The sequence below is a fragment of the Falco cherrug genome, chromosome 2 (genome assembly GCF_023634085.1).
Source record: "Falco cherrug isolate bFalChe1 chromosome 2, bFalChe1.pri, whole genome shotgun sequence".
In the NCBI taxonomy this organism is placed as follows: Eukaryota; Metazoa; Chordata; class Aves; order Falconiformes; family Falconidae; genus Falco; species Falco cherrug.
Genome location: NC_073698.1, coordinates 86,754,554 through 87,907,986, shown reverse-complemented (window position 1 = coordinate 87,907,986; position 1,153,433 = coordinate 86,754,554). Strand labels below are relative to the sequence as shown.

Here is a 1,153,433-nt window from a genome sequence, read left to right as displayed (position 1 = left end):
ATCCCATCCACCATACATAGGTTCCTGTTCCTTCTACTCCAACTACCAAGACCATGTTGGACCATCAGCATGATAAATTTAAAATACTTCAGAGAAGAAAAGAATTTAAAGAGGTGAAGTTAACCTTTAGAGTCTTTTGAGGCTTTTTATATCTTTCTAAATATTGCTTGAAAGTGTCTGATGGCTTTACCCTGGAAAGAAGTATTCTCATACTAGTATCATGACTAGACTGTAATCTCCAAATTCTCTGTACAGCAAAATATATTCATACTTTAGTAACCCCACCCTGCACCTCACTAGTACTTATTTTCTAAATTTCTTCTGAAATTACCTATTATTGCAGCTCTACAAAACTAAAAGGCAGGGGGTGGGGTGTGAGGGGGGGTGGGCGGGGAGCAGATAATTACTACCTGTTTTAATGGACTGTCAGTAGGGTTATATGCCATTACAACGTGTACAGTAAAGCCCTGTTTTGGTAGAGCCTGTAGATGTCATTGTGATATAGTGGAAGGGTGCCAAATGTGTAGTTTTAATCCTAATGACTCCCATTCTTGGTAAAGAGGAAGTATCAAACATCTGTAAATTGATATTAGAATTTTATGTGAAGAAATTCGAGTAAAAAGGCTCGATGTAACTTTGCATTAGCATTTAATGAGCAATAGATTATAACAATTCAGAACAAATTAGGATTATTCAGTTACTTCCAAAATTCAAGAACTCTTCAAAATTTTGAAAAACTTGGCAGCATCTACAGCTGGGACTTAAAAAACTACAGGACATTTACAATCAATGATCTGTTTAAATTTTTTGTACATTCATGTGGAAATCATTACAGTGCTATTTCTGTAATGCAAGACAGTGGCAATTAAGGAAAAGAATTTAAATACATAAAGAAAATTCAACCCATGCAATTAAACAGAAAAGAGTGTTCAGGAGAACATCCCACATTAACGCAAAATCAAAGTATGTTTGCTAATTATTAGAAATACAAAGAAGGTGGGGTGCATTTATATCTTGTTTTATATCTAAGTTTTATTTGTGCTTTTTGGCCTACACTGAGCTAGCAATTAGTACCAGAAGTCAATACATGTGCTTGAAAACCTACTCATGTAATCTAAAAGTAGAAACTGTAATTTTGCTTCTTTAGTGATATTTAGAAGTTTCTGGTAAAAATGCTAGCAGCTGGGATAAATAATGGAAATTCATAGGGGAAAAAAATACCTTGAGAAGAAAAAATATTATCTAGGACACTAATCATCAAAGAATGCTGTAGCGATGGTGATAGTGAGAGTTTGTGTCTGCTTTCCCTTATTGCTTTCCCCATGCAAAAAACTACTTATTCTTTCTGAACAACTGAAAAAAAAATCCCCAGTTTCTGATGTTAATTCCAGCTAATTCTAATGCCAAAACTTTGTTATTGCCTCTGAAATTACAGATCTTGGCAAAGGTGCATCTGTTTTTGTTACATAGTTTGCAAGACTAGGTATTTCATAGTTTCCAGGCAGCTAAATGTATGAAGGCTGCAATGGGTCACCCAGTCAATCTGAAGTAAAATTGTTTATTTCCCCCCCAGAACAGATATATAAAAATACTACATATAAAAAGACTATTGATTACAGCTGTTTCCTCTGTCTTCTGAGACAGCCTACTTAACAGCAGGAACTTTGGTTCCTGTATTCAAGAAGAGTTCAATGACTATTTTAGACTTTAGAGTAGGGTTTAAGATTTCATTACTCTTGGAGAATTTAATTTCTATCTTCCTCATCCTTAAACACTGATCAAACCCACCATGCCTTTCTTCTCAGGTTAACATTCTTTCTCTCCTAATGAAACTGAACAGATATGCACAAAGAAATTTCAAACAGAACAAATATAGAAAAGCCTGACCCTACCCCAGGTCTTAGCATAATTACCTATACTCAGTTCTGCATCTATGCTAATAGCTAGAAAGTTACATGTATTTTAGATATGGTTTTCTCATAAAGAAAATATCCTTTATCCTGGGTTTGAATTGAAATATAAAGAGAATTACGCGATTATGGAAGTGGGGAGAAATATTTCTCATGTTTTAATGGGTATCGTGAATGTGGTTCAAAACTTCGGCAAAACCAGGATGTATCAGTTCCTACCCTCTAGATTTTGCTAAGTGATATGAGACTTACTTTTACTTTTTTTAGCCTCTTTACCTAAAAATCATTAATCAGTTTGTTAAAAAAGAATATGAATTATTTACATATTTAAGCAATTATATAGCTTAACTTTTATTAGGCTCTTTCAGTTTATGAATTTTCATGTTGAGAAAAGGTCTTACTTTAAAGATTTTTTTGTAGTTATTTTTATTATATTATTTCTGAAAATAAACTATTTTAATTAAAAGTGCAGAAAAAATAATCTAAAATTTGATTGCTGTTTTTTCAATAAAATTTAAACATGCTAGATACAAAACAAATACAAAATATATTTTGCTTTCAAAAAATCCTGGAATACTTAAAAGAAAATATCGATGAATTAATCCATTTTTGAGGTAGTTAGGTTATTCTTATTTTTACCATCACATGATTCTACAAATCTCAGGTCTCAGCATTTCTGACATACTTTTTATTCATGGATCAGGAAAGGAAAGCAAGTTTCATTTTTTATGTCTTCACAAAAAGCTTTATAAGCTAAAATGAAAAAAAGATGGTGTTGTTATTATCTGAAGTAGAGGCTACAGCATTCAAAAACTTGTATATTCTTAAGTTACTAGGCTTATTTCTTCAAAACTACAATGGTTTACATGCATTTCTTGAATATTATTTTTGTTGAAGTTAAGATTTTACCCAGGATTTTCAATAATTCTATAACAAAATACAGCCTCTCGTAATTTCTTGTTTATCTTGAAGTTTTTGTTTGGTTGGTTGTGGGTTTTTTTAAAGAAAACGCATGTTTAACTGAATTTAAAATCTAATTGAAAAGTTTTTGTTTGCATTCCTAACCATCGTGTTTATTTCAAGTTCATAATTAGGAATGTTCACACTGATGATCATGTAATTATTTCGTGTTCTGCTGTCTTCACTCTTCCACTCTAAAACTGTTCTGTGCAACATATTCTATTGAATGTAAATAATAGAAATGCAGAGAGTCAAACATTCATTAGTACAGAAAATACTCTTAATTTACTGAAATGCATTTACAATTGTGTAACAACAGTGATAAAGCCCTATGTTCTCTGAGAGTATGGCTTTTGGATAAGAAGAAGCGGATGCAAGTGAAAAAAAAAAAATGGTCAGAATTACAGACACCTTGTAAACCCATATTGCATCTGACCACCAGTCTGACTATGAATGTGGCGATGGGTAGGTAACACTGGAGAACTTCAGGTTTGAGCCCTGCTGTTCACTCTAAAGTCCTGCCATCTGCTCTGCAAATGTTGGAATGAAGTATATAAGACTCTTCTTGGATGTACAGAGATGCAGCTGACTGTGCAGGAGAAGCAGAGAGAGATGTGGCACAACTCTGTGACATGATGTATGCCAAAGCAATTCTCACACCACTTAAAATCAGGCCACAGATTTGACGGTTGGAACAACTTCAGAGCAGCATACAGGTTTTATCTCATCGGTTCTACACATTGGAGTTTTCTAAGATTTTGAAATGCTTTGGACCACTTACATATCTTCAGCTTTTAGACAGAATGTATATTAACTTCAGTCACTTCAGAAATGAATTTACTTCCATGTGCTGTGAAAAAGAGGAATCAGAAGAGTATGCTTCTCCGTGAAGAAATGAATTATTTTGCCTTTACATATCTTAGTGAAAGTACAGGTGAATAATCAGCTAAGCCTGAGTCCTGTCCCTGGCCAATATTCAGATGATGTCAGGGCTTCCTGGGAATGCCAATGTTCTTTTGATCTGTTCTCCAGTGACATAGTGATTTAAATATCCCTCTTGCCTTCACACCATGGATTATGTACCTTGATTACAACAAGATCAGAAAACTAGGCTTCTTTAAAATGAGATAGCTATCCTATAGCCATTGCAGCACCATTAGAAGGATGCATCTGGCTTTCCAGTAACTTCTCTATAGCATGCTGTGACCTCCACACACATAACTACAGTGAAGGTAAGAGCTCTTATCTGACTCTTCTCTAGGGTTCCTGGACCCAGAGGCTGACAGGAGGGGTGACATCATGGACCAGGAACTGGAACTGAACCTGTAAACATAGCTGTATCAGCCACTCGCAGGGCAGTTCCAGGGTTTGTTTGAACCTATATACGAAAAAGAGAGTCACTTCTTCCCAAACATTGGCATGTGGAAACACTTCATCAACCCCACTCTTTGTTGGTAGTCAACAGCCTGTTCCAAAATTGCCGAGCTTACCAAGACCCAGAATGAGCACAGAGCATTCACAGACAGAGGAAAATATAATTCCTAGTTTATAGGTCCCTAAATGGAGCAATCCACTGTGCTGGGTGATCCTTTCCAGGTGTCTGAAGACACCAATTATGGTCTCATAATGGCTAGACCAGTATGCTTGTCTCTTGGATGTATCTCAGACAGATGCTGGAGGTTTCCCAGGTGTATCCCTTGCATGTGCACTGTAGCTTGTCTCCAGTCCTATATCAGGCTCCATCTCCTGAGTGGACTTTGAACCCATGTTGAAGCCTTGTGTCAAGACTATGTTTCTATGGGTCTGTCACCACTTGCTCCTGACTGAACCCCCCTGGAAGAACTCCAGACCTGGTTCATCACTTGCTCTGTGTGTGTCCTTTAGCAGCCAGCCCATCACACTCAGACCAAGAGGGACTGTTCTCCTTTGTTGAGGAGACTGTCTGGGCTAGGGTATTGCTCAGCTTCTTGCTCTCCATTCATTAGGGACAAACCCACCCTTGTTATTCCCTGACATCTGGACTCTATGCCAGACACTATGACAGAGTAAGAAACATAAAGAGTTTATCAACATATGACACTCAGTAGTGGTCACCCAAAACAGCTGTGCCTTTTGTGAAGCACTTTTGACTTTATAAAACAAGAACTTCAGCAAAAAAAAGTCAAGCCTTTCAAGTCTTCTTCATTAGCTATTCCATCAAAATTTTTGGTTGCCCATCCTCATTCTCAACTACATGATCTAGATGGCAGGACACATAAAATCTTCTTTCAAAGCGATTTTTAGAAGTACCAATAATTTAAAATATTTCTTGAGCCCTGTAGGCCTCTGTCTACTTATGCCTTTATGATAATCCATTGGAAGTGACGCATTCTGGGGTTTCTCAACTTTGACCAGCTAAAGCTTGCTTTGAAGAGTGTCTAAGGGAAAAAAACTTCCTTATATTTCTGGTGAATCCACATAATTCCTGAACTCCACTGCTTCTGGATGTGAGGAGCACAGCTGCCAAATTTCTTTCCTACACTATCTCCCAGGCATCATCAACAAAGATAGCTATAAAAAGGTAGCTATTTTATAATTCCATATTCAGAAGCAGTAGTACATTTCCCTTGAAGTTAATAGGAAAGTATGGCAGGTCAGTTAATGGAGACCATGGCTGGAGATGTGGCTGGAACTAGGGCTGAAGAGTCATTAGATGTGATATAATAATAACTGTATCTCATGTTTTCTGAAGAGAAAATGTCTTAATCGTTTTGCACATATGCTAGAGCTGATGCTGCCCTGAGCTGTGATATGAGCATCAGGTAGTCTTGGTATTTACCTGGTAATTACTAAATCAGATGTATTGTCATAGAAAGGAGGAGAATTAGTGAGAGAAAGGGAGGGGAAATGTGGATTTTATCTTTAAAAGAAGAAGCAGAGGTAATGATGAACCGGGAGCTGTTTCTCATTGCAGCTTTGGTTTGAGATGGGATGTTTCTCTGTCCATAGCTGCATGCAGATCTCCTTCCACAGAGAAGTTTCACCTAGGGCAATCCTCCTGGCTAGCATGCCAGCACATATGGACCTTTGGTAGCTCAATGAGTAAGAAACATATCCTTGCTGTTGGCAGCTTCCCAAAGAGGAAATCTTTATAAGAATTAAGTTATGTTGAGGAAAGAAAAAAATGTAGTGCTAATACTTAATGGGACATGTATTTCTAAATGTGGAAAGTTCCGGGAGTGGGCATTCCAGAGGCTGCCCAGGTCTCATGCAAAGTGGCAGGGATAAAAGCCACATGAAGGATGGTGGTTTGTGCTTTGTCATATCCATATGTAGCCCTCCCAGCTGTACTCATGAAGATCCCAGGCATGTTCAAAGACAAACACAATGGAGACATTCATGCAATTTGGCTTCAAAGGTACTTACAGATTGATATAAATGATTGAGAATTGTGCATTGTAATGAATGTTTTGTTCTTTTTAATTTGTAGAAGGGTAGGTAGATTAAAGGTGCATTGGTCCTAGCAATTTAATTGCAGCAATGTCTTTGGCCAGACGAAAAATAAGGCAAGTTTGCCAAGCTGCTCTCCATAATTTATCAACAGTCCAGGCAAATTGGAGAGTTCCCAGAAGACTGGAGGTTAGCCAGTGTGACACCCATTAACAAGAAGGGTAGTAAGGAGGATCTGGGGAACTACAGGCCTGTCAGACTGACCTCGGTGCTGGGGAAAGTTATGGAGCAGATCATCCTGAGAACCATCACACAGGATGTACAGGACAATTGTGGGATTGGGTCCAGCCGGCATGGATTTTTAAAAGGCAAGTCCTGCTTGACAAACATGATATCCTTCTATGACAAGATGACCTACCAGTGGATCAGTGAAAGGCTGTGAATGTTGCCTACCTGGACCTTAGCAAAGCCTATGTCACCATCTCCCACAGCATTCTCTTGGAGAAACTGGCTGATCGTGAGTGTACTCTATCCTGGGTAAATAGCTATCTGGATGCCTGAACCCAAAGAGTGATAGTAAATGGAGTTACATCCAGTTGGTGGCTGGTCATAAATTGTGTTCCCCAGGGGTCAGTACTGAGGCCAGTCCTGTTTAAAATCATTATCAATGATCTGGACAAGGGGATTGAGTACACCCTCAGTCAGTTTGCAGATGACACCAAATTTGGTGGGAGTGCTGATCTGTTTGATGGTAGGAAGGCTCTGCAGAGGGTTCTGGACAGGATGGGCCAATGGGCCAAGGCCATTGCATGATGTTCAACAAGGAGAAGCGGCAGCTTCTGCACTTGGGTCACAACAACCCCATGTAATGCTGCAGGCTTGAGGGAGGGTGGATGGAAAGCTGCCTGGTGGAAATGGATCCCCCCTGGGGATGCTGATTGGTGGGTGGCTCTACATGAGCCATCAGTGTGCCCAGGTGGCCAAGGCACCCAAGAAAATCCTGGCTTGCATCTGAAACAGTGTGGCCAGCAGGACTAGGGAATCCATTGGTCCCCTGTACTCGGCACTGGTGAGGCCACACCTTGAATAGTGTATTCAGTTTTGGGTCCCTCACTTCAAGAGGGACATTGAAGTGCTGGAACATGTTCAGAGAAGGGCAGCAAAGCTGGTGAAGGGTGTGGGGCACAAGTCTTATGAGGAGTAGCTGAAGGAACTGGGGTTCTTTAGTCTTGAGGAGAGGAGACTCAGGGGAGATCTTCCTCTCTACAACTACCTGCAAGGAGGCTGTAGGCAGGTGGGCGTAGGTCTCTTCACCCAGGTAGGTAGTAACACAATAAGAGAAAATGGCCTCAGGTTGTGCCAGGGGAGGTTTAGATTGGTTATTAGCAAAAATGTCCTCACTGAAAGGGTGGTGACGCGTTGGCACAGGCTGCCCAGGGTAGCGGTGGATTCACCACGCCTGGAGATATTTAAGAAATGCATAGATGCAATGCCTAGCAACATGGTTTAGTGGTGGACTTGGCAGTCTTGGGTTAAAAGTTGTGCTTGATGATCTCAAAGTGGTTTTTTTTTTCAACTTAAATGATTCTCTTTTTTTATGATTCTATAGGTAAAAAAATAAATAGGTATATACTGAATATCTCCAGTACATTTCATCAATGAGTAGCAGGCACTTAATATTTTTCATGGCTGAAATATTTTTTTCTTCTGCTACTGTACTCTATTGGAATTGTAATTATAGTTTCAGTAGCATGACTAGTGAAGTTCTGTCAGTTTTTTCATTTTATAAATATGTATATATTTATGCACACAACACTATTTTTATCAGGGTCTACAATTCAAGCAATAAAATTAACTTCAGATAGAAACTTGAAGGGCATTTTCTTTTTTTCCCTGTCTTTCGTTGTTGTTCTTGAAATTTCATCCTACCAAGCTTGCTCTGAGATATTTGAGCCATTTTTAACATGAAGAAACCAGCCTTTAAAATTAAATTTAAAAATCCATCTTTTCAATCTGTTCAAGTGATTGTGTCATTCCAACTCAGTTTTAAACTAATTAATAGCAAGTAATTTGTAATGTAAAAAAGTATTTTCTTATTTTAATTAAAGACTTGGTAACAAAAAGTAAATACACTTCAAGCAATCAACACATTATTTCATTTTGAAAAGTTCATCATAATTATTAGTGAGTCAGATGGATGCTTGTGGGTAGCAGTGACATTAACAGAACAGAGCTGTCATTACCATAGTATATAGTACAACAACTACCTTATTTGGAAGAACTTCCAAAGAGATTTTGTGGTCTGTGCATCACAAGAAAAAATCCAAACCCCCCAAAAATAAGCCACACAAAGAAGAAAACATTAATAAATGTATGCTTGAAATCACTGTTGTTCACTAGCAATGTCAGTCATCACAGTCGGTGAAAGTACAAGTGTCCTCACACTTCTGTCTGACACGTTATCAAATAGTCTGGGCAAAATCAGTCACTGAATTAGAATTAAGGGTAATGGATTCTACAACCTAGATTAAATTCAAGGTAAATATAAAACTGAGAAAAAAAAATGTATTTTTTTTTTTATTTGGAAGCTGGGAAAACTGTCGAGAAAATGTTATGTTCAGCACATCTCTGACATATATTGTGAAAGGTGACAACCTCAACAGCTGTAGGTGGAATGTAATTAGGCTTTATTATCCCCATTTTACAGATGGCAATCTGAGATATATAGCAATCAAAAGCTACACAATGCAAAGAGATTATAACAGAGAGTCCTATTTTCTGGGATAAAATAACTTCCACTGATTTTAATAAGCATTATTTGTATCTCACACTGAAAAAAACAAAAGAGCTCTCAGTTTCCAGGGCCCTCAGCCCTACACTGAATCCTCTGGTAGTTTATACTGTCATTCAGGCAAGTCACCTTTATCAGCTACAACTAAACTAGACTGTTAAATGCACTTTAGACAGGTTTTATGTGTTGTAGCATAAATGAGGTGATCAACAGGAGTTCCTTATGGGGTCTGGGTATCCCACAGAGCTGAATTCCTAAGGAGTGAGTAATTGCAAGTTCCTTTCAGTGTGGTGGATCTAGGTGTGAGAAAAGGCAACTAAAGTGCTTTGTGATTCTGTTAGTGTGGGCAGATGTGTTCTGTAACCTTAATGAGCCAATTAAGGAGGCATCTGAATGGGGGGGGGGGCAGGGTGCTGTCTCGCTGCGTTTTTAAGAAAAGAGGGTGCTAGAGGGAAGATGTTAAGGGTTTAACTAGATAACAGACTGAAGTTGTACTAAACTAATACAGTAGGAATTTATTTCCATCAAGGTTTACTTACTTTAAAAGAAAAAAAAAAAAACCCCAAAAAACAAGTTAACCCCATTTTTAGTTTTGGAAGATGCAGTTGTGATTATTAACACTTAACTATGCCATTTTCAACAGGGAAGGGTAAGCAAGAATATTTAAGAACATTATGGAATACTTTTCCTTACAATTTCACTACTTAAGAGTTGTGTGCATCTACCTGTTGTTTTCCTATATTGTCCAAAAACACTTCTGTTCTTTAGTGGCTTTGCAAGAAGGAAAAAAAAAAAAAAGGAGGGGGGGGGGCGGGGAGGAACTAAAACCTAAATCTAGTATATGGAGAGAGACTTATTTCTGAGAAGCAATAAAAAAAAAAAAAGGGGGGGGGGGGGCGCAGGGAGAATCTAAACCCTAAATCTGGTATACGGAAAAAGACTTATTTCTGAGAAGCTATAGAAGAGAAAGTATTGGAGATGTTGCTCGTAAATTTGTTTCTATGTTCTTCTGATATTTGGGCTCTCTAGGTTTTGGGTGGTTTTCAGTTTTCCAAGGAAATGTTTCCCAGTAGATCGTACAATATTTTGTGGACAGACAGTTATTGCTCTTTGCTCTGTTTCAGCCAGAAATATACATTTGGGTCTCAGCTGTCATCAGAAATTGTTACATCCATTAAAACACATACTTCAAGCTTTCTAGCAAACTTACGTTTGCATAGTTCCTCTTTAGACTTACACGGTCCCCATAAACAGTGTGTCCTATATAAATAAAGCATAATAGTAGGATCTCTTCATTCAGTGCTCTAACACAGCCACCCTGAGCTGGAAGGGAGATACTGTTCAACAGTGCACAGCAGCACAGTTACTGTCAGCTGGAATTCAAGGTAGGCTGAAAGTGATTCCTTGCTCTGAAATTTGGCAAACATACTGAAGACCTACTATGCCTTATGTTTTGTAGGAGTCGTGTTATGAAGAGCACCTGAAGATGATATTAGCACTTCTTTCTTCTGATTGTTACAAAAAAAAAAACCACCAGAAACCTCCCTTTCCCCCTAACAAAAAAAAAAGATACTACAATCTTCTTATTAATAACATAAACTGCCCAATACAAGCCAAAGCATGCTTCCACCTGCGGCAGGTACTCTGTTCCACCTGTCTTAGCAGAGGTGCGTATCAGCTCAGCACAGCGACCCTTTAAGACTCAGTGCCTCCCACACTTTTGCGGACTAAGAGCAGCTACTAGCCTTTGTCTTGTCAAGTGCAAATCTCTGTCTTTACATGGGATGAAAGAAGAAAATTAGACTTACTAAGAGTAAATAACCGGAAATTCTTTTATCAGAACAATATTTGTTTGCCAGCACAAACTTTTCACAGGCACTCCAGTTCATACACTCTCCCTATTACCATGGCTGGTTTTCTTTGGCTTTTGCTGTTTCCCAGAGAAGTCTTTTCTTCCACAGAAATTCTTGCATTAACAACCCTCAGTCACGACACTTACAGAAATAAATTGTTACAATTTAATTATGCTTGAGAAAGTTTTGATAAGCTGAGCAGTGTTTAATATCAGTTGTCTTGTATAAGGGTTACCTAATAAGGCTGGTTGCTTTGCAGTAACACTCAAATTAGTTTAGGTCAATTAAAAAGAAAGAAAAAAAAAAGGCTTATTTTCCAAATTTCGTTAAAACCACACTCACCCACAAAATTTTCTAAAGCTATAGGTAGCACTAATAATAATAGCAAAAGTTTAATATTTTGTTTTAAGATCATACCTAGAAATTTCCTTTCTTTCTAGATTTACTTGAGCCTCCCCTAGGTGTGTAATCTAAACTATATTAATTCAGCTTCCCTACACCTTGACTAGTAAGACTGCATGTCTGCAAAGGCAAACTTGTTCAATTTCTATTACAAAGGTTTAGGAGTCCTCCAACCATTTGGAGCTCCTCAAGCAGGAGATCTAACCCACTAGATCCAAGGTTTTTCCTGTTTTGCTCCCAAATTTTTGTGCTTTCCTTTTTCCTAATTCATCTTCATATCTTTCCAGTGTCAGGTTGGCCCTTATCTGACTTACCAAGTTGAATCTTTGGGGTTGGCATGGCCCTTATGATCCAGCAAACTTATATGCTAAGTTTTCCTTCAGTCTCAGCATCCCACTCGATGCTGTGATGAATGTCAAATCTGAACAGGCTTTGGCTATTTTTGGTTCTCTCATGAAGATTTCAGATGGTGGGAAATATATGTCCTCACTCAAACACACTGATTGTCCCTTAAACTGGCATTTGTTGTCTGAAAGGCCATTGCCCTGTATGCTAAAGTAAGGAAAATGCTTCTAAATTTCTCTACTCCTCCATCCAACTTATGCTTGCATATAATTTCTTCTTCCATCATAGAGCAAAACAACTTTGTTTACTTTGGTGTGTTTCTTGGTTTCTTTTAGTCATTCATATGTGAATTATCTTGTATAGTATAAGCTGAATTTCAATTTCAAGATTGTTAGTAAATTCCCACACGGAAAGACATGTAAAAACACATTTATTCTTAGGAATGTTTGTAAAAACAGTGTTAGCTATCTCTTTCTGCGTGTGAGTATTAGTGTAATGGCATTACTGACATTAATTAGAACCAGAACTGCAGAAATTTGGTGCTAACCTGGACAGAAGATGGAGATTCTTTAAGAATTAAATATTTTATGTAAAATGTAGATAAGTGAAGAAGTTTTAGAGGAATGGTGAAACTTCCAGCATCTTTAGTCATTTGTACTGGAACTTTATCTCATTTTAGTTTTAAATTTGAATTTCAAATCTTTGCCTTTCTGCTTTTTTGGTGGGTTTGGGTTTTGTTGGTTGGCTTTTTTTTTTTTTTTTTTTTAAATTGATTAGCTTCAAATATAATCAATATATGGACATAGAATTTAATTAATATTTGGTAAACACTCATTAATTGATTAAGCCAGGCAAAAAAAAACGCTTCACTTCTTGTTAATTATAATATATATATCTCACTCTAAACTCTTACTCAAGTTCAGGTTGGTTACCCTGAAAGTTTGTCTGTTATATTCTTAGGCAAATCTTGCAAAAGCCCAGTTATCACTCATATTGTGCCATCATTTTATGTCCATTATCTGCTAGTGGTAATAAACTGATCTTCATCCTTTGATATTTCTGTTCAGCTTCTGTTTTTCATTTTGTCTCCACAGTTCCCAGCTGGCTTAATTCAGGTCCTGAAATAGATCACAAATTAAAGTATGTAACTTCAAAAATTACCATTTTTTACACTGTGAATGGCCCTGGAGCAATGTGTCTAATCAAACACTTGATTAAGCTTAATTCAAAGTAACTGTTCTCTGCAGTCCCTGAACACAGAATGCAGTGTCCATCTCATATGCTCTTTGCTTTAAGGATTGCCTTTAGTCCAAGTTGAACCTCTTGGTTTTATGTATTTAAACAGAGTTACTGTTAAAAAACAAACATAAAATAATGAATGTCACATTCTCATTAATAAATGTTAAGTTTCCAATATGAATAGTGGTTTTGTATAAGGTTTTTGAGAAATATACCAGATATTATCCCATTACTAGATTTTGGCAAGTGTCCAGAAGAAAATGTTCTACTAAAATATACCTATATAAATAGAAAAAAAAAAATCATTCATATAAAGACATGCTAAAATATATAAGAACACTATTAAGGATACTGTTGAAAGAATATGGCTTTTGCTTTGTTTTCCTTGGGGTCAGGAATTTGTTTTTTCAAATATTCTTCTGAAAAGAAATTGATAAATAATATGATTGATGAATACTATAATGTCAGTGATCTTGCCAACAGTTAAGTGTGGTGAAGTGCCTAAATCTAAATTATATGTTAGATACATGAACCAATAGCTAAAGATGGAGAGAGAAACCTACACAGTATTTTTCACTCCTTTGTAATGTATTTTAAAACAAGAACACTTATTTAAGGAGCTGATTTGCTTCACCTTTCATGTGGAAAGCAGAGTTTTCAGTAAGAAATGTCTACATTGTTCAGTCACAGAGTCCTTGAAACACTCATCCTAGAACTATGTTGCCATACTTTGCATTGAACTGCTTCTCCACTCCTCTTTTTCTGTTTGCCTCTTCTCTCAGAATTCTCCACGCTAAGTTCCATCTTCTTTGAAAGCAGCCTATATCCTTCTGTCAATTTACAGCCACACATTCAGAAAATATATTTATTGAGTGTGAACTAAGACACCACTCTTCAGCAATCACATTCATACTGCTCTATGAGGTCTTTAGGATGTCTGCTATGAAATGGAAAACAAATTGCTGCTACTCCATGGCATCCAAATAGATATATGTGAAAGCACATCTTATCACAATGCTCATATTTAGATCCATTCCTGTAACATTTAAAAAATAACAAGCATCATGGTGACAGAGTATTTAGTAAATATTTTCTAAACTTCAAGATAATGAAGAAATAAAGAGGTGCATGTACTCTAATTTGAAATGAGACAAAATTTCAGATTACAGGATCTAACTTTCTGATATGCATATGAACAGAATACAAGGTAAATGGGCACACAGGTTTCAGTTTCTTTCAATATTCTTATTGCTTCTTAAAACGTAATGTGTGATTGAGAGGTTCTGATATGGAGAAATAATGTGAAATGGGGATAATGGACATGGATTGTGATTGTATGTGTCTGCTTAAGGAATGTGGGTATGGTGACTAGTCATGGGTGCGGTGACAACCACAGTTTTGAGGAGACGCCTGCCCCTCTTCCTCTAACAAAGGGGAGACGGGGAGACGCCTGCCCCTCTTCCTCTAACAAAGGGGAGACGCCTGCCCCTCTTCCTCTAACAAAGGGGAGACGCCTGCCCTTCTTCCTCTAACAAAGGGGCTATTTAAAAGAGAATAAGAAAAGATGAGAGACATTCAAATGCTATCTAGAGGGAGGGAGTGCTAAGTCTCCTTGCTGGAAAAGATTGGGTGGTCACAATCACCTGAAGAAGATTGGGTGGTCACAAGGACATGAATCACCTGAAGAAGATCGGATGGTCACAAGAACATGAATCACCTGAAGAAGATCGGATGGTCACAAGAACATGAATCACCTACAAACCTGCAGGACCACCACATTCCAGGAAACGGACTGATAAGCTAATTAACATACGAAGCGGGGTTTAGGTAACAAATATGTATAGGCGTTAATTGAATATTCATTTGTTCATTGTATAAATGTGAGATGGTTCGTCACTTCGGGTATGCACGCTTGTGGAGGAGCGATCCCCCGTGCATCTGCGCGCAATAAACATACCTACTTTATAACTTTCGAGTTATAGAGTCTAATTCCGCACGTCAGTTTGGCGAGCCAGCCAGGAGGATTTCTGCTCGGCTGAGGGACCAGCTGCGGAGCGGACGCTCCTAGGCGTGCCCCGGGAGATTTCCTCGGAGGAGCCTCCTCTTCTCAGCTGTTCACCCGGGAGCAGAAAAGAAACCCCTGGATCCACGGATAAAACGGTATGTTTAGTAACGGGGCGGCTGGTGAGACGCACGGAGACGTCCGGCGCGCAGCGTAGTCCCCAGGAGGAAAGGTACCTTGGGAGGGGGTTTGCTGACCAAGGGGTGGCCGCTAGCGATCTTGAGGGCAGATCGAGCAAACCCGAGGTTACTGCCATTCCTAAAAGCCCGGAGGCCTCGTGACGGAAAGCGGGGGGCGGGACGGAATAAGGCGGAATCTCACAGGAACAAGAGGGACCTCACAGCAAAAGGGAAACTTTTGCGTAGGAAAAAGAGGAAGCTAAAAACTTCCTTTAGGTTGTCTTAAGAATTGGGGAATTCCTGGAATGTAACAACTGAAATAGCGCTCTGTGTCTTGTTTGTTCTATGTGTTGTCTTGTTATATGTTCAAAACTCGGAGTTATGAAATGTATGTTGAAAAATATTAACATTCTGGTCATTTGTGGCAAATAGCGGAAAACTTAACACTCTGCTTAAGACCAGGAAAAATTGGTTTTTGTTTGTTGTTTGTTTTTTGGCAATTGTTCATTGAAATGCATACTTTGTGAACTGTTAGTGTTCCTAAGAGTTTGTACATAAGTGCACGGTACCGTATAACATACTGCTTGTGTGACTGCGGGCTGCCCGGAGAGTGTGAATGATGTGATTGAGATGCGCATTTTGATTTTCCGTGTATAGCTTAATTATTTTGACTAAGTGTGAGTGCAAGAGTGCTTGAGACAGGCGTTTGAGTGCAAAACGAGTAAAAAGCTCTATCCGCGTTTCCAACCTTGGGTGGCTAAGGCGGCCGGAGAAAAACAAAGTAATTAAAATTGCAAAATGGGAAATGGAAGGAGTAAGCCCTGTGAAAAATCGCCTTTGGGTTGTATATTAAAACATTGGAGTGATATCGTAGGACAGGGTGGTACCGAAAATAGAAGGAAATTGGTTAAATATTGTAATCAGTGGTGGCCTTTGTATAAATTGGAGAGCGATGCGAAATGGCCTCAGGAGGGAGGAACGTTAGATTATAACACTCTCCTGCAATTAATGTTGTTTCTGAGGACAGAAGGAAAATGGGATGAAGTATTATATGCAGACATGTTCTTTGTCCTCCAGGACAAACCTGAGTGGCAAAAGGACTGTGGATTAGTACCCCCTCGGGATCCTATGGTACTAGCACTAGAAAGAGTGCGGGATTAACATCACCTGATCTTTGATTGTGGCTCTAGAAAAGGATGTTCTTGTTGAAATTTTTGTGTTAAAAAGTTCAGGTTGCGGTTCCTTCTGTGGAGCAACCAGAATGAAACACGTTGTAAGATCTAAAAACTTGTACTATGTATGTAAAACCTGAGGCATGCGTGTGTGTGTGTGAAGAATCAAAGACCCTGTGAAAGTGTTGAAGTATTGGGGTGAGTTTGTACAAACCCCCGTACCCCCTCGAAGGTGCGACTGAATCATGCTGGGATGCATGGCAGGATGTTTTCTGTTTGCTTGCAAAGGCCTGATATGTAAGAACACAGACTTAAAGCAACAAGTAGCAGATTTGCATTCAGGGTAAGAAAGAGTTAAAACAGAAGTGCTGCTGCAGAGGCAGGCTTGTGTAACCTGCAGAGCAGGAAGAGCATCTCCTGCCCCGAACCCTTCTGCTGGTGAGGAGGAGGGGTTGCTATTGCTGACAATTGAGCAGAAGGACCTGACAATGTCAGCCCAATTGCTGCAGCATTTGCAGTACAACAGGACCGGTAACGGCCCCTCTAGGGCAGGGAATGGGTATGAGGTGGAATTTTAGTGAATACAAAACCAACTTACTTGTTAAACTTCAGTAAAAAAAAAAAAAAAAAAAAAAAAAATTGTTACAGTTGTGGGAGCTGCTGGCCACCAGGAAAACATCCTGAAACCTTTAAAGTACAAACTAAAAAAACAAATAAGAAGGCCAAATTCACTAAAATCTTTGTTGGGATGAGATTTATTAGAACATCTAGACGTTTAAAGAAGGGGAAATGAAATTAAAAGTTAAATATGATCAAGTAATTGAAATATTGAGCTTATCTTTAATTCAACAGAAAAGAGGAAAAGAGGACCTCCCTGAAGTAAAAAGAAATTTTTAACCAGGTGTATCTGAAAATAAATTCCAGGAAAGGTGAAAAATGCTTTACCTGATACAGTAAAATGATAAGGGGGAGGCTTGCTCAGTTCAGATAAAAACAATATCCCTTGGTCAGCAAGGCTGTGGGGATATTGGCAGAAAAAGTGAAATAAAATACACTCTGTAGTAGTTCTACTAATGTAAATCTGTGTGTTTTGCCATGACAGTGACTTGTTATGGGATGTGCAGATGAAACTGCATTGACAATGAAATACAAGGAATGAGGTTGGTCAGGTGCCTCCTACCATAGTCAAGGGCAAGACTGGGTTGGCCTCTGTGTTTGCCACCAAGAAGAATCTTGAGCTCCGCTGTTGGCTGCAACCCAGCAGGCGTTGAGCGGTGGAAACAAATGCCATGCCAGACCTTGATGTGAGGAATGGCCCCCTCTGTTATAAGAGGGTTACCCAGGAAGGAAGAACATAAGATGGCCCATAGAGGCACTGATTTGGAAATTGGAAACTGCCTGGCCGACCATGAGGCCAGACGAGTAACAGAGGAGGTAGGAAAGGAGGAATTATCCTTAATACCAGATGATAAAATCCAAACTGTAAGTACAGATCAAGAGCCAAACTATTCTAAAGAAAACTTAAAGGTAATTCGGGACATGAATTATAAAATAAAATTAAGTAAGTGGATTTATTTAAGGGATGGTTGTATAGTGGTACCATCCAATTTAATGTGGACCACAGCCCTATTATTAATAAGACGCATTGGGGAGCTGATACTTTATATAAAAGTCTAAATCAAAAATTGAAAGGGCGAAACTTGTATACTGTAATAAAACAGGTGACTCAGCAATGTGAAATGTGTTTACGCAATAATCCCAATACAGCAAATAAAATAAAACTAGGGAACATTAGCAGAGGGAATGTTCTAGGGCAACATTGGCAGATCGATTTCTCAGAACTTCCTAGAAAAGGGGGGTATCGATATTGGTACTAATGGATACCTTTTCAGGTTGGCCAGAAGCCTTCCCATGCAGAACTGCTTAAGCCCGGGAAGTGACCAAAATACTACTCCAAGAGATAATACCTAGGTTTGGAGTCCGAGTGGTAATGTCCTCGGATAGAGGACCACATTTTGTGTCCAGAATAGTGCAACAGATTAGCCACCATCTAGGAATAGATTGGCAATTACATACCCCATACCGACCACAATCGAGTGGCCAGGTGGAAAAGATGAATCATCTAATCAAACAACAGATTGTCAAGTTAGGCCAAGAAACAAATCTAACTTGGCCCCAGTCTTTGCCATTAGCTCTTACACGAATTCGAACTAGGCCGAGAGCAAAAGAGGGGCTTAGCCCATTTGAAATTTTATATGAACGACTCTATGGGGTACAAAAGGGGATGTCTTCACAGATTGGTGAAGAAACAATGACTTCCTATATGGTGGCACTAAACAAACAATTAATAAGAATTGAGAAGCATATGATGGGAACACGCAGTAGGGGTCTGGATGGACCTGTTCACGATATACAACCAGGAGACTATGTATACGTTAAGTGTTTTGCAGATAAAACCCTGGAACCACAGTGGACCGGACCTTTTCAAGTCCTACTCACCACCTACACTGCAATCAAGGTTGAGGGACAGAATTCTTGAATTCACCATACCCGGATTAAGAAAGCCCCTGCAACTTCTTGGAAAGTAACCCCAGATAAAAAAGAACTGAAACTCAAATTTACTCGGACAAATGGGAACAATGTGGGTGGCAAGTAAGTGAACCTGAGCAGTTGCGGATTCACCATATGGGAAGGGCACCACAACAAACAATATAGAACAAGAGTCGGGGACTGAGCCAGTGGCCAGGCTCGCCCAACTTGTTATTAGTAAGCCCCAACTCAAACAAAGATATTTTTGATCAAAACAGATTTTAACGTTTAGATTCTTAAAATGATCAATAGTGGGTTTAAACCATTTGTGTTTTTTTGTACCCTCTCTCTTGCCTACAACCAAGAGCCTGATAATTGGCCTTGGAATCATGCTCAGAAAAAACACACTGGAATAATGGGAAAGGTGGACTCAAAGACGAAACTAGCTATGGTGGTTTTTTCTGAAAATGAGGTGTACCAAAGGAATCAATGGGATCGGGAGGATGTACACAAAGTCGACCGATTATGGGGAAAATTAGGAGATAAGATAAAAGTAGGATGTCAAACATATAATGAAAAGGATAACACCAAGATTTCGGGAGACACCCAGATTAATGTCAGAAAGGTAGATAAGGAATTTACCCTTCTAAATACAACCGTGTGCTTTAATTCACGGGAATGTTGGCACAATTTTACCTTAACCGAGCCCATCTTTATAATATGCCTAGGAAAGGAATCCCCAAGAACAGCTCTGACTTATAAGATCAAAATAACAATCATGCTAACCACTGTTCCTACCACCACCACAGTTACAACAACCCCATTAACACTTGATCTTAAATTAACTAAACCAGATCCAAAGATTTATACAATTGGACCATATGTAATCAGAAATACAGGTCAGCAACAAATGTTGTTTAACCCAGAATGGTCTCTCAAAAGAATAGAGTTAAAAATACAAGTCAATGTTTCTGATGTTAAGCCATCCTGTTCCCCCTTCTTACGAACCTCTTATGAGGGATGGACAACTTGGTTAAGAAAAAGGGGAAGTATTTATCGAAACAGAATAGTGAGAGATGTAACTGGAATGTTGGGAACAGGACTCTGAGTATTAAATTCCATAGACTCAGAGGTGATAATGAATAAACTAGCCGCCACCACGGCCGATCTATCAAAACTACAACAACCACTAAAATCTTCATTATTGGCATTAGGGGCACATCAATGGTTGATATCGAAGGTACTCCCCAGGTGGGAACAAATAAACATGGAAGATCATCAACTCATCACTAAGGCATTAGGTGGTTTACAGGATGACGTCGCCCTGGCTCTAAGTTGCATCCAAGCCCAAATGCGGATGCAATCAATAGCTGCATCCATAATAAGAGAAGGAGAGGAAGGCATATTTCCTACAGAAATTCGAAAGATGGTTTGGGACAGTGCTACGGAGGTAGAAAGAAAACTCCAGTCATGGTGGAATATGGTGAACTTTACCTATGACCCCAACACACACACCATCACAGCTTTTGTGTTGACCATACATAATGCAGTAATAATTACCATACACCCCATTGTAGCCCTTGGAATTAACCATAATGGGGTGCTCCTATACCCTTTTGAACATAGAACATGGGCCAGAAAGACAGGCGACAAGTGGCAAACAGTAGATTTAGAATCTTGTATTATGCGAGAACAGCAGGGCTTCCTCTGTGAAAGCAATACTATAATGGCTCAGGATACTTGTTTAGATACAGATCAGAAAATATGTCATTTCAAGGCCCGACCAAATGCAAACTTGAAAACAGTAATTATATATGCAGGGAAGGGATGTGCGTGTTTGAGAACTAAGTGTAACACAATAACCATAGATGGGGAGGTAAAAGAGACTGCACAGTATTCAAATTATTGTATTTGTAATTTTACTACTATCACAGGATGCGATTTTAGTTACTCAGCCCCAGTAGTGTCTCATCAATTCTTAAAATCCAGTTTTACCCTATCACAGATAATAATTCCTACCCCCATAGGACTAAATATAAGCAGTATAAAAGAACTATTAAGACATGCAGATTTACAACGTATACTGGAAGAAACCAAAGAAAAGGGACATGAAACTCTTCTTATGATCCATCATGATGTAGAGGGGATCAAGAAAGTTTTAAAAAAGGTAGAACAGGATGGAAACCATAATTGGTGGGATACTCTCTTTGGCTGGTCACCCTCTGCAACAGGAATTCTTAACACTCTGGTACACCCCATTGTGATCTTATTGATCAGTTTAGGAATTTCCTTAATACTAACCATTATGTTATATTTGTGGGTTTGGAGAATGCTTAAAAGGGTAACACTTATGTATGATGCTTTATATCATTCAGGAAGGCTGCTTAAGTAAAAGAATTTACTTAATTTAATAGAAAAGGGGGGATTGATATGGAGAAATAATGTGAAATGGGGATAATGGACATGGATTGTGATTGTATGTGTCTGCTTAAGGAATGTGGGTATGGTGACTAGTCATGGGTGCGGTGACAACCACAGTTTTGAGGAGACGCCTGCCCCTCTTCCTCTAACAAAGGGGAGACGGGGAGACGCCTGCCCCTCTTCCTCTAACAAAGGGGAGACGCCTGCCCCTCTTCCTCTAACAAAGGGGAGACGCCTGCCCTTCTTCCTCTAACAAAGGGGCTATTTAAAAGAGAATAAGAAAAGATGAGAGACATTCAAATGCTATCTAGAGGGAGGGAGTGCTAAGTCTCCTTGCTGGAAAAGATTGGGTGGTCACAATCACCTGAAGAAGATTGGGTGGTCACAAGGACATGAATCACCTGAAGAAGATCGGATGGTCACAAGAACATGAATCACCTGAAGAAGATCGGATGGTCACAAGAACATGAATCACCTACAAACCTGCAGGACCACCACATTCCAGGAAACGGACTGATAAGCTAATTAACATACGAAGCGGGGTTTAGGTAACAAATATGTATAGGCGTTAATTGAATATTCATTTGTTCATTGTATAAATGTGAGATGGTTCGTCACTTCGGGTATGCACGCTTGTGGAGGAGCGATCCCCCGTGCATCTGCGCGCAATAAACATACCTACTTTATAACTTTCGAGTTATAGAGTCTAATTCCGCACGTCAGTTCTATAAGGAAATTTCCAATGAACAATTCCATTATTCACTTACAAACACACATTGTCACTGACAAATGTGCATTGTGTATTTCTAATGCTTTCCAGATGCAGTTTTGATTCTGGGTGTTGCTGTGTTTCTTTTAGTCCACTTACAATATAAATATACGTCAATAAATTCAAATTTGATTAAGTGCTCACATTAATGTTCAGCAACATGTTTCTAATCATATTTTTCTATAAAAACTGTTCAAGGTTGCTTTAAATCTTTACTAAAGAGATAGGAAGGCTAAGTGGTCAGTTTTACAGATCAGAGCAAAGATGCTCATAAAAACCTAGTGAAGACACAAACCCAAAGCTTTTTAATAAAATTCTGACCTCTAAAAAGTTATTGTATTGTCTTAATCACCTGAATATTTCTTTCAGATTCAAGAATAATATAAACTCACAATCCATATAAAAATACTCCAAAACCAACATTTGAACATGTAACCATTCCTTGATTCCTTTATATGGGATGTATAAAAATGAATTAAGCTACATTTTGAAATAAGACAATAGAAAGGAGTTTGTTTCGATATTTGCCTCTGGGCTGCTAGTCCTTTGTTCTAACACTCACTGGGTTGATTAATTCTGTGACTTCAGGCAAGCTGCTTTACTTCTTTTGAGTTTCCTCAATTTAGCCGTAGCACTAAGCAACAAGACTACAATGGAAAAACAGGTGCTGCACCTCCATTAACATTCATGGGTATATAAAATAAAATGTGATTTAGGCTATGTATTGTTTAAATGTGACAGAGTTAACCTAACAAGTAACTGTATTGATATACAGGCATTAAGGACTATGTGCTCAAATTAATGGCAGATGAGCTTGATGTCACAAAGGACCTAAAGAAATTTTTAGCCTTTGCATAAAGAAAAAGACCAGGCAGGGATATAGTTTCATGAGATTTCTGGGAATCCAATGTAAGAATTTCTTAATTATGATATTTTATACTAATAGGAACATTAATAGTGAATTTTGAGAGAAGCTTTGTCTTTGCATTGAAGGTGCTAATTAGGCAATTAGAGCTGTTAAAAATTGACATAAAACTAACCCCCACTGGAACATCACCCCAAATCTCAGAAGGAAACAGCAGAAAATATAAGGCCTTTAAGAATGATTTTTTGTTATCTCCTTGGATATTAGCAGATTAGGTATGTCTTCATACATCCTGTATTAACTAATATCTACTGAATACTTCGATAATCCAGCCAACCAATAGCCTAAAATTCTTAAATCCCACTAATGTATGCTGTCAATGTAATTTAACAAAATAAATGCTGCTGAGAAATATTTAATTCATTTCATGTTATAGCTGAAAAACATTATGAATGCTTTTCTTCTGGTTTCTTTATTTTTTAAAATTTTTTGTACTGTAGAGAAAATTTTCATCACTTGAAGTATCTATAGTTATACATGAAGTAGAGACTTCAGCCAAGAATGACCAGCTAGGTAATATGTCTTACTCAATACATTTGCATGCTTTTTGACTCTGAGACTGAGATTCATGTATGGATGTTGATGCTAAGGACAGTATTTAGCACCTTGAAACTGAAACTTGCTTGAAACTGAAAATCACTGTATTTATCAATATAAAACCAGTAAAGCATGTATTTACCCTGTCTCAACCCACATAATCTTTTTGTATTGAGATACACCATTTTATTCTGAGTGGGGCATTATGATTTTTCTAGTGAAAGCTCAGACAGGTGCACCATGTCAGGAAGCAGTAAAGGCTGGCTGCCCCACATAAGAAGGGGAGCTGGGAGCCAAGCAAGACAACAAGTAGCAACCCTGTGGGCTCCAATTACCCCTTGCAAAGGAAGGAGAGCAGGCTGGTGATTGCAGCTACATGCAACTTAAAGTCAAAACTACCAGGCAACTCCAGTATAACGAGACCAGTCCAAAAGCAATCTGAGGAGTCAGCCAATGAATCTGGGCCCAAGCACACTGTTTCAGGTACCATACTTTTAACTCTACATGAGCCATCAGTTATGACATCTTGATTTTCCTTTTGAAAGCGTCATACAGAGGACATTAACCAGCTAGCTCCTGAAAAAAAATGTTTACTTAGTAGCGAGTCATGGAAATGCATGCATAAATACATAAATAAATAAAACAATTAATAGCTTGCTTACATGTTTAATTTCTACTCTTTCCTTCATTATTAGAGAACAAAATCTCTTTGATTTTAGGACTTTTCTAATCCTAATCCAATTATTTTAGAAACCCTAAATCCAGGCCTGAAGGCCTGGTTTTGCCTACTGGTCAAGAGGATGCTCTTAGAGAGGTTGTTTCTAATGATTGCTGCATTGTTTGTGAACTTGGACCTATTAATTTCCAAAGAATTGTGTCCAGTGTTTGGATGATCCTGACTTGAAAAGGATTTTCAAAGTATATGAATAACTGTGATTCTTAACTCCTTTATTTTACAGTTCTTAACTGTATTATTTTAAAACATCTACTATGGAATCAAGTTCATACATGCACTAACATATCAAAGTACTCATTCAACAATGATATTAGTAAGTTGCACCAGGTACTCACTTAACACCCACTTAGCAGAGTGGGTTTGAGCATATTGTACACAAATTTAGTGCATAAAATCTTTTTTTTTTTTTTTTGTAGTCATAGAAATTCAGTCAATCATTTTCTCAGTGTGAGAGTAGTGGATATCTAATGCATGTATTATATGTATAATGACTGTTAACAGATGAAGATAACAATCGCTTTGGCTAATCGTTAAAACTGAATGGAATGGTTATTACATACATTTATTTTTCCTCCAAAATGTAGTCCATTACTGTGAGGAGTAATGACCACCTCTTTATCATTCCATTATCAATGTAAACTACTTAATATTTAAAGATCTACTAAAAATGACAAATGGTGACCTGTGATTTCATAACTCTAAAGAATATACCAGTAAGTTCCGCAGAATATCAAAATATACACCTAACCAATTTTTAAATCCCCCGAAATGTTAGGTTTTTAATAAAATCCCCAATAATAGTGACGTGTAAATCTGAAAGAAGCATTGGACAGGTGCCAGTAAACATCCAGAGTTACTATGTTAATTAATTAGAGAACAAAAGTTTATAACCAGAAGTTGAAATATGGTTTAGTCTGCATACATTTGAGAAGTTGTACACAGATACAGCCTGGATTACAGGGCACACTATCAAAATATTTCTGTGTTCAAGCTACAGAACTTAGAATCATGCTTATCAGTTTAAAGCAGACACTTTTGGAGAGGACTAAATGCTCAGGTGTTTCTGTTAGCTAGATTATTAGAGTTATAATAAAACCAGTCTGTCAGTATTTAATAGAAAAGAATGTATTTAAAATTCATGTCTTTAAATACTATGAGTACAAACTAGTGAATCTTCATGAATCTTATGATACAGTTAGTTAAGCATGACTACTACCTTTTATGCCTAAAGTGATGTTGATGGTGAAATTGAATGACTCAACATGGGCTACCCCCAAGAAACGAGTCAGTATTGGAGCTGATGAGATTGCAAATAAGGTCCCTTGGATTTCTTCATTCTTCAGTAACACATCTGTGATTCCCTGTTTGTTGCTGTTGTTTTCTTTTTGTTTTTACCCATGTATATCTAAATGCATGACTCTCTGCATAGCTCCTGATTGGCATGCACATGCAGTGTTCTATATCCAAATATCCCTGGATTAAGAGAGAGATGTAATATCGGAATGATAGTACTACTATAGAGATACTTCCTTTTCCTTTTGTTGTAGTCTAGGACAGAGTTCTATAAAGCCCACCTTTCTCTTTGTCATGAGAAACAGTAAGTCTCAGAAAGGTTTGTTATTCTGTAGTGGTTGATAGGTGTTTTATGTAATCATGGACAAAGGAAAGAGCTTGCACAACTCTGTTAAACTTTGGGAATGCCAAATTTTCAAAAGTAAACAATAAAAATATAGTTTCCTTAAATAAATGTTCATTTCTTTTAGAAGTTACTTCTGTCAGAATACAGGGTAGAAGCATGTTCTGGAAAAAATAATATATATATCCTTTCCTTGTATTGATTTACTTCATAAAATCTGAGAACAGAAAAACCTTCACAAATGCCTTGGTGCTGTTGGCTGAAATATCTAAGCTGTAACTGCGGTTACCAATACTGGTGGAACTCATAAAAATAGAATAACATTGAAAAACCATAAATTTTCTGTCCAGCCAAGGATGGATATTTCTGGAATCATGCTGAGTGGGGGTTGCCTCATCATAAAGCAAAATGGTTCCTTTTGGAACATTGCCCAGACTTACCTAACTATTTTAACTCCAAATAGATGTTGCTGCATAAATGTCAGGGCAAAATGAGCAATGACAGATTAGACAGGCCTCTGAGATATGTAAAGAAGTGTTTCCACACCACCACGAAAGCTGACTTAAGGGAGAAAATTAGATACTAGGATACAACAAAGAAATAGCACTAAAACCATTTTTTTAAGAAATGAAAGTTCAGTCAAAATCATTGTCTTCTGCAATTTATATCATAAAAAGGAGCAAGATTGTTTTGCAAAGAATGAACATGTCAATGAATCTTCCAAAAACTGCAAATGCAATTTAAAAAATTATGAATGGTTTGAAATTTGAGTATCTTCTTTAAAGTAGCTTATGATATATTATTGAAAGAGAACAAAAGGAATATGGAATAAATATGGTTTACAGTTGTGATTTTTATTTTTTTTTTTAAGTCAATGTATCATTCAATTGTAAAGGTACTGAGGATAGAACTTGGTGTAAAAATTATTAATCTAACACTTTTCCTCTAATAATGAAAATCTTTCACATAAATTATTTTCACAGGGTTTTCCTCAGATGATTTTTAATGTAGTTTTAATTATCATAAGAAAAATGGTATTCTAACTGTACTTTATTCATGTTCCTCTTTATATCTAGATCTGATATAGATATACAAATTAAATTCATCTTGCTTCAGATACTGCCATTGATGCAAAGCTACACTTGTAGACTCGAATGCAGGAACACAAATCTAACCTTTTCAACACATCTTATTTTAGCAGAGCTTTTAATATAAATTCTCCCATTTCTCATTTTTTTGGAAAAAAAAAAAAAAAAAAAAAAAAAAAGCATTATTCCACAAGAAGGCTGAATAACAACAGTAAATAGACAACAATTTTGTTCCATTCATCTTAGCTATATTTAGGTTTAACATTTTTTTTCTTAATTGTCTCTGAAGGTCTAAATGCAAACAAATAAAACCAAATGTTTCTATTTTTTTGTGAACAGTGTGTATACTTAATTTTTGTTCTTTTTAGATATGTGATATCCTGTGTCACTATGAAAGACAGAAGCTTCCTTCAATCATTATAAATGTTAGTAAAGGAGTAGTTTATTTTTTTATGACACTTTCCACACTTATTGCAAATATGCCAAATTATTCACTTAAAGTGATTTATTTAATATAGTATTCTGAAGTTTAGGAATTACTGAGATTATTATTTGTATGATTGATTTACCAATCATGTCATACATTTCTATGATACATAGACTGAATCTTTAGCACCTTGGTCTAAAATAGAAAGGGCACATCAAAAGAAGAGAACATACTGTATAACTATTCATGTGTGTGATGAAAAATTATTTGTGAAAGTATTTCCTCATCAGGAGACTGTTTCAAGGATAGAAGCAAAAGTTTTATCAGTGCATAAGCAAAAGTCTGAATCTGAAAGCTGAATACTAGCGGAAAACTCTTGAGAATTAGGAAAAGTAAAAGATATGGGGAAAGCATAATATGCAGGAGAAATAAAGGCAAAAAGAGTGGAGGGATACTTTTATTTATGTCCTTGATGATCAATGGCCTTGAAATACACAAGGTAAGAAAGAAGTTTAATGGAGGATGCAGGAATAACATATAGCAAATCCACATATAGCACTAATGAATGACAAGACCCCTCCAAAAGAGAAAAACAAGGTATTCATGTGGAAACTGAAAGTACAGTTCTATTCTCCTTTTTCTGAGTGTCAAACGCAAGTCATTCTTTAGGACCAATACCTTAAGTATGCTTTAGCTCAGCTATAAGCAACAGTATTTCTGGCCAATTTGATTTGGTGATCAAAAACTGTATGGACAAACAAAGAAGTAAATCCACTACTTATTACAAATAAATAAATCCACTGCACCACCAAACATTACACTACTTGCCACTGTATTTTGTCATTCACTGTAAAAGGAGCTTTCATCAAACCCTGAACAATGCAGTCATATTCAAGAATATTTAAGTATTTTACCATTGTTGAAACATTTGCCAAAATCCCACGTTCCAACCATAGTGCTTACATTTTAAGTAGTCTTGACTAGAACTACTTATAATGTGTTCTCCAGGGCATATAAAGGTGTTTTGTTGATCTCCAGGAATAGGACTATGCATGCAAGCATAGCAAATGCGGCTTTTTTTCTAATACCTCTATCTGGTTTTATCAAAAAAAAAAAGCTAATTCTCCCATCACCAGCCATGCCAACAGCCAGGAGCACAAACCAATGAAAGGAACTTATTTCATCTGTCAAACAGTGCATGCCAATGTATAATAATATGATATATAATAATAATATGATGCAGTGAGAAGTTTCACTACTCAGATAATACTTAAATCATATCTCTGTAACTTAGGAAAATAAAATAGAGGTGCAAAAAGTAAGTGGCTTGTCACTACAGAACAGGTTTACTGCCCTCAAAGCTGAGGAAGAGTAGGGCATGCTTTCAAGTGAGGCATCTGGGCCAGCTGACCCTGAACCATGTAAGACCACCAGGAGGAAGCAGCAAGTGATAGCAGTGGGTGACTCCCTGCTGCGAGGCACAGAGGCACCCATCTGCCAACCTGACCTGTTGTCTAAAGGAGTTTGCTGCTTATTGGGCTCGGATCCAGGATGTTGTGGAGAGACTGCTAAGGTTTTTCCAACCCTGTGACTATTACCCACAGATGTTCTTCCCTTTGGGCAACAATGGGGCAAGCTGAAAAGTATCAATAGTGACTACAGAGCTCTGGAAGCCCAAGAGGTGTTCTTAATCCTCTCTGCCTGTGAGGCTAAAGGGTGCAAAGAGGACGGAGCTGATACTGTATGCCAACAATTGACTGCACAGCTGATGTTGGGTAAAGGGTTTAGCTTCTATGATCCTGGTCCCTATTATAAGAATCAGCATGTGCTGGGGATAGATGGCATGCACCTCACTAAGAAAAAGTATCTTCCCCAGCAGGATGGCTGACCTGGTAAGAAGAGCTTTAAACTGGGAACAGAAAGGGAGAGAGAGAGTTACCAGCAGCCTTGTGAGGGAGTGATGAGCCAGACTAACAAGCAAAGGGCCTAGGGTGATGATGGGCACAAAAGGGAATAGAAAATCAACAAAACAGGGCTTAAGCATGGTAACCACAAGCACTGACATATAAGAAAGGAAGTGCCCACAAGACATCATTGTGAAAAAAACACGACAGACCCTTTATGTGAAAACAGCATGCTGGGCTGTCACTCTGAAGTGCCTGCCAGTACAGTAACACACACAGCATGGGCAATGAATTTGAGCAACTAGTGGTCTATGCACAGTTGCATGCCTATGATCTTGTTGCAATCTTGGACACTTGTTGACATGGTTTATATTACTGAAGTGCTGCAGTGGAGGGATACAAAATCTTCAGGAAGGATGGGCTGGGAAGACAAGGAGGTAGAGCTGCCGTTTATGTGAGAGACTACCTGGGATGCTCTGCTTGTGTAAAAGTTATGAGCCAGCTGAAGAGTTTATGGATAAGGATTAAAGAGCAAAATAGTGTGGGTGACATTGAAGTTGGTGTCTGCTATAGACTGCCTGACCAGGAAGGCCAAGCAGATGGGGCCTTCTAAAGACAGATAGAAGTACCTTCACATTTGGAGACTCTGGTAGTGATGGGGGACATCAATCACCTCAATATCTGCTAGAAAACAAAGCAAGAAATAACCTTCTCCCCCACACGTTCCTGGAGATCATCAATGACAGCTTTCTCAGCCCAGTGATAGAGGAACCAGCAAAGAGATATGCTCTGCCAGACCACATACTTGTCAACAGGGAAGGGCTCATTAGGGGTGTGAAGGCCAAAGGCAGCTTTGGATGCAGTGACCATTAGATGTTGGGAGCTCCGGATCATGACAGGAAAGAGTAGGGCAAAAAGTAAGATCATAAACCTGGGCTTCGGCAGAGCAGACTTTGGCTTCTCCAAAGATCTGCTTGAAAGAGTCCTATGGGATAAAGTGGCAGAATAAATAGGGGTCCAAGAAAGCTAATTGATATTTAATAATCACCTCCTCCAAGCTTAAGGGCAGCCCATCACAATGAGCAGGAAGTCAGGCAAAAATGCCAGGAGTCCTGCATGGATCACCAAGAAGCTTCAGGCAAAATTCAGGCATGAAAAGGGACTTGGAGAAGGCAGAAGCATGGACAGCTAACCTGGGAGGAATACTGAGACTCTGTCCAAGCATGAAGAGATGAATTTAGGAAAGTCAAAGCCCACCTGGAATTGAAGATGGCAAGGGGTGTCAAAACAAGAAGGGCTTCTATGAGTACATAAGTGGCAAAAGACAGACTAGGGCAAATAAGACCCCACTGCTGAATGGGACAGGGATCTCACTGACACAGGACACAGAAAAGGTTGAAGCTACTGGATTCCTTCTTCACCACAGTCTTCAGTAGTGAGACTGGTCTTCAGGATTCCCAGGACTCAGAGACCAAAGGGAAAGTCTAGAGCACGCAGGAGTTACTTCAGGATCAGGTTAGAGAATACTTAAGCAAACTGGAGTCCATGACCCTGATGGGGTGTACCCACGTGTGCAGAGGGAGCTGGCTGATGTCATCGCAAGGGCACTCTTGATCATCTTTGATCATGGTGACTGGGAGATGTGCCTGAAGACTAGGGGAAAGCAAATGCCACTCCTGTCTTCAAGAGGGGGCAAGAAGGAGAACCCAGGGAACTACAGGGGAACTAAAGACTGATCAAAATCACCTCAATCCCTATGGAAAGTGATGGAGAACTAATCCTGGAAACCATTTCATAGCAAATGAAACACAAGAAAGTCATCAGGAGTAGTCATAATTTTTTCACCTAAGGGAAGTCACACCTGACCAACCTGAGAACCTTCAACAATGAAATGCCTGGCCTGGTAGATGTAGGGGAAGCAGTAAGTATTGTCTGCCTAGACTTCAGTAAGGCTTTTGACACTGTATCCTAGAAGATCCTCATAGAAAACCTTTTGAAGTGTGGGCTGGACAAGGACACGGTGAAGTGGATTGGGAATGAATGGCTGGGCCCAGAGAGTGATGCTCAGTGACCAAAGTCTAGCTGGAGACCAGTAATTAGCTGTTATAGACCAGAAGTCAATAGTGAGTCCAACCCAGTTCAACATCTTAGTGATATGGATGATAAGCCAGAGCATACCTTCCTTTGGCAGGTTTGTTGCTGATGCTAAACTGGGAGGAGGGGCTGATGTGTCACATGTTGTGCTACCATCTAGTTGGACCTCAGCAGGCTGGGGAAATGGGCCGTCGGTGACCTCGTGCCGTTCAACATGGGGAAGTGCAAAGTCCCACACCTGGGGAGAAAAAACCCAACATGCACCAGTATATGATGGAGGCAAACCAGCTGGAAAGTAGCTTTGCACGAGTCCCTGGCGATATTGGTAAATAGCAAGTTGACCATAAGCCATTGATGTGCCACTGTGGCAGGAAAACCTAACGTTATCCTGGGCTGCATTAGACAAAATAATGCCAGCAGGCAGAGGTAGGTGATTCTTGCCCTCTATTCAGCATTAATGAAACCACAATTTCTTGTTCTGGGCTCCTCAATACAGGAGAAATATGGAAGGACTGGAGTGTCTCTCCTATAAGGAAAGGTTGGAAGAGCTGGGACTCTTCAGCCTGGAGAAGAGAAGACTGGAGGGTGGAACTCACCAATGTCTATAAATACCTGAAGGGAGGGTGCAAAGAGGACAGAACCAGGCTCTTTTCAGTGGTTCTCAGGGGCAGGACCAGAAGTAATGGACAAACTGAAACACAGGTGGTTCCCTTTGAACATCAAGAAACACTTTTCGACTGTGGGGGTGACCAAGACCTAGCACAGGTTGCCCAAGGAGGTTGAGGAGTCTCCATCCTTGGCAATATTAAAAAACCTGGATACAGTTCTGGGCAACCTGGTGTTAAGTATACCTGCTTGAGTATGGGGGCTGAACAGCATGACATCCAGAGATGCCTTCCAACCTCAGCTGCTCTGTGATTATGTGATTCTGTAATCACGTTTAGAGTGACAGATAATGCAAGTTGCTCCTTTATATTTGTAAAAGAAAAAACACAAGCAGGCATAAATTAGTGCAAAATAAAAAGTGGCTTTCTTCATACCTTAGTAAAGTACTTTTAATTATTAACTTCTAAATGCATTTTCTTTCTAAATCTCACTGTGGTCAAATCTCCTTTAAACTCTCTTGAATGTTCTTTTCTCTATAATGCATCAGAAAACCAGTACCTAGTACATTTTAAATATTGTACCAAGTCTGATATGTATATTGATTTCTAAACATCATGTGTCTGGTCTCTCAACTACAGTAATATAGTCACAATAGATCTGGGTTTATTTGTAATTAAAATATTATCATTGTACAGTATTTGAGAAACAAGCCTGTAGGTTTGATAAATTACTTCTAGAACTATTGTTGAACTATATACACCACCTTCTTCTGTCTTTTCCCTGTCAGCATTTAGTTTTTATGCTCTGAATAGCTCAAATCTAAATGAGAAGGTACTTCAGTGATCCTGAATGCATGTCCTGACAGACTCTCTCCTGCCTGCTTTCTCTCTGTTAGTAACAAATAAGCAGGAAACAAACACAGACAGGAAACATTCCTATATCCCTGTTTCTTTGACCTGAGTAAGAGATCTGTAGCTCTTTGGACCATGTTTCTACATCTGAGTTGCAATATTCTTCACCGGAGGCTTTATGGCACTTGCACATGTAGTAACTGATTGCCATGTTTCTCTGCAGAATCCTCATTCAGATCCTTCCTTATGATTCATGCCTGCATTCCCACTGTTATAGTGTTGTAGTTATCGAGGTTGGATTCTAGGATTTTGGAGGATGCATGTCACTGTTCAATTACCCTCAGCTACTCTAATGGTTACATTGTGGAGAACTGTGGGAAAATGTGTTGGTTATTCCAGAACTCAGTGTAGACCCACAGACAAACCTTCATTGAAATGTTTCTGCTGCTTCTGTATGCAACCTCTCCCAAGTTTCCAGTTTCTAAAAGCAAAGGTTTTGATCACTGCCACTTCCAAGCAATTTTATTACATTTTTCCTCTTCAGTTAAGCTTTTGTCATGGATTAACCTCATCTGGCAGCTAGCAGCACACAGCCACTTCCTCCCTCCCTCCTGATGGGATGGGGGAGAGAATCAGAAGAATAAAAGTGAGGAAACTAACAGGTTGAGATCAAGACAATTTAATAGGCAAAGCAAAAAACATGCATGCAAGCAAAGCAAAACAAGGAATTCATTCACCACTTCCCATGGGCAGGCAGGTGTTCAGCCATCCCCAGGAAATCCAGGGTCCATCACACGTAATGATTACTTGGGAAGACAAACACCATCACTCCGAACATGTGCGTGTCTCCCTTTTCTTCTTCTTCCCCCACCTTTATATGCTGAGCATGACATCATATGGCATGGAATATCCCCTTGGCTAGTTCAATTGGCTGTGTCCCCTCCCAGTTTCTTGTGCCCCTCCAGCCCTCTCGCTGGCAGGGCCTAAGAAACTAAAATGTCCTTGACTTAATATAAATATTACTTAGCAACAGCTAAACCCATCAGTATGGTATCAACATTATTGTTACACCAAATCCAAAACACAACACTGCACCAGGTACCAAGAAGAAAATTACCTTAGCTGAAACCGGTACAGCTTTGCACTTAACAACTTTTGTGTAACTACAATCTTAGAATTGTAACACTTCTACAATAATTCAGCTTATGAAATGTGTTTTCAATGCTTGATGTGAGTTATGGCTTCCCAGAGATAGCTAGACAGTTATCCTTGCTTTTTTTTTTTTTTTTTTTTTTTTCTATTTTGCCTTTTTTAAAAAAAAAAAAATCTGAACTAGGCTGTTTGTCCCAGAGCTAAGAAATTTAACTGTAAAAAAGAAAAGGTAGTGTCTTCTTTACCCCCTTTACCTTCATTCTAGCTACTGTGTCACTCATTGTGTCTGTTTCAAGTGACAACAAATTCATTTCCTCACACAGCAAGAATAGGAGGCTCTATGTGTGTCTTACTTCTGATATAATTAAGACATAAAGAAGCTGAAACTAAAGCAATGATTAACTTGACCTATTGAATAAGCTCACTAAGACACAGCGAGCTTCCTGAGACACCTGGGATATAACAACAGACAGAAGTGGGGTAATGGAGCATTGTGGTCAAAACCATATAGCGCAAAGAACAAATGAAGTTATACATGAACAAATAGTGCGCACATTCCTCAAGAAAGTTCACAAACTTGTCGACCACCAGGGGTCTCGAAAGACCCCAAGAAAGACCTCCAAGAGCAAAGTGCACATACACAGGTGCCTTATGCATATGCAAATCATTTTGGGGAGGTAGTTCTAATATGTATTAGATTTCAGGGAAATATGATGGATATGTATGCTTTGTTGTAATAAATTGAGGAACACTGGTCAGATAGGGGTGCATGATAGCTGAGACGCTAATCTCCGTGCAGCTGGCACTGCAATAAAGAATGCCTGCTTTCTAAACTTACAAAATGAAGTCTTAGAGGATCTTCTTGCTGGTTTTTTAGTGTCATTTTTGCACCCCAGATGGGACATTGTTTTTTTAATATCAATGGATCTTTGACATCCCAGGACCTCCAGCTGTCACTGAGGGAGTCTTGGGGAGAACCTCTGATCCCCAGACTGAAGAGCTCTGAGCAAGACCTCCGGAAAGGTAAAGGCATTCCTTGGGGAGTAACTTAAGTGAGTCACAAGGGAAGGTCCTGCACATTAAGGAACAGTGGTAAATGAAAGGTTTATGGACAATTGTGGTTTAAATTGGTCTATAGGTCCAGAGACACCTGGAACTGGGATTTTTTGTTGCCCACCAGTATTTTGTACGTAATTGTGGGTTACAGTACCACTGTATACAATTGTGACTTTGATCTTGGAACTATATTAGAGAAAGACCTGGATTATGTCTTAAGATGGAAATTTTTGTAAGAATGTGTGTGGGAGTGAATTGTGTTGGATTTTTTAATTGTCATGTCTAAGGTATGTCATCATTTTTTGTAATTTGTTTTTATTATCATGGGAACAGCTTAATCTGTTGAAGGAGGTATTTTAAAGAAATCCCCCTCGGGATGTTTATTTACTCATTGGGAAACAAAGCGGGAGAGTCCTCTCACTCAGAAACAACCCATAGAATATTGTAGTCATTGGTGACCAATGTGTACCCTTGATGACCAAGAAAGATGGGCAAAGAATGGAACTTTAAGATACAATACTATATTGAAATTGATGTTATTTTGCAGAGAAAATGGAATGAACTCTTATCTACATGCTATGCCAAAGGGGATCAATTGGTCCGAACTGTATGAAATTAAACAAGAGTCAAATGAATCACCATCTGCTTTTAAGGAAAGGTTAAAAATAACTGCTAAAAAATATACTAATTTAGATCCAGAAAACCCAGAAGCTGTTCAGTTGGCCTCTATTTTCATGTGATAATCATCCCCAGATATAAGAAAGAAACTTAAAAAAATAGAAGGGGCAGATTCAAGGGGTCTGGGAAAAATACTGGAAGTAGCATGGGCTGTTTTAATAACTGAGCAAAGGAAAAAGGGACACCAGAAGTGGGAATGCCCTAACTCTGATCCTGCTTTGCAGACCATTAGGTTGATGGCGTTAAATGATAAGTCTTGAAGGGGACTGGGGAAGTCATCCCTAGCTGAACCCCTGGTTATATTGAAGCTGGGAAACGATGTGATAGAATTTTTGATAGATACAGGAACTACTGACTCTGTACTCAATATTTGTAAAGGAGGTCTTGGTCAAGAAACTCTAAGTGTTTTTGGTGCCACAGGGAAGAGTGAGAATCAACCCTTCCTGCGACCCGTAAAATTTAAGTTAGGAAAACAATGGATAGCTCTCCAATTTATATATATGCCTGAATGCCTGATGCCTTTGATGGGAAGAGATTTCTTTAATAAGTTAGATGCACAGATAGCTTTTACTAATGGGGAAGCACAATTGTTAATACCTGAATCTAAAGCTGTGGAGGCAAAGATTTTTATGTTACAGAATACTGTGTGAGATCAAAGGAAAAAAACCCTGAAAAACTGGAAGATGCAGTAACCCCTTTGGTATGGGCTAGTGGAATCTTGAGTTGATCCAAGTTGACCGAGCCAGTAAGAATCATTTTAAACTCCAAAACCAAACCAGTAAGACAAAAATGGTATCTTATGAAGTGGGAGGATAGGAAGTGATTGGAGGAGTTAATCCAGTAAAGAAACTATAAATCAGATTGCCTAAGACATTCACCAAGTGGTAACTAAGCCATATACCTTGCTGAATCCTTAAAGAAAAAACATAAGTGGTTTATGATATTTGATCTCAAGGATGCTTTCTTCTGCATACCTCTAGACAAAAGTAGCCTGGCAATATTTGCCTTTGAATGGGAAAGCCTCACCACTGCACACAAAGCTCAACTTACTTGGTCAGTGTTGCCACAGAGATTCAAAAGCATTCCAGCAACATTTGGCAGTAAACAGGCAAAGAATTCGGAATTGTGGAAAAAGGAAAATCCAGAAGGAACAATATTACAGTATGTGGATGATATTTTATTGTCTGCAGAACCCCAGGGAGAATGCTTACAAATTACTATATGATTTTTAAATTTCTTAGGAGAAGAAGGATATCATGTATTGAAGGGCAAAACCCAAGTAGGAAAAGAAACTGTGGTCTATGTAGGATTTGAGATTTCCCAAGGACAATGGAAAGTGGGAACTGACAGGAAAGAAGCAATCTGCCAGACTCCAGAATGAAGAGCTGTGTGGGAGCTGAGAGCATTCCTCGGCATGGTCAGATGGTGCAGATTGTGGATCCTCAACTATGGACTATTGTTAAAACCCCTTTATGAAACCCTGATGGGGTCAAAAGAGAACCACCTACAATGGACCCCCAAATGCTGAGCAGCCTTTAAGGACTTTAAAAGGACTCTTATGTCAGCACCTGCATTGGGACTTCCTGACTTGTTTATGCCTTTTGAGCTATTTGTATATCAATGGCTACATTTGACCCTGGGTGTGCTGACCTAAAGAGTGGGAACATTAAGGAGAGCTGTTGGATATTTTTTCAAAAAAAAATGGACAATATGAGCAAAGGATGGACAGGATGTTTGTGTGCTGTGGCTGCAACTGTTTTCTTAGTTCAAGAAACAAGAAAATTAACTGTGGGACAGAGAATTACAGTACATGTTCTGCATATGGTATTCTGAGTTAGAACAAAAAGGGGAATATTGTTTGTCTCCAAGCCGCATGCTCAAATATCAAGTTATCTTGTGGGAGCAGGATGATGTGCAACTTAAAACCACCACAGCAGTTCATCCCACAATGTTCTTAAATTCAGAAACAAAGGATTCTGAATCCCCATACCATGATTTCTGACAAACTATTGAACATATATATTCAAGCAGAGAGGATCTGAGGGATAAACCATTATACTGATCCTGATTTGGAATTGTTTACAGGTGGTAGAAGCTTTGTACAAGATAGAAGACAAATGATTGGATATGCAGTGGTTACACAACACAGGTGATAAAGGCCAAGGCTCTACCCATCAATAAGTTACCAAATATGCATTTGGGATAGCCCATGGACATGGGGCTATCTGGAAGGAATGATGAAATTTTTTAGCCCAAGGGTCATCTATTAAATACAAGGAAGAAAGCCTTAATAATACATTGCAAAACATGATTTGGACAAACTGCAGTAAATGTAGGTAATCAATTGGCTGATAAAACTGTTAAAGAGGTGGCTGAATGAAGTCCTTGCATTAGTACCACTAAACCAGGTACAGATCTCAATTCTGAAGATAAATTATAGTGAGGCAGATCAAAAATTGGCATTGCTGTTAAAAGCAACTATAAGCAGAGGGCAAATAATGACTGAGATTGTAGAAAAGAGGCATGAAGAAACACAATGGGGTAGTGAGGCTATGATCTCCAGTCTTCAAAATTTGACTATAAGTACATAGTAAAGTGTCCCATTTGTCTAAAAAATAACCCCATGAACAAGAAAAGTCCATCTCCAGTGACCACTAAGCAGGGAAATTCACCTGAAGATTACTGTCAGATTGATTTTTCTAAACTACAAAGACAGAATGGGTATAAGTATCTTTTAGTATTGATTGATACTTTCTTGGAATGGGCAGAAGCTTTTCCCAGTGGCAACAGCAAAGATAAAAAAGTAACTAAGGTATTACTCAAAGAAATAATACCAAAATTTGGGGGTACCAATAGGAGAGTCCTCTGATCAAGGTTCACATTTGGATTATCCAAAGCCTCAAGAAAAAGGGATAAATTTATATAATTAAGACATAAAGAATCACTAACAGAGGCTGAAACTAAAGCAATGATTAATTCTACCTACTGAATAAACTTTACTATGTACAATTTCATGTATAGTTCTTATACCCTATGGTAAAGTTCTTTTAAAAGGTTAATACTGAAAAAACCAGCAAGAAGATCCTCTAAGACTTCATTTTGCAAGTTTAGAAAGCAGGCATTCTTTATTGCAGTGCCAGCTGCATGGAGATTAGCGTCTCAACTATCATGCACCCCTATCTGACCAGTGTTCCTCAATTTATTACAACAAAGCATACATATCCATCATATTTCCCTGAAATCTAATATATATTAGAACTACCTCCCCAAAATGATTTGCATATGCATAAGGCACCTGTGTATGTGCACTTTGCTCTTGGAGGTCTTTCTTGGGGTCTTTCGAGACCCCTGGTGGTCGACAAGTTTGTGAACTTCAGCTGAACTTTCTTGAGGAATGTGCGTACTACTTGTCCATATATAACTTCATTTGTTCTTTGCGCTATATGGTTTTGACCACAATGCTCCATTACCCCACTTCTGTCTGTTGTTATATCCCAGGTGTCTCAGGAAGCTCGCTGTGTCTTAGTGAGCTTATTCAATAGGTCAAGTTAATCATTGCTTTAGTTTCAGCCTCTGTTGGTGATTCTTTATGTCTTAATTATATCAAGGGTGAAAATGAACCTGGGAAACAGGCATACTTCCCCTGCAGTTAATAAAAGCAAAGCTATACTATTCTGCTATAGGCTGATGTATTTGACTTGGTTTCCATTGATGGCATGTACACAAAACCATTTATCTGAAAATATTTCTACCATTCACTTGATTTATTTTAACTGCTAAAGTGACCTTCATGTAACTGGTTTTATATACTTTAGCCACTTAATGTGGTCTTTTTTACTAAAACTTCATTTGAGTTGATTTTGAAGGTAGGAAATATATTCTTTCAGACTCCCATCTGGCACTCTCAACATTTGAAGCAGGAAAAGTTTTTCCTTGAAAATCATATTAGTTTACGCAATAACTTGTTCAAGATTTTTCTTTATTGGATACTTTACAAGCATTTGGAGAGTTTATTCAAAGTCAGTATCTCCCCTAAATTTTTATATCACTTGAGATTCAAAAAATTTGCTTGATTTTCACTAGACTTGTGAAATCTAGTTTTCTATGAACTCACGTCCTTTGTTTTTCTGGCTGTTCCCTTTCTGTCTACAACCATGACACAGCAAGAGGCAACATGTGCCAAGGTTAATCCAGACTCTATGTCTGCAGACTGCTGCTGCCAAATGAAAGGTTGAGGACTGACAAAATACTGAGCATCAACTGGCCTTGCACCTCTTTGTTTTCACCTTGTTTCATGGGTGATGAGTTCTGTGCTGTGAATCAGAAATGCTTGTCAGTCTAAAACACCTATCAGCATATTTTTTTAATTAGATTAAACAGAAATTGTAGATGGAGCAAAACATGGCTTTTACTAGTCATATCTTTCACTTGCAGATCTTATTTCAAGGCCTAAGAAATTTCAGGAGTGTCAACTTCCTCCAAACACTGGCAGATATTGCTGGAAAGGTATTGACAAAATTTCTGGTCCCCTTCCCCCAACTTTGTGTCATCCATGTGTTGCAGGGTTGTCCTGTGACTTGGGTGACAAAAAAGCCAATTCCTTTATTTCCACAAAAAAACCCAAAAAACCAAAACACAATTATATAAACCACAATTATATCTAGATTTAAAGACTGCAAAAGTTACTAATTGGCTATTTTAAATAAGGCTATGGCAATCAAAAACTGGCTTAGGTGAGCTCTTCTGTGTAAAACAAATATATCTTCTACTAAAGAAAAAGAAAGAAAGAAAAAAAAAGTAATTCCTTTTTACTTGTAATTCCAAATACTTGTTTAAATCTTTCATATGTGGACATATTTCTTAACCATAGTGAGAACTATTCTTATCAGAGATATACATTTGCCTAGTGCCTCAAAAAACCATCCATATTTCCTTGATTTATGAGCTCTCCCACTGGTATCACCAGCAAGGAAAACCCACCAAAGCTCTCATATAAATGTTGAATGAGGGATATTCTGTATGTTACCTGAAATGTTTGAGCCTGTCAATATTTATTCTGCCATGTTCTTCCTTGACTGTGTGGCCTGCAATGCTGAAGTCCCTGTGTGTCCTGTAAACTTACAGGCAGTGGTCTTACAGATTGTTTTAGTGACAGTTTGGTCAATAATTGATGTTTTGACTGAAAGAGGTCACATACAATGTCTGAAAACAATTGCCTGAGCAAACTCAGTAGACCCTGTAGTGGTGGATCAGGAAAAAGAGAACTTGTTGGCTCTCCATAGGATACCTGGGGGGATTACTTGGGTTTCTTTTTCCTTCTGCTGCAGAATTACCTTATCTGCTTTCCATGTTCTCTCATAGACAATTACATCCCTGAAATCACATTCCGGAGATGTTGGACATGGCCAGCCAGTAAGAGTCGTAACAAAAATTCAGAAAGTAATAGAAGTAGGAAGTACAAAGGGGAAAGGATTTGGAAAATATAAACAACGGATAATAATTTTGTTGTCACCTGAGTACAAGGTAGTGGTATGGGTCTTCATTTTCTCACCTAGGCCAAAAGCTAAACCTGCAGTATATGGAAGAGGGATAGGCATATTGGCTGAGTGTGATGATGGTTGGAGAAATTTGCAAAGCCAAATATGTGTTTTCTGATGAACTGCTGTGTAAAGGAGCTCTACCCAATACAGAAGCAAATTATTCTGGAAACTGAATGTCCCAGACACTACAGTAGTGAGATTTCCCTCAATATGATGGAAAGCGAGAAGGTTTTTTTATCTCCAGCAAAGAAAGGAGAGATGAAGAAATGTGTTTTGAAGGGGAAAGAGGATTTGGGAGAGAAGGTTCATAGAGAGCTGTGGAATGAAATGAAGACACAGGTGTGAACAATACAAGTGGTATGGACTTCACAATGTCTATGTGGACAGTGGCAGATAGAACTGTCCCTTCACAGGAGTCACAGTGGCACTGCTAGTGACTTTATTATGGGACTGCCTAGGGGTCCTTTCTTGCACAGCTTGTGAACGTCACAGCTTTCTGTGGTGATCCTGCTGATATCTGTGCTGGTTACATACATTTACACTAATAAAAAAACAGTCTTCTAGGTGTTAGGTTGTGTGATAAAAGTCTGACCCCTGTACACACAGAGGCACATGGGCAGCAGGGGGGGAACCCAGTCACATGTGGAGTAGTGGATCCACAGCAGCCTCACCTCTCTCACGCTACCAGATTTGGCAGCTCCTAACACTGAGAATCTGCAACTGACTTTTATATGACCAATTATTAATTGAATTGCAGCAACTGAGGGTACACATGAACTACTTGTGGGGATAGTAAATGACAAAGCATTAACATCACTGATGCAAATAATTAGGCACCTTCTAAACCTCAATTTTCATGTCATTTTGTGGAATATCGTCCTCAAACATAAACACTGTGCTCTCGAAACAAGTGTCAATCCCAAAGACATTTCAGCCAGCACCAGAAAGAACAAATGGCCTCTGCTGACTGACAAAATACTGAAGCCCAGTAGAATATAGCCTATAAAACCATTTAAAATAAAAATAATTACAGGCCTGCTCCCATATATACTGTGTTGATTCATTTACTGAGGATAAACCATTGTTTCACAAACGTACCTGTAAATGTCTACTGAGTCTGGATTTCAGCAAGCACTGATTACACTTTCCAAGGCTGCAGTAAGGTATCAGAAACAGGTATGCTGCTGTTCTCGAGCCAGCTCTAGCTCTGACACCTGACCTCATGTGGCTTTCTATATCCTCAAATTAGTCGTAGGCTGTGGCTCATCTCACTTTGGTCAAAAGCAAATAGAAGCTTTGATGCATGGCCTGAATTCTAAAGACATCAGGCCTAAACTGGCTGACTGCAACATCCAGCAGCTTGGCAAAGATAATACTAAAAAGTTGAAGCATGGAAAATATTGTTTTGTATCATGGAAATACTAATCAAAGCTGTTAGAAGACCATAATAAGCAAGGCAAAAAAAGAGTGGGAAGCTGCTTTGCTAGATTTACTTTCTTCTTTGGAGCTTCCTTTTACCTTCTTAGTATTTTCTCAACATTATAAGGCTTTTCAAGGACCCTGTTGTATGCGACCCTTTTTGAAGGGCTACATGTCAGAGACAAAGGCATAAATGAAGGGGAAGAGAGGGTGCAAGACTGACTTCTCAGCACTGCCACAAGCTTCTGTGAAGTAAGCCTTGAGCTCAGCAATGACACATTTTCTACACATCCCAATTTGTTGCTGTTGGGTTTGGTTTTTTTTTTTAACTAGGGCAATGGGCAAGCCCCTTGTAATGTGGACATGACTGAGGGCTCCAGCACAAAGAAGCAATTTTGGGGAGCATATGGACAAGGTCACAAGATTTCTTAATGTAGTGATACTTAGCAGTGAAGTTTGCTAAAAGTTGGCAGTTTCACAAGCTATGAATAAGAAATTCCACTTGCCCACACTGCCACAAAATCTGAACAGACTGTTCTGTATATTTCTTCACTCCTTTGTACTACCAGATGCCATACATATATTATTTGGGGGGGAAAAAAAGTATTCTTTTCATAGAGGTGTTTCCCATATTCTGGCAGTTAATTGCAAAACAACATTCATCATTTATTTAGAACTTGGTTTTCTGCATTTATATACTTTTTATGTGTGTTTGTTGATGATTTTTTTTGAAGTGTGATGAAGTCTGGAAATATTTTCTTTCTTCATCATGGTAGTTTTAGTAGGTTTATTTCCGTACATATGTAGTTAATATGAGGTTTAATATATTTTCTTGTGTAATAGCTAGAACAGACAATATATGTATCAGCAGAACTAAAATGGGTTCCAGTGAAAAGACCTTCTAAAATAATAATATGATATGGTCAAATTATTTAAATGTACCGGAAATAGGACATACTTACCAAAGTTTAATTAAATGCTCAAAAATGGAAGATACTGTGGCTTAATAGATGATTTATTTTTTAATATCTTCTTTTGACTCATTTAACCAGATTTGTTACTCTTATAAAATGGTTTAATTTTATCCTTCCTGCATTGAGGTAAATGTAAATTTTCCACTGTGCTGACTAAACTGAGTCAACAGAATTTTTATAGACCTTTTTTAAGTAGCATGCTTTTGCCTTTTAGCAGCTTTTCTTAGAAAGGTATTTCTTTCCCCATACACACAGCACACTTTGAATTAATGCTTACTTTCTGCTGCAAATGGCTTGATTACTAAAGGTCTCAGGTGGAAAACTATGTAGTTGCACTTGAGAAGACCTAGATTCTTACACTTTTTTCTTCCAGTAGAAAACAGGCTGTCATCTTTCCTTCTCTATAAACTGTTTTATCCATGGATGTCTCTTACACATTAATGCCACATATGTTAATTGTAACTTTTTAAAGTAATACTAATCTATTGGCAAGAATGTCATTTAGGCTAGCAACAACTATTTTCACTTAATATCTGTGACATTAGTATAGAGTTAACTCACCAAAATCTTTATGAATAACGCACAAGTGTTTGTATAAAAACATTAATCTTTGTTACAATTTTCTAACATTCAAATTCATACAGCTATTTTAATGTAATTTTCCTAGAATATTTATGTTAAACACTATCATTAATATGTGTTTTATAAGGATGTTGGTTTAATGTTATATTAATATACTAATTATTAATTTATCAGCTAATTATTTGATACAAAGGGAAAAAAGATATTTTGCCTCTTTTTTACATGACTGTATTTTTCCATGTAAACAATAAAAATTACAGTATTCATAAAATAATGTAATTTATTTTTATAGTTAAGGTCTCAACATAGTGTTTTCATTTGACTTGCTTAAAGGTCTTTTGTTTATTTTTTCCCATTACCTTAAAGAACAATCAATCCTACCCAAGCAGAAGATCAGAAACACACTAAATATAAAAATTCCCGAGACCTCCTGCCTGAACCAACCGCTATTCTTTAAAGATGAAAGCTCCTTTTCTTTTCCTGTCTGTTGCTCAGGAAGTGTGATAATCTTATTCATCATTCTTACTACTCAAAATAAGAGCATTAAGACAAAGTCAAGAAGGTGAAATAGCTTCTGATTCTCTCACCCTTCCCACCGGAGGGCAGTGAGTGACTGGCTCTGTGGTGCTTAGTTGCCAGCTGGGGTTAAACCGTGACACACCCTGACTTGGACATTTATTGCTATCAGAATAACGTGGCAGGAAAGGAAGAAGCAAAGGCTTAGTTTAAGTTCTGATTTAAATTAAAATTCCTCTTAAAGCACTGGATTTACAGATTTTTTTAAAATGTCTATATGAAATTCATTGTCTGCCCATATACATCTTATCTAACCTGATACCCTTTTCCTGTGAAAGCACAGTTCTTCAATGTTTCAGGCTATGGAAATGTTTCTCTCTCTTATTTGTTTGTTTGTTTGTTTGTTTGTTTGTTTGTTTATTTATTTTTAAAGTTTATTTAAGTATCCTGTGAGAAGCCTGACCAGGACACCCATTTCTGACCCTGATTTTTAAATTCCCATTCAAATAATAGTGAAATTTTCTGGAATACCTCTTTACAACTCAGTCATAAAAAGGAAGTGTACAGAAGGTGGAAGCAGGAACAAGTAACCTGGAGGAACGAGGAACACAGAGATGCTGGCCAAGCATGAAGAGATGAATTTAGGAAAGTCAAATCCTCCCTGGAGTTGAACATGGCAAGTTGTGAAAAAAACACCAAGAAGGGCTTTTATAAGTACATACATGACAAAAGGAACTGTGGCCCCGCTGCTGAACAGTGCATGGGTTCTAGTGACACAGCACATGGAAAAGGCTGAGGTACTGAATTTTTTCTTCATCACAGTTTTCAGTAGTAAGACCAGCCTTCAGGATTCCCAGGCTCTGGAAACCAGGGGGGGAGCCTGAAGCAAGGGGGACTTAGGCTCCCACCAGCAGGTTGAGGGAGGCGATCCTGTTCAGTGCTGGCGATGCCATAACTGGAATGCTGGGCCCAGTTCTGGGCTCCACGGTACAAGACAGACACAGACATACTTGAGAGAGTCCAATGGAAAATCACAAAGATGGTGAAGGGACTGGAGCATCTCTCCTAGGAGAAAAGGCTGAGAGAGCTACGACTATTCATCAACATTGTGTGATTCTCTATGTCCACAGGAAATTTTTTCAAGTGGCAAGGAACATTAGCTTGGATTTGGAGATCAGTGTCCTCAGTCCTGTATAACGATTTTCTATTTTTTTTATCTCTGATATTGTCAAATATTTTTCCTAACAGAAACTGAATGGAAGATGTAATGGGCAAATCTAAATAAAGACCCCCTTGTGTCAATCATCACTTCTGAGGAAAGAAAAGAGTAGTGTAAAAGCCAGGTAGGTTCTTCTACCTGCAGTGTTAAAACTTTCCTAGAAACTGCATATTGAAAGGACTGAACTACTACTGATGAGGAAACACTTAAACTAATTATGGCAGTCCTAAGGGGAAAATATTTTGAGTGTCTGTCTGGCATTACGGTCTTTTTTTTTTTTCTTTCTTTCTTTCCTTTTTTTTTTTTTCTTTCTTTCTTTCCTTTTTTTTTTTTTTTTTTCTTTAATAATAAAATATAGCAAATATTTTGCTATAGAGCTAGAGGAAGAGTTTTTGCAACTATTGAATATTTGATTAATTCTTAGTCTAAAAAAAATCTGTTATTCCGTGTTTCTACCAGAAACTAGGGAATGAAGGCACTAGGATAAATTAGTCACAGTCACTCATATGTCCCTTGCAGTCCCACATGCTTACTTTTCTGTCCTTCAGCTCCTTGCAGAAACCATCCCTCACCTGATTTATACCCCAAAAGTCTTAGTGCTCCCAGGTACTTATCCACTTAGTTTTGATTTAGTATTCATCATCCTAGGTTTACTGCTTCCTGTTTATCTAATTTCTCTTCAGAAATTTCCTGCTAACAATGCAAATATCTCATTGTGGTATCTTCTTTTACTTCAGAATGGTTTAATGAGTTTATCTATATTTCAAAAGTTAAAAGAATCATATATAAGACTGTCTGTTTAGCATAAATCAATTCTATTTTATTTATTCCTTCTACCACAGCTGGTAGGATTTAAATTTTCAGGGCAAATGTCACATTTGGCTTTATCGTTGAAGTGTAATTTTGGAGGGATGATTTTAAGGAGAATAATGCATTATTAGTTCTGTGAACTCAAATATATTATCTGTAAGTAAAGCACATAAATACGCAGATCTGCATTTAAAAATTGCTGTGGTTGTTTCACTGATGACTTTTTTTACATATTCAAAAGTCCTTGAAGAGGACAAAGTTGTCCTCAATCAAAAGTTTTCCAAAGAAAGAATATGTTGTGGGGTCCGCTATGTTTACCAGACAACGAAATTGGAGTCCTGTGTAGTCTGTGGAGCATCTGTTCTACACATTTGTGCAAATCTGTTATTTTACTTTTTGTCATACTAAAAAACTGGGGAATATAGTGAACTGTGTGTTGGGCTTTGTATCCTCATATGATATGACCAAGAGATGATGTGAACAATATTCACCATAAACAACAGCAAGAAAAGTTGAGAAATTAAATAAAAGCTCCAGTGTTATGACAGAAAATGGCAGCTTTTTTTAAGGAATGGGGCGAAACTGTTATTTAACAAAAGTCTGTTTTAATAAAAGGTGTTGATGAAGAGGCAGTCTCCATCAGCATGAAGAATGGTGAATCTCTGCAAGTGAGGAAACTGATCAGAATTCACTGTTAATGGCAAATTCTGTGAAAAATATAAATGGAATTGAGGGGTAACTTTAGGTGACATGCACTAATCTGAATTACTGATTCAATAGGTCTAAGGAAAACAAGAAATGTTGAATATACAGGTGGTGGTTCTGTAGAGCTGAGTGAAATGACGGTGAGTGAAACCACTGATACAATTCAGCTTCATTTACCAACTTGAAACTTAGACTGTTCATACAACATTCTTTTACTTTGTTTGAACCTTTATACCTTATGAGACAGGCATCTCATTTGACATAAGAGCTATAACAGTATTACCTCTTTCTTTTCCTGGTTATAATGACAATATATGTTGATTTGTGTTAGAATTGTATATAAGAGTATATAATTAAAAATGTGAGTAGACCTAGTAGGGTTGAAATAATCTCATTATTTTCAAATAATTAACTTGTGTGGTCTATTTGAGTTAATGAAATGAGTGCAGGAGATTATATTGGTTTTGTATGGCTTATTTTCAACTGTTATTGTTGGTCACTCCCTTAGAAGTAGCCAGCAATTATTATCCTATGACATATTTCTGCAGTTGTTCTGATGTGGACTATACTGTTACAGTTTTACAGCTTGAATACAGAAAACCTGTTTTTCTGCCTGTTCCTCCTTCAGATTGTAATAGAACTGCAGTATGTGCCAGTACTTGCTGTTGTGATGAGATTTGGAGCACAGTTTGTGCATGCTTTCAGGAACTAGAAAATGTAGCCTTGTAGGGTCAAGAGCCAAAAAGGCTCTACCTAAAAGCTCTTATACGACTGAGGCTTCTGCTGCAATAAATAACTGTGTACAAGAGATTTTGGAAATATTTCCCAGCCTCTCTTTTGCTACCACTGAAGTACAGTAATCTTCACTAATTCATCACAAAATCCTATGGCTGTGTCTTTAACAAGAAAGCATGATAAAATTGTAAAAAAGGAAAAGCTGCACATTCATGGAAATACTGTGATTATATATTAAAATAACAAGACAGATTATGAGTGCCATACACATAAAAACCAAGTAGTTCTGTTTGAGATGGGAAAAGCGAATCTGAAGAGAGTTCAGTCTCTGAAAATTTCTGTATGTCAAAGAGTTTCTTCATTCTATGATAAACTTGGTACTCCCATGAATACAACTGTCCCCCACAAAATAATAGAACTATAATTTCCTTACATATATAGAAACACTACTACAGTTATTGTTACAGCATTACCAAATAATGAAATAGTATACTCCTCCTTCCATCAATTCCTGCCTGTGATGTGGTCACAGAAATGGTTTTGAATACAGGAAACCCTTATGCTTATGTAAAAATATATAAAACTTTTTTCCACCCCCTGTTTGACTATACCTTTCTTTCTACTCTTCTCTTTCCCCCATTACTTCATAGCTCTACCGGTATCTCTGTGGCACTAGCTACCATAGCATCTGACTGTCTCACATACATCAACAGATGGCAATTAAGATTGACAGAAAATCTTCCATAAAGTAATCTTTTTTTGTAAAATGGCTTTTGAACAAAATGATTTTTAAATTAAAAAACATTGATAACCACTTTTCCCTGAAAATAAAAGCTGAAAAAGATAATATTTTCAGCCTTCACATTCCTGACACATATCCTAACCAAAAAAAAATCTAATTAAGAGGTTTAAAATTAGTCATAGGAAAAAAAATACTTTCCCAACCAGGTCTAATAGGAGACCTCAGTCTAATTCTTCTTTCCCCTTTGCACAGGAGACACAGAAGGTGGGATGTTTTAGTTAAAATTGATGTCTGGGATAATCTGAATGGAGACTTTCATTTGTTGCTGTGTTTTTAATTGTGACTGCTTACCTCAGCAAATATAAGACAATTACTCTTATATATATTCATATATATAAGCAGTACTTATAGGCAGTACTTTCAAGAAGTTAAAGCCCTACATGCTTAACCAATGACATAAGACATATCTTATTGAAAGACTGGTTTGTTTGCTTTTTTGCAACATTTTACTCTTTGGCTCTGATAGTTTATGTTGTCTTTGCTCCTGCCATGCATTGTGAGGGGAAGACAAACCATTAGAAGTAGGAGATATATTTATTTTTTAGGTAAGAAAAAATGGAAGTTAGAGAAGAAAGATTAAATTCAGAATTTATGTTTAAAGGTTAAGTGATTGTCAAAGACAAAATCACCTTGGTTTTTGTCTTCAGTCATTTCCCATCAGAGGAAACTGAAATATTTTTTTTTTATTCTTTGTCTCTGGTCACTTGCATACTTCTCTTTGGAATGACTGGTAGAATCATTTAATAATGCTTAATTACTTGCTTGGAAGAAAAAAAGAGTAGCAATAAAATACATGCATTTCACTAAAAAAGAAAATCACTTCCACCCTTATACCAATTTGTTACGCTTTATCATTTTCCCAGTCTTTTAGACTCTATTATGCTTTATGAAAACTAGCACAATGAGACCTCATATCTAAATTTCATTGTGGGTGATTGAATCAATTAAAAACTCTCCACTGGCCTCACTTGTGAAAACTGTAGTATTCATTGCTAGTGATCACTTTTACGGAATAAAGAACATCAATTCAAAATCAAGAATGGAAGGACAAATTATCAAACTAGCAAACATAAGCTTTGATTACTAAAGAATTCAGGCTGGAAGTTACAATTTCATGGTCATTTAGAACAGTTCTTGTTTTGTCATAGAATAATTACTCAGTTAATTTGAAACTGGTTTTGTCATACTGTGGATCACATAGCAGGTTAGTTGTAGTTTATTTTCTCTTTCTATTTCAAAATTATATTTTGCAAAAAGATTTTCATATTTTGAAAATAAATGTGATGTTCCCTCTCTGTTGCTTCCTCTCTTCCCATCAGAGTAAATATTTTATAATCATACAAAGTATTAGTGTATCGCCTGATGAGTTACAATCTCTCACTGCTGGAGTAATTCTCATTTGTCCTTATAAATTCTGTTTGCAAAGCCAAAGCCACTGAGATAAATCATTATTAACACTGTGTTGTCTCTACCAATTTTAGAATGAAACTGAATTTAAAAATTGATTAGGAGTCAATTATCTTGCTCAGAGTAGGATGTTTCATTTAAAATGGTTGTGTTTGAGCCAATGTGCAGAAGTTCCATCTTCTAGGGTAACCATATGGCTGAAGCCAGAAAAAGGACAATTATTTATGCCTCTAGGGATTCTAAAATTTATAATTCATCAATATATTAAAAAAGCTGGAGAAAAGAAAAATCTGTTTCTATTTTGAGTTAGTCCTAATCAAGAAGTGACTTCTGAGAGACCAAAAGGGTGCCAAGAAATATGATGGTGTTACAGATCACCAGTACGAATAATAGCATCTTTAAATGGCATTTCCAGAAGGCTACTATTTCACAAGTTATTTCCACAGGAGTTCGTGTTGTCACACAGTGAAATCTAAAGCCCATTGTACAAATGGAAACATTCCAGTGATTTCTGTGATCAGTGGGTCAGCCATCACCCTTCATGATAATCCCTCTACCAAGTAATAGCTTGTGTACGTATTCTTACACATAAAATCTGACAGCTTAAGTTTCTAAAAAGTAACAGGAGAGGGTGGTTTTTTTCCTAGATTTGTTCCAAGCAAGTAAATGTATCCTTATATTGAGATTTAATTTGGAATATTATGGAAGCTTAAAACCCTTGCTGTATTGAGAAAATGTTAGCCTTGATTTTGTTACTTGCAAAACAAGTAAAACAAAATTGTAATATCATTGTCACAAGTGGCCAACTTGCATCTCATCTGCCTCCCTAAAATTGCTTTTGCTTTTTGAGCATTTCAAGGACCTCCTCCTTTTCTTTAATTTTCTCAAGTTTTAGGTTTGTATTAGAATCTCAGAACACCTGGATTCTGGGGTTTGTGATCTCTTAGTGCTCCAATTCTTATAATATCAACCACAGGAAAATCATAAAACAACATGTATGTTTATGTATGCATATATAATATAGCATGCCCTAGCAAGTAAACTACCACAAAACCACTAGCAAGTATACCTATGATTATCTTAATCTACATCTAGCTACTACAAATTACCATCAGCAGTCAATAATATAGTATGAATAAATATTACAGCAACAAAGAATAGCAAACCCAAGAAGGTATATATATACTTAAATATAACAGCAAACTCCACAAGGTATTTAATCATTAGTGAAGCAAACTTAATATAACATTAGATACATTTATGATAGATTATTTATATGGATGTATAGTACCAGTACCAAGAAAATTAGACAAATTTCAGAAGGGGACAAACCATCCTGAAGGGAAAGACAAATTGATCCCAGAGGGGGACCCAACCATTTCAGAGGTGGGAGGACAAATCAGGCAGACCCAAAAAGTGTACCCAAAGGGGGACCAGTAAGACAGCAGGCAGAGGCTCACTTCACAGATGATCCATGTCACGACAGCATGGAGTCAGCTGGGTGTCCCCAGTGGGAGCCCAAGTTCTCATGTAAAGTTCATGCAGGGAGTTTAGGCTGTGTAGGAAAGGAGAAGTCCATGCAGCACACGAAGTTCTCAGGGAGAGGCTCCTTTATGGGTAAACACTAAATCTTTGTTATAAAGACACCAGGGCGTAGGGCATCAGCACTTCTAACAGGCAATATATGCTGCCAGTGTTGATTTTTCACCCGTAATGATACTGTTTTCTGTTCTTTCAGACCCATTTCATTTTTCCAGACCATTTCCATTTTTCAGATGATAAGTTGCCATTACAGTTCCTTGGTTTTGCACACACTGATGGTATCTGAGGATACCTCCTCTTTCTAAGTACTCCAGCTGTACTTTTCAGGATGTTTCTGGTTCCCAGACCTACTTCTGGACTCATAGAACCTGGGCTGGCAGGCAGCTTCTCTTTCAGTATTTTTCAGCAAGTGTTTTCTTCAGTAATTTTCCCCTTCTAACTAGGCCAACATCATGGCTGCTCTCATCAAGCTCAGTTATAAGGTTGTGTAAGTACTTCACTGATCTGCAGTCCAGCATTTCCATCAGTTTTGCACTTTCATAACCTGACATACAACCTTAGGAAGTCTTAGGACATAATACATAATTATTATTTTTTTGCAAATGTAGACCCAGACTTGGATTCTAAACGCTAGAATTTATGGATTTATTTTTTTTCATCCTGAAATGTAATTTTTAAAATAAATCATTTCAAAGCATATTCTAACAGGTTGTAATACCTCATTGTGCAAAATAGCAGTGTGATTCATTTAGCATATTCTTCCCTGGTATTTGGGGGGTAGGAGGTTGATTGCTTGTTTAATGGATCTTCAATCATTCTGCATATAAAACTTGAAAATTTGTTCTGTTCGTTGCTATATTAACTTCTTCCAAATGTATCTAGTGCTTATTCTCTGCACACCTCCTCCCCATTCCCTGCAACAAAATTCTGGGTAAACAAGAATTAAACAGTGTATGAAGAATGCAGCATAACACAAGTAAAATATCTTGTACTGGAGGTCAGTAGAAGCATTCCTCGGAGTACCTGAATGGTAAGTGTGATTGTCCTCTGTATCTTATGTACATGGTAGCTTATAGCTTCAACCTTTGCTGAAACACTGGTTCATGCCAGTAATTCTATACTCCTCTCTCACACTTGTTCTCATGATAAGAAACGTGATGATAAGTCTCAGTATGTAAAGTGCTACTCTCCTATCCAAAATCTGATGACAGGAAAACTAGCTCAGGACTGTAGCCACAAGCCTGAAAAATACATGCATTTGGGAGAGGTGGGGAAAAGCTATCTGGATCAGCAGCAGGTTTAGCCTGAAGGAAAACCTCTACTTTTAAAGGTCTACACCTTATAATAGCTGAGTTTTTGTGAGGGCCATTTGTGCCAGCAAGTGGTCGCATGTCTCCAAAGAGTCTGACTACTTGCACTGAATCTGTTATGAGCTGAGGTTTCTCAGGGAAACAGGTGGTGCAAAAAAGTATCCATGCTTGAAGGTTTTGAGTTTCAAATTACCAAATCATGGAAGATGCTGGAATATCTACTGATACACCCGTACCTAGTTCACCCAAAAAGATCCTGAGGTTGGAGTAACGTAAAGTGAAACAAGGACAGTAGCAAGAAGACATCACAATTAGTGGAGGTAAAACAGTCTTGTGAGTTAGAAACAGCCAGTACTTGAATTTAGCTCTCATAAGGGAGTGACCTAATCCTTTTTAAGCTATCATCTGCCTTGGATTCCTGTTCATTCACTACAGGTTTCACCAGAAATCCTATTCCAGTACAGAAAAGCTTATAAGGAGCATGATCCAGGCATGTTTTCATGAGCAGCATGGCTTTTGACAAACCAATACCTTTAATGAGACATTTTTGTTTGTAAAATATTTAATCAGCTTCATGCCCCTTTCCCCCAAGCAAAAACGAGTGCACACAATTACAGGGAATGAGTGCTCAGGGTGGCAGGGTGGTTTTCTTTTCTGAAGAGTTCTTCCCCTAGTATTCATAGACAACGCAGTGAAACACGTTTTCTCACAAGATCTATCTGATAATTATACTGCATCCATAATAGTACCCACAAAAGGCATTATATTATTCATACACAAAGTGCATTACTTGTCTTGCAGAGTACTAGCATTTGTTTTAAAATACTACTCTTTCAATTATTTAACTCCTGTTGTTATGCTTCATCCTTTTTAGTCCACAGAAATAAGTACAAGGACTGTAAGTGACAGTAACAACACAGCAACTTAAGAACCATGAGGTTCATTTTTGATTCAATAGTATCATGTCAAATCACTACATCAATTAAAAAAAAAAAAAAAAACCAAACAAAAAAAAAAACCCAACATGTTCTCATTAATGTCCCTATTGAATGGAAAGAATCTTGGAACTGAGATGATCCTGCTAGAATTTGACATAAAACTGTAAGAAGACTAGACATTTCATTCAGGGGCTTAAGATCACTAACTAATCTTTTTCCTGCTGAGTCTGGCCTTAATCTTGTATTCTGGAGATGAAAAACCTGTTACTCGGCCTGTCCTCTCTGGACAAGTTTACTTACACTCTGTTGTTGCATAAAAAATTAATAACATGTTGTGTATGGGGTTTGAGCCTCTTTACTCTCCAAAAGCTGATGTAGGAATTTAACTCTTAGTTACTTGGAACAGAATCTTATCTGAAGTAATTCAGCACATTTTAATTGCAATGAAGCAACTTTGTATGATTTATTGATCCAGCTTGTTATAACGAGGTATCATGAAAGAGTGTTCACCGCAGAATTAACTTTTTCGTGCTACAAACTGATGGTCTGAGCTAAACAGATTTTTTTTTTCTTCTTTCCAATCATCCTTTTTATTTTCTGGCATTTTCATGTGTGGAATTGTCCAGGTTTCATTGGAGTTAATTTTCTTCTTAGTAGCTGGTGCAGTGCTGTGTTTTGGATGTGATGTGAGAACAATGTTGAGAATTCACTGATGTTGTTCGTTATTGCTGAGTAATGTTTATACTAAATCAAGGACTTTTTGGTTCCTTGGGCCCTGCCAGCAAGAGGGCTGGAGGGACCAGAAATTGGGAGAGGGCACAGCCAGGACAGGTGACTCAAACTAGCCAAAGAGATATTCCATACCATATGACATCATGCTGAGTATATAAACTGGGGGAAAAAGGAAGGGGGAGACATTCAGCATTATGGCATTTGTCTTCCCGAGAAACCATTACACATGATGGAGCCCAGCTTTTCTGGGATGGTTGAACACCTGCCTGCCCATGGGAAGCGGTGAATGAATTCTTTGCTTTACTTTTCTTGTGTGCACAGCTTTTGGTTTCCCTGTTAAACTTTTTTTATCTCAACCCTTGAGTTTTACCTTCCTTTCCAATCCTCCTCCCCACCCCTCTGGGTGAGGGGGAGTGAGCAAGCAGCTGTGTGGTGCTAAGTTGCTGGCTGGGGTTAAACCATGACAGGACTTTACCTAGAGATTCCCTCTTCAGCTAACACGTCAATGGAGAACAATTACTCCAGCTTTGATTTCTGCCCACTTTGAAATAATTCCTAAGGTCATAGCTCAATTTTTACCAGTCTGTCTTTTTTTTTTTTTTTTTTTTTTTTTTTTTTGACAGCCAAAAATCCCACACTTTTTCTGTCTCAGTAATACAAATATATCTTGGAAATATGCATATAAGCTATTACAAAATTATTACCTTTGCAAGAAAAAAAATTAAAAAAATTGACTAAAGCAAAAGTGAATAGTGGAATTAGCATGAAAGACAGGCCAGTATTTTCCCTGATCCTTGACCTTTTCAGAGTTGCCTGACTAAGGGCTAAGCAAAACTTTGGGGTTTGGTTTCTGTAGTTGATACTTCGCTAACTAGAGTACAAATTCTGTAATGGCTTGAGATGTGTCATATAATCATGTATTTCTTATTGAGGAATAATTACAAATTTCATTCTCTTAAAAGTTGATGCTGCTCTGGAAGAAGACTGACTGTGGCATATTTGTTGCATCTTCCATGTGATTGTGACTACAATAAATTGATGTGATTTCTGGGTGATTAGGCAACATTTATTAAACTAGAAGTTTTTAATGGGCACTGAAAATGTCAAAAACATTGATATAGGTGTGTCTACATGAGTTTTTTAACTTGTATCAAAGGTACTAATTGAATCAAACTGCTGGTTATTCCATTCATCATCTTTTAGTATCCATGACAGAGTAGTCTGAGAGTGTATTATCTGGATTTCCTTTGGGTGCAAGTTAATCAGGCCTCCAGCAGAACACCTAAAGCAATTCTACTATTCATATGCATCAAAACCAGGCTAGAGACAGTGGTAGTAAAAAATCTCTGAAATTCTGATAACATAGATGTCAAGTCATTAGCACAAACTGTTTTGTTCTACAGATACGGTTTTATTGATTGGCACTAACAGCCCTCATTGCCAGGTCAGAGGTAAAACAGACAAGCAATTTCATAACGGGCCAGCCTAACTTCCAAAGAAAAATAATTGTGCCTTTTGTATGAATATATGAAGTTAGACATAAGTTTTAGCTGTGGACATGTCCTAGTAGCATAGTGGCAGAATGCTAGTCATATCTTTTCGTTCCCTTTATCATAAATGTGTATCTTTGAATAATCACAGGAACTTTGAAATCACTCCCCGGGACCACTCTAATTCCCTAACCACTTTTCACACAACTAAGAACACTGTTTCCCAGAAAAAAAATATAAATACAAGACTGTTGTTATTATGGCTGGAAGAAATTATGCTCTCTTCTCTATTCATTATTAAACATGTTTGTATACTGGCAAAATTCCTGAAATGTTCCATGCTGACTGTGTATAATGGCATTTCTCTTTTGTTTTGGTTTGTGGGTTTTTTTGTTGGTTTGGGGGGTTTTTTGTTTTTTTTTGTTGTTGGTGGTGGTGGGTTTTTTTCCTCCCAATTACTATTCTGATAGCTCCATACATTATTCATCTCTCTGTTTTTATGAAAATGTATGTGAAGTCACTAGTCATTGCCAAAAAAACTATTTTTCAAAATACTAGTATTGAGTCCATTATACTGCTAAGCACAAATTATTCCATCCTTTTGTGTAAACCTTGCATTGTTCACACCTTTTCAGACAAAGCCTGGTGAACTCTATGATATATTTTCTAGTGCTAAATCTAACATTCTCAGATTGTGAAAGTAATAGTTTTTACTTCTGTTGTAGAACGAAACCTGCAACAGTTTGTTATCCTTAAGAAACTGAGCTTTTCCAAAATACCTATTTCATTATTATATACAAGAAGTAGAGGTTTATTTTTCAGTAGTTGAAAACTATTCATACAGAACTTAGAGACTTTGAAGTATTTGATAGAAAAGTGTTTATAAAAGTAGCCCACTTGATACCTTGCAGTAATCCGGGCAATTTTGATGCTGTATTTAATCCATTTAGAATCCTTTTTGTGTTTGAGTGAAGAGAGAAACATGGAGAAATCTTTCTCAGGTTGCCTCATCCCTCAGAGAATGAGATTTTCATCTCAATAGAAGAGAAGAAATAGCAAATTACTAGCACAGATGGGAGAATTTTTGATGAAATGCCTTTTCATCAAAATATGCTGAGGCTAAGATACTGAGCTTTCAAAGCTCATGATACTCAGCAAGGTTTTAGATAGAAAGTGTCTGTGACTCAAAGTAAAACCTCTGTGTCGCTTCTCCAGAGAGAACTGAGTGAAAACACTGATATTTTTTTCAGCCTGGAGGTGTACACTTCAAAACTTTTCCATTTTATGAAAACATTGAAATTTTGAGGGATTTTGTTAAAAAAAAAACAAAACAAAAAAACAAAAAACAAACAAAAAAACCCCAAATCCCCCAAACTAAACAGCAAAACAACACTTTCTTGAAACAGTGAAAGGAAAGTTTTCATTCTGTGGCCAATTCTGATATGTATTTTACTTAGTAATGCTTTTTGATCTATGAATGGCATTTCTATACAAGGTTTAGATTATTAGATCACATTAGATTGCTGTAAGTTTTCATTCTAGTGTCTAAAGTAAGCCATCCTTTGAATAAAAAATGTTTTAGGAGAGGACCAGAGCCTATAGCTCTTCAAAATAATTAGTACAGCAGAGCCTATAGCTGTCCAAAATAATTAGTACAGCAGAGCAAAGCTGAGTAACAGACTCAAAACACAAAGGATAGCTAAATTTTCTCTTTCAGACCTTCAGAACTAAATAGGCATAGGATCAGAGATAATTTCACTGTGATGATCCCATCTGTGTAGCAGACCTTTAATGTTGATATTACAACAGTAACTCAACAGATTTAACTCCAAGATATATATGTTGATTCTTTTTAAAAAGGAAAAATGGCAATTTTTGCTAATAAATATGCATAAAAATCACCTACAGTTCAAATGGTAGTAAATACAATTAACTAGTGTTTATCTTTCAACAGATGTAACAACAGAAAACTACATAAAATGTAGTGCATTGGAGAAAATGACCTTTTCTTCATTGCCAAGTCACCTGCAAAACCACAATATACATTATAAAAGTTACATTTTTTCTGTGAAAATTACGATAGCTATTTCTACACCAGCTGTTTGATACCTTCCTTTCCTGCAAATTGATTGAAATACTCATATTGTTAAAGTCTTCACTTTCCCAAATTAACATATGTAAATGCTGGACAAATGGCATGTCTGTTTACTTATTGTTGTTTTTGTAGCATACAGAGATTGACATGAAAGTGAAGATTCTTCTGGATTTGTTTTTGTAGCAATTCAAAAGAATATATAGCTCGTGTTTCAAAGGGCACAGCACAAGTTGGAAGAACAGAATTGAACAGAGCAACAGTAGCTATAAACAAGCAGTGGTATTGGTTATATAATCATGTGCATTTGTGTTGGTTAGTTAAAAGCACTAGCAAATCAGCAGTTACACACACACACACACACACACATATATATGTATGTATATGTACATATTCTACTGCTTTTCCACCTGGCAACTATAATTAGGTATCATTCCTAAGTGTCAAGCATGAGCAGAATAATGAGCAGAGACCTTACTGAGAGCTGAGTTTCACACAACGTTCACTTTGGACCGAGGAGGTAAGATCAGGTGGCACAGGCTGACAGCATTCACCAGCGCTGCAACTGTAACAGCTGTGTATAGTGGGCCGTGAAGACTAGCATTAGAAATGAAGAAATGGTAAGATGATAATATCAAACAATAAGGTAATGGAAGATAAGTTTGGGTAGACTGAAATACGAGTACCTAAGTTTACAGCAAAAAGGGAAGGTAGAGTTAAGGTGTGGGCAACAGTCAATTGTTCACATGGCTGTTATTGTTTGCTCTGAGTAAGAAAACGCAAGTATGCAGAATTACCGTATTCAAAACATCCAGGACTTCTGGAGGGGTGTGTGTGAACCAACAGAGCAGTAGCCAGAGCTGGATTATGAGGGACAATGATGTTGTCAATAATGACCCCAAAAAAAAGAAATAAAGAGGGTTTTTTTTAATTTTTTTTTGGTTTGGTTTGGTTTGGTTTGGTTTGGTTTGGTTTGGTTTGGTTTGGTTTGGTTTTTTTAATGAAGACCATCAATGGCTTCTTTTTGGCAAAGTTAAATTTAATCTCCTGAAAAAGCCTCCAGGGGCAGACATAAAAAAGTTGGTGGACGGATTAGATAGAGTAGGAGCACATGAAACAGGAGAGTTCAGAGTTGTAGAAGCAATATTGTGAAGATGATAAAGGCAGTATCAGCATTCTCACAGCATGCAGCCACGGATAGAAAGACTGGAGGGGAGGAATCGCATCAGATATACAAAGGAGACATGCAAATTTATTCATGAGGACTTTCCTTTATTTATGAAAATAAAATTGTGATATACAGTCACATTAAGGCAGAATGTGCTTCTGATGTGAACAATGTGAGTTTCTGTATTGTGAAATCAGAGGTAAAGACTACCTTGCATATGTGTCCATGTATGTATGCAGACACATAGGTTGTGTGCCTCCTTAGTGTTCCTATAAACACTTTTCAAAGTATTTATTTTTAAAGATATTTTCGAAATTGAAATCTAAGAATTAGAAAGCATGCATTTGAATTTAGAGCTGGCTGGTTGAAAGTTACTTAGATAACTCTATTTCATCTACTAACTACTGATATGAACCAGATGTAACAAAAAGAGTACAATTACTTTTACATCTGGTGATCTTAGTTCAAAACTGAACAAACAATCATAATTGGTAGCTTCCTGTATTATTCAGCATAAAAATCCTTTGACATTTGTATTGGTCAAAAGATGCTGTGTGGAAGATGTCATTTATTGCTAGCCAAATATTCTGGGCCTCGTAAAATATTCAGGAGAGCACTGGTAAATCAAAGATGTGCTATAGCACTCACCCACTGGATCCCTTTCTGTTCAGGAATGCGCAGAGAAACTCTCTGAGCAGAATATACCTAACAAGAGTACACAAAAATATGTAGGACTAATGAGGCAGTAAGCTAAGGATTAATGCGCTGACCCACTCCCAGTGAGCTACCCAGAGAGCCTTTGATAGACAGGAACTCACCTGGGAAAGCACTTCTGTTTCCCCTGGAAATGTGCTAAGATTTGGTGATGCTGAATTGTCAACTTTAAATTTTATATTTTTTCCCACAATCTATTTCATCTATATTTTTCCTCTTGAATCCTTGAGCTCCTAACTGCTCTCTCAGCAACGCTACTTACCTGTAGTTTTGTCTTTTTCTATTATGCAGGGTGTCAGTTTGCACACCTCACACTGTAACAATAATTTTCTTGGTAAAATAGCCAAGTTCACAGAGCGATGTGTCATCAGACTAAACAGTGGATCACAGACACCTGAATTACAGGAATGATTATATCAAGGTTTTCTAGACAGCCAAAAACCAGGATTTTTGCTGAAAACAGTATTTTCATAAAAGGGAAATTTCCTTTTCTAGTATGTTTTGCCCTTCTTCACTTTAATTCTAACAAAAGGCAGCAATTTAACCACCCCTACCCCTGCCCCTCTGAACAGTAGCCTCTCCAGCTCTCAAAAGCTTCGAATTCTAAATAGGAAAAAAGTTTGGAGAAAGGTAACAAGCACAGATACAAAAAGAAAGTCAGTGTCTTTAAAGCTTCTCCAAGTTCCAAACTGTTTTCACCTAAATTTTTTAGCTTTTCTGTTAATGTACCTTCCTCAAACCTATCATATTTTGTGTTATGAACAGATTTATGACTTATTCCAGTCTTTAATTCTGATTGTTCAGTTCTTAAGCAGGATATGGTGAAAAACATTTACACCTGCCTGCCCATACATAGATTTCTAAACAGGTTCAAGGAACTTACTGAGAACTTCCTGCTATTTCATCATTCTTCTGGACATTCCTGGTCCCTTCTAACAAAGTTGCTCTGCTTTGCTCCAATTTATTTTGCTTTATTTAAAATATCCTTTTCTTTAAAATAAACCAAACAAACTACAAGAAAAAAAAATCACTTTTATTGTTCCATGTTCTCTACATGGAAACATTTAAGTGGTGTGCACTACTGGGGAACACAAGCAAACAAAACAAAACAAAAAAAACCAAACACATTTTGAGAAAGTAATTTTGGGATATACGGGTAGAAAAGTACCAAAGTATGAAGTGTTTATTGCAAAGAAGTAAGAAAAAACAGTATAACTAGAGAAAATGTTTGCCATTTCTTTGAGTCAGTAGCAGGAAGCCAGAGAGAAAGAACGGGGAAAAAAGCTACCGACTGGCCTGTGAGTTGTGCCTTCCAGGTGATGTAAGTGGTCTGGAGAGGCAGTTTATTCTCCCTTTCTGCTTTCCCCTGCACAGAACTACATCTCCACATCTGCCGGACAGTCACACTGACTGCTCATTCAAACATTCAAGAGAAATTTTAAGGGTGACTGTCTTCCACAATGTCAGAAATGAGAAGCAGTAGAAAGGTGAATGGGACTCCTGAAAATGACAATAGATCAACCAAGTCTGATGTGTTAAAGTAAGGAAGAATAATTGAACTGCTTTCCATCACTTTTCTAGGAAGGCAGTTTTTTTAAAAAATACATAGAGTTTTGTGGTCAAAGTATTTGTCTTTTGCATTAGCAATTTCATTTAATGTTATCTATATCTATATCTATCCCAAATGGATGGCTGAAAACAAACAGAAGAGTATATAATTAAAAGAAGAGCTCTAGTACCTATGTCAGCAGGAATTAAACCACTTTCCCATAAGAAGCTATTTTCCCATCAATTTATGTTTCAAAACCTATCTCTAGAATGCTTTGAGCTATGCTATTAAAATAGTATAAATTATGTCTAGTATGCAGAATACACAAACTTCAGAAGTAAAAAAAAAATATTATACAAATGGAGCACATCCCATCAGAAGACTCAAAACATTTCCAGACTGAGATGTTGAGGGGTAATTAGAAATCCCTTTCATACTGATATGTGACCACAAATTGGGACAGAGTGAGTGAGTTTGTGCCAGTAAATCTCACAGTGCCAAATGCCCCAGTACCTTTTGGCTATCTTACAAATAGGTATGAGTATGCATGAAAACTGTTTTGCATACACCCTGCATGTCTGCTGCCTTATTTAAATTGAATTCAATTAGATTTAATTGAATTAAACATGAATTGCTTACTTTATAACTGCTAATTCATAAATTGGCGTAAGGATGGAGTGGGACGAGATGGAAGCTTCAGCTGCAACTGTCAGAGAAGGACCAGTAGCAGAACAGAAACAGGAGAGAATCAGAACATTGTATATGATTTTTGCCTTTCAAAACTCAGCTGTGTGGAACCTTGTTTTGACCTTTTACTTGTACCCTACCTGCAAGAAGAAAAGAACAGAGGCTTTAGTCCAAGCATTTGCCACATTGTTTTCTAATAAAATTGTTGTTCCATCAGTGTTTCACAGATTGGTGTCAGTCAAAACATAACTAACTCATCAAAAATATCTCTTGAAAGAGCACGTTGCTTCCCTTTACTCCTGTTTTAAAGTTGCATTGCATTGTATTTTTTTATTATTATTTCTTTGCACATTATTACGGCATGGCGTTTATAGTAGAAACATCTTCAAAAGTACTCTTCTGCTCTCTCAATTTTTTTTCTTGCACAAAAAGCATAATCAACAGTGTGTAGAACCGATGCTTTTTCCAGCTCTCTCAGCTATGTGGAGAATGCAGGTGCCTGTAAAACAGCTCTAACCGAACTGAAGAGTTAGTGCCTCTCTTTGTGTGTGTTGAACTGGGGGCTGAACAATGAATATGTTGCATTTTATTGCTGTTCCAAAATGGATTTTGTTACAGAATTACAAAGGAATTTTAGAGAAACCACATAACATAATTACAATACTTACTAAGTCCATTGATAGATTAGCTTTTGTCATGTGTACGTTGCTTAAATAAAAGTATCTTTAAACAGAACAGTGATTCAGAGACATTATACATTACCTTTGGTGTTCTGTTTGAAAATGATTTACTGTTTGAAGGTCTTGTAAGAGGAAGCCAATGTATTTGAAGTCTCCTTGGCAGAGGAGAAAACAAAAAAAACTCAATTCAATTATGTTATTTTTAGGCATTAACTCAAGAAGAATGGAATTGCATCTCCCAAAAGACTCTTACAACATCTGTGTCCAGGTAACCCTAGCAGAGAAGATTTCATTAAGAGAGATGTAGTCATTTGAACATCTTAAAGGTCATGCCTGCCACTTACACAGTGTCATGATATCTCTGTGTCTTCAAAGATACTATATTCCCTTGTCAATATAATTACCGAGCAGAGGGTATGTTTTGCCATTTAGGCACTAAGTTTGGAGAAAAGGTAAAATTGTTTCATTCTGTATTGGAAGGTGAAGTAAAAGGACCGTAAGTTATCATATAGTTACTAGCCATTTCCAGCTATCCAGCCACTGCATCTGCCCACACCATACTAACTGCAACCCTTATTGCACAAACACACGTTCTCATGCAAATCTATGTATAGTTGCAGGTCGTTTAAGGAAGTGAGTGTCTGTTATGCCAGATTTCTTTCCCTGGTTTGTCACTGGATCTCAAGAGACTAGATATGTGCATATGGCAGAATTAATGGAGGGAAGATATCAAATTAATGTTCAATAAGAGCTACAGAGTTTGAGTATCTCAGTTTGCAAATGCTTGACAAAGACATTTTGAAAGAAAATCAAGAGTTCCATTTTCAGCAATATTCAGCTTTAGAAAAACAAATTTGTATTACTTATTTCAAAGCAAGTTTCCATGACCTAAGTAGAGCAGCAAAATTTCCCTGTGTCTTCCTCTGCTTCATCATACACATCAACAAATATTTCATAGTATAAATTGTTTGATTAACTTTGTCGTTTTTCATACAGTACACGAATTTGAGAAAAGTTCTTTCTATTTGTCACTCAGAGCAAAATAAATCAGTATTAGGCTGTTGGCATGTGGCTTATTAATAATGGCAAATGGATTTTGCAGGAATTTCTTAGAGTGTTTGGGTTGTGTATAACAAGTAAGTTTCTAATGTAAATATGCACATTTACATTCCTAAAACAGTTCTACCTGTGTATTTTTACATGCTACTTCAAATACACTGTTTCTATGGACTTGTAATTTTTTTGGAAAAACAAAGATAGATCATAAATACTGTCTTTGTAAACCTGCTTTTAAAAATTGTGCAACATTCAGGAGTGGTTTCCAATACTTCAAATTTATAAAAACAAAGCTACTTGCCAAACTGATAAATCTTACTTCTTACTTCTTACACCTACCTTCCAAATTACTACTGCAGTTGAATCAGTTACATTTTCTCTTCCATGGGAAGGCATTATGGGAGGGAAACAAATTCATCAGGATTACAGTAATGAGGATTTGATAAAATAACAGAAGCTTTTCCAAATACTGTGAGAACTTCTAGTAGCATACTTCATTAGATTAAATTATTTAGTAGAAGATGATAATAATTTCTGGAAATCTGGTTACCTAGTACAGTTTTACTTTTTCCTGCCCAGTGTGCAGTCACTAGACTTTGTGGACATTTGTTGTGACTTGCTACCTTTGGCAGTATAAGGGACAATATAAAGCTATAAGGAGGTAAAGAGCCAACGCTGTTTAACATAAAGCCAGTAAATACGAAATTCCCTTTTTGTGTGCATTCTTCAGTAGCCTATGAGCCAAATAATCAGCTGGTAGACAGTATGACTTTGTTGAAGCTAGCTCTGGCTTTTTGATATTATTTATTTTAGTTTGATCATAGCTAAAATGACAGCATTTACAATTTAGGGTCTAGTATACATAGATTTATAGCTGTCTTCTAACAAATACAGAACTTGCATACAAGGCTGTGTTTTCCAAGCAACTGAAATTCATACTCACTCAGACAATGACTGAAAAAAAAGTCCGTTTAAATATGCCACATTAAAAGCAAATACTTCTGACAGCAATTCCTCCTGTAGTTCAGTATGTGGAATTGTGAATCGACTAAGAAATGAACTTTATGGTGACAAAAACTAAATAAAAATACAGAAGATATGAAATTTAATTTAATTTAATTTAATTTAAAAAAATAATTTAAAAAAATATATCCAAGGCAACATTTTTATGAAAGTCCTGTGCAGACAGCAATTGCTATTCCTTCAATTCCATAAAAAGTTTCTCTATTTATATCTAAGCAATTTTGCAATCACTTGAGAAAAAAGTCATTTAGCTAATGCAACACACTTCCTTTCCAGAGGAGTATTTACTCATTAATTGTCATTTACTCTGCAAATAAAGCTTCTAGTCAGTTATGATGGGCATACTGTGTTTAATGATATCAAATTATTTCAATAGTGATTTTTATCTCCAGATCCTTCCAGATATTGCAGCTCTTCTCTTTAAACTTAATGCCTAGTATCAAAAGTCAGAGTCTTCTATGACTGTGATGTTGCACACTCACAAACTGAGAGATGACCATCTGATTATTCTTTTGTTTAACTTGTTCAGCATTCTGGTTTAGATAACAATAGATTTGTTTAAAGTTGCCCCTTTTCAGTACATAACGTAAAGATAAGAAACCAACAAACTCATAGCTGCTACACTATGACTTGGACTGAACAAGGTAGTGAAGTGCAATGAATTTATTTTGTGATTCTGACATTGGAACTGGTTGTATTTTATTGACAGAAAGAGTAATTAAATATTTGTTGGGAGTTTTGTTTGTTTGTTTGTTTTGTTTGTTGTTGGGATTTTCTGGTAACCCTGCATAGCTCTGTCTTCTAGTTTCCTAATCACTTGTCAGTTCTACGGAGATTCACCACCCTGAACCTAGGTTTCTGTATGGAAGTGCCCATGTATGCTCCTGAGTATCTAGCCTCTCCGCACTCTCAGTGAAGATCTAATCATAGTTGCCAATGGATCCTAGAGAAAAATATTCATCTGCCTATAGGTGGATACCTGAACAGCTAGTCAACCAAATGGCTCGTCAACAAATCGAGTACCTCTTCACTAATTGTAACAGAGGCATAAAGGCTGTGCCCACTTGTGGGCACCTACATTGATGATACCTAAATTTACATTTCCATATATGGAGATGAATCCCAGAGGTGAAAGAAGCCTGTACCGAAATAAACACTTTCTTTTCAGATTACCTGAAGATCCCCAAAGTTTCCACATGACTATATTTAGTGATGATGCTGACTAGGATGATACATCACTTTTCAGTGGCATTTATACCATAAACCCCTACAGAAAAATTTTAAAACAAAAATTCATGTATTGCATGGTTCCAGAGCAGAGCACATTATTATGCATAACTGATTACACTCAATAGAAAGTAAATTATTTAAAACAGTTTTCAGTGTGTCATTTACTGTGAAGCAAACTAAAACTGTTTAAACATGTGTACACTGATCGAATGAACAATATTTCACATCTGTCATAGTCAATGTTCTTTTATTTCCAGTAAGAAACATGAATTTCCTTTCATGTTTTAATACACAGTAGTACTTTACAGTCTAGGTAGTTCATTTCCATAGGTATGTTTCATTCAAAGAAACTCATAAAGTTGATTTACATTTATAAAAATTCTGTAGTTTAACTGCAGTAAATATTCAGTCTATGTTTCAGCAATCTAAACTCTGTTTGGCCAGAAACAGTGATCTAAAAAATAGTTTGGGCTGATATTTGATCAAGTAATTTAAAAGTATAAATTTACATATTAACCAATAAGCTGCTTAGTCGATATTTGTTCTCCCCAGATGCTTACTTTAATACAGGATAAATTGCTTAATGCTTTAATTCTAATTTTTTTTTAGTCTTTCACAACAAGTATTAATGAATGGTTTTATTATACAAATGCAGCTATTACTTTGGGTGTTTTTTTCTCTAGCAAATTGAAGACCCACACTTAAAGATATGTTAATATTAATTATTAAAATAATTTAATGACTAAAAAGGGGTGTAAGGATTTTAGTGGAACTTGACATATCTTCACCTAGCATATTTGCATTATTCTTATTGAGGAATGGAAGACATATTGGAAAGGCTGATCAAAAAAAATGGTTGTCACTGATTTTTTTTCATAATGATATGGAATAGGTAAATTTTTGTTTTACTCTTTTTAAAGAAAAACTTTAATATGGAGTGAAAGCCTCACAGTTATAAAATTTCCTCAGAAACTATTTTAGTTTGACAACTTCTGTCTAGAAAATGTTTAATTGTGTTCATGTAGATTACTTCTGTATATATAATCCTGAAATAGTAGAAGAGATCATACAATTAATTTACAACAATTTTTCTCTGTATTTAATGTACGTGAGGGAAGGAAAAACATTTCAATCATTTCTGAAGGTTATTTTAGAGGATTTTTTTCTGCATCTATAAATGGTTATATGAATACCCAGAGGTTTTCTTAAAACATAGTTTCAATATGTTTTTAAAATCAGATTTCAAAATAATCTACTGGCTTTACTTCTAAGGACTACATAAATGGATTTCTCTAGAAATCAAATTACTTTAGATTTCATACACAGTAGCATAGACCTATGTAATCCTCTGAAACCTCACTGGTTTTTTATCACCATCATCTGTACTCATGTTAATCTTTGTAGGTCTTCATCATATCAGATTCATGGTACAATATAAATGTAGGATTGCAATGTTGGAATACTTCTTTACCCCTTTGGGAAAATCTTGCTTTAAGACCTTATATATTCACCATATGAGTTAAATCTTCTTCTAGCAGTAGTAGAGATTCTGATATAGTACAGACTAGATTGATTTTACTAGGTTGAATGTATCCACTTTTCTTTCACCATTCCATGCAACAGAGAGTTTAACTTCTAAATACTAATGTTAAATTTCTGTTGTAAATTTTGCTGTGTCATAATCCAGTTCCTAGATCCTGTGTCTACTTTTGAATACACAAATTATTAACATGAAGTTTCTATGTAAACTTATTCTAAGCTACTTATGTTTCTGCTGGAGATAATGGTGTCTGTGACTCTGCCTGAATATTTTCTTATAACACTAATCCTAAATTCTAAAGACATGGGTACACTGGAAATATTTTAAACATTAAATGTCACCTGCATCTTATGTTTAAATGACACTTCTTTCTTGTTTTCTAGTAAACTGTCTCAGAGATTAGCAAGCACTTTTGAAATACTCCTATTGCCTTCTGTGTTGATCATGGATATGAAAGAAAAACTAAAACCAACACATCCCACACACCCCCTCAGTTATGTAAATTCTGATCTCTCGACATGTTAAGCAGATGTAGGAAACCATGAAATTTGATCCCACTTCAGGATTAGGTGCTCAAATAAAGTGTAACATTTTGATTTATAAACCATATGTGAAATACAGTCTATTAAATAAAAAAAAGTTATAAAGTACCATTTTTATCAAATCATGTTTTCCCACAGATGAAAATTTGAGTGTAAAGACTAAATCCAGTATTTGCCCTTGGATGGCTGTGCTGGTTTTGGCTGAGATAGAGTTAATTTTTTTCATAGTAGCTAGTATGGGGCTATGTTGTGGATTTGTGCTGGAGACAGTGTTGATAACACAGGGATGTTTCAGTTCCTGCTGAGCAGGGCTTGCACAGTGCCAAGGGCTTTTCTGCCTCTCACCCCACCCCACCAGCGAGCAGGCTGGGGGTGCACAAGGAGTTGGGAGTGGGCACAGCTGGGAAAGCAGACCCCAACTGGCCAAAGGGATATTCTATACCATATGATGGCATGCTCAGCATATAAAGGTGGGGGAAGAAGGAAGGTGGGGAGTGGGGTATTCGGACATTCAGAGTGATGGCATTTGTCCTCCCAAGTAACTGTTACACGTGATGGAGCCCAGCTTTCCTGGGGATGGCCAAACACCTGCCTGCTAATGGGAAGTGGTGAATGAATTCCTCATTTTGCTTGTCTGTGCGTGCGCGGTGTTTGCTTTACCTATTAAACTGTCTTTATCTCAACCCACAAGTTTCCTCACTTTTACTCTTCTGATTCTCTCCCCCATCCTGATGCAGGGGCAGTGGGCGAGTGGTTGTGTGAGTCTTAGTTGCTGGCTGAGGTTAAACCACAATAGTTGTCTGGGGTAAACCAGACAGTATTTTTGTAATATCAACAGGAGTTAATTCAAATAGGTTATAACTTGTGTTTCAGATGTTGTGAAATGTTGTGCCTTCATAACAAACAGCAACAATAACTTATTGCTGTTAATTTATATATATTTATAAAAAAAACCCTCATGCTGGTTTTACAAATCCATAATCTCCTTATTAAATTTACATCAATAATCTGTACTTCCATCTAATAATACTTCTAAAATAAATGCATAAAGGAGTGGATTCCTTTGTTATTTTTTCATGCAGCTCTACCTGATATTGGGGAAATATTTTTTATAGTCCTTGTCCAACACAGAATTCATAAACATAAAGCAATGCAAGGAGTGATTGAACTGACATGGCCATAGCAGGGTGCATCTATCCTTTGCCACATCCAGGATCTCCGAGTTTATTTGTCTCTGTTCCAACCATCCTACGCAGATGAGAAATGTTTATCTGAGCAACTCTGTTATCAGTTTCTTACCAGTCCCTTTCTTACCAAGGGTCTCCTTCTGGGAATGAGTCAATATAATTGAGGCCTCGGTGATTTACTCAGAGTTAAGAGATTTGCACATGGTTTGGTTATTGAGTCTAAGTCTTATAAAGGTCACCTCAAGACAAATCCATCTTCCTATCCATAACAGCTACATTTGTCTAGCTCCACCTTCCTTTTCATCTACCAACTTATGCCGAGAGCAGGAGGTGGTGACTTATCACACATTATTCAGATGGTGAAAGTCAATCATATCATAGTAAAAATAAATGTAACTGCAGAGGGAAAGACTGCTGCCACTGGGACTGAGAGGTGAGGTGGAGAATGGCACTAAAGGAAGCATTTGTTGAGCCCTATTCTAAAAGGCTACCAACAGAATAATCCCGTTAAAACCTTAACTGCAGTAACAACAGCTGGACCTCACCCTTATGAGTTTGGCAGTTAGGGGTCTCAGAAATTAACCTACCACTGGCAACTCACAGGTGACTGGTAACCAGAGCATCTCTCTTTGTGAGGACAGTGGCAAGATACATTCTGGATAGCTTGAGCCCAAGGCCCCTTGCTGACATGTTGCTCCAAGACACCCAGAGGAACAAGTCAACCAGACTTGTAAATTAAGATATTGGGACAATGACTGTTGGAGATATGAAAGAGTAAGATATGACAAGGTACAGTATCACAATCTCTTCTGATGTATGGCAATGAATCTCTTCGATGAATGGTGGAGTGCTGAACTCAAGGTAACCTTGGTATCATTTGCATGCCTACTTTATCAAGTACACCACATTGTAGCAGCCAAATGAAACACAATTTTTCAAAGCACTGCCAGCTTTAAGAAAGACCTTTCAAGACAGTGTAAATTTCCATACACACATCTTTCAAAACATTGTAGCCTCTAAGCTCTTCACATATATTGCAGAATTTTTGTTCTCTATAAAGGTGCTTAGGGACAAAGTGAAGTGTTTTTATTCCTTAATTACAGATGATACTGAAAAACAGATAAGAAAAAAAAAACAAAGGAAAAGGGAAAATGGAAAAAGGAAAATAGAAAGGGGAAAGGGGAAAGGGGAAAGGGGAAAGGGGAAAGGGGAAAGGGGAAAGGGGAAAGGGGAAAGGGGAAAGGGGAAAGGGGAAAGGGGAAAGGGGAAAGGGGAAAGGGGAGGGGAGGCAAGGAAAACATGAAAAGTGCTTAAAACAATATGTTGCAGAAAATGGGCAGACAGTCAAAACTGAATGTCTTGAAAATGTCTTGTCACCCACCTCTCAGCTCGGGAGGTCCTGAACTCCACATATCTTCACCTTAATACTCTCCAAGCACAAAAAGGTTTTGCTTTTGAGCAAGTATGGAAGAAGTTCAGATTTGATAAATTATAACTCACACACACATCATCTAGGATGTTTAGGGAAGTGTGATTAGAAATTGGAGGATTTCAATCTTTTTATTCATTCAGTTAAATTTATTAATCCTGACAGGCACATCCATCATCCTGCACCACTAGTCTGCAGATGAAGTACACGGGATTGCTTTGTGCTACATCTCCAGTGGTAGACAGACGTACATTGTTCTAGGCCAGAAATCATATGCCTGCATTAGTAGTGTGTGCTGCCCAAATAATTACATCCTGCTGTTCCCTGCTGCAAAAATTTCAAATCAAATCCAGTTTGGATCCAGGCAGAAGAAGCTCAGATCTTTCCACCACTTGTATATGGAAATTGCTATGATAATGCTTATATAACAATGTCCCTAATAGGGCCCATTCCCCGCATCAGAGAGCTGCTAAATTGTATATTACACAAAAGCAAAGCTATTAGGAGCAATCTGTGTCATTCCCAAAGATGAATCTTGAAGTTCAAAGATGTGTATGTGAAACTTTACAAATTTTCCTAAAATTTACTTTTGATCCACACTGAGGATGCTGGACTAACATTTTAACCATTACATTTATAAAAGGCTGCCTCAGATTTCTTTTCCTTCCAGAAATACCTTAAATAGGCTGAAATCCCAGGTCACTGAAAAGAAACTGTGCAACTGTTTTTGACACCCATCCCTAAATGATCTACCTTGATCTACTAACAGTAGTTGGCAGAATAAGAAGCTGGAAGTGCAGACCAGATCATCTAGGTCCAAGTCTGTCCCTCCTGTGTGCCGTAAGTCTGTCATCCTGCTGCAATTTAATCCTACTGCAGTTCTTTTGGACATCTTTAGCATGCTGGAACTGAGTTTATGTTCCATCTTCCTTATACTGTGGCCTGATTTTTACCTTTATTACTCGGCTTCTTGATTTTTTTCCTGTGTAATCATCCTTGCGAACTACTGAGTATTCCTTTCCTGCATGACTCCAATATTTTGACAATATTTATTTCCTCTGAGGATTTCTTGATGGTTTCAATATAGCAAGGAAAAAAAGCAGCCTATGTTACCACACCAGTAGTCTTGCAACCTGCACCATGAAGCTTTTGTCCTTGTGCAACAGGTGTTTTTCATACAATGAGAGAACTCAGACATGTGAAGCCCTAAGATTCTCTTAAAAATAACCAGAGGACACAAACATTTAGAGAAAAGAATAAATATGACAGACTGCATTTTTGAGGGCAGCAGGCAGTAGATTTGTCTGAATTCCTAATTAGAAAAAAAGGAAACAGAATAATTACAGGAATCCTTTACTGAACTTTCAGTCCTCATACAGCTTTCTTTGCAATAATCATTGATTGATCATTTTAGGGTTTTCTTCAAGGTCATTAAAATGTTAAGCAAAATAATTTACCCTTTTGAGTACAGAGAGCTCTGCAGTGATGTATCTCATTGCTCCCACCAGTACTAGGTGGATGCTCTTTTTTTCATATTAAACCACAGAAACGGAAAAAGTTTCCAACTTACTAATTTATTAATGCAGAGGAACTTATATTGTTGATTTAATGGGGGAATATATATTTACTGACCTTTACATGATTCTTCCTGTGGAAAGAGGGTATTACTTTCCATCTATATGTCTACTGCTGCTAATGTCTGAGACTGTTGCAGCCTTAAAAATGCACAGTTCATTCTGCAGATGGTGATAGCTCTACTAACACTTCTATTGTTAGTTTGAAAGTCAAGTGATGATATGTGTAGGTGTATGTGTGGGAGCAGTGCAAAGAATTACAAGGATTTTCTCCCACACTAACGATCCACATGGAAAAGAGGGCCTTATGAAACAATGTTCTGTTCCTCTGGTATTTTTAATCAGTCTGATATTTTGTTAGAATAGCATTTTATTGCACAGCTTGTCATTTTTCTATCTAAGGAGTATCATTTTAAATGTTAAAAAAAACTTTTATGGTTTTTTTTCACATTTTGATATGTCACCATTTTAAAAAAATTAAACTGTGTCAAAGCAGTAAAAAAAAAAAAGCTGGAAAATTAATGACTTATTCTGACACACATGTAATTTACTCTTCTAGATTTTTTCAGCAATTATACATTTGTTGGACCTGCTAGTAATTGGAAGTTCCTTAAAAGACAATGCCTGACAGTTTGGCAATCTCTGTAATTTCAGTGGTGGCTGCAAAACAGGAAATATATCAGCATTTGATTGCAAATACATCCTTCATGGTACAGTAGATCAGGATAAGGTAGTTGACCTGGACAACCCTTATACATACTTGATCCCTAAAATGGCTTTCCATTTGGTTTCTACAATTCATTCAGGACATTTTAGCATCCTGTTTGGAATTTCATTGGTTCATTTACCACCCAAATTTCCTGTTCACACAGAGTTAGGAAAATTGATACTTTTTTTTCCTCCCAAGTAAGGTATGAATTCCTTCTGCACCATTCTCGGTTTTTCTGCCTTGTTTTTACACATACTTACATAAATGTATGTGTATGAATATGTACACATATGTTTATATGTGCATAGGCAAGAATATACATGCACATGCATTTATATATTAATTGTCCTTAGTTTTTGGCTCTTCTTCACATATTATATAAGCTTAGGTACTAGGAAAAAATTATTACATTCAAATCTTGCCTTACCCTCCTCCTCTCCTTTGTTCTTCTGTTACTCTTGTTTCTGAGTCCAGACATTTTTTCTCAATGCTCAGAAATCAGCTGCTTACTTGTGCATTTTGAATAATGAAGGCTCAGAGAATTATCCTTGGGTGAGCTGAACCACTCTATTATTTTTTTTTTCTTTTGGTGGCTACTGTGGCTATATCCAGAGAAATGTCCAACAAAAAAACTATAATCTATTAGAATTGAAAGAAATTATTCAACCAAATACCCACATGTAACTACATCTATTTTAGATTTGCCTAGTTTTTGGCTGAAAGGTTTAGTCCAAGTCCATTCAAAACAATGTTGCCCATGCCCATACTGTGAAATGAAATATGTGTTTTAACTGTTTCCTATGGGAGGGTCTTTTGGTTTTGGTTTGGTTTTGTGGGTTTTTTTTTTTTCCCCTGGAATTAATATTTTATTATTAAGAAATGTTAGTTTCATTTACGTTGAGGTTTCTGTTAGAAAACTTGAGGGGATTTATTGTTCATTTAACAGTGGACTCCAAAAATGCAGACAGCTGACAAATTGTCTTTTACTTGAATTGCCAGGAACATCAACAGAGTAGGGAACCTGTCCTGGAGCACACATTGTTGAGTGGCCCAAAGTAACATAATACTTAAAAATGATGATATACATCTGAATGATTCACCTTGTATTGTAGGTCCATCTTTTTTGTAGACTTGGCTGAATCAGATCTCTGACAGCTTATAGGGACTGTTTGGCATTTTGACTGCAGTCTTTCAGAAAGAAATTATTTCACTTATTTCTGCATACATTTAAAGTTTTTTATTAGGTTATCTATTTGTCTCTTTCAGTAGCAACTCGGTGTATTTACATTTTTATAATTAACTGCATAATAAAATATATCTACAAGGTTCTGTATCTTTCCAAACTGACAGAATAAACCACAATTTTCACTTGATCCTACCAACTATGCATACTAACTTTGCATTTGATTTTACAGTCATCAGTTTTATCCTGCATCATTATTTTTCATACTCTTGTTGCTTTGGTACATGGATTTAGGAGGGGTTTAGGAAGAAAGGAAAGCTGATGATCAGTAAAGAACCTTGGATAGGAGTTTTACAATGTGTATAATAATTTTGTTTATTATAAAAAAAATATAATAAGAAAGAATATGTGGAAACAAGTTGATATCCAGGTGTAGGGTTTGTGGATTTTTTTTACCCTTTTTTTTCTTTTTTTTCTTTTTTTTTTTTTTACTATTTCAAAAACAATGAAATAAATTTTGTAGTAAAAACAGTAGGATCAAATATATAATAATATCTATCAGTCAAATTTTTACAAAGAAAAAGAGTTCCTAAAGGAGCCCATATATAAACAATATTCTTGCCAGTAATGTGAAACCAGCTCAATCAGCATGCTTTGTCTTTTACTGCTCAGTTGTTCTATTTTTACAGATCGTGACCAGAGAGTGACAAGTATTGTGTTTTACAATAACTTTCAAAGATTTTATTGTCTTTCTCTGTTTTCTTCTTCTCTCACCCTGAAAGCAAAGGCTTCAGGGAAAGAGGATCAAGGTAGAATGGTGTATGATTCTGAGATAGGACTCAGACAAGAAGAATAATTTTGTCATCTTCTCCAATGTCCCAATACTCCACAATTAAAGCGATGTAAATAAATTATTTTTATAAGTTTTGAGTTATACTGTGATGTTAAGTTTTGAGGAGAAATGTAAACAAGCAAAAGAAAGCCAAACAAGAAAGTGTTTTGCTGAAATAGGAAATTGAAGTAATCTGATAAATCTGTATTGGGGAACATGATTTTCTAATAGATCATATTCCCTTGACAATTAGCATTTTATTTCTTAATTGTTTTACAAAGCACTTTAGAGAGCCTATTGAGATCCTGTCCTCTGGGATTAAGCACTACATAAACGCACAGTAACATTAGAACGAATTCTTAGCCTGAAGGTGACAATTTAGTCCTCTAAATGTACCTATTTAGAGAGGTAAGGGGTGGAAAACATTGTCTTTTTCTGTCACTAGACAGCTGCATCCCAGAGTAAAGTGAGAAAGAAATCACCTACCGACAAAGTGAAGAAAAGGGAAAACCAGGCAAAGCCATACATATATCCAGTGAATGCCCTGAGATTCTGTCTGAAGACCTAATCTACAACAGGTAACCCTCTCAGTTCACAGTAAGAAAGGGGAATAAACTATTATTAGTAAAACTATTGCTTATCCTTCTGTCTGGCCTTGTGAAAAAGCTTGAATACAACCACTGAAACATATATCAGACAAAACTGGAGAAACGTAGCTGTCTTCTCCCATTTTCCCCATAGGAAAGCAATGCTTTGTGAGTTTTCATTGGCAACTTGGGCAAAAGAAGCCTGTGACACCTCTGAAAAAGATCAATGACAAGACACTCAATTATTATCATGTCTGAACCTTGAAGCATTTCATTTTTCCTCTAGCCTCAGCTGTCATTTGCCAACATTTATGACCTTGTAGATAAGCAAAAAGTGTATATGGTTTATCAGATGCTTCCTTGTCCTACCTTAGTTTATCTGAATTCTTTCCTGCTGATATCATACCATTTCTGCCAAAACTTTCATTGATACCCATTGGTGCAGCTACATAGCAGGAAATGAGCCTAGAAGAAAATGACATGTGATAAATGGCTCAGAATTACTTGCCACAAGCATCCAGTTTTTATTTTGCTTTGCCTTAGTTTGAGATTCATATTCATATGTTATGCAGAAAAGGCAGAATTTATGTTCTTCCTTTATCTTGTATTTTGTGTTTCTTTGTATTGGTTACAGCAGTTAGTTGCTGTTCCTTTGTGAAATGAATGGGAGTCCTAATACAACAGCATATAAACAATGAAAGCTTAAAAGTTTAGAGCATCAGTTACTAAATACTGTACTTGATTACAGTTCATGAAAGCTGAGTGATTTTATTTAGAAAAAGATACTAGAAGAAATGTCATTACTGAGTACTCAGTGATTTTTTTGCTGAGTAAAATCAACTTCAGCTAGTGACCCTGTTTGCCTTCACTTTTGTTTGTCTCAAAAGTTAATTTATTTTTTCCTAAATAGTCCTATTTCAAATTCAAGTTTGGAAATGAAAGTCTCATTACATCCTTCTACATTATTCAAAATGATACGAAAAACAATTCTAGTGCTTACACTACCTTATGATTCTGTGTGCAACCTTTCCAAATCCCGCCCTTGGCTGCAACGCAGACAAGTAAGCCGAGGCTGTCATTTGCATGGTTTAATAATTCTGCTGCTGGCAAGTGAGTCAGACAGAGACTTGATTATTCTGTGAGAGTTGTTTTGTATCTAGAGTTCTACTAGGAATGGAAAGACTAAATAACTTTTATTTTTGCTGTCAGTTACATGAAAAAATTGGATCTGTTGATAATAAAAACATGTTTACATGATTTAGTAAGGATTGCATTTTGAGATTTAAGGCAGAATGCAACTTGGAGATAAAGGTGCAGGTGTTCCTATTATTTTGCTCAGCATTTATATCAGGTTTAGGGATTACCTTGATAACAGAGAAAACATTAAATAACAAAAAAACTACACCAAGTTTTCCATGCTTCTTAAAACGTGAAAAGGTTTAGAAGTACAGCTGACAGAGGGAGGGGGCAGAAAACAAAGCCTAGATTCTTCCAGGATTTGACGTCCAGATGAATTCTGTTTTCTTTTCCTAAGAGATACAGTTTATAGTACCATATTTTCATTTCTTTATGATATTTCATTAAGTTTTGCACTGCATGTCCTCATTGTTCTACTTTCAGAACTGGATGTGAATATGATAGATAGCTACTGTGATATGGTTTGGCTTTGCTTAAACAACTCTGACCTGCTCGAGATGACCACGAGTCAAAGCAGAGTAATTGTGTAATTGATTGAAATAATTTGGACACAATGTGAATAGATTCTGAAAATATCAGGGTTGCATATCGTAGTCATGCGTGTGTGTTTGAGTGCCTTCCACCAATAGATAAATATAGAAATAATTATAGTACATGTTAAAAGGTAACAAAGATACCAAAGATAACTCCTTAGTTTTTCTCTCTAATATTGTTTACATATTCAAACAAATGTCTCCATTTTACTCTAACCCAGAGAGGAGGTTAAGTTTGAGACTTACCCTGGAAAAGTACTGGAAAATTGTCCATCTAGTTGAATAATCTAGACCAGCAATTGCTGCTGTATCTCTTACATATTTTATCTGGTTAATTTAATTAATGCTTTTGAAAGGCAAATATTTGAAAACTATAAAAATGTCCTGTTTAATACTAATATTTTGGACATCCAAAAAGTCAAAATGTAAGATTTGGGATTTTTTTTTTAATTGAAATCTATATGAAAGTTTTCCTTGTAAGTTCTAAGACCATAAAAAGTATTCAGAACATTCTAGGTAATAGGCATAGTGCCTACCTTTTTCCCTGTGGCATATTAAAATAAAAATCTGTTAAACTGCAAACTGTATTTTAAATTCATAGCTAATTAACCCTCAATGACATGTCCAGCTGCCAACATCTAGGGCAAATTTTGCAAGTGAGCCAATTTCGAAATATGTTTTTATTTTTCTTGTGCTGTTGCTAATTGTATAGAAGCAATCAGTGAAATTTAGCAAAAACCATGTTTTATATAAGTGGCAGGGAGAGAATAGGATACTGAAATGTTAAGTAGAAACATGAACAAATTCTATTATGAAATTAAAATGAAAGAACTGGTACTTTTCAGTACCACGTAACCTGCACCATGCATTTATTCCATTCCCCTAAAGTATCTATCAAAATTCTAACTGGCCAAAAAAAATTAACTGACCCTGAATTTGTTTTGAAATAAAAAATTAAAGCTTAGTTTTAAATTAGTTCAAATTTGGAAGAGAACAGTACAAATTCTGACAAGATCAAAAGCCTCATTTGTGTTGTCTTTGGGCGAGTCAAGGATAATTGTACAGGTGTTAACTAGTATGCACATAGTGTGAGAATAAAACCAAGTCCCTAATCTCCTAAAGGTTCCTGTGAAATTATGTATACAATTTTATTTAGCCTTAGTCATTTTAATTTTGTCCTTCCCAGTAGCTGAATTATGTGTGGAACTGAGTGTGAGGTCCATTTACTCCCCAGTCTATAATTTTAGATGATGAGCTGCCCAGGAAAAATATTCAGAAGTAATATCAACTGAGTTTAGGCAATCAGGGGGGAAAAAAATATAGCAATACCAAAAAGAATATGAGAATCTAACAGATGATATAATTAGGTCATTTTGCCCAAGATTTGGAAATGCCTTTTGAAGTTAATTTGGATTGTAGATACTTTCTTTCCACAACTCCCCTCTCACTGAAGTACAACAGGCATTTCCTTAATGGCTGATATAAACACAGTTGTTCTGTCTGATTGGTACAAGCACTGTCTGCCTTTTGTTGCATTTAACATGTGCACACGTGCATTCTTTCCCTCCTGAGAAGAACACATGCTGCAAGTTTCCATACTGTTTTGTTTCATACATGTCTTATCAAAGCTGTTAATCTTACCTATTAATTTATTTTTTAAATCATGGTTATTAATTTCAAATGTATGGGTACACTTCTGGTGCTCCCTAAAACACCTCTGTTTTCAAAAAATGCAGAGAAACTCAAATACACGTTTCACTGGTACCATTGCATTGGTAATGTCTCAGTTAAGCCTGACCAAACAAGTATAGAAGGGATATGATGCTGTTTGGAAATACATTTGCCAAAGCAGATGTATTTTACTTTGTTTTACTAAGGAGGTAAAAAATTATGTCAACACCAGATAAGGAGATTTTAATTGTTCAAGTAGTGAAATAGTCTTCTAAATACCATGGTGAGAGCAAGGAATTAAATATTTTTCAGGATGTAGCTGAACAAATTCATGGAAAACAGTGCATATAAGTTAAAAGGAAAATGCCTGAAGATGAGTTACATTTGGAATATTTACACTGCATTGTTACACTCTGAATAGTTCTTGTGTCCTGGTTTTGGCTAGGATGGAGTTAATTTTCTTCTTAGTAGCTGGTGCAGTGCTGTGTTTTGGGTTTGGTATGAGACCAATGCTGACAGCACACTGATGGTTTTGGTTGTTGCTGGGTGATGTTTATACTAAGTCAAGGACTTCTCAGTTTCTCAGGCCCTGCCAGAGGGGCATGGGAAATTGGGAGGGGACACAGCCAGGACAGGTGATCTGAACCAGTTAAAGAGGTATTCCATACCATCGGATGTCATACTTGATATATAAACTCGGGGGGTTAGCTCAGACAGAGGGGATCATTGCCTGAGGACTGGCTGGGCATCTGTCAGCAGGTGGTGAGCAGCTGCACTGTGCATCACTTGGTTTCCTTTCTCCTTTTTCCTTTGGATTTTATCCTTTTCCTTGCCTTTCCATTATAACTGTTATTGTTGTCATTGTAGTTGTTATTATTGTTCTTCCCTTTTTATTCTGTTTAAATTATTAAAATGTTCTTATCTTAACCATTGAGCTTTACATTCCTTTCTGATTCTCTTCCCCACCCGTCTGGGTGGGGGGCAGTGAGCGAGTGGCTGCGTGGCGCTGGGTTGCTGGCCGGGTTTAAACCATGACATCTTAACCAGTCTGCATTACATTCACAAACTACTAAAGCTGTTCTTTAAAGTATTAGTTGCTTTCTGGAGAGAGAAGGAACCCTCCTTTCCTTGATCCACAGTGAGTCTTCTGAAGTTTTTTTCATGTCTTCTCAGATACTTGCTATTGATTCCATCAATATGTGTTGTGGACAGGTGCTTCTAAAAGGGTTTAATTATTATTACGCCTCTTATGTCCAGCTCACAAACATAAATTGGAAGATAATACCAGATTTGTATAGTCAAAGTGGATTTTTTCCCCTTCTCATGCTCTAGTCATAGGTCAGGGTTTTTTCCATCCTCTGGACGTAAATGATAACCTTCTTCCTAGATTATCTGGGTGTGGAAATATTTGGGTTTTCACCTTTTCCATCGCACTTGTGTTTTTAACAGATTTTTGTTATATATTAGGCATTTTCATCTTAGCTAGTTGTACAGTTGAGTATACTTCAGCAATTTTTACTGTTGGGAATATTACATTGAAAACATACTATGAGACATATAGCAGAAATAAACAAAGCAGTTTTGAATATACCATCTTCCTTCCTTTTTTCATTCTTTTTTCCATGTTTAAGGACAAAAAACCTGTTCCAAGAAAATTAGTGATATGGTTGTGAATGCAAAGCTTCACAGAGTGCTGAGAGCCTACCAAGTTAATGTTAATAGTTATTGTATAAAAGCTTTCAATTTAATTTGAAATGGGACTGAAAATTGACTCATATGCTGAGATATGCAAGACAATAATTTATTTCTCAGTAATGGTAGAATGCCAACATACTAATATTCACTCAGGAAATCTTTAAGAGTGAGATGTGTTTAGGTAGGTAAAAAGTTGTTAATTCAGCTATACAAGATAAAACCCTAGTAATTCTTATTGTTACATTAGGCATTTACTTCCAATGGAAGAATTGTAACGGTTTTTTTCAGACACAAAGTAAAGCCAGTGAATGAAGAGCATCAGAAAATCTTCCATTGTATTCGTCTAGCGAAATCAGTATTTCCTCCTTATTTTATTGCATTTTTTTCTCTCATCAGCAATACCTTGAATGACTTAGCCAAACAGTATGATTTCATACCATGCTGAAAATTTACAGGTGTTTTTTTGGTGGGTTTTTTTCCCATTACTGTTAATTAGAAACTTTGAAACATGTACATTTAAGATGGATAGTATAGAATGGAATGGAATGGAATGGAATGGAATGGAATTGGAATAGAATGGAACGGAACGGAACAGAACAGAACAGAATAGAATAGAATAGAACAGAATAGAATAGAATAGACCATTTCAGTTGGAAGTGACTTAGAATTATCCAGTTCAACTGGTCCAACTGCCTGACTACTTTAAGGCTGACCAAAAGTTAAAGCAAGTTGTCAAGGCCATTGTCCAAATGCCTCCTAAATGCTGGCAGGCATGGGACGTTGACCACCTCTCTAGGAAGCCTGTTTCAGTGTTTGACCACCCTGTCTGTAAAGAAAAGCTTCCTAACATCCAGCCTGAATCTCCCCTTACTGATGTAACTTTGAACTGTTCCCACATGTCCAGTCATTGGATCCCAGGGAGAAGAGCTCAGCACTTTCCCCTCCTCAGGAAGCTGCAGAGAGCAATGAGGTCAGCCCTCAGCCTCCTTTTCTCCAAAGCAGACAAAGCCAAGATCCTTAGGTGCTCCTCATAGGACATGCCTTCCAGTCCTCTGATCAGCCTTTTTGTCCTCCTCTGGATGAATTCAAGGACCTCAGCATCCTTCTTAAATGGTCCCAGAAGTGCGCACAGTACTCAAGGTGAGGCCGCGCCAAGGCTGAATACAGCGGGACAGTCACCTGTGTTGACGGGCTGGTTGTGCTGTGTTTGATGCCCCTCAGGATGCGGTTTGCCCTCCTGTCTGCCAGGACACATTGCTCACTCCTGCCGAGCCTGCTGCCGACCAGCATCCCCAGATCCCTTCTGCAGGACTGCTCTCCAGCTGCTCCTCTCCCAGTTTATATCTGTGCCCAGCATTACTCTGTCCCAGGTGCAGAATCTGGCATTTCAATTTATTAAATTTCATCCCATTAATCATAGTCCAATGCTTCAATATATCTAGATCCCTTTGTGAGGCCTTCTGTCCTTTTGGAGAATCGACAGCACCTCCCAGTCTGGTATAATCACCGAACTTGCTAATGGCCCATTCAACTCCTGTATCTGGATTGTTGATAAATATATTGAACAGAACTGGCCCTAGAACTGAACCCTGAGGAACACCGCTGGTGACCAGTCGCAAGCCATATGTAGCCCTATTCGCTACAACCCTTTGAGCTCTCCCTTTCAGCCAGTTCTTTACTCAGTGTGCTTAAATCCACTCATCTCACAGTTGGACAACTTACCCAGAAGGATGCTGCGATGTACAGTATCAAAAGCCACATCACATTACATACATCACATTTTTCAGAGTAATGACCTTTGTTCTCTGCAAAGTGCCCTCTTCTTTCCCTTTCCATAGCTTTGCAACTATATTCCAGACTCTACTGGTATTTTGCCAGAAAACCCATTCATTTTCAGAATAAAATAGCAGACAGAATCTAATTACCTGAGCTTCAGTATCCAGTCACAGTTTGGAGTTAAAGGCGTCTTTCTTTTTGTTGTGGTTTCCATTTTAAAAAGACATATATATATTTACGCAAAACTGTATGGAGTACTTTCACATGGATTTTTGGGAATTCTGTAACGGGAAATCATCTACTGCTATTCTTATGTATTGCTGAAATACAGAAAGAAGGAAAACACTACCATTTAGAATTGCAGGGATCTTTTTTTAATTGTTTTAGAAAGTAATGCATTGTGCTCATTTTACAGTTCTAACACATTAGGAGTGAATTTGGCCTCAGCTGGAGCCTGAAAACTGAGATGGACCTGCACTTTTACTGCTGCTACCTGCAACCACATGGCTGTCCAAGCTTACTAAATGCTCAGACTTACATTAAGATATAGCAGTAAGCTATTATCCAAATATCTGTGCTTGCCCTCAGCCCACAGTTCTTCACAACTAATTCTAGCCAGTTTCTGTACCTAAAGGCCAATCAAAACCTTTATGATACTTGATCCCACAGAAGTAGTTAATTTTTTTTTTTTTCTATTCACCTGATGAAGCTCAGAGCAGACAGGAATGAGGCTTTGTGAACCATACTCAGTAGGCATCTGCCTAATTAATGCTTTATATCAGTCAAGGAAACAACTGAGAGGAAAGAAAGAAATGAAAGCTTATTTGGAGAGTAATCAAGCCTAAATCAGGTGTGGAATTTTTCAGGTCTGCCAGGGCGTAGCCGTGGATGCACCATTAAGTGACTGTCCAAACCAGAAATAACACCTTGACTCACAAGTTCCCTTAGTATCTTTGAGATCTGCTCCAGGGAGATTTCTGATAAAGATGCCGCTTGCTGTTTCTTACCTCCAGCTGGGACCTGGAGCAAAGGAAACATACATTAATGATAATTTGGGAGAGTCAGAAACATTTTTTGCTCTTTTCTGAACTCATAACTCCTCGCTCTGCATAATCTCCCTAGCTACAGTGTTTCCATAGCCCTTGGCTTATTCCCTGTGAGTTTTCCTCTTACAGTCTCTCTTTGCCAAGCCATGGTGTTAGGCAGGTGACCTCCCTGTCTGGGGTGACTGTGGGGAGTGGAGGAGAATGGTACAGGGAAGCCAGGGAAGAGTGCTGATGAGCTTTCAGTGGAACCTTGGGTGAGCAGCATGGTCACACTCAACAGGCTGCTGCTTTTATTGTCAATAAGCAGATCAGGCAAAATGTTGTAAGACTGTAGCCAAGATTAATCTGATGCCTGAGATTTCAACTGATGGCTGTGAGAGGAGAGGCTGTATGCTCACTCTGAAGAATAAGCTTTTGTGGGAAGTTTAGTTTCATGATAGGTGCTTTAAGTAAGAGCATTAAAAGTATGAGGGTGCACAGCCCAAGGTGAGATGTAAGGATCACACAGATGCCTCTGTTGTTGCCCACAGACTGTAAAGAGACATCAGGTGTATTATCTGTAATGAGCAGTATTAGTTACCAAAGGTGGATCTCTCAATTTAAGCAGTGCTTATGTTTGGACATGTAATTTGAGTTGTATGATATTCCCTAAAAAACAGTTGTTTTATTTGGCATGGCTGAAAAATACAGGCATTGCAGCTGCAGGAGGAACAGTTACCATGCTGTGATTTCTCACCATGCCATAGATGTATTGGAGGAAAAAGCTTAGAAGTTATAGGAAATGGTGCAATGAAACAATTTGTGTGTCCAGTCTGTGTACCCCAATAAACAAAGCTGCCCCAACAGGTAAATAAAGCTTACTTAATTTATAGAAAAATTATAGCAAACATATTATTTCAAAATTCAGTCTGTACATACAAGCTTATTTTAATAAAGTCAAGGTTAGTTGTCTGACTATATCTGGTCTTTTCCTCTGAAGTCCATCAAATTGCCTAAATTTTACAATTTCAATTTATACATAGTTTATACATGTAAACATATCCTTACATACAGAATACCTATAATACTACATTATTTCTTTTCTGCAGGGCAATTTCTTCAGTCTTGAAATGGATGACTAAAATGGGTGAAAGGATTGAGGATAAGTAACTTGGTTCAGAAACAAAATATGCGTATAGCAAAAGTTAGACAACAGGGAAACCTACGTATTCCAATTATGCTATTAAGTTCAACATTATGCAAGGTAATTCAGCAACTGTTTTGAATTTATGTTAACATAATAGCTTTCCATCTAACAAAGAACAACAATTCTGATTGGGTCCTTGGGCTATAATATAAGCAATACATTACAATAATAAATTTTGCATTATTCCATAGTAAACGTTCATTAGAAGTTCAAGTAGGAATAGCTTATACAAAAATGAATCAAACATCAAGATATACAAAGTATTGAATATATTTTAATGATGGGGTATGTCAACAATTGGTTTATTTAATCATACATATTTAGAAAGCCAAAAATACCAGAGAATATTCCACAATACTCAATAACTCAAGAGAAAGTGTTTCTGATTTCAGCAGAAATTGAATGTGACCATATCATTTTTGATATAGACACAAAGAAAGGATTATTGATATTTTGGCGCTGCTCAGGAACAGTTCTGAGGAACTTGCATATTTGTGTACAAGTGCCAGGTATATACATGGACTGGATTTCTTGATCACAGTCAGAATTGTATATGTACTATTACAAAAAACTGGAAGCATAAAGTGCCTAAGGACTGTCTTCTCTTGGTTTGCACCTGCATACCTCAGCTATGCATATAAGTGAATTAGTACTGTAATTCACAGAGGTGATAAGCTTTGGACTGTGGCTGTGGCTGCTATCTCATTTTAGTACAGAAACATTCTGGGACCTCTAAATGTGTTATGCAGGATCCTCTCAACTTCCTCTTCAATGAGTCACTTCAGGCTAAATCACGAACCTTACACAAGTATTCTTCAGATATTCTAAGTGGCTTCCAAGTGATGGCTCCAGAATTCCTGTAGAAAACTTATTTTTAAGATGCAAATCATTCAAACACAAAGAATATGAAAGGTTACTTATTAAATTTTAAAAAATAAAAATAAATTAAAAAAACCATGTAAGATCTTAAGGAGATTTTGCAACACAATTTGCATTAAACAATAGTTTAACGTAATCCAGACTTGAAGTGACAAAGATATGTTATACCTTCACTTCACTTTTTTTTTTCTTAAGTTCAGTCTTTGTCCATTTTCACTAAAGAAACCACAGCATATAATATTATGTGTAATTACAGACCCAAAATTCAAGTGAAATTCTGAGGTAACTAATTCTTAAACAGTTACATGATTGCCTAAAGGTAAATTTAATGGGAGAATCTCAACTACAACATGTGGAAACTAGAGGGAAAAGTGTTTGAAAATTTGCCCTTACTCATCTTTAGATTTAAAACTTCTATATTTTTGCTTCCATTTTTAAATTCACACCTGTAGACATGAGAAAAAATAAAAATGAAAGTATTTCTTATAAATTAAATAAGGAAGGGGGAGAGGAATCATCACAGTTCAGTACACAATCCTTTCAGAAGCATTATGATGTAATTAGCTTATATCACAAAAAAACAAAAAAACCCCAATTATCTCAGTTTTATTTATACATCAAAGAAAAAACATCTTTAACAGATGTTAAACCTGGAGGGCCAGGCAACATGAACTAAAGGAAAATATTTCTTCCCAAACTGGAAAAAAAGAGGTGTTCTTAACTTCTTTAATAGGTTTGTATCTTCTTAATCTGTAAGTGTAACAACTAAGCAAAAGAGTTCATTCCTGTTATCTAACATCACTTTTGGTTAATAATTCAATCTGTTGTCTGGATAGAAAGTTCACATGGGGTTTACATTTAAAGTTCTGTTAGCTTTCTTCCCTTCATGTTGCTTAATAATCTTCAAATTCCAAAAAAAAGTCTTATCTAGATTTTGTTTTTAAACAAATGCCCTTTGTTGTTGTTTTTTTTTTTTTTTTTTTAAAGTACCACTGTGCTGAAGGTAGTATATTGATTGTCTTAGGGGAAAATGACATGTCTGTGAGCATGTTACAGACAGATCATTGTCCCAAAGGAGATGGCTTTCCAGGTCAGACTTACTAAACTGGGGAAGCTCAAAAAGATACAGAATTAACAGCGGGAAATATTTCATAAACTATAAAGCACTCTGAAATCAAAACAGCAGGAAATATTTCATAAACTATAAAGCACTCTGAAATCAAGTGGTGCCTTCATCTTTGCAGATCTTTGTATTACAGCACAAGAACTGCCATACTAAATCGAACTGAAAGTTCATTTAAAACAGGGGTCCTCAAACTTTTTAACCAGGGGGGCGGGGCATGGATGCAGTGGCAGGCAGTCATCTGCGGCTGCTTGGTTTCCCCCCCCCAGCCCCCAGCGGGGGGGGAAGGGGGGGGAGGGGGGGTGTCTGTAAATACCGAGGGCTGGATTGAGGACCCTGGGGGACCATATCCAGTCAGTGGGCCGTAGTTTGAGGACCCCTGATTAAAAACTATACTGAACCCAAGCAGAAGTTTAGGAAGAGAACATGTAAATGTCACTATCCTTCCTGTGTACTACTGCATATTACACCCTGACCACTTTTTCCCTCGTTTGCATGATTTTATACACAGCTCAATCCTGTGACAGTCATCTATTTTTTAAAACAAAGAGCTCTTTTTTTTTTTCTCTCTTCTTACTGAAAACCTGTTTCATACTTGTTTTTTTTTTTCTTTTGTGGATGTTGTCTATCTCTACCACATCCTTCCTGATACAGAAGAATGAGAACTGTCTAGAGAAGTGCAAAAGCAATGTGCCGTATGGATTTATGGAATCATACATACCATGATGGGGTTTTTTTCTTCCTTTCCTAATAACTTTTTATCACCTATCTGATATTTTGCAAATCTAAACACAACTGCTCAAATCTTCCCTGAATGCCAATAGTTAGTGTAGATCCTACGATTTCTTATTCCTCTCTTTTTAATTACTTTAGGAGTTTCATTCTCCACACAATTACTATTAAAATATCTACTTCCTTGAAAAACACCTTGTCAATAAACTTGGTAACCACCACCCCTTTTCCCACATCACGCAGGAATATGTACAATAGCATCAACTCCCATAGATCTCTCTGTAATTGTAACAGCAACTATCTTTTCCAACCACTATTTTTTGCTTTTTAACCACTTATTTAATGGTTACAGGAAGATTTTCTCTTGTCTCATGGCATCCTGTTTTACAGACAGGCTTTATCAAAAGTATTTTGCAAAATGAAATAGATATATCAATCATTATGTTTTCCTACTTTATAGAGAATTAGGCTACATATATGAGGCATCACTACAGAACCTATGTTGACTTCCTTCTACATCATATTCATTTATTCTTAATCATAGGTTCAACAGTTTGCTAAGTGCAGATATAGGTTTTACATTTTATAGTTCTCCATAGTCCTTTTAAAAAATGTATATCCCATTTGCCATTTTCAACTTCCCTGGTACAAAGGACATTTTAAGTGATAAATTACGTGCTATTGTTAACAGCTCAGCATGTTCATATTTCATTCTTATTAGAACTCTATATGAATGCCATCTGTTTCTGGAAGTTTCTTTTTATTTATTTCTTTGAAAACTCTTTTTATTAACATTTTATCAGAGACACTTCCTAAGCACTGACTTCTGTTACAAAAGCTTTCATGTGTGACACTTCTAAGCTTTAGCACAGTGAGGCAGTCAATTCATTTTGGTTTTGCCCTAGGGTCTTGTTTCACTCAGGTACCCCTGACAACATATTAATCTTTGGCCATACAGAATTTTGGAGGGCTTCTTAGTTTTGACATTGGAATTTCTTTGCATGCATTATTAAGGAGATTAAATATTTTCCTAGAACAAGATGCTTCTCAAAGTCTTGTTTCAGCTATTATAGTACAACACAATTTACAGTTAAGTTACAGTTAAGTTACTCTTTCATTATTTGTATATTGTTTCTTTTACTTAAATAAGATTTTTTCTAAATTCTGTCTCTCTCAATTTGTATTTAGTCATACCCGCTTTTTGGCATAATTTATAAAAGTTTTGGGTTTTTTTTATAAAAAAGCATACTTTTAGACTAAAAAACTCATATAGTAGTAACATTTTCAATACAAGCATTTTATCTCACAAGAGTTTCATCCTTGTGGCTGCTTGTTCTATTTTCTTCATCTTCATAAGAATGTTATTTTTTCACATGTTAATAAATTTTATTCTACTTTTCCTTTCTTGTACACATACACTGAATGCATGATGGTAATTTTTCAGGTTAGCTTTTTACTAATTATGTCTTGATCCAGGTCTTGTACATTGATTAAGACTATCTCATCTCCTTATATTTTCCCATTACTTGTTTTAAGGTGAGATAATTTAAGAAGAAATGCTTTAAAAATGTTGCTTATGCATAATGTCCATTCTGACTTGAATCTTCATGAGAATAACTGAAGATTTCTGAATGTTTTCTGCTCTCACAGCTTTTCTGATTTTTATTAATATGCCACAGACTGGGTCACTATTCTGTCTAGCTCGTCTAGCTGATATTTCTTTCTAAGTCTAAATTTTCACATAGCACCATGTTCCATCAAGTCCTTCATCATTGTTATCTACTGAATACTGCAACAGGGGCATCCCAGAGTATAAAAAAATACTTTTTTGGTTGATATCAGAGCCCTAGAACATACTGGGACATTGCAGACATCAGGGCTATAAACACAAATCATGAATGGTCAGTAGTTACTTACTAACAGGTTTTGGTCTCGAGAAACAGGGTGGACTTATTTCAAAGCATCTGAAAAAGAAAAAAAAATATGGATTTAGAAAAAAAAAACAACAAAAAAACCAAAAATGAACCAAATCAAAACAAACATAAAGGAAACAGAGCAGATAGCAAGAGGATAGAAAAGACAAATGCACAAGAATGGAAACAAAGTGAAAACAGAGAGGAACGGCCTGCACACCATACTGCCAGCCCACTCAGGATGCTGTGTCTCAGCAATAACACTGAGGCTACTCTGGTAGCCCTCTGCTCTGGTTAAAAAAGGGAGCTGCTTTTTGTTTTGCCATTCACCACATTTTGTTACCACATTTGTTCAAATACCTGTCTGTAGTTGGTCTTGGTCTGGTTACCTACTTTTATACGTCACGCTTGTATGGAACTTTCACTATTTTTTGGTGCTCCGTCCAGGAGTTTTATTCACCCTTAGCTCATTTTCTTTGGAGGTAGAGGTCCCTGACCTCACTTGTACAGAGTGTATCATTTAGCTCTTTACGTTCTTATACCTTTGTTAGGTTTTATCTTGTCTTTAGCTTAAGTCTCTAGAAATAAGTGTGGAGGGGTTATATTCTTTTTATTTTTGGCTTCAGCAACAAAGTTTTCTTGTGATTTAGATAGAACATGTATTTCCACAATAGACTATATTTATTCCAAAATCATTGGCTTATTTGCCACTTCTAATTCTTGCCCATATTTAGATTTCAGTCTCTGTACTCAGTAATGTAAATATTTCATAGAAAACTCCCCGTTCAGTAACTTACGTGTTCTTTAGTATCTGTTTTCTTCTCCTACTCCTACATACGAATTAACGTCCAGAAACACCATGATCAAAATTTCCCGACAGTTCAAATACTGCCATTTCATGTAGCAGAAGTCACCATACTGACACACATATATACCTAGAAAAAAAACACGTTTCAGACTGATACATCTTATCTTGATATCAAGGATTACCCTGAAGGGGTACTCACAAAACAGGAATATGTAGTTATCTGTGAGTAGCAACCTTGAAAGTGTGATGCCTGGCAGATTGCTGCAGCTGAGCTGTTCAAGGGAAGGATGTGTAACATACGGGTAGATCTAACATCCTAATACTCAGGTTACGATTCCATATACTTAACAATGATTACACATTCACTTCATACTATATATTCACTCCAGACTGTAGCATATTTTTCTCATAAAAGTGGACAGAAGAAATCAAGACCTTCAATAAGCCTGCTGGACATTTTACTATGGTACTAAATGCAACAGCTTTTTTTCCCCTTTAATACCAAGATATTATTTTATGTTGTAAAGGAAGGAAAGTCAAGTCACTAGTTGGTATTTTCTTTGTATAACTTTTAGAGGTATGAATTTTAGAGCCCCCCACCCCCCCTTCCCATAATATCAAAAGATTATTTCCTGCTGTAAAGGAAGGAATGTCAAGTTACTACTTGATATTTTCTTTGTATGTCTTTTAGAGGTATTCCTTTCCATTCACTCAAATGAATCTCCAAAGGATCTGTCAAACACAAAGGTCACTTGAGATCATATTTAGGGAAGTTCACATGTACATAAATGAAATAAGTTTTGAGTCAGCTCTGTATTTCTCAACTTTCACACAAACTTAACTTTCAGGTCCTAGGAATAATAATTTAGATCCAAATGAATGGATTATGCATTCTTTCATTTAATTCAATACAGCTGTAACATGCACACTTTTACATGAGATGTCATGGAGGATTGTTCTCAGGTTTAATCAAAAATACTTGTCACTTTTGTGTAAGGCTTTAAAACAGTAATAGTAAAAATGTACATTACATAAAGCAATTTTTATGCACAGTTCAGTTGCTAATCATTTAAGTATCACTTTTACTATCATTGTGCATCTACCCTGATCCTTATAACAACATTATACAGTTTTGATAATATTCATTTACATACAGCCATTGTGCTAGCTTAGTTTACATGTTAATTATGTTCTTGTAAAAAAAAGAGCTGTCCATTTTATGTGTAAATATGGTAATGAATCATTCATTTTAGAAGTGTCCTAGTCATACTAGTAAATCAAGAAAACCAGTACAGTAATTGAAACATAGACCAGGAACAATCAGTAATCAATAAAGATTCTCACAAAAGTAGATTATAAGCAGATAACTGTTTCTTTTTCCTAGAGGATATATGATTTATGTCCATATTATCTTAGGAGATCACAGCCAATGATAGGCATTATACACACAAAATCTAGAGAGAATGTGAAATAATAATTTAATTCCAGTAAAATAAACTAAGATTATATAAAATATAACATAGACATAAGATTAAGTATTCACATACTCTGATCTGAAAGACTGCTGAACCGAGGTTGAAACTTCAGTGTTACTTGAAATAATTTTTACAAGGACATGTAGTGATAGCACAAGGGGGAATGGCTTTAAGCAAAAAAAGGACAGATTTAGATTAGATATTAGGAAGAAATCTTTACTGTGAGAGTGGTGAGACACTGGAACAGGTTTCCCAGAGAAGTTGCGGATGTCCCATCATTGGAAGTGCTCAAGGCCAGGTCGGATGGGGCTTTGAGCAACCTGGTCTGGTGGAAAATATCCCTATTGTGGCGGAGGGATTAGAACTAGATGATAATTAAGCTCTCTTCCAAACCAAACCATTCTATGATTCTATGATTCTATGTAATGCAATGTATTGTAGACCTCTGTAAATGTAACACCTATGGTGAACACATCTTATCAGGTAATTTGGTATTTTCAAAATTAAGAATATAGTACATGATTTTTACAGGATTTCAGTATCATTTGTATTGTAATTTGCTATTAAAAATCTTCAGCCATATTATGAGATAATACTATTGTGCATCAGAAAAAGCATTGAATTAACAACACTCTTTATATCTATATTCCTTTAACTTTTTTCCACCACCACCCCAAGGTACTTATTTTTTTGATTTACATTATTCATGCAGGAGTCTAGAGTTTAATAAAAAAATGTTTAACCATACAGTATCATGTACTTACATGCAAAAGCATTTGTTGTATTGCTAAAAAAAAATGACAAAATCTAAGTCACTAGTAGTTCATCCAGCAACTGATGCTGGCCTGTCTTTATCTCCTCAGTCTTTGTGACACTCACTCAGCTTTTGCTAACACTTACATATCAAAATATTTTAAAATATCACAATTTAAATATTTCAGCACAAGATTTAAACTTCTTATTTCAAGTTTACCGTCTTCTGAGCTTTTTTCCACTGTTTCCAAGCATGCATCTATTTCAAACTTTTCATCACCTAAAAGACAAGCCTTTTGTGATGCTGCAGAGTTCAAGTACCTTCAGAGACTGTTTATAAATTGTCTAGAGTTTATAGTACCTTACAATAACATATTGTCTTTCTCTCTTTATTTGTAAACACCTACATATATACAAAATCTTATTTCTAAAACTATAAAAGTCTGTATCTCCCAAAATATATATTGCCAAATATATATATATATATATAAGATATTTAAGATAGACAAATCTGTTTTGCTTGCAAAATGTTAGCCCTTTAAAGTCTGACAACCTTACTTAGAGGCAAAACAAATGCAACATTGTCCCTTCAAGATTATCAAAATTCTTGAATTTGAAAGAGGAAGAAGCTATTTTTAGGACAAGGAAATTAGATTGCACAGTGAAATGTACTCTTCTGCTTGATACCTAGTAGGGTGCCTTTGTAAATGCTGATAAAATGTATTTATTCCAAACATTACTGCTAGCAGCTTATTACCTAACTGAAAATAGTTATCCTCAATAGATGCCATCCTGCCCAAAGTAAATTCAAACAATTCATCTGATGAATTCAAAGGCAACACTTAAAACATGTAACGATGAATTGTGTATCAAAGTTATAAGTAGTCTGAAGCTGTAATGTGCAAGCTGTAAAGACTTATTAAAATTATTAAAATCAAGGAAGCAACTACCTTTACATCACCACATGGAAACTTATTCGCAATTTTTTTAAATGTATTTACATAATTACCAGCTAATTAAGACGTTCTTCTTCAATCTGAATAGAACTTAGATGTGGTCGTAGACACACCACAATAATATTTCTATGGCAGCAGTATGAATCCAAAATCGTGTCTATCTTTATACTGGTTATATTGCTTAATGGATGAAGGACTGTGTTCTGCAATCTAATTCCCTTCTACTAAATTTACCTGAATATGAATGAAATAGATAAAACTAATGCAATAATTTTGTTGTTTTCCTATCAGTACCATTAGGTTTTACAATTCTATTGCTTTTTCTTTTTTTCTTTTTTTTTTTAAATTGCGTATTAGTTTATAAAGCTGCATGTTTCTTCTAACAGAACTTACAGTTTATGGCATACAATGTAGTATCTCTTATCTATATACACTTTACCATTCTACTTGATTGATATGTGTCTTTTTTAGTTTTCCATAAAAGTTCTCTACCCCAGAAATGCTGTATTAAGTGTCATATGCTCCAAAGACTGGAGAATGGTAGATTTTCCTGGAATTCTATATGTATATAAGATGTGTATAAGATATAAATCTTAAAAGATAAAAGCTAGTTCCAGTTTTGGCACTCTGTCATGTCTATTGAACTGAATACTTTGAGAGAATTCTACCAAGCAGCTAAGTTTTCTTTTTGGTTAAAATACATACTGAAATGTAGTCACCACATCAGGTTCAATGCTGTTAATATATACAAGAAATTCCCTCAAGTGTACTGAAATACTAAAACCAAATGTCACATTTTAGGCCAGAACTGTTTGCATACCTTTAACAGACACTAGATGAAAATCCATTATTTATAAGCATTGACTGTGTTGGTTGTTGGATATTTTATTCAATATATTTTTTAGTCCTTTTTAGCATTGTTTAGAAAAAAGAACCTAGAGAGCCCAAATATTGCTGATGTGCCAGCAGATCATAATCAAGTATGGGGTAATAAGGTGGATGCAAAAGACATTTTGTAATACTATCTCCACCTATTTAAGGACCTATTGCAAAATAAAAAAAATATTGCCTGTAAAAAGACATTTCACATTTCTTTGAAAAGACAATTCTGTAATGTAGTTCTGGTCCTTTGCAATAGTAGTTTGTTTCTAGAGAAAAGGGAAAACTTTTCAAATCATACTAGCATTAGTCAGGGCATGCAACTAAGCTGAAGAACATAAAGGGCCTATTATGCATGTGTACTTCAAAATGTGGGATGCATCTATGCAGAATCTGGATTCTATTTATTTATTTATTGCTTTTGAGCATAATTTTATTTTGTATATCACACAGGGTGCTACAAAGTGAGAAGGAAGCTTTGTGTCCATTGTCAAAATCTGATCTTCATGATTTGATAGGATTCAAGACAGGAAAAGGTAGGATAATACCCTTGTGATCTCTTATTCTATTGTAGAATAGTTACATGAAACTTATAGAATAATACTAATAGTCCAAGAATTTTAAAGTTAGTGTTCCAAAAGTTCCTGTGTTGATTTCTGCAAAAGTAATATTTTTTTCTTCTGTTTAACACAGTCCCATCTTTAACTTGAAGCACCTGATGCCCAAATATTTTGAGATTTTGTAAAAAGTCTGGGGATGTGTTCTTTGATTCGGGAGGAAAAATGAATAATAAGTCATTTTACTTTTACTGATAATTTGCTGAACAGGAGCAAAGGTATTGAATGAATGCTTAGGAAAACATGACCTAATTGGCAGAGTAAATACACATCAAATGGAGTATGACAGAAGCTTTTAAAGGTTATTTTAACACACAATGCTTTCTAACAGAGCAAGCAGGAAAAAATCATAGGTAAGCATCTTATGGGAACAGTATGCAATAGAGAGAATGGTAGTAGTAAATTCTTGCTCATTCTGAAAAATGTCAGGTATTCACCTAGAATTTCCAAAACCACAGACAACAAAATCAAACCTGTCTTGCCAGTTTTCTCCCGCTTCTATAGGACTTGCCAGCCATTTCTCAGTAGTTGTAAATTACTCAGTTGCTTTACGTTATGTCCCCATTGCCACATAGTCTTGCTGATTTTGCTGTTTATGCTGCCGCTTTTCAAATCCTTGCTCTTACTGCTTATTGTTTCAGCCCAGTGTTAAAAATTGTGTACAAGCATCTTAAATTCCAGACTGGAAGAAAACTCACACCAGTGAATTTATAGTCTGTAGCATGGTTCAGTTCACTCTAAAGTAGACAGCTGGGTTTGGTCAGCTGAATACAATAAAGTAATCTGTTTACTGCAAAAGCAGTGTCTTCATTGAATTTAACAGGACTTAGACCACATGAAGACTCTCCGGCTGCAATTTAGCTGCCTAAAGAGAGGCATTTAATGCTCTCTGAAATATCCTTGGGAATCCAAGCCTTTGATGTGACCCTTACAGATGTGTATCTTACAGGTACAATTCAGAACCTGCAAGAGACCTGGGCTCTCCTCTGGTGGTAGCTGAAGGTGGAAGAAGTGTGTAAAATGGCACCAGACACCACAATTCCAACCCTGCATGGAAACATATAGCATACCTTAATCTGAGATCTGTTTCTCTGCTAAGCCTGAGCACTGGCTTCCAGTTCTACTCTAGATGCCTTAGATTCACCTCTCTTGTTTCTATATACCAGTCCAGAAACATGTGAAGCACCTATTGATCTTCTAGCTACTCTACTAGCTCCACAAAATGTCTTGGATACTTAAAAGACCGGACGCCTACCTTCAGTCTGGATCAGATCATAGGTGTCCATGTCCTATATGCATATAATACACAGTATGGGCTGATTCCCTTTCTATTTTGCAGTGGAATACTGTTCTGTTTTCCATTCAAATAACATGGCTGAAGAGCTTTTGAAGGAATTGCTCACTGGAGAAGCGCCTTCATCTTAAATATATGTACAAAAAAATAATACTTTGCTTATTCTTTTTTCCTGTTGTCCAGATTTGTTTTTCCAAAAGTCACTGAAAATGCATTTCCTAATGCAAATGTGTTTGTTTGTTGTTTTTTTTTTTCTCAGGAGACCACTCCCAGTTCTGGGGGGTAGAATCAGGAAAGAAATGTTTTCTCAGATTTTCATAAGAAATCAATAAATGACATGTAAACATGCTTCGAGTATTCATTTATAGCATGCTAGCAGAAGCCCTTGCAAGTACAAACCTATATGCTTTTTTCATGCTTTTTCTAAAAAAAGAGACTACTTGTTTTCCAGGATGTTGATTTCTTCGTGTTCTGCACTGACTGGTGCAGGTTCTTGGCAGTGTAATATGCAACTGGCAGCTGATGGCCTGCTCTGCACATTATGAGTTCTAGAGGTAGAAACCTGAAAAATATTATGGACCTATCTAAGTTTCTTTGTTCAACTGAAATGTTCATCTCTCATCAATTTTCAGTCAAAATCAGTATATTAACTAATACTAATTAACAATTTTAATGGGTAAGAAATACAGACATATTTGAGAGACACCGAGGAAATTATGAGAGAAAAAAAATCATATTTTAAATTATAGATTTACATAGCAATAATAAAGACCTGGTTTTAAAAATCTTTGTGTGGTCCTTTCCTGTAGGAAGCAGATGAGAAATGTTTTTGAGGGAGTCTGTGAAGGGAACAGGTGGTCCAATATGCAGAAAACTGTATGACCACTTTGTTTTTCAAGATTAAAGAAAACTGAAGTCTTGGCTCTGCAAATGCCGCTGAGCAGAAGGGCTCCATACCAGGCATTAAATAGCAGACAGAATTCCACTGCTTTTGAAATATAATTTTCTCTTTACACTTAAGAGTAAAATAAATCAGTACAAATCCAAACAGCAAGAAAAATAAAATACTGATTTAGGTTTGGCTTTCCAGGTAGGGGAAAAAAAAATCTTGGTTTATCCAAATCCATGAAGCTGCACTGCAGATACTTGGGTGCATCCTGCATGATGTGCAGAAGTGGCTCTGCACCAGTGAAAGTTCCTGGAGTCTTTCCTATTTATTCTGCCAACATTCCTCTAGGACTAATGAGGTAGGACACAGCAGAGCATGAGCTGATAAAGAAACTGAGGTATGCATTCATAAAGGAAATCTAAAGATTTTTCAGGCTATATAAACATTAGCTTGGCTTCTAGATAATGTGTAAACTCCATAAATAATTGAAAGAGTGCTCTGAAGGACTTCATGCAATGCACTACAGAAGATACAGATGTGTATTGTATTTGAAATAATAAGTCTTCCAGTCTCATGGATTTCACAGTCTAGATAAAGAAACTAAATAAAAGCAGACAGAGGGGAGCATGAGTGTGATATGTATCTGGCAGGAACTGAAGCACCAAGAATATGAAAGACCTGCCCAAGATACATGAAACAGACCAAAATGCGGTACCAAGTAGCCAAATCCCTGCCTAAAATTTTGTTCTCCTTTCATGAGGAAAAATAGTCTCCCCATCTCTTTTTTCATCAGTCTTTTTGATCCCATCACCATTGCTAAAAGGAGCCTTTTGATTTGTTGCTATAGGGATTTTTGTCTTTTTTGGGGGTTGGGTTTGGTGGGTTTTTGTGACTTTTTTTCTTTTTCATAGTTCCTTAAGCCTGTGTTCACAGTACCTTGCATTTTTAGGTAGTGTCCTGTATATAAGCATTAACTAAGCACCAGGCTGCTGAGCTTTCGCAGTGAGTTTTGATTGGGATGCCCAAAGCAAGAAAATGCTGTGCAGCTAAAAAATAGTTTTTAGGTCATACTATTTTCATTCAGCTGTAAGTACTGTGTATGTATTGTTATTGTAGTTTATTATGTTAATGTAAACAAGATGCTTTTGCAGAGCACAAATTGATCTTCTGTGCAACAAATGCCATTCTTTTGATGACCAAAACTATCAAAAATTTCTCGTTACATAATACTCCAGGAAGAGTAAAAGAACATCAGATGCTATTCTGCAGTACAGATATGCCAACAATTTTGCTATATGGTTACTTCTAATGACCACAGCTGTTATTATGCTTGTAGACTTCTGTTGTGATAAACACTGAAACATTTTCCAAATGCCATGTTTGTGAGTTTGCATGGATAGAATCTTGCAAGACTCCTGCTTAGAAGCTTTCAATCTCGAATAATGCTTTAATGCAGACTATTGCAGGAAAACTATTTTATTATGCATTTCATCTGATATTTTAAACATTTATTCACTGCTCTAGATCACTAATAATTCAGCTAATCCACAAGACAACTTGTAATGTATATGTACTTTTACTAGGGGTGAGCCATGAATGTCAGTTAGGATTAAGAAAACCTACAAAGTTGAATCATCTTCAGCAACTATTTATTTTTCATATTTAATACCATTTAGGCAACATTCTCATGCAAGATACTCACTATTCAAAGAACAACTACAGCCTAGGTACAGCATTGCATCTGTAAGAAGCCTGCAGAGGTAATTGTTTCTCGGTGTTATATCTTTTCTAAGTCTAAAGCCATACAGTAAAACTAGGTTAGATTCTAGGTTCTGATATGATTATATATTTAAGTATTTTAGTACTCCTTCATTTTGAATATCATTTTAAATCATCTCTTTAGTAACACATGATAGAGAAAAGAAATAAATTATAGCACTGCAGAGTTGTTGTGACCCAAGTGCAGGACCCAGCACTTCTTGTTCAACCTTATACAATTGGCCTCAGCCCATTGGCCCATCATGTCCAGATCCCTCTGCAGAGTCTTCCTACCCTCAAGCAGATCAGTACTCCCCCTCCAGCTTGGTGTCATCAGCAACTTACTGAGGGTGCACTCAATCCCCTTTTCTAGATTGCTGATAAAGATAATAAACAGGACTGTCCCCAGTACTGAGCCATGAAAAGCCTGTGTTGTTTATGTCAGCCAAGGAGATTACCTTCATCACCTCAGCAGCTTTTTCATCTCAAGCCTAGAGGAGCTGATCTCTTTCTGCAAGAAAAGAAAATACAATAATTTTAAGCTCTAATGTCATTTAAGTCTTGATTCATGAGATCAACTTTATAAAGTCAATATTCTGATAAATTTTATGTTGTTTACATAGTAGCAATAGAAGAGTTCAGCTTAAAAAGTTCATTTTTCTGGTAAAGCAAACCATATCTTGGATCAAAGGTTTTCCAGTTAATTAGGTACTCTTAAGAGTTTTTTAAAAAAATCTGCTGACACTTCCTTTGAAGGGAGTTGGCCCTTCCTTCCTACTCAGCCCTGATGAGACACATCTGGAGAGCTGGATCCAGCTCTGGGCTCCCCAGCATGAGAGCGACATTGTCTTACTTTTTTTATAAAGTAGAGAAACAACATCTAAATATAAAAAAAAAAAAATCTGTGTCAATCATGTCATCAGAGATCATATAAGAAATATATATATATATAAATATATAAAAAAACCTTCAAATCCCATACACAGTGTAATTTATTTTGTAAGTAAAACAAATTTAATCTCTTGAAAGAATAATTTTAACGACTCATTCCTTCCTTACTAGGGCACATTATTATGTCTAAGTTTGTGGCTCTGCATTGAAATGTTTTATTGCAATAAGTAGAGCTGCTGGATAGGGTAGATCAATGGAATTGAAAGGTTCCTTCCTGACTACATGAATTAAGTTATTAATTAAGCTAACTTGCTAAATCTGGAACAACAATATGTCTTAAGGGAAAATTAAATAACCAAATGTCCATCAGCATTATCAGATTTTTCATTTAACATTATTTTATTTTCTTCTTTAGTTAAAGCAGAATCTTTATATTGCACATAATGAAAATTCACAACCCAGAGTGCTCAAGTATTAAGAATTACATTGTATTATAGATTTGTTCATTTAGATAAGAATAAAACTGTGGCACACAATTTTATTTCATTCTATTTATTTTGTGATGCTCAGATGATCCATTAATTTCTTGTTGCTCCTCCAGCAGAGTTTCTCGTAACATAAACTCCCTGTTAACAAAAGGTGAGTAGAGTAGGTATCATGCCACAGAAATTTCTTTTGTAGGGTACATGCTGTAAGTCAGGATGGAGGTCATTTGTTCACTACTGTACCTATTTTCAGTTGGCAATCTGGTCCCCTGTTTCCTCTAATAAAACAGAACTATTCTAAAAGTTGATTGAAGATACATCAACTCAGGCTGTGTGCCACCAATGTTGTGTGCAGTTATGCATCTGGGCGATTGTATTAGTACATACAACCCCTGGGAAATGTTAGTTCAAAATGCAGTCCAGAAAGGGTGATAATGCTAACTGTCCTGTGGGAAATGATTACCATTTTTACAGACTCTGGAATGTATTTTGCAAGAGAGGACATGGCAGATTAAATAAATGGAAAAGAAATATGGTAGCATATAATCAAGAAAATGCAATGAAAATACTATTTTCAAAATCCATGGATTTGGTTTGGTTTGGTTTGGTTTTTATTCATCTGACCAAGATGACTGGATGTTGTTTGATTGCTTGTTTGTTTCCTCTCTCCTTTAACATTTGAGATGTGAGCATGTGGAAAGTATAATTTTAAAAATGTGTCTTTATGGACTGCTGTATTTTTTGGATACATTTCACTAAAGCTACTCCTCTTATTTTATCTTATTCAAGTGCCATTTTGTATTATATTTCACTGACATCCGTAAAATTGCTTTCATAGCATATGTTTATTCAGAATATGCCACAGAGGAAACAATAATTTAAAAATTTCCTTTGGACTGCTTAGTGACTGCACTATTTGGAAATGTGTGGGATTCCCTTGAAAAGTATAGAAAATAGATACTACTAAGAAGAAGGTAAAAGAGGAAAGGAACAAAAGAAAAGTGTTCTGGAAGATAAAAGCTCCTTCACTATTATCCAATATGCAAAGAGCAAAGGAAGGTTGCTCAGATGTTTCTACAGGCTATGTAGAAGTAGGTATTTAGGGCTGATAATTTGAGATTTCAGTTCAATGTGCATTTGAGTTTGTTGTCTTGACTTCCTTTATAGTTAGTGAGAGAGGAATGAACATGCCTACAGTACAATAGATACCAGCCTAAAATGGGCAAACAACATAGGTGAATCAGCCCCTCAAAGTCACCATGGAAAGTAAAATCAATGAAATTATTAGTTTTGATGTAGGTATCCAAATCTGGACAGCTGAATCCTACCCATGATATCCTTTGACTTGCTATATGTCCAGTACTTGCCTCACGAGCTTAGGGTAACTCCTTTGTTCACAGCAGAACACATTTTCTTGAGACTTGTCAGTCCTTCAACAGAACTGAGTCATTAGCCCTTTGCAGTCAAGCTGAAATATTTAGCATTTTGAAAGTACAAATGACCTATATTTGTGTAATATATTGGAGTCCAAATACAATTACTCCTTTTGGATGTTTTTCATTACTAAAACCAATAGACTGAATAATGAAACCAGTTACTGAAAAATGAGAAGATTTAAGCGACTAAAAGTAATATACTGGTTAACATGATCATGGGTCTGCAGTACAAGGTAAGCCAAACGCTTACTGCTGTTGTATTTCAGCGCATTTGGTCAAGCATATTTAACACAAATACTTATTTTTACACATTAGAGGAAAATAATCTAAGGCACTTCCTAAGGTAAGAGATAAATTACACTATTCAAATGTTCTAGAATTAGAATAAATATGGAAATTTTAGTAACTTGGGGTCAATTGATTCCTTGCTTTATCACAGAGAAAGAGGGGAAAGCATTTGTTAGGAAAGAAAAATAAATGTCTATATAGTTGACAAAATTGATAGTGAGATGGATTGTGATTAAAGTGATTCCTTTTAGCCCAATATCATTTTATAAGGTATTAAATAGTTTAGAACTCCTTCTGAGACCAGCCTGATATAAAATATTCAACATCCCTCCACTTCATGCCAAAAATATTCCAGTAAAATTAGAGTTATATGTGTTTAAAATAATTGGCAATATCAGCTTTGCACGGGAAAGCAAAAGGGCTGGGAAATTTAATAATACTTTCATTGATCTTTGCATATGAGAGTAATCCCCTTTGGAAATGAGGTTGTTAATGCAGGAATGAGCCTTCCTTTTTCTGGGTGTACGCAGATTGATGATCAAATGCTTCTTCGCAATGTATTTCCTGTAAAAAGTAAACCAATGCACTGTATAAGAGAGAGGTAAAAAAATTTTTTTAATTCAACTTTTACAATTATACAGGAAAGTTAGTCATGACAAAAATGTAATTGAAGAAACAGCTGAAGGCTTTAAATTCTGTATGAACAAACTAATCTGGAAAAACAATCAACATTAAATCAAAACTTCATTTAGGATAAAATGCCAGTGAATTTTGATATGCTATTTATTCATTCATTTGATAAACATCTTGGCACTTCCTACAGCAATTCTTGAAACTGGCAGAGATTGACATTGACTTTTCCAAACTAAGCAGACTCGTGAGATTCTAAATAGTGTTGAAAAGACATCAAACTTTTAGTATTTGTTCAAGAAGTATCTCCAAACCTCAATGAAAAGGTACATGACCATTTAAAATGTTACATGTTTGTAAGACTAAGTGTAATTTATGTACAGACACTTAACGCGTATTGATCTGAGAAAGGACAGCGCTTCACATGCTCACTGAGAATGCTCTGGCAGAGAAGCAAGCAAGCTCAGAAAACACACTGAACTATTCAATAAGAATTAATTGCCATTACCTTAACGTTTCCAGTAGTTATTATATAATATTATCAGTGCTTACAATGTGCCAAAAGCAAGTTTTCATGATTGGAACCAAGGCATAAAAAGCACTATTCCAGCCAGGATCTATTTGCCCAGCTTTATAGCTCTGGTCATTTCTTGCTGTTTACTAGTAGTCCACAGTATACACATGATCTTTTTAGTCCACGTGAAACTAGTTTTTAAATAGAGGTGTACTGCATCTACATTTAAAAGTTCACTTGCAAGCCATATGAGCCAAACACAGTAAGGATGCAAGAGAACACAGAGTTTTGAGGAGTTTAAGTATATATGAGTTGAAATTAATGTGAATTTCCACATATTTACTGTTTGTACATTTTTTTTTTTAATCTATTAACAAACACAATAAAACTTACCAAGATATATGCATTTTGGAGTGGGTTCTAAACTATGCTGTAATCTTTGCTCCTGGAGAGATATAATTTACTGTCTTTAGTTTGGTCAACAGTATTTCAATAGCCTGAATGAAGTAATAATTCTGGTGTAAAACTTGGCTAGCAAGGTGAGAGACTGCAGGAAATTAAAAAACAAACAAACAAAAAACCCCCACAACTAACCAACAAATGAAAAACCATAGATAGAGGTGAAAAAAACAAAAAAAAAATCTTCATTTCAGAAGAGGCACACCTCAGAATAGATGTAGGGATGATCTAAAGCCAATGAAGAAATAAAAAACTTTGTCTTAGGGAAGGCATGCAAGAGGCAAAGGTCTCATATTGGCTATGATTTAGTCACAGTGATTTGGCATTCATAGCTCCTTACACTTATTGAATATATATTTTTTTTAACTTTAAACAGTTTTAATAAAGTTTAAAACAACTGTTGGCATAACCAAGTGGGGACATAAAATTTAAAGAATAAAGCAAAATCTGAAAATATTTCACATTTCTCAGCAGATTAAAATAAATAATCAGTAAAAATAAGGTAAAAATTCCTGAGAGAGAAGAGAAAAAACAAGTGAAAGAAATCGAATGACTAATAGAGTTAAAGAAAATTAGAAAACATTTTTAGAGGGAATAAAATGAAATGGAGATTTCGCCTCTTTAGAGAAAGAGTAAATTTTAGATCATAAAATTGAAAGTAGTAAAGCAAAAATCTCTCACTAGATTCTACTTGGATGAAATGTGAGGACACGTCCATTGTGGATGGTATTTTGAAATAAATGAGAAGCTCAGAAAATACATGATGGAAGTACCATAGCTGACACTTGGGGAAGTGTCACATGTCTCTTCTCAGTTCAGATTAAGAAATTGTCTCTGTCACAACTGTGCCAGTATTGCTCCAGTATTTATTACTAAAGACTGAATATTGCCAATATTGAAAATATTTAGGATGATAGTAATTAGTGTCAATTTAAACATAGACAAAACAATAAAGAACTTAATTTTGAAAACCAATGACAATTTGTGGACTTCAAAAATCCTTATTTGGCAGAAGGCAACTATTCATAAATAATCCGATTTATAATTTTTTCGATGGTTTTGTAACTTCTTGTTAGAAGTCTTCTGATATACTCGGATTAGGCATCTCAAAGTTCTTTTAAAACTTGCCATATGCAGACATCAGAGCCACATCTTGGATAGTTACAGACCTGAGTATTGCTATCCAAAAAATGTCACTAACTCAAAAGTCTAGCTAATATAATTATGATAGTGGTATTATTAGAGACGTATGGCATAGTTTGGTTATTTATCCAAAAGTATTTTGTTTTAATTGGAGATCTGCATTACTATGTGTCATTTGCTGTTAAAATACAAGGAAATTTTATAAAACATTCAGAGAAGATGGAAAATAACAATTGAAGGGCTAGAAAAATAGATTTGGGATGTCAGATTTAAGAAAACAAACCTATTCAGACTACTTGAGAGATCTGAAGATGACTTATCTCTGTGAAACTGATGTCTAATGAGAAAAAAATTCAGCCTTGCTGACAAATGCATAGAAATTCTGGATATTGAAATTAGATAAATAATTCTTAAAAAAAACCAGATTATCATCTTCTCAGTGAGGGTAATTGTATTTACAGTTTTAAGTTATTGGAGTATCAGTTATGACAGCTTAAGATTGCAAGTTTATTTTTTTTGTAATAAATCTTTTAAGTACATATGTATATATGCTGCAGCCCAGCAGTGGGATATTTATCTTCAGCTCACCATCAGCAATAGCTTTGGTTTTAGTATATCTACTTATATTGTAGAATCGCATCATATCATAGAATGGTTTGGGTTGGAAGGGACCTTTAAAAATCATCTAGTTCTAACCCCTCTGCCACAACCAGGGATACCTTCCACTAGACCAGGTTGCTCAAAACCCCATCCAACCTGGCATCCACAACTTCTCTGGGAAACCTGTTCCAGTGCCTCACCACCCTCACAGTGAAGAATCTCTTTCTAATATCTGATCGAAATCTGTCCTCTTTCTGCTTAAAGTCATTCCCCCTTGTGCTATCACTACATGTCATTGTAAAAAGTTCCTCTCCAGATTTCTTGCAGACCCCCTTTAGGTACTGAAAGGCTATTATTAAGGTCTCACTGGAGCCTTCTCTTCTTCAGGCTGAACAACCCCAAACTTTCTCAGCCTGTCCTCACAGGGGAGCTGCTCCAGCCCCACGATCATCTTCCTGGCCCTCCTCTGAAACCGCTCAAGCAGGTCTGTGTCTTTCTTATGCTGGGGGCCTCAGAGCTGAATGCAGAACTCCAGGTGGGGTCTCATGGGTGTGAAGTAAAGGGGCAGAATCACCCCTCTCAACCTGCCCATCACACTTCTTTTGATGCAGCCCAGGATGCAATTGGCATTCTGGGCTGCAAGCGCACATTGCTTGGCCATGTTGATCTTCTCATTCACCAACCCCCCTAAGTCCTTCTCTGCAGGGCTGCTCTTAATCCACTCATCACCCAGCCTGTATCCATGTTTGAGCTTACCCCAGCTCAGGTGCAGGACCTTGCACTTGGCCTTGTTGAACTTCATGAGGTTTTCTCAGGCCCACCTCTCAAGCCTGTCCAGGTCTCTCTGGATGGCCAATCCCTTCCCTCCAGCATGTTGATCACACCACACAGCATGGTGCTGTTGACAAACTTGCTGAGAGTACACTCAATCTCACTGTCCATGTCACCACCAAAGATGTTAAAGAGCATCAGTCACAATACCAACCCCTGAGGAACACCACTCATCACTGCTCTCCACTTGGACATTGAACTATTGGCCACAACTCTGAGTGTGACCATCCAGCCAGTTCCTTATCCATTGAGCAGTTCCCCTGTCAAATCCATATCTCTCCATGTTAGAGACAAGGATGTCGTGAGGGACAGTGTCAAATGCTTTGCAGAAGTCCAGGTAGATGACATTAGTTGCTCTTCCCTCATCCACTAGTGCTGCAACCCTGTCATAGAAGGCCATAAAATTTGTCAGGCGTGATTTGCCCTTAGTGAAGCCATGTTGCCTGTCACCAATCACCTCCTTATTTTCCATGTGCCCTAGCATAGTTTCCAGGAGGATCTGCTCCATGATCTTGCTGGGCACAGGGGCGAGACTGACCAGCCTGTGGTTCCCTGGGTCTGCTGTAGCTTCAGCCTTTGCTCTCAGATGAGTGCCCACCATTGTGCCTTGAAGGTCAGGTAGGATGAATGCCCTTGACCTGTGCAGATGGTCACAGAACAGTGCCTGGTGACTGGATTATCTGGACTTCAATTTCTCCACTCAGCCAGTGGCATATCCCTCCTTCAAAGCGGTGCCCTCCTGCGTGAACTGCCACACCAGCTGCCATGCCATGCTCTGTTTGCCCATTCTGTTTGCAGCACTCCTAGTCACTAGCACTTCCTAGGGCTGCCCTTTGTGGGAGTGGAGGTTGCTGCTATTACTCCTGGCCCTGCCCACACTTCATCAGCTGCTCTCATGCCACTCTTGTGTCAATTGGCTCCTAGTGGGTCTCTGTGCTCCCCTGGGGTTTCCCCACCTCAGGAACAACCCCCCCCCCCATGCACCATGATCTCCTGCTCCGCTGCAGAACACACCTGCATCAGAGCTGATTGCCACAGTGAGTGAATGATTTTTTTTATTTTTGTATTTCTCAAATGTAAAAATTTGTATTTACTTTTGAGATACTATCTGCAAAATGTGAAGCATAGTGAATTAATGTTCTGAGGTAGAACAGAAAATCTTCCTTCTCACCTCTGGGAAATGTTATTTCCATTTACAATGTAGGAATAAAGCTTACATTTGGATTTGAAGAACAGTTTTGCAATAGGATATGTTGGAAGGCTTTGTCTTCATGAGCAGCAAAGACATGATCTGTGCAGATCACCAACTGGAATAATCCATGCACATCTCATCTTATCGTTTCCTTCTATACTCTGTTGCTCTCTAAGTTTGCAACATTTCAGTCTCCCCTGTGCTTCAGAAGACTATATTTTTGTCTTCTCAAATGCTTTGATTTGCCTTAAATTACCATGGATAATACTTTAGGTTATGTGATAAAAAGTTCATCCATACACACAAATGAGGGTAAAGGCACATGGTTGGGGAGAACCCTGCCTCAGCCTCTCCACTCCCTGGGATGTCATAGGTGACCAACCCCACGGCCAGGGTGGACATCTATTGTCATGGGGCCAGGGAAAGGTTTGCAGGTATCTTTGTCATTTAGAATGGTTGGGCAAGGAAGAAGTGTGGGAAAATAGAGGCATAAGGGGAAAAAAGAAGCTAGTCAAGTGTAAGCAGGGGCTGGTTACTGTGATTGTCTGTCTATGCCTCGTGCCTGGTCAGAGTGGTCTGTCTTTTCTTCTAATTAAAATCAATTTCTGACCATTTTCCTGGTTGAGGGGGTCTTTATCTATGTGTACAAGGGAGTGGAAATTTCTGAGTGACAGCAGCCAGAGTGGGACCAGAGCTCAAAGGGGCTGTGTGCCTGTGGGCCATTGCTGAAGTATATGAGGGTGTACATGTCAGTGTGTGTCACCAGCGAGCATCAGTCTGGGCTGGCTGAAGAGTAGGTCAAGTAGCCTGGGAAGATGCCAAGTAGAGGGGTGCCTGAGATAGCAGGAGTAGGTGCCTACCAGAGGGACCAGAAGATATGTGCCATCTACTGGAGAGACCATAGGGGCTGAGGGGTCACCAGACACACCCCTTTGCCTGTGCATGGCATGAGGTCACTGGAGACAAGAAGCTCCAAGGGCAGCTAACAGGTGAACTAAGTGATGAAGGCCAGCTGCAGCAGAATCAAAGCCTGGTCTGCAAGCATGTGCGTTTGAGTGCATACTACCTATGTCATTGTGTGCAAGGGGATCTTCTGCAGCAGCTGGAGTGCAGCTGTGCAAACTTGTGTGCCAGGTGCCAGCAGGCAGACAGGGCAAGGTACCAGGGCAGCCCCTGAAGAGACCACATGTCTGAGCCCAGCTGCGAGGGGGATCTACACTGGACATATGTGTATATATTCCCACTGACAGACCTTCATCCTGATGAAGGAAGACCTCCATCCTTATTCAGCCAGAGAGAGGATGGGATGAGGCAGCTGGTGCTGTTTGTGATTGTGTGAGTGTTTGTGTGTCCCATCTCTGCTGATTTTTGTGGCAGTCTGTGTACACATGTATGTATGTGATGCATATGTGCATTTGTGTGTGCCTCTCAGGAAGATGTGCCTAGCCTCACTGCTGACTGTAACTGGCGTCAGGGAGCCTGCAGCAGGGCTACAAGATTCAGCAGCCCCTAACAAGTGCAAGGGTAACAGGGATGAAGTAATATCTCACCTCACTCAGTACAGCATTTTCATTTATCTTTTTTTTTTTTTTTTACAAATTCTTTAAACTACTAACCACTTTACTACTAACTACTTTACCACCTCTGTAATTCTCAAGAAAATAAAACCTAGATATCTGCGATGTAGTCATAGTTCACTGATTTAGTATACCCAAGGCTAAGTGCAAAGGGAGGCTACACAGTTGAGGGTTTGAGGGTTAACATTAAGATCTAGATATGTGAAGCAAAGTAAATCCTGTGAATGGGTTTCTGTTAGCAATCTATTTATAACATTCCACTTCCTGCAGGGTTAAAATAAATAAATTATGTTGTTGACCAATTAGCAACACTAGTACCTAAGGTTATTCCCAGACTTGTATTTCCTTAATCTCAGGATGGGAAGGGTTAGAAGTATTCGCATTGTTCCTAATGTTGAAATTTCAGCATATGTAATAGTTGTTGATCCTCAGATCATTTTTTTTTTTTCCTGTGGTCAGTCCTAATACTCAAAATGCTGCATAAACACCAGGAGAGTGAGACAAGTTAATGGTCTGTTACCCAAAAGAGGTATCCTCTGCGTAGGGACTAGAAAATATCTATCATACAGATGATCTAGCTAACCTCATTCCTAGAGAGGAACCTTCTTCAAAAGAAATTGAGAAAACCACTCATCAGACTTTGAGTCTGATGAAGAAGATAGTTGATTTTTATGTATAGATTCAGTGTTTTGCTGAATTAGGGTCTATGAGAGAAATAACCCACGTTTAAAAAAATGCCCTTGATGGAAATAAGAGACAAGTATTTGTGTTGCCTGCATAAGTTATCAGGCATGGTACAGATGGTGAGGGACTTTGCACTGCAGATGGGAATGATTCAGAAGATGATAGAAGTGCTAAATCCAAACTCTTGCTCCATCACTATCTAGGGATAGACATTGTTAATGGAAAGTTTACATATAAAGTTTACTTTCAGCAATATGCATACTTGTGGGAATGAAAGTTAGATGACAAGAAAATTGAAACTTATCCAATGGTAACGGGAGTGGTTTTTTGTACTAAAATAATGTTATTTATAGCATACAGCTAATACATCTCTTGAGATGCTATGAAGATGATCAGCAAACAAAACTGCTTTGAGTAACTCTGACCTCAGCAGTTAGTAGTTTAAGGGCATCAGGACAAAACTGTGCTCAGCTCACTAATATGTCAAGTCTCCACAATATATACTGTGCTGGACAAATCTGCAAGTTAAATACACAGGTAATATACAGACATTTCTATGACTACAGTTATACCTTATATAACAATGCTCTGAAGAACTAGCAAATTAATACCATCACTTACCTTCTCTTTATCAACTGATTGATTACAATGACAGTTTATATGAAGCAAAACAATCACCTATACTTCATGCCAGCAATGTCGTCTTAGAAGGCATGCTATTAAAAATAGCAATAGAAGTATATAATTTGTCTTTTCTTTGACTAAAATTATAATAGAATCCTTCTAAAGAGGAGGAAAAGATTGTTCTTTCTTAGGTCTTTTCTTGGCCAATACATACATATGACCTAAGAGAACTATAAACTTGTATTTACAAAAATCCTAAAATTCATTTCCTTTCCGTACCTTTTTTCTAGATGTCTTGTAATATTACTGAACTTCAGAAAGTTGAAAGGACTATTCTGTATAATGAAGTTGAAAAAAAGACCAAATATCTTGTTTGAGGAATTTAGATATTTTAGTTTGTTTCAGGGCCCTCCAAAAAGCCAAAAAGTAAGTATGGCAAATTTTTCACAGTAATATACTCTGCATGGGGATAATCACAGTAGATTTTTCACTATTTTGCTTGGAAATGGGAACATGACATTTCTTAGAATTTCTGTTTCAAGTACAAATTAAAATATGTTCTGGTTTTATTTGTTAACTTGTTATGTGCATATAAGTCTACATTTGGAAAAGATAATAATTTTAATTTTCTAGAAACAGGCCTGAAACTTTCTCTCTAAACAGTATTCATGCCTAGAATGGGGTTTTTCCAAGTTTTTCATGAAGTAAAAGGTTCAACACCATGAAGTGCTTCTTAGGAAAAAAATGTGTTACTCTGAATAAAACAGTTTATGTACTAGAATATATTAGCAAAACCATCAGTTCTTACAGTACAATGTTTCCTAGTGCTTTTTGACAAGGAGCCTTCTCTGCCCATTTAGTTAGAACTTCTGGTGCACACACGTCCTTTTCTTTCTGGGAACAAGGAGACATCTCTAAAGTTTACTAGCTCTGGCTCATATAATTAATCTAATTTTGAATTATTGAGAAGTGAAATCTAGATATACAAGAAGACAATTAAGATAACAATACTCAGCCATAGCATTCCAGGAACTGTCATAAAATGTTTTCTTCTGAGAAGCAAATTGTATTCTATTTATGGAAATATTTAGAAATCTCTTAAGACAGAGTTTACATAATCAAAGTGGTTACTTATGCAGGCCTAAATGTATTTACCACTTACTCATATTCAAAATGCTTTGAAATATTAAGTAAAGAGCACATTAAATAGTCCCATGAAATAAAAACACTATTTTGGCGATATTACAGAACTATGAGAAAGGGGTGTGTAAGGGAGGATGATCAGCTGACAGTCAAAAAGCTAAGAAAGTCTTTAAAAACGTCTGTTTGGATATCCTGCCCACATAAGCTCTGAGCAAAGCTTTACATAGTTAGTATACAGAAAGAAATTCAAGATTCACATAGTTCCAGAGACAGTTCAAATACACTCCAGTTTAGTTTTCTTGGCACTTATGGATAGGTATATGGAGAAGCTGGAGAAGACTGTTAGATTCTTATTCCGTTCTTATAACCCCATGGGTATGGTAACAGTGACTGCATAATTCAGAATGGTTATTTCCATGACCATAGTTCTTGAAAACAGGTGCCTAAAATGTCTGTCTCTCTACCTATAACCATCTTATGAGAAGATAATGAGTAGCAGAATAAGTTAGCTTGCACAGATCTACAACAAGCAGGTCTACAAGATTGCTGTTTCTACTAAAGCTAGCTAATTAAAGCCAGTTCAGCTATCTCTGTGGTAGATTATTTCTGAAACTGCACAATGAAGCGATTCTCTACAGCTTTCATGGACTCTAGCTCTAAACCTTTATGTCTCCATTAATAAAACGGAGTCGCATCGCTTTTTTAACCAGGAGGGATGAGAAGATGATATTGAATGTTAGTTAGCTGGTGTTGCAAGCAACTTACATTTCAGATTATAAGGTGTCAAAAATCTTGGATGGATAAAAGAAGACAAATATTTTACATGAGTAGAAAAAAGCATAACTAGAATAAATTAACCAATCAATCAATCAATTTCAGTCATTATAGAATTAAGTCCCAGGTAATTCAATCAAATTTGTTCCAAAGAGACAAAGTAAATTATCAAAATAAACAAGCAGCAGACCTTAAAATTATAAAATGTATACCTTGAGCTGTTGGATTCCACTACTCAGTGCAGATTCTAGCTAAGAGCTGTATTTATATTTTCCTGTTAATAATTGTGTCTATAGTCTGCATCATTATGTCTTAGTCTGTGTTAGTTATTTTAGGCATTACTGCACAAATTTAATTTTCTATAACTAGCACATAACCTCTCCTAGTGTCCTGGGATAGAGTTAATTTTCTTCTTAGCAGCTGGTGCAGTGCTGTGTTTTGGATTTTGGTGTGAGACCAATGCTGACAGCACACTGATGGTTTTAGCTGTTGCTGAGTGTTTAAACTGAGTGAAGGACTTTTCAGTTTCCTGGGCCCTGACAGCAAGAGGGCTGGAGGGGCACGGGAAATTGGGAGGGGACACAGCCAGGACAGGTGACCTGAACCAGCCAAAGGGACATTCCATACCATATGACATCATGCTGAGTATATAAACTGAGGGAAGAAGGAAGGGGGGGACATCCAGTGTTTTTCTTCCCAAGTAACCATTACGCGTGATGGACCCCAGCTTCCCTGGGGATGGCTGAACACCTGCCTGCCCATGGGCAGTGGTGAATGAATTCCTTGCTTCATGACATCCCAGAATCCCTCTCAGCACATGTTCTGGGATTTTACTAACTTACAACTTACCTTGTTCCTGCTGTTACCTTGAACATCTGCTCCTCTTGTCCTGTTACTTTGCACCTCTGAGACTTGTCTTCTCTACTTCCTTCCATTAGGTAGCTGAAGACAACTGTAAGATATCCCTTAAGTTCTCTTTTCTTGAGACAGAAAATCAAGGTCTCTCAGACTCTCCTCATACATTATGTGCTCAAGTACCAAATGATCCTGGTGGCCAGCACTGGGTTTACTCAAATACACCCAAATAGTTCTTCTACTGAGAAGAAATGTCTCACAAATGCACCCAAAATGTCTCACAAATGCTAAATAAGGGGAAAGACTCATCTCCCTGTAACGGCTGGCTACAATTCCCCTAGTACAGCTTAGGATGAGGTTTGGCCTCTTTGGTGCAGAGTCACATTGTTAGCTCACAGTGAGGTCTGATGTTTACCTAGTCTTGGCAAAGCTGTTTCCTAGTCACTCTGCCTTGGCTTGTAATGCTGAATGGGGTTATTTTGTCCCAGGTATTGAGCTTTGATTTTACCTTTGTTAATCTTCACAAGCTTTTTGTACAATTATTTTTTTCTTCTTGTTGAATAACTTCCCCCATTTTGATATCAGCTGTGAGCTGGCTGAGGATGCACACCATTCTATCATCCAGGTGGTCAAGAAACAGTGTTAATTGCAGTACTGATCCATGAGGTGGCCGCCACTTGAACATTGGACCACTGATAATAATAAGCCACAAGACTGACATTTTAGCCAATTTTGCACCAAATTTATCAGTCTGTAATTCACTGAGTTGGCTATGTGAATATTAGTGAAGGCCATGTTGAAGGTCTAGCTAAAATAACGGCCTTTTTGGTTTTGAGTTTTCAGCAGTAGCAGGCAGAGCCTGTGGAACAAGAGCATGTTGGGACAATCTTGACCCCTACAGTTCTTTACTGGAGTTGACCTTCCTAAAATTATGTATATGTATTTTGTGCTGACCAGCTCCAATGTGGAAAATAAATAGAAAATTCATATAAGAATACTTAAAATTATAAACATAAATATTTTCAATATCACTAAGGGCACAAGAACATCCTGTTCACAGCTATCCCAAATTACTATCTAAGGACAAATATATTTGTGTATACAAAGCAAAAATAGAAGCCTTATCATGCCACTTTTCTCCCAGCAATGATTCAGAGCTGGAATATGATATGTTGATTATCTGCCATTAGAAATTTCATTAGTCAAAACCATTCTCAAAGGGTTAGATACAACAGATTTATAACTATTCTGCATCACTATAGCAATGAAAAAGATAAAAGGCCAATGTTGTGATATCCATTATACTACCTTTTTGTCAATATGTATTTTTTTCCATAAAAAATGCTGAAGACAGAGTTAAGTGGGTAGCCCACACCTTTCCTCTTTGATCACACTATATTTTATGTCTGATACATGAAAAACACAGTGGTAAATGTACTAAACCTCTTTATATTCCAATTAGGTAAGTGGTTTGTTTTGCAAGTGGAAATGAGTGTTCATGCTTCACTTACTAAAAAGTAATATGCCAGTAGAAAATGAAAGAGTAAATGGAACAGAAAAGAAATAAATAATAGAGTTAAAAGTCATAAAGCTTTTGTTGATGACAATGCTAGTGCAGGTTAACACTATCTTTATGACTGACAGCTTAATGGAAGCAAACATATTGTTTAACATTATTTCATTGCTTGGTAACCGAGACTGTCAATGAAACTTTCCATTTTCATTTCTAAACAATTTGGAACCCCTCTTTGGACTACAGCAAACACTTTATTTCCATTCATGTAACCTGAGTACATGGAAATAGGACAGTTTATCTCAGTTAGGAATTTGTCTCACATACCTTTAACTTGTTTTGTTCTCCCCAAAAAAAGACAAACGGTTTGGTCCTCAACCCAGAATAAATATAAGACAAAATTTATAATTTTTTTTTCAAACAAAGTTATTTTTCAGTGGTTACATTAATGGCTAGAGAATCTACATAAGTAACATTTACAGCTCAGCTTTGCATTGTTTCTCATTGAAAAATTAATGATCTATGATAAAAAAACTAGTAAGAACCTTGACATGAATCACTCCAATAGACTGGCTTAAGACCAGAAAGATTGCAACAGCACCAAAAGGGTTGTTAAAGACTGACATTTTATCCAAAATTGTGGGTGTGGCAGCCTAAGAAAGATGAACTCTTAGAAACAGCAGAAAGGCCTCCACAACATCACAACCAATAGTCAGTACCGGTAAATAGAATATTTACCCTGATAAATCTGAAAAAAAAAAAACCAACCCACAACCATCAGGTTATAGTCAGACTGATATTTGATTATAATATATTTCAATTAAGACCGCACAACGTAATCTGTAACTAGGAGACAATTTAACAGATTGCATGAAATCAAGCTTAAAAAGAAATATAAGATCTTTGGCTCTGAAAATCTCTTAAGGCTTTTCTTGTTTAATACAGAGAGCAATAAATGAACTAGGAAATTCAGCAGTTAAATATTTGGATGCATTTTTTTTTTTTTTTTATGTTTGAGACTGTCACTGAGAAAAGAGAATTTAAAAAGCTTAGCCAGCATCTATGCAAGTGCAATTCAAGCAGTATCAGAAATTCTTCAGAAGACCTTTTCAGTTCATTACGTGTGGTGTACAGAATGGAGACAAATTAGACACCTTGCAAAAGACAGCTAGCACAGAGCATTAAACAAAAACTAATGGGAAAAGCTTTTACAGACTTCCAAGTGAACACTAAATAAGACTAAAGTTCTGAAATGACACTTTCTCAATGGACTGGAAACCATTTGCATTGATTCTACATAGACTGAGAACATCTAAAAGTTTTTAGTGTTTTGATGACTGTTGGAGAGTTATATAAAAAAATTGTTTTATCACAGTGACCAATGGATTGGTCCTGAAAATTCACCATTGGAAATAACCCTAATTGACAAACTCAGAATGGAGTTCATAAAAACAACTGGTTCACCTGAACTAAGGAAAAGCAGTCCTTTTGTGGTTGGGACTTAGTCTAAGTATGGTAAGATTCATGTACATTGAATGTACATGAACTTCATCTGAAGTAATTTTTGCTTAACATAAGTGTATGTATCTCCCATATCTCCACATCATAAGCCCCCTGTTTTGGTTTGTATTGTCACCCTTTGTATTTTATTATTCCAGCAGGAAATAAAATAAGTACCTAAAATAACTCAAATGTTCTCCAGGTTGAGACACTTCTGGGTGTCTCCAGAGGTCTCCAGATGTTCCTAATCTGTTAGGTTTCCTTCTGTGACCTTACCAAATTCACTCAGACCCAGATCCCCACAAGGGTCTATGTAGAACTAGGTAGAATTTAAGCATTAAAAGCTTAAATTCTCAAAAACTGATAACTTGATGGCCAAAGATTGAGGAAATTAACATTCATAAAACACACTTAAAACATTAAAATTATTCCCTTTTACCTCCGGAGATTCCCAGAAGTGTCTCAACCTGGAGAACATTTGAGCTGTTTTAGGTACTTACTCATTTTATTTCCTGCTGGAATAAAAAAATACAAAGGGTGACAATAAAAACCAAAACAGGGGGCTTGTGAAGTCTTAGGAATCAGTGATGATGTGGAGATATGGGAGATACATACACTTAGGTTAAACAAAAATTACTTCAGATAAGTTCATGTACATTCAATGTAGCATTTTACTTCTGTTACACATTCAGTAGATAAACAACAGAAGTCAGTATGGGCCATAGCATTAAATAATGGTAAATTAACATTTGCCTAGAAACATAGATGACGTATACATGCTGAAAACTCTCACCCCTGAAGGCAATTACAAGAAATCCGGATATGGCACAGAAGAATGGTCTAGTGTTAGCAGACTTTATGCCAACGTGTTACCATAAATAACATCAAAAGTTAAAGATATTTTCAAAGAAACACTGTTGATAAGCAAGAAGCAAGACTCAGTCATTCAGTTTGCTTCTGTTTCAGGACCTTGAATTCCACAACTTTATTTTACCTTAAAAAAGGAATCTGCTGGTTTGTATGTACACATTTATAATAGCAAGTTCTTAGTTTACCTATTAATCAGTGTCAGTTTCTACTGAGATAACCTATTGACGTGTATCATAAATCATTATGATCAGAAATTATTCTAATAACCCCTAGCTATTAAACAAGATGTAAAGTTATATATATACATATATATATATATCACATATATATGCACATAAATATAGATATGCATGGAATGTCAAGCAGATCAATGATAACTAATTTGTACAGTCTAGGAAATTATATCTATCCTCCTCAGGCAATCAAAGATTTCTTTAATAATTGCACTGGAAACTGTTTTTTAAGTAATTAGAACTCAGTTGCCAGCAAATATCTTAGATTAAAAGAAATGGCATTTTAAAATTACATGGATGAAAATTAAATGGAAATTAAGACTATGGTTGTCTAATAGGCAATCAGAAACATAGGAAGATAGGAATTCCCAAGACTACTCAAATAAGTTTGGTTCTCTATTTCCCAAGTCTTTTGGAGTACTGTTGAACTGATATCATGATACTGATCTTGTATGTACTAATAGCAGGAGTCCCAGTGCCTTCAATGGGAATTCTACATTCAATGGGAATGTCCTGTACCTAGGAAGATGAGTCTATGGACATGATGTTTCTTGTCTATCCTTGGATGTGTACCAACCAGAGAACAGACATAAAACCTTTTTCATTTTAATATTATTTGCTGCTGGAGACTTATCACTCCTAGTAACCCATGTTGGAAATCTATATGTGCTGCTACATGTTTTGAGAATTCTGTACTGATAATTGAAGTTAAATATTATTTATTAATATTAAACTTGACCGCCAATAGTATAAAGCCTCAGATACTATGTTAAATTTATTGTCCCATAGGATGCCTTGAATTTTTTTTTAAAAAAATTAATGTGCTGTTAGTATCAATGCTGTAGACAGAAAATTGATTTAAAACGCTGACAAAAACTGGGTGGCTGTAGATAAATCTCCAGGGGCTTTATTTTCTTATAAAAGTGGTGTTCCGAGGCCTTTTGATGACTCAAGGTATTATCAATATAATACAGTTCCTCTCATGTCTTGGTTTCCAAACCATACTATGTTGTTAGTGCCTGAAGTTACCATATAATGACTATTTAAGGCCTGTGAAAATTAAGCAGTGATCTTGACCCCATTCCTGAAAGAGTATATCTTTTGAAATTCGGGGAGATACTAGGAATTTAAGAGTTAGCCTGAGCTCTGAATGAACTGTAGTGTTCTGAGGAAAAATCTGATGAACAAGGAAATGTCAGATGCCAAGGCAATTTGGTTTTTTTCCAGGCTTTAGTTCAGCTAGATAGCAAATGTGGTGCTGCAGGATTTTATTATGAATGGATTCAATTTTGATCATGGACAAACTGGTGTTTATTAAGCTTTCACATTTCTGTAACCTCTTGTTAGGGTTTAGAACGTGTATGGAGAAAAAAAGCAAGTAACTATGTTGTAGAGACAATGAAAGTCGTTTCCTGCTTTTAGAGGAATTGAAATTTTTACATTCTGCTTAACACTTAGGCACTGGTCTAACTGAAGTCAATAGACTCGGTCACACACTTAAAAGCTAGGCTTGTAAGAAAACATTTCCACTAGTAGTGAAGAAATTAAGTAACATGCAAAGATTAAAAGAAAAAAATCAAAAGGCTTTATAGATAAGTGTATTTTAATTTTCATAATAATTAACAGGTAAGAAACCATCAGTCCTAGCTTCTGATACTGACCGAGAGCTCTTACTAATAATGTTAATAAATATTAATATGGACTTATGTCCATCTATCCAAAATAATATTAATAATGGACTTAGAATAACAGTTGCACAGCCTTTGATTATAGCTGTGTATGATAATTTGAAATAAAGTCTTCAGATTATTAGAAACATGTTTCATTTTTAAGCTTGAACCATATTTATTCCATATTTTGGGGAAACATTAAAAAATGAAAGAAATGCAGGAGGATGCATTTGCAGGGTTATGAATACTGATAGAAGATTAATAATTTTCTCAATGTAAGAAGTATACAGAATGAAATTCTAGATCAGATTAAGCCATTAGATATTATGTCAACAATGTCAGAACAACCGCAAGCTTTCTTATGATGAAGGTTAATGAAGTCTGGCTTTGTTTACATTTCTAGGACATATTACTACACAGAAGATGTTACAGCTCAAGGAAAGCAAGAAATTCTTTCAAAAGTAAGATGGTAAACAACACTGATAAGTGTAGCCTGCTTCCTAATACGTATTCATAGTTTCTTTTTCTGGTCAGTCATAAATTGTCAGAAAGTAAATTTTACTTTATCTACTATACTAGCAGAACACACAGTGTCCAATACTGATGTCCCATCTCAGCTGATTCAGAAAACTTCTTGCTATGAGTTTTAATAAATAACACCCTGTCTTTTAAAATTCTGGTTATGATTCATACCAACTGTCATCAAATCCTTAATCTGCCTATTAAATAAATTTCTGTCTATATTCTGTTTTCTGATAATATGTATAAAACTCTAGAAATGTTTTGTAGATGTTCTGTGCCTAGCACCTTAGAAAAAGAAGCTTGTCTTTCTAATTATTTAGGATATAAATATTGGCCTATAAAGAGTTAAATAACAGGGGTTGTTTAGCCTAGAGAGGAGAATGTTCAGGAGAGACCTTATTGCTCTTTGCAACTACCTAAAAGGAGGTTGTAGGCAGGTGGGGATCAGTCTCTTCTCCCAGATAGCAATCAACAGGACAAGAGGAAATGGCCTCAAGTTGCACTGGGAGAGGTTTAGGTTGGATATTAGGAACAAATTCTTCACTGAAAGGGTGGCCAAGCATCAGAAGAAGCTTCCCAGGGAGGTGGTGGAACTACCATCTCTGGAGATGTTTAAAAAACTTGTAGATGTGGTGCTTAGGGACATGGTTTAGTGATGTACTTGGAAGTCCTGGATTACTGGTTGTACTAGATGATCCCAAAAATCTTTTCTAACCTATATGATTCTATGATTAATTCCAAAACACCTTCCTTGCTGGAAAAAAGTAAGCCCCTTTCAAAATACCAGCATGACCTTCCACAAACATGTAAATTGACATAACTTCTGAAAGTGACTGACAAAGCTGATCTAAGGGAAAGACTTGCAGGCAGTTATCAAAGCATTAAAAAACTAAAAAGAAAACAGAAACTTTAAGTGATGTTTATGAATCATCCACAGCACACTGTTCACCTGTTTTATCTATTTTAGTTAACTCTTAGGAAACAAGCATGCCTCAATAAGTGCTAAAATTTGATCTAACAGGCTATTTTTAACACTCTTTTGAGTACTGATGGAAGAGATTTATGTCATGATACATTTAAATACCAAATAAAATGTAAAATTCTCTTTCAGCATGGAAGGAAATAGACCAATAGTCTGTTGTGATTAGGTGGTTTGAGAATGATGGCTAACTTGAAATCTGCTAGTGGATACAAAGCACAATCTAACAACTACATATGAAATCTGAGTACAACTTGGAGACCTGGGAGATAGTCATTATTCTTATGCAGTGAAGTTATAAAAGCTGGTGAAATGCATGTTTAAAGGGTTAATTTTTGAAGAATTTTGCCACATACTTCACTATTTGGAAAATGGTATGTATTTACATTCTGCTTAGCTTGCTGAAGAGGAGACTGGGGGAATAACAGGGACAAGAGAGACTGTTCTGAGATACCTATTGTTCAAATACCCCAGCATCAAATTTCATGAAGTTCTTCATTTCTTTACATATGATAATCAAGAATTAAAAAGACTGAAGACATCCACAAAACTACTGCTCAGACATGCATTGTAGAATTGCTAATGTAACACCAAAACTACAGAGGTAGCATAGAGAAATATTTTCTCAGAAATTTATATAATATAATACTAAATGTATTTATTCTGTCAACATAATACTTGCTCTAAGACTCCATCTCAAAGTTGTCACTTCAGAACAACTAAGTTTTGTCAAAAATACAGCAACAGAAACAATGAGCTAAATCAAATCTTTAAAAATAACTCTAAAATTAGGAAAAGCATAACAGCAATTGCTGAATAGTCATATTCATAATGTTCACATTTTGTTTCTTTACAGCTGCCTTATAGTTGAGATATTTATAGCCATAAAAATGAAAACCATTATGCAGTGTGTTTTCTCCCAGTCTTGATATTAGTGATCAAATTAAGATGGACAAACCGATATGCCTTATCCAGTACACATGTGGATTTAATTTATTGGGATTATCTTATTCAGAAAGATATTCAGATGTGTGACTAACTTTGCACAAAAAGAAATTATGGTTGAGAAAACAGTATGAAATCTACTTCCCTAATTTTTCCCCTCTAGCAGAACTAGTGTTTTATGGGTTTGCTTCTTTCTTGTTTGTCTGAAAAAGTCTAATATCTAGAAATACTTGATCATTATTATATTTTTTTCCTGTTATTCAAATTTATTTGGTTTTAAACTTTACGCATACTTGCACAAAGTTACATTTTTGCACTATACAAATGTTATAATCCTTTATCACTAGATGCGGTGTCTTTATGTCCTCTCATTGTAGCAGTGTCGGTGCGTGGGGATACCTCTCCATTATCTGCTGACTGGGATATATTTCTGCTCGAATAACTTTCGTCATGAAAGTTTTTTTTATTTTTGGGGGGGGAAGTTACGCAAAAGCAGATGCTTTAGTAGTGAGATGCTGTCAAAGTATGAGTTAAATGAGATTATCTTTTTTTAGGTAATAGATTTACCATAGATTTACCAAGATTTACCATGCATGCAATCTGTCAGTGCTCTCCTAGCTTCAGCAGAGAATGACAAGTGGTTACACCGTTACCTTTCTAACAAGTAAATATCTCTCTGCTTCTCTCTGAACATAATGCTGTCTTACTTGATGAGAAGGGAAAGGTTAAGTGAAGAAATTGGTCCTACTTTGAGGGTTAGAGAGGGTCTGGATTCATCATTGGTAACACATCTGCATACAGACAGGGTGTACTGTTCACAGCTTTCTTGATAATCTTCAGGCTCTGCTCAATCCAGGGTGGATACAGAAATGTATTTTCATCTTCTTGTCTTCAAGTATCGTCACAATCACACATGTTCCTATGCTATAGACAGGGAACCTTACTTGTCAGATTGACATGATTCTGTTCTGCATCTTCCTTATAGTCATGAGTTTATCAGCCCAGTTGCTTCCAGGTACTATGTTCACCTCTTAGAGGTGGCATGAGAAATTCAGTATGAGTTATTCAAGTTCTTTTTTTGTTTGTTTTTAATTTAATACTGCTTGATTACTGACAGATCTCAGACCCATGTCACACTTGTATACCGACTGTATCTCCATATCAAGCTGAGGTAAGGTTTGCATTTCTAAGTAGCCATTTCTTTACATGAATTATTGACATCCTATCTTACATTAAATCATGCTTCAGGGCATCATTTTCACCTCTAACTGCTTTCTCTGTTGTTCTTTTATTTATGTCATTCTATCTAGTTCTCCTTTTTTCTCTCCCTTCATAGTTTTTTGCTACACTTTTATTTGTTTTCTGCTCTAAAAATTTTTTAACAACTTGTATCAGTACAGTCTCCTTTCGTACTATTGTTTCTTCTCACAATAATCTAGATGGTGACAGACAAACAGTGACATTACATTAATGGCTGTGCAGAAGTATGCTCATCTAGTATGCTAATCTAAAATTTGTGGAGTCTGATGTATAGATTATTTCCCTAGAAACACAGCATCGATAGAAGGTGCTTATTAGGACAGTAATCTTTACTCTCCCTATTGCCAATAGCATCATATAGGAATCTTAAGGCAAGTCATCTTATTGGTAGCATGACTTTTTTCATTAACCAGAAATGTTCTGATTTCAGCTCATGGTCCTTAAAGGATGAAACATTCCACCAGAATTCCAGATGCAATGTGCCTGCTGCCTTTATGGAAACACTGCTGCTGGCGATGCAGACAATCTGGACTGGCTTTTAAAAATCTATTATTGCAGGTTAGACCTTCTTTTCCCATTTTAGTGTCCCTGCTGCAAACATAAAACATAGCCTTAGAGGTAATTTGTAAAAGTATCTTATGTTTGGTTAAAACAGCTGTTTTAGACAATTTAGACCTCTTCAAATTTTACACCCATTTTCTTACTTCTGTTTTTATTTATTCTCTTGTTTCTCCTCCTTTTCTGCTTCTCCAGCCAACCTTCCCTGGGTTCTTCATTATCTTGTTTTTTTCTCGGTCTCCCCATTTGAACTTAAATGGTTTTTTTGGCTGATCATTAGAAAGAATATTAGAAGAATGAGTTTTTAACATGATGTATCACTAAAAACCACAAGATCAGTTTCACTCATCTGTCAACACCTGGCTATGTCTTTTTTCCTGAGTCAGCCAGAAAAGTCAACCCAGAGAAAGGAAAAGATAAGAAATAAATTAGATCTTTAGGCAAAAAGCACTGTCATGTTTAGAAAGAATTTGCCTAGCTGCTGGGATAAATACCTTTATTCTTCAATGTATTCATTCTGTTCCCATGTAAAATAATTCTTAAGTTACCAAATTAAAGTTATTGTAATTAATTTTTGAATTAAAAAATGTTACCCTCCGTTTCCTGTCTTTCTCCTTCCATTTTCTTTTCCTCTTTGCCTTCCTCTTCCCATTCTCCCTCCCAATCTTTTTCTTTCCCTCTTTCTCTCTTCCCCTTCTTTCTTTCCCTCCTTCTCTCATTCCCCGTTTTGTTCTGTATCTAGTTTATTCATTTTTTGATGGTTTTAACCTTACACAAAGTTTACATTGTTTTTCTATCAGTGGCAGAACTAATATATATATATTTTTTTATCTTGCATTTCCTTTAGCACTGTACTAATCTTCCAGTGGGCTCATTGTGCATCTGATCTAATAATTGCTTCATACTATTGATGTCTTTCCTTTGTTGTCCTCATGCCCTGTTTGATATCGTGGCTTCATGAGGAGAGAAGCTTTGCTTGAATCTCTGCATTTTTCTACTAGTGATACTTTGTTAAATGTTGTTCAATGACTGGGGGCATTGCTTTGACTTTGATGATATTCTGAGTATCTCCTTTCCTTGATATGACTGCTTTTATCAGACAAGTTCAGTTTCTTTTTCACCTGCTTTCACAAGGTTCAGTTTCACTTTACACCTTCCTTCTTTTTTTTCCTACTTATTACTGTTGTCAAACCTATTGTCTAAATTGTTGAGGTTTCTGCCAGTTGACCTACAGCCCTCATACACTCTTGGACTCTGTGACCTGCAGTATTTGCCAGTGGGTATATTTTTTCTTCTTCACTACCTTTTATTGAGTGACTTAGTTCACTTAGTAATCTGAGAAGCTTTTGGACAAAGTCTGAGGAGAGTTTTTTTCTAGAGAATACATCAGGAGCAGAAGAATGAATGAGCAGATTCTGAATGCTCCTAAAAAGATTGAGTTCTGGGAAATATGGTGATGGTGGATAAAGACACAGTAGGAATTCAAGAAGCACCCCGGTCTGAGAAACAAATGGTGCAAAACATATATGTTTAAGCAACAAGAAAACATCTGCTGGGGTTTGGAGGGTGGTGGTACAGGGTGGAAGGGGGATGATTAGCCCTTGTGAAACACTGTAAGGAAAACAGAAAAGAAAGTATATGAAAGTAATGTATATAAATCATAGCTCAAAGGCATGTGAACAAAAGAAGATGTTAAAATGCATGGTGACAGAGAAGACGATATTTAAAGATTTGTTTCTGGTTTGTGATTATTATTTATAATTATTTCACTTTTCTTTTGAAGATATATAATCCATTTTTCGGCTTCATTCTCCATTATTTTTAAGAAAGTGTAAGAAAAACATAATGTACACATACACTTTGTCCTATACACCATAGTTGTCCTTTGTAAGACCCATTCGCAAGCACTTCACAGCCTTTATATAAGAACTATACCTGTTCTTCAAAAAGGCAGTGATGAGATTAAATATGTTGCTACACTTCTCAAGAAGACACTGATTTACATCTTCAGGGAATTATTAACAGGTCAGATTTATATATTATGATCTACGATGAAATCAAAATCCACAGCTGGATATAAAATGTTTGACCTTGTTATTCTTTATATTTTAAAAAAAAGGTATAAAAGTGGCTGTCAGCAGAATGGAAAGACTTCCTTTAACTTCAGTGAGGTTGAGATCAACATTTGAGTCTGATTTCCTGTGGTGCCAGCAGTAACAGAAAGAAACAGGAGGGCTGCAAAATCAATCAAGTGAGGTGGCTGATATCTTTGTATAATACTTCAACGTTGGCATAGGGCTACAACAACAAATTTGCCTGTTTTGTTTCACTATTATGCAAAAGAGTGAACTATCTTTTCTCCATATCTAATGAGAAAAAGAGATGAACAACACATATATTGTTTTGTGACTACCACAATAATTAAAAGTGGAGTATTTGCTTTGGATATTATTCTCTAGCTTACTTTCCACCACATTCATTAATGAGATAAAAATATTCTTCTACCTTTGGACAGGCAATGCTGAAAATGCAGAAATATGAAAAGATGAAAAGATGTTTCTGCTTGTTCCAGCATGTCTGTCTGTCTGTCTGTGTGCCTGCCTGCCTTCCTTCTTTCCTGATAATTGTAGATATTTATACTGTAAAAATGGCACCAAGTTATTTAGAATGACAACCAAATGGCAAAATATAAATGATGTTTCCTCTCATAGCATCATTTAAATGAAACATCTTTTTTTCTAAATGTACAGTATTCTAACTCGAAACAAAATAATCCCATGATGGAGATTGTAACTGCATGAACATTCCCATAATCATGTTTCATCCTGTACTTTTCAATTTAATTCTTATTTTAAATAGTCACATTCATACATTTTATGAGTCAAAGTTGAAATATGCTTTTAAATATACTCTGCTTTAGTGATATATGTATTTTAAATGCTTTTTAAACTTCCAATGATTGAAAAAATGGGGGGCTTTATACACTTTGAAGAAATTTCTTTTTAAATGAAAATTAGTGATTTTTTATTTCCCCCACAACTCATGGTTTACACTCTAAATATGAAGCTAGACCCAATATGCAGCAGTCTAAAGTGCTATCTTTAGAAATAAGTAAAAATGAATAGAAGTTAGAGATCTTGGTATTAGGATCCCAACCACTGAGAAAAGATCACCAAAAATTAGTATACCCATATTGCAAGTTACAAATTCCAAGTCAAAGAGACAGCTCCTGAAAGGATGACTATGACATTTGTGTCAAACAATTAAACATAATTTGCTCCTTATTTTTGTGAGCACAGTCATTAGTATAATAATGTCAATGCATTTACATATCTATTATGCTATTGAACTGCAGTGTTGATTCTGTAGTCTGAGAACAACTGGATTCATGCATTACTTGAAAAGACAAGGACAAAAATTACAGAAAAAGCAAAGCATACTGCCACTAGCTTTGAGTGTGATATATTGGAGATTGTGCCTTTGCTATAAAATTGTTAGTTGTTCAGGTATTTTAAAAAGTTAGAAGGTAGAAAGCAAGGGATGATATTAAACTTTCCTATATCATCTGTGCAACAGCTTGTCTAATCTAGATGTCTGATGTCCTGTTTATAGTTAATGGAGAATCTGCTATCTTTATAAGTTAATTCACTCTGTTGATTTAAGAGAAGATGAAAAAATTTTCAGAGGTATATATCAGAACTCTCATCCAAATACTATTGGACATTGTCTTAGGCTAGACTATGCTGCAGAGGAGGTGTCACCACAGTTTCACATCAGGCCTGCATCACAGTGTCCTAATGCTTTGCCATTTTATGGAGACTCCATTAATGACAATGTGCTCAAAAACACTTTAAAAATTAAGAGAACCCAGGCAGATGTATACTAATTTCTTAAAAATTTCATTGGAGGTTGGTATGTTGTCTGCTGGTTTATTAAGAGCTGCTATGCTACACAGCAGGTTGTAACTTTTAACTGCCATTACACTTCACAGAACCACTACCTTCTTTCTCATGGGTTGAACCAATAACCATTACCTATTATTCCAGTTTTTCAGTTATAGGTGGTCATCTCTCAAGCTCTCAGAAAAATCCATTTTCCTCAGGTCCAAAAACTGCAACCCCTGTTATTTAAAACAAACAATCACAGCACCTGAATTTTGCAGGTTCCTTTTACTGACTCTGTCATTACATCAACTTTTAATAGTCACTTCTGTTTCACAACCCTTGTGAATATCTTATCCTCTTACCTTACCTTGTCATGCCCTTTGCTAAACAAAATTATACTAATAACCCTATGCAGCAGAGTGGAACCCAAACCGTTACAAACCTCACTGGCTGTTCATTTATCTCAGGACTTACAGAACAAAATAGGAGGATCAGCTGCATAAATAGATGCTTAAAATATCCTCAATAGCCCATGTAAGTACTTATTTTCCAAAGTTATTATGGCAGGATTTGGAAGAAATGCGTAAACCGTTAGCTTGATAGATTACATAATTTCACTGTATGAAAAAAATAGTAATACTAATTGTTTTTCTCTGTTAAGCAGAACAAAAATAAAATTAACTAGTAGAAATACAACAGTTTTTGACACACATCTTCATGATGGTATGGGCAATTAGTGCACTTCAAAGTACTCTCTGTGCATGCTGTATGTTCTACAGATAAGCACGATACAATCGTATGCATTGGTGGGAAATCAGATGAAAATGACCAAGAGTTTATCATAGGAATGAAATTAAATACTGTAGAAGCAGTATGCAACTTAAAAAACTTCAACACTAAAACGTTCAGCAGTTCTCTCAAGAATATACCTCTTTCATATTTAGCCCTCCAGAAGGCGAGGTAAAAATTGTCTGTGCTCTAGAAAGTTGACAGTTAGTTAACAAAGACATTTTATTTTTGTTCTACAGCAAGAGTAAATATTGTTCAGAAGAAAGAGGGCAAGAAGTCAACTAAATATTGATTGGTTATGATGTATATGAGCCTAAGTTATTCTTACAGTGCAAGTAAATGAAACAATATGCCAAATCACCTAATCTGGATCTAAATTTTTATGCAATTGGTAGGTCAAAAAGGTTAGCACCATGCCAATTTTTCTTGAAAAGTGATCCATGCTAACACTTAGAAAACTTACTGCAAAAAAAAGACCAATGATACAAATGCAACTCCAGACATAAGAATATAATTGCATTGTTAATAAGAAGATCCAGGTGGAAATAATACTTTTAATGTTGTGATTGGAGGGTTTCTTCTTTCACTTCACTTTTTTAGCTAAATTTATGTATTGGTTTGTTGGTTAGTTGGTTTTGTACAGAATGGTATTGGGTTTTTTTCATTGGTTTTGTAAGTGCTATCTTGGGCTGCTGCTGCTTGGAGACATTTCCATACCAAGGCTGGATAGATTTTGCTTTACGGACAGGGAGGGAATCAATGTTGTTTACTTGAATCATGCTACAGCTTTTATTAGTGTGTAACATCACTGCACAGCCATTCAGTTTTAGATTACTAGACATAAGGTTACTGTATGAATAATTATTTGGTATATTTGTTACCACAACGATAGTGTTATAACTAAAATCAGATAGTACCATTGCTTTCATCTTTCACTTGCAGTGCTCACTATTTTCTTTAAAAATACTACATTTTTTGGTTTTGGTAGGAGAAGCAAGACATTTAAATCTTTTCCACTATGTAAAACTGACATAAAAAGTTACATCACTGCAGCTGAGATAAACTGCAGATTCTATAGCTTGCTATTCTGCCTTTTCTTTTTTAAATTGTTTCAACGGTTGTTGAAGCTGATGTTAAACAAGTCTTAAATTATTGCACTGAATAAACGCTTATTGTAAGTATAGGCCTAAGCTTGCAAAACATTTCAGCTTCTAAATAGCTATTCGTTTAAAACACTACAGAGAATGTTTTCAATTTTAAAAAGAAAATGTAACTTTACATATTACTTTTGAGAAATAAGGTTGATTTTACTATGATACAACCACCCAGTAGGCACACAGTATGCTAGCTAGCAATCCAAACAGAAGCTGAATATTTATACACGATTCATTAAGCAAGTATCACTGCAGAAAGTAGAGATTTTTTTTTTTTTTATAATGGAAGAAAAGGAGTTTTAAGGAACAATGTTTACTTAGATATACTTAAGTACATCATGTAAAATAGCTGGGTTTAGCACTGAAAATGTTACTGTGTTTTTAAGTCAATAACACTTATTAATTGACTAAGGGTATTTGCTCAAGTTTTTAGCTTGGAGTTAATTACCTAAGGCCATGGAAAACGTTGAGCCTCAAAAACTATTTTTCAGGTGACAGGTGTGACAAGTATAATAACCAACATTCTGTTTTCCTATTATCTTTTCCTTTTTATTTCCCTTTCTTTTTGTTAAAATTATGCATTCTATAGGTAGAAATAAAGGCAAAAAACCATTCTGAAACAAGAAAACAATCTACATATATCATTCATATTTATTCTTAAACATTTCTCAATGGCAATTTAACTTGGATTGCATTTCTCAATGGCAATTTGACAGACAATCATTTGAGTCTCCAAAACTACAGCTGTCTTATTTGTAGCAAAAAATCAGTTTACATTCTTCCTTCTCTATTACCCTGGATTTCAAAAATTTGACTAAAAAAAAAAATCAAAACTAATTTTTTACAGTTGATTAGAGAAGAGAAAAAGGCAATGTTGTTTCCTTTAATTTTTTAATTTCTACTTTTTTCATTAAAAATGTGTCTACTGTTGTTTTTAGAAAAATCTGAAGAGTCTGATGAAAAGTGATACATGTTAGTCACTCGTTTCCTTCCTGCTTGTTTCCTTAACCAAGTTTCCACTGGTTAATAATAGATCTATGTAGTAAATATTTCATTAGCCATTACATTGATTGGAAAATATTCAATTTTTGTTATGAAATGTCCCTAAATCTGACATGAAAGACCCAATATGATCATCTGTCATTGCTGGAGAAAGGTCATTTTTAGGGCTATTCACCAAAATTCATTTGTTTGAGTTTCTTTCTGAATTATTTTTGTATTTTTTTCTTGGCAACATGTTTCTAATTTTTCTGGCAACTTCAGCACCTGTAGTTTTTACTGATGTTTATGCTTTGGGAAGGCATTCATATCTATGTCATGTCCTGTGAATACCTCACTGCCAGCCCAATATTTCTGTATTTTAAGACATATCATGTTTAATAATTACCTAAGTGTTAAATACCTATAGTAAATGCTTAGCTACCTCCCTAATTACGTTGTTATAAATGCTTTAAACTATGTTAATTTGACATTTACATTGAACATAAGAAGGTATGGAGCCAGATTCATACATAACTGCAGACTATGCTGAGAGAAAGAACAGTAAATACACTTCAATTAAGTGGTTGTACCATCTGATAATGGCTATGAGAGAAACATTGCCATTGTATCTGAAAGGACTTGACAGAGCTCTTCAGAGGTCAAGCCAGTCCAGCTTCTATGAAAGAGTGGGATTTTAACTGGAATCACAGGTAAAAAAAATGTTGTGAGGCAAAACTTAAGTCTTTTACAAAAGTACAACAAGTATTTGATATATTGTTTAAGTGTGCTCAGAAAATATGACAAATAACTGGGGGGTTTGGTTTTTTTGTTTGGTTTTTTAGTTTTGTGTTGGTTTGGGTTTTTTTACTTTGAGGAAGAGCAGAAGAGTATATAAAACAGTATATGAAGGAAAATAAAATGTAATGGACTATAATATGAAGTACTATATGAAATTGTATCAGATAGAAAGCAAAGAAAAATAATGATTCTAGCTATGAAAAATGAAATGTATCTCTCAGTTCTGTAGCACTAAAGTTAATGCATGTGGTTTCTGTCAATTGTCAGCAGTCTGGAAAAGTAGCTGACACAGTCGATGAAACAAAAGTAAAAGACAAACTGGATGGGTAACTAACGGGCCCATGAAAATTAAATGAATGAGTACCATCATGGCATGTGAAAGTGTGTGCTTAGACATGCCAGACAATTAATATCGGAAAACCTCTTTATTGTAACTTGTAAATTAACAGAAACTGGAGAAATACAAGAGACCTGGGCACCGTTCTAGAAGCTGATTTAAAATTACTCTGTATATGTAAAAAAAAGTTATGATAGAGATGTCATAACAGCTATAGAATAAAAGATAAAATAATAGTAATAAATGTTTGTCTATTATGAGGCACCTGCATCTGAAATAGATTGCTTGGTTCTCATTTTATTTAAGGAAAAGTGGTAGGTGAAATGAAAATGTTTTAGGATGATGTGACAATGTGAATAGAGGCCTAGAGGATCTCCAGAAACTGAGATACTTGTAACTTTTACCACACAGAGAGACAGATGCTTGTGTAGGCTATGTTTGCATTAGCAGTTCATTGAAATCAGGTAGTTCTGATCCAGCAGAGGCAGATCAGTAGGTAAAAGTTGATGGTTCTGTGCTTCATCATGTTTCTGTTGTATGTGGTTCATGGAGTTTACCTCAGATAAAGCTGGTTACTTGGGCCAAATGTCCCTTTACACAATTGGTTTGAAATCCTCTGACGGAAATTTACCCTGCAAACCTTTGTTTCCTTGACTGAACACACTTCCTTATATCTGCTGAGGAAACACAGTGTCTTTCCATCTGTTTCGTATGGATGACTAGCACATCCATGCATTAGTGTGTTACTGCCATCATCACCTTTATAATCCCTATAGAACTAAAACCTCATTTCTGTTCATGCTTTTGCTGTTGCTAACTAATATTTCAAAATTAATGTGGTGGCTGCTGCCCAACCCAACTGTCCTCTTCTGGTTTTTCAATGTCTAAAGAAAAGAGACAGAGCTGAGCTTTCAACCTTTGACTACAGCAACTAATGTAGGACACCAAGTTATTTGATGCCAGCTCTTTACACTTCCTTTAGTTTGAAAAGCATAACAGTAGCTGCTAGATCTGCCTACTAATTTAGCTGAGGTTCCAACCCAGTTGGTTCAGAAATGTTTGACGATGAGGAAACTGTTGATGTCCCTTGCCATGAACTGGTCTTTGGTATCCTCCCTTCCAATTTCCAGAGTCTAAATTTCTGTTCAAGGGGGATGCTCACCTGCTAACATTGCAGCCCATGGCTCTTATCACTCATATTAAGCCAGTTCTGAGTTGGCAACTCTATCATAATCTAAATGCTGACTAAAGTCTCTGAGATGGCAGGGCAGCTGGAAGGGCAGTTCCAGGCTCATAAATAAGCTGAGGGCTGAAACATGATGAATGCAGTACTTGCCCCTTTCATAAAGCACAAGAACCACTTCTGGTTGGCACCGGATCTCAAGAGCCTTGTATTGTCATGTGCACAAAATCTATGTCGGAGTACCCAGTGGCCATGTGACTATGACCCAGTTCACAGCCTAATGTCCCCACTGAGCAGTAGAGAGCATTTGAATTGCTCTTTGTAGTGAGATTCCTGCTCAGCTTCTTCACAAGGAAATATGTGCCACAGAGCAAAGCTGCTCTGCTAGCACGCTCTGCAAACCACATGCAGAAAATAGATGACTGTGGGATTCTCTTTAAAACCACACTGTTGCCTCGTTCCAAACTGTTAATGTAGAGACATCTAGAAAGCTGTAGATGTTCAGAAATGATAGGTAAATCTTAATTTATTACCTTTAACCTTTTCCATTATACAATGCAAAAAAGAAATTAAGTGAAAATGGAAGGTAATATGTTGAAAATTCATTGTCTAGAGACATAATTGAGGCCAATAGCTTAGCAAGATTCAGTGAAGGATTACATGCATATGTGAATAATAACAACTTTCACTGTTATTTCACATAGAATAATTTTCTTTTTTTAGAAGGGATTTAGAACCTTAGAAATTATATTAGCTGATAGGGTTTAGGAAGGAAAAACAACACCTTTTGGCAGAGTATTTCACTAGTGGCCACTGCAGAGTTTATTTTTGCATATTCCTTTCATGACTTTGCCACTGATCACTGTCAGAGGCAGAATACTGGGCTTGACTGGTTATGCACACAGTGTAGTACAAGAGTTGATATTCCAGGGTGCACCTTACTATGTCAAGTGTTCTATCAGAATCAGAAATCTGAAAATTTTAATTACAAACTGAAACAAACTTCATGATATATTGAGACATACAGAATAAAATGTTAATTTTGCACTCAATATTCTGAAAGTTTTCCTCCTTCTTCTTCCCCAGTTCTCTAAACATCATATAATTTACTCTTGTGGACAAATCAAAAAAGGATAAAACCAGCTGCAGTTTCTAAGCCTGCAGAGCTTACATTAGCAGGGCATAAAATTCTATCAAAACCTTTGCTGCAGCTTTAAAGATATATATTTTTTTATTATTTGTTATCTCTTGATTTCAATTTGCAGAGTTCTCTAGCCTGAAAACTCTAGACACTTTTGAGACAGCACCCTGCTTATAGTTTTATTTTCACTAATCGGTTTGGTCTAAGTAAATATTTGGAAGTTCAAAGCTGTAGGTAAATGGTCTTCTAGAAGAGCAAATAAATGTAGTTAAATATGTTTAAGGCACTCATAATTTGGGATTTTTTTTAGGAATGATAGATCAGACATATTCAAATTAATTCAATACTATTCTACAATTGTCCAGTCTCTTGTGTATACTGTTTTTAGCTTTTTATGACTGAATTAAAGTGCATAACAGTATTAAAGAAATTCCATCACAACCTGTCCAAGGAGTGAGGGATAAACAAATAACGAAAGCAAGAGCTTGCTACTCAGTAAAAAAATAAAGGAGCAGGGGGTGGTGGAGAAACTTAGTCTGTCTTTTCTCCTTTTGTGGGAATAAGAAATAGTTCACAAACTTTTTTTTAACTTTTTTTTTTTGAGGGGGGTCTGTGTGTGTGTAGAGGAAATAAAATCATCCAGTGCTCTATTTCAGGTGGTAATGTATAATGAGAATTTTTTTCTCAGTTTTCATCATGAAAAATCTATTTTAAGGAACACTGCATTGATGTGAGCCTCAAAAGATCAGTCAGCACTCAGAATTCTTTTTAGGAATATGTAAGGGTGAAGACTTTCCTTCAGGATATGGACTGTCTTGAGTGTAGAAACCCTGTTTTGTGAAGTCAAGTGAAGTTTTGGTCTTTAAAACATTGACAGAATTTCAAGGATTTATGGGCTTTTTGCTATAACTATGTACTTATCAGTGAATCTTGATTTTTGAGAACTCAGGAATAAAACAATAAGCAGATGTCCTGTGAGTTTTGTTATGACACTTGTACCTGATAAATTACTCTGCCTACTTATAGTATATCAACACTGCAAAGCACTTTCATTTATTAAGAGTGTATACTTGAATTAGTACAAATGAAGATACATTATTGGATAAGGAAAATACACAGATGATAATAATACTCTTGTTTAATTACCCATTAACTCTGGAATATAAGAAATTGGTTGGACATTTTTGCTCTTGATGTACACCAAAATGTCAAAAAGGAAACCCCTTACTATGTGATGAAAAACGGGAACACAGAGTGAACCTACTCACATTAAAGAATTTACTAGAAATACATTAGCCATAGATAACAATTTCTGAGCCTAGATTGTGAATTTGCTTAGCAAACACCTTAATTTTTAAAGTTTTTAAATCAAAGTTAGGCTGAAAGATTAAAAAAATCACAAATTTGGCTTAAAAAATAGGAGAAGTAATCTGGTCAATTTTGCATTTTATTTTTTGTTTTGGTTATTTTTAACTAAAACAATAGGAAAATATGTACTAGTTTTATTATAAATCCTACATAGGTTTCCACAGATATGTCAAAAGTCAAACCTATCTTTAAATCTTGACATCAAATTATGTTTTTGCCTATAACATTAAGACTATAACCTTAAGGATCTCTAAGGAAGACCTTTCATTTTCAGGTTAGGTTAATAAATTGTGAGCATTGATCCCAGAAGTCAACTGTTGATTAGTCCTGGAGCAGGACTCATTTAATTCAGCTTTTTAAAGGTTGTACATCTGGTCTAAGTTTTTTAATCAGTGGAAAGAAATGTCTCTTCAAAGGCTAATTATTTCCCTCCTAAAACAGCTTAAATTAAAAAGTCATTGGGTTACCTAGATACTGTTTTAATCCTAAAGAATTTGCCTAGCATCACCCAAGAAACTACTGACATAGCAAGGATTTCAATGGATTTCCCAATTGTTCAGTTTTAGACTGCCCATATATTTTAATGGGAGCTTTATTTTGTAAATGCTGCTAGATAGGCATATCTTTACATACTTGGATACACTGGGATCTTTCTGAAACTGGTCTTAATTTAGTAAGGATTTATCCCCTTTTCTTCCGTCCTTTATTTGTTCTACACAGTTTTCAGTGCGATTTCATCATGCATGTGAAGTAACTAAAAGTTCTTAGGGTTTGCCTGGGGTTTGGGGGTTTTTTTTGGTGTTTGTTTGAAATCTTTAACTTTATAAAAGGTCTATTTTCAGATCGGGCTGGTGCAGGACTAACTACTATGTTACCTTGCTATATATGAATGTCCTTAAATGACTATACTTCATTATTAAGAAAAAAAACTCTGCTAATACAAAGTTATGTTTCTGATACTTAACAAACTTGAACTTCTGTGACACAAATTATCATAGAAACATAGGATCATTTATGTTGGAAAAAACCTTTGAGATCATCAAGTCCAGCTATTAAGCCAGGACTGCCAAGTCCACCACTAAGCCATGTTGCCAAGCAGCTCATCTACACATATTTTAAACACCTTCAGAAATGGTGATTCCACCACCTCCCTGGGCAGTCTGTTCCAACGCTTAACCACCCTTTCCATGAAAAAATTTCTCTTAATCCAATCTAAACATCCCCTGGTGTAGCTTGAGGTATATATATCATTCACCAACAAAAATTCAAGATTTTTGTAACTCCATTTAGTTAGTAAAAATAGCTCTGAATTATAAAATAATACAGAAATATTAGCAGACATTTAGGTATCCATACTTCTTCCAAGTTTAAAGATTTATCAAGAATGAATGACCCATATGCAAAAAAAAGGGTAATAAATGATGAGATTTCCTGCAATTCTTATTACCATGTTATCTGTTGTTTTGATTTGTACTTTCAGTGCACTTTGATCCAATACATTTAAGATAATATTTTTCCTTGAGTTAACACAGGGGGAAAATGAAACTTATTCTATTCCTGTTGTTTATTTATGTACAAAACCAGCAATATAAGTGATGCTTTAGAAACGATATGTACCTAAATCCCTTCCCCTAAATGTGTATGATCTATGGAAGATTGTCATGCTGTATGTTGTAAAGCCGCCACTGATTTTTATGATGATCATAATGTGCTTTTGAGAATCTTATACAATAACTGCAGTTTCAAGGTATTGAATATTTAGTTGACTAAAAGTAACATTTAGTATGTATTGTGTCTATGTCATGAATTTTATACTAACTTAGTTTCATTAATGTACTCACTAGTCTCTCTGGAAAAAATGCCATAATGATTAAATATGATGAGTAGGACATGTCAGCTCTTATTATTGGAGCAGATTTTTTGATGAGTGAAATAAAAATACATTATGTAAGAAAATAGCATAAATAATGCTAAAGGACTTAATCATAAATCTTAGTGAACTCATGGGTAATGCCTCTTCTTAATCAAGATATTAGTCTGTGAGTTTCTGCCATCATCACTATTAAAATGTAGTAGTAGTAGTATTGTTATTTTTATTGTTATTGTTGTTGTTTTTAATAACAATAGTAGTAATTTTCTTTTATTTGTCAGTTTTATTTATTGATTATATTTTATTTTATTAATGTTATTTATTATTATGTATTATGGCCACTGCAAAAACTGGAACTGATGTAATTGTCCCTCTGACATAATTTCTGCTTAAACTGAGGAGGAAAAAAGCACATAAACTGCTAAACAGCATAGCAGTAAACTAACCTATTCACAGACTTAACAACATTGTTACCTAGAGTCTAGTTTGGCCAAAGAAGGGCAAAAAGAGAAGTAAAAGAAAGTTTACTGTACCAGTCTGTGACTTCTCCTGCTTGTTCCTATTCCATGAAAGCTTCTCAGGTTCTTACTGCAAAACTGGGGACTTAGACTGGAAGTGCTTTGGCAAACTACTTTCTATCAGCCAATGTTCCATTACACTTTAGTATAATTCATATTTAATTACAATATTAAAGGTGAACGAGGCCAAATGAATCAGTGTAAAGAGGAAAGAGCTCAGAGTTTATTGAAATATGATCATCATATGGCCTCTGAGAGCTTATTTAAGAAAGAAGAGAAAGGCCAATCAGTAAATGTAACAAATACACTTCATCATCATCACCAGCAGCAGCAGCAGCAGCCGCAGCAGCAACAGCTATACAATATTATCTCCGAATGTGTATCCACAAATTCTATTTATATCTGACAGAACAAGTTCAAAAGGCATAGAATACATGTCAATTTGGAATAGATTTTAGAAGTTCTCTTCTTTTGCTAAGTACTATTATCTAGTTCCATGCATATATGTAAAAATAGGTTTATGCATATTTTATTTACATACACATATACAGAAAAATGAAAAATTGTAGATGAAACTGAACTTAAATGTCTACACTGCTCCATCCAGAACAGATAATCTCACAGAATTTTGTATGGCTACATTATGCAGAATTTTTCATGCCTGTCAATTAATAATGGAAGTATAGATTGATAATATATAGTCAGTAGTGTTAGCTTATGAAACAAAAAGACCCTCTGAACAGACATTTCAGACAATCAAACCCAGTTTTTATTTGTGCTTCAGCCCCATTTAGAGCATTTCCTGAAGATTACACCCTGAAATTACCATAGATTTTATGTATCTTACATTTTTTTACTTACTTCAAAGGCAAGGTAAGACATGTAGTTCTATTCACATTTGCATAAAACATTATGGAATATTTATTTATTTATTTTGGTATGTGATCAAAACAGGAAGCATTACTAAAAAATATCCTTTATTTATAAATAAATTTATACTGAAAAAAAACCCTATAGTGATTGCACAAATCATTGTCATCACTTAATATATAACTCTTTTATGCTGAACCATGAAAATTGGACACTAATTTTCCTTTCTGCACTTGCCTCTGGAAAAAAAATACATTGTAAAACTTCTCAAAATGCATTTCAAAACATGGCTTTGATACATTAATGTAGGTCTGCATGCATTTAATGTACAGAACTTGTTTTGCTTTCTTATGTAACGTTGTGACTTACAGTTGCTAGGGAATAGACATCTCAAAATCAAAAATCAAGAACTGCACAGGCTGTTTGGAAACACATTATTCAGATATTAGTTTCTGATTTGTCTGCAATGATTGACAAAGACTTCTTTCAAATTCAGAATGCACTAGCTCTCATACATACATTCCATTCGTTATAGGAAGCATAAAAATAAAAATGTATAGATTTATTTTAATTACATGGTTAACGCTATTTATCATGCTGATTTGGTTTTCCCCTATTTAGTGGTCAAAAGAGATGAATGTCTCAAACTGTTGTCACAGGGCATCATACTAAGGGTAGTTATTTTGTGTCAACTTGACAAGACTCCATTATAGTGATCCTGTTATCAAGTCAAGATAAGGATTAACAGTAAAAGCCAAACACAAGCATGCTGGAGAATATCCAAGCAAACAAACACAAAGCCTGAGGTTCTACAAAATAAAGACTGAATTCCAGTTGAAATACACATATCTGTATTCAAATATGACTCTGCCTTTCAGCATGACTCTTGTTTACCTGCTGGATTAGGATCACATAAACTAAAAGTAGTTGCAAAGCTGGGAAACTTGTAATTGTTCAGTGTGGTCTCCTTGCTGCAGGATCTAAAAACTGTGCTCTATGAGGCAAGGAACTGTGGTTGTTTAGTCGGGAGGAGATGGAACATGGTTATGATAACAGAGCAGGTGCAAAGATGAAACAAACTGCTGGCCATGAACCCTTCTGAACAGGTTAACCAGTAGCAGCCAGACTTACACCAAGGAAAATTTTGAATGTAACATAACAAACTGTTTCTAAGAGTAGGAATAGTTAACCAGTTTAATATACAGTCCAACAGAGCCCAAGAGTTTCTTTCTGTCAGAAACATCTAAAAGCAAATTAGGCATCCAGCCATCTCAATGAATCCTTGATACAGTTCTATAACACAAATTTTGAGTACTACATAGTTATATTTCCCCCTGAGCTATTTGTCCATAGGTGTGTGTTATACCAAATAAGTAGTTTCTAACCACTTGTGACTTTGGTGAGTATTACTCATAACTAATTCTGGTAAAAGCAGAAATGACTGACTATCGTGAATGTAACACAGTGATACATTTTATTCAGTTCTGAATTTCTGTTACAATTTCTTTTATCTGATGATGTTCCATTTACTTAGGCTCAGTAGATAATGGCTTTTGAATGAAATTTTGCATGATTTCTATGACTTGTAAAGAATGTGAGTAAATACAGTTTTTCAATAGTAGTAGCTGTATTTGTTAATCATAATCTGAAATTCTTTTAAAATTAAAGAGAAGTTGTTGGAACTGACCTTCTTCCCCCTACAAAAGAAAACAGTTCAAATAGATTAAAATCATGCTGGTAAATCCTCAAGGTTGAAACACAGATCTGGGATGTGTCTTTGATTCATCCAATATTTCAGACAAAATGTGATTCTTAGGGGAAAAAAGCCAACCAAAAAACACCAACAGAAAGACAGAATACTTCTTTTCACAGGTGTATTAAACTGAACACCAGTTTCCTTGTTAAAAAGTGTATGGTTGTCATTTTTTTTTAATCTGTGCACTTTCTTTTGTTATGCATAAAAGTACTGGATTTAAAATTTAATTTTTGCATGAAATGATTAAATTGTCCAGTGTTTAAGACTCTAAAATTTATGTTTATATAGTAAAATGTTTTACTGGAAAAGATTAAATGTAGGTGTAATAGCTTAAGAAATAACATGATTACTCTAATGAAAAGAACAATGTACTTTACAAAGTATAAAGGAATTTCTTCATACATAACTAGCATTAAACTGTACAGATATAGTCTAACATTTCTATTCTAAATAACAGAAAATAAAGGAGGAGTCATCAAGCTCTGTTTCTGCCTCCCCAAGGGGGTTGCTCCTTCTGAACCCTGGAAACCATTCTTGTGTGCATGCTCTATCAAGCAAGAGCAGCACGCTGAGACACACTAACCCTGAGCCCACCAAAGTCAAGGAGAGACAAAGTGGGTAACGAGAGGAAGGTTAGAACTCATTGGCTGCCATGATCTTCTGACAACACTTGTGACAGATATTATCATGTAACTGGATATAACAAAGAACAGGTCAGCCAAAAGCTGCACAATGTATTCCCATTGTAAAGCTTGGTGGGTGTTGTCAGTCTTCGTAAAGAGTGGTGCTAGTAGCAAACAGTCTTGGTATTGAGAAGCCTATCAATTGTAGCAGAGATGAAACATTAGATCTTGAGAGTATTGTGTGCTCTAGGACTTTCCAGATCAGCTTGTTCTCTGAGAAAGGCAGAATATGGACATGTGTGGATTCCAGAGAAGTTCTCGTTGGTTTATTCCATTTGCAGCAAATTTACTATTATTAAAATACAATCGACTTTGCATTTAATTCTAGGCCTTCTTTTATCATACTTTGGGGGGAAAAAATTTAAAAACAGTGCTGTCAGTGCTATTGGTGTTTGTCGTAAAACAAAGTTTATTTCTTGGGAAATTTTAAGGGTACAGGAAGTTCATCTAAGAATATACAAGCATGCATACAAGCAAACATACTTTTCTGAATATATGATACAACTATTTAAATAGTTATCATACAAAAACATAACATACATGCTGCATCTTAAGCAGGCAGTGGAATACTTATTTTAAGCCTTGTTCATCCTTACATGTGGGAAGAATTGTGAGAATGTCTCAATCACAAAAATCCATATAATCCGTATCATAAAGTGATGTTTAGGTCCTTAATGGGCAGTTTAAACATGCACCCAAGAGGTGACAACATCTTCTAATAATTAGTTAGTTGTATATACACACCAAAAAGGTGACAACATCTTCTAATAATTAGTTAGCTGTATATACATTTATAGATGTATGCACAACCCATTAATTCTCATTTTGGGGACAAAGAGGCAACATCCAGATTTTGAGCATGTCACTGAAGTTCCGAGAGCCTTGCCTGCTGCTACTGTGCTCGTTACCAATCTGATTGCTTTTGTTTTTACCTTCTGTGGTATTTCCCTGATGAAGAGAAGGGAAGCCACTGGTGGTGGGTTGACCTTAGCCAGAAGCCAGGCAGACAGAAAAACCAGGACCCAGTGTTGGAACAACTGATTTCAGCAGCATCCTTTGAAGCCAGTACAGAGGTGGCCTGGGGTATGGGGAAAGAGGCAGGGAGGAGGGGATGTTAAGAACACCAGAAAAACAGAGAGAAGATAAGGAGGTGCTAAATGTCTGAGAGTAAGTGCGAACGTAAATTTGAGCACAAACTTCATCTCTGTTACAGTGCAGAGATGGAGCCAAAGGGTAATGTTCCCTAACAAAGTGTTGCCCAAACACTCACAGACACTGGATTTCTTCAAACAAGCACAATTACTGGCTATTTACATAGTGGAAACCCCTTCTGTGCCTCTTAGCAGGAGGAGCATGACACCTGCAAGCAGGTGCAGAAGCTGCGAGGAAGCAGAGGCTGGCTTTCTGTTCCAGTCATCACAGGGTAGAGGAGGAAGCACAGCATGTTCTCTGGCAGGCGCTGCACATGGATGCAGGAGTGCCTTGCCGGCAGTGCTCTAACAGTGCCTAGCTCTGCTGGAAGAATATGGCCAATGGGTGGTATCAGGCACATGAGCAGCTGGCGGTCAATGATGATGCCCTTGTGGGTGCTGAGGTTTTTGTCGGCACAGCCCTGCTCCCATGGCTGGATGCAGCCCCATCAGAAAGTTGTCCTTTTGAAGGGCTTGGAAGATGCAAAGCAGGTGCCCATCACACCCTCCATCATCTTCTGCACGCCTTGCACCAGAAACTCACAGTGCCTCTCTCAAGACCTGACTTGATCCAGCATGCCATTGCAGTCTGCTTTGCCCTGCCACACATCCTCCTGTCCCTCCTTTTCCTCCTCTGCACTGCTGGAGCTTCCTTGTGGGCTGCTACTGCCAGAGTCAGAGCTCCCCTGCTGGCACAGCCAGTAGAACCCAAAAAGCATGAGCACTGTTTTAGCAGAGGTCCAGAACCACCAGTGCTGACAGGCAGCAAAGAGCACACCTTCCTGGGTGGGCCCATGCAGCTCCTGCCTCCTCCGCTCCATCTCCTCCAACAGATGAGTCATCTCCTGTCTCACCTCCTCCTCATGCTGCTGCAGGAGGTCTGGCATGGCCACATCTGTCTCTTGACCCACTGTCAGCACATATTGTGCAATGCTCAGCATGATCAGGAGGTGGCTGATGCCTGCAGCCATGGCCTGGAGGAGGAGGGAGAGAACATGCTCAGCGGGGCTAGATTGGGAGGGAGATAGTGGCTGGGGCAGTGGGGGCATGTCCTGGTTTCAGCTGGGATAGAGTTAATTTTCTTCTTAGTAGATAGAACAGTGCTGTGTTTTGGATCTGGTGTGAGAACAATGTTGATAGGACACTGACATTTTTAGTTATTGCTGGGTGATGTTTATAGTAAATCAGGGACTTTTCACTTTCTTGGGCCCTGCTGGCAGGAGGGCTGGAGGGGCAGCAGACACTGGGGGAGGACACAGCCAGGACAGCTGACCCGAGCTAGCCAAAGGGACATTCCATACCATGGGATGTCATGCTGGGTATATAAACTGGGGGTAGAAGAAGGAAGAGAGGGGACACATTTGGCATTATGACATTTGTCTTACTGAGTAACCATTATACGTGATGGAGCCCAGCTGTCCTGGGGATGGCTGACCACCTGCCTGCCCATGGGAAGTGGTGATTGAATTCCTTGCTTTGCTTTGCTTGCATACATGGCCTTTCCTTTACCTATTAAATTGTTTTTATCTCAACCCTTGAGTTTTACATTCCTTTTCGATGCTCCTTCCCATCCCTCTGGGTGGGGGGGGAGTGAGGAAGTGGCTGTGTGGTGCTGGGTTGCCAGCCAGGGTTAAACCACGATAAGGCAGGAGACACAGAGGCCCACGGTCGGCTGGGAGAAGGTGCAAGTGAGCTCCAAGGCAGTGAGAGAAAGGTTGGGGAGCATTGTGGAGATGGATGGGGGCACATCCCTGCAACTCCCCAGGTGCTTGCCATGGTTGGCAGCCCCAAGCACCTCTGTGCCCAGCCCCGAGTGTCATATTCCTTCTGTCTCTATAGAGGAGGTAAAATAACATCAATAAAGAAAAAAATATATGTTTTCCCCAGGGCAGCAACTTCCCTTCTGTTAAACATTGTTTAAGCAGTGATAAACCAGCATAAAATAATTAATTAATTAAATAAATAAATGTTTATTTCTTAGAACAGGGGAAAGGTTCTCAATTCTTTTTTCCTGTAGAGAAAATCTCCCTGTGTAACACTTGAATATAAGTCTGCTATTATAATGCATTTCTGTTTTCCTATCTTAATTTTTAGGCCTTTATGGTGGCAATCTCTGTTTTTGGAATGGGAACTTTAGGTGAGTTTGGGATGCCAGTGCTCAAATAAACAATCCATCAGCACTGTACGTGTACTTTATTATGCTGCCAGAAAAACATTGCCCCCTGTGGTGTCTCCCTCTGTGGTGGGAGCCTAAGAAGGAGGCAGCAATTCTGCTAGTGCAGGCAGGTTGCCTGCTCAGGCAGCACCTGGAGGTAGCCATCATCGCTGGCCGACAAAAAGGGCTGCTCTGGATAGGGATGAACACTCAGAAAAATAATTCCTAATTAGTTGTTAAAGTGATATGCTTAATCTGGGTTGTACCTCTGGTTTGACAGCCTCATAGAAAATTGTAATGACCTTAATTTGATATGACCTGATTTACTTTGGAAGTGATTTAAACTCATTGAATTAAACTCTGTTTAATTTTCATTATAGCTTTCACACAGGGATTTTATGCAGTTTAACTAAACCTCTTGTTATTTACTCAGTGTGTTAACTTGAATTATGTATCTTGTATTATCCTGTATAGAGATTATTTAAGCAAAATCAGAAAAAAAATTATTAGAATTAATTTCTTCATTGATACTGATTTCAGTTATATGCAGACAGAACACATCCAAATATACACACATGTATACATGCCTAGAGATAAGAAAAAATGTCTGGTTGCTTTTAGACTAACAGTTTTATAAAAGGAACTTTTTGGAATTTACAAAATAAATCAACACAAAACTTACCTAAATTTGGTGAAAATATTTTTGTCTAATCCTAATTCAAGAATTATTTTTCTCAAGAAAGGGTGATCTTGTGTCTAAATGAATTTTATAAGAAAGTATTAGAAACCCTGATAATGATGATGATACTCCAGATTTTAGTTACTCAGCATGAAAGTAATGCAAGTTAAACATGAATTCAATATATGTACGGGGTTTTTAATATTCTTGGTGACAATCTGAAATATGACAAGTATCACAGACAAGGATTATTTTCTTCCTTTGAAATATTAGTTAAATGTTGAATCTCCAATTTTCTGTAGTGCTGAAAGTGTTCATACACTTCACAAAATGAGTTTGTTTGAAAATTAGCAAACAAATAATTTTGTTTTCTTCTTTTCTTGTTCTTCCCTGCCCCATTAGTATCCATTTATGCATCAATCTCTTATCTTTCAATTTACCCTTTTCTGGAAGCTCTCCTGCTGTTTATTCTTTCCATGTCCAAATGTAGTGCTTTCTTCTCCTTCCATATTCTTCACTCTCCTGTCCTTACTTAGTCTATTCCCACTTCTCTTCCAAAGTCTCGTTGTTGATGCTGATCAGACAAGATCAGTGCCTGGAATCACATGATCCAGTACTGTCTCTGAACGATTCATGATCAATAGGAAGGGAGCTTCCTGGCTCAAGCACCTCTGGATATTAGCAGATCCAGATGAGCCATGGTCACACATGACCAGGTTTCTGAGGCTTTGACACTTGGCTCTACCTAAGCCTGCAGTTCTGAGTCAGGAAAAACTTCTGCTAAAAGTAAGCTCTAACACAAAAGGCAGTGCTGGCTTTTTAAAACTAACCCTCGCAGGAGTCACTGGGATCTGGCCTTAGGTCTCAGATAGCATTTGTGTGTGTATGTGTTTGTGTGTACACACATGCGGTTACGCATAACTAAATCTGTAAAACATTAGCAGGGTAGGAGTATTAGACTCTCTATGTAATATTCTACTTCTATATTATGGATATACATTTTGCAGAAATCATGTTTATTGCTCAAGTCATTATTTGCATTATCAGCTCAATGCTTACTAAGGAACAGTTTTAAACCCATGTAGTTATTGTCATTTGGTTAGGTGGGGTTTTTCGGTTTGGTGTTGGTTTTTTTTTTTCTAATTCATTTAACTAAGGTTTTTCATGATGGCAAAATTATTGGTTCTGAAATCATGTGTAGGTGCCTGAAAAGACAGCATGAAATGGCTATTGGGACATGCTGTGAACCAAACCTTTGAGCAAAGTGCTATTATTGTTCAGTTCATGACTACCACTATTATGTTTTTGCAGTTACATGAAGTTCTGAATTTGATGCAAGGAACGATCAAATCTATAAAGCTGAAGAGGATTTAAAAACTGCTTAGCGGAAAAATGCAAGGAAATTGGCACAACGTATTACTACTACCCTCTCCCATTACATTTTTACTCACAGGTGCAGCCTTAATAATAATCTTTCACATCTCTGATGGGTTGTATACAGCAAAGATTTAACATGAAAAAAACAAAAAACAACTATATTGTAGTCTTTTATATATTATATATATAATATATATATATTATATACATAATCCTTGCTAAATAAAACTGCACAAGGCAAACACACACATTTTGGGGCTACTTTCTTTTTAGCTTCAAAAATATTTTTGCCAGGACCTTGCGGCTGAGCACGTCATACATCTTCAGCCACACTGATGAAGGGCTGATAAAGACTTCCTGTCACTGCCACTTCCAGTCATGAAGGAGAGGAACTGTCACACTTTGTCATTGCAGGAAGCCTGCAACTTCCACAGTCGAGACATCTATTTATACAGCAAGGAGCGTAAGAATTGGAGATATCCCTGCCAGATAATCTGTCCCAGGAGTTAGAAAAGGACAAAGCAATTCAGCTGCCTACAAAAATTTGGGAATGTATAGGTATATAGGAAGTTTATATGGGATCCAGAAGAAGTTCCTAAGCACAAAATACAGTATAATGGAAAACAGGAGTTAAAGAATATTTTGTGGCCACTGTGTTGTTTGGGTTTTTTTCAAATACACCATGGAAATTAACTGACATGACATAACTTAAGCTTTGCTAGTCTCTGAAGGGTTAATTTGTTGAAACACATTTTCCCCACTATTCTGTGACTCTCTTCAGTGGCATACAGAGGAACACTGTGCCCTTCCTTTCTTTTTGAGTATGGTCAGCCCCCTGTTTTGGATAAAGAGAAATATTTTCAGTTTTAAAGAAACTGATTATATGCATGTGGAAATTGTATTGTGTAAAATTAGTGTTTAGAGACAAAATTACTCCAGACACATCATACAACAAACAAGTAGAAGTAAGCTGAGGTTATATGATTCTTTATGGGTAGGGAATATACCTTAGTTTCCTTGACCGTTTTATATAAAACATAATTGCTTGGGAATGAGAGAGACTTTGCTTCTACATCAATCTCTAAGAACATATTGTTAGAGAGAGGAGAGTCTTTGTAGCCTGGGGGACCTCACAGGTGTCCATCATACCCTCAGCTATTCGGGCTCTCAGGTTGTGAAATGGGTTTGTAAAAGAAGGTAGTTTCTCTTGGGGAAATAATTCTTACCAGTGTTTCAGCCTGAACTCTTTTAATATCTCTTCTTGCATGGAAGGATGATTTAATGGTTGGTTTTTTACTAACTCATATTGCCTATTTAAAATAAAAAGTGATAGTTTATTGTATTATACTGTATTATATTCTGTAGGAAAGATTAGCAATATTGAGTTGAAATCATGGGCAAACTGAACATAACAGTGAATTATGACCTAGAATTGTATTATGATTTAAAAAAAAAAAAAAAAAAAGTTGATGAATATCAAAACATGTCATTTATCTGAAATGAAGTATATGCTAATGTACCAAAGCATTCATGAGAGCATCTGTACCAGCATGTCTGCTAGGTATATTTTCCTCGATGAGTAGCGAATGAAGATAATAAAAATTTGAGATAAAAGAGAAAAGGTATTTCTATGGTATAACATCTCTTTCCATTAAACCATGCCAAATTTAATGCTTCTAGTTATATTTACGTATTTAACTAAATATCAAGATTCAGAAACACTGAGCCACAGAAAGTTCCTGAAGTGAAGAAGTTATTTTGATTTACACCTGCTAAAGTTGGGCCAGAATTACAGTCTGCAGAAATCATCGATTACTTTAATCTTAGCCTCTTAACTATTGCATATTTTATTATACTAATGCTTCTTACAGTAATTACACTACTAAATTAGAGTTTTAACATTACAATCCATACATACCATAAGATCTTGTATATATAAATCAGGAAACTAAACTGAAAATTTAACGGGAGGATTTATATACTCACATACTAAATCAGTATGCTAAAGTTTAAATTTTTTGAATGTTTTATATGCAGCATACACAAATCAGAGCAATATACCTGATTCTGAAAGTTAATGTGCAAAAATCAAAATTCTGACAGTATATATTCATGAATCATGGAAAAAAGATTATACTTAATGTTTTTTAATGTGGCAATTTTAAATTTTATTGCAGAGTAGATAATGGCTTTTGAAAGGGTTGCTTTAAGCCGTTCTTTGTCTTACATTTTTGATACAACAAAAACACCCACTGGTCATCATTTAGTCAAAGAAACTAAGAGTAAAAAAAAAAAAACAAACCATCAGACATGGATCAAATGTTTAATGCACCTAGATTTTCAGCTAACATAAAATCAACTAACATAAGATCAAGTGCCTAGTTCAGATCAATACAGTGTAAACTGTATATAGTCACTGTTGCTATTGTTTCCTTTTAATTAGGTAATTTTAAAGGCTTAGAAACATCCAGTTAGATACTGAGTTCACAGATGCTCAGACAGTGTTTAGTGCTATCATTATCTGTGCCATTCACAAGCCTTTCCCATAGTATGAGTCAGGGAATAAACGGTCATTTCCCTGTCCACTGACAACTGACTTCAGTGCAATGTTTCTGAGTGGAATGGTGACCTGCACCTAAGTTAGAAGACAGCTCAATGTTTATTTCAGAGAGAATATCCCTTAGGACAACAAATTAATTCTTTTATTATAGATTTATACTAACATACCAGAGAGAACAGAACCCAGAAATGATCATCTATGCAGCCTTGTCACTGGGGTAGGCTGCTTCATCATCATAAACTCCAAGGACACTTTCAGTCTATGCATTGTTCTAACTTTACTCTGACCTTCATTTGTGCATCCTTCATCTCTTTGCCAATTTCCCCACCTCAGTCCAGTCAAAAGTCTCACATTAGGTAACTTGACAATCTCTCTGCTTCCTTCTTCCTTTTTTTTTTTAAATTACTAGTCACACTTACTTATCACACTTAATTTTTGAACTCAGTTCAGGCTCTTGAAACAGGAACTGTATGTCATTCAATAGCCTATGTGGAAAAGATCCTGCTCATGATTTTTTGTATTGTCCTCAAAAATGATGTAGTGAGCTTTACAAAAAAGTTTTGTGTTCACTGTATCCTGTGAACATGAGGCTATAGGAAGTGTAACAAAGTTTGTTGTCAAGAAAATTCAATCACTATGAAAACTTTATTCACTTTAATATTATCCAAAACAAATATTAGAACATGAGCTTTGTTTTTGAAAAACAATTATTTATTTCTTCAGAACTACTTATACTCCGTGACCATCAACACGTTTTAGTTTACATTAATATTACTTCTTATCAGATATGTTCTTTCCCCCTTTCTATGCTTCTTGCTCTGTACTTTCTTCTTTAATGTGAAGAAATAAAAATCCTGCAATATTTACACAGCAATTTCAGTAGAAATCTAAATACTGATGGAGTGAAAACGGAAGAGATTTGGGGCAGTCATTTATAACCCCAAAACTTTTGCAGTGTGAGCTAGATACCTACACAGTTTTGTAAATCTAGTCCTAATTCCTCTGTGAAAAGCAGATGACACATGGTACTTTTTACAGATGGATCATGCAAACTGTGCATCTGTGAATAAGTGTCACAGAGGTATTTCAGCTTCTTTTGCCAGCTGACAAATAGAAATCACACACAGATGTTTTAGCAGGAAGAGGGAGAGAGACGGGAGAGAAGGCAATTCTCAAGGAATATACAGAGCCAGCCTAAGCCTCTGGTGTATGGGTTAGAAAAGCAGGCATATGCATAACTGGGGATTTTTTTCCAGACTCATTTAAAAAGGTATGATGAGCTCAATATTGGCTGCAGGAAACTGAATTCTTCTGTGTATAACGTCGGAGCTAGCAGCATTAGAGGTGAATATCACATATGAACAGCTTACACAAGAGATTTTTATCATACATAATTCCTCATTTTCCTTAAACCTCCAAGATAGGAGTGTATTGCTAAAGAGTAGGGGGAAAGTGCAGTATTACATTTATTTGTTTTCATTTCTGTTATTCTTCTGTCTTTCTGCTATATGAAATCGAATTGGGAAAGAGAAAAAGAAAACCAGTAAACAGAAGATTATATTCATAAAAGAAAAGTGATTCACCTGTGTTCTAGAGATTACTAGAGATGAACAAGTAGTGTTTGTCTGGGTATTCACATATACATAAAATCTGGGAGAAGAAAAAGTAAACCACATTAAATAAATATATGCAACAACGACAATCAAGAATTTTGGTATCTTGTTCAAGAAGAAACAGTGGAAGGTGTCTTTATATTTTTCCCTCCTGGAAGCGAAATAGGAAGCACTTACTAGGTCACCTAGTCCTTCATCTTACACGTGGGGGAATCATTCTTTTTAAATTTCTCTTCTATATTTAGTGCAGCAATACAATTCCTTTTGAGAGTGAGCACAAAGGAAATGAGAGAGAGAAGGGGAGGCAGGGAGAGAGGTCAACATTTCTCCACAGGGGTCACATGAGTCTGCTGAACTGGCTGACATTTCCTAGGACACCTTTGAGTGTTTCCCTATGGCACAGAAAATATTTCTCTCTTACTAAGGGGAAAAGTAGTACAGACTCATAAAGGAGCAGGTGAAAATGTTAAACCTATATTCATTATTTTTCGTGGTATCTGTGTGCCTGGATCTACTCTAGATCTCATCATGGTTGAGCTGTCTTTCATATCTAAGCCTTAGTGACTCGGCACATGACCTGCCATGACCCTGCTTTCATACTGCTGTTCCAAGTCTTCCTTACCAAGTGCTGTGTGACCTCCATGCAAGTTCTTGGGAATCCATGTGTACTATATATTCATCTCCCATATTTAGCCCTCTAAAAGTAACTATGGAAAATCTAGGCAACATTGAAGATGTTCAGGAGACTACCTCTACAGACCCATTCTGAGAAAAATTCATCCTTGATTAAGTTGAAGGCATCCACTGCTAAAATTAAAGCACATCTGGGGTAAATAAGATAAATTCCTAGCAACTTCTTGTAATATGAACAGATCAACAGAAGTCGCCTGTAAGCCAAGTCATCACAACAGAAGTTAAAATATTGCAATGGAGGAGATTAGTAGATGAGAAACATGCAATGTACAGAAAAACAAAAAAGTATAGCTACTGTGCTATGGGAAATACGTCCATGGGTCCTACAGACAGATATCTCTTGAGCCACTTTTGAATAACTTTCCTGTAAAATTCTAAGTACATGCTAAGTTTCATATCAGCTATTTATTTCTGTTCTGGAAAAACTCTGTTAATTGCATTTTCCATTTCCTCCATTTATTTTCAAGGTGAGAACAAGTCAAGTGGATTAACATTTATTATCACATAATTATTTGTATCATAACTTTCTTTGGCTTATTTACTTTCTCCGATACTGCCAACAGAGTAGCTCTTATATTTTGATTAAATTAATGTGAATAGGAGAGAAGCAATGAAACAGCAGCATGTGCAACACATTATTGTTTTGCCACAGAATTTTAGTGACTGGGCTATAGTCCACCAATTTGGAGCTCTAATCTGGCTGTGCTAGTATGACATGAGAGTTTGCTTCTCTGCATAAAATAGATTGAATGGGACTGACACAGTTGCACTTTTTTTACACAGAAAAATAGCATTCTTCAGGGGTTTTATGGATATTACTCTGAAAAAAAAGAATATACAAAGATATATAAAGATGACAAAGTATTTTTAGAAAATATAATAACTGCAAAGTGTATAAGGTTTCATGCATATGGATGGCAAAAAATCCTACCTATATCTGTAGAAAAGGTGGAAGCACTTTGTAGATGTGGTTGCTTTTCTTCAAAATTTGGCAGCCTTGTTACAATTCTGCTTCTTTTCCTGAACAAACATTGTTAATTAGGTGATAAAATTTTTACTGCAGGTTTTAATGCCTTGTTTTAATTTTAAACTTATTTTTTGCTTATACTTTACCCAAAGGCATTTGTTATTTTAAAAAAATGCAATATTAATTCTTATCAGTATGTCTGGTTAACTGGGATGTAGAGGCAGAAATTCTAAGAAAAGGTTGTATGTTTCTCCAGAACAATGGGTACAATTTGAATCTATTTTAAAAAGTTGCTTACATAAGCTTTCATCAAAAGTTTTCCTAACAGAATATATCTCTTGTGTATAAAATTACATGGAGGTGTTCACTGCCACAGAATGATACTCATCTATATTAGCCAATGTTCTTGCCCATATGTTAAACAAATGTTTTAACAACTCCTAGAGCAGCTGAGGCTGGAAGGCACCTTTGGATACCATCTGGTCCAACCCCTTGCTCATAGCAAGGTCAGTGAGAGTAGGTTGCTCAGGACCGTGTCCAATTGGGTTCTAAATATCTCCAAGGATGGAGACTCCACAATCTCTGTCATCAATCTTTTCCAGTGTTTGATTGCCCCCCTCGTAAAAATGTATTTTTCTTATTTTTAAGCAGAAGTTCCTCTGCTTGTTTGTGCCTATTGCCTCTTGTCCTGGCACTGGGCACCACTAAGAAGAGCCTGACTCTGTTGCCTTTAGTCCCCCTGCTTCAGGCATATGGATAAGTCCCCTGAACCTTACCTTCTCCAGGCTGGACAGACCCAGCTGTCTCAGCCTTTCCTCATATGAAAGATGCTCTAGGCCCTGAATCATCTTTATGGGCCTTTGCTGGACTCACTCCAATATGCCCATGTCTTGTACTGGGGAGCCAAGCACTGAATACAGATTTCCAGATGTGTCTCATGAGGGCTGAGTAGAGGAGAAGAAGGATCACCTTCCTCAACCCACTGGTGATGCACTGCCAGGACACTGATGGACTTCCTGGCCACAAGGCGAGCATGACAGCTCTGACACTCTCTGCAAGGTCATCACTGTGATCCAACTCCCACCCCCAGCCCTTGCATTCTGCCTTCACTGTTCCACTGTCCCCATTTCCCAGGTCCAGCCAAATGGAGAAATTAAAACAGCGTGTCCAGAGCAGTCTGCATGTTTGTTGAATTTATAGAAATATTGTAATGAATGGAAGCCTGATGCTAAACAAAGCATGGTGGGGGACAATCTGCTGTGGGATCCAACCATATTCAAGGAAAATTTAGAAGCATCCTGATCTCCCCTGAGAATAAAGCTAGCTACTACAGAACTTTTAGACAAAATGAAACAACAGAATTCAACAGTATGTATGGCAATTAGCAGGTGCAGCAAACATCAGCTGGTATTTCGACCCCTCCCCTGTGGCTTCAGATTTCGCAGCATCTGAACAAATCTTATTTCCACATTACTTTTTTGCTCTTTGGGGCACTAAGATTTATATTCTTGTGATTTTTATACTGTGGAATCATTTGTCCTTTACTTTTGTGGAGAATGGTAGCTCCAACACTTTGTCAACTTTCAGTAATATATTTATAAACATCAAAATATTATGTGATTTGGGCCTCAGGAAATGAAATGTACTTGGAATCTGGCTACCATGATGAAAAGGAATGAAAAATGCTGTTCAAGAGAATAGCTATTTACTAAAAGAAAAACACAGCAAGTAGCTGTGTATCTTTCACTTTAATCAGTACATATTACCTAATGAACTCATTCCTTTCTTCTTCAGTCGCTGTAAATGTAAAAGCAGATTTAGATGTACAATCAAGCTCTATTAAATGGACACCACTGTTTATGCCCTGCATTCCTGGTGTGTTTCCCCCATTTCAACTTCAGGCTTCACACTTCAAGTGCAATAGTGATTAATACACAGAATCAAGACTCAAACCACCTTCTTCTTACATCTCAGTCAAACTCCCTTCTACCCTGGAAAATATAAGTGAGAGAGAAAAGTGTCAAAAAAGGTGAAAGACTGTAATCTGTAGATCGGACCTTGACAGGCGTGAGGAGTGGACTCAGGTGGACCTCAGGAAGTTCAGCAAAGCCAGGTTCAAGGTCCTGTTTCTGGGTCGTGGCAATCCCCAATATCAATACAGACTGGGGGATGAATGGGTTAAGAACAGCTCTTCAGAGAAGGATTTGGGAATATTGGTGGCTAAAAAACTGAATAAGAGCCAGCAGTGTGTGCTTGCACCCCACAAAGCCAATTGTGTCCTGGGCTGTATAAAAAGAAGCATGGGCAGCAGGGCAGGGAAGTTGATTTGCCTCCTCTGCTCTCTCGAGACCCCACCTAGACTACTGCATCCAGCTCTGGGGCTCCTAGTAAAAGTCATGAAACTGTTAGAGGCAGTCCAGGCAAGGGCCACAAAAATGGTCAGAGGGATGGAAGACCTCTCCTGTGAAGACAGGCTGAGATGGGGTTGTCCACCCAGAGAAAAGAAGGCTCCAGGGACACCTTGTTGTGGCCTTTCAATACATAAAGAGGGCTCATAAGAAAGGTAGAGACAGGGTAACAGTTTTCATCTAGAAGAGGGTAGATATAAAGGTATAAAAGGGTGGGTACAAGGAAGAGATTTACGATGAGAATGGTGAGGCACTGGAACAGGCTCCCCAGGGAAGATGGGGATGCCCCATCCCTGGAGGTGCTCAAGATGAAGTTGGACAGGGCTTTGAGCAACCTGATCTAGTGAAAAATGTCCCTGCCCATGGCAGGGGGAGTGAACTAAATGACCAACCAAAACCTTCTATGATTCTGTGATACCAGGTCTAGCTTTCACTTTAGAGATGGAGATTCACCCATTACTTTTAACAGGAGAATTTCTAGAACGAAACAGAGATGAGCTTGAGAAAAATGGCTTCCCTGTCATATCAAATGTAAGACACCATGATACATTCTAAAATGGATTAAAGTACACACTAGTGTACAGGTGGGCCTGATTCCAGTTAAGTTAGAAAATCCTACAGGTCTGTGTTAGTCCTCGTTACACCTCCTGCAGACCTGAAAATCCAAAGAGGGAAAAGGACAATCATATTTTGTAAACAAATTATTTGGAGCAAATAGAACTAGGATTTAAGGGTAAAATGCAGTGGCAAATTTAAGCTAAACATGAAGAAAATAATCTTCTTAACAATAAGACCTTTAAGACAGTGGAATGTTCTCTTAGGAAAGTGATGGAAAGCCTCTTACTTTAGCAATGTGCATGGAAATGAGTTTTATGTGGTGTTTAATGTGTGCTAGAAAGAAATTGGTGAGTCATTACAACGTATTTTGAAGACCTGAAGAAGATTTTTAGAAGCCTATGCTTTTCAGTGAAGTGTAATATCTGCTTCACTGCTCAGTTCTTAATATGGAGATAACCACAATCATTTTGGAAGTGATTTTTATGTGATGCCAGTTACCACTAGGATCAGAAATAAAATTATATGGACAGATGAACAGGTTTATATAGTTAACCTAGAAGCATCCTAAAGGGCCCACTGGGCAGTATAAATTACTCCATCCTGCAGCTGCATTTGGCCTCTTTTTTGCAGTGAAATTGCCCTGGATATGTCTGGACTGAATGCAGGGAAAAAGCAGTTAGTCAGGTATATATCTTGAATTACTCCCATTGTTTATGTAAATAACTGTAATACATCTGGTCCAGAACTGTTAGGGATGAATCCAAATGAGCTCAGGTTTCAGTCACAGCTGAGGCACCCAGGGCCCCACAGAAGCCTCTCCAGCCTCTTCCAGAGTCTGGGCTGCCCTGGTGCCCCCTCCTCCTGCAACTCTGCTGGCCAGATTGCAGCAAGGTATTGCTATTTATCCTGTGAGCTCTTGTTCCAGCCACATGGCAAAACTGACTGAAGAGTCAGTCATGAAATGTGTTTTCTCCAGATTTTCTTGAAAATAAAGAAAAGAAACATTTTCCTCAACCTTTTGTTGAAATTTTGGGTGACCTTAGTGAAAAAAAGAGAAATAGGTGGAGGTAAAAAAGATTCTTTTCCTCATCGGAAGAAGAGAGGTAAAAAATCTGGTTTCAAGTTAAATATTTTAACCAATTCACAATTTTAGCTACTTGACTACTTAATGCCAAATACCAAAATTGCCCATCCTGATAATGTCAGCCCAGAGTGAGAAATCGCATTCTACTTCTGTGGGGATCAGTGTGGGGGTGCCTGCACAGCCCACCTTTGGCAAACAACTTGTTCTGGTGAAAATGTAGTATGAGCTGTGGGGATCTGTGCATGCATGTGTACATACTGAATGCAGAAACCTGCTTTTTGGAACATTTGCCAAAAACTGATCATGCTTAAGAAGAAAATGATTGTCAGATGGATTAAATAGTAACAAGGGAATTATAAAGTTTTTTTGATAAAAAGAAGAAGTCCCTGGGAATAGTATAAAAGAAGGAAGAAAATTCATAACCAGAGGGAGAGACTTTGCAGTGGAAAGACAGGAGTGAAACCTGATTTGGTACTGCCAGAAGTCACCCTGCAGCATTGCAGCCCCTGCCCAGGGCAGAGGAGGCAGCCTCCCTGCCTGAGGCTGTGAGGGTCCTGAGCCCATGAGTGGCTGTTCCCTACAGGGTAAGGACAGCAAGTGGGGACCCACCCCAGGTACGTGTAAGCGACCTTGTGGGGCACTTTCCCATCTCTGTGTGTGTGAGCAGGTTGTAGGGAGTGGCAGGGGCACACACAGAGCTGGGGTTTCCACATATCCCACAGGAGGGGAATGGAAGCAGGGAAGCCCAGGAAGGTAAGGGATTACTGGTAACCCACACGTCCTGAGGGAAGAAAGCTGTGAACTTTGCAGACAACACCAAGTTGCGGAGGGGTGGGTGTTGATCTGTTTGAGGGTAGGAAGGCTCTGCAGAGGTATCTGAATGGGCTGGACCAATGGACTGAGGCCACTTGTAGGAGGTTCAGCAAGGAGAAGTGCTGGGTCATGCACTTGGGTCACAATGACCCCACGCAACACTACAGGCTTGAGGCAGAGTAGCTGCAAAGCTGTCTGGTGGAAAAGGACCTGGGGGTGCTGGTTGACGGTCAGCTGAATATGAGTCAGCAGTGTGCCCAGGTGGCCAAGAAGGTTATCAGCATCCTGGCTTGTATCCAAGATGGTGTGGTCAGCAGGACCAGGGAAGAGATAGTCCCCCTGTACTCAGCACTGGTGAGGCCACACCTCAAAATACTGTGTTCAGTTTTGGGCCCCTCACTGCAAAAGTAACATCGGGGTGCTGGAGCATGTCCAGAGAAGGGCAGCAAAGCTGGTAAAGGGTCTGGAGAACAAGTCTTATAAGGAGCAGCTGGGGGAACTGGGCTTGTTTAGTTTGCAGAGGAGGAGATTTGAGGGGATCTTACTGCTCCCTACAACTGCCTGAAAGGAGGTTGTAGGCAGGTGGGGGTATGTCTCTTCTCCCAGATAACAGGCAACAGGACAAGATGAAACAGGCTCATGTTGCACCAGGGGAGGTTTAGATTGGATATTAGGAAAAAAAATCTTCTCTGAAAGGGTGGTCTCATGGTTTAACCCTGGCTGGCAACTAAGCACCACGCAGCCACTTGCTCACTCCACCTCAGCCAGAGGGATGGGGAGAAGAATTGGAAAGGAACATAAAACTTTAGGGTTGACATAAGAACAATTTAATAGGGAAAGCAAAAGCTGCGCACACAAGCAAAGCAAAGCAAGGAATTCATTCACCACTGCCCATGGGCAGGCAGGTGGTCAGCCATCCCCAGGACAGCCGGGCTCCATCACGTATAATGGTCACTCAGTAAGACAAATGTCATAATGCCAAATGTGTCCCCTCTCTTCCTTCTTCTACCCCCAGTTTATATACCCAGCATGACATCCCATGGTATGGAATATCCCTTTGGCTAGCTCGGGTCAGCTGTCCTGGCTGTGTCCCCTCCCAAAGCCCTGTGCCCTTCCAGCCCTCCTGCCAGCAGGGCCCAGGAAACCAAAAAAGTCCTTGATTTAGTATAAACAACACCCGGGAACAACTAAAACCATCAGTGGGCTGTCAGCATTGTTCTCACACCAGATCCAAAGCACAGCACTGCACCAGCTGCTAAGGAGAAAATTAACTCTATCCCAGCTGAAACCAGGACAGAGATCAAGCATTGGAAGAGGCTGCACAGGGAGGTGGTGGAATTACCATTCCTGGAGGTGTTTAAAAATCATGTAGATGTGGTGCTTAGGGACACGGTTTAGTGATGGACTTGGAAGTCCTGGGTTAATGAATGGACTTGATGATCTCAAAGCTGTTTTCCAACTTATATGATTCTATGAACATAATTGTGTATGTGAGTGTGTGTGTGTCCATGCGTGCACGTGCATGTGATATGAATTTTTTGGGATTAGATATGGAAGACTGTTTAGGAAATTGTTTAGCAGTATAGTAGTATTTTAGTATTTACTTTGTGTAGAGGAATTATAGAGGACTGTATGAAAAGTTTATTTGTAAAAAGTTTGTGATGATCGGTAAAAACATGAGGTATGAAATGTTAAAAAGAAAAAAAAAGGGGGGGGAATTGTAGAGGAATGAAGCTGGGCTAATTATCATTGATAATCTACAGCTGTGGGCTGGCTTGGGGGGGTTGTCTGATGCAAACAAGGTGCAGCTGTGGCTGGTTCTGTTAAGTGGTTGGGCAGCCAAGGAAGAGAGAGGGGGAAGAAGCAGCGAGAAGAGAGTGAATGCATGCATGCATGCATGCATGCATGCATGCATGCATGTATGTATGTATGTGCCCTGGATGAGGAGAGACTAGGAGAAGGCAGCAGAGGGACTGGCATGAAGAGTATGTTGGTATGAGATAGTAAAAGACCTTGTTACAGCTGGCTAGTTTGGAGAGTGCTGCAACAATTTTGCAAGTGCCTAACATTGTATAATATCTACTGTATTACTGATCTCAGTGCTGAATAATTGTTCACTGATTGCCAGATTTTTACATGTCATTAAGAAATAAATAAACTGATTTGATTCTGATTTGATTTAGACTCTGTGAAATGAGCAGTTTTTCTCTGTGAGTAAAAGAAAGCACTGAAAGAGTAGCCAAAGGAAAACCTGCAAAATCTGAAGCTTTTATTTTAAAAAGTTATTCTTAATGGTGCAATGACATATTTGTTTACATCACATTATTCCTGATAACAGTCTCAAAGTGATGGATAAAACCAAAAAATACATTAGGATATGTAAGATAGTTTTATATTACTTTCTCTCTAAAGGTTTGTGAGACTTTTTTTATGGGAGAGATTGATGTGTGAATGCAAAAAGTAGCAATCCATCGGATATTGGCATAGGTACATATTTACTCACAGACAATATGAGGCATGTGGAATTAAAAGATACCAATGTTCTATTTTATACATTCAGGTAAGTTCCTCCCTAACTCAAATGACAGAAATGGAAAATGGGTTTAAATTCTGTCATCACAAAAAAAAATATTTTTTTCCATCTTTTTTATAGATTTTTGCAGAGTGAAAGTGTAAATCATAAGACTTATAAGAGGACACATGAGTTTACAAGAAATCTCAGGACACCTTTCAGTCAGTCTAAATTGGCCCCTACTAAATGAAATCTAGTGTCATTTCACATCATCCTGTGAAATTTTATGCTTAGATTTTGTACAATAAATTGCAACAATATGAAATCATTCATCTAAGGAATTCAACTGGGAAAATAATTTTTGCATTTTCTCTGGCTTTTGACTGTATGTAGTGATTTTAGAAGACTCTTGTTTGCAAAGGACATAAAATAGGAGATATGCCTGGAAGATATTTTCATATGAAAGAAGAGAAGGAGCTCATATATCTATAGAACTCTGTGTGAAATCCTTGCACAAACTGAAAGCAGTATCACATATTCAGGTAATTGTCTTAGAAGCACCACACTTTTCATGTAAGAATTAAATTATTTGCTTGCAAATGAACTCAGTAAGGGAGGTTTCCATAAAAATCATACTCTGTTAAAAAAAATAATAATTCTGAAATAACTAAAAAAGTTGTGAGAAGTAATCATCAAGATATCATTTCAATGCCATCTGTCTAACTTTCCGATGCCTGATGCACTCTACAGTGGAATGAGCTCAAGTGAATGGTTTATCACTCAAAAATGCAAGTATTTTATTAACCTTTGTTCAATCTGATTTTTTAAAATGTTTTCCAGCTGTGAAAAATCTTTGAAATCTATGAAATCACCTTAAAAGTTATCAATTTCCACTGGGCAGTTGGATGTTATCATTCAAATAAACAAAAAAGATGAAAAGAAAACCCACTTGTCTTCACTCAATGATTCAGTATGTTTATTTTGGAAAGCTGGGGCTTGTTCCACTTCACTAAAAATATTTAGCTCACTGGGATTTACAACTACAACTGCCTGCAAAAAGATTCAGAAGTATAGGATTACATTTAGTGTAAATGTATGTGTCGTATTATAAATGCTCAAAGAAGCCACTTACAGTTGTAGAAAAAGGATAATCTAGTCCACATCTAGAACACACAGAGATGCCAAATTGTAAGGGTCTGATTTTGCCCCAGATTATTCATGATCAGCTCACTGTGTATTAGTCTAACTGCAAGACAAGAGTCCAGCAAGGTTTTCAGTTGTTTTAGTAAGCACTCAGAGACTAGAACTCAACAGTAACTTTTTTTTTTTTCTCCAGGAGCTCTTTTAGTTTAAACCACAATATTGCAATGGAAAATTTTGCTCCATTTTTATTGGAATACAAATCTCCATTTGATTTTCTCAAAATTTTAAAGCAGAAATTAATTTCTATTTCCTTTGCAGGTGGGGGCATATGTGCACCAAAGTATGTTTTAAATTCATTTCTCTTTTCTTCAGTTTTAATGTGGTCCCTTTTGTTGCATACCATAATGTTACAGAATAACTCAGATGGGAAGAGACCTCAGGAGGTCTCTAGTCCAGGCTCATGTTCAAACCATTGTTAGACATGAGATCAGACCAGGCAGCTCAGGGCTTTTTTCTTGAAAGACCTCCAAGGACGGAGACTCTGCGACCTCCTGGACCATTTGTTTCACTTTTTGACCACCTGGACCAGCTTGAACTTCCTGTGTTTCTTTCTCACTGTCCCTCATCCTCCTGAGAGAAGCTGGGGTCCTTCATCTTAGCAGCCTTCTTGCGGGTAGGGGCAGGTGGCTCCCCTGGAACATTCCCATGCGGCCACTGCTCCCACCCTGACCATCCTGGGGGTTCCCTTGGACTTGCCTTGGTTTGTCCAAGATTCTTCTCTACGGGGAGACCCAACTGGAGGCAACACTCCAGATGGGGTCTAAAGCAGGATGGCCCCTTGCCTCAATCTGTAGGTGGTGCTGTTGCTAATACAGCCCAGGGCACTGCTGGCTCATGTCCTGCTTGGTGCTGGCAAGGATCCCAGAGCCTTTTCGACAGAGCTTCTCCCCAGACCCTCAATCCCCAGCCTGTAACTGCCAGGGGGTCTTCCTTCCCAGGCACAGGACTTAGCATCTATAGTTGTTGAATTGCATAAAGTCTTTATGGACCCACACCTCTGACTTACTGAGTTTTCCCTGGACAGCGGCCCTGCCCTTAAGCATATCTTCCTCCTACCCCCTTCAATTTGGTGTCATCTGCAAACGTGGTGTGTACTCTATGCCACTATCCAGGTTCCTGACAGAGGTATTAAGCAGTACAGATCCCTCCTTGTTTCCTTTTTTCTTGTTGTACTTCTTTTGAAGTTGTTTCCTTAAACATTACAGTAACAGGGAAAAAAAGTTTCCACACTTTCAATGTTCATGGGGTTTTGGCACTTCTTGTTTTTTTCTGGTTTTCTCCTTTTTTTTTTTTTCCCCTTGGAATAAAAGGTGAGAAGTAGAATGGATGGTGAAAGGGGAAAAAAAAAAAAAGAAAGAAAGAAAAAGAAAGAAACGAAAATCTTGACATGGAAAAACCAAGGCTTTTTTCCAAAATATTTATGGTGTGAAATGCAAATGGATAGGAAAAGAGCCTTGCAAAATTAAAGAGATTTTGTTATGATTTTTCAAATTATAAAAAATCATTTTTTAATTCTTATTTCTCCCAAAAGAACATAACTTGCCCCTCTGAAAACACTAAATTACACAGATTTAAAACCCACTAAGATTAGATTTACACAGAGCTGATTAAACTGAGAAAGGAAACAGCACATTCAGAATAACTGGGGCCTCAAACTCTCACGCAATTACTCTGGATCAATGATTGTGATAAAGACAGAAAATTATAGTCCAACTAATGAAACACCTTTGATATATTTTCTGTTGGATGGGAAAATGCTTTAGATACTGTGCAAATTGGGGATATGGTCTTGTTGTCATTGCCAAAGAATTAGCACAGAATCAAACAAATGAGCCAGGAGAGAATGTTACTGAACCTTTTGTAACCAGGGAATGTGCAAATAATTATTTTACCTCAGTGTGACAAACAAAAATTACATTTAAACTGTGCTGCCAATAAACATAGCGTCATTTTTTCCCCAGGACTGGTGCCCCAGGCAAGGCCTTTGTAATTTAGACTGGAAAAGTTTCTGAGCATTTAAAAAATTCATTAATCCTGATTATCTGATATGTCCCCTGATAGATTCAAGGCCTACAAGTATTCTTCAACCCTCATCTTCTGTGCTAGAGCTTTACTTTGAGCCCCAGAGTCACAGAACAGCCCAGGACTGTGAGGACCCCCAGAGAAACTCCTTTTTTTGGTTTGGTTTAGTTTTTTGTTAAAAGCAGGTTCTTATACCATGTTATCTGTGGCCCTGGAAAGACAAGCACAAATATTTCCAGTAAAGGAGATCCCAGCAGTTTTCTGAGTAACTTATTCAAATGTTCAGTTATTCTCACTGTGAAGAATTACCTTACATATCTAGACAGAATTTCTCCCTGTGCCCACAGCCCCTTGTTCTGTGCATCCTTGTGAAGGATGTAGCTCCTCCTTCTCTGTAGCTACTTTTCAGGTATTGGAAAGATGTGACTGGATCTCCCCTGAACTTTCTCTTCTCTAGGCTGAATGGTCCCAGCTTTTTCAAACTTTCTTCATATGTCTACTTCTCCAGCCATCTCGTTGGCCCTCTGTTGCACCCTCTCCAGTTTTTCTATGTCTTTCAGTCTGAAGGCAGACCAACACTGGATACTCTATTTCATGTGTGGCTTAAATAACCACACCTCTTCATCTGCTGAATATACTCTTACTGATACATGCAGCTGAACACACAGTTTGCCTTTATTGCTGCAAGGGCGCACAGCTGACTTGTGTTCTTCTTACTCTCCACCAGCCCTCCAGGGCTTTGCCAGCAGCTCTACATCCAAGACACTGATGGCCCAGATGGTACTGCTGCTTGAAATTATTCCAAACCAAGTGCAGGACTTTGCATTTCTCTTTGTTAGACATCATGCATTTGCAGATCTTCAGCTTGAAAACGTATCCATGTGTGGTGGCTCTTCCTTCTAAAGTATCCATGTGTTCTCCTGGTTTGGTATCTACTTACCCAGTTATGGAACAGAAGTCAGGACATGTCACGAATTCCACCTAGCCAATATGGTTCAGATTTGAAAAATTAAACAAAAAAAAATCCTCATAATAAATGGTTTGCAACTGGGAAAATATGAGAAAAGATAATAAACAATTATACAGCAAATTTGAAGAATCAGCATGTATGCATCTGAAGACTATCTGAAGGCATCAGACAGAATTTTAGAATTATGCAATGCATTCTTCCATGTAAAGGAAAATAGTAGATCAATGATATAGAAAACACAATAAAGACAGAGTTTACACATCATAAAATTCCTCTTTATAATGGTATAACATTTTTATGGCAATTAGCTTATCTCACAGAAAATGTCCGTATCAAGAAGCAGATAATATGCCACTGATTTAACAGAGGAGATAACCAAAAATGTGGTACTGTGCTTTCCTCCAGTTGGTAAAGAAATGGCTATACAACTGCCTCTGGCCTTGTCAATGACTGAAATGTCAATGGCATTTGATTGTATTTACTGTGCAAGGGTATCAGCCACAGCTTTGCTGACAGAAGAGGAAGGAATTCACACAGAGGAAGGGTCACTATTCTTACCTCTCCTGCACTTGCAAAAAGATATGTTAAAGTATGAACTCTGGAAGTTCATGGTCCCTAGCTCAACTGAGTGCTAAAGCACCTGATGTCTGACAGGTGCTGTAACATGTTCTGTTGGGAATCAGGAGCTTAAACATTGCCCCTGGGATGCCTGGCAGGCAACACCAGATTGTTTTCGTAATTATTTGCATCTATATCTTTCAATAAATCGGATTCTACAACCTCTACAGACCAAGAACATTTTCTAACTGAAATATGGCAGCTAAGAATGTTGTCCAGCACACAAAAATTAGAAGTCTAAAATTTAGGTAATCCGTTTGTACTCCAAAGATTCTTCAACTTTGGAAGTTGCTTTCTTCTTGCTCAAATGGCTTTAACATCTTTTTTTTTTTATCTTTTTTTTTTTTTCCTCCTGAAAACTAGAAAACTACAACGTCAGGAATATTTTTTCATATACAGATGCTCCAAATTAAAAAAACAAAATAAAACAAAACAAAAAAACCCCAGACTACAAACTCTTAATTGCTTCTTATGAAACCCTCAGGCATAAATGTCTTTCAAGTTCACAGACACTTGCATCTCTTCACTGCTGTCTTCACTAACTTGCTGCAGCTGTGTCTGGATTTTTTGTTTTATTTGACCATTTTGTCAAACACCTCTAGTACTGTTAAAACTATGCTGAGTAATGTATTAGGAATGACAAGTATAGGCACAGCCAAACTGTTTACACAGTTTTTCTTCTGACTTCTCTTCATTATACATTTCCATTCACTCCCTTGGCATTTAATTTCCAGTCAGAGTAAACTTTAATAAGATTCACTCACTTAATTGCTCAATCTATTGCTGCTTCACTTTATCTGGCCTCTCAGACACAATGAAGATTTTAACAGGGATTTGCTGGCTATAGGATATAAGTATTGGGAAATGAATTTACCAGTAATACCCATAATAACCAGAGTTTAATTCTTAAAATGGCAACTTATAGAACAGAGTTACTATTCCCAGGTTCTCTGTTTATCCATATAAATGAGTATCTAACAACTTTCTAGAATAATGTAAATATATAGATGTACCTTTAAATGTTGTCTTTTTTTCAGACAAGTATTTCATACATTGAGAACTGCTTTGGCTGAACTTATAGCTGGTCAAACATAATTTCTAGTTTAATAACTGTACAACAAAATTCATCATGGAGGTGTGAGAAAATTTAAAAAAAAGTAAAGAATGCTTAAAACTATTCACTTAATATGTTTTTTCTTTTCCTTGTCACCAATTTTTTAAGAAAAAGGGGCCTCTATAACCAAGAATACAATTTGGTAAATGTCCCATATCAATTGCTTTGAACACTTCATGCTACTGCTATTGTTGTTGCTGTTCTTCTTTTTTTCACAGTAGAGAAAACAGCATTTTATGGATAATTATTTCTCGGGAAAATTTTCTTCTGTATCTGATAAAGAAAGAAAACTACACAACTCCAGAAAATATTTTTTTATTAGTCCTCAATAAACATTATAAGGACCTGTTTCATATCTTTAGATTTTCTCATACTGCATGAATTTTGTTTAAACTAACTTTGGTGGAATTAAATGATGGAGAAATTGATAGGTTCAAAATGTTCAGCGTTTTAGTAAATGAGCCCTTCTGAAAGGTTTCTTTTCTAAAAGAAGTATCCACCCACAGTTAAACAATAATAACAAAACCAATTCATCTGAAATGAGCAATGTGATGCCAAGAAGGGGTTGCCCACAAAGATGTGTCCCTGAGCCCCTGAGGGGAGCCACATGCTGGTGTCAGAGATGGGGAGGGATGCTGAATCATGTTCATGTGTTATCCTAAGTAAACAAAGTGATTTCAACAAACATGACAGAAATTGAAACATAGGCACAGGGATGGATTTAAAAGTGCAAAGTTTCGGTATTTTAACTGTATATTTTACTGGACAAAATGGAAGAAGTGGCATGTCCTGCCAAGACTTCTGTAGCACCTTGCGGCATTCGAATTTGTACTAATCATGCAGCAGAACCTGTGGAGAAATAATTTCAATTATCTTTGGAACTTGAATGCTTTGCACAAACCACCTGTTAGCAGCTTATAGAGACTTACTGATGTTACAGATAATGCTACAACACAGAAAATCTCACAGGGTTGTCAGTCTTTGTGTGTCACAGGTAGTTTATCTGTCAGACAAAGAATAAAGCAACATTGTTCAGTAGAAACACCTTGGAGTAATGAGTCAGCTTAATCTAGGAGGTACTGTTCCCCTGGTTTGTCTACAGGGAAAGGAAATGGCACTAGAAAATGCACAAGAGCAAAGCAAGGAAACAAATGTGCATGATAGAACATAAACCCAAGGGGCTGACAGAGTAAGACAGTAAGCTTCAGGCAAGGAATGAGTCTACACAAGTTCATGCTGATTAACTGTGACAGTGTCTGTTCTTCTGGGCTTGGATGTGTTTTTCAGTTGTTGGGTCTTGGGGCATACACTGGCTGTGTCTGTTCCCATGGCAGGGAGACAGTCTAGCACCTTCCCTTTCTGTTTTTGCACTCTGGTTTCCACATAAGGGAACTCCACCCTTTCTCTGGTCACACAGTGGCCATAACTTACTATCAGGGGCACTGGGAAGCCCAGATCCCAGGGTGAGCAGTTGCACACATATGCAGATGCCTGAGGAGCCAGCTGCCATCAAAAGATACTTCGGCACTGAGACCGGTGACAGGGTCAGTGGTTACATTTAAAACAGAGGCATGCTGAATGCCATGGGGCTGGTCACCCCTACAGCTTAATTACGAACACATTCACGAATCACAAGTGTGGTTGAAGCCAGCTAGCCTTCTGCAGGTCAATGCCTGGACATGATTCACAGAAAAGAATGCACCAGTAGAGGCCAATGGATGGGATACCAGTTCTCACTAGGCATAGTGGACAAGTCTGCGTCAGCTGTGTTGCTCTTTGCTCTATAGTGTCTTCTAATAGTATTCCGGTATTTTAGCACACCACTGCACACTCTTCCTTTTGTTTCAACACTTTGCTAAGCTGAAACATTGTCCTCACATTATTGCAGGCACTTTGGACTGAAAAAGCTACTCACAAAAATTATTTATATCTAGCTTACCTAGGTGCTTACCTAGAGTTGAATGTTATGTACTGTGGAGATGTACCATCTTATGTCACATGGACTGAAAAAGAAGAATTCATTCATTTAGCAGTACAACTTCAGCCAATGATTTGGATGTAAAGTCTGTTACAGCTCTCTGTAAAGGTAAAGCTGGGAAATTAATTATGTTTGAGTATTAAGTTTAGGTTGTGAACCTGTTCCTAAATTGTAACTTCAGATTATCCTTAGGGACGAAAATGCTGAAGAGAATCTACATAAACAAGATTAACTAGAGTGAACTGAGGAAAGTGAGTCAGCATGCTCCACAAAAGCCTGAGGAGTCAGCTCCAGAGTCTCGTTTTTGCAAGGGGATCAGAAAAAGAAAGCCCATGCCTAAGAATGGAGCTGGAGGAACTACTTACTGATCTAGGCAAACATACAAAGATTCAACACCTGAGGACCCAATACATCAGCTTGATAAAAATCCAACAGCATTTGCCAGACTGCTAACTTTCAGTTCAATTTCTGCTCTTAAATAACTTGGGACAGGTTTTGAGAAGAGAGGGAAGAAAGTACAAATAAATAAATACTTAAAGAAAAGCATCAGAAATCTTATATGTGCCACTTCCAGAGAATTCTGTCCTGAGCCTAGAAACTTGGAGCTGGCCCAGCACCATTATATACCAAAAAGGTAATTCAAAGTATTTTCCAAATGAAGGGCAGTAAGGTTGCTTGACAGCTTAAGAAAGCTTCATACTCAAGAGGGCAGATGTACTCTTCCCCGCAGCACAGTTAGAGGTAGCAGGAGAGGATGGAGAAATGCTTTTTCCTCTCACCATCCAATATTCAAATATGATCTTCTTTAGTATTTTGCATGCAATGGAGGGTGAGGTATAAGGAAAAGTCTGAGAGGCTCTTTCCTTTAATCCACAAAAAATTCTCAGGTTCCTTTACTAGCATATCTCTCTCTAAAAAAGATAGCAACTGTGTTCATTTTCATGCTAAGACAGAAGCACGGGAAGACAAACTGATTAATTTACTTGAAAAGATATAAATTTTAACTGCAGAAAAAGGAAGCTACCAAAAATATTTGGCACTTAATTTATAGCATTTTAATAATTGTAAAACATAAAAATATATTGCACAAGCTTGGCACTCTATCCATGCCAGTACTCTCCACCTTTCAAATCCCAATACAGAAAAAAATAAATTATCCATGCACTGCATTCAATTGCAGAAGCTATAAGATTCTTCTCAAAGTCAAGCATTATGTAGCTTTCCTTTATTCAGTTGTCAGGTGGAAAGGAAAACCTTGTGGGACAGCAACAATCTGTGCTATGCAGTCTTTAAATTTTGGTCTGCGTCTCCTTTGTTGTGCTGGATGAAGTGCCACCATGAGGAAAGGTGAGGTCAAGGGGAAAAAAAATCATGCAGGATGCCACAAGTCATGGCTTACACTGTGGTGTAGAAGTTCAAATTGCATCTGCAAAAAAAACCTGTTACACAAATACACAGAGGGCATTTTAACATCATTTTAATAATAAAATATCAGACCCATACTGAAAACTGGATTTCAGCTCAGTGAACTGATTTTTCATGCATTATACAATGCCAATTGCCTTGTAAATATCTATGAAATAGAGTATAATGTAGGTGTTCTGTATTTCACAAAGTAAGCACCAGAAAGCACTTGATGTATTAAGTTAAAAAAAACCCCACGTTATGACCTTTAACATTCAGATGTACAGAAAGAGCTGGGGAACAGGAGAAGAGATGATTCAAAGTTTGTTTCAAATTATGGGACAAAGATTTTCTTCAACTGCAAGATTATCTTCAACTTCAAGAAGATTGCTGGGATTGCAGACACACCCAAACCACTAAGGATTACAAGGAGTACAACACACTAAAGATTTGGAGACTCCTTCCAGTAACAACAAAGGATTTAAAGCTCATGGGTTTAGGTACAAATTACTTCCTTATCTGGTTAGATACAATAGATATGGTACTTTTCAGGGCAAAAGTATTTATAGTCTGGTTTTATAGTATAACATTAGGACTTGACTTTTCTCCTCAAAACATCTGTATCATCACTGTTCCAGTCACGCATACCATCTACCTGGTACTATGCTCTTGGCCTCTGCCTTCATTTAAACCAGCAGCTTCTCATGGTAGAGGAACCTGCACATGCTGGAGGGGCTAGTTCGCTACCCCTTTGGGCAGCATGGACCTGACTGAAGCAGGTCTGGCACCAACTGTTGCACCCAAGTTTTTCTAATGACACTTCATCAGATCCTTTGCCCTTTCATATGCCTCAGTGCTGAGTATTTCCACTCTGAAACACTGCCTGTGTCTCACTGCAAAGACATAGAGGGCAGAAGACCTGTGTCCACTAAGAAGTGTGAAGATGCCAGGAAAGGATCTCCTTTCAGATAGTCTTAGTGGTATGCACCTGCTTCATGCCTTCTGCTAGGAAGAAAACCAATGTTTCCAGTTGTGGAGATTCCTTTTTCAGTTAAGTCAAAGAAACAGGAACTTAAGAATATTTTATACCAATAGTGAAACAATGCTACCAGGACAGTGATGTGTTTATATAAATAATAATTGGATACATATAGGTCTTCCAGTCCTTCTACTGCATTAACTTTATCTATAAGGGCAAGTGTACAGTGTTTGGTTCTTTTTGGGTTTTTTTTATTATCCACAGAGTTTATCTAAAAGAAGGGAGACAGTACTAAAGAACACAACTGAACAGGAGAAAACAAAAACAAAGATATAACTCCTCTCCTTTATTTAGGCTCATGGATCCTAGCAGTCATTAATGGAAATATACATTATTGTGCTTTCAGATGTCTTTCAGTGCAAATGATTATTGTCAGGATTGTAGCAAGGTAAGGCAAGTGACAGGGCAGGCACTGCTGACACTTGGCAAAGACTGATGGGGCACATATCAGTCCTGGAAAATATTGCAGCTTTGGGTTGTTATTTGGGGTGCAATGGTGGAACAGTGTGTTAGAAAAATTGAACTAGAAGTTCCTGATTGCCTGTAATTCAAGCAAAATTCAGTCTCAACTGAATAAAGACCGAAGCTAGACACAACTGCTAAAACTCATGGAAATTGCAGTTTCAGGGCAATGAGTGCTGAGAGGAGAGAAATGGATGTTCAACAGGTACCTTGTGGAGATGAGTAGCTTTTTCAACATCTTATCATAGAGATATGTAAGGCCAAGAAATTCTGCTGTAACAGAAGCACTTAAAACAGTTCTAATACTCAGAGCAAAAAGTATTTGCATAAAAAAGAAAGTTCACATCTTGGAAGTCTTATGGCAGATGGATCAAAAATACTTAAAAATCACTCAGATGCATATGTCAAAGGCAAAGTTCAAGTAAAAACAAAGTCAATTACAGCTCTGAATGACAGAAAGGATGGTGTTAGAGACATCAAGAGTTTTCAGAATTCAGTTGATAAAGATGATGTCAGAAGTATTTTGGCATACAAAAAATCTAAGCATCATCAATATGATGGTAAAAGTAATAGAATGGGGTCAGTTCTACTATGGCAATAGAATGAAAAGTTATGGGAAAGTTGTTGAAGCCCCTGGTCCACAAGACAGAAATTAAATCCAACAGATCAAGATATTCAATAATATTAGGGGACAGAAACATACCGCAGAGTATAGCTCAATTTGTAGGAAGAGAATATGGTCAGAAATCAGATTTTTCACAGATTTTGAGGACAAAACTAAAATAGCTAATGCTGAAATTCAATCAAATTGCTAAAGTGATCACAGATGTGAAAATTTTCACAAACAAAATGAGGAACTGGAAGAAAAGTAACAAATATTGAAGAGCAGTTGTGTGTAATTGTATTTGCAGAGACTCAGTCTCTAGTTTTAATTGACAATTTCTCAGTAAAGTCAAAAATTATGTATCTTGACCTAAACAAAACCTGATGGCATACCTAGTGTTAACTTCCATCATCCTTTAAGACCTAGTTTGAACTATGCCTTTAACTTGTATTGCAGTTTCTGTCAAATAAAAATCTTTGTTAGGTCTTCATTACTGTATCACATTGGTACTACATACCAATGAGTATTAATGCCACAGATGAAAAAAATTAAATTATTTAAAGATAAAAATCTTCTTAAAATGCCACATATTGCTATTGTAAGAAAGGGGCCAAAGGTATTTCACAGGAAAGTGGATTGGTAAGTAATAGACAGTCGTTTTGCCTTCTGATAACAGGAGATAGCTGCACAGCCTGTATTTAAAGAAAGAAAATTCCTTGTCTTTTTTTTCTGTGAACAAAATGAAGCAAGACAAAATTTGAGCTACTTATTTCCACATTAAGAGTCAAGCTGAAAACAGATCAGCGTTTTAAGAATGCTTGGGCTCTGCCTTTTCATTTCTGTTTAGCAGCTAAGCCATAGTGTGTGAAAGTCTTCACTTTGGAATTTGCTATTGAGTTTCAGAGGAAAAGATAAACTTATAATCTTTGTTTTTGTTGTATTTGTTTCTCCATTGGGAATTTATATGTCTCTGTCCTGTTGCTTCTCTGTAAGCAGCTGCACTGCATTAAATGAGAAAAGACAGGAGAATGCATAACCTAACTTTGATCTGCCCTTGAAATCACACGGCTTTTAAGCAAGAGGAACCTGGGTGTTTCCACTCTGCCCTGAGTAGCTTTAAAAGTAAGAATGGAAAGTGACAACATAGCTGTTACAATAACTCTCTTAGGAGCTGCTTTGCTACAGATGGATTCTGCTATTAATGTTTTTCTCAGATTTCTAGCACTCTTACAACCCATCAGTAAAGGAGTGTCTTGGGTGAGTGTCCTTAGTGTACATCGCAGCAACTGCATAGTAAACTGTTTCTAATCTGACTGAATGGCTGCAAATAGGTTTTATTGCTTAATCAAGAGATTATGCTATTGAATACTCCAGCAAGTTTGATTTTTTTTTCCTTTTCTAAGACACTGTATTAATGTGAATGGCAAGTATTCATTGTGTCTGAAAAATCAAGGTAATTGCAAACATCCAAGGACATATCTTAATCACAAATTGAAAAATACTGTTACTACAGATTAGATGTGTGGAAATCAAGTTGAATAAGAAGCAGTATCTTTTGCACCCTGCCCCCTAGGACAAAATACTGGAAAAAAACACCATTTAAGAGGTACTGAATTGCTTCCATTAAATGGCCAACTCTACTGACTTGTGCTCATTTTTGGAAACTAGTTGAAAGCAATTACTTACTAGAACTGCTTTGGGTTTTTTTGTTTTAATCTGTCAGCTCCTATGCAGGTCTTCCACCTCTTAATGATGATATTTTATCTTGTAATCAGCATATGAAATGTTCTTTATATCGATATGTACTTCAAGCTGTGTCTATTTGTTAACTTTTTGTAAAGTCATAAAGCAAACTATTTGAACAGGGACAGAGTTGACCAAGTATAGGAACATAATGTAAGTATATTGCAGAAGCATAAGCAAAGATATTATTTGGCTGCATTTAATAATGGTCTGATTTTTTATTAAAATGACATTGTGGGTGTATGTGTGTGTGTGTATATCTATGCAGGTGGAGGGGAAGAGAGTGAGAGCATCGCAGTTAACATCTGTAGTTCAGGAATGGACACAACACACTTCTAGTATTTTGTTTTAGAGAGGGGTACTGCCTGTACTTTAGATCTGGTCCCTGAAAAATGACAAGAGTTCTTAAATCTAATTTCAGATAGCATTGGTTATTATTTCTAAATTGCAGGTTTTTGGGGTTTGATGGTGTGGTTTGTTTTTTTCCAAAGTGGGTAACAATCTCATCACTGTCAAATTTCAGTATTTTTATATATTAATGTATCATGTCTCAGAACCAAGACTGCTTTCACTGAAAGGTCCTTGAGGAATAGAAATATTTCACTGGGGAAGTATTTAGTGTCACATCTTTAAACACATACATAATCTGAATGACTTCACTGGAATCTCTGACATGCATGTATAAATTCAAAATTCTGCAACAGTATGAAAGTAAGTATTCTTATCAGGCTTATATTTGAAAGCACTGCATGGTCTCCCAAATCTTATCGTTCATTCTATTGTAGTACTTTTTAGTTGCATGAACTGCAAAAAAAAAATCCTTTTAAAATACAAATCCAATGTGGGTGTTACAAAATGTCAAGAAAATGCTGAAGTGCACCAAGAGAGGACAATAGCCCTGGCAGCTGAGAAGTGCCTCAGATCTTTTAACTGTAGTGCCTAAAAATAAATCAGATGCAATTCACCATTTTTTCATATAATGAACAGATAACACTACTCTGTGAACAATATCCTAGATTCAATACCATAAAGGATCAATAGGCCACCTGATAACACTTTGCTTGAGACAAGTTCAATGTCCATCCAAAGTACAAATAAATAGATGAACTATTATAACAACATTTTCTTTGTGATTCATAAAAACAGATTCTCCCTCAATGCACATCACAGTTTATCCTTTGTTTAATTTTTGTGGTATATTTAAGTACATTGATGAGTGAGTGCCTCAGCCAGAATAATTATATTGATAGAATTAGAGTTATATCAGCTGGAAGCCTGAAGGCAAGGGTAAAAGAAGTTAAGTAGAATATTAAAACAATTAAAAGAAAACTAATGGTTGAGGTTTTCTTAGTCATCTACAGTAGGTATTTTAGTCAATATATATATGGGGATTTTTTTGGTTTTTTTTTTTTTTTTTTTTTTTAATAGACACATTGTGTGGTCTGAACACCAGAGCTTTGGACCTACCTAGTCAAGATTTGTCTTGACTCTTACTTTTAAAAAAAAGAAATGCAAAGATACTAAGTAACACTGTGAATCAGATCAGTTGGTTCAGTGTTCCCCAACACTTCATTGCACAGGCTCGTTACTGCCAGAGGTACCAGACCCAGCGGACTCCAAAGATGTAGAGGATTTTTCCCATCCTTGTCTGATGGTTCATTTAAGATTCTCAAAAGAGTACAGCAGCAAAGAGAAAAGGTTCCTTTTAGCAGCTTTTATTTGGGAGCATGAACTTGCCAGCTGGATCTGATACAAATTTAACTATTACATTGAGAGTAACTGGTCTTTCTTCTTCAGATTGAATCAAGGAAGCCGAACACACACACAAACAGAAGACTCTCTGGTCTTCAGCATGGAGTATAACCAGTTACTGGCACCAGAGATGGGTGTCCCCAGCTGCTGGCCTGGGCCCCACAGCCCACTCAACCCTCTCTCCAGGGCTGGCATTCAGCTTAATCTCCCCTCCCCCCACTAAACTGGCTTGGTGCTTATCAGTGCTCATGCACACAGACCCATAACACAGAGTGCACATGCAATGAAAACAATTGGAAATGGGATTTATTGAGACGATAGGGTAAACTGTGCTGAAGTGCATGGATCAGTCAGACAAGCATGCTAACCAGTAAACTGATCGCACATCACCAGCCCCTTTTAACTTTCTTTTCCTTTTATTGTCTCATGTTTGTTCGTCTCTTATCTACCTTGCTCCTTCCCCAAAAAAATCTCCTTATAATATCCTATAGAAAGTTTTACACAATCCCAGAATGCTCTTCCCTCCTGTTTCCCATATGCAATAGTCCACTTTAGTTTACATGATACTGCAAAGAAAGTTTCTTCCACTGATTCATACTGGTGGGTTACACACCAGGTTCAGTGGTCCAATCCTTCTGCTTTGATGGTTTTAGGAGCAGCTGATTCAGTGTTCTGTAATTTTCACTGATGAGTTTACTAGAGGTCCTCCACATATCACTGTTCCCCTGATCCTTGCAGGGTTTCTGTGTCTGATATGCATAGCCTTTTATCAGATAACCTAGCAGTTATACTCTTTCCCTTCGTAGTTTCCTTTACCTTTCCTTCACTTTTGGGATTAATGGTGGAAGCATCCTTCTACCACAGGTAAACATTGGTTAGGACTATAATTTCTTAGCCATACTATGGCGGGGGTCCTCAAATTACGGCCCGTGGGCCGGATACGGCCCCCCAGGGTCCTCAATCCGGCCCCCGGTATTTACAGAAAACCCACCACCCACACCACCACCCCCGCCGGGGGTTGGGGGGGGAAACCAAGCAGCTGCAGATGACTGCCTGCCACTGCATCTGCGCACCGGCCCCCTGTTTAAAAAGTTCGAGGACCCCTGACCTATGGAGTCAACAGAAGGAGGTATCTTCAGAAGATACCTCCATGCTACTTAAACATGAAGATACTGCTTAACTTAGTTGATCTTCATGCTCTGCTTTTTCCAGGTGGGGGCATGCTTTGCTCTGTCCACTGCATATATGAGGTGTTTTAGGAACCTATGTTAGGCAACAAATATAGTAATGCTCATATACTTACTCCCAGTCAGCACTGGTAAATGATCATCATAGCAGTTTTCAGTAAAACATGAGAAAAACAAATAGTTGTACATTAATTGCACTTTTTGTCACTGGTCTTGCACATAGTCAGACGTTTTGCCTTCTGTCAGACATCAGTTACATCTCCTAAATACTCCCAATCTGGACACAACACATTGTGAGCACTGCTTCTGAACTTCGGAAAGGATTTAGGTCAGAGATTAATGTACTTTTGGAAGAAAAGTCATGTTAATCCTTGTGGTATTGTCCACTGATAATTTAAAGAGTCAAGGAAAATGAATAAATTTTGTCTCTAAGGCAAAAAAGTATGTCATGACAGTATCTTTTGTCAACCACCACTCTACCAGGCTGATGCTGCAACCATAGAAAACAAACGAAAGGGATTCTCACTGACCTAGAATGTGAAGACAAGTGTATTTGGAAAGGATTGCTGCTGAAGACTATAGGAAAAGAGGTGCAAGATGTGGTTTAGCAATATTCTTTTGCATGTGCATGTATGCATTTAATATTTTTCAGCAGAGGAGAGAAAACATACCTTTATTAATATTTTTGAGATAGTAGCAGAATCACATTGCTGTCAGTAAAAGAATGCTCTATAACAGTATGTAAGAGCAATAAATGGAGATGTCTGCTCTGTGATAGTAAAACAAAAGGACTTTTGCATTAGATAACATAAACCAAATGATTTTCAAAGCTTCCGATTTTAACTCTATAGAGAATTTAAATAATTATTTATTTTTTTTTTTCATTTTGAGGTTTTTTAAGTCATGAAGAATGTTCAGTATAGATGTATTAAGGAAAAGCACTGGGTCTGCACTGTTTTCCTTTCCTCACTTAAATGGCTGAGACCTTGTCAGAGGCTTTGGAAACTGGAAGTTGTTGGTGTGTAGCAGATAGCCGATTCACAAATGAAAATTGTGGCTTTTAAGCACTTTTTAAATACAACCTGAAAGTCACAGACTATAGCACTAATGAATTTTATATTGCTTTGGTGGCTTTTATTGAGTACTATTTTCCTCTAGTTTGCTAATGTAACAGGAAGTCATTTGAGAAACTAACACAACAGAATCATTGCTATATTCTGTATATTGCTAATCATTCTGTAATATAGAGAGCAGCTGAAAGGCACCAAGAAAACATCTGCAATAGCACCATCAAATACCAGAGATGAGGGGCAGTTGACAGTGCAGTGTCAAGCTGTGTGATAACTATTCTGCCATGTAATATTCCTTTGATGTTGCTAGCATTAGAGCACCAAGCTTACCTTTATAAAATTGAAGTGTTCATCCATGCAAGGGCTAGGTTTTCAAGCTGCTTTAACCTGCACAGCTTCATGGACAGCACTGGAAGCAACTGAAGTTTACTGAGACCTACTTTAAATTGTAATAATCTGTCCTAGAAGTAAATACTTTTCTGCACCAGTATGTTAGCAGGAAGAAAATATATTCTGAACATTTACTTATCATGCATCCCTTTTTCATTAGTGTGTGTTTGCACATGCACAAGTTCAGCCCACCCTGAGTTTGTTTTTATTGATTTAATAAATGGTACTAGCAGAGTTTCTCTGGTTTTGTATACTTACATTGCATAGCTTTTTAAAAAACTGTGTTTACCACTAAATACTACTTTTTTTTCAGCCTGAGCTTTAAAGAAGTGAATGATTCCCCTACCTCATAAATCTCAATCTACATACTTTGTAACCCAACAAGAAGCAGGGCTTAGATGTTTGCTTTAACAATAAGTGCAGGATCTCTAGAGAACAATTTTTCATGGTTGGAATCATCCGTGATTCAATGTGAAGTAGAAAGCTTCAAAGACTTCATTTACTCTCAGTGTAATAGTTAAATTCAATAATTTTACATTAGATGCAAGCTGCCAAGTTCACTTTTAAGAGGCTATGTATCTCTTGAATAAAAACTGCTAAAAGGAACCTTTTCTCTCTGCTACTGCACTGTATTGAGAATCTTAAATGAACCAAAACAAATAACAGAAAGTTGTCCAGTTAGTCAGCACATATAGCCCAATGCACTTGAAAGGCAGCAGATTAATTCCTAGAATTCTACTCAGAAGTCAAAAACAGTTGAAGATCACTTCAACTTTGAAACTTGATATGTGTGAGTGTTCTTCCAAGCATCTGCCTATAGGAAGGAGTGTTTTCAAGCCTCAGCCTCTACCTCAGCTGATGAAAGCAAAAGGAATAATAGTTGACACGAACTGCACTCTTTTAGGCAGAGCCTGCAGTGGAGTTATGCTGCCGTTACTAGTAAACATAACTTTGAGCACCATCAAAAGTGATCAATGGCATAAATGCAGAATAATAAAAACAAGGAAAAAAAAGGCAGTACAAAACCTCATCCATTTTACATAAATCTAAAATTTCTGACTCAGGGATTAATTCTTCATTGTCACAGGCTTTAAAAAAGAGTACTTCATTCCCATTAGTAAAGTGCATGGGAGCAATGGAGGGATAAATTCTAACTAGGGCGAAGCTATGAACATTTACAATGCACCTGGCTCTGGTATAGGGATGAGGACTTTACTGCCTGGCATGGAACTCATGTTAAGATTTGCAAAGTGAATGCTGAATTAAGGATAAAACACCAATAACTTTTATTTCTTGGCTCTGTCATGATCCTTTTTATGTATTCCTTATATGATTAAAGATGTGTTCAAGCGTCACAGTGGCTTGAATTATCCAAGAATCATGTATGTATGTATGTATCTATATGCATAAGAACCATGTATCTACACATATATCAACTAACTAATTTCCATCCTTCTGCTATTAAAAAGGAGTTAACATGTTTCCCTGGAATCTATTAGTAAATTCGGCTTCAGCAGTCCAAGAAGACTCAGTTGAAAAATCATACTGGGATTAGATTTTTGAAACTGTGGGACATAAGGTGTTCTCTTCCTCTTGAATTCCCAGTTTAATTACATTACACTGTGCATGCTGACAACAGAAAGAGCATCTCTTCAATAACCACTTTTAATCTGTAAAAACAGTAGCAATGGAGAGCTCTGTAGTGCCATAGTGTTTCACACAGTGGTTTGAGGTTACTGCTGCTCATTAGGAAAACACACATGAATGATTAATTAAAAATTAAAAGATAATCTAGGCTTCCTAGCTGGACATACTAATACATTTTATTGGCATGTAGTAACCACTGCATATTGCGATGGACATTTTAGAAATCCGAGTATGTACTTTTATTATTTGTTGAGTCAGCCATAACAGTTTTTTGGGTTTAGTTTTGACAAAAAAGCTGATTTCATCAGTATCTCAGGCGACTAGACTTATTCACAGTCTTATTTAGGTTGATTTTTCATCAGGAGATCTCACTGTGCTTTGCAAAAATGAGGAAACCAATCATCAACTGCAAAAGCTAATATGGAAAAAGGAACGTTATTATTTTTCCTTTTTAAGCAGGGCATTAGACATGAAGACTAGAGTATGCTAAGTACTGATGATAGCACTTCTTCAGAACCAGTCAGCCAGAGTTCCTCCTCGGTGCAGGGGACAAGGAGTCTTCCTCCCTTTATTTGGGAGGTGATTTGACTTAATCCAAGCTCCACTGAGGCAGATCAGAACAACTCAAATTAGCAAATCAATCATCCAGATGGTGAAGCTTCTTGCCCCAAACAGTTCTTTTTGCTTGCAAAAGGACCAAATTTGCTAGACCATGCCAGCAGCAATCCATTGTTCTTGTGATGCAGAAGCTGCTGCGAAAGCATGCATCCTCAAGTTAGGCTGATTTTACAGATACTTTGCACCTGGACAACAGAAAGGCACCATCTATGACACCAACAGGCATCAGCATAGCACGTGACACTTCATACCACAAGGGGGGAAGTAATTTTAGGCAGTCATCCTGGCTCATTCAAGTTTTCTACAAAATTTCTAGACACTTCATTTTCTGCTTCTGAGCAGAATGAGCCCGGAAACATGATTCAGTCTTCACAGATGCTGACATGTTCCAGTCTAGTTCATTCTCACTTCATTTTGGGTTTGCTAAATTAGTTTTCCCTCTGCAGCCCCTTCAGAGCTCAGTTCAGAAGGATTCTTCCGCCTGTTTCTCTTACAACAACAGAAAAACCAGAAAGTGTGTCTTTCTACCTAGCAATTCAGCCTCATCTGATCACTTCTTTAGAGAATTATTTTATAGGTAAGCATTACGATTTGTCTGAATTTTCTCAGGTGAAAGAGGAAAATGACCCAAGATGAATGCTTTAACCTTTGGAGAAAAAGTAGAGATGATTTCTTCTTCCGGCTGCTGTGAAATAAGTACTGACTAGAAAATAAGGCTACCAAAACTGCGGGAGCTCTGCCTATTTCAATACCTGTTAAAGAAAGGAAACACTTTATTTTATATATTAATGGCAGAACTTTAGCAATGTCAGAAAGGCATGGAGGATGGAAACTTTTTTCTGTAATGTTCTATTTCTAATTTTTTTTTTTTCAATTTGAATAAATCTTTTAATCCTCAATCAAAATCTTTTTTTGGCTGACAGATGGACCTGATTTTTGCCCAGTTCACAGCAGGTTAAATCAGGTGATAAAAATTGTTATACACTGAGTGACAATAGTGCAGATTAGAGTAAGAGGTGACTTAATCACATCGGTTTTGAAGAGGTATTTCCTTTGATGTAGCATCTGTAGGGGGGTATCCTTCCCTCTATTTTCCCTTTTTATGTTTCTTCAGATTTTTTCCTGTAGCTTTAATATTAAGCTTTTAAAATCATAAGTAATTTGAGGTGTTTTTTTCTTCTTCATTTGAACTTCTATTTCATTAATATCTGCTCAATAACAAAGACTGCACGATTTACACTCACTGAATACTAGCTTAGGTTTTCTTAAGTAGCAAGCACTGCTTATAGGTGGGTATATTTGGCTTTGTCTAATAGGCTTCTTTTTGTCAGGAAGGTACGTGGAATACTTCCTTGTCTTACAGAAATGGAGAAAAATAAGATAAGTGCATTTTACTGTGGTGATGAAATGAAAGTCTGCTTTGATGCAGGATACTAGAATAGATATGAGAAAGCACTGTTCTTGTCATAAAAGGTGGCAGCTGGGCTTTCATTACCTAATCACCAAAAAATGGCATCCGGACAGATTAAAAGTCAGAAGCATAGATGAAGATAAGTTAAGAATCACTAGATCAGAGATGAAAACTGAGGTAAAGCTGTGACCAAGAGGTGACAAATGTCAAAGACAAGGGGAGTAGATTTCCCTGCCAAGGGATATAACCTTGAATAGCAAAGAATTCAGGTATCTATGGCCTACAGATAAACTGCTATTAGTATGAGAGTAATCATAACTTTATGTGTCAAAACAGATAAGAATGTGTGCATCCCAGTCTCCAAACTCCTACAGCTATGCAATGGAGTTCTGCAGTGCCCAGGGCTAACTTTCAGGCCAACACTGCTCGAGGCTAGAATGAAATTAGCAGCATGGGCCCAATACACCTCCTCATGAAATAAAGTGGAAGCCTTCCACTCACATTTATGAGAGCTAGATTAGGCCTGGTATTTATTTCTGAGATCCTGTACGCTAGCCACACTCAATATTGCCCTTTTGGTACAAATCCACTTCATACCTAAGCTTTTAATTTACAAGAGATGTGACTCCAAAAGCTACCATGAGAAAAGGGTTTTTACCCCTGCTTCTCCATCCAACTTCACAGGCCCCAGGTATAAATTAAAGCTTAAAGTAATTCAGATATTAATATTCCAAGTCTTTGCATTTATGTCCATCAAATATCGAAGAAATGTATTTTACAAAGGAGAGAGATGCATAGTAAACAATTGAACCATACCACCTCATAAACTGAATCATACAAAATCAGTAACATGATTTGAGATAAAATAGCAGGGAGGCTGGGGATTAGAAAGAATGATTTTGGATTTACACGTCAACATTTTAACATGTAACTACAAGCAACAGCCCACCCAATAGTTCTATTTATTCCTGGATTTTGTCATCGAGTTAAAAAAACACAGGAATGTTAACACTTTATGGAGGGAACAGGCTCCCATTCTTGCCAAATATTGCATAAGTTATTAATATTTGGAAGGGGAGGTATTATATGAAGACCCCATGCGCACCACCTCTATTCACATTAATTAGCATGTTACATTAAAAAAAGCACCTCTTTTGAAATGGACACTGAAAAGGGAGAAGATTGTAAATCTTGCGTTCAATGTTGTATTTTAAGGACTAGCAAAATATTTCACATTTAGTTTTAATACTCATTGGTATTCTCCTCTTTATATCAGTGAAACATTTCATTGCTCATGTGGAATGAGGTACTCTTTTTACCTGCAAGAAAGACATTATTGCTTTAAAAAGGCTTGGCCAAATCAGCTGCTTAAATCTTAACTGTGTTAGGCAAAAGGCTGAGAGATAGTTTATCACTGTCTGTAACAGGTACGCTACCAGCACATTTCATTCCCATTGAGCTGACATTCAAGAATTAACTGCAATAATGGGAAAAGATTCTTACTTAATTTGCAGTCCAACTAATTGTTTCATGGTTTATGAATTCAGCTTTTCAACAAACAGGAACACAGCCAAATTCTTTTCAAAAAATCCCTGCTTGAAAATAGGTATTATAAGGGCTTCAAAATTTAGTTTTTCTGATCTAGTAAATAAAATGAGGTTTTAACTATAAACAGAACATTATTTTTAATATTTCAGTGAAAACTTTTTCTGCCTTAAAATCTTGGGATGGAAAAAAAGTTGCAAAAATAAGGTTTCAGAAACACTAACAGCTAAATGCAAATCTTATGGTGAAAATGTCTGCTTTCTAAAAAGATCTAGAGACCAGATGATGCCTTTCTGGGGATGAAGAAGGAGGTGTTCTTAAAATAAAATTGGGCCAGTTTCACTGACTTATTCAACTACGGTCTAGAAAAGCATCCAAAGACTTCAGCAATTGTTCAAACTAACCCAAATCCTGAATATCACGTTGTAGTGTCTTTCATTTGCCAGTGAATGCTCTGTTGCATTCAGTCGCTGTAGTCCAGGTCAACTCAAATGTAGTTATCAGATTCAAAACCTGGACCATTCTCTTCAAAGGCAGCTTTTTATTCTTCTTTTATTTTCAAATACCATCCAAACAATAATCAGGGTGGCTATTTCTCTTCATTCCTTGTCAGAAATGTAAATGCAAACACAGTATTAAAGGGATCAGAAGGTATATGTAGTCAGTACAGAATGTCCAGTTTATCTGCTATGAGAAGAATGAGTCAGGAGGAGGTTTACACATTTCTTTGAAAATGTCTGGGTAACAAGAAGTCATAGCACAGCAATATGGAAAGGGATGTGTACTTATGACTGCCATTTGTAAAAGTTGCTACTAGCTATGGATCCGTTAAGCGAAGCTGGTGGTAAAAGGAGGAAAGACAACCTACAAATATAATTGCACTCTGGTGATTCAGGAGACACATCTCTGAAAGGGAACAATCCTAAGATTCAGACCTTCTCCAAGATGCAAGTGAATAGGACTATAATGTGTAAAATAGAGCTCTTAGTGAGGACTGCAACTCATAGCTGTGTTTCCTGTTCTCACCAAGTGAAAGCCATTAGAAAGGCAATAAATACAGGGTTATTAAAACAAATTCTCAGTGATGAAAAAAATAACAAGCCAAGTTCATTCAGAGCAAGAATATATATTTTTCTTCATGGATCAGAATAAACGTTTTGGAGCAGGATAACAGATCTGAAGGCAAAGGTACTGCCGCTCTGTTGGCAAAACTTGTCTTCATCTGCAGTTTTTTGTAACTCTTTCTTAGGTAAGAATTGTGTGGGCTTTGAAATACGAACCTGTGCATTCTTGCAGTATAGAGCAACACATTTATCCACTGCTTTTAGTATGCCTGTAGAAGCTAAACATCAAAATCATATTTCAATATTGCAAAGGTGCTTAGGTTAATGACATTTAGAAGGAATATAGTTAAAACTATTTCTTAGTTTAGGAAATACAGGCACAGATGGCTTGTTTATTTGCATATAAATTACATGAAAAATTGTTTACCCAAGACTTTTGGCCTCACAGAACATGAAACAAAATTAAACTTAAAAAAACCCCCAAACTACAGGAAGAAATCTCTGTGGTTTTCATTGTTGTATTTGTTTGTAAATGGCAGATTTGGCTTCATTAGAAGTCTGAAGATTCAGCATCTGTAAGACACTTAATGCTTGGAATTATCAATTCAGGTCTCTTGTCTCAGGTTATACACTTTGGATATCTGCATCTTTCCACAAGCGTCCTTTGTTGATTAAGTCACACAAAGGTGGGTGAGAGTAGCTGTGAAATGAAGGCAGACTTCCCTGAGAGGATAAAAAAACATGAATGTGGAGTTTGTCCTTACTAAATAAGCTCAATTTAAGCTTTAAAGAACTGATCACACAAAAGGAATAAATGTGGTTCTCAAATGGCATTTAACCTAGAAGTTAGCCAATGGAAATGGTAAATGTCTACATTTACCTGCTTCTAGTGAGTATGTAACGCATTTGCTTGTCATTGTTACGTGCCTGTGTATACAGTTCAGCAGAGACACAGCAGTCTGACTCCATAAACATATTCTGACATAGTTTAAGATGATATAATGTTTGATTTAGATCAATGTTTTATTCTGGAAATTACTTGTTTCAATCAAACTCTTTTCAATTTTGATGTGTGGCTTTCATAGCATCAATACATTGTGGTAATAATGTCTTCGAAGATACATACTAGTATTAGCCATAGCATCCTGCTGCAGCCATTACGTCATGGATTAAAAAGCATTTATCATCTGTCCCAGTCATGATCACAATTTACTAATATGTTTTAAATTACAAACACAAGACTGTTTTGAAAGGATTTTCCCAATATTGTTGAGCACTCGGTGCTTTCTAACCTCACATGAGTATTTCTTTATATAGCTTGCTTCCACTTGGTTTCACATCACTCCCTAATCCATCCCCAGTGAATGTGCTAAGTCAGATAATAGTCTGCATTATTGCATACCAGTATGAACTGGAGATGCAGAATAAAGCTACAGAGAACCACATTTTCCAGTGTGGAACAGTGCAGTTTTAAATCCTTTATCCACAGTAGATTTTCACGCTGGAATGAGAAAGATCTCCCTGGGCACTGCAGAAGTATTGTCCAAATATGAACTCTTTTGAAAACTAAAGAAATTTTCTAATTACTTTAATGATCATGGAGCTGGGGGAAAAAAATATTTCTTCGAAGGGTTCAATAACTTACAATTTTTATCTTAACCGTTCAGTTCTTTGTGTTAGCCTCTGTAGTGGAACTGCACAGAATTTGAAATGGCTCTTTGAAATGCATTTGAAACTATTCTTTATGCTGACCCCTTGCTTGCATATTAGGTCATAACCTAGCAAATATTTAAGTGTCCTCTCTCTGATTAACTGTACCTAGTGCCAAAGGAACACATTAAGCTAAACATTGAAATGTTAGTAAAGAAGTAATTTTTTTATAAGTTCACCTAAGATAACTGGAAGGAAAAAAACGCACACTTCTTGGGCAGAAAGCCATTTTTCAGGTCTGCTGAACATGTTTGCAAGTCTTTTTTGCATTAGAATTACTTGGCATTTAGCCAATTCTCCCTCTTCTTTCAACAGACTAGCTTTTTCTGTATACAGTAATCAAGTTCCTTACTGACTTGAACTCTGCATTCATTTTTATTTGTCTCTTCTATTAAAACAGGTATCTCAGATTGTTTGGTATACTGAGAACTAACAAGCAAAATGTTTTCGTTTGTTCTTCCTTCATGCTCCCAATGCTTTTTCTGTCTTTTTTTTTTTTTTTTTTTTTAAATATATCTATGGTTTCACTGCCCTTCCTGTCAATTTCACAATTTTTCAATATAGCATGGCAAAGGTAAATGGAATTGGTATGATCTTAATTTTTTTTTCAAATATTAACACTGTTCCATTTCAGTTATGCTAAATAGCCTACACAATAGATCCCTCCAAAAACTGTATCTAGTACTAAAGGGATTAGATATATTAAACATATTCAAGTAGAATAAGTATGTTTAATCATTTTAGGTTTTGGCTACTGTTTAGGGATTTGAAAGCTGTTGATAAAGTATTAGGATAAAAGGCTCAATGCTTTTATAAAAGGGTTACTTTTTAAAAAATATACACAACTGCACTCACTTTAAAATAAGCACAAACTACCATTCAAGTTCAATGAGGATGTAAACACTATTCTTATATATAAAATGCTTACAAAATGTAGTGGCAAATGTTATAGTAATTAAACACATTCCAGGAGAGTTCTGCTTTGTTACCCAAACACAGTCTCAAGTGCCATAAACCACTGAAAAGTATTTATGCAAGCAGAGAAATCAGCTTTTAGAAGTTCTATTTTTTTTTTTTTTCTTCACTAATGTTTTCTACTTTTAGTTTAGGAAAAAAATGTATAAACACACTGGATAAAACTTACACCACATATATAGAATGTTAAATAAAAACTTGTATCAATACCTAAATAATAGGTATTGATAACTAACCTTATCATCTTTAAAGAACAAATTTCTCATTAGAAGATACTGTCTTGTAGAAGAATCAGGTATAATCAAGTCAACAAACTGTGTAGCACGCTTCCAATATAAATACATTATTCCAGTTAGGAGCAAAGCACCTAAATATCTTTAATTTGCAAACAGAAAATTTGTGGTGACAAACCCTTCACAGGTGTTGATTTTTCTATTTGATATTTCTCAGCCACAGTGCAGTTCTTAGCACTTCCTTCTGTGCACAATAGCACCCATTCTTTAAAATGCATAAATAATCATATTCAATCACATCAACATTCAAATTTTAGTATTCTCATTATCTATGATAAAAATTAATTGGTTTATGTACATTCACATCAGGTGTTTTATGGAGACATGTAGGTAGAAAACTACAGCATTAATTCCTAATGATAAAAAACATGACAACAGTCTTCTAAAGGAAGTAAAAGGCTTAAGTAAAAATTTCAGTCACCTCCATATAATGTTAAGAAGCCTACTTTGAAGAAACTTTTAAGGTGGTGTATTCTTGACCCTCAAGGACTTTTTTCCCCAAAGATAAAAGCTTCTATATAAAAATAAGATTGTTTGGACTTATTGGAAATAGATTTTCAGTTACTACTGAAGTCTTGACAGTAAGAAATGACTAAGAAAGACTTTAATTTCTTTCATTCCTTTCACTTTTGAGAATATTCTGAAAAATTTCTGCAAGAACAATGCGCATTAAAAATCACCTAGAGCATCATTACGCAAACTATACATTCATTCATGTGATGGGGATCTTATTAGAACAAAAGAGAATTGTTTTTCCCCTATGTTCTCACATTCTTCTACCACATTTACACATTTTCCTGAAAATATGCATGTGCTACTGAAAAAAAACGTTAACTCTGAAGAAGGTGTTGATCTAAGAAGAGGGTAAAAAAATTAATTTCTCAGGCAGTCTAGTATGACACAGGTGTACCATTCTGTCTTCTCTGTAAAAGACAAACAGGTTGGGAAGAGGCTATGAAAACTCTGAATTCAACATTCTGCTTCTACTTTATACTCCACAACATTTATCAAAGCTCATCTTATTCACTGGTCAGCAAGCAACATCAAGGAAGGTAAAAGAGAAAATAAAAAAAGAGGTGCATTTCAACATCAAGGAGAAGCGGCCTCCTGACTCAGAGCATTGCTGGAACATCAATGGTGCTGCTTAAGAAGAGGCTGCAGTGCATTTCCATACCACTGATTTTTTTTCTTGCTCACATTAAGTAATCACAGAAATGTTACTGTAATTTAATAGAAAATATTTCTATGACTCAAAAAATAGATTATTTTACATTTTGTAACCTTAGAGAAGGTATATGAAGTAAATTTGGAAGAAATGAAATGGTAAGATTTTAATTTGAAATTACTTATTTTCTTCCCCTGTTACCATCTCAAGACAATGTTAGTGTGACTTATGTTACCTCAGTTACCACCCTTGATGGTTTTATACCATTGAATAAGATTACTTAAGAAATCATAGATTTTCAAGTTACTTCAGATAGTCCAAAAGATTTTTTTGGTAGTGACATGTTAAAACTCTGTATTTGAAAGTTTGTTTATTTCCATATGTTATGATTTGAATTACAGTCTACTAAATCTGACAGTGAGGTAAAGTTATGCTAATAGTGTCTCTGGAGACATACATAAAGAGATTGCAGTAACTTCACTATTATTTCTGGGTTTCATTATTTTTTTTTTCTTGAATTATGTAAATTATTAAGGTAAATGTGTTTATTTTTGCATAGTGCTATCAATGACATGTACTAATCCAATGAAATCCCAGAGATGATTGCCCTTGAATAAATTTTAATTTACTAAAGCAATTACTGGATTGGCATGTTCTTTCTTATTTTATTTCAGGAGATGTATTTTTATTAATGGATTACATCCTCTATGTGTTTTTATTAATTTACATTCAAGTCTTCAGCATTCATTTAATAGGCAACTAGCAGTCAGCCTGGCACCCTGTGATAATGACTGAGCACTGGAATAGGTTGCTTAGAGAGGTTTTGGAGTCTCCATCATTGGAGATACTCAAAAGCTGTGTGGAAAGACTCCTGGGCAACTGGCTCTAAGTGGCCATGCCTGAGCAGCAGGGGCTGCACAAGGCAACCTCCAGGAGTCCGTTCTGTACTTAGATTTGCTCAGGAGTTATGAACTGAGGTATTTAACCAATTTCCTTTTTCTTAACAATTAAAGAATTTGATGTTGGTATATTTTACCTGTGGAAATTAGGAGTGAAACAAGTCCAAGCTAGAGGATGGATTTCTGCAATAGCACACTTTTTGATACTTTACGTGTGGAAATTCTGTTGTGGTGAAATCTATCCACCTGTCTTTGGTGAAAAAATGGGAGAAAATGAGCAAGGTAGATACAGATATTACAAAACTGAGAAGAAAAATGATAAAGGCAAAACTATTTACAGAAAGAATATTCACTATCACAAAGCAGCACAGACAAACACTGTGTATCCACAGCAACAGTTTTGTAATAGATCTGGAATTCCTTAGACTAGACTGGCCAGTTTTACAGCTATTCTAAAATGACATTACTCATCCTGATGTTTAGTGTTTGCATGGTAACAATTTCACATGAAACAAAGAAGGTAGAAATGAACCTTAAAGATTCTTAGGAACACAGGAGACACACTGAGATTTAGGAGCCAAAACCAAACATGAACAGGTGTGGTTATTTCTTTTATCAGAGTGTGGTAAAATAACTAACCACAGCGTCATTGACTCTACTTCCCAATAGCAAAGTCTGAACTAATGACCTTAGATTGTCTTTAAAGATAGAGGGAAAACACACATCCAGTAAATCTGCCAATAAAGTAGCATATATGAAATTCTGAATTCAGTAATCAATTTTAAGTGCCCAGTTTGTGAATTGATGGTCTCAAATTAAATAAATCTACCTATTAGATTTAAAACATGGTCTTAAAGCAAACCTTTTTTGTCCAAAGCAGTCTTTCCGTGAATTTGGCTAATCAGGAGGATATTTGAGAGTGAAAGGGTCAGAAAAAAGCATTCATACATTCATAAGCATGCATCAAACAGTTTATATAGCAAACAGATACAACATTTTAAGTCCTTTGTGTATGTAATAAATTCTACTCATAACATTTTTCCTCTTTTGCACAAAAATCTCCACAAATTACACTGTTCCAATAAAACCAGAATCAGAAAAGCAAGTTTCCTTGCTAGCGTATCACAATACACTAACTGCAATTTCTACATTTTATCTGACAACAGTATGCATTCTCCTTCATTTATTTTCAGTTTTACTAAGTCAATAAGAGTCTTTTCAGAATAACTAACATGGTATGAGAACTATAAACAGAAGCTGATATTAGATGCCAATCATTTTTGGATATTTAAACAATATGAATTGCAGATCGATACACAACTAATATTTTATAGTGAGGTGGAATGTAGAAGCTGTTTAATTTTTCTTTCGTATCTCCTGTTACATTTCTGTTATTTCCCCTGAAAAAATAGGAGACATACTAGAGACACATTGATGGTGCATTAGACCAGAAATCCTTGCAATGAAATATATTCTCAACTGATAAAAATTCATATAACTCAGTTAAAGTTGATTAAAATGGCCAATTTCTGTTTGTGATATGTGCAGCCAAAATGGAGCTTTGCCACTTTGTGTCTTTTTTTTTATTATTATTCAAAATTAACAGTAGACATCTTCTTAAAGTATAGGATTTATCAGTAGTCTGTTGTAGTTTTCTTCTTCATCTGCCACAATGGCATGGAATGACAACATTAAATGTTATTCTTTTTGCCTGTATTCCTTTTACACCTCTTTTCAGTTAGGGAGGCTGAATAAAGAAATATGAAAAGTTGACAATAAATTCACAATTCTTAGGGCTACCATGCAAAGATTATAGAATTTTCCATCTGTCCTAACAGCTGGAGGCTTTGTCAGATTCCTGCCATGAACCGTAATCTTTCCATTTTAGATTTTTTTTTCTTTGGTGGAAGATTGAAAAGGTCGATAATTTACCATGATTGCTCTAAGAAATGGTGCTGTGTAATAACACTTTCTGGCATTTTATTCTTTAAACATGGAAAGAATAGGAAGTATTGAGGGCTACCCATTCTTAATGAGAAGTAGTATATGATAACAGACCTGAAAACTGCCCCTACAAAATCTTCAGAAAACCAGAACTATCATATTCCTCTTTTAAACAGTATATAAGGAATTAAGTTTATTCATCTTCTTTTGCTCTTTCATGCCTAGACACAAACAAAAAGTGAACAAACAAAAATAACTCTGAGCTGGAAAGCCAAATGCTCTTTCATGGAGCCAGGGTGGTGGAGAGTCAGTATGGAAGCAAAATTACATTTCTAATAAATGAAAATATATCATAATTGTATTTGATTTTTTTCCAGTTTAAACATATAATTAGATAATCAAAATTTTTCTTTCTATCTTTATAACAATATTTCATATTTTCTCTCTCTCAAGTTCTAAAAGAATGATGAAAAAGGCCACTTGTGGACACTGTGATATTTTATGCCTAAAGTTGCAAACACCTCTTTTACACTCATTTTCTGCAACCTCTATTCCCAGAAAATAATGTTGGTCAATGTATAATTTCATCAAATTTACAGGAATGTTTTATAAGAAAACTATTCATTCACCTGAAGTAGCCAAATCTTGCCTTTTATGGTTTCCTTTTAGCATGAATATTTGAAAGGCTATTTTGTACATAAGAGAAAAATGTTTTATGGAAATTTCAGGAGAATGGAGGGTCAAACCACTCTCAGGGGAACAATCTAATGAGTAAAGAACCAAAGAAGTACTTCTTTCAGAATTAAACCAGCATTGTTTTCAAGTCAATAAAAGCACTGGAATGTCTAAATGATATATTGCTAGTCAAGCTACTTTGTGCTACAGTATTTCTACTAAACATAGTTAAATGTACTAATTAAAAAGCCAGGTCAGTCCTGGCAAAGTTTAATTACCTTTCTACTACAGACTATTTCTCTTATATTCACAGAATAATATCCAGGCTTTTTCTTACTGTGAGCTTCAGAATGTTTTTTATCACACTCAAAAATAATGTATGGCAAACACAAAACCATACTGTAGCAGTTGGAAACAAAGACAACATGATGGGCAGGAATCAGTTTTCTATTTTCTCTTCGGTTTTTTTCTTTCCTTTTCTTTTTCTCCCCACCCATCCCCGCCCACTCCCCCCTTCACTGCTTACAAAAGGAGGGGATAAGATTTTACATATATACAAAAGAATGGCATATATATATATATCTTCTTGTATATACATATATATCCATGATAAGACTGATATTTTATCTTTAGTACTTAGGTAATAATATTTTCAGTAAAGAATCTCTCTTTGTGACTATTTCTGAAAACCTTCCATGTTGTTTTTAAGTTTCCTTTTCTAATGTGAATGGGGAAAAGCCTTTGTATCCATGCATCAAACATCATGTATGTAGTATCTCCAGTCAGATTGTAGAGAGTATTCAAGGTACCCTGAAGCCTAATTTAATTTAAAATATAACTTCAAGTGTCTTTATGAAAAGACAGTGCAGAAATACAAAAATATATTTTACTATGGTTTTTTTAAAGTGAAATATTTACCATATAAGTAAACTTGATGGTTTGTCTCCCAACACAAGTGGGTTTTTTTCCCCTCAACATTTTTGCTTCTTCTATTAGCAAAAATAAGTGTACACTTCTTGTGGAGAGAACCGTACTGATACTGCTGGTGTGCATTGAATAACAAGGGTCTTATGGTACTGAATCCAAAAGAGGACCACAGCCATGACATCTGGTTGTGCATCAGTTCCCAACATTGCATTGTACAAGCTGTGTATGTATCTAATGCCAGTCATTTTAATCAGGCTAATTCTAAATTAATTTAACCAATCAGAAAAAAATATTTCCATCTTACTGTTTTATGTTGTTGACAGGAAGTACAACTGACTTTCAAAACTACAAGTCATTAAATTTATGTATAACAGATCAAGGCCTAAAAGCAGACAAAGTAAAAAGAAAAGGCATCTAGTATTTTACCATACACATACTTTGGACTTGCTCTATTCAGTCCTTATTTCAGTCTTTTAGCATAAGTCTACATCATTTCAAGAAGCTTTAGAACTGATGGAGTGGTTTTGCCCTTGGATATTGTGTGTACCATAACTGCAAGGAACTGGATTGATATATCAAAAAACAAAAAAACATAAACAAAACCATAATCAAGAAAAGAATTAAAGAATAAGGAACAGCTAAGTCTACAGGGCTTTGTTTTGAAAAGTTTGCTTTATCATGCATACTTTTATAAATTTGAGAAGGATGTGTTGTCAAAGAAAATGGCACTGAGATAATGGGTAGGTAATCAAGCTTGCTGAAGTTTCACTTTTACATAAAAGCTTACTTACATTATTTTTAATTTAAATATTGATGAAATTTCCCTATTAAAAACAAAATAAAAACATTAAGTGTTGTATGGAATAACAATTTAGAAGCTAAGCAAAGCTTTTTTAAAACTTCATAATTAAAGCAATGTATTCACATTTCTTAACATTTACTTAGTACCTTATTGTCATGGTTTAACCATGCAGCCACTCACTCGCTCCCTTCCCTGCCCTGTGGTGGGTTGGGAAGGAGAATCAGAAAAAGGTAAACCCCATGGGTTGAGATAAGAACAGTTTATTAATTAAAATAAAGTGAAATATAATAATAACCAAAAGGAAAAGAGAGAGGAATAAAACCAAGGAAAAAACAAGTGATGCACAATACAAATGCTCATCACCTACTGACTGATGCCCAGCCAGTCCCCAAGCAGCAATCAGCAGCTCCCAGCCAATGCCCCCCAGTCTATATACTGAGCCTAATGTTCCATGGTATGGAACATCTGTTTGGCTAGTTCAGGTCAGCTATGCTCCTGGTTCTGCTCCCTCCTAACTTCTTGTGCACCTGAAAGAAGTCTGAAACTGAAAAGTCCTTGACTTAGGGTAAGCACTACTTAGCAATAACTAAAACATCAGTGTGTTATAAACATTATTCTTATCCTAAGTCTAAAACACAGCACTAAAAAGTTCTAACTAAAACACAGTAGAAGCTACTAAGATGAAAATTAATTCTATCCCAGCCAAAACCAGGACACTTACCCTTAAAATAAGAACTTCTATTTTCAGGCAAGATAGGTTTTTCATTTCCCCATTTACAGTCTAATAAATAATAACAAAGAATAAATAATTCAGCAGACAAATGTCTTACTGAAGACATAGAGCTAATTAAAGATATTACTTCTATTTGTATACACCAGGCACTACAGGATGTTATACTTCTATACCTTTGGTACCGTACAGGGTTTTTTGTGAGTAGTACAAAGTAAATTAGCCAAATTAGTTTTTTGGTATATAAACTTAGCTAACTGACTTCCTGTAAATGAGGTTACAGACTGCTCATATGATCCTTCTACCATCACAGCTGAAGATGATAGGCATACGGATGGTGTTAAAGACTTTAACTGAAGCAGCTGTTTGCAAAATGAGCACCTGTTGATGGCAAAAGGGTAGGTTCTCACCTTCATTATTTTGAAATGTAGAAAGAAGTGGCTAAAAATTTTCAGCATATAATGAAAGCTAGAAATCTTTAGGCTCTACATTTTGCTCAAACTTGCAAAATATCAGACAGCTTTTTGACTCATGCATTGTCCTGGTTCCAGCTGGGATGGAGTAACTTTCTTCTTAGTAGCTAGTACAGTGCTGTGTTTTGGTTCTGATGTGAGAACAATGCTGATAACTGCACTGATGTTTTTAGTTGCTGCTGGGTAATGTTTATACTCAGTCAAGGAATTTTCAGTTTCTAGGGCCCTGCCAGTGAGAGTGCTAGAGGGGTACAAGAGACTGGGAAGGGACACAGCCAGGTCAGATGACCTGAAGCAGTCAGAGGTATTCCATACCATGGGACATCATGCTTGGTATATAAACTTTGGAGGGTTAGCTGGGGGGCATCATTGCTCCGGGACTGGCTGGGTATTGGTCAGCGGGTGGTGAGCAGTTGCACTGTGCATCACTTGTTTTCCTTTTTCCCTTTTCCTTTGGATTTTATCCTTTTCCCCACCTCTCCATTATGATTGTTATTTTTGTTGTTATTGTTATTATTGTTGTTCTTACCTTTCTTATTCTGTTTAAATTATTAAATTTTTCTCATCTCATCCCTTGAGTTTTACGTTCCTTTCTGATTCTCCTCCCTGCCCCTCCGGGTGTGGGGAGAGTAAACAAGCAGCTGCGTGGTGCTGGGTTGCTGGCCGGGGTTAAACGACGACATGCACAGACTGAATTCAATGAGTGTGATTTTAAAATAAAACATACTCATGGTGGAATAAAAAAAATCAAACGCAGGACAAGACGTCGATTTTTTTCTCAGGCTTTATGCTTCTTTATGTACTTGTATTACAGGTAATAATGTAGGACAAGGGAAACAAAGTGCAAAAATATCAAAAACTCAGGATGTCCTTCAACGTTTTATTCACTCATACTATGAGGCCAAATTAATTTTTGCTGTCCTATCCGATTTGCCTTTGTGAAGCTTAACTCATAGCTTTCTGTCTGTGTTGTAAAGAGAGGTTTCAGGTACCTTGTTTCCATCAGGTGACAATTTTCAACCCATGAACCCTCCAGTGTAATCTGCAATCCTACAAGGTTAAAAAGACCAAAGTAAACCTAAAGGAAGACCAAAGCATGATGCTGTCTGCCATGCAGTCTTCTAGATGTAAACAGACCATGTTACAGGGCAGGATAAACAGCAATTATGGAAGACAAACCCACTGAAATACTTTTTTCATGGAAACATAGGACTAGAATTTACCACAAAGCTCAAGGTTTCCTGACTTCTGCAGTTACAGGTAATGGTACAGGAAAAGATTTAATCCAGCAAAATCAACACTTCCCAGCTTCCATTGACAAATTTTAGACTTGAGACAAAGCTTTAAGTGACAGCATTTACGGTAAAAGATGGCAAGAGAACTCTCCTCAATCTTGGATAAAACAGCTCAGTAGATACCCACGGGATCAGATATAAAGTCCAAGTAGTATAAAGTTCTACTTGGATAACATCTTACAGAGGGCACTGCAGGCTTTCTTGTCATAGAGAATAACATAAGGAAAGGAAAGACCTGAACATTTGGGTCTGCTTCAACTCCTGGCCTTGGTACAAGCTATCTGATTGACCACTGGCAAAATGCTTAAACCTTCTGCAAAATGGGGATAATCAACCATATCTCCAAAGGGCTAGAAGACAGAAGATTCATGCGCTCCTTAGGCTTTAAAATATGCTATACTGAAGGAAAATTATGAATTACAGTAACTGATTTGCTCTGTCTGTGTATATGTATGTAGAGAAAAATGTGTGCACAGTTTGTTCTCTAAAATTCAACTCCTTTTGGGTTTTCAAATGTCTTTGGTTTTTTTGGAAAGAAGCTCTTTTTTGTTTGGGGGGAGTCTAGCCTGCTTATAACAACCTAAATTGAAAATAAATCTCATAGTGGGCATATGCAACAATTGGTAGTTAGGTTTAGGTTACAGCCATGCATTTTCACACTTCATATGTTATGTGTTTGTTTGTTATGTGATCAGCTGTGGTATCAGCCACAAGAATTGAGGCCAAAATGGTACATTCAGGCATAAAGAAACTTTCTAATTGAATGTGATTGAGATACTGTGCCCAATCACCTTATTCTTTTCAAAATGGTTGGACATTTTCAATGACTACACAAACTAATAATCTCAGTTTTGTATCTTAGTATTTTTAAAACAGTGCTGCTCCAACACCAAGCTGCATTTTCTGCCCTTCTGGATTCAGTGCTAAGCCAGAGTGAAGAGTGCCATCTAATGATCTATAGGTAAGCGCAGGTTACAGCTGGTATCTTTTGGTTCCAAGTTTTCACATCCTCTGCTGCCTGTAGGCTTAATAGAGATTCAGAGGTGGCTAGTTGATTTCACAGTTGTTTGTATGTACAGCAGAGTTATTTGTATTTAAAAGCTGAATGGGGAACAGTGATCAGATTTCCAGTTAGCTTTCTAACTGCAAGCAAGCTTGAAAGCATTTCAGCCTGCCCTTTGAAGGGCTGTTGAGTACAGCAGCCAGGAAAAGGCACCAAGGGAAAAAAATGAAAACCCTGAAGTATCATAGTTTGCTTTGCTAAATTTATGGGACTTGTGCAAGAAAATTATGACAGAAGGGAAGGATGCATGAATGAGGAAAATATTACAATCTAGTAGTAGCTTCATAGACAAAAATACTTCTTCTGTCACAAACCTGAGAGTTACTTGGTGGAATGAAATGATAAATACTTTCACAGTACATTTGAAGAATTGCATGTAAATTGCAAAGTTGTATTCAATAGGATTCATATTTTAAAGTATTGAGACATTACAGGGGGTGTCGGTCACATTAATACATGCCTCGGGTGGTTGAATGTTCAAGCACTCCTTGTCTCCCATTGCACCAGAGGAATGTGTTAATGAATCCATAGAACATAATCCTGTCATATTTTAATGCTATGTTAATTTCAATGGCTATGGAACAAATCCTGGGGCTAGGAAGATCCATGGCATGGAGCCAAATGAAGCCTTGCATTTTGTCTTGATCCCCTGGTCACACCTAGCCTAGTTCTCTTTTAGTGAGAAATTTCTAAAGACATCTGGAGGGTGGGAGAGCTATTATATAGCTACCTTACTTTCAGCTACCTTGTCCTCAGGGATGGGTAATAATAAAACTGCTTTACTGAGGAATATTTAGAGATGGATTGAGCATGAATTTTGGCAACCCCACTGCTTCATAGAAAAGTTGAAGGATGTTTTATATCTTCTCTCTGTTGTGTGTTTTTAGCTAACAATTCCAATGGAAACATGAGGAGGAAAAGGATTAAAAGGTCTCCACTTCTCAGCAGTTCAAATGCCACCTTTTAACAATTGCTATAACCCCTCTTTCCAGAACATAGCTTATAAAAATGAGAAGACCCATTCTGGCTCCAGCTTTCCCACTGATCTAGGGCAGGCATGTCTGCTTAACCAGGCCAAGAACATCCTGAGTTACACTGCTTGCTGCAGACTGATAATTTGGCCAAATCTTTTTCTTCTAAACAGAGATTGCCTACTCACATGGGGAAATACTTGGTTCTACATTGGTGCCACCAAATCTTTTCATCCTTTTGGGTGTACAAACAAGGATACTGTTGTCATCTCCTAGCCCCTCTCCTATTCAGAAAGTCTCATAGGAGTTGTAAGTAAATATAGTGAACCATAAGAGGTCTCTGAACAAATTTCAGCTTCATTTTAACTAGAGCTGAACATGGGAGTGAAGACATTCCCAAAGACAGTAGTAGTTGCCTCATTCTGGACCCTTCCTCATGCATCAACATCACATTTGCTGAGTAGTTCTGAAACACTTAAAACACAGCCCCTCTTGGTGCAAAACACACTGCACAAGCTCTTGCACTCTGACAGGAAATTCAACAAGTGCTTATACTGTAATCCACTTTGGGTACATACCTAGTCCCATGTCTTTCCCTATATAGAAAGCATGTGCATGTCAGTGTCTTCACAGAACTTGCTGCACACCCTTTCTGTAACAAACTTGTTCAGAAAATGACAAAAGACAAACAGCGACAAGGGGCTGCAAGGATCCTTATGGCTTTGGCCAAGCAGAGTCTTATTGTGGATGAAGAAGCAGCATTGCTGTAGTGTCTTCTGCTCCCTTTTCTCCAGGGTGAGAGAGGTGGTCAGGGACACCAGCCTGAACATCAACTGCACTCTTCAACCTTGGGATGGGCCAAATGGCTAGCAGCCACTGTCTGTCTCCCCTCTCTTCTAAGAGATGCGCTTCCCACTCAGGTGGACTGATGCATGACCACAGACTGTGTGCTGGACTCCATGATGCAGACTTTCTGAGACACTTAATGCTCACAGTTTAAGCGGTCTAACACTTCTCTTTTCTCTGGCATTGGCTTAAGTGTGGGTTCCCATTTTTCCAAAGTTAGATAGTAAATTTTCATGAGCCTGTTGGGGGTGCTGTTTCCAAAACTGAAGACCTAAATTCTCCTTCAATATGGAGAAAAGACTGAAAAACTGTTTAGCAGTTTGCAATAGATTCAGTAGTGTCAGAAACAGATTCATTACTCACCATGGTGGTGTTGGAGTCCTGCACATCCTGCCTGCATTTGGAGTTTCTGAATAGCACACAGTGATTATAAAAAAATACTAGGACAAATTATGTGCAAATTGTACTGTGTGTCCTTATGAATATGAATGGAAAGTGTCAGCACTGTCAGGACACCCAAAGTCTGTTGGAAATTTAGGTATCAGAGAAATCAGAAGGTTCATCAATGTAGGAAGGGAATGGATGCAAGTATGTCTGCTTTAGATACAATTAATGGGGAAGACCAAACTGCAAAATTGTTGTCACTTTGTCTCAGTTATTATGTCACATCAGCTTTGAATAACCTGGAACAACACCTTTCAAACCATTTTCTGAAATCAGGCCTTGTACTTGCCTTATTCACCATGTCTCTGGTTTGGTTTTCTTTTTGGCCAGTGAAATAAGACTTAAATGCTTTGATAGACACTGCCAGCAGATGACATGTACCTTCACAATATCGCTCTCTCATAGTCATGTTTCACCTGTTATTTTCTACCAGCTTCTCCCACAGATAATTTTGGAATTTCTTCCTAAGAGTGTTCTTTCCATCACTTTTCACTACTAATTGGGTGAAAAATAAAATTGCCTTAATTTGGGGGGGGGGGGGGGGGGTTGGGAGGGTGCGGGGGGGGGGGGGGGGGGGAAGAGTTCAAAGTTCAAAACATAAGGATAAAGGCCTGAAATATAAAAAATTCAAATGTGAACTAGGAATTTCCTTTTTTTTTCTCTTTCTAGACCTGCAGTCCTGATGATAAGCATACACTTATTTTCAAAAAACCACTTTTTTTCTCTGCTTTCCCCTGTCTAATAGAGCCTCTCTCTACCTTTCTCTAAACTTGCTACTTTTACAGGCAGATTATAATTAACCAAGCCTTAAAAAATCAATTAATGACCAAATAGTTGTAACCACAAGAATAAAAACTAAGTACAGTTGAGAGAGAAAAGGTCATTGATTACAATTTAAGGATATCTTAAGCTCTTTCAACCACTTCTTGACAAAACAAATGAGTTACAACCTTAGCTTTGATGTCTTTTTGCTTCAGTATCCATTAAATTGAAAGTTTATTGACACACCACAGACTAGTTAGAATTTTTTCATGCTATGTCACATTGTCCTTTTGGTGAGAAGGGAAATCTGGGGAAAGATTTTTAATTAGTTGTGGTGTGGATTGTTTGGGGGTTTTTTTCCTTGGCTGTTACAAAGGTGACATTTCCCCCTAAAAAGTGAGATCCTTTTCTCTTATAATTAATTACCTTTGAGAACATCTGCAGATATGGCTGCAGGGAAGAATTACAGTGACAAGTGTCAAAATTCATAATCTCAAGCAAGAAAACAGCTTTAAAGATTGCTAATTTCTTCACAATGAAACAATAGCCATAGATGCCATTAGCTGCCGGTATTATACCACATGGAGGTATAATCTGCAGTATCATACCTTTTTTGTATGTGCAGGTTCCTATCTGCACATCACACTGTTAATATTGCATGATAACATCAGGCAGTGATCATCGCTGAAGCTAGATAAATGTTCTGAGTGCAAACACAAGTTCAGTATGGAAAAGATGGAAAAGAAAGAGTGACTCAATAAATATTCCTTATTGTTGAAACTCTCCAGTTTTGTTCTCTTGTCCCATTGAGGACTGCATCACCTTGCCACTTAGAAGAGAAAAAGAAGTTAAAATTGATTATGAGTCATTAAAATGTACTAGCCAAAGTGACATAACCCTGAGGAAAAGCAATAGCTGTTGAGGATTTGACTATGCCCTGAGAAACAGGCATAAGTAAGAGATACGAGTCTTTCTCCAGTTCTGGGTGTATTTTCCATCATATCGGACATATTTTAGGTAAGGATCTAGAATTGCTGGTAAAAATTAAAGCAACTTAAGTTGTAAATTTGAAGGAAATGAGTTAAAATCCCCAAGAAATAATCCCATACAAAACCAGAAGTATGTCATATTTAATACTTACTTTCTGATGTAAACCATCCATATGTTGTACTGTAACATAAACACAATGAAATAGATATCTTAAGCCGGTTTGTCTTAACTTTCTTCCATGCTCCATGCAAACAAACTGTTAAGGGAGTTCCCATGAATGGAATCTCAGTACAGGAACTGAAAGAAGAATTAATGACATTCACCAGCTAATTAAAACAAAAGAAATCAGAGAAAGGGTATCAAACAGCTTATTCCAGAAAAGAAAGTGACTTTAGCTGGTTCCCATTTTGAGATGCAGTAATCAGTGAAATAAGTGAAAATATTTCCCTGAGTTTCACTGAAGCCCGCTGACATAGGACAGTAGATGTTAGAGCAATTTCAGCAATGAGATTCCTTAGAAAATTTATAATCTTCACTTGATTCTCTTTTTTTTTAAGAAATACATAGGTTTCTCCTATAAGGCTTTGGCCATCATGTCAGAAATAATCAGAAAATATAAGAAGAGAGCTATTTGTGGGTTAAAACGTGCTTTTATGTTTAGTTTTAATCCTGATGCTCATTAGTCACAATTACCTATTTGCTTTTCAGGTGTTTAGAGATTTCATTATATTAGTAACGAGCTGTTATTTTGCAAAAGTTGTTGAATGTCTGCATAAGTATGCTATTATAAAGCATCATAAAACCAAGAGAAAATTATGTTTATCTTTTTCCATGTTTCTAGGTACAGAAGAAGGTATTTCTACAAGTGAGTAGCTTTTTTAACTACCTCTTGGAATCCTTGTACTGCATGCAAGGTCATAAATATAGGAATTTATATATATTTTTTATAATCTCCATAAATTTTGCTAGTATTTCTTACTACCACTGTTGGAACTATTGGCAAACCTCTTTTTTTTTTGTGTGTGTAATGTCTTACTTTCTGAATATTCAGTTTCACTTCTACTTACTATTTTACATCCTCTTTACATATTAACGACAGGAATAACCACATGCAGGTTTAGGCATTTGTCATGTACTTTCTATTTCCAGGCTTTTCATCCATTTTCCTGTGTAGTTGAGAGAGTGAAATAAGTCCTTCAAAGGTGAGGTTCGCTTAAGATGTCTATGCTACTGAGATGAAACATTTTAAAACAGCTCCTGATTCTCCCCTGTGCCTACAAAGGTAGTCTGGACAATGAGCTCAGGATAATAACATCACTCTGAGTGCCTATAAAGTTACGGAAGATTATTCTGCCTTAATTACCAAAGTCAGCATCACAAATTGCAATGGCAGAAAATTTGTTTTGATTTGTTACAATACATTGCAAAGTTTTCTTGGTATTCATCTGGCAAATCTTTTAAAACTAATTGAAGTAACTATTCAATTTGTGATCCTCTGACAAAGAAGCTTACTGTTTTCATGGCCATTAATGATAGACATGCCTCTATTTAAAATCAAAGAGTAGCTTAAGAATGTTTCACTACTTCTCTTAAGAAACTGCCTTACAATTTCTTTTACATTTTGGGTTGGGTTTTTTTAATTTATTTTACATTTTGTTTTGTGTTTTGTTTTGGGGATTTGTGGTGGGTTTTTGGTTTTTGTGTGGTGGCGGTTGGTTTATTTTATTACTCTGTAAGCTTTTGTGGAAATACCTGAAATTGTTTCCATCAGTGTTGATATAATAATAAACCAGATTTTGATTTGTCGAGGAGCTGGGGTTTGGTTAGTGGCTTGGGTTTTGTGGTTTTTTCCCAAATTTTGTTTGGTGGTTTTACTGTAAGTATTTCTGTTTTAAAAATTCATAAAGATGCAGTAAAACATAAGTCATAGATTCAGAACAGTCTGGCATCAATATTTTGGTGATTTATTTCAATGGTTTTACTTTTAATGTAATGTCAAACCACACAAAATAAATATGTGAGAGGTAAGTAAGGCACTGCAGAGAACTGCAGGGAAATGAAACAGGAAAGAGGAAACAAATGACCTGAAAAAATCCTCTGTCTGTAATCCTTCAATTTCTCATTAATACTAAATCCTTCTCTATTGTATCTCTGTGTATCAGCAAGAAGAGGTCCCTACTACACAATATGAAAATGTGTGTGATATAATGTGAATGTACTGACCAGAGATAGTAAAAATTATTACAGATATACAAAGTTCTCATTGACACATGATTTCTATACCCCCATGTCCTGAGAAAATGCATTGTTAGTTAACTGTTTGTTGTACCAAACCCTAATACTATGTATTGTAATCAAAAAGATGTATATTTGTTCTTTTTGTGATTTATGGGGTTTTTTTAATTTTTTAATTGGATATTGGTATTAGGTGTTTTCAACCTGGTAGGAATTTTAATTATCCTTATGATAATGATGTACAAGACATAACAGCAGCCAATTTGATGACATTCTGCCTTTGAACACTAATATTTGAACTTGTCCTTGCACCTGACAAGTATTCAGTTCAGAACTGAAAATGTCAATAGGAATTCATCCAAAGAAACTGGGTTTGGGTTACAGTTTTGGGTTTTTTTGGTGTATTTTCCCTGTCTTTGAAACATGGTTAATAACAGATTAGAATTTCCTAATTATCCTAATAGATTAGGGTTGCATTAACATTAACAGCTTCTTTTATAATTCATGCCTTTTGCTCAACACAAGTGTGATCAGATTAAGGTGTGGCTTGGATACAAGGCTGCACTAATTGTATTGTAACACATTGATCTTAAGTGTGAAAAGAGATGGAGGTGAAGTTAGGCAGTTACAGTTTCTCCTAAAGCAAATTTATGTGTCTCAGTGGAATACTTAATTTTGAATTTTGTTCCCCAAAAGATGAGAGGCCTAGACGCAAAGCATTTCCACACATCCACATTACCGCATGGTCACTATCAGCAGCAAACCAACCTGGCTTTCCAAGGCTCTGACATGGCAAAGGAGGAAGAAAGGCTACAGTCGTTTTATAGCACCTAGAAGTCTGATGCTCCAGGCAACTGCCCACCAGCTAAAAATTTTGTTTGGGATGTCCCAGCAATTTGCATCCACTGCAGTTATATTTAGTTTTTAAAACTGTGCTTAGGCAAATTTAAACAACCTTTTTTAAAATGCTGAAATAACAGTATACACACAGTATATAGCAAGGTAAGAAATCTGCTTTGATTCAAGCATCTCAGTAAATCAGATTTTACTGCATCCAAGACCTACTGAATTTGAGGGAAACCTTCTATATGGTGCCTTTGAAAAAATCCAACTAAGCTGTTTTGCCTACTTTTTACTGTTAAATATGCAACAATTATCAAATGTACTTTACCTTTATGGAAAGCTACACAAGCATTAACTAACTAAACTTCATGACTCCTATATATCATGTAGATAAATGTATGATTTAATTTTTACTTCTCAATCAGGCAAATTAGCCACAAAAGTGAACATGCCTTTTACAAAAGAGTGCAGGATTTAAAATAGCACCTTGGTTTCCTTGTTTTTCTTGATTGATTCCAGTGACACCACTGGTTTCTGCAGTACAGCTATAGGTTTCCCTGTAGCTGCACTACAGAAGGGGAAAAAAAAAAAAAAAGCTTCAGGTGTATTACAAAAAGCCATTATACAGTAGGGCAATTAAGATGGTATTCCCGCAGATAGCATGTAAACTTCAAAAAAATATTTTTTTATCTCACTGTACAATTCTGTGGCCTGTATATTACACATTTCACAACATGACAACCCATTTAGGTCCATGTTATACACAGACAGGTCACTATATTTGGACCTACACTGTATAAAAATATTTACTGGGAGAACACACACTGTTCTGAACAGCAGCTATGTTCATCTGAAGACCCAGATTCTTTGAAAGGAACTTCTATCAAAACCAACAGCTTGATGGATGGAAGGTATCATTTTCACCAGTGCAGCAGCATGTGTTGAAGCAAGAACTTCAGCAGTTCTTGATGTGCTTACTATGAAGGTGGTTTATGTGTTTTAAAGTTTGGCAACCTTTTATTTTGAGACATGGCATGTCTGCTTGGGATTATTTTTTTCTCCCCAGAACAGGATTTCCTCTGAGTACTGACATCCAACAGAGAACTACGTTACATTATGAATACACTTAAATTACATATAGGTAAAATACTTAATGTATTTCACTATACTGTATGTTTCCCTGGAGAGTCGATGTGAATTGTCAGTACCTCATAGACCTCCCTTATTTGTTATCAGCCTGAATTACTCAGAGAAGAATTCTCAAATCTTGATAAAGTCCAGTCTCATGGACTGAAGGATCTCAAAACATGGGGGAGAATGGGAGGCAGCTGCTGAGCCCTTCTTTTAGCAAGTATCTGTCACAGGGGCTCTGCCACCACCACCGATTGTGAATCCCATTTGTTCCAGTTTTGTGATATAAAAAGAGCGCAAGAGTGTGTCAACAGGACAGATTTTACACACTGGAAATGAGAGGGCGAAAGCACAACAGAGAGATCTATCTTTCATCTTGTCAATGCCTCTTCATCAACATTCAGATCACATTGCCTTCATTTCAGACCCCGACACTCTTCTCTGACTTTATTCTTCTTTCTTGTTCCGATTCATCTGTCTCCACCACTGAAAAAACTTTCTCCTTTGCATTGACAGTCATCTCTCTTCTTTCAGGAAATGCTACACCGTCACTGTTGTCCTCATAAGGAACAGCTTGTTGCCCCGTAAGAAGAAAGAATTCTGGCCTTTGAAACAAACTGGCATTTTTAAGATAAAACAAGGCAAAACTACACATTGAAATGGAAGTTTCTTCCAGGTCCACAAAACAAATTTATAAAGGACTGTTCTTGTGAATCTGAGTAATTGCTGATCCTCCATTTTTCATTGTCTGCAGTTTGCTTTTCTCTGCTGTCACAGATCTTCTGTAAAAATCATGCTAAAATTGTAGCATTTCTTTATGCTGCTTCTTATATCAAGAGAGTATTTAACATAAGAAATAAAGACAGAAGAAAGAAAACATTGGATCTAGGAAATATGAATTTCAGAACATGGTAAACAGAAGTTTGACAAAATCGTTTATATATTCACATCAGGAAAAGCTGGCACCCCTATTAAGCTGTGTGAAGCCTCAAATTTGTTCATACTGTAAAGTTGTCCTGTCACCACATAGCATTTCAGGTTTCTCTATAGGCTTGAAGAAAGAGTCAGACAGCAACAGAACCATCCCTACCCCCCTAGCCATGTTTAAACCAGTTTCCTTTAACCCCTTTGCTACTGATATCACAGAGGTACTGCCATGCTGCCATCACCCACAAATGCATTTTTTAGTCACTCCAAACCTCAAGGAATGTTAGGAAGGTTTCCATCCCATGAACAGCATTTTGAACCTTCCTGAAACACCAGCAGCTCTGCTAGTAAGGTTACAGGTTGTAGGGCAGGAATAAATTGATTTAAAAAAAAAACAAAAACATGTCAAAGTATAAGTTGTACCATTTTGAACTGACTGATATAACTAATACAGCTCAATATCTTTATTAACAGTGCATGACAGACAGAACTGAAATTCAGCCCAAATTTCCTGCATTTTCAGTATCTCTTGGCCTTCTTCCCATTGCATTCATAATATCTGCTTACTTACACTTGTAAAAATGAAAATTCAATTAGTGCATGAATTATTACCTGGTAGCAGTTTTTTACTTCCTTTTCAGCTAGCAGTAAACTCCAATGGAAAATCAAATTCCTGTACACTAAGCCCAGGCAATTAACATTCCTTGTTTCCAGATTCCGTCTTGCGTTAACCCTGTATAATGTACGTTAACTCCTTCAATAATGCCAAACCTTCACAGTTCATGTACCATAAAAGCAAAAAACATGTCCATGGAGACTCAGCACAAAGACCTAGCTAGCCCACTCTCTGGTCTCTGAGAATGACTAGCAGAAGAAGCCTAGGCAAAGGGTGAAGGAAACAAGTTGAGTTGATCGAGATCTTTCTCTGGTGTCCTTCCACTTTGCCACATGTAGTTTAGGTGTTTTCTAATTGAGAAGTTGTAGTCTGATTATTGTTTAATACAAAAGAGAGGCCTCTCCAACAAGAATGTACTTAATCTTTTGTAACTGATTTTAATTTGGTTTGCAAAACATCCTAAGGCAATGAATGAATTATACAATTTACTTATTTGTAATGCATCTGCTTTAAACATGCCACATCATAACTTCACTGTCTGCCTCCTCATTCTTGTATAAAATAACATATAATATATATTAAAATATAATGTTAAAAAAGCATTTGACCTTACGCTACTGTAACTTTAGAGATCGCACATGTATCGTCTTTTGCACACCAAATAGACCTACTCTGTTCAGTGTTCCTCCATCTCTTGGAGTAAATGTGTGATACTTGGCTATCCCCTTGCTAATTACTTTGTTTAATACTAATTACCAATTATGAGTTTTTTTGAGATAGGGTGAACTAATCACATGTTGTATTCAAGATCAAAATGCACTATGGATTAATACAGTGGCATAATGTTTCCTTCCAGTTTTATTTTCAAATCCTGTCCCAATAATCATTTATGTTTTGATTTTGTTGAAGACTGTTAAACATTAAGCTGACATTTTTAAGAAACTTTGATAGTGATATTGATAGTTTCCTTTGTGAGTACTACCAGACTTTTGTGGAACCAGAAGCAGTTCAAACTGTGGTAGCGTAACTGTTTTAACATCCTTAGGGTTATTTACCTCATGCATACTAGAACAATAAAAATATTATCTAGAAATTTAATATTTTGCAACTTGTTACTGTTCTGTCTACTCATTTTTTCTACTAATTCTTATCCTACTGAATCTCTGCTGTTACCAATGCTGACAAGCTTCATCTTCTAATAAGTCTGAAAATATTTTTTCTCTATGCTATATGCTGTTAGCAGGTTGATTCTCAACATTTTTGTCAGGGCTGAGTTGCTATAGTTTTACATTTAATTTAATATATATAGTTTTTAATTATTGGTCTGTGAATTTCATATTTCAAAGATTTTTTTTTCATTTCTAAAAGACCCCTTACTCTTTTGCTGAATCAAGCTAGCCCTTTTTTAAGGATTTGATGTGTTAAGCATGGCATGTAACATAATATCTTTGAACAGTGCCCTTTGCACCAACTAACATCGTTACTCTTTTGGATGGGTTTGTTTTTTGTTTTTTTTTTTTTTTTAATTTCAGTAAGAGAAGGTGAAGTTGTTTTGAAATCTTTTTAGAGGGATCTGGGGTCTTTTGCTCCAGCCGTTTGAATACTTCACAGTGATTATTGTGCAGTGGCACTTAAATAATTGTCTCTAATTGTGTGTCCTGTGCATTGTTCAAAACTAAAAAGAGTTGCTTATCTTCTTGCAAATTTTCTGCTTAGTTATTCCAAACAGCAACTTTTTATTATGTTCTAAACTTTAATTACCAATTCATGTTCCACCATAACACCTAGTCCACATACAGTAACTGATGTTTTGTATCACTATCTTTTGTTTGTTTGTTTTTTTTGCCTTCATAATCTTTGTGATCTCCTTTACGGTCATTGTTACTATCTTAGGTGGTCCATAGTTTAGATGTATTAGTATATTCTTCCTGTCCAGGTATTTTAATCAAGATCTGTCACATATCTAATTAAGACCTTGATTTTTCCCCTACTTTTTCCCATTGTGTGCATTGTCCCTGTCTTGCCCTGAAATACATTATTCCCAGATGCACAGGACATACCTGTGTGTAGAGGTCTAGATTTCCCTATGGCATCCAAATAGCAAAATGAAGCTGCAAAACATACTGACTGCATACAAATCCTCATAAGTTATATTAATAACTGGGTTAAACCTTTGCAGCTGCTAAATCAGGTGCATTGATAAGCGCAAAATCAAGTGTCTCTGTATGCACCACACATGTGCATGTGTAGGAGGGAGACAGAAAATCAGCGACACTAAATAATAAACATTTCCTAAGTTAATTAATTTTGACATGTATCGCTTTATTGTAGTTTATTCATGAGCCCTGTGAAGCAGGTAGCTCACACATCTTTGACTTCAGCAATCTCTTACTCTGCTTCATAACTTTCCAAAGGATACTTTTAGTCAGGAACGTTAAACCAGTTAATTTTTAGTCTGCTTCTGTCAGAGTGGTATATATCTACACAGACAGTTTCTGAATTTGGTTTTGTTTTGGTCAGTCACACTATTTGATATACAAAAGTTTAGCACTTAATGCATTTCAGGATGAAAGTACCCATACTTCTTTGGGAATTCATTCATATGGAGCTGCACCTGAGTGAACACTTTACTGCCCTGCTTCTGGCAGTGCAACTGCTACGCTGACCTACACAACTTCATGTTTTGGTTGGTCTACCTCCACCAAAGCTGCAGAAGTCATTCCAGTAGTGGGTGAGTGCTGCAACAGAAGACCCTGCAGTGAAAGGAAGAAAATTTGCATTACACACCCATTAGCTATGTGATGACCACCTCAACCTCATTCATGCAAACAGTACCAATATTGCATCTCAGAGTGACAACGGGCAGGTTTTGATAGATGTCCAGGACTGAATAATGAATATTTATTAAATCGTGTATAATATCCACCATGCATACACAGGCATCTATGCCATCAGGCCCTGAGGGCACCAGCAGGCCCAACTCTGCCTGCCCAGCCGCATGGCTCCTGGCCTCCCCCGGGGGCTACTCCGGCCCTTGCCTCTGCCTGGTGCATGCCTGACAGCTGGGGAGCCCAGGTCACCTTCCCCCTGGGCTCTGCTTGCTGCCTCCAGGCTCTCATGGACGCTGCTGGGGGAGGATGCTGCCCTGCTGCCCTGCAGCCACCTACCTGCCCCAGCCTGCCCTGGCTTGTCCCACTGCCGCCCACCCTGGCCTGCCCACAGGCAAGCAAGAGGCCATGAAAAACATCTGTTCCTCTGAGAAAATATCTGCTGGCGACGGAGGGGTTCAGTGCTGGAGCCGGCAGTGGAGGACGGTATTGGGCAGTGTCCTGGACAGGGCAGTGGCACAGCGGGAAGGGAGCTTCGGCCCACAGGATCAGCCTTCCTGGCACATTTTCTACCTTAGGGCAATTCTTAGAATGAAAAAAACAAAAAATTAATTAAAAGACTAAAAGTCAGTGTTTCACAAAGCAGCTGGATATCTCAAAAAGGTTTTCCTTACTTTCTTCACTTTTCCTTTAGATGGTATTATTATTATTATTATTATTGTTATTGTTATTATTATTATTACAATGCAGATCACATTTGTCTCTTAATTCCTAACACTTTTCATTTAAAAAATGTCAAAACCCCTGAACTGATGGTCGTCAAAGTCAGGAGTTCTATTATGCGAGTATCGCTTTTGCTTTTCATCAGCCCTGCCTTTCTCACCTGCTGTTATCCAGTTCTGGCCACAGCTGGGTGTACGCCACTGGCTGAGATGGATTGCTTTTCTAACTCGGGTCAGTCATTCTTATGCAACTTTTTTCCAAATAATGCTTATATTTAAAACCTCTAATTTATGGTCTTTTATTGGATAACAGTAATTATCTGTTACTTGTGCAAGTGCAAGACCTGCTGTAACTGTTATTGAAGTAGTAGGAGCCTTTCAACTGACTTTATTTGAATTGGATGAGATTTATATTGCTGAATATTCTAAAAGTAAACATATTCTTAAAGGAAAATAATCCCTTATTACTGCTATCTATTAGGTCTTTGGGGAAAAAAAAAAAACAAAAACAAAAAACCCACACCAACCCAAACCCAAAACCCCTAGCAAGTCTGAAATGAAACATACAAATCTTTTCTAATGCATGAATGCCCCATCTTTTTAGTTTTCTCATCTCATGATAGAGTACTATTTAATTAAATGGATGAAGTATATGTTCCAGGTGCTTATGGACTGGATATTGTCTTCACTTGAGATATTCTAATGAGGGACTAGAGGAAAAGCAAGTGACCATTTATTCTACTAAATTAAAAATGTGCAAGAGATGAGCATTTAATTATCTTTATCTTGACATTATTCTTTGCTAAATTAGGTTAAAGCAGTAAGTTGCAGGACAACTAAGCTATTTTTTTTTAATATATAACTAATTGTATCTTTTTTAAACATTAAGAATCAATGAAATGCATGCTTTGAAGGAATGGCTTTCTGAATGAAAGTACTTCGCACCCAATTAGTAACAAGATATTTAGCTTTTATGTCATGTCACTTTTCATCTATAGGTGTCGTAGTGCTTCGTTCAGGCCACCTAAAACTGATGCCTACCCGACATAGTTGGTCTCAGCTGCATATACAGACAGCAAAGCCCTGGCAGAGCTGTGTATCAAATAGCCTGAGCTGTCTGACATGCTCTGCACAAAGCTCCTGAATTAGTCACACAAAAATGGTACAACAAGAAAAGTATGGTAAAGCTGTAGCATTTGGGACAACATAGCTCAGCAGTGAGTACAGCATGCTCATATTTACGGAAAGGTATATGTAGTTCTGAATAGAAAAATATAATTGCAGTTAAGACTATAAAAGAGAATTGTTGTGATTAAATCTCCTTGTTATGAGTATTATTCCCTGTCTAGTCATATGCTTTTTAGTCAGGCTCCTCTGTAAGGGAAATCACTTTTGAAATTTTCACATGATGTGGAATTATGGATTATTCTTTATAAAATATCTGCTCTCTTGAACACTCTTGTGTAAACTTACTAAAAGAATGTAATATGTAATGTACAATATATAAACCACACAACATAAATAAAACTTAATTAGTAGTACGCAAGAATTCAAGGAGCATTAAAGAAGTTAACCAGACAGCAGTTTTCAGGTTTTACCTTGTTCACTCTGAAGCATTCCTGACTACCTAGTCATGCCAAAAGTGGACAAAAAGGGAAGCTGTTTTTTAATAAGATCAATGCAATTGTGTTTTGAAAAGGGGAAAAGAAAAAAATTATAGATAGAATGCTGACCTTTTCGTTTTACTGAAACTGTTTAGTAATTAAATTCAGACTGCAGTTTATGGGGTTCAGATGTAGATTTTTACATGAACAGGGCTTCTGTTTGGTGATTTTAGTGGAGGAGTGAAGGTGTATTTCAGAAATTTTGATTTCACTATTTTTTTAATCCATAAAAGTATGCTTCTTTTCCATGTTGTTAGATTTATATCATGTCATAATTCTATTATATATGCACATAACCAAGAGAATGTGCAAGTGCTAGTGTTTTGTGTTACTTAGCCTGTTTCTCCCACTGCATTTGTTAAAGGGTGGGAAATAAATATACAAATGGAAACATTATTTAATAGCTGAAGTCTACAAGTAGGCAGAGAGAAATCCAGACCTGCCAGGCATTGGACCCTCTGGACAGACTTGCCAGCAAGTTTTGAAGGACACCGTGCGGCTAAGGGATAGTATTAGCTCTTGGGTGCTGCCCATTCAAGCAGATTGAATTTACTAACCAAAAGCATTCGGCACGATCTTACCACTCTTCAAAGCCATATACTCTGCCAGACCTTTCATTTTAAATATGTATTACTTTTAGAAAAGGAAGTTTACTTTGACTGCACTGTTTCACTTTCCCTAATATACATTCAATGGGATAATCCTTTTTGAAGTCACTGAAGTATGGATGAGGATGCATTTTGTGCCTCTTCTATACTTCAAGGGACACAATGTCTCAAGATCATACAGACTGTGCAGATACAAGGTGCACTACTCATTCATATAAACCCATTCAGCATGCACTGAATGCCTTAGAATTAAAATGATACTTAGAAAACAGTTAACATTTTGCTCCTCTCTTTGGTGAAATACCTTGAAAACACCCATGGCCTGATGATGATCCCCTTCTGTGTCATACAGGATATACTTATTAATGGGAGGACAAAGCCAAACAGAGATTCAGTAGGTGGCTAAGAAAAAAAATATTTCTAAAATCTCTTTTTCTTGTGCCCATACAACCACATTGCTATTAATAGCATTTCAGTAACTCAGAAATGAACTGAACCCAGTTTCCTTAACTCAGGGATGAATTTAACCCAAGAACGCAGGTGGTTTGTATTCTGCATGTGTGAATGGTCTACAGATTTTCTGTGGTGTTAGTCTGGTTTCAGCCATTTTAGTGATTATATTGTATTTTGTTCACATGTTTTGACTTCCACCCTTTTTCATTTTCTCTTTCTCCTGCCAGACCCTTAATCAGCTGCTCTGGGAACTTACATAGCTCCTGTGAGCACTGTATAGGAATGCCTCACAAACATTGTTTTTTATCTTCACTGCACCCTTCTGAATAAGAACAGTGTTAACTAACATTGTACAGAGAAGGAACAAAAGGACAGAGAGATTTAATTGACTTGCCTATCAGTGCAAGAGAAATCCGTAAAACTCAGGAACTGAAGGCAAATGGCTGAGTGCCTGGCCAGCATGTTAATCCCCAGTACCTCCTTCCTACTCTTTGCCCATTGCAGAGCATGAACAGCCTTCAAGCAGTTGTAGTCGTGTCTGGGTGCAGAGAAGACTCTTGATGTCCCATAACAGAGGTGCCTGTGCTGGGAGTTGGGTATCACTCCTCAGTGGTGAGAAAGCAGCTCTCCCAAAGGATAACGGCGAGAATCAAAGTTGGGAGCCCCTCTTTCTTTCCCTCTCTTGCTCTCTGTCAACCAGCTAGGATGCCTGGGCTTCTAAATCAAGCACACAAACCAGCTCTCTAAAGTAGAGAGTATGAGTCATTCAGCTAACTTAAAATGCCCTTTGCTGACCCACAGAGAGAATCCCAGAAAGTTTTTCGTGTCCCTCTTTTACCTACCCATGCAAATGGATCACTCATCATAGTAGCATCTGAATGCCTCGTTTAACCAGTCACATAAATTTCTCTGTTTTAAAATTGAATTTTGACTATTGATTTTTGCATTCATTTCTAGTTTCTTCTATATTTTATCCAACATGAAGAATGCTGTTCTGTTATAAGGAGGGGTGGGGTGGGAGCGGGCTCCACAAATTCTGCGACAGCTACCACCTCTCCTGCAACCCACTGATTCTGCGTGGCACGTTATCTGCCTATCGATAATCCTTTATCATGTTCCGTAATAAAATCACACTTTCCCACATGCTGCTTTTCTCTTCTCTTCTTTTCTCTTGTAAGATGTTGGGGGTTTAAAAACTGTAGCAGTTTGAATCCGTCTCTATGGTCCTACAAGGAAGCCAGGCTGGATTTGGTGGCAACTGAATGCTGCCTAGTGTCTTTGTCCCTGTTTTGGACAGCACCATTTACACAGACTTAAACAGATACATAACTGCATGTGTTTCACATTGCTCAGGTATTTCCCTCTCCTCCACACCCCCATACCCCCATTCAATGGGTCTTAAAGCATATGAGATGCCTCTGACCCAACTGTCTGCCTATGTACAGGCAACTCTGTGTGTCTGTTCCTGTGAGCGTGCACCTGCAGGGCCAGTGCTAGGGAAGAGGGGGTGTCTACTCCCCCGCACCTTTGTGCAGGGATGCGGTAAGATTTACTGGGGTGAGCGACAGAATTTTAGAGTTACTTCTTATAGAGCATTTGTTTAGTATTATAAGCGTCTGCAGATGACTATTTATTTCATGAAGTAATTAACATTCCTAATTAGATGCACCTTGCAGCTGCTGTTAATCTTAATTGGCAATAATGCAGTTACATTTTGATACATATCTTCAGAAGAGTTACAGAGAAGGAAAAAAAAATCTGAAGGGAAAGAAATAAAATTGTTCCCACACAGTTCAGAGAGTTTGCACAAAGAAGATCCCATGGCAACAGCGAGGCCCACAGTTTGCCTTATAAAAATCCAAGAATAGATAATGTATCATCTCTCCTAAAACAACACTTCGCTTCGGAAATCGGGAGGGGAAGGGGGCGGGAGGGCGGGGGGGGGGGGGAGTAAACCACAACAGGAAAAGCGAAGCAGTCTGACCCCCGCGCATGTTGCGCGCCCCGGCGTTCGGCCTCCCGCTCCCGGCCCAGCCCCGCTCCCGGCCCGCTCCCGCTCCCCCTCCCCCTCCCCCTCCCGCCCTGGCTCCGCTCCCGCTCCGGCCCCGGCCCCGCCGCGGGCAGGCGCGGGCCCCAGCGCTGCGGGCCGAGGCGGCGCGGGGAGCCGGGCGGCGCCGGGAGGGAGGCCCGCTTCCCAGGAGTTTCTCCAGGATCCCTTCCGAAGGGCCCTCCCCGCCTCGCTCCCTCCTCTCCCCACCCACCCCAAAAACCCCTCCTCCGAAGCCGGCGCTGGCGGGGCGGTGGCGGGCGCCGAGGCGTCCATCGGGGGGCAGTAACGGCACCTCCCCGCCGGCTGGGCCCGCGCAGGGCGCGTGCAGCGCAGCGAGCCCATCGCGGCGGAGCGCAGGGATCGTTGTGCACTGCAGTTTCTCTCGCCTCTCTCCCTCCCTCTCTTCCTCTGCTCCTTAGGATATTTTGGGTGGATTGTGGTTGTCAGTCAAGACCTCCTCTTCTTTGCTGATCACTTGTCATTTTCACCGGGGACTAGTATCGTTCGGGCCAAGCGGACAACAGATTTTCTTTTTTTTTTCCCCCTTTCTTCTTTCCCTTCGGCGATTGCTCCCCCCCCCCCTTTTTTTTTTCTTTTTTTTTTTTTTTTTTTTTTTTTTCCGTAGCGCGGCGGTGCGGGTGCTAGGACCCGGCAAGCACCCTCCCCCGGCTCTCCCCCGCAGCGCTTTCCCCAAGCTGCCCAGCACCCGGAAGCCCCCGCCGGCCCCCGCCGCTCGCCCAACACTTGTGCGCGGCAGCCGGGATCCGGCCCTCGGCGGCGGGCGCGCTGGGCGCGAGCTGCCCGCGGGCGGCGCGGTGGCCCCCAGTTTGGCCGCCCCCTCCTCCAGCCCCCCCCCCGCTGCACCTGGATGGTACCTCCCGCCGGCGACACGGGCACTTTCTGAACTAGGAAGGAAGGGGCGACTCGGGGGGGGGGGGGGGGGGGGGGGGAGGGCGGGGGGCCGCCGAAGTCTGTATGGAATTACCTGCGCCCGCGGCGGAGCTGGCAGCGGTGGATGGATGGGCGCCGCGTCCGCGGCACTGGCGGCCAGCTCAGCCCCAGGAGTAAACACGGGGCTTCTCCGGCCGAGTGCGCAGTGTGGTGACCGGCACTCGCCTCGCTGACTGATCGCACCGGAGGGATATTTCGGGAGACTCCTGTGGGTAAGGTCATTTTATCCAGGCAAAAGCCCGGCATTGCTAAACTTGGGTGGCGTGTGATTAAAATGGGTACTTTCAGGATTGCTGCATTACCCTGATGCGAGGGGCTCCAGCCGTTATTGGCAGTTGAGTGGAATAACTGCATTAGGTCTTCTGGTGAGTGCTTTTTGCGATAAATAAATAATTAAAAAAAGAATAAAAAATCTTCTCCTCCCTTTTTATTCTTGCACCCTCTGGATTTGGGAGAGTACAGTAAAAGCAAGGAGTCTTTCGTTGTTTCCCCCCCCACCCCCCCCCCCCCCCCCCCGGTTTGTGTTATTTTTGACTGAAAAATGTATGTGGTTGTAAAGAAGCACTCCGTGATGGAATCTGTTTAATATGAGATCAGATCCCATCCGCTGCTTAAAACAAATGTTTCTAACTCTGTGCAGCATTCTGCTGCATTTCATAGCTGCAATGGAGGTAAAGAAACCCTGCTTTTCAAGTTGTTAAACTTTAAGGTGGCCGTCCTTATTGATCACGGTACAGTGCTCTGGTGGTGAGGGGGTTAAATGCCACTGGTAATTTGGGATTACAACTGTTCCTGTAAAGCCTGCAAGGAAATTATAAACTGAGGGAGGGTGAAGGGAAAAAAAAAAAAAAGAAAAAAAATCTCATCTTGGTAGTAGAGTAATACCATAGATGTCACTAGCCTGAGAATCTCACATCCAGCTGCTCTTACAAAATATTTTTTTCACCCAATAACTTACCTACTGAAACCTCAGACCACGTGTATGGGAGTTAAGATTTGCAAACAGAGATGCTATCTTCAGTATTTCATGTATATATGCATCTGGCTGAGGGACTGTGTGTGAATTAATTCCTCGGTTAGTTGTGGTGTGAAGCAAGACAGGGGAAAAAGGAGAGAAAAGATCGTCTTAAGAACAGAAGTGAGCGAGGGAAGCACTTCAGCCTTTAAAGATTTAAAGGGATCCAAGCAATGCACATTGGTAATCTTTCTTTGGAAAATCAATTCTGATAGAAAGAATGGGGGAAGGCTGAGGGAATCGATAGTGATGACGTTGTGCAGTGCAATGCACTGCAATGCTAAAGTTCTATAGTGTGTGCGCAAAAAATATATACCCTTATGTACTGCTGGTGGGTTCATGCATAATGGATGGAAGAAGATATGCAGATCTGTCTGTAGGAAGATGTGGATGTATTTGTGCAAAGACGGCGATTATGTAACTTGATTACATCAGTGGCATCAGTCGCCGATAGTCGAATAATATCCTCATGTAGCGTATCGATCACTTGGGTTAACTTTGTAGCGCTCCCGGCAGCGGGGGATGGAGACCTGGGCAGAGGAGGGGAGATCCTTGCTCAGCTCCTGACAAGGGGTTTGCCTTTTGCAGGCTGCCTTTTGCATCAGCATGCTCCTGACGAGTTTCCCGGGACAGGGAGTTCGTGAGGGAGGAGGCTGCCTAGCTGCTAGTTCAGCCACACCCGCGGAGAGGGCTCCAGAGGAGCCCCTGCAAGGCTGCACAACGGTCCCATTGAGCAGATCCGGCCGCCTGCTCCTCGGCAAGGTCACACGGCAACCTGGGACTTCAGGGCATGGCAACAGCTGAGCGAGCAGAGGAGGAACAAAACCGAAATTGAAATTGATCCTCTTCGCTGTCGCCTACCTCCGAGCATGTCGTTCTGCTGACCTCTCCCAGCGCTCAAGGCAAAGCTGGAGCAGTTTCACCCCGAGTATGTGCAGCGCTTAACATAGATAGTGTTGCCTCTCGGTGTGTGCAATGACTGCCTCGCAGCTTTAGCAGGATGCTGCTTTAGTGTCTTGGCGTACCAGCGTGACTGACTTTAGAAAGAAAGTATTGTCAGCTGTAACTGCCTAACCTACCTGTTACATTTACAGGGAACCTAAAAGGTGGTCCATTAACACATCCAGGCATCTCGGAAGTGAGTAGGTGAAGAGTAAAGGTGTGATAGGAGTCCCATTGGTTTAACTCAGATGGACTTGTTTAACAAATTGTCCACAAAGATAGGAGTATATCACGGTATAATTTACTTTAATATCCATTTTAGAGTCATAAATCACTATTCCTATCTGTTTTGGGGGGGAAGCGGGGAAAGAGTACTCCTGGAAGACAGATAAGCTTGCAGAGGCACTGCTGAGGCCCTAGACCTCTAACAGATGCGTTTCTGAAAAATATAAGCCTGATGAAATCTTAACTCGGCTGAAATAAGTGACCTTATCATCACTGGCCTATGTCCTTCCCTCCTTCACTCTGGATTTATTCTAGCAAAATTTCACTAAAATGCTTTTCAGTTAAGAAGAGGTGAGGGCAGAGTGGCTTTTACATCTCTTGATAAACACGATCTTCACATACCTATTAGACTTAATGCAGTATCAAACTCACAGTAATTTTACCATTGGAACCATCCTGAACAATATTTTTTTTTCCTCTGCTTCCCTGAAGACATCAGTATTTTAAAGTCAGTCCACCATTATTCATGACTATTTTCATAATTCTAGAGGATAATTCTGGGCAAGCACTAATAAATCCTGCTAATGTAGTTTTGAGTTTGACATTCGTAGAGTATACTGAGTAAATTTGAAAAAAAGGATATGAAGTTAACTCTGTTTCCATCCTTCAGGGGTCAGAATAACACTATGGCAACTCCCGTGCATTGCTACAGCTCTTAACAATTTTCAGAAATGTCCATGGCATACTCTGTTCTGCCACACATGATTACAGGCATGCTCTTTCTATTTAATTCCTTACAGGACTTTTTGTGACACACAGGCTACATACCTATACCACCCATCTTAAAGGAAAACACAGTTGTCTACAGAAAGTGTAATAAACAGGTGCTGTAAAAGAGTAGGCATTGACAGTGTGGGATTATATCACTTGGTGCATGTAAACTGGCATGCAGCATGCGAGGATTTGCAAATTCAGGGTAACAGAGAGCAGTAAGCAACCAAGTTTTATTTATAGATTAATTTAATTGTAGTTAGCTGTACCCATTCAGTAAAAATAGAGGGGTTTCAGCTCCAATGCAGTATCTGTTCAGTTTGCACCAAATATAGCTTCTTCGAGAGGAAACTTTCCTTGCTGAAATAAAACTGTAAATCACTCGGACAAATGAAAAGAAAATGTGAAGAGAAATATTTACATAAAATATTCCCAGGCTCCAAATCTCAGACCACTGAAAGCAGTGAGAGTTTTGCCACCCACTCCTCACTAGTGCTGGAAAGCCAGCTTTTAAAGAAAACAGCAGTGCGTGAAGAATAATCTGTGCATCCCTCTGAAAGAGCAGGCTTCCTACTGTCGGTTTCACTGAAGACAGTAGACTTATTTTACTGCTGACAGGAAATTTTGAAACATACGGGGCAGATCTTAGTGAAGTTTTTTTACTGTTCAGTGATATTCTTGTATTCAGAGTACCTTCTGTGGCTATTATGTTGAACCCATGTATTGGGAAACAAAGCAAAAAATGGATAATTTACTGGGGTTTTCATTCAGTGTATTTGCACTTACAGGGAAGTGTTTGGGTATACTTCTGTGTTTCATAACAGCTATGGTCTTCAGTGGCTGGGAATATTCTTGTTTTTATAGTCACACTGCATGATAATATATGGCAATTGAAACATCCAAGCTGTGATTAATATGATTAAAAACTAGCAACTTATCTAGTGGTGCTCAAGTTGTAAAGTTTAACTGTAGCAGCAAGCGTTTGCACAGCTACAGATAAGGTTGTGTCAGCATTTCTATTACAAACCTCTATCTTGGTGCCATCCATTGTGTCAGGGGTCCATGAAGTAAGAATTTACAGCAGAGACCATAACAGCTGTTTCGGATTACCGTCATGGCCTGTCAGGTCAGTAATCCATGTGTTTCTTTTAAGTCTTCACATGCACATCTACAGCAGCACCAAAGCAGCCATTATGCTTTATCAGTTCAAGTGTATGCTTGTTTTATTGTAAAATGTTATTAAATATGAAATGATGGACCTCAGTGACTCAGAGGGGATCATTTAACCTGTCATTTGTCATGCACTTTCTTACTGTTTTCCAGTTCTTAAAACAAAACCCGATCAAATGCAGCAATGAATTTCACTTGTGATAGCTTAAAATTAATGCACATTTGGAAGAAAACTCTTTTGGAGGGAGGGGAGGAGGGAAGAATGCAGATGAAAGTTGTGGGGTTTTAATGTTAATATTCAAACTTTGTGTGTTCCTCTAAGGGAGTCACGTATGGAACTCCATCTATTGCAGAAGGGGAAAATCCTTCATTATTTGCCAAAGCTATGTAAGACCAGGGCAAGGAAATCAGGTGGTGCTGGTTCTCCGTGTTAAGGTTGGGTACTCTTGTTTTTTCTAGGTCTCACTGTCTCTGTGTGTTATAGGCACTCCTAGGTCATTTCATGATGTTATACTGCACACTATTTATGCCTCAATAACTAGGTCTGAACAAACGAACCAAGGACATCAGTCTTACTGCTTTCTGTGCTTAGAAATTTCATGTTTGTAAGAACAGCATACAGACATATGATAGTCCTTCAATGGTTGTAGCATCAACTGCAGTGATTACCCACAAAGATTTTTTGATTGGGGATGAAGAAGGAGAAAGGGAGAAACTGAAAACATTTAGAATTTTGCCAATACAGTAGATACTGTTTCCATTTTAGTTTTAGTTTTGGGCATGATTTAGGAAATTCTCAGTATAGCTTCTGAAAAGAAACACAGAAACCTAATTCATGCATTGAGAAGATTGATACAATCTACAGAAATCTACACAATCTGCAGGCAGACAAGGGGTAGTACTACTTGGCGAATGGATGACTAGCAGTGTCAGCGAGTTTTGTGTTCTTTGGTCCTTCACAGCTGTCCTCAGTGAATAATGCATTGTAAAAGAGGAATAAAATGGAGACTGGCAGAATGGGTTAAAAAAGGGGGAAGAAACGCATATTAATATACAGACAGTGGTAGTGTAGCTCCTTTCTTTTCAGAGATGGGGTATAGTTCTTCCTTTTGCATGTTTTTCATTAGTAAGACCCAGATGCTTAAAGTTACTGCAGGTCACAATTCCCACTGCTCTAACTTTTCTGGGAATTCTTAAACTCTTCAGTGTGAGGGCTATCACCTTTTTGTTTTCATGCTTGTTTCCAGGCACACAGTGAGACTGCGATCTCTCAGCTGACGCAACTTGAGGTGCTTCTCCATAAGATAATAAATTAGTGGCAGGAACATGTGAGGAGAAATATTTCCTATTGCCTATTTCCAGCAAAAATCTCACAACGCTTTTACAAGACTGCCTTTTACAAAGTTAGTGCAACTGCCGTGTAAGACCTCACTATCTGTTTCACCTATATTAATTTGCACTTAATAATGTGTGCTTGGACTGTCAGTAACAATTTCAGTAAACTCAATCTAGTCAAAAGTTGACTGTTGCAAGGAAAATGACGTCATAGTAACGTGCATCATTGTAATGCACAGGGAGACACTGCTGGTAAGGTTAGGAGTGAGTTTAACCAGCAGTGACCTGTCTGGCTTCCCAGCCCAGTTGCCTCAGACTGAAAATCACTGTGCGTGAACAGTGTAAGGGACCTGCATGTACATTTGTCCCTGCCTACATCCATTTGGCAGCACATAGGTACTGGATTTGACTCTGAGCTCAGTGGATCATATGCCTCAAGGACAGTTCTACAGAAAGATCTGTTGGTATGATGGAAACCTTGGGATGGAGCCACTGTGTCTGCAAAGGGATGTGTTTGGCCGCGATGCTTTTGTGTGGCACTGATCCCTGGCAAAAATTTTAGCCCGGTGTCTGTCAGGTTGCTGTTCAGCGCACAGAATTTCAGGATGGCAGAGCACAGCTGTTACCATATAGCACCTTGGCATTCCTGCATCCTCGACTTTTCTTCAATGCTTTCTGGCTGTATTCTCCCAGATTAAAACTCCCCCCCCCCCCCCCCCCCCCCCCCCCCCAGGATATCTTACCTATGCTCATTTTAGAATAATGTAACTGGAAATGCATGGCATTTTCTTTTTCAGCGACTTGTGTGCATGATGGAGATATGTATGTCTATGAATCAGTCTATAAGATCTACATATTTATTACAAATGAGTTTATTTTATTCAACATCTCCTATGAAACAGAAAAGGCCTGTGAACTTTCTACTAGACATTTCTCTGTAGGGTCCCATAGCTAAAGTTGGTGTGCTTGCAGCCATGTTAAGTCAGTTTCACTGACGGGCACTGTTTCTCTGTACATATATATATATTTAGTTATGTACACGTACACATGCACAAATACATATACCTATTTATGCATATGCATACAAATGCATTTACTACCATACATATGCATTTGCTCACATACATGCACAGAGGAATACTGAGAATAAGCCATAATGAGAAAATACTCTAATTATTTCTTCTGCTAAATGTAGGAAGCATAACACCATTAAAACATACCATGAAATGGTAGCTGTTTCTGTGGGTTGATTTAGTATTAGTATAGTTTTTAATGATCTGTAAAGGCAGCTTATTTGACGACAATACAAATTTATTTTGGAATGCCAAAACAGAAAGATACTTCAAAAGGACTATCAAAGATCACTGGTCAAGGCTGTATGGTGTTATCTGTAATTTTACAAATATATATGTAACGCTTTGGAAGGTACGATCTGAATGTTTCTTGGATACCTCTCCAGCAGAACAGATACTATCAAAAACCTTTTGTCCGTTATTATGGAAAGGATCAATTGGAGTATTTGCTCAGTTAGTATCAGAAGAAAGCTATATATATTATAAAGGAATGTAATACTTTGTTTAGTATTTTTTGTGTAACATTTGCCTTACCAACTGATAACTCTCATATTCAGTATGAATAATGTGTCTGCCTTCGGTCACTTCTTATCCAGAAATCTATTCAGGAAGGAAGGAAGGACCAGAGAATGACAGCAAAAAGAAAAGACTTCTACATGAAAAGATTCCCATCTGAAGAAAGAGATTAAGGCTTTGTGTTATTCAGAAAAAAAGAGGAAGATACGGTATGGGAGAACAGGGGATGCAGTGGGGAATATTGAAGGCTGTTAAAAGATACTTTGGGTTGTCTTAAATACTGTTTCCATGATGACCAATAAAATTTAATTGTGACAAATCTAAAAATGGTTAGAGGAAAGCACTCCTTTACATAGTTCATTAAAATTCTTTGTCTTTTACAGAGAAAAATACAGTGAAGGAAAAGGTCCAGTAGAATAGGATAGCTTGAGTAAGTCCATGAATAAAAGCAAAATTTTAAAAATTTACATTGTAGTAGATAGCTAGATAAGACGATTAACAGCCTGTGTATAGGTAGAATAGAATGCTGTCACCCTGTGTACCCCAAAGACCACCTGCTAACTTCCAGTTACAGCGTAATCAATGTATGTGTGTGTCTGTGATTTCTAAAGTGTTAAAGATGCTTCCAGAGGATTTGCTGCTGGCTTCCCTTGGAAGTCTGCTGTCTGACTAGATGGTCTGTAAGTGTGTTCCTGTGACCATAGTTCTTCACTGCCTATTCAGTCTACGTATCTGGCAGTTATAGGACTGTTTAATAAAGACTTTATTAATGCTGGCTGGGCAACCTAATTTGGCTGTTTTAAATCCTCATTACCAAAGTCCTGATCCAAAACCCACTGAAGGAAATGGAAGGATGCTCACTGCACTCAGCAGGTTTTGGATCAGTCTCCAGCTTTAATCATCTAATTTCCTGATTTTTGTTAGTTTCTGTGAAAATAAAAATATAAAATATGCTGCTTCTTGTCTTTAATAGGTTAACATTGATTGGAAAAAGAAAATCTTGTAAACTTCAATAGAATTCAATAAAACTTCACTATGTTTTTGACAGCATAGTCAGGCTCATCAGTTTCCATCAGTAAAAGGTAAGCAACACTCCTGTATTGATTCTTCATAGAAAGAGATGCCTAGATTCTTAAAAAGTTGTTAGGCCGTCTCTGGTACTTGCAGTTGCTATGATGGGAAACTCATAGAGCCCTGTAAATATAATCAGTAAAATATATATGCAGTATTCCTGAGCTAGTTATTTCTAAAAATTTGACAGATTAATCCAATTATAGATATATTTTAATCTTTAGTTAGTTTAACATATCCTTTTTCCTGTTGCCTTATTAGTGCTTTATAATGCATATTCTATTAAAGGACAACCACATGGCTCAATGGGCAGACACTGTACATCTATGGCTGTTCATTTACAAGGGACCTTCCTTAATTAGTGTTTTCCCTGGATTGTGTCTCTTTGTAGTAGCACTCAATGCTTAAGACTCCCATATTAGCTAATGTAATGCATGTTCCTTATTTCTTTGCCATCGTAAAAATACTTTTGCAAGTTGGGAAAAAAGAGAGAAATAATTAGGGTAGGTAAGAGGAAGATGCGTTTCCACAAAGGCTCACAGAGCATGAAGCCCTCCCTGTCATTACTGAAGGGAGATGTGCGGAAGCCCATCAGGGGCAACTGAGAGCCAGACACTAATTTTAGGATCTGTGGTATCACTGTAAATTTTTTACCTTTCTGAATATTCCTCACAGGGACAAAGAAGCAAGTCCTTAGCAATGAATTTTGAATACTTCAGCATGAGACAAATAGGAATAAAATTACAGATGAGTGGCATTTAATTCCAGTTACTGTTTTATGGTACTACTTTGCCAGAAATGTTGATATTTAATAAATAAAATTTGAAGGTATTGGACCTGCAAGGCCTGAAATCAGTTCCTTTCACTAGTTCCAAATATTTCTTCACTGTAAAACTTGACTAATTTTATCCATCCTTCGGTTTCCTGCCTCTAAACGCTGGAAGATAAAAACCACCTCCTGCCCTCTTGTCTTTTGATATGTTTCATCTATTTATAATGCAAACACTTTGTTTAAGATTTCTTTTTTATTATATGTGGAGTAGGGTTAGAGAAAGAGTTAATGCAAATTTCTTCTCCCTACCTCATTGGAAATTCACTTCTGCCAGCCTTTGAAAATCATGGAAAGTATTTGATTTCCTCAAGAAAAAAAGTAATTTCTGTGTAGGTTAGAGGATGGGTCTTTTCATACTTTTTTTACATTTAGTACTTAGATTTTGGGAGGATTTAATCAAAAGATGACATTTAACATATAAAATTTTAATGAAAACATTTTCTTTTCTGTAGAAAATTAATCAGGGATGATAATTTCAGAGTATCTAATGCAGTTTCTTAGCAGAACAGGACTCTCAGCTAAGTTTTTTATATACTAAATAATACAAATATGAAAATAGTACCGTGAGTCATACTACCGGGGGTGGCTGGGTCAGCTGCTTGATTCTTCAATTCTAATCAGTCTTTTTAGTGTAAGGTTACCTGACTATTCATCTTCTTCTTTTTCCATGTTGTTTGAATTAATTATTTATAAAATTTGGATGGGCACGAATCAAAGGTGCCTTCACGTTTTATAATTTTGCCAGGGTTCAGGTGTAACCCACCTAGTTACCGGAACAAAAATATTAATAGTTTTTTCTGGTTTTGATGCTGAACTTTGACCCCATGTTTGCTGCTATTCATCAAATCTTAATCCAGTAGCTGCGGAGTTGTGGGAAAGACTGCTGTTGGTCTCACTGTGTAGTGAATTAGATTTGGGAATCTTATTAGCAGCAAGAATCTTGTTTCATGCAGTGCATATGCCTGTCAGTGCAGGGGCATCACCTGTGGTATGCTCACCAACACTGCCTTTGTGAAGGGCAGCTTTTCCGAAGGGGAGGCTGAAGCAAGGCAGTTCCTGTTTTGCCAGGAGATATTCCCAGAGACCAGAGGATCTCGGGTTCCATACACAAACCCTTCGCCATTTGTTTCAAGTCTCGTTACTAGAAATGGCAAGCCGTGCGCAGTGCCATCCTTTGGGCTAATTCCAGATGAAGGCTTTTGCTCGCAGTCGGACCACAGAGCTCAGCAGTGACGCCGGCAGCGTTTCCCCTGTCACAGCTGGCCGCAGGAATACACCCGGCCAGCGGGCTCCGTGCCCGGCATGACCTGTCACCTGGAGACTTGTGGTCTCCGTAGCTTTGTTTAATACAAGACATCTTTGTGTGCTTCAAAGATACTCGTGTTTGCTGATGGGGAGGAGTATTAAGTTAAGCAAGGGTAAACTGATTTCACACAGAAACTCCTGTCAGTGCTCTGTGTTGCATCAAGAATAAGCTTAGAGTAACTCCTCTGAAGCCATTTCATTTGGCTTGCCAGGTTGAGTCCAATATGAACCTTCAACATAGATATTATTGCATTAATTTTAATGAATAAAGATCACAGACACATTACTTATTTAATTAATATAGCAAAACCCATTGTCAGCAAGCAGAGAAGTTATACTGTACAGCTGCTCTAATGCAATCACAACAGTATGCTCTGTCTGTGAAAATAAAATTTTCTTGTTAAAAACTTTTGATGTTTCTTTAAATATATAAACCTATAGGAAATATATAAATAAGGCTTACCAGCCATCTCAGATGCTTCATATCAGAATGAATCTTTTAGCTTTAATCTGTGTTCATTTTGACATCTTTCGGATAGTGCTGACGTATATATACATGTGCATATATATAAATATAGTCAGAGGTATACATGTATGTACATGTCTTTTGTTATAAAATCATAGATGTTAATATTGAAAATACAATGATAATGTCAGTTTTCTTATGTTACCTTTACCATGATTTTTATTTTTGTGTTTACATAGTTAAGGACTGTTTAACCACAAGAGTTTCATTTTCTAGTGCTTTCCTGCCTGGTCCAACTCACTGTTAGACACAAAACGCTCCTTTAATTTGTTCTTACGGAATTCAAGACCTCTGAATTGGACTGCCAATTGGACTTGACCAAGACCACTGCACAAAGTCTCACCTGCATGTCTAGACCTATGTGTTTTTCCATCTGAGCTCCTTCATGCATTATCACAATAGATGGTTCAAAATTTCTGAAAGTCAAGGAGTCAAGAGGCCGCCAGTCAGCTGAATGACAGTATCTTGACATGCGCAAGATAGGCTACTGGCTCTGTGTTAGTCCTGAATTCATAACTCCAAGGGAGTCTGTGTTTCATAAAATGGGGGAAGCTGTGGGCAGAATATCTCATAGGTTGGCAGGAGATGCTTGCTGTAAAACGGGTTTAGATTACAGTAGGAGTCAAGATTTTAACACATATTTTGGTGTGCTTAATGCCACACTGACACGAACTATGAAAACTATTGCTTTAAAGCAATATGTATAGTCAGACTGTGTTTTATATAATAATGAAACCTGAACATGAAAATGTAAATGTAAATATAATGTAGTCCAAAGGGTATCAGGCTGTATCAGTGCCACCTGAAACATGGAAATAAGCAATATTTTGTTTGTTTGGCGGGAACTGTGCAGTTCTGCAATCCTTGCTGCTATTATTATTTTTGGTGCTGTGATTTTAACCCTGCAGAGTGCTCTCAAATAAGCTTTTAACCTTATGCTATATTGTCATGAGTATGACTGAATTTTCAACTAGAGACAGTTTCCTACAACATTACCTTGTCTTTTTTTCTACAAAAATTGGCACAGTATTCTGAGCTTAAAAAGGAAGTTTTTTGCTTTTTGTTTTTCTTTTACTGGAAATTTATAATCACAAGGTTATTGTAGGATAGAGGAAAAACAGTAGAGTATGACTATATTCAAATAATGCCATTTTTTTAACACACAGAAACTCTTGATTTTGTTTTAAAGCTCATCTATTCAGACTTAAAAAAAATACAACAAACAAACAAAACCAAAAACCAAACACACAAACCTCCCTGAAGACAAGGGAAAGGGGCATGCCAGAAAGACAATTTTTTGTAATTAAATTTAGATACACATTTTTTTCTTTAGGTCCATAATCTGTTTTAAAGTGCAAATTGTTTTTCTCTTTATCTTAGAGGGCAGACAGTCCCACTTACTATTTAAAGCTACAGTATGAATGGGCCAATTTTTTGCCCAGGCCTTATCAAAAAGTAAGATTTAACAAAACACACTGTCCAACAACGCACACTTTCCTTTAGATGTTCAGAAATAGCTAAAATACAGAAGAGAGCACCATTACTAATTTCAGTATCAAAATATTATATACTTCTAGGGCATTCTATAAAATTTAGTTTATGGAACTCAAAGTTTTATAACAGGGTTGTCAGTGTTTGACATATGGAATCACTGTTTTCAGCAGGAGGTTGTATATTGTCGATGTATGGAAATCTAGCCCACTTTTACTGCTATATGATGTGTATGGTCCATAGCTTTTAAGGTGACTGCAGTCTATAATACATGCATGAAACAAGAACTACTTTATCAGTTTCCATCAGCAAACGGGGACTTCACTTTCTTTGGCGGTCCGCACCTCTTTTTTAGTGAAAGCTAAAGTTTACTTGAAAACAAAGCCATAGGGGAGAAAATATCCTTAAATAGTCCTGTATTTTATGTGCTGTGATACACAAGTAATTCTCTTCAGCAATGTGAAATTTATTTATCAGTTGAGACATTCTAGCTGTCACCAGTCACCGACAGTGATTGTGTCTTCCTTCTGTGTGCATCGCTTATGTTATACGGTAATACTGTATTTATGTAGTACATTGTTCCTGAGGTTTCATAACCCAGATGGACAATTAGCTGTATACCTAGCCATTAAAATAACAGGAGCTCTGCAATTAGATCGTGTGGCTGGTTTTGACAGGATTCAGCCACCTGGCTGACGGGGAGCACATGGGGTGCCCTAGGCGAGTAGGCACAGGCTTTGCAGGCGATGCACGTGGTTGCTTGGAAAGCCCCAGGCAGTGGTCAGCAGAGCACTGCCTCCCTGTCTTGTTCAGCCCTGCAGTTACTGCATGTGCTATGTGACAGCTAACAGGCGTGGGGAAGGCTGCTCTAGGATGGATATTAAAGAAAAGCTATTAATAATTAAGAAACTGATAAATCCTAGGTGTCAGTCAGTGGCCTCTAGCATGGCTTTGGGTAGATCACATAATGTTTTCTGTTTCATACATCATCCCTAGGGAGAGATCCCTGCCTCCTAGGCCAATGTCAAGCCTCAGCTGCACATCAGCTCACAAGTGAAAGAGGGGGCTTGGCTGGGGGGGTGCTGTCCCTCCATGGCAGCTGCCTGGGGCCAGCTGACCAGGCGCTGAGAAGGGTGGCAGCATGCTCCAGGTGGTGACAGGTGAGTGGTGGAGGTGGAGAGCAGCTCCCAGCCACACTGCCTGGTGCCCATCCCCTCTCATCAGGCTGGCCAGAGCCACAGTATTTATCATGTGGCCTTGGGTCCCTTCTGGGCCACCTGTGGTGGTCCCAGCACTTAATTATCAGTATTACTGTTGTTTTCCATAGGTTTGAGGGAATTTTTGGTTTTGATGGTGTGAACCCCCCTCCCCACCACCCTCCAGCATGAGAGGTTTCATGCAGAAAACTGGAAACTGATGTTGCATGTCCTAGACTATGTGCAGGGATGTGCTTGGGGATGGGGTGGTATCAGATGATGGTTTGATACAGTCCAAACCAAGCCTGTCACCTTGGTGTTAGAGGCAGTCCTTGGCGTGGACTGTCTTTCCTCACCAGTTGACTCCAAACACAAACCAGCAAGGAACTCACATTATGCAGTGTGGATGGTGTAGGAACCATGTGAGGGAGTTTACTCAAGGACTGCATTCTTTGGCAGTGCAGACGTATTTCCTGACTTCAATTCCCACGGGCAGAGTGGGGTGATAGCACTTCCCACCTCACTGGCTCACTAAGGGAATAGATACATTAGAGACTGTGAGATGTCAAGATACGGTAGAATACAGTGTTTTGCAGTGTGAGGAGAGCACAAAAGACAGACTCCTGTCTGAGAAGACGGATGGGTTTCCTTCAGTAAAGCATTAATACATGCTGTATTTTTCCTCTGAAATGCAAGCTAATCATCACAGGCTCTGCAGTTGTTTCTGGGGATTTCGTTATGCAGATGGTACTTTATAATTATTACACTGTAAAACTCATGTACACGTGAAAGGGAAAAATGGAATGGAGAGTGGTAATCTAACTAAATATGAAAAGCATATTTATAAACAGATTCTCCCCCCAGCCCCCCCCCCCCCCCCCCGAGAATAAATTATCTCACTCTTAGCCTTAAGGTTTGGAGCTCTGTCTGACTCTATCTGTGTTTATAAGATGCCTATGCCTCCTTTTTTATTGCCCTTTGAAAAGCCTCAGAAATCTTACTCACATCACTAGCACACTGTCAAGACAGGTCAGTGCAGAGCTGTGCACCTTTCCCCTGCCTGTTGCACCCCGTCAGGATGGGCAGGTGTGCACCTGCTGCTATGTGAAACAGCACTGGGGAGGCAATCAGGTCTCCAGCGCACATCCCATTTGGGGTGTCACTCAGTAACACAGATGCTCTTTGGAAGTAAGCTACAAAGCTTCTTGGTCTTGTACACTCCTTCTCACAATTTGTCCTGCCAAAAAAAGGGCCCGTGAAACAAAGGTTTGGTGAAACAATTCCATTGAAAACCAGAATTTGACACTGCTGTATTTCCCATTAGTATGAGAACTGAAATGCGCTCAGCAGTCCCGCAGATCAAGTTTGTTCAGCAGATTTCAGTTAAGCATTACTGCTTTCAAAGGCCAAGCTGGACTTTTTCCACAGCAGATTTTTTCATTCTTCTTCATACATAATTCCATTCAGTGGTTTTATACAGTCAAAATGGGCATCTGCCTGTATCCTCAGAAAGCTTTTTTGATTAAGTTGTGGGAAAAATTCTTTTACCTTGCCCTGTCTGAATTGGCAGTAGTGTCTGCTGTGGGAGCAGGCAGGCATTGTGGTTAGGGTTTGAATGGGAATAGAGGTTTTTATGTTGGTAGAGGAATTATTATTATTTCTTTATTACCCGTAATCGCCCTGTTTCCATTTCCCTTCATGCTGTGCACACTCAGAACCCGTTCCATACAGCTTACAAGAGACAGAAATTGGACAGGGGCAGCTGGGGAGCACAAGGCAATAACAAAACCATATTGTCAACACTATTGACAGTATCCATCAGCTACCACTTCCTTCTCAGGTTTTTTGTTGGCATCACAGTAAAGGAAGGATTTGAAGGAACAGAGGTTGGAGTTTGCCATCTTTTTAGTCTGGTTGAGGAAGGCAATAAAAAGCCACCTCCATCTTAATTTCGTAGCAGCCAACTCTCACAAAAGGTGAGATCTGTCTGTAGGAAAAGCACAAAGCTTCTGTGATACCAGACCAGCTGCAGATGTCACCTAAGAAAAAAACAATCAACAGCCCAGTTTTCACTGAGCTATCAAACCAATTCACTTGCTCAAAATCATGTTGGTTCTGGAAGGCGAATTCAACATGAGCCTTTCATAACTCTGTGGCATAAATCTTTCCCCCATAAGTGAAATCCCACCATTTTAAGTCTGGAAAACAGGAAACTAAGCTATCACTGAGAGGAGGTAAGCATAACTTTGTATTACACAGTATTCACAGTATTTAAATATTTTTGCTTTTAGTCTGAATTTGGGCTTTTGACCTCCTATTAATAAGCAAGTTTAAATCTAATTGAATTCGAAGGATATTTAATTTTTAATGCAAACTTTGTGTCATTTTACTTTCTTAATAATCAGAAGGTCACATGGTACCAAATGAAACACCTTATGACAATCTAAACTGAATATATCATTATTACCTTTATGAGTCAGATATAATTAATTGAAATGTGAGTATTGCTCATAGATCATGATGTCTGCTTCTGAAAAATGCATTGACCTATAAATTGTCCTTCAATAGCCATCTCCAGACTAGACAGGAGTTAATAAAAGAAATTTGTAGAAAGATGTCTTCTGAATGATGGGTGTTTGCACAGTAAAGCTGAGTAAGAAGGCAGCTAGCCTCTGTGTAAAATTTTTTGTTAAATCTTTTTTAAAGATATTAGTTTTCTATTTCTAGTATGAATTACCATAATTCACATGTGAGATACATTAATTTTTTTTCCTGTCTCGTTATTTCCATGTTAAGATAGGTCAGTGGTGGAACATGTACTAACCAGGTGAGTTTATAGATACGTGTTCCTGGTGCCACATTAATTTTTACCCAAATACAGTGAAACTGTTCAGTAGGTGAAAGATTCCTGGAACAAGTTATCTTTGTATTTATTTTTTAAGATCTGCTTTACAATGATTCATAAACTTTAATTGTGAATTGTTTTGTAAACCCTATCATTTGCTATTCGGGATATACTCCAGTTCTGAATAGGAACAGAGGACCAGGCCTTATTGTTATGCAGTCCCTACTCCCTCTTAAAACAGTCAGTCGTCTTCTGGGTTTGTCCTTCTACTCTGGCTACTGCTTTGAAGGCCAAAATCACTGCTGGACAGCTCAAATTTAGTGCCCTTTAATTGACATGGCTTTTCTTCTGACTCAGATCTATTCCCTGATGGTATACAGAAAGCAATCATAACTTCTCTGATAATAAACAAGCTAAAATTTTCCCTTCTAGTTAGATTTCCATTTCCCTTATGTCCTTTACCAGCTGTCTTTGTGCTTGTGATCTGAGTTAATTTTTTGGAGAATACTGGCCAGAAGCCTCTGTGTTATGCAAGAATAGGTCTCACTAGTGCCTTATGCAGTAGCTCTCCCACATACCTGTCTTAAAATACAGATGCTAAATTTGCAGCTATTCAGTGATATGTCATTGTGATTTGCCATTTAGAAGATTGTACTTATCCCATACGATTTTTCTGACATCCAGTGTGTAGCAACATTCTGCTTTACTGGGAGTCTGTGGCTGCCCCAGCCAATCTGTAATGCTTTACCACTCTAACTTAATTATGTATTTTGTGCTGAGAATCTGCCTAGAATATGAACAGTAGCCAGAAGTATTGCTCTCTCTGCTCTTGTAAGTGTTCTTAACAGTGGTCTTTCTTCTGGCAATGTGGGAAACGGCATTAATTGTTCATAGCTTAAACCTGCTTAAAAAATTCATCCTGGTACCAGAAGGATTGCCTGTTTCAGTGCTATTTCTTAGATATATTGCACAGGATATCATGGTAGCTACTAATATATATAGGTATGTAAGACTGGTTTACTTGCAGAGTATGAGCACATTCACTGAATCACCAGAAATAGGGATATGTGTGAGGCAGAGACCTCATAGAATATGTCTTACCTTACCGTGACAAGACACTGTATTTCTCATTGGTTCCCGTAGTTATCAGATACTATTTAAAAGTCACCTCCTCTCAGCTGTAAAACCATGCCAGCAAATCTGACATTCCAATGCAAGTTGCAAATGCAGCTAAGAACATTTTTGATTATTTTTTTTTCAGACTTACAGAAACTTCACATGGTGTGTGGTTAGGACAGGCAATACTCAGATAGATACACCTCCTTATTAAAAAGACAAGAAATAGAAGAATAATGCACCTGGCTTAGGAGAAGTGTTTCCAAAATAAGGGATTCTAGGAAAGTCATGTGATGGTAAAGTGTAATATCAGCATAGTATTACATCCAGGTAATTGGCTAAGTTTAGCTTTTATAGAGTATTTGTGGGATACACTGTGTTTGGTATCCTAAATATTTCATTAGCAGTTCCTCAGCCTCATGGCCTCATCATGTACCAAACTTTCATTAAAAAACTCTCCATCTTACATACAGTTAAGCTTTATTAAGGATGTAGAATTACAAGATAGCCAATGCGAGTTAGCATCATCAACGACAGAGACATCTGAACCCCCGGCCTTGATTGTATCACCTCAGATTTGTATAGCCAGTGTTAAAAAATCCAGGTATGTTAGGCACTTGGTTTCAGAATGGCTTTTAAGTATAGGGGTAAAACTGGGAAGGGGCATCAGATAATTTTAGATTGTAGGATTAAGATGCCAGAAACTGTCTGGAGATGTGGTTGTGCCTGTACTGCTGAATGCAACAGAGCCATGGACCATTCATTCCTTGGCCCTGAGGCCAAGTGACCGGGCCAGGCTGTATTTGTGCTCTGTAACTTGTGGCACAAAGGGGCAGCCCTGTGGGGAAGGCTCCTGTTGCCTGAGACATCGTTGTTGTGTTTTGTGTGAGGGGTTACTTTTGGGCTTTTTTCAGTTGAGGATGGGATGTGAGGGCATTGTTGCAGCCTGGCGTTCCCACGGCATAATGGGAAGGGTAGTGTTGTGTAATGGGATGACGTGCCAGATGTTTGTGTGCGAGCCCCTGTGGGGTGTTGGTCGCGGAGTCTGTAGGGCAGAGGGGCTCTTGCCCTGCTGCCACCCACCTGGTGCTACCCCCGCACCCTGCCTGCACATTGGGGCAGGGAGCCTCAGTTACCCCAACCCAAAGCCATGCCAGGGAACGTGCTGGCAGGGAAGCAGTAGGGATGGCTACAGATCCAGCACTTGAACTTTCCGCCTGGCTTTATTTCATTTAGCACTGTTGCAGCCAGGGCGTCCAGCCAACTGCAAAAATATAATATGCAGTTCGTTTAAAAAAGGACTACAGAGCACCAACCCCACACCACTTATATGTCAGAAGCTCCAAGCTAATAACTCCCAGCATCCTATAATTAATTAAAATTAAAAAAAGCCCCAGAAATTACAATGTGCCACAGAAAGAGAGCAGGAGAAATCAAGGGCATTAGGGGTGTCCTGGTGTATATATGGCGCAGCAGTGAGAATACTGATGTAGCATTCGTTACTAAAGTAAATTAAGAAGTTCTAAAGAAGAAATTACTAAAGATATAATACAGGAACAAGTCCCATGTTGCATAAAAATGGTATCATTTTTCTTCGTTAATTTGTAAGATGGGGAAGGACAGATAGGGATAAGCAATCCAGAAACAGTATGTTCTTACAAATAGAGGAGAGCTGAATGAGACACACATCTAGGTGGGAAGCACCTTCACAGGCCCTTCTGTCTCACTACTGGGCACATAGCAAAAATTGCTTCTGTTACTAATCTCAGATATATTTAATCAGCCAGGCAAAGGTGTATTCATCCTGGCACAAGATGTAGTAATTGGCCAAGGAAGCAGCAGGGGGGGAAGGGTTGCTTTAAGACTGCTACTGCAGACGTGTGTAGGAGCTAGCCAGGGATGAAAAAGTATTTCCAGAAGGGAAAGGACAGTAATTTTTCAGGCTTATGTCTTCTCCCCCTCCCCTTAGGTAAAACTGTTTTATCATTTGCTAGTAGTAATACAGCCATGCCAAATGAATCTCCCCAGACACCATCTGAAGAAGAATGACAGAAAAAAAAATAGATGTTTGTTAAATTTTGGTTTTGTTTGGTTTTTACTTTCCACGGCAGAAATTAATATTGTACATTTAGTCAAGTTAATAAATACAAGGTTATTGTATTCACGGCATTTACACATAATTTTGAATATTTTCAAGGTAAACAACATCCACATTTCCATATCACTAGAGGAAACAAACTACATGGAGAATACAGGAAATGAGTATGTTTCCCCAAGTAGTAATTTCACAGTATTTCTTTTCCAGTTTGTAAAGATGGGAGAGGATTTATATTGTTCAATGAAGTAAAGTTTAAACCACTCTTGTATACAGGAAAAAGTGAATTGCTGTATTGTAGATGAAGTACAATGTTTTCTGTGCATGAGATTCTACAGAGAATTAATGCACTTCTCTCTCAGAAACAATTTCTTCAAAATTCCTTAAAAAAAAGAACAGACCACTCCAAAGAACAACTGAAAAAAAACAACCACAAACCGACCTGCCTGTTCTTGTGTTGATTATGGTGGGTTGACCCTGGCTGGACACCAGGTGCCCACCAAGGCCACTCTGTCACTCCCCTCCTCAGCAGGACAGGGGAGAGAAAATCTAACATGGGTCGAGATAAGGACAGGGAGAGATCATTCACTAATTACTGTCACAGGTGAAAGGGACTCAACTTGGGGAAATTAGTTAAACTTCCTGCGATTCAAATCAGAGTAGGATAATGAGAAATAAAACCAAACCTTAAAATATCATCCCTCAACCCTTACTTCTTACTTCCCTTACTTCTGGGCTCAGCTTCACTCCCAATTTCTCTACCTCCTCCTCCCAAGCAGTGCAAGGGGAAGGGGAATGAGGCTGCAGTCAGTTCACCACATGTTCTCTGCTGTTCCTTCCTCCTTGGGGGAGGCTCCTCATGCTCTGCCCCTGGTTCGGTGTGGGGTCCCTCCCACAGGAGGCAGTCCTCCATGAACTTCTCCATCATAAGTCCTTCCCATGGGCTGCAGTTCTTCACAAACTGCTCCAGCATGTGTCCCCTGCGGGGTCAGAAGTGCTGCCAGCAAACCTGCTCCAGCGTGGGCTCCTCTCTCCATGGAGTCACACGTTCTGCCAGGAGCCTGCTCTAGCGTGGTCTTCCCATAGGGTCACACCTTCCTTTGGGTATCTACCTGCTGTGGCGTGGGGTCTTCCATAGGCTGCAGGTGGATATCTGCTCCGCTGTGGGCTTCCATGGGCTGAGGGGGCAGCCTGCCTCACCATGGTCTTCACCATGGGCTGCAGCACTTGGAGCACCTCCTGCCTTTCCTTCTTCAGTGGTCTGTGTGTCTGCAGAGTTGTTGCTCTCACATGTTCTCACTTCTCTCCTTGGCTGCTGTTGCACATTTTTCTTCCCTCTTCTTAAATACATTATCCCAGAGGCACTACCATCATTGCTGATTGATTCAGCCTTGGCCAGTGACGGGTCTGTCTTGGAGCCAACTGGCATTGTCTCCATTGGGCATAGGGGAAGCTTCCAGCATCTTCTTACAGAAGCCACCCCTGTAGCCCCCCTGCTACCAAAACCTTGCCACACAAACGCAATACAGCTGGGTCAGAGTGAATATTGCTGTGGGCTGAATAGTAATTAAGCTGGATGTCACAAAAAAGTTCTCAGTTACATCGGTTGCATTGGGCTCTGTCTACCTTAGCACTTTCATTTGAAGCAGTAGCACAATCTTGAAGAAAGTCCCTTGGGTGCTCTCACTTCCCACACATTGGTTCAGTTTCCAGGGCAGCTTTTGGAGCATGTGAAGCAGGTTGCCTGAGAGGATGGAGTACCGCGGGCCTCCACCTCTGCACCGGGAGAGTTCTGATCCCCATCAGGCACTTGCTGATTGAAAATGACTGAACCTCCCAAACAACCTTGAGCAGGTGTCAAGGACCAGATTAAATCTATTTTGAAGTGAAATCTACTGCATGGTGTAGAATTTGGGGCTTCCATGCCACATGATTTGATCTAATTACTGTTTCACTCTTATTGCCATGAATTAGCTGATAGTACAGGAGGGTGTGGAGCTTTTTGGTTGTGGTTTTTTTTTTTTTTTGTGGGGGTGGGTTTGTTTTTTGTTTGTTTGTTTGTTTTTTTGTGAAAAGTGGGGAAAGCCCGATGATATGAAACCAGAATAAGTGAAAAGAAGGCAGTTTATGGAGATAGTGGTAAATATATGAAGGGTGTCATATGTGGGCTGGTGAAATAAAGTGAAGTAAGTCAAATGAAAACCACCTTTACCTTTATAGAAAAAATTAGCTTCCTATTTAAAAATGAAAATGAGTAATAATTAATAAGTGCTTTTACCAGTCACATAATCCTGTAAAACCATCTGTCAACAAATGAAATAAAACTTTCACAAAGTACTGCCACAAGGACTAGTCTTTTAACAGCACTCAGCCCGAAGATTGTTTCAACTGTGTGCAGGCATGTTCCAGCCTTCCCCTTCCTGCTCCCCTAGGCTGAAGAAAGTTTCTACTTCAGCTGGTTTGTAAATCTGACAGCCACATTTTTTTAAGCAGAAACTGGTTGTTGAATGTGACCCAGTTTTGCAAACAGTTTTAAAACATCTGAAATCACACTTTGGCACAAGAAGAAAAGAAAATAAAAGAAAAAGAAAAAAAAAGGAAGAGGAGATTTACACATTTCATAGCACTATTTTGTCAGATTTCGTAAGAAACTCATTATATAATACAGCCCTTTAATCCATAAAAAGATTAAAAATAATTATTTTCCCATTTTCTGCTTTCCTCTGAGGTTGGTTCAGTACATATCCCATTGTTTGTGTAGTGTTGCATTATTTAGTAAAATCCTCAGATACTGAACAGCTGTTTGTTGGTTTCAACCTGCAACATTAGAATAACAGAATTACAAAGACAACAGATTTTGGCAGCTGTAAACTGTGTACATCTGAACTATGATATTTGCAATTAATATGTTACTTGCAAAATTGCATCTGCTTGTTTTCATTACCGACTGTTTTTCAAGTAGCACCACTTAACAGAATCTACAAAGACCTAAGAAATTTTGGAGATGTGTATGCAGTTATATAGTAAGTTTGCATTATTTGCATTATATGTTTCTTTTGCAAATTTAAATTTGGAATCCTAAATTGGTCTGTAGATTCGATCCACATGAATTTAAGAATTAGTCAATGCTGTCTTAATAGCAAATGATGTCTTAATAGTAAAAGTACAGAGCGTGTATTAAATTTTAACTTTTCTCTGGTAAACACATACTACATATATTATTTTTTCAAATGGAAGTTTTCCCTGTTATTTTAATTGCAGTAATTGCCGTATTGAATGTCATAAGCAGTGTCCAGATGCAGTTACATTAATTTAATGCTTTTTATGCATAATAATTAATTGACATTAATTCTATTTGCTACTTAATTCTAAAATGCTGTTTGTCTTAATAAGGTTAGTTGACAGTCATTCCTTTACTGAAGGGAAGCTGGGGGATGAGATGTTAGAGTAGAAACTGGAAGACGGTGACTTGAGGAGACTTCGCCAGCTGCATAGACAAACAAGGCTTACTTTATTATTGCCTTAATAAAAGCTATTGAGCCCTGAGTACATAGTAGTTTCTTGGCACCTCATACCCTGTGTGCATGGAACATCCGACTCTCCTGTTAAGTGGTCTGTTCAGTTACACTTGATTTTTCTGGCCCATTTTTCATTGCTTCCCAGCCATCCTGCAGTCTCAATAAACAAATTCCTAAGCGACTACTATAAAACTCTTCCAAAAAAGAAAAACATCCAGAAGGTGGGTCCTGCTCCTGCCTGGTACTGAGCAGCCTGAATTCCCGTACAGCCCAGCATTACAGGGGAGCACCCCGCACATGGCGGGAGCAGGCAGGAGTTTGAGCAGGCCTGGGTTCAGCACTGCACGCCTACTGCCTCTTGCTGGAAATCAAATCTGCGCGCACGTGGGATAGCTCCAGGAGCTAAAAAATCTGCAAGACTGATTCTCTGTGTATTTCTTTTTGTTTGGCTTCTAAAGAAAATTTTGCCTTAGCTAAACTGTATTTACATTCGCCAAAAATAATTAGCTTTACCTGGGTCATAGAAGCTCTTGAGCCTTTTTGTATTGTCTCAGTATATTGTATAGTAGTCTCAGGGTCTTGGCACATTCAGTATGATACATTTCCAACTAGGAAACTTAACCATGACAACCATTTTAATGAGTTAAAGAATGCTAATTCATGGTAACATAGAAAAAAAAAATTTTTGAAGAATATTTTAGACAAAATTAAGGAAAAAATAGAACAATGTGAAAATCACTTAGTACATAAGTGAAAACTTATTCAAGTATTATAGAAAATATTAAAATTTATTCTTGTGAATGGTTTTTTTGGTGTAGTTCACAAATGAAGAATATAGAATCTGTGTTTACCTATTTAATAGCCATTCAGAGAAAGCTATCTGTACCTGATCAAGATTCTTGAAGAAGGTTGATGAATATTCATTATGCTTGAAAATGACCATTCCAGAAAGAGGTGATGAATAGGTCACAGTCCGGAAACAAAAGAGAGTACTGTAGCAGTCTGAACGTAACCAGATTGTCTATGTTAATAGTTCCTAGTTAATTCTTTGATTTTTAACTGTAACAGAGGCTGATTGTAACTATTGAGTAGAACAGGGGATTTTTTTGTTGTTCTTAGATACGAAAGAGTGATTCTACAGGTTGCCAAGTGCTCTCGCTTTCATGCCACACAGCACATGCTCAAGTCATTAAATGGCTTCACTCAAGCCTTCAGGTGTTCTTTGTGGTTAGAGTTAAGCAGATGAAGAAGAATGTTGCTGGACAGAGATATGAATAAAGTTCTCAAAAAATCATCATCTTAACATGTTTCTTTGTATAGTTAGTCTACTTGAATAAGCTTGTTTTATTTACTTCAGTGCCTTAGGATGAGCCATTTGACAGAATCACTTTAGCTTCTTTGACTTTAATTAGTCAAGGATGGGGATACACTTGGTGGTTCCCTGTTACTATCACAAAGCGGAGCAAAGGGACTTGCACTACCTGATCATGGAGAACATTTTTTATTATTTCTGTATTCAGACTGGAAGTAACTTGTAAGAGACTTTCTCAAGTAGTTCTTACATTTTATATTGAAGACACATTTTATGTTGAAGATAATCTATGCTTTCAAGAACTAGTTTCTTGCTGAAAATATTTCAGTATGTGTTATTTTACAAGTTTTACTTTTTTCCATATAGATAATAAAAATACATTACCCTTGATGAAACATGCAAAAATTAGTGGAGAATTATATTCTGCACAAGTACAGAGTTTATTTTATGTTTTCAGACCTCAAAATATGTCCTTTATTTTGAAATAAAATCTGAATTATTTGAAATAAAATATAAAATAAAATTTTCATATATTTTGAAATATATGAAAACATAGCTGTTTTAAACTGCTATGACTTTTTTTTCAGTGCATTGAAATATCTGCTATGAGGTAACATCATGGAGAAAGAAGGTATAAATCAACTCAAAATGAATTATGATTGAAAGTAAGTTTGGAATAGGAGGCCCAAAGAAAGAAAAATATGAAAATGCTTTTTTGCAATTGAAAGGGTATGAATTTCAAGATTTACTGTTGGAAAATGGAGTAACTGAATGCTTTTGTGGCTGATGGGTTCACAGGCCAGGTTCACATATGTCTATGTACTGATACTTTTTTCAATTCGCATTTGTTTATGATAATTTTTTAAGGCTGATTTTTTTTTTTACCTTAGGTTTTGTTTGATTTCATTGGACATTGAGATGGTTCAGTTTGTAAAGAAACAGAACATCTAATATTAGAGAGCAATCCATAGTGTCATGATTAATCAATTCTACACAAAATGATAATGTGTGATTTATGACACAATCTCCCTTCATGCAAACTGCAGCTGAAGTGTTTTTGATGGGAAAGAGGGCCTGGGCTTGTTTCTTGTGCTCATTTATGGTGTCTGAGTGTATCACACTCTTTTGCACGGTAGTGAAGGGTAATGCTGGCTAGGAACTAGCAAACTTAACAAGGTTTACTTAATTTGAAAGTTTCACAATTGTGTATAACTGATGTTACCTTTACAGAAAGGGCAAATGACTTTATTTTGCCTCTGACCCCTTAAGAAAGTCTACTTTGATCTATGACTTTTAAGACATGAGCAGGATAACTTTATTTAAATAGCACTGAAACTTTTATTTTTATTTAGTTACTATTGTAGAAAGTTTCTTTTCACTCACATATGCTGTTATTAAAAATCTTTAAGGACACTTGCAATGAGTTCTTCATACTGGTTTTCGCATCTCTACCCTGCAATGCAATTTGCCATACATGTAAGTCTTACAGATGTGTCTGTATTTGCTACTGCATTTTCTGTGTAGACATAACTTCTTCCAGATAGTGAGGCAATGAAACAAGGTAATGGAAGGCAAAACAGGAGGTGAAGAATCAAGGACTGTGCTATGTGTGCCTCTTACACCACACCTGACAATGTGACAGAGGAAGGGCTAAGGGTAAACAGTGCCATGGTCTGAGCTGGAGGAAGACCAGGCTTACTGCTCCTGCCACTCCAGCAGCAGCAACCCCAGGAACTCCTTGGAGCTCACTTAGTATAAAAGACGATTTTGCAAAAAGACAGAGGTGTTTTAATTAAAACAAAAGACAGTTACCTTTCATCTATTTATAGATTAGGTAAATATGTTAATCTTTTCACTTGATGTCTTTGAAAGACGTTACTATTAACATATGAATACCAGCCTGGCTTTCATGTGTTGGCTCAGAGCCAGTTTTATGAGTTTTTAATGATGCTGGCAAGTTCATCAGGTTTTCTCATGAAACTGAGACTATTCATGTGGATAAATGGTTATAGGGCCAAGGCTTGGTATCTTTACAAAGATACTAAGAAAGAAATGTAATGGCATGACTCACAGGCACAGTGCCTCCAGTCTAAGTGCTTTAGCAGTTACCTGTATAGCTGAAGATATTTGATAATTGATGACATTTTGTAAACAAGAAATTGCCTTTTATTTTCATGCAATACAAATCAGCGAGAGTACAATATTCAGGTTTTGTATTCAGTGAGCTTCTGTTTAGCTTGTGTCAATAGTAAAAGAAAAAAATATAAGAAACAAAAACATAGCTGTTCCTTCTTCCCAATAATTTGACTGGGCTGATAGCATTAGCACAACAGTATGGCAGAGAGTTCTACAGTTTATTTTTTTAATTTTATTGTAGGTCAGGTTCCCAAAACAGCTTAATGGAAATTCACTGAAAGTTAGGTTTCTGTTATTTAGGCCTAAATTGGTACTGCTGAAAGTGAAGAGTATCTAAGGATGAGAACAAACTGTTTATGTGATACAGCCTATCATGGTAGAGATGGACCTTATACACTAACAAAGCAAATAATAATACTTGAAGAAAGAGGGTGGGTTTATGTATGTTTCTTATGCTATTGTTTGATTATCTTTTATTTTTTTTAGAAAAAAAAAGAGGTTATCTCAAAAATGGAATACCTTTAATTGAGATGCTCAAGTATTAAAATGTGCTTATTTAAAATTTCAAACAAAATTGCAAAATGTCTTCACAATGATCTCCATAGTATTTTTATTCTACAGCATATGTTTACAGCTGAGTTATCAATGAAAACTTCTACCAAAATATCAGAACAGGTCAAGGTATCTCTGATATAGCAGAGAAATTATAGTAACATACACTAAAATAATAATGCGTCATGATGCTTCATTAGTTCCAAGTTCACTGCTGCTCAGCAGCGTTTCCTGTCCAGGAATATGCATATTTATCCTATTTTAAATACAATCTCATGTAAAATATGATCAATATTTAGCAACTGATTTAAAACTTCTGTAGTGTTTCATAGACAACATGGAGTTTCAGCCTTACCTTTCTTAAAAAGGCATGCAATCACATCATTTTTAAAAGGTACTTTACAAATAGCACGGAAGTATGCTATTGAATAATCTTCTTGTAAACGGTTATTGATTTTAAGAGAAATCTCTGTATTATTACCATACCTGATATTTATGCTGATGTTTTCATTGTAAAATATTACAGGCTAGTCTTTTGTATGTTTTGCTGTAAACATATAAAGCTGAAGTGTCATAAAATTGGTTATGCAAAGGTCTGAAAAGAGGCAGACATCTTTTGTTAATGGCCTATGTTCTAGAACAGTACTTTAACTGGAATATGTGACATAGAATTTATCAGGAGTTATGTAAGCTTTTCCTGGTCTTTGACCACTGTGTGTATTTTGGTCTCTGGGGACAAAGACGATTTCTCACATCTTCCTAGAAAATGCCAGAAGAATGTAGCCAGCACTCCTAGGTACTGATAGGTATTATTTTCATTGAAATAGCATAAATAACAGCGGGGACGTGTTCCCCACACTATTAGGAGAATACTTTCCTCCAGCATTCAGGAATTTTAGAAAGGAAGGTGGATTCTTCAAGCTGCTCTGGGTTACACAGATCACATCAAACCAAAAGAAAACAAAAACACTGAGATCCTTTGCCCAGTGGTAAGTACCAACAGTTACAGCATGACTTTCAAGAGATGCTTAGATAAGGTGAAAATTACCCTCCCCCAAATGCAAACATAGACTGATTTCCAGATGATGCAGCTTTTATTAATTACGTACATGTTGTGCATGTATTGTTTGGGGTTTTTTTGCCATTTGTTTCCCTCTCTTGCCAATTTTTAATCAGCGCGCTATTTATTTTGAGCTTTCTAATTATTTCCCTTATGAAAAATATGTAACTTTCCATACCAGAACACATCAATTGCAAAAATTAGACAATCTTCCATCAGATAAAAATTCCATTTCTGCATTTGTTAACATTTTCCTGTCTGCCATACTGTGGCTAATTTTTCTTGCAGCATACTAAGATGCACTGCTTGGTATTGTTTTACACAGAGAAATCTGGTTGCTGATGTGGGGACATCAGACTTCGAGTGCAATTGCTATAGCTTGTATTAAGGAATAAGGCTTTATAAATGCATCAGACCCAACTGTTGTGTGTGCAGGAGAGCTAGTGGTCCACACACTTATGTACAGAAAAGCAGCACTTCAGCGACAGGATCCCCATAGCCACCAGGGTATGAAAACATCTTAAAAAATCCTTTTCTGCCATTTCATGGCCTTTTCTGTTATCTTTGCAGCCATTTGTGCTTGAACCTATAAACATGAAACATTTTATTACAACTGTAGGTAAGAACTCCGCTTTGAGAGCTGGCAAGGATAACATTTTTTACCTCTATTGATCAAAAAGTTTCTCTAGCAGAAAGGCTTATTTTCATGTAGTCACGTAAAAGAATCATGGCTAGGATCCAGCAAAGTATATGCTTAACTTTCTTTCCATTCTGAATCAACATTAGCATATATGTGAAGGAAAATCTGGGTATAGGTAGATGATAAAATTAAAAGCATATAAAAATTGGTGTATACGCATAGTGTTTGCAGAGACAACATTTGAGGAAGATGAAAGATCCTGATAACCCCCACTTTATCATAGAGTCACAGAATGGTTGAGTTTGTAAGAGATCTTCAAAGATCGTCTAGACCACCCCCCTACTATGAACAGGGACATCTTTCACTAGATAAGGTTGCTCAAAGCCCCATTCAACCTGACCTTGAATGTTGCCAGGAGTGGGGCATCCACAGCTTCTCTGGGCAACCTGTTCCAGTGTCTCACCACCCTCATCATAAAAAATTTCATCCTTGCATCCAATCTAGATCTACCCTCCTTTAGTTTAAATCCATTGTCCCTTTGTATCTTTTGTTCCAAGTAGCAGCATTTCCTGTCCGTGTACAGATAAGTTAGAAGATCAGAAAACAGTGTGGGTTTGTTTGGTGTTTTGTTTTGGGTTTTGTTTTGTTTTTTTTTTTTATTAGTAAGCCAGGCTCATGCTCAGGAATGTATCAAACTGATCCTTGTTTCTCATTGACTGCTCTGGCTCGGATCTTCTGCTGTAACAAAGGGCTTCTTAGATAGTGGAGTAATTTCAGTAGTGTGCAGCTTTCCCAGAAATTTTTAAGCCAACTCAGTTTGGTCTTACTCTTAAATGTGGGATCAAACTGGTTTTGTTGTGCAAGCTTAAATTGTCCTATCTACATGGCATTTACTTCCTAGATCTGTCAGTCAACTGGTGCTACTAATATCATGTTGATATGGATTAAAACAGTAGCAATAGTATTTTAATAAGCTATCTTGTTTTTTTCCTGAGAACATATGAGCAACCATGTTTTACTTCTCTTTGAGCAGGAGATTGTTTTCTAGGTAAGTATTTTAATCTTGCTTAGATACATACCATAGAAAAAGCGAATCTCCTGCAACAGGCTTGTCCTTTGTGTTTATGTCTGTCACCTCTGTTGAGATAATTTTGACAACTTCTCACTACTGCTGGTACTATAGATTCAATATAGAACAGGCAAAAATCATGAGGTTCTATTCTAGGCCACTGAAACTAACTTCTGTATAAGTTACTATTACAAAACCTGCAGAAGACGGTAAGGAAAAGAAAATACAGATTAGGGAAATGTGGAGGAGAGGAACAGTCTGGCTCTCAGATTCAAGAATGTATACATGGGGCTAGCAATTCAAGAAGCCTTATTTTTAGTTTAAATCCAAGAATTTTTGATCTGGAAATAATTCATAAGAAAATTATAATTTCATAACTTAAACCAATTTAATAACTTTTCAAAGTACAGATATATTTAAATTGCCAGTACAAGCAGCTATTACCTAGTTACACTAAACTGAAAGAAGAAAAAGGTAAATTGCCTCTAAACTGATAAGGATGTTAATCTAATTCCACTGCCACAACTTTCTTTACAGTTCCAAGGTTTGGGGTAAAGTTGACCCATCTGATTTATGTAATTTATTCATTTACTTTTCCATTCATTTGTTTGCTTATTTTTAAAACACTGAAAACTCAACTTGTCAGATTTCTGTCAATACAAATAGTTGTGAAGATTATTTCAACTTTCAAAGTTATTTAAAACCTGAATTTCTTTTATAGACACTTTCTAGCTAGGGTTCCAGTATTTTCTTGTAAAATTTACCTTTTATTGAATAAAATACACTTTTTGGGTGGAAAGATTATCATTGTGTCCCCAGGTACTTCCTGCAATAATTTCCATTGATCGGATTGCATGTGTTTGTGAGAACAGAGATTATTAACTGTACTGAGTCAACAAGACACTCATTATACTACTAGATACTTCTATTCTCACAATAGCAAGAGGAGCTTTATGAACCATTGTTTTCTTTTTGACCCTGAAGGATTTTCCAGTGTACTTACAATTCCAGAAATGGATACCCTGTTACATGTTTAAAAAAATTCCTGGTAAGACCTTAAGAAATACAGGCTATGCTACACAGACAGATTCTTTATGAACGCACTGAACTTTCAGCATTTGTTTTAAGAGGTAATTCTAGGGAAAAAACAATAACATCAGCAACAACCAACAGAAGCAAGCAACCAACGCTCACTCCCCCCCTTCTTCTCTTGTCATAAAAGTATATTACCTCGTTTTTTCTTTCTAATTTCTCTGTTAATCTCAAATAACTTTCAGATTACAAAAACACTCAACATATTACATGTCTCACTGTATGGACAGAAATCACAACATCTATCTGAATACTGCCCCAGAGAGGTTGTTTCTGTGCTTCTATATGTTTGCAAAAAAAGTGTGTTGTACGTTATTCCCTACCTCGAAGTGCTTGTTACAAATTGACTGTTAATTTATCACGTACATGTAATGGATGTTGCATGTTTGAAATATAGTTGGACTTCTAAAGATCGTGCTTGTTCATTCACACTCTTGGGAAGCCCATTGCTGGGTTTTATCAAAAGCCTTTCAAACCTGCCAATTGGTGTGGGAGTATCACCATGTTACTAACGCATTCTGCTTCTGTTGGTCTAGTTAGCAAATGAGAAATGTAAATCTCTGCTATTTTGTACTTCAGGTTGAAGCTAAAGCAAGAAGCACAGAATGAGCATGTTCCAAAAAGTAAACTATGTCTTGGTGAATGCTGAAAAATAAACACACACGTGGATTGAAAAAATATTGTTTGAATCAAGAGATAAAATTAATTTTTCCATTCAATAGGAGATTTGTCAGTGTGTCACACACAAACTTTTAAATAGTTACTCATGATTTTTACTATCCTGGATTAAATTCAGTTTTAGTACAAGTAAGAAATTCCATCACATTAAACTAAAAAAGACAGGGAGAAAGCTAGATTTCCACATCTACTAGAGAATTTTTAGAAGTCATTAGAATGTAATAATGTATAATTATGTAGTACTGACTGCAGTCAGAATCAAGACCAGTAAATGCTGGTACACTAATAGCATTTCCAAAAATAAAAAGAGAAAAAAGAAAAATATAAGAAAAAAAAAACCCAAACTGGTCTTTTTTTAGTTTATGCTCATCAAGGAGGTCAGCCAGCCATGGATGGGTGTAGTGACAGAGGAATGTGTAAAAGCTCCCTTTTTGCAGACTAGCCAAACAATTTGTCTGTCACTACTTAGCTTGTAAGCAAGTATGGTGTATTCTAGTGTTTGTTAGAAAAGGAACCAAATTCAAAACACAAGCATGAAAAATACTTTTCAGAATGTTTAACCAGGAAGTAGAAAGTAGCTCTGCCTTCCTTACCTGTAAGAAGGATCTCTTGGATTTATGTACTTACTCTCTTCCCACAGAAGTGAAAGGCATTTTTGTTTTATACTTTTGTGTTGCTTGGAACACTTCAGAGAGAGCTTAGACTGGCTGCTTGTGAGAGATTGGGAAATAGTTACAGTTATTTTCTTTCTACTTGAGTATGAGCTTAATATTGCAGATATATATGTATGAAGCAGTGCCTAGCAGTAGAGCAGTGATTGCATAGCACCACACAGAGGGCAAGTATATTTCCATTTTTTTTTCATGCATCATTTACTGCTTGATGCAGTGATTTTGCATATCCTTTTAAGTAATTGAGGTGTACAGAGAGAAAGGAAGGATAAAAGAAAAAATAAAAGGAAGAAATAAAGAAGAGAAAGCAAGAAAGCAAGAAAAGGAAAAAGGCTTCAGGAAGTCAAGTAACTGTTGCACATTGAGCAACAATGACATTGTCACTGCTGCTCTCATATCATGTGTCCTCAAGTTTCAGACATAATCTGTGTGTCTTGTAATGCAAAGGGAGCAGAAAACAGCAGCAGGCAATTACATTCAGTCCTTGGCAATTCCAGCTTCTGCCAGTTAACTTGTGTGGGATAGGATTTCTGAGACAGTGAAAAGCTAAATGGAAGGATCGCAGTCAGGTTTGCAGCAGCCTTTCACAGCCCTAGATGTGCTGCTTCCGTATTTCAACTTCCATATCTTACCTTAGTTTGGGTCCCTAAATACAAGAGAAAACTAAGGATACTTAGAAATACCTTCCTCCTACCTGTTCCTGCATGCAAGGCTTAAGGTTCAGAAAATATCTCCTTAAATCCATGAGGAACCTGTTCATTTAAGTCAGGCATCCAAGCTGTACTAGGCAGGAGGTTGCCAGATGAGAAACACTATAAGCCTTGCTTTGCAGTGACTGAGTATCTTTGTTGACTGGGCTTTCTATCTGATTTGGTCCTGCCTTCCAATATGTCACCATCTAAAGATGATTACTTTTTCTCTGAGTATACAGTGCTAAAATCCTTTCCAGCTCTTAACACCTTCCAGCTCTTATCAGCCAGTCTTCAGATACCAGCTCTGACCTCATGAGCAAAGCATTTGCTAGGTGCAATATGAAGTGTGTACCCTGCTTAGTCCCCTTTAGGTGTAGAGTGTGATGAGACCGGAACAATATTCATGAGCTGATCATGTATATCTGTATAGTTTACTGTAGGGGTTTTTTCCATTTTATGTAAACTTTATGGTCTTTTGTCAGAGTTGTTCTGAGTTGATGATATGGTGGTGTACTTAGGTAGAAGTATATAGGATCTACCAGTTAATGGAACCCCGTTCTTCTATCTACAAGTCATTTATAGTATCGCAATGCCAAATTTTGGGGACACCTGATATTTATATTGTATACTTCTCAGATTAAGCAACATACATTTTTATGGGAATATATGCCAATATGATGGTTTGTTGAAAAGGTTTAACCAAGTCTAGTCATCTTCACAGTGACTAAGAAATTGCCAGTCAGACAGACCCCTTCCTTCCCTTTCCTTCCTTACATGCCCCGCCAGTATAAAAGCTGTTGCAAGCAAGCTAAAGAAAAGACAGTAGGTATGGGATTCAACTTCAGATTTAGGTAGGTTGAAAATCTGTGCTTCCAAAAGAGATCTAGACAAAACAGTGCCAACTAGAGAGCAAGTCGGTGCTTGGATGAAAGTGTCTGCAACTGAGTGAGCTGAACATAGATCTGCAGCTGTTCTGAACTTTAGGAATTGTCCTGTAAAGAGCTATGGAAAAAGTGACTGATAAGAAGAGAAAACTAGCGCAGCACAGAAATTATTTTCAGAATATTTCACAGAATATTTCTGATGCAGGAATCACAAAATTATTCTCTACAACTTAATACATGCTACCTGATCAGGAATCTGGAGAAAGTGGGCTTTATTAATACAGGTTTTTGTTAACAAAGATACAGTAATGTGCTTCAGTTCAAAATCATTGTATTCGACAATATGTGGGTCTGTGATAAAGTAGAAACTTAAATGATGTCTTATGTAGAAAAAGAACTGAAACTGAAAAACTTGCAAGTCTGTTTCTATCAGAACACTCAGAAATCCCTTTTTTCCCCCATGTTTTCAAAACTCTTTGAGGGACTGGGCTTGCTTGAGGGAAAGGACTCTAAGGGAAAGCTATCCCAGCCCCTAAAAAAAAGAGAAATATTTATAATAAGGTATTTTTAGAATGCATTGGTACATGAGGCAAAATTGTACCCGTGAAATATTATTAGATTATTAAATCACAATTTTGGTACAGGTGGATTTCTTCGTTCTATGCACATCATCCCTTTACATGATATTACTTTCAGAGCTACTAAGTTGGAAGGTCCTGTTCCCAGTGAATCCTGGGGAAACACAAGAGAGGAGTACATCAAGGTATATACCTGTTGATTGCCTCCTAATGAACCACTGGCTTTCAGAGACGCTGAAGATGTAGTTTCTAGGAACAAATGATTTGGAGGGACTTCTTGGATTATAAGAAGCAGTTCCTAGCTGTGAGATCATATCCTTCAAGTAATACATTTATTGTTCTACTGACCTTGACTAGGTTCTCCTCAGTAATCGCTGAAAGGGTAATTGCAATTTAAAGCTCTTCTGCAGTAAATGTATCAGTAGAAATGCTGCTAGACCATCACTGACTGATGGTAGAAATTATGTGGAGGATTGCCCTCTCTGGTCTGCCATCCTTATTCATGCTTACAACTTTCTTTGGGCACACTGTCTACCCTTTCCTTGCCACCATTTATTACTTTGAAGAGAAGTCATAATCACAAATGTGACAATTGTTTTGCCAGATCTTTTCATGAGATGCAATCTTCATAGGAAAAGGTGATAGCTTTTATTATAAATATTGTCTTATATAACCTGTATTTAAATAAAGGAGCTATGCATTGATGACAAACGTAGAAAAAAAAATAATGATAGTTATTCCTCAGCTATAAAACCCACTCTCTGGTCTTCTCATTAATGTCTATATTACAGTCATTATATATATATATATATATATATAATGTCTATAGTGCAAACAAGAGAAAGGATGAGTAACAAAAGAGTATTTAATATGTTTTAACTGAAAACAATGCTTTAAAACACTTAATTTGATCTAAGTTTTCTATTCATTAGTAGAAGCAAATGAAAGATGCTAAGACTTCATAATATTTCACTTCAAATTAGACAGTAAAAGAAACGTTTACTTCTTCCTTTAAATATGGATATATCAGATATATATTTGGTAGGTCAAGGTATACTCCTTCAACCCAGTAACAGCCCTGGATACTATCTGTAACTGAATCTATGAGCAGATTCAAACTAAGAAATGAGCAGTAATCTCTAATTGGGAGTATTACACTTCACAAACATGTATTTTGTACTTTCAGTTTTAATCTTTGGTAATCACTGTTTATGTCACGGCAAAAGCCTACCTAGTGTAGTTTTCTTCTGATAATCTTGCTGGTATCTTTACTGTTATAATATAATATACTGTAAATATTTCTATTGGAACTGTGGGGTGGTTTTTTTAGGAATGTAAGGTGAAGAATATGCTAATCCACTATCTGAAAAATGGCCTTGGGCTAATTTTGAAAACTAAATAAAAGGAAACAAATACAGATGCTAAATGGGTAATTTTGTAAGGTAGTCTTTGAAGTTACTGTAGAAGTGCTATTTTTTCAGAAGGCTTTTTTAGCTTGATGTAACTAAGCATACATATATTTAGCACTTACTGTAACTATATCCTGTAGTATTTTTTAATCATGAAAGAGAAAATTATTAAAAACTAAGGTCACATGTCCAATATTTAATTTTGAAGTCTTCATAGAATTTTCAATACAATAAAAATGAATCAATTTTTTTCTTATTTCTTTTGATGGTGATGTTTTGCTGCCTTATGAATAAGTTTAGCATAGGAAAGGTTGGACTTCCCAGTGCTTAGATGGGACGTTATCAGGACTTAGAGGAACAGGGACTTCTGGAAAGGTTCAGTAGGTGGCAGTCTTTCCTTTGAATACTTTCGGCACCAAAATCTCTTAAGTGGCCTCTGAAAGCTGTTGTCTTTTAAAAGGGCCTTAAAATAAAGAGGTGCCCTCAAGTGGTTAGATTGTGTGGGATGGTTTAGAAAAAAAAAAAAGCTTGCCCTAACCAGTTATTATGTAAGAAAGTTAAGTTCTATTGATTTTCATTTCCTCAGTTATGTCTTTTGGGTATTGTTCCTTTTCCAAAATCTGGAGGGTTTTTTTCCTCTTTGAAGCTATGGCATTATCTCTCAACACAGTTATTACCATGAATTTAAGAAAATTCAGGTCCTTGCAACACTGTAGTTATAAGACTGTATAGTGGCTGGTTTTTTGATCACAGAACAATGAGTGGATTACAAAAGCACAGTGTTTTTGTCTGGATAGGAGTTATACAACCTTGATTCTCCTTTTCTGATTGCCTCAAAGTAATCAAAGAGATGTGACAGTTTAACAGTTGAGAAACACTTCTGGTAACTACCAGAAATTCCGGCCTATTTCACAGAAGCAAACAATTTGTAGACAATTTGTATTTTTATTTAACTAAACAGGATGTAAAGACAGTATGAGTATAAACACAAAATATTTGGGACTGGCCAAATCAGACACACAAATCTTTAGTGCCATCAGTACTAGCTGATGGACGTGTTCTTAGAAGTGAATGCGCATTTGCACACATACATCTTTGAAATATCATCCATTAAGTTTTGTGACTTTTTTCTGTTCATGATTTTACTTTTCATATATTTACCAGCAGTAAAAGAAACAAGAAACACATGTTTTTCCTGCAATGGTGCACACTGGGATAAGGTGCGACCCGATGGAGTGCTCCTGGAGGAGTACAGAAACAGATCAGGAGGTACATGAAACATCAGTATACAGCATAATCGTGTTCCTAGCATGGCTCTTGCGTACTTCTCAGTCTAGCTCTCCTGGTAGTTGGCAGTGCTCAAAGACTAAATGTGGCTGTTGGGCATGCTCATCCATGACAAGAGCTGTTGCTGATTTGCCATACCGTTCCCTTGTGGTGTTAATATTGTAGCTTACCTGAATTATGACTTCTATATTGATAGTGCTAAAGGGAGGGTAAGGTTCATTATGTACCCACTTCTCTTTTACTCCTGTAGGCATTGGCATAATTTGTCTATTGAAGAACACTTTTTCGCTAAAAATGTTGTGAAGATGGCTCCCTGTTACTTTGATTTTCAGTCCTATTTTTCATTTTTGTTCATGCTAATTTTTTAGAGAAAATACAGATTGAAGTGAAATATTATTCCTTCTCCTATACAATTAGTGTTATATTAAGTAAGTTTCCATACTGAGATCAAATTAGATTCCTTTCATACGAACATTTAGGAGAAGAGAAGGATTACACTGAACTGAATAAATGCAGGAGCTGGGTTAGTCTGGTTTTACCTCTAGTAGTTGTTGTTCTAGCAGGAAAGGATGCCACTTGATCTGGCCACAATTTGTTAGTGTAAGAACCGTATTTTTTCCAAAATAAATGTATTGATATACACTATATGATCTGTTAGGTATTGAGGGAAAATAGCTGCTTTCACACTGTAAAAATTAAGTTGCATATACTTGTAGCGTCTTTCTTCTTTGTACAAAGTGGTTAGATAACATCTTGGCACTGTCTGGGAAATAGAACTAGTTGAGAATACAGAAGGCAGTTTCTAAGATCTACTTCATATAATGCTGTGTAGCTTTCACTGACTGCCAGTTGGATTTTGAATAGAGGTTATGACACTGATCTTGACCTATGGTACCCAATATGATTTGGGGCTATCTTTTTTTTTATATTATTTGAAGGTAAGGAGGAAAGGCTTGCTTTCTAAGAAAAGCTCCCTGATTCTCTTAGAGCCTGTATTTGTTGGTATGTAGGACTCAGCAGTAACTTTTTTTTTTTCTCCAGTTCTTTAACATTTTGAGACAGAAGAGGAATTTTGATACAGTGTTCCATAACGATGTTGGCCTTGCGGCAGCATTTTAGAGCGGTGCTTTATTATGGGATATATTAATTTATTTTGAGGGAAAAATTTGATGTACAGATTTTGTTTATGTTTAGCAAGGATTCAGAATATGTAATAAGCATCCCTTTCCTGAATGGAAAAATACTAACTAAGGACATGTAAAGAACATATGATTTCTGCGGGCAATCCTATATTACTTCCAGTTACTCTACTCTTTGAGGGATCAGCTGTCATATGATGCTGTTGTTCTGAGCTGGGAAAGTAAAATGGTATGTGGCTGCCCCATGAGAAGGATTTTTATATGGAGTAGACCTAAGAAAATATTTTGACTATGATTCAGATTTTCCCTATCTTCTGTATGATGGCTTCTACTGATAGATTTTATATTCATAACATTCTTCTTCTCTTCTTAAAGTCTTCCATTTTTTCTAGGCTCTCTTTCCCACAAAAGGTTGGGCCAAATGATCTTTTGAGGTCCTTACTAACCTGGGCTGTTTTGTGGTTCTAAGTCTGAAGGAGAATTACGATAATAGGGACAAGAAATTGGAAAGACAGTGCCATTACCTGGAATTCAGCTGCAGTATTTGATAGAACCTAATAGAGAAATGAAGGTTAGGTGACTGCCCTTGGAGGAGAAGGTGAAAGGGGGCTCTTAGATGCTAATCAGCTGAGCTTTTCCACCTACCAAGGGGATTCCTTTGCTTGACCATTAGACCTGAAGTTAACAGTATGAATGCAGACTTGGCAAGATAGATCAGGAGGTGTTTGGCCACAGAGAAGAAAAGTGAGCCAAGAAGAAGCAGGATTTCAATGGGGTATAGTCAAAAGAAGTGAATGGCAGGAAGAGACTGACTTAGCAATACCATTCCTAGACAATGCATGTTTATAAAGCTGATGCTCATTTTATCTGATGATGTGAACTGACCATCCTATGGTTGTAGGGAGCTTAACTGTATCCAAATTACCTTAAGTAATTTTCACTCTCAGCAGTTATTGCCAGCACTCTGTGAAAAAAAGCTGGAAGATGGGGACATGTAGCTAGATATCTTATGACTTATGCTGTTTGGGTGCCTGCCTGCCTACTCCTTTCACAAGCATTTCCCTGTGGCAAGCAGCTCCCTGAAAGCTGGTAAAAGGCTTTGAACTGTTTTACAAAATGCAGTTGGCAGAGGAAAAGTACTTTCCATCAAGAAAGCTGGAGCACCATGTTTTCCCAGCTGCTCTGAGGCGCCATATGTTTGCTGCATGGCTACTAATGCTACTCCTTACTTCAGGAGACTTTAGAGACAAAACCCTCAGCAGTGATACTTGTATCAGGATAAGCAAACTGCTGGTATGTGGCAATATTTCACTGGGATTTTAATGCCAGGGTCAGCCCTGTCAAAGTAGCTGACACAAGGTGCCTTGAGGAATATGGAAATCAAGACGATCAGTATTACCAGTCTCACTTGACACTATAAGACCTTGGGAGCAAGACTTACAAATCTTTCTGACTTGATCAGCACAGCAATTGAGATTCAGCTGACCAGCATACTAGAAGGATGTTCTTCCAATGGCATTTTAGATGTGGTTTTTGCAATATCCATTAAAAATAACTGTAGAATTTAGCACAATAAAATTGCATGGTGTATGTCAAACTGAATGTGTCCCCTTGATGCTCCCAACCCTTTACTGGGGCAGCTATTTGTCAAGCAGTCAAACCATTCCTCCTCAGCATGGGAAGGGATGTTTTTCTGCCCCATCTGGTAGTGTGGACAATAAACAGGAAGTCAGAACACCAGGTGATGAGTATTTCAGGTGTGGAATAAGGTGCTGAGCAAATGCAGGTAGGGCTCAGTTTTAGAGCACTCCCTGGGGGCTGGCAGGATGACAACCACCAGGAAGAAAAAAAGTGAACAGCTGAGTATGTGGGACAGTTGGGGTGAATGGCAATTGCCTAGGGTTTGGAAGGCATATAATACAATATATAAGAAGAATATAATACAAAAAACAACCATGTGCTGGAAGAAGTGTTGACAAGTCTTAAACGTTTGCCATCAGAAAAAGATACATGAATCTTATCTCCATTGGGAGAATATGAGACAGTCTTACATAGTGTAACATGAAGAGGTCAGATGTCGTTATGGCTAGAGATTTGCAGGCAATGAAAGTGCTAAAAACAATAGGACACCAAGAGCGTATGAAGGCGAGTATCTGTGGGGAGGGAAATTGATCAAGGCTTTAAAGTTACAAGGCTCTGGTTTCCCGAATGACACTGCCAGAGGAGCCCACATCCATTTCTTTCCTCTACAGATCCTCAGTAAATGATAGCATTGATTCACAACTGCCTAAGGTTATTATTACTCATCATTCATTGACTTGGCTGCAGTTACAATCAGGAATTGGAATCCTGGTGAAGTGCAGTGCTAAGTCTCTGTTCTGCTTCCTACAGAATTCAAGCATTGTTCTGGCTTTTAATCTGTTTGGATGTCAGACCTCCAGTTAGCATCCTTGGAGAAAGGCTGGGCTTGATGCAGTCAGAGCACTTCTGGAGGAGAGGAGGGAACACAGGGAAAGAAATGACAACTTTGAGAAGTCAGCACAGAAGCAAATACACAGGAACAGGATTGCAGTGAACACTGAATAAATCCCACCTCCTACATGATGCAAATTAAGCAACGAATTTTCAAGATGGGAAGCAGTTAGGAAACCCTTTGCCAGCCACAGTACTACTGCGGCATTTCCCTGGTAGTGTCACTTCACCAAGGCAGTCTGTGCAGGTTACTGACTACAGCTGTTGCACAGGGCTGGTTACATTGTTGTCTCAGTGTGACCAGAGCCATGACAGAGACAAGGAAGCATGGGGTTCCTCCTGAGTCAATATAATAATGTTATCATTATAATATAATATTGTTTTGTGTAATAAAAGTAATGGTCAGATTTCGGTGGGGAGATGGATTTTCAGGTCATGCTGGACTCTAAATTTCTAAAGAAGAATGGGGTGTTCATAAAAGGCCATCAGTAAACAGGTGAATTAGAGAGGTTTTTTATTCACTTGTCATTTAGGAGTGGCTAAACTGGATAAAAAATATTTTAAAACTGTTGATCTTTATTGCACATATTAACATACCAGGAAAAGCAATCAATCAAACAAAAAACCTTATGTATTTACAATGAACTGTGATATTAAGAGATACCCATGGATACCAAAAAGGCTCAGTTACAGTGCTGAAGCAATTAGACTCTTCATCTTTACTTTTTCCTAAAAAGCTAACACTCACTGTGCAAATCATAGTTTACTGTTGCAGCCACACAAGACCAAAGCACTGAAACCCAAATACCAACATACACCAACAACATATTAAAAAAAAAAACCAAACAGAATTTGATGAGCTTACAGCTCTTTTCCAAAAAAACCCCCAGAATTTGATGATCTTAAACATCTTTTCCAACCTAAATGATTCTATGATTCTATGTTGAGCACAATTATCGGTAAATACAACCTCTTTCCAAGATGAAAATCTTACCATATTGTCTATAAAATTTTTATATGCAAATTATCTTTTAACTCAGTTTGGGGGAAAGTAGGGTAGGAATAGGAACTGCTTTAACATCAAAGCATAAGAAATCTGAACTTGAACAATATCCTTAATGCAGTAAGAGGCGTGGAATGAGTTGCAGTGAAACACTTAAAATTTCAGCTGTTCCAGACTGTGCAAACTTCACCAGCATTTTAAACATCCTGAAACCAAAAGGGCTTAAGCACATGCAAACAGAAAGTGACAGGGAAGTACCTTCTCCAAATTATGTCTGTCAGAAAACTACCAATTGCAAACTGTTCACGTAGGAATTGAGGCTCTTAACTTTTTGCAAAGATCCCTGCAATCAGGACTCTGAGCTCAAAGGAAATGAGCTTTACCTTGCCTATTTAACAAGTTATAATATCCTTAAAAACTACAGGTTTTAAGGATGCTCGTGCAAACAGGGTGTGTGTGGATATTTCTAAGGTGAATCTCTTAAGTATAAAAGAAAGAAAGAAAAGATGTAAAAAATACCTGTTCCTCCCTAGCTTTTCTTTAATTTGTGTTCACAGCTCAGGCATTAGGGTTATCATTTTTTTCCCCACTTATCTGAATGCCAGCCTGATTTAAGGCTACTGTTGCTATCAGAGAGATTGTGAAGAAGTTTCTCTCTGTGCTTTTCTCACCTCTTGGCCTCTACACTAGAAGAAAATTGATTGAACACAGAAGTATGCAAAAAATCTTTAAGAAGGTGAAGTAAGACTACACCTGCCCAATGAGCAGAAGAGAGGTGAATTCTACTGGACTAGTATTTCAGAGCACAAGTACCTAAGTGATTTGACACTGCTCACTAACAGGATTTACTATTTTTCTGGTTTTCTATGGTTTGAGGTTTTTTGGGTTTGTTTGGTTTGTGTTGGTTTTTGTTTGTTTTGGTTGGTTGTTTTTTTTATGGTTGGTTGGGGTTTTTTTTAAGGATCTGAGTATATGTTTTAGAATTTTACTAACATTTCAGTTTCATTAAAACTAATTGCTCTGTGTGATGTTGATTTTATATTGCAATTACTGACATGTTCTGTGGCAGCACTGGTTATATAGATATATGCATAATCTGCAGTTTCTTTTGTCAAAATACACCTTCAACTTAATTGCCTTTAGTAAATAAACTTAAATTATCACACAGGTCCTTTGAGAAGGTTCTTCTGATCTCAGGACATTGCATTTCAACTGGTGTTATAATTAGCACACTGTTATATTTTGAGAAACACTAACACCTTTTGGTTTCAAAACCAGAGTTTTTTATGAAAATAGTTCAAATAGCATACTACAAACACAGGCATTAATTCTGTAGAACTCATAAGGTCAGTAACTGAATCAAGATTAAGACATTCAGAATATAGAATTTGCTTTAGAAATGAAGGAAGGATTTCCTGAAGAGTAATAGTAACATACTAGTAAGAGTGACAATTAATAGTGTGAACCTAGTGCTATCTCGAAAAGCCAATTGTCAGTGAAGAGGCAGCACTATAAAAGCCCAGTGGAACAGCTTTCAATGTGTAGGTTCACTATGCTGACTCTCGGCAGTTAGAAGTCCTGAGGCACCATACAGAAAGTAGATGGATTGTTTCAGCAGTGGTACATGGGTGTTGTAAGCCCTGTATTACTCTTTACATTGTGGTCCTGCTGCCTCACTGTAAAAGAACATGCAGAGCAGTCATGTAATATGCAACTGAAGGCCTTTATGGGTTGATGCAACTTGTAATAATATGTAAAAGCACAGAAAAAAAAATTATATATATATATAAAAAACTAGTAGATGAATCTCAAGGAAAAGCTATCAAACTACTGTTACCTGGAAAACGTTGAATTAGATTTTTGTACATCTACTGGCATGAACATGCTTTTATTGGTAAAGATTTAGTGCATTTAGGCAAGAGGATGATTTTCAACTTTATAATTAAATTAAAAAAAAAGGATAGGTAGAGAACTAAAAAAAATAAATACTAAAAATACAAATATTTCTGAGATTCTCTTCCAGAAAATTTTTCAGAGAAACTGAATGAATTTGTTAGGAAAAAAAATGGCAAGTTCTTGATGATGCAGAGTGCTCAGTTCTGAAAAGACGGAGAGTGCTCTCTCCTGTCCTTGAGTGAAGTTGAAAGAAAATCATAAAATCATTACAGTGCAAACTCTGTTTTGTTACTTCATGCTGTCACTGTTCCATTGAAGCTTTATTTTTTTCAGTCTAGGGCAACCATGTACTGATGTTGCTTCATGCTGCTGGAGTCTGTGTGTCTTCTCAGCTTCAATTTGATGTATTATCTGATGTGTCTTTCCCCTCTTCTCACTTAAGTCATTTTACCACTTTTCTCTTCAAAGAGATGCTTGTATTTTGATCGTTCCTTTAGGCACATGTCAGAAAAAGTTAAAAAGAGAAAGCTGGGAGAAGTGATGCGGTGGATATTTGCTTATATCCCAGCCACAGAAGAGCATGCTCTCAAAGTTACCCAAATCACAGTTTAACTATCCAAAACCCTTTGCTCCACAAATCAGTCAGAGAAACACAAATGCACTTGTATTTGTGAGTGCATGTTTGCATATAACCAATTTAGGTTGATAGATGCAGTTAACCCACTTGTAGGCTAAAAAGCTGGTTAACAGCAGAAATAATACATTTGACTGGTAAAGTGTTAAAGCAGTAAGCTGCAGAAAGTCTTTTACGTGCTAGTCTGGAACATAGGTTAAAGGTTAATGATTGCAGGAATATTAAGAATTAGGTCAAAAAAAGGTCCATTAAGCAAACAGAAATGTCACTATTAAGTTAATTATTGGAATAATATATAAGAGGAGTGAAGGAAATGAAAAGGAATGAACTTTTTCCTCATAAAAAGCAAAGTACTAATAGCTGTGACTGCAAGCAGGCACACTAACGCTTGCAATGCTCTACCAGTATACATCAGCCCTGACCTCCAAGTGTCTTTAACATTGAACCTCTGTTGAGGAGATACTGCCAGAAGAGTCAAGCTGAGTCACATTATGTTCCAGTCTTGCAAAAGTAAGTACATGGGAAGGAAACACATAAAGTGACCTAAATTAAAAGCTGAAACTGTGTTTTCTGAAGTGAAACCACTGTACGCTGATTTCTACATTTAACTTCCCAAGCAACTAAAGATGCTGTCTAAAGATATTAAAGATTACAAGAATTAACTAAAAAGAATACTAAGCACCCCTTCCTATGATGTATCACATGTGGAATAGTTTGGCACTTCTTACACAATATCTCAGTCCATAAAAGCCAGAATTATTCAGTTCTTCATGTAGGTATGTTAAAAATTCTCAATTTAGAATAGGTGAGATTCTTATATTTTAAATAGTATTTAGTTCCTGGAATAAACAGCTGCAGAAGGGGAAATCTTAGATAGCTCTCATGTGGTTTTGTTATCTCTGGATGACTTGAAGCATGAACAACAATTTGGATAGTACAGTGTTAGCAGTAGTCTGGATTCAGATTTTCAGATTCAGTCTGATAACATTTTTTATAATAACATGAGTGTTATGTCAACTTATGTAAACGTTATTATTATTTTCTCTTCCCTTTTTTAAAATGAAAGGATTCTGTCTGTCTGTTTGTCCTGAAGGCAACAGTAAACTATGTTGGGCACTTTTTTATTTATTTATTTTAATTTATTGCAAAATAACTCAAAGCTCCCTAGACCATGGTGTGTCCTCTTTAGTTTGGTGTCAGCTGTTTGAGAGGGCTTTGTAGTGACTTTGCTGCACTGCTGATCAGCTCCTCAGTGAGTCTGGAAATCTGAGTGATGACACTGAACTTTGCCCATTCCAAATGAAAAGGTTCCATCCTTCAGTACCTGTTGGACTGGTGTGAAGCAATATACCTTAGAGACAGACTGAGATTTTTTTCCAGCTGGTTGCATGACATGTCAGATGTTTGAACCACACATATCTCCATCTCAAAATAATGTCTTTATTTTCTCAAAGTTCAAACATACGCACCCTAGAATGCCTGTTCAGATCAAACAGATTCAACAAAGCAGTCACTTTGGGCTTTAGGAGTAATACCAGAAGTTAATGTTATTAAGCTTCTATCAAGTTCAACTTAAGATAACTATTTAACATACTTGCACTTGTGGTGCTATACAAGTAGATTGTAAAATACGAGGTGTAAAATGAATGCACCGTGAATGCAAGGAAAGTGGTTAAGTAAACGTGATTAGATTTTTAATGCATTGAAAATTGGTATCTAAACATTTTATATGAATGTATTTCAACTTCGGAAGTGTGATGCCATCTCTGTTAATAATTCTAGACTACTATTACTTGTAATATGCATAGCTTTATGTAACATCTCATATTTTTTTCTGCTTGTGGACTAGAAGGTTGGGAATGCCATTAAGAGGAGTATTTATGAGAACAGAAAGCAAAGTGTCCTCTGGTGAAAAACTTTATATGGATTCTCATTTCTCACTAGACTTTTTTTTATTTTGACACTTGTTCCTATACAAGTAAATCATCTATGGGAATATTCATTGGTTGAACAGTATCATAAATAGCATCAAACTGAAGTCAGTATTTTTTACAAAAGCATAAAAATGTGCTATCTATATTTTTGCCCATTTTATTTTGCCCATTTATTACATTTCAAAACTAATAATGGTTGAGTGTTAATCAACATGCCAGCCTGTCCATTTTAGGTACTGATAAAACAAGGAAGATTTGTAACATACCAAATGAGTAATTTCCAAATATTTACATAAATGGTTGGGTGTATCTTCTCCATCTCAATATATCAAGATTTTAATAAAGGCTTAGTATGTATTTTACACATCCCATAGTTGTAGTTTAATTATCACTATATTTATGGAATTGGGTATATAGAATCTTTATAATATATGCTTTATACACTTTTAGAACAGAAGTGGTCCCTGGATAGAAACATGTGGAGAAAACTCTTTAATATGTTGCTTAACTCAAGAATAGGTAAGAGTATTTGAAAGCAAACGTACCTCAGTAGTGTTTCAAAGAAGTAAAGGTTAACAGATGAAGTAATTAAAAGATACTCAGTCCATAGCTGAAAGCATCAGAGCTACAACATGCATGATAGATTGTATCAGGTGGGAAGATTTTATATTTTTTTTAATAAGAAAAAGGGTGAGGCAATTAGATCCATATTGCTTGCTAGAATTTATACAAAGATTTCTAATGCTTTGGTCAGTGGTAAATTACTCTCTTAGTCTCCCGACTGCTGACATAATTTCTTTCGAACAGTGGGCTGAATTTTTCTAATATATGTGTTTGTTTGCTTATGTATGCAACTTTGCATTGCCTGACCTTGAGCTGCTTTGAAACTTGATGCACAAGAAACTCTCTAATTTCTGTTGTGTGGGTTCTAGAAATGAAATTTAATCACAAGATATAAATCAGAAACTAATTTAGCATTATACATTTGACGTGCAATGTTGTAATGCAGAACTATTTTTCCTGGGTTAGTGCACAGGAAAAATGATTTATTTTGATCTCTGTGTGAGGGCTGAAGAGGTGATTGTTCAGGGAAGATACCCATTTCTGATTTATCCTTCTTTTAGGGCAGGATGGAACTGATAGCAGTGTCTACAAGGTAATAATCTGTTTTATTTTATGTGATAGTAATACTACTAATAATATTTAAAAAAAAAAAAAAAAAAAAACAAACCCCAAAATTACTCCTACCCTGAAAATAGAGAACTTAATTACCAAATTCTGAAAGAAGATCAGGGATAGATTTAAACATACCCTAAAGGTACCAATAAACAATTCTGAAAGATTATCAGGGAGAGACTAATCTGGCATTATTCAAGGTAAAATTTTATTGCTGGAGATCTGAAGAAAAGCCTTTTATGTAAAGACAGAAACAGAGAACTATTCAGCCAGATAAAGAGATAATGCAAAAAACAGTGAGTTCTGGTGATTTCATGACAGACTGACTAGTACTGACAAGTGACTAGTCCTTCCAGCCTGAAACCTGTAGTTTCTGAAGGCTGTAATGAGTAGAATGTCAAGTCTTTTATAGCTGTTAAACCAGATGTATTGGGTTTACCTGTTAAGATTTTGGTAGCAGGGAGACTACAGGAGTTGCTTCTGTGAGGAGATGCCAGAAGCTTCCCCCATGTCTGACAGAGACATTCCACCTGGCTCCAGGACAGATCTGCCACCAGCCAAGGCTGAACCAGTCGGCAACGATGGTAGTGCCTCTGGGATAACATATTTAAGAAGAGGAAAAAAAATGTGCAACAGCTGCCAAAGAGAGGAGTGAGAACATGTGAGAGCAACAACCTTGCAGACACACAGGTCAGTGCAGAAGGAGGGGCGGGAGGTGCTCCAGGTGCCAGAGCAGAGATTCTCCTGCAGCTCATGATGAAGCCCATGGTGAGGCAGGCTGTCCCCCTCGGCCCATGGAGGTCCCATGGATTGTCCCACACCAGAGCAGGTGGATGTGTTTTGAAGGAAGCTGTGACCCCATGGAAAGCCTATGCCACAGCAGGCTCCTGGCAGGATCTGTGGCCCCATGGAAAGAGAAGGCCAGGCTGGAGCAGGATTTTTGGCAGGACTTATGACCCCACAGGGGACCCACACTGGAGCAGCCTGCTCCTGAGGGGCTGCACCCCACGCTGAAGCAGTTTGTGAGAACTAGCCCATGGGAAGGACCCACATTGGGGCAGTTCATGAAGGACCGTCTCCCATGGGTGGGACCTCACATTGGAGCAGAGGAGGAGTGTGAGGAGGAAGAAAAGGCAGAGAAAATGTGTAATGGACTGACTGCAAAGCCCATCCCCCATGCCCCTGCACTGCTTGAGTGATGGAAGTGGAGAAGTCAGGAGTGAAGTTCAACGCAGGAAGAAAGGAGGGGTTTTTTAGATTTGTTCTTGTTTCTCATTATCCTACTCTCTTATTAATTGGCAATAAAATCAGTTAATTTCTCTACATTGTTGTCTGTTTTGCCTGTGATGATAATGAATAAGTAATCTCCCTGTCCTTATGTGAATATGTCATCCTGCAAGCTTTTTGTCATTTTTTCTCCTGCTGTTCTGTGAAGGAGTGGGCATGATATTGTGGCTTAGTGGTGTCCCGGTCCAACACAGCCTGAGCTGGGGAGATTCAATGTTACTCCCAGAGTGAGATGAAGATGCAAACAAGGCCAAATACCGCCAATCAGGCAAATTTAGTGGAGCACAGTGTTGATAAGAAAAGAGCGATAGGAAAAGGAAGAAAGGATAGAAAAGAAGGAAACTTAGAAAGTAGTCAGGACAGAGTTGGAAGAGACAGTCACCACCATGGATCCAGCAGCATCCCATTGGTCCATAGTTTCCTTGTCTGGCAATGGTGGGGCTCTCCAGATAGCACCCTTACTGTTGGAAGGTACAGTCTTTCATAGGGTACTCAGGGAGATTGTTTCCTTGACAATGACACATACTGCACATGCTCCCCATCTCATCATGCTGGTTCCTAGGGGCACACGTGAGGCCTGCATGGTCCTTTGTCATGGACTGCACATGCCTCCATGGGTTGAGGTGGTCGGTCATGTCCGGACATGCCCCCCAAAACAACATGGCCGCTCCATGATCCCAGCTGATGTCTGGTTTCAGATGGCTGTTTGTTCCTCGTCTGGTTCACAGTTGTCGAGTTCCCACCAGGTAGCTTTGCACCAAGCCCAACAGGGATGCAAACAAGCTTCGAGGCAGTCAGCTTACAATATGGTCTCCCACAAGTGGGCAACTGCCAGTCAGCCAAGATCAACCCACCACGCCAGAGAATAACTTCACAGGAAGTAGGCAAATTTAGGGGGTTTGGTCTCCTTTTGTTAGAGATTTAGAGTAATTAATCTTTCACAGTTGGTCACAGTCAAGTATAAATACCTTACTACAAAGTTTTAGACTTAACCTTTTGCATATCCAAATCAGGTAAGCCATTGCTTGAATTCTCATGATTGTCATGCAAAAGATGGAAGTGCAAATATTATTTGAAACTGCAGTTCGAAGTAGTTGGCGTTCAATATACCTTTAAGCAGGCATATTAATAATTACATAACTAATAATATAGAACTATTCAAATTCTGTGGCTTATCTTACTGCAATAAGTCAGTGGGATTTCTGACAGAAATAATATTCAGGGTTAATATAGCATAAGGAGGAAAAGACTACTTGATCCAAACTACGAATCTCCAGGCAGTTTTCAAAGAAGGACCTAGTTGCACTGTTAATTACATTCAGCCTTGCTAGATTGTCTCCTAGTTTCAATCATTTAGTACATTTTTCTCTTTGTAACTTGACAAAGTTAATGTCTTTCCTATATTCCATAAAACACATGTCATCTAAGTACTGCTGATTCAGTTAAATTTCATTAAGTCACCAAAAATAAGCTTGAAATTAGTGATCTGAAAAATTCTGATTAATTTCTGATATTGTACATTGTAAAACCACTAAAATTTTGAATTTTAGTTTTCAATTTTCAAATTGCCTCTGAAAATTAAATTTCTGAGATTTTACTTAAGGTGTTACCCTTTGTGAATTAAATGCTTCTTGTGGATTTTGATTTAAGGTGGAACTTAAAATTAAGCACATGAAGCTAGCATAGCAGTTCTGGATGAAGGGTAGAAAGGAGAAGAAGAGGAGAGAAAGCAAGTGCCTTAGGCAGATAATAGTAAAAGTATTATGATGTAGACATCATGTCATAAAGGAAAGGTTATGACTGATTCTGTGATCTTATGTTAAAGTAATTTATTTTTACAATAAAACTTGTAAATTTGAGAAAAAGGAGAATGGACAGCAGATGAATAATTTTCTTTGGATGTTTTGTCCACTGGGAAAAGAAATCTTTCCTATTTGCAGGCTTGAGGTTTGTTTTAAAGTTTAGGTGCTTTTGGATTCTTTTCGCATAAACATAACATCTACTTATTGGAATAAAACCCAGCAAGTTATTAGCTGTGGTATTTGGAAGTTTTGGTGGTGAGTGACATACTAAAAGAGGTAATACCTGACTCAAGAAAAGTATGGGGAAATAATCACAGTAATCAGGTTCATGGAAGAAAAAAAGGTGATCAAGAAAATGTCTAATGACTGACAAAGACAGATGAGGCATTTTCAGAATGCTAAAAAAGTTGCAGCAACCTTTGGAAGTTACCAATATCTATAACTTTTCACTGAAAGTAAACAGTTTATGTGCGAGGACAGGAAATAATCATATCAAGGATGAACTGTTCTACACCTAGGATAACTTAATGGAGAGATATTTCGTTCATAGTTCTGAATAAAAACTTTATTGGGTTGCAAGTGTAGAGAAATACAAGCTGACTGGTGAAATGTCAAAAGAGCAAATGTTACAGTCATCATTTACCTTTCAGAAGAAAGTCAAAGCTGCATCATTCAGCAAGAAAAGCTTTGTTGTTCAGAACAGCTAAACAAGCATGGTTGGCATTAGGCTTGGTTAGATTCCAGTCTTAACTCCTACTTATATTTGAAGTGCTCAGTTCTGGGTTTCAGGCTTGTCCCCAGTGGGATCACAACTAACAAAAAAGAAAGGAATACAGTCTTGGTGTTACCCTTCTGAAGGATTAGTATGTTCCAGGGTTTGAGCACAGTTTATGCTTCTTAACTATGCACATCTCTTCAGTAGGTTATGAAAACCAAACTAAATTTCCATCACCATCATAAGCTACCAACTATAGATTGCCATTCTTCTCATGCAACAATGGGTATGAGTGAAGTCATGTCTGGAACAGTTTTGTTATAGATTTTTCCAAAAAGTAATGTATGGAGCGAGAGAAGTGAGAGAGAAAGAGACAGGTGTATTACCAGACAGCAAAGTGATAACAGAAACGCATGAATTTTACATGTTCAAGAATAATTAATATAACAAATAAATCTGTATGGGGAAAGAAAGGGAGAAAACTGTTCTGAATAACACACATTTCTACAGGAAGATGGACTGTAGCATTTCTAAACATAGGAGTTAGTTTCAAATTAAAGCAACAGTTATTAGTTTGGTTTATGGTTTGCTGGTGTTTTTTTTTCATATGTAAACCAAACTTTAAAGTAATGTAGAAAGATGCAGCTGTAGAAAAGAAAAAAAATATGCCTGAAGCTCACAAATCTGTTGGTGGAAAGTTTAGACAAGGAATTGACACATAGGAACAAAAAGCTTATTAATAGCTACATGTAGCTCAAAAGTTGTTACAAAGACAAAACTAAACATGTCTTCTGCTATAAGTGACTTGCAATTAATTCCCTTGTATTTTGGCTTTAGCTTATGGTACTCAGCATCCTGGCAATTCTGTGTTTATTAAATCAGATATATTATCCTTATTAAAAGATTTTAGCATTCATATACAATCATAAAACATTACATACGAATGTGCTATTTAATGCAGAAACAGAACAATGGTTTTGGATTTGCAGTATACTACTTGAAGAGCACCGTACTTCTCAGCCAAAATTTTCTCGAACTATCTGAATTTTTCAGGAGGCTCTGAGCATTCAGTACTAACAGTAGCTCCATTCAAGAGGCAGAAGAGCTCAGTACCTGTCAGGATTTGGCTTGGATTGTGTTTCAAAATTGAAGGCTGGGCAAGGGTCTGTTTTTTTGGAGGGTTTTAAATCTTTTCTTTTTGTATCCACACCCCCCCCCCCCCCCACTGTCCACCCACCCCAGCAACAGGGAATAACAGTGTAGTACTTTCAAAAGTGTCTGTAACAAACGCAAAAAGATCTCTTCTGCCTCTGCGAAGACTTTCTTTACATGTATCATGTGCTGATAGCATTACTCAAGTCATTATCTCTAAGCAAGTGTTTTCAAACATTTGAGATCTTTTAATAAGGAAAGGATAGTGCATTCTGTATAAAAGAACTGGCAAGATTCAGGTGTTTTTGTTACCCAGGAGGAGAACTAGGGAAACAGAAGTATTGGTGATTGAAAATCAGGACAAACAAAAAGAAGACATTCCACATATAAAAGAAGATCCCTCTTGGATAGCATTATTGGTTAATAAGCATAACAATATTCTCTAGAGATACTTACCTATACAAATGTAGGATCATTCAAGGTAGAACATTTTAGTCTATTAATTTTCTTAATTTAATGCATCTGAATTTATCAAAGTGCTAATTAGGTGTATAAATTCTTGGCTGATAGGGGACCCAAATCTTTATCACATAAAAGAGGCAAGGTTGTTTTCCATTTTGGGTGTGTCTTTCTTGGCCAACATATTTATCTTCTTCCTCTCTCTCCTTAAAAATAATCTGAAAATTTTCAAATAGTTAGAAAAAGAGTCTATCACCAGTTACTGACAAATTACAGTTAGCTTCAGTTTCAAATACTTATAGTGTTTTGATCTTGTAGACTATTATAACTTACTGTGCTCATAGAGGAAGGTTATAATGATTCCTCACCATCACCACCACCCCACCTCCAGGTAAACAAAGAATATGAAATGGATTCAAAAAGAGAATAGTTCATACATTATTATATAACATATACATTGAGTAATTGGAAATGTCACTGGCATTAATGAAGTGAAGTAACCATAAACTGAAACAGAACAATGTCTTAAAATAAAAAGATTAGTCAGGATGAGTTTGGTACAATGCTCTGGGTGATGCTCTGTTTGTGTTCAGACAGGAATGTACTCTGAATAATTAGAAAAGATAAGGTGGGCAACTGAAGGAGATAAGGAGACCATCAAGTCAGGAAATTGTTGAACAAAGAAAATTGAAAGGTCTGCTCCACCTAGATCCCACTTATTGTGAATGGAATGATCAGGTGTCAAAATCAAATGAGTATGTATGTAAAGATGTGTAACCTCTCAGGAAAACTGTATAAACCGCCTAACTTTTCACTGAAAACTTTGGAGCTAGTTTGTCCAGTGCAAATCAGCTGGCTCACCAGCATTGCACAAAATAAATACCTTTGCTGCTTAAAGACAAAATTCGTCTCTGAGCAGTTACTCTATGCCGTTTTGGCATCAAAAATTCTTGTGCTTACCTCTTACTTTGGATAAACTATTTGGTACACTTTCTGTAACTTCATAAATTTTAACTGAAATATTTTAAATAGTAACATTAAAATCACCATTATATAAAAGTAACATATATATAATCAGCCTTTTAATTCAAAATAGTTTGTACATGGAAAACTGAAAAAAACCCAACCAAACAAACAAAAAGCCAAACCCCCAAAACATTGTTCATTCCCAGTAGCTTTCCAGCTCTTCTGTACACCTAAACTGAGCTCTGTTAAATTACACAACTAACACTCTACAGACAGTTGTAAATAGCCTTGAACAAACCAGACCTGTGAAGTCTGCCTAGAACAATATAAACTGATGGGTTTGACCCTTTGAACACTGATTATGGTCTCATCCTCTATGGTATTGTTATATATAGTTTACTTGGGCTGCTTAAACCACTCAGAGATAAAATAAAAAATAATTTAAAAAATAAACATCTGCAGCAGCTCTGTATATAAAGGTAGAATAGCAATCACCTGTATCACAGGGGCACTATAGAGATTCAGTAGTGAACTATAGTTACCCATTGAATGTTGATGTAAAACATAGTTCACAGAACTGTAAAACAGTTCACAGCGTGGAACATATCAGTGAATTAAGAATACCCTATTCACTGAATATGTGGATAGCACCATTTTTAACTTGTTTTCTTCAGAAATGGACTGTAACAGTTTATCTTTAATAACTTCATTTTCACTTTTGGCATAATTTCAGTTTAACACTCCAGCTGCAAAAATTATTAATGAACCTGCAACTAATTCATGCAGTGGTACAAATTACTAATGTATAAAACAGTGTGAAAGCACAACATTGCTTTTACTATGCTCCACAATGTCATGCTTCCCTGAGAAACATTTTACAGTATATTAACTGCTTGATCATTGAGAATTGCTTATGAATTAATTTGTATTCATTTGCCTTTTCCTAAGTCAACTAAAACAGTAGATGTGCTGTTTAAGAACTGTGGTTTGGAATGATATAAAGGAGTGCAGCAGACTTCTGATTGCTCTTTTCATTAAAACTGTAAGCTGAAATAGTTGTAATTTAATTAGGAGAAAAGAATAGTTTAGCATAGCATAACCTGTTTATAATCAGGACCACATTTTTTTTAGTGGTCCTGATTATTTAGTTTTTTAGCACATTTTGCTATCACTAACAAAAAACAGTGGGTTTTTGGTCACTATAAGTAATTCTTCCACTTCCCTAATTAAATAATTGATTTTTCAGTCTCTGGGAAGGAAAATACAGTATTGCTTCTACTTATTCAGTTCTTTGCAAGGTCTGACCTTGAATTATGAATCAGAAAATACTTACTTTTGGCATTGTTATTACCTAAATAGCAGTGAGGTGGATAGTACCACAGCAATGCACATTTGCTTTAGCTTAAAAATTTTGGTTGGGCAGGGAAATTATTGAAGGATTGCTTCCTCCTTTTGTTGTGTATAATAGCAGGTTTGAAAACCAGCCTGTCCCATGTCATCTTTGTCATGTCAAGGAAAATCCATACCTTCTGTCTTTGTCTCAGCCTGAAAACTTGCTATGCGTTTCTGGTTTCAACAAGTGCTGTGCCATTCCCCCAGCCCCATAAGGATCACACCTTCTTTCCATTGCCTCTGAAAATTTGCTGTAGATCTTCTCCCTGTTGCAAGCAGTACTGTTTCCCTCAAAAGTTCAGATGAGCAGTAGTAGGGGCAGGAAAACAGCAGTACACACATGGATTTACTTGAGCTTCTGTAGCAGTGTCATACTGTCCATACCTCTAATACAGCCCATCTGCTTATTGCACCTCCCAAGCAGGTTTCTCCAAAGAAAGGATGCACAGACATGCACAGTTGCTCTCAGGGGGGCAAACTGTCCTCTTTGGTGCTAAAGTAGAGTAAAAGGAGCAAACCAACAGCCAGCCTTTGGCTATGTTGCTATTTACATCTTTTCCAGTAGAATGAAACATACGATAGAGGTACAATGAACTGTAAGCTCACAGCTTGTTATACCAATTGCCTTACCATCTGATCTAGATTACATACCCAGTTAAATTCGCTGTGGATTGCTGGTTATAATGCTGATTGATGTATCACCTCTGAATTAAACCTCCCCACTGACATTTTACAAGACCTAACACTTAAAATGCACACGACACTGCACAAGTATAGCTAAGCCTTTCTAAGAGTGAGAAGGTCCAGAGGCTGCCGGCACTGCCCATTTACCAGACTTTACTGGGAGCTTACCATGTTTTCCTGATGAACATCTTGGGGAATGTGTCAAACTTCATTTCTTATATCCCTAGTGGGATGGGTGTCTTAAATTATGCGAAGGTGCTTCAAAAAGCGGGGGTTCAGTGGGAACTGGGGATGCATTTTTGAGCTCTGTTCTTTGTGTATTATGTTAAATAATACATTTAGAGGCTTTCTGGGTTCCTGCTCTTCTCTGCTTTCTGAACCTCAGAAATGAAGACAGAGCTTTACAGACATATGGAAGTCATCAGGAAAGAATGTAGAGGCTTGGGAAGTGCAATGACTCAGGCCTTTCAGAGGCAGAGGAAGGTACGAAATGCAGTCCCTCATCTTTGTGAATACTTGTAGAGTGCAAAAAGTGACAGGTAACAAGCCCTCTCCTTGCTTGCCTTTAGTGCTGTTGTTGGGGTGATGTGTTATCTGTTCTCAAAAACTTCCATTTTCTGGCATATGGGTAAGCTCCCCCACTCATAACATTTTATATTGAATCACAGGAATGGCTTTAGTAATGAATGAAGGCTGAACCACTCCTATTACTGTCTACTGATCCTTTCCATCCTTCTGCAATATATGCTGAACTGCTGTAGTTTAAGATAAAGCTCTATTATTCTACATCTCTCAAATGAGAGTGACACTGTACAGCGGGAAAATGCAAAATAAGAAATTCTCTTAGAAAAGCCTTATCTGTAAGAATTAAGCTTTCAAATACACCCAGGTGTGTGCAAACACATATGCAAGTTATTAAAGGCTGCAAAAAGTCTTACGGGAAGCCTTATGGCTGGCCTTATTGCCTTTGGTTGTCAATTAAGGGCAGAGAAGACTACAATAACCCCCAGGCTTAGTTAGAAAAAAACCCCCAACCAACCAAAAAACATTTTTTAGTGTAAAGAAAGCATTGAACTAACAGAAAAAATAAGGAGACAATGTGCTTCCCTTCAGGGAAAAAAGCTGGCTAGAAAGTCATCCGTGAATCATGAGGTGATGACTGAGAAAGACCATGCATGCTGAGTGACCTGGAAAAATGGCATTACTTTTAAATTCTCTTCCTTCTCCCTCCTCTCATCCAGTTCCCACCGCCACAACCAAGAATGAGGAATGGGAGGAAAAAGGAAAGGTGGTCTAAACGTGATTTTGGAGCTCATTGAATTAGTTTTAGTTACAACTCTGACTCTTGAAATGCTGTGAGCCTCTGAAAAAGGGAAAGCAGTGTGGAAAGAACAGATATCATCCTCAAAAGGACAAGATTTGTAAAGCCTAAATGGAGGCTAAACTATGTTTATGAAAATCTGATAATAGCTCTTAAGCTGTAAGGAAAGAAAACTAATTAGATTCATCCATTTGTTTTTCAATAAACTTATCCTTAAAGCAATACTACTATATGCAGATGACTTCTTATACAGAAAACATTGTTTTATATATATATATATCTCTGTGTGTATATATCTCATATATAGATATATGAGAAATATATTTTGTGTATATGTGATTTCAACTATTTCCATTCCCATCAACCACTGCAGGCTGATGTTTTCAGTTTCCAGATTTCATATTTTGAGCTATAATATGAAATATGCTGAAGAAAATGCTTGGAGAACAGGTGCCTCCACAGATACCATAAAAAAAAAAATTGTTTTGCTTCCCAGAACTGAGTGAAATCATAATACTTCTTATTACTTTGATCTGTCTGTTGCCGCTCATTGTCATATTAAAGGAGAGGAAAATCTGTATAGGTTTATTGTGTATTAAAAAACTAAGTTTACAAATGGGACAGTGGAAAACATTAAAGAATTATCGATATTGCTTGCATGTCATCTCTGAATATGGCTGCTTAGTTAGTGTGACTTGTATCTCCAGTTTATGCTACAGAGTTCTATCTGAGAGCCTGGATACAAATAGTTACAAGGTTACTGATATTTACCCTATCTTGATAATAAAAATCACCTTTAGTAAGGCTATGCAACACTCTGAGTTAAAAAAAAAGAAAAAAGTTTAAAACTGCATATATTTTTAAATGTTCTAGTATCTCCATGCTTTGGAAAAGAAATCTGAAATTTAGTGAGTGTGGTTTCTTTATATATAGCGTGTTTTATGTGAAAGTGCATATTATGTTTAATCAGTCTGCATATGCTGTGAAGCTACACAGATTTATAGCATTCAAAGTATCTGAAAAATCTACTGATGCTTCATGTTTATAGAGCATTTTTATAATGACCTCACATGGCTTATGCCTGCAGGAGCTGAACAGCAATTCCTTGCAGTTGTTTCCCCCAGGAGGTCCTGCATTGCTTGAAAATCTGTGCAAGGATATATGTGGTTACACAGAAAAACTGTAATTGTGTAGTGGCAGAAGGAAGGGAGGAAATATGAACAGAAATGAGATCGGTAGCAAGTGCTTCTGGGAATGTGGACAGAAATACAGAAGACTAAGACATACAGATGACACAGACTAAGCAGGAGATATGGGTGTCAGAAAAGATTAGGGGACAAGAAAACTATAAATAACAAAGCTCTGATACTTGCAAGTCATGGAAATGTGGAGCTGTGAATTAGCTCCATTAAAGAGCTGTCATATGTATTGGTAAAAATTGTGTTAATCCAGTAAATCTCTATAAAAAAAGTTAGCAACTTTGTACTGCTACTTTTTACTGCCTTTTTGACATACAGTGCACTGACCTGGTTATTCAAGGTTAGGATGTTTCTATGATAATAAACATAGTGCTTTATTTTGCCTAAAACAGAAGAAGGAATATAGTTTTATGTCTCTAAAGTCTTTTTAAATAACATTGTTTCCTTTTAGCATGAATAACTAAAATCTTATGCTATTCTAGATTATAGCCAATCGTGCAATCTTCATTGGTATCTAGTATCTATATCTGTCATAAAAAAATATTCCATTATATCTTTCCAAACAATTTTTCAATAAGATCTAGAGTTGGTTTTATGAGCTCCATTTACATGGCTTTGGAAAGTCTAGCCATTGAAGTAAGAAGACCGCATTTTGTATAGTGCCTCCAATCCACCTTACTGCTTGAGAGCTTTGGAGGGATTACTTGCAGGGGTACTCTGGTGGGAGCTTGGAGGGTACTGTAGAGAGGTCAGGTAGTTGCAAGTAGGGATGCTGAAGCAGCAAAGTCAGATAAAAAAAAAGTCTAGAAGTATGTTCTCTGGTGTTCTATTGTATTTTGGTTTTCAGTATTCATTTCAGAGCTTAACTTGATGAATTGTAATTAATAGTAATTTTTGATACATGTTGATAAAGCCATTTGTGAATGACCTGATGACCTCTAGGGTTTTCCAGTGCTTAGGATACAGGAAACATAATTAGGCTTTGTTGAATTTCTTAGACAGCCATGTCTCAGCTCAGCTCAGACAAATTTAGGGAATACTAAGTTTGAAGTGCATTCCACCCCATCACACACACTCACCTACAAGATTAAGGGACATAGTGACACTGTGGGCCTTTCTGTTTCTCAGCTGCTCCAAGCTGAAACAGGAGGTGCAATGGAAGCATATATATCACAAGGGTACATGACAGCAGGAGAGGTCTGGGAAAATGATGGATCATGCAGACATGAAATGGTACATAGAATGTGTATTTAAAATTGTTGTCGTTGTCTGGAGATAGAATTTTTGCAGGATTTGTACTAATTCACTTAGAAAATATTTTTCTTATTTGCCTTTTGTGCATATCAGAGAGAAGTGAAGTACTGTTGTCCTTTGGAATGTTCCTGGTCACAAGAAGAACAGCTGTCATTAATAGATAAATATGTATTTTGCTCTGATAGAAACGCTTGATGAAAAATATTTAACCTCTGACGAGAGAATGCAATTTTTTTACATCATGAGTCTTAAAAAAAACCACCAAACAACACAGGCAAAATTTATTTCTCAACAGACAAGGGTAAAATAAGAGTTTGGGGCAAACACTAGAAAAGATGAGAATTCTACCCCAATGCATTACTAGCTTTTAGTTCTAATTCTTCAGTTTGACTATTTTGACTTTTATTTTTCACCTTTCTGTATACTCAGCATGTATTGCTGTGTCAAGGTGAGGAATTTACTTTCTGTTGAATGCTATATAGCTTTTTGCAGTGAAGACACTAATTTATCCTATGCTAGAGGGACACCGTATCTTTAGTTTGATTTTCATTGAAATGTTTTGCTTTTTTTGTTATCAACACTAATCTGAAATCTGAGTAAAATCAATGTACAGAGAAAATTAAATTATTTACTCAAAAGTCATTCAATGTTATCAGTCTCATAAAGATTCATAACTTACAAAGCAAGGTATATGTCTATTTCGCTCTCCTAATTGCTTTCAAAAACTTTATTCTTGTCTCCTTGATCCTATTGGCACTGAATGCAGAAAGAACATATTTTGTGCTGGCTTATATCCTCTGCTATCTCACTGAAGTAGATGGTGGAGATCATACTAAATTTGTTGCAATAACTTTTGTAGCAGTAAAGTGTTAGAGAATATTTTTAACACATTTGAAAAAATATCTCTGATGCAGTTTCTGATAGCATGATAATTTAATGTAAAACTTCTGGCTTTAGCACATCTTCAATGTTGCAAAATAAAAACCTACAGTATGCTTCTGCGTATGAGAGAAATGTTCCCAGTTCTATTCTAGAAATGTGTGCACTTCAGAGAATATTCATACTGGGACTACTTACCAATGCTTATTCACTTGTATAATCTTGCACAAGCAATCCAGTTGAAGTTCAAACTCCCAGATACAATGCAATTACTCACATGCTGTAAGGTTGCATGGATCTTGACAATTGTATTCTGCCCCCAGCTAAATGCTTGCTTCAATTTCATCTGATAAAACCTTTCATCTGAATGCTTCCCTGCTGTGAACATATATATTTTGAAAGCTGACAAATATATGGCTTAAGAAGAAGGGAGCCAATTATAAACTGACCATTTTTTATGAAAAGCAAATCTAGCTTGTTTTTAATACTATAACTATCTTTTTAATGTTTTAGAATGTTGCTGTTTACCTCACTTTACAACATTTGTTTTCAAGAAAGGCATGGCTGGGTATAGATTTCTTGATGATGGTAGGAGAAAGAAGAAAGAAAATGTGAACATTGTCAATAGTAGTCTTAACAATGACCTTCATTGTTGGGGCAAGAACTGAGGTCATATTTGGCACTTAGCCCCAGACTGTTCTGCAGCAGTGTTCCGTCCCAGCATAGACTTTACCAAAGAGTTTTGCTTTTAAAACTGGAGAAAACTCTGCAAAACACCAGAGCCAAAGCTGGATTTTTTAGTCTCGCAAGGACAATACATAGGCTGGCTGCATTCTAGGTTATATTGTGTCATGACTTCTGGGTACCTACTATATGTATGCATAACTGATGTATCTTCCTTAATATACATATCTTCCTTATGATATTAACAATGATTAAAAGTGAATGGTACACAGCCTAGTGCATTAAACTGGCTTGGTGTTGCTAGAATAGCTATCATAAATTGATTTTACATGTCAATAGTGGCTATTAGCTAAATCTATAATCTGGCTTTTTGATGTGCTTCACATGCACCCTTACCTTTAGACAAAGCTGCCAACTGAAGAAGAAATTGAGTTTCTTTTTCTTTTTTTCCCCTCTCCTTTCAATTGCTTAACCACATACCCATATCCCCATCTTCTACTGAATGTAATTAAATGATTCTTAGAAAATTACAAAGTCAAGAAGTCTTTGGAACACAGTTATGCATGTGAGTGAGTGAGCATATGTGTGTGTGAAACAGAGGGAGCGATGCTGGGAGTGAGGGTGTCTTTTTTATTTAACCAGACTGAGTTAGTGATTTTCCACAAATACACAACTCTACAGGCCAAACCTACAAAACATTTTCCCTCAGAGTGTTACTGTAATAAGCATTGTCTTTCGAGAACTTCACTCTCCACACTGATTTTCTCTCCACAGTACAGTGGGACTTTTGGCAGGAGCTATCTAGGAGCATATGGGTTCTCAGTATTAGACAGAGATATGCTGCTGTTGGAGGAAAGTATTGTGCCCTTACCTTGCAAGGATATCTTATGATGCATGAGAGTTATCTTGAGGTATCTAAACACCATTCCTGATTTGGTCAGTTCTAAAGGAATGATACAGAAGTACATCAGACAAAATGCTATGGAAACAGATTTAACTAAGTATTTTGCTATCTATTTATATTCTGTAAAGTCATCTTATAAAGCATCTGTTGTCTTTGCATGTCTGTTTGTATCAAATGTGTGTTACTTCAACATAAAATTAGCGTATAGCTCAGCTCACACTGTAGTTCACAGAAATTTCTGCAGCTTCATGCAAGTCAGCAAAATAGTGCAAATTGATACCAATGACACTATGACCCACACATTTTTTAAGCTAGTACCTGTCACCTTATTAGATGTATGCTTTCTATTGTGGATTTTTAATATCAGCTGGTTGCAGCATGTTTTCTGCCATTTAGCCCATGTATCTATTTAGCAGGCTATATAATTACTGCTGTATGTGTCAAGACTGTCCTAAGGTAATACTATCTTGTTCCCCTACTCCATTTCCCCCTAAAAAACCCCACAGAAACAAAATAAAGTTTTCATGGCAGAGGTCATTGTGATCCTTGATTTGTGTTATTCAGGTAAGCACAAATCTTTTGACACAGCATCATTTTATTTTTCAGTTACCATAAACTATCCCTGCTAGTCTGTTTTAAGTGTGGCTGCTGTACTATTGAATTCTGTTAAATTACATTTTCTTTGTCTCCCTGCATGTGTGTGTGTATGTGTAACTGCTAAACACTGAAGCTTGGGCTTATCTTTATCTCATGCTGATACACATCAAGAACAACCTTCCTAAGGTGAAATTGCCATTTTACAAATAATGACAATAGTGAAAAAAATGTACCCTCCCACTTCATGTCACATGCAATGCTATTACCCTTCTCTTCCTCTCTTCCTGTTCTACTCACAAAACTAATTAAATTTTCTTGGTGTGATAAAGCCCATCTGAATTAAGTTGCTGTGTACTGTGCTCTGTAATTCAGAAATGTAAGTTTTATTGTTTTAAACACATTTGGTTTTAAATTCAACATATAAATGAAAAGCTTTTAGCCATTTCTTTACTTCATGAAGAATTTATTGTAATAGTCATAAAACTGAGTATAACATAGGAAAGAAATACTGTATAAGGACAGTTGAACTACATTGTTTACACACATCAGGTCTCAGTCACTTAGATTCATTTGTTATTTGTTCAATAGGAGTCCTTTATGTATACTAAAAATCATTTGATGCAGCCTTTTCTGGCTCATCTGCTCTAGACAGCTTGTGAAATGTAATTTGCAGAGCTCTGTGGCCAGCAGAATTGTTTAAGCAGTCTTAGCATATTTTTTTAATGAATGCCAGCCACCTAGCTTTACCTCAATAATACTCATCTTTTTAATGGTTGTGGTACTGAGCTCTGTTTGCCTTTAAAACGTCAGTAAATGTCATAGACCTGCAAGAATAATTTGAGAAAGATTGTTTACCCTTACCCCATTCTTCTTTCTCTATTTTTTCTTTTCTAAAGAAGACAGGTGTGGCTACTAAATAAGAATATGAAACTGCATAGAAGTTAAGGCAGTGGATAAAAGGCCATTGTTTCAAATCTGAGCATTTGTGGGGTAGACCCTATAATCACTGAAGTGAAAAAAAATTTTTTTTTTGAGTGCTTAATATACAATGATCAAATTTTTTTTGAGATACTTAAGAACATTTAAAATCTGGTTTTGGGGAACTCTTCTTGGTTGTTTTTTGTTTTGGTTTGGTTTGGTTTTTTTGTACAATTGGACTAAATGAGTTTTCGGAAGCTAACTATCTTTTCTTCCAGTTTAAAAAAAAGCAGGGAAATAAAATACTTTAGTAGTCTTCAACTTTTTTCTTCGCAGTACCTCTTCTGAGCCAAAATCAATCTCAGATTGGGGAATTTCACATTATTTAATGCAATTTATTGCAACTTATTATAAACTCTTAATTACTGATTCAGTTTAAGCATTTAGAGAATAATACCTCAGCTTCACTCCAGACAGCCCTCTTCCTTGATTCCTGGTCTCCAATTCCCTCACTCCACACTCCATTCCCTTGGTGAGGTGATGGGCAGCACAGGAGGTGGGAGTCAGTGTGTTGTGCTTCCTTTGCTTTTTGCTGCTCCCTGTTTATCACTCAACTCCTGCAGCATGGTTTCCTCCACCAACTGCAGCCCCTTCAGGGACTGTATCAGCTCAAGCGTCTCCTGCTGTATCTCCACTTTTCCATCCCTCTAATAACTTCTTTAGGTCTACATCTTGACTGGGTGATTTTATGGTCTAAACTGAGGCCCAGTGCCATGTCATACCTTACATCACACTTGATGTTGCAGTCCTTCCTTTCAGTGCTTGAAGGGAATAGATAGAAAAGAAGGTATTCTGAGAATGTAATTTTTCAGTTTCTACTGAGAAAAATGAGCACTGAAGTATAAATCTCAGAATATCAGCCTATTCCTTGAGGAGGCAATGGAAGACAATGTTATATTATGCAGGCTGGACTCCCATATGTACAGGATGTTAAACAACATGTAAACATGTAACATGTAGTATAGAGACAAGTGGCACTGGGCAAAGAGCTGAAGTAGCTTAAATACTTGATTCTGTGTTTCCTGATGTAGATTTGTCACCTACATACAAGGTAGTTAAATACGGTTTCCAATCCACCTGCTTCTATGATGAATATGTTCCTTTTGACAGGATCTTACTCTATTGGTCCACTTCCATTTCACCACTATTTCATGGCGCAGTAAGATTACTTGGCACTAACACGAGATACGCACTACCAGGGATATCAGTCTGGGAATTGAAAGGGTTGGGGAGGACAGGAAGAATTGTATTTTATATAAACAATTTCTAAGCAAGATAACCAGAAGTCAGGAAGGTATCTGCTAGTCTAGGAGCTGGGAACCAGCTCCTCATTTGCAAAAATAGAAACATGTACAGTTTTTTCCTTCAGGTTAGGAATCAACTAATTTATTGGAGAATCTCATGCTGTAGTGACCTTCTAAAATACCCAACCCCCATCAGAAAGTTTCATTTTTTTAAAGGAGGGCAAGGAGGGCTGACAATTTCAACATAATTTCCATTTTCTTGTCTCCTTGGGACAATACAGAGAAAAACAAATCTGGTCAATTACTATGTAAATAAAAGAAAAGGGAATACACTCAAGCGGTTTGCTGTATGGCTTTCTGTAGGGGAATGTATCAAGACTGATACCTATCCTAGAAGAATGTATTATCCAGAGGTCACCAAAGAGGTGTTTTTTGGTGGAACATGTCAACTGCTCTACCAGACCATTATCTGACACTGCTTCCTCACACCTACTTCAGTATATGGAAGGCATTTTTTTTACTATTTTTATTCTGCTGCTAGAGTTATAGAAATAATGGTCTTCCTTGGAAAAAGGAATGAGCAAAGCCCGATTGGTCTAGAAACTACTTATTGTTTTAAATGAATAGCTATAATTAGAGCTGCCATAGGTATTATATCTTAAAAAGACTAGCATTTCCTCTCTGCATTGCTTTTTCTTTGTTTTCTAATAATACTGTGGAAAGAAGCATTTTGAGAAAGTCTATGGAATATCATGATTCCAACTGTTCTCCCTTGTTCCTGTTATTAGATTGGATTTCTCCAGTCTCATCCTTCTGGTACAGCCCTTGAAAGAGTACACAGCTGCTAAAATAAAAGAGTTAGACATTTCCCAAGTTAGACGATTATTCTCTGCTTTTATGAGTAGTTGTGTATCTTTTAAACATTAGAAATCTACTGCCAAGTACAGTTCATAGTGTGAAGATAAATAATGCAATTAAACTAGAAGGCCTTTTAATGATTGCTGGCTATTCAGTGGGCTTAGCAATTTAAACTAACACTTCCTTACAAAAATCACCACTGTTACTCAAAGTTCTAAGCCCAGCAATCATTTTAAGACAATGTGGTAGCATTCCTTTATAAAGTGTGTCACTGTTGATTTTCTGAATGCCTACCCTGGTAATTTTTGTATTTTTTTTATTGCTATGTGCCAGAAGAAATACAAAATATGATTTGGGTTGTTAAAATGGCATAAAGTTATTTCAGTTTAGCAGAGACTGTGTAAGAATAAGGCATACTATGGAGGTCATTCTTAATTCCCATAAAGACAGTTTCTGTGAGTTGACAAATACATACTTTGCCAGCCCATCATTCTGGCCTTTGTAATGGTTAAGAAGCAGATTAAAAGCACATGGCTTCTCTGTTGCATCAAGCCAATTCTGGCTACAGAGTTTTTCTGTTCACTCCAGTGTCTATTATTGACTATATTTTTAATCACTCCATATCAAAAAAGTAGAGAGGGTAGCACTTAAATCATGTACTTTCCTTTTTACACATACATAGTAAATATTTTCTACCTACAAATGGCCAAAATAATGTACTTTGCAATTGAAGAGATGTTCAGTAAATCTGAAAGCAGAGGAAACATTTTAAGGACATAGACAAACGTTAAGGGAAACAATGCTAAAACTCATAACTGATGGGTGCGCATGTACGATTTAACCAGAAATTAAAATTAAATCCTTCTGTGATCCCAACCATGAAACTGAGTTTACCATTTATTTATTATCATTTGAACAAACAGGAACAGGGAATAAAAAGTTTGAGAACAAACTTGTTTGTTTATTGTTATTATTCTAAATGTAGAACATCTTTCTTAAAGTCAGGTCAGCATTTGGCAGTTTAACACGAATCTAAAAATCCTCTTCCATTTGTAGAAAAGAACGTGTACTCAGAACTACACAAGGTAAAAAAGGTAAGTTCAGAGTGCATTCTTGCAGGTGCCATAGCACAGCCTGCAGGGAATGATACACTATAATAGAGATTTCTTGCAAGGGTCGGCAGGTCCCTCTGCTTAGGTCCCTAGTAGATCTGATGAACTACATCCTTTTATTATTTAATTTATTTCACTTCCACACACACTTGGTGCATTTCTAAAAATCTAAGCAAGAATGGGTAATTGAATTCTTTATAATTTATCAAAACACTTTTACAATCTCAAAACATGTTAACGTTTAATTAAAACGTTGTAGAATTTATTCTCTCTCTTGTCCACTCTGCTGTGCCACTCAGAATTTATTAGGCTGGTATTAAACACCAAAATCATATTTATTCCAGCACTTCCTATAAATATAGATGCAATTGTAAATGAAGCAGTCACTCTTTCATAAATAATTGATTTGGTTGAAAGGTCAGGAACTGTTCCAAACAGCATTATAGCAGTATTATTCAGGGGGTTTCAAGTTTACCCTCAGAGAAGTCATATGCCCAAACACTGAACCATCTGACAGCTTGTAAAGGTTTTATTGCTTTGATCTTTTCTAAATTAGACTCTTAAAGGACTCATTGTTCTTTCTTTAAAAATAAGTGATGCTGTTTGGCAAATGTATTTTTTGATGAAAATGGGGTCTCTAAGTGGGTTCTCAGACAAGTCTGTACCTCACTGACTTTTTTGCCTGAAGTATAAAAATCTAAAGGCATGGTGTACATCCAATGCGAAGGTTAATTATTAAATCTCATATCATGAGGGCTGTCATTCAGGAAAAAAATGAATATATATATATATACACACATATATAAAAATATATATATCTATCTATATATTTATATGTATATTTCTATCTATCTATCTATCTATCTATGGTTTTATTTTATTTTATTTTCCAGTCTTTCAACGTGTGAAGCTGGGAAATATTGTTGATTGGGTTTTTCTGTCAGTTTTTTTTCTTCTTTTTCTTTTTTAATTTACCATTTTTGTTTTAGCTATTCAGAGAGCATTTCCATCCTCTTTTTAAGTCTGTCCTTTCTGTTCTGGATAAAGGGTACTATTTATAAATATAGAAAAAGGTGTGTGCCCCTTATAGAAATGAAAAATTGATTTTTTAAATTGCTAAATAATAAATATTATGGATATAGTTATATTTCTTGGGAGCATTACTCAGCAGCAGAGCTATGAGATAGTGGCTTCAGGGTACATCTTTGGATATATATGAATCATAGCGAGTTGAGGAAATATCTAGATTTTCAGAAAAAAAACAAAGTGTACTGTTGATATTTTAAAAGCTTTCTTTCCTTATTAGATTCCTGATTTAAATGAAGGGTAAGAAAACTGACAACAGATGCATTTGAGAACATATTAATTTCAAAAGATGATTGTGACAAGAAAATAAATTGTTAAGAAGTCCTTGAGATTTTATGTCTATGCTCTCACCCAAAGCGGGTGAATACTTTCTGATGGAGTTTATACAGATGATTGCCTTCAGAGACTTTGGTGAGTCTCTGGCAAATTTAGTGAGACTTTGGCAGATTATAGGAGTAAAACGGGAGTTCTCATCTTCTTGGAAACATTTTGCCTTTAAAAAAGGGTACAGGAAAGCAAGAAGAGAGATCTGTTAATCCTAAAACTGGCCTCTTGTTTTCTGACATGGTTAATCTGAGATATAATCTTTGGGTTAAGAACCTCAGATACTTTTTGTGGGGTGGTGGTGATAGGGTGATACTTTTAAGTAATCTATCTCCTCTTGCCTGTTTTGTTAATCAAACTGCTCAGAGTAGAATTACAAACTGAAGCTCTTTTGTTTTAGACAATATTGCACAAGCATCATCTGTTGTTAGGGAGATAGTCATCTAGGGAACAGTCATCAAAAGAGAGCATGATGTCTTTATCAAATTCAAGCCCATAAAGGCTGTTCTGTTGAAAGCAGAATGGTCCCTTCCCATTTTATTTTAAGATACACTAGCAGCTGCTGTAATACATAAAAAACAGTTAAATGATTTCATAACAGTTTTAATGAATTTAAATGAGAACTACAGTCTGCTCTTCTCCAGTCCAAACTTTCAACTAACTGGGATGAACAGAGACTACAATTTGAGGGAAGTCACCCATTTTATCTATAAAATTCCCATCGACAATTAGACATAGTCACAAAGAAAGGAGAAGTAGCCTTGCTGAGAACATCATAAAACAATTTTAAACTAGCAACAGTCAGAAGGACTGTCTTAGCTGTAATACTTATTTTTTCACAAGGGGGAGACAAAATTATTAGTAAATTGGTGAGAATGGTAAACTGGAGGTGGTAATATAGAGAGATGATTTTTAACTGTTGTTGGCAAAAATCAGAATAGCCTTTACTGTTGACATACTTAAAGTGGCAGAAAACTCTCAGGATAAACCATTCAAGCCAAATCTTAGGTAATTTTTAACTGGCATATTTAACTGAACGTCCTTAGCATACAAACTGCATATGCTCAGTATACTTAACATAAGCAAAGCTTCCATTTAATATGTGCAGTTTAGAGAAATGATGCGCTAAATGTTCCAGCTAAGGTAAATCTAAAAGAAGAAAAAACTTGTATATTTTCATTCTAATACATGTATTTATTATTTCATTAGTAATTATTTCAGTAAAGGAATTATTCCATTAAATTATTTCAAAATTATTTTTAGTTTATTTGCATTGTAAGAGAGTGTGCAATGTTCTTACAATGCCTCTTACAGCAGTAACAACTTCAGATAAATGTCACAATTTCCTCCCTCAGCTAAATACATGTTTATAGTGCTAAGCAATTAATTGTTAAATGTCTTACTGTCCTGATTTTGGCTGTGATACAGTTAATTTTCTTTTAGTAGCTGGTGCAGTACTGTGGTTTGGATTTTCTGTGAGAACAATGTGGATAACACATGTTATTGCTAGGTGTTGCTAGATAATGTGTATATTAAGTCAAGGACTTCTCAGTGACATGTATACTTTGACAATGTATACTTTGTCTCATCTATGTACAAAATTGCAATACTGAACACTAGTCGAATAAGATTATTTAGTTTGTTTAATAATGGTCTGATTAAACATCCCCTTAAATTCATGCTAAAGTGCTTTGCTCAGGCGGTCCAAATGCAGTCTTTTAATTTCAGAAACTGCACTTTGAAACACTTACTGGATGTTTGGGGACAGTTCTTTTTTACATAGGTGGTCTGAGCCTCTCAGAAAGATGAAAATGTAATACTGTTCCAGGGTGACTGTTTTGTCTGAAGCTAACTTCATGTTTGTGAGCTATATAGACAGTTCATTGCTGCCTGATATGATAGGATATTCATCCAGAATCAACAAATGTGTTGCACACTAACCTAACTTGCTTTGCTAACGCAAAGTTATACTCAGACATTGGTTAGGTTAGGTTAGGTAGCAATATAAGATTGGTAGGTTAGGTTAATCAGCAAGGTAAAAGGATGGCATTGTGAACTTTGTAGGTGAGTTAAATCACAGGTTCGGTGGTTTAAGCATGGGTCTAAACAGACCTAAGTGCTGACAGCTGTAGCTATACTACCTGCTTCCATCTCCTCTTTCCCACCCACATTATCTGACCCTTCCTTGAAGATTCCTTGTTCACAGCAAAAGTGAATAGCATGCTCATACAGCTCAGTGAAATGTATGTTAAATGCTGGCACAAAGGAGGATGGGGGCAAAAATGGAAGTAGAATGGCTAAGTAGATATTTTTCAACTGTAGAATCAAATGAGGAAAAAATTCAGAGGTAAAATCAACAGAAGCTTTGGGTCCCTTCAAAAACATGCTTGAGAGTAAGCATAGGGGTGTACCTACTCTATAATCTTGATGTTGGATCTGACTTGTTTTACTCTAACAAATCAATTTTTTAATCTACTTGTGAAATTTCTTTAGGTGGATACCTGTTAACTGCTATAGAGTTTAATCATATTAAATCTCTGTGTTTCAAACTTTATGAGTCTAAGTGGCATCTTGCATTGGCTTCTGCCATGCCTTCTGTCACATGCAATGCTAATTAGCTGCTTCATTTGAAGTGAGATCTTGCAGCCTGACTTTCCTGCCTTCCACCCTCTCTTTAGACCTCTCTGCAAAGCTTCTTTAATTACCTAACACACCGCCACATTTGTCCCTGCTACATCTGGTGGAGACTTGTCATGTCTTCGGGGATGCGCCAGAATGCTGGCAAAGAAAATATTTCAAGTGTTTAGAACTTCTTAACATAAAAGTGCATATACACGATCAGGGGAACGAAGGGGGTGATGGAGCAAGGCACCTTTTTAAGACTCATGCTTAGCTGTGCAGTGCCTGCAGCAGTGCCTCAAGCCTACATCTGTGCTTCCTCTGATTCTGCCGTATTTGTCCCTATGCTGCTAAGAGGCCTTTCTCTCAGCCTTTACTACTCCTATAGATTTTTGGGATGGGGGAGATGCCTTTTTCTTCAGAAGAGCAGTTTTTAATTCTGTCTTAGGGGAGTGCTGTCATTGGGAGCATACTTGCAGAAACAGGGTGGAAAAAGTATGTTTTCTCTGGAATATGGTTACTACTTTTATCCTCCTAGCTCCTGACTAGTACTTCCAGTGTTCAGTATCAAATAATATACTTATGTTGCTGCCAGGCTAGTCCTTGACAAGATCCTTGGTACAACTCCTGTCTCATCATACGGAGCATGATGGCAAACAGTAAAAACAGTCTTAAAAATTACAACCCTATCAATTCATTAAATCAACCCAAAATTTGGAAATGGATTTCCCCTAGTGCATACACCCATCTACCTTTCACACTGGATAATCGTCCAAAAGTATCCATAAAGTAATGTTTTCATGTGGTTTGAAAATATTAACTCTTAAACAATAGTGTAGTGGATTATAAACTTCCATAACATTTTGGTGGTGTTCCAAAAAGCCTTAATTAAGAGGCTTGACTTGGGTGTAACTGCCCTATACGCAGTGACATGTCTAGACTTATGGAGGAATTGAGCAATGGACTCAAGCTTCTATTCCCGGGCACTGGCCCTGAGAGAGACCCCGCAGCCCTGCAGCACTCCCGGGCTGGACTGCGGGGCCCAGGATGCTGCCGAGATGTCCCCTTCCTGTTGGTGGCTGTGTGGATGGGCTCCCAGACACACTGAGGGGAGGCCAGGGCCCATGGGATCTGCTTCCAGTGAGGCTCCGTCGTGGGGCCTGGTGTGGCCTGAGCTCCAGCCCCAGCTGCACCTCAGCTCTGCCCAGCCACAGGCCTTGCTGAGCCTTGCAGCTGGGGCTGCCCCCGTGTCCCCTGGCTGGCCCTCCTGGCTGGGGTCGTGGGACAGGCCCAGGCTGCCAGCCCTGCCTGGACGCTCCCCGCATGGGGAGCCCTGCAGCCCCGGCCCAGGGCAGCTGGAGCCCTCACAGTGCCCAAAGTCTCCTCGGTCAAAGCGGAAGATAGTTTTGCACAATTTGCTTAATGTTTTTAAAGACGTAACGAAATGCAGTTTAGTAAATGATTTAAAGACTATTTTCAGGTTCCCCCCTTTACTGTCATATATGCTCCTCTAGTCTTTGTGTCACCGTATCATAGAGCTGAGAAGGTGAAAACAAGGATTTCGGTCTTAATGCAAACTGGAATGCTTACTTCGTCACTGAAACTGTAGCTTTGCCTTATATTAGCTATACCTTAAACAGGTTCTCCTGAAAAAAAAAAAAAAAAAAAAAAAAAGAAGTAAAAAAGGGTCCTTTCTTCAAAATGGCGAGGGATTTTTGTGCAGGAGACTATCTTTTTACTAGTTGCCTGACCTGCAATAAGTAAACAATTAAGAACCCTTGATAATTAATAGCTAATTAAATGACTGTCACACATCTGTTGTGGGCATCAGAGTTAGTAGCAGTTCCCAGCACAAGCCATCAGCTCCCTCGGTAAGTAGGAGACATACGCTCCTCAACCACCCCTGCAATCTCAGGACAAAGTAAGTAGTATTGACAAGCCCTAAAATCAGTAGCATTGAAAGGCATGTATTCTACCTACGTAATACTGAACATGCTTAGAACTAATACCTGCTTAAAAACAACCTTACAACAAAGGTTTTGTTGTTAGAGTCGACGGTTTCACCATTTCTTTGGGAATCATCCTCTGTTCATGCTAGTATGTGTTTCAGGAAAGTTTTTTGACTGTTTGTTGAACAAGTTTGCAAGAAAGCCTGAAACTTGTAAGCAGTGTAGAACTATAAACCTCTCCTGTCCAATTATATATACTTCAAAGACAAAATTATCCTTATGGCAGATTAGTGTTTTTTAAATATCACAGACTGTATGAAATATCTTGAAATACTGCATGTGTTTAGAATATTCCATATAAAATATAAAGTTACTGTAACTATCTGACAACAGATAGAGAAAACAAGAGTACACCAGAGAATGCTAAAACCTTACCATGTCCCCTGCTTTGAAAGCAGGAGATTAATGGAGTCACATGGGACTGAAACATATTTTATTAAATGTTCGTATTAAAAATTGAAGTTCAGGTTAGTTGATTGATACAAAATGATAGCCAAAACTTTGACAGTATCTAACGGCTTATAGAGCTAAAAGCTTCTCAGTGAGCTTGTTCCGTTAGAGCTGTGCTAATCTGCACTTGATAAAACCTCTGCTTACCTCAGGATTTTCTTATTACACTTGTCTCCATCAACAGCTCATTTGCACATTACTAACAATGCATGCACATTAAACAGAAAATAGGTTTCTGTCCTGAATGGACAAAGTCAGTAAGGAATGTACTCTCCTGACTTCTTTAGCTTGGCCCCATTGCATGTAATGAAGGCAGCTATTAGTCATTGCACAGTAAAGTGCATACAGCTGTGAGCAGGACATGAGGTAGTGAACAATAGGCAATGGCTAGATGTAAATATCAAGCTACAACATGTAATTTATCAAGGAGCAAGGATATTGTACTTGTACCTTTTGTTTAAAGTGGATCTAATGCAGATCTGCAAGGCACTTCACTTTGAATTCTTACATTCTCCCTATATTCTCTCTAGCATGGGTAAGAATGGAGGTTACTGTGAGGGCATTTCAAGCATGATGGTTTCTTCTAGACATAACACCCACAATTAAAGACCTCATGTTTTGTTTATCTGTAATTTAGCAGATTTTTTACTTTTTATTTTTTCACTCTCCTAATCCACGTTTCCTCCTTGCTGTTTTTGGCTTGATTCACAGTTCCAGAGCTAAATGCCTGCTTCTTCACCCACCAGTTACAATCCTTACACTCTCTGATGCCTAAACTCAGTTCTATATGTTCCTGTACTTTATCATAAACCAATGACTGATCTTCTTTGAGCATCTTTTCACCTCCTCTAAGCCATTCTTTTGATTATTTTCTTTTCTTCATTTTTTTTTTTTTTTTACTAAGAAACTGTGTGAAGGCCATCTTCCTACCAGAAGATATGAGTGAATAGTGTAATAGTGTGGATATTGATAAGGTGTGATGCGCTAGCTAAGCTGCATAGTTTGCAGGCTTTAATTTCACAGGTAGGCCAGGCATTGACAACCTCTTTCACTTCCATGTTCTTTGATTTCAAGACAAAGATTCTTTGTTTTCTAAACAAAAATTTACCAGGATATTTTTTTTTGTTGTTTTTTAAACCTTAATACTGTCATGACCATGATGCCATAACAAATGAAATGCATATGTATCTTTTAGATCCACCTCAGATTTTCTTATCCCAAAACTGGGGGCAAACATCAGCAATATAACCACTGTTATTTTCAGAGGAAGTTTCACAGAATTAAAAGCATGGAAAAAACTATTCCGTTGCCCAATGTCAAGGTGAGCTTTACTGAGGAAATGTGCATAAACATTAAACTTCTAAAAAGATCCTTAGATCATTAAAGGTAAAGATTCCACAATTACCCTGCTTTGTGCACATCCCAGGATGGAAATTCACTTTTTTTAGGAAATGTAGTATGACTGGTATTCAGCTTCTAATCTACTATAATTGATAGATCCTCTTCTACAGAACCAATACATAGCCAGCTGTTCTTCATCCTTTCTGTATTTGGTTGATTACGTCTGCTTAATTTGATAATTTACATTTGTTTCTCCAGAGTTGTATCCATTTTTTCATATTATGTCTGTGGTCTGTCAAGATAAATTTCAATACTGTCCCTGACCTCAAAGAGTTAATGCAATTCATCCCACCTTATTTAATCTGGAACTGTAATACAATATTTTTTCCATCATGTAAGTGATTAATGAATAATACTGAGCTAACAACAGGTTTTGTAGAAGTCCACTTGGTATCTGGCCTTCCAAACTATTGTCCTTTGGTGATCCTGATGAAACACTGGGAGATTCTCACTCCAGAGCTGGCTTTTGGAAGCCCTAGGTCAAACTCCTTTCTCAGAATAAGCTCCTTTAAATAAATGCAAAAAGAAAAAAAAAGGGGAAAAAAAGTAAGAAAAAGAAAGGACTGAAACGCCATAAACTATTCTACTTCTAGCTTACTTAAAACCTTTAATAGCTCTTATTAATATCCTGATGTTAAAACCAATGAAGTTAATAAGATTTGTGTGTATTGTATCAAATTCACTGCCTGTGAAATAAGTTTACTTTTCATATGCATCCACTTATAATCCCCAAATTAACATGTGAGCATGCTATCCTCGAACAACTGAGAGACAGAAACAGACAGATGACTGACACTTCTTGTAAGTCTTTTGCTACTTCTGCAGCAGCCCACAAAAATGTGACCTTCCCAGTCCATTGTCTGAGGCTGGGATGGCTGCTATTAAAAAGTGAGACATCATCTTCTTTCTTAGTGTACATGGGAGGAGTATGTGCTTTTAATTCAAAATCCTGTGGAAAGAATGTAAGCATCAGTTGTTGATGCATGTATTTTTAGAATGTACCTAAAATCTTTGCATTTTAGACATCCACTTTCAAACAGAGAAAACCTCAGCAGTGTTCTCCTGAATAAAGATTTTTGTATATGTAATTTATTTGTGTAATAGTAGTCAGTCAATAGCATGGATTCATGGACAAATACATTTATGCTCAGTTTTGAAATCTGTGGAAAGCAGTTGCATTTCTAGTGAGCTTTTAAAACTTCCTGGGGGCTTTCACATTAGGAGCTGATAAAGTTTTATGGAATCCTCTACTTTTATGTTTAGTGAATATGATGAGAATCGTTCTACCCTGTACAACAGGGCAGAAATTAACTGAATAGTTTTAAATGAGCTACCCACAAACATTTGCTGCATTTATTTTACATAACATTTTACTCAGCACAAACTACTCCTTTGAAAGCACACAATGTGTATATGTATTAGAGTTAGAGCACATGCTCAGGAAATGGGAGCATTATTTTGTAAGTCTTCTTGATTTGAAGGATTTGAACCCACATTTCCCAAATGCCACATCCAATTATTTTGATGATAGCAATATCTATAATTTCTGGGGAAAACAAGGCATTGTGCAGCTGTGCATACTTAACTCAAAGGCCTGGAAAAAGAAGCAAAAGGAGACAAATTCTGGCTTAACAGTTGTAACACTTCTGTAAGAAAGGAAGAATCTCAGGATTCCACCCTCTTATTCTGTTAATTCTGTTATGCATCTCATCCATTTTAAGACAAAAAGCTTTGAAGTGGGGGCTTGTAATCTCAAGACTGATCTACCAAAGCTGAGACCAGAGTAGTTCTCAGTCTCCTCCTGATTCATGAGTGCTTGAAATCCCAGTTTTGAAGAGATAGATGAGTACCTCTCACGGTGGAAGACAATGTTCCTAGTTTCAGAGGAAACTTGTTTTTCAGGTGTTTGGGTTTTGATTATTTTTTTTTTTTAATTTTTGATCATTATGCTCAAATCAAGATTTTGAAGAATGTCATTATAATAGTTCCCAGCTACAAAATTTACCAGAAACATTTGGAATGTACTGCAAGTACAGTGTAATTCTTGCCCTGTGACCTGGATATATTTAAATCTATATTTATATTTACCATTGTTACAATCTGAAATTAATTTTGGAAGGCTTTTGAACAGTCATTGTTATCCATCAGGCTGTTGCAGCTTTAGGGGTGGATATACAGGTACACATTGTTAGTACATCATTGGTAAACCAGATCCTTTGCCTCTTCAGAAAATGTCCCCTACCTGTTAGTGTCAAATCATAAATGGCAGCTATTAATAAGCAGTACTATTCAGCAGTACTTTAAAGTTATAGTTGGTTAGGCCAGTGACACCCCCTTCTGACTTTGGATCTCAGTACAATTTTAGATCACAGCTGAAGGTAAGCAGTAGAGTCACAGATCTGCTACTTTCTAGTCAATCAGTGAAAGTTTCTTTAGCGTTGGGGTTATCAGGTAGCTGGTTGGTGCTAGGGCAATGAAGTAGTGAGCAGAGTTTGGTTAAGAAGTTAAAGCATCAAGACATGCTTTTCAAAAACTAGCCAAACAAAGCAACATCATCAACAATAAAAATGTAGTAGGATTAAGGAATGTCACTCCAAAGTGAATGACGGGCCTGGGAAGTTTCAAAGTTATCTCATTCTGTGCAGCTAAATGCTTTCCAGTTTTAATGGGAGAAGCTTTAGCACCATTTACAATCCTTTCTTCTTTGTACCCTCCTGCTCTTTTTTATAATAAAAGATCAGGGCTTATGAAATTGTGATGTGATTGTCAGTGTTGTATGCAAGCTAGGTCACAGTGACAGGATGCAGAACAGAGCAGAAAGAGCTGCTGTGATGATAGCTATACCATTGTAAGAAAATAAAACAAAACTGAGCCCATGGCAGGGGAGTTGGAACTAGATGATCTTTAAGGTCCTTTCCAACCCAAACCATTCTATGGTTCTATGATATTCTATGACTCTCTCCTTTGAAATAATCTTCCAGCCACTCTGTTGTGTAGTCCTACGTGGTGTAACAAGTTGTCATGTAGACATAACAAATTTTAATCTTGAAAATATCTCCCTACAACTAATGGGGGATGGTTATGGGGTCTGTTGACAGCCCCTGGCATGGCAAGTGGTGAGCCAGGACCAGGATTCAGACAGATAGAAGCACAAGGGAATGATGCCAGAGGCAGGGCTGGAAACGGCATATGACTGAGGGGTCCATGCTTTAGACAGGCTGCCTCCAGTGTTGATACCATCCAGCAGGCAGGGCCAGAGATGGAGCTGGAGACCAGCACCCCTACAGTGTCACTGAGACAGGGACTGACAGCCCCAGGACGAGCTGAAATGGGGTCCTGCTCCCATTGAGTATGGCTCCAGGGAAGGCCGGGCAGAGACAGTCAGGCCCAGTAATTATTTCAGGGTCTTGACAGCAGGATATCAAAATCTCATTTGGACAAGAGTAAAGGGCCTATGAAAGAGAAGTTTGCATTTGAAAGAAAAGGGATAAATGAAACACTTATTTCTCCCTTTTCACAACTCTAAAGTACAAAGTGAGCTCATTGTATGAAGTGTAATGTAAATTACAGACCACTTTTCTAACATCTAATATGGCAGAGTAGAATAAGCACTAAATTAGAATCAGGGCACGCTCTAAGGGTCTAAGGTTACATGGCATTAGTAAGACTGTATTACAAGTATGAGCTGTGGAGAAAGGAAAATATATAGCCTACAATATATAACATAAAAGAAAACCATTGATGTTAGTGTTATGTAAACTTAAGATCTTGGTGATGATGCGGGGGTTTATTATCCTGTGTGTAAACATTCTGTGACAATACCCACAGTGGAGCTTCATCCTCCACATCCTTCTGTTCTTACTCATTTTGAGGGGAAAATATCTCTCTCATTAGTGAATCAGATAAGAGATATTATTATGAGAATTTTTGGAATTATATCATTCTTGTAATGCTTATTGCTAATTAAAGTACCTGGAATCTTCTGTCAATGTTTGAGGAACATCACACTTACTTTACCAGGTATCTATCTGGAAAAATTCAGGAAGACTGAACTTTTAAAAAAGTTCTTTTATCCTAACTTAAGCTCAAGTTAAGTTAGAGTTATCTTGCTTTAAGTTACATCTTGCAAATTTATTTTTCAAACATATTTTGTTGTTACCTAACTGCTGCTCTTCACTAAGTAGAAAAAGGGAGAAAACTACATATATAGGAAACTACAGTATTCCAACTTTCCTGCTGTTGGCTTTGCTGTAAATAACTAGTCTTTTAAGATTTGCCACATGTAGAAAAGGAGTTTGAATTCTACAAGCACATATAATGAATACACTTTAGCAGGGCAAGGTTATTATTCTGTCACTACTGTAAATATTTCAGGAGTTCATTCAGTTGCCAGAAAACACAGCCAGTTAGAATTATCCACTGAAATGGTAATTCCAGTATTAAAAATTTTTTTTGTCAGTTTTGGCAGAGGTGGAATTTCAGGTCGATACAAAAACAAGGCTACCCATCCCCAAAGAGCAAAGACACAGAGTCATCAAGGAGCCAACACAAGAGCAGATAATTAAGGTTGGATATCTCACATGCCAAAACCGTGCCATAATAAGTTGACTACTGGTTACCCACACACACACAAATGTGGAAGGAAGGCTTTTTTCCCTTTTGGAAGGGCAGAATTTCAAAGCCATGCTGAAGAACTTTGAATTTTTTTCTCATTTCTAACTTTACATACTTAAATCTATGAAAAGGGAGAAGTATTTTATTTACTCTCTTCTATGCTGCTAGTCTACCTCCCTTTAGAAACTAAATGATATAACCATTTTCTGACTAGCTTTCTCTAAACATCACTCTCAAGAGAACTTTTTGTGTATTGTCTGTAACCTTGCTGCCAGCGTGCTATCACTTTTTTGTTTTCTTTCCAGAAAAAGGAATTGTGTTTGGAAACTTTCCATTAACACATTGGCCAATTAGCATCACAAGCACACATTCCTTATGTATTCTACTAGATTTGTTATTTCCATCAAGTATTTCAGTGCAGTTTGGTTCCACGTTTTCTTGCAAAAATCTTTCCTCAGTTTCAGATTCTTATTTGTGATCAAAGTTGTGAACTATTAAGGGGGAGGCATCTACTTGTACCGATAATACTAGATCGTTTGAATCCTAGACTGATATATTACTTTATCTCATGTAAAGGCTCCTGGGAATGAGCAAAGATTCCTGTCCATACATTATTCCCTTACCCTGAGAATAAGTAACTCACTGGCACATTATATCCAAGGCTTTCCTTACCTGCCCTTTATGTACCAGCACTTCTGACTGATTGAGCCAATCCTACTGAATTATCTGAAATTGAGGATTACCTGCTGACCTGGATCCCACAGGGTGCTATGAGATGATTGGAAAGCCACTGTCATCTCCCCCTTTTTATGTCTCTCCTGAAGTTGTACTGTCTCTTCTTAGCCACAGCAGTTCCCTAAAGTAGGTGTTGGATAGTTTTCAGCTAAGTAACTGTTTTAATTTATGGTGCAGGGGGACGAGATGTTCAACTGTTTCTTCGATAGGCGATTCTCAAGCATATGATGTGTTACATTTCAGGTATCTGCAGCCTTCTGCAATTTATTTGTCTCTAAAAGCACTATCCAGAAGCCTTATCCATTACCTACCACACAAAAAAGTCACTTCATGAAATAATTAGGAACACATTAAGCAATCTAAACAGTGCGCAAAATATTAATGTTTGGTAGTCCATCACATTAAGTGCAAATGCTATTTTTGACATTACTGTTTTACACAAGACTGGGAAAATAAATACTGAGCCAGATATCAGGATTATTCTAGTTCTGACAGAAGGTTTCTTGCTTGTAAAATCATTTTGAACTACTTCATGTGTTTAAGTGTTGCATGTTTCTTAACAGAAACTTTTGAGAATGGCAGAATATATGATCTTAAATTTTACCAGCCAAATTGCCATGTGTACTATACCTTGCATGATAGATGGAATATTAAGGAGTTTAAAATCTTAGCAATAAAAAATATCTTTAAGAGAAGGCATTAGTGAGTGCCAGGTTTAATGGGAAATGTGATGATGCAGTTGGTTGGGAACCACTCCAAAGGATTCTGCTGAGTTCATATTCACAGCCTGCTCTGCTGGACAGGTGGCATATTGGCTTTTGGTTATCGCTGCTTAAAACATCCACCATTTGTTCAACACAATGCTTTTTTAATCATCTCCTTTTGGGTTTTTGTCATGACAGTCACAACTAATTTGGGAATGCTGCTTAACATGAATGAACAGGGGTGATTTGCAAAGGAAATCCAGTACCTTATTGCCTTCCTGGTGCTCATGACTGCTTTCTCTTGAAATTGCTGAATCTTTTTGTTTTCTCGGACTCTAGAAAGGACTATTTTTATGGACTTTTGCTTTTGAAACAGGTGTATTTTCCTCTAGCTAACATTTTAAGTATCATTAGGGGTCACTTTCTGTTCTAGAATGGTACCATAGCAGATCATGACAATTAATTGACACTTATTTATGAAATCTTGCTGATTCTAATTTAACTTTTTCCTTGAAATTTAATAATTTAAAGCAATTGTATTCAAACTGTTTGAGCTGTGTTCTGGATGTGTCAAAGATACTAATACTATACCAATATTTTGTACTGTCCTTTACACTTTGTGAGACCTAATGACATGTTCAAGGATTTGTAAAGAAGTGCCACACAGAAAGGGACTCTTACTGAACAGGCATTTTTGTCTATTTGTTTCTTATGTATTCAGGTGATATTTCTTTGTAATTTTGTTATCCGTTCATACTTTACCAGGGACAGTTTTTTGCCTTATTCACAATACTGGCACTAAGAAAGAAACTTTCAGCGCATACCCCAGTTATCACTTGTCAAGAAAGGAAATTGGAAACTGAGATTTTTACTACTGCTTAAAGGCTTTTCTGCCACATGAAAATACACATGCCTAAGTGAAGATATAGGGTTTTTTCCTTTGTTTGGTTGGTTATTTTTGTTTGCTTGTTTGTTTGTTTGTTTTAAGCAGACTAATCTTGCTAGCTAACACAACACTTTCATGACATTGCGACAGAACAGTCACGAAGTATTTTGCAGGGTTCACAGGATCCAGCAATTTTTTAGATTTTTTTTTTTCCTTTGAAGGGGATATGAAGGAGAAAGAAGGATAATGAAGTAGACTTGTACATGTGTAAAAATATAGAACTTCTTCAAAGTTTGAAAAACAACACAGGAAGAAAAATGATTTTCAGATAATTAGTTAATGGAAGCTAGCTAACATTTATAGGCTAAATGAGAATCAAGTCCTTAAACCTATTGTAAGGGACTGAGCCAAAGGAAGATTTCTTACTTCAATTAACTTTAATTCAAGGTTTGGGAAAGGCCCAAAATGAACATAAGTAAAATTAGGAAATAAGAATTTTCTTTCCCGTTTTCCTGCCTTATCAGGAATTGCCTTACTATTGTTTATTTAATCTCTGCTGAGCTGTTTTGGGAAGCGTATGTGTGTGTGTTTTACTCACAGTGAGTATTTATGACAATTTAAGACAAAAAGCATTCTTGGCATTTCTCCAGAGAATGTTAGTGTTGAGATACAGCTGTATTTCTATTTCTGTCTCAACTGGAAAATGAGATACTTGGAGATACAGATGCTAGATGCTTTCTGTGTCAGTTTTGTATCAAACAATGACACCTTCTACAGAAAAGACTTTTAAAATTAATATTATGCCCAGTCAAAATTTGTGTGGCATGTATTTATTCAGGAATATTCGACAAGTTTTCAGCATTGTGGTGTAGAGGAATGCAGCTGGGTTAATTAGCATTGATAACATACAGCTGTGGGCTGGCTTCAGGGGCTGCTAGTTGGCTCATGTAGACAAGGTGCAGGCGTGGCTGGTGCTGTTAAATGGTTGGGCAGCCAAGGAAGAGAGAGTAGCTGAGGAAGAGGGAAGAAGCAAGAGAAGAGAGAGCTTGCCTGGGATGAGGAGAGACTAGGAGAAGGCAGCAGAGGGACTGGAATTAAGAGTATGTTGGTATGTGATGGTAAAAGATCTTGTTGCAGCTGGGTAGTTTGGAGAGTGCTGTGAAATTGTGGTTCATGCAAATAACCAACCTGCTACTGAAAATCTGAAGTTGTGAATGCTGCTTAAAGATGAAAAATATTTCAATTCTTGCTATAAAGAAAAAGCAACCAAAAATCCCTATTCTAAAAGATTTTGTTAGTCTGCTATTCACCCATGCAGTCTAGGTGTTTTATAGCCAAAGAATATGTAAAACATGCTAACACTGATGCAATTTAAGAAGTAGCAATTAAGTTGGTAAATACCATACATTGTCTTAGCTTTTAGTGGAAGTTAATGAAAACCAAGGAAAATAAAAAGTAGAAAGAGCTTTTGTAAGTGTGTATGTAAGCTGTTTATCTGCCTATTGTTTAAAGAAACAACAGATTTGTTCTACTTGTTAAAATCCCAATTTTGTATCATTATTTTTAAAAAATCATAGCTACTGATCAGTAAAACAGCTTCTTCCTTAAAAAAATCATTGCTGAAAGAAGACTGCTTCCAATTAATGAGATATCATACTCCAATTACTGTTAAGAATTAGGTTTCTCAGAGTTATGCTTTTTATTTTGTCTTTCAGTTTAAAACCTAAGTGGGTATGTTACAGTGTCTAGCCCTCAGGCATACTCATTGCAGCAGTGAAGGCATTTTCTGTGGACTTCTGGGATCCCCTTGGGATGTTCCTTTTTTATCTTCTACTGGCTTGCTTATTTTGCTTTTACAACCAATTTCACTAGGGTGACATTTTCTAGAATAGTCAATTGCTGAGGCATTCACCTGGAACAGGAAACATGAGGTGTTAAGTACCTGTTTTGAATCAGTCATACCAACGAGATAATTTTTCCAACAACCCAGAAAACTTCCAAAGCCATAAGGCTGATGCCAAAACGGCACAGAGTAACTGCTCAGAGACGAATTTTGTTTTTAAGCAGCAAAGGTATTTATTTTGTGCAACGTTGGTGAGCCAGCTGATTTGCACCGGACAAACTAGCTCCAAAGTTTTCAGTGAAAAGTTAGGCGGTTTATACAGTTTTCCTGAGAGGTTACACAACATCTTTACATACATACTCATTTGATTTTGACACCTGATCATTCCATTCACAATAAGTGGGATCTAGATGGAGCAGACCTTTCAATTTTCTTTGTTCAACAATTTCCTGACTTGATGGTCTCCTTATCTCCTTCAGTTGCCCACCTTATCTTTTCTAATTATTCAGAGTACATTCCTGTCTGAACACACAGCATCACCCAGAGCATTGTACCAAACTCATCCTGACTAATCTTTTTATTTTAAGACCTTGTTATCTTTCTAGGCACCAGCTACACTATACAGATCTTTAACTCTTTCCATTTTCTTTGTTTGAGCTTTTGATTTTTAAAATGAAGAACACATCAGGGAAACTTCTCTTCCTGCAGAAAAGGAGAAAAGGGAGTGGAAACAAAAGAGAAGGGCTGGGGAACTCTGGGGAGAGCCCATGTGAGATCTTATGTGTTGCTCATATTGCTGCAAGGAGGCAATGGCTGCTGCTGGGAGCCACCCTCCTTTTTTTTTTTTTTTTTTTTTTTTTTTTTTCCTTCTCCTAGCAGTAAGTGCTTTTTCATATCCCAAAGACAGTAGTAGCTGGCTACCTTCTAGGGATTTACCACAAGCAATGTAGGCAGCAGTCAATTTTTCTTATACCTTTAAGCTAGACCAGAATCTCTGGGAATAAATGTATGTAAGAATGGCTTCCACAGTGGCATCACATGTTTAAAATGCAATCCTTGCTCCACCATTGTAATAAATATGGTGGCTCTTGTTAACTTGACAACAAGCGAGTGATATATGCATGGACCAACAGAAGAAATAAGTTGACTGTACTGTTTCTTCCTGATGTTCTTGTATTTAGTGAGGCTTTCTTTATAGCTAACGCACGGTTTTCCTACAAAGATATGTATGAATACATACATACATATATGCAAATGTATGCATGTATGTTTATATTTACACTTATTTCACAGTAATCAGAAATATAATATTTTGATGTATGGTCAAAAAGGATGTGTTTGGACCTGTTTTCACAGTCATTATGGATGACCGATGTAGTGAATTTGTAATTGCATAGTAAGTTCCTGTGGTTCTTTGGACAGTATATATCAGGTTCACATAAAGCAAGAAGCTGACTCTCATTGAAGATATCAGCCTCAGGATTTCCCATGGCATCAGTTAGTGCAGTGACTGAGAAATAAGATTTTGATTTTGAAAAGCTTGACTCAGGTCTGCAGTAAAATGTGGCATAGCATCTTGTGATACCTATTCACTGTGATCCTAGAAAGTTAACCTACATTTATAGCTTCTAAAATTCTAAGGATCTATGGTATTTATAACTGCCAGTGGTCATAGTACTTAGTTAAATTTTAAACTCAGTTAAAAATGTTAGCATTGCACATAATTTATCTCACAGTAATCATAGATTTCATATTTTAAATTTCTGTGTTGATAAGCAGTTTATTGCATAACCTTTCTGAAGTTTAATGTGAATGTAGGTATATGATAGTCCTTCATCCGTGATGCTAAAATACTAAAGTTCATTCACAGCCAATGACTGAACAAACCTATTAATGCTTGTGTGTTTCTCTGTGTGTATAAACAGTTATAAAAAATAAGATATCACAAACCGATGTCAGCAAACTCTGTCACTCCCTCATTTTTAATAAAGTCATAATCATGCATGCAGTAGGTTTGTGCTTAGTTCTTAAATGCCTTGAAATGTAAAGGTATAAAATGGATTCTATATGAAGTCATCATTACTTAAATAATTCTTCCCACAATGTGCTCTTTTACACCCCCATTATTTCTTATTTCTAACCTGTTCTTTTTGGAGATGAATATATTTTAAGATACTGCTTTTAAAAATGTCTTGGGTACTCAGTAACCTGACTATAAATGAAAGTGCAGAAGAACCATGGTCTCACATGAAATCAAAGCTTGTACTATGTGGTTTCTTTTTTAGATTTTTTTCAGTTGCTGTCCAGTGCTGTGATTAACAGAATCAAAACCACATTGACTTAATCTGGGTCTTTAATAATAATACTAAAGAACCATTGATCACAGCTCCCCCTCCCCATTAGATAAGGACATTTTTTCATAAAATACTATAATGACTATAGATAACATAGATAGACTCTACCGTCTAGCTTGACTAATCAGGAGATTTGGCGTCCCTTTTCATTTTTTACACATTGAAATGTAAGATGTTAGTCCTATCAACCATTCCAGAACAATGCTGATAATCATCATGACTAGATGACACCCTCATCATTATATGGGGAATAAATGGAATGTTTAGTCCCTGCTTTCACCAGCTGTTCCCACCACTTAATCCCCAGGGGACACAAGTAATAGAAATGCAGAACTTTTATCTGCATCTCAGAGGTGAAGGTTGAGCCATCTGTGATCCACCTCACTCCCATCCCAATAACATTCTCTTCTGATGTAGTTCAGCAAATTTGTTAGCTTGGACATGCTTGGGGAATTTGAGCTCATCTAAAAGGAAGTTTTACAGGAGCCTCTGCTGATTCCTCTGGTGCACTCTTTATGTTTCCTTTTTCGCTGTTCCCAAAAAGATGACCAGATTTGTTTTTAATTAATTGTTCATTGCATTGTGATTCTTGTGCTCAATCTGTTGCATTAATAAATGGAAGCAAAAGTAATGAAAAAGACCATTATTTTCTTTTTCCTGTTGGAGGGGAGGGAGCAGGAATAGATTACGTGCTAAAAAGAAAGAACTAGATGTTATTTTTCAGGTTTAGTGAAAAGATCACACTTCCATAGAATAAATTGATCAAAGTTGTTCCAAAGACCCAGTGACATTTCAATGTGTAGACCAAGTTGAAACTTAAGCTCCAGGGTTAAATGTAGTGTGTGTATGTGTTTGTTTTATGGTGATTTTAGTTTAACTTTTCCTTCTTTCTTTTTTTTTTTTTTTTTTTTTAAAAAAGGAATAATAGATCAGGTTTGGTGCATTAAATTGCTCATAAACACTGTATTCACCTTTTCTGCAATGTCAATATTGTGATTAATTACTTCAAGTTTTTTTCAGCACTAATATAAAATCAATGTTTCTTTCTTCTTTTTGGTACACTAGGAAGCTGCTACAGAAAGACAGAAGATGAAAGCTCCTATTCCCAACTTGATTCTCTTGTATGCTACTCTAACTCAGAGCTTGAAGGTTGTGACCAAAAGGGGATCAGGTAAGTAAATCTTTATCTTTGTGGTTACAACGTGGTTTGGAACGAAGTGCTTAATATTTCCAAATATATACTAAGGTGTTGTTATGGTGGTTTGGAACATAGTTAAGAGCATTTCAAATTCTGCAGCAAAGTTAGTAGCTTCTATATACTTTTAGACTATATTGTGTCATGAGAACGTGATGAAAAAACCCAGAAATGTTAAAATCAGATATGTAATGTGAAATCAATGTAACCATTCATCTGCTGAAGAAAAGTTATTCCCGGAACTATTCAACTTATTCAAAAGACTTTGTGCAATCAGTGTTGATAGTATGAGCTACTAGATTTATCTGTTTGACTATGACTATGTACTTCATGGTGAATCATCTCTTAGAAGTGAAGATCATGCAGTTTTGGTTTAGACTACTGATTTTTGTAATACAACAAGTAGATCAAGCACATTAAATTTAATAACCATGAAAAGTGAACTAGAAAAATGTGGTTTTGAAAGGGCTACCTGATACATGGTGGAAGAGTTTAATTCAGCACAGAAAATACAGGCAGTTTTTTAAAAACCAAGCAGAGGATGCCATGTTTACCAATCATCTTTCATACTGTTACTATAGATGAATTAGCTTCATATGTAAATAAAGGGAACACCAATACGGAGAGGTCTGTCACCCTGAAATTCTAATTTTCCTCTCTTTTACTTTTCATTGATTAATGAAAAAAAAAAAAATTATACGATACTACTTCTGCAAACTGTGTTGCTCTGTGGCACTAAAGGGCACTAAATCCATAACAAGTCTTAATTCCATGTTGATGGAATTAATTGATTAAGTTTGTTGTTACTAGTCATTTTCCTTTTGGAGTGTTTTGGGGAGCTTTTATTGTACTGTCCCAGAAGTCTGGCTCCAATTTTTTATTTTATTTTATTTTTCCATTATTATTTTAAAAAATCTATTTCCAACTGGAAGTCGTTGGTAGTTGCTGTAAACTGGTGCTTAGGGAGGTCTTTATACATTTTGGGCAACAGCTTAAATCTTCTCTTCTCTTTTCAATGGATTATATTTGTAAAAGGATTGTGACACTGATTATGTCTCCAATATTTTAATGACTGGAAATGTAGATGGAAGGAAGGCAAATAAGTAGAAATATTACAATATCACAAGTAGAAATATTAGTAGAAAGTAAGGTGTTTCTCAACCAAGACTTGAGATTAAAATACATTTAGGGTTATTTAAACTCAAGAAAACTGGAATATATGGATTCTGTGCAGAGCAAAAGAGTTTGTGATGGGTTGATGTGTTTGTAATATGATATTAAAGCCTAGGTATTTATAATAGATATCCTTTGATATCTATTGTCTGGGTGAGCCTGTTCTCTTTGATTAAGATGTAATACTTGTAAGCTTGAAGTCAAGGCCCCTTAATCCAAATTAACTTTAAAAATTATTGACCATCTTAAAGTAACTGACATACATTTTTAAGGAATTGTAAAAACTAGCCAATCATCACATACCTGTTACTTGAATGTGACAATAATAAGAACTTGCGTTGTCTTCACATTTTATTTCATTGTTTTTGCCTGTATCCTCTTCCTCTGATGAGCCAATGCCAGGAAAAGAGGTAAATATACATTTTAATTTTTGTTTGGGAAAATAATATAATTGCTGTCCAGCAGAAGAAAGAGCATACGATACTTTTTAACATGTACAGAATATGTTCATCCTGATGCTGTAATAAAAAGGAAAAAAAAACCAACCCAACACTCTGGAAATCTTTGGATCATACCTTACTGTAATATGGGGTTCTTGGTATTTTTGCATTCAGATCTGCTTATCCTGTTTACAGCTTCAATTAGCTGTATCACCAAGAGGGCTCTTAGTCATACTGTATGTGCAAAGGAAAAATCTCTGATGTACTGAAATCTCAGATCTTGCTGCCTTTGGTCATGTGGTTTAGTGACTTCAGACTTGAAAAACTTCCACAGAAGTAGGTGGAATGTAATAACACACGTGATGCTGCTTGGCTTGTTTGTGCTGATGTTCTTTGGTTTGCTTTGCTTTGCTTTGCTTTTTCCTCCCTTGGGTGCTTGGGAGGCCTATTTTACAGTCCTGAAGAGTTTCTACAAAGAAAACAGTATTTATTTTAACAGAAGTTTTAACAAAACAAGATTTGCTTATTTCTGCTGTGAAAGTAAAAATGTTTTCCTACAACTAATGCAACATAATTAGTAGTAGGGAAAAAAATCAGCTTGGAAAATGGAACTTTAATTTTATGTGAACATGTTAACCAGAGGCAGAGGATGGTGAGGACGTGGTTTGCATCTCTTTAGTCATTTCTATTTGTGAGTTGACTTCATCCTTGAAATGTCAATGTTTAAGTAAAATGAATAGCAAAATAAAGATATTGGCATATTTTTATATTCATGAGATGTTATGATTATAAATACGGATTAGTAGTATCTGCCTTTTAGACGTGTTGCTTTGTGTACTTCCTTCTCTGTTACAAAGTAATGTATTAAAAGTTCTTGCATTAATATGCTAAATAATTATCCTAATTATGACTTATTCCTTCTAATTCCCTTTTGTTGACTTATTCCTAAATACCAAACGTGAAAACGGAAATCTTGTGTTCTTTATATATTTAACTTCAGGTTTTTATGTTAAAAAGAGATTTATTTTTGGAAATACGTAATTTCTATACTGTCAGTTGTTCTTTTCCTGCCAGAGTTCTTCAGCCCTCTTCTTTTAAAGGGTTTTTTATCAGCTAAAAAGATTGTGATTAATAAAAGTATGAGTTTCTCCATCTGCTAGAAATAAATTTCCAACCAGTTCTCTGATTTGTCAAGAACATGAAAACCTACTTTCAGAAAGTCAGTGAGGATTCACAGCATGCCAAAAATGTGCAATAATTTGTAGGCTCAAATTCTCATTTTATTTCTAATAAAATAATAAAAATTCTGGCTTTCAAGACTGAAGTTATATCAAACAACTATATGTGTAAACAATTAGGGACAATGTAGTATTCTTGTCTGTGTTGATTGAAAAGCAGGTTGAAAAAACATTGCAAGAGAAAGCTTAGGCTGTGCTGTGTTGGATTAAATGTCTCATCATGAGAGCTGTCATTATGCAAATCACTTAAATGACATTACTTAAAGGCAGTCCTTGAATCTTTCTACCACTGTATGCTATTCATCAGTTGAATATAATAACATAGGGTATAAAGGGAAGAGTATTAATCAAATATTTATTACATTACCAGGAAGATGTGCTTTAAATTAGCTTGCTCACAGCTGTGTGACGTACCTCTTTAATGCTTTATCTTGTATGATTCTGTTTCTGTTTGACAGAAGATACATCTTTCCCCCCTGCTCCCCAGTTAATATTTTAAATCATATATATAATACAGTGAACAGTTTCAAATTACTCTTTTAACACATAATGGATTTATTTTACGTTTAGAGCATGTAGTATCTGTATTTGTTACATAAGAATGGCTGGATAAGCATTTCCATTAACAATTCTGTTAATAAATACAAATGATGCAAGAAACTTCTTACTCTATCCACATATGCAAAAACTGAATTAGACATAAGCACACCTAAACTTTTCCTATCAATTGTAGCTGAATGCACAACACCTATAAGTTGTAATACTTTCTCAAGCAAGAAAGAAAAGATCTTTTTTCTTAACTTTTGCAGTTCCAATCACTGACTTCGAAGTAGACGTAATGGTTGTCGACTGGTTATTTTAGGTATTCAGTGAAGTCCCCATGGACTTCTGGAGAGTCTTCAGAGCCTGCAACAGTAACTGCAAAGATGAACTTTCATTTAGCACATAATGGATATCAGATATGATCTCTTAAACAGGATGCTGACTCTGTCGGCTTTTTGAAATGTCTCAGAGCATCTTGCTTCATGAAACAGTTCCTCTGGTCACCATGTCCTGCTTGCTGCAAAGGAAGAATAAATACTTTAAACCTATATATTCTGATTCATTCAGCACATGGTTTTACTGGAGTTGGCTTGAACCTTAAAAACATAGGAAATAATGCCTGGTTTTTAGCATGACACCAAACTTCATATAAATTTAAGCAATGCCTAAAACATGCATAGATTTACTTTTTGTATAGTCCACTGAGTGTCTGTTGCTCAGCAAAGTCCTTGATGGTATTTTGAGAACTTTCTGGTCATGCATTTCTAAATGATTTCCTTTCAGTGATTTTTCCTGAAATTATCCTGTTAGTTTGAACTGACATGGTTTCACATCCTTAGAAATTTAGGTTTCTTAAAGTCTATTCTTCTCAAGTTGAGTAGTATTTGATGACTGACGTGGTGAATACAGAATATATTATTATTATGAATTATTTAATATTCATCAAAGAGGAAGTACGTTAGGAAAGGGCATCATGCTGATTCATACAGATTTTTTTCCCCCCTATAACAAGTATGTTAGGTAAAATACTTGTGTACTGCATTGCCATCTGGTGGTATTTTCCAAGGATGCTGAATAGACAAAGGAAAGGGAGGTGGGGGTTTTTGTTAAAAAACAAATCTGTTAAAAGGGACAATTGGGGGCAAATGTATGACAAAATATTTTATTACATAAAGAACTATGACTTCATCAGTGTAATTAGACAGTATTAGTGTAGTGGCATTTTATACACTCACAATGCCTAATAGCAATCTGGTGTTGCCTTGTATCAAAAAAGGTGAGAGTTTTTATTACTGTCTCTAGTTCTCTGTTTTTCTACAGATTATTATGCATTATAATTTAATTAATAATCTGTGTTCAATTCTGCTCTTGTGAATGGAAATTCTCTTTTCTAGGTCAAATTTATTCTATGATGGAATAATTCAACTTGAAGGACAATCCAATGATGGGTTAATAGGATTTGTAAGAGATCTTTCATATGATGAGACTGAGGTCTATAGATGTATTCTGTCATGTAGCAGAAGACTGCTTCTCTTTTTAATGTCTAGTATTTCTATACTTCAGTTATTATGAGTGAATGTGAGTAGTTCTAGTTGTACTTGTATGGAAGATCAACATTAGGAAAAAAGGAAGAGCTTTGACGTTATGATGTTGGTATTTCTGAATTTTAGTTTGTTTTGTAGGAGCTAATTTTGAATCTTAATTAGGTAAATGTAATTTAAGATAATTTTTTGGGGGGTTTGTTATAAAACTAGTGGAATTTTGAGGAACAGACTGGAAATATATACAAAAAGTCTCAGGTAGTTATTCTGTTTGACAAATTCCATACTTTTTCAGAGCTATAAGCAGATTTTTTTTTTTTAAATTAGGGCCCTCTATTGATTTTTCTGAATTATTTCTCATGTAAGAATATTTTAGAGAATAATATCAGATATATAAAGGATATCTCTGCACAAAGAGGCCAGTTTTTCTTTTTCAAAAATGTTTCTTGTAACTGTTCAGTTAATTGATCTGTTTAAAGTAGGCCTTAATAACAGCAAAGCCAAGATTTTATGTCTCATGACAAATGTCATAATGAGAACTCAAAAGTTTATTTAAAAATAAAAAAAAAAATCAATGGAATGAAAACTATTACCCCTGCTATATGTAAGGAATGTATCTACAGAAGTCAAGACAGTTTGAGAATTCTTTTCAGGTAGGAAGAATTTTTTAAGTTAGTTTACTTAATAATTTAATTGTCACTATTTTAAAGAACATATATCTAGAGGCAGTTTATGTGGCAAAAAAGTTTTGAGAAATTGCACACAAATACGTGTGGAGGCTTAGCAGAGCTCTGGTACCCAGTATTTCAGTTTTTGTAGTTTTTATTTATTTATTTATGTTTTATAACCCTTCTGGGTGAGACTTGGTGTCGTAATTGCGTAGTACTCTATAAATGAACCCATTCTTCTTAGTGTCTCTCCTTCAGTGGTTCCATTATCTTTTTCATTCTGCCTGTGTTTTGATTGCCTATGTATTTTCCTTTTGGATTGTTGTCAAAAGGAAATTAGTTGATGAATGTCATATTGGGTCTGATATGCATTGAATAATAATCAGATGGTTCAAAAAATAAATGAATGTCTCTGTTGTTCTTTTTCTTATACAATTTATGGGAAGAACACTTGCATATGCAGTACCCCAAGTACACTGAGCTTGGAGCAAAGCATTTACAACAATTAAAGGATATACTTCTCATAAGCCATAGGAGTTTATGTCAATTTATATTAATGATCCCTAGCTATTGTTTTCACTGTGTCACAGAATGTTAGTTTTCCATTATTAATTGATGAGGCTTGTGGATTCTTTGGTGTTTACACAAACCTGAAATATTTAGAGTTTATCTATCTCTATCTGGTGTTTAAGATTAGTTTCTATGAACAAGGATTTTTTTAAGCTGGAACAATTAAGACTACTGTTATTACTATGAAAGCAAAAGCAAAGTATACAAGCAAAAGTATAGTGAAAAAGTTCTAAGCAAAGACTTATATACCTTACTTATTGCACTGGGGGGATGGGAATATTTTTTCATCATGACCTGGTTAAGAAATGAACCTTATTTCATATGAGAATTGTTTCAAAAAACTCATCTTGAATTGGCATATAAATATGCAGCCTTGTTTATGGTGATAGCTGTGGGACTGAATGGGGAAAACTGTGAAACCTGTTTCATTTTGAGGGAGAAGAGAGGGAATGATGAGGAGAAACATTTACAGTTAAGCCCACATAGAGATAAACAGGAATCAGTGTTGCTCATTCTCAAGCAATTTTCTTATGTCTTGATTATTAATTCATTCCATATTGATTTTATTAACACTAATATACTTCTGCTTTTTATCCTAAGAATAAAAGATGGTTTAGTTTACTTTTTGCACCTTTTTTTGTTAAAGATGTTTGTTCCTCCTCATTTTATCATGTAGTAGAAATCAATGTTTTATTTTCAGTTTTAAAAACTTCTCTTCATAGTTGAAGAATTAATTAACTGGGTGTATACATTTTCTCGGATTTTGCCTAATTACAAGGTATAAACCTTGTATAGTGTGTATCAGTGGGGGAGGGTGTTATTTGCTTGCTTATTTGCAGATTTATTTTAAAGATACGAAATCTTCAAGAACAATACCCTTGAATATATAGTAATGGGGTCAACTAAGATGAGTGGTTGCTTACGCCTGCTGGGAGGGAGATCTAGATGATCGATAGATGTGAAGACTATGTAAATGCTCTGTCTCCTTCAACACACTCACTCTCTGTCCTAAACTTTTTGGTATCTATCTGAAAGAACCATGAGGCCTCCTGGAATTAATATAGCCCACAGAAAAGTTTTATGGCCTGCTATTTGTACACAACACCAGGACATTAAAAAAATACAATTAGTGTCCTTAAGCACAATATTTAGGCAACGAAAGTATCCAATAGCCCCATATTGCAGCCAATTCTGGCAAAACCATTTATGCCAGATTTGATATGATCCTCACTGTCTTAATTTATGAAGGAAAAAGCCCACCTGATTGTTGTTAAGAGAATAGGCATGACTTGCTCTTAGTGGCTCAAGGAATACAGGAAGAAAGTTAACTTATTTAGTAACATTCTGCATATTCAGGAAATTAGAGGGTTCCTTCAGTATATGTCTTTGAACCCATTTTTTTTTTTTTTTATGCCAACTGTATATGGGAATCAGGTATTTTTCTTTAAAGAAATAATCCTATACAATACTGTATGTTTCTTTAGGTACAGAATGTTGTATGTGTTGCATTGCTATGGAGTAATTTTCAATGTAGTTTTCCTTTGAAAAACCCTAAAGAATAATCTTCTTGGAAAGAACACTAGTTTTTGTTAGTGAGCTTAAACAGATGCTTGGCCATGGGGATGGTTCAGCTTCAGTGGTGTCTACTCTTATTTTTTCAAGCTAAGGACACTATTCAATATGTCAGATGAACAGCGGTGATGGAGATTGTTGATTATAGTGGGGGTGGGGACTATATTATAAAGAAAGAAACACATTTCTGTGCCACTAGAGGGTTTGAGCAATAAGGAATGATTGCATCACAAGCATAAATCCTTTGTGACACATGACTTATTTTGGAGACGCTATAAATGCAGTCACTGTTACTTGTCCTGTGTGCATTTATGAACAGGATGGCTGGCATTTTAAAAATAGTTATATGACCTTTTGTTGTTGCTAGGATCCATACTGATACTTTTCAGAGTCCTGGGAGATGGTGAATAATACCTCAGTATGTGAAAAGACAATGTGGTAGCAAAGGGTCGATGTTTTATAGTGTGCAATACATATTAAGAAATGACTAATGGTAGTAAAGGAGCCAAAACAAAATATAAAGCCAAAAGGCAGTAATAGATATCCTTACATAGTTTGGTCATTGAGTTTTAGTAGCTGTTTAGAATGACACTCTGGTTCCACAGTCCCCTTTTTCCCTGGGGAATGGTTAGCAGTTGTTTCACTGGTTGGCATCTGTTGGCAAATGGCCTAGAAGATATAAAAGAACAAGTGACCTTTGACCAGAAATAGCTGTTGCAGAAGATTTATTTATTTTAGTATCGTGCTGTCAATTTTATGTGGAATAATGACAGTGGGAAATAAGGAGACAAAAAAAATCTCAAGGACAAGTAACGGCCATCTGATAGATTTGTCTTTTTTACTTAAGTGTACTCAGTTGTGAAAGATATTATAATGTAGGAATAAGAGCTGTGATATTAAGTTTTGCCCATTATATGTTTTGTTGTTACACTTAAATTAAAATTGATGAAATGTACCCTAGATTAAAATACTGACTTTTTCTTTCTGAAAGATGGAGGGAGAGAGTGCTATCATCGCTGCATACACAGATATATGGGAAGCAATTTAGCATGAAAAGAGGTCGTTCTTTAGATTGCTGTACTGAAATCTTCAGCCATTCTTACTCAGACTTGGTTTTGCTATTAAGGTTTTTATTTCAAATGCAAAGTGGAAATTGTTTATTCTTACTTTAAGATTTTTCTTCTTATCTGTTTTTTTCAAAACAGTTTTTTGCAATTATAAGGAGAATTATTAGACTGCTATAATGGTAAATTATGACACAGTTATGTTAGTTGAAAGATGAGTGCTCCTGTAATTTTATTGCCTTGCCCTGAATGCTTAACTTGTTTCAGGAAACTGTTGGGTGTAAAGGTGCAAAGCAGACAATTGTGTTGAAGTGATCTGCAAATTCATTTAGAGTAGTCCACTTCCACGAATAACTCTTTTTCATCCTTTGCGAAAAGGAGCAATTTTTATTCTCTTTTAAATCAATTTTACTTCCAATTAAAATAGTTCCAACTGATAATTCCATTTTTAATTGTGGAGTTTTTTAGGTTGGAAGGAACCTCTTAAGATCAAATAATACTACAACAAAGGGTTCAAGCAGTGGTCAGCTACAGCAGATTGCTCAGGACTGTGTGCAGCTGAATTAAGTAGCTTCAGGACTTTTGTTTAAATGATTTTTTTAAAGGAATTTAGACAAATCTTTTAGAGGCTATATGTACATGTGGTAGTCCTTGACCCTCGATTTTTCAGATTAGAACTTCCCTAAAAATCTCTGTCATCATGGGTTGCCTCATTTCCCAGTGGAAATTGTGGCATGTTTAGGACGGTAGCTCTGAATTGCTCTAATGTGGACTTACGTTACCAAGGAAACACCTGGAGCTGTTGTCATGTCAGGTTTGAAAATCTGACCTACCTACAAGCAGCATTAGTTAAAATTACGTGGTACCTGTTCAGGATCTTCAGTTTCATTCACAGTAAGAATATTTGTTTCTTGGAGATTGCAAATGTATTCAAATGCTATTGAAACGTAAGCCAATAAAGGAGACTTATTAAGCTACATGGAAAAATGAGTGTACGTGATGTTTTACCATTCCCTTCCCACCTCATTCTTAAGCACAGTTAATAGTTGATAATACAAGAAACACAGTATTTTCTTATGGGAAATGTAATTGACTAATAATAGGCTTGCTACCTTCATGCACTTTTATATATTTCACTGTGATTTTTTTTTTTTTTAATAAGGTTTGTCATAGTAGGTAGAACAAAGACAGTAACTTGGGATATTAAAAAGCAAGCCATAAAGTGAACTACTTTCAAGAAAAACAGCAACATAAATGGGTTGTCCAGATTAGAAGAGTGCAGCCTGAAGTAAAGCTGTTGTTAATCCCGGGGTGTTTTGTGTTTTGGTTTTGTTGTGGTGTGTGTGTTTGTTTGTTTTTCTTTCCATGTATAAGTTTGGCTTGTCTGAAACTCCAGTTTTTCTGCTGAATGTCATCGGCCATATAACTCAGAGTGAATCCTGAAGGCAAAACAGAAATGGGTAAGGAGCAATGCATAGGTATTTGTGTTATGCTCAATTCCTTCCTAGGGGTCATGGAGCCTCTGTAGATGCTGTAAAGCTGTTGCATAGGTGATCGGCTGGGCGCAGCACAGCAAAGGAGGAGGGAGAACATGGAGCAATACTGTCAAACACTGAGCCCTTTCTGATCCAACAGGCTGAGCCACGTATGACAAGGAGTCAAGCTGCCTTTTCTAGGATCAGCTAATGCCTACCTTGTGGTTTCACAAGGGGCCTTCTGGAGGCCAAAAGATGCCTTGTCTTCATTCTGCTGACTGCACCAGGCCACTAAGCACTCTGCAACAAAATCATATTTCCATATCATAGATCTATTTTTGCCATTGGCAGTTTTTAAAATATAATTTATATTTTTATAATTTGAGAGACAAATTCAAGTATTAAACTTCGTATTTGTTTAGGAAATTGAATAAGAGTCAGTACAGTATTTTCAAGTTAGGTAATAAACATTTTTTGAAACCATTATTGAGCAAACTTGCCAGCAGGTACAAAGTTTACAAATACGCATACATTCATTTCATAGTATACTACTTGCTGTGAAGTTTTAGCAAAATGGGACTATTAGCAGATGAACTAGGAAACTTAAAATAGACACAAATTCTGGGAAAAAATCATGGGAAACCAGGTTTGTCAGAAAATGCATTTTTATTGAGAAGAGTAGCTGTCATGTCAAGGAGAGGAGGAACAAATTACTTCTGGTTATTAGGAATGATAGAACAGGATGGATTATATTTTTTATTTTTAATAATTTATATATATATTTGAAATGTATTCCATAAACCCCACTTCAAATTAATTCAAATAAAAGATTTGAGATAAGAAAACACCTATTAGTTCTTTTTCTAAAATTTTCAAAGAAAACAAATACATGTCAAACACAGTTCAGACTATTAGTAAATTTTTTTGATTCCCTTGAAATACCCACCATCTGTTATCTGAACTTTTTTTTTTACATTTCCTCATTAAATTATTTGAAGTCTGTGCAATGTTATAAAAAGAATGAAATAACAAAAAATAAGTTAAACAGGGTGTCATTTAACAACCTAAATATTTATCGGTGTAAGAGTTTACTACAACAGTACATCAAAATGCAAGAGGTCATTGCCTCCACTAAAAAAAAAAAAAATTAAAAAAATGAAACTTTAACTGCTATAAAAAGCAGAGGATAATTTTTAGGATGTAATGATGAGATTGAATTCCAATGTGACTACACTTTTATAGTACCTAGAGAAGCTGTTCACTCTCCTTCACAGAAAGATTCCACTAAAAAGCATCTGTCCTTGCTATCATCTGGCTAGTGTCATGCTATCTGTAGTACAGCGTAAACTTAAAAGAATTGAGTTTATTCATATTTAACTAGGTGGACTACTTAATTCAGTCATTACTTTCTTTCACTTTATCACTGTTTAGTAATGTATTTGTAATAAACCTGCATTTCAAAGTAGGTCAGGCTATTCTCATACATATACAAAGCCAGCATATTTTGTATGTGGTATTGAAGACAATTATGTTAGAATTGTGCTGTTGATAACAAATCTAGAGTAGGTGCTGCATGAAGGATTCACAATAGCTAATACCTACAAATGCTATTGTTTTCAGTGGGAGAATTCATTTCAAAGTGTGCTTGAACAAGACCATTCAGCAGAGTTGCTTTTGCACTATTAACTTATTTGAAACATCTAAAATTTTCCTTTCTAGTAAGTCTGAGCCATGAGATCCAAAGAAAATACTGAACTCCTGTGCTAAGTGTTCAGAATTAATAACTTTGGGGAAAGAAGAGGCTTGATTTTTTGGTTGGTTGGGTTTAGTCCTTGTCTATGACTCAGTCTTTCACTAAAAGCTAGATGAGGAAGAAATGCATGTTCCATAGTACTTTTAAGACTTTTTCCCATTTCCTTCCTTCAGTATTGATACACAAAGTGAAAGATGTAACAAGGTACTGTAGTTGCCCATCACTGAAAAGCGAATTGGTAGATGGTCCTAGGCTGAGAAACTCGAGAAAGGACTTAAAACACTGATTTTCTGTGCCATGATGTGTTCATCAACTTCAGGGTATTGACATCGTGTTCTACAGAGAGAAAGAGGCCTCTGTTTCCAGCACTTAATTTCCTACATATCTGTAGACAGTGCAAAAAGCATCCTCCCCAAAAATATTACTGTTGAGGATTTTATGTCCAAGTTCTGAATTCTGTCAAGCAGAACTTTAGTTTTATTTAAACTGAAAATCACAGGAATCTAGTTTTCTCATAGAGGCAGTTGCACTGGTTAGTAATGTATAGCAACTCTTGGAAGTATCTTACTGTGACTCACTGTGCCACATAATATTAGAAGTATCTTATTCTCTAGTTGTTTTCTTACATCAAGGCTGCTTTGTTACACCTCAAATCGTTGCAGTTCATTTCTTTTTCTACCTTCAATTAATAATTTAATTTATGTTTTATTAGGTTGATATTAATATGTTCCTTGAAAATAGCTCTTTATTTTCTCTCCCATTTGCTGATCTGAATTTCTAGGCCAAATTTAGTATGAAGACTTTAAATCTTGTCTCTCAATTATGGGAAAGGGCAAGCATCAAGTTCCACCACACTCTAAAGAACCAAATAATGTGTTATGTATGCTTCACAGTCCTTCACTACTGTGATGAATTCTCAATGCTGAGTCACATGCGAGAGTGATTTCTGTCTATATTTACTTCAGTCAAGGCAAAGGTGAACTTCTTGCTTTTTCCCCCTTTCTTGAACACCTGTTTCTTTCTTGCTAGACTTTATTGTGTGTTTGTGGATAATTTTGGGATTTGGATTTCTTTTTGGATACAGTTAGTTTTCATATAAGTAATACAGTGCTGTATTTTTTTTATTAATTTTGGGGAGAGTTTGTAATACCTGCTGGGGAAGACTCAGACTTGCTTAATAACCTAATCTAAATATGAATAAAGTTGCCTATGTATATGAAAAATAAACAAATAGGGAGCTGATAATTTCTATTTGAATTAGGTGAAAATGGAGGAAATATTTAATGTACCACAAATTATTTAATTTTAGCTACTTTTAAAACTGAAGGTTTTAATTTTATAACTTTACTAATTTAGTGGCATGACAGGTTCTTGTGTAATATTACATTTTTTTATACTGTACATTTTATATTTGTGTTGGTTAGTTCCACTTTAAGATGCATCTTCCTTTCAAAATACATAGGAAAATAGTAGTCTTAATACCTATTGATCAATTATGCATGCTGTGTAGCTTTCAGTCCTGAACTTGGTCATGAGTATCAAAAATTCACACAGCAAGATTTAGGACAAAAGGATAAAATATACAAACAGCAAATATCCTGAGAAAGAGAGCTCACAAACATAAATATTTTTTCAGTCATTGCTGACCTTTTATTTTTTTTTTTTTTGCAGACAACAGTAAATTTTTCTTTTTTTTTTTCACAGATCTTTGGTTATTTAGTTGTTTACTGTAACAGGTGCTCATTTAATCACTGTTAACCTTTTTACTTATGTCTGCTTTTACTGCAATAAATCTGATCTCTTTATTAAGATTAGACAGTTTTTAAAGTATAACAACTTCAGTAGGGTCATTTATAGTTGGTTACTTAACATGAGAGAGGTCCACATACTGACCCTGAGATTTTTTTTCTAATACTTGTTAAGAAATTTTTATTAACACATTGTTCCCTATTCAATGTATTTCAATTTTCAGCCTAATGAAGTTGAAAAGATCTCTCAATATTTTATAACCTAATTAAGTTGAAAACATCTTTCAATATTTTGAAAGATTGCAACTGTGATTATACCTACTTTTAGATAAGAATAAATAGAATATAAAAATATGAGTTTATTGGTGGAAAACTGTACAGCTTTTAATACATCATACTAAAAGGATTTATATATTTATGTATGCTACTGCTTCCAAGTTTTATACATATGCACAGCACTTTCATTGAAATAGACATATTAGTTTTAATTAGAATCCTAGAATCATAAAATGGTTTGGGTTGGAAGACACCTTTGAAGATCACATTTGTCCAACTCCCCTGACATGGGCAGGGATACTTTCCACTAGACCAGGTTCCTCAAAGCCCCATGCAGCCTGGCCTTGAACACTTCTAGGGATGGAGCATCCATAGCTTCTCTGGGCAACCTGTTCCAGTGCCTCACCACCCTCATCATAAAAAGATTCTTCTTTATGTCCAATCTAAACCTACCCTCTTTTAATTTAAAACCATTGCCCCTTACCCTGTCACTACATACCCTGGTAAAAAAAATTTCTCTCTCTCTCTTGTAAGCCCCCTTTAAGTACTGAAAAGGCACAACAAGGTCTCCCTGGAGCTTTCTCTTTTCCAGGCTGAACAACTCCAGCTGACTCAGCTTTTCTTCATAAGGGGAGGTGTTTGAGCTGTTTGACTATTTTCATGACCCTCCCTGGACCCACTCTAACAGGTCCACATCTTTCTTGTGCTTCTTTTTATTGGTATTAAATAGAGAAAACTAACCTGACACATAAGTAAACTATTGGAATACTGTTTAGAAACTTTTCAGAAAAAAGATAGTGTAGTGATGCTAACTGTATATAAATATTCCCCAAAATACTAATTTTAAACAGAATATATCAAATTTTGAAAATATCAGCAAGAGTTGGTTATAGAAGAATAATTTATCATATAATAAAAAAGAGGTGGCTTCTCATATTGCTGTTCTGCAGAATGCATCTTTATACTTTTCTCATGAGGATATGGTTAAACAGCATGACTTAAAGATAAGCCTGTGAGGAAATGCAGCTAAATGTGAGATATGTGGCTGGTGTAGATTTACTGTGCTACAGTTGTTAGTAGAATAATATTGAAGTGCTTTTTGACTACAATAGAAGATTTTGTTTTCAAATTTTGGTGGTTTTGTTTGCACAAAGATTTAGTCATGAGCTGAAGCTGGCTAAATCAAGTAATACTTTTGATTTTTCAGGTATCTTTTGTGGGATAACTCAGGTTGGAAGAGACCTTTGGAAGTCTCAAGTTTTAAGAAAGGTCAGCTCTGAGATCAGATCAGATTGCTCAGGGCTTTATCCATGTGGGTCTTTTAAAACCTCCAGGGACAGAGCTTGCACAAATTCTCTGGGCCATCGACTCAGATACTTTTGGACTCTTGCCTTCTGCTGCGGCTCACCTATTACAAAAACATTCTCTCATAGTTCAGGATGAGCTAATGAATGAATTAGAAACTATGCCTGATGTAGACCTCAAAATTCAAACCCCCCTAAAACCCTCCAGAAAACACACAACAGGAGTTAGGAGGTAACTGGCTCAATTGATAAAACTCATCTGCAGTAAAATATATATATATATATATAAATTAATATATATAAAAACAACTAAATTAACTTTTTTCTTAAAAAAGGTGTATGATGAAACTAAAGGAGAGAATTTAATATTCCATTAGTTCAACTTTCTGCATAAGTTGTTAATTTATATATGTTTTTCTTTTACCTAAGCTTTTTTCTTTCTTTTCCTTAAGGCAATTTATTTCTTCTGTTAAAGGCTAGTGGAAAATAAGTCCTGATGTAAATAAAAACTTGATGGACCCCCCCTTTTTATTTTGATGACATATAAAGGTGTTTAATTTCATTGCAATACCTTCAAAATTTATTATATAAAATGTGGGTGTTTAAATCACAGTTGTGATTTTTCTAATATATTAGTCGCCAGAGTAAGACCTTTGAAACACAGTGTGTGATTGGGAAGAATTTTAGAGAATTTTCAGAAATGCTTTAAATTTCATAGTTCTTTTCATCATTAGATTAAATACGTTCTTTTTAATTCCATGAACTGTAGCTAACTGTCAATAAAACTTCTACTATTAAAACCTGTTTTTAAGTTGCTAGATATCTAGCATACTGGAATACCTCATTGAAACAATAAATGTCACTAATTATTGAGTAACAAGCTTAGGTTTTCATTAACTAGCTTATATAACTTTCTGTAAGAGGTCAATAATAAGCATTATTATAATTTGTCCTTTGGAAAAAACCTAACCTAAAGAACTACAAAATCAAAAACATTTTTTATAGGATAGAAATCTGAACTCTTATTACTCCTTTTAATTAGGAAATAGGCACAAGAATCTTAAATGACACAATTTTAATCTCAATCAAAAGGACCCATCCTTATAATCATAGGAATTCAGCAATAATGTCAATAAAGTATCCAGCTACAATAAGAGCCTACAGCTGTATTAACAGCATTGGTTATTATTGTTTCAGTAAAGCTTCTGTTCAAAATTTTTAAGGGGACAACAATACCAGTTATTGATTTGAGAAATCTATTATAGCTCTTAATTGAATAAGTAATAAAATAATAATAAAAAAATCATGTACATTGTAGTAACTTGCGATACTGTTATAGCACTGGTTGTTCAAAGATGCAGACAAGGGAAGGTTTGTTAGGAAGCCCAATATCTTTTATTAGCTGAATGGGTGCTTTGTTGAAGGTCATCTTTGTCACTGTCAGGTCACGTGGGGAAGCAGATCACCTGGAGGAGAGTGTATATAACTTAAGAGATGTACTGAAAAATAAAACAAATTGTTAAGGAGTTAACCCAAATTCAGTGGAGGCAATAATTAAGCTGGACTGTCATGAAACTATTCCATTTCTACTGGGCTTTATAATTCAAAAGTAACCATGGTCAGGTTTACAATTAGTTAAGAGTATCTTATTACGTTAAGGAAGACTTTCCTGTCCCTAAGCAACAAATTTTTCCCATTCTTCCACAAACAGAAGCTTACTTATCTTGAATATTGTATAATTTATGTTATAGTTATCTGCATGTCCTGTATATATAGAGTAAATATTTCTGCACATTATATTTTTTAATATTCTAGTTTTTTAATAAAAATATTATCTGTACCTACATGCCTAGCCTCTGGATTTTCAATATATGACTTAAAACTGTAGTATTATGCAGACTGATGTAAATTGGGGGGGGTGGGTGCAGGGAAGGGGGGGAAAGGCAAAGAAGTTCTGATGTGGTTAGGAATGTTGTCTGTTTCAGATGGGATCAATGGATAATTTTTTCCATAATAAGCTCTAAAATATTTGTAGCTAAATCTCCTTGGTCACAATTGGCTTTTCAACAGCATTTTAATCTATAATGTAAACCTTGTTTTAAAAGTAAAAAGAGCACTTTTGAGGTCTTCTAGATGGGGTGTTCAAGCTTCTAATATGTTCTTCAGGACTCTGCTAGGTATCTGTAGGATATCATGCTCAAGGATGGACCATTGAGATAGTGGTGAGATTCTGTGAGGTTTGCTTTGTCAGTTTTGCTTTCCTTCTGAGGTTGATGTCCACAGGAATTAGCATGTCAGCTTAGAAGCTAATAACAGGTAATTAAATTGATCCATATATAGTTAAACTCAGAGTCTTAAAGAAGGACTGAATTGTTTCTACTGAAATGAAGAGATAAAGCTCTGGCCAGAGGTAGGGGAGGAAGTGATTTAAAAACAAAAGGGCAAACCAAAATTAAAAAGTGAATTCTGAATTAATTTTGTTTCGTGTAACATTCTATTTTCTTCAGTTCCCAAGACAGTTAGAGATCTGTGTCTGGAAAGATGTTTAAAAAGGAAAATAACACCAAACACAAAAACAAATGTGATAAAGCCATCCTAAAGCAGAGTGGTTCAGATTTAAAGCTGAAAAAACTTCAAACTGTTTTTTAGAAGTGTTCGCTTACTGACTTTCTCTCTGTCTTGGCTGAATGCAGCTAGCATGGGATTATGCAGAGGTGAAGCACTCTTAAATGCAGGGAGAGCTGATTTTTTTAAGTCAAAATCTGGATGAGCAACTTTAAACTGAGCTTATACTGAACTGCAAGTCCCATGCAGAGCATCAGTGGCATGAGTCTGCTTCATGTAAGAAAAGGATCAATGTAATGAACCAGCTGCAACTTTAGAGAGAGAAAGACACATAAAGGTGCAGCATCAGTTTGAAGAGATCTCCAAGTACCATAATTTGGAATCTTCCAATCAGTTGTGTATAACAGCCAAGCCATCCTTACCTAAAGTCAGCTATGTTAGTCCAATATCTGAAATAAACTATCTGGGAAACATATTTATTCTGAAAAAGTAAAAGATGTAATTTACATACCGACTTAGTGTAGTTAAACATGGCAAATATATTCCCACACTAAATATTTTATAAGGAAATTGTTAACGTACCAAATCAAGTACTTCCAGGAGGAACATGTATTTAAAAAAAAAAAAAAAGAGAGAGAGAGAACATAAAAATCTTAATCTTTAGACTACCAAGATAATTATTTTGATTTTAATTAAATGCATGTTTAATATTCTTTATTTTTTCAAATATGTTCTTTCATCCTTTCTGGATACTCACTTGTTTCTATCCAGCAATAGCTCTAGTCAACAATCCACCTCTCTTTTCCCTCTTCACTTTTGAGTTGTTATTGAGCCTCTCAGCTTGACAATCTCTGTGAATAGGAAGTACTTCCTCTAGTTGCTTTTCAAGATCACTGCTCTTGACAATCAAACTCCGCAAAAATCTTTACAATAGGTTCACTACAGATATAAACCTTTTCAGTTTCAAGAAATTCAATATATTTCTAGTGAATTTTATGCCACTTTGTTCTTTTACTTCAGAAGCAGAACCAACAATGGCAAATTACTCATGAACTATAGCCCTTAGGGATCATCCATATATTTTAAATTAGCCTGAATTTTTATATAATTTCTCCCAATAATTTATTCTAGTATTGTATTGCCTTTATTAAGCACAGAAAGTGCAATAGTTGAACTGCATTATTTTGGGAGATGCCCTAGAGGCATCAATATTTTGACACATATCTGAGTGTGTCATTCTTGCTCTGGGCAAGGACAGTAGTAATTTGCTGCTGGCCTAATTTTACTAGCACAAAGTTTCCAGTTTTTCCTCTACCATCTCTTCCCATCTGTAGCTTCAATCCACTGGCCAGGAAATACTCCCTGATCCAAGTTTTCAACAGACTGAACAAAACAGGGGGAAATGTTGCATTGCATTAATCTTGAGAAGGTGCCTTGTTCAGTAACAGTTGAGCCCTCCAATTTCCATCTCTTTCCAGTAGGAGCTCTATTGTGTTTTGACATTTGTAAGTGCAAATCAAAACCTGACATATAATAAAGTGGTGATGTTACAGGTAAATTAGTTTTGCCTGCAGTTCAACTAGATTATGGATGACTCTTCAATTTCCACACTTTTCATGGGTTTACTTAATGTTTTAAAGCCAGTTTCTGACCTTTAGGGAGAGGCTAGGTTTTCTCCAGTGTTTGCAAAACAGCACACCCAGATTTAGATCAGTGGAGCTATGGATTGAGTCTAACTCGCTGCTTTAAAACCAAAATGTTGGTTTAGATGTCAAATGTCAGAAGTCAGTATTTGACTTTTGAAATTCTCCTTTTCACCATCAAAAAGCTTTTTTCTGTTTGTTTGTTTCTCTATGTATGGCTATATTCCTTCCAATTTCTTTCACTGTATTGTGCTGCACATCCCTGATATGCTGACTAAGAACTTTTCCTAAAGTAGTAAAACATTTCCTGTAATGTTATGGTTGTAGGAGAGATTCTATTATATGACATCTGTTCAGTATAGCGTATGTTTGTGTCTTCTAGTCTGAAATATGTTAGTAGAACAAAAATAACACAGTGGGATAACCTGTTTAATTGGTGTTGGAGAGGACTGGTGGGGCTGCAGTCAGGCAGACCACATGATATGTTTGGCATTTCTACACAATAGTTGTATTAAATTAATAAACACATAATTTTCAATGCTATAAAATTTGGCTCCAGTTTTATATTTGTTATGATCACAGGGAGGAGCAATTTTCCTTTCTGATGTTTGCCTTTTACAAATATACCATCATTCAAAGCTGTGACCATGCAATGTTATATTATTAAGGAATGAAGTTAAGTGAACATCTTTCACCTGAAGGCAGGTTCTAAAAAACACTTTGAGACAAAATTTAAATATTAAAAGTTGTATGTTATATAGCATGTTGGAGTCGGGTACTTCTCAGTTTAAATATCTCAGCTAGAAGATGCCTCTCAACTATTTTTGATCCTTTTCTGGCATGAGAGCTCATATGGTAAAGATCCTCTCAATTGCCATCAGCTAAACAATTGACATAGTAATTTCTAGAAATAAAGATGGCAGTCAATTTACACTTTATATTCAACAGAGCAGGGAAGGAAAGACTGAAATGTGGATTTGGGCATAAACTTGCAAATTTATAAAAAAAATTGCTGCAAGAATCACAGTCCACATAAAGCAGATAACAAGCAGAAATCTTAAAAGCTCTCCTAAAACCAACATATGTTGTTACTGTTTGAAGTTAATGTCCGAAGGAAAAAATCTTTTTCATTTGCACTTTTTTATATATATTTCAGAATTCTTTTCTCTGCGTGTTATCGCTAGGATACAGGGATATGGACTATTTTTGGTCTAGAGATAAATATAAATTTTAATTTTAGAAAGTTAAGCAGGTAGTGTTGTAGAAGATTTTCATTTACAATGTTGTACTAAGCCCAATGTGCCATAGTTAAGTAAGGGAGGCTTCATACAAAAAGAAGCATTTTTCACTTTTTAAGAGAAAAGTTAAAGGTCACTCAGCGTAAAGGCAACGATTTTATTTTTCAGTCTGGATGCGATGAACTATTTTATAATGTGTACGGCTATCACATATATGAAACTGTTTGGGGACCTTTTAAAATTTTGTCCTCATTTCAATAATTGAAGTTTAGAAATGCAGGGAAAAGTGACTGAGGTCTAATCAATTGTGATTTTGTGGATGTTCTTGATTTTTACCATGAAAAGCATAGGACCAGTTTAGACACTAGCGTTCAATTCCACAAAGGCTAAGAGAAGCCGTGCAAGAGGCACCTTGTTCAGAAGGGAACAGGACAGAACACCTCTATAGATCTTTAGCCACACAGGCTTCCCAGCATCCCATAACAACTCTAAGCTTTGTTGATGCCGGTATCATACACTACCATGAATGGTTTGAGACACTTCCTTCCCTCTGTTCCTCTGATATTTAGTCAGTTGATACAACCATCTGATTGTCTGCAAAGAAGACACATTTCTTCCATGACGTATGTGCAGAGCAGAAACCAATGCTGTTTGTTCAAACTTACTCTTCATCTTTCATCAGGAATGTGAGCCCTGCTAGCATTTTCTAAGGCATCTAAACCTGTTTCATGGCACATAAGAACCTTGACTGGTCTAATGAAGGTAATGTTTTCCTGAGCAACATGATGTAATACTTCATCTTAATATTCCAAGTAAAAAATCACTTTGGTTTTTCCCTCTGACCTCCTGACTTCATTGTGCACTGCTTAGTGTTTCTTTTCCCCAGGCAGGAACTGACTATTAAATACATCTATCTCCCTTTGCTCAGCTACAGCTCTCTGAGTTTGCTTACTATGAATATATGATGTTATTTTAAAATATTTTCTTGATATATAATTATATAATAACTACATCTCTTCCTACTTGCCTAAATGAAGTATGCACGGAGTGAAGAGAAGATCACTGAATCTGAAGAAAATCACTGAAATTATTTTACTTTAACTATCAGCTATTCAACCCCTCAGAAGTTGACTCTAAATTTTTAAAATCCAGACTGTCTTTAAAAGGTTAAGAAATTAAGTCAATATTTTCATTGCTTTGATTAATCTGTCTTTGAAGTAAGCTTGCATACAAAACTGTCTTTAAAAGCTACATCTCTCTGTCAACATCAGGTTTTAGATTTTACATCTGAAATGGAAAAAACCTCATCCCCTCCACAAAAAGTATCTTTTATATTTTGGAAAGAGTGCTGCTTATAATTGTATACCTCCAAGCACTCTAAGTAGCTTCACAGAAAGTTACTGCATATAAAATTCCAATAGGTTTACAACCCAACCAGATTTCTATCTAGTGTATCCTTAGCATTATGTTGCCTAATCATGTCTATTTTGGTATATTCTGGGAGTATCTGTCCAGTCCTCTCTCACTGCTTTTGGAAGAAATAGAATGCCTTTAATTCTGTCCTGGCCTTTAGAAAAGGAAGCACGTGTTTAACTTTATTTTCCCAGCACAAGTTTTAGTGACATCTCAAGGTAATAAAATACTGGAAATAAAAGGTTTTGTTTTTTTTTAAAAATTATTTATTTAACCATATTAAAGTAGACATTTACCATAAAGTTTCTAGAAGCATATGCCTATCTGTGGTTGTGTACTTCCCCATGTATATAATGAAAGCAACAAGATTCTCTTCAATAAGGATGATGCATGCAAACCTAGAGATTACAGTTGAATACTCACAGGCGTTTTGTGTCTTGTCCAATGAATTTGTTAGAAGCTAGATTAAAGGCAAAAAGCATTGCTGTAAATAAAACGAGTTAAGTACTTGAAGCTACATATGGATTCATCAGAGAACCACTTGGTACATTATTTTATTCAGAAGTAAAAAATTATGATTGGTTCAGTTACAACATAATCTATTTCATTCTTCACAGAAACCTCCCATTATTGAATGGAAGACAGCACCCATTCTAACTTCCACTAACTTTATGTGAATCTTTTTTTTTAATTCTTTAAATTTATCTTTAGCCAAATTAGCTTTGTCACAAACCCAATGTTCATCTGAATCATTCCTGTGGGGATGATTTTTACAGTTAATTAGGTATTCATTAGCTACTAGCCAGTAGAAAAGCAGGAAGTTCCTTGGTTTGAATCTTAATAAATAGATTAACCCTGTTCTTCCTAGTTCGGTTTATAGACACTGAAAGTTCATGTAAAGATCCTTTCGATCTTCTTTGAAATATACCTATGATGTAAACCAAATGCTGAAGAGGACATGGTACATATTTCTCCCACTGATGTCAAAGTCAATGTACAAAAATTAACAGAATTACGATCTCTTTAGGTTTTATTTTTCTTCCTTGACTATGTTGACATTATGGAAATTGAGTTTTACTTTATAGAATGTCTGATTCTGCATGCTGCTGTATTTGATTCTATATTCTTCAATCAGTCAATATTGGCATACTCTTTCACTTAAGTACTTTCACTGAAAATAATGGAACGCTTTTTCAGTTACACAGATTACTTATGTGTCAACTACATTTCAATCATTTCTGAATTTATTTCTGGCAATTTTTGATTTCCTATGTTTTCTTTTCCTTCAACACGTGGAGATTTTTCATGTTTTTTATGCAACCAAATTTAGTCTTCTGATTCCTGCTTTCCCTAGAGCTTCAGAGGGTTGAAAAGACAAATAGAGACTTGTTTTAAAAGACCAGTGTACTGGCTTTTTCTCCTCATTTGCACCAGTTTAACAAGGTTTTCCTGACTCTTGTGGAGTTATTATCTGCTGATTACTCATGAGTCAGACCCTCAGACAAAGGTCTGATGTGGCAATGCTAATAGGAAACTAAATTGTTACATTATGTATTTTAATAAGTGCTGCAGACAACTCAATAGAAATTACTGTGATACCAGTGATATGGTTAAAAAAAAATAATCTAACCTGAATCTTTAGGATTTTAAAATTAATTGTAATGGCTTGCAATTGAACAATTTTCAAGCAAGTGTAATTTAAGCATTACATAGTGCATTTAAATGTTTTTTTTCTGAGACTCAAAGGACCAAATGATACAAGAAATAGAATAATGAAATGGAATATGCATATCTGACACACGGTCTTTGAAGAAAATAAGACTTTTTAACGTAGACATATGTTTCTTCTTATTGCTACAGTTGAGGTGTATTTTAATAGAGACACTTTGAGGATGACTCAACTATTTTATTTTGTAGTTTAACTCAGGTCTGATTTTTCTCCTTTTGGATGCTTCTATAAATCCTTTGGGAAACCGTTACTGTTATTCTGTTGTTTTGACACCCCAGTGCTTGATCCCTGGAATTTACCTGCTGCATATCCAAAAATTTATCCTAACATCGAGGACTGTTCCTGTGCCCTGAGGAAACACAGTAGAAGGTGTTGAAGGTGATGAAATAAGCAGTTTTACTACACAGTATCAAGCTTTCAAAGGTTCATGAAGACTCATTCTGTGTTTGTGTGCCGTAGTTCACTTTACATGGGCCAGGCGGGAGGCAGTTCTTCATAACAGTGTGCAACCATTAAAGAACTTTTATGGTGTAAAAGCACAGTAGTTATAGGAAATTTTCTGTTACAGACAGGTTTAGTTATGGTTACAGGGTGGAACTGGCTGTAGCTCCTTCCTCTCTATCTTTCAGCCTTTGTCTTGCATAGTTCTAGCCTGTCTTGGCAAGAAGATCTTGAGTTACTAGGCTATATCTTTTAGCTTTTTTTTTTTATTATTATTATTCCCCAGAATGCATGCAAATTATCTTAAAATCTCTATTAACCAGCAGATGTCACACTGCTAGGCTATCGGTGCACTTCCAGTGTTCTCATTTTTCTATTCAACAGTGGTAATCCCCGGGATTTCTTGTAAGCATGTTCTAGTAAGTACATTTAGTTTCCAAGATTTGTGGAAAAACTCAAATTCTCTTCAAAATATCCTATTTCCTTTTTTAAACTTGATTTAGTTAAAAGCCTTTGGTTTCTGTATTCTGTGGTTTTTATTTCTATGATTTTCATTGCAATGTGCAAAAAAGCACATGCCAAAGCTGGAATATATTATTTCCTGTTTTACTTGGCTACTTTTTCTTGGAGTCCTAAAATAGAATGGGCAGGGATATGTTCAATATTATTATTTATTCATGCTAGAATTTTGTTATGGTACTTACTGCCGTTATGCACTGTGCAAAACAGTGAATTTTTCTTCTCTTCCTAAATCCTTTTTTCATCTTTCAGTATCTGTTTATATTATGAACAGTGCATTCTCCTTCCTCTTTTTCCTCCAGTCTCCATTAATTCCTTTATGATGATTTCTGTAAAGCTGGTTTGTTTTTTTTTTTTTACTGCGCTATGTAAATAATTCTGTGTTTTACTGCCTTCTCTCTTTGTGTGACTGTTCTTTTAGCATCATCAGCAAGTGTTATCATTTACAGTGTGATCCCTGGCACAGCTTTGACTTTTGATGCATAGATTCAGTCATGCTTGACCCACTCTCTATACAGGTCTTTACCTTATATTTCCAGAGCTTCTGTTTCTCATGTATACTCTCTGTAGCACATAAAACATTAGTAATTCCTGTGCTGAAAAATGTGAATGCATTTTGTTGAGTAGTTTTCTGAATAGAACTGGATTACATTTTTCACCAAATTCATTAAACTACATTTAAAAAAACCAAAACAAACCAAAAAAACAAAAAAGAAACCCACCCACACCGGCTTTTGATATGAGCTTCTGTGTGTTCAGAAACATTTACAAAAGCTGCATTCCAGTGACATTTCTGTCCACACAGTCATGATAAAATTAATCTGTGTGTAGGTTATAAATTTCTAGGAGCTGTGGGTTCTTGCTAAATTAAACTCTGAACATCTATGTGCACACTTGCGCATAATCCTTTTAATAAGGGTAAATTTAAGAAAAATAGCAAACACAGTCTGTGGGATTAATTTTGAAAACAATATAGTGGTTAGGGAAAAAATTTAAAGTCCATAAAGTATATTTTGATATAAATACTTTTTTACTATACAAGCAAAGAAATCTTTGGTTGTATGGCATTTGTTGTTTCCAACAGATTTAGGTAATGCAAATTCAGTGCATAACTCTAGAAATAAAACAATTCTCAGCGCTTTAGTTGTTCAGATTTTAGTGAAATAAGAGATGCTACAGTAAATATGCATCGTTAGTTTTTTTACAATGGGATGATTCTTTTTTTTTAAGTCTTTCAAAGGTAATAGAAATTGGAAAATGGAACGCTACAGCACCTTTACATGTTATTCATTTAAGGTGAAGGATAATTCAAATTTTTAGGAAGAATAAATCACATTTTGCTCTAATAATTTCTTCATTTAATTTCTTTTCCTCAGGTTATTATATTATTAGATTCTTTATTTCATTTCAAAGTCTCTCTTCCAGAAATATGGTAAGTGACACAACCACTACTATTTCAGCCATCCATCAGATATTTTTTTCTGTGATAGTCAATTCTGGTTTTAATTTTGACAATAAAAATATTTTAATCTTAATGACAATAAAAACAGTACTGCAGTAAATCCAGATTGCTCTATAGCTGTTAACAGAGCGATCTCATTAACTGAGGACTGGATGAAAAGTGTGGTAGTCTTGTCCACCTGAGTAAAGCAGAGGTGTCTGCAGAATTTTAAAGAATCCAAGGACAAATCCAGACTCTGTTATCTCTGGGGTTTTAGTGCTTTTAAAGAGGTCATTACAGTTGATCTTGTCATTCTATTTGTATAAATGTCAAATTGTTGCATAGCAATGTTTCCTCTCAAGGATTAAATTAAACATCGGTTAAAGAAAAGAGTAAAGCAGTTCCTGTTTGTTTGTTGGGGTTTTTTTTCCCAGCATAACTGTTTTCTCAGTTAATTCCTGAAAACAAAGAAAACACTGCTGTATTTGAAAAAAATCCATATTAATAATTTGATGTCAAAATAATAGGATTAATTACATTTTTTCAGAAATCATAATTTCTTTCTTCCTTTCCTACAAATATAAAAATTTCCAATAGTGGTAGGACAATTCAGGACTTGGTTTAATAGGTTTTGATGGAACCATGGTCTTTTCTTTTATCTGTAATTAATGTTGATATTTCAAAGCAGAATTCAGCTCTTTGCCTCGATGACAGTGAAAGCATTTGAGAAGTGGAGAAAACTTCAAATTATAGTAAATACAGTTACATGTGAGCCTTATACCTGACCTAGAGGTACCATTTGTGTAGTATGGAACTAGTAGGACTTACAGTTTCAGCTTTAACTTTTTAATGAGAAAGATCCTTTGTTACAGGGTACATTTTAAAGATACTTGTTTATCTATTATTACCAAAATCTCTGCTGAAAAAAGTATTTGCAATTTTTGGTAGTATTGCAATATGAAATTATTTGCTATTTTTTGTTGGTGGATCATAAAAATTGAAATGAGAAAAATCTTTTTACTATTTGTTTAAACTCCAATGATTATTTACTGTATATTGCTAAAAGCCTGCCCCAAAATCTTTGGAAATACTTTGCTCAGCTTGATTTGAGTTTTGCTTTTTCCAACTGTCCGTTAAGAGGGACAGAAGAGACAGTTTTACGTCTAGTACAGTTGGAAATGGAGTAGTAGAAGTTGGGGAAGTGCCCCTACCTTCAGTCATCTATCTGCAAATATGCCTACTAAGAAGTGAGCGATTTCCAAAAGAGCAGGAACCCAGCATTAATGATCAGTCACTGAATAACACCCAGGAAGAGCTTAATTTCCTTTGTAGATGGCAGTGAATGTCAGGAAACTGACAAGGGAGTTAGGTGCCCAAGTACCCTGGAAGGTTTCCTGTTCTTTCACAAAAACATTCCTTAATGTTTCAAAAAACAATAGAATTCTACAAATGTATAAATACACATATTTTTTCTGTTCACAATACTAGTCATGATATTGAAGAACAACACATAAAAATCAGAAAAAGTATTCTGACTATTTCCCTCAACCCAAATGTGCACAAAGATAGACTAAGGCTGAATTTAGGGAGGTATGTAAATCACTTAATTTTCACCATTTTGTTTGCAGTTGGAAACTGAATTTGAAGCAAAAAGAAGCTGATAGTCATTAACTACTTTTCAAAAAGTCAGTGTGTTTAGATACTAAGACTTAGGCCAAGGAAACTACTTTAAGAAAACCATAAAATACTATTTAACTTATTTTGCCCTTGTGGTGGGTTGACCGGGGCTGGACACCAGGTGCCCAGGAAGGCCGCTCTGTCACTCCCCTCCTCAGCAGGACAGGGGAGAGAAAATGTAACAAAAGTCTCATGGGTGGAGATAAGGACAGGGAGAGATCATTCACTAATTACTGTCACAGGTGAAAGGGACTCAACTTGGGGAAATTAGTTTACTTTATTGTCATTCAAATCAGAGGAGGACAATGAGAAATAAAACCAAACCTTCAAATAAATTCCCTCCGCCGCTCCCTTCTTTCTGGGCTGAGCTTTACTCCTGATTTTCTCTGCCCCCTCCCCCAAGAGCAGCACAGAGGGGCACGGAATGGGGGTTCTGGTCAGTTCATGATGTTGTCTTTGCTGCTCCTTCCTCCTCAGGAAGAGGACTTCTCACATCTGTGTGTCCCTCCCACAGGAGGCAGTCCTCCATGAACTTCTCCATCATAAGTCCTTCCCATGGGTTGCAGTTCTTCACAAACTGCCCCAGTGTGGGTCCTTTCCACGCTGTCCTTCAGGAGCAGACTGCTCCAGTGTGGGTCTCCTGTGGGGTCACAAGTCCTGCCAGTAAACCTGCTCCAGCCTGGGCTCCTCTCTCCATGGGGTCACAGGTCTTTGCAGGAGCCTGCCTCCAGTGTGGGCTTCCCATAAGGTCACAGCTTCCTTTGGGTGCATCTACCTGCTCTGCTGCGGGGTCTCCCATAGGCTGCAGGTGGATAACTGCTCCGCTGTGGGCTTCCATGGGCTGATGGGCACAGCCTTGCCTCCTCATGGTCTTCACCACAGGCTGCAGGGGAATCTCTGCTCTGGCACTTGGAGCACCTCCTGCCTGTCCTTCTGCACTGACCTGGGTGTTTGCGCAGTTGCTGCTCTCACATGTTCTCACTCCTCTCTTTGGCTGCAATTTTTGTGTTGTGCAGATTGCCCGCCCCGTCCCCCTTCCATCTTAAATATGTTATCCCAGCGGTACTACTGCTGTTGCTGTGTGGTTTGGGCTTGGGCAGTGGCAGGTCTGTCTTTGGGCCAGGTGATACTGGCTCCATTGAACACGGGGGAAGCTTCTAACAGCTTCACACAGAAGTCACTCCTGTAGCTCCCTGCTGCTACTAAAACCTTGCCACACAAACCCAATGCAGTCCTTCATGGAACTGTTGCCCATCCATTCATACTATGATGATGATAAAAATAATAACATAAGCAACAAGAACAACAGGAACAGACCTACAGTCTTGTTGAGTAAGAAAAGATCTGTTTGAAAGTATAGAGCAAATCTAATACTAGTACCTATTTTCATTTATTTCTTTTATGGTTTTGCCAGCTGTAGAGAGACATAAAATATAACATTATATAATATATATTTATAATTTGTAATTGTTCTGTCAGGAATTTTGAATTCAACAATCTTTTTGCATGTGTTTTTGTGCATATATAGGTCTCTGACCTGCTAGATCCTATTTTCCCACAATGACTTTTTATATTAAGGTAATTCCACCACGATAACCCCCAGACATGAGTGTAATTTTTCATAATTTAAGTTTATGCAAAAAAAATAAAAAATCAAAAGACCTTGCCTTCTTTAAAAAACATTTTCTTCCTGATTTTTCATAGAAGATGTGCCGACATCTTATTATTAGACAAATCAGAGTATGCTTTAAAATAAAAACTATAAAGCCTATTCACTCAGCTCAAAACTGGCTATAATAACTGATTTGTGATTTAACTTGTCATCACAGGGAATTTCCTTTTCATGTAGTTTAGATGGAAACAATTCACTGCAGGACCCACATATGGTCTGCATTTTTCTCAGCTTCTTTATCAGCCACATGTCTTTGTCAGTTGGATATAATAGGAGGAACATGTTTTCTTGTAGTCTATATTATAATATCTTTTTTTTTAAACTGTTTTATATGATACTAGTAACTCCCAGTAGCTGAATGCATAAGTGGATATTCAGTATCTTAAGGAAAACCAACAGCGAGTAATAATCTTCACTTACAACTTTTTTTGTAGAAGAATTCAAAACCCTGTGGCATAATTTGAAAGACAACACTCTGTTATTGACAGTATTTTCTTGCAAAATTCTGAAGATATTTAGATATTTTTCATTCTTGTCAATATCGTCATGCCAGATATTGTAAACTGTGATCATTTTAATCTTATTTTTTTTCTGAGGGAGCACAGATCAGCAGTCACTTAGAATTCCTTTTTTTTTTTTTTTTTTTTTTTTACACCGTGGTAATACAGCTCTAGGAATAGGGAATGAGCTTTTCCTGCTGACTGTGCATGAGCACAGAACAAAGAACAAAACATTTTGTTTTGGCATAGCTATTTGCTTCTTAACTTTTAAAGGGGTGAGAGGAATTTGTTGAATAAAGGCATGGAGGTAAAGAAAGCACTGCTCCACTGAAGTACACAACAGAAAATTGACTATTATCCTACTCATACTGCTTCTCAGTAGGGAAAAGGAGAAAATAAGGAAGATAAAGCTCTTCCTAAGTCTTACAATATTATGTTGCCAAATCTGAGAGTCCAAAATGCTTACATTCGTTTTTACTTTTCAAAATAGATATACTTCACTTTTTCCCTTTAGTATATAATTCTGTTATTTGCAGCTGACTTAAAATTAATGGACAGTACCAGTGTACCTTGTAATTTTTACTAGATGACAGGGACTAAAAAAAGAAAGAGAAAGAGAGAGAAAAAAAAGATAATTCTATGTATGTCAGCCTCTGAAGCGTTTCAGTTAAGGTAGAGAAGGTTTAATGGATGGAAAAAAAAAAATGTAATGGACATACATGAATACTGAGGGTAAAAAACCCCAAAACATCAGGCTGTAAAAAAACCCAAAACATCAGGCTGTATGACATATCAAAGTTGTTATAAAACAGTCACTAAACAAGGATAAATTAGTTATCTGGCTTCTCTTAGAAACTGTAACGCAAAACATTTCAAGAAACTGTGCTTTTCTCTTTCTAGAAAGGCCTTACATGAGTATCATTATGCTATAAAATGAAATTGGATTATTAATATGAGTCCATGAATGCAGAATTAATTATTTGCTTCATTTATTTGATTCATTGTTTTTTCAAGATTAATTTTTTTGTAGATGGAGGTGCTTTCAAGCTTAGGGTAAAATTAAATATCACAAGGAAAAACTAATCTAGATTGTTCTGATTCCTAAATTCTATCTATAATTGACATAGTTAGAAGCATTATAATCTTTGATTATTATAAAAATTATAGCAACTTCCCTTATAATATTTGCAAATAGAAAAGGAGTGCATACGTTATACTTCACATAATTCCCCACCTCCTGTTCCTTTGCCTTGATTGAGGGCATAGCGTGGGTATAAGCTTGGCTCTCTTGGTTACATCACAGATGTGAACCTGCTCTTTCCAAGAAGCTGATGAGGTAACACTGTGGAAAATTAAGTGGAGAATAAGCTTGTCGTTGTTTGGGTTTTTTTTTGTTTAACATGGTAAGTGAATTTTCATCAGCTCACAGTAAAGTGCAGTGAAAATGCAATTACAGCAATGACAGACATTTCCAAAGTATCTTCAAACTCCTAAGGAACTCCTAAGGATGTTGCAATAAAAATATTGCTAGTCTGTTTTGTTATTGGAGATACTGCATAATTTAATGTTTTTGACTGATTCAGGTCTATCAGTTTTAGGACTCTAGTTTTCAGAGAATGATGAACAGTAGTAATCAGGAAATCATTTCAAGGAAAGAAGTGGGGCTTTTTTCAGGTGTAGAATAAGTAGTGTAATAGTGTGAAATCCTCCCACCAGAGTTTATGGATCCTAGAACCTACTGTGAGAGACAAAAAGTGTAGCATAAACTACATGTAGCACTTCTGTTTGTTTTGTAGTTGTTGGGGGAAGGTAAGGAGTTTCTTTTCATTAGGACCCTTGGCTGCTCCCAAATCATATGGAGGATTTTCACTGATGCTGGTTAGGATAATATTCTTAGATGATACTCAAGAAAATAGATTAATTTAGCTTGCAGTGTTTAGTATATGGATGTTATCCATAGTATTGCTGTGTCATATTAGCTGCTATACACTTCTCTGATAGTGGAAACATTTCAGATATCTCTAGTTATATTCAGTGGAAATAAAAATAGAGTTAGTGTTTGGTCATGTTTCAAAAAAATTATGCTTAATGAATAGTATAAAAAATTTAAAATGTTAGGTAACTTGAAGGTAGGGGGAATTTAAAAAAAAAATTATCAGCAGGATTAAAATTCACATCCTCTTTAGCAGCACTTCAGATGGTTTGTAGCCAGGTGTTGCTACATGATCTTCATAATTTCTCTTGAGATTTAAAGGATATATTTCAGGAGTATTGCATTGCAGTCTCCTACTACTGTAAAAAGCTTTTTGCTCTGCCAGAAAACAGACAATGCATTTTAGTTCTGTTGGAAAATGAATAGCTCAGCACGATTTGTTCTAAGAAGGTCAAGTATTGTCTAAGATTGTACCCCCCATTCTACCAATACTTTTTTGCATGGTTTGAGAATTATTCCTATATAAGGCCTGATAAACTAAGCTAGTCTATAAATAAAATAAATTACATACAATACTTGTTGAAATCCAGAGTTTTAAATATATTCAGTTCAGGAGATAAACAAGGTTGTCCAGAAATACTTAAGGACTGAATCATAGTAGCTTTCATAAAAAATTATCCTAATACAAATTGAATTTTATGCATGATAACATAATGCAATCTTTAACACTTTCTTTGGGTGCTCACTTTGCAAGAATCAGTATCAGAATCGGTTTATGTATTACCATTGTGATAGAGTTCACATGGTGAGACTGACTTTTCAGAATTTTGCATTCCATAAGTCTGTAGTTTGCGTGAGATCTATGCAGTAGTGAATTACCCTTTCCTGTCCTTTTAGACTTTGCTACTACAATACAAAATTGACTACATGTGATTAATAATTAAAGATTGTTTACTTAGATTTTAAGAGCTGTGTTTCAGGATTTAATGTAGTGTGCAGAGAGCTTGCGTGACCTAATTATCTTATTCAATCATTTATTAAAAGCAAAGGTTATGAAAATGTCTTAATCTTTTTTCCTTATTTCCCTGAAATCTGAAAAAAAAAAATTAGAATTGTGTAACTTTACATTTACTGGCAAGGTCATTGAAAACATTTTATATTATGCTCTAGCTATACCTACATTTAATAAAATCTTCCTGTCAGCAGTATTGAAAAGACTTATTTATTGATAAATGCAGCTAGGATAAAGTTAGGGAAATAATTACAATGCATACTCTATAATCTCTTACTACGAATACTGAATAATGTTAACATTTTTTTCCTGGCTTAATTGAAAGTAACTGACTTAAGCAATGTTTGTCAGATTCAGTAATTAAAATTTCATTAAGTAGTAATAAACCTAGTAATGACCATGTTTTGGGTTGGTTTTTTGTTTGTTTGGGTGTTTTTTTTCACATGTGGAAAAAATATTCTTTTGGTGTTATCTTTTCCTGGCTGATCCTCCTAATTAGACTGCTGTCATCTTGCATAATGGTCAAAATAATTTTATTGTTGCCTTTTTTCATCTAGTAGTTCAGACAAAATGGATTCAGAAAAAATGATTTTCAAAAACAAAGTCCTCAACTAATACTTTGCTTTCAATAATAAGACTTTATATGGAATAATCAAAAAATAACCTTCTCTAGATAACCGCATGAAATCCCAGTGAACACTATGAGACTGGACAATTTTTTTAGTTAAAAGATGTGTTTTAATAAAACCTACGGAATTAAACCCTGAAGAATCTTACTTATTTGATCTTTTATGGTGAAAATTCTAAAATTCCATGTAGTCACTTTTGCACTCGGTTGCATACTTGTGTAACAAGAATGTATTGTCCAGAATTATAGCTACTGTTTTATCTTCCTCTGATTCTCAGTTTGCAGATTTCAATTTTTAAGCTCTTATCTGTAATCACATAAATTAGCTGTTTGCGTTATTTAACAAAGGAAAGAAAAAATAGGTCAAGTATTATTTCTTAGAATTACTGGGCTTTGAGGAAAAGAAAAGCAATGACCTGATGAATCAAGGGACAAGGAAAGTGTGCTTGTTTTCTTGATCTTTTAATGCTCCACTAAAAAGTTAAAAAAGAAGAAAAGAAAAAAATAAAGTCATGAAACGTCAAAACAGAAGGGGGTTTAAGGTCTGTTTATGAGGTTTATGTTGTGATGAGAGGACAGATCTGCAGCTTTTTGGCTTCTGCTGCAGCTATGTCTTGTATAAATGGTAGCAGAAATTTAAAGTACGTTACATTACTGCTCTCTGAATATATTAGTACCTAGTCAGAAATGTTTTCAACTAATAAGCTGCTGTTCCTTCGCACTTGAAAAACAAATGCATTGTGCTTTAAATTGGCATATGTCTATACATAGGTCAATGTATGAAGATTTGAATTGTATTGTAGAGTTGTTAATGAGTCTGCTTAGGCACATCTATCGTTCTTTTTGCCTTTTTTCCCCCCATTTTTCTTAAAAGAAAAAAAACAAACAAAACAACACTTTTCCTATAAGTGCAATAGGGAATTCATATTTGTCATTTATGAAATCTAAAACCCCTCTCCTAATTCTATTAAAAACATATTGTATCTAGAATGCTTTTCCACCTGCTACATTCCCAACTCCAAACCAAATCCTTTCATTGTGATACCAACTAAAACTATAAACTTGTCAGCTCCTCAAAACCAAATTCTTTAACATTATCAGATAATTGTTTCAAACATAGAAATCCATAAGAGAATCAAAATAAGTTCTAAAGTACATATAGGGTTGTAGTTTACTCTGATTATTACCTTTTAAAATCTTCAAAGCACGTAGGTAGGACCAAGGCACTGCTTTATTAAAGGTGTACTTAGTTAACACTCTAAAACTGTGCATTCCTTAGTATTTTCTACTGATGTGAATATGGCTTTAGGGAACAGTGTATGATGCTAACATACTCTGAAACACTAAACCTGATACATTTAAACCAATTTGACCGAGCTGAGGAGCTGAGACTTATTGTTTTGAAATCCCACAAAATGCACTGGTGGTTCACAAACCTTTAACATAGGCTGTCACAAAGAGAAGGATTTCATTTTCTTTCTTTGCAATTACTTGACACAGTTCCAGAAACACTATAATACACCTGTTTTGAATGTACTGAAAAAATATGACAGTGTGTCAGGGTATGACTTGGAGCAAAATCACATACACAGGTATACTGCCAAAGTAAAAGGAGTTACAGAAAGTAATTTACTGGCTGCATTCCCAAAAGATACTGAATTTTTGGCTGCAGTTATCTTTGCATCAGTTCTCATGCTCTTCAGCAAGACTAAATGATTTATTTCTTTATCTTTCATTCCAATAAAGAACATTGTTTTAGTATGTTTTAGATGTCTTAAGTAATCTCTGTAAAGTTGTGGAGCTGAAGTAATCTGTACCTCCTACAGATTTTCCAAAGCCAAAGAGAGTAGTTTATCACAGTTTATCCAAGTTTTCTTTTCTAAGCCAAGAATATTCTTTTTGGCCAAGGAAGGATGTTTTATCAGAATTTTTCAAAACATAAACCAAAGATTTATTGCTGCATTTTTATTTGTAGTGGATCACAGTTAATAAAATTACATATTTACAGAGACAGTGCAATTAAGATAATCAAATGACCGGGTAAATTTTTTTTGTTCTTCTGTACATCCTAGTAATAAACTCAATGCTTAGTTCACATGTTAATGTCTTGTGTTAAATGAAGTGCCTATACTTGAAGTACTGCTGTTTAAACAGTGGTGTAATATAATTTTCCTCCATTCTCAAAGAGCTTTAATGTGGAAGGGTTTTTGTAAGTGAAAGTGTGTTTGCGTACCAGCATAATTCTTATTCCCATATGAAAATACCTATGCTTCCATAAAGCACCATTCAATGAAAAATTAATGCCCCCCAAGGAAGTTTGACTATATTTCCAAAACAGAACAATGCTACATTTTAATGTACAAAGCCATAGGAGAGATGGACACACAACTGTTCTTCCTTTTCCTTGTGCCGATGGGATGCATTAAATACTTTGCCAAAATACCATGCTGACTGATTTCCATGCTGAGTCTCTTCTTTGCTCTCTAATTCACACTGTTAAATGGCAGTGCTAAAGCAGGCTGCACCTCCCTTGCAGGAGGCACTTAGATGATAGCTATGGAATCCCCAAGGCAGGAGCCAGCAGTGTTGAGACTGGAGCTGGAGAGCTAAATAAGAGACTAGGGAGCCTGTCATCTCACGGAGAGTGAAAGACAAATGCTTCTTTTGAAGAAAACAAACAAAACCCAGTCACTAATAAAATTAAAGGATGTAATCACATAAAGTCTTTGCTGGCTGAAGCAGATCAACTGGCACTGGGAATTCCCATGAAGAATCCTGTACATAGTACCATCTGCTTTGCTACATATAACTTCTCTTATTGCTTTTTCTTGACATGGAACTGTTTGATCTTGATTCATAAAGGTGAAATTTCTTGCTGTAGGTAAAAATATTTTAAATTCTATAATTAAAGTATGCTTTTGAGCATACTGAAGAACTAAAAGAGCAGCCATACACATTAAATCACTTGCAAGAATTTCAGGCTCCTTTTTTGATCAGTCTAGGTAGACAGCATATACATTTAGAGATTGTTTTCACTAACATAGGGAGCAGGAATAATCATAATTTTAAACAAAAATCATGGGTATGCTCTATCCTGAAATCACATCTCTTTTAAAAAAAAAAATGAAGTTATAAGCAGTTATTTTACCATAAACATTGGCTTCACTGAGCAAAAATTTCTTCAAAATGTATCTAAATTTCTTCAAAATGTATCTGTAACTTAATATTTGCATTGCAGTTGTACAAAAAGAACTCTCAGACCACTAAATTGGATGTTTTAGAAATATCGCTCTCCCATCAACAGTCATAGTGAATATAATGCTTTGATAATTGAATACAAAAGCTTGTTTATAGATTCTATCCTATGTAGATTTTTTTCTACTTTTCAGTGTATTCCTTAACAGTCCATTCCTGTTACCATCTACTGAGCTCTTTCATGTCATAAAATAATCCTGTGGGATTGGAGCCAGTTCAGGGGAACAATGACCAATGGTGCTCTGACTATGGAAAGCTTCTAGGTAAAATATAAGTTTTATGCCAGCTAGTTCACTATTTAGTTAAACATGTTAGGCATTTTCTTGACCTTTCACAACCTAATTTAGGATATTATATGATGACATAATAAGATGAAAATTGGGATTATACTCTTATAAGCAGAACACTTTAGGATGGTGGGGGTTTTTTTTGCTTGTTTTGTTGTTTTTTCTTGTTGTTTCATTTTTTTTTTTTTAAGAAAACTCTGAAACATAGTTTTCTTCTATAAATGCTATTATGAGGGTAAGAACTATAGGCATATAGGTATTTGAGTTTCAGAGGGCTTGCTTTTTTTAAAAAAAACATTTAGGTGTGTTGCACCTAAGAATCAGTAGGGTGCTTAAAGCAGCTGCTTTCAGATTGATTAGAGAGAATCCAGGAAGCTGAATTGCTTCACCATACTTATATGAGAGTTACATTCAGCTTGCTGGATTCTCTCTAGTCATTACCAGAGACTGCCAGGAAGTATGCCAAAAGGATGGAATGTTGTAAAACTTTCTTCTACTTTCCTAGTTTATAGCCTCTTCTCTTATGGTGCATATGTTGTATAACTTCTTGAAGTTTTCTGTTATTCAATATTCCTACAAATATTTGTGTACATTTGTAATTATCAGTATTAATTGGCATTTAAGTACATAAACTGAATAATGCACTACTGTAAACACTGTGTATACAAATGCACATTTGCATTTCCTTGTAGGGAAAATTAATAATTAAAAAGGTACAATTTGGAAAAAAGTATTTGACAAACATCTGAAGATGTATGTATAACCAAAGAAATAGTAGAATAGGGAGAGGGATAAAGTGGAATGCATTTAGTGAGTCATGGCTCTAAGCCATTTTTTATCTCCAGATATTAAAAGTGAAAAGAATATTCTCATTAAAAAAAAAATATTCTTCTTAAACTAAAACTACTTTTTGTCAGCCACCTACCTAAACGTAAGTTGTGAGGAATAGGTTTCAATTTCCTGAAGTTCCTTGCATCACCCTTTGCTCATTGCTAAATCATTGGCACAGCCACTGAGAATTAGCACTGATGACTTAATTAAGAGTGCCAATTTATTGCACTAAATGTTGGAGTGGCATGAGGGAATCCATAACTGGGAACCAGCCTGGCATATGGGGAGATTTGGAGCTGATTGCATCCTCCTCCTATGCTGCTTATATGAAATGTGGCATATCTGGCAATCTAAAGACAGTTTTTCAGAACTATTTAGACACCTCAAACTGAATGTAATTAGGGGTGGTAAAATATCTTTTAGAAGAATGTGGTGTTAATGTCCCTCTTTGCTGTGGGTGGTGTTGACATTAGGGTACTCCATAAAAAAAATGAAGTCTGAGTATTTCAACTGGTGAGCAAACAAGAGGTCTCTGGGACCTTTCATATTTAAATACATTTAAGAACTTTTATTTTTTTTTTGATTGTTGTTGCTGATGGAAGAGTTTTTTAGGGCTTTACTGAGTGTAGCACCATTTGAGATACTAGTGAAGAATCCAGCCTGGCCTCCAGCTGCTGATACAGAAAAGCAGAGCCTCCCTTTGCTCCTTCATCACATCTGCCAGCTGCATGCAGGTGGGAAATTTTGAGTGAGTGTAAATGTGTCAGCCTCTGCCTGACCATTTGATATGGCATATGGGGGAAAAAATTGTAGGGAGAAGGTTGGTATAGAAAAGTCTGACATTTTTGATGTTATATTGCGTTACTGTTTTAATTAGCTTCTAAGTAACAAATACAGCTGCTAGGAAAGTTACCATTGTTTTTATATAAGGAGCTTGCATATATGTGTATGCATATATATGTGTGTGTGGAACTTTTATACGTAATTTTATGTCTGTGTGTATATAAACTTTTCAGAGTTCACGTTTATGTTTATGATTTGTATTTATGAGAGTTGTTTATAAAATTGTTCTTTCTGGAATATACTTCTCTCTTTCTGCAGAAAATATATTTTGTAGATGAATTCAGTATCTTGTATAGCCAAGACATTATAATGGCCATTTGTCATACTGCTATGGGTTAGATCCTACAAATGCCTTAGGGAATTCAATGTTTCTTCTGCCTTACTCCTTTATCATTGATAGCACAGCTAAGGTTGCAGGTTTTTTTGTTGATCTTAGGCTGCTACTTGAAGGGAGGGTTCTACCTCACCTGCCACTTCTGGTATCAGCACCAGCGATTACATGTCCATGCAGAGGGTCATATAGAATGACTAACCTGACAGGAGGGAAGAACCCAAAATATAATGTGGGAATATAACATGAAACCCAAAATATAACAGATGGGAATAAATAGGCAAGGATTGGGAATAGGAAGAAAGCTCACAAGTAGACAATATTAAACCATTTGGAAAACTTCATCTTAAAATGTACAGAAACAAAGAAGTATCTTCTTAGGAACTGTCATAATTTAGTAAGATGGCATTTTACATGTTACTTCATATATTAATATCATTGTATTTTTCCATTATCTGAATACTAGCATTTTTGGTTAAATGATAGGAAATATAAGACTAAAGTGAGGTACACATCAAAAATGCACTTCTACAGATCAGAATGGATAACATATACTTTGCTGTAATGATTTCTGTTTCTTTGAGTGAAACAGAAACGGATCTAAATATAGATAGAATATTTCGAACTCTGACTGTATTTCCAGTAGAATTATCTAGTAGTTTTCAGCTGAAAATTAATACTTGAAGGCTTAACAATTCTGAATTTTCTACTTAATATAAAAAATTGATGCAACTATTAAAAAAGAAGAAATAGTCAGCTTTCCATCTTTACATCAAGGGTAGATTTTCATGCTATTCATTTAAGTAGCTGTGGTGGGTTGACCAGGGCTGGACACCAGGTGCCCAGGAAGGCCGCTCTGTCACTCCCCTCCTCAGCAGGACAGGGGAGAGAAAATGTAACAAAAGTCTCATGGGTGGAGATAAGGACAGGGAGAGATCATTCACTAATTACTGTCACAGGTGAAAGGGACTCAACTTGGGGAAATTAGTTTACTTTATTGTCATTCAAATCAGAGGAGGACAATGAGAAATAAAACCAAACCTTCAAATAAATTCCCTCCGCCGCTCCCTTCTTTCTGGGCTGAGCTTTACTCCTGATTTTCTCTGCCCCCTCCCCCAAGAGCAGCACAGAGGGGCACGGAATGGGGGTTCTGGTCAGTTCATGATGTTGTCTTTGCTGCTCCTTCCTCCTCAGGAAGAGGACTTCTCACATCTGTGTGTCCCTCCCACAGGAGGCAGTCCTCCATGAACTTCTCCATCATAAGTCCTTCCCATGGGTTGCAGTTCTTCACAAACTGCCCCAGTGTGGGTCCTTTCCACGCTGTCCTTCAGGAGCAGACTGCTCCAGTGTGGGTCTCCTGTGGGGTCACAAGTCCTGCCAGTAAACCTGCTCCAGCCTGGGCTCCTCTCTCCATGGGGTCACAGGTCCTTGCAGGAGCCTGCCTCCAGTGTGGGCTTCCCATAGGGTCACAGCTTCCTTTGGGTGCATCTACCTGCTCTGCTGCGGGGTCTCCCATAGGCTGCAGGTGGATAACTGCTCCGCTGTGGGCTTCCATGGGCTGATGGGCACAGCCTTGCCTCCTCATGGTCTTCACCACAGGCTGCAGGGGAATCTCTGCTCTGGCACTTGGAGCACCTCCTGCCTGTCCTTCTGCACTGACCTGGGTGTTTGCGCAGTTGTTGCTCTCACATGTTCTCACTCCTCTCTTTGGCTGCAATTTTTGTGTTGTGCAGATTGCCCGCCCCGTCCCCCTTCCATCTTAAATATGTTATCCCAGCGGTACTACTGCTGTTGCTGTGTGGTTTGGGCTTGGGCAGTGGCAGGTCTGTCTTTGGGCCAGGTGATACTGGCTCCATTGAACACGGGGGAAGCTTCTGGCTACTCCTGTAGCCCATCACATTACCAAAAGCTTGCCATGGAAACCCAGTACAGCAAACTCTTAAGTTAAGAGTCTATGACTAAGCTATTTCATTATTCTTGTAATTGTGCGATACACTTAGAACAGATTTGTCAGTTAACTAATATTGTAATAATGTTTCTCTAACATAATTTTCAGTAAAAGTCTACAGTCTTGACATTCACTCTAGGACTGAATTTTTGCCTTTTCAACTTGATATACACCCCCATCATCAAGACACCCTGCAGGTAACATTCTAATCTAGTTTGTGTGTAGTTTTGTTCCCTTAGCTATATTTTCTTATATATGAAACACAAGAATGAAGACAATCTCTTCACTTAAGATCTATGGTCTCTGAACTAATTGAGGAAAGTGCTTCTGTATTACTTTTCTCTATGCGTTTAAAGTTCAAATTCAGCACCTTGTAATATACAACATACAGATGTTCTTAAAAGAAATGCTGTAGGAAGAATTAAAGTTGTAAAGGTCACTGAAAATATTAAGTGCTACATAAATGTACTATTGTGGAGAAGAGTAGAAAGAGATGAAAAAATAGAGAATAATCCATTCCCCTCTCCTACTAGTTTTATTTTATCCAGTTTATTAATGTTTGAACTTAGATCTTTATAAATGGATTAGAAATACATAAGTAAATTTATGCACAAGACTAGATACAGGTAGCTTAGTGGAAAAAAAAAATATTAGGTACATTAACTTCTGCAGTCTCTGACCTCTTTCTTGCAAATTCCGTTTTTAAAAAGAAATTACTAGTTTTATACGTATTAACTACGAATTTAAGACACAATTGTTACCCAGACCTTGGGTCTTCTTGTTTAAAAATTGGTGAATAAGTGATGTAGTTACATATAATTTAGCATGAATATGAGAAATATTTTTCTCTGGAAACAGATTTCTTTTTTTTTGGGGGGGGGCGGGGAGAGCTTTAAAAACCCATCTTACTCTTTAATTAAAATACAATACAAATTCCATCTGGACATCTTTTATGTTAGAAAGAGGCAAGCAAAAGAAGAATTTTAAGCATTACAGTATCACAAAGCCTGCAGCATCCTAAATGTGAGATCTATTCATATACCTTATGTTTACAGGTTAAGGTCCTTACAGAGAAATGTAGAATTAAAAAAAAACAAACCAACCAACAAACCAAACCAAACCAAAAAAGTGGCAATTTGGAAATACTTTAGGTAAATAGTTTTTTTTCCTAAGTATTTGCTTTTCCTTTCTTTTTTAACAGGAAATACTAACACACAAATGTAAAACTTGGACTGGAAGTATTTCCAAAGCTGAAATAGAATATTAGTTCAAAAAGAAAGAAATACGTAATAGCCAATACCTTAATACTGCTTATGGTACTAATTCAGGATTTAGGACATTTTTAATGGACTAATTTTGAAAAAGTAAATGAATCTGAGATTACTATGTTTTATGTAAATGGTTGAGGCAACAGGTAGTAGTCCTTTTACAGAAGGATAAATTAAAAACAACACCAAATCCACAAAATCTGCTGCTGCTTTTCTCTTACTAATAATTTATAATGAAGTCTGAAATGTTGATGTTTGTTATGTAACAAAATATTGGTTTTCTGGTTAGTTCTACACCTAGACTTTTTATTTATTTATTTATTAATTCACATGATTTTAAGTAAAACTTGTGAGATCTAAGTTTCTGCTGAACTGTGTATCTGTGCATCTGTGTATATATGCACCTTTGTGTTTAAATATTCTACTAGAATATGCCAGTCAAGGCTTGAAAATAATTCCTTGTGGATTTTTGGCAGTTTATGGGGTCTGTACTTGCATATTTGTCATGTACATAGTCCCTGTTTTTTACTCTGAACCCAATAATTTTTCCTCAAAATGGAAAATTGTACATCTTCAGGATTCATGAAGGGATAAAATGTAGATTATCTAGGAAGCTTACTGTATAAAACAGAACAGCAAATATATGGTTGTCTGAAACTTTACAGCAATGTGTTAAGATAGAAATAGCAAGAAAAAAATAATTGCTTGGACATTTCTGTATAGACTTGATACTTGCCATATAAAACAAATAATTAGAAAACTAGTGAACTTTTTATTCATAAGTTGTATTTGTTTGGAAATCCCTATTCAGAGGATTTGTGACTTTCCAAGGTCAAAGAAGAAGGAGCCAGAGGACTCTCTCTGGGTAGGGTGCACACTATCCAAAGTAGCTGCACCATAGTTCTTTCACAATGGAAGAAATCTACTCCGTAACAAATGGATAAAATTGAAGTTGTCATAAAAAATGAGCACAAAGGGATTTAAAATAGAAGGCATAAGCAGAATTTGTTGTTCTTTATTCCAATTAAAAAAGATTAAATTAATTCCATTATGGCAAAGAAGCCCTTCATATGTGAAGTACTCTTAGCCACCACTTATCCGGCAAAGATACTGTCAGTATTAAGAGGAATATTGATGAGTTAGATAAAACTCTGAATATATATGCAAACAAATTGATTCCATTCCTTTTTTTAAAAAAATTATATATGTTAAGGCAATTTGTGTCAAAGCAGCTTACGTATTTCAGGCACGTTGTCTTGTTCCATATGCTGTCATATTCTTGTATTAAATTATATTCTGTTTCTATTGTGTTTATTATGTTGCATGCCACATGCCAGAAAATTATCAGAGATGTTTAGGGGAAGGATAACTTTTCAATAAGATGGAAAGGTATATTTGGGTTCTAGTCAAAATGTGGTGATCTGAATATTTTTGATGTTTCAGGCTTCTAGAGGAGAAGGATCTTTATTTTTTCCTTCTTTTTTTCCCCCCTCAGAATGTAGAATGTCTTTTTTTTTCAGTATCTATTATATCAAAGTTTACTATGATGCTTAATATTCCAGTAGACTACAGAGCAGACACATTTACAGTTACTCGATTCACCCTTGAGCATTTTATGAAGTGGTAACTGTGAAGGCTTTATAACTACAATATTGTAATGTAGGATTTAAACACTAAGCATATTTTACCTTGAGAACAAATGCTCGGTGCATTTCCTGATGCAATAAAAATGCTGTTTTCATACTCTGTTGCTGCATTAGTGAGGCTTGCTTTGCTAGTGTGGTGATCCGATTTTTTTTTCTAGTTGGATATAATTTTTATACCAAAATTTGTAGAAACACAATGTATAGGGGAGCAGCTGCTTTTTTGATAATGCTTTTTAATTAGAAGTGTCTGTGATCTAAGCTAAAAGAAGACTTTTTCTATAAAGGTGACCTTTATAATGTTTTCTATGTACGCTCTTACTCGACTGCCTCATCTGTATGAGCCTATGATTAGTACCTTAAAACAGAGAAGAAAGATCAGGGTACCATTGCTTTTGCAAAACATCAGTTTCATTGTCTCAGCTGTAAGAAAATGCTGCCTTTCTCATCTTATGACAACACATACTTATGTACTGGTAGAAATCCACTGGGTGCTTAGTTGACTTTTCTCTGTGACAGAATTTCCATCTGGCAATAGTGACTGCATGATAACAGTAGCATCCTTGCTAAGATGCATTCCAGGTAATAATTGACCCCTCTGGCCTAGGCCTGGGTTTCTCTCATATTTCAATTTGGGCATGCAGATACTTCTCCCACCTAAAGGCTATTTAAGCAATGGGACTCACCTACATCAGGGGTCTTGATGACTTCATAGCCGTGTGTCATGGATTTCTGTCTTTGTCTTAGAGCAGGGTAAGATATTTCAGTCCTGCTGAAGTTAATGTCTGGTTTGCAGGAATTTAGAATGGTAAGAACTAACATTGTAACAAATATTTGTTACTCTAGGTGATGGAAACTGGTATTGAAACTCATGTGGAACACAGTTTTAATTTTTATAGCAAATTGTCAGAGACTAGGATATTAGCTTTCATCCTACAAAATGTTTTTCTTGTTGCACATTGAGTTTCCATGTTTCTTCTTAGAAGAAAAAAAGTCAGTCAGTGCCCTCAGAACAAAATTCCTTTATCTTGGACGATAAATATACATACTCAAAATGTGCAGTGAATGTCAGCAAGGATGCCCCAGGGATGCTCAAAGTCAAAAGGTTCACATTATGCAATCCTACAGGATGGACAGATGTGAAAGTTTCATCTACCTCAAAGGCGGATCTGAGCTGCCCAGACCATTGATGAATGGGGAAAGGAGGCTGTGCCAAATCTTCATGCTCCAGTCTGGGACTCTGAGAGGAGAAAGAATAATAATGGAGTAAGTGAAGTATGGCAACTGCTTTCCTCTGTGGATCAGTTAGTATGGCTATGAGTTGTAGAATGGATCTTACTTCTACGCTTTGACTTACCTCTGAACGATGAGTATAGTTAAAATCAGGATCTAACTTCATTTGTGAACCTGCTATGGTGTAGCATGTAATGCTTCCCTTAGCCCATTGCAATCATTTGAGGATCTATCTGCTACTTTTTGTGCTGACAAATATGGGGACTTTTTTTATGTCAGTTCTTTTCATTAAAGGTCTAAGGAAGTACGGGTATTCAATAAATATATATCTTTCACAGACAGAAGTCTCTGTAAAACCCAGTTAGCTTTCTTAGAAGGAAAACTGAAAAAGCCACAATTGGCTTATAACAACCATGTTTTGTGGGAGCTTGAGGAAATAATGAAAAATATAATGCAAGCATGAATCACCCCAGAGAATACCAATCTACAATCAGTAATTTTACTGTCATTAACTTTACCTACAGATTTAATGAAGAGGTACTGTGCAGGCACTAAAATTAGAAAAAAAAAAATGCATTTTGAAATGACATTTCAGACCCATAGATTACTGATGGCTGTATTATACAATATTTACTTGCAGTTTAACTCAGGGTAATAGAACTGCTGACTTGATATGCGGTAGTGATATATTCTTACTCAGACGTCCTTAATGTTGACCAAATATTAATTTAGTGTATGAATTATTTTTATAAATCCACCAACTAAAATAATTTATAATGATTGAAATTCTAAGTTCAGGTAAATTATCACTGCTGGACATATAGATAAGCTGCAGTACCAGTGGATACTGGCATGAATAATGCAAGGAATAAAATTATAAGGTCTTGAAAATCTTCCTGGGAGTCAGGAACAGTTTGAATCTCTTTTCCGTGGTGATTCACTACTTCTGCTGCTTGATACTATTAATTCTTCTGGATTTACAACCTAAAAAAATAATAATCACAAAATAAAATACACTTTCAACTTCTGTCATTTTCTGTTGTTGCCTTTTTATGATTTAACTGAACTTAATTCAGAATATAATAAATATTTTAATACATTAGTGATACACATTGAAAATATTATAACATTTATTCTCTCTGGGTGTTTTGAATGACATATTAATATAGCAACTTCTGCATTACTTATCTTAACCCACTTTATGCCTAAAAGCAAACTAGGTTTTTAAAGAAAAGGTCCATCCATCAAAACCATTGCAATATCCTTTTTGATACCTGTGTGTTGGTTTCAGTCAGCAGAATGAATATAAATGAAACAATGGACAGTATGTTGACAACCAAGTGGTAAAGGTCACCTTAAGTGATGTTTGATATTTATATGTCTTTCTGATTTTAGCAAAGCCAGCAATTATTGAATCAAATGTTAGAAGAAAACTTCCTATACTACAAAATTCTTTTAACTGAATAAGTTATTTGATTTGGATCAAGTTATTAATCAGTAATGAAGCTAAATGAAGATTCAGTTATATTAATAGGAGACCTGTTTGAAATTAGGGCTGAGAGACTAAGACTCAAGTTTTATAATCAATATTCTGTGAAAAAAGTAACTTAAATTTGCCTGTGTTTTTTTTCCATCACTTAGTATGCAAATAGTTTTAACAAAACTTTTTTTTCTAATTTATGATTTTTTAGACAGACAACAAGTTCGTAATTGTAGGATTGTGATAATTAAAATTGATCTATTAAAAAAAAAAAATAATTAAACTTCCCTTTTTGATCTTGATAACTCTTGCTGATTTAGATAACTTCCAGCAAATAATATGGACTTTGATCCTACAGATTTTCACATTTTTCACTGGTTTCTTGTACAAATAACTATAATGACATTGAAAACCTATATACAGGACTGTAGCCCCAGAACTTTCTTTTTTTTTCCTATTATTCATTCTTGAATTAGGGGAAAGCAGGGGTAAAAGGGAGAAGTAAAAAAAAAACCAAAACAAAACCCACAAAAATTCCAACAACCCAAACAAAAAACCCCACTGGTTTTCTCCTGAAGTGAGCAGTGAGAGACATCTTGGGACTGACTAATTTGTGAACTAGATTGTTTTCTCTCTTTTGCTAATGTATAATTTGCATAAAATATTCAAACCATATGCATACTATTCAAATAGAGAAGAATTTCAAACTGTTGGAAATTAGAGCAAGGCAGGAATTACTGCACTCTGAGTGTTTCCATGTGGTTTTCTTATTGCTATGGAAACTAGGTAATGATTTATTTGTCTCACTTCCATTCCAAAAGGAAAGGAAATGGTATGGTATGTGGTTTCAGAGTAAGAAAGAGGTGAAACAAAGAGGTAATAATTATCGAAGAAATTCTAATAGTTAGCTGTGTGACCTGAGAATATAGTCTTCACTAACTTTGGTGGCATCTGTGAATTTCAATTCTTTTTGGTTTTCTAGATTTCTAGATTAAAACTTCAAAGGAGAAAGAGGAAAAGGAAGGATGCTGATATACGAACTTTAAGAAACCATTGTTTTTAATTTTTTTGCAGTAGAATAATATCTGTGCACATACAGACTCCATGATTCTTTCGAGCATGGTGGAGAGAATAACTTAAAAATGTTAGGTTTGATTTTGAACCTGTCTTCATTCCTTTAGGTTACAGGTCTCTAGAATATTCCCAAAGCCTTCATTAGTAAGGATTGGGCTATCTTTTTTTTTTTTTTTTTTCCCAGAAAATTGGGTCAAAAGGACACCTGTTTAACTTCAATAGGGCTTTTTTAAAGAAAATAAACTTTATCTGCTGAAGACTTTCTTGCATGCATTGCTAAGTCCCAACTAGGAATCTAAATAATGCACATGTATTTTTTTGCTTAGCTACATTAGTACTCTACCTAGTAAATATGGCTGGCAAGTTCTACCCAGAAACTGCAAAGAGCTGCCACCCTTCAGTATAAGAAAACAAGTTCTACTTTCTGACACTGTATCTTCTGAATTAACTTGGGCACGTTTCAACTCTGTGTAGTGAAATATCCTGCTGACAATTCTATACTTTGGAAAGATATTATTATTATTGTTATTACTGCTATTCTTATTCTTATTCTTGTTATTATTCTTATTCTTGTTATTATTATCCTCTAGCATATTACAGCTATGATTTTCTCTAGGACGCTTCAGTAGGCATTGGCCCAAGATTTTAAGATCTTAAAAATAGTGTGCAAAAATAATTCTTACTTCAATTAAATCCTTCTACTGATTATTTGAAGTCATTATAAAGTTATTTAATCTTCCATTGAATAGATGAGTATTGCAATAACATACACTACCTAAGCTACAATTTGGATGGGAAGATTTTTGTTACATTTCTAACAGAAGTCTTTTCTTATGGCAAAAAAGCAGCAAAAGCAATTTCCCTTGAAAGCAGAGTATGCTAAAGTAATGGCAGTAATTTGGCTTTTGCTTCCTCAGAGTACCTGTGATTTTACTTTCAGTTTTACAATTATATTTACATAATTCTTGATTACTTATTTTACCTTTGCTGCCATCATGTTGGGAATAAAGAATCCAAGGCCATGCTCACGGTGTTGAAGGACAGAAGAAAGGCCTTTCTGCATAAAGATGTTGAAAGCATTTCAAATTTATGACTTGAGTCACAGCTTTGAAGATAGGAAAAAAACCCACAAATATCTTCAAGCCGAAATCTTAAGTAAGCATACAGGCAGATCCTTATCCTTTCATTTCAGGAAGGTTGCATAAAATGACTGAAATGAAAATCTTAACTGTTTCCGGCATATGGTCTTCTTCCTCAAGATTCTATAAAATGATTAAGTTTTTTGGTCCTCCTTCCCCCTCCCCACCCCTTCCCAAATAGGACAGAGAGGATTTGTTCAAAATTGTAAAGAGGAAATGGGAAGAATGGTAAGGTAAAAAGATAACATTATTGAGCTTATTGAAAACAGTTTATTTCTCTCCATATATGAGAAGGTTCTGAAGTGTTTGAAGATCTAGATTGAGAGTGAAGCAGTATTATCATGTTCATAGTTCTAATGGCAGACTTGAATACCTGTGCTAACTTTTAAAAATACTTCTCTGAAAGAAATCTATTTTCATCTATTAATAGATTAATAAAAAAGACAGGCAATTTTATTTAAAAGCCTATTTTAAAATAGGCCTAAACCCCATTTAATTTGTGGTTTACTAATACTAAGTGATTGAAATAGATATTTTAAAATTTACCTGTCATTCATTGAAAATGTTTGTACCTATTCAGTTCCAAGGAATAGCATCTTTATATTTAAAAAACTACACTGATAATAGGACACCCGATAAATTGGCAATGGAGTGGTTTTCACGTGGATAGGATTAATAGCACTTCTGTAAGTGCTCAGGGTAATTTCCCTGAAGAACTCTGTAATATGCAAATAGTTTCTCAAAAAATGAAGATAAGGAAGATAATATAATTATTTGGAACATAACCAGTAGATAAGATTAATATTCCCACTCCTAAAAAAGTTGGTGGAATTGACATCACTGATTATTCACAAAGCAAATAAATTTGAGTAAGTTTGAAGCTGTTGGTGAAATCTTTAAAAGCAGATGTTTTCTGCTAAAGTCACTCAGAAGTTCAAACAGTATACCTGATAGTGTTTTGCTAACTTTGATATTTAAGAAGGTATGAAAATTCAAGTAGTTTGTTTTGCAAGTGTGGAAGACTGTTAAATCTAGTGTAAGCCCCTAGTTATATCTAAAAAGACAAGAAACCTAGCTATCTAACACTACCCTCTACTCAAATACCAAAATAAACATTAGGGCAATATACTGTGCATACTGTTAGTTTAGTACATCTGGTAAAGCCAAAACATTGGAAGTGTTGCCAATCTTTCTTGTCCTGTTAACCTGAAATTTACAACAAATTTTGATCACCTTTCGTGTTTTTTCCTTTTAATTCTTTATCAGAGACGGACCATTTGGAAGTCTATTAGCTTTGTTGCTCTGTTAATTCTGTGTTGTCACTCCACTGCTGCTGTAGGTATTGTTCCCAAGTATTTAAAGTAAATTTTGGTTTTATATAGAAAATTATTTCCTAAAGAATTTTGTTTCTTTTTTCTTACTCTTGATGAAAACTGAGACCTTAAAATGCTGTGGAGGAGAGGTTGGGAACATGTGATTTTTCCTTAAAAAAATAAAAAATGTAAAATAAAACCCAAAAGCAAAAAAAAAAAGGGTCTTTCACGTAGGGTAAAATGCTGTATTATGGTGTTTGGATTATTGAAACAACTGGAATATCTGGGGCAGGGTGGGGAATGATGGAGAAAGTCTGAAATAGCTCAGCATTTTGTTTGGATAGTTTTGCAGTTTTGCATCATATTGAAATTCTCAACTTTTTGAAGTATTGTAGTTAAAAGTGTTCTGGCAAATTTCTGTTCCTTCAGGTCCTTTCAAGTAAACTGTTTTTACGTTACTTCAGTTCCTCTTCTGGCCTGTATATCAAACGGTCAGGCTCTTCTGGAAACCTTACTGAAATAACCAACTGCTTTTATACACACTGTGCACTCTTCCTCATTGATACCTCTTACATGTTTGTTTTGTACTGTTTCTTCAATTCTATTTAAATATCAAGATTTTTTCCTTCATCTCCATTTCTACTTCTTGCCATAACTTTGCCTCTCATTACCTTAATTTTTGCCTCTCATTTTTCTTCCCTTTCCTTTCTTGGTAGACTGCTCAGTATGGATCCACTACAAAATATTCCCCTTCCTTTCTTATAATACTACATAATATCTGAATGTTCTTGTTTCTTCACCTGAGCAAGTATTTGTAAGTACCTTTATTATGTGTAACTCCATGTAACTGCGATCCTTGATGGAAATGTTAACAGAGAAGTATGCATCAACGAGAAAAGCTCATGTATTATAATTTCACTGTGTATTCGTAGCAGAAGTGAAACACAAGTGTCGATCATCAAGAAATGGCTGAGGATCATGCAGTAAAACGCATCTGCTAAATAAAATGTTCTGCTATCAATATTGTATTTCCTGAAAGAAAGCAACACATTGTTAGGTGTAGAACACACACTTGGTGACTCAGCCATCAAGTGTAGATTTGTCTTGAGTAACTAGGAAAGAAATAGGGAATGCAGGAAAAGGGGGAATCTCTGTGTGACTCTGTCCTAAGCTCCCAATCAAAGCAATTATGAAATCACCCATTGCCAGCAGACTGGCAATGCTGCATTGTTTTTCTAGATAATCTTTATATAGCCAGAGTTGAGCTTTTCAAACTTCATGCATTGAGGATAAATTACTTTAACTTTCTTTAGCTTTAATAGATTTTTTTATCTCTAAGATTCTGACACACTTGGGTGGATGAGAAAATGCATGTAATATGGTAATTTCTGCTGTAATCGGCAACACTTGAGTTTTGGGAACCTTTGTTTTGGCCCAGATTAGTTAAATGCTGAGAATTACATTTAACAGAGCAATAGAATTCTTCAGAGCTGTAAATAGTTGCTATCTTGCATTAATCCATCTCACAGTATGTATCTTTTTCTCAGAGCTACTGGAAAATGTTTCTCTTGGTGTTTTACCTTTTCCCCTGAAGTGCAGGTATTTTCTGTCTTAAGTAGTATCATGCATTGATTAAAATATTTGTTAATATCTGATTATCATAGAATGATCACTCTCTTATGATCATTTCCATATTTTATTTCTCATTATACTCAACAAATTCAACAGAGTGCTGCCCCACAAAGCAGGATACCTCTTTTCTCTTCCTCTTCTGAGAAAAGGAAGAGCAGTACCTAGCCCTGTGGTCAGCTCATAAACAGCACACTGAAGTGTGGAAACCTCAAGTTCTCCCCTTTGACCTGAAATTCTGGCACCTAAATATAAGTAAGTCAATATAATGAGGTAAACACACCAGAATGGTGACTTTTTGTGACAGCTGCTGTTTTCTTTCTGATGGACGCCATACTTCACCTTACTATAGATTATGACAGCAGTATTTGTAAAGGGAAGAAAAAAGAATACCAATGAAAAATCAACAAGTAAATGCAACATTTGTTTGCTGAAACAAGTGCCTGAATACCGGGGGTGCCTGAATACAGGTGTGACAGTATCCTTACAGACGAATAAATACTTGATTTTTTTAGGATGCTACTTATTGGAAGCTAGTAAAGCAATGAATTTTTTCAAGGGTAAGCTATAACTAAGAACTATTGTTTTGTAGGATCTGTGGCATAAAGTACATCAAACTAGTCAGATTGGATTTTTCTTGTCTGTGGTGCCATTTTACCAGCTCTGAGTATGTTTTAAGAAAGTTGAGAGACTGAGTAATGAAAACAAGGATATAATTTATATGAAAATTGAAGGGAAAAAAAAGAAAGTGTAATAAATCTTGTTAATTGTGTTTAGCCAACAAAAAAATTGAAGAGGAAAACCTGAGATGACTACAGCATTAGATGTTTAAAAGTATAATCCCAATATCCCTATCAATCATGGTAATTAGTTGGTGAATACTGTTCAGTTTTTGACCAATGTCAGGTTATGATTTTTTAGAAGTTTTTTAATGTTTACAAATTTATTTACAACTTTTAATTTGTTGTTTTGTTTTCATAATTGCTTGTAGCCTCTGTGTATACATGCTTTATATATTAGCCATGACAAGAGTGAGCACAAGAATTTAACACTTCATAAGAAAACTTTCAGAGTTGCCAGACTATCTGGTAGTCCCTAGAGTGAATGTGCTCACAGCAGAGGTTCCCATAAAGCCAGGAAATCAGGGTTTTCTTTTACATTGATCAGTAAGAAGGATGCTGTACTTCCCATCCTCCAATGAAAGAACTGCTGAGGAAAAGGGCGAGGGGAGGGGGGGGCATTGTGGGGGTGGGTGGGCAGGAAGAATATAGAATTCCACATGAATTATGTCTGAGAGCATATTACATGTATGTAATGAGCTATCTAATGTCAGATGCATAGCACTGTTATGTTTTACAACATAATAGAATATTTTAATAATAGAATAATTTAAGAGAAATAGAATTTAATAATTTAATAGACATATTTTCACTGAAATATAATAATACATTTCCTGTAAAAGCCTAATCATTTAAGATTTTCCAGTTGTGGAATTCCTTAGTAAGTACAGCTGTGCCTGTGTACTTTAATTCCTGAAGCAAAATATATATCAGCTACATGCCATGTGTTCGATCTTTTACTTGTAAGAGTCAACGTGACAGTATCACATTTATGTTTTGAAGAAATATTGCTACAGTTTCACAAGAGTAAAGATGAGGTGAAACATATTCTTTGAAGAATAAGAAAAGTAAAAATGCAAACATATAGTTTTCTGTTTCCTGAATAGATAGCTTGTAGGAAGCTTTATCATATCAAAGTACTCAAGACTGCTCTGGTGTGATTGATGAACTGTTTAGTTACTATTCCTGCTTACTCCTTGGGCAGTTTGCTGAAGCTGCCCAAATAACTTTGTTAGAATCGGTTTCTGGCTGTGACATCTGTAGTAGAGTATCTTCCCTGCTCATTAATGGACAGAGATCACCTCCGTGTTTTGGAGCTAAACAAGCCATTTCTATTTAATAGGCTCTGGTGAAATTCTAATCACTAGAAGAAAAATATGACACACTTCTTTCCAGTTTTCTAAATCATTGTGAAAATATAACTTTCTTTGTAAGTTTTCCAGAGGAAACACATATCATCTTTGCCATTTATAAAAGAGGTAGTCTTACCTTTGACATTATAAACAGAAATTGCAAAAGGGAAAAAAAAAAAACACAACAGCCCCCCTTTAATATTTATATGGGACTGTGGACTACAGTTTTTGACTTTTGCATGAAACTATGTAGAGAATGGCAAACAAACCAGATGAAGTCATGGTACTACCCTTAAGTTCTTAAGTAGATGTGAAGATCTTAAACAGTAATGGAGCAGGAAGTTGGGTATAACCTAGGTAGCACATCTAAAGGTCTGAAGATAGAATTTTCGGATAATTATGATGCCAGAAATGACACCTGACCAGTATACTTTTGTATCAGATGTGTCATCATCATACAGACCCTGGTACCTCCTGAACCTTTCAATGACAATGCTGAAATGGAACTTTTTTTATCTAGGGTAGTTTATAGTGTCAGTTTACAGTGTTCAGAGATTCTTTCTATAACCTGATTAATTTTCTCTTTTTTTCTCTGCTCTTATTAGTGTTTACACTCTCCAACATTGTATGAGTGCATTATTGGAGACTGAATGCTTTTGGCTTCAGTTTCTTGATTATTATTTTTTTCTTCGAATAACTTTTCAATGCTCTTAGTGTTGGTCCAGTCTCATTCTCTGTATTAATCTTGGTCAGTTGCTACTTATGCAGTTACTGTTAACCAACAGGAGATCCCGTGGAGGGTCTCATTTTGATTCAGTTCTGTTCCTTCTATCCAGGTTAAAATGTGGTGTTGCTAGACCCTATAGCTTCAATGATTGTAGTTTTTGTTTGCTATCCAATATAAGCGTGACTGCTACCTATCATAAGAAAAGGTTTTTTTGGTTAGATTTTATAAAATTGTATGCACTGTATGATGATTACAGCATTTCCTGATATTTACATGTCTTGAATTTTATAAGTCAAATGTTAAAATCAGTCCACTATAAATATTTTTTTCAGCATTCTCTGAGGTCAATATAAATATGTTCATGGACCTTGCTGAGTTAACTGTGAAACTTAATTCCATGATAAAACTTCATTTTTTAAAGTAATTTTGAAGATCTTAATTTTGGGAAAATTTCAGATGAGCTTTTCAGTAAATCAAATTTTATACTAAAATAAATCTTCAAATCGGAGTCTACTTCATCTTAGAAGTGCTCTTTGCACATTTCTGAAAATCATGTATTTTACTAAGTTTCGTAAATAGGGGCTGATATCTAACTTTCAGATGCTTGCTTCTGGGGGAAAAAAGAAAAACAAAAAAAGTGGAAAAAACCCAATGGGAATGAACACAATTTTTTCTGTACTTCTTTGTATTTTTATATCTGTAACTATAAGATATTATATCCTTTCAAGTGCTCTTTGTACAGTTTGTCTCCTAAATTAAAATACTTAAGGGTAAGTTACCTATTTACTGCACCATTTACTTCATAGTAATATGAATTACAAACATAGGTGTATGGTATTGCATGAAACTGTATAGTTCACTTGCTGCTCGTTCAACATTGGCAGCAGAGATCACAGGGAAATTATCTCCTTCTTGCATTTGGCCAACATAGTAATGTTAGTGCTAACCTGTATGTTGGATTGTGCAGCACAGACCCTCTAAGGTAACATGTTAAAAGACAAATAAATATATAGTTCTCCAGACCTTAAATTTTCTGTTCTAAGACAAAAGCACATGAATTGGATTTTAATATAATCACAGCTGTTTGAAAGTTACTGTTGAACTGTAATAGCTGTCATTTTTACCTACATATTTGTTGCTAAAATTATTTATTATTTATTTCTACAAAGGCACATATATATTACAAATATACTAATAATTAATTAATTATGAACAATTAAGTATTTATTTCTACAAAGGCATATTGGAAATTGTGTCTCTAAATAAGGTGCAAAAAACCTGAGATACCTCAGAGGTTCCAGTAAATTCTTATAATCTGTCTTGTTATTTACTGCCTTTAAAATATTTGATAGGAATTTATGGTAACTCTGAAAAAAAGAGTTCTGTTTTCCAAATTTATTCTGTAACTGATATTTTATGATACTGAACATATACTTTTGTGAAAGGATTGAATGGTTATAGAATAGGTTGAAAAACTTTGAGTTGAGAAAGAAAAGTAATGAAACAGTTTGAGCATTGAAAGACAAACTGTTGTAAAGGTCATTATCACAATGGACTCGTTTTCTGAGTAAAAGTTGCTAATTTTCTAAAGACTGAACTCTAGTCTGTTGAACATCAATGTGTAGTACACTTCAGTGGATGCTTGGTCTGAGTCTTCCAAGTCAAATATGGCATCTTAAGGTAAATACGAAGAGCAGCTTTCTCAGTGAAAAATCTCAACTTAAATTCTCGATCTTTATTCTTCTTTATAGATAACTTTGAAAGTAATAACAATTTTTATTGAGTTCAGAGGCTGAAAGTATGCTAGAAAGAGATATTAAAGATCAATGAGGAAAAAAACAAACAGGAGGTGCTGACGGGTGTGGCAGCAGTTAAAATAGCCAGCCTTTATGTCTCTTCCTTTGCAAGTTGTTTTCTGCATCCTGTTTTGATGTTGATATGCACTGAAATTGATAATAGTGTTGACATTGATTTATTCAAAATTAATATGTTTAACATGAGTACTTAATACTAATTCAAGGTTCAGGATTACCTGCTAAATAAAGTCCTGCAGAGTGTATTTATTAAACAAGTAGGGATTTACTTTCCTACAGATTTACTTTGGTTTTTTTTTTCTAAAAAACCAAGTACTTAAGCTATTTTTTCTTTGTTTTCATCAGCTGGATATTGGTAGGTGGCAGTCATTGTTCCAAAAAGCCTTTAGGAATATGGATCCAAAAAATAATAGCAGCCTGTTGGAAGATTTCTAGTGTTTAATGAGCCTCCAAGATTTTTTAATATTTCTGAGGGCTGTATTTAGGGATGACTGTTAAAATGGTTACTAGTGTCTTTACCAACATTGATGAGAATACAGTATTTAACCAAAGAACCTGATATTGCCTGGAATTTTACCACAAGGTGGTATCCATTTACATAGTTAAAGATATCCCTGGTATGTGGAGTGCCTTACTTTGTTGTGTTGATGACTAAATATAACATTCTACCCCTTTATTAGGATATAATGCAGTTTTGCAGCCTGAATTTGGGGACTATGTTTACTTGTGCCAAAATGATTTTTAAGAGAAAATGTGTGTTGTGCTTTATATTATTTTACCATCTCAGGCAGATTATGCAGAAGGGCAATGAGCTGTGTGAGAAGGTTGGGGGAAGGAAAATAGCAATAAAGGTAACTCCGTTGGCAACATTAGTGAATAATTATCTTCTTAAGTCTTTCCTGCTCAAACTCTGAAATGCAGTTTGTTTCATTTTATCTCTAGCAGACCATTCATTTAATATCAAGAACAGCTTTAAGCGTGGCTTGAGCTGTTGTTTATCACAGGTAAATAGCTGAGAGGACACATGTTAATGATGTATGTTGTACTGATTTTTTGTACACTGGCCATAAAACAAATGCATAATGTGCTGAGATCAAATGTTTATGTGGCTGAAGAAAGAAAATAAAGGAAAATATTCAGTTTTTCAGTAATAAGCAACATAAACAGTGGTGTGTATGTATGTGACACTAAATGTTTAAGGGAATTTTTACTCATTTTGTACTGGGAAGGGTGCAAGGACATTGTGCAGATATTGGAAAGATAATGAGATAGTGTTGCTTGGAGTGTTATCTAGCTCTTGTTATACACTATATTTTTGGGTATCTTATGTTTTCTTCTTTGTCCATCCATGACTCACTCCTCAAATGATCCTACTGTGGCAGTAATATACTTATTTTTTTTTCTTACTGTCTTGGCACAAAGAAGATGTGGGAGTTAGCCATGAATATTTACTTCCCAATAGGTTTGAATGTATAAGAGAAATGCATGGTCTATATATAATGCTCAAAAGGTTTTGGTTATTTTTTTTCCTTCAACTTTGTCTGAAAATTAAAAGTATTGTTGGTTAACTTAAATATTTTAATCATAGATTACATATTTCACAGAAAAGCACAGAAAGTTCCTCAGAGCTCACAATTGATTACTGGCATGTATAAAAGAGTAGAGCCCATTTCTCAGCAAACAGGCATCCTAAAAACAGCCTCTAAAAGGAGCCAGGAATTTTGTGTCAAATGCTCTGATGCACACATTCCTCCCAGATATGGCTGATATGAATGAATCCAAAGTTGTATCAGCAAGGCAGAGGAGGAATTTTTTATTTTTATTCTTTCCTTTTCAAAGGAGGTTTTGTGAACTGAGAGTCTGGTCAGGAAGGTTGCATTGCAGACATCCTGGAAAGGCCTGAAATGAAAATGAAAATATAAAGAAAATATTCAAGTTACAGAAGGATCATCTTTAGAAATATGTATTTGAAGTTGTGTACATTTATTTGAAGCTATACCTATATCATGATGTCTCATGACTGGCTTCATCAGCCCATGGAAGCAGATGTTTCTGAGTGGTGATACTGATCTCCCCTAATTTTGGTTTAGGCAAGTCATTCCAGCTTCCTGTTTGAAGTCTGGAGAGAGAAAGTTCTGTCCAGAGCTGGAGACTTCCCTACTCTTAAGACAAATGAATCATTCCTTAGTGCCTGTCTCTTTCATTATGCTGCTTGCAGGCCAAGTTTGGTACAGATAAATGCTTGGAAAATATAGACTTGGCTAGCAAAATACGGAATGATAACAAAAGTAGAAAGAGATAGATCCCGTTAACACATCATAGTAGGAGGGCATTCTTTGTAAGGCTTGCATACATATTGTTATGCCCATACAACAAACTGCAAGGAAGATTCAGCATGAGGCTCACCAGTTTTTGCTTGGATGCCAGGTTGAAGGATGTAACTGGTGGTGATAGTGGTTAGTGCAAACTGTTTTTCTGCTCATGTTGTTCGTTTCATGATCTTCTAGTCCAGACCACAGTGTTTGCTAATATATTATGTATCAACTAATACATTGATATCCAAGAAGGCCTTAGGTTTGCAAAGGTTTGATCAAGAGCTCATCCGTGTTTGGCTTCTATTGCAGCACGTTGTTACATCACAGACATGAAAAAAAAAAGTGATTATGTAAGCCATTTGTATGAAAAGCTGTATGCAGTTTTTAATTTATTTTTTTTTTTTGAGAGAGAGATTTGAAGCCCATTTGAAGAAATCTGTTCACAGTTCAATCTGTTACTGTTCTTGCACAGAAGGTCAGTGTGGTAGATTATCCAGTACAAAGGGCTCATACTGAATTGCTGTTCCTCACTGTTGGATGACAGATAGTGTCTGGCCATCTCATGACTGTTGTGGACAAACAGATGCGATGCAATAAAAATTTATCTACCTCATGAGTTTGACTTCTTTCCATGACCTTTCTATATAATTTTGATATGATGGGACTCCTACAAAAAGAACTACTTTTTGCTTTAGATTTGGATGAAGCCAGCATTCCATATTTACATATGAGGAAAGTCTTTTAATCAGCAATTTGTCAGGTTGTTTCTATTTTGAGACAGAATAGATCTTCTTTTAAAAAAGTTATGGATATATTTAGTATAATACAATATCTAAATATTGTCATCTAAAGGTCACAAAGCAGAGCCTTTACCAGCTGCAGTATTTATAGAGGCTATTGCTTTCCCAAACCTTTTTCTCAACCGATTTTCTATTTCCATTCTGTGAGTTCCCAGCTTTCACATTGATTATCCCTTGACTTGGCAGCCTTTGATTTTGTCACATTTTCCTTGCTGTCCTCAGGTTAGCATCAATCTTCATTGCAACTCCTTTATTACAAAATAGTGATATTCTTGTGTCATGGGTAAAGTTTAAAGGCATAAAATATTATTTTTCTTGGAAAAAAAATAAGATTTACTTTCGTTTAGCTTTTTTTTTAAATAAGGATAATATAGGGAGAATTTATGTTTTCAGATGAATATATTCTTCCATTTAATTTCTCACAACCATTTTCCAGAAAGGCTGCTTATACCAGTGTGAGCACCTGTTTCCTCTTACCAAATATTCCAGTTAATTAAGAGAGTTCTTATCCTACTAATATTGATGCGTGATGCAATCATGAATCACTGAACTTTGAGGTGGAGCAGCTCCATCCTTTCCCTTAAGTATGGAGGCCAGTAACACTGTGAAAGAGTCTAATCGCCAGAAGTACACCTTTGTTAGAATTCAGTTGCAAAAGGCGATTTTGTCAACAAGACAAATCCTTGATTTTCTGGAGCTGGCAGTTTAATACAAGATGTTTGAAAATAAACCTTCCCAATCCATGCTGTCCTTTCAGGAGGGGTCCTTATCATTCTAATGGTTTTCAGTGGCTCATTGGTTTGCAAAAACTTTGTAGTCTCTCCTGGATCCCAAGAAAATGTTATGATCATCATTGCTTTTGAGACCTCTGGAACTGTTGGTGTTCACAAGACACTTCTTTCCTGTGCTGGCTCTACTGATCCTATGTTTATGGTCTTTCTTATTCTGTGCTGTGCATTTACACTCAGAAATTATTTCTGAGCACATTCATGTTACTCTCAAGAAGAGAACTGCCCTTTCCCCCAGAAGTGTCCTATCTGAGCCACAGAGCAGCAGTCCAAATACAGCAGCTTGCCCTTCTGGTGTCCAGCCAGCCTCACCCCTAAAAAGAAAACCAAATTCAGTACTTGAAGGCTGAACAAATAAAGAAGGTTTATGTTCCAGCTCAGTGAGATAAACTTCCACTCAGGTGGTGTTTCACCAGTATGAAATGTGTGGGTAGTGCATCCATAACGTGGAGGTTTTGCATTTTGTGTTTTAGAGTTTTATCTGTATAACCACTGACTTTTGAAAACATCAAGCCCTGCTGTGGGATTGGCTTTATTTAGTTTGATGGTCTGAAGAAACCTTATTGTGGCTTCTCTATCCTCCATTCTTGTCCTTCACTGTTGATCAAAGAGGCAAGATGACTTTTATACATACCTTAGTCTCATCATTTTATGCAAAAATGCAGTGAAGATTTCTTAGTTACTGCAGCTCTGAAGCTAAAAAGGACATCCTAGCATTTCAGCCTAAATACTACCTAGGAAAAGTATAATTCTCAAAGAATCACCCTTTCTTTCCTATCTTAATCAATATGTGCAAATGGCTTATAAAATACATTGCACTGTAAAATCAGTGGGAAAATTTGGGCCTTTGACATTAACTCATTTCATATTCAGATTTAGACCTTAAAGTTACTAACTTTTGTATGAATTGCACATTTTTTTTTGATCTACCACTACTGTCTATGGTGGCATAGATGATTTTTTTTTTTCCCCAAAGAATTCCTCAGTATTAACAGTAAGAGAAAAAAAGGAATTTCAGGCTTCTAATGGGTTAGTCAGTGAAAGATATTTGAATCAAAAAAGGCTATCACCATCACAGAATTTTTTAGTGTATCTATTTCTTCATGTGTTCTCTAAAATTCCACTAAGTGCAATTAGTTCCTAATGCAATATGCATCACACCATATAAATGGACAAAGTCCATTTTATATTTAAGGGAAAGAGAACATATAATTTCCTCTAAAAGTGGTTTAGTATCTGTGTAATTTTGTAAATAACTGAATGGAACAGGTTCTAAAAAACAGAGACATTTTTGTTGTATAATCTAAATAGACCTAGGGCAAATGTGTGTGCCAATAAATGTATATGCTATGTTGAGCAACTTATACTTTTCTTTGTAGTATGACAGTGTGTCATGCATAGTAAGGGACAGAAATAACACTCTTTCTGTTTTTTGGGAAAGTTAGTGAATCAACAAAGCATAGAAAACCTGAAGAATTTTATTTGAACTAGTAGAGATAAAAGTATCTAATATTAGAAGAAGAGATGGGAGGAAAAAGGGGTACTTTCCATTTCAATTTATTCTGGCAAGAAGTGGAGTGTAAGCTCTTTTCTACTGCCAAAAAAATTCAGTCCTACTAATAGTTTTTCTAAGTCTTTAGAGAATTCATTTTGGTGGCAATACTTATTAACTAAGACCCAGTGCAGCATGAGCTGAAATAGCAGAATGGGTAATTAATTGTAAATATGACTAGCTTTATGTCCATTTTTCATTGCTTCTTGATTGATGTTTAGTATTAATAATTTAAAGTGATTGGTTCTCTTCTTGTCTTCTAGCTGTGGGGCTTGATGATTATTTTTTTTTGAGAGTTGTGTGTGGGCTGTGTTTAAAGTGTGCACTTTGACCTTTCTGGGAAACTCCTCTCTGTCATAGCAAAATATCCACAAAGGATCTGATTTTAAAATACAGAAGTCAAGTTTCAAAATCAGAATTTTAGACACAGAACCTGACTTTTCAATACCTCCTGACAGTAGTTTGTATGGTGAAAAGTGGAGACAAAAGAATGTTTGTTTAATGTGGAAAATGTCTCATGATAACATAGGAAATAACTGAACACAGAACAGAAAAATGTAGGTTAAAAATAGTCACATTAACAGGGGTTAACCTTGGCTGGGTGCCAGGTACCCACCAAAGCCACTTTATCACTCCCCCTCCTCAGCTGGACAGGAGGAGAAAATAAGACAAAAAGCTTATGGGTTAAGATAAGGACAGGGAGATCACTCAGCAACTACCATCATGGAAAAAACAGACTCACCTTGGGAAAATAAATTTCATTTATTGCTAATTAATAAGACAGTAGGATAATAAGAACAAATCTAAGAAACAGCTTCCTCCCATCCTTGCCTTCTTCCCAGGATCAACATTAGTCCTGGCTTCTCTACCTCCTCCCTGCAAGCAGCTCAGGGGAACAGGGAATGTGGGTTGTGGTCAGTTCATAACACATTGTCTCTGCTGCTCCTTCCTCTTCGCACTCTTCCCCTGGTCCATCCTGGGGTCCCATCTATGGAAGACTGTCCTTTAGGAACTGACCCAAAATGGATCCTTCCCATGGGTGGTAGTTCCTCATGAACTGCTCCAGTGTGGGTCCTTTCCGTGGGATGCAGTCCTTCAGGAATGGACTGCTTCAGCATGGGTCCACCATGGGATCACAGGTCCTGCCAGAAAGCCTGCTGCTGTGTGGGCTCCTGGCCATAGGACCACAGGTACTACCAAGAGCCTGCTCCAGTGTGTGCTCTCCATGGGATCACAGCTTCCCTCAGGGCTTATTCACCTGCTCCAGGATGGGGTCCTCCACAGCCTGCAGTGTGGATATCTACTCCATTATGGACTTCCATGGTCTGAAGGAAATAACCTGTGTCACCATGTTCTTCACCACAGGCTGCAGGGGAATCTCTACTCCAGCACCTGGAGCACCTCCCCCCCCTCCTTTTTCACTTACCTAGGTGTCTGCAGAGTTGCTTTTCTCACATATTCTCTTAAAACCTTATTCTTAATGCAGCAAAAAGTTTTCCATCATTTAAACATGTCTTATACTATCCACTTTTCATAAGTGTAATGTTTTCTCCTTTGTAAAGAAATTTATTAGAGCACACGCTTTACAGAAACTTCCTCAAGAAGTACCGTTTCCTAGGTGGTAATAGAGGATACATTTATGAGATGAATGCATTCAAGTGTATACTTTTTCTTGACTTTGTAGAATGGGAAAAGAATTGGCTTGCAGAGCACACCTAAGATACTTCAAAAAAATCTTTGTAAATGAGCTAGTAAGGAAAGTGTGGCAAATAAATGGAACTGGTGAAAATTACATTTTTTGGAATCTGGGTATATAAAAGAATTTTTTTACTAAAAATTAAATTAAATTCCTAAAATGGTACCTGTCTTTCACTGTGGTATAGTTCATCTAAAAAAGTGTACAAATATCTATCACTATTTCTATTTTATTTTTCCTATAATTTTAATTGCTCTTTTCTCACAAAGGAATCTGATATATTTTCAAAACATTAAACCAAAGTTTACAAGCAGATTATATTAATTCCTTTATGCATTACGTTATAAATCAACATTTAAAAAATGTAAAATGCATCTTCAGTTTGTGGAAAATTACTATCGTTATTGGCTGCAATAAATGTTGACAATTTATATTACTAAGGGTCAGGACAGAAAGCTTTCCTTTGGCTGTAAATGTAGGAAATAGACCATAATAATATAAGATATAGACTGTAAATCTGATCAACACTTCCCTTTACTTGTTCAGAAAGAAGTATAATCATGTGTTTAAGAGTACATGGTATGACTTACTCTTGAAGAATGTAATGTCCAATGTGTTGTCATAGAAGGCTCAATGATTACAGTTTATTCACTGAAGTAACTGTGAACATATAATTATTTCTTCCATTACTAATAATTACCAAGCCATTTTACTTAGGCATTAAAAAACAAGACAAAAAATTAAATTAAGGCAGCCTGAGAAGGAGGAAAAAATTATGTTCTTTAGTTGTGAACTCTGAAATAAAATATACAGAGCCAATGGGCCAAAAAATTGCTTTCGCTAAACAGTAACATAACCGTTGTTTCTTATTTCTACTTTCTGTAGAACTCCAGTCAAATGGAAATCTGCATCTGCAGCCTTTTTTTTTTTTCCTGGCATTCACTGTCTTGTCTAGTATCTCATTATGTTTTGCAACATAATGTGCCTCTCTAGCTGGTTTTGTACCAGTGATTTTCTCCTATTAATATTGATACCATTACCTGTACATAGAACTGCTGCTGTGAAGATGGCAGTTCTAAAGGTATCTATATTGCTGAGAGAGCAAGTCCTACCAAAACCCTTGAGCTTTGAACAGAATTATTATCAGCTTGCAACTAATGCCATTACAGGGAAATGTAAAATAGTGCTATAAAAATCACTGATTAGAGTGTAGATTCTTTGGGACAGGGACTTTTTTTTTGGACTAGAAAATGAGGAAGAAAGTTACTCTGTAGTTTAACTAGGCCAGAATATTATTAACTTCTCTCACCTAGGACCCGTTTGGCAATAATTCACACACTACTAAGAGATACATCATCACTGTTTTTCTGCTTGCATGGTATTTGTTTTCAGACTTAAAAGATGTCTAGGATGCTCTCAGAAATAACAGATAAAATAACTGAACACCCCAAAGAAGATAAGATATAAGAAATAAAGTCCCTGCATATTCATAGAAACATTCCCTTCTCTTTATTTCAAGATTAATGATCGAGGAAGAGAGCCGTCTTTACTAGATGAAAATTTTTAGCTTCTGATTGTCTCTGCTTTTCTGACAAAGTTGACTTCCAAATCCTTGTTATGAGAGAACAGGAAAATCATCTGGTTCTGTTTACCAGATCTTGCCACAGAGCTGGTTACCTCGATAGAAACAGTAGTAGAACAGTTCCCCTCTGACACCACCCCCCGCCCCGCCTCCACCTAGTCCATTAAACATTATAATTTATTTTTCATGCAGGCACATAAAATTAAAACCAGTTCAATGTCTTCCCTAAAGCTTTCTTTTCCAAAACACCTGAACGGAAAATAAGGTTAAATGTATAAGTCAGATCTTTGGATAACCTAAATCCAATCAGTAACAGCTTGGAGTTTGTCTATGCAATCTCAAAGCGAAATACTTATCCTGAAAAGTAGGACAAATCATAGACAAGCCTTCTTTCCTTAGAAATGTATTAAAACATATTAAGTACTAAACTGATTCTATAAATGTGATAGCAGTAAAGCTCTTTGAAGTAAATTAAAAACAATTATGGCAACATTTTCAAAAGGCTCATGACAACTTTTCAGCATCACTGCTAACTTATAGAATCGTAGAACTCCAAGATCATTAAGTCCAACTGTTAACCCAAGACTACCAAGTTCACCACTAAACCGTGTCCCTAATACCATGTTTAAACATTTTTTAAACACCTCTAGGGATGGTGATTCCACCATGCCTCTGGGCAGCCTGTTCCAATGCTTGACCACCCTTTCAGTGAATAATTTTTTCCTAACATCTAATCTAAATCTCCCCTGGTGAAACTTCAGGCTGTTTCCTCTTGTCCCATCATCTGTTTTCTGGGAGAAGAGACCTACCCCCACCTGTCTGCAGCCTCCTTTCAGGTAGTTGTAGAGAGCCATAAGCTCCTCCCGAGCCTCTTTTTCTCCAGACTAAACAACTGCAGTTCCCTCAGCTGCTCCTCATAAGCCTTGTTCTCTAGACACTTCACCAGCTTTGTTGCCCTTCTCTGGACACACTTGGGCACCTCAGTGTCCCTGGTGAACTGAGGAGCCCAGTAACTGAAGACGGTATTCAAGGTGCAGCCTCACCAGTGCCGAGTACAGGGGAAAAATCACTTCCCTTGTCCTTCTGGCCGTACTATTTCAGACAGAAGCCAGGATGCTGTTGGCCTTCTTGGCCACCTGGGCACACTGCTGGCTCATGTTCAGCCGGCTGTCAACCAACACCCCCAGATCCTTTTCTGCCAGACAGCTTTCTAGCCACTCTTCCCCAAGCCTGTAGCATTCTGTGGGGTTGTTGTGAAACAAGTACGAGACCCAGCACTTATCCTTGTTGAACCTTATGCAATGGCTTTGGCCCATTGATCTAGCCTGTCCAGATCCCTAGATCTCTTTGTAGAGCCTTTCCACCCTCAAGCAGATCAGCACTCCACTCCAGCTTGGTGTCATCGGCAAGCTTACTGAGGGTATACCCCTCATCCAGATAGTCAATAAAAATATTAAACAGGACGGGCCCCAATAATGCACCCTGGGGAACACCACTTGTGACTGGCCACCAGCTGGATGTAACTCCATTCACTGCTGCTCTTTGGGTTCATCCACCCAGCCAGCCTTTTACCCAGAGTACACCTCTCTAAGCCATGAATGCCAGTTTCATCAGGAGAATGCTGTGGGAGACAGCATCAAAGACTACTAAGATTCAGTTAGACAACACCCACAGCCTTTCCCTCATCCACCAGGTAGGTCACAGAAGGAGATCATGTTTGTCAAGCAGGACCTGCCTTTCATAAACCCATGCTGACTGGGCCTTATCACCTGGTTGTCCTGCATGTGTGTGTGGTGGCACCCAGTATAATCTATTCCATAATTTTCCCCAGTACTGAAGTCAGGATGACAGGCCTACAGTTCCCTGCATCCTGCTTCCTGCCCTTCTTGTAGATGGGCTTCACACTGGCTAACCTCCAGTCTTCTAGGACCCCTCCAATTTGCCAGGACTGTTGATAAATGATGGAGAGCAGCTTGGTGATCTCTTTTGCCAGCTCCCTCAGCATTCTTGGGTGGATTCCATCTGGCCCCATAGACTTGTGCACATCTAAGTGGAGAAGCAGATCACTGACCATTTCCTCCTGGACTGTGGGGACTTCATTCTGCTCCTCATCTGTGTCTTCCAGCTCAGGAGGCTGAATACCCTGAGGGGAAGTGGTCTTGCTATTAAAGGCTGAAGCAAAGAAGTCATTGCAGTACCTCAGCCTTTTCTTCATCCTTTGTGGCAATGTTCCCCAACACATCCATTACAGGATGATGTGATCAAGTAGGAGGACTAGTTATTGAGATATCAGATTGCTTATAATCTGCAGTTCACATTCCTGAAGTCCAGTCCCCTTTCAATGCAATTAAGCCTTCACTATCTGTTTGGTAGGTCATATTTGATCACAACAGCTATCCATATTTTAAAATAACATAGTCTGGCACAGTCTGATAAGCCTAGAACATATCTAGATGTGTTTCTGACATTCATTATTCTCATTCTTCAAAGTAAATTTCCTTAAGGCAACCTAGGAACCCTAGGAATTATTCCTGTGCACCCAATTTCTCTTGTTTATTCTTGCTTACCTGTGCATGAGTCAAGATTCCACGGCTTTCCTGGTTCATTGAGTAGTGCCAACTGGCCCAGTAGTTAGGTCGTACCCCTTTTTCCATATTTATTCCCCAAAGTTAAGGATGAAATCCTAAATGGAACCAGAGCTTTCTCCCTCTAACACACTCCCAACATTTCTTTTTCCCCATCCCTGAGATGCCAAAAGGGTAGTTTACAAAAAAACCTGATCAGAGATAGAACACCTTCAGCAGCACTAAAAATATAGGAGGAAAAATAGTAAAAAATATTTCCAGGCAGCTCACCTTTGAACAGATACTTTTTTTATAAGATATTTCCTCATCACAAACCACTCAGACCTAATTTCTGTGGTTTGTTGTTTCACTAGAGAGTTGTTTATCAACCGTCAACTTCCACTGGAGGAAAAGCAGAATGCAAAGAGAAAATGTGCTCAGATTCCATTATTTTATCTTCTCCTTTACTTTTTCCAGATTGCTACAAGCTCTGAATTATGAAGCTAAATCATGCACCCTGAGAAATGCATCAAGTCTTGACACATCATTTGGTCAGGTTTCGTTTGTGTGTGCTGAAATTTCTTCACTTAGACAAACTGAAAGCATCACTATTGATTAGTGTTTTTTAAGCAGAAAGCTTTCATATTGGAACAGTGTGCTTCTGAATTTAAGTGAGGTTTGTGTCACCTGGAACAAAATCCTTGAAAGATACTCTGGCTTATAAAAGTTGAATGTGTCATAGAAATTATTTTTTTATCAGATGGGAAACAAAATACAAGGAGAAAGAAAAATAAATTGCGTAGTTTTGTTGTTAATGATCCTGTATTCAAATAATTATTTGTCATTTTATCTGTGATTAGTTCTCCCTTCATATGTTCTCTCATTTCTATCTCTTTCCTCAAACAGTCCTTCATTCCTAAAGAAAACTAGGCAAACATCTTTTAATCTAATACCTCCATTTTACTTTAACATTAAATTTACCTTCATAAAAAGAGTGAAGTCTAATCTTGGGAGTTTGGCTTATTTTTCCTTAGGGGAGAATTATGTATGGAATTTGATATATTCCTTCTTTGAAAAGATGACAGACAGTGATCCAAATGAACAGCTCATATAATATATTTCAGCTTCTTTGTTCTTTGTCTGTCATGTGGCGGAGGTGAAGTATGCTCCGGTGTCTACGTCTAATGCAATAACTCCATAGAAGTACTATTTAGAGATCCACTGGGAATCTGGAATGTATATACATGTCAGATAGATCCCCTTCTCATAAAAATACATTGCAACCTGACAGCACTTATCTTCATTAAAGGTAATATAATTTATATTCTGTATTTACCTTTCTAAGAACATAAAGGGTCTTAATAGATCTACAATAGGAATACCCTTAATTTCTTATAATTTTTAATTATTGCATGTCTTGCCTATCGGTATGATTAATTTGGTCTTGTTGCAAAATATTGAAATAATTTGCACTAACCCAGTAGTATTTTAATTGGGTATTATTTTTCATCATACAGAAATTAGCTAGGGTTTTTTTGGTTTTGTTTTTTTTTTTTTTTTTTGGCATCTGTCCAAAATCCTTAAAATCTGCACATCTTAGCAGCTTGGCTTTAAAACATGTGTACCATGAAGGGGAAACTTTCCCTATGTACTGCTATGTGCTTGTAAAAAAATTAAGTCACAAACAAGCAAAAAACCCCACCAAACCGAAACCCCAAAGCCCCTAACTATTAATCTAATTCACCTCTAAAGAAAGGTAATAAACTGTAACTCAAAATCCTGAGCTGTTCGATAAGTGTATGGTAATCTTTAAACATATAGTCCTGTTAGGTTAACAATACTATGCTGTGATCTGGGACATGGGGTATGTTAGCATTCAGAACAACTTTTTTTTGTCATTTGTCATGCTTTGACAGGGAATAGAGTGCCAGGTGTGGGAAGCCTGATGTTTTTTGCCATTAACAGAAACCTGAAGTCATCAATATTTCTAAGACACCCAAAATTATTTCGTCTGTCCATTCATTCCTATATTTCATCCTTTCAGCAGCTAATGGATTGTTTATGAAATTTCTGACTGGCAATGCACAACACTTAAGATACTTAAAATAGTGGAATTTTAATGTTAAAATTATGCAACTCAATATTTTAGACATTTATGAAGTTCATTGATTATTAATAACTTCAGACACACAGGCTGCATTAAATTAAATTCTGTAATTATACATGATGTTCCCCAGTACTAGAATAATCAAATAGATCCTTGTGAGACACAGTCAAGTTGCTTGCTTAAAAAAATCTTCAGTTAACCCTGCATATTTACGTGAATACCTGTAATTCAATAACAACAAAAAAAATGCTCAAAGGTATAGGCATCCAGTCAACTGCTCCAGACATCCTGCTCAGTGGAAGTCTCCTCATCTTTGGAAACCTCCCATGAAAGCAGATCCACAGCTTCACCATCATAAAAATTCACTTCTACATTATTTTGAATATGAGAAATGTGTTGTTGTTGCTCTATGCCTTCCTCTGCTCCCAATATCTAATCTCAATAATTGTTCAGGCGTAATGGTTTAATCCCAGCTGGCAACTAAGCACCACAGAGCCACTTGCTCACTTTTCTTGCATTCGGAAGGGTCAGAGAATTGTAAAAGTGAGGAAACTCTTGCGTTGAGATTAAGAGTGTTAATAGGTAATGCAAAAGACACGTACACTAGCAAAGCAAAACAAGGAATTCATTCACTACTTCCCATGGGCAGGCAGGTGTTCAGCCATCCCCAGGAAAGCCAGGCTCCATCATGCATGACAGTTACTTGGGAAAACAAACGCCGTAACTCTGAATGTCCTTCCCTTTCTTATTCTGCCCTCAGTTTTATATGCTGAGCATGACATCATATGGCATGGAATATTGCTTTGGTCGGTTGGGGTCAGCTGTCCTGGCTGTGTCCCCTCCCAATTTCTTTTTCACCCCCAGCCTACTTGCTGGTGGGGTGCTATGAGAAGCAGGCAAGTCCTTGACTCTGTAAGCACTGCTCAGGAAGAAGGAAAACATATCTCTTTTTTTAGTACAGTTTCCAGCACAAGTCCAAAACATAGCCCCGTAACAGCTACTATGAATAAAATTAACTCTACCCCAGCCAAACCCATCACATCTGGTCACTGAAGTATATTAAAGTTTGTTCTGCTGTACTGCTTGTTGCATGGACATGCAGAACCGATTGGTCCTTTTGTGGAATTATTGCCACTGCTTGTCAGTCTCAATCATGCGTAAGATTTGTACAGTTTTTGTGTCCAAATGATTACTGAGTAAAGAGGTAACTCAGTTTATACTCTGACTCTTCAGAGAAAATAGTTAACCTCAGCAATCTGGCATGAAATTCTGGTTTGTTCTTTTTTTTTTTTTTTTTAAAAAACAACTTTCATCAGTGAATCACTGAAACAGCTGGTAGAGAGCAGTTTTTTCCTCATTTTACAAGCTGATTTCTTCTTCACTGACTGTGTGATGGTGAAAGATTTAGGTAAAACAAACATTACATTGACATTTAAATAATTCTGAAGAGCTTGTAATTATGTATTTAAAAAATTACAACAAAAAACTTTCTATTCCACTAGCATTTTTTTTTTCTTTTTTTAAGTGACAAAGTGAAAATATATGTTCAAGTACTAGGAGAAATTTCAAGACTATAAAATATCAAAAAAACGTGTCTCAGATTTGTCATCGCTTTTTCTACAGTATTTAAAACAGGAGTTTTAATGTTCCTTATTCCTTCATTTTCAATATTTTTTTTTAAACCAAATTGCATGTTTCCTTGTCTATTTGTTTTGTTGTGTTTTAAAAAAGAAAGTGTGGCGCAAAACAGTACTTCATTAAAGTGTATGTGATCACTATGAGAAGGGATCTTTGGAGTTCATTACAGCCTCAGAGGGAGGAGCATATGATTTATTTCATTTTAGTATTTCAAAGCTGACAGGATGAGGATTCTATGTGTATATTTTGCAGACTTACAGATTTGTTAGGCAGAAACTCAACAGTCAGAGATGGATTTCTGAGTGCTGCTGGTTGTTTATTTCTTACAGGAAATTATTCCAGAATTTAATCTGTTAAACCTGCCTAATGGTAAATTTTGAGGTGACCTACACAGCCTCTATGGTATCATTTTAAACCAATAATCAGGCAATGTTTTGCTTACATCACACATCTACATCATAAATCCTTATTGAAGTGGCACCTAATTTTATTGCTTAAATGGAACAAAGTGTTTTTGAAAATAGATGTGACATTCACATTAATACAAAACAAATTTCTGACCACTGGTGTTGCAGCAAGTACCAAATTAATTTATTAAAAAATGCTTAAAAGCATTATTCTTTGTAATACATCTGGCTTTTATTAATACAAATATCCATGATCTAGCAGTAAAGAACATGAATACTGAAAGTTCCAACATGGCTAAAGATTAAAGCTGGAAAACCAGATTAGCTATCAAACAGATATTTTTGTAGTGTGATTTTTTTATCCTTTGGAATAATGATTGTGGTGGATTCTGGGTTTTTTTGGTTTTGTTTTTTTTTTTTTTTTTTTTTTTTTTTTTTTTAATAAAGATGGCTACATGGCTGTCCAGCAGCAAAGGTCAACAGACCATAAGAAATATTTTTCTCCTAAAAATATTTTTCAGTTCAAACAGGAATTATTTCAAAACTGGCCTGTAGCTAGTTTTATGTGTATGTTGCCATATTAATGGACCTTTTTTGTTTCAAGATTTATGAGTTGTTAATAAACATAGCACAACAACACACTGATAGTTTTAGGTTCTTCTCAAAGCTGAAGATTATACTCCTCTGTATTACAAAAACTATTTACACATTTCTTCCCGTATAATTTAATCCTTAATACAATTTCTAATAATATGTTAGGTTTAAAAAAGTTGGAATAAATACAGCATTGCTTTGTCTTCTCCACCCAAGATGCATAGAAGAATTTCAATAGATCTGACACAATAGTTTCTGTATTTCTGAATTTTCAATGGGAATATTTCTAACTGTCAAAAAACATTTTTCTTTCCCAATTCAATCTGTTAATCTTTTGAATAAATATATTTAAGATGCATAACAAATTCTACACTGATGGACTGTTTTTTTCAGAGCTCTGTGATTATCTTACAGTCCTCTGGAAAATAAAATTTTGATTAGAAAGATCAAGTTTAGAATAATTCTACCTTTTTTATTTATTTGATTGTATTTTTTGGCTGCGTTCATTTAATCTATCTCTCCTTTCTTTATTTTTATCCCTGTGTTCCCCAATACTTCCAAATGCTAGTGACTGAATGTATTGTTAAACTTAGATGAGGGGCTCACCCTCTTCCCTGCCACCCCCTTCTCTCTCCATCTCAGCCAGATCAGAGGTCTGCCAACTTTTTTCTTCCTTTTCTTTTCAGGTCATTTGACCACAGGAACTCAGGGTATGAGATTAGAGACAAAACCCTAATGATTGACATTTGCAGTATTTTCCATTTTTGCTTTGCTATAGTGTTGCAAAGAACAGTAGAAAGACATTTCAGTGCCAAACATAGGACACGCAATCAATTCTTGTAAGACAAATAGTTGGGGGGGGCAGGGAGGTATGAGTGACCGTGGCTGAAATTATTCCCAAATTTGGGTAACATCTGCAAGCCTGAAATACAGCCTTCCTTCTCTCCCACTTTTATTTATGACCGTTGCATGGTAAGTGTGCCAATGGATAAGTAATCACAAAGCATGTACCTTTCCTCTAAGCAAGATGTTAAGTATCTGAGGAATAAGAACTTCTATATATTGTATGCAAGCCATTTGTCTATTAATCCAAAAGAATTTTACAAAGTGCTAATCCCAAAGGTGTCTTTCATGTCTGCAAGCAACTGTTAGTGGCTTTTATTTGCTGATTCTAAATGGAAGTCTATCCATCCAGTGCTCCTGATTATTTCTGTCTTAGGGCAAGGACAATAAAAAAAAAAAAAAAAAAAGAGAAGTTTGCACTCCCATCCTTCTGTGTGGTGGGGAAAATGAATCAATAAACCACGTGAAGTTTCTGTTCAAACTTTTACCTGTGTTATAATTGACATACATTTAAAATATATATTTAAAAGTTTTGTGTGGGTGTAAAAACTGTTTCTGTTGAACATATCTTGCACATTAAATCCTAAAGTCATTTTGAACAGCAAAATGTTCCTTCATTACAGAACTATAATGGTACACCAGCAATGCATGATAATTGGGAGTCTTTCTTTCTCAGTCCCTTTTAGCACATGAACTTGATAGACTTTTTTTTTAGCTCAAACTGTGCATTGCTTATACACATTAGCAATTATACACGTATCACAGTCTTCTTTTAGTCTTCTGACATTTGGAGTTTACTAATTTCTACATTAGTTAGCACTTCTAAAGATGCAGTGGCTCTTTCTCAGATACCTAAGCAAATATGGGCCTATATCACTGCATATTCCCACTTACAATTTAAAATTCAGGAGAAAAATAATAAGTAATGGCTTTGGTTGCACAGCACTATATAATGTCCGTTTATTTTTCATCGTGAAATGGCAATATGGCTTGTGAAGTACAGCTTGAGCATGTGAAAAGTGTGACCATCTTTGTCTACTGTGCCAACAGCCTGCTGCATCTTGCAGGAAAAACCAGCAGACTGGCAGTATCTGTTACTATTTGTAGGATTAACACCCCATGTAAATTCCAGCTGTTGCTCATGTGATTGGTCTTCCTAATAGCCAAGTGAGGGCTTCCTGTGCCTAGCTAGGGCAACTGTGTGTCAACTTGACATTTAAAAGTCCAGTTTGAATTATTCAGAGAGACATTCTTTCTCCATGTGCATCAGAAGTCTCTTTCCTATGTATTGATAAGAGTAGAACAGTATGAATAGCTTATAGATTGTGGTTTCTAGGTAGATGATAAGTTGCTTATTGTGATTTCATTCTTCATGTTAAAAGCGGTTGCTTTTCTGCTTTACATTTGCTCATCCATGCCAGTTTCTGGGTTTTCCTGCATAGGTGCAGTGCGTACAATGAAATGTAAGAAGGATGCTAGGAAAATTACATTTCATCCTTTCCATTTCACATCAGTCTGAAGGGCTGATCTCATCTGAATGGCAAAGAACCACAGTACCATCAGCACTGCTGAGCCTTTGCAAGTGCCAGAGGCAGTCTGAGTGACTCATAGCTGAGACAGTAAGGCTTTTGAGAGCTGCCTCTGGGGCAGAGCCACACGGAGTCTCGCAGTCCCTGTGCTATCAAAAGCAACAATAAGGCTTCACAAAGCCCATGTGTGAAAACACCAAACTGAGCAGGTTGCATTCTCATACCAGTAAGAGCTATGAATGGTGCAAAAGTTCAAAGTCACATCCTTGGATTTATTTCCTTCCTCACCGATTTCCAAGAGGCTTTGAAAAGGAAAGTCTAGCTTTTGCTTGTCATAGGATTGAAATCTTGAAAATTGGAAATGCAATAGATAAGTAATTCTAATAGTCTTTGCTTTCTAAATGTGCTTGGTGTAAGCCTAATCTACCACTGTCCCAGTATAGCTTTATGATAGCCAAAGAAAAACACATTTTTTTTCCTGCTTACATTTTAGCATTATCTTTCTCAATTTTGTCATGTTGTGTGTCAAAAATACAACCAGAAAATTGACATGGATTGAAGATATTTTGGGTTGTGTCATTTTGTACTACAGAACTACACAGTGGAGCCATTCTTATATCTGTAATGAAGCATCTACACTGGCTGATAAGCACCCTAGAATAATAAAAGAGGAAAATATTACTAGTATTTCCCTTCAGTTATTAAATATTATTGTTAATATATTCTGACTTAGAGGAAGTAATGCAAGAGAAAATGGTGTGCTATTCAAACAGATATGCAAGCTTTTTTCTAAAAAGAAATAAAAACCTTAAATTGTTAACAGATTGTAAAATTTTGCTTTGGTTTTGCTGCTCTCTCATGGGATAAGAAATTAGAAAAGTATTTCCATAGTGTTATTGCAGTGCTGTCATAGTCAAGCTTAACAACTTTATTGTTCTAGGTTCTATGTATATAAATAGAAAAAAAATCCTATTTCTGTGTATGTGTATTGATGCTAAGAAAAATTATCTGCAGGGAAATACATTCTATTTCAGGTTGATAAAGAAGAAAATGTATGTAAAAGGCTACATTACGAAGGGAAATAGGAATGTATGTAGCTCCTTGATGTAGGTATCTGTTCTCTGAAGTCAACTAAGCCTACAGAGAACAGCTGACGATTTGACCCATGTTACAAGAATCAGAGCTCTAGGAATCCGTCACTGTGGTTGATACTTCACTCAAAGTGATTTACATTCAGGCAGCTATGGACTCAGATACACTAGTAAAGGAATATCTAATGTAAACTTTATTCTAGGGAGCATGCCCATCAAATACTAATTCTCTTCCACTGTGATATTTCATAACAATAGAATATTCCATTAAAGCCACCTTTGCTGTTTTACACAAGGTTAGATTATATGTCTGGCATTAGGTTTTATTCATTGCTAATGTTAGCAAGAAACAAATAGTTGCAATTTGAGTTAAGATGGACAACTAATACTGCAATACACCCATATCAATTAGTTGTCAACAGCTCACCTCTCACAGCGTCTGTTACAGGTTCTCCTTGTCTCAGCTACATTGGGCACCAGTTGTAGTCTGAGTCCAACTCAGCCTCACACGGGGCACCAATTGTTGCAGCACAAACAATCAAGCTGCAACAAGGCTTTTACCTTCAGTCAGATTCTACTGTCCATGCTGTTTCCTCTTCTTCCAGAGGTCAGGCCACACTCCTCTGTGCTATTTAACTACTTGGTGGGAACAAGCTACAGCTGCACATCATCCATGTCAATCAACCCACTGCCTTCGAGGCAAGGCCACAGCTGCATGTTAAAAATGCTAATCAACCCACTGCCTTCATTCCTCTACAACTAATAACTTAAGAGCATATTTAGAATGAATTTTATATTTCTCCAAGTTATTTAAGTATCATTTGCTCCCCTTTTAAGCTGTCTGTTGTTACCAGCCAATAAAACATGCAAACAGAATGTATTCCTCTTCAACGAAGAACAAACTTAAGTTGCCAATTGTCACTTTGCTGCTATTCCTTTCCCTTCATGCACACTTAACAGAAGCCTTTCCAGAAATGTTATTCATGATGATGTATGGCAATCTCCTGCAACGACAGAAATACTTCAAATTTTGCTGAGATTCCTATGCAGAAGATGCTTCATAACACCTTTGTTACTTATGATTAGAATGTTATTTTATTCCAGATAGCTTTGAACAATAAAAAGTATCCATTTGAATATTTCTGGAGCTAAGATTGACTTTCAGATCTTTACTAACACCAGGTTTTTTATATATGTTAGTCATTCCAAATAGCACTTGAGATGAAAAGGAGAAACTCAGAACTTTGATGTTCTCATATAGGAAACTGATGCCATAATGTGTTCTTCCATAACATTTTAAAGGAAAAACAAACCCAGAAATGAGCTATTGGAAGCTGGGAAGTTTTCCTTCACTGTAACAATAAACTAAACTAAACTAAACTAAACTAAACTAAAGCAAATTTTTAGAAAAGAGATTATGATGCATTTTGCATGTCTGCATCTCTTCCATTTCAGTCTTACATAGCACAGACACATACGCTTTCTGAATCTGAAAGCCAGACTATCAATATTTTTTTATCTGTCGTTACTCCGTATTTTCACTTAATGTAGCATTTCTGCAGTCTCATTTCTCTAATATAGTACCATCCTTTATCAAATAATCACTTCAATATGAAGGAATCTTTCTTTATAGAAATTCTGATTACTCAGTGGTCTGTGTTTTGAACATATTAAATGTTTGGTGTCTAATACAAAAATTACTACTGAATTTTATAAATGTTCTGAAGAGAATTAGATTAACTTAAAATAAAGTTTTTGGGTTTTAGCTTTATCCAGTAAAGGTTAGGAGTTTGTGTGTTACTGTAAGGAATTTTCTTAAATATTAATTTGTAATTTAATTGTAAGTCCCTCTTTAAGATCAGCTGGTCTCCAAAGCAATTGAAAAAAACAGGAATATATGTAACTAAAGGCACTGTATGATTAAGAATAAATCGATATTATATTTGGTAAAGGAATTGTATACAGAAAATGAGTAGTTATGTGTTGTAGTGCATATGAAAGCATATATATATATACGTCTAATGTTCTAGAATATATGATGAATTACTGAATTTGTTTTAGTGAAAAATAGTTCAAATCCCAATTAGACATTACTGAAGAATAAATAAGTACTTCTAATATATACTTATCCAAACTTAAACCAAATTAAACTATTAGAAGACCCCAGGTGTTTAGACTTTATACTGAAGTCATGAAGACTGAGCCTTTAAGTAAAGGCTCAAGAACAAAGGCCTCAACATTGTATTTCTATGAATTCCTTCTGGTGACAGCAGTGAAACTAGGTCTTTAAAACAACTAATATCTAATGTTAATTAAATAGCTTTTTTCTTCAAAAGACTTTTCACATGACAAAGAAAACCAGACATCATTCTATTAATTTTTTTCCTGCAGAATAACTTCATGTAGAGGTTATTTGATGGCACTTTTCTTGGCTCTCAAACACATTTTGTGTACATAAATGTTTTCTCTCTCATTCTAACAGAATAATAACTTGGAAATTATAATTTCATTTTATCTAAATAAGAATTTGTATATAATAGTGATTGTTTCTCTTTAATCTACACAGATTGGTTTTGAACCTTGCATTTTCTTATGTCAAAACTATCATTTCTCTTTTTTTTTTTTTCATAAAAAACTTGTGCCTAATTATAAGAGAACTTGGAATTTGGAAGCTAACATGGGGAGTAAAACAATACTGAGAAATGTATATCATATATATGTATGTATTACATGTAATATAACATGCATTTATATGTAAATGCATATGCATTACAGTTGCATGTATTATATACATGTGTGTTTATATATATGTATGGATGGATGTATCTCATGTTATGTCCTAGGAAAGAGTATCCCATCATGGTAACTGACACATCATAAATGAAGAGGTAAACACCAGTTTTTTTCAGCACGTCATTTTTCTTTCCTCTTAGGTTTCCATGTAAGTAACATAAGGTTTATCATTTTCTACACTGTTCTTGATAACCATCAGCTTAGCTTCTCTAAGGACATTGACTGTTTTAATCTGGTTGTGTAGGTTGGTGTGGATGTCTGCCATTATAAAAGTATGCATTTGCTTTTCTTCACAATTCCCTGAACTGTATTTTCCTTAAAGTGGGAGTAGCTCTGCTTAATACTCACTGTGCGGCTACTTAGTCAAGAATTCTTCTTAAAGCTACTAACACATAGATTAAATTAAGTAACTTCTTTGTTATTTACTATAGTTGATCTCCCATTTCTAGACATTTGCAACAGAATGACAGTTATATCAAAGTAAAGTATTGGATTCCTTATTAAGTTGTGCTGCCTTTTTTTTTTTTTTTTAATAGTTTTTTCTTTTTTTGTTACTTAAAATTAAGAACATTTCTAAAACTCCTATGAACTACATTTTTAATTATCCCTTTCTCATCTCATTATATTCTGAAATATTTTTTTCTCGGCACCTTTTACAGAAACTGCTAATAATAATTTTTTGGATTTTTGTAGTTTGTGGATTTTTTTCCCCTGCCACCACCCTAAAGTTTTTAAATAACAACAAGGAAAATAGTCAGAATGTTGTAATCAGCCAGACATATATTACCAAAGTTCACAACTGAGAGCTGGTAGCAGGAGGTAGTATATTGTGAGGGGACACATAGAATTTGTTTATATGTGTGTGGATAAGAAATAAAAAAATAAACAGGAAATAAATGTTAAATAAAACCTAAAGCACTAATTAAATAAATATGCTGTTCATAAATATAAATGTGATTTTCTGCTGGATATAAAGTCCACTAGCTTGTGGCTACATTGTCAAATCTGAGAGTATCAACAATAGAATTAACTTGAAAAAGACTAGATACAATTTGTGGAAACATTGTGTTTTGGAGTTTTTCATATCAAACAGAAGTATTTGGATTAAATGTTAATTCAAGTACCTCTTTCCTAATGCTAATGTTTAAAATACCAAAATAGTAAAATATTGAAATAGTATTTTTCTGTAATCTGCTGTATACTAATGAACTAGTACCAATATTTTACATTGTATAAAAGTTTCATTCTCTATTGTCACTTTAAAAACAATTTTAGTGGTACTGAGAGTTTGTTCTAAAATAGAAATTCAATTTCCATTTTTGCTATGACTTTTCCCTTTAGATCTTAAATGCATTTCTTTTCCATATCAAGAATTTATGTTGGACCATATCAGTATAATAATAACTTGCAATATTTATTATCCGTTCTTCTAATTTTGGTAAGCATGATAGGGCTAGTAGAGTTCTTCCTCTGCCTTAAAATGTTCCTAAACTGATCTGTTACAATGTTACAATATGAAAACAAACCCACTACTTTTACATTTATGTTTTTAATGTGTTGATAATAATAATAGGTGGTAGTTACTCAGTAGTTGTGATTACCCTTGTGTTTTGAAAGAATGCAATCTCATAAGGGTTCTGAAACCAAAATGAGCTCTTCCTGTCTTCCTGCCTTTGGGTGTGTTTTCTGCCTCCTCGCTTCCTCCTTCCACTACTGTTTTTCCAAGAAAAAGAGCAAAGGTAATCAGTGACTTAAATCATTACATTCCGAAAGACACACTGGCTATTTAAGGTAAAATATTTTAGTTGTAAAGTTTCATTTATTAGTCTACTATTTATTGCTTATATTAACATAATGACTTGTAAAGAGCGTAGCGAATCTATTTGGGGCTTATGATTTTCATTGCTTTTATATATATAAAGTATCATAAGATCAAGACTCCCCCCTGCCCCGCCTCTTTTACTGCAGAATCCAGAATCTCCTTTTACAGGGCTGTGATAATCTTTTCATATTGTATAAAAGGAAACAGATATAGTAGTTTACTCTGACTTCAGAGGATATCCGAATAATTTTACAGCAAAGTGATATTTTATGGAGTAGTACAGCTATACCTGATTTCTCTTATTTTGTTTAATTAACTGATTTAGAATTTCTTTTTGTTGGCTAACTTCTGTCATTCCACTTTTTCTGCTACTTCATATAGAAATGCATGTGTTTTGAACAAATATTTGGCAATGATTGGAAGCTGAGGACTAGAGAAAGAAAAGCATGACATAAAGGAAGAAAAGAGAAAGACATGGTCCATTAAAAAAGTCAAGTGGTTAGAAGGTTCACCTGTGATGGCAAGGTTTCAGATGTAAATCCACCTTTGCCTTGCTTTATACACACCTGAAACCCAGCCTTTGACATTCTGCTCTGGGTTTTTTTCACAACCCCTGTAGTTTTTGCTGATCTGAGCATTTCTGTTATTAGTATGTGGTAGACTACACACATACTGACATATGAAGGGCTTGTAATTTAAGTCCAGTGTTATACCAATGGTAGTCTACCATTGGAGGCTGGTACAAGCCCAGGCAACCTTGGAGCACACATCAGGTGCAGCTGGGACTTGGCTGCACAAAGCCGTGCAGGCACTCCTCTGGATGTGCTCTGAACAGGATCCTCCTTTAGAAGATAAAGCTCCTTCCTTCTTCCTGGTTACCTTTTCAATATGGAAAAAAATTAAGTGAAGAAAAATACCTCAAAGAAAGCAAAATTTCACCCAGTTTCACATGCTGAAGGCTGTTTAGTAAATCTGTTATATAACTAGAAGTACACAGTCATTAGTTCTTTTAAAGATGTTTTTGAAAACTATCTCTGGCCTTTACTTTCTGTTGTATAACCACATCTTTCCTAGAACAGAGGAAATCCTTTAACAGCCTGTGCAGTGCTAAAGGTCTCTCTACCTGTTACTTCAAGAGTGGTAACTAGTGTATTAAAGATGTTGCTTATCTTGCTTTAACCAAAATTGTGTGCTAGACCAGTTATTGAGAAAAAGAATACAAAGTTCTTTTCTTTCTGATTTGAAATGTTAAATAAATCCAGATAATTGTTTCAGATGATCCCTGAAAAAAACAGGGACAGGCAGAACATCTTATGACTCAGGGCTCTACTTTGTGTTCAATTAAGTAAAATATATATTTAATTAAACGATTACTTAGCCATGCCCTTCCCACTTCCCTGCTCCAAATGCAGGTGGTTGTAAGTCAGGGAAATCTAGTTTTCTAAACAATTAAAGTTGCTGTAAATCGCATGTAAAAAAAAATAATAATCAAGTTCAAACTCAGTTTGCATGCAGAGTTGTCTCCGATTTCTGTTATTCTACCAAGTGAACTGCATTTCTCCTTCCAGTCAACTTAAGACAACTTATGAAATGGCTTCCAAAGGAATAAAAAGGGGTTGTAGACTGATGATCTGAAATGAAAGAGATTGACTTGCTTATGTGTGGACACTGTAAGTGATATCCACTCCCGACTGTCAGTTGTTGTGGTCCGATTGACTTGTAGGGATGTAAGGTGGGATTGCGCTGAGCAATATCTGAGCTGCTTGAAATCCAGCCACTGGGAAAATATGTGTATATATAAAATTATCCTCTATTGTATTTCAATTAATCTAATCATAATTCTGCATTGTTTCATGTAATAATGTTAACAGATCTTGAATCTGTAGACAGTTTAGATGTTCAGTTCTTTCAGATGCAAAGAACAGTTGTGCTTGTATGCATTCGTACTTTTAACCTCCATTTCCTGTTTTTTCAGACATTTTGCTGACTTGAATGCTCTTCATTGCTACAAAGTGCCATGCTACCTGTCCTTCACTTTGTGTTCACAACAGTTATTGTTGTCAAGTTTTCAAATATGCAGCATATCTATTTTTTGTTCATAGATCTTGAAAAGAATAATGAAGTAATTAAGAGAACATATGGAGAGAGGTGATTTTTCTATCTTATGCTATGATTCTGACACATTTTCTTCAAGTTGAATTGTCTGCTATTATAAAATAAATCCCATAATGTTTCACATCAAATGGAGAACAAGTTATCTACTGTTCTGCGTTTCTATAATACCAACCTCACTGAAATACACAGTGCTTTAAAAAAGTTATTTTCTTTCTAGGTGTGGAGGAAATATGAGCTTTATTTTAAAGGATAGAGTCATTACTGGTGCTAGAGTCAGGTCTCAAAAAAAGGTAAATCCATATTAAGTAGGTATTTAGGTATCTTCTAGAGGATACCTGTAAAGAAGTAGATCATATAATTCCTCTTTTGCTCATTCAGACTCAGGTTTCTGCTAGTGGACTTGCAGAAATTAGGTGTCGCTATAAGAGTATGAGAAAGGTTGGTGACTAAGATGCTAGTGTGGGCTGAAATAATTCCATTAATTAAACCAAAGTGCTGAAAGCTTTATCTTTGTAAAGATATGTGTTTCATCTAATACATAAGTCTGTGTGTGGTAAACATTTAGATTGCATCTTCATATGTATCATTAAGATTGCTTATGACACTTGAAACAACCTTGTTCTGGCAGAATGGACTTTGTAACTTAATCACAGATAAATGTTCATGATAAAAGGCATGTTGTGAAAATGTCTTAATTTCCTGATGAGCTATGACATAGTAATTTGACTCATCTGTACATGAAACTGCTGGGACTTAAGTTCTCTTAAACTGCAAACTCTGTTCTATTTTAAGTTTCAAGGTATATTAGAACATGGTTTTGTTGTTTCCCTTGAGAATTTTTGAATATTGGAGAAAGTACCATAAACCATTTCTGTCATACAATTTTAAACTTTAGATACCTTAGGGATTTTTCTTTTATAAGTCTATGAGTAGCTGTTTAACCTCCTAATTGGAAAACATGAGTAACACTGCAGTTACCTATTATCCATATCGTTTAGAAGGCAGAGAAAGTAATTAATCTGGCAGATTTGTTTCCATTACAAATTGACATGAAATAGAAACAACTATAAATTTAAGAGCCCAGTATAGCTTTTAGAAACAAATTTACCAACCTGGCTAGCACCTTTAAGATGACTGATAGTTTGGGTTTTTTTTTTTTTTTAATTTCCCTCTTATGGAAGTTATGTAATAAATTGTATTTCATAACTCAGACTGACTGGAAGGCTAATTTTAGCTCTGAAGGGTTTTAACATCTAAATTGATCAATAAATTAGATGGATTAATTAAGTTCTGCTGTCATGACCAAGGACTGTCAGTGTACGTAGCCTTGTTGATGTGTCATTTATTAGTATCTCAAAGAACAATAACTTTTAAAGTGTCTGTATATCCTTTCCATTTTAAAGGCCTTGAAAAGGTCTGCCTATTTCGAAGAATAAAACTTCATCCTATGAGGGAAATGCCAAAGTCCTATCGGTAATACAGACCAGCACTCACCTGCAAAAGATGAACAAATTCAGTCAGAATTTAATTTATTTCTGACAGCTGCATAAATTAGAAAGAAGTTTCCTGACAGATGAACATGATTGCATTTTCTTCATATATATATAGTCAAAGTTTTACCTGTTCAGAATGAAACAAGGTAAGTGAAAGCAGTAGAATTATTGACACATGAACAAATACACATGAATTCCCATTCACTGAATGAAAGTCATGTGTGTTCAGTGTAGCCCCTTGAAGATATTTAGTATAAAAATTACTTCATTCTCCTGTTCAGAATTTCCATAAAGCACAAATAATTCTGAACTAAAAAATGCCAGTGCCTAAGGAAAGACTTGGGCTCTTTCCACACAGCACTGATCCTGGAATATGCTCAACCACCAGAACTCATATGCATTGTGTCCAGAATTGTGCTACAGGTTCTAGCACTGTACGATACATTTTGTGTCTCCATAATAATTGTCATTCAGATGATAAATCCATAAGGGAAATGGATGAGGGATAAAAACCTTTTTTGTTATGACTGACCACAAAATATCACGTCCATATTGCAATTGTATACAGGTTAATAAGTTTAAAGAGGCTATGAAATGCATAACATATATATCTATTTTCAGGAAAAGAAATTTTATATTTAGTGTTTTTCAGAGGACAGCATAGTCCAAATCTTACTGTAGAACCAGTATTGTAGTTTACAGTTTAGAACAGCAGTTAGATTGGTATTTTCTCATGTATTCATACAACTGATACGCAGCTGACACATTCTGTTACTGGGCTTTTACTAATAATTAATATTAAATAAATAAATAAAAGAGAAAGAAAAGGTAATAGATAAATTGAATATAGATAAAATAACACTTTTTTAATTATCAAGAAACTTGCTATGATTCACTCCTATAAAGAACAAATATATCTTCTAAAATGTCATGCTGTAATGACAAATACATACAAGGAGATGAAACCATAGACAAATTAGAGTGGGGGAGGGGGAAGCAAAACTGAAACAATTCTACTCCAGAAACCAAGTAAAGTTCCTTCAGTTTTATCTCTGCAATCCCTCATCTTCAGTTATGTCCCTTTTAAATTAGTATGCATTTGAAAAATCAATGCATGAAATCTAGACAGATCTAGAAATGTATCCACTTTTTTTCCCAGCAAAGGAGATTTCCTAGGTGTAGTTATATTAAAATAAGCAAATAAAAACATACATGACAAACCATATGAAAAATTACTTAACATATATACATTGCAGACTATAATTTGAGGAAAAAAAAAAGAATACTGGAGTAGAAAACCAGAACTTCGTGAGCTGCAATCCCACTGATGACCACTGTTATTATGTCTTTTTAAAAGTGTACTTTAGACAGAACATGTTTGTACTGCAATTCCTGCTCAGTAACTCTTAGATCATTACATACTCAGAGCAAATTCTAAATGAAAATTTCATAATCTCACTGGCTGCTTAATTGTATAATTTCTAATTATTTTGGTGTTATTTAACAATGTTATGAAGTTAGTTGATGGTCCTGAGACCAATGGCATTATCTGTAATTTTTTTTAATATAAGAGCAAAACCATACTCATGAAATTGTAATGTCCAAGGTTTATTTTTTATATAATGTACCATTTTAGAGTAGTCTTTTATATCATCTTTTATATCATTATATTTGTTGCTTCTTCATTTTGCCCTAATGGTTCCATCATTTACTCTTGAATCAACAAACAATATTTCTGCAAAATAACATTGATTTAGGCTTCTTACTGAAAACAGTTCAATTCTTTCCTCTGCGTCTTCAGTATTTTATTTTATCAATCAAACCTGTTTAAATAGGGTTAAAAAGCCTTTGTTCTACTTATTTGCAAAAACCCTTCTAGTAAATTGATTTATGATTAATGGTCAGTCTGATAAAAGCACTAGTTTACATGTTTGCTAATCCCTGTTAGTTATCACTGCCGATAGGGGGCATATACGTCCAGCAGGACAGTTTGGTATAATGGAAACTGACAGGTTCTTAACATGCCCAGTCTTCATCTTGTCATAAATATGGCATTACAAATATGAATATTTTTATTTCTTTCATTTTCCACTTACAAAAGCACCAACAGGAAATTGCTGTAGGATTTATGAGGATCTGATTGTCTTCCGTAAAGTGTAACTGACTTCAGTAGAGGTATCTGGGTTTGTTTAGGGATGTGTCTTGAATAGATGATCAAACATACACGTACAGAAGCAAACCCAAATGAACTAGTATTTAGCAAAATGTAAAGCTTACTGATTTCCTCTTTTTGTTTTTCCCACTTCCATTCTACTCTCACTTCTTATGCTTTTTGATGATTTTTTGTTCTTGAATCTCTGGTTGAGAAAGCATTTGAAGAATGTCAATATAAACTCAATACACCGAGCATTTGCAAAATGCTTCAGCTTTATTCTTAGTTTTAACAGTGGAAGAAGTAGAAAATACATGCATGATGACAAATATTCATTTGGGCAAATCTGAGTGATTAGTTGTGAAGTTTTATGAATTCATGAACACCGGTAGAGTCCAGTGCACTCCATTCAAACCAAAACCTTGTTATCTGAAATTTTTTCACCATATTTTGTGTCTTGTTTGTTCTTTTACTTATGACAGTGAAGTGTCAAGATCCTTAATTTCAGTGGAAAGTATCTTTACATCTCAGAGCAACATTTTCTACTTACAAGTGGTTATGGACTGTTTCTTTTCCTTTATATCAATGTTTCTTTTAATTTATATCAACTACTTCAACTTTCTTGTAGAAGGTTTATACTTGGTTTAGAACATCACACTCAGGTAATACCTTGTCAGGGTTCAAGTTTATGTTGCCACTACAAGATGTTAGATTTCTCCTTATTTCAAATGAGAACAAGAAAAACATAAGTACTATGTGTCAGAGTCCATACTTGACACTCTTTCTTTTAATACAGTGCTGCTATCTGGTGTGCTGTGGAAAAAACTAGTATAACAAAATCAGAATCTTAGGTACTTAAAAACTACCAGAGGCTCACCTACTGATTCATAGATTTGCAGGAGGATTTAAACACCTGAAACTTCACACAAAATTGAAAAAAAATACCGTAGTCTATTAGGAAATAATTCCCTGCAGGCATCTACATGTTGGAATCTGACTTTAATACTTTCAAAAAACTAGCAATGACTGAACTGCATCATTAAGTACCTAAATGTCTTTGACAATCTTTCCCTTGTTCCTCCAGAGTCTATCTAATGAAAGTAACAGTTGCAACACAATGACTCAGGAAGGAAGTATGTGTTAATGTGTATAAAAATTATATAAAGTGCATACATTCATTGTAAAGGTGTAAGATTCTTCTATCAGTTTAAGGGCAAAACCATTATGGCATGTAAGCTGAAGATTCCAAAGCCACTTTAACACTTATGAGTTCATCTCTCAGGTGACCTTCAGTAGTATGTTTCATGAGTACATAACTAACTTTAGAAAATACTACACTGTGACAAATCTAGTGTTCATATTATGACAAGTTTATGAGTTTCTCTTTAACCTAATAAATTATCATAGAATAACAGAATCATTTAGGTTGGAAAAGAACTTCAAGATCATAGAGTTCAACGATTAAGCCAAGACTACCAAGCCCATTACTTAAACCACATCACTAAGCACCAGATCTACATGTTTTTTTAACACCTCCAGGGATAGTGATTCCACCATGTCCCTGGCAGCCTGTTCCAATGCCTGACCACCCTTTCAGTGAATAATTTTTTCCTAACATCTAATCTAAATCTCCCCTGGTGAAACTTCAGGCTGTTTCCTCTTGTCCCATCATCTGTTTTCTGGGAGAAGAGACCTACCCCCACCTGTCTGCAGCCTCCTTTCAGGTAGTTGTAGAGAGCCATAAGCTCCTCCCGAGCCTCTTTTTCTCCAGACTAAACAACTGCAGTTCCCTCAGCTGCTCCTCATAAGCCTTGTTCTCTAGACACTTCACCAGCTTTGTTGCCCTTCTCTGGACACACTTGGGCACCTCAGTGTCCCTGGTGAACTGAGGAGCCCAGTAACTGAAGACGGTATTCAAGGTGCAGCCTCACCAGTGCCGAGTACAGGGGAAAAATCACTTCCCTTGTCCTTCTGGCCGTACTATTTCAGACAGAAGCCAGGATGCTGTTGGCCTTCTTGGCCACCTGGGCACACTGCTGGCTCATGTTCAGCCGGCTGTCAACCAACACCCCCAGATCCTTTTCTGCCAGACAGCTTTCTAGCCACTCTTCCCCAAGCCTGTAGCATTCTGTGGGGTTGTTGTGAAACAAGTACGAGACCCAGCACTTATCCTTGTTGAACCTTATGCAATGGCTTTGGCCCATTGATCTAGCCTGTCCAGATCCCTAGATCTCTTTGTAGAGCCTTTCCACCCTCAAGCAGATCAGCACTCCACTCCAGCTTGGTGTCATCGGCAAGCTTACTGAGGGTATACCCCTCATCCAGATAGTCAATAAAAATATTAAACAGGACGGGCCCCGATAATGCGCCCTGGGGAACACCAGTTGTGACTGGCCACCAGCTGGATGTAACTCCATTCACTACCATTCTTTGGGCTCAGCCATCCAGTCAGCTTTTTAACCAACAGAGGACACCCATCCATTAACATAATACACTGCACAAATACAATGGCATGATAAAAACATTAAATTATTCTTAATTATTTCAAATGTGTTTTATAATCTTGTGATTCAAAGTTGAGAATAGCTGTAAAAGCGTTATAGCAAGACAAACAAAGCACCTCAGAAGACTATTGTATATTCTTATATTTCTGGGCCGAAGAATGTCTATATGTCTATAACATAGTCCTGAAATGTGCCTCCAAGATTTGTATACAAAAATCTGTTACTGCCTTTTTTGTTCCTGCTCAGAAAAAGGGAATGAGAACATCATTTATTAATGACTTTTTTTTTTTTTTTCCTTCCTTGTCTGCTGGTTGTCACATAGTAGACTGAATTCAGTCCAGGAAAGAAAGACGAAGTCCAAATTCCTTCTGTAAGTAATTTTGTTTTCCCAAGAAGTTATCTACAGATTTCTGCAGTATTTAAAGTATAGATCATGTAGCCCAGCCCTGTCAAGCCCTATGAATTGTGAACCCTTCTTTTCCTGTTGCATCCTTGCAGTGCTTAAATATCATATCTTCCCAGTACTGCACAGTGGCATCTCACCAGCTTTTGGATGCAAGTGTGTAAGGCAAGGTGCTGTTTCTGTCTTCTTTTTCTTGGATAGCCATAATAAGGAAGGAGAAACTTTCTGTCGCATAGTCCTGTTGATGTTAATAGATTTTATTCTCACTTGAAGTGCATGAGGATCTGGTCAAGTATCTTTGATTTAAAGTATATGGGGAAAGGAAAAAGTAAAACTCAAGAAAATAAAAGTGCCTTCAATTTCTTTTTCTCTTTCACTTGTCACATTATTAAAGTGCTCTCTTTTTTTTCTTGTAAGATCTAGCTGCAAAATATGCCCATCAATCTGATCAGTAAAATGGATTTACCAAACTACAACTCATGCTTTTGAAAATACCAGTAACAGAAATATTGCTTCACTGGTTACCCTAGTATTAATATAATCTGAAATGTTCTAACTTTAATAATCTGAACCAAAGCCTTCTTGATCTCAAAGAAGTTTTGAAGTTGTTAGGTCGTTAAGACCTGCTGTATACCAAACATACACATTTCTCCTTAACCATTTTTTTGTTTGAAAATATTTTTGCTTTTACAGTAGATGAGAGATCTTGATAGAGTTGCAAAATTAACTAAACTGCAACTACTTTGCCAAATAAGTTTCAAGAAATCAGATTTTTTTTTTTTTTAATGAAACATTTCATTATAATACAGTTGCAACAGTATAAAGTTCATTCTTCAGTTTCAATTGTCATGATCACCAAGTTCTTTACATGGAGAACCTCTTCATGCTTGATTTATTGATAATTTTGTAATGCTACTGTTCACCATTCTTTATCTGACAAGTACACTTCATGGCTTCATGACTGTTAGGTAGAAAATAATTAGATGTTTGAGTTGCATTATGAAAGAAAAACTGGAGATCACAGGTCCTGAACTCTGAAAATGTAAAAAGAACCGCTGTCACTGACTCAGGGAGAAAAGTACCCTCTCCGCCAGCCCCGACTCTGACCATTTTGGTTTCAGATGAGAACGACACCGTAGCAAGCTTACTCGGTCTTTGCTGTTGAATTGTATTATCTGAAAATTTTCAGTGGTAATTGAAGAAGCATGAAAAAATCAATGTTACAAAAGCAGATATTTTATTTAAAATTAGACACTGAAATATTTGTAATTGTAAAGCAGCTTGGAATTTTTTTTTTTTCTGAAAAGAGAAACACTACATCCTTGGTTACATACAATCATTAAAGATATGTGCTTTCCCTAATTAAAAAAGTTACAAGCTTAATTTTACAAAAGATTTCTTTGGGAAACACCAATGCTTAAATTATACTCTGGCAACTACAGTTTCCACTTTACTGTTGAAAACTTAGGTAAGAATGTTCGGATTACAGTCTATATTCTCTTTTTCAATGGGATCCTTTGTGCCTATTTAAGATTTTAAAAAATGTTGTGGGGGGTTTTGTGTTTTTTATATAATCCATTTGCTTTAGTTTATATCAGAAATTTCTGCTCTTCAGTGTCAGTAGTTGAAGTCCTTAGCCAAGCTCTTGGATTAAAACATTGCTTATGAAATCACTTTTTTCTGAGTGTAGATAGATTTTGATTAATGAGAGGATTTTGAACTGTAGCGGTCATGTGTTTGAATTTCTTTCAGTTTTCCATAAATGTAGTAAATTCTATTTTTTTTCCTAATATAATCTGAAAGACTGTCAAAAAAAAATTAATCCCCGTAGATCGAGTGTTTCTGAAAGCACTAAAACTCTTTGGATGGGTGAGCTGAAACTGTAAACAAGAAAAATCAGGAAGGGGCATTTGACAGAAGGGAAAATCACCCATGGTTTCTTGATTATGCACTATGGTAAAAAGGGTTTGTTATAATGTGACTATTGAATGTTCGTCCATGATTACTACACAGTAATTAATTATACTGTTGAATCCTGCTTATACTTTATAAGCATAGTTTTATTAAGAACACATATTTTACTAAATTTATTTGACATAGTGAGATTTCATCATACGTATGTCTTTCATTATGAAACTTTGGATTACAGAGGTCACCTTAACAGATCTTATTAATCACGTATATTCAATATAAATATGAACAGTGACATTTTGTGTAGAAACTCTTTTAATTTAGGTAAAAATTGATTCATACATTCAGATTAAGAGAGAGTTTTAATTTAGAAATTGGGAAGATAACTAGAGGGGCAATGTACTGATCCTCAGAAGAGTACAGTATAATACAAATTTTAGGGCACCTCAGTAAGTTTTCTGAAATAATCAATGGCTGTGACAATGCAGAATGTCTTAAGTGCTATCTACACTGCATTATGTTTTCTGTATTTATTATATTTTTATTCATTTAAAAGGTGGACAGTTGCTTGAAATACTCCTTTTCAAATAACAGATTATGGAATTGGTGTATCAGAGAAAGAGCAGTTGTGTTCCCTGCACATATGCAAATGCTGAAAGGAATACATTATATCAGAACACTTTATCTCCAGTGCTTTCTGCACTACTTGCTCTGTGGTTTCTTGAACTATCCATTAATTAAGGACGTACAATGCAAGTTATTTTCAGACTAAGACCAAAATAAATAAATGTGTCTTTAAAAGGGGAAAAGAAGCTATTATTAGAACATTTCTGACTTTTTAGTTTATTTTAATTATTTGCACAGCTGTAATTAAGCTATAGTGTACTTCATTCTTGCATTAAAATTAAGTAGAATAAAATTATCAATTTTTTAATAACATCAAATTAACTGTCATTAATGAGAATTTAATTACCATGTTTCCTATTACATTTAATTAGCTAATGATCTATAAATCTGTATGAAACACAACTTAACAATATGACACTTTACATAATATAACTAATCTAAGCCCAAGATGTCATATGTGCCATACTCCATTGTCCGTAAGGGAAGAAGGTTAAAGCTCTGGTGAAATATCTAAGACTAAATCTAGACTAGCCTGCCCAGAGCCCTCTCTACCATTATGTGTGCTTTTATTTTGTAGTTTCTGTTTAAATGATGTAAATAGTTTTGTATTTCTTTGCCTTTGTGTTAGTATAATTGGTGGCAGGTAAGGAAATGGTGTATGTTGAGGGTTACTCCTTTAAACTACTGCATAGACTTTGCTGGAAATGTTTGCTTTAGTTTTCTTGTTCTTTACATTAAAGATTTTCACCAGAGATTTTTTTTTATTAAGTTGAAAATGTCCTAAGAGAGAATATTGAGACAACCATGATGAAGCTTCTCAGATTGTCTGAGTAGTTTTTCTTCTCAAAATCAGAGAGAAAAGCAAGGTCTATTTAATTCATTGCAAGAGTGATAGCTTAGGGTTTCAACTTTGATGTTGGTATGAGCTAAACTATGCTGCAAATCTGCTGGAGTCCTGTCATACTTAAGACACATAAAGTCTAAGAAACAAAATCTCCACACTTCTTTATTATCCCCTTTTGGAAAAATAAATATTACTGGAAAAAAATAATATTGTGGGAATGTACATTTTAACTTGCCCTCTCATGTACTTGTCTTATGTTAATGGACTTCGAGATATTTATAATATAGAGGAAAAGTGCAAAATACAAAATTATCCATTCTGTGTATTGCATTCAGTATTTTAATTGATTACTATGCAATAATTTATTATTATGCAGTGGATTTCAGAGCCGTGTATACATTGGAGTCTGAAATGGCTCACCAAATATTTGATTATGCAAAATATTTATAATAAACCCTTATCATTTATTTCTTGAATCCAACTTTGAATTTCAGTGAAAAGATAGGTTTTTTTCATAACTGAAACACATAAATAAATAAATACACACACACACACACAGAATAACAGAATCATTTAGGCTGCAAAAGAACTTCAAGATCATAGAGTTCAACCATTAACCCAAGACTACCAAGCCCATTACTAAACCACATCACTAAGCACCAGATCTACATGTTTTTTTAACACCTCCAGGGATAGTGATTCCACCATGTCTCTGGCAGCCTGTTCCAATGCCTGACCACCCTTTCAGTGAATAATTTTTTCCTAATATCTAATCTAAATCTCCCCTGGTGAAACTTCAGGCTGTTTCCTCTTGTCCTATCACTTGTTACTTAGGAAAAGAGACCCACGCCGACCTTGCTACAGACTTCTTTCCGGTAGTTGTAGAGAGCCATAAGTTCCCCCCCGAGCCCTTTTTTCTGCAGACTAAACTGCAGTTCGCTCAGTCACTTGTGCTCCTGACCCTTCACCAGCTTTGTTACCCTTCTCTGGACATGCTCAGGCGCTTCAATGTCCCTCTTGAAGTGAAGGACCAAAACTGAACATATTTGAGGTGCTGTATATATATATATGTGTGTGTGTGTATATATGTAAATAAATGTAAGTAATAATTTCAATCATACATATGTTTTAAAAATGCGTTCCTGTTCAGAGACTCTCAAATCCTTGAAATATTACATTATCATTTTTGAAAATTGTCAAATGTGCAGCATTAACACTTTTACTGTCTACCATATATCCAGAAATTGTGCCAGCTACTAGTACTTTAAGTTGAGTTAAATTTGTAAATTCTGATTTTCTGTAATGTGTTTGGTAAAAAACAGTGTTTGGTGTCTTGAGAAAGGATATAAAGATGCTTTTATTTTTAAAAAAGTCAAGACAACTTTTAAATTTGAATTATACCTGTCTGCATCTGTAGTATGTGTATTGACTTCAGTACATTTCTTATTAATGAGTTTATGCATGCCTGCATGTAATAATAATGATGATGCAGTAGAAATTTGTTGAAGAAAATACGTTTAAGACTGTAAGTGATTTTTCTGTTAAGATCCAGGCACTTTACATTAGAACTAGACCCTATTAGAGCCAAAAGGTGTACAGGCTATTTTGATTTGCCATGTGATTTGGTGTTACTTTCAGATTCAACAGCTGGTCTTTGTGGGTAGTATATCAACCCAAATATCTTGTCTAATTTATGAGAACTAAAGAAGCATACCTTATATGCAAATTGGAGAATTCAATGTTAATCTAATCAAAGAATTACTATTAGTACAAATTGCTCCAAGCAGGGCATGAGGATTCTCTTTACTTCAGGAACAAAGGAAATGTTGCCATCTGCAATTCATGGTTTTTCTGATGTTCAGATCTTGTTTTCCTGCACTCCAGAATCCCTAGATCCTTCTGGGCTGTGTGGGCAAGCAAAGCGTCAGCACAGTGTGAGCTCTGCAAGTTGTTGTACGGGCAAGGTTTTGTATCAATCCAGACTTGACCTGGCCGAGGTTTATTCCTCCTTTTCTTTGTTCACAAGTGTTGTTCGTCATTGCTTCTCGATACATAATCTAATTTCTTATGTTCTTCTGCTAGTGGTTAATACCAAATGGCAAAACAGTTTTGTATTGTTGCACACAGGAAACATGCTTGCTATGTGCAATTCTGCTTTAGGTCAGTGTCGCCGTGCCACAGGCCTTAGGAGAAGGCAAATGAAGGTAAAACTGTTCTAGAGCAACAAATTACAATGAAACTAACAAATTTTGGATTGCCTTTAATAATATTGTTAAGTATAAATAGCGGTACAGTGAAAACTGGTAAACTTTCTTATACTTACCTTTTCTCTGTTATTATGCTTACCCTTCTTCTCATCCTCTGGATCCCAAATTCAATGGAAACAGCCTTCTCCATGGAGAAGCAGAATTGCAAAAGGGTGGAGTTTCATTCAACAAGTGGTCTGTGTCCCCAGTCCTTCACCAGTAGGTGTGATGTGGCTACTGGGCATTGCAGTTTTGCCTGGGGTTGTGTTTGTACTTTTGATAATGTAGACTCGTTGCTTGATCTTTCTTTAACAGTTACACCTAAAACCATCTTTACAAAGTCTCTCAAGGTCCCTTATTAACCAGTGATTGGACTGTTTATAGTTTGTATTTATAGCCCTGGGACCTTTGATAATCATCTTGTGTTTGCAGGTTCAAAGCCTTTGCCTGTGTCTTGTGCTCTTTCTTTGGAGGACTGCAAAACTAGTGATCCATTAGAAGGCATGTAGAAACATAGGTGCAGTAAGTTCAGCAAGGAAAAGTGCAAAATCCTGCACTTGGAGAGGAGCAGCCCCAGGCACCAGTACATGCTGGGGGACACCCAGCTGGAAAGCATCTTGGCAGAAAAGGACCTGGGACTCCTGGTGAGCACCAGGTATAACATGAGCCAGCAATGTGCCCTTGCAGCAAAAAAGGCCAATGGTATCCTGGGGTCCATGAGGCAAAGCAATGCCAGCAGGTAGAGGGAAGTTATCCTTCCTCTCTACTGAGCACTGGTGAGGCCACACCCAGAGTTCTGTGTCTAGTTCTGGGCTCCCCAGTACAGGAAAGATATGGACAATCTGCGGAGAGTCCAACAAAGGGCCACTAAGATGGTTAAGGGACTGGAGCACCTCACATAAGGAAAGTCTGAGAGAGCTGGGACTGTTCAGCCTGGAGAAGAGAAAGCTCAGCGGCTCAGGCAGGATCTTATTAGTTAATATACCTGGAAGGAGGGTACAAAGATGATGGTTAGGCTCTTTCCACTGGAACCCAGTGACAGGACAAGAGGCAACAGGCACAAACTGAAACACAGGAGGTGCTGTCTGAACATCAGGGTGGCTAAGCCATGACACAGATTGCCCATGGAGATCGCAGAGTCTCCCTCCTTGGAAGTATTTAAAAGCCATCTGGACACAGTCCTGGGCAACCGGCTCTAGGTGGCCCTGCTTGAGCTGGGGGTTGTATCAGATGACCTCAAGAGATCTTTTGCAACCTCAGTCATTCTGTGATTCCATGAATTCTTTGGTACTATCTTGTTATTAATACCTAGTAGTTACAGTGGTACCACTGGTGCACTATTGGAATTACAACATCGAATAAGCATTTTCTGTCAGTTATCTCAGATTAGCTGGTGTGAAGGAAGATGTTAATATAGCGAATCTCTTTTTGCCTTTAGTAAGAGACACCTGTCCTTGAAGCAATCCCATCAAAATATAGAAAAGTAGTTTAATAAGCATATTGAAATACAGAGCAGAGTTTGCACTGGTATTTAATTTTTCTCCTCACCTAACTTTTTTATATATTGATTTATCTGCCTATGGAGACAGGGGTTGAAACTGAATCTCTCCTTTGCATGTGCTTTACTATGCTTTAAAGTTATAAGCATGCATTACATAATAAAGGTTTAAAGGAGAAAAATTCATTCATTGATAGAGACATGTTAGACTGTTTTTAAAATGTGTATTGCTATATTATATCACTTGTGTCAAGCCTTGCTTAGGAAGTCTTAGTAATCAGAATTATCACTAGTCTTAAAGGAGGAGTTCGATGATTTGCTGTTAATATAAATGTTGGCAAAAAATCACTGTCACATTTAAATAACTCAAAGTTACTTTTCAATTAAAAAAAATCCTTAAGATTGCTTCTAATTACTGTCTGGTACTGCATGAAGTTACATCTTGGCAGAAAAGAAAAATTAGTCTTCTTTTTCTTTCAGAATAAAGCATGGTGTTTCTTCGTTGTTATGTTGAAAGTAAAGTATCTTTAAATTAATTTAATACTTTCCTACATCATAAATATTTTCTGTGTAACTCCCACATCATAGAATGTGTAGCTATATAAAACTGAAATACTATTACTGAAATTTCACCACTTCATAATAATTGAATTGCATGTCAAAATCTTCTTTGGGTCTCCATTTGATGCTGCTGTACTACACTAACAAATTAATTTTTTTGCTTTTATAAAGGTTGTGCTTAGATCCTTGATCAAAAAGTATGATATTCTTTGATTTCTCTAAGACCCTCATCCCATCCTCAAAGATCTTTTATCACAGAGCAAAGATACAGGGAGCAATTCATTAAAAAGCATTGTTAAAGTTTGCGTGGCTGCCAAAGGATTATCACATGAAAGTGTAGTCCATTAAGGCATATTAAAACCAAATGATATAACCACTGGCATGGGAAAGCCTTGAGCCACCAATGGCTGGAAGCTGACTTGGAGATGTGCTGGGATATGGTTGTTCTCATAGCGTTTGCTGGGCACAGGCCACTGGCCAGCTCTCATCCTCCTACTGATACTGCCCTGGTTGTTGGGGCTCTGTTGATTTGTAACAGTTGATAAGCTTCATTCTATATTTCTGTATTAACTGTGAAGTTGGGGCCAAAGCATCCATACTCAAAATACCAGTGTAATCAGCAATCACTCAGAGAATATGATGATAACCATGATGGATTTTATCAGGATTTGCAACAAGCGGTCAGACATTTTTCCCCTCAAGTCATATGAAAGGTGCAATTGTATGCGTTGATTAGGGTGAAACTAGCTTTTTTACTGTAGAATATTTGAGAAAAACTATGAAAGGAAGCATTTCTCTGATCCAAAATATATTTTTCACCTTCCAGAAATGAAAAGGGGGGATAAGACAGACACCATCATGTATAACACATTTAATTATATTCAGATAAATTATTTTTATTAAACTAGCAACACTGATTTTATATAGCTCTTTATGAACACTTTCAGAAGCTAAAATGAAAAAGAATTGATTTCTGGTAACATTTAACAGGAGAGAAAGGAAGACATACATTCATAATTATAATTATATGTGTGTGGAGAGCAGGAATAAGATGATAGCTGGGTGCAAAACTGTGGTCCTTTGAACTCACAATTTATTTCAGTAGATGTACTTTCTCCCTTTCATATCCTTTTTAGGGGCCTGAAGTTCTAGTTCATCATGGGAGAGGGAGGATGGGATTTGACGCATAGGGCTGGATTTTTCCAAGCCAGAGGAGGGCCTGGAGGTTTTGATGCGAGGTGTTGAGTTTCCAACAGAAAGACTCATATGTCAGAGTACACTTTGGAATGTGTGTTAGGATATTAGGCACTGCTGTCTGAGAAGTTGGACAGTGCAGGGATATTTGACAATATCATATTACTGTTGAGATTTTCTGGAGAGCAATGTGTCTACGTGTGTTTGATATTCAGTGAAAGTTAAGCTAAAATTTTCCAGGACATCCAGACTCATCACCCATATTCTCTGCAGGTCAAATTTCCATGTATTTCAGAAATGTCTATGATTTCTTGATTTTTAGTTGCCCGATTAAAACTACTGTGCAAGTGCTTCAAACCACCTACAAGGCTGGTCACAGGACTTTACTTCTTTACCAAACAGCTTTGAACAAATCCTAAAAGTTAAATGGTGGTCAAATGTTTAAAAGTACATACTTTAGACTAAGTCTAACAGGTATTTTGATTGCAGATATTATAAAGTTCCAGTTGCTTATCAGATGAGGCATATCTTTTGACGTGATGGTAAGGAGTCTGTCATTTTCATCTCTAGCAACTTGTGGCTGCTGGTAAATACCCTTCCTTTGAAATTGGAGTAATTCAAGTTATACTAGCTTGATTCTTGTCACTTCAGTAAAATAATCTTCAATTCTGCCCTAAGCCAAGACTGCCAAGCCAATACATCTTTTCCTTCTGATCATTTCCTTGTTCTGGAATTTTCAACAGATATTAGTCAGAACTGTAAATCACAGGGAGACAGTCATAAGAAAATAATTGTACTGTCTAGCCAAAACAGTATCTTGAAGAGGCAGTGTACCAGTCGGGTGGTGAAGGAGTCTTGTTCTTTTAGTTTTCACAGTATGTGAATATTTAGTCTGAGTTTTCTTCATCATGCTTCCGAGTCACAGCCCCATAAGTTCTTTATAGCCTGGTGTCTCCACCATCCTGGGGTTTAAATTTAATATTCATAAGAGTTCATCAGAAATTAGTTTAAGACTGTGTAAGTTATAAGGTAGCATGGCAGTACTAATAAAAAAAAAAATATCTCACACTGGTTTTGGTGAAGACCATACAGTTTCGGTAGTTTGTTTTCAATTGGATTAAATCCTGCAACGCATTTGTTTTTCATAATATTTTTCTGGCAGGTAGTAAATGATTGCACAGTTCAGACTTATCTCAGACCTCTTCTACTTTTTCCACCCTTGCCATACCAGTTCTTAACCGTAATTGTTTATTGCAAATTATCAATTTTGAGTCCCATAATGCTCATTAGTATATTAGAATCTGTTTGGGATAAAGGCTGTCATTTTAGCATTTTTATACTAGATACTCCGTAGGGAACAATTTCTGATGTGGGAAATTAAGCACTACTATAGCACTCTTTTAAAGTAATCAGATCCATTCAAAACTGCACCTAGGGGATGTTTCTGAATCATAAAATGCAGATGCCTGACTGTCACTGAAGGTTTCAGCTTAACTACTGGTTTTCTTTTTTGAAGCCTTACCTTATATTTAATAGTATTAAAAAAAATAGGGACGTCAATAATTTGGAGACTGTAAAAACTCTACTAACCTTTGAGAAGTATATGTACAATGTGGTCTCCAGATTATCTATTAACTGAGAGACAACTTTATAATAAAAGTTTATGACCACAAAAAGGAAAGGACACTAATACTCAATACCTTCCCTATGTCGTTTAGGAGAGCTTACTGTGAAGGAACACTGTTGTAAAACCTCAGCTGCTGTGTGCCAGGAGCATAGATTCCTTTGCTTAACATGGATTGAATTCAGCATACACAAAACAAGCATTGGTATTTTTCTTTAAAACCAATACTTTTTCTGAGGCCAGTATGAAATTTTATTGCCTCTATTTCTCAGTATTCAAATGAATTTCATAAATTTTTAACATATTTTTCCTTGTAGCACTGCAAAAATCAATAACATGGTGCCCTTCAGTAAAATTGTGTCTTATATTTTGCTTTCTCTCTGTTGAATTGGTAAAAGGGTTGAGAATGCAGTATCCCAGACATTATTTATGCCTACCCCTAATTATTTTCTTCAGAGTTCCATCCTAACTGGTATTACAGGCAATAACAGTCAAAGCAAATTTTATTTTCCTTTTTGTGTTGGAAGTGTCCAAAGCCTAGCTCTGAAATTTGCTCTTCTGCTTTTTGTCAAGCACTCTTGTGAGGTTTTATATATATGCCATAACTCTTTGGAGTTGAACTGTGCATCTGTAGTTCCAAACAAATACTTATTCCTAGCCTTAAAGAAGGCTTGCTAGTCTCCTATTCTAGTAATAATGCTAAGTGGCTCATAATCACTTAAAGGTAACACTTAATTAGCATAAGAGAAACAGACAGTTTTAATGTTGTTTGACTGAAAACAACTTTTGACTTTAGGTAGGTGGACCTCTCCGCTTCTGCATAATACTGTGTGGAAATCTCCTGATTTACCAAGTGGTAGATGGAAATCCCTCCTCCCATCTCATGCATTTTATAAACACATTTCAAAGAGAAACAATCCTTTTAGTGAAATGAAGAATTAGACCTAATTTTCTTTCACTAATATGTTCTTATTATATATGTTTGTAATTTGCATATTTCCAATGTGTTTTCCCCAATTGACATCTTTATACATGCTTAACCCAGTTGCCTTTCACTATATCTTTTTTCCTTGGTATTAATATCACTCTACACCAGTGATATATATACTTACACTATATGGTACTTATAACCTATACAATAATGGGATGTGTGTGGCTGGTTTACCATATCCTCACCTTTGCTGAAGCCCTGTCCATTGTTTCTGTGGAGAGGTCTTTAGCCTAGAAACACTGCTGTCATACTATGCACCAGTGATAGGCAGAATTTGCTGAAGTTTGCAAACCATTGCCAAGCAGTTTAATTCCATGCAACCTTGGCATGGTTTTCTGAATGCAAGACTATTTGTTCATGTTGCTTGCCACATCACAGGTATATCCATGAGCTATACTTTTGTGGAATCCAACTGAAAACTTCGCATATTTTACATACAGAGTTTTCTTGCCTGATTTTGAATCCTAACAAGTTTACAAAGATGGCTGAGCACAAAACACCCTACATTAACTTTGTCCTAGAAGCGGTGAGTTATTTTTCTCAGAAAATTAATATATAACAATTTATGATTATTTACAGTTCATCCATTAGTTCTTTCTGAGATTTTTTTCCCAGATTCAGCTAGGATGCTGATTCTTCATCAAAAAGTGTTGAAAACTGAGAAATTGTCTAACTTGTATGTGTTGCAAACTATTCCATGTGTGCCTCTTTTTGTAAATTGTTTCACAAGCTCTTGTTTAATTTTTATGTACAGTTAAGTAGTTGTTAATTTTTTCAGTATAATTTCAGTATCAAGTTATTCAGACAGTTATTTGCAGAAACATGTATTTTATTAATATATTTGTTCTCCTACCTTTTCTGGACTGGTCTTTCTAGGGTCTGTTTAAATTGAGTTTTTTTAACAGGAGTGGGCAGATGAGAAAAATACTTCTTTCCATAAATTTTGCTGGTCCATGTCCACAGATTATCCATGGCACATGAATGTATTATTCATATTAAGACAGACTTTTTCCAGACTTCATGTCCTTGAAGTAATTTACATTTCAATTAGTTTGCGATAAACTAGAAATAAAAGCAGAAGAAAGTCCCTGAAGGAAAGCAAATTAACAAGTTAGGCATGGGGTGAAACAGAAAGTAAATGTACAGCCCATAGGTACTTCAGAACCATCCTAGAGAAACAAATATAAGCATGTGTGGCTACTCCCCTATATTACATAGTGACCAAAAACCAACCAACCAAACAAAAAAACCCCACAAACTTGAGCCAGCAAGTTTAAAATTGAATGAAAGAGAGAGAACTAGCGAGGACAATATATTAGAATATGTTGTGCTTTTCTTAAATTGTTAGTGTACGTGTTCATCACCAGGCAAAAAGAAATATTAAAGAAAAAAAAGCTTTCACTAATCAAATGTACCTTTCAAGGTTTTGTTTCAGTTTCAAACCTCTAAGAAAATCTTATCTCTTCCTTTTTGTGTTCAATGTCCATTATATATGCAGTAGGTGTTAAAATGACATTAAAAAGCACTGAGTTTTCTTACCTCTAGTCAGTACATAATGGATTTAAATAACAAATAATGTTTGATCTAGATACATGAGGGTTTTTTCAGTGTTTTACATTTTGTAATGAAGTAGGAACTTCTAGAAACTTCATCCTAAGAAAGAAGCCCGAGTGTGGCTTATTAAACATCACCACCACCACCACCCCAAAAAAAAAGGCAACCCCCCCCCCCCAAAAAAAAAACCAAACCCCACCACCCAAACAACAACAAAACGCTTTAAATAAGAAATTAAGGAGTAGAATTATGTGTAAGAGAACTTTGGTATTACATACACATTAAACTAAGAAACTGATTGAAACTTAGAAACTGATAACATATGAGTTACTTCAAAAATCTGTGATTCAGTTTATATGCTAAATACTTTATCATTGTATATTTTGAAATAAAATACAGATTGGAAAATAATCTTATTTAAGGATACTAATTTCCTGTGGAACTCTGAAGTCTGATATTCTTCTTTGCTCTAGGGATTTTCCTGTACTTTATCTGAGAGTTTTGTACAGATTTCCACTGCCCTGGTGAAACAAAGAAAGAACAATGTTTAAGACCTTATCTTTCAAGTACACTGGTAGAAGTTGGTTTTGGCAACCTCTGCTCATATACTGCTTAGCCATATTTTATGAATTATTTTTTGATAGCATGCAAATATCCTGGTGTTAGTAAGCAACAATCAAATGCATAAATAAAATAAAAACATCCCTGTGAACATCAGTGGTAGAACATATAGTAACTGCAGCTATTTGTAGTCTAAGACTAAAAACAGAATATGAATTCAGAATCATGATGGTGCTTTTTCATTCAGTCAAAGTCACACTTTTTTCCATGGGTAAGTTTTATAGAATCATGGAACCATTTAGGTAGGAAAAGGTCTAGAAAGCAAAGCCAAATTCAGAAAGGCTAGCAATGGGATCCCCCACTTGCACTGATTCTGCCCTGTTCCTGTTATTTTCTATTGGGTTTTTGACTGTGATTGCAATGTAGCTGGCTGCAGATACATTTCTGGAGGGGCCAGAGACATTCCTGGAACACTTATGAATGACAGTGGCTCATTTGTTTCCACATTGATCTAGCTTGAAGAATGAAAGTACCAGTAAACAGAACTTGGTAGTGAATCTTCTTTTGCTGCTGAAATCACATACTGTAGGTTTAAGTTTGTATCATCTCTGGCTTAGTTAAAAAGAAGAAATAAAAAGCCAACATATTTTTGAAAGGTCTAGAAAAACATAACTTTACTAAAATTACAAGTAGAGCTGCTTATTTATTAGAGCAGTGTGTGCACTGTAAAATAAGAGTGCTGTAGAAACTAATTATACAAATGGACCTCTCATTTTTAAAATAGCAGAAAATTCTAAAGAAAAATCAAACCTACATTTCCATGGTTACTTGGAATCCAGTTTATGCATAGGGAATACCAAGGCAAACAGGTTTAACTTGCCCAAGGCCACAGAGTAGATCAGTGGCACAACAGAGAATAGCTATTAGAAGTTCCTCCAAACCTTACTCTTTTAGACTATTCTCCTTTGGGACATGGAGTAATGTATTTTTACAATATACAGCTTAAAAGAACTTTTAACATATGTCTGGGAATTGAACCAGAATAAGCTAAAGCCTGGTGGGTTTTTTTGGTGTGGTTTTTTGTTTGTTTGTTTGGTTGTTTTTTTAAAAAAAAAACCAGCATGTAAATAGAAAATTATATATCTTTGCTTCCCAGAAGGCGAGTTTCCATAATGACATTATGATCAAATGTACACCTTTTAAAACTTAGCTATGCATCATTTTGGATAAAGACGCTGTTTGATTGAATAAAATTGTTTAAATACTATGGTGATAAGCAATTTGGGAGATACTGCGTAGAAAATAATTTCACTGTAGGAAGTAAATTCAGAAAGCTTGAATAGTTGAAATAATGAAATTATGGTACATGAAGTAGGCAAATCCCTGTAATTATGGGATTTAGAGCAGAATAAAGAGCAAGATTTACAAGGAATACAAACTTTAGGAGAAATCCCTAACAATGTTTTTTTACTTAGTGTTTAATTGTGAAGTGAGTTCCTCTTTCTTCCTGCTGCTGATGGCTTGCTACTGGGCAAACTATAATGAAGGAGCAATATATGAAAGCAAGTGTTTTAAGCAGATAAATGAGCTGCAGTGTCAGTGTTCCAGAATTGGTATATCTATACTTGTTGCAATATGTATGTCCTGCTATATAAAAAAACCCTCGCAAATTAAAATGTTGGTATTTAATAAATGCATCAAAATATCAGCAAAGAATATACAAAACCATATTTTATGTTATATTTTATATTAAACAAAAGGTCAGTTGGCATATTTTTTATGCCATATTTATTGCTAATATGCTGTGCTTCTTACAAAATAAATAAAATGTTCCTATATTTGAGTCCAAACTTGCTTGCAAATACTTTAAAAAATTTTATTCCAATGGACCCCACAGACCTAAATATATAAATTTTAATCATTTCAGCTACTCATATTGGAGGCAGCGTTAGAGTTCTATGGTCCTGGCCCTAAAAGAAAATTCAGTAATACCAGTATAATTAGCAAACTATCAAGCACAATCTTTCCATTCTTTCATTCAGATGTATACTTCAAACACTTTATCCTGACACTGTTTACACATTAATAATTGAAAGGCAGGTACTGAAAATTGTGGAGACCTATGATCTAACTATAGGCTAGTCTTAAAATTGGTATGCATTTTCCCCTGTGTAATAAAAGGGCAGAATCACTGAGAAGTTGTTCCTTTATTTTTAGTTTTTTTACACAGTTCCTAATCTTCATTTCTTACATCCTGTGCTTTCTGTGGAGTTGGTGAAAACTCACACAACCCTCTGTAGTTATCATAACAAAACACATAAATTTTTTAAATTATGTATAAATCATTAAACTGTAAACTGAATGAGGAACTATCCATTTATTTTGCATTTATTTAAACCTTACTAAATGGTTATGATACATTATTTTAATTTGGAAGCATGATTGTGAGGTTTATCCTAGTTCACACTTTTTCTTCTGTGGGTGATTGTTCTTTATTTCACTGTTTCAGAAGTGGGGTAGATTATTTCCTTCATTTGTACTGTTACCTTGAAGATATAATCCATCCCCTGGAGTTTTCAGGTTGTTTATACTACACTGTTCCTTTTATCTCTCAGTTTTCCTTGCACATTATCCTTTTTATCCTTTCTGGCTATTTGTATTTTATCTAACTCTTCTGTAGTTGTTCTAAACTGTGCAACCAGGCATCAGAAAGTAAGACTTAAACTTCATAAAATTCAGGAAAAAAAATCCCCAAAGCCCAAATCTCTCCCTTAAGCTCAAGTGTAAGAATACTCAACCTTCCTGGGAATACCAGTCCTCAATACAAATTAATATGTAATCATGGCATTTTCAACCTCTGGCTTTTAAGCAAACTTAATCAAAATGCAACAAATCCCTTCTGAAGCAAAGTGCAACGCTTTTTCAAGTGCTTGTGCTACTCTGAGACGATATTTTAACTAATAATTTATGTGAGAAGAGTAAAGCAGCACCGACAGCTATACTATGAGGTGATACCTGGGAGGTGTCTTCCTGAGGAGAAGTTATGTTCTTCACCACTGGATCTGCATGTAAACTATTGTAGTAAGAAAAGGGGAACACACTTCTGTAATTTTTTTAAGTTTGGGTGGGGTTTTTTTTTCCCTCATTTAAATGTAGAGGTGTTAAATCACATGCCAGTAAGAAAGCAAAAAAAATTGCCAGTATTTTCAGAGTATGCAAATACCAGCTAAATATTTCTTTTGTATCAATATAATTGGTTAGTGTTTTAGTGAGATATATTTACAACCAAATAATGCTGTATTTTAAAACCCTCAGTAGGTTTATTAAATCTTGGATATTTATTCTTATATATGAATATAATGCAGTCAGTTATTTAAATTAGGTTTATCCACACTGTAAAACACTGAATAATCAAACGTGATTGCTATTAGGCTATAAACCATCATAAATATACATAAAATTTTTCTATGAAGAAAATCGATGACTATTTAAACATGACAATGAAACTCTCTCTTACTAATCAAAGTATTCTATTTACATGAGGTCTTCTAAAATAGTTTGATCTAAATACCAAGAGAACATATTTTGATGTCCCTTTCATAATACAGTGAAACAATTTTATTTCCTTCTATTTTTTGAAATAGCTATGAATGTTTCTGTAAAAAAAAGAATAAAAGGCCTTTGTTTAAGGTGATTGCTTACCTCCTCAGCATTGCAAAATGTCATCATTTCTTCTAACAGGTATTTATTACAATAAGACATTAGGAGCAGTTAATGAATATTCTGGACACTTTATAGGTACTCAGAATTCTTTCAGTAGACTTTTGACTACTTTACTTTTTTTGGGGGGTTGTTATCTTTTAACACTGCCTTAGGATTTAATGGATATATAAGGACTTCATGAAAATGTTTTGAGAACCACCATAATGTAACACTGGGTATGAACAAAGTACCAACAAATTCCACAAAACATTGGTGGTCTTCCTGAACTTTAGGTGTTACTGTGTACGAAGTACATTGTTCTTGTAATAATTATTAAAATAATTCTAAGGCTCTATTATAATTATGAAATATTGTCATGTTTATTTTAGATATGATGGAAGACAAAATGATTACTTTTCATAGGCAGAGCATTGACTGACAAGTTAGAAATACTCTGCTGTTGTCACTGGATATCTTAATGTTTGTGTGAGATTAAAAAGTGACTGCTGATTTTTTAAACTTCTACTAATTTTTATCTTTATTGACAACTTTTCTTTCTTCGTATTTATAGCTGAATATATATATAAAGGTGTAGGTTTTGCTTGTAAGTTGATCATAAGTTTTTGATAAACTGATGTTTTCAGGTTTGACAGTTTTTCAGCTTTGTTCTCAGATTTTGAATTATACAAACTTTCCTGAAATAATGCTCAAATGCTGAAAGAAAACATTTTTTGCTTTATTCTGCTTAACAAAACAAATGCCTGTGCCAGGGAAACAGCAGAGTAAAAAACAGCATAATGCAGAAGAATAAAGTGAGAAAGTCAACAAGACTTCATCCAATAAGCTGAAACACACTCACACACAGAGTGGAACCCTGCTTTTTGCCCACTGTATGTACTGAACTATAACTAGTAGCATATGAAGACAGTCATTGGGGCGGGGAAAAAAAAAAATCTGGATTCATATTGAAGATTTTATATTTGACTCACAGAAAACACATACTGAAAATATATTGTCTTAAAAATAGTATTTGGTTGTCAGAATACCTGTTTTTATTACATGTTTTTGTGTTTTGAATTTTGAGCTTCCATTTTAAAGTTTCATAATTCCTTTTTCGTTTTGACCAGTCTCAACAGAATTTGATCATGTATATCAAAACTGATAGTGAAAATTACATTAAAGACTTGTGAACTGAGAAAATAGACTGACAATGCCAAATTATATGGAAGTCCATAAGTGCCTTTCTTATTCTGAATGATAGGGAAGATAAGCAAAAATTTAGAAATACTGAAATTAGATTTCGGATAATTTACATTCCAGCCAGGGAGTTATAAATCGTGGGATCACAATGATATAAAAAGCCACCCTTTTCTTTCTCCAGAGACCAAAATAAAGTGAGAATAAGGCATACAGCCTTTCCTTCCACTTCATAATCTGAGACGCTGTCAAATGAGAATACAGTGCTATATAATTGGAATTGTCAGTGGAATCTGCAGAATATTAATTACTGCTTTTGGAATTGTTAACCATTAATGAGTTATAGGACATGTCTAATTTAAATTATTCAACTTGCAAATACTAAATTAAAAAATAGAATATTATCTTAAAATAATAGTGGGACTAGAGAGAAACCTGATTCTTTTTCTAAGACAACTTAGAAGTTACTGACAATAGTGTAAATATCTGGAAATTTCTAAGTGAGTTTCTCATGAGCTTGTAGGCAAAGAAAAATGCCTATAGCAGGGTGATTATGGGAGGTTAGGTTAGGGTTTGTAACTCGGAAACACGTACCAAAACTATTGATGTAAATCAGTCCAATGATTAAGAGAAAATATCGTTTAGAAAATAGCATGCACTCAGTAGCTGAAAAAAGGGAATGCTGACAGAAGAAGAAAAATCACTAATTCTGTGAAAATCAACACCAGTCTGCTAGATTTGAGGAGAATGTGCTTTATGTTCCTCTATTTTTATTTTAGCAAAGCAAATAAAATCCATGGCATTTCTCTTATTCTGCTGAGTAATACAAATATTCCTACAGAGAAGACAAAACCCTTAATTTCAGGCCATGTACCCCCTAATCCTGAAACTGATTTAAGTGAAAATGAAAATTGTGTCTTTACGTAATGCTGAAGTGAAGCAAGCCTCTTGAGAGTCTTCAGATTACCAGTTATTGATCCAGTAAGCAGCTACTACTGTTGAAATCGGTGCATGGGTTTCATGGGTGTACAAGCACTATGTATGGCATAAATACTTAAAGAAATTGAAATTGGCTCTGCAGTAAAACGAGGAAGTTCTTGCTGCTTTACTTACTTTCCAGACTGTGGCACAGGGATTAGTGCTCAACTGCTAAGCCGCCTCAAGGCAGTTTTGACTCATTTTGGTTCAAACTGATGAGCAGATTTCAAGAAAAAAAGCAGCCGAAAAAAATACAGCTTTATCCTCTTAAGAAGAATAATTCTGGCAACTGTGTGTTGGAAAGGTCTAGCACATGCTACAGAAGAGAGACATGAACCTTGCCAGGGATCTTGTACAGGGTGGCACTCCTGGCCTTCCCCAGGAATTTGCATCTCGGCTGAGGAAGGCTGAGGAAGGCATGAGCACTGTGCAGGGCACAGCTGGTGCTGGTGCGGCAGGAGCCCTGGGCTGCCTGAAGCATGGTCCACCGGGGTGCAGGGAGGCTTTCCTTTGGGTGCAGGGAGGCTTTCCTTGTGTCATGCTGAGTTTAGATTCAGGCATCTGAACCAAAGACAAACTCCTCTGTGCTTGCAGTAAGGACCTTCTTCCCTAAGTAATGGGCAGCATTATAGTGACAATGCATTCATATCCCCACTTTCAGTGTACGTAATACTGGTGACAGTCTGGTATATTAGATATTGACACTATTAATAATGAAATATTATTGATTGCTGTCCTTTTGCTCTCTTGCTGTACCTGACAAAAATGAGGTAATGACTATATAAGAAAAGGGTAAAAACTAGGAAACAGAGTATAATATCTAGAAAAGTGGTGTTTGAATGAAGCATGTAAGGAAAAATCCTAAGGCAAGGAGCTGAGGCTTGAGTGAAAGGTCAAAGAGAATGAGGTAGAAGAGACTATTCTATATTTATTTGAAGACACTTCCAAGTCCATGTTTTACCGTTCCTCTGATGTTAGCAGACATATTTTTCAAGCACAGTGTCATCTCACTATGTAGTTTGTAAACAGTAGATTGCTGTTTGTCAGTTACTTTGTATCAGAAATCTGTGAATAATTCATATTTTCAACAATGATTAATTTGATGTATTTTGTCCAACTTACTGTTATTAAAATCATAGAAATTAAGTGCATAAAATGTACTATACCAATAGATTTTATGATGTTTTGATTAATATTGTAGAAATATCAGAATTCATTAGGAGGTTCACAGCAGTTCTGCTGCATTTGCATATTTATTATGAGTCTTTCATAAAAACACTATATCTGTACAGATCTGAGTGGTTAGTGTCATCTGATTTGGGCTGAACGTGCATGTAGGAGCAAAAAAGATATTTAGAGGGGTTTTTTTTTAAGCACATGACTTTAATCGTTGAAGTAGGAGCATGTCAGTAAGCAATTCCTAAAATGAAAAGCCCACCTTCACCTAAAAAAAAATAAAGTAATTGGAGATAGTAACTGGTCTATGGGTTTGTATTGGTGATTAATACTGAAAATATAGTACAAGAAGAAAAAAAAAAAGGAGATGGTTAAAGAAATCAAATGCTACCCTGGAGAGCTGGATTTTGTTCATCTCTGCCAGAAAGCACCAATGTGAGTGGCTTCTTAGAACTACCTTTTTGCTGTGTATTAATGAATGATGCCTTATTTTCAAATTTTGAACTTCGGATCTTGAAGTGTGATTAGTAACCAGTGGTAACATATTACTGAAAATATCAAGTGCTCGTAAATCTAGACACCTGAAATTAGAAGATACTTCTGATTATCTTTCTATACTTCTATTTCTTTTCTGTAGAATGGGATAGTAATGCACTCTTGTGTCATAGTAGTACAGAAATTAATTTATTGATAACTATGAAGATTCCAAAAAGCTGCTGAGATGTTGCAATTTGTTTTCAGTAAATGGTTTGAAGGGTCTAACAATGAGAAGGGAAGAGGATGTTGAGTAATTTGTCATCAAACAAGAACCACCCATTTTATAATTGAATGGAGCAGGGATTCTGTGGAAAAAAATACTATATTACCATGTCAATAAAGCATGCATATATGCAGAGGGGTTTGAATATTCAGGCTTGAATTAGTTTTGCAGTACTGTAAATGTTCTTTTAGAATAGTTTGTGTATATCTAATAAATGCATCTTAATTTATAGTTTGTGTTCACAGGAGGAAAAATTATTTTCTTCTTGACACAGGCACAAGTAAAGGCACAACTAAACAGATTTACGTATAACAGAGGGAACTGCTAATACCTCACTTATAAATCCTGCTTCTGTTGACATGCATGTGAAACTTGAAACAAGTTACTGGTAATAGGATTTCACTCCAAGAGATCCTTTTTCTTACTGCTTTTAGAATGTGAAAACAGAGACAGGAATTACACATCTTGTATTTTAAGTAAATAAACTGCATCTTGGGTGCTGTTCAGGTGAAAAAATCCTACATTTTTGATGTTAGTGCTTCCCTTGTTAATAATCTCTAAGTCCAGCAAAGAAACATAGCTATATATATATATATATATATATATATATATATATATATATATGTACAACTTTAGAATACAGAAAGGGAGAGTTATTTTTTCCTGGATAACTTACATTGTAAAACATGCAGAAAGTTACAATCAGTGGGATATACTATGAATATTCAGCTGACCTGTATGTGCATTTTTAAACATTGTGCATATTATATATTTCAGGGCTGATTCTGGATTTTCTAGTATGTTCCTTTCTTCTTGTTGATGTAACAGTCATTTCACTTTTAACTTCAGATAGACCTGCATTAGCCACATGCTCCCTATCTCCCTCTTTCCCACTAGCCTCATATGCCTTTTTGTCTTTTTGTTATCGAGTTGTCACCTTGGTCAGCAGCTGGCTCACACCCTCTAAATTCCATGTTTCACATGATTTCACTGTTCCTCACCAACTTTGAAGGCTTAAAGCTACAAAGCAAATGCAAAGACTAGGTAAAATTAGAAACTGTTTGAATCAGTACATTGACCTTTTCATGATTTTTAGTATGAGATTATTGGTAACTTCTTACCTTCTTTGGTGGACTCCTGTCCTCTTTTTCACTTGTTCCATGGACACAGTTGCTGGTTCTTTCGAACTTCATGCCAGTCTGCCTTGTGCCTTCCCCCCTGCCCCTGACTTTTATCCTCAATATTTTAATTTCTCTTAGTACTCTTCTTTTGCAAGGTAAACATGTCCTAGTTTCCCTAGTCGAAAAGGAAAGACACTTGACCCGACTTCTCTCTCCAGTGACCGCATGGTCCCATTTATTGCTTTAATCTCCTAAATTCATGGAACATTGTTTTTAATAGATGTCTGGAGCTTCTCTCCTTTCATCCCCTCACCCCCCAGTCCCTCTCCAATCTACCTTTTGTCACTGGCACTCCACTCAAAGGACCTCCTCTTCACCAGGTAACAGAACCATTACTTAAATTTCTTAATTCCTGTGCCTTCAGCACAATTAAACATACTTCTCTTCTTGAATCTTGCTCTTTCATAGCTTCTGTGCTCTTTTTTCTCCTCATGTTTCTTCCTCTTCTGTAATCGCTCCCCCAGTATGTCCTCATATTTTTAACATGGTTATGCTTTAACCAAGTTTCAGCAATTATTTTAAATATGTATACACCAAGTATATTTAAAATGTATCTCAAGTATAAAGACAGGAAAAGAACCCCACCCCTATGTTATGGGTGTGGGAAAGATTTACCTCATAAAGGAATGCCTTCTTAAAGTACCCTTATAATTCCTAAGAGTTAAAGTTTAGTATTTTCATGCTAGTATATTGGCAACAAATAAATAAAATCTTACACATTTAGTATTAAAAATATTTTTCCTACTTTAAAGGAGGTGTGTGGGGGGGTATGTTTGTGTGTGTGTGAGAGAGAGAGAGAGATATTCTTATATCCACTTTTGGCAGAGTAAAATATTCCAATAAATGTATTCTCTTACTTAATTCTCTGTTTTTCACATGTGCAATCTTGTTATTGTCTAAAACAAAATCAATCAAATTCCCTCTCCCCAGAGACCTGGACACCTAATGAAATATATCTTCACCATGTCACTCAAAATTAAAGACTTTTTCCCGTTCTAGTAAGACTTGTGATCCTGAGAAAAGCATGCAGGGTGGAGAATACAAGGCTGAGAAAACAACCAAGAAAAAGAAATCTGTCTAATTTATATATATATATATATTTACTTAATGAATGATTCTTATTTAATGAAAGATAATACACTAATTGGTTCACTTAATTTAATCCTTATGTTTCAGATGGAAACCAAAGGGATTTGTAAGGGTACAACATTAAGCCATGATCTACTTCTACTTGGAAAGTAGCTAACATTCAGATATAATGATGGTGATCACAGTATCAGATCAGAACTAGATGTTTTAATTTTGTGACTGAAATGTGTGAAGGAACAAAACCAATTAACCAGTCAAGCACACAAGCAAAATACAAGATTGTTGTTCAACAGAGCACCTAAACACACAGTCTAAATCCTTTAGCAGAGAAATCACAGTCTAAAGTAACTGGATGAACCCCTTTCCAAATCTGAGTCTAGCTATCTGCTACCCAAGGGATTTCTCACCCCACTCTGACAGACTTATTCTTTCAGAGGCTGTTTTTTTGTTATATAGAATGCTCAAGCTGAATTTATCTTCTTGCTACAGGAATGTCAACTTTTTTCTTTAGTGTGGTGGTAATGTCTGCAAAACTAACATTTTATTATTAATTGATTAAACTAACTGATTAAGAGGCCCTTATCTAAATATTGAAGGTATTTATTTTTTTACTGTTTCAAAAACTTTTGACAGTGACATTTCACTATTTATTGTTTTTAAAAATATACGGACAGTGCTATTTTTTTTCTCCACTGAAATACTTTGAATTTATTGAATTGGGACAAAACAGCTACCTATGTAACGACATTAATATATAGGGAGACATTTTTCTTCCATTGTTTGTAACATGTGACATTGAGCTGAGCAGCTCTGAAACTACTGATTTTTTGAATTGTATTTATTCAACATTTTAATGTCCTAATTAATTACTTCAGAGAGAGAAAGGAAGTGGAGGAGGAGGAGGGAAGAGAAAGGAAGAGAATGCTAATTTCTTTGCCCCTTGAGTTCAAAATATTAGTCAGTAATCTGACTATAAATTTATATTTGCAAATTATGTAATCAGTCTAAAACATGTTTTTCTTGTCTTAAGCTCATCCACTCATTTTCTTTCACCTAGAAACCAAAGGCCTGAAGTAAACCTTTCCTTCCATTTACATGGTCTGAGAGCCTTTAACAGTGAGATGATGGGCTTGTTGGATGACGGGAGAGCAGTGTATATTATTTACCTTGATTTTAGTAAGGCGTTTGAGACTGCCTCTCAGCATTGTCATAGACAGGCTGATGAAGTATGGCTAGCAAAAACATGGGCCCTCTCCGGAAGGGAACAGGAGACCTGGTTATCTAGAACATAGAAAAGGCCGAGGTACTCAATGGCTTTTTTCATCTTCCTAGGTTGCATGAGCCCGAGTGTTGCCAGCAGGTCAAGAGAGGTGATGTTTCCTGTTTACTCAGCCCTGGTGATGCCACACGTGAAGTGCTGGGTCCTGTGCTGGGCTCCCCAGTACAAGAGAGCATACATACTAGAGTGAGTCCAGTGAAGGGCCACAAAGGTGATTGAGGGACTGTCCTGGTGTCAGCTGGGATAGAGTTAATTTTCTTTTTAGTAGCTGGTGCAGTGCTGTGTTTTGGGTTTGGTGTGAGAACAATGTTGACAGCACACTGATGGTTTTAGTTGTTGCTGGGTGATGTTTATACTGAGTGAAGAACTTTTCAGTTTCTCAGGCCCTGCCAGCAAGAAGGCTGGAGGGGCACGGGACACTGGGAGGGGACACAGCCAGGACAGGTGACCCAAACTAGCCAAAAGGACGTTCCATATGATATGATGGAATGCTAAGTATGTAAAAGCTGTGGAAGAAGGAAGGACAGGGATGACATTTGGTGTTATGGTGTTTGCCTTCCTGAGTAACTGTTAAAATGTGATGGAGCCATTTTCTTGGAGATGGCTGATGGAGCAGGCTGACCTGCCTGCTGATGGGAATTGGTGAATGAATTCCTTGTTTTGCTTTGCTTGCAATGCGTATCTTTTGCTTTATCTATTAAACTGTGTTTATCTCAACCCACAAGTTTTCTCACTTTAACTCTCCCAATTCTCTCCCCCATCCCACTGTGGGGGGAAGGAGTGAGTGGCTGTGTGGTGCTTGGTTGCTGGCTGCGGTTAAACTGTGGCAGGGAGTTGAACATCTGATGTACAAGGACAGGCTGAGAGCTGGGGCAGCCTGTAGAAGAGAAAGCTCAAGGGGGGATCTTATCAGTGTGTGTTGAGATGGGAGGGAATACAGAGGGAACGAGATTCTTCTCAGTGGTGCCTACTGACAGGTCAGGCACCAATGCGCACAGAACAAAACTAATCAGATTCCTTGTGAATACAAAAGACGCTTTTATGCTGTGGGGGCAAACACTGGCACAGGGTTTTCCAAGTGATGCTGTAGAGTCTCCACCCCTGGAGGTACTCAAACCCCTACTGGACACAGCCCTGTGAAGCCTGCTGTCACTGGTGCTGCTCTGGCCAGGAAGTTGGACTAGGTGATCCCTAGAGGTGCCTTCCTGCCTCACCCTGTCTGTGAGTCTGGACATGGACTTCAGGTAAGGCTTGTAGTACATCTCTGAAAGATTGATCAGAACTGAGGCAGACTCTTTTCCCTGTTATAAATTTCATTCTGTTCTTACCCTCACTTCTTCCTTTTCCGTGCATTGGTCCCATCTCAAATACCTTGAAGATTACATCTGTGTGCTTTTTGTTTGTTTGTTTTTCTTGGCATGTTTTTGTTGCTACATACAGTCGGATAAAAAATGGTCACAGATTTTTAAATGACCGTAGAAGACCTAATCAAATTATCATGTTTGGAGGCCCCATGTTACTTCATTACCAGTTAGTTCATCACTAAATTGTCCCCTACCTGTTGAAGACAATAGTTTTGGTTTTAATTTGCCTTTGAGTTGATATATGCACTATGTAAGTAAAGCTTTCTTGGAAAGGGGAGTAAGGTATGCTGTTAATTTTCTTTACTTTTATTATCATGTTGGAAGCTCAAAGCACAGAAAAAATACTGAGCCAAGGAAGGAAGAAAAAGCAATTCCTACTCTGTGCATTCACAGTCATGCAATCAGTGTGTATTTATGCAAACATTAGGCCAGAAACTCAGTGTGCTACAGCCAAGTCTGACACTGTGTATTCTTGATTTTCAAGCAGTTTCTCTGAGAGGTTTTCTAAGGATGTTTTATATGAAAAGACAAAATAGTCAAGAGGTTTTCAGACCAGGTACTAAACAGTTAATGGAATATATTCATTAAGTCTTATATCTAGAAAAACAAATTCAAGGAAAGTTTCCCCCCATTATCTGTCATGAACAAGTTGTCAAGAATCATTATTCTCACCTGCAATAAAAATTAATGTTTAATTTTACTTTGTATGCCTATTAAAAAGATGTGAAAATATTCTAGCTTTAGATTTTTTGACAGCACTCTGTTGTGTGAATTTTGGTTTTTTTTTTTTCTGTTTCTACTTTTCCTTCCTTGTAGAGCACAATAAAGGGGAAGGGAATTAAATATATTCATAAATCATAGGAATGCCATTTATATCTAGGGTGCAGAAGTAATAACTCATCCATTCTGGCCTTAATCTCACCTGGTTTTGTAGCTGCTATTAAAATGTCAGCATTTGCTATCAGTTACCCCAGCATCATATTTGCAGTATTTCTCAGTAGCTGAAATAAGAAACAGCGGTAGTATTTCAGGTAATGTTGTGCTGAAATTGTTAGAAAAATTCTGCCATAGTTGATACCTACAGGATTCTTGGAAATTATAGGAAGTTAGGGAGCAGTAACCTTAAAAGAAAGATCAGATGAAATAGATGCATGATTAGAATTCAGGTTAGTGACATATTGCTGAGTTTCTTGTTTAAAAAATCAATAAGTTTGGATTTGAAAAATGATGAGCTATTAGGAGATTTAGTCTTTCTATTATGCTGTGTTGCCTAAGATTTTTAATTATAGGACACTACCAGTTTTGCAAGGTTCTTTTCTAATGTTCAATGTAAACATCAATATTTTCCTGACAATTATTCTTTTTTAAGTAATTTTAAAAGTAATATTTTCCCAAAATTTAACATTTAACAAAGAGGTAAATGGGAGACAAGGGCTAAAAAATATCCATGTCTATTTGAAGTCAATCGTCATTATCCCTACAGTTTACTCATGACCGTGATCTCTTTGTGATTTTTTTTATTTTATGTATAATTTAAACTATTATATAAAATCGAAGCAAATCTGAGCAAAGGTGTAGGAATAGAAAGGAGTAAGTCTATTGTGACACATTCGTATCCTAAGACACCCCACAATCCTTTTTCTCTGAGGAGCTGGTGCTGTTCATATTAATGTCAGTTGTAATATTGTAACCTGATTTCAGTGGAAATAGAATGGAGCCCTTTTGAAATGCCTCAAACATCTGGGTTTTTTGCCTTTATATAAACAGGCAGTAATTACAACAGCTCAGAGAAAAAAAAAAAAAAAAAGGAAAAAAAAAAAAGGAAATGGTGTTTCTGTATTGGCACTTTAATATTACAGTAGGCTTTGTTTGTTTCTTTTTCTTGCTAGTAACAAGCATCAGTGTTCATTACAGGCTTTCTAATATAATAGAATTGTTTCATAGCCTCCCCCTTAGGTGTGTTTAGCTCTGTGAAGTTAACAAACCTTTGCTGTATATTCTTTAAGCCTTATCCAGAGACTGACATAGGTTTCTGTCATTCGGTATAGAAATGCTTTGTCTCCAAGTTGATTTATGTACCTCAAGCAATGACTATGTCTTGTCCATGGCGCTTTCCTAAGAAAACTGAATGTGCTGTAATTGTTCTGCATGGCAAATTGAGGGGTCCATGTTTTGTAAATAATTTTCTTAGTTCTTTGAGTATTACCTTCTTTATATATGTTTATCAAAGTCCAATACTCTCTGGCCAGGTTCTTTTAGATACTCCATGTGTGGAGGGATATCAAATTGACTTATATCAAGACAGTTGATGTTACACAGGATTTCTAATTTAGCAGAAAAATATGAAATATATTGTGTAACACAATGCAAATCTAAGTAAAATTTAGCAAAATATATCAATAACAGTTTGATCACAATAGCAGGGTAATTCCTATTGCCTGTGTCTATACTCACCACTGTGATGCTGGGCATCCGTACTTGCCAAGAATGTATATGTGTGGGCTGAAGCCAGCTCAAGCCCATTGCTCTCTTCAAAATTCTTCTGTTAGTTTTTCACGTTTTATACTCTATGTTGGACTGAGCCAAGTATCCCACTGCTGCTGGTCTGGCTAACTAAAGGAGACATTCACGTTCTTTTCATGAACTCGGGGAGAAACATTTATGCCACCAGTTGCTCCACTGACCTGTTGATAGCTGTTTACCTAAAGCAAAGGCCATGCTTTGGCCCCCTTGGTGTTAAGACAGCTTCATCAAAACAGCTATTATCAGTCACACTCTGCATTATTTCCTGAGCTTCACAGGCATATCTCCTTGCCCTTCTCCTCTGAGCCTTCTTCCACTGTAAGGGTTTATTTGTCAGTCACAGTGTTTTTAGAAAACAGTCTTGTTATGAAGCCTGAATAACAAGGTAGTCACATAATGTTTTGCAGTTGACTTCAATGAGGACGGGATTTCATTTCAGGAAAGCGTACTTCTGTTTATAAAACCAGCCAGCCACATTAAAGAAACTCTAATTCCTCAGCTTCTTCCTATAGTACCAATGTATTTGTCACATCAAGACATTTGGATATAAGAGCTAAAGTAAAAGGGCTTTGATATAAGTAACAAAAAGGAAATGCTTTTCAATAAAACTCCTGTGTATGTTTGAAAGTAAAACTAGGTTTTATTTCTTTGTCACGTAAACTTTTGAAATGTCAGTGCTCTTCCTTGATATATCCAAAAAAAGACCAATAATTCTCATAAAACTATACTAGCTTCTGTCTCTGTCAGACTTGGGGACTTCATTTGTAGATCCAGATGCAGTTCTTACATGGCTGTTGCAATTTGAGTGATGGTTTCCCACATCTCAGAACAAGCTTTTGCTGCAGCATATTCTTTCTCTTCCTATTTTTCTTTCTCTATGCACGGACATGCATACCCATGCAAGTACATATATAAAAATAGATGACCCAAAATATCTCTGCTGTAATTTCTACTTCAGCTTCACTTATGTTTGTTACATGTACTACAGCTTGAGTCATGCCTATTATTTCATAAGTAAAAAAATATTTTGTAGTAGGTAGAAACATCTAGAAATGTTCGTGAAAATTATTTAAGCTTTCAATGTGACTTTATAACAAGAGTGACTTTAAGAAAAAGTTGGTTTCATAGCTTTAAGGATTCCCTTTTTGGAATAACTGGCAATAGATAATGTATTCTCATCTCAATGAAGATGTACGTTTAATACTTGTGAAACAAACATTCTGTTAATAGTGTCTGGCTACAGATAATTAGCGTGTGCATGTGTGTGAGCCTTTCCCTCCTTGACATTTCTTGCTATTCTGAAATAATACAAATTCTCTTTGTTTTCCAAGAAGTCTGATGGTATTGAGCTGTATCAGGTTGTCAGTGAATGCTTCTCTTCTCATTAATATAACTGGAACTAGGCTACATCAGACACTCTCAAGAACAAAGCAGACATGCTAAAAAATACACAATCTATTTTCAGAACTTGTCTCTAATGGTGGGAATGTAGAATATTTTTGAAATATAAGGCAAAACTCTTAGTTTATTTCCCCTCTTTCTTCGTTGTCTTCCCTCTGCCCCCTTCCCTTCCCTTTTTATTAATTTCACCATCTAACGTGTTTGCCTAGGCCTTCACAGTTGAGTATAGAAAAGAAGAATGAAATAATCAACCTTCATTACTACTATTCTCTTTCTCTTCCTAGTATTTTGCTCTAGGGTACACTGGAAGTTTTAAGGTTCTTTAGATAACCAGACAACTCAAGACACCATCTTTCACAAATGATACCACAATGAAACAATCAGCTTTGACAATCCCCCAGTAATCTAACATAGGGGTGTTCCAAGTAAAAATGTCAGCTTTTAGGGTTTCTTGGTTGAGCCTGTGACATGATGATTCCTCTGAAAATAAGAAGAGTTCTGCAATATGTATTCATCAACAGATTCTGTGTTATAAATGCAAAAGAAATGGTGGCCAGAAAATGTTGCATGAGTGCAGAAGCCTTATGCATTTTATCAGACAATAAGAGCACATTTTCTGTGGTGTGATGTCTTAAATCTCTTGTTATGTATCAGTACAATTACTATTTTTGAACAGAAGTTAATTTTTATGCTGTTTTAAACAATGGGAAGCAGAACATACCATCACACTATTGAATTATGCATGTTTGTGGTGACAATTTTTTTGTTAGTTTCCCTAAATTCATCATTCTCAAATAGTCCCAATAAATGCATGTGTTCTGAAACTACAACATTCATTCCCTTTGTTAAAGGCAATCTCCAAGCCTCTCTCTGTAAAGGAGGGACCTCAGAAGCCCTAAGCCTCCAGCTGAGTCTGTCAACCTCAGCACTTCCATGTTCTCTCATTTGAGACCAGAGCCCTGCTCATGAGAGCCCCAGGCTTTACATTTGACTTAATTGTTTTTTAGGGTTCAGGCAAAATTTTGGCACCTTAATTTTGGTTGGGGCTTTCTTGTACTATTGCCACAAGAGAGTCTGAATGTCTTAGCTTGACAGAGAAGTCCTGAAAATCCCAGGATCAGGGAACTGTACATGGATAGAGTGTAGAACCTGAGATGTTTCCATGCAGCATTTTTTGTTAACTTAATTGACCGAGAAAAAATTGTTATTAAGTTGCTGGGGAGTCTGAGGTGTCATAGGTCAAGTGGACCTCAAGGTACCATTTCTATGGAACAGTAACAGATGGAGGATATCTGTCTTGGAAGCCTGCCAAAATTTTAATAATGGTGATGGGCAGGCACTTACTGTGAACAAATAGCTTGATAGTTACCTAGATTTCCCTAAATTTGCAATAAACAGTGCTGCTTTAGGAAAAAAGAGGATTCACTATTTTAATGTTCAAAGAGAACCTACAAAATTAATTCACAGCTTCTCTTGAAAAAAATGTTTATTTGTACTTGTGGAAAAACAAAAGATAAAGCATTACTGTTGGCAAAGGCATCAATAACTGTATCAAACTACCTTTTACATGAACGATTCCTAAATGGATATTGCCATCATTCTTCTGGACACAGACCAAAAACGCTAGCAATTTTCAGATCATTTTTTGATAAAAAACAAAACAACAACAACAACAACAAAAAAAAACAAAAAGAAAACCCACCATAAAGCTAAACAATTATTATCTATTTGAAGCCTCTTGAGAAGCTGTTACTTCTACTTTCCTTACTCATTGTGTGACCTTGATCTGTCTACTGAACAACATAATGTAATATTTATCTTAACTGTGTAGACTTTTTAATAAAAAATACATACTATCTCTGTGACAGAGATGTAAGATTAAAAATTTAAATAATGAGCTGCATTAAACTCAATAAAGCTTATATATCTTGATAAAATAATGTGGGTTTTGCTTCATAAATTTGGATTGATAACAGTAAAGCTAGGCAGTGACACAGGAATGAATTTGCATATAATTGATATAGCTCTCAAAGGCAAATTCCTGTAAACAACATAGTAAAGTGGGAGTTTGGAATATACTAATTATTTTCTGCACTTCATCAGTCCTTTGAACAATAAACACTTCACCCCAATTAAGACATCACCCTGGGGATATGGCTGACCCTTGTTAAGTGTGACAACATGAAAATGCTATGGACAGCAGCAGTGAACATGGTGATGCCGCTACATGTAAATGTTCTTTTCTTCTTTTATGTGACAATAGAATTGCAGAAAATAAGTTTGGATATTTGTACCCCAAGCAAAATTTTCTGTAAGCTAATGTTTCTGGAATTTTTCTGTATAATTCATATGGTCCTTTGCCATATAGCTTCTCTCTTATCAGTAGATTAACTAATCAGTAAAAGGGCTTTGTGTTATTTGGTTTGGGTTTTTTGTTTGTTTTCTGATGTTGTTTTTGTATGATTCTGGTATGCTTATTAAAAGCAAATTCTTTGCTTAGACATACGAACATTCTGATTAATAAGATAATAGTAAGGATAACAGGTTTGTGTCTTATCAACTTGATTCAATAACAGAGAAGATTAATTACAAGAGACAGGGGAAAGGAGTGCAATGAACAATATTTTTGAAAAACATGTTGCTCTATTTTCTGGATATTTGTCTGTAGACTGAGACAAAGTCCTGTAACAGAATCTTTTTTCCAAGTGCATCTGTATTTTTGGTACCCTCAGCCTAGAATTTGCACACCAAAACATGAAAATTGCTGCTGAGCAGTGAAATCAAACACTAGCACCATCTATTCCACTCTTTACTTCTGTATGCGTAGGCAAACTGTTCATTGTACTGAAAGAGATTAAAACATGAACTTACTGTCCTTGTTTTAACTGTACATCTTTACCTTTTCAGTTAGAGGGAAGAGAGCTTTTCTTTAAGTCTTGTGGTTTGTGGTAATTTATTTACTACTCTTGCTTCTGCTGCAAGTCACTCTGGTTTTCTCTGGGATTTTTTTATCACTGAAGTCCAGTCACTGAACAAGGAATCTTTAGGTTTATAGTTAAAAATTTGATTACTTATTGCCTGATACCAAGGTCCTCAAAGTGATGCAAATTCTGTCTATTAATTTTGATATACTTTTCATATCCTTTCATGACAGCAATACTGAAGTTAAATTCAGAGTATCAATGGCCTTGGTTGCCATTGGAAAGGTTAGGGTACTTCAGGACGCTGCTAATATTTCATACCTGAGTTAGGACCTAGAACAGGGGTCCTCAAACTATGGCCCATGGGCTGGATACGGCCCCCGAGTGTCCTCAATCCGGCCCCCGGTATTTACAGAACCCCTCCCGCCCCCCCCTGCCGGGCGTTGTGGGGGGAAACCAAGCAGCCGCAGATGACTGCCTGCCACTGCATCTGTGCGCCGGCCCCCTCGTTAAAAAAGTTTGAGGACCCCTGACCTAGAACATCGTGCTGTGAATGGTGTCATGCATCATCCTGCTACATATTCTTTGCCTTTTGTGTCTAGCATTATTCCTTTCTTACTATGTTTTTGAGGTAGCTGGTTGGTTGGCTGGACAGCTATTACACGTTTGTTTTTAGTACTTTACAAGCTTGTTTCCCCCTAAACTTACAGTGGGTATAGGTAGGAAAAAACAACAAAACCAGCATTTGAAAGCAGTTTGCTGAGGACTTCGCTACTATGTCAAAACCCACCTGACTCTAGAACTTCTAAAGAAGTGAATTTATCACTGTCATAAAGAAAAGAGATAAAGAATAATATTTGGTTTTGGAATTGGTAATCAAGCTTCACAGGAAAGATTGAAGATACAGATATATGTAGGATGCTCTAACTGCATAAGCTGGAGGGAGATCCTAGTATTACTTCTGTGATAATGTAAAAAGTAATCTGTAAGAAGTCATCCACTTGCTTGAATATTTAATGCTACTCTGCAGAGACTATGGAAACTCGTCTTCACTGGACTGTGACATTATGGGCAATACTTCAGCAAAACAAAATGCATATCTTTTAGAGTTACTCTTCACAAATACGAATACTAAATTACTCTTCAGTACTCCATAATTGGTAATTCCAAGAAATCTTTTGTAGCCATGTTAAATACAAAAAAAGCTAAAACTCTGAGTGAAAGAGTTGAAGTCAGCCTCTATTTTTCATGTTTAACTATTTTACAAAAATCTATTAATTGCCTCTGTCAGTTATTAAAACAAGTAAGCAAAATGCCCTCTGCACGTCTATCAGGATGACTGGCCTAATCAGGCTCAGCAAATTCAATGAGTATTTTGCTAAGCTTAATTAAAATTCAGCCCTGCATTTGAGCAAGCCGCAGTGGTTTGGCAGACCTTCAAAAGGCTATACTGCAGCACAACAATGAAAGTGATAAAGGCAAACAATAACAATAAATACAACGCAAATGTTCCCATTATTCAAAAATCAGGTAGGAAGTTGCTCCTTCAAGTATTTTCTGCTTTCTATGGTGATAAAATTAAAATTTGTGGATTTTGCATTTTCAATCCCTGCATATGTTATACTTACCAACATTTTATGGTTCTAATGAATTGAAATGAAATAATTCTAACATTTATGTACTCTATTCCCAATGCTGAGAGAATTGCACATGGTTTTGTTTGTTACTGATGGATTAAAAATTGCAAAATGGGACTTTTGCTTTGCAGTGGCAATGCTGTGAGACCCTTAGTGAGTAAAACATCATCCTGACCAGTTAGTCTTTCAGATATCCTTTACTCTTCTTGACTGCATGACCCCAAGCCTAGGTTTCTCCTAATATTATGTAAATTGCAGTTCTTCAACATCACACTTGAAATGGAGCCTTCCCTGCTGGTACTTCAGTTTTGATTTATAAACTTGAATTGCATGTCTTTATAAATACATACTTTCTTTTTTTACAAAATCCTTATTGTTCCCCACATATCTTAAATAAGTTTGGAATGGTTATTCATCAACCCTCATGAAAAATGTTATTTAGACCATATTATTTCTTCAGAATTAGAATGTCTTTCTGAAGGATAATTTGTTAGGGTCCCTTTGAATGGTCAGGGCTCTGCATCAGAAACCATTTACAGCATACTGCTGTCTTGTACTTCATGATAATCCCATTATCCTTGTTCCATTAGGTTTGTAACATGGTATGTGCTACTATAAGTTTAATATCTTGTTTGCTTTCTTAGCAAACTGACAGTCAATCTTGGCTAAAGATTTTTTTTTTTTTTTTTACCTTCAAAAAGGGAGCTCTTGGTTATACCATTCCTTATCTTCTGCAACAAAGTAAACTGACAACTATAGTACCAGATTTTAATAATACCATTGAAAGAGCAAACTTTGGCAAAGCCATTTTTTCAACAACTAGAGAAAGCAAAGAAGGGGAAACCAGCAAAAACTGAAGCAAATAGCCATCACTATTTATTAGTATTTATAGAATCAGGGTTTTTTTTTGCAGTAAATAAACCCTGGGATGATTTAGAAAGAAAAATAGTGATTTAGGGATAAAGAATGGTAGAAATATCAGTCAGGAGAAAGACATATTCCTAGTTTACAACATACTGTTCACTTTGATGTTTAGTATTTGCTAAAATTCATTATCTCTATAGTGGCTTATACAATCAGAATCATAAGTGTTTTGAAGATAAATCAAAATCCACATAAATATATAATATATTAAAAAAGTATACCTACCAATAAGAACAGTGTAAAAATAATTCTTCATGGGAAGATTCTCATAGAAATTAAAATTCTTTGACCAAATGATATTAAAGAGGTTGTTCAGTATATAACTTAACATGCTCCTAGTTATACGACTTTCACAAATTAAATAGAGAATAGAGTGGAGTCCCTGTTTACATTAACAACATCAACCCTGATACAGCAGAACAAGTAAGCATGAAGCTTCTTTGCATTTCCATAGGAGGAGATGACCTATCTGTCAGTTTTTCATTCTATTTTTTGCAAATGTAATCAGGACTGTGTTAAATGTAAATCTTTGCTTTTCTTAAACAGATTTATAGAGTGCAGATTTTTCACTAGGTAGCTCTTCAACTATCACTGGCAATTTCTACCTCCCTCATTCAGCGTCACTGTCATACAGTCTAAGGAAGGCTTCCTTGCAATGAACATTTAGAATATTTCCAGGTAATTGTAAGATGAATAAAAGGGAATCATAGAGCTTATGTTGGCTTTCTTTTTTTTTTTTTTTTTTTTTTATTTGAAGTGTAGGTAAGAATCTTGTTAAATGAGAAAAATGACTAAGCATCCAAGCTGCTAAAAGATTATGAGTACTGCCTGCAAATTGTGACTAAATATTTAATTCAGATTGAAAGCTATGCTTTATCATTCAGTATTTTTTCCACAAGTCATGACTAAGGATGCAAAGTCTGGTATATCTTTATAAATGAAAATTCTTCCTATTTTGCCTAAACTGTCTTCTGATAGCATGTACAATTGATCACTATCAGTAAAAGGATCACTTTGTTGCAAGATTTTTTTTCATAAAAATGAAGACTCAAAAAGAATCAGATTTTTGAAAATAAGGCTGACCCCAGTTCTCTTTATGCCTTGAGAAAGACATGAAATGAACAGTGACTAACAAATTAAATATTAAAAATTGGCCATAGTAGATTAGAATATTTTTACAGATTCTTAGAACTATTTTTATACATTTATTTCAGAAAAGTTTATTATGCTGTTAACATAGGTTTAAAATAAGCTGTAATTTCCTGTTTCTCTGAGCACTGAATTAATATTAGGTTGGATGGTCTGCTTGCTGAGTAACAAAACCACTTCTATAAACTTACATTACATATTTTAAGATAAAAATTTTAACATAATGCTTTTCAAAAAGACTGTTCAAATAGCTTAGTGGAGAGTTGACTTTAGCATGCCATGAGTATGGAATGTAATATTCCAGGCTAAAAATTCCTCATTCATACAAGTGCATGTCTTCCTAAGCATGCAACTCTTGAATCTATCTTGAAATAGTTTTTTTTCTAAAGTATTTATAGCATCAGGAACCTGCCTTTTACAAGTCAACAAGGACATATTAGTGGAATCAAGGAATGGGGTTAGGTCTAGCCTTTAATACAGACTTAGTAAAAGTCAGGTATGTTGGTGTATATAACATTTAAATTAAGAGATGGTTGCATTGAATCAGACTTTCCTTAGAAAATAATGTAGCAGCATACAAAGAGCAATGCTTCTGATGGGGTTTCTTGAAGACCGTTCTCTATTGAGCCTTTCCTTTTTTGTTGAGCTACAATCTGTCTTAAATTAAACATGGTTACTATATTTGTATTTAATTTTAAATGACAGAGGATTGCCTTGCTGTACCAAACCAGATGTATCTGGTATTTGAATTTAATCAGACCCTTATTTGCTGGCATTTGTATGGGAGGCTTCTTGGAAATCCCAGATACAGAAAACAGAAGCTATACCATGTTTTTCTTTTCATTTCTTTCTTTTACTTTTTCTTTTTTTTTTTTCTTTTTTTTTCTTTTTCTTATTCTTCCTTCCCAACTCTTCTTTCCATCTCTACTGGAAAAAAAAAAATCGCTACTACTTTTTACAAATATGACGCACTAAGTTCTTTTTTTAAAGACCTACAGTCTTTCTTGCATCTTGTATTTCAACCATCTTAGTGACACTACTGTTATAGACTGATATGCATACTTGTGAAATAGTATCACCAAGTTGTAACTGTGATTCAAGCAGAGACGAGTATTTACATCTTTACTTACAGCCACATAGTCTTGTAGAATTGTCAAGTGTAAAAATAAAGAAGTGATGGAGGTGCAAAATGCTACAATGAGCAAAATTTAATGTAAGAAATTACACTTTGTTTTGTCATACCTCTGCTAAAGGGCTGAATGCTGTGGGGTCTCACTACCAAGCTGTTCTGATTAGCCTTTAATTAGCCTTTAATCTTGATCCTTTCTAATCTAGTGTTATGAATAACTGCAGTGCAATAGGTACTTAATCAGTGATTAACAATTTGCATCTGATGGACTGTTGCAACTTAGGCATGTTTATGCCAGAGTCTGCATATGAATAACAAGTTCTCATGAAATAAACCAGTTAACAGTACAACTAATAAATAACTATGCCATATATGCATTTTCTTTTCTTGAACATTAGGTGAATTGCATATTAAAAATAAACAAACAAACAAACAAAAGGCTTTTGATGGGCTGGTAGCATTTATCAAAAATGCTGTACTAATCACAGAAATTGCTATTTTGATTTCTGTTTCAGTGCTCACAAGTGCTTTGTTCTTTTTCCTTCTATGATTGCAGCAGCTGTCATCTTTTAAGAGGTTGTTTTTTACCAATCATATGTCCAGGGTTCTACAGTAATTACATAAAACAATATATCCCAAAACATTTTGCCAGTTTGTGGAGCTTTTTCATTCTCGTTGACTGCTTTCATAAAAACATTAGAAAAATCTCATACGTAGTGATGCTCTCTAACTCTTTGGGATACAATTTTGTCTGGGATTAATACATGTAACTTCTTGCAATATATGAAGGAAAAACAGCATAGGCCTTATGGCTGACTTTTGTTTTATTCTTAGGTATCATTTCAACTTTAATTTGTCCAAAGAGACCTTATTAGAAAAAATTAAATTGGTAACTAAAGAAGAAATTGAAAGGAAAAGAAGATTATTTGGTAACATGTCAAGTCTCTAATCTGACTCAGTGGGCTGGTGTGCAAGTGCCAGTGCCAATACAAAGGAAGAAGTCAGTTTTCACAAGTCAGTTTTCACCTTTCAGTCAACACTGTAGGTGTAGATCACCTTAAAACAATAGGGCGGCCACATCAGTCAGTTCTCAGAGCTGCCTGGCAAACAAATCATCACTCACAGCTGGAATTAGTATAAATCACTAGTATAACACAGCCAAAACATGAGATTTCGAATGACTGTTGTTGTAATTCTTTACACCTTTAATTTCCACTATAATTCAAAACAGCTAATACCTAAATATTCCAATTTCAATCTCAGTGCTGAGAGATGATTAATAGAAAACTGTTAGTATATAGTTTAATAATTGTTAATAATAGTCTAAATTTTAAAGAAAAAGTGACATTCATGCATAGAAGCTGAAAGTTGTTTCTCTAGCATTAACTATTAGAACTGCAATTTATATTTTTTTTATTTTCTCTCATTTCTGAAATTACAAGGACTACAATGAATTAAACTTAGAACTGGACAAAGAAGATGTTCCCACAGCACTCACACATGGTGTAGGAAAGACAGAAAGAGAGGTGTGTAGTGAAAAGTTCTGGCAGTCAGGGCCATGGATGCCTGTTGTTTATAAGGGCATTGTTGTCGTTGTTGTTGTTGTTGTGATTATTTAATCTCTTTAAAAATAAAATATGTGGTCATTTGTTTGTGGGTGGTTGGTTTGTTTTGGTTTTTTGTTTGTTTTAAATCAAAGATTTGCATTTAGGTATGGTTAAAATAGAAAAGAATTCATGACACCTGGAAGCAAAGTGGTGGAAAAAATATTAGGTAAAGATCCTGGGTGAAGGAGTAAATAAGTACTTCAAGCCCTTTGAATATTTCAAGATCTGTAGTTTAATAATGCCCACACCAGTACTTGAGAGTATTTTTGTGGACTTTAGCAAAACCTACATCTCTGCTAAAATTCTGCCACATCTACAGTACTTCGTAATTGCAACAAATTCCATGGTGAAACAAAAAACACCTGCAACCCTCAGTATTCATTTTCATACAGCTCCAATGCTATGCCATATTCACATCTGTGAATCAGTTTAGCAGTACTTAGGAGCAATTTACAACTGTACAGGCTTCCTGAACTAAACCTGCATATATGTTTATCATGCATGTATCTCATGTATGTGCATATGTGCAATATACATGCATATCTATCATACATGTGCATGTATCATGCATGTTTAATATATGTGCATCATATTGCATGGTTTTTTTAACTGTGCACATGAGCCTTTAATCTACTTTCAGATGGATGAAAATTTCTTATTTCTTGATGCATGACAATTTGTTATTATATCATTTTATTCAGCTACAAGGTGGAATTTGACTAAAGTACATTTCAATATAAATGTAAATGCTCAATAACTGTAACCCTAAAAATCGATATGTCGTTTTAAGGATCATGTTACCTTATTGTATCCCAATACGTATAGCTAGAATCACCTAATGATACCATAATTAATATTGGTAATTTTTAATCCAGTTCAAAATATCTTAATATTTAGGAGCTGAGGGGGTTAGGCAGGGGAAGGTTCTTAGATTACATGCATATTTTTTATCTACTACTGGGGGAAAAGGCATAAGAGCACTATGAATGGAATAGTTTTGACTGACAAAAATACACATTTTCTTCTTTTTTAAAAAAAAACTTTTATGTTTGGCAGTGACCTATACTTTTATGTTTGGCAGTGACCTATGTATAGTTAATTTCACTTTTTGTGGTTTTTTTTTTTTCTTTAACTTTGGCAATTACATTTTTCAGACAGCAAGGGGGAAGAGAATTGTTTCATAATTAGTTCAGTATGGCTTTAAACTTCACAACTTTGCTGAAACATGTGGACATGTGCAGAAATCTGTTATTTTATAACCTTTGAAACCAAGAATATATCAAACTAACTACATTCATTCATTTGTTCTTGTGCTTTTTATTTAATGCTAGCATCTCATGTTTGTACACTTAAAGAGAAATGGTCAGACTGTTAGGCTCTAATCCTATAAATTTCCACTGGTTTATGTATTAGGTAAAATGTGTTGCTGTAAGTTTGTGTGGCATTAGGTCTGTTGCCCTATATAAGAAGCAGCTAGAAAGCCATTAAAAAAGGAATTTGTCTTCTTACTTTGTTGATCACATACTTTATGACAAATTATTGTTTTGAAAAGTCTTCTAGCTGACTGAAGTGGATTTTGATACATGAGATTAAAATTATACTAACAGTGATATCTGTAGAGAAAAGTATCTGAAAACAGTATTTTGGCATTTATTTCCCAGTAGTTTCACAAACTTAGAAGCTCGCATGTCTCCTTATGCTACTTTGTTTCTGAAGTTATTATTTTCTTTTCCAGAATCTCTTAACTTTTAGTTAAAGTAATTAAGTCAAATAAGTATTTCAGTGTTATAGTCATGAGGAAAATATGCATGAAAGAGGCAAGTAATGTGCCTGTTTTCATGCCACATCCAGTAAAAAATTATGTTGCTGTAAGATTATATGACAAGATCCATGAACAAATTTTTTCCAGGAGTATTAATATTACTATACAGTGCAAATCCTGCATATCTCTTCAGGTATTAGAGCATCACAAGTCTATCTGGGAACAGTAATGTATGATTGTGTATGCATAAATATAAAGAAAGAGGCGATCTGTAACTTTGTGAATCTCATTGTCTTAGGCCACAACTAAGTCTTGCACATGAGTTTGATGAGCTGATCCTCACATTGAGAGTTGATCTGATCCTAAATAAGCTTCTTTGTTTGGAGATGCTAATTTACATCTTGGTGTGGGAAACATAGAGAAACTGACCGTTAGTGATTTCTGCGTAGTAAACAAAGCTATGGCTCCTGAATCTCAGTCTCTTTCTAGACTTGAAAATATGAAGAATTATGACATTATTATTTTTTTATTAAATTATTAATATTGTTGGGTATAATTCCATTTATATATTTAAAAAACAGCTTCTTAAATTTTCAGTTATACCATCCTTCCGTTACAGCCTCCTGATGTAACTAGCTTGCATGCAATAAAAAAAGTACTAGGCATATAAAAGTTGGATGCTTAACTATATCAAATTAACAGCTTTCAAAAGCTGATTACCAGGAATTCACTTAATATTCTATCTTTGCTGTAGATTCAAAAATCACATAAGCAAACAAGAGTTGATTTATATATTGAATTTCAGGTTTTGCTAAGGGAATTTTTAGGAAAAGCTCTTTCGTCCCCTCTTGCCTTTGAATCTTCACTTAGTATTCCGTTCATATTCAATGTTAATTGCCACTTTATAGTTTGCAAAGATGGTATGCAACTGTAAAATACTACACTTTATTGCAGCAAGAGGAATATTTATTTGAACAGATACATTACTGTTACTGTAAAGAATGGACTCATTTTACTTTATCAGCAAGTAAGGGGAAGGTTAATGGGTATGATGTATCTTTTATGTTGTGTGTGAAACATGGAGTGCTCTGCACTGTTAAGATCTACAGTGTGGTAGATAAAGTGTGTGCTATTCCAGGCGCTCTCTTAACAGCAGGCTGTAAACTTGGGAATTAACTTTGAAACCCCTAAATATGTTAAAACAACATTAAGCCTAGAAAAGAAAATACATTTCTTCTCATGAATTCACACTTTTAAGCTTCTGTGCATTGGAAGGGCTTATATAATTTCTGGAGGTCCTAAACAAGTAAAGAATGCAAATAAGTGATGTTTTCAGTATTTATTGTATTTCCATCCATAATGAGGCAGGAACCAGGAACAGAGTAATACAAAAATAATATTCATTTTTTGAGAAAGAATCAGTATCTTCAGAAAGGACATCATCATTCTTTAGCATGCTATTGGCAAGTCCAGTCTGTTCAGCAGGAAGGGCCAGATCCTAGTTTAGGACTACATGAATACAATAGTAAATACTAGGCATAAGGGAGATACTCAGCTGTTGGGGTTCCCATCCTTTCTGTCCTGTAACTGAATGGTAATAGCATGGGTGACATCCCATCCCACTGGGCCAAGGTATCCCAATGACTGTGACCTGGGCTGCTGTAGGACCGCTGCAGTTCTGGTGGGAGAGTGTGATGAAATTTGGTACAGGACCTATTAGGGTTACGTCTATTAAAGATTCTGTGTTCTGTATTCCAGAAAGTTAATGGTAATACATACAGAGTCTAATCACTAGAATAAAATTCAGAGCTATGTTTAAAGAACCATGCCATATGTTGCACAGGAATGGTTGATCCTAAAACACCAAAAAGCTAGCTGACAACCATCTGAAATGAGTGTGTTTATTAGAACTGTCCAGCAAGACATAAATGTGATATATGTTTCTGTAAATCCTTTTTTCCAGAGATAGCTCCTTTATATGGCTTGAACTTTCATCCAGGAGGCTCAGATTATTTCTCTGGCACATTTGGGAGTAATATGGATTTCCTCTATCAGACAATCCTTATTATTAGTTATAAATATTTCTTACAGCTTTGCTTTAAAATACAAGTTTACTTGATATTAAAAATAATCGTAATACTGTACCACATTCCCTTGGGGTTAAAAATTTATGTTCCTGGATTGTATTCTAATTTTATTCTTGATCTAGGACCAAGGTATTTCTGAACAAGTTGAAATGTAGAAGGAGCATCAGAATGAGAAGCTCCTATGAAGCTTCTCAGGTAGTAACAATGATACTAATAACTAAGTCCAGTATTTCAGGGTTAGACAAAGGATAAACTGAATATCTTAGAATCATACCTTTTGTTTTAAGATGTGTGTTAAAAAAATCACACAGATTATTCTCTTTACATGATTATCAGACCGTGCCTTTCTTTTTGCCAGATAATTAGCTGCCATAAGCTGGACTACCTTTGTTGCCTGCAGGGGAGACTGCCCATGAACTTTTAGCTGTGTTAGCAGTACAGTTCTTGTGCATTGTAGTCACAGGAGAGAGTTAGAACTATCATAATATCTCAGGAAAAAAAATGTTAGATGTTCATGTTTTGAAACATGAAAGTTTGTTCTGAGACGTGAAAGAACTGATGCCACTAGTTTGCTATGGATACTGATAAGAGTTTGTATGCTGAACTCTGAGTTTCTGTTTCACAGCTAAGAGAATAATGCTCAAGAGATTCACATTATTTAGTCTATTATGTTTTATTTATCCATCTGTAATTTACACTAAAAGGCTTGAGTACGAAGCTAGGCATTTCTTGATAAAATCTTTCAATTATGATTCATTAATTTTCTGAAAGATCCCACTTTTTTCTTTTAAGCCTGAAATATCCTGCCCATTTTGCGTAGGTTACCAAGATTGTTTTCATATTCTCTACTTTTCAGAATGTAAGCAATTGTTATAGCTTCAGAGGTTCAGCTTGAGTATTGTTGTGATGTAGTATAGATCCAGGGAAAAGGTAAGTTTTTATCTAGTAAATATTTTATAATTTCCTTTTTCTTTTTAAACTTTTTTTTTTTTTTAATGTGTAATACTATATCAATCAGAGAAAATTGTGTTCTATTTCTGTACATTAAAATGACCTTTTCAGGACATGGTAAAGGTAAGCGTAACTTTCTACTTAGTAATGAAGCTTACTCAGTCTTTACGGAAGATATCATTAGTTACCTGTTCCTTTTTCTTCTCATTTTGCAATTTTAGATAACCTTCACAGGCTTTGCAAACTTTTCAGATGAGAACATCTTTCTTTATAGTAAAGTGTTAAGTACATTCACAATGCTCCATCTGCAATGTTTTGAGGTTTGTCAGCTGTAATACCACCCTAAAAAAAGGGAAATGTTTGGGGATCATTCTGGTAATACTTTCAATTTTACATGAAATATCTTTTCAAGAAAAGCTGTAATAGCTAATGTTGCTATACAGATATATATATGTGCTAAACATTAATGTGTCAGATACAGGGTTTCTTCTTTCATTAAGCAATAACCAATTTTACTTATTAGTTTATTAATTTATTTTTTTCCCCCTCATTTGCCAGTAGTAACATGAGAAAGTTCTATAAGAAGCAGCAGCAGCTTTGTGTACGTACAAGTGTGAGATCCTGACTTATCTTCAATTTTAGGAAACTTTCACACTTCTTGTGCCTCACCTTCACTTTTGCAGACCAAAGGTGGTTTGTTTTGGTTTTGGGGTAGGTTTTTTTTGTTTTGGGATTTTTTTTGTTTTGTTTTGTTTTGTTTTTTTAATCTAACTATGTGCTACACAATTCATACTGTGTTCATAGAATCATAGAATAGTTCAAAGGTCATCTAGTCCAACTCCTCTGCAATGAGCAGGGACATCTTCAACTACATCAGGTGGCTCAGAGCCTCATCTAGGCTGACCTGGAATGTTTCCAGGAATGGGGCATCTTGCACCGCTCCAGATAACCCATTCCAGTGTTTCACCACCCTCATTGTAAAAAAAAATCTCTTCTTTATATTTAGTCTAAATCTATCCTCTTTTAGTTTAAAACCATTAATCCTTTTTCTATCACAACAGGCCCTGCTAAAGTTGTACAGTTCAACTGAGAAGCAAAATTAACAATAGGTGTATTGCTTTTTTTTTGTTGGTGTTGTCAGAAGACATATTTAAATGTCATATGAAGAAGTATTTGTGGAATACTTTTAAAGATGTTTTTATGTTCCATAACTCATATGAATTCATCCTGTTTGTAATAAACTGAATATCATTTTAACTTCTTTTATCAGATTGGAAAACAGTGGTTAACAATAAATATTTAAGAAGTGAAAGTGAAGTTCCCATCACCCAAACCATTCTTAATTTTTGAAATTCTAAAAAAAAAAAAGCTTAAGAAGACTTCATGGAAAAATGGCTTTTACACTGCTACCTTCATATAAATACTGATGACTGGTGTTAAGACCTGAGACAGGTGTCATGCCTTAGCCAGGTGCCATACACAGACCCTTCTTTCATTCAGTTCCAGCTGCTTACAAATGTGCATTTATTTCCTGATGTCCATTTGGCTAGGTGTCTCTTCCCATTGTATTTTTTATTTTTTGTTAGCTAGAGAATGTTATTTCATTTTATCTAGAAGAAAATGGAGTATTTAAAGATTCAGTTGACCCTCTTCCTTTCTTCTGGTGACATAAAGCCTTCCTTTTCTTCTATATAATATGTTCTGCCACCTCTTTTTCACGGATCATGTTGGCATGATATTTTCTTGAGAACCAAGTAACTTCCTGGAAACTGTTTGGGGTTTTCTTTCTTTGTTTGTTACTATTTGCATGTTTCATTGCAAAATTCATTCTCTATTGAAAAACTCACTGATTTTACTAGGTCTGATATCCATATAGCTCAAAATGATGGCAGGATTCCCCAAAAGTATAATATTTAGACACTTACTTGTGGAAACTGTCTTCTTCCAATGTATTTCAAGGAGTTCAGTGTCTATATGTTTCTCCAGTTCCTGCAGCCAAACTCAGAACATGTTCTTCCAAGATGAGTGATCATACAAGTAAATCATATGTGACCCCTGCAGCAATGCCGATGCTGCAAAAAGTCCTGTTAAAGCCATTAACATCCATAACATCCTGGATTCATAAGCCATCTGCTTCTGTTTCTAGCTGTTTCTTTTTCTCCAGCCCCTAAGGAAAGAAGCTGTCACAAAGCAGAACTGCAGAAGTTTTAGGTGTGAATGCCCTAAATTCATCCCACTGCTCCCTATTCCTGTATCTGCTCCACCTCAAAAGGCTATCTTCAAGCCTGCAGGTGAGGAAAAAAAAGATGATATAAGTGAAGAGACACATTTGTGTATTGCCAGCATAATGAAAAGATCTGATTTTTCTAAAATTTTAGAAGTAAAAATCGAAATGTAATGGTACATATTGTATTGACTACAGTGATGTCAGTTTAAATAATGACTCCTAAAAGAAATTAAAGAAGAAGATTTAAATAATAAAAGCTTCCACTAGAATAGCTACAGATTTAGGTAGTACAGCTAATTTATAGGTGCTACATAATTGCCTTCAAGCTAAAGCTATCATAATCAGGTAGAACTGTAGTCAAATATTAAAAATGAGACCACTTTTGGCAACTCAGAACAACTCACTCTTCAGAAATTTGGATTCCAATAATAAGTTTTGCAATCAAATTAAAAGAATCATCTTATCAATAAAGTCAGATTCAGTGTTTTCCTCACACCTCAGTCTTATTCAAATCTAGGAGCAGAAATAAATGTCCTTTTCTAACATTATTTTTTTCATGTCTTCCTGCCCTTTTAAAGGTATCATTGTATTTAGATTTTGTTTTCATTTTTCCTTTTTGCTAAGTATCTCTCAGTCCAATGCTTTCAGTGATAAGAAACTCATACCATAAGCATGGGATAAATAATGAAACTTGGAATTTCCAAGTCACAGGTTTTTTTGTTTGGTTGGTTGGTTTTGGGTTTTTTGTGAACACACGTTCTGTAGAAGTCATATCCACTAACCTCTGACTGCTGTATGTAAATGGAATACACCAGTGGTTATTATGGGTTAGAGCTATATGTATCAACTATTTAGGGTTTTTTGGGGGGCCTGAGAAAATGAGTTTTGATGCATGTTATTTGCTATATTTCACTCTCAACCATACGTTGAGCATTATGATAACCTGCAGCATGGGTGCTGATGGTCATCCACACTGTCTAAGAAGACAGAAAATTCATAATAAATAGATTGGTTTTAGGTGAATTTACTCTTCATGTTAGCTAAAAGAAATGGCAATGATGTGTTAAGTGAAACTTTTAAAAGTAATATAGTACATGCATACAAAAAAAAAAAAAAAAAAAAAAAAAAAGATGATGAGCTCTGCCCTCAGACAGTGTCTAGTGTGTTGAATGCCCTAGGTTGTCCCATCAGGATTCAGGTTTGTTTTCAAGAGCAGTGCAGGTCTTTCACAGATCTGTATCTGCCAGACCCACACAGATGTCTTGCGACTCCTAGGATACTAAACCCAGCACTTTAACACCAATGTCTATCAAATTAATCCTGTAAAAGGCCCTTGTAATTCATAAATACCACAGACTCCACAGAATTCATACCTGATGCTAGTTAATAGAATAGCTTTTCACAATTTTCTTTAAATCTAATGTGATTTCTGGAATAATTTGATTTCAGTTCCCACTGTGATAGTTTGGGAATGCAACCTTAAAAATCCAGCTTTCTCAGAATCCTATATTATTATGTCACTAATTGTAAACATAACATAAAGCAATGAAGTTACTTGCACAAGGCTATATGGAAGTCAAAACTAACAACAAAAGCCCATGTCTTGATTCTTAGTATCTTGCACAAGTAACAGTTTCCATGTTGCTGCTACAAACACCACATCATCTCTGGTGCACTGATCCTTGAATTAATTCCAGAAATTCAGATGTGAAACTAAGTATGTATTTCGTTATGTCATGGGAAGTATGAAGTCAAGACCTGTTTGTCTTGCAGGAGAAATGAAGAATAAAGCTGTACATGAGGCTATACATATTACTTGTGCCTTCAAAGGCAAGAGGCTTTGATCAATATTTTTAAAGAGGTACACGTCTTTCAGTAAATATACTATTGTGTGCTTTAGAAAAACCGGATTTCATATAAGAGAAATTTTATTTCATTAATTCTGCCACAACAATAATAAATATTTTATTAGCCTATTTTTTCCCTAGCGCTAACTTCTAAATGATCATGAGTATTTGCTACCATCTGTAAGTTGTGAAGGCAGACTAATTAATAGTGAATTAACAGAGCTGTCTTTTGAACAAGTGCAAACTTTGTTTCAGGCATCACAGTATTTGCCAATCCAAGTATCATAGCTTGGATACTGTTGTGGTTTAACCCCAGCCAGGAACTAAACACCACACAGATGCTTGCCCACTCCCCCCGATGCAGAGGTGTGGGGAAGAAAGTTGGAAAGGAATGTAAAACTTGAGGGTTGAGATAAGAGCAATTTAATAATTTAAACAGAATAAAAATGAAATATCAATAACAATAAAATTTCCATAAAAATAATAACAATAACAACAGCAACAACAGTTATAAAAGAAAGGTGGGAAAAGGATAAAATCAAAAGTAAAAGGGAGAAAGGAAAACAAGTGATGCACAGTGCAACTGCTCACCACCCGCTGACTGATGCCCAGCCAGTCCCCGAGCAATGAACCCCAGGCCCCAGCCAATCCCCCAAGTTTATATACCCAGCATGATGTCCCATGGTATGGAATGCCTCTTTGGCTGGTTCTGGTCACCAGTTCTGGCTGTGTCCCCTCCCAGATTCCCGTGCCCCTCCAGCCCTCCCGCTGGCAGGGCCCAAGAAACTGAAAGGTCCTTGACTTAGTGTAAACATTACCCAGCCACAACTAAAACCATCAGGGCGTTATCAACATTGTTCTGACATCAGAGCCAAAACACAGCACTGCACCAGCTACTAGGAAGAAAGTTAACTCCATCCCCACCGAAACCAGGACAGATACTTATATATTTTGAACTGGAGCAAAACTACTGCCATATTCTGCAAAAGTACTGATGCACAAATCAACAGATTCTAACACATTTATTTAAATTTAAACACACAATTTTACTGATAGCTTTGTGATTACTGAACTGTTAAGAGACTGAATGATTTCTGCATGACCTAAACCAACATTACAGAAAGTTTTGGTTATGATCTGTTGATCATTAGTCTGACTGCAGATCAACCATTGGTCATCATCAGCTGTACCCAGGTAGCTGGGAACAAGTGGTTATGGAATAGAAAGCTTTCCCTCTAAACCATTTAGCATTTTAAGATAATAAAGAAGGGTAATCTATTTGTAAAATATAACATAATTGCTTCAGTATTTCTTCTACATTAGTGAATCAAGATTTTTTTTTCACAAAGCAAGTGTAATAGACCTGATAGATCCCTAGATCATGTGTTGGCTGCCGATGTTGGAATAAATATCCCTAAATTTCTTGAATTCTAAAGTGTACTGATCAAAAATATTGTTGACTTTTCTCTACTGTTACAACTTTTTTATAATGTCACCAGCCTCATTATTAAAGCTGGGATTATAGTCACTATGGAAACTTAAACTTGTAACTCAGCTTTTTCAGATTCAAATGGCTTATTTAATCTAATTCAGGTAAATAAGATGACAGTAACATCTCTCCTGAATAACAATAGTAGCTTTTTGTTCTTTGTCTGCTATCACAGATATATCTAGTATTTTTTAAATTTTCTGATTCAGTTATTTAAATAATATAATAATAAAAAGGATAATGGACATACAGCATGGAAACAATCTTAAATGCACAATACAGATGGTTAGATTAGCATCCATGAGAAAAGAAAAACAAAGACATAATATATTGGTAGGCAGACCCTATTAAAAACATTGAATAGAGGTCAAATTATTTTGAGAGACAGATTATTGAGGCAAGAAGACATTTTCTATATGTTAAACTTTGTTTCTTGCATTCTTCTTGCCTTTCCTTCTTCCTTTGTCTCTTCTTAATTCCTATTTGGAAGATAAAAAAGAACCAAATAAGATACCTATACTATTACTGTTACTGTTACTGTTATATTACTGTTACTGTTGTTGTTACTGTTGCTGTTGCTATTGCTATTGCTATACCTATTACTATTACGATCGTTATTGCTTCAGTTTTTCATCATTGGTAAGTCTGAGGACCTAGAATGTCATGTAAAATCACCATACATGGACTTGTTTGGTTTGGTTTCAAAAGTAACTTATAATATTATTCAGTTCAGTCTTGGTGCAGTCCTACTGTTGTATCCATCCACTCTTGCCAAATGATTTCCTGAACTTGTTCTTTGAGACATTTTAATTCTAGAAGTTATTAATTATGTAATCCAAAAGCATTGCCAAAATTCAGCCTTCCTAACTATGGGAAAGGTGAGATAGTCTTCCTGCATCACTTATGATCAAAATTTGTCTGCTTAAAGCCAGAACTTTCCTGACCCTAAAAGCCTGCATCAATAATGCTTTTCCTAAGAATAAAATGTCTTGGGAGACCATTCAAAACTCAGTCTTTACACTTCAATTTAAATTAAGTAAACAGAATTCAGACATATCAATTTTATGTACTGGAGGCATGGGGAAGCTGTTTCAGAGATAAGTTAATAGAAATGTGTACAATGTGTTGCCTGCAATAGACAAGCAAATTAAGAAAAAAAATGGCAAAGATGACTCAACGTTCATCTTTCTTCCTGTTTGGTTTGTTTGGGGGTCTGGAGTGTGTGTGTGTGTATGTAGTTGCTCTTTCCTCCTTTAATATTATGGTGCTGCCTCTACTTTCCCTACAGTTGCAAGGCTGTTATATAGAATAGAAACCACACAACCTCAATGAAATAAAATTTACCTAGTTCCTGCTTAGAGAATTGTAAAATTTTAAGGATTTGCTTTTCCAGCATGCTTAATATGTCTCCTGATATCACTCCAAACCTCTAGTGCTTTATCTGTTATAACGGTTTTAACTAACTCTTTGAAGGAGAGTTATATGGGGACATAAACCCTGAAGTTGATATAAAACTCCTTCCAAAGGAGTCATCAAGTTCAGTTTGCTACAACAGCATGTATTTCCTCCTAAACTTATCAAACTCCGTTGAAAACCAAATTAGATTTTTTTATGCTACTTAGAATATACATGGTAGACTACCATTTAGCATGCCTTTTTACTGGGCTTAAATAATTGTGATTATGAAAGAGCAAAGATCTAGTGATAATACATCTATTAAATATTGTATTTTTAATTAAGCATTGTCTGATTATTACAGATTTTGAAAATATAAATCTAAGAGGAGAAAAAATTAATTGGTTGTGGTGTTCATAGATTGGTTAATGTGGATAGTCCCCCAAATTAGAGAATTATTTTAATGTTTTAGTTAACATAGAGATAATTCAACTTATTACAGAAACAAGATCTATTGAAAGGAATGTAAAAGTGATACCAAATATTCCCATTTCCAGTCAAGCAGCCCTTCCATATGTTTACACAAACTGATCATTCTTTTAGTGTGTAGTTTAGATACAGAAACATAGAAAACAAAAAGAAAGTATTCCTGAGAACATAAAATCAAAATTCTGTAGTGCAGAAAAGGTGGTTTTGTTTTTGTTGTAGCTTTTTTTATAAAAAAAGAGAAATACACCTTAAGTGAATCTTTTGATGAAGGAGAGAGCTTGCTTAACTTACTTATATACCTAGAATACCTAGAGCTCCGCGGTTACCTTCTAGACCCACAAGGATATATAATATGAGGATAAAGGAAAGGATGTGTTTCGTAGTCTGTGTTCTCTAAGAAAAAAAATCAGTGTTTTCTTTTCTAGGCAAAGTCATTCTTTTTTTTTTTTTCTTCTTTCTTTTAGTATTGTTTTTATAGTTATGATCTATTCAGATAAAGAGACTTAACCTTTTCCTTTACCCATGTGTGGAATCTAGAATATAAGCTCTTGATGTTCTTACTGCAAAGTACTGTATTTTCTGATTTACGGAAGTGCATCATCAGAACTGTAAATACGTCATTAGTGCACAAATGAATAAACAGGGACTGTTCTCATACTGAGGGCCAAATTTTCCTCTGATCTACATTTTCATTAGTGATAAGAGATCTGCACCTTATCTGATCTGCTGTTCCTATCAGATTTTAGATATTTGTTTTGGTTGTTCTTTAAGAAGGAGGAAGATTTCAAGACTGTTTAGGGTGCTTGTGGCATAAAGAAGGAAATGTAACTTTAACTAGGGCTTGAGTCCAGGATGCTCATAGCAACACATTGTATGAAAAGGGGATTTGCAGGAATGTGAGTTGTTAATTGTACAGTCTGAAATACACAGGCAGGAGTCAGAAAACTTTGAAGTCCAAGCCAATTCTGTACTTAACATTTGCTGAGCTTTTTATCGTCATGCAACAGTGATCTAAGGGCATTTGTAATAATATCTGCTTTTAATCCAACTAGTGACATTATTCTGAAATGTCATTGCTGCCTGATGAGCTTATTTAGACATGCATTCTGGCAAGGTGAACATTCCAGTATGCAAAAGTTTTCTGAAATACAAAAGTTTTTCAGTGTTCAGTATTTACTGATTAAAACCATTTAGACTGTAAACACTCTTCGGGTTCTGAGGCTGGAAGAAAAATTGTTTTGCAGATTAACCAGTGGCCTCCAACATCTAGATAGCTTAACCAATTCATGAAGGTAATTTGCCACTTGCAATGTAGAACTGTGAAAAGAGTTTCCAAAGATTAGAGCTGATGTAAGCTTGCCGATTACTTCATCTGAGAACAAGAGATAATTGACAGTATGTGCTCTGGCTCTTTAATGATTTTGTGAAAATTAATTATATCCTTGCTAATATTAAAAGGTAAACATTGTCATCAATCTGCTATGAAATAATTCCATGTTCAGGTGTTCAGCTGCTAAACGAAAAGATGGATTTTATTTCTTATGATACTCTTATTATGCAAATATTACACTATTATATTTTTATAAAATGTACTAAGATTTAAAGGGACGATTTTTCTGTTCTTCCTTAGCCATTACAAAATTTGTTATAGTGTGTTTACTAGCAGGCACTCTGTAAAAGCAGCATGTTACGCTGAGCCAGCAGAGATTAGACTAAATGAGAACACACAAGCTTTAAATTTAACAGGTTACATTTTCTAAAGTGACTGCTTTATGCATCTGCAAATGGAAAGAAATAGAGCATCAAGCTCTTAATTTTTTCTACACAAATAAAAACTGAAGTACTGAATGTCTTCATTTAACATCTTCAAAGCAATATGATTTTTATTAGGTACTAGAACAGTGTGCCATGCATGAAAAAGAGGGAGATGATGTAGGATTTCTGTATTATGCACCTTCAATAAAAAAATAACTGTTTGGGTTTTTTTAACTCTCCGTGACATTTGTCTAAACATTGTGGCAGAAATCACTGGATTATAATGTTCTGTAAACTTCTGTATTATTGACTGTGTGGGGGTAGAACATTATGTGTTTCAATGGTGCATGTAAAATCTGTTTCTACAGCATGTTTATTTGGGATTCAATCCACTTCCAGTTCAAGTCACTAATAATAATTCTACTGACTGGAATGGAACAGAATCACTAGATTGCATATCAATTGCTGTTAGCACATAAGGTAACTGAGTTTAAAGGCAGGAATATGCTTTCTAGCAATTACCTGTTTCAAAACTATCCCAAATAGGCAGGTACTTTAAAGACAAGTGCCATCTCACAAAAAATGAAGCAATTCTCTTCCCATGTAATTACTACTTAAAAGTTTTTTTTTGGGGGGGATGTTTAACAGAGTAATGCAAAATATAGTGTGTGGTCATGAATACTTATTGTAGACTTAATTCTTCAGAATTCATTGCCATATTATTTGTCATGAGTTTGGGGCTTTTAAGTCATATCATACAAATTTAAAAAAACTACTGTTATCATATAATAACATATAAAATAAAACACAATAAAAGTCAGGCTACTGTACAAAAAAAAAAAAAAGTTGCACGTCTATATATAGGTCTCAAACAAAAGTGAAAAGAATGGAACAGCAGGAGCCTAAAGAGGCTATTTAATTCATCCAAATGATAAGCAAAATAGCTGCCTTGCATGAGGAAGGTAAGCACTCAAATTAAAAGAGGTGTCTGAAAGTAATGACACTTCAAATAGCAAGAAAAGACTATAATTACAAGAACTGCAATTAAAGCATTGTCAAGCCAGATAAAAAAACTTTTACTTTATCTCCCCTCCCCCACGCCTTCACTCCTAGTTATAGCAAATACTTGGCCAGCTAAACTTGAGGTGGCACTAGATTATTTTTATTTACTTTTCAGAAACTTTTGTAAAGGTATTTTACATTTTGAATAGAATTTTCAACAGAAAACCAGAAAAGATTGTCATAATGGTATCTTCATTAAATCTTTGACTTCTATTAATGGCTCTTCATGGTAATTTTTTTAAAGTTTTCTCTCTCTCTCTTTAAATCACAGTCTAATATAGGGGTAGAATATCTTGTACAGAATATAAATAACAGCCAGAAAAAATAGTGATTCAGCACTGTGTGAAAATAAAATTTCAGTTTGGTAGTTTGTTACATTTTATTGTGACATTGCTATATCATAATTTCCTCCTAGTTATAATCTGCCTATCAAATAGAGTTATATTTAGTACTTTTTTACCCATTAACAATGAGTCACATATATATCTTCTGCCAGGAAGACTGACTGAATAAATAGAAACTGTGATTATTAAAAGATATATGTGTGTGTGAATGGCATATTTATATTCTGGAATAAATTGTTGTTGCAGATTTATATTATTAGGAACTGGAGCATGTAACTTTCAAGGAAAATGTAGCTACTCCTTCTTTATGGTTGTTTTACTGTGTGCTATAGCTTTATACAGTTTAAGTCTATTTATTATGTTTTTGGGTTGAATGATACTATTAGTACTTGGAAAATAGAAAAAAACAACCCCAAAGTCTTAATATATCGTACTCTAAAGTTTCAGACAGAAAACTGAAGAGAGAGAGGAATAGAACCCAAGAAAAACAGGTTATACACAATACAGTTGCTCACCACCTGCTGACTGATAACCAGCCTCTCCCTGAGCAGTGATAAGCACTTCCTGGCCAGCTCCCTCCAGTTTATGTGCTGAGCATGCCATCATACGCTACGGAATATCCCTTTGGCCAGTTGGGGTCCACTGTCCCAGCTGTGTCCCCTCCCAACTCCTTGTGCACCCCCAGCCTGCTCGCTGGTGGGGTGGGGTGAGAGGCAGAAAAGCCCTTGATGCTGTGCAAGCCCTGCTCAGCAGGAACTGAAACAGCCCTGTGTCTTCAACACTGTTTTCAGCACAAACACAAAATATAGCCCATATTAGTTACTACAAAGAAAATTAACTCTATCCCAGCCAAAACCAGCAGTGTTTTAGTTCAAGTTAGGAGGGATCTTTTTAAGTGATTATTATTTTCCCTACACACTGTACTTTGATTCCTGTCTTTGAACAGCCTTGGAATGAAGAGTCAGGCTTTTTTTTGCATGAAACTGAACCAAAATCTCTAGTCACGATTGTGTGTTCAGCCTGTGGAACTAGACTAAAGCCAGTCTAAACTAAAACCCACAAAACCCTATACATCGTAGCTGTCAGGTGTGCAACGAAATCTGTTTTACTGTCCGCAGCAGTTTCTATTGGACATGTAGATGTATACTAAATACTGTGTTTATTTGTTGTAGCATTAAGAAATCAGAGTTTTGTGATTTCAGGAGTGCTTGGCTAACATTTTATTTTATTTTTTTCTTTAATGAATGAAACTAGATATTTGCTGAAATCTGCAAGGTTTTGGTTTTACAATTAAATCTGTTCTGCCCACACAAACAGTCCACGAGTAAATGCAATTATTGCATTAGGTAGGTATTATTAAGGAAACTCTCTGATGTATTATTGACAGTCTACAAGGTCTTTGGGACTTCTGATTTCTTAAATTAGTTTTAGTTATTAGACAAGGTAATGAAGCAAACATTCCAATATATGTATGGTCTATGGAGAGCAGATTCCACATGAAAGCTTAGATTGGAAATACTGAAAAATGTTTCATTGGATAACTTCTTGGGGTACGCCTGACCATAAGTATCACATAGATTTTTATATTCTGTAGTCATGTCTTCTTATACATATACATTTATGTATACATAAACCTTACATATATAAAAGTAAAATTACGGTTCAGAATCATACCTTCCATTTTAGAATACTGTAGACACTAAATCTCTCCTTCCTATTTTTTAATGGCCATTGTCTTCTGTAAACATGTATATATGCAATAGAGAAAGACTATTGAGTGCTCAGAAACTTTGATGGGTTGTAAGATGTATGGACCTTTGTAGGGTCTGTTTGGCATCATCATGGTTGCTTAGGTAGGTTTCAGTGCATTACATATTCACACTGCTCAGTTCTTGGTAACAGAATTATAAGTCTAATGTCATTTCAATCTTTCTATGGACAATGGAAACATAGAATCACTTCCATCATGGAAGTGATGGAAGTGGGTGATTCAGTTTAACTTCCTAATTCAGACACCTAGTTTGGGGTGATGATAAACTTTCTTCTGCCACCCTCAATGCCCAAGTGCTACAAATGTGAAACATTCATCTAACACCTGGAAGAAAGACTACCAAGTTTACAAAAGATACATAGAGAGACAGAAGCCGTTAAGAGAGCTAATAAAGGAAACATTTTCATTACCAATTCCACTTACTGTTGCTGTCCACAAATTATTCCCATTTTAGATTTTTAAACAACAGTGTTGCTGAGAAAATAGAGATGCATACCAAGGTAAATTCTTGCCACTAATGGTTTTCAGTCTGAACAAAGAGACGAGGGTAAGTAAAGCAGCAGCTGATTTTTCTATCCAAATTACAGGTCCCAATATCCCTAAAAACTTGATCTCATTTTCATAACAGGAGCAACTTAAACAGAAAAGGGGGTGTGGGGTGTGTGTGTGTGTGGGGTGAAATAATATAGGACCATCAGGAGAATCAATAGCACAGGATTTTATGATCTGAAAAAACTTTGAATATAGTGTAACTGAAAACATTTTTTGAAGTGGTGAGCAATTCAGAAAATGGCTTCACTATCTGAATAGCAATAGACCAGCACTTTAAAGTAACAGTTTCATAGTTGAAAATACAGTGTAGGATTAGATTTGCATATGCGTGTTCACTGGAATACCAGGAGGAACAACAGCCTAACCATATGCCACAGTTTTCAGTGATTTGATTTAAGTCCATTCAAAATTATATCAGCAGGGGTACTGTATTACATTAAAAGTTCACCTGAATGAACACACAGTGCCTGGAAAGACATAAAGGTCTTCACAGTTAACACTGCCACCAGCACCAGCATTCTCTTCCCTTCAGTGCTGTGGCTCCTCCTCCAGGATTTTTCTGAGTAAATGAAAACCTGTGGACATTACACTGCTCCTATGTACAAAGAAGCATCTTTTATCCTGACTGTTTTCCTTCCCCTTTTCAATAGACAACATTGTTCTTATCACCTCTTGGTGTTCAGTTCCAGCCTGGTGTTAATTAAAGGAGAACAAGAGTTGTCAGGAGACAACTGTTTTGTGACAGTGAATACAGTGGCTTCATATACTCAGCCTAGACATTTCTTCTTTTCTCATGAAACCTGAACCAAAGGTTTCCTTGCAGAAGAGCAGAGCTGGAGGCTTGAAGAGTGCTGGCACATACCATGCTGTGGTGCCTTTTTTCTTATTTAGGGATCTGCTATAGGCCACTGTGGGAAACAACCTGGGCTTGGTGGGCTTTTGATATGAGTCAGCACTGCCATTTCTATATTCTTCGATACCTTCAGAAAATGTGTTATGTACCCTATGAAACATTCTTTCATGAGCATCTTTCATAACACAAAAGAGAATCCAGAAATATATAATAAAATTCTGCAGCAAAAGTATCAGTAATTTCTTCCCACTTTCTGCTTGTTCATGAACCTTACACCTACTCAAAATGCAAAATACTTAACCATTCTGGAGCTCAACAATGCATGCAGCACACTGGCTGTTAGTGGCAATATTTGTGAATTGTATTTCTACTATAGATTAAAGTTTGAAACATCTTAAATGATCTGGAGTTATCTGTTCTTTGTTGAAAGGGACCATTTCACTAGTATTACTAAAAAAAAAAAAGAAAGTTAAAGCTCTATAAACTGTACTATAATGTTAATTTTAAATAAAACAGTAAATAGTTTAGCATCTTGAAATGGTACTTGTTACTTCCTCGTTGTTTGAGTCACTGCAGATCTTCACATATTTTCACTGCAGAGATATGAAAAGATATAAAATTGATTTTTTCCAACAAGAGATGCATTTTAAAGTATAAATTCCAATCACTGTAAGTCCATAGATTTGTAGCCCATCTAAATGCTAGAAAAATTTAATCATTAAAGCAATATACATTTCATGTTACTTAACTCCTAAGAGAAAATCCTGTAGTTGCTGTGAGGCAAGTATTTTTCTCAATTTGTTGGGCTTGTACAGATCCTACATAGAGTCCAATAGAAGCCTAGCAATGCCAAGTTGGCAGTGGCTGCAGTATTAGCTACAAGAAGGCTTAAGAAAGAGACTGTCAACATTTCCTCCTACAGACCCTAAATAGCTATGGGACATGAACAGAGCTTTGTATAAAAATGTGCCCTTGTCCAGTAAGTAAAGAAAATCGATTCTGAATGCATGCTGTGGTGTATCATGACAGTGCCTCTGCTCTTCTTCACTAGATTTTTTCCTCTGTAGAACTGCAGCAGAATATAGTCTCTGTCTGACTTTTTAATGTTCATCATTTCAGTTGACTAAAGTGGTCGCAAGTAGAAAGACAAAGATTAAGTTTTTAAAGAATAATATCTTCTCTCCTTCTCTCTTCTTTCTCTCAAAAATAGACAGATATACTAGAGCAATTCCTGAGAAAATGCAGATATTTTGGGACAGTGAAGTACTTCTGGCTTAGAAAGCACTGGGTCGTGATTCGACTTCATCATTTCATTTTAGGAATAACTCACATTCAAAGCCTTTGACAAGCAAAAATGCTGCTGCTTCTGGACCAGTGGACGTAAGTCCATGTATCACAGCTGCTTTTCCTTTTTCTGTTTAAGCAATGAGATCTCTTTGTGATGAATGCCTTTGTTTTCCTCCACCTGTCCAGTAGACTGGCTGTTATCTATTGCCATGGAACATCATCTCATTTTAAATAGAATTCAAGGTATCCATCATTGAAAATAAGCCAGTACAATGTCACTGTGCAAGATCACACATTCAGTCTTTTTCTATGACAACTCCCAGTGAAATATTAGAAATTACACACAGTGACAAAACTTATGCAGGAAGTGGGGTACTCCACAGCCCACAGGCAATACTTGTCATAAGAAATGTGTTTTCACTTTTATGCACTGAGTGACACACAACAGGTCATAAGAAAATTAGACAATATGCACAATGTGTTAAAATAGAGATTATAAGGCATTATTTAATTTCTTTTATTCTATAAAATACAACAGTTACCTCAGAGAAAACAGAGATTTTATGAAATGAAATCTCCAATATTCATGTGGTAGTTACTGAACTGTTATACAAGTCATAAAGGACAAAAAAATTGGGGCAGATTTTTTTTTATGCCTGTGTGCAAGAACACATATTTGCACAATATAATTCTTTCTGCTGGGATATTTCAACTACTGAATACAGCATAAATATTTAATTTCTAGCAGAAAACATTTCATAACATTTTTCTTTTCCTTAGAACTACAGGTAGAGAGCTTTTATAAATTCTATCTCAATATGGAGATGCTTGTTTTAGATGCTGGTATGTCCTCACCAATCGATTTGTTAAGTTTAGTGTCAAAACCCTGAAAAAGTTCAGCTAGGAATCCACCATTTGAATTTGTATCAAATTAACTTTATGCATAGTTTATGTGCTTCTATTCATTAGGAGAAATATTTTTTTCCTTCAAAAGAAGACATTTATTTTGAGAAATGTTAGTGATATATTACAGAAAGAAGACTTTTCTGAAACTGAGACTCTCAAACTTCTGATGTGATATTTCAAAATTAAGTTGTTCTTTAGACTTAAAATGCTAAACACAACTTTTTTCTTCTCCCTCTTAAGGAAGAAAAAGGCACTTGGCAATCTATTTTTGACCTTTCAAGCTCTAAATGCTTACATTTTGCGAGACCTCTGAAGATAAATGGAAAAAAATAACAGGTTTTTTCTGCTTCTCAAAAGAGTAATTTTTCTCAGTTCCTTCACAATTCAACTATTACATTGATAATTTCCAGCAGATTTTTCTTCTACAGTCTGAAAATCATTCATTCTTGGAGCTTTTTATTTTGTTTGTTTCACTTAAGCTTTCATACTTATTCTTGCTATTAATAGAAATTCCAGTTTATAAAATCTCACTTTTCTTTTTGACACCTCTTTGTAAATATTTCAGTAATCTTTACTGCAGTTAGGATTTCATTGGCTGGTACTAGTATTTATTTTGGGGACTCTAGGAAGGCTACTGAGACAGTGGATGTCTGAGGCAGGGGTATCATTCAAAAATACGATACATGTTTTCATGTGTCTACATGAGTAACTACAGCTCTACCACGTGTTCAAAATTTCATTACCATAAATGGAGACCTGCTAAATAAAATCAGTGTATTTAAGAAGCAATTCCCCTCTTTCTGATGTGGTCACATTGAGTGTTAAAGTGAACTCTGCCTCAGTCCACTGCCAGTATTTACTAGAGACAGGATTTTCATGTAGCCATCTATTGCCATTTATGGTGTGCTGGGCTACCTGAGAAATCCTGGTGCAGGTATATGTGACACCCAGCCTGCAGAGACTTGCATCTCTCTGGGAGCAACAGGTGATGTCCAGAAGGAATACCTTGCATCTGGCAATAAATGCGTATGCTTAGGCAGTTGAATCGGACTGCTGCTTAGGGTTTCCTGAACTCCTAATGCAGTGCTTGATCCAGTGGTTAATATTGCTACCTATTAAAGCTGTTTGAAGTTATATGACTTTTTTTTGTGGTGGAAGCTTCTGTCATTCTAGTTAAGCAAGATTATTCTTCTCCAAATGAAAGAAGTTTGTGACTTTAGAATGAGTTGTGAGTTCTTACAAACAGTACCTGTAAATGGTGGTTTCTTATGTTTGCATGGCTTTATATTCCTGATTTCATGTTAGAACTGAGGGACTGGCTAAAAAACCTATCTGGGTTTTCTTTCAGTATAACTGCTGAGTTACTTGGCTAGGTTTAGAATATTTTGTACTTTTTTTCTTCCTATTTCAAAAGATAAGATGATAAATTACTAATGAAGCCAAGTAAATAAAACAGATGGAAACTTTTCTAATGGATACAGAAAAAAAATTTCTGATTTTATTACAGTCAGTATTCAGTCAGGCTATTTTATTTGGATTATTGTAGCGATAATAAAAACTGTAAATGTTAGTTCGAAAGAAATTCAGGATTTGCAATGCTATCAGCTATAGTCACTTTTTTCTAGGATGTGTTGCATCTTGAATTGCTGGATTAGTAATTTGTCTATTCTGTTGTCAGAAATTGCTAAAATATTTTATGAGCAGAGATTGTTTGTTTCAGATGCATTTGCTTTCAGTTAATAAGGCCATATTATGTGTGGGTTTGTGTCTGTGTGGGTTTGTGTCTGTGTGGGTTTGTCCTTGCACAAGACTGTAAATGAAGAATGACAGAGGAAAAAAGCCCTTTAGTTATATCATTTCAAACCAAAATAAAGCTGTTTGATGGTTGACAATAAGATATCACATAACTGCCAGTGTTACTAATTAATAAGCTTTACAGGTTTTGATATATACAGCAGTATGACTTGTGTTTGTGGCTAAAAATGAATGCTAATGATGTGTATAGTGTTACAATACAGATAGCACATTGTCAAAAACTGTTATAAATGTAAAGTCTCATTTGCGCAAAATCTGTAAGGACAAATAAATGCAGCTGTAATTCTCAAGTAAGTGATTATCCTTTCATTTATGTATGCTCAAACTTAGTTCCAAATCAAAGTGTGGCTATTTTCATATGTTACCTTTCTTATGAGCTCCTTGACTAGGTTTAGAAGATTTTGTACTTTGATTTTGCTTTCTGTTTCAAAAGTGGTAGAATTACTAATGAAGCCAAGTAAATAAAACAGATGGAAACAGTTGGACATTCAACATCAGTGTTCTTTGAGAACTCTCCATACACTCTTACCTTGTATTTACTAGTTTATCAAACTTAGGTCCAACTGTACCCTATCAGTTTCTTCATTTTTTTTGCTCGTTATGAGTTTCACATTCCTTTCTTCTGTTTATGATATGTCCCTTGAAAATTAACCAATAACTTTTGTTTTCTAAAGGAGTATAGGCAAGATATAATTATTATTATTTTTAAAGTTAACTCAAAGATCTTTTTTAAACTGTACATAATAATCATACATTAAGTATATAAAAGTGTGTACAATAATATGTACGTTCTTTCCTTAGGTAGAGATAACGCTCTTCAGTTCTTGGTACAATTCAGCAGTTTTCTACTTTTCTGGAACCTGAGTGAGTCACAGTAGACAAGCACATGTTAACTCAAAGGTGCAATCAGGTATCTGACTTTTAACTTTTCACCAATAAAAGCTCTACTTAATAGGAAAATAGAATTATTTAGGAGAAAGAGATTGAATAGTAAATAGAAGTAGAGAGGAAAAAGAGACTCTAACTCAAGTTTAGACTTTCCTGGAAATTTACATGTCTCATAGGCAAAGAATAAAGGAGAATCAAAGATGCAGAAATGTCAGCCATATCCAACTGTACTTCAAACAGTCAACATCCTAGCACATTTTAAATATATGCACTAGAATTTTTAGGACCAAAATATTCTTAAGCTTTGAAATACTGATACATATCTGAGAATGATATTTCTGATAATATCATCATGATGATATTATCATATGATAAATAATGTCAGTACTTTAAAAAAAATAGCATTTTGGTTGTCCTTTTCTTCTTTTTCTTTTTTAAGATTGATTTGGACCTTGGGCATGGAGGTTCTGGAAAACATTTTTTTTTTTTTGTAAAAATTTCAGCAAAGCATTTATGTACTGTTTTTTAGTGGAGGAACTGGCCGTTTTTAAGTGAAATTAAACCAAATATTTCACTTCCTCACAGTCTACCTCCTACAACCCACATCACTCCTTTTATGCTATTTATTCTAAATCTATGGCATTTATAACTGAGTTTATAAAAATCTTAAATGATCTGTAGTGGACATCATGCTACATATTAATTCAGAGAATCTGTTTCTGAGGTTATTGGGATTTCTGCTGCATTCTTTGTCCTCAGAGATTCCAGAGCTGTTTTTTGTTTTGGTTTGGTTGGGTTTTTTTGTTGTTTTTTTTTTTCTAATCATACAGAAAGGAAGTTTTGAATGATGAGTTTCCTTCATATTACTAAATGGTGTGGGATCTAGAGAACCGAGAGGCAGCTCTCCTCCCATGACATGGGGCTGTACTACAGCCAGTATGATAGAATCATATAATACTTTGGGTTGTAAGGGACCTTTAAAGGCCATCTAGTCCACCCCCCCTTGCAATGAGCAGGGGCATCTTCAACTAGACCAGGCTGCTCAGACAGAACTTGCCCTTGGTGAAGCCATGCTGGCTGTCTCAAATCACCTCCCTGGCCTCCAGTTGTCTTAGCTTCTCGGAGGATCTGTTCCATGATCTTCCTAGGCTCAGAGGTGAGGCTGACATGTCAGTAATTTCCCAGGTCCTCCTTTCTACCCTATTAAAAAATGAGTACAATGCTTTCTTTTTTCCAATTAGCAGGGTCTTCACCCGACTTCCATGACTTTTCAAATATCATGGAGCGTGGCTTGGCAAATACATCAGTCAGTTCCCTCAGGACTCCAGGATGCATCTCACCAGGTTCCATAGACTTATGTTCGGGTTCCTTAGATGGTCATGAAACTGATCATCAGTTACAGTGGGAGGGACTTTGCTCCCCCGGTCCCCATCTTGTGGTCCATCCATTCAAGAGGTGTGAGGGGAGAGGTTGCCAGCAGAGACTGAGGCAAAAGTTGAGTACTTCAGCTATCTCCTCATCTGTTACCAGTTTGCCAGTCTTGCTCATTGGAGCAGTATGCTTTCTTTGACCTTCCTTTTTTGGCTGATAAATGAAGCCCTTACTATTCTTTGCATCCCTTGCCAAGTTTAGCTCCAGGTGTGCCTTGGCCTTCCTGACACCATCACTACACAACTGGGCAGCATCCTTACACATTTCCCAGCATATCTGTTTCTGCTTCCACTGCTGTGCATTTCCTTCTTGCCCAGCAGGTTTGACCAGCAGGTCTCAACTCAGCCATGCTGGTCTCTTGCTTTCCTTTTCTGATTTATTACATCTGGGGATTGAGAAATCTTGCACTCTATGTAAAGTGTCCTTAAAGATCTGCCAGCTCTGTTCTGCTCCCTTGTACATAAGGGTGTTTTCCTAGGGGATCCTATTGACTAATTCCTTGAAGAACTGGAAGTGTGCTTTCCTAAAATTCATGGTCCTGAGTTTTTGTCTGACCCATATCCCTCAGGACTGTGAACTCCACCAGTGCATGGTCACCGCAGCCCAGATTGCCTCTCATCTTGACGTCAGCAATTAGCTCACTTGTGCTGATGACCAGCAGGTCCAGTATCACATCCCCTCTGGTAGGACTGCCTCTTAACTAGCTTAGGAAGTTGTCCTCAATGCATTCCAGGAGTCTCCTGGATTGCCAATCACTTGCTGTACTACTTTTCCAGCAGGGGTCAGGGTACTTGGAGTCCCCCAGCAGGACAAGATCCTGTGAGCGTGACTTTTCCTGTAGCTGGTGTAAGAAGACTTCGTCTCTAGGCCCCCTTTGGTTGGATGGCCTGCAGTAGATACTAACACAAGGTTCCCTTTGTTTACTTGGATGCTAAATCTTGCCCATAAGCTTTCAGCCTGCTCGTGGCTCTTCTTTAGAGACAGCTTTTCACACTCTATCCATTTCTTGATGTAGAAGGCAACTTCAGTATTTCAAGAGCATCTAGTATATCTACAATCTAAAGCCTGTCCAGAATGGAAGACAAGATTTTAACACAACATTAATCAGTAAGACTCTCTCCACAGTTATTGGAAGTGAGAAACTATGTGTGGGAGAGAAGAAATCTTGGAAAAACTACCTTTGATTGCAATGGGCCTTTTGTTGTTTTTGTTGGTTTTTTTTTTTTGGTGTGGGTTGTTTTTTTTTTAATATTACTTCAAAAATTAGGTACAATTTACTAGTTCATGTTTACATTCATGCTAGTGAAAGGACATTGCAAGGGTCCTATAGTCATGAGTCAGTTCCAGCAGTTATGAAATTTGACTCCCTTTGCTGTTAGGATGTGAAGGGAGGAGTTGGGTGTACACTACTGAGCTCTCTGCTCAGGTGAGGATAGCGTGTGAGTGCACACCAGCAATTGCATATCCCTAACTAAATAAATTATACACTTTAGAGGAATGGGGTGGAGGAAAATCATAGTATAAAGCTTTTTGTAGTCTCCTCTGTAAATATATGGTTGGCCTAATACAGGATTATTGCCCTGTCATGGATATTTTTCATCAGATTTTAAAGCTTCAGAAGATAGGAAAGCTATTGACTTTCCTTTCAGAATGTAATATGTGTTAAATTATATATAATTGCTTGGAGCATACAGTAGAAGCATTACGAGATAAAACTGAAGCCTCTGCTGGCTGCCCAGAAAGCCTTTGCGGCTTTTGATTGCAAAGATGTCTTGTTATCAGTCAGATTGCTATGCAATTAAAATATTTATGAAAGAAAATTAATTTTATATATATAGTAAAGCATGCTTATACAAGAAAGGACTTAGCTTAAATAATTTTATGAAGTGCTGTAGTTACTGATCCTGACTGTACTGATCCTGAGAATTGTTGGCTTTCAACTACTTCAGTGGGAGGTAAATGTACTTAGAATTTTGAGAGAAGTACGTCTGCCAAACATCATAAATATATAAAAGAGATCTACTGTGTCTGGAAGCACTACTTTTTATTACCAATCCCTTTACCAGCTGGACTATTTTAACAGAAAACATGTTCATCCATATACAAAACTCCCTGAAGACGGATGAAAATTCTGAGGTAGTGGCTCGGAAATATATCCCCTGTATTATGTTATTTAGAAATTGTCTGTTCTAACATAGCTGTGTACACATCTTTGGAAGTCAAGGAGAGAGACTAGAACTTCCAAAAGGCAAATTTGTTTCACTCATTTTAGATACCTCAGCTCTGTTTTCCTTGCCATTTTGGTCTTCATTAAACAGCTGGAATATTTAGGAAAACAATTCAAACTAAATGCTTAATAAAACAGACAAATTGATTTAAGCTAAGTTAGCAATCTGAAAGTTGGTTAATTCTGAATGTATCTGTCCCACTGTATCTTCTGAAGCTACACATGCATATGTATTTTTTTGTTAGCTTCTACCACAGCGATACAGGCTAACATCAGATTTATAAAAAAGGTATTTTCCTTTACTGATAATCCAAATAGGACTTTAATTTAAGAAAATTGATCCAACTGAAAAAAATAGCAGCATTAAAGGAAGCAACTTTTACTATAAGTCTGTTCTTACCTATGGTAGTAATTGACTATTTTAATTTGAAACAATGTACAGTAAACTACAATGACCTAGAAGGAGGTGAGACTCTTCTGGCTGGGATATTTCTGATGTTTACTGAAATCTGCACACATGCTTTTCTGTCTGTGATAGATTATATTTATTGTTGGGAATTCACTTTAATTATTTACACTGAAGCATCCATTGCTCTACATTTTTGTCAAGAAGACATTCTTTCAAAATCCCATAATTACCAGTGTGTATTTGTAGTTATATGTAGTTATGTATTTTATGTCTCTGCATATGCATGATCTAATGCACATGAATAAAGTTTGGGGATTTTGTAAAATTTTTTGAAGCTAATTTTCATAGCATATTACAAAATGAAGGATCAGAAGTTAGGTAAAGGCAACAGAGAAGTAGAACATTTTTGGTGTTTCACAGCAGGGAGTCTTGCCATGACATTCTAATAATGCCTGATTAACTTTTACTGGTAGCCATGTTATTTATTTCCTGCTTGGAATATAACACATCGTTTTCACCTTAATTAAATATAATACTTTGAATTTTCAGATGTTTTGGCATCCTAAGATTCATACAGATGCATTCCTTGCAGTGCTTATGTAGTGTCATAGTCGTTTCTAAATGTCTTCACCTATAACCTATTCTTGCTAGCAAAGTAACAGGTATATTGTCAAGGTGCCACTTTCTGAGGGTCTGAGGATGCACAGAGCATTGTCTGCTTGGATCCAGACTCACCTGCTAGCCTCAGAGCTGAAGACACAGTAGAATACTTCTATTGCACTTGAGATTTAATTTAATCATTTGCTTGAATTAATATAATTTTCTTTATAGTGACATTAAGTTCTAGAAGTTTATTAGTATGTTAAATATTTAAAACTAAAAAATAGTGTTGGCTGAACATGACTTTCCAAAATATTAAATAGCATCTTATCCAGTGAAATGAACATTTAATAAGAACAGATTATAATTTTCCTTACATATAATAATAAATAAAAGGTATAGGACAAAAAAAGCATGATGAAAAGCAGTTTTAGAAGACAAGCATTTGCCATTTTCACTCAAAAATAATTTTGGTTTACATATGTGTGGAACAGAGGGACCATGAGTTTACCAACTTTTCGCAAAAATAAAAAGACATTAATACCTTAGTCAGCTTTACTCCTACTCTCTAATGAACTTCTTAAACTGCAACCACTGTCACTCATCCTGCTGCCTATTTAACAAAGATGAAAAGTAGCATGACTGATAATACCTATGTATAGTTGATTCATTAGGAGGAAATCTTGCCTCCTCTCTTCAGAATCTGGCTCTAATTACTCATTAAGAAAATGATGTCTCCCTCAACATTGATGGCAAAGGTCCAATGGCTTTATATAGTTACACTTTGATGGTATTATTAGTGGAAGCCAATTTACCACAAGCTGGCTTTTAACACAAGATTCACGTGACTTTTTCCAGTATGTATGTAGCATAACAATTCCAACTACCACAAAAGGATAAAATAATAGTGTAAAAATTCAGATATGCACAGCAGGAATATAGAATGACTGTAATCCAGATGTCATGGTTGGTAATGGACTGGTGATTCATTTTTACTTTATATCTTCTATATTTTGTATTAGGGGAAATTATTCATTGCTAATATAACTCTAAGTGATGTTAACATCTGTCCTAGAGGTATTACAGGTGTTTCAGCCTGTCCTATTTATTAGAGCATTTTGTATTTATCTCTTGAGTATCTTCCTTCAAAAGCGATATCTGCTGCATTTCGGCATCATATCCAGCATCAATCACTTTGATTTGGGTCTCACTCCACAAATCAAACAGCTTTTCTTCCATGGCAGCTCCATATGTTTGCTGCAGCTGTTACAGTTTCCAGGCAGAATGTGACTGTACTCTGTTCCGAGCTTGTGTCCCTGTCAAAGAGGCAGGAAATTATTCCCCTCTGCTGTGATTTGCCTTGAAATCAACCGGCTTGAAAACTGTCCTACAGTTGGACTATAGTTGCCTATGAAAATATACATGAAATTACATCTACATTATATTTTCATAACTATGACTCTGGAAAGCACAAAATACCAACGTCTGTTCCCACAGCACTGTTTGAATACCAGGTCAAAGTTTTATTTCTGGGAAGGTTAATGCAGGGAGATTTTTAATATAGACCCAATGATAGAAGGCTACTATCAGTTGCAGACTAGTTTCTTAATAGCTATAAGCATGAAATATACTTAGTTTTATTTATGATTTTATGGCTTCAGGCTTGGGAAAATATTTCTGTTTTCTTGATTAATAATTTGTTACGTTGCATTAAGGCAGTATGTAGAACTACATACTTCGGTATACTCTACCGCAGTACAGTACTACTAATACAGTACATTAAACAGAGTACAAAAATGTGCCAGCTAGGAGATTCATCTGTATTTGCAGAAATGCTAAATATTTCCATGAAGGACACCTTGAAGATCTTCAATTACTTACAGTTTTGTTAAAAGTAAGAAATACAGACAACTCAAGTTATTAATACCTTACCTATATGTATGCAAATAAAATGCCACACCAGTAAGGAGACCTGATTTTTTTTATTTTTGATCACTGACTAAGTCTGATGGTGGTCAGTATTGCAAGAACTTTATTAATCCTGAAGACACATGTGTTTGTTCACCAACTAGGCATAGTTGTGTCACTTTTCTTTGCATTTGAGCAGCTGGCTGCCAAGATAAACATGCAATGCACCATTAAATTTTGGTGACTAAGAAGCCAATTTGGCATGCCTTAAATATGCCTTTACTGAAAATTATAATAGTGCACATTTTCAGGTGACAAGTATTTTTAAAATCCCTGTGAGTCCACAAACACAAGTTGACAAAGTCTGCCACAGAAGAATGAAAGTAATGTATTCACTACAACAGAGGTGTGAAAAATGACTTCAATATCAGAATATTTTACAGTTTGCTGATCCTCTACCTCTGTGCTTCCACATTACTACTTTGGTTTTAGCAACCCCATTGCTGGAGAAGCAAGTTGTCCCCGACACTGCCAAGTACACTGTTTCTTTTCTTTGTGCGTGTCCTCAGGCTGACTGTAAGTAGTTGAGGTGTCACAGCACAGAAGCTTCCTCTTTACCATCAAGAATGAAAAGCAGAAAGCATGTGCAGACTCTCGAACATGTGCAGACTCAAACATGTGCACCACAGCAGCAATGCAATGGCTCTTACAGGATCTAAAACTGTTGACATAAAACTAACTCAATGAAAAATCCTCAAAGTACAAACCCACTGTCTACTATTTCTAATTAATCAAAGTATGTATTTGTCAGATAGTTCTGTTCCCTCCTTCCCATTAAATGTAAATTTTGGCTCAGTATTTAAAAAAATAAATAAAATATTTTTCTTTCTTCTAATATACAGAAAACAGGCACCTAAAAGCAGAAGACAACAGTTATTTAGATTTTGGGTTTCAATTTTCTCATCAAATGCTTAGCCTTTTTATTGAAAGCAGGAATTTTCTATCCTATTTCTAAGTCCAAATAATTTTTTGTTGTAGTAAAAAGGCTTTCTAAAAAAAATGTTGTAGTTGTTCCAAAAGAAGTGTTCCTGAGCTGCTGGATGGGAATGGGAATTGTAAAAGTAAATTTATTATCTGTAAGTCTCTTGTCCAACAAAGCACTTAGCTTTAAAGTGTGAATAACATCATAGATTTCAGAGAGGCATCTTGAATGTTGAAGTACTTTTCTGAACAAGGTTATAGAGGGAACCTTTTTTAATGATGAAATTAGCAGAGGGACATATTTAGCTTTGTTAGAACTATAAAAAATTGTCAGTTGTATTCTACTCCTCACCTGCCCCTTTCCATAGTTACTGAGTGCTAAAGTGAGTGTTCTCATTGTTTAGGTGTGGAATAGGAAACAGGAGGAGTGAAAAGCTCCAGGAAGTGGGCAAAAGCCCATCTGGGGAAAAGCAGAGCAGGTACCCAGTATCACCCTTGGGTTTCAAGGGGCTCAGGTCCTCTGCTGAGTCTTTCAGCACTAACTGCAGCCTGGCAGTGTTGGATAACGTGAAAAGACAATATAATTTCTGGTCCCTCAGGAAGATTAAATGCTTACAGATTTGTGCCATCTATAAGCCAATTTGTATTCCAGATTCAAGTACTTGAAATCTAGCTAAAACTATATTGCCTCTGTAACTATGACATAAATGATACTAGGAAATCATATTTTTTAAGTTGATTGCTTGACCTCAACAAATGCTAACTCCTTACAAAGCAGACCTCGTCCCTAACTCAGACTGAAGAGCATTTTTGAAGCAGTAGACACTGTGTATTGTTAGTGGAGAATCCAAGTAGCTGTATGATATACGGGCTCAGAATGTAATAATGCTTATTTTGCCTAGAAATCATCAACGGAGAGAAACATACTGCAGTGTGTATGAATAATTCTAGACATCACCTTTGAAATAAATGTTGTCTGGTCATTTTTGCCAATTAACAATTAAATTACCTGTATTCTACTGCATGTACTGTTAGATATGCTTTAATTGCAGTGAGTCAAAATCTACTCAGAGACACACAAAAAGGTTTTTCTGCCAGATTTTCTAAAATTTGGTTAGTCTATGGATGCATATTGAATTTTTATTTGTCTTTTCTTAAATATAAAAGTAAGCTTAATTTAAAGGTAAACTTGTGCTCATCTTATCTGTACATGAAGACAATTAGTCAGTCATACTTTATCCAACAAAGTGCTTTAGTTGTACTCATTTCAAGAGGTAGGGATGTCATTTTGTAGTCATTAAGGGTCTTTTGAAGCTTTCCAGACCAAAACCAGAGCACAGACCTCCTCCATGCACAACAGTTGACAAAGGTGGTCCTTCATTAGAATATAATATATCGATCTCTTGGATTTCTTGTACACATAAAGCTTGTCTGTATGTTGTAACACAATATTTCAATAAAACAAACAAAAAATCTAAATTAAGACAGACAGGATCAATGAGGCAGACTGCTTCCAGATTAGACATCATATGTTCTAGATTCAGGGGTGGTGGTTACCGTGAGAACTTCATAGGTCTTGAGCACTTGGATCCTGTATCACTTGATACAGTGTCTTGGGAATTTTTTATTACATGAGTTTAAATAGATCCTCAATAGCTGTAACAAATCCTTTCCTTTCTGGCAGCAAATAATATGATTCCCTAATACTGATTCAGTTCCCTTGAATATTCAAGGCAAAATCATTGGAGATTTGTTAATAGAGGAATTAACATGTACCAAAAAGGAAGTACATCAGGGAGATTATATTTGCTAATGGATTTTTTTCTGCTATGCTAAATGATGTTCTTTCTCTATAAATCTTTGTTAACACTGCCAATTCAGCATCTTTAATCTGATTGTTTCATTTGCAGTCTTTGCTTTTGTGATTGGATTACAGTTTGTTTTACTTTACTCTTTATTATTATCTCTCTGGATACGTAATTATGCTTTATTACTTAACACTGAAATTACTTTCATTAGTATTTGAGTATAAGGTCTTACACAAAGGCAACAATATACAAAAATACTTTTCTGCTTCTGCAAGCCCTTCTGCAACCGTTCAACTCAGGCTCTGTAGCTTTGGAAAAAAATATTTTGCAAATAATGTATTACTGCTGCAGTAATTACAGTCAGCTGAAGAACTTTAAAATAAGATTCAATTCATATCTGAATTGGTCATATCATCATCTAATTGTCGGTTGGTCACATCATTTATGAGCTGATTTAAAACCCCCAAATGGAGTTTCTTTATCCCCTATTTTTTGCTTCCTCCCAAAAATATTAATGAAATTGTTGTCAAAATTATCTTTATCACTCTGGTTTTCTATAATTAAAAAAAAAAAAAAAAAAAAAAGAAGAAGACTTAAATTGGCCATTTTTCACAGAGGTTATTATTGAAACAAGACTGCTTTTATAGAAAAAAATATTTTAAAATTGCTATCAATTGTGAAAATGAAGAAAAACTGAATTATACCAATTGGATGTATTTTTCACGCACACACACACACTTTAAAAAAAAGAGAAAAAATCCAATTTGAACTTTTAAAATATTCAAAATTTTCAGAGTAAGGTATTTAGAAACCTATTAGTTCTTTTCCTGTTGCTTCTTTGACTTGGATTAGTGTTTGACAGATCATAGGATCAAAACCCTTTTTTATAGTCACTAGTGAGTAGTGTTTAGAAGAGACTTGTAAAGAACTATTGGTAAATATAATAGGATATTACAAAAGTAAAGATAGAAAAAAAAATATTTTTTTTTGTTGTTTTTTCCCAGCCAGTTTATTATAGAACAATGATTAGAAACAAGTTAAACAGTGGAAAAATACAAATAAAATATTTGCAAATATATTTGATTCAATGGATAATAATATTTATTGTTAAAGTATTTTAAAGAATAAGACTTTATTAACAAAATAACTGTGATAGTCAAATTTGAGTACACAATTCTATTTTCAGCATTCAGAATAGACTTGTAATTTTATTTGAAGTGGATGAATATCATATGAAGACATTGATCACTTAATCAGTAACCTGAAAAATTACATTGGTTTAGGTGCTCACTTTTCAAATATCTTTTAACAGATTCTAAAAGAGAGCAAGTAAACACAGGGAAACAAATAGAAAGTGTGATAAAAGATGCAAGATTACATAAAAAGTAAATGGCATTAAATATTTAGATATGTTTTTATAGTAACACAAATAACATCTGAGTCAAATATGATGTGAGGTTTCTAGATTCAAATAGATAATTTATTTAATTGCTACAGTAGAGTGACTTAAGGTGTAACTGATGGAAATAGAGAAGAGCTATAAAGGAGATAAATAACTGGCTAAGCAAGAGACTGCACAGGGTTTATATCAAAAGAAGAGTTCTCCAGATAGGAATTAGTAATGAAATTTTTCAAGGACAATTTTTCAGATTCATCCTCATTAGTATGTTGATTAAGAACATTACAGAAAGAACGAGAAATACTCCAAGGGGAACTTTCGTATTATTGAAGAGAATGGTGCAGTTCATAGCTAGTAAGCAGAAAAAAACAATACAAACCAAAAGCACATCACTGAGAGGTAGCAGCTTCAGGAAACAGATATGGTTTAATCAGTCTTTTATGGATGACCATATATATATCTGGCTGACCAAATATGTGAATGACTGCAAATATAAAATACCTCTTGAAAAGTCTGTCATGATTTTAGGCAGATAAGTCCTCACTTATAGAAAGGTGTACATTCCAGTCTCTGAAACTAAAAAAGAGATGAACTTTAGTTGACAAAGGTACAGATATGGTTGAAAAAAGAAATTATTCTAATGTGAAAATAAAAAATAAATAATAAATCAAAATACTAAGACATTCAAGGGCTTTGATGGACTTACCTTGTTACATGTAGAAGCACTTGGTACGAAATTCTTGGTAAATAAACGAAATGTAGAATGTTGGACCAGATCACTGAGGAGCAAAAGCAAAATACTCTAAAGAGTGGCTGCAAAGAAGATGGAGGCTGTCTCTTCACAAAGGTCCATATGGACAAGATAAAGGTCAATGGGTACAAGTTGCACTGGGACAGGTTTTATCTTGACGTAAGAAAGAATTTTTTACAGTAGGAACAGTCATTCACTGGAACAGCCTCCCAATGGATACAGTAGAGACCCCACTGCTAGAAGTTTTCAAGGTGGAATTGGACAGGCACTAGAGAATCTCATCTAGGCTCACTTTCACACGAAAGGTTGGTCTAGATGAACTTTCAAGGTCCCTTCCAGCCTAGGTGGTTCTAATGATTCAAGTAATACTCATTGATATTCTTCTTGTTATTTGCAAAGAACATGATTTTCTTTATGACTGTATTAATAAATATAATGAAAGATAATATTGATTTTGGATGATAGCTTGAGGAATCTGTCTACATTCCAGTTTCAAATTCTGTTTTATACTGGGAACTGTAAATGCATATCCATTATACTATGTGCTGCTTTCCACATATGTTCCTAATTGCCTTCTCTTAAATAATGTATTTTAAAGTCCAGATGAAACCCATAGGAAATGATAGGAGAAACTACTTCTAGACAGTTCTGTAAATCTGTGGCTTCCTGTATCACCTGAAAACCCTTTTGGGTAAAGAACTAGGCAGTGACAAATGTCTGGACAAACCGCAAGAATGCATCCAATTATCTAGTTCAATATTAAATTTCGAAGCCTAATCAGTGCGTCATGTGGCATTAAAATGGATGGTAGTTTGCTGTTTTGGTTTTTATAAAGGGGTCTTCTTCAGTAGCTGTTTTAAGGTAATTTATTCATGATTCTGGAAGAAAAAAATATTTGTTACAAGGCAGATGAAGATGAAGTACCTGGAATTCCTTAGCAGATTTGATCTCAAAATTATGCCTGAAAATCAGCTGTGGATTTAATTAACAAAACTGTAAAGTCTGATGTCTTCAGACCCAACTACAGCAAGCTGCTAAACATTTAACAGTTTGCTATAAAACCTGTGAGATTAAGCAGCACCATTATGTCTAGCCTTCTGTATCGACTGCTAATGAGTGAATGTCTACAACAAATAAGCAAATACAAAACTGAAAACTGATGATGATTAGGCAAAGCCATTTTGCAAGACATTAAACAAAATAATTTAATCTGAGGCTGCTAACCTTTGAAATCACTTCTGAAATTTTAAAATTTAGTGAAGAATGATATTTTGCACTCTCAAAATGTTAACGAAGAGTTAAACTTCTTCTAGTACAGGGCAATAAACTGCCCGACACAGGAAATTAGATAAACAGTTTTCTGCAGCCAATCACTAAAAAATATGGATTTGTACAATCAGTAATTGGAAAAGCCATCCATGCTATCTATAACTTTGTAACATTCACTATTGATAAAACTCTTTGTGACAGACAAGTAAGTGTCTTGCCTGAGGCTGTTGTGAATGAGAAACCCTTTCCTTTCCGTTTGGTGCATATTCTGTTACTTTTCTTCTTAAAGCTAATGTGTCATAGACTGAAGCATTGCTCTATGATGATCATCCTAAATTCATTTGGTTAGCATTGCTTCAGTGATGAATTAGGGGTATTCATCAGAACAACAACAACAACAAAAGAAACCCCATCCTTAACATCTTATATATACCTGTGTCAAATCCGTTGAGTGCTTTTTGGGTATGGTTTGTACCTGCTGTTTTGAGTTTATGAGCACTGAAATGAATGCACCTTGCTGAAACAAAAATTTGCAGTTTTGGGGAAAAGCAAAAAGATTACTCAGTAAAATCCATACCCTCATGTTTTTATTACAAAAATCATTTAGAATTAAAAGCTTAAAACTTAAAAATAAATTGCAAAACCCAAAACATATAACACCTTTCAGCAATATTAAATTACAGAACCTTTTAAGGGAAAAGTCTCCTTTTATATTATTGAACATAATAAATCTTAGTTTAGGAAAATTACCTTAAATCATGTTTGAACTAAGATTCTTTCTTCCATTTCCTTTTTTTTTTTTTTTTTGTCTTGTTTTGTTGGTTTTATCTTTTTTTTCCCCCACCATTAAACATATCTCTTTAGAAATAAGTATGAATACCATACACATTTCAACAGGGGAGGTATATATATGTGTACATATACACACACACACACATCTCTGTGTAGGTGCACCCACACAAATGCACACATACCCCTACATACATTTAAAGTACCAGACACTTTTACTTTTGTGTTGATATTGCTAAGCAACCAGTTCCTCCTGCCTGCTGCTCTAATGAAGAGTGTACTTATTAGAGCTGCATGAAATTGTGTTTCTCCTGAGAAGTCCTTGTGGTCAATCTAGGAGGGTTTCAGTCATAGGCTTTTTAAGAATAATTGTTGTCACAGTGTTAGAATTAACACTTTAACAATATTGTTGAGGTAAACCACAATGGTTCAACAAGCTCACTTCATCTGCCTCTTGGTATTTTTAATGAATGGAAAAATAATCTTGAGTGGCTGTAGGTTTTATTATCAGAGCAATCTGTGCTGTTCTGAGACTGTAAATGGGTTGATTGACTTCATTGTAGATAGATATATGTGAGCTTGCAATACAATCTCAATGTTTCATCTAGAGTCACTACAAGGATACGATTGTCTTGTACTTTAAGGCTTTTTCACTTTATAAACAATCCCTGCTGTTTTCATGCACCTTCCTCAAAAATGACTGAGCCAAATAAAAACAAACATACAGATCATTTTCAAAGGGCAACCACTTATTTTAACTTCCTAGAAGTCAGAACTTAGAATTCACCATTGTTCCTTCTTGAAAAATAATTTTGTATATGAGTTTTTTGAAGATCTTATCTGCGTTGAATAACAAATGCTAAAATAGGTGGATGAAAGAACAAATTGCAAGCTTTTCCTACAACATAAATAGGTTATTGCACCAAACAACGGGGTTTTTTCTTTCTCTCCTTCTCTTTGTGTGTGTGTTTTAGATAGGTTTGGTTATCTTATCACAAATAGCTCAGTAGGAAAGATTAATTTCTATTTGTAAATTTTAAAATAATAATAAAAATAATTATAGTGCCAGTCACATTTGTTTTAAAGTTTTTTTCAGGTCTGTTGTTTCCTTGCCTCTCACATATGCACATACATTCCAGAAATACAATACCTTTTAGTAAATATTTAAATATGTAGTGCAATAAAGCAGATTTACACCATTAAAATCCGGAACACTAAAATAAATAAATAAATAAGAAATCAGTGCCGATAAATTTACTTGCTAAGCTTTTATTTCAGCTACTTGCAGAAGTTATGGTTGCTTAGGTAGATAATTAATAAAGAAGCATCCAAATTTTCTGTAAACTGTTGATACCTTATTTATTACACCAAGAGGAAAAAATAGTCCCAACTTCTAGGGTCTTACAGACCAAAAGTCACATTAACGCTACTCGTTAACATCAAGGTCCTATGCAGTGGCAATTGAAATAAGTAGCATTTCCTAGAAATCAAAAAAAAAATTATAAACTATATTGTCAGGGTTTATATGCTTAGGGTTTATATCAGAAAAGTCCCGCCTACTCCTCCTAAGAAGTCCTGTTAGCAGTTACAGCTGTACTTGATGCTAGCTTGTCTTCCTCTGAACATTTGGATCAGATGACTCACAATGCCTGGAAATACAACAGAGCTCAGAAGTTTCAGATTGATTAAAAAAAAAAAAAAAACAAACAAAACAGCAGAGAGAGAACATCCTTCTAAATCCTTCAGATGCTACAGGAGATGGTAAATAAGTGGTAGTGGGACAAGTGTAGGGACAAGTTCCCCTGTTATTCTTAAAATACAAGACCAATATCATCCATATGGAGAATTTAGGCTCAAAATGTCAGCTCTTATTGTTATGTCTCATTGGCTTCCTCAGTGAGACCTGCATACAGACCCTAAATCCAAAACAATACTTTAGTAAATTCATAATACTTCACAGTTGTCCAATTACAAATCCTCACTATGGATCTGTATCTCTGAGCTGAAATATCTCTGCACTATGTTCATGGACTCCTCCTGATCTCTCATAAGGGACCTATGTAGTTGTTCTGAACAGGATTTGTCAGGTCTCTAGCACAGCTGACCTGCTCAAGTGCTACCATTAATAATCTTTCTGAGCTTTTGCTGATAGAGCTGTTTCCACACAAGTTTTTAACTCAAAGATGCTTGCATCTTAAACTTTTTAAATTGAAATTGTTTTCCCAGTAGTGTCTCTGTATGACGGGTAGATGTTAACAACTAATGTAGGAAAATGAATATTCTTGGTGTACAAAATACTGCGTCCTGTTCTACAACCTCCACTGAGCTATTTTGTGATGGAGAATAAGCCATTTAGTGTGACTGTGGACGGAATGTTTAATCTCTCTGTATTTAAAAAGAGAACACAGATTACTTACCCATTGTTGTATAGTATATTCAGATCTCTAATCTAAAATGTGTGGTACAAGTAGAAGCATTATATTCACCATCACTGCATATATAATGAGAAGACATACATGGTAGCAATTTCAAAGGTAGAGAGTGCCATTATTAGGCTTTTAGGAGATCAAGGTTTCCATTTGCCTACTACCTAACCAATTTTCTAAATGTTAGCATAGTATGATGTCCATGTCATCACATAATACTTTTTTAAAAAAATAAATGCTACACTACACATTATTAATAATGTTAGCTGCAATTTAAAAAACACCTGACTCTTTATTGGATTAAAATCAGAAAAGCTACTCTAGTGATAGTTAAGTTACATACTTAGGAGGAGGCAAAAGAGAAAAATCACCAGACAGGTGATATTTTTTTTCAGGGCTTTGACCTCAGGGTCTTTGCTACTTTTAGCTGTTTCCGTGTGAAGAAAACAATAACCTATTTTTATATTCAAAATGCAATAGTTTTTGAAAGTATAAACTTCAATATGCCTTTATTTTAAAATAAATAAAAAAATATTTTTGCTTGCTTCTTTTCTAAAACAAAAAATATATCTGAAATTTTTTTGTGTATTTTGTTTTCTATCTACTTAGAAACTATTACATACATTACAAAATTTGCAACACACTATAATACAGTATACTGTAATAGTTACTCTTTATTTAAAAGGAGAAAGCAGATATTCTACTGTTTTAAATGTTTTTCAGAATACAGTGCCAAACTGTGCGTGTGCATGTATGGGGCAAGCGTAATCCTGAGGCTCTCAGGATATAAACAGTAATCCGCCTCTATAACAACTTTATCAGTAAATATAGCTAATTTTTTGTATTTTTGTCCAGCGATTTAGCTATTATGCTTAGCTATATAATGTTATATTTCTTTTATCAATTGAAGTGATTAGATGCAAGCACAAAAATACATTTTGACTTCGAAACAATTACAACTGCTGCTTAGTTTTAACAGGTATAGTTTTAGCTAAAGCTTTCACCTAAGAAGACATCAAAATCTGTTGTTATAGTGACAGACAGAAAAATGCAGCCATGAAAGGAAAATGTTTATTTTCAGTAGTTACTGAATAATTCATTTAATTCTAGACTAGTGGAATTTAAAAATACTGTTTAAAATTCTGAATTTTCTTGAAGTTCATATTTAACAAATTTAAGTATTGATGCTTTTGTAATTAAAATGTTAATTAAATTTCCAATTAATAAATCTAATTTTAATAGTGACTTCCTTAATGCCTATTTAGGCTTCTTTTATACCTAGGTAAGTATTCGATACAGTGTAAAGCACAGAATCCCTGTCGAATATCCCCCATTATTGAAATGCTAATATATAGTGCTCTTCAGTTCAGGGAGTATAACAAATGAAAAAAAAAAAAAAAGAGAAAAAAAAGTGTATCAATAATTACATATTTTTTCAGTACGAGGATTCTGGATTCTGAGATTGCAAAACATATTTCAGCTAGTTATACAGGTCGCTCAATCCACCACTGAAATGCAAAGTGGCAGCTGCTTGGGAGCGCATAGCAGAATTCCTTTTTTACACTGCTGAGCAGGCAATATGTATCCAATTGAGATTTCAAGGGGAGTTAGGAAGACAGAAGGTAATTACTCAGGGTATCTCGGGAATAACGCTTCTAATCTTGTAAAAAGTGTTATGGGTTACTTAGTGACCCACATGGTTGAAGTGTCCATCACACCTATCTTCCAGCCAGAAGTGTTTACCTCAGTGCAGTTTGAGCACTTTTTTTGGTGGAATCAAGAAATTCTGTGCCTTCTGTGAATTCAGATTGCATCTTGTTTTTTCTAGCTGCTCAAATCCATGAAACCCACCCTGGAACCCATGAAATTTATCTTGACTTTGGATGTACAGTAAAAATGTGTAAATTGGTTATAAGGTAATCCTGCTTTAGGTTTGAAATTGCATTAGGACTTGTCTACATAAAGGCAATCAGGGAAGTTAACCCAAATTGACTAAAGTTGTGAATTTAAGCACTATAATTAAAGTAGATTAGTGGATTCACATCCTGAAAAAATTAAATTAAACCAAATGCAAGCCTTTTAATTCTGAATAAGGATGTCCAGGCAGGAGTTTAATATAGTTTATCTAATCCATTTTAAAAGTTAATTCTGATTGATCTTGATGAGTATCCATGAAAATGAGGTGTGCAAAGGTGTATGTCTATATGTGTGGGTGAATTCATACAGAATCTCAACAAAATATAATAAAATTAATAAAATAGGAATTTGTTCATTTATATTTTCTATTTTAAGGAGATACTGATTAAACCTTCAAAATCATAGAGGTGGTCAAGATAAAAATGTTCCACATTTCCAGAGATACTAGGTCTCTAAGAATAATGAGCTTTTAATGTCAAAGTGTATGTAGGAAAACTTTATTCACTTTTGTGTGTGGATCAATCCCACTAAAGTTCCTGTTCCCTTTAATAGGTATGTTAGTCTACAGAGGCAACATGAGTAATCTCCAATGCAGAAATCCTTAAACAAGCTAGCACTTTAAACAATAAAATAAATACATAAATAAATACATACATAGAACTTGAACAGTATGTCATACACATACTATTACTTGCATAAGGGACAATCTGTCCACAGTGTTGAAGATACATCTTTAAATGAGATGGGGAAAATGAGGGGGTAATGAGTTTAGGTATAAGTACAAGATAGACAGCAAGTTTATAGCCTCCTATGTATTTTTAATTTTTTGTTTCATTTGCCATATATATTCCCTTTCCAGCTCTTACTGTGAAAACTTTCCTTCTTTCATTGTGCAACTTGTAAGTCATTCCAACCCAATGGGATATTAGTGTACTACACTTGTATTTCCTCACTATAAATGGTCCTTCATACTTACATGATGACATAAACAAAATTTGTTATTGCTATTTCTGCTTTCTGAGTAATATTAATTATTATTCATAATAATAATTACCTATTTGTGCAGAACATTTTTTCAGCTGAAAAAAATTATTGGAGGAAGCAAATTTTATATGCTGCCCAGCTAAACTAGTCATAGTGGGGAGTTTAGAGTGAAATGATTTATTATTTTATAGTATTTTCTACTAATCTCAAATCCATTATTCCTCTCTGATACAACAACTTGCAGCAATGAAATGATGCATTCAGGAAATTTATTCTGAAGGATTGAAAATTTGAGCCAAAAATCGGTGACATGTCATGCAAAAAGGGAATATTGTCATATGCAGATTGATAAACTACCAAAAAAAGATTGGGTGAAAGAAGGGACGTTTCAATTCCTGGGCAGAATGTTAATATGCTGTACATGCATCTGGATGACCTAATCATTAAAAATAACTGTAATGTGTAATGTGGGAAGTTTAACACTCAATAGTGTGAACAATGGGAAAGGTCAGATATCTAATTACTGAGCTTGTCATTGCCTGGAAGGCTTTGTAGGAACTGTATTGGTAAAGTCTGTTTTCATATTGATTTTATGGCTGGTCCCAGCTTTTCTTTCTGTATTTCCCATGTTCCTCATTGGGTGTTAGATCATACTTAGATTTCTTAAGAAAACTGTAATCTCACAATTTAGGGCTAAGATATCCGTTAGACAAAAGTGAGAAATTTATTAATGCTTTCCATTTTAACAGAAGCTGATAGTGTACACATTACTTTCTAGCTCGTAGTTTGTGCAGTTAATTTGCTTTAGAATTATAGAAACTTGATAAGAGAAGTGTTAAGCTAAAATGAAATTCTGGTTTCACCTGTTAATTCTGATTACTGAAATGTTAGCTGTATTAGCCTAATAAAGCCATAATTCTATAATTTTCTTTTTTTAATTCTGATTCTCTAAGATTATGTTTCAGCTGTGTATACTGGAACAGTTTCCAGCTTCTATCTCTTAAAACAATGTGTGGGTTGCACCCTGTCCCCATGCAGGCAAGACTGGATGGCAGGCAATCTTTCCTCTTTGCCCTAGTTTCTATGGAAAGGACACAGAGATGTGTCAGCCCAAAGTGGTCCCCAGCTTGTTGGAGAGTTCAAAACTGTGGAACAGCAGACCTGCACTAGCTATACAGATTCAATAAACCCTTTCTGCCTTCAGAAGGTGACTTTGGGGAGTACTTGGTCTTACTTCCCTGAGCACTGAGAGACTGGGATCTGCATCTATGAACTGGTTAGGCTAATTAGGCTTTTTCTTGTACATGGTCTGGAGAATGTTATTTCAGGGAGAAAGTCGTAACAGCTTGTACGCTAAATTTTCGATCAGAAGGAAATGTCAAATACAGAGTTACGTCTTAATGCTTTCTGGTCTGTGAGGGTCTTTGGTATAGAACTTATGAGTGTAGAAATACTCTGTGCAGTTGGGTGTTTCTATTTAGGCACCGAAGTTACTGCTTTTAAAAACAGAACAGAGATAATCTGTCTCTTCTAAATCACAATGGGGATTTAGTACTGTTTTTCTTTAGTCCTCTGTCCCTCTGCTGTCACCTGAAAGCTTCCTGGTGCCTTATGGGGGCTCTGCCCTCTGCAGCACAGGAGGTTGAAGCCCATACCTGCCCCCTCTCTGCTCTGAGGTGGGAGTGCTCATTCATCCACAAAGAGTGATTTTTATTTCTTTTTAAAGACAAGAATGCAAAGTATCTTGTGTCAAAGAGAAGAGGTGCAAAGAAACATATGACACCCTAGGCTGAATTTTAGAGTTATCACATTAGAAGTGAGTTTTGGAGACTGCAAATGGATTTTATCCAACAGGTTTAATACACAAAATCCAGGCTTTATAAAATAAGGGTGTACACTGAATGCTTTTGCTAAGTATGTGTGGAACTTTTGAGCAAATAGTTCCTTTTAAGTAAAAATAAATAGTTTTAAGCTATCTGCAATCGACTTCAGAGTAATTTAATCTGATTTAATACCATATAAAATCTGGTTTTGTGTACAGTGTGCTGTCTAATTAAAGAACGGGTAAAACAAGGACAACAGCTGTTTATTTTTTAATGCTTTAAGCATATTAGGAAAGGTTAAACACTTAAAATTATATTGTACAGTACGACACAGAAGAATTTGCTTTCTCCTTTGCCCTATTTCCATTTTCACAAGCAGAAATGAAATGAAACTTTAAAAGAGAGACTATGTCAAACAGGCCAAAATTACATCAAACATTGATGGCATATGGACCCAGAAATTTTCCTATATAGCATAACTAAGAATTCCTTAGAGGCCACAGAGTACTAGGCTAAAATGAAGTTATTTCAGTTAATGTCCTATGTGCTTTGGTAGGTGAGGGCAATGTAACAGCCCCTGTGAGACAATTACTAGGCAAGATGGTTTGGAGCAGTTTTGTGGTTGCTGTGTCTTACAAAACAAATTAGACTGCAGCTGCCCAAGGGATGTAGACAATACAAAGGTAGTCATATTTCCCCCTATTTTCCCTTTCAGTTCTGACCAAGAAGCTTCCAGATGTACTCAGAGATCTGTCCAGTAGTAATTAGATTAGCATGATAATTGGACTGTAACTGCATTTATTCATGCAAATGAAGACTAGCCCATTTTTTCAACTCTTTTTTTTTTTCCTTTTAGGAAATATAACAGCTTATTTGATGTCGCATTTTGTTGACTTTGGTTTTTTTTTTTTTCCACGTTTTAGATTTTTTTATAGGTGAGAAAGTTCCTTGAGGTTTAAAGGTTATATCATTGTATATGAACATGGAAATTTTTTACAAAAGTTTCTAACCTGTGCTGAAAGATCTACAATGTCTCAATATGAAGACAGCAGTATATAATTAAATGTATTAAAATTATCACTTTGGCATATTGTTTGAAGCAATATCCTTTTTCCTTGGAACTTTCTCATTTCAGTTATTACCTGCTAAACCTGTGAGATGTATCTCACAGCCCACAGCCAACTTTAGCCCTAATTCACTGATTTTTTTCAATTCTAGTTTGGTTGTCTTTTACTTAATCTAAATCAGACATATTGCTTGCCCCATTTCCTTCATTAATAGAATGTATGCAGCGTGATTTACAGAGTCCTGTACCTTTTGAGTGAAAGGTGATCTGATATGTTTTAAAATAGACGCAAATTGCTTCCAGGAAACCTGATTTGCTGAGCTGAATTGGCAATACTTCAATTCCTTCACAATATGTATTTGTTAGTTTATATCTTTTATTTATTTCTCTTTATGTTTTATAAATATATTATATGTATATAATAATGTAGGAATAGATGTTATTTAACATACAAAATGAGCTTTAAGTGCATGCGCAAACATGCACACATTACTTACTGGATATTTGAAAATATTCCTTCTTGTTCTGTGAGGTAAGACTTACAATAAGAGGCCTGATGTACTGTGCCAATGCTAGCATTCTTTATGGATCCCAGTAAAAAGGGTACTCCATAAGGTATTGGATTAAACTACTATTTATAGGAACTTTCATGAGAATGAGAAAGAGGATAGTAATTTATGTCCCTTCAGATGTGGGGAATCCAGAGCTGTGTAGCTTTGAGGCTGTATAGTCAGGGCATACCACACTGTACAAATCCTGTCCAAGAAGGGATTCAGACCATTGTGGTCTTTGGGCATTTTATAATATTTTCTTAGATGTACACAAATGTGAGATAAAGACAAGGGTATGATGGTGTTATTACCAGGTGCCAAGTGGGAGCATGTACAGACATGTCCTTCACAATTAATCAAATAAGTTTATCCTCTGTTCAATGCCTGCTCGGGTCAACTGCTATGTGGATCACTAACTCCACAATGTGGAATGGTCCTCCAGGTAGGATCACTATGCATGCCTCTCTTGTAAGTGTATTTCAGTCTTTTACCATTCCAGAAAAGAATCAGCATTAATAGTTATTGTTCAATTTGTTGAAGGTTTTCTTTTCCTATTACAGGGTCATAACATATTTAATGCTGGGAACAATAAATATATAATAAATTAGATAAGGAAGCCCAAATATTAGTTTCCTTGAATATCATTTGGAGAGGCTTGTGGGGGGACTTTTCCCTTTTTGCATTTATGATTATGTACCAGGTGAGGAAAAGTAAAAAAATAGAGAGGACAATCACTTATTTAATTTGTAGGTGTATCTTTTACTCTATTTTCATATTATATATTTGGCCTAACCATGCAGTTCATGGGTTTCTGATCTGACTTGCTCCTCATCGTTTAGTATGTAATTAGCTGCAATCTTCTATGAAGGTAAATACTGGGTTTTATTTCCTCAGTTGACATGCATATCTATGTCAATATGGTGATAGGTGCTTTATGTATATAAATATAAATATACATATATATATATATTTATATATATGCATACACACACACACACACATATATTTCAACTCCAGCTGAATGAAAAAGACTTAAAAATTATGCATTGCCACCTTCAAAAGATGAAGGACAGAAAAGAAAACCCACTTGACAAAAAACTCTTGGATCAGGTAACATTTTAGGGGAAGGAAGACTGAAGGGAAGGTGTCTTGTTTTTTCATAAAAGTTCGTATTTTGATGTAAGCATAGGCTGTAAAATTCATATGCCTTCAAACTGCAAATACAGAATTCTTGCAGATGCAGTAAAAACAAACACTTAAAGTGCTAAAAATAGCAGAAATTACAGGAAGAACTGCAGGGTAGGATTTAGTTGGCAGAGGTTCTTGTTTTGTGTAAGAATGTAGTTTGTGCAAAGCATATTCTGTGTGAGGAGAAAAAAGGTCTGACTTTGCCACAACACCGTAACAGTTTGATTGCTAGCTGGGAGAACAGTGTTGATAAAGTTTGTAAGATATTTATTTTCACAGAGGTGGATGTGTTTTCTGAGATCTGTAATATCTGTGGTACAAACAAAGCTATAGCCTTGCCCTTTTGAAAAGGTTAGGTGCAACATTTCTTAAGATGCTGGGCAAGCTTGCAGAACAAGAAACAGTGAGTGAAGTATCCAGAGGGAATGTGGGACATACAGCCAGAAACAGTATGTCAGCATGGCTGTGTGACAAGGTTAAAATAGGGCAAGAAGGCATAAACACAATAATATGATGATAAGCAACTTTGGTACTCCAGGTCTCAGACAGTGGATGGATAACCTCTATTGTCCAATTAGAAGAATGGAATTCTTTTCAGAATTAAAACTTTATAATCCCTCAGTGGTAGAGGTCATCTGGCAAAGGATAAGGGGGTAACCACACCACCTCTACCCCCAGTTTCCTCATTGTAGGAAGTCCTTGAAATACAAATGGCATGTGTTACTTCTAATTGTCAGGGATTTTTTGAATTATTTTAAGTGCAGCAATGGCTAAAGTCAAACCAAGTTAAGGTTTTCCCTGCACACAGACTCCCATGTCAATCACAGCTGATGACTCCCAATTCATGCATCTTGGACATACTTTAACTGGTACTAAATGAGTGGGAACTGTGAGATTCAGCAGTCATTTAACTGTTATTTCTGTGAGCAGCAAATGAGCCAGCAACAAAGGAAATAGCTCTTCTGCATGCCTTAAACAGCTAAATGTACTTCGATGTACTTTACCAAACAGGGAAGAATTTAAGTCCAGGTTTGTGGCTTTGTTGAACTGAGGTGAATATGTTTGTGTATATATGTTTTATCATCAATGAAAGCTTTTAACCTCTCTTGAAATCTAATCATATTCCTTTAAGTTCTAGTAAGAACTACTGAAAACAAAGCAGCCGTGCAATTACTGCATTTTTTTTTCTCAGCATAAAGAACTGATTATACGGTGTGAATTTCTACCATAAATTTTGCTTTTTGCCTAATTGAATTACTGGTGAATCCAGTTCTCTGTTTAATTTAATCAAATTTGAGGGAATGAAATAAATTGTATTAATAGTAATGTAATTTGCGTATTTTAATACTGATCAATCTTTGGTAATTACAGAAGGTACTAGGGTAATTCAGTCAGTGGTTACAGAAAGGCAGTGAGGGAGCTGAGGTGCTGAGTAAGAAAGGAACACTCAAGAGTCAGAAGGTGAACAGGTGACAGATTTGTTTCTCAAATGTTGTTGCTGGCACTATGCTACTTTGCTTTCTTATGCTTACAAGCTGCGGCACCATCTTCACTCCACCAGCCGCAGGGTGGGAATGATCAAGAGCTTATTTTAATCAAAGTAGTTGAAAAATGAAAGGGGGGTGAGATCTGAGCTTAGGGAATCTGCTTTACTCCATTGCACTGTCTGCTGAGGACAGCGATTGCCCAAAGGCATACTCTGGTAGGTCAGCTGGGCCTTTTTGGTCTTGCCACACTCCCAAAACAACTATCAGCAGTGTCTAGCTACAAGATTTCTTTAAGCATTATATTAAACTGTATAGTTTTATCTTTTCTTCTCCCCCTACTGGGAAGGAAAAAGAACAAGGATGCTGGGACTCCTTCAGTCTAGTGTGACCTCTAGAATCACAAGGCTTTATAATAGAAATGTCTTTCTAAAAGCTTGTACCTATTGCTACAATAGAAAAACCCAGTGGAAATATACAATTCAGGGTTTTTTTAAAAATGTTTTTAAGCATATCAGAGACATGAAAATTTAACAGTTTTAGCCATATGCATTATGAAATGCCAAGTTTAAAATATGTTGGACAAGTCAAAATGTTTCATTGTGCCTTGATTCAACATTAAACTAGGCCCAGCATTTTTCTGTTAACAGTGTGGTTTATTTTTCCTTTTACTCATTATCTTGCAATTCAACCTTTGTTATTTCTGGTTTTGAAATATCTTGATAAGATTTTAAACTCTATTTCTTAGTGATTTTTGAAAAGGGTAGGTGTCTGCAGTAGTGTTTCCTTATAAATTCTTTTGAAAAAAATTCAGAAAGGCATTCATTACAAAATGTTAAACTGCTGTATTCTTCAGCATTAGGTCCAGGCCTACACATAACCCTGTAACCTTCATCACAGAGTTATCCCACATCTTTTATGAATATTAATAATCACAAAGCTGATTACTACTGCCCATCAGAGCAGAAAAAAATGATGCATCCAAAGATACATTAAAGCAAAGAAGAAGATAAAGCACAACAAAGCAAAAAGCCTTTTGACAAACTTAACTCACAGAAGAAGAAAAAATATCTATCAAATGGAAAAGAAATTACAAAACTAAAACTCTCATATGCTGAAATTCCCTTCAATGCAAACTGTTATTCACTGCATATATTCATTATAATGTTCAAATAATAAGTTCATTATTATTTTAATACTCCATTCAAAAGGAAATAAAAGTAACACAATATTAATTTATTTTTCAGGATGGCTTGTTTTTTTCTGTCAGTTACCCTAGATTTAAGAGTTCACTATTCTGCTGTGACAGACTCAAATCTGATGACTTTGACATAATACTATAACATTGTTCATTTTTCCCATGGTGGGTTGGAATGAGGTATTAAGGAAATTATAAAAGAAATAATCCAGTTACTTTCTGTAAGAAATAGCTTTATGTGAAACATAGTGGGGAAACATGCAGTTAAAGGTGGCTGGTAAGTTTGTATGCTGTGATTTCGTTATTCTGTGTTTCACAAACCATCTATGGCTTGGAATGAAGACTTTAAAAGTAAATACAAGTAAATACAAGGTAGTGCAGGCCTTTCATGTCTGCCATATCCCTGCTCTTTCTAATATACATTTCCTCCTGAGCCATATATTGTGTCAAAAACTTCTCACATAGTAGGTTGTCTAAGGAACAAGCTGAGACTAAAAATTGGTGCAAACCTGTACCAAGAAGAAAAAAGATGATAAGAAACCAGGTGTTTTGGAGTTCAGAAGTCATCTCTAGGGCTTTGGTTAGATTTTGAAAAATAGGACAGCTGCACAAAGGAGATTTTATCAGAATAACAGTGAAGATATTAGGCTTTCAGTGTGAATTCTATTAAAAAAAGCCACACCGTATTAGTGGGAGTTCACGTACTGAAAATAAGCTAGAAACCTCTATTTAGAGCAGAACTCTCATGAATAGTAGAACTACTAATTTATTTTGATCTTTTTAAATAAAATCCAATAAATTTTCAGTAGCAAATACGTTTTTCTTTCCTAATACTCATAGTACTTTTTAAATACCTCTTAGGCAGTACTTCTTGCTGAGATTGATCTTGTCATATGTAAAATGCATCTGCAAGGAAAAAAAGAAAATAAGAGAAAAAAGAGAAAACAAACAAACAAACAAACATACAAAAAATTGATCTAGTGGTGTGAACTTGCTCCTAAATTCTTTTGTTTCCTTGTAATAGCTTCAAATGCCAACTAATATAAAGCTGCCGGAAATTTCCAGGCAGGAGGCAGTCCAAGAGACTAGTGCCATCTCTTCTCTTTTACCAAAATGGGTTCATCTGTAACAGTCAAGGAGAGGGATTATCCTGCTGATGCTCCTCACAGAGTTCAAAGGGAGTTCCCCCTTAGAACAATTACAAATAATTGCTTTCTCATTATGTTCTCAGCCTCACTGTAGAGCTCCTAAAAATGGACCTACCACCTGACTACTGGCCTGTCTAACCCAGTGGCCTTATCATCCCATATCGGCCTCATCAGAATGAGAAACACATCTCCCCAGTACAGCCTTTTTCATAGCCCATCAGGAGACAACTTCTTTTAGGGAAATTCTCTTTCTTGTCAGCTATTTGCTTAAAAAAACCCAAACACACCCCCCCCCCCCCCAAAAAAAAAAAAAAAAATCAACCAAACCACAACACCCCAAAAAGATGGCTATTCTTTTTAAAAATTGTCTTTGTTTTCACTACATTAATTCTAGACATATCTGTAATTTCTGTGGTGTGTGCCAGTGCCAGCATTGTACTATTCCTATCATCCTGCCACTAATCTTGTTACTTCTACCTATCACCTGCTAACCTAACACTGCAGAGTAGAAACTCCTCTTCCTAAAAGCTCTTCCCTGTTGCACTGGCTATATTTATGTAAACAAGTGAGGCAAAACGTACCATTCATTTGCACAGTTGTTCTTATATTCATGCCTTGAGTCTTCTCTCTATTTCCTATTGAAAGCAGCAGCTTTACATTTCTTTTATATTGCTTTATATTTCTGGTTTACATTTCTGTAACATTCAAATGTGGTATATAAGTTGAACATAGATACAGAGCCTGGAAGTAGAACATTTTGTAATGTCAGAGCTAAAGCCCAGTCTAGGGATTTGCTCTGAAAACTTGCATGTGTCCTGTTTGAACCATGTTTTCTTCTTTCAGTATTCTGAGTATTGTTCTGCCATTTGTCTTCCCAATTAGTTTGGAAGCCATTACCATGTGGTAGAATTTCATTCTAGTGGGGAAAACATTGTTGCAAATTAACAGGGCAAGGAAAAGGAGAGCATTGGGTGAGAGGGATGGGTAGGAATTTGTCAAGTATATTTTTGCTGTGACTTAACCCCAGCTGGCAACCAAGCACCATGCATCCGCTCGCTCACTGCCCCCACAGTGGGATGGGGGAGAGGGTTGGAAGAGTGAAAGTGAAAAAACTTGTTGGCTGAGATAAACACAGTTTAATAGGTAAAGCAAAAGCCGCGCACTGCAGGCAAAGCAAAGCAAGGAAACCATTCACCACTGCCCACGGGCGGGCAGGTGTTCAGCCATCCCCAGGGAAGCCGGGCTCCATCACACGTAACAGTTACTCTGGAAGACAAAAGCCATGATACCGAATGTCCCCCCCTTCCTTCTTCTTCCTCCAGTTTATATACTCAGCATGACATCATATGGTATAGAATGTCCCTTTGGCTAGTTTGGGTCACCTTTCCTGGCTGTCCCCCCTCCAAATTTCCCATGCCTCTCCAGCCCTCTTGCTGGCAGGGCCCAAGAAACTGAAGAGTCCTTGACTCAGTATAAACATCACCCAGCAACACCCAAAACCATCAGTGTGCTGTCAGCATTGGTCTCACACCAAATCTAAAACACAGCACTGCACCAGCTACTAAAAAGAAAATTAACTCTGTTCTAGATGAAACCAGGACAATTTTTCATCATTAAAGAGATACTACTCATTCAAAAAGCCATTTTTTATTTAATGTACAACTCAAACCACCATTTTTAAGTCTTAAAGTCATGAAAACGAGAACTTTGCTTTTTCAAAATGAAAGATTAATTTTATTCCAGATCACATTTAACTTGGTATTACAGCTACTGTATGCTTTTAAAAAAGTAGAAAGATAAATATCTGTGTGAAACATTTCTGAATTATATTAACAGATTATTAAAAGATTTTGTTTGTTCATTTTCTGTTACTGTTTGGGATAGCTGGTCTCAAATTCTTTTAGGATGGGCAACTTTCCCAGCTTTTTTTCGTTAGGGCATTATGAATGTCTGAGGGACAAAAGAAAAGCTAAGAAGATAAAATAATAGGTCAGTTTTTTATGAGAAACCTTTGTGATCAGAACATTATAAAATAAGTAATGTCATGAAATCCTTGTTCTCTGTGTAAAAGGTTTGTGAAACTTGCTTAGAGTTTACAAGCAAATCTATGAAAAATTGCATTTGCCAGAAAGCTCTGGATTAAACTATATGTTAAGTTTTTTTCTGATGTTAGTGTAAGAAAAACATTAGTTTTAAGCAAGTTTGTGACAATGAATCATGTTAAAATGGCGTTCACGTATTCTGAGAATGTTGTTCCTGGTGTGTTGTGCACTAGCAAGCTAAAAAAAAAATCAAGGGTTTACCTCATCAAGCAGCCTTTAACCTCTCATTGAATGCTGACAATGCATTTGTTAGGAAAAGAAAAAAAAAAAAACAAACCACAACACCAAAACCAGGAAAAAGCCTAAGACACATAAAGTCAACTCGCATTTGAGTAAAATAGATTCCCTGCACTGTACATTTGCTTTTGGCATGTTCTATTTCTGCTTTCACCTACCGAGTCCAAAAAATACCTGTTGACCTTCATGCTAGACTGCAAAGCGTTGTTCATAGAGAGCTGACTGTGCTTCACTGTTTCTTTGACAAGGTCATAAAAGGGTTCAAAAATGCTGGCAAATATTTGGAAGAGTTGGGGTTTTTTTAAAGAACAAAAATACAGTAGTTTTAGGTATATCTATATCAACCCCCAAAGTAAGTCTCCCGTAGTTATTTGACAATGACATTCTATAAATTTGAGCAGTTAGAAGATTAGAAAAAGATGGCAAGTTAAAAAGGGGAATCAAACTTCTAGAAAACTTGAGCTGAACTGTTCAAAACCATACAAAAAAAAGAAAATACTAATGTTCAAGAATCTCCTAGAAACAGAAGTGAATAATAACTATACCTGATAAATTAATTCCATTCTTTTCTCCCTATTAATTCCCTTCTAGCTACTATTCTGCATAATGGCTGATTCTTCAACCAGTTTAACAGGTGTTTGCCAGCATCTGGAATCATCCATCCACATACGTATAACAAAATCACCTTTTACGCCCAAGACAAAAATGATGCCTGTTTCCTACAATCATGGTAGGAAGGAACTGGGGGGCTTTTATGTCCTTTTCCTGGGTGATGGGTGTTTTGAGATAGTGTTACTTCTTTTTCCCACTTACTCTGCAAATCACAGCTGCAGAATTAGAGATTTTCTCACATCCGAGTCAAGTGGTTTACTTGGTTACAAGGGAGGGCATTATACCTTGATCATTTCATATCATCAAGTGCTCTTGCCGTATGAAGAAACTGTAATACTAACTTCATGATATTCCTCTTTAATCACTTTTACAGCACATTGTAGATTAAAATCCTAATAAAAGCCTGTCATTTGAATCATTACTTTAAAATGCCATTGACACAGTAAAAAATGCTCAGTCATGTCTTGCACACTTAAGAGAGCAAGATGTTATTAAATGTAAACCTCTAAAAACCAGAAAATTATATATTAAGGCAAGCACAGATTTATTCTGTAAGACTTTATATCTGGACTGACATCTTTCCCCACCATTAGTATTGCTTAATTACTTACGCTTTTTCTTATGTACTGTGGGAATATCTTCATGGCCACAAAGCTTCACTGTTCTTCCCTGGGCACTATTTGTATGTCAGTTCAGGCAACACAGACGTAGATCTCCAGGAACACAAAGTCAGGGAAAACACTGCTCCTTCCCCTATGTCCTCTGGAACCGGTACTAGGAACAAGGAAAAGTTCAAAGGCTAACAAGCTGCCGGTTGATGACAGGTTCTTCATCTCTCACAGCCTTCAAATCAAGAAGACAAGCTGTTAGACAGTGGGAAGTTTAACACATTTAAGCAGTAACAATTCAACAGCCTCTGCTAAGGGATAGCATGAACTAGTTGTGCTTTCTGGCTAGAAAAACCTATGAAGCAATGTGAAATCTGTACAATCTAATAGAAGGAAAAGGCAGTCTTCTTTATACAGATAGTAATATGTTCTAGACATGTTTCACTGAGGTGAAACCATACTGAATGATGGGTGTGCTAGAGACAGAAAAGAAGAGCCTTTGATGCAACTGATGCAAACGTGTATTGAGGAAATACATGTGCTTATTTTGATGCTGGGTACTATACATGTAAGGATCTTACCATGAAGATTGACATTATCCAGGATTTCATGAGCACTGAATAAAATATATGTGTGTGTGTGTGTGTGTATATATATATATATATATATATATATGAAAGACTAAATCGCAGCAGCAACTTTCAGTACTAGTAGTGAAAGAGTATTAACATCTAAGTTTGAGTGTTTTCTGTGGAGGTTGTGTGCAGTCCGGAATAAGCCTGATGAAGTCCTAAAATTCTCATGCATTTTGTACTGGACTTATTCAGCAGTGTGTCGGATGAGTGTTCAGATTTTGGAAAGTAGGGGCCACGCTCATAGAGTACTACTGAAAAGAAATTAGGCAAATTAAACTGGGAAATTTCAGCTTCTCTTGCTATAACTTTTTATTTCAGAAATAGGTTGTATATAAGGAATCCGTGGATGACTTTAACCTCATGTCAGTTTTTTTTGAAATTTAGTTAGATTGTAATAAAAATATTGTTATTATAATGCTATTATCATTGCATCATTATACACTGTTTTAAAAGGAGGTTAAGTGAAACTTAATCATTATTGCTTGGTTTCAATTTCAACTATTTTTATAGTTTATATATATCTTTGAAAAATCCTCACCAAATATAAATGGTTTAGGAATATTTGCAGTGTGGAAAGCAAATTATTTGAAAGGATCAGATCAGAGCCAGTGCATGCTAAATTTTAAAATAATTATTCAACATCCTTTTTGGACTGTGGGCCAAATACAGGCACTGACATTTCTCCAGCATTATATTGTGTTTGCTTGTCATTAACATATATGAGCTGCCCCAGAACCTTGTTGCTTATCTGCCAGTTTTGGTAACAGCTACAGAGTCATCTTCATTGAAAAGCATCTTGAGGTGGAAAATTTCTCATTTATCAAAATACATCTTCTCTCAGTTCCGCTCTATCTGACAACTTGCAGCTGTAAACTTCTAGTTGAGTTACTCTCTACAGTTCTGTGGACTTTCCCTCTCTTTTTGCCTTTCTTGTCAGTAACATACAAACCCTGTTTTGGTGTAAACTCTTTTCTGCTTGTTACAACACAAATTAGAGTGAGATTGTTTAGAACGATAGTGATTGTTACAAACCCAGTTTACAAAATCCTTCCTCATCTTTGTGACCAAAAATCAGGGACACTGGCAGTTCTTGACTATTCTTAGCATATTAAAAAAATTCCCAGCTGTTACACAGAACACTATAATTCTGTACAAGAAAAAACAGTACTCCAAGCATAAGTGAACTAAGGTGGAAGAAGAGACCAAGGATCTTTTATCTCAGAGATCTAAAACTAAACTTACCACTTGGTGATAAGCACTTTTACAGAGCTTTATGTGTCTGTGCATGTGTGGATAAAAGTTTCCCCACATAGTTATATGGGGACAAGAAGAAAGGAAAGAGTGTAGATGCCATCCTTTTAAAGAGGAGAATTTAGGTTGCTACTTATAGTCTTAGTATTGTATCCTCTTTTTCAAATGATCTCTTTGCCAAACAGCTCTACATCTTTCTAAGGTCATAGTCTTTGCTCAGGTGCTAATAGACTTCAAATTTTTTCTGTGATACATTTGCAGGCTCTTTCCTATTTTGTTTTGTTGAGCAGCACACTGGAACAGTCTTTTATCCTAGCTAAGAAATGACAAACTATTTTTCTGCCACAAAAGCATCTCTATATCCCATCAGGAAAAGGCAGTACAGGCTTAGAGTGTTGTTTTAGGATGAGTTAAAACAAAAAAAAAAAAAAAAAAGTACCAAAAGAAATCCTTAAAAGTAAAGCATTACTTGAAAATATATATTTGTCTTATTTGTGCATTATAATATAATTTTAATTGCATGATCACATATTTTCCCCATCTGTGGAAGTGAAAAATACTACAACTTCATCAAATCTCAGTGTGTTTACATAAAACCAAGAAATCAGATGTTTGATTCAATCTTAAAGAATTAAAAAGTCTGCTTTCAGATAAAGAATTCCTCAGATGGAGATTTATTTATTTTATATTTTTTAAGAGTGGAAATATCTATGAAAACAACAATTGCATCACTATCATTCCACTTACTTTGTAAGAAATACGAGGTTTATGAGTAGAAATGCACAGGATTTCTGACATCAGGTAGAGAGTCCTAGATGTTCGTTATTCCATAAGCTTTAAAGAAACACTTGCATGGTATAAAACTCCTTGGGTTTGGTATAGTAATAAAATTTGTATAAATAATAGCAACTAATTTCATATATAGGAATGTTCTATAACAATGTATAGTGAAATTAAGACAAACTTTTTTTTCTGCTTTGTTGTTCAGTATGCTTGTCCATTTAAGAGAGCCCTTCAAAAGTTTCTGCTGTTGATGGTTTTCCTCTATCTGTAGGTATTTACCTAGTTTGAAATTAGGCACACAGAAGTCGCTTCTGGGTTACCTCAGTGAATGACAAACTAACTTTTATACTTTCTGTGGTTGGTGTCCTTATGTGGGCTGAAATGCTGTGGTAAATAGATTTCACCATTTTTGCTGGTGTGGAGAAGGACATTCAGTGCAGTAAGGTACTGTTTTTATTTGATATCACAGGAGGTTGTGGAAATTTCTTCAAAAACTGAAAGATATTACCTTAGATAAAATTTGGTACAAATTCTATTTATAAGATAGATTTTATTGGTAAGATAAACCAACCATCTGAAGAGAATGAGATATAAGTAAAAGTGGACACATACATTGCAGTAGACATATTTTTAAATTAAGAATTTTGATATCAATGCAAGTGATACAAATAACTTTCTTTGCTTTTATTTAAAAGAAGGACATATACTTCCAATAAGCTTCATTTCATTCTGCTAAATACCAAGTTATCTGATTATTTGTTGGTGCTAAAGATGAGAAAAAAACAATTAAAGTAATTTCATCCTTTATAAAATGTTACTCCTACCATTACTTTCACAAAGGTAATAAAATATTACATCATCTGATGTGTATTACCTTTACATTGAGAACTTGTAAGGGTTATTCTTATTTATATTCACAAGAGCTTCTGATTCGCAAGAGCTTCTGGCTAGTGTGTAAGCTCTGCACCTGATAAAAACACATGACGGTGTGAACTAAAGGGTGTTGTGGAGGACACACTCATCCATTCACCTTCAGAAGGTATGGGAATCTCATTGCTATTATTTGCCCTATTGGACTTCCGTGGCCCTTTTCCCTCCTATGGTTTGGTTTTGGTTTTCTTCATGTTTGTGTTTATTTTCTTTGCTATCTTTTAAGCAGCTGAGCTGACCTCTCATCTCTAACCCAAGGACCCAACACCTTGTGGTTTCTTTTCTTGCCTTTTTTTTTTTTTTTTTTTTTTTTTCAATAACTATGAATGAGAAACTATAGGTCCTCTGTAGGTATACTGGATTCACTGCCAATGACTTGTGGGGTGTTTTTTTGTGCTCACACCAATAAATGAGCAGTGAACATTTTTTGCACATTTTAATCCATGAAAAAGTTGACACTTCCCACAGACACAAGCCATTGCAGACAATGAAGCAGAAAAAAGCAATAGGAGTGGCTCCTGTTCTAGGAATTTCTGAATGCTATTTTGATCATCAGCTCTGATATCCCTCCCTTGTATCTAGGCCTGTCCCACTGGCTTAAATCACTTGATCTGTCTCTCCTCTTTTTCTACATCTCCTCTCCCAACTTTTCGACCAACGTGGCAGAAAATGTATGCCCTGTAAGGAACTCCTCCATTCCAATTTTTACATATATCTCAGCAAATCTTATTATTCCCAGGCTGGTGTGCTTCATGACATGGTCTGCTGGGTTTGGACCCACAGCCTCCCTCACTCTGCAGACCCCTTATATACTATAAAAAGGCACACAAAAATGACCTGAAAATCCCCTAAGACCCCCTGGATTTGCATCCTTTGTTTGGTTTTGCAGGAGCTGTGCTTTCATTATTGTGTTGTTTTTCCCTTTCTTTCTGAGTTAATGTTAATTGATTATTTGGTACTCTGCTATAGCAACTACCCAGCTGGAAAAGCATCAATGTGCAGAGTGATCATATGTATAGAGCATGTCTGATTTGTTACCTTATGTAAAAGGGCCAGAATTCCTTTTAAATTAGCTTTAGCAAGGTGTGTTCTCCAGAAAACTGTTAAGATAGAGGACAACATAGCTAGTTGCAGGTTCCACCCAGCTTTCTGCAGCGGAGACATTTGAACTCGTACATAGGTAGCACTGGTTCCACTGAACTGCAGGAATCCATTTCCTTCTTTTAAAATGGTTTCTCTGGATTCTTGTACTTTACATTGTCACCAATACATCTTTCAGATTGGTGCAACGTTTAGGGGGAAAAAAAATATTCCCTTAATAACATTTTGGCTATCATTTTCCCAGTGAAGCAAGAAGAGCTGGGTAATTTCAGAATTCAAGGGTGGTGATTGAAATTATGTGTTTAGAGCTCTACTTTAAGTCCTATTTGCACACTACAACTAAATTTTCATTATTATTGTTTCTGTAAAAATGTGGCGCTTTTTTGAGTTACTGTCGTTTGCAAGTGTATGTAGATTCCACTGCTCCCATGCCTTTTACTATGGAACATACACATTAGCAGTCATCCTCATGTACTGTATAAGAAAATGTTAATCCAAATAAATCTTTACAGATGCTGAATTTATCACAAGCATTGACTTGATGTGAAATATTTAGTTTTCATTCCATTTTGTGGTCACTTCAAACATTGTGCATTCTTCTCCTGATTCAAAAATTTGATAACACAAATTCCAAATTATATTTTTCCTGGGACAAAAAATAATTTTCTTGCTACTTCTTTTAAGCTCTATTTGAGCAATCAAATAAAAAAAAGATGCACAGAATATTTAAATATTTTCTGGTTATTGAAGTTTCTATAGAAAGGAGGATTTTTTGTTGTTCAGAATATGGTAGGGAGGATCTACCTGTTGTCACATCTGTAAAGTTCTAGTATTTGCCAGAGATAACACCTTAATTTGATGGTTTTCTCTGAATCTGCAAAGTAATGAATGTGGTTGCTGTAGAATAGTTAGTGTTTGTGCCCAGAGGGAGATAGAAAATTGTTTCCTGAATGTATGTTTTCCTTGTATGGCTTATGGTACCGAATATGGTATGTGTCTAACTTATAGAGCAAGCAAAATGATGAAAAAGAGATGATGAAAATGGGGGGGAATTGTCAATTTATGAGTTATCTTTACTAATAAGCTATAGGCTCATTTACAGTTCCTTTCTAAAATCATAGGTTTGTGCCTAAATATGTTTAACGTGTATTTAAAGGTGTAGCATCATACCTAACCTTATCTAATAACTGCATCGTATCTATTGTATTAGGTAGGTTGTTATGAAAAAAATAGTTCTGTATTAAATACAGAAAATTCAATTTACCTTATGTTAGTTTAATTATTTTTTGGTTAAAATTGTTTCTTAACGTATTTTTTCCTAATTTTAGGTTATGATTTTCTCTGTGGTTTAAATAAAATATTCAGATTCAAAAGGCATGGGTTGACATTTAAGCAAGTAATGATTAGTACTTTTTTTCAGATAAGCTGATCACCAAAAGAATTTGACCTCATTCTTTTGAGCAGTGAGCATTAATATTTAGGGGTTTATGTTTTTCAAGGCCAGTTGCTTGTTAAGAGTACTTAAGAATTTGTAAAAGGTTAGAAGGAAATGTAATTTTTCCAGCACAAAGAACTAAAGGCCAGACCTCAATGTTTACATAAATAAAGCTTCTGACATCTAAGCAAATGATAAGATAGATTTGCATACAGATTAAACTTAAAATGAATGCAGTTTATTTATTTAAAGGAAAGTGAAATTAATTAAAATACAGTACAAAAGTGCATAATAAAAAAATCAATATTCTTCCTATTTACAGAATCTAATGTGAAAATCACCATTTAGAAGTAAAGGCATATGACTTTGGTAGGAAAAAAATCAATATTACTTATGACCACTACCGACAACAAAACCAGGTAGATAATATAATTAATATAAATTATAGCTCTTTACAGAATAATCAAAACATGTTTAAATTGGCATATAAATGCTTAAACACTGGTTTAAGCAATGTCTTCTTCAGTTTGTTGGAATTTTATTGGTCTATATTTGGAAGGACATAGTTACATTTTTATTTTCTTAGCCCATATAATTTCATCCAGTATATGTTCACTGTAGGCAGCAGAAATCTACTTTCCCGAAGACAACTTTATTTATTATTTGTTGGTGGTTCATGGGACAATAAACACAAAAAGAAATTTAAAAACTTGCATTATTGTCATGAAATGTTTTGCTAGGTTTTGTAGAGAACAGTAGTCTGTAGAATAATAAAATAACGTAGGATAGATTTGTGGGAAATAAGAGTGTCCATATTAATTGATTTGTGAAAATAACTCTTAACTGAAAGGCACAGATAATAATTTTACCAGCCATTGCTGACTTCATTTTCTGAAATGAATTCACAATTGTCTAGGTACCTGAGTATCAGAGAAACATACACACACATCTCAGTGATGAGAGTGTAAGGAGTGTGCTCCCTGTGTGCAACTTGCTCCCTGTGTGCAACTGGCTGGAATTCTTTTCTTCTGCCCCGCCCCCCCCCCCCCCCCCCCCCCCCCCCTTTTCAGTCCTCCTCATTCATTGAAAGACTGGAAAGTAATTAATCTGCAGTATAGTCCAGTGGTGTCAACCACAGCAAACAATTCAAGGTAAGGACAAAAAAAGGGAACAAAGGAAAAAAAAAAAAGACATTTTCAAATCTCGATTTGTTTATTACCAGGTTTTACTGTGTTTGATATTTTATTTCTTCCTCAATATAACGTTTAATGTAAGAAGCCATTTTTGTGATGTCTTCCTTGTGATATAGGAGGTATGGGTAGGATTCATTTGGCCAGATTTAATCATCTAGAAAGAGGATGTGCTTGCTGCATAGTCCATGGAAAAGAAGTCACCTCTAGAAGAACCCTCATGCCACCCACAGACAGAAAAGGCAGCAGAGTCTCTGACTGGTTTTCTCCACCTCTTTTAATTACAAAAAAACCTCAGACCTGGATGACATAGTTGAAGGGGAGATGAACCTCACTCAGTGCCTCTGTGTGCTTTGAAAGTAAGGTGTAACATTTCATTTTATGTGATATTCTTTCCTGTAGGATGGGCCTACAAATATATGTGACATATCAAACTCATATCAGGGATTCAAAGTAATTACAATACTGGTCTGTGGTAATGCATGTTGAAAAAAATTGTGCTGTGTCTCCAAATGCTACAACAGAACAAATCCTCCATTGCTGTTCACACGCTACAAGCCCATGAAGCATGGAAGGATTTATTAATGAAGGAGCACTTTGCTGCGTCTTCCACCTCAGAAAAGATGGAGCTTGATGTGTTATCCATTGGATGAACCCACAGTGGTTGCATTTGCTGATTAAGTTTATGTGGGCAAAATGCTGACAAAAAAAAAAAAAATCTGTGGTAAAACTGATGCAGTGGAGTATAATTGTTCCTTGGAGCAATTTTGGACTGTAACATAATTCTGTCTAATTACAGGAATTGTGAAATAAATGTGGTCTTTAATCAATCATTTACAAAGCCATCAGAGTTATAAAAGATGCTTCTAAGGGAGACAAATAGGTCAAATATCTAGTATTGGTTGGACAATCACTGAATAACTTCTTTCTAACATCTAATTATTTTCTATTTAATACACCAATTTTTCAAAGAGGTGATATTAACCAGTGAGGAATATGAGGAATATTTTATTGATTACTTGTTTTGTAGTGAACATACATAGATGGAATCAAAGACCTGGTCTTTTTTTTCTAAAATGAAGATAGTTGTGAAGTGACAAAGTCTGTCAACTAACACTCCACTATTTTCCACTATATTTAATGAGTTAATCTTGCATAAGGGCTATTAAGGAGCAATTCATTTGCCTTAACAAGCATTTAGCATTATATTAGACACTCTGTGGTTCCTTTTCTGGTCTCCAGTTGCCTGCCCACAAGGTGAGGTGTTCCTACAACAGTCTGTGTCTACCAGATACCTCAGGAAATCAAACAGCATCAGACATGCCTAATCTGTGTAAACAGCTGAACCTCACCCTTCAGATTCATCCTTGTGTCTTATGGTCACAAGATATACACAATGATTGTGTAACAAACTTTGTTGCTTTAGAAAAATTTACAGGCTAGCTAGCATAAGACAATAAAATGCAGCTAAATAAAGGCCTTTGGTCTCTTGTGAATAAGTGAGACCCACAAATGTAAGACCAAGATTTTTTTTTAATTTTTTTTCCCCAGAGTAGTAGTTTTGATCACTCACATTAAACAGTGAACACAAGACAGAAAAAAGGTTACATTTACAGCAGCAGTTTTTTAAAAAATAGATCTTTTAAAAAAGTAATGTGGACTGAGTCATGAAACGTAAGCCTTTAATTCAAACACTGGTTACTTTAAGGCTAGTTTGAAATGTATATACATTCATTAAAATGAAGGACAGTTAATAGCTGTAATTTTCAGAAGAAACAAAATTGGGTGAGCAAATAATTTCCATTAAATCTTAGTAATTAGGCACTTTGGAAAACAGCCTAGTATCTAACTATGTTCTAGTCATCTAAGTCTCTGTAAAAATATGACCTTCAGATCTCGGGAATCTTCTCAACTTTAAATCATCACAAAAGGCATCATATTAAATAAATACCTAATCTATTTCTATTTTCTTTTTAATTGGAAGTTTTTGTTGGTTTTATGTTGTGGGTTTTGTTTGTGTGTGGGCTTTGGTTTTGTTTTTTTCCCAAAAAACCTTTAGAAACATGGGTATCAATTTTATGAGTTAGAAAGTCACATGCACTTAGACAAATAATCATCTGGTCTGGAAAGTACACATTCTTCAAATCACACTGAATTTACTGGTGATGGTGGGGCTGGAATCAAATCCTTAGGAAAACAGAGCAAGAATTTACAAATGCAGAATGCTGAAAATGTGCAAATGCCATTGGTAAAAGCTTTCTTTCTTACAATCCAAACATGCAGCGTGTCACCCCTGATACCATGCTGAAGTAATGTTATGAATAACCATCTAAACACCTCACTTCACTGACAAATTATAGGATCACTCAGGAAAGAAGAGACCACCAAAGTCTTTAGCCCAACCTTTGCTCAACCAGGAGCATAAAGCAAAGACAACACTGAATTCAGACCTGGTCACTCAGGGCTTTGTCATGTCAGGTCTTGGAAACCTTCAGGGATGGATATTCCACAGTCTCTATGGACAACCTGATACAGTGCTTCGTTATACTTACAGGGGAATTTTTTTTTTTTTTTCATTTAAATCCAGTTGGAATCTTCCCTGTTTCAGTTTATGACATTTAGGGATGATGTTAAAAACAAACAAACAAAAAAAGACATAAAAATATATATATAACATTTGAAAAATTAGGACTTTTATTCTTTTTTCACTCCCTCTGCATTATCCCTTAAATACAATGCATATGTTCTCCCACATTAGAATGACAGTAAAATGAAGCTTAACAGGAATGAATGTAGTTTATTGATCATTTTCAGTACTGGACTTGCTCAGCACCTGCTCCCTACAAAAAACAAACAACCAAAACCCACCACCACCACATAAAAAAAAAAAAACAAAAACCAAAAACACCCAACAACAAAAAATCCCCCAAACCCACCAAGAACCCCACAAAACTGTGATAGAAACCAAGCTTTCCCTGAGACATTCCGGGTATGTAAAAAATCGGTGCATTCTTGTGATATATTTTATTAAGCTTTTTCCATCAGAAGGACATTTTAGTCAATGTATTGTTAAATCTACTGACTTTCCATTTACTCTTCAGAAGGGTAGGCTGGTATGATTTATTTTCCAATGAACCTGGATGACATTTTGTCTACTCAAGCATAGGATTCACTGGCAAAGCCATTATAATTCAAGTAAAAAAGTACTGAAGCACACATGATTGCAATTTTGATAGAGGAATGCCTTCCAGATCTGTATGTATCTGAAAAATCTATATAGTACATAAGTAAGAAAAATAGCATTGATCCTATCTCACTCAGGAAAGTTGTTTGATTGTACTTCTATGAAGGAAATGGTTTTCTTCCATCTGCAAAAACAAACAAACCATGCAGAAGTACATTAGTCTAAAAGTCATACAAAATATAACAGTGTGTGATATCAGAGGATGGTGTGGGTTGTACGAAGGCACGACTCAGGTTTAGAAGCAGACTTTCCTGGGTGCAGAGTGAGTGGACAATAATGCCGTTTCATTTGCAGATCTATTCCTTCCCATGCTCAGGAGGAGACACTACCTATATTATTAAGCTTGGTGAAGACAATATGTATTGATGTGAGGTATAGCATAAATGAAACTCAGTGGTACAGTTATCAAGCATTGCAGAATTGCAATTCCTGGCATACAAAGTAGAAAGAAATGATGAGTTCAAATTTTACTCTGTAGTATTTATGACAGCTACTAAAATAATAATTTAAAAAAAAAAAAAAAAAAAAAAAGGCCTGGGCTGCATACCTTATGTAAGGGTATAATTATGATTTCCCTAATATGTAGGGAAAGATGCAAAAATCACAATCCTCAAAGTCTCACAAAATTTTGTATTGCATTTTTTTCTAAAAGAGACTGACAGATAGACATGGAAATATGTAACTAAAGAACTTGGCTGAGCACCAAGCATGTCTTGTTCAGAGAAGCAGAGGCATCACCAAGATAATCCTGTTTTAGTCTTTGACAAATTGGCATCTCAGCTTTCTGCACTGTATGAGCTATTATGTGCAGACTTTAGCATGGGAACAGTAAAATTGGGGCATGACTACACATTTCATGACACTTTGCTTTTTCAAACTGTTATGAGAAAATCTGGGGGATATAAATTTTTATATACACATATAAATATGTATATATACACATATATATAACCTACATCTAATAAAAAGGCTAGCATAGAAAAGTCATACCTTAAATAATTATGTCAAAAAGAAAAAAAGAAGAATGGAGAATATTTTACAGGGAATGGGTCTGGAAACACTTGACTCCCCTATACTAACAGTATAATTTGATTCAAAACAGCAATAAAATAATTTTCTCCACCAGTTAACCATTCTTCAGACCCTAGCACAGACCAGGTTCTAAAAACTATTTTAACACTTGATGGCACAGAGTGGAATAGTGAATAGCTTATGTTAGGAGAGAGATCAGCATTTTTGTCTGATGATTGTAATCTGAGGGCAAAAAGCAAGGGCAAAAAGCAAGGGCAAAAGTTTCACCACTCATGTTTTAAACTAGCACTTTCTGAATGTAATAATACAAAAAAAAAAGGTGATACATAATTCAAAGTAATAATTATGAGTCAGCTTCAACTGTAAGGAGACAAAACCCAAACACAAATTTAACCTTTAAATAATAATGACAATCACATTTGGAAATGGAATATAAATAAACCAGTGGGCCTTGAGCATGTGGGGTGACATTAAGTTGAAAAGATCACCATCAGGTTGAAATTGTATTTGGAGATGAACAAAGGATAAAATTATTTTGCTACAAATCGCTCTTAATATTGTCTTAGTATTTCTCTTTGTTTAAAGAATATAGTTGCTTTGTATGTTTCTGGTTGTTTGAAATTGGTTTTGTGCATTTGATTACAAAAATATCTCAGCCATTTTTGCCAGTGCTAGGCTGTGGAATTCATTGCTCCTTCTGTCTCTGTCGCCTGATAACTCAGCAATGACAAGGGAGTTGACATGTGGGAAGGAACTGATCTTAAAGAAGGCTTTAAGGTTAACTGCAAATCTAGGAAGAAGAGACATGGGAAAAGAAAACAGAGACAAATACAGGGCATAGAAAGTGAGGGAGGAATACAGAAATCAGGAAGCGGACAATTCGAAGAGCACAGAGAGTAGAAGGAGAGAGGGAAAGAATATGTAAATAAGGGTTGAAAGGCAGCAAAGATGGCAGATGAAATACGCACCTACTTTTTTTCCTTCCCCCCCTCCACCTCTAAGACTGCGGAGTTCTCACATAAATAAAAGTGTAATGCAATAACCCTTCCAAAAATGATAGGTTTTTTTTAAACTCTGTGGCAGTGTGTTGGTTAAAAGACAGCAAGTTATGCTGGAATATTGGTGTAAAACCATTGAAGATGGGATTCTGAGATAAAATATAATGCACTTACATGCATATATGATATTAAACAATACCAGAACTCCTAAGTACAAATATGACTGTTGTATACATAATACTACTCTTGGAGGATTGTGTCGGGCAATGATGCTGTGCCTTGGGATTCAGGGAGTCCAAAGGAGGATCCTGTACAAAAAAGGAACTAGTTCTTGTGTCGTTAGTCCAAAATCTGAAAATTAAGAAAGCAAAAGGGGAATATTTTCTCCTTTCTTGTTTCCTTGGAGTATGGCCCCAGCTGCTGGTTAAAGTCCCTGAGGAAGCTGGGCAGTTTTGCCTCCACAGTGTGACCATATTGGCAGTAAACCGAAGGAAAGGGAAGAAGAAACTCCTGGTACTGTCCTTAGCCCTGAAAGCTCTTGTGTAAAATGAGTAATGCATTAGCATGTGCTTGTGGTGGGTATTTTATTTGGTATGTTTCATGCAGATTTCAGCTGGCGTCTCTAGCATCATTGTAGACTGACTATGCAACTTGCAGAATTTTTGGTGTATTTCTAGTTATTGTGCATTTTTTCTACAAATCATATTTATATATTTTGGTATTTAGGCAGAATTTCACTGTGGTCTATATGTGCATGGACTTAAACCCCCCACAATTAGCGTAGAAAATGAGATACTTTCTTCTAAACATAGCCTCTTTTTTTAGTTTGTTTGATATACTGAATAGAACGTATCTGAACAGTGTACTAAAGTGAGACAGCAATATGTAGCTCAAGAGTTCTGGAAAGAAACCTTAAGGTAGTCTGAGGTCAATTAATTTCCTGTCTTGGCTACAGTGATAAAAATATGAAAAGCTAATGAAGCAAAAAGTATTTTTCAACTTTCAGAACATACAAAGGCTTTCTAGCCAACAGGCACCTGGGAAAATTTCATAGGAAAAAAACAGTCTGACTTTCATTTACAACAGTAAATTCGAGGGAAAAAATAATGCTTGGCTATTTTACATCAAAATATCATGACCTTAAGTCTATGAAATTTATTGATAACTGCTTGACTATCACAAGTCACGGAAGCAGAGTGAAGTACTTCTAATGAAAAGAAATAGTGTTCCCCAAAGTGAAGTCTTTAAACCCTATAGAAGAGGATGTAACTCCATAATACACTTTTTTCTAGTGATATGTCCTCTAAAATACTAGCTTCTGAAAAAAAAAAAAAAAAGGTAAGTCCAAGGATGATAGTTTTTCACACTACAATATTTCCAAGTTACTAGATAAAATTCCTGTATTAACATCAAAAGTTAAGAAATATTAATGTATTTTATCATCAGATTTTTCACCTATTCCTTGCTCAAAGGTTGGATTATTTGCATCTGTTTTAGAACAGTTGAAGTTAACATAAGCAGATGTGGCAATGCTTACCTATCTCAGTTGAGATGAAAACATCAGTATTGGAAGAAAGGTATTTTCAGATATGGCTCTGTTACCTTGGGGGTAATTTAACAGATTTTTCTGAATATTTGTGAAAAAGTTGTTTATCTTCTTTTTAAGATAGTCTATAGAATTCTAATGATTTATTAATGTGTAGAAATAATGCATCCTTTCTTATAATAAACCAGCCAGTTAGCAGCCTGGAACCTACTTCTGCTTCCACAGGACAGTTTCAATAACATTATTCAAAATCCTGTAAATGCTTCCAGAAGGTCAAGTAATCCACTTTTCTAGTTAGTTATCATCTGATTATCATTAGCTTGTAGTTAACTGTTTCTATCATATATGATCTGTCCTGTGACTAAGAGGAAAGCAGAGCTTGCTCTGTCTCCTGTAGCCCAGCAGCAGCAATGTCCGTTCCCAGCAGACTGACAGAGATGGCAGCGAATGAACTAAAGGACAAACCATAGCTGCCAGGTTACATTTTTTTTTTTTTTTTTTTGAGTGGGTACATCTGCTGTGAAGAAATAGGAATTTGGGGGTTTATGTGTGTATTTCTGTTTGTTGAAGTTAATATTTAAAGTAAGCAATCCTTCATGGACCAGAACACAAAGAACAGTGGGCCACTTTCCAATGTGGAAATCTTATCCTGTTCTTTGAGTGTGTTTCAAATGAAAAAGGTTGCACATTGAATTACAAAAATAAGGATTATAAATCTTTGATGTGAGTAGCTCATACTCATTTCCCAAAAGTCATTTACTGTAAGTGCGTAGTTAAGTGATTATCTCTTATTTGTTATATTTTTAAAGAGATTTTGGATAAGTAAGATTCCCAGCTGTTTCAAAAATATGCCGTCACCTGCAATTTCTTCTTTGTTAGTGCCAAGCTACCAACCTCTGTGCACATATTCCTTCAGCTACCACTACTAACAATAATAATAACACTTTAAAATATTTTAGTCACTATTGAGGTTTAAAATGCTGAATTACTACATGGTAGGCTACCAATTACTTTCAAATAAACACTAGATACAAATGCGTTGACCATGGCACTCATTCTGAGCCATAGGCTGAACTTTAGAAAGGAAAATTGTAATTTCAGTGTTGAAATTATGTTGGAAGTGAAGAATCAAAGGAATGGTATTTAATCTTTTCCTTCATGGCATGCTAATCAGTAACTTTATTATTAGACACTTAGCAGGAGATACTTACAAGTATTAAATATCAAAAAATCTTGTGCTTGAAACTGCTGCACTGACAGAACTGAAAAGATTCAAACCTAACCTTCAAATTCATATTTCATCAGTACATTTCTCTGCTTAATAGTGCTTTTTCTTCTGCTGTTAGGTTTGTAATGATAAAAATCATATATTGGTTTTGTGTGAGTACCAGAAATAGGACTTAGTTATAAAATCTTTTGTCACTCTACCTCAGTGCCATACAAGTGATCTGAACAAAAAATTCAGTCTGCCAAGCAGTAGCCAACAGCCGTAGTGACAGCTGATTTTGTGTTGACCAAGGCTTTTAGAATGAAAGCTTGTTTTGTCCTGGGAATGTTCCTGTCCTCAACTGCCCAGCAAAATTTCAAGACAATTAAAGCTAAATGTAAGATAAATTTGTTATATGATGACATTTATTAGACTGTAAATCATGAGGGATAAAAGATGTAATCTCTGCATGGGTAACAGAAGTGAGGAAAGGATTACAATTTCTTAACCCTTCATTTTCTCACTTTACCATCAATAAATGCATTAAAGTTTTAGATAGATAGATAGATAGATAGACAGATAGATAGACAGATAGATAGATAGATAGATAAATAGATAGATAGATAGATAGATAGATAGATAGATAGATAGATAGATAGATAGATAATTATTTTTTATATCTTAATCACTCACTATGTTAGTGTATTTTCAGTTGTTTTTTAGGGTTACCTCGTGAGACAGCAATGCTATGGTATTGGAAATACTGTTGGTATAAGTTACTTTAAAATAAAACAGCTGCTTTATTAACAGCATCAGATATGAGCTATTTATCTCTAAGTGGAAAGTCAGGCTTTCAACTGGAGAAAAACTTACAGAATTCTGTTAGGGAAGCTAAGTTTTGGCTTATCTTCCACTGCCACTGACATGCTTGCCTTTTCTTCTATATTGCATTGAAATGTAAACCGACTGAATTGGCAAAACAACAAACAACAAGTTGAAAAGAAATCTTTAGAGCTGGAAAATATGCATTGGCTGTACCTCATTGCTTTACTAGGCTGCTTTAAGCACTTTCACCCAGACAGCACAGACTATACTCAAAAACTGAGCTGGCTGACCACAACATCTAGTCTAGGATAGCTTTTGTGAGACCATGTCCACCAATCTATGACTGATATTTCTTAAAGAAAAAAGAGCTTGATGGATCTGAAAGAAGTTTTTACAGACCCATTAATGACATGCAGCTTGAGTGTGGCTCAGTGCTGATTTGGAACTGGTAAAAAGAATTGGAAAGTTACAGGCCACCTGGCAAATAAACAAACAGTGCTCATTGCTGCTGCTGCAGCAGGCACTTAGATGTTATGTTGGGTTGTCAGGGTTGAGGAAAGAACATCAGTCAGTCTTTACTAAGGATAAAATGAAATATGATTTTTCTTGGAAAACTTTATTTAGCTGAATGAAATTATTTTCAGAAAGAGATTATCCAGGCAATTAGACAAACAGACTTTTAACATTTATTTTTGAAAGTAAACAATCCAAAACAGCAATATAGAAGCCATTCCATAAATATGAACATTTAGAAAAACAAACTTCTTCAGGAGGGCTCTGAGGTGTCTTTTTTCCTTGCTATTTGTTTTGTGGTTTTGTTTGTTGTTTAATTTTGGCAATGCTCCACATATATATCTACAGGAAAAAATGTTCATGCTGTAGACTCTTCATATGTTCTGGCATATTCTCAATAAGAACAGGGGGAGTTACTTTTTATCATTGTATCCAATTTCATACTTCCAATTTCTTTATGATTAGAAAAAGAAAAAAAAAAAAGCGTTCTGCTGCACCACTGAAAAGCAGTGGCAAGGAAGTGGTAGATTCAAAAGCATAAATGAGGAAAGAGTGGCAGGCAGAACACTAGGAATTGTCACCAGAAGCCTTCCTTCGGGTGTGCTCAGCCAGGCACAGGCAGGGTGACCCAAGGCCGCAGGGTGACCAGAGGCCACAGCATGGCCGGCTGGGGCTGAACAGGCCGGTGTGGCTGCCTGGAGGGAGCACAGTCACCTTCTGCTGGCTCCCAGGCCAGGCCACGCTGCACTGCTAGATGAAGTATAAGAATTTCAACAAGGCTTTTGATTGGAATCGATTAGTCTGCTCTGAGGATGCAAGAGATGGAAAGGGGAGAATAAGGGAGGAATTTTTACACTGTAGACCCAGATTGGCTGGGTGTTTATCAGCTGGCTGGTTTTGTTCTTAGTGTAGCATGTTCCTGATAAGGCTGGTAGGATGGAGCTGAGCCTAGACTAAGCTGCCCATGTAACAAACCTCTTGGATGATTGCATTGCTGGACTGAAATTTTGCTCTGTTCCACATAGAAATTATAGGTTTAAGTTTAAAATATACATTCTGAAAAATGTGCTTATGTTACTCATGTCTCATTACATTCAAATACAACAAAATAGAATTCAAGTAATAGTCTTACTTTTTATTCATTTTGCTCATCATAGTTTTCCATATTTGTGTTTGTGTCATAATTAAAGTCTCAACCAAAAATGTTCTTTGACATATAGCTTGTCACTTACAAATGTGTAGGTGTTTTGCTCACCTAATCTAGTTGTATTTTAGTATACCTGAGAGTGGTATCTTCCTGAGAATGGCAAGTGGTTTGTTTCCATAAAACTTTAAGTGAATTCAGATTGTCAGGTATCATTATCATTTAACAGTTACAAAACCACATATATTTCTGTATTTTTGTAAATTAAGCAAGAGGTATTACCCTGTATATGTATAATAAACATCTGAATAGGGAAGACATTCAGAAAACATAAGGTTTTCTAAAGACCATAATTATCATAATTTCACTGCCTATAATGAAAAGATTTCATTAATGTTTTTTTAAATATGTATGTATTGCTGCTTCTTCAAATTGTTAAAACAGTAAGGAACAGTATGTAGTGGATTACCAGAAATAGGATAAAGAGCACACTAAAGTCATAGTTTTAAACACAATCGCCGCAGCAATGTATCAGACAACCTTTGTAAGTACCACATTACTTTTAAAACAGAAACCAGAGAAACAAGGAAAATGAGGTGTTTGTATTATCTGATTAAAGCTATATGCTGTTTTTAATTTAAAAATGGGCTCTTTTTTCAAAGAGAAAAATAGACAAAGCTGGGAACTGAAAGGGGGAAGTTCACAATAAACTTTTTGGCCTGTTTTGAAGTCTAGAGTCAATGACATAAATATGTTTTCCTTCATTCCACCTATAGATTATATTAAAAAAATATTTTTTGAGCCAGAAAAACACATATGTATCTTTTAAAATATTGGCCTAGAGTATCAATAATAGACATTGCCATATCATAAGACAGGAAAGTTCTAAACCAGCTCTGTTGTATGTCTTGTCAGATTTTAGGACAAATTCTGTTGCAGGAAGCTGAAAGAATCTCCTTGACATTCATGACTGTTATTTTGGAGCCTTAATATTTTGCCATAAGGGAAAACTGCTTGGCTTCAAATCAGTGTCAAGTGTTACAACTGAATTCAAAACTGACTTATGACTGAAGATTTTGTTTTTCTCAGTTATTTTCCTGACACTTGGAATTTCAGTAGTTGATATGACAAGGATATGATTTCTTTATTTAAGTTCAGAACTGAATTCTACAACTATACCACCTGTTATTGTTAAACTACCTCGTAGTTTCTAATGATAGGAAAATGCCCCTCAAACCAAGCAGAAAATTATGAAGAATAATTATATTTGTATAAGGCTGTATCACACTGTAGTGTATATACACTGTGTATATATGTTGTATAAATATATGTGATATACATGTATAAAACATATATTAGTAAATTTGAAAATGAGACAGCCTTAAAGAGTTGAATTAAATACAGTAGCTTAAGAAAATAAGAAGGAAATAAAGCAAGGATGATGATATATTAGTAGGGTAAAAGGTGCAGGAAGCAATACTGGAAACAGCTTGGGAAAGGGCATTGTAATGGCTTAAACTTGCTATAATGTATGAGATTAGTCATGCTTGGTCAGAAAAAAAAAAAAAGTACATCTAGTTCAGTACCTTGATTTTGACACCAGTCTGTGGCAGAAAGGCAAGAGGTAAGAGGCAACCATATTATTATATTTTTCAGCTGTACTCATACTTTCCATTAGCCAGCCGTTACTGTCTTGAATTGTTCTTTATGATGTTTATCTCCCATGAATTAGAAGAAATGTTCTGAGCCCATGCAAACTGAGGCAATCATTTACCTGCATTCAAAGTTCAACTATGAGTAAAGTGATAACATATCTTTTGTTATGAACTTCCAGTCTGATGACTTCAGTCCTTTAAATCCATTTTTGTTTTATGGCAAACAAAAATCACTCACTCCTTATTCACCTTCTTCTTGGTATCCATGATTTTACGGACTTCTCTTACCTGCCTGAAGTTTAAAGGTCAGTTCTCGTACATAATTGTTCACATATCTTTGAGAATGCTTGCTGCCCTTATTTGCTTCATTTCAAGTATTATTATCCTTTTAGGGGTATGCAGATCAGAACTATAATTCTTAAATATTTTGGGTGTTTTTCACTATTTTCCTACTCTTTCCACTTTAGCTAATATTTTCATAGGACTCTTCATTATAATTGCTAGATCTTTGTCTAAGTAGTAAGGTTAAGAACTGGTAGTTACTAACTACCAGCAGTAATTCCTCTTCAGTGTTTACATGAAAAAAATCAGGATTTTTTTTTCCAGTGTGCATAATTTTATTATTTTCAGTATTGGTTTATCTATTGTATTATCAAGTACTATCACATTACTCTTCTGAACTTTTTGACACTTTTTTCAACATTCTGACTATTCATTTAATAAAAAAAAAAAATTTTTGTTCATTTAAGATCTGAATATGTACTTCAGAATTTAAATATTTTAAAACCCCACAAACAACAACAACAAAACAACGCCAAAAACAACCCCCAAAAAACAGAGGCATTTCCATTCAGTGTTTTAACTCTGCCATTGGCAAACTTTTAACATAATCAGTAAAGCAAAATGGCATATCTAATCCCAGTTCCTAGAAGATAATCATCTCCAAAATATTAATCCTCACCACTGTTAGCTACCCTTATAAGTGTAAAAACTCATAGTAAAATAAATGAAGGATAGTAATTCACTGTATTTTAAAGGAAATAGAAATCAGGCAAGACCAGTTTAGTAGTCCATCTAGTCTAGTGTTTTCTCTTTGGTACTGCTGAGGATAATACGTTTCAGAGAGTACTGTAGCAGGCACATCCGCAACAACCCATTTGCAGAATGTATTCCTTTTTGTATTTGTCACACTTTATAGCTTAAAACAAAAAGCTTCAATCATTCATCCTTCAAGTCATTAACATTCCTCTTCATGGCACAAGGTAATCTTTAACTGACAAGAGCACAAAGATATGTTTTAAGGAGGCAGATTACTCCATCATTTTCTACCATGGGTAAATTGCACCTTCCCCTGATGGATGTAGCCTTGGCCAGTGTTAAAGACAGAGTGCTGAACTAATCACAGTTCTGCTTCAGCATCGCAGTTCCTATAAGGTAGCATATGATCTGGTGTGTGTAGGGCATTTCCTGTCTACAGTGCGTAATTCCAGTTGAAAACACACAGTAATGCATATTAAAAAGCCCATTAACTGTACTTGTAAGTAATTTTATAAGTTATACTGGTATAAACATATGTACTGGGTTTCATACTGTTGATGCAAGCTTTGCAAGTATTCATTAATACTTTTTTTCTGGGAGTAAAGGTTGTTGTTTCTTCTCTTTTCAACAACTTTGTTATGAGAAAAAGCTTTACAGTTATTTTTACAAATATTTTCCTTGTCTATGTGGAATGGAATTGCAGATTGCTGTCACTGTTTCTGTAATTTAAAAGTGCCAGTTTAATAACTGAAAATAATAATTGCAACAAAATTGTCTACAAAAGTTTTTCGACAAACAAAAATTGGGACAGTTCAATTTCCTGCTCCATCTTGAGTAAAAGTCTGCTGTGTTCAGTAAATCGTTTAGCACTTGCTTGCCAACTAAAAATGGGGACAATGATATCTATCTAACTCACAGAGATTGTGTGGTATATACACTAAAGCCACTAATCACATTAGTGATCATCTGATTAAAGATCTAAAACCAATGATTATCCTAACCCAGGATGGTTTTCTCAGTCAAAATCCTCAACTGTCCTTTATTTAAACTGCTTAAGAAGAGATACATTGATCCACCAGAAAAGTCAAATACATATTGATAGCTTGCATTTATTTTGGGCTGTACTATGAATCAGATTTGAAGTGTTTGAAACAATCTTGATTTCTCTGTTGACTTTTTAAATTGTTTTATAGTTTTCATAATCTTATGGAGTTAGGTCCAGAAAAGAGCATGAGGTCATTTAATCTAACTGTCTATAAGCCATGTATCAAGAGACTCCTTCAGGAAATCTTTTACATTTTGTCTGACTGTAGGATGACTTGTGTATTGGCTGGAACACATTTTCCAAAAAGACTGTAGTTTGGAATGTAAGCCATCAGGAGAGAATACTATTTTCCGTGGGATGGATGTGAATTAGAGGAGCTCAAGGGAGGATTTTTTTAATATGGGGGGTTTCTGCACAAGGTGACACCTCAAACAGGCACACTGCAAATTTTGTAAGAGGAAAGGAGGGTAGACATGGGTAACTTTTCTTTAGAATTTCTAGTGTGACCATTGAATAGGAGGTTGTATCATGCAAAATATTGTCCCAGCTTTAAATGGCAACATGTCTACATTCAAAGCAGCATGAGACACTTAGGGTTATATTTTTAGGAAATGAAGATTATTAATTTTTAAACATTAAGTCTATCGCCTCATTTTATCTTACTTTAGAAACATGTATATACTACTTACATAACTTCCAAACCTGAACACCTTCCTTCTGTCTGAATAGGAACATTCAGGTTACATGTACCTGAACAAGATTTTTTTTCCCTATTGCATTCTACTATTTAACTGTTTATTGTCTCTTAAATATATTTTAAAACATGTTGTTCCAGAACTGTGCAAATTATCATCATACCTCCTGTGAATTAATATGCAGAAAATTAATACTGGTGTCCTTATAATAATGGAAGTTGAAAATAACTTACTGAGTATGTTTAGAGCAGGGTGGAGCAGTACAATTCTGAGTTGAACTTCTGAGACTATTGACCCCCTTTTTAAAGCTGTGTACATTCACGGAAATGATCAGCTAATTTCTACATAGATTTTCACATAATTTTCACATCACAGATTCTAAATTCTGCAAATTATCTTAAATGTTAGATAATATGGGAATTTGAATAAATGCCCTTTCCAGATATAGTTGCCATACAAGTGTTACTTATCCCTGTAAAGGATGATATTAGTCTCCCATAAATAAGTTAGGTCTTTCTTGATCATCTGTATTGTGTCAGTCATCATATTAGTGCTCATTTAATTCTAACTGTGATTTTTGCCTGTTAGAAAACCCCTTATGGTCTGAGGAGACTGTCTTCAGTTTTGATTGCACACTATGTTGATTATTATTTTAAGAGCACATTCTTGTATAGCACACTTTCACTAGCCTAATCTCTCGTGTTCTCTAGTTTTCAAAGCTTCCTGTGATTGCACTGATGACACGAGTCACTGGACTTAGTTCTTCTATATAGAGAGCAGAGAAAAAAAGTGTATGCAACTTGAATAAATGTTCACAATTTTGCTCCAAAAGGTAGCCTAACCATCAAAGGCTTGCTCAAAGTCTTGTTACTCATCATAGTGTACACAGTATACCAAATGTTATATAAATTCCTTGTTGGAGAAGAAATACATCCAAACTCTGCTCTCAATTTCATGTGTGCAATTAGAGAACATGTCTGTCCATATCTATGAAATTTCTGTAAAAAGGGGTCACTGCTGTGATGTTCTTCTGTGCATAGAGCAGAATAAGCAGCACAGCTTGTGTAAGAAATATGTCAGATGACAAAAAAAAATCACTGGTGTATAAGAAAAAAAAATATTTTTTTCTCATGCTGCTTTAGTCCTAATCTTTTTTAGAATTGCTTACCAGAATGCTGGTGACTCTTAACAGCTTTTGCATTAGAGCCCACAGTCACAACTGCAGGGGTGCTTTTTCATGAGAATACGCTGTTAAGGACAAAGAGAGTAACTAATTGTTTTCTAAAATCTCTGACTTTCTAGCAAGTATAATTCTCCAGATTCATCACCAGTGAGACATTTTCAACATTAGCCAGTCAAATCCTCATTTAGTTTAAAGGCAGCGCTCCCGTGACATAGATTTATTTATCAGCATCATCTACATTTCTAAAGAATGCAGCTGGTAGACCTGTGTAGACAAATATTGAAATACTTTCTTTCTTCTTCATTGGTTTAAAGAATGGCTGACTTTTGAACAGTTTAGTGAACTTATATGCTGTGGTGTGATTTCTCTCAATATATTCCACAGACTGATTTGTAGGTTTATTAGTTTTGCATTTGCGAGGTGGTTCTGGGGAGCTATACAGAATGCACTCTTCCTCACAGTTCTTCTTGCTTTATTAGGGCATACCAAATCTTCAAACATTGCTATTTTTCTCTATTTACATTTATTACTGGAACTCCTCATGCACTTGGAGACTCTGCAAAGCTTCACATAATTATATTTGCCTATTTTGAGGATTCTTATATTTTCAGGAATATTTTAGTTCTTTTTTCAAGGATTTTTCTGAGAACAATGAACTCTTTTAGATAATTCTTCATGACCATTCATTGTGCTCTCCAGCTTGCCCTTTGAATATATTCTGTGACTACATAAGTTTGTGTGTGAATATACAAATATGTGTGTATATGCACACGTATGTAAGTGTATGCATATGTATGGTCATGTTTGCGCACTTGTGTATATACATAACAAATGCATTTATTGATATTAATACCAGACTATTTAGGCATATAAGAAGGCACATAAACCCTAGCTGCCAGAGTGGCTAGCTCTGTAAAGCTATCATGGAGCATGATTTTCTTTCTATGCTCTTTTCAAGGATTCCAGTTCTTCATGACACTTTTGGAAGTCAAGTGTAGAGTAATATCTGTTCATCACTGTGACAAAGCATTTTTTGTCTTCTGCAAATTGAAGTTCATTACATTACTGCTGATGTTCTCTCAGCAGGTGGTCGATGTCGATTATTTTTTGCTTCTGTGTAATGAAAGCTGCTACATATTCATTTCAATTCTGTTACAGAGCTCTGAAGTTCTGACAAGCTGTGAGCAGTTCTTCAATCAGGTAAACTTATGAACAGCTTCATACTAGTTGGAATCATCATGTCCTGACTAACCTGGATTTCTCACAACTTGTCTCTATGTTTGCCTCATACACAGTGGCTAGGTTGTCTTTTTCCTTTCTCAATTTTTAGAGCTTGTTGCAGAAGACAGACATCCAAACCTCACTGGTTCACTTGGAACAGCAATTTCCAAATGTTGGGCAAGCTGATTTTATTTTAATGGATGCATGCACAAGATAATTTGTGTTGATCTGAGACTTTGAGCATGGCCACATAAGCAACCCACCTTGCCTTTGTCCAAGTAAGCAGAAGTCCCTAGTCAGATCAAACTGAATTCTGTTCCTCTGGGAGTAACAGCCGTGCTCTCAATACTACCATATGGGCTGCTGATATCAGTCAGATAGACGCAAAACAACCTGGTCTTAAATCTCGAATAAAGTGCTTTTCAATCATACTGTATTCAGTGTAAAAAAACCCAAAAACCCTAGAATGTGATGTTATATTAAAAATATCTTTCAACTCTTCCACCTGCTGCGGTGCTGAAGTCCCCTATTTCACTTCCAAGAGTTTGCTATAACTTTGATATATTTTGTAGCACACACAAACAGTGACACACACACACACAGACACACACATGCATATTTTTCTATCTATCTATCTATCTATCTATCTATCTATCTATCTATCTATCTATCTATCTATCTATCTATCTATCTATCTATCTATCTATCTATCTAATCTATCTATCTATCTATCTTATCTCTAGCTTTGAATCTATCAAAAACTATTTTTAATTGCTTAGATATTAAAAAAAAATAATTCTAAAAGTATAAATCTTCTTCCAAAGCCTTTCTTACAACTCATTAGATGAACAGTACCTCATTGTGTGCTCATATTACACTGGCCACTAAATCTGTTGAAAAGATCAGGATCAATCCTATAACTGTCCCTTGCTGCCTGCCGGGACATTCCCTCTACTATGTGCATACATGGCCAGTGACCAGTGTAGATGTGGCATCAAAATATTGAAACACCAGGTGTAAAGAAAAGAGGGTTGAAAAGATTTATTTCACCTCCCTTTAGATTATAAGTCATCAGAACTGATTTTTATGATGGAAAGCAGGAAGAGTGTAGTGGCTTTGTAACTTCCACTGTTTATCAGAATTACTTATCCAGACCTATGCAGAACTGTGTGCGTTAGGTAGGTAGAAATTTGTTATCAGCAATATAAAAACATCTGTCATACTGACACGTTTAATGAGAGGGAGGCATGGAAGAAGAGATTGCAATCTAGGGATACAATTAGTCCTCTGGAAAAGAAGTTTGAGTTGTATAACTTGTTCATTAAAACACAGAATGACAGGCTCACAGACTGGCTGAGGCAGGACTGCACCTCTGGAGATCATCTGGTCCAAGGCTCTGCTCAGAGTAGGGTCAGTGATAGTATGTTTTCCAGGGCTGAGTCCAGTTGGGTTTTAAATATCTCCAAGAATGGAGACTCCACAGCTTCTCTTGGCAACTTGTTCCTGTGTGTGACCACCCTCATAGTAAAGAATTTTTTTTCTTATGTTTAAGTGGCATTGCCTGTGTTTCACTTTGTACCCATTGCCTCTTGTCCTGTCACTGGGCACCACTGAGAAAAGTCTGGCTCTGTCCTCTTCATTCCTCCCATCAGGTATTTATGATCCCTCTGAGACTTCTCATTTCCAGACTGAGCAGTCCCAGCTCTCCCAGCATCTCATATGTCAGGTGCTCCAGTCCCTGAACCTCTTCATTGGACTCACTCCGGTATGTTCTCATCTCTCTTATACTGGGGAGCCCAGCACTAGGCCCAACACTCCAGATGTGTCTCACTAATGCCGGTTAGAGAAGAAAGACCACCTTCCTTTGACCTGCTGTCGACACTCTGCCTAATGCAGCCCAGGGTACCATTAGTTTTCTTTGCTGCAAGGGTACACTGTTGGCTCATGCCTACTGGGAAACACAGAGCTTTCCCTGCTAAATTGCTTTCCAGATGGAACACATACTGGGACCTGGGGTTTTTCCTCCCCATGGTCTGGACTTGGCATTTGCCTTTGTTGAGCTTCGTGAAACTCTTGGCCCATTTCTTCAGCCTGTTGAGGTCCTCCTGAATACAAAACTGACCTGGTGCATCAGCCACTCTTCCCAGTTTTGTATCATCTGTAAATTCACAGAGGGTATGCGAATGTCCCATCAAATGGATCATTAATGATCATGGTGGACAACATTGCAGTATACTTTCCTGAGGGAAGATCTGTGTGATGTTGTGGAACTGACATTCATTGCTTACAAAATAAAAAAAAATTACATTCAGACCGTTATACTACAAAAAGTCAACCTGCTGTATTGCCAGATCTAAATGTTTCCACGAGTTTTTTGAGTTGTATTTCTGGCATTTTTGAAAAAGCTCTTCTTCCCCCTTGATGAAAAAGAATACTGTCAAAAAATCACAAACTAGTAAGTTTTAAACTAATTATCACAATAGTGATCTTAAACTATGAAGATTTTAAAGAATATTGTTCATGCTCTTTGTATTTTACTTAGTTCAGAGCTTCTAGGATTCATGTTTTCTGTATTTCAAATTTTAACACAAAGTATAAAATTTAGAAATTTAGCTTTGAAAATAGAAGCTCATATTCTCATAGTTGTTTTTTTCTTTTTTTCTTTTTTTAATTAAAAATAGAAAAAAATTCTGAGCTCCTATAACATGCTAATTATTGGCATCACTGGAACAAGTAAAACCAATGAATTTTCTTCACTGTTATTTGCATGTAGGATTCCTTTTTATTTACCTGATTCTGAACTGCATGGATTAATTTTAGGATTTTGTTTCTTCTTCTTTTCTGCCATAATGATTTGATCTTGATCTCTTATAACTCAGTAGCATGCAACAGTGAATGAGTTTTCACTAGATGGTCATCTAAAAGGCACGTTGTTGTTGAATTATGAAGAGATAGGTTATTATAGTTTATGTTAGTCTTCCTTTTCAGAGCTCAGTGGTCACCCTATTTTTAGTTTAAAAGGCTTTATATTTACTTTGCTCAGTTCTGCAAAGTGCTGTAGGTGTTCTGATGAAATGAAGGGTTCCCTGAGGACCCAGGAAAAGGGTGCATTTAGCATTTTATTGGATCAGCTGTCTTTTTTCACCATTTATAAATGTGCATTTGTACTCTTCTCCTGTATCCTTCCAAGCACAGTGAGACAGTTTGACCTTTCCTGTATTGTTGTGTTGGGTGATTATATATTTTTAAGGTTACTTTGCAATAAGACACTTTTTCTCACAGTACTCTTTCTTATTTTATCATTAGCTGTGCTGTCATGTGGGAAGCAAATATACATACCCAGAGGCAGAAGTTCAGTGATGTTTCAGTAGTGAAACTTCTTTATGCTACCTGCTAGAGCTCTTGCACTAAATAAAATTCAGCTGCTATCTTCTGGAATGACTTTTCTTACTCTTTTTCATATTGTGCATTTGTAAACCAAACATTAGCAAAGATTTCTCTGTCTGTTAAAGATGACATTGTGCTAGACAGTAAGGTAATAATGATGAGGGGAATGACTGAAATAAAAGGAAGTGGTACATGTGTCTGTAAATACTGCTAATACGGCATCACAAAAGGTTTTAGTACCAAGCCTCAAGTAAGCCCTACTTGTGATGCCCACGAGACCTTTTTTACAGAAACTGTTATTTCGTCTGCATGTCTTATCCAAGTGCACAATGTATTGCAATTTTACTGTATTTATGACTTATGGCCAGGCGGGATCCAAGTGTTTAAGGTAGCAAATCATATTAGGAAATTGACACTCAAATGCTTCATATATAGTTTGCAATTATATAACTACAAGCATACTCAAATCAACATATAGACAATCAGTATTTAGGTTTCTATTGGCATCTAAAAGAAGAACCACTCTGATGATCTTGCTTCCTCAAGGCAAAAGGACATTCAGGGTAATCAAGTCCATTTCTTTTGAACTTTGGGATATCACACCTTTAGCAATCAGTAAAGGTCCACCTTAGTTTTTCCATCTACCTACCCTATTAGAAGAGTAGTCCAAAATCACACTCCTGTCTTCCTGGGTATTTGCACACATTTATTTTTGTGCCAGTCTAGTTCTTTAGTTTAAACAACAGTTTTTATTTCCTATTCTTTGCTCTTCCCTTTGTCTCATGCTCTCTCCTTCCCATTCCCATCCAGAGGGAAATGTCTCAAAGCATCTTTCCTCATTGATTTTGTAGCCTAAGTTAGCCACACAGTAGCCTTCCAGCCACATTATTAGCCTTCTTTCATTTAATAGGTGTTTTTGTTTCTTCAATTACCTTATAAATTCTGCTCTGTACTGTGCCAGTGACCCTGCTCATAGGTAATACGTGCAGAGAAATACGAACACTGTAGTATCATTACTAGTATCAATGTTTATATATTCAAGTTCTTAAAAGGCCTGCAAGATAACAGTTAGGTTCCTGATCTAAAAAGATGAGTAACATAGAGAAAAGAGGGGAGAGGAAGTGACTCAAGTTTGTACAATTCATATTTGTCTTTGTTCAAAATATCTGCAATTATTAAAACCTGAAATGTTGCAAATGAAGTACCAGTTAGACCCAACACAGCCCACTATAGCCATTTAGCTCTGTTTCTATTCATAAACATAGTACAGCATTTCTTTTTTTTTTCCTGAAAATTAAGTGGTGGTCACTCAGTATTTGTCTGTAAATTATGAAAGAAATTTTCAAAAGGTTCTAAGGGGCAATATATGCCCCCATTTCCATGTAAATCCCAAATTTACCACTGATTGCTTCTAATCCCTAGTTCAGCTTCCTTTTCTGCCCTCCCATCTACAAATTGTCACGGGAGGCTCCTCTCTGCCATAGTGTTTTCAATGAGAATGGCCTGCAGGTTTTGCATAATAATTGTGTTTCCAGGTATTTCAGTAGGATTATGTTTTGGATTAAACCTCAGGAATACCATTCAGCAATTACAACTGAAAGATCTATTATGAAGGATGTATAGAAACAGTGCAGTGCACTGGCTTCATAGAGGAAACATATTGAGCTACTTTCATCAAACTGTGTAGAGCAATGTTTGTCATGTTGTGATTTCTGGATCAGTGATGGTCCGTAAGCTTTCAGGAGTGCAGCAAAATGCTTTTTTCTTGCAAGTGCATAATATACATTTATGAAGACAGATAAACAAAGCAAACAGAGGGATGTAAAAGAAATAAAGTAACACTGAAAATGTAATCTATATTCAGTGCAGTAGTGATTAAAACCTTTTGTGTCATTGTTTCATATTATGGATGGATGTTTCTGTGTGTGTGTGTTTGTACATGTGTACATGTGCACACATGTACTATATATCTCTGTGTGTGTATGTTTCTATATTTAAACTAGGTATCCCTTAAATTTAAAAAGAATGAAAATCAGATTAGGTGTTCCTAATTATTCCTTCCATCTCTATCACAGCATGCAAGTGCTGTAATGAGGAAACTCAAGAGCTGTGCATGCCACCAGCAATATCAATGCTGAGGAATTCATACAGCTTGTTAGAGTCCTCATCATCTCTTTTCTCCAGGTTAAAAACTGGTTCAAGAGAGCTGATTCACTTGAATGGCACTTGATGTGAGAAGATGGTTTTCCAGGCACTGTGCTTATTTGCACTTTTTACTTTCAGAAAGGTAGAACCAAAGATACTCCTGCCAGGTTTGAAACACATTGACAGACATTATGACCAATAATTTATACTTCTTTATAGGTCGCAAATAAATGATAAACTTTACCCACAAAACTATTTTTTTCCAACTTTAAAAGATGAGCATGTGTAAGTGTCTTTTGTTTTCAGTAAAACTATTTGATTTGTTTTTCCATTTGGATCATAAGTTTGGAGAAAAGGAAATTTCAGAAGTATATCTGTTTATGAGACTCCATTAAGTCCATAAGATGTTAAAAAGTATTCTGGCTTTCTTATTCTCTTCACTCTATCTTCTAACTCAAATAACTAAAATACATTCTCCTGGACTTTTTCTTTACTCTACTGTTTTATGACTTGAGTATATTCCTCTTAAGTATTAACATTATATGAAGAAAATTTATGCAAATTCTTAAGGGAAAAGGCCATGCAATAGCAATAATATTCACTTTTAATTGTTAGTATATCCTTTTTTAATTTTGTGTGTAATACCTATTCATCCTCTGTACATTGCAGTGTTGGTGCAATAGAGTTATGTGCAGAATTACACTGAGAGATTTGTGGCTTGGGTTTTTTTCGTTGTTTTTTTTTTTTTTTTTTAATTAGATTCCTGTAATCTCTTATGTGGATTGAATAAACAGAGTTAAGAAAGGTTAGGAGATCTCATATATTAAATCATATTCAGATGCATTGTGAATTATAATTTAAAGTTGCTACTGATTGCAATCCTATCATAATTTGAAAATCAGTATGTATCTGATCCATGCTGTAAAAATCATTGCCATAGATTGTTTCGGTTCGGTGCCCTAGTTGTATTCTTAATAGTGGACCACAAAGCATTTTCATGAACCATCTTTTTTACCTTATGTGTGGAAGCTGAAGACAGAATTGAATCTCTTGATTGAAGACAGAATTGAATCTCTTATACATGGCTTGCAGGGTAAATATATGACTACAGGCCTGTTACTGGTGTGAAAAGTCTTCTGTTGATAAATATAAAAAATTGCTTCTGGGTTCTATCAATCCAACACATTTCCTGACCAGTAAATTAATTTCATACAAAGTTGCAGATTTTTACCAGACCCAATCTTGTCTGTGATACTAGCAATATTTGTCTTGCAATTAATAGTTTTATAACTAGTGCTATGTAAAGTGACACAGAAATAAAAGGTGAAAGAAAAATGTCTTTTTTTTTTTTTTTTAATACATCTCCTGAGGACAGCAGTCATTCTTAATAAAGCTATCAGTAAACCATTTCAGAAGATACAACAAAAACATGGTCACTTACCGTATCTGATCCGTATGTACTAGTGTCATCAACATTGTATTGGAATTACCGGTGGACAGAAGAAAATACACTTCTCTAAAAAATATCAGAAGTTTGACTTGATAATTCTCTATCTGCAAATATAAAGCTTACATCAGTATGGGCCCTTTTCAGGCCAAATAAAAGCATACGGAATTGCTTATGTGAATACTAAATTTATAACAATATGGTTAGTAATAAACCAGAACATACACTGATTGATTAAGGTAACTAGATGCCCTTATATGTTAAAGTTTATATAGACTAAGTTCTCTTTATACCTCCCTGTAGTGTAGATTAAGACAAGTGCCCATAAATCTGGTCTTCAGAAAGAGCAGGGAATGAGCTGCTTTAATGTATAAAGCTGATATTGTTGTTCATTGAGGAAACTCTGGAATGGAAAGATGGGAATAGCCTTGAGGGACTGAGGAATATGAAGAAGAGTTTAATTGCAGTTCTCAGAGCACAGCCTATAATTTGAAATCTTTGAATGTTTAATGGTCATTGTCTAGGTTCAAACTGTCGTCTAAGCACTGAGGAAGCCAAAGCACCTCTACTAGTCATGGCATGAGAGGACTGTTTGGTTAAAGTAGGGCATTGCTAATATAGTAGCATATTCAATCGTTCCTCCATTATCCTAGAAAGCTTGTGAAATCTCCAGTCTTGGACTTACTACTCTCAGCTGAAAAAGCCAAAAGCAACCTGTTCTACCCTGAAATTACTTCTGCTTTGAGGGAAGGTTGTAACAGAAAAACTTCTGACATCTAGTTGATCTTCTTATAAAAAATATTCTATGTATCAAAATGATGTCTAATACATTCATGTCTAAGGAGATATAAGGAAAATAAGATTTCAGTGAAAAACTAGAACGGGAGTAAGAAGTGATTCTTTTGAAGATAGCTAAAAACTTATAGAGCATAATTCTGTATAATTTGCCCGTAGAAGAAAATCCCTCTTAGACCTATTCATGAGGGCAATATTTTCTGCACTACTTCCCATTATAAACAGAATTTTAGTATTTGGCTCCTGTCCTCTAGCTGGAATTTAGACTCTTAATGATGTGTACTTAATTATGAACACACAGACTTCAGAAAATTCCAAACCTATAAGGGATTAAGCTAGTTTTAAAAAATTCTTCACTTTTGTCAGCAGAGAATATTCTTGCCTGTTCATCTGGTCTGCAACCAAACATAATAACCAACAATTCCCAGTCTTCCTAAGCTTAATTAAAATAAATAGAAACCCTTTTGAGTGACTTCTCAAAATAAAAAGTAAATTATATCCAAGAGTTCTGGTTTTTAACAGCCTGTTTTAAACAGACAACCAGTGGAAAGGAATCACCCAAGGAAAGATTAAATAAGGGGGATGCTAAGTGAAATCCTAAATCTTCATTTTGTCTAAAGGTGGTGTTTTTTTTTTTTCTAAATAAGTTTTCAGTTTTGTAATTGCAATCCTTCACAGTAACTTTGAAGACAGAAGAATAAACACTGATGATGTACTTCCTTTAACAATATTTAATTGCATTAGTAGAATAAATGTTTAGCTTTGCCTTTAAAACAGAATTTCTGTTTGAAAATACACAAAATGGAATATATGAAAAGTTTGCTATCAAAGTTTTAAGCTAACACAGATCATGGCAAGCATCTTCTCTGTCTCAAATGGGGAAGAGGAGTGGGAAGAAAAAACCTTCATGCTTCTGAGATGTCTTTCAGAACAGTTCATGCAAGTCATAATACGACTCATGCAATATGTCAAGTTCAATAAGACTCACTTTGCAGTGACTTGCTGAAGTTACTTCAGATAAATTATTCACCGAGAACTTCAGAGTTTTTATGATATTTTAAGACAATGATTTAACAAATCTCAAAGGCATGGCAATTCAAACTGTTGATCTGAAGCTTGGAGGTTCAACTAACTATAACCAAACATTGCAGGTCAATAAAATTTTCAAAACTAGCAAAAAAGTTGGGAAGATTAATTCATGTCATCTGTAGTGCTCTTTCTTTAGGGTCAAGTTGGAAACACTGTAGAAATGCTTTTTACAGCAATGGTAGCACTTTTGCCTTCTGCCAAAAATGGAAAGTGTATAAAGTCTGAAGAGAAAAAATGTGAATATTAGGAGAATTAAGCAAATGTCCTGGAACTTCAGTCCCTTCTCTTGTTCAGAAATTTATTTTGTTGTTATATTGCCCTCCAGGCATCATTTAATTTTAAATAATTCTGCTGAAATTTCTACCTTCCTTTGACTCTTTATACTTTTGGAGTATTTCCTTTTGTGGGTGTTAAATACCAACCATGTATATCTGCATTTAGAAAAATCTATGTAGACTGGTTATATTTAATGCCATAAACATTATTTTGCATTTCAATTTCAAATGCAAAAATAAAATTTTGGCACAGTTAGGGACAGGACCATGTAGCACAGAGCATTTAGAAAGTGTTCAAATAAACCAAAAACTACTTTAAACCTTTTTTTACATCTCTGAGCAAATAACTTCATTCAGCTTTATTAGTATTTTCAAGTGTCCTCTATCTTTTGAAAATATTTTCTTAGCTTTCAAAGGCATAAGCTTTTCCATTGTGATGTGCAGCTCTACTGAAAATACCTTTGTTAAAGAAGCCTTTAATAAATGTTATATTGAAGTCAAACCTGAACACTGAAAAATCTTAAAGCTAATTTTCTTTTCCTAAAGCAAGAAGTGATCAGCCATTCTGCTGTTGTCCACTCTTGCCTGACACCCATATTGCTGAAACGTGTGAAAAATGAGTGAAGGATGAAATAATTTGTAGACAAAATATTATTTTTGATTAAAGAAAAGAGAAGGAGAAAAGAAAAGAATAAACATGGTTTATGTTTTTGTTTTGTTCCATACATACCTACTACAGACAAATTTAGTTCCTGGTGGCCAGCAACTCTAAGGATCTTGTGATGTGTGTTCTTTTTTGCATCTAATCCTATATTCAATGTTGTACTGAGATCTATTAAACATTGACAAGCTTTTTCTGTGCTGTAGGTCCTCTGAGACCATTGAGACTAAATGCCATGAAGACCTGGATTAGGTTTATGCATTGTTAAGGTGGTTTAGATACATCTTAGAACTCGGTCTATTCTTTCCAAGGGAGAAAGTCAGCCTGACTGCGTATTAATATTGGCATCATTGTAATGATTAGCTGGCTAGTATCTTAAGAAAAAATAAGTAACTCAGTGTAGCTTTCTGAGTTTATTCTTTGCTATATCAAGGGAATTTTGTTAGCCTTAAAATATAGGAAATTTACAAAAATTCATGCAATTACATATTCATAATTTTTTTTATGTACAAACCTTTGTAAAGATGCTTTACTTCTTTCAACGTATATAATACATTAGTTATGAACCATTGTTTCTTTTTGTGTCTTTGTTATTTATCAGAGAAAGAACCTTCTTTTTTGGCTAAATATTTCCTCATTGCCATATCTTTCTGACATTTTGCTTATGGAATCAAACTTATTATATAGCCCTTTTTAGATAAATAATTATTTTTTATTTTATTATTTTAGAAGAGAGGCATTTAAGGACAGAAAAAACCAGTAACATTATCAAACGCTACACATACTTAAATTTTCAGTGACATTTTTTGAAGTCATGCATTTTGATTCAGACTGGTCCATACAACCTTTATATATTGAGAAATAGTACCTGCTTATCTGCCTGTTGATACAAATCATCAAAAGATAGAGACACATATACTATTTTCCAGGTGCAAAAAGATCATATGGGATTTGCTTATTTAGGTTAAAGAAAGACAGCATAATAAACATTGAATACTGAGTTTTCATTTCGTACCTTGAAAATACATTCTACTTACCTAATTTGAAATTTTATTCTGTACTAATTTACTTAAAAAGGTATAAAGGTGTAAAGAACTTGTGTAAACTACCTAGAGAAAAAAATCATCTTATCCCACAGAAATAATATTTTTAGATATTTTTAAATTTTGTTGGACTGAGGAATGGTAAGCTACCTGTTAAAATTTGGATAAGATAATGACTGCTTTCAATAACAACTGCCAATTTTTGGTTTGTCTTGGAAGCCTGAATTATGGAAAGACTATAAAGCATTGCATTTAGAACTAAATTTTCTTTTAAAAAATAATAAAATATAAAGAAAATGAAAAATTATATAAAATAAATGATAAAATAGAATTCAATAACATTAAAAATTTTGCAGAGGTCATTATTTGATTTGCAGAATTTTACAAAATAATTTTGTTAGTTTACTAATTGTTCAAGAAACTGAAAAGTTTGATATTCTAGATTCTAGCATAATAAAACCTGAAAAGATATTCCAGCAGATTATCTTAAAAACTTTTTTTTTTAATTATCTAAACCATGTGATTATAATTGGTCTTATTTTTAGTGTTTGTTTGTTGTTGTTTGTTGTTTGTTTGTTTGTTTGGGGTTTTTTTTGGGGGGGGCTGTTGTTTGGGGGTATTTTTTGTGATTTTATAAGTTCCCAAATAGAATTATTTTAGTGTCTGCTGTTATATTCTGGAGAATTAGTGTTTTCTTACTTGACTACTATGTAGGCCAGACAACTGGAACAGAGTGAAACAAACCAAAAACCCCATGATAAACTATCATCTGGCAGTTGTAAAAACATATGGACAGAACACAGAAGATGAAGGCAGATAAAATTCAGGCTGTTACTAAAGCAGCCTGTAATAGTGGTCTTTTTTTTCCCCCATCTTTCTACTGTTACTTTGTCTTGTTTTTCAACATGTAACACAAATTTTCCTTTTGTTCCATCAGGGGAATATATACATTTTAAAAAGCTACCCTAATTTATTTTTTTGTATTGGAATTCCTCAGGTAAACATGCTCAGAATGCTTTGACAGGTATGTTTACTGTTGCAGTCATTAGCTAATTTGAGCTGTGCTGAACCGTAGGTATTTTTATGTTGCTCCTCCAGAAGCAGGAACATCTCCTGGATGTGCAGGAGTTTGTTTTCCTCAGATCAAATGCACAGACAGAATGGCACAAGGTATTTCTATTTCTTCTGCTTAGAACATTTTAGTACCCATATCCAAACCCAGAAGCTTTTGTTTATCCTTCAGTATCTGCCTTTTAAAGCTATACTGCTGAATACTCAACAAGCTTGTCCAATATGTTTTTACTTACTCTTCACTTAGATGTTTTTGGTGTGTAGTTGTTTACTGGATATCTAAAGCAGCTTAGTCCAGAGAGGTTGTTCTCTGTATCTCAGGATCACAGTTGTTCAAGGCAATTTCTGTAACAAGATAAATACATTTGTTGACATCTCTAAGTGACTTACTACTAAGTGGGATGTTATCCTGATTATCCTCCACTGTTTAATAGAATGACATCAGGTATCTTCAGACCATAAGTTTCCTTAAAAATTTCCTTTTGGCATTCTTAATTCTTAATAGTATACTAAAAAACTGTAATCAGCTACTATGAATATTTTTTTTATGTCTATTTTTGCTTTTTTGGTTAGTCTTGCCTTCTTAGTTTCAGAGAAAGAATTAGCTTTTGCCACAGAACACTTGATATATTTCTGTTCAGTTTTCTAAACAAGAGAAAATAATGTAGTAATTTTTGAGCTTTAGCTTGTCTTTGAAATATGTATGGGAATCTTTTTGTGTGTGAGAGAGATTACACTAATAATAGCTTATTTGATAACACCTAAATCTATTATATTGTTAATTTATTAAGGTCAATGCTTCAAAGTATCAGAAGTAGATAAAGGACCACACTTTGGCTTTGAAATTATTTTCTTGAAAACCTACAGGAAGGTATAGCAGGCTAAGAAAACAAATGAAATCAAAGCAAAACAACAAAACCCCTAGACTCCAGAGCTTTGCTTTTCCTATTTCTTAGCTATTTACAGCAGAGTGAGGGGATGCATTAATATTATGGAGAATTTCAGAAGCAGCCCACTGAGTTTCTTCTGGGGAGTAGATTTCCCTTTTGTTTTTCAAAATCCCATTTCTGTGTTCAGTTAAAATAAGTTTTCTCTGTCATGATATATTTTAAAAGTCCTCTACATATTTCAGCAAATATTCCCAGCAGCCTGATGAAGCATGCTGTGGAGAAGTAATATCTTTTTTTTTTTTTTTTTTTTTTTTTTTTGGCACAGTGTCATAAATTAATTGTTTGCAAAATGGAATGCCAATAGGGAACTGTGCAGTTCCCAGAATTTGAGGTTACATGCATATTCACATGCTTTAAACACTGGTGCTATGATGGCTAACCTAGGAAGTTGGTGACTGCCTAATGTCTGGTGGTTTCTTGTTTTTTCCTCTGGGTAGCTGGGTTTTGGGTTTCCCTTCCCTTTCCTTCCCTTGCCTTTGCCTTTGCCTTGCCTTGCCTTCTCCAAAATAGGATGTATCTTACTTAAATCTAGGTGGCTAAAACAGAGAGTAGAAACCTAACAATCAAATATCTGGACTTAAAACTCTGTTACTTTATTGCTGTAATGCCTTGGAAGACTGTACCAGTTTTGGCTGATACAAACTTTGGCTGAAAGACTCAATAAGATATGAATTCCTATTTTGGGATTTATCAGTTGATAAGTTGCAAAATATTTAGATTGTGCCTGTGTGGAACCATGCCTGAAAGCACAGAGGAAGCAGATAACCCAAACCATTACTGGGTGTATAATGAACTGCCCTGTCCTTGGCTATGCACTGTCTCTGAAGTCTGGTGCCACAGATCAGTTCAGCAAGGTATTACCATAAAAATGTTATTTCCATAATAACGTGGCAAACATGTTTTGCAGGTTCTTTTTAGTTTCCCCCCTTTCACAGTGATGCTCCTTCAGACACGTCCTTTTGGTTTGGGGTTTTTTGGGGGGGGTTTTTTTGTTTTGTTTAAAGCAGTTGTCAGTCTGGATCCCTGTCTGCATAGCTAATGCTAGCATGCACACCAACACTGTTATTGCTCCACAGTCAGCACATGCTGACAATCAAAGGGCAGATTTTCACTGTAACTGCATAAAAATCAGGCATTTGACCTAAAGTCACATCTCCTTCCCTTTGCTAATTAATTCAAGAGTTAAGAATGCAGTCAAAAATGGATGCTTATATGAGTGACTCAGCAACCCATGATGCTCAACAGTCTCAGAACCTTAAATATTGGAGGCCCAATGGGATGTAAAAACCGTAGCTCTGGAATGAGCTGTGTCCATCAGCTTGACAAGTATTCTTTGTTTTTATTATTTCCATCAAATTTCATTTCAACAAAGGCATATTGCTGACTAAGATCTCAGCTCCACAAGCAACTGAGCTATTGCAACAGCTCACCGCAGCTATTGCAGTCTTACTGCTCCTCCTTACCTTCACTGGTATCGCCCCCAAAGTGCTGCTTAGTTACTACCAGTTTGACACTACTGTTAAAATAAACTTTCACTCATAAAGACAGGAGGTAAAAAAGACATTGGATTGCAATGAAGGGCCAGGCAAAGACCAGAACACTGTTCTAAAACCTTGCTTCAGTCCTAGCCCTAGGAAACTGAAGGGAGAGAGCAGCAGCCTGCCCCTTTTTGTGTGACAGTACTACAGTTGTGTACGCTGAGAATACAGAAAGGTCATTCTTATTCTCATGGCCAGTCTAAAAACAAAGCAAAAATGTATCTCTCTTATTTTTTACTATGATGTCATAATATAACCCCAGCCAGTGACTAAGCACCACACAGCCACTCACTCTCCCGTCGCCAAGACGGCTGGGGAGAAAAATCATAAAGGAATATAAAACTCGAGGGTTCAGATAAGGACAATTTAATAAGTAAAGCAAAAGCCACGCACACAAGAAAAGCAAAGCAAAGAACTCATTCACCACTTCCCATGGGCAGAAATGTTTTCAGCCATCTCCAGGAAAGCCAGGCTCCATCACGCGTAATGGTTCTTAAGAAGACAAACACCATAATGCCGAAGGTCCTCCCACTTCTTCCCCCAGTTTATGTACTCAGCATGACATCATATGGTATGGAATACCTCTTTGGCTAGCTTGGGTCACCTGTCCTGGCTGTGTCCTCTCCCAATTTCCAGTGACCCTCCAGCCCTCCCGCTGTCAGGGCCCAAGGAACTGAAAACTCCTTGACTTAGTATGTACACTACCCAGCCACAGCTAAAACCATCAGTGTGCTGTCAACATTGTTCTCACACCAAATCCAAAGCACAGCACTGCACCAGCTGCTAAGAAGAAAATTAACCCTATCCCAGCTGAAACAAGGACATATGAGTACTGCAAATTATTACAAACATTTATTTATTACAATATATATAGGAGAAGCATAAGGAAAATATGTGCAACTGTGCAGACAGGTAGAGCATCACTGAAAATTACTCTGTTCCTTTCCAAATTTCCTGTCTCAATTCTGTAGAAAGACTTCCAATAAATTCAGAGGTCCATGCTTCCATTGCAAAAGTACATGTAAAAGAAGAATAGGTATATTTTAGAAGGGTAACAAAGCACAAATTATATATGAGAACCTTTAAATTACAAAGTACATCTGTGAACAATTTCCCACTCAACGTCTGAAATAGTTGTTTTGTATAAATGTGGTATATTCAGCAAAATAGGGACTGTTTTCAAAAATGCTTAGAATTAAGTGATTTTGGTGGTGATCCATGAAGCTTAAGATCTTACCTATATCAAAAGAAAAAATACTATTTTATTTGTTTGTATTAAACTGTTTATTACAATGCATTGCAAATAGGCATTCTTATATTGCTGATGTAAGCTCAGTTATGAGAAAATAGAGACACAGGCTGCATGTTAGAATGTGGCTGTTTTTATCAAATTGCATGAGTGGATGAACTTTTCAGGTGAAATTTCAAAAGTTCAGACTTTTGGCAGACATTAAGGAGAAAAGTAGCATATCTTAAAAGAAAGGTAGAGAAGTTGTCATTTTATCTTCTTAGTAGCTGGCAGAAAACTTCATAGGAGAGGAAGAATGTTAACACTTGTTTTCTGTATATGTCAACGTATGTTTAATAAGAGAAGTGTTAAATGTATATCTTTTAACAACCAAATATGACTTGAAATCACCATAATTTCCATAGCTGTTTGTTTACTATTACACAGAGAAGAAAAAATATGTTTGTTTAAAACCTGATATTGTGTTGTTTTATTTATATCCCATAAATGCAAGTAAGAACAAAATCATGTGTTTCTATTTGAAAGATCTTTTGAGTTATTTGTGCTATTGTATTTTTCAGTCATCTGAATTTCTAAGGTGTCAATACACAACTCAGTTATGTACTGTTAGTTTTCTGTAATGTGAGTGGCAGAGTGGCTTTATTTCAATTTTGGAAAGCTTTAAATTCATGGGATATCTACCTGAATCTAAAATGATTGAATCTGCATTTACATCATTTATTAAAAGAGTTTCAGAAATTAGTTCTTTCAAAGCGTTCTGCTTTTTCTGTACAATAATACATCTTAAACTTTGGGAAACATTTATAGCTACTAAGATTTTTTTTTGTCCCTTATGTTATTCATGGTGAATACCTTTTATATAGGATGTAATTCTACTGAATCAGAAAGATTATTTATCAGATAGGTATATAGGTATTACTCCACAAAGGTGATAGAATCTGTTCCAATTGATTTTTAGCCCTGTCAAGCAATTCCTTTTGTTACATATGAAATATCTGAGGTACCAGAATGCTATTACTTCTGGAAAGCCAATAATAGTACAATTTCCATCCCTATTCAGAAACAGATCCTTCCCTCAGATACACACCCCCATAACTACAATTGGCATCAGTAGCAGCTGTGCATAAGTCACTAAGAGCAAAGCTTGGCCTTTAATAGAAATAATTTTCTGCTACAAAAATACCCAGTTATGATTATTCAGTTGATACTGTAGATAAGCCATTCAGTTATCTTTCTTTCTTCAGTAGCTTATCATAAATTGTAAACCTCCAGTAATTATTTGTTGCATATTATTCCATTGCCTTGCCAAGTCAATTAATAAGTATTTATATTAATCTACAAAAATCAGTCATATATTCTAAGGAAGTATTGCTATTCTGAATGCATATGAGGCAACCAAAAAATGAAGCCCTGTAACCGAATAAATGCAGTACTGACCTTGCTAATAACATGTTTCAGGCTTCATAAGAGCTCTGCGAAGCCTCAAGACTTCTCAGGCTTTGTCAGGACTTCTCTTGACCTGCTCAGAGCTGTTTCACATTGTATAGCTGTAAAAGCAATATTCTGATGACCAGATGACTGTTTCCTAACCTGTTTTACTTTTGCTAAACTTTGTATAACTGTATAGTATAACCATAGTTCTTATATAGATTCAGTGTACACAGAATAATTACTACTAGAGTAGTTATTCTGTGTAGAATGAACTATTTATGACCCCACCATAATGATGCAGTGGAATTGAATAAAAGAATGGGAGTGAAGCAGAACCCTTAAAAGTGGGGAAACAGCATGCAGTGTAGGGAGAGTACACGGATAGGATTATGACAGTGGCATATGGTGATACTAGAAGTCCCAGTGCTATAAACAACTATTGATAAAGAAATGCAGCCTTCAGAGCTGGGTAAAACTGGTTTTTAGAAGTAGCAAGGAGAACAAAGAACAAGTATACAAGATATGAAAGGCGTTCAACATATATTAAATTCAGATATAATAGGGACCTTTCAGGCAAAAGAACCCTCCCCCCCCAACACCCACCCACCCCAAACAAACAAACAAACAAACAAACAACAAAAAAACAACAAAAAACAAGCAAGTGCAAAAAACTGTGTTATAAACATATGCAATTGACCCTGTAATGAGGAGCAAGAAGGTATCAATATTAATATGACTCTTCTGAGGGAAGGACATGGGGTCCTTGATGACATGGTGATGACATCCTACAGCCCCCCACTCCCAGAGAGATGCTGCATACTGTGGGACCTATAGAAGCACTGGAAGGGAGAGAATAACCCCACAGAAAGGGGTACAAACCAAGACCTTTCTATATAACAGTTATAACCATATTATTATTGAGACATCCCCCTGACATAGTGTTCTTTCTTTCCATCCCCTTTCTTTTATTCTTTTTTGTTCTTTCTTTAATTTCAATGTCACAACCGATAAATTATTGACATTGCATAAAAGGTGGTGGTTTGGTTTTTTTTTTTTCCTTTTGCTAATAGAAAGGTTTTGAGCATAACAAGTGCACCTTAAGTTTCTTCTGCAGAGAATGCAGCTCCTAGGTTGATCATGCCATCTGCTTACACACCTGAGGAGTCCCTGTGTCTCAGAGAGACTCCCCATGCAGAACAAATTTTCAACCTATTCAAGTGTGAATTCTGAACAACTCAGTTTAACTAGCAAATTATGGCATTATATTTTTCAGTGTCTTGAATAGGTACTTTTTTCTAAGGGATAGGGCAAACATCCATACTCTTAAGTGCCTGCTCCCAAAGAGCAAATGGTATAGAACCATAGGGTTTAACGTCTTTCTCTGATGCTTTTTATGTCTTGGTTTAAAATAATGATTCTTGGCAGTAGCTATTAAGATCTCAAGATCATTCTTACCCCTAATTACCTTGTTCCTGGCAGACTAAGGTTCAGATTTTCAAAAATATTTAGCATCTACAACTTCTTGAATACTTGTCTTTTACCTGTCTCTAGGCAAACCCAAAATTTCCAGCAGCACTATTACTGAAGAAAAAAAAAGTTCTTTGTCATAGTCTTATTCATCTAGGTGCTTACTGAGGAGCAGAATTAGTCTAAGTGACTTCTCATTATCTTTGCCTATATATTTCTATTTATGTTTTTGAAGACTGAATACTAATAAAATATCCTCTGTCTATTATTCAGTGTTACTTGTGAAAATGTCTTAATCCGCAGTAACAAGAGAAACAAGGTAGTCATGTGGAAGATTAGGCAATATATTCTTAAAATTTAGGTATTTGGAAGATCATGGAATTTTTTTCCCAGTTAACATAGGAAATAGGATTAATTTTTCTGATTTGAGTAGAATCTTCCTAGAACTGTTAAATTTTACAGATGGAACAGAGCAACAAGATGACTAGTTGAAAACATTTTCCTTGCCTTTTGCTGAAAGAAATAATATTTAAAAGACTGACAGCCTTTATTACCCTCACCAATGAATTTATCTTCACTAAACCATCTTTAAATACAATTAGTTCCTCATACTACCATAACTTGGAAAGATGGTATGTGTTACTCTTCAGTGATACTGAAAACATCAAATGATATCTTTTAATAGGACACTTACCTGCAACATAGAGCAAACATACCAAGGACTTATTTGGACCCTAGTTCTCATTCTTAGAGAAAGATGCCAAACGCATGCTTTAGTGCTATAATGGGGGTAATGCAAGACTGGGGACAAGAGAAATAAAGATGCTGGAAGTGCATCCAGCACCTGCAGCAAGGAGCACTGCAAGCTCCTACCCACAGCCGTGGTTGGAAGGGGATGCAGATGCAAGCTTGTTGGAAACTTCCTTCCCACTTGGCGGAAAGGATTTCATAAGGAGGGGGCATGTCTTCAGGGCGGCATGCAAAGGGCAAAGTAAGCTTACTGTGTCTTTAACCCAATGTCTTTATGAAGTTACAGCAAACAAAAGCATAGTAATAATGCTCGTCAATCACTTTCTGTGATTTTTTTGTTTTTTCTGAAAGCTGTATTTATCTTCATTTATAGAGTTGGTAGGTTTTCCACTTATTTATCAAATTATAAATGACAGCATAACATTTTTGCTGGAGGTAACGTTTTGCATCTCCATCAATGTGCATAGGTGAAGATCATACATGGGTTTCTACCTTTCGTAGACCATAAGCAAGAAGCATAATCCTACCTTTATTTTCAGCTATACTTTTCAATGAAATAGGTACTTGAGTTTTACCATTTACAAAACAATAGTTTATTCAATTTAGTGTGAAAGACATTTGCCACTTCTATGTTCCCATGGAAGTATCTAGCTGATTACAAATTCGATTCTTGCTGCCATATCTTGAAAACAAACCCTTCTTCAGTGTAATGAAAATAAGTTCTCTGCCACTTCATGACATTTTGACCATTATGAATTAATGAACTTTACTAATCATCATTAGAACCTCTTCTGATAAATAAAAATATTCATGTAAATTAAGGAAACTCTCTTCCATATTTTTATATGTATGGATAGATCATAGGGTCTGATCTAAAACCATATTGTAATTGATAGAAAATGTTGGACCAAGTCCAAACCAGTGAAGATAAATAAGTAGAAATGGAAATGAAACTCATAGAAAACACTAAATAATAACAGTCTATTTCATATTCGTAATTCTACCTATCTGTCCTAAGTGTTTTAAGATGTTTTGTAATGAAAGAAAACAACATGTTGAATGTCGAGCTGAACAAGAACTGAAATTCACTTTTAAGATTAAGAAAGTGATGTGAAATTGAATAGAACTTTTACCCTCAACATTATTCATAAGGACCATTTATTGATTAAACTATCTGTTGTACTCTCAGGATGTCATATCACATCAATCACATATGAATTTAAGTTAAAAGCCATATTCTGAAAGATGATAATTGCCAAGTTACCACGTGTGCCATCTGAGTGCTAAATTTAAACTTTTGCAGTACTTCAGCAGCTGCATGAACCTATGAATAATTCATTAACTATATGAAATAGTAGATTAGAATTAACCAAATAGTTGCATATTTTAGCGAATGTTTAGGGTGGAATAAATATAAATAGCCAATTTACCAGATATCTCCTAATCCAAAGCAATTATTTTATGCAGCTTTTTGACAGTTCTACTTAATCCTTAATGTATACTTTAGGCAAACAGAGAGGAAATGAGCTAAAATTCAGATTTACAAGAAGAAAAAGGATGGAGCGGGGGGGAGGGGGGAAAGAAAGGGGGAAAAAGGGGCTTTTGCCGGGTAATGTACAAATGGCTTGTAAAATAGCTCCAGGGCCTTTTTTTCTTGGGTTTCTTAACACACAATGGGTGATTTTTATAAACTTGCTTAGCTTCATCATTTTCATGTCCTATTTTTGGATTGAAAGAATAATTATATTTTCTATATGCATCAGGAATATTTTGTCTTTCTTCTAAGTAAAATAGCATGAAATTCCACATTCCCCATTCTTATACTGCCAGAGATAGATTGATACTGGGCTTACATGCTTCACATGGTTGGTAAGTGACACCAAAAATCTAATAGAAAGAAATGGAAAAGTTTTTTCATGGACATTACACATTCTTGTTCTCAAGCAAACTGCCAACACATAAGCATCTCATTTTATAGCCACAGACCACAAAGTCATGTATTTTCAAAGCCAGGAAAAGGGCTGTCTTGTCTCAATTGAAGTGTGACTGAAATCATGGGATTTTATAGAATCATGGAATCTTAGAGTATCTCAAATTGGAAGGGACCCATGAGGATCATCAAGTCCACTCCCTACCCCTTGCATGACTACCTAAAATTAAACCCTGTGACTGGGTGCATTGTCCAGATGTCCCTTGAACTATGTCAGGTGTGGTGCCAAGACCTCTTCCCTGGGGACCCTGTTCCAGTGACCAAACACTCTGAGAGAAGAACCTTTCCCTAATGTCTCCATTTGTGTGAAAGAAAACTGTTTCTCTAGTTGCTTACCCATCACAGGCACTAATGCCCTGCTTTAATGAGTGCTTTGGGACCGTACAAAACCAAATTCTACTTTTTTTCTCCTTCATGATGGGACTATGACCCTGAGGTTTTATACTTAGTCTACATGGCTCTCATTTCAAAGTTTCAATGTCAGAATAAATTTCTCAGATGCTCATTCTTCTTATTGCATTCATTGTCTTTCTGTACTTCCATCATTCCCACAGAAGTCGTGAAGGGAGGGAGGGAGGGAGCCGGGGAGGGGAGGGAGGAGAGGGAGAAAGGCTGAGAGGCCTGGGGAATGCTAGCAGTGTATTAGAAGCAAGACAGTAATAAAATGAAATAGTGTTACTCCTATTTAGAGTAATATATTGGTCCTTTGGTATAAAATAATTAAGTTGACTCAATATTGTAATAAAGAGAACTGTTTTGAAGAGATTAAGGTACTCTGGTGTTGCCTTTACTTGCATTGTGCCTGCTTATACATAATTTACCAGGGTTTCGGAACCGCCAGTGCTTTAAAGATACATAAATGAGAAAGCTCCCAGTCCAGGCAAAAGGGTCAGAATAAATAGGTAAGAGTGAAAAGTCAAAATGAAGTAAAAGCACGGTGGGCATTTTAAAAGCAGTGGATGAAGGTGGTGGTGTGTCTGATGAAATGGCAGAACAGTTGGTCTAGTGCAAAAGTTAATTCATTGAAGTTAACAGGAACAACTTTCTACATACTCATAGATGCCCTACTTGTCAGCCTTTTGGTTTACTTCAGCTGTTCCCCACTCTGTTGAGAAGATTATTGAATAGCGCATACTTTAACCCAGGTTTTTAAAATGCATTACTGTTTCTGACTTCATCTTTTGGCATGGTTTCTTTTTATGGTGTTACCAGGCACGTACATAGAGAAAGGTATTTGATATGTCACTTCAGCCTGGTTTTTTTATAGTAATTAAAAAAAAAATATCTCAGCGTGATATGTTTCTCAGGATCTTAAATAATTAGGACAATTGGTCAAGTGGTACATTCCTGATTCCACCATGGTATATGGCAATTAAGAAAATTCAGCTGTGGTGAGGTAATGGTACATCTGCTGCTATCTCTGTTTTACAGATAGGGAAAATAAATTAGAGGAAGTTATGTGCAAAAGCCTATGCAGCAAGCTATTGAAAGAGGCTGACTGAAAGAATTAGAATAAAAATTTTGTCTTCTACTTTCACTCACTAATTTCTGATGCATTCAGAGAGCTATACTGCAACTTGATCTGTATGTCTCAGGGATGTCAGAGATCTCTAGAGTATACACATAGGGTGTGTTTGACTTTAACCCACCTTATAGCTGATTCGAAAAGCTGAATCCAAATTTGAACATTATAATTTAAAGCTGAGCAAATTGGAAGAATCATGACCTATATGCTTGCCTAAAAGGGGCAGCAGCAGCTCTCAGAACCACTCTTGGAACAGCAGCTTCCTTAATACCTACTCTTCAGGTCTTTTCTGAGTCATATCCACACACTTCATAACATATCCAATAATGTACAGCTATCCAGATGTAAAGACTTGGAGTTATAAAATCATTGGCAATGCTGAGTTTAAAATTTAACTCTTGATAGATGAAAACTGAATGCAAACAAAGAATTGACACTGATGTGATAGAATTTAAAGATGATGATTTATGTTTTCAAGTTTTAAAAAATAACAATAAGCAAACTGAAAAATGTGTTTCAAACATTTCAGTTGAGCTATTTCTTTCCATCTCCACTACTTATCTCAATACCATAACATCAACCTCAATGTGGCCCGAAACCCCTATGGTATTTTTCGGCTACTGTGTTTCAGTGCAAATCTAATTCCTTTCTGTAATATCATTTCAGTTTCCTCTTAATAAACGGATACTTCAAAAGTTTCTATTCTAGGTTAAATAGTACTTTTGGAAAAGGAAGAATCTATGAAGGAAACACAGAAAATTCTCCCATCATCTAGAGTCTGCTTGACTAGATACTGGAAAAAGAACCTTCATCAGGCTTCAAGAAATTTCATTACTGTTACAGTCATCCATAAGATACACTACTTGAGTGACATACAGAATGTCTGGGGGGGCAGGGGAGGAGAGAACAAAATGAACAATAAATCATAGTCCACATAGTCCACACTTCAAGTGTTTTATGGTTATTAGATCTTTCACTTAAAAAAAGGTATTGAAAAACAGAGAAATGAGAATAAAATTATTAGAAAGAAAGGAAGACAATAAATAAAGTCTGGTAAGACACTGTTTTACATTAAAAAGAAGCAAGGTAAAATGGAAAGGTAAAGAATTTTTTTCCCGTGATAATAACAGAAGAAAAAATAGTTGAAAGAACAGATCTTTTTTTAAGCACTTTTTCAAAAAGACATGCAATTAATTTATGCTAAGGTTTTCTTAGGCATTTAGAAAAAGGATTAATTATTGATTTAGAATGCAAAACTATTTGTTGTTAAAATTATACTATTAATGTGGAAATATGTAAAACAAGCTATAAGGCAAAAGTCACACTTTCTCCAGTTTTGCAAATTTAGTAGGAAATTTTCCTCACAGCTACTCTATGATTATCTAATACTTCCTCTGAAGTGACTGGATCAGTAATGGGAAATTTACTGAGATAATACAATTCCTTTTGATAGCCTATGAATTTTCCATTGAAAATATTAAAGAATGGCATTTCTAGGCTACAAATTCAAACTCATAAAGGAGACATCGATATTGCATGTGAGAATTCTTAATGATTTTCAGGAGTATCTTGAAAAAATCATTCACCCCACTAATGTAATGGTAATAAAACATTCTCTTTTGACTTAATGTGACTGTGAACTAACATTGTCTATAAATGAAACATAATACTCAAATAGTTTTCAATAACCTTTACAGGTAATGTTGTAGGTGAGAATCCAAGTCAGTATTCAGCAATGACAAAGAAAAGGCACTGGTCAAATGAAGAAATTACTTCATCAGAGAGCATTTTTATGATTAATAGCCCTGTGTTTCCCTCGTAGGTCAAGGAAAGCGTTTTACATCAAAATATGTTTTCCAATATTATCCAATATTGGTTGCAAGGCAGAAGCAGATGATAGTGTTGATCATTCAGGATAGTAAAATAATATCTTCTAAACACATGAAGTGCATTCTAACTTTAGGGGCTGGAAAGTCATGTTGCTAGTGAATGAAGTTCACTAAAATTTAAAAAAGTAAAGATTTCACTAATGCTTTAAAGGAAGTACTGAAGACTGTGAATTCACTACTCTTCTGTGTTTTATCACTTTATATTGTGCATCAGTCCAAAGTTTGCTACTGAAGGCAGTGCAATCGGAGGTATCCTGTCTTTAAGACATATATATATAGGATCTGTCGTTTTCAGGTAACTGTTACCTTAGTACCATTGCACATGTGTTTCCAGAAAGAAAAGAGACAGGAAGGCCCTTTGAGAGAGATGGCAAGTAGAAATTTCTGCTATTTAGTCCACCTAGGTTTCCTCTCTCCCACCTCTCCTCAGTTTGTCTCTACATACATTTAGACAGCTCTAGATATATCTAGATAACTCTAGCTCTATCCTCCATTGGTCCCTCACATTGGAAATATGTGTCCAAATTTCCATGTTAAATATTTCCATGATCTTAAACTGCTGCTACTTGGATGCGTTCAAGGGAGTAACAAGCTCTGGAAACTCAAATAAATTTCTTTTAAGCTGTTCTAAAAACCTGAATGAAAATAAATTTGTTAGGGAAAAAAAAAAAAAAAAGAAAAAGATTAATTACTCAGAGATTATTAAAGTAAAGGTTTATTAAAGTTCCACTTCTCTGTAAGAAACATTTCAAAACTGTAATGTGTCAGAATTCTGCCAAACTGCCTGCTTGGTGATGGGATGACAAACAGTATTTTGTATTGAGCCACTGATAAGCACTGCATGCTTTCTGCACAATCTGAGGCAGAAAAAAAATTCCTGGCTTTACAGTGCTTTGTGACCATATGAGGTCGAAGTAAAGCATTTAGGTTGTGTTTTTTCTCACGCAAGGATTCAGGATGTACTCATTAGCCACTCTGAACTACCCCTTTGTCCCTAAAGCAGACATTTTTGCAAGGTAATTACATTTAAGTACGGTGCAGAAAAATACTGCTCAGACTTCTCCTTCATTTACTGTCATCATTTAAAACCTCAGTCCCTTAGTTCAAGTCTCTTGTTTCTTTCTAGCTGAAGTGGGAAAATATGCCAATTTTATGATGTGAAGAAACAAGGACAAGGAAAACCTGTCACAGAATTTTACTTGACACCTAAATTATAGGCATGTTGGACTCAGGAAATAAAGAATGCAGCAGAAATCAAATGGACTATTCTTCCTTTAGTGCCAGTGCATTCTATACTGTCATTTTCTCTATAGCAAAAATAGAAAGGTTTTGTTCTTTACCCACTGAACTAATCAAAACCAACTAAAAGTTTAGGTCAAAATATTTTTTCTCTGGACCTACTTTAAACTTACAACTACCTTATTAGGTTGGAAAACAGCCAGTTTTAGTCTGTTAGTCCTAATATTATTATGTTAGTTTATCACTGACCCTGCTCTCGTTTATTTTTATATGGTAGCTGGAAAGCTCACCCAATTTTTCTTTGCATAAATAACCTTCAACAGCAAAAAATACCAAAATTTATACATTGAAACTATATATTCACTTCAAATAAATTGTCATTAAATGCAATGCAAAATTTGATATAAGGTTTTCTGTAACTTTGATATTTTGCCTAATTTTGAAAGGAAATATGATTTCTGAAACTGTAATAAGCATTAATCTAACAAAACACATTATAATTTTAATGCATAGTTATATATGTAAGGTGGCATAGAATACAGACATACATGTGAAGTGAAAAACACATAAGGAAGCTTTGCATTGCTTTCAGAACTATTGTATATGGCAAATGGATGCAATTTCTAGAGATATTTTTTTCTTTTGTTCCAAGGAGCATTCACCTTGTCCACATGACCATTTAGTCTAAGGGTGACCACTCTTGGCACACAGACAGTTTAGGGGTATTAGCCGTTGCTACTGAAATCTTAAAGGACAGAAATATCCTATTTTATCTGCCTCTCTGTGTCTTTGGTAGCATCATCTCTCTGGGCTTGTCTAACAAAATCTGACTCTTACTTTTCTAATATTGCTTCAGACTCTCCCTGTTTCATCAATTTTCCCTGCCTGAAAAGTGCTGATGAAAGACCCTTGTTCTGGCCGATTGGGAAATAAACAAAAAGATGTCACTTCAGCTTTCCCTTCCAATATTAATATTAAAGTTTGAAGGATTTTGAAGAATGTGAATTTTTTAGATGATTACCTAAACCAGCAATTTAATTAATCACAGGCTTCATCCATCATAACACTTATGCATACATCAAGCTATTAAGCATGTAGAAGTGAGTTCACATCAGTGTTTTTTAGAAAAGAGAACTAAGTAAATTTTAATATGAGTTTTTAGAATTTCCCTGTACTTGTATAAACTTGTACAAAGCTGAAACTTGTACCAAATATAGGACAATAAAAATTGAAACTTATACAAAATATAGAACAATGTTAATTTTATTCTGATTTTTAGTTGTTGGAAACATCCAGGTATTATAAAGTTAGATTTCTTTATTTTTTTTTTTTCCTTAAACAAATCTAAATTACTCTGGTTCAAACTAGAAATAGGAAAGGAAACTGGGAAATACTGTTCTGATGATATTTCATTGCTTACAGTGCACCCACAAAGGGGCCTTGATTTAGTGTCTGATACTTATTCTTCAGACGTATTATAGACTTTTATCAAGGCTAGGGTGATATCACCAGGTTGACCAGAGATATGATGAAATTCCTATTTACAAGAAAAATGGTTGTACCTTGTCTACTGAGAAAAAAATAATACCTTGACTGCTACATCATTGTCAACCTTTTCTGCCATTGTTTATTCTTCTCTGTTTTCTGTGGAAGTTCTCAGTCCATAAATCATTGGTTATTCTACTGCTTGAAGATACTGAGGCAACACAGCACATTCAGAATTTTTATTTTTTTTTGGAGTGCCTGGTAGAAAACTTGCTTAGAAAACACAGAGATGCACATATTAATGAATATCTCTTTGTTACAGGAAGAATGTGTGCAAAATACATTAAGTACATTGACACCTATTTCAGAGGTTGTGGGGTGGTTTTTTTTTTTTGATTTATCAGTTTAATAAAGATCAAGCAATATATGTCATTGGATGCTCTGTTTTTGATAACCTGATTTTTTAATGTTTTTTCATAATATGCAGACAAGAGATTGAAAAGCTTTATTATGTTTTGGAAAACTGTAAAATAATCCAATCAATATAGAGAAGGAAGAAGTAGTTTTCAGGAAAAAGAGTTTAAAAGGAGAAAAAGTGACCAACAGGAGCCGGCTAGTTGACCCAACAGAATGGAGTAAGTGACGTGCTTAGACCTTTTCAGACATTCAGTTATATGAAAGAAGAAAAAGGCAGAAGGCAAAGAAAAGAAGCTTGCATAGTAAATAAAAAGCATAGCACTGGGAAAGGTGATACAGGGGGCACAATATGCAAGAGTGAATGATTGATTATACAACTCAAAAGAACAAAGGTATCCTGTTTTCTGATTAATTCTTTCAATCCTTTGTAAGCAGACATTTTGAAGATGTCTTTCTAGGCAGCTGGCAAAGCCCAGAAGGCCCATCCTCTGTGTCGGGGGTGTAAAGGTTTCCATCATCTTAGAGCAATTTTATACCTAGCAATGAAATACAAAAAAAGTTATCTGGTTTTGTTTATTTGTCTGGTAGGATGGAACAAATTTTACACTATATTTAACCATCCAAAGGCTGAATAGATGCCTACTAGATTATTCCAAAAATTTTCTTGTTCCTAACTCACTTTGAAATCATGTGCAATCATGTATGTGCATTCTCATCCTCAGAGCCTAGAACTGTGATCCATCCCTGCATACTTTGACAGTGCCAGTGGAGATCACTTTCCTTGCCCTTTTCTGAGGGCACTCCTGTAATGTAGAATAGGTCTTTTGACACTTATGACAATATTCTAATGCTTCTGAAATATGTAGTGTGGCAGACCCAAAAAGTACTTAAAAACATCTTTGATTTTTCTTCTATGAGCATTCTGTGCATCAGGGTGACCTGCATTACTTAATAACTTTTAGGTACTACATACTTCTTAAAAAAAAGTGCAGCTTTCTTCAGCACCCCATACAGTGCTCTCTGTTCAAGCTTTTGTATTGCAGCATGGGTAATGCTCCATACACACAGTGTTTGCTCTTTCCCAACAAAATGTTTTTCTGTACAAGTGCCCTTGCATATTAATATTGTATAAATGTGCTGGATCCTACATTGTGCTCTGTTTATTGTCCTTATCAGCAGTTTGTATTTTGCTTAAGTCACAACAAGTTAGTGATCTGTTATTTTTCTTGCCTTCCCCTTTTATGCCCCAAATATTCCCACCCTTTATATACCCACAATTACTTTAATAGCAGTTTGTTGGAAGATTTTTTGTTTCAAAACTTGATAAACAAGGACAGTCATTGAAAAGCACGAGGCACTGAAAGAAGATGCTTGGGCTTCATGGCCATATCTAGTTTGTGCCATGTTTACTATGTTACTATGGGGAAATTTTTTATATGCATAAAGCAGAGCAACCCATGCTTACTTTCACATATGCTAAAAGCCAAACTCCCACTGCAAGGTTCATAACAGCAATCAATCTGTTCAAATAAGGTTTCTTTACCAAGAGTCAAACACCATTCCCTGGTGTGTATCGGTTTACAGAGAGCATTGGGGTAGTAGTGCCTTTTGGAGTGGAACTCTCTTCTGAGGGAACTTACCACCTCATTTTCTCTTTATGAATTAGATAACTCTGTTAGTTTCACTGAAATAAAGTGCTTATGTCACATTCTGGAAGCCCCTTGGTTGTTGTGGTGCCAGACTGTGCCACTGGGTGATGCAGATCTCTGCCTGTGGAGCCACCCAGAGTTACTGCTTTTGGAAGCACAGAACACCTCCCTGAGATGCTCAGGGCACACAAGGAGCATCATTTATCTTTTAGTGTGGTGCCATGTTCCTTGCGGCATGTCTGGCACCTCTGCTAGCTGAGGGACAGGAGGGACAGCAGAGCAAGATGATGACTTTGCTCCTCAACCATCCACCTTCTCTGCTTGAAAACAGGGAGCAGTACAGAGACTTCATGACGAAGAAACTTAATTGTCTCTTTATCCAGTGCCATGTCCTTCCTCCTATGTTGCCTGTTGTAATCTGAGCTTGGTTCTCTTTGCCTGGAGAACTATCAAGCCCTGTGACTGTACGGCATACTATCCCAGGGGAATTTAATCTTGAAAACCTAGCGCTGACAGAGAGGCCCTGATGCTGTGTCATTGCGTGGCCCCTTCATGTGAAAGGCTTGAGTTTTCTAGCCCTTTTTTGTAGTTTCAGAACTCAGTGAATGTAATATAAGCTTACTTTTATTGCTATGGGATTACATTTTCATGCTGAAACACAGGTGCTTTCTGGGGTTTGTTTGGTTTCTGTGAAATGAATAGACTTGTTCACGTTAATGATTAGCTACTGGCATGTAATACCCTGAATAGATTTATATACAGTAATTATAATACTCACACAAAACAGACTTTGAAATTACTCAAGTTGTTTGCTGAAATGTTTAAGGTAAGGTGTCAGAGCTATCTGAGAAAACTTCAAATATGTGTTTGCATTTCTATTTGTAGATTTATATATTTAATGATAAATTTATGGCTTTAAGCAAGTAATGTTTTATATACAGGACAAATAGTTAATTTGCTTAGATGACTCATGCGTTAAATCTAACTTCATTAAATGTACTGCCTCTGTTTCCTGGGAGATGCAAGTCTCTTGTTAAAAATTTGTGGTATTGAAATGACATCTTACTGATGTCTGCAATACAATTCACACTTACTTCTTTCATCACTGTTACCAGACTACAGTACTGTAAATACTTTACGGTGACATCCTTAAAGGAGAAAGATTTAACGCTGCAAATAACCAGCATACAAAAACGTATTTTGAGTTATCTATGACTCCCCTGACTAGATTGTGATTCCATTTGCACAACTATATAAAGAGAATATTTTATACACTATTTTTCAAGTGAAGAAGGCAAAATTCCTTGATCCTACTGTGTCCTATCTTTGGACTTCATATTGATTTTCCAATAGAACTGCTTCACATGAGAAACCAAGGAAACTGAAATGGATAAAGTTTAGGGCCAGACTGAAAGTAATTGTGTGAGAACCCTTTTTTAAGAGAACTTCTGAGAGCAGCAGTAACTGGGAGTGTGGCTGTGTGCAACCCACGATACTCACAGCCTGCAGTAGGAGATCACTGGAGACATGTCGAATAAAAAAAACTTGCTGGACAGTATCTTCAGTCATCTGTTTTTGATGACTTATTATTTAAAGATTCTGTCAGATCCTGGAGCATTTTCTGGGAGAACAATGGCATTTGGGAATGGCTGTGTTGGTCAGACTTTCAGCTGAACCAGAACAATGGAGGAAAAACATGTCTGATAACATTTGCTTCCAGCTGGACCATGTTACTTGGTCCATTCATGTCAACTGACTAATGTGAGTGATGTTTTAGAAAGACTGGAAAGTTTGAAGTAATCTAAGGCTGTTAAATACAAGCTGCTAGTATTAATCAGGATTTTTTTGCCAGTAAGCATCATTCAGAGAAAAGATGAAACTCTGTTTCTGTAGCTCAGGCACATGTTGCAATACTTCAAAGTTGAAGTCTGAATCCTATGTTCCTGTCACTTAACAGTCTCAGTATGAATGTATTCATTTCTATATCCTTCAATTTGGTAAACAGATTATAACGTATTAGACTATGTCTATATTACAGGCAACAAAATCTTCAGCGTTTTTGGTGGGGATTTTTTTGTTTGGTTGGTTGGTTTTTTGTTCCATGACACTTGTCCCCATCCTTTTCTTAATTATTTGATAGATTCCATAAAAACCGATTATATTTTAAAAACCTATATGTTTTCTAGTCTTAAACTCATGCCCTTGTACACATAGTTTTTGGAGACACTGTCCAAAAGCATTACACAAAGGATGTATTATTTAATGGACCAGAGGTCAAAATGTTCATGATTCAATATGCTGTAGGTCACTACATTTTTAAATGACTGCATATTTCCTAAATGATGCCTAATTCTGAAATCTATTTTAGGAACTGGTAACACTTCTAGTTTGGGAAAACACAGGCTTCAGAAGTGCTTTGAATCATGAGTTATGGGGTTTTGGCAGCATATATTTCTTTTGCTATGTCCTTGGTGGGAAACTGGATTTTCAGACTCTATCACTGTTTAACATTATTTTTACATTTAATATGGTCCACAAGGAGTTCTTCTGAAACACTTGTGGGCCATATTTTTTATTTATATTGCAGTCTTAATGACATTTTGATACATCCATGAGTCAGAGGTTTTTTGTTATGCACTGTCTTTTCTTCTTTCAAAAGGATAAATATAGTTGTGTGGCTGCTCTGATGTCATATAGTTTAGAAATCAACAGTCATAATATTGGTGTGAGTTACAGTCCCTTCCCTTCCCTCCCTTTGCCAATACTGAAATGATGAGGTATTTTTATTTTTGTTGTGGTTGCTGGTTTGGTTGGTTGGTTGGTTGTTTTCAGTATGGGCTACTAATATTAATTTGATGCTTCAGGACCTGAGAGTAAGATTTTTGGGTCAGTTTTGGACTAGTGTTTTCAGAAAGAGTATGACTTGTGTTATCATTACATGACTCATAACTGATGTTAATTTTCTGCCTTTTTGTTTGTTTGTTTGGGTCTTTTTTTTTCGCTAAAGACTATATTTTTCAGAGCTCTGCATGTACTATGGCAGGGTTCTGAAGCATTCAGAAAGGAAAAGTTTGATGTAAGATATTCTCTTCTATGCGAAAGAAAATTATGTCTTTTTCAAGCTGCACCAAAAAGGTATTCCATTTTTCATTCAACCAAACACCACCTGCCTTTAATAGCCATTTGATAGTCATTTTCACCTGCCTCATGTATCCTGAAGGATTAACATGAGATACATTAAAAAAATAGTAATTAATTAATCTAAGGATATTTCCTGGAAAATATACTTATGAAAAAAATCCCTAAACTTTGCTGGTTTGTACTTTTAAGAATATTGTCAATACAGTGCCATTACATTTAGGTCAGTACAAAATTAGCATGTTTTCTATTTCAGTGCATAGTGATAGACTGGTTGATGCAGCAACTGCTATTTTCCATTAGAAATTAGCTACACAGATATGAACATTATTAGTTTTCATGATGTCCAAGAGATGTATTGACTCAAGATTGCCAAAGTCAGGTGATCCTATAGGTCCCCTGCCTCTTGGAACTAATGTTGAATTTACAGTTTTCCACCAAACAAAAGCATAATGTTGTGCATCGAAAAGTTATTTTCATTGTAGCCCATTCAATACCAGTCACTCAGGGGAGTCTAATTAACAGGCTGAGTAAACATTGCTGCTTTTCTCCAGTGCATATGCTGAAAGCAGTCTAGTTTTGGGGGGTTCTGTTCAGTATTCTGTGGTACACCTGGCCTGCTTCCAGGTTCCGAACAGTTCAAGGAATGCTAGCTGAAAGATTCCAGCTTTCTGCATTAGTTCACACGGAGGTAGCTTGGGTCTTTACATGCTTGGTGCAGGTTACCTTCATTCACTAAGATCTTAAATGCCACTGATTTACAGCGGACACCCTTCCAGAGCTCAGACTCTTCTCAGAAGACACTTTTACAGGATTTTTTTTGTTTTGCATGTCACAGACTGTGGTCTATGGCTCAACTGTGGCAAGAGTAAAAAGTACATTGGAGCAACAGGCATGGTAAAAATCCTACGCAATTTCTGAGTGTGTTCATGATATTATTTCTTAATGTTGAAATATTAGATTTTACTATTACAGAATTTACTTTATTTAAACAGTAATCAATACTCCAGCTATTTGCTATGTCTTTGCAGATTAGTCTTTCCAAGAGTGAGTAAACATATACCAGGAAAAATTTACATTATTACTGATCATAAGCCATCTTGCACATCTTCTGTGCACAATAATGTGAACATATAATTATTTTGAAAAAAAAATATTTTTAATTTCTTTATTTACTGTTTTGGTTTTTTTTAAGATTTTTTTGGTAATCAAATAGTTTTATTAGAAAAATATCAGAATTTTGTTCTGATATACAAGATATCTAGCTGATATTATGTTCTTCTTTTTAAAGTCTAATAAAAGTAACTCTGAAACACTGTAAAGTAATGAACATTTTAACATAGCTTTCCAATGAGTATTCTATGCCACTCAGGCTCATTAATGATTTTGCTGTTGCAAACATTCAGACTGATTAAACAACTCAGTAGTATTCTCCTGCAACATGAACAAAGTAAATTTGTAAAAAAAACCCCTAATTAACATGTCAAATATGCAATATTTTCTTTGGTGCAATAAATGGTATTAAGTCCATGAATTTTATCCCTTGCTACAGGTAAGATTATATCCCTGAGTTTCATAGATTAGTCATATTTTTCTTCTGTTGGTTTGCACTAAGAATGCCTATGTTCTTTTGACAATCCAAACCAGATTTTATGTCAAACTTACATTAGCGGTGACATTTTCATGGACAAGTATTGTGTAAGATTTCATACCACATAAGACAAAAAAAACCCAACATTTGAAGTATACAAAGCGGTTTGTAGTATTAGAAGTTTGTTAGTTAATCTAAGGATTAATTTAGAATCTAAGGATTAAATTAGAAGTGACATTTATACATTTATATGTTCATAAATCCAAGTACATACATATAGTATATGTGTAATTATATACACAAATATACATACATTTTCATATATACCTATGTATATTTTTCTATGGAAATATATGTAAGCAGCTGTGTATGTGATATAACATTCTTATTACAGCTTACTTACCTGTCGGTAAGAAGAAAAATATATGCTGGAACACTTAGAGATACAATAACATTTTTCTTGAAATTACTTTGAGGAAAGCTTGATAATTTTCATTATAGGAGTTTTATCAGTCAGTGTCATCACACAACAGTGTGAAAGTTTTTCCTGTCCATCATACTCAAGGCTGATGTTCTTTAATCTCGTCATGCTTAGGTAATGTAGGTTGACAAGACACTCTGTCATGAAGATTCCACATAAAAAGAACTGAAAAAGCAAAGAGTGCACCTAGACTATGACTGTAGATCACAGGGTCAAAAACATTGTGTCCTCTTCTGTGGTGAGGTAAACCCAGCTTGTAGCATGCTACAGAAAGATTGCTGTGGATAAGGCTTCTAGCTGAGTGTCAGAGATGATTAATGAGGGAGATAACAGAACATCCTCCTTTTGACATTAAGAGGCAGATAGAGGACAATGAAAGAGTGAAGGAAAGCAAAACATTTATATCTGAAAAAATAACGAGGGTCAGCAAAGCTCTGGTCTCAAATTAGAGTTGTGTGTTGGTCCATTTGTCGCTGGGATTTGACCCGTTCGATCTGGTAAAGGACTTTCTAAGGGAAGATGGTAAAAAAATGTCTCCTATAGAGAAACATAAATGAAAATCTTTGCTAGAAAGAAACAGGACAAAATGAAAAAAGAATGTGAGCAAAACTCCAGAATCAGGTCTTTCTTACAATAATATAAATTATTCTTTTTTTCAGCTCTGAGACAGGTTGTGGGGAGACAGGTGCAGATTAAGCCAAGTATCTTCACCAAAGCTTATTGAGAAAATGAGATAAAAGACTAGTAAGAGAAATAAGTATTGCTGAAGATAGTTTTATAATATACATAGCATGTTCCGACAGCACAGGAAAGTTCGTGACCCACCCCCTCATCTTCCTGGAGGGGATGGATCAAAAGAACATTGTCAATATAAATGTCAGAAATTCATAAAGGAGCTTCCTATTATTATAGGCATAGATATACCATTCATTCTGTAGAAGAAAAAAATAATTCCTTATTCACGGAAGTTGCTCAAAGGACTACTTTTGTTGTAAGCAGACAATTTGTAGGTAGAAAATTATGCTGTTAGACACATGAATTTGTCATAATCAGAACCACAGAGTAATTTGCCATCTGGGTAAAATGTATCAGACCTAACAAGAAACTTGAATGGTGGACTAAATTAGATGAAATCTCTTACTTTGGGAATGTGCTGCATTCAAGTCATCTATTAAACAACAGAATTAGTCCTTGGGATCCTGGAATACTTGTACTACCATGAGGGGGAAATTTATAATCTAAAAACTTTTAAAAGTATTTAATTCTTTAAAATACTTTTATTTTGTGATGTGAGGAGAAGCATGCACAGTGTTACCTGCATGTGTATGAACTTCAGATCATGCTGGATGCTCTTGCTATATCAATTTTCATTAATTTACTAATTATAATGATATATTTATTATGAATGGATTAAAGATAATTAAATATTGCTTGCTAAAATTATTTTGACAGTTTTGTAATAATTTAGTAACTTTTAATAATTTCATGGCGATAAAGTCATCTTTCACTAATAAAGTGGGCTACTCCTTTAAAAAAATGTTCATCCTCTTGGTTTGAATGTTATCTGAAATTAAGATGATATTAATGTTATGTGTGGTAAAGGCTCCAAGAAAAGATTAAAATTACGCTAAAAAAAAAGTTTTCATTTATGAAAAAGAGCAAAAATGAATAGAGTAAGAAATTAATTTTCTGGAAAACAAAGATGAAACACTTTTTTGAATGAGTTGGTTAAAATCTGCATTTATCTGTAGGATAGTTCAGTTGAGAATTTCAGCTGGGAGTGTGCATTACTGTCAAAACATCTTAAAATTAGGAGTCTTCAAGGATAGTTTCTTTTTTACTTATTACATACAGCTAGTGATACAGTAATCAAATCATATTTGTTTAGCAAGCTGGTTTTTTGAGCATTTTTTGAGCATAAGTACTGCTCTATTCATCAAACAGCAATGTTATATAAGTTTACTGCAGCAGCTAACTAGCTCATATGAAACACAAGCAAACGGTTAGTGCATTTTAAAATAACACAGTGATCTCCAAACTGGAGATGTCATTTCCAAGAGATAAACTATGGGTGTATTGTTTTCACAGTTATAATGATACAGGCTACATAGTTTTGTTCTGCCTCCTTTTCTAAAAGATCTGTTATCTACTTATTTAGCTATGTGTAGGATCAGTGCAAACTAATTTATATCAGTATCATTGATAAATAGCTTTCATTTTTGTTTGGCATCTTTATCAAACAACTCGGTATGAAAATTATCTTTATTATCGCCATAGATACTAGAAAATTAGGTATATTTTCCAGGAGAAAAGAAATGAAACAGTGCTGCTGCTACTTGCACCTACTTGCTCCAATTCATCGCAAGAAAAGGATAGTAAAAACACAGATTTCTTCAGCCTGTCACGTGTTGGCATGTCGTTGTCCCTCCATCCTGTCCCATCCCCCACCCCAAATCAAGGAAGATATAGATATTTTTGCGTGAAACATAAAAGACATAAAAATAGAAACATTTTATCTTATTTGTGTTTGGAAAAGAGAGGTATGTGAGAGTTCAAATAGATCTATACTTCAGCTGAAAGATTTAGTGGATAAAAAAGGAAAAGTCATTTGTATGTTTCATCCTACATAGGAAGCTGTAATATTCTAGTCAGGTTGTCCAAGAATGCCCAAAGGTTTTTAATCAACATGTGGGACTAGATAGAATTACTTGATATGAAGAAAGAGAACATGATACAGGATGGAGACTAGATCTGTACTGCTAATTATATTAATTTAGAATTTTGTATTGGAAATTAGATTACCGATACATAGATCACAAAATTAATATCACAAGTACTTCCCTGTGTCAGAGGGAGAAACCACACCTAATTTTAATAACTTGTTTCAAGGGATTGCTGTATTCTCTTCTTTATCACAGAATCATTCCCCAGCTCTTAAAACCATGGAAATGGGCTGGGTTTTGCCTTTTATGTTTAGAAACTTACCAGCTTTTTAATTTTCTCATAGATATTTTTGCTGCCAAGAAAACACAATTTCTTTAATTTTTTATTATGATTCCAATTTAATGAAATACAAAGTCACTAGACTCAAAAGATAATTTTAAAGAAGGTAATTCAGGAAGGGACCTTTCTTTTGCAATAGTGAATGTAAAGCAAGTTAGCAATTCTTGAAAAGTGGATGAGAATGGGCCTCTTGAGGGATCAGTGCAAGAGGCCATATCACAAAATATACTTTATCTCTTACTTTTGCAATAGCCTGGGTGGAACAAAATAAATCCATGCAACAACAAAGTTTGTATTTTTTCTTTTAATTATTTCCAGTTTGTTGGTTTTATAATGTATAGCATAATTAACTAATAAAAGAGCATGTTAAAAATACAAAAATCTGATAGATAGGGAATTTTTTTGCTGATTCAAAAAGACTACTCAGATCTTTTTCACAGCCACATGCAACGCACGTTGTGTATACTGCATGGGAATAACGGTGCTATATAAGAACTGGATAGGTGGAAAATTTCTCATTAGTTAGCAGTTTGACAAGAGACATTAATATCTAGATCAGCATTTCTTCTACAACATAGTTGGAAATTGAGCCCCTGCCTTTAATCTTTTTTTGTTTCACTGATTTAACTGTTGGATGATGCTTGATTTGAAGGCAATAAGCATACATGAATGACCCCTATCACGTTAACAGTACATTTGATTGTGTAGCTATTTTTGATATGGATTAACCAGAGCATCATTTTGCTTTCAGAAAATCTTACCCATCGAGAAAACCTGGGATGGAAGGCAGATTAGCAGACAGTAGTAATCAAATTCTACATATTAGGATCTTCCTCTCCATAGTGAATTCAAGTACATCCCCTTTACTTCCAGCAGCCTGTTAAGAAATACAAAGAGGTTTTATTGGTCACAGATTCTTATGGGGAGAGGTGAAGACCAAGAAGCATCTAGAGGCAGTTCATTGAAGAGTGGAACGACAGATATGAAATTCCAGGCATTTAGCTTCTGGAACTGGGTGTAAAATTGTTCTGTCATCTTGACACTTTCCACAGTGAAGCAGAAGAATCACTAAATACACTAATTAGGAGAACAGATGTCGTCAATATACCTGCGTTAACCTGAATTTATTCTCTTGACTGTTGAAAACTACTTCTTCAGTTCTTAGTCACCTCAGCACGTTTTTAATTTACTGAAAGTTAAAACTGACATAATCTTTACTTAAAAATTATAGATAATTTGAAGTAGACAGTAAGGAGAGAATCTTACCAGCTGGAAGTTACTTTATTTTCAAAAAATAAAATAGTATTTCTACTATTATATTATGTCATATTATACAACCCTGACATGATGTCCTTTTGCAATATACATGACCACATCCTGGAATAATATAGGAACGATAATAATAATTAACATTTCTAAATATATTGGTGAAAAAATTTGGAAATTAAATTTTCAACCTCAGGCTGAAAATAAACTTTGAACCAAAAGAAAGCTTTTGAATCCACCCGCTGTTCCCTGTCTCTGTAGAGCACAAGTGTGGCCAGTGTTTCCACATTTGTGCATGACCATCAGGTTACTTGAAGGATTTAGAAAACTAGAAGATAAACAAACCCACATAAGAGGTCAACAGATTTGGTGAAAATGCCATTAAGAAAGGGCACTGCCTCTTCAGCTTTTTCTTTCTTTTTCTTCTTTTTTTTTTTTTTTTTAAAAAAAAGAACTTAATGACATAGTAACTTTATTTCATTCTATAACCTCTTATGTAGAAACGTAATATAGAGAAAATATAAGGAGAGAGGTATAGAAAGAGTCAGCACCTACAAGCTGATACCAAATTCAAACAGTAAGACCTATTTAATATTGAATATATTTACAACCTTGAGAAAACTACCCACCAGTTATTAAACGTAAGAGATAAATAAATTGATACAATGTAATGTGTCCTGTAATATGTGAGATTTGACTATATACGCAAAGTTCTTTCTTGACCTAATTTTTATTAATGTGTGATGCTTCTTTATAGGGGGGAAAAAGATTTGCACACTTCGTAAACTCAGCTGGCTGTATTTAAAATTAAAGTTATGTTTACAGTTTGTTGGTTTTTTTGGCAACTCACTACAGAGAACAAAGAAAATCTAATTGTGCTTTCACACATTTTTAATTCTGGAGGAATTCCACTTACCGGTTTCAAGTTTCTCTTGAAGATGTACTCTGAACTTGCGTTACACACATCCAGCTTTCTTTTTTCAGTGCTTCCAAACACTTAACATTATGCTATTTAGCATCTTCAGCTGCATCTGCATATACCCTTTGAGATTTCTATCCAAGGCACACACTTGCATTTCCTTTCCATAGAAACTGGTTCAGCAGAGAGGTAGAGGAATTTCTGTATGCATGGGTTTACTCTGATATGACAACAACATGTGGCTGAAAACTCCCAAATCTTGTATCTCAGATGTAATCTCTATACCTCTTTCTGTCTTCATAGAATAGGAAAATGGAGTTGTGCTTTCATTGCAAGGATAAATAGATAAAAGATTGTGGACAGAAGCATGTTACAAAAATAGTACAGGTGAGATACATTCACTAAACTTTCTTTCCCTTGTAATTATTATTTTTTTTTAAATTATTTTTGTGGGTAGATTAACATTCAGAAAAGTTGTCTTGTTCTATTTGAATAATGATATCAGTTTCCCATACTGAGTATAAGGATACCATAGGAAAGAAATACTATCTAACCTCCATTTCTAATTTGTTACTGGAGTGAGGTATTTCACAGGAGAAGGAAAAAGAGGACATGAACTGATCATACTCTTTCCTTCGTTTGTTGTCTTCACATGTTAGAGAAGATGTCTGAAGCTGTTGGACCATTGATGGCCTCAAGTAATATGTGTGCATATTGCTTATACTGATCCAGCTCTCCGGACCTTCTACAGGCATTCTAGAGAGATTTGCTTTTAAGTTAGGCACACACTTCATTTAAGTCTACAGCTTTCAAGCTGAGAACTGTGAAATCTTGGTTAGGATAATTGTGGAAGGAAGCCACGCATTCAAATATATTCAGGGTCAGTCTCTTTAAAAATGTGTGAGAGGACATGGCAGCAAAACAGTGTGAAAAGCTGTAAGAAAATGCAAACTTTAAAATTTAACTGATTAGTATAGTAAAAGTATTTTAAAACTTTGAAGTAAAGACATGGTCTACTGAATTCTGTGACACTATGAGGTACTCAGTTTTTCACTTCATTAAAAATCCATATATTCTGAGGATTGTGGATGCACAGAATTGAATCAATTATTAAATGCCAATGGGTTCTTGGAAGCCTTCAATTACATTTTGTGCACAAAAATAGGTTTTTTTTGGCCAACACTTACATCTGCTCTTAACTTAGTGTCAGAAATCCTTTATGTGTCTGTATAAATCAGGAGTGACTCCTATAGTCTTAATGGACATATACTGGAGAAACACCAGAATGAAACTAGAATCAGGAGTTAAGACATTCTCATAACCTTAACTTAATTAATAATGAATTTGCATTAGTTTGGGAAATGTGAAAGTCAGGAAATGGAATCAGCCTTTAATTTATTTTAGAATTTGCGTGTGGGTTAGTCACAGGGTCCAGAAATCAAAGTAATGTACACCTGGGAGCTCTACTACCAAATGAGCTCCTCTAAGTGTGGGATGCAAATAGAGCGAACCTGGTGAATAACTTGTCAGTGTGCAGGCTGCAGCCCCAGAGCCTTTTCTTCACAAGGGGCCCAAACACTTCTTTTCAGCTCAATTTTTTGTAAAAGCAGATTCTGTATGTGATAAGCAAAGTTAGACTGGGCACTGATTCAAAATGAGTTTGATAAAGGCCAGGAGCCATTCCATTTCAGCTTCTTGAAAATGACTCAACGTTTTCTTCCTAGGGATTGGATTTAATGATCTTGATAGCTACTGACACATCAGTCTTTTCAGAATCCTTTCTGTCTGTATAATTAAATCGAAGCTTGGCACCAGGGAATCTGGTGCTCTGTCAGGTAGTATATGTTTTTCCTAGCCTAGAATGGAAAGGCAGTACAGGCTGTGCAGTATTATTCTGCTTCCCTGGAAGGGGAGGAAAAGAAAGAGAGAATCATAGTAGTCTTTTTGTACTCAGGTCTATTCAATTTTCAATTTAGTAGGCTATTGCTATTAAGAGTTTCTGTCTGAGGACTGTTTTCTGTAACATACTCTATTTACATATGTTTGTTTTAAACCATACACTATCTTTCTATATAAATTCAGTTCAAAGAAGGAAGTCTGCCATTTTCTTGTGTAATGAAATCCCCTCCATTTTCCTCTTTGTAGTTGTTGGCAGGTCTAATTTGTCAACTGTGTGACCATACACCTTTTACAATTCATCTGCGGTGTAGATGTATAACAAGGCTGGCACATTAGAAGACACAGGGACTTTTGCTCCTAGAATACGTTTTCTCCATTTTAATTTGTCAGTTTTCTTTAACCATGATTTCTCCATTTCCACACACGCACATATCTAGAGATATGATCAGGAAATTATTGTTTACAAATATAATGACTACACTGATAGATGTTAATAACAAAATGCTTCCAAGTATCTCCACAACAGAGAAAGACAAAGAAAACTGGGTGATGATAATACAGCTGCTTTTTTATTATTTTTTTAAATGCAGTTTTATTGAACAAGGGAAGAATGTTGTTAAATCTGATAGGACACGCTAGATTTTTTTTCTGATTTATAGAAAGTCAGAGTGAAAGTATTTTGCAAAGAGACAGACTAATAGTGCTGGTAGATAATAAAAGCACTAGATTTTTAAGCATTCTTTTATGTCAAAACTTTGAAAATTTTGAAAAGAGAAAAACTGATCTATATTTTGGGAAAACAAACTTCTTAGCCTCCCTCCAGACTTACAGTCATTTCATTTCAGGATGGCTATTGATGCATGTAAATCAAGTCAGTGGACATGTATATGATGTTAACAAGCAAAACCTGCAAAGAAACATCACATAGATATTTGTGAGAACAAATTTTACATCCATGAAACTCAATTTATAGGCTGCTTTTAAGAATTTACCATATGGTAATTTTATCTTTTGTATATAAAAAGTGTATATAGGAAATTCTAACAGGTCATCTGGGACAGCACTAAAACCTGTCTGTACTCTGAAGCAAAACAGAATTTCTAAAACAATGTCTGTTACAATGCACACGTGCCATCTACAATGCCTGTCCACCTATAAATTCAACTTCTTTTTAATCCCACAGTGTATTGGCATGGATTTGGACCATATGAAAGGCCTTGACCCTCGACAATATCTCTGTAAATTAAGGGCCTATATTAACAGTGGCAAAGGCAGAGGGTTCATTCTGTTCCCTCACAGAGGAGGACTTTGTGGGACATTATAAAGGAGCAACAGAATAATGAATAGCAGCATAAGTTTTAACTCGTCTTTGGAAAACTGCTCCTTCCACTCATCCATTTATGAGGTGGTAGCCAACTGAAGAATGACTGGAGTTAGGACCTTCCAAACTATGATGGGTCTTGAAGGTGACACCATACATAGTGGTGGTCCGGAAGTGAGACCATGTTAAGGACACTCAATACTATATATATATACACAAACACACACTCACTATGTATCTCTTGCAAAGATACTGTAGAGTCTGACATACGCTGGCTAAAGATGCACATCCACTTGAGCATTTCTGAGCAAGTATTGCTGGAGAAAAATGCTAGAAATGAAAGTACGTCGTATTTTATGGGGGGAAAGGTAAAAACTGTTCTCTATAAAATAACTTAACATATTGGAAATTGTGCCTCCTAGAACTGATAAAACATGATTGCTCTTACTGCTACTTCTCATATGTTTTATTTCTAGATTTAAAAAAATAATTCAGATAAAAACTCCCATAGCAGACAAGTAATTGTTTCTGTTTTTCTGTGGTTAATTTGATCTGAACCATTACATTTAGGCAGTTGTCCAACAGCCACTGCTGTTGCAGGCATCATACTGAGAGTTGACTCTGGTGCGATAAAACAAACCCCCCACATATTCTTTGCTCAGTGCTCTGCTATGGTGGGTTTTATTCCCCCCTTTACAGCAGTCTGGTTCTCCTCTTGGCTGTCATTAAGCAGGTCCTTCTTATGCTAAGTAAATAAAACCATTATCTCCTGCTTTGTGGTTAAGAGATATCCCCTTTGTGAGCACCAAGAACTTATGTATATGGGAAGGTCTGCAAAAATACAACTCAGATTTTTTATAAGCAATATTTTTTTTAAAAAAAAAAATTGTAATGATGTGGAATTTTACTGATCTTAAATACAGTCTGAAGACCCTGTTATTAAAGTAAAAAAAAGTTTACTAGAGTAGCTTTGTTGTACCATGACATACTGTAAAACAGAAAAAGTTCAAAGCAGGAAGTTCACAGTATCTGCTCAAGACAAACACAGTTAAAACATCAGAGATCTCAAGAGCTGTGCAAAACAACTGTTTGCTTTAAATTTCTTTGGTAGTATGCAATTTTATTTAAAAGGGATTCATGATTTGGTGGCACCCTTATGTTATATGTAATTGTTTTAATAATAGAAGTCTAATATGTTTTATTATCTCCTTTGCCCTTTTTAATGAATTCACAGTATAAACACCTTCCCTTTTAAACACTTTCTGTTGCATATGCAAGCACTTATATGTTGTCAGATCCAAGTTCTGCTCATCATTTATGAATATTTAGATGTTCCATTGTTAAGTTATCCCATTATGAATATCCTATATCCTATTATTCCACAACGAAGGGAAGAATAAATGCTGAGGAGGGTGTGGAGGTGGGAGCATGTGTGTGAATAAGGGGGGAAATAAGTTTGTGCAGTTACTAATAATGAATGAGAGATGTCTGGAAGAGGAAGAGACTTCTTGGTCTTGTCTAATAAGAACTTTGGAGACCTGGAGATACTGCACAGTGTCTGAGAAAGGGAAGTAGACCATGTATTCTCCTTTCCTCAAGCTGCAATGGATCCTCACATTTTTGTCAACAGTAGAGAGGCAGGAGCTGAACAGAGTACTAACTCCTAATTAATATAAATCTTTGTTCAGGTCTCTGAGAGGTTCTCACCCTCCTCAGATCATTGCCCTCCTCCCTAACACAGAAACTTTTAATATGGGTCTGACTGACCATCTGTAAGGTAGGTCAAATATTTTATTCCTGCAGCGACCAATCTCACATTGTGTTTTTATGATCTGAAATTCAATGCATTGACTTGCCATTAGATGGATCTAAAATTGATGTGAACAAACAGAAAATAAAACGGCAAAAAGGGATAGTTATTAAAAGAGAATATATGTTGCTTACTTACTAAGCAGACGTAGGAATATAAACTGATGTTATAAATCTAAAAATGTACATTAAGCCCTTAATAGGCTTACTAGTAATTTTTCCCATAGATTGTCTGCAGTCTTACTCTGTGTGTGTATAAACATACATATATATGCATAAGTAAAATGTATCTACCTATGCTTAGCCTTTTACAACTACTTGAAGCAGTCTAATGATCCCAGTGTTCTTCAAAGTTACTCTAGACTAGTTGTAACCAGAGCCGCTGGTGCATTTACTGGAACTAGCTGTGATTGTAATTAGCACATCCCTTTCTCATAAAAGGCTTTAATTTTACAAAATTTCTGTCCTCCATTCTGGATCATTCTCCACATAAAGAACACCTCAGAAGCTGTGGAAGAGTTGTCAGAACAGATAAAATAACTTAATTGCTTGGGGAGTGTTTTTTTGGGGGGGTGATTTTATTTTATTTTATTTTTTTCCTGTGTGTTATGTTACGGCTTTTTAAAAGCAAAGGTTGATTTTCTGGTTTTCTTAGATGACTGTCTGACAAGTAAGAAAGTTAGGTTATGGAAGCAGTGGAACAGCAGTAACATACAATTTACCTTGTGATGTAAGGTGTCTTTTATGTAGTTATTAGTATTTCTTCTTTCCTGAGATACTGTGATTTTGAAGGAAAAATGAATTATTTTTTTTTTGGTACCTGGGTGCTTTGTGAAGATAATCTTCTAAACTTGTTCATGAGCCTTGAGGATTTTTTGCAAGTAAAAACTGCGAGAGAAAATTGTGTGTCCTGTGTTCTGGAAGGCCATCTGTCCTTTATTTTAAGATGTGTTAGTTAAAACTGGTTGTGTGTCTTACTAAGCTTATTCATTTCCATTCCTCTTCATAACATATGATCTAGAGATATGTCTGAATATTAGAAAGCTATAAGGAGGAGGAAGTAGCAATAATTTTGTGTTGATTGAGGTCAAGGGTTTAATGAATTTCAACTATTTGTGTGCCAAGCAGAACCTTTCTGTTTTAAAAGAATCAAAACCAAATACACTTTTCCAAAGCTGTAATAGTAAACACATCTTCAACAGAGATGTGCATAAATTACGTGAAAGCTGACTCTGGCAGAGGTTGAGCTGCTGCAACTCCATGCCCCCAGGCACAGCCACTACCAAAGATAAGCACACACATGAACACAGGTGTACACCCAGTAACTGGCCTTTCAATGTAGTGTCAGACTCAGTTTACTTCATAACGGGCCCTGGGTCTTCTCTATACAAGTTGTCTCACCCATGTACACGCATGTGTGCACACACGTGCATGCACACACACACACACACATTTCCTCTCTCAGGTCTCCCCAGTAGCTGGTGTAGAGTCCTGGCCCCTCCAGTAGCCACCTCTCAGACTCTGGTCTTTCCAACTCTTTACACAGACTTACAGCCTCCTTGACCCCTGGATCCCAGTCCATTTCCCCAGCTCACCATACACCCCAGCCCGGTGTTCACTGGTGGCATGCGCTGACACACGCACCCTCACGCTCCCCAGTGGTGGCTTGCAGGCACAGGGACCCTGTAAGCCCCGATACCGCTCCAGCTGCTGCTGCTGAGGGACCCACACACCCACATGCACACAGAGAGCTCCTCACACATTAAAATAGCCAGAAATGGAGTTTAATAAGAAGACAAGACAGATCAGGCACAGGGCATGGACAGACAAGCACAGTGACCAGCTCCTGCTCATGTGATACTAGGCTCTTTACCCACTTACCCATTTTCCCATATTTGTTCTTCCCTAAACCACCCTCAGTCCCAAAGGTACCAGAAAGCCTTTCTCTGGGCTGGCAGCAGTGGATGTCCACCCCAGCCATGGGACTGATCATCTTCTGTGACATCCTGGGGGGAGGTCAGGGCAGGGTCTCCCCCTTGCCCACATACCTCTGTCTTCCATTTTAGCATGTAACCCAGTGAAAGGGTTTGATCTTCTCATGGGACAGAAATTTATTTGTACCCTTTGTTTAACCATGTTGAATGCAGATTGTTGTGGTTGAACTGACTATGTGCACTCAATATGCCAAAGACAAATAAACCCCTTAAATAAATAAACAATTCTCTTAAGCATTTAGGTTTGTGTTGAGTTTGTAAGGTGTAACCAAGGTGGTACTGGAAAAATATGAGCTGGCTGGGGCTTTCTGCAGGAAGAGCATGAGGATCAAAGGATGCGTGTAGCGACACTGAAAGGAGCTTAAACTGCTTACTTGTCCTGTCTGCTGTAGCGATACATTATTTTTGTCACTGTTGAAAGCTCTCCAAAATGAGCGGTTTGTCCCTATATAAGGACAAAATCAAAGGTGGTTTTCCCTCATGCCTTGTAATGCTGCAGAGGACAGAACAGATAGTAAATTCTCTTCGCTGTCTTCCAAATCATACAGTCCACAAACAAGGTGTGAGGAAGTAATACATGTGTAGAAAACTGTAATTTTCAAAACATGAAGAACTTTTACAATGAGTTAAGTGGGAACTGTATGGGATGCATGATTTATAAGAGGGTTATCATATGTTTCCCTGTTTAAAATGCAAGCTTCCAACTTTTGTCCCTTCAGAGAGCATAAACACAAGGTCATCTCATTAAACTGTAAGAGGCATGTACCATTTTCTTGGAATTTACTGTTCAATGAATGTATATATAAATACGAATTTATAAATAAACATCTTCCTGACAGTGTGTCTAAAATAAAATTTCTTATTTATCTCCCATACAATCATAAGGTGATGATTTAACGGACTGGAAAACAGCTGGATGTTTATTTATTAGCTAGTTTTCTGAAGGCATTGTTAACCTGGAAATAGAAAATATCATTGCTAATATCAAGTAATACCTAACCTGTGAGGGGCTTTTTGTATGTCTTTTGTATGCAGAGGAAGACCAAGTTTCTTTGGAATTTGGTCAGAGTTTATATAGCTTAAAGCTCAGGCCTGGACTAGGTGAAAAATATTTGAAACCAGCTTAACTGCAGATGTTTAGTAACTATTTTGTTTGTAAGACAAAAAAATGTACAAAAGCATAGGTGTCCTTTTCAAATTCTCCTTTATACAATTTAGTTTTAATCTCTAATTTTAGAACTTTTCTACACCTGACTTTTAGATCATACAATTACATTTGCTTTAGTAGGCCAGCATTGGTCCATTTCCCCATTTTTGCTGTATGCTTTATTGCCACATAAACAGAGGAGGAACAAAGAACACAATTAAGGGTTAATTCATTCAATATGTAGGATTTTTGAGATATAACTTGAAAAAAACTTTGCTGTATTTTTTTTTTTCTACAGTCTCCAGTGATTTCTCAGGCCAGAAATAACATACTGTACAGGATCACTCTGTATTTTAAAAAGCCTTATTTTCCTCTAGTGTTTGTGAGTGGTTGGGAATCCATGAGAATATAGTGCATGTTGGCTATAACAGCTGCCTTCAAATATGGTGGGGGTAAGGAAATACACAAACACAGACCTTTCCAAACAGAAAATGAATATGGATTCTAGATATTCATGCCGGTGAGCTTCAGGAGAAGCTTAGGTAGGTGAATGTGAGTAATAACCGTAAGAGGTTGCTCTGTATTGACTGGGATCTGGTGGGATCTTGTCAGCAGGCAAAGTGGCTGGTGGGAAAGTGGCTGGTGGGAAAAGAAACTTTTTCAGTTTCCACTGGAGCAGGTGTTGGGCTGGAGCACCAAGAGCTGGATGGTGGCTGTTCTTCACTCCTCCTTCACCAGCCTTCTGGTGGTGGTCCCCAAACCTTCTTCACCCTTTCCAGTCCCTAACTGCACACTTCTGTGTTCAAAAATACTGCTGGCATTGCACTTGCTACTTACTTAAAAAAAAACAAAAGCAGTCATCCCTTTAAAAAATAATTGCTGCAAGCATTTTATAGACTTTGAAAAAAATATGTCCAACATTTGCATTTTGTCTTTTCCCTTTCTCCATCTTTGCTCAGCACAAACACAGTTTAAGATGTCAGCTAGAACTTTTCTGGTTTGGGGGAAGGCTCACAAATGACTGGAAGGGGAATAAGTGAGCAAGAAGGTGAAGGTGAATAGGTAAACAGAGGGAAAATCCAGGTTTTAGAAAATGCCTATTTTTTGTTCTTGCACTTAATAGTTTACTTGGTTTGTTACCATCTCTGGTCTATTTTGTTAGTCTGGACTGAAATGTAGTCCATGCTACCTCAATTTGTCTTAAATATGAGTGATTACTTGGAAAGGGAATGCAAATCTCCATTAAAAAAAAAAAAAAAACAAAAACCATGCATATACCAAAAGGTACTTAGGGGAAAAGTAAAGGAAAATATTTACTGGATGTGGTCTGGATGGAAGCTTTCAAGGTCATTTTTGTCTCATAGGAACACTTCCTATTCCCAGACTTATGGAAAAAATGGAATACCGTGTGCTGTACATATCTTGTGTTTGCCTTTCAGACACCCAAACCCAGTTTTCTCATCATAGGTTTCATTTATCACTTTAATAAGTGTCTTTTGTGTAGCACTGTAACAGTTATTGCTAGAACACAGTAACTGAGAAAGTATTTAGGACATACAATGTAAAAGAGAGAGAGCCATATAGAAGAAGAAATGCATTTTTATCAAGCCACATCATGAGATCCTAAGGATTTTGCATGGAAAGTAAGTAGAAATCCATGCAAGAGGCTTTCAGAATTGTCCACATAAGCCTGGACAGTAGAAACTATTAAAAAAAGAAATGTGACAAGGTTCATTTGATTAACTTGCTTGTTTTCCCCTCTAAAATGTCATGCAGGAATGTGTGATCAAAGGAGAAAGCATCCACTGGCAGAGGTAGAAAGCTATCTACTGCAGCAATTTAACTACAAGTTTGTAGAGCTTCTGTTGCCACAGAATCTAAATACCTCAGCAGTCCTGATTACTTCATCCTCATGGCAACTAAAGTGAAGGCTATGCTGTATCTTGGTTCTCATCTGTAAAAAGGGCTCTTAAACCTCCTTTAATCTCCCTGAAGGTGTTTTAACCATCACAGAGCATGGAATAAGACTTGAAAAGGACTTTTTCTTGGAGCATTATGTCTCTGCGTTATTAAAAAAAAAAAAAAAAAAACAAACAACAAAAAACAACAAACAAAAAAAACCCCAAAAAACAACAAAAAAGGCTCAGGAGAGAAAGCATGCCATGGATGAGAGAATGAGAGCTAATGTTTAGTGTGATTGTAAGCCTTTCTCCTCGAGTAAGCTAGTCATTTAACTATTAGATTTACTATATTTACACAGGTTAAATAGTGCAATCACGAACATCTTCTTGTTTGACACTTTGATAATGTCAAGTTGGTAGTTTAAATGCTAGGTAATAGTCACGAGTTTATACAATTCCTAAGGATGCTGCTTATTTCTTGTAGACTTTTCTAATAACATAATTTACTTTCCTGACTCATTTTTCAAGGAACACATTTTTCATATGATAAAATGATATCTCTGGCTGGAACTTCCTATTGGGTTAATAAGACATGGTCTTTTTTGCACATTAGAGATTTGTCAACAGGACTTTGTTAATTACTAAACTGGAAAAGCATTCTGGATATTAGCAAAGTCCTGAGGATATTTTCTTCTCTCTCATGATCATCCCACAAAATAAAGGGATTATTCAAATAATAAACCAGATTTATTTTTCCTGGAATCTTCTAATGCAATCTTTTATCTTCCCTTCTATTTCTCCTTCTGCAAAAATCTCTCTCAAATATTGTTAATTTCCCTCAGAGAACATGGTATTCAGCTATACAGCATATTCAGTAAGAATTCATTCACAATTGGAGAAATCTTATAAATTTGGAATTTGCTGTAGGTGGTTAAGTTTTGTAATACATTGAGTACGCTGTGTCATGTTGTAACTCAAAATTACATGAAAAAAATATTTAAAGCTCAAAAACTTGTCTTAATTCTGTGACTTAAAACATGCCGATACTTTAATGGTTCATACTGTGAACCCTCAGCCCATGTCTGATTTTTCTTAGTGTCAGCTCAGAAAATTAGCAAAGCCTCCTAGCCACTGCCTGAAGTGTGACAACAAATGGTTACGAAACCTTCCTACTGTTTCTTACAGAGCTCTGCTGAGTGTCATGGTTGTATGAAGGCCTTATGGCTCTTTGTGAGACTGACAGATCTGGCAGGTTGTAGACATGACTGGCCCTTCTGAGTGCTACAGTTTCAGTGTAACAGTGTTGTTAGAGACTTGACTACTGTGTTTTTTCAGCTACGATTGGAGTTGGTGCAAGCTGTAGCTTTCACTAAAATTTCTTTACGGGACTAGAAGAACTGTGTGCATCCCTGCACTTAGCTCCCCAGTCCTCTCTTTCCAGAGTTGGGTGGAATGTTCTCAGCAGGCTGAGTGCAGAAGACAAAGTGAGACAGCAGAAATTATTCTTTAATGAGAATAAGCTTTATAGTCTTCCCCAGGTATTGACATGTGAGTGATATGCAAGGTACACCTGGAGTTTATAGGTGGAAAAATTAGAAAGAAAAAAAATAAATCAGAAAATTCTGAAGAAATTCTGGTGAGTCTTTTTATGCATGGGTATTTTGAATTACGTCTTTCAGTCCTGTGGTCCCAACTTTTGTTAGGTCCTCAGAAGAACTAATGATCTTTAATACAAGCTATGCTTTTTTTAGCTACTAAGACATAATTTTCTGCTCACAAGTGGCTCTCATCTGAAAGTGTTTCCTAATTCAGCATTTTTGGGATTGCATATTTGCTGCATGTCATTGACTTTCAGCTCAAAGCTGTTTGAATTTGCAGTTGATTTTATGAGGATTTTAAACTGTTATCCCTGCAGAGAAACCAGGAAAAAAAACGTGCTGTGTTCTGACTTGTTTTGCAATGCATTTCATTGTACAAACATAAAACTGCTGGTATCATGTTTAGTGACTACCTATAGATGCAGAAAAGAGATTTTTGTTCAGACTAGTTTGGAGTTCTTTTGGGGGGCATAATTCAAACTAAATTGTGGGATTTCTTCTTTTGCATGGAAAACTACGTAATCTTGTGACAAAAATAGATAACCAAGTCAAATTACCTATGTTTTTTCAACAGTAGAGAACTTGTCTTTAAATTACATTCCAACTTTTCTTGTTGGTATCGGTGATCCTGCACAGTTTAAACTGAGGTCAGATTTTTGCCTTACCATTAATAAAACATAAGAGGTTCCAGCTGGCTTTTCCATCAGCAAATTAGCTATGCAGGGCCATCAGAAATAAACAGGAAAAAAAAGTAAAACTAGCTTAGTCAGTTAAATGAATAGATAAATGATGATTCTGTATTTGTTAGACCTATTTAAAAGAAAAATGCCAAATGTCAATAGACACATTTTAGGAGTTGAATCACTACCTTACAACTCATTAAACTTTTAAAGCAAATTGTGCATCATTTTAAGGACTTAAACTGGTTCAAGGTCTTGGCTAAGTTAAAAGAGCTTAATTGAGTTTCACCATGTTAAATTAAGCTGATACGCAGTCCAGGGCCTAATTAAGAAATTCCTACATAAGCAGTATCAGATCTGCTTCTTGTATATTATCTATCACATCACATTTCTATGAGAAAGAAATAAAAATTTACTATTAGTTGTTACTTAATCAACTCTATAGATCTGGCTCAGCTCAAAGATGGTAAGAAGAATTTACTTTGAGCTCATGAAACATCGAATTCCTGTTTGCATTGTTAATAAGGTTCTGTGTTTGCAGGTTGTCCCTGTGCAATGCTGCTGAAAGGTTTTTCTCTGGTTTCACAGGCGCAGAGGGCGTTTGTCTGATGACAACAGGCTTTGCATATGTGGGTGAAGATCAGGTTAATCATGGCAGGAGGCAGGGCAAGTTTATTTTTCTTTTATTTAACTTTAAAATTGATAGAACTTGAGGTCTAAATAATTTGAACTATATATTGAGCCTTTTTCTGCAATTTATAATAAATTACTAAAAGACACTTAAGTCTGGAACTCCCCAAAGCTGAAAAATAATAGATATACTACTTTAAATACTCAAGAACTCATTTAATTTAAATAAAAACAAATTCCTTAAAGCCTTAAACTGAAACAATATTAGCTAAAGGGCTTCCATAAAAGGATTAATTCTGTGAGAATTACCTAGCTTGTGCCTAGGTGTTAAGCTCCTAAAACATCCTAAACTTTTATAGTGGGCTTAAATACCTGAATTAATCAGTAATGCCTTAGTTAAATACCAGCTAGGTGCTAAAGTGGCTTAAAGACATTTCAAAAAGTGAAGTATTTTCACTTTAATTTTTGTCATAATTAGGTCAACTTAATTAAGAGAACATTGAAATCTCTGAGAAATTAGAAATTTTAGATTAACATAGTCTGTCAGATTGGAAGTTGTATCTTTTGAAATGTTGGTTTAAGAAAAACTTGGAATACATAAAATGCAGGAAATGTGGAAATAAGGACAAGAAGTAGAGACTCTGCTAGATAAGATTTTTGAGGAGACTGGTCTATGTAAGATGAGAAACTCAAATACTCAAGACCATATTTGTAAGATATGTCCCCGTGGCTTTCTAGGGTTATGGAGACTGGGAAGAGAAAGATCTTTTAAGCAAAAGCTTGGCACTGTAAATAACATCTACTCAGAACATAAAAAATCCGGCAAAATTATTCTAGGTAATGAAAAAAGAATGAAAAACGTGTGTAGTCTTTTAGAAATGGGACAAGTATTCCCAAGAAAGAAGAAAAGAAAAAAAAAAAAAAAAAAAGGACATAGAATTTGTAAAAATATACTCTGTTAAGTTGCAGTAATAATAATTTACAAAAAAATCTACAATTTGTTGGAAATTATATATTAATAAAATTATTTTGCCTTAGAAACATTGTAATAACTTTAACTACTTTAAAGAAAACTCCTACTGAAATTCTATCCTAAGTAGCAATAGTCAATTTTAGGCTGTCTCTGAAACAACTGAAAACAATCGCCTCATGTCATGCACTGACTTCAGCAGTTGCCATTATATTTACTGCAATGCCAAGAGCTGACACTCTAGTGAAATCCAAATATCTATATCTAGGATGAATTCTGAAGCAGTCATGAAAAGTAAATCTTCATCAGTCTAAAAGAATTAATTGAATGAAATTTTGCAGTACTTTTCTTACTTAAACTGTTCGCATAAATTCACCAAAATACTAAAACCAGATAGGCTCACTATTGTCTATACATTTCTTTTAAAGCATTATCTTAACCTAGATGTTCAACAGATTATTGTCAAGCTGGTTTATGCCATCAGGTTTGAAGGAGAAAGACTATGTAAATTATCAGTAGAACGGTGAAATATGTTTGTACACAGATGCAGCATTCTCTTTGCATTCTCTTTAAAAAGTTGTGTATTTCTTCTGCTTGAATTTGTGTTTATATTTATCAAAGGTGTTAAATTTTTGATAGTGGAATTATGAACCGCTGGTTCTGTGTTGTACAATATTAGTTGTGATCTGACAATTCTGAGTAAATTTAATGGGCCAATGAGAGACTCATCTGGAAAAAGAGAGGGAACAATGTGCTTTTTTTGTTCTCTGTGGTAATACTTACTGCAAAAAGTATGTCAATTGACCAACTCCCAGTAATGATTATCAAGCTTGACTGCACCTTTAGTTATGCAAACAAGTGAAATGTGGGATCCTCAGAAAACCATTTATTTATAACTTTCACAAAGCAACTGAAATTCTGGAAACTCTGCAAATGCAATGCAGAAAAGCACCACAGCTTATTTTATGTTAAGCAACTCTACTACACCATCTGCGGTTTCTAAAACTATTGCTGTACTCAAGGTTGGCTACAAAAAATAGTTTTCAGGGGAAGAGACTGTAAAGCTGTTATGGCTGACTTCTGTGAAATAATTCCATAGCAACTTTGACTTTACCATAAACGCACTGTTTCGTGTTTGATACTAATTCCTTTCTGATAGGTGTAGAACAACCTGAAGTGAAAGGATTCGGTGCAACTCAGGTATTAGGTGCAAGTAACTTTCAAGAATTACATTTAACCCAGGAACAAAAAAATAAAATAAAATAAAATAAAATAAAATAAAATAAATTTTTAAAAGCATTCTAAATTAACTGCAAATGAAAATCAGTTAGTATCAACTTGAAGAAAAGTTTGTCTTAAGGTTACTGTTAACAACTAGCATTTAAACTAAATGCTGCTTAAAAATATGACTAGAGAAATATAGCAGAATGCTACCTCATCTCCAGCTGTAAGTTATGAACTATTTTGGCATTATTGTCTGACAAATTAAACATATTTAATTTATAAAAAACTAATTTGATTTAATTATATTTTAACAGTCATGATTATCACTGTAAATTGGTACAAAATTATTACATGCATGAAAATTAAATTGGGTTTTGTATGTTGACCCTGTTCAGTTATTGTGTAGATGCTAATCACTAAGAGAAGTAGTAAGAAAAAAAAATGTTTTAAGCTTAGGGATTCTAATTCAGTACATTACATGCTTTCTGTGACTGTTTATATTTCCAAAGTAACCAAAGTGACTTTATTTGTTAGCTGATGAAATCGTAGCTTTAAAACCTCCAGATAAATTTTACTGTAACTTTTGTGGTGAATGTATTCTAATGTCTCTTGACGTAGTGCTGGTTATTAATGTTGGGTATTATTAATGATAGTAAAATATTATTAGCATTATTCCATAAGTCTAAACTATAAATTCAATCTTGCCTCATTAAATAGTATCCTTGATTGCTTTAAATAAGTGTACCTTGGCTATTTTTGATAGAAAACCATGATCTGAGTAACCAGCCTATATCTTATAATTAGAACTTTTTGCATTAAGCGAGGGATCGGGTTAAATCCAGTGGATTTTTTTCTATGCAGATAAAACCTTCTCATTCCTAGTTTCATGCTGGGGAAAATAATACAATCTAACACAATTATAAACATGTACTTGATTTAGCAAATAGTCACTTAAGGATAGATTTATCAAGTCTTTCAGCAGCTAAATGCTCCTATTTTGGCACATAAATTAGCAGTCTCACTTTCTGGAATGCTGGCAGCTGCCAATTTTCAATATAAATCATTGTACAATTTAAAATAGAGTATTTCCTTTATTGTTGATATTGCCAAACTGAAAGCATGACCTATCTTTAAATACCTGGTTTTAAAATCCACTCCAAACTGAAACAGATGACAAAATTTCCACTGAGTTTTCTTGGATATGAACTGGTTTTTAACAATTGCTGGGTTATTACTTTGTAATGGATGTAGTCATCTTTCTTCTACAACTCCGCTATATACTTTAGTGTGAGTTTTGGATCTGCTTTTCAAAATCTAACTGTTTTGAATAGCTAAAACATATGATAGGTCATAGTCACATTTTCTAGTTAATGGGTGGGGTGACTCTCACCCAGTGAGAATGTAGTAGGTCAATGGAAGAACCTTTATTAGGTAATTTTTGTACACCATCAAGTCATTTTTTAAATCCATATCAATGAATTAAAATAAAAGTAAATGAACAAGCATACACCTAATTACACTTAACACTTTGAAAATAAATGTACTGCCTTTATCATGTAAGAAAGTTAATCTGTCTCTGCATCTACAGAAATTTGCCATTACCGTCTTCATCTCCTTTTCATAACTCTTCATCATCACCAGCAACTCCCAGAGCTCACTTCTACTCTTTGCAGGTCAGTCCAGTCGGGCAGTTTTAGATGGAGGTGCCAGGAATACTACCATCTGAGTTTAATCTAATTAATTGAGAAAATAAAAGTAGGGGGGGTGGGGGGATGGGGAGGGGAAGTGACATGGCCTCTATCCTGAATAGTGGAAACTGAATCTGTCAAAAAGATTCCAGGGACATTTGAACAGCCAGAATTGAAATTCAAACTGAAAAATCCTTTTTTTTCCAAACTTACCTGTGCAGTAATCGTATCCAGGTGAGCATGTACAGTAGGAGGCTCTTGCTCAGCTCACCTTCCATTTGTACTTGACAGAAATACTAGTAGGCTTTTTCTTGCATGTAAGAGTAAATATTTAATTTCATTATCTATTTTAACAATTACTTTTTCTGGTTCTGAAGTGGACCATGTTATAAAAAAGTTATATTTTAAAAGGTTTTTTAGAAGGATATAAGTGAATAATCTTTAGAGAGAAGAGTTCATCTTGGGGTTTGTGTACCAGGTTAGAGATAAGATATTGATTTTCTCACAGACATCTGAAGTGATATAGGACAGCTTTTTCCTAGGTGTGTATAAAGAGAGTCTTTCACATGTTTTAACTGAATGCAGCAGGAGCTACGCTATTTTTGAAGTGATACCTAATGAGAGATATTGGTCAATTTGTAGCTCATACAGAAAAGTCCTGTTCATGCTTGTCCTGAAGAAACTGCTTTTTTCAAAAATGGGGTTCAGAATTTTATATTTCAAAGCTAGCTATCAAATTAGAGAAATATTTCTTGTCTCTTTTAGATTTATGAAGTTATAGTTCATAAGGTTTGTATGACACTTGCTTAAGAATCTATTTTGTACTCTTTCAGTATCTGAAATGATTGAGACTAAGAAAATGGGTGAAACTGGGTCTTATGGAGCTTCACGGCAAGCCTCCTGCCAAAGCAGAGCTTTACACCAGTTTTTTTTAGAAGCAGAAGTACAAACACAAAAATTTATTCAGTTATGTGGACCATTTGGTTTTTTGTAGCCTTCTTAATAAAGGTCCTGAGTGCTTAGTGCCATTGAAGTGCCCTGAGGTGCAAAGCAGGTGTAGAGTGATAAAATTCTGAATTAAGAAAGAAAAAGAAAAAAAAAAAAAAATCTATAATCGATCATGAATGTGTTAGAACTGACAAATTATCTAATCATTAAAACTTTTGGAACACTGTTCTGAGAATAATTACAGGGCAAACATACTGAATTAAAAAAAAACCCAACCAAACAAACAACACCACCTGAAGAATTTATATAATTGCTCTATATTAAAAAAAATTTCTACTGTATCTTCAGGTTTTGTTTCATCAAACACATTAATCAGTAAGAACCACAACTGTCACTCAGCTAGCTCAAAACAGGGGTTTTCAGATATAAAACACAATGTAAATGCAACAAAGTTTGTGAGTAAAAATAAGCTGACAGTATCATCTGAAGACTTCTTTTGTGTTTCCTGTTGCTCAGCCACATAAAATATTTTGTCTTATTCTTACTGCTTCAGACATAATTTTTTATTGTGCTATCCCACATTGAACTTCAAGTTTACTTCTGAAACACATTGTGTTCAACCTATATTTATATCGATCCTCTAGGTAAATGTCATCTCAGTATGTTTGGCAGTGACAGAAAGTAACTGAAAAGCATTTAGAATGCAGTATTAAATTTACACTCCTAGACTTTAGTATTTTCCTCCATTATGATGGTGGTGAGGGGAAGAAATCTGTATTCTCTGTTGTGAAAGGCTTGATGTCAGTAGGTTCCCTTAAACAATCTTGAAGTAAGCAAATCCCCTGTATCATACCTGTCTCTTAAAGATTTAAGAAACCTAGTCAATTTATTATTTCTACAATTCTCTGGAATATATGTGCCCAATATATTGGGCATATACTACTAAATACCAGTTTCAGTGGTACTGAATGCACTATGACAAGATATTTCTTTAGTTTTAAAATTTGTACACACTTGGTAATGTTCTCATGATGTGTGGTCCTTAGATCAATCCTACATGTATTAGCTTACATAAAAATAAATAATATGACTGCACTGATTTCTGTGCATGCCAACCTACCAGGCTTCCTAATTCACCTGAAAACTCCTCCTGAGAAATATGGCTAATTAGGCTGCAATGAAATCCAAATTGCTATTTCTGGTGAATTCCTTACCTGAAACTTTCACACACTATAAATTTTAGAGACACTTGATAAAAGGGTTAAAGTCAATTAATAGCATCTCCTTTTCAGATTAATTTCCAAAATTTTCTTTTTCTTCATTGCTGGGAAATTTAAAGTCAAGGTTGAGTCCTTTTACAGCTTGGTGTTACATCATCTGAGTTATTTCTGGAAAGTTTATAGCTTGTTGTGTTTGACTGGAGAAGTGCGTAAACTTTTTTTTTTTTAATCTCATGACTAACACCACATGTTATTCTGTTGTGATTTGCAAATATATTTCAAAGACAGAAGACGAAAGTAGAATGGTTAAGTTATTGGTTATTTAATAATGGAAATCCTATTGTGACTTTAATAACGTTAAACTTTTGATCAGCATCTTCAACCTCTCTATAGCAGAGGCTGCAATGGGTCTATCCTAACACTAGGAGGACATAAGTGACAGGTTTCACGACCCCCTGCAAGATTTTGCTTCAGGTATCTTCCATAAAATGCACCGATTTGGTCAATGTCTAAGTAATTGGTATTTAGCTTACAAAGGTGGCAGTTCAGAGGATGTTTAATTGTGGGAGTTGTCTTATGAGAACGCTGGCATACGCATATGTTGCCTCATGAAAATAACTTGCTAACAAGCACCCAATACTATGAAGTAGAATGTAAGTCTGGCATTAAACAATAACTCTTGTAAAATAGGGTCTTGGTTCTAGGATGGATTGAGGCTTTTTGAGTGGTTTTTGTTTTGCTGATAAAGACATGGTAGAGAAGAAAACTTATAGAGAAAAAAGGAAAAGTGAGAAATACAAAAAGTCATGGAAATTGTGGTAGACATTGCTTGGCTAGTCATGCTGTTTTAAAATATTCATAAATGAGGAACTTGTCTGTTTCATTTGCCATGCCTTATGTTTCATAGTGATTTTCATTCCTTTGTGATCAAATTGTTTTCTTTAGATGACACAGAGCATCTGATTGAAAAAAGGAAAAGAAAAAAGTAGAATTTAAGCTGTAATAGAAGTGAACCAGGATTAGCTGCTTTGCTCTGACAACTGCCAGCTGACATTGTAATTGCATAGAGGTCTGTATCTTGAAGCATTAGCTAAAATATTACAAGAAGCAAGATCTAGTGCAGAAAAGGGAAGAATATATCATAGCTAATTTAATAACTGTTCCATTTTTATTCTCTCTCTCTCTATATATATACACTTTTGTTCTTCCCTATGAGGATAATGCAACATTAGCAGAATATATTCATTTGTAAACTTGTAAATGTAGCTAACCTTTCTCTTTTAGATAAAGATTCCTGTTTAATGATACTTGTAATATTACTTTTAGGGATGTGTTGCATATATTTCTAATACCACATTACTTTAACTGCCAGTTTTCATACATTCTTTACTAACACGCTTCTGTTAAGGGAGTTTTATGTGTACACATGCACACATACATTTACACACACATTTACTTTAAAAAAACCCTCTATTTTTAGTCAATGAAACTTGCTTGGGAAGTTAATAAGATATATGCAACTCACACGCAACTACTTCTAAGATTACACTTTTAATTTTAATTCTTTATCAGACATTTATTGTCAGTTCAATTTGCATTAACAGATTTTTATCTGCTGACATTGATTATAGTTAAATTCTATTATAGATTATGTTTCCATAAAGTTTCTGTTATTAACCATTATGATTTAGATTTTGGGTTGTATTTTTTTCTTGGCTTTGGGAACACTTAACTCCTGGATTGTTGTGGTTTTTCATTTTCCATGTCTAAAATCTGGATTGACTTGTTTCAAATGTTATTTGAAAACTGACATTTCTGTCAGTTTCTAAAGAATTTTTAATGTGCAGAAAAATATTTACTTAAGAATGTGTGCCAAACAGAATACTTTCTATATGATAAATATAATATTTTCAATAGGTAAAATTATTTATTTTATAAGGAACCCACTTACCTTATGAATTTCTCATCATCATGGGATGAACCTACATACACAGGCAGGCAGGGGGTGAGCCTGTACTGTTGTTCTCTCTGGTTTTCTTTAAAAGTCACTGGGGCAATAAAGTCTAATATTCTTTGCTTTCCTGGGTTTTGTGTGTGTGAGTTTATCAACTGCATGTCCTTTTCAGAGGAAAACTGCAAGAAAATTGTAAATCAAGGAAGTCTAATTTTTCATTATATTGGTGATGGTGAAATGAACAACTTGTTTGAATCTTCTGTTCCTCAGTCAAGTATCTTTTTTTCTGTCGTGTCAGTAGCATTGGTCTGTGTATCATCTTTCTGGTATCCTGTGGATATAAGTTCTGAGTCCTTGCAAAGTCATACATTTGCAACTACTGATTTGCTGGTAAGCAGTCAGATTTCATTTAGGCAACAATGGCTAGAAGTTAACAAGGGTGTTCTAGTTTTGTGATTTTTTTAATGTCACAGTCTTCTAATACTATTTTGGAACTTATGATCATAGGAAAACTCCAGCTTTCTTGCTAAAATAAACATTGTAGTGTTTATTGCTGTTGGTGCTTGTATAAGACCTAATAGCACATTTGAGAGGGAGTCTCAGAAATTAGAAAGCTGAAAAAACCAATTATAAGAAATTATCATATTATTCCACTTTTATTAAAAAATAAAAAAGGGGCTACAATTCTTCTATTCACTGGAGTTAAGCTTCAAGGATAGCTTCATCTCTTTTAAAAGATTAAAACATCTCTTAATTTAACATTAACACGTCTGGTACTCTTCTTTCTTTATAATGTATTCCAAGGCTGCATTCTGTAATTTCTCTAACAGCAGCTCTATTCAAGGTGTAGTTCTAGCTTTCAAATTAGAACTATGGCAACATAGTCTTGTCCTTTCATTTGTTTGAAATTGCTTTTACTGATGAAATGCAATACATGCCTCTTTTACATCTGGAGTTTTCTCTGCCATAGAATGTGTAAGTGAATCTAAGGAAAACTTAATTTTTGTCGCTGCAAATAAAAGTATTTATCAGCGTAAATCATGAATCTCATCTACTTCATAATTTAACATTGCAAAGTATTGAAAATTTATGTTAAAAAGCCCCCATACAAACAAAAGCCTCTTTTTTTGAGGAATGGAAGAAGTATACCTTTTTTCCCCATTCATAGTAACTGTTAATATTTTCTGAATTTAAGATTGAACCACTTTATTATTAAAAATATTAATAGGATAGGATAATATGGTTATATCACAGCTCCAGTCTTAGTCACTGCAATACTTTTTTTTTTTTTTTTTTTTAACTGAGCATTTTGAGTCTTCCGTTGAATATGGTCCTTTTAGTCTGCAGGTTTTATTCTTTATCTTCCTTGCTCAAAGAATCTCATTCAAGGTACTCTTCTGGTATTCAGATTGTAAGATTTGCCCATCTGTCTGTGGAAAATGTTACCTTCTCTGATTCAGTAGGCAGATGTATCTGTATGTCAGACCTTTTACAAACTTGTGAAATTCATGTTTCCAGCTTCACTTTTGTCTAGCAGTTTAGCTCAAGTTTTATAATATGCTGTCATCTTTGCACAAAGTGGCAAGAAAGTGATTTATTTATAAACTGTGTATCATGAGGTACTCATACATTACTTAATGAGGGCTATACAGTCATACCTAGAGAAGATCCTGGAGTGCTAAGAGCAGAACTATCTGGATTTACTCTACAAAAAGTAGTCACAATATCTGGAGAAAGAAAACATGACACACCACCATCACCACCCCCTCCCACCCCCACCTCCCCACCCCACCACCCCAAAAACAGTCACTACAGCCAGGAAGTCCTCCTGCCCCATGCTGTCTCCATCCAGGGTTTCTGTAGCAGCCATGAAGTCTGATTCCAGCCCCATCCCCTTGCTGAGCTGAATGCATCCCCATGACTCATTTTCACAGGAAATACTGAGTCACATCCAGGAAGCAAATAGCTTGCCTGTCTCTGTTCCCAGCATCAGGGAGGCTAAGGGTCCCCAAAGGCACAGAGCTGCAGTCTCACTGAGCTTCAAAGCCACTCAGGCACTTGGGTTGTTGAGCAATGTCTCCCCATAGGGCTGTGTCTTCAGCAGGCTGACCCCAAAGCTGGCTGGCTCCATCAGGCTGCCCATCTGTAGTGCTCACTGAGTTCTCTGGGCTACTTACCTCGAGAACAGGCAGTGAATTACCTATGTTGTAGGGTTTTTTTGGTATGAAAAGAGAATATAAAGTTATATTTAAATTTTAATTACACTTTTCCAGTAAAACCTGCAGAAAGCTGCTAATAAAAAATGTGTTTAGTGAGGTGGTTTCTTTTACTGAAAAACTTAATTTCTGTCTGTTAAGAAGATTCACTCCTATTTATAAAACCTTTCCTCAATAAATTATTTTCAGGTTTTCTTTGCTCACTTCATTATAATTTAAGAAATATGAAACTGACTTTATTTAATATGAAGGTCTATCTCCACTATTACTTCCTTAGGGTCTGGTTTTGAGTATGTGATGAATCAATACTCATCCTGGAAAAAATGTAGAAGGAAATTAAACTGATAACACAGAAGCAAAATGTTTTCAATGTTTACTAAAAATTAGGAAGAGCTTTTTTAATAGCAATCTTCTGCAAGATCTTAAATATAAACATAATTTTTTTGCAACAACAATGCTGTTGGTGTGTTTTCCTTTGAAGATTTTTGGATCCATAATGTTTTTTGACTGTAAGATGTTGATAAGCTATTTTTTGTGTCCTTGGAAATAAGAATCCCTTTTGATGAAGAGCAGTGATTGTGCTTTACTCAGATTAGTAGCTATCACTGAACTGAATTTAGATGTTCTACACTGTAAGGAAAATCCTATCATTCATTATAGCACATGCATCAACCATTTTTAAGAGCTTGCAGGTCTTTGGCCAGAATTTTTGTAGTGTTGCCTAATTTGCTAGTTTATTTTACGTTTTAAGATACAAGTTAGACACAGAGATATTAAATATCCATCTGGATATCACTGAAGCTTTGTGTCCTTCTCCTCAGTTTCCATAATTATCATGAAAAGAACTTTTCATGTATAGCAGTCTGGGAAGGTATTCACACCCACTTGTGCTGTGTAACAATTTTTTTTGGTTTGCACATACCTAAGTGAAACCATTAAAGCAGGAAGACTTTTACTGACCCTTTCATTTTTGTTCCTTTTCATGTTAACAACAGAGTTTGGAGATTGGTCATTTTGCTTTATGGATGTGTTTCATAATCCTTTTTAAAACTAGAGATGTGCCATTTAGTTCTATGTTCAAAACAAAATCAAAATAATTGTAACCTTAAGAAACATAAGTATTCTCCCTTTTCTGAAAATTAAATCAAATTGGGGTTAAAAAAAAATCAACTTATTTAAATTCCAAATTTGATCTCACTATGATTTTTCTAATAAAAAGCTGAACATTTAGAAATATTAAAATGGCTATGGTTGAGAACTGAGGAGTCAAATCAGCAGTCAAGAATTCTTCTTTCACAAAAGACGTTTTTAAACCTTTCCTAACCTGTTTTTGGCAGTGTCATATTCCCCAATGCCTGTTTTCTTCAAACTCGATGACTGATCGCTGATGGAATTTTAAGAAAAATTTTTCTGTCTATGCTGAACACTACCATTATCAGCGTTTCTGACACAACAAAACACAGTATTATCTTTTCCCCCAGGAAAAGACAAAAGTGTAATTAAAATGAGGTCATCCTAAGAACTCTTATGCTATCATTAGTGACCACAGCAATGACTAAAAGGTCATATAAAGTTTGAAACTCGGATCTCAAGAGAAAGTAATTTCCAAGATGTTTCCATTCTTCAACATCAACATTACAGGGTATTTAGGTATAAAGATATTATAGTGAATACTGTGGCATGGTAATTTTAGTATGCTTATTTGATTTCTTTCCTCAGTTATAATTTTCAAAAAGGGTGATCTCAGACCACTAGAAGACAGTTTGAAACTTAAAAGGACATTGTGCTAAAATTGTGTTTAGTTAATAGAAAATGAAAGCATTTAACTTCAGCTCCTGCAACTGTTTCAGACTAGTATGTTAGTAACGGAGAATAATGTGAGTGAAATTTAAACCATCGCTCTTTATCCTGCTAACTGCCATATTTTGGGTGATTTTTTTTTTTTTTTTTTTAATGCAAAGATACTTTTTTTTTCTTGACATCTTTGAAGAATTGTAATGGTAAAGGCTCTGGACTTGTAGTTAACTGAGTATGTATAAGACACAGTATCCATGCTGAGTACTTCTGAGAGTCAAGAGAGCTCTCAGCAAGTGTGGGCCAGACCTGCACCTATAAACAGCAGCTGAATTAGGGTGGGTGTTATTACTGTTGCTAATTACAATGACATCCATGAGAGAAGTTTTTAATTTTAAAACCCATCTACAGAATTCAGAAGAACAGATAGAAATCAAAGTTTCTGTATAATCATGCAAGCGTCCTGTGGGATGTTTTTTCTTTGACTGTTTATTTTCAGTGCTGTACTAGCATGCTTTAATGTTTTTAATATAAAACTTCGGGTTGAAAAGAAACTTGGGGTGAAAAAAAAATGTAATTAGGAAAAGACATTTTCACAATAAGTAAACATGGTGAAAGAATTCTTTCTAGCTGCAAAGGCTTAGACTGGAAAGAACTTCTATAAAGGAATACGTTGAGGAAAGAGTAGAAACTAGAGGGAAAGGAATGAGATTTTGAGCGCCAGTGAATTTGACATAGAAATAAAAGTGTGGTGGATAAAAAAGATATGCAAGCAAGCTTTCTGTTTATCATGTGCTAGCGGAAGATGAAATAGAGACAGGAAACAGGTGCCTCTCTTTGCTGGGGAATCTGAGTACTTCTCATGTGCATTCTGAATTCAAAGGATATTTTTCTGCTGAGTTAAAACAGAGAACCACATGCAACTCCATTAGATAATTTCCTGGCTGTCAACATCAGTAGATGACTGTTATTCATACTTCTCACCCAATTTAAAAATTTCCCTAAAAGCCATGTACCAACTCTGTGACCTCGATCAAATTTGTTGTCTGATGCAGACCTACACAACTCATCTGCAAATCTCTAATGTTATAGCACACATCCATACATCTTTAATTGACTTTATTACATAAATTTCAGTTTTAAAATACAGTGTATTTATTCATGCCTCTATACATCTGCTCACCTGGAGTCTTCCCAGTAGGTAGATTTTGTAGACTATGCTAAAAAAAAAAAAAACAACAACAAAAAACCAAAAAAACCCAACCTCTCAGAACTTAAAGCAATATATTTGGCAATTAATCGAAGTGTGTATGTACAAATAGTACACGCCAAAGCTTCCTAGCTCTTGAAGATTTTGATAACCTTGTACTGTAGGTGTTTTATGCAGACATTTTGAAGTACTGATTATTTGACAGCAGCGTTTTGTTTATCATTTTGTCATAAAAGCACTTTGTGATCTGATGAATGCATTATGGGGAAAGAAGGCATTCTGTAGTAGAGTCTTTACTGCTGAGTATGGCAATGAAAACTAATAAAAATAAATATTGAAATTTAACCATGGAAGGAGGATTGACTTGCAAGATTTAAAAATTTTAGATTTTTATAGCAATGATCAACATAGTAGCTCACCTACTAAGTGAATTGCTGAGACATCACTGGGATTCTTTGGGATGTCTTCAGTTTTGGAGTTCTATACTCGACTGAGTGATGTGAATCAATGGGTTTATTTAACAAAATAAGTATTATAGTATTTTCTAAAATCTACTTTCTACATTTGTTAGACATCTCATTTTAACAAGTCTAATTCAATAACAGTTCTTGGGTGTTAGATTTCCAGAGAAGGTGCTGTAACAGCAGTAAGTGTATGTAGTCTTTGTGATTTATTTTCAGATCTTAATAGTACACAGCTTCACTGAAAAAAATTGTGTGCCATCTGTACTTCAATTCATGTGTGTTTGTGCATGCATATATATTAGCTTTTTTTTTTCCCTGTTTTCACAGAAAGATGAAATCTATGTGCTTGTTTTCTTAGCTTTTCATACCAATGCACTTCATAAGCAGTAACTTCTGTTTCTATTACTTGCTCAGCTGTTTTATTGACTAAGAAACTTAGGTAAGGATGATCGTCTAAAACCCTTTACAACATTTTTCTCATTATATATGCTCTGCCTATCATTGCCTCTTCAGACTATTTTTTTCCTTCAAATTATCTACAACTGTTTCCTAATTAAATTAGATAGATATTCATATACTATAGTATATAAGCAATATCCAAGAAACATGCCCAGTTTATTTGAAAGTTATCCCACATATTAAGTGTAGCTCAGGGAAGAACTTGGTCACTTACCCTAAGACCATGTATTTATTAATGATATCAGTATGCTCTTTTGAAACAGCATTCATATGTCATATGAATGTCTCTTAATGTCATATATGCCAGAGAAATTAGATTTTTAGCCAGTTTTATCTGTCTAGAAAAGTGACAGCATCTAGGTCCAGATAAGATTCTGGAGTAATATCTAGACTGGTTGCAGACATAACAAATATTCTGTTTTTTTTTTCTGTTGGCCACTTGTAGTGTGTTTCTAAGGAAGCAGAACAAAGGACCATCGTAGACTTATAGAATGGTTTGGGTTGGAAAGGACCTTAAGGATCATCTCGTTCCAACCCAGCTACCATAGACAGGGACACCTTCCACTGGACCAGGATACTCAAAGCCCCATCTAACATGCCCTTGAACACTTCCAAAGATGGGGCACCCACAGCTTCTCTGGACAACCTGTTCCAGTGTCTCACCATCCTAACAATATCTTCCTGATCTCTAATCTAAATCTACCCTCTTTTAGGTTAAAACCATTACCCCTTGTTCCTATTACTGCACTCTCTAACAGAGTCCATCCCCACCTTTCCTGTAGGCCAGCCTTTAAGGCTGCACTAAGGTTTCCCAGAGCCTTCTTTTCTCTAGTTGAAACAACCCCAAATCTCTCAGAACAGGCCTCATAGGGGAGGTGCTCCATCCCCCAGTCATCATCCTGGCCCTCCTCTGGAAGCACTCAAGCAGGTCCATGACTTTCTTATGATGGGGGCTCCAGAACTGAACACACTACTCCAGGTGTGGTCTCACCAGAGCTGAGCAGAGGGGGAGAATCACCTCCCTTAACCTGATGGCCACGCTTCTTTTGATGCAGCCCAAAATATGGTTGGCTTTCTGGGCTGCTATTGCACATTGCCAGATCATATGTGGTTTTTCAGCCACCAACGCCCCTGAGTTCTTCTCTCCAGGTCTGCTCTCAATTGACTCATTGCCTAGGCTGCACCCATGATTGAGATTGCCCCGAGCCAGTTACAGGACCTTACACTTGGCTTTCTTTAACTTCATGAGGTTCACCTGGGCCCATCTTTCTATTATGTCAAGGTCACACTGGATGGCATCCCTTCCTTTTAGAGTATCAACCACACCACTCAGCTTGGTGTCATCTGCAGACTTGCTGAGGGGTGCAATCTGTCCACCATCCATGTCCCTGACAAAGATATTAAATTACACTCACCTTAATATGGATCCCAGAGGGACACCACTTCACTGGTCTCCACCTGGACATCAAACTGTTAACTGCAACTCTCTGAGTATGACCATCCAGCCAATTCTGTTTCCACCAAGCAGTCCAGACAACAAATCCATGTCTCTGTTTTAGAGAGAAGGATGTTGTGTGAGACAGTATCAAATGCTTTACAGAAGTTCAGGAAGATGACATCTGTTACTCTTCCCTCATCCATCAATGTGGTAACACTTTTGTAGGAGGCCACCAAATCTGTCAGGCATGATTTGCCCTTAGTGAAGCTATGTTGGCTGTCACCAGTCACCTCTCTGTTTTCCATGTGCCTTAGAATAGTTTCCAGGAGGATCTACTCCATGATCTTGCTGGGTACAAAGGTGAGAGTGACTGGCCTGTAGTTATCCAAGTTTTCCTGTTTTTCCTTTCTTATAAAATGGGGGTTATGTTTCCCCTTTTCCAGGCACTGAGAACTTCATCACTCTGCCACAGTTTTTCAAATATGTAGGATAGTAGCTTAGCAACTTCACCTGTGAGTTCCCTCAGAACCCACAGATAAATCTCATCATGTCATCAAGTCCCATAGACCTGTGCACCCTCATGTTCCTTAGAGGGTCTCAGACCTGATCTTTCTCTGTGGATGAATGGACACAAGTAACAAAAGCTAGGTTCAAAACTCTTTGAATTGCAGCTGAGTTGCATGACATATAAAATTATCAGATCCTTTTGTTGGTTTTCTCTTTTAAAGTACTAATAAGGATATTTATTTTATCAAAATATATCAGCAAAAGTACTCAATTTAAGAAGAAACCTCACTAAACCCAATTGTCTTAAGTAGCTTGTTTTGTCTTTTTCACTTTTTAAGACTATAGCAAGTCTTACTAAGGCAGTCTGTGACAGGAACACTCTTTTCCACACTGGATATAATTCTTCATTTCAGAGGAAGGAAAACACATCATGAAGCTTTAATTCAATTTATCATCCTGAAATTACATCCAAACACAAATTTGAAACCTAAATTGAAAAATAAAAGCAATGAAAGTAGTAAATATTTGTCTGAAGCTCCTTAAAATGTGTGATGATGACATGTGCTAGGTGTACTGGGATGTAATAGGAAAAGAACAGATAAGATGGTAACTGATGCAGATTAATACTATTTAAAACTAAGCCCCTGTGACCTCAGCATATAAATATTGGGAAACTGTTATTGGTGGTTAAGAAATATCAATAAGAAGTGGTCAGGAATAATGAAATACAGATTAAAAGCGGTATAGGAAACCACACTGGCTGTGGCAGTCGAACTGCAGGGTATAAAGGTGTCACTTAATATCTAATCCAGCAAAATTTATGCCCATGGGAATTTGCGGTGAAGTTAAATGAATATGAAGTAAAGTTCTAACTAAATCAATTTAAAATTATGACTTCATTTTCCTGTTCCTTCCTTTCTCTTCTTTAAACAGTTTGTGTTTTGAAAACTGAACTGTGACTCCTTAAGCAGAAGCAGCATACTGTCCCCTGTATTTCAAAATAAACTGTTGTGTTTCATTAGTTTTCAAAAATGTTGTGTGAAACATTGTATTTAAGTTATGAGGATGAATGTCCAGCATATTCTAAAAAAATAACGCTTTCTAGAAAGTATCATGTATTCAGCAGGTTTTCATAGTTTAAGAAAACCCATTGGTCATTTTCAAATTAGACAAAAGTTGCAAATCAAATGCTGCTAACTTAAAAATATGTATCAGTTTAGACCCATCCGACAACTACCATTATTTCATAATATTAAGCTTTATTGGAATATACTCTAACTCATGTGATTAAATGACAGTTTATTCCCACCTCAAGCTAGCAAAAGCAGGGGGGTTAAGATTTAAGTGTTTATTGCTGCTTTACAGTTGCATCTGTAGCGTGCAGTACAAACTGTATGGAAATCTCTCAAAACATTCTTTCTTTCAAAAATTGATAGTACCCTCTGCATTTATATTTTATCCATAGTAAAAGAAGTGTAATCCTTCTTACAATTGAGCTTGCTTGGGAATTCAAACTAGTGATGTTTAGGAATTAGTTCTTAAGGCTCATTTCATTATGAAAGCCATAAAGAGCAAAGACCAACTGTTACTCAAAATATGTGGTAATACAAAACAGATGTTATAGTACCAGAGAGGGCTATGCTTCAAATTCATTTTAATTACTCTTGAGTGCACCTTCTAATGACAAATCTTGTTTTCTGCTCTTCACTCTGAGCAGAAGTAGTACCACCTAGCCACTTTTGAAGGCATCATTAGGTTGAAATCTTACTTTTAAAACCTGTTAGCCTGAAGCCAAATAATTTTGACCCACAAGCCTTAAAAAAAAAAAAAAAAAAAAAAAAAAAAGTGTGATGAAGCAGTTTTTCAACAACCAACCAACCACAAGATTTTAACACATAAAATATTGTTTATTCATTCATTCTAAATTGTATAGCCTATGGAACAAAGAGATTAAAACCAAGAAGCACAGAATACCTGCAAGTCTTACCTAAAATAACATCCTACCTTGGCTGCTTTTGACAGTTCCTTTTAGCCCAATTAACATCATCTCTTCCTTGGACAGACTGACTTTGTCTTGCAATGGGCTGTTTGTAACTCAGAAGGTGCACCTCTCTTTTCTTCCATGGATTTCCAGACCAGCATCTTTATGGTTGTAGCCTTTCTTTACGTTCAAGTAAAATTTACCACCTGGCACGTGTCAGGATGAGATTTATTTATTTCATGTCCGTCATGAAATAATGCGGGGAATGTCATCTTTGGCATTGTTATGCCTCTTTCTTGCCTTCCTCACTTTATTCAGCTTTCCATATTCAAGCAGGGTTGTAACATAGAAGTAAATATATGCATGTAACATTCACATCACCATATGCTCAATATTGTCAATCTCTACAGAAATATTTCAGTCTTTTCCTAGGTATTTGAGACATTTAGGTTAAAAATAAAAGGAAACTAGGTCAAGAACACCTGATTTTAAATAACTGAAATTATATATCCACCTAATAATGAGAAGTAACTCTTGACATCAGTGGAACTGCCATTAATGTTATTGTTAGGGGTGTGTCTTTCCCTGTCAAGATTAAGATTACTGTTTCATAGGAGAAAATTTTAAAATATAATTACTTTTCTTAGAAGCTGTAAATATATCGATTGAAGAATAGATAAATGGAGGGGGGTTTTATGAATGAAAAGTGATGAGAGATGTTGTTTTTTTTCACACCAAAGTAACCTAATTCTCATATGCATCATAATAAAATAATGAAATCATTATGTCCTTCAAGAGTCTGTACTGGGACCAGTATGTTTAATATCTTCATCACTGACATACTCAGTGAGATTGAGTGCACCCTCAGCAACTTTGTAGACACAAGCTAAGTGGTGAGGTTGACATGCCTGAGAGACAGGATGAAATAAAGAGGGACCTGGACAAGCTAGAGAAGCAAGCCGACATGAACTCCATGAGGTTCAACAAGGCCAAGTGCAAGGTCCTGCACCTGGGTCAGGACAACTCCCAATATCAATACAGGTTGGGAGACGAAAGGATTGAGAGAAACTGTGCCTAGAAGGGCTTGGGGTACTGGTGGATGAAAAGCTGGACTTGAGCTGACAGTGTGTACTCTCTTAGCCCAGAAGGCCAACCGTATCTTGGGCTGCATCAAAAGAAACAGGTTGAGAGAGGTGATTCTACCTCTCTACTCCACACTGGTAAGACCCTACCTGGAGTACTGCATCCAGCTCTGGAGCCCTCAGCACAGGAAAGACGTGGACCTGGAGGACCATGAAGATCATCAGAGGAATAGAGCATCTCTCCTATGAAGAAAGGCTGAGAGAGTTGGGGTTATTCAGCTGGGGGAAGAGAAGGCTCCAGGGATACCTTTCAATACTTAAAAGGGGCTTATAAGAAAGATGGGGACAAAATTTTCAGTGGGACTTGTGATAGGACAAGGGGTAATGTTTTTAAACTAAAAGAGGGTAGATTTAGACTAGATATAAGGAAGAATTTTTTTTACAATAAGGGTGGTGAAACACTGGAACAGGTTGCCCAGAGAGGTGGGAGATGCCCCATTCCTGGAAACATTCAAAGTGAGGTTGGACGGGGCTAGTTAAAGATGTCCCTGCTCCTTGCAGGGGAGGTTGGACTAGATGACCTTCAAAGGTCCCTTCCAACCGAAACTATTCTGTGATTCCATGATTTTATGATGTTTAGAAGTGCATGGAAAAATAAAAAGTCTTAATAAAATATGAAATGTTTAAAGTAGAGGGATTTATATTTTTTTTGTAATGTTGCAGTGATATTTGACAAACTTGATTCAGAGATACACTTTTTTTAGAAAGTAAAACATTAGCATAAACAAAAAGGAAACCCAAATCATCAAAACAAATCCTCAGAGTTTCACAAAATCAAATGCAAATTTTGCTGATTGGGGAAAACAATATTTATATATACAAAAGAAAAAGTAATGTATGTATTTATGCCAGTCTTCATGTTTTCTTACACAACTGTATCAATTTTATTCTAGCACTGGAATCCAGTGTATCTCCCATAACTCATTGTAAATCAAGAGATGTTTGTCCATCTAGGAAACAACCGTTCGCAGCTGTGTGGCTGTTTTCTGAACTGCAACTCCCTTAAGCCATAGCAATAGCATCACAAACCCAATGTTTCTGCTTTTCCCTTTATCCACAGAAAGGAAAACATTTTCTGTGGAGCAGATGAAAAAGAAGTGGAACCACACTTTGACAAGCACTCATAACCAACTAATTTCATCATATTGTAAAGAAAGGAGATAGGTCTTCCAGTCATGAAAGTAGCATTCTGTTTAGCTTCTCTAACTTTCTGAGATATGAATTGATTTCTGGAGAAGCCATGCCGAATGCATTTGGGATAGAGGACTGAAATGTGAGGCAGCAGATATTACTTCAAGGAATACGCTGTTGGGACATATATTCTAACAGCTAATGTGTCAGCAGCATATTGCAAGCTTGCAGTTGTCTTGAGTGTGATGGCAGTCATTTTTTCTGTTTCTAGGTCACAGGTTGTTCCCATTTTACGTGAGTTAGCACAGTGTCCTATAACAGACTGACATGGCAAGGTGCTCCGTGGCATGGCCTGTCAAAATCAGCACAGTCCCTGTAGTGCATGAAGGGTGATGGGAAGCCAAGGATTTCCAGGTGCCTTCACTCGGCTACTCAGAGCTTTTTATGTCCTATGTTAGAATTAACTATCCCTGGGTAATCCCGGGCTCTGCAAAGTACAGCACTTGAGTCCCACTACCTCTTACATTTCTACATTCCTACACTTAGAAGCTTCCCAAAGGATGACTTCAGAAACTGTTTTGTCCCTAAAGCGGGACCAAGAGACCCAAAATGTGGAGGGAAAATGTGGAATGTAGGCACTTTTGTTCTCTCTCCCTCCTTTAACTTCTTGAGGGGAAGGACAGAAATGTGTGTGAATCAACCTTTTTTTCCAACTTAAATATACCTTTTGCCTCTTGGCAAGAGAAGTATGTCAGTGAGTATTGAAAATAAATGAGGAAGTCTATGCACAAATCATAAATATTCAAAAATATTTCTTTAATAAAAATGGTTAGGAAATATGTTAATTTACTTAAGTACAAAATCAGGGATGTCCTGACACTGCACATAATGATTAAATGCTTGCATTTTACATAAGAGTAGCACTACTTTAACCCTTTCTATTTTTAATGGCTGGTGGTCTCATATATACCCTCTAGCGAGGAGGACTGTGTGAGGTTTCTACATAAGGGAGTACATTAGTTACTTGTTTCAGGTCCAGTGAGGAGGAGAAGAGGACCACGACATCTCTAGAGAAGACCTGACATGACTGGAACAAGGCTGTATTTCCAGAACTGAGCCACACTCTGTCATTGCGGTGGCACCAGCCTTCCCATTCCCAGGCACAGGCAGTGAATGTGCAGCTGACGAATACTGGCAGATGGAGCCTGCTTTCATCAGCCTAGCCAAAGCCTATACATCAGTGAAGAGAAATTATACTAGAATGGAGGCTTAAAATGATAGGAGATACATAATTAAAAAGTTGAGACTCCTTATCATCATGTCATTTTAACCTTGTTCCATTAGCAAAAATAAAATAAGTCACTCAAGAGCAACTGTATTTGAAAGAATCTATTTTAAACCAGGTTCCAAATTGCCTGTGAGTTTATAATAAGCTGTACTGGGTTTTACTGACATTAACTTTTTGTCACTATGCTTTCTGTACCGATATATTTTGATAATTCCTTGTATATTGAGATAGAGAGCTACACTTTACATGCCTTGAAATGAACGTTAATGCAAATATATTCAAGTTAATGAATATCTTATTTCCATTTTGGCTTTTCCTCTTATATTCCAAATCATTGCAGGCATTTAAACAAATTACTTACTGCCCTGCAGATACACTAGAGGCAATTAAGACAATTGAATAACTTCTTGGAACAGTATGAAAGTCCTTCCTGCTTTCACACATGGCTCTCAGTAGGAGAGGATGTACAGCTCGTTAGCAAAGAGACAGAGTTAGTGTTTGTTGCAGTCAGGACCAGGGAGCTCACTGCAGTTCTATGCAACTGTAAATGTCAGATCTCTGTTTAGTTGTGCCTATTACATATCTGTAAAAATATTTTCTGAGTAGAAATTCTAGGAGATCACGTTTGTAAGTTATGCTAAAAGACCCTGACTTTCGTTATAAATGAGGGGGAAAACAGTGCTGTATCTCATGACATGAGCATTTTCCAAGAGATTTGCTCCTTTGATAGAAGCAACTATTTGTTAGTTTTCAGGAACAATGTAGGTATACACAGAACCCTTCTTTTAGTTGATTACATGGTCCTCAGTGATGATAAATACTGTAATGTACTTTGTTCTGTGAGGTGCTCCTACAGTACCTATATAATTCAACAAAAAAATAGGGCTAAAAGATTTGAGATTTAAAGGTCACTAGGGGAGTTATGCTCTGAACCTTGGGAGAGGGGGGCAGAGTAGTTTGATTTTAGAGATCACACAAGCAGGTAAGCTTGTGGGACTGTATGATAGACATTTTCCACTTCTTAATAAGTCACTTCATCCCTGAAAGATCCATGGTTGCTAAATAAAGCTAGTCTTTCTGATAGTGAAATTCACACAGCCCAGTGAAGGTACCACAAGGGGTGGGGGTGGGGGGGTGGGGGGGGAAGAAAAAGAAAAGAAAAAAAAAAGACAGAAGCAAAAGAGTAGGCCAAATATTCATTCTGGATCCTAAGATGACAGGGCATCAGAAAATCCAATGCTCTGTCATTGGGTTAAAACAGACTCTTGGTTTTCTTTCAGATTTTCTAATTTCATTAAAGTAAATTGCATGCTTTATTTTTATGATGCAGCCAGCCATCCTTACAGTAGCATAATATGAATTCTTTAAGCCACTGATGACATTTTTCAAATGCCATCTTAAAAATTGTTTTACTTAATCACCTTCTACTTCCCTAAGACAAGTGTGGAAGATGGGCTGTGTTTGGGAAAATGAAGGAAATGAAAGTGACTAAAGTAACTTCAGTAAAAGTTACTTTTCTATCATTTTGATGAAAGTTTTTTGAAGTTGTCTGGAGAGTACTCTAAATACATGAAACTTCCATGATTTATTTTGAAAATTTTATCTAGTTTTTCCTAACTTGAAATTCTCATACTATGCAAGAAAAGGATTCCTTCAGATAAGGTCTGACTCATGGAATTTCTAAATATGTTTTGGTTAAGGCAAAATTTACTATCAGAAGCAACATAACAAACAAAAATTACCAATATTTCCTGGTTTTCAGGTAGAAGGATAACCAGCTCTTCCTTATTGCTTAAAATAGTTACATAGCTATTTTTCAGCTTACTTCACTGAGCTGACTTCAGTGATTTGAAGGGAATTAAATGTTTTAGCAATTTCTCTGTCTTAAAAAATATCAAATAGTCTTTTTGTGTAATTCAAATTACAACGTCACCTGTAAGCTATTCTGCCTGGTTCATTTTATCAAAAATCATGTGGCTAATAACAGTTATTGAAAAAAAACAACTGCAGTTTAATGACTGAAGTTAGATTTTTTGTCTTTGGAGAGGAAAGATCATGCTCTGTTTCTTGACTATAGAAAAACATTCAAAACTATTCAATAATATTAAGGACGAACCAGTAGCCAGATATTATGTTGTAGAGTACAGGTATGGTGTAACAACGACCTCAATGCTTCGACGCACTGGTATCAGGTTTTCAACCTTATTTCAGAGTCAAGACAAGCAGTTTCAGATATTTTTGTTGCCATCATGTGGAGACTTCAGAGCATTCAAGAGGTTGAATTAGAAGAGCTTGGTTAGAGGAAAAGGAAAGTTGGCCCCCAGACTAGTCCTGGTAAGCTTGAGCTATGAACTCATGCTTGAACTTATGAAATTATAGCTCATTCCTGCATTGCTGAACTTCTGATCTGCTTGCCCTCCTTAAGTAGCTTCTCATGGCAGTCACACAATCTACCAGGACTTAAGTATTTTACTTAAAAAAAAAAAAAATGACTGTGAGTTTTTTCTCAAATAGGAAAGAATATAATTCTGTCTTAGTCTAAGATAGAAGAAAAACAATGAATGAAAGCTAACTTCCAACTCTCTGATATAGTTAAATAAATATAAATGCAAATATAAATATGAACATAAATATAAATATGAACATAAGCATATTGTCTTCAAGGTCTTAGTACTTTCCCCTGGCCAAAGCCAGGGTTAAGGTTATGCAACACCGTGCAGGCTGGAAATATTTCTTCAAGTATTTTAAAAAGAATAGGTCCCAGTATATCCAGGCTTACACGGGTGGAGGGAGACAGTTATGCTCTTTTGTACATGTTCTTAAAAATCAGAAACCCATTTGTCTAATAGTAGTTTTAATGCCCTTATTTTTTCTCATTTTTTCAAGGAAAAAAACATCTGATCACCTAGGGAGAGACTGAAGCAGGTCACTTCCTTTTTTTCCATAGATTGAAGATGGAAGATTATGATAGCTCTAGAACCACCTTTTAACTCTACATACGCTGGCCTGCACAGGTGGCTGTGATTCATCAAGAAAACTTTTATGCTCTTTTATTTAGTTGTGGGACAAGTTGTTCTTTAACAGCTGTTTTCTGAGTGTCCCACTGGATACCTCTATGCATACAGAGTGGCACAGCAAGGTTTCCTAGACACTGTGGGTTGTTTTTTTTTTTTTCTCCCCTAGGGTAAAGGAAAAATTGAGCCTCCTAAATCTGCAGTAGGTGTTTTCTTAGTTTTCTGTTAAAAGCATTCCATTGTTGTAGTCTTTATGGAACATAATACTCAGTCTTCTGCTATTTACAATGAAGAAGCATCTTGCTTGCTACAACTGATGTCTCAAGAGCTGGTTATCAGCTTTTTAGATCTGTGTATGAAATAATTTGGTTTTGAAGACAACAAGATATCCTTCTATTTTCAGCCTAGGTTTGAGAGTAAGGACTTCATTTTTAAAGTGTGCCTAGAAGAAATTTATACAAGGTACATAAATGTGGGTGATTTTCTTCCCTATAGCACACTTACATTACTTTTTAAAAGTAACATCTTACACAGGTTAATCTTGATAATTTCTAGGCATGTGTCTTATGATTCTGCATTATTGTGGAAAAGAAAGCCCTGTTTTTATCACTAAAAAAATTATTTACCCATATTGATTTTAAAAGAATGGGCAGTTATTTAGTTTATGCCTATAGTATGGAAACGTCAATTATTTAGAGTTAGCCTGTTTGCAAAATTTTGGTAACTTTAAACAGTTTAGCAGGAGATGAAGGTTTGCATAAAAGGATGACAGGCAAGAATTTTATATCTAAATTTTTAATAGAAATTTGATGGAGTAATGGGTAGGCTTTGAGTGGGCTTTACAGGTATTCCTGTATGTGCATATCTCTTGCTGCAAGTTTATGTTTTGCATTAATGATCTCTTTTTCTCCTGGGTGCTAATTTCGAACATCATCGCCAGATTGCTGAGACAAGATACAGTATGTTACATCATATTAGAAAATTGGTGGTGTCTTGTGAAGGGATCCTAGGGAAGGGAGGAATTGCACAAAGGCAAAAATAAATTCAGTAGATAAATTGCAAAATAAACTAGCTAAGAAAGTACAAATGATCAAGAAAAGAAAGCAAAATGCATGAACTGAATAAACCTAAAAAATTTATTTATTTGGGAAGGATCCGTTACAAGTAGGTAACAAGTTATAATTCTGCTACATCTCAAAATCCTAAACCTGCCGATTTTTTTCCCCAGTACACATTATTTTTACATAAAAAGAAAAATGATCAGTCATTGAGTCCAGTGAGCTTCTTAGAGGTTACATAGAAAATTTATTGTAACATTACCTCTTAGCCTTGGGTAACAAGAAGAATTGGGAATCTGGGGACTTGTAGTACATCACTGTATTGTAGTACAGATACTTACTGAGCTTTGTGTGACTTTACAGTTTGCAGGGTTAGCACACTGGTAAAAGTACAGAATTTGCAGTGGAAGTGGTTGTAGTTCGTTGAAGTGGAGAATGCATTATAAACATGTTTTCTGGCAGTCTGAGAGTGAAGGAGGGAAGGCAATTTCCTTTTGACCTTAATTTTTGGCTGATAAAATTACATTTGGGCAGAAAAATGCTTTATCTTTCAAATAAGTTTTGTGTATTTAGATTTGCATCAGCAGCCCAGTTACAAATGCAATGATGATATACCTCCAAACTTTCCTGAAAATATCCAGTCAAATTTCAGTTCAAGTCAATGTCTCTTTTAAACTATAGAGGAAAAACTTAGTGACTTTTTTTGCGTTATCTTGAAGCTGATAGAAGTCTTGAAGAAATACAGGGTGGGGGGAGAAAAGAAGATTCACTTTGTTCAGAAAATTACGATTAATTTCCTATGAGGTGGCTGTTGCTAAATTATGGTTGTTTTATCAGTGCTTTTTGATTATACTTGTGAGCAACTGCTGGTAGTAAAGCTCATAATCTAAATGTCTTATAAACCATCAGCTTTACTTAATGTGGATAGACAAATAGGATCAAAATTGGGAAACAAGGGTGTTAAGAGGTGTTTAAACACTACTGTTACCCTTTGATATAGATATTGCATTAGCATGTCCACAGTTACAAGTAGCTGTGGCATGAACATGTACAGAGAGAGATGGTCATGGCCATAGAACTGAAAGTCAAATGTGAAAGCAGCATGTTAATTAAAAGAAAAACCCAAAACATAGGAGGAGGGCCAAGAAAACTTTGAGAAGTCTGGTTGATATGACAGATTATAATGAAGGTAAATTAGTAGTCCTATATATCACAACAAGGTTTACAGACTTCACAGTGTACAAAAAAAAAAAAAAAAAAAAAAAAAAGAGAGAGAGAGAGGAAAAGAAATTTCACACATTCCAGTATATCTATTTCAGACTTTTCCTTTGAGGGGTTGTGGGGAAAAAAACCCCAATAAAACCAATAGATCAACCTAAAAAACAAACCCAACTTGTTGAGTACATAGGCTAAACAAATACCTACTTAAAAAAAGATTTTTAGTTAAAATGAAAATTGTACAAAAGCCCTAAGAACTATGTCATCTGGAAAAAAAAAGTTTTGTAAAAAATCCTTTTGAGTAATCTATCCTTCCTATTCTCTTACAGGATGTGTAAAATCTCCTATCCTTATTACATCTTCTTCTTTATTGAAAACATAAAGCTTGTGTTTCTCTTCATTCTTCAGTAAATGTTTTACATCTGGAGGCCAACAAGTTAAGCAAGTCAGCTAAGGCCACAGCCAAGGCCAGATCAACAGGTAGAGCTAAAGGAACTATAAAGCTTGGCTAGGTACACCCAATCTAAGCTAGCATTTCTGATTTTAAACATGCATCACAAGAAACATCAGAGTCATCTGCTGATATCATTACTGTAAGTTTTATTCATAGTCAGAAGAGTCACACATGGATAAATCATAGCTGGTAAGGGTTCAGTTGCTTATCTTCTTAATTCTTCCTCCATTTTCAACTTTACCAAAAGACATGACCAATATTCAATAGTTCTGCTTAAAGTGGAACGTTATTAATACTGAAAGTAATAAATGAGCAATCACTCCGTGCTTGACTGATCTGGTTGTAATCTCTGTTGCTTCTTAGAATAAGTGCAATGCAATCCATGTCAGCATGCTATAGTAATTATCCTGTCCAGCATACTGAAAACAAAGATTCAAGCGATCAATGCTGAGAGCAGGTCCAGAAAAGAAGAAACAGGCCTTCACAACTCCTTGTAAACAGCCTTTTGCAATGAATGAACTTCATTTTCCAGCAAAAGCATCTTGCTGAAGATTGCATGTTGTATTGATAATAGTATAAAATAGGTTAGAGAGAAACTTTATGCATAATTGAAATTAATCCCTTAGAGAAAATGTAACCAAACTGAAGGATTCAGAGAAAAATATCTATACATAGTGGCAAAGAAATATTTACTGTAGCTACTTACCCGCAATATCTTTCTCCAGCAGTCCATTAACTTTTAGAATGTGGCACTAAGACACAATTCTTTTCCCTATCAGAAAACAAGTTTTTATACTCTGATTTATACAGGGACCTTGTTCATATCATAAACTCCAAAATAAGGTAACAATTCTTTCATGTATTTCATGTAAAACATTTCAAAGAAGAAACTTGTACTACGAAATAAAGTAGAGGCTCTTAGATAATATACATTCTGGGTTGGTATTTTTTGAAAAGTGACTAATAATGTGTTACTTTTCTTGAACTCGCATATTCTGAGGGAAAATACCTCAGTGAAGAGACTATAAAATGGAAATGTATAATTAATTTGTGTTGCAGATATCTATTTTTGGAAAGCAGAGCAGCCTCTGCAATTACTTCTCTCTAAATAATAACAAAAAAAAAGTGCCTCCCATCTCTATGGAATGTTATATGATGCCCAGCAGAGCCATTTGTTTTCTGGTATCACGAATGCTTGAGTACAGCAAAATAAACCAAAAAAACCTTTCTTTTTTGTGATCGTTAAGTACTTTAGCAATCATGTAAGGCCAATTCATGTTAGTATTTCAGAGTGGAGTATTTTTACTGTACTCAAAATCAGTGTCATTTGAACAGGTTGGGAGGCAGACTGCGATACTGGAAAGTTTCATGAAAAACTCATCAGCAAACTATGTGGCAGCACTGTTGGGGAATAGCTATAGGAAATACATTTTGGGTCCTTTAGGGTACTGGTCGAGTCAAGTTCATCTTTATTTGCTTTGATTTCAGGTTTCTTAAAACTAGACTTTATAGCTGCCTTGGGGTAATGCAAGATCTAAAGCAAGGTGCAAAATTTAAAACCCCTTGGAAAGAATGACATTGCAGGATTTCCAACTAATTTATATTCAGATAACTTTATCTCAGAGAAAGAGATAAGCCAGCTACCTCTACAGGTCACAAATAAATTGCAAATTGCATAAAGTTAATAAAATTAAATTTCTTTCAGCTTATGTTATTTTCCTTCAGAAGATGTTGAATAATAAAGATTTGTCTAAGGGAAGCCATGTATGAGGTCACGTTTAGAAGTCCAAAACTTAATTTGTGACCCTTCACACAAAATGAAAAACTGGATCTGACAACAGTCAGGTGCTTACTGGTTAGCTGTTGCAGTCATTGATGGGTTTACCTTAGACTGAAGACAAATATTGACTCTTAAGTAATTGGAGTTCTTATACAGCACCTAAGAATTATTTTCAAATGTTCATCTGGAAATTGCCTGGTATGTACTCATCATTTGAAGAGTTGCTACATCATTTGGAGTTTAATACTAATCACCAAAGTATGAAACGTGAAAATTTTAATCCTGCTTTAAGTGTGCATCTCAATACAGCATTAACTGTGGTGTCGCTAGTGATACTTCTGTAATATACCCGACAAGAGGTGCTTGGACAAGTCGATAAATCAATCATGTCAAACTCGATAAGCTTTTATTTCTTTTTTTTTTTTGACCATTTTTTCTTAGACTTTTAGAGAATCCTATGGATTTTTGATGACTGTGATTAAGACTAATAGTACAAAATGAGGCACAGTTTACATATAATAGGAGGAAAAAAATAGAGAAAGGCAAGGATGTAGTTGTGTTATGTATGTACTTACATAATCATAATCCAAGTTATAAATCAAATGTAGGTGTGTGAAACAGCACCAAGAAAGGAAATGCTTATATTAGTAGGCACTTTCCTTTTCATCTTTTCATGATCTTGTGGGTGGTTGTTGTTGGGGTTTTGGTTTGATGATGATGATGATGATGATGATTATTATTATTATTATTATTATTATTATTATTATTATTTCTGAATCTCAGACCTCATGATTGGTTTTTTGCCTATGTGTTTGTTTGCTTATTTCTTTGTTTTTCTGAGAAGAGTTTTCCTTGCTCCTCTTTTAAAAGGGAGAGAAGGATTTCTTTCAAATTAGGAAGTAAATTGAAAAAATCTGCTAAATTTCGTGTTCGTTGTTACCAGATTAGAGTTCTTTAAGCTATGTCCTACATATACTTACACTTACACTTATATTACACTTATATTGGCACACTTATATAGACACTTACACTTCCTTACATTTATAGAGTCACAATGTATATATATGTCAGACAAAAATGATACAAAATTCTAACATCTACCTGCAAATTTAATGTGTTTGAAACCTTAGAATCAGTTATTTTTCTCACACAACTCCTTTATTTCCTAATGAGGTCTCTAAGACATGATAAGTAAATCTGAAGTCTGCTGCACTGAATTTTTCTGAATATGTAATTACATGATACTTAGAGGGGGAAAAAAGAGCTCTATTATGAAAGTATGGGCAACTCATGCTGATATAAGGGGTTTTATTGCTGCAATAACAAATGGTTCTCAGGTAGGGATTAACTCCTCTCAGTGCTTCCTGACTAAATAATTACTGATGTCTAAGGCATTGCAAGATTTTTAGAGCCTCTATGCTGCATAATGCTGGCTCATTTGTGCCTACTCTGGTAAAAGCTTCAGAAACTGGGAATCCTCACTGATGTATGGGAAGGCATACTGAATTATGGTGTGGGTTTCACTAAGCCAAAGACACAACAGAGGAAGATCACCTTCTGCCTGTCACATTTAAACTGCAGATACCATTCACAGGCATACTCCATGTCCGAGTGCAGTACCCCACCAAATTTGCTTTGGAACTTCTTACCTGCTTGAAATGGTAGAAGGGAGGTTGGAAAAGCAGGAAAGAAAAAGAAGCTGAGGAAAGTCTGTTCAGCCTCAGTTGTGCAGAAGTTTGACATCAATAACCCTCAGCATGTGGGAGGTCTTACCAACTTTAGCCATTCAAATTCTTTAAAGTAAACTTTTGTGTAAATATTTCAGGATCAATGCTTGAACATCTAAAGAAGACCCGTCAAGACTTCAGCAGTTAGCACAAAGTGGCGCTTACTGAGGGCTATGCATCCCTCTCTTCCTCCTCTTCCTTGTCACATTCAGATCCTGTTGGGAGAGGCCTTTGCCTTAAAGTGGCAAAGCCAGACTACAAACATTAATAAAAATGAGCATAACTTAGAACAGAACTCAATAAGGAGACATACACTTTCTAGTGAACTGAAAGAAATTTGGAGAGGAAAATAGAAATGAAAACCAAATATTTTGTATGCCTCCTGAACTCTAACTACCAGCATAGTACAGGTGAAGTGGGAGTATACTGGTTTTTCCCTACATGGCTATCAGAACTGCACTGTGCCTCATCTAATATCTAAAATGTCTTTTTAGTAGATGTTAGAAAGAAGCAAGATCAGAATTATTTCAAGAAATAGATGGTTCACTGATTTGTTTTACTGGATTTATAAATCAATAATTAGGGTTTTTAAACATTACTTCACCCCTTCTCTATAGATACTTTCTTACTAACCTCTGAGAATCCTGACTTGTATATGTAGTACTTGGCCTTATGCCTGAGAGAAGAAAAATGGCACTTTTGTGTAAATTCATATACATCATACACAGCTTTGTCGTGCAGTACTGCAGGTTTTCTTTTTTCTTTTTCTTTTTCTATTTTTTTTAAAGAGCACACTAAATATTGGGGTTAGTTATTTTCAATAATTTAATAGAATAGAGGTAGTGCTTATTCAAGATAAATCAGGAGGGGGACAAACATGTTTTTGACAGTTTGTTATTTGAAATTATAAAAATTCAACTCATCATTCCTGTGTAAAAGGGAAACTGAATACAGATAAAAATTTGTTTTCATGCATTGTTTTTTTTTTTCTTGTTAAAAAGGCAGATAAGTAGCCTGAACTGTAAGTGGTCACTTACCTTTAAATGCAAAGATACTGAAAGTGAAGGGCTAGAAATACTCAGTTTAGGGATTTCTGAAGCCACAGAAGACAAATGGAATTATTATATAAGTGTAGGTAGTAAGGAAAAGGTATGACGTCTTGAGTCTTTTTATTAGTCCCCCTAAAATGCCATACCTGTCAAGTTCAGCCTCTCTGTCAAAGGAGAGAAAATATGTTTTGGTATTACCACTCCTCTGTGATACTTCATCTGCCATACATTCACTATATTACAGTTATTAATTTTTAATTATTAATATTGTCAATTAATATTGCAGTATTTATGTAAATTGGAGAAATTATGTTTTATAAAGGCTCTTTATTATCTGTGTTTGGGTTTTTTGGTTAACATTATATTTGATTGTCACTGGACTAGATGACTGGAGGTTATGAACAGGAATAACTGATTTTATACCAAAACTATGATTTATAGCTATGTCAATTTTTGCTGTGCGAAGCAGTAGACATCAATACACAGACAGATTTTGTTTAATTGCAAGTAATGTCTTTGATAGCAACTTATAAACTAATGATGGTGCAGTGACTTCTCAAGACAAAAAAGCAGCAGTAGCTCACAAATAACCTAATTGTTTCTCTTGTGAAGTTATATAGATGCCAGAGTGATTTCAACAGTATATTATTCATGCTTTAACCAAATTTTAGAAAATCAGCTGGTTTTACAGTCCAAATCTTTCTGGCTTCTCCAGTTATCTGTTACAGATCATTCCTGTTATGGGCAAAAAGAGGACCACTCATCATATGTAAGCCAAGAGCAAAGACAAGAATAGTTGAAGTCTTAACCATCAGATCTTAAAATGAACCAATTATTTTTAGTCCATATTTGATAGTTACAGAAAGGCAAGGGTGGTGGTGGTGGAAAGAAAGGTTAATACTCTTATGGGGGAGGAGGGGGGAAGATAATTTAAAAACTGTGGTTGTAATTGCTACACACATACATTCTTGCATCCATGTGTTTCCCTGCTTTTACGCTCATCCTTCCACTGCTCCTCTGAGGCATAAGGCCATTGACCTCAGTGTGAGTGGAGAGGTAGTGGAGTTTTGTTTAGTCACTGCTTGGTACTGAGGAGATGCCAGTTCTTTTGGTATTACAGTAGGAAAGGCACGGACACCCAAAGCAGTTAACTGATTTATTGCATAAAGAATAGAAGTAGTAGAAAAGGGACAGTGATCTTACATGCCTTCTGATGCTGGGAGCCCCATTTGCTGCAGCATTGGATAAGCTTCTCATTGATCATGTCTCTTTGTTGATGCATGTATAAAATATGCTTAACGGTACTTCATACAATTAATTGCACAGCATTAAACAAAAGTAAAATAAATTAGACAATAGCCACCTCACCCTTAGAAAAACCTGTTACTGTTAAACAGATGAAAACAAAGCTCCAGGCAGGCCATGAGAAGCCCTCACAAATGATCGAAAATCCTGAAGCCTTGCAGAACTAGCAGAAAGCTTGTGACCTTTCACTAACTGGCAACACTGTGCTGTTTACCAGCCTCATAGCCTTCTACCACCCTGGTAGTCTTTGGTGAGATAACTGGCTTGGTAGATAAGGGAGAGAGAAGTAGGTGTTGTTTACCTTGCCTTCAGTAAGGCTTTCAACTCTCCCATAACATCCTCATAGACAAGCTGACCCAACAAGGACTATGTATAAACGTGGTATAAAACTGGCTGAACTACTGGATTCAAAGGTTATGACTGAAAGTGCAAAGTCCAATCGGAGGCCAGTTGCTAGTGATGTACTCCAGAGGTTAATACTGGGGCCAATACTGCTCAACATCTTCATTACTGGCCTGGATGATTGCTCAAAGTGCACCCTTGGTGAGTTTGCAGAAGACAGAGAATTATGGTGAGTGGCTGTTGCACCAGGTGGTTGCACTGTCATGCAGAGGGACCTCAACAGGCTGGAGAAATGGATCAAGAGGAGCCTTGTACAGTTCAACAAAAGGAATTACCACATCCTGCCCCTGGGGAGGAATAACCACAGCCACCAGCACAGGCCAGGGCCAACCAGCTAGAAAACATGTCTGCAGAGATGAATTGCAGGATCTTGCTGGACACTAAGTTGGACATGAGTGCAGCGTGACCTTGCAGCAAAAAAGGCCAAGTGTCCTAGATTGTATAAACCAGAGTGTTGCCAGCAAGTTGAAGTTGGTGATCTTGCCCAGTGAGACACAATTGAAGTGCTGGGTTTGGTGCTGGGCTCTCCATTATGAGAGACATGGACATACTGGAGTTAGTCCAGTGAAGGGCCATGAAGACCATTTAAAGGCTGGAGCATCTGTCACGAGAGACAGCTGGAACTGCTCAGCCTGGAAAAGGAAAAGGCTCACAGGACTCTTGCCCACATGTATAAATACCTAATGGTGGAGGTAAAGGCAATAGAGCCAGACATTTCTCAGTGGTGCCCAGTGACAGGACAAGAGGCAATAGGCACAAACTGAAACATGGGAAATTCCACTTAAACATAAGAACAAACTTCTTTACTATGAGGGTGGTGACACGCTGAATCAGGTTGCTCATCAAAGTTGTGGAGTCTCTGTCCATGGCGGTACTCAAAACTCCACTGCACATGACTCTGCCATCTGCACTCACTGACCTTCCTCTGAGCAGGGGGTTGTACTAAATGATCTGCAGAGATGCCCTCCAGCCTCAGCTTATCTGTGATTTTGTGATTTACTGATCTGTACAGCTACAGTGTTAAGCTAAGGAGTTTTGTTATATATATAAAATACTTCCTGTTGAAGTTTTCTTGTCTGAAAATGAAGATAATCTTATATGTTACTTTAAGAAGTTTTATTCTGCAATGAATGAAGAGGAGGAATTGCTTTCCAGCAATGTAAGAACACTTTATTCCATTTTTAGCTTGTGAACACTAATGACTCCATGACTGATCTTATTTTTCCTTTTAAATTTACTTATAAAGGACTTGTTATATCATGAATTACTAATAGTTGGGAATGTCATTAAGTGGATTTATATTCAGTAGAAAATTAAGATCATCAAAATACTTATTTCTGGAAAACCTTGTTACAGAGATGTTTTAAGATGCCAAGAAACTGTAAACATTTTGCTAATTCTTACTCTGCTGTTGTTGTTCTGATGAGGTCAAAAAGCATGGATGAAGGTTAAAAAACCACTTCAGTAGTAATTGAAAATTTTAAAATTATCCTTTGTTCTTTTCTCCATGTTTTAAAAGAAAAATATTACCTACAGTATATATATATTTTATAAATAAAACATTTGCATTGCCAATACAGCATAAAAGTTGGCACTTCAAAGTACTGTTGGTTAGTACAAAAATTTTGAAGCTTTTTTTTGCCAGCCCTGATGGCAAACCTTCTGCACTGATGGTTGTCTGTTAGAACACTGAGAAATGTCCATTTTGGAATACACTTTTCCCCCCTTTGTTCATTTCTGACCTGGTTTCAGATTGCTTTCATTTTTTTGCAATTGTATTTCAGTAGTTTAGGAAATTGCCAGGCAGTGCATGTCAGAACAACTTTGTCTGTTGTGCAGGGTTTCTTTACACTTTGGTTTTGCAACTTTTTGATTTATCTGGTTTTACACATTTGGAGCAGATATTTGGACCTCAGCACAGGAAAGATATGGCCCTGTTGGAGCGAGTCCGAAGGAAGATGACAAAGATGATCAGAGGGGTAGAACACCTCTCCTATGAAGACTGGCTGAGGGAGTTGGGGCTGTTCAGCCTGGAGAAGAGAAGGCTCTGGGGACACCTTTCAGTACTTAAAGGGGTCTTATAAGAAACATGGGGACAGACTTTTCAACAGGGCCTGTAGCAATAGGACAAGGGGTAATGTTTTTAAACTAAAAGAAGGTAAATTTAGACTAGATATAAGGAAGACTTCTTTTACAATGAGGGTGCTGAAACTCTGGAACAGGTTGCCCAGAGTGGTGGGAGATGCCTCATTCCTGGAAATGTTCAAGGCCAGGCTGCATGGGGCTCTGAGCAACCTGATCTAGTTGAAGATGTCCCTGCTCATTGCAGGGAGGTGTCCTTTAAAAGTCGCTTCCAACCCAAACTATTCTGTGATTCTATGCTTCTAATTAATACCTCCCATTCATTTTAATTAATTACTATTTTATGCTTTAGGTACAGGTGAAATTGATGGAATGGTAAATAATGCCTACATATTAAAAAATGTATGCAGCAACTTTATTCTTCGAGGAAGAGAGTATGACACATAGGAAATACTTCTTTTCAACATTACAAGCACTGTATCTCTTTTATAAAAAGCATGTAAACAGTGCTGAACTCTTCTAGCTATCAAAGTGAAGATCCAGTTGAAAACTGTAAAGACCTTTAAAAGATTTGATCATAGTGCTGAAATGCCATTTCTGATTTTCACAATGAGCAACAGGAAGCTGCCTGTGACAATTTACTCAGAGATATCTTTGGATTCTGATTTCATGTGAGCTAATGAGTGTTGTAAAATGGTCAGTGAGATACAGTGAGGTAGGTTTTTTTTCTGTGAAAGTGTGATTTTTTTACTTTCACCATCCTATAGACCATCATCATCATCATCATTATTATTAAGTACAAGAATTAGCAGGTAACATCCTGAGTCTGTAATTATATTACAATGATCTACAGGCAGGTGAATGGTAAACTTTTGTTGCAGCTGAAAATGGCAAGATAGTGGGATTGTCTTGCAGAAAATTACAGAATTGATAGAAATCACACATCTATTGTGTTGCAGGTTTTATGCCATTGAGAGTAGTGTTTTGTGGGTTTTTAAGTTCAACTCTTTTGCTGTTACCAAAACCAAAAGACAAAATGCACTATCCTTGCAAGCTTCAGACCGTGTCATCTGAAAGATTTGGTGAAAAACTAGACAGTTATTTAAAGTAGCATCTCTTTCCGTTGTTTGAGATTCATCAGTTCAGGTAACTCTTGTCTAGCAGTGATAGCTTGAGTGTTGTCCAGAAGTTTTAGCACTTGCTTACCTAATCTCTTACAGCAGATAATATTATTATTGAATTTAGGGACTCAAAAAATCCTGTATCTGATAAAGCAGGCTTAGTAATGAAAATCACTATGTTTTTACATTATACTTGTCTTGGCAAGAACACCTAGTAGAACACATTTTTTTCACTAGCAAGAAAACATGTAGTTCAGAGTTGCAATCCCTGAGTTGTTCACTCATCAGAAAACCAGAATTAAGCCGAAATTATAATTGAATGCAAGCTGGAGGGGGATTTGCAGAGAAGAACAAAGTGTACAACACAGCATCATTTTCTACCCAGATGTTAATTTGTTTCTCACTGGATGAAACCGATCTGTTGTTATGTATTTATGTGTGGATTTTGAAATGTTTTTGAGAAGCTTATCTGTGGAGCAAAGGGTTGACTTCAGCCCCTGAGTTGGTTCAGTTGCCTGATTTCTTTACACAGGCTAGCTAGCTTGACTCCTGCTTGACAATTCCTGAGAGCTGATATTTGGAAATTAGTACTCGGGCCGGGGTGGGTGGGGGGTGTGGAGATAATTTCATGTTTTGCTGAAAGAAGAGGAAATATGCTTAACTAGTGTTTCTCAGAAGCAATACCACCTTGGTTTTCTCTCTACCAACCCTCCCCTTGGCAGAGGTGTGGGGAAATGATTGAGGAAGTATGTTAATGAGTACATATGGACCGCAAAACTAAAAAGTTGAGGTATGATTTTCTGTCACTGGGAAACTGAGGATTATTCTGTCCTATTAGCAAAAAAGAAAATGTCCCATTTGCAAACATGGGTATGCACTCTGCTATACCAGTGCTGACCCTCTGCCTTAGAAATTGTAGTGGTTATTACTTGTGGCTATGCAGCACACCTTTCTTTGCATTTTCCTACTCTTGTTACAGCAGCCATCACATTTCATATTCTAGTATCATTGGATAAACAAGCAATGAGCCTGGTTTTAATTCATCTGTTGTGCTATAACTTGTCTTTGTTCATTAGCTTCTATGCAGGCAGATGATCTGTCCCTGCAGCAGATGTGCACAGGACAACAGGCACTGTTGCCACCCCAAGATGAGGTCTCTTCTGCCAGGATTCAGTGCTCAGGGTCTCCATCTGCATGCACATGCAATTTAGTCACCACATAACTTGCAGTTTTCACTAAATTAATTTGAATTTTCACATTCTAGGTTGCCCCCTCACAAGTCTTTCTCTATTGAGTAGACAGGAAACCAAGTTTCTGTTAGGCACGCAAATTAGATGTGTAAAGTGGACAGTATGAGTAGTCTCCAAAGTGTTACTTTTCCACATGATTTACCATATATGAATTGGTTCATTCTTAAGAATTATCTCTTCGTAAAATTAAGGAGATATACTACTTCTGACATTGCTTCCTCTCTCACAGAAGTGCATCTCTCCAGTCTTTCAAATTTCTGTATTGGGAACCACTGCTTCTATGTGTTGTACTTTTGGAATAGGTCTAAAATGTCAATAATATAATGACCAAAAGGAGAATGCAAATTGTATGCAACAGTTCTCTTGGAGCGATCTCAAATTCTGCCAGGCAGCATGTCAAGTTTTCAGGTATTAATCTGTAGTTGTGAATCTGTGTAGTTAGGAACACAAGGGAAAAATTAAGCAAAAGAGACATAACATATTTCTGTGGACTGTACAGACTGTAGGATAAACTTGAATTGCTTTAATCAGACTGGAGAAACCCTTAAAGGAAATAACTGAATATAGTCTGAAGTGACCATATTAGGATATTGATAAGGAATTCTTTAAGATTTTATTAAAATTAATAAGGTTGTGGTTTTCTTCTTACAAAGCTAGACCCATCTGATAGAGGCCAACCTGTACTGTCACTAGCTGAAGCAATTATTTTCAGTGTTGCTGTTTTGTGATTTCTTTGAAGTACACTTGTTCCAAGATTTGTAATGTATCTTCAGAAGATAAAGCATAGTTTTGTTAATATAATTTTATGCTACAAATATGCTTCTTGACAATACCAGCAATATCCTACTTGTTCCTTGTATTACAGAGATCAAGATATAAATTGATGAATCAAATTACTTTTTCTCCCTTCAGCATTTCAGATAAGCATAAAAGATGGCCATAAGGTGATTGTCGGGCTTTTCCAAATTACTAGTCAAAAATAAGCAAAAATGAGGTACACTTGCACAAAGAAGTGCAAATATAAGCTGACCACATATAAATGTCAAGTATAAATTAAATTTGGGCTGTGAATTACAAGAGAGTTGCTAAACACTAGAGGAAGGAGATTATGAAACAATTTCCAACATCAATGTCAGAAAAAATTTAAGTGGTCTTCAGAACTGATATAAGAATCTCTATTTCCTCCATTGATTGAGCTGATAGACAACTAGAACCATTGGCCCAGAAGAGCTGGCCCAGTCCTGCCATTAAAAACAGTGGGCTATTTATTAAAGAAGGGAAGAGGTGGGCATTTTTCTCTTCTTTTGAAGCCTGTACACTTTACAATGGGCACTCTTTACAATAATGTCTAGGAGTAGATTTCCTCTCTGATACATTTCAATGGATTTAGTTTCTGTTTGCATATAGTTTGGGTTTTTTAATATTTAAGTAGATATTGCATATTTTCATGTGAAAGGTTATTTTCACTAACCTCCATTACCTTTACGTGTTCATTTTGGTGGAATGGATCATACGATGTCAAGAATTGTCCAGTAAAAGATAGAAAAATACATTTATATGCAGATTAAATTAACAACTAAGCAGCTGTTAGCAACTCAAGAAAAAGATCAAAATATTAATTTATGAAATCTTTATTTTCTTATCTATGTTTTGGATTATATTTCTTTACCATATGTTTACTATGTAACTTTTTTATTTCTAACAGTTTAGAGTTTAATTTTGATGTCTTTTATCTTCAGTAGTTAATTTTTTCGCTATTACATTATGTTGAACTAGTGCCTAGTTCACAAAGGAATTAATTCTATGTGTCAATGCCTTGCTGGGACCAGATGTTCAAGTGGATCTTTTAAACATGCTGTACCCAACAGTTCTTCAGGATATTTCAGGCTGGAAACAAAACATCTGGCACATAACACTGTTAGTTCTAAAAGGTTTTTTCTATTCTTTTGTCAAGATATTTATTTGTATAGTAATAGGAATTATTTGAAATTTTAATGAAAATTTTTCATTGTAGAAAATATTTAGTAAGTTTATAATGCTATTTATGTTGGATATCTGGGGGAAAGGAAAAAATCAAGCATAAGAATGCCTTAAAAAAAAAAACCTGGAGAAGTCAAAGGGAAAACCTTATACGTTAATTAATTTTCTTGTCAAGTTTGACATTTCTGATATGCCTGGAAAACAAACAACAGAAAAAAGTCATATTTCTAAAACCTTTTTGCCAATGTGAAACCTCACTCTCTCATGTGTCTGGCCTTTACTAATTTGCCCTATTCTAAAAGGTTTACCATACTTGGCTGCAGTGGGCTCCTCTTTTTTGGACAAATGCATCTTTTAATACCATTGTGAGCTAACTGGGCTGTAATTCCTCTGTTGTGTTGATCCCTTCTAGCAACATCAGAACAGGCAAGACAGCAGAGGAGAGATGTATACCTGGCATCTCTCTAATGGTTTAGATAAAAAATCTGAATGCCTTCTTTCCTACTAATCAGAAACAACACTCCAATACAGACAGGACAGTCCTGTCAAAACCAGTGTGCTGAGAGGGAAGGAAAAAGACTTCTTTTAAAACAGAATTTTGGTTAAGATTGATCCAATTATTCAGGCACCCTCATTTCAGTGAATTGAACAGATAATTCTGCTGAAGCTTCTGCAGTTACCTCTTCAAAACGCTGAAGACACAAGGCAGTTGTAGAGATAGGTGGGACAGTAGAAAAGAGAATAAAAGCTCTTTGGTGTCTGTCCTGGTTTCAGCTGCAATAGAGTTAATTTTTCTTCTCAGTAGCTGGTACAGTGCTGTGTTTTGGATTTAGTATGAGAACAATGTTGATGACACACTGGTGATTTTAGTTGTTGCTAAGTAATATTTATAGTAATTCAAGGACTTTCCAGTTTCTTAGGACCTACCAGTGAGAAAGCTGGAGGAGCACAAGAAATTGGGAGGGGACACAGCCAGGACAGCTGACCTGAACTAGCCTAAGGGACATTCCATACCACAGAATGGTCATGCTCAATGTATAAACCAGGGAGAGCTGGCTGGAGCCTGCTGATTGCTTCCTGGGGACTGGCTGAGCACCAGTCAGTCAAATGGTGAGCACTGTGCACCAGTTGTTCAGGTTTTTTCCCTTTTGGATTTTATTTCTCCCTCTCTCTCCTTCTCATTATAGTTGTTATTATTATTATTTATATTGCTGTTATTGTATTTTTTTTTCATTATTAGATTATTCTTATCTCAGCCCACAAGTTTTACCTTTTTCCCAAATCTCACCGTCCCTCAGGGCAGGGGGTGGGGATTGAGCAAGTGGCTGCTTGGTGCTTAGTTGCCAGCTGAGGTTAAACCATAACAGTTTCTAATTCCACTTTTATGTGGGGGTTATAATGCATAAATGGAATAAAATGTGCTTTGAAACATGACCTGTCTAAAATGTGGCTATATACATGTATATATAATGTAGGTTTTAACTGTGTTTATTGTGATTTTGAGAAGAAAAATAGCAGGCATCTAGAAGGTGAAAGAGGAATCCAGAAGGGATCACTTTAGTATTATATTTTTTTCTCTGAGAGACAGTATTTTCCAGAGAAAAAAAAAAATCAAGTATGCCCTGAAGACATGTTAAATCTGGAAAAGAGATTCAATCAATGAAGTGTGAAATGGAAGGAATTTAATCCCACTTTCAGCGCAAACCTTTATGTGGCTTTAACTATAGAGTTATTAAGAACATTTTTATAACAATAAAAAGTCATATCAGCTAGAGTTCATATATAATCATGTAAAGCGCTCCAAATTAGTTATGAAATCTGAATTTTAATTTTGATCATTTAATTCCTACAACTGAAAATAGCCTTTCCTTCTTTCTTTACATTTACAAAATCACTTCTGAGGAAACAGAAAACAGGAGTGCTGAGGATGAAGATTGTGAGAATCTTGGGATTAATGTGCCTCATTCCATTTATTTGCTCTATTACAAGTGTGAAATAATACCCAATATGCCATATAGTGAGGTTTAATCCCATCAAATTTCACACATACTACACAGAGGACATGTTTTAGTTTTGGTTTTATTTTCTTGCCTACCCTTCTTGGTTAGTGATTTGCAATTGCCATTTCAGGAGGTTTATAATTTTACATTTGACTTTCTTTACTCTGTTTTACTGTTTGTAGCTCTGGGTATCATAATATGAATTATTCTAAATATAAATAATCCTTTAGAAAAAATGTTGGCCTTAAATGCAAAGGTTAGCTGAAAGAAAAAGGGGTTCATATCAAAATCTTCCACAGCAGGGTCATTCATATTAATCTGGTCTTTTCTGTAAAGCTATAATTTTTTATTCATGCTGGTGGAAGACTTTGTTTGCTATGGTTAAGCCATAAACAAAACAAAAGCTTTTCCTCAGGTATGTTTATTGCCATTAAAGATCAAGCCTCGGAGAAAGGCTGTAATTAAACTTTTGATGACCCGTATAAAAGTTAAGTTTACTTACAGAATGCAACACAGCAGTGCAGAAAACATTGCTCAGCTGGAGACAGTGTTACTCTCTGAGACAAGTTGCCCTTGATATTAGGAAGACTGTATTGAGGAGGAGCTTGATAAGTAGTATTTCTCAGTCTGTTTACAAACCCAAGTGTAAAATGGGAGACACATATGACTTCTCCTACTGTTTGGCTAATGTACCAAAAATTACCAAGTGAACAGCCATCCTGAGCTACTGGATCTGCACTAATTCATTACTATAAAATGGAACAATGAATGGCGTTAGTCACAAAAACCCTGGGGGAGGTTTGTAAAAAAGTGAATGAGGGGTTGCTGTAAGTTCTCTGAACGCTTTCAGAGACTGATCTGATCTTCAAAAGAGAAGTACAAATTATGCGTGACTTGGAGATATCTGCACTGACAGTTTTGAGCTTTGCAGCTCTCCAGACTGGAAGCTGTGCAGTCTCATTAACACAGAGATGCTCACAACCTGAAGTACAAAACTTAACAGCTTGTGCACTCTACTGTGATAATATCAGGCTGTTTCATGTCCAGTCAACTCAGGCCACGCTAAAGTAAGCCAAGCTCACCCTGCCTTATAAATCTATGTAAGCTGGGGGTTTTTTTCACTCAGAATAGGTATAAAGATTTTTATACACGGAAAAAAAAATATATAAAAAAATAGATATAAGACAAAGAAAAAGAAGGAAGAAAACATGCATATGTGTATATTTACATATGCTGTTTGGTTTTTTTCCTGACTCCTTAGAGAATCCTGGTAGACTGTCACTCTCCTACTGTGTCCTCATTTCAGGTAGTTCACCTGGTGTCTAAACACCCATTGAAGCAAGAGGAATTTTGCTTCAAAATAAAATTTCCCAAGAATTTTCATCCAAAGGCACAGAAACTTCAGGAAGTCCAAGTAAAATGGATAACTTCATTATCAAAAATGATCTTGTGTTCCGGTGAAATTTCCTCGTCATATTTGAATTGCTAGAAATTAGAATCATAGAATCAAAGAAACATTTAGGTTGGAAAAGACCTTTAAGATCAAGTCCAGTTGTTTACCAAGGACTTCCATGTCCATCACTAAACCATCTCATGAAGCATGTCATCTATGTGTTTAAGTACCTCCAGGGCTGATGATACCACCACCTCCCTGGGCAGCCTGTTCCAATGCTTGACCACCCTTTCACTGAAGTTTTTTTTTCCTCACATCCAATATAAACCTCCCCTGGCATAACTTGAGACCGTTTCCTCTTGTCCTGTAGATTGTTTTCTGGGGGAAGAGACCAACACCCACCTGCCTACAACCTCCTTTCAGGTAGCTGTAGAGAGAAAATCTCTCTGCATTCTGTAGAAATTCATTCTACATTCTGTACAATTTCTGTAGAAATTCAGAAGTGAATATTGCAATTTTAGGATTTTCTATGTCTTCTTTTATCTTTATGCCAGAAATTGCAGTCCTCTCTAGAAAGATGACAGACCTTAAACTTTATTCATCATAAAGCAGTCAAACATGTTCATACGTAAATTTAGTGTTGGAACATTTTCTAAATGGATAAATATGATTTACCCCAGAATAGGAAATCTGGGGAGGTAATATGAACTCTTCCAGGAACTTTACTTGTTTGTTGTTGAATTTATATGAAAAAGACTTGGATGCTGACAAGAAACAAGACAAACCAAACCAAACCAAAATAACTAGGAACAGTGTAAGCACTGGTGTTCATAAACAAAAGTGAAACTTTATCAAATATGTTGGTATTTTCATATGTCATCTTCTCTACCTTTCAGGATTATCTGGTCTTGGTTCTCTCTGATACTTTTAATACAACTTTTATTTTATTTAATTCCCCTTAGTTTTATTCCTTTTAGTTTGGGAGAGAGAAAAATGGAAGTGGTTTTCTTTCTTCTGACAGAAAAAGTCAGAAGTTCTTTCTATCTCTCAGTCTGGACATATAAGCCCAAATTCACCTTTGGCTGGCATGGATGATGGGATCTTTGTGTATTTGTCTACTTCAGTCACATCTCCTCTCTTCTGGCATAAATCTAAGCCTGAATTTGTGCATTTCACATGTTACTTTCCTCAGTATTAACAGCAGGCTATGACACCAGTGACCCTCAAATTGCACAGCTTCAGTTTGCACTCAGATTTCAGTCTCATCAGTATTCCTTACACTGTGAAGCAAAATTCATCATTAATAATTAAATTGTGTATTTAAGTGTGCGCATATATGTGCAGAAGAGGACAGTAAGGATAGATAGAAGGTGAAATAGTTATTAAATTGAACAGTCCCTGAAGAAATTTTAAATAATCACAGATCAAAATCTATTTAGTCTCTGTGACCTTATCTTGAAAAATATACTAACATTTTCTTTACCCCAGTGCATTTGAGGTAGCAAAAAGGCTGCACAGAGATCAAACAGAGTGAAGCATAACTCAATAGAAGTTAATCTCAGTGGAATATTTGGGTTATAATGTGCTCTTACAACCATTTTTAATTTCATTGAATTCCTTTATATAAATGTTCATTTCTTCAGTGACTGGGAAGGCATAGTATGAGTTTGTAGGGCCAGTTCCTTTAACTTAAAATATAGTAATTTACACTAGTGGATATTTGAATATGTTCAGAAAAATTATTCAGTTATTATAATTAGCTCAGTTTTTCATATAACCCAAGTATGACCATACACTATATAATTAACTAAAAGCATAAAGAATAAGAAATTTCTTATGATGTTTATCAGGTGCAGTCATGCCTATTGCCAACTCAGGAATTAAGAAACATCTTCTAATTTAGACAGACATGTGAGTACTAGGCTTAATTAAAAGCATAGTTTATTATACTGAGTTTTGTTTATTTTAGGCTGTTTTGCATTTCACAGGAAAGATAATTCATTATTTTTTTATTATTTTTTTTTTAAAAAAAAAAACATGGTACGGGGAGATGGGTATCACTACCATCTTATATCATGCTATAATTCCTAGTCCTGTTGGTCTTATGTACCAGGCTTCTTTGAATGATATATCCCATAAGGATCCATCTGATGACTATGAAAGGGCAGACTAATGTCCCATATAAAATAGTTATGGGTCAGCTGAGGAATCTTCCTGGTCCGTGGAAGAGAATGAACCATGAGATTCAATTTGACACAAAGGATTATATTCTGAAAATCGGACTCGTAATTTTTGCTCTGGAAAGCATTTTTAAGGAAAATTTAAGATTTAAGACAGATGCAAACAGAACACAAGGATTCTCTTGTTGCTGCCTGTTTAAGTTAGCTGTGCTGCATAGCATAAACAAAAGTGTCAGCAATAACAAAAAGATCTCCCAGCCTTAATCTGAAATTTTTGTCTTGATACCAGCTTTATCTAGGAATTTAATCTGAATTTTGGCACATGAATTAGTATCTGCAGAACTTTGCTGTCTCTAGAGTTATCTGTGCTTCCTTACCCTCTATTCTTTCTCTTTATGGTTAGTTACCACTGCTTTGCTAGCAAATTCTGTCCCTTCTCCCAGCCAAATTGTGATAACAAGAAAGAAAAACTTCTTAAACTTTTTGATTATTAACGACAAATATAGGAAGGTAATGTTTACCACATAAATATACAAAACATGATTGTGTAGGTTAAACACCCAGGAAAAAAGTCTGATGTTGGAGAACACCACTGTTCCTGCCTTGAGACATGTCAATTAACATTCAGTATGCACTTTGACTACCTGGCATTTAACAGAACTATAGAGACAGCGCATGATTTTGGTTTTGTTTTTGTTTTTGTTTTTTTTTTTTTTTAACTATATATAGATTTCTTTTCTGTTCAGTGGAATTTATAATGTCTAAGTTTTCAATGAATGTCTGCTATATTACATAGCTTTAGAGTGAAGAGCAAATGAAACATATATTTTGAAGTTGGTTTGACCAAATCTGTGGAACTTCATTTTGGTATGGTGTGGGTTTTGGCTAGGATAGAATTAATTTTCTTCACAGTAGCTAGTATGGGGCTATTGAACCAATTCTTGAAGTATATCAACATAAAATTGCTGCCTTTTTTTTTTTTAAACACTATCAAAGTGATTTGGATGCTCAAAGTCCAAATCCTTTCTTGTGTGCAATATTCATGCTGAACTCTATGTTTAGTGGTGTAATTTGGTCTTCGTTATTCATTAAGAGGTTTTATGGCTGCAAGGATATTGTATGAGATGACCACTAAGGCATGTGGCTGCTAGGGTAAATCTGAACAATGTGACCAGATCACAAGTCCCAGTGGCACTGTAGGAAAAAGTAGTTCCAATATCAAATAAATATTCCGTATCTGTTCAATAAACCCAAACAAAAAATATATTTTATAACAAAAAATTGTCTTCCAATTGGAGATGACAATTTTTTTCTGATTGAAAATGCTCTCAGTATTTAATTCAAAAAGTATTTATACGGTATTCATTGAGTCAGGATGCAAAAATGTACTTCACTGTAAGAATGCAATTTGTTTGCTTTGTCAATTTTATTTTAGATGTATTCTAGGATATAGCATGAGGAAAGAAAGGGAAATGCTCTGATGTTTTGATTTTGCATTTGAAATTCAACGCAGCTAGGCACATCAGCATGCTTACCTGATGATCCACAAAGGTACCTAAGGAAGCTTTTTATCTGAGTCCTGTGGCATTTTGATTCCTAACTCAATTAAATCCATTCTATTTATTTAGGTTTGCTTCAGTCAAAACGTTCATTCTAAGCTTTAAAGTAAGCTTTCTTGAAAGGAGCAAGGTTTCCTTCTCAAACCCAAATAGTAATGGTTTTCATTTCCTTACCTAATGAGATTAAAGTACTAAATTATTGTATTACTCTGGTGACCTCTTTCTCTTTGGTAAGCTGTCTCAAGTGCAGCAAACATGGCATATGGGAACAGAGGAAATGTCAAACTGGTGAGCAAAGATTTACCAAATTTAATATCTTTCATAAGCTTTCGCTTCTAGACTTTATACGAGGGGAAAAAAAAAAAAAAAAAAGAAGGATGGTGAGGACGGCGGCGGTGGGGGGAAGGAAAATAGCAGATGCTGTAATAATATGGTTTCTTCTAAAACAGAAAAAAGTGTACAAACAGATTTATAATGAATTTTTAACCCATGGAGTGCAGATTTACTATAGTTAATATTTTCTCTTTAAAGTTCAGTTAATATGTTGTTCCTTGCTAAGGCCTTCATGAGATTCCTATTGCTTTTAAACTTCCATGTTTTGTACTTGTTAACATCTTCAAGGAAAAAGTATATATCATAAGAACTTCTTAAATTAAAAAATAATTTCTATTTCATAAGCAGATGTGTTCTTTCTATAGCAATTTGATGAGAAATTATCCCACTGTTGCACATATATGGAAGCTTTTCTTGTCGTTTTGTGGAACAGCTTTTTTTTTTTTTTTTTTCCCCTCCCAGTCTGTTATTTTTGGTAGTAATTAAATAACAGATTTTTTTATATACAAGGGCATCTACTTTAGTTAACAAATTCCAAACTGACAATTGCTAAGTTTCTTATTTTGTCTAGTATGTATTTCCTAGTTGTTAGGGTACTGGGTGCTGTATTGTGTAATGCTGGTAGTAAGCTTCAGAGTAATGTCAAGAATTTATTTTTCCATTGAGCCATTCATACAGAAAAGTTTAAACAACTCTTAGGATTAAAAACAAATAAAAAAGAGATGGAAAATCTGTCCCTTTCTGAATCTTGGATGCCTGCATACATGTACACAAAGTAGTACACCAAAAATATAGCAATATCTCTTAGCATTGTATATTTTTTGCAATTTATTAAGATATGTAATTGCATAACATAGAATAGACTTCTCTCTGTTAAAAACAACAAGTATGTTTTAAAATACATCACCTGCTAAAAAGACAGTTACACAAGGGGTGCAGTCTGCCATTTTTCACCCCACCTTTAACCATGATTTACCCCTGTCTGATGGCAAGGCAATGCACATCCTAGTCTGACTTATCCTGTGGAAAAACTCTCGTCTCCCAATACGACGGTGCTTATTGCCAGGCCACACATTGGTGCCATGACAGCCATAACCAGGCCATAAAGTAGCTGTCCCTCCACACCTCTTGCCCCTCCGCACCTCTCTGCCCCCATGCCTCCCTCCCTACTCCCAGGCTCAGCCTTTGGGTCCACCTCTGCTCCACTTACCTGCCCAAGGATGTCTAAGGGAAGAAGACATTATTCTCTCCTCATGAGTTCAAACTGTTTCTGAAGTGTCTTACAACCACTGGAGATTAACAAAGCCTTCTTTAATGGATTTCTGATGGCATCATATATTTTTATTCACTTATTGATATAAATACTGACACTGTGTCCTTGTCTAATACCACTGTAATTATTAGGTCAGTTCTTTTGCATGGAAATACACCCACAGTTAATCAAATTGAAGCAGTGCTGTGCACCAAAGATAATTTGAAAATTCTTGTAACCTTTTGGAGAAATATAAATAATTTCTTTATGCTGAGTAAAGAAAAAACCTTTTCATAACTGCTTTATGCTGTTAATGTTATACTGTATTTCAATCAATTTAATTGCAGGTATAGATACAAATATCTGACACATATATGTCTTAAAATAAATCTGTGACCACAGTTTGAGTCCAGTAGGACTACCTGTAGGCAAGAAATAATCAAAATCACTAGAATTTTTATGAAGTTAACATATACATAGAAAAAGAATATTGATATTTTCAATCCAAGATTGCAGGTCCAATTTATTAATTCTTTCCCAGTATTTTAAGAGTGAAAGTAATGTAGAACAGAGTAATAAACAGAAATATGTAATTATTTCTTAATATGTACTATTGCTGGCAACCTCATGGCCTATGTATACTTAATAACTATGTTACAACTTCTAATCTTTAAAACTATAAAGTAAAAAACGATCCTTTGATTCAAAGTCTGTTTGAAATATATAATGTTTCTTTAGGTCTCAGCTCTTCTGAAGCACTTACTGCAGTTATTTTCATTTCTGTACAGTCCTAGTCACATAGTCATGATAATGCAGCTTAAGAAATTTTCACCAGCTAAATTACAGCAACAAGGTGTTTGCACTCTCCTATGCATGCCATAATTTGATTAATTTTGATACTTTTGTATTATGAACTAATCTGCTAAATTTTCTCATACTTACTTCAAATGGAGAGTCTTCGCATATTTAATTTTTACAGTTCAGCTGATACTCAGCGACTTGTATGTGATATTCAGCAGTTGTGTTCTTTGTAGGAAAAAGTTTAAAGGTATAAAGTGCAGCTGCTACTCAACCGTCACTGAAATTCTAACATGAAGATATCCTTGATCTTCCTCATAATCTCCAAAATGAAGCTACTAGATAACATAATGCACTTTCAGAAGCTGTTTCAATAAGAAAAGATTATGGAAAAGATTAAATGATTTGCCATCTGCCATGCAGCTTGATATACTGTGTAACCCAGATATTCTTTTGGAAATCATCTTTCTAAAAAACATTCTTACATGGGCTTCTTCAGTTTTTAGAAGTTGGTGTAACCAATTCTTGTGGTAATTTCTCTTCAGGTTGGGTTACTATTTTGTCTTAGACATTTGCAATTCCAGAGGGAAATCTAAGACCAATACATATCAGACTTCATTTCCTCACATACTAGTATGGACATTCCATATATAGTAAACAATAGAAATTGTATGACAGTGGCACGGAGTAGAAGTTAATTTTCAAAATAAATCATAGTGTGTTTGGGGATCAGGGAGGAAAGAGACTTGTATTAAGGTCCAAAAGAATTGCAGATACTCTAGTATAGCCACATAACAGAGGACATAGAAATGTCCTCATATAAAGATGTATGGTAACTATAACAAACAAGAAACAATTCATTTCAGGTGGGCACTGATCATGAACGTAGTTTAATATCAGGCTTTGGAAATTAATCTAGTAAAAAGACTTGTGTTTTGTGGCTGTTGATGACATTATGCTACCATCTCTATGCTGTAACTGTAAATGTACAAGTGGCCTCTGAGCTGAAAACGAATAATTGAAAGAAGGTGGCACTCAGAAGCGCACAAAAGATTAAGGACCTTTGTACTGGGTCTGGCTGGGATGGAGGTATTTTTATTCACAGCAGCCTGTACGGTGCCATATTCTAGATTTGTGACTAGAACAGTGTTTTGACTATTGCTGATCAATGCTTGTACTACATCAAGGCTTCACTTTTTCCCTTTTTCTCCCCAAGGCAAGTAGGTCTGGGGGTGGGGGCCAAGAGACTGGGAGAGGCCACAGCTGGAACAGCTGACCTGAATTGGCCAAAGGGATATTCCACACCATATAACATCATGCTCAGCAATAAAAATTTGGGAAGTTTAGGCTTTCAGGGTGGCCATTGCTTACAGACTAGCTGGGCATTGGTCTGCTTGTGGGTGGCGGTGAGTGCCTTTGCGCTACCTGGAATTTTTTTTCTCTTTCTTTCACTTCTTAAACTATATCTTGACCAATGAATTTTCTCACTTTTGCTTTTCCTAGTCTCTCCCTTGTCCTGTTGTGTGTGGGGCTTAGTGATTGAGTTGTGGTCAGTATGGCCTATGCTACCTTTAAATGTGTTTACTAAGCCTCCTATGTTATGTGACATGGTGAACCAGAAGAGGGTTTGAAAAAAGCAAGAGACATTGAATGAGCATCATGGAAAGATTCTTGATTTAGTGTAGGAACTTACAACTGTATTTGTTCTTCCTTTGGTTGCCCTGCCTGGCATAGTATATTTGTTCTATTTTTTTCTTTAAAATAGTGCTCATGATTTAACTTTTTCTACAATGTAACAGTGATAATTAACAGATTAGTATCAATTCAGACAAGAATGCTATTAAATTTGGCTTCTTTTAGGTAAAAGAGAGAATGACATGAAAACTTCTCATCAGATAGACACAAAGGTATTTTCACACTTATTCTGCCTCTAAGTAGTCCAATGCCTAGGTATATATACTCGGTCTCATGTTAGTGCAGTATTCAGAAGCCAAGAAATACAGCATTTCTAATTAATTTACAGCAAAACACAGTTTTCTTTTTCCATTACTCCTCTTTGTATGGACTCATGCATTTGACAAGATTCCTCAGCTTGCCAATTTTAAAACTTCCCTTAGGTGAGACTGGGACAACTGCAGGTTTTAGGAATTAACTTCTTTAATAGATCATGGTATCCAAAATAATTTTTCTGTCTCTCTCAAATGTCCTTCATTATTCTTTTTTTCCTTTACTGGCACCCCCATACCAGCCACTAGACTGAGAATTAAATATGTAAGTTTTTAGCCTACAACATATTTTTTGCAAGTTTTCAGAGAATGAAAAATGGTATTTCAAGATGAAAATGCTATCTCAAATGGAAGTGCAGCATAATAATGTGCAAAGCTATAATAGCAGTCAGTGCAAAAGGAAATTTAATCATATAGAATATACTTGATGTGGTGATTTGAAAACATAAGTACTAATGATAAATCCCTATTTTTTTCATGTTTCCAATTTTGTACTGGTACTTTTTTGAAAGTACAAAATCTAAGCAGTCTAAGAATAGAACTGACCATGTTCTTTTTCTCACTCCACAGTGTTTTGCATTTCTACACTTTGCTTCTTCATTCCTGTTGGAGTTCATTTTTATAGCAAATAAAAGGATATACAAACCAAAAATAGACCTTTGCATTTCTTCATAATGAGAACACACAGTAGAACACCATGTGTTACATTGCATAGAGCTATTTGGCTCAGGCACTGTAATGAGTATGATATAAAGTATAAAATCTTGATTTTTTTTTTTTGTTTTTTTGTGGTTTTTTTTTTCTTTTTTTTCTTTTTTTTTTTTTTTAATGCTAGCTAGTCTAAGCAAAAAGCAAAAATCAACAAACAGGGTAAAAAGAGATAATACAGAACAGACTGTGATTTTGATGGTGAAATATTGTTGTGAAAGTTGTTTTAAAGAAAGTAATCTTGAATCTTATGCATCTTTTGATAAACTTTTGAAAAGTTGTTTTATGAACAGCCAGTTTAGAGAAGCCTATTTTCTTGATAGATTATGCCCCATACTTCTTGACCCTACCCAAAAACCTTAGCCACACTGCTACAATATCCTTTGCTCACTTTCTCTACCCACCATATTTACTCCCCCTACATATACTACCATTTTGTTTCTGCATCCAATAATGCTCTCCTTGACAAGTTCCTAGCTTTAGGAACAAGACCTGGTGCTTTCTCCTTATATACATGTTTTTCATAGTTTATGAGATCACTTCTTTATCAGATTTGGTTGCAAATGCCTAATGTGTTCAAAAACCTTGAAGCCGCTGACAAATAAATAGAATGTACAGTGATATTGCATAAACCTCTTCGTAGGAAATTACATTGAGAACAGAACTAGAAACATAGATAAGGAGGAAAAAATAAATCTGTTTATTTTATTAAATTTATTTTTATTATTATTTTATTAAATATTGTGAAGCACAATATATTCAGGAGAATTTACTGTTACTGTTAAATTTAAAACATTTAGTTTTAAGACAACGGTTTTCAACAATCAGACCTAAATTGTTTAGATGCCTGGAATTCAGATTTCCACCAACATACTAGAAACTTGAAGATGTCTACTAACTGAAATCTATAAATTTAATTGAAACTTTTAAATGAAGCCAGGCTGTTGCAGTGGACCCAGGATTTATTAGCTTTATTGTTTTTCTCCTTTTCAGTGCTGAATTTTGCCTTGAAAACAATACATATGATCTTGAAAAATGAAAGGGAAGACCTTCTCAGTAATGTTAAATATTCTGTGTGCTGGGTCCTATCAACAGGTATAGCCTGCAAGAAGATTGTTTATCCAGCAGAACAATCTCATTATTAGGATAGTGATGTAGTGTCATTTATTTCATACCCTGAAATCACTCAAGAAATAATTGAGTGAATGATATTCATCCTGGACCCTGTATTGTGCTATTATGTGTAGCAATAACTGGAAACATATTAAAATAGAGATCAGGGACTACAGCCATTCATTTGAAGGCAGTTCTGAAATTTCAAAGGTGTTGAATTATTCAAGTATTTTCCAATTTATAAAATACAATAAAAGATGATTGACTGCTTGATGATGTGATGATGGAAACAAAAACATTGAAGAGTTTTGAGAGTATTTTTCTTTCTCCACAGTTGTTTTGAATCAGCATAAATCTAAGTGTTGATTGTGTGTAGGTTGGAGCCATAACGAAGAAAAGAAACATTAGATATTCTCTTTGTTTAATGCCTTACTTATACACAAAGAAAAGAATGAAAATCCAGTCAAAATAGAAATCTATTTAATATTAACAAATCTGAATGAACAATTAACCCTTTGCTCTTCTCTGTCTCTATTTGTGAAGGCAGCAACACAAGTGTTTAACATGCAAATAAGTAATTTTTAAGGTGCCTGTGTCAATAGAAAAAGCTAAAGATTTCTATGAATGTAAAAGGCATCATGAATATAATTTGTCTTTGGGTCTTCAAAAATGACTCTTTTACATGTTTCAAGGCGTTTGGAAATCAGTATTTTAATTAGGTTTTTGATACATCCAGGTTTTCCTAGATTGAAAAGTGCATATGTGCTCTATACACCAATGTGTAGTGCAGAGTGTGCATGGAAAGTGTCTGTTACAGTGTGTGCACGCTATCATCTGTCTGAGTGTTCACAGGAATCTCATTTTTAAGGACACGACAGTCTATTATTCTTTCCATTACTTGGTTTTAAGCCTCTGTTTATAGACTTCAGTTACAGTAGAACAGGAGCATTTTAAGCACAGAAAGACAGTTATCTCCTGAAATATCACTGTTACCACAAAGTATCAATGAAGTGTGTCTGTGTCTTATGACAAGAATGAAGAACTTTTGTTATATCTGTCAAAATTGCATTAACACCTTGTAGATGAAGGCCCATTGGCTGAGCAGTAGTGTGAGGTATTTTCTGGAAGATTTTTAAAGTATTAAAGCTTCCAGTTGTAGTAAGATTAATATGGTTCTAAGTGACTTCAATGTCAGTGTTGGCAGAGTTTAACTGGTATAATATTTCTGTAAGCAGAAAAAGAACCACTGTCATGTTCACTTCACTGAAACATCACATTGAGAAGAGGTCATATTTTCTTAAGATTATCACTGAATGTAAATGTGAATGTGAATGTAAATGGCAGAACTATGAAATGGTTAAGGTTTGAGGAGACCTCTGGAAATTGCTGCTCAAACAGGGCCACCTACAAGCAGTTGTCCAGCACTTTGTCTAACTGGCTTTTGAACATGTCCAAGGATGGAGACTCCACAACCACCCTAGAAAACCTGAGCCAATGCTCACTCACCTTTACAGTAAAAAAGTGTTTCCCAATATTCAGAAAGATCCTCCTGTCTTTCAGTTTGGGTCCACTGCCTTTTGTCCTTTCACCAGACACCAGTGGAAAGAATCTGGCTCTGTGTTCTTTGCATCCTCCCTTCAGCTATTTATATTCATTAAGAAGATCCCCTCTCAGCCTTCTCCTTTCAAGGCTAGTCTCAGCTCTCAGCCTGTGCCCATAGCAGAGATGCTCCAGTTCCTCTAATCATCTTTGTGGCCCTTTGTTGGACTTCCTCCAGTCTGCCCGCATCTCTTATGTACTGAGGAGCCCAGAACTAGACACAGTACTCCAGGTGTGGCCTCACTAGTGCTGAGTAGAGAGGAAGGATCACCTCCTTTGCTCCTTTGATCTGTTGGCAATACGTTGACTAATGCAGCTCCTCATACTTCTTTTGCTGCAAGGTCACATCGCTGGTTCATGTTGAACTCTGTGTCCACTAGGACCACAGGTTCTTTTCTGCCAGGTTGCTTTCCAGCTGGGTGGCCCACAGCATATATTGGTGAACAGGGTTGCTCCTCCCCAGATGTAGGACTTTGCATTTCTTCTTGTTGAACTTCATGAGGTTCCTGCCAGCCCATTTCTCCAGCCTGTTGAGTACCATCTGGATAGCAACATGACCCTCTGGTGTATCAGCCACTCCTTTCACTTTTATGTCATCAGCAAACCTGCTGAAGGTATACTCTGCCGTATCATCCAGGTCATTACTGAAAATGTTAAACAGGACTGGACCCAGGGTTGACCGCCAGAGTGCACCACTATAAAAAACTTAAAATACAAATCCATAATATTTAGAACACGCCAGTATTCACACTTGCTTGAGTTAATATTCTCTTAAGCTATCTGGTGGGACATACTGATGTAGTTAGTGCCAACAAATGACCAAATAGTTCAGTAGATAGTTACTTTGAAATGTAATCTTGTACTTTGTGATGTGAAGTCTTAGTGTAAAACTCCAGACAATTCGAGGCATTTAGGATTGCTTGATTTATATTCTTTTTCCATAGAAGTTTCATCCAATTTATATAATCAAAATAACTATCTCACAGAGCATTAATATAAATAAAAAGCCTACCTATTCAATCTATTGTTAACATTCTCCTTAAATGAGAATTAATTTCTTTATTAAATGGATTCCTTAAAATTTAATTCTTTATTTCCTTAATTCCTAATTTCTTAAAACTCAGAAACTGAACTTTGATAGTTAGTTATCAGAAGTTTGGCAATGATCTCTCTGGTTTTGCATGTAAGTATAGAATACCTGCTAGTATGTTTGCCTAAGCCTACTAAACTGGACTGCATGTGATCCCGAACACTTTTTAATGAGGAACAGTGTGATGAAAAAAAGTTGAAGTTTCCTGCTCCACCTAGTTAAACCTTCATTCAATTTGAAGGCTTGAAATGGAGTTGCTGCTATTCTGCAGCATGTCCTCATGTATTCGTCAAGCTTAAGGAGCTGGGAACCATTAGAACTGAATATCCTGAGAGAGAAAATATGACTAGTGGAGTAATATTGTAAACCAAAGTGTACTAATGTAATTAGACAGTGAAAGGCAAGATTACAATTTGATAATAAAGTATGATGAAGAAGCTATTACCTGGTAAGTTATATAATGGAATTAAGTCTGCTTAGAGGTGCCTGTTAATTCATTTTTAGCAAGGGGATTTAGAAACAGAAAGAAATAGAATCAGATCAGAGAGAGAATGCTCTTTCCGAAAGATAAAAAATGAAATAATAAAAAATGTAAATGAATTCTGAAATAAACAGAAGTTAGTTTCTTATGTCCTGTGGGGAAGATAATGGTGTAGCCTTGTCCCCGTTCACTTCAATTTCTGCAAGAGTACATCTATGTCTTGTTGTAAAGTAACCTTGTAAAACTTACAGATTTTTAGGGACTGTTGGGTATGGAAACTGGAACAGGAACATATCAGTGTCCTTTCCTGATCTTAAAAGTAAACTCCAGAGGACACAATCCAAATATATATGATTTTTTGTTTGTTTTTCTCTATGTGAATTCTGTTCACAGTGCAAATTGATTCTAAAGCTTTTATTCTTTTTTCCTCCATCTTTCAATGTGGTATTGACATAGCTTTTTACTTACACAATGATGTCTGGAGATGTTTATGTTTTTCTTATTTTGCTATGTATAATAAGTACTGTGATATTATCCAAGTGTCAATCTCAAAAATCACTAATTGACATGCTATTCTCCCAAATAAGAGATTAAAATAAGTGTCTATGTTTAAAGTGCTAATAATACTGCTTTATTATGCCCAGTATTTTTAACTCTCTGTTAAAGTCAGTATTCAGTCAGCTTTAGGGTGAGAGGTATTTGATGTGACTTTAGCTTTGCAAACATTGATTTTCCAAGCTAGCTGGCTGTCTAATCTCTCTTACAGTTAACAAAAGTGGCAAATACAGAGACAAAATATTTATGAGTCATAGATATTCAATTTAAGATGAAAGAAATTGTCCTTTGAGTGTACTGATTGCTTTTGAACTGACTAGATCGGTGGCCTGATTAACTAGCTGAGGCTGGACAATGAGTTTTTAAATGAATGAACCTAATGGTGAATTTCCATGGTTGAAGTTCCTTAAGAAAAAAAAAAAGCATAACCTTTTGTTAAGGAAGCTCTTGTAAAAAGTATCTGTTCTTTTGCTCTTTTGCTATTCTTCACTAAAAATAACAGGAAGTGGGAGGGATGTTGGGTGGTGGTGTTTGTTGGGTTTTTTTTGGAGGGGGGGGTTGGTTTTGTTGCTGGGCTTCAGAAAGTCAAATAAATTTGGTATTGCATTCTGATGAATAGTTATTGTGGGACAGTATTGACATTATTCAACAGGTGAAGAATATGAAAATTATTCTAGAATTATTATTAACCTGTACAGGAAAAAAATAAAAGCATTAATCATTTAAACTAATTTGTAATGTACTTTTAGAAAGACATGCATTCAAAGTAAGATCTGCTTACCCTGTTCTTGAACAATTCATCAAAAATGCTGATAGCAATTTTCCTGACAGTATCTTTTCTCGCATTTGCTCTTACTACTCTTATTGTTAAGACAGTTTCCTCTCCTCCTTCAAATCTAACCCAGACTTACACACTTTTTTGGTTTAGGCCACAGCTCCTTGTCCTAATGTCTTCTGAGATTGAGTAACACCTTATTTCATGTATGTGGTTACCTCGAAGGTATTTGATTGATGCAATTCACAGATTATGACACCCAGTATACCCACATGGCCTCTGTGTTGCAATAATTTCACACTAGTATTTTAAACTGGTCATACAGGAGTTCCATAGAATGAAAAAGAGCAATTGCTCCATTATTGTAGAAATTGTCAGCATTTAACACAACATCTCGTAATAACTCTGTTTTGCATAGACAAGTACCTGATGTTAATAGTGCGAAAAGGCAGTTAATTTTTCTGGGATCAAGAGTACCACTTTTGTGGTTGTCACTTAATGGACGTTTTTTTCAAATGCAGTGCTTTCCCACAATAAAGGTTGCTGTGTAAATAGTGCTCTCTGAAGCCTTTCATAATATCTTGTAATTTTCTTTTCTCTTTTAGCTGATGGATGCACTGACTGGTCTGTGGATTACAAGAAATATCAAGTTCTAGTAGGAGAACCTGTTCGTATAAAATGTGCACTCTTTTATGGATATATTAGAGCTAATTACTCCTTAGCCCAAAGTGCTGGACTTAGTTTGATGTGGTACAAAAGCTCTGGACCTGGAGATTTTGAGGAACCTATAGCTTTTGATGGAACTAGAATGAGCAAAGAAGAAGACTCCATTTGGTTCCGACCGACAGTGGTGCAAGACAGCGGACTCTATGCATGTGTTATAAGGTACTGTATTTTAATATACTGCATTTTAATTAACCATATATGAAACAAGACTCTTAATAGTGAGATTTTTGTGCCAAAGAAAAATGTTATCTGAGCATGTTTCTTTCTTCTCCTGGTATTCCCTTCCCTGAAGTGTTTCATGCTTATGTAGAAATAACTATTGAATGTCTTGAATATTTTTCTAATATGTAAGTTTAGGTAATTTATAGCAAAATCTAAAATTTGTAAGATGAGTGGGACTGGATGCATAAGTCATGTGTTCCTGCTTCTGCTTCTGATTTAAGTCTTACAATCACTATGCTAGAGTAAAAAAATTATTCTCAAATTCAGATTTAAATGCACATGGATTTTATTAAAGTTTCATTTAAATCACTTATTTCTATTAAAAAAAATGCTGTAAATCAGTTGCATCAAGGAAAATGGAAATTTACAATTCAGAATTTTTACAGATATACATCCTCTAGAACCAAATCTGGCTTAACCTGATAGTAGAGGCTGGGTGTCGGATATCTTCCAAAGCTATTTAACTTTCTTTGCATCAGGCTTTATCACCATGAATTGGACTAGACTTCACTTCCTGCTTTCTAAAACAGTTGTTCACCTTCTTTCTGCATCTTCAAGACAGTTTTCACTGAGATATTCTTTCCAGCCCTTTGCAGTCAAAAAGATCATCTAAGCACTTTCGTACGGTCTCACAGACTTATACTAGATTTTTTTCTAGATGTGAAATTATGGAAATCCTAATTTGCATATAGAAAGTACAGAGAAGAGTCACTACTAATTGTTCAAAGGTTTGAAACAATTCATTATTGCAGTTAGCTGAACAGATGAAGCAAGGTTCCTCCCTGTCTGCATATCTGTACAAATAGTCTGGTTACTCATACACAATAGAAAGAGGCAAAAAGAAAGAGTAAGGTAACCAAGTGGCTAGAAAAGGAATGAATGATGAAGGTATTCCAATGCTGCAAGGATACTAAAGATATTTGGTAGTACCCCATTTACTTTTCTGTAGTTGAATCTTTGTGCAGACTTATATGTTTGGATGTTTAAAAACATTAATCGCTTTGGTAAGCGGTAATATTTAGTGAAGAAAAATGCATGAAAGCAACCAAGTCTTGCTCAGAAACGTGAGACTGGATATAAAGCAAGCATAAATCCAGACAAAAATAGGTAACAATAGAAGTTTAAATAATGCATTATAAATTACATTACAGTTGAAAAATCTCCAGCTTTAACAGACATTTCATTAGGTACTTATCAGCCATAAAAATACTGCCTATAGTTCATTCAGTGATATTCGGCTTAAAGTTTCAAATTCAGATAACTACCAGGTTCAAACTGGGAACAACAGCAATTATGGAGATGCTTCAAATCTATTTGTAGCCCCGGTTATTAACAAACCTGAGCATCTGCTTGAGAATCTTTAGCTGTTTCTATTAGTGACACACAGAAGCTAACATTTTAGATAAAGAGGTAACAGCAGAAATACAGAGAAGCATACAGGATTTTCTAGATCTACTTCTGAAAGATAGAAAGAAAGAAAGAAAGAAAGAAAGGAAGGAAGAAAGAAAGGAAGAAAGGAAGAAAGGAAGAAAGGAAGAAAGAAAAACAAATAAACTAACAGAGCAAAATAAGAAAGAAAGAAGGAGAAAGAAGAAAGAAAGATAATGAAATAAGGGAGGGAGGGAGGGAGGGAGGGAGGGAGGGACGCAGGGAGGGAGTCAGATTATTGTCCAGTCCTGTATTTGGCTTCCTTACCGTTGTTATGGCTTTGCACATCTGAAGGTAGAGGCCTCAAATGTAACAGTTTCTAACTCATTTTTCCACGTGAGCTTTCATCTTTGCTTTTCAGCTATATCTTAAATACCTCTACACAGCTTCACAGTTGCATTTTATGGTTGTATATTTACATGTAGGTATAGACATGCACCCACCCATATGGACATTATGTTGCTGAACTGCATAACCTCCCTGCTGTGTAGTTCAGTTAATATATAAGTTTTTACATAAGACAGAAATAAAACAGAATACCTTTAGATATAATTTTAAATAAAAGAACATTAATTTTATCTATTAAAGTTTCAACTATAAGTGCTTCAAATTATCATTGAAAAACATTAGTCTAGAACGGTATACGATACTCCCCCCTCCCCCCCTGCTCCCCTAGGCATGATTGGAAACCTGAGATTGCTGTGAATTTATGAAAAATAGTCCTTTATCTTCATCACTTGAAAATTCATTTTAATTTTAGGTAGCATAAATTTCTTCTATTAGGTAGGATGTGTTCCTGTGCTGATCAAATACAAAAATATTGGTTTTCTGTAGTTTAACAGATCTAGTTTTGACAGATCATGTTAATTATAGCTTAACCACTGTACCTATTTAACTGTTTGTATATGTACAGCTAGTTAAAATAATTGCAGTTACATGAATGATGCCTTATTATCAGCACATATTTTGTGAAATAAACATGAGATAATAACTATGAAGTTTAAAATAACAACATATGCAATTTATTTTTAGAGAAAATTGCCTTTGTCATTTGTTTGATTTTAATGAGGCTATGGAGCCTAACGATCCCCTACAGTAACATTGAATTAACAGTGTTCTTTCAGATATTATGAAGACTTCTTCCATTCATTTTAAGAGAATATGTTTCTATATATATATTATTCTGTCAGTTCCTAAAAACCATACATAGAACACAGTCATACTATATATGCACACAATTGTTTAATGTATTATCAGATATCCTGGATACAGAATATATAGGAGAATCTTTGCTTTATTGAAGGAAATGGGGAGCAAAAAAGAAATTAAATTAATTTTTCATAAACCTTGTGCACGCACCATTTTTTCATCATCTTGAATAATGTAAAAAACAATTACAAATGGGAATTACCATTTCACGGTAGCAACCATTTTTAAAATATGTCTTAGTGTAGGAAGGGCTTTTACCCTGGCCATATATACTTTATAAATATCTTTATTTCTTTATACAGTTATTGCCAATTATTAGCTTAAGAAAATAGTAAGTGTTCAGGTAACAACTAGATGTTACATCTGAATGAAAATAAAAAATATCAAAACAGAGAAAATATCTGTGCTTTACAGCAGTTTATCTGATAAGTTCAAAAACACGGTGTTCCCTAGATCTACATGGAATCCCCGGTTATGTTTAATTGTGTTAGTGGCATAGAAATCTGACAATGGATGAGAGAAATAAGCTTTCTTAAAGGAAGCCCAAATGTGCTAGTAATATAAAGAAATCTCTCAGAAGAGCCTGTTATTCTATTAATTCCTTTAAGTAAATATCATCACAGTGGTGAAGTAATTAACAGAAAAAGAGCAGTAGAAGAAGTTTTAAAATTACTCCAGAGTAGTTTGGCATGCAGATTTGCAAATTTTCATGATCTGCATTTATTTGAATACTTTTGAGTAAAGCCCAGAGGTCCTGGATTAAAGCATTGGCCCACACAATGAAAGTAGTTTGGGAAGCTTTTAGGAAATAGGCATTCATAGCCATGTGGCAAGAAAACTGAGGGGATAGAAAGGGAAAATGATGAGGGGGGGGGGCAAGGATAGAGATGTCTGTACCATTTAAGTTCTTTAAATGTTTGAACTACCATTACAGGTATTCCTACAGAAATCAGCAGCTCTGACAGCCTATTGAAGTGGTGTGCAAGTTCAGGAGAAGATTTATTGCGCACAGGAGGTGGACTGCCCTTGGTCCCTTCCTTTGTGTTGATTTGGTGTGTAGAGAGTAGGGGATGCAACGGACTGTGCCTTCATTGTTCCTACACTTCATTTTTAAGCTTGTCTGAGCTTTTTCCAAGGTCGTTTACTTTATGAAAATGTTTGGTAACCATGACAAGGAATCTGCCTTTTATGGTGATCAAGGTGTGATCCATCTCCTTTTTGGATGCAAGCTTGGTAGACTAGCCAGACATCCATCACATTTATCACTGCGACTTAGAGATGTCTTGGTGACTAGAAAAAGCCTTCAGGCTAACAGTAGGAATTCATACTGACTGGGTTACTGGAGCTTGCATTAAGTGTCCTGTACAGATAGAGAAAGCAGTTGCTAGTTCCTAGAAATGTGATCTGGGGTTTTCTGGAAGTTGATGCTTGTTGGAAGTCAAAAGATTGAAATCTGTTCTTTCTCCATTTCCCCTGTCCTTCTGACACTGCAGGGTGTCAGCTGTCTGACATTGATTGTACATGTTGAATACCTTTCATGTACATTAGGACAAAACAAATGCCTAATGCTGAAGAAATAAGCAGATGCATGCAAGGTGCCTCTTCTCATTCTTAAATAGATATAAGCTATGCATAATACTAAATTCCACATGTTTGCTATTCACTTGGCTCAGTGAGAACTTGACACTGTAAAAGAAGTGAGCATGGTAGTGAATAGATAAGAAAGCAATATGATCCCTAAAATGTGTAGAGTTATGATTTTAAGTGAAAAGTCTTGGACTAGTTGTAAGCAAGTCTGAGAACTAAGTTAGTCCAAATAATTGTTTTAGATAAGATTTCATTAAAGGATATATTCATTTATGGTGAGGGGAAATTAAGTAATGCCTGTACTTACACAGAATAAGGGAAGGATGTTGATACTGGAAAAGAAGAAGAAATTGATGTATTTGACTGAGCAGAAGGCATCGCTAATATCCCATTTTAACAGCTCTGAACTTACAGAAATGGCACAGACAATGCTTGAGGAGAGAATTACTTGAAGTAAAGCCTTCAATGTGATACCAAGTTTTTTACCACTAATTCTTTTGATGTTGAGAATCAAGCAATGCTGAAATACAGCAATGTAACAAATAACACAGTCTAACTATTGCTTCCACTATTTTATTAGAGATTTGCTTGTTTTTACCTAAGAGTACTTTTAGAATACCAGTTTTGCCTGTCCTTTGATTGTCAACATTGCACTTGTCACAATGAAATTAATATTCCTGACCAAAAAAGTAACACTTCAGGTCTCATTTCAGTATAATAGTAAAAGATGACTTATGTTTGGGTTTGCAGCTGTAATTTAAGATGGGAACATCCTAACATGGAGTCTGGTTGCATTAATATGCACTGCTTGTAGTAAGAAACATTTTGTTGAAGATAGGCAGTATTTTGTCCGTTTTGCCCTCTCCTGCTAACTCCACCCATCTTAGAAAAGGACCAAAAGCCATGAACAGTATGAAAGAAGTTGACTATCAACTGCCATTCTAGCAAATGTGGGAGGAGAAAATACATACAAAGTTAATTCCACATAATGGATACTTGAGTCGAAGGCAGATTATTTTCTTCCAGGCACTAGAGAAAATGGAAGACAAAAGCAAAGAACTCAAATGGCTTGCTATTTTCTTCCAGGCACTAGAGAAAATGGAAGACAAAGGCAAAGAACTAAAATGGCTTGCAAATATTCTCAAAATGATGGCTTCAATTATTTTTTTGTCTCCAAACTTTGTTAATAAATAGTTTTTTATTGTTTCCTCTAACAGAATTCAAAACAACCTAGCTGTATGGCTAGTAATAATAAGGGCCTCCTACCTTTTATATGACCATTTAGTTTTGCTCTTAACATCTTATTTCAAATTGTATTTTGAATCTCTGTCCTGCAAAGGCTTACCTCTGTGCATATAAACAGCCTGGCACTAGGAGCATTTCCAAGACACTTGCAAGGGAATGACATGTATGGCACTGGAGCTGGAGGAGGGTCAAAGTGGGATACATTTGGGCAAGCAACATGCTGCTGTGCACCAACTCTTAGGTAAAGAAAATGAGCTTTTTGTGGCTTTTTGGCTAAACCATCTGCTAGGTCCCATCAGCCAGACTAACAGATATAGTAGGAGTTTAGACAGCACACAGGTATGTGAATGTAAGTGGATCAGAGAACTAAAACGTTTTAAACTGAATCCCAAAGTAAATGGACTTCATTTGTGTATTCATATCACATACATTGAAATGCATTGGTTGATGTGAAAGGTAAAGGACATATCTCTATACTCAGTGCTATGTCATGACACCAACATTTTAAAATATTAGACTTATTTTGAAAGCCTCTAATGTAAGAATGTGATATGATTGAATTAATTTATAATCAAAATTCTTCTGAAATGCAAATCTAAAATAGTGGTTAAGGTTCCCAAATTTCATCAAACTGACTTAAAAGCCATCATTTCAACAAACAAGACTCTTAGTAATTAGATTAACATTTCCAAGGTTTCTGAACAAATAAATATTAGAAATATTGCTTTAAAAAAGGGATTGAAAATCAGCAACTGAGATTTTTCCAAGGTTTCTGAACAAATAAATATTAGAAATATTGCTTTAAAAAGGGGATTGAAAAGCAGCAACTGAGATTCTTTAGTCAGACTTTAAAGAAGCATGAAATAGTAGATGATCTGTGGTAAAGTCTTGCATAACTTCCTCAGAAGGGTTGAATGTGAAAAGAGTGTGTAAAGGACCCAAACCCGGAAAATTTACAGATACTGTAGAGAGACTAAAGAGAACCTGCCTGCTGACTACTTTCTGGTGTCATTATGGTAGGAACAAAAAAAGATGCTATGAAGGTGCTATGTTTTCAGGATGTGTTTGGAACAATTCAATCAACCCTTGCTTCCCACAGCTATTAGACCATTTTGCCCAAACCAAGACCGATGTAAAGCAGTCCTAGCAGCATTCAGAATTTCCTTCATGGTCCTTGTTCTGAACCTTGCTTCTCTCTCCTCTCCTTTCGTAAAACAAGGAGAGGTACCCAATACTACCAAAAATGAAGAAGAGGTTGTGTGGTTCCCAGCATACAGAAGACTGAAATGGTGGGGGCCTCACCCCTCCCCTCCCCTCCTCACATCATTTCACTTCTCACTTCTTCTTGCTTCTTCTCTATTTCGGTCAAATAATAACAATTAAAAAAAATCTCCTGTGACTTCTTTTTTATCTGATATAGGATGAAAGGAGAAATATCTTTGTTGCAAGTCTTCAGGCTGGGGCTTTATTATCTATCAAGGAGGTGTTCATGTATGCTATGGAATATTCAGCAAATGTAAGATAATGGCACGGTGATAAAAAAATTATAAAGTGATTTTAAAAATTTATTTCTTACCTATAAGGAGAAATATTTTTTAAAAAATTAGATTTAAATCAGGTAGACATTTGGACAGTTGTTACAGTCAAAGCAAAACTGTTGAGGGGGAAAACAGTGGTAAAAGTATCCATGGGAAATAAGTAGACTGTAGTTAAATAAATTACATCTTTTCATTTAAGTTTTTCAGTATGTCTAAAAGATTCTTTTTTGGCAGTCCATTAAATAACTTTATTGAAATTCTGGCTCCTAGGCAAAAACATTAGTGAGAGATTTTCAGGTCTAGTGGGTTTTGGGTTTGTTTTTTGTTTTTTGTGTTTATTTGCTTCTTAAAAAAAAAGCTTTTAATGGTAATATTACTGTTCCAGCTAAAATCTTGAAAGCAGTGAACCGTTAAAAAAATCCATGAACTGAAGAAAGCTTATAAGATATCTCTCATCTTTTAAACATGGTTCCAGATTTCTCAGTGTAGTTTTTTGTTTTGGTTGGTTGGTTTTTGGTTTGGTTTGGTTTTTTTTGGGGGTGAGAGGGTGGGTGGGGAAGTTCCTGGTTCTTATTAACAAGACATATGAAGGAAAATTAATCAGCTATGCTACATGACCAAAATGCAAAGGTTTAAATGTTAGAAGACCAAAGATATAAATAAAAAAGGCAATGACTGGGAGATTAAAAAACTGTCATGATTATTTTGAGGACTTCTCTCACTGGTTTTGAGCATCAGAAATTCTGTGCCTATCCTTTTGGGATAAAAATAGTATCTCTCATCAAAAAGACAGAGTAGCATGATTTGCAGGGAGGATGATAAACAAAAGAAGAAGAAATTGAAGAATAAATGTGTTAGTCTATAGAATCTTGAAGGCATATTCTCTTGTTGCAAAGCCTTATTCTGACTTACTTCTATTTTGCTTGTTTTTTCAATCTCCAAAGTCTAAAGTTTTAAAGAAATAAAGAAATCCTTCTGTTTCGCTAATTATATCTCTAAACAATTTTTGAGTGGATTATATGAAGCATGTGACTTTTGTCTATTTACACTGTGACAAGGGTTTATTACATAGAATTGTTTTAAACAGTGATGGCTATTAAAATGTACTATCCCTGTTTTTAAGGGTATCATCCGATAGTCACATATGAGTTCATCAAAATATATGCTAAGACATGTCTCTGTCAAATACACATTTTTTAAATTAACAATATAAATAAATATGTATTTACATTATAATAATTATATAATTATAAACTACTACTACTGGAATAAGTATGTAACATTTTTCTGCTAAAAATCATATTTAGCATTTATGTGGGGTGTTTTGTTCCTTATTCAAAATGTAAATTAGATGCTGCCCATCTCACTGGGAGGCTATAGTTAATTATTAATACTCTTGCTGAATAAAAATGAAGATCCAGACCCTCAAGATAGTAAATATCATAAAAAACAGCTAAAAGATGTTATTACATTTGTATATTTCCTGGGACTGAGAAAGAGGGGGATTTGGATTAAATATTTAAAAAAATATTTTGGTCAATAATAGTTTGTTTTAGTAGCACCCATTCTTAAATGTTTGTGTCTGCTAAACTATGGAAAAGATGTGTGACTCAAACGTTTCATCTCATTATGAGATAGCTGATAGCTTGTAACAATGGAGGGAACTGGAGGAAAAAGCAACAGATATTAATTTACACAGCCTGTATGTTAATGAAATATTGCCTTGGAAATGTAGGGCATGAGGAGAAGCAAGTTACTGACTGGCAAATTCAAATAGCAGGAAGTGCTGATGCACGCGAGCCAGTATCTAGTGTGCAGAGGGTAAAGTACCTGGAGAAGTCATGTGAGACCTCAAAGTGACTTCATTTTTAATGTGCTAGAAGTAAAAAACCAACATCTCGTAACACCTAAATAATTTGGATTCAAAGAATATTTATTATTCTATTATGATAAAGTCAGAGTTCACATGTAAGCATAAGATAATGATCCATGTCTGTAATGACCATGTATCATAAAGAATTGTTTCATCAGTTCCAGCAGTGACTGTACAATGACTAAAGTTTAACTCTTTTGTAGTAAAAAGTATATTCAGAATTGATACTAGTCTAAATTGGTGAATTTACAATATATTTTTTTAATGTCTTCCAGACATAAAGCTTACAAACAGACAAGCAAGTAAAAATAATGTTTAACACTGAAAATAATGAAGAAAAATTAATCAACTATGCTACATAACCAAAATGCAGTTTAAAATGTAAGACCACCAAATAAATAGATATTTGTAACACTGAAAATTATATTGTGCAGATATTCCCACTATAGAGGAAAACTAACTATATTTGCATGTTTGATGCTTGCTCAGGACTACCATCTCTCAAAGTAATGTAACCTGGTGCTGCTAATTTCAAAGTTTATGAGACTGACCCAACAGATCTTGAAGTATTTAATTGCAGAGACTAAGAAGATGATCAAAGGTCAAGATTGTCTCTATAAACTTAATTCAGCCTTTTAATGCAGGAAGCATTATGATATAGTCTTTGAGAGCTAAAATTTCACTTCATTTAGGAAATTAATCAAGATTGGACACTGAGGACTCCTGTTTTCACTTATTGCAAGAGTTAGTGTGTGAATGCAAATACACACCCCAGTACAGACACACATGTATCCATAGTTGTACATTAGCATATACATGCATATATATATGCATGCTGAACCGAGAAAGAGAATTAAAGGCAAGAAGGGATGGTCTGAATATAGTTAATGAGGACATGCGTGAAAACTGGGTTTATTTTTTTTCTGTCACAGACATACGAATATGGATAAGTCTTTGCAATGCATTTGGCCTTTCTTTTTTTGGGATTGTACTGTGGATTCTGGCCACTCTTTTTCAGGCTGCACTAAAAAGAACCCCTGCAAGGCATTATTTCAAGGGTTTATATATATATATATATATATATAAATATATAATGATAATAATAAGAAATATGCAAATAAAATTTGTCAGTCATCAGGAAATTTTTATAATGTGACCTTTCCATGATTTTGGCATTGATTTTTGCAGCCTTGCAGGCTAATTCTTCACATAAACTATTCAAAATACATGGCAACATATTGGGAGATAAGGTGACTTTTTTGGTTTAGCTGTTTTATCTGGATACATTTTCATACATATACCTGTTGTCTAAAGTGAAAAAGATCCCAAAGTTTTATCAAACATATGTAATTTAATTTGAGGGTTACATGTAAAAATAAACTTTAAAAAAAGTAGTCTAAAAAAGAAATCTAAGATTATTGAGTTTTGCCTAGTATGTTAAGTTGCTTTATGATAACCTTGAAGAACAGAAAATGCTTTTTATATTCTCTCTTTTCAGTTTTTTACAATATGTAGTGAAAAGAACAAATAATGAAGAGTTATGATTTTTAGCCCCTTTCAAGCAAGTGTTTTCATTTTCGAGCACAAGATGAACTGGATAGATTTAGCAGAAAGGAACAATCAACTACACAATCAGCTTCATTTCCATTAATTTCTTGAGTTTTTAAGATTAAGTTGGCTGGCTTCTAAGGGCAGAGTGTACAGATTAAAGTTCATCACCTTCAACTGTGAGTTATATAAAGTGACAGAGATTGCTCAAAGAAGCATGAGTATTAATGCATTTTCAGTGACAAGTTCATGAAATTGTTTTGTTGTGGTTTGGGTTGTGGTTTGGTTTCTTCTCCCCCTTCCCCCTACACCCCCCCCAACACCACCCACCCCCACCCCACCCCCGCTGAAATGTTTTTTTTTATCTTTTCTGGGTGTTACCATTAATCCCACTCAATATAAACAGTTCAGTTCCATGTTTGGTCCCAGGTGTAATTCTGCCTCAATATTCATACTAACTCTATCCTGGTTTTGTAAAGTTTTGTGAAAACTGAAGGAAATTCCTTTTTCCAACGTGTAGCACCTAGTTCGGGCCAAGGCCAGGTAGGTTGGGGATCTTGTATGGTACTAGTTAGGCTTCAGATTATGCATTCAATGCCTAAAGAAGATACCTGTAACAACCCTGTGAAGATGCGGGTGGGGTGAGGGGGGAAGTAAAACATACAAGACATCAGCACTGTATCTCTTGGTCTCACTGTGTATTGTAGCAAAATGTGTCTTGAATAACCAACAGGACAATATTTCAATGAAAGCTTGTGGAGAACTGCAGGGAGAAGTGTTGGAAGGCATAAGATAGGAAAGATGTAAGTGATTTTTCTTCTACAGACAGGTCAGCCTTAGTCAGAACCTGGTGAAGAAGACAGAGGGATGATCCAGGGAGGAAAATTGTACCATTGGTATCAACAATCGGAAAGGAGTGTGAAGATTTCTCTGGCCATTCAAGTAAAATCTTTCCAATGATTAAGGGCAAAACTGAAGAAACTACAGGTTTTCACCTGTGCATAGCAGCTGCCATTGACCTCACTTGCAGTTCTTCCTACTTCATCTGTTATTCTGCATTCTCATATTTGATGTTGTGGTCCTCCGTTCAGAAAGTGGGCTTCAGTTATAGTTGCTTTTCTTGATCCAGAAAGAACTATTTATCTCCCCCACAATTTCTAGGAAAGGTGTTTCTGCATTTTTGCTGCCTTAATAAATAACTCTTCTCCTTCATGCATAGATCTGAATATGCATAGATGTATAGTATATGAAGATAAATACATATGCATGCATGTATATTTTATGTATCTATGTGTGTATGTATGCAGGGAATAATAGGATTAATGACTGTGAGGCCCAAGTTCCCAGCTTCTCTTAATCTAGATTCCATGAACATGATTCTTACACCTTACAAGTAGCAGTCAGTAACCCCCAGCTGTGGCATGTTATTAAATGAAGAAGCACATAGTCAAATACACCCTCACCGTTCTGTCTTTACAGATAGTAAGTAAATGACAGTCACAGACAGTTTCTCTATATATGGAATTATTTCTACTAAAATAACTGAGGTTCATTGTATCTTCAGTATACTTTAAAGTATGACTATCAATATGGTACTCTGCTTTCAAAGCTGAACCAGATGTATTGAAATTTGTGTTCTTTATTAGTGTTATGTACTAAAAGTATCTTTGCTAGTAACATCTTTGCTTTTGGCTACACTTTTCTTGTATTGCTTTTCTGTTTGTGGATTCTTGGCAAAAGACAAGGTCTTTTAAAAATTAAATTTATTTCAGCATAATATTTACAATTAAGGCAAATGAAAAATAAAACCAAAAATCTTGCCTTTTAATGGAAATGTGCTCCCAGAACCTCTTTTTCACTCAGTACTGAGGGAAAGAAGAATAAGGTGCCTAGACCTCCTCACTTTGTATCTCTGTTCAGCACCTGATTGGAGCAGATTCAGTCTCAGCAAACCCAAGGACTTTCTATTTGAATGCAGTCAAGGGACATGTGGGATGCAGTGTCCTGCAGCATGTTGCTGCATAACACTAATAATAAAGTTTAAAAATCAAAAGATGAGGCTTCTAAACAAACATCTTTACTCAATTCACTACAGGAGCACTGGATATGCAGTATGCTAGGACTGACAGGCATTAGTTTTGCCACTGCTCCCAGCTGAACTGAAAAAGAGTATCTAGAGAATATGCACTTGAAACTAACACAGCAAAAAAAGGCTTTACCTGTAGCCACTGTTCTGGCCTCAAGGCACCTGATTCTCATTTGCTTTAAGAACAATTCTTTCCCCAATAGGGAAGGGGTTCTGCTATCACCAAAATGCAGAACACACGAGTACTTTTCAGTGGGAAATTCTTCCCTCACAAAGTGTCTGAGTTTTGACTTAGATTCTGACTTAGTCTCTGGAATTTGGCTGATAACTCCAGTGGGACCTGGATTTGCAGTTATCAGCTCATATTAAAAACTGCAGAGCTGTTAAAAAGGTACAAACACATTTTTTCCTTCTATCATCACTAATGTATTTTAATTTGAAATATAGTTCAAAGGGTCGCTGGTAATATTGTTAACCACATAGTCTTAACTTGAAGGTAGGAGTACTCAGTTAAGCAGCTGGAACTCAGGAATTGAGTCTACATAAGTTACACATGGAGTAAAGGTTTTTCAGCTGCTTATGCTGTCATTTCAAGTACATATCATTTAACGGTCATTTTCACTTAATCAAGGTTTATTTGAAAGGAGTTAATCTGAGAATAAAATTTTCACTTAACTCTTCAGTGCAAACAATTAGCTCTTTATGAATTGTTTGGCTCAAGTTTTCAGAATGGGGCAGAAAAAAGGAAAAATAATTTCCCTGGGAGATTGCAGTCCAATATTTTAGTTTGAAAGGGGAAAAGTTAATGAAAAACTTGGATAGTGCAGTGATAAAACTGTATGCGAGCTTATAAGGAAATGAAATCCTTTGTATTCAGTTCAGGATATGCAGTAAGTAAAACCAGGATCTGCATACTGAGTGGTAAGATAGAAAGAAGGATGACAGCAGAGCACATTTACCAGGGCTTGTACATCCATTGTGCATCCAGAGTACCAAATAAGAAGAGGAAGTGGAAAAGTGGAGAAAAAACTGGGGGTAAAAAAATGTGCTCATGCTATTTAAAGATAACATTGTAATATAGGCACAGAGGTTGGCAGGATTAAGGAAACTTTAATTACTGCATTCCTTTACATCTAATTTTCTTAATTCACATTTTTTTGTTCATGCATTTTAAATCTACAGATCCGTTGGAGTAGAATTTTACGGCTTTAATTTTAATGGGTTGTGTATACCTTGTTAAAATTAATATGTTATCTCAAATCTTCTGTCCTATGAATTTTACCCCAGGCTCTAGAGCGCTATATGTAGAGAAGTTATTAACAAGTTGTATAGATTTAATGATATACAAAATTATAAGTCCTTGTCTTTCTTAGAAACTTCTCTAAGATGTGGTCAGATTCCATAGCAACACACAGATCTTTCCCGTTTCTAGGCTGTATGGTTCTCTTAGGCCCCCATGCAGGAATGAGCGGGACGATGTCCCCGGGCAGGCACAGATGATGCTGGTGGTGGCACTGAGGGTGTGTCTGGTCTCCCCACTGCAGAGCGCTGGCAGCTATGCACCAAAATACCCTCTCTGCAAAGGAAGTCCTTCACATTAGCATTGTTTTCAGGTTTGGAAAGTGACAGCCCCTTTTCCTACTGACATCAGTGTTGCATCGATCCATTCATCACTGCAAATGAGAAGAAGAACGGCCTTGGATAAATGTGAGATCTACTGGGCTGTTATGATACACTGACAGTAAATATTCCATTCATGCTGATGGAAATTGCTAATTTTTCCATTTGGCTCTCAAGCGCTGAAGCCAAAACAGCATGCAGACTCCTTTATGGGCTCCAGAAACACCCTCTCAGGCTTGTCTGCTCATTATTCAAGGGCTGTTACATTGGAACAGCGGTCTGGCCTGAAATATTGCCCCTTGCTTTTAAAAAGTTGTTCAATTTTTCCACTACGAATAGTTTTCTTTATGAGACCAGATTTTTGTTTGTTTATTATTTTGTGGGAAAGTTTATTTATTGAGGGAACCATGCTAATACTGTACAGGTTCTAGCGTTAGACTTTTTTGGTCACAGGGAGTCTTCAACAGGGAATGAATGAAAACAGGGACTCTTAACTTCTCATATTGTTCACCAAAGATAAAATACTTAGTTGTTTAATTAAGAAATAAACCAGCAGGGTATGTAATAACGTACAATTTGTTTAGAGTGGCATTTTCAAGCTATACTTTCCTACTCTCTGTAAGAAAAATTTTCCCACACGTCTTCAAATTTGTGGGTGTTCAATGCATGAGGAAAACTAGCAAAAACCAAATGAAATTAAATCAGTTAAAATAGAAGAGTTTGGATGATTTTCTTTTCTCCTTCTTTCTAACATGTACTTATATAAAAAATAATAACATTAATCAGTAAATGCCGTTTCTGTGGATTTGACGTGGTCTGAAAATGTGACTTGCACCAGCTTTCATGACAGCTATATTCTTTCAATGAAAAACGATACAATTGCATGACAAAATAATATTAAAAAAATATGTATGATCCAGATTTTTCTAGGCATTCTTTAAGCACTGAACACCAGAGCCCTCCAGTCCCACCAGGGCAGAGCAGGCATAGCTGATGGCTGGATGAGTTAAGCTGTGCTGGACAGGGGGTCCCTGCTGTCTCACACATAAGACTTGGCGTAAAGTGATTTACATGGGACAGCAGATGTTGTCTTATGTGGGGAATATGGGGTGTGTCAAAGCATGTATGTCTTCCCTCTGAAATGATGTGAGAGGGGAGTAAAAATATGGTTGAGGCTTATAGCAAACTATGGCATAACATTCTTCCATGAAACAGAACAGCAAACATTTCATAAAAAGCTTAACTTTGGGAAACTACAGTGAATCCTACTGTCAGTCTCTCTTCGCAAAGTCTCATTTAAATAGTGACTTTAAATGAGCAATCTGATTGTGTTTCAGTAATTTGCTGTCTCTGAGAACATCACTGATATACAGTACTTTCGTTGACCACCATGTTTTACTCTGTTTAGAAACTGCGTCGAAGAAATTTAATCTGAGTGACAGAATAACTATTACAGACTCTCTTCTTTTGGCAGTCTTCAGACTGCTAAAGGGAGAGTAATGTTTCTGAGTGAACAGCTACACGTTTAATAAAGTTTTTAGCATTTTATATGCACTATCATTACACTCTGATTCTTCTTTCTGTCTGGAAGAGGTGAGAGCCAGCTTTATGTTTGTTGAAGTACTGTATATCAAATTCGTAAATCTTGCAAGTTACAATATAGAAACAGTCTGTGTTTCTGTAAATCTGAACTGCATTGTGAATGCTATTTCTTTTAAAAATATACATAATCATTGTGAGTAGGATGATCATTTTTATTTTCTGTCACAAAAAAAAAAAAAAAGAAAATATTTAATGTAAGAGGACCATCATCTGCTACTCAATAACTGTTATGCAGCAATTGATAGAAATTGGTAAGGAAGTAATTTTCATGTGTTTAAAGTGGTTTTGATGTATCAGTATAGTTAGCAATCACAATCAAATGTGGGTGATTTACTCACCCTGTACTACACTCTCAGAATTGTTACATTTTATTTTTCTATTCTCATTTTAAGTGCTTAAAGGGTCTATTTTTTAAGTAATTTCAGCTTCCTTAATTCGCAAATTATCACTTCAGTTAAAAGAAATGTAAAGGGTTTGACATGCAGAGTATCCCAAAAAGGTCTTTCCGTATTTACAGTTTTTATGATCCTGGCTATGTTATGAACTTTATATGAATGAATGCATTTAGATAAGTGAAGGAAGTGAGAATTATGTAAACAATAATCTACATATTCTTCAAAATGAGCCAGAACTCCAAAGATCACAAAAAATAAGCATATCGTAATTCATGTTATTCGTACTTGCAGAGAATTTTTATGTTTACCACTGTTACCTCTGTATGATCTATTTTAAGGTAGTCCTATAAGGAATGTATCCTTATGGGTCCCTTCCAGCTTGAGATATTCAGTGATCTCTGTGGAATTTGTTTTTCCTATAGGCTTGAAGATACATATTTTCTCCTCAGAGACAACCAAAATAATGCCTTCCCTTTTTAATCTTTTTTTGACTCAGGGAACAGGCAGTATGCACAGGCATGATTATCTTCTGTAAATCTGACTGGTTAACTTCTTGTTAGCATTAAATGGCTTCAGCTGGAGAACCGACAAACCTTTTTGAATAGTAACATAAAATTTTTCCAGTTCTCTGGGGTATGTATAGGGAAGGAAGGAGAAAAGGATATACATGTTTAGAAATCTCTCTAGAATAGATATGTCCTTAACATACACTGAAATAGGGAAAGTTGCAGGTAATATCTTCTAGTTCATAGCCCATTAGTTCTTCTAGTATGTAGTACTCTCATAGAAGAAAGATTATCCAAGCAGTGATTTAAGTGGCAATCTAAATTAGAAATAATTTTCTTATTTAATTGTTACAGTTTTGAATGAGTTTTAGGGAACCTAAATTCATATTTTGACTATCTTAATCATGCCTTCAAAATAATTTTAATCTCAGTAAAAAAAAAAAAAATAATCTCTGGCTAAATATCTAGTAATCTTTGCTGGAAAGCAAAGTCTGATCATTCTATGCACTGCTGTTCTTAGTGAAAGCAAGAATGCAATGTATTATGTTCAAAGTAGTGTAATATGAAAACAGCTATTTTACAAATCCATGCCATGATCACCGTTTTTCTGTTTTCCTATATTATGCAGACAGTACTGTAGCTACCACTATTACAAACTGTAAAAACTAGTAGACAAGGATCTTGCAGTTAACTTGAAAATTTTGTTTTCCAATAAATTTAAGTGTGTAGTCGAGTCTATAAATATGTAGTTACTTGATTAGTACTATATACATATTTTATGTTTGCTTGTTTGCTAATGAGGAAATATTAGGACTTCGGTTGAAATAAAATATGTATTGAAAAGCACCAGTTATGGAATGTCCAGCAGAGGTAATTAATAAACTAAATTACCTTCAGGAAAGTATGAAGATAAGGTTGAGAACCTTGACAGACAAACAGTCAGAGATAACCTTACTGTGTTAGCACTGTATATTTGTAATGGGTAGTTTAAATATTTCAATGCCTTCTCCAGCCATTACAGATTTCTGTTTCCTAGGTAAAATATAGAATTATTTCTGGCAGATTTACCTGAGACATTTGACAGTTGATAAATGAGGTAGTTGTAGATACTGACTTCAATTCTCACACTGTGAAGTCCCTTCCAAAATGTGACTATTAATGCCATCAAATATGCATGAAAACTTCTATAACAGAGTATGCACCACATGTACAGGATAAGGAACTTCTGCCTTGGAGTGCAGTGACTCAAAAAGTCTATGGAGTCATGGTAAATAATGTTCAGACATGAGCTCCTGTTTTCCTACTGGATCTATTACCCTAAATACATGACAGAGGTTGGTAACATCAAGTAGGATGGCTCAGCATAAGGCAGGACAAGATTCAGCGGTAGGAAATGAGTGATACGCACTAGGCTAGGAAAGCAATGACTCGTTTATGACTATTATATTTGGGGTTGTTTACTTAGCATTATGGTGATTTGTTTATTTGCTGAAACATTTAAATTGAGTAAAATTAGCTTTGTAAAATGCATGCTACACCTCAAAAAGAAGTTACATTCCAGTACTGAAGTCATGCATCCCATAGTGTACATCGTGCAGGTGGTTAGACTACAGGGTTATAGTATGGTCCCCTCTGATTTAAAAAAAAAAAAAAATATTTGACAATGGAATGACAGCTTTTATTCCTCAAAATGCACTTTATTAGGAAACAGATTCTTCCCTGACAAGCCTGAAATAGTCATATCCAGGAAACTTAAAAACGAGCTTCGATAGGCCTGAAGAAAGTTACAAGTATAATGCTGTGACATAGCTGTTCTTTCGTATTCTTGTGCTAAAGAAGTGTTGGCATCTGACCAGTAGCTTATTTTTCATTCTTCATTGCTCTTTCATTCAGTCATTTTGTTAATAGTGTAGCAAAGGAGGACATGATGTGTGTATGATAACATGTGAATGTCCAGTCATACACGAAGAAAAAAGAAAAAGACATTATAAACAGCAAAAAGGTTCCAAAGAATTTAAGAACATAGAATATATTTTCATACAACATTTGAATAACTTGAGGAGTTCTAAGGCAGATCCTTGCAAATATTTTCCAGATCCTGAATTTATATGCATTTTGTCTCATGTGGTGTGTTATTTGTGATCTGCTCATAACTCATATTACACATCATAAGATAAAACTGCATAGGTGATTTTAACACATGATTCACTGAAATTAGTGGACAGGCAGCCAAGGTAGCCTATGGATTTTTGAAATGAAACAAATAATATGGATAGAATGAATGAGGTTGATTCACCGTGGTTTTATCTGAAAATGTACTCTTTTTTCTTCCACATGTAAGGGAAAAAAATAATGTGAAATCAATTAATTAATCTTATTATGCAGATAGATTCATCTTTTGATATTGGATTGAGGAGAACATTGGAGATTATGAATCGTGTCACTATCACATCACATTTAAAGCTTTGAAAATAAGAAAGGGGGCTTATAAAGAGAGAGAACATATTAGATCATATTGTCCACAAGTACTTTATTTTTGTCAAAGTAGCAGTAAAACTCATGAGAAGTGAATGTGTAGGCAACAAACAGCTTTATGCATTGATTAAATGTATTGGCTTTGGTCTAGTATTTAATCAATTGCCAGGATAATTTATTGCCTAGCATACCCAAGCAACAGGGATATTATCCTTTCGTCTTACTAGTATGGACAAAACAAATGCTAAAGTTTCTGGAGTCAGCAAGATAAAAAACTCAAGTGTTTTAGTAGATACATTCATTATATGTTTATACATACATTTGTCAATGTACATAAAAATCAAGATAAGATTGTGCTATCATGGTGCATTAATAAAGAACATTACTCTCCTTAAGAGCAATTCTTTACTACTGTTGTCATATTTCTCATTAGCAAAGCTCAGTGTTTGTAGTTGAAAAGTTGAATTCAAATATTATTAAGACAACTTTGAAAAAATCACAGTACGCACTGTGTAACAATGGACTTCAAGATCCCTTTGAACATTTTTTTCATGATTCACTTACAAGATCATAATGATAAGCTTTCCACCCTCTTTCCTAATACATTTTTTTTTAAATTGTGAGCAGTTTCACCTTCTGGTTGGAACTGGTTATTCTGACACAGGAATTAATGAATTAATTTTCATGACAAAAGAAAGGGCATCCATCCAAGTCTTGAGGCAACAGCAACATGAGTTAGAAGGGCAATAGTTAATTTGAATAGTAGCTTATCCTCTCTCAGACAAAACTTCTTTAACCATACTAAAGTACCCCAAAAAAGATATAAAGTATGTATCATCAAACATTGTATATGTGATGTGCTAAGAACAAGCAGTTAATGTTAGGCTTTATTTCTCTTGCACTTAAACTTATGAACTGCTGACATGGAGCTGTTTGCAAGCAAAAGATCTTAATCCACTATAACTAAACCCTGTGGCAGTTGACATGTTATATCGAATAGGGAACTGCCTCATAATGACAGCCTTTTTCTCAAGAGCATAGGACATAAAAAATGAGATAGGTAAAGGTTAACATTAAGAGCAAATATACACGGACTTCTGCATGATCTGAGAGTAGGTGGAGAAGTGTTAATGGAAGCTGTGTTTTCTGAAACCTGATACTGCTTGATATCCTGCATATAAAGCTGTAATTGCACCAGAAAAGAAAACAGAGGGAAGTTCTTGTTCTATTAACATAAGAGAGATATTCTGGTGACTCCTGAGAGCATGTCTAGTAATGCAGGCTTTAATGTGAGTGTGTCTTTCTTACATCTGATTAGATATCAGTTAAGATTAGATCACAGAATCACAGAATTGCTGAGATTGGAGAAACCTCTGAAAGTCCTCTGTCCAACACCCTTGCTCAAGTAAGGCAGCCTAGAGCTGGTTGCTCAGAACCACATCCAGATGGCTTATGACTATGTACAAGGATGGAGACTCCACAACCTCCCCAGACAACCTGTGCCAATGCTCAGTCACCTTCACAGTCAAAAAGTGTTTCCTGATGTTCAGATAGCAACTCTTGGTATTCAATTTGTGTCCACTGTCTCTTTTCCTGTGACTGGGCATCACCGAAACAAGCCTGGCTCCATTCTCTTCACACCTCCCTTCAGGTATTTATATGGACCAGTGACATCCCCCCTAGCGTTCTTTTCTCTAGGCTAAACAGTACCAGCTGTCTCAGCCTTTCCTCACATGTGAGGTGCTCCAGTCCCTCATTCAACTTTGTGGCCCTTTGTTGGGCTCCTTCCAGTCTGCCCATGTGTCTCACGTACTGGAGTCCAGAACTAGACACTCACTCCAAGGAGTGGCCTCACCAGTGCTGAATGGAGGGAAAGGATCACCTCCCTTGATCTGTTGACAATGCTTCATCTAATGTAGTCGAAGATACCATTGGGGTTTTTTTGCTGACAGGGCACATTTTTGGCTCATGTTCAACTTAGTGTTCCCCAGGACCCTCGTGTCTTTTTCTGCCAGGCTGCTTTCCAGCTGGGTGACCCCCAGCACATCTTTTTGCATGGGGTTGTCCTCCCCAGGTGCAAGACTTTGCATTTCTCCTTGTTGAACTAGACAATATAGACCTGATATGAATAAGATTATTATGGGGGTATGGTTAGTTTTCATTTGTTGTGGATTTTCTTGTTTTGTTTTGCTCTTGTTGTTTCAAAGAAAATGTTGTTAAATTACTCTGGCTAATTGTTCTGAAAAAAAAACCAACAAAAACCCCAAAAACAAAACAAAAAAAACCCAACCCAAAACAAAACAAAAACCAAATTAAGTTCTGAAATGGAAACTACAGTTTTAAAGAGAAAATCAGGCATTTTTCATGTCACATTCTAGAGCAATACCATATTTAAGGACAGGGTTCCCACCTAAAAAGAAAGGGAAGAGGTTTCATAGGGATAAGCAAATGGGAATAGTTTGCTGGAATCTCCACTCAAAGCAACGTCAGTTTCCCCTAGAATAAAGGGGTCTTTGTTTGATTTTTTTAGGCGTTTTAGTTGAAAGTATTCCTGTAGTTTGCCCATGTGTAAAACAAAATAACTAAAAGCTTATCTATCCTCCTCCTAACACCTATCTAGTTTAGTGTGCAGTTTCCCAGTATTTTCTTAAAGGACTCTGCTTCACTCAGTTGCTAAACAAAGGGGCTCCCTTCTTTCTATTTCTCTTTTTCCCTCTGTCATAAAAGCTTAACTCTGTGCCAAAGAATGAAGTAAACAGCACTCTATCAATCAACAAGGCCTTCCTATGCAAGTACTTTTGTTTTTTCTTGTTTCTTTAACAATGAAGTTTCAAACTCTTTTTTGTCAGTAGAAAAATGAAACAGGGCCATATAATTTTAAAAGCTTGATTATCTGTTTTGCAGTCATAAAGTTATTCTGAAAAAATGAACATGCACTAATAATTCTACTTGTGCATCATCGGTCTCTGATCTTAAGTCTGTGACATCTTCTCTGATCTTCTTGCCTTCTAATCTTTGGTCTGTGTTTCCCAATAAGGACTTTCATTACCTTACGATAAAGCATTTTGGAATGTGTTTCAAAAGTAGAAAACATGAAAAAGAGAAATTTTGTGTTCAGAAGGACACACAAAAAAATCAGGATTAGCTTAGACAGTAGTAACTGAGTAGTTCAAGAAAACTAATCACTAAACCACTAGTAGTAACACTAACAAAAGTGAGTGTAAATGGGGAGGAGAAAAAGTTTTTGAAAAATTGATATTTCCTAATTGTATGATATTACAGCATCTACTTCTATGATAGAAATATTTCAGAGTTTTAATAGTTATAAGGTTACAATTTCTGAAATTCTAGAAACTATTTAATAGTGTAAATTAGTTAAAAGCATATTTCAATACCAAATTGTTAATGATGCTTTACGCACTTGGGGTTGTTTGTTTTGGGTTTTTTGAGTGGTGTTTTTTTGGGGTTTTTTTTGACAATTTGGAAATAGTTGAGCTTTCTTCTGTCAGTTGCCAGTTATGTGCACCATTTTCATCCAAAAAAATTCAAGTATCTTCTAAAATAAAGTAGAAAAGACAGGAAAATATAATGATTTCTTTTTTTTTTTTCTTTATTGTTCATGAATAAGGATATTTCAACCGATGAAATATACTAAAGCAGTAAATTAAATAGAAACCACATTTTTTTAAAATTAATTTGTTTCTAATTAATGAATTTTAAGCTTTAGGTTCCTTATTTGATTTTACCATGAACATAATAAATCACTTTCTGTTGTATCTGTCATCTTCCTAGTCTTTTTTCTTGCCAAATATCTAAATGGCAAATAGTCATTATTTTAAATAGAGATTTCCACCAGAACAATAAGGAGGTATTTATCAAATTTCAACACAGAAACATAAAACGTCACTTTAAAAACTTTAATGGGAAATCAGAGAATGTTCAGGTTTTTCCATGTTGTCTCTTTTTCAAAAGAGCTCTAGGGAAAAAAGTTGGTGAACCAGCTAAAATACTGTAAAGACCATCTTTAAAATGAGAGAGAACAACTCCAAAAATATGTTCTCCTTACGGCAGCATGACCAAAATGTAAACTAATGGTTCTAACAGCAAAAATGTTAATATATTTTAAGCCTGCAAAGTTCCAGTGCCAGTGTAACAAAGTTTGGGGCTTTCTTTTTCAGTCACACACAAGGACTGTTTTGGTCATTACCTAATTCTGTATGGTGTTAACATTTAATTCCACGTATCACCTTTGAGTTAGTGTTGTCAAAGTGTTCTAAAAGCCAAGTTATGCTCTATATTGCAAAAATATGTTTTGAGTGGGCCAACTTTCAGAAACTGTCAACAACTGATTGTTATAAATAGAGGGAAATTTAATACTAGTTTGTTAAGTTATTTCATGAAAGTATGAGTTCAAATGAAGATTCTTCTGCAGATAAAAGTTTCAAGTGATGAGATGAAAGATGAGAGCCTGTATGAAGTATGCTTTACTGCAAAGCAGTACTACTTTCAGTTTCTTAGCCTAAAAAGAAACATATTGGCATATTCTATATATTTACCTTGAAGAAAAAGGTTTTCCATGGGAAAAGAAAACATTTTTTGGAAATTAAATACTACATCTTTTATATATGTATGCATATATGTGCATGTGTGGATTTTTATATATGTATGCTTATATGGATATACATATATGTGTGTGAAAACATAAACTAGGTAGTGGCAGACTTTGATTTCTGCTTCTTTATTAGTTTGTTCCTTGCCTTGAGCTTTGCATTCATCAGTGTATTAACTATTGATTTGCAATAAATAAAATGTAGGTGTTATTATGTCAAAATGTAATTGCTGTTGTAACCTTTTAATGTTTCAGTATTACAGCTAGATCCCTAAGGAATAGCATTACTTAATGATTCAGCAGCTTGTACAAGAACTGTTGCAACAAAAGTAAGAAATTGCAACAGAATATCAATATGCATTTGCTTTATTATAGAAGGTTGTTAATGGATTTTTGAAAGAAACTTTTCTTGTACATTTTTAGTCAATATTTACTGGGGTAGCAGGTTGAAGTGTCTCAGGGGTGATAATGGCTCAAACAAAGCTAGCTTGTTCTTAAAAAAGAAATAAACCCCATAGCTTTCAATAAGTGTTGGGAAATGTACCTATAGGTGTGTGATAGGCTGTTAATATACATACAATTAACATTATTCTTGAAAAATTAGACTGTCAGTGCAGGCTACAATAGGCTAATAGGTTTCTATTGCACTCAGAAATGAGTGAAATTGTCAAACCCTTGCAAATTTGTCGGTTATTGACTTTCAGTTTCGGTAGGGGGGTTGAGTTAATGACCTCCAAAGGTCAACCTTAATTATGACTAGATTAATCCATTGACAGTTACAGTGAATATCTCTCCTTTTCTATTTTTTTTTTTTTTAAATCTGATTCTTCCCTAAGTTGCAAAGATTTTTGCCTTGCTTTTCTCTGATTTCCCCAAAATGAAATTATTTCAGGTTCTACCTACTCCTAAATGCTCTTAAAGGATTGTGTCTGACTGCAAATAATACAGGGCTGTAGGGTGTGATGTAAAGCAAAGCAACTGGTGCTGTGGGTCTGACTTTTGCATTACATGTATTCCTGGTGTGTTATTTTAGCCTAGATGCAGTCCAGGATCTTGAACTGAACTTCTGGTGGTGGTGGTCAGAGCACATGATGTGTGACCTTGGAGCAATGTTTCAGTTCCATTTTCTCTGAAAGAGGCTGGTTTGTATACTCTGAGACTGCAATAGTCATGATCAAGAAGTTAACTTGGAAAGTGCACTTCTGACCCAAATTAAAATGCTAATGTAGTTGTGCTGCTCTTCTCCTTCCCTCATCTCTGCAACTCGTTTTCCTCATTCTGACGTTAACTGTGTCACCTATCTTAAGACCTTTTGAAATACTACTGCTACTAGTTTGTTTTCTCAGTGATGACACCACCACCTACTTATCTTGTCTTCCTCTAAATAATATACCACTTCTGCTTCTCGGACCTTTGCACTTTTTAGCTATGTTCTATCCATCATATTTGTTATTACTTGAGCCATCAGTTCTGTCCTCAAGTACTTGTTTACCTGTACTTGTGCATGGGAACACACTCATTCAAAGTCTACCCCATCACTCTAAACCCCTATCAAAACTCTTGTCTCTAGTAATGCACGCTGGAACTTGCAGCTTAATCATGGATAGATAAGTTCCAAACTAGGATTACTTAACAGTATAAAATGTGGCTTTGTGAGAGGAATATGCTATTCAGAGTGAAAATATGCCAATTTTAATTATTTGTGCACCCCTAAAGCTTAAAATTTTTAATTATTTATTGCTGCAGTTGAGATTACAGCTGCACATGGGACCATTTCCCATGACAAGCTTCCCCAGAATACTTTCAGCTGAACTGAATTCAGCAATGGGCTTGAGAAGCCCAGGTTATTCTTTGAACATGTGTTTTTTCATATTGCCTACAACATTGGATATTGGTTACAGAGGAGCAGTCAGTTTATGTAATGAGTTCAATAAGAAATTGTTTTGTCCTGTGCAAAAGGAAGAGATTTTATTTAAACTTTACTGCTTGGGTTATTACTCAAGTTTAACTTATTGGCATGATTTAAAATAAGTCAGTTTGGTAAGATGAGATAAAACCTAAAATATTTAGCTCTTATTTTTATTTTCATGGTAATATATTTTCTTCTATTTTACTTAATGGTTAGTCTTTAGTGATACAAGAAACCCAAGTAATCTTCTGTTGTGGTAGCTGACAATTTTCTACTGACAGTGTCTCTGATTATTTTATTCCTGTTTGTATTTTTGCCCTACTGAAGGAAGAAGAGGTTTAAAGCTGTGATAATCCTGAGCTGTAATTCTAACTGAGCCTACATCTGGGTGACTGCAGACAAGCCACTTGACCTCAATATGACTCAATTAACCCACCAGCAAAATTGGGCAAACATCAAAATCTCATTGAAAAGCAGCTGCTGCATCTAAATTGAATTGTCTAAAATTGCATTGTTACAGCATTGCCACTGGGTCTCTGAAGACCTGAATTTTAATTGTTTTTCAGTCATAATGCTACATAAAAATGGCTCTAAAAAGCATGCGAATAACGATGTCTCCTTCGTTTTGCAATGAGAATGACTGTCTAGTCAATGGAGGCATTTAAAGCAAATCTGTAAAGTGACTCCTTACATTTTTTCCAATTTTATCATAAACATTGATATGTATATTTAATTGTAAGGGGAGTGTGTTTTTATAATTTGGATCAGATAACAGAACTTTCATCTTTAATTCATCATATGACCATAAGAAATTGATTGATCTTGAGGGCAATCTAAAAAATATGAAGATTAAAAGAAGTTTTATGAGTTTTTGAAAAACAAATGTTTCAATCTTTGGAAATATCCCATGACAGTTATTGCTTTTTCCCTTGATTCGAACATGCTGCTCTTCCAGTTTGCAGTATCTTCTCTTTCAAGGTTTTTTTTGTTTCTTTGTTTGTTTGGTTGGTTTTTTTTAATGCAAGGTGAGATTCTCTTAACCTGAGCTGTGCCATGAAACCTATAGTAAAAGGCTGTAGCTGGAGTAAGAGCGTACCTTTTTTCCAATAATGGTGGAACCTACACTTCTGAAGTCACAGATGGCCTGAGTGTTGTCTATCCTGGCACAAGCAGGAGTAATATTTTGACAGGACCTGAGTTACACCTTAATGAATTATTTTTCATCATAATGAATTTTAAATTCTGAAATATGTCTATTATGTTGATATGTATTCAGGCTTGTCATTCTCATGCAGTCTTTTTATAGGATTGTAATTTCGGATTTTGGCTGCTACTTCCCTCAGCATATTGAAGAACCTCTGCTATTCCTGGATCTTTCAGGATCAGCCACTTGGAAAATAATTACTGTTAATACTGATCATTTCAGTTTTCTGCTCTGCCACTAAAAAAGTATTCTTAGCTTACTTAGTAAACCTTAAAAACAGTTTTAAATCTGGACTTGTCACACAGGGCACCTTATTCAGACACAATGGCTAATAGTAAACATACATACTATCTTTTTATCTCATGATGAAATTTAGTGGTGCTCAGTGAAGTCAAACTATTCAACAGCCTGCATCCAAGCCTGGAATACTCATTTTTTTTCTATTATTTGTATATTCATCCTTAGGCGTTGCATCATGATTTTTACCTCCTAATTATCTTTTATTGTGAATCACTCATTATAATGAATACATTCATTATTTTTTATCCATATGCAATGCACACGCTCAAATGCCAATCAGTACAGTAGCAGCTGTGTAGGCAATACACATTTAATACCATCCTTGGCTACTTCCCACTCTACATATTGTCTTTGAATTATGACCATACCCCTTGCTAAAGGGATAATTTTGTGAGTTACTTCATAACCTACAGAAAAATTTATTTCATGCAATCAAAAATATATACTTTATCTTTTCACTATAGTGCACAGAGCTCCTGAGGTTATCAGTCAATTATTCACACTCAACATATTTTGTAGAAGCAAGCACATGAGGGAAATCTGATGTTTGTTTCAGCATGGAACCAGCTTTATGGTGTGGAACGGCCTGTGTGTGAAGAACAATTTTATCATTGTTTACTATCAATGATCTGCTGTACCTGTATAGCAGCAGAGAAACCAAATACCTTTTTATGTTCCAAAAGTTAAATAAAATTTTTAATTATGAAAATCAAAGATAAAGCATATACCTGTCTGGGTACAAGTTCAATTATTCAATGGTATATTCTTTTCTTCTATATTTAGTAATCACTGAGGCAGTCATAACAATATGATATTAACAAAAATAAAAATATTTTCCTGATAGGACTTACTAAGTATCCTCTATGTTAACTGTAAAAAAAAGGAAATATTTAGCATTTAGTCCCTTCTCATGCAAAAACCCCCACTGTGCTTTCAAAAAAAAAAAAAATCAGTATCCCCAATATAATGGGTAAATGGAAAAAAAATTCTGAAATCTCAGTATAGGAATCTTAAAAATAAATTTTATCTAACAATGTAAACAAATCATAATCATTACTGCATTTAGAATCAATTACCATGTATCCTGAATAGGACAGAAGAGCAATATGGCCCTTTGGCAAGAAAAAGTTCAAGAATACACTGTCCTTTGTCTGGTAATACAGATCTAATGCTTTAGGTAATCTAATGAAATAGGAATATTTGATTACAAAACAGTAAAAAAAATTAGTCTTAATTTGGCCTGAATTCATTTCTGATATGAAGGCATTTATGTAGAGCCACAAACCATACAGCAGTTCCAAAGGGACACAGATACAGAAAATCAGTATGGCTGTGAATCCACTGTCTGTATGGACTCCTTGTAACCCTCATTTTTCCTTCTTGTTTGATGGCAATTGCTGATCGGCAGAATTATCCAGAATCTGACTCCTGCAGCACTGACAAGTGTATGAAAGGGAAGTTGAGGATGAATGTTTCGGTGGATGCTTATATTCGAGTTTAAATTGGAAACTTAATTCATTCCCCACCAGTTTAAAGACTGACCTGATGACCTGCAGTTGAGATGATGATGCCTTAAAAAGACTTAGTAGGTACTGGTATATCTATCTGTCTATCTATATATCCATCTATCCTTACTCTTCCTCCTTGTCCATAAATGCGGTCAGACAACTAAGAATGAAAGAGAAGAAAAGTGTAAAGCTTCTCTTCCCGCGTGAGTTTTGGACTGCGTTTTTCTTTCTCTCTGTTGAAACAAACTGTCCAGAAGCAGCCACAGAGCATCTTTTTCTAGGTTTTCCCACCACAGATGCAGGCTGTGGGCACTGAAGATCGTGACAAATCCCCCACCCTTTACTCTGGGATGTGGGGACATCCTTGCATTTGTAGTCCTCCACTGTGCCTGGGGTTTTCTGGGGGAGAGCAACCACCACCCTCACCCATGGGGCATCTGTTTGGGGCACTCAAAGACCCCAGACTACCTTAACTAGTGGTGTGACACCCACTTCATCAGGTCCTAAATTGCCCTTTGGAAATCCTTCTGCATGCCTGTGGTCCTGCCACCCTCATCAGAGGGGCACTTTGGTAGGCAAGATTCTGCTGCTTGTGAATACCATGGCTCAGATAATGGCCTAATTAGCTCACGAGTATAAAATAGGAATCCTCTTGGAGCAACAGGTATAAAATCACGGCATCGTTCACAGGATCTCCTGACTCATGCCTGTCCTGCAAGAAGACGGCCCTGGTGCACACAAATGTTGAGTAACCTGCTTTGTATTTCCATCTTGTTTTCTTTGGGACCTCTTGTTTTGTTGCTGGCAGTGCTTTTCTCTTCCTCTTCTTTTTGTATTTTTCATTTCCCTTTGAAAGCCCATCATCTCTTGCATCTCCTCCTTAGCTTAAAGAGCTGACCCACAATAGGACAAAAGGGAAGAAGCTTGGGGCAGAGGAGGCAGGAGTGGGGAGATCCCACAGTCTCACTTCTGCTCTCTTTGTATGTCACATCCTTGGGCATCCCTAATATTTTATTTTTCTCCCTTAATCACCCCCCTTCCTTTTTTCATATTTTACCTCCTGCAGCGACTTGATTTTCCCAGGCTGCTTTCCCTTTCCCTGTTTGAGGAATGAGAGGAGATAATAGAGTATGTCTGTTTACAGCCTGATTCCTGTCTGTAACTGGGAAAATCAATAGAAGCTGCAGTCACAAGTGTATGCTCAGGGAAGAATAATTGCACAAGAAACAGTTTTCATGGAGCAAAATACATAAACCCACAGTTTGATCTATATAGTGAGTATAGACTTCTGCAAAAGTAGAGAGCAGCTCAGTCAGCATATGCTTTTCTAGTGCTGATAACATACTGGAAATGACCAGTATGTAGTTCTCAAGGTTTTGTAATTATTATTGTTTAGAAAAAGAAACAAAGAAAAATAAACAGACAATGTTATGTAATGGAAAAAAAAAATCAGATGCTAGTGATTTTGTCTGATACAATATATTACTATTTTATAAATAATAATAACAATAGTGAACATCATCTCTCCATTTAAGCCATTTTTAAAGACTTTTAGTTCAAAAAATCAATGTGAAAATAGTGCTCAGAACTGCCTGCATTTTGTATTTAGCAGTTGAAGAATCCTAAATTCTAATTGTTCAGTAGCGCAGTGAATACTGACAGTACCAACTATCATCAGTAATAGAAATTTGTGATACACAGTTCCTTGCAAATGAATATCTGCAAGTCTTTCAGAAACTTCACTTGTGCCTGAAGTAGATAAACTGGATTAAACAGAGGCATATGATGTCTCCTTATCCTCCTACAGAAAATACACCAAAAAGTGAGACTAGATGACAATTCTCCATTTTTTGATATCATGAAACTTCAAAATATAATGTACAAAGTGGCCTTATGTGATTTGAGTTGGAGACGTAGCAGAAATTCACTAACATTTAAGTCTTTTGCTGAAATTTTATGATTCTTCTTGGTAGTTTAAAAACAGACAAACACTATTAAGTGGGGTATTTTTTCCTGTAAACGTTAAACATTTTCCTTAACAGAGTTTGTTATCATTGTATTCTCCAATAATTTTTAAGATTAAGTATTTGTGTTTGCAAAAGATGGGAATTACAAGTAATATAAAAAAACCCACGTGTATATTTATGAAGTAGTCGAATTCTCTTTTCTAATGACTACAACATTCTTGACTCCTTTCAGCTGCAAAGAAATAGTACCGTCATTAACAATATTCTTATTTGAGGTCTACATTTTGTGAATTAGTTTCACTTTATGAAAGTTCACTGATTCTGATGTCCTGCCTGCTGAACCTTGTGGCTTTTCTCCAATCAGGTCTTCTTTTCTTTTTAGTCAATTTACAGTCTTAATCTGTAACGTTTTAAAAGTTTCTTTCACTGTGATTGTCCCATTTGTACTCGGCACTGATGAGGTCACACCTCGAATGCTGTGTTCAGTTTTGGGCCCCTCACTACCAGAAAGACATTGAGGTGCTGGAGCATATCCAGGGAAGGGCAACGAAACTGGTGAAGGGTCTGGAGCACAAGTCTTAGGAGAAGTGGCTGAGGGAACTGGGGTTGCTTAGCCTGAAGAAAAGGAGGCTCAGGAGACACCTTCTCACTTTCTACAGCTACCTTTTAGGAACATGTAGGCAGGTGGGTGTCAGTGTCTTCTCACAAGTGACAAGCAACAGGACAAGAGGAAATGGCCTCAGGTTATGCCAGGGGAGGTTTAGATTGTACCTTAGTAAAATTTCTTCACCAAAAGGGTTGTCAGGCATCAGAACAGGCTGCCCAGGGTAGTGGTTGAGTCACTATCCCTGGACGTATTTAAAAGACATGTAGATGTGGTGCTTAGGGACATGGTTTGGTGGTGGACTTGGCAGTGTTACATTAGCAGCTGGATTCAGTAATATTGTGTCTTTTCCAAAATCAATGATTCTACGATTCTATCATTCTGTGAATCTATGTTTGCTGTGGTGAAGTAAAACACCAGAATATTTTTTTTAATGGCTGTATGGAGTTGGTAGCTATGATTCCATATGTGGATCATAACTTCTGATAAAGGCAAGATACCTGTCTTTACCTGATATCTCTTTACCTGATGTAAATCAGAAGTACTTATTCCACAGCTGCCAAACTAGGATACCTGATAAACTTTCATGAATGAAAACTTCTGGAAGTGGCTAGAATGAGAACACAAATAAGCAAATCTAAAATTCATAGGGAAAATGACTTTCCTCAATCACTTTGCCGCATTTTGGCTGACCTTATGTTACACTTGTAAATGTCAGAAACTGTGTCTGAGTCCCTTTAGCAACCTGTTTCTGCAACACAGTATTTAGATATTTAATTTTTTCCCCCAATGGTTTTAAAAACCTGATTATTTTCTGAAATACCATTCAAAATGGATCCTGAATCAAATCTGTTGATTCTAAGTATTTTTAATGTAATTGTCATGGTTTAACCCCAGCCAGAAACTAGAAGTACCACACACCTTCTTGCTAACTGCCCTTCCCTCCCCCATGGTGGGATGGGGAGGAGAATCAGGAAAAGGTAAAACCCATGGGTTGAGATAAGAGCAGTTTAATATTGAAACAAAATAAAAATAATAACAACAACAACTATTAATTGTAATTAAAAGGATAGGAGAAAGAGGAATAAAATCCAAGGGAACTGGAAAAATATGGAAAACAAGTGACAGAATATAGCTGCTCGCCACCCACTGACTGATGCACAGGCAGTCCCCAAGCAGTGATCAGCAAGCCCCGAACAACTCCCTCCAGTTTATATACTGGGCACAACATTCTGTGGTATGGAATATCCCTTTGGCTAGTTCAGGTCAGCTGTCCCGGCTCTGCTCCCTCCCAACTTCTTGTGCAGCTGCTCAATGGTGGAGCATGGGAAACTGAAAAGTCCTTGACTTAGGGTAAGCACTATTTAGCAACAGCTAAAACATCAGTGTGTTATCAACATTATTGTCATACTAAATCCAAAACACAGCTTTGTACCAACTACTGAGAAGAAAACTAACTCTAACCCAGCTGAAACCAGGACAGCAGTATGTACACTATCTGAGCAGCTTTTGATCTTTCATGTTTCCAACAGTTCTTTGAGGCAGAGGGAGTGAAGACACCCATAGAGAAGGCAGGTTGCATTTAGATATTTATGATCCTAATTCCTATTGCTTCATATGGTCCTCAAGTGCTGAAACACTTAAAAGTATCTAAATGAACTAGCTCAAAATTGTACAGAAAATGCATGGTGGCAGAGGAAGTTGAAACTGCCTCTACTGAATTGCTAGACCAGCACCTTGATTCTAACACAGAAAACTGTGTGGTTTTCTTCCATCTCAAAAAACATTTACTGAGGAGCTTAACTTTTAAGATTACAAAACATACACAGATATCATTTTTTTCAGACTACAGTTCAGATCTTCAAAATATCTTTATATATCTAATCATCTGGTAAATTATATTTTGCCAGAGAAGCTTTCATTGAGGAGACAGTGATTACCTGTCAGTGGGTCACATTTGGTAAGACATCTTCTGCTGCGTACAGACTGCAAACAGCAAACGCACAAAATGAGAGTACGGAGAAGTTCAGCAGTTATTTATAGACCAATGCATACAGTAGACAACTGGCAGTAATGTGCTACGCTTTAATATACCCACACCACAAATGAGACCTCAGATGCCTGCGAGATGCTGATGGTGAGACAGCCATTGGTTAGGGAAAAGTTGGTTTCTGTTGCTCCTTGATATGGGCTGATCCTTGGGCATGCTAGTCGCTCTGTTCCTGGGTTTTGTGTTGTTGGGTTTTCTTTTTTGGGGGGGGGGGTTGGGTTGTTTTGTTTTTTTTTTTCAAGGTATCACTGCTTTCATGGTAGTGTGTTTGCTCTGGAAATCTTTAGCTATTATTTTCTCAACAATTACAGTTATTTTTCCAATCTCGTGTGGCTTTAGATTACAAACACTCTCACATCTTAAAATAATTTTCTCAGCAGAACGAAGCCAAAGACTCAAAATTGCACTGCACGCATTTGGCTATGGATTAGACAGATGAATCCCTGGTCTGAGGACGGCAGGGAGGTCCAAGCAAAATGTAAAATTCAGACTATGCTAGTGAAGTACTGTGTAACATTATCTGTATACCTAATTTCCCTTGGAAGGGATTTGGATGCCAGTGAGAAAAATTCATAGCTAGGAAAATAATGTTTCAATGCCTTTGAGTATTCCTAGTACACCATTGCTTCTAAAAAACTGAGTTAATTTATTCAGATAGCTTTTCTTAAACTCAGTCATAAGATTAATTTTACTATTAAACAATAGTAAAATAAAATTTTTGTTTTGAACAACTGTTGATATTTTAAGTTTTTTATTCTGGGGGAAAGTTAAGGAATATTTTTCAACAATTTCCTCTGAAATGAAAAAAATAAGAAAAGAAAAGTTTGTAATAAGAAGCTGTGTCTGAAATTTGTCCATCTAATAATAACACTCAAAAAATTACTGCAGGGAGTTTCAGTTGCCCGATACAGTCTTCAAAAGACTGAGGATTTTGCTTTATAGGCACTCTTTTGCTTTGGTTTCTTTTTTTGGGGGGAATAAAGATTTCATGGTTCAAAAAAGAATTTAATTCATAGTTCAGCTGTTGTAGTTTTAACACTGAAAAAGACATTCACACAGAAATGTTCAAGAAAGGCCAAACAGGCCTTATTGTTATGGGTCAACTTAGACAAGTCCCTCACCTCTCAAATACTCATTCATCATTTTACTGAATTAAACATATTCTATATAAATTTACTATAGAAATTAATTTCGTATTTATGCTTATAAAATGTCACTTTCCTTCTTTATGCAAAGTATCAAATTAAAAATTGAACGGTTTCAGAGTGAGTCCTTGATACTGCCTTAACGACAATGTAAGTCTTACCTCTTAAATGATTTTTTTAATAGTCCCCAAGATGTGGCATTTATCTTTACTGTTCTCTGACCAGTTAGTAATTGCACATTTTCATACAAAACAAGCTGACTTATAAAGATGGAAAGAGCAGAAAACATTCTATCTACAGATAGAAATTTCTGGTTATAAAGTTAAAGAGCAGGAAATCATATATAGAAAGGTATAGACTTGGTATCTGAACAAAAACTGTATTTGCAAAATACACATTATTAATGCAAGTAGCATGAAGATCATGGACTGCAGAACAAGTCTCCTCAGCCAAGGTACAATGAAGCATTTCTTCACAGATTTTTAGCTGAACAGGTAAAAAGTGAAAGGATTGTTTGGAACTTAAATAAGTACAATTAGACCTATGTCTAGTTGTTTTTTCAGTCCTGTAAATATCTATTAATAGAATTCTGTGAATACATTTATTTGGTTTTAGTTTAACCTGGCTTGAAGGAAGCATAATTTCAGAATAAGTGAAATAATCTTCAAGTGTTACATCCCAAAGAGCGCATGATGATCCTGAAGTACTGAAATACTCTGAGTGTCACTTGCCAGCTGTAATTCAAGAATTTCTGAAGTTTTTCTTCAAGTTTCAAAATGTCATTAAAATGTGCTTATTTCTTGGACTGGGGAGGGGTGTGCGTCTGTGTATTTAGATGTTAATACATTTGTCTTACACTTAGATAGTATTTGAATGAATTCCAGAAGTACATTTCTTCAGTCAAACATGTGGGTATTATTTAATAACAAGAATAGAAAGAGCATTTGATATCCTCTATTGTTGTATTGGGTCTGGCTGAGCCCCACAGCAGCCCTCATAGTGCTGTGCTTGTGTTGGTAGCTAGAAAGGGGGTGATAATGAAGTGTTTTGGCTACTGGTGAGCAGCGCTCGCACAGCACCAAGGCTGTCTCTCCAACCTTCCCTCCCCTCACCAGTAGGCTGGGGGTGGGCAAGATTCTGGGAGGGCACACAGCCAGGACAGCTGACCCAAACTGACCAAGGGGATATTCCATACCATATGGTGTCTGCTCAGCAACAAAAGCTAAGAGAAAGGAGGAGGAAGAGGGGGCATTTGTTATTTACAAGGTTTGTCTTCCAGAGCAACAGCTACATGTACTGAAGCCCTGCTTCCCGGGAAGTGGCCAAACATCACCTGCTGATGGGAAATAGAGAACGACATCTTTTGTTTTCCTTCATTTCCATGCACATGACTTTTGCTATTGCTTCATTAAACTGCCTTTATCTTGACCTACAAGTTGTGGCTTTTTCCATCTTATTTTCTCCATCCCTGTTTTGCTGAGGAGAGGAGTGATACAGTGGCTTGCTGGGCACTCAGCATCCAGCCAAGGTCAACCCACCATAATTGTTCAGGCAGATGTTTATACAAATGCAAGTCTTGTGGTTTTTCAAGGACTCACCAATCTGAGGTGCACAGTCATATCTTAGAAAGGCTAGTGCACTTCTTCAGAGCAATTAATTTTTTTAGAGAGAAACATGTAAACACAATTGAAAATGTTCTATTATTTATTCCATAAACTACAACAATGCTATGCATCATGTAAATCATATGCCCATACTCCTTTTTAAAGTCTATGTTGTGTCTCATCTGTTGCAGTTTATTACATCAGATTAGTCCTATTTCATATATTCATCATGATGCATGTGTACTATTCCACTCTACTATTAGACATTTGTTGAAAAAATCAGTGTGCTAGTCACTTTGAGCATGAGCAAAGTTGCTATTACAGTGAAAGGTATTAAACATCACATTTATTATTAAAATGCACAAGGTGGGACAAACATATAAACAATAGTGCAAGACTCCTAGTAGTCTCAAATTAGTTACAATAATTGTAATGAGCTCTTTCCACTCTGAAGTGAAAGGCAGTTAAGACAATGAGAAAACATAATACAAAACCAGAAAACATATTGGCAAATGAAGTGTTTTTCCTCAACTATGGCTCAACAGCAGTGACCACATTCATGTGTTTTCCAGTGTTTCTAGTCATGGAAATGTGTTTTAAAGACATCCACACCACTTTTTCATGGGAAGTTTTGAAGACTATGAAGTCTAGTCATGAAAGGAATAAGATGCATTGGCACACCAGTATTATTTACTCTGTTTCATATATTACAGGAAAAAAAATATGCTAATTTATTTTTAAGCATTTATTTGAAAGGAAGATAAATGAAATGTTATTTACAATTCATATCTTGTATCAGTAGGGTATAATGACAATACCCTGAGTTTACAGTCTGAAAACCATAGAAGGTAACATTTTCAATAAACTCAAGGTATGTATTATAATTTCATTACTGAAATTTACTATAAATACTACATTTAAAAAATTTCTGACTGTAACATATCCTAGAACTGTATTTAATTGCTAGTATTCCCAAAGGGGTCTATGAGACCATATTTCCTATAACTTGGTATCTTTGAAAAACACCTGTTAACTGTCTTTATGAAATACTAGGCACAGAGATTCACAGGGTGTTTAAGTTGTATACATTTGAATACTAGTAAAGCATTTTGGCCTGATGATTAATACTGCATTCCCAGTTCCCAATACTGTAGATTTTTAACACCACAGTTGTGTCAAAGAAAAACATAGATTTCTAATAACTGCTGATCATTTTTCTTTCTAGTTTTCATCATTTCTGACTACTGTACCAAGACTCAGCAAAGCCTAAGAATCTTGTTTTATTTTAAAAATAGGAATATTTAAGTTTTGCAAAACAATTTTTTGTGACCAAAGAAAATGCTTTGGTGCATTTTTTTTAATACCTTTTTTTTCTTAGCTGATCAAGTAAAAATTAAATCTAAAGAGTTTCATTTTCCTTCTGCATTTGACAAGGTTGTAAGTATACTTTCTTTCGGTACAAACCATTCTGTAATATCTTTGGAAAATTAAGATAGAACAGACGCAACTATTGTATATGTCTTTTTATTATCATAAATATATAAGCATTAATACTACCCATCTAATCATGGGAAAACTGAAAAGCAGTGTACCATAAAACAGACCAGTAAAAGCAGTGGAGAAAAAAACCCATATAACAAAACCAGATCTCGTGAGTCTGTACCTTATTACCTAAAGCCATCCTGCATCATTTGTCTGCTTGGGTGTACTTTAAATTTTTGTTCCATGGTCTGTATTGATTTCTGTGTAGTTCCATAGCTGAGCTTCATGGTCCTGGTTAATGCTCTAATCCCAGGTTGCTGGAATTATCTGCCTTTCCTACAGAGGGCACCTTCTGCTGCAAAACTCAGGAATGGTCTTCACACAGGTAACTAAAGCATACTCGAGCGGACTTCTGGCAAAGCAGTCTGTTGATCTTTTTAATTATTGGAAATGTTTAGTTTTCCACAGAGAAATTGCAGGTATCTTTTTTCTCATGAAAAGGGTTTTCTTTTTACTTCTTATTTTTCCTTGAAAGAGTGTCTGCCTGCAGTCATCAAAGACTTGGTTACAGTATTTCTTATTTCTTATGATTTTGTGTCTGTGTACACAACTGCTATTTTTTGAGGTAGGGTTGTATATTGGTATATGGGTCTTTACTCTGTTAGCTTTGACTGTTTTAAACAACCTTAAATTCTGCTCAGCTTTGGTATACATACTCTTCTAAACAGAATTCAAGAAATGTATCACAAACTGTCAAAATTACACAATGATGCAATGTACAATAATACATCTGACGAAGCATATTTTTCTTGGCACCATATAGAAGACATTTGAGTAACAGCTGCTGACACAGGCAATAATTCTCAAAGAGGTGTTTTGTTTTTTTTTCTCTCTGCTTTCAAAGCTGTTTTGTTTCATTTCTCTGAAAACAGATTGTATAGTCACAGCATTTTTACTAATGTGATGCAGAAAGGTATTTAGAAGTGTACCCCATGTAAGTGGGCTACCTTAGGATTTTTTTGCCATATCTTCTCTGTATTCTCTTTCCTATTTTACAAATATATTATCTGGAAGTGTAAATCTCTCTCCAACCTGTGTCTCATGAGATGCTGGTTTAACCAGACAAACACGTACTTTCCTCCTTGTTTCTGGAACACATTGTAATTCATGTCCTTCATGTTGCAGCTGATCACGTTCCTATCTGCATAAAATATGTAAGTGGTCTTTATGCTCTGCAGCAACCTGTAATGGATTTATTTTATAAACTTACTTAATATCATTTTAAGGGTTTTCATTTTTCAGTCCTCAGATATTCAGACAAATATGCTGTTGGAAATGAGGGTATTATGCACAAGCTTTTCCTTGCATTAGAGAAATAGTTTCCTTAAGAGTCTGACTGCCTACCACTGTACCAATTGTAACAAGATTTATTTCCCTTCGGGATATTGAAAGCCTCAGAAAAGCGACCTGAGAAATAGCCCCAAACAGCAGTCCCAGGTCTTGTTTATGTGGGGCAGTGCCAGTTCCAGTGTGGTGCGTGCCAGTAGGCGCCTGGTGTCAGGGCAATGCCAGTGACCCTGCATTACAGCACCTGCAGGGCACGCTGCGCAGAGGTGACTCGGGAGACTATGTACTCCTGCTTCTGATGTCAGCTCTTGCAGGGTGAGCTGCAGACATCTGAAGTCTAATTAAGCCTTTGTGAAGGCACATGGTAGTGAGCTGACCGACAACTTTTTATTCTACCTTTTCTTCCTCCTTAGACAGGAAAGAAACTTGCCAAAAAAACAGCCATGTGCCTAGTCTGTTGAACTAAGTGGGAAAATTCCTGTGCACTGCAACTGACTTTAGATCAGGAACAAAGTGACTTTAATCCTTTTCTGTGATGCTTGAGAGATGACTCACCTTGGTGCCGGGCTTCCTCCAGGCCTCCCTTCCTGCCAGACTTTCTGCCTGCCCTTCCTACATTCTGCTTCTCCTCAAGATACACTTTCAAAGACTTCTTTAAAGGTTCATTTTTTTTCTCAGCAATCTACCTGTCTCAATTGTAGTCTAAGCACACTCATCCTTAATTATTTTGCAATTTTAGAAAAAAGGAAGTAAGGTTTCAGAAACAAGAAGTAGAAAACCATGTAGCTTTGTATCTTAAACACTCTTCCACCTCTTTTTGAAAGGTTGATTCTTTTCTAATGTAAGATTTTCAGTCATGGGCTGTTTTCTTGAGTGTTTATATACAGCTCCTGAAACAGAGAAGCACTCATTTTGACCTGAGTAATTTGACACTACTAGAATATGAATAACATGTTACAATTCTAAGACTTGAACTATAGGAAAAACATATGGGATTTCAGTTTATTTTCCGTATAAAGGCTTTTGTAAGAGTGGGTTTTAAATTGATGTGTAGAGACATATATACATTTGTAAAATCTATGTTCTGTTGTAAAAATTTATATGCCTCTACTGTTGAGTATCTAACTGTGACCTATTAAGGAGATCATACAGGCCAGCCTCCTTAGTAAACAGCAGCTGCATTCAAGTTGCTTCAATTGGTTAGACAATGGGAGTATCCAAACCATTGGTGTAACCTTTTAGAAATACTGAATGATATGTACTACTCAGTCTTCTTCTTTAGGAAGCAGGCCAGAGTGTTTGCATGCAGGGTAACACCGCTGCCTCTTGGGACCTAGAGCAGTACGCCTTGTGTGCTAGTTCTGCCACATAGTAACACCACTTGGCCTCCTTTTCAGTTGCTCTTGTTTGTTGCTTACAATATGAGATGAAATCAAATAGAAGTTTCACAGAGATGCAATGTGTTTGAATAACAAAATGGAAGTATTGCTAAAGAAGATCGTTCCATTGTTTGGAAGTGATTTATGGTGGATGAGGCATTGCTTAGAATTATTTTTGTGCCTTTTAGTTGTTGTTATTAATACTGCCATTGCCTTTGTTATTACATGTAGAAAAGTGAAGGCTAAAAGTCTATTATGAGAAACACCAAATATTCTATCAGAAAACACATTTTTTAAGCTACATCTGTTCATGAGCTATTATTGTTTCTTGGATACTGGAGATGTGGCTTTGTACTTACACCTACTCCTCTACTTTCAGACATAGTCTTTGAGTTTGCACTACTAGTGTTTTGGAAAGCATTTGAGAAGTACTATTGAAAACTTGTGTGAATCTGCATTTATTTATCTGTTAATCACATTATATGACAGATTAGGATTACACTCAAGATGTTTTTGCTGTTGATGCAGTGTAGATTCTTTTTTTTTTTAAAGTGAAGGCAAAGCAGAGAAGGCTATAGCTTTTTAGGAAGACAAAGCTAAAATGTTGAGTCATAGTCAAGATGAAGAGAAAGTAGCAAACACACCTTAAAATTTAATAGACAAAATCAATTACTTCAAATTTAGAAAAGATGAACTTTGGCTTGGGCCAACTGAAGGTAATTTTATAGTCCTTTCTCAGTGCATATTGGCCTCACATGCGATTCAATCTGTTTCTTTTGCAATGCAGTATTACTCTGGTCTATTTAAAGACAGCTTTTCAGTCATGCTACATTTTATGGTCTTTTTCTGCCTTTTAGTATTCAAAATTATAATAGAATACTTGGTATGGTATATCAAAGTGATGTCTTGTCTAGTCTGCAAAAGTGATGTTTAAAGAAGTAATGCTCCTGCCTACCCTGTCATCTTTGTGTTGGTTCTGTCTCCTTTTTCTGTAACTGCAGAAAATGAAGCAACTCATGTCTAATGAATACACTTTTTGAAGATTACAATATATAATAGCCTATCTAAAACAAAGTAGTTTTTTAATGTATGAGGTTATTGCTGAGGAGGATAGTAAAACTAATAAATTTCACTAGAGACTAAGTGGCAGTTAAAATTAAACCCAAATTTTTCTCATACCTTTGGGGTTCAAAATTACTTTGAGTGCCAGTAGGGACTTAATCGTTTGCCTTTGCGGTGTGTTTACATCGGCTGGCTGCCAGACACCCACCCAGCTGCCCCCTCACTTCCCCTTCTCAAATAAGATGAAAGAGCTTGTGGGTCATGATCACAAACCAACTGCCTTTATGGGCAAAGCAGACTTGACCTGGGAAAAATCAACTTGATTTATTGGCAATTTAAAAAAAAAAATAGGGTAGGATTGTGAGAAACAGTCAAAACTAAAAACAGCTTCACCAGTCTCCTCCTTCTCCCCAGTCTCTATTTCACTTCTTCATTCTCAAATACCTCCTGCTCACCAGCCCTGTATGGCACAGGGGGATGGGGAATGAGGGCTACAGTCAGTTCATAACCGTTCATCTCTGCCGCTTCTTCCTCCTCTCACTTTGACCCTACTCCAGTGTAGCGTGCCTCCCATAGGATACAGTCCTTCACAAGCTGCTCCAATTTGGGTCCTTCTCATGTGTTGCAGTTCTTCAAGATTTGCTCCAGCACAGGTTCTTTCCACAGAGTACAGTCCTTCAGGAACAGACTGTTCTAGCATGGGTCGCCCATGGGATGCAGCTCCTGCCACCAGGAGACCTGCTTCTGCACAGTATCTCCACAGGCTGGATGCAGCTTCTTTCACAACATGTCCACCTGCTGCAGCATGGGGTCCTCAATGGGCTGCAGTGTGGTTATCTGCTCCATCATGATCCTCCATGGAGCTGGAGCAGGGTCTGTCTGGCATGGGGCAGCCCCCGGCCTCTTCTTGCACAGGCCACCCCTACAGCCCTCCACTGCTAACATTTTTGCCATGTAAACCCAATACAGCCCTTTATCTTGCCTGGTTCTTCTAATCCACCCCGATACATTGCTGTTTGATGCAGGCTCAGTCACTGTTATTTAAGCTACCTGCATCTTGATTTCACTCCTGCCGTTTTCCGGTTGTTACCACCCAGTTGTTACACATGACTATGAATAGCTTGTGTAAAGGCTGAACAAGTGGAAATAAAAATAAGAGTCAAAAAAAAAAAAAAAAAAAAAAAAAGGAATGTAGCTTTTTCTTTCCTATGTTTTTTCTGACTCTTTCATCCTGTAGCACTCTAATTCAGAAATGGTGTTGGTTGTGGAGGATAAGTGTTCAGAATGGGATTTAAATTATTTTTGTGATATTTAGTCATATTACTGTTTGTGAGGAGTGGGGATATAGTCCTTCCATGTCAGTTACTCCTCTGCAAAACAACATTTTTACACTTCATGGATGCTGAGGCAAACGTATCACAGAGTGTGAAACACTTGGCTGCCTTGGGTTGAGGTCACTGGCAAACACCTGAGTCGAAGACAGGTGGGATTTTGTGTCAGAATATGTGTAGTGGCAAGGTGCACCCTTCATGTGTTGGGTGAGGTCTTTTCTACTGGCGGCAGTGATCAGCTGTCATCGCTGTGACAGCATGTTGTTCATTATTCAAGATGAATGATTACCAAACATTTTTTGTGCTACGCTCTCTGTTTCTTGATTGGATTACTAGACTTCTTTCAGAGAAAAATGGAGAAAAAATAAATTTGAATTCTCTTGTTTGTTCTATGATGAGGCTTCCCTTTAAAGGGGGAAGATGGTTGTGTGAAAACATGCCTGAATTAGTGTAGTTACCAGATATTTGTGTGAACGTAATCTCACTTTACTAGATGTTTGCATATAGTGAATAAAAAAGGGGTAATTTTTTTAATGGTCAAATAGAACAGCTGTTTTGAAATCCAAACTGAATATTCATAGACTCTCTTCCTGCCTTATTTAACTGATTTGAGCTTTCAAAGTCTCGGAAGTTGTGCTAGAATTGTAACTAATAATCTTCCCATGTTTATACAACATGCAAACACACATATGGTACATATACACGCGCTGTCCTCATAATAACTAGATTTTGTTGACAAAAAGGGGATAGATGGTTTAATAAATATATCATTTGATGACTTTATTGCAAATTTATAAAAGGCACTGTTATAAAAATGTGTATGACATTTGCATTTATGTTTAATTGCTGCGAACATAAAAAGATAAGAGAGCCAAGAGAGCTTATTAAAACTGAAATGAGGGCAAGTGATAAAAGAATGATATTTTAGTGGTGCTGCACTCAGATCAGTAATTTTCCCCACAAAAACAATCTTATTCTTGGATTTTTTTGATGGAAAGACAGGATGTAACATTTATATAACCACTCTCATTTCTTTTGAGCTACACTTGATATGCCTGTATTTTAACTTGGGGGCCTGAGTAGCCCAGGGAAATTTCTGGAGAGTAATGTGACTTTTTCTCTGGCCTGAAGTAGTCCTTTTTCCTTTTTCCTTTCTTTCTCTTTTTTCCTTTTTCTTTCCTCTCTCAGCATAAACCAAGCTACATGTAGGGACTTTTGAGCCTCACCATGGCGTGCCTCATAGCCACATCTCTGAATTCCAACATGTCTGATAAGACATAGTAATTGAGAATTATGTTTGTGGATAGTCTTGAAAGGAATATTCCATAGTTTGAAATTTTAAACATTTAAAAGTTAGGAAATGCTAGTCTATACTAGGCATGTAAATGAGCTAAGTTCAGAGTGAAAAATAATGTATAATCATATAACTAATTACTGATCCATACTGTAAGTACACAGAAAGATAGAGCTAAAGATATGTAGTAATCATTTAAGTCAGAGCCTTTCTATTTTTTGCAGTAATGGCATCATAATCAAGGCAGTGCTTTTATAAATAATTCTGCACAAATTCTCCTGGTTTTAAAACACTACATATCTCTCTATATAAATGTGTATATGCTGCATGACACAATAGAGACTTCCCTCTGCTTCTGAATATCACATCTCATTTTACTGTCTGAAACCACCACAGATGATGTTTTTATGTAAGCCACAAGTCTAGCTGTGCAGAGAAACTACAGCAGGAAGCTTTCTTAGAGGAACCTGTTTGTGGCAAGAGGTGGTCTGTGCCTATTCTGGTTAGGCATTTCAGCAGATTGTGGTGAAATTCTGCTTTGTCAACAGAGTAAGCTCATTTCTGCCAAGTGTTCAGCACAGCCTTCAGTCACAAAGTAATGATGAGCTGTCACTGAACTTATATGGGAAGCAGAATGCCATCACACAGCTTTTCCCACAAAAAAAAAAAAAAAAAAAACAACAACAAAACAAAAACAACTGTTCTCTGCAGGGAGATTCATAGATTCATAACTCCTAATATGAAGCTATATTAGCTTGCAGAAAAATTGAGAAAATCTGCTCAAATAAGTAAAATCTACCCAAACAAGACTTAACGTTTTTGGGTTCAGTCTTGCTTCTCTGGAACTGACAGCTTAGAATTAATTTTAAAAAGGAGGAACAGTCTCCTAAAATTCAAGAACTTTCTGGGACTAGTTTATAAATACTGACAGCTGAAATAACCTCAAATATTTCTAACTGAATCAAACATACAGGGTATGGATTTTTCTTCAAATGTACATATTGTTTGAATAAATGTGTGTGATGATTCTCTGAAGGAACACCTTCCAAAAAACACAATTTGTGGAAATCAGTCATCCTAGTAGTTTTGTTTAGTTGGGTAGTCTGCAATGAGAAGCTGCAGGAATAAGGAATAGTCAAATATTCTATTTCTACTGAACCTCCATCTTGCTGTAACGAATAATACTCAGGTGCTAATAGTACTTATACGTACATTTTGGTTTTGTTTTATTATGTTTTTTGCGGTTTCCCAAGTTTACTGTGAAAGAGTAGTATCATTAACACTTATTGCAAAATAGCTGTAGAAACTAAAAAACAGAAATGAAGCCAAGAAAGCTATTTCCATACTGTTTTCCTACAAGTGATTTTTTATTGTGTGGAAACAGCTTGACATTTATAACTATTTTCTTTTCGTAATAGTAGACTGGGTTGCTGTCATGCTAAAGGTCTGTTGGGATAATACTGATGTTTATCAGAGCTATAATATGTTAAAATTAATTCTTCCTTTTATGTAGCAATATATTTGAAAATATTTTTGAGTTCTGGTCTTCTTACATAAAGCTGCTATGTTTCAGATGTTTTGACTATTACAAGGAATGAGCTTATATATTCCTTGATTCAAACATACATAAAATGTAGAAAACTTTTATTTATTGTTCCACTTTGGAAAACATATCTTTCATTTCTGAGGCCATTTACCTTCCAAGATACATATACTTGTGCATTTGATGTACTACAGCCATTGGTATTTTATAATGACCGGGATTCAAAAATAAGCTATTTTGAAAATGATTTAATATAATAACAGAGAAAACATCTAATTTTATGTGGATCCTCAAAGAACATTGCAAAAAAATTCTTAAGGGCCAAATATTCTGTTAATGCATTTTACAATAACATATGATATTCTTGTCGCTAACACCAATGCATACATGTAAAAAGGAAAAGTATGCCTCTGTAGGTTGAAGACAGTAGGACTTCTGCTATTGATCTTAATAATAATGAAAATCCCTCATAAATTTCAACTAGCAGAAGGAAGCAGAATATAAGGCCTTCAGAATCATGTGCCTCAAAACATTTCTGTTGCATCTGTGCCTTGCACAGTTCAGTAAACCCCTTTCCTTGCATCTTTGCTTTGGTGTACTATAATTTGTGCTCTTATTCAAGATCTCAGCATTTCAGTGTTCCTTTTTATTTCAGTAATTGGAAACTGAAATATTTATGAGTTACTTTTCTCCTCCAAAAAAATAGGACAGAGAGAGAAAATATACAAAAATTTCCAGTATGATGGAGTAGTATCTGCTGTTCCATAATTACAATGGAAGATTACACATAACAAGACTTGTTAAAAAAAAAACCACCCAAGTTGCTCAGAAAGAAACAGATTTTTCAGATTCTTTTTTATATATTCTCTCTCTCTCTCTCCTCACAGTACAATTTCTTGGTGACATTTATAATTATGCTATCCTGAAATGTTATCTGGTATTTTTGCTACTATTTTATATTTGCTTTGTTTGTAGTAGCTCCAAAGCTGTTATCTTAGAAGATAAATATTTCTGTTATTTTCTTAACCACTAAAACATATATTATTTGAGAATATGTAGAACCTGAGGAAGTTCTATTGATACATTATCTATATATTTATAATGTGATTCATAGTGATAAACAAACAGATTTTTGAAATAGAGTGCATGTAAATATGGTAGGTAAAAAGAAAATCATAACTTTCAGAGAGAAAACAGATAGAAGGAATACTACTGTGAAACTGGACATTAAGAAAACAGATGTATTTCAAGTGTCCTAGGAAGATGTAGAAAATTATTAGACATTCTGAGTACATTTGCTTTGTATTTTGGAAAGTTTCAGAAAATCATAAAACAACAGGATTACCAGAATATGATGCATTCAAAAGTCATTATGGTCACACTCACAAACTGTGACTATTTTTACCACAAGATGCCATTATTTGAAAGTCTTTAGATTAATTAGCATAGAAGGGACAGTGAAGATTTTATTGAAAAATAGAGATAAACCTCATGGGAGTTTTGTCCAAAGGAGTGACTAAGCCAGCAGAAGAGACCACTTAGAAAGATACACAAGGAAAGACCCAGCTGTAAAGCAAAGGGGACCTGGAAGACATTAGTGGCCTGTCAAGAATGTCACCGTCTCATCCCTGAGAACTGGTTGACAGTCTTCAGTTTTGACATAAATTTGCTGATACCTTGTCTGCTGTCATACATATAGTATCAAGTATAGACAGACTATTTAGTACCTAAAGATGATTATGAAAAACACAAAGGCTCAATGAGGGTCAGAGGAGCAGTGACGGGTGGGAAACACCCATGACCAGTCAGTGGAGAGCCACTCAGAGAAGTCACTTGGCGAGGTTCTTTCCTGGAAAGGCCTTCAGGCTGAAGGGTGGTTGGGATTTACTATGGGATGCAGGAAGAAAAATCATTTTTTGTTTATGTAAAAAATATTGCTGAATGATATTTTGAAGAGATTCTGGTGATGCATTCCCCCTTTAGGGGAAGGACCACAGGTGGGAAAGAGGCTAAAGTATGTTGAGAACAAGTGTGGGAAAAGGATGGAGTAGAGGATAATAGACGAAGGGGTAGGGGGAAAAGGAGATAAAAGGCTGCCCACTGTAAATAGGCTGATGGTGAGTACACTTGTCTGAGCCCTGTAGTCTGCCCTATCTCATTAAAGGGCTTTTCTGTTTTCCATTGGTCTGTGCTGTCTATGCTAAGCAGGTGTTGGCACATGTTAGTGAACTTCAAACTGGCTTGGATGGTGAGCAGGATAAGATGTCTGAGCTCCAGCAGCTGGTGGGGGCTACGAACCTCACGTGCCAGCACCAACAGCTGGGGAGAGCAGTGGACCTGGGGCCAACTTCTGGACTGAATGTCTAAGGCCAGCTGCTGGAGGCACCCGTGTTGTCTGCATGTATATGTATATATTCCACCAGCTGACATCAGCTTGGTCAGCTGGAGGGGAGGAACTGGATGGGGCTAGCTCTGAACTTCAAGTTCCTGCGAGCACTGTGTGTAGGTGTCTGTGTGACTGGCCATGTGTGTGTGTGTCCAAGCATGTGTGTGCATGCATGTGTGTGTGCACACTCGTCTACGGGGTACGTATGCTTAGCCTGGCTGCTGGCTGAACCTGGTGCTCAGAGCCGCAGCATCTTCTCATCTGTCTGCTTACTGGATTCAGCTGCTTCTAACAAAGACATCAAGAGTGCAAGCAGAAGTCATGTTTCTGAACAAATGGCAAGAAAATAGCTGTCTAACCCAAATTGTTCTGAATGTTAAAATACTTGCAAAAGAATTCATCTATGAAAGGTGTGACAAAATGTTTAATCAATACAGGACTTTGCAGGTTCTCTTTGTTCTTTCCCAATCTGAAGAAAAAATTTGTGACTGAAATAGATTTCAGAAAGAAAAAATACAAAACAAAGAATGTGGTACATAAATGAAATATAGGTTAAATATTCATTCAGAAGGAGTTTATGTATTCATTCAATTTTCTACCAATTATACAAGCTGATGGCACGGTTTTGAGCCATAATGTATTTATAAACTGAACTAAACTGTGTTATACAGCTATTCCTATATTTAGATTGTGAGGAATTTGGGGGTGAAGCCAGGTCACAAAGAACAGCAGATGATTAAGCTGGCAGCACCAGCCTAGCTGGAAGCTGTGTCCTGCTACAGAAGGAAGCAGCCAGACAAGTCAAAGTACAAATTCTGCATTTCTGACAAATTAAGTAGACTTCTCTGTGAGACCACCACCAAGAAACAAATACGTGAGAGGTCTCTGCTACTGTCCTTCACATATCTGTGCTGAAAGGCGCTGTACAAAGACACTGATGCATAAAGGTTGGGCCAGGGTCCAAGTGAAAAAGCATAGCCAGTGACTTTCAATAATCTGAAATGCATTTAGACTTGTTCAGTTTAACTTTTATGTTTGAGGTGTGAATTATAATGTGTAAAGCAAAACTAATTTTTGCCATACTAAAATGGCTTACATAGGCATGCTTTAGCTAGGTAAAATTATTAAACACTGTCTGTGTAGAAATGCTTTCACACGTCCATATTGTCACTGTTCACATGGCTTTGGCTTTTCATGTCTGGATATTTTAGATGATTCATACTTCTGAGGATGAGAAGTAGCAGCAAGCTTGAAAACTAAATCAGGAAATGGAAGTATACAGTTAGTGGTGTCTGGCACCTGGCTGTGCCTTATCCTCATACCTGTGTTCACTGCCGCATCTGAAGCCTCCGTAATCTTTTCATTTTTTAGCTCAGAGTTATTTACCTTGGTGGCTGATAATATGAGACAAAGAATAGTATGGTTTCATATATTTGAAACTTGAGGCTCTGCTGAATTCTCAAATGTAACACGTTCTGCTTGGGGCTGGTCACTGGAGATAGAAACCTGGCATTGAGAGAAGTGAAGGTGCGCAGCTGTTGGGTTTTACATCATGTTAAGATGATCAGGAAAACAAGAATGAATGTATTTGGAGATACTGCAGAAGAAGGGGATTACTTATTCATTAACGTGGTGTCTCAATTCACTTGTGCTTTAAGAGCCTTGCAACAAACAGTGTGCCCCTCTGGCTGTCCTAGCTGCTTCAAGAAATTAGTTCCAAGGGATCCTTGAATAACATTTACCTAAAAAGGCTCATGGAGCTCTGTCTTCTTCTCTGTGAAGCTGATGATTTTTCTATGCTTTCCTTTGAACATGTGGACATAAATATGGCTTTTAGTACATTTAAGGGCAGACAGGGAGACTGGAAAGAAGCTTTGGAGTCTGCACTGAGAACTAACACTTTCAACACTCTCCAGAGTAGGTAGCTGGGGTGTGTGAAAGTGCTTGCTTGCTTCTATTTGGTTTTAGGGATGCTGTTGTTATGAACATGGTGTGAATACAATTTCTATCCTGGTTTCGGTTGCTTGAGCTTCCATAACTCATCTTAAGCAACAGCCTGAAGCAGATCAGGACCACCTTTTAAAGCTCAAAATTAGAGTGAACTGAAAATATTTATTGTGTCAATGCAGATCACACTAAGGGAATTTTGGAAACTATTTTGTGGTAAAGCTGTTCATATGAACAAAGCCAAAACCAGCTAATAAATAATTTTCCCATGTACTTTATGGTCCTTGGGTGAAAGACACATCCAAATTGTATTATATTACTTTGTTCATCAATCTGTTTCTTCAAATCCTGTTCTCTTTTCAACATGGAAATTTCTTAATCTGGAATTCAGGACTTGCCCTGAGGTATTCAGTTGTATAAATTTCACCAAGTTCTTGCACATTTCTAACGTTCTGCTTTGGTAGCAGGTTAAGCATTGCCAAAGACCGACTTATCTGCAGTGGTACTTTCTTTTAAGTTCTAGTTCAATATGCATACAGCAAGGCTCTTACATTCATCTGTGGGATGTCATACTACTTGAAAGACCTCTCTAATTCTACTTCTGGTAGAGAAGACTGACTGATTTCAGACTTGTTTCTTCATAGGAAAATAGGTATAAACCAAGAATAACTAAAACTGTTTAACAAATGTAACAGTCATAAGTATTTTAATAATTTACTTTTTAAGTTGAGACTTGTAATCCAATTTCTTTTGAGAATTTCCAGGAGTCTGGAGAAGTGGCATCAGTATGCTAGGAAAAAGTTAGCCTTGAAGCAGTAACCTAACAAATGTGATGATTTTTCTCTTTTTTAGTGTCTGCTTTCAAAGCATGTCATACCTATTCCCATTTTGACTGGGTAGATATTGGAAAGAGTTACAATTTCAGAGGAATTTTATTCATGTGCAAATGTCATTCTTCTAATATCAGTCATATATATTATAATTGTTGGCTATCTCTGTCCATATCTACCTTTAATGACTAACTGATAATGGAACGTTGAGAAACCTCTATTCAGAAAAAAACACACTCATACAGAGCTAGCAAGAGATAAATATCTAATCACTCAGAAACAGGACAGAAACCTTCAAGGAATATTTTTTATGCAGCTGCTTAACAGCTGAACAAAATTGTTTAACTGGGCATGTGAGACTGAATGACAGGATCTGTCCTCTAGCTCTAGTTGAGAACTGTAGGTTGCATTTGTGCTAATTCATCAAGCAAAGAAAAGGAAAAAGAGAAAAGGCATTCCACAACTTTGTTTCCAATAATGCTTTTTGTTTTAGTGCTATAAAAGAAAGTGGATTGCATTTGCAAAAGGGATGATTTGATGGTAAAGATGTTCCAGTATTTGGTGACCTTCTGAGTCATCAGGATGTAGTAACAGTTGTTCCTGAATGCAGAACTCTGCGTAGGCACAGCTGCTTGGGCACAGACAGTTGCACTAAATGTTAGATGTAATTTTAAGGGTCTCTGGCTTCAATAAGTAACCATTACCGCGCTGCCCCCCCCCCCCCCCCCCCCCCCTTCTCATACCAGCTGGTTTTTTTTCTGTTCCTTTTATATAAATCCTTGGGAAAAATATTTTCGTTTAACAGTTCCCATCAACCCACTGCCAGTAAAAAAGCCCCTAGAAAACAGATGTTCCATGAATAACAACCTATGCAGCTTTGTAGAAGAGGACCTGGAGGTCCTGGTGGAAACCAATTTGAACGTAAGCCAGCAATGTGCCCTTGCAAAGGCAACTAATGACAGTCTGGGCTGCATTAGTCAAAGTATTGCCAGCAGATTGAGGGAGGTGATCTTTCCCCTCTACTCAGCACTGGTGAGGCCATACCTGGAGTACAGTGTCCAGTTTCAGGCTCCCTTGAGAAAGTCCAATACATTTCTCCTACGAACAGAGGCTAAGAGTCATGGGGCTTCTCAGCCTAGGGAAGAGAAGGTGCAGGGGGGATCTCATCAATGTAGTTGCATATCTGAAGGAAGGGTGCAAAGAAGCTCCTTTCAGTGTTGCCTGGTGACAGAACCAGAGCCAATGGACCCAAACTGAAATACAGAAGGTTCTCTCTGAACATCAGTAATCATGTTTTTTGACTGTGTCATTGACTAAGCACTAGCACAGGTTGCCCAGGGAGGTTTCGGAGTCTCCATCCTTGGTGTTATTCAAAATACATCTGGACATGTTCCTGGGCAAGCAGCTCTAGGTGGCCCTGCTTGAGAAGGAGGGTTGGACCAGCTGACCTCCAGAGGTCCCTTCCAACCTCAACCATTTTGTTATTCTGTGATTTGTAAGTTAAAGTAATGGGAGGAATAATAAAACTCTGTTAACTTATTTTCCAAAGAAGCCATAGTACTGCATTTCTGCTATTCTGGCATTATGGTGCTGAGCAAGGCATAAAATTTACTCTTTTTCATGATCATTGGTTCCCAAGAAAAAGCAAGCGCAATAATCTCCTGAACTATGAGGAGACAGTCTACCTAGAAGCGTTTCATGCTAAGGTATTATCTCCCTACTGCAGTTGTAGAAAGCTAAAGGGATTTTCTTCTCTAAGGGTATACTTGCACAGCTCTTCATAGTTCTGTCTCCTTTGGGTATATACATTGATCTGCTGCAGAGAAAACATTTAGTATCATTCTGACATGTCTCCATTTTAGCACTTTATGACTCACTGGCCCAAAATTTCTTCACTAACAATCCTGGAAAACCTCACTGAAACGAGTAGCTAATCCAGCACTAAATTTGTAAGTAGCACTAAAATATTAAATGTACTATTAAATTCAGAGTAATGGTAATCCATATTGTACTCAGCCTATATACTCTTGTGCATTAAAATGTGGGGTTTTTTGATTGATTGTTATCCTTTTTAACCACCTTTAACATTTTTACCTGCAATCTGTATGTAAGTGCTATTCTCTGAAGGAGTTCACACACCTGTTATTTTAATAGAAAGTTGTTGGAAAACTTGGGCTTTACTCACAGTGCATAACATCTAGGTATAGCATTATTATGCTTTAAAACCTTTATATGATTACTTTCTTAAATCACATACTCTTTCTGAATAGTTTTAAAATTACTGGAATCCCTGATATACCCATATGACTGATTGATACATATATGCATTTATAGACATATAGAGTATAGGAATATATTTTGCAAGAATATAAGAGCTTTCTTTTAAACTTATTAAAAAAAAAGCTTTAACTTCAAATAAAATGTGTTTAGGTATATATTTCTATACTGTAGCAGTACAGAGTTACACTATAGGAATATTTAGATATTCCGGTACTGTAAGAGTCTAGATTTTGATTTTTATTTTTAATTTATATGAAGGATACTTTAATTGTAAAAAAAATATTTTATGGGGAAATTAGTTAATTCTATGCAATTTTGCTTTCCATGTACTTAGCAGTGCAATTTCTTAATGAAGATTGTTGTCATAATTTTGTTCAAGTATTTTGTACTAAGAAAGTGAGATTTTATTACAATGTGGAAATCAATGTCAGATTGATTCCAGTTCTCACAACGTGCTAAGTTTCACTTATGCTTTAAAAAAGAAAGAAATCATACGGAAAAGTCAATAACGTAAAAGTGTACACACGTATATTTTTTCCTACTTAGTCACAAAAGAAGCTTTAAGGTATCATAAGGATGAGCAAATTAAATTCCCTTTCTAAAGGCTAATTTGTATTTCATTTTTATTGTCCAGAACATCAATGAAAGGCTTTTCACATCACTCAGTATCTCTCTAACACAAGGAAAGCATTATTCTAACGCAGTTAGACTACGTACTTTGACATTCTTTTCTGGCAGGGTTAGAAAGGAGGGGAAACTTGGGATGGCAGCATATGCCAGCTGTGTCAGAAGATAAAATGTGAAAGTATTGGTTTCCAAGGATGGAAGTGGGCACTAAAATCGAGCAATATTTTCTGGTGTGACTAATTCAAACATATTAAAACAAGTATCTTGCAGAGCATTGATATTCAAATAATCCTGGAGGCTCATCTGCAGTGGGTTATTTCATAGTATCATGCACATAATTAGGTGACCCTTGAGGGAAGAAATCAGCGCTTATGTAATTCAACTGAGGTCAAAAGCAGTTTTCAAACTGGGTTGGCCCCCCAGGGTGTGGAAGCAGAGGATAATTTCTAAGGCACAGAGGAAAATTCCAGCTGGCTTCTGTCCACCTCCCTCCACTTTTCTTCTCTCTTCTCCCACTCCTGCAGCACTGCCCCAGTACTTGCTGCTCTGTTGGCTCTGGAAGCTTTGTGGAAAAAACAGTCTGTGATTTCAGCTATCAGAGCCAGGGAGTGTGGGAAGCAGCCATCCCAGAGTTTGGGGGAAAGAAAAAACAACAATAACAAAAGGGAACCTTGCATAGAAGGTTTGAAAGCTTCTATCCTGAACAAATGGTCCAGAAGCCAGAAGCTGACGGCATCAGACCCTGCCACCAAGGGGACCTCACTGCATGGCAGCAATTGTGGCTGCAGTAGGGTATGCTGGCCTTCCTCCCTCCCCATGCGACCCAAGGCCTCAGGCATGTCCTCAGACAACCCTGCTGCTATCTAAAGGCTTTAATTTTTTTTTTTTTATGTGTGAAAGTTTTAAAGCTCACAAAGAGCCCTTGGAGCCACTGGCCAAGAGCACAAGTAGCTTATCAATAACATGTTTTTCTTTTTCTCTTGAATGAATGATTTTCTTTCCAGCTCTCAGGCATCTAAATAACAGAAGTTACTTGGACTGAAAAAGGACTGAATTGTGTCTGCAAAAACATGAAAAAACTAATTAATGAAGTCAACAAAAGTTTTCCTCTGAAATGGGATGGACCATTTATAGAAAGTGAATATTGACGTCAGTGGCCAAGTTTACTTATTAAAATGTAAAATACTGTGAAGAAAAGACATTTCTCAGACTTTCTTTTTTAATGTCAGTTTAGGAGGAGTTGGAAATAAAGTTACTTTCCCAACTCAGCTTGTGTTATAACGGGAAAGAGATTTTTTCTCTTCCTGTTTGCTCTCCAGTTGGTTTACCCTGGTAAATAGCATAATACTATAACATAACTCAGTACAAACAACTGATCTCTATTAATGCAAAGCTTTTAGTTTTCTAGTAATGCTACAAAATGGGGAAAAAAATAAATTTGTTATCATGATGTACACTGAAAGAACATGTCTCCTCTGCTGCCAGTTAAATTCCTGATCAGTCATTGTGTTTATTATACCCTGCAAAAATGCAGTGTTATGACAGACCATGTACTACAGCTATTACATCCCTTAAAAATGAAAGAGTAATAAAGGGTATGCAGAGGAATGCAAAGCCTTAAGATGGCTGCCTTAAATGAAAAACCTCGTTAGAGGGTCTGGCTGCATTTGAGGGTATCGTTATTGTACTGCGGTTCAATTACAACTTATGAAGAACTGCAGACAGTTGTTGTTCCTGATGATCAATACCAGGATCAACAGAGGTCTATTTGCTCTGTTCATCCCTTCTTCAAATGCTGCCTTTGTGCACTAGATGAAGATAGTCTTATCCTGTACACCTCTAATGAGGAGAACTGCTTCTTCACACAGAAACCAGGTTGGCTGCACACTACAAGGAAACAAAACATGGGTTGGGTTAAAATTCCCTCCTTAGGGGAGTGGTGAGGACTTTCCAAAGGGCGCTTCTATCTAGTCCCACATTTGGGATACCCCTTTGGTATAAGCTATACACTATACTCTCCTGAATTATCCTGCTGGTGAAGGGTATGCATGGTAAAGCACTGGAGTGGACAAGTAACAGATAGAGTCCCAGTTTCCCAACTGTCATGAATAGGGATGATGAAGGATGCTGCCTGGGGAGTACAGAGCTGTATAAATCCACCACCAGGTTCTCTCTGGTGAGTCTGAAGAGGAGATTGACAATTACTGGAATTTATTCAATGCAGGAAAAAAGCGGAATTTCATAAGGGTAATACATCTGGCCCATTTGAGAGATCTATTTTATAAAGAAATTATGCTCTAAGTGCCTAGTTCTTTAAGCGATTCCTTTAAATGTAGATGCCAATATTGTAAGTGCTAAAGTTTAGAGAAAGTATTCTTGCTCTGTGTGTGTTCTTTTGTCTGATTTCCCCCTTGTGTCTCTTCTTCCTTTCCTGTTCTTTTCTCTCTGAGAAGTTACCTGCTAATTTAATTTCTTTTACAGATAGATTTGATTTAAATGGATTTGTTGTCTTAAACAAAAATCCCCAAACAGATTCTTGCTTCCTGTTTTTGTATTTTTCATGGTTTAGATCCCATTATTTTAAGTGCATGAAAATCTATTGAATAAAATAGGTAAATGAAAAGGTTCACTTGTATGTAGCAAAAGGTTCTAGCTAATTTTACACTTCTGAACATTTGTGACTGGACAGAATAGGGAACAATTAACTGACTAGCTTGTCAATTCTTCTTATTACCTTGTTCAGGAAAAAAAAATTAAAATAGACAAACAAAAAATCCCCCCGAAAGTATCATGTGTTAAGTGAGTTAAAGCACAGCCATTTTAGCTAATACAGGTCACTGAGTGCCATTTTTCCAAAGCAACCACATTACAGCAGATAGGCGGATTGTAAAAAGGCAAAATCTGAGGTTAGACATCATGGGGAGAAAAAAAAAATGAAAAAAAAATATGTCTTTTTTTAATACTAAGATTCTTGGTTTCTGACTCTGCCTGCCCAACAGACTTTCTACTGCTGCAACACAAACCTGTAAATCAGTAGATGGACAGTATTCCTGCTTTAGACTTTTAAATTTAGTGGTCCTACACAAATGTACCAAGTCAGAATTAGAGTTAGGATACATTTGTGTATGTATGGAAAAGTTATTAATAATTTTTTAAAATGAATATTTACAATATATAATAATAGTAGTATAAAATTAATATAACCTAATTTATTAACAGGTTATTAGCAATTACTAATATTCTGTGATGCTTGTCTTCATTATCTGTGGATAACTGGCTAGCTGAAAAAGTTCACATAGACATAGTCCAGCTGGCTGGACAAAAAAGCACATCGCTCTCAGCTTATCTGAAGTAAAGCAAAAATACACTGTCTTTGGCTGTCCTTGTTACACAATATCAGGAAGATTGCGGTGGGAAAAGAATGTTGCAGGTGGGAACAGGTAACTACAGAAGAGAAACTAGGGGTGGGCTTGGTATTTAGGCAACTAACCAATAATGAGCTTAACCTTTGTAATATGTATGAGCTAATTATAACAAGGCATAAAAGGTGACTGTAAGGTACAATAAACGAAGTCTGCTGATCACTCATATTGAGTGACTGTGTCTTCCCTCCGTCGCGACTATTATCTATCTTTATAAGAAATGAAATAGATTACATTCAGAATGATTATTCATTCTTCTGTTACTAGACACAGAAGTTAGCAACTTGGTTGAGCCTCTAGTGTATTAACAACTATTAAACATTGAACAGTATGCTAACTAGTAATTTTGTCACCTCTCCCTTTACTTTGTATTTATATAGAATATATAATGGCTTTTAATTTTTTGTGTGCTACCTATTATAACAGTATTATACACAAAACTGAATATAACAGTAAGAAATAAAATACATGTCTTTTCTACCCTAATGTAATCATTCATTGTATTTTAATGTTATGTAGATGTATTGACACTTTTGGATTAGAGTAACTGATGCCACGTTGGACTACGTACAATACTATTAAAAAAAATTCTGTAGTAACATATTGTATCAAAAGCACCAAACTTTTTGATGTTACTGCCTATGAATTTCTCATCTATACCTGTGTGTATTTGGTTGGGGTTTCTTTAATAGTTTGCATAATATAGGGAAAGTAGGAACAGTTTTTTGCATGGTAGCAGGCTTATGAAGGTATTAATTTCAAAATGGTGTTGGCACTACTGCAGCCATCAGAGCTGACCAGTGTTTATTTTCAAGAGTTATTTTAGAAGTTTTAAAGCATATGTAAGTGTATGAAAATGCAACTGCAACATCTTATAGGAAGAGCAAAAAAGTCTTGCAGATACTTAATGTGGAAGAATTTAGAAATACTGGAATAATTTCCTTCCTTGATTTTTCTTCTGCTGCATAAGTTGCTGCCCCCAGATAGTTTCCAAAACATCAAAAAGGGCAAAAAATACATAGAGACATCCCACATCCAGTACTGTGGGATTCTGTATCTTCCAGTGGCATGGAAAACTCAGCAGCCTGGCAAAAGGTAAATTGTGAAGGTGACATGCAGAATATTCCTGATGACATTGATACAATGGGCTCACAAACAAAAGATATGTATCTGTTATACAGGACTCTCTTTTTTAGTTGTTTTTTTTTTTTAATCTGCAAGTGTAATGTTTGCTGTTGTCTATTGCCTATCTGACAAAAAATGTAATACAGTAACTCAATATGTAATCTGTAAGAGATTTATTTCTACTATTTTGTTGGTAAAGTGCCTGCTATTTTTTTATTTTAAAAATAGTTCATAATGGGTTTTGATGGGTCAGAAGTTAAACTGTAGGGTTTTGTGTGTGTGTGTTTTCCTCCCTAATACTGTGAAATGATAACTTGCTTGGTCAAATGCTGTTTTTGGGAGATTTTTTCTTTTTCTCTGCAGAATGAAAAAAACATCCCTTTTTCGTCTCTTTTCTACTTGTTTCACCAAGTTTAGAGGAGATACTTTTCATGTAATCAATTTACGTTTACAGTTGAAATATAGGATAGAATGAAAAATGCAGGAGGCAAAAGCCATGAAATCTCAAGAGAAGTACAAAAACGGAGAAGTATAAATCAGTTACAAGAGAATTTTATATACTTACCAGTAAAAAGAGAAGTGAGGTATATATTAATGCTGTAAATATGAAGACAAGTTTCCTGTTTTTCTAGAAAAATATAGTTAATCAATATTCTTGTATTCTTTCACATGGAGCAGAATAAGGCAAAGTCAATTTTCAGCTGCGTGTGAAATTTGTCTTCACAGGCTACTGTAAAGAGTTTTCCAATGTCCTATCTTATTTCTTTGTCAAAGTATTTTTGAGATCTTGCTTCTAAGAGTGAATTAATGTTATGTCTTATGTTGTTTAATATTAGAGAGATTTATAAACTGATATTATGAAGTAGGAATATGTTTTTGTCATGTCTTTTAAATGCAAAGGTTTTGGAAATTCTCAAAGAAATTAAAACAACCAAAAAAGATAATCTAATCTTACTCATTCTCAAGCTTTCCACTTCAAAATTTCTACTTTCTTTAAGCTTCTCAAACCTGTTCTTTGTATAGACTTTTGTCTGAAGTTTGAGAAGTTGATCTGTGTCCATTCATGGGTATTTTGATTTACAGTACAGATTTCTGCTTGTTTTCTTTTTTTTCTTTTTTTTTTTTTTTTAAAAAAAAAAAAAATCCATTGGAAATAAGATTTTCAGATCTATTCTTTTATCATTTGTATGCTTTTATCATTTGTACTCAATAAGGAACCACTTCACAAGTATTCGAATAGGCAAGATCTCGGCCTTCTATCAATCAGTAGAAGTTCTGTATTTGCAGGTCCATTCATGATTAAACAGCCGATATTTTCTTCTCTGCTACTATATAGACTGATAATGATCAGAAGTGTATCCTCTGTGACAGCCTCATAATCACAATGCTGGACCACAAGAAAAATACTTAGATATGATACACTTTTTTGCCTTTACAGATATGAAAAAAATACTCAAAAGCTAAGACCTTGAAAATACTTAGAGAATTTTACCTGTTGCATCCTGGTAGTCTGTAGATCTTTGGTTACTGTTGATTTCATAGGTATTTTGTAGTAAGGTTCACAAGCTGTTGTTTTGCTAGACATGAATAACAATGGAGACAGATACTTGAGCAGGTCAGTGACACACTTTTCCACACAGTCTTTCCTTTAGGTGTTTTTTAGTTGGATTTTTTTCCTTTGTGTAGAGATCCACATGAATAAGGTGGGCCATGCTTCTAGACTAGATACTTAAAACACAAGATGCATTGCTTTGTTTTTTTCTACTTTGATCATCATCTCTTCAATTAAGCAAAACCCATGAAACACATATATCTATTTTCCAGCCTACTTCTCAAAGAAGCAACATCAAGCAGTTACTTGAGCTGATGAATGCATGACAGTTTTGGTTGCTAACAACTATTTCAAGGTTTAAGGGTTTTTTTTGTAGAAATAGTTAATTGCTATTTTAGGATTTTTGAAAAGTAGTCTACCTAATGATTTTTTCTATAAGAATAATGTATTGCAGAGGCCCATCTATTACAAATTGGTGTAATTCCATTTAATTCAAGGAAGATATAGCTGTAAATAGTAATTGAGAAACTCAGAAGACTGTAAATAAACATTGATCTTATTTTAGAAACTACTTACTTGGATCATAAATTAAGTAGTTTGTTCAGGGTGTTGCTGTGACTTCTGGGTCACTGTCTGGAGAAGGAAGAAATTTTGTAATGTGGATGTATTTGTGGTTGTTTAACCTACAATTTCCTGCTTTTTATCAAGATTGCCTCCTTACTCAACTGTACTTTTATTTTCTTTACCAGACTTTTCCATACTTGGTGCTGTTCTGCAAACTTAACCATGTTCTTTTAGTTCTCTGTGTAGAGCTTTTTCACTCTTCACTCTGCCACACTATCACAGGGTCTGTATTTCAAGGTATCTTATATGACAGATATCCTATACGAATGTATATCTATGACAGGTGCAGATCAATTAACATTAAGGTAGAACAGGTACTAATGAACTTGTGAGGTGGATGTCATTTCAAGCAGAGAAAAGGGTAAAAAGTGGAAGTCTTCTGTTCTTATGTAAAGAGTGCTCTATATGCTTTCATATAGCTGTACAACCAAGATGTTAAACAGTATCAGATAAAAAAAGGCAAACCACTGAATATGCAAGGGAACTGTGGGGTGCTGGGCATTAGAGCAACTACTACTGGGATATAGAAGTCACTGAGAATTTAAGATATTTATATACTTTTCTGTCCTATTGTTATCGCAAGTTTCAGTCACACATCCATTGCTCCTGGGCCCTTACATTTTAAAGATGATAAATGGCTACAAAAGACCTGTAATGAAATCAATATATTTAGTAGATATAATTTCCACCACATTGTTTGTGCTTTAACACTTATAGACCAGTAGTGTATAAATGACACATTAGGGTGCGGATGACTGCGTGAGTCCATGTCAAACAATGGGGCAGCCTCTGTCACACCATATGAAAAAAATTTTGTTCATCACTGGTAGCAGATGGATGAATATTTTTCTAGTTCTAATAAGAAACTTAAGCTTGTGGACAAGAAAGAGGAAATACATAGAGTTCTAGTAAGCCCTATATAATTTATTCATAACCTGTGTGATTTTCATTGTCTGAATTTTACTTAAGTAGCTGTTGCAGATTTTGGCTTTTAGACTGGTACTGCTTTGAAGTGTAGCTACCTGATGATAAAGGTCCACAGTCTGGACCACACTGGAGAAGAAAAGGAGAAAAAGTGTAGCATTTGCTCTTAATAATGAATGTAACGTTGAGTTTCCACTGGCTTATAAAATTTCCTTAGAGGAGTTTTGTTTGTTTGTTTGTTTGTTAGTTTGATCTGGTGCCTCCAGTAAAAGACATATGGATAATTTTCTTAGTTCTAACACATGAACATTTTTTACCCTCTGCAGTATGTGCATGCTTGCTGGAGGGCTCTGCTGCCTGCTACTTTTTCTGCTAGCTGAGGGGCTCCACATCTACTGTATCCATCATGCTCCAGCTGTAATCAGCAAACAAACTCACCTTCTCTTTCTTCTTCATTCCTACCTGGGGACTGTTTAATTTTTTTTTCTCTTTTCCAGTTCTGTGAGCCCATTACCTTAATTTCCTTTTCTCATGCTTTTTGTGTTGCTTTGCCTTTTATATCTTACTTTTTGAGTTTTGTTTCATCCCAACAGCCTTGGTTTCTGACACAGAGTACAAGATGAGTCAGAATGACAGTGCAGTTAGCATTTAGAACCAAAATAAGAAAGTCTGTGGCACTGAGGGGCATCCACAGCTTTAGGTTCTTATGACAGTACTTTGGGCTTTTGAGAATAAATTCTGTTAAGGAACCAAGCTGACGAAGAATCTACCCAAAATTTTCCAGTATCGTATAGCTGCACTTTAGAACATAATTACCTAAAGCCCAGTCAATTTGTGCTTCTGTCTGCAGGACACATATATATATATATATGACTCAAATCATACACGCACACAACTTTGAGTCATTAAATACCAACATCTTCAAACAATGGGTTTAAACGCTATAAGATATTTCCAAAATACTGCTTTTCTTATCGAACAGGAAGCCTAAGCTGCATCTGGTAAAGGATCTGCTGTTGCGAGGGAAACTTGGATGTGCCTCAGAAGGAATTCTAGCTCTGGCAATTGACATTGGCACTGTTGCAGAACAGAGCGTTTAGTAGACCAAAACATAAATTGGAATTTTTGGCCAATTCACTCTGAATACTGAAGGAAGACAAAAAAAAAACCATATAAGACAATTTTACTTAGCTTGCTTCTTCAGAGAATGAGATGACTGTTAAGTGTTTTTTGTGACCCCCACCTCACCCCCTCCCAGGTACTTCTAGAAATCTCTGTAACATGAACACAACATTATGTTAAAGCACATTAAAAGGAATAAAAGAGAATATTTAGATGGGAAAATTAAATTGCCTATTTATTGCCCCTTGTCATCCAGTAACAGAATCCTCCCATGTAGTTAATGTACTTTTGACCCCCCGAACTTAACAGATTGATTAGAACTTCTCCGTTTTTTTTAAGGGATAGGTCTTTCAAGAACAGAGAAAGAGAATTTTACCAATTTGGAAAAAATTACTTAGGTGAATTTTTATGATGTTTTCAAGCCACATAATAAATGAATAATAAAGCCACATAATAAATTAGAACATTATAGCACATTAATGGAGGAATAACATAACGTACAGTAATGAAAATGCATTCTTTAAAGAACTGTATGTTTTTAAATTGCATGTACAGGTAAGAATGGTGGTTGACTCTTCAATAGCTTAAAAGCAGCAAGAGATCTGTATTCATTGAATGCATTCTGTGCTTTACATAAACTTTAAATAACTTTATTTGCTTTATACAGTCAGATCCTTAAACAAGGTAGTAAATTATGTTTATAGCTCATTATAAGGGAGTAATGTTGTGATGTTTTCCTTACAAGTCCATGATTTAGCTGCATAGGTAAATGACATTTGATTTCAGAATTTATATTTCTAAGAATATTCTTTAATTTGATAGTTACTTGAATAGCTTCATTTCAGGTTTACATTTTCTTTAAAAAATTGGACTATAGAATTAATTGAATCAAGGGGTTTTTTTATTCTTTGTCTTTAAGCATTTCTGTCCCCTCTTCTTGAACACAAAAAGAAAACAGATATTAAGAAATCTAAAGAGAATGAGAAAATGTAGCCATCTTTGAGATTCCCCATATCCAACACACAGGAGATTGTTGTAAATCAGCTATCAGCTCACAGAGTCTGAGAATGGAGACAAGAAAATGAATGTTTCCTCAGGGGTCAAACACATTTACAAAACAGTAGGAGAGAAATCTTGCATTGTCAGTGTGTTCCTGGGGAGTACTCAACTTTATGCACTCATTTGCTGCCCACCTGGAAACTCAAATAAAAAAAAATAGTAAATCATTTCAAGTAATTTTGCCTTTAAGCCTAATTAAAGTGCATAGCAAAGTGTGAGAAGGAAGACAATTTTCCCCAGTCTCTGGCTGCCTGGCGTACGTACAAACATCAAGCAGCAGAGGAAGTAACAAGTTTCAGGAAAGAGCCCAAACTAATGAAGGCTGTAGGTAATACAGAAGCAGTATTTTGGCTGGGGAGTATGAGGATCAAAGTCTAAGATAAACAAGGTAGCACTCCATTATGTTCAACCACCCTTTATTCTATAATTGGAAGGGTCACAAGACTAATTTTAATTAAAGACTGTGCAAAGGATACCACTTTCACTTTAAAGCATGCTCAGATCTCATGAATATGTGGCTCCTGGTGTGGTGCTTAAGTTACATTGTGGCATTTACCTGTGGTATTACAACAGGATCAGTTCACACTAACAGCTGTTGTAACATCTGTCAGAAAGTTGGCTCTCCAGTTTCACTGGTAAATCCGTGGAGCTTTTATTGTTGTGTATTTACTTTCAGGGAAATTGTTCTCAGATATACGGTAAGGACAGTAACATTAGGAGAAGTCTGACAAAAGGGAGAAACATTTTGTCATGGAGTAAGGCCAACCAATGCCTTCTAAATATTGTAGGTAGTGGATGAGAAAGAGGTAAAATTATCATGAACAGCTATAAAATACAAAAAAATTTGCAATGTCTGATTATCTGTCTTTTACTTGGAATGAACATAATGACTTAAAAACAATGTCATGTATATTGGCATTTAGGGGCCTTTTTGTTTTCATATTAGACTTTTATTTCTATTTTTATTGCATTACAGAAACTCAACTTACTGTATGAAAGTGTCCATTTCACTGACGGTGGGTGAGAATGACACTGGACTCTGCTACAATTCAAAGATGAAATATTTTGAAAAAGCTGAACTTAGCAAAAGCAAGGAAATCTCATGCCCTGAAATTGAGGATTTTTTATTTCCATTTAGGGAGCCTGAAATTCTTTGGTATAAGGTAAGAAATACATAAGATTTTTACCTTCAGCAAGATACTGTGTAATGTTCTTATGTTTTTCATGATCTAAATATGATACAAAGCTTAAATTGTTTAAAAACTTGTTAAGAACAGACAACAAAATCAAGGATAGAAAAGAATGAATTAAGAGAGAGAAATTCAGATGCTTCCTTTGCTAAACATTAGAGCTGCTAATTTCTTAATATCCATTTATGGATGTCGCAAAGAATTAACAACTTTCTTCTAACAAGAGGGCTAAAAAAGAAGTGTTACCAGTCTGGGTTGGTTTGATATGCTACGGTGAAGCCATGTGAGCTGCTTATACAGCAACTGAGCAACTGTTTGTGCTATATGAGGCGAAAGAGTGTTTCTTAAAACTGAGGCAAAAGACTTATTTGGAAAAATATATATAGGATATCTATGCATGCTGTTATCTGAATGGATGGCTTAATTTTGCAGCACAAAATTCAGCAAAGTCTTCCAAAACTTTGATCTTTACTTATTAGCTTTTACTTGCAAATGTAATTTAATTGTTTTTATCAATAACTTAATTTTAATACTGTGTACTAATCATTCTTGCAAATGGTGAAATTCTTGCAAATTGTGCTGCCTGTGGAATAGTGGTAGCAATAGTGAATAGGCAGGAATAGTAAATAGGGAATAGGCAGGAATAGGCAGCAAGTAGTGCTGTCTGTACTGCCTGCCTAGAACTTCCATGAACAACAGCTTGAGTTCTGGCTTTCTTACCATCTGCAGGAAATATGCAGTATCTCAGTACTGTAATGCACACAATTTAGTCCTCAGACAGTTCAGTAAATCTGAAATTTAGATACTGTGTATTTTGTCTACACAGACATCTGTGTATATAGGAAGTCCTATCTTAAGTATGCACTGGTATGTATTCTGTTTATTTTTAAAAGTCTGGTAATTTACCTGATAACATAAATGCCTTAAAATATAGCACACAAGACTATGTTATCTAATAAGTCAATACTTGTGGCCTAGAAGGATTCTGGCCGAATTAAGTAACAGTATGTCTAATATTAGAGGTATGTGACTAATTAGCTGCTTATACTCATATTGGATTTTTTGTTGATAATACAATTGTACCTGAAGTTTTATCAAATTTAAAAATATGGCTTGCTTCTTAAACAAGTTTTCAAAAGATTGGCTTTTTAGGAGTCATTGACAGTATTTGTGTGAACTCAAAGAACCTGTTATGCTTTAACATTTAACAAAACTCCTTACTGTATAAACAATGATTATGCTAAGATAACCAAGTATTTTATGTCAGTCAATCAAAAGATATTTTGCTTATGAAAAGCACTAATCCTTTTTTCTAATACCTTATAAATATATATGTTTGCAGTACAAAAATAATTAGAAAACCTACAAACACAAAAAATATTCCGAGCTATTTCAAATATTACCTAGGTTCATTAAGTGAAAATAAGTTAATCACTTTAGGGACCTAAGAATAATGCATGCAAAAATGTATATTCTCTTTTATAGCACAAAAAGTAATGTTTTGGTAGTATTAATTGAAAAAAATAACTCTTTTTGTAGATACAAAACTCACATTTACTAAAGACTTCAGAGAGCTTTGATTCTAAGAAGTCTTTGGAAAGACATATAACATTCTCATTTCTTGTCATTCTTACCTTCTGTTTCTCTACAATTTTTAATTATATTTTTTAAAAAAATATATATTAGCAAAAAATAAATTCTCACCTGCAACCTGTAGCTACTGGTAATTTAACAGTCACGGATCACAGATATAAATGTAATGGAAAATAAGTAAATTAAACAGGAGCCCCTCAGCAAACTAATATTAAAAAAAAGACACCAAACACCAAAGGTATCAAATCTTTTTGTTTTCAGAGGGCAAGATAGGCTGAAAAATATCTATAGGTTTTTTTATTATTATTTTTAATCAACACTTAATTGAACTGGTTTTTTTAAGACAATTACTGTATGCAAAGTCCGTAACTAGCCCAGGGTCTTGCCTAGTCGCCCTGGTTTTGAGCAGCACTGTCAACAGTAGCCCGATTTAAGTGTGAGAGCACAATCACTGAAGTATTATATTATCTTTAAACAGGAATGCAAGTCAAAGACTTGGAGATCAAGTATTGTGTTTAAAAAGGATACTCTTGTCATTCGGGAAGTTAGAGAGGATGACATTGGAAATTACACTTGTGAGTTAAAATATGGATTCTTTGTTGTCAGAAGAACTACGGAATTAACAGTTACAGGTAATTACAGGTTCTTTGTATCTTATATTTAGAAAAAGCATTGAACATCATGATTTGAGTTGTGCGTATTTGAGTACCTATATATACCATTTTTAACACAAAACGTTGCTGTGTGCTTAGATATAAATGGCTGATACATTAAATCTGTCCTGAATACTTCATAGTAGTATGTGTAATATTTTGAACAAGCCTGAATCTTGGTTTATTCCAAAGCTTCTGGGTAGGTCTTGGTTTTGGGTGGAAAATGTGGTCAAGGAACAGGTAACTTCAGCAAGCACAACCCCAAACAGAAAATAAGATCATTAAGTCTATCATATTTCTTCATGTGGTTAAATGCCTTTGGACATGACAATAGCTGTAGCTACAACCTGACAGCAGTAGCTCTAGCCCAGTGAGACCATTACAACTGGGGACAGGTATGTAAGGAATAGTGTTTGAGCAGTGCATGACTGAAGCATTCTCCCCCTGGTATTCTCTTCAAGCTTCCTGTAGTTTATAGTTCAAGAACTTCCTGATTTCAATTGTCATGTGCCATGGTTATGAATTAACACGTTTTCCATTATTCTGATTACTTTTTTAATCCATTTATTCTTGGCTTCAAAAACATTTTGAAGTATCAAGTTCGACAGGGTAATTACATAACAAATAAACTCCATAATTTAGCAAACAGCAATTGAAGAAGATGCATTTAATATAATCTGCATTTAAAAACTACTATATCAATATGTAAAATCCACTATAGATGAAACCAAAATATATACTGTAATAGTAATGTCCCCAGAAGCAGAACAGTATGAAGAGTGGTCCATTAAAATTTCAATTCCTCAGCAGACCTCTAACCTCTGTTTTACAAACATGTAAAGCATACAGCTGAACGTAAAGCATACAGCTGAACATAAACCTAAGGTAGAAAATTAATCTCTAGAATTATCGGATGACACTGGAAAAAAGGAGTACATAATGATCTATGTAATATAGTGTAATTCAGCAGTTTATTCCCTAAAAGAAAGCAGAAATGGGTTCCTAGCAAACTGGAGGTGAACTAAATCCATATGGTTAACAAGGATTCTTGCATATGTAAGTTCTTGCACCTTCAAAATGCCTAATAAGCCAAGAAACAAACCATAAAGAAGGAGTTTTGTGGTGATTCTTTTTTTCCTTTTTAGTATCTAATTTATAAATACATTGCAAACTGACAATTAGTAACAGCACTTATGTTGTGCATTAAGCTGAATTGCAAGTTTCCTTTTATGATAAAAAGTTTGCTTTCTATTTTGATGTATCCCATTTGCCCTCCACATTATCAGAAATTATAGTGAATTATGGTTTGTAATTTTCTTCTAGTAGATTAGTCTGGAAATCATACTATTTATGTTGTTTTGAGAGTATTCAAGTAATCAATAATATTTATTTAAGCTCAATACCTAGGATCTCTTATTAATTTCTTTTTGTATGGAATTGATTTATTTGGCCAGTACAAACAGGCAATTACTATCTAATGATTAACCTCACAGTAAAGATCCACATACTCTGTCATATGAAGAAAGCAAAGACAGTGTCTTCAAGAATTTGATTTATACCAGAAGGATGTTGTCGATTATTGTTTGCAATATATGATGTATGGATTCAAAGAGTACATATTGCCTTAGTGCTCAGGTGATCCCTTCTTTTCCTGTGGTTGGTGCTCCACTGCACAAGAGTATTTCAAACAGACTCAGACTGACAGAAAGGAGAAAGAAAAAAAGCATTGGAACCAGATGCATGTTACTATTTGTAGTAATAGTTTAAAAAATGTAATTCATCACTTGTGGTGTAGGTAGGAGTTTAGTATTTAATGTTTAACTAGACAAAGACAGAAAGAAACTTGGCTGGTTTTGATGTGCTAAAAATGAATGAACGCATATGGAGGGAATTATTCAGTTTCCACCCCTGCAAACCCCAGCAGATGTAAGGACAACCTCCAAATTAGTAAACAGCTTGGGTAGTACTGTAGGTCTTCATATCATCTTTATAATATTATATGGCTAAACAGAATAAATGGATTTACTAACAGTACTGCTAATTTCATACTACATCTGTACTGATGTCTTGGTAAGTTTTTTAATCAATGCTTTACAGGAAAAGAGTCACATTTTAAGTGCCTGTCCTACTTTTTCTCTGTGAAGTGGAGTTGCCCTGAACATACATTGAAGAATATATGGAATAAATGGGAGGTGGAAGCGAGTGTTTGTTTTGAAAAAGGAATTAAACTTTAATTCAGGAACAGAGAAATAAATGTTGCAAATGTCAAATTAAAAATAAAACCCAAAACTGATAGTTGATTGCTTTACTGCATTAATGAAAACATAATTAGTTGAAACAATGGAATGGTGTATCTTTCTGACGTAGTCTCCAATGTGTCTCCAGACAGTATTAATAAATGATGAAGTTTGTTTGAACCATTGCTAAGAAAAAATTCCATCAATAAATTCCACCTCTACAAGGAGTGAAAAAAATAATTTCTAAGAGATTTGAAATTTCTCTGCCAAACATACTTTTTAGTTAGAATAAAAGAAATTTAAAAATATAATTAAGAATTACCAATTTTTCTCAGATGTTTCAGAACATATGGGAAGTTGTAATGTGTTTACAACTGTTAATGTGTTTATCAGAATGGGATTTATGAAAAATAACTCTCTGTATTCATTAGCATTACCTTGTGTGGTTATGGTGGGTGTGCCACCATCAGAAAAAAGAGTCACCTGTGTGCTATGTTTCCATGTATAAGTAAGACTGGAATTTGGACTTTCTACATTTCTTTCCTTGAATATACTACCTTTCCTCTAGAAACAGAAAAAAAAAAAAACAAACCACCTCTAATTCATGAAATCCATCAGCCAGATGTTATGTATGTATATATTTGTAGTATTCTATAGTAGCTAAAGATCTGCCTTTGTGCATTGCTGCCTTTGCCTAGTAAGAAATCAGTCTGTTAATTTTTTTGCTAAGAAGTCATAGGTATCTGGTTGTTGACATAAAAGGATTCAGTGTGTTAGGCAGAGAGTAAAGAGGATTAAAGTAGCATTCTTGTTCTTCCTTCTACCTAGCAGAGGCAAGGAGAAACAGGCAGAATAACAGTAGTAGAGTAGAGTTACACAATCATAAGGGTACTCTCAGACCGGAATAAACAAGATAAAAATGATGATTTTGGAAAGTAGTATTACTTCAGTGGATAACCTATCTCTGAACAATATTTACTGAAAACTTTCCTTCACATTGAAAACTAAGTTTGAGCCTAGACAGTATTTGTAGAAATATCTCAAAGGTATTTATCATGAACAGTCTTTTTTGCAAATGATAATTTAGGTGTTCTATAAATAAAATAAATTAAAATACACTATTAAAAGCTCTTGAGAATTATCCTTTCCTAAATTCTAGGGATAGGAGAGATGCTAAACTTTTCTCTAACAGACTTCTTGTGCTGCTTTATACAAGTAATAGATCTTTTCTTTGTTTCAAATAAGCATGTTTGAACCTCCAATTCTAAAGTCACAGGCACCACAGATCTAACTAAATTAGAATGGCAGACCTAATACTGAGGTGACATACACATATAGCTACATATGAGGAATGTATCCTCTAAGTATGTGGGAAGTACACTGACATTCAGAGTAGCCTGAAGTTCCTAGTGATTTTTAAGACAGAAGCGGGTTGCTCTCTTAAAAAAGGAAGAATAACTTAAATCTTATCAGAAGAAAGGATAGAATGTCTTCAGACTGTATGAGAAAGGACAGAAACAGTTTTGTTATACTTATAAACGGTCATAAAAAGCTCTCTAGCATTACACAAGCTCTCTTTCTAGTATTACGCATAGGAGTTAAAGATAGACTATCCTCACAAGAGTTTGTTGGAAGAAAAAGGCCATATGTATAAGGAACTGTAATACCGTAAATTAAGTAGCAGTTCCTGGATTACTGAAGGCAGGCAGCATGAGCCAGCTATGACTTCAGAGGGACAAGGCAGCAGCCTGCCTTCTTCACCTCTCCTTCTCTCTTGGCATCTGTTGATGATCACTAACTTCAGGACCCACTTCGTTTTTCCACACAATGCACTTTGGCAGGCTTGATATCTCCTATACGGAAACCATTGTTGCTATTACAGACTATTAAACTATGGATATAATTATATATTCACATTCTTTTCAATATTGATGTTGTTTATGCATACTATGATAACCTCACTACTTCACAGCTTGCATACCTATGCACCTCATAGTGAAATATGGAATGGCTCATATTCTGATTTAGAAGTTGAAAAAAAGAAAATCAAGAAGAAAATTCACACATTTTGGAAAAGGTCACACTCACTTTGTATGTGGTACCCATCTCATCTAAGTATAGCTGTTGAAAATCCCTAAGCCATTGAAAAATATTATTTTCCCTCCTTTTAAAGAATGAGAAAACAAATTGCCCTTTCTTATCTTAGATTGTAAGCACTGAATGCCACCTTAGGTACACCTTTAAAGTAACAATCATATTTAGTGCTCACATTTTTGGTTTTATGAAAAATGTCTTGTTATTGGCAGAAACATTGCACTAACATTTGTAAATAATACACAAAATCTTCATATGTTGTATTCTTGCCAAGAATAAGTATAGACTTTACTTCTTTTCCAGAATATGATTTCTTCTTACAATGCGGATGTATCTTTCAGGGTTTTATTAAGATAACTATTTTTCTTTTGATTTTAATGTTGTTTGGAAGATCGGTATCTCACACTGAAAATATATTATCATTGAAGTGATTTCAATCAATTTCCGTGTTGTTCTGAGATCTGACTTAGAAATTATCTGCTGTGCAAAATGCAAACTATGCACTATTTATTTTAACTAATGAAAATATTCACATAAACAGTGCAATTAGTAGTTCTTGGTTTGTGGTTATGTAAATACGCATTCTAAAAAGTCCTGCAATGTACACAGACATTTCTGGACATTTATACCTTCAGGTTGGTTGGATTATCAGTTTGTTCTTTTATATGTGGAATTTTAATTAAGGCATACCTGCTCTCTTTGACATAATTAAGTGTATGTTCAGACTTGGGAGAGAATCATATTTTAACAGACTAGTATTAATTCATTCATAGTGAACAACGTGGGTCAAAAATATTTTCCATCAGTTATTTCTTTTAATTAAATAAAATAAATTTCAATTAAAAGTTCTGTTTAACAATATTTATTTTGTTACTTATAATACAAAGACATATTCAAGCACAAACTCTTTCCATTTTGGCAGAATTTCATTCATAAGGTCTAGCCTGGGTCTAAGAAAGCATATATGTGTCCCCACTGCAATGTCAAGTAGTTCTCCATGATGAACATCATAAAATCAAACAGATCCAAACAGCCTTGCAGTTGGAGTATTGCTTATTCAATTCCTCAATGGTTTTTTTTATTTTAAATGCGAAAATATTTTTTTCCATTCTCTTAAAAGTCAGAAGACCTTATACCTCACAGATGGAATCAGAGCTAACCAGTAGTTTCTTACTCCTGCAGCCTTTTCTCAGAGATACCCTGTATTGTCTTTATTCATTGATCAGTTTCCTTAAAGTCCCCTTGAAAACAACTCCTGCTGGAATAAGCACAAGTTTAAATTTAGAGATTTGAGCATGTTCACAACCAAGCTACAGCAATACTAAATTTTATGTAAATTGATACAAGCCTTTTTATCACATAAATTTAACCTGCTTGGTTTAAAATATTTCTGCAATAATCTTGAAAGTGTTAGTTTACTCTTTTCCATCTGCTATTGATGATTTTTTTCATCTTCATGCCTCTTAGGCAAAATAAATAAATAAAATAATTAATTATTTAATTAATTGTCTGTTTCACAGTTATACTATAGTTGACTCTCAGTGTTGCTCAGAGGTTGGGACTTGTTCAATAAGCTTTATTTATTTTGTTTTCTGACAGAATTAGTCTTCATTACCATAGAAGAAAATCTTAAATGTCTATATGTACATATGTGGCTTTATTCGTAAAAAATCCACTGTGAAAGTAAATAGTATGAAGAAATAATTACAATTAAAGTATATCTCTAGCCTCAGAGATCACTACATTTGGATCTTATATAAATGGCCAGTCACCATATTTTGTGAAGAAAAAAAAAAAGAGGATGAAACTTTGAAGGTTTCAGCCGTCTTTAAGCAGTCTGTACTATAACTGTGTAAGACAAAATGTGCACCCTTTTTTCTCCAAAATGTTGGCTTTAATTGTTTCCCGTTCTGCTGCTCTTTCTCACTCAATACATCGGAATGCAGAAAGGTGCTACAATAAGCATGTACCTCTATTTTTAGCAGGTGCTAAGTGAGAAAAAGGCTAAATAACAGAGGGTTGTTTTCCAAGCATTTAGAGCTTGAAAACAGGCTCTGCCTGGTTTTTGCAGTTAATGACAGGGATGAACCATTTTGAATGCACCCAGCCCCTCCTTGCTTCAGCTGATCCTAATAATTATCAGAGCTGATGCTCATTCCTTTTTTTCGTTATGAGTTTAATTCAACTCCAGAACATAGTCAGCTAGAAATTCTATTTACCGTTATTCTCTGTAAAGACTAATAAAATATAAAGCAAACAATAGTCTCATTATGAAAGCAGCATGTTCAAAATACTAACCTAGCATTTTTATAATACATAAAATACTGTAGGTTTAAGAAATCCATGGCTGAAGAGTGGGTTGGATTTCAATATTTTTTTATTAGAAATGAGTGATCATCTTTTATAGTGCAATCATTTTTGTATGGCTAAAAACAAGGATCTAAATTAATCTCCTGTGTGCATTTGAGTAATAATAATCAGACTTTTATGTAGAGATTTGATTAAAATGTTTATTATAAATGTTCATTTAACATACTCATTTTAAATGGTTTAGTGGGTTATTCAAAACCAACCTTATATGAAGGCAGTAATGAGCCAAGCTTTATGTATTTTACTTCAAAGTGCAAATGGTGTCATGTACTGTATGATATAGGTTGACATGGTTAATTAGAAAACCAACTTCAGCAGCTTAGCAAAAGAATAGATGCAAAAGTTAAAGGGAGGCAGATTCCCAGCTCTACGTTGAACCTTGCTGCTGGTGACCTCACATTTCTACCTTTCTGACATGCTAAACTGGGGTTCTCAAAAAGACCAGCTTTAATAATTGGACATTATTCCCATCCATGGTCAGAGGAAAGAGAGAAGCTTCTCTAGACAAGTAATTCAGAGAAGCAGACAGAGTTGGGTGGTCAGAACTTATTTTAGAAAATAGTCTCTGTGGGCTTTAGGAGTAGAGTTTCCCCTGCATAAAATCAGATCTGATGAATAACTTGTTCCTTTAGGGTGATACTGTTACATGCTTGTCTTTCTGGACAAAGTTCAGAATGCATAATATACATTCTACAACATTGTCTCCTTCTTAGTTGCTATCTTTTTTCTGTTATTTATCGAAAATGTCCTCCAGGATATGGCCATTATTGTTGACTTTTCTTATTTTACTAATGCTTTTCATTCAAGTGCACCTTATTTTGCACTTACCTTCCTATCAGCTAGGTCTTCCTCTCTACCTGATTATATATCTTCATTGTGGCTTTTTGTGCGGATAATGTAAAAATAGAACATTCGTTATAAAACACTAAGATACATAAGTAAGTTTGGTTTAGTATGTTAAAGTAAATCTCAATATTTACAAGCTTTTTTTAATCATTCTTTTTAACTGCCTGTCATGCACATTGATGCCTCTGCTTATCTCATACAATATGAACTAGTAAGAATAGTGTGTATGACTTGTGGCAGTTAGCTGGGCAGATGCCACGAAACAATGTAATTGATAGTGCAGTCATGACCTCTGTTGGAATCCTGTACTCCCTGTTGACAATATGGTCTCATAAAAGTTAAGGGAGTGAATTAACATGCGGTAATCAGTAGAAGAGATCCTATTCCCTGACAAGAATGAAGAATTCTGCTTGAATTTGATGTTATGTAACATGTGCAGTGTGTTCCTGGGTATACTGTATTAAAATTATTACATTTTTGCTCATTTCTATCCAGTGTTGCTATTAGAAACCTGCTAACTTTTAAAACTTATATGGACTGGCTTTTGCTGCAGATTTTTTTTTTCCCATTGTGACTTTGTGTGTAAGGTTAAAAACTAAGATTTTTTTCTTTTAAAAAAAAGACCAAAAACTCAAAAAAAAATTGGTTTTTTGCATCAGTTGAGAAAAATTTAGTGAAATGCCATTTCCTGGTTCAATGGAAATTTGTTCAAGTGAGTGTTTCCCTTTTTTCATAAGTCATATCAGGATACTGAAATGCAAACATTTTTAGTAGATGTTACCATGTTGGTGCTTCCCATTGTTTCAGTTTAGTATAATTGAAGTTTTAAGATGAGCTCCATTCTACAGAGATAAGGTAACTGTAGACAAAAATGTTTATTACAAAACTGTATTAGTGACTACTAAAAACATTAAAAACTTATAAACCCTTAGTTTATTAAGGTGCTACAAAAATTAAATAAATCTGTTCGCTAGCCACCCAAGATGCTGGTTAAGCAACCTTTTAAAATGTAGATAAATGACATTCAGTGTGAATGTTTCACATTATTGCTATGGAATCAGAAGACTTCACTTCAGTTTTACATTCCCCTAGAGTATGCTAAATCCAACCATATTGTCCTAACCAAGCATTTATCATTTCCCTAGCTTTTATTTGAAAGCTTTAGGTAATTTATGTGTACAGTGGACTCTTCCAGGATGGTATTTTAATAAACTAAAGTATAAAATGGCATATAGACCTTGTGTTGCCTCCATCCTGAAAAACCCTCTGTTCACACCCCTAAAAACAGTCTCTACACAATTACACTAACTGAATATTTAACTTTAAAATAGAGGCAAATTTTCCATTGTCTTCAATGTCTTTCAGTTGGCTTACTCAATTTTTTAACTCAGAGCTATTAAGTGAAACAATATTGGTAATACATTTGTTCAGTGAGAAATTCCATATAATACGTTTATCTGAAATTGTCATTACAGGCAGAAAAATATTGTTTAAAGAAGAATAAGAAAGATATCTCATTTTTTACTGTAGTGTTACCTGCTTGGGTACAGCACTAAGAGAACAATAGCCTCAAAATTATGTAGAAAGAATCTGAGATGTATTTCAGTATATCAAAAGTATGCTTGTCTTAAGAGGCATTCATGTCTTGAGATGCCCTCAGAAATATTGTCCTTTCTCCTTCACCATCGCCCAAAAAAGAAATGATCAGGCTTTTTTCATGTCACCTCACAGTATTAATCAACCATCTAAAATACTGTAGTATATAAACAACGGGAAAACAGTGCATATCAAATTTAAGAAACAGGGTTTACTTTGTAATTCTTTTACAAGCATGAAGCAAAAGTGAAATCTTGGTTTCTCTGAGATCAGTGGCAGTTTTCCCCTTGACCCAGAAGAACTAACGTTTCATATTTTGACATTTTAGTGATGAAATACCAGAACTCAAGTTCATTTAAAAAAGTGCTATCAGATTTTGAAAAAATCCAACTCTGCAAATGACCTTAAGGTTTTTATGGGTTATTCTTTCATGCAGGTTTTTTCAATTGATTAATCAATTACTTTTTTAAAAGAAATTTTAAAATACCTTCATTGTGTTTTAGTAACAGGAAAAAAGGCATGATAGATGCATAATGACCATCCAAAACAGAATGATCAATAGATGAGATCTTTTTTACCATAATAAAAGGGGGAAACTTGCCCATCTGTTTCTTCATGACCCTAAAATACAGGTTTTAATTTTGGATCTTGCTGAAACTATAGTTCTTCCTAATTTACTCACTTTGTGAGCAGTTTAATCCTATTCTGACTGGAATCGGTATGGTTAAAACACCTGCTGGCTTACTGGAAAAAGTACAGGGCTAAAATAAAGCAGTCAAGAGAACAAATTTTCTATTCTAGGGTACTTTATCTGAAAAGTTTAAAAATGAAAGATAAGTGAAAAGGAATAGGAATGAATAAATCAAAATTATATCACAATTTAACTTCTGATGTTTTACTTATCTGTGTGAGAGCTTAAAATAGGAAAAGAATTTCACCAACTTATTTTTTTCTGTGGAAGGTTGATAACACACAGTAATTTTTTGAATATGAGAATGAAATTGGAACTAGCAATGACATTTTTCATTTCTTTAATACAGTTTTTCTTTTCACTTTGGAGCATTATATTCACATCCAGTACTACATTAATTTAAAAATGGGAGATATAACTTCATAGAAACAAGATTGAGGAGTGATATAAATAAGTGGATTTCCTCCATATTCTTGAAACAAAGTGTAGAGGAAAGAAAGGTGCCTGTCAATTTTCTCCCTTTCTAAGTCATTCTACCTCTCCTCACTGCATCCTTCCCATGTTGAACAAGATGATATTTCTCCAGACACAGGATATGACAAGAAACATTCTCAGTCCTTAATAAGTCCTTTATGGAGTCACGAGTCCCACAGCATAATTCTAGTAGAGTTGTGAAAGGTTTATTTATGGTGAGTATATGATCTGTTGTATGTTTTTTTCTCTAGAGGTAAAAGACTCCTCTCACCTAACGTGAATACTTACAGTCATCTGCATATGAGCTAGTGGGTTTTCATAGTGATTCCATGGCATGATTTGTCTCCTCTTAATGTCAATGAATGAAACATTGGATGAGTTGTGTTATACAAAGTCCCACTTCCATCTCTTAACTGTCAAAGGAGCTTTAGATTACAAACGCAAATGTAGATTTATAATATAGGCACCTAAATTATATGAGCCCTACTTCTAGGGTTTGACAGTTGTTATGTTTATAACCTTTGGAAATGGTAAGCTGTGTCTAAGTAATATTTTGTTGTTATAAAACAAGTCAAAAAATTAATGACAGCTTTTTGAAGAAGACAAGAACAAATCTGTAGTAGAAATGTTATCTGTTTTTTTAGACTGAGATGTACAGCTGAAAAAAAATAAGCAAGCTTTTTGGTGTACAAGGCTGTCTTCAGATCTCAGGGGCTTAATATACCAGCTGTTCTAATAAAATATATTGCCTCTACCTTGTTTTGTCTAAGCCATCATGTCTACAACATTACTATTATTGTTTTTCATGGTATTTAAGTTTTCTTAGGATGGAATCACAGCATGCATTTCTTTAAGCTAGCTGCATTGTGCAAAATAAGTATGTTCTTTTTATTAAAATATTACTGGTTTGATTCATTTTGGCAGCTAGAATAAACTCTGCTTCACAAGTGACACAGAGTGTACCCTGTTTCATTCTGTGATTTCTTTGAGAATGATGATTGTGCTTACAAGACAACTGAAAGCTTTCCTTTTATATTTCACTATTCTGAATGAAACTCATACTAAACATAAAGAAAGATGAGTCCTCTCTGAAAATGAAGGTTTTTATTTGAGACCTGCAGTAAACAAAGTAAATGTTTTATTAGTAAGTAGGTGGTTTACAATGTTTCAGTGTAGAGATGGTGAATTTATTTTTAAACTACTACTGTTCATTACTCACACCTGTCTTCTAACAGGGCATTTTTAATGTCACTATCAACTGGCATTAATGCACAGGTGGGTAAAGAACTAGAGGAGAGATGTAATTTTTATTTTGTTGTTGTATAGCTCTGCCAGGAAACTTTGCCTTTTCCACACACAGCACAAGAGGCAAGCATCACTCACCTTGAGCACCTACTGCTCGCTCCGCAGCTTTGTGCCTGGTGCTAGAGCCTAAGCACTGGCTGCTTTACATCAATCCCGTGCTGGACCTGTCCTAGCATACAATGCCCCCATGAATCTGACTGTTGTGATTTAACCCCGGCCAGCAGCCAAGCACCACGCAGCCGCTTGCTCACTGCCCCCCACCTGGAGGCATGGGGACGAGAATCGGAAAGGGGTGTAAAATTCACGGGTTGAGATAAGAACAATTTATTAATTTAAACAGAATAAAAAGGAAAGAACAATAACAATAAAAGTAACAATAACAATAATGATAATAATTACAATAACAAAATAATAACAGCAACAACAACAACAACAATAATAGTAACAACAACAACAACAACAACAATAATAATAATAATAATAATAGTTATAACTGAAAGGTGGGGAAAAGATAAATTCCAAAGGAAAAGGGAGAAAGGAAAACAAGTGATGCACAGTGCAACTGCTCACCACCTGCTGACCGATGCCCAGCCAGTCCCTGAGCTATGAACCCCAGTCCCCAGCCAACCTCCCAAGTTTATATACCAAGCGTGACATCCCATGGTATGGAATGCCTCTTTGGCTGGTTCGGGCCACCTGTCCTGGCTGTGTCCCCTCCCAGATTCCCGTGCCCCTCCAGCCCTCCCGCTGGCAGGGCCCAAGAAACTGAAAAGTCCTTGACTTAGTGTAAACATTACCCAGCAACAACTAAAACCATCAGGGCGTTATCAACATTGTTCTGACATCAGAGCCAAAACACAGCACTGCACCAGCTACTAGGAAGAAAGTTAACTCCATTCCAGCTGACACCAGGACACTGACACAGCTTGTGATTTCAATGACCAAAACAAGCCTCTCTCATTTTGCCCAGCCTTCCTTTTGAAAGCACAAACCAGCAATGCGTTTGGGTCTTGGAGTTACTTCCAAGATGTGCTTCGGTGGTGGCAATGGAGGGGACCTCTGAAGGGGCCACCCCGCTTCCCTACAAACGCTGCTGTGGTGGTTCCTGTCCTCCTGCAAACCACCCGTCTGCACATCCTCCCCTGTGCAAAACTCAGACAGTGGCAGTGGACAAGTCAAGGCTAGGTAGGAAGGTAGCACAAAAACAGCCTGCTGCAGCTCGAGGCCACAGCAACCACTGCTTCTGCGGGGCTGAAGGGAACACCTACCTACCCTGCTCTAAGCCACAGAGGAAGCACAGCCTCAGGCTGAGCCATCTCATCTCCATGCAGTGGCAGAACATTGCTGAAATCCTGTTTTGACTTTTCACGTGTTTTGTTCCTTCAAAACTTCCATTAGTTTTTTGGAATTTTTGAGCTAGCATTCAGAACTCAAAAAGTCACTTATGAATAACTTGGCAAAGGGCAAAAAATGCATGGTGATAAGCTAATTTAAATAGAAATAGGCTCGTTCTTTTGTGTGGGTTGCATATGTTTGGTGGTTTGGTTTTTTTTAATCTAGATTTTAATGAGCAAATTCAGTTTTCTGAAGACATACTCCAACACCTTCAGGAAAAAAGAAAAATAATGCTAGCTGATCTGTTTGTCATTTTTGTACAGCTAGCAATATCTAGACTTTTTGGTCATTTTTGAGGAATGACAGTTTTGTAGGATGAATAGGAGGGCAGGAACAGAGATTAAGGAAGAAAAGACACTTGCAAAATGTGGATAATGTGATATTTACTGGAAAATATGTGATTGTAACAAGAAAAGTCATTTATTTTCCTGTACTCCTGTGCACAAATAAAAAGCTGTACACTTAATAAGAAATAGTCCTGTGCAGCTACTGTTGTGACAAAGACAGGCTTAAAAGATTGAAAAAGAAAAAAAAATGAAAGAGCTATCCTGGCTTTTGAGAAGTCAATGACATTTCAAAACACTTTTGCATGTGCTCTATAATGACTTATTCTAATATATTATAAATGGTAGTTGGCAGATTACATCCCATAATTTCAAAAGCTAAATGCTGTACTGTTCATCTTTAGGTGTCTTCTTGTCAATGTGGTTCATGAACATCCTTGTGATCTGTCATAGCAGATTTGATCTGCACATAAAGCTGAGGGAACAAAGATTTATAAACTCCACTGAGAAAGATATACAGGTATATGTGCCTGCTATGGGGTGGACAGAAAGCATAAAGTACTGAAAAGCTGTAGCTTATGTAAATTGGAAGAAAATACTATCTTTAAACACAAGTTCAGGGTCCTGTAATCACTTAATAGTTCTGTAAGAAACATAATAATTTCTTTTAGGTGTCAGTGGTGGGTTTTTTTCTGACCTGCCTTTTTAAAACCAAAATTCTGAAAAATGTTACTTAATTCAGCAAAGATAAAATAAATGCAAACAATACAAATGATGCTTTTAGGCCTTTCAGGACAAATCAAAAAAGACTTTAATGACTTGAAAATTTTCCATTTTTTTGAATGAATGGCAAAGTAACTCTTTTAAAACAACATGCCAGATGACCTAGTTTCCTTATCAAACTGAGTGCTTCATAGTATTGAAGGACAGAAAACTTGCATTAACTTGATTAAAAGTACTATACTGAGTCAATAGAAAAAATATGGATCTACTCTTGGGATTTTAAAAGGATTCTGTAAGCAGAAAGGAGACATTTTTAATAAGTAAATTGTTACAGAACGAATAGCTACATGTGTGGAAGGTCCTTGCAGTTCCTATCCATGTACATTATGGAAGAGTAAATGAAATTAGTAGAGTACAAATGCAATTCTGACTCAGGAACTGAAATGGAGGCAGAGTGTGTCTTAATTCTTGTTTGTTTATGGCAGTTGATAACATCTAGTTAAATTAATTGATATCCTGTTAAATTTTCAGGATATGGATTGTTTCCTCACCACACATAACAAAAGGGTATTTATTTTGTTAGAGGCCTTTCAGCATTACCAGCATGTCATGGTAGCAAAAAGCTGTTTTCTGTGATTTCAGCCATTAAAAGAGAAACTAAGACAGTGATAGAATAGGCCTGTCATAGAATCAAAATACTGAAGTGAATTTGCATTGACACTACTTTCCTTTTCCTGCTTTGTTGTGGTCTGTACAGGATTTTGAAACAAAACAAAACAAAACAAAACAAAACCAGTTGCACTGCAGTGGTGGGCTGTTATGTTAAAAGATTTGGAAGAGGCTGAAAAATGCATTCATCTGCAGCTAAGGGACTGTCACGTCCCACCAAGAAAGAGGGAGGAGTGACTTAGATTCACTGATTCTTGTGGCTGGCATAGGGTATACACAATACCAGAGGTCCATGGGTAAACAAAGACTTTTATTCCATAGATAGGCTCATTGGTAAACAATTGGGTAGCAGAAATGCTTGGCAACTGCCATGCATATAACGTTTTATGCCTTGCATTACTTACTAGAAAAAGGTAAAAGAATACGAGAATAAGGCAGGGGAGAGACAGAGAACACCAGTCCTGGGTCCAGTGTTGGGCCTGCCAATGGAAAAGGGGGGGCTTCTTGTAAGAGCACTCATCTGGAAGTCCCTTCTTCTTTTATTCTTGTTCTCCCCAAAACAGCACTTGCCTTCCTATTTTACTCTTACCCTTCAGTGTGGACCACATCCTATTAAAATCAGCCTCACTTGTCATGTAGATTAGCATGCATGCTCCTTACAGGTGTGGGGGACCAAGTCTTTTTGGTCTTGAATTGACTCAGTGGTCAGGATCTCCCAGTGCCACATTTACCTTTTCCCTAGTTACTGCAGAAATCTGCTTACTCTGCTGCTTTTGGGGCAATTATTCACCCTTTGACAGGCTGTTCCCTTTTATCACTCTTTTTTTCCTCCTCAAGGTAATACAAAGGAAACTTTTTTTGACATTACAAGCTTTGAAACATTCCTCCAGTGTCTGAGACCTTCCTTGGACAGGCTCAGGGAATCTCCACCCACTATTACCTTAATGAGTTGTCTCCTGCTGTTGTTTGCACCCTTCTGAGCTTTCGTGTGGTGTTAGATTTTTTGATTTTTCCAGTTGATTTCCTACAGAAACATTTGATGATATTTTACTTATTAAAATATAAAGCATAGTCACGTGACTGTTTCAAAATCAGTTTTACCTGTTGTACTTTTAATTACAAATCATAGAATCATAGAATATTTAGGCGTTTGTAATTAAACACATACACACCCCCATTCACTAAATCTGGACGGAGCTCACTGATTACCAGTCAACAAAAAACATTCCCAGTTCAAACAAACCCTCTTTTCCTCCTCCAAAATCTTTGCAAACTTTTTATCCAGGAGGTGAAGTGAGGCAAGGCAAGCGGAGGTGAGGTGAGGCGAGGCAAGGAGACGAGAAGGATGGAGACCAAGTTGCTTATGTGTTTGTTTGATTTTGTGGGGAGAAAAAAAATAAATCCATATTTTTAACAGTGTTTAGCTTTATTTAACTTTTTTTGGAAGAAATTTATGGAACTTTCTGCCCTGGAAGAAAAAGAAACTTTTAACAGAAGGAAGTTAATTTAAAGTTTTGTTTAGAATATATTATTAGAAAGCTATCCTAGAGATGAGGCAGATTTTCATGCTTATAGTAATACACCAACTCTTCTTCCTAAATAAGGTGACAGTTTTGCTGGGAGCAGGGAGAAAGGTTGCTGTAAATTCAAACCAAGACAGTAGTACAAGAGTAGATAAACAGAGTATTTGTTTGAAACAAACATATCTATCCTTGTACTGTGTAACAGGAGCCCAGGAAGACTTAAACAATATACCCTGAAAGATTCAGTGACTATGGGAGAAAATGAATATTTAAAGACAGAAGGAATAAGAAGCTTCCACTAGTAGAGATGAGAAATACACGCATAGAGAAGACAGTGATTTTTTTCTAAATGCGCCTTGTGTTTATGGTTTTCCCTGCTGTGGGAATCTGTACCATTTTTCACAAGATAGCATTGGAAGTGAAGATTCTGGTGAGCTAGTCAGAAGGCAGCAATATATTTAAGTTAATGCAGTTGTACCTGCCATCATGAATGGCTGCTGTAACCACAGCTCCTAAAACCCACTGTAGGTTTCAGCAGTCCATGGTACAATGGAGCTCTCAGAATTATAATAGTTGTCAACATTTGATTAAAGAAAACAATGTTTCTGGAATAAGTATTTTTAGATTTCTTTTTACTCTGTGCAATTGACTAATAAAAGAAAAAACAGAGGAAACAGAGGGTATGGCACTATGAAAAGTAATCAAAGATATGAATACTTAGGAAGGGTAAAATACAGCTAGAGCTAGTGAAGACTATTTGGCACTCTATATTATTAAATGGATTTTGATTTCTAAGATTATATATTGAGATATTGTTATGATTATCAGAGATATCACACTGAATTTTGATTCTGATTTCTGTTTAAAAAAAGGTTATGTAAGGCTTTTAATTTATTGTTTAAGTGCCAACAGGCTCTATAACAAGTATTTTACAAGGTTTTCTCAGTTGAAATTATGAGTACTTTGATTCTGGGAGAAGTTCATAGCTGATGGATATGTAGTATTTTTTTTTCCATTATGCACTTCTGTATTCAGCTGGTGATGAATGTACCCTGCCTGACTCTCACTGAAATTAAGTTTTCATGTAGGTTTACTGCCCAAGGTTTGTATAGATTGATCCAACGAAAACATCAGCTAAAAGCAGAGCTAGGCATCATTTACTTATTTAATAAATAATGTTTTTCCCCCAAAGGGGTAGTTTTCGCAGTCCTTTCAGAATTTATATGAAATCCATTAAAGAGTTTTGTCTTTACCTGTCAGCTGTGCCTTTACCTGTCATCATGAAATACTTCAACTGTGTTATGGAGCCTTTTCCTGTTTAAAAAGCTTTATAATAGTTTTCTTCATTCAAAGTAACTTAACAAGTGAGAAGCTCAAAATTGCCTTTGAAAGTATTACTATATAATGTCCTACGTGAATTTGGTTTACATGCTTGGTTGTATTTAATCTAAAGATGGCATTATAGCAAAACAAACAACACTGTTGAATATATGAACCTATTTTTCTCTCTCGCTAGGTTTATGTTGGCTACCTATACAGATATTTGAGAAATACCTGTGCATCTTATGCACAAATGTTAAATAATATTAAAATCTAAATTCATAAAGAATGTCAGAATAGGTTTTTAAAAGATGAAATCGATGTTTAGTGTGGCTTTATTATACAAATAACTGGTCACAGCCTGTAAGCCCTCCTCCATCCTCCCCCTGCTGCACTGAAAAATAGCCTAACAATTTTGCTATGTAAAATGAGAAATATTTTTTATTTAGTCTGGTAAAAGTCAGGTGGGATTTTTGCATCCACATATGACATTGTTTTAAAATAACCTGGTCTGGCCTTTGGAACTTAATTCCACATGTCTGGTACTCCACTCAGGCACTGTTATAAAGGTTAGATCACAAGATGCAAAAATTGTAAATGTGAGTCTGAAGCAGCTCGACAACTAGACAAGCACTTAGAATTCTTCTGATCTTTTTTTTTAATATGTCAACTGTAAGAATGTGAACGCTTACATTATAAATCAGGCTTTTATACATTGCTTGATAATGCCTTGTTTTCTTTGTAGGAAATTTATTTCTGCCTAACACAACAGGAAAAATTAGATAAAATTACTTAGGGGTTGGTGGTTTTTTTCAGAATCGTGAGTTAAGTCTTACTGATTAATGAAATACAAATGCAGAAGTAAATGAAAAAAAAATAACTGAGAAAGACATTGTGAAAGTGAGAAAATCTGGGAGGAGGTCAAATGTTAGCAAAGGCACATAGTGCAGCAAATGAGGCTCAAAAATTCTTAGTAATACTACTGAGTAATTATTAGGGTGCTCTGCTTGGAAGATGACACTGTTCACAGTCTTTTTTCTGAGTGAACATAAATCTGTTAGTTGCACAGCGGTTCAATCAAATGATGAGTTTTGTGACACTGTTAGTATCGGTGAAGTGTCACTCCTGTATGACAGTCATTCTTGAAAAAAAATGTTTTGTTACCAACAAAACAAGTAAGTTACATGATCTAAGCAGCCACTGTAACACTGCATTACAAGAACAGTAATAGGCAGCTTTCTGGATGTGTCTAAACAGTTCCAGGTTTGGAGATCTTTTAAAAAAATTTTTTTTCGTTTCTCTGCTGATGAATGCAAAGACTCAAAACTCAAAATCTCTATTAATCTCTCAGTCATATGTAGCAGATTCACAAGAAAAGGGACAAAAAGACACTAAATTTCCATTTATAAATATGGAGGTTGTATCATTGTAATTCTTGTCTGACAAATGTCTACATCACAGAAAATGCCATTACAGTCAGCAATAATTGGCAACCTCATTGATAATCTCAGCAGAGAAGATTATACTTGACTAGTTTCGGAGTCTGTGCTACTAGCCTCACTATTAGATGGTGTCCCAAAAGTACATTAAGCAAGGAGAGGTGAAGAAATTTTCTCTTCTTGTGTGGTTTATACATAAATAAAATAATTTGGTTTATGATATTGTGATTGTATGCTACTTAGAACAAGTAAATTTAAAATTAAATTGTCTGTCCTCTTTCTCAACTTTTTTCAACAGTTTACCTGTGGCTGTTATAGAAATGGAAAAATAACTCTTGAATGTCAAATCAAGATGCCTAGGATATTTTTTTTTCCACACAGAAAGGAAGAAAATATTGTAGTATTCCTTTATGTCACTACAAAGGTCCCTTCAGCACAGCTGTATTTTGCAGCAGCATAGTTCAGGAGCTAACAGTAGGTATTTGTGCACTAAGCCTTGACAACAGCCTGAAGACATGATCAGTCTTTGTTGTTTGCGTTTGAAACTCACCATTGCTGTGATCAGGATCCTAGGATTCACTTGGTATTCCCTGGAGGCTATGTGAGGTGTTACTTCACAAAATAATTTTGCAGGTTTAAAATTAATTTAGAAGCAGTTATTATGAGACTTGTGTGTGTGTGTGTATACAAACGGTATTAGACTGGTTACATTGTTAGTCCTTTTACTCAATTTTTAGATAATTGTTTTCAAATAGCAATTTATAGTGTGAAGATCGGTATTAGCATTCAGAAAAGCAGTTTACTTCAAAACAAAAAAACAAACAAACAAACCCACACCAACTAATAAGATAACTGCTAGTGATAGCCTGTTCTGCTTATCCTGAGATATGAAGGGAAGGCAGTGTTTGTGTCTCCTGTCAGTGCTCATGTCAGCCCAAATTTAAAGCTGTTGCCTTTAAGTTCACAGCTGCATTGCACTTCTACTGCCTCTACCTCATCAATGCTACTGCAAAATGAAACACTGATCTCTGCTGTGAGAGCTGAGACAAGCATAGAAATTTTCCAGAAAAGTCAGCTGAAGTATTCCAGTGTTGCTCCCAGCCTCTCTCCCCACTGGATCTCCTCTCTTCAGAGGCGAGCTGTGCAAAATGCTTTCCAGCAGCACCCACTTGGTAATTGTTTTCCTGTCTAAAGATGCTAGTGCTTCTAAACTATGCAACATGTCAAACTGACAGTGAAATCTGCACAATACACGGTTGCCTATGACTGTCAAACCTCAAGGAGTGGTGTTGGCAGGTAAGAGCCACTCATTTGTAGCTAATCTAGATTTTTCTAGTCAGCTACAGGCTTTTATGAAGACAGGTTGGATGTGACAGTGCTAGGACTAAACATTAGCTTTGTACTCAGTAAAATGCAGAATTTTTTCTCCAAAGCATCTTTCAATTGCTTTATTACAGAGACATGCAACACTTCTTTGTGCGCTTGTCTTTCCAGTAACAGATTCTTCTGATCAGATTCTGAGAGAAAGAAAAGTCTCCAGATATTGACTTCAGATTCTGTAAGTCCAGCTAGGTTCATAACTTCATTATGTTCCAAACAGCATGTGTACATCAGAGTAATGTAACATTCAGCCTGAAAGATTTATAGAAACACATTTATAGAAATGATTTATATTAAACCAACTAGTTAAAAAAATAAAACATCTTGAATTAATACTGCTCTTGGTTTCAGAACTGCAGGCATAGAAAAGGAAAGATATGAAATATGAAGAGCTACAGGATAGTTACAACTGTACTCAGCAGATATTGCCTGGATACTAGTGCAAGCTGCAGTTCCTTCCTGGATCATCTTCTTTAAGGGAAAACTTTGAGTAGCTCCCCACTGACCCTCAGACCATTTCTAGAATTACATTCCTTTCCATCTTATGGCCATGAAAATATTGGTAAATTGGGACTGTCATTCTGCTTCCCCAGGATGTCAAGGCTTAGTGTTAAAACATACCCCTCTCTCTGCCTTTAATACTTTTTGGGGCAAGTGAAAGATGACCCTTGGATCAGGACCAAGCTGTCTGTAAACTGACTTTTCCTCAGATCAACCTTTCCTCTCTGACTCTTGCTTATCAAGTAGCTAGATAACTTATGAAGTGAAAAATGGGCACAAAATTCGTAGATCCATGTATACATACATAGATACACACACAGATACAAACAAGCATGAATAAATAATACGATTGTTCAGACCTGAAACATGCTTCCTGTGAATGCAATTTTTCCCCTAATTTTCACCCAAAATGAAGAAAACCTACATCTTTCCTGGTCATCTCGTGCTAGTCACGGTACTCTGGGCTCTTAGCAACAATTTTTAATTGTCAATGATTCTCACATTCAACATATTAACTACAAATACCCAGTCGGTTCTAGTCATTCCCTTCACTATGGCATTGCTGGCTTGTTTAGAATCACCCACCAGCAAAATAAAAATAAAATAGATAAATAAATTGGTTCACTCTATTCTCTTACTTCTTAAATACTTATTCACTTAAATAAATTTTCATGGAATCAGTTTAGAACTGTGATCACCTGAAAAAAACAGAACATAATCAAGGTAGAGTAGCATTATCCATTGCTTTGGAAAAGGGAGTGATCTTTTTAAATTTGCTTTCCAATAAATAAACAGAGAAATAATTGTTATAAACACTGAAATGCTTTTCTTAGAACACTGTACAGTAGGTTTTCCAAGCAGTCACTTTTCCAATTCCTTTGTTGAAAGTACACGTGTTAAAGTAATAATGATAGTGACAAACAAAGAGGGAAAAAAGCAGCATGAATCTATGCATAATCTTAGCTGTATTACCAAAGAAGACAAATTTGTGCTGACAAAAAATAGGATGGCATTAAAGGCCCCTTTGACAGCAGCTTCCTCCCTATTACTATTTCACCATATCTGAGAAGTGATGGTTCTCTCCTCATAGTGAGAGATGGAAGTCAGTAGGGCGTTTTCTCTTTGAAAAGAATTGAACGATATTGCCTCTCAGAAGATTATATGGTAGTATTAGTAGCATATTTTGTGGCAGAAAAGTAAGTCAATTTTAGATAGTAGGGCCATGGTTTGGCAAGCCAGACCTCACTGTCATGACTGATTACTGACTGCCTCCTTATAAGCACTGAAATTACTACCTTGTATGTATCAGAATTATGTTTCAAAGTGTCAGAACTCTAGTCAGGCCCTAATTGTGATTTTAGTTATGCTTTAGCTATAAGAGGGTGAAAACTCATGAAGTCGTTGTTTATACTGATATCCATGCTGTAATTATCAGTTTCCTTCACAAGGTAGTTATGTCCTCAGAAACTCCTTCCTCTGTAAAAGAAATTAGCAGAGTAGTGGAAAAAAATTATATTTGTGCAAAAGAATCTTTAAGGATTTGTACTGATGTGAGACTATTTCATTTGTTATTTGGCACTGGAACTGACTGATATTTGCATCTGTCAGTTACTTTCAGCATAGCTTGATCCTCTTTGGGGGAATAAATTAATGATCCAACTAAGCAGAAGTTTGTGTTATCACAAAGTCTGCTGCCAATACCTGGCATCAATTTGAGCTCTTACTGATTTTTAGTTTTTGAGTACAATCAGAAGATGTGTAACACATAGAGATATATTAGCTTTTCCTGTACAGGTCATAAAGTATGAAAGCGCTTTTATATAATTTTATTAAGGAAAAAAGAACATGAATGATCTGTATGTGAGCTTTTATAAAACCACAACTTGATTGGACAGGTGCGCAATACATCTTTTAACGGTGCATAACGTGTGTATTTACTACGTGCATTGTATATTCATCTTTTTTACATTCCTTATTTTCCCTGTTGCCATCCATTCTCTATGGAAGGCAAATGCTAAGAAATTTAAATAGGCCACATATTCATACAGAACGTGTTTAGACTTGGTTGCATATATCTTTTAATATTTAAAACTCCTTTTGTCATGTATTGTATCTTATTCTTCTCATTTTTAGTCTTTGGAAAATGTTTTTCAGTTATAGGATTCTGGGATTTAATTATAGCACTTTCCAAAAGCTCCTCTTAAAGATACTAATTCTGCTCTGGACTAACCCATATCTCCACATGTGGGCTATAGTAGTTGCATAAGGAGAAATGAAAAAACAAGGTAAGCAGGATCATGATATTTCTTGAGAGTATCGTCCAGTTTCCTCTTGAAGTTCAAGGAATTCTTCAACTGCCTGCTGTATCTAATAGTCTTTTTCTGATCTCTTTTCCACTTATTTGTCCAGTTTTATTCCCCTGTTAAGACTCCACAATATTTTTCAGTGAGGAATTCCACTATTGTAACCAAGTATTGTGTGAAAAATGGTATTTTTGTTTGGTTTGAAACTTTGTTCTACTAGTGTTGTTTGATGCTGCTCAGTTCCTGTATGAGAAAATCTAGTGAGTGGCCTTTCCCATCTCCTCTGTCCACTCATGATTTTATTATAGCCCTCTCTAATATCTGCCTTCAGCCACCTCTTCTTTGAATGAAAAGTCTCACATCATCTACTTATTCCTCATGTGAACATTGTTTCTTAAGCTGAAAAAAAATAATAAGAATATGTTTGTCAAACCATATGCAAGTATAAAAGTTTGAAAACAAATATTTGAGGAAAACATAAGATCAAACATGTTACCTGAGATTTGTCATTTGCTCTATTACCTGTGCCGCCTTTTTTTTTAAATTATTATTATTATTTTCTTTATTGTCTTAATCTTTTGGTAATAAAATAAATGCATTACATTATTTCTGATTTATTTCTTAATTTATTTATTTACTTTTTGTGTGGTTTAGGATTTTTTGATGGCAAAAATAATTCACCTGAAAAATCTAAACTTTTTTCTTCTCACCTTGAGACGTTTTAGTACCATCTTTATGGTACAATAAGGCAAGAACATAGTATATACATATGCTTATAAGTACCTATTCTGTCTAGCTGACTATCTTGAAAGTTCGGGGTTGGTGCTCAAAGACTAAGACACTCGTTGAAGGCATGGTAGCTGTAAAACTGGTATTTATGATCACTACAAGCTGTTCAGAGGAACTGTGATATTTGTCAATAGTTTGATTCTATTCTAATTTACATTGCTGAAAATTAAGAACAAAATTGATTTTACAGTTGTAACATACAGGCTTCAAAGAGATGCAGTTGTCATAGAATATTCTGGTTCTCAAATCTAAAAGTATGTGATTTCAAATGTCTTCACCTAAATGTTAGTTCAAAGCATGCTGAAAACAATGGAAATACTTTACAGTTCTCTGAGTTGAATACTAGATCTCAGGAAGTCTGCACCTTTTGGTTTTTAAATGTGCTCAAGAAGGATGTGAAGACAGTATTTGTTTGGCTGGTTTGGGTTTCTTCAATCTGTCAGCATTTATACCCAGCTTTACTTAGAATCTTCACTATTTTTAGAGCCACAGAAGTAAAAACATACTGATAAAATAGTGATAAATTTAAAATACCAGTGATATAAGTCAGTCACCCGAGTATGCTCCCAAAGGCTGAAATGATCTTGAAGACTTTCAGGATAAAGAGACTCCACATAAGTACAGACAAAAACACATAATGTGTATGTGTGTAGTTTTATTTCAATGTTTTCTAGCCTCTAGGCTGGAAAAACACAAGTATTTAGTCTGAGCTAGTTATCTAGGCTCTTGCCATAATCAGTGGAGAGCCTCAAAGAATCATGGAGGACATCATGTGATGGATTCACACTTAGAGGTGTCTGTTTCTCTCTTACCTCACTTAGGGGAAACTTTCCACTTTACATGCCTGTGGTTAGTGAAATTATATTCATTCAGGGTAAGCAGAAATTATCAGTCATTTAGAACTGATAGCAACTCAATTCTTGTCTATATGGGAAAAAGCAGACTCATGGCTGAAGTACTCAAGTGCCCGCATCTTTCTGCTACTGATTTTATTCTGGCATTTACCTTCCTTGTACCTTGGTTTTCCTTTGAAAAAAGGACCCAATTGTACTTTCTTTCTCATGCTTGTTAGGCAGTATATCTCTTTAGATTGTCCTTTACTTTTTTTTTTTTTTTCCCCGTGTGTTGAGATCTCTTGCAAGTTCTGCAACATAAATACTAAATGACAGTCTTACCTATGAGATACACCAGATTTAAGATACATCAACTTTTTCAGAAATCGTCAGTATTTTATCTAATACTCCTTTCTTGTTGCTTCCAACCCAGAAATGGACAGGATAGCACACTGAATACCAAGTTGCTCAGAGAGAATTAATCAGATATTTGAATATCCAAATCCACAAAATAATCATGTTTCCAATGCTGCTTTCATTAAAGGCTTTCACAGTAGTCAGCACCTTTTTTTTATTAGTGTTCATAAAAGTGAACAGTGTATAGTTGTCATTAAGCATGACAAAAGAGGTCCAGCATGTGGTAAAACTGAAACAAGTTTTTCTATTTTGAATTTCCTCATTTTTTCACTCTACGCTTACTCTCATTCATTTATCTATAGCAGCATAAAATAATTATAGAAGCACCCTGGAAAGACGTGTGCCATGCACTTCCCATGTATTTATGCCATGGAATACAGGAGTTAAAGCTTTATCGAGATCTTGTCACATAAGATGACGACTCAAAAAGAATATATTAGCCCAGGATTTGAAACTGATGAACAATTTATAGTGTTGCTGTTGTACGACACCGTTATTATGAGGAGAATGCTAATAAGAAATACTCACATCTGGTAGTATGTATCTTAACCCCATTAAACAGTGAATAGAGCTTAGGCTTATGTCTGAAAATTAACCACAGATGCCTACAAAATATGCTACTTGATGCAACTAATACTGGAGATTTTTTATAGTGGAAACCTTAAATCTGTTCCAAGTTAAAGAAAAGACAGTAAGAATTTCAAGGATTAAAGCTGTGATGTATTTTGGCACTCCTAACAAATTCCTTATATTAGTTTTGCTGATTAAGTCATATGGCATCAAGAGTAAAAACTGCAGTTGGGACCTGACAATGAATATGTTCTTACTAACTCTCACTCACTGTCCTTTCAGACTATAACAGTATATCTGCCAGTGTTTTCCAGCTACAAAATCTTGATCTATGCTGAAAAATACAGGCTTGTTGGAAGCTCAGTAGCTTTCAAAAATCAAAGGGAATGTTAAGAATGGTGCTCAAATTCAGATCTCTTCACCTTTTTCCTTTGCTGGACTTGATTGCATGGGATGGAATTTTCATTCATAGAGAAGGCGATGGAGAAGTGGCTTTGAAGATATGCTAGGAGCAGAAAATCAAGTATCTATGAAGATTTCAAAGTATCTTTGTTGTGAACCCTGCTATTTAGCTTCGTCACTCTTAAAGGTGTTTAGATAGAGACAGAGTTTACCACTATGCATTATTTTTCATTCAAATGTAACTTATCCTTTTTCATAATGATCAGATGATATAGAAAAACTGTGGGGTTTTTTTTCAGTAGAATAAAGATAGTTGATGAACAAGGTGTTTTATTCGTTACTCCTTAGTCATCTGGTGACAGTCATATGAACATAAAAATTTTAAAATATCTAGTTATCATTACTTGCTCTGGTTAACCACTGAACCCCTATTTCATATTTCAGCTGTTGCCTGCTGCATATCTACCTCCTGGAAGAATGAACAGTGTATCTCTTAGTGGTATCAATCAAATTGCAAAAACTGAGTTCAGGGACTGGCATGCATGTTTGAGATTCTCATGCTTATAAGAAAAAGACTGTCTTACAGGTTTTTAGCAACTGTTAGTCATTTGTTGAATTCTTTTGAACTCTTATGTGTTGAAATGAGTGAAGCAGTATATAGGTTTTCCTTTTTCCCAATAAAGTACAAAACTTTGTCAGGAAAACAAAAAGTTTTCAGGTCTCTTATTTGATTTCTTCATGTAACAGTATTTGAAAACAAAGGGGATGTTATCAGCTGGTCTCCCTGAGACAAAATAATTAGCTTAGATGATCATAACTTGTAATACAATAGCACACTAATGGCAGAATCCCACATATCTCCTCATTTAATTCCTGGTATTTTTATATGCAGCACCTTTTTAAACTCACTGTGTCCATTAACATGCAGCGGGTGTTATGTAATCCAACATATATAGTCCAGATTTCCAAACTGTCATCTCTGCATGTACAGTTCTTGATGTGAGATTAGTAAGATTTCTGAAGGATCTAGCTCCATATCTAAGGAAATAGAAAAGATCTTCTGTATCCTTCCCATGCTTTTTACTGTTTAAAAGGGTAGGATGAGCATCTTCTGATGGAACTGCAAAGCACTGAGCAAAGAGGACATTTTATGAATGTAAGAGCTTATGAAGGGTTTGAATGCTGACAAGATGGTCCTCTTTCTCAGATAACTTTACAGAAGCACTGAAGTAGTTTGGGATTGAAAGGCACCCTCAGTAGGAAAGCCAAGAAAGCAGGGAATACTGGTGATGACTTTTCTCAGTAACTGACTTTGCTTGTAAAGGCAAGAAAGTGAGGGATACTATTATTCTGTTCAATTTACAATATATTGAACATTGGTAAGCTACTATGCTACTACTTCCCTACTTTCATTAATTATTGAAATGAAATTATGAATATATTTAAGTATACATGCAATGAATTACCAAGAATTTCTATTATACTAGTGCTATCTTAAAGATAGATTAAATATTTTTCCTCAGTCTTTTTATCATAATGATTACAGTTTACATCCTTGTTAACCTTTATGGGAGAGCTGAAATGCCAGGTGATGGAAGGTGTTATCAAATTAGCTATACTAAATGGCATTGTATGTGATTTTCAGAGAAGGTAACAGTGAATCCTATAGATTATGTAGTACCAACATTATATTTATAAGGATCCATTGTAATACATGCTTAAGAACGTGAGTTACATTGGCATTTTAGATAGAAGTTGTGACCCTTTTATGATGATACTTTAGAACCATCTACGGAAAACGTGTTCTTCTTTCTACAGAGCACAGTAACTCTTTTCCTGCTCTCATAGAGGGCATGCAGTCTCCAGTAAGGGTCTGTAATTGTTATGATGACTTGATAAATACTAGCAACTGCTCCCAGATAAGCATAAAACACAGCAGGAGTGAAATACACCCAGAGTTCTCTGGCATATTTCTAAACTGGTTCCATGCCATCCTGAAACATTACCTAAAGTCTTCAGTAGTCCCACCTAAATTTGCCATATGAAATAATTTTCACTGCAGCAAAGAAATTTTCCATAAATATTATGGGTGTGTTTAGCAGCGCAATTTCTAATACTAGATTTCAAACTCTTCATTTATTTTTCCTTGTGTTTTATTTTCTTTCCTTCCACCCTCTCATTTGTCCATCTTTCTCACGCATCTCCCCCATAAGGAGGAAGTCCAGTCTGCAGTGCCTCTCCCTGAGGCTGATGACCGATAGCGTCTGAAATCCTTCAGTAGCACTGTCTTTCGTTATACTTTGTCATACTGATGAAAACATTCGGAAGGGCATGAAATGGACACTGTTAATCCAGTTCTGCAGCACTGCATCATTCCCATATGTAGGTCAAGGGGGTTCACATAGGGCAGCACATACCCTTATACCTACCGTGTTTTCCAAAACACTCTGCTAGATCCATCCAGAAATGGAAATAAAAGCTTCACATAGTTGATTCAATTAAACACTTAATATCTTATAGACACTTATGATAATTATTATAAACACTTATAGGTCTTATGTTAATTAATTCTGCCAGTGGTTTTTGAATAAATGTAAAAAAAAGAGATTACTATAATTATGTTGTTCATATATATTTTAAAATAAATCAGTATTGTTACTCTATAGCAAGTGTTTCTATCCCTTTATTTTTCTCACTCCAAATCCATTTCTTTTTCTGGAAACACTGAAACTCCTGAGATTAAAGGCAAACCTAACACTGGGGCTTAAATGAGAAAATGATGTAGGTACTTTTATGATTTTGTCTATTAAATACTAAATGAAAGCTCTAAACACATTAATAGACCCTCAAGTGTCATGCAAGCAGTACATTTTCATAGTGACAAACCCATTCCTTGTTCATTACAAATATTATTTTACCTCAGCAACAAATTGGAGGAAAACTCATAAAACTGTCACAGTTTAATATAACATGAGACTGAATATCCTTTAAGCCTTTTCTTTCATAAGGATTTTTTTTTTTTACATTTAAAAAATGAGTCAGAGAAGTTTGAATAAATTATTACAAATATAGTGGCATATACAAAATCAGCAGTACCAAAAGTACCTTTTCCATTACAGAACAAACCAAAAGAAAGTTACAAAATCCATGGAGATTCACAATTAAATGAGTAATTGTGGATACCAAAAGTAGAAACTTACTTAAAGAACTTAGTGACATACAAAATATGTTCATACATTTATTTGGAAATCTCCTTAGTAAAATATTATGGTGTTTTTACCAACAGTGAGAAGGAATTTCAGCACCAGTATTTTAGATGTGTTATTGCTGTTTTCAGACCATTACATTAAGTTGTAGATACTTCTCAGATGGCTATGACAGAGCAGCTTTACTTCTTAAAAAATAAAGCCAGTGCTGGGCTCACCATGCAAAGGAGACATGAACTTACTGGAGCAAGCCCAGTGAAAGGACACAGAGATTAAGCATCTGGAGCATCTGACATATGAGGAAAGGCTGAGAGAGCTGGGACTGCTCAGCCTTGAGAAGAGAAGGCTTGGAGGGATTTATCCACATGCATAAATACCTGATGGAGGGTGTGAAGAGGACAGAGCCAGACTATTCTCAGTGATGCCCAGTCACAGGACAAGAGGCAACGGGTGCAAAGTGAAACACAGGCAATGCCACTTAAACATAAGAAAAAAAAAATTGCTACACAGGTGGTCTCACACAGGTACAGGATGCTCAGAGATTTTTTGGAGTCTCTATCCTTGGAGATATTGAAAACTCAACTGGACATGGCCTTGAGCAACCTGCTGTCATGGACCATGCTTTGAGCAGAGAGGCTTGGACCAGGAGTGTCCCATGCTCAGCCAGTCTATCAAACTTTGAAAATATATTAATGAACAAAAAAATAGCAAAATTAACACATGTAGATAAGAAGTGTCAATCCAAGAATCCTGTCTCTGCTGAGCATTACACTGTGCCATGCTCCTTGCCTCGTCTTTTTTCATTTATTTATTGAGAGTCTGCGCAGGTAGGTGCAAGTAAATACAAAAGGAGGTAGAAAAGCATGAAAGTTCTGACTTTAGGCTATGTCTGAAGTTTTTATGTTCCCTTTTTACTTGCTAAGTTCTTGCTAAGGTAGACATACACAGGACAATTAAGATGTAAATGCCATAACAAAAAATAAATGTCTGACAGTTGCTTTCAAAAATGTCTGGTTAAACTTGGTTGTCAATATAATAGCTTCCAGAATTTTGGTGATACCAGTTGGAGAAGAAGAAAGTTATGTCAAATGTGACTTTTTGCAACTTCCTTGAAATTATCAGTCAGCTGGAATGCTTATTAGCTGAAATTCCTTTAATTGTGACAGTTATTCATTCAGCTGATGCACAGAAAGGAAGTGTGTGCCTGAAAAAATAAAGAGACGAGGTTTTATTATTACCTAATAGAATCTGATGATTTTTTTTTTTTTTGCTGCACAATTCTTGTGACAGGCTTCATTGACCAAGCTTTTATGGGGCTACCTCTGAGCTCATGAGTAAGTAGCTGCCTGCAGGAAAGCCAACGTTCAGCACAGTTGCCCTGGGCACTTGCTCTTTGGAGCCATCTTTGACTGAGCTGCTTGGGTTGGACCCTGTGTTCTGGATAGATTCCAGCAGGGTTAATTACAGTCTGCTGAATGTAATTATTCCTGGTACTTTTGCTTTGCTGTGGTATTCACTTCTGGTCTTCTGCAGTTCTGTGGACTGTTATTAAATGCTTTGTTTTATTCCAAAGAACGCTGCATCGTAGTAGAAAATGAAATGGCTCTTCCCTTCCTTCCTCCCTTTCCCCTCTCCTTTCTCTGTGGATGTACAGGTGTGCATATTTTTTTACACAATTGGCTACTCTTATCACAAGCTATTGCTAAATAAAAGCTGTAACACAGCTCATCAGTTATTTATGATACAGGGTTTAATAATTTTCACATTCACTGCTTTCCCAAGTATTTCAAAGACAATTAGAGAGCGGCAAGTAGAATAGGTAATAGGTCTCCAGCAGTGGAAACCATGGCATGTTTCAGTTATATTCAGTGATATAAGAGGTATAGATATATAGAGGTATAACCTTAGTCACAGTTAAAGCACCTTTGTTGAAAAATGTTGCATTGTCATGTGTTGCATTGTCTGTATATCTCAGTAGCCACCTCAAAGTCTTTTAAGTCTGTGCTGATGAAACTGATATTTAAAGGTCACAACCTTAGCAACACTGCAGAAATACAGGATGCCTGTGTACCTTTATAGAACACTTCCAAAGCACATTTTTATTACAAGATAAAATTAAATCAAAATAGCAGAGGGGACTTACATATCAACCACTGATTTGCAGGGCTAAATGTAGGGGAGGTTGGTGGGGAAAAATAATTTGTCTTTTTAAATGGCATTGTAGCTACAATCTTCCAACACAGATCAGTACAGAGAAAATTTACTACGTAGCTTGAGCCTGCAGGTCCGTTCTGAATTTTGCCTGTGTACTTCCTCCCAAAGATATGTATCACTCATGGAAAGCACATGTTTTGGCTTGAGCTTGTGCATAAGTGCTCACAATAGAGTCCCTAAAGTAAGAATACTTATTTTGGTGGAAGAAATAACAGTATTTATCACAATCCACAGTGGTTTTCCTTTTTTTCTTATTCCTCTGAAATAGCATTGATGTTGTGAACCTCATTTATTTTGCTTTATTATTCTTTACCATGACTCAGATCCCCAAAGATACTGAGATGCCTAACTTTCCCTCCAGTCTATATTTATATATAGTCAGTTGTTTAAACCAAATATTAATATTAGTTGCCTATTGCATTTGAGGACCTGAGCTTAAATGGTGATATAAGAAATAAAACTTATAAACTCTTATTTTGTTTTAAAAGAAGTGGCATATTTTTCAATAATTTTATATGCACTTGACAATCACAGGACATGAAAAATGTAGGAACATCTTATTTCCTTGCTTCTTGTAACCTAATCTCATTTATGATTTTGGTCATAGATGTATAGCTAAGGACATCAGGACTTTGTAATGTTTCTTTGAACTTACCCAGAAATTGGCAGATAATTTGTATTTTGTAAGCAGCATCTTTAATCTCATTGAAAATATAGAAATAGATGCATCACTTTTCACTTTTCTTAAGGTTAAATTAAAAAAAAAAAAACCAACCTTAACATCACTTTATTTCAGCAATAGATATAAATTTTCCTCACTTTCATATATAGCATAAGTATGCAAGAGAGTTGAATGCTATCTTGTTTATGGTGCTACAAAGAAAGTGCCTGAAGCAGACTTTGCAATATCAACCAGGCTGAAGAGATTACCTGATTTGAAGACAGATACTAAAGTCTGTAATGTCCTACCCATGTCAACGAGAAACAACCATTAGACCTGAACTTCAAATGTAATAAAAAAATATGTGTTGCCATGCAATATTAGATATCACTCGATACTGTTCAAGATAACCACAAAGAAAGTGCTAACAATTTTTAACTTCAAGTTGCGGGGGGTGGGGGGTATGTCAAGAATCATGTCTTAAATTTTAACTTCTCAACATAAAGGACAATTATTGTCATTACCTTTTCTGCTATTATACACAGATCTCCTCAAATGATGTTTTACTGTTCTGTATCATAACATACAAAATAATATTATTTAAAAAAAAACCAAAACCAACTTCTAGTGGCATGTAATGTAAGTAATACCATCCTATGTTGCACAAATGCTAAGTATGACATTAACAAGCTAATGACCTATATGCATGTTGCTGATGACATTTGGTGTCAGATTGTTTCCACTTACCTTGGTAAATGGGTAATTCGGCTACATCATGGAGGAAAACGTCATGCTCTGAATATAATTTGAAGGTTCACTGTCTGAATGGGTCTGTTCTTCTCTGTCACTGGGATTTATCACATTTCTGAGTACATGACTTCTCATGACAAGTATTCAGAAAGCTCATTAACACTCAAATACAGTTGATACATATTTTAGAAACTCCTCATTCTGCAGTTCAGCATCTGTATAAGAATTAGCATATGGAGATATGAGTAATTGTTTTAATGAAAATTTCACCTCTGAACCACTTTCCCCTGAGTTCATTGTGAATATAATTAGGTCTGCCATAGTCCTCTCCCTGTGAGACTACAGATAAGGAACAGAAAAAAGAAATTCTTTGCTACAATCCTTCTGTTTAAAGACGATAGGGAGGCACTGATGAATTTAGTACCATTGATGTTCTCTGAACTAGAATCCTTTAAACAAAAAAAATGTCATATAATGTCTTTTTTAAGAAACATTTGTTTTTTAAACAAAGAAGGAATAAATCTTTTAAACAAATGTATTATAGGGTACACACTATGATAAATGGAGAAACATATCCCATATTCTTCAGTCCCACACAAACAAGAACTTGGACATGCACTTCATTTTACCTTTCATTAGTAATGACTAAAGGAACATGTTTTCTCTTTCTGTATGCTAGTGTGGCCCCTTTGTTGGTGGCTTGTAAAATGTGACAGTAATCATTAAGTAAATCTTTGCCTTTGTGTGAGCAGTTAATTCAGAGATATAGTCTATAAATACTAGGGATATATTCATAGATACATTCCTTTTATATATATGAGACTTTGCTTCATAAAAAGTCTCCCAAGACTTGGGAAGGGAAAGCAGTTACTAATTTCTAGCACAGCTTAATTAATTAATATTAACATTGTTGAGATTTGACTGAACTCTGTAAATGTTCATCAAATTTATTGTGTAGAGATACTTTATGTGAGAAAGAGATTTTCTCAGTATTTGCATCTGTGTCTATACCCTGATGATGTAAAGAACATTGACTCAAATGAAAATTCAGTTATAAAAATATTGAAGACACCTTTGAAGCTGCAAGAAATTATTAAAGAAAATTTTTGTGCTACTATAGAGTGTCTGTTTTAGTGGAGGGATTACTAAACTTTTGTGAAGCTTTCCTAATACTGGAGGAATTAATGAAACACAGACTAGAAAAAGAAGTGTCTACCATGTGGCAAGTCCATAACATTTGTATTTTACATTTGTTTGCTGTGCACTATACAAGTGCTTGGTGATTGTAAAGCACGGGCAGAACAGAAGATATCTAGAGATACCTTGGGTGACTTTCAGAGCTTTGGTAAAGCCACAACACATATTGAGTGATAACATGCTTTGAAAGCTGGCTGAAAATCCCACTGGGTTTTATTTGAGAAGTTTACGGGGAATGATGATTTCATGAGAGAGAATTTAGTGATTTGTCGAATGAAATGCTTGGTGAAAGCAAAGGTCTCCCCAAGTATCTGTTTCTCATTGAAGTTCTATCAAAAAATGTCAATGAAACATTTGCATTATTCTAGGGTGCCATTTCATTAAAAAAAAAAAAAAAAAAAAAAACCCAAACCCAAAACATTTGCTATTTTACTGTTCTGTAAATTGAAAGACTGACAATTCATTACTGAGACTGTTTATGAGAGCAAATGAAAAGAGGGGGTTATAGGAAAATGCTGGAAGGCATCATGTTTTGCCTTATTATGCATAAGTCTGCATTATAGGAAAAGAAAGGGGTCCAGCCATCTAGGATAAGGTTTGATCAGCGTTTTTCACAGTCAACCGTCAATCATTGTCTGTCAGATACATTGAAACAAGACACCAAGCAATTAGAAATGAAATGAAATTAAAATAAAGACCTGAGTTTTTTCAGCTGAAGTTTCTATTAAAAATTTATAGTAGGGCAACTTGCATGTCTGAAGGATAGAACACTGTTTGGTATCCATGCTTTTTAAGTGCTGCTTGTGACCTTGAAATGTGTAGAAAAGGAAGTTTTACTTGTTTAACAATAAACAACAGTGATACTGGCACAAATAAATAAATGAGAACAAGCAGACGCGCTGCGAAAGTCAGGCAAGGTTAAATGATCATTTTCCAACATATGTGAAGAAATCAGTAAAATTTTTCTAAAGACAAATTGATAGATATAACTTATGCCTTAAATATTTTTCATGTGTAAGTTTTCATTTCAGATTTATCTGGTATTCTCATTTGTTGTACATGTAAATCTTCCTGAAGAGAACTTGGTTTTTATTTGTTTGTTTGTTTGTTTTAATATAAGCTATCTGATCAGAGATGATGGGTCAGCTGGCACCATCAATTTTCAGTAAGAATGCAGGCTAAATCATTTGGAGTACTGAACTTTCTCTGGAGGCCGAAAGGGTCAAATTCTGTCCATTTCAGCCAACTAAAGAAATTGGATATAGGAACATAATAACTGGCATTGTACAATGGTTGTTCATGCTGAAGTAGATTAATTCAATATAATCAGACCAAGATAATGATCATCTCAGGTAACTCTTCAATAAAATTCAGGAATAAAATTTTGGCAAGCTTCTCAGCCATGATATGTGAAGTCAAGCACTGAAATTTAGTAAAGAAAGAGGACTCCACAAGAAGATAAAACTATCAGCCTTAATTCTGAAAGGAAGGTAGCTAGCATGGTGTTCTGAAATACCTGTCTGCACTGGTGAAAATTTCTATACTACACAACAGCCAAGGACTATGGAATATAGTTAGTTACTTTTGTAAAAGTGCTCCTGTAAAACTTATTTCAGTGTGGAGCATGGTGAGGCATAGTTATAAGAAGCCTGATAAATGAAAATGGGTGATGAGAAAGATGAAGCAAGACCTAGATTTTTGTTTATATATACAAATTTATAGTTTCGTTTTAGGAGTGTTTTAAACACACATCTAGAGAAAGTTCATTAAACAAAACTATGTAAAATGGGTATCTTTGTTCTTTTTTATTCACTAAAACTGTAGAGGACCCAAAATTATTTTGTAATGCATCAGTCTTGTTTGTGCTTTCAAGGTGGACAAGTTACCTAATACCAATATAGAACTATACTTTAAATGAACCTTGGTTTTGAAGCCTGCCTGGTAAGAGGGATATTACACCAGTATGAGTGGCATCGATTGTCTCCTGATCCCCATGGCAACGGCTTGGCCCTGCAAGGCCCATCAGAGTGTTTTGTAATGTCAGCAGTTCTTGTATGGACACTTGACCTCCCAAAGGTCCCCTGGATGTGAATCCTGGCATGCAACCACCCTCTAACTCTCTGCTCTGTGCCCTGTTTTTGCAGGGCCTCCCATTTGTGGTCTGGCAGAAAACAAGCATGAATCAGTCCCACAGAAAGCATTCTCGTAACTACGTGTAACCAGAGGGTTTGTAATGAAGATGGTCCAGGTGCTGGAGCACATTACCTGTGAGGACCAGCTGAGAGACTTGGGGTTGTCTAGCATAGAGAAAAGAAGATTCTGGGCAGACCTTATAGTGGTCTTCCAGTACTTAAAAGCGGCCTACAGAAAAAATGGGAAAGGTTTCTTTATCAGGGAGGATAGTGATAGGGCAAGGGATAACAGTTTTAAGGTGAAAGAGGGTTGATTTAGATTACATGTTAGGAAGAAATTATTTACTGTGAGGGTGGTGAGACACTGGAACAGGTTGCCCAGAGAAATTGTGGATGTCCCATCCCTGGAAGTTTTCAAGGACAGATCGGACGGGGCTTTGAGCAACCTGATCCAGTGGAAGGTGTTGGAGTTGGAAGTAAATGATCTTTAAGGTCCCCTCCAACCCAAACCATTCTATGATTTTATGATTCTATGAATTTAGCAACACTCGTCAAGATACTGCCATACTTTACAAGGGAGGAGTCAATCAGAAGACCCAGGCTTTCCCAGTAGAAGACTGGATATTGCTGGATCAAATTACAGTGTTAACCCATGAGTTTGAGAAAGTCCTTCTTAACCCTGATACTTTCCCAGCTTCAGAAATGATTCATTACCCCCTTTAAAGTCCTGAGAGTAATTATGCTGGAAATGTTTTTATGTTAAAAGAAAAGCACAGCCAAAAAAGCTTTCTCCTCAAGATGTCCTTAAGTTTGGAGCTTTTCCTGCAGTGACTCTTTTAGTATAACTTCTTTTACTTATTAAAATAGATACAGAACATAATCATTTGTATTTCTACAAAGATATTTATAGAAGTAGATAGGAGTGAATGGATGGTAGCTGGAAGTTTTGTTGTCTGGGTTGTGGTTGTCTTTGTTTTTGTTTTTGTACATTTGCCACTTTTTCTACATCATATTAAAGACACTTGGGAGAAACATCTTTAGTTGTCCAATAAGGCAACAAATGTTATTCCCATAATTCAGTTCAAACAGAGATCCCAATTTGTTTATTTTCTTATAACCTGTCAACTATTTTGAGTAAAATTAGAGCTCGAATGCTATAACTGTAATCTGGGTGAAGAGAGTCCTGCACAGACTTGCAGCCAGGGAAATCCAGGAGAATAATGGCAATGACAAGATAAAAAGAGATTAAAAAAAAAAAAAAAAAGAAAGAAAGAAAGAAAGAAGGGGAAGATAGCTTTCTTCTATGAACCTTTTTTAGGAGTTACAGAAGTGTATAACAGGCAGTCTGAAGTGATGTTCATCAAAATGCTTCTCATTCAGACTGTTTGTATTGCATTCTTTAAAAAAATATTTTGCTTTGAAGTTTTGAAGTATTTCTGAGTAGCTGTATAATATAAATAACTGGAATTTAGCTGGTGGCGTTATGAATGCATCTCAATTTGTATCCTCTTCATAACTTTCAAGACCAAACATCTAATTGTTCTGTTCTATGATGGCCATTTATGAATTTGTCAATCTTTTTCTCTATATCAAAAAAAAGTTGCTGAAAATCAACATTTTTTACAAAGCTTTTACCATTTATTGTGTGATCCCTTTTTAAGCCTTGCAAACATGATTATGTTTTATGTATTTCAAAAAGGTAATTCCCAAAGCCAAATTGCTCTCTTCAAGAACTCATAGTGGGATATATGGTTTGTCACCTCCAGGTTGTGAGTTTAAATTCATCCAGGTCAATTGCATCTGAAGATCATTATTATCCAATAGCTCACTAAGACAGCAATCTTGTACTACGGTGTTTTTAGTCAATAAATAAAGTTTCCATTACTGTTATTCTGCACTTTTCATCTTTTCTGAAGGTACTGCATCCATGCTAGAACTAAGACTCCTTTAATTTTGCACTTTTTAATGCTATCTGTCTTCCTGACCCTTGAGTTCCAGACATCTCTGAATAATGTATGGTTTTCCTTTCTAGACCTCAAACCGAGTTAAATGCCTCTATGGTACTTTTGGTCATTTAGGGCCTGGCATGTCCAATGGCACAATGTAAAGCACAGCCCCTTCACCATTAATAAGTTTCAGCTCCCATACTTCCTTTGGAGGAGCAAAGCAGAAATGCTGTAGGCATTATGCTTATTCAAGAGCTACACTTAAAATAAACCCCACCAAACCAACAACAACAAAAAACCCCAAACCAAAACAAAAAATCAAAAAACCCCTAGATAAAACAACCGGGAAATAATTATCAAAGAACATATACTTAAAATACAATTTTTTTTTTCTCTACATGATAGAGTTTTTGAAGTTGATCAAATGTTGAATCTAAAAGAATGGGCAATTTTTCTTGAATTCCTGATTTCTGGTTCAAATGAAAGATTAATAACTGAATCATGAAAATTAAAACATGGTTTTTGAGCTGCTGAAAAAGAAAAATATCCATTAAAATAACTAAGGAAAATATTCACTTCTTGTGGATCACTATTCATCACCTGAAAGAAGTTGACAAGTTGCATACATATTTCACATAGCATAAAGTAACATGATGTGTTTGTATTATTGCTCTAGTTTGGTAATTGCTGTTGGAAAGGAAGAACTAATAAACTGAAACAAAGAACAAAACTGAAATTAATGTGTCTTATTGAAAGTGACTATTATAATAACTCACTAATTTGATAGTTCAATATTTTTTATGTATGTATTTCTTGGTATATTCTGTATAACTAAAAGTTAGATTTGAAAAGTATGTGAAACCCATTATCTCTCATACATTGTTCTCATTTTATTTTGCATGTCTTTATTTGCCACTAACAAAGAATGTATAATTAAGCTTACTTTTTTTATTTTGAAATATCAAATTTTAAAGTCCTTTTCCTTGCAATACCACCACAGACTTTTACAGAAGGCTATCATTATAGTTGAATTCTATGTACGTATTGATAACTGGGTTCTGATAAAAAGAAAGAAAAAAAACAACCCAAACCACATTGTACTTATTTCTTTGTTTTATGAACTTTGAGTATAAGTTTTATTCAGAGTATTTTATCATCTCTCTTTAGTCCACACACATTAGTCCATCTTGAGAGAGAAAAACACAGTTATATAAATTAAGTGCTTAGGAAGAAAACCTTTTCATTTATATGTTAGGTATAGACTATTACAGTAGGCAAACACTTCTGAAAACTGAAGTAGAAAAGATTGCAAAATTACCTTTGTGTGAGAAGAACGTTCATAGAAGGGGGTACTCAAAAAAATTGCACAGAAGGCTTTTAATGAACAATTAAAATACTCTTTTATACTTTCCAATTCTAGTTTTCAAACGTTGGTTTCTGATGGGGTTTAGGGAAGGGGACTGAATACTAAATAAAAAACCTGAGGTGTGTATTCTGCTCAGGAACCAAACTGAGGATTAGAAGTCAAAAGACCAGCTGTGAAAGCAAATTGTGATGGGGATAAAAGTTAATTTGTATGTCTAGTGAAAAACATTCTAAAGGAAGTAATAATTTTCTTAATTTCAAGCTTAGGTGGATAACAGGCATAAGTTTTAAGGAATGTTCTCATAGTTTTAATATACTAAGACATTTCAAACTGAAAGTTGCAAGGAAGCATCTGTAATCAATCATCAGTTTTATTTTTCAGTTTTCTAAAAACTCAGAGGCTTGTGTGTTAAACATGATATACCTCCTTCCTCCACCCTCTGTCCCCAGAGCCAGCTTTTGTGCATTATACAAACTACTCAGGAAATTGTACGGGGAAAATATCAATCACTTCATTAATGATATCTTTCACAGGTCATAAATATAGAGATTGATCTGATTTGCACAAGTGGCCTCTTCCTCAGCTCTTAGCAGATAATTTTTTTAACCAAGATTCAGAAAATAGAAACATCCATCAAGATGCCCTTCAAGAATGGTACATAAGCATTTAGTTAAAATTTCTTTTCCTGCTCTGTCGCCCTGCAACATGACTGTGCCTCATGTGTATATGTTCCCTCCATCATACTGATGGCCAGTCTGACAATCTTGTGGGAGTTTCCTCATAGACTATATTAAGCTCCTTGACACTAAGTCCAGTTACGAATTTAAAGCTAGTTATCAGAAATAAAGCTCTTCTCAAAGTGCCACTAACTGACCTGTGTATGACAGCTCTTTGATGTCAGTCCCCAAGGGGGTGAATTGCATAAGAGGTGATATAAGTGTACACTGAGTTACACTCTGTGGTTTTGCAAGTAAATCTCATTTATTGCCTCATACCATGGTAGAGTCATTCCCTGCACAGGTGTTTCAGGTATCTCCACATGCAATAGTTTCAAACCTTCCCATGATTTCAGCCAATTGATATCACACTCTTTACTGTATGCTTCCAATGATAGGAAAGAAACACAGATTATAACAGGGTTCTTCACTCTGAGATAGTATTTCATTGCTTCTGGACTGTTTACTCTGATTTGATTAAATGGATGAAGTAATTAACAGTTCTCTACCTATTTTACCCTTTGTTTAATATTTAAAATTACATCACAATTATTGGAAAAAAAAAAACCCAAAATAGCTTGTATTTCATTTTACTGTTGGAATACTGGAATGACTTAATTTCCTGCAAATGAGAAGAACCCTAGAAAGTAAAAATGCTATATTCATGTTAGAGAATAATTGCCATTTCATTATTATATTAATATGCAATACTTATATTAATTTAATTGTCATAATATGGTAGTGCAACTCACGGATTATCTATGGATTGTATTTTGCAAGTGTTGCTACAGCTAAAGTAATTTTTAAATAGCAATTGAGAATTTAATATTTAGGAGTAATATTAATTTGGTGAAGCTAATCCATTTAACCATAGGCCACAGAACATCTATCGAGGAAAAGAGCTAATGTCTCCTCTTGTCTTGGAGTGACCTTTTGGTATGAATCTTTCCTGTTATATAAAGTATGCACCCCAAAATGATGCATCAAAACAAAATACATTTTACTTACATAATTGTATAATCTTATATTTCGATTGTCACAATAGAAGGAGCTCTTGTCCTGACCCCACTTAACAGGTGTTTGTATAATGAAGAAAAACTCTTCTTTCCCTAAATAGCTCACTATGTAAGGGTGACAAAGAACTCATAACAGTATTATGATTAATACATAATAGATCAGAAGGAGACAATATGACATTGTTAACTATAAATAATTAACTGCCCTTGACAACATTGAGAAGGAAATCACTTGTAAGTGGGATGTGCAAGGTGAATCCTTGATATTGAAGGACAAATAACAAGACTGTTGATATACCATGAAGCGTAAGAGCAAGAGTAAGAGCAAGTTTCATTAAGGTTCTTGTGGCAGGTATGATAACTGAAACACATTTTGAGGACAAAGACACATGCACTAAATATGAAATAAGTTATAATTAAAAAGGAAACAGAAGAAACAAGTTTGGTGGATCATAGCTAGGAGAAAGATAGGAAAGGAGAGATTCTGATTGACAGGACTTGCATTCATGATGTACAGTTGATGTAAACGTATATGCAGTGTGTAACAGTATGCAGAGTTGTATTTTAATTGTTAAACTGCTCCTTGAACTGGGTACACTTCCTTAGTTTCATGGATCTGTCAAGAATATGGTAAGCACCAAGCTATTAGCTTGTCTCAACTCCTTCTATCTTTTTTAAAAAAAAATTTAAAAAAAGGGAAATTAAAAAATGTAATAATAATGATTCACCAACAAAATATCTAATGTATCATCAAAACTAGAAGGATGAGCATTAGTAGCTTGCTGGTGACCATCATCTTTCTGAAATGCAATTGATGCTGCTGATGGGCCCAGAAATGACTGACTTGGTCTGTCTGCAGTGAAATCTAGTCTATAATACTAAGTTTCTACATAGACATATTTTCGAAAAGTTCAAGTGGAAAGAACATATTGGAATAATTTATAAGATGTGCATTTGAGTGTACAAAATATGTAACTATATTCACATTGCAAATGTTATTACAGTGTGCATTTATATTATTTTCCAGTCAGCTTTCTAGAAAAAACATGAGATTCTGACTAAGCAAACACATTTAGTCAAGTTTGCTTTATTTCCTGTTCCTCCACTGTAGCCCACTGATCTTCTAGCAGTTTCTTAATTCAACAGAGCACATTGACTCTGGAAAGCACCTCACAGAACTTATGATTTCTAAAATGTTTTTTTTCTTGATATGACAGTTAGATAAAAAGACCAATGAATCAGCATGGTAGTTGTTTACAAGGGGTGATGGCAAAATACATTTTGTATAATAAGTTATCATCATAAACAGTTTATAATCTCAGCATTTTACCAACCCTGCAGTTATGTTTCATTATAGGCTTTACACTTCCTAAAAAGAAAGATGGTATGTACAAATTTGTTTAAATCCAGCTATTTAAGAACCTTTTCCATGGCCAATTTTAATGATTTTGCTGTTAGCAAATATTAAAAAAAAAAAAAAAAATAAAAATCATAAGGTTGCAACATTTTCCATTGTCGGAGCAGAACCACTATGTGTTAGAGTGAAAGGGACTGACTGCTTAACCCCCCACACTGAGAGAGGAAAGGTTGATGTGAGCCAGAAAGGCTTTCTCAGGAGCACAACAGTATGAACAAGTAATGAAAGTATTACTGTCTGCGGCCTTTGTGGGCTTTTTTAAAGTAGATAGAGGAGAAAAACAAAAAAAATGGACAAAGTCCAGGAGTGGGTCTCTGCTTCAAGACAGATTAGAAACTTAGAAACATATCAAGAAAGGAAAGGATTAGGAAATTAAACCTGGATAAGGCTGAAAATCTTCAATTTCTATTTAGGACTATCTGGAAAATAACCATACTACGGGAGCCCAGGGGCAGGACAAGATTTCCTGAAAACAGTTGTTTGACTAAAAGACATGTTAGAAATTCAAATCACAAATTTGTACTTAAGCTTCCCACAGTAAACACAAGGGACTTGCTGTTGTGGGATGGGGGTGTCTCATTCTTTCCTCTATGGTTTAATATTTATATATTAAAACAATAGGGCAATTACCTGATATTGTATCTTCTTTAGTATCTGAGCCAGCAAATTATAGGTCTCTAGGTCTCTCTCTTTTTCTTGCCCAGTAAACTTACTAATATAAACAGTTCTGAAAATCTTTGACCAAAAATACTCCAAAAAAGCTCTCATAAAAAGAACTCCCTCAAAATCCAGCAATGAACCGTGTGGGGAACGGCATGAACCTGTGCTCTGGCAGGCCTAGGCTGCTAGGTAAGGCGTGCCAGGCGGAGTAAGATTTAATGTCTTTCATGTTTTATCTGTGGTTGTTTATTGAGGTTCCCCACCCCCCATCCCCCCACCCCAATAAAACCAAAACCAAACTCAAACCCGCTTTTTTTGTCTTCCAAGATTGTTTGTAATACTCTTTCTCTCTGGCTTTCATGCGAAGCACTGAAATAGGAAGACAAATTCTTCCTGGAAAGCCTACTAGAATTCTGCCCACTATGGCGCAGGGTTTCAGTGCAAGCCTTTGCTGGGATCTTCTCGCTTCCCTTACGCACATATACCCACACCCACAGAGAGCAGCACCAAAACACCCTGCCAGCTCAAGCTTCATCCAGACTATATAACTTCCAGTCTTTCAGAGTATCATGTTATTAAATACTTCATTATCCAGTGGTGGCATATGGTGCGTGCATGTTGTCTTTTAAGACCGTATTAATTATTTCCAAGTCCCCTTTAAAAATACATCTCCTAAATAGGGCATGAACCCATATGAATTTCATTTGGTTTCCAGTCTTCAGATACACTAAAGCAGTGTGTATTCTCATTTTCTCTAACAGTTCTGTTTGGCATATAAGCATCCTGAAAGATAACACCTGCTGGTGGATGTAACCTTGAATGGATGCTGTGTTACCTTTAAAGTTAAATTTCAAATGCTCATACTTAAGGCAACAATGCTATTTTTTTTTTTTTTCTAGAACAACGCTTTGCCAAGCTACTATCTCAAGAATAAAATTTGCAATATATTTAGATTTTTCATGATTTTTTTTACATGAAGACTGTTGTATTTTTCTGCATATAGATTCCTAAATGCACACATTAAAAAATACATTTTCATGGAATCACATTGAAACTGTGATGTTGTTACTTAGAATTTTTTTCTGTCTTATAGAATATTAAATTTCTTCCAATTTTGGGTTTTGAATATATTTTACAGCCTAATGTCTGAATAGCTTATTAAAGCATTTGTTAAATAATTAGCCTTGAAAATTCTGAAGGAGTCATGAGTACTGCATTCAGTGAAAGAGTTTATTCTTTAGGCTATGAACAAGAAAACCAACTAAATAATGTTACTTCTCAGCTCCCCTGCCCCCACTGCCATTGCAGCATTCCACATCTGCTCTTGGCTGAGTCCTTTATTTAAATCAGTCAGGAAACTGCAAAAATAAAGCTCATCTAAGTTCATAAAGTTTGAAGGATAGCTTCTACTCTATTTGAAGTCCTAAAATGTTGAATTTTCATTCCATCTTTGCAAAATTAAGTATATAGGGGTTTTGTACCTTATGAGGCACGCATTTATAGTTAAACAGTTAAAGTTAACATTAAGTATAAACATTTAATAATTTTCAAAAATATTTTTTGACTTGTAAAATATCATTGCTTGAAATAAATCATTGCTTTTGTGATTTTCTTAGGTACTGATGCACAGTGCTTGTCAGGCAATTTAGACTAAAAGCTGTAGCTGGATGTAATAACATTCAGAAATTGCAGCAAGAATAATTTTGTCGTATGCTGCTAACATATTGTGATTCGTCAGATGTCAGGATTGATCTCTTGCTGAATAGATCCAGTTTGGAACAAGTTATAAGCAATCACTTCTGTGACAATACAGTTTGTAATGAGATAAAACCACATCATATTTGCATTTTGGCATAAATTATTTATTATATGTAGTCAAGATTAAAAAATAAAATCCAGTCCATACTACTCCCCAAATTATAAACTAGTATGATTTAATCTAGTTAAGATATGTTATCTGAAATAAGGATATTTTAGTGATACTGAGTGATAACAATAGCCATAGCTAGTGACAACAGGGATATTGAGTGATTAAGCCAATGCAAACAAACTTTAAATCTTGAATTTTTAAAATATTTTGTAAGAGGAAACTATGTCTCAAATATCTTCTTACAGAAGCTTTTGGAGAAGTTTCAGTTTTTAAAAATATTACTTTCAAATATGTTTTTCCTGGTTAATGTGTTAAGTTCTGTTAATATTTTCAGCTGAATGTTAGTGTGCATGGACCCTCTCCATGCATTGTTCATCAGAAGTATTACAATGAATTTAGAGCAAAATAATTTCAAATGCTAAAATCACTGAGCAGTCTTTTCTTCTGATGGTGTGATACAGGTGTGACAGGAGCTCTGGACAGTCACTGCCACTCTAAGTAGACACAATGATGAAAGCCAAAGATAGGGCTGCTGGGGAGGTGGGCTGCATGGAAGGAGGGAAATTCTGTTTGTCAGCAATGCATTGTATAGTGGGGTCATTTCAGATGTTTTCTCTTATAAGCCAAAGTTCTTGCCCTTTTTTTCTCATATATGGCTTGTCTTAAACTTTTCTGCATCAATCCACTAGTTTTATTTATGTATTCACAAAAGTATTTGGTTTGGGGGAGCTGATGTTATATCAGAGGTGTAACAGTCATTCCTTCAGTGCAGTGCTTACTGGGCAAGAAATCAGTGCCCATTGCACATTTGATAAAACTCTTTTTTTATTCCTTTTCAACAAAACAGACTATTAGAGACCTGCAAACCCAGAGCGGAATAGACTATGAGCTTCAAAATAACTGTCTGGTGGATTAACCTAAGGGGTTTGGATGTGATGGAGGGAAGATTTAGACACTACATTAGAATAGTATCTTTGGAAAGAAGGGAGGGAAAAGTGGTTTAAAGTATTATGTGCTGGGTTTTAGATTCTTTTGCTGTGTGTCTATATTATCCAGTGTGCACAAAAAAGCTAAAATGGATATAAATATAGTACATTTTTAAAATAATATTAAAACCATTTCCATTTATTTTTTTATTAAAATTGCTGAGTTTATGACATACTGTGGAAACTAATTAATATGCACTACAGTTCAAATGTATTACAATTAAAAGCATGGATTTAGGGGTAATTTTCTGCATAATTATGTTTCATGCATTATAGTGTGGTATTTGTTAATATGTTCTTAAAGTATCAGCTGAAGCTCACATTTAAATAGCTGCTAGTTATTTATAAACAACTGGTTCTGTTTCAATTTATTCTACTCTTTTGTTCTGTAACAATATGCTTATATTATTCTCTTTTAAAAAATGAACCCTTAAGTTTGGTAATTTATTTGAAATGAACCTGTATCACTGCAATCATTACATAATAAACATAGTAAGCTAAATTTATTTATTTTATTCTGGTGAAATGTAAAGCTAGCCAAAAGTATATGATAATACATTTATTTGCTTGTTTTTCAAATATAAAAATAATTCACTAATTATGTACTGAACTAAAAGTGTCACATAAATACAGGTGGCATAATGGATTTCCATATTTAGAATAGAGTTCTCTAAAAGTTTTCATAACTTTTTGTGATCTGTGTAAGTCTGAAGAAGCAGAGACACTCTGATCAGCACAGTTTCACAATTTATTACCATTACTGTTTTTACACTAGGATTGTTAAACAATGACTGATCAAGCAGTAATCTTGAAGTCTGAGATATCATACAGAATTATGACAAAAATGTCCAAAACATCTCAGTCCAAGAAAGCCAAAAGAGAATTCTGATGTAATCTCCTAGTTTAAATGCTACGCTGATGAGAAAAGGATTAAAAAAAATACCTGAGGAGCTTTAGGCTTAAGTATTATTTTAATGAATAAATGTCAGTTCCGACATTGCATTGCTCATGTTAATGCACTGCAGCTGTAAAAGCTGTGAATAGTCATTCAGTCTATGGGATCAGAATCGAGCTAATCTGAAGGGTTTTGTTTGTGCTTTAAAAAGGTCAATCATCCACGTGCACAAAAAACACCCTGAAGAGTGTGAGTGTGTGTGTGTCCCTCCTATCCATCTATACTATTTGCCATAGTACAGATGTAATGACTGCCTCTGTTATTTTTGTTCAGCTACATTCATATATAAACTACACATTGATTATTTTTTTTTCATTATAATGTAAATATATTGGGGAAATATCTTTAGTCTTTAAGATTTTGATTGATGCTTATCTGCCAAACAAGTTAGACTAAACTATGCAGACTGAAAGTGGTTATGGAGTATTGGGTTTTATCTCAGGTATGTGCCAGCAAATTGAGAATTCATGTCCAGATACGTCCAGATTTTTCTATTAGAAAAAGAAAAAAAAAAGGGGGGGGGAGGGGGTTTTAGACAAAGCCATGATTTTCACAAACCCTTCCATTTCCCATTTAAACAGAAATTAATCTATTGTAAACATATCTACTCTAACACTAATTTTCTGCCACATATAATAGTTATATCTTCTGTTTTTTGTTAAGATATTTTCATTTGAAACACTTGAAAATGCATTTAGTTTATGTGTCATGGTATCATTTATCCCCATTTCTGAATTCCAGGCACAGCATCAGTCTGGAAATACAAAATGCTTTCTTTCAAGTCATCCTTTGCATACAGAATGTTTTTCCTAATTTACACACATGCCTTTATTTAAAACCTACTTCTTCAAGTCTGCATTAATGACAATATACACATCCTTACATATAAGAGTGGTTTTACCCTTTGCTGAATATCTCAGTGGTCTTATCTGTTTAACACTGTAAAGTTTTCCCCAGAGCCATGTTACACTTATTCCTCTGCCTAAATTCCTGCTAGGACTGATCTGTGTTATATTTCTGCATCATGGTATGCTTGCCAAATCCTTGTTTTGTAGGCATAATTTACTCATATGAATTATATGAAGAACTAATTATAAAATCGTAAGTAGTTTTTCATGTATCCTTCAGTAAATGTTGAAAGGACCCTCAAATAACTGTATATAATACTCATTGGAGAGTTCAGTGTTTAACACTCACTCTTTTAAGTATGTATCTCTCTAAATAGTTAATAGCTAATCTGGGGGGGGGGGGGGGGCGTGTTGCCCATTTGTATTTAAAATGTATAAACAATTAAGGAAAGAAACAACTGTGTTCTGATATTTGTATACTAGTATCAATATCTACAATGCTAAATATTGCTAAAATTTGTGAGGAAAGAAATAATCGCTGCTATTAATATAACAGAGTTTTATTTGTGTGTTTTGTTATGTATCTTTGCGCTTGACTTTTTTTTCTAATATTTTGTAGGGAAATTAAAATTATTAGACATTTTACTACTTATCTCAAATGAAACAAGAATGGCAGTTGATTGCAAAAGATAATTGCATTGCCAGCACCCAGGCTTTATATTAATCTAAGCAGTTCATATTTATAATCTTTATTACATCAGATTGCTAATACTGAAACTGAATCATATTGTGCAGACTAATTGTCTAAGGAATTAAATAAAAATGTTCTCAGGTTAGCACAGTATTTCTGTATTTATGTTAAAATTGTATCCTTACCATTAAAATGTGAGTGCGTTTTAGTACAGCATGGATTGCAAATGGGCCAATGATCAGGAGTACAGAATCCTTTGTTGACATGGAAATTGACTATGAAATGCATGGAAAAAGATTTAGTAGTCAGTATAGAGATAAAATCAATTTTAAATGAGAAGTTTACATTTATAGTGAGTTTTCTGTTGTTATTGCTGTTATTAACAAACCTGTATATCTTTTAAATAATTTTCTTTTACTTGGCACTCTATTGCGTGTACACTGTTGGCTGATTTAATGACTTCTGAAACTCCTCAAAATGAAAACAGTGATAATATAATAAAAAACAACTTCAGTAAATCATTAAAGCATGGCCCATATGTGTTTATGGCTAATGTCTTTGTAGGACAAGAAAACAGGATTAATATAAATTAAGATACTAAGATTATAAGACTTCTTTTTTTTTTTTTTTTAATAAATATTTCCATAGTTTTAAATCCTCAAAGTAAAAATCTAGAAAATTTTACTTCTTCCTTTGTTTATATATTTACTGTATTATAATTAGATTGAGCTACACCATAAACTATACCTGTATTCTGAAAAAAAAGATCCACAGAGAAATAGATAAAATGAAAGATCAGCTTTAATTCTAAGCAGCACAGTATTTAAAATAATACAGGCTGAAAGACCAGTGTGGAATATAAGCTCAGACTTTTTATTTATCATGTAAATGGCAGTGCACACAGGTGTGTATTTTCACTTCTGCCTAAAAAATCTGGGGAGCTACTGGTGGCTTTGCTATGATACCTGATGCAGACTGGGCAGCCACCAGCACAGCCTGGGGTCGTGGGGAGTAGGACATCTACCCTCCACATGTTCATACATGAACAGACTACCTTCCCTCATCATAGGAACAGGTCTCAAACTAATCCACAGAAAGATTCCTCTGGAGATATAAATCAGCCAAATGTTTTAGTTATTTCATGGGGAGGAGTTTTGCTTCTTTTTTAATTGAATTCAAATGTGTAATGAATACTCTATGCTTTCAGAAATTTGTTTGGGCTTAATTAAAAAAGTTATATATTCTCTTGAACAACACATTTAGACAACAGATAATAATAATAATAATAATAATAATAAAAAACCAACCCACAGAAGTGAACAGTAAATATGTATTGCTTTAACTTTCTATCATTTTTATATCTGCAGAGATTTAATTTTATTTGTAAAGCACTGTAGAAAGAGATTAAAAGGGCTTCTGAATCATATTTTGATATCTTAAATGATAAATTTGGAATAAATTAAAATTATCGCAGCCATTGTACATCCCAAATCAGAGAGAAAAGAAAATAGTCCCATCACTGTATTTAGGGTTGGTACTCTTGTACACATTTAAACCTTTATAAGCAACTTGGTACCAATTTATACATTTTTATTTTTGTAAATAGGTCTAAGATGGAGAAGTAAAACTCCTGGTTTAATGTTGTAACTTTTATGTTTACTAGTTTATTTGGAAGCTAATCGCTCTCTCATTCTTGCCACACACAGGACAGAGGGAGGCTGTTAGTATAACTGGGCTGGTCAACTTACCTGTCACAATTACTGGTTTTGTTTCAGCAAAATGTTTTCCTGAATATCCTGCCAAGTTGGCAAAACTTTAGGCTGCTATGGAGTCTTTTCTTAGGAGGAAGCAGGAACTGATGAAATCTTTAAATATGATTATAATGTGTCTATCAAAACTTAGTTTACTCTTTAGCCAGTTTTCCCCCCATTTAATCTATGGGTATGTTATATCAATGAAAGAAAATTTGATGAACCTAAGTATGCAGCAATCTCTCTGTATGTGCATGACGTAATTAATACATAGCGGAGCCCAGCTCCATCCTGCAGGTCTCTTGGTCTCTAACGCGGGGATGACTTGCCTTCATTTAGGTTTCCCACTAGAGTTTTGTAGCTGTATCTTTATTAGCAGTAGGAATCTGCAGAACTTTGGAGCTTTCACTTAGTAACATGTCAGTTTTGGCAGGTCTTTAAAATTTTTGATATAGTTTAAAGCTTGTATGGAGCCCATATAACTTTATGTTCTGTAATTAGTGATGTCTGCATGGACATTTTAGACAATTTTTGCACTTGTTTTTTATTTTTCGACATATAAAGTCTACATCCAGCTGTGAAGTTTACTGTGCATTAGGCTTGGCAAGGAATTCTCTAGTTTCAGCCAAAAACTTTGTACCCAGCTGACATGCATGGGTCTATGCTAAACCAAACCCATAAATCTTGTTTCCTGCAAAGAAAAGATCAAGGAAAAAATCTCCACAAGGATTAAATTATCAGATTTGTTAATCTCTTCACACAGTCACTGCAGAGAACTTTTAAGTAATCCTCTTTTATTTTTTATATACACTGTATTTTCCTTGTGGATATAACTGGTGGCATAGAGAGAATAGAAAGCATGCTACATCTCCAGTAACCACTCTTACAAGCTACAGAGGGCAACAAGATCCTGGCTTGCTTTGTCATCTTCAGAGGATTTATGTGCCAGTGTAATATGACTGAAAGAGATCTTACTGGTTTACCACTGAAAATCTTAAGTTGTAAAGGGAAAGCTTCAAAATTGATAAACCAAATTTTTGTATTCTGCCTTCAATACAAAGACAAGGAGAAGAAAATGGTTTAGCTATAAAAATAGATGAGGTACAGACTAAAAAGAGTTAGCAGAATTTTGAAAATAAAAGTCTGGGTCACTCAAATTCACACCATGCTGGTGGGAGAGGGAAGATAGGAGTAATGAAATACAGACTTCTGGCATCCAGAGTTGAGATTGATGTGACTGATAGATTATTCTTATTCAGGACTCTGAGTCCAAGATGCTTCTTGAATCCAGGCAGTGGCATATTCTTGGAAGACAGAGCAAAGTTCTGGAAGTCAACAGCACATTAAGGAGCAGTTACTGCTATGTCTACAGACCGGAGTGCCTAGACAAAGAGTGTCTATAGACTCCTTCCTGCTAAAATTTCCTGTTCTGGTTTTCATCTTTTTGTTTTTAACCTCAGATTATTTTTATTTGATGATATCTTGAAAAAAATCTTTTGAGGTAGAAGCACTAGATGGCAGAAACAAAAACACAAAGTGGAAAGTAAATCAACATATTAAACACAAACATATCAACAAAATCCAACTTGACCCTCTCTTTTTCTGCAGCAAGTTGGGTTTCGTTGTCTCTTGACTTAGTTGTCTTACATACACCTTGGAATCACTATAACATCAAGCAATGAAGAAGGGAGATAGTGTTTGTGCTAACAGCACTGAATGTTTAGGGGTTTGCTATTTATGTAAACACGTGGAAATGTGAAAATTTTAATTATCATTGGAAATACTTTCACCGTCAAATAAGTGCATAGTATGTCTGACTGTAAACCAGTTAGGCAAGAAGGTAACTGCTTTCCTGGACTGCTATCTCTTGGTCCTCATGAACAGTAGAAATGACCACAGCAGCTCAGACATATGGATTTCTAATGCATAACTATAGGATCACACTTTGTTTCACCAGACAAGCAAGCCAACAGACAATTGATGACCATGTGATACCTTTTGTGATTGTTACATAAAACCAGTTATAGACTTCTTTTTCTATTAGATTAGGAAGACTCAGAGTCCAAAATTCATGGCTGATCAGCATGAATGGTGCAAGGTATCCCATACGTGTAAATTGGTCTAGCCCAATTAAACTAGCATTATTCAACTGAAGTCATATGGACAGGGATGTTCAGTCTGTTAAAATGAAATCTCTGCCATAATGCTGTAATGCAAAGACAAGGATATTGTGAAATGTTATTGTGGTGTTGGTTTCTTTTCCCAGGTAACATGGGATAGGATGAGAGGAAATGGCCTGAGGTTGCACCAGGGAAAGTTTAGATTGGATCTCAGGAAAAATTTCTTCACTGAAAGGGTTGTCAAGCATTGGAACAGGCTGCCCAGGGAAAGGATTGAGACCCCATCCCTGGAGTTATTTAAAAGATATGTAGGTGTGGCGCTTAGGGACATGGTTTAATGGTGGACTTGGTAGTGTTGAGATTCTATGATTTTATGAAAAAAAATGTTTTTCATGCTATATTGACTTGTTTTGTCTGGTTTAAAAGCAAGTTATATGTGAGCATTTGAAAAAATCTAGATTTTAGTCTAATTTTCATATCATTTTCACACAGTTTTCAATAAGTTGCACTGGATTTTGGATTTATTACTTTTTTGTTTGTTTGTTTAATTTTTTCCAGATTAACATACTCTATAAACTTGGTTTAATTCTAAAACTCAGCATCTAAACAGCTTTATATGTTATGTACTTCTCTAGTTTTTATATCAAACATCCACTATATCACTAAATCCAGTTCTGATTGCCACATTTTAGATGTGTAAAAAAAAAGGTAGTTTGGCAGCAAAACAGTTGAATATCTAATTAAAGGAAAAATACCTATTGGGAACAGTTAAAGGAAACAATACCCTTCAGGAATGGTATGCCTAAGAGACTCTTAAAATATGAGAGAGGGATCAATCAGTCTAATTTTCCACTTAATACATTGAAAAAAACTATATGGTTGAGCTGCAGCTCAAGTGTTAGATTTAATATTAAGGATATTCTCATAACAAGGAGAACCCTTCAGCAATAGATCATGTTGCCCACGGAGGCTGCGTTGGCAAAATTATCATTAGTTGAATACAATGGAAGAAATTCCTAAGAGCAGATTACCAGGGAGAAGTCCCTTCCTACACAAATATTTCTGTAGGTGGTGCTGAGTGTGAAGACTCTTTCAGCATTGTGAGAGTCACCCATAAGGAGATCTGTAATCCTCATAAGGCTACATCTAGAACTGAATTCCTCCCAAGTATTTAGTGTATGTTTTGTTCTTAATTTAAAATGTGTGAAATGTATGGTAAGATCTTAAAGTCCAGGATGGAAAATTCTTCTGTAAGCATACAATTTGTCAGTAAATTGTCTATAGGTCCAGCTTCAGTGTGCTGGAAAGCAAAATGCTTTCTGAACATGAATGCAGCACACTCACTGACTCACAGAAAAGCCAGCTTGTTTACTATGAAAGATCTGGTTGGTTTGGAGTTCTATGGGTTCAGGAAATGAAAATTTCCTTCCTGAGCTACTCCATCACCTGAGAAAGCAGACTTTCAGAGATAGTCAAATACTGCTGTATTCTTGAATTGTTGTTATACATAAACTTTGAAATTTCCTGTGGAAGTTGCTGAGTCACGATATTAGCAAACAACTGTGACTTTTCCAGTTGTTTGCTAATCTCTTCAGATTTCCTTTCAATGCAACAAACTTTCTGAGTCTTTTTTTTAAAGACAGAATTATTTAGGAGCTTTAATAGTTTTTGAACAAATGTTTCATACTGGGAAAAGATCTTTAGATTAGGGACAGTAACTCAGGCTTTCCCTAGAATCTGTAAGCTATACAAATATTTATTTGTGTACTACAGTCTGATTCGTTGTAAAACATGTTTGAGAGTCTAATAGTCTTTTTGAGCAGTCTTACTGACTAATTTTTTTGTGATGGGAGTTGAACATACAAAATCTGGTGTATAAATCCTGCAGTATTCGCAAGAGGCAAATAGGCATCTGCAAGGGCTTCATCACATCTAACTGTTACACCTGTATTAGGGTGTTAGGATGTTAAAATGCTAGGAACTCCAGAAGAAAATCAGCTGATTACATGGTTAGTTGCTTACCTTTTATGTCCTTGAAGCTGAAAGCCACAAATGCTGCATTAATGTTGGGGCTTTTTGCTACATCTTTAGAATTGTGTGTTTCATCAACATACTGTTTCATGAGGTTATAAACTCTATTTAATTTCACATGGGCAGAATGTTTTCCTTTCTTGTGAGTGCAGCATTACCTAGCCTTATATATGTTTAAAAAACTAAACCAGAACACCATATTTCTGCTAACTACTAACAGGTTAACTATTTTCCAGCAATAGGGACAATCTAATTTTTATGTGTTTGCATCATGTGTACACTAAATAAATATTAAAAAAAAAAATGAGGTTAAATACAGGAAAGATGAAGAAACCCTACCTTGTTGACACAGTTATATATGCTGTAAATTTGGTAGTGAGATGTGTTACAGGAAGGAAGACATTAAAAGCCTGACTGGTTCTAGCTTTCTCATTTGAACTCGAAAGACAAATTTTCTAAATGCTTAGAATTATTTTTAATGTCTATGATAACTTTTCACCTCAATTTTTTCTCTACATACCACCCATTTTCAGAGTCAGACTGGATCCACCATTGTAATACTGTTAGCAAATACAGGAGAAAATGCTGTCCTCATGCAGTTCTACAGGCCCATGGAGCACTGTTGAAACAAGCAAATGTTAATTGTTTATCTTTATTGGTCTGTGAACTTAATCATGCATAACCAGGAAGAGTTCATTTTTTTAATTATATCCCCCCCCCCTTCATTATTTATGTTATCCTCAAAGGAACATCAGTGAAAAGGGTCAAAGTCTGCTGGACCTCTTGCTGTTCATTTAAATTAGCACATCTTCTGATCATAGGTGCACATGTTGTGCTAAATGTGAAGATTTCTACATATTAGAAAAATGGGAGTGCTTTCTGAATGACAGAATGAGATCAGGATTTCTGAGAAAACTGTTTGTCTGCAGCCTGTGTTTGTGAGTAACATGCCCATTATTTTATAGGAGTTGGCATCTATGAAAAATCTGGAGCAATAAAATATCTGTTGCAAATTGCTTTTAAAAATTATATGGGCTACTTCAATAGTATCTGAAGAAAAATATGTCATCTTTTATTAGGTTGTCTATGACAGAACTAAATAACTGTTTGAAAACAGTCTTGGAGAGGGAAATAGAAAGGAGACTTTAATTCATTATTCATATACCCGCTATATTAATAAAAATCAGTACTTGAGAAGCTACAAATTCTTCTTCATTCACATAGCATTTGCTTATCCCAGGGGCTAGTTGAAGTACATATCAGCACAAGGATTATTCACCTGCATGAGTTCTTCCAAGAAAGTGTTATTGGTTTTCATGTTGGCTGTTTCCATTTTGAAAGGCTTTTTTTCAGTGGCTTGTAACTTCCTGATACGTGCGGGCCACAGATTTTAGGTTCAAGTGATTTATTTTGGCTTATTTGCTGAAGTTGAGAAAAGAATACCACAAATCACTACTAGTCTGTCTGTTTGGTACCATAAAATAGATTATCATAACGGAAATCTCATCAGTAGACAGTTTGTTTTCAGAGAATACAGGCAAGGATACAAAATGATTTTGACCTACGGATCTACAAAAGAATTTATTGTCATGTTACATTATTCTACAGTACAATGACACTATCAGCTAGCTCAATGACTGCAGAATGTTAAGGATTTTGCTAAAATCACTGCAACTTCTCAGTCACCAGCCTAAAAATGATTAATTCATATACAATGCTTCTTTTGCACCTTTAGACACATTAGAACAAGGAATATGATGTCTGCTGTCTCAGCTTTCTTCAGTCTTACTGTACCTATTTTGAATGCATGTAATGAAAACAAGCAGACATCTACATTATCTTAAATTTCCCTGCAACAATGGTTTTGCACTGATAATCAACAGTGTTTGATCCTTTGTTAGCATTGCAAAATTTCCTTCCTATTGCTGTGTTACATTGCTTCACATTTAGCTGTATAAAGTCAGAGGGGCTGAGATGCCCAGATGAAAAAGGCCGGTGTAATGCAGTGGCATCCCAAGCAAGTCATCGTAGAATCAGCCTAGTACTTTTTCGGACCTTTTTTGCTGCAGGGCCCTGGGTGATGGTACACCCTGCACTGCAGGACACACAGCAAGCCCACCCAGGCTTGTTCTGTGCACAGCCAGGTGCAGCTTAGGATCTGTATCAAATCAAACAGCCTTTGTGGCCATGTTTGCCTATCTACTGGTAGAACAGTGTTTATTGGGTGCTGCAGAAGATTTAGCTGAACACTGTTTGATCAGGCTAATTTTGCCTCTCTTAATAATTCCAAATTAAAATATGTTCCTCCTGAATAATTTATAATTCCCTTTTCTGAGGATGCTGTGTCCTACAAAATGTGCCTTTACTTCCATCCCTATACTGTCTAGCAAGGAGTGTATTTCCAATGTGCACCACATGACCATATAGAGGCACTTGTACCTGTCCCATATCTATATTATAACCAATTAATATATAGCTATAGTTGACATCTGCAGTACTCCATTGGACAAATTGAGATTACATAAAATTTTCATGCAAAGGAATATCCAGAACAGAATTTGATGCATTCCATACATTCATAAATCTTTATCAATGTTGTATAAAGAGTTATCATCTTCCTTATCAGTGATGGAAGACAACTTTGTCCAGCCAAAGATGACACTAGAATTTTTGGTCATGATACTACATAGATATATGCTGATGCAAACCCACACAAATTTCTTCACAACTTCCTTCCAGTTAATTCTGGTTTTTTGGCAGTCTCAGCTATGCCTGTAGCCTGAGGCAGTCAAGAGATAAAACCAACAAACGTAGAGCAGCTTCCAGTTAATAAATTACAGACTATCACAGGGGACAAGTTAGTAATACTTTCTGACCTGAATGAAAACAAAAAACATAATTTAAAGGATTTGTCACTGACCTCATTTAAGAGGGCCTCCTGTCAGGTACACAATATGGGAACATCTGTTACTTGCCCCTGTAGTTCATTTATACTTCTTAACAGTTGTAATCTTGCCAAATATTTACTTTTGTGTTTTATTTGCTAATTAACAGTCATTGCTGTGAATAGTGTATTTAGTATAAAGAGAATTACATATTCTGTTCCTTATTAGTGGGCTTTAAAACCACACCAAAAATATACTGATACTTGGATGCTGCTTTGTAGTCTTTCAGAACCGTAAGTTTGCAGTTTGATTGATCAGTTTTCACCACCAAAGAGAAGCAGCTGCAGCTCTGAATAAAATTGTGCTAATGAAGATTTCAAAGTGATGATCAAAAGCAGAATTTGCTCTTTCAATTGTGCACTTTTCTGAAGATAAGTAATAGTGCTGTTTCAGCAAAATATGCATATCAAAGCAGCTGAATCATACATTTCAGTGGGAAGTTTAGAACATATTTAACACATTATGACGGCTAATCTTTGTCACAATTGGTCTGTCAGTTGCAGAAGAGTGGAAAGTGATTAACTGTATTTTTAGTGCTGATTCATGTAGTCAATCAAGAATCTGAATATGAAAAATATTCTATATTTGCTCATAGACAACTATATTTAAAAGGCTGTGAAGTTACACATCTAGATCACGAAGTGTTACCTTAAACAATAGTTTTGATAAAATATACAAACACCATAACTTCAAGAAGAATTTCAGTCTACTGGACAGATGAGACAAAGTTGTATGAGGGGTTTGGCCACAAAGCCATGGTCTGCTGCAAGCTTTCCTTTAGATATCCTAGAACAGCCTGCTAGAATTGAATTTTTAATGCATTTTGGCATCTAAGACAAAGCCATGTACTTTCAGGAATTTCCCTTTGTATATTCAGGCAAAGGCAAATTGTTCTCAGTTAAGTTAAATCTCTTTGTATCTTTGCGATAACTTCAGAAGGCAATTTTTGCTGCCCATAGTGAATTCTGCACAGCTGTTCTTAGACTGCAGCCACCTACATCTACAACAGAATGCTAGTTCTGCCATTTTCTGAAACAAATTTCAGTCCCTTCCACATTGTAGAAAAACCCACACACATCAGGGGCATGTTTTGTCATGCTAGAAACTGTCAACAAAATAAAAATTAAAACCAAATAAACCCCATAAATATAATAAAATAAATTGATTGAAATATATTGAGAAAAACTAACAACCCACACATGGGGTGAACAGTGGAACAGAATTAATGCTAATGAAATTTAAATAACTTTTAAAATTCTTTTTAAAGTTTAAATGACACCAATTCACTTTTCAGGACACACAGCAAAGAACCTGTGGCAGAGTCACACAGTACTCTAGGGAAAAAATTTTTGTTTTGTCTATTATAGAATAACAGAATCACAGAATGGTAAGGGTTGGAAGGGACCTCTGGAGATCATCTAGACCAGCCACCCTCCTGGTTCACCTAGAGCAGGCTGTACAGAGTAACATCTAGGTGAGTTTTGAATATCTACAGACAAGGAAACTCCATGACCTCACCAGGGCAGCCTGTTCCAGTGCTCTGTAACCCTCAAAGTAAAATTCTTCCTCATATTCAGAAGGAACTGGCTATGTTTCAGTTTGTTGCCTGTTGCCCCTTGTCCTCTCATTGGTCACCACTACAGTCTGCTCCCATCCTCTTTACATTTACACTTGAAACATTTACATGCATTGATAAGATCCCCTCTTAGCCTTCTCTTCTCCAGGCTAAACAGACCCAGATCTCTCAGCCTTTCCTCATCAGGGAGATGCCCCAGTCCCCTCATCATCTTCACAGCCTTTGCTGGACCCTCTCCAGCAGTTCCCTGTCTCTCTTGAACTGGGGAGCCCAGCACTGGACACAGCACTCCAGATGGGGCCTCACCAAGGCAGAGCAGAGGGGCAGGATTACCTCCCTTGACCTGCTGGCCATGCTCCTCCTAATGCACCCCAGGATCCCATTGGCCGCCTTGGCCACCAGGGCACACTGCTGGCTCATGGGCAACTTGGTGTTGAGCAGAACTCCCACATCCTTCCCTGCAGAGCTGCCTTCCATCCAGCAGGTCAAGCCCCAGCCTATACTGGTGCATGGGGTTGTTCCTCCCCCAGTGCAGGACCTTACGCTTGCTTTTGTTGAGCTCCATGAGGTTCCTCTCCACCCAACTCTCCAGCCTGTCCAGGTCTGAGATGAGCTCCAGCATGAGCTGCTCCATCACTTTTCCAGGGATGGAGGTGAAGCTGACTGGCCTGGAGTTTCCTGGGTCCTCCTTCTTGCCCTTTTTGCAGATTGGAGTTTTCCTCTAGTCTTCAGGCACCTCTCCTGTTCTCCATGGCGTTTCAAAGATGATGGAGAGTGGCTTGGCAAAAACACCTGCCAGCTCCCTCAGCACTCAGGGTGCATCTTATCAGGGCCCATGGATTTGTGGGTGTCAGGTTTGCCTAAATGATCTCTAACTCAACCCTACTAAACCCAAGAATCTTTCTTTCTGCAGACTCTCTTGCCTGCAGTTTCTGGGATTCCTAAGGGCCAGCAGTAAAGACAGAAGCAAAGAAGGCATTCAGTAACTCTGCCTTCAGTAACTTCTGTGTCCTTCATCACCAGGGCACCCACCCCATTCAGCAGTGGGCCCACATTTTTCCTAGTCTTCCTTTTGCTACTGATGTACTTGAAGAAGCCTTTCTGCTTCTCTGTGACCTCCCTCACCAGACTTAATTCCAAACGACCTTAGCCACCTCCCTACATGTCCTGACCACATGCCTATACTCCTCCCAAGCAGCCTGTCCATTTTTCCGCATTCCATAAGCTTCCTCTTTCTGCCTGAGTTTTTCCAGAAGCTCCTTGCTCATGCACAAAGGCCTCCTGCCCCCTTGGTTTGATTTCCTACTCATGGGGATGTACCTATCTTGAGCTTGGAGGAAGTGGTGCTTGAGTATCAGCCAGCTCTCTTGGATGCCCCTATCTTCTAGAGCCTTAATGCATGGGATTCCTCCAAGTAGTTCCCTGCAGAGGCCAAAGTTAGCTCTCCTGAAGTCAGGGGTGGCAATCCTACTTGGTTTTCTGCTTCCTCCACAAAGGTTCCTGAACTCCACCATCTCGTAGTAACTGCAGCCAACACTGCCCCCAACATTCACATCCCCAACCAGCCCTCCTTTGTCTACAAAGGCAAGATCTAAGAGCACACCTTGCCTCATTGACTCCACCACCTGTATCAAGAAGTTATTTACCAACACTGCAGGAACCCTCTGGACTGCATGAGCCTGGGTGTGTTGTCTTTCCAGCAGGGAGGCTGAAGTCCCCCATGAGAACCAGGGCCTATGATTGTGAGGCTAGCTCCAATTGTCTGTAGAAGGCTTCATCGACTTCCTCTTCCTGATATTGCCTGATCTGTTTGTAGTAAGCACCCACACATTGGCTTGCCATTCAATCCTCATATAAAGAGCAACTCCACCACCTCACCTTGCTGGCCTGTTTTCCTAGAAAGTACGAAGCAATCCATGACAGCATTCCAGTCATGGAACTATCCCATCATGTTTCTGTAGCTGCAATGAGATCATGGCCTTGTGACCGCATGCAGATCTCTAATTCCTCCTGCTTGTTCCCCATGCTGCATGCATCGGTGTACAGGCATTTCAGAGAGGTAATCAAGCATGCAGGTTTCCCAGGAAGGGTATAAATGGATCCATACCTTTGATATGGTTGGCCTTCTGGTTCTCACCCTTGGAGGCAGTTAAGGGATATTTGTTCACTGCTGATATTGGCCTGGTTTATTCCCCAGTTGGATGTAATGGTGGTGAGCTTTGCCACTTGGATGCCACCACTCGAGTAAAGCAGTCGAGCAGTTGTTAATAGTTTTCTAGTTATGGGTTTTTTCCAGTGAATCCAAACTATCTCCAGAGAGTCCAGGGACTATGTTATGGATTTAAGGCTTAAATTGCTATGGTATATATAGAACCTTATCAAACAGATTTCCCGATGGTGTATCTACATAACAGTCCTGGGACTACTTTGAATGATATTGAATTAGGTAGCTCCTCTGGATGATGAAGTTTTTCTTTTCACTCAATCCAATAGGTGACATTACATTGTCTACCTACTATGTCTTTATTCTTGATATTCAAATTTTAATAATAATTGCTTTTCTATTGTGTAGCATCCTTTTTTGGCTGTTTTTACATTCAACTTTTAAAGTACAAGTGAAGAAATCTTGTGATGCTTTAGACAAGACTTGTTCTAAATGGCTTAAAATGGTTGTAAATGTTAACTTTTGAGAAAACAACATGCCAAATAATATTTTCATGGGTTTTTTTATCAGTAAACAGCAAACAGTAGAAACATTCCGACCTTCCTAAATGCTCATCAGGCCACTAATAGCAGTTATTATGCAACAAAACATTTTTTTTTTTTATTATTTATTGCAATGTGGTACATGGCCTCCACAGAAAATATTAATTTTCCCCTTCATTCTGCCTTCCTTCTGTTTCTTTATGCTATGTATCTTTTTAAACCAACTTAGTTCCAATTCAGTGAAATTACATTATTAAATCTTTGTTGCACAAAAGTAATGTTCCTGAACTTCTGTGAATTATGTTATTCACAGAGATAGTACCATGAAGACATACAACAGAAAGGTCAAACTAAGACAAGACTTCAAATACTTTTAGTATCTGTTAAATTTGATTAATCTGTAATATACTCAAAGCCACCAACTTTAGTCCCATTACTTATCAAACCAGAAATTAAATGGGAAAACTTCCTTCCATTAGCACTGCTATAAACACTTAGAAAACCCTCCTTTCATTCTCTGCTCTTCAGTTTCAAATAATACTTCCTAATAATTTATACTGTTTTATTAATTTTCAATAGCAACATAAAATATTTTAGATGAGTTATGTATTTTCAGAATATCCTGATTTTTTTCTGGGTGATGAATTTAGAAGACGCAACCTAAATGTTACCACAGTGTCCATATTTCTGAAATAAATTATTAGTATCCAAACACTCCACAATTTGAATAGGGAAGATAGGGAAAGGAATAAAAAATATTACATGCTATTAAAAAATTAAAATAATAATGAAAAGTGTTCCATTTCATCTCTACCTTGTGCAATTTCCACATAAAAGATGTCCAGTTAAATCAACTCCGTAATTCTCTAAATTTACAAGAAAAATCCCATTATTCCAATATTGAGATATGTTTAACTCTTTTAAGGATATAAGCATACAAACATAAATTTAATCAATGTACACCTAAAAAGGAATGTATTAAATTAGTTTAACTTTAGGATATATGTTTAAATATGTCAGATTCCATTAATGTAAGTTAATTTATGATGAGGGTAAAATTAGAGAAAAAAAGATCAAGGTGACTCTGGATATCAGAATTGAGCTAAGTTATGTATTTATGTAGTTACATATACATATAGTTATTTATCAGTTACACATAAATATATACTTAAACATTTGCTCTTTATTTTTTGTTTTGCAACTCTCCGTTGAAGTTATGCATTGCTCTAAAACTTAACTTCTCCTTTAGAGCCACAGTCATTCATTAGCAGTATTTCAGAGGTTTTCCTGTCTTGCAAGCCTTACAAAGTTTTCCTGGATTATCTTATTATTTCACTGTCTTTTTCAGCACCCTTCACTGCTGATATGATCTTTCACAACCAAGTTTATAAAAAATAGACAAATTAGATGCCCTATTTTTAGAGCTATTTAAACAGGAACTGTAAAAATGCGGGTTTGCTAACAACTATATTTGCAATTGAAATACCTACACACCACTCTGAGGAACCTTTGCAGAGATGCGTTTCCCACATGTGGAAAGAGGTCAATGATTTCCCCAGAGATCCCTGTGGGCAAGCCGTACATCTTTACCTCATATTCTGTCCCGTTACACTAGGGTTTTTTTTCTGATCACATATATATTCATGGACTTAAAGATGGTCCTTCAACAAAAAGTCTGAGACTCCTGAGGGTAAAGTAGGAACCCGTTTTGCTGCTGTCCAAACTCAAAGCTATGCAAAAGTTATGAGCATGATGGGTTATTTCCTAAAATATTCTTTGGGAGTTGTTTATTTAAGCTAATTTTACTCCTCAAAAAATTACTTCCAATTACTGTTTATAAGTTTTTTAGGTGATGGCTTAGTCTGGTAAAAGTGAGCTGGGTCTTGTGAAATATATGTGAATTGAGGCAATATTCAAAATTCAGATAATAAGAAATAATGTTAGGTGAACAAGTATAGTCTTCATTTTAATTTATAAGCATTTCCTAGACATTAGAAAGTAAAAAAGTAAAAAGTGCAATCAGTGATCTGCTTCCTACTGATACTTTCTCCACCTCTGCAAACAGAGGTTTTCCCAAAAATCTCTCCACAGAAAACACATACAGAATCTCTGTGTTGATTGAAGGGAAATTTATGATTCTACCTCTTTCTTAAGGAAAAAAATGGAAAAGGAAAGCCATTTATGTCATTCTTTCAGAATCCCTTTATTTTCTTTTATTTTTCTTTGAAAATAATTTATCATTGCATTCACCTAAATGTGATTCTAAATTTCATTTTCCTTTCCCCCCCAAAAAAACTACACTGTTAATCTGTAGTTTATTTGCTAAAACAGTATTTTTTAAAAAGGGTTACTTAAGAATATTGGTGAAAAAAATGTTAAATTACTGCTGCTGTTGTTAGGAAAAAATGTTAAAACGCAGATTGAGTCACTCTGGAATCCAGTACGAATTACATTTTATATGTCATGAATGCAGTAATATGTTTGTCTTATTTCTTACAAAGAGATTCCAAATTACGAAGTTTTTTATAGCAAATAATTCACTTCATAAATGAAAAGGTGTTTTAAAATAAACGGTATATAACAGTTCTGGGAAGACAGCTGTTGGAATTCCTAGAAAAGAAATAGAAAAATTACATTGTACGTCAGAAAGATTGTTCTTTTCAAAGTCTCCAATCCAAGGTCCTATTAGAATCTCTCCATTCTTCCTGCCACTGAGCCACGGATGCCTCTCCCCTGCTCTCAACCTGATCTTGGAATCATTCCTTACTTCAGAGAACCAAGGAGAGGGTTCAATAGCAGCCTCTTTGCACATTTACAGCATGTCCAGTATTACCTTTGGGGGTCCATGCTTCTGAGTCTGTCTTCCTGTAAAGCTGGGACCTTTAGTTCAAAAGGCCTATATAAGAAAATCTACGTGTGGGGAGAAAAAAGAAAAAAAAAAAAGAAGAAAAAAAAAAGTGGGGCAGAAAATATGAACTAGGTATCTTTACAGTATAAAAACCTTAGATCCTTGTGCATCAAAGTGCTTTTGCACATCCATAGTCAGAAAGAGACTGGGAGCTGGAGGGTGTGTTACACACCAGTAGCAAGACACTTGGCATAGTGCTGGGCACTGCTTTTTTTTTCTTTCAGAAAAAGTGCATGTGTCAGTGAATTATAGTGTCCAGAAGGACTTTTATGATTATTTATGATTTCAGATTTAAGACTCTGTAGAGATGTCTTCAATTTCCATACTTCATGACTGGGCTGACAAAGCTGTAGGAATATTAATAATCAAACCCAGGAATCTCACCACGTTGCATAGTATTATATTCTTATTGTATAAATTGCGTAATTTAAAAATTTCTTTTCACTTCAGACATTTTGCATTACTAGGATGTTTTTTCTCAATTTCCAGTTTTTCTTTATCTTTATTTTTTTTTTTTAATTTAAAAAAAAAAAAAAAAAGAGTTTGACAATGTGAATCTTTAATATCCTAGATTAAACACATGCCAAAAGAGAATAATGCACAGGCCATTAGAAATAAGATAAGCTTGCTAGAAACTTGGTACCACTAAAAAGACTGGAGTTATTTCTCAAAGGACTGTGCATTTGTGTCCATAACTAATGAAGTGAACATGAAAATATAGCTGTACCTAAGCAAAAGACAGATGGAGAAGCCAGGCTTTCCAGTGATACTTTGGCTTAGTTCACGTCTCATCTCCCACATTGCTTCTCTCTTTGGCCTAAAGAGACCCACTCTGCCAGCCACTTCTTGAAAACTGGCTTCAGTCACCCAGCTGTGCCTAATTTCAGGAGTCTCAGGTGCAGTGACACTCTGCCTGCAAAAGCTATGTTGGTATGTACACTCCCCTGGGGAAAGCAGAGCAAAAGACAACTTTTTTTTCCCCCTTCCTCTTTACAAGCTCTGATGTGGTGGGATGGCTGGGAGAAAATCTTCCTCAGTTAAAATAAAAAGGAAATACAGAGGGATTTTTTCTAAGAGTTCTTTAAGTTTTTCTGACAAGTGGTTTGAAAAGTGTATTTCAATACTACTACTTCTTCTACTTGTTGTTTTCCAACCCAGTTCTCTTTCCCCAGTACAGATCAGGGTCTAATAGCTAAACACAGACTCTCCCTTTCCACTTCTGTATCCAGGGTCGATGCCAAGAGGGTATAACATCTCATGTGCAGTTACCATATGCCACAGTTTAATCCTGATTCAATGTGACAGTAAGATCCTTTTCCCTTCTGTCATTTTATTCTGCCTGCTGATGTCACTTCATATCCCCAGCCCACCTTTCCTTTGCAGCACTGCCATGAGCTGCACAGGTATGTAGCACTGTATGCATATAACCTTGCAGCTGGAGGAAAGTACGTAACCCTTTTCAGTACAGATCTTTTCTGCCCGTGCCTGACAGGTCAACACAAGAATGCATTCTGGAGACTGTCCTCACTGAATTTTATAATTAGTTTGCAACATTGTTGTTGTTGGTTTTTGGTTTTGTTTTTTTTTTTTAAATATTCATTTTCTGTTAGAATCTACTGGCAGTTCAAACAGTATCTCTGATGTCTTTGATTAGTGCCAAATTTGTGCTTGTTTCTGGCCACAGGACTTATTACCAGACATTTGATAGGAAAAGTGTTTTTCAACAAGGGCTTCATTACAAAATGTGTTGTCATAAAATTTTTACAGATTTTTTTTCTTACAGATGAACAATAAAGTCAGCTTAAATGCAAGCCAATTGCATGAGGGTACTTCCCCCCCCCCCCCCTTCTTCCCTCAAAATTTACTTAACAATTTTTCATTTAAGATTTGTATTTATACATTCTTTACATTACGTATGACCTAAAATAAGAAAGTAGAATATATATCTCCACAGTATGGACAAAAAAACCCCGCAAGTAGATTAGTGAGTGCTTAACTGAATTTGCATCATGTTCTGAATGCTTAGTTAGTTAGGACACTAGCCTGGGCGTGTGACTTATCTCGCTTTCCAATATTACCGAAGGCTTCCTGTAGCACCTTGGGTACACAAATCAAAGTCTCTGAACCTTAGTCTTTACTTACAAAATGAGGATTTCATATCTCATGTGTGAGATAAGGGAATATTGTTGTGCAGTTCCTTGGTCATAGAGTAACATTAGTATCTGATTCTGTTTTAAATATGAACTCTTCATCCATTTTCTGAGACTGGTGAGCTAAAAGCATTGTAGTGATAGCTCTGCACTAAAATCCAATATGGAGAAAATGCTGGTGACTACCTGCTGCTGTCAAAATGTTTAATTATTTATAGCTGAGGGTTGTAAAAACCATACAAGCAGTGCTAAACCTGTTTATGTACCAGAACTGTCATTTTTAGAAGACTTATCTCTGCCGCCTTTTCTATTTCTTGCATTGCCCGTCCTGTCCCCTTCATGGCTGCATCCCCCTGAACTTCTCTTTCACAGCATCTGACCGTGTTTTTGACGACCTGAGGGTATCCCACCCTCCGCCACTGCCTTCCCATCCCACCTGTTCCTAGCTGTCAGTGCTGTACACACTGCCCCACAAATGGTGATTTATTTCCTGCCCTTCAGCCTTGCAGACATCGATGGCAATTTACTGGTGCCCTCCTGCCAACTCCTTATGCCTTCACAGATGCCTTATGCCCTTCTTGCAATCTTTAATGCCAGGGAACATGAACAAATGTAGTCTTCTTCTTGCTCTGTGCTTGGAGAGCAGACCATGGGAGCCTCTCCTGTCTGTATGCAGTACCATAAAAGAGCTGCGAACACTTTTTATAGCTTGAGACTAATAGGATTTTTTTTTTCCCTCTCTGGGATGGAACTAGATGATCTCTAAAGTCTTTTCCAAACCAAATCATATTATGATTCTATAATTCTCCAGTTTTTATTCTCATGTTATCAGTTATCTAGGAAAGATCATTCTACTAGGTTCAGCCCAAGTATACATATCTCTGGTAAACAAAGGGAAACATCACTGTTATTTGGATGGCTGGGCAAAGTTAAAATTCTTCTAGTCTACTGCAAATCTGTAAATGTACATATAATTTTGAGATCTGCTATGTTGTTTTCTTTTTTTCAATCAGGGTTGTAGATATTTTATACTTCAGAGAGGTTTGGTCTCCCTATAGGCCTTTCTTTTCATGGGATACTTCTGTGTTTGGTTAGGTTCATTTTACCAGGAAAAAATGTGAACCGGACTCAGTATACCAATTTGAGTAGAATTATTCTGTTGTGCATGAACCTGCTCAAAATGGAAATATTCTCAACAAAAAAAAAGACTTTTGTATTGGTTTTTTTCTTTTTTTTTTATTATTTTTTTTTTCAGAAATGAATGATCAGTGAGTAATTTTCAGGAACAAAGTATTATCAGAAGTAGGGAGTTTTTTGTCAAAACAGTAATTGCTGTTTATCTATATTTAGTCTTTGATAACCTCTTATCTCTTTTGAATTGATGATGTGTGACACTTCAGGAAGGGAATAATGAGGCAGTGATACTGCAGTTCTGCCCCCACTGTCCTTCCCTCTTTCAACAGCCTGAAGAATACCTGGATGAAATTGCTCTCCTTTTCCCATTCCTTTTCCCAGTTCCTTCCAAATATGTACAAGGATAGGAATATGTTTCAGTGATTTCTTTTATCTATTTCAGTAAGAAATTATGGTAATCTAACTTGTCAGTGTTTCAGGTCCTGAAGATCAGCAGTGTAGTAGTATGTAAAAAGAGGTAATTTTTTTTTCCCTTCTTTTCCAGTACCTCTTGTATCTTAGGATGTGGGAGGTAATGCTGATCAAAGCAAATTTTGGGAGGATCTAATAGGAGTTTTGGTATTGGAAAATTAGTAATTAGATACAATTAATGTATCTGGTATTGGGGAATAAGTAAAAGAGTTCATTGCCCATCAAGAACCCTGAATGTCTGAAGTTAGGTCCTCTAACCAAAGGGAATTTCTCTGGTGTACCTTAAGAATAATATTTTCTGAGATTTGTTTGATCTCATCTCTCCACTATGTGCTTTACATATTGGGGTCAAGGATTACAGCCGGGCAAGATGCTTTCATAACTTCTCTCAGATTTGGAATAGCTGAAGTTCTTTACCTGTATTTGCAATATGCATCGGAACAGCCCTGCTCACAGGGATTCCTGGGTTACAGGCAAACGCGACCATGACACGGAGCTGTATTATCATGCTCTCTGTCATGTTTGTATTAGTAGATGTTGGTAAAAAGCTTTCAGCATGAGCAAATTTTTCAAACAACTTAATCAAGCAAAACTAATAAAAGAGAGAGATGTCTATAGATGCCAAAAGGTGCATCCCAAAGCCTGACACTGCTTTTGATGTGTGTTGAAAAGTGGCCTAAACAACCTTTCTCCATTTTTTCATCATAATTTACCAGTTTATCATTCAGTTCAGTCGTATGTAGATTCCATCGCAGTTCAACACTTAAGAAGGCCAAAATTTAGTCAAAACACAGGGGCATTAGAAAAATAACAGCCCCATATAGAAAATAAACAGGAAGGTGATACAATCTCTACAGTACCCAAACTTGGGGTGATATCATTGCTTGTGAGCAAGTGATCATCATTATACTCCAAGACCTTATTGGGGAAAAGAATGGAGAAATACCATTTAACTATCTCTCATATTGATGCTACTTCATCAAAACTTGTGGAAGTTTCTGATATACATGAAATCAGTTGTCTAACATTTTATTCATCATGGACAGGTTATAAACTACTGAGACCAATTTCACTTCCGTAATTTCCACTGAAAAGGAAGGACTGAGGAAAATCTATGGACTAAACATAACACCCAAGTTCTTTCATCACAACTCTTTACATACCTTAATGGTAAAAAGGAGTTATAAGTTCAAAGCACTGAAATGCCTTCTTAAGCTTAATAATGCAGGAGCAAGATTTCATCACCTTGAATAGTACTTTTCCCATACTTTAATATTAGCTTCATGGCTACTATTTCATTTAATAAAATGAAAATACTTTCATCTTTACTTCGTTCAAGAGTAACATCAGATAGTATGCAAATATCTTTTAACACCTTATACAATTACTTTTTTGATACTTTTTACATATGGAATGCATATGCAAATCGTGTTCTAATCTGAATATTAACATTTTTGTAATTTGCTTATTCCTATAAAACAGCAAGCTAGTGGGTTAAGGGTAAAATTTTCTCTCCTGAAGACGGTTCTCTGATTTTGAACCTGTTACTAGATAAACATATTCATTGTTACCATGGATATATATGGGCATGTAACAAACTTTTCAGCAAGATCCATCAAATCTAAATGTTCGATGGTATTGTGAGCTTCCACTGAGGACATTGCAATGTCACTGTCTTGTAAAAGAATTTAATGGTTGTTATTTACCAGAACAATGTATAATTATCACAAGATAAATTGGACTAGAACTTGAAAAATTACAGTCCGTGTCAAAAAACTGTGAGATTTCTGTCTTGAAAAAATTCCACTTATTCATAGTGCAAAAAAATCCTTCAGTGACATTTCTATTCTCTGTAATTACAGAAATCTTGGTTTGGAACATTTTGTGTATACTCCCTTAAATGTTACTTCCCTTTCATATGTTTTCCAAACAAATTGTCATTATTTAAGAAAAAGTTTCCTGCAGGTGCATTGAAAAAGATTCATTTTAGTATCTATGGACAGCAGATGTTCAAGAAGTATAAAACCTGAAATGAAATTAAATCCATGTAATTTACTATATGATGTTCTTCCTGTATTAAGTCCTGTTTTCCATTTATATCTTTCCTTACAATTTTGATCAGACAAATACACCAGTGTGGCTTTCCATAACTTTTGTATTATGTACAAATTTATGTTCAAACACTAAAGCATGTTTGTAAGAGTATCACACAATAATCTCATATTATGTATAGAGTCTATAATTGTATCTGATGGTATCCATATCGTTCTAATCCCAGTACCAGTCTAAAGAATTCACAAATCATGTTTCTAATAAACCATCAAGATGTGTGTGTTAAAAACATTTTAAAGTGAGAAATCTAAAAAACATGCACTGCACTATTATTTCTGTAGCTCCAAGGAGAATACTTCTGCATCTAAAGACAATGTACAAAATCTTTTTATTTTGGTAAAAATCTCATTAGTTAGATCTCAGAATTCTCATACTGCTTGTTGCTTCTAGAAACAAATTGCATATAAATGATATTTGATGCTATGAATCTATTATCTACTTAAATCTTGCTGTAAGTGTGAAGAAAATATTCTTGATCTTGTTCTTAATCTTGATTTTCCTGTTATTGGTAGAAAACTTCCTTACACAATCTGAGCTCTAAACAAAATTATTTTGTTTGATCCTAGCTATTGTTCTTGTATTTATCTTTCAAGCTGAGAAGGTAGAGGAAGCATTATTTTCAGGGTTTAAATTTTATTACAGATTCACATGACTGGGTGTCCCAATTATTCTTTACCTCTTTAGGCTGGGTTAATGTCTTTTTCATACAGGAATGTGTATTGCCATCCCTTTTCAATTTCTTGCAGGCTGGCATGGTATCAATATGTAAATGCAATATCCACCTTTTCTGGTACCTCTTAGACGTTTCATGATGGACTTCTTATACAAATAAAGTGTGCTATTAAAATATAGGAATATTTGTGATAGTTCTGGTAGTAATGAGTGTAGGCTGAAAGAAGTCTATTATGTTTCAGCATAAACACTTTTTTAAATGTAAAATATGTTTTTCCAGATCATGGAATTTTCATAGAAAGTCCACATCCACATATTGTATACAAGATAAGACAAAGAACAATACTGTCTGGTGAATACTCACATCTGGTAAACATTGAGTGAAATATGCTGAAAACTATAGGTTGGAAATCATCCGAGTAGTCATGCTTTCTTGTTGCAAGTTTTTTGATTTGTTGCAGTGCAGACAATACAACAGAGGAATATTTGATTGTACTGAACAAATCTGAAATATATGCAAATGGAGTCTCTGTCCTCTTACTCATTGTAACATTGTGACAATGTAATGTGTGCAGTGAGTATGTACAATAGTATAATCTTTATTTAAAGGTTCAGTGCAGTATATCCTATTAGGCTGTGGCTCTTCACTGAAGAAAACTGTTGTGTGCAAATACTTCCAAGGACCTCCATCATGACTAGAAATGAAACAAAGAAACACTTGCAGTGTGAATCTGTCACATTTTTTTGTCAGTAAAACCTGTATTAGGATTAAAATCTTATTTTATTAAATGTAAAAATCAATTTTCTTGTACATCTATTTTATTTTTTCCTTTCAGCTTGATTTAGTGTAGCTTTTTCTGTCTGTTCTACTACCTTTATTTTGGTCAGGTCCAAAAAAAGGGGCTCCATGATTAAAGCAGAAAATTTTGATTTGGTTTAATTGATTGGGACAGAATTTTCGTAAAGAATTAAGGGTTTCCTGTTCTTTCTAATTTAGTTTCTTCTAGTCTGCATCAAGACATTTGTTCACACACAAATTAAAAAGTTGAAAGGACCTAATAACTGAAAACATGTAATATGCCAGCTTCATTCATCTAGTTTCTTGTTACATTGGCTTGCCAGTCTTTGCATTTAACTTTTCCAAGTTCTGTTAAATGAACTACAGCATTTTGGTGAAAAGGAGATTATATGTTATGAACTAACTGTACCAAAGTATCATTTACCTTTGCTTAAGTCTTTTAGCCATATTCATCTTCAAAAGTTTCTGGGGTTCACGGTTTGGGTTTGGTTTTTTTTTTGTTGGTTGGTTGGTTTTGGGGTGGGGTGGGTTTTTTTGTGGGTTTTTTGTTTGTTTGTTTTGGGTTTGGTTTATTTTTTTCCTTAAGCCTTTACTTGATATCTGATTTTCTTGCCTTAGAGAAAATTAGTGGCGAGTGTTCATCCCAATTGCTATAGGAATTGATTTGCTATGAATGCTATAGGAACGAGGAGTTTGTCAGTTTCTTGCAAAAATTGTACATCTGTCCTCTAGAGATTAGAATGTACAGGGTAACCTCAACCTTTGGAAGACAGTAAAAAACAATGGAGTTTTTCAGCAATTTTTTCAGTCTAATGAGAGGGAACTTTCTAATTTAGTTATGCAGCTACAAAGATTTTATAGTTTATCTCTGGCTCTGAACATGTAATCACTTTTGTTTGACTTTTTCGAGGCCATGTCAAAACATGTAAAGTTGTATCATCATATAGAAGATGGTAATATAAGTGCCTTGATCAGAATTTCCATTAGTTCATCTGCAGAAATGTAAATCAACATTCTTATTTGCTGCACCTGGGTGTATTCCATACCTGCAGCCCAAACTGAAAAAGAATTTTCCTTTTTATCCTCCTGTAGCCATCAACCCATTACTCTCAATCAAGGTATTATGATTTCCGTATCACTCTTAATATTAAATCTCCTGAAAGGTTTTGCTGTTTTTTAAAACACCAAATCAAGATTTTATTTCGATTTTCACACTTCTGTTCATCCTGAGATGCATGTCCTGATGTATCTGTTTCAATTAATATTTTAAGTAGAAAACAGGTGTGATTGGTGAAGTACTAGTATGGAAAATCTGAAGCCTTGAAGTTGATTACAAGGAAAGTAAAACAACTGATGTCTCTCATCACTTTCATATGGCATTAGTACATTTTTCTTGCGTATGGCAGTTAACTCCCCATTCAGCAGAAAATTCAGTATGTTATCAAATAATAAAATTTAATTCTATATTTAGACAGAAGATAGAAATTCATCAGTTCTGACAGGTAGCAATAGGTGTCTAATGAAAAGTGATTAGGAAATTTTTGAACATACATTTAAGTAATTTTAAAGTAATTGACTAATGTCCAAACAGTTCATAAAAATGTATTTATCCACGTGAGTGCATAATGAGGGAAGGTTTAGCATTTGTTTCCATTTTATATGTACTGCAAATATATTCAATAATTTTACATTATATTTAATGTAAATAGTACTTTCAACTCTACTTAAATCAAGCATTTAAAAGCAATATGTGAGCAAATAACAATTCTTCAGATATAATGCCTGGTTGAATCTTTGCTTAATTACTTATTCATCTATATATACTTGTTACTGAAAAAAAAAGATATAATCACTACTATAGTCCTCCAATTATTCTTAAGCTATTAAATGTCATTCAGTCATTCCTAAAATATTAAAAATATTTTCTACTTATCAATCTAGATCTATAATACACATTATAGTAGTTGTCAATAGCAATTTCCCCAGTACTGAGGGACAAATCTTTCTTCAATTGGAAATAAAATTAGTCTCACTGTCTCTCGCATGCAGAGTCACTGTTACAGCTAGTGTCCAGTTATTTACATTACAGGATCTGGGATCCTGATACAGTCCAGCCCACACCAGATGTTCCAGTCACGGTGCCTGGAATCCTTCTCAACCTCACATTTTCTTTATGACTGCTATAAATATTGGGCTGTACAGTGTCTCCGTCTCCTTTGTTTATGGATGATACTGCTCGTGATTTAAATGGGAAACCCGTAAAGCAGTTGTTAGTAGAAATCTATTTGTAAATTGAGACAATCCATTGCTTAGACGAAGTGAAAAAAAGTCTAAAGTATGTGAAGAAATAAAGCCGTATTTAAATTCTGTGCAGCAGTGATACCATCAGAGAGGAAAATGAAGAAATCTGCCATTAAAACCCAATTTAATGAATCTGGGCCATTTCTTTATATGCTAATCATAATTGTGTATTTATTTCATGTTGCCATTACAAAGAGGAAGTAATGCAGTTGGCAACCTCATACGCTATCTTATGATACACTGTGTGCTTGCATAGCATATATGCTTATTGATGTCATCAGAGATTTCAAAAACATATGGCATGAGTTATGTGAGTGGAAACAAAAAGTTGATACTTTTGTCCATAAATTCACATGTTAATCCAAAGGTACTTGTGTCAATTTATTGAGGATAGAAATTTGTTTACTGAAGTACTTGCAAAATGCAGAATTCAGGGCATCTCAGGTTCTTTTAATTATTATTATTATTTTTAAAGCCTGTATTTTGCGTTCTCTGATTCCTCTGTGAGGAAAAAATGTCATAGCGTTGTCTGCTTTTTCATTTCACTGAAGATTATATAGATATTGATACTACGCTTGATTGTTTTAATTTTCTCAGATAGTTTGTATCGATATAATTTATTTATCATCTAAAACTGAATGAATAGCTTTTTGTCATTACAAAGAGAAGCTACAGCACTGTATCTGAACTCACCTTTCTCCATTGATGATTAGCACACAAGCTAGCATGTGGACAGTCATTGATCCTGCTATGGAGGTTGCATACTCATTACCACATTATGTTTCCATCAATACCTTAATGAAGCACCCTTGCTGGACACTTCAGACTGCTGTTTTAGGCATACACTCTGATTTTTCTAGTTTCAACCTGCATCACAGAGCGTAATCAAAGTGCCACTTTGGCCCTAGGTGTCAATGCATGATATTGGATAACTTGCCTTTCTGTCTTGCCTGCTTTTAGGAGATAATACATGGCGCAGAACAACCTACCTGGTGCTGACAGTCCCATAGTGTATGCCTGCATTCTAAAAACATATGTAGTTTTAAGCTTGATTCTTTTGGAAATGTACAGATGGAGATTTTCTTCAACTTCCAACATCTGTGAAAACAGAGAACATCAGTTCTTGTGGTTTCAGTCAGCCTGTCATAACAGAAAATTCCCACTGCATTTTCTTTCTCCAAAGTTTAACAAACTGGTGAGGTGCAGATCCACAAAATGAATGCTGTAATCTGGCAGATGCAAGTGGATTTTACCTTGTAAAATAATTTTGTTTGAAAAGAAACTTTTTTTTTTACATTTTCATATACTCCCTGTGTCCCCAAAACTTCACACATTATTCTTCTATGAGAGTTAATACTGGCTAAATAAATATTATGCAGGTTAGAAATGTAGAACATCCTCCTTACTGCACAGGGTGGGTCTCTCCCCACCTGAAAATTTTCCTTTTATTTCCCTATTTGTACTTCATTAGGGCTTAGCAGGTTCTACAGACTCGGGAGGAAACCTCTCAGTCTTTTGATCTCCTTTTTCCATAATTTTTTTCCAGCCCCTCCTGCTCCTCTATGTACTGCAGTAGACCCCTTAAATTCTGAGTAAAATGGCTTTGAAACACCCCAGAAATTGATAACCAAAAAAATACCTGTTGTGTGCTATATATGACACTTTTTGACCCTATTAACTTACATATTTTTTCCTACAGATTTCCATTCTAGTCACGTTCAAGTCTTGCAACTGCTTTAATCTGAATAGAATGCTGTGATGAACTGTAAACTGCACTTAAGTATCCTTATGGTGTAATTGACTTCAGGGATGAAACAAAGAAAGCAGGCATAATAACTTTGTTTAATAGCAGCACATCATATCAAAGTTGATTACAGAGCAGCATGGCTGTGCTATTTCATTAATGACGTGAGAATACAAAGCATGTATTTTGTATGCATAGTTCAGAACAGATTATCCAAAGATCCTGTCCTGCAACATTTGCTGAAGGTTGTTTCATGGTACAGGAGCTGGGGAGCCTTACAGCATAGTTTTATCTATATGAGCTACAACCAAAAAAATTCACTGTCAAAATAAGCTTATTACGTGGTAAACTTTTTGCCATACTAGCACCATCAATTGCTACCATAAAATTTTATTATTTAGCTGCAACAGGAGCAGTGAGCTGTGAGTGTGATATCCTTTGTTTATCACTTACACTTTTGAAATTAGTCACTCTGCTCCCCTCAGTCCACCAGCAAGATTTCATCTGGAGAGGGTTGCGGGAAACGGCTACAGATGGGAAAAAGCTAGAAAGAACTGACAGTATTTATAAATTTCTATTACACAGTTTTTGTAATAACTTCTTATACTGCAGTGAATTCATAAATGAAAATTAGAGTAGAATTATGGGGTTTTTTTTAGAAAAAGCAAAGTCTTAAATCCATGGGGTAAAGCAACATAGTCATAAATGTATACAGACATATGCGCACAAAGTGATTACTTTCTGCTGTAGTTCCAATGTACCATAATACCTGTGGGATTTTTCTGTTGCTGCTATAACAATTGTTCTAAGCAGGCTCATTTCTTTTGTTGTTGGCATAGAGATGAGGGGGCCGGGGGAGGTGGGGGAAGAGTGAGGAAGTGAGATGGTAGAAAATTCCATGGGAGCATCATGAACAAAGTTCTGCAAAACCTATCACCTAACTGAATAAAATTGTGACTCGCACCTTCCCTAATTCATCTCCTGTACATCAGAACTTCAGATATGCTGTAGTTCTGAACAGAGATTGTGATGTAAAGTCCAAGTATGACAGGGTCACACATAAATTAAAATTGGATGCCTAAACTCAGCCCACATTTGTAAGGTGTATTTGAGTCTTTAAAATTGTGGCATAAATGAGATCCTTTACATGAGTCTCAGTGAAAGAATTCCGTTGTAGGAGTCCTTCAAAAACAAAGAATCCTAAAAATATTCTTCAAGGAAGGATCTCAAGCAAACTTGTTCATTTATGTTTATGGGTTTAGATTACCACCTTCAAAAAAATTGTGCACACTACTTTCATTTGCATTTTCTGCATGGCAAAAGTACCTAAAAGGCAATGCAGGCAAAAAGACATGATCTACCTCTCAGAAATCTTTTAAAATGTGTCTCTGTGCTGATCATCCTACGAAATTAGACCTCCTTGAACAAAGCTGAGAAGAGAACAAAAATATTCATGATCTGGGGCATCAGATACTTATTTTTACAATGATTGTTCATTCTTCAGAAACATCATAGTGGTTTTTTTGCTATTCTATGAAAGAATGAGCTCTTAGACCTGTTTTACTCATATTGCGTACTGCTCAGTGAAATGCATATGTCAGAAAGAAAAGTCAGGTCATTTAAAGCTCAGCTAGGAATATAAGCAGAAAATGTTAGAAATCTGAGCCAATGCTCAGATTTTGTTTTCCTGTTTCCAGCAAGCCTTTTTAAGCCGTTTGCTACTGTACAGATTTTTGTGCCATCTCACTGTCTTTGACTGTTTGCTTACTGTTCATCTTTAACCTTTTCACCACTCATTTAGGGTGGTGCAACTTGCACAGCATTAGTTTTTGTGATGATGAGGTCCATCTCTTATGTTTCTGATTTACTTTTTCCTTTCTTTTCACTGATTCACAGTGCATAAAGATTGTAAGAATGCCAACATAATCTTGTCCAGCACAGTATTGGTGGGATTTTTGTTCATCAGTTTCTCCATTCTAAAGTAGAGGGTTTTTAAATACTTGTCTTCAATTATTCAAAGGCTAAAATTAATTATATTTTCTTTAAGGTATATAATTTAAACAAGCAGCATTCAGTAAATTCCTGCATTAAAAAATCATTCAGACACACATAAAAGTAATATTGCCATTATATCTGTCATGCAGGCAAGCATTATTCCTTCAGTAAAACTGTCATGTAGAATTTCTTCTGCTACTTTTCTACCAGTCTTGCAGAGTTACTTTTACTTAAGAATAGCTGCCATTGATGAAAAATTGATGGAACACTGGTATAGTTGAAATACCTGCCTTGTGACAAACTTTACAAGTAGCTGTATCCTGTATCTCTTGGCTCTATTAATTCACAGTTTGTATCAATAACTCCAACCCAATCAACAGGAAAAGCTGAATGAAAGCTATTTAGAGCTCCTTTGCATTGGAGAGCTAGAAATACAATTCAGAAATTACTATTTAATTTCTACAAAACTTCCACAGGATGAATACTGCACTCTGAAAATACTTCATCTGATTTATTGAGTATTTGACATGGGATACAGTTACATCTAGGTGACATCAAGTGACAAGTTATATAGGCTCCTAGCAAATAGAATACATGGTTCATGACAGGAGCACCTGTCACTGTAAACTGTAAGAAACAAAATATGTATTTGTCATAGGAGGTTCAAGATATATCTTGGCTATACATCCTATTTTCAGTATTGGGTTTGCACCAAGAAAATCCAGCAATGCTGCTGTATGTCTTCAACTTTGACCTTCAGATTATTAGTTTCACTTCATATCTCATTGTGCCAAATCATCCACAATGATGTCTAAATGAAACAGCAACTAATTTTGTAGCAACTAAGCACATGGTATTCTGTTGGGGGGGGGGGGGGGAGGGGATCTACTTTTAATATGAAAAAGTGTTTCATTAGTTGTATTTCTAATGCACATTTCTTCAGTGTAAACCACACCTGTACAATGATTGTAGTGACATTACGCAATTTTTACTGGCCACTGGCAACTTAAAAAAAACCACAAAATTTGGTTATTTGGTTTATTTCATGTAAGCACATACTATGCTTTAAAAAAGCTGTTCTAAAGAGCATCGCTTCTACTTAACGAAAATTGCATGGGAAAAAATACCATTGTAGCCATTCTCCCAAACTTTCAGAAAAAAATTTCATTAGGTGGGAGTGATTTGGCCATGTGAGTAGGAAACAGGAAATGGCATATGTATTCTCTAATGAAACATATTTACCTATTACATTTGTCAGAGTAGAGAATATTATTGTTAGATGTCCTTTTTCAGTGAAAATTGCAATCCTGCATTAAAGCTTTGTTTAAATATAATACATATTTCATTTAGATTTGAAAGCTGGCATTTGAACGTTTGTTGGCATATTTTTTGTAACTATGTTTCATGCTTCTGGATGGAGCTTAAGTATGCCTTCAAACTGTAAAAAAAATGTAGAGAAGCTGTTGGTGTGGTATTTATAGTTTTACTTTTGTCTGGGAGGAGAATAATGAACAGTTCATATAGTGAGTGACCACCTTTAATGCAGATTTTTTTTCTAGCTTTCCAAACTCAAAGAGGATTGCTGAGCTGTTAACTGTGTTTCAAAGTAAATATCTGAGCCATTTAGAGCAAGTTCTTGGACACTGGGAAAGGAACATTTCTTGGGCATCAGGATGGGAAGACCAGAAATTATGAAAGGGCCAGGAAGGAAGTGGAAGCAACGTTGCTGTAAATGCTTATCCTGAGAGATCGATAGCTGCTTAATGTACCAGCGGTCCTCCAGCATGAAAAGGCTAGCTTTGTACTTCTTCCTTTGTAGATTTGGTGAACAATTTAAGGGGTTAAGTTCAAACTGGCTCAAATAGTAGGAAAATCCTGCACTTTTCCTACTTTTTGAGCCTTTTCAATTTTACACATATGCTGGAAAGTCTATTAGAAAGAAGAAAAAATCCCAACTTAATCACCTCAGCAGATGATACAGAGAAAATCTGCTGCAGGGTATTCAGAATGATATGCTAACAACACTGTGTGATCACCAATTACTGTGACTGTACTAGAAGAGCTCCTTAAATAATGACCTGTACAATAAAAAGCACAGATTGCCATGATTATGAGTATCACCATGTTTTCAATTTTTTATGCTTTTCAAAAGCAGGATGTTTCTTCCAAAAAGCAGGAAGTGTTATTTGATAAACTTTATAAAAATCTAAATATAGGATTGATGTTTCTACTATTAATGATATTCATTTGAACTTTGACAGGCAATGATCATGAGTAGAACTAGTTTGAGAAAAGGCTGAAAACTGAAAAGCCGTAGAGCAAAAATAAGTTTTGTCATTTGTTCTATCTAGAATGAAAATTAGAATAAATAAATAATAAAAATAATATGCTACCTGATTTCATACAGATAATATCTTTGGATGTAATTGGGCAAGGGGGGGAGAAGCAGATATTTGGGGAATTTATGTATCTTTGTCTCTACACAGAGAGTTCGTTCTATGGTGAAAGGGACTTTATTGACTACAACTGTTTGGTGTAAGTGATGACAGCAACAAAAAGTTCCTATTTTCTTTGGGTTGGACACCAGCTTGCATACTGACACATCTTTGGTCATTGTGCCTAGCCACATACAGTCCTGTACCCTAACCTATGTTCTGCAACTCTGACAGTAGCATCCCAGTAAGTGTAAAACATCTGGTTTATCAAATATTTCAGTGCAAGTAAGTTGTATCATTTCAGATACATTAAATTGTGTGGTCAAAGATGTTTTCATGTTTTCAAGAGTCTAATAGCAGTGATATTTTGCTAAGAGCAAAGGTACCAGTGTATAGAAGTTGATTATTTGGGGAAATATACTGAAGATTAATTAATAACCCATGTTTCCATGATGATTTGAGGTATAAGTAAGAAATCTTCTTCTAGCAGGACAGTGTTTAGGACTACAATGCCCTCTTTTAAACTGTTGTCAATAACCCCTTGTTAGACATGGTATTAGTTATTAAATATATTGCTCTTCAAATAGGCCTAACTAGGTATCTTTGGTCTTACCACAAGTATTATTATTATGTAAAGTTTCAAATATAGTAGTGATTTCAGCCTAGTGCAGGACATGGTAGAGAAGGATATCATTACCCTTCAAATATGTCTATTACAACAAACTGGTTAAACAAATGTACTGGGAAAAGCATCATTAGGATTGTTAACAGAACAGAACAGGGTTCGCTGGTTTTCAGAGAGACTTCAACTTTCTGTCATCTTCCTATTGCAAATCAGAACCTTAAAGTTAAACCAGTAGATAATTTTAAACAAAGAAAATACATGTGTGTGTATATATATATATGTGTGTGTGTGTGTGTGTGTGTGTGTAATATATGTATTTTAAGTGATCTGTAATATAATAAGATAACTATACTGGAAATTGGCTCTTTCATAACACTTAAAAATACTTCAGAATCATTAGTTAATTAGCAGAGTACTTACTAAGAGAAAAACTACACAAACATAGTGAGAGTGTGTTGAGCTACTCAGGGATGTATTGCTTTTTGGCACAAGATAAACATATACTGACTTAAGAACATTTACTTCTGATAAATTCTATTACCTCTAAAGTACCGCTTCTAATAGACTGTTGGGGTCCAGCCATTTCTGAAAAAAAGTTGTCTGTTGCTTGTTTGTTTGTGTGTTGTTAAGATCTCCCCAAATGCAAGAAAGCTGGGTTTCTAATTTGCTTTTGTTTTCACTCATCTTTTCATTTCTCTGCCTTTCTGAGTAAGCCAGTTTGTGGACCTATCATTTGAATGACCTGAGAAAGAACGAAGCTTAATGTCTCTGTTTCATTTCTGTTTAGCAGAGGTATTCAGGAGAAGACACTTTACCAACTTCGGGCTTTGCACTGACAGTTCTGTCCAACTATAGCTGATTTGAGCAGTTAATTCAAGTGTTCCTACACCTAAAAATAACACCTAAACACTGACATTAGGATTGAGTGTCCATATTAAGCACTGAGCCTTCTTGCACAGTCAGATGCACGCAAGACGAATGGTCAGGGCAAGTTTAGAATTATTTTTTTTCTGTATGTCTTGTCCAATGTGAAGACAGCCCCTGAAACACTTTATTCTGATGTGGACCAAGATTTCATTGACAGCAATCATGATTTGGTAGCCAGGAGATTCTTACCGGAGTGTCTTGAGGCCAAATACCATTTAATCCTCCATGCCTACTTTGGAGGGAAATCTCTGTGGGTTTCTAACAGAAAATGATAGATAGTCATATTTTTAAATATTTCTTACTTCCACTTGCATATACGAGATTTAATGAGTTCATTTATATTAGATGCCTAGCATTATACAGTGAGATATTTTTTTATAAGCAAAATACAGGAAATCTCAAGATATGATTGCCATTCATGATGGTGTGACTTCAGCTTATTACTCTTTAAATGAGTCATAATTTTGTAATACTTTAGCATTTTATTATGTGTTTTACCATATCATTTTAGAGCATGGGTGTTCAACTGTTTATCTAGAAAGTCATCAAAACTATGTCATTGAAATAGCTCTTAATTTTAACCTATATGAAGAACCTCAAGTACAGGAACAGAACAGTTAAATGATATTTCCCTGTATCAACTCCTTTCACACTGTTGGCTGTCAATGATGACTGTAGAAAAAAGAAAGTAAAATGTCTGTATTCATCTGTATGCTATAAGTTATTACATATCTAGAAATAATTGCTAGGGTGCTTTACAAGGAGTTCAGATATCTTTCTGATATGATACATATCTAAAATATTAAAAGTTTATTAGATGTTATTCAAAACCACCATGTTTTCCTCAAAAACGCAAATGGAAATCCTTGAAGAACAATTTTCCCTTCACTTCTCATTAGACTGGAACAAGAAGAAGTGGAAAAAGGAAGAACTGAAAATATGAGAGGAATTTTTTTTTAATTGTATTTAAGCACTTTGAACGTTGGTTGGCCATTCGAGGGAAATCCCATATTTTGTTCTATACAGTTTGTTTACCTGTATATAACTGGATTTTATAAACATTTGATAAGATGATCTATAACCACTGTACAACACTGAAATTTTATAAGTATTCATTACAGCTTTAATATAAATTACTATACCTTGAAGCCTATGATCTTAAAACTGAGTGTATCACATTCAGGTATGAATAGTTGTAAGTGTAGATATTGTTTGATGGGATATAAATATAACGCAGACAATTAATTCCACGTGCTTTACAGAAGGTGTATTATTACAGTTGTAGACATGATATATAAGAAATGCAAGCTTGGTTTGAGCTAAAATACTTGATTTTATATTATATATGTTATTTTGCTGTTTTTTAAAAAAAATAGTTTTGTGAAATCTAGAATATACATTAGAATACTCATGAAGGAGAAAAGAATTTCTGAACATATAATTATGGCTTACACACTTTCTGGAGCTAAATAGAGTCTATTTCTGTATTTATCATAGCTGAGAGTTTGAAATTGCTCCAATAGGAAATGTTAAATAATGAATTTCATGATTTATAGACCTAGTCAACTTTACATCAAATTATTGAAATTTTTTTCTTCCCAACTGCAGTCACATTAAGCATCAAAGTGATGGGAATCTAAGTGTTTGCAGCAAAGGCATACATCTTCATCCTATTTGGTTTGGTACTGCATGCCTAAATAATTCTTTCTGCTCATATAATTGCTGACAACCAGTACAACCATTTATGTCAAATATCACTGCATAATGTAAGTATAATTAACTGCCTGTGACCAATGGTGGAAGATAGCTTTGAGCTAATTATACATACCCAACTATTGGACTAAATGAGAAAATTAATTTTCTAGCTTTATTGCAAAATCTAGATTTCTTGCTAATTGGAATTTACCTAGCTACCTACTTTAGTAATAAATATATGGATGTAATTAAGTTTAGCAAGACACTTTCAGATTGTAATATGTTTATAAATACATATACATATATAAACCGTTTGCTTATAGCTGATTGACTTAAAAAAAAAAAAAGGAAAGAGTAAAGTTATTATGAAAATCTTATATGAAAACTCTTATAAGTTTTCTGAAGCTTTTTGGTTACCATGGCAATGGTTATCAGTTGGGCTTAAATATAGGACATAGTAGTGTTACAACTGTAGAAATTCAGTCTCCATGGTAAACTTGATAAAAACATCATGCTCTTCTTCTAGATATTCTGAATCATTCCAAAGAGCTGTATTAAAGACAGATTTCACTAGCAAATATATTTTTAATAATTTATAATCTGTAGCAAAGATCAAAGGTTGCTGGCATCTAATTAGCTGATTAAATAAGTGTGATCTATATGGCAGCAAATCTGAAAGCAATCAAGGAAACTGTGTTCAAGACACTTGTTATTGTCTCCATCCCAACCTGTTGAGGATGGAATGACAGTATAATGCTCCCTGGCTTTTTGATGGGGACGTAATGATCTGAAGAATGTCTCATCAAGTTAAAACTACTCAAGCTCATCCGTTTAACCTTTTAAAAGTTTGATACAGTGTGACTGTGATTAGAAATCAGTCTTCTGTCTAAGATAGGAACTGACAATTCAACCTAGTCAAAAGGACACTTCAGGCCTCGGTGGCCAGCATCTTCAGGCCAAACTGGTCAAAGCTGGAAGCACATCTGACCTTTTCAGATGCATGTGTACAGCCTGGAGCCCCTGGGCTGTGGGACTCAGGCCAGATGCCACGGGTACAGCTCCTGCCACCACACGCCTATTGCAGTATGTATGGTTTTCAGTATTGTAATCCTATAAAACCTAGAACAAGCTTCCTTAGCCCAGAGCATATTTAATTCCTGTATATATATATGGTGAGTGGTGGTCAGTTTGTGGGGAGTGAACCATTTAAGAGATGGCTGCTCTACAGGCTTACCTTCCTGGTCCTCAAAGTACACCTCAGTCTCTTAGTTTCTAGTTCTCCGTTACAAATAACTCCTGAGATTTAAATCTCTAAATCGTTCCTGTCAGGTTTATTAACCACTGACATTCTCATAACATTTATCTGTAGTTTAGGCAGTAGAGAAGAAAACAAAGTTCCATCAGCTTAGCATTAGTTAAGCTGAAACTGGGGACATTGGTGGCATTTGGCAGCTGAGATGTCATTTTAGGGTTATGAAATAGAAGTACAGTGTGCTTTTAGTTGAAGATGTCTTCCATGAAATAACAGCATGTTTAATATTTGAATAACCTTTTCCAGATTCCTAGTGTAATTCATTGTGATGAATCAGAGCACATAATACTTCCAGCATTTATGATTTCAGGCTATTAGAGGCATGACTGCTTTTGTTGCTCTGTTTACTTCTGATTCATATCATACGTTATTTCAGAATTGCAAGGGAGAGAATGTTCTTTCTCTTCTTCTAAAAGAGATGGAGCAAGTTTATTTCAAGGGATGGTGAAGCATAGAAGAAAATTGGTAAAGATGTGTGTTGAAGGAGCCTTGTGCAAGGTATCCCAATCATAATTCTATAATTTTCTTTGGAAAAAAATATCATATTTTAAAAATGAGCTTTGTGTCTTTCACAAGGTCAGAAGTTTGGAGTTGTTTGGGACTTAATCTAGAGCAGTTCCAATGCTCAGAAATCTTTCTGATCCTGTTGTTCAGAAAATGGGTTATTTGAGTAGCAGTGAACTTCCTTTGCAAAAGTGTTTTATATATATTGTGCAGTGGAAAAAAATTATATAGATTCCTGATCACCCTTGTGACGAACAGTTCCTATGAATGCCTGTAGTGACTGCATTTCAAAATCTGTGGCCAATGATAGAAATTCATGCTAGCTTTAGAATTCATGTTTAGCCATTTTTCAGAACACACCAGCAACCTGTTTGTGACATCCCTCCCTTAAAATATCTGATCTAGTAGCTGGTGTGTGCCAACATATTTCCCTACTACAATTTCTGGTCTTTCCTTCCCCACCACTCCAGGGAAAGGTTGCTCCCAGCATTGGTACTAAAAGTATTGGGTTTGTTTTGGTTTGGTTGTTGTTGGGTTTTTTTCCCCCTAAAGTTTTCTTCATGCTCTTCCTTCAATTAGTGTATCTTTAAGGAAAACCAGTGCTCATACTGAGAGTCGTTGCCCATCAGGTAAGAGTGGTTGTCTATGCTAAGGATTCATGAGTCCTTTCCATTATATAATCACGTGGTTATGAGTAAGCAGATGAAGGCACCTATGGCTTTTGTACCAAGTTTGTCATGTGCCCCATGAACACGTTTGTGCATGTGCTGATGATAATTTCCAGCACTGTCATTGCTATAAATTTCAACACTAACATGGAATTTGGATATTGTGTGGAATGGGAGGTGCATTAGGATTTTGTCCTTCCTTGTTTGCTGTTCTGTTGCTTACTTGCTTGGACTTACTTTTACATTTACATTTTACATTTCTATACGTTATAAAAATAAATCCAAAGTTTTAGTACTGATAAGCAGCACTCTGATAAGCTTTGATATTTACATGTTAGAAACACATTATTAGTCAGGAGGCTTTTGCCTTTTTTTTCCCCCTTCCCCCCAAGAAGAAAAGACAAAAGGAGTAGCAGCTTTTGTCTTCCTTCATCCCAGCAACAGAAAAAAGGCAATCTCACATTCAAGATTGTAACCTGGCTAGTTAGAAAGAAGCCAGTCTGCTAATGTTAGTATTTACAAATTTATTTGGAGAGGATTCATTTGGGCTCAGATTAATTACCTGATGAAAATGTGAGAATCACATGTTCAGCTACTGCTTAACTCGAATTACTAAGCAAACATGTAAGCTTAAGGTACATTCTTGTGAATATTGAGCTCAGTAAAGTAAATATGACTAAGGAAAGATTGTAAATATAGACAAACTGCAACTGCTTTTAACTCAAATAAGCAAAGTTCTGAACAGCTTCACCTCCAGCAACTCTGTATGAGACCAGATATTTGGATATCACATAAAGAACGTGAATAAACAAAGCATTTGATGTAGCTTTGTTCTGATGTTCCTGTATTGCTCACAATCTTGCTCTCACTTATGTAGCCCTATAATACTTGCCATACATATTTATGGATAAAAATGCATTGATACCAATTGCTGTGTGTCCTGGGTGTCTAAGCAAGATAAATAATTTCAAAATACAAAGACAGTTTTGTAAGTCATACATTAACTTGCTCTATTTTTTAGAGAAAACAGAAATTATAGATTCTTATGCAGAATATATCCTGTGGAAAAAGCTGATTTTTATTTTTTTTATTTGTGTGTGTGTGTGTGTGTGTGTGTGTGTGTGTGTGTAGGTAATAAGGCTTTTAGATGTCATTGCCAATTATTTTTATAAGAAGATTGAATACTTTTCCTTTTTTTATTTTTACTTACAGGAAACTACAGAGGGAAGTAGAAGGCTATTCTTAGTTACAATGTGTCTGTGAATCAATAAATAGTTCAATCATAGAGAAAATTAGCTAGACACTTATATTAGTTTACTGGCAGTTTGGTTCTATTTCAGAAAACATAGGTGTAAACAAAATCTCCAGTTTAGTTTTGTTGCTAAAAAAGCCTCTTCCTTTGTGTGAAAATTCCCAGAGGACTTCTGTGGTCAATAGCTGGGAAGCTTTAAGATATGGGGGTTTTAACGTATTTTTTTGTTTGTTCTGGTATACAGGATAAAGTATTTTGTATATTACATATTGGATATATTTAGGTTTTAAGACTACAGAAATGTTTCAGATAGTGACGAATTGTTTTTCCAAAAGAAAATGAAGTGTATGGGTTTTCATCAAAGCAGAAGTTTGATAGGATACAGGATTTAATAGGAAGGCAAGTAGTGTTCAGTATACTTGTTACATGTCTGGAAAGAAAGATGAAGGAGGAGGTGAAACAGATGAAACTGTGCCCTTAGAATGATGACACAGGCCACTGTGTGCGACAGGTTATTCAAGGTAACAGACTTTTAATTCAATAAGTTGTAGATTAATTTCTTTTATGTAATTTCTAAATTCTCTGATTGTATTCACTTTCTTCTCTTCTGCTTATTTGTACAGTTAAGACACTTTGTCATTCCAAACAGCTGTACTGTCCTTTGGTATACTATGCCTTGTTTAAACACAGCTGTCTGTTGTATTTCACCGATATGTGTAGTCAACAAGAATAAGAACACACCTGTATTGCAGCACTCTTTGCTAGCAGCTTGTAATGACATCTTTTAATTATGCATATTGTATGGCTTTTTATTCATAAATCAAAAGGGAAAAAGGCCAAGCAATGAAATCATCCCCTAAGAAGTTTGTTGTTTACTACAGAGTTAGCAAAACCTATTACAAATAACCACTATTTACTGTAGTAGGGATACTTCATTGATTTGATATAATTTTATCATTGTATCTTCCCCACACAAATAGATTTTGCATATTGAATGTGTTTAGTGGGTTTATTCTGATTAATTCATGATGTGAATCAGGATCTTTATGCGTTGTCATTTTCTGCATGTTTTTGAAACAGGAGCCAGCTTGCTTTCCATTTTCATTCCATTTCCTTCTTGAAGCACATGATGCTTAAAAAAAATAGTTATTTTCATAATAATCTACTTTAAGACTTCTCTCAGTTTCTATACTATTCCACTTCCTTTCTCCCCAAATGCTGTTTGACAACTTGCTGGCAGCAAATGTTAAAGTGACTAATTACGTTACATCCTCTACAGCTGTAGTGTGTTATAATGCAGGCTAGAAAACTGGTTTCTGGCAAAAAGTCCTGGCTTCAGGAGCCAGGTCACTAACACACAGTGGCTGGATGAAGGAAGGGTGCTGGTGCTTGACTGATGTGATGCAAACTGTACCGAAAGCAGCCTCCCCAGCCTTTCAGCTGAAAGCAAAGGCTCCATGTGAGTAGCCTCCAGCAAAATTCAAGTGAATTAATCAGGAGACAGTAGGAAGAAACTCGAAAATTAATGTAATTTTGAAAGGGTCATTGAAAAAGTTCTTAATTATCATGGCTATTGCATTGCTGTTTCATAAAAACTGACATACTTTATTCGGCAATATGTCTATAGATAAAGGTATTAACTGTTTGAATACAAAAATTAAAAAATCAGTTTAAAAGTTTAATCTATTGTTTCTGTCAAGATAATACATTTTAAATTTTCATGTTAAAATAATTAAAAGCACATGGAATTAGTTCTGAAGTTAAATTACCAAATCATGACAGTTAAAAATATACTTTCGTTGTTGGAGCTTGTGCAGTGCAAGACTATTTCAAGCAAGTGCAAGATATGAGATTGTGACCTTTTACCAAACAAGCACTTCTCATAATTGTAATTGCCTTGGGCTACTAAATGCTATTCGTAGGCTCATTTTCACAATAATTGTACAGGTATTTGAAAAGGTGTGTCACAGGTCTTTGGTGCCCAACTTACAATAGTTTGGTATGATTACAGTTAATTAAATCCCGTAGAGAAAACTGTACTTAATCATGTTAATTGCTTGAATAAAAAGATCTAGAAATTTGTAGATAAGACCAATAAAGTCTTTTTTCTCTTTTTTCCCCCTTCTCTCCTCTCTCCCTTTTTCTTCTTCCTCTGTTTTGCACCCAGTAGTGTTCACAGTTTTGGAAATGTGAATCTTATGTGAATCTTTTAATGATTCTTCTTCACTCCAAATTTTATTTAAGCATTTGGTTTTCATTTATTATGCAAGCTTGGTTTTTTTTCAAAATGAATAAGCAAATTATGCCTAGAAAAAAAAAATAATAAGGCTAACTTCAGTCAACTGCTTCTGATGTTACTTGAGATGTTTTTAAGACTTTTCTCCTCATTCATCCATCCCCTCAGCTGTTTCCCCTGCACTACAGCTAGGAAAATAATTTTTGAGTTTGCATCTGTATCTCTTAACATTTATTTCCTATTTTGTTTTGTTTTGGGACCTTGGACTTCCATTTCTATTGAAACAACAATCTTGCTTAAGAGGAGCTCTATGCTGACAAGTTAGTTTGCTCAGTGGACCTGTTGCCTACAGATAATGCAGAAGAAGACCAGATCACTGGGTTTGCACACATCATGAGAACGGACTCAGACTGGACCAGCTGGCCCAGAGGCAGAGCTTGCTCTCTATAAATCAGTAGGGAATTTATAAGCACTGCTTATGATTTTAGTACAAAGTCCTCTAGGTCTGTCTAAGGAGACACAGATGGGGCTATGGGTCCTGCATGCAGATCCACTTTAATAATCTGTGGAAATTATTTCTGCTGATAAGTTCAATGTGAACTTCTATGAATATTTATAAGGTTGAAAATAAAATACAGACAAAAGTGCTGAGTAGTAGGAAAATCTTTAAGAAAAAAGAGTACATTTAAGTACTTTATGACAGAGTATCTTAATACTTCATAAGCAAATAATTCTCAGCAGATAGAAGGATGATGGGTGTTTTGCACATTTTAGTTTTCACTTCTCAAAAACAACTGTTCTTTCTGCTAATAGACAGAAGCTGTTAGGCAGTCTATTTTATTTCCCTGAATTTTCTACTTTCATTAGAGGTCAATAGGATTTATCTACTAATTGTTCCAACTTTTAGCCATCTAGCCATCCTAAGATTACAAAAATGTTGCATTGTAGTTCTTAACCCTATCTGACCATATTTTATTTATTTTAACATTTTATTATTTATTTTACAATTACCACATTGACAACTGCCTATCTTTTCTGTGTTCAACTCCTGCCTTTTTCCATTTTTGTATTTCCAAAATACCAGAAAAATGCACATTATAGCTACTTAAATATCTAGGGAGGGTGGGGAATGGAGATGCTAAAACATATCTGCAGACTGTGAAGACAACAGTTTATACAGAAGAGTGCAAAAGTGGAAATGCTTATTAATGAGGTAAATTCATTTTAGTAAGTGCATCTTTAGGTGCATTTACAATAATAAAAATGCTAATATGCGTTCAAACACTCCCAAAATATGTGATTGTTCTTGACTTCAAAGTACCTTTTTCTGATGTTGACTCATAAAATTAAGAAAGTCTATTGTATGAAGTAATTCTTGAGACGAAAAACATATTTTAGATGTTCCTACGTCTGCTGCCAATGCTCAGCTATTAATAACTTGGCTATCACTTACAAGCAGCTTTTAATAAGCCTGTTTTTTCAAGAAATGACAACACTTGGCAGAGAAATTGGCCCTTATTTTCTTTGTAAAAAGTTTAGCAGTCAAAAACCTGTCTTAGAAAAGTTTGAAAGAGTCTCATTTGCATGTGAGCTCTTGTGTCAGAACTCCAGTGTGAGGCTGTTTTGTCAGGGGCAAAGCAGAGATGGGCTGGAATGAAACAGCCTCCCTTCTTCATCCAAAACATCTTTATTATGGAAAATACATCAAGAAGATTAGGAAGATAGACATTTATTAATAACATAGGTTATTTCTTTATGGTCCCTTGAACATGAGTTGGTTATTTTACCCTACTTTCAGAAGGGTTTTTAGACTAAATAATATCCAGGTTAAAGTCCTTTCCAATGTCAACCATCCTATGATTCTGATTTTTCACACGAGTACAATTTTAGAAACTCTCCTTGAAATATCCACGTATCGATGAGTCGTTTTTATTTATATATAAATAAGGAACAAAATATTTGCAAAAAATACAAATTTTTCAGTGACATTTTCTATTCAAAAAGATTTATTGCAGCCTGCTTTTAATATATCTACAACATTTCTCTCTGAAATATGTTTTTTGAAATCTGTCCAGTGTTGCACATCATAATTTTCTAGCATGATTTGCTATATAATCATAATTTTTTTTTGCTTTTTCTTGCACTGAATGTTTTGTTCTCTGATGTATATGATTGGTTTGATTTCAAATATGTATTAGAACTAAATCTCCTCCTTCCCCACCTTTCCCTTTAAATAAGAAGGAAGGAGAGGCAGAAAAGATTTGCATACATCAGGGACACACACTCACTGTGACTTCTTTTGCCTTCCACATTGCTTCCTAGCATGAGAATTTCCCAAAGAAAATTACTATGGCATGGATCCAGGGTTCTTCCACGCCACAAATTTTTCCAATTTCTTGCTTATGATTTCTGATAGCTTGAATCCACCTAGCACTTTAAAGCTAGTTGTACTCCCAGAAGAGAAACACAGATAATATATCTGGCTTCATACCATTTTTAGTATTTGTTTCTTAACTTTTTTTTCTGTTGCTGTCATAAATGAAATATATTCATGTTAAATTTATCAGAAGTGAGTCTGGCTGAACAATGCTTAACTTGTAGCATATTGATGAATATTTTTGAAATACACATGAAGGATAAATATAAACATATGGAAATGGTTTGGGACCCCACAGACACTTGATAAATTCAGTTCTATCAAAATAAGTAGCAAAGTAATGATAGGAAAGAAAGCTTCAAGTACTGCAAGATTTTGAACCTTTGCATTTATACATGAAGCTGCTAATTTCAGTAGAAATGTGTGATGTTGTCATGCTTTCCTCCACTCTTCCTTATGCAAAGTGAAATTGGGAGTGAATTGCTTTCCTTTCTCATTCTCTTCCTCTGTCACTGAGTATGCTTGAAAGTGATACATATTCCTAACACAGAAAGTAGCTTCAAGTTTCCTTTTACTGGAGTGCTTTTTTACTTTCTTTTGAGCCTCCATTGTGGTGGTATCTGCAGTTGCAATTTGTGAATAGTCCACTTGATGACTAACTTAAGTTGATGTGCTACATACAGCCTGTTAAGCTTGCCACCAGCCTAGCTGAGGTACCATTCCTTGTTACATTGCCTTTTATTGTGTGTTCCCCAGCGATCAGCTCTAAACAACTATAATGAGGCTTTAGCTGGCTTTGTATTAGATAAATAGCAAAGCTGAGCAGAGGGCAAAGCAGCAGAAAGGAGTACCATAAGGATGGCATTTCTCAAACTGTTAAAAAAAAAGTAATAGTAATTACCTTTTTAATTTTTTAAAAAATATTTTGAAAAATAGTAGATTTGAAGAATAGTGTCATTATTTACTTTTGGCACTGATCTGATACTTTCAGTGTGTCCTGGTTTTGGCTGGGATAGTATAATTTTCTTTTTAATAGCTGGTGTGTTTTGGATTTAGTATGAGAATAATGCTAATAGCAGACAGGGTTTTTGTTGTTGGTAAGTAATCCTTACTCTAAATCAAGGACTGTTCAAGTTTCCCATGCTCTGCCAGGGAGCAGGAGCACAAGAAGCTGGGAGGGAGCAGAGACAGGACAGCTGACCTGAACACAAACAAAATATTCCCAAAGGAATATGCCATACCATAGAATGTCATGCTCAGTATACAAACTGGGGGGAGTTGTCCAGGGCCTGCCAATTGCTGCTTGGGGACTGGTTGGGCATCGGTCAGTGGGTGGTAAGCAATTGTATTGTGCATTGCTTGGGGGTTTTTTGCTTTGGGTTCTATTCCTCTCTCTCTTTCTCATTTTCATTACTGTTGTTGTTATTTTTTACCTTATTGCAATTAGTAAATTGTTCTTATCTGAACGTACAAGTTTTGCCTTCTTCCAGTTCTCTTCTCCATCCTACCAGTATTGGGGGAGGGTAGTGAGAGAGCAGCTGTGTGGTACTTAGTTGCTTATTCCCAGGGTTATATATTGTGAATTGGTCATGAGAGTGGTCTTCAACAGCTTTTGAAGTCCAAGTGAAGCCCACTTGTAATAGTAAAAACTATGCTATCTTAGTCAGATGGTACAACACAATACGGGAGAAAACTTTCATATGTGCCACCAAGAAATGCAGGTAAATTAAACTTCTGAGGGAGGCAATGATTTCTGGATCCTCTGTGGGAGAAGCTGCATGGATGAAAACAACAAATATTGTGACCATATATAACTGAGTCAGAAAATATTAGAACAGTGTTTATGCTTTTTTCACATATTCTGACCCTTTGTACACCATACAGAGTGCCTAGTTTTCCTAAATACCCAGTACTGGTGGGGTACAGTGGGAATGTGACATCCAGAGACTTCGAAAATCCAGCTAGGTGTCTGTCTGCATAGTTTAGTAATTACAATATGTACCTTTAAAATGCTTACTTCTCATCCCTCACTCCTCTTAATATGTGGAAGTTACTGATATAATTGCTATGAATATAAAACATCCATAAAATCTTGCTTAACTTAGTGTATACCTGTTTTTATTTAAAGTATAAGAGAAAGTGGGAAGGCTAATCTTTTTGGTTTCGTTGGCTGCATTGCTGCTTTCTGTGTTTATTTTGATTTGTCATGGAATATAAGGTAGAAGCAGAAGGTATCATCTGTTGTTCATTTGACTCAGAAGGTCCACTTCTCTTCCTCTGATATAATACCTGCTTTCCTGTCTGGGGAGGCACCATGTCCTAATGTTTACTGCCTAAATATTAATAAGGCCTGTTTGAATCCTGAGAATTTAAGAGTATTAAACAGTGATGCCAGTCTTTCGGGCAGATTGCTCCTATCCAGTGCACTACACAACAAAGGTATAGTGAAACAGAGCAAAATCATAAAGGATTAGTCAAGATGAGCTTGGTACCATGCTCTGGGTGATGATCTGCTTATTCTGGGATAAAACAGAGACGGAAGGCCTGTTCTGCTCCGCTGATGATATTGAAGTAAAGGAATGTACTCTGAGCAATTAGGTAGTCATAAATAAAGATAAGGTGGGCATTTGAAGAAAGATGAGAAGGCCATGAGTCAGGAGATTGTTGAACAAAGAAAGCTGAAAAGTTCAAGCAAGGAAGAAGATTGAGCAACCCCCAAAAGTGAGGCTGAAAACAGAACCACCACCCAAAAGTCTCCCCAAAAGATGGTTCTAGAAGACTCTGACTCAAGCTCCGCCTGAACCTGCCTATTATGGATATGATAATTAGTTATCAACATTAAATGAATATGTATGTAAAGATGTTGTAACCTCTCATGGAAACTGTATAAATTACCTGACTTTCACCAAAAACTTTGGAGCTAGTTTGTTCGGTGCGAACCGGCTAGTCTCCCCAGTGTTGCACGAAATAAATACCTTCGCTACTTAAAGACAATACTTGTTTCTGAGCAGTTACTCTGTGCCATTTTGGCATCGACAGCTAATACTGCTGGGTAGTAACTTTTATTTCCCTTCTTTCTCTGCTTAAAGGAGCCAGAGCCATGTAATGTAATACCTACTTCCCACAGCTGTTTGTGGGATGAGAGTTTGCTCCTTGCTGTCAGAATTGAACACAGAAGCCACAAAGATGAACTATTTCCAAGGAACAATCTTCCAACTGTTATAAGGATGAGAATTTTCTCCCAATAGCAAACTTTTTCTGTTCTCCCTATAATTTTATTTGGCTGTAATATTTCTGATTAAATAGTTTTCTTTATTTTCCCAGTAAAACCAACATCAATCATTTTGAGGTTGCTACAGCTCTACATTCATAGGTTCTAAATGGGTTTGGTTTTATTGTCTTCGGCTGAAGTGAATACTTTTTTTCTCATCATCAGCATGACAGTTGATGCACTTCTTTGAACATGCAAAGAAAGTCAGCCATATAAACCAGAAGCACAGTGGTTTTGTGCAAAATGAGTTATGCTGATACTGTCTACACAGACTCTACATTACAGATTTCTTATCCATTGAGAAAAGTCTAATTTGTTGGAAAATCTAGTTTTCAGACAAAGAAAGCTTTTCAGGCAAGTCACTTGCTTTCCAGGGATTTAGGTTCCAGCTCCTAGATTTACACAAGGATTATGGTACGAAGTGGCATTTACAAAAGCATAGGAATTAAACAAACGGGATCCATGTCAAGTCATAAGATTTTGAGAACTGGCATGACACTTAGGCTCCTTAGTACCTATATAATTTTTGAAAAATGGAATAAGGCTCCTGAACCAATAATATTGTGTTTTTAGTGAAGTATTGCGTAGTAGCACTTAGCTCAGACGCGAGAAGGACCATGGACTTGTTACAGGGCACTCTTCCCTCACTCACCAGCACAGATCATTGAAACAGATTATTTTAGCCTAGACACAATGGTGTCCTAGTAAGTTCTTTCTAATGGGGTTCATACAGCTCTGTGTGACACCGAATAGTGCCTTGTAGTAAAACTCCAAGAAAGGTCAGGAAATTCTAACACAGATAGCTAGTCCCTCAGTTGAAATCTGAGTTTGTATTGTGAAATATAAAGTGCTTGTATCACAAGAACCAAGAAACAGAAAGCTAGGCAGGTGAAGAGTAATATTAAAGAAGACCTTACTCTGTATCCAAATGAAACACCTCTATTTTAACCCTAGAAACCCAAAGCAATGCCTTGTGAGGATTTTTTTAGCTATTTCTTTCAAAAAAGAGTAGACATTTCTACTGAAAACTTCAGAACTGGAAAATTCCTAAATAACCTTATTTTTCTATGGAAATAGCCCGTACATTCCATTACAAATTCCTTCTTACGTTCAGAAGAAACAACAAGTTTGGGGGAAAACTAAGGGAAAGCCTTCCAGTTCCAATTCCTATAGCCTAAGATATTTGATTATGGAGAGAACTGAGTAACAGCAATCAAGATACTTATTGTGAATTTATGATGGTAGAGATTCTGCAAAGAAATAGTGGCTTAGATTTCTAGCCAAGTAAATGTAAATATTTCTGGTCAAATAGAACTGATGTGTTGGTACTTTAATAAGCATTAATTTCCTCAATTAATAAAATAAACTTTGTCCAAACACTGTTTCCTGTTTCCAAAGGAAAGTAAGAGAATATATATTTTTATAAAAATTCAACTAAAGAGGTAGCAGTGTCATCATTTCCCAATTTAAGTATCTGAAAAAGAAACCATCCAACGTGAGCTACATTGTTTGCCAGCAATGGTGCTTTTTATAAACTTCTTTGTAATTAAAGAGGGGTGTGTGTGTGTGTTCTTTTTTAAAAAAAAAAAATGTAATAGAAGTATTATTTTCAACAAGCTTGTCTGAGTTCGGGGTTTGCTTTACAGACATTTTAGTATAAAAGTATATATTTTTACAACTAAGGTAGGTTTGTGGGGTTTTATGCACCAAGTATTAAATTATGGTTCTGTAACCACCAGCTCTGGTAACATTTCTGCAGACCAAATGTTTGTGATGTCTAGTCTCTGTTTGCTGCCAAGTAACCATATGATATGTGCTAATATGACATCTGTCATACTGGGTTTGTCTAGCAAGCTTTATTTAAAGCCTGGTACATCAAATGGACAATAAGTGACACACATTATTGTTCTCAGTCCTGTTATATGGACTGTGTAACTTTTTTGGATTTAATGTCCTATGGTAGACCTTGATTTCCTACTATGTTACAAAACAGAAAAGTTATGGAAACTAAAACTTCTGGGCTTAGACTTCAGACATGATTTGTATACAGATAAGGCAAACCTGAAATCCCTGGTGCCAGGATGTCTGCCGTTACAGTGGGAGGCTCTGTACACACACTATAGAACCAGGCAGAACATCTGTGTGATAATCTGTGGAGCTGTACAGTGCAATTTGCACAGTATGTCCCCAGCTCCACCCTCATCCCATCTGCTGCATAGACACTAACTACTCAGGACATCCTGGGAATTCTCCAGACTTTCTAAACCTGATTGTAAGAGTAAATATTTGCAAAAAAAAAATGGAAAAGCGGGTGGAGACCTGCTAAGATTTTTTGGTTCAATCACCTGCACAGAGAAAGGTCAGCAGGTTGCTGAGGGTCATGTTCAGTTGGGTTTTGAATATCTCCAAGGATGGCAACTATAACATCATCTCTGGACAACCTGTTCCTGTGTGTGACTACAGCCCTAGTGAAGAATTTTTTCTTATCTTTAAGTGTCATTTCCTGTGTTTTATTTTGTGCCCATTGCCTCTTCTCCTGTCCCTTAGCACTGCTGAGAAGAGGCTCTGTTGTCATTACTTCTCCCATCAAGTTTTTTCACATCAACAAGATCCCCTGAGCCTTCTCTTCTCCAGGCTGAGCAGTCTCAGCTTCTTGTATGAAATGCTGCAAACCCTTCAACATCATATTGTGACTCTTCACTGTCCTTATCCCAGCATGTCTACATCTCTTTCATATTGGAGAACCCAGCACTGGACCCAGCACTCAAATGTGTCTCATCACAGCTGACTAAAGGGGAAGGATTGCCTCCTTCAACCTGCTGGTCATCCTCTGCCTAATGCAGCGCAGGGTGCTGTTGGTCTTCATTGCTGCAAAAGCACACTGCTGGTTCATGTCAGACTTGTTCTATATGATCCCAGGGTCCTCTCTGCCAATCTGATTTTCAGCTGGTTGGCTCCCAGCCTGTACTGAAGCCTGGGGTTATTCCTCCCCAGGGACAGAACTTGGCATTTCCCCTTGTTGAACTTCACGAGGCTCCTGTTAGACCATTTCTTTAGCCTGACAAGGTCCCTCTGAATGGCAGCACACCCATCTGGTTTATCAACCACTCTTCCCAGTTTTGTGTTCTGTCATCCAGGTCACTAATGAAGAAGTTAAAAAGAGTTGGCCCCAGAACTAGTCCTCGGGGTACACTGCTGGTATGGGCCTCCAGGTTGCAACCCTCTAAGTCCAGTGGTTCATGCAGTTTTCAGCCCATCTTACTGTCCACATACTTGGTCTGTACTTCATCAGTTTGTCAGTGAACATATTATGCCATACAGTGTCAAAAGCTTTGCTAAAGCCAAGATAAATAGCATCAACTGCTGTCGTCAGGTCCACTGAGCCAATCATCTCACCACGGAAGGCTATCAGGCTGGTTAACCACAATTTCCCCTTTGTAAAGCCGTGCTGACTACTCCCATTCTTCATCTTGTCTTTCATGTGTTTGGAAATGGTTTCCAGGACTATTTGGTCCATCACCTTCCTAGGGGTCAAGGTGAGACTGGCCAGCCTATGTTCCCAAGATCCTCCTTCTTGCCTTTTTTGAAGCTGGGAATGACATTTGCTTTCTTACAATCCAAAATCTCTCAACTTAAAACCAAAAAAGCCTGCTTGAATGGAGTGGATCAAAAACAGCTGCCTAAGGGGACATAATAGTTCACGTGGGCTGAAAGAGAAGTACAGAAAGCAAAAAAACTCAATACCCTCACACTGTACACAAAAGTAGAAATTATGGATTTTTCTTCCTTAAATTTTGGGCCACAAGAAATGGTAGTATGTCTAAATTTCTAGCAGAGCAAAGGCAGATTCAGAGGACTATCACTAAAATGACTCAGAGGACAAATGAAAAGGGTGTACAGGTCTACAACAGAACTGGCACAGAGCGAACGAGAGAAGGTTGCCTTTTAAATGAGATTATTTTTAAATAGAGCAACAGAATTAAAATGTTGACTACAAATCCTGCAAGGGAAATTCTATGCAATACATAAAAACTTTAATTGCAAGGCCTTTAAATGTCAGCTCTTTGGAAGAGTTGAAGTGGTCAGGGTAGACAGGATCCTATTCTCTTTACAAGGCAACCTCAGAGGATGAGAAATCTTATTCTGAAATGTCAGCATTATCAGCAGAAAGATTCAGTTATGGGGGGTGGGGGGTGGGGGGGTGGGGAAGCATAGAGTATCTAGAATTTGTGTTCAAAGGTTATGAGCTACAGTATTTCCAAGAACTGTCTGCTCTAACTCAAAAAAAAGAGAGACTAATAAAAGCAAGGCAGAAACAGATTCACACATGTTACTGTTCAGCTGCTAAAATCAGTGTCCTACAATAAATGGATTTAAATGAGGAAAAATACATTGCAGTTACGTCGGTCTGAAATCTAAATTTAAGACAGGGTATACAAAATTACAGGCCATAAATGGAAGCTAATGATAAATTTTAGGGGAAAAATTTAATAATTGTGAAAAAGCTGAGGAAAAGAAATACTAGTGAATACTAAAATTCAGCTGGAAAGAATGAAAGTGAGGCTGAACAAGAAAATGTAGGTAGCCCTAATTAATTGGACAATATAAATGAAATTTTCTGGGGGCCATCTGGTAAAAATAATAGAGTAATTCTTAAGAAAAGGTTTGTATGGTTTAGTCACAAAGAACATAACCTTATAATACTTCCCCCCTATATTTTCTATATTTCAACCTAGGAAAAAAAAGGAAAGGGTATAGATTAAGGGAATGATGTAAGAAGTGAATTTATGATGATATGCAGAGAAATTTTAATAGCGTATGTTGCAGAATGCTTGCCTGATGTGACATGTGAAATGTCTGGTTGGCTTTTCTTACTTGTTTGCCTAAACCTCATGATTTACATAACTCACTGGTTTGCTCATGAATATGTAATCTATTCAGGTAGCCCAGCTGTTAGCAATACTGCATATGTTTCTATTTCACAAGCCTTATACAAGATTTATACAACACACCACTTCATTGAAGACTCTTCTAAACAAAGGCATAACCTAACATGTAGATATAGGAGCAAAAAAATATTCTTATGGGTTCTAACTGCAAATAAATACATCTACAAGTAGTTGCAATATGGGTCATGGTCCATACAGAGCCTCCAAAAATCATTAGTATGTGCTTCCAGATTTAAAAAGTCCTAGGAAACAACTTCCCAAACCTTTTCATCTGTCTTGGAATAGAAGCAATAACAGAAACTGCAGCATGTGCATTTTTGCTGAGGTGAACTGGATTTGCTTAATCCTGTTCTCACACAGTGGAAAAGACAAAGATGTTTTAGGGAAAGCTCTGTGTAGGTCAAATTGGAGAATAAACTGAACTCAAACCAGAAGTATAGCACGTAAGTACTAAAACATGTCAACTGCAGTGGTCTTCTCCGTCCTCAGTTTATTTTGTCTGCTAGTTGTTACCAGCATAAGGGCAGAAGGGAGAGTTAGAGACTGCACAAAATGCCAGATCCCTTTGACATGTTGCATGACTGCCCTGTTACACGTGACAGGCGACAGGTGCAGGCGCCCTCTCCAGAAGGGTCAAAGTGGTTATGCAAAGCATCCGCTTCTGGCACTCTGGCAGGAAGAGAGACGGCTGGATTGACCTAGGGGACACACATGAGCTGGTAATATAAACGTGGCAAAACAGACAAAATTCCTGCTGAATGAAATGCTGGTGAGCTTCACTGTTAAGATGAAACATCAAAAAATCTCCTGCTGGAAGTGCTCTTAGATGCGAGTTTTCATTCTTTTGTGAACAAGAGCTTTTATATTAATTAAATGCACAGATAATATATCACATGCTTGTTTATAGCAACAACAGCAGCAATCATCTTGTTCACCGTTTCTCAGGTTTTTCTTCAGATGTTCTGATGTCTCTTAAATGGAAGTGGAGGGAAAAATTTACCAGAACATGCAGACAGACCAGGCTTTAGCATGACATCCTTTTCACAGACCTACATAGAAAATCTCATTTTCATTATCTTACTTCAGGGATTAGTTTTGTGCAGAAGCAATGGTGTGATACAGAGGAACTTTATGCAAGAGAGAAAAAAATATGGATATTTTATATCCTTTAATATTTTTATTTGCCTTTTTTTTTATTTTGGGTGTCTTCATTTTTTTATGGGGGAGGAGGAATCCTGTCCCTATATATAAAAAGTATTTTAGGATCAAGGCCTTGTTTTATTCCTTCCTTTCCTCTTTATAAGATCAAAATACAAATTCTAAATCTGCCTCACAAAGAGATGAATACTGTCAAGAAGTTAGGCTGATATTTCACTCAATAGTTTTAACTACATTTACTCTTTGGTTCTTTTGTATTTCAATACTGCATTAGCATCTCTGATGACAATATTTTATTCTTTGTGTTTTTTCATTTGACACCACGGGGAAATGTCAGTGTGTTCAAGAAAACTAACAGAAATTAAAAATAGCAATATATACATCTTGTGTGAAGTCATAGGAGTAACACAAGTGTCACACCAGATTGAATTAGAGACAAGCAGATAATGAAAACCCCAGCATCTGGCTGCATTTGCTCTTCTGCAGTATTCAACCTGCTGTTAATCACAGGGGACTCACAAACTTAAAACATTTTAAAAGGCTTCTTGGAAATATTCCTCCTATCTTCTAAGATTTCATTTTAGCAATGCCTCTTCTTTTTTCAATATGTGTCATTAATAATGGCTTCTTTATTAGTTACCGTTTTACCTGCTTCTGCACTTTCTCACAGGAAGTGCTATTATTCCCTTAATGCATTACATAGTTCTTTTAGGAGAAATGTCTTATGTAGAAAATTTGAGGATTGTAACTTCAGTCTGGGAAAAAAATCAGAAGAAAGGATTAGGTATGAGAAACAAAAACTGTTTTCATTTGTATGCCCAAGGCCATAGGGTTGTTTTTGGTTGGGTTTTGTTTTTTTTTTTCTTTGCTTGTTTGGGGGTTTTGGTTGGTTTTTTTTTTTTAGTATGTGGTAAGGAGAAAGCAATGAAAAAGGCATAAACTGCAAGAAAAAGAAGATTTTTTGTCTCACAATGTAAGATTTATGGGAATATTTCAGAAGATAAAAGCTGATCTTCCGTCAGTCATAGTGATAACTAAGTCACATTAGGCAGCTCATTTATGCTCATATGCCTATGCTTTCACACATGTATCTTTAATATCCTTACATGTATCTGCCCCCAGCTTGAACTGCTTGATTCACGGCATAACCATACTTGTTCACACAGTAAGGCAGAATATCTTTACAGGGTTGCTGTGCAATTCATGCCATATGTGATTTTAAATGATGCTCTTGTGAGTGAAAACTAATTTGAGTGTAACTCAGAAATGAGATTTAAGGTTCTTAGAAGTCTCAAGCACGTATAAATAATTCCCTTTTTATGAAAAACCTTGCCATATATTTATTTTTTTTAAAGGCAATGATTTCTCTAGTGATATATCTGAATACACAGGGTTATACCTATGTTAGGAGAAATACAGAAAAAAACCAACATCCTTGCATTGCATTACTTAAGTTTTGCTCTGTTCACAATTGCCCTGAGGAATCTCAGAATTCTCAATGTTAATATTCATCTGGACAGTGGCTGTGTATATTAATGTTTCAAGACTGCAGATTCAGGCTGCACATCATTTTACTGCAACCTACTGTAGACTACTGCTACTGCATTATTTCTTCCACAGACATCACTATTGAAAAAAAAAAAAAAAAAAAAGAAAAAATAAAGAAATCAAACCCAAAAGCATACACTAGTGATTTACAAGGTACTGAAGTTATCGACATAAATGCTATAGTTTTTCATCCTATTCTTATAATTACCTGTGATTCCTAAATTTTGCCATCTATCGCAGCTTTCTGTAAATGATGGCTTTCCAATGACAGCGCCCTCTCATGAAGTGGACATTTTAACATTGTAATATGAAAAAAATGGGTATTTTTTTAATCTCATTCCAAATCTTCTCCGCTGCCATTAGAATAAGATTAGATTATCATGCCTGACAAAGCTTGGTTAAATGTTGAGGTGTAGCAGTTAGAGGGGTAAGCACACCACACACATTGTAGCCAGGCACCGGCTGACTAAGGGCAGAAGGAGCAGGCAGCAGTGCTAGGCACGATGCTCAGTAGTGCCTGAAGGTTCAGCTTTATAGTCAGTCAGACCTAATACCTCTCTTCTAACAGATGTGCCTTGTCCTTGAGGTCATTTGCCTGTGCCACAAGCAGCAGAATGAAGAGAAAGACAAAAAGAAATGCAGGATCTGAAAATTAACAGGAAAGTAAAATGTAATGAGGAATTCTCTTAGTTTCTAGAAGCAAGGTAAGAGATAAGAGATCTTTCTGAACTGCAGGGTGAATTCAAAGCAACAATGTGGACTTCAAGAAAAGAACCCCATCTCTTTGGTTTCCTTTGATTTCAAAGTGTAGGAATATTTGCCTTAGCATAGTAATGAATTCTTTCCCCTATTTAATCCTGTGCTATAGTTGCAATATCTTCCAGGGACATGTCAGTGTTTTTTTCTAAAAATGGTCTAAGTTCATAAACATAAGAGGTTTAATCTTATTGCATTATCTCAAATCTCAGAAGGATCAGAAGGATTTTCATCCTCAGAAACTAAGTTTTACTTGAATAAAAAAGTTGGTCAAAATATGTTCTAAGATACAGATAACTCAGACTGGCCAGGTAAGGCAGCCATTCCTGTGAATTTTTATCCCTGCAGGAAGCGTGCAGCCAACAAACTGGCTTTCTGAGTCGCAGACAACTCCAACAGCCCTGTCTGGCTTTAAGAAACTAAAACTATTGGCAATCATCACAATTTGCAAAGAAGAATCTGAGAGCACTTTGCAAAGTAGACATAAACAAAGATCTTTGGAATCAGTATTTTTCTATTATAAAGCTTGTGTGTTTTGAGGCAGTTCCATTTTTAGATGTCTAGCTTAGTGATACTTTGATGCCCAGTTTGGATTAAGCTTTTATTCATTAGCTGTGTTAAATTCTAACAGGTGGCAGGTCTTTTCAGATAAAATTTTGGGTAGAACAAATATGTGTATCATGTGATGATAAACTTCTAAAGCTAAAACAGCAGCTTAGGAAAAGGAGTAAGGAAATAGGTGGCTGATGTAAAAATATTATGTTCTGGCTAGTTTCCAGTTGGGTGACTGATTGTGGTGGCTCTCAGTTTCATTACCACAAGACAAATTCTTCAATATATCTTAAATGTACATCCAATCTGATAGACATGGAATGTGAATTTAGGCGTTTTCTCTTTGAGCAAGATCAATATGTCTGCTGCTGAATGGTATTTCTGAAGTTAAACTCAATTTTTAAAACAACTTCATAATCAGTTATTTCACATGATTTTTTTTTTTATTTTACTTTAGTTTGTTTCTAATGAAAATTTTTACACATATTAGTTTTTTAACCATTCATCAGTGATGGTTCAGAAATTAAACATGAGACGTGTTGTAAACTTGATTTATGATCCGACAGTTTTTCTTTGAAAGACTCTGACCTGTCAAAAACCCAGTTTTTTCAGAGGAATATACCAGTTTTTATTAACTGGGATAAGGTTCCTAAGTGGAAAACAAAGAAAGAAAGAAAGAAGGAGGGGAGGGGGTAGGGGGCAGGACGGGAACAAACACGGACACGGGACATGGACACGACACCAGGAAAAAAAAAAAAAAAAGATATTGATATGGAAAGACAGAAAGAGAAAAAAAAAAGCGGGGGAGCATATGTGTTTGTATGTGTGTGTGAGAAGTGCACCTGTGTCTCAGTAGATAATAATATCCAGGAACAGATTCTTGCCAAGAGGAGCATTCCCCTGTGCAAGAATAGGAATCTGAACACTCTGTTCCTCCTGTATGACGACCATGTTGATAACTACTACCTGGTGGGAAGAGGACTCTGGTTTTTTTAAACACATGCAAAAGACTTCTGGTTCTTTGCACAGTGTAAAGAACAGGAAGTGCTTTGAAATCATGGATATTTTTGTAGGGCATGAAAATTATTGCCTTCCTACATCTATTCATAAAAAAGAAAAAAAAAGATATTTAACTTCTTTAATAAGACACCAGCTGTAGTTATGAGTTCTGTAATTTTCTTTTGATTTTGCTATTTAGTAGAAGTTTAGGAAGAAAGGATTAAATTCTGGTTTTGCTGTTCAATTTAGTAGATAACTGTGCCTCAATATATCCATCCAAAAAATATTATTAATAATAATTATAATAATTCATTATAATTATTAATTTTGAATAGCATGTTGCATGGTTGATCCAGTTAAGATGACACACCCCATGGTTTAAAGGAAATTAATTAGCTTATAGGAGATGCATACGTCCACTTCAGTTTCTAAACTAAACAAGGATTGCAGAAATTCTGCACTGTCCATTAATGTTTGTATCTGTGGAGAGTGTAAACTTGAAAGGGAGAAAGGCAGCTGGAGAAATTCCCACCTCTACTTCAGTCCACATGGATTAATTGCTGGGAAAACATACATACATTTGCAGCCTAAAAAATAGATGAAATATCAGAAACTAAAAGTGTTCATTGACTGAAGGCACATTTCAAATCACCTTTGAAAAACTGATATTTTTAATATACCAAGTTATTTAAATGATTTTATTTGCCTGTGTTACTCTCATTTACAGTATTTCAGTACAGCCTACAACTCTGGAATGCAGAATACCCTGGGATGCTTTTGCTTTTCAAGATGGGTGAAGGGGTTGGCCCTGGGAGATGTGATCACTTGTCGTAGAGACATACAACAGTGTTAGGTTGGTAGGCATCAATAGGGAATGCAACACTATAATACTGATATTTGCCCTAATTTAGACAGCTTAGAGTTGCACTGTCTTATTAAGCATTAATTCTTCCTGGCCACAAACATTGGTAACCATCAATTTAAAACAGGTACACAACACAGTCAACCCCTGGTGTACCTTTGTTTTAATGTTGATTAGAGGTTTTTATGTACTTCTGGATGATGAGGCAGAGTGCATTCTTAGCAAAATGGGAGGAATGATTGACAAAGTGAAGGGCAGGGCTACTGTTTAGGGGGACCTTTACAAGTTGGAGAAAGTCATGGAGTGGGTAGTGGAATAATCCCATGCAGCAGAACCAGGGACGGACTGAGTAGGGAAAATCCTGACAGCACAGGCAAACAGTAAGTTGAGCATGAGTTGGCAAAGGACAAACTGCACAGCTTTTGGAAAGTATTTAGCTAGCAGGTCCAGGAGGGTGATCCTTTGTATCTATTTAGCATCTGTGAAGGCACATCTGGAAGGCTGTGTCAAATTTTGGGTTCCTCAGTGTACAAAAAGACATGGACATACTGGATGGAGTCTAGTGCAGGGCCACAAGGTGGCAGGTGGCTGGAACACCTGAAGTGGTGAAATCTCCATCCACAGACATGTTCAACACATGGCTGGATGAGGTCCTTACAACCTGCTCTATTGGACCTGCTCTGAACATAAGGTTGGACTGCTTGGCCATTGGAGGGTCTTTCCAGCCTACATGCTCCCATGATTCTGATACAACAGTTATGGGTCTCATTTATTATTTTCAGTAATGTTTTCTCTGTTAAATTATCTATTTCCCACAAGTGGTAGGAAATTAAATGGGACATAAGTTTCGTAATAACTTCACACTGTTGCTGAAGGATGATTTATCTCCATATATTAACATCCTGGGCCTATTCTTTCAAAAGTAGGAAGCCTCTTAGAAACCTGAAGTACAGGACCACAAAGGTAATGTTGATCTTTGCTTAAACAGAGAAAAATAGTGTTTTCTAATCTATTTATTTGCTGCATTCAGATTAACTCCACCGGTTACTGTATCTTTACTCAAATTGAGAGAACTTTGTTTGCTCTAAAAGTTTCAAAACAGATTTAGAGCAACAGTGACTCAGAAGACATTATCTGATAATGGTAATTGAGCTGACAATGACAAAACTACAAAACTAAATTTAAATTCATAGTGGATGATGTTTAAAAAATGGCAATGGGCTGATAAATTGTGAGGCTTTACAGAGAAGTTAAGAAATGGGAATGACTAATTTTGTAGTTTAAGAAAAAATGTATTTTGAATCCTTTTCCTTGCCACCCACCTTAGCCCTCAAGGTAAAAAAAAACACAAAAACAAGCAACCAAACACAAACAAACACAAAAAAAAAAAGAGAGCGAGAGAGACTAAAAAGAGAACTAAAAAGCATTCATATTGGTGTAAAGAAAAGTAACAACCCAGAGATGTTGCTGAAAAGTCTTTCACAGCTGTGGCTCTCTCCAAAGTCTGTAGTGCAGAATGTTTTTCTCTAGAGAGTAGAAGCTATTATTGGACAAATGAGCTGAAAGTGGCTCTGTGGACAAATCCAGTTCTTTTCCCATCCCCGAAGAATTATTTCAATTCAGTCATAGATCTGATAGGTCAACAACCCAGACATCAATTGAGTGGGTTTATGATCCGGTCAGGTAAAGGAAAACCTCTGTAAAGCAGAAACATATGAGTTGATAATGAATGCATTCTGTAAGTGTTGCAAAGTTGAAATTAATACAGTAGATTTTAAAGGATGTTGATAATTTAATGAAAATGCAGAGAAAACATGGTAAAAAGAATGCAGTTAAAGCTCTCCTGCAATTCAACTGACAGGAGATGAGTGTGTTTAGTAGATTAAACTCATACACATGTGGTTGTGTGTGTGTCAGTAAGAAAGGGAACAGTGATTTTGACAACTTGAAGGGAACAAATATTATAGAGTTATATCAAAATGTCAAATGTACTTTAGATCTCTGACAGCCCATAATCTGTGTTAAAGACTGAAGTATGAATGAATGTTGAAAAGCAAAAAATCAAAGTGTTCCAGGTGATTACAAAAGTTGAAGCTTTCCCATGAACATTTACTATCAATTTTAAAGAAAAAAAATATGTGAATGTTCTTTTTTTGTATAACATGCATACATCTGTCAGAGATCAGTGAAGACTATGCTTGCTAAAACCAACAAAACTAGTAATAATCAGTGTCACTTCTATGAATTAAGCATACAGATGATTAATCTAGTAGAATACCTGCACTATTTAGCTGCATGCTTCAAAACATGCTCCAACAACTTTCAGAAGGTTTTTCTCCACTACAAAACTCTTCCTAGGCCACAATTTACAAAAGCCTACTAATATTATTTCAGGGTAGATCAAAAGGGAGGAGGAAAGTCACCTTATTAGGAATCTTAACTTTATTTCACTATGTCCATCCCTTGGATTTTGAAAACCGTGCCTTTTCTGGTAGTCTACTTTCAAAGGTTTCAGTGACAATAATATCTTTTTAAATAAATTTTTCATCAAATATTCAAAATTGTTTTACAGTAACTTAGTTTACTTCTCTGTTAATGAGTATATTTGAAAGAAAGGTAATTAAATATTTTAACAAACTATTAAATGCTGGATAATACTTATGAAAACAAAATTGTATCAGTGCATGGGTTTTGTGAGGGTTTAAAGAGATGTTGATTTAACACAAGTGCTTTCAATACCTTAGCACATGAAAGATTCTAAATTTTGGTGCTATATTTACTCTCTAAGCAAAAGTATTTACAGCTACTGAAGGCATGGATATTATTTAAATAAAAGAAAACCTAAAGCATTACTGAAACAATAGGTATAAAATCAAGTCTTATTGTATCCAGTAATAATCAGAAAACTATATTTGTGAATTTCTTTCTTTTCTAGCACCGCTAACAGATAAACCACCAAAGCTTTTACACCCATTGGAGAGTAAGCTAACAATTCAGGAGACCCAGTTAGGTAAGTAGCAAACACAACATTTCTATTCAAATTGTATGAAGGTATTTGATGTCTTAATGTATGATGGTAATGTGATGGTATGTTGACATTAATAATTTCATTGAAAAGGCATTGCATGTGCTTTGTTTCCATACAGAGATGTATCATATAACATCTAGAAGATTGTTCACAAAAAAAATGGTAGTAATTAATACTGAATTCTAAGCTCTTGAATAATTATTGGTACTTGTTTTTACCTTTGCTGAGAGCCTCAGCTTATCTGTGTATTTACATATATTTACTGTGGGATTCAGTGGGTTTTTATGGTTTAAAATCTGCTTGCAAGACTTCTTTTCTTTGGCTATTCCTTACAGAATTGTGAAGATCCTCTGTAATTATAAATGTGCTGGTCTAAAGTCATCTAACAGTGAGAAGTTAACATAATAGCATCTGATTATTTTGAATGTATGAATAGATATGTAAAGATGAATGGAAAGAAACTAGTGCATGAAGAAGCCATTTTGTTTCACTTTTCCTAGCCTAGTGGATGGTGGGTATGTTTTGTCACTTTGATCTCCTACCGCAGTACAGGTAATTAAGGCTCTAATGCTGAGTGCACGTTACTACACTTTGCAGGGTATAACAACCCATCTCCTTTGTGTATTGACACAGAAGGCAACTTGTAAGAAACAAACAGTCCTCAGTAGGTTACACTGGAATTATGCTTTGGTGTCAGAACAGTAACGTATCGATAGATCTTCTAACATGGTCGCTACAGAAAGAAATGGAAACAGATCTGGTGCAGCACAACACCTGAAAAAGCAGAAGGCTTGCAAATTAATTCTGACAGTCATTGGCAGAATGTTCTATGGTGCTTGCCATCTTATGGCTAATAGTGGCCAGAGGATAATTCATATTTATTTTGATAGTCGTAAAATATTACTTAAAATGATTCATACTATTCAGGTAATCTTCTGAGACACTGATACACGTTTTCAGAAACAATTCTGTAGAAAACAGGTGTAACATATTTCCTTCTAGAGCTACTTTCTGTTCTGAAGGTATTGTTTCTGATATATCAACTTAGAAAACTTTTCTGTATGACAATCCTAGATGATTTTACCTTTTTATTTGAATGCAAGCCTAGGGAACAGAAAGCAAAATAACCCCACACATTTTTTTTCCTAACTAATGTTGCTGACTGAGATAGTTTTGAAAAAAAAAAAAAAAACAAAAGGCAGAACATTTGGGGGCTTTTATGTTGTCTTGCTAAATATGCTGTATGAGTGAGACTATTTCAATAAAAGTGTAATTATTAATGGCTTTTTATGTATGATTTTTAAAATTACTTATATATTTGATTTCTCATAGTTCTAAGAAACAGATAAAATAATTTCAGGAGTGCTGGGTTTAAAAAAGAAACTTTTCAGAAAACATGAAAGAGCTAGTTTGAAAATGTCACTTTCAGACACAGATGGGAAAGTCTGACTGTAAATGAATGTGAAACTACAATACTTTGCCTTATATCAAGAAGCTGTTGTTTAAAAGCCTGTGAAAAAGCCTGTGAGAACTGGCACAAGTGCAAAAAAAAAATGGTAGTTCTCTGACAGGAGAATTAAGTTGTTCTACTCTTAGATTTAATATCTTGGTCCTGATAATTTTTGAAAGCTCTGTTTCACTGAGGAAAGCTGGTGTACCTTTCAGGGGACCAGTTCATATCCTGTGAAAAATCCAAAATAATGTTGGAATAATGTAGCATTTCACCTAGTCAAAACTTAGAAAATTACCTAAACCAGCAGTCTCCTACACACCCACCTGAGGCTTGGGGTGACCACATGTTGCAGACTGGTCCGGACACTGCCAGAAAACATGTTAGTCCTCCAGAATGTGTTTGGGATAGTGTGTTTGTTCCTTATTTGGAAAATACATGTGTTGGTGGAAGAGGGAGAGGTGAAACGGGTGTCACAGAAAAGGGAGAGCAAGGAACTAGAAGCCTGAAGTACTCTGGGATTTCGTTAGCAGGTCACCAGTTGGTTCAGTGGGGAGCTGGGGCAATCCCCGCTCTCTTCCCATATTTCTGCACTTCTTATCTAGCAGTCTTCCACCTCAACTTGGAAACCAAGCGGGTCGCAACTGTCAGGGCAGGCCCTGGACAGTGCATACATAATTTACAAGGATGTGTGTGCTTCTCCAGGTGCACATGGTGTGCTGAAGGTTCAGTAGTGATGGTTCACCTAAAAATCATCCCCTGCCAGCAGTCCTCTGGGTATTGGTGCTTGGCACACTTTTGAGGAACCCCTCAGTAACCCCAGTGTTTGCTGCTGGAGGAGCTACTGGAGTACAGTTCTTAAACAGGGCACCTCCATGCAGTGTCTAAATCAAGGTAGGAAGAGTCCAGATGTATCTAATTCATTTGTCTCCAGCACGTTGAATGACAGAGATATCTGACACTTATAGCTGATACATTGGTCTCTTCTACATACCAATTAAAATTAATGTCATGGGACCATGGACCTGTTGTATTATTGTGTTGTATGGCTTCCGTAAAACCGCATCAGACCAAAAGGTGACTGCATATTAAGGAAGGAGTTTCTCTAAGGGGTGACCGATAGAGTGTTATAGCATAAACTAACAATTGCAGTTTAACTTAAGATGAGGAAAGCAAACAGAGCTGGAGAATCTTCACACCTCACTCCTTCACACCTCAGGAGTCCTACAGGCTCCCTTCATGCTCACCCAACTAGTCATGGAAAAGGTGTCCCACTGTTCAGCTGATGTTTGGGGGAGTGTTAAACATGGCTGCACCACAATGAGAAACCTTAAGAGAGTCACAGGAATCCTGACACCTCCTCCAAAATATCTTTTTATTACACTGATTAGTAACCTGAAAAGCACTAGAGAGAAACACAGGGTACAAATTGGAGGAGAAATTAATTTCTCAAAGGTCTTGCTTAAAAGACAGCATGAGACAGCCAAAAAGCATGAAGCATGGAAATCCTACATGAGGAAAGAAAGATTAGTTCCCAACTTAATCCTGTTCTGCATTTAATGTTTTTTGGTTTGTAACTTCACTTCCAGTTTCATAATCAATACCTTAATCCTGTTGCAAAGGTAAAAATACTGTTTTCTTTTTAAACTTTTCTCCTGTTGAAAAGGTTCTTGGATAACTGTGGTGACCTCAGTATAATCTGCTCCTCTGGAAACCATGACTCTAGATAAAATATTATGTCAGATACTGTCTTCAAAAGTACGCAGCCTGCAAGAAGCCTGGAGCTGTAATGAGATGAGGAGCATTTCCCACTCAGCTCTGAGCTGCCCTGTGGCCTGGCAGCAGCACAGGTTAGGAGGGGCAGTAAAGTAGGCAAAGAATGGGAGGCAAGGGGACAGAAGACACCGTTAATGAAGAATTGCCCAAGGGACTGAATCCTCACAATATTCTTCCTCTTACTTTCAACATGCAAACAAAATCGAAGAAATCCCTGCTAACATAAAAAAACCCCTTGTAATAACATAAAACTACAAACCTTTCTGTTCAAACCTGTTCAGAAAGGGATTGTTTCTTACATATGAAAAATCCTAAAATGTCATATACCTGTATTTTTAATTCTAGAATTATGTAGATATTATATATTTATGGTATAAATATATCATAACTATGATATCTTTCTTTATATAGAAATTACGTTCCAGTTTTCTATATTGGTAAATTCTGAATCTTTTCTGTTTCACCTTCAGGTAACATTGTTTTTCCCATCAGCCCTGTCAAATATCTGCCCCCCTCAAGGAAACAGGAATACTTTTAGTCTGTCTCAAGAAAATCTGATTTTAGTATCCAATTAGTGCACCTTCATGTTACTAAAGAAGACAGCTTTGTCTCCACAACAGGCAGTAACATATCTGAATTAAAAAAACAAACACAAAACCAAAACAAAACAAAAAAAACACAACCACGCAATAATTACTTTAAATGCCTGACAATCTAGTTAGCCTGTGTCTTGCCCATTTTTTGGTTCTGGCTCCTGGTTCTGCAGAAGGCTGTAGTTTGAAATGCCAAAATTCACCTAGAAAAATAAAGCAATTGTTGAATTATTTTTTTGTTAGGCTTGATGTTAGAGAAAAGAAAAAAGGAATAAAGGATTTCCAGCAGTATACGAATGGACCTAAAAGATAAGTTTGGACAGGCACCTAACCACTTTCTCTGTCATTTGAATGAAACAATTTTTCGTGAATTTCATCCAACACTAAAAAATTACTCTTGTGACCAAATATGCAGTGAATGATCTCCTATTTGTTTTTAGGCCATTATTTCAATAAAATTAAATTTACTATCACCTAGTGAATTGGGGATTGCTTCTTTCTCCCCCTTCCCAACACATGTTCAAGAAAGTATAACTAAAACTACTTTTAATGTATTTTTTCTAAAGTATGAATACAAAGAAGTTCCAGAGGTAAATCATCAGGAAGAGGAGAATGTTACTTCATTTAGAGCACTGTGTTGTCATAACAGGTCTTCTACACAAATTGGCCTTGTTAATGATAAAAGCCCTCCTTAACTATCTTAACCAGTAGTTATATAAATAAATTAACTAAAGTGATATGAAATAACTAGCAATCTGTGCTAGTTAAAATGAAAAAATATCTAAAATAATAAATTTTCATCTCTACATGTTTCATCTAAATGTTATATTCACTCTATAACAGGAACAGATTTTTTTTTAGTTATGATATAGGGATTTTTGTTTATCTGTTCAATTATACCAACATTCTTTAAACCAAATCAATCCTTTTCTCAATCATGTGATTCAGTTGGACACTTTTGTTCTTTGATATAGCCTATGATTAGATCAATGTGATATGGGCAACAGTTTTACATTGGAATAATCAAAACTGTAAATTCAGAATTTACTTCTCACATATCAATCTTTTTAATTACCTGAGAGCTGGGGTTTTCCTTTCTGAAAACAACAAGGGGTGTTTCAAATAGGTAAAAATTAGAAAAGAAATAAAATATTAAAGTCTCTTTCTTTTTTATGTTTGAATTATTTATTGTAAAAAGTTAGTTTTCAAGAAACTAAAATTTTTAAAGAAATATTTCATTGAGAAATTCCTAGCCTCACTGTTCTAAAATGTTTCAGTTTAATACCAGATCATAATTTCTGGGCTGAAGTATAGTTTCATGTACTCACTTAGTCAAATAGCAGGACTTTCAATGGAAAAATCTTTGCTTAAAGACTCACTTGCACAATTAATGTTTTAACTGCAGACTGGTTCATGAAAATTGAAATGTTTGGATGTGGTGTAATGGATGAAGATAACATGTATTCTCAGCATCTGGGAAAAACCACAAAAGTATCTGATCATTTTTCCCTACAGAGATAGACATCAAAATGCAAACCAACCATTTAGGGAAATAATGTACAGGACAACTTTTACCTAACTCTGACTCAGGCAAAAGTTTGTATATTGCTAGTATTTTTGTAGTCTTTTTGCCAATAATGATTGCTAGATAGCTCAACCAGTTCAAGCCCTGTTGTTGTGGTATCAGTGAGGACCATTATGGGAGGAACATGGGGAAAACTGAAGGGCTCATGAAGTCTCAGAAACAATGACAATGACAGCAGTAGCATTTCTTAGTCCCTTTAGATAAATTTGTTAAATATAAGTATTATCTCCTGGTTTTTGTAAATGCACTCAAGCAGTAAAATTCAGTGAGGCAGAGCTGGAAGGGAAAGGAAGATAAAAAAGCTGTTTTATTTCTTTCTTTAAAGCAGTGCTACTAGGAAACTCAGAATATTAGAATACCTACTTTACCATATGTATAGTTTTTTAAATCCAACTAGATACAAGCTGAACAAAATCTCATACAAGCTATTTTACACATTCTGCTGGAAAGAGAGAAAATAATCTTCAAAATTTTTTTGCTTGGCATTTTCAGCTAAACTTTCCAATTCCAAATGAGGAAGTATAGCATAGAAGTATATTCTCAAAGTAAGGAATGAACTGAGGACTTCCAAAGGTCTTGATTCAGGGGGGAAAAATCTAGTAAAGAAGAAAATCACATGGTAATAATGAAGATGTTAATCACTAAGATCTGATTAATAAAAAAGAGAAAAATGCTTCTGACTACCCTATAGTCTTTTCTTTAAACTTTCAACCTTCAGATTGCATTAATCCAATATTGTGTAGATGAGGCTGTCCATGAAGGGACAAACTTAGTTTGCTAAAAAAGAGGCAATATGTGAGTCAGAAACATTCAACTGCACTAAGGAAAAATTTGTAGTTACAGCTCAGTGACAACATGTAAACGGATTTTTTCTTTCACTTTTCTTTAATTTAATAAAACCCTAACATGTCATAGTTAAAATATCAGAAATAGCATGTCTATGTATTTTACATGTTCTGTTTCTTTCTTCATCTGTCTGTGAATCTGAGAATATATATACATGTATACCTAATCTCTCCCTATATATATAACATATATATAAGTTAAGACAAAACTTGACAATACATTTGTTCAAATTTTATCTCACTTTATTAATGCTTTCTCTGGGAGACATTTATCTGATTTAATGATTGAACAATACAATTTCTTTATTCATGTTAGATTATAATCCATTGAGAAATGTCTGCTCTAAAGGGTATTATAAGCTATAAGTATCTGAGGTACTTTCTGTGTTAAGCGTCTAAATAAGATTTAATGCAATAAAAAGGTATCCATCCAGTCTCTCTGCAACTATGTACATTTCATTTTTTAAGTTTAGATTAGATAAATGAGAATTTTCAGTTTCAAATTGTTTGTGCAATTTTTCTCATTTCCTGTTAAAATGGTAAACATTCAGTTTGATTTTATAATATGATAGAAGACTGTGGAACATCAGAAGATTTTCCATATCAGTTGGATAATAGTCCAAAAGTTTGATTTCCTATTTAAGATTTTCTTAAATAATTAAAAGGTATATATTTCTTACTAGCAGGATAAAATATAATCAGATACAGCAAAACTTCTATAAGAATTCTCTGTTGGAAACAGCAGAATATAGCTTACTGTAACAAAGGTAATAATAAATACAGAATACCATATATCAATACTGCAATTTAGAAATAGGCACCTACTGTACATGATTTCCAGCCTGTGTAAATATAGTCCTAGAAAGACTGTAACTGTGCAAATTTGAAGCATCAGAAATCACATTGTTCTGTGATTGCTTTTGCCCAAAATGTGTTTCTAAATTACACGTAAGCACTTTATTGTATCCAAAGTTGAAAGATACACAAATATTTCCTTGCATACAAAAAAAGCCAACCATCACGTAATGCTATTATGTAAAAGCATTGAAATTTTAAGTACTAATTGTCAATATTGAAATTTAATACCACATCCTAAGTATTTATCATTGATAACTATTTTAAATTAATGAACTCTTCCAGAATATTCTGCTCTAAAGATACAGATCTCTTGTGAGCAGCAGCGGTCCTCGCATGTAAAGCCAATCTCAATAACAATGTCTTTGAGCTATCAGTGGAATGACAAACACTAGTATAGTTTTTTTTCTCCCAGGAAAATCTGCTTTTGAGTTCCAGAATAAATGCTTTGCAGCATTATTGGTGAAGTCAGCATGTGTTCGTGCAGTCCAAATGAGGAGTGGTTTTACAAAAAGCTGCATTGAACATTGTTCTTGTTTTAAAACATACTGTGGATTTGTAGTCTGGATTAAGATTTAGTGCTGTACACAGGTTTCATTCTGAAAAATCCATCTAAATCTGCATGCATTCTTAATAGCAATCATTAACAAAGGCTTGACAGTTTGTCATGTCAATAGAAAACAGAAAATTATTTAGAGGAACACTGAAGGGCTTAAGTGCTTGTGATAAACTCTTACAGTTTAGATATCATGTATTTTGACTATTTTGAAACAGTCAGTTGAACAGGATCCTTTACATATATGTTAACGAATGTTCAGATTGCGTATACTGAGGTGCTATTCTTGTCTGTTTACATAGCATATTATGGATGAGTACACAGGATATAGTATCCCTAGAATTAATCAACACACATTTGTTATAGATGTCCAATTCACTAGCTATTTAATTTTATATTATTTTTAATAACTGAAGAACTTGCAAATAAAAACTTCTGAAAATTCAGTTCGATGCTACATAGCATAACTGATTTTAAAAAACTAAATAATTCCAGCAATCATTTATTTAAGGCATGTTTTGTAAGCCTTCATGTAACACTTCGGCAATAAACGCAAGATCCAGAACTACAGGTCAGTGAACTCCTTTGCTTTGTGTTAGGCTTGAGGTTATTTGAATACATATGTTTATTAGTCTAAATTTCATATTTGACAACAAATTACCAAGTGTGTTCAACATTCACATGCCAATCATAATTTGTGTCCTATATCCCTCTCAGAATGCTCTAGACAGCTATAAACAAAAGATAACACAATAGTATTTTTCATAATCCATCATCCTTTAATTTCTTATCCTTTACCTAAGGTATTTCTGACAATGGACTACTTAGTTACCTTTTCTTGTTTGCATGCAAGAAAGTAAAATATCATCTGAAACAAGAGCTCAAGGTGCTTAGTTTTCATGCCAATCTGAAAGTATATATATATATATATATGTATATATGTATTAAAAAGTCCAAATACAAAGAAACTAGTTTTAAAAACTTGTTTCACTGAACTCACCAGTAACTCTTGGGAGCCATGGAGCTAGGAAGTTAAGAGAGAGAAGGCATTCTGTTCAGTAAAACCAGAATTTAAATTTACACCTCAGGATCTAGTTATTGTGAAGGCCCATCTTGGGTACCTACCTTGAACTCTGCAGTAAATGTCACCTTCCAGTGTATCAGTCATTTCAACCACTTAAAGTATCCTTCAAATAGATATGTACTATATTACAAATATACTGGTCTCATTCCAATAACTAGTTTATAATAACTGAAAATATTTGTAGGAAAGGAAGTATTAAAAAAATGTCATAGTTATCAAGAAATAAAACATAAGTGACTATTTATATTCACTACAGAAACAGATGAAGTGTATACTTTAACCCACATTAGGTTTATGAAGAAGAAAATTATAACAAGCACTAACAAAATTACCTCTCTACATGAATGTAATGGATTGGAGATGTGAGGCTGTAGGGTCATATGTTTTGTTTCTTTCACAGCTTTCTAGGTAATTCACTTGAAATAATTAATACTTGTATTTTATAATAATTAATTAATGCCCAGATTTTTATGTAATTGCTAAAAGCATGCATTGTACATTTCTGTTCATTAAAAATCATAAGAGGACTAGCTTCTTGATGCTGACTTTGTAATATTTTTAGAGATTGATACTACTTACAGGTTTCTCATAGTTTAAATAATAGTAGAGGTTTTTAGTGAGTTTGTTGTGTGTGGTTTCAATCACTCGATAGTTTCTTTCAAATAAAGAGCATTATTCACACAAGTCAAAATTAGAGGCTTTCTTTTGGAACACATTTTCAAATTTTAATATAGATATTCAATTCTTATATAAAGATTACTTACAAACAAAGCAGCTGATGCTGTACAATCTTTCTTTAGTTTGTTTTTTTGTTGTTGTTTTTGGTTTTGTTTGTTTGTTTGTTTTTGTTTTTGGTTTGGTTTAGTTTTGGTTATGTTTTGATTTCCTTTGTCAAGTGGTAATCAATGTCAAAATAGATATTTTATCATAGATACAGTATCCGAGGTGCCATTTTTAGTTTCCCAGTGCTTTGGAAAGGTCAGGCATTTTCAAAAGATTATAAACATACCTCCCATCATGTGAGCACTCAAATCAGTGAGATTATTATTCTTTCTGAAAACAAATAAACAAATAAACAGGAGTTACATTTACAAAGGCAGAACCCAAGCCTGAAATTCTTTAGAATGACTATTAGGCAATGAAAAATCTTTAGTTTGTCTGAGGTGTTGCTCAGAATAATTTACTTATATAGTAGACACATTTGCTGATGTGTTACTATCAACAACAGTTCAACCTAGTTTAAGTCAAAAATTAAAATGAGGAATAAAACGCTATAGTAGTATTTACTGAAGGAACGCATACAAAAAATAACTGCGTATTTGAAAGACTTTTATAAGAGCATTGGTAGCTCTTAAAATTCTCTGCCTAATGTTTTAGTTCGGTGAATATTTGAATCCTTTTTCAGAATAACAGAATCACAAAGTAACAGAATGGTCAGGTTGGAAGGGACCTCTGGAGATCATCCAGTTCAAACCGCCTGCTAAAGCAAGTTCACCTAGAGCAGGATGCACTGTGTTGTATCCAGGTGGGTTTTGAATGTCACCAAAGGAGACTCCATAGCCTCTCTGGGCAGCCTATTCCAGTGCTCTGTAACCCTCAAAGTAAAGTTCTTCCTCATATTCAGAAAGAACTGGCTATGTTTCAGTTTGTTGCCTGTTGCCCCTTGTCCTCTCATTGTCTGCTCCCGTCCTCTTTACATTTACACTTGAAACATTTACATGCATTGATAAGATCCCCTCTTAGCCTTCTCTTCTCCAGGCTAAACAGACCCAGATCTCTCAGCCTTTCCTCATAAGGGAGATGCCCCAGTCCCCTCATCATCTTCACAGCCTTTGCTGGAACCTCTCCAGCAGTTCCCTGTCTCTCTTGAACTGGGGAGCCCAGCACTGGACACAGCACTCCAGATGGGGCCTCACCAAGGCAGAGCAGAGGGGCAGGATTACCTCCCTTGACCTGCTGGCCATGCTCCTCCTAATGCACCCCAGGATCCCATTGGCCACCTTGGCCACCAGGGCACACTGCTGGCTCATGGGCAACTTGGTGTTGAGCAGAACTCCCACATCCTTCCCTGCAGAGCTGCCTTCCATCCAGCAGGTCAAGCCCCAGCCTATACTGGTGCATGGGGTTGTTCCTCCCCCAGTGCAGGACCTTACGCTTGCTTTTGTTGAGCTCCATGAGGTTCCTCTCCACCCAACTCTCCAGCCTGTCCAGGTCTGAGATGAGCTCCAGCATGAGCTGCTCCATCACTTTTCCAGGGATGGAGGTGAAGCTGACTGGCCTGGAGTTTCCTGGGTCCTCCTTCTTGCCCTTTTTGCAGATTGGAGTTTTCCTCTAGTCTTCAGGCACCTCTCCTGTTCTCCATGGCGTTTCAAAGATGATGGAGAGTGGCTTGGCAAAAACACCTGCCAGCTCCCTCAGCACTCAGGGTGCATCTTATCAGGGCCCATGGATTTGTGGGTGTCAGGTTTGCCTAAATGATCTCTAACTCAACCCTACTAAACCCAAGAATCTTTCTTTCTGCAGACTCTCTTGCCTGCAGTTTCTGGGATTCCTAAGGGCCAGCAGTAAAGACAGAAGCAAAGAAGGCATTCAGTAACTCTGCCTTCAGTAACTTCTGTGTCCTTCATCACCAGGGCACCCACCCCATTCAGCAGTGGGCCCACATTTTTCCTAGTCTTCCTTTTGCTACTGATGTACTTGAAGAAGCCTTTCTGCTTCTCTGTGACCTCCCTCACCAGACTTAATTCCAAACGACCTTAGCCACCTCCCTACATGTCCTGACCACATGCCTATACTCCTCCCAAGCAGCCTGTCCATTTTTCCGCATTCCATAAGCTTCCTCTTTCTGCCTGAGTTTTTCCAGAAGCTCCTTGCTCATGCACAAAGGCCTCCTGCCCCCTTGGTTTGATTTCCTACTCATGGGGATGTACCTATCTTGAGCTTGGAGGAAGTGGTGCTTGAGTATCAGCCAGCTCTCTTGGATGCCCCTATCTTCTAGAGCCTTAATGCATGGGATTCCTCCAAGTAGTTCCCTGCAGAGGCCAAAGTTAGCTCTCCTGAAGTCAGGGGTGGCAATCCTACTTGGTTTTCTGCTTCTTCCACAAAGGTTCCTGAACTCCACCATCTCGTAGTAACTGCAGCCAACACTGCCCCCAACATTCACATCCCCAACCAGCCCTTCTTTGTCTACAAAGGCAAGATCTAAGAGCACACCTTGCCTCATTGACTCCACCACCTGTATCAAGAAGTTATTTACCAACACTGCAGGAACCCTCTGGACTGCATAAGCCTGGGTGTGTTGTCTTTCCAGCAGATATCAGGGAGTCTGAAGTCCCCCATGAGAACCAGGGCCTATGATTGTGAGGCTAGCTCCAATTGTCTGTAGAAGGCTTCATCGACTTCCTCTTCTTGATTAGGTGGCTTGTAGTAAGCACCCACAACAGTCTCCCCCATGCTGGCCTGCCCCTTTATCTTGAAACAAACTCTTGCTCTGAATCCATACGTAGATAGAGCTCAGTACATTCCAGTTGTTCCCTCATATAAAGAGCAACTCCACCACCTCACTTTGCTGGCCTGTCTTTCCTAGAAAGTACGAAGCAATCCATGACAGCATTCCAGTCATGGAACTATCCCATCATGTTTCTGTAGCTGCAATGAGATCATGGCCTTGTGACCGCATGCAGATCTCTAATTCCTCCTGCTTGTTCCCCATGCTGCATGCATCGGTGTACAGGCATTTCAGAGAGGTAATCAAGCATGCAGGTTTCCCAGGAGGGGTGTGTATGAGGATCCATCACAGTGACACACATCAGAGTTGTTTTAAGTGTTTCTTATGTCAGTCTCTCCTTGAGTTAAGGAAGACAGGGTATGTTGAAAATGGAGTTTGGTTTCCAGGGCAGTCAGAGCCAGGACAATGGCAGAAGGGACTGTACAAGCTCCTACTTTTACAGAAAAGAGAAGTCTAGGGAGGAGAGAAATTTTTCTGCCGTTTCCCATGACGTGCAGATCTCTAGTTTTTGTTGTTTTCTGTTTAAAATTCTTCTGACAGTCACCATACAAAGAAGTTATCAAAACCTAAAGAACCATTTAGAGTCAGATGAACAAAAACCATTTAGATGCCTAACTTCTGTTGCTGTCAATACCTTTGTGTTCCTGCTATTTCTATATTACACAAAGTGTTCACTTTGTCCAGCTTGAGATTTCTGGCTCAAATAGGTTCAATTGAATTTGTCATTGGAACCTCCTGCGGGCACATAATTTCACCTGGCATCTGGGTTAGCCATTAATGGTTTTATGTATCATGATGGCTTTAATGCAGTGTAAATCTGTGCTGCTCTGACACATGCCCCTTATTACTCTCCTCTGCTTTCAGACAGCTTCAGCACTCTTACTCACAGGGTTCATGAGGTGGGTGAAAAGTGATCTCAAAGCAAAGAAAACCAATTTAAACTAGATGGCTCACTATGCTGATGGTGACATGAGTGCAAGAAACCCTAGTGTCAAGGCATGGTGAGAGTGAGAGTGCATAGCCAAGGAGAAAAGAGGGGAGAAGAAAGCATAAAGGTGTTTTGGCTCAAACTGATCATGAAACATGTCACAGTAGGTTCCTCATAAGGTTGATACAGATCAAGAGGCACCTGTGGGCATAAATCATAGCACATCAGAGTGTAACTCCTCTGCAGCTAGCTGTATCTTCCCATCAAGGTGGCTTTTGTCTGGACGTTGGCACACTGACAACACACTCTATTCACTGTATAGGACTTTCAACTCTTTGTTTAGACATCTCAGATGACATACCTGAAGTTCGAGTGTGTGAATGTCACTTCATGGTACCTATACATAGCAGGTGATTGCCAGACTTCCAAAAAAATTTAAAATAGAGCTTTCAGAAACATTTGACATTGAACCTTTTAACACCACGAATTTTATAACAGGAAATGTCAAAGGTATGGTGTGTCATAGATATTTGTAGTTCAGGTCTTCTAAGGTGTTTGTATTTTTAACTGTTAAATTCATTGATATGTAGCTCCATAAACTGAGATGTGTTAGTGATTTACCATGACCAAACACAAGAGATAATTCCATCATAATTTTGATGTTATTTAAAGCTATACATGAATCATACTGTTATTAATTGGCTCTCTGGTATCCAGTTAGAGAAACTTGAGAGCAAGGAATAAATTTTGCTGTGATAAAAGAAAAAAGTATATTTAGTCATATCAACTCTTTAATTAGACACTCAGTTAATTTTGTTTATCTGGTTTTGTTGCTTTGTCTCCTTTCTACTCATTTGTATGTGTAAAAAGTGTGTTGGTTAATGGGTCTTGTTTTTCAGCAAAAGTGTACAGGATAAATTAATGATACTGAGAACATAAGTAGTTTTCAAGGGTTGATTTTAGTAATGCAGCTTATCAAACTTTAAAGAATTTTAATTTTAGCAGTTGATATTTTCTTAGTTAAATTTTCAGTCTTTTACTATTGTCATGTCAGAACCTTTTTTTTTCAGAGTTTTTTTAGTTGCCCCTCTTAGTGGCATGAAAAAAAACCAAACCTCAATATTGTCCCTTCCTTTGAAATATGGCTTTGTTATGGAAAAAAATATACTGGCCTTAATGAAACCGGCAGAAGTACGGTTATTAACTCAATCTGTAAAATACATTAAAAGGTATCATATGACTAATCTTAGGATTGTGGGATATCTTATTTTTACTTTGGTCTGACTTTATGTTGTAGGCAATTATCAATGAAAATGGTTCCAACTTAATTTTAAAAGCAAGTCGCTTCTCTTTTGAAATTCTTCCCTTTTTTACCTTTACACTGGAAACCAGAGTTTTCTGTAGAAATAGTAAACTGCCTGTGGTCCACATCATATGTGCCAGTCTACCAAACCCCCACCCTCACTGCATTCAGTGAATGTCTGCACACATCCTTTTTCTCAATTCCATTTTGCTTAAGCTTTTTATGTAATTAAGAGTTCCAGCCTGAAGTAGATCAAAAGAGAAGACAGTATCTCTCAGAGCTCGAGTATCTCCTCCTTTGAACTTTGCTTGTCATTTAGAAGTGTTATCCTTATTATGGCAAGTAGGTCTCACTGATGGATCTGTCACCTACTACTCTGCAGTATCCCTGCCCTTCTCCTGTTTTGCTTTGTGGCAATCTGTTAGCAAGTGTGGGTGTGGACCAAGTCCTCTGAGCTGTCATAATATCCCAAGGCATGAAATGTAATTCATGAGGTTTTCTGTACTAAATTCATTATGCTTTGTTCAGGATCAACCTAATGGATGAGGGGATCCATGCGGGCGTTTGGCAGCCTCCCGGCTGGGCCGGTATGTCACTGACGAGGCTGTGCCTGGAGGCAGCTCTGAACCACCACAGGGGAGGAGGCTCCACGGCATCTCAGCATGGTCTATATAAAGGTCATATTAATCTGGAGACTGGATTACCCTCAATGTGGCAGCCTATGCTTTAGGGTTGAAATGAGTCTAACCCTTTGTGGAAAGAAGAGAATTTAAAGCAGCCTATTTCTAGGTCTGTATTCAGTATTTGCATTCAGGATTAAATCCTCAGGACAGTAGAAGTTTCAGGCAGATGGAGGAGTAGAAAGACGAAGCTGAGAGAGACTGCAGACCAATCTGATGCGCTATAGGAAAAGCCTTAACTACCAGACAGCTTGATATTGATGGCTAGCGAGTGTAAATTTCCTTGATAATCTTCATCCCAGGTAGATGTAGGTAAGGGATATGACAAAAAGATTTGGGAGTGAAGCTGACTCCAGTACAACTGCCTGGTATGTTAGGTTCTACTTCTACTACTCCTCAGCCCACGTGTACAGAGAAAAATGCTGGACTGGCAGTAGCAGTTTACAAGCTACCCACAGATGAAAAGGAGGGCTTCACTAGTTACAGATAACTGAAGATGGAAACTGTGGTGCATGTATAGTTGCTGGTTCTTTCCAAGTCACTTAATTGGGGTCTCAAGAGTGACTGAGATCAGATGAGCCTCAGTAATTCACCCCTAGCAGCACTTCCTGAGAGATGTATTCAGTGCATTGTAAATGCAATGTAAAGCATTGCTGGAGTTCAAGACAGCAGGATTTTCTTTGCTTTTCAAATGGGTAACAGAACACATTATTACTTACTGTAGCACAGGAGATGTTATGCAATTCCTTGAACTGTGATAACACATTTGTGAGTTAAAGAACAGTACTGAATCCTCGCTAAATTATCTGTCTAATATCAATTTTGCCTAATCAGAATGTAACAGCTCCTTCAAAATTAATAATGATAAATTAGTTGAAATGACTGTCTGGACCATTTTAACTTCTACTGGAAAACACTGAATTTTAGGTGTACATCAAAAGTACATCACAAGTTATATTCTACTTTGAAACCTCAAAAGCTTTTTTATATTTGCTTCTATTATCTGCTAGGAGTACAACAGTTTAACACACATGAATGCCATTTCTAGGAAGTCCCATTTTTTTTATTTTGCTCTTCTTAAAGAAGGGACATACTATTAAACCTTTCTATCTTATAAACACATTTAATAAAGACATCACTTATATGCATTTTTATGACCTTTGCATACAGAATGATACCTTATATATAAGATTTGAAGGGTATATATTGCATACATTAAACATTTGCCATTTACCTACCCCCAAATGTGTTATAATTCATACAGGTAAATATGTGTATATAAATTTACTTCGTTAATGAAAATGCAACATATATTGTATTTGAACTAGACTTTTGGGTTTATTTTCAAATTAAATAAAAAAAGCACCAATCAAATACAATAATCTATAAATTATCACCAGCTGTTTTTGCAGCTCCTATTTTGCAGCTACATCAGAAGACAAAATATAATATCTGAACATAAAAGAACCCAGGGGTTTTTTTAGAATTCTACGGTTCAAACTAGAGGAAATATATAATGAAAACCCAACATGACATGTAAGTATCAGTTTTATTCCCTAGTACATAAAAATATATTATTTTTATAATGAAGGATATAGAAGAATATATTGTTTTAAAACCAGAAGTCTACCTGCAAATGCAGCTTTTTAAAGGGAGAATATTGGATTATGGTTCCACATTTTGCCTGTGTAGATTATAGGCAAAAATAGGACCAGATTACAGTAACTGTAAATTTTAAAGGCTGAGTGGAATCATAACAAATCCATTAAAACCATCTTATCTTGCACAGAGATGAAAAACCACATCCTGCATCACTGCCCTTGTGGTAATAAGCTATAGAAGTGCTTTAAGAGAGAAGGAGAAGATGGGATTTATCTATTGACTGTTTTCTAATAAATAAAAAAAGCATTAAAAAATATTGTTAAATTTGGAGTTTAATATGGGAACTTAAACTGGGGAAATACAATAAAGGGAAAATTTTTCAGTAGGTTTCATTCTTTCTTATGCAATTGTGCTACTGAGTTCTGCCTACTTAAAACATTGAACCAAAGAATATTTATTTTGCTCTAAGCAAAGACTGGAGAAAGAAAAAAATAAAAAAGATAGAAAAAGAATCAGTTAATTATTAGTAAAGGTCAAGACTTATAAAAGTCTGTGCTGCCTCTTTGAAAACACAAGAAGATAATGGAAATAGACTGGAAGTAGGTGGCTTGAGGGAGCATCTCTAATGTGTAGCTAAAGGAAATAATTTGTATTGCATTAATGTTAGGGTTGTTTTCTAATAATGGCAAATGCTGGGGAAATTGTCTCTGGCAGACTCTTTGTATGAATTTTGATTAAAGTAGATAATATTATTAAACATGTTTAAATTATATACCGTTCTTTCTTTCATTTCTAAATTTCACTTTTATAAAACATATTGCTTGGAGTAGTAAGTAAGTTAAAAAAACTAGTGATGTAGAATGATGGTATATGTAAGTAGTGATAAAGCTAATTTCAGAAGGATGGCACTGAAAGGAATTCTAAGAGTTTCTCCAGCTCCCCTTTTTTTTCTGATTTTCTTTAGTCAATGATCTTCAGATATCTTTGCAATTCAAAGCCTTTCCAGTTACATGAGATGAATAGGGATTAAAGATTTTGTGTCTTTCTATGGATCTAAATGTTTCAGAATCCTGAGGACAATTGAATCAATTCTGTATTGGAAAAACAATATAACTGTTTCTTTAAAAAGAATTAAAAAACACTCTCAGTATTTTATTCTATCTACACACAACATGTGCCTTCTTTCCTTGGCAGGCTTCGCTCTCTAGAGGGTTGCAGACTTTTCTCGTTAGTAATCTTGTCTGTCTGTTGGAGATAGAGAGATTTACATGCAATACTGTTGCCATATGTATTATTCACCTAAAGGCTAAAGCCGTGAAATTTTCCCTCGGTTCCGGTTCTGTTTCTTATATTTCTTTTTGAAAATAGTTGGCTTTCTCTATTTAGGCCTACCCAGCCTTATCATAAATATTTTTCTCTTGTGATGAATAATGACGATTTTCTAGTCTGCACTTTTTTTTTTTTTTTTTTCTGTTATTATTTCCCAAGAGTTATTCTAGTGTAACTGCAAAGGATTATCTGGGATTCAAACACTATGCCTTTCACAGAGCTAGAATACCTGCTAGTGATGGACTGCTCTCCACTTGTCTGGCTGGGAGACATTTAAAAGACAAGTATTCAGCTTCCAATTAGTCTTTGGCTGTACTGCTAGCAGAGGTGGGACAGACACTTCTTGTAGCAGTAAAGCAAGAAAGATTTGCATGAAAGAGCGTTTTTCGGAGCAGCAAAAGCTTCATAAGTGGTAGTTGCTGTAATGAAAGAGGCTTCCTCTCCTGCTGAATTTTCACCCAAATACCTTGAGAGTAGAAGAGACTTTCTCGTTCCCCAGGATTCTCCATAAAAGTGACAGATAAATCATTGAAGAACAGGAAGTAATTATCCCAGAGACCTCAGTCTTTACCTGAACTCACCAAAGGAGCATAAAAAATCCTCTAATACTCAGATAGATACCTGTAGTTTTCATACGTTGCAGAAATAGCTAAGTCAGGTATCATCCTCTTTCAGACTGTTGCTGAAATATATTTACCAGTGATTACCAGGCAAAGCAGACTGAGACTGAAATTATTAAAATTTGATTGGTTCACAGTCTCCACATATTTTTCCATGTTTGTTTTGTCACAAACAAAAACCACAAGCTTTTGGATGAAAGACCTCTATTCTGTGTATGGACTGTCTAGAGCCATGCCTATTTGATGATACCTAGTCATGGTAGCTGTTACCACAATAGCAGTAACTGCTTTGCTCTTTTCTTGGAAAGAGATTTAGATTACTTTTATTGCTTCTTAATCCCTCCTTCTCCAATGTGCTGACCTCTCCATGAACCCTGTAGAGGTCTCAACCCTATAAAGGACATTCTTCCTTCTTCCTTTACCCCTATCTTCCCAGCTAAGAACAGGAAGAAAGGCAAAGAAGAAAAGAACAAAAATTATTTCATACAGTACAAAGGTCTCTAAAAAATAAACTGGATAATTTTTTTTTTAAAAATATGCAATCTATGCAATACCCTTCTTATTAAAGACATTTTGTAGCTACCAGGCACCACACAGGACTCTACGAAGATGGAATCCACCAGTGATCATTTGTAGTGTTCATTTGACGTTTCTGGCAGCTGAAAACTCTGCCAGGTCATGTTGTAATCTCAGAAAGAATGTAGAGAAAAATCTTTTGCATGCAATGTGCAGTTAAAACTATGTGTAGTGATTACAGATTTCAAGACAGTATTTATTAGTACCCTTCACTGATCCCAAATGTTCATTATTTGCAGGCAAAAGCCTACCGATGCTTCAACAATACAGAGAACACATTCTCACCTCTGGTACTACCTTACTTCAGGAATGGACAAAGTAGATGAGAAATGCTAAAATGCATACTACTGAATTCAGCACACCTGCTTGCTTTTTATTAGACCACTTTGTATCAGCAATATAGTTTCTGTGACTTAATGAGCTATGCATGCACGAGCTTGTGAGACATCACACAAAAACTTCCTCATTAGCACTTTACATAGTTATGGAAAGTACCATTGTGTAGAAATGCTTAATGAAACATGAAACAGATTTTTACATGCTCCCAGCATCTTCTGATGTGTTTCATATTCATGGCAGATTTTTTCCCCTGAGTGCTTCTTGTATTCCTTATCTCTGTTATCAGATGTTGTTTTTTAATGATAGGTGTGATATTTAGAAATCAAATCCTCCAATATGCTATACCTGGTGTTCTGTTCAAATGTCAACAAACAGCCTAAACTTTAGAAATAACTTCAAAAGTATTTGGGGTGTCCTTCAAAGATCTCTAACCAAATAGCTGGCTCTGAGAAAGAAGGAAAGATGTGTATGATAATTAGTGTTAGAAATGAGGAGCAAATTAGGGGACTAGGTATGAGTTGTAAACAGAGAGCCTCCAGCAGAATGAGAAATCCAGGCTATTCAAAACCAGAAGTTCAGGCATCAGGTGGTATGAACACTGGAAGGACACAAAGCTTCTGCTAACAAGGAAAAAGTGCCTTACAGGGGTGGAGAAAAAACAAGCAAAGACTGGAAAACAGCAGAACAAGAGAAGGAATCACAGGGTAAAACACAGACACAGACCATTATGGAGAATATCATTAGGACAACATGTGGTCCCCATTGGGTGCCAGAGGAAAGGGAAATCCACAGATTCCCTTACTGGGGTAGTGCAGTGTGCTACAAGAAGCAGCTAAACACAGAAAGGAAGGAGGATGTGTGTTGGGCAACTGCACTGTGATTGTAATGGAAGGGCATAAGGGCATAGCAGAAAGAATCCGTCTTGTTCATGCTGCCAGGATTACAATAGATATCAAGTGAGAAATTCCATAATAATCTTCTAATTGGGTTAACAGTAGCATGCAAGGCTAATACCAAGTCCTTCTGTTTGTTAAATGAGAACTGAAATCAATGTAAATAAATTCTGTTGCAGGAAATATATTAATTTTCTAATTATATTAGACCATGCTGGGTTATAATGATCCAGTTGTATTTCTGTTGAATACTTACACATAAAAGCAGATTTCAATAAGTGTAAGTATTGGAAAATACCATGCATATATCAGAAATTATGATTCTTCTGTTTCCTGACTGGGGGTGGGGTGGGGTGGGTGGTGTTGAAGAGAGAGAGAAGAAAAAGAGGAAAAGAGATGGAAAAGATATTCAGCAAGTTCTCTGTCTTTTGAGAATGATTCATAGGATGTTCTTCATTTGGCCTTTGAAGCTCTAACATTTCTATGTCCTTTTGTCTTAACTATTGATTTTCAGTTGTATGCTTATTACTGTCACGTAAGATTTGTGAGAATGACTGCTCATGACTAAAATCAGCTATGGAGGATGATGTAGATCCTGTCCAGGAGAAATCTGCACTAGCTTTAACAAGGGTATGCTTGCCTTCTAGTGACTGTGTACATCTCTGAACTACATTGACCATGGAAAATTGCATTTGGTATTGTATTGATCTGTGATAGTCTGTGTTGTATTATCTGTGCTACTCATACTTTCTCATAAGTTCGCTAGCAAAATCTGTTCAATCATCAAATCCTTGCAGGCCAGGAATGCCTTTAGAGGACAAAAATGATTTTGAAATTATCATCAGATAGACAGTCTGTTCTTGACATTCCAGTATCCACCCTGCCCCTTTACATATATGCATTCACCTACTGGCACACACAAACTGTTCTTATATAAAGAGGAATTTTGTCATGTTGATCCTCACTTAAGCAAAGCTTGGATAGCCCGAGACCTGGAATTTCCTGGACCTTCGTTAAAGGTTCAGTTTAGCTCATTGGAACAGCTGAGAAATATACACTGGGATTTTTTCTTGGGAGTCACTCCAGCTCAGTAACACAACAGGTAATAACTGAAGGTTTTTACATGGAGTCTAACTGTAAGCCATCAGCGTTCATTTTGCAGCCCTCACAGAAAGGTTAGGTTACTTAGAGAAAATTAATTACTGCCACCTAGTGAGACAGGCCGGGGTCGGGAGTTGTGGAGCCTTCCACAGCGAGCCTGGCGGCCAGCCGCAGGCAAGTGACTTTCCCTTCCCTGCCACACTTCCACTTTTATCGTACACGTTCAGGGCTATCCCCATGTCAGGAAAGAGGATGGAACAGAAAGTGTCACTACAGAGCTACTAACGACTAATCAACTCCTTGCATAGAGCTGTCTCTTCAGTAGTAGTGTCATTTCTTGGGAGGAGTTTCTTCAGTCTCCCTGTAATAATCTGTTTCGAAAAATGCTGACAAAAAAGTACTCTGCTGAGACATAGTGCCAGACTCAACAGAAACATTGATGCTGCTTGTGTCTAAGTGGTTAAATAGAACCGGGTGTTACTGGTCAAGCACTATAAAATCATACTTCTTTACAAATATATATATAAAGAGGAGGAAAGAAGAAAATACCAGAAAATCATAGTTAAGTAGTTATTTTCTCTTATGCCTGCAGGGTTTAATAGCTGGGAAATTTTTGTCCATTAAAAGCTATAGGAGATAGTGTTGAGTATATAATATTCATTGGTAACACTCTATCTTCCTGATTAAAACATAAATTAATAAATAATAATAAATTCCTAGCTTTTACTGACATTTACACAGTATATAAAACTACTGGTTGTGGGGGGTATTTTTTCATTTTTAATTACTAAAAATGTTTAGAAAATTATTTTATAAATGCAATATTTCAAAAGGGTTTTTAGTCTGTGTGGCTCTCATAGATGTCTGTTGAGAGAATGTAAGACATGAAAGCTAAATATTTAGGAACTCACCTCTTTTCTATTAATCAGTGTGCTGGCAGGAAAGTACCTTTACAGGGATAAAGGACTAACATCAGAGCAGCACAGTGCAGAAACACAATGGGAAGCCTCATTTATTTCAATGTGGCTATTTATTGTAGGATGTCCTCAGACAGTAAAAAGTTATTTTAAAAATGCAATTAGAAATATTAATTCAATATTTATAAATTCTTTTCATTTTTAATAAATGGCTTTTATGGGTTCCTGTGCATGTTTGTAGGTAGAGTAACTATTAGCAAGTTTGTCTATATGCCATGTTTTCTGTGATCTTTCATGATTTTCAGAGGATGAGGAAATCCTATAACATGATCTAAGGAGAAAAAAAAAAAAAAAAAAAAAGAACGGGCAATGGCATTTTCTCTATTGATTCACAGTGTTTGAAAGATGTTGTGTTCCTTAGACAGAGTAAAACTGTGAGTCAGAAGAAGACTGAAAACTCTCTTGTCATGCTGGTGCTGGGAAACTTGGGACATGAAGCTCTATTGCACACACAGCATGGAAAGACATTAGAGAAGCTGTGGGCATGCTGCCTCCCCATGGAAAAGTAAATCACTACTCACTTTTGTCCTCAGCATTTGAAAAAACATTTCCACAGACAGATCGATGAAATTCCTTCCCTTATAGCAGAAAAATTTAAAAAATTTCTTAATCCTATGTCCTGAATTATGGGTATATTGGTTAATTTTTGTACCTACTAGTGCAGGAAAGATAATTTTTTTTTTTAATATTAGATTCTTGTTTTTAAAGTTAAAATAAAATCTTAGTGTCTCCCAAGTTTCAGCAAGCTTTTCTCTACAGAACCTAAATAAAGCAGTTTGATTTGCAGAATTCATTGTGCTGTGTGCACAAGGATTTTCTTAAACCGCATAGATATTTTTAGATTTTGTAATGGAAATATTTTCTTGAGATCCATGCCTAATTCCAGATGAAGGACTGAAAGAAAGTAACTGGAAACCATGGGGGGACAAAATTTTCCTTGTACTTCTACCTTAATCTGATTGCTTCTGTTGCTTAGCTCAGGTTACCATCCACATGGGTAAACATGGCTAACACTCTCTAATGTGATGTCTTCTTAGTTTCAATCACCACATGCAGCATGCTAATGTCTACATTTGTGCATGTTGGAGTAACGGAGGAATTTTGTAAAACTACTCCAGCTCTATCCATGCAAGCCTACCTGCTAATACTCTCATTGAACCTGATGTCAAAGTTTCTCTCCTACTAGCAAATAGCTTCCATCTGTTCTATCACATCCACCTGCTCTGTAAAGAACTGTCTCCAGTGTAATCTATCAGAGTGGCCTGTGGAAGAGAAGTCCAATGTGGCCAGTCATGAATAACAGCTATAGGAACTGTCTGCCACTCTAAAAGGAGGGAAAAATCATAATTCAGTAGCTAACACTATAATAACGGCTTTCTATTTATATAGAGGAGATATACATTAAAAGTATTCAAGAATTTCATATTGTAAATTAATAGAATCATGAACTGTTTCGTAGTCCATTTTTTCTTTTAAAATAATTATAATAATTAAATAATATATTATTTACTGTATATATAAATAATATATAAATATATATATAAATTATATAATGAATAACAATTAAATAATATATTAAAATATAATGATTACATAAATAAATAAAATCTAAAATAATTAAAATAATGCCTGCTCCCATTTGCCTCTCTGAGTGTTTGTGTCAGATGAATAGTCATTGGCTTCCTTGCATAGTATGCTGTAGCCACATACCCCATTCATACAAGCCGCGCAGTAACACTGAGGGGGTGGATGCTTCCACCATATTGTTCATGATGTGTTTTGTCACCATCCTGGAGAGGCTTCTTTGCTATTCCTATTTCCTCTCCTATTACTTTCTTTGGTTTTATGACTGTTTCTGTAGCTGTTCTTTTGATATTTGCTTTATGGTTTGTCTTCAAGAGTTGTTAAACTAGTGACAAGAAATCTATCAACAAGATGGTAGTATGGTGATTTCATATTTGCATTAGCTGAAAGACACCAGACTTGCTCATTACTAAAGCAAGTCTGCATCCTAATCAGCTCCTGTCCCATGCTCTACCACTCAGGCTAGCCTTGCCCTGTGCCTCTTCTCCCTCCCTAGATCTAGTGCAATAACACTCTCACTCCCACCCCATACCAGGAGTTATGGATGTAGAAGCCAGATATGATGTTTCCCCCTTGCTGCAATAATGCAAAATCCTGGAGCTGCTACACAAAGCAGGAGATTCTGGGTCCTGAGGATGCTTTGGGTAGAGTGCAATAACTTGATCAGAGGGCAGGGAAGGAGGGAACCCCAGTGCCATCATAGGCTATGGAAGAATTTTACTCCAGGCTATCTTCTACTCTTGAGGACTTTAGGGATGAGGCAGACGTGGCCTTGGCCACAATACACCTTCAGTTCCTGACCTTAGTCCTTTGTGCAAGAATTTCAATAAGAAAAAACATAAGTAGCATCAGTGGTAAAGATGATGATGATGGATGTTTGGGAGAGTATGAAGGTCATAAAACATCTCAGTGGTAACATCCCATCACTACCCTGAGCAACTCAAACTATACGCATGCTCTTGAGTTGAAAAAATTATATGTAGCTCTCAGATACATTATCTGTGTAAGGTTTATTTTCTGAGGAGTCTTCTTTTTTTATAAGCTCTTTCTGTGCTCTTAATGTATGAGGATAATTGAAAAATTAATTTCAAACCTTAGACATTAGAATGCAAGATTAATGAATCCTTCCCTGCTTAAGACAGTAGATTTGAAAACTAAGTCAGCGATAACTAATTCTTTTTGCAGAGTAATTGAACATGGTTTCTTTGCATTCTTTGAAAGATCCTATTTCCTTGATTTATTGTTATTTACTTAGACATGTAACCATGAGATTGGCACATTTATATTATCTGACTAGCATTAATAGATTAAGGAAAAGTTTCAGTTGTCCTAGGTCTAGACATAAGCAAAATGTGTAACCACTTCTATGTAACCACTTTTTGTGGCCAATTGCCTTCATGGACAGTCTTTTTTGCCTTATTTTTCAGATTGAAGTACTATCTACTGGCTAATAGAAAAGGGATTTTCAAAGTTCAGGTGTGCCCTTGTTGGAAAAACTGTTATACAATTATTTCAATATTAATGTAATAGATTTATATATGATTCTTTAGGTAAAGAGTTACTGTAATGCAGAAAGAAATGCAAAAACTGGAACAGATTATGTGGTCTATTAATTCAGTACAATTGGTAAGAAAGATTGTATCTTTGAATCACACAACTATTTTGTACATGTGTTCACATTATAGCTATAGTCTCCACAGTATTAGTGACTGCACCCACTGATAAAAGCAAGTCTTTCACTACATACCCAAACAAACGTCGCAGAAGCCTTTACACATTCCACTTCAGTATTAGCACTGTAGGCCATCGGAGTCACTCAGTGGATAATCATCTTCTTAACTAGCAAAGCTCAGATGAGGATGACTTAATAGGCAAATTCCATTGTTCTTCAGACAGTGCTGTTGATTTCATTGCATAGATTCCGGCCTTGCATGGATACCCTATCACACAAGTTACAGAGATAGAAGATATAAATGAAAGCATATGTTTAAATCACTCTGGAATTTATTCTGAGCCAGACTTATCAGAGCTGGATAGCAATGAAACAAGATCAATGTCTGCTTGAATCTTTGTACTGCACTGCTGCTGCATTTCAGAGAACATGAGATCAGTGAATAGGTCTACCTGAACATCTGGGAATGTTAAAGATGTTTTTCCCCTTGACAGAACAAAAAGGGCAATAGAAATGTTTTGATCATCCTTTCTCTATTTCCTGCAGGGGGATTGGAAAAGAGTTGACAAACCTGCAGCCTTCAAGTCTGGCAAGAAGGCTACTAAAACTAAAATAGATTTTATGAGAGCATATTTGATATGCTACCAAGAAACGGCATTGTTGGCATTCAGGGAGGAAGAATAAGAATGTCTTGTACTCTGGAAACCAACGATGAAACTAGAAGAGACCTAAAGATAACTAGAGTTTACAACAAAACTGTTTCTCACTTTGTTGTTGTTCTTTCCTCACCCTTAAGCTAGATGATGCATTACAATCACAGAATCACAGAATTATTTAGGTTGGAAAAGACCTTCAAGATCAAACTCAATCATTAACCTAGCACTGCCAAATCCACCAATAAACGATGTCCCTAAGAGCCATATCCACACATCTTGCAAATACCTCCAGGGATGGTGACTCAACCCCTTCCCTGGGCAGCCTGTTCCAATGCTTGACAATCCCTTCAGTGAAGAAGATTTTCCTAAGATCCAATCTAAACCTCCCCTGGTGCAACTTGAGACCAATTCCTTTTGCCCTATTGCTTGTTACTTGGGAGAAGAGACCCACACTCACATGCCTACAACCTCCTTTCAGGTAGTTGTAGAGAGAAAAGAGGTCTTCCCTCAGTCTCCTTGTCTCCAGGCTAAACGACCCCAGTTCCCTCAGCTCCTGCTCATAAGACAAGCTCCAGACCCTTTTCCAGCCCTGTTGCCCTTCTCTGGACACGTTCCAGCACATCAATGTCCCTCTTGCAGTGAGGGGCCCAAAACTGAACACAGGATTCAAGGTGTGGCCTCACCAGCACCGAGTACAGGGGGACGATCCCTTCCCTTTTGTCCTGCTGGCCACATTGTTTCTGATACAAGCCAGGATGTTATTGACCTTCTTGGTCACCTGGGCATACCACTGGCTCATGTTCACCCAGCTGTTAATGAACATCCTCAGGTCCTTTCCAGCCAGGCAGGTTTCCAGCCACTCTTCCTCAAGCCTGTAGCATTGTGTGGGGTTGTTGTGACACAAATGCAGGACCCAAAACTTTTCCTTGTTGAACCTCATACAACTGGCCTCAGCCCATCAATTCAGCCTGTCCAGATCCCTCTGTAGAGCCTTCCTACTCTCAAGCAGATCAACACTCCCCCCTGACTTGGTGTCATCTGCAAGGGCATACTGAGTGCACTGAGGATGCACTCAATCCCCTCGTCCAGACCATTAACAAATATCTTAAACAGAACCAGCCCAAATACTGAGCCCTAGGGAACACTAATTTTGACTAGCCACCAACTAGATTTAACTTCATTTACTGCCATTCTTTGGGCTCAGCCATCCAGCTAGTTTTTTACCCAGCAAAGTAAAAGTACGCCCATCCAGGCCATGAGCAGCCAGTTTCTCCAGGAGAATGCTGTGGGAGACAGTGTCAAAGGCCTTATTAAGGCCCAAGTAGACATCATCCACACCTTTCCCTCATCTACTAGGTGTGTCACCTTGTCATAGAAGGAAATTATGTTAGTCAAGCTGGACCTGCCTTTCATAAACCCATGCTGGCTGGGTCTAATATCCTTGTTTTCCTGCACATGCTGCATGATGGCACTCAGGATGATGTGCTCCATAAACTACCCTGGCACTGAGGTCAGACTGACAGGCCTGTAGTTCTCTGGATCCTCCTTCCAGTCTTTCTTGTAGAAGGGTGTCATATTTGCTGACCTCCAATCAATTGTGACCATTCAGGTTAGCCAGAACTGCTGATAAATGATTGAAAGTGGCATGGTGAGCACTTCCACAAGCTCCATCAGTACCCTCAGGTGGGTCCCATCTGTCCCCATAGACTTGTGTGCATCTAGGTAGTGTCCTGCAACAATGGAGACAATGTCAAAATAGAGAATGACAAAAGAAAAGCTTGTTACTGTGATAATATAACCAAGATAGGTTTCAGATTGTATTTTATCTGTTAGTTAGGGCTTGAAATTTGCTTTTGTGGGATTTTGCTTTATAAATGTCGGTCATCAATAAAAATATTTATTCTTAATTTACATCAATTAAGAAATAACATTTTTACCACTGGGAACATGCAGTATTTTGTCACCTGACAAATACTGTACTTTAAAGTGATTTTTGTAACTTTGAGGTCAAACTCCATTGTTTAGCATTTGAATGATTATTCATGTTTAATGTTCAAGAATATAAGGTTTCTATAATGAGTTTTATGGGATGTGCTGAAACTGCAAGGAGGATTATCTCTTCTTTCACAGTGCAGAAAAAAAGCCAGAAACATCAACACATCAGACAAAACAGCCCACAAGTCCTGGCTGCCTATCTACCTTCTTTTCATAATGTACAGATTCATGTCACACATCAATGTCTGGTCCTTACGGAAGATGACAGGGTACATTTTATTCTCAGTCAGTAATGAACTGCATTATTATAAGGAAAGCCCAAAGCTTTTTTACCCAGTAGTTCATATATGACCTTTTCACACATCACACCCACGGGTGTGCTGTGGGCTGTTTCTTCAAAGTTCAAAATGATTTTGGATATCTGTTCTTCCTTCCTCTATGCGGCTTTTTAGGTGCCTCATCTCCCTCGAGAGCCAAGACCTACCGAAATACAGCACAGAGCATTTTAAATAGTTTCTTACTCTCCGTCCCTCTCTGGAAATACCTGTTTCTCTCCACTGCTTATTTAGGTAAAGTGGGAGATTAGGCCCATAAATTGCACAGCTATTTATCTCTCTCATGTTAATAAGCTGAAGATCTACTCCTTTCCATGTTACCTATGTACCCTGTACAAACCACATGGTGACCTGTGGGATAAAGCAATGTAACCCACTGGAAGGAGTTTATCACTCTGCACGGGGCTCAAAGATAGGAGCTAGATTCACTAGAAAGGCTGTGCAGACACCATGCCTCCTTCCAGATGCCTTTGTGAAGTAAAGATTAAGCAAGGTGTCCATGGGAAAGTACACCTTGTGCTAGGAAACCATGGACTGAGATTTGGCCCTGGATGGCAGAATCTGGAACTATGCACATGAACAAAGCAATGTTGCAGTCAGTGTAAAAAGATTAGCACATTTCACAGTAGAGTGTAGCTGCCCATAGGTAAGCCTTACAGCAAGGTTAACATCCTTTTATAGTAGAAGGGACTAACTTAGGGTAAAATTCACTTCTCACAAAAGTTTGCACCTCTCATACTGTGAAAGGGAGATAAGGAGCACAGGGTGGGAAAGGATGGAAAATGAGGCACATGTAAGAATCCAGCAGAGCATCTTTTGTCAAGAAAGGTTGACGTCAGCTTAAATAAAGATATTTTATACTCCTATATGTAAAATATATCTATATTATATGCATATATTAAAATTAATTTATTTTTATAAGTAAAGATAAAAGGCTATGGAAGAAATCTGGTGTGTAGGAATGCAGAATAACGCTGATAGGTGATAAGCTTAAATTGAGACTCCTTTCTTAGTAGGAGTCCATGGGAGTGGATGACAAACTTGCTTTAGTATCAAGAAAAATCTGTTGACATAAATTGTACCTTTGAATGCCCATGATTTCTGCAGCTTTACCTGTAGTTTCAATTTATACTTTTCATACATTTCTCCTATTAGTATTGGTGCAAGATGATGTATGTAATTTGCTTAACTGCTCCAAATGTAAGAAGAATCTGTTCTCACCTTGACACTTGCAAATATAAATTCAAGTTTACATGACCTCCACTTGCACAGCAAGGCAGTAATAAACTCCTTTGGGCTGTAATTAATCAAATCAGCTATATTAAAGTAGAATTCAGGGATTCGAGGTTTAGTATTCAAGGGAACAAACACAGTAACAAAACATTAATTTTTCCTGTCAAAATCTAAATTTTCATAACTAAAATTGTAAAATCTTCAATTCTGTAAAAGCTTTCTGACTAAAAGTTTTGTAAACAAAAAACCAGAAAAGCATTCCTTAACATCTCTGACCCTCTAAAGTACAATAATAAATCCATCTTTTTCAAGAAAGTGGAACTAGATGCAAAAAGCACAGACATTTTTTTATGTTCTTTGAATTAGTCAAGAGTACTATAGCGTGAGTCAATGGATTATGCTTCTGTTTTCACTTACATGTAATAGAATTTCCAGGAACAGCAAACAAAATTGGAAGTTAGTCAAACATTTTGGTTGGTAAGGCTTTTTAAATATTAGCAGCATCATGAATGCTTAGTATTAACCATATATATCCTTTTTTTTGCTTTATGTTAAAAATCAAGTCCACTGTTAATATAAGTACCCATGTAAATAAGGATCTCAGTGGCAGTGGTAATCATAAATTATACATTTCTTTAAACTTTGTTTCATGTTTTCTGCTGTAAGTCAATTCTATCAATATTTCTAGCAAATATGTATTTTGTAATTACAATGAAATTATATACTCACTATTTGAAAAAGTGTATACATAAACTTTACATTGTTGACAGTGCATGTTTAATCTCATGCATACTGTTAACACAAATAATCTGCAGACAAATATTGTGAAAATGCTACACTCTCATGTGCTTTCTTTGGTTGTGTGTTTCTTTGTGCATACATGTTTAATTTTGAAAATTGTGTTGCTCCGTTGAGTTTTTTTAGAACAGTACTGACAACATTCTAAACATACTAATTACTTGTGGGTTACTTTTCTGGGTTAATGTGACTGCTCCCTTTACAAGCCTGTACATATTCATCTCACACTCTCTCCAGAAACCTCTACAGCTTCATATAACATGCTTTTCTTTTGTTAATGGCTTCATGACAACATCTGATGTTGTAGTACAATGCTTAGGAGTCAAAGTACCTCCTGCTTTGCTTCCAACACACAGTTGGTCTCTCACTGGGTGATGATCTCAGGTTGTCCAGATGTTCTTCCATTCCCCTTACAGTGACCTCTGAGAGTTCAAAATAAGACTTTCCAGACTGTCAAACCAAGTAGCTTGATGAAATAAGGCATAAAGGATGAAAGAAAGAAATGTGTACAGAGTGCATTTATTAGTGCTGTGGAAAGGAAAAGTAAATGGTTTTTCAGCTATCAAGTAGGACATACAGTATATTCTATGGAAACCTCTAATTACTTTTGGCACACAGCTCCTCCCCTATGTTCAAATCAATGGAAAGCCCATAAGGAGTCAAGGAAGTACCTTGCCACCTACTAAGGAGAAGTAGTAATGATTCAGCTTCAGTGATCCATCTTCCTACCTCTAGGTCAAGTTTCTGTCAAGTGGTGACAATTATATTGTTATTGCATGCCACTGGTGCTGGTGTTAGGTATTATTCAACTATTTTGTGAGGCAAATTAAATACCAAATACAAACAATGTAGTCTGGACATTAGATCTTCAGGATTTTTGTAACATATATATAAGGTCTTTTCACAAGAAACATAATGCCATCTCCTCCACCCTCTAAATGGGTGCCAGCACTACCTACTTGGATGTCAGCTTAGCCAGAAATGCAGCTCTGCTTGGCACAGTGAGTGAGAAAGCTAATCTGTCTTGTCTTTCAATTCAAAGTAGATTTTCATATGGCTGATGAAGACCATGGACAAAGCAAGTCTGCATCTGACTGGAAATACTGTAAAATAAGTATCAGAAATGGTGAGACTGATATGAGACAGAAATGTTTTTTTTAGACTCTGGAGTAGCATGGGATCTGATGGGTACAAGATCCTTTGTCTTCTTAACTGCAAACTGATCCTTTTGTGCCATCCTTTAAATCTTCATTATTCTTTCCTTTTTATTTCTTTTCCAAGACTCAATCTCCATTCTCAACTATGGCTAGCTACCCCCGTTAGACTTGTAGGCTAGTCCACATTTGCCCTGACTTCAGATCTTTTCTTCTTCCCTCAGCTGAATGCTTCATTTCCCTGGTGCAAATTATCAAGAAAATATTTTCTGTTTTCTTTTGTGGTGTCCCTGATGCTAAAAAGAATTTCCACAGAGCTATGTTATCATTCTCCTTCAAATCCCTCCTTAAAACTATCCTTTACTATGATGCTTTGATGAAATTTGGAAAATAGATTACTAGTATGTGAAAACTGCTGTTTTTAATGCCATCACCTCCTTTTCCCTTGCATTTTTCTATCTGCTTATATCTATCTGTTGCCTCTCCTCTTAAATGTAGATTATAGATTTAAGGTCATCAAGCTGAAGATGATCTATGAGTGTTGTAGAGAGTCTGCCATGATAATGCTTTTCTAACTGCCTGGAATTTTAGACATTATGGTAATGTCAATTATTATAATTTGTCAGAGCCCAGAGATAAGAATCGCTGCACTTACAGCTAAAAGCTGGAAAATATAAAATGAGGATTCTGTTTCATAAAATGCTTTAAGGTTTCAACAGTTGTGGAGGAAAGCTGTTTATAACAGTGCTTAAAAGACAGCAATTAGGAAAGATCATGCCTCGTCACAGTTGCCTCATTCTGAAAAGCCTTGTGTGATGTGGGGGGCAGGTTCCTGTTTCTGCTAAAAAAATAAATTGAAAAAAAGAGGCATTTTTATTCACACACACTTGTCTTAAAGGGACATGAGGAAGGAGAATGAATCAAACAGAAGCATGAGTCTAGATCTATCTATGCTGTTTCCATGTGCAGACCTATAGGGTACCAGAAGTCTGGTTGGGCTCCCAACATAAGAAGGACATGGAGCTGTTAGGTGAGTCCAGAGGAGGGTCACAAAGGTGGTCAGAGGCCTGGAGCACCTCGCCTATGAAGACAGGCTGAGAGAGTTGAGATTGTTGAGCCTGGAGAAGAGAAAGCTCCAGGGAGACCTTCTAGCATACTTATTGTGCCTAAAGGAGGCCTACATAAAAGCTGGAGAGAGATATTTTACAAGGGCAATAGTGATAGGACAAGGGGGAATGGTTTTAAACTAAAAGAAAGTAGATTTACATTAGAGATTAGGAATAAATTCTTTGCTGTGGAGGTGGTGAGGCACTGGCACAACTTGCCCAGAGAAGCTGTGGATGCCCCATCCCTGGCAGTGCTCAAGGCCAGGCTGGATGGGGCTTTGAGCAACCTGGTCTGGTGGTAGGTGCCCATGGCAGGGGGGTGGAACTAAATGATCTTAAAGGTCTTTTCCAACTCAAACCATCAGATGATTCAATGATTCTATGATAAGTTCATTTGGCCAGAATTCTATCCTTCTGGGTGAAGGTAAAAAAATATATAAAAAGAAAAAATACTATAAAAAAGATAAATTAAATTAAAATCATGTGTTCTGAGGAAGAAATCTTTCATCACAAAGTTATGCAATGATTCTGTCACCTAATAAAAGGTATCTGGGTTGTTTAACATGTTTGCTTTGTGACAAAATGAGGAAAGTAATTTACTGTCTCTGTTGAAGTGTTGTGAGAAGGAATTAATGTCCAAAAAGCACTTAATGAGCCTCAGGCAGAATATAACAAAGTTACATGCACTCAACCTTTTAAAAATACGTATATTTAATATTAAATTAATTTATTAACTGGAAAATAATAATTTATTTTATTATTTTATTATGGTTTTCATGGGGATTTAAATTAAGTGGAAGCATATATATAATATATTCCAAAATCAACAAATTTTGCAGCCCAGCAGTCAGGAAATGTTTTTGTGTGTGATGAAGGGTTCTCAATTTAAAAGGAGTTACATAAAACCCTCCAGCAACATGCTTTTACACAGTATACAGAAATCTAAGCAACGTATACCAAATCTTGGGAGGAGTGAATCACATAAAGGAATCATTTTTGTTTCTATTTATATTTCTGCAAGGTTTTCTAAAGCTTGCCAGAAGAGTTCAATGAATATTGAGATAATAAAATGCATGTTCAGTTAAAAACTTAAGTTTGTATTTTTCATTTTATCTGGAAACTTTCCTTTGTACAATTTGTTGGGTTTTCTTCAAATAGTCGTTGCAGAATAGACACTCTAATGTTTATGCACAGATAAGTAATGTGTTAGTACTGAACAAATGTTCAGGTTAAAATGTTTGTAAAATCTGTTTTATTTTCTATATTTTACTATTAGCTCATGTTTAGAAAAGGTCTGTAATCATATCAGAACTTTTGGCTTTCAACTACAAATTGGTAACCAGCTAGTTGTAAGAAGCTCCTAGAAGATATTATCCACAAATGAAAAGACCGTTTAGAAAGTAAGTCCTAACAGTGCTTGTGTCTGTTTTTCCTTGCACTTGTTGGGTGTTTGGCTCTCCAGGGAGCAAAGGCTGGGATCTACAAGTGTCCTGAAGGGCACGAGGGAATGTGCTCTCTACAGCCTCAGAACACCTCTTACATTCACACTCATGCTCCACACAGAGTGCTTGCCACATTTCCCACAATGAAGAAGCCTTGACTTTCAGATACACACCATGACTATTTTAACTTCTTGCTTAAATCCTTGCTTTTTATGGAACTAATAGTTTAAAAATGGCATATCAATTAGCAGCTCTGATCAGGAAGAGGAATATAAACATACTGATTCAGGTAATCAGCAACATCCAAAGCCAGTGAAATAAGTGGTAAAAGGAGAATTAAACATTTGAGATAACTCAAAATCTGAAATCCAGTTTAATCACTACATGTGGCTTAGAATAATGGACATACCTGTAAAAATTAGTTCTGTGAAACTGAAAAGCAATAGGAAGTGCTTATGAAATAAAGTATCCAGAGCTGCTATAGTTAAATGATAATATGAATTTCAGAGAAGTTGAATTTTAGAAAAGAAGATGTTAATCTTATACTTATGTATCAAACCACTCATTCAAAAAAAAGTTACAAAATATATATCTTGTCAATTATCAGTTATGTCAAGCATTATATATCAGTTTCCGTTATCTCGAAGCATTGGAATAGGCTGCCCAGGGAGGTGGTGGAATTACCATCCCTGGAGGTGTTTAAAAAATGTATAGATGCGGTGCTTAGTAACATGGTTTAGTGATGGACTTGGCAGTCCTGGGTTAACAGTTGGACTTGATGATCTCAAAATCTCCTCCAACCTAAATGATTCCATGATTTTGTGATTCTATATAATATATGGCAGGTGATCTCTCACATAACTAACACATTTGACAGTCTTTCCCTGAAGTATTTGGAGCAGGTAGGTGTTTAGTAGTCAGTAAGGAAATATTTATGGTTTTGTTTCAGAAAAACAACCGTATGTACATTTCTGAAACATGCCAAAAAGTTTAAATAAGACATCTTCAACCTTTTTTTCTTTTTGAAAGATAGGTCAGTCTCATAATAACTATAGCATTTATGTTTGCATTCCTGTTATAACCATCATCCAAAAGAAGAGGCTTCCTTTCCTTGCTACTGCATAAGGATAAGTATTATGGGTACATCACAACACTATAAGGTGCTCTGAATAAAAAGAGCTAGTCTCAGGGTTAGGGAAGAAAACACATTCTATCTTCTCTGAGTTATAATTTCCTCTTATTTCCCTACTTTTGTCTTCCAGAGGAATGAGAGTTTGTTTTCACCTTTGTCATGCAGCATCCTCTGATATCATCCTGATTTTCTAGGATTCAGGAAATAATAGTGTTCACAATTATTCCCAAAGCCAAAATAAGCTACATCTGAAGCCTATAAAACCTCCACCTCCACCTGACATCCCCAGGCCAAGTGCTCTGTTCTATACGTGGATGTAAGATACTTTCTAGGGTACAGTAACAAACATTTGCATATAGTTTTGACCTCAGGCACCTAATCTCTCCAGAACTGATTGTTATTGTATGGGAAGGAAAATTTTATTGATTTTCTTCGTTCAGCACTATTGTCAAATGTAAAATAAGCAGCTCTAAACAGAAGTAGAGTAAGTACTTGTTGTATTTTCTCCATTGATTTCTAAACTCCATGCTTCTTCAAAGAAAAAGATTGTTCCATTAAAACCAATGGCCATTAAAGTTCTTCAGGACAAAAAGAGCTTATCAATGATGTAAGACCAAGAGATTTTCCAAAGCATCTCTGAGGTAACTGTTTTATGCAGTGACCAACATCCTCCTTCCACTTCCCTCTCAGTACAAAATCCCTGGTATGATTTTACAGATTGTAGCCCTATATAGCGTAACATAGTGTTTTGATAGTTACATCAAGGATTTTCTTTTCAGCATATGACTGTTATCTGCTGCCTTTTCCATCTTGCTCGCCACTGACAGGCCTGATCCTCAGTTCCCCCAGACACAGGGTGGAAGCCAGGATTACCTCTTTACTCAGGTGTCCTGTTGCTGCAGATGGAACTCCTTTAGGAGCAGTTGCTCACAAAGGAGATTCAATTCATTAGGAGGAAGAGAAACCACTAGGAAATCATTGCAGCCTCAGGACAGATATTTTTCCTTGCTCCATAATGTCTGTTTCTGATTTGAGGTTAAAAAGAAAATCTAGCCTGTAGGCAAAGGCAGAGAAAGTTCCATGGTCTAGATGGCTAATACTTAATGATATTTTTTGTGTCTTTAAGCTAAAAGGAATGGAATATTTTGAGTTTGCATATATTTACCTAGACCTTGTGTAGACTTGCCTTGACTATTGCAGTAGCCTATAGATACACCAGTACAAGAAGACTTCCTAGTTTTAAGTTGAGGCATGTTTAGCTGCTTTGTGGGGACACTGTTTCCTGAGGTGCTTACATGGAAGACTTTCAGGCCCAGCTATGCATTCAGAGGAACTGCCTGTTCCAACAAAGAAAAGTCAAAAACCAAACAAACCAAAAAATTGATTGCATTAAATTATGAAAGTTGAAGCCCTATGGCATGTGGAAGAGAGCTATTTTTAACAGCAACATGGTTTTTAATAGGAGGAATGGCCAGGAGGACTTCCCAGTAGAGCAAGGAGTCTTTCCTGGTGTCAATGGCAGATTAAGGACTTCAGAGGATGATATCATGGAGATAAACCACCCCTGCAAATTCTGTGCAGAGGGAGGCCAGCGTGACAGATTGGTGGACACAGTATATCACAATAAATTCCCTGGGTGCTTGCATTCACTCTGTAGTTTGGCAACTGAACAAAGTCCCACAGACAGCTGGGGGGCTGGGGGGGGGGGGGGGGGGGGGGGGCGCAGGGGGAGGAAGCAACTACAACTAGGGACTGATATCCAGGAGGTTTAGGAGTGAACAGCTGATGGGAAAGATGATAAGTGAAACCATGGAGCTCTCAGAGCTGATCAGCTCTGCTTGTTGTTACAGAAACTGTGTCTGTAGCAGTAGTTACATGTCATGTAACCACATGTGATAAGAAGGGGCTGGAAGAAATGGTTCACATGGCATGATCACAGACAAGCCTTACACCAAACATGGGCTGGCCTGAATTAGTGATCCAACAGTTTTGCCAAGTTCTTCCTGGAGATGTTCTACCATCTTTCAGACTGTCTACTGAGCAGAGTGCTAGCAAAATATGAATCCCTCTGTGTGTGCTTTAATGAGACAGTTTCTTGGCTATGGAGACATTCAGTGTGTAGCACTTTGGGAATTGCCATGCTGGAGCAAATTAGAGGTCATGCTGACTCTTTATCTCTGAGGAAAACTTGAGAATGCTTTATGCAGAACAAAATGTGGAATAACCAGACCAGCAACAAGCTTTCTTTGCATGGCCTGATCATCACAGAGCTATCCTTATTCTGTAAAGTTTAGATGTTAACGATTTGCTCTAGGCCCTTTGTCATCCATGAAAAAAGCCAGTGCCATTGATGGCCTGGTCTGAGCCACAGAAGTCCTGACACAACGTGAACAATTCATAAGACTAATTAGCCTATTCAATATCAGTGTTAAATGGCAATTTTATGCTCTTACTAGAATTTATGAAGTTGTGGAAAAAGAGTCAACTTTTAGAACTAAATGTAAGGAAATTATATTTGAAGAGGTATCTCTATTCCTTTTTTTTTTTTTTTTTAAGAAAACAAACCTGTGGTATAATTTACATCTCCTTGGACATAAAAGTCAATTTATGAGGAAACAGCATGAGGTATTTAGTATTCTTACTCTTCAAGGACTGTTTTAAATAAAGAATTATATAATAATTTAATTCTGAGGGTTTTTTTATTATGGCTTTTTATCTGTTTGTATAACATTTTAATTGAGTGAAGAAAGTAATTATTTAATGAATTTCTCAGCTAAACATCTATGTACAAATAATAGAAGTAGAACATTTACTCAAACCAGTGTTTAATAATATAAATCCATTTTCAGCTAATAATGTTTTATTCCTGTATGAAAAAAGATTGTCATATATCACATTAAAAGTCAAAATATAAAATCACTCATTTATATAAGACTTAAAGTTTCTCTGATGGGAAATTTGATGTATAGTATGTATTTTTGCATGTCAGTATTACAATTATGTTGAAAGTTACTACTATTTTATGGTATTCATCTAAAAATGAAAATGAAAGAAAATGAAATATTTTATTGATAGTAACTTTCTTCCATAAAAGTTAGCAGGTTCTTGTAGTTCCTAATGTTGACACATTTTTTAAAATACTATACATTTACACTTAAATACAGTGAAGACACAAAATAAGAAAGGCTTGGTTTTTTTCTTTCAGAGTCCCAGGAAGCTGCCATCTGTCATGTTGCAGGTGCATGTAATACTGACTCTCTTAGTATGCATGGTATAAAATTTAGGCTACCACAGGAATTATGCGCCTGCTTTAACACACTTTCTCACATAAAGTACTTTGAGGGTCCTGGGATCTTTCTGTATATATATATGTATATGGTTATACATATAGTTGCTTTTGTAGATATATAAATAGAAGCGCATATATACACACACCCAGAGGCATACACATATATATACATTTATAAGGGTGTGTATATTTACAGATATGTTTGTATGTATGTAAGTAAACATATGTATTTACAAATATGCATTAGTGCTGGCACAACTGTTATAATTTATAATACATTAATAATAATGCTATATGTTGTATCAGCCCATATAGTTCATTCGACAAATATGCCATTGGGAAAAATATACGTGGTGTTTCCCCAATTCAGAAGTCTTAGAAAAATTCTCCCCAAAAAGCTCAGTTTAAAGGCAGATTTAGGCAAGATTTTTCTTTGTAAGAAGACCCATTTGTGAGCCTAATAGGGACATACCAAAAGCTCCAATTTTCCCAGCCTAATAAAAGCTGGTAGATATTCCCAGCTGGTATAAATCTGTGCAACTGCAGGGGCTTCAGCACTTTTTAGCTGCAGCCTGTTTTCTAGTGTAAAGCAAAAATTTTTGGCTCCATTGTACAAAACTGATTATTGATACACTAGTTAGATTCCGCTGTGTCCGTACTGGCATTAGGTTTTCAGTAGAAAAATCCAAATTTCCTTTCTAAAATTACCTCTTTTTCTGCTGTTTTCATTCCAAAGCTTGTACATGAAAGATGAACAAAGGCAAATTATTTCAACATGTTCTTTTTTCAGAAGGAATAATGTACTGTGGCTTTGTTTAATGTAGGTAACGCCAAATTACTTTAAAAAGCGGTTTCAGCTGTTGAAATGTCCATAATTTTTATTTATTTATAATTAAGATCTTATGCAGAATGACTTCTGGGATCAACCTTAAGAACACGATACTTGTAGTTGTTACTCTTTCAATCTGTCAATGCAGAAGATTAATTGCAATGTAACCTGTGTACTAAATAGTGAACAGGAGGAAAACTAGTCTCACTACTATAGTGAAAAACAATACAAAAGAAACCTCTTTAACAGCATTTGTGGTTGTCAGCCTCGTTTTTTCCTATGTCTAAGTTTGGGATGAATACTTCATCCATTGGCTACACTGGAAGAAGGCTAATTAGGTAATTGGCTTGAACTAACATGATGCTTTAGTTGAAATCAGGATGCATTTCTGGAAATTGAAGTGCACACATTGTGCTTTTGCCAGTTAGAGCACAAAACCAACAAAACCTTCAGCTCTTTGTAGCCCTTGGGCAAGAAATATACTGTTTTCCACTCATAGGCTTACTTTTTGGCAACTATATATGTTTTAAGTTTCAATGTTCTTATATTTAATGGACCAAAAATCATCGCTGAACATAACATGGGATATAAAATCAGTGCAAGGGAGCTAATAAATAATCTTTTAAAATTAGTGTTAGGGTATTTATACTTAGACTAAATAATAAGTCTGCAGAATAAAAACCTTCTTTCTTCTTCCATGAACAGGCTTGACTGGGAAAATGGGTGATCAGGAAACTTGGGAAACAGAGATTTTGACATTTTGAGGTTAAACTGAAAAGATACTTCCTGGCAGGGAGCACATTTCATGTTTGACAAAGTGTTGCATAAGTACTGGCATTTGTTGCCTTTTCCCATCCTTTACAAAGTCAGAATGAGTAAAGGTGCTGTCATCCATGCTGAAGGAGCTGTGGTCTGTATTCTGTAATTCAGCCAGATTCTGATTTGTTTAATTTTTTACACCTATTTATGAATCCATCAATAATATAAAACTCTTTGTTACCAAGTTTTCTAGGGCTTTTTTACCTCCCAGTATAAGAATAGTAGAAATTAACTGTCCTTTTTGTACTCATTCTGGGGTAAATATATACTTTTAGAAAATGCAATCTGTTTTTGTTGCTTTCATAGTTGTTAAAACATTCTGGTTTCTTGCATCAAGAATATGATATCCACCATGATTCATTCTTCATTATTGCAGACATTTATCTCTCATTTATCATATCAAATAAATGGTACACCGCCTTATAAAATATGTACCACATCTTGAATGATCATCAAAGTGCCTTACCAATTATCTTCCTACTGTTTTTCATTCAAAAAAACAGAAAAAAAAAAAAGTGGTTGAAATACTAGAATTATAACACAGTTTAAATGGATTAAAACACAGTTTAAATGGATTAATTATAACATGATTTTTTTTAACTTCAGGTATGAAAATCTCTGGCCTGCTCACCATCTTTCATTTAAAAACACTTAGGGTGTCATACAGATTCTTATATTTTGATACCTAATCTCCTGATTTTCAACTAAAGCATCACTAGCAAAATTTAGTGCCAAATACACTGGGGCAGCAACAGGGGTGCATTCATACAGGCAGCCCATATGGGTTTCTAATTGCAGTTTTGACAACCATCATAAAGTAATAGTGCTATACTTTGTATCACATTATGTATAATTATATTCTATCACATTCAGAAGTTTCTGAAAGAAAAAAGACAACTAGATACAAGCATGAACAGACAGTATTTGTCAAATGCGGATGTCAAAATGGTGATATTTTCTAGTGAGAAGCTAAGTAACTGGTACTATGTAGCATGTTTTCCCCCTCACCACATCCTATGAAGTCAGCTTTGTGGCAGAGTTTGGCTTCAGGAGACATGCTGAAGTCAGTTTATGAGGCAGACATGACAGAGGAAATAACTTTTGTACATTTTGTACAAAGAAGTGCAGTGTGTTTTTTCCCAGTGGACCCTCCTAGTACCTTTACATAAGCAAAAACAGGGAAGAACTTGAGTTAATTTGGCTATGCTGTGGTAAGAAATTTTGAACCATACTTAAAGTCAACTAGGGTGTAACATGGTGAAAAACAAGAGTACTGAATACAAATCATCTAACTGCTGACTGCCACCAGGCAAAAAACAGAAGTAGAAGCACAGAACATTCTGTACTTGTCATGATCTGTGATTTGTAAATGTCTTGTAGTAGAGTCCTGACAGATGCTTTGTGTAAGAGTGATGGACTTCAGTGAAGTTGTTAGTCATCCCAGCCCAGCCCTCCCTAGTCATCAGAAACTGCTGCTCCTTCACTGTAGGCTCAGTTCAAGCTCCTGTAATAAATCATGGCTAATGTCTGTCCCTGAGATATACAGGACGGACAATGGGGTGTCTCTTCACCTACTGTTGTAGTCCATTGAAACTATTAAAATACTCTAAAGTGTAGCTCGTTTGTCACATTATTCTGGTTAGGAAAAATGCTTTGCACTGCTGTCTTACTAATAACCCAAGAATCATAATGTTTTCTAAGCACTGAAGGCTCCTAGGACTCATATGAGGTAAGGAAGGGTTAAGATACATATTCCACAGATTTGTAATTTGTAGACAAAGATATTAATATCCTTCTGATCAACTTTCAAAGTGAAGTGGAGTTTCATTTTTAACAACTGACATGACCTTCCACAGAAATTCTTCAGCTAATCAAAACATTCTATATCTTTGTTTATCTAAGTTATCTTCTTAATACAGTTTATGTATTTATCTATACATAAACTGTATTATCTTAATACAGTTTATATATGTTTATCATAGTTTATCTATGACTAGTGCTTCAGGTGTCTGAGACGTATAATATTGCTTTATCACAGACTGTGTGAACATCCTTAATTGTTGATGAATACTGAGGTTTTATATCAATCAGTATATTTGACAAAGGAGGAAATACTGAGACATATGTGAAACCCTGAAAATCATGCAATAAAACCTATTTTTATAAATGCATAATGAATTAAATATATAAATAAAAGTATAAAGAAAATTAAATGTATAAAAGCATACAAATATTTGTGATAAATACGGAAATTTACAAAATTACTCTAGGAAGTACAGAGTTTGTATGATAATAGCTTGAATGTGATCAAGAATTTCAACATGTTTAATATGTTGTTCAAAAGTCAAAATATGACTCTCTACATTTCTGTTGAGTTTGAGACATGCCAGAATCTCTCTACAAATGTTCTTCCTTGATCATCTTCTATAAGGAAATAACTTTGTTTATGGCAGGTTCTATAACTTTGCATCTGTCTAGTTCCTGTAACTGCACCAAATAGAAAGTGACCTTAGAAACAAATGATATAATGCATTTGGCCAAATATGAACTGCTTCAAAGCAGAGTTTTGACTTGTATGAACCCTGTATGGCCAACAGAAAGAAATATGTTTCAACCTAATATCGATGACTAATAGAAGTCAGACGACTGATAGCCTAAATGTGATCATTTTGATTTCACTGTAGAGAGCAGATATGATTAGCTCAGGTGTAAATGTCTGCAGTGTGACCAGCTGTTAGGTAACTTTAATCCCAGCCTTTGTTTCCTGAACAGAACTCCTCTGTTTTTCTTTCAGCCAATGTTTCATTCTAATTTGGTAAACGGATAATGGTCAAGACTGGTGACTATCTGCATTTCCCTGACATGTAGATGTATGTCTTTCTCCTGGAGACTCTACTCTGATCCCCAGGCCCTTTCTATTTTCTACAGGTTTCAGGGCTGCAGAGCTTACCTAGAGCTCTCACAGGGGCCCATGGCACTGATGTTTTGCAGATTCAGGACTCCACCATTCATTCCCTACTGTGGAATCCTGAGTTTAGATTCAAAATGTGCTATTTTACTTTTCTTAGATCATGTGCTTCCCTATCCTGTCAGCCAAAATGATGCCAACATTACCTAATCCTTACATCTCTGACTCCCTTGCATTTACAAAGTTCTCAACATTTTGATATGTTCAGGAATATGTTAAAGTTTGGAGATCCTGTTTGTAAGGGATGAATATTTAGAATCATGTTCCCAGAAATCCTTTAGCTCATCAGTCTTGAGAATCTGGCATGACAGGAACTGCAAAAGCTGTGAAAGTGTGGGACAATAAGCTCAGAGGTGGACGTGAGATACTAATGAAATTTTGAGGTTTGAAAAACTACTGTGTCTGTGGTTTTACATTATATATAAATTTAAGAAAAATCTTACCAAGAAACTTGTTGCTGCAGTTTTGTGGGGTGTTTTGAGTTCAAGGATAAGAATAACAACTACATTTTGGAAAATATTTAATGCTTTTACTGAAATAAAAAAGCTCTTCTAGATAAAAACAACAGTTTATCAATCTCTTTACTAGTCTTATAAAAAAAGCAGTATCTTAATGATCCACTAGTTTTCTCTTTTAATACCTAGAAAATTTATAAAACCAGTGCAGTGATCTCATGATTCCTGCATCAAGTAGTTTCCCTTCTCTTGTTTTGCTTTAATGAGAGAGATGAAGAGAACATAGGGCAGGGCATGTTCACCACCAGAATGCCCTGCATGTGTTGTGTTAGCAGACCAGTACCAAATATATTCTGATATCCTAAATACTAGTAGGATCTAAAAGAAGGTCATGTTCGTTAATTATACTGAAACAACTGGATCCAAATTCATGTTATATCCAGGAAAGAGATGTGCTATTCCATGTAGAAGCCCAAAAGATACCCAAGAGATTTAAAAAAACACTTTAATTTATTTATTTTTTTTATGATTGTTGAGGTTTAACCCTGGCCAGCAACCAAGTACCACACAGCCACTTGCTCACTCCTCCCCACCCAGAGGGATGGGAAGGAGGATTGGAAAGGAATGTAAAACTCAAGGGTTGAGATAAGAACAATTTAATAGGGGAAGCAAAAGCCACGCACGCAAGCAAAGCAAAGCAAGGAATTCATTCACCACTGCCCATGGGCAGGCAGGTGTTCAGCCGTCCCCAGGGAAGCCGGGCTCCATCACACGTAATGGTTACTTGGGAAGACAAACGCCATAATGCCGGATTTCCTCCCCTTCCTTCTTCTTCCCCTAGCTTATATACTCAGCATGACATCCCATGGTATGGAATACCTCTTTGGCTAGCTTGGGTCACCTGTCCTGGCTGTGTCCTCTCCCAATTTCCACTGCCCCTCCAGCCATCTCACTGGCAGGGCCCAAGAAACTGAAAAGTCCTTGATTTAGCATAAACATCACCCGGCAACAACTAAAACTGTCAGTGTGCTGTCAGCATTGTTCTCACATCATAGCCAAAACACAGCACTGTACTAGCTATAATGAAGAAAAATAACTCTATCCCAGCTGAAACCAGGACAATGATCCTGTAACATTCATTTAAAAATCACATCCCTTTTATAGATAGTATACTTTCTATAGGATGATTCAGAAATTCTATGCAGGTAGTACCATTCCCGGATGAATTGGTAGTGGTTTTTTATTTTCCCATAGAATCTTACTGGTTTCATTCTGACTGACTAGGAGTATATTTGCTTGTTCATCTGCCATCCACTTCACATTTTGTCTAGACTCTTGACTAAGCTGTATCTTTCATTGGAAGAGAATAAATAGCCACTGAAATTCTAATTGCTGTTCTTTTTAGGAGTCTAAATCCAACCTTGCCCATTAAATCTCAAGAGCTGAGTAGAGTGCCTAGCTATTGAAAATTATCTTAGTTTAGCCATCAACTTTTTTTATTTGCAAACTTGATGAAAAGGAAGAACATCCATAAAAACTTTCAGAAGTTTGCTCTTGAAGATAAAGTAAATTTAATTGGCAAATATTATCTATTTTGTCATATGTAATTATCAAAAAGTCATTATAATCCTGAATTCTGTTCAGGTTTTCCAAGTAGTGAAAAGGGAAGAACCTAGGAAAGACTGGAGCTCTAAAGGGATCAATGCCTGTTTTAGGAGTTGCAGTATAGCCTTTCTCAGACATGTGCCAACATTGCATGGAAATGTGTTGCTCCTTGAGGATGGTATCTTCAAAGACAACAGTAGCAGTGGGCCATACTTTTCAAGATGGAGAGGATTGATTCTGATTTTAACTGTTGCCGAACAATTTCTCTGGGAGTCTGATGAGCCTTGTGTATTTTCTTTCACACCATTTTCAAGTGGATTATTATCTTCTACACTTGTTATAAAAGAATCACTTACATATTTGCATAGAAAAGAACCATTAATTTTAGATACAATACTAAAAAATTTATGGAAAATTATTTTCATAAAGGCTGCATGGGTGAAAAGGCTTTGAGTTTTTACACGTTACCCAAAGCAAAAAAAGGAGACAGGTGATAATGTCACATTTCAAAAAAAATCAAAACACACAACCCCCTGCAATGGAATTATTGCCTTGTAAACATTCTATTTCATCCCACACATTTGACAATTGATAGTCTGTGAAATGAAAGGTTTGGGATTTACTAGACCATTTACACTTTGTCTGCAACTTTTGCAGGTTCTCACAGACCATGTAACACTTTTGGAACAACTGTGGAAAATATTACAGAAACAGTATAGAATATATTTTGTCTATTTTCCTCATTGTCTCTTACTTTAGTGTCTACAGACTATTTTTCCAGAGTTAGGTATTTACAGCAGTACATATTAACGGAATTAAAACTTGTTCTTTTCTTTTACTGTATATTCCTACACACACACACCCCCCAAAAAAAAAAAAAAAAAAAAAAAAAAGAAAAGTAAAAAATCATTTTAAAAAAGGTTAAAAGGTTATGAGGTTATAATTGAAAACATAATGCTATGAACAATCACTTAAGAAAAAAATCTCATAGTCCTATGCTGTGATTTATTTCTATGTTTTACAAGCAGTAGAACATTACTGTGTTGTCACTATCTGAAAAAGTTTTGGCTCTAATTTGAAAAAATATTGTTATACCCTCTTTGGTTCTATTTTATTAACTATAATTGCAGAGATTCATTATTCATCTCCTTCAAAACAAGATATTACCAGAAAAACATCCCAGGTTAATAATCAAAGAGTATTTTAATATTGTTGCTATAAATAACAGAACTAGTAAAAGAAACCTTGCCCGTACCTGCCATTTCCATTGCCATGCCTAGTTCAGGTTAGCAAGATATAGACTAAAAGGAAGAGCAAGGCAACCTACAAGGGAAGCCTGTATGGTTCCTGCCTCATAGCCTACAGATAGGTGCTCCTTTCTGCTGTAAAGGTGGACTGCAAAAGTTTATGCTTCCATTTAGCTTTGGTGCAAGGCACAGAATCCTCTCAGTGTATGTAAGCATTTCAATATTCTCTTGAATTAAGAGGAGAGATTGGAGCTAGGTTAAAGGTGCTCATGGATTTGAGGAGTGCTCACTGAGGTAATATTCGTAAACATTTAATAGTTGTTCCCAATCCTTTTTAAATCCCAGCTCTATGCTAGGTCCTTTAGAATAATTTAAATTATTTTTACAACCATGTGATACTGCTATGGTCTTTACTAGAACTCCAGACAGAACAAGGGTTTAATGCAGTGAAAACAAAAAAACCTTCTAAGCCTGAGGAAAGAACAGTCTGCCTCAGTTATGTTTCACCAGGTTCATGTCAGCATGTATTCCATAAGTGGATGAAACTTCCATAATTTTGTTTGCCAACTCACCTTTAATGACAGTGTATATGACTGTCATAGTCACTGATTATGTTTAGCCGACCTGCTTGTATTTTGTGTAAATTGATTACTATTCTGACAGTATTGCAGCATACTGATTAGTAGCAATAAATGCACTGGAGGGTTTGGAGTAAAGGAATCTGATAAAAACCATCAAAGTACTTTTTTGTCATCTATGCAATCTAAGTAAAATGAGTAAAGTCATCTTTAGAAATGTTGACTCAATATTTATAAATGTTATGCCCTAAGTAATAAGCCCAAAGTAATTATTTTTCACCTGGTTTTGATAACAGTTAATTTTGTGCAATTTCTCAATTCAGCTTGTTTGAAGTAAATTAACTTTATATGAAGGACTGGTCTACATTTTGCTAGTGATGCAAAACCACTTTCAAGTGCCAGAAAACATTGCCCAAAATTTACTTTACAGTTGGAAAAGTCCAACTGTCTTCTCGGTTTGCATTTATATATCTTTCTTATGTTTTTGGCTTGTTTTGTTGTTGTTGTTGTAGTTTGGGTTTTATTTCCCCTTTGGAGAACAAGTGTTAAAGTCAGCCAGTAACAGCAAATAAACCTTAATCAGTTATGAACCATGACTACATTGGACAGATTCGCTAAATATTATATTTTGTATCTGTACCCTTGTCTCAAGACAGTTCTTCAATTAGTGACATTCACAGTTCCTGATACTGCATTTTGGCACTTGGATAACTACATTAATAGCTGTAGAGTAATAAGTATGTTAAGTGGATGATTCATCCCATCCTAGGACACCTCTGTAAAGCAGTTGGATAAATTCCCTGAGGAAATACACTATACCCTTCAGTGACTACAGAGGGGTCCTTGCTAAGCTAGTTTTAAGATGGCACTTAAAAGTCAGGTGATACTAGCACTGCATTTCCCATTTAAATAAACTGGTGTAATTGTTTCAAATTCAAGAAAGCCCAGAATCCAGCCTCTGCATCGTCAGATATTCACATAGCAGGATTGAGAACTGGTCAGCTAATGCTGTAGTCATCCAAGCACCTGCTATGTGGGGAAGCACTTCTTTCAAACAACCTCCTCCTGGGCAGGTGATAGAGCCTTCAGGGATTGTCCAAGAACCTCCTGGGATTGTCCAGGGACTAGGAAGATTTTGGTTTGGCTTACATACCCTGTTGCATTGATGGACATATGTAACAGTGCCCTTTTGCTAATTGCTAATCTTTTTGCTAATTTTACAACATACATGATTAAGTTGTTCCCACACCAAATCCAAAACACAGCAGTGCACCAGCTAATAAGAAAACTAAAGAAACTAAGAAAGCTGAAACCAGGACAGTATCATCTGTAACAAGTTGTACTTGCTCTGGCTGGGATAAAGTTAACTTTTTTCACAGCAACCTCTATGGTACGTTTTGGATTTCTGACTACAACAGTATTGTAGCAAACATTTTGGTGCTCTCTATACTGTGCTCGCATGGCATCCAGGCTTTCTCTTTTCCCCACTCTGTCACCTTCACCTCAAGCAAGTAGCCAGGTTGGGGGTGAGTAAGAAGCTGGCAGGGGACACAGCCGGAAAAGCTGATAGAGGCTGGTCAGAGGGATATTCAATGCCATATGAATCATGCTTAGCAACAAAATTTGATGTAAAGGACAGGATTTTCCCTTTCTGGAGGGAGGAGTGTGTGGGTGCTTGGCTGCTAGTTAGGGTCAACCCACCACAATTCTTTTTGGTGCCGTAAGTGGGGCTCAAGGGACTGAAAATAATGACAGACCTGATCAAAGTGGTGCTAGACTGAATTTATAGCTGTTTAGCTGTGACGTGGCAGGCTGTTACTTTCTGATGCTGATCCTGATGTTGACTTATTTGCTCCTTCACTTGATCTGTTGCTTACTCCCTTTCTTACTGTACATTCAGTTCCAGGGCTTGTTAGTGGCTGTTTTCAGCTTTTGCAGTCTGCGTTGCTTACGGGTTTTTCTCTTTCCTTGACTTTTAAAATTGTCTTTATCTCAACTCACAACTTTTCTCCCTTTTTCTCTTTCTCTCTCCCCCATCCCACCATGGGGGAAGAATGAGTGAGCAGTTGTGTGAGTGATTAGCTGCTGGCTGGGATCAACCCATCACACAAATTAATCTTTTAAACTCAACTGATTTTTATTTTTTTTAAAGTGATTTTATTCATTATTTTACACTATCTCGATAACAATTATACTAATATCACTTCAAAGATTTATATTAGCATGCTTTTTATTTGAGTTTTTCCAGTACTCAATTGTTTCAATGGCTAAGATACAAATATTTATGTCAGTGAGACCATGAGTTGGATCTACATCGTGCCAAACTGGTAGTATGGCAGTGCAAAATAGCAGCTTGCAATCTCCTTTCCAGAATAAATTCTCAGAGGAATTCACAAGAAATACATATATTTTTTTTAGCAGTCTTTCTGGTTTATACTTTCTTTGCTTTCACTGCACACTACATTATAGTATCATAAGCAGAATAAGCCTATAATAAAGAGGAAATTTGGTAATAACTGGATGCCAGTTTCCTTACTAGGTATGTTTCTGAAAAGCTAAAATTACACATTTACTGCTGCTTTTGCAGATGTTTTGAAATAAATGCAAATATATTTATCTGGGTATTTATATTTAGTCCAGAGACCTGTTATTTTCTTCTGCAATTTTGTGTTGAACGTTCATTTAAAAGAAGCCAATTTTACCTCTTAATTTTCCATAAATATTTAAAATAACTAAAATAGTTTAAGTTCCTTGCCTTTATTATATTGACCATTTATTAAATTGTTCATTTCAGCCAAAAAAAAATGTTGAGAGAGTTTTCTTTAGTGTTTTTTTTCCTGGTTAATTAAAACCAGGCTGTAGATTAGATTGCTTTGGAACTATGCTACAACCATTGTTTATATACTATATTACAAAAAATAAAAGGTCAGCACGTTCTGTCAGAAACATTTTATATTTGTGCCAAATTTCAGCAGAGGATGATGACATTATCTGGCTTTTCTATAAGAATCTTTGAAGTAAGATCAAGTGACATAATTTATGTATAGAACAAGTACATGAACATGAAATGTACATAGTCTGAGCTTCCTCGTCTCATTTTTATTAGATAATTAAGCACACTGAACTGCAACAGGCTTGTCAGTCCTGACCTAGACAGTCCTGATTTGATATACATTTTCAAAAATACAGAGTCAGAAATTTGTGAAGGGGAGTTGGAAAAAAATCCTGGTTACTTCATTAATTTAGCATGTGGCTGTGTTTAGTTTCTTCTCAAGCAGAAATATCTCTTTCTCAAAATGTGTTTTGGAATAATATATAGATTTTAACAGCATAACACAATTACAAATACTAGGGTTTTTTATTTTTATTTTACAAAATAGCCTTAGGTTATATCACTAGTAAATCAAACTACCATGATCAAGTATTCTATGGTATCTGGTTGTTTATAGAGATATAGCTCTGATTTTAATTACAAATGGGAATAGCTATAGGAACAGGTTGTCCTGGATCTAAGTGGATCTAGCAAGGCAGCAGGTAATAATAGATTTCTGGTTTGAAAAGGATGGTATTGACACCTTTATCCTTGGGATTAGCAGCTAGAAGAAAGTGCCAGAGTAAATAGGGCTCCCTGTTCCCTCTGCTTCACTCCCTTCACATTCCCTCCAATGCATTTCTACCATCCCACATCTGCTTTGCTTCAGCACATCCATATTTCTGGATTATTGAAGTCAAATCTACCCAGGCTTTTCCACTACAGGCATACTGATGAAATTATTTGCGCAGCTGTGACACTGCATTTTCTATTTTGCAGGGACAAGAAATGAGTGAAAGAATTCACAGCATTGTTCTCATGACATATGCTAGGAAAAGAGCAGTAACAGGAAGCAGGGATTGAATGTAATTCTAACTGCCTAATGCTTAACTATATGGCTGTCACAGAGCCTCCTCACTAAACAGGGAAACACATACAAAAGTGGATGAATTACCTTCCCTGGAAAGAAACTTCCCTGTTCTAAATACCTATTAAACAATTTTTTTTAGAAGGCAACTGGACATTACAAACAAGCTAAAAAACCACCACCACCACCACCACCACCGCCCCCTGAAAAAAAACCCACCCAAAAAACCTGACATGAAAATCTTTGGTAAAACTCCCATGGAGTTTGCTTAGACCAGGATTTTCTCCATGATTCTTGTCCTAAATATTTTTTCAGAAAAATCTCTACTGGACAGTCCAGAAAAGATGCTGAGCTTCTTGAGGACAAAGCTAGAGAAGAGGGCAACACCTTGTCATGTGTAGAAGACTGAAAGGTGAACCTCTGACCTGACCAATACCATGCTTGACATTGTATGAGCATTAATAGATCCGTTCCTCTTCCTTTGTCTCATTTTTCATATATATATATATATATAAAGGTAATATAACACCTCTTTTTTAAAGTACTTTCATGTTTAAAGATTAAAAAGTAAATAAAAATTGAAATAAAATATGGCTGGTTTTCTGAAAAGCACAATGGTACGCAGAGAACATCAAAAATACTGAAACAGTGCAAGCATTATTTTTAGGTTCTTGTCTTCACCATTCCAGGGATTTGTGTGCACACACACACATGCTTACACTTAAGAGGCAATTGACTGACTGGTTTCATTTAATTCAAAGTAATATTTCATAGCAATAAGATCAACGAAAGCAGCCAAAACCACATCAAAAGTAACAATAACAAAAGACTATAAAGATTTATTTTGTACAGCTATGTATATACATCATGAAACCTTTTTGTTTTGAAAAACAAACAAAAAATCAAAATCAAAAAAACCCCAAATTTTTGTATTGTATGAATAGTAGTTGTCTATTGAGTATACATTGGAACATATATATTTATATGATACAAATATAATACGGATATAGTATGAATTATTACTTTGCTAAAGCCAAATATTTCTAGAGGACATGGTTTCTTGACAGCTCTACCTTGTCACCACATTTTCAGTAACTAATGCAATGAAGAAGTTAGTTGTAGCAAGATCAGCAAGTGTTCTTACACGATAAGAAGTGGCAGTCACTCACACTGATCCTTTGAAAAAAGAAACATACTGAAAGGGTACTGTCAAAATTGTTAGGCTTGAAGTGTGACCTACCTTGATAGTAGTTCCCTATGGCAAATCTTACTGTAAAGATTGTAAACACTCAGGGCAATGGGATTTGAGAGAAATAATACAGGGTTGCAATGCAGAGAAATTTGATTTCTGATCATTGTGCTCCTGACAGTACATGCTCTGGCATAAGGAAAGTCACTTGGGATAAGTCATACATCTATCACATCTTTTTATTTTGGTGAACACCCACATTACTCAGGGTAAGCGTATAACAGATTTCCATAGCACATACTTCTGTGGCAGCAAGGCAAGTACCACTTCCAGGAAGCCTTGTCTTTTTCAGCTCCATAAGCCACAAAGGAGATCCAGCCTGTTCTTTCCCAGACTTCATGAGAGGTTGCACTTTTTTCACCCTTTTCTCACAGGCCTGGGTTGTATAAGTGCTGACTAGATTTTATGCATTGATCTTTCTTTCCAAGTCTTAAACTGCAAAATGTATGCAGTAAAAGAGGACATGCAGTAATGTTAAAATTAATGTTGATGTTGTTTACATGTAAAAAATATATTTACACTTTTGCATTTCCAATTTCTCTGAAAAACTTGGTTTCTTGTAGGTATACTATACCTTTTCTTTTCAAATGGAGAACAATCTTTTTTACTAGTCCTTAAACCTGATATTTCTGAGATTAATAATTCAAGATCAAGAACATCTTACTCTCCTCAAATCTGTGTAAATTACAGGTATGTGTTGAATAGATAAGGGATATTACCCCTACTTAGATCAAAGTTACTAAGTAAACCTTTGAGAGTCTCTGAATAAAACATGGCAACTCTGGGAGCAACAGTAGTTGTAACTTTCACTGCTTAGACAGACATATCCTTTCACCCAACTCAAAACATCTTTCCTAGAACATTATGTGTCTAAAACATTAGAACAAAGACAAATCAGAAATATGAGCCATGACACAAGATTTTTTCACCAGTTATCATCTTCAAAAATGAACAGCTAAAAAAGTGGGATATTTTTGAATGTGGTCTTAAATTATATGTCTTCCCACAGATACCCATTTTTATAGTGAAATTAATTGCACTAGTTCTGTTCTCCAGCACACTTCCAAATTAATTATACATACAATTACCAAGGTCGGATATCTGTAAGTTTTGTAGCAAAATTTGTCAATTAAAGCATATTTTGAAAAATATCTTTACATAAAAAATTCAGAGCAGTTATTAGGGAGTTGCACATTTCAGCTTCCCTTGCTGAAGTCTTCCTGCTTCAACATTTCTGAATAATTTAAATCACTTAATATTACTATAAGATTACAGACTTCTTATGGGAGGGGTGTATCCCAAAGAACTGATAATCTCACCCCAGAAACAGTTAATCGTGGATAATTTGTGCATACTGTTATTATTTACATTTATTGCAGTGATGATGCATGGAAACAAACTAGAATAGCGCCTGATTGTAACAGACAAAAAAACCAAATACCGAGAAGGAAATGGGCTTTGCATCCAGCAGATTTCAGTCTGGATGAAATACATGCATGGGAAATTAATGTTGTGTAAGCAGAGCTGGAAGCAAATGTGATGTTAATTCCATGGTTTTAAGCAGAAGGGAAGGAGGTAGAGATAGGAGGGAGGAGGTAAGAGCAGGGTAGGAAGGAGAGGAGCCAGCGATGTAGGAGTGGAGCCAGGGCTGTAGGGACCACCCTGGTGGCTGACTGGCATAGAAGCTCCTCTTCCCCAGGGTCCCTGCTGGCATGTGAAAGCAATAAAGGTGCTTCTTGGGTGCCAGGCATCACTGCAGCAAGGCTGCCCTCAAAACCCATGGGATTGCCAGCACTACACTCATCTTCCTTTTTTAGAGAGAATGGACACAGGGTAGGAAATTATGTGAAAATAAATTATTTGTGCTTGCTCAGTGATCACCTGAACAAATGTGGATTTCTCAAACTGATCCTTAGCTTAGTTATTGCACTATGTTCTGCTCCCTCGCCCCACTCATGGGATTCACGTCAAATGAATGGATTTCTTTAGTTATATTTACTGTTTCCTGGCAACCACCCACCCTGGAAAAATAAAATACTGTGCAATGAGGACTGGAGAGCCCTCTCCCTTCCACTTTCCCTCCCTCCATCCCCTCCAGCAAGGCTTCCTATTCCTAATTCCCTGTACAGTCGGGTAGTCTGTATCTCAGTTACCTTCCTGAGATAACAGTTAGTGCAAATAGATTAGAGTCATGTCAAATCAGCGTGTTATTTAAACTCAACAAAGCTTAGTCATATGAATAATTCTGATATATAAAATTAAATATGTGAAGTTTTCCTTTCATTTTCTCAGCGTGTTCACACAGATGGTCTGTTTCAGCTAGGAAAATGAAATTGATTTTAGAAAGATGATTTCATACAAACATTTTTCTCATATAACCATATGGTAGAAAATTAATTGAAGGATAAAGTTAGTGATGACAGAATATTAAACAATAAATAACTCTTGAGAGTTTCTTAAATCCAAAGAAACTATTATTTTTATTATATTTTAACAAAGCGCCTAGGGAATATATATACAGGCACTGATTCAGGAAATTGTCCTGGAGAGTTCATGTGGGGCTTAATGGTAAGGGGAAACCAAGATTTTCAGTGCAGGTTGTGTGTGTTTGCCCTCATGTGTGAAGGGAGAGATCACTTACTATGTTGTTTCTATTCCTTTTATTAGACTTGAATGATACATGTTTTTTGTCTATTTTTATACCGCTGACTTATTCTTGAGAGGTAGCTAACATGCACATTTGAAGAAAGCTTCAAGAAGGAGATAAACAAAAGGTTGTCAGCAGTGGATCAGATGAAACCAAAGATCATTTTATTCCCTTACTCTCATTTCAAGACATACTGTAACAAATGCTTAGAGAAGAGCAAACATATGGTATTAATTCCCCAGTATATTCTCCAGAACTTCACTAACTTGCACATCAGGGACTTCCATTCTCAAGCTTAACTTTTTTTGGGGGGTGGAAAGAAAGAGACTAATGTAGCTACACACAACTAATATAAATTACACTAAGTTGTGAAGAGTAAGAATCAGACAATTTCCTGGAGTTATGCAAAGTCTACCCAAAGCTTAATGGCCCACATAAAAGTAGAACTAGATGCAATAATCCTTAAGCTAGTGCCAGCTTCACCAGTACATCCTTTGTGAAGAGACAGAATCATATCATAGAATCATTTAGGCTGGAAAAGACCCTTAAGATCATCCAGTCCAATCGTAAACACCACAATACACCATGGAGTCTGGCAACAACATGTATATGTGACTGGATACACACGGGTCTCCTACACGTCCTCAGTGGCAAGTAGTTCTGTATGACACAATATGTTGAGGCCTGAGCATGCAGGTGAGAAGAGGCCCTCTCTTCAAGAAGGACAGAAAAGAAGTTTAATGGAAAAGGAAAGGATGGATCCTTCTTCACAGCTGGGCAGGGAGAAATAAGGTTCAAGTGAAGGGTCCAGCCGTACTCTTGGAAAGAACAGGCTTAAAGGGCAATCAGGGTCCTTTTAAGTTGTTTAGTGGGCCAAATAAAAGAAATGGAGTTTGAAATATATTTTCTTTCTTCAAGTCACATCTGTGATTTAGACCTCAGTTTTCTGAAGTCCAGCACCCTATCTCCTGCTTTTCAAAAAATCCTTAATTTTCTTTCCTGTGAAAAGAAATGGGCTAATAGTAAGAAGGCAGTTGAAATTAACATGCTAGTGGTGAGACTAAATTCATTAGTCCATGACCGAAGATGCTAGATTGTATTCACCTTGCAAGGAGAGGAATATCTGAGACAGCAGTTTCAATAATACCTAGTCTCAGTGATTTGCAATGGGATTTAGACTTACAAGTCAGTCCATTAAATAACTGTCACAAAAAATGACATTTTGTTATGAAGTTCTAGTTTAAAATTATCCACCTTGAACTAACAACACTTAGAAACATTGTGCAACTAGTACGATGGTCTCTTCTAAAATACAGTGTCTGGATTACAAAACATGTTTTATTTTAATTAACCTTATGAATAAATAGAATTGAAAAGTTCAGGGAAGTACTGCAAAAATATGTCTGGATGCAGGAACAGTAGAGACTTTTATTTTATGAGATTATGTAAACTAATCCTATTTACTGTGGGAAGAAAAGCAAAATTTTACATAATGTGGTATATAAAATAATGAATTATATAGACTAAATTCTATTAACCCTTTTCAGTACCAGAAGAAGAAGAGGTCATTCAAAATTAAAATGCAATACTTTTAAAATGAGACATCCTACTTCATACAACATGTAAATATTCTGTGGAATTTATCACTGTATGGAGTAGTGTTCAAGCAAATAAAATTTTAGGATTTATAGTAGTGTTTATGCAAAGACTATTAATACCCTGCAAGATTAAAATGAAATAGATTATTAAACATACTATTTCAGTATATTGAGTGAGCAAGAAATTTTCTCCCCAACTTATGCTTTTTACTTTCTAGCTATAAGACAAAGATTTGAGGTTTCCATTCAAAGTTTACTTAAAATCTTTTGATATCCTAATTACCTATAGACTTTGTGTGTGTGTGTGTGTCTGTTCAAAAAAGAAAACCTACCCCAGAAGCAACACTGAATTCTCATTTTATTAGTATAACAGAAGAAAGGTGTATGTTTATGTTAAAATGGAGAATTATATGGAGGAAGGAATCTTACAGATTAAGATATTTCCAAGCAATTAAAGAAATACATGATTTGATAGTAAGAGGGGACTTGACATACTCAGGCAGCTACCAGACAAAGAATGCACAAAGCACAAAATGTCTCATAATGCTTGAAGTTGTTGGGGGTTTATTGCAGAAGGGAGGGACAGGAAGACCTTTTCAGTTTGACTGTGGTCACTGAAATGAATTAGTTGACTCTTACCATGGACTCATGAGGCCTCATGATTCTCAAGGGAAAAAGGAAAAAGGACATCACAACAGAGACAACAAGCTTAAAGAAAGCAAATTTAAAACTTCAAAGATTGGTATGTTAGATTATAGGAGGCAAATCTAAATATTGAAAAAAGGGTGGCTTGGGAGAGTTCAAAAATCCTTAGTGACATTATATTGAGGACACATTAATACTTTTAAATACAGGAAGCTGGGTCAGAAGTTTAACAATCAACCACAATGGCTGAATCACAAGTTCTTTCAATGCATGAAGCTCAAGCATAAAGTAGAAACAAGTTTAGTTTATTAGAGATGAGTATAGAGGGATGTATGTAGGCACAAAACGTATGTAGCCACATCAGGAAAACACAAAGATTTCCACAGCTACCAAGGGACATAAATTACATTTAAGGAAATATTATTTTATTCTAAGAGGACCAAAACTCTGTTTCTGGCACAATTTTTTTTGTTGTTGCAATGGACAACTGTCTGCTGCCTGTGAAATGGTACTGTGAACAGCTTTGTTCCCATAAGCTTTGGATGATCTTGAATTTCCTTCTTTGGGCCACAATAGGACTAAAACTGATGCATTTTTCTGTTGAAAGAAAATCAAATTATGCTTCTAGTAGTTTGCTTTATTTAAGTTGAATGGCAAAGTGTTTCCCTCACTTCTCATTTTTACTCTAGGTAATGCATGCTGGAAATAATCTGAAAAGCTTGAAATGTCTATCTTATGTTGCATAGAAACATGTATTCCTCTAGAACAGATATATCAAGGCCTGGATTAAGGAGCTCAGATTTTAGTGTCATCAGAATGAATTCTTTTCCCACACACAGCAGTAGTGTAATTGACAGATGATTATATATCAGCCTTTGCCAAGAATATTGCTAAGCACTTTAAGCCTGGCAAACTGTGTGTTACATTATGATTGGTAGAAAAATCTATAATTTTGACTTGGGGAAAGGCCAATCTTTTATCAACTCAAATGTTACACCATACTCTTTCCATCACAAAATTCCAGCTGCACACACTGGACATACTCCTAAAAAGATGGATATTATTTATTTTTAATGGAATTGAAATTTTATTTAAGGAAACAACGATAGCTTACCAAACTTGGCTTTCCAACTGTTAACATCTTTGAAGTTAGAAGACGCCCTTTGCTTCACCTCTGGATTTCAACTCGCAAGTGACTTATGAAATTAATGGTAGTAATTCATTACCAAAGGTTGTCTCAAGCCATATCTCAAGCCCTTGAAGCCCTTTCCCCTCAGTGTCTCTGAGTTTGATTTAAGCTTCCAGTAGTACAGCCTGGGTATGTATACTCAGAAAACCTTTTGGTTAAACACTTTCGTGATTATTTTGTTTGGTCTAACAGGATACTTGACATTATGAAAGTTTTTTAAGAAGTGTGAACCGTTGTAGATACTGCTTAAACAGCATAGCACATTGCCAAATTATGTTTGTAATGTGAGATTATAGATACACATATATCAAACAAAAGAAATTGCTGAAATCTATTTTATGAAGCTAGTATTTTTAAATACTCAGTTTTACAAAATTATTCACAAAATGGGTTAGCACACCTTCCTTCCAGAAGCAGGCATTAGCCATCTCAGCCAGTAAGGCAGGTATTGTTTCTCAGTAGCTTCCTACCGTGAAGAAATAATTTTGCAGTGGTTTGTATTGAGAATTAATATAAAAACTCATGTAGTTTTTATTTAATGCAAATATTAATAAATGCTTTTTGATTGCCCCTCGCAGTTGGGGCCGGGGGGGGTTGGTTGTGGTTTGGGTTTTTTTGGGGTTGTTTTTTTTTTTTGTCAACGACCTTTCTTTCTTGCATTTCTTTCTTGCCAGCTTGGGTATGGTTTGAGGGTTTTCTAAGAGGTAAACATTTTTCACCATCATGTATGCAGTCAGGCACATGAAGGTTTTGATATTTTGAAATTAAATTATAGAAAGAAAATCATTTAAGTGAAATAATAATTATGGGCCTTAGCTGATTTGACATTGCATGCCTCGTGGGAGTTGCACTCCATCTGCTGTTGAAAAGTTGGGTGCCATCTCGTTCTCTGACATCTAAGCTGAAAATGCATTTCTGTTAGACAGACCGATTTCTTCTACTAGAATGATGAACTATATAAATGATGTTAAATACAAGGATATTTTGGGGCTGTAGAAGCAAGAAGAGAGAACCATAGGAGGGTACAGTTAATTACAAAAACAAATGAACTGACCATTTCTGGCCTACATTTCTTCTAGACCTGAATTAGTTATTTTTCACTGATCAAAATAATTACATAGCAGTTACGCATATATCCAAACAAAAGTCATTTGCTTTCTCACCAAAAACAGAGAGCGTACGAGATCCCATGATACTGTGAATGCTAATCCTTCTCTTTAAAGTAAATTAAACAGTCTCTTTACTGTCAGTCGCAGTCCTTTAGGACAAATAATCTATGTACTTCATGTAGAAAAGTAATAAAAAATGCCCGCATGATGAAGTGTGCTGCTTTGAAAGATAATTCTGGAATACTAGTGCAAAAATTCTTCTGAGAAAAAATTTGCAAAGCAATTATTTTTTAACCAAAGGATATCTTTTCCTAAAGTGCATCCACATTATGATTAGAAGGTGTATTTGACTGTATAGAGTCCAGACTCCCAAGTTATTAAAAGAACAAACATAAATAGTAACCTTTTTTTCCAGAAATACTGCAAATGCTTAATTAGGATTGAAGTTATGTCTAAGGTGACAATATCTTTATATATATCCTAAATTACATTTATTACCAGAACCTAATGCATTTGAATTCAAGAAAAACTGGGAAGCAGCCTAAGCTGTGAGTGCTGCAAAGGAAGCTCAGTAATGAAGCCTGACAATGAGGCTTTAATCATTATTTCATGGCAATTATGCAGTGCACTGAGCAGGACTTCAACTTCTAGAGAAAGATGGACAATGAATACCAAATTTTGACCTGCCTTTTAAGACATTCTAAACTAGAATAATTTAATTGGGATCACATAATTACTCAAAAGGCAATCTCAAGTGCATTATCATCCTCCTGTGTCATCCCTGCATACCTTGTTATCCTGTTAGAGTCTGTCAAAAAACTGTCACAGAAGACTGAATCTTACAGAGGATAATAACCCAAATACTGCTTCTTCAAGCCTCAAACCTGAGTTCTGGAATAATGAGAGACTACGCTGCTGGGAAGAACCTTTTTCGTCTGTTTGGGATATTCTTTTAAACTAGACCACCCAGTTACATCTGTCATAGCAGGGGTAGGGATTTTTTTCTAAAAAAGTATTTTGAACAGTGGAGTCTTCATGGGTTTTGTTAACTGATTTATTATGCGCTGTTTGCAGAGGTGTCTAACAGTCCCTTGCTTGCTGGGTTATGTATATTCCTAATGATCCCTTTCCATCTCTGTAGAAAAGAAAGAACATGGGAATAATACTTTATAGGATGACATCTAATCTATTTTTACAGAAAGTTTACAACTAAAATTTATTCTGATTTCTCTTCCATTTCATTTAAATCTACAATGAAGTTTGGTAATATATTGCTGCAGTATATGTCTTGGTGTTACTCTTTGTGCCATTTGTTAACAAAGAGAGAAGGCGGCAAATAAGCATTATAAACCACATTACTTTCTTACTTTGTTATTCATGCCCATTCCCAATGCTTTTGAATTCTACCAAACTGAAAGAATCTGAAGGAACAGCTAAGATAAATATTTTTCAATGTCTTCCAATAGATATGGCTTTATTATGTCAAAAAGTAAGATAAGGCTAATATTAAGATAAGGCTACTAAGAGTCTTCTGCCACTGCCATTGATACTTGGATTTGGAGTTTAATAATCCACCATTGCCATTCCCCTCAAAAGCAAATATTAGACTATCTTTTCTGCATTTCTTTTTACTTGGTCATCATTCACTTTTCATAGGACTACTGTAGCCCTGCCTAAACTACTCCCTCCCCCATCTCCAGGGGCCATAAGGCATTCATGTTTTGTCTCTGCATATCCTGAATATTCTACCACTGCTCCCCAGCTAAAATTCATTGTGTGCCATTGAATTTTACCTGCAAGTTCATTGCTTTGCATTCATTTTGCCAGACCATGCAAAGTTCTGTATCATTCATGGTGTGGGATTTAGAAAGGAGAAGCATCACCTTTCATTTTACCTAATTTTCAGTGTGATGCTTTTGAAATCAGCCAAAAAAAAAAAAAAAAAAAAAAAAAAAAGACAAGCTATTGGTGACAGCAGGCTTTGCTTGCACAAAGAAGATCAATCTATAACCAGATCAGTCACTGCTGCAAGTGTTCCCAGAAGCTCTTTTATCTTTCTACTTGAAGTGCTTCCAGTTGGAACTGCTATGCACAGATTTTCTTCCTCTAAGCTTCTATCAGTAATCACAATTTGATGTCAGATTTTAGGACAAATAAATAGGCATAGGGTGATTTGAAAATTATTAAATTACTGTATTTCTAAAAATATTTCAGACAAAACACCTTAAGTATTCAGTAATAGTAACAGATCAGGTTTAATGTGGTAACTGGCAATAGCTCCACAAGTGACAGGGGAACCATGCTAACAAGACTAGTTCAGCATACTATATGCTAAGAGATGAGTGAAATGCATTAATGGTACACAATGCTCCTTGTGCAACACAGCGGAATTTATCCTTGCTACACATCAAGAAAAATATCTCAGTATATTTTTGTGAGTTGATCTGATGAAGAAAATTTGGCAGAAGTTAGGGGCAGAAGTGTTGGAGTATAAATATCATGTGAGTCATGATGGCATTGTTGGTATGGTGAGAAGCAATTAGGACCTCCCAGATGCAGATGGGTGTAGTGTGCTTTGAAAAGAAGCATGCCTTCATCCTATTTTGATTTCTTGGGAGGGGAAGGGGAGGGGAAAATTAATTAATAACATGTGTCTCATATGGACCTATTACAGAAAGAACAAGAAAAGGCCACTCTAGATAGGACATGCTACCAATGTATATTCTTTTTTACTCTTCTGAGCACATAGGATTAACTCATCCCATGACCTAGAATCAGTTACCATGTGAATGATGTGATTAATGGAAATTAAACAACTTACATTACAATTAATAAAAAAAAAAACAAAAAAAAGAAAACCACCACCAAAACTTATTGAAATTTTTATTGGTATTTTTTTCCTGGCCAATGCATGAGGAAAATTATTATTTAACATTTCATAGCATTAACCAATACCTTGCCAATACATATGATGACTCTTTGTGATAAATTTCACTGATGTAGAACTGACACAGGCAATCCCCTGTCCTTACCTATGTTTTTATCTAAGTATCAGTAAAAGCTTGGGTTTTAATATATAAATAAGGATGTAGAAAGTCCTTCAATTTTTTAACAATAAAACCCAATTAGTTTTTGATCAAATGGAGCATAAAGCAAGATAGCGGAATGAAAATTAGATAATTTTAATAAATTCTGATTATATTTCTTAAAATAAGTTTTGAAGAAACTGCTGAGCAATGAAACAAATTAAACTTCCTTTTAGAATATATATATAAATGTTTTGACTTTATTGATACATACATTTTTTAGTCTAAGCAGTTTTTCACTGCAAACTGAATTAACAAAATATTTCATGTTTACAAAAGTTTGGTCCATATCTGTTCACAAGATGCTACAATTCCCAAATCAAATATGTCAACAGAAAAGCAAAACTTAAGTAAAAGGTAGTTGCCTCTAATCCTCATCTTGTATCAAACACAGACTAATTAAAATCTGTATTACTAGTAGTTAGACTTCATTCTATGCAACCGTCAGAAAAATGATTTTTTTTCTGTTTGTTCCCTATTGCTTTGCTTTCCATACTGGATTGTATTGTGCATTCTTTAAACATAAAACAATCAACTGCATTAAAAAAAGAATATGAAAAGAATCTTTTGGGTTTTGTCTCAAAGGAGCTTTCTATTTTAACAGGTATAACTCAGTCCTCAATTGTTTTTAAGGTGTAATGTTAATAGTGGTAATTACATACTCCTTTATCAACATTTTCTTAATTGTCATCCAGTTATGTACAGGTGAATACAGAAATGGCATTATTCTTACTGCTAGGCAGTTGAGCCGTGTGACTTGCATAATTTACAACATGACTAATTAAAACAAATGAGTTTGTTATAATGTTCTTTGCAGTGTTTACTGCATGAAAGTTATTAAAATATTCAATGCACCAATAACAAATTCCTTATTCAAAGTAACAGTAAGCATGTATATTTAATTTAATATTAACCTGCTTTCTAGCAAACTCAAAGTAGATTGAAAACACTTTATTGGCAGCATGATGCTTTTGTATATCTTAATGTTTTCAAATAGTTCTCTGGAATGTAGCCTACATCTGGAGGAGTGTCTTGAAAATACCAACCCAACTCCACCCTCCTGGTGATGGCATCCCTCCCTAGAACCATAGGTTTAAAAGGAACTTCTGCATAATCCAATTTATTGTGTTTCTTATTTTTTTCTTAGTTGCTAGGGGAAAACAAGGAAGTTATTGACATGAATTTTAACATCCTGTAGCTGTCATTGGTTTTAATATTTGATTGCTTAATGTCATTTTCACAAAGTGCTATGCATTATTTTCTCCTAACTACATAAATGGCTCTTGTCACCAGTTTGCATCTGTTACTATGGAGAACGCATTGCCCTCCTTCTTCATAGTCAGGAAAGGGCAATGACAGCATTCAGTGCTCAACAAAGTTACCAAGTCTTCCATCATAACCAAATGTAGACTATGCTTTAATAAATTCCTTGTTACAAATACTCTAAATATATGCTCCTAGTGTGTGATCATTTTGCTAGCACAAAGCATCAAACTAATTAGCAATACCAAGCATCAAATGATGCTGTTCATGTTAAAGAACTTTGTATAATGCCCCTATGACTAGTAAAGCAATTATAATAGTAGTTGCATGCCATTATTAATCATTTTAATAACTTCTGTATGCTAAAATTAGTTCATTTTTAAAGTCCTAGGTCAAAATATTCCTTTGTATTATATTCATTGAGACTTTATATTGTTTCTTGTTTTTTCTTTTAAATTTATGTATTTTTGTTGAATAACTCCAGCTACTTACTTTACAAAAAGTTCTCCATTATTTCCCACGCTTAAAAAACACTTGCAAGAATACTTTCTTAGTATGAAAAAGTGCCTAAAAAACAGGTATATCATTACGATTTATTTATTCTAGCTGTGGAGACAATTTGCATTATGAATTTCTATCCAGTGTCTTTTCATGAGAGACAGAAATAGAGACAGTTCTGAGCTTAAACAACAAGAAAGTGCTTTGAAAAAGCCCATTCTCTCACCTACTCACAATTTCATGTGCAGGTAGAAGTGCAATGAATTCAAAACATTGTTTACTGCTCACTGAATCGAGGGACGAAAGTTTGGGTCTATGGCTATGGAGGCAAGTTTACCCCAGTACTGCACCTGTAAGGCTGTGTTTTGCAGGGCAAAACAATTTTTTCCAGCCATGTAGAAAGATATCAGGTGAGAGGTACCAGCAGCCAGACTTTCACCTGTTTGCAGAATTGACTCTGTTCTCTATGTATTAATAAGTTTGTATGCATACATATTGATGCCTTTAATTTAGCAGGTTATAAAATGTAAAATAAATGCTATCTTCAGAATGGGGCTGGTACAACACTACCTCCTGCTTTTTCTCATGTCCTGCTTTCACATGACCTATGGATTCTTTTCAAGGTGAGAAGGAAAAGGTGAAGGTGTTTCACTGAAAGATGCTCTGTGGGGGCAAAAGGTGAATCCCTTTATGGTTTGCTTTAGAAAGGCAGAAGTAGTTTTAAGTTTAACAGCTAATAAAGAGACAATATTTATCTACAGTGTTTACCACAGCACAAGCACATAGCCATCAAACCCAGGCCCTGGTCTGGAAAACGCATCTCTATCAGGCTTGAAGACTTGTTCACTCCATCTGTTTTATGGGGAGCTGTTGGTCTGCTCGAGGGCAGGACTGGGAGATGGCACTTAACAGGCTGGGGAAATTAGTGTGAGAAAACCTCAGGAAGTTCAATAAAGCAAAATTTGAAACCTTGCAGGTGGAATGGGATAAGTGCATGGAGCAGCACAAGGTGGGGGCTGACTGCTTGGAAACTACTCTGTAGGAAAGGTCCAGGGAGCACAGATGTTCATCAAGTTTAACATGAGCCAGCAGAGAGCCCTGCAGCAAAGATGGCCTCAGCACTCTGGGCTGTATTGGTGGTGGTGGAGCCAGCATGTCCATGGAAGTGATCCTTCCCAGTCACTGGGCATCTGTGAGTCTGCATCTGGACTGGTATCCATCTGCTAAAGGAAAAGGGAGAAGGGGAGTGCTCTGGGGCTCCAAGTAGGACCTCCCAAAGTGGTATATGTTCTGCATGCCATGGGAAGACAGAGGCTTTCCCACCCCGTGTCATCTTTCCATCACTGTGGTGGCCAATTCACACTGGTCCAGCTCATCTGATAAGACAGACTTTTTTTCTTGATCTCTTTGTCTCATTCAGGATATACATCTAGAGGGCTTTTAAAACCATTGCTATTCTCTGAATTTCTGTCAAGAAGAGAGGCAAGCCAGCTTTACACAAAACAGCACAAACCCTAACTAAATGCTGAAAGAGTATTTATCTCTGTTTTAACTAAACATTAGGAGTTACCTCGAATTCTTACTAGAAAAACAGTATATATGCGCGACTATAATTATGTATAGGGCAGCCCAGATTCTACCCTGATCTCTAAGAGCCACGTACAAGTTCTTTATCCTTTTCTTCTATTGGGAAGTTCCTTCCTTTGCCTTTCAAATCAATATGGCTGACTGCTTTTCCCAAAAACTACTGCAAAACATGCACCTCAGAGATTAGTGCACCATACCGCTCCCCTTTATCCAATGTCCTTAAAGCCAATTGGTTTTCATTTAAAAAGTGGAAAAATGAGTGGTGGAAATGTTCAGCTCCAAGATACATCTTCATTTGCTGACTGAGTTGTAAATTCAGATCACTTACCATAGTTCCTACCACATCTTTACATTGAATAAATATGGAGATATTTTGAATACTGAAGTATTTGCAGTGCTTCAGTCTTCTTGTTTTCCTTCCCCCAAAGCTGACAACTTATACAGAGTATGATGTATATGTAGCTCTTTTCCATCCTGTTCTTTAGCTCAGATAACATAATATACTTTTGATAAGGAACACAGCTCAAGAAACAGGGGGAAAAAAGCATAAAAGAAAGAAGCTACATGCCATTGTGTTCAAATGCAATAATATTTTATCCTACACCTTTATGTGATTTTTCAAATTAGCACAATCTTCAATTAATTTTCACTTACAGGGAAGTAATACTTGAATATTTTTCCTTACATTGCTTATTGTAAGAAAATAATTTAAGATTTCTCTCAAACTGCATTTTTAAGGGCTGCAATAATTGAGATTTAAAAGTTTTAGTTTAATACTGCTACAGGTAAAATACTATATGATTTTTGAAAGCTGCCAAAAAAATATTTTTTTTTTCTTTTCAGGTGTCTTACCTTAAGCTAGAGTTGTCCAAAACTGAGCAGTTTCAATTCTATTTTTTGTCATATTTTAAGGTGTTGAGGTTTTTTGGTTTTGGTTTCTTCTTTCTTCTGAAACTGTTTGTTGGAAGGTAAACAAAACCCCTGAAGATTTTCAAAGAACAGAATTATGCTGGCTGAACATTTTGGGTGAGAATGAGGGTACATTTATTTCTGTGCCTTGAATTGTCTCTTTCTCTGTTTCTCTTCATATACTTCTTATTAAAAAGATTCATCTCTGTCTAAACTGACACACCTCTGGGCAGCTTTTCAGATTCATAAAAAACATTTTGATGAAGTTTCACTTGTCAAAAATATTGGCCTGTTTTAAAGCAGCTTATTCTGCATTTTCCAAGGATGTGTAAGCCTCCCCAGGATCCATTTGAATAACCTGTGACAGATTAAAGCCTACAGAAGTGTGAAAGGTATGTTGGGTGTGGCGGAGAGGAAGGAGAAGGTAAGGGGTGGGAGGACACAGAGATGCTGGGCTGCCTTCTCCTGCCTGCGCAGGCCGCCTGGCCCAGCGTGGCTTTGCTGCCCATGTTTTGCCATGACACATCAGCTCCACTTGCTGGGGAGCTGCACTTGACAACACCAGCGCCTGACTCAAAGCATGAGATGTTGAAAGTAGTTATGTGTGGCATGACTTTCTTCCTTTCACAGGAAGGTCAGTCATACTAACATTTGTTTACACGGAAAAAGTTTTAGATTTTTACTTCTACTGGCTGATCCAAATGCTTCCACTGGGAAGTCCATGCCTAAGGAGTTTCTGAGTTCAGACCAAATGTTTGTGTTTTATCTAAAAAACCTTCAGTTTTTCTATCCCTATTCCACTTTCCATCACATCTTCCACTTTCTAAATTGCTTAGAGAGGAAAAAAAGAAGCTTTTACAATGTCATTTATTTCCAAAGTCAAAGGTCTTGGTGCAGCAATAAGAACTGGATGTTTACAACAATTTCTTACGTTTTTCAGTAAGGAGAAAAGCAGACTGCCATTTCTAGAAATTTATTGCCAGCGTATTTTTTCTTTGCTCCAATCTCTCGCCAACTGAGCTTCATAACTAAAGCTAAAGCCTTCAGATTACCTATTCTTTTTCACTATCTCAGACTTTACATGTAGAAAACTGCTGCAAAACATTTACCCTTCACAGAGATGTCATTACTTCTTCCCAGATGGGTTCCTATCTCAAAATCAAGAAAAACGCAAGAAGTGCTACAATTCAGGCTTTTCAGATGGTGGTAAAATACCACTGGAAAAATGAAAGTGTAAAAGATGTCAGCCATCTGTTGTTTAAACCAACCAAAATGTATTTATTGTAATTCTTTCATAAGGACTGTGTCTTTTGAAGCAAACACATGTACATTTGTTGGCAGCAGAAGGTTTTCTTTGATTGTAATAGCATGAGGAAACATTTCTCTTTCCTTTCCCTGATGATATGGTATTTGGAAAAATAATAAATTTTATCAACAAAACCAGAAACATTCTAAATGAAGAATCCAGCATTATATTTCCTTGCATAGCTGACAAGCTGTTCTAATAATTTAAATCAGTCAGGTGTTAGGTTCTAAACAGAAGTCTGTAACAGATTCTTTCTTACTGACTCACTCAATTTCATCAAATATGATGTCAGAAATAAGAGGAGAAAGATAGCAGAAAAATGAGAACTGAATGTGAAAAAGACCTTAAAGAGAGGCTAAGAAATGCAGGTATTTTTATTAAATTTCAGGCCTTCAAAAACCTTTACATGCATGTCATTTAAAAAAAAAAAATATCTGATATTAAGATATTTATTTATTAAGATATTAGAAACACTTCTAAAGCAAGGTCATCACCAAAATGATAGAAATATTTTTCAAGCATGGATTTGACTGATGACAACAGTTAGTAGCATAATAACCTATATAAGTATGTTTTCAATTCAAAGAAGAATTTAAGTAGACATTCAAGAAGCCGTTGTTCTTCAGAAACTTATCAAAGTACACCACCAGGATTTTGTGATACTTCTAAAGTGAAAAAATTCAGCAGTTCTAATCATACCAAATATGAAGCCAATGTACTAAGATATGGAAAACCAGGACATACAGAGCTATATCTTAAACAAAACCATAGCATTCTTCTGAAATAGCATTACAAAAAAAAAAAATCCGATTGAGTAGTGTGTTATAGCATTTCTGATACACAATTGTACTAAATTTATTTTTAAATTACAGTTAGTCTTTTTTTTCTGCTATCACCATAGGAAATTGAGAATCATTTTTTTCTCTCTCATTGTCTTTTTTTTTTCTGGACAAAGTTACACTTCACTTATATGAAAGTGTGAAAAATTGTGCATCATTATGTTATTAAAAGCATTTGGAAACAAGACAAATTCTGCCTCTGGGAGCTGCATTTCTTACAGTAATAATTTTAAAATTAATTTGAGCTTGTATTATGGAATTCTGGCTCCAATGAAGGGAGAGGAATATTGCTATTGATGTAAATTGAACCAGGATGTCATCCATAAAGTAATTTCCTTCTTAACAGAAAAGCTGATTTAAATACAGAACTTATCGCAAGCCCGGTTGAGGAGCTAGAATCAAGAGCTGTGGTAAACAAAAAAGAAAACTGAGTTGTGATATTTATATCACTTTGAAGGAAGGGAAGGGAGACAGGATGTTTTCCAGAGTCATAACAATAAAAGCATTGTATCACACCACAGTAATGTGTGCACTGTATAAGCTTTCAAAAGATTTTTTAAAATTTTACAATCTCAGTACCTTCGAGACCCTTGTAATTAGAAAAGTTAGGTGCTGCCATCACTGTAATTCTCTTTACATGACTGAAATGGATATTTGAACTGGGGGTTAGTTGTAATACAGAAAAGGTTGTAGTCAGAATCTTTCTGGGTGTGAGAGCAAGTTGGATTTTAGTATCCAAGAGCTTGTGTTTATTCTTGCCAGAAAACCACTGTTACAATTACAGCTAGTGGCCTCTTTGTGTGTGGGCAATGGGCTTCATCCATAGCTTGGTCTTTCCTTTAGAGCACTTTATTACTGTGATGTGTAAAACAGCACAGCAGCACCCACCTGGCGGTTCTCTGTGTGGCAAGGAGATGAACTCCCTCCTCCTCCAAGAACAGGAGTAAAGATAAAACCAAGAAAAAACAGAAGCTACTTAAGATGCTAGAATGTGTTTCAGGAAAGCAGGTTGATGTATAGCTTACGTGTGAGACAGCAAACAGTTGCTGGCTGCCCTTCCTCATGTTAAAGATCCCCAGGGATTAGTGCCATGGGTGGTGCCGATGAGCAGTAACAACAGTGAGTAGTGAATACATGTATAACACCTCAATCTGTGCTGAATGTCACGGACGCTCTTGGTACCTGCCTGGACACATGAATTGCAGTAAGCTGACGGTAATGTCATTTTTATATTTGAATACCCTTAAACTGAGATAATTTCCAAGATAATTCATCTATTTTAAAGTAGTTGCATCTAAGGGCTGTGTAACATACTGCAATTAATTTAATATATTTAAATAGTGCTCTCAACATTTTAAAAATATTTCATAGATGTCACTAAGTGTTTCTTCCCTTTGATTTGATATGACTGGGTGCATCAATCCTATATGTAGAACCATATTTTCACCTGTACCATAACACAAGAAATTAAAGCATGTACATTTTTTCCCCCCTAAGCAATAATCCTAGGGTTTGTGTTTTGAAAAAGCCTAGTACAGAAAGTGTATAGAATTTAATTATCCTGAAACATAAGGAAACAGAATGCTACTCTCCTCGTTTTCCATGAACTGGATAATCTTGTTCAGGCCTAAGGGGGAGCTGCTCTAATTACATAGACCACATCAGTGACGGGGAGTAACACTGTGAGGAACAAAACTGGATTCCTCAACTGGAAACTCATTTATATAACATTAGTACCATGTGTACTAGGTTACCTTACACATCAGTGTCTCTCCAAGTTGCATATTTGGATACAGCTGTCCCACTCCCAAAATAAAAATCCATGACACGTTCTTTGCCTATGTTGAGCTTAGAAAAATATGAACAAAAGAACAATGTAAAATTGTAGAAAAAATTTAAATGCATAATCTAAGCTATAAATTAATTATATTTTTTTTACTTAAATTATTGAGTAAAAAAATGTAAAAGTATGCGAGGTGTCAGAAAATATGACACTTTGAGCTTTTCTCCCACATGTAAGAAAATCTTTTCTGCATTGATGTTAAGATGTCCTTTTTATACATAACTTCAGGTTCCCTTTCAAGTTAGTGCCATATTCCAGGTCTTGAGCTAACATTTATAGTAGGTAACAGCTACTTATGATTGATATTAATTTTTTTTAATAGTTCCAGTCTTCCTGATTCTTTACGGGGTTACCTTTTTCAAGAGCTATGTGAGAGTTTTGAATTAAAAAACCAGACCATTGATTGTTGTGGAAATGAAACCACAATATTTTGTTGTATTTAAATATAATATCCATGCATTGTTCAGACAACATTCAGTTGGTGGAAAAAGTTATGCCAAAAATTAAGCTATTAATATTCATGACTACATTTTACATCATTGGGTGAAATTAAGATCATAGCTGTTACCAGAATATTAAAAATTTGTTCTTGAAGTTATTAGATGGCAAATTTCCTTCCTAAAAATTGGTGAAAGCATTATACCACAAAATATTTCTCTTTGACAAAAATATTTAGGTATTTTTTATGGGCTTATTTTAGGAAAGTGATGTTTGAAATAATTCAAGAACCAAATCAAAAACAACTCTGTGTGACGTGCAATGATAGCCCTAAAATAATGACTGTGAATTTACTACGTGCAAAATAACAAAACCAATAATCCTTAATTTCCTTACTAGGTAACAATTTCTGCAGTTTACAAGGAAGATTTTTGTGTACAAATCTCACTAGTATCCTTCACAATTTTAGAAATACTATTGTTGAAAAATATATCATTGAATAACTCAACTTTTCAAATAATCAAAAGAGGACAGAGGGACCAGAGACAAATAGTGGTATTAGTGAAAGTGATGGAGCTATTGGATAAACTTTTCTTTGGTTAGCTCCATACACATCTTACTGCACACAAGTTATATATGTAAATATCACAATACAATACAATATAATATAAAAATATAATACAAGTGAAGAATAAAAATTGAGAAAGCAAGAATTGTTTGAAACTGGACTTCAAAGCAAGTTTTATATTATGCAGTTTTTATTTGGATGTGTATATATATTTTGTACATTGTCTTCTGCTGAAAAAGATGTGAAAAGCCTAAACCCAATTTTTTATTATTTTTTTTTTTTACTTTGAAAGTGGGTATATAGGTAGGTATCAAGAAGAAAGCAATTTTTTATGTTGGTGTTGCAATAAACTTCTTAAAGAGTTAAGTTAATTTTCTCAGTCAATTTGTTATACAGCTAAAGACTTCATTTCATGAGCATCTGCAATAAGAGCTGGCAATGATAGCATTAGTGTTCATTCTCAAGCAAAAATGTATTCTGGAACAATTTTTTTGTCTGGAATCTTTCCCCCATATATCATTGTCTTTATGATGTATGCATTATTAACACAAAGTAAAAAGGATAAAACATTTTGATTAAGTTTTTCTATTCATAAAAATATTCTTCAGACTCAGCATAACTTTGGAAGCTCCCAGCTTCTTACCTGTGACACAGTTAACCTGTACAGGCCAATAAGGTCTACATAAATACTTTTTTTCATGATAGTTAGATCATCTTCATGAATTGAAAAAGCAGGATTTTTTTTTTTTTGTAGCAAAGAACATCTGGCAAAAGGCAGCAACATTTTATATTCTACAACCTACTTTGGATTTGTTCTTTTAGACATGTAAAACTTCCTATATTGCACATTGCTCATGTTTATAGGTTAGCAGAATTCAAGCCTTCCTATTTCACCAGTTACCATCATCAAATAGGGAACTGCCAAATGCGAAATCCATCGCACTACATTATATTAATATTTGAAAGAAAACACTATTAAAAACAGGCCTATGGTTCAATACATTGTCACATGGACAAAAGCATAATCACAAAAACTCTAGTGCTTATTTGATTCTTCTTTGTTTCCATAGTAACTATAAAAGCTAATTGTGCTACTCTTACAAATGTTTTTTTCCTTTTTCTTTCCTGACAACAGATGTTGGTTGTTTTATGAAGGGCAAGATTTTGTATAGGAAGTGTCAACAAATTGCTTTACGTTTTCAGAAGTCATCTAAGCTAATCGTTAGGATAAATAGCATTTTGTTGACTCTGTGTGTCTAGTGGCTATCCACAGAAACAGATTTTACTATCCGTCTTGCTTAATATCTTAATTTTTGCTATGTAAGTTGGAATGATTCTCACATGAATGGTCTTTACTGATGGCATATAAAACAGGAGAGAGAATTATTATCAGTGGTAACATTACTACAAAGAAGAGACTAAAAAAATTATCCTAAAAATATCAACTTGAAAAAAATGTGAACAAACACACTTCTGGCAAAATAACACATTAACAGTTAAAAACATGAAGTAAAGTCTAGCACTGTTCTAAAATTTATTCTAGAGACTTTAATGATGGACAGCAGGTGAAGTCAATCTACCATGTAATACAGGTGCTCAGAAGGCTAACAAAACTTTATTCTGAGCCTGACAGGCTTTATATACATATATATATATATATATATCTCAGCATGGAGCAGTGAAGAACTGGCATTCAAATCTAGGATACTGCTCTTGGACAGCAAGAGAGATGAGCATCCTGTGATATTTTGATAGGTAATCTTTAGGAATAGCAACAAATATTTGTACTTGGAATTCCTTGAGTGGTTTTGAATGTTTCTTAACAGAAAAGCTGTAACAAAAATAGGACCCAAGATCGAGATATCTTTCGAACTACAGCACTGCTTCTAATTATAATTTATTTCATTGATTGTAATTGATATTTGAAAAATAGGTCCCACAGGGCGTACCATAAAACTCTACAGTTGAAAATCTTACATTTATCCATGAAAAGGGTTACCTGCTAGCACCATGCAGAACTTTAAGCCAACAAGTGTAATTTCACAAAGTTACAGGGGAGCTGGAGGGCTGTGGATACCCTGGGAATTCACCCACATTCAGCTGTCTTCTGCGAAGCCTGCGAGCCATGCACTAAGATGCTGTTTGCAATTCTGTGAGGAGTTCAGGGTTTTACATAGTTTTATATGCAAAGGCGACTGAAATTTTTCAGTCTTGTTTGAGGTTTAGTATCTGTTATAATCTGGCTTTCACAGAATATCTCAACATGTGCAAGCAGAACACTGATGAAAAAAAACAAACAAAGGCTGAATAAACTACTTCCAGCCACTGAGGAATTCAGTTTCACACAGCTCTACAAACTGCAGAAAGCAGCTAATAATTTTACTAAATATTTGCTGAAAGTCATGGGGAAAGAAAGAAAAATGTCCCTAGATTTATGGCACTGTAGCAATTTCTACTGATTTCTTAAGAAGCAGAATAGAAAAAAACACACCTCATCTACAAATGTCACTAGTCCCTAGATGTGCAGCAGTTTCTCTCACCTGTGTGAAAATAAGAAGTTATTTCAGAATATCAAAATGTCAGCAGTTATACTGAAGAAATACGAGCTGCTGAACAACCATAGTATTGCTTTCTAAGGACCAGTCTAGAAATGTGGAGGATAGAGCAGCACAAGCCTGTTTTTTCTAACCTGTACATTCTCCTTGGGCGTCTACAGTAATGGTAGTTGGAGGATGTCTTGGGCATGGTGATCATGAGATGATAGTTTTCAATTCTCAAAGAAGTAAGGAGCAGGGCCAGCAGAACCATTACCTTGGACTTCCAGAGGGCAGACTTTGGCATGTGTAAGAACCTGGCAGAAAGAGTGAGTCCTTTGGGAGGCAGTCCTAAAGGGTTAAAGGATCCCAAAGGGCTGGACATTATTCAAGAAAGAAGTCTTAAGGTCACAGGAGTAGGCTGTCCCCACATGCCAAAAGATGAGCTGGTGGGGAAGAAGCCTAACCTGGCTGAACAGAGAGCTTTGGCTGGAACTCAGGGGAAAAAAAGAAGAGTTTATCAGCTTTGGCAGAAGGGGCAAGCAACTCTGGAGGACTATAAGGAAATCAAGATTATGCAGGGTGAAGATTAAAGAGGCGAAAACCCAGCTAGAACTCAGGCTGGCCACTGTCGCAAAATATATCAAAAAATGTTTTTACAAATACATTAGAAAAAAAAGGAGGGCTAAGGATAAGCTCCACACTTCACTGGACATGTAGGGCAACATTGCCGCAAAGGACAAAGGAAAGGCTGAGGTACTTAATGCTTTCTTTGCATTAGTCTTTAATAGTAAGATCAGTTACCCTCAGGGTACTCAGCCCCCTGACCTGGAAGACAAGGATGAGGAGCAGTATGAAGTCCCCACAGTCCAAAGGGAAAAGGTTAGTGACCTGCTGTTCCACTGAGACGTGCATAAATGTATGGGCCTGGATGGGATCCACCCAAGGGTACTGAGGGAGCTGCTGGAAGAGATTGCCAAGCTGCTCTCCGTCGTTTATCAACAGTCTTGGCAAACTGGACAAGTCCCAGAAGACTGGAGGTTAGCTAATGTGACATCTAGCTACAAAAAGGGCAGGAAGGAGGATCTGGGAAACTACAGGTCTGTCAGCCTGACCTCAGTTCCAGGGAAGGTTATGGAGCAGGTCATCCTGAGTGTCATAGTGCAGCATATGCAGGAAAAAGAGGGGATTAGGCCCAGCCAGCAGGGGTTTATGAAAGGCAGGACCTGCTTGACTAACCTGATCTCCTTCTATGACAAGGTGACCAGCCTAGTAGATGAGGGAAAGGCGTGCATGTTGTCTACCTGGACCTTAGTAAGGCCTTTGACACCGTCTCCCACAGCATTCTCCTGGAGAAACTGGCTGCTCATGGCTTGGACAGGTGTGCTCTATGCTGGGTTAAAGGCTGGCTGGACAGCTGAGCCCAAAGAGTGGTAGTGAGGGGAGTTGCATCCAGCTGGCAGCCAGTCACAAGTTGTATTCCCCAGGGCTCAGTACTGGTGCCAGTTCTGTTTGATATCTTTACCAATGATCTGGACAAGTGGATTGAGTGCATCTTCAGTAAGTTTGCAGATGACACCAAGTTAGGGGGGAATGCTGATCTGTTTGAGGGCAGGAAGGCCCTACAGAGGGATCTGGACAAGCTAGACTGATGAGCCAAGGCCAATTGTATGAGGTTCAACAAGAAGTGCTGGGTCCTGCACTTCGGTCACAACAACCCCATCCAATGCTACAGGCTTGGGGACGAGTGGCTGGAAAGCTGCCTGGGGGTGTTGGTTGGCAGCCAGCTGAATATGAGCCAGCAGTGTGCCCAGGTGGCCAAGAAGGCCAACAGCATCCTGGCTTGTATCAGAAATAGAGTGGCCAGTAGGATTAGAGAGGTGATCGTTCCCCTGTACTGAATACTGATGAGGCCAGGTCTCAAATACTGTGTTCAGTTTTGGGCACCACACTACAAGAAAGACATTGAAGTGCTTGAGCATGTCCATAGAAGGGCAATGAAGCTGGTGAAGGGTCTGGAGCACAAGTCTCATGAGGAGTAGCTGAGGGAACCGGGCTTGTTTAGCCTGGAGACAAGGAGACTCAGGAGGAACCTTATTGCTCTCTACAACTACCTGAAAGGAGGTTGTAGAGAGGTGGGGGGAGGCCTTTTTCTCCCAGATAACTAGTAACAGGATAAGAGGAAATGGCCTCAAGTTGCACCAGGAAAGGTTTAAGTTGGATCTTAGGAAAAATTTCTTCACCAAAAGGATTGTCAGACATTGGAAGAGGCTGCCTAGGGAGGTGGTGGAATGATCATCCCTGGAGGTGTTTGAAAAATACATAGATGTGGTGCTTAGGGACATGGTTTAGTGATTGACTTGGAAGTCCTTGGTTAACAGTTGGACTTGATCTCAAAGGTCTTTTCCAAACTAAATGATTCCATGATTCTGTGAATAAGAGGGAAAGTAGGAATAGGAAAGTAATAATGTTCATTCCTGGTGGCTCTTGTGCTGAATTTTGTGTGTGTGTCTGTAAGGATTCTGAAAAAAGATAAGGGACATGGCTTGCTTTCTAAGTTCTTGACAGAATTAAAATGCAACAGAGGGAGAATTTGTAGCCTACAAATCAGTGACAGAAGCTAGCTACTGACCTTTATCCATCCCTCATAGACACAGTGCACCAGACTGAGAAGGAATTAGGGAGAAGTATGATACAAAGGAAAATATTTTCCCTAGATTCTCATTCACAAGAAGGAAACCCCAAAATGATACTGAGGAAAGAATCAGTCTAGCCCTCGGGAAAATGGACAATCATTGCAGCAGAAGCTAGGAACAATGTTTCTTTATCCCTAGAACTAAGAACTGTAAAATCATGTTTAAGATTGCTTGTATTGGAACAAAACCAATTCAGCCAGTTTTTCAGACCCTAATTCTTATTTAGAAATTGTCTTGTAGCATAAATCATCAAAATCCTGTGAAGACAGAAACTCTGCTCTAAACAACCCTGCCGTATGTAACCACTCTAACTAGTATCTTTCTGTTGCTTGGGGACCAAAGCATGAATGGTAAAAATTTGATAAGAGAAAATCTGAAAATATCCCTCTTCCTTTTGGCTTGCTCACTCACTGGGAGGAGGATTAATGCTTTCCTATCAGTTTGAGTGTAAGTGAAAAATTTCTAGATACAGACACGTTTAAAATCATAAACTGATTTCTTGGACTGACATTTGTAGTTTAAAACCTCTGTTCATCAGAACTATTCAGGATATACTTCAATGTCTATCTTAGTAAGCATAGAGTGCTTTAAGCATTTAATGGATAAGAGCTTTAGCTGAATGCCCTTATTTTAGCTTTAACATTACCCAAGTGGAAACTGTTTCTAGTAAGCAATTATTTGTAACAACTTTATATTTTTAATAAAGCAATTTTTTATAATTAATAAAAATAATAATTATATCTACCACTACATTATTGCTTATTCAGCTAATGAATATTTTTATTACTGGGTTAATACAAGCATAAGAGATGATGGCTTTTTCCACATGTGACAGTTTTATAGATATATATATATATAAGCATTTCTTAATATGGTTCTGTCTGAAAGTTATTTAGAAATATAAGTTAATAATATCTCTATCTAAAAATAAAATAATTTCAAAGGGATCTTTACTCATCCCAGTAGAGCAGTTGGAGGCCACAGGACACAAGCAGCTTAACCTGAGGTTCCAAAGTGATTTTTCAGCTCTGAAGCCAAGCACAGACTTTGGTTTTATGAAGGTGAGAGTAACAAGAAGGTGTAAGGTGGTTAGCTCTATCCACGATACTAATGAGAACTTATTGTAATTCTTTGCACAATTCTCATTTCAAGAGTGTAAAAGGAATGTCAGCAGTTTGGAAATGATTTAGAAAAGAACTCAAAGAATAACGTAAGGTTGAAAAACCTGTCTCAACCGTAAAACTCTAAAAAAAAATCAGTCTATTTAACTAAACAAAAAGAAGGTTGAGAGGTGAATTGTTTGTAGTCTGCAGCTGCCCACATGAGGAAAGTTTTCTGGTAATAGAAGGCTCTTTAATCTTATAGATGAAGGGAGAACAAGACCCAGTGGCTGGAATTAGAAGCTTAATAAATTCAGAGTTGAAATCAGGTAGACTTCTCCAGCAGTAAAATGTAATTAAGATGTGTAACAGTTTGCTGAGGGCTGTGGTGCACTTTCCATCATTTAAAGTCTTTATATTAAGATTTCCTGTCTTTTTAAAAGGTATGCTCAAACTCCACCAGAATTGTGGGCTCCATGAAGGAATTAGTGGTTAAAACTTTTGGGGCTGTTTTGCTGTAAATCAAATTTGGATGATGGTAATTGTTCCATCTGCATAAAAAACCTTTGAAACTTCTGACATTTATATTTTTTTGTCCTTTCTCATACTGAACATTATCTTCCTTTGCAATTAATTTTTTGAAGACATTGGCACTGCATGTCAAATATGTGTAACAGATACTGGCTCTCAGGAATACTGCTTTGCAACCTCATTCTGTTTTAGCACTAGTAAACAATATAACATTAAAATTTGTAAGACATGTAGTCCTTACATGTATTATGATTGTGACTGATGTAATTGTATTGGCCTTCGTATTAGTTCATTATTTGCCTATATACATTACACTCTGGCATGCCTTAGCGCAGGGTAATGTTTGACCACTGCTCACTAAGAAGAAAGCCCTTGGAGATTTTTTTAACCTGATTAACCAAGGTTACTGAAGCCACTGAACGATCTTGAGTACTACTTGGTGAAGCCACTGGAACATCCCTTTTACAGCGAAACTTTTTCTTTGCTTTGGGCTTTAGTTTTAGAAGAGCTGGATAGCGGCAACTATTGTGGTCCTCTTAGAGTGGAGACAAACGTGACTGCTCAGAGCAGTGATTCATCTCCACACAGGGTTGCCATATTTCTGCCTCAAGCATGTGAATAGAATAGCACATTTATAAAGAGATTATTATGCTGGTTCATAAAAGACCTATTTCTTATGTGCAAAACATGCATAAAATATAAAGCTCTTAAGTGAAAAGGGTTCTGACATATCTGGGGAGATTTCTGGCTGTTGTTCATGCTCAAAGAAAGTAATCTTACCATACTCACTAACTTTGTCTTGGCAAATATATTGGATTAACTGCATATGAATAATTATTCATAATAATTAATCAGTGTCATACAACTACAGTAGGTCCAACGTCTCTTAGACAAGTAAATACTCGAACATACAGCAACTGGAGAAACAGCCAGATCCCTGATTCTCCTTGTACACCCCCCACCCCTGACCCCCTCTTCCAAAACAAGGGAAATTAGATGAAAAACAAGAGTATGTGTTGCATCTGAGGATACTGTTTATCCTTTATGGAAATCTACTTTACTGTGCTCTGGAATGTTCTCCTTGTAACTGCTTAAAACAAGTCCAGTAGGCAGGTTTAATACTATAGTGTACAAAAATTCTCATGCAGCACATAACTTCACATGTGCAATAATGGTAACTCTGCAGACAGCTCACTTTCATCAATTAGACAGAAGCATATTCTGTAGTTAATATTTAAAACAGACTTCTAACAAAGGTTAAATTGAATCCACAAACTTCACTTAACTGATTAAAAATTTACTTTGAGGAATTGTGGTGCTCCCTGTTTGTGATAAACAAGGTGGTATTCCAAATGTTTACCTTCCACTAAAATAAGAAAATTACATTATAATTTAGAGGGCAGCTTGCACTCGTTTTATGGGACTATTTCCAGAAGCAATAACTAGCAAACTGCAAACATGCTTTTGAAATAGGTCATATACTTTTTTCTAAAAGAATATACTGCACAAATGTTATTAACTTGCCTCTCTGTTTTACGCTTGCATTATAATGCTGCTCCATCTAAAGCACGTAATGTTAAAACTAGCACATAACCCAAGTTGTCTGTATACTATATATTCATGTGTGCAGATTATATATTTTATTCTTAATTTAAGTAATTATTTTATTTCTTATGTTTACTTAATATTTCCTTATTTTATTTTCTAAATGTAAGGAGTCAAATTATTACATAAAGATCTGATCTTATTAAACATTTCTTGTGCAATTCAATAATACCCCCAGATTTTGATATTACTACATACATAAAATTATACGAACTCATGTCTGAATGTTCTGCAAATGACTACAAAAATCTATCCATCAAAACCTTGGCTACACTAGAAATTGCACACCATAAAACATGTTTGGATACACCTCTGTAAAGGTGGTAATGAGACAGCATATAGTGTTGTGGTTAAGTCCCAGCAGGCACATAAAGCATGACACAGCTGCTTGTTCACTCTCTGTGTCTTGGGATGTGAAGATAAAAGTAAGAAAACTCCTAAGTCGAGACAGAGACAGTTTAATAGGTAAAGCAAAACCTGCATGTGTAAGCAAAGCAAAATAAGGAATTAATCCACCATTTCCCATCAGTAGGCAAGTGTTCAGCATCTCCAGGACAGCAGGGCTTCATCATGTCTAACAGTGACTTGGGAAGACAAATGCCCTTCACCCATCTTTTGTTGCTGAGCATGACATCATACAGTATGGGATATTCCTTTGGTCATTTGGGGTCAGCTGTCCTGGCTGTGTCCCCACCCCCAGCCTGCACACTGGTGGGGCAGTGAGAGACACAGAGGAGTCTTGACACTGTGTAAGCACTGCTCATCAATAGCTAAAACATCTCTGGTTTATCAGCACTGTTTTCATCAAAAATCCAAAATGGAGCAACTTAGGGGCTGCTAAGAAGAAAATTAACTCTATCTGACCAAAACAATGACAAAATACAGTTTTCCGTAACTTTACACTAATGAAATAATTCAGTTCAGTAATGCAGTTTCTGGAAATACAATGTGAAATCAAGCTTTTATAAACACTGGACGTCTGGTGACAAAAAAGGTGGGGTTTTTTTTGACAAAAGAGTTATTATGCCATCAAGCAATGACAGCTGTGTCCTTCAGGCCCATCAATGAAGACCAACGTGTCTGGTACTCGTATCCTTTTCAGCTACTTTGAAAGCACTTTAGATATGGTTTCCTATCTGTTAGAAAGTCTTGTTGATCTACGTTGTGTATAAATAAATTTCCAGTCCATATCCCAGTATGGCAGCCAAACTCCTGGCATGCTGTCTCAGTGGGAGGGAGCAACAGGAAGGCACAGTGTGCAGAAAGCCTTGGATTTACTCAGAAACTCATCTGCATTACTGAAATACATTCCCTTTTCCTGTTTGCCACTTCATAGGACAAAATGTGGAACAGAAACATATTTTTAAAGTTATTATTTTCAGTCAACAGCCTTACAAGTGAAGTGATTTCCAGGTTTTTCAGACATGCAGATCTTCATTTCTTCATCACTTTGAAATATTAGTGTTTCTCAATATGTTTGCAGGGGTGTTTTTTTTGCCAATAAGATACTATTTATTTCATGTGCTATTAGCAGGAATGCATATTAATCTTTACTAGTTGAGTATTAGATATACTAAAGAGAAAGAACATTAAAATTAATGAGAAACCTCCTCTCTTCCATCCCTTCTGCTTTCCTGCTCCCCCTCCCCAAACTTGACAGGATTCAGTTTCCTAGCTGTGACCATCTGAAAGTTAAGCAACTGTGACTGCTATATTTAAAGGCAAAAGAGGGACATCTCCCAAAGGACGATTACACCATCTTAGATATGAACCTGGAAAGGTTAAGTTCCCCCCAAGAGGCAGATGTTTACTTATGATAACAGAAGAAATCTAGATTTTTTTGAACCAGACACACAATCTTTAATAGCTAATGTAAGACACTATAAATTGTACACTTGGAAAATCCTATACTGTTCTATTCTCTGTACCTGTCCCTAGTGCCCTGCAGTATCATAAGCAGAAGAAAGTCACCACCTCCACAGTACTGGAGTACTACACACCTGCAGCTGAACAAAATTCCTCTCAACTCAGTAGAGCTCCCACTGGAGCTGGCAGTATTTCTCACTTGCCCCAGCTATTTCAGATCAGGTCCCGCTAATGTGCATATCTATGTGATCTTTTCCTTGCTGGCACACTGTATTGCTTTGCTGTCACACCTCAGCATGTATGTCTTACCTACAGCGTTTTTCACTGGGCTGTTGTCCATTCACATTCACTTTTGTCTCCCGAGCGTAGCAAGAGTCTGTTTGCTGTTACTCAGATGCCGGTGTGGGTAGCAGTGTATTGTGAGTATCTGCAACAAAATAATATGTTAAAATTTGAAAAAAAAAAAAAATCAATCTGAATTTGGAATAAGGAAATCTGTCTTATAAAATCGTGTATTAAACTGGGATTGAAATGATTAGAGGCACTGCTTTTTCAGCTTAGAGGCTTTCTCATTATCTTAGATTTTAAGTATGATAGTGGGATTTCCAGCAGAGAGAAGCAGTTGAGAAAAACATTTTGCTACAGTTAGTTAATTCTTCCCTACATGTGCTATATTCAGTGCATCCATTTTAAAACCAAATGAAGCAGCCCTGTCTTCCTTACAATCTACAGCAAACCCTAGCTGTGCCAATTTTAGAGTGTGCTCATCTCTGTGGGAATATTGTTTTCTAATCTTTATTACATACTAAAATTAAAATAATAAAAAATAGAATTTTGCCCAATAACAGGAAATACACAGGTTGCTGAAGGATTTTTTTAGTTCTTCTTCAGATTGGCTCTTAAAGCTAAACAATATAGTTTTTAGAAGAGATGAAGTAGCAAAAAACACACTTGCAGAACAGTCTCAGAAGATAATTTGGGATGAAGAAAGAGTCAAATCATTCACCTCTGAGTATTTTGCTGCAATGTATTGACACATTGCCAAACATGATTCCCTCCAGTAGCAGCCTTTTCTGACGCCAAGATTGAAAAAAGGTATAATAAACAAAAAAGCCTCATGAAACCTAGTTCTGGCTCCTACAAAAGAGAGTCAGGTATGAGAATTTAGACACTGAAAGGTGTAGGGGATCTTCAGGCCTTCTATACAGACAATTGTAGTCTTTGAAATGGCAATTCATTGCTACCTCAAGCAGGAATGCTTCAGCTTCGTTTGGGAGGAGTTATTTGTTTCAGTTGCCAGCCACATCTGTGACTCCACATGTTTCCAGAACTGCCCCTACTATACAGTGAATTCAGGTCCATCAGGATCCAAAGAAGAGGTGAAAATAATCTGAATAAATAAAGGAATCTGCAATGTAGATACTTTCTTCTGATCAATTGATCCGGATGTCCTTTGGAATAAACACAACTGGTGTCTAAAATAGGTCAGATTAATTGCATTTTACAAGCGCTACTTAATTCCATTGACCAAGGGTCAGTTTGCTTCAAGGTTAGCTGTGTAAATGTAGACTTTGCAAATGTTAAAAAGATGATATCCTGTCTTAATCATTCCTTTGCTATGAAAGGAATTGAAATTCCCTGGCTTTTACCAGTGTTTTTCATGAAGGGGTCATAAGTGCAATTAACTTAAACTCAGGAGTCCCTCTCTCCTCTCACCCACATGCAAAATTTTCAAATAAACAACTGAAGAATTCTGGTTTTTTTCTGTACCTACAGTTTTTTTCAAGACAGAAAACCAATAGTGGTTTAGTCTACATATTAAAGAGACAAAAAACCAAAATAAATTATTTGGACATGAGTGGATTGAGCCATGCTCTTGCTTAACTTCTAAATATTTTATAGTATCCATGGTTTTAAAGATAAGAAATCATGTGTGTGTCTGTGTGTATTTAACTTTATTAAAAAAAAAAAAAAAAAACAACAAAACCAAAACCAACCAAAAAACAAAAAAACCCCCAAACATAACCAATTTTTGGGTACTGGGGAGGGAACAAATTACAGCACATAGTTAATATCTGAATGCTGGAATGCTGATGAATACTATGATGCACTTCTGTCCCCAGCATTTCCTATTCATCAGTTCTCAACACTGTAAGATTAGTTGTTGGGATGTGACTGAGAGCAAAAAATACAAATTATTTCAGGAAAGAGAAGCAAATTCATGGAAGAGCTCCTCAGCAGATGCAAGCACTATTTCAGGAGGTTTCTAAACTGGTGAGATTTAGAAACTGGAATTAGTAATGCTCTGCACATTGCTTATTCTTACACAAGGCTGGGTCTGATTCAGAGCAGTAGTTCCCATATACAACATGGGTTTAGATTGTTTTTTAAAGATACTTTGAGTCTCTTGGATCAAGAAGCGATGGTGACTGGGTTCCACTGCAGGGCTTGGATCAAATCTCATGTGTGGGGTTGGGAAGGGGAGATTTACCCACATTTCTATTACACAGAACTAGAAGGAGAAGAAATGATGGAGGTTCAAGAAATAGGGAGCTCAGTACTGTTACATGAAATTAGGTAAAATTTATGTATGTACCGAAGGTTTATGTTACAATTTACAGTTGGAGATCCCTGAAATAGAAATTATCGATAGATAAGGTTTACTTTGATGTGGCATCATTCAGCATTTGGAAACCAGCTTGGAAGACCTCCTGTCACTGGCATTTTTGCAGGCCATTTACTACTGTCACTTTTCCAAATTCATCTGCTTTAGAGCCTGATGCTGCTGGGAAACCTGCTGCTAATAATAATGATTATTTCTGTTGTGTGAGCTGTTGATTCTTACATACAGTGGTTTTTGCTCTAGGACTTGTACCAGTCTTTCTTTCTGTTATCATATTTTCTTGTTCATTTGTGGTGTCTCCTCCCAGTGGTGGTTTTACTGAGACTGAAAGCAACCTGAAGCAATCATATGCCACTGTTAATTAAACTTTTCTTTTTTTTAAAAAAAACACCTTTTTTTTTTCTTCCCTGTCCCTGTTTACTGGGATTAAAAATGACCCATTATTTTCTCATTGTCTCCCCCCTTAGGAGAGGGGGAGCGCTTGGGGAAGAATAAAAAGAAAGAAAAGGACATTTTGTTTCATGGAATTAATTCAGTGAATTTAGAGCCATTGTCCCTACCCATTCTCATGCTTCAGAGTTCATATGGATTATGGTCTGGACATTCTAAAGCAACTGCTTATGCCCTCTGTCTACTTTGAGGTCCTGCTAAGGTAACTTAAGGGAAGAGCGCGGCTGCTTGCATAAAGTTTTTACAAGGTGCCCTTTAGAAAAAACTGATAGTGAGTTTGATATGCAAACGTGTAGGCACTCAAACTATCTAGTGCTTTTAAACATCAATTTTTATGATAATAGATCTGCCTCATACCATATACATTCAGTGCTTCCCTTTGTATCAAACAGCAGAAGCCTAAAAATATCTAGGGAGACAATGCACAGGGTTTCCTAACTAAAAGTGACTTAATCCTTAGTCATTTTCTGAAAGTGATTGTTATAAACCCACTCTCATCCCATGCATTAGACAGTCATAGACAAATCAGCAATACAGCCTAATTTAAATCTTCTGAATGTGAAGCTCTTCTTTGCCCATATTTAGCTCATATCAATCATGAAAGAAAGTGAGATAACTGTAGTGATAACAAGGATGCACAAAGCAGTTAATGCTCAGTTATTCGTGGGAAGATGATCTGCGTTGTGGTTTAACTGTGTCACACGCACAAAGCAGCACAGCTGACTCCACCTTGACCAGCTCCTCTGCAGAGACAATCCCACAGTCTCCAAAGCACACTGTGTCATACAACCTTCCACAACTTTACAGTCAGTACGGACAGTAATATTTCTGCCCTTTCCTTTCTTCTCTCTAGTACACTTACTCTACCTTTCAATAGCCTAATATAAATATCTGCTTACTTGGGCTATTAGACTACTTTGTTTCCTTATGAGATGAAAAATAATAATAAAAAAATAACAGTATGTATATATAACGTTCATACACCTAATATTACCTACAGACATTCCCTTCCCGAATTGCTTATGATTATTATTTAGTTCCTATTAAAATAATAATAATAAAATTTAAATAAAATAGACTTTCCTCTACATTATAAATTTATTCTAAAATATCTTGCACTCATGTACCTGGCATGTCTTCGTAGAAATACAACTTTTGTCTCTAATATTACTATAAGTTTTACTATGTCATCTTTAACAATGCTGCAATCCAGAAAAAAGCATCACAAAACCTTTGCAGAATAAATTGGTAGTATTAATATTGTAGATTCATTGTTTTATATAGTTGAAAAGTAGCTGTTATTCCTCACTAGCGATATGTAATTTTGGAGGTATAAAATGACATCTTTGTTCTCTGACTTAGCTGGAGAAAATCCAACACATTTGAAACATCTAATCTTTATGAAAGTCTTTAATCTTACTTTTCATTTTGCACAGTTGTATTATAAACTCCATTAGGTCTATCAAGCAGTAAGTGTAATCCTTAAGTGTATCTTCTTTCAGAACAGAGAAATTTCTTAGCTAAAAATAGTTGCTCGTTCGTGTTTGATCCATTTAGACATTGCATTACTGACTCTCAAACTCATCTGTGCAGAAGTATGCTGTGGCTTCTCTGTAGAAATCTGGTGTGCCATAGGAATGGCTTGGAAGTATATAATATCCCACATATAAATGTTACTCACATATCTTGAAATAATTCTAAATAAAAAACCATGTCATTTGGAAAACAAATTAATTTACAAAACCAAAAATATGAGTAGCAAAGGTTGTAAAGACAGAAGTGTCAGAAAAGAAAGTATTTGGATTATTTCAAAATCAAATGTCTGTAAATTTAGTTCTCCCCAGGAAGAGTACCAAGCTGTAGGCATATACGTCCCCTGTATGGTCAGGAACTTGTTCCTTCAGCCAGCCATACATCTTCAGACTATATTTGGATGGACAGATGTTTTGGACAGAAGAGAATGCTAACTTGCATACTTATGCCATTGCTTATGTTTTTATTTAACTGAAAAAATCTCTTCTTGTCCTTGAAAATATTGACAGACAATTTACCAGGAAGAAGTTTCCTTCCTGGACTGCCAGCTGCTGTTACTTCTTTTTAAATGCTAATGTTCTTTAGACAGGTTTGGTGCAGACATCTTCTTTCTCTTCCTTAAACCTTTAGCAAGTCATTAACCTATGTGTAAAACATTCGTTCTTACCTAGTACAACAACAGATATTTCAATTGGAAATTGTCTCCATTTGTCAAACTATATATTTTACAGAAAGGTATAAAACAACAACTATGATTTTTTGCAAATTTGATTTATAGAAATAAAGGAGATTAATATTTCATTTCATTACTGGCTCATAACTGAGACCAGATGTGATTTCAGATTAGTGTTTCTGAAGTGATAGCCACATTTATGATAGCTAACTCCAGTTTTTGTCTTTAAGGGACCTTATAACACTCTTTTTTTTCCAAGGACAGAATAAAACCTGGTCTAAAACAGAAAGTAAAAGGAAAATGAGAGAAATAAATAAAGAGTTCTGAGGAAAAGAAAGTTTGAAAAATGTTTCCAAGCTCCAACATGTTCAGGTTATAGATAAAACAATTTATCACTGCCTACATTCCACAGTAAATCTTGAATTGCAAATTCTTAACACGAGGATGAATTCCTTCTGAACATTTTCTCCAAAGCACAAACAAAATAAACAGGCAAACAGCTTTGCATTGATACCATTTACGTCAGCTTGAATGGTGCCAAGAACACTGCTGTTCATTTTTTCAGTTTTACTAACCTTCCCTGTTTCTCCATTACTGATGGAATCTGAGACTGAGGACTGCAATAGCTTGTTTTTTACTCCTTCATGCTGCTATTTAAGGTTCAAAAACCATTGTATAACTGCTACTACTTGGCGACCTTTTGCTCTGTCACATTTATATCGATCTTTTTTTCCTCCTGGCATGTGAAGATCCTCTTGCAATGTTTCTTGGTCTATTGCCCTGTGAAGTATCACCAGCCGAAATGATGGGAATGCGAGCCTCTTCATACTATCAGAGCATCCACGAGATATTGATATTCTATTTTAAACTGCATATAATTGTTCATAACTGCAGTCCATCCAGCATGTCTATGGATTCGTTTCACAAGACACCATATACCTTTTCCTTAAAAAAAAATATTCTTTAGGTTTAAGAAAGCTTAATTAATTTTGCAAAGGAGAATGCACTATAGCTATAACTGGACTGCACCGTGACACTCAGCAAGCTGGTAACTGATGTTTCCATAACTTTGTAGCTTTAATATGGTTATATGCTTAGAGAATTTAAAAGGAATAATTAGCTCCTATAATCCACCATTCTTACCAATGCTTTTTTCCTACAGAGAAAAATCATCTTCTCTGATGATCTGATATCTGGTATATTTTAAATGACTACATTTTCCATCCTTTCCCCACGGAAGTATATTACACATTCCAGAAGAAATGTTAATTTCTTTTTTCTCTCAAAACCTAATGGAACAGTTCACGCATAGGTTTTTTGACTGCTGGCTTTCTTGCTTTTCTCAAGTGCCCTTGTGTCTCCTATGTATCCATTTTACCTTTATTCAGTTTCCATAAAAGATATCTGTAGCTATTTTTCTGTTCCAGTACAACTTTGCTAGCCTCCATACAATTATACTGTGTTTTGTGCTCAAATCAAAGCTGAAAAATAGAGAGTGAATTCAGTAATCTAAAAGCTGATTGGGAAGGACTTCAACTCATAAATCATCTTCTGGTTTATTATTAGCATACCACATGCCATCAAGAGTCCCATTTGTCTGCTCTGGGTTTTTTATCTCAAATATTAAGCTACATTTGTGCCCCTGAATGGTTTAATAATAGTGATAGCTGAAAGATAGATACAACATATGCAATCCTAATGTATTCCTTCCAGTGTGGGGAATTCTGATATTTAAGAATCTGAAAATAACATTCAATCTGAAGCTTATAAACTGAAATCAGAAGCTTGGAGGCAGTGAGTATCTCTACCTTTACAAATAATTTGGTGGAATATCAGCAGTCCAATAGACTGAGCTGGTTTGTGTTGAGGCCTGAATTTTGATAGTGTTTACATCTTGGAGTTTTGCTTCAGAATAAATTTTTCCCAGTCCCTGTGACTGTATGCCACCTCCATGTATGTGGCTCAAAGCTGCCTGAGAAGGGAGCAGACTTGGTGCACACATGGGGTTCTTTTTAAAAGGAGTTTAGTTCACACCAAGACTTCTCTGTAAACATTGTCTATACATGTTAAGTATCACAGAGCAGGCAACTACTTCACTGCAGCTCTGAAAGGCTTGATGAAATCTGTAGGAAGAATTTTTTGAATTGGCTATAGATTCCTAGTTTATTAATACGGTGTTTCTTGCATTACTTCAACCTATAGAAAATAGCAGAGGAAGAGCTAAGATAGAGTATCTCAGATTTAGATGTTAAAGGAAGAGGAGACTTTCACAAGCTTAAATAGAGGGTAGGATCAAGCAAGTACCTACATGCCCTGACATATGCTGTGATATCTTCTTAATCTCAGAATAAGTATAGTCCATGCTTCAGGTCTGACCTCTGTACCCCCTATCTACCCGCAAAGGAGCTTGGGTACCAGGGTAGAGGGAACTTTGACCTGACCTGGTATGAGCAGTGTCAGCCCTAGTCCATCATGTTAACCTTTAAAACAGATGTTTTAAAAATGATTATTTTGTGGAGAGTGCCAGTTACCGCTGAAAGACTAGTATTGCATTTTTGGAAATATGGAAATTCATCAGAAGTGCCAGAGTTTCCCAGAGTATGGGCTACATATGATTTGCCTCCTGCTCTGTGTACTGACTATGTAGTCCTTTATGGTGAAGACAATGGTACTGTTTTCATAGTGCTTACATTGTGACTAAAGTTCCAGAAGTGGCTGATTCTTCCAGCATATTCTAGTTCATGTATCTCAGAAACAAAACAAGCAAAAGAAAACCCCAAACTCAGCACTCTACTGTGCAGAACCTTTTCCTTGAAGAGACAGGTGGTGGTGAGTTTTAAAGTCTCCACTAAAAGAAGATTTAAACAACAGACACATTTTGAAAACTAGGAAAGTATTGCTGCAATATAAAAAGGAGAACCAGCTTAAAATTCTAACTCTTGACTAAGGGGAAATTGTGAATGGTTAATGGACATATAAGGCAGATAGGGAAGGATTCAATCACCTTTATGTAATTTGAGATAGCCTAGGATATCCCATCCATTCTGCAACTGCAAGGACACAGGTCTCCCAAACCCATAGCACAAAATGTCTTGTATAAAGACAACTGAAAGGGGACTTGATGCATAGGCATTACTACTTGAACTGAGCCATAGGCACCATCTCTTGCCATGATGAAATGATCAAATGTTGAAAAGAGCGAAGTGCTAGTTGTTCTGTACATACTTTTCATCAACATGTGATAACCAGATCCTTCTCTATTCAATTTACCACTGCTCTGCAGTCAGACAGCAAATGCGCTAAGGTCAAGTGCTGATCATGGAGTAGAAATATGATTAAAACATGAATGTGAAAAAGAGGAAACTGTCACTTAAGTCATGGAAGTAGTTTAGCTAGTAATTCAAGAAACATCACTTCATTTAAGCATGCGCAAGGTTATGCTTAAGGTTTTCAATTCTTTCTAAGCCTGAACCATGTGAACACAACAACAAAAAGACTGTTGCAATAATAATTTATGTTGTTAGATTATATTTTAGCCTATATAGTTTTATCCTAAATATTTTACATGTAATAGCTAAAGTAAATGAAATGCACCAAAAAGAAGCATTAAATAATTCACTTTGGGAAACTTTATTTGTATTCACTTCCTTAAAGTCACCATCACTTAGCTGGAGTTGTTCTGTGGTAACATGGTGCCATTCAATAAGGTATATCCTGCTTAAACTTTTTTAATTAGAGTGTGCAACTGTATCAACAAAAGGCCTTCTTTTGTCACAGTCAAGCTTCATAAGGATGGCACCATTATAAAAGCATTGGGGTGACCCATGTGCAAAAAAGGGGGAAGGCAGAATGAGAACATGACTGTTGTGTCATGCATGGTTAAATGTAGTCACCTGCAGAAAGAATTAAACCACCCCAATGCCTTCATGGCTGTAAGCAGGATTTAGGTGACGTATGATTTACAGGACATGTTGTGCTCAATCCTTGTTTCTACAGAATAGATTTTTATTTCAGGGCAATAACACCCTGGCCTTTGCTGATATAGCCATGGAGAACTGATATGGAGAACTGGGTTCTTAAAATCTCAAGTGGAAAACAAAAGCCACTTTGGTCTAGTTCCATAGTACTTCACTCTAATTCCTCTTAATTTATCCCAAATAGAAACGGGATTTGCATTTTAGGATTTGTTTGTAAAGAAACCTTTGTGGCTGGTCTCAGATTAGAACAACAATTTTAGACCCAAGGGTCTGAAATCTGAAATGCAGACAATGAAATGGATCATCTGAAGACTTAGTAAGATTGGGAAAGAGGAATCTGAAACAAATAGAAAGACTGAACTAAATCCTAAAGAAACGTTTTCACTTGTGTTGCTGGGGAACACTAGTAAAGCTGCCCTTGGAGCAGCAGGAGACCAAAGCAGAAGAAAAAGCTTGAATAAATGCTATAAAATGCTTTCTCTATCAAGACTGTCACAATGAGATCTGAGTAAGAGAAGACAACAAAGTAAGGCACTAGGGACAACTGTGATTACAATGACTTCAGATGTAATTGAAAAAGTTCAAATAACAAGTGTTTTGAGAAAAATTGGTAATTGCAGTTAACATAATACTCAGCTTCCCCGTATTTTGTCTGTGTAATGAAGAATTGGGCAGGGGGTGGGTGGGGAGTGGCAAGGTAAGCAAAGAAAGAAAGCAAAAAAAGAAACACTTGCGTTTTTTTGATGCTACTTTGCTTTTGAAAACATTTCTTGAAAGTAAGTCCAAATGCTTCCTCTGAAAAGCAGGTCTGGAGTTAGTTTTACAAGGGCACAGGATACATGCATTTTTTAGATTGAATATGAATTAGCTATTAGCATTATTTTTTCTGTCACTAATTAAGTTGTGATAAACATGCAATGCTTCTAAATAAGCTGTTGATAATTATACAGATTATGATTTCTTCCATAAATTTCTTGGGACTATCCTGGGCATGAAGTTTGTTTTCCTGGGAAAATTAAACAATTTATTCCACATTCAGTTTGTTCGGTTAAAAGCCAGGAGAGCAGGAGGATGCACATGTATTGTATTTCCCTGCTTTTTGTGACAAAACATGTGAGATACAACACATTCAGAAATTAATATTCTGCTCAAGTTCTAGTGCTGTGCCTACTACCTCATTTTCTGAGTACTTACACAGCTTGATAATTTTTGCTCAGGATCTCATCATAAATTGTAAAATCTCTCATGATATTTCTTCACATATTGCAATTCCATTATTGACATTTAATTTACAGATTAAGATGCCTAACTGTCTGTGTCTACATGTGAACCAGACTCCTACATTCCTTTGTAGTCAATACAGGTATAGTCAACACAGTGGAGTCCAGAAAATTATTAATCTCATTTTGAATTAGACACCTGTATGAACTAGTTTTGTCTATTGCCTTTTTCCTGACTCAGAGAAACAGTTACAGATGATCATTTCCTTTGTCTATGAAAGAAAATGTTTCATCAGAGGACACTTTCTCTGCAGTGCCATTTTGGGGACTCACTAAAACAACCACACTGACACGTTTCAAGCTAAACATGTGTAGCCATTTTTCTTTCAATAAAACATTCTGGGTCATCCAATGAGACCTTTTGTACTTATGGACAGATGTAAAGGAGACTAAATAATCATGTTTCATGGCTGAAATGTTTGAGAAAATCTTTAAAATCTATTTAGATATGGAGTCATTCCTACTAGCTATGCTAATAAGTCTAAAATTCATATGAGAATATAAATGTACATATACTTCAGTGTTGCCTTTCAGAGACCCATGATGCCCAAAATACACATAAATACCTACTGCACTGACTATCTGAGGGATGATGAGCACTCTGTATGGTTTCTATATATTCCAAAACATGTAGTTTATCCACCTAAAAACATCTTTTGAAAAAAACATAGAAACTTAAAGATTGAGGTACGTTAAGTCATTCCCCATGAGCAGCAAAATTGTACTCAGGGAGAAAAAGTTGTGTACTGTCTCCTCTTTTTCAGCGATGGATGAAATTACAGCTTTCCTGCTCTTCTATGTATTGATCTTTATGAAAGAAGGTGTAGATGTAAGGGACATATTCCAATTATTTTAGCATGTTCATGTCTTGATTTGGCTATTCCTCGTCTCAGGCTTTTTTAAGAGAAAGATTAGCAAGGAAAAGATCTATCTGAGCATCACTACGACAGTCTATTAGTGAAATAAGTTGTATTTCATTAGCACTTATCATGACATTAATAATGATCTTTGTTAATGACATACAAGAAGCAACCAGTTAACAGGAATTTCATCCACAGAAATGTAATTTAACAGCACTGACAATGTATACCTAATATGAAATAAAACCCCTGACCTTTCCTTTGCTTCTTGATTGGTGGAATTCTCTCTGTAACTCATGCAGAGACTTCAGTAATTGTATTTCTTGGAGAAATACAGCTTGAATGGTTGAGGAACATTATTCTAATAAGGTTATTTACTTCTTAATTAAAAAGGGGAAATACAACCAGGTTTAACATTCTATTTCTCTGAAGCAACAGATTCAAGAGAATTACTGTAAACTACTAGATTCTCCTTTCTCTTTCATTTTACCATTCTTCATGGATTTTAATTTAGGGGGGTGCGTCCCCTTTTTGTCACTAGTACTTTACACGTAAATTGTTCTCAACAGGGATATTTCCATTTTCTGTCTGATAATGATAAACAACTTCGTTATCATTTTGAAATGTGATTTGTATTTACAAAGAGATCTCAAAATACATGTCCAAGTGTGTGTATTAACTTACAATTCAGTTTCCTACAGCAGTCTACTATAGGTAGTGCAGCTAGCTCTTCTTTAGAGGTAGTGTCACCTAAAAGTACTCGATGCAACGTCTCATTTATCTTTAATACATAGTTATTTGTTATGGAAATAAATAAAAGGTATTCCCAAATTATACTTGTGGTAATATATTTTGCTCATCTGACTCTCCATTTATGGCAAAATTGTATCACCTATTAAAAAAGGTAATGAATTAAAATCTTTTATTGAACTATTTCTTCTTTGAAGTAAGCAAGTTCATACTTTTTATGCTTTCATATAAAGAAAATTTAGAGATTTTTGTGTGCTGTTCTATATACTTCTTTCTGTATGGACCTTAATTTGGTTTAAAAAGTATTTTTAATTAGGTACCCTAGTGACAACATTAAATTTAAATCCACTGTGCATGGAAGACATGCACTTTTTTTTTTTTGTGTTCCTCTATACACAGTTCTATCCATATAAAAAAGTGATGCAATGCATAAGCGTAGCCTTTTTTGCAGACCAATTTGTTTACATAGAATCACTGAATAATTTAAGTTGGAAGGGACCAAACCCCCCTGCAATGAGCAGGGACATCTTCAACTAGATTGGGTTGCTCAGAGCCCCGTCCAGCCTGACCCTGAATGCTTCCAGGGATGGGGCATCTACCAGTTCTTTGGGCAACCGGTTCCAGTCTTTCACCACCCTCATCATAAAAAATTTCTTCCTTATACCTTGGGAATTTGTTCTTTGGTGTCCTAATAGCTGGTTTGACCAAACTGTTGATTTTCTCTTTGTGGAGGAACACAAAGATGTTACAGAATCATCACAGTTATTTTACCCTGCATTCAGCTACTGCCGCGGAAGCCTAGGCAGAACAATGTCATTTTATTTTCCTGTCCTTTTCTGAACAGATAGTTTTTGGTCTGTCCTATTTAGCAAACTGAGGGAGAAGGGGACAGGAGCACAACAGCCCTGAACTTTGACCAAGTGCATTGAAACAGCTCCTTCCTTAGCTGTGATTTGGTTATAATGAAACATATGTAATGGTGAAAAAATAACCCAAATGGACCCGTTCTAACATTCACATACACTTACTTAAAATAAAATGGATTTAACAGAAGTAAACAGCATATACCCATATGAAGTCAATGTAAACGAGAACAGAAACAGCTCCAACTTTCTACTGTTAAGTGTCAGCAGTTCACCTTAATACATTGTAATGCTTATGGAGTCTTTCAGATGTACAAGTTCAAATTTAAATATACCCAGATACTTGCCTTTTTTCTTTTACAAAACCTGTCCAAAGAGATCTTTCAGCTACATTTTCAGGAGGAAAATTTCTTTCCCAACTGAACCTGTACTTAGTGAAATAGAAAAAACAGCAACATTTGTATTTAATGAGTGATGAACACCACTAAAATATCAAGTAGGTTCAACAGAACTTTTAGTTTCTTTGATTTCTTTTTTTTTTTTTTTTTTTAACAAGTAAGATATTTAAAACCCGTCATTTGTCATGAAATTTTCTGTTTCTTATGAGAATTCATACATTTTTGTGGAAAACGAACACTCAATAGAGAAGCTCAAAATATCTTTTTTGTCTTTCAACACTAAGAAAAAGAAGAACTGAAGATTTATATCAAAAAACGTCTAAGGGAACAGTTAAATGATATTTGAACACTCATTTTAAAAAGAAGTTACATGTTTCAATGTCTCACACTGCTTAGCTATCATCTAGTACTTTGGATGTTCTGCCTAATTATTGTCTGCTCTAGAGGTATGCTTATTGTTTTCACTACTGGTGCAATTAATATCACTGACTATAAATTACTCAACAAACTGATAGAATGAAACATTTTGAGTCAGTGTGCACTGCAACTGATATTCAAAGCTAAAAAACAGTAACAGGACTTGAAACACCCTTCTTTAGATTCTGTTCCGTCATCTTCATTATCTTGTGATAAAGAAGCATGTTTTGAGAATTATTTGTTTCACATGCAGGCTAAAGTGAAGTTTTTAGTACTCTTAAAACACTCTTTCATTGCATAATGCATTGACATGAGAAAAAAACAAATTGCTTTAATGATTTTTTTCCTAAACATCTTTCCCTTATCCTTAAAAAAAAAAAAAAAAGCTCACAAAGTTCCATCCTATGTTGTATTACAAGCAAATCAGAAATACTCTTTTCAACTGTTCAGCCTTATGCATAACATGACAAGTTTAAACTCTAACTTTTGGTATGTTCATCGTTACCATTTGGACATTCTCTTAGCCTGTCTGTACAAAGAAAGATGAATTTATTAGAGATAGGTAAATAATAATAAAAAAATTCTATTTTCTCTCTGAATTATTGTAATGACACACTTTTGTGATGAATTTTCTAAATCATTTTTAGCTCATACTTTTCTCTTTATGGATTTAATTATCTTTGTCATAAGAAAGAGCTTTTTCATAGACAATCTTTAGCTGTTTTTCATGGCCTAATTTAACCATAAAGCTGTTAACATCACATTTTAAAGATGATGCTAGATTGCTTTTTAACCTATTGGAAATTTTCAGATTAGGTACTATAATATTCATAGATATAACCTTAAAAAATATGAAGAAAAACTGAAAACACAAACATTGCTTTAACCTTGAAACCTGACTGAGGTTCAGATACAGCAGAAGCTGTCATGTTATACCATTGTTCTGTCATGGCAGCTTCTGCAATTTTCTGAATTGACTGAGATGACACCTGAAGACCAGATTCCTCTGAGACTTCAGTTTTATGCTTTTCTTGTAGGTGACCTTACTGCCAGTTGCCCTAGATGTTTAGATATTTTTCCCCACCTGTTTACTCTTATGCTAAAATGACTCATCTCAATCATTTTTAAAAGGGGATGGAACTTTATTGTTTTATTACCTTGCTGTTGTGCTTTGCTAGTTTTGCTCTCAAATATTAGTGTGTTTTAACAAAATAAATTACAACATACTTACATAGTTCACTTTTTTTGAGTATTGGAATAATAAATAATATTCACTGTAGGGGTAAGTGAGACATTTCTGAGGTAGAAAAGATTCTCTGAATTTAAACCACACTGCCGAGTTACATGTAACACTTTTGAGGACAATTCTTCTATAGACATCAGCAGAGCTGAAAGAGCCAGCTCACCTGAGCAAAATGGCTTCAGTTAGCTAAGTTTTCCCAAGCCTAAACTGTTGGCTGGAATATAAATATTTACACAACCAACAGGAGGGACTGTACACCAGTATTAATGGCCAAGTCTTTTACCAGATGGTGTGAATAAATGGCAATCTTACTTATCACCTATGGACCATATCCCCAGAGCACAGGAAGGGACATCTAAAAAATCAATAAAAAGGGAAAGCAGCAACATTTCACCTATATTTGTGAAAATTTACATTGAGCTAAGACTTTTGTTAGTTAAAAATATTTTATTATTTATCAAGGAAAGCAAGTTGATTTTAGTCATGTGACATGAGCACGGTGTCAAAGTCCATCCTACTTGCCTCATTACATTGACTTTCATTATGACACCTGCTTCACTGTTTAGGGACAGAAGTATTCTCTGCCTGATTAACCTCTTTCCTCTGATGCCTTTTCCCTTTGTGGAAAACCCTAACATAGTAGCAATACAAGGCTGCAGGTATCTGGGGTGTAAAGACCAAAGACAGTTACCTGGCACTCACTCACTTGGCAAACAGGAGCACAAAGCAGCAGCAGCAGTAGCAGCAGCAGCAGCAGCAACAGCACTTCCTGCCGATAAGAGCTACAGCTCTCCCTGAGCTTCCCTAATCTAGTATTAAAGAATTACCAAATAGAAAAATGAGGTACCAGGCCACCAGAGCGCAGCTTCCTTGTGATCATCCCTGCCAAATATCAGGACTGGTGAGGGGGGTGTCCGTGCCCCCTGACCCCATGGCAAAGGAACTCAGCACCAGGCAAAACAGCCTGCCATGGCCAGTGGTGCCGTGAGGAGGCTGCCAGTCGTATATGATCCTTCTGTGACCGAGGAATATCATTGCAGCAACGGACAGTATTATATGCAATTAAGGGTCAAAGTTAAATCCATTAAGGTAATGAGGGCTAGAGTTTAATATGACAGACTGCATGAAGCTATTAGGGATCTTGGATGAAATTTAGTATTACAATATAAATGTGTCTTCCAATGAAGTAGAGATGCACTGATGTATGTTTTTAATGTGTTTTCAAAACACAAATACATTCAGACACTTAGAATATGTGATTTGGGTTCAACAATCCCATGGTACATGCTTAAGGAAGAGTGGTTGGAAAGCTGCCTGGCAGGAAAAGGACCTGGAGGTCTTGGTCAACAGCCACCTGAACGTGAACCAGCAGTGTGCCCAGGTGGCCAAGAAGACCAACAGCATCCTGGCTTGTATCAGAAATAGTGTGGCCAACAGGACTAGGGAAGTGATCGTGCCCCTGTACTCAGCACTGGTGAGGCTGCATCTCAAACACTGTGTTCAGTTTTGGGGCCCCTCACTTCAAGAGAGACATTGAGGTGCTGAAGAATGTTCAGAGAAGGGAAACAAAGCTGGTGAAGGGTCTAAAGAACAAGTCTCATGAAGAGCAGCTGAGGGAACTGGGCATGTTTAGCCTGGAGAAAAGGAGACTGAGGGGACATCTTCTCACTCTCTACAACTACCTGAAAGGAGGCTGTAGTGAGGTGGGGGTAGGTATCTTCTCCCAGATAAGAAGTGACAGGACCAGAGGAAAGGGCCTCAAGTTGCAAGTTGCACCAGGGGAGGTTTAGATCAGCTCTTAGGAAAAAAATCTTCACTGAAAGAATTGTCAAGCAGTGGAACAGGCTGCCAAGGGAAGTGGTTGGTCACCATCCCTGGAGGTATTTGAAAGATGGGACATAGTTTAGTGGCGAACTTGGTAGTGTTAGGTTTACAGTTGGACTCAATTATCTTAAAGTTCTTTTCCAATCTATATGATTCTATGACATGGCTAGATTTGATTGTCTGAAATTATCCACCCCACTGCCTGCCATTCCTTTCCATTTTAACATAAGTGCCATCGCCAAAGGAATCTTCTTTTCCTATCTCTTACTTTTCTCAGTCACTCTTCTTTCTGAATCCCTTTATTGACTGTTTTTCTCCTTTGTATCATGGTAAAGCTATTAATTCTTGATGACAAAACCCTTTGCTATCTCATTGATATCTCTAGTTCTAGTTTCTTTTCATCTGCACATTCCCTACTTCTTCTTCTCCCTTGGTTTCTTCTTCTCTTGACTTAACTTTCTCTCATCCACTGGCTAACAGCCTTCCATTTCCAGATATTCTTTCCCAGCATTCAGAGATCACTCCCAAGCTTCCTTCAGCCTGTCGTTTCTTTTTACCATTAATAACTATCTCATCCAGTATTGCCTAGGGTCTGGCATGACTGTTACTGCAAGCTTTTTAAGAAAATACCTTGCCATATATTTGTAAAATGCTGTGTAAACACACAGCACACTATATAACTATTCCATCTTACTCAGAAAATGTGCATGTAAACAGCTAGGACCATTGTGAGTATCAGCAGGCTCAAGGCTCATCATGTAAACAAGAGAAACAAATTGCATTCATTCTATATTATGCTTCTATTGCATGTTTTCATCTTGATTACACACCCAGAATTCACATCTGAACATTTTTAAAAGGGCTTTTTAGCTGACCACACCATCTGACACCTTGAAAAGTGGGGAAAGCCAATTTGTAGCCTACAAATCCCTGTAGAACAACTTTAGCAAAAAGAGAGGAATGTCTTTATTTAAACACCTACACATACAGCCTAAATACTAAAAACACCCATATATATAGGCATCTAAAGCTGGACACACAGAAATTACTAGGCATTTATCTTGCCATGACCAAGCTATGACTTTAAAAGGAACTGCAGAGTGCTCAGCTCTTCAGAAAATAAATGCTCTAAGCAATTCATAGTTAGGGTTTAGGAACCATCTTTAAGGTACCATTTTTATGTTCTTAACTACCAAGCTTAAAGCAGACCTTTAATGGAAAGTTGCACCTATTTTTCTCAGCTCAACAGTCTGAAAGCTGACAAGGTGAGACAAGCTTGTATCCCTGAATAAATTGCAACATATTTATTTTGGGGGAGCTGTAGTTGCAACTTGTCAGTTTAATGCTCTTCTGAAGAGTGGTGTCATTTGTGAGGAGTGCCATATAAGGGTGAAAAGTAAGGGATTTTTGTGGCCTGTTTAAATGTGGATCTAAGAAACAGAAAGAAATACTAAAAAAACAAAGTCTTTACAAATGGTCTTTTGTGCTCGTTTCAGTTATTACTGAAATAGAATTGAAGTGTGTTTATAGCTTCCTACACTGAACTCTCACACCACCACTGTCACAAATCACATAGCTTTTCAACAATGGTCATTTCTAGCAGTCAAGAATGGGAGATTGTTTGAAATGAAATATTGCCGTGAATTCACAATGATGTATTTTTTTGCCTTTAATATGCTTTTAGGTGGCATTTTCCTTTTTTGGCATTGTACTGTGTCTTGTTTATTTTGCTTTGTAGTATTATAGGAAAAAGAAAGCAGAGATTTTTCCAAAGATTTATTTTAAAAGTAAAGAGTTTGCACTAAAAATTCAGCAGATGTGCATGTATTTTGGAGTATCTATGTACTATACATTTGGAATCTGCAGAACTTTTTTTTTTAATTTTATGCAAAGTGTGTGATACCATCATTACTGTTCCAAGCAGAGACTTATAAACATTTGGAAAAAGGAGAGGTAAATGGGCTATAGCTTTGCTCTCTACATAGCAGAACAGCTTTTTTCCCCAGATTCACTCAGCTCAGTGTAGTGTCTATCCAATTTGACTGACATGTATTTAAATAACCATATATTGCTAAAAGGAATGAGAATTTATACTAAAAATGTGGGTGCTCTTCTTTTTTTGGTCATAGTAACTATGAGTCCATGGTCCTGCTTTTCCAATAAAATTAAACAGTTTCAGCTGGCTAAGAATTCTCTCATTTCTTCTGTCCTAAAATATCAGTACAGCTGAAGGCTTTTAGTATCACTGAAACAAAGATCCCTCTCCTGCCTAAACTTTACAAACATGCAATGCTTTCTACTTCTTCCTGCTGCCAGATTTTAATCCCAGCGGCTATTTTCTTTTTGAATTATAACATCAGTTTATACCCCATGGGATTTGAAATAAAGACCTTGAGAATGATGAAGGAAATACCAGAAATGTTCACTGTATCATTCTAACAGTTCCTGGATACATGGATGAGTTCAGAAAGAGTCAGCTAGAGAACTCACATAAAAAGATGTGTGTTTGTTGCCCATGTTGCAAACTGAAGGGAACCTAAGAAGAAAAAAAGATTACAGACAAAGTATAAAAAGTTTTTGATTGATCAAGGAGTGATGGCTACAATGAACCAGCATTTCTCGGTGTTACTGGCTTACTAAAAAGGAAATAAATAAGGACTGAAAAGTAAGAACAGATGTTATGAAGTTCTTCAATTCCCTCACCAAAAGCAAAGAACAGTTGAAATACCCTCTTGAAGAATGTGAGTCATACTTTCCAAAGGCCCAACCCCAAATCCTAATTCTGTCAGAATTTAGGATTTTCAACTCCAGGTTCTCTGTTCACAGTTGCTTCTGTTTTGAAGCTTTGCTATGTAAGATGTGTCATGGGACTGTAGGGATAGAAGATTTGGCATGGGACGTTTGCTTATAGGGAGATATTATGCCTCCTGTACATTGTAAGGCCAGATGTCCACTGGAGTTATTCACAGTGCATGTGATCACAAACAAAATAATGCAAGCTTTGAATTAGAGATTTACGCTCACAGAAATAATACTAGTGTATCTAATTTAACATCACTGTGCTGCAAAATGTTAAGTCAATGGAAAATTTATCTGTGCTCTTCAGCTTTGTACAGAGAAAAACATAAATTAACCGTAATTCAGCCAAAAACTTGGTAAGTTTATTATCTGCCTGTTAGCCGGCCATCTTTCATTTTTCTTTTCAGAGTATATGGTCCTAATTATTAGGTCAAAGAGATCTCTATGGATATTTCTTCTGGCTAATTATTTGTATTAAGTAATCTGATTATAGCGGTGTATATATTGATTTGAAAAATAAAGTGCAGCTTGCTGAATGAAGAGATTTCTCAGTCCACTGGGGCAGCAGTTAGTGAAAACATTAAGACTGTAATATGAACATTATAGAGTGTAAAGAATGGTGTTTGTTCTGGCTGAGATGGAGTGAATTTTCCCCATAGCAGCCTTCACAGTGCTGTGCTTTCTATTGGTAGCTTGGAAGGTGGTGATAACACACCAGTGGTTTGGCTACTGCTGAGCAGTGCTCGCACAGCACCAAGGCTGGCCCTCCAACCTTCCCCTCTGCCTCTCACCAGTGGGCTGGGGGTGGGCAAGATCTTGGGAGAAGACACCGTCCAGACATCTGACCCAAACTGACCAAAGGGATATTCCATACTGTATGATGTCTCTTCAGCAATAAAAGCCAAGAGAAAGGAGGAGGAGGAGGAGGGACATTCATTATTATGGTATTTGTCAGAGCAACCACTATGCATACTGAAGCCCTAGTTCCCAGGAAGTGCCTGGACATCACCTGCTTATAGGAAGCAGAGAATAAATTTTCTGTTTTCCTTTACTTCTATACACAGATTGTGGTTTTGCTTTATTAAACTACCTTTATCTTGACCCATGATTTTTTTCCATCTTATTTTCTCCTCTCCCTGTCCTGCTGAGGAGGGAAGTGATAGAGTAGTTTGGTGGGCACCTGGTGTCCAGCCTTTTTGGCACTCAACATGGGGAATGAAGAATTTGAGATAAGGATAATGACTGGGAGAGGTAATGGGAAGAACATAGACTGAACAAATTTACAGTGCAGAACAATTGTGGGGAATCTTGGTTCTTGTACTTCTGGTGAAGGGATGAGGGGTAGATTCTGTGCAAATTGTGCACTTCCGTTTGGTGTTGTGATGATATTTTGATTTTGATGTGGGGAATTCTTTTTTTTTGATGTGACTGAAGTTTGTTAAGATTGTGATGAATGTGCATTTTAATGATAATTCTTAAATACTTGATTCACTGGGGCAAGGGGTGGAATATATTTGGTTTGTGCGACGTTTTAGTAACAGGGGGACTACAGTGGTGGCTTCTGTGAGAAACTACTAGATGTTTCTCCCATGTCTAATAGAGCCACTCCAAGTCAGACCCGTCACTGGCCAAGGCTTAGCCCATCAGCAACAGTGGTAACGCTTCTCTGTTAACATATTTAAGAAGGAGAAAAAGTTGTTGTGCAACAGCAACTGCAGTCAGAACAGATGAGTGAGAATGGGTGAGAGTAATAACTCCACAGACACCAAAGTCAGTGAAGAAGGACGGGTAGGAGGTGCTTCGGGCACTGGAGCAGAGATTATCCTGCAGCCCATGGTGAAGACCATGGTGAGGCAGACTGTGCCCCTCAGCCCATGGAGGTCCATGGCAGAGCAGATATCCATCTGGAGGACCCCATGCCAGAGCAGGTGGATGCATCAAAAGGAAGCTGTGACCCCATTAGTAGCCCAGTCTGGAGCAGGCTCCTGGTAATATCTGTAGCTCCATGGAGAGAGGCGCCCAGGCTGTGGCGGGTTTGCTGGTTTGTGACCCCCTGGGGGATTCATGCTGGAGCAGTCTGCTCCTGAAGGACTGCACCCCATGGAAGGGACCCAGGCTGAAGCAGATTGCGGAGAACTGCAGCCCAGGGATATGACTTATGTTGGAGAACTTCATGGAAGACTGTTTCTCCTGGGAGTGACCTCATGCTGGAACAGGGGAAGAGCGAGAAATCCGTCCCCTGAGGAGGGATTAGTAGAAACAATGTGTGATGAACTGACCGCAATCTTTATTCCTCATCCTTCCGCATTGCTTAAGGGAGAAGGAGGTGGAGAAACTGTGAGTAAAGTTAAAGCCCAGGAAGGAGGGAAGGGTGAGATAAAGGTGTTTTTAAGAGTCATTATCCTACTCTGATTTGACTGGTAATATATTAAACTAATTTCCCCAAGTCTGGTCTGTTTTGCCCGTGATGGCAATTGATGAGTGATCTCCCCACCCTTATCTCAACTCACAAACTGTACATTATATTTTCTCTTCCTGTCCAGCTGAGGAGGGGAGTGATAGAGCAGCTTTTGTGGGCACCTGGTGTCCAGCCAGGGTCAACACACCACAACCAGTCAAAAAGCTCAGACATGTTGCTTGTGCTACTACCACTTACCACTCAGGCAACTAGCCTTGGCTGGAAGCAAAGGCATTTATCTGAGCAAATCTGTACCATTTGTTACAACTGACAAAAGCATTAGCAATTGCATTCAGCGTAGAAGACTTTGTATAAAAACTGCTAACATGCCTATAACACATTCAGGACATGAGCTGCCATCCCTGCACAGCTTTGTTGTACAGAGTAATCCTCCTGTTTGGAAGTAATGATATATTCCTGCAATGCGTGGTGCAGACATACTTGTTGCTTTGGAGGGAGAGGAAGACTTCCCTCAGACAGTCTGTCCTGCTCAATTCATGCAACAGAACAGTCTAAAATACATGAATGTTGGCTTCTAATAAGGATCTGTTATTATACCTCACTGGTAAATATTTTGAGAAATTGAAATATATTCAGTTTCTGTGACAGATCAAAACCAGCAATTAAGTAATAGATAAACATTTTGCAGAAAAACAAACAAAAAAACCCAAACCCAAACAACATAACTTCCAAGCAAGGAAAGTCTCAGATAGATAGAGAAAGAAGAAAAAGTATAAGGGTGGCCTCAACACAGCCATATGTTTATCAGGAAACAAGTTGAAAGAGACTAACTATCTCAAAAGGGTAAAGCAGCTTTGTTTGAAGCATAAATGGGATTTCTGACCTCCTATAAATTAATTAAAGTCGAAGGAGAATGAGCCATAATTAAAATACATTTGTTTTTCTTTCTATTCTTAAATGATAGGCATATCTTCTTACACAAATGGTGTGATGAGACTGGAACAATTTTGTTGGGGCTTTTGATCTCTAATGCAGGGTAAACGTTTTTTCTTCACGAGGAGGTTCTGCCCTAGCCTGTGTGCCATTCACAGCACCAGTTCTGCGGTGGGGAGAGGCTGATGGTCATTTCAGGAAAGCAGATTTCCATTTCACTAATAAGTAAATCTTTAACAGAATCTGGGAGCAAGCATTTCATAAATAAGAATCTATGAAGTAATTCCTTTATTCACTCATCTGACTGCTTCTCTTCTGAAATATTTATTGCCTGGTTGAGGTGTCAGGGAGAACTGCATATCAAAGCTATGGGGCATTACAGGTCTCATAAGATCTTCCTGCTTTTGATGGCTCACTAACTGCCTCTGCAGGGTAAGATATGAGCTGAAAAAATACTATAGAAAAGTCACTGACTCACTCCACCTCAATTAATAATTAATGATGATGGTATATTATCATGCCAACAGCACATTCAAACAAGGAAGGCTGGAATAAGGAAAATGGAGCCCTCTGTGAGCCATGCAGGAACAAAGTTAGGTCAGAAATACATTGCAGAAGGTGAGAGTTTGCCTTCCAGAAAACAGGAGGCAAAGGAAAGCTTTTTTAGGTCTAAGCTTTGCAAAAGAATCTTTTATCGAAGATTTGAAATTCCCATGATCTCAAAATCATGGATCTGCTGCTGGATCTGATTGCCTCATAATGGCTTGTGACTTTAGACATCATAGGGTAGGGAATATGTGTGTTCTTGTGCTTATACGCTGCCAGCAGAAATGTGGCAGTCGGCCTGCCTAGCTACTACAGTAAAAATAATGATTAAATTGATGTTACCTTGCTTTCTATTATTATGGAAAGAGAACAAGAAGAACCTTATTTTTTTTTTTTAGATAAACAGCTGTATTCCTGTCTGGAACATTTTATGACTAAGGGAAAAGAAAAACAAAACAACAACAACCAAACAAAACAAACAACAAAAAAATACAAGATTTACGGTTTTGAGCAAACACTGGAGAATGCCTTAGGCAGATCAAAATACCTCACAGTCAGGTATTCCCCATTTGGTTAATGTGAACTATCCAATTCTATCTTGGCCTAACAGGTGACCTTGTTACATCTTCATATAAAAATAGATTACAAGATTTCCCAGCTTGCTGTGTCTGCAATGACTGGAACTGGGTTTTAAAGTTTTTTTTAAATTATTCTTAAGATTAGTACTCACCCACTGCAGGTGTAATGGAAGTGGGAAAAGGGGAGAAGCTGCTCTGGAAATTAGGCTTTCTAAAGGTCTTTCAGAAATCTTGCTTCCTGTAGGAGGGATATTCCATTTTGAAAGGGTCAGTAATGATCTATTGAGAAAAAACCAGCTTTTTGTTATAACTGGAAACAGATCACAAGCACATTTCCAGTTCTTTCATTTCTGTCTCTTACTAAAAGTTACTGTGAATTCTTGAGTCTCTGTTGTTTAGGGAAGCTTTTAATCTAAACTGGAGGGTATAGGTGCTGCACATCCTAAGGAAACAGTGCTGCATTTTGACTGTTGGCTTTATTTGCCAACAAGGTGAGAGAATTAAATTTGGTGACCTAAGAGATTTCTTCTGTTCTGATCATGAATTACTCCTGATCAAAACCTGAACCAGAGTTTTTTCTTGAGCACTTTCACTTCTGAAGTCCTCACTGATCTAGCTGGAGTCTATAAAGAACTTAAATAACAGACACATAACCCATTCTTTGTGCAAAATATTCTAGAAGATAGATCATATGCTGTGATGTTATGTTTCAGAGAATTTAATTTCATTTAATACATTGACGTGTGATGTGCTGCTTCTTGTCACCTTAATTTAGATCCTTGTATTTTTAAGTTTTTATTATACTCCCTGATGGCTATGATAATGTTGTCTTCCCTGTCTTCTGAAAAGAAAACAATATAAATATTAATGAAAAAGGTATTTTTGTCTTCAAAACTGTTAGTAATAGTCATATAAAACACTTCTGAAATTTAAAAGCATAATGTAATAAAGACCAAAGGGGAGACTGGACAGGCAGGATGAGATGACAAAGAAAACTACCTAGAACATCCCTTACTCACCCTGAGAAATTCTCTGTTCTGAGCATCTGATCACTTGAAACACCCGCACCCTGTCTCAAATCTAAAAAAAATCAGATAAACAATTGTAAGAAACAAAAAGGTTGTATGTGAAAAACTTCAGAAAATATCTTATGTCTGAGGTGCACAAAAAAACCCAAGGCAAAACCAAATGAAATCAAAAAAGCCCAACAGAAAAAAAAACCAAAACCAAACAGTAGCTTTACACCTTCAAAACAAAAGTAATAAACATCCCAGAAACAAGGAGAGAGAGAGTAGGGAATGTGTGGGTGTATTACTTTTTTCCTCTGGGTGGTCTTTACAGCTGATTTCAGTGCTTTTTTTCTTTGGGGGTTGTTGGTTTGGTGGGTTTTTTTCTTATTAACCCAAAACCAACAAAAGTCAACCCAAGAAATAACTGTCAGGCATATGACCGTGTGTATTAGCCAGCAGAAGTGGATAATAAGAAATGTGCAGCAATCTATAGACAGTATGTTGGAGAGACAATTGTGTCTTGAGTGTCTTAGTTTGGGGTTTTCTTAGTGGAGGAGACAAAGAACTATGGAGGAATCAAAGGACATATATTTCTCTCGTTGGAGACAGACAAGAGTAAAGTGGTATGCAGTCACTGATACATAAGCAAACAACTGAGCATCATAGATTTTCTGATTTGTGGAAGGATTACAATAATTTGAAATGAGTGATGTCTGAAGCCAGTTAGATGAATAGAAATGGTATTGGAGATCTTCAGTTCTAATTTATGTGTGAATTTCTTAGAGCTCAGCAAGCTGCACACTATCCAATGGTTTGTCAACATCCTAATAATTGACTTACACTTGTATAGTCATATCTTCCTCTTGGATGTCACTTTCCTTAGGCAACACATAACACATATTAAAACATGACATGGTTTCAAATCATAATATTTGTCTCATTAATTCACATCTGCAATTAATAAGAATAAAATTTATCCATTCTTGAAAATCTTTATCATCTTTAAAGATATGCACTTATTAACTGTGATAACTCCATCCCATTAGCAGTTCACTTATCTCCACTAATTCTAATTCAGAACTACAAATGTAAAATAAAACAAAATTACAAGACTCCTGAAGTATTTTTAGTTACATACCAGAATTAATGATTATTTATAAGGCATAGCAATAAACATTTTCCTACTTGGAACAGACCAGATGTTGCAGTTTGAGCTGGACTTTTGTGGTCGATTCCTAAATTTGATTTTCACAGTTCCATCCACACTGAATTCCTCTCTCCCATCTCTTAAGGGAAAGAATAATGCTGCAAAGATAGTGCCAGAGAATGAGAGTAGCAACATAAGAAGGTGGGGGCCTAAAGACTGCAGAACAACTAATCAGCTAACCAACCGTCTCCAACTCCATTTAATCATCCAGCATAAGTAATATAAAGAATAATATGTCTGCAAATACCTGAGTGAACTAGCAAGGAAGAAGAAAGCTATTCTTTTTTTAGGAACAAAATTGGATTTTATAAAATCAGTGGTAAATAAAGTACTACTTCTCGACATTTTTAGTCTTTTTGTGGCTAACAGTGTTAATATGTGTTTAGTTATAAATGACCCTACCTTGAAGATGTTCACACTGCAGAGCAAAACTCAGATCCTGAGGGTATGGTCTTTCCACTGAGAATCTGACTTCAAGTTCTGCATTGTGGTCACTGAAGTCTCTCACTGAAATTAAGAATGCATTTTATATCCACTGTCTTATTTGCGTTACATTTTATAAACTAAAATTTGAAAAGACCTTGAAGTTTTAAAGTTAATATGTTATTTCAGGTAATTTACTTGTTTGTTTCCTTTCTTCATTTCTGCACCAGTCTTGGGAAAATATGCAAGCATCTGTGAGAGGTTAAATTGTGCTGTGCTTAGTGCACTCTTAAGCCACACTTAAGTCATATTACAATCATCTAAAATTCATTTTGCCTTGAAAGCAGTAGTGAGACATTGTTAATAGTGTGAAAGGCAGTAGATATAACTGCATATTATATCGTAAGAAGAGACAACTATAAAAGGGGTTTGAGATGAAGTACCTGCTTAAAAAGCTGTAATTTTAACTGGTAATTAAACTCAAGTGTTTCATTTTCCCAGTCAGCTCATCAGTGACTCTAGAAAATAAATGATCTGAAAGTGAAATCCTTTGAGAGAAACAATAGTAATTAATTACATTTCTCAAGCGACAATATATTCCTAAAGCTTGTTTCTGGGTAACCTTTTGAGCAACAGACATTACAACGTACAGGTGGCAAAGTAGGGAGGATAAGAAAAAAAGATAATTTAATTTGAATATTCATGAAGCTTCCAGCCTGGCTTACAGTCTACCATCATTTGCTTAAAAATCACAGAATCAGTATGTTTCCCATCGTATGTCACAGTTAATATCTATCACCTTTGCCCATATAAAAATAAGGAGACAATATTCTACAGGATTTGCTGCAGTATTTTCTCTGGCATTCTTCCAAAAGTTAATTTCATATACAGACATGTTAGTGATAAAACGGACCTAGTAGGTCAGAAAGTAATATCTCTTTGCAATACAGGAATTCTCCCAAGGGAACATCCTATTATGTTTTTCCTCTATATTGGATTTAGGACTCGATGTGATGGGAATTCCCCTTTTGTTCTGGGAAATTAATTGGCTCTAGTTTTCCTATTTTTTTTCTAATTTTCTTCTGATTAATTTCCTTTATTTGCCTCAAGTTATTGTGTTTACTCCCTGCATGACTATCAATCCCTTCTTAGTTTTTGTTTAGCTACTCTACACATATTAAAATTTTAATCTATTGTATGTCAATCCCGTCAGACCTCTTACATATTTCAGTATTTTTCTCTGTAATCCTTCTGTTCTGCATACTCATTCTAGTTATCAATCATGCACAGAGAGAGCTGAATTTAAAACCTCTATTACCCAAAACATAGATTTTATGGAGCAAGGTGAAGATATCTTCCTAAAGAGAACTAGCAGTTTATTGGGGTAAAATACCAATCTGTTCTTTCCTCCCCACTGCAGAAAAGATGTAAAACTGTATCTTTAATCACTGTCTCGGGTTGTTTGCTTGTTGTTATAATGGCTTTAAAAGGTGAACTCAAGATGAAGCTTTTCATGACATGACAGTTGAAAAGCAAACAAGAGATGTTTCACAGCTGATATAGAAGATAAACAAGCATGCTGTCACAGCACCTCCGAGGACAGGCAGCAGGAGTAACCATGCTGAGAATTACAGTTTCTTAGCTCTGTCAAAGCTCCACAATAATTTGGATGAATTTGTTCTGGAGCATGCTTATGTTTCTTACTCGTGGCAGTGTGTGGCTCTACCTGCCCACAGCAAGTGGAGTACCACAGCTCCTCAGCTGTCCAGAAAAAGCCAGGCAGAACGTTGCTGCTTAGGCAAAAGGTGTACAGTACCATCCTTCACAAGCTCACCGCTCCAGCCCCAAAGCAGCATTTTTGCTATTTTCAGTCAAGCATTGCCAGCATGCAGAATCCTTCAGAACAGAGGACACCAGGTGACAATGTTCACAGTGCCCCGATCAAACACTACAGGAGGTTGGTGGCAAGAAGCAATATCTCCTGTTAGATAATCTGAACTAATGAGACAAAAACCCCACAAGATTAAAGTTACATACTCTTAGAAATTATTCACAGAACATCACTATTTTCTACCTCACTAACATCGTTTTCTACCCTTCCTATTGGAGGTATTATAAATGACAATATTTCCAGTTGCTCAGTCTTGTATCTTCACAATGTGATCCCTCTTGTAAAGATCAGACTGCCTGAATTACTTGAAGATCCATCAATAGCTTTATATAGGAAAGCAGTATATAGCTATCAAGGAAAAATCTGTCCTACCAGTGTTTACCTCCTAAAACCATCTTGGTTTATCACAGGCAAAACTTTATCCAGCACTCCCACATCGAGAATAACATGGTTTCAAATGTTCAGGTCCCTGAAACTAAAAATATTAACAACACAATGAAAGAAATCAAGGTGATTCCAAGGCTCTTCCTAAGCATCTAAGATATATCCTTTTACCTTAAATTACCTCCTAAAAGTTCAAACAATCAGAGGAAATAAGTGTCATATGTCTTTTAATTAGGCCACTTTTATAGTTAAAAATAGTGTAAGAACATCATTCATACTTAAAGTAGACAAAGTAGTTATGAAATAGCTTGTAAGGAAGTGTCCCTAGTATTTCAGGCAGGTAAGTGTCATATAATGACAAAGATGAAAAAGCATAGTTTATCTGAAACCTGTTTGAAATTAGTGCTGTTCTAAGATTTTCAACACAGGGGTCCTAAAGATCTGGGAAGTCCAGTGCACCAAGATGACACAGTTTATGTGGCACTCAGTGACTGGAAATAATCATGCTGATGCATGGAGTTAGAGAAGTGTTCTCATCCTTGTGAGCTATCTGAAAAGCAGAGACAGGATGACATAAGCAACAAGAGTCAAAACCAAGAACAACAATAAATAAATAATTCAATGCAAAAGAATATTTCTTTGAATTTCTAAAGCAAAACTTTAACAACAGAATATTAATCCCAATTGTCTACAAGATTTCAAACAATGAGGCATACCAAAAAAGTCTGGACAGACTTGCAGTATTGGGTTTGTTATGTATATATTTATGTTTTTATTTATGTTTTGTGTTAGTGCTCTGGGGCAATTGTACTAGACAGCAGACAAGTACATTAAAGAGTTATTACCATTCCCCAGGAAAGCTTAGGAGTGTGAAATAAGACAGCAAGCAGATACAGGGAGCTTGGTCACTGAGCTCTCTCTTTCCAACTATATATCTTGGAATACATCACAGATTGATAAGTAAAAACAGAAAAGGCACCAAAAAAGCACAGAAAGTACAGAGATGTTTGACTGTAGCAATACGTGAAGTGCTTTGATGAAGCAAAGCTTTTAAACATATACATGTGGGTGATTTCACTGGCTTTGGCAGTAACGTTTTGTGGAACTGGATACAAAAACATCAGGACAATAAGAAGGTAAAAGATGAAGAAAATCCCCTAAAGCAGTTATTAATCTAGTAAACCCATTGCAATTAGAGTTTAGCTAACTATTGTTGAATTAATATCTATAGTTACATTAATTTATTACTTATAATGTCCTTGTAAGGATCTCAAATGTCACTGTGCAAATTCAGTGTTTCATTCCTTCCTCATTTTTTTTAAATTGGAAACTGTTTAACTGGCAAAATATTTGTCAATATTCTTTAATTATCCATTTATATATGTTATTACCATGCTCCTTGAGCCTTAGGAATTTCAGATGCCATCTTGCAGAACACCTCAGTATGTTGTTAACAGCATCTGTTTAAGAGCGCATGTGACCTACAATATTCTCCTTTCACATCTCACACAACACAAAACAATGTACTCCTCAGGAACAAGGGTCTTCTTGTACAAAGGAACTTCCCTTGACAGAAAAACCTTTCTGTGTGAAGAACTTAATTACATTAGGCATATAAGTATTTTGAAGCATTATGGAATAATACCACTCAAACAACAGAAAATTAACCAAGACTGATAATATTAAGGTCATCCTTGATTTATTAAAAAAACTTAGAAACAAGCAGTTTTGAATGCATTAACTGTTCTACAAACACACAGGTCCAAATCTTCTTAACGCCAGGGAAGTGGGACACTGCACATTTCACAGGGTGACTTTTAGTGAACCTGGGGGTTCATCATGGTGCTCCAATTTCAGTGGTACCAGGTGAGGGGTTCTGACATCCAGGGGGTGATTTCCTCCTGTTTCTGAACCTTCCAGAGGAATCAAAGCATTCAAGTGAGCTCTTAGAAGGTGGTTTTAGAATCTGTATTCTTTTCCAGATGCTGGCCTCTTGGGAAAACTTGAAGAATGGATGTAAAGCATTACTTTCAGGTCACAGGTTGAGATACCAAGGTGATAATAAGAAGATATAAATGATTAATTGGCAGCTGTTTCTCAAAAGCTTTCAATTTTCACTTCTCATTTGTTTCTTTCTACTGTCTGGGAAAAGGTAGCAAGTGTATCACACTGCATACCTGAATTCTTTAAAAAAGTGTCATGTAACAATGATGAATTCTGACTTTGTCAATGCCTTTGTTACATATACTTCTAAGTTAAAAAGAATTTTTAAAAACTTTCATAATCTGATTCATTAGAAAAGACAAACCTCTAATGGTTTTTCTAAGAAAAGAAAAGGAGACTTTATTTGAACATTTCTGTGACAGATTCCTTTAAGTATCATAATTTTAATTTTTATAGTTAGTTGTGAGACCCTAGCATATAGCCATCATCAGCCTATTAAAAAATAGTCACAACTGTGTATTGATATTTCCTCTTAATCAAACATTAATAATTTGGGCATCACAATTGACAGCTTCACTCATAATCTGGTTTTTATCTTCTTTATAACTTTGTAATGGGAAGTAAATTGGTAAAGTCAGAAAAAAAATCCTGTTTTAAAATTGCCGTATGATCAAAATTTAGACCCATAGAAAACTTCCATAATAAGCACATATTATTAGTGAAGCCCAACTATTTACTATGCTCATTTGAATCTTTTTTTAACCATGTGTTATTTACAACCTTTGTTAACATCCACTGAAATATAGAAGACAAATCTTCACCTGACTTTGATGTTTCTGGTGAATAATTTACTCTCCGCTATTTAGTTAATTTAGTTAATTGGTGACATCAGATTAAAAAATTAAATGGGACTAGAGGACATTCTTTTGGCAAACATTGCAGTTTAGGGAGTTCAAGTTACAATGGGGAGAAAAGAGATAATTTTTCTTTTTCTGCCTGACAAGAGAAAACACTTAGGTTCTCCTGTGATTTCTTCTCCTGCATCTAGGCAGTGCCAGAAGAATACATTAACTTAGAATCTGGCACAGGATTAAAGCTTTAAGTATGAGAAACTGAAGTAAAAGCTTTTTTGTCAGATTTTCTGAGCCTAACAGGTATCACTGAAAATAAAAAGAAAGGGAAAATAAAATGTAGCCCCTATTCTCATAGTAGTTTGTTTTAAAAAAAAAAAATAACGATTTTCTCTGTTTGTTGAAGAGGAAAAATTCTTAGGCTAGACCCTAGCTGCACAAAGGGGGTGAGAGGAAAGAATGTGTTTAAATCTTTGTTGCTTAAAGACTGCTTACCTCCGGAGCGGTATGGGGATAAAATATTGCCAAAATGAAACAGATTCATTACGCTCGTTTTGTACAGATTTAAACAACGTCCACAGGAAACGAAGAATGAAGGTCAGAGTAAGATCATGTATGCACAACCAATTTTGATTGCTAAAGTAGCTCTTTGCTCATGTATGTAACAGCTATTGTCAGAGAACAAAAACACCATTTCTGACATATGGCTAAAGAAGTTGACTGAAATTTACCTGACCAGATAAAAACATCTAAAACTTATTGCAATCCATTTTAACCTGTCTGGGCACTTTCAAAGTCAATACCACCAAACAAAAACAGTGGTTCACTTTGAATACTGGTTCAGCATAAATTGACATGCAAAATTTGCAAGTTTTTTCTGTGTTTGCAGAATTATAAGACTAGATGTGAGAAATAAAAATCAGACATAATGAAAAATTACAAACCACAAAAGAAAATGGCAGTTTTAATCCTTCAAATCATAGGATGCTTTATAAAGGGAAGTTTATATTTAGATTAAAATGTTTCTGAGGTTTTGTTGCTCAGATAAAACAGAATAGAAAATCTTGTAGAGTTCATCTCAAAACTCACTATGACTTTGATAAAGAACACTTGCACTATTAAAGAACACGTGCACTATTAATTTTGTCATTAGTTTTACTGTTAGAATATTGTTAATTCTATCGTGGTTTAATATTCGGTTTTGCTTCCAATAATTTCTTCATAGTTTTTAGTTTTGGTTTTAAAATTACCTTCCTAAATCTTTCTATGTTGGGCAAGTATCTTCCAACATACTATAGATTTTTTTTTATTTTATTTTAAAGGATGTATTTTTCCTGACTAGTACACCCTGTGATCTATTCTAAGTTCAACAGTTCAGTGGACTGTGCTGTAGTGGTGTAGTCTCATCCTGCAGCTCGTTTAGTTTCTTTCGGAATGTTCATAAGTTTTATGTGTTCCCAGCCCAAGGACTGCTTAGGATTCTGAGCACTTTCTCATTTATTGTGATCATCCATCTTCAGGAAGCACTCTACAACCATCTCCACATTCTGTAGAATATGAATGAAGACAAATCTCTTGCCCTAAAAATTTACAGACAAAGGAGATGGGCAATGACTAGACATACGCAACTCATTGGACACAAAAATGCTGATAAATCATCTTTTCTAATGCTCTTAGAAAGGTCCATATTCAGAGGACTTTGCTAATCTAGTATTTTTATCATTCATGTCAGTTCCTTGGTAATATCATTAAAACATCTGGCTAGAATTTGTGGGTGATCTCTAAGAAGGGTTGTTGAAGAGGAATTTGAAAGGAAAGGGGAGAGGCTGGGCACATGTTGCATGAGCAACTGTGTGAAACAATGAACTGAAAGAGAAAGTTGGATGGGCAAAGTGAAAAGATTAAAATTGAGATGTAATTGGAAAAAAGGCCAAATGTATAATTGTACCCTAAATGGAATATTAGGGCGGTGCAAGGAACAATGGCTTTCTTTCCCTCCTGCAGTAAGTTTTTGCAAAACTTTCTGGATGGTACATAGAAGAGGCTAGAGAAAGTCAGCCACTCTTGGGATGCAAATATCACTCTCAGGCAGACAGGAAAAAGAGTCTTGATTTAGCACCTAAATAATGCAGTTAACAGCAGCGTGTAAGGAAGATAACAATCTGACCTTTGCAGTTGCCCTGACTTTTCAGCCCAGGAAGAACAGGGAATGGACTGTAATTTGGTTACAATTGCTGCTCCTCCTAGGCTTTTGATTCAGTCAAAAGGCTCAAACTGTCTATTAAGATTAAATAGGCAGGAAAATATATTTTAAAAATAGTGATGTATTGCTGGGCTTTGTCTTTGTTTTTCCTAAGTTTTGAACATTACATATATTGAAAATTCTAATAAGCCTTTAAGGGCAGCAGTGTTTGCAAATGGCATGCTAACAGAAACTCGTTGGTTTTAATGACTTTTTCATTTGCTGTACAACAAACTCAATTTAAAAACTATTCCTGTAATATTCTCTCAATTTTTTACAATATTACCACAAAGTAAGATACTTAGATATGACTCTATGTTATTTATTGATTTATAGCATACAACTTTCAGCTTTTTTTAATACATCAGGAAAACAGCACATAAAATCTAACATGACATAAAATGTAGTTGATAAATTGCAAAAATAAAATGACTGCAGTAAGGCAGCACTGTGGGTTGAACTTGTGAGGGGCTGAGACATCTGACAAATGTTAGATTCTGCACTCCAAAGAATCTTTCCAGACTGTTTTCCAGGTTCATATTCTTTAACATAGATATTCAAACAGTCCATCCTACATACTGAAGGGATCTTGCGAAATCAATAGAACTTAGCCTCAGTAGCAGCTGTAAGATTTGGCCTTTGGATAGTGTAAAAGAATAAGAAAAAATTATTCAGGAAGGGCACATATTTTATGAGTAGAAACAGCAATGCTAATTGAATTCTACAAAGAGACTATCATTTAAATGTGAAGAGCCTTTGAGCAAATTTATGGCTACATTATGCCTTCTTTTTTCATCCCATTGTGCTCATCTGGCTCATAATTTGGCTTCAAGAGCCAGATCCTCAGCTGCTATAAATTGGTGTCATTCCACTGAAGACAGAGAAGCTCTACTGATTTATACCAGCTGTGGACCAGGCATGTTTATTCCTTCTATTTTTTTTCACGACTTTTGAATGAAGTTGTAGCCAGAAAAGCTACTATGGTCTAAAAAGCAGCTGAATAAACATAATTTGAAACTGATCCAGCATGGCTATAGCATTTCCATTACTTGAAGAAAAAGATAAGACCCAAATTAGAACTGGAAGTCCATTAACTTGAGATTCGAAGATTTCCCTCACGTTATGTGTCATCAACCATCTACCGAATAAGCAGGTATATTCAGCTCAGGATCATTTAAACCTTCAGTTTGTTTGCAGAAAACCAATTGAAAATGAGAATTTGTTCTGAGCAGATTTAGTTCTTATGAGTTTGGTTTTGTGGATTTTTTTCCTAAATCAATGGGTCGTCATGTACCAGTCTGCATTTCTCTTTTGGTTTTTGAAACTTAAAGTTTTTCAGTAGAAACAATCTTTATTAGACATATGAAAATGCCAATGACATGCATTTATGAACACACTCTAACCTTGGCTTCTGAATAATCATAGAGCTCCCAGTTTTATTAAAATCATTTTCCTTTTGTTTGTATCCTGTTGTATATGAATTTAGTTAGTAGAAACAGCTTGAATTAAAAAATGGAAAGGAATATTAATGCTATTTTTCCAGAACAAAAACTCAATATTATTTTTCCTTAGTAAAGTTGTCTTGATGAAGGCTCCTGGATTTCCATAGGCATTACACAGCCTGAATGTTTGGCGTGACTCTCACAAATTTAAGGTTTTTCTATTATGTCCAGAGAAAATAAGACAATATTTCCTGATAGACTCTCTGCACTCTGGGATAGACACGCAAAGCTGTAAATATACTTGCAAGGTCTGGTAAGTATCAGATTGCCTCTGTTTGGATAGCACTCAGCACATTGAAAGGGGCTTCTAATTCCTGGGTGGCATGTCCCATTAGCCCACTGTAGATACTTCTTTGTTGCTCAGAATTAAGAAAGTTAAAGCTGTATGTCAAAACATAAAAAAAAAAAAAAAGAAAGAATTCTGGTGGGCTTTGATTGAAGATGTCTTGGAATTTCCTAAAGTGACACTGAGCTATTTGGAATACGCCAAAAAGCTGTTTTCAAATACTGAAGTACCAATTCGGTAAATGGCTTTTTTCTTTTTTTTTTTTTAACCTTTTTTTTTTTTTTTTTTTGGCTTTTCTTTAATGCATCACTGTCTATTGGAGTGAGCTAATTCACCAGGGCAAACTAAGGATGTAAGGCTTTTCGTGACAGGCTGCTACTGACCCAAACACAGACACTGCACCCAAAGGATCAGAGGACATATCACTGGGAGCAGGGGTTCTCCCCTTAGAAGTAGAAGGAAGAAAATATATATGAAAGAAGTTTTGAAAAATGTGAAAAGTGTACTTCTGTGAAGGAAGTGTTTATTGCTTTTAGGTAGTTAATAATAATACATTATAAACTATTAGTGGGTTAATATTTATCAATTAATGAATAATTAATACTTAGGTGAATATGAATAATTGATAAATAACGATTTGTTGATACTGATTAGTAACTGACTAATGAGTAGTAGCAATTATTAATTATTATCAATAATTATAAATCCCACTTACAGTGTACCTGCAGTAAAACTGTTTATTCTTTTCCAGTAAGTATCTATACCTGTAGCATCTAAAGGACAGATTAATAAAATTGCAGGGCAATAAACCTCTTTTTCTCTTTAAGAATATGTCTAAGTGACTTTACAGTTGTTGGGTAAAATGGATGGAGTCTTAGGTTTGACTGCAATATCCATTTATATACATTCTCTATAATTTCTGACAGAATTGTTTGCTAACTCTAAGCATACAGGACATGATTGCACTGTTGAGGCAACATGCTTGTAATAATCTAAAATCCTGCTTTAAAACAGAAGTGTGGAAATGTCTGTTACATTATGCATTTAGTTTCCTATTCAAGGAAATAAAAGGCAGTTCAATACAGTATGAAAAGAAACTCTTTAAGAGTGGTAGATGAGAGTTTAAAATGAAGCTTGTAGCAAAATTTTCTGGAAAATTCTACGGTCTGAGTTATTCATTGAAAAACTCAGAGTTGGAACAATAAGGTGTAACCTCAGAGTTTTGGAGTCAACTGCTGTTATGCAAGGATAATGTGCACTTTGAAGAGGAAAAAATCCATTTTAGGAATTTGAATCAGCCCCTTTTGGAATAAGCCCATAATCTAGATGTTTTTCAGTCAGTATGGCTGGATCCCAAGAAAATATGGCAAGAAAGCCTTCAATAGCAAGTGATGAAGCTAAATTGGACGTATGAACACTACATAGTGGCATTAAATTTGGACCTGGTAATGCACTGGTTCCACTGAACCTTTTGAATTTTTTCTATTTACCTCTCTGTCAGGTTCCAGAAACCCAGGCTCTGAACTTCTCAACTTCCATATAAATCATGATTTGTACAGCACTCACAGGTGAATAAATAGGTGGTGGACTCTTGCACAGAACCAAATTTTACCTCTGTCTATATTCAGTCACTGCTGTCAAAGGTATTACCTCCTTGGCGATTTAAATGCTAAGAACAGACATTTTGCTACCTCCAGCTACAAGAAACTTTACAAATACTGAGTCTGGCTCTTATCTGCGTCCTGCCAAGGTAACCTGAGGTTTAAACATGGCAAAATCTTGGCCCATCATGTAAACCGGGTCTGAGCATGTTTGGTCAGTATTCCATGGTCGCTGGCATCTCTGTCACAGCTGGGTGAAATTCCATCTTATTTCTTGTGGGGCCACTGGGAGAGAAATGTTCATGTACAGTTAAGGAACGTGATGCCAGCAAGCATGAAGGGTGTCAGCGCCAGCCTGTGGGGAGTGCTCTGCATCTCTGGATCTCTGTCCCCGTGGGTGAGCTCGAATACCCACAGCTGCTGAGGGCTCAAACTCCTGGGTATTTCTCCCTGTTCTATTAAAAAACTGCATCAAACGGCACGTATAGTACTATTCAGTGTGCAGAGAGAGTGTTCACCCATTCCCATTCTGAAGATGTGCCAGTTCCTTGGTGTATGAAATGGAAAGCTACAGTAGGTTATAAAAATGTGATGGATGATTTAGGTGGCTGTATTCAGCTGTAAGCAATAAATGTTGAGCTCAGCAGAAACTACTAAAGGCAAAACCACAAGTGATTTACTAGCAATTTAAAGCACATGAGATTTGTAATGCATGAGGCCCTCAGGCCCATCACTTCTCTTCAGTAATGGGAAACAATATTTTGGTGAAAAATGTCACGTTTAATTTCAATGTTGTGCTGTAAAATAAAAAGCAGCCGAGTTTTCTTCATTTCTCAGGGTGTAGCTATTTGCATCTTATTCAAACTGAAAGTGACTGCTCAAAAGATTGGCAATATTAATATCTCTAGAGTTAATTTTGTTATGAAGGAAAAAAATTATTTCAGGATAGCTAAAACACTACAGTTTTAAAACTGCTGGTCTAAATTATTCAAATTTTATCTTGCGTACAATAAACTTGCACAAGATTAACGCCATAGTGAGCCAACACAGCTACCCTTTGAAGGAGAAAATGAAAACGTAATCTATTTCTACCCACGTACCAACACAGCTAAGTAGTTCAAATATTAATTTTAATCTAAGGGGCCCATGGTGAGTGAAGGGATGCTGGCATGAAGATGAATGATGAGATTTCAAATATGTGGTGGGAGAGAGATAAACACCATCCAGCTGGGTGCTTATGCTGAACTTTTCCTGTATGTCAAATTTTCAGTTCATGAGATGACCTTTAAAAAAATTGTTCCGCTTTGAACACTGAACATGTGAAAATGGTGTACTGGATCCCACCATGAGTTTGCAGCACTGGGAATTTAGGTAAAAACCATCTTTTTTATTTTCAAAGTGCCCTATGTAACCTAGCGACTGGAAGGCACAGTGAACCTGCCACCTTACAACACCACAGTCTAAGAAAAATGGCATTTCCACTCAACTAAGCTAATCAGGTTTTGCCAGTTCTCCATGGGTTATTTCCAACATGGTCATCTCAGCTTCATTCCTGAGCTACCACCTCCTTTCGGAACAGTATGTTAAGGTAGGTGAGTTCTGCAGGCATATGATCTAATGACTGCAGATCCTCCTCTAGCTAGCAAAGATCAAGTATCTGGTTTCTCCTTTGGTATCCATAGCTGAGCAACAGTTTACTGATAATCCAAGATGGAGTTGAGCAGTTGTTTTGGTTGACTTTCTGTGTACTGCCACAAATATCCCACCTCTTTCATGTCTCTGCTCTGCACAGTACATTGCCCTTCCCTCTGCTCCCAGGCCTCTATGGTTCCAGCTCTGCCCACCACACATCTCATTGTGTGCACATTTGCAGAAAGAATTATTTTAGTTATAAAATAGTTGTAAACATCCCAAATTCCAGAGGTAATAAAAATGTCCTGAAATACTTCTTCTGGATAAATGAATTAATAGATGGAAATTGTATCCATTCACCCATTTGCTAATGAAGATTAAAGCCCAGTAGTAGGCAATGAAGAAATGATGCTTCTAATTTATTTTTTTCTTTTAAGTCTCTAGTGCAGTCTTTCCCTGAAAACCAGAACCTTTTTAAACTTTATCACAGCTAAACTCTGTCTGAGAAGGTTTCTAACCAAATATACAAGTTACTCAATACTAAAAATCCTTAGACCAGCAACATGAACGGGAGGGAGGGAGTTAAAGCTATGAACTAGATATTTATACTTTTATCCTGAATCTATTGAAACCGTGGTAATACATCAATCATTTCTGTTCTGCCAGTGTAACCTATCTAACTTGGTTAATGGAAGGGATTAAGATGAAAAGGAAGTAGTAAAAGCAGTTTCTGTCAAGTGGCAGTGTGCATATTCGCTTAAAATCAAGTGTCTATACAAGAAGCCATAACTGGCTAAAAGACAGATTTCATGTCCTGAGATGACTTTTTTCCCCAAAAAATTATTTGGTTGGAATTAATAAACTCAAAATCATAAAAGCTTTTAAGAACAAAACTCTCAAGATAAATCAGGTAAGTCAAAACTTTTCAACATAGTTTTTTATTTCATCTTTTTTTAATTTTGTTTCTATTAAAAAAAAAAAACCAAACAACAACACTCGTTTATTTTTCTAGCAAAAGGTTTACCTAATTAAAAGATTGTACTGGACTTTATTATTGGATAATTTAGGAGTGGTAAATTTTTTAGATAAATAGAAATTAAAAAAAAAACCCCAAGATGGAATAAGGAGAGAATAAAAGTGTTTTTTATGGCTTGCAAGGTGGGGTTATGAATGATTTTGGTAGTCAAAGCTGCTTTCAAATAAGCTGATCTTAGTAATCAGGGTTTTATGGCAATAGTTGAGAACATATCACATGACTGCTAAAGATCAGGCTGTTGCAGAAATTAGATGAGATGTTGTGGATCTTCTGAAGTTAGGGATGTTAGGAAAGGGCAGATATCAGAAATGCTGTAGAAGAAAATAACAAGATTTAGACAAATTCTACGTTTATGGCATGATATAGAGCAAGAGCTAGATCTGTTCACAGTCGCTTTCCTTCTGTCACATGCAAGCAATTGCTATCAATTAAAGGACATATTATGCTTTCTTTTCCCTTGGGCGGGTGTAGAAAGCAAGTGGTATTTTCACCCAGTTCCTCCACTTCTGACTTCCCCATGTTTAGGAATATCTAAACATCCACATTTTGAAGGTCTTAAGCTATTTCCTTTTGACTTCTTTAATGTAATTCCCCCTTTTACTCTCCCCCTCAACTACCCTCTGCAGTCGTCTTTTTTTTTTCATTTTTATGAGCAGCTGTTTACAGCATTTTAATTCAAAGACATCAGATCCCAGGGTACTAGAGATCACTTTTCTTCCTAAATCAGACTTCAAAGAAAGTCTAGGGCTAGCAAAGGATTTGCAATTTATGTTCAATAATTGGAGCAGAGCACCTGCTAAGGCAGAATATTAGATCTCCTCATTTAGTGACAAATGATGAGACAAGTGATGTCCATTGGCTCTTGTAATGTAAATTGACTTCAAATTATCAAGGAGTCTCTCTGTAGTTGGCTGTGATTGTGTCCATGTATTTGTTTGGTTTCTTTTTTTAAGTAGCATGGTTTTCAATGAAGACTGTTGAAGCAGTGAGGGTGCAGAATTTACTTTGAATAAAATTCCTTTCCAGAATAGCAGATTTTTTTATTATTTCTTTCTATGAGCTACACAAGATTTGACCACAGTAGTTAGTTACTGTCATTTCATTATGTAGGGCCTGCTGAAAGCTGGCAATCATATTTTTCTTGCCTTATTCTCTGGGCTGCTGCCTGTAGTTTTTCTTCCTTGGGAAATTTTTACAAATTGCTCAGAAACAACAGGCAGGGAGCCAAGAGCTGCAGTGCCCACACTGAAGGGACCAGTGAGTGTGTGCCTGCTTAAACTGTACCTGGCATTCAGACGAAATTATGGCATGCATTAGCCACAGAACCATTTCTACAAGTGTTTGGTCCCACAAAGATCATGTAGTATTTACCATAGTACATCAATCTATTTCAAATTTCCTGTTACAACAATCTAAAATCAAAGTCATATCCAGACTGTGGCCATGAAAAAAACAACTATTTTTTTTTATTTTTTTTTAACAGAGCAACAAAGGTGATAATTTCCATGGAATGAAGAATTTTTAGATCTATTTGCTCAAAATCCCCTTTTTATAGTATACATTTCACGTTCTACTTCTAATTTTATTAATGACAGTAGTCTGTTTTCAGAAATGGTGTCATATGTGAACAGTATTTGAATAGACTCATACCTTTCAGAATGCAATGGAAAGATACAGGAGGATTAAACAGCTTTTTATAACATTTTTGTCAGTCACTTGAAATGATTCACACTTTAGTAAAGGACACATTAAATACAGACATGCTAATAACCTGAAAGCCAGGTTGTACAAATTAAATATTTCAGAGTAACTTGAATGTGAGCAGGCTGTGTCTTTCTTTTTTTACCTACAATTTCCTTTTGAAACCCATGGGTTGCATGTGGGCATAGCTGAGCCTAATATTTTAAAAGTTCCTGTCTTTGTGACCTTTAAAATAGAAGTATTATTGGGTTACATGTTGTATGTTTCTGTTGATAACTATCCTCCATTCAAGAAAAAATAATTTTATTAGACTATAGATTTAGAGGGACTCTTTGATTAGCAAGGACAGTCTCCTGCTATTGTGAAAATCTGTATTAAATAAGTCAACGCTCAGAACACAAAAATCTCTATTTCTCTGTATTTTCTTGACATGTGTTACTTAAATATCCTTAACAAAAGAACAGTGTAGTCTACTCTACCCTAGATTAATACTTAATCCTACACATTTTGATCATTTGAAACACCTTCAGTTATTCTGAGCGTCATTAGAAAGGTAACTTCTAGCAAATACTTGACATTCACCCTTTTTGAAAGATTGTGCCACTCTGCTCTACTCAGGCATATGGTATCTCTAACATGGTAAATTATGCTTTAAATTTGTTTTCCATGGCTGTGTTCTCACTATATGAACTCAAACTACAATGAAAAACGTTGAAATTCTCATAAATAAAAACTTTTCAGTTTGATGTAGAAATAGTATTTTCTTCTCATGGTGCTGGAAATAGCCTATAAATTATTTTTGTCAATTATAATTTTCTATTGGACTGTGTTTTCTTCTCTTCATGTGTAAAGTTCATTTATTCTTCATCAGGCAATGGTAATGGTCATGAGTGAGACTGAGACCGCTCTTGGAAAGTTTTAGAAATGGATGAGGGGATTTTTCCAGAAGTTAGAACAACTGAAAATGAAAAGCATGGTATAGTTTTTATTATAGAGAATGTCTACTGGGAAATTCAATACTGTGAGATACTTGTCCAAAAACCCAAAACTTTGTTCAATCTAAAGATTCTGAATAATTCAGTAGGGGTAGCCAGGTACTTAAATCTAAGCAAATACATACATCTCTGTACATTTTTAATCTATTCCTATGTCTTACCTCTAGCATTTTCATGCGCAAGGATTAAAATGTGAAATGTACATTTAATAATTCTGTAGTCTTGTTACAATGCTTATGACACCAATACTGAGACATGTGGATGGAAATGATCTTTTGCCCTTAGATAAAGATAGCTTTATACCAATTCAATTCAGCACTTAACTGTGTACTTTCCTTTATAAACTGTGAGTTTTGCTTAATTGCTTCATTTGTGTTAGTGCAGCAGAGATGGGACTGAGAAGTTTAAAGTAAAGCATATTCTTTACCATGCTGCTGAATCAAAACCTTGATCAAATATAAAACAAAAGTTCATCTTCAGAGTATTTAGGCCTGATCTGTGTGAAAATTTGTGTCCTACATGTGTGGTTAATGATGGCCATTTGCCAGTTTCACCAGATCACTGGGTTATTCTCATAGCAAGAATCAGGAAGAATCAGCTGCATGTTTGGTTTAGTAAATTATGTCTTTGTTTGTGTCATTGTGTAAGAGTTTTGGCGTGTCCTTGGTTAGTTCTACAGTTACACTGATAACTTCTTTGCAACCTTATTTTGCAGCGGAGACTTTTCTGATGAATCACAGAGCAGAAATCCCAGCACTGCCCTCCAAGTGCCTAGGACAATTCTTCAGCCAGCTTCTGTAATATGAACCCAAAGTAGTCTGAACATTAGAAAAAAAAAAAATCCTTAATTAAAACTTTATTAAAAATACCATTCTATTTAACTCTAGGTACACAGGGCATAAACAGAGAGAATGATCCACATGGCAAGCACTAGTCATTCATGCCAGTTAATACCTTGTTTGAGATGGTTAAATCTGAATGACAGATGTACATGGAACAGGGCAGAAAAGAAATTTTTATTTGAAATATAAGTTAAACTCCAAATATAAACCATTGTCTGAATGACTCAGGAAATTTTAACACCTTTTGTCTATTCTTTTGACATTTACAAGTAATTCTTCTGACTTTATATTAGAATAGAAGTGCTAAAACAAAGGTCAAAATGACCTCAACTTAAGATGTTGAAAGCACGGTAACATGTATAGAGAATGTTCTATGATGGCACACTTTGTTCCAGACCTAAGGTTTCATAGTCCATTTCAACATTTCAACTTTGATACACCATCAGAAAGTTTTTTTTCTCTCTCTCTCTTTTTTTTCCTTTTTTCCTTTTTTTCTTTTTTTTTTTTTTTTGTGTGTGTGTGTGTGTTATAAATAGAAACAGATAAACTTCTCTTTGCTAAAATGCTGTAAAATGTGTTGTTCTGGAGATACATTGCCCAGACAAAAGCAGGACCTACAGAAAATCTCTTTCCATGTCATCTTTCCGAGTCCTTTGGTTCAGGCTGTTGTTTTTAGATTTCTGAGCAGATAACTGAAAGCCATGCAGGCTCCTCTGTGGTTTCTTAGGCTCTGTGTAATTTAATGTCCACATGCTGCTTTTCATCCCAGCAGGATGACAGTGACCATACAAACACGTAATCTGCTACGATTCACTCACATCACATTTTTTAAAGGAAATTTGAACTCACAGAAGACAGTTTAGCCAAGACAATTCTTGCTGTGCAGATGTCCCAATGACTGTCAGATTGGAGTCTTTCCAGTAAGTGTATTCTGAACAAGATTAATTTATATACCGCTAATGTTCTGTCACATCTGGAGGTACAAAGGCTGGCAGAAAAAAATCCTACATATTTTTTTAGTGAAGTTCTGCATGATTTCTACATGACTTTGTACAAGTATAGGACACTCGAAGGCACGTCAAATGTTATGTTTGGTTGTGTTTATATATCTCACCCCCTGACAGAACTCAAATATCTAGAGATGCAATACCTCTCCCTTCCCTCTTGCTCTATCAAATACCATTTGCCTGAAATGCTAGGATATGGTGAAAGGACAATTTAGACACAGGAGTTTAATACCTTAAAGAAATCTCTTCTCACATTAATGAGCACAGTTCAACCCTTGTGATTTGAATCTGCCAGGATAAAAAATAAGAGTGCAATTTTTAGGGTAGAAATTAAAGTTTCCAGGAATATTTAGTGCAACAATGATGCATTGCAGTATTTAATTTTGCAGTAGCCAACTCTTTTGTTCAACACAAAACAAAAAGTTGCATTTCCTTTCCTGTTTTTTAATCCCTTTTGAAAATTTTTTCCTTTGTCAAGGTAGGGCATTTCTCATAAAACTATATATATATTATACATATATATATATATGAATAAGAAATTGACAAAGTTTATTTGAAAATGTCAAAAGAGGTCTGCTGATATTTTCTACCTTTCTTGAACCTGTCAGCCAAAACCCATCTGAATTCACAAATGCTTTTGCATCTTTCTTCCTTTATTTTCTAAAATTAAATATTCACTGAAAAAACATTGTTTTGCGCAAGGCAAAGTGAATTGTATAAAAGCTTTCTGTACATCCGAGGAAGGAGACATAGTCATGGTCTACATGCTCTTTTACTGGGAATTTTGTTCTTGGTGGTGTCCTGAGTAAGTGGAACTCCCACAGTTCTGAATGAGAGCTAATGCACCCTGCTTAGCATCTGGACAGGTCTCGCCTCTCTCTGTTTTCAAATGAGCCTGCAGCCCTACTATACATGACTAGTAGGTATTTCTTCCTTCTACCAACTCTAGTCTCTCCCATCTGTAAAGAAGTTCCCCTCTCTACCAACAGAATTACATATTTCATCTTATTTTTATTACCATCCTCAAATAGTTCCAGGCAATTTATGTACCTGAACCTTTTATTTCACTTAAGATGCATTTCTTTGGAGCATTATTAAATAGGTCAATTCCCATGATGTTGTAGTCTCTGGATAGTCTTCCTTTTTATGCATAAAAAAACCCAAACTATTTTCTTACTGCATCTTTACCGTGTAGAAACCTTATATTCTCTGTGAGATTAGTACAAGAGGAAGAAAGAATTAACACTTTAAACAGAGATATTACCCATACCCTCAACAAGAAGATACCACTTGAATCCAAGCAAGCCATGGAGATTACTGGCCAAGCTGGCAAAGGAACAATTGCCACAACTGTTTTATCAGGCAGCTGGGAAGAGACTGAGAATAAATAATTACTTCATGAGGGTAAATATTCCTTCCAATATTCTCCCAAAGAGAATATATTTCAATCTACCAATAAAAGGGATACATTCCAGAGAATTTTAAAACATTATAGTGAATAAAAACTTAGTATATAGTATTTAATCAAAAAACATTTGTCTTGGCTTCTGTCCAAGTCTCTCACATAATCATGCAGCTTTCTTGTGAGTCTTTTGGCTAAGCTCCAGTAAAACTTCAGTTTAATATCTGCTAAGTAGTTTAGAAGTATGAGTACTATATCCTGCACTGAGGATGTGGACTCAGTGGTCTGAAAGGTCTCTGCTGCAGCCACCATGTTTCCATGACTACCTTTTGTATTAACAGTAAGTGTTCATCACCCAGCACCAGAAATAAAATCCTTTCTTGCAAGGTATGGGTTGATTTTGTTTTTCTTTCCTCATAATTAGTCAGTTTCTCCAACTGACTGAGATTTAACTTTCCATTTTTGCTTTCAGAGGAGCTACTCATATTCCCTTTCCCAGTTCACCACACTTTTTTTTCTGTGTGGTCATCACAAACACTTTTGGGGGTAGAAGGCAGGCAGCATTTACCAGGACTTTACTTGAAAACATGAACCAGAAATACAAGAAGCACATCAGTAATGGCTGCGTGCACTGAAAATCAGTCACTGACCCATGGATGAAAGATTGACTAACCTCTCTTTTTCTCCGTCCACATAGACACACAGATTCCATTTGCCTACTGTTCAGCCGCTATAAAAGGCTCCAAGGCGACACACCTTTGCATGGAAGGAGTAATATGGACTATCCTCATGCATTTATCTCCCAGCAATAGAAGCCTTAAATGGTTTTGTATTTCATTACACTGCTACACTGTTGAGCTGGGAAGTGGTAATGGTGAGGGCTATTTTGCCAGCCATCAACAGATGGTGCAAAATGCTGCAGTGCTGTGAAGACAGTGGGTGAAATCCCAGATAAGACGGGAGTTTTGCTGTCAGCCTGGGTAGTACTACAGCAATTGGTTTCTCATCATGCTAGCAATCATATAAGTGTATTAATTATGTTTTATTGGGAAGAAAGCCTGAAGCCAGCCATTTGTATCAGGAAAGTTGTTGTGCTATTTAAGAGCACTGTAGAATACCTTAGATGGTCAATATGAAGGCAGCAAAGAAATGCAAAATGCTATCCATAAAAGTAGAGGTGAAATTAATCATTTTGTGAAAAGAAACACGTCAAAGTTTATGTAACTTGGAGACCCAAGTTTTCCCACTGGATTGCAGAAATAGGAAAAAAAGGAAAACCAGGAAAAAAATAGGAACACCCATGCTCATTGCAGTGGGGTGGGACTAGACATTGGGAGGTCCCTTCCAACCCAAACTATTTTATGGTTCTGTGATTCTATGAATTAATATATGGCGTACACATTAGCTATATAGCATGGAAGTGAGAATGCTTTTAGAGGTGGACAGGACAAGTATTTGTTCTAAGTTTGTGGTGAATGTTTCAGTTTCTTCACATCTGCATTTTCTAGCAAATATTGTCTCTAACCAGTAAAAAACTATAAGATTATATTATTAGGATCCAAATTCATCCCTAATATAATACTACTCACAACGGTACTTATGCTTTCAGAGTGTATTTTAAAAGACATACACATATTGACTGAAGAAACTTGGGAATCTGTTGAAATAATAGTACCTGGACAATTAAATAGAATGTGGACATACGTGTAAGAACACGTACCTATTTCTAAATGATATGCAGCTATATTTTTTATTATGATTGTAGGTTAATGACATGGAATATCAATAAAAGATTAACAGAGTCGTTAGCAGCACACATTTGTCTTCCTCATATAATTCCTTCTCTAATACAATAAATTACAAAATGTTTTCCCCGATTTCTGTCTTTACTACTTTGCTTTTTTTCATTTTACCTGTGCCTGCCTTCCCAGTACAAAAGCATCCAGAAACACTGTTTGCTTCAAGTCAATAGTGAAAGGAAGGAAAAAGATACCTAGGATGTTATAACAGATATTGCAAAGATATTCCTACTAGAAGCAGGAAGATTTCCGGGAAAAGAATGAAGTTTTAGGTGTGTGATAAGCATGAGAGAAATTATTCTCTTCCCTCATGAAGATTATCATCCAACGCCTCCAGCCTATAAACAGTTATGTAAATGCTTAATTTGAAGCATATGAGTCATCTTGTAGCTTACAGAGTGTTAAGCAGTTTCCTCATTGCAGAACCGTAACCTAGACCAGGGTGATAACAAGGGTGCTTTCTGCTAAGATTTCACTAGCAATTTGTTTAGAGCCCTTTCCAGTGTCTAGCCATTCAAGCTTTATTTATTCTTTTCCTAATAAGTTGAAAGTAATATCGCCCTACAGATTATACTGAATTAAACTTGACACCCTTTATATAAAGGCATTAATAACTCTTGCCCTTTCTTCACACTTCTTTATGTAGCCTGCCAAAACAAGTAACCTCTTTGAGGAACAGATGAAGAAACAGTGAATGAAGAAATGAACAATCACAAATATAACCAGCAATACTTGTTATTACAGCGACATTTACTGGCCTACACCAGAAGCAGGATCCATTGACATTTTAATCCGGTTTCTAAAGAACAAACAGTAATGATAGATCTACAGTATGCAATTCTTCCTACAGTTATATCACTACTGTGATTCAGAATGAGTAAGCTGTGGTACAGAAGCAGTATGGATGATCTAATACAGCCTTTTACAGCTGTATTGCTTTCAGGACTTTAACTATTATACCTGCATATTCTTTTACTATGTAATGTACCCAGGCCTACTCATTCATTCAGCTGATGCTGAGGAATCTCAGCTGTGGCATCTCATTGACTTGACTTGCTGCACTTGCAGTTTAATTAAACAAAACAGAGGATTGGTAGACAAATTTCTCTGAGCCCTGATGGCAGCTAAATTAGAATAGAGAGTGTCATACAAAGTCATACAGAATTCCTGTAGCAGAGCTGGAACTGCACCTAATGTCAAGGTTACAAATTTTTGGTAAAAGATAGTCTCACCCAGAACAAATGGGCTTCACAGCATTTTGGCAAATCAAACATCTTATGCCAAGTCAGTGGAGATCCCCAAGCTTACAACACTCTGGTCCAGAATATTGACAGTCATGTGGGGCCTTTCACATCTGGCCAGGAAAGCTGAAGTCTGAATTTCCTGTGGGCAACAATTTCCACCTCAGAAGCAGCCTTGCTGTGCAACATGACTGGTATGCCAGTGATCTTGCTGCATAGCTAGCTGGCCTTGAGATGGTCAACAGGGAGGCAGCCTAGAAACTACAGCTTTGAGAAGCTCAAGCTGGAATTCCAAGGTCTTTCCAGGCAGGAAGACATGGAAGAGTAGATCATTGATGTGAAGTTTGCTAGCAATAAAGCCTTGGGATCCCCAGCCCCAGCTAAGTTATTCTCCTTAACAGAGAGTTTTAAAAGTCTCAGACAATATATGGGCCAAGGTCCAACAGGGTTTCCAAGTGTTTTCTTGCAGCACTTGAATTCAGAACCTGCAAGTCCTGGGAGAGACCCAGCATCTTGGCTTAACAGGCCAGCCTTGCTCTTGGGGCTATCCTGGGCTAACAGCTCTAAGGTGCTAGTCTATTCAAATTAAATAAACTAACAGAAAAAAAATCAAAGAGAACAGAATGGCAAGTCTTGTTTATCAGAAATTCTGTCTCCTGGAAACCTCTGCTTCCCCATCCCACGTCAGAACAACAGAAACAATTCTGTTGAACACAGTGCATCCAGTTTATCATTCATTCATTTATGGTTAGTTCATAAATAAAACTGTAAAAAATTTAAGGGAGATACGGTTTTGTTCCTGTCTAACTTATCTAACAATTGGCTTTGGTAATTTTAAATAACCTATTGGAGCTTTTCAAGCTTCCACTTAATGAAAGAGTGAGCTAGCAGCTCTGCATTCTTTGTCTTAGTGAAAATCTGGGGGTTTGCAGCTCTTTACACAAACAGCTCCTCTGCAATATCACCCATGTCACCAAGATAAGCTTTTATTCATAAAAGTGACATTTGAGTAACTAATAGCTTTTTAATAGAAATATCTCTAAAATGAACATAAAATCAGATATTTTCTTTCCTTCAAAACCTTCATTTATGCAGAAAATGTCATGTCAACCTTTTTCTTCTGGCTTTTCAACAAATGCTCTTTTCAAACTTACATTTCAGTTTCATTTTAATGAACATGTGCTGATCATATTAGGAATGATTCATTTTGTTCAGGATGGCAAACTGGTTCTCTTAGTTCTTATCACAATGCCACTCTTAAACCTACATCAGAAAAATCTTTCTTATGGATAAAGGAAAGTAACTGCTGCTACCTGTTCTCCCATGTTTCTTTTGCAGTGTTTTGCTTTATTTTCTGGTGTTTTTTTTCTTCCAGATCACTCCTCAGACATATTAATTTCATAATATTTGATGATCTCTTATGTTAGGGGCCTGGCAGATTTCAGACATCATAACTTCAGGAAGACTGAGGTGTAAGATCCATATAAGGAGGGTTCAGGCTGCCTCTCTCCTGATCTGGGTGCTGGAGGTCTGGTCCTGGAGCCGTCTCCAGTTAGGGAGGTGCTGCAATTGCAGGAAATGTCTCTGTATGGGGAGGAGGGGATGGGATGAGAAAGGGTAACTGGAAACACCGGGCAACAGGAGTGTTGTGGGCTTCTGTTTTGAGGAAAAAAAAACAATACTCTCCTCCTTCATCTCAGCCTTTTACTGGAACTTGCTTTTGAGCTACTACAGGGTCACTGGGTAGATACCAGCAGCCCATCTCTAAGAGCTCAATTAGCATTGCCCAGCTTCCCATCCCCACACCTTTGAAGAGGTCAGGTCCTAATCTCAACAGCAACAATCTTCTCCTTCCCAGCTACCCCTTCGACACAATACTGATCTAAACATTAAAAATTGAAATAGTTTTACAAGGATCCTTTATTGTAGCATAAGAAGATATAATTCAGCAGGACATTTAGAAGTTACTAATGTTCCCATTGAGTTAGCTTTTCTCTCACTCATCAGGACAAGTATTAATCTTAGAGATGGACTCAGAGGAAACAGGAAAGTTACAGGATCAACCATCCCATGCCTTGGACACCAAGGAAATGTTGCCTGCCATCACAGTCTTGAAAAAAATCCTCACTTCATCTTCAAATGACTACCTAGAGTAGAAACATCTTTGCCTTTCTCCCCCTGCCTTTTATTATTTTCCACTGCTTTTTCATGTCTCTTAAATTCTCTTCTTATTTAACACCTGAACTTCATCATCTCACACTACAAAGTGTTTTAGGAGAGTAATTTACATAAAATAAATCTTAATATAATTGTTCTTCAAAATCTAATGCTTTAAAGAAATATAATAAAACAACAAAAAATCTTGCCAAACTTTAGTCCTAACTACCTGTGATTATCCTGAAAGTTGGAGAAATTGAAAGATAGCAAGTTAGGGGCAAAGTATTCTACTGGCTGAATTCACCTAGCTGCTTTATATCATACCAATAAATTTCCATCTGCTAACTTCTTAGATAAATGCAATGTTTTTGTTAAAAAGGACATTGCTCAACTTTTATCAGAAGGCTATTCTTTCTTGTCTCCTAGTGCTAATGAAACTGATTACTGGTCCTGGTTTATATGTGCATTCTGTTAGGACGGATGGATTAATTGCCTGCAGAGAACAGCCATATGATCTGGATTGTTATTATTGGCATTATATAGTTTAAAGTCTTCCAACATTTTCATCATAAAATTAAGGCTGTTCTCAGGGACTATGACTCTCATATCCAGACTTTGCCCTCCTGCTATTGAATACTGTCAGATACAGGATGCTGGCATAGTGGATCTTTGCTCTGATTCAGTACAGGTGGCTGTTTTACACTCTCCCACTTTCTTTGTTTAAGGATTAATGTTCCCAAATTAAAATTTTAAAAGCATAAGGGTTTTTTGTGAAAGAAAAAGGATTTTAAAGTCAGTTCCGCCCACCCCCCTCCACTATTCTTACTTCAGATAATACATGTGACTTGGTTTTAAATAAGTATGGATTTAAACTCTGTTGAGAGTATACAATATACATTTCGGAAACTGGCTGGGTATGTAATCATGCAATACTTAATGCCTAAGGCCATTCATTTTGGAGTGTTTTATAAATAATACCAGTTTTTTCATATGTCTGCAATTTTAAGACATTCTGACTGGTATGGATGTCATTTAGATTCCAAAGGACTGGAAGTAAACACGGTACTGAACACCTTCTAAAAATTCATCATTGTTTTATTACCTACTAGTTTGTAACAGCACTTACAAATTATTGCATCATTAAAAATCAAAGCCTATAGCTGCAATGGTATCCTTTAGACCTGATAATGGGCTATTTAGTGCAAGGGTGGACACTTCTTCTTCCCCAGAACTGGATTAAAATTCTAGCTCTAAGTCACAAGTGAAAAGGGGTTTTGCAAACTTACCCTGGTCCCTCATGGACAGATGTTCACAGTAAAAAGCTGCCGTGCATATTAGGATGACTGGCAGCCTCAACTGATGGGGCAGAGGACTGGGTGAGCAGTAGGGCCACTGCTCAGGGTGGCACCCCAAACCTCTGCAGAGAGCTGCACTGTCAGGGACATCAGCCTGGCACCTTCCTTCTTGCACAGCTTGCATTGTAAATATTGCATAATGAATATTTGTCTCTGATCCTGTAACCAGCAGCTACCACACCTTGTATTTCTATTGTTACTCAAACTCTGCTTTTAGTCCCTGCTTTGAGACCTGCAAAAACTGTTAAGAAACACAAACAACATTGTAGATAACTTCTGCGGTCCTGGGGCTTGAATGAACCAGGGCGAAATTTTCCTTCATTTTCCTCTACTCCTAAGAAATGTCACAGCTCCCATGCCTCAGAGAGCACTCAGAGAATTAAAATGAAAATTACAGTATTGGTGGGCGTGCAGCAGGAGGAGAGTATGTTGTGTAAATTGATCAGGAAATTCACAATTACACTAGCAAGGAGGATTAATACCGTGCTTGCTGACCCCAGGTACTTTATCTCAGATACAGGAGCCCTAAATCTTTCAGAAATTTTGCTGGCAGGACCCTGTACAGTGCAACTATGGAAATAACCACTAAAGGAGGATGTAGCTGGACTAGAGAAACAAGGCCCACGTTGCTCCTGCAAGAAGATAAATCATTTAAGATTTGCTGGGATCCAGACTTTCCAGTATTCAAGAGCATTTCCCCTTGACAAAAATGTGCAAGAAACCAAAATAATTTCATGATTAATTGTTCTTGAGAAGGAAGTTGTTTGGGAAGAATTTTATCGCATCACACTTCATGATGCCCAGAACTGCACCTACTTCAAACACAGATGGGGATCTCAGTCTCTGCTTCTTCCTATTGTACCTCCAGCCTGGCCAGATCATTTCCCTGTTCAAGAGTGATTGCCAATGTAAAGTCAGCCCTCAAGCAGGTTTTTTTTAGGAGTATATGAACAACACTCCCACTATTGCCTGTGTGATGCAAGAACAGCTACTATCTATGGAAGGAGATGGAGATGACAGGTCTTCCCTTACCCCAAAATCAGAGTGAGTGAAAGCAAGTTTCTGGGGCTGGAGGCAGTAAGCAGGTCCTGCCATGGAACAGAAGCTCTCATGCAGAGCAAGGACCCAGAGGGAGAAGATGCTCTGTGGCTCAGAAGCATGCAGCAGGAATCCTGTCTCTGGCTAGATCCATCTTTTTTCCTGTGGGAATTCTGGTTATAACACAGATTCTTTACTCAACTCATATATCTGCAGGTCAGAAAGCAGGGTACAACATCAAGAATTCCAGCTTTCCCTCATTTCTATGGTGTTTTCCGTTAGAATCAGGGTTTTCCTTTAAAATCAGGTAGCACATGTGCAGTGCTAGCTGGATTCTTTTTATGTCGTTGATGGCATTTGTGCAGCTGCCCTCACTAAGTGTTGTCTGTCAATATGCAATTATATAGAGGTATATGCTGAAAAAGTCTGTCTGCCTTCCGTGTGGAAAGAGAGCTGATCAATAGCAGTAGATTCCAACATGTGTATGGTCCAAGAATATAGCATATTTGTCACAGGCAAGGAATCGAGTTTCTCCATTCGCATCTTTGTGCATGAGAGGGTTTTGTTTTCATGGCTTTTGTTTCAGGGTGTTCTCTGGAAAAGAGGGGATTGACTCACATGCAAAAGAAATACCAACACTATATGGTGTAATGTCTGTAGTATAAAACCAGAAAATCTAGTGCTGTTAGAAGCAGCATGCCTTCACATCTTTATGCAATAAAAATATTTGATGCGTTAGGACTTTTAAATTATATAAACAGGTATTAGTCCATGTGATACTTCATTAAATGGCAAACATCACCTGTTTCTGGGGACATACTAAGAATAGGTGTTTTCTCTGTCCATTGCAACATCTTCATGACACAAGGTGGGGACACCACAATTTAAAGCAGAAACACATCTAAACTATACATGTGCCATTCTTTATCATACTTTTGTTTACATAGAAAAAAACAGTATGAATAAGCATGAAATACCTTCTTATCCTCAAAGGTTTTATTGCAGTAAAAGGGAAAGTTGATGTTGATTTATTTATCTGTTTTACTGGTAATCAACAGCTTCATTTCATCAGAGCTCAAATTTTCAGTGGTGCTTAATGGCTTTCCTGGTAAAAAAATTAAACAGAGAAGTAGTTTCACATAATTTTGAACCAAACTGAAATATTTTGATTCACATAATAGATGTGGTTTATTTCAATTGTATTTATCCTGTTGTGCCACATTGCTTCATGGGAATGGTAGTTTTCCCCTTCCACATGCTTGTCAAACTAGCCTGGGTCTTTTCCAAATGACATTTTCTATCATATGGTGTGACCTGACAGAACAAATTAGTTCATGAAAATTTTAGATCAGCTAATGTTTCCAGTGTGTGTTGAAGAGTAAAGATCACCAGAAGAAAATACAGTGTTTAATTATTTGATGTTTTTTATTTGGAGTCTTAGTTTCCTTAACACCAACCTGGCAGGCGTAGGTGACACTGCCTGTTACTTTCTAAAAGCTCTACTTTCATAAAACATCTCCCACATGCAGCCCATCTCTACAATATTTTTCAGAAAATTTCCTTGCCCAAATAATTCCCTGCAACCTACTCAATCCATGCAGGGACTGTTTATGAAGAAAGAGCAAAGGGAGGAAAATAGTGGTCAGTCTGACCAATGGAAAATAAACCCACAACATATTATCTAGTACATATGTGTGAATGCAAAGCTGAAAATTTGCTGTATGTACTCAGATTATCTAATGATTGCACAAACACTACAATCCCTCTTTCCAAAGCAGTTAAAGAGCAGGTATCATGAGACATCATAGTAAAACTCAGTTTCTATTAAGCACTACGTCTGAAGAAATCAACTGCCTCAATTAGGGGCTGAAATAGCTGCAAGAGGTTGAATAGCTGATAATTTGTATGTAAACCAAATTGCTAAATCTGTTCCTTAAGGTTATTGGTATTTTTGTTTAAGGGTGATCTGACACAATAAGTTATTTGCTACAGCTCCTTAGAGTTAACTGCTTTGGAGAAAAAAGTGTGTTATTTATCATTATCGAGAATCCAGGTCCTAGTTTGCATTGTACCAAAAGTGTTGTGTGTGCACCTGAGAGGGACACTGGGAGAAAGCTGCTGGGGCTGCAGCTGGTTGCCCTGATTTATGTGCAGGGTTTTTTGACACAGACTAACACCCACAAGAGACCAAAGCAAACCCACTGTATTCCATGCAGAAAGAATAAAAAACCAGGTTTTATAACAAAAACCTCGACAGCAAGAGATTTGAATGCTTTTATCTGCTGGGCCAACACTCTTCTGGTTAAAAAAAATAAAATAATACTAATAAAAAAAAGTCAGTTATTTCTAGTTTTCCCAGGTAGAAGAAAAGAAAGTGAAAAGGGAGCTGTGTTACTGCAAGCATGCTATATTAGAAAGTTATTGTCATTGTAGTCGTGGGTGGACTGGATTTATCATTAAGTTCAAGCAGCTTCTTAGCAAAACAGGTCTAGCAACAGCTGCATTCTGAGAGAAGCTGCCTAAGTCCCGCTTTCAGTCTGTTACTCTTTTGCCCCTGGATTTTGTATGGGAAGGAGGAAAATGTTATGAGAGCTGTAATGGCTAGAAATTGTCTTCCTTAACTAATAGAGAAATTGTTCCAGCTCTGCAGTTGCTTGGGGCCCACAGTCATCTGCAGAATTCCAGAAGGTTACAGTTCTTAATGTATTTCTTATCAATAAATATTCTTTACCAGAGAGATATACATTGAATTATTATTTTTTTTTCCTAATCTAACCTCCCTGAAAAATGAAAAGATAAGCAGGAAACCCCTCCTGCTTTTCCGGGAGTTTCCCAAAATGTGACCCAGAGCAGGACTTCACAAAGCTAAAGCTGCAAGAGGCCATTCTGGTGGTCAGAAGCTGCTGAGGGGCAGTGGTATCCCTGGGTGGGTGACCTACCTACCTCACTTCTGAGGCACAGGGAGTGACCATAAGGAGTGCAGTGTCCCATATGGAACTACTTAAGTGAGCCCTTGTGGGACTCCTTCATGCAAAAGGGAACTTCAGGCTGCTAGCTAAGCTTATTTTATTACCATGTAGAAAAAGCTACAGCATCACAGTCAAATGCAGTATGATTGAAAAAGAATCCAGAAACAAAATGCTGAACAATATTAAACTATGCACAGTGTGGACAGATTTAAAGCTTCCAAGTCATAAGTCTGTAACAACTAAAACTTGTGAAGTCTGACACCTTTTTTTTTTTTTTTTTCCATTGGAGATAATTTGTTACTTAGGATATGTTTTTGTGACATATCTAAAAACAGCAAAGCTTTTAAAACATAAATTTTTTTTCGACCTGGCAGAGCGGACACAGGAGAAAAGTGTTTGAGAAATGCGTTTGTCTAAAAAAAAAGAACATGAGAACATGAGGAAATATGAGTTTTTAGAGTAAAAGTAAAGTCAAGCTTGTAAAACAATTGCAGTGACTTTCCTTTTCTTTAGCAGCTCTTGCTTTATGCTTGTGGTAGTTGTTGTCTCCCACTCTGGACTCTACTTCTGAAGAGGAAAGAATGAAAAATACCTGCTGAACGACTAATTTATCAGCCTGACATTACTATCTATCAAAAGGAGAGGCCTGCTGTTAGGAAAATCAAGATTATTGGTTTAGGGGTTTTGTTACCTCTTGTGAAATGGAGGTTGGTTTAACAATATATGTACCTGAGAGATTTCTGGGCATTTCAAGCCCAAAGTCCCATACATCACTTCTTTTCCTGCAGTCTGCTGTGGTGGTTGCTGTCTTTATGGACCCTCTCTCTGACAGTCCTGCTGCTAAAGAGCCCATTCAAAGCAGAAAGGATTTCAGTTCCTTTTCCTTCACAAGCTATGAGGCAGTCCACCAACAATTTTTAATATTCTTAAGTTAATCTTAGGTCTTACCGTGTATGTTTCAGTATAGCACCTTACTAAGTGCTGCAGACTCAAACATCTCGGGGCTGATGGCAGAGAACATGTAAAGCAGCGACACAGGGACACCTCGGTTAAGTGTCTTGCAGTTGAACTGCAAGCAGTTGGAAGCCTTGCAGGGTGAAGAGCTTTTCATATGGCAGTGGGTGACTATGAGTGGGCAAAATAGTTTATCCTTATAGTGAATGAGGGCTAGTTTCTAAGTAAAAAAAAAAAAAAAAAACAACAAAGAAAACCCTAATGAACAAGAGTTAGGTTTGGTTTTGGGTTTTTTTTCAATTTAAAAACAATCAGAAATTTAAGGAAGTAATTTTTTAACCTCTCCAATAAACATCTACAAATTCAATGAAAGTTGAAAACCTACAGTCTGTCTCTGATCCCACCAACTTTCAGCTGATGGGGTTTGTGTTGGTAGAAGAATGGTGTGTACTCTAAATTTACACATTTATGGCCTGAAGAACTTATCCAATATGTAATTCAGAGTCCCATGCAATCACATTCCACTCCTCAGCACAGCAAAATATGTGTCTTGGTCTATTAGTAAAGAGATATAGCTGTGTAATCACATTCAAACATTCTGTATGATGCTTGCATGATAATATTAACGGAATAATAATACCCAGCCCTTTCAAACCCACATCCACTGAATTCAAAGTAGAGGGAATTTGCAAATTGTATCTTCACAAATATATGGATGCAAAACCTGATGGCTAGCCAAAGACTTCACAACATACCACTTGGTGAGGAGGCTAGAATTTAGCAGTTTCCAGCTTGCAGTTACATTTCAGAAACCAGCATTATTTAATTTTTTTTAATTATTATCATTATTATTTCGCCTATATGAAACATGTAGCAAGACAGTTATGATCTGGTAAAAGAGTGCAAGATATCAAGACAGGAAAATATATATGTAAATTGGATAAATAAAGTATTTATTTATATTTATAAAATAAAAATTTGGAGGGCAGCACAGCAGTAGGTGATGCTTTGCATGGACAAGGAAGGAATTAAAATGAATCTCTGCAGTTTATCCTGCTCTAAGGGAAGACTTACAGATACCAAGAATCTGATCATATGATCAAGGCTCACGGCTCAAAACTATATGGTACTTTTTTTTTTTTTCTTAATCATGTTTACAAGAAGGTTTTCAAGAACTTTTGAACTGTTTTAGGACATATGAATTCTCTGAAAGCATAGGCAGTTTCTACATATCTGCCTACTGGGCTTGGCAGATGACATTGGCAAAATAAGTAAGTCATGATGGACTTTGTGAGGAATTGGCACTTATCTGTCACATCTAGGAAATTAACAGTTTTTACATCCCTCCACTTGGAAGACTGATATTTTGTCAGCATTTTTTCTTTAACATGAATGAAAAGAATGATAATTAAGTCACGTGTGAGATCTTTTGATTGTGTCTGCCTTGGCCTTTTACAATTTTTTTTTGAAATGTTAACATTACAAATAAAGCATACTTATAAGTGTGTAGGTATTGCCTGTGCATAAGTTTTATAAACGGTTTACCTTGTACAGTAAAAGACAGTACCATCGTATTTCAGTAACTTAACATTTAACACTTAACATTTCCACTCCTTTGGCTCTCAACATTACTAGATGCTGAGCATGGCTCTCAAGTGCTTCACTTCTGTAATATGTTTTTGCGGATTCTTCTAAAAAGAGGTTTCAAGAAGATGTCTGATAATTACCATTGCTTCCAGCAAAAATGGTTGTCCTCCACTGAAGAACCTGTCAAATCAAAAGCCAGAATGGGTGCCATCACGGTGTATGCTGACTTGTATGACTAACGGTGCAAGTATAATTTAGGCTGCCCATACAAGATGACATTTCCCTAACCACAAAACATTCACTATTTTCTAATTACAACTAGCAGGTTCTTCGGAGGCTGGTGTTTTTAATTAGAGCTTATACACTACGAATTTACATTGATTTTTTTTTTTTATTTTTTTAATGTTTCGAGGTTAGACAGTGCCCTCTCCTGGACATTGGCTCCCATAGCAGTAGTTTGCAAAGTGCCCCGAATGTTGCCAATTAGAGAAAATGGATTCAAAACCTGCGTTGCTCTGCTGAAGGGATTTGCTGGTTTCAAGGAAGTACACTTTGTTGTGGTCACACCTTGCTTTCTGCTCTATTTGAAAGCAAACTGTATAACAAAAAATGTTGTCAGTTTGGGCAGCAAAGAGGTTTTGATTAATTGAACTGAATAAACTGAACCCAGTTGGCTAGAGTTGAAAGTGCAACTTTATCACCGAACCAGCAGGAGCTAGGGCTATATATTCATTTTTTACATTTTTACAAAAATCAGCTCAATACAGTAAGGGTATAGTCATCTTCAGAAGTAAGGGTGATGGAGAAATATGCAGCTGAAGCTTACCTTTTAATGTGTTCTCTTACATGTCTTTATTGCATTATTTCACAGTAAAAAATTATAATTATACTGAGAAGTCAAAAGTGTCATCTTTATCCTTTCTTGATGGTGTTTGGCAGTGTGTGTCTGAGGTTTTGGGTTTTTTTGTTTTGGGGGGATGAGAGGGTTGAGGTGTGTTAATAAAAACAACAACACTATCAGTTTCACTTAATAATTCTAATTTCATGCCTTTGGACTTTTCCAGGGTCCATTAAAAAAAAAAAAAAAAAACAAAACAAACAAAAAACAACCACCCCAAACAACAGTTTACTCAGGATGTAACTTAAGACAGAACATTCTCAAGAATTTACAACATCTCACAGCAAATGGGATAAAGAGATTAATTTCCCTAGTAATTTAATTTAAAAAGTGTAGTAAATTTAAAACATGTATTTAAATCCTTTCAAAGATAGATTATAGAACTGTAATAGTACAGCGTTTACAGGAAAATTTAAATTAATGGCATAGAAAGCATTGCATATCCATTCACTAAACTTTTACAGTTCTCAAATTGCTTCTATAGTTTTTTCTTAGCATAGAAAACACATGGAAGGGAATAGTTGTGCAGGGTAAACTGTGAGTGTTCTATTAACTGACTGACAGGTTGCTTTCTACATTAGCTTAAACATGAAGCAAAGCAGGTCTTGTATTTACTTACTTCAATTTTGCAGGCTTTCTAAAAATCTGCAGACTTCTTAAAAACAGACTGCCCATGCAAAGCAGCGGCTCTGTGCCAAACTAGGCATCCTCTGCATCAAAGCAGCACTTCCAGGGAAAAATGCAGCCCATCCTACAGCATACGCCCACTCCCTCTGGAGCAGAGATCAAAATGTGCTCCCAAAATACTCAGTCCCCTCATGATAATTTCTCTTCAGTCAGCCTTTGCCCATTACTTACATGTGCCTGCAGCTACGAGCATCTCTGCTCCACCAAGTGAGCTCCACTGCCCTCTGCAAAGAGCTGTGAGCTCCGCATTAATGGTCACAAGTTGGTCTTTAGCTGGTACCTGAATCTGTCTTGATGACCTGCTAATGAACTTCCCACTGGCTTATTGTGAAGACTGGTCAAGGTGGACAGTATAGGTAATTTATAGCTGAACACCTGGCATGCTAATGGCCTTTGGTCAGTGACTGTAATCCACACAGCGTTACTAAGAGGCAGTACATCCATCCTAATATATTTCTCAGGTGCAAATATTTCATGTTGAATGGAAACTTTGGATTCTGTATTCAAAAATGTGTTTACTTATTTTATCTAGGGAGAAAATTCTTTAAGAATTTAATGAGAAGGAAACCTTAATCTTACAAACTCCTTTTTTTCTGACATTTTTTGCCCTTAATGAAAGACATTTCTTTTTTAAAAAAATAAACCTATGCACATTAATATTCACTCATAAAAAGCTCAGAGGCCTGCACAGTTGAAAAATCAGCTCTCAGTGGGTGCCTGTTAGCTGCAGGAGCCTGAAGAGCTTCAATGGTTCAACACCTGCAGTGCCTATCTCTGTGTATCATGGATAAGTTGGCCAGAAGCTACAGTCCCTCTAGCTGTGATCTTGCCATCTTTTAAAATCTGCAAAGTTTCAACTGGGCTTTGACTTGGTGGGTAAGCTCCAGAAAAAGCCAAAAAGTGGCAGTGATGCATTAGGTAGCAGTCTTCCCTCTAAGATGGGAGATAATTCCATAGGGGTTATCCAATTATCACAGAAGCCTGCTTTTGCTTTAGATGTGCAGGTACCTTCTCCCATTTGAAAAGCAATCAAAAACCACCAGTGCTGTGGCTACTAGGCATTTCACAACCCTGAACATGTGCTAGATTGGATATACGTGGCCAAGATATTCCTAATCCTTTAAGGTTTTGTATTTTGACTTTCACGTGTTCATGTACCATTACTAAGATGCCAAACCAACAAACAAAAAAAACACCCAAACACCCCCCGCTCCCCCTAGTTTATATCTGCTGTGCAACTGCTATAAGAAACTGGGTTTGCATCTCCTAAAATGTCCTGAGCACAACCAGGAATCTTATCATGTTCCATTACAGGTTTTCATGACCCACATTAAGTGCTGTCCCAATACTCATCTCATTCCCTGCAAATGGCTTCAAGACTGCAAAAATCTTTCTCTCCAGCACTTCTTGAGCTATGTAGAGCTTGAGGAGACAAGTTCCCAGGGAGGTGTCCTGATCATTTGCCATGTTTTAACCCCAGCCAGCAACCAAACACCATGCAGCACGACCCAGAGGGATGGGAAGGAGGATTGGAAAGGAATGTAAAACTCAAGGGTTGAGATAAGAACAATTTAATAGGGAAAGGAAAAGCCACGCACGCAAGCAAAGCAAAGCAAGGAATTCATTCACCACTTCCCGTGGGCGGGCAGGTGTTCGGCCATCCCCAGGGAAGCCGGGCTCCATCACGTGTAATGGTTACTCGGGAAGACAAACACCATAATGCCGGATGTCCCCCCCTTCCTTCTTCTTCCCCAAGTTTATATACCCAGCATGACATCCCATGGTATGGAATACCTCTTTGGCTAGCTTGGGTCAGCTGTCCTGGCTGTGTCCCCTCCCAGTTTCCCCTGCCTCTCCAGCCCTCTGGCTGGCAGGGCCCAGGGAACTGAAAAGGCCTTGATTTAGGATAAGCATCACCCAGCAACAACTAAAAACATCAGTGCATTATCAACATTGTTCTCACATCACAGCACTGTACTAGCTACCAAGAAGAAAATTAGCTCTACCCCAGCTGAAACCAGGACCCCATTGCTCCCCAGGGTGTGGAAACAAGAGCTGTGGTTGTCTTTAGAGTTTTTGCTCTCTCACTGAAGATCTTCAGTTTGCATTTGGCAACTTTTCTCTAAATGAGGTGAGATTATCAAAATGTCTTATTAGTCAAAGATTTGATTTCATGCTTTTTGATCATGAATGAGACCCTCCTCTCCATCCCAGCTTCAAGTACTGGATGCTCCTGTCTCCTTCTCAGGCATCGCTGGCAAAGCGTGTGGCACCAACCACAAATTCATTAAATGACTAAGAGCAACTCAGTTCCTAAACAGCTTGTGAAAGCGATGTAGATGTTACTTGTCTTGATGTGTCCATCTTGATTACAAACATTTGACTCTGCATCTTTTACAGCGTGGATGTGAGACTTCAAGTCAAATAGAGAAGTAAGATGCTTTTACAGAAAACCACAAATAATTTCAGATAAATTAGGCATTTATTTAATTATTACTCAACCTCTTGTAATACAGCATCTTACATTATTTTCTCTACTAAAAATTAAATAAGATGTTCAAATATCAATGTCATACATTTGAGAAGGGCCAGGCCCTGACCCAAAGCAGTGGATTTTTAAATAAATTAATTGAACCTAGATTAATTTATTATGGCATCCTGGTAAAGAATGCAGTAGCGTTAACAACACATCTCTTTTTTTTCCCCCAGGAACTATGGTCAGTCAGCTTTAAAATCCTAAGATCAAAAATCGAAAGTATAAATAAAATATGATTTTGGTCTCAGAAGTAATACACACTCCATGGAAATACTCTCCTCCAGGGTGAAAAAAACTTCCTTAATCACAACACTTCTTTAAATCACTGTGTAATTGTCCACTATAGAAATGCACACAGCAGTTTTGGAGAGTTGATGCATATTGAGACAAACACCTTTAGAGCAATGAATGAGAGATCTTTAACTATGTGGCTGTCCTGTGGTTTTAGCCAGTCTTACCAACTTACAAGACGCATATGAAGTACTGTTTTGATCCCTGTATGTGCTCTAGCTGAAACCCCAAAGCTAAGCAGCTGAGTGGTGCTAACACAATGTAAGGCTACATAATGGAAATAAACCAAAGTGAAGGTATGTTGCAGTTTAAATTTCACTATAATGATTAGGCAACGCTGCACATATATAGGATTTCTGCTCCTTGATGCATGTACCTAATGGTTATTGCCATTTATATGGTGAAACATGTTCCACAATGTACAGAATGAGTTCACATGTGGGTTGGCTGGGGTTTTTTCAAGTTTCAGTGTTTACTACTTTCTTGCTAAATTGCTTCATTTAGCAATGAGCACACATTTTTCTACTGGCTGTCCATTGGAAATAAGACCCTACAGGAATCCACCAGCCTCTTTGCAGAAACCATTGCAAAGCCAAACTATCACAGATGTGATCAGACATCTATTTTACCTAACCTTTCAGAAAAAAACATGGAAATCATTTGTTAACTTAGATATTTTTGAAAAAAATAGTCTTTCCTTAACATTTCCTTAGCAAACATAGAAAATTTGGTGAAAGAATACAAAATATAATCCAGTTGTTATGTAACATCTGATTTAATTTTTATAGCTTTTATTTTCAGAAAATATATTGAACACTAGGAGCAAGACAAGCAGATACTTTTGGATATTTTCAACAGCAGCTAAAAACTGAGGGTGTCCACAGATATTTATTTTTTTTATCAACATTTAGAAAATGAATCTTTTTTTACAGATTTTGAAATAATACATGTTCTTGCATCCTTTGTAACAGGTGGTTCTGCTAATCTAACGTGTCGAGCTTTCTTTGGATATAGTGGAGATGTCAGTCCTTTAATCTACTGGATGAAAGGGGAGAAGTTTATTGAAGATTTGGATGATAGCAGAGTCTGGGAAAGTGACATCAGGTAAAATAAAAAGCATTTTTTTTTTCAGTCAGTATCTTTTTTTGATAGCTAATGTATTAGCCGTTATCACAGACTAACTCAGGGAACACTTTGGGTCTGATCCCTGGTTTGCAACATCCATTCTTTACTTTTTCAACTCCACCAGCAGAGAACAGAAAAATCTATGCCTCAGCCAGATCTGATGTCAGAGAGCTGCAAAGACAGAATAGCTGTCTGACAAGTACCATAGGGTTAAAATTACTGGAATTTGCACAGTGACTTTTTCAAACTGTGGTGTTCTACAATAGCAACCTTTAAGACATTTACAAAGGTGAAATAAAGAAAAATAAATACATCAAGAAAAACAGCTCAAAGACTTTTAAAACATGGAGCCTTAAATAAATGCTGAAGTCTGGCTTCTCTTTTGGTATGTTTTGATTTCTTTACTTCAAAAAAAGAAAAGAAAAAATAAGAGTTTTCTGGGATGTTATCTGGCCTGTGAGAGCCAAGCATCCTGTTATGTGGGCTACTTATATCTGCTGAAATACTCGTTTTAGAGCGGATCTGGCAATTTGTGTCATGTACTTCTACCACTCCTAAAAGTGCTGCCTTATTTGGAAATTAAGAAAAAAGTGAGTTTGTAAAGAGAATTACATGCTTGACATAGTCTACCAATTCCTATCCAATGTGAAGTATCTACTGGGGTCTGAAGAGATTGCTTTTTAATTTGTGATTCTGGACACGTGTATATCACTGTGTATATGCATCATGGACAAACCCAGAAATGAATGCATATCTAAATGTGTGTTACAAAGGAAGCTAAATAATCACAGATGTGTTATTCACAGTGATTGTCTATAATAGAACAAAATGAGCTTATTTACACTTCACCTCTTACATAAGGGTTTACTATCTCATCAAAAAACACGAAGTCACAGTCATTTTTAGCTAAAGCTTGGAATTCAGTGTAATCAAAGTAACAGAAACAATGCCTTTAACAAAATCAAGAAGGCCATATTGACATTCAAGGTTATGACCCCCAGATACAGGCAAAATGGAAGCGTATTTCACCCCGGTGTACTTCAAGTTTATTCTATAAAGACCAACACGTGACAAGCAGATCAGCTGTATTCCGCATCTAAAACTTTTCCTAAGCCCTTCAGCCAGAAACTTGCTTTTTACTATTTACCTTATAAATAATAGATAGCATTCTGAAGGCTGCCAAGAAAGTGACAAGAGCCTTGCTACAACTTTCTCATTTTGTGGAAGGAGGAGCAGAAAGGCTAGTTTCCACTTCCTCAAGTGTGACATGAGGGCACAGCCTGCCATTTGCTTTCCTGGGTTCCTAAAACCACTGATGGGCTTGCTAAGAGGGAAAGAAAGCAATGCAAAGACAGGTGAACCTTACACAGGAGGTCTTTTATTTTATCTATGATCTGTATGAGCAATTGGCATTTGGTATAGAAGTTCTTTCTACTGATTTCCAATACATAGCCAAATTCTATAATATATTCTAGAAATAACTTTTCAGACCATGGCATGAACACAATGTTTCTAAGTGTCATATTAAAAAGCATCAGAAAGTGCACAAATAGTGTGTTTGGCCCAGACTCCTAGTGTGATCCTAAACTCCAAAATAACTCTTTTCACTTTTCTCTCTTCTAAAATTTAAGACTTCAGATACTGTTCACATACTACATACAGAGTCTCCACCAGATTGTGCAATGATATACTATCAGTGTGCACATCATTTTGCTTAAAGAAAACAATAAACTGGAGTTTTCATTAACATTTAAAAAGCCAAACCTCCCCATTGGAAGTGAGGAAGAAAAAGACATGATAAAATTAAGTTAAGATTTAATAGCCAAATTTGAAGCCAGAGTTGTGAATTGTAAGTAGCATTATTATGTCATGGTTATCTAATGCTCCACTGCGATGCAAGCAGAATAGCAGCAATGTTTGTTTGTTTGTTTTTTCCTCAGGGTTCTCAAGGAACATCTTGGGGAACAGGAGGTTTCCATCTCATTGATTCTTGATTCTGTGGAAGAGACAGACCTGGGGAATTACTCGTGCTATGTTGAGAATGGAAACGGACGCCGGCATGCCAGTATTCTTCTCCATAAAAGGGGTAAATATGCAGCTTTTCTCCATGAAATGGTACAACATAGGGGTGGTCAGTTTGTAGAACTTGCTTTTGACGTAAGCATGAATTTTGGCTTCCTGAGATATTTCTAGTCAATTATTCTTTTTCCCCAGGCATTTTCACAATTGTCACAATAAAACAGAAAGGTTCTTGTTAATTACCTCTGTCGCTGGAAAAAATACAGTAACACCTTTCAATTATATTTATATGAAAGATACATTTAATAATTCATTAACTTTAAAACTAGTAAAGGCGCTCAATAGAGAAAAAATAGTAGGAAGCTACAGGTAGTACAACTGTCATAATTTTCTCTAAGAAATAAAATAAAATATCAGAAAAGCCAACAAAAATATATTCCACTTCTATCAGAAATGCCACCTAAACCCCACGCCAGGGGAATTCCTGCATAGCCTGACTGTGGTTATCTTTATTCTAACACATTTGTTTAACACCAACATTTCTGAAGTGAAGCATATGGCAGAAACTTCTAAGGACCTTCCTGTTTCTACTCACCACTCACATGCCATGATTCCAACCTGCCTAATGGCCACAGCCATCTCCCACAGAGATAATTACAGAGAGGTGAAGAATGTCTTGCAAAGTGAGGTTCCCAGATCCACTTTGTTCGCTTTACCTCCCAGAGAGTGCTCCACATGCCTGGGCTTGATGGTCCCCACCCTCATGCAGCATCCTGCTGGTTTAAGAGAGCAAAGAATAATCAGGAGCACCGTTTGCACTTTGCTGTCATTACTGTGCTTTTTTTAGGATGTTTGTAAAGGTGAGCAAGCCAGGTTATTACTGTGGTGCTGAACTACTTGTGGGATCTCAATTTATACCAAAGCGGTGATGTCTTCCCTAGTTTTAGTCTTACAGCATGCAAAATCTGTTTAAGTTTAAAAGGAAGCCATAAATCAAGACAGTACGAGTCATTTATTTAAATGCATTTTTGTGTACCTCAAACCAATTGAATAGAACTAATTTGAATACATTTTTCTGAACTCTTGTCATTCCTTCTTAAAACATGCAGATGTAAATAACCAGATATTCTGCTTAGCCTGGCATTTGTCATATTGTCTTGAATTTACTGAAATAGGAAATTATTAAGTAATTGAACCTCAACAGTTTACCGGCTAGTAGTCTTATACTCCTAATTCAGAGACATTTGAACACAGAGAAAGAGCTTTACCCCACAAACACTGATATCCCATAGCCTGTCTTTCATAATGAAGTTAGTGCATGGAACACTAAAAATAAAGATTTATTAAGGCTTAAATTACCCCAAAACCAACACTTAATTAACTGACACATGTTAAGTCACATGCTGCTGGTAAGTTCTTTTTTCCCCCTTTACCAGCAGTAGCTCCAAGACTGATAACGCTTAAGTCTTTCCTGTTCTGTGACAACCAGCTTTTTAATCTAACAGTGTGTATCCATGTATTTTGCAAGGGTCTACTTTTCTTGCTTCCTTTCTTGGAGAAATCAGTATGTCAAACACACCACAGTATGTGGCCTCATGATGACATGCATAAGAGGAAGTAATCTCAATATTTAATTACTCTTATAAATAGCAAAAAAAATGAAAATAGCAAAACCTCCCCCAAATATTTTTTCCTCTTTAAGTAAGGCTGAATATGAAATTGTGATTCGGAAACAAATTCTGTTGTGCCCTCACAAAGCAAAAAGTACCTGATACAAACCTTCTACATGCTTTGTATGTTGACAACTGTTTCAGTGAAATGATAGATTAACCATGACAGATAAAAATTTGAGCTAGTCTCTCAGGTCTCCTAGGAAGAGGAGCTTTGCACTGCTTGCTTAGTGGCCTGTATATCACCATGACAACTTTTCGTTTTGGGTTTCCTTGTTTAGATCCACGTTTAATCTCTGCTAGGAATGAGTTAGTTGTTTATTAACTTCTGATTATTGGCTTACTTAGAGCAATTGGGACCTAATAAGTAGGTAAATGTGCTTCCTGAACAGCAAGGCATTCACAGAGGTGTTAGTTTCAGCTGGTTTTCTAGTGACCTTTTTTTCCAGCAGTATAAGCCAACAAAAATGCTGAATCTGGAATGTTCACTGGATACTTGAAAAAGAAATTCCAATCCCTCTTAAATTTCTTATGTGGTACATTATCACCAGGATCAGAAGGGACAGGAGAAAAGAAGGCTGTTACTGAACAGAGCATTCCCGGGAAATGAGGTATTTAGGGCTAAAAGCTGCAGTGGGGATTCAGGTACAAAATTCAAGCCTTTCAAACAGCCTTGCAACTGCTGCTTCACCCTGGTCAATATGTTCTCTCTAAATTCAAGCTTCCAGGGGGAGCTTTTGGATATGCCTGCAATTACATGGGCCCTGAAAGGGCAAGAAGTTCAGAGTCTATATCACCAGCAAAAACCTGGATGCATCTTGCTCACTCTTCCCACTGGTCAGCCCAGCAGAGACACACATTCACCTCACAGAAAACACAAGCTGGGCCCACCTTATGGTGGTCCCCAACACAAACCAGCACCTGGCACAGCCAGCCAGGGAGAAAGCCTCTCCTCATTCCCTGACATGGCGCTGGAATGGAAACCTGGAGCCTCCCCTTTCCAGACAGGCATTTCAGGAGGGGAGAAGAACGCAGCTCCCCCAGATTCCAACACCACTGCTGCAGGAAAAGCAAACCCAGCGTGGGCATCCAGCACCAGGAGAAAGCTGGGGCCCCTGGCACCTCCCTCTAGCCCAGATGCCAGCCCTCTGCATCTCAAGGAGCTGAGCCCCCATTTTCTCCTGAGCTGCTTTTACTTTCTGACTGCCAGTGGAGAAGACTTATGATCTATGTTTTTGTGCTTGAGACTCCCAGCTTTCCTCAGATGCTGTGCATAGGGAGAGCATTTAGCTCAAAGCTAAAGGCAATAAAATATTTTAAGCATGAAAATACCATTGCTGTTTCCTTTTCTGGTCCATTTCTACTAAAATTTGTTCAAAAATAATCAGAAAAAAAGAGAGGGATCAAGAACCAGGACATCTAACTTCCCTTCCTCCAGCTGTTGGTCAAATGTCTATCACCTTTACAATAATCAAGTTGTTTTCTCTTTTGTGTGAGGAAAAACAGTTAAATCTACATGTTATAATCTAAGGCTGATTTTGTTACGTATCAGTGATAGCTGTCATAGACCATCCATAGCAGTTACAGGTTAATCTGCAGCCAGGTAGAGGAACCTTCAAGAAATTAATTTTCATAGTGGCACTGACAGCAGCTCAGCGCAAATTTATTAATGACAGACCACATATTGCAGATGATATAAGGGCTGGATAACACACTATAATTCTATTTTTTTCACAGGTTTCTAATTCAAGAAGACAAGACCATAGTCTATCAATGTAGTAGATAAAATGTAATGTATAAGGAGATAGAATGCTCTTCTAAAATGTTTTGTATTGAAAAGTATAACTTTCATGCTGGATCAAAGCCTTCATAGCCTCATTTAATCATAGACTATGTTGGAAATGCAGATTATTATCTAATTATGTGATTATTTTTGTGGAAATTCTTGTCTGAATGTTCACAACTGAAACTCTAAAGCAAAATAATATCAAATTTTATCTTGGCATCATTTTTTTTTATGTTATTGGTATTATTTAAAATTTTAATAATATACCTGTATTTTTCATGGGACAGACACCAGAATTAAGAGCAGGTAATATAATTTATGCATTTTTTTCAAAGTATCTCTTTCCCTTTCTTCCCACATTATCAGTGCTGCCTAATTTCCTGTCCTGGGCCTCTTCTATGTTTGGGGTTTGTTTTTCTCTATCATAGGTGTTCTCAGTGGGCATATACGGGTCTTGTTGACTATAAGCTAATGAGACATGGTTAAAAAACCTTTTTTTTCTGTTGGGGCAAAAAAAAGACTTTCAATGAAATAAATTGTTTAAAGGAAGAGATTTTTTTTTCTGTCTGAAATTGCCCATGAGAATATAGGTTTGAAAAAGAAAAAAGTTAATATATTCTACAGAAAATGCATCATGAGGAAACCTATGAAGAGTTAGGCATACTTTAAACTCATCATTTATTAATGTATAAACATAATATTAATATTTCCTGTATGAAATAATAGCAAATTCTGAACAGCAAGCAATTCAGAATTTTCTTTGTATGGTTATTAATGCTGACGAGTACCTTAAATTACAGTGTCATTCACATAGTGTAAATCTGGTTTATTACTTAAGGACTTGAATATGTTAAAGTTTTGATCTCATGAGCATTTTTAGTCACTAGGACATGATTTAACACAGTGGTAGTGATGAGTGACAATTAAGACTTAAAAGAGAAAGGAAATCAGTTCTTTTCTAACCTTTGCAAAGAACCAGCAGGTGTTATACCTCCCTTTGCCATAAAGCTTCAGGATGTTTTTGAAATTTCTGAATGGGAACTCATCATGTATGCAATGAGTTTTATATTTCAACTGCTGTTAATTGGTCCTAATTACTTGAACATTCCAGCAAATCTCTCTGAATCTCAGTGGAAGCAAAACTGTTGTAAAACTCTGACCCATTTGGTCAGTTAAGATCTTACACAGGCACATCTTCCAGTGTATAAAGCATTCCATTTTTATTCTGCACTACAGGAAAAGCTTTTCCAAGTTCCTCACCAGGTTTTAGAATTAGAATTGAAATTCTATTTTATTTGATTTGATGGTAATTTATTTTTCACCCCCCTATGGCCACTGAAGAAGCCTTCAGGTTTTCACTGTGCTGGGCAGTGTAAAGGTTCAGTCGTCCAAGAGGTTTGTGACACAGGGTCAAAAGTCAAATAACACTTCCCTTCCTGTACCAAACCTAACTCTAAGTGACTGTTCTTTTTACACTCAGTTGCATCTAAAATCATTAAATTGGTAGAATATTAAACCCTAGTGCCTGACAGAAATTCTTCATGAGACCTTCACCAGTAAGGTTTTTCTCATCCTTTAAAAATTGGACTAAGACATCTCCAGTAGAAAGGCTACTCAAATCATTTAGCATGTGCCTAAATCTAATTTTCCTCCAACAAATCTAACTTTCCTCTGACAAAACGTCAAAAAAGTTGGTTTGTTTAACAGATTTCTTTCTAAAACAGCTTGTGTACTACTTTTATCATAGTTCTTCTCTTTATATAATGTCTAAGTGCAATTCTAACCTTGATTGGCAAGGATGAAAATATTTTAAAATAAAATGTCACAAATTGTTCCCATAATCAATGCAGAGCTAAATTATTCATTAATGCTATCCTCAGAAAAAAGTGTAAACAGTATGTTTTATGATCTTACATCCTTAGAACTTGGTACTCCATTTTTCCCCATATTTATCACCTCCCAGAGCTTCTTACATTCATTTCTTTCAGAAGATCTAAAAGAAGTAATTGTGTGGGCTGTCTGATTTCTGTAGTGCAATAAGCAAATAGAAGCTCTCTTAATCAGTAAGGTTTTAAGTCATATACAATTCATTTATTTGGGGAAGCTAACCAGAGATTAATGCAATTCCTCACCATGACACTTTCTTCCTTCAACCTGAAGTATATACTGCCTTTAAAATGCAGTGTTGTGTATTTAAATATAGTAAACCAGTAACATTGCAGTATCTATGTTTTTTTCAACCTTATCCTCTTTTGAGCTAACATACTGTTGAAGATCGTCAGTGTAATTATTCTCCTGCTGGGAACAGGTATCCTTGTACTTCTCAGAAGAAATAAAAATGTTATCAGTAAGAGTATACTTCTATTATAATAATTTACTGTCTCTATTCTAATAACACTGGAAATCCAACAGCACCAAGGCTCAGATACTCTGCCTGCCATACTAATGAATAGATTAACAAGATCTCTGTCTTGTATTTGCACACATATATACATATAATCCCAAACCAAACTAGGTCTTTTTCTTATATCGGTTAGGAATATATTGATGTAAAAATAAAGTGAGGTAACTTGGTTGCGATAGATCTAATAAATAAAATGAAACTACTGCATTGAAAACCATTTCAAAAACTGTAACTAAATTTAGCCACCCTAAGTCAACTCTGCAGATATCTACAGGCATGCGTGGCCTATGCTGGCAGAAAGCATATAATTTATGCTAAGAATCGATTTCATAATCAAGCTAAGGAACCTCCCAAACCTGTTTCTACTGGTATCAGTATTGTTGTCCTACAATATCCATCAGTCATTATTCACAACAGTATCCATAAAGCCATCTAGGTACCTTAAAAACAAACAGATTTTGTTTGGCACATTGAAACAAACAAACAAAAAGTCTCAAAAAGTAAAGAATAGATTTTATATGTAGAGAGATGCATGTCTGATGTGCATATGCTGGATAAAGCTGTGGTTCCATATGCCATACCTCAGAAAGATAAATTGTTTTACAGCCATGCCATAATGAATACTGTATTAAGTTGGGGGGAGGGGAGGGGGGGGGGGTGCGGGAGAAGAGAGAAAAAGCACATACTTCTCCATTTTTAAACTGCTAGTATGGGTTTCTCTCTTCCTAACCTAAACTCTGCATACTGTTTACTGCTAATGTCTGAAATGAGAATCAGACGAGTACTCCTGTGCTAGCCAGCCTCCCTCTTCCTTCAGAAGAAACACACCCATTTATAACCAAAGCTGCATGTTTTCACACATCAGTCTTGCAGTGGTTGTCACTATTTGCTTTCTTTACCTTGTCTCAGGGGTTATCACAAAAGTTTTAGCATTGCCTTCAACTGCTCCCCTTCCAAATTATATTAATTACCTTTTTGTTTCATTTAATAATTGAAGTCTATGAAAATGTACCTAGACAAATTGAGAACTCTTTCTAACCAAATCTTGTAGCTTTGTGAGTGAAATTGCCCAAGATAAGCAGAGAACGGAAATGAGTTTAGATCACAAAGTTGCAAAACTGTATGTATGTACTAACCTGAAGTTCTGTGAATAATCCTGTTGACTTTGGAGGGATTACTTATAGTCCATGAAGTTAAGCAATCTGCCTAAGTGATTGCAAAATTGAAACCTTAGATAGACTGTAATTGGATTTTGAAAAAGGCTCAGAAATTGGATACACAGCTATAAACCACATGCCCTTAAAGAGGTATAAATCACAAAAAAATCACTTTTTTTTTAAGCTTATATATATGTGGACTAATGAACAGAATAAGATTCATTTCAAATTATCACTGATCATTAAATGTAAAGTCCTTGAAGCATGTCATATAAGTGAAAAGATATGAATCTTGGAAGGCATCCTTTTATTTACTTTCTTGTTACAACTCCAGCTACAATAAGTGAATTACTTGCATGACACAGTGAAAGGAAGTTAATAAAATATTAAAGTCAGGTGAAGATCAAAGATATATCCTTTAAATGTGCCTAATAATTAGGACAGAATCATATAAAATAAGTGCACTTATTACCAGTCATATTGTGCCGGATATTTGGAAAGCATGCCTACTTTATTTTAATTAGCCATCTCTTTCTCTTGGTTGCTTGGCCAAAGCCTCGTGATAAGGGAAAAAAAAATTGTAGCCATTGGTCAAAATGCTTGTAACAAATCTTGTTTTAAATTGAAGCTATTTATTCAGAAACCATTCTACTACTGCTGCAGTAATCAATGTGTTTTCCCTTGGAGTTGAACTGTTCCTGTGCTACTGGAGGACTATTGTTAATTGCCTGTAACTAAATGATTTCTGTGCTTCTGGATGTAACTCCCTGGCACCAGCTCATTTGTTGGGTTTAACAGAATGCCTGTCCCCCTAGGGGTTAGCCGAGTAATTTTCCTCTGCTACTTTCTACACTCAGTCTCAGCTCCTTAAGGAGGGCCAGATCTGTAATTTGAGCACTGTAACACAGAGGCTAAATAGATTTCAAAAGCTTTGCACTTTTTGTCTCTCCTCTCTGATGTGGAATTGTGCTGAAATTGAATCTTTTTAGTGCATAGCCAACTAGAGAAAACTTGAATTTCAGCAGGAGAAACAGATCACACTTCAAAGGGACTGTAATGCCTGCTGCAGCACACTGTGCTCAAATTGCGGTGCAAAAGGCAGAATAAAACATGAGGAAAAAATGTTATTTTGAAGGTAACCTTACACTCTAACCTTGCTGTTTTACTTTAATTTAGCCTGAACAGCCACTACTTCATTGCTGATATGGTTGATATACTCATCGCCAACATGACTGGCATTCACAGAGCACCTTCCAGGAGTACCCTCTCCTATGACAGAGTCAGAAGCACCCTTCTCAATTCACATTGTGAAAACCAAACCACAGAAAATGGCTTCGGTCACCTGAGGGTACAACAGCAGAGGCAGGACTGAACCTTCTCCTCCTCACATCTCCAGCTCAGCACAGCCCTGGGTGATGCTGTTCACAAAACACCTGTGGCAGCCCAAAGCCAGCTAGTGCCCCCTTAGCATGGTTTAGCATTCTGCAAAAACACTAACTCAAGGTCTGAAAACAATCAACTTGATCTGGTGTTATGCCCAGGCCACTGCGTGCCACCTTCCACGGTGCTGCCCAGATGTGGCTGTTCCACTCCCAGCCCTCTGGGGGTTTGCTCAGGCCTTTGCAGGGCTGGGTGTAAGGACACAGCACCCTGCAGGGCTGAGCACTGCTCCTCTCTGCCTCTGAAACCTGACAAATAGCACCTAAGACAGCGAGCGAATATGCACTGATAGATGTTGTCCAGCACAGAGGAAATTACAAGCCTGCTAAGCTAGACAAAGAAAGCATGAAGCTTATTTTGCAAATGCATCTGTTTAAGAAAGAACGCCCATATCCTTGTGCTCATAAATGATCATGATGGGCCTAGCAGCAACACCTGAAAAGCTGATTTCTAGTACATTTCAGGGTGACTTAGAGAATTTCGTTGTTTGCTTTGGTTGCCTAATATTAGACAAAATTAGGCAAAATTTTCATGTGTGTTCAGATTGACTTTACTGAAGTAAAAATACAGCCATAATCTTGAATTATTTTATGGGGGAATAGATAACTAAGAGGGACTCTGACGGCAAAAGTGATGCAGTGCATTAGTTTGATTTCATGCATAGTGAAAGAGAACAGATGACTACCTGCAGTTATTTTTCCCATTTAATTTCTAAATCATTAATTTAGGAAAATTTTTTGTTTTCCAGTTGTAAAGTTTTTCCTTGCATTTAATGAGTCATAACAGCAGGCACATAAATAGAGTATTTTGTGCCTAGCAACCCAAAATATTAAAGCCTTTCTTCTAGTTATCATTGAACAGCTGCGTCACCTGTAGTACAAAATGATAAACAGGGTATACTAAGCCAGTGCAGAGTAATTTCCATTTCCATTTATATTCTAAAATACTGTATCATTTGTCTATGCAAACAATATCTTGTTGGGGTTTTTTAATAACATCCCCCTCTCTGGACCAGAAAAGTATTGGAAGTCTGAAATAACAGTGTCGGTCATAAAAATATCGAACACAAAGGAGTTTCCAGCACAGTTTTGGAGACAATGACATGGAATATAAATGCCTCTTTATTTTTTTTTTTATTACACTTTTAGTGTCTTCTAGAGAGCAATGAAATCTTCTTACAGTTGCCTCAAAATAATAAAAAAAATGTGTGATTCTCAGTAGACACAGTGAAAATAAATGGAACTGTCACTTTCCTCTAACCTTTTATTTCTCTAATTGAATTGTATTGCGCTGGAGTATCATATCTGCATAACCACACACATAAAACAAAGGTTACTTTAGGGCTACCCTGCTTCACTTAGCTAGAAGCTGCCCACTGGAAAAGGATATTGTGAAAATAGAATGGAACTGAATTTTCTCCAGCACAGATTTTCATGAAGCAAACTGTATGTCTTGGATTTTCAAGATTTGAATTCTTGGCGTTCCTCAAAACTGATATTGAAAAAGTATGGATGGTCTTCAGATATGCCCCCTATTACTCATTTCAAATTACAGAAGTGTTAGTAATGCTCTTCCTCCTCCCACTCTCCTTTTTTAACATTGCCAGTATTCTTTCAATAAGCAAATGAAAAGTAACAACAAAATGGATGCCAGGTAGCAGCCTGGGCTTCCTTGAGTGTGCAGTGGTTACGACTGGGGGAGGTGATGTCTTATTACTTATGCACTGATAACTGGCCCCACTGAGGATACTGCTGGTGGTAGACAGTTGTGGCCACGTTTGACCAGAGTCCCGGTCCTCAGGAATGGATCCACATGGCAACAACATCAATCCGTCATGTGAGTCTCCAATGTTAGAGTGCAGCAAAGACACCAGGGGGTCGTGGTCTGAATGGGAATGTCAGAATGGACAAATTGGGATGGTTTGTTGTGACTACACCATAAGCCAACCCCACTGAGGGGAAGGGGAGAATGAAGATGCACTGCAGAACTGGGATACTGTGTCAAAGATACTAACATCTAACTGGGATGTGAGGCTGTGGGGTTCCTTGGGTAATTTGTCTTCACATCTCTCAAGTTCTTGGTGTTGTTGTTTTTTTATTATTATTATTATTATTTAAAAAATAAAATAAAATAAAATCCTTAGGGTAAACTTACCCGGTAGACTGGAACTCATCTTATTTGTGTGTGGGAAGAAACATTCACCTCTGCTTTCACTCGGCGTAGAATGTCAACATTTATCTGGGTAAAGTAACCTGTGATCTAACTATGGAGACAGGGAAGGAAGGGACTTGTCAAATACCTCTTACGTATATGCACATACTCATACACACAGACACACATCCCCAGCAGTTGTTATTTTTTAAATGAGCAATTCAGATGGTGTACCAAAGGAAAACCTAGTTTATTAATGAAAAAAAAAAAAAATCCATTCATTAAGTATTTCTTCAAAGGCTCATAAATGCAGTAATTAACATAAATAATCCATCAATCATTATTTTATTTTAATGTTTAACTTAAGTGTGAGGTATGCTGCTAATTTTTCTTTGGTTTGGAATGTGGTTGTTACTGCATTTTGTAATTCTTTGCAGAGCTGATGTACACAGTTGAGCTTGCTGGTGGGCTCGGTGCTATTCTGCTGCTGCTTGTTTGTTTAGTGACTATCTACAAGTGTTACAAGATAGAGATTATGCTGTTCTACAGGAATCATTTTGGAGCTGAAGAACTAGATGGAGGTAAGGCATCTTAGTACATTTTCTACTTTCTAAGCATGCCTGTCTTTTATTTCTGTCCACTCAGGCCCAAATTTCTTTTCAGTTCAAGATGTGTTAAAACTGCAATTTTTATTTATCACTGCATTAGGCATTGACTTGAATATGGATTCCTCATACAACACATTAGCAGCAGTGATTACTGAGCTGATCTACGTGCTGCTCTCTGGAGCTCCAGAAGACACCCATGTCTTCTAGATTTTTATTCCCAACACTGAATGTAAATTACCAACACTGATGCATCAAAGATTTTCACTTGCTGCCTGCACTGAAATGCAGCTTCACTTCTCCATAAGCTTCACTTGTCCATAAGCTAGGGAGTATCTACCCTAATTGTATTTGCCAAATAGGTAGAGGTTGAAGTAAATCTCAATTTACTGCTTGTTTAAACTGATCAGTTTCAATAAACAGTACTGAGTGTTTAGGAACGTACCCAGCAGTTCATTTTCTTGAGTTCATTTACTTAATCACTGAGAAAGCGGCTAATGGCCATTAAAGTTTTTCTGTGTTTCAAGGACTCCCAGCCTAAACAAAAGTAATCCACAGTGTATACACCAGTTTTTGTTGAATGCATCCATGCAATTTCTTTTCTTCTCTTTTTAAGCACTGAAGAAAAAGGTCATCTTTGCCTCTAGCTCTACTGTTCAAACCTGCTGTTGAACAGCGAACTGGGTTGAGCTGCAGGCTCTGATTAATTAGGTTTGGTTTCTTGGGTCAGAGTTCCTGGTGTTTTGTGCTACCACTACGTCTTTTGTGACAGGACCTTCTTTTTTACTGAAATACTAATAAAAGTCATTTTACAGTTCAAGGTAATTGCCTGTGGACAGAAGTCACCATGACTTATTAAAATAAATACCGGCTGATAAACAAGCGCTGGCCAAACCTGTCACCAAGAAGGGAGAAGGGTGGCAGCAGAATTAGAGGACCTTGTGTAAGGGAAAAACTTCCACAATAAGATCACTAGGGAGTGACCTGCTTCTGCCTCCCATCCAAAAATGCACAAGGATTCAAAATAGAATATGCTCAGAACAACAAGCCCAAGAACATTAGAACATTTTGTATGCTTCTGTTGGATGTGCAAAAAGGATGCACTAATATAGCAGCTGGGGGGTGGGGTGGGGAAGGGGATTGCAGGGGTGGGGCACAGTTATTCTACTTATTTACAGAGGAGGAAACTGAGGCCTAGAGGGACTATGACTTGTGGTGGATTTTGGCAGACACTTTTTTTTTTATCAGGAGTTGAGATATTGTCTTCTCCACAAAGCAGCCCTCAGTTTAAATGGGCATGTTTACTTGCATGAATTGTGTGAATTTACTAATAGTCATATTATATTAGGCAGAAATAAACAGCTTAATTATTAATTATTTAAATAGATGCAATTTAACGGTTTTTTTTCTTTCGGTATCAGTAATTCTTACTTTTACAGCTCTCATTTATTGTTATCTCAAGCAATTCCAATTTGTTTGCAAACTTACTCTACCAGGTGTCACACTCTTGTTCCATAACAAACACTGGTCACCTGTGAAGAACAATATTTTAATCACACATTTTTAACAACAAAAAAAGTGACCTCTAAAAGATACTGTTCTGAGATTCAAAAGGAGGAAAACCAATATCCATTCAGTTTATACTTCTCAGCAAAGACCATCATTAAAGAAGATAAAGCATGGATTCTTCTTAGATGATCAGCACAAACACTGGTAACTTGAGTTCTTAACCACAGTAATATGAGATTCCCAATGGAAATCTGCAGTTCCTACTGTATTCAATATACTAGCAACATGGATAAAACCCACTGTCCCAATGAAGTTACTGCAGCTGGCCTTCTTACTCTGTCTCTTTCACTTACACTCTTGCAAAAGCAAGAAGACAAAGAGAAAATGTCTCACAGAAGACCAAGTCATGGCTTCTGTGAAGAAATAAATTACAGACATACATTCATATTTTTTCCTTTGGCTTAGTTTGTTACTTACAGACATAAAATGCTGAACTCTAAAATCTTCTTTCAACCACATCTCCTGCAGTGCAACAGCGGAGCGCCCACATGCTATTCATAATTTACACCATGTTCTGTCATACTTGGGACAGCCTGTAGATAAGCAAACATCAAAATATCACAGGCTTTTTTTGTGTGCACTATACTGTACCAAGAGAGGATTTGAAACACTTTAGAAGTGAGTTCCAATTAAAATTTTCAGTTGAAAATCTCTTTTTAAAATGCAATACTTCATTTCTTCCCTGATCAGAGAACAAGCCCTTCAGGTTGTCAAATCTCATCACAATTCCTTTTTCCTTTGAAAGCCTTAGACACATCATTTAGTTTCAGGGTAACATACACATTTCTGTGGGAGGCATGGGTAAATTGTGAGAAATATTTGAAAATAAAGTATTTAACCCTTACAGCTAATGCAACTTTACTACTTTCTGTAGGGCCACTGCAAATTAAGAAAGTGATCACAGCTGCTGATTCCTCGTTTCGGTAACTTGCAGCTTTGAATTTCCCATCTTCTCCCTCATGCTGGGGACTAGGCTCTCCTGTTTTTTTCTCGCTCCTACAAACACTAACTCAGTCTCATCTTTATTGTCTTCTGGGAATGAGCATTGAAACCCTTTTTTCTGTTTTCATGGTTAGTTCCTTGCCTTTCCTACTAAATGGGAATATAATCAAATCCAGTGTATATTTTACTGCTTTTCCTCCCACTCTGCTTGCACTCCACACAGGGGGACCGCAAGACGGACACCATATTGTGTCCTTCAGTGTAGAGCTGTGCCACATGTCGGTGTTTAGTCAGGGGACCTCATTGTGAAAGTCTGATACATCCCCTGGGAGATGGAGCACAGGGGCAATAAAAGCACTGACCCTGGGCAAAGCGGTAGTTTTCTCACCTGCAGGTACTTGGCATGACCTTGCATCTCAGAAGTACAACTCACCTCTACCTGTTTGGCGGTCAGAAACTCCCAAATCTGCTTACATGGAGAATTTCAGTTTAATATGTCTCCACATAATGTAACAAAAAGGATACATTGAAGTGGTATGCAAACAAAGAAATGCCCAGTATTATTCTGAAAACAACAAAATTTTCAGAAATAGATACTTTGCTGGGAAATTCTGAGGGCTGATCATTGTTAAATGTCAGGCAACCTTTTCAGGTTTGCAGCTCTAAACTTAAAAGCTTACTTTAAAAAGCCTTGTCCATAAAGTGCACTCCATTAAGGAGTAACACATTATTAGTAAAAGCCACTTTTAGAAGTCATTATTTCTTCCATTTGCTGTCCATTGAGCTCCAGCACAAGAGATTACAGCACGTTCGTCCTCTGAGGAGTGTTTTAGTAGTTACCATTTATATCTTTTTATTTTCCAGGGATCTTCTCTTGCTGCCTTTCCCAGTTTTTAAATAACTTGATGAACAAACTAAGTATCGTACTTTAACTACCAGAGAAGAATAAAAATGCAAGTAAACATTTACAAGTGTAAATAAGTAAGGGGTGAACACTATCATAAAAAGGAGAAATTTTACATTAAGAGGCTGGTATTAAAATGGATAAGATTAAAAAAATAGCAATTAAAGGGAAAGTCTGAAAAAATGTGCTGTAAATAGTTTTATAATGAAATTTACTAAAAATTTCCTTTCTCTCAGCTCGGCTGATGAGAAGTCAAGCTTTAGGTTCAAGAACAAAAAAAACCCCTATAGGCAGCTGATAACTAGAAAGTAAGAGCTTTGCTTAGTAGCTGGTATGATGACCTTCTCAGTGATCCTTGGGGCCTTTATGTCTCATCAGCTGTTTCTACAGTGGTGGACAGGAGCACTGCATGTTGTCCTTGATCTTCTTCTCAGCTGTGCAGCTGGGGTGCAGGCAGGGAAGGCACCTGGGAGCCATAGCTGGGGAGTTCTCTGGTTTCACTTTCAATTCTGCAGGTTACCGCTTCCCTTCCTTCCCCTTTGCTAAAAAAACCCAAAGTGCTCCTAACATGATTAAAGTATGTCACTGCTAAGCTCTATAAATTCAGGAAATTGTGTTTGGCTTTGGTACATGACATCTATAGCGGCTGTTTCTTGGCAGTGCTGATTGCACTTTCTTAGGAGATGAGTTTCTACTGCTTGCTAAGGGGAAGCAAATCAATGCTCAGATTAGGAGACTGGTGAAACAGTTTCTGCCTTGAAGTCTCTGTTGCACCTGGGAGTCCTTAGGTAACCATGATTTTTGTCATTAGTATTATTTAGCTGCAAAAGGCTAAGCAGGGTTCACGGACAAATCTATGGGATTGACCAGATAATACTAACTGTAGAAGACAAGAGCAGGTAAGACATACTCTGCCGTGGTTTCCTGGGTTGAACCCCAGTAAACCTCTTACCAGCAAGGAAAGGCAATGCTTTGAGATTCTTCATGTTTCAGTGTGACTTGGTTGCTAACTTTCGAATGTAACTTTTGCCAATGGCTTAGGCGCTGCCAAAGCACTTATGTTAATGAGTATGCTATGCAAGTATAGCATACTGGAATTACTGCTGAAGTTAGTGACTTTGCAATTACAAAATCTTCCCTGGGGACCCATAGAATAAGTTTGCAATAGCAGCCTTGCCACCGTGTATCTATTCTTATTGGCCATGGCAAATTGTAGCAATAAGAAATGCACCTCTATGAATATAAATTTCAAATTCTATTAAAATCACCTTTAGAAAAACACAGCTTTCATCTTTCTAAATATTACTGGTTACAGAAAGGGATTCCTATCTTATTTAGTTGCAGTTTTATTGTTGAAGAACTGCTTCTTTTAACTTTTCCTGTTTATGTTGTTTATTTACATCTGAAATGCAATTCAAACAATAAAATCTCAATTTATATTTTCACTGAAGAAGAGATTTTCTAGGTTCTGTCCTTGAAACTTACTAATTCAAAATCCTGCTTCGTTCTCTTTTCCTGTTTCATAGACTCTAAACTACAGATATATATAAATATTTAAAAAATAAAATAACAATATCACCAAGATTATCTTTAGATTCTAAACTAAAAGATTTTTATAGGTTAGAAATTCCAAATGTAAAATAGAAAAAAAAAATAAAATTGCAATATAGAAATCAATGAAGACTGAGATACCTTTTGTTCCTCAACCAGCACCTCTGCCAAATGGTTCTAAGCTTTAAAGTTTTTATATCAAAGGCCAAAGAACATTTCAGATTTCAAAAGTAAATGAGATAAACACAGCATATTGGCATCTGATTTCAACAATCTTAAACTGAAAGTTTCTTTCCAAGCCATTTCTCCCTTAAGTTTGGTTTATATTAACTTTTTGCTGCTTTTGCCTAGATCAAGGCTGTCTTAGCTCTGGTTTTCAAAATACTTAACCCAATGACAAGATACAAGTACTGTCACTGAGATCAACAAAACTAAGGAATATACATAAAATTAAGCATGTGTTTTATACAGGTAACTAGTTACTTTGTTGAATTAAGACCATAATAAAAGCATCACTTCTTGATGATTTTTATTTAAGAAATTTTTCCATTATAGAAAAAAATCATATTCCTCCGTTTCCAGACTTTACATGACAGTCTTTATTAGTGTCTTTTCCTACTTTCTAGCAAGTAACTAGTTTCTTCCAATCTTTCATAGATAACTATTATGCTATGTTTCCAGCTAGGTAGTTACCATTTAGGTTTTCAATATCTACTAACAATACAGGGGGTTTTAGCTTGGTGTTTGACCTGCAAATAATTCACAGCAACCAAGAGAATAATTTAGATCATCATCTTTTAACCTCTTTATTTTTTAATGTTCTGAAACTCTTACAAGACCTTATGAATGTTCATATATGTCAAGGGCAACTTCTAAGATTAATGTTTCATCAGGTTTTTATGTTGAAAGTAGAATAAGTAGAATGTGTTCAGTAGTAATAATAAATTTAAAATTCTGTGTTAATGAGAATGACTGAGAAACATTTGAGATGCTCTCTTCATTTAGTTAGGAATACAAAATCAGCCTAAATATAAGAGAAAAAAACTTTAATAATAGGTTATTCAGTTTAAATAAGTAATATTCTATCTTACTTATCTACCAATGACAAATTTAACTGTAATTACAGAAAACCAGTGAAAATATAGCTTACAAAGAGAATTTATTTCACACTTGGAATCATCTTATCGTATTACTTTTTTGGCTGAACTTTTGTCTGCTGGGAATCACTCCCAATTTTGAAGAAATGTCAAAAGCAAGATTGATATCTTGGGGTTCTCATAGATGTTCTTATAACATCAACTTTTTAACTGGTATTTCTTTTATTTTGTCATGTTCTTTAGACTTCCAAAATTCGATATGGCTTGGGGAGGGGGGAGAAGAAATAAGAGGAGAAAAAAAGGGGGGGGGGGGGGGGGGGAAGTATGTCCATTGCTTTAATATTTTCATAAATGTGTCTACTATGGACAAAAGGGACAAAGGACTTTACTTTTTTTCTGGTCTATGGTGCGGAGAATACTCAAGATCACTTTTAGAATTATTTGCGCTTTTTTAACCTATTCCCCAGTGCTGCATTTACAAAATTTTCCTCTGATTCACCATTACCCACTCTGCACAAGGATATGAATTATCATTAGGAATGTCACACTTAACAAATATTTTTCCGTGGAAGAAGCTGGTGTTGGTATTCTTAATTTTTATTAACAATAAAAGGGCTTGACATTTAAAAATAAAGGAAAATGTTAAGGTGATATTCATAAGCAACAGTAAATAGTGTAAGGAAAATTATAAACATTTTGAAAGACTTAGGATTTGGGCATTTTACTCAGCTAAGCATTTAAATTACTTTTTCCATTACCTTAAGGGTGATGAACATTATTGCATTGTGTACATTAAATATGGTCCCACAAATAATGATACAAATACAGAGTTTGAAATGTCATAATCATTATAATTTTGAAGCAAGTGCAGTCTCTGTGAAATCTTGAAAGCCCACTAGTTTGCAACTCTTCCTGAATACAGCACTTTTTTTAAAGAGGAAAGCCCCCTGCAATCAATTTGACTCCAACTCCCTGCAGCACGGGGAGGATCCAGTCTGCCATTTCTAAGAACCTCACTTGAAATCCTGAAACTCCAAGGTAAATCAGCACATTGCTCCTACACTCCAATAATGAGTATCTGAGTCTTTACTAGGCTGGCATGTGCTCTGGTGAAGAGGAGGGGAATCATCTCTCCAGTTTCCTATTGATCTAGAAATGGGAGATCTGCAGGAGCCAGACGTATTGCTGGCTATTCCTAGCTGCAGAGCAGCCTGTGTGTGATCAGCTGCCTTCAGTGCACCAAATGTTTCTGTAGGAGCTGCTAATTACTCTGAAGGATTTCAGGACGCACAGAGGCATGGCTTGACCCTAGTGTCCAAGTCTTACAGCTTCATTAACATAAGATTCACTGTGAAACACAACATTGCAGAATTTCTTTTTGTTTTGATCTTTTAATCTGTCTTGTGTTAAATGTGTCATGTCAGCTGAAAGATAGAATTTATCATCTGCTTGAACACGACTGATAAGAAAAAACTCAGTCTATAAAGGCTTTTTTGCTATTTTTATTTTTCCATCCAGATATATATCATTTTTCTGCCCCCATTAGCAGAAATATCTGCAGTGTTTAAGGTTTAATGAACCCTCAAAGGCCCAGACTGCTAACTTCTTGAAGCGTAACATGGAAATCACTAGAAAACATGTACATTTACAACACAAATGCAAGGCTGAATCTGTTTGGTGGTCTCTGTAGAAGAGAAAGTTTTATCTATCTTTCTGTAGGCACCAGCTTACTTACCATTTCTTCATGTGTGGTTGCTAAAAGAGCATGCATACCGATAAGTTCTTAGATGTCTGATAGCAATTTACTTACCCAAAGATCCCATTTGCATGTGTCAAAGTAGATGCATATAGAGTCTGGGTTTCATTTTATGCTTACGTTGAGCCTTTAAGTGACTGCTGCTGAGCACATCCTTGGAATAACAAGCAGCATTTGAAACTTCATCCTCTAAAACTTTATATTGCTTCTGCTGGATTATCACTGTAGAAAGTTACAGGGAGTATGATCACAAAGTCACAGAATGGTCAGGGTAGGAAGGGACCTCTGGAGATCATCTAGTCCAAACCCCTGCTAAAGCAGGTTCACCTAGAGCAGGTTGCACAGACTCACGTTCAGGTGGGTTTACAATCTCTCCAAAGAAGGAGACTCCACAACATCTCTGGCAGCCTGTTCCACTGTTCTGTCATCCCCAAAGTAAAGAAGTTCTTCCTCATACTCAGACAGAACTGCCTGTGTTGCGGTTTGTGCCCATTGCCCCTTGGCCTGTTGCTGGGCCCTGTTGAAAAAAGCCTGGTCCCATCCTCCTGACACTCACTCTGAAGTTGTTTGTAGACATTGATAAGATCCCCTCTCAGTCTTTTCTTCTCCAGGCTAAACAAGCCCAGCTCTCTCAGCCTTTCCTCATAAGAGAGATGCCCCAGGCCCCTCATCATCTTTGCAGCCTTTGCTGGACCCTCTCCAGCAGTTCCCTGTCTCTCCTGAACTGGGGAGCCCAGCACTGGACACAGCACTCCAGATGGGGCCTCACCAGGGCAGAGCAGAGGGCAGGATCACCTTCCTCAACCTGCTGGCCGTGCTCCTCCTAATGCACCCCAGGATTCCGTTGGCCTTCTTGGCCACGTGCACACTGCTGGCTCATGGGAAACTTGGTGTCCACCAGAACTCCCAGTCCTTCCCCACAGAGCTGCCTTCCCTTCAGCAGGTCAGTTCCCAACCTGTACTGGTGCATGGGGGGGTTGTTCCTCCCCAGGTGCAGGACCTCACACTTGCCTATGTTGAACTCCATGAGGTTCCTCTCCGCCCAACTCTCCAGCCTGTCCAGGTCTCGCTGAATGGCAGCGCAGCCTCCTGGTGAATCAGCCACTCCTCCCAGTTTGGTATCATCAGCAAACTTGTTGAGGGTACATTCTGTCCCTTCACCCAGGTCATTATAAGCTGAATGTGATGGGACCCAGTACTGACCCCTGCAGAGCCCACCAGCGACAGGCCTCCAGCTGGACTCTGTGCCACTGATCACAGCCCTCTGAGCTCTGCCATTCAGTCAGTTCTCAATCCACCTGAAAGTCTGCTCATCTAACCCACACTCCCTGAGCTTACCTGTGAAGATGTTACAGACACAGTGTAAAAAACCTTACTGAAATCAAGGTAGACAACATTCACTACTCTCCCCTCATCTACCCAGCCAGTCATTCCATCATAGGCTGTCAGGTCAGTATGATAACATATTCTACATTTGGATAAGTACTGAAAGGAATGGACAGCAATAAGGAATGCATGCTGTAATGAAGTAACAGGTGTTTTGGCTAAAATCCCGGGCCACTAACAGTAGTAACGTTTCAGTGTGTTATTAATGAAGCTGGGATTTCACCCTCAATTTTTACCCCTAAGACTTATCCAATTTTGTCAGACCTGTAGCTGAGCACAGCTCCATGTTTATTACTCAGTGTCCTCACTCTCTTTCTACTCAATAAAGAGTTAAAATGATTGTATGTGACAGTCCGTTTTGACCAGAGTCTTTGCAGTACCAGTAGTTTTGAGCTGACTGAAATATTTTTGGATTGAATGCATCATACCTCGAGCACAGGCTGTATTTGAGCCTGCTGTGATGAACTAATCCAGAGCTTGCACATGCTTTCATGGTTATCTGCAGTGCAATAACGAAGACATTTTTTGCATCAAGTCTGGTTGAATTTGGCCATGCAAAGTCTGCTTTAGGTTTTGTTTCAATAGTTTCAATTAATGGATACAACAAAACTTCACAGACATGGAGGCTGTTGAGTTGAAGAGCTTCATTCTAGCTATATACAACCTGTAGGCAGCAGAAAGCAACTACAAACCACATAACTGAAGAGGATCACTTGTCCATTCACAAAGAATGGGAAGAGGAAATTCATTATACTAAACTGTTTCAAAATATTGCTGTTGCATGATACTGTATCTCATACTCAGCTGTGTTCACTAAATTAAAGGACAGCCATTACATAATACAGCTCTGCAACATACCTGGAGGCAAAGCAAGATGATTTATTCTGATACGTTTCTAAAAAAAATGGTTAAGGGAATAAAAGTGCTTTCAGATAAAAAAGTATATGTAGATAATTGCTTTCAATCTCCACGGGAAAGCAAAAAAGTTTCAGGTTAAATGATCAACATCCCTGCCTTTGGTTATTAGCAGGTATTTTTCTTCCTAAGTGTGGGAAGAAACAGTGAGTAACTATATTCCAGTTTATTGCTAGTGCGCAGGAGCCTGACAAAACCAAGTCTTTGAAATGGCATCATCTATATCTAAAGCCAAAGTGCAAGCAACAATCACATTTTCATTTTAAGGATTCTTGGATGGAAGACTTAATTGTTTGCTGATGAAGGGAAATAAGGAAATTCTCATTTTAAAGAAAAGCTTAATTTGCCACTGAATATTAGATCCAGACAGCATCTGTACTTATTGAATAGCCAAATCTGTAGTTATCATACTACATAATAATATAAGTAGTAATATCCAGTCCTTTGTGACTTCATTTGTGATTAGGACCAGATCAGAAATTTTCTGGTGAAGTTTTTTCTTTTTCTTGGAAAAGGCAGATATACTGACACCAAATATTTTCATGGATAAAATACCTGTTCCAGTGAATGGTCCAGAAAACACAAAGGTGTGATGGATTTTTGCATGCTTGCTGGGAGTCTGGGGAATTCCAGGTGTGTTGCTCAAAGGAAGGAACATGGGAAACAGCCCAAGAGCAAAGGACTTGAGAGAAAAGCCAAAAGCCTCCTGCTTCCATGTAACGTGGCCAAAAGACTGGCAAGGTGCAAGCCCCAGCTCCCAGGGTTTGACTCAGCCATAAGATCTGGATGTCTGCAGGCTCCCACCTCTCCCTCTCAGCCCATTGGGACAGCACATTAAAAACCATTAATTAGGATCAGAAATATTCTTTAGAATGTAGGCATCAGTCCCACCCATTACAAGCAGGAGTAGGTGGGAGCATTTAACTGAGAAAAACCACAGGAAGAGACACTAACTACTGTGTATTTAAGTACTTTCCTGGAGATAGGAGATTTCAACAATCTCTTAAGTTCTCAATTTTTCATTAAAAATTAAATTCTACATTTTTTTACTATCTGTAACAATTAGAGAAAATAGCAAATAATGCCATAGCTCTTTGATCACATCACAGAAAAGACAGCTTCTGATGGCTGTATAGCTATCTGCCTGCTGTAGTTCTTAAAATGTTTCACAAAGCTGGCAATGTAACCCAAATAATTTTAATTAACTAAAAGCAGGCTAATACATAAATATCACAGAAGTAAAATGAAGGCATATGTGATCATCCCCTGTGTATTCCAGGCATTTCACCTTTTGCAAATTAACTGCTCATGCCAGTATGTCAGCCCATCAGATAACGAAATTACCACATAAGGTATTTCTGCTGTAAGCTGAACTTTTTTACTTTTTGTCAAAGTAAGTTTAAAAAAACCTGACAGATGGGGAATATAATAGCTCAGGGAAACCACTGTGCTAATGCATCTAACAGTTTCCCAAACTGGACTACATATGTTGCTGGATTGGAGTTTAAATGAATTCACAATTGCCTGGACCCTTTAAGTAGATATAGACATTGTGTAGATCCTGGCTATTCTTTGTCCTTCAAATGCTATTAAAACTAGGGAACTGGGATGAAAAGAAATGTTCCCTGAAATACAGGGTGTTACAGTTGTAGTCAGTGGAAATGCTGGAGCTGCCATGGTATGAAAAATGTGTATTTCAAATACATGCATTAGTGTGATATTTACATATGTAAGAAAAACAGTGGCATAGCATGAATAATTTTTTCTCTAAGTAAGAATGTGCAAACCATTTTAACAGACAATACCCTGAGACTTTAAAACAATTTGAATACTGCATTATTTATTATTTTTCCTTTTGAGAAATGAGATTCTCATCTTTACTCAAAGACTTTCAGCAGAGCAACGCTGTTCTCAAGTATGTCCTGTAGTTATGACCATTACTGTAACAACAGAAAATGGCATTACCGTATCAGCATTTTGCCAGCTGTCATAATTTCCCCATTTATTTCTTGACCTCTCTATGTGTTAACTTGGTTGCTGGGTTAATACTGTCCTACTGAAGAAACACAAACCCGCTATGTAATCTCCCTCTATCTCATTCCTGATCCAGCCAGTGTTATTTCAGCATATTGTCAAAGTCATTAGGAGCTTTTCTGCTCTTAAGGATCATGGTTTCACAAATATACTGAAGAAAAATAATGGAAAGAATGAACCATGGAAGACAGTGCTTCTTTTTCTCTTGTCTTTTTTTTTTCTATTGTTTTTGTTTGGTTTTTTTTTCTGTGGATATACCAATCCAATAGATAATATTGACATAAAAAGTGTGCAGGGGAAGGAATGAGCACCTAATAATTAATTTTGCCACTTGCAAATGTTAATGAGCATAGTATGCATGGTTTCTCAGAAGGAAGAGTGGACTCTTCAAGATTAGCACCATTGCATGACTTTCATTTATGCTCTCTGCACCCACCCTACATTTGGCAGACTTTTCTGAATAATGCTACCAGAGTACAAAAAGGTGTTAAATGAGGGAAGGAGTGGCTTAGTAAATAACTGGAGTCAGCATTGACTGAATATAATGTTACTTATGACACAGAGTGGAGTATTCAATCAGGTCTCTTTTACAAGCGATTGATATTCTCGATAGCCTGTGCATAATGTTGTCAAGAGAGTTAGAATGATGTTAACATTTCATTACTCTTGCCATTGATTTTTTTCTGCTTTCTTCACAACAAAAGTCAAAACATGACCTCTCATTCTACTGAATTAGTTCCAAAGCACTTGGCATTATTGACCTCCTAATGAAAATTAATTATGGCTCTTTTGATTCAGTCTTTCAAGTAGGCACACCAGGCACATTTAAGAAACAGGCACATTTATTTTTCCTATTGAAATGAAATAACACACTGTTAAGCAATGAAATGTACATTAACGCAACATTAAATCTGCAAATTTAAGCACACAATTCAAGAGATTTAAACTGCGTTATCAGGAGCTGATGCTGCAAAGATTTAAGCTTGGCAATAATTTCAGATCTGGAAAGCCAATGAGTTCTACAAGTAAAACTAACATACACTAAGAACATTTCAGCCCCAGGTTCTAAATTTATAGTAAAAATCTGGGAAGACTGAAACATTTTTGCTATGCAACAGAGACAGTTGCACATGAGCTTTGGTATTTCCATGCTTTTCTCTTCCCTTTTAAAGCTAGAAAAGAATTCAAATTCTTTTCAGCGGCTTTTTTCTTTTGAGCTCACAAGCTGTCACCCCACAGTTGAGAGGATTTCCTTCATACAGAGCCTTACACAAATGTTTATACACAAACTGACTTTAGTCTATGGTTGTGAATCCCATATCCCTTGCATCTATTTAAATACGGATTATCTTCACCAGGTGAAACAGGAAAGGTGAATGGATTCATATCTGGAGATTGGTGAAAGCTTGCCATTTTATCTAAACAATTTCCTATTCCTGGAAAGTTCTTCCAGAAATTATTTTGGGGGAATTATCTAGGAAATCTGCAAGAATAGTGAATAAACTATCTTACTTTCTTCCTCTCTTTCCTCAGACAACAAAGACTACGATGCATATCTATCTTATACCAAAGTGGATCCTGACCAGTGGAATCAAGAAACTGGAGAAGAAGAAAGATTCGCTCTTGAGATCCTACCAGATATGCTTGAAAAGCATTATGGATACAAGTTATTCATACCAGACCGAGATTTGATTCCCACAGGAAGTAAGTCATGTCTTTATTCTTGTGTGTCTCCTAAATAGCAAATGCAGTGATTACAGTGATTGCTTTAGTATCATTTCTATACCTGCTCCTTCAGAACATCATCTTTCCTCCCTTGTCTTAGAGAACGGTAAAGATAAGCCACCAAACACACTTAATGTGTGTTTCCCAGACAAGAAGATTGGGTTTTAGTAATTGTGTTATATTGATTGAAGGTGAGATGGTGCAGAAAGGGCATGCATAAGCAAAGGAAATCAATAAGACTCACATTTTTTAACATATTTTTTGAGAGCTTCCATATCTAGAAATAAATACAAAGATCTTTGTTTTCTGTTCCTTAGAGTTTGCCTGGAAAGGTATCCATGATTCAAAGTATTTATCACAGAAATTCAGACAGGAAGGAAAAAGTGTTTGGACTAAGGGAAAGGTTGAGCAGTAACATCTACAGCAGAGCAAAGTAGTGAGATCTGCTAGTGTCCACTGCAGATAAATGTGTAGTGGAGGTACTGGATCATTTTCAGAGAGTGAAAATTAGAATTGATTCCAGCTGGTACAAGTAGATCTTTTTCATGTTTCTTTCACACATTCCAAACTTTGTACAGTAATTTTCTGTAAATTGTAGTATTCTTCGTAAATTCAGTGTAATCTATAGCCAGCTACTAAGATAATATCTTTTACTAAAGGTAAGAAATTATGCTTGATATAGACAAAACACAACATCAAACAATCACATGGATTTTTTTTTCAATCTACAGAAAACTAAACGTTAATTTTCAGGAGACAACACTGTTTTTAAGAATGTGTGTGGTAGGGACATGAAAGGAAAAGAAGATTCTAAGCCTACAGAACACCTTAGAGTATCATTTGGGTTTGAGACTGAGCCCCTGAAGCACATAGTTGCTGTTACTTTGCCTGCTTGGTTGACTGCCTTTTTAAAGAGAAAAAATTATGGTGAACACACTTGTTCTACTAAGGATATAGGTACTGATACAAAACCACAGCTCATGAACAAACACAATCCATAGTGCATTTGTGAATAGATGGTTTCAGCATCACAGAACAGTTGAGGTTGGAAGGAACCTCTGGAGGTCATCTTGTACAACCCCCTTGCTCAAGCAGGGACACCTAGAGTGGGTTGTCCAGGACCATGTCCTGCCAAGCCAACTGGGCACATTTGCAAGTGATGTTTTTGCATATTTCAGTGAACCATTCCAGGAGAAGGGATTTGTCTCTTGTTTCTCCCCAGTCTAAAGGAGCAGAATGTTTTCTTAGATTGGTTTTTGAGCGGTTGTCTTATTTTGTAGCCTACATTGAAGATGTGGCAAGATGTGTAGACCAAAGCAAGCGACTGATCATCGTCATGACTCCAAATTACGTGGTAAGAAGAGGCTGGAGCATCTTTGAACTGGAAACGAGGCTTCGAAACATGTTAGTCACGGGCGAAATCAAAGTGATATTGATTGAATGCAGTGAACTACGAGGAGTTATGAACTACCAGGAGGTTGAGGCCCTAAAACACACCATCAAGCTCCTCACTGTCATTAAATGGCATGGACCAAAATGCAACAAGTTGAATTCTAAGTTCTGGAAACGTTTACAGTACGAAATGCCTTTTAAGAGGATTGAACCCATCACACACGAGCAGGTTTTAGATGTCAGTGAGCAGGGGCCCTTTGGGGAACTGCAGACAGTCTCTGCAATTTCCATGGCTGCTGCCACCTCCACTGCTCTTGCCACTGCCCATCCAGACCTGCGCTCCACCTTTCATAACACATACCATTCACAGTTGCGCCAGAAACACTATTATCGAAGCTATGAATACGATGTACCTCCTACCGGCACCCTGCCACTTACCTCAATAGGTAACCAGCACACCTACTGTAACATCCCTATGACACTTATAAATGGGCAGCGGCCGCAGACAAAAACTAACAGGGAGCAGAATCCAGAAGAGGCTCACACAAACAGTGCGATACTGCCCCTCTTGCCACGGGAGACCAGTATATCAAGTGTCATTTGGTGACCGAAATGCAAGGGGACATGAACCCCCTTGAGTAGAAGCTGAGTCTGCAGTCCAGTGCCTGGAACTACATCCTCGACTGCTGCTGTTAAACATGCATTACAATCGATAACATACGAGGAAAAACAGGGTCTTGTACATATGTTTTTTGCAATTTCTTTGTAGCATCAGTCTTCCTGTTTTACCCATGTCTCTTCCCATTCGCATTTTCAACTTTGTTTTATATGTCATTGGAATTTGTATATTTACATTTTTTAAAATGAAGAGACTGCTGTATAGATAGGAAACATTTTTGCTTCATTAGTATAGTTTTAGACTTTTTGTTTGTTTGTTTTTAACCTCTCTTGGGAATGCTTGGACAAAGCTATGTTGATATCAGAAGCACCATCCATTTTGTTGGCCTGCCTAGCCTGATTCCTGAAGGCCATGCCTGCTGCAGTTCACCTCTTTTGGAGAATATTTGTTCTTAGAAGGACACCATCCCTCACTGAGAACTCCAGTTTCATTTCTACTCCCATAATGTGCACTGCTCCTTCCCTGCCTTTACAATGACCCCCGTTTGGGGTAACACTACAGTCTGATCGTCTAACATGTAACTTGGTAGATACCTGTCAAACAACACAATATACCCAATCTGTATCGGTTGCTTCACAGTAGTCACTACAGAGTGTGTAGAAACTAGAGATGGTTTGGTTTTTGCTTTCTTGGGTTTGGGATTTTTTTTTTTTTTAATTATCAATTTAAAGATGAGTTGATTGTATGTCTTTTATAAATATAAAAGCAAACCGTATTTTTAACACTTCCTGGAAAAGTATTAATGTGGTTGTGGATTTTATTTTTAAGCATTTCACTTTTTCCCTTCCCCCGTTTCAAAATCTTGCAAATAAGATCATTTACAATTGTCAGGCAAGTAAGACAAGTGAGGCAATAGACAATGAAGTGCAGTGTCCAGCTGATATTTACAGTGATGACTTCCAAACCAAAGGGGAATAAAAAGACAATATTGTAGATGGTTTGTCACTTTGTATTATAGAAAGTGTTCTTTTCTAAAAGAGTAAGAGCAAAACATTATTTTGCTGTGGATTACAGAGTCCCCTTGTATTTTAATGTTCCAAAAACTGTATGTGCTTTAAAATGATATATTCAGGATTAAGAAATCTTCTTTCATTTGTTTTTAGCTTGTAATGATAAGTAAAACTTCATTAATTTCAACATTATTTCGATAAGAACTCAGGCAGAAAAAAATGACATGAATACCAACAAATATAATTGTTTTCAGAATAAACTTTATTTATACAAAATTAATATTTAAATCAGACCTGGAAGTATTAAAAACAATTTATTCACTTTAATGAATAAATAAATTAGTTTTATTTTTTATGTATGATTCTATCTCTGAGAAGTTGCAAATAATGCATGTACCATGGCTGCCAGGGAATTAAAAAAAACCCCACTATGTTTACATCTGGACATCTTTAAGACAAATGAAATAAGCATCTTACTCATATTTATGTTTTAAATAATGGAAAAGTATTTTCTGGTTTTAGAAAGAGAGAGGAGCGGTGTTGTAGCTCTACAACATACTCAGGCCAAGCTCTCTGCTAGTCTCTGCTAGCAGAAGCAGAGGAGCTGGGGCAGTTACTGGATGCAGAGCACTGTCATGTAGTCATGGGTTTGATTTACCCTGGCAGAAATGTAAGTGGTATGCTGGCAAACAGACCTTACAATCTATTTATGTAATTAATTAGCTTTAGGTATTTTTATGGTAGCTGAATGATATTGGCCAATGTAATGGATGTGTGGGATTCGTTCATCCTGATTGTCACAATAAGAAAAGTACAATTTATATTATTTTGGTCTTCTTAATGAGAAGTGATGGGTAGAGAGTGGGTAAACTGCAGTTTGGGGGATCATTGTGGGAGTAATCCCTAACTGACAGCTTGGGAGGAAATGGCTATGCTCCTGTTGTGGAAGTCAAGCAATCTCAGTATCTGCAGAAAAAGCTAATAGAGATTTGGGATGTGCATTGATTTTTATTTGCTTAAAAATGTTTATTTCTCTGACAAGTTGCTCAAGTCCTTTTCTACAATCTGTTCTTTACTACGGTGTCTCCCTCTGGACATGTGCCAAACTTCTACAAAAATGGAAATGAAGCTTCCAGGCCACACAAAAATTTAAGAGAGCTTTGCACGTTTGGTTATTTTCATAGTGTAAGAAACTTAATATTTATTTGTTCTTACAGACACTTGTCAGGCACGGATGGCATTTTCCTTCATTCATCTGGATGCCAAATACCCCAATATCCTCTAACAGTAATGCAATATTATTTCCCCCTTTCCTTCCCTTTTACATGCCCTGAAGTAAAGACTGAGATGTGGAATAAATGTAGAATGTAACTCTCTGACCACAGTTGCGTTTAGACGATTGGTAGGTGTTTCCTTAGCCACTTGCAGAGTATTTTTCTGTTGTTCTGTTTTTAGTGTAGATTTAAGCACTTTGAATAGCATGATTCAGGGATTGATGGATACTATTTGATATTCACACTACTTAAAAGAAGTTTTTCTTATACTGTTTTGTCATAGTATTACACAAATGAAAAACAAACAAACAAACAAAAAAAAAAACCAAACCACAAAAGAAAATCTGAAATAAATGGAGAAGCTGTCTATGGCTTTAGAGACATTCCTCCTTAGTATTCCTCCTCTATGAACAGCTCTGTGTGGGGAACATTGAAGGAAACTGTTGTGTGTTCACGTGTTCTATGTTCTGTTGGAACGCAAAATAAAATGAAAAAGAAAAAAAAAAAAACAACAAAAAAACACCACACCCAACCAAACCTGTCATTGCCCTAGTGCTTAGGCTCCGTCCTTTTTTGGTGCAGGTGTTCCAGTTTTTGATAATGCAGCCTGAAGTGTGCATGCAATAGCCACATATAAGGTTTAGCCATAAGCATGTAGCACTTTATTTTAAAAACTCCACAGTGTGATGATCGGAAAAACTTACTTTGCCTGGTCAGTAACTTCGGGTCTGTATGTGGATTCTATGCACATGAATTACCCAAGTGTGGTGCTTTGTCTTTATATGGCTCTCTCTAATCAGGGTAGTCCTTGATATAAAACTAAAGGACACTGTTGCACAACCTGTGGAAATTCAGTATATAGGTTCTCTGGACAGCACATATAGCTGGACAGAAATGGGGAACTGTACAGTATGCGGTTAATGATTCTAAAGGCAAAGTGCATTGCTGGGTCTGATTCTGTTCTCAGTTGCAGCAGGATGATTTGGGACTAAATCTAATAAAGCTGAATGAGTGTAAGATTGATTTGTGCAGGAGAAGAAAATTGGAAAAACAAACAGAAAAGGAATTCATATTTGCTGTCTGAGACAAGCTGAAATCTTGGCCATAAGGAAAGCAGCAGCAAAATGTCTTCTGAATTTTAGTAGGAAGCCAGTTCTCACCTGACAGCCAGCGTCAAACACTGTCAATATGATCTGGTTCAGAGCTAAATACTATTTGGCTTAGATGCAAACTAAGAATTTTCTATTACTGCACAGCTGTGAAAACCACGTGTATGTTACGTAACAGGTGATAATCAGCTTCAAAATAATTGGAAAGCTTGTTATACCCACCTGATTAAAATTCACAAAGTTTTACTTGGATATTGTGCATTAATGACACATTTAAATTATACATAACACAGTGAGATTTGGGGAAAACTGACTGGGTAAACAGACTTCCTTCATTCTTAAATTGAAAAAAAATAAAGAAGAAAATGTCAAGCTAGCAAGCCTAAGAAGAATTTAATTAAAATCCAAAGAAGAAAAAGAAAAAATAAATCACAGCAGTAAAGTAAGCTCAAAATTAGGATAAAGGCCAATGGAGAAGAAAGGTCAAAATACCCACCTGGTTTTTAACTGTATTGTAGCTATTTTTGTCATGCAAAGCTCTGTACTCTAAATGACCTGCATCAAGGAACTGGCTTTTTGGGGGCCTGTCCAGATAGATCATCAAGACAAACAGGTCCCTGTATGTCTAGTACACTTCTGAATGATTTTGTACTTGTTGATAGTTAGTACAGAGAGGTTTTGGTGTGTCGTCTATTGTGATACAGAGGATGGCAGAAATCTATCAGCGCTAAAAAAGCTTTCTATAGCAGGCTGAATTTATTATCTGGAGTAACTATATTCCTTTAATAGCCACCCCTTATCTGATTCCCTCTTACTAGAACACATTTTTAAACCCATTTCTTAGCTGAGCAAAATTTTAATGTGACTGGCATCAGAAAAAATGTAAGCAATTTCATAATAATGAATTTCCTTGTCTAATGAATGTTGCAAGTTTCCTTGCATTTTTTTCAGTGTAATCACAACTCTTCACCTACTAAATAGCCTGCTGAGTGGAAGTTGAACACCATTGTGTCTTTCCTCTGAGACTCACGGAATTGTGCATGGATAGTGAGCTGTCATTTGTGATGTAATTTTGCTGGGCTATTTCCCGTTAACTCTGGCTTTATCCTCTAAGAGCATGTGTTGGCAGCATTGCACTTCTCCATCTGGCCTTGGGTTGATGTTCCAGAACTCCGAGTTGTTGCCCCAGGAACGTTTCAGCTATTAAGAGTTTTCCTATGCTTTTTGTTTGTTTAAATTCTGTTTAAGACAAAGTTTGACCTTTGCTTTGCACTAGTATGCTCTGTGGGTAGGAGGTCTAGAGTTCACGGAGTTGTAAAGTAGTCAGAGCAGAAATTACAAAGGCAGGCCTGATACTTTATTTGGAAAAGGTATCCATTCTGAAGCTGCTCATATTATTAAAAAATGAGTACATTGAAACTGAGGGTTGTTGAAGGAAAGTATTCTGTTTGTTATTACAATGAGTCTCATTCCAAAAGCTTATCAGCATTCTTACATTAAATAGCCAATGTCATAGCTCATGTAATTTCAGAAACATTCAATAGCCAATTGAAATATTTTTTTGGTTTGGTGGATTAAGAGTAACATGATTCTCTAGGATAGGGATAATCTTGATCCAATACTGAGTTTAGAGAAAGTGCAAACATCTCTTTGCTGGTTACTAGAATTAGGAAAACAACTTGAAGCAAAATTTGAGAGCTTAGAATTTGATGGAGATATTCTTGATATTTTTTAGAAAGACATCTCTCTTAATCATCGAGGCACAGCAGAAAGAACACACAAATTACTCAAAAAAATAAAATGGATGTACTTTTCAACATTGTATTTTCTGATTAGCAAATATTTGTTCTTTCTTCCCCCCTCAAAAATACAAAATAATTCAGAAAAAAATAATACCTACAGAGCCCATACTCAAACACATTTGGTGGCAAGCCGCAGTGAGGGGTTGCACCACATTCCTGCAACTGAGAAGCTCTACAGGGGGTCAAAATATTTTCACCCATCCATCTGCCATTAAGCTGCAGGGTCTGCACACACTTTCAAAAAACAAAAGCAAACAAAGAAAAGCAAAATAACAATGCAGTTACTAAACCCTTTTCAAACCTGTTTTTAAGGGCTTCTTTTTTTTTCTGGGAAGGTTGTTTTCTCCTACTGTTTTGTAGGAAATTATGTGAAAGATTGTTTTACATTTTCCCTTCATTTTTCACATGACAGGTAAATCACAGGGAGATTTTATTTATTTTTTTTAGAATGTCTAATTCTACATTGTGAGTCTAAAACACAAGTGGCAATGAATTTACAGACTTAGAAGAAATTGTTTGCCAGAGCTAATATTCTCTGGTGAACAGTTCAGTGTAGCCCTAATTAAGTTCTTAGGGACATTTCAGTAGAAAAATTAAACAATTAGTATTACACATGTATCTTCATCCTCACATTAGAACATTTGCCTTCTTAAAACCCAGGCAACCTCAAATAGAACAATTATGTGAATACAAAGCAGAGAGGAAAACAGGGACACAACTGACTCTCCACCTTTCTTAGAAAAATAGTTCAGTGATACCAGGCTCCTTCTTTAAGATCACTAACCTATGTCTACCTCAGCAAAACACATGAATCCACAAAATGTGCATATATCTGGGGAACAAATGTTGCAATAAGCACTCTCAGATCTTAGTTACATCACAAAAAGCACTTTATACATTTTTATGCCTGTACATAGGTATTTTAACTTATAAACATTTAAACTTAGAACAGTACAACAAAATAAGATAAGTATCACTCTCATAAAAATTCAAGGAACTCCCCAAAACCTAGGTTTGTTTGCAGGATGACATTTTCCATGTGTTGCAAGATGACAAACTTGTATCCATGCCATTGCGAAGTGGCACTGTGACACAGATGCGTAGCCAGAGGTGATGGGTGGGAGAAGTACAGCGAAGATGTTTCCTGGCCATGTCACGAGCAGGTAGGTGGTACATGACTAGCACTCATCTAGTCCTGTTGCCACGGGAGATTACAGACACCTTTTGCCTGTAGGACACTAGATAATACCCGAGCTCACCAGGTACTTCCTTGACCTGCTGGATGCTCCTGTAGCCTATATAACCTTGGTAGAGGTAGGAAATGTCTTTCCTAGATGACAGATCTACTTGAATCATAGCAATATCTCCAGAGTTCCTATCATTGTAAATAATAATTAGTGTCAGTATGGTTCATCTGCTATTTTCTCCACTTACCTTTTCACAATTCTAAACAAAAGACATTGTGAATAGGTCTCAGTGGCATATAACAAACAGCATCCCTGTACTTTTGTTTTTACTGTTAGATATTTGAAGAGTGAGAAGCAGCAGCAAAACCACTATCTGCTTGAAATGACAGTTGCCAAGTTGTTCTTTAGGGAATATTGAAGAAAAATTCCCTGTTCAGTCCTCTTTGGCACCTTACCTGCCATGTTTCTTTCAAAATGTTGTCAAAGAACAATCTAGAGCATAAGGGGTTGGAGACAGACTGAACTGCACATTCATATGATTTTCAAGGATATTTTCATCCCTTGTAGCTCCTGGTATTGTGGTTTGGTTTGGTTTGGTTTGGTTTGGTTTGGTTTGGTTTGGTTTGGTTTGGTGTGGTTTGGTGTGGTTTGGTGTGGTTTGGTTTGGTTTGGTTTGGTTTAGTTTTCATAAGAAACATGAAGACTGAGATACAATTGCACTACATTAGTTTAGTTAGCATAGTCACGTTAGAAAGGAGTTGAGCTCCAGATAAGTGAAGTAAAGGAGCCATAAACTGGGCTGAAAGTTTCTTACCCATACACATTGCAGCTGTTCAAAGAGCTGCTGGATTTCTTTAGCTCCCATTTCAGTCAGTTCTCCACTTCATAGGCACCCCAACAAAGAGGTTTCGAAAGGGAAAATGGTGCTTTTAGGTGCCATAATACATGGAATCTCAGACACAGCGAATCTGATGCCACGTGCTCACTGAGAGATGAGGTTTCTGTGAGAAACGTGAAGCTTCCTTCTCATTTTGGCCTGATTGCCATCTATTGGCTTGCTAAGGTTCTCCTAAGACTCAAAAAATTAAATAAAATCATGTACTTCAAAGTCAAGGTGAATCAGTGGAAATGTCTAATATCGATTGCTTCGAACAGCTGACTACAAGGCAGGTATCTGCCCCTGTTTGTGTACCGTTTCCTGTCCTTCTGCCCTAGATAGTCACCAGCTCATTTTACACACCCTGTAAAAATATGGTCTAGGGTTTTTTATTATTATATTAGTCAGCAAATTCAGAAATAGTTTAATATAACATCTGGATTTCATGGTAAAGGTTTGCAGATTTGTTAATCTTTTTTATTTTATACTTGCTCAGCATCTGATAAAGTTAAAGTAGGCAGCTGCTCAGTGCTGGGCAGAGGTGAGGCAGCCAGCACAGTTGGTGAGTTGAGGATGCTTGAAGACTAAATACTCATCTTAACGCTTACAGTAGAATGGAATTAAATTATCTTCCCAACATTAAATCTAAATATCCACTGTTGTCACTCACAGTGGTTTTGAGTCCCATACAAATTTTGCAAGAAAAGCACACTATTGTCTGTGCAGTTACTAGTGTTGTGAGACTATTCATAATATATAAACCTAAGCATATGCACCATTTCATCAGTAAATACTTTTATTACCATATTGTACATAACTGCACTTTTTTCAGAAGACAAGAAACCAAAATGTCCAAAAAGACCTTTATAAGAAAGAATACGAGCCTAGTTACAATAGTGGAAGAAAAATTTCACCACCTTCCCTTTTGTAAAAAAGCTGCAGATGTAATACAACTGAAGAAGCAAAAGTATGTAGAGAGTTGTTTGATTCTAATGTCAAATGTAGCATCTTTTTACGAGCCGCAATTTGTCTAGGGGATTTAGTTTCTTTAATTTTATTCTGTTACTTTACTCAGCTCAGGAGGAGCTGCCTGTCCATAAGCAGAGTGCACAGCACAACTCAAGCAGTAACAGTCCCTTCTTGGGAGCGCACTTTTCAAACTTCATAGCTGGATAAGCATCTCAATAAAGCACTTTGTTAATAAAGCTCCCAGCTAGCCTCCTGTAATCCTGGGAACAACCAAATTGAGATGCTCTGTAGCTCCTACTGAGTACGTGCACACACATTGAAGATATAAATGTATACTTACCAACTTTAAAACATTTTGCATTGATGGAATGAAACAAGTGCCATGCTTTTTTTCATTTCCTTAATGGTTGGTAGAAGTAAAAAAAAAGATTCTGCTCAAGTCAGCAGAATTAACATTGTGTATAACTGGTGCAAAAAAGAGCAGAATCAGGCCCAGAATTTGTGAACATGGGTTTCTGGTTATTCTACAACATAACTGAAGATTCAGCACCATTGCCTTTTCCAAATGTTCATTACTATTGCCATATAAACCACAGATTAACAGATGCATTCTTATCAAGGCTTTCTTTAACGCTATAGATATGACTAAAAACTCGAAAATATGCCGCTTCCTTTATACACTTTGTTCCAAATCACTGATGTTAAAATAGAAGCACTAAAGTTGAGTAGAGACTCATCAACCTATATTTATGTCTACTGTATATTAAATATTTTAGCTAAAGAGATTAACTTATATTTATTTTCTAAATAAATTAGATGGGTCATAGCTAAAAGCAACGGCATTTTTGTAGTAATACTACACACATTGCTGAGAAGCAAGAAAGTTTTGATCAAAATGTTACCTAGTTTCAGTGTATGTTACTTTAAAGACAACATGGTTTATGTTAGCCTAACTCTTGGAAAATTCACCAAGCCTGGCATATAAAACAACACCTTATTGTAACTATGACATATAAAATATTTTTGCATTTTCATCAATTTTTATTATTACAGGAGAGAAGACATCACTCACTAAATAGATACAAATGCTGCACATGTTAGCAATAGAAATACTGATTTTTGTAACTGAGTGCACTTGCCTTAACTTTTCCACACATATATACAAACATAAATAACACGCGGGGGAGGGGGGAGGGAAAGATTAAGGGAAATAAACTCCACAAAACTAGGCAAGTTTTACATTATTTAATGAATACTGACACATAAGCATATTCACTAGAATCCTTGTAAAGAGCACACAATGCCATAGGTTTATTAAAGCACAAGGTGTACTTTGTCTAGATTAAAAAAACCACACAAAAAAAACCCCAACCCAAACAAAAAAAAAACCTTTTGGTGTAACTTTGCTTTAGGTTTAAAAAAGTTGGATGTTTGAAAAAATCTTTATTACTTGCATATGAATATTTTTGTATAATAATAACTGAAGAAGGTTTTAAAACAAAAAAAAACCCAAACCCTATTTGCTTTATGGTGTGCAAATTTTAAAGAAAAATAAACAGGGTATGTATCCAGTTTGTAAAAAAATGTTCTTTCAAGATTGCTCTTTCACTGGCTAAATGCAAGGTTATGACAACCTGAAATACTTTTTTGTGAACTGAAAAAGAAAAAATAAAGCAACGTGAATAATTTGCTTATGCAAACTTTTTTAAAAAGAAATTTTGCTAATAGTAATATAAATTCAACAGCATGGTAAGGAAGGTTTTGAAGATTCCAGTTCAGTGATTTAACTTGCAGGACCCAGTGGGCCAGAGCTTACGCATTGGATAAACTGGCACAGCTCCACTGGAGGCAATGGAGCTGCTCCAGCTTACACCAGATGAGAACCTGACCTTTTCCTAAAGAATACTTTGAACAGTAAATATCCCTACATTAACATTTTCTTTCTCGTTGTTCCCCTTTGTTCTGCTGTTTTATTTCTCAAGGATATTTCTTCAGGATATATATATTTGATGCATATTCTTTTTTTCTTAAAAACATGAAGGGTTGTGGGTTTACTCTTAGTAAAGCAAGTAGTGCAGTCAGCTCTGAGGGAAAGACTGTGTGTGTGTGTACGTGTGTGCGCATGCACACATGTTTGATTTACTACTGCATTGCTCAAATTTTATGACTGTTTGGAACCACAGAGTGACAGGGGAATAGAGTAACATGGTAGTGAATAATATTTTTAGCAGTGTTTGTGTGTGTGTGCGGTGTGTGTAAGCAGAGCAGAAGACCCTGCCTGATACAGGAACCCTATCAGTGGAACAGAAGTAGTTCAAATCACAGCAATGTTGTCATTGTACAAATGAAAGCTAACAAGAAAATGTGCAAAAAGGCATTACTGAAAACTTGGATGAATGCTTTTCTTTTATAAGTTTGTTGAATATGACATTATGCCTGGGTCAGAAGAAATTCCATCCTTGGTTTTCTGAACAGACTGTAAGCTCTGTGGTTCTCCTCTCAACTGCAGTGGCATAAATCAGAATGTCATTATATATGGCAATGGATTTATACCCATATTACCAGTCACATGATCTGCAACCACCTTCTCTTTGGCTTTCCTATCAAGACCCTCACGTCCTCAACTCTTTAAAGATGCAAGAAACATTTAACTTGTTTTCACTTTCATTACTTTTTTTAAGTTGTGTATCCCCTCAGATTCTAGGGGGAATTGCTCCAGTTTTGAACCTCTGTGATACAAGAATTTGAGGCCTTGCAATAAGAGACAGGCAGCAGGGCACAGCAGCTCTTAGAAAGGTTGGTCATGTGCCATAGCTAGAGCTTAAGTTGGCAAAAAAGCTAGCAATCTAGTCTATGGCTCAGGCCATAGACCACTTGTGTCTTTGTAGCTCATGAGTATCACAAGACTTTTAAGACATGACAACTGGATCAGTTTACCTGCAGCAGCTCATATTTAAATGTATTTTTAATCTAACCACTGTATTTTGCACCTGCAGTCTGGAGCCTGGAGTCAAGGTGACCTATATTACAAAATATTGTTTCTACAGACAGTCACCTTTTTGAACTTCGAAGCTGTCTGCTACATCTACTTCTCATGAGATTTTTATCTTTGCTATATGAAATATCAGTAAGATCATTTGATCAAATGCTCATGGTTTCACCAATATCAACATGATTCATTGGCCTGGTATGGTAGCAGGAAATGCATTTAGCATTCTGTTAGGCATCGTAAGAGTTATGACTACTCAACTACCAGCATGTCAAGTACACAGAAATATGGTATCCACTGTAAATTCAAAAACTATTTGTGTATATTTAGTTACATTTTTTAATATTGCTATTAAACAGACATTAATAAAAAAATTCAAGAATGCAATGCGCTATTCTTTACTGCATCACTGTGCATTCCTTGCAATTCTTAGACTCATGACTTAAGTATAAATGCAGAAATTTATTAATTGCTAGCATTCCTTCCCAAAATCATGCATATATAAACAGGCTGGGAAGCCACATAGAGCTGTATGCTTGAAGAGACACAATCCCAGCAAAAGTAAGTAAAGAAGAAAATTGCTTTGAAGAGCGCTGGAGTCTTGGTTCCAAAAGCTAACTAAATAAGTATAGAGAAAGAGACAAACAAAAAGACAGAGATAAAGCCCCCAAAAGCTCCACTACTGATCAGAATACTTAAGGTACATTTAGTAAGTTTTCTAGGAGACTCCTGATCTACACCACATAGCGTGGTTATCTGGAATTCTACATTTCATGGTGGCTGTTTCCTGACAACACCACAGAATCATTCTTTTCTTTTCTTCTCCTATGAGCTCTTGTTTTCACACAGCCCTCCTCTTCAGCATGCTGTAACTCAAATACTGGAAACAAAGTTCCTAAGCCTAGGAAACTATCTCTGCTTTCAAAGGTCTTTTGGATCACCAAGTTATTATTATTAAAATCAATTCCAATCATTTATTATAGATTTTCCCTCTCCTTTATGAGTACTTATGTCCCCTTTTATTTTTCCCAATGTACTTTTTTTTATTTGTTCTTTTTTTATATTCACTTTATTTGGCATAGATAATTGAATTTGGTAAATAATGAAAAAATATGCATCTTTTAAGTACTAGGTTTGTTGCCTTAGGAATTCAGTATGGTATCTGTAATTGAAACAGGTTCTTGAGCAAAGCTGTGAAATGCAACCATTCACATGTTTGTAAGCCTACCTGTTAACTACTGCATTAGGGAGATCAGAATGTTGTTTGAAGTAATACATACATAACAGAAAATTAAATGCTCAGGTATTTATGGTATCCACTGAAGTGCAAATAAAGCTGTTGTTTGTAAATAAAGAGCTATTTTATTTCAGCTGGAGGACTATATACAAGGTCTTCTGTTAAACAACCTGCTAAGAATTTTAAAAGATACCCTGATAGTCATATGCTACAAAAGGTGATGCTAAAAATAGGAAAAAGAGACATTACAATGCAATTACAATGCATGTAATTGCAGTTTAATTTTTCAAAATCTCTCCAAAATTTCTAGGAAACACATCCTCATCTGAATAGACTCATGGATTACACACAGGTTAGTTTCGAAGCACAATGAAAGCAAATGTCAAAAGTAAAATGAACAGTGATCATATTTTTCAGCAGAACAGGAACTACGGTACTGAGAATAATGCCAACAGAAGATATAAAACAGAAACATAGAAGTGATGCCTAAATGCATTGTCTAGAGATTGAAAAATATGCTCCAGAAAATTACTCAGAGATCTTTAAAGTGCTTTACTTTCCAATTACATTCAGAATGGATTCATTCTTTTAGTTTTATATATATGCCACAAAGTCGAATACCTATTCTTCTAGGCTTTGAATGCTGATGAAATTTAACCAGTTTAGTATGTTCTCCATATCTCCATATCTCTTAAATTGCAGGGGAAAATGCACTGAGCAAGGTAAAGCTAGGACAAAGCCTTTGCCCTTGATAATTACTTTATATGGCACTATCATTTCTGCCTTCCGAACCTGGGTGTTGAATTTTATCATATTTAGTATTGGCTACGGTGGAGACAGCTGTCAGGAGCAACATAACCAAAAGATTTGATGTGGGAATATACCATTGCTTCTCTGTCAGCAGCACTGGATACACTGCCAACAAAAACCACAAGCTTTTTGTTCTCCAGCAAGCATCATCCTGGACCCCACAGTAACACCACATGTACTGGGGAGAATGGAAAGAATACAAAAGCACTAAAAGAGGAATATACCATGAAAGAGGATGTAAGAAAAAGAACTACTCTTCCTATGCTAGTTGACATCTCATGCAACATGATTAATTCCTTGTTGCTTCCACCAGGCCTTGCTTGGTCCCAGCTTCTGGCCCCAGACAGATGAGAAAGATAGACAATGCTGAGCGGCACCGTTTGAATTTGTCAGTGCAGTGCTAGCTGAAACACCTCTCAGCTCCCTAGTGCAAATGATTACTTCCTCCAAATTAATTTCCAGAACTCATCTGAAGGTAACTACTAATGATATTCTCTACTTTGCCATAGCATTTCATGTACCGTCAATACACTACATTATTTTGCTGTCTTCTGGGAGGGTAGTTTCTGCTTTTGATATCCTGCTTGCTTTAATACATCTAAGAGGACATCCTTATTATGGAAAATTGGTTGTAAAGTTAAGGAGTGTATATTTGTTCAGGAATACAAAAGTGAAGATGTGATGGGCTGACCCTGGCTGGATGCCAGATGCCCACCAAAGCTGCTCTGTCACTCCCCTCCTCAGCTGGACAGGGGAGAGAAAATATAATGACAGCTGAGATAAGGACAGGGAGATACTTACCAATTGCCATGACTAGCAAAAGAGACCCAACTTCAGGAAATCTGTTTAGTTTATTAACAATCAAAATCAGAGAAGGGTAATGAGAAAATAAAAACTAAATCTTAAAACACCTTCCCTCCCCTACCCCCCCACCCCCTTTCTTCTTGGGCTGAACTTTACTCCTGATATTTTCTACTTGGTCCCCAGCACAGGAGAATGGGAGGAATGATGGTTGTGGTCAGTTTATCACACATTGTCTCTGCTGTTCCTTCTTTCTCAGAAGGACTCCTGACACTCCTCCCCTGCTCCAGCATGGGGTCCCTCCCACAGGAGACAGTTTTCCACATTCTCCAATCTGAGTCCTTCCCACGGTCTGCAGTTCTTCATGAACTGCTCCAGCATGGGTCCCTTCCACAATGTGCAGCCCCTCAGGAGCAGGCTGCTCCAGTGTGGGTCCCCTGCAGGGTCACAAGTCCTACCAGTAAATTTGCTCCAGCCTGGGCTCCTCTCTCCATGGGGCTGCAGGTCCTGCCAGAAGCCTGCTCCAGCATGAGCTTCCCATGGGGTCACAACTTCCTTTGGGCATCCACTTGCTCTGGCGTGGGGTCCTCCACACACTGCAGGCAGATATCTGCTCCACCATGGACCTCCATGGGCTAAGGGGGACAGCCTGCCTCACCATGGGCTTCACCACCAGCTGCAGGAATCTCTGCTCTGGCACCTGGAGCACCTCCTGCCTCTCCTTCTTCGCTGACCTGGGTGTCTGCAGAGTTGTTGCTCTCACATATTCTCACTCATCTGTGAGCAACACTTCCCCTTTTTAAATGCTTTTTCCCAGAGATGCTACCACTGTCACTGGTGCACTTGGCCTTGGCCAGCGGCAGGTCCATCTTGGAGCCGGGTGGCACTGGCTCCATCGGACATGGGGGAAGCTTCCAGCAACTTCTCACAGAAACCACCCCTGTAACGCCCCCCACTATCAAAGCCTTGCCACACAAAACCAGTACAGGTGGTATTTAAGCAGAGACTTTGTTTGAAATTGTAAAGGTGAAGAGCAACATTTCTTCTCATGACTGAAATCATGAAACATACACTTGTAAGTAGATAGTTAATTAGTAATGAATATAATTAATAGATTCCTAGGAAAAACATCTCCTTAAATTATAGCTAAATGTAATACAATAAAAATATAGCAACCTAAATACACATTTACCAAAAATATTTGAGCATCCTTTAAAGGAACTGTTCAAGTTATTAAGTACATAATAGTTAAAGAAAAAGCTCAAAAGCTGTTTTCCTACACAGTAACTTTGTAGAAGTTGCCTCAGTCTCTCTGGTAAATAATTAGCATACTTAAACTGATTAAATAAGTATTTATATAATAGATTAGAAGGTGTTTCAAGGCTGTCTTTGTTGTAAATAGGATGGAATGGCTCTGATCTAATCTCCTGAGTAAATAATGCATTTTATAACTTTTATTTTAAAATACTTAAACACTATCAATGATTTGATTCAAAAGTGACAAAAGCCATTTTAAAAAAAACTTTTAAAAATGCTTTAAAAAAACAGAATTTATATTCCATCCTTGATTTCTGTTTTCTTGCTGAAATACAATGTCAGTTGCTGGAGGTTCCCTTCAGAGCTTGTCCTGTGGGGCTGAGAAATGAGGTCTGGCCTTCAAACATATAGACTACTTTGCAAAAACTATTGTCGTCTGAAGCAGAATTAATTTTAAGTAGATACTTTTTAGAGATTTTCCATCTAATATGTTTTATACACCAGCAGAATCTGGAACACAAGTGATAGTGTTATGGAACTTTTATTTCAACCTGGAAAGAGAAAGCTCTGTTCCTGGAAAGATTATGCTCACAGTTCAGGAATTTATGCAACTGTTCACCCTTATATTAGTCTTGATTAAAAAAACCACCACTCAGAAACAGCAGAAAATAATTTGGTTTTCCTCCTGACTCCTACTTGTAGGTGACTTAACTGTAGGAAAGAGAAACCTTCACCCTCTTCCCAGAACTACGAATGTGAAGTAATTTTCCCACCCTTCCCTCAATCAGGAAATTATTTCTGTGGAAAATATTTATCTCTTGATTTTCTTGTTGTCTTAAAATACTTCACAGAACATGGACACTGTAGAAAATAAATTGTAAAGCTGTGGACTCTAAGTGTAAAATCTCCTCTATTAGTTATGAAAAAAATATGCCACAAAAGAAGACCAGACAAGTCCAAAAAAAGATTGGTACCTGCCTCAGATAGCTATTAGAAGGTGCCACTGGGTAGAAATAAAGGACAGTGCTACAAATATTGCACTAGGACAAACACTACTGGTTGTCAAGTCCAGTCCTTACTATAAGTATCCAATGTGGTACTTTTCTTAAGCTTAAATCCAAATAATTTTTGTTCTGTTTCTCTTAGATATATTGTTCCAGACAGTCACTTGCTACTGTTCAGAATTCATTAAACATTTATCCTAAATATATGGTTTCTGTACTAATGTTCTTTCTATGCTCAAATAATTCTCTGATTCTTTGTGTTTACACACAAAGTAATAGGGTATAGGTATCATTCATGTTCTCCTAAGTCTTTTTTCTTATAAAGATAAACGAGACAAGGTAGTCTAGTTTTCCCATAATACTCTTCTTCCTCAGCATAATTAAAGTTTATCCATGATGGTTCTCATTTGAAAACATCTTTCTTGAATATAATTGATCCTGCAGTATCCCGTTAATGGTCTGCAAGAAATCTTCCACCAAGGCCTTGTAAAATGTCCCTGATATGTCTTTCTCTATTTCGGACATATTTTTCCTGATGTTGTGGTTTAACCCCAGCCAGCAACCAAGCACCATGCAGCCGCTCACTCACTCCTCCCACATTGGGATGGGGGAGAGGGTTGCAAGAGTAAACGTGAGAAAACTTGTGGGCTGAGATAAAGACAGTTTAATAGGTAAAGCAAAAGCCATGCAGCAAGCAAAGCAAAGCAAAGAATTCATTCACCACTTCCCATGGGCAGGCAGGTGTTCAGCCATCCCCAGGAGAGCCAGGCTTCATCATGTGTAACAGTGACTTGGGGAGACAAATGCCATAACACCGAATGTCCCTACCTTCCTTCTTCTTTCCTCAGCTTATATACTCAGCATGACATCCCATAGTATGGAATGCCTCTTTGGCTGGTTTGGGTCACCTGTCCTGTCTGTGTCCCCTCTCAGTTTCCCGTGCCCCCCCAGCCCTCCCACTGGCAGGGCCCAAGAAACTGAAAAGTCCCTGACTTAGTACAAACATTACTCAGCAAAAAGTAAAAGCATCATTGTGTTACCCACCTTGTTCTCACACCAAATCCAAAGCATTGTACCAGCTACTAAGAAGAAAATTATCTCTCTCCCAGCTGAAACCAGGACACCTGACTACAATAATATTTTCTTATGGATGTTTAGAACAATAAGTCAAGAACTGCCTCATGATGGACTATGAACTCTATACAAAGGGTTTGGAATTAGATGTTATTTTTGATTGGGTTTTGGATGCAGTTGTTATAATCCCTCATCAATTTCCAGCCTTTAGTTAAGTCCTAAGGTCTTCTGTTGTTTATGTGTATTATTCTTAGACATTTTATTGAAAGTGCATCCCAAAGTTGGGAATCAGAACTTTTTCTTAGCACAGCTAAGAGGAAAGGCACTGATGACAAGACTGTACACAAGACTGATCTAAGAGCTCCATTACCAGCCTTTCTTGTCAGATTTGACTTCAACATAATCCAACATAATCTCCTTTATCTATTCATTTATGAATTTATCTTTATTGACTAATAATTTACCGTGCAGCATAATATTAAATTTAACTGAAATCTAGATTTATTAGATCTATTTTATTTCCATTTTCTAGAAAACCAGAGGCATTACCTGGATGGTGTTGCACAATGCATATCTGATAGACCCATACTATTCAATTTCATTTTTATTTGCCCCCATAATTTTCAGTAGTCTCTTCTAAAATATTCCAATATCCTGCCTGCTGATGAAGGCAGATAAAGGACTCTGCACTCAGGGGTCACTTTTTCTCCACTTCTTAAATGTAGATACTACAATTCCAATACTTTAGCTGACGTATAGTTATCAACTTCATAAATATATTAATGATTCTTACTATTTGACCTAGATTTAATGTGCAGTATTTTAGACCTGTGGGATGGATATCTCAAAATGGAGTTTTACTTCTGTCTTGGAATTAGTAATTCCATTTGCCTGCTGCCGTTCCCATTATCTTTTGGGATAGTTAGCTATGCACCTTTATCGACCATACCAGAAAAAAAGTAAAGCTTTTATTCACATTTGGATTCATGCCAATGCTGGTTTTAATCTTTGCTCCATCCTTATGGAGTAGCAAGGCTGTGGGTGGAGATGGGTTGTCTTTTCTTGTTTATTTATATGACTATTTTTATGGTATGAGTACATTTGCAAGTTTTAAATCAGCTTGACTTTTGTCATTGTTGATTTTACATAATCATAGAGACCTCTAGGTTCACTTTGCAAGTATGTACCTTTTTTTCCCATTCCTTAGTGAGGTTTTTGTTTATGCTTTTTGATGAAGAAAGTTTCCCAATAAGTCTACTGCTCTTCTCTATACTTTTTCCATGTATGTTTTTACAAGTCTTCCTCACTTTGGTCACCTTGAAACTAGCAAATTAAACAGTGACTGGGCCCATTCTTTGGCCCTGAGGCCAACTGGTGCAACAACACTATTAAACAGTTTTGGTATCCAAAAGAGGTACATTATCCAAATTGTCTATTAGGAACAGTCACGCAGACTTGCTCAGGCATTGACTAGGAAAGCCCTTGGTGGCCCAGAGCAAAATCATGCCAGAGACCCTTTTAACAACATGAAGGTGAGATAATAGAGCACCACAGGCAATGTTTAATTAACTTGTGTAGATGAGTCACTGTGTTCCCCAGCTCTTCCTTCACATTCACTTCAAATGAGGGCAGAAAGTTGTTAATTCTCACAATCTTATAATGAGTTTCACACATTTTGGAGTATATCTTAAAGCTTAAACACTCAAAAAGAAATATTTGAGGATAGTTTTACCATGCTTTTTAGAAAAAAATTGCCCAGCCTTCATGATTTCAAAAAACATCTGGGAAACACTAAGCAGCAACATACTGAAGGTTTAGAGACTTAAATTATTTTTCCCTTTAATAGTAAAAGTCCTGTGAATTTGATGAGAAGGGTCTAATTTACAGCTTTGAATACTTGAGACTGTAGACCACTTGAAACTACAGACTTCATACAACTTCAGCACTGTGGAGCACCATCTGGCTTGCAAGCAAGCAGATTTCAGATGAGTTCTTAGTCAACCTACTTGTATATGTAGTGTCAAGTACTAAGGCCATAATATCCTCTGCCCCCAAATAGATAGCAAGGAATTTCGAACAGCCTAGAGAACCTTTGGCCTTGGCACTCTTCTTGTTTGTAGGGGCTGAAATTGTTTTATAATAAAATTTAAAGGTATTTTGATTTGATGGAAAGAATTAATGTCATATTACGTTGAAAAGCATATAGAAAGTAGCTACCTTCAGCTCAATAGTATGATACCATTGACAGACTGGGTTTTTTTTAATTTCCCAGTGGAGAAAGAAAAAATTCCACTTTTTACATGGACGCAAAACTTTTCATAAATGGTATTCTGAACTCTGATTGTTATTTTCTCCTCATTTCTATACTCAGTAGACTTAATCAAGACTGAAGAAATAAGAAAGGTGTTTTCACTAATTTCTTATGCATTTTCAGTCCAACTACTAACTCAATTTAACTATGAACTTCAGCTTTTTCCAGAGAAAAAATAACTGGGACATGAAGCAGCACATATGCTTCTAAAAGTCTGCAGCATCTTCTGATGTGAAATATCAGACTGTGACAGGTTATGGATTAACTGAAAACACAAAACAACACCTCAAGTAATATTTGAAAATGTGCTTTCCATGGGTTTGAAAGAACAGCCAGCTACAAGCAACAAAAGTAGAAAGCAAAGCTTTAAGATCTATTGTCTGCCATCTATGAGACTTAACTAATTCACATGATAGAAACAAAAATACATTAGTAGTAGTAGTGTAATATGAGAAAAAGAGATAAAAAGCTGGTACATGTTAGTAAATCTTGCACTTTCTATTTGAAACAACAGTCACTGTGTTTGGGGGTTTGTTCCTTTTTTTTTTTTTTTTTTGGTTCTATCCAACAAGCTTTTCCAAGACGTGATTTAGGCCTCCCTGCCTCCCATTACATAAAATACCATGTTTTTCTGGTCACACTATTTGATTCAGTTGAAAAGAATTTTGAGTATCTGAAGAAAGTTCCTGATCTGGATTAACACACAAAGATAACACACAAAAAAATAAAACCATTGCTTTGTTTTGTTTCAGGTTTTTTGACCTCAGGCATTCCTCTGTATTGGAACCATTGAGATGCTATTTCACGCAACTCTTACTAATACTAGTAGCTTTCAAAACAAGTTCTGAGGACAGACCACTGAAGATACTTTCTTCTGATTGTAACTGAATTTGCCGGATTGCTGAATAATTCTTATTGCACATATCTCTATCCATGTTGCTATGGTGATTGCATTTATTTATTTACCTATTTATTTATTTATTTATTGTGGAGCTATACTTGTAGAATCTTGGAATGTCTTTATATTTTCATGTGGTGGGTTGACCATGGCTGGATGTCAGGTACCCTCCAAGCGAATCTTTCACTTCCCCTCCTCAACAGGACAAGGGGAGAAAGCATGGTGAAGGGCTTGGTAGTCAAAGCAAGGACAGGGAGATCACTGAGAAATTTCCATCACAGGCAAAACAGACTCGACTTGGGGAAATTGATTGCATTTATTACCAATCAAAACCAGAGTAGCATTAGGAGAAATAAGAACAAATCTAAAAACACTTTCCCTCTACCTCTCCCTTCTTCCAAAGCCCAACTTCATTCCCAGCTTCTCTATCTCTTCTCTGTTAGCAGCTCAGGAGGATGGAAAATGAGGGTTAAGGTCAGTCTACAACACTTTTGTCTGCTGCTACTTCCTTTCACACTCTTCTAGGGTCCCACTCACAGGGGACAGTCCTCCACAAAATTCTCTAACATGGGTCTTTCCCACAGGCTGCAGTTTTTCACAAACCATCCAGTGTGGGTCCTCTCCAACAGGGTGCAGTCACTCAGGAGCAGGCTGCTCCAGCACGGGTCTCCTGTCGGGTCACAGGTCCAGTCAGAATTGCTCCAGTGTGGGCTCTCCATGGGGTCACAGCTTCCTTCAGGGCACATCCACTTTCTCTTTCATGGGGTCCTCCATGGGCTGTTGGGTGGATATCTGCTCCACCATAGATCTTCAAGGACTTCAGGGGCACAACCAGCTTCACTGTGGTATTCACCACGGGTTTCAGGGGAATCTCTGCTCTGGTGCCGGGAGGAGGTGCTCCACCAACATTGGTGTCTGCAGTGCTCTTTCGCTCACATATTCTCACTTCTCTTTCCAAGCTGCTGTTGTGCAACAGTTTTTACCCTTCTTGAATATGTTGTCACAGAGGCTTTGACCAGCGGCAGGTCCATCTCAGGGCCTGCTGGAACTGACTCCCTCTGACATGGGGGCAGCTTCTGCATCTTCTCACAGAAGCCCCTCCTGCAACCCCTCTGTTACCAAAACCTTGCCAGGAACCCCCGATACATTACTTTAGTGTGACATGGACTGAGACCATCTGATATTATTTTGGAAGCTTTCCTGTTCCTTTCCTAACTTGTCATTGTGTGTATTTATGAAGGACAATAATGTCAATTTACACAGGTCCAGTGGTTATATATTCAGCGTTATGTGGAAAGATGATTGCTGTTCTCTAGGAAGCATAAAATGTGCCTACTCTGGTTGTCCAGGTTTTACATTGATCATATAATTACAGCCAAATAAATGCAAATTAAGATACTTTTGACCAAATTTTAACTTCTAAATATTTCCCTTGAAAAATCTGTGCACAGGTCGTTCAACTGAAGCATGTTTAAATCATCTAATTTCCTTCTTATCTTAACCCCATAGCCACAGCTTAGAATTCATTTTTTTGTTCTTTGTGACTGTGTTTATTGTCTTTCCACACAGGAGGAAGTGTTTCTTGTTATGAAGCGTACCAATGACATGCAAATGACCGCAGCGGTCTAAGAGAATCAGGAAATCTAAAGTGAAGGCACCTAACATGTCCTTGCCACCTGCCACTGTATTAAACTAAATTAAAAGAGGGCAAGAAGATGGCACCACAGTGAGCATTATGGATGAAGTGTCAGGCATTATTTTAAATCTTCTTATCTTCTGTCAACGTAAATCAAATTCTTGAAATTTACTGGGGCAGAGAATAGGGAGGTGGCTCTGCAAAGTGCCTAAAGTAAAAATGTTTGGGTTTCCTATGAAGCAGGATCATTTTTGATACTTATTCAGAGTAATATCTGTTAAATGTACTTAAAAAATGTAAGATTTTATTGCTCCTGCTATTATCAGTCCTGCAGAGCCAGCTGTAGCTGGGTACAAGTGGAGGCTTCTCCACAGAAATAACCAAAGTAACACTAACTGCAGTCTAAAGCAATCTGAGGCAATGATCTAATTCACTGTTGTCCTTGGGTGGCCCAGGTGCCGCAGCTGACATAAAATGAAGGTAATGTGACTACACAGCTGTCACCATAGGAATGGGGAAATCAGCAGGGTTAAAAAAAGGTACACGGGGGTATGTTTGACCTGGAGAACATTTGCTATAAAGAATGGAGGATAACATTGGAAAAGATTGATTTTGATACCTCAAGTTGGATGGAGAAGGAAACCAAAGGTATAATTTTGTTAGCATTCTGTGCCTATCACTGGATCTTTCAGTGCCAGGGTCACTGCCACCGGTCAAAACACATGTGTATGTCTGTATGTTCTATCAGAGGAATTTTAGACTGTTCAAGAGAAGTTAGTCTCAGAGGGCAGACTGAAAAGGCATTGTCCATCTTTACAGTACACAGTTACCTAGCAGCACCCACAGCCCTTCCCAAGGGTTTATGTTTTTCGCACCATGCAGAAAGAAAACCTCATGTTTAAGAAGGCGAATCACAGAAAATGGCACACAGAATAATGAACATTTATGCCAGAGGATATGAAACAATCAAAACAAACACATATGTCTACCTTTCTCTCAGACATTTCCCTTCAGGCCAGCACAGGTTGTCCTCAACAGAAATTCAGCCCCTGAACTAAGCATCTATGAAAACTCCTTCTCCAACTCAGTCTGGTGCAAGGGTTATGAAGGCTTCACTCACTCCATCCTCTGTTCCTGCCTGGGATGATAGGACTGATTTAAGCATTATCAGGTAAGGATTTCTGTGCCAGGATACAGCCCTTCTATTGAAGCTGTTCCACTTCACGTACAGTAACTAAATATTCAGTAGTCCACAGAAAGCACAGGAAAAATGACTTTGTAGCCTATGGGTAAGGAGCTTTTAAATGAAGAGGATGTCTAAAGTCTTTTACCTTCTCCATTCATTCAGTTTCCACTTTGCTTAAAGTTTGTAGGTTCACCCTCTCCAGCAAATTAACTATTAGTTTTTTTCCAAGAAAATTGAGACAGCCACAGGCATCAGATCCCAGATATATTGGTTCTATCAGTGAATTTAGCTTTCCTTTTTTCTTGTAGATGGATTTTTTTGCAATATTCTTTGGTTTTCTCACCTATTGTTTCACAGTAAAGCATGCACTTTTCCATAACAATTAAGTAAATTAGTAACAGTAAATACTAGCTCTGTAAGTCAAGGTAATAAATACTGCTGATTTTTTTTCTCCAATTCATTTGTATTTGGAAATTAAGAAATCTGGACACAGTTTCTTTAATGATTTGACACCAGATTATTGCTGAGTTTCCAGAAGTCCCTCATGACTCCATGACAATGTATACCTGAATGAGGCAAACTAAAAGATTAATACCTGAGAAGAGAAACTTAAACATTGTAAACATTTCAGCAGAATGTGAGGATTCAGAAAATTCCATGAGTAGGATATTTTGCCCCTCAAGAAGCTTGTCTAGTATGTCTCAAACAAGAGAGATTTCTTACAGCCTTGATTAAAGGTTAGAATCTCCCCAGAGTCCTTCTGCTTTGCTCATACTACTTTATTGTGCTTTCTTCCATTTAATTTATTTGTTGTTATGAAAAGGTATAGAGGGTTTTCATAAAAACCTAGCAAATGTACTTATTCATTAATTTACTAGCCTTAACAGCTAAGAAAAATTCTGTAGCTGTTCAGGCATTAAAAGAAAAACTATATTGAGACTACCTACCTTTCAGAAAGTTTCACATTCATCAGTAAAAAAACCTTTTATTGTTCTTTCCTTGCCTGACATACCTGCCTTTTGCCTTTAAGGACTCGGAATTTCTTGCTAGCTCTTTTCTTTGGATATAAGTGAGTGGGCTGGTTTTAATGGGGAGGGGCTCACTTCCTGAAAAATTAAAGGGCAAAAAGTATGCCCAAGAGGAACAAAGAATTTATAACTACATGACAGGAATAATAATGCAAACAAACACAAGAACTGATATAATACAGTGGGTGAAAATGGCTGCATAATAATTTGTAATTTATTAAAAGTCAGTTACATATTTTAATGTGCTTTTCACTGTTTATTAGGTTCAGATAAATGGAGAAAATACAGAAACTGTTACTTATTAAAGCTTGCCATGACACAGATGGCAGAAACACTAAAGAAGACAATGGATGGACTGTAAGAACTGGACAAAAAATCTTGCTTCTTACTTAATATTTGTCTTCAGAAAAATACCTTATTTTTACTCTCATCAGCTTCTTGTTTTCTTGGATAGTACTGTACCAACACTAATGGTGACTACTGTACTAGTCCCACAAATAGAGAACTGAAAATCAAGTAGTCTCCATTCAGACTTAGGTTTCTTACATTAGGTTTTGCTTATCTATCGTACACACTCTGCCCAAACTCTGTGCTATCAAGCAAGTTCAGGTCTGACAGATATTTAGTTTGAGTAAGGCACAGTGATTTCCACAATGTTTATATCAAGCATGGCATCCTTCAGCCAGAGCTCTCTGGCATCTATGGGATGCAGAATACATGACATACCTTGCAAAGTAGATTATTGCAGCACAAATATGGAAGGTTCACAAAAAGAAAGGCAAAATCCAGGGGAATAAAAGAACAGACCCTGATCTGAGCAAATGCAGCATCAACCTAGAGCATTGTTAGCATGAATCAATTATTTTGTGTCTGAATATTAAAAAGAACTCTAAAGTAGCTCTAAGTAACGTTATGGATGGAGACATAATTTCTTGTTAGATTAAGTCAACAGCAAAACTAAATTGAAAAATGTATGTATAGAAATATTTAAATTATATTTATTTTTCTAGTCTTGATGGTGCACATTCAGCCTCAGCATCCACATTCCCTCTTCTGTGTGATGGTTGTTGCTCCAACTATAATGAATATGAACACAACACCAGGGAGCATGCTTGGCATTGGAGTCTGCCAGTTAGAATGGTCGGAATGAAATTTCACAAGAGAAGTTGAAGAGTACTTTGAAGGTAATTCAGAGGACACTGTTCTTGAGAATTGTGTTCATTCCTTTTCCAGATGGATGATTTTTTTTACATAACACTGATCTGGCCCTTCTTCCCCTCTCCCTATTCCATATCTGCCAATGTCATCTACTTGCCTGTAAGAAAAAATCCATTTTGGTAACAGGAGAGTGATTCTCAGGCTACCGTAACGCACAACCTGACTCAGCACCCTCATAAGCAGTACAAACAAAGTCATAAGTTCTTTCCATGATCATTCCTGTGTTCACATGAATGAGCAGTACATTGTGTTTCTGGAGCATCTTTAATAGGATGTCTCAAACCAATTTTGCGGCAATTATCAAATTGTAACGCATATGTGATCTAAGCAATTTGCAGTAGTCCCACTTAACTGAACAGCAAATTTCATGTTTTTAACATTTACTTAGAAGATTGTCTTTTACAATATAGTATTTAATCACTTTTATTAAATTAATAAAATTTAATTGCTTTTAGATTTTGAAACTTAAACATTAGTAGAAGCTTAGATGTAGAAGTATGTAGCTTTAAGAAGAATTTAAGTTGTTATAACTATTTTAAATCTGAACATTCTAAAATTCAAAAATGTTAAATTATCCTAGACAAATAGCTTAATCACTTTCTATCAGAGTTTATATCTGTTTTCAATTACAGTAAAGAATCCGAATTTCAGTTGAGCAGTACAGAAAACGGAACTTAAGCCAGACTGAATTTAAATATTACTAACATAGCATATCTCTAAAAATTATTACCTTAAGTGACATGGGGCATTAGATGTTACCTATTCACGAGCATGTATTCTTTTAAAAAACAGCAACAAACTATACTATGTTCTTGTTTGGTTTGCATCCAGAAAGAGGCAACAGAGTAAGTATTCCCATTCTTTTTAGTCACTATAATACTCTATATATGATCCTTACTAGGGGAAGGTGATACACATTTGCTAGAACATAATGGCACAACTTTGATAAGAGTCTAAATTCAGAAAAGCAATGAACAGCATGATAGACTGTTACCATAAACCATGTCACCATTTGGATTAAAACACTATGATCTCAGTTTAGGAGAAATAGAGGGAAGGCTGTGAGCAGCCTGGTCACGGGCCATGCCAGAACACTCAAAGGATCTGGAATGGAAAGACATCTTCAGTATGTGTCTGTACCCACTGCCAAGTTTCTGAAACTTCTGCTTTTTATTGGCTTAATTCCACACAATTTTTAAAAGAGCTGTATGGAAGTTGCTGACAGTTTTAACAGAAAAGCTCTTCCCCTGTTTGTCAAGCATCAGATGCACCTTTTGTGCTATATATAACAATAACAAAATACTAGTATAAAATGCAGTGATTCTGATTCTTAACTGTCTTACTTCTTATGCAGCCATTCAGGGTCCAACCCCTAATGTGTAGGAAAATTAACAGGGAGTATGTTTCAGGTGAAATACATAATGTCACGGACTAAAATTTTTATTACGTCTTCCCTATAGTTTCCAGGCATTACTAGTGGATTAGGTGAAACTGAATAACATAGGCTCTATAACAGAGTGCTCCCTAGCATGTGTGTGTGGGAGTGATTGTTATTTTCACGGTCATCTTTTGGAAAGGCTGTGAGTTGCCTTGCAGGCAGGCTAGCTACCAGGTTTGCTGTATTTCTACATCATTTCAGCAATGCTTTTGGGCTGCATTCTGGAGTAACCTGTGCTAGTAGCTCTTTGGGAAAACCTTCAGTGTATTGTGTCCCTTGGGATGTTTTTCAACACATACTTACCAAATGGATTTTCCTTGCACTCTGTGAAACCTGTAAATGCCCTTGCAGTGATGGAATCCAATACAGAAGACTGTCATAGCCTTTCCTGAAACCTCCCTGATACTGGCTGCACTGACATCAGGCCTGTCAGCAGCTGGGACTCAGCTGAACTCAGGCCGCATGCCACGAACAAATGTTCTAACCCAACAGGTCTTTTGGGAACACTCCCAACAGCGGTGGGCGTACATCACTACTCTTAATTCCTTTGTAAACCAGCTTATACATACAGCTGGTTAATACATTTATCCTAGTGTATCATGGATATAATTGGATTAAATAGAAGTGACTTTTTGTTTTTTTAATAAAATATAGTTCAGCTTCAGTGGCAGTGGCCTTCCATTTACACCCTATGGAGAGCTCAGAGAATTATCCCTCAAGAACTCCTAATGATAAGGATGAAGCTGAGACAAATATTTCTGGGTTTTCCAGGAATAACAGAAACATCTACATTAGTAATGGAAAAAACCAACTGAAAATAAGCTGAGGCATAAATATATGTTGCAGAGGATGGAAGTCCCAGCTCCACACCAATTTTTTCTTTTGGTTTTTTTGCAGCTTTCAGTCTGCCTCCTCTGGATTTTTGTCTCCAGGACTAGCTTCTCTTTAATCTTTGGTAGCAAATACCGTTCCGAATTTTTGGAGGAACTTAGATTATGAATAAAGGATAAATATTTGTCATTTAAAATCCTTTGTTAAGGATTTGCTTCCACTTCACAGCAGTTACAGGAACAAAGTGTTTAACCCATTATTTTCATCCTTATGAATTAAAGTGGAAGCATCCAAAGATGAAAGCAGGGAAGCCTTCATAGATTGCCTTGTGGCCCCTGAAGAAGGTCTTGCAGCCTGGATGCTCTCCCTGTATGACAAGGCACTGCCTACCTGCCTAAGGGTATTGGAGAGGCACGAGACCTGTTTCTGCCACTCCCTGATGTGGGCAGCTGCCAGTGAGGATGTCCCCTCTTCTCCTCTGTTGCACAGTCCTCTTCAGTGTAGATTTGCATTCAATGTAGGTACAACTAGTCTGTAAAAACATGAATAATCTGGTCATCATGAAAGCAGTCATGCAGTCATTTTCAAAACTTCATTCTTCCTCCTGAAGACAAAACAGTGATGGGAATAGTGATAGAGATTTTACATGTAAGGCTTTGAAAAACAAAATATGGGAAGATCGAAAGCTACCTGCATTAATTTCCTAGAAAACAATGAATTTCAGAGGTACTTCTTTCCAGCCCTTGGGTACTGTGTCAAAGGTGAGGGCTCTGAAGAAAACCCCATGTGCATCTCAGCAAGGTTGGCAGTCATGGTCAGGGCTGCCTGCAGCCACTCATTCTCCTCTGCAGCCTAACCCACCTGGGAGGCAACTTCCAATGGAATTTGACATTTATGACCATCCACATTACCAAGGACATGCACAGCATCCAGCTGAAACAAGTGGTACTCAGAACATACCCCTACCATGTCACCAATCATTTTTTTTTTTCCTAACAGGAAGCCGACTTGACAAGTTCCAATGGTGTGCTTCCTGTAAAGAGTTGTTAATGTCTTTATTAAGGAGAAAAGTAATCAGAAGCCTGCTAATTTCAGTGTTTCATTATGTTCCCTCAGATTTTAATCTTCCAAAGTTTAAATCTAAAATAACAAAAAGGTTCAGATCTATTAGTTCCTGAAAAGCACAGGCATAGTGTGTATCAGATCACTAACCACGATGGCACCTTACATTTTTCTTCTGCATTCGAGACAAAAGTTTGTCAGTTTGTTTATTTTTCTGGACACTCTTTAGCATATGAAGTTGGCTTTTATTGACTTACCCTTTTAAAATTAAAAATAGCACACTTCTAACTGATATTTACAATGACAATCTAATGCCAATAAGTTATCATATTTGATTTATTTTGATAGCTATCCAAGCTCATAGTAAATCTCAAGTGAATGCAGTAGGTTGTGGAAGAGGAAATGGAAGTTGACATGGGAGGTGTAGCAAGTATGATTTAGTAGCTATGAAAGCAATAATATTATTTTTTCTTCATTTGCAGTTATAGTCTGTTCAGCATGTCTTCCCAAAGTGTGTGTGTGTGGGGGGGGAAGAAATCCATGAAAAAACAGGTTTAATGATAAATCCCATGATTTGGTCTCCAACAATAAATGGTAAAGATGTTAATACTTCAAATTTCTTGATGGACCATGTCTGGCCACATGACTTGTAAGTGACATGAAATCCCTTAAAATTAATGTCCATGAAAGCTGTAAATTTCATTAACCAAAAATGCACATTTTAAACAACCTTTCAGTGGCTTTTATTAGATTTTGTTACACTCTGACAAAAATCTGGTTTGTGCTTTGGCTAACACAAACTTTCTCCTCATCATTCTTGGTTGCTATTTCAGTACTTTAAAAAAAGCTCTCTAATTTGAAATTACATATTTTTTGTGATTCAAGTGGCATTTTCTTGTCCTTGACTCTCTGAACAGTTAGCAGATTTATGAAACTGAAACTTGCCTTACTCACAAATTAGATTTCTGCTTTTACTCTTCATTTTATCCAAGTCATTAGTTCTCAAAATTAAACATCATTAGCAATCACAAACAGTAAAGAGTTGCTTCTGTGTGTTGATTACATCATAATATGTTACTATTAACTAAATAAGAGCATTTAAACCCATATCCCCAGTGTAATTATGGGCTAGTCTGCAGAATGGTAACATTTCAAAATCTATTTGAGTGTTCGGGAATAAGTGATTGATTACAGATGTCTTACCTATTAAGAAAATGCAACGGCACTGTACTAGAAACAAGTTTCTTGCTAAATACACCTGCAGTTTTCATGCTGAGAAAATGTTTCCTTTTTGTTTTTATATATAACTGTCTCTTGTGACAAAATGATAACATGCTTGTCATCAATCAGTTCTAGGACATACAGAAAATTGTGACTACACAAATAATCTTCCTCAGCATTTGGCTAGAGAGGAGCATTTGGAAATTCAATTAAATTTTTAATCAGAAAAATGTCTTTTCACATTGGCATTTTCCTTGGTCTATATTTAACTTATTTTTAATTCATTTGCTCATATTTTATTTTTTCCTCAGGCCAGATGTTATATATCCAACTCAAATAACATTCTGCTGCGTATATTACGCATTTATTCAGTTGCTACCAGTTTGATGCTTTCACCAAAGATTTGTGAGAACAGATAGGATAGGTAGCATTCAAAAAGCTGCCTTTGGGTGCCTGGTACTTTTGTCCCAGAGTGCCCTGCTACCCCTAACACTTCAGGTGATAAGGAAAGAAGAGGATAACATGACTGGCTGCATCGGCAATTTGTTCAATAAGAAAGGGACTATTTCTATAGCAGTTTACCTAATAAGGACTGTATTTCCATGTCTGGATACATTTTGGTATTATGCCTGCAATTAGAAGTGTTAGTCTAAGTGTCAAAATCTGACATGATAATCCCAGCAAGTAGAATTCTAGACGATTAAGATAATTCAATGTTTATAGGCAGAGAGGAAAGGAAACTCTTTGCTTCATCTCACTTGCCAGCTGGTGATGGTGAGATGTAAATTGGCTCTTATGTCTCCAAAATTGAAAGCAGGTGAAAACAATGGTTTTTTTATTCTCATTAGTACTTTCCTGAGGCCTGTTCTCATTGAGCATCTGGATTAGTGTTTTACTTGGGTCAGGAGTACTCTTTCAAAGTGTTCCTCCAGTGCTCCCTGTTTGTTATACTTTGGTGCACATCACAGATGTGGCTCAGAGCTCTTGATCTGAATTCCTTTTGAACATAACTGAACTTTAATGAACTCTCCAGATCACTTAATGTGCCCCACATGCAAGTGGGAGCTCAGTCCATGGAAACAGGCAAGACTTGTCCCCCTGCTTGGAATGTGCATATTGTGGACATCAGGTGCTCAGCACCGGCAGGTTTATTCTCCAGGTCTACTCATTGTGGCACCTGACTGAGGAGCGCAGACATAACCCTCCTTTTCCTTTGTGCTTGCAAAATAAAGTTGTTGTGAATTGGAAATGAAATTACCTGCAAACATGAACTCTAGAATACATCAGTGTCAATCATTCTACACTAACACACAAGTATGAAGTGCAATTGCCTTTTCATAAAATTAGTGTGACTGGGCATTGTTTACTATCCATTGAACTGGTATTTTTGAAAGAGCAGGATTACAGCCAACACATGCACATGTATGTAACTTATCACTTAAGTGAACAAGATTATACAAATTTATTTGGAGAACAGCCATCATTACCATGGGTTGCATTACCCCAGTTACTGTTGTTTTACAATTGACTTTACAGAAAATCATTTCATATTCAGAAAGATGAGTAGGTTTACCATACAGCAAGAGGAACATATTGACCTCATCTAAATGGGTACAGCCTCATGGGAGCACTTTCGATGCAGGTTTTATAAAAATGTCAGACAAAATGATTTTATAAATATGGCAGACCCCATCAACCCTCATATGTTATTTTTAAAAGTACTTGCGTGCACTTGTAAGATGATGAATGTACTAATGATGCAAAAGAGGAAGTAAGCATGCTGCAGAAGATCTAGCTGCCTTTTTAGATTAAAGATCAAAACAATATATCCTATTGCTCAAATTTTATTTTATTTTTTTAATTTGGAAATTATCCAAATGTCTGAGATAGGATTATGACTTCTTGGAACTTGTTACCATGCTAAATATTGGAGTACTTGCAAGTGAAACATCATGGTTCAATTACAACTATCAAACAGGTAATACCAGGTAAAAACATACACAATGTCTTCCCTGTTCTGTTATTGCTTTAAACAAACTTGGGAGACTAAGGTATCTTCAGAGAGTAATTCATCCAAATGTAATGCAACAGCTAAACCAGGAGGAATTAATCCCATTCTGATGATGCCTATCTCTCTGTTCTAGTAGAAAAGGGAGCATAATTTGTAATATATGCTAAATAGCTACATAACCATAGTTCAGTAAGGAAATTTCCATTCTCAGTCTCTACATAACATTTTTGTGGCAGATGGGAAAATTCCCTTTAAAATCTTTCTATCAGTGCTAATTTCTGTTTTCAAGTCCTAATCCTTTCCTCTTTTTCACTTATTAGGGATGCACACATATGATATCACTCTATTGACTTGAATGGGCATTTGGTCAGATTTCTGTGCTCAGGTCAATGCTGTTCACCATTAAACATTGGCTTTTCTTTCTTCCCAGTCTTGTCCCTGTCATTTACAGCTATAACAAGCCCAGACCTCATTATCGATGCTGTTTCGTAATCTGACTGGGCTGCTGGAAATGCTCTCATCAGCTTCTCTCTGATGCTCAGATGAGACCAGAGTTAGTGAAGAACCAGTGTCTTCTGGGCCGCTAGTGGGCCATCAGGTAGCAGTGTCTTTTATGGTATTATAATCCTCAGAGCACTGTATGACCTTCATTGCTCTACCAATTTCCTTGCAACACTGTAGGTACCAGTAATAAAGTGAAAAGTTAAAATCAGTATAGCCACTGCTGCTTTGGGCGCCATACTAAATCTCATTGCCCCACCTGGAGTGTCAAACGTGAGATTACCCAGTGTTTTCACAGGTAGGAATGAAGGGGATTTGTGCTGATTTGGTACAAATATATGTTCTTACTCATCACAGAATCAAAAGCAAAGAATCCTTAATGGTTACCCAGTTTAATTTTTCTGATTTTGAAGCAGAGCTTCAGCTACTCAGTGTATGTAAAAGACAGTACATCCTTCCCAAAATTACATCACATAATTTCTGAATATAGGATGATTTCTTCTATTTTGATGGAGAGAATTGGCAAGTCATTCCTTTTAATTCAGTTTACTTCCCTTTAAAGCAAGTGTTTAAAACCATTTGGCAAAGTGTTTGGGACCTTTTGTTTTTTTTCTTTTATACAAGTCACAGATTAATTCAGATCCTTTCAACTGCTATATGGCTACTGTATGGTGCTCTGTTTTGGACTTAGTATCAGAATAATGTTGATAACACACTGATGTTTTAGTTGTTGCTAAGTAGTGTTTACTCTAAATCAAGAACTTTCAAGTTTCCCATGTTCTGCCAGGGAGCAGCCTCACAAGAAGCTGGGAGGGCACAGATCCAGGACAGTTGACCTGGACTAGCCAAAGGGATATTCCATACCACGGGATGCCATGCTCAGTACATAAACTGGGTGTTGTTGGCAGGGGCCTGCCAATCGCTGCTCGAGGACTGGCTGGGAATGGGTTAATTTGTGGTGAGCAGTTGTATTGTGCATCACTTGTTTTTCTTTTCCTTTGGGTCTTATTCTTTTCTCCCTCTCTCTCCTTTTCATTACAATTGTTGTTGTTGTTGTTATTATTAAGTTTTCTTTTATTTCAATTATTAAATTGCTCTTATCTCAATCCAAGAGTTTTACCTTTTTCCTGATTCTCCTTCCCATCCCACTGTGGGGGGTGTGTGGAGTGAGCAAACAGCTGCATGGTACTTAGTTGCCAGCTGAGGTTAAACCACAACAGCTACATATTGAATACTTATGTCAAAACAAAACTAAAAGCTTCTAGGACTTTAGCAATATTTATTTCATTTTTTGAAAGCGAAATTTTCTTTTGAAACAAACACAAAGTAATATTTTCTTAATATTTCCAGTAATAGAATTATGAATATCATTTGTTATTCTTGTTCTTTACTTCCACAGCACAAATCAGGAAAGAAGTCCTCTTCCAAATCTATATATGTAGAAGACAACACTGATTACCACATACGTATAATATTTTAGTTACAATAGTTATGTTACAGTTGTAAAGTATCCTATTCTGGGGTTACTTGCAAATGTGTTCTCAGCATTTGTATCATGGGTTTTTTTGTGGCTTGGGTGTTGGTTTTTTGGGTGTTTTTTTAAGTGGGGGTGGGGGATTGAGTGATTTCTTTTGTTTTGTTTTTCCCCACGATCGGCTTCAGAACTCACCAGAAGTTTAGGTTTTACAACAGAAAAATATTTCAGGGCAATCTCAGCTGCATCTGAAATAATAAGTCCTGATGTGCCTCAGGTGCAGAATGAGTCTGTGCACAGTCAGAGCTGTCCACTGCTCTGAATTTTAGAAGCCTTATTAGCTAGAATTCAGTGCTGTACCTGTGCAGGATAAATGTGGTTTTGCTACACTATACTTGAGCTAGGCAACATTTCCAGCTCTGAAGTGAAGGGGATTCAGTGTAGTCTGAGCTTTACAAATTGTAATAGACTAGAAGTAGGGTTATGAAATCAGTTTCAAGGAATGGGTATTATCAAAATTTTTTCATCACCTGGACTGTCCCACCCCTCTTATTTTTTGTTTATTTTTTTTTTAATGGAGACTCATTTAAGTAGTTATCCTACCAGGTATCCTATCCCACAGCCGAAGGATAATTATGTCCAGGACAAACGAGCCTATCTTCTCAGTTTGATTCCTCTCCAGCCTGCTGGCCTCAGCTCTTTAGTCCTTGACACAGCAAATTCTAATTACAAACTTAACACAGCAGAGCAGCAAATCTTGTTAGTCCCTGCACTAAGTATGACCTATTTAAGATACCTTCCCAGCCCTGGTAATCTTGAGAATTCAATCAATAAACCTAGCTCTGCTGTTTCAAATGTCTGCCCTAACACAACCATTAACACACAAGTGCAGTGACCTTCCTGAGTTCCAATATCAATCAAAAGCCAAATGCCACTGCTGACACTGACCTTCATCTTCACTCTGCAGGCTTTGTAGGATCTGACAGTAAACCGCAATGGTCAGATTTGATACTAATCCTAAACCAAATTATGGCATTGGTGGGAGAACATAATAGTGTAATGACCTTGATTAACTCAAGCAGTAATCTCAAACATATAGCTCACCTTTATTCAGTATTTTCCAGTCATACTCTTCTTCCAGTGGCAGTTATCTGGATCTTAAGACCAAATTGTGTTTTAAACCTGATGCTAGTTTATTCTTATACAGTCAAGCAATTAAGCTAACTCCTAGTTAAATTCAGCATGTTTTCCTAAAGACTGACATTAAGTCTGACTCCAATGTCACCCTGGCTTCAATAAAGTCAACCAGCAACCTTCCCTTCGGCAGAAATCACCATGCATTTACTTCTCTAGGCACTAACTCCTACTTAGCCCAATATAATACAATAATTTTTGATCCCTCTAGTCCTAAAGCCCAATACCAAACCTACATTTTATATATTAGTTTATTAGCTTCATTTAATCCTGATTTTATCAAAAAATATTTCTAAAAGTACCAGCTCTGTGTGCCATGCAGAATTCATACTTAACATTAATTCCTCTACCCCAACTGCCCTAAACCCCAACTACAAGCCTAAACACAGCCTTAACACAATAAAGCACTCATCCCTTACAATCTCAGAAGCACTTACAAACTGAATCTGGCAGCAATAATCCAGGAGTTAATCTAGTTCTTCAGCCTCTGATAACCTTAGTTTTAACCCTGGGTTAAAAAAATCCCTCCCTTTATCCTGCAGGATCCAGACTAGCCTTCCTTCTCCTTCCAGGTACGATCTGGAAGTCCTCAAACACCCCAGAATTAACCTTCCCTGCTCCAGGATTGCTTATTGTAGTTAGACATGCAGCTTTTGCAGGCAGAAGCATGGGATAGCTCCACACCTAACCCCAGCCATAATGAAAACCACTCTAATACATCCTCCTCCCCAGTTTCAGCAATAACCTTTACTGGTCTTAGCAGGACTAAAATATACAGTTGTCTTCACTGTTCTAAATTGTACCGCAGCTCTGACATCGATAGCTTCTGGTATATTCTGACAGCTCCTGGCCTGACAAAAAGTAGTTGGGTGTTTTCAGAGAAGTCAGTCACAGCGCTAACATGGGCAACTCAATGTTAATTCTTGAGCTAGTGACAGATTCTGCTGTATACTGTCACAGATAGATTAAGACTAGAGTTAGGGGACAGGAGAGCAAGAAAGCACTGGAAGATTTATTGCTTACTCCTGTGAGGCTGGGGTAAGAGTTTTTCACAAGTGAATGTTTTAAGAGACTGTTAGGAATTGATGGGTGGTGGCACTGTAATGTTATTAGGGTTAAGACTAGAAGTAACAGGATTTAAAGAACCAGGTGTTTCTATATCATGTCAGACCCACAGAGTCAGGATGGGATTTTTACACGCTTATAACACCTGTCCCTTCCACTAGCTCTTACAGACTCTGGAGGAAAACCAACTTCTTCCCCCATTAGGGGCAGCAGTCATGACAACCAGTCCTAATCATGAACTCTAACACAAATTCTGCCTTGATAAAATCCTAACATTATCAGTAATATCTCCAGTTCCCTATTGGTCCCCAGATTTCACGTCATCCACAGCCCTCAGCTAGCCTGGAGACAGTCATACTGGCATTATAGAATTAAACAAGTTACCAGAATCAGAAACATGTTATTTTAGGTTTGTAGTTTCAGAAGAGACCAGGCAGGAGCTAAGCATATTTAATAGCAGTAGTAATCAAGTTTATTTAATGAATAAACAGTAGTTTGGATTGCCAGATCACAGCCTCCCAAATAATCCCAGAGGTCTATGAACTATTCCTCCAGTCAAACAGCTAGCTTCTCCTTGGTTCCTGAAAAAGCTAAAAAAAAATAATAATAATTTGACTCTGTTGGTGTTTTATACACAGAATTATAACTCACACTCTTTAGCAAGCCATGGGCATTGCTAGTTAGATGAACTTTTCAAATTTTTTCCCGTTGGTTTTCCACTTACATCACTTTGTCTGACAATTTATATAAATAGCTATAAGAACAGCAATCTAAACACAATTTCTCCTCAAAAAAAAGAAGAGATACAATTTTTCTATTTGACACACAAGCAAAAATGAGCATCTACACAACTTTCCTGTTTACACATGATTATACGTTTATACCCATTTATCTTCTGAGCCATCACTGGTTAAGATAGCCTCTGACACTGGTTAACTTGAGGGGTAGGTTCTTCATATGTTAAACCTTATTGTCTCTCAACCCCTGTTATAAATGGTAAAGCAAAATCTAGTGCTAACTCAAATCTTGCCAGTCCTAACAATAAGACCTTGCCTGATCTCATCACATGCTCATCTGCTTGCCAAGGCAGGAAGGAAGAGCGTTGATGGATGTGAAAAAAATTACCAATTTAAGATGTGAAATTGCTTCTGAGTGGGTGGGGATTAGGCTAGGTTTATATTTTGGGAGGTTTTAGGCCACTGGACTAGGTTAAATATTACAGTTAGGTTTGTGTCTTGAATACCATTCAGGCAAAAGAATAATGAATAAACTGGGTCATGCAAGGCTGTTGAGAAGGCTCTGGCTGAGAGGAATAAGTATCATACTGTTGTCAGGACCACAAAGGGTCCACTTGTCAGAAAAGCATATTAGAATTCGAGTTTGAAGCAGTAATATCTGAAGAAATAGTTTATTGCTCTAAATCATCTTATATCCTTATGGCTAAGATGATGAAAACTTGCAGAAAATCTTAATGCACCTCTAATGATTTCTGGATGAGGAAGATGTGGTTCAGCTTCAGTTTAGGGTTCAGGACAGGAAAGACTGAATAACTAGGATTATTGCTATGGTCAAAGAAAGGCTTACATTTAGTAACAAGGGATATGGTAATCTCTGGTCTACAGCCAGAGGAAAACATTTTTTCTTCTTAATAAAAGCAAGGTACAACAAGGCTTGCAGGGCTGGGCAGAACTGTGCTGGTGTAGTTACAACTTGGACGGTTGTCCTGAACAAGAAAAGGTTATTGGAGCACAAATAAGCAAAGGATGGTACTTGGCATTCAGAAGCAGATTACAGTTCAGGAGTTAAGTTTGTATCTGTACCCTTCTAAATGTATAGAGTTAAGAGTCTGGGTGTCAGCAGGAGCTGAGATTATGTTTTATGGTTCTGGCTTATATAGGTGCAACTAGACTATGATATTGGAGCAATATGGATCAGGTCTCAGCAGCAGTTCATCAGGTACATTAATTTCTAGATCCTCTGAAGCTGCTAATACTAGGATCAGGGATGTCAGACAAAACAAATAATTTAAAATCAGTTCTAATTTTTAGGCATGTGGTAGTAACCCATGAAAAGTTCTGGTCTAATTATGTTTAAAGTTTCATTATGGGTGAGGATCAGGTTAAAGGCAGAACACCTCAATCTCCTGTAGGGAAGTGAAAGAACCTGAGGGCTCACATAAAGCCTGTTGTTGGAAAGTGCAAAATGTTGTTGCACAGTTCTGACAGCAGGTAGAATTTACTGCACCTCTAGAAGCAATCAAGTTTCATGTTGATGTTGGTGTTAGATTTGGGGTTAGGACTCAGCAGAACCTGAAATGCTAGCTTTCTTGCCCAGGTACCACAGCACAAGAGTAATGGTTTGCAAAGATGTTATTGCCATTAAGTAAGGGGATGATGAGATCCACTGTGGTATTGGTAATTTGGCTTCAGTGTGAATTGCAGTCAGGCTGGGAGCCAGAAGTGCCTCCATGGATAATATTCTAAATTCTAATACTAGAATGAAGATTAGTGACAATAGGAATATTTAAGGGGGTGACGTGGGGGTTGCGAGGCTATGGCAGTAAATTCAAAGTTAGAGATTGATTTTTGGGGAGGATGGACTGATGTGTTAGCTTAATTGCTGGTCCTGACTGAGTGAGGGCAACTGTCACCAAGTTGAATACTTTGTTGTCATTCCAGGGTAATAGTGGTCACTGTTGCATGACTGAATGTGTTTCTCTGTGTGTATACATAAAGGTATATATATGTGTAGAATTTACATATACATACACATATATATACACATATATGTATGTATTCACATAGCTAAATCTTGACTTAGAACTGAATCTAAGTTAGGTTTCAGGAACAATTCCAAACTGAAGGAGATGTGTAAGTGAGTATTGTATCTGTAATTCCTGAAATTCTTGAAAAGTGGGTTTGAGTTGGGCTGTTTTATTAAGTGTGGAAGTAGGACTGAAGCCAGCAGCCTTCACAAAACATGGACTTGTTACTGAACTCTGAAAGTCTTACCATGTCTCTGAAACACAGACAAGTTATGTACACTTCAGGGGACACCTGGCTCTAATATTAACATGTACAGCATCCATCTATAAATGTGTAGATGCAGTAAAATCCAGCACCACTTTAGCCATAGAGACTTGTGTTCACTGCAAAAGAGCACCAAACAGTTCAACAAACCAGTGAATGCAAACACCAGCTTCGATGCTACCCTGAACACTGCATCCTCCTGAAACAGGTTTCTTCACTTAACCTACATCTAATGCAAATCCTGACTTTAACCTCAGCTTAAACCAGTAACAACCTATATAACTGTAGCCACTCTAGCTCAGGGGGACACTTCTCTAGAGCAATACTTGCGTGGATCCCCACAGCAGTGTCTGAGCACTGTCTGCAGTGTACTGCTCTGCTCAGTGCCAGCTCACAGGAGGAGGGAAGGGAGTAGAATTCAAATGCCTCTAACTATCTTGCTGCTAAGGCCCAGCTGCAACCCTATCTAAAACTGTGTTAGAAAAGGCATCAAACTGTATTCCCTTTCAGCCTAGGATAAGCCATACAAGTGGGAAAGAATTGAAAGATTTCAGTTTCTACAGTAGTCCATTCATTGACTTGTTTGCTGCTTTCTTTCTTCAACACACATTCATTACATGAATATATGCAGAAGAGAGGATCATTTAGGTTAATTATTTCACTGAAAGCATCGGGTTTTGGTCTCAAGGATATAAAAAGTAAGTCAGGGTAAAAGAAGAGTTTTAAAATAATAAATTCATGGGTTTAATTTTTTTTTTTTTACAAAAATGGGGATCAGATAGAAACAAGTAATTCATTCATTACATTGTTCTTTCTTGTTAACATATAAAAACAATTATGAAAAATTAAGATATTTTAGTATAATTACCACATTGATTTGACTTTTCTTGTTCTCTCTGTTTAAAAAGAGCATGACAGATAAGTTGCTACTATAATCAGTTTTAAGTGAATTCTGTGCTGGTAAATGAGGTCAGACTAATGGTCTTCATAATTGAAGTTTTCTGAAGTTGTGATAGTTGGAAAATTGGACCTATTACTTCCTCTGCAGAAAATTTAGCTTTTTTTTTTCCTTTGGTGTAAATTGAAATCCTTCATTTAGTAACATCTTTAGAAATGTCACCATGATTCCCTATAAGACTGAGAATTTAAATGCCATTTTACTACATTTTCCTATCAGCTGGGTCTAGCACTCTGGCTATACATTTAGACATACATGCTATCAATTTTCTCATTATTCTCATGATTACTAAAAAAAATGTTGCCTCATTTAATCTGGTGAAATAAGTGATATTTAGAAAAGAAGGGCCTCTCCAACTAGGGCACATGTAATTTCTTAGTCTCAAAGATGGAGTTAAAAATATATTCGTTTAAGTGAAATGGAAACCAAAATATTCATAGGATCACAGAAGCTGAATGGAAAAATGCTCTTGAAGTGAATTAGCATTATTGCTTTTGACACTTCCTGTGGGAAACTGTATTCCAATCTAATAAATATACTTGTGAAAAAAGTTCCTTAGTTCTAACTTAAAACCCATTTCCATTAAAGTCAGTGCATACTCTTGCAGGCTATGAAGGAGCCAAGACTTCAGCTGTTCTTACATGACTCTGGCACATGCACACAAAGCAGCCCGCTTGGGTAAATACCACCATGGTGGTATGGCTTCCTAAGCTTGTCATTTCTCTATCTCCACTTCTGCTCTCTCTACCCCAAAAGATACGCACCTCTCTGTATATTGTAAGACAGGACCGACATAAGCTCACAACATCAAACCAGATTCAAGAGATAGAACCATCAGAATAAGGTGAACCATTTTTAAAACCCATTAGCTGCCTTGGACAGCTCTGCTCCTTCCTTTGCCCTTTGTGGCAAGGGGGCCTCAGGACACAGACACCTGACCCAGGACTGTGGTTCCTAAAAGAATGGAAACCTACATCTCTCATAGGAACTTTTCTCATTTTCGCTTTTTTTTTTTTTTTTTCATTTTTTTCTTGGTTATGTTTTGTCCAATTGCCCATTATCAACTGAACTTAAGAAATTAATGCTTTTAGTATTTTAGACAAAGTGTTTCATTCTTTTAGGAGAAGGAAAAGATTTATAGCACTGTAAATCTTATTTTCTGTCCTAATTTTGGAGCTGTTAATAAAATTCATTACTTCTGGTTAGTTTGGTTTGTAGCTGGGAAGTGTTACTTAGAAAGGCAGTGCAACTACAGAAGCCCTTTCATCACATGTAAGCACTTTCATCATTAAATGTGGGTTCTAATTCTATTTAAGTAAAAGACATTCTGGCAGCAGTACACATGTGCTGTTTGAAAAGAGTCCATCCTACCCTATAGTACTTTATGGCATAAGGAAGCATTTCACAGATAAGCTGATCAGCTGAAATTCATTGTTCTACAGTGGAAATGATCAGGGTTTAAATAAAATACTGCCAGTCTCGGTAGGAATACAGTTTTCCCATAAGAATTAAAAATCCTTTTGTGGATACATGATGTCACCTGAGCACATAGATACAATTGAACAAATGCCATCATGAATTGGGCATAAGTTATCCTTAGCTGGATAAAAATGTCCACAGTCCCATTCTGAACCCTTATAGCCATTTGTCACGTGGAAAAGCCCACCCAAAAACATGACTCAGGAAAGTGGCCCCTGGACTACATCTGCTCAGGTCTTACTGGCCAGATTAGTCCATTAAGAATTAGAAAAACAAAGCAGCAATCGAATTTTGCAAGTAACTGCCCCTAACTTCTTACTTCTTTAACACTCTTGGGGAGGGAGACCAGAAGGCATGAAATGCCGGTAACAGACCCTAAAGTCAAAGACCATGGGGCTACGTGATGAGCAAAGTTATTTGCAGCCTGTGCAGACAACACAGTTCAGAGGTAATGAAGACTTGAAGTAGTGGTGCCTGGAGGGGAAATGCACCCAGGGGTGCCTGAGCCCTCTCTGGCATCTAGTGCCCCCTGACCTGGCCAGTTTAGACCTGTGACAGCAAAGTAGTTACACAGCTTAATGATAGTAATACAAGGCTTTAGTGTTTTATATAAATACTTTATGTTCTTTTATTTCTTTCAAAATCCTTATTCTTTTAGTTTTCAAGGTCACCTTCTGAACCACTCAAAAGAAATAAGGGCATAAACAATTACAAAATAACAAAGAAAAGAAAGGAGCCAAGCAGCTCAAGTCAAAGCTTTATAAATTCTAGACAAAAGGAGATATCAATTACACTTGCCTGAATGGTCAAATGTTTTCTCAAGTCAGCTATTTTTCCAGCAGTAAGGAAAAATGACAGAAAAATCTGTCATAAACATCAAGAAAGAGAAAAAAATAATTCAAAGTTAATACAGCCTAATGCATTAATAAATTGTAGATGGAGAAAATAAAAGTCCTGGGTCCCTTCTAGTGTTCCTGCAAACCTTTTTACACATGGAGGCCTCACAAAGTTTTCAGAAGTTTTTGGTTTCATGACACTAATTCTGCTCCTGTTAGTGTCAATGGGGATTTCACAGTGTGTCCTGAAGACTTACACAATGACTTTTGAAACTATAACATCTAGGTAGGTATTTATATGTAATGGTTTCAGGGGGAAAATAAATCAAACCAAAAGAAACCCACCTTTATTAAGTTGTTCTTGATTTCATGTAATCCACATGTAATCTACATTTAAGTTAAAACTGTGTAAGGTCAAGGCAATATACAAATGGGGAGGCTGTGAAATTAGGGTTATTAATAATAAACATGTTGGTCCCATTTGGAAAGATTTGAGTTATGAGAATTCAAAACCACAATACCATAATTATTTTGTTTAATACAGACTTCTTGGGATTTGAATGAATAACAGTAAATTGAAATGCCTTTGTTAAAAAGGAAAAAAAAATAAGAAAAATATCGCGCATACATACATTATTTTCATTGAGGCATTCTCTGTGTCTCAAATCTTAACTCCAATGTTCTGCAAACATAAAGAAAGAAAAATAGAGATGGTGAAGGTGCTTAGATTACATCAATTATTGTTGCCTTCCTTGTACCAATAGTATTTTCAGTTCTGCTATACTGCCTTAAGTTATAGTACAGAAAAAGAACTTATTAAGAGAAAAAAAAATGTTAAAAATTGAATTATTTATTAAGGACTTCAATGGCCAAGCATGTTTAATGTGTTTATGAGACACAAGTTATATGATAGAGATACACACCAGGCATATATAATTACATATAAAAAATAACAGATGCTGTCGCAAATTTATGCATTTCATAAAAAAGAGGAAGTGGTGACAAAAAATGGAAAGATATTTAGTAAAAAATGGATACAGTGTTCAGAATTTCTCTCTTTCTAGACAAAAATGCAATCATTGTAACTCAAAGGGCAAAAATTGGGCATACAAGAAACTGAGCTGTATGCGGCTAACAATAGCATCCATGCTGTGTCAGTTAGGAAAAAGTATCAAGTGCTAAACTTTCATCTTTCGTGTCATAAATGAAAGAGGAAAATCATCCACAGTAATTTCTGTTGCTAGGGAGAGCTTAGCCAACTGAATCCAAGGACAAAAAATAGCTGAGGTCCACACTGATAAATGCTGCCTCATGAGAGATAAGACTTTGTAGGGTGAGCCAGCTGGTGCCAAGGGCACCTATCCGGGGAGTGGGAAGGGACAAAAAACCAGCTGTTTTTCCCTGAAGTATAGGAAAATCTTTGAAAATGGAAATTTTCTTCCTGTCATTCTTCTTGCTTAGCTATATGATCTGAACTTATCCCTGAAAACTACAGATCACATCACATGTTTGGGTGCCCTATGCACATGATGAGATTCTACTACAATGTGTAGACAAGGAGAGCACATGCCATCAGGGCCAGAGCTGCTGGTAAGAGCCAGTTGCTTTACTTCAGCAGGCAAAAGCAAAGCAAGCAGCATATTCTGCCACTTACAGCCCTCACCAAAATTATTATTGACCACACTGAAGCGTACGTGAGACATTTGAAAAGGAAGCATTCAAATTTCCCACTATAGATAAAGCACCATCTCTGATGCCTTTAGAAGAATTAATGAAATGCCTAAATCTCAGAGCAGTCTCCTGATAGACTTAATGAATAGCTGTCAGCACAACTGGCACTAATTGGCATGTGTTTGGGTGCCCTGGAGTGGAAAACTCCAAGTGAGTAGTAAACTCACACTTCTTTTATTTGTAAATGTTCAGAGTCAGACTGACACTTCATTTCTGTGGCAGTACACTGGTATTTTTACTTTTGGTTATGTGCTGTTCCTTGTTCTGTGTACATGCAGAGACCACTACGTCTCCAAAAATGTCAATTTGGTGTTTTTCCAGAACACCCCATGGAAAGGTTTTAACAAAAATTATTGTGTGGGCAGGAAGGAAAAGGGAAAGAAAGAAAAAAAGCCTTCAAGTTATTAAAAAAAAAACCTAACTTGCGTACGACACAGCCCTGATTTCCCATCTAACTCATGTGCTACTTCTAATGAAACCTGACATAGTTAATTCTGCCCAGAGAAGTTTTCATGAAGTCTCTGGCTTTTAAAGCTTTGCCGCTGTCAGAAGTCTCGTGAGAGTGAGATTTAAGTGCAGCTTCCATGTATGACAGGGTACACCTGTGTCAAAGGTGGAAAGGGACCTTTGCACAGAAGTTAGCAGGGCTCATTGAAAGGGCTTTAAACTACATGTGAAGGGATACAACCAGGCTCACTAGAGACAAGCCCGGGGGCAGCACACCAATGTTTGAGGGATGATGTGCCAGGGAGGTCCTTCAGTCTGCCTTCTTACTGGAGGTAGGGAGTGGAGATCCATGTAGCAGCAAAGGTGCATGGGTTTATACATGTGTTAGGAACCACAGAAGCACATGAGAATGGTCACATAGGATTTAGAGCTTCTTCTGCCAAAAAGATGACAGGATCAATAGCCCAGCTGAAGTGCGTCTTCTACACCAATGCACACAGCATGGGTGACAAACAGGAGGAGCTGGAAGTCATTGTGCAGCAGAAAAACTGCGATATAGTTGCCATCATGGAAACTTGGTGGGATGACTTGCACAGCTGGAGTGTGCGATGGATGGCTATAAACTCTTTAGAAGGGATAGGCAAGGAAGGAGAGGTGGTGGGATAGCCCTGCATGTTAGGGAGAGTTTTGATTGTCCAGAGCTTAATAATGGTGATGATAGGGTTGAGTGTTTATGGGTAAGAGGCTGGGGGAAGGCCAGCAAGGCAGATATCATAGTGGGACTGTTATAGACCAACTAACCAGGATGAAGAGACAGATGAAATATTCTATAAGCAGCTGGGAGAAATCTCACTGTCACTAGTCCTTGATCTCGTGGGGGACTTCAACTTATCAGACAGAAATACAATAGAAATACAATACAGCCGAGAGAAAAGATCCCAGGCGGTTCCTGGAGTGTGTGGAAGATAACTTCCTGACACAGCTGGGGAGTGAGCCAGCTAGGGAAGGCGCCCGCTGGACCTGTTGTCTATGGACAGGGAAGGACTTGTGGGTGATGTGATGATTGGAGGCTGCTTGAGGAAAGCAACGACAAAATTAGTTTTTGATTCTCAGAGAAATAATGAGGGGGGTCAGCAGAACCGCCACCTTGGATTTCCAGAAGACAGATTTTGACCTGTTTTGAAGCCTGAATGACAGAGTCCCTTGGGAGGCAGTCCTGAAGGGCACAGGCATTCGGGAAGGCTGGACATTCTTCAAGAAGGAAACCTTGAGGCACAGGAGCAGGCTGTCCTTATGTGCCGAAAGACAAGCTGGCAGGGAAGATGACTGGCCTGGCTGAACAGAGAGTTTTTGCTGGAACTCAGGGAAAAAAAGGTAATTTACCACCTTTGGAAGAAGGGGCAGGCAACTCGGGAGGACTATAAGGATGTCATTAGGTTATACAGGAATAAAATTAGACAGGCCAAAGCCCAATGAGAACTTAATCTGGCTACTGCCATAAAAGTCAATAAAAAATGTTGCTATAAATGCATTAGTAAACAACAGGACAGCCAAGGAGAACTTCAATACTTTACTGGTTGTTGGGGAAAAAAGGGATGAGGAAAAGTAAGGTATTTAATGCCTTCTTTAACTAGATAACCTTTAATAAGACCAGTTGTTCTCCAGGTACCCAGCCCCCTGAGCTGCACGGCAGGGATGGGGAGTAGAATTAAGCCCCCATAATGCAAGGGGAAACGGTCAGTGATCTGCTTACCACTTAGACAGACACAAGTCTATGGGGCTAGATTGGATCCACCCAAGGGTACTGAGGGAGCTTGTGGAAGTTCTTACCATGCCACTTTCAACCATTTATCAATAGTTCTGGCTAACCTGAATGGTAACAGTTGATTGGAGGTTAGCAAATGTGGCACCTATCTACAGGAAAGACTGGAAGGAGGATCCAGGGAACTACAGGCCTGTCAGCCTGACCTCAGTGCTGAGGAAGGTTATGGAGCAGACCACTCTAACTGCCATCACTTGGCACATACAGGACAACCGGGTGATCAGGTTCTGCCAGCAGGGGTTTATTAAAGACAGGTTCTGCTTGACAAACATGATGTCCATCTATGACAAGGAGATGAGGGAAAGGTATGGGTGTTGTCTATCTGAACTTTAGTAAAGCCTTTGACACCGTCTCTCATGGTATTCTCCTGGAGGAACTGGCTGCTTACGGCTCGCACATGTGTACTCTATGCTGGGTAAAAAGATGGCTGTGTGGCCGAGCCCAAAGGGTGGTAATAAATGGAGTTACATCTGGCTGGTGGACAGTCACAAATGGTGGTGTTCCCCAGGGCTCAGTATTGGGGCCGGCCCTGTTTAATATCTTTATCGACAATCTGGACAAGGGGATTGAGTGCACCCTCAGTAAGTTTGCAAATAACACCAAGTTATGGTTCAGTGTTGCTCTGTTTGAGGGTAGGAAGGCTTTACAGAGGGATCTGGACAAACTGGACCAATGATCTGAGGACAATTGTAGGAGGTTCAACAAGGCTTAGGGCTAGGTCCCGCACTTGGGTCACAACAACTCAATCCAACACTACAGGCTTGAGGACGATCGCTGGAAAGCTGCCTGGAGGAAAAGGACCCAGCAGTGTTGGTCGACAGGCAGCTGAACACGAGCCAGCAGTGTGCCCAGGTGGCCAAGAAGGCCAACAGCATCCTGGCTTGTATCAGAAATAGTGTGGCCAGCAGGACTAGGGAAATGATCGTGCCCCTGTACTCGGGACTGGTGAGACTACACCTTGAATAATGTGATCACTTTTGGTGCCCTCACTGCTGGAGCGTGTCCAGAAGGGAAACAATGCTGGTGAAGGGTCTAGAGCACAAGTTTCATGAGGAGCAGCTGAGGGAACTGGGCTTATTTAGCCTGGAGACAAGGAGACTGAGGGGACACCTTATTGCTCTCTACAACTACCTGAAAGGAGGTTGTAGAGAGGTGGGTGTTGATCTCTTCTCCCAAGTAACAAGCAACAGGACAAGAGGAAGTGCCCTCAAGTTATGCCAGTGAAGGTTCAGATTGGTTTTTAGGAAAAAAATTCTTCACTGAAAGGGTGGTGAAGCACTGGAACAGGCTGCCCAGGGAAGTGGTTGAGTCACCATCCCTGGAGGTATTTAAAAGATGTGTAGATGTAACACTTAGGGACATTGTTTAGTGGTGGACTTGGCAATGCTAAGTTAACAGTTGGGCTCCATGATTTTCAGGGTCTTTTCCAAACTAAATGAATCTATGATTCTATGACATTTTTCATGGGAAATATTTATGTTAAGGGTTCTCCTCAAATTTCTTGTGTGTGCATATGCCTTTTGAAGTCTAGCACCATTCTTCTGCCCGTGACAGGTAACTATGGTAGGAAGACATCAGCTGAAGATGAGATATCATTCTTGGTAACTGTCACTTTGCTTAGGTTAAAATGTTAATGATAACATTCTTGTATTTAACAGGAAGTGACCCAAATGATTGCTTAGACACACTCTGTCCACAGAATCTACACTGAAGGTTGCCATATCCTCAGACAGTGTCTCTGAGCCAGCTCAGATCCGGTTCCCACATAGCAGAAAGTGACTCATCTTTAACAGTGTATTGGGTACTTCATTTACTCTCATGGACTTTGGCCAAAGACTCAAAGTAACAAATTACAGAAAAATATATAATAGTATCGGTAACAGGAGGTTCTTCTATATACAGCTATATGTTTTCTGTTGATTATCTAATCATTGAGATCAAATATAATCTTTAAAAACATTTACAATTGCAAAGAAATAAAACTTCATTATTGAAATGTAACACTTTAAAAATGGAAAATTAAAATGCAAGTGTAATATACCAATATAATTGAATCAAAAGAAAATGAAATGCAATTGTCTTCTTAGAACAAGGGTTTTGTATACAAATGCAAACACATATTGGTGGCTGTATTAATCAGATGTCATAATAACACCTGTAATAAGATGCCTTATGGAGCTTCCTCAGCTATCAGAAAAGTTACAGAAGACTGGTGAAACCAAATGTTAAAAGAATGAAAGCGTCTTTCTCAAGGTTGAAGTCTGGCTGGATTAAAAGAGGACTAGAAATAGACATGTGAATTAGGGAGGGTGATTTTTAATTAGGAAGTCCAGCAAAGACAGAAAGAAAATGTATATTTTAAAATACATTAAATACAAAGGATGTCCCTAGACTTCAAAGGGGATGTAAAAGTTGGTCACTCATATCCAGTGTTGTTAATCTGCAAAGGCATCCTATCAGTGGCACCATTTCAATGGCATGACCTAGAAGGCATCAGCTACCTGCAACTGGAAATTCTGTACATCAGATTAGATACAGTAATATTTTAAGGTTATCTCGATAATGAGTCAAAGCCACTGTGCTTTGTTCCCTTGTGTGTGTAAAAATGGCCATATTTCAGACATGACTCTCCATTTATCACCACAGAGACATGGGTTTGCTGTGTGTGAAATACGTGGCTGGTGCCTCTTCAGTGTGCTTCCCAGAGGATGGGCACTGATGTCCTCTTCTTCCTCAGCTGATGGGGAGCTCAGCCTCTTCCTGGGTACCACCCTGGCTCAGCCCATGCCTCTCACCTGCTCCTGCGTAATGCATGAAATAGCATATAAAAAAGCATGACATAATGAAAGCAGAAGCCATAAATAAACATGAAAACTAACGCACGTATTTTCTTAAAGGAAATCAGATAATGGAATCAGCCTCTCTTATGGAAACTGGATTCTCGTCTTTTCAAGCACTAGTCTTATGAATATTTTCATGACAATACTTTGAATGTTTTAGTACCTACAGATACCATGTTTGGAGTACTGAAGAGATATTCTCACCCAGATATATTTTCAGAAGAAATCAGATGCTGTTAATGCTACCACTAATGCAACATCACCTGCTGAAAGCCACAGAGCTTAAAGATTTCATTCACTTTAATTTTCAGTTCTATTTAATTCAGTTCCACTGGATCAAGTCCTATCATTTCATAAGATTGTTTCTTGCTTTCTGCTTGAATAAAGCAATGAACTCAAAAGTGCTTTTAGTCATAATGAACACTGAATTAGGTTCCCTATTCAGTTTTTGCATATTGGCAACAGGCAATTATATCTGGATTTAGAATATTTTTGAAAAAGTTCTTGACTGTTCCATTAAATTTAATACATATATATATTTATTTATATATATATATATGCAAACATCTAAAAAGGAAATATTCTGCTCCATGCTTTTAGGAAAGTTTGGCCTGAGTATATCTCTTTAATTGCAGCAGCTGTAAAATTCTAAGATGCTTGCGTTTATTTTAGTTGAGCAGATCCTGTGCTATGTTGAATAATGGTTCATTAAAGACAAGCCTCCTAGGAGAGAAGTTGTCTAAAGCATGATGATTCAGATTAGCTTTTCAAAGGAATTTGGAATAGTCAGAGTCACCTTTGATCTTGTTTAGTACACCAAAATGAGGATTCTGTATATCAAGTCTGCAAGCTAAATCCATGGCAAAGGAAATTCAATAAAATGGATTATTTCCTGTGTGAGGTCATTTGATAGATTTAGTTCTAAATGCTCTCTCTCAGGAACTGCATGAGATCCTAAAAGCTGAACAGACAAGCAGGAAGATGTGAATAATGCTGGCTGGTTAAATGCATCAGTTGCTGACAGAGTCCAACACAAAATCAGGTGGCTTTTTCATAGGAAAGGAAAAAATAAGTCAGTGAAGGGTGCTGCTGGTTTTAAAACATGTTTTTTAAAACAAGGAGGCTGCAGTTCAGTACAGGCTACCCAGAGAGGTTGTGGAGTCTCCTTCCCTTAGAGACATTCAAAACTCACTGGGATACAACTGTGTGCAACCTGCCCTAGGTGAACATGCTTTAGCAGGGGGTGATCTCCAGAGGTCTTTTCCAAGCCTGACCATTCTGTGAAAAGGCGTAATACAGCACCCATGCTGACCCAGATCCCTGCAGTGCTCTCCCTGGCTTGCTGGAGACTCAGAGAAGGGACATACATTTTTAACAATTCTCTTTCATATTGTCAAAAAACAAATTAATCTATGAAAATTTTGACAAGTTAGGGGTATGGATATGTGGTATGAGGCTGCTATTCTCTGTCAGCTCCCTGAGATTTTTTTTTCAGTCACATTCTCACCTACACTGGAAGCAATTTTACATTTCCTTTAAAAGATTTTTTTTTCTTCTAAAAAATAATTTTGTTTCTATATTTGATTTACTTGATTTCTTTGGGAAAATCACAGAATGATTTTTCAGTCTTTCATTATGCCTCAAATCTGGTGATTGAACATGCCTGAAAAGTTGCAAATTAGGTGGTGATTTACCATGCTGCAGCCATATGTTTTAGAAGTCCAAATACAAGCAATCTCTAACATGAACTATCTCCTTGGGGGAAGCAGTGGGGAGAAATGTTATAGAAATTCTCTAACAGCATGTCTTCTTACATACATTTACTGTGGATGTGCTATACTGAAAATTTTAGTAGATTCAAGAATTCAGCATTGATCTGAAATTTATATCACTATTATGATCTCTAGAAATCCTGCATGTGTAAATCCAGACTCAATATATCTGATGACCTTCAAAAAGGCAACATAATTCTGGTAATTTTAGAAAGGTTGTTAAAATAGGACTTTAATAGCATAATATAGATAACTTTCACATAAATTATATTTTTTTAAAATCCAAAATATTTCAAGATAAATATACTTGGAAGGCAAAAATATACATCCATATCTAGCAGTAAAAATGCAGTTTATGTTTTTTATTTTATGGTGTACCTAGTTTTCCCACACACAAAGGTTATATATATACCTAACAACTACAAAATAAAGTATTCCCTGACCCTCAGAGCAGCCCATATCTTGTGCCTTTCTTTTGATTCAGCTATACATTTCCATAGTTGTGATTTACTTAATGTATCATCCACATTACTAATCATTTGTTTGCTAGTTATTTCAAGAGACCTTCACATTTTCATTCCAATATCATTTCTTTCATCACCATGGGAACCACTGTCTTTTTATCCTTCAAGAATATTATGCTGCAGCAAAGCTCTCTTCCTTTTAAAGGAAAATGAAAGCTAAGAACAGCTTTGGTCTGTATTCTTAACTTATGGAACAATTTTATAACTTGTGGTGATTTACGATCTCTGTTGGTTATATCTACGCTATAGTCAAAGGTACTATTGCACCTCCTAGAAACACAGCTGCAGCAGGCAATCGAATACTCATTATTTTAGCACTGGACCAGGGTGAGACTGCAGCAGCAGCAGCGGACTCTGCAGCTGTTATAAAAGCTCAAAAAGTCTTAGCAGCTGAAGTAGCTGTTATTATCATCCGAAGTAGCAAATTTTAGAGTTACTTTGGGTATGCCTGTGTAATCTGGAGCTACTATAGGTTCTCCATTGCAGATGTTACTTTGGCAGCCATCTCTATATTTCTCTCATTTAGTGGTTTGCATTGATAAATACTAGGGAAACCAGGGCGGGGAAATGTAGGAGGAGAGCTGGAGCATTAAGAGATGTCATTACAGAATTAACATTAAAAAGAAAAGGAACAGTGGAAGGGAGATGAATACCATTTTCAGGGCTTAAAAGGAATTTTAAATTGCCCTGAAGGATAAATAGAAGAAAGAAATGTATTCCCAGAACAAATTGTTCTGGGTTGTGTCTCCCTCTCCTTCACACAGGCTGGTTGTAGGACCCCAGGGCTGACAAAGTCTCAGAGGCCATTACAGTAAGGAAACTACAGTGGATTTGGGAAAAAGATAGCTTAATGTTTGACTGCTCCCTCGAGGGACACCTAGGCTTTCACATCCATGAACTACGACTTTCAGATAATATGGTGATATCATCTCATGGTAAAATATGCTTTGCTTCCTCATGGATTTGTTAAGTGTTCGGGGTTTTTAGCAAGATGCCAGTTTCTTCACATGTGAGAGAAGGAAACAAAGGAGTGAACTGCTTCCTAATCAGCCACTTGTCACTCTGGTTGCTGGTGACCCTCAGCTTCCCACTGAACCACAGTGCACATCGCACCCACTTCTGTGCCGGGGGAGAAGGAAACGATGGGTTTGGCTCCACATCTCAGGTGACTGAACCATTCAAGACACCTGTTTTCTATGTGCAGGCACACAGTGAAATACAGTCTTGGCTTCTAAGTGGACCCCCCAAGCACTACAATACCATAAATACTAAGTTTCATCACATGGCCGTCAGGTACAGCCTGCCCTTAGCAGTAGTCATATTTCCCATTGTGTTTCTACCAATTTTCTCCTGTCAAAGGCTTTGAGTCACTGACACCTGTGGAGCTAAGCATTAGACAGTGTGAGGACTGTGCTCAATCTCCCTTCTTCAGTTTCCCATGCTGTGTCCATGCCCTTCCCAGCAGCTCCCATCAGGCACACAGACCTAGGTCTAACCTTAAAAACAGAGACCCAACTTAGACATTTAGGTGGGATATTTTTCAATTGGCTTTTAAAGAGATCAATAATTTGGTGCATTGGTTCCCATGTCAAAATAAAATTTTCAGACTCTGTCTTATGTTTCAGAGCCCAGGTCTTTTCTGCAGCAAGCAGAGTATTTCTTTAAGTAAGCAGACTTATCAGTTTTCATTTACTGACGTAATTCAAAACTATTTTAATCTACTGAATCCCTTTTTGTTTCCTGGCCCTTGCATGTTCAGAGAGCAGTTTGAATCTGTGATTCATCAGATATTATTCATAAGCTTCTGAAAAAGTAGATTACAAGAATCTATTGAGGAACCTAAGTTGTCACAACAAGAAAGATAAATTACTGTCAGGGATTAGGAAAAACTAAAGACAGAAGACAAAGTAGAAAAAATGGTCCATTTTTAGCAGGGCAGAAGGGTAACAGTGGGGTGTGATCACAGACACAGATGTAGCAATGTTTGCAAGTTAGAGAACGGACTGGAGAGCAACACCAGTCCCAGGCGAAGCACCCCCATCAAGTCTAGGAACACTCTAAACTGCTTGGCTACATCTCATACAGAGCATGGAGGCAGCTGTAGTTCAATATTAATAAATGCAAGACAATAATTGGACATACCCCAGTACATTTGATGAGGTCTAAGTTAGCTAACCTCTTAACTAAATGTAAAGGACCATTTCATATACAAAATAACCTCAGTCCAATTGTGGTTGTGGCAGTAAAAGCACATGCATGCACATGGAAATCTGCAAGAAGCATACATAGTGTTATTAGAACTAATTCTGAAACTATAAAGTCTTCAGATAAGATTGTACAACCATACATGTAATACTGTATTTGGCTCTGGTTATCCAATTAAATACAACATTACAGAAATTGAGACTGTTCAGTGACAAGAAGTAAGAATTATTATAAGTATAAAAAAGTCACAAACAGTTTAATTAAGAAGATTAGGACTGTTTACAGTGGAAATGAACTGAACAAGATAAAAAAGTCTGTAGTTAGTAAATAAATAATTTCAGAACTCTTCTTTATTCCAATTCACACAACTACAAAGTGTCAGATTATAAACTGATGAAAGGGAATCTTTATTTTAGACAATTTACAGCTAATCTGTAAAATTCATGTTGTGGTTCAAGCTAAGTGGTATAAACTTCAGTGGAACAAGAACTGTTCATAGTTTTTCCATCAATGATTTATTTGCTGGAAAATAATTTTTTCAAACATGCTGCAAATTTTACTATTTCTAGTGATTTTTCCCTTTAAAGCAGAAAGATTTTATGTCATTTTCCTAAGACAAATTATGTAAATGAAAAATAATGCTTCAACACTTCAATTCAAACTTCCAACTCATCTTTTCCCGATTTTTAAATTTATTTATTTATTTATTTATTTCCCCATAGTTTTATTTTATTTATTTTCCTTTCATTTCAATAAGTGAAGAATTGAAAGAATAAGAGTATAAAGATTTAATACAGAAGAAACAGTAGTTGTCAGCTAAGTGTTTTAATCTAAAATGTTCCATGCTTTTTAGAAAAGCAAACTTCTTTTAAGAAAAATTAGAAAAACTACTTTTATTTTGAAAAGCATACTAGAAAATATTTAACATACTTTTAGTGATTCAGGTGAATCCCAAAGGAAAAGGATCGCATCATGTGAGGATATAAGCCCTATCCTAATAATAGAATTTATATGATAATCCTTTTGGATTATGAAGCAAAATTTCCTATAAGTAGGTTGTATGGGTTTTGCAAGCCTGGTACGAAGTAGCTGTGCCAGTTCATCAGGAAGCAGGCTCAAACTTACCGCGGGGTGTGGAGGTGCTCACAGAGCTGTAACTTATCTTTCCCTCTCCAATGGGCTGTGTCACATGTACGATGACTGGCTGTCTCTGATGCTTCACAGTTCCCCTCCTCTCCCTCCTCTTCATCTAACTGCATTGGACTCTCAGACTAAAGTCTGAAAATGCAGGTTAATATTCTTCATGACTGAAAGTTTTCAAAAGCATAACAGAATATTAAAAGCCATGACACTGAGCATAGTATAATGGAGTCCGATCTGCAGGCTCGTGGCATCAGTAAGGGTAGAGCTAGCACACATCCCATATTACCTGTCCTGCTTCCTTTACCCAGCCTTAAGTTCACCCCACAAGTGTGTGAGTGTGTGTTACAAAATACACAAGGCCACCCACCCATGACATTATGTGTTGCACTGAGGTCTGATACAGGGCAACAAGCACGGAGGGTGCTCCCCAGATGGTGACACTGGCGCAGAAAGTGTGAGGGATTTTGGGTAGAGGGCAGGATGGTGTGTGAGGGGTCCTCTGGTGCTGTGAGGGTATGAGAAAGCCCAGGCCATGCAGGCAGCCTCTGTGGGAGTAGAGGTGTGGGTCTAGGGCATTTTGGAAAGGATTATGGTCTTTCAAGGCAGTAGCAGGAGGTGGGCTGCATGTAGGAACAGAGGTTGCTCTGAGGCAAGGAGCACTCCGCTCCCACCTGAGCACGTAACCAGGACGTTATTTTAACAGCAGAAGCACAGCAGGACACTCTTCCCCTTGCCTCTGCTACCAGGCTTATACTCCTATCCCCTGCTCTGTTCCTGAGATCTTTTGTCCTTCCTCTTAGAAATGTGGTTCCTCAAGCTGTGATTCTGCCTGTCAGGTTGGATGGTTATTACTTCACTCACACCTTCATAAAACTATAGTACCAGCAGTCATCATGAAAATTTCTGCATCTGAGTAATTTTTTTTTGTGTATATAATCTTAATTTCATCAAGCACTTGTATGTAAACTTTACCCATCTCATTCCTTCACCAAGTAATGAGTGAAGTGGAAAAAATACCTCATCTTCACAGAAATAAGTGATATGATATAAAGTATTAAATGCTGAATCTTCAACATATAGCTTTCAGAATGACTAAATATTATCAAATAAAACTGTTCCTTTAGACTTCAATAGTCTTTAGATGCAGCTCATGGTACATATCTTAAATCAAAGATAGAATCTGATATTTTTTATCCCCAAAAACATACTTCTCGAAGATATTTCTTGTCCAGTGGAAGACTTCCATTTATTACACTGAATTTTCATCCATAGACCAAGAAGATAAGGAGTACGTAAAGACTCTATTGTTACTTTTTTCTTCACTAAAACTACTTTAAAGTTATATTTTGGTGCTAATTCCACCATGATTTCTCCAGTAGATTTTTGACAGCATCTCATCCAAGAAGAGTTAGCAAAGACTATACAGTTCACCAGTCTATTCCCTGGCCCACGCAGGTTTGTTCCTTACCCTACGACCTTTCCCAGTTATTGCTGACAATGTGTGGTGTGGGTCAAGCACTAAGGATTTCACCAGTTCTCCTGGGAGGAACAGGTCTTCACATTATAAGGAACCTGTTTGCAATATCTACTCAGTCTGCAGGACAGGATGATTTCTTGTGGATTTATCATTCAAATTCCTGTGCGGCTGTAAAAAATATCTGCTGGCATGTACCAGGGTCTTATATTTGCTGATTCTATTAACAAATCTGGCAGCTTTATGGAAGATGAATTGAGCTGCAGTCCCTTTCATGAAACAAAACACAAATCACACCTCAGATAAAGTAATATATATTTTCATAAATGTTTCATTCACAAGCACAAGTAAAAGGATAAAAAGAAGCTTTTCTTTCATAATATATGGTGATGCATACATGCACAGTTGGTGCTTATTCCAGTTAAAGTTTCCCTTAGGCAATTAAAGGTCTGAGAAACCTGAAACATTACTAAGCAATTTTCCCAGACCAAAACATTTAAATTCATACATTCAAATTTAAAAAATGATTTTGTGGACTGATGAAGAGCTTTACCTCTCTAAAGTGTTCTCTTTTCACAATTATGGGAGGTGTTGTTTGAACGGAAATTACTGTTCCTTGTAGATGATGCTGTTCACTAACAAACCCTTTTTTATTTCATCCTGTATACGCTTTTAAATCCTGTCTCTGAATAGCTTTTCCCCCCTACTGTACTATTATTTAAACGAACTCTGACACTTCAAGTACAAATTGATGAAAGACTCCGCTGCACTATAGAAGACATGGTGCAATAAAATGCCCATCTAATATACTAAGTGCAGTAAGATGCTCTCCTCAAATCAGCAAATTTACCTTTGTTCCTTGTCCCACTTGATCAGGCAAATGCCTCTGTTCGTGTTATATATGGCTAATCTGTCTCCCTGATAATAAAGTCGGTTTCCTTGTGTCACAACAATTGACAGGGAGGATGTGAGTACACAAGGTGTGTATTAGTGTGTGGGTATATAGATATGTATGTACATATAAGTGTTGACATAGATGTGTGTATGTTTGTGCATATACTACATATATATTTGCAGTAATTACAATTATGATCACTAAGGACACTTGCATACCAACACAGATTATGTTGGAAATCCCCTGTAAAGGCAGGCTTGTTGGTACTCAAGCAGAGATACTAGCTGGTGTCAGAGAAGCAGCATAGCCATGAGATAAAAAGCCCTGCGCCAGTGAGTAGGGCCCACTGGCTCCAGTGCAGTTATTATTTTGACACAACTACTGCATTTTCACTTCCAAAACTAACTTTCTTTTGGAACACATGTGATGCGTGGAGTTTCTACCCAGGATAAGAGTAAATGGAGGACTCTGAGGCAGCTACACAACAGGATGTGTTCCCACCCCCTTCCTAGGGCTCTTTGTGTAATTCATGTACCCAATAGAGTCCAGGGCAAAAACATGGAGGAAAGGAGAGGAGAGAAAAAAGAACACGTGTCTGCAGGTTTATGTGAAATAATAGTCTGGAGAGAGAAAAGACAGCGAGAAGGCTTCTCTATCTGCTTTTTCCTTCAGGCAGGGGAGTAGCCAGAGGGAATGCCTTAGACTAAGAAACCTTTCCTTATGCAGAGCAATGGCACATCTCCGTGTATTCAAATGCGTCTTTAGATTGATTATGTGCTGAGAATAATAAATTATCTTGCAAAGGGAGAAAAAATGTTTATTTCAATGTCCAAAGTAGTTTCTATCTCCTCAAACACTGTGAGGAGTATCAGATGCCGTCAGAATAATTTTTCAGTATGATTTGCCTTGGAGTGACCATGGCTGTGATTGCAGGCAGCAGGCAGCACTCCGAACACAGCACACACTGCACACAGCTTCACATTATGCACAAGTCTTTTTGGGGCTTTTATAAGCACTTAATTAGAGTAATTTGCAATTGTTTTGGAAAGTTAAAAGCTACTGCACCTGAGCAAAATAGTACTGAATGCAATTACAATTGTTATTACCAGCCTTCATTTGTCACCGATCACATGAGCATCTGTGTGTTCACAGAATCGGAGTGTCCCCACATGGAATTCCCTAGGAACAATGCATTGAGGCCATCAGTCTTGCCACCCTCCTTCTCTGTTCCCCAGCTGGCTTCCACCGGTTCAACTGAGGGCCGTCTCCATGCTGTTCTTCTTCCAGGAGCAGATCCTCAGTTTACTAAGCCTTTCCCCTAGAAAACACAGGGATGTCGGGACCAAGTGTGCTGGTGGGAGGGAGGGACTGAACTTGTCACCATGACCATTTGATTATGCCAGCAATGCAGAGTAGGGACAAGCAAGAGAGGACTTCAATAGTTTCCTCACCCCCACCCATCTCATGAAATATGTACATCATTCTGGGACAATACACAGATGTCTCCATTCTGATGGATGAACTTCATTTGGGAGAAAAAGCCAGTGGGAAGTGAAAGGCTCCCACAGTCACACTTCTTGTGACTCCAAGGAGACATGTATGCTGAGAGAATTGCTTTCCAAGCCCTGGATGAAACCTGTTATCAAAGTAGCTTCCAATTAGTGTTATGGACAGATGAAAAATAAGTAAGAATAGAAATAGGATTTGCTTACTGGGAGATACTGAAACTGAAGAAATAACGCTGTCTGGGATGTAGAACTGAAACAGATTATCACAACTTAGGTGACAAAAAGGGGTCTGACAACATGGCTTCAGCAGAAACAAGGGCTGGGGACAGACTGGTGACTGGGAAGCAGAATAAGCTGTAAGGTCAGCTTTCAGTTTCCTGACTTCTCTGAAACACATCTATACATCTGTGACTGAACATGTGGAGGTTAGGTACAATCTCAGTCACAAATACATTTTAACATTGCTCTTTACTCTGTTGCCTAAGAAACTTGTCTGCTTTTCATATGCAGCTGCAGCCATTACTTCTTTTTTTTTTTAGTTAAAGCAGAGTCTGTCATTATGATCCCTGTGCTCTGCAAGGAGCTGCACAGACAGACACAACCACATTCGACTACATGTAGCAGCACTGCTTGGGTGTTCAGCAGGATTTCTCCTGACATAGTTAACATAAATTGTTATTCGATGTAGGTAAGCCTTGGATAAATCAACTCATCAAAAGCACAAGAGATGTCCTTATTTGAGGTATTCATCGTGTATTTTCTTCAGCCGTTGCCAGTAGGGATAGCTGGATAGGATTGCTGACCTGTTACACTTCAGGCCTTCAGCCATAACAGGTGCATTGAAGATGTACCTCATGGCATCTTTGTGTCTCTCCTGTTTTGGCAGCAAGTGGTTGAGATTCCTCAGTCTTTCTTTGCTTTCTTTTTTTCAGGCAAAATCACTAGTGAAGTTAGAAATCAGAAAAGGATACACCAAAATTATTCTAAACAGTTATTGCCAATTGATTAATTCTGTAATGCATATCTACCTTTCTCCTTAGTGATTTTGTAGCTGCCCTAACATTTGTTCTTTTTCAGAGAACCTTCTTTGCTCCTGATTACTGCAGAATTCCTTATTGGAAAAGAACATCCTTTCAAATATCTTCCAAAAGTAACCTGTTTGCTGCCTTACATAAATATCATGCAGTGGTAGAAAATGACCTGTTTGTCTCAGTTTTGAACTGCAATTCCATACAGTTCATTTTTAGAATAGTAACTAACACCAATGATCCTTGTAAGAATCTCCTGATATGATTATCCTGTAAGTCCCAACTCTTTAGCTTTAGAAGCAATTTGAAAACATCGAATAAATTTTTAATCAGAAAATGCTGGTGTGTCAAAAACAACTTAGCTGTTTTAAAAGTGCTTGGAAAATATTCTGGGTTTGGTGTTTGAACTCCTGGAATTCCCCTCCACCCAACCACCCACCAGTAGACACCTCCATAGTAGTCAGTAGCTTAGCGGTAAGAGAGGAGAACTAGAGTTTGACAATCCCAATTAATTCTGTCATTCAGACCAGAGTCTTGAACCTTGGTGTCGTCTATCCATGCCGGTTTAACCTAGCTAAATCCAAGAGCAGTGTTTATCCCTTGAGTTTATATGATGAAGTGCCCCATCCATGTTCCAAATGCCTTTTGGGGCAAACACAATTTTGCTAGTAAGAAATCCCATTCACTTTTTCAGGAGACAAAAATAAAATGCTTTCTTGGCTGGAACTCTTTGCACATCAGCCAAATGCCTTCACTTGAAAGAAAGAATGCAAGGAAGCAGAACAGGATGAACCATTACCTGCAGTTACCCTTGCATCACAAGAAAACATCTACTTAAGTGGACTCCGCAGCCTTGTGAAAAAGAAAGGGCTAACCCAAAAGAAGCCCTCAGTATATTGATCTATAAGAAAAGCAGGAAGTCTTAATATGGCATAGAACTTACACATGCTTGCATGTCACCTGAAAATCACAAGCAGTAGCATCTTTACTTTGTCTCTGGTTATCTGGGACAAAATGTTTAAAAAGTTGGGGGGGGGTTGAGATAAGAACAAGAAAAGTCTTGACGTTAAAATGCTCATTGAATATAGAAAAGTGCCCTGACCATTCTGCTTCCCAAAACCCATCAATACCTGGGTCCCACCAACAAAAAATATCATTACGTTATAATGACCACATATCATCATGATCTTGACAATTTCTTTTAAAAAATCTTCAGAATACTGAGATATTCCCTTCTTTTTTTTCTGCTGTCTTTTGATCCTTAATAATCACAGAATCACACAATGGCTGAAGTTGGAAGGGACCCCTGGAGGTCATTTGGTCCAACCATCCTGCTCAAGCAGGGCCACCTAGAGCTGGTTGCCCAGGACCATTTCTAGATGGCTTTTTAATGGATTACAAAACAGAAAGACCTGCATAATTAACATATTATTAATTTTATTTTTATTCCAGAAAGAATATTCATTTTTAATCTACTTGAACCTGTTATAAAATCTATTAAGTATTGCAAAAGGCTAAAGATTTTTGCATATTGGAAGCTCAATCTGAAGATAAATGTTATTCAAACTAATTGGTGTGACTGGGGCCAAATTTGCATATTTAAAACTAAGAAAGTAAATCGATTTGGGACAAAAAATAATATTTATACTGAGCTTACCATTCAAAGCTAGCAGGGAACTTTGAGTGTTAATGAGAGAGAAAATATAAAATCCAAGCCGAAAGCTAGCCCATGATACTTGGCATCCTGCTATGGCAATGGCAAAATGAGCACTTTGGCATGGCCCAGAAACAAATGGAGCTGCAGTGGAGCAATGGATTGAAGGTGAGTTGAAGGTGAGGGGCTGAAATGTGGAACTGTCATTGGCATTTGTGATATTATTATTGCAAACATTTCAGATATTCTTAACCCATGCAGTCCCTGTCAGAGCATTGTCTCATGCCAGTTATATTCCATTAGAATTGACTAGGATTTATGATGCTAATACAACTGAGCTTTATATATATAACATATATATGCTATAATATAATATAATATAATGTATACATGGGGAAGTAATTCTGCTTGACCACTGCGTTGTTTTCATGCTAAGGGGAGCCAGTTGTTGGGTAGTGACAAGAGAAATGAGTGTTTATTTATATAGAAAGCACTACATGTGTTTAAAAAAGTGCAGAGCAAAAGATTTTCTTCTCTACAGAAAGGGAGAAGGAAGAAGTGAAATAAAGATGAAGATGAAACAGAAGCATGCGAGTGACTGGAGCTGTAAAGCAATCTCAGTAGTCCTTGTTCCTCCACTGGACTTTACCTCTGCTGTTGACCTGGAGTTGACTGGTGGGACTGAAAACAGTGTTCTCCTTTGCTGAAACTGCTGCCAGTAGGCACACACAATCTGTGCAAAGCTGGAATAAAGCTTTTAATTAAACTAGAGAGACCAGCCACAGGGCAGGCTGTTTCTCTTGCTGGTTGAGTTAGAAAAGATTACAGAAATTCAAGGTGAGAGACAGTGCAGAAATGAAAAAGTTATAAAGTACACCTGTTCCTCTAAGAGCTTTGAACTATTCATGGCCTCTGTTCCACTTGATCCACCTGTGGGAAGATGAAGAGAATGCCTTCTGGCCTGATTGCCCAAGGGGCTAAGTATCTGCCACGGCCATTGACTTTTTGCTCCTGTGTGTGCCTGGCTTTTTTGAGTACCAGGCTACGCTGGATGTACTAGAGTGGCTCAGACTTCTCAGAAGAGCAGCCCCTTCTCAGCTAATCTCTGGGACACTGGAGATAACCTTCTTCAGGGCAGGAAAGTAAGAACTCTCTACAGTTATTCAGCATGGGTGTAAATGTTCATTCCTCTGCTCTGTGGGAACTATACTAGGGGCAGCACTCCAAAGCACTTCACTTTAACCTCGACATATCTTTATATAAATATTTGTAGCTAGTAATGACAGCAGCATCTCCTCTTGTTATAAGTAGGCGTTAGGCAAATATGAAAGCACTGCTTTTTTAAATATTTTGCAGCTCTTTGCATTTTTTCACAATGCCCAAAAAGGTTACAAACCTCCATTTGAAAGCATTATGCTAGACTGACAAAACACCAGGGCTTAAATTAGGACTGTGTCTAGCATCAAATTGCCGGTACTTGTAGCATGTAAAGTAAAACTGTTTGCATCTGAAATAATCCAAAAGTTAGTCACCCTTCAAATGATAAAATAATTTATTTTGTATTTTCTTGCTTTTTAGTGAGAAAAAAATGACCTGCTCATTAGTTGTTTGTTTATTTACTGTCATATAATGTGGATCAATTTTTAGGAAATTAGTCTGCATTTCAATCTACAAAAAAGTTTGGCACGTGTGAAATACAAGCAGTCAATTCTACAAAGGTGACAAGGTGCAAATTAACTTGAATCCATCTTTGTTCTAGTAATCATGGGGCCACTCAAAAGCCAAATGTTGGGGGTTTTGCTTAGAGGTGATCTGTGTGCATATTAATCCATCATTTAAGCAAAGGCAGGGCCATTTTATATTGTACATTATCATGTCTATTAGATCCAATCTATGCACAAATGTTGCACTAGCCTGTGTTGATTGCGACATGAAAGGGGCTAGTAATATAGTGCTACAATTCCAGTGTACATGCAGCCATACCAGTGTACCAGTGCTTCCTGCTCATATAACTCACACATTCTCACACAAACTTTCCCAACATAAGCGATTTCTTGCGTTGCTAAGTGATGAAGAGGTGGAGGTTCATCTGTAGTCAGGTTTTAGTATATGAAATTATGAACAACCTACCACAAAGCAGGCTAGAGATTGAATTTACAGAGTCAGGTCATTTGCAGTTATTCATTGGTAAATGCACATTCTTGTCAATTTCTTGCTTTTGAGTGTAAACAGCACTTGCTATTCCAAAATACATTGTGGGAGAGGAGTCTGCCCAGGGCAGTTACTATAGATTAAATGCTTGTCTGTACAATCATACACTGTAGCATGCTTTGCATATGCATCTGCCTCTACATTGCAGTTTCTTCCTTACATTAATGTAATAAAATTAAAAGAGAAAAGGGAATTGTTACCTAGCTGATACAGGTGGGTTTAGCAGTATCAGAATAACCTGTTAGCATGTCAAGCTCATATTCGTCATTCATGGTACCCTAGAAAAATTATGAAGTCTGTGATCTAGAGTCTGATCCCAAAATAAAATACCTTTGAGAAGCAGGCTTAGTGAATATTCAGTCACACCAAACAAGTAAACAAACGGAGTTGCAGGCAGACACACAGAAGAGATTTTCTACTCTTGCTAATTTTGCTCTTTATAAAGCTGAATGAAACACAATTTTTTATTGTTTTTTTTTAATTTTTTTTTTTTTGCTTAGGAAGTCAGCACTTTATTTATATTATCTTAAACTTTGACCAGCTTTCCTGATATGTCTTCTTATACAAAAGAATTTTTTACCCCACAACAGTCATAACTAGGAAGTAATTAACATCATTTTTTTATCTGTTCCTGTGTTGAGCTGGTTAGATCTGGGTTAATAGATATAATGAGAGTAATCACGAGGTTGTATTTCAGTCTTGAGAGATCTGCTGACAGCAGAAACTCCCAGCATAGCAGCACTGCAGAGCTGCCTTGAACCATTACCAAGCCCAAGGCATAAACAGGGTCTGGGCAACTCCTCCCCTGGAGTAAGTGCTGCTCCCAGCTGTTCACTTCAAGCCAGGGTCTTTCCATCAGCTACAGGGGTGGGCTCTGGTATAAGAAAGTGTAACTCCAGCTTCTCTTTTTGCTGCTCTTTAACTTCCCTGAGGAACAGCAAAGAAAGAGTATCTCCTGGAAATACTGGACCAATAATGTAAATGTTATAGCTTGGAAACAAGATCATTTGCGAACTCATGATGTGATATACAATAATATCAAAAAACACATAATGATACGTGATTCAGAGAAAACTAACTAACAAACAAGCAAACAGTTGCTAGTCCAACACATGGTTTTCCTAGAGTTATATTTCCCTGCTTTCTTATTTTCAGTCCTGTCTTTGAGCTGGAGTAGACAGTTTCACAAATGTTTGTTTCAGGTCCCAATGAGTAATGTAATAGAACATAGTAAGATGATACCTACATTTATACATATAGACTTCTATCAGAGGTGCTCATTGGATTTGAATTGGGTGTGATTACATTTTTCGGTTAGATACATGTCCTAATTTTTCTTTCTTTCCACAACTATACTAGTCTATAGGGAAAAAAAAAAACAGAAGCCTCCATTCAGATAAGAGTTTTGAAGGTTTCAGCAGAAAATTGATGCCTTGACTGACTATCTCCAGGCATTTCCTTTTTTTTTTTTTTTTTTTTTTTTTTTTTTGGCAACATTATATAAAATGTGACTATTTACATAAGAAGGCCTTCCCATTTTCCTTTGGAATAGCACTGCTGAGACTGCAACTGGGACTATAGAAAACATTTCAAAAAGCTCAGAATACAGTCTAAAATATAGATATGTAAGTCTTTTTTTTTTTCTTCTTTTATACAGTTAACGTGATGACAACTTCAGCAATTCAAGATTTTTAAGAAAGGTGATAACTGGTTTTGAACTAGATTTGTAGAAAAAATAAGAGGAAAATAAAAGATATTTTTAAGGTCTGAAATAGAAGTAGCAATTTCAAAGCAGTTCTAGACTGGAAATAACTGCACTGGGTTTAATTTAATTATGTTCAATTAGACAATCTGAGAGAAAAATGTGGATGGCACCAGTCATGAAAAATGGGATGCTAGAAAAGAGATGATAAGGTCATCATCTCCTGTGGGACAAAAAGAGAAATTAGTAATTATCACCTATGGAACACTGAGTTATCAGGAAATGGCTTGGGAACAACTGCAGCGTGCCATAAAACCAATATCTCAATTGACTCTATGGCTTTCAGTATTTTTGGAGGTCATTAGATTTTGAAAACTTTATTTTGTGAATTCCTGCTACAAGAGTGACATCAACAGCTCTACACCAAGTTTTATACAAAGATCCAGTCAACGATGTTAAGTTTAGAAGACTTGATCTTATATCTAGTATCAATTGAAATCAATGGGAAGATTCTTAGTTGCCAAAACCAGAATGCTTCATTGTGATGATGGTTATTATTATTGCTGCTGTTATTGTTATTGCTACTACTACTATTACTATTATTATTGTGTAGATCATAAGCTAACAATGAGAGAAGGTTCTATAACTATGATGGGGGCATTTATTTGGTTTAGAGCCTACACTAAAGTACTTGAAACCAGTGAAAGTAATACCAATTCTCTCAGTATGAATTTATTAATCAAAATATGCCTTACAATTATGAATTCAAACCCATGGTTACAATTGTTCACAAGTGCTCTCATTCCAGCTAAATAACACTGTTTAAAAATTAAAAAGGAAAATGGTTTTCAAACTTTAAGTAGGTCACGTCCCACAGTATCTCTAAAGTGCAGGTAAATTAGCACTCATTTTTTTTTCAAATGGCAAACTGAGGCACAAGGAGTCATTAAAACTTCTGATTCCACAGAGCTGCTGACTATTTCCACACATTCTGCTCTAGAGGGATCTTCCCTGGGAAGTATTATAATATTTTAGACTGCTTTCATACCTCTCCAGCACTGCAGACTATGAAAGGGACCAGAGCCCAAAGCACCGATCACGTCCGAGGTATTTTTGTTACATGAGACTCTAGTTACCCAAACCTAACACAAAGTCCCTCTCAGAAATGCTTCTTGAAGAAAGGCAAATGCCACGCTGAGACATTCCCATATAACTGCTTTCCTCTCCTATCACACAACAACAGTTCATGCAGGAACAATGGCAGCTGGAAGCCACCAAGGAGCACTTGAAACACAGCAAAACTGAGTCACTAAAAGTGAGTGGCTGACTTTTAGCCAGAAGTTAGATTAAAATGTACTGAAAACAGTGGGAGTTATTTTTAAGTGATTGCTTTCATGACAAGACTGAACTTTCTCAAGTTCAACCTTATGTGATGCTGTTTTCCTTTCATCGATTCACTCAGCTCCCAGGAAGTCACACAGATAAAACCAAAATTAGTCAAGTTACAGTTCTGTTGGTTAATCAGGGAATAAGGCAAAACGCAGGAATGTAGGCATCTAAAATGTTTTGAAGTTGAGGACTTCAGAAGCTAATTACCACAACATTTAGATGATCCTTGGCAAGATGAATCATCCAAGAGACTTCCTTTTCCAGATTTTGCTGATACTTCACATTTTGCTGGAGGTTAACTTGCACAGTTTTCACATAAATCCTCTGCTTTGTCACCACTGGCAACTCGCTCGTCTCCTGTAGTCACCCAGTGTCACAAAGTTGGTGCTGCTTTTTAAACTTCTCTCTTCATTTCTTTTCCTCTCAGTATTGCCATTAAATCCTGCTGCTATTTCTTATATATCTGAGAAATCCATTCATCCTTCTCTGTCCCTACAAGCAAAACATGTGTTCCCACAACATTTTGCTGCTTTGCTGCAGCAGAAATACTTCACTTCATAGTGTTGTTATTAAACCCAGCTCATACTCATTCCTCTCAGCAAAGGAATGTGATCCAAACTTTTCTTTTCTCTGCCTCCTTCTGCAACTCAGGCTCTGCTGCCTTTTCAGATGATGTCCATTGCTTTCCTCCCCACCCAAGGTAATCCTGCAGGACTTTTCCAGTTATGGTTTTCATGTTTTCCCCAGTGTGTGGTCAGTTAGCTCTATCGTCTATTACTTTTTGGGGGGTGTCACCCTTTGTGAAAGAAATAAAGTAGTTACAGAACAGGAAAAAAAGAGGAAACTGTGATTATGAAGAGGTAGAGTCAATGGGAAGGGGAGGACAGAAATTTCATATACATATAAGAAAATATGTATATATATATATAAAAACATACAAAATATTAAAATATCAACATATAAACATATATATACAAATGCATCCATGAATCGGTGGGAGGGTTGTGCTGGGGTGCATTTTGAACTCCACCACTGAGTATCAGATATATCCTTTTGCATTTTCACTCTCCTACCCTTACAGTCTCCCCTCCTGTTTGGACCAGTGAGACTTGGAGCGCCCATACCATGACATATGCTATTCTCGACAGCAGCAGTAAAATGCCTTTCCTTCATCGTGCTGCAGTGCTGCATAGAAGGGTAATCATAAAAATAACATTTTCAGGCCCAGAGGCATGTCAGGGACTGATCTTTTATCCAGATTCGCTACAGGGAAGCAGCTTTAGCTGGCACATATTTCTCCTGTGCCCTCTGAGCATACCTTAGGAGTATTAAATGTCACGTACCCTGTTGATCAACGTACCAGATGAATTCTACAGAGTGAGACCCATTTTCAGTTCATCTTATCAGGGAGAGGAGAAGGAAAGAGCCAAAAGGCAAAAACCTTAAAAGAGGTACAACTGTACGTTGTGATTCTTTGACTTCAGTGCTTCTTCAGAGATCTTTTTCTGACAGAAAGAGAAACCACTGTGAGTTGTTAATATAGATAGATTCTGTTTCCCAATTTCTGTGAGTTTTACAATTCCCAATAATAATATATATCAGGTTTAGAGTACTTTTCATCTTCAAAATGTTGAATTAATTCTTTTTTATTTTCCTTAGGATCATTTTCTTGCCTTTCCCTCATCTTCAAGAAAACTTTCTATTTCTCTACTTTCCATTGAGTATTATCATATTCTCATCAAAGTAAATGGAAAAACAGTACTTGTGTCACAAATGAAGGAACAGGCATTTGTATTTCTGCTTCTCCTCTGGGATTTTTTTTACTTAATTGTTTCCTTCTTCTTTCATGTTTCAGTCATCTCTGTTCCTTAATCAGATTTTTAACTCCTTTGCTTAGCTTGTTTCAGTAAATCGCTTGTCCTCTCTCTATTCTGTTCATCCTGTACACCTTTATTTTCTTTAGATATTTTATTAATATTACTTGTCTGAGTCTGTCCTGTCTCACTTCTCCTTTGCTCATCCCTTTTTCCTCTGTTTCTCCATATATCTTCCATTACAGCAGATATTATGGATTCTTGGCCACATATAGGAAAAGTGTAATTTTCTGGAGTTTTTTGGGTAAATACAGTCAGACACAGAAGGAATCTTCAGACATATGAATAAATCTGTTTTGCCTCCAAACTATTTTTATGAGATATTTTAAAACGATTTTTCTGAAAATATGGACCTTTGTGAAACACAGTGGTCCTAAGAATAAGCATCATGCAACAACAACAAAAAAAAAAAAACAACCCCCAAAAAACAAAATCCATCCAACATCTCTGAAAATTGCTGAGGGGAAAATAAGTACAATGCAGTGGTTTTGAGAATTACTGTGTTGTGTGGGCACTGTTCATTTGGCAGGTCAGTTTTGTTTTCTTTAAAAAGCCTATTCTTACATTTTTGTTTTGGTGGCATTATTGCTCTGTGTTGGCAGCTAAATTAAAACTGAATCACATTTCTCACATAACAAAATAAGATGAAATCACTAGCAGCAATTCCTGAATAAAATGTCATCACCTCTTGTGCTGAGATGCACAGCCGAAAGAGTTTTTCCTGTTTTGCTTCCCACATTTCAAGCACATATGCAGTCAGAAGCTGATTTTAAACAACTGGAAGTGATGCTCAACTGCTGTACCAAAGGGCAGGATCAAGCCCTTGATATTTATCTCACATTTTCCATATTGCTGTTATGAATGTCACAGGTGGTTAAGTAAGATAACTGTGTGCCATGGTTTCAAAAGACTCTACAAATTCCTAGTATTTCCCCAGGAAATGCACAGAACAGCTCTTTCAGAAGTTGACACACCAAGGCATGTTTTTTTCTTTTTCTTCTGAATGTCTAAAAGCATCTGGGATTTTTCCTTTATCTACAGTAGTAGTTATGGTTATTTCTCTCTTTCTTTTATATATATATATGTGTGTGTGTGTGTGTATATATATGTGTGTGTGTGTGTGTGTGTGTATATATATATATGTCTGTATATATATTATTGTAACTGAGATATTGCCTTAGAGCCAGGGACAGGTGAGAAATGAGCAAGGTGCCCTTCTACAGGCTTCTCCGACCCTGCGGTCTGTGATGCTGTTTGACAGAGGAAGAATAAGCCATGAATATAGGTAAGAGCTGCTGAAGCATAACAAGCTCCTTCCCAAAAGAAATGTGTGGACAGTTTCAAGCTAGCTCTAAGCAGGCTTCAGACGAGGAGGATGCAAGTTAGCACCATTCAGCCGTGTAGGTGTGGGGTTGTGCCCCCACTGGTTCAGTGGGGTCTGGAAACGGGGCTACCTCACTGCCCATGCTTCGGGCTGCAGCAAAGCTGAGTCATCACTGTTGACACTGAACTGTATAAATAAATACATCTATGTTTCTCAAGCCCTACAGCTGCAAGAATTGGAGGCAATGATTTATAATGTTCTCTATAGGAAGGGTTGATGTTTTTGACTTCACTAAGGTGAGTGGGTGATAGATTTATCTAATAATTAGATGTGAAATCACCAGGAACTCTCAGCCATGGATGGACACCTTGTTAAACACTAGTTCCCAGTGACAGAATGAACCAGAAGAGTTCCATTTGTCTTCATTTTCTTAAAGATATAACAGTGGAGAATAAGAAGGGAGAAAAAACTCATATTCATAGGCAGCTCCATAAATTATGTTTTCCTGTTTGAAGAGTTTCTCCCCTCTGGAGAGTCATGAAGTACACATAACCAGTTTAGTTAAAAGCTAAATTAAATTGATTATGCAAGGAATGAATAACAATTCCAAGCAGTATCAGAAGACTTTATCTGAATAAACAAAGATAGGAATTTTAAGATATAACAACTTTCAAGTTCAATATTTGAAGTAATGATCTAAAATTTTAGTAAATTGGTATAAATCAAATTGATATTTTGATTCTGAAATGTAATACCCATTCTATTTTTAACTGCAACACTTTGAATTCACAACTGCACCTCATTAAAATTATTTTGCTACATATACAATATAAACAGAAACTTTATGTGCTGTGCAAACTTTTTATGTTTTTTTTTTATGTTAGGCTGAATTTGCCTCTTTTGGTCCTTCTTAGAGTTGGGTAAATTGTCTAATGAGACTGGAGAGTGTAGAAAGCTCAAAATAGAGCTGAAGCCAAGAGATAAGTGGTGCTCTGCCTACCTTAAACCTGCAGATACACAATGTGTAAAGATTTGCAGAGGACTCACAGTCCTGACTGTGGACTGTGAGATCCCGTTCTCATCTGCTTTGCAACCTTTTGTTTATTTATGTACAGGGAACATTAAGTTCACCATTTCTCAGCAACTGCCTATTCAGTATCTAGCTCCTACCAGTCAGAGCAGAGCAGAGTGAAGTGCTAGCCTGTAGGGTACTTGCACGTACATGAAGTGTTAGGCTGTCATGTAGTTGCAGATCTATGTGGCTTAGCATAAACTGTATACCAAGTTCCTGCACTACTGATATGGATACCATATGTTCACAAGAAAACATTTGGCTCACATGTAGCTTACTCTCTCAAAAACTAACCAGAAATTGTCCCTCTGCAAGATGGGATGCACCACAGAGACAAGGTCAAAGATGCTGAAAGGGAGGAGATGGCCCTTACAGGTCAATCTCTAAGGTATTAATATCCTCAGAATTTATTTATATTAAAATGCACACCCAAAATGTGACAAGTTATATGTTTCCTTCTAGGAAGATGTCAGATTTGTACTTTATCTAGTAAAGTGTACAACAGGGATAGATTACCATTGTATCATCCATCTTGATCTGATGCACCTAAGGCTATGTTGCCAGCAGAGAAGAAAGGTAATTTTCCCTCTCCTCTCCTTCACCTTAGACTGAGTTTACATCTTTCTCTTTTTAGATGATTTTTTTCAGTATTATTCATAATTTCAGCTACTCTGATTGCCGATGAAGACAGCAGAGAGTACTGTCACCAACAACAGAGTCATGCACTTCATTTGTAGGAGAGAAGCAACAATATATTTTATTGATGTAACAAAGTTCAATGGTAAATGCAACAGTGGTTTAACAAGATTTGATGGCAAGGTACATTTATTTACTGCATTGGGACAGGGTCAGACGAAGCTGTCAGGTAGACTCTCCCTTTAAGTCATGAGGTTCAGAAAGGGCCACCTTGCTTTCTAAACTCCTGAGAAAGAAGTCTAGGTGCAGCTGAATCCACTCTGGTCAACAGTTTATGTCTAAAGGATTGTATATGCACAATCAATCCTTTATAGCACTTACCTAAGATTTCAAAGTTTAGCATGCTATTAATCACTCACTGACAATGTCTTGGGGCAAAGAATCTCTCAACCTCAAGCAGTAACCTTAAGATGTGTCCCTACCACTGCTGTGCAGCCTGCTTCCATGCAGGAGAGCTCAATGGGCCCTGAGTTGTCCACTATTTATAAAGTAAGATGATTAACTTATAGTCATATTTGCATATAAGGAAGGTGGCTGGGTCACAGTTCCAGACAGCCTTTGGCCACCATGTAGCCATCCATTCCCCCAAAGTCCAGAGCAAGCTGGATGCCACCATCACAACACCCACTGGTGGTTACAGCTTAAGCGATGCAGAGAGCACGCTGCCACAGCTGTGTACCAGGGCTACTGGAAGAAGTCCTGTGTCTACTCACCAGTGGCACATTTCCTGTTTGGAAGAAGGAACTCCTGTATTTCTCCTCTGTGCAAGAGCTCAGCAGGCCAAAGGAGTAAAAGAGTACAACCCCTGTGATCCCTTGTGTAGCCATGAAAGGATCAAAGCAGTCAATATCATCTAGGATCTAGCTCATCTAACTACTCATCTAGCATAGCTCATACCAAGAGTCACAGAGAAGGTTATTGTAACAACCTTGCACTCCATTTCAATTGAGTGGAGATGAGTCAGTTCAAAGGCAGGTCTTTGTGTTTCTTATACTATGCTGTGATAATTTTTCCAAAAACTTGTTTAAATGCATTATGCCATGGTCTCTAAAGCCCATTTACCTTTTCGCTTTGTTTTGGCAACTCAAAGGAATATAAAGAAGCACAAAGCATGCATGTGCCAAAGTATCTAGCAGGTCATTTCTGTAAGTGTAGAGCTGAAGAGCATAACTTATGCTGATGGTGAGCTGCAGTCAGAACACCTGCAGTACCTAAAGTGCTCATCTCCTTTCATTTGCTGAAGAACTGCAGATCATATAACAGCAGAGGCTAGGTAGATACAGCATGACTGTCATTTATCTTTAAATGTCAAGATAACGTTACCCTTGATGTCTACATTTTGACCCATCATGCCACATCTTTTTTTTATGGTGGAACTGAAAGTAAATATGGATATTGAAAGAGAGGTCCTCTTCAGGAATACGGACATGTATGCAAAATGATGGTGGCAGTAATATAATCTCCCTATTCACTTCTTATGGACACTTCCAACACAGCACATTATGCCCAGACTTTTATTCCTTTCATCCTTCTTCCTTACACTTTATAGATATTTCCTTTTTCCCTTCTGCTGAGAACAGCACACTAACAGCACAACTTGTATCATGAGCAACTTGTTTCCTCCCTGCTTTCCCCTTTTAACACCATTTGGCTTAATATTTCCATACTTTATCTGCTTTACATCCTTCTATAATGAGCTAATTAAAAACAAGTGAGGTCTCTTTATTACAGTATATGGAGGCTGCTCTTTTTGCATTACTTTTCTCTTTCTGCTCTGAGTCAGACATTTCTTTCCTTCCACAGTCTCCTCTTAATGGGTTGTGGGGTGGGTTTTTTTGAGGGGGGGGGCAGAGAAAGTTATTCTGAAGCTAGTTCCCGCTTCTTTTCAGACACTGTACTACAAGGTATCCCAAGTTCCCTAGGGGATTTTTGCCTTCTTAAATAAAGTACACCAACAGCACTTCATTGCTTGGTTCATCAACCTTGCTTACAAAAAAAGAGAAAGCCTATGCTGGTCTGCTGCAGAGCATGAGTCTGCTGTGTTTGATTTCAGGAAGAGCAGATAGGGATTTCAGCCTCCTCTGCAGCAACAAGCCCCAGTACCGCCCATTTATTCTTCCTGTGAAAGAGTATCACGAGTTCTGTAGCATGCTGCCTGTGGTATCTTTCATTCCCCTAACAAATCTCACTGGTCAGCTCTGTATGTACAGAGTGGCAGATGTTTATGGCCAGACTTTTAACTTGAAAGCACTGGTGTTACCATGTAATATGTTCTGGTTTAGTTTGCAACTCTATTTCTTACATAGTATGTTTTACCTTTGCAACTATATTGTTTGTTTCAGTGTAATCACGATGGAGAGATTGCTAACCAACCCTGGTTGTGTAATTTTATGCTGAGAGGGAAAGAGTCATTTAAAACATAAGATTGCTGAGGGGACCTTTGTATAGGTAATTAATGAACAAACATGGACTCAACTTGGACTCTCCATATAAGGGAAGTACGTTAAGGTTCAGTGATCGGTCAGCTGTAGCTATAGGGTTGACTATTGCTTGAGATCTCTTAGAAGACTGAGATACTCTAAGGAGCACACACAATGCTTAATTAACATATTATCACCTGTTGAATGAATATGTGGGTTTTTTTCCAAGAAATGTAACGCATAAACGTAAGTGTAGACAATATAATTTTGTTTGAATGAATCATATGACATGCACCTTACATGGAATGATCCCCCGTGCATCCAGTGCTGCAATTAAGAATGTTTGCTTCTTGATGCTACATTGGTGTTAAGGAGTTTTCTTATTCCCAATTTCAGTAACACCAAGGGTTTGCCTTCTACTGTTATATGAAATCACTTTTCCCCCTGTATTTGATTAGCATATTCTCCTAAGGTGAACTGAACAAGCTTGGGAATCCAGTTTTCTTGAAGCAGAGCAGCGTCCTGATGGGATGCAAGGCAAGTTCAGATCTAGGATATGAACAGTATGATGGTGGGTGTCCTTCTTCGCATGTTTCTGGCGAAAAGATTCAAAATTTGTAAAGTTCCATATTTCAATCCACAGTTTGCTTGAGACCAAGCCATGATCTTCACCTGGGCCTTTAATTCTTGTGGGTCCTGTCTGGCTCTGGAGATAATAGAATAGATCATGCAGCCAAGTTGTGCTAAGGTAGTTTGAAAATTATGTTAAAATCTGCCTGAGCAACATGATTTCCCCTGATGAGTTTCTAAAAAGATGAAGTTGGCAAAAGATGATACTGAATTAGTTTTTTTCATCTCCATTTTGCCCTTCTGTTTTCATCAGCTATTTGTGTTTCATACTTCTAAGGCTAAAGTTGTAGGAGGGAGGAAGAGCTGAAGAGATTAGCTGGAAGAAGGAAAAATGGAAATGCTAGCAAGGGAAAACTAGGTCATTAAATCATCTAGACAATGGGGGAGTGAAGGAAGGAGACATGTATAATGGAAAAATCATTCACAACTGACACTGAATTTAGGAAAGGCTCGTACTTGGGCTAGTGGCAGAGCCTTGGGAATCCTCGCTAGTGGAAGAGGCACATACCTGAAAGACAGACTGCAGAGAAAGGGAAGCAAACAAACCCACCATGTTACTATGCAGGTCACACTTCATCATTATACGTTCATTCTACCTTTTCCATTAATTGTTTCAAAGTGTATTTGTACAGGATGTGGTACGATACATCTCAGGTCAAAGCTACTACTGGAATGCACATGCTTAGTTGCAAATTTCAGTCTCAGTGGAACTTGACTCTAAGATGTTGACAGGGCTGTAGGGATTCTTGAGAGATCAAAACCACACAGGAATTGTGGCCATGGATCAGCTACATGAATCTTTTTCCTATTGCTTTGAGAAGTTGTGTGTACTCCTTGTCATGAGAAAATTACATGTAGCAAGACCTATACTTTAATAAGCCTGGATAAATCAATGAATTTCTGCATAATTCTTGCACATCCACTCAAGAAGACTGAAATTTGTAACAAACAAAAAACTAGGGGAAAATGTAACACAATGCCACAGGTATCGGATACACTTACAAAATTATATTTACTTCTAAAGAATTTCATTTTCTTTCCTTTCTTATTGTATTTAATTTATTTTTATGTTAGGTTTTAAATCCAATATTGGTTAACTGTTTATTAATGCACTAGCTAATATTCCATATTTATCACTGGTTCAAACTGAAGACTGATCAGGCAGTTTCAAACACCAATTTCACTCAAAATACCTGTTTGCAATGGCAATTCGTCAGTGTGCTCTTGAGATTGAGCTGTAAATTGTCAATGCCTGGTTGTACAGTAATTATTATTTCTGTCTCAAAAACGGAGTTCATTACCTGGTGTGCAAAGAGCCAGTCTCACACACAGAGTCAAGATATCATTTATTACATGTCTGCACAGAGATGGGTGCTAGATGGTAAATTCACAAAGCTAGCACACTTCTTAACTCATAGTAAAACACTTTACACACTTTGAACAGTTTACAATTACGTTTATTCACACTTGATTCTCATAGATTTTTACAAGCCTCATCTCCATTTAAAGGTACAGTGTTGTTTTTTTCACTGCCTTGTTCTGTGGGGAAGGGGCTTTGTTAGTAGGAGGCTTTCTTTGCTCCGGGGTGGATCTTTTAGTATGCTAATTAGGATAGTTCACACATAGTTCAAGTCATTTTCTGTTTGGTCTCCTTAACCATTTGGTTCTCCTTGAGCTTATCTTGTTATGCCCCAGCTTGCCCTGTTTATGGTGTCTATCCCTTTCTTCCAAGGCCATATTCTACCAATTGTCTGCAAGATCCTCTGTCTTTCAGACTCTTTCCTGTTCTTCCCTATAGATATTCCAATATTTTGTCTAAATTTCAATTTGAATAACAGACTAGCCTTCTATTAATCACGTATCTGCAAGCCACTTGACTGCATTATGGTAAGTAGATGTACAGAGATACTGGTCAGCACATAGCTATGGAGATGCAGTGGCTTCCAGAGAATTCTTACGGTGGGACATGCAACTTTCCTTCTGCAGACACACTGTCACTAAGACAGGACAAGTCAGGAAATTGGTAGCTAGCTATTCCCAGCTTGAATAACTCGATCTGCAATGTGGACGCGGAAGGCTCAGACACAACTTACATGACCGATGTGATCAAGTTAGTGCCACTTTATTAATAGACTCACAGCAATTTATACTCTACAGGTGCTATTAATAGACCCATACCAATTTATTCCCCCAGCTAAAAAAACACACGCTACACAGGCTTTGTTATGGAAAAGGTGACAGTTTAAAACTACTCATTCACACGCTTCGACCTCCCATGTGATTGGTCCCGGTGTGGTGCCCACACGCTGCTCCCCCCTTGTGCAGGCATCCTGTTTTTTCTCATTTTTCTGTCCAACTCTCTTATCTCTCCGTGAATACACGGTTTCTTTGTCTCTTTTGGCCTTGCATATGTCCTTCACAACACCTGCAGCTTGGTACAGCCGAGGCCTGTTCGGCCTGCTATTACAACAGTTACTTGGTCTGGATTGCTCATAATATGTTCGTTGTCTTCCAGTCATTCCACACTGCAAAGACTGGGGAAGTAGTAGATTTTTCAGCTTTCTTTCCCTCCACCTGCCCTTGAAAGTGAAAAGCCCCCAGTCAAACTTCCAAGTTGTTACTTTGAACACAACAACTTGGTAGAGCTATTTAGGAAAGAGCAGTTGTATTTGAACCAGTGTTTTGGTCAGCTTTTAACTTGCACGCCTCAGAGTCTTGTCTTTGTATCAACAGGAAGGTATTTTCACCCACGCACACATTTAGTGTGTGGTCATCAAACTAATCAGCCTATCTCCAGTCTCTTGTAGTATAGCTACATAAAATCATTTTCTGTTCCATGGTTTCAGCATTTTAGTTGGAGCTAGAGCTACATTGATTGCAGCTATCCTAAAAGCATCTTCCCTATTCGTTCCTGGGACAGCTGTATAGATACATGTGTTCTGAATCCCTGGTGCATTTCATATCTTCTTTGCACACCTGGAGAAGGAACCTTTACGCCCCAGTAGCCTGATTACTATAACAACTTTATATTCATTGGTTCAATACCAAGAATTGTATTATGTACTGTATCAACGGTTCTGAGATGAGATAAGACAAGAAATGAGAAAACATGAAAAACAATAGAACTTGACATCTGGTAATACTGCTTCCCCAGGTTACCTTAATCACATGTCATTACGCATGGACAGCAGCACGGTAGCCAAAGGAGAATTGCCTAAAACCAGTAATTTCACTGGGGAAAGAAATATTGTTTTTAAAACAGTTCTTCTGTCACAGATCAAAATCAGGGGATTTTAAAGCTCAGTAAGAGAAAAGTGACATTATAGGCTGTCATTATATATAGACATATATAAGAGAAAAATGGCATTATAGGATACTACATTTATTTTCCTGCCATGATTTCCACACTGCATTTTTGTATTTCAGAAGTCAAAAAAATTGAGAGTGTTTACTTGTATAAGACAGTACATTGAAGTCTATGAAAATGTCATATTCATGTTTGCTATATCTGAGTGGTAAATGAACTTAAGAGGACGTATAAAACTGATAGAAGTTTTAAACTAATGTAACTTGATTAAATCTGGCATTTTGTGTATGGGATTGCACTGAGAGGTAAGGTAGCAAGAAAATCAGTTTTTGATGTGGTGACTTGTACATTCCTATTGTTGATTTTTGTGCTGTTGCTTTATTTAATGACCATTCAGTTCTCAGACTGCAACAACTTACAGTACCTGTCTAGTTATGTTTATAGACATTATTATGTCTCTGACATTATGTACAAATCATGTGCAGGATTACCTACCTGTTAAAATTTTCCTGCAAAAAAAAAATGGGGCCAAATTAATAACCAAGACAAGAAACCTCCAGCTGGTTTCTGAAGCATCTTCAAGGATGCTGTTGCAGTGTTGTGGCAATTGGGACAGGGTGCCCATTAAGTTTTATTTTTCTTGGGTTAATGCATTAACCATCCATCAAAGGATAGAACTTTTCTATGCCTCACCCTCACCTAGAGACAGCTGAGCTAGTTATAAACACACCAGTATGAGTCATAAAATTAGTGTATCTTCAGCAACACACACCTTGAGAAAACCCCAAAGTGTGCTCGGTATCTTAGTATGAGATTGTTTCTGGTGCCTGAGCTAAATATAAAGCTGACTACTCTGAAACATACATATAACCTCTTAGTGCTTGTTGTTGTAATCATGCTTTCTGAGCTTCACAGGTGCCTTTTGAATGTTCTTGTGTTATCCTGGAGATTATTTAATGGCCTTTTTTCTGACCCTAAAATGAATGAAACATTAAAATTCCTGTTTAGGTAAAATAACTGCCAAGAAGTTGATTCTATTCTCACTTACACTATTGTATCTCCTCTTGTACATATATATGTTAATTTTTATATAGTTGATTGTTGACATATGTTGATATATATCTGTTTATATATTTTATACATATAAATATATATCTTTTATATAACTATTACATTTATATAAATATTATATACTAAAAAAAAGACAACCAGATACACATCAGTGTCAGTTCAGGTTAGATCTTTTGGAGACAATGCATCCTTTTCTTGACACTTGTTTCTAGGATACAGTATGCCCAATTTCCTTACTGAAATGTTTGCTTCTGACATAGAGTGGTAACACAGTTGTTCTGCAAATAGATGGTTTAGAAGTCTGGTCTGAAATGCAGAAAATAATATAGCTCCAGATAACCACTTTCTTGCTGACTCTAAGGAGTCATTTCAATGAGTGACAGCCCTTTTGATTCTGCCCCCACCTCAAAACTTCCCTGAAGAACTGGCTATAACTAAGCACATCATATAATAATGTAAATTATAATCCTAATAATTCTCCAGCAAGAAAAAAAAATATGGAAGAATGTCCTGAAGAGCTCCTCTTTTAAAAAACTAGTCTTCTATGAGATTCAGACCAATAAACAGGGACCAAGGTTCCCAGGGTTTTGGTCCCTGACAATGACAATTTAGGGAAGAGAGAGGCATCTCCCTAGATTATTGGTTTCAAACACCTGTTGTTGAAAAATTTTATTTTAAGCATGTAAAACATATGTTTTTACTTGTGCAAAAGAAATTGCATGGATGGTTGTCCACCCATGCATTGATACAATCACTGATGAGGGTGATGGGGGACCTCTTTTTGATTTGCTTTATTTGTGAAGACTTTGCATAAGTTGCTGTGTTCTGACTTTTATAATCTCCAGTATAGAAGGACATATCTTGTGAGGTGACGCATATTGTGGGTGAGTCACTGAACTGGGCCAGGAAACTACCAGAGAACCCTATGAGTAGAGAGGGGTGGGAGAAGCAATGGTCGGATGAGCAGAATGACAGAGTTAACTGGTCTCTGAATGCAAAGTGCTTCAGGGAGGGTGTTCAGAGACCCTGACAGGGAAGGTGGTCTGAGCAGGGGGACAAATGAGACTGTAGGAGGGAGGGATTGCTGGGTGAGGGATCAAAGGCATTTGGGGTAGCACACAGCATCTGTCCATCCTTGCCAACTCCTAGCAAGTGAGTCTTTCAAACAGGGACTCCAGTGTTGGGTAAGCACATGTACCTACCCACTAACCACATACTAACGAGCCCTTCTTCCTCCCTCTCCCAAAAGCCTTGGCTGCCTTGCTTTTGTGGTCTGCTGTGAGAAACAAGGCAGCGCAGGAAAAGGCTCTGCAGCACAGACCTGCAACCTGGCTCAGGGTCTACACTGCCCTATCTTCCAGGCTGTATTGTCCCTGCAAAAGGCTGCAGCCCTACTGCTGGGTTGCAGCAGCCCAAGTGTGGACTCAGGTCCTGATGATTTCCCTTCAGAGGTGATGCCTGGTCCAGTTAAACCATAGATAGCATGTGTAGGGAACTGTGGTTGTGATCCCTGCTGTATGCATGTGTGTCCCATACATTTGCTGGGGGGGTGAGCCCCAGCACTGTGCAGTCTCTGGCTGGACTTTGAAGTGACACCATGCAGTGGATATCAGGCAGGCCAGGTATCTCTGAGTCCCTGCTAAAAGAGCCTGATGTCACTAGCTGCGAAGGGTAGAATTGACAGGGTAGCACAACCAAACCTGAGCTTTGCTGACCAGCTAGCTCAGTTACAGCGCATACATGACCAACATGCACATAACCTAAAAGTAACTCTCAGGCAATCCCCGTTTTAACTTAAAAAAAGACAAACAAAAACAAACAAACAAAAAAAATGAACAGAGGGCAAACAATAAAAAGAAGGTTTTTTAGTTTTTTTCCTGAGGCAGAAACATTGAAATATCCCATCAAGTAGAAACCCTAAGTTTCACCTTAAAGGGTTTTTGTGTAACCCAGCTTTTTTCCCCACAGCTATAAAGAAAGACATCAAATTTGATTCATTTTCACATTAAGTTATGTTAGCATAATTGCATTTCTTCCACCAGATTTACATAAATGCAAATTAGACCCACTCTATCTTGCATGCAAGTAATGACATTTTTCAAGTTCTGTAAGGCATTCATCTCTACCTCTTTAATGAAGTAATTCCCTTCTCTTACTAATTTAGCTGTAAGTAGTAAGAATAAAGCAAGGTGAAATGTGGTAAGTAATCATTTAGAGTCTTGTTTCATTTTTCCACCTGTATTTATAATTCCTGAGGTTCATCTTAAGGATCAGAGAATACAAAATAAAGCTTAGGCAAGTTTTACTTTCACATTAGAATGGCAAAAACTGTGTCTTTTCAATGCTTTTGCTATAAATACCAATTCATGTCTTCTCAACAAAGACCCATTTTCACTCAAAAGGTTTTTGTGAATCTCAACAAAACGACTATAATGATTTCATTTGCAATGAAACCTAAGAAACAGGCATATTTCATGTCGTTTAGAATATTACTGGGAACATTTTGCTTGGCTCTACTTGCAAGCCAAGCAATTAGCAACAGAAGCATGATACATTGTTAGCCCCAGAACTCTTTTGAAGATGAATTTTGCTGGATCCTTCATATTTCCCCTTTATAAGTAATGTGGTGACTGAACCAGTCCTTTCATAAAACCCACTAATCTGACTTCTACAGGTATAAATCCAAGTATCCTAGGAAGATTTGAAATAAGCCCAAAGAATTTCATCCTACATATTACCCACAAGTTCAGAAATCCTGCTACACAGAGTCAACATCCCTCTTTTTTCCAGGGAGTTAAGTTCCTGAGTCTAGGACTGGCTTCAGCTGCTGCTAAGTGTTGGCAGTAATACCTTTTTTCTTGTGTCCTGAAATGAAAACTCAAATTCTCTTATTCAGTTTCTCTTGCAATCATGTAAGCCATGCTATACATTTAATAACAAGTGTTTGTATTTAAAGTGAATATAACTTCTGATTTTTAGATAGGCAATTTCCACAATCCACTGCTAGAGAAGCTCAAGCCTTCATGCACTACAGGTGAGTTTAAAAAGAAGTGGATAATCTTATGAGCAACGTCTGCAGTTATGCATGATAAGCTGGGTAATCAAACTTTATGTCACAGGGGATAAAGTAAATCACATTGGGTTCAAGTAAGAATTTATAAGCCATGGACAGTATTGCAAAACTTGACCGGGTACATTGTATTACTTTAGATGTTGCCTTTGCTGAAATATTAGTCAGTGGTCATCGGCAGATGTTGAAACAGCATTCATCTGACCAAGCTTGACATTCTGCTCCAAGAACCAAGCTCTCAGCCAGCTTTAATTGCACCCTACTTTGGATAAATTCCAATGTCAGGGTCTAACAATGACAACAAAGGTATTTAGGGAAAGACACATAAGAGCAAACCGTTGCAAGGCACATGACTCCTCTAATCCATAGGCATTGTTAGTGTGGGCGACATTAAATAGCTTATCACAGTCAAAAACGTTCTATGCAAGCAGATGGTCAGCAATTGCATGATTTTATTTAGGTTTTGATTTACATAGTGGTCTGAAAAGATTTTATCCTATTTCACTTTACATGAAAATGAAAAATAGAGTTTGTTAGCTGCATTCTTGTATAGATCATATCGTATGCTGAATTATCTCAGTAGGATATGTTTTATTAATGCGTATGTTTTGCTTTGAAAGTATTTCAATTTGCATTTGAGGCAAGAGGTTTCAGTCTTTCTTCTGCACTCTTCCTTTGCCTACCACCATCACTCTTGGTAGGAGACAAAAGGACGTTTAGTCTGGTGCTGACTTTAATGAGTATTTCTGAACCAAGTTTACTGTCAGTGCTCTGAACTCACTAATTGGTCTTCATGGCCCCCAACCAGCCCCACCACTGGCCTCCTCTCATGCACCTTCATCTCTCTGCCCAGGAGGTGCCCCTAAACTCAGGCCTTTCGCTGGTCCTGACCTGAGCTATGTCACTGCTAGCCCTCATCCAGCCCAGCCGCTTGCTTGCCCCTGCCTCACTTGCCCTGGTCACCACCCTGGTCACAACTCTGACTGCTGCCTCCAGTGGGATGGGGCCACTGCAGGAGGTCCCTGCCCCCCTACTGCCTGCCCCAGCCATTGCTGACCCTGATAGTCCCTGAGACATGGAAGTTTTTAGAACTTAAAACTTCCCATTAGAAAGTTACAGGTGTGATGAACGCTTGTCAAAAAAGCCTTCAGGCAGCTACAGCCAGGCTGACAAGTGGCTCATTCATGTAAAAGACTGGGGCTGGGGCTGACCCCCTTTTTCTTGTCTGAAATGCCAATCTGAACCCATATCATCCGCATCCAGGGGTTATTTTGTGTATCAGGATATGCAGTGAGTAGGTGACAGCTGCCCTCAAGCCAAAGAAATAAATATTTATGGAATGGATGGAAAAGTGCCAAAGGGACTTTACAGCCTTCCTGCACAGGGGATCTGAATAAGCACAAAATCCTAGACATGTCCCTCCAATCCCATAGACAGGACTGGGGTGATATTTGAGAGAGAGCTAACATCGTCTGATAGTACCAAGAATGCCACTTCAGCTGGAAGAAGGTTAGAGATCTCATGTCAACTCAGGATGGTGGCTTCCAAGCTGGAGCAAGTGCCCTCATTCTGAGAGCTCACACTTGGCCTTTCTGTAGAATCACACATCCTTTGCCTCCACACAGGCGCATGACGTCCTGAAGCAGTCCCTAAAGGGGATATCAAGAAATATTTCTCTTTAGAAATTTGGACAAAGCCTTCTCATTTCCAAAACTTAAGTAAGGAATAGAAGGCGTTCCTGGCCTTTACCTGGTAATACTGAACCATATCTGCAATTCAAGTATTAGAGTAAGATGGCCAGGTGTTCTGTTTAATGTGATGATCTTTTTTTGCAGTCAGGTGTTCTGTTGTTTTGATAAGTGAAATACAGAATGCCATTTGTCTTGCATTATGGCTTTAAGCTAAATATTTTAAATTGTCCATTTAATAATGCAGATGTGAGGTGTTCCTGATTACCATGAAGAAGCTTGCTGAACCATTTTCTTTTAATGTTACAAAAAAAAAAAAAAAGAGCTGGCAATTATCTTGATTATCTTGGCATTATACCAAAATCTACAGATTTAAAAAGCAGGATGATTGGGGTTTATGCTTGTATTCAGACTGGGAGTGTTGTAATGAAGGTTTTGCTTTGTTTCACTTGCTCTTTCTTCTTCAGCTTTTTGTAAGTGGTTTTGAGGGAGTGGGCCTTCCTTGGACTCCTGGTTCTATGTTTGTCAGTTTATTATCACTTTTTCAGTACAACACAAATAAACCCTAATGTGATAATTTACTGAAATCTTAATTGCTGAACTTTGTTTTGGTAGTTTTAGACTTAAATAAAATAGGAATATTTTTGTTTTTAATAGGGAAGTGGCTTGGATATGATGCAACATAAATAAACTCAGCAGTCACCATATAATTCATTTTATCCCAAAAATGTGATTGGGATGACTAGAGTCTGGATTGTTAGCTCTAGGTTCCCTTAAAAACAGCTGGTATAGCCTGGAGGGTAGATGAACTCACTCAGGAGAGAAAATGTTCTAGATGCTGCAGAGTGCAGCAGGAGAATAAAATTCTCAGCAAGGAGCAAACAAACCATGTGTCAAGGTGAAATTTCTCTAGGTGTGAGAGGAAGTTCAGCAAGGCAGTGAGCTGACTGAAAATAAGACTAGAAGCAAAGACATAATGGACAGATGTAGAATTGTGTTTAAAACATTTCTTACCAGTTTTCTTACTTTTAGTTTTCTTTGTTCAGAAAGCTGACCATTCCAGTTTAAGCATAAAGGAAAATACCATATTTTACTAGAACATAAAACAGTGCTTTCTATGGGAAAGATCTACATGGGCTCACCTCAAAACTATGGCATACTTTAGGTCCTAACACACAAAAATTTTTTTTAAAAAAAATCGCCTGCATCAGAAGGATGATGAAAGACCTCAGTCTAAAACTGGAAGTGTAGGTGTAAGCATACTGATTCTGTATGCTATGAAAGAAGTTTAGGATGATTTGGGTTATGAAATACACTCCACTCCTAGATGTTGCTTCAACTCATGTTTAGGTGTTTTTGTATCATCTTACCTGCCCAGGTGCTATACTTCTGGGAGAGAAGGACATTTGTTTGGGTTTTTTTATTTTTCAGGTCTAAACTGTGAGAATGCAGAAGATGATACGTTACAGAAACTTGGAAAGAAAGATATTTGAAAGATTTTATCGCTGCCTTTTAAGATGTCAGTCTCAACCCAGTTTTCCACAGGTCAAGAAGAACACAACAGTTATATTGGCAAAACTAAACAAGCACTTGAAAATAAGTCTCCTGGTGTGCATCATTTTCTCATAACTGCCAGGAGAACCAGGACAACTTCGCCTTTCAGTCTAACAGCCCTCTGCCTGCTCTGGACTTGGTCAGTCCATTGCAAGCTGCTCCCTCCTGGCTGGTGGATGCTATAGGCAGTCACCTGCTGCATGCCCAGCCAACCACCCACAGCCTGACTAGCTATGCATCTAGCAACATTTGAACCAGCAGCATGGAGTTATGTGGCTTGTCTCACAAAGACTCAGACTCTCAGCTCAGAGGTAGTTATGAGGTTAACTCTTCTAAGGAAAAATTACTATAATGGGTGTGCTGCCTGCTGTCAGACCATAAATGAATATGCTGGCTCATAATTCTGAATTCACAACCTTTGTGGAATCCAGCCATCAACATGATGCGAAATCCATGACCAGCATGGATGTATTACTTGGGAGATCATGTAACTAGTTTTGCTGTCATGCAGAAATAGTTTCTACCTTAATTATAACATGGGAAATACACCTCAGTTTATTCCCTGGCATGGTGCCGTGCCTCTTGCCACATCCAAGACACCCACAGGTAGGGTAAAAATTGTTTTGAAACTCGTAGTATGTAACAAAATACAGGAAGAGGTATTCCTTAGGAATCTCAGCATACAAGCTATTTTCGCTGTAGTCACATATCCATGTGAGATCTATCCTGAGGCAAGCTTTAAGCAGGGTGTTTGGATTAAGCAGCCTACAGATGTCCCTATGGCTTGAAAAATAAAAAAAGGGATGGTTATCTCTGCAACTAAGAGTCAACAAACATGTTGATGTAAATGACTTTTTTTCTTCCTCACAGAATACGTGTCACAGATTTTTGAGTTGTTCAACAATCCTGCTGTGGTTGTACTTTACCTTTCTGAAGTGGATTGAAGATATTTTTCTCAATAATCACAAAAAAATAGAAGATAAAAATTTGGCTTATAAAGTGGAAGAAGAGTGCGATTTTCCTAATTACACAATGTAAAAGTAGGAATAATGAAAAATTTTAAATAATAATGATCAACTTTTTGAAAATGGATCTTGAATTTCTGCAACAGCATTCAAACAAAAGCAATTCCTCTTCTGTGAATACTTCTGAATTAATTAAAATTTCACTTCTTGGCAAAAAGCTAAAGACGTTGTTAATTGCATTAATGAAGTTAACAATAATGTCCTTAAGCATATAGAAGAACCTAACCTTTTTTACCAGTTCCCTAATGTTTAAAATAAAAAAGGAGTGCCAGGTGAAGGCTGAAAATAAATAAAAAGATAATATCAATGCAGATAAAAGATTAAGAAATATCTTCAAATATTTGGATACACAGCATGTACCTTGTAAAAACATGAAAGCACAAACTGGCAGGACTAAGAACTACTGCATAATCAACAAGGTTGCTTTGACCTATAAATTCTTTATAAAGACATGAAAAGATCTGGCTTAGTATTGGAATTATTAATGTCGTTATCATAAACCAATATTTTTGAAGATTTTTTTCTACTGAATATTTTATCCTGCTTTTTCAAAATCTTAGAAGATTTTAAGAAGAGATACACTCTTCAAAGGATCATGAGAACTGAGAAGGCTCAGGCTCTCAGTTCTATAGCTGCAGAATATTTAGGTAATTGTAACATTCAGTAAGCAATTCCTTAATGTTACCTATTAAATTTAAGCAAAGAGCTTTCCAAGATATACTACCTGGCACCACTACTCATGTTGTTTCCAACAGTTACAGCTTTATTTATAGATAACTCAACTCTAATTAAGTAAAGGTAATTAGGTTAAAATATTTGAAATATTAACTTTATTTATTCACTATAAGTCATCAAGTTTGGCTAGTTAGAATATGAAGACGTGGGGAGCTGAACATTTAGGAATTCTTTGTATGAACTAGCTGAAAATAGTAGTTGTGTTCTGCAAAGGATAATATTATCTAATGCTGAATATTTAGAATTCTTAGTCATGTTGTCACATTAAAAGGGGGGGGGGGGGGGGGGGGTAGGGGTGGTCCTGGAACCCTTTATATTTGATCAGCCTGTCAGTTTCCAAGAAAGACGAGACCCTTGCATCTGATCAGCCTGTCCGCTACCTGTGTTTTGACAGCCCCCTGTATCGGGGGGTGATTCGACCAACCTGTTCAGGGACCCCTGCTGAAAGCATCGCTGAGTCAAGTCCCTTAGAACAGCTACTGACATCTCCGGAGACTTGCACAAAATGAACTTCAGCTGAAGATTTTTATTACACAAAATGCAAGTTTGTGACAGAATAAGGTTCAAAGATTGCCAGTGATAGCCCACTGACTGCAAAGCAAGCTTAAAACAATGCACCTAATAACAGCTAGCATGAGTTAGTCGTCAAATTAAATTAGTCATAGAATAAAGTTCTTACCCAATAGACATCACTATGGGGGAGAAGACAGGTTCAGCCCATTAGCTGATACCAGAAGTTATGACAGTCTTCCCTAAGTTCTCCTCTCCTTTGTTTACTTTTTATACTTCATAGTACATTGCATATTCATTACCATACATAGAACTGGTTACAAGTTTCTCCCTTCTAATGCAAATTAGTATGCATCCTCCAATAGCACTACTGAAGTTTTTCACTAATTATTCAAGCACTTCAAGCAGGGTTTTGCTCTCTTTCAGGGGAGGCTATTTGAGTCAGAGGTCACCATCTCCCACTACCACGGTTACCTTTGTCATACTTTCAATGTATGGGGGTTGCAACACTTAATCTCTTGTGGCTGGAACTTCCTCGCTTGAATGCTTCTTTCCCAGCTTCTGTCCTTCCCAAGGCTGAATCCCTTGATTAGAATTCTTCTTGTTCATCAATCTTGACAGCTTTAAAAAGTGGGTCAGCTTGACCTAACCTTGTGACACTGAATCAGAGTGTGGTGATTCTGGAGTTCAGACAACAATTCCCCGCCTTTGGACTTGTTTCAGCCCAGGACCAGTCCATTTTCTTTACTTTTAGGTGAAGCTTGAGTGACTCTAATCATAACGTATTTTTGTTACTGATTGGTATCATGTGCCCAGTGAGGTGTAGTGGTACCTTGAAGGTGGGTAAATTTGAGCTGGAGGTGTGCGTTAGTATTACAATGAGATTATTTCATCTGAGGAAAGTCATTTCACCCCAATGGTTGGCTCAGTAGCAGACATCCTCTCATACATTCTTCATGTGACAACTGCTATGCAGCTTATCAGACCATCAAGTTCCCATTCCCGCAGGGAGCACAATAGAGCCTGGCCATGGTGTCTCCGCTCCACCCTCCGTCACTCCTATCAGCAGTGCTGAGCTGGCAGGGCGTGTTGCTTAGGGAGCCCTGGTAGATTCCAAGCATGCCAACCGTCCTGAAAGTGACAGATGTATTTTACCCTAAAAAAAGTTTTCTGTAATACTGTGCTTCTATTAGGTCCCAGTTTTCTCTATTCCTGCCCCGCCCCGCCCCCCCCCACACCCACCCCCACCCCCACCCACCCACCCCCACCCACCCCCACCCCCCCACACACACACCCACCCACACCCCCACCCCCACCCCCACACACACACACCACCCCCCCCCCCAGTAATTTTCCCACACATGTAATTTTTATTATTTTTTTTAAATTTTTGCTCAGAAAGAATTTGGAACATTCAAAAGGCGAGCACACTACTCTTTCCACTCAGAATGTTTCCTTGTGCCTTTTTTCTGATCCAGGAATATTTTTCACTCTGTCTTTTTTTTATTTTTCCCAGTGACACAGTCCTGCATCTTCAACAGCTCTAGTCATGAAAACCTCTTTTGTTGAGTTGTTTTGCTGTGTTTAGAATTATGATTTGACTCATTAAATTATCTTTAAAATGCAAACCATGACTGAGTCCTCTATAAAGTATCTTCATATTGAATTATACAACCTGTTGTAAGATAATAAGAAGCATACATAATACACAGATACACACATGCCAGCAAGATACAGATTTTGCTATAATAACATTTAATTTAATTTTATGTATGCTAAATAACACCTGTATTAACAAGTAAGGATCAACACTTGGCCAATCTATGAAAGGAAATCACATCACAATAAAAGCCAAACATCCCAGATTAGTGGGAACCTTGATAGTTATTTTCATAGAAACAAAATGTGCTTGGGAAATAGTTAAAGAATTAGAAGTAACTTATGGAAGATAAACATTTTACGGTGCAGTTTCTTCTCAGCTAGGGAATTCACCATGAAGTATTTAGCAGACCTCTCACAAACAAGAAATGCTGAATTTGGGCCATGTCTTTGGGACCTGACACTACAGGGAACTAAACAGGAGGTAGCTTTTAGGGGCTGCTGGAGGCATCACAGGTGTGCAATTTTCATCTGAAAGAACCATGGACTGTTTTCTATGGAGAACCCTTTACATGGGGACCCCATAACATTTCCAGAGCTTCCATGCAAAGCCGACTCATCCTGGTAATTGTACCTGCCTACATCTGACTGTACCAGAGCAAAGAGCAACCAAAACCGAGCTGCAGCCAGCAGAGCAACCCCCGTGACTGCAGCAAGCCCCTCTCTGTCCTGGGAACTGCTGACAGACACGATGTAGGGAAGACCCAGAATAATTGTTTTAGCAATGGCAGAGGCAGCTCCTTCATAGATTTTGTCTTTCCAAAGGCCCTTTAATCCTTTCTCCTTTTTGACTACCTGTCTGACATGTCATACAGTCAAGAGCCTTCACAAGGCCCCCAGGAAAAATTAAAGACAGAGAATGAGATGTCACTGCCAGCAGAGTAGTTTGTCAAGTCTGCAGATGGTTTTTGAGGACCTCTTGGGAAAGATACTCAAGCAAGGAAAGAAGGTTATGAGCTGGATGAACTAAGCAGCAAAATCCACTCTAAAATGCCATTCCTTTGCCATAAATATCCACTAGCATCCATGCCCTCGATGCATTTCTCTTATTTCTGTGTGATATTTATGATCGCTGGCCTGCTTAGATCATCCTGTCACCATAAGAAGCAATTCTCAAAGGAAGGCTAAGACAAAGGAGGTCTATATGACTGTCCCGCAGGGTATCTTTTGATCACCTGTGAACAGAGCCTCATGGCCCATGAGCAGCAGAGAGCTACTCATGTCCATTCTCGATTCCCACCTGCAACCCATGAGGCTTCTGTCAGGGTGCAGCGTGGCCAGGGCAGGAAGCAGCTGGGGACAGACGGAGGCAGGGACCTTCCCTGGCACCCTTGTCCCTCTGTGAGGAGCAGAGCTAGGCCAGAGATGGTGACAGGGCACACCAAGAGCTATTCCTATGTTTCAGTGCATACAGAAGTGAGTTCTTCCCAGGATTTTTCAAAAACCACTTAGGGAGTCAACGTAAATGACCGTTTACTGGTTGGAGAGTAGAAATGCATTTGGAAAGAAAAAAAGAAGCAGCAAGAAAGCCACGCTCAGTAAACCTGAGTATCCTGCTCACTGCCCTCTCCCTGCATCCACGGCCTTGCAGCAGCGGGGGACGGTGTGCCGGAGGGCAGCGGGGAGGATGCTCTCGTGCTAAGCTGTACACTGCAACGGCACAGCCACATGAGCTCTGACAGGGCAGGGCTGCCCATATGCATTTCTAGGTGCTGGGCTGAGACGTCCAAAATAGGGTTATATGCAGTGATTTATAAACGGAACAGAGAAAGCCTGTGATAAAGACCCTGTCGTGAAGAAACACGAGACTGCTGTCAATGTTATGGTAGAGGAGTGATTCACCCAGCAATCATTCAGATATACTGTTGCTGGTTCTGCCTCCTAAGAAAGTTTTCTGTATTTCCTATTAGAGCTAAGTGCTTGTGAATAGAAATGTGTTGCCTATTAAAAGGTACCCAACACATATAGTTTAGTGAATTCAGAACTGTTATGTGGAAGGACCAAGCAAGTTATATAGCTATGTTTAGTGTTTTAATAAGTATCCCAGCTATTAAAGCCCAACTCATACTTCTGTCTACCATATCTCATAGCAAGCTTCTGGTAACATGTCCTGGTTTTGCTGAAAGCCTTCCACAACATCCAGAGAGGTACTGGTGCCACAGTCTGGTGAGCTGTATCTCCATTATGCGTGGAAGGTAGAGGACTGTAGATAACTGGACTTTCTCAACACAGGGATCAGAAAGCACTTTCAGACCTCAGACACTAGCACATGGCTTCACAACAGGAGAAAGTTCAATAAATGTCACTGGCCAAGTTGTGGCACTGTGTCTCATCTCTCCTGCCTAAAGCATGGAAAGCAGGCAGAAGTTACAGCCACTGAATTAAGGGCAGCGATTTAGTTTTGGCACAGAATAGCTTCATTAGGTATATTTCACTCATGTTTCTGACATTGTTAATCTGTTTTACAGTGCTGTGAAATTTGAAGCCACACATAAAAATAAAATACTACTGAAAACGTGTCCATTAACACAGACCACAATGACAACCTCTAAAGCTTTCGCATCATTTCAGCAGTACTGTTTATCACATATGCATACTTAGACAATTTATTTTGCAACCATAGATAGTTAACAGATAATAAAACAGGAATGCTCTTTATAAAGTAACCATCCAGTGCAGCACCCACAAGGTCCCGTGTCAGTTACTATTAGTATAATATTAGACAAATGTGAAATGGAACTAATTTTACCTTGCCTTGCTTTTTCCATGGTGCACAGCACTTCCTCATGCTGAGTTCAGATGCAGAGCTGAGAAGCTCAGAAAATACACAAGGGTCAAGCTTAAGAACAAAAGGGGAGGTATTGCTAATGTTTAATGTCTTCTAAATTGGGAGATGCAAAAAGAACTCCACATGTGTAGGCACTGAACAGTGAAGAGGAGGATAAAAGAACTGATTAAATTTTGGCAGAATAGCAGTAAACTTAAAAATGAAGGAAACTTAGGAACTGATTTTGAGGATCTGGATGCAGCTGGTGAGCAGAATGAGATGTGTCAAAGACAGACTGTGAAGCAAGGCACACTGCATCTAAAAAGTTGTACAGAAGGAGTGGGAATACTTTCTCAGTTTCTACAGAAAATCTTCTTCTATTGCTGTGAAGCAGTGTATTTGATAGGCTAGATTAAGTAATAGCATGCCAAAAGTTGTAATTAGCATCTGTTGATGGCACTCCCTGGAGAAAGTAACCATTTAAGAGTTTAACAAATGAGCAGAGGCTTTTAAGGTGCTTCAGAAGATCTGTTGGAAACAAGGGAAATGCTGGATCAGCAACCTCTGTGATTGCCTGACCTTCTCCATTACTCTGCTTCCCACATGTCTGGCTGACACTCCCAGGGGTGTATTCCCATCCAGACCTGAGCCTTTCAAGTAGAAAAGGGTGCTGCATAATAATGTGGTTCTCAGGACTTTCTGGCAGCATGGATTCAGAATAAATAACATATTATTTATTATCAAGGTATTATTAAATATAAACATAATTACAAAATTAATTAAATACAAATATATGTTATTAAACACCATAATAACCTGGGAGTGTTTTTGACGGTAAATGTTGCAGGTATCCATGATCTTTAGAATGGAAATTCAGGTTCAGTGGCAGTTATTCCAAGGCAATTACAGAAATTTTGCATCTTTATCTGCTGTATTTAGCTTAATCTCAGTAGATGGCAAGAGCTAGCATCTTAAAATAGAGAAGACACCACTGTTAGAATAGGAGAGCAGGATGTTTTGTTTATGTTATAACATGGATGGATCATCAACTCTTTAGCTGGACTGAAAATAAAGGAGTGTTTTAGAAATTTCCCTCCAGAGGGAGTGCTGTGCGTTTCATTAGTTTGAGCAACACACATGGTTCAGAGTCAAAGGCAGAAGACAGGAAGCTCACTAGCTTCAGGCATGAGAAGAAAAGAGGTCGTGGGCTGATGTCTGCAATACTTCAGCATTCAGCCAAGAAAAGCCAACAAGGTGACTATAGACACCTTGAGATTCGACACCATCAGTGGAGATTCTGCAGTCACAGAGGCAGGCTCCCAGAATTGCTAACAGGCTGCATAACTCCTTTCTGTGTCTCAAAATCTCCCATTGCCACTTCATTATTTTCCATCTTTTGTAACTTGTTCTTTCCACAGCTTCATTGCCTGGTTTTTTTTTTGGTTGGGTTTTTTTTTTTGGTTGTGAATTTACTTTAACATTCCATCTGAGTTTGTCTGTTGTCTACAGTGGGGTTTTGCTTTAGAAAACAATGCATCTCCAGTAAAAGTTATTAATTCTCCATTTAGCCATACAGTTTTGCTCTCGCTTTTATGTTTTCCTGCTCATTGGTATGCACACCATCTGTGCCTCTACTACAATGTTCTTACATGGCCCCCAGACTTAGTTAGGGGTATTAAAGTTTTATTACTTTGCCCTTCAGTCTCATGTTAATCATTTTGCTCACTGTTTTTAAAATCTGCCTTTTCAAACCTTGCTGTTAGCATGTCAACCACAGAGAAATTCAGCCCCCTCACCCCAATACGATATCAAACATCATTGTATAGCGATGACTGGTAATTAATGGCAATACTGTAATAACATGTACTAAACCCAGCTGTTATATTCCTTAGAATACAAAATTATTAATTACAAAAGAACGTGATAGCTTGCCAAGAACACAGGGAAAGAGCTAGATGAGTGAGTATAAACAAAGAAATGCTTTTAAAGCTCAGTCACTTTTTCTAATTTAATGATTGAGAGATCTCAAGACAGTGCCCACAAGTAATGTTTATGATGGCAGCTGTAAATATGTTCTCACAGTTGTACTGAATCCCCTCAGTCTGTAATAATGTTTATTGTGAATTCTGCAAACCAGTCCTTAAATTTCAATTCTGTCCAGTTCAGCTAGGGAGATTTTGGGAACTCATGCAGACACATTGCATGGAACACTAGGGCTCAGAAGAGCTGGACAATACTATTTCCTCAAAAACAAATGTTTTGCAGCAAAGCTGGGTCATTTTCAGGCTGCAGGAGAAATGAAGGTTTTCTGATTAAAACACTGAACACCGAGATGAAAGTGTAAATCCCAGCTCTGCCAAAGGTTGCATGTATATCCCTCAGCAAGTCACATCACCTTTCAGTGATTCGTGTCTGTAGCTACAGAAAGTGAACTATTATTTTTCCTTCCTCAAGCATTTCTGAGTGAGAGCTCCTTTGGAGCTGGACTTTTTTGAACTGTATGTTTGTAGGGGACCTAACACAACAGCATTTTATCTAACTGAGATTTCCAGATGTTACTGGGGAATAGATCATTAAGGCTTCTACTTAATGTGGTATGAAAAAGAAAAACTGTAAATGATCTTTTAAATTTTTCTTCTGTAATGTAAGCTGGGAATAATATGCACTGGAATATCTGGATTTATAAATTTGTTGTTACAAAGGCACAAATGAGAGCACAATCATGACTTAATCATTCTGGAAGACTTTACTATCTAAATATGATATTGTTTATGGCTGTTTTCAAGTTTGTGGAAAATGAAAAAGAAAACAAGAGATATTTCCTTCTGAGACTGATGAACACATTAACATTTATTGTGGAAATATCAACAAACTTTGCAAGAATACAGACTGCTTCTTTCATACCCTATCTGTATTCTTGAGTGAGAGTGGAGGACTTCCCTACAAAGTTGTTCTCAATGACAACTATGTTACTTTGCAATGCCTTATTCCATATTAAATATGATTAAATTTTATCTCCTGCAAAATCCTCTTCATTGTTTTCATTCAAAGAATAAACAACTATACTTTTTCCATGTAAAAGAAAAAACAAGTAATAAATATGATTAAACAGAATTTTATACCATTTTCATCCAATTCCATCTGTTCAATTTGCATTATCACAGTTCCAGTATATTACTAGCTCTTTTCCATCAGAAATAATGAAAACCTAAATTGAAGCAGTTGTTATTTATAAAAAAGGCATTTTCCAACCCAAGGCCTTCAGCGAGAATTATTTTCAACTCAAATTTGGTTACTTATCAGAACTACACACAAAAATCTGGAAGAAATCAATTTCAATGTGGCTTTACTGATAGCACTGACAAGACAGCACCATATTTTCAAATATTCAAACACCAATTAGGATGAAGTTATATTTCCAAATATGATGTATTTTGGAAAAATTGTGGCACAATCAACAGTACATTAATTTTAAAATCTTTCCCAAATAAAAAAAAATGGCAATATGCTTAATGTATTTGAAATACATATGGGTCAATGTCATAGAAATTAAACAATGAAACACTGTTAAATATGTTGCTAGATCACAATGACAGAAGGAATTAACAGGAATAATTAGAGAAGTTTTGAGAATATTATCCATCAAGACCTACTTCCTTTCTTTTTCTTAATCCAGAAATTAATATCTGTTCTCTTATATAAAATTATTTACATCAATAATGACTCTACAAAGAAACTGTATTAAAAACTTCGTCATTAGTTAAGTTTGTTAAGCAGTTATCCAAATGAGTTATTTATAACAGAGGGGAGGCCAAGTATTGTCAGCATTTCTTGGTGAAACATGAACCACGTTCAGATCCTGTCCAGTAAGGATTTTTCCTCCAGACTCTTCCGTGACGTATGCTATCTTACTGACATACAGAGGTATATGTATATATTTTTTTTTTTCAAAACACTGTGATGACATAGTGATTTTGTTCTAGTCATACCTCCCGTTTCACCAGCTCTACTGAAACCTGACTTTAGTCTGGGTTAAAATTCCACTTATGCTATTTGCCGAATATTGGAATTCTTGTTGGTCTTTTTAAGCTTTTCCCTTTCAGACTAATTCAGAATGCTCACTTTGACTATCAGCTCTATGGCATGCTCTCAGGGCATTATTGTGACCTAAATTTCTGAGCCAAATCGGAAGGTTTTCCAATGGGCATGAAGAAATACATTATTTTTAAAATGGTATATGTGCAAAGAGAGTCAGACTGATGGTTATAGATAGAATTATCTTTTCTTAAAAGTGAACCTGGATCTGTTCAGGTGCGAAACACATCAGCTATTGCAGAATAACAGCCTGTATAACTCAGTTCTGCATTATAAGCAGCTCTCTCCAGATCCTAAATGACAGCAATCCATTTGCTGAGCTCTATCTGAATTATAGTTGCTTCCAAATGGACAATAATATTTGTTGATTTTTCATTTCTCTCAACTGTGTTTTCTGAAATGACTGCAAGCTGCCAGCATGGTACGCTGCCATTAATTTAGATGAAACGGTTTCCCTGCTTTTCTAAGGACCTGAATCTGGGAAAATTTCAGTCTGGTCCCCCACCCACACATTTTCATCCTGTTTCCCTCATCCACACAGCATATGCTTCAGGTCAGGCCTGCTCCAGTGAGCAGCCAAACAGGCATGTGTCTCCTGAATGAATTGCTTCAGCAGGAGGGAAATGGATCATGTGCTATAATGCCATGCATAGCATTTGCAAATACTATAGTTTAGATTCCAATAAAGAAATCACATATTGTCACATACAGTTGGCACCTTCCAAGGGTTGGGCAGTGTAACTAATACAGTATTAAATGGTCCTGAGATTAAAGCTACAATTTATTTTCTAATAAAGGTATGCAAATTCTTTGAGCTGCAAGACTGACCATGTAATTGCACTGTGCTATAAAAGGTGCCTATTTAAGTTATGTTGTTTAGGGCTTGACTCCAGTGAAAGAAAGACAACGTGGGAGTCTCCATGTGTATTAGCTAAAAAAAACAAAAACAACCCAAAACAAAAAACAAAAAGAAAAAAAAAAAACCCAACAAACAAAAACCCAAAATACCCAAAACAAAAGCTATTTCCACTGCAAAGATTTTTATGAAAACACAATCTATTTTTTTCAGAATGCAAATTCATAAAATTCAGTCTGACTTTAAGATGTCTTGCTGGTTTTGTTTCTTTAAAATACAAAACACAGTCATTCTTCTGATCAAAGCCATGCAATGAAGCATCCTGGAGCCTGTCACTAGAAGCAAGTTTGGGGCAAAGCTGTGATTAATTTTTCCTATCATTCTTGATCTTGAAATATAAGAAAAAGAAATCTCTGAAGTCTCTTTTACAGACTTCATTGTGATTTATATGAAGTGAAGTAGAATTTAACAAGTGCTCTTTGCAAGGGCATGGTGGCATTTCTGAACTCTCCTAGATGACAAGCCAGATCTCCTGCTATAGCTGAGCTCTATTCTGCTCCAGCACCAGAATACTTTAAGTACACCACGGCTCCTTTCTGGCAGTAGACACCAAGATTGTAAGTGGAAGAGGTGTGCACCCAATCTGTCTTTCCTTCTCTATCATAGAGACCTAACTCAGCATGCTCCAGAACCTGGGAACACAAAGTAGATGTAGCCAGTGGTTTCTCCAAATGTCCTCCTAAGCATTGTCCCTAGTCTTATATTTAGGTTATAAACTGTTCAGTGAAGAGAATGTCTTGATGTTGTGTCCAGCAATAACATTAAAGGGCTCCTAACTGCTGCAGCTTTCCTGATCAAACCTTCCCAAGTTCACTCTGGATTATATGAAACTGCTCAAGAAACATTGGAGACAATTGCCTGATCTCTGGAGCCTTCCTGCGTTGCTACGGGCCCTGTCTAAGCTGCTGATGATCAGACACACCTTGCTGGCTAGAGTTCTGGTGTGATTTCAAAACACAACCACCAGTTTAAAAATATAAAGCAGCTTTCTGAAATTGCCTGCCCAAGGACAAAGTAAGGTCATACATAATGAGATATCAAAGCTTTACTTTTCTATAACTTTTGGGTTTTTTTAATAGGGACTTATTTAACGTATGACTCCCTCTCAAAATGAAGCAGCATGAAAGATGCTCTCAACACAAACGAGAGCTTCTTCCTCACCGCTGCAGATGCAGTTATCTCTACTGGCACCAGCTGACCTTTCTCACCTGGGAATTTGCTGTCTTCATGTTGAATGTCATCTACAGCCTTCTTAATTCAGAATTTTTTCTTCTTTCCAAGACTATTTGTATAGTTCAGAATAATTACAAATCCGGCAACGTTCAAGAGATTAAATTAGTTTTTGAATGATTTTGCCAGGACACCAAACAAAAACTTTGTATTAAATGATATATTTACTTTTAAGAAGGTTGTTTATTCAGACTGCTTATTAGATTCGTTAACATAAGTTAATTATGCTGGCACAGAACACAGTGATTCAGTACTCATAAAAGTGACTAATTAGAGACATGGTACCTTGATAAACCTTCAAAACTCTTTCTTAAAATGGCTGATACAAAGTGAGCCTCCATGTTTACTTTTCCTTTATTTAGCAGGTTTTATTTTGGTTGTGTATGGTGGACTTCCTGACTATAAAAAGACAGGAATAAATTAAAGTGGCAAGGAATGTAGCAAAAAACAATAAATAGTTTAGCAGGCACAATCTACAAAATACCAGGAAAGAAATGTAACCTGAACAGCTGAAAGAAAAATGGCAAAGAGCAGATATGATAACTGTGTCTAACTACTTCAGGAGAAGTAACATGAAATATGGGGAGGGATTACTTCAAGTGATTAAGAGCAATATAATGAGCAACGGACTGAAACTTGAAGAAAGAAAATTAATTTACGTTAGACATAAGGAATAAAAATGCTAAAAGCAAGGACAATTAGACAATGGAGAGGTTTACCGAGAGGGGTAATTGGAGGACCACAATTAGGAACACTCCAGAGTAGAGATAAAACATGCACAGGTTTAATACTGAGAGCAAATCCTGCCCTACTGCAGAATGATAAACTAAATAACTCCTGGTAAGCTTTCCTAACCTATTATTTCAGTGATTTCCATGAAAAAGATGAGATATGGATGAACGTGATTTAGTTGAGCTCTGATTTAGCAAGTTTTAGAGAGTGATTTTCAGAGCTGAATTCCACCCAGTGAGCCTTGGTAGGGAAATGAAGGCTGACAAAGCTAAGTATGGAAACTTGACAGAGAATGCCAGACAGAAATGAGAAGAAACAAAATCCAAAAGAAGCAAATATATCTTCCATAGCCATATGCTCCAGTCATAGTCACTGCCTTAATCATCCTTCAGACGCAGTTTCACGCACAGACACCTGTCTGATCTTTGAGAGCACATACTGTGACATGTATGTGTATCCCAGTACACAGGCTGACAGAACAACAGCCCAACAGCTTCACAAGTGTAACAAAACAAAGCCCTGAACAACCCTTCCAAATCTGCATTAATTACTGAATGTGTACTTAGCTAAGGCGAGCTGTAATTCCATCTAATTTTTTTATTATTTTTTTAGCCAAAATCACCCTGGCACTGAGCAGAATGTATTAAGTGCTTTTCTGGGGTGTGGAATATACAGTAGCTCTATTATGAGCCCATGATAATTCATAAGCACTTCTACCCCTCATCTTAATCTGTGATCTAATTTGGGATCTCATTTTCTTCCACCCCTATCCCATCTCCCCCTACATTATCCTCCAAATAAAATACGCTCACAGAATACCAGAATAGAAATAGAAGTCTATAAATCTTTCAGAAGCATTTATAGAGCTGCTTTGCACTGTGGCATGCATTCAACTGACAGCTGCTGCATGCCTTTGTGTTCTCATTCATTAGACATTGCTGTCTGGAATAACACCGGCATAGTGGAATTCTTTATATCCTAATTATCTTTGGCTGTTTTGCTGGCTTCATAAGGTAGATACTTTGTGTGTATATTAGTAAGAATGTCCAAGGTATTGTTCTGGTTGACCAGCAAACATCAAATGTTCTGGAGAACCTTCTCACAATTTAAAATAAATAAATCTGAGCAGTAAGTTGGAGTGGGTCCATTTCTTTAGGTAAGGAACAGTAGATATTCAAAGACACAATTAAGGTAAGTGGAATAATGGCCTTTCTCTGACCTGAAATATTTAAAGAATTTCAGGTATTTCCTAAAAATGAAAAAAGGAGCAAGGAAAACTGGGCAGCATAAAAGGGCTGTGGTTCCAAGACAACACAAGCTGGAGGAACAAATTCACAGAATCATAGAATCATAGAATTATTTAGGTTGGAAAAGACATTTGAGATGACATCAAGTTCACCTGTTAACCCAGGACTGACAGTCTATCACTAAACCATGTCCCTAAGCACCGCATCTACATGTTTTTTAAATACTTCCAGGGATGGTGATTCCACCACCTCCCTGGGCAGCCTGTTCCAATGCTTGACAACCTTTTCAGTGAAGAAAATTTTCTTAAGATCCAGTCTAAACCTCCCCTGATGTAACTTGAGGCCAATTCCTCTTGTCCTGTTGCTTTTTACTTGGGAGAAGAGATCAACACCCACCTCTCTACAACCTCCTTTCAGGTAGTTGTAGAGAGCTACAAGGTCTCCCCTCAGCCTCCTCTTCCCCAGACTAAATAGTCCTGGTTCTCTCAGCTGCTGCTCTAGACCCTTCACCAGCTTCACTGCCCTTCTCTGGACACACTCCAGCACCTCATTGTCCTTCTTGAAGTGAGGGCACCAAAAGTGATCACATTATTCAAGGTGTAGTCTCACCAGTCCCGAGTACAGGGGCACGATCATTTCCCTGGTCCTGCTGGCCACACTATTTCTGATACAAGCCAGGATGCTGTTGGCCTTCTTGGCCACCTGGGCACACTGCTGGCTCATGTTCAGCTGCCTGTCGACCAACACTGCTGGGTCCTTTTCCTCCAGGCAGCTTTCCAGCGATCGTCCTCAAGCCTGTAGTGTTGGATTGAGTTGTTGTGACCCAAATGCGGGACCTAGCCCTAAGCCTTGTTGAACCTCCTACAATTGTCCTCAGATCATTGGTCCAGTTTGTCCAGATCCCTCTGTAAAGCCTTCCTACCCTCAAACAGAGCAACACTGAACCATAACTTGGTGTTATTTGCAAACTTACTGAGGGTGCACTCAATCCCCTTGTCCAGATTGTCGATAAAGATATTAAACAGGGCCGGCCCCAATACTGAGCCCTGGGGAACACCACCATTTGTGACTGTCCACCAGCCAGATGTAACTCCATTTATTACCACCCTTTGGGCTCGGCCACACAGCCATCTTTTTACCCAGCATAGAGTACACATGTGCAAGCCGTAAGCAGCCAGTTCCTCCAGGAGAATACCATGAGAGACGGTGTCAAAGGCTTTACTAAAGTCCAGGTAGACAACATCCACAGCCTTTTCTTCATCCACTAGGTGGGTCATCTTGTCATAAATGGACATCATGTTTGTCAAGCAGGACCTGCCTCTCTTAAACCCCTGCTGGCTGAATCTAATCCCCCGGTTGTCCTGCACATGTCACATGATGGCACTCAGGTTGATCTGCTCCATAACCTTCCCCAGCAATGAGGTCAGGCTGACAGGCCTGTAGTTCCCCAAATCCTCCTTCTGGAATTTCTTGTAGATGAGTGTCAGACTGGCTAACCTCCAGTCTTCTGGGACCTCTCCATAAGGTAGGTCCACGTTAGCTCCATAAATAGCTTTGTTAGCTTAACAGTGCTGATCTGTCAGATATACCTCAAGTTTTAAAAGTATTGATGAGAATGTCATAGTTTTAAGAAGACCACCTCCATACAAACTTAAATGCTTTGCCTTGACCTAAATACCAAGGAAGTAACGATATCATTCCTGGTGAGGTGTCAGTCATCCAAAAAAGCTCATCTTCCAAACAATCGGATATGTCTGTGTTGGACAGCAATAGCTGGTGCACTGCATTTTTAATTTCTCTAATTTCCTATTTAAAAATCCTTCTTAAACAAAATGTCAGTTAATGATATTGAAATAAGACAGAATTTCACAAGTCATGCCATCTGATTTTTGTACTTGCAGGTCTACTCGGGATCTTAGCAACAATATATATTGTGTTTATTAGCAAATTTCTAATACAACATTTACATTAGCAGTCTTAAAGAGTTGTGACTTCTACAGAAAAGCAAGTAAAACAGTTGTTGCTCTTTGCTGCATGCTAATGGGCACCATTTCCAGCATTGCATATCTTCAGGGCCTGCTGGTCTGGAGACTGTATCCATATCCTTGGGGAACATAAAACAGAGATGACACAGGGTATCTAATTGTGGCAGTGGACTTTCAAATGGAGGCACTGCAGTGATACAGTCCCTCAGTACATTATGTGAACACTAAAGTTGATGCTTGCAGTCTTTAAAGCAAAAATACAGCCTGACTCTCTTCTTTCAAAGTCTGCCATTTGCCTCAGTAAGGCTTGATTTAGATGCTTGAACTAATGTTTTATTTTAGAGAAAAGGTTTCTAAGATGTGACAGGGAAGGATGAGGCTGAGCTGAAGTTTTGAGTCAGCCATTCCTAAGCAATATGAGCTTAACGCTGTTGAACTTCGTATATGTCATTATATATACACTTAGGTTCATGCATTCCTGGACCAATTTTTTACAGGAGCAGGTGCTGAAGCGCTAACAGTGACCACCTGTATCTCACAGTCCAAATCTAAGCTAGATGCACCTTTTATCTCACTTGTCAACAAACGTTAGCATTTTCTCAGCTTTCAGTGCCTACAGATTAGGATGTCGCTCCATTACAACCACAAAGGCTGGAAGGCAAAGGCCAGTAGCAGCATAAAAGCCAAGACACTCATTTAATACAGTTGGTGAGCTATACAGACTGACAGCAATCCAGGACACTTTACTCTCACAACTGTAATTTAACAGAGAACTGGCAAAAAGGAGATGAGACATACACATTAGATGGAAAAGTATTTAAGCCATGTATGCAGTTAACTACTTACAGCTGAGTGACAGAGAAGGGAAGGCACTGACCACAGCAAACTCTTGGGTCTGTACCAACACCGTAAGGATACCTGTAATGTCTTTTTTAAGACACAGAAAGAGTAGTGGTCAAAGGGGCTGGGCAGACGAAGAAATGACAAGTGTGTCATTTAGAGTGACATGGCATGCGCACGACCGAACACATGATATTAGTAGGACTGCATGCTAAGCAAATTACTGAGTAAATACATTGAGAAATACATGACCAATACTTGAGAGGAGGTGATAGCCATGTACTGAATGCATGTCAGGATTAAATTGAAATAATCAGGTATGCTTCTGCATGCAAGCAGAGTTTTTCATCCAAGCGACTGTTCAGCTGTATATCTGGCTCTTTTTTGGTCACTGGAATGACAACCTCCCTACTCACCATGCTTCCTTCAATAAAACAAGCTTGAATGACACATCCAGTGCTGAGTAAAACTTTGTGGATGGGCATGACTGAACAGGTATGATCTATAGTATGTAGCGACCATGCTTACATTATCAGCTTGCTCAGCCCTACAAGAGCAGATCTATTGAACAAAAGAGCAAAAACAGCTGGATGGCTAGCTCTACTCCAGCCCTGTGGAATAAATACCCTGTAATGGCTGGAGCACATTAGATGCACTTCTGGAGCACATCTGCCTGTTTAATTTCACCCCAGCAAAACCTAGTTCATGTGATGAGACAACCGCAACATGAACAAAAGCACACTGAGTGGGGATGGTCACAATATTCACGTCAAAAGCACAGTCCCAAACTAAAATTGAACTCCAGTGAGAAGCAACCATCAGTGATTTGAGATGCCCGTGGTGGTAATAGCACCCACGGAGATTCTCCAGCAGTTTCCCAGCACTATTCCTGTTAAGCCCTTTAAGATGTTCTGGCAAAACTTTAACCCCTCTACATGTTATGTACTTTTGTTCTGTTCCTTTGTATTGTGGTGACAAGAGATCCGAGTCACGACCCCACTGTATAGTCTTGTGCCATACTAATTCAATACATTAATTATACATAATATGTGTATATACACATGTATACATTACATATCATTGCACCAATGTACTTGTGGGTGGATTCATCTCACCAAACTTAACTCCTACAAAGTCAGGTAGCTAGACTGGTGAACTGTCTAATCTCTCCATATCAGTGGAGAGGAAAAGAAGCACTGCCAGAATTCTGTTGAGTCCACTCTCAAATATACGGCAAGGACAGGTATATCGAAACACCCTCCAGAAATATTTTTTTTTCTATCATTAGCCATAGAGGCTAATGATCACTGTCTTCACTATGTAAGTTTTCAAAGCTCCCGTATTTCAATGTTCTTGTTTCTAGAAGTACATGATATTTCAGTTCAGTGAAAACTGGTTTATCATTATTAAAAAACTATCACTCTCATAGTTGACTGTCACATGATGGGATTTGCCATAACATTGGGAACAGGCTTAACATTGTGTCAGAGCCTGAGGATATATTGGACTCTACTAAGAAGTCTAGGTGGTTCTTTTTTACTATAGAAATGGAGAAGATATTATTAAAAACTAAAGTAGTGTTTTTTCTTTCTTTTACCATGATACTAAATCCACCAGGCTTTATAACAACTGAACTGGCTTCTCTTAAAATACACAGTTTCTGCAATGAAAATCGCCTATCTTCAGAATGTTAATATGTGCTTTAGTTGTAGATTATTTTAGCATTCCCCCTCACGCAGTTACCAAACCCTCTGGTCAAAAGCACTGAGACATCAAAGGTCATTTGGGCCAATGATTACTTTTGTCAGCTGGATAGTTTCTTTCACTTGGCTAATTAATCATGCTCCGCATATTTCTCAGCCTCAGCCTGTCAAACAGTATGTGTCATTATTGGTACTGGGCTTATTAAAGGCACAGCAAAGAAAGTAATTTGCAGTTAATACAGAGATACAACTATAAAGGACAATATCACAGTATTGGACATTGTATAATTGAAGAGACTATAGAAATGTTTTGCTTTTCTTGGAACTCAGATATTACCTAGTGCGGCACCCAGAAGGACAGGTAGATAAACACAGAAATCCGGTAGTTTAAATCCTACAGTCTTGTCAGATTGTAATTTGATCATAATAATTTTGAAAAATTAACCTCTTAATTGGTATGCTGTACAGCTGGCTTTCATACTGTAATTTAAGACAGGAAAGCATGATATTTTGAAACATGGAAGACTGAAAGACCTAAGATACTGAGGACATAACTGCAAGCAGAATGTCTAAAATTGTGACAGCATTATGAAGATATACATATTTTTGTGAGAAAATATACATTCTCATTTTTAGGCAGATTTTATATAAGCATACATCAAACTGTCCATTTGCACATACAAGTTGTCTATTGTTTATTTTGCAATAGTGGTCAGTCTAAGCTTAGCTTAGCATTTCTCTACTACTGTGAATGCAAAAGTAGCAGAGAATAAAACCAAATAAACAAATAAAAACAAATACAAAAAATTACTACTCCTGCTAAAAGCTTGCAAGTTAGATGTCTAAGTTCAAAAGGAGCCTAAAGGAACAAGGTGCCGAACATCTAACTATGGCTAGCAAGCTCAGTTTGTAATGACTTATCTTTTCTTTCCTTTGTCAGCGGGGACCTTTATTTTAGAAGAATAGCATAGCCTGTAAATATTAGAATGTTTGTATTTTGGCAAATAAAGATTGCAAAGATTAGAGGACATCCTTAGGTTTATATTTGTGGGAGCTGCAAAAACTTAATTTCCTGGGCTCCTTTCTAGTACTTTACCTACAAAGCTATCCTTTTCTTTCCATGGGAGAGCCCCAGTAACTTTAAAGCTGTGCTTAGAAATATGTCTTCCAAATCCAAAGAAAATGTTAAAGGATATGCAGGTAAAGATAATCAATATATATTGTCATTTAATTAACAAACATAAAGGAGGTGGAAACCTCTACTGTTTGACTCATCTTGTTTTTCCTATAACAAGGCCCTTTTTCAGGTGTTTGTAATATTCTTTCTAAACTTGATCTGTTCCCATATAGGGCAAATATATTATTTAGCACATGTTAAAAAACACATAAATATTTTATTTGAAATTCTGTGGCTAAGCTGTGATTTCATATTTGGCAATATCAGGGGTGGCTTTTGTGATTTGTATGAGCCTTCTGAACATATACTGACATCTGAACTAATATAAGCTTTTGAAAATATGAAGAATTACTCAGGTTGTTCAGCTGGGAATAACTTTGTCCCCTCTCAACCCACACAGGTGAGGAGGCAGTGAGTGCACTGTCTCTGCAGGAAGAGAAGCAGCTAGCAGCAACGGGCTGTGAGGTTCTGAGGACATCTTTCCTGCAGGGACTGTTCCCAGGTATACTGGAGGAAACTCGGGTAATGAAATTAAAGGTGGAAAACTTACCTTCTTGTCTTTCTCTCAAACTTCGTGAGAGTGATTTAAAAACTTGTACTTTCTTGCCCTAAACCTTCTCTTGCCTGACAAGGACTGTGGCAAACTCAAATGCAGAATGGTCTCATGCAGGAAGGAGGAAGCATTCCAGGGCTGGACCACAGGATGTGGGGCTGTGGGGAGCCCATGGCAGCAGGGGGAAGGTGAGCGCTGCTTGGAAGAGGAGGCTGAGGCATGTCAGGAGACAGGACTGGGGGAGGAAAATTTTGAAGAAGGCAGAGGAGAGGTGATGATATTAGAGAAAAACAAGCAGAGGAACACATACCCAGCAGAACACATGCCCAGAGCTTGGAACAGAAAACAGGACTCCAGCTTTAGTTTTCTCTGGTATCAGCTGATAACTGCGAAACCCACTGCAAAACACCTTGCCCCTGAGTGCTGGTCTGCCGAGGAAGGGATAACTCTTCTATCCAAAATTCTGTCAGCTCAGAGGGCCTAGACTGCACTAGCCAGATGATTATTTTTCTTTCTTGTTTCTTTTTTAAAAACAACAACTTCAACTCAGGAAACTGAAAAATCCAAAAGATCATTGTTAGTGATTGGGTAAGAATTGGGTGCCATGTATGATTTTAATTTGCTGCTGATAGTTGTGGATGTTGTAGATATGGTTATCTTTATTTACATGTTGCACACTATTTCTTTTTTTCCACAGGAATCCAACTTCTCTTACAGCTATAGATGAGGCTTTAACTGAACCAACTATTTTATAGATGTATTTATGTATTTATTTATGTGTGCTGTGTGTGCATTTGTAGATATTAATACATTTATCTTTGCTGTTTAACAATGGCCCTGTGTCTTGTTTACTCTACGTTATTAAATCCTTGCTATGAAAATAAAGCATTATTAATTTCCTCACAGGGTTTTCTATAGCTATCTGCATTATAGTATCTCAGTGCTTGACAGTTGTGTTCACATTATTGCGGTGGTGGCTGAGATGAGAAGGAACCAAACACCGTTCTACAGAAAGCTCTGGACTTTAACGTAAGAACCATTCATGCCAAAAATTACCAATAATTTCCATTGTGTCATTTAGACAGCCTTTGACTTGGTAGTTTTGATGATCTATTTCTATATAGAGTGCAATGCATTCACAGCAGTTGCAAAGATATAAATCCAGAGTCGAGTTGGATTGGTGGTCTGCTTCTGCAGGCGGTGGAGACAAGACAGGTTTGCTTTGCCATTGGCACAGAAGAAGCCAGAGGAAGGGGCAGAGCTATGAGGGTGATCTCAGAAAAAAACTTATTCCTTTGTGGAAGCATCAGATTTGAATGGGTCCAGGAGAACCAGGTTTGCTGCTCCTGCTGCAATCAGAAATAGGGCAGGAGAGATGGAATGAACTACTGATATCCAAGAGGAATTTTACTTCTCCACAGCCACACTTGCTGTCCTTCAACCCCCAAACTTTTCCACAGTCACAGAAGTCAGCTTGTCTTTGCAGGACCTTGACCAAGGCAGAGTAGTCAGTGGGGCACGGCCACTTTGTAACTCTTTTTTTTTTCCATGCTCCTATAGTGCTGACCCACTCTACTGCCTTTTTTCTGTATGCTTGAAGCCAACTCTAGATACAGCATTGACAAAACAATGTACATAGATCTGTGTGTGTCATCTGTAAACTTTGTTTTGCTCAGTAGTAAAACCTCCTCATTTTAAAAGGCAATTAGCATTTACTTTTGTTAGTGCATCAGTAAGTTAAGCTTTTCTCTTCCTTATTGCTATTAGCTCATACAATAGTTGTTCCCAATACCTCAGTCCAATTGTTCCTTTTAAAAGACAACAGTCACTGTCAATCAGCTTTCATTACCTGAAGTGCTTACCTTCAGCCCTGACAAACATTTTCCTTCTCCTTCTTGTTTAAAAAGCTTGGTTTGGAACATCATATAAATTGGTTTGTTGTTTTTTCTGGTTTTGAATAATCGAGTTAAAAGCCATTTTGCCCAGAGATTAATGCTCTTCAGAACCACAGGGTGGCTATAAAAAAAGCTGCCAGAGGTACAAAGAAAACTGTGTACCATATATAAAGACATGAAATGGAAAAGTCAAGAGAGGGTGGTAAGGAAAGGTCAAGGAAACTTCAGAAGAGTCAGATTAAAATGAGCCATAGGGAGATGAAGTGGGGTGGGTGAGATTAGGACAGTTTTTCAAAGGAGAATGCATAGAGAATGTCTTCATACATCTAATAGACATATTTTTGTTCGGGTTAGTATCTCCCTCTTATGCACATGGGGTACTGGCTTTTTCCAAGAGTGCCTCAAGCACAGGATATTAAAATCTTTTTCTTTCCAAAGTAACACATTTGGAACAGTGAATTCTGTAGAGACAATAGAACAAAGAATCATCATCTGAACCTCATTTTAGAGTATTTGTGTTTAAATTGGCAAGACTCACAGTTGGAGTAGATAGCAAAATAACACTTCTATCATCCTAGTGAATTTACACAGAGATAATTCAAATAAGAACATTAAAGAAAGTGGTAAGCTTTCTTGTTGTGGTGAGGAGGAAATGGCAGCCATCATTAAACAAACACAAGGAAAAAGGAAATCAAGCTGAGAGCAGCAAAAGAGTAGCAGGAGTGTGAGGAGAAAAGACAAAAGATGGAAATATTCAGCAGTCCCTCAGGAATGAATTTTAGATTCAATCTGCTTCCAGCTTCAGTCTGCTAGTTAACTTCAACGAAACCTGTGGCTAGCTAAGGTCTGGGCAAAGTAATCACTGGAGTTTCTGTCTTCAACAGGAGACATGCCCCACAATGTATCAGTGGTTTACAATTTACTGGACATGAAAGAAATTTGACAAACCAGGAATGTGGGGTCCCCCTTCTTCTTCTGGGTGTCTGAAGGAGCCGAAGTGGTGATGGATTTTCTTGGATGTGGCAAACTCCTCGTGATAAGTAGCATGGTAAAGTGGCTACAGCCGCAGCGCTGAGTACCATATATATGGGGACAAGAAAGAGTACAAATTTGTCCAGTTATGTCTCCTTATAAAATGGGTTATCTGTCACTGCCTTATTAGCAGCCTTTGAATGCAACTATTCACATCGAACCCTTGAGATCTGGATGTGGTGCAGAAATCCCTCGCTGGTATGCTGCCCCGTGCATGTTCACTTAAGGCAGGCAGAGTGTGCAGTTTTGTCCATGCAGCATGAGGAGCGGCCAGCTGCAGTCCTGGTTTCTAAGCTGTGCTCAAGACGGATGACCTACAGAGCCTGCTGTAGAGTTGAGTGCATGCTTAGAGCAAATTGAATGCTGCAAGATTTTTACAGCAAGTCTCTGAAGAGTTCTGTTAAGCATGTAAGAACACGGTTTTTGAAAGGCTTTATAAGCTGGTCAAATCAGTGTAAATAATCAAGCAAAAGTAATGGCCACTTTTATGACCTCAAGATTAGTCGTCTGCCAAAATTGAAACCAGTGTCTAAAAAACAGAGACAATAGGGCTCTTTGAAGAAACAACTGGAGATGCTGTAACTTAGGTAAACCATCTCTTCATCTAATTTTAGTCTTGAAAACGCCAAGAAACATTAACTGCAAGCATTACTGCTGTCTCTGCTTAAAAGAAATAAGAGCATGCAACCACCAAATTGCTAGTGTGCTGCTTCGCTTGCCACAGCCTGCTGTTAAATCCCACCCAGCATTGTTTACTGAGGTGTCACACTGCAGAGAACAGAGAAAACTCCTCCTTGTCCAATTCACTTGCTAGCTTTGCATCTCCAGTGAAAGCCCGATCAAACATATGCTGCTGCTTGAAGTAGGACACTTTTGTTTACTTTTCTTTCCTTTTTTGTATGTGTAAATTTATTCCTTCATTAATTCGTTTGTTCATCAATTGAAAGTTTATTTTTATTTTTCTTAAAGAAACACTCAAGTTTTCATGTTACTGCTAGGTCTGTAAGTTTCTTAAGTGGGCTCCTGCAAGCCTTTTCTTTTTCTTTTTTTTTTCTTTTTTTTTTTTTTTTTTTTTTTTTTTTTGGTCTAGAAACAAAGGAATCCCACACTAAATTGAACAGAAAGCAAGAGCTTTAGTCCATTGAAGCAGGAAGAGCAATTTCATTAAAACTGTATGAGCAGTCTGATGCAAAAAGGTAAGTGAAACATGGCCCATACGGGTCTTTAAAGGTTTAACGGGATTTTCATTTCTAATATCACATTGAAGGAGAACTCATTTTTCTGTTTGTGGCTCAGGATGCACAAAGTAAACATGTCCCCAGGAGAAAAAAATAATGTCTTCAGTAGAGTCACGGCTCACTTGAAAGAGCAGTCGTGAGGGAGCAGTGCCATCTGCAGGCTGTGTCCCCGCATCCCTGCAGCGGGCTAGTGACCGTGGTCGTCTCCCTCAGGCAAATTCGTGTAAAACTAAAACAGTGTCTCAGCAGTCTGCAGTATGTATCTGAGCACCTGGTAGGGATGAGCAGAATAAATTTTGTATTTTCCATTATTTCTTTTGGCTATGGGCTCTTTCTAGCATGCCCAACAATTTGAGGGTTTCTCTGAAGAAGGAAGAGTATTTTATTTTGCATTTTAAAATTTAAATCTGAAAGGCTTCAGTGTCTTCAGAGCAAGTGTTTTCAATATTGAAAGCAAAATAATTCTTTCCATAACACAGATTTAAAAGAAAAAAAAATAATCTCCCATGGTGAGGAGATGTCAAATCAATATCTGTGATTTCCTACCAGGAGACAGAACGTCCCTGGTAAGCACCAAGGCAATTATTATGAAGAATATTTAAACAACCAGTTTGATTTGCGAACTTACTGCCAGAGGTTACTGTGGAGCCAGGGTTTCATGGGTTCAGAAAAGAGTTAGACCACTGCACAGATGGGAGCAGCTGGTCCTTGAAAGCTATTAAAAACAGTACTTTGGGTACAATTTTTTTTCAAGGAAATCCTTACATTTCTGAGCACCTTTGTAAGTCCTTGTGCACTGTTGCTTCATTCTCTAGACACCTGCATTTGCTGCTAATAGGGACATGACAACTAAGTGCAGTGGTCTTTCTCCTGACTCGGTGCATTCATTACATTTGTTTGTAGGAAAAGCCAAGCAGGCTTGCAGGAACTAATCCTAATACAATACTATAATCTCAAATTCAAAGGAATAGAAAAAGGCCAATAAAAGTCTAGTAAATCATAATTAATGTTAAGCAAAATAATGGGCTATGCATGGAACGTTCTCAACTGTAACATGCAGAAAGAATCAGCTGATCTTGCTGGTTGTTTCCTGAAAAAAACCCAAAAGACAGGCATGCAGGCTTGGAGGCTGAGAAGACTGCCACAGCAGAAGATATCAGAACATGAGTAAAGAAATTTTGTCCCTCTGCATTTATATGGCATAGTGATAAAAGGAACGAATAAAAGTAATTGCATCAATAAGTCTGTTACCTCTTTTTTCAGGAATCCAAATAGATGCTTTCCTCCATTTTCCCCAGCTCTTTATAAAGTTGTGACTAGTTTGTAATTGGCTTTATAAAAGACAGAAATGTAGCCACACCCTCTCATCAAAAGTTTTTGAGTAGGATTTATGTATTTTCTTTCACTTTGTTTTATGCCTAAAAGTGAGTTCTCATTGTTACTCATGAAATATATCAGCACAACTAGACATAAAAGCGACTTTGTATTTCTCTGTTATTCACTTCAGGATTCTTCCACATTCTGAGCAGACACACGTTTGCTGCCTACCATCAGTGTTTTCCACTTTCTCTTGCTTCTTACTATCACATTTTCCTTTGGCCTTCAGAATGGCAGCAGCCCTGAAGTGGTTAGTGAACATCAGATAAGCAGCGTGAGATTTGCTGGTACTAGTCTGAAGCTATTCTTTTTTCTGCCTTCAAAGGAACACGAGACCTGATAGCTTCCATTTAAAATGTGTTCATTTAAAGGCTAGCACATTCCCTTTGGACTTCTCATACACATCCCTTCTTCTCAGATATAATCAGAGGAGACTTCCAATGTTAATCTCAGTTCTCTTAATCAAAAGAATGCAAATTTTACTGCCCTATCTTAGTTTGACATCAGCAGGACTGATTACTACTTAGGGACAAGGGTTACGCTAAGCTTGTTCTTCCAAGGTAGAAATACTGCATGGCTTTATGCTGTTTATAAGATGCCACCTTATTTCCCTTCCTCATTATCATCATCACTGATGATGTTCATGTTTGAGTCAACATTATCATTACATCACACAGCTGTAGCACTGAATGACCATTTTTATTACAAAGACTATATATATCCTTCTCCCTAACTGTCCCTGCTACAAACTTTAGGAACAAATTGAAATTTAATGTTTTGTATTGTGAACTACATAGATCTGGTCTGGAAGTGATAATCAGTAAGGATGATGTGCCACACTGTTTGCTGTATATGAACTTGTTTGACTCTTGATACGTGTTTCTGGTTACTTAAAAAATAACATTGCTTTTTGAGGAAGATGTTCTGCCTATATTCTGTTCAGGACCATTTCTGCATTTCCTGATCCTTAATATTGTTCACATATTCCCTAGCTGCTATGAATGAGAACATGGCAACCATTCTGGATGGGAATACTAACAGCCAACACATGAAATATGCAAGAAAATCAACTAATCAGAAATCAGAAGGGGGGGGGGGGCAAAGTAGATGATTAATAGTCTACTAAATTTGACCACAGTAAAGCTTAGTGGTTTTCTTCAGTATTACTTCAACCCTTCCATGTTTGTAGTACCATTTGTACCACTATAAGTAATGAGTATTATGCCAAGGTAAATCCCTAATATTAGAAGATTTAAAATATTTTCCTATCAAATTAACTGTAATACTATTTTGCTTTATGTAAAATTTGCATGAGTGAACTGAGACACTGAAGTACAGCAGAAGAGAAAAATAATGGAGGAGAAAAAAAAAAAAAAGAAAATTTACAAAGTTTATATTCATCCTGCTGCACTTTTTAGACAAGCTAACACTAGCCAAAATTACCCTACACATAAATATTTAAATTTATACTCTCTATGAGGCTACAGATAATCTCTGTATGTAACATATGCCTCAGAAAATATGAAAACTTAGAAGTTGATTCTGCCCCTTTTGAGCCTTAGCAGCACAAGGTGTCATTCAGGGAAGCCTGGATTGAATGAAAAAACAAGCATATGGAAGCTCCCTACAGTCAACTGAAAAAGCCTTGCACAGCCTTCTCTTGAACCTCCCTGGGAATGAATGGAGGAGTGAGGGAAGAGTGAGAAGATTCACACCAAGTGTTGCAGGACAATCTAAGCTGTTTTGAGGCCTGATTTCTGTCCTGAAATACTTGCTTGGTGCTGTAATTTAGTCAGATGCTTTGTCAGAGCAAGAAGCAGAACCTGAAATCCATTAATTGTATATACTCTTTTATGCTGACAGATCCAGTATGACCTTTTTCAATAAAATATTTCTAAAAATGTACTTTTACATTATCGTAAACCATTATTTTTAGTCTTTCTGTCATTCCTCTTAATCTGGGCATGTTTATCAGCATCATTCCTCCCAGGCTGCCTCTGTAGGGATATAATGTATTCTGATCGCATGGTGTCTGTTCATCTATAATGCTGTTGAGTTAGCTGCAGACAAATTTGAACATTTGATAGTTTAACCTTGAAATAAATGGTATTTGAATAACTTTTCACCACACCCAAATATGTCCCTGACTAGGGGATCAATGTCTACTTCCATTCCCCTGTCATTATTATAATTCCATTTTTACAGCAGAAAATCTCCCTCTTTAAAATATTGTTCATTATCCAGAAATAAATGACACCACCATCATGCTTAATATACACTAGTTTATTGTGTAATTCACCCATTGTATGCATGGATGAATCCCTGTTCCTTCTGAAATTTTATCTCAAATTTAAGCTGAAAATCTGCACTTTGGTTCCAGTCAGGAATGCAGCTGCATTCCTAAGGGAAATAAGGAGCCTAACAGCTGGTCCTGTTGAAGCAATAGGAAAACAGCTATTTGGCTTCATCATTGTCAGGATTTTGCCCTCATCAGCAAAAAAATATTCCTTTATGGAAGCATAAAGTTATGAAAGACTGAACAAAGAACTATTCGCATTTTACAAGGCAAATTACCATGCATTCTGGGTTATACAAGTTGATGTTATCCATCAGTAATTACCTACACCTAGTAGGAACTAGGTGCCATTTTTAGGAACAACATCTGGTATGATCTACCAGGGACTACAACTAGTACCAACCTGTTTTGGAACACATTCAGAAACATATGATGACTATCCTTACCATCCTTTCTTCTCATATGTAACCCATGTAACCCATGTAACCCATGCCTGCACTAATAAAGTTCAGGAGAGGAGGTGGTTCAAAACATAGTTTTTAGGCAACACCTGAGCAATAGATATTTATTCTTTGGCATGTGCCTATACATCCCTTGAAAGCTGGAACTACGGAGGGGTTAAAGGGTGCAGTTTCATAAGCTGATTCACAGGCTAGAAGCTGACCACTCTGAATCAGGGAGTAATGTGAACCCTTGCCAGCCCTGAAGAGGTTTTGAATTCGCTAAGGGGATGTGCATAAAGAATGACTGAAGATGAAATTTTAAAAGTACAGGGTCATAGAGAGAGCACTTCCCCTTATTATTGCATATCCTTATTTTTGCCTATCTTTATTTTTAAATTACATATTCCTACACAGCAATCTTTCTGGATAGCTTAGTAGGCTATAGTTTATATCTTTTTCAATTTATAATAGATTTGCATTGCTGATTTTTATTTTTTTTTTTTGTAATTTACTGTATGAGAAGACTTACCAATGAATCTTGTAAGCCTGTGTAATATGTCAACTGGCAAATAGAAGTCTTGTGATAATGATATATACTGTGCAGGCTGTTTATGTTTTTCTCCAGAAGATTAGGTATTCAATGGTAATTTGCCAAAATATACTGGACCTATAAAACTGAAAAGCTATAGGGTCTATAGCTACCAAAAATCGGGAATTCATTATATACGTGGAGTAAAAGGTAACAAAAAACTTTTGTGCACTACAGTCTATAAAAACCATACAGTCATAATTACCAATAGTGAAATATTCAGGAATAAAAGTTCAAAGTTCAGATGACGAAAGAAAATTTAATTTTGTTTACACTTCTGTTGTTACGGGGGAGAAAGTAAAATTGCTATGACAAGATTCAGTTTTATTTAGCTTCCTTGTTTACTGTAATATTTCTTAAAATATGCTCCTAATTTTTTAGACTTATCTGTGTAGATTCCCAGGATCATGCGTACAATTGATGAAATCAGGTTTTTAAGTCTTAATTAAAGTAAACTGGGGGGCGGGGCGGAGGAGATAGATTATTTTTAATTATAAAATTTTAATTCATTAGAATGGTGTAAATTATTTTGTTAAGTTTTTTTAATAGCCTTTTAAGATTCTTGCAGAAACAAGAAAACAAATCCAATTTTATGAAGTATTTGAGTAGATACATTATCTAAGTAAGTATTTTTATGCTATCTTACATTGTGGAGTTGGTAAGGACTTTAATATGTTCTGTATTTGAATGAAAGTTTCATATAGTAGAGCAAGAGGCTTACTATGCTACTAAATTTTAAGTACAAAAATGTTTTTTAAAATAATCTAGATTTTATTACCACACAAATATAATAGTACCTAGAAGCACAGTGACATAATCATCTCAATTTTTTCAGTTTGTCAGAATTAGATTGTCTCTGTCCCAGCAACATCTCTTTTGTTAGTTTTCCCTGTGGGTATCACTGAATGTTTCAGCATGGCTTTGTGTTCTGACAGGGATTTTCCCAGCATGCTTTTCTCATTAATGTCTTTAAATCTAGCAGCCAGCAAGATGACTACCTTGTGTGGTTGCTGTAGGTTGGGTTGTTTCTCTTTCCTTCTAAATGATAAACTATTTTTAAGTTTCTGTTACATTTTGACATTTTTCCTCACAGCTCTGAAGTGCTTGCTTACTGCATTCTGAAAATGTTCCTCGTATGTGCAAATTCTGGGGTTTTTTTAAAAATAAAAAATGTTGACTTAGAAAGTAGATATGAAAACAGTATTATCTCAGGCAAAGGAGGACTTACTAGTATAAACAGGGTGGCTTTGAGGTAAAGTAATAAAAGTATTCAGCTACCCTAAAAACATAATACGAGGAAGACAATAAAATAACCTGTAATAATTTGTAACAACTGTTTCTTAGAAAATCTGTAAACATATGAGAATAATTAACCAAATGGAAAAAAAATTAGGAAGCAATACAAGGCAAAAATTGTCCTGCCTACCCTACAAAACAGATTAACAGTAATGAGCACAAAATATGGAGAGTTACCTGTGAGGAGTCAAATATTCTACTGATGCTTGACAAATAATAGCACCTGAATATTATTGTATATACTAAATAACATCCTTGAGATTGGGAAGTCAAAGAGACATTTTATATCCTTCTGAGCACACAAAACTCTTATTTATCACTGTGGTAAGCCATGTAAAATGCTGAGGAAGGTGAACAGGAGATGAGTTGATGGATAAACAATCCATTTAATCCCATTTACTGCTGCTGTTGTTCCCATGTGTCTGCAAAATTCTCATTTCCATATGCTAATGAGCATTTCTTGTCAGTCCCCAGTAAATTTCATGTTTCAGGATATATTTGTTTGTTTATTTGTTTATCTCAAAATTTTACTCACAGGGACTTCAAGTACAGCCACAAGTTGATACTGCAAATCTTGCCACTTCTTGCCGTGCATTCCAGTATTTTAGCAGCATGCCATTGACACTTTCACCTGCTCAGTTTTCAAAGCTCTGCCTAAGGTACAAAACCTGCTTTTTACCAATTTCACATTTCATATGAGCCACACCAAAGCAGAAGAGAAGAAAACATGTTTAATTGTGCTTCCCAAAAGCAGTGATCTGTTCTCTCCCCTGCCACATTCTTGATGTATTTTTATTTTCTTTACTACAAGTGCAGCAAAGATCATTGTACTTTCTCAGTAGGCTACATATAGCTTACAAGAAAATTAGTGTCTTAAATGTGGCTTAGTGGTATATTAGTGTTTGAAATCTGGCAAAAGGACAAGGCAATGAATTTAGATCTGGGACTTGAGAGCACAATGTCTCATAAGCAGGAAGGTTTTGGCAATGATAATAAATGCATGCCAAACAAGAGTGAGTCCTCAGACAATTTAGATGTAGATGTCAAAAGTACCCTCCAACCACCTCCTCTAACCCCTCCCCATGCATGCACACTGAAGTACCATGCCCCTCAGCAGCTTGTCTGCAGGGAGGTGCCATTTGACAGATCCTTGCTAGAACTAGGTAGTAAAATTGTGTTATAAAGCTGTGGTATTCTACACTTCAGGTAAACTTAAATAGCAAACACCTGTATACAGTCAGCTCACTTCTACGTTTTTGTGGGACTCAGAGGGTTGTGCACGGTAATTCCTTTATTCAGAGCAAGACATGAATCAAAATTTCAGATGTGGGTGTACAAAATGTGGGGCTTCAGTTTGCCAAAGCAGCAGGTAAGGTTTGTTCAAGTTTTACTTGCAGCATAAGTGTTCGGTGACATTATCCTGCATCACTGTTTCATGGAGCTAAAATATATATGATGCTCCAGTAAGAAATCAAAACCAAATTTACACTGCACCTAAAGTAGAGGTCTCAGACCTTAAAGACACTGAGTGGACAGGACCTGCCATATCCTCAGCAATTAAAAGAGGCATGTGGGATGTGCTGCAGCTATACTACTGCAAGGGACCAGACCTTCTCATCACAGGGCAGCAGAATGTGGTCAGGGTTGCAAAGGCGAAAACAAGAAGCTCAGCTATTTTACTTTTCCTGCCAGTTACTATTTATACAGTACCATGGTCCAAAACGAGTCTGGTATAAAAAGTAACTAAGTATCTAAAGTAACTAAGAGTATCATGTAAATGTAAACTTATGCAAACACGTAACTTTATATAAATTTGTTTTAATACAGCTATATTTACATAAATGCATTATATATTTGTGTTTATAAAAAGTAAATATAAGTATACAATATAAATGCTTATCTTGAAATAACTGATTGAAATTTCAGAGCTATGTTTTCCGAATACTTCAAAAAAACATACTCCATAGGACATTCATCCAATGAACTGTACTTGAGGTATTTCCCTGTATAAGAAGCAGCTATGACCAAACTATTTCAGGTTTGATCATATGGGCAATTTACGATAGGATACAGAATTAAAACTAAGTATTCCTACTTCAGGTATGTGGTTTGATTCACTGTGCTGCATGCTGTTCGTGATTCCCATTTGCATTAACATTACTGGAATAAAAAGGAACATTTCAAGGAGATTTTTTTCTCACAACAGAAAATACAGACACCTTATTTCTTTACAAATTAAAAATAGAAGTTTTACTTAAAAAAATGGAAAGTCCTATATTTAAAAAAATATATTGTGAGCTTTTTGGTTAGCTTATTTTTCTGAAACAGACTGTAATGCACATTGCCTAATATTTTAACCGGAAAGGAAAAGGCACACTTGCATGAAATCTAGTGTTTCACTGAAGTAAGGGGAAAAGCAGCCATGAAATACTGCTTGAGAAAACAAAATAAAAAGTTAAACTCCCTTGTGACAAATCATACTGCTTCAGGAGAAGCCATGTTCTTATTGGTTTAAACCCTGACAGTAAAATACCACAAATTTCCTCTGAGGGTAGTGATTATTTTTAACAAGATATTCCTCATTTCTTCTGTATCTTTTCATGGCAGCAGCACATCTTCTTTCACCTACAGGAACATGCCTGATATTCTAAGAGAAGTATATGCAATACAGGGAACTGATAGTTTTATGCATAACTATCAAAACAAAGCAGTTTTCAAAAGGATATTTTGTTTGTTTGCTTGTTTACTTCTCCTAGGACCTTTAGCCTCAGTGTGCCATACAGAAGTCATTTTCTGTTGGTCTGGGAGCTTGTGTGACCTTCAGCAGACCTCCTGGGGAGGGAACCACTGTGACCCAGCCATTCTGGCCAACGTGGAGTGACCTGCAGGTGACCACTGACCTGGTCCACATCCACACCTGCCCTGTCACCCCCAGAACTGGTGGTGCTCAATTGCAAAGAGCTGTGTTCCCTTTCCTCCTTTCCCCAGGGCATCTCAGCTTTCCAGGTTACATACCTTATTTATGTATTTTCCGTGGCCGGTAGTTATCTCTCTTAATTTCTTATGGCAATCATGCAAATGTAGATGTCATCTCATTATGCAGACTTTATAATTGCATTTCCCTGTGGAAGTGTAGGTCTGTTAGTTGGAACTGTCAGTTTCCATCCATCAGGCTAAGGAGATGACAAACCAGAGGAGATCATACTCACATTAAAGAAGCAAATTTGCAAGTGCTTTGACCCAGCCTGTTTATAAAGCCAAACAGACCATAATGTCATGATGATTATTCAAGATATCAACTGAAAGGACTGTTCAGTACACGCCCTCTGAGAAGGCGATATGGAAAGACGGAGGCAAAGAGTGTCTTCACTGTCTCACAAAATGTGCATGGCAAAGATAAAAGGATCTTTCATTCTCCTTTTCCTTGGTATAGCATCAAAATCAGAGCTGAGAGAGGGAAATATACGACCAATGAATACATGAAACCTTTGCTTTTCCAAAACAGATTCAGTCAAGCATTAACCTAACCAGTTATCTCCAGGTTTGTTTTTGTTTGTTTTTTTCTACCAGCTGTCTAGGATTATTGTTGGGGGTGGCTCACAAGAGTGTGCCAGGAGAGAATATAGGCTCCAGGACTGCATCAAAACTTGCTTGTGGTAGAAGCTAAGACAAGCAGGGCCAAAGACCAAGCCTGCACCAGAAGTAAAGCAGCACAGGAAGACCTGTAGAATGAAACACTGTGCTGAAGACCTATTCTTCACACTATAGGTCTTAAGAATATTTTACTTTGAACTAACTCTAGCCTAGTCCCATGAACTGGATGCCGACAAGCAGCTGCAGCTCACCTCCCAGCTCAGTTTCGTCTGATGGGAACATAGCTCCTGTTCTTCAAGACCTATCCACAGTGTGAGCCAAGGCATGGTAAATGGGGGTGACTGGAAAATTCACTTCAACAGTACCAAGAAACTTTTAGATGCAAAGCAAAATTACCAGTTTCTTGCAATATCACTTTGAAAAATACAGATACTTTAAACTAGTCAGAGGGTGGATTGGGGGTGGATTTTGTTTCAGTAAGGTATGTCTAGATATATGAATTTCAAATATCTAATTTAATTCTCCTTTAGACCTAAAAAAACCAGGAGTTCTGAGTGAAATATTTATGTCATCTGTCTGTGTGTTGCCTGGCTCAATCAATACTGCTGGTTCCCAACTTCCCCATTACCTCCCATGTTTAAAAAGAAATATTCAGAACATAATCTAAGAAGGAGATCCTTGATTTTTTCCATTGTTGATTTTTAAATTAATCTTTAAAAAATTGGAAGAGAAAAAAACCAACATGCCTGCATAATCACAAAAGTTACAGCACTGTAGTCATTATCTTCTTGTATTTAATTTTGTAGGAAATAAATTTTACACAGGTTACAGTGTCAAAGGGGAAAAGAATATGTGCATATAACAACAACTTTTATTTCTGTTGTGAAGTAATATACCTTAAGCAGCAGTAAACATTCTAATGAAATAGCAGTTGAAGCAGTAGAGCATAAAATTAATATGCATCAAATGACAAAAAGGAGATGATCAGTCGATAGGCTGTTCCATAAAGTTTGCATGCATAATTCAAATGATATTTAGCAATTCATGGATCTCAGTTATAGCCTTTTTTTATTGCCAAGTCACAAAGTGTATTTGTTCAAGTAATAATACCACTTTTTGTCATGGCAAAGTTTAAACAATTCAGATGTCAAGTCTTCGATCTGCCAACGAGAGCTTTACAAATGGGGGGCAAGGCTGGGAGGAAATGAATACAGCAAAAAATTAATGAACACAAGACAACAGAGCAACTTTTCACTGTTTGTTTGGCAATATAACTTCAGCATAACTTCAGCTCCTAGAGGAAGACTTACACTAAAACTGAGAAGTATTCTAGTTTTCAAGTTGATTACTTGAATATTATTGAGACATAAATGATTGCAATTTAATCTATGAAAAACAATACCATACAGATTGCCTATAGAGAAAGAGTTGGAAAGGGTTGAGATATGGAACAGTTTGTATATGACATAGAAAGATTTTATATTTAGTAATCAGGAAAGAGTCTGATGTATTTTGCTGTTTGCATTTGATATCCAGATAGGAGCCAAATGTTCTTCTTAATACACAAAATCTTGAGCTTTAGTCCTTTCAGCCTAAGCATTATAATACATGCACAAAACAATTCTGGCCTTTGAGTCTTCAAGAAAAGCCAGCAATGAAAATGGCGTGGAAATGTAATAGTGACAAAGTTATCAAGAAAGTAATATGTTCTTCTTATATGTCTGAGAATATGGATGGATTCCTAAAACAGGGGATGAATGTAGCAAAGGAACAATGGTACAGCAGGTTATTACACAGCTGTGCAGTTCTCTGTGAGTCAGATATTTAGAGAATTTAGATTTAACTAGCAATTTTTTTAATAAATCATATTATTAATTTGGGTTAATTTTAAATAATAATTTTTGAGTAACTAGAAAATAGCACAGTCAGATGTACTGTGAAGACACAGTATAAAGATGGCTATTATTATTCAAGTATTTGCGCGCCATCGGAAACCTTATCATCACAGATTTTAAACCACATGATTTCTCTTGCTGTGGGACTTTGAGAAGCCTCTTCCAAGATCAGAATGCCTGATAAAGGCCAAGTTAATGTAATATACTGGCTAACTGAAGAATATCATTAGCCAGGAAAGAAGATCCAATGAGAAATACTTTCCAAATGTGTCCAAACATTTCACCTGCCATTAGGGAAAGAGAAGTCTAATGATAAAGCTGTACAAAATACAGAAATTCTGTTGCACAGAGAATTTCAAAATTATCTTTGTTTTGAATTGAAATGAAACACATCAATTTTTTTTATACAATCTACAAAAGAGCCTGTAGAAGGGGGAGAGGAAAAATGCTGTCTGTCAATCAAACCTACTTCTTGCTACTTCATATTGGTGTTCATCAAAGTTAAAATATAAAGACAAAACTAGACAAGTGATTCAAAAACAAAAATGGATCTCTTGTTTCAGTGATATTGAGAAGGATGTTTGACTATCAAAACAATCCACGGGTTTTCTTTTTTCAAATGAAATTACTGTCAAATGCACAAAATTCTTGAAGCTTTGATATTGATAGAACTGCACATTCTCAGAGGATTTAACTCTTCTGACTGAGAAGCTCCATCTTAAGAAATGTAGCCACTAAGGCCCATATATTAGGAAAAAATAAAAGTATTGCTTGAGTCACAGGCCTGTGCCACCTATAGATGCAGAAGACATCATGCAGCCGGATTGCTGAACGGGCTCCCTAGAGACATTTTACTCTGCGTAGCCTTGAAGAATGCATCATATTTTTGAATTTATTCTCCCTCTCTAGAGGCAGGGTATGATTTACATAGTGTCCCAAGTTATGAGTAAGAAAATGTATTGAACATATCTGGGATTCTTTTTAGACACTTTTAGTCACGTCGGATGAAATCCTAGATATGCTGAATTTGCTGGGAGGCTCCGTCATGATTTCTTTCACCTGTTAGTGTCTATTTCAGCATTGCAAACTTGCATTTAGCTTTCTTAGTCATTCGATTCTCCCCCTACTGACTAGAAGAGAATGATTTAATGTCATAAGCATAAAAGTGAAAATCCCAAAGCATTGTATATATTTTTTCTTCAATTATGTGCTCTCATTTTGTTGCAATTTTATCCCTTTGTCCTCTCTTACTGGATTTTCTTGCTAAGCATCCATTGTAATAAAATGCCATGTTCAACAGAGTTGCAGTGAGCAATTTAAATAATAGCAGGTGTAGATGTGTAGGAATTTTTGATTGTAATGCACTACTGTGAAGAACTCATGCATTTATAGTGCACTATATTTCTGAAACCATTACGGCAATAAGCCAATCAGCTTGAATGCGCCAGGGGCACTGCTGCAAATGTATAGAGTTGATGGAATTAATTTCAGTCACTTACTCTTGAGGTAGGATTAGAGGAAATTTTGATCAGTTCATGCATCTCTGATTTGGCCTGCAGCTTTGAGCTCTGGCTACAGCAGAGCTCTCAAGCTGAGCACAGATGGGGCTGGATGGTATCTGGGTGAGAAGCTTCCAAAAAAATCTAAATGTTGCAATGTGTAGGTGTTGGTAACTCACCAGGCCGTATGCTTCCCTCAGGCCTACTCCTTGCATCCCTGCCTTTCACCATAGCAGCAAACACCAGCTTGCTAGAGGTATTTCCTTTGAAGATAAGAGATAAGATCAAGTCCCTTATCAGTTGAAAATCCTATTATATGTTCTCCAGTACTGGCCTTGATATCATGTCTAGCTTCCAGCTCAAGCAATTCCATTATATTGTTTGCTTTTTCCCATTTTATTTTCAAAAAAGGCAAATTAGAACTGCTGTCAATATAAAACAGCTATGACTGCATTTTGCAGAGAATTAGTTGAAGCTGTCTGTATTGGAAGAGAGGGGATTCTGTTCTGGGTGCTAGTTATGACCAACTGCAAAAGCTCACTTTTATACGTATCTGTTCAGAAGCCCTTAACTTTGGGACAGTCACTTTGTTACTACAATCTCTATAATCTCTTCAAATTATCCCAAGTCTTGCAGTTCAAGTCAAACTTTATTTTTCAAATGATGACCAGCTGTGCTAGAGGACCTTAATTACAAATGCAAGCTGCACTGCAGCTGGGAATGCTTCCAGCACGCTATGTAGGTGAATATACCATGACTTACAGCTTACTATTATATGAAGCATTTGCACACCCACTAGACACGACGCTGAACAAGAACTAATATGGACTGCTCTGGGGCAGAGTAGAAAAGGCCATTTTTCAGGTGCCTGACGGCATGTCTTACCCATGGGTTTTAACACTACTTTGCATTCTGGGATAGTCGTCTCTCAGATCCATTTCTAACACAGTTGTCACTTAGGAAACTCTGTTCAACTTTTTAAACATGAAGGAGGTTTTTACTGAGTTATCTCACACCACAACTGTGCATGGAAGCTGGAAAGTGAGTTTGGTACTCAGACGCTATGCTGAAATACTGCTGGTGATGGAGGTGGGCGATGTGGCACCATGGCGGTGTGAAATGTCGGTCATGCTGTGGGCCAAGTTCTGCTCAAGTTACTTCTCTTGCCTGTGGAAAAATCAGTGGAGTTTCTTGAATGTATACTAACCGAGGGTGTCGTCTTAGCCTGAACTTGCCAACCTGCTTACATTGCCTTGATATTATACAGTGGTTCATTGACTTTTTTTTCTGCTTCACATTGTTTGCCAGTAAAATGAGTTGGGCAAAGTATAATGGAGGGGGCAAGAATGACACTGTGCAGTTACATGGAGGAACATTACTTTTATGAAGCACTTAGGAATCAAAAGCTGCCTTTGCACACATTGACACACCATCATCACATCTCCCCAGTAACTCGCCCCCAAAACTAACAAATGTAGACAGGATGATAACTGATGTAATTTCGGTGATGAAATTATCTATGATCTACCAAAATTTATTCAAGAGATGTTGTCATCCTGCGCTCTTTCAAAGAAATATAGAAAAAATATTTTCTGTAGTGATGGGAGTGCATTCCCTTTTGAAAGACAGGAGATAAAGCAGCCTAACATGTAAGTGGTATCTGTAATAGAATGGCTATAGCTACATATATCATTACAGCAAAAACACACAGGTTATCAAATTTGTCTCAGAAGGCAGGTTGTTAAGATGGGCTATCTCTTATTCTTTTGCAGCTGAGCTAGTCTTACTGAATTTTTGGTCACTGCAGTTACAAGACAAAATTAATGTGTTAGGTTACCTAATAAAATCTCATCTGCACACCCACAAAGGGGCTCAGAGACACAATGTAAGGGAAACCCCAAATAATACCTTGCCCAGCCACTGCCAGGCCCATCCCAGGAGCCACCAGCCCATCAAAGCCCAGAGGAGCACAGGGACAAAACAGAGGGCAGGTGGGAACCCAAACTGAAGACTAGAAGGGAAGGACACCCTGCCTGGGCACCTCCCAGGGCTGCCCCAGCAGAGACTCAGCCCCAGTTTCCAAGTGTGAAACCTGTCACTGTGAGTCACTGGGAGCAGCTCTGTGGATCACCTTTTGGACTAAGGGTGGTTGCTGTCTAGGGGTCGGGCACATTATGGGATACAGGGGAAGATGATTTCAGGATTGCACAGGATTTACTATGGAATGTTTAAGAGAGGAATCAAAGGTGAGAAAAAGGAAGGGATTTAGGCAATTTTGGGAGGAGCAAATAGAGGGATAAGAAAGTAAAAGTGTTAATTTGCACATAAGCACAGGCTGGTCAGTGCCATTGTCTGGTGCTGTCCTGCACTTGATCATCACAGTCTGCCTGTAACTGTTTTCCAGTAGGACTTTTTACTCTGTGTGTGTCTTTGCCGGTCTGTTGAACTGTGCTGCCAGTAACTGGAGTGGGGCTACAGCCTTGGGAGCTCATATGTCCAGGTGCCATCAGCTGGGGTGACTGAGTAAGCCTAGTTGTTGGATGGATCTACCTTGTGTATATATATATATACTGCCAGTAACAGTCCTCTGACCTGTCCAGCCAGAAAGGGGAGCAGGACGAGGCCATTAGTGCTGTCCACGTTTTGTGAATGCCATGGGTGTCTGCCTCTGATGTGCACAACCAGCTGTCTGTCTGTATATGTATATGGCGGTGCATCATGTGCTCTGTGCGCGGGTGCCTGCTGGGAATACGTTTTCAGCCTCACTACCAGTTGGACCTGGGGTGACAGAGTAGCAGCAGCCTTGCTTCCTTTAAGCTATCTGATCCAGCATGATTTACTTCATCACCATATTATTTTTTTAAAACATTTCCAATTCCAAATTCCTCTAACAGAACGAACACCATTCTTTAACAAGTCTGAGCAGATTGCTGCTTAGCTTCCTGAATGCAGTTCTTTCCTTTGACAGGACCGATTTATTCCACTTGTCTGAAGTAATGTCTGCCCCAAGAGTCTACTGGTCACCATGATAGCCATGAGAACCTCAATCAGTGCTGGCAACAACAATGTGCAGATTTAAAATTCCCCATTAAAACTACCCAAATACAACAGTACATCTTAATACGTCCTGCCATTTAAGTGTTAGATGATGAAAGCTCAGACAAGAGCTGAGTTACAAATGGAGGAAGGTTCTCAAGGGACAAAGACTGCCTTGTATGTCTAACTTTCAAAGCTCCACGTGTAAGCAGTGATTGCTCATCTAATGAATAAATAGGCACATTAATGAGAACTTGCTTAGATTCACAAAATTTGAGTGATTTCATGCGTTTATTATAGTATTTGAAAATGTTACTCAACAGGAATCATTGTTATACCAATATTCACAGGCAAACTATTCTGAGGGAGAAACCGATTTAAACTAAGGAAAAAATAATACTTCAATACAGATTAAAAAAAAAGAATCAGATTTCAAGGAAAACTGAAGGATATCACAGACCATAACTAAAAATGCTGACTTTCATGAAGCAGCACTGTAAGATATAGAAGATGATTAATATTCGCTCTGCAGATTACTGGAAAAATCCATGGATGTTTAAAAACCTTAATTGGCTATTCCAGTCTCAAGAAAGAGGGGAAATAAGCCTGTTATTGAAAATTACATGAGCAAGAAAGAAAGCTGTTGATAATGTCAGCATGGACCCCAATCCCTCTTTCACGGGTATAAGGTGAATATTGATTAGTGTAATTCCCTTGCCTTCTGGGCTGTGCTTTACATTTCTGTAAGTGCTGAAACAGGCTTCACTTAGGGTTTTTCCTTCTCATTTCTTTGGATGCATATGAACAGTATCTGCTTTCTTCCGCAGCAATAACAATGATATGTTACTACTGCCTTAGTTTTAACCAGTTTAATGTGCAGAAAAGCCCAGTGTTGCATGATGTCAGCAATTCTGCAGAGGAAAATGTTGATGGAAATGGCAGGCTGCTGTTAGAGGCAGTGTTAGGGCTATGGAAAGCCCACACTCTGTGAAGGGACTGGGTGAGGGTCTCTGGGAAAATATGGAGCAGCAACAATTGCATTTCACTGAGCTTTCACAAAAGAAAGCTTTCTGAATGCTTTTTATTACAGCCTTTTGATGAAACTGAGATAGCACCATTGAACGTTTCCAAGATTAGAAATGTTAGCGTTTCCTTCACCACATAGCTTTTGACAGAATATGGCATAACGGACACAGAGACCTGCTGTGTTGTAGATTTTGCCAGGCTCTATAGCAGCCGTTATATACTCCTTTAATCATTCTGCTTTCTTTTTATTTTATTTCTTTTTTCCTCTTCTCTAGCAAAATTTCTGATGTGTAAAAACCTGCGTTATTTATGAAGTAAAACGTCTGCAGTAATGATAGCATTTAACTTCTGACATAGAGCATTCTTTGGGCATGTTGCAAACAAGATTAGCTGTTTTCTTTTTGTATTCTCTGCATAATAATTCCAGCAGAACCACTATGTTAAGCAAGCACTTTGTTCCTTTTCTTCTTTTCTTTTGCTTCTATTGTTTAAGGCAATTTAAAGAAGTAAATTAAAATCCACTGTTATGCAGAACCTGTTTCTCTCAGGAAAACATAATAATGGTCATTGAGACAATGGCACATGCTGATAGTGTAATGAACTGGTGAAATGCACTGCATTTCATAGACTCAAGGCAATCAGGCACTGAAAATTACATATCCAGTGAGTTTACCCACCCACACTGACAGTTTAAGAACAGTCCCTCAAGGTTATTTCTAAGCATTTGGGCCAGTCTAGTTTTTTGATTTCACAAGTGTCAAGACCATCTTGAAAAAGGAAAATCCAAGAAATATTTCAAACATGTCTGCATTTAACATCACATACTAGAACCATGAGGTTAGAAAAGTGTTCTGATTTACCAAAATGTGATTTATATCTATGCAGAATGTTTAGAACTACAGATGGAAAATATGTTTTAACCATGGTCATTGACTTTCAGAAAGTGCTAGACTGATACAAAAGAAATACATATGAAATATTTCTATAAAGGATTCACTTTGCTCCTTAAGAAAAAATGACAAAATAGTGTAAATAGATTATAGATTGTAGAGGACTATAATTAATAAGTTGGGGGCAGGGTGTGTGTGTGTCACATTCCAATAGAAAATCTGGGAGCTGCAGTTCAGGAAAGATGTTGGCCAAGTGGGCGTCCAGAAGAGGTAAGACATCTAAGAAACATGGGTGCTTGAAAGAATCCAGGCAAGTAGTTTTCCACAAAACTTAAGATTAATAGCCTTCAAATATGCAAGGGTCTTCTGTCACAAAGTTTATCCATGTGGCTGGTGAGTAGATTAAGAAAACAGGGGATTGTGTTACAATACAGAAGGATCAGCTTAGATGCCAGGACAACTTCTGAATTTTAAGGGTAGTGACACAAAAATAGACTGAGTGGGGGTATCTTAGAGAGCCCAACACTTAAACTTGTAAAGACAAGTTAGACAAGCTATTGTCAGGTATGACATGGTATATAATTCACCCTGTTAGGAGAGGAGGATGGATTAGATGATCACCCGAAATCCCTTCCAGTCATATGACTATTTAGGAGAACAGAATATACACCCACTATAATTTATAACCTGTTTCAACTTTACTGCTTCTTTTCATATTTTTTTTCTTGTCATCTTTACTGTTCTGTAATAAAATAACTGATGGAAAAGGGCTTCTTTGTTGTATTACTCTATGGTTTACATTAAGGAAACATTGAGACCATAGCATGTCCAAGTGTACTGGATAGTTTGGGAGTCAGGCAAAACCAAGTAAGCAGCGCTTAGTTTGTGCTATCAGTTTACGTCTATAAAGGCTCCAGGTCTGTCCTATAAATAAGGTAGCAAATACTTTCAAAAGTTTGTCCCAGCTGCAAGGAAGTGACAAAAAGTGAAAGGTATGCATAACAGAAGTATTTATTGCTCAATACTGAGAAGAGCAGTCATCTGCCCCTTCCACAATGCATCTTGCGTAAGCAGGGCAGGCAGCACTGTGTCCCAAGGGTCTGGTTTCCTGGTTGTCCAGCTCAACAACCTAACTGGAAGGGGTCACATACTACTTTCAGCCTACATATCTGATGTCCTTCCTCAAAAACCAAAGGACTGCGAGGTAGGGAGGGAGAGAGCTGAGAGAGGAAACTGCTGGCACACACAGTGTAGTTTCACCCCAGAGCAGAGCTGGGCTATATCTAGGATGTGCAGTCAGGCACTGGAGGGCACAGTTCTTCTAACTGAGCTGGACTCTTAATGTCCGAGCTGTTTCTGAGCAGAATTTCTAGATAAAATAATGAGTTCCAACTGATTCCCATTAAATGTTCAGCTGTATGATCCACTTTCCTTAATGTAAAGAGTTACTGCATGTCAACTGAGCTGCGATATTTTGTCCATAGCAAATGTCAGTGAAAGTTTTCTATTCACAACAAATATCACAGAAGTGATAGAAATAAACTGTTGCAAATCAGTTTAGAAGTGGCAGTTTCTTGAGCTTTGGGACTTTTTTATCACCACTCAATCAACCATCATTCTTATATTCCTCATTTATGTGCAGTTTAGCTTGTTGAAATTAGATAGAAAAAACTTACAGGTCATAAATGCTTCCTTGTTCATTTCACCTTGTTTGGGAGCAGTTAATGTTCCCAGCTCAGATGCTCAGATGCCACCTGCAACAGGATTTTTCTCTCTTTACCTCATTTGAGAGTCACCTGATTGAGAACCAGGGCTTCCATCTAATCATTCCAGACATTAGAAATGCAACACTGCTCCTCAGCTTCCCAGAAGTTCTCCCTAAAGATCATCTCCAGCTCTGGTTCATCAGGTCACCAAAGTCCTTGACAAAGGAGTAGTAGCACACTGGATAACCGCTGCCTGCTAAGGTGCAACACTTTGAACAGAGCATCATATCTGTTCCTATGGGTTCCCAATTTGGTAAATATGGGAAAAGAAAAAAAAAAAAAGAAAAGAAAAGAAAAGGCATCCTCATTTCAGTGCTTATTATATTGACCATTTGGTCACTCAGTCTTAACCGTTCATTTCACTTTCAAAAATAAGAAAAAGATCTGTCACCTGAGACAAAATAAACTGGATTTTCTCTTTCTTTGTGAAATGGATTAATTTTCTTTAGCTATTCTTATTTAAAGATGGCAGATATTAGTTGTGTACCTAAAACCTGGAGCAGCAGGCCTGCTAGCTCCTAGCATGAATGTTGTTACATTATACAAGTCTCCTTTCTAAATACCCTTCTTCGGCTACTGCAGGCTTTACTGACTTTTTTGCTATTTCTTTTAACCCAGCCCCACTAGAGAAAGAAGATATGAATTGTCCTGATATATTTCACTATGTATGTGTATGTGTGTATGGGCACGTGTATATGTGAGAAGCTGGACTACAGTCTCAGCTGAGAGAAGATGGCTAATGCTTTGCCAGAAGTGAGGGTGGCTCCAAAGGCTCCAATTTTCACAAGCTTGACTTTGCCGAACTGTACTGATTGACAGTTCAGTGTATAACCTGAATTTAGCCATATTTTGCAAAGTACAAGAAATAGGTATGCGGGGATCAAACGCCATCTGGAGGGCTCAATGCCTCTCCATCCACTCCAGGCAGAGCTAGATGCCCTGACTAGACTGGATGTCAAATTTTCAGACAGCTCAGTTTAAGCAAGGTGAAATTTATCCTATGTAACAAAATCGTGATTGGTTATATAAAATGAATGAACAAGTTCTTTTTCTGAATGTGAAACTAGTGTAACTTTCCTTATAGAAAATAAATGACATAAGTATACATAGAAGAAAAGGTGTCTGTATATCATGTGTGCTTGTATAAACACTTGTGTGGTTACTTACCTACACCTGCCACGTTGTGAAAGAAGCTGGGCCAGTTTCATTGCTGACACAAGCAGTGAAATGACCACTGATTTATAGCAACAATGCGAACGATTTGTGGATTTGTATACAGTGCCAGCTAACAAGTTATAGCCCTGTGACCTCACAGTGCCTGCTGATTTAAGGACTTTTTGTCAAAGTTCCCCTGCCAGTCTCTATGTTTTAGATACTGAATCTTACTTGTGTACGTTTCAGATTTAAAATACTAGACATCCGTAATTTAAATAAATTTTAACAATGTTAAGGCAATATGTGTGCAGATCTCAAGCTGCATCTCAACATTTCAAAATGTCTTGAGATAATACTTGCTTAAGCTATTCAGGACTTATTTTCAGTGAAGGAAAAACAGATCACCAGCTGGCTTTCTGAAATTTTATTTTATTTTATTTTATTTTATTTTATTTTATTTTATTTTTTGCCATATATGGCAATGCCCAGAAGGTCCACTAGAAGAATAAATTCTGTCTTTTGAAAAGAGATGAAAATGACTGACAGTATATTAGATTCAAGTCAGTATATGAGGACTATTCAAAACAAGAAAACTTAAGTTGCAGAACCCCACCTTTCGGAGCACAGTTACTGCTTATTAAGCATTAACAGCATTCATAGCCTACCCACAATAGCAAAAGGCTGCAAGATTTAAAGCAAACTATTAGAAAGACTACCATAACAACGATTACATACTAAACTTAGAAAAGCAAGATTATAAATAAATGCCATGCTTTTCCTTATCTAAAAGAAACACTCATAACTGTAGTAACTAAAAATGCAAGTTGGTTTCTAGAGTATCCTCTCCCAGATCTGTTCAGAGAAAAGGCCATCATGCAGCAGTAACCCCTGCAGAATGGTGCTTTGTGATTAGAAGCCAGTGTCTGGACTGCTGGTGTCGCAGTCCTGACCACAAGCGATGGGCATCTAACTGAGGTGGGTGGGGATGGCTTTTTGTACAGCGCTGCTTCTATCTGAGACAGTCGCTGTGGGGACTGCAGGATTCAATTGCTTGGGAGGCTGCTCTTAGTTAAAACGCCTCTAACATCCTGGAGGGCTGAAAAAAAATGTGCTCATGAGAAGATTCATGCCCAGAATGCCAGGGATAGAGAGCAGACAGATAAATTGTTTTAAAATCCTCAGAAATCATGTTGATATCTGAAGTGGAAAGCGGTCTTTACTGGTACATGTCAGAGCTCAAGGAGAAATGTTACGCTGCGTCTAACAGCGCAGAGCTCACAGCACAGCGCAGCACTGCTCAGCGGAAGACGGGGCTGGAGGCAGGCTCTTGCCTCTGCAGGAGTCCCAGATAGCTGACAAGCAGAGGTCTTGTCCACTAGCCCTTTGGGCACCTGAAGCTGTGGGAGGGTCTTGACCCCCACCCCTTCTAGCAAAGGCGACATTACCATGGCAGCACCCTTCTCCTGTGCCCAGCCTTCCATTCTGCCCTACCTGCCTGAGGCCTCCAGCAGGCTGTCCTACCCCTGTTGCTAGGGTTATCCAGAGAGATCATCTCTTGTGTCACAGCCATGGCCACATAGACTATCCAATTCAGAGTTCACTCACCCTGCACAGGACAAAGTTGGGGCAGAAAAGGATCTAGCCCAGTCCTTCTACCCAGTAGAAAACTGTGCTGTAGAGCACCCAAGGTCAAAGGTCTGGGGCAACAGAGTAGTTTGCTTATGTCTGCAAGCACCATATGCCCACAAAGGTTGAGCAGCTTGCGCTTCACACCTGCATAGCTGCCACTATGGCCTCTTCTTCAGCGGTGGCACCACTGGAGAAGAGAACAGGCCACCCAGTCCCAGCAGACTGATGAGGATGCCTGTGTCGTCCTCTTGTGTGAGCTTCTGGGTTAGGTTCTTCCCTGCTCTGCAATATTTTCTGGACTTGACACAGAGTCCTCCCACAGGCACCCTTTTGTTCAAGTTCTGGCTTTCCTTGAGTTACAATGTCTCTCTACCTACTTCCAGTCAGCTCTTGGCACATTGTCCCCACACTACCATCATTACCCACTCTGATCCAGAACTATACCAGTCTCTTCTCTCCCATTCCTGCATGGTTCTCCAAGTCTTCAGCTTGATTCCTCCTACGAGTCTTTTTTTAATTTCTTGCTTCATCATTCCTGTTCCTCTGACCTGTGAAGAGACACATTCTGCCTGTTCTTTGCAGAAAGCCTTGATAAACTGTTTTTCCCATGCAGATTTCCTACTTACTGTTCCCAGGTGCTTCCACTTGAATAGACAACACTGAAATGACTAACAGTATTGCTGATCCAAGAGAAATATGATAAAGTACAGTGAGTTCAAGGTGGATTAATTGTGCACAGAAGCAATATTTCTCCCGACAACTTCAGAAAATCGCGCAGAATACAGAATTTGTTCAGATACCAAACCTGGAGATGTAAGCAGGTCTACCCAAGTCGTTAAAAACTTTTTGTATTTAGTGGCACAATAGATCCAAACTGTCTCAAGGTGACTGTTAGCTGAAAAATCCTTGCTGGTGACCAAGGTTCAGCTATTACAATTAATCCTTAGGAACACTGCCAACAAATCTCTTCTGCCACTCAGCAGAAAAATCTGAACACTAGTGTGTGCATTAACAAATTATCAGTGTTAATGAAGTTGTTTTGATCTGAGGCTGTTGAAATTTTGAGTTCTTACCCAAGATTCATCATCTGCCACTAACCACTAATTAAATGTTTGATTATCATGCTTTGCATTTTTGTGGAAAGAGATTTCTTTGTCAGGCATCCTTGAAAGTTAACTATTGTAAGCTTATATGTTGTTTACAGAGAAAAAGGGAAACATACACATATATTTATGTTACAGAGTTGTTAGATGAGCTCAGAAGCTGTTATCAACTAAAAGTACATTTATACATACACAGTAAATATTCTCCATATGCATATGTATATGTTTGTATTGCTATATATGTGTACATGCATGTTTGTACTTATAAAAGCATCAACTTAACACAAAGACGGTCTGCTCTATTATGGTCTGATCTGGTCTGAAGTCTGGACTGGTAGTGAAGAGTGTTTTATTTATACACCTTTTGCTCTTTGGAATTTTTGGGGAGCTCCTCAGGGCACACAACCCTACCTGGTTAAATAAGCACCAGAATAGTGTATATTTAGGCTACACCATTGCTTTTCAGAAAGGGGGCTGTGTTTCTTGCTTTGTTTGTTCAGTGACAGTATCCTAGTCCATGATGCGATGGTTATTACCACAGCAATACAAACCTCAGTGATATCAGTTATGGGTGAACTTGTCCCCCTAGGAACCTTTGGCTACCTCTCCAACCATTTCCATTTTCTACAAGGTTTATCCACATAGGTACAAGACAACCAGAGACCCCCCTCCTCCTTACCTGAGTGTAGGGGCTGTGATTATCCTTTGCGCAAGGTGGCAGCAAAAGAAAGCTCTTCAAACTCGTTCCTTTCTCCCCTGCAGACCTCCTCTTAAGGAGAGGAACTGCTTCAACTTTATTAATTGTGTTTTTTTAAAACACCTCTTACTGGTAATCAAAAATATATATGTGAATGATACATGGAGTTACTAATATATTTTACTTTGGGAATGCATTCATACTTCTCTCTCCATTTTCTACCAGTATTCCCCACGAGAAAGGCTAGAAGGTTACATGCTGAGAAAGGAAAACCATGAAACAAATCCTAATTAAATCATTGATTTTCCCTTTCTGATTTTTTTTAAAGAATTTTTTTTTCAGCGAAACCACAACTTGGATCAAGTCCAAGACAAAAAAATAAATATGTAAGCTCAGTGTTTAATTAAGACATCTTCATGTCAGCTGACAAATTCTGGATGTACCAGTGGTATCCCACATTTCAGCATTGTATTTCTATAGGAATAAGTGGTCTGATGAATCTGGCTATGGAAATCCAACTAGCAATTACCTAGAGGAAAAGCAAAGAAAAGAGTGGAGTCTGCACCAGTAGTTCTCCTTCCCCTGTTCAGCATTTGCTGTTTGGATATTTTTAGAGGTGTTTTTGTTTGCTTGTTGTTTGGGGGAATAAGGGTTATTTTCTTCTCCTGGAGCCCAGCATGTGTTGAACTGAATGTATTACAGTTGATCAAGCTACTTTAAGGTTCATTAAGCCTCAAAATATCCCTTACACATCTTACCCATATGGTAGAAAACCTTAGGTCATTATTTTCTTTAATATTCTTTATAGATTTCAACTCTGTTAAAGTCAATAGAGGTAGTTCACTGAATGCAGTAACCTTTGATAGAGCGAGTATTTCAAGTATGAGCAGAATTGTGGCTACTGTACCCTATTCTAATATATCTGAAATATGCAAAGTAAATGGCTTGCTCATTCCCCCTTTCTGTATGGCAGCTATGTTTAAAATGTAAACCTCGACTGCTGCTTATTTTGAAAAAGCAGGGAGTACTCACCTTGAAAGTACAACATAGCGTGATCTTTATTCAAAGACATGGTAAAAGAATAGCCAGTTGACTTTGAATATGAACGTTCTCCACAACCTTAAAGCTTGTTTTGATGACTGTAATCTTATTCCAAACCCACTGTGTTTAATAAAAATTAATTTCAGAACTTGAAGAATATTTATTATGGAATACAAAAATACTATCTATGTAAAAACAATAAGTTAGTTTATTTACAGTACTTTACACTACTCTGCTCTAGGGCTTCCTTTGCATTGGACTTATTTTCATTATTTTACATGCCTTTATAATTTTGCACAAAGCATTTCCAAAAGCATGTCATCCATGTTCACTGCTCCAATGATGGGCTTAAAGAATAATTCAGCAATCACATTAGCATTAATAGATCTTAACAAGGATAGAACAACATTCAGCTTGGCAAATCTGGCTTCATCACCTCTGTGAATGAGTCTGACATGTTCATTTAAAGCTTGTTGTGCTTCCCTCTGCAGTCCTTCAATGTACTGTGTACACTGCAGTCCAGGTAGGTCTGAAAAGAAAAATAAATTATTTTGTTTACGTAGGTATTGATTATGAAACAATATTTTTCTTACAGAACAACTACTAACAGATTACAGGTTGTATTTATCACACAAGGAATGAAGCAAACAAAATTGCTAGAGGACTTCTCGCATGCAGAATCAACATGCCAAATTTTAAACTGCAGCTCAAAATCTCATCATGTTGGTGTTCTGGAAATTCAATACTCCTCTTCACTACACAGACTTGAAATACGTTTGCCAACATTCACTTCAGTGTTAAATAAATTAGCTGATAAAAACTTTGATTGAAGAATGCTCTCCAAAACACCTTTAAAGTGGCAAATGCAACCTGTAAGCAGCGAGGAAGACAATAAAAATAACTCGTTAACTTGTTCGTTTCCACAAAATGTAGTATTCACATTTCAGGCATCTTTTGGCAACAGTTTCTGAGTAGCTCCAGATTACAAGTGGCAAGAAGCATGAACTCCAGTGTACAACACAAGAGTTTCCTGGTGAACCACCTAGAGAGGACACTGAAGGACAGCGAGCGCGGTTTCCCCTCGCCAGGCCAGCCGGCCGTTCGGCGGGGGGAGCGGGCCGGGCCGGGCCGGGCCCCCCGGTCGCAGGGCAGCGCCGGGCGCCGTGTGCAGCCCACCCGCCGCCCCCGGGTAAGGCACGGCCGTGAGCACCACCCGCGGCACCTGCGGCAGCCTCGGCAACGCGAGGTGGCAAGTCAACCCCAGCAAACGCTACACGCACAGCCGAAACAGCACGTTGCTGCTGGAAGCCCTGAGCCCTCTCCTGCTTGCCTTCCACGGCGTGCAGACCCCCCGGGAAAGCTCACCTACACCCGGTAAGCACGCTTACCCCTCAGCGGCGGCGGGGGCTCCCCCCGCTCCAGCCGCCCCCCTCTGAGGAGGCGCTGCCAGGCGCCCCGCTCGGAAACGAGCAGGGAGGGCTGCTGCCGCCCAGCTCCCCACAAGCGACTGCCTCGGGTTTGGTTTGGCGGCCGAAAGCCTCCGCGGAGGGCGGCCGCCGCCGGGGCCCCCGACCCAGCTGCAGCTGTACCGCCTCCAGCAGGCGACGGCTCCCGGCCCGCAGCCGGGGCCGTGAGGAGGGGACAGCGGGGTGAAACCTTGCGCTGCGCCCCCCTCCTCCACCACCTCTTTCCCCCTGAGGAAGAGCCCCGGGTCCGCCCCGCCTGGCCGGGGGTACGAGCAGGCTCCCCCCGTTAGCCCGCTGCCCGCCCGCCCCGCGCCTCCCCGTGAGGCGGACCCCGCCGCCCCCCCGGCACTCACCCGGGTTGAAGAGCACCGTCCCCTTGAGGTACGCGTATTCCTTGGTGCTGATATCCAGGCTCCAGCACTTGGCCAGGAAGCCCTTGATGGCCTGAATCTCGCCGGCCGAGGGCAGGTGCGGGCCGCCGCCGTCGGGGCCGCGGTGCGGCCGGCCCGGTGCCGGTCCCCGCGGCGGGGGCCGCTCGCCCTGCCGCCGGGTGGTGAGGATCCTCTGCAGCATGCTGGGCTCCGCGCACTCCACCGTCTCGAAGTGCACCCGGTCCTGCGCCAGCCCCAGCACCAGCAGGGGCGCCCAGCAGCTGCGGACCAGCAGGAGCTGCTCCTCCAGTGGCAGCTCCTGGAAGCAGGGCACGTTCTGGACGAAGCGCAGCGTCTTCACCAGCACGGCCGAGGCCGCCTTGCATGCCACCTGCGGGCTCCTCAGGGCCACCCGCCGCCTTGTCCCGCACGGGCAGCCGCGGGACGCCAGCCCCTGCCTCGGCCCCTGCCCCGCCGGCGACGCCTCCCGTTCCTCGCTCCGGAGGATGTTGTAGAGGATGCTGCTGTGCCGCCTGCTGTCCGCGCAGCAGCGGCAGCGCTCCAGGCACGCCATGGCGCCCGGGGGTACGGCGCCCCGGGGGTACGGCGCCCGGGGGTACGGCGCCCCGGGGGTACGGCGCCCCGGGGGTACGGCGCCCCGGGGGTACGGCGGGGCGGTGGCAGTGCCTGCAGCTGCGGGCCGCCGGGAGACGCGCACTGCTCGCCCTCTGCCCGGCTCCTAAGTTATTTATAGCCGGCGGGCGACTGTGTGCGTGTGCGTGTGTGCAGCCGCAGGCGCTGTACCAGCGGATCAAAGGGGCACACACTTCACTGGCTGGAAAAGAGAGAGAGGAGGGGGAAAAAAATCGAAAATACAGCCAGCCCTCCTCCCCCTCCCCTCCCCTCCCCTCCCGAGACAGCGATACCTAGAGGGAGCCGGGGAGCGGGCCGCCCCCTACGTGGTTTGCGGCGCGGTGAGCGGCCGAGCGCCCGCCTCCTCCTCCGGTGCGGGGCCGCGGGGCGTCCCGTCGCTCCCCATCCTTCCGGGGCCCCGTCCCGGTGTGTGTCATCCATCCCAGGCTCCTCTGAGCGGGGCAGGGCGGGGAGGGGAAGGGGAAGGGGAAGGGGAAGGGGAAGGGGAAGGGGAAGGGGAAGGGGAAGGGGAAGGGGAAGGGGAAGGGGAAGGGGAAGGGGAAGGGGAAGGGGAAGGGGAAGGGGAAGGGGAAGGGGAGCTCACACCGCTGTCGCTTTGCCCCCGCCATGCGCCGCCACCCTGCGGGGCAGCTCCCGCTGCCGCTGTCCCCGAGACCCCCGCGGGGTCTCACTGCTACATGGAGACTTGGCGACCGTCCCAGCCGCCCTCCCAACATGCAGCCGAGCGGCCTGGGACAGGAGAAAGGTCATATTCGGGGGGGAGGGGGGCACAACTGGTCCTAATAATAATTCCCGCAGGAGGCGAAAAGGAAGATGCCACTAATGATACCAAGGGCTTTTGCATATGCCTGTCCAATGGAGTGATGCCCCATGTGCCTAATTAACACCTTAGTGCTGCTCCGCAGGGAGGGAGAAGCAGACATGTTCCTGCTCAGGTGGCTCTGTGAGGTTGGGGTGCAAAGAAGGCTCCGTTATGGTGCCCTGGGGCTGGCACCCCCTGCAGCATCTATGTTGATCCCCTGTGAAACCATCCTCCATTAATAATTCCCTTCCTCTGCTTTGCAATGCATGGCTTATCTTTCTGATCTCACCTTGTTCCGTCCATCGATTTAAAACATTTCCATTTGCCTTTCAGGTTCCCCTTGTCCTGAAATGAATCTTTCCTCCTAGACTTAGATATCCATTTTCAGGGACCCATCTCCTTCAAGTGGCATATGGACTCCAAAGCAAGGAAACAACGCTTCCAGGCCTTGATATTTACACAACAGGGATAAGGGAATAGCAGTTGTCCAAATGTGGGTTTACTCTTGAGTGAAAAATAAGCACATTTACTTTCTCCGTAAAAATGCGTGCAACAGAGAGGAATACTTAATCGCTACAGAAAGTAGGGTTACTTTTGTCTGCTGTATATGGACTACAACGGAAACATTTTATGTTTTGTGCAAACTGGAAGAACCTGGGCACAGATTTAGAAAAAGGAGCCAGTTGCAAGAAACCTGCTCCATCACTGCCTGCTACCAAGGGATGCCTAAATCACCCCTGGAAATCTGCATTTTCTTTCAATAAAAGTATACATGTTTTTTAAGCAAATACCGTTGAATGCTTTGGCTTTCTTAGAAACAGTATAATTTTAGGCTGGATCTCAGCAATTTCTTTTCACTGTAAAGTCAGTTCTACTCAATCCACTTACATGGCTATACAGTCGTATAGTCATTTCTCTATAAGTACTTCACAACTCAGAAGCAATATTCTTTACAAATGACACAAAAGGCACTTTTATGTAAAGCTATATAAAGCACTGGTGGGTTATCTGCCTCAAGTAAATGCAGGTTGTCCAAAAATTAATTGCCTGTGGTTTTACCTGTGGAATGCATTTTTTTTTCCACAGACCCAAGTATTGTAAAGCTTTTTTTGGCTTTGCAGAAGTGAAGAACTGTTACATTGCACCAATGACATGATGTCTACAGTTTGCAGGCAGGTCAGTCGGTTCCCTGGAGTACAATGCCATTTCACCAAACATCCTTTCAGAAAAAAAAATTGCTTAGAATTGCAAAGCAAATTTAATAATATCAAATGTTAACTATTTTTTCATTTGAAAAGTATCACTGATAATAGGAAAACATTAATTTCTCTAGAACACTTTCTTGCCATGCTGAATTGTTTCTTATATTCTTCAGTATTTTCTCAACATGTCAGGATTTTAGAGGGTTTCTTTCTGCCTTTTTAGTCTGTTTTTGTTCTTATTTTTTTGGTAGGTTTGGTAGGATTTTTGGGGGGGAGGAGGGGTCCACAAACTTCAGAGATAAATCTTGCCAGTTTTAGAAAATAAGCATCCCAAAGCTTTTAGTTGGCTTCAGTAGCACTTTTCCCATGAAGAACGTATTACTGGACTGACTGTGGAATCTAACTGTGGTTTTTATGAGTTTGCAACTTGGAAAGTATCTATGGGAAAGCATGGTATAGTTGAGACACGGATCATTGGCTTTGCAGTTTTGAACTTGGACTCCAGTTGTGGGATCGTTCTGCTTCTTATGAGAGGATGCTACTGACATAGGGCCATAGAAAAAGGCAATATTTAACTTTTATACCAGGTCTACAATAATATTTTTTTTTCTGATGTAACAATACTGGTTGCAGGTATTTAATTTTGCAAGCCATTTCTTTTTCAACCACACCTCAAATGTAGATGCAGTTCTACTGTCATATGACTTTGCTGACACAGTTCATTTTCTAAACCAACTTATACAGAAAGTCTTTATCTTTGATAACTATGTCAAAATGGGTATCCAGTACTGAAACAGAAATGATTTATTATGCAATGCCAAAAATTACATTACAGTAGTTATAAGTGTATCTCTTTCTCTCACAAGTGCATGTAAGCACTCATGTTCTCTCTTTCTAACTCTTAATGTTACCTAATGTACATGGCATTTTATTCAGGGTAGATCACCTCTTTTCCAGCTAAAACACTAAGAATGTCCTAGAAATATTTATTTGTGTTTTTCAAGCTGATATTTAACAATTTGAACAGTCTTTACTTTCAAGTCTGAGTTCTGCCTCTCCATAGCATTCAAGCTAAATTAAAGGCAACAAAGCTTTCTGTTTCTAACCAAAAAGAAAACAAAATCCCTCACAGACAGGTAATTGTGCTTTGATGGAAAATGCATGAAAACACTTTTAGCAAAAAGTGGATGTGTTTGGTTTCTGCTGAAAGATATAATGTTACATGAGTATTACCAAGCTCCTTGTGGTACAGTCATGAATAGATTTACATGCTGCCAGACAAAGGATTACTTGTTTCTGGCTTTTTTGATTGTTTTTGTTTTGGGCTGGGGTTTTTTTTGTGTGTGTTTTGCCATTTAGGTTTTTTTTGTTTGGTTGGTTGTTAGTTTTTTTTTCTAACTCAGACAAAAGCCTTGGATGTGAAGGTGATACAGTGCAGTCTTGGCAGTCTTACTCTTTCATGTTGCTTTTCAATGTCTCTGTATCACTCATCTGGTAGCACATTTGGTTCTTGGCCAGAGGGCAAGACTTTGGTTTCAGAACAAGACCAAACAAGCATTTGTTTTTATGCTGTCAGTGCTTTAGTGTACCATTAGCTTAAGAGAGACCTTTTCCAGTGGGGAATTGCATCCTGATATCCTCTAAATACCTACTATTCTTTCCACTATAAATGCTGAAAAATAAAATTTGATCTTAAGATCAGATGTAAAACTGAGGCTTGATTTGGTGATTAGGACAAAAGAAGTTAATTTTTTCTTTGAAAAAAAAAGGTTGCATGTGGAATATTGTTATAAGGATATGAATAGCAAGATGCCTTTTGTAAAAGATGAATACTCTATTAAAACAAGGTTTTGGAATTAAAATATATTGTTGTTTTTATGCATTACTATTATGACTGTCCGTTTGTTAGATTGACCACCATTCATAGTTCTATTTTCCTGGGACGTTTACTTGAAAATAAGTGGGGATTAAGGAAAAAGTATCACCATGAGCAATTTTCTGCCCATATGCTGTACCATGTATTCCTGATGGCACTGTTGTCTCCTTCCTTGATGGGCAATGGATTCCCCAGGAGGACCATGTTGAGAGCCTGTTGGTGCTGCCTGAGCCAAAGACAGATGAAGTGTACCCAGTCAAGAGATGCCAACCTGAATTTACAGAACTTTTGCAGCTGCCCTAAGGCTGTGATTTGACTGTGTTACTGTATCCCACCACCAGCTCACCTAGCAGTATGTGTTCTGGATCAGGACGAGCATATAATGACATTTTTATGGAGTTTGCCAGAGCATATAAAAAAGAGTTTATACCAGATTTAGACCTTTCTGCCAGCTAATTGAAAGTAGGTGATGTAATCTGGTATAAACAGTAATGGTGCAAAGTCAACCCTTCAATATATCTTAAACAGACCTAAACATGCCAAAGGGTTGGTTTTTTGTTTGTTGGGGTTTATTTGTTGTTTATTTTTTTTTGGTTTGCTGGTTAGGTTTTTTTGTGTGTCAGATCAATGCTTTGCATCGTGTGGCAATGGCATTCACATATCCCAGACCTTTTTTGCTTGCACCCATATACTAATTCATCTGAGCTAATGCAACTAGGTTTCAGGGAAGAAAGATTAGGGGAAAAGAAGCAATACTTCAGTTTACAGGAAGGCACTCAGCTGCCTCCCATTTAAAAAAAAAAAAAAAAGATTAATTGATCTTTGGGCTCTGTAAAGATCTGTGGATCTCAGCAATTTAAAACTGTACCTTTAGGTATGTTGTTGGGGTCGGCCATTTCAGTTTATTTTTTTGTCCCAAGTGAGTTTGTACAGCTCCCAGACATCTGCCAGTGTGGCATGCTTAAAGGTCCAGTCCCATAAGGCCAGCTGAGCTAATCTCGTGGCTCATTGGAGCTGAAAAAGGTAACTCCCAAAGCCGTGCTTGCTGCCACTGCTTTCCTTGTGCCAGCTCTGGCACTCACCTGGATACCTAGGTGAGCCAAATACTTTTACTAAGCTGGCAGCATTTTTATAACAGTCATTACAAGAAAGGTAGCAGAGATATGAGATACCTTGAAATGTGCCCTCCTTTCTTTCTTTTCCCCAGTGATACTTTTGAAGTTTCTGCCCAACCTGGTAAGTTGTGCCACTCGTGTGATACAGCAGAATTCTGCTCGGCTGATTCAGCAAATACCTAACCTGTCAAGAAAAAACTTACAGTTTTCTGCCAGTTTACTGAACTCAGTCAGGTAGGGATGAGATGAGTGCCAGAGCATGTGGAAAGGAGTGGCCTGGCCTCCCTTCCAGGAGTGGGAGGAGAAAGGGGAAGGAGCAGGACCACTGCTGCAAGCCATTGATCCACTCAGCCACCGTGTGGAACTGCTCCCTCAGGGAGGTAAAACCCTAAAGCCTGAGAGAAACACTAGGGGTAGGAGAAAGGGCTTGTAGCAAGATTTGTTTTTAAATTAGTCTTTTAAATACCATCTGAAATTGATCTGTACTCTTGCTAATGACACTTGGATAGGGGAATTTAGTTATAAAATATTAGTGTAGAAATAACTTTCAATTACTGAGCTTATTACATTTATTTGCCTTGAAGCATGCATTGCTGATACAGAACAACAGATGAACAACAGGCTAAAAGCTGGCAAATTAAGCTCTTTAATACACTGTTCAAGGCTGTGGCGTAAAGGATAAAGCACATTCTAGCACTACAGTGTCAATAGAACGCTATGTATCTATTACCCTGATTCTTAAGTTGAAATTTCTGTGTAAATACATATGTTATTGCAGCTGATTGTCTGAGACTGACAAGTTCACAAATACATTTGTGAGTAATATCAGAGGATATACTGCTAATAAAAAATTACATTCAAATAGGCTTATAAGTTAACACGCATTTTATGTGAAAATCAATGTGATGGCTTTTAAAATCCATACATCTTTCCATAGGTTTTAATTCAGACATATTTCACCCAAATTAGATATTTAAAAATACTGCCCTTCTGGTGAATTGGTGATACCATTTCCCATTAAATCTAGTTGATGTTATGGTGTTAGAAAATGTATTCATTTCCTTTTTAGTATTCTTCATACATGTGTTTGAAAGATGCATAGATGATTTATAGGTTCACCCTAAAATCTGTATCTCAAATATATATGACCTTTAAATAACTTCTGCAGTTCCTTGGCTACATTCTTTGCTTCAATCACAGTCCACCAGGTTTCTTAATCTACACACATTCTATAGCTAACAGGAAAATCATATGGCATTCTGCTCTGCTAGCAGATGAGATAAGACTACCTCTTCAGTTTTGTCAAAATAATGAGGTTAGCTCACCCTCTTTAAAGAAGGGATTTTGCTAACCTAGATCAAACTGGATTAGTGAGTCACCCAGCAGTTATGTTGGTATCACTAGTGTTCTTGCAGTCATTGATAGCCCAAAGTACAGTGAGAAGTGCTAACATCTTAATCTATCTCAGCTGCAGCCAGACAACATCGCTGGCTGGTCTGGCATTCGGAGAATTTAAGGCTGACTGGAACCATCACCTCCCCTTGTTGGACTTCCTAAAGGCACTGTTAAACACCAAGCTTTTGCTGACTGAAGTGCAATTTCTGCTGCTCTATGCCTCTGCAGGAAACCATTCAATCTCGATTTGGAAACTCAGTCCAAGAGATAAAAACCCATAGCTCTACTGGTTGTTTATTCAGGTTTTTATCAGTCTTACTACATAGCATTAACACTTGTGCTTCTACTTTCCAGATCTAGCTTGTAACTTCTAGGCTCCTGGTACATCTTTTCCTATCAATTTAAGAACACAGGAATTATCCCTGTCAATAGTAACTTTTTTTTTTTTTTTTAAATAAGTAAACCAGATTTCAGCTTATAGACAGAGCTTGCAAACTAACACTTTGGAGGGTTTTTTCTCTCCTCAGACTGCTTCCACTGATATAATTTGTGGCCGTTGCAACACTTTTGCCAATTTCTAACACTCTTTCAAGTGTGGAAATCAGAATGGCACGGAGTAGTCCAATTATACTGTTCTCACCAGTGCTATATAGAGAGATATAGTAATTGCCCAACTCACATTCATTACTCTAAACCTCACACATTAAAGGATCATATTAGCCTTTTTGAGTCATTATTGCATATTACAATGGTGCCCAGGTTTCAGCTGTGATGGAGCTGATCACTGCTCGGGGACTGAGTGGGCATCAGTCAGCGGGTGGTGAGCAGTAGGATTCACCAAGCGGAAATCATGCCTGACTGACCCGACAGCCTTCTATGATGGAATGGCTGGCTGAGTAGGTGAGGGGAGAGTGGTGGATGTTGTCTGCTTGTACCTCAGCAAGGCTTTCAGCACTGTCTCCCATATCATCCTCACAGGTAAGCTCAGGGAGTGTGGGTTAGGTGAGGGGACAGTGAGGTGGGTTGAGAGCTGGCTGAGTGGCAGAGCTCAGAGGGCTGTGATCAGCAGCACAGAGTCCAGCTGGAGGCCTGTAGCTGACGGTGCTCCCCAGGGGTCCGTACTGCACCCAGACTTGTTCAACTTATTCATCAGTGACCTGGATGAAGGAACAGAGTGTACCCTCAGCAAGTTTGCTGATGATACCAAACTGGGAGGAGTGGTGGATTCACCAGGAGGCTGTGCTGCCATTCAGCGAGAGCTGGACAGTCTGGAGAGTTGGGCGGAGAGGAACCTCAGGGAGTTCAACATAGGCAAGTGTGAGGTAAGAACAAGCCCCGATGCACCAGTACAGGCTGGGGTTTGACCTGCTGGATGGAAGGCAGATCTGCAAAGGACGTGGGAGTTCTGCTCAACACCAAGTTGCCCATGAGCCAGCAGTGTGCCCTCGTGGCCAAGAAGGCCAGTGAGATCCTGGGGTGCATTAGGAGGAGCACGGCCAGCAGGTCAAGGAAGGTGATCCTGCCCTCTGCTCTGCCCTGGTGAGGCCCCACCTGGAGTGCTGTGTCCAGTGCTGGGCTCCCCAGTTCAAGAGAGACAGGGAACTGCTGGAGAGGGTCCAGCAGAGGGCTGCAAAGATGATGAGGGGCCTGAAGCATCTCCTTTATGAGGAAAGGCTGAGACAGCTGGGCCTGTTTAGCCTGGAGGAGACCGAGAGGGGATCTTATCAATGTCTACAAATATCTTAAGGGCAAGTGTGTCACCGAGGATGGGACCAGGCTCTTTTCAGCTGGGCCCAGAGACATGACAAGGGGCAATGGGCATAAACCGCAACACAGGCAGTTCTGTCTGAGTATGAGGAAGAACTTCTTTACTTTGGGGGTGACAGAACAGTGGAACAGGCTGCCCAGAGTTGTGGAGTCTCCTCTGGAGGCTTTCAAAACCCACCTGGATGTGATTCCATGCAACCTGCTCCAGGTGAACTTGCTTTAGCAGGGGTTTAGACTAGATCTCCAGAGGTCTCTTCCTACCCTGACCTTTCTGTGATACTGTGAATTGTGCTGTGCATCACTTGTTTTTTTTTCCCTTGGGTTTTATTCCTTTCTTTCCGTATCCTCTTCATTACAATTATTTGTTTTATTCCTTTCCCTATCCTCTTCATTACAGTTGTTATTTTTAGGTTAGGGGCAGGGGTATGTGTGTGTGTTTGTTGGGGTTTTTTTGTTTGTTTGTTTTGATTTGGGGTTTTTTTTCCCACTTTTTTTTCAGCTATTAAACTATTATTATCTCAGGCCATGTGTTTTGCCTTTTTCTGATTCTCCTCCCCATCCCACTGGGAAGCAGGGGGGTAGTGAGCAAGCGGCTCCATGGTACTGAGTTGCTGTTTAGGATTAAACCATGACAACAGGGAACTCACTTTAGATTGTCTGCTGCAACTCCCTAAATAATTTTTTTATCTTCTTTCCACAACAGAGGTGTTTATTAACAGAGGTAGGATGCCTCCTATTTCAATTTTGCATTTGGCTGCATTGTAATGCATTACATATAAACAGGTTGAGCAACCCAAAGGAGGAGGTTTTCTGGCCTAAGATTACTTCTCCTCATCACTACTGACCATTATCCAAGAATGCCTAGGTATCCTTTGAGTTAGAGATGGAAATATTCTTCTCGGTAAGTGTGTTTTGTTAATTTAATTTTTAAATTAAGTTCTTTATTGGTATTGCATAGTGGTGATGTTTTAAATGGCATGTCATGTGACTCGGGAAAATGCCCTACCAGAAATCTAAAGAATGTTTTATCTGAGTGGTTACTTTTGGCTGGACCTCGACAGAGTGGTGTATTGTAGTGTATTGCACTTGTTCACATGGTCCAGATCAAGGACTTTGCCACAACACCCTGTTGTTTCAATCCATGCAGCCATGATGTCATGGCCCTAAGTGAGGTGCAGAGGTTCTGCAGCATCTTGTCCCCCACCCTTACGGTTTAGCTGGCTGTGCTCAAAGCCAGCTCTGATATGTGCAGTTGCATAGCATTAGATCAGAGCTATGTGAGAAAAAGCTGTGAGAAGCTTTGCTGGAGGTCTCCCCCACTTTGTTCAGGAGTTGTTTTTATGCTCAGACCTTTGCTCTTGGTCCGAGCTATGTTGTAGATATGCCTGTGCCAGCTCTGCACCTTGTTGATCCTGACTTTGACCCCTCTGCCTTGACTTCCTGACTTGACCTTGCACCTGCTACAGGCTTTCCTGCTTACCACTGTGTTCTGTGCCTGGCCCTGGTCATTTTCACTGGACTTGCTTCACCCTACTTGTGGAGCTACTGTGGAAATGCACACCTTGTCAATGAGGAAACAGCCCCTGTCTGTTTTGCTGTGATCCCCAGCCTCTGGCTCACCTTCTTTTGCAGAGAAAGCCGCTCCTGCTGCTTCCTGAAACAAGGCTACTTCCCATGGACACCAAGGTGCAGCAATAAGAGGAAGAAGTGCTGCATGCTTGGGTTTCACCCAAATCAAGACCTGGACATTGTTGGTCAAAGAGCTCAGAAGTACTCCATGGCTTGGACAATTTAGACATTCTCAGAATCAGATAAACAAAGATGCAATTGGGTAGGTTTGCAGGTAGAGTGTAACTAAGCAATGAGGAGCAGAATTGCAAGCCTATAGTGAAGCACTTGAATTGTAAATCAGCCTTGACTGATAAAGAATGCAGGCAAAGCTAGCAAAATTCTTCCAACTTCATGCTGGGCATTAAGATGTGGATACTCAAGCCATTTCAGAACCTTAATGCTGTAATCAACAGTTAAAAAGGCAGATAAGTATTAAGGTTCTGTGGCTAGCATTGCAAAACTATTGATATTGATTCAACACTTGCCAATTATTTTTTAAAATACCTTTATGGTGTTGCTAGGACACAGTGACTCACTACAGTAGTCAAATGTATGTCTTCTTTTACTGTAACTTTCATTATCTGAAATACTTTGGTTTGTACATCTTTTTTTTTTTTTTAGCTATTACCACCACCTTCATAATACTTCTTGGCAATAACTCTAGATGTGCTTTTTCTCAGGTGCCCTCTTTCACTTTTCCAGCAGTACATTGATTTTAGTATAATTCCTCTTGCATCTCCAGAGCTGTTAAGATACATTGTATGTCTTCTACTGTGCAGCTTCTAGTATGTGTGGTTGTAGATGTTATTACACCAGGCAATTTCATCTCAGATGTGCATCCCAAGCTTTGCACTGACACTACCTTGCAATGCTTACTCTGTGACCTTGCATCATTAGAGAATATCATAAGTAGTATTTCTGAGGAAAAAAATATTACCCAGCTCAGAAAGAGTCATATGGAAAGATAATTTCCCTTCTCATTATCCTTAGAAGCAAAAACAAGGCAGAAGAAAATGACAATACTTAGAAGTCTTTATTTATATTCTGTTTGCACATTGGACTGCATATACCCTCTTTACTGTTTGGTATTAATTAAACATTGGGAGTAATGCATTGATAGTTAAAAATCTTTTCATTTTGTTTTCTTTTTACTCTTTCAAAAGCTTTGCCATTTTTAAATATACTGCAGTATCTCCTTGAAGAATAGTAGATACATTAATAAGCTGTGGCTTGTTCATGATACTTTCTGTTAATTACAAGGATTACATTTTTGAGTGTTTGAGACTGGTTGTGGAGTACAGGGGAGAGATCTGTGCCTGGCTGTTACCTTGTAGCCTACTGAGTTCAGACTTCTTAAACAGTCAAAGAAGGGGGTGTGCTGAAGATATTGGATTCTATAAACAACTTCTGATGAAGGGTTAGTACTGAAGTATTGTACTTACGTAAGTGTGCATTTCTTTAGTGTATCTTTCCCTCATGTCAAGTCCCTGTTGGGTCTCTTTACCCACATAATTGACTTAGCTGAGCAATAAGTATGAACTCACCTAAACAGCCAGTGGTTTACACTTCTAGAAGACAGAGAAGTATAAACTGCCTCAGTTTATGAAGATGAAGATGAAAGCACAGCTGTTTAGCACCAATTCTGTAGTTCCTTCTGATAATGAGTTCAGCATGGCAAAGCAGAAAATGCTTTCATTATTTTTTTTGTAGCAAGGCAAATTTGTTCATTGTTGAATCTTTGCTACAAGTTCTCGTACCTGCCATCCCATCCTGCAAAAAAACATTCCAGTGGAGAGGGTTTAACCTCATTGTATCTCTACGCCATTGTTTTTACAGAAAGGTTGCAATTAATTTGCTGTAGAGGAAGAAAATTTATTTAAGCTCCTCATAACTGAAAAGTTTCAAGCAACGCATTGTGTTAGATGCGTACAGTACTATGCAAAAAACAAAACAACAGAAAAAATGGTGAATATTCCGATGTTTCAAATATCTACAGACTTGAGTGGATAGACTTGCATTTCTTAGGTCCACTTCTCAGAACATTCTGAAACTTCTAAATACTGGGATATTGACACTGAAATCAATAGCATACATTTCACTTACCCACCCCCCCCACCCCCCCCAAATCAAGGATCATATTCTATTTCAGAGTTAATTGTTCAATAAGGGTATAATAGGCAATTAATTTAATAACATTTAGATTGTTCTGCTATGAATACTAACCAAGCAATAAGGGAACTTCATTTAGAATTAGAAATTAGTGTGTTTCCATGAGAGAATTCCACTTATGTTAACTTTTCAATAACGCATGTTATGTGTTATCTTTTTTGGATTCCCTTAGAAGCAAAAGTGAAAAAGAGCCTACAGCACTGAGGTATAGATATACCTTTCTCATTTCATTTTAGTTCAGGGAACTGCAATGAAAACCTAAAATGTTCTCATGATTTGATTATCTTTAAAATAATATTATTGGTTAGTGTTACACTCCTACATTTGGTAAATATGAAGGATTTGTCGTTTTTTCAGTGACCATTAAAAGGGGAAGGTAGAGACACTGAATGCTGAATTAAAAAAGGGGGAAGTTTGTTTATCTTTACTGAATTGTCTGCTGAGGGTTTTCTTCTGGATATCTAGGAAAATGCAAAGCATTGAACAGAAAAGTTACTGAGCAAAAAATTTGCTAATCTCCAATGTCCATACTAGCGGCTTCAGTTCAGAGGGGCAAGGTACGGTGAAACACATTCATGTTGCTGTCTGAGTGACAGGCACCCACCATGGAGGAGAAATGTGTGAATGAGTGAAAGAAAAGGTCACTGCAAAGAAGAATGAAAGGCACTGCCACTGGATGGTGATAGAGTAGCCACAAGATGTACATGTGACATAGAAAATGAAGGATAGTAAGTGGCATATTGAGGAAAATTTTAATTTTGAAAACTGGAAGTGGAAAATTTTGAAGTGGTGAGAAATAGAGAAAGGCAAAGGAAAAAAAACTGAAAATACAGTGGAGCTTGCAAGAGGAGAGAGACCTTTCAAGGACAGACAGAATGAAGATAGTTGGCCTATAGAAACAGGAAAAAATGATAAATATATTGCCTTTTTTTCTCCTTCTTGGTAACCTATTGTTAAGGAGTTGGTTAGTTTGGGTTTGGAAACAGAATAGGGAGTTGGATTTAGAGAAGGAAGGCATCCTCTTTTTCTCCTTCCAACATGCGGAAAACGTACTTCACGTAGCTCTCTTTAGTGAAATTTCACTAGAAAGTGACTATTTTGCTATTTCACTGATTTCACTGTCATCTCAAGGCATTTCTTTCCAGGTTTTGGCTTTGAAAATGTGGTACCCTTAGAAAAGAAAGATTGGGAATTCCTTCTCTCACACTTTCATCATTTATTTTGCTTACCAGTATGCACCATGCAGAGGGTTTGTGCCAGAAAAAAAAAAAAACAACAAAAAACAAATCAACAAACCACAACTAAAATGTCATCATTGACACTTCATTTTTTCTTTCTTGCATCCAGTAACATACTCAGTTTAAATCTTTCACTCTTTTCAAGGACAAGTTTTCTCTGTACGCCTGTAACACAATAAATCACATAATTACTTGAACTTTTAATTTCAGAACTTCAGGAGCATGGTCTGAGAATGAGGAATGACAGCATTGCTGATTGTAGATGTTAATATCTAAAACTTTTAGCAATTACATGAAGGATAGTTTGGAGTAAAACAGCCACATTTACTTTTGATTTGAAGTACTTTTAATTAGCTGTGTTCTGGTCTTACAATAATAGTTCTCACATAAAACATAGAAAAGTTAATCTGATATTTTGTAGCTTCTTTTTATGTCTCATAAAGCAGACTTGACAAGGGTTAACCCTTTACACACACAAATCCCAGAAGTCCCTGGAGACCTCCTTTTCCTCTCAATAGTCTTCTTTTCTACCTCCAAATCCCATAACAGTTCAGTTATAAAAGTTTCTATGTCACAGCTAGTCTGAATCTTTGCCAGTCTTTCCTGGTAAGCAAAGAACAGTTCACTTAGAAGCAGGTTAGACTATAAAAAAAGTGGAAAGAGGAGACAGAAAAATTACCTTACTAGAACTAGGTGAGTGTTTGTTTGGTTTTTTTCTGAGGTCTTGATTACCAAAGGATATGAAGAGTCTGATTCCATGTCGTGGTAGATGTTGAACTCCTCCCTGATTCATGGCATTCTTCTCTGATCACTGGAATTACACCAGTGTTAGGGCTGACGTAAAATTGTGGTGCCTTGAGCTGTTCAAAGGAAGTCCTCTGAGGTTTTATCCACAAAATTAAACAGGAATAGGGTTAGTAAGTCTAGAAGGAGTAGTGTTAGTAAGTCTAGAAGGAGTAGCAATGACATGATGGAAATGACAGTCACCGTCCAAGTCCTCCAGGCCGTCAGCTATATCACCTTCATTTCTATGGCTAAATTAAAGCTACAGTGGTTTCGCATCTTCATTTTGATAAGTATACATACTCCTAATAACTTTGATTTGTTCCAAGTAATATCTATAGCTCCCTAATGTTATGAAGCAATATAAAAAGAAATCCCATGTGTTCTTGGCATATGGTGTCTACACTGTGCTATGAGACTGTAATTTGGGAAGGATGATACACTGCTAAAAGAAAATTAACAGTGTTTTTCCAAAACATTTAAAAGCTGAGGTGATATTGCTGAAACACCATCATTTCATGTCTTTGTTGCTGACACAGCTTATGTTGAAACAGTTTCATTAAAGTCATTACAGGGTCAATGGAAAATCTCCGTGCGTATCTGAAGTATTTTGAGTGATTTATGTGAGTCCATGGATATTCATTATGATGATACTCTTTCATGTTTCCATTGACAGGCAGAACAATGTCACCTGTAATGTCCAAAATAAATTATATCATCGTAAAGCTGGACTTTAAATGCAACAAAATTAAATTTAAGATAACTCTTAAAGTTTGACAATTAAGGAAAGTTAAAGGACATTTTTCAAGTAGCACTTGTCACCCTAAATTGCCCTGCTCTGGGTAAGTGTTAGCATTCAATAGGCTTTGTGACACAGAAACAGACCTATCAGCTGTAATCTGTGTTATAAGTGCAAGTAAAAGAATGTAGTGATAGAACCTATTCTAAATTCTCCCACCTTTTCTGGCTTATAGGTACTGTGTATCAATATACTCTTTTCAATGCCATGCATCTCAGATGCTGCGGTTTTCTGTATTATGTGTTTGCTGTTGTCTGTAGCTATCAAAAGCTCTTCAGTGAGGGTTCATGTGTAAGTACGGATCATTATCCCCAGTAATTCTGCAACCTGGCCCAGTGAAAATAGGGAGTGCTCGTGGAGCTCGTGGATTTCCTGTGATGGTCTGCCTTTATATTATTATTTATGTAGGATGATGATAACTGAAGACTGAGATAAAAGTGCCATTGTGCTTAGGAGCTCTGTAGCTGGTAATAAGAGACTGTCAACAGTTTAGCACAGGGACTATCACAATTGACTAAAGAGGTTCAAAGCCAGAGAGCACAATAAACAAAGATTAAATTATTTCCATGAGGTTATTTAGCAAATCAAAACCAGAATTGGAACTATGGCTTTGTTTCAGTTTTCCCCTAGATTCAATGAGGCTAAGATTCATCCCACATATTATGGCTTTCATGCATTATTCCCCATTCCACATCAGGCCTAGCATACACCTTAATTTTAAAATATGGCAGGCCATATTCAATACAGTATGTTCATTTTGCTGAACATACAAAACCAAACTGGAAACTGATTTATTTGATCAACTGAAACAGAGGTCAGCCAATTTCCTCATCAATGAAGCACTGAGGATTGTGAGCAGTATTCACAAAGGTCTGAATCATGCTGGCTATTAAATGTTCTGGATCAAAGTGCCACTTTCAGAGAAATAGTGGAAGTTAACATTAATGGAGTAGTCAGCATTTCTAGTACTGTTGCTAACAACATTGGCCTATTTGTCCTTTGATGATGATGTGCCAGAGCCCTTTCCACCCAGTAATTACCCCAGGGCAGATTAAATACTGCAACATTTCCCCTTCCGCTTTTTTTAATCTTCTTTGTTTCTTGTATAATGTTTTCATGCAGCTGTTCGTTCTCTAAAGCCTGAGTTTTTCTCTGAAAATGCTTTTGTATCCATTACACGGTCCCTAACTTCAGGATCCAGTCATACTATAGTAGTTTTCTCTAAAACATGAAAGATACTATCTCACATCTGTGTCACATTTCTTGAAAACATGCACTGTTCCTGGGGAAAATATTGTTATAAAAGCTGGATGTTCTTTCATAATCATATAAAGCAATCAGAGTGGTATTTTAGTTCTTTGTGTTAAATTGGTCAAGTTAAACAAAAACAAACAGGAAGGAGATCAAGTGAAAGAGACAGATCTAACTAACTTCCCAATGTAGAAACCTAGTATAATGCTGAAATTAAGCATAAGCTTAATATCCTCAAGGACACTATCTGGGAAAAAAACATGACATTGTGAGACTCCAACTTAACACACATAATTTGCAGGCTGTTTTCTTTGATTTGACTGTTAAAAAAGAGTGAAAACTTCAGTAATTTTATTCAGTGATAAATAGTTAGTTAATGAAGAAAATAGACTTTATTTGCCCAATTTAAAGCTGTACCTGCATGATAATCTTGTTGCATATCGCCTATCTACTGTCAGGGCATCTAACTCTGCTCAGGCCAGCAATTTTGGTCTGTGAAACAGTGCATCTTAACAGTCCCATAATGAACTGGTGAAAACAGGCATAAAAGTAATGAACCCTGGAGTTATGTGTAGAGAAAACATTGCGCTCTGCTTTAGCAACTTTACATTTGTTTAGCTTCTTCATTGCAGACCAAGAGCCATGCAGTAAGGAATGGAAACAAGATGGGTAGAATACATGCACAGAGCAAAATTTGTAAAATCAAAGCATGTCTAAAGTTTCCCAGTAGCTAAGACTGCTGAATATCAGAAGATTTGGTACTTAATTGTAGAAGATTTGGTACTTAATTGTATGTAAGAGATATGTGATTTTTTAAATTAAACAACAAATAGAAAAATGTATGTGATTTTTTATTTCCATTAAATTCACTTTAAATGAGTGATTCTGACTGAATTTTGTTGACTTTTTTCAGCAAACTGGTACACTTAAGCTCTGCTTCAAGTAGCTTTATTACCTTATGCTTAGCCCTTTTTTCCAGTGCTGAGAATTAAGTGTTTAACTCAGGGCAATGGAGAAAATCTAGTTCAAGAAGCAAAACAACTGTTTTAGTTTGAGGTTTTTGCTTGTTCCAAGAGAAAAGAAGTAATTTCCATAAATTTCATATTTATATGCCAGGGATGCTATTAGATTTGCCTTAGAAATATGTATTCATACATATCACCATATGGATGTACTTTCTCAATTCTGAAACAATCAGGAGTTTCTGAAGCAGTTCATGACTGGATTAATGAATTGACAAGTTCAAGATCTGATGAGTGCTGAAAAGTTGACTGCTTTCTTAAAACACACTAATCAATTAGAGGCAAGATCACAGAGCAATACAGAATCATTTGATTCACTATCAGATTTATAGATTTTCGTAGAACCTTCTTTTCTTTGGTTTTCATTTTTATTTAGATTATACAAGTGTGTAACAAGAATACAGATCCATTTCCCAGTGGTTACAGGAGTAGTAATTTTTTTAAATGGATAGGTAAAAGGTTTGAACCTGTAGCTGAATGTTCAATTTACCAGTCTGGGGATGCTCTAATTCTTTTGGTTAAAGAATAAGAACACAGAATCAAATCCACTCGTTTGGAAATTAACTGGGGAAAGAAAAAGAAAAAAAAACCACAAGGCCAAAACAAATGAATAAAAAACCCAAAAAACCCCAACCAACCCCCTTCACCTCACCACCCCCCATCCCACCCCCAAAAAGAAACCAACCCAAAGAAGCCCCCAGATTCTTTTAGAAAGTGATGGAAAAAACCATAAAAACATCAGGATAACAAGAACAGCTGAAAAACAATTCACGACCTGTAGTGTGATTCAGACAAATAATTATATCAGAAAGTTGTTCTGAGAAGTTGTGAACACCTTGATTTGCCTTCTAGCTCATTTTATTTTGACTCGCAGAGCAATTCCATTATCCATCCATCCATCCATGTGTCCATCTGTCCGTTCCTTTCCCTCAATAACTAGTAGTTTCTTCTACAGCTAATATTTTTGATGTCTTTGAATTAGTTTCTACTTAATCCTCTACTTGTGAGGTTTTTAGTCATTAACTCAGGGTCTGTGCAGTATAAAGAGGTCATAGGTGAGCCAAGTCCTAAAAGGTACTCATCCAGTAATCAGGGGGAACAAAAACTTGACCAGTCTTCATATAAATTGCATCCTACCTTTCTGGCATCAAGTTAGTCCCTAGTTTTCCACTGCACACTCTATGTATTATCACGATTGTGAACTTCATTACTTAAGGCCTAAACCTGTGGAAAGTTCTGTCAGTGCTTAACTTTAGGCATATGACTTGAACAAATCTGGTCTGAGCATAATGTTTGCAAGCTTCAAAAGCTGGAGAATGTGCCTTTGTGATTCTTAAGTGAATTAAATTAAACCTCTCCCTCTCAATTAACCTCTTTATCACAGCTTTGCAATTTAGTCCTGTAACACCTAAGTTCAGACCAAATTAGTCAAATAGATTTGGATATTTGGCTTGGCTTAGTCTTAATTTCTTCACTGCACTTCTGCTATCAGCCATTTTCACCATAAAATAAAGAAAACCTTCCTGTCTTATTGGGCTCTTTCTGTCCTGACTTCATTCATTGGGTACAGGTGGAAATGACACAAATTGGACCTTAGAGCAAAAGAAGCTCTAGCAAAAGAATGCAAAAGATGCATTCTGCTTAGCTTGCATATTCATTACAACATTGGACCATTCTGTTACTTAGAATTCAGAACTGTAGAAACACTACTATGTGTTATGTATGAAAAAAATCAAAGATTACTAATAGATAAGCTAGAGACCTAATCAGTTTTGCTTCCTTTCCCACCCCCCACCCCATACCTCTGTGGCACTAGGCTGTGTCCAGCCAGGCCTAACACAACCTAACTCAAAACCATTTGTCTTACCACAATACAGAGAAGGGGGTTTATTCCTTCAAAAAATTTTCATCAGTAAACACAAATGCCTGAGCCATTTTTCAGTTAGTAGACAGTAATATGTTCCTGTCATTACTGGATAGAAAGAAATGTGGGCTATATCATGCATCATGTTGAAGCGGGCTACAGTGTGTTTCACCTACCGTCTCAAACAACTTAGTGTTTGAGGTAAAGAGGTAAAGAATATCCACATGTTATTTCAGCAAGGCTTCTAGTGCCCATTTGTCACTGACTTTTTTATTTTTATTATCCCCTTACTAAATAACAAGCAGGAGAGGCCTTTTCTCCAGAAAATGCGTGATAAGAGACAGTGCAGAGGTGGCTTGAATGTGCCATTTTAAAATAAACAGGAGGCAATTTTTCCTGATCTACAGCAGCTGACTGATACCGGTTCTATTTGCTATCATTACTATTAGAAGAATGATCTGTTAGGACTTTTCTTTCCCCCAGAGAAGCTTAAGTTAAAGCTCCAAGGACATTTCAAATAGATTGTAATAGTTCAGACATTCTTATCAGCAGCACGCTATGAAACTGTGCTGGCTTTCCCTTTCTTTTCCTACAAGCCTATGAGGCTTTTCTTATAACAAAGGAAGGGTAAAACCTATGCACCTAAGTGTAAAAGCAACACTATCAAACTGCAAGGTGCTAGCAGCTGTAGATGACTTTGCACCTTTTCTGACTACGCAGCCTTCTATACCTGTTGTCTGTAAGGTACGGGTTGACATTCCATTTGCAGAGAAGAATTTGTCCATACTCCAATGAAAGCTGCAGCTGATTCACTAGAGAATATGCCCCCTAAAATGCAATGAGTAACTTTTGGTCTTAGCGATGAGGCTAGTAATATTAATAAAAAATAGTCGGCATAGCCAGTAGGGGGTAAGTAGCTTAGTGTCTGCATAAGATACTTTATATAGATATGCTTTCTTTATAAGATGAAATAAAATCAATCTGTCAAACCAACATATCCTGTAATTCTACCACCTCTGTTTTTCTGTTTGGTTTTGTTTGGTTGCTGTTGGGCAGGGGGTGGGGTGGGGGGGCGGTTCATTGTAAATCAGAGCCTCATTTTGCTAATTGCTCGTAATTCCTTATCTACTTGCTGTGAGTTAGGGACAGACAAAGTCCTTGTCTTTATTGTTTAGAACAAATTACAGAAAGAGAAATAGGTATGTATGGTTTATCTACTTTTCCGAGCAAGTTAACAACAGAATTAAGGATACAGCAGTTTCATGCTTCTCAGTACATAAACACTCCAGATACTCACAAATACTGTTTTAGAGTAGATTATTAAAGTCTTAAGTATTCCAAATCCTGCACTGCTAAGACTATAGTCTCTTTGGGCTTTGGAAAATAAGATCAGATAGTTTAAACTGTATCTGCTATAGAATGGCATTAAAACCAAATTTATCCACCAACTCAGGAATCAAAATTTAAGCAAAAAAAACCCACAAAAAACAAAAACAAACCAAAAGGCAAGTAAACTCTTCTTACATGTTAGAGCTAATACGCCCATCAATACTGCATGAACTGTGATAAAATCACTGGTTTTTTCTGATTAGCTTGCACAGCTCCTTGTAGATTAACATAAATGTCTATTGCAACACATCCATATTTTTTATGACACAGTACTTTGAATTTTTTATTTGTTTACTTGAAATTCCCCTTTTTGTGTACCTGCTTTTGTGATGACCATTGAACAACAGAATTATAGTGCTTGAGAACTGCGCCACAGAGCGCAGAAGTGAAGGGACATGTGTTATAGCTCTAAATTACCTCAACAAGATAATGTTTCAGCACATTAACAATGGTATTTTTAGACTGCAGTTTATAGTATGCAGTTATTAGTCTAATGGTTTCAAGTATACCACACAGACACATATTGTCATATGCAATTATACTGTGATGTATCTCATATCCACTTCTTTTATTGTTCAGTTTCCTTGATTACCTTGACTTAGTGATTGTATTGAGGGTTTCAAGTTTATTTTTCTGAGATTCAAAATGATTATGATCAGCTGGAAAACATAAGCAGAACAGCTCTGCTTCTGTCTCAGTGTCTATGCTTTGACGGCCTGGTAAACAAAAATTAAATCCAGAAATTTTTATGACTTTGTACACCTAAGTAAAGGGATTTTGTCTAAAGAAAAGTTTGTTTATTAAAAGTTTCATCTATTACCTTTAAAAACATGATGCACATTATTCAGAAAGCAAAGAACAGTGAAAGCCAAGTGTTCTTTTCACTAGAAACACTCTTCTAAAATGATTTCATAACAACAAAATCTGAAGAGATACCAAGGACAATAGAAATATGTTCCTTGGAGAGAAAAAAAAAAGGTGTTGTTTAACAAAAATGCTGGCAGTGCATACTGAAGGAACTCAGTAAATCCACAATAATATAATAATGAATTAAATTTGCCTATTGTGCTTTCCTAACAGTGCCTTTATTTATTTCTGTTTACTACCTGTTTCATCTTTCTGCTTGCCATTAGATGCTCTATTTTTTTCCCACGTGTTAATGGTTCTTTAGATAATTACCATCTTAAAGCATAAAATAAGAAAGTTTCTCTATTTTTGTTTCTTCATACAAAGAAAATGAAAAATATAGATATACAAACTGAAAATGCTCTAACGGTTATAAAGGTCTGTAAAGTTGGCCTAATTGTATGAATATGTTGCTATAAATTTCAGATTTTAGGTCTAACACATGCTATTGTGCTATAGGAATCATGAAGCCTGCGGTATTCTGTGATTTAACAGCAATGGAAGATGTGATGTTACAGAGCTCATACTAGAATTGCTAAGAACTGAAAAGAAATAAAGTGAAACACTGTTCCATTTCCATATTACCACTTCATTTAAAAGTATAGTCTGGAGCACAACAAAATAAGATTATTCTCCTGGTGATTTAAATATTAACTTTTATTAACTTTGTGTTGCTGTACCACTTAATCCTTGATACTGACCTACTTTTCTCTTTAATTATTTGAAAAAATTATTGTGTAGAGACTTATGTCCTTGTTTGGAGAAAAAAAAACAACATACTGTTGTGGGCTGTAATTAGAATAACTCACATTGACTGAAAGTTTTAGCTTTAACCTTGTTAACTCCTTACAAGTTCCCAGGGAGGCTTGCAAGCAGTTTATTTTAAGCTGATATAAAGTCTAAATTAAGATCATATTCAATTTAAACATAATGGTAGAATTAGATGGGATGTTGGCAGAGTACTGTTGTAGGACAGTGGAGATCTCTGTTCATTTCCCAGCTTGGACAGCAGATACTGTGACTGACCTTGGATAAAACAGTCTGTCTCAGACTCTAATTTCCCATCTGTGAAAGGGGACTAATATCTTCCTAGCGCAGATGCATGTTTTGAAAATAATGTCTATTCATGACAGTGAGACAATTACTCAGTGAGGTTTATAAAGCTACTTGATAGTTTTACCAGCTGTAATGCTAGGCGGTGACACACGTTATGAACAGTGTGCCTAGAAAGGGTATATTCAACCTACTAGAACCAGTTGCTCCTGTACAGCTCCTCAGAGTATGGCTAAATTCCAGCTTTATCATCTTTATATTCATACTTCCCCCGCCCCCCACCCCCCACCCTGTATCCACTGACTCTAGCACTTTCTGTTCCATGCATTTTGGTTGTATTTGAATTTACTCTTTATGATAATTTTTTTTAAGTCTACAAATTAAGACTAATTGTGACTGACTAACAAACCCCTACAATGGAAGAAGGCTCAGAGGACATGGGCAAGGAGATGTGCCCATGAAGCTCAGGGCATAATGCATGGTTGGACTGACCACAGTTGTTTCAACGAAGTTGACTTATCTCAACACCAAGGGGACCAGAGCATGGCTTTTGTTTTAGGTAAGTAGCTATGAGTGCATCAAGTGGTAGTAGAAATGCTTCTCCCTCAGTTCACTGGAAGAGTGTGAATGTCCTCCAAGGTAGCCAGACCAGCATAGGGGGAGTGAATACCTGGCTCAGCCCAACGTGGAGCATAAAACCTGAACAACTAACAAAAGAATTTCAAAAAGAGCACTAGGCTTGAGCTGAATTCAACCAATCTACACTTTCGTGTTGACTGGGGGTCATGATGGTGTTACTAGAGACCAGTAATGAGAATCATATTGGTACTGTGATGGAACTGTGTATTGCAATTGCAATATATGCATTTTGCTAAGTGTAAATTACATTTGTAATGTGTTTTTTGTATCTATTTTGTATCACTCTGCTAAATAAGAAATCCCATGTAACATAATCTTTAAATAGGTAAATCTGATATTAAACATTATACCCTCTGTGTGTGGAATATCTAAAAGAACCCAGTCAGACAGTATTGGGCTTGGACGCTAATTCACACCCAGCTTCTGAAATATGTAAATGACATGGTGGCTAATGCAACTGACTAAAAATAAATCTTGAAGCAGGTATTCCTCTGCCTTTTAATAGGCATCAGTCAACAATTTTGATCTCTGAATACAACAGTTTCTTTAAAATGCAGGATTTCTCTTTTATTTGCAGAGCAGTTCTCTATGCATCCCAAAGTTTTAGCTGCTATGCAGGGTCCATCTTCAGGCAGCTCTATTTGCTTTCCTCATGTTTTGGGTAGCCAGCATCGTGTAGAACAAGAGCTGCAAGAGGATAAGAGGTAATAAGCATGGTGTGGTGGTGTATAAAATGTAAATGGTATGAAATGGTCATGCTAATATAGGCCTCAGCTGGCACCACACCATCTTAAACAGATGTTCCATACAAAGACTAGTTATAAAAATTAATTTAAACCCAAATATTACCACACTGCAGAATTAGATTATACTTCAAAAGTTTATTTTCAGGCTGTGTTACTAGCTCCTGATCACCAAAATAATCTCAAATAGGGTAAGGATTTGCATTATGTTTTGAAGAACATAAAAGGGCAACTATTAACAGCCTCTTGTGATAAAAATTCATAAATGGACTTCAAAATATAAAAATATGTTTTTGTAGAGTACATTCCAGACAGGAACTACAAAGTGTTATACTTTGTGATTGTTTAAGGATTGCTGAAGAACAGTGCTGAAGAATCATTTCTTACTCCTAAAAGTACATGCTGGTCTGCCAGTATGAGTCAGAAATGACCTCCAGTGGAAAGAAGGCAGGAGAGAAGGAAGGAAATGCATCTTTTTCAACATATTTTCCACATTGTTGACATTATATATGAACAGTTACAGTCTTTTCTGTCAAATGTTTCAGACTAAGAAATAAAGTTTGTTTCCAGCTGAGACTGTGTGAAGACTAAAATTCACAGGTTTCATAATGGGTTTCTAACTGGAACTATGATTCCAAACTATGCACTACTAATCACTAAAGAAAAAGATACATTAATTGTACAAAATTCAGTTACTGATTTCTAAAAATCTTTGGTTTTCATTAACCTTTCTTTTTAAGCATTATAAGCAAATCTAGATGGAGTTCATACCTTGTGATAGACAAAGGTAAAAGATAATGTGCCCATACACTTAAGATGGCTTCCAAACACAGCTGACAATAGGTAACCTCACCAGATCTCTCTCTTCAATTTTTTATTATTGAAAATTTTTCTTCTACTTGTAAGACATAATTTTCTTTCATCTATAGCTAAGCAAAAGATGTCATGGGTCACTGTGATATCTGTGGTTTGTATTGCTCCTGAGCTGCCAGTAGGACATAGGAAGAGGTCGGACTGAAATATTTCAAGTGGTTGTGTTAAGAATTTCTGTTGTTTAATATTTGCATACCATGACTGGACAGAACTTGTGGGTATTTTCCCCTTAGACTGTGTGCTTATAATGGGAAAAACATTCAGCAGACTTTCTGGAGGAGGCATTGTTCAAGGTGAAAGTCTACTATAAGGAAAGGCTACATTAAATGTAAGTGCACTCAGCTCAATTCTATGTGCTTTTAATCACAGCTGCAGAGCTGAGTACTAACCTTAATCCAGTGCTGCCTTTAGCTCCGCTAGTGCTTTCAGAATTGCATACTTGTCAGAGAATAAGAGATCTACTACTATTTTAATAGCCCTAGGCATTCCCTTGATTCTTGCTATCAGTCTTATAATTCACACCTTTTGACTCTCATCAAAATATGTTAAAAGATGACAGTATTTGCATAGCAAATTGTTATGTGGCAGTGTCAAAAATATTGTTTCATTAAAAAAAAGGTATAGATCTCAGTAAAAAAGAAAAAAAGTATATATAAAAAAAGAAACAAAAAAAGATTAGCAGGGAGTACCAGGCTTTAAGCAAAATACAAAACAATTAAAAACAATGAAGTGAATAAGATTTTACTGAAAATCCAGATGAAGTCTCCCTGAATCCACCTTGGTTTCAGAATTCACTTTGGAAATTCCCCAGTACTGAATAAGATTTGAATCTGGGGTCCCAGCTGCTTCCCATAATAGAGTTAAAGTTCTCAATGTGAAATAGTCTACTTAGCACAACTTAACACAGGCAGAGCTAGTCTGGGAACTGACTTGATTATCTCTGAGAGCACTACACTGAGCTGTATGATTGCATTGGTATGGGTCAGCCAAGCAGCAGATTGGAAAGGCACACTATCAAAACTATTAACAATTTCACTGTATAAAGTAGTTCATTTAAAGTTATTTGGGGTATATCTCCACACAGCATTTCATTCTACTGCGCCCTAGCACTTGTAAAGAATTTGATCACATTTTTCCTCAAAATACAAGGACATATAGATTAAGGTCTGCACTAGTGAAAATGTCTAAAAACTGCTGAGGGAAATTCTTTTTAGTTGATTAAATTAGTAAATAGTCCAAGTCTTCTGTAAACAAGGAGTTGTGTTTTCCAATTTTATTTTTTTTTTCGGTTGTGGTTAGTTCAATTCTCTCTATTTCAAAAGTAAATACAATGAAAGATTAGGAATATGAAATCTTAGATTAGGAAATTTACAGAGCAAACTGACATACACAGAAAGAACTTGACATTATTTGGGCCAAATGCATTCTTAGGATTTTTTGGTTTTAACTATGAAATTTTATGCAGACAAAAAAAATCATTACAGGGAAGCCTAGGTCTTGGAATTACACAGCCAGTTTCCTAGCAGTCAATATTTTTTTTTTCCAAGAACTGTTACTATGTTTGCTTCACAAAGATACTATAATAGCATGCCTGTCCAACCTTCATTTGGCTGTAGATGAGTGAAAACTGCTAGATAATTGCTTCTTTCTGTCAAAGCCAGGAAAATCTTAATTTGGATCCATCAGGGGGAAAAAGTTTTTCAACCAGCAGACTCAACCTATTAGAGTAATCTTAGCCTTACATGACTGAGAGCTTTCAATAGCACACAAGGGCAAGCTGACCTCATCTTTCTTATGAAAACTGGTTGCCAATTTTTACTTTTTATTTGAGAAGTGCATATGTACTGATTAATTGTGAATCTGATTTTGCTTTTTTTCCAATGTCCGTGTTTTGAATCTCTAATTCCTTAGCACAACCTGTCATTAGTGTGCCGATCTCAGGCTATATATGTGCACACAAAAAAGCACAGCAGTAAACATGCATGTGCAGCTTCATTAAAGCTTTTCATTAAAGGTTTTCAAAATTTTGAAATCTGAATTATCTTTTACATGTTTAAACTATGATACCATGTGATTTTTATATTCCAAACTTTTGCTTGGAAATTGTGGATTTTTTATGGATTTTAAAAAGGAAAGGTAAAAGGTGGGCAGAAAAATCAAAAAGGAAGTATCAAATCTTCTGAACTGTGAAGTGATACTGGCTTCGTATAGGTTTAGCTAGCATGCTTACATACCTATATACAATACATACATACCAATAATGTATCTCTTCTGAAGCACCTTCTACATGACAAAGGAGGTCTGGCACTGAACATCCATGTTTTTTTTGGAGAGAGGAGTAAGAGGCCCCTGCTGCAAATTTAATAACCAGAACAAGGCAGTTTGCTGCAGTACAGCCTCATGTTGTGTTATTTCCCCCATAAAATACAAATGCGTGATCCTTAGAACTTCAGCTCAGCTTGACCAAAACCACAGAAGGGGAGCTTGGGCAAGCAGCTGAGCCTTCAGGCTACTGGGGGCAGTAACCTCTGAAAGAAGAGGCAGGCAGCAGCAGGCAGCTGACGTGGTTGCAACTAGATGTATGAAAAGGGTTCTTTTTCCTTATGGGAAATGCTTCTGCTTTTTTGATCTCCTGCAGCGGCAGACTCTTTATGGGCATTATAAAGCCTATCTCTTTAACGACTAGCTAGTAGAGTTGGCCAGAGTGCAGGCTGTCTTGGTTTAGTTTTGATATTTTTTTTTCCACAAAGACATTCTCAAATAAATTACAATTTTTTTTTTTTAATTTAAAAAAAGTAACATTGTAATAAAGCCAGTGACATTTAGGAGGGAATAAAGTCACTAACTTAATTTTAATTGATTGGTTGGTTTAGAATTTCTTGCAGTGACCTGAGGTGAAAAATTGCCACTTTATCTGTAGTGTGTCCTCGGATTTTCTTGTGACATTCTTCCTCTTGGGTTCATCGGTGTTTGAATGCAGGTGAGATGAAAAGTAAAAGCAGTAGTTCCAGCAAGAACAGCAGACCCCTTTCAGGGGCCAGCATTGAGGCCCCTCTTTGAGGCTACAGATCAGTCTATTTGTAATGGGAATATGTTTTCCTACATGTCTACAGACTGCTATTTCAAAAATCACATTTGTCCTTATATTAATTGACATACTTAGTTTCTGGAACTTCTGAGTGATAAGTCTGAAGTCACACTCTCACTTTTCTACTTTCTTCTTACCATGTGTGTCAGCTAAAATGCAAATTTTGATTCATTTGCCTTGCCCAGCATGGCAAACAGGTATGAATATATATTTACTATATTTGGCTTGCTTGCTTTCTTAAAAAAGTCTAGCTTCATTTAATAGCTGATGCTATTCCATTCCTGCCTAATTAATTTTGGTGACAGTTATGGGTTCACTATTGTCCTTTCTTTAAAACTTAGACAGCTCTGCCAGTTTACTTGAATTTATTGATCACATTTCTTAAGAAACAACTAATTCTCTGACACCAATGAACAAGCGATCCCTAACGGTTCAGAAATATTCAAAATAGTATATAGGCATAATAAATGTCAAACTTAAAGACAGTATTTGAAATATATTTTGCTTTCCTCTATGTACATTCTTTCACAATGGTTTAGCTGTTTTCTTCTAGTCTTTTGTGATGTGTGTCTTCGCATGATACTTTTTAAAAAAATGTTCTTCATAACAACACTGTGCTATGTGCTTCTGCAAATATTAAGCAGCAAATCAAGAGAAGAAAAGTATAATAGAGCTAAAATAATATTACCTCAGCTGGTTCTTCCACCATCACAGGTGCTATTGTTAAAGAGAACACTTATATTTATTCCTTTTAAAGAGCTTGCTTCCCACCCAGTTCTGAAGGATAAAAAGAAGGGGGGAAAGGAAGAAGAAAAGTTCAAGGAAGTAATTTAATACAGTAGTGCAGCCAGTATTTTAGTTCAGATCAGAAAGACTTTTTCAAAATGCACCACCTCAAACACCCCACAGACTGTGCTTTGGATGCATTGCAAAGTGGTTTTGGATTGCACAAGCTAGATACTTTTGGGTGAAGGTAAACTGAAAGTTTCTCTCCAGAAATGTACCTGATGCTCTCCAACTGCTAATAGAATTGGTTCTACAGACCACAGTGGAGCTAACGCAAAGTAAAACCCCTGAATGCATATAGTATCAACATTGAATCCTCAGCACTAACCTTCATTCAATGCATTAGCTCCCACTGTGCTGCACTGCAGTACTTGCTAATGTAGGTAGTAAATTAATATTAATCTATTATATACATTCTATATAAGTAATATTATATAAAGATACTGCTTCATATAATATTATCTATCCCTCCCTCCCACAGCTGTTGCTTGAGAGCTGTTGTAGCAGATCCTAATATGAGGTAGATGAAAAACAGAATTCTTCCAGGGGAAAGAAATTTAAGGCTACTTTTCAACAACAAAAATTGCTCAAAGTAGAGGATGCTCTTGGAACTCTTATACAGAGAACCCAGGGAGAAAAAGAGAATAAACTGGATGTCTGTAAGAGACATGAATCACCAGTAGGAGACAACTCTTCAGAAAAGGAACATTTTTATGTGACTAGGCCAGGGTTCAGGAACAGATTGAACAGAAATAGCATAGATGCAGATGGAAGGCAGCAATGTCTTTGCTTTATCTGGTATTTTCTGTTTTGGGAAAGACAAAATTTTCTTTCCCAAAGAATAAAGTTCTTAGAGGAAAAAGACAGTCATAGAAGGGCACTGCTTCTTCCTCTGCATGCAGTTTTTCTCATCAGCATCCATCATCATGTATAGTTTCTTGTATACTTCTTCATTGGGTATTAAAAATAACTTACTTGGTGTTGGGCAAGATTTTGAATTGCAGGCTGGAACGTAAGTATCACCATTTGCAGACATGAAGTCAGTCTGTGTGGTGATCTGCCACGCCACAGATATCACATATGCTGAAATGCTTGTAGTTCAGTCACAGAGGACTTGTACTACACTCAAGAACCTCACAACAAAAACAAAAACGGAACAGTTCTCCAAGAGAGCAACGGTGACACCATTAAGACCTTCACAATATCATAAACCAGCTGCAGTGTGAAACCTAACACTTCTCTTTGGGTGTTTCTGCATTAAGTGCAGTAAATTTTGAAGATATGGAATGATCAATATGAAGATTACTCTTTTTGATAGTGTTCCTATTCATAGATAAAGTTGATTTTTTGAAACTATGTGAATAGAGCATTTCTGGTTAAATCACCTTTGGTCTGCCACAACATTCTTACCTCTAATACGGAGATGGACTTCATGGATGGACTATTAAATGGATAGGGAGTTGGCTAGGTGACTGCACGCAGAGAATCAACAGTTCCATGTCCAAGTGGAAATCAGTAATGAGTGGTGTCCCTCAAGGATCCATAGTGGGACCAACACTGTTTAGCAACTTCTTCAATGACACAGACAGTGGGATTGAGTGTCTCCTTAGCAAGTTTACAGATGACACCAAAATGAGTGGTGCAGTTAATACACTAGTGGGAAGAGAAAATGCGAAGGAAGTTGGCTGGCTTCAATGAAAAGAATTAGGTTTCACTTAACACTGTGGTGAAAACCAAATATATGTTGAAGTATGTGGAAAAGATTCCTCCCTAGGATTCTCTGTGGCAGGTAACTTGCTCCTCACCCAAACATCCAGCATGTTCCCTAGAACCCACTTCTTGTCATCCCAGATGTTGCTGTTTCTGTCATGTTCAACTCCTGCCTTAAGGTTTTCCTGCTGCTTAAGTTAGGAGGTAAATAAGACCTCTCTTGGGGGCCAGATGAAAAAGAGTTTGCCTGCTTTGTGATGCATTTGTATCTTACCAGAGGGTAATAAGAGCTCCACATATAATGCTAGAAAATCCTTCTTTCCTGAAAGGGCATGATGTCGAGCCTTTTGGTACCCCTTTCTTGAGAGGGTCTTTTTAAGATAAATTTACACCTACAGTTTCCTTTCATTTAGATCTGATAACTGATTTCATCAGGTCATCAACTCATCAACTCTCGGTTCCTTTGTCCTGTAATACTGGGGATGTCCGTTATATTAAAAAAACAAAAAAGCTCTTTGAAAATCACAACAAATTAAATTGGTATTACAGCACGTTGAAGTACTTTGGTTAAACTTGTAATCCATTAAAAGTTTTTCCATGAATCATTTTAGCAGAGCTTAATTTTAAAAGTTAATAAGAAAGTTAACACTCCAAGTCACCCTTACACTACCCACACCATTATTTCTTTGAAACTTCTGATATACAACACTGTGCATGTGCTCATGCATTCTCAGCTGTCCTGTTCATCTTTTTATATTTCTAATTGATGCTGTAGAGATCTCTGATGGATGCAACACCAACTTATAATTTCTATTTAAGTACAATTCTTCCTCTTAGCTATTATACTTCATTGCAAGATGAACACATGTATGATATTTCAAAAACTCTTCATGGTGTGAAAAATACAGAGGTACTTAGCTTTCTTGAATTATCTGGGAAATGTAGTCACTGAACAGGTAATACAAGGAAATGAAGGAATAAGACTATTAGATTTACAGTAAATACTGTAATTTGATCTAATTATGCTTAGAATCTATTGTTTGTAAGGAATTTACCTTTGTGATAGGACTTTATGGCTCATGTGGCTTTTGAAGAATCCGTCACAGCTGACTGAGTTTCCAGTTCCTTCACTTCATTTGTCCAAATGCTGATGGGTTTCTATCTATTCTTTAATGAATTTTTATGTGACCAAAATGAATGCTACTCCCTCTCAAAAGCCTGTAAAGCGAACAGTGAAATCTTAACAAGAATTGTGATCTTTGTACCGAAGGCAAGAAACATTTTAACTGTGGTCAAGGATTCAAACAAGTATTCTACAGTAAAAATACTTTTGAATTCCATACACGGTTGATCTTTGTATAAATGTTGTACAGTGCAAATAACTTTTCAGGGGCTTGTGATGATGGAGTTCCAAAAGTGCTACTCTGGTCTTGTCGTACTTCTGAGGATGAAGTTACAGTGTTGCCTCTTAGCTTCTCTAATATGGTGGGTACAGTTCTGAAATTGCAGTTCTTGGAAATCGCTAAATTAATGCATTAAAAAATGTATTCAATAGCATAATGAATCCATCTTGCAAAATGAAATTCTGGATTACTTTCTTCAAAGACTGCCTGAAGATTTTTTTGGAGGGCATTCAAACATCCCAAAAGCATTTTCAGGGCTATCAGAGAGTGAGGTATTCCTGAAATGTTCAGAAAGGCAAAAGTCTCAGGTGTGTTTAAATACTTCTTGTTTGTGGCACAAGCATGCATTCCACACAGCATTCTCCATGTGAGCTAAATATAGAACAAGGTTTGCCTTTGGGTCTCAGGAGTAGGTACTAGTACAGATTTTTCTGATGTCTAAAGAGAAGAATATGTAAACTAGCCTTTTCTAAAGCAGGACCATTAACAGAGTTCCTTCCCACTGATCCCACTTACTTAGTTCACATATTGTAGGAATGTACCGTTTATGTGTCTTGGGTCAACTTTGGTTAAAAGCAGACAAACAGTTAAAAGTTACTGAGATGGGGAACTGCTAAGCAGACTGGTGATCAAATTTAGGGTGATTGCTTAATTTTTACTTTTATGTTCTCAAGGAAACAGGTTAAAATGCAGGTGGAGTGACAGTTGATAATGGAATATCAAATTATAGCCAAATTTATTCTACTATAATGCATGTTACTGTATAAGCTCACGGAGCTAACTCATGATGTCCAAGTCCTAAATTCCTCAAAAAATTTGTGTGCTGCCAAGCTGGTTTGGATCATCCACTCTAGAAACTGATCATGACAACTTTAATGTGGAAAGTGCTATTGTATCAACATGCCTCCAGTAGAAATAGCCTTGACTGCTCTCTGTGCTACATAGTAGTGATACAAACAGTAGTACTCCTTTGAGAAGAAAGAAGTGTTGAGAGTCCTTTGGTCACAGCTTGCAGTACTTCTGAAGGACAGCAGAGATGAATTAGAATTCTTTTCATTCTCATAAATTAATTGAAATAATTGCTTGTTAGGCTGCTGACCGTTTGGCATAGGAGTGTGATAGTTTTAAAACATTTTGCTAAAAACAAAATGACCTGTTTGTCTTTTACAAGGTCTGAATGCTTATTTACTTATTGTTGTAATTGCTTACTGTTGTTGATAGGCTATGCATCCATGCAGGTTTTGTCATTAGGATTATGTTACAGCAATTTATTTTCTTTCAATGTGTAAAAAATGAAGTAATTTTACTGTGTGCAGGCCTTGATCAAATATAGCCTCTGTATTTTGCTGTGAGGCTGCATATCCTTATCTTTCAATTGGTTATATGTTCACTGATAAACTATTCCTGCAAGTAGCACTGTCCTTCACAACTCACCTGTTCCTATTTCTGTTACTCACATATATAACATCAACAAACACTCTTTTGCCAGGGTCGTACCATTCTCATGGTGCTAGCCTCATTAGTTTCTGTTATATCAGGTACTGCCTGTTGTTAATCACCTTAGAATAGGTCTTTCTCTGCTGTGGTAGGGTATAAAAGCAGATTACCTTTCATTTTAAGGACAGGTAATACTATTTATTTGAAATAAATAGAGTCACATTATTTTTTCCAATTTGTATGTAATGTCATTTCATTCTAAGTTATTTTCAGTTGAAAACTTTAGGATCAACAGGAAGTTAACATAGCTTTGTTGATTTCAGTGGAAGTACATCAGTTTGCAAACAAATGAGGATCTTTTTGTTACACTGCCATATCTCAATACTAAAACTCTTGTATTCTCAATACAATACCTATTTTATTGTCAGAGCCAGCCCTAATGACGGTGGTGGAGGAAGTCAAATGTAAGTAAAAATCTAGTGGTTCCTGAAGGGTTGTTTAAATATAGATATATATTACAAACAAGACAGGAAATCATAAATAGATTGTAAGTATCCTCTTTGGTCTTTGAAAATGAATGCTGAACACTGTTTCAGTAATGTGTGAAACAAAAATTGTGTCTCAGTTTTAGCTAAAAAAGTTTTTCTTAAATTTCTTTGTGTAGCTTCCTCTGAGAAGGCAACTGAGCAGCTGCTGAACCAAACTTCTGAAAAGGAGGGAAAAAATAGGTGAGGACATATATCAACCTATTTAAAATAAAGGGATTGGATGTGTGTTCTTCAATATGCTGAGAAGGGTGACTGACAAAGATATGTAGGTATCAAAATGTTTTGAGAGTTATTCTACAGCTAAAGTTGCGTTTCAGAATAGGCTTTTTGTGAAGCAAAAAACTAGTTCTTGAAAAGCCTTTATTGTGAATTTTCATGCAGAACTATGGCATTAGAAAGGAATAGCAAAACAGCTTTTTAATTACCTCAGGGAGACTTTACATGCAACTCTTGTTGGTCCATACATTTCCAGACAGTCATTGGGGTTTTTTTCCAAGCTAGTCACAACATCTGCTTTATCCATTCCCATCAGTAGGTCTGAAGTCTTCACTAAGCATTAAAAATGTCTAAAAATTAATATATGAAATATTCTATTTCGAAGCTTTCAAAGTTACTGGCACAGAATCTACCTGCAAAGAGCAGTAATGTCAAAGTCTCATAACAGCATGTTTCCTTCACACTGCAAAGCAAACTTAATATGACCATTACATTTTTGGCATTTCCTCTCCCATTCAGTCTTCTCAACATGCTATGGTGCCAGATTCCTCAGCAGCTGGTGAAAATAGCTTGCTAAGGATAGCATGATGATAAGACTGAGTAAGGAGAGATAAGACTATATGTAGATTGTTTTCTAAGATAAATCATGTGTTGTGGTCAGAAGAAAGGATATGTTTAACCAGGTGGTTTAACTTCATTGCTTTGCTTTTGCAAGTCTGAATAAATACTCTCAACTTCAAAACTATGTGTATAGACTCTCAGCCATTGGAGAGAAAGAAGAGAGCAGCTGCCAAGAAAATTCCCGTTAATCTGCAGGTAAATAAAATTCCTTTGTTTAAAAACCTTTTCTGAGATTTTTAATAATAGCCTTGCAATCAGGAAAGATCACTGACCTAATGCTTTTATCCAAGTGAAAGCAGAAGCTGAGCTTCAGCAGTTCTGCATTTTGCAAGAATTCTCTCAAAGCAGAGAAAATCAAAATTAGCATTGTTCGGCTTCTGCTGTAGCTGCAATCCTGTGAGCAAGAAGGAAGATTTTATTAGACATTTTAAGGGTGAGTGAAATCACAGTTTGAGCAATCAGTAGGGCAGCTTCAAGAAAGGATTGGCATCCTATGGAGAACGATTATTGAGCATCCCTCTGTTCTGAAAATTAGGAAGAGAAAACTGAGGCTAGACCAGAGAATATATGGGTTTTCTGGGGGTGAAAACGTGAGAAAAGTTGCAGTGCCTGAGACAGACAAACTGTGAGTTGCAAAAATAAATTTAGACCTGTTACCTACACCTTTCCTCCATTATTTGTTCTCCTATAAATTAAAGATTTTATTCTATGTGGAACTGACAGGTATTGTAAAACAAATTACCTGAAGCACATAGACTGAGAAAATGAAACATTCATTTACCCTTAATAATCACATTGTAAATGAATGGAAATCTCATTTAATGAATCTATTTCCTGTCAAATCTACTGTGGAAAATCCCTGGGCAAGGTGAACTAAATAAATGTGTTTGCATAAGCCATACCAGGGTTTTCTATGACTTCCATGTGATGTTTATTCAGCAAACAGGCCAAGTAGCTTTTCTGCATTATCAGTGCACCCAGTCTGTGTAGCTCACTTCCATCAGTATGCAGTTCCAAGATTCCTGTGACTTTGGACAGATTTTTATGCCTGCTTCAAGCTTTGGCCTTCCAACCCTTGCCCGTTCATAAGCCTAGTTAAACACAAAAGGCTCTGGCAAAAAGGCAAAAATTCCATAACAAAATTTATTGCCAAAGTGTAAAGTATGAGAGTGAAGCTTCAGTCATCAATGAACGGGTCTCACTCAAGGAACTAAGGCCAAGGAGGTTTAAACTTTTTACAGTTGTCTGAGAGGGGGTAATATTGCAGAGGAGAGAAACTTGTGGAACAGAACTAGGCAGCAGAATATTTCCTGGTTTTATGGGCTACATGTAATCAGAGATCCAACAATAATGAAGATAAAACCAATAGTCACATCATTAAAGTCACAGATGTCTTACACAGGTGAAAACTGTATCATCCTTTTTGAACTATCCACTGAGATTTATTAATTTTTAAGTTCAGTATGAGCTCTGAAGCTTTTTGTGGGCTCCAGCTCAGAGGCTTGCAATACTTTTCTTTGTGTGACAGTTTATTTTTATATTGGTGGCTGTTGCTGATTTTCTTTTTGATTTGTCAGTCTTTGTTTTACTTTATTTAATCCATGAGGTCTTTGAATTGGAGTCCAGAGTTTGTGTGAGAACTGAAGATCCTCAGATGCATGCAGCTGTAATGGAAATCCTTTTGAGTTAAAGGAATTGAAACATACGTTGCTTAATTGAGTGGGAGTGAAAAATAATATAAACAGAATTACAACAGTCAGGAACCAGGAACAACTGCTGGTCTGGAGAGCTGCCCAGCACTTTCCTTAGGTGTTCCCATCTTTAGGTGAGGATACCCAAAATAGCTGTGACAGTCAGTACCTAAGTGGAAGAAAATTACTTAAAATCTTATTTCTTAATGTCTTATTTAAATAACTTTTTTTTTTCCCATTGAAAATACTCAGGCTTACCTTTTCAACTTTGTCATTAAAACCAAAGACCTGATATCTGATTAAGAACTATAATTTCTCTCTTAACAGAAAATTCTGGGGAAAGAATATGGTGAGTTCTCCTCTCCAAATGCTATTACTGTTCTTCTTCAACCTTGGAATTTGAGATCCAGGGGGGGATGAGTTTTGAGAAGAAAAAGGGAGAAGGAAAACATAATGTTTCAATACACTTAAAAACGTTTTATTTATCATGATAAAAGCACTCTATAAACTTGAGACTTTCTTGACTCACTCAGACATCTCCAGTTAATACAATTTATTGCTGTGTTGTCTCTCATTCAGACCAGGTGCTGGCACAATACCACGCACTTAGAATCTAACAAACCGGTCATGGAAAAAGTAGGCCAAATTTTTCAAAGTTTCTCTTACCCTGGAATGAGTGTATAAACTTCCTTTTTCCTCAGTGCCTGATAATAGCAGTCAAGTGAATATAATTTTTCTTGTATTTATTCTTTTCTGAAAACCATAATTGGCATAAAGGCAGTTAAAGTGCTTCTTTCTGAGCAATACAGTCATTACCACTTTTAAAGGAATGTTATGTTTAACTTCTAATTGTTCCATTCTGATATATTTATTCTCAAGGTAGTAAAATCCCCTACTTGTGAAGGCAAAGTTCAATGTTAACAGCTGTCTTAATATGATGGAAAATTCAGGTTTTATTACAACATAAGCCTAGTGTTCTGAAACGTAGGCAATCCACAGAAGAGTAATCCTGCCACACAAGCTCCAGGAGAGGGAAATTTCTAAAATATGAGCTAGAATCATAGGGAGCTGATTGTAATAGGGCGGGCCTGCCCATTTCTCCTTATAAGCAAATGTGGTATAGATTTGAAGGCTTTATTTGGCAGGATGCTCAGGCCTCGCATTCCTGTTGATTTCAGCAGAACTAGTAGATCTTCCACACTGTGTACAGTTGAGATAGTATCACTTAAAAGGCTGAAATTCTACGGAGATTTTTATTGCTTAGTGTGATACTCTACAGATCCCTTGCCCAGTCTTCATAGTAGCTCTAGCAACTATATGAAATGATACCGTTGATAAATTATATCCTCAAAATAATATTTTCTGATTTTTTTTCAATGTTCACTTTAGATTTTTGGAATTAACATTACACAGTCATTCCTTCTTATTATTGGCAGTTCTGTGAAGTATTAGAAATATATAAATCCAAGAATGCTGAAAATCTGAAGATTCCTATCGCAAGAGCTTTTATGGTTTTCTTGTCATGTGCTAGGTGATGAAAATCTTTGACCTTCCTGTCATGGAGAAGTCAGCTTGCCAAAAAAACAATAATACCTTTACAACAGCACCTTTAGCAGTGTTGTAATGATGTTCTTTTGACTTTGGTGTGGGGAATTCTTTTTGTTGATGTAAGTGAAGTTTGTGAAGATTATGTGATGAATGTATGTTAATAATCCACGCTAATAATAGCATGATTTATTGTTTAGACAGTATCCTCACCTTTCTATGTATAATAACAATCAAACAACTGAGCCCCAAACATCATTTGGCTTTGATTCATGTTAACGGTTCCTTTTCTTAATTTAATTATTCTTAATATATTTTCTTAATATAATTTTAATTGTGCTAACAGTCTAAGAAATACGAAAATCAAAACTAACAACTTGCATTACGACTACATTTATGTCTTTTAATGAAATATAAAATCAGTGTGTGAAAAGTGCAAGAAAACTTGTAAAGCATCCTATTTACATTACCATATATGTTATCCAATTTTCAGAAAAGTTCATAAATGCAGTTAAGTGCAACCATTTGACAGCTGCGAACAGCATAGAGTTGCAAATGTTTATGGCTGACTATTACATTGTCAGTCAGAGAATAGGCATGACAAAGTTCTTCTGCTACTTATAGAAATTAATATAAAAACAGTAGAAATTCCCTTTAGTTGCTAATAACACAGGTAATTAAGATTCTGTACGATGTCCCAGAGTCTTGGCCAGAACAGATTTTTTGTGGTAGTATAACAGTGGTATAACAGTGAACTCCTGAACAGCTTACTCGTCAAGTGAGCTGCTATGTAACAAGTAAATGGCATCACTCAGAAAGTAATTCAACTAAATTGTGTTAGCTTTCTGGAACCGTCTTGCACATTTCCACATAGGGTTTCTTGTAACCAGTGAAACTAAGAGGGGAGCAGTCTGCCAAGGAAGTAAGAATTTCATAGTAATAGTACAATCTTCATATTCAAGAGAGGTACAGAGAGAAGAAAACACAAAAGATAAAGTCTAAAGGAGTAAAAAAATTGTTTAAGCTTGTTCCTGTTTTCAATTAACTTCTTAAAAACCATAAGTAAAACTGACAAAAGATGCTGGAGGTATTTAACTAAAAACTGTAAAGATACTGAAATGGAAAATGATAGCAGTCCTTTTATATGTATACAATTAATCTTCATTTTTCAATCAAGTATGTGGGGAAAAATATTGCCTATGATTAAAACAAACTTTCTGGTGAGATTTTCAGTCTTCTCTGAACCCCACTGAATGATTTAACTATGGGATCCAAGCTGGGTCAAACTCTTCCCACAGTTGTGGGATTTTCTGGAGCTTTCCAAAGATACTGCATACTGCTGCCAAGAAAAGGATAAATGATATTATTAAAGATCTTTTTCTGGTTTTAGATCACAAATATAATTTTGAAGCTCTTCATTATCTATTTTGCTAGTACGCTGAATGAATTACGGCTGAAAGTGCTATGTATAAAGAAGTCCTGCTCTTGAAGGAAAGATGACACAGCAGGCAAAGGTCCAAATTAATCTCAAAGGGTTCTAGAACTTCATTTTGTGGGGATCTGACAGTCAGATTGTAGCTTGCTATTATATTACTGCTCATCATCTGGGTCAATGTAACTGCATGATACCCTTTGATACCCTTTCTTTATTTAGGACAAACCTCTGATACTTGAGTGGTACAGTTGGGATGAGCTCACACCTCACGTAAGCATGAAGTGAAATTCATCTCAAATAAAAGGTAGACAATCAGAGTAATTTAGGCTACCCTCAAAGAGAGCCAGCGCAGAGAGGCACCCTTGCCATGATTCATCTCGTCCTAGACTGCTGTCCCAGGATAAGCATGATGAACTCAATCTGGAAAACTTCATGGTGAGCTACTGTAAGTCATTCATGTGCCTGAGCCCTCAAACAGTTCTTCAAACTGGTCTGCAGCTGGCAGGATGGGTAAATTCCACCAGAAGAACTCATCTGTCATACAATTGGTCTGATGCTCTGTTCTCCAAGTGTCCCTTCAACATTGTATTGGAGTGGACAGAGGTGGCTTAATGAGTTATTTCTGGCATCTGAAGTTACTTCTGTCATATGGTAGATGTAGCCAGACATTTGTAGGAGGATGTCCACCTACCCAATACGCATGTACTGTCTCATCATGTGTTGAACTTCTGTCTCTTGATGCAACTGTTCTCCTTTGTCTTTGTCCAATTACA

At 36.6% G+C, this 1,153,433-nt stretch overlaps 2 protein-coding genes across 3 annotated transcripts; one reads left to right on the top strand and one right to left on the bottom strand.

Annotated features, from left to right (window-relative positions):
* Nucleotides 1–215,353: 215,353 nt before the first annotated feature.
* On the top strand, nucleotides 215,354–981,685 carry IL1RAPL1 (interleukin 1 receptor accessory protein like 1). The gene is made up of 11 exons (XM_055702973.1): nucleotides 215,354–215,536; nucleotides 302,258–302,363; nucleotides 621,824–622,103; nucleotides 686,491–686,677; nucleotides 688,776–688,929; nucleotides 798,219–798,293; nucleotides 945,419–945,551; nucleotides 947,513–947,658; nucleotides 958,637–958,780; nucleotides 972,492–972,662; nucleotides 973,964–981,685. The coding sequence occupies exons 2-11, from the start codon at nucleotides 302,282–302,284 to the stop codon at nucleotides 974,680–974,682; spliced, it is 2,091 nt and encodes a 696-aa protein (XP_055558948.1). The 5' UTR covers nucleotides 215,354–215,536; nucleotides 302,258–302,281; the 3' UTR covers nucleotides 974,683–981,685.
* A 125,526-nt stretch (nucleotides 981,686–1,107,211) lies between these two features.
* Nucleotides 1,107,212–1,114,093, bottom strand: NR0B1 (nuclear receptor subfamily 0 group B member 1). Of its 2 annotated transcripts, XR_008731140.1 has the most exons (3): nucleotides 1,113,012–1,114,093; nucleotides 1,110,134–1,111,721; nucleotides 1,107,212–1,108,899 (listed from the first exon to the last, which is right to left on the bottom strand). XR_008731140.1 is itself a non-coding variant. In XM_055703322.1 (2 exons), the coding sequence occupies exons 1-2, from the start codon at nucleotides 1,113,601–1,113,603 to the stop codon at nucleotides 1,111,477–1,111,479; spliced, it is 837 nt and encodes a 278-aa protein (XP_055559297.1). In that variant the 5' UTR covers nucleotides 1,113,604–1,114,093; the 3' UTR covers nucleotides 1,107,212–1,111,476. The 2 variants fall into 2 exon arrangements, 1 of the variants encoding a protein (XP_055559297.1); XM_055703322.1 differs by having other exon boundaries at nucleotides 1,107,212–1,111,721.
* Between the last annotated feature and the right edge of the window lie 39,340 nt (nucleotides 1,114,094–1,153,433).

What these genes read in the sequence shown, in the direction of transcription:
- IL1RAPL1 (XM_055702973.1), top strand. Translation starts at nt 302,282, where the DNA reads ATGAAAGCTCCTATTCCCAACTTGATTCTCTTGTATGCTACTCTAACT. An exon ending in TACGGAATTAACAGTTACAG is followed by an intron (nt 688,930 to 798,218) that starts GTAATTACAGGT and finishes TTTCTTTTCTAG; the next exon opens with CACCGCTAACAGATAAACCA. An exon ending in AGATTTGATTCCCACAGGAA is followed by an intron (nt 972,663 to 973,963) that starts GTAAGTCATGTC and finishes CTTATTTTGTAG; the next exon opens with CCTACATTGAAGATGTGGCA.
- NR0B1 (XM_055703322.1), bottom strand. Translation starts at nt 1,113,603, where the DNA reads ATGGCGTGCCTGGAGCGCTGCCGCTGCTGCGCGGACAGCAGGCGGCAC. An exon ending in GACGGTGCTCTTCAACCCGG is followed by an intron (nt 1,111,722 to 1,113,011) that starts GTGAGTGCCGGG and finishes TTTTCTTTTCAG; the next exon opens with ACCTACCTGGACTGCAGTGT.